The sequence below is a fragment of the Trachypithecus francoisi genome, unplaced genomic scaffold (assembly GCF_009764315.1).
Source record: "Trachypithecus francoisi isolate TF-2019V2 unplaced genomic scaffold, Tfra_2.0 Lachesis_group10, whole genome shotgun sequence".
NCBI lineage: Eukaryota > Metazoa > Chordata > Mammalia > Primates > Cercopithecidae > Trachypithecus > Trachypithecus francoisi.
In genome coordinates, this window is record NW_022681455.1 from 5,014,837 (window position 1) to 6,097,340 (window position 1,082,504).

Genomic DNA, 1,082,504 nt, shown 5'->3' on the forward strand with positions numbered 1-1,082,504 from the left:
ATGCATACTATAGCCCATGGGCCAAATCTGGCACATCGCCTGTTCTTGTAAGGCCTGCCACCTAAGAATAATTTTTACATTTTGATTTTTTATTTTATTTTATTATTATTTTTTGAGACGGAGTTCCACTCTTGTCGCCCAGGCTGGAGTGCAATAGTGCAATCTTGGCTCATTGCAACCTCCGCCCCCCAGGTTCAAGCGATTCTCCTGCCTCAACCTCCAGAGTAGCTGGGATTATAGGCATCTGCCACCATACCTGGCTAATTTTTGTATTTTTGGTAGAGACAGGGTTTCACCATGTTGGCCAGGCTAGTCTTGAACACCTGACCTCAGGTGATCCACCCGCCTTGGCCTCCCAAAGTGCTAGGATTATAGGCATGAGCCACTTCACCCGGCCTTACATTTTTAAATTGCTGAAAAAAATTCCAAAGAAAGTACTATTTGGTGGTACATGAGAATTATATAAAATACATATTTCAGTGTTCACAAATCAGGTTTTACTGGAACACAGCCGTACACACTCGTTTCTGTCTTCTCTGTGCTGCTTCCATGCTGCCGCAGCAGAGTGGAGTAGACACAGCAGAGACCAGATGGCAAAGTGGAAAATATTTGCTGTCTAGCCCTTTCACAGAAGACTTGCCAACCCCTGCTCTAGAGAAGTAGTGTTTTTTAAACACTATATGCTGAGAATTATAGTTAATAAGGCATTTAGACTTTTAATGAGCTTTTGCCACTTGAAATAAACCCCCTTTGGGTAAAGGTAAAACTTTATATGACTCAGTCATCTTGTTTAGAATAAACACGAACGTGTGAAAAGTGCGGTTATTATTGTGTCGGATAGGGGAATCTGCCTGTTGCCCTCTTTCACCTAAAAAAATAACACATCAGTGCAACTGAAATACAGCACCTGTTTGAATTAGCTTCAAACTACAAAACTGCCAGGTATTTCTGTGCTTCAAAATGTGGCATCTTACACAATAGACGTATTTAGTTTGAACTTCGGGTTGGAGATATCCGTTTGACTATGGCAGTGTTTCCAAAGGAAACGGATCATAGGAAAAAATAATTTATTGATAGCAAGCCATCAGGAGTTAACAAATTACAATTTAGACTTTTAAAAATGGTCAATGGTCACATCGATGAAATAATAAATACTTAATTCATATATGCTTATAAAAGCTTTATGACTAAAAATAAATGACAAAATGACACAATTTTTATGTTACTAAATATAAAAGCAATCAAGCCTTCTCATGCATCATTAGGTAATCTTGATCTGGTATGCCATTTCTTAAAAGTACATTAGTGCATAGCCGTACTTTTCCTATGTATTTATAAATACATTAATTTTTAAGATATTGACAGTATACATACGCTATAACATTGTTTGAAAATGCTTGTTTATGTGGCAATAAAGCAACATTTTGGATTGTTTGGGATTACTTTAAATGGGGAGCCCAATATAATGATCCAGAGATCTTCTTGTCTAGTATCCTTTAAAATGGTAACCCATTGAATCTACAATCAAACAGAGAGAAATAGATTTTTAGTGTTATGTCCAGAAGACTTTCTATTCTGTCATAACACCATTACTGATTTTCAGAACTATACTTTAAAATTCAAATGATTCATTTTAAAAGGAATTATTTCATAATATAATGAGCATCCAGTATGGCTGCTAGGAAAGGAAACCTAGTTTTGCTCTCTTCCCAGTCTCAGAGTAGTACTAACGCTTCAAATGCTCATAATTTGGTAAAATATTTTAAACAGCCCAGTATTTCACCAATGCGTGTAGCCTTTCCAAAGCATTAGCATTGGCAAACTTTTGAATGTCAATTTTATTTTATAAAAGTGCCAGCTTCTCATTGTAGACTATTAGTCTACATTAGCAAACATTACGCAGTGAAATGTAATGGTGATAAAAATAGGTTTTCTTTGTTTTTGAAAGGTTATTTCAAAGGAAAGGGCAATATGACCAGAGTCAGGAAGTATTTAAGAGTGCACTTCCTGAAAGGAACACACACACACACATACACCCCACACACACACCACAAACAAAATTCTTGCCGTGCAGTCAGTGCTTTTTTGCAGCAATATTTGCTTCAATTTGAGTAAGTGAAGGTCATTCTCCTTAAAAATGCAGTAACTTTAACATGTTACCTAGCTCTAGTGATAAAAACTAAGTTCTCAGCTGAGTTAATGACCCTGTCCTCCACCAGCGAGGGAGTCTAGTTTCTTCCTTATTGGCAGCGTGTCCATGGATCACTGGGTGAGGGAATGTTGGATGAATTGTGTCCCGATCTAGAGCTTCAGAAGCATGGGCTGAGAATGTGGCAGTTTTTATGAAACAATATTCTACCTGGGAACTTTTCGGTTTATGGAGCAAGGTGGTCAGCCAGTTCCAAGACCTAATAGAGAGGCTAGGATCCTGCTCCAGGAAGTGTGCTGTGGACTCTGGAAGCCCACTGAGCTCTGGGGACACCAGAAGTCTCTGTCCGGGACAGCAAGAGCCGCAGCTCAGGCAGCCTTTCAGGAGCAGCTTCAGGAGCCGTGGCTCGGGCAGCCTTTCCGGAGCAGTTTCAGGAGCCGCAGCTCAGGCAGCCTTTCAGGAGCAACTGGGAATAGGGTAGTTGCTGTTATCCACAAACCTCAGCTCTAGGGGCAGGGGATTTTCTCCTCTCAGGTGTGCAGTGGGCTTTCCATTCTGACCATCCCCTCACGCAGCGTCCTTTTTTCTGCCTTGACCCAGGGTGAGGGCTTCCCTGCAACGCTGTGGCTCTTGAGCCTGTCCACAAGGAGTCCACCCACAGTGAAGCACAGCCTTCCTGCCCAGTTCATTTTAGGAGCGTTAGTGTCGGACTCTTCATACCTCATTTCATAGGTTTCCATATTTCAGCTTTCTAGCACAACGGTTTCTATTGTAGCAGGCTGAGATCTTTCATTCCCTGACTCAGTTGTGTGTTTCTTTGGAGTGTTGTGGCTTGGAGCTTTGTGGGACAGAGTGATTGGTGCCATGTGTTCTTTGTCAGGAGTGTAAGGGACAGCCCTAGGGAGGAAATGTGATTTTTGTGTCTGTGTGTGTGGCATCATGAAACGAAATCAAACTTGCATTTTTGGTTCACACAATAGGACCCAGGTTTGGAGATTAAAAGACTATGCTGTGACTTGTGGAAACTGAACTGGCAACACGGATCGTGAGCTATTTGCAGTCCAGCGTTTGTCCAGCCAGTCCCCAAGATGCGGGACCCGATGGGCTTCTGGAATCGGGGATGCGCTGCCTGAAGTCACTAAGGCAAGGGGCTGGGAACAGCTGACACCCTGGGCTCATTGCAGTGTCCTGGCCTCCCCTCCTACACAGTGGTTCTGGCTGTCTTGTGTGTAAGTGGGCAGGTGCTTGGAAACCCGGAAAACACTGTTTTTTGCTTCCAGACCACAAAATAGACACATTCCACCTTGTGATCTGTTGTGTTCCTCTTTGGACTCCCTTTCGCTGATCAGGGAGGTGCCATCAGAACGCAGCCGTCACTGATCCTTAAATCCTCCAAGGTCTGGTTGTTAGAGGGCTAAATACCGTAACTTAAGGCGCATTCAGATTTCAACTCTTTTGAATCTTTTGGGTAGACATTGCATTTGCTTTTTGTGAAGTCTAGTTCTTTGACTTTGGTAGACTGTGAACAGGAAAATTTTGGAAAGAACAGAGGCACATGTCAGCTAAATGAAGATGTTTGAGATGGCAAAGATCAAGGGCTTCCTTTTAAGATTTGCTGGTGAGATTTTCCCACTGAGTTGGGTACTAGAAGAATCAAATAGGTGAGATCAATGGAGGAGTAAAAGGCTATTTAACTAAGTCATGAGTTCAGAGCAAGTTCAACCAGAATCTCCACATTTATACAAACCACACATAGGCATATGCAAACTTTTCTGGTAAGGTCACATTTTCAAGTGACTTATAAGACATTTAAGGAGATTGGGCTGGTATAATTTCTGTGATTGTAGTTCTTCCTCCCATTCTCTTTGCTGTCATTGGTCAGGTCCTGTTCTTTGAAACTTGTTACCTAAGGTCATTTCCCATAGAGTCAACAGCATCCTAACATAGCTGGAAATAGGAAATTCGGTCTGAAAATCTGGATGGAATTAGGAGTGGGGCAGACAGATTTCATGAACTAAGCTTGAAACATTTCATCCAAGTTGAAAATTTCATGAGCACATCCTGCAGATGATTTTTCTAGAAGTAGCTGCTCTCGGGTCAGGTTGAGGAAGCATCCACTCTGGCAGATGAGAATTTTATGTTCCTGGGAAACCAACAGCCCTTAAAGGGATAGTCTCACTGTGCTCTCTGAGGATGTGCGATTTCAGCTCCTCCCTTGATGGCTTTGGGTAAAGAACCCTTGTCATCAGGAGGCTGTTCTGGTGCAGGTGAGGCAGCATCTTTTTAAACCCTTAGTAGGTGAAATAACTCACTATTTCCCAGAAAGTTTTTCTTCCCATAGATTTTACATTGTATTTTAAAAATGGCCGGCCGTGGTGGCTCACACCTGTTACCCCAACACTTTGGGAGGCTGAGGCGGGCAGATCACAAGGTCAGGAGTTCAAGACCAGCCTGGCCAATATGGTGAAACCCCGTCTCTACTAAAAATATGAAAAAAAATATTAGCTGGGTGTGGTGGTGCACGCCTGTAGTCCCAGCTACCTGGGAGGCTGAGGCAGAACAATCCCTTGAACCTGGGAGGCGGAGGTTGCAGTGAGCTGAGATCGTGCCACTGCACTCTGGCCTGGGCAACAGAGGGAGACTCCATCTCAAAAAAAAAAAAAATGCAGTGAGCGTGTTCAGAACCACCGTAAGTAGGTTGAGGCATTCCGTTTGTGTTCCTTTCAGTCTGGTGAAGCAGCAGTCATGTTTATGTGCACACACTTCAGGCATTTGTTTTTTAATTGCATTTTTCAGCCAGCAAACCCAGAGCCCCTGGGACGCTTGGATCACCATCAGGTGCAGAACCTGAGATTAGTGAGTTTCTGTTTGCTGCATTAGGACTGTAAAAGCATAGATCCAACTGGGTGTGAAGGTCCTCAAGATATTTGTGAATATAGTTGGATATTAAACTGGATACAAGTGTTCACAATGAAACACACAATATGTTCTTTGGAAATAAAATAACTCAGTACACATTTAGAAAGGTCTGTGAGTCCCCCACCTGCAACCCCTCCCAAAAAAACCACCTGAACTAGATGTTGCTTTTGTAACCAGAGTCCTGAGCTATTTTGGATTGTGCTGTTTACCAAAGTAATTAAAGATGAATTTATGTGTTGGTGCAATGAGCCCTGGAGGACTGATTTTTTTTTTTTTCCTTTGGCAGAGGAAACGATGCCTTTGATATGTATTGTAAAATATTAAGTTCTGAGGCCAGGGGCTGTCCCTGCCTAGCATGGCCCGTCACTATGACAGTGGAGGGGATGGAACGACTGCCTTGGGGCTCCAAGCCCAGGCTGTGGGTCGTTCTCTCTGGCCTCTGCTGCCTCTGGCCTGGGCAGAAGTGCCCACATGGCTGCTTCAAAGGTAAAGGCAGAGCTTTCTGAGCCTTCACTTTAGACTCTGCCATGTCCAGTTGACTCAGAAAATCTTACAAAATGAGTCTGGTATATCCAGCTATAATTTGTCACTTTACAAATTTTTTTTTTCTTTTTGAGACGGAGTCTCGCTCCGTTGCCCAGGCTGGAGTGCAGTGGCGCCATCTCGGCTCAGTGCAAGCTCCGCCTCCCGGCTTCACGCCATTCTCCTGCCTCAGCCTCCCGAGAAGCTGGAACTACAGGCGCCCGCCCCCTCGCCCGGCTAATTTTTTGTACTTTTAGTAGAGATGGAGTTTCACCATGTTAGCCAGGATGGTCTTGATCTCCTGACCTCGTGATCCACCCGCCTCGGCCTCCCAAAGCGCCGGGATTACAGGCGTGAGCCGCTGTGCCCGGCCACAAAAAAATTTTTTAAAAAGAGTCTGTACTATCTGGTTAGATTTGTTAGATTCAAGGGTGTCTATAACAATTCGGCCCCATTCTCTGCAGGCACACGCATGAGAGGCAACGGTGGATGCTTGTGGTCCATTAACCGTTTCGTGAGAGCAGAGGTTTGGGATTGTAGGGCAAGGGAGACCCAATTTCATGTGCAATGGCTTCCTTGTGAGTAATAGTCCATCGTCCACCATTGTAATATCACTGAAATGTCCAAGTCATTTCTTCAGGGTCTGCAAATGCAAGGTAGCCTAGCCAGGTGTGTGTCTGGAGTCCCTGAGCTTTCTAGGGATGCTGCTTGTGCAGGATCCTGACTTGCCAGTGGGCCTGATGAGGCCCCCAATCCCCACTGGGGCAGAGACAGCCATCCACTTCCTGTCTGTAAGGTAAACTGTCTGACTTAACTGAAACCAGATGGGGCTGGGTGCTCCTTCATCAGCTACGCAAGTAGTGATAAGCCATGGCAAGAACGAGCCACTATTGTGGACGGTGTATTTTAATGTGATTATGTGGAATTTTATACAGTTCCTTCTAATAAGGTGAAAGAAAAAACCTCATTTACCTCTGTTTTAAGATTTGCTTGAGGCCAGGTGCAGTGGCTCATGCCTGTAACCCCAGCACTTTGGGAGGCTGAGGCAGTAGGTTCATCGAGGCCAGGAGTTCAAGACAAGCCTGGACAACAAAGCAAGACCCCATCTCTATAAAAAAATTTTTAAAAATTAGCCAGGCCTGATGGCACACACCTGTAGTCCAAGCTACTCGGGAGGCTTAAGTGGGAGCATCGCTTGAGCCAAGGAGTTTGAGGCTGCAGTGAACTATGATGGCACCACTGGACTCCAGCCTGGATGATAGAGTGAGATCCTGTTTCTTAACACAACAAAACAACAAATTAGAAAAAACATTTGCTTGAGCAACGTGCCTGGTGGAATATTAGGGATGACTAACAGATTTCTGTGAATGTGGTTTTGACAGTGTTTATTTACACTGAAAATTACTGCAGTCCAAACCCAGCCTTCGGATGTCTCCTGGTTTTTAAACAGGGTAATTCTATGTGTGTGGCTTGAAAATGTCTGTTCAACTCTGAAGATTTTCTTGTACTTTTTGTTTGCTGCGCAACTGTATGGTTATGTTTCTGTATGTATTACACCTAAAAATTGTGGAACCAAAGCCCTGATTTGAATACAGAATGTAAGCAATGTGCTACTTTAAAAGAGATCACTGAAGGGGGAGGGGGATGAAGAGGAGTTGGTTAATAGGTAAAAATATACAGTTAGATAGAAGGAATATGTTTAATATTCGGTAGTACTGGAGGGAAAGTATAGTTCACAATAATTTACTGTATTTAAAAATAGCCAGGAGAGAAGATTTGTAATGTTTTCAACACCAAGATAATTGTTTGAGATGATGGATAGCACAGTTACCCTGATATGATCATCACACATATTATACAGATATCAAAATAGCACATGTACCCCCAAATATGTACAACTATTATATATCAATTAAAGATTTAAAATAAAAGTGATCATTGTGTCTACAAACATTTTTTGGTGCTCACAATCGGGGAGAGGGTGTGAGTCTGGCATCTAGTGGTAGAACCCCTGGGTGCTGCTAAACAGCTCCTCATAATAAAGAATTATTTGACCTAAAACCTGTTAAAGGAAAAACCTTAGACAAATTAAATTTAACAGAGTTTAACCAAGCAAAGAACTATTCATGAGTCAGGCAGCCTGGGGACTAGAATAGATTGAGAGAGGCTTCCAGTGCAACCACGTGGTGGAAGAAGATTAATGATAAGATTAAAAGATTAATGATAAGATTAAAAGAAAAAGGCAAGTGACGTACAGAAGATGGAAATGAAGTACAGAAACAGCCGATTGGTTACAGCTTATTGCCTTATTTGAAGCTGATTTCAACAGTTGGCTGCCTGTGATTGGCTGAAACTCAATGATTGGCACAAATGTAGGTTACAGTCTGTTTACACATCCAGTTAGGTTACAGTGCACTGTGTACAGAAAAACGTCTAGGCCAAACTTAAAATATGTAAGGAGACAGCTTTAGGATAAACTTAATTTAACAAACCTCATTGCTGACGTTAAAAATCCTGAGTATTAGCTGGGTGCGGTGGCTTACGCCTATAATCCCAGCACTTTGGAAGGCCGAGGCAGGTGGGTCATTTGAGGTCAAGAGTTCGAGGCCAGCCTGGCCAATGTGGTGAAACCTCATCTCTACTAAAAATACAAAAATTAGCCAGGCATGGTGGCTCACCCCTGTCGTCCCAGCTACTCGGGAGGCTGAGGCAGGAGAATTGCTTAAGCCCAGGAGGTGGAGGTTGCAGTGAGCCAAGATCGCACGACTGCACTACAGCTTGGGCGACAGAGTGAGTCTCCATCTCAAAAAAACAAAAAACAAAACAAAACAAAAAAAAAACCCTGGGTATTAGGCCAAAGTAGATTTCCTGATTTTGACAATGTACTATGATTACAAAAGACATTTTCATTGTGGAGATCTGTGTGAAGGGTATATGGGGTATATGGGACCTCTGTGTGCTATTTCTGCAATTTCTTGTGAGTTTCAAACCATTTCACAATAAGAGTTACAATAATAAAAATTAAACAAAACCTTTAAAAAAAAAGATAGAAAAAACTACCACAAGGTGGGTGCTGTAGCGCATCCCTGTAATCTCAGCACATTGGGAAACTGAGGTGGGAGTAAACTCCTTGCTTGAGGCCAGGAGTTTGAGACCAGCCAGGACAACACAGTGAGACCTTATATCTACAAAAAATTTAAAAATTAGCTGGGTGTGGTGGCGCACCCCTGTAGTCCCAGCTACTTGGGAGGCTGAGGTAGGAGGATTGCTTGAACCTGGGAGGTAGAGGCTGCAGTGAGTCATGATCATGCCACTGTGCTCCAGTCTGGTGATGGAGCAAGACTGTTTCAAAAAAACAAACACAGAAATCCAACCCTACTACTGAGTGGTGTATAAAGCATTGGTGAAGAAGTACCCTTAGCTATGGGGGAGGTGGCCTGCGTGGGGATGAGGCACTGGCTCCAGGACAGCCAGGCCTGCAGTTGCCACCAGCTCGCCCCTGGATAGCCAAGTGCTTTCAGACAAGACCCTTAAAATAGCGAGAGTGAGTTTTCTTTTTTTTTTTTTTTTTTTTTGGAGGCGGAGTCTCGCTCTGTCACCCGGACTGGAGTGCAGTGGCCAGATCTCAGCTCACTGCAAGCTCCGCCTCCCGGGTTTACGCCATTCTCCTGCCTCAGCCTCCCGAGTAGCTGGGATTACAGGCGCCCGCCACCTCGCCCAGCTAGTTTTTGTATTTTTAGTAGAGACGGGGTTTCACTGTGTTAGCCAGGATGGTCTCGATCTCCTGACCTCGTGATCCGCCCGTCTCGGCCTCCCAAAGTGCTGGGATTACAGGCTTGAGCCACCGCGCCCGGCCGAGAGTGAGTTTTCATGCTTGCGAAATAGGGGCGGTAACTCCTGCCTAATACAGATCGTTGTGAGCACTGAGGGAAGTTAGTTGTGAAGTGCCAAGCAAGCCATTGGTCTCAGCATCTTTCTCTTTTCCCTCTGGCCTCTGCCAGTTTGGTTTTTGCTGATTTTATTCTGAGGATAAACACTGTCTGGCTCCAGCTGAATGTAGGAAGCATAACTGAATCTTGCAGTTGGGAGAACAAATGACAGTGGCCCTGTGTGTGCTAACCAGACAAACTGTTTTTGCTACCTGGGCAGAAAGCATCCATTTGTTTCTTGAACACATGGTGGGATGCTCTTAGTTTGTTTTGTGGTTTGTAACAGAATACCTGGAACTGGACAATTGATAAAGAAAGGGAATTCATGTCTTACAGTTATAGAGGCTGAGGAGTCCACGGTGAAGGAGCTGCATGTGGTGAGGGCCTTCTTGCTGGTGGAGACTCCCTGAAGAGTTCTGAGGTGATGCAGAGCATCTCATGGTGAGGGGGCTAAGCAGGCGTGTTCAGGTTTCTCTTCCTCTTCTTAGAAAGCCACCAGTCGAACATATCTATATATTTGAGACGGGGTCTTGTTCTGTCACCCAGGCTGGAGTATAGTGGCATGATCATGGCTCATGACAGCCTCGATCTCCTGGGTTAAAGTGATCCTCCAGGCTCTGTCTCCTAAGTAGCTGGGACTACAGGCATAAGCCACCACTCCTGGATCATTTTTGTTGATTTTTTTATAGAGACAGCCTCTCACTGTGTTTTCCAGGCTGGTCTCTAACTCCTGAGCTCAAGGAATCCTCCTGCCTCAGCCTCCTAAAGTGCTGGGATTACAGGTGTGATCCACTGTACCCGGCCAATAAATTAATATCTTAATGGATTAATCTATTTATGATGGCAGAGCCTGCATGACCCGATCACCTCTTAAAGGCCCCTTCTCTCAATACTGCCACTTTGGGATTCAGTTTCAACATGAGCAACGAAGGAGACAAATACTCAAACCACCACAGATGTGTATGAAGCATGCACATCAGTATGACATCATATACATGGTGTACACACGCTAATCTCACTTCCATACACTGCCTTTCCTTACGACAGCCTCTTCAGAGATCATCCACCCGGTCCGAAGCAGCTACTCTTGAGGAGCCTCCTGTTTGGTGTCTGTTCTTTTTGTTTTTGTGTGTTTTAAACAACAAAAAAATTATTTTTAGAGATAGGATCTTGCTCTGTTGCCCAGGCTGGCCTTGAACTCCTGGGCCAGGCAGTCCTCCTGCCTTGGCCTCCTGAGTGGCTGGGACTACCGGGGTGCACCACTGCACCCAGCTTGGACCTTCATTTCTATGGACTACTCCACACCTACATCTACAGATACAGTCTCTGCGTTTACACATCCTGCTTCATTCCAAACCCAGCCAGCTCCACACATATAAGGAAATGGCATTTTCTTCATTCAGATGGACCCTCAGCCTCCCCACGGTTGGCATTGTGAGTAGCTGGTAGGGCAGGGCCAGCAGGCCACGTGGCTCTTCTGCTCTGCTCAGGAGCAGTGTAGGGCCAGGCGGCCTTTGGATGCAGGCTGCCCGCAGCAGAGAGCTGCTTCTCAGCCTGAGTTTGGCCCAGAGACCCCTGCTTCACAATGCCATTCTCATAAGCAAACCCGTGTACACACCCTTGGAGCGGGCCTGTCACTATGCAAACCTGTTTGGCAGTATCTCCTGAACCAGAACAACCTCATGATCAGAAATCCACCTAGGTACAGGAGTGTGTACACATGAGCACCAGGAGACACACACAAGGATATTGACAGTGGCTTTATCTGCTATAGTCAAAAGCTGGAAACAGTGCATGCTGCGAATGGCCCATCTGAGGCAGGGTGGCTGGAACAGACTGAGGGAGGGACACGTCCACACGCCTCATCTTACATCACCCGAGGCACGCACCCATCAGTGGCAGGTGGGCAGAACCCCTGGTGTCCTCACTTGTCAACTGTGTCTCTCCCTCGCTGAGGGGAATGGCTGCTTTCGACTTGGTTAGGCACTCATGGGATGTGATGCCACTTTCCTGGATGACTTTACTCAATCCTAACTCTCAGCTGGGGGGTGGGCTGGAGGAACACCTATTCTTCACACCTGGTTGCTGAGAGGACTTTTCCCATATTTGTGGTCTCTCCCCTGCCACTCCCCACCAACTGCTGCTCACACAGTCACCTGCTCAGTGGGTGACAGCCATTGTCCACACTGACTGGTGGCATCAGCTTGTCTATCAGAGGTTCTGAGGGTGGGTCACAGCTTTCTTCTCTCTTCTTGTACCAGTGGGGGCTACAACCTGGGCAGTGCCTGTGCTTTGCAGACTCATGTTTCCCTTGGATTTGAGGGGGCTGGTTGAAGATACACACTTATAGTTTTTTTTTTTTTTCCTAAAGACAGGGTCTCACTCTGTTACCCAGGCTAGAGTGCAGAGGCCTGATCTAGGCTCACCGCAACCTCCACCTCCTGGGCTCAAGCGATCTTCCTAGCTCAGCCTCCTGAGTAGCTGGGACCACTATAGCACATGCCACCACACTCGGCTAATTAAAAAATACACACACACACACACACACACGTTATATACATATATGTTATATATATATATTTTTTTTGGTAGAGATGAGGCCTTACTATATTACCCAAGCTGATCTTGAATTACTATGCTCAAGTGATCCTCCCACCTTGGCCTCCCAAAGTGCTTGGATAGAACCAATTTTGACTCTCATGTTGTTCATTGTAGCCTATGTCAATTATCAAGACGACATTCTATCTCGATGATCTTCATTTTTTTAAATTTCTTTTCTTGTTTTGAGATGGGGTCTTGCTATGTTGCCCAGGCTGGCCTTGAACTCCTGGCCTCAAGCAATCCTCCCACCTTTGCTTCCTGAGTTGCTGGAATTACAGGTGTGAGTCACTGCAGCTGACACATTATTCCTAGTTTATAGTTGAAGAAATTGACTGTCAGAAGGTTGAGTCATGTGCCAGGAAATAAGAGCCTGAGCTTGGATTTGAACCCAGGTCAATCTGACCCAGATCCACTGCTCTTAACCATTTACTCATAAAACAAATACACACACAGAGAAGACAGCATATCTGCACTTGATTCTCTCCTCCTTGGTCTTTCCTCAGGATGCAGCCCTAGACATTTGGACCTGTTAATGTCTGGACCAGAGGCCAGCCTTCCTGTCTTTACCACCTTGGGCCTGTCATGGCTCTTCTGCAGGACTGAGCAGGACAAGGTCCCCTTCTCAGTAAGGAACTTACCTACTAAAAAATGGGAATTTACCTCTTGCAGGTCTCAACATGGCCCCATATTTCAATAAAACCCAGCATGTGCCAAACTGCAAGTTACAGAAACTGATATAAGCCAGCTTGAGCAAGAAGGGGAGTTGGCTCATGGATGCTGGGTTCTTGCGTAGAATCTAACGGCTGTGGGGCTTCTCCAGGGCCTGGAAGCCAAGACATATGGAGTTCTGGAACCAGCAGGAACAGTCCCTGCCTCATCTCTGATCTCAGCAGCTCATTCTTCTCTCCCTCCAGACCGGATTTCTCTTCTCTGTCTACATGATGGATGGAAGATGGCTGCTCTGGACCTCCCAGGCCTATGTCATCTGAGCTCCATCCAGCAAGAATCCCAGACAGAAACAGCAGCTCTCACTCCTAGCTCTTTTTTTTTTGTTTGTTTGTTTTTTTTTTTTTGAGATGGAGTCTCGCTCTGTTGCCCAGGCTGGAGTGCAGTGGCATGATCTTGGCTCACTGCAAGCCCCGCCTCCTGGGTTCACGCCATTCTCCTGCCTCAGCTTCCCAAGTAGCTGGGACTACAGGCATGTGCCACCACGCCCGGCTAATTTTTTCTATTTTAGGAGAGACAGGGTTTCACTGTGTTAGCCAGGATGGTCTTGATCTCCTGACCTCGTGATCCACCCACCTTGGCCTCCTGAAGTGCTGGGATTACAGGTGTGAGCCATCGTGTCTGGCCAACTCCTAGTTCTAAGAGAAAGTACTTGGCCTACTTGGGGACAGGTGTCATCCCAGTTCCATCAGCTGTGGTTAGAGGTGGGGATGGGGTTATGATGCAAAATGGTGGTCAAGAGCCCCCAACTCCTGTTGTGAAGGATCAAAAGGGGTTTCTGTGAGCTTGGCTGATACCCCAATGTCTCTACTGCAACCAGGACACTGCAAAACACAGGCATACAGCGGTGCGTGAGGTGTGTTCCTGTGGACGTGTGTTTCTGTTAAGGGGGATGTGCTGTTGCCTGCCTCTTATTTCAGTGAGGGGCATTCTCCCTGCCAGCCCTTCAGGATCAAAGCGCTGGTGTTATCTTTGCTTCGCCCCCATCCTTTATTCTGTGTCTCCGTTACTTATCCAGTCCATCGTTTGGAAATGCCTTTTAGATTCATTCTTTCTTCTCTATCTGACCCATACAGACACTGCCCTCTGCCAGCCCCTAGTCCCCTCACATCCCCGTGCCTGCCACAGGGCCCTAGCTGGTCCCCCTCCTCACTCAGTGGCCACTCTGTGTATCTCTCCCTAGCTGCTCCACCTCACATTGCTGCCATACATCGCTGTTCCCTTGCATAACAGCTCCCTTTCCCACCACATAACCCCTACATCCCTGGCTCAGGTAGAAGTAGTTCCTCCTTCTGAATATTACTCCCTCCCTCTTCCAGCCCTATTTTATCTGTGCCTCTCCCAGGGAGTTTATAGAACTCGTAAAGCTATTTACATACATGTCTTAAGGAGAATGCAAAATGTTCTGTGATTAAGGGATGATGAATCCATGTTTGGTCGATTTCTTCATCCCCTAAGGTATCTGGCAGTTTCTAGAAGGAACAACACAGGAGCTAACAGTTACTGCTTACTGTACATTAAACCTCGTGAAAGAACTTTGTGTTATGCATTTAAAATCCTTATAGCAACCCTGCAAAGTAGGTATGTGATTAACTCCTTGTTATGAATGAGGAAACAGAAATTTGGTGAAGCTACTTGCCCAGGATCTTACCGCCAGGAAGTGGCAGGGCTGGAAGATGAAGGAATGAATGACTTTCTAGGCTGTCCATACCTGGGGGCCACATATAGTTGACCTGCTCTTATTTTCTCAACAAGAAGCCTCTATGAACCAGGATTCAGGCAACATCACACAGCCAGCTAGTGGCTGGGCTGGGGTTAGAGTCCCTTGTACATGAAGACATTCACTAGCTCAGACTGTCCCATCCAGTGACTAGTTTCTTTTCACCATTCTCAAAACTACCACCACACCATTTTCCCTTTCTCTCTCTCTCTCTCTCTTTTTTCACTCTGTCCCCTAGCCTAGAGTGCAATGGTGCGATTATGGCTCACTTGCCCTCCTGGGCTCAAGTGGTCCTCCTGCCTCAGCCTCCTGATTAGCTGGGACTACAGGCAAAACATGACATCCAACTAATGTTTTGATTGTTTTTTTTTTTTTTTCTTTTGAGAGTTATGTTGCCTAGGCTGGTCTTGAACTCCTGGCCTCAAGTAGTCCTCTTGCTTTGGCCTCCCAAAGTGTTGAGATTAAAGGTGTGAGCCATTGCACCTGGCCTGATTTTGGACAAGCTTCTATTTATATAGAACCACAGAGAAGTGTTGGTTATGTGTTAAGTATCTTAATGTATGCTAAAATTTGGCAAATTAATAATTTTAAACCCATTACATTCTTGAAATATGAATGGAAGAGTGTATTTGGCAACTCTTGACAAGACTTAGCCTCAGCATTGTAGTCCTTGATCATACATCCTATATGTGCTGTGTATTTCACACATGTGCACGTAAATGAAACGCTCCTTTAAGACTAGAACCAATTGTATTGTTATTATTTTTTTTTTTTTGAGACGGAGTCTCGCTCTGTCGCCCAGGCTGGAGTGCAGTGGCCGGATCTCAGCTCACTGCAAGCTCCGCCTCCCGGGTTTACGCCATTCTCCTGCCTCAGCCTCCCGAGTAGCTGGGACTACAGGCGCCCGCCACCTCGCCTGGCTAGTTTTTTGTATTTTTTAGTAGAGACGGGGTTTCACCATGTTAGCCAGGATGGTTTCGATCTCCTGACCTCGTGATCCGCCCGTCTCGGCCTCCCAAAGTGCTGGGATTACAGGCTTGAGCCACCGCGCCCGGCCCAATTGTATTGTTATTAAACGGTCTCTGTATTCAAGACCAATGAAGTCACATGAATTCACTAGGTAACTGATAGAAAGTTCTAGTGAAATGTTTCAACAATATTTAACTGGCACTCCCAAACAAAGTAAATAAAGTACCTTTCTGGCTGATGGAAGAAAAAGGTTTCTATTTAGTACCATGGAACTAAGAAAGCTTATCACTTTACTACGAAGAGAAAGTGGACCTTCTCTAGGCAGGTATTTTCTTGCTGAACCAGCCTCTCACTGGAAGGCTTGCATCCCTGTGGAGGTACAACCAGAATGCCTCATGATGACCACGGGCCACGGTGTGGTCAGCACAGATATGGTCAGCCTGAGACAGGCTACTCAGACAGGCTCCAAGTGCAGGTCCAGCTCTATTGGTGTCAGTTATTCTTGTCATCTAATTTCAAGACTGCACAACACTGACTTTGCTGTTACGGCTGTGGCGTCAACGATTCCCCAGGTAAAGAATACAGTCCATTAATCTCTGAGAGTTTTCCTTCTGGGTTCTCTTCAGGGTCTTTGGAGTTAGAACTCTGCCCTTGAACAAAAGCAACTGCATCCATCCTATTCCCCAAATGGATATCAACACGAGAAGCAATTTTCATCCATGGTTCCCTGTGGCACTAATAAGGGCTGCAGAAAGATGGAAAAGTGAAGATCCTATTGTTCTCAGAGGTGAGCTGAGCCACTGTGCCTATAGATTTTGGGTAAACTCTCGAAGAAAGCCTACTGGATCATAAGTCATAACTTTCTCCATCAAGTTCCAGTTTTTCTCTAGATCATTTTGTAACAACTGGCAAACATTAGAAGCAGCAGGGAGGCATCTGTCAACACACGTATGCACGTGGCACGGCTCCTGTTGGTGGTTCTTTTGTTCGTAATAATGAATATCCACACGGGCTCTGCCAGCTTCATCTTTGTGATCTCAGCAAATGTGTACATTCCAGAGATCCAGGCAAGATGGCTGCTTCATGGGACTTCTGAATCACCCTGGGCTACTGACACACAGCCACTGTCACAGGTTCACAGAGCTAACATTTGATCATATGGGTTCAGACCCTACTTATCAAGGGACTTCTCATCCACAATTATGGGCAGGTCCTCAGGGACAGGGAAGCTTTCTCCTGCTTTTTGAGCCGTTATCTTTTCTTCAGCTTCTGCTATATTTATAGGTTGGTTTCAATATCTGATTTTTTTTTTTTTTTGATGGAGTCTCGCTTTGTCACCCAGTCTAGAGTGCAGTGGTGTGATCTCAGCTCACTGCAACCTCTGCCTCTGGGTTCAAGCAATTCTCTGCCTCAGTCTCCTGAGTAGCTGGGATTACGGGCACCCACTGCCACTCCTGGCTAATTTTTTTTGTATCTTTAGTAGAGATGGGGTTTCACCATATTAGCCAGGCTGCTCTTGAACTCCTGACCTTGTGATCCACCTGCCTTGGCCGGCCTCCCAAAGTGCTGGGATTACAGGTGTAAGCCACTGCGCCTGGATGAAATATTCTTTTTTTTTTTTTTTCTTTTTTTTGAGATGGAGTCTCTCTCTGTTGCCCAGGCTGGAGTGCAGTGGCATGATCTCAGTTCACTGCAAGCTCTACCTCCCGGGTTCATGCCATTCTCCTGCCTCAGCTTCCTGAGTAGCTGGGACTACAGGTGCCCACCCCCACGCCCGGCTAATTTTTTGTATTTTCAATAGAGACGGGGTTTCACTACGTTAGCCAGGATGGTCTCGATCTCCTGACCTCATGATCCACCCACCTCGGCCTTCCAAAGTGCTGGGATTACAGGTGTGAGCCACTGCGCCCGGCCGATATTCTTTAATCTAGAAAGCAAATACTAGTTTGTATGAAGTACTTAGCAAAAACAAACAAAAACAAAACAAAACAAAACAAAAAAAGCTCATTTTCTACAAATGCATTTTATATTTTCTGTATACTTGTTGTCATTTTACTGTGCTTTTATTTTCATTCTTAGAAACAGGCAGCCAATATATAGAGCAACGTCCCTCAAACTTTTAATGTTAATCTCATGACCAAAGTAGAAAATTTCCCCTCTACCAGCGCTCCTCTTCCAATCGAAGTTACACACAAAGAGCTTTGCCTAAAAAGGGAAGTTATTTGCTCTATAGAGAGTTACAGTTAAAATCTTTATAAGGGTCTTTCAAGTTGTTTTATTCCAGTGAATTTTTTTTTTTTTTCTTTTTGATACAGGGTCTCACTCTGTGACCCAGGCTAGAGTGCAGTGGTGTAGTGGTGTGATCATGGCTCAGTGCAACCTCCGCCTCCCAGGCTCAAGTGATCCTCCCACCTCAGGCTCCAGAGCAGCTAGGACAACAGTTGCATGCCACCACACCCAGCTAATTTTTGTATTTTTTGTAGAGACAGGGTTTCTCTATGTTGCCCAGGCTGTTCTCGAACTCCTGAGCTCAAGTGATCTGCCCACTTCAGCCTCTCTCAAAGTGCTGAGACTACCAGTTATGAGCCACCACACCTGACTCCAGTGATTTTTTAAATTATTAAATGAATAAACAATTTCTAACCTCTGGGAAGAAAAGATAAATTCATAGAGTCTGGGCTTTCTGTTTGAGGTCGAGGCTGTTCGAAGTCAGCAGGGGGGAAATTCCAGACGGTGGCTGCTCCTGCCTGGTCTCAGCCAGGGCCCCTTCTTAGTTCCTCAGCCTCTGCTCCTGGGACTCCTCCTAGACTCCCTGCAGCCCTCAGCCCTGGTCTCCCCATCCAATCAATCACCAAGTCCTGTTGACTTGACTTTTTCTTTTCTTTCTGATTGGTCAGCCCTTCTATCTGTAGGACACGTGATGACTGTTTCTCCAGGACTTGTTCTCTAAAGGGAGTGACCTGTATTCTGAAGATATTTGTGGAAATGTTCCCATACAGGAGACCTGCAGTTTTGGCCGTTTGTCTACCTACTCTTTGGTTTGCTATGTGGCCCTGAGAAAGTAATACATTAAAGTATTACACGAGATGCTCTCTATATTAGTTTGCTGTTACCTCATAATAATCTACCTCCAAATTCAGTGACTAATGCAACAGTTAATTATTTAGCACATGTCTGAGGGATGGCTGAATATGACTGACCTAAGCTAGACCCGGCTAGGGGACTCTGTGGACTTCCTCGTGTGTCTGCAGGTGGACTGGGGAGCTCGGGCTGTGCTCAGCTGGGGCAGCTCTGCTCCAGGTTTCCTGTCCTCCTTGGACGGCGGCCCAGCCCAGCCAGTTCTCACGGTGATGCTGACTCTGCTTCTGTTCAGCTGTTGTCTCTTGGTGAAGTTACCATCATCGCTTGTCTGGAATGCCACACCCAATCCCCGCTCCTCCTAAAAGCTGGTCTCCCTGCATCTCTCCCAGTGTATCCCCTCAAAATCAGACAATGTGACCTTTTAAAAAAATACAAACCTCGGCCGGGGGTGGTGGCTCATGCCTGTAATCCCAGCACTTTGGGAGGCCAAGGCAGGCGGATCATCTGGGGTCAGGAGTTCAAGACCAGCCTGGCCAAATTGGCAAAACCCCGTGTCTACTAAAAAATATAAAATAATTAGCTGGGTGTGGTGGTGCACACCTGTAGCCCCAGCTACTGAGGAGGCTGAGGCAGGAGAATTGCTTGAACCTAGGAGGCAGAGGTTGTAGTGAGCTGAGATTGCGCCACTGTACTCCAGGATGGGCAACAGAGTGAGACTCCATCTCAACAAAACAAAACAAAAACCTCATCTTGCTTAAAAACTCCTGAGTTGTGGCCGGGCGCGGTGGCTCAAGCCTGTAATCCCAGTACTTTGGGAGGCCGAGACGGGTGGATCACGAGGTCAGGAGATCGAGACCATCCTGGCTAACACGGTGAAACCCCGTCTCTACTAAAAAATGTAAAAAACTAGCTGGGCGTGGTGGCGGGCGCCTGTAGTCCCAGCTACTCGGGAGGCTGAGGCAGGAGAATGGCGTGAACCCGGGAGGCGGAGCTTGCAGTGAGCTGAGATCCGGCCACTGTACTCCAGCCCGGGCGGCAGAGCGAGACTCCGTCTCAAAAAAAAAAAAAAAAAAAAAAAAAAAACTCCTGAGTTGCTCACCATCCTTAGGCTGAGGCTCCAAGGTGCTCCTCGATGTGCAAAGAGCCCTCTTCCTTGCCTGCCGCCATCCCAGACTCCCTTTAGTTCTCTGCATGTGCCGTTCCTCCTGCCTACAGAGCACCTTCACACAGCCAATCCTAGAGGAGCACTCCTCTCCCCACCTTCACACAGCCAATCCTCATCAGTACTTAATGCAAGCATTAAGTATCCCCTCCCCAGGGAGCCCTTCCCTGGCCCATCCCATCAGCTCTGGCAGCACTCATATTTCCCCCTCTGTAACATTCATAAGACTTGTCATTTTCTTCTCGGATTTCCCCGCTAGACACAGGCTCTGTGAAGGTACATCTGTCTTGTTCACTGGTTGCTCCCTGGCACCTGGCACTCGGTGGCCTCAGTCAATACTGAGTAAACAAATTAATGAGTGAAAGGGGTTTAGAGAAAAGGCCCTGACTCTGTACATGATCTGCAGATGTTCAGGCTCTTCGTTTTAACACCTGAAGATCTGAGGGTTGGACTAGGTGAGCTCTGGTGTTTGTCATCTTTGTAGGCTTCACCCTCTGCCTGTCCCTTGTGCTCCTGGATGACAGTGGGTTGTATGGTAGGGCTTGAGATAATGGGTGAGGCTGTGGATGAGGGGAGTTAGTAGCTAATTACTTAGTAGCAGGACGGGGTATACCTAAAGTAATCTAGCCAATTCTTTCAGTTCCAAAATCCAGATCCCAACAGCCATCAGAACACAGCCCTGTACTTGGCTGTGCAAGACTTCCCAGCTATGAGGTCATGACAGCCAGCCCAGCCCAGAGCCATCTCTGAATGTCTAGGAGATAGCCTTGCTTGGCCAATGAGTTTTGCCTGGGAAGTTAACTAATGACAGTATTTCTCATTTGCCAAATGTTAGCACTGCAAAGTGATCTCCAGACCCCAGCCTGGATCCTATCTTCTGAGCAGGCACAAGTTCTAGAGAGTTCTGTGAGGCTGGCTGGCCATGGATGTTGGAGCTGCGCACAGTCCCCTCAGTTGGTGCACAGTCAAGGAGGCGGAATGCTTCCCTAGAGAAACACCAGGCATCACCCCCATGGGGATGCCGCTTTATTCAAAGCTCTAGCATCGATACTGGGTCATCTGAGTTGGGGAGTACCCAGTGCCAGGCTCTGCCTGCCAGATATACACCTGAAATGTGGAGGACCAAGGCCTGTTTGTGGCATTTCCTGCCATAGAATTCGGATTTATATCTTTCTGCAAATTCCAAATGCACAGTTAATTTTACAAAATTAAGTTTGCATTAGCAAGGCTTTGGGCATGTTCAAACCCATTCATGCAGTTTAATGAACACAAAAGCAACCTGCTGTTACAGCTTGCAGCCCATGTTAAGTTTGGGTGGACTGCCTCATTGCTTAAAACCTGGGGGCGTGGGAGAAGTCTACTATGGAGCTGTTATCTTGCTAGCAATTTGATACCTTTAGCACGGAGGTTCAAATCTGGACTTCGGTTCCAAGTAGCAGTTGCTTAAATTAAGTATAAATTGGCAGTGCTGTCCGTTAGTACCGTGGTTGGAGGCATTCATTGCTGAGTGACCATGAACTCCACTGATGCAGGGTGGGAAACCTGAGCCAGAGCCACACACAGGGCTGGGCTGGGCGGCTCTGCCCCGTGACAGTCAGCGGAAGGGAGTGATTACTCTTGCCATGTCACCTCCGTTCACTGTCCACCAAAGGGCTCTCCCCTAATTAAGGGCTTTGTATGTGCTCTAACACTGCAGCTCCCAGGCAGGAACTGGTTAGAGGGTAAGAAATCTGGGACTTGCTAAGAGTTTCATTAGTTTCACAGATGCTCAAGACTTATCCTGAAATTGGCAGGGCGTGGTGGCTCACGTCTGTAGTCCCAGCACTTTGAGGGGATCATGAGGTCAGGACTTCAAGACCAGCCTGGCCAACATAGTGAAACCCTATCTCTACTAAAAATACAAAAAATTAGCTGGGCGTGGTGGCAGGCCCCTGTAATCCCAACTACTCAGGAGGCTGAGGCAGGAGAATGGCTTGAACCCAGGAAGCAGAGGTTACAGTGAACCAAGATCGCATCACTGCACTCCAGCCTGGGCGACAGAGCAAGACTCCATCTCAATAATAATTAAAAAAAGACTTTATCCTGAAATCAAAAGTCGTACTGCCAAATAGAATGGCTACATGTTACATCTATCTGAATGCAGCACTGCAGCAAATCTGTGCTCTCCGGAAGACAACGGAAGACATGAGTTCTCACGTGAGGGTGAGAAGAGCGTGGGCTCAGACTGCGTGTGCCCACTCCCATGACTGTGAGAGTCAACATGAGGGGGTGACCGTGCTGCAGCTATTCCAGGACTGGTGCTATTTATATGAGCCTGTTCCAAACCTTAACACACAGATACCAAATCCACTCACCACTGCACGCAAAGGGAAACAAGAAGCCACTCTGATGGGTCTGGTCCCTCGTAAACTCCCCAGATGACAAGCAAGTTATTTAATACGTTCTTTCTATGTTTGGAATGAATCTGTTTCCAAGAATAAAAGCATACAAACAATACCTTTATTACCTGTAATATGCTTAAAGAGCAGGGGTCCCCAACTGGTTAAACATGAAAAACACTGGCAGAGCTTTAGAAAGAGAGGAACATGTGCCTCACCCCTCACTTACTGAGTCAGAATCTGCAGAGAGCGAAGTGCTGAGACGTCTTTTTAAAAAGCGCTCCAACTCTCCAGGTGCTTCTGTCCAGCAGCCAGATTTGGGCACCAGTGCTGCGCAGCGTGTTCCAGTCTTCAGGGTATGGGGGTTGTCCTGGGCTTGGATCAGGCTGGGGGGCTCTCATTCACCAGGTGTTGGGAGGGACTTGAGCCTGCATTTCCAGCAAGCTCCTAGGTGGGGCTAAGGTTGCTGATCCGCAGTGCGCCATCTCTGGGTGTGTACCTACACACCCATCACCTTTGTTGTACTGGGTTCAGGTATACGTTACAGCATGCACCGTGTACCCTCGCAGCCCTGCCCTGCTCCACACTGCCCCAGTCTCAAGTGGGGCTTGGACTTGCCTTCACCAAGGCACTTCTTTTCTCAGGGTCGAACCCTCCCTGAGGGCCCCCAACAGCCCTCTCCAGGCCTTCTGTCAGTAGAAAATGAAAATGCATTAATCGGCAGGGGTTTATCTGGTGTGAAAGGCTCACGGAGACAATTCTTTTTATTGTCAAGGACCAAGAAACAACATGTAGAAATGCTATACACAATGGCCACGAGCTACGAGATAGGAGTGGGGTGGAGGGGAGACGCGGTAACACACAGCACTATTCTGAACAAACTCCAGCTCTCCATTCTAACACGTGAGCCAAGGAGAGACAGCCCTCCTTTTTCACTAAGGCTGCAACAGAACGCAAACGTGACTTGGTTTATCAGCTCCCACAGGGCGGGCAGCGCGGAAGGCTATTGTAAGCTGGTTTGGGGAGCCCCCATCTCAAACACAGAGTGGATGCTGAAGGTGGTCCCTGGCCGCTGCTGGTGGCTGGTCCCCGGCTTGCTAGGTCCTGGGCATGTCTCGATTCTCAATGATCAGCTTGTCAGTTGAATACAGTTGGCCAATGTGGACCTGAAGGCAAAGAAAGGACACAGGTCAGGAACCGTGGCCCTCTAGCCCCTGGGAAAGGTCAGAAGGAACATTTCCTAACATTTCGAATACAAATGTTGGCCATCCCAGGGCTGCTCCCTTCTGGCAACTGCACTGTGGGGCAAAGCCAGTCATTAGAGCTGCTTGGCTAGCTTCTTGCACCATCCAACCCCCACTTCCCTCACGGTGAGAAGTTACAGAGATCCACACACCAGTTCCCTCTCTCTGAAACAGCATAGCGGGGCTGTGCTGAGCTGGGTGAGGCCTGCCTGCTGGTGGCATAGCTGTCACATGTGTGCCCAGTACCTCCTCTCCTAAGTCTTTGAACTGCTTCTTGCATAGGGAAAGGGTTTTAGAACAATGCAGAAATGGGTGCCGACTACGCTGGGGTAGAAAAAGCACTGCATTCAGGTTAATGCGAACACTATTCCGTGGCCCATCCTGGGTGGGGTTGAGGGCAGCTGTCTGAGTGCCTGCACCTCCTGCCTGCCATCTTTCCTGCCCCCTTCTTTTTAAAGTGTCCTTTTTATTAAGTGTCTTAATGCCCAACGTTTCCACTGTCCCCGGTGGATGCTGGAGCCATCATCTGGGGCTACAGCAGGTCCTTCCTCGGGAACAAAGGGTCTTGCCACAATTTTTCTGTAAAAGCATTTCCTGAGTGATACATTTTTAAGAATAAGTGGAACTGGTGAAGAAAGGGCTGCCCATTAGCAACTCTATCTGGATTTCAGACCAGCTGGTCACTATCTATGGGAAATTCGAGGCGAGTAACTGCTGTTTAAGCAAACGACAGTAAACTCCTAAAGGCCACAGCTACCACCCAGAGCAGCCAGGGGTCAACATCATATGGTTTTCCTCCTCGACCTTAGTGCTCTGTTTCGAAGTGAAGGCCCCGGACAGAAGGCGACCATGTCATTACTGCAGCACGTGTTAAAGAGCAGTACTCTGTCACCAAGGACAGCCCCGCGGTCCATCTGAGGTGTCCTGCTTTCCATGCCATTTGCTCGGTCTTCAGTCTGCCCTTGTACAGCGGTATCTTGAAGGTCTGTGGCACGGATAATAACTGCTAAGTGTTGTGGTGCAAGAGAAAGCGAAGAAAGAGGCAAGAGCAGCGGGTCATCTAAGAAGAAAGAAAAGTAGACAGTGGAGATTTGGGGGATGGGGGAGATCTCGTAGGTATTTTTAAATGCAAGTGAATGTCCTAATTAAAAATCAGAAGAGACAGGTAGGAGTTATGGGAAGGTGGTGTAGAGAATGAGTTCTCCAGCACAACTCCTAACAAGTCACAGTGATGAGCTTTGCTACTGTGTCCTCATTCCTCCTTTCCCCTCATTAATATAGAGAAGACTTTGGATGCAAGTGGATGGGGGCGCGTCTGGGGTGCTGCATTTCTCACAACCTGCAGGTAATGCGGATGCTGCTGGTCCATGGGCCACACTTTAGGTGGCAAGGTCGGAAGTCATCTTGAGGGCTGTGAGGAGCCACACTGGGTTTCTTGGGGGCTACTGTACAGTCATGATGAATGCAGGGAGTTTCTGAGTTTCCCTTCTGGACAACCTGAAATAGCTACTGGGTGAGCTGAAGCCATCTATACCCTACTACAGAGAAGAGGAGGATCAGCATTGTCCTCCACCCTGAATAGTACACGGTTTTGTTTTCATATATTAACCTCAACAGATAGATGCACCCACTATCAAACGATACTGAGAACAGAAAGGCTAGAATACCAATGATCCTTAAAAAAAAGGGAACCATTACTGTTTGGATAATTAACACTAGGCTAATACAAACAATTCTGTATAACAGCTTGGATGGTTCCATTACCTGGGAGCTTGTTCTGTATTTAATTGATCTCAGGGGATTCACCAGGAACGCGTCCTAGAAGTGTCCACAATTGGACATTCCATGAGTACTTGACAGAGTTTACCATCATCTTCTCAAGGCTTTAGTGGCAGGCAGGGGTTATGGGATGGCATAAGAAGAAACCCGTTCAAAAATGCAATGGGCTGGCTTGGGAAGCTGTGAGTTCTGTGTCCCCGTGAGGAGCAGAAAGTGAGGATGGGAAGGAAGGTATATGCTAGACCAGGGCTGAACCAGATGGATTCCTTCTGACTCTCAGCTTCTGTGATTACAGGCACTGTCCATGGCTCCAGGATCCACCTGGGACGCACGGTCTCCGAATGGCCCAGTGCTGATCCACATGTTCTACTTCTGGCACCCTGGAAGGAAAGGTGGCACCCTGGAAAGGCTCTGGGATGAGGGGGAGGGGGGCAGCGGGAACAGGACAGCTGGGCTGCAGCTTGGATGGCTCTGCCACTTGCCATGTGAGACTCTCCACTTCCTCTGGTCTCAGTTCCTCGCCTGTGGGATGAGGTCTGGAAACTTCTAGGTGATCTTTACGGTCCTTTGCAGCTCCAGCAGTCTTTGGGCCCTCAATAAAGTTGGCCAGTGTCAAGAAAAAGATGTGTGAGGTCCCCAACCAGTACAGCACCTACATGGCAGGAGAGTCCCTAGGGCAGCTGGTGGGAATCTGGCCAAGGGAGAGTCGTGGCAGACATGGAGGGGAGAAACGTGTTGCAGCAGCAGGAGGGGTGACTGGCTTCCTGGCCCCTCCTGAAGGGAGGGCGCACTTCTGTCCACCCGTTCACCGCCTGCAGCCCGGGCGGCATGCTCGCGAAGCCTGCCCTCCTCTTTGCAGCCACCTGGACCATCTGTGTGGTCTGTGTGTGTGGTCCCTATGAGGTCACATGCTCTAGGGTCTGTGTGTGTGGTCCCTATGAGGTCACGTGCTCTAGTTCATGTCTGTCTTCCCTTCTCCAGCCCCCTGAGAGCCCCTCAAGGGCAGGACTGGTGAACACTGCTTTCTGTGTCCCTGGGCCACACACAGTCCTAGTAGACAACACTGCTCAGCAGATCCATGACGAGCGAGCGAGAGAAGCAATCTGAGCCCAATGCACTGAGAGCAAATGGCTCTGCAGCGAAGATGGACAGGCAGGCAGGGCTCTTTCCTACGAGTGGAAGGCATATACAGCACACAATGCACAGGTGTTCAAAGACCCAGGAAACCCGGAGGAGCCCTGGAGGGGCAGCCCCAGCCCTGAGTCATTCTGCAGACAAGCAGTGAGCACCTCCTGTTCCAGGCACCTTGTGCGGGTGAGACTTTCGGATGTGATTAATGCCTGCAGAAATCTCTGAGTCCAGGAAGGGAAAACAGACAAGAATTGAGATAAACGACCTAGCATCTAGAATGTACTAGCACAGGAGGGCACACAGGACTAGAGGGATCTAGAAGATGTGACTCAGCCTGAGGGAGTCAGGGAAGACTTCTCAGAGGAGACAGCCTCAGGGGAGGAGGAGCTCAGAGGCCCAGAGGCTGGAGCTGCCGCAGGGGTGAGAAGCCCATGACATGACTGGATGTGGAGACTGTCAGAGACAGAACTAGACTAAGTGTGGATACGGAAGGGTGAGGGTGAGGATGGGGGTGGAGAAGGAGAGAAGACAGAATAAAAGGAAAGTGGGGTAGGGCCAGAACACAGATGCCATGCTCTACTTGGAGGGAATGGAAAGCTGTTAAAATGTTAAAAATGGAGGACCAGTGCATCCAGATCTGTGGTTAAAAAGATCACCTTGTCTTAGGGTCAAGGCAAGGAAGAGGTGGAGAGTTGTGGCAGGGGACTCGGTTAAGGGACCAGTAAGAGTGCAGGTGAGGCTGGGCGCGGTGGCTTATGCCTGTAATCTCAGCACTTTGGGAGGTCGAGGTGGGTGGATCACGGGGTCACAGGTCGGAGACCAGCCTGACCAACATGGTGAAGCCCCGTCTCTACTAAAAATATATAGGGCGAGGTTGCGGGCACCTATAATCCCGGCTATTCAGGAGGCTGAGGCAGAAGAATGGCGTGAACCCGGGAGGCAGAGGTTGCAGTGAGCCGAGATCGTGTCACTGCACTCTGGCCTGGGTGACAGAGCGAGACTCCGTCTCAAAAACAACAACAACAACAACAACAACAACAAAAACAGAAAAAGAGTGCAGGTAAGAGGTGATTCCAGCTTGGAAGGAGTGGCAGAAGTTATAGAGGGGCAGCCAGAGGAATGGGTGCTGCACTGAAGGGAGACCCACCCTTGCAAGTTCAAGACTGCTGCACGTGGATGCTGTTAGAATCACTGCCCTCAGCTTTTGGTGAAGAATGAAGCCCAGAAGAATCAATCCATATAGAAGCAAAGACATGAACCCCAGATCTTCTGATCTCTGTCCAGTGCTTTCTCCAAAATGCTGCTGCCCTACCAGGTCCCCACCATTTCTTCCTTTCTTTTCTCTTTCTCTCTCTCTCTCTTTTTTAGAGACAGGTTCTCACTATGTTGCCCAGGTTGGTCTTGAACTCCTGGGCTTGAGTGATCCTCCTGCCTCAGCCTCCTGAGTAGCTGGGATTACAGGCATGTGCCGCCATGCCTGGCTGATCAATGATTTCTTCATAACGCAAATTATACATCACTATAATTATGAGCCTATGTTATGAAAATCTGAGATAACCACATGAGAGAACTGTGGCCTGCTCAGCATCCATCTCTCCTTTTTCCTTACAGGGTCAGTGCGCATCTAGAAGTGCACATTCTCCAGACTCCTGTGCAGCTAGACGTGGCCAATGAGGTGTCAGCTGTCATCAAGGCAGGAGCATCTAGGAAAGTTCTTTAAAGTGGGCCGCCTCAGACTAGGGGCACTCCACTGCCTGCCTGCCCCCCAGTTTGTCTCCGTTCTGCCTGGAATATGAACTTGATAGCTGGAACACCAGCAGACATCTAGCACCGTAAGGTAAGTCTGATATGGGAGCTACACGCTAAGGCTGGGGGGCAGAAAGGAGGTGCCTGAGTGCTTGACCATGGAGACACCATGCCAGCTCTGGACACCTTATTGCCAGCTTTCTTTTATGTGTGAGAAAAGTAAATCTCCATCTTTTAAAAGCTCCTGTTACCTGGGTTTCTTGCTACATACAGCTAAACCAATCTTTACTGACTTGAATGCACAATGAGAATTTTAATGTGAGATCATAGGACTAATGAAACGAAGGCTGGTGCAGAGAAGGGGGTGATCTGTGCCCTGTGGCAAGTGGAAACAATGTCCCTGTCATCTGGGGAGGTGCAATTAACAAGTACCTACTGTAGCTGTTTCCAAAGTTTAAAAAAGCTACATCGGAAATTATAAAGATTCTGTTCTTTTCTCTTTAAATCAGGGGTGTCCAATCTTTTTGCTTCCCTGGGCCACACTGGAAGAAGAAGAATTCTCTTGGGCCACACATAAAACACACTAACATTAACGAAAGCTGATGAGCTAAAGAAAAAAAAAAAATCGCAAAAAAAAAATCTCATGTTTTAAGTTTACGAATTTGTGTTGGGCTGCATTCAAGGCCATCCTGGGCTGCACGTGGCCCACAGGCTGTGGGTTGGACAAGCTTGCTCTAAATATTTAGCTGCATTCGGATATGTGGCTATTAGTAGTTTGGTATTTTTGAGTAGTCTGTTATATCACATGTAGATTAAAAATGTGTGTGTATATATACACAATATTTAAATGTGAGATCATAGCATAACTTGCTTTTGAACTTAACTTCATATTATGATCCTTATGTCATTAACTGTCCTTTGAAGGAATATTTTCAGTAACTGTGTAATACTCCATTGTAAAGATATATCATAATCTATTTAATCACTCCCATATGATGAACATTTAGACTGTTTTCACTTAATGCCAGGATTATCATTCATATATAACCTTTTATCAAATCTGACTTTTTTCCTTATAAAAGGTTTCTAGAAGTAGAATTGTTGGATAAACAGATAAGAATTTTTTTTTTTTTTTGAGATGGAGTCTCGCTCTGTCGCCCAAGCCAGAGTGCAGTGGCGCGATCTCGGCTCACTGCAAGCTCCGCCTCCCAGGTTCACACCATTCTCCTGCCTCAGCCTCCCAAGTATCTGGGACTACAGGCGGCCGCCACCATGCCCGGCTAATTTTTTTGTATTTTTAGTAGAGACAGGGTTTCACCGTGGTCTCGATCTCCTGACCTCGTGATCCACCCACCTCGGCCTCCCAAAGTGCTGGGATTACAGGTGTGAGCCACTGTGCCTGGCCAGATATGAATATTTTTATGGTTACTGATGGATCTTGCAAAACTACTTTCCAGAAGGTCTGTCTGTCTGGCCGACACTTCCTCTGGTGGCCCCTTTGAAGGCTTTGGTGGCACACTTATCATGCCTCAGAACAAACATGCTTCTCCCTATGTAGCTCTCTGTGTGCTAAAGGCCGTATTCTCTACGCGCTGGCTAGAACAAGAACGAACACAGGATTCTCCAACAGGAGAATGTGGCCCTCTGCTGTGTTTCTTACAAAAGCTCCCATTACAGTAGTTACCATCATGTTTATTTCACAAAGCCCTCATTACAGTAGTTACCGTCATGTTTATTTCGTCTAGAGGATGAAACTTCGGGGGGGGGGTGCTCTTCTGTAAGGCATGTAGCTGTGAGGTGGGATCGGCCCCATGGGAAAGACCCCAAAGGAAACCCACAGAATGAAGAACTGGGGGGCAATCTGAAGAGCCAAGTTTCAGGAAACTTGAAATCAAAACAAACCAAATTTATAGTCTGCTTTGACAGACATTTTAATTAAATTAAAAAACAAAAAACAACAACAAAAAAACCCATTCCAGTATGACAATTTTATGGCCCTTGGGGGAGGGAAAAAAAACTAATGACATCAGGTCTTACAATGTGAATGGTATTAAGAGGATATAGAGATGCATGTCTGTCTGACATATATACTGCATATATTGGGGCCACCCACATGGTCCCTATACTGTAATGGTAAGTGGGCCTGCCTCAGTTCCCCAGCATGAGCATCGGTGACTGAGGGGAGGGGGGAGAAGGGATCATGTTACTTGACTTAGGTGCCTTCAAAGCGCAGTTTAGGTCAGTGCCAGACCCATACAAAGTGCTCAGAAAGTACCTGACAACTAAAAATATCAGTCCCATACTCCATGGTTCTAAGAGTCGGTGCCCACTGACTCTAAAATCCAGATAGCTGAGTGATTACAGAGTGCTCTGCTGGTGAGCCACAAGTGGAAATACAGAACTGATGAAGACAAGTGAATAAAAACAGTGGTAGGACCATTTAGTGCAACAAGAATGTTCACTGACTGTTAAGTGAAATGAAATGATTTAAATTTGGCCCAGCAGAGGGTTTAAGGCTAGAATCCAGGGCTATATGGGATTTACTCAGAGCCATTACAGAAGAAGCAGGGGAAATACTCAGTTCACACAGGGAAGAAATATTAAAAAGTTATCTCAATGAGGGCTAAGGAGTTGAGGCAATAAATGTTTGTGTAGCAGTTCTGCTGCATTTATTTGGGCTGTAAAATGTGTCAGCACACAACAGGAGGCTAGCCAGGATTGATGCTGCGGTGCTAATGGCAGAGAAGGATGCTCCAAGCTGCAGGTAAGAGGGTCTGGTCAACACAAGTAAGGTAGTGCAATTAACAGCTTCAAGTTCCAGTCCCTCCAGAATCCCAAATTGACTTATACAGCCACATCAAACCATTACTGTGCATAAACTGGTCATTAAAGCTGATCACACTTTTATTCTATTAAGTTTAGGGAGTTGGCATTAGAGTTCATTGGAAAAGTACACAGATTACTCAACTGCCAGTAGCCGGGATGACTAGATGGCCCAGAAACACTTAAGAGCTCTGAGACTCATTAGACAAATAACCTGCAGGGGAGGAAGGAGCAAGATGTAAGAAAATACAATTGGGGCCGGGCGCGGTGGCTCAAGCCTGTAATCCCAGCACTTTGGGAGGCCGAGACGGGCGGATCACGAGGTCAGGAGATCGAAACCATCCTGGCTAACATGGTGAAACCCCGTCTCTACTAAAAATACAAAAAACTAGCCGGGCGATGTGGCGGGCGCCTGTAGTCCCAGCTACTCGGGAGGCTGAGGCAGGAGAATGGCGTAAACCCGGGAGGCGGAGCTTGCAGTGAGCTGAGATCCGGCCACTGCACTCCAGCCTAGGCGGCAGAGCGAGACTCCGTCTCAAAAAAAAAAAAAAAAAAAAAAAAAAAAAAAAGAAAATACAATTGGGTACAATGTTACAGGTCTTCACTGCTTAGTCTTTCTTCTGAAGCAATGCACAGCCATCCCTGCAACACATCTCTATAGAACCTGGGTCCCAGGAACTGGGCTCACTCGCCAGGGGAGTGGGTGGGGAAGGTGGGGAATGGACGCAGCCCTGGGCTGGGATCCTACTCCTGTCTCTGCCACTTCCTGCCTGTTTCGCAGAGTTGTTATGGGAATCAAACGAAACACTAGATGTGAAGAAAATCCACCATTTTCCCCAGTTCCTTCCCAGGGCCCACATAGATGAAATGTCCTAACACTACTGGGAAAATCAAATAAGCACAGTGCTAGGCACCTGGCAAGGGCCTGCTAAACATTACTTCCATGCACAGATTTGTGCAAGGCCTGTCTCTGTCAAGATGCATATCATGGGCGGGGCGCAGTGGCTCACGCCTGTAATCCCAGCACTTTGGGAGGCCTAGCGGGCGGATCACAAGGTCAGGAGTTTGAGACCAGGCTGACCAACATGGTGAAACCCTGTCTCTACTAAAGACACAAAAATTAGCCGGGTGTGGTAGTGGGCGCCTGTAATCCTTGCTACTCAGGAGGCTGAGGCAGGAGAATCACTTGAACCCAGGAGGCAGAGGTTGCAGTGAGCCAAGATCTCGCCACTGTATTCCAGCCTGGGTAATAGAGTGAGACTCTGTCTCAAAAAAAAAAAAAAAAACCAAAATGCATATCATGGGGTCCCAGACCCTGATCTTAGGATCTCAAGGCCCCTCACCCTTCAGCTACAAGAGCACATGATTCTGTAATAATTAACCCCCAACTGCAGAATATGCTGGCAATTTGACAGCTAAGCTCACCACGTGGGTGTGAATGTGAGCTTTCCGGGCTGGACTCAAGGACTGACTGCTGAGTTGTTCTTTCCTCATCTCTTCTCTTATGGGCTTCCTGCCCAGACAGGGCCCATGACACTGCCAGTGGGTCAGAGCAGTCTGGTACGAGGAGGTGGCTGTGCCCTGTACAGTTACAGGAGAGACATGGCTTTGCTGGTGAAGCCAAGGGGTAAACTGCTCTGCTCTCTTCCCCCTCAGAGATCGGGGGCCGCAGGGCACAGTGCCAAATTTTGCGTCTGGTGTGATGATGATGATACTTTTTCATTTAATGATGATAATGCTATGACTAGTACAAAATAATGATGATGATGATGAAAGCAATAGTGACGATTAATGAGCATTTACTATGTACCAGGCACTGCTCTAAGTGCTTAATCAATTATTAATAACTAAATGAAAGTATTTCTTTTAGCCTCACAATGACTTTATGAGGAAAGTACCATTATTATCATCAATTTGTAGGCTTTCACAGGCAAACTCTGTCATGTTTTCTTTTAATTTCTATTTTTGGAGGGTGTGTACTTGCTCTGCTAGGCATGCTCTTCCATTTCACATGTCAGAAGCTGGCACCCCAGTGGATCACACTGAAAACATAATGGGAAAGGGCAGTAACAACAGTCACAGTGACAAAAAACACTCCTAGATGTAAACTTCATAAGACATGTGTGATCTTTAGAAAGAAACTAAAAAGCTAAGTCATATAAAATTTTACTGAGAGATACCATATTCGTGACAAGACTGAGTCATATAAAAATGACAATTTTTGCAAATGAATTCACATTTAATACAATGATAATATAAAATCTGACAAGATTTTAAAAAATACATGACAAAATGACTTTAAGGTTTATGTGAATAAAAAGTCATGAATAAGAAAACCTTTGAAAAGGAAAATCTTAAAGCATTTTTGAGATATTAGTAAAACAGAATGGCACTGGCCCAAGGAGAGAGAAATTCACACAAGAGAGAGTTACAAACCAGATCCTGTTATGCAGAGGTAGTTAACACATAAAATCATACTCCTGGCAGTGTGGTGGCTTACGCCTGTAATCCCACTACTTTGGGAGGCCGAGCCGGGTGGATCACGAGGTCAAGAGATTGAGACCATCCTGGCAAACATGGTGAAACCCTGTCTCTACTAAAAATACAAAAATTAGCTGGGTGTGGTGGTGTGTGCCTATAGTCCCAGCCACTCGGGAAGCTGAGGCAGGAGAATTACTTGAACCCGGGAGGCAGAGGTTGCAGTGAGCCGAGATTGCATCACTGCACTCCAGCCTGGTGATAGAGCGAGACTCCGTCAAAAAAAAAAAAAAAAAAAAAGACAAAAAAAAAAAACAAAAAAAACCCCCCACAAAAAACCAAAATCATTCTCCTGGGGATTTGGGACTTAGCTTAAAGGGGCTGTGGTAGCCAGAATATTTCTTGGAAGTCTCATATTGATCTTCATGTAAATGGTATATTCTGCTGTATAGCATATCTGTGCTTATGTTCGTATAAAAATGTTTTCCCTGCCAGATGTGGTAGGGAAACCCACCTTGGTGCACACCTGTAGTCTCAGCTACTCAGGAGGCTAAGGTGGGAAGATTGCTTGAGCCCAGGAGTTCGAGGCTGTAGTGCTCTATGATCTCGCCTTTGAATAGATACTGCACTCTAGTCTCAGCAACATAGCAAGACCCAGTCTCTTCACAGTTTTTTTTCCCTCCAAGTTGACAAGTAACCCTGACCCTCCAAGAGGACGCACTGTTTTTACCCTGTCACCTTTGAGTGCCTTCTGATACACACAGTTTCAGAAACATATTTTTAAGATACTGCACTTTCCTAAGATAGCTCCACTTTCAGGGGTGCTTTGGAAGGCCAAAAAAGCCCCTTGAGCCACCAAAACAATATCTATACATATATATATTCTGAGACAGAGTCTCACTCTGTCAGCCAGGCTGGAGTTCTGTGGTGTGATCTCAGCTCGCTGCAACCTCCTCCTCCTGTGTTCAAGTGATTCTCATGCCTCAGCTTCTTGAATAGCTGGGACTGCAGGCATGTGCCACCACATCTGGCTAATTTTTGTCTTTTTAGTAGAGATGGGCTTTCACCATGTTGGCCAGGCTGGTCTCAAAATCCCATTTCAGGTGATCCGCCTGACTTGGCGTCCTAAAGTGCTAGAATTACAGGCATGAGCCACCATGCCTGGCCAACACATTTTTGACAGAATTTCAACATATGGTCTCAGATGGCACATGCTAAGCTGCCTGCTCCTCTTCACCTGCACTGAGGAAGGTAAGCATGACATCTGTGCCCCTCCTCTGGCTTATGACAAGGCTGGACATCCTTTCACGCTCCCAGCATGGAGAGGCATTGCCACAGCCTTATCACAGTCAAGTCACCAGTGATAAAAGCTTATTTGTCAAATAGGCCATTTTATATCATGCTTTTTATATTTCCCAATTTTTTTTAAAAAGCACACTGAAATAGGGACGCGTGAATTTATGTCTACATTTTTTCAGTCTTTTCTGTATGGCAACAAGAAGTATTGTGAAACCCAAACTTAGGAATATCGACCACATGGTGTTCCTCTAAAAACAGCCCTCGGTCCACATAACCTTTTCTTCTTTTTAGAATCCAGTAGGCTTGTTCTTCAAAATGTTTACATATAATAGCATAACACTGCTACGTTTAATTCTGCCACCATTTTATGCAACAGAAGGGTGCCTGAAGGGATCATCCAAACTGGATTTACTGAAACCCCAATCTCCAATGATGCGTGGTAGCTGAGAAAGGCCATTTCAGAGAAGCAGGGGTGCATCTTTTTGCTTCCCCTCTCCCAGTACACACTCCATCTCCATCCTTCCTGTAAGCCTTGAATGCCAGATACGGGATATTCTTTTTTTTTTTTTGAGACCGAGTCTCGCTCTGTCGCCCAGGCTGGAGTGCAGTGGCGCGATCTCGGCTCACTGCAATCTCTGCCTCCGGGGTTCACGCCATTCTCCTGCCTCAGCCTCCTGAGTAGCTGGGATTACAGGCGCCTGCCACCTCGCCCGGCTAGTTTTTTGTATTTTTTTTTAGTAGAGACGGGGTTTCACCATGTTAGCCAGGATGGTTTCGATCTCCTGACCTCGTGATCCGCCCATCTCGGCCTCCCAAAGTGCTGGGATTACAGGCTTGAGCCACTGCGACTGGCCGGGATATTCCTAATGTGGGGGGAGGTGGTGGGAAGTCGGCCTCTTATTTCCTCTGTGTTGTTGCTGACAGAGTGATGAGCAAATTCATATCCCTGCCCACTATCCCGTGTCACAGTTAATAATTAATATGTTTCATCTTTGCTTGCTGGGACAAGAGAGAAACAAGGTACAAGAGCATGCACTCTTCGTCAGCATGACCACACGTCCAGTCCACACCCACTGTCCCAGGGTGACTACAGATAGAGCGTTGTCCACTCTCAAGTGTCTGCCTCAATCATCAACACACAGTGGACAGTTGCTCTCACTCTTATCCACTTTTATCAGCATGCTGCACCGGCTTGTGGTCTTTCTGAATGTCTCATGTTCAGTTAAAAAAGGCCGGGTGTGGTGTCTCACACCTGTGATCCCACCACTGAGGCGGGTGGATCACTTGTGACCAGGAGTTCAAGACCAGCCTGATCAACGTGACAAGACCCCATCTCTACTAAAAATACAAAAAAAGTTGGCTGGGCGTGGTGTCATATGCCTGTAATCCCAGCTACCGGGAAGCTGAGGCAGGAGAAACGCTTGAACCCAGGAGGTGGAGGTTGCAGTGAGCTAAGATTGTGCTGTCGCACTATAGCCTCGGTGGCAGAATGAGACTCTCCAAAAAAAAAAAACCAAAAACACAGGCCCACCATGTGACGGTCTCTTTCCGTCACATTCCACATCATCACGGGAAAGGGAATGAAACTATTTTGTTTTGTTTTATTTTATTTTATTTTATTTTTTGAGACGATATCTCGCTCTGTCACCCAAGCTGGAGTGTAGTGGCATGATCTCGGCTCACTGCAACCTCTGCCTCCCGGGTTTACACCATTCTCCTGCCTCAGCCTCCCGAGTAGCTGGAACTATAGGCGTGTGCCACCATGTCTGGCTAATTTTTTTTGTATTTTTAGTACAGACAGGGTTTCACCATATTGGCCAGGTTGGTCTTGATCTCCTGACCTCCTGATCCACCCGCCTCGACCTCCCAAAGTGCTAGGATTATAGGTGTGAGCCACTGCGCCCGGCCGGGAATGAAACTATTTTAATGGATCTCAAAGAGTCCAAAGTTGTGGGCAGCTAGCAGGGGTTCCCATCTCACAAGCCTTCTGCCCCCTCCGCAGGAATGAGTCCTTTTTGAATGGGTACACGGGTTAAGGCAGAGGCTCCTATTGAGGTCTGTGCACTGGAGTCACGGGGTCTGCTTTGTAGGACCTGGGTGGCCCAGCCCCACCTGTGGAATTTCTCCTTAGGGAGGCAACTGGGGGGTGGGGGCACGCATGCCATTGCTTCCTTGCTTCTGACTAGCGTCCCTGAATGAGAAGCAGTGCTCATCTAAGCGGATTCAGGCTGAGCACTTATTTTTTGAGTATTACCTGTCTTTCCTCCCCCTCCACCCCTGCCCTGCAATGGAGTGCATACTTTTCCAAAAAACAAAAAACTAGGGTAGCGATTTTCCTACCAGGTGCACTTTGGGTACCGTTCTTCCAGAAGCCAGGGCCATGGACTACAAAACCAGGGGACAGAAGTGTCTTTGCACCCTATGGTGTTCCTATAGGATGCTATCGCCTGCTACGCTGCTAGCTGAAGGCAGGGAATATCTTCCTGTCTTCTATACACACACTTGTACTTTGTAGGGGAGCTGGGTTTTGCGGGTGATTTCTATCTGCTGCTCTAGACCACGGCTCAGGGTGGAGACACAGTTACAAAACAGGAGACAGGTAGCTGTCTCCCATCACACTTACACACCCACCCTCTCCAACGCCTGATGGTCAGTGCAGAGAAGGCCACACGGGGACAGTGGATATAAACAGTGCCAGCCAGTAGCCAGGAGTCCCCTGGAGCTAGCACTGCAGCACTGCACAACAGAAGCACCCCGAGACAAAAGCACCCGAACAGTCAGCACACCACGTTACATGTCAGCACCGCTGCAACTGTCACCAGGTCCTTCTGGGAACCGGGCAGAACTCAGGGCCCAAACATCACGTCAGAGGAAGCCCTGGCAATTCCCTGGGATGGCGACAACAGAGCCCAGGGCACACTGCCAGAGGCCCTGTCCTATCAGAGGTCACACTCCCGCATTTGGGGAGAGACCAAAGCTCAGCTGCATGTCTTTCCCTGCACTCTGCTTCATGCCACCAAAACCACAGCGGCAAGGCCAGAATCCTGGCCCCCTACGATTAGCTACAAGGTGATGCAAATGCTGAGGCTGATCCTTCCTGGGATGTGTGCTGGGGAATGAGCAGGTTCTTGATGGTGTGTTTACCACCTGCTCTGGGGGATATATACCTTTGACAAACTTTCTGGGGGCTATCAGGCTGCCTCTATTTTACCCCTCCAGGGACACCTTTTTTAAAAGTCAACTTGAACCAGTTCAAATATCAAAACCAGAACTGGCTCAAGGCGATGTTTTTCCCTCTCACCGTTTTGGTGCTCCCTTCAGCCTGATTTCTGGGTTAGGGGGAGACAGAAGGGAGCCCAGGTAGTGGGGTATGTTGGTATACATATGACCCCAATATTGTTAGCCCATGACATCATTCCTGGAAGGCTCCCAAGCCCTGGGCCATTGAGAGGGTGTTGCTGGCCATGTGTTTTCAAGTCCGTGGATATCACGTAGCAGCTCCCTGTTGAAGGTGAGCAGAGGAACATACAAGCACCCAGCACCAGCCACACTGGGCTGTCAATATACTTTGTGTGGTTTTGGTGTTTGTCTCCGACATGACACTGTGAGCTCCCCGAAGTCAGGGGATGAGCCCGTTTCATGTCCCCAGCACTTAGCAGTGCAGAGCTTCCCTCATCTCCTAGTGAAACTATTCCTAAGAGTCTGGGAAGCTGGTCATTTTCATATGAGACCTGTGGGCATCTTCCTGGCCTTGCTGACGTGGCTGGTGCAGTCATGGTAAGGAGAAGGGGTCTGTGCCCCACCTTGCTGCACCTGCACGGCTGCTGAAGTCATCCCTCTAGAGACACATGCTCATCACATCAACCCATGGCCCAGAAACCTCCAGTGGTTTCTAGGACGGCTCCCTCCTATGGAATCCTCTTTCCCTGGCTGGGTGCCAGGCCCTCTCCCAGCTCTCCTCTCTCTTCCAAGCAACTAGGCCTGGCCTATCACTTGCTTTGGCTGCCTCGACATGGAATCTTTGGTCTAGGCAGCCAGGGTGGAGCCCACGACCCAGGCTGCGAGCAAACACTCCCATGTACCTGTCAGCTACTCGAGTACAGTGACCCTGGCCTATTCCCAGCGCCTCAGCCACTCTGCTGAACGAAGGAATGAATTCCAAGAGAAGGAGGCACCTGTGTAATGTTTCAGGGCAAGCCCTGGCAGAAGAGGAACAAGAATCCCAGAGTGGTCACCACATATGGAGTTGCCACGAGCCTGCAGCTGAGCCTGGCAGAGGAAGGCACCCCTCCCAGGAGCATTCTTCATGCTGTTTAGGGACAAGATGTTCTAATGTACTCATATGAATCAGGGAACTGAGATATCTGAGGGACTCAGATATCTGAAACCTGAAAGGCTTTGCAAAGCAAACCTGAAAGGCTTCGATGATAAGCTCAGTGAGAAAAGCTCTGTGTTTTCCTTCTGACCCCCGAATCCCATAAACTCAGCCTGCAGCAAGTGGCTTTCCTTCGGACCCATTTCTGATGTGTGTTTTGGTTCCAACAAGGTGGCTGATCCACTTGTCTCAGCATCGAGACAAAGGGACACTGACGCTGGGTCCAACCCTAAGGACACTGCCCATTCGTGGGACAAGATCTTCCTTCTGGGCAGTTTGCGAAGACATCGCCTTTCACCATTCACACGGTTGATTTCTGAATTACGGTAATATGTTCCTGTCACTTACCTTTGGGACCCTACGGTAGAAAGCTGCAGAGTTTAGCACAAAGTTGAGCCCTTTAGACATGCAGATTATTTCCTTTGTTTTTTGACAGAAGTATCCTAAGGTCTTCTGATGCAAAACCATGGCTCTTCCAGAGCTGTGCAAATGCAAGGCTTCCTCTGCCTTGGGAGACAGTGACGAAAGCCCTTCACATCCTTGGCCCCTTGCTAGTGACCTGGCGAGAGCCAGGCCACGAGCACCAACCGAGTATAATGCTCAGGGGAATGGAAACAAACCCTTTGAGACCCCGGGGAGATCGGCAGTGTAGCTGCTAGAAATGCTCGGGTATTTGAAGAACGCAGACAGCAGGCAGATCACGGGCAAGAGAAATGTATGAAAAAGCAGCTGCATTACAGTGCAAGACTGATTCTGTACAGCAGCCACACCCAAGGGAATGAAAACACGCGCCTCAGAAACGTGTAGATCTGATCACAGCAACACAGTTCGCAACAGCCAAGAAGTGAAAACAGCCCAAAGACATATTAACTGATGAACAAATCAATAAAACGTGGTATATTCATACAATGGAATATTATTTAGCCACAAAAAGGGATGAGGTTCAGATCCATGCTATAAGGATGAACCTTGAAAATATTATGCTAACTGATAAAAGCCAAACACGAAAGGCCACATACTGTATGATTCAATGTATATGAAATATCCACAATAGGCCAATACATAGAGACAGAGGGCAGGTTAGTGGCTGGGGATGGGTGGGCCAGTGGGAGGAAATGTGGAGCAACTGCCAGTGAGTATGGGGTTTCTTTCTGGGGTGCTGAAAATGTTTTAAAATTGATTGTAGTGATGCTGGCACAACTCTGAATATACTAAAAACCAGTGAGTAATATACTTTATTGATTTATTTATTTTTCTGAGACAGAGTCTCACTCTGTTACCCAGGCACGATCTTGGCTCACTGCAACCTCTGCCTCCCGGGCAGAATTCAAGCAATTCTCCTGTCTCAACATCCCAAGTAGCTGGGTCTTGCCAGCAGGCACCTGCCACCACACCCTGCTAATTTTTGTATTTTTAGTACAGATGGGGTTTCACCATGTTGGCCAGGCTGGTCTCAAACTTCTGACTTTAAGTGATCTGCCCATGTTAGCCTCCCAAAGTACTGGGATTACAGGCATGTGCCACCGCACCCGGCCTCTTTTTGTATTTTTTGTGGAGATAGGGTTTTGTCATGTTACCCAGGATGGTCTCGAACTCCTGGGCTCAAGTGATCCACCCACCTCGGCCTCTCAATGTGCTGCAATTACAGCATAAGCCACCGTGCCTGGCTGAATAATATACTTTAAATGGGTGAATTTTAAGGTATGTGAATTCTCAATAAAGATGTTAAAAAATACAGGTTAAAAAGTCATTAAAGATTTTGCAAGTATAGCTCCAATACTGTCTAGACTTGTGCTACTCTACTGGACATGTGGCTATTTAGCACTTGAAATATGGCTGGTCCAAACAGAGATGTTCTATAAGTATAAAATACAGATTGGGTTTCAAAGACTTAGTAAGAAAAAAAGCAAAATATCTTAATTGTTTTTTGTATTGCTTAAATGGCAATATATTAAATATACTGGGTTAAAGAAATTATGTTATTAGAATTCATTTTGTCTGTTCTTTTTTGCTTTTTAAAATGTGGCAACTTGGCTGGGCGCAGTGGCTCACACCTGTAATCCTAGCACTTTGGGAGGCCAAGGCGGGCGGATCACAAGGTCAGGAAATTGAGACCATCCTGGCTAACTCGGTGAAACCCCGTCTCTACTAAAAAAAAATACAAAAAATTAGCTGGGCGTGGTGGCGGGCGCTTGTAGTCCCAGCTACTCGGGAGGCTGAGGCAGGAGAATGGCGTGAACCCGGGAGGCGGAGCTTGCAGTGAGCCGAGATCGCACCACCGCATTCCAGCCTGGGTGACAGAGCGAGACTCCGTCTCAAAAAAAAAAAAAAAAAAATGTGGCAACTAGACAATTACACATATAGCTTGCATTTATAGCTTATGTTATTTTACTAATGGACACTGTGATTGGTATCCTTTTTTCATTTTTATTTATTTTTAGTGGGTTTTTAAAAACCTGTGATAAAAACAACATTGTTACATTACAATTTACCATTTTTAACCCTTGCTTTTAATTTTGAAATAAATATACATTCACAGGAAGTTGCAAAAAATAGTAGCGAGAGGGTCCCTGTACCCTTCACCCTATTTCCTCCAATGGAGACATCCTGCCGAATTATAGCACAGTATGAAACCCGGAAATTGACATTTACACCATCCTTTACAAGTTTTTTGGTGGTAGACAAATCGGCACCTGGATGAGGAAGCGTCTGGGCAGGCAGTGGGAGATGTCTTACAGTTGTTGATTTCTCTATAAAGCAAACTTGGTTCTGCTCAGAATAATAAAAATTAAGTGAACATCCAAATTTAGGTTTCTTACTGTCTGCAGAGAAATATTTTATAGAAGCTGCCAATGGTGAAGAGGATAGCAGTGATGACATTTATATCCTGGAAGCAGGGCACCCATCACCGCTCACACCGTGCTCCCAGCTGTAGGTAGGGGTGACATGGAGTTGCAAAATAAGAATGCCCTGTGGCCTTGTAGATACAAATCGCGTCCCTAGCTCAGCCCTCACTCAGGAGTAAATGGAACTATTGGGCTTCATAGTGGTGGAGTACATCTCTTTGAGGAAAGTCAAAGTGACAAGGCTGCCTGGATGACAGATGGCAGATAAGAAGGAGCCACCTTTTACTTTTTCCTCTTCAGGGAAGAAAATCTTATCTGGAGATTTCAGTGCCCCATGTGAGGAAGTGACAGTCACAAATACGTGCATTTGGAGAAGATGCCTCCCTCTTCTTTTCCCTCCTCATGACCATTTTGTGAACATGTCTCTTGAACCCTCTTACTGTTCTTTTGGTTTCCTCTTTGTCCACAGTTCCCATGTTCTCACACGACTCTGGATATGAACTGCTACATGGGGTATGACCAAGCTCATCAATCTTGCTTTTACTTACATTTTTTGTTTGAGGCCCCATGTCACCTGCACGACTAGGTGACGCTACCAGCAGAGAAGGGCCTGGGGCTTCTCTTGGGCAGCCAGTGCTTGGGCCTATGCCCTTGAAAGGCTTGACTTTGCCTCTCCAGAGCTTCTGATGTGCTCCTTACATATGTGCTTGCTCAAAAAAATGCTCAATCCCCCCAAAGGACTTCTCTCCATGTGTGCACTGTCTCTGAGGGCTTAGAGGCTGCAAGCAGCCACAACCCTGCCTGCACTGCAGCCATGCTTCCAGGCCATCAAGAGCCACTGCACTTGATGGTGTGATCCTAGGACTGGGTCCACCTGCTCCCGCACTCAGCTGGGGATATGGGAAATAGTGGCATTGGGCTCGCGGGCTGTCCTGAAGCAAGCCAGGTTTCTCCAAAGGATTGCCCTGTGTGTCAGCTTCCCAGTGCTGCAGTCAAAAATTACCCCCAAACAGGTGGCTTAGAACAACACAAACTTATTCTCTTACAGTTGTGGAGGCCAGAAGTCAAAAATCAGGTTCACTGGGTGAAAGTCAAGGTGTTGTCAGGGCTGGCTTCTTCCCGGGGCTCTGGGGAGAATCGGTTTCCTTGCCTTTTCCAGCTTGCATGGCCTCCAGCATTGCTTAGCGTGTGGTGCCTGCCTCATCCTCAAAGCAGCCACTCCGATCTCTGCTTCTGTCATTCTCTCCCTCAGCAGCCAAACCTCCCTCTGCCTTCCTCTTAGAAGAAGAGTTGTGATGACAGCAGGCCAATGTGGATAACCCAGGCTGATCTCCATCTTAAGGTTCTCATTTGATCATACCTGTAAAGTCCCTTTTGCCATAGAATGTAACATTCACAGGTCTCGGGGATTAGGATGAGGATGCCTTTGGGGGTCATTATTCAGCCTACCATATCTTACTTTATGGTTTTGTTGAAAACAATTATTTAAAAAAATTTTAATGTATCTTACTGTAGAAAATGTGAAAATATAGCTCTAGGACTATCCTTACTCCACCAGCCACACTGAAGGGGGGGGAGAAGCGAGAGCGCAGAGCAGCGCAACAGGCCAAGTCAGAGAGATTCGTGCCGAGGTGAAGCAGGGGTGTGGAAGGGCGGGAAGGAAGCTGCGCTGCGGAAGTCTTCATTCAAAGTTGGTTAAGCACTTGGAACATGCTTTTCTTACAGATTATGTTCTAAATATGGATTAGGTTTCCAGCTCTGACTACAAAACTAATTAAATCTGAACTCTTTTTATTAAGAGGTACTAGAGAGAGGAATTCTGAACTGTGGAGCCCTGAATAGACTGTGCTTCCTCTGCACACACCTCAGGGCTGGGAGAGACGCTGGTGTGAGTGAGGTCTTGGGCCTGGGAGTGGGCTGCAGGGGGAATTCAGGAGAGCTTTCCTCCTGGTGGACCACGGAGGGCCTGGAGGCCAAAGCTGGGATTCTGGGATTAGTGGGGCTGGAGGAGACATGGGGGCCCTGGGGATCAGGCTGACAATGGCCTCCCAAGTGAGCTTTATCTGCCAAGTAGGGGCTAGAGAGCAAGGCTGTTGCTCCCTGCTCCCCAGGCTGGGATTGCACAGAGGACCTGGGAACAGGGAGACTGGCAGCTGCCGCTGCTGCTGCCCCACTGGTCCTCCGGAGTAGGGAGCCCTTCACCTTTATCACCTATAGAACTGCAGCCACATGGGGCACTCTAACAAGTAGACCTGGGCCCCACTGAGATGACAAAGAAAAATACCAATACGTCTAAGGGAATCCAGGAGTCAGAGAGAAAAAACTCAGAAAGAAATGGCTGCTTCTAAAACTGTGGAGGAGAGGAAGACAAGCGGTACGCAGTAAGAGCACTCAGAGACTTGGGAAAACAACTAGGAAGCAATACACTTATTTATGAAATGTATGTCTAGGGAAACAGGGCTTGGTGGGAACAACTGGTAACCTCTTACACATAATAGTAAAAAATATATGCTTCTAATTATAAGCACTGGGTTACAGAGACAGTCATTAAGGGCACAGAAAAGTAGAACAGAATTTCCAAACTGACAAAAGAAAAGAAAGATAAAAAGGGAACGAATAGTTACCTGATAAAACGATTAAAAATAAGGAAGGGAAAAGAGAGAATCAACTAAAATACATAATAGCATAAGACAGAATACAATCAACTCCATCAGCCATAATATGAAATGTGAATGGACTAACCGGGATAGGTAACAAAACAAGACAAAAACCCCTTAAACAAAAGTGGTAAAGGAAGACTGAAAATCAAGGGATGCGTTCAGATATACCGGGTACATTTGTGGGGGAAAATTCTATATTAACATTTGGCAAGGCAGAATTGAGTCTAAAACCTTCCAACTAAATAATGAGCCACATTTACAGAAAGGATGCAGCCATCATAAAACTGTATGCACTAAATAAGACTGTAGCTAAGCACATAAAACCTAAATTACTAGAAATAAAAGGAGAAACTGACAAAGGCAAAATGATGGTGGGGAACTTTGACATTCCTCTTTCCAAGCTGGATAGAAACAGTACATTTACAAAGGTAATGACAGAGAATCTGAATAATACAATGGACAAACTAAATAAACACACATGTATCTCAGAGAATACATTAAAAAAAATGGCGTCTGGCCGGGTGCAATGGCTCATGCCTGTAATCCCAGCAGTTTGGGAGGTAAAGGCAGGAGGATCACTTGAGGCCAGGAGTTTGAGACCAACTTGGCACCTCATCTCTTAAAAGAGAAAAAAGAAAATTGTGCCTGAAAGAAAGCTCCCTCCAAAAGCAACAAAGAAAACGTTGTCTGCAAGCCATTCACAAAAATTCATCAAGGGCTAGGCCAAAAGAAGGTCTGAAAAGGTTCATACCAGTAGATATTTTAATCTCTTCTATGGTAATTGGTCTATTCAAGCTTTCTATTCCTCAGGTTAATTTACTTTTTTATTAGATTTTCAAATTAGCTGCCACAGAGCTGTCCATAGCTTTTTCCTATGCCATATCCTCACTATGCAATTATTAAGAATGACATTATAGAAGAATATTTAAAGACCTGGAAAATATGTTTTATGAAAAGCAGCAGCAGGATACAACTCATAAATGAGAGGCAATCATTGTACGCCTTGGCTTCTCTATTTTATCCCTGACGTACGCCTTTATCTTTAGGCAGTCGTGGATCCCCAGTTGACAGATCAAGACGTATCAGCAGATCCTAAATTTTAACTTGGTTTAACCCAAAGCAAGTTTTCATGATTGTACTCAATTCCTTGTGGCTTTCAGGCCATGCCCACAGAAAAGAAAAAGGGCATTTTTGCATCTCACCTCTTAACCTCCCTGCCTCTTTGGGATTAAGTTTGAGGATTACTTGCTTAGTACATAGGCAACACATATTTAGGAAAGTGACATTTATTGGGCATGTGCTAAGCTTACATGCTTTAGTTTCTCAGTTTTTGCCCTGTCCTATGCAATACATAATATTCACATTTCCTCAGGAATGAGTATATGGAATCAGAGAAACTGAGTAACCTGTGTACATTTGCACAACTGGTAAATGAATTATGGACCTGAGATATTCCTTTCCAGGTCTCCTGACTTCAAAATCTAGCACTGAAAAAACAAAAACAAAAACTACAACACACCTCCTCTGAAAGAGTGTCTTCTTTCTAGTTAACATTTTAAAGGAAAATCCCATGCTTTCAAAGAGGAGTACCCAGCCTGTGCTACAAAAGGCTGACAGTGAAAGTGGGAGGCTTGATTTCCAAGTTTAACTTGTAGTTCTGCTCCAGGAGCACATCTCAGCTACAGTTGTTTTCAGAAATGTGAGTTCAGGATATTAACGAGTAATGCTGAGCAAAGAAAATCACAAGCCAACCATCTCTTGGATCACATAAGTGGAACTTATCTTTGTGAAGCTCCATGGGGAGCCGCAAACCACTTGCCCAGTTTCTTTGAGTTTATTCAGATTTAGCCAGAAAAGGAAGCTGGCTGAAGCAAAGGAGAACTAGAACTCCCATCTCCATGTAACCTATTTGCAGCTCTGCCAAGGCTGCAGAGCCAGCAGCCGCTGTGGCCTATCAGTGCTCATGAGAAGTGAGTCTTGCAAGGAATGACATTTCCTTCCCAGGGTAGGGAAGCACGCACAGCTGAGACTCTACGGGTGTGACGGCAGCACCAGACACTGCACGAGAAAGATGACTAGAGGCGACGCGCCATTCTCCCCAAGGAGTCAGGAGTGGTTACTTTGCCTCTTGCCTCTTTTTTCTGTTGTTGTTGTTGTGTTGGGCAGGGTGTGTGCGCGTGTGCTGGGCAGCCTGAGGGCCACTTGTCCCGGTGCTGCCATCTCACGGGTGAGGCCATAGGCAGCACTGTTTTACACATCAAGATGGTAGCTAGAAACAGAGGGCCGTTTCCTCTCATAGAAAAACAAAATCAAGATGATCGATCGTTTTCTTCTTAGGTTTTCCGAAATTTTATTTTCTAAAAAAGAACAGAAGGTTTTTTTGTGACTGTAGGCAGCAGATTCCTGACAGTGTCTGCTGTCTGACAGGGATGCAAGGGACATGGCTGTCCTTTAGAATACAGAAGCAAATTTGCACCGGTTTAAATATAGCACGCCACCACCACCTGCGAGGAAGGCTTGAAAGACGTGATCCTGGTCCGTCCAGCCTCTGCCAATGATTCCAGACTTTGCTTGTACACTGGCATCCCTTGGAGGGCTTTAGAATATTCTGATGCTTGGGTCACACTTAAGAGACTACGATACTTGGTCTGGGGTGTTCTTATACATCAGAATTATAAAATACTGTGGTAATGTACACATAACATAAAACCATTTAAACCACTTCAAAGTGTGTAATTCAGTGGTAATAGGTACATTCACAATTGTACAATCATCAACACTATTTAGTTCTGGAAATTTTCATCACTCCAAAAGGAAACCCCATACTCATTGTGCAGCCACTCCCCGTTTTCTTATTTTCCCAGCCTCTGGCAACCACGAATCTATGTTCTGTTTCTATGGGTTTCCGTAGACATTTCATACAGAAATAATATACTGGCCGGGCGCGGTGGCTCAAGCCTGTAATCCCAGCACTTTGGGAGGCCGAGGTGGGCGGATCACGAGGTCAGGAGATCGAGACCCTCCTGGCTAACACGGTGAAACCCCGTCTCTACTAAAAATACAAAAAAAAAAACTAGCCGGGCGCGGTGGCGGGCGCCTGTAGTCCCAGCTACTCGGTGGCTGAGGCGGGAGAATGGCGGGAACCCGGGAGGCGGAGCTTGCAGTGAGCCGAGATCGCGCCACTGCACTCCAGCCTGGGCGACACAGTGAGACTCCGTCTCAAAAAAAAATAAATAAATAAAATATACTACGTGGCCTTTGTGTGTCAGGCTTCTTTCATTTACCGCAGTGTTTTCAAGGTTCATCCAGGTTGTAAACATGCATAAGTACTTCGTGACTTCTAAGGATGAATAACATTCCACTGCGTGGATACACCACATTTTGTTGACCCTTTCCTCAGCTGAAGGACATTTGGGTTGTTTCCATCTTTTGGCTACTGACAATAGTGCTGCTGTGAACATACGAATACAAGACTATGTTTGAACCTGTTTCAATTCTTTTGGAGTGAAATTACTGGGTCATACGGTAATTCTATGTTTAACTTATTGAGGAAGTGACAAGTTGCTTTCCACACATGTCAGGATTTTCCAAGCTTCCCAGGTGAGTGTAATGTCTGGCCAAGGCTAAGAACCAAATTGGTTAAGATAGGGCTTTCAGTTTTTACATAAGATAAGCAAGAAAATAAAGATAAAATCAGCAAAATCCAGATAAAAGAACTGACTTCTTCAACAAAGAAATTATAAGGAAAAAGAAGAGCAAGGAAGAAAAAAACATACACATGAGGCCTATAGATTTCTTTTAAAGACAGATTACAGACAGATCACCCAGTTTGAAAACTGGTGATATTTGTGAGACATTAAAATTTTAACACTTTGTATTTGATGATATTAAGGAATTAGTATTATTTTGTTAGTTACGATAATGGTACCATAGCTGTGTTTTAAGAAGAATCATCTTTTCAGACATGTACCAAAATAGTTTAATATGAAACGAATACACATTTTCTCAAAACAATACGGGACAGCATGGGTAGCTGTAAGGATGAAAAAAATACCAGCTATTGATATTACAAGAGTATCTAACTCTTAAAAATGGGTGATGGATACACAGGACTCATTTGACAATTCTACATACTTTTGTATATGTTCACATTTTTCCATAATAACAGGCTAAAAAGCAAAAGGTCTTAGTCATTGCAAACTGACAAATTGGGGAAAACGTCATCAAATGTCTATTTAAGAGACCTCATCCCTATTCCTTCTCCTTCCCCTCCCTTGGTAACAGCACTCCTAGGACTGTGACGAGTGCAGATCACTCCAGGTGTGATTTTCGTGGGAACGGAATTGGCTCCCTAGGTGGCCTTCATTCCTCTGGATGCCTCAGGCCTGTCTCCTCCAAAGACAAGAACTTTCTTTTAAGTTTTCCTGCTAAATACACTCAAAAAAGCTTTCTAGCTCTAGACTTTCAAACAAACACAATACTGGTGTGTGTGTGTGTGTGTGTGTGTGTGTTTGTTAAATAGACAAAACACAACATTTACTATTTTATCGATTTTAAGTGTACAGTTCTGTGGCGTTAAGTACATTCACACTGTTGTACAACCATCAACAGCATCCTTCTCCGGAATCTTTTCATTTTTCCTCCACTGAAACCCTGTAGCCATTAAACACTCACTCTCCGTTCCCTCCCCGCAGCCCTTGGCAACCCCAATTCTACTTTCTGTCTATAGGGGGACTCTAGGGACCCCATAAGTGGAATCATACAGCATCTGTTTCTTTTATGGCTTACTTCACTTAGGACAATGTCCTCAAGGTTCATCCTTGTTGTGGCACGTGGCAGAATGTCCTTCCTTTTTAGGGCTGAGTAACATTCCACTGTATGGCTACACCACATTTTGTTCATCCATCCATCTGTTGAGGACACTGGGTTGCTGTTGTGAATAACACTGCTCTGAACGTTGGCGGGCAAGTATCATTTTGAGTCCCCGCTTTCAGTTCTCTGAGGCATATACTGAGAAACGGAATTACTAGATCATTTGGTCATTCTGTTCAATACTTTTAAAACCAAATCAATATTCTTCTAAGTGATAACTTGTCCCATTTCCTGCTGCTTCTTTGACTGGGGCTGGGTTGAGGGTGGAGAAGGGAGAAGGCAGGCTAATGTAGTACTTAAGAGCCTGGGGTTTGTTCCAAGACAAACCTGGTTTAAACACCTGCTCTGCCAATCACTGGCTCAGAAACTTTGGGTTTCACCTAACTCTGTAGTCTCAGTTTCCTCACCTACAGGATGGGATAATATCAATTTTACATAAATTAGATGGTATTTATAATGTCTTAGTACAACGCCTGGCACACAGCATTCAATTAATGGCTTCTAGTAATTGATTACTTCCCTTTCAACAATCCCAGGTATTGTCAAAGAAGGTGGCATTTACAAATGAGTCTCACAGGTCCTAGCCACGGTCTGTGGTAATGGCACGCTAAACCACCCCAAGGAGCAATGCCTGCAGGAGAACTGGGTAGACTTCCTTCATTTCCTGTGGCAGAGGGCTCTGCACAGAAGAAACTCTGGTCTCTTCCCGATGTCTCTTAACAGCTTTACGGAGATTTAATTCATACACCATCAAATCTATCCAATTAAAGTGTACAATTCAATGGTTTTTAGTATATTCACAGTTGTGCATCCATTACCACAATCAATTTTAGAGCATTTTCATTACTCCCAAGGAAACACCACTCATTAGTCACCTTTCAAATGTCCCATCCTCTCTAGCCCCTCGCAACCACTAGCCCACTTTCTGTCTCTATGCATTCGCCTATTTTGGCCATTTCATAAAAACGAAATCATACAATACGTGACTTTTTGTGTCTGGCTTCTTTCCCATAGCATAATGTTCTCAAGGGCCATCCATGTTCTAGTGCGTGTCAGTGCTTTGTTCCGTTTTACCACCAGTAATACGTTTATTGTATGGCTACACTACATGTTGCTCATCCATTTATTATCTGATGGCCATCTCAGTTGTTTCCGCTTTTTGGCTATTGCTAATAAAGTTTCAATACATATCTGCATGTAAGTCTTTGTGTGCACATGTTTTCATTCCTCTTGAGTATACATGGAGGGATGGGATTGCTGGATCATACTACCTCTTCTTTTTAAGCCTCAACATAGAATTGTTGCTTCTAGGATCTGTCAAGAGATTACCAGACAAGCAAACACCAAGCTCTTGGAATTGGCCCCACTCCTCCACTTAGAGAGAAGCTTACAAATGTGTTCAGGTTGGTACTTTGTAATCTCACTGTACTGATACTGAGCATCATCTCTGCGCGCAGTTCCTCCTCACAAAGGAACTCTAGTGTTCTTTAAATAATGACTCTGCTACCCAGCTGGTGATATGCCTCTATATGTCTACCTGTATTTAAAATAATTTTCCCTGGATGATGGAGATTTTAATATTCTGCATCTAATGTCCTGTGACTCCATCTGAATAATTAAAACCACCCACTTGATTGTTGCCCTATTCTCAGAGAAGAGAGGATTCCCGCTCTTTCGTAGACGTTGCCACTCAGGTCACACACTAGAGTAAGAGCTGACAAGGCTTTGAGTTTGCTGCCTGTGGCCAACACCCAAGTTATCCTCATCTGAATGTATTATTGAGGGAGGATATGGAGCGTTTGTCCTGCCATTTTTGCAAATCACAGCAGCCAAGTCTTCGACCCCTTTCCACTGTGTTACTCATAGACTTGAGGTGGTGCAGACTTAACTTTGACTTTGGTCAAAATGTACTGGGTATGGTGGTGGCTCCATAAGTCGCCAAGAAAAATACAATGGTGCTGCCTTTTAGCAGGTCAAAAAGGATTCCAAAAAGACTGATGGTAGATAAGGGGCTCTCAGAAGGTTTCATGAAAGTAAATTTCATGATGACAAAAGAAGACATTTCTGCCAAGATTTTATATATAGAAGAAAAGATATTCAAAGGCCAGGTATGGTAGCGCACACCTGTAATCCCAGCACTTTGGGAGGCCAAGGTGGGGAGATTGCTTGAGCCTAGGAGTTTGAGACCAGCCTGGGCAACATGGCAAAACCCTATCTCTACAAACAACACAAAAATTAACCAGGGATGGTGGCACACGCCTGTAGTCCCAGCTACCCGGGAGGCTGAGGTGGGAGGATCACCTGAGACCAGGGAGGTCGAGGCTGCAGTGAACCATAATCATGCCAACTGCACTTCAGCCTGGGCCAACAGAGTGACACCCTGTATCCAAAAATAAAAAAAAAAGTATATATATATATATATATATATATATATTCGATACTTTTTCTTACTTAAAGAATTTTTATCAGTAGCCAGTAAGAATAACTACTTTTTTTAATGACTGATTTCTAGACTAAGTCACAAGAAAACCTTATATACTATGACATCTGTATATTAAGGAATTCTAACATGCTTCCCCCTGAAAACACAAGAGAATATCAAGATGCAATAGAAAACAAACCTGGTGGCAGACATGACTATGGACTTTATGCCTGGGGGGAAAAAAGAAAAAACTAAAAGAAAGTTAAGAGTAAGAGTTAACAGAAAGAAAGAGGTCTTTGGGATTTCAAACAGAAGCAAGTGCTAGAGGTGTTTAAGATAGGTTAAAAGATAGAAATGAGATTAATCCTTTAGACATAGACATTTTGCTCTTCAAAATCAGGTTAATACTTTGAAGTCTTAACGAAAGTCTTTCGAGCAATCAGAGGACTTCAAAGTGATTGTTACACACAAGCCTAAAAGAATTTGATTTCAAAAGAAGAATAATATTAATGTTCATTGAGTACCTACTATGTTCTAGGCCCTTATGCTAGGTACTTTGTCGATGTAATTGAATGTCGTCCTTGTTAACATTCTCGGGAAATAGGCCTTGACATCTCTGTGGTAGGAGAAGACAGGCCTGGAGAGCAGAAGTAGCTTGTTCTGAATGACAATAACTGGTGAGTGGCAGAGCAAAGTAGCCCTGTCAGCCCAATGCCTCTGATATTCCTAGGCACCGCTGCATTCCACCTCACTAACTGGAGAAACACCAGCAACTCTGGAAACATGGTGAGCGTATCATATCCAGAACTCTGACCAATGAAGGCGCAGGCTTCATTCAAAGTTAGGCAACAGGATATCAAGGTTCATTCATGACACAGGTCACTCTGTATTTACAAATACACACCGGAGTAGGGCACGGAGTATCAGATAAAAGTTAATGTTTGGCTCAATTTAAAACAGTAGCACGTGACTGGTTTTCGACACTTTTGCTATGATTGTGTTTAATATTAACAAGATATTGTTAAATCAGGTTTAGCCTAAAGCTGCCTCTTTACATATTTTAAAGGTTTCTGTGTACATAGTGAACGGTAACCTAACTGGATGTGTTACACAGACTATAATCTACTCTTGTGCTGATCATTGAGCTTTGGCTACCGGCAGCCAATTGTTCAAACTGCGCTCAAGGAAGGCAAACAAACAAACTGTAGCCAGTCTGGCTGTTTAGCATCTCACTCCCATTTTCTGTACATCCTTTTCCTTTTTTTTGCCTATAATTTTTCTTCCAGGCTGGGGTGTGGTGGCTCATGCCTGTGACCCCACCACTTTTTTTTTTTTGAGATAGGGTCTCGCTCTGTTGTCCAGGCTGGGGGGCAGTGGTGTGATCACGGCTCACTGCAGCTTTGGCCTCTCAGGCTCAAGTGATCCTCCCACATAAGAGTCCCAAGCAGCTGGGACAAGCACACCACCAATTCCCAGGCTGAGGCAGGTGGATCACTCGTGCCCAGGAGTTTGAGACCAGCCTGGAAAACATGGTAAAACCCTGTCCCTCCCAAAATACAAAAATTAGTGGGGCATGGTGCTGTGCCTGGCCCAGCTACTTGGGAGGCTTAGGTGGGAAGATCCCTTAAGCCTGGGAGTCCAAGGCTGCAGTGAGCCGTGATTGCACCACTGCCTCCCAGCCTGGGCAATAGAGCGAGACCTTGTCTCAAAAGAAAAAAAAAAAAATCTTTCACCACATGACTGTGCTGGAGCCTCTCTGAACCTATTCTGACTCACAGGCTGCCTGATTTGCAAATTGTTATTTGCTCAGTTAAACTTGGTTAAATTTAATTTGTCTAAGGTTTTTCTTTTAACAATACTTAAAACAAAATAAAGCTTAACTAAAATTTGAAAAGATTGAACAAGTCTGTCTGGAGGAAGGAGTATTTAAACCTGTACAATGAGTATTTCCAAAGGACACAGGGGTGTGGCATTGCAGGACATCAACACAAAGGTTTAGACACACTATGATGTGCTTTCTGTACTTTACAAGTCAAAAGTCCTTAAGCGCATTACAGGTATTCACAGTGTGTGGCTGAGGATCCCATTTCTGGGAACATGGAGTTGGGCTCGGGAAAGTCAATTTGGGCTTCAACTTGATTTGCACTTGGGAACACGTGAGGCTTATCATTTCCTAGATTCTTAACCATTCCACAAAAGCATGTTAAAAATGTAACATACATGCTTAAAAATGGTTAAGAAGGTAAATTTTTTGTTACGTGTGTTTTGCCACCACGAAAAATAAAAGAGGTAACACAAATTGAAACCAAAATGTAGATGCTTTCCTTTTTCCTAGACTGTGAGCAGTACTGACTTCCTTCTGCCACTTCCACCTCCTAAATAACCAACCAAATGGATTTAAAAGCCTTCCAACTTGTTTTTCAGGTGTCTAGTTCTACAAGTATTCAAGCATTGTTTCTCTCTGTAGAAATCAGACCAAGAGCCTCTATGTGTGATTATGACCACCACTACCTTTGGCTATAATTATTTCGGACGTTCAGCTTTTGAATCTAATTTTCATGCTTGAAAAACTGTACTTTCGTAACAGTTGAGCATTGATCACATTTGTGGAAATAAAAATAAGATAGCACTGTTGAGGGCCCTTCACAGGAAAAACGCAGATGGGAGAGGTGGGGTGGTATGACTCAGGGTCCTCACACTCACGTATTTTCTATTAAGAGGATGAGGTCACAACAGAAAAGTACACTGCCTTAGGTCATAGGGTTGTAGCCTGATTTATCAGTAACTTGCCCTCTGTCCTTGGCAATCGCTTGGCTTCTCTGCGCATCAGCTTTCTCTTCTGTAGAGTGGAGAGTATGCTGATCTCCCAGGTCCCTGCTGCAAAAGCCACTCAAGCTTCTGTCATTCCACAGAAAGGAAGACTTCTTCAATAGGCCAGGCAGGAACTTGTAAACACAGGATTTCTTCTGCCGACTCACATGTCCACAGTAGCAGAACAGTACTGGTGTGGATGAAGGAACCTCATTATGTCAAAACGAATACTACCATCAAACGTGACCGCTGGAAAAAGTTTAACTGATAATTGAGTAGACCTTTCATTTTACAGAGCAGGAAAGGAAAATCCCAAAAGGCCAAAGGGCATGACCAACGTCTCAGCACTCACAGAGGTCAGAGCTGGAAGGGATTCTAGAGTTTTTGAGGGAGGCTTTTCCAAACTTTTACCGCCCCCCCCCCCCCCCCCCCACCAAACTGAATTGTGACCCTCACTACCACTGAGACATATGCATCAGGGTATAAAAAAGGTTAAGAGAAAAGGTTAAAGTTTCCAATGACTTGGTTTGCAGCTCAGCCTTTTTGTTTCCCAGAAGAAGAAACTGAGATCCAGAGAGGTTAGGACCAGGTCAAACTACAAACCACAAGCAGAGCCGACCCACAAACATACCTATTTACCCAGCACAAACCCACGCCACGATCGCTGAGGGTCTGTGACAGGCTGCCCTGCTTCTGTGCATGTGTGGGGGGGATGCGGGTGCGCGTGATAAGGGAACTGGTGTGGCAGATGGTATTTTCCAATGCTTGTCTTACAATGACTGGACCCTCCTCTACTGAGAGAAGGGGTTTATCTTCTTCTAAGTGAACCCGGACAGGTTCTGTAACCTTGACAGTGGAGGTGATGCTGTACAACTCCTGAGGCTGTGCCATAGAGACAATATGGCTTCTGTCTGGCTCTCTCTGCTGGGACTCTTCTTGCCCTTGGAACCCAGCTGCCACGTTGTGAGGAAGCGCAGGTTACAGTGAGGCCATGTGCGCTACGTTCTGGCTGACACCCTGGCCAGACTCCTGGCTCACAGCCAGCATCAACCTCCAGACAGCTACGTAAAAAATGATTCCTGTCTCCAGCTTTCCAATCTTCCAGCTGAGGTTCCATCACTGCGGAGCAACACAAGTCCCCCTTGCCGTGCCCTGTCTGAATTCTTGACCTGTAGAAGTGGGGTGTGGCAATAAATGAAGATTGTTCTTTGAAGCCACTAAGTTTTAGGGGATGATTTACTGTGCAGCAATAACTGATACATAAGGTCCTGAAGTTACCAGCCATCGTTAGGTTTCTTGATTTTCACTTCTACCATTCAACCATTCCCAACCCCCTTCTACTGTTTACTGTTAAAGGCCATGCACCTTTTCATTTTTTCCCCTTAAAACCTGAAACATGATTTTTTCCCTAATGACTTAGCGTGTGTATTAGGAGACGACGTAAACCGACGATAACTCTTTGGGGCTCACAGCCATGCCCAGATGTGAAGAGCCCAGGATGCTTTACCTACGCTGCCTCGTAACTTCCGTTTCTGGAATGCCTTTTCCTAAGGACAGCACAGCCATCCCTAGCCATGGACCCTTGGCCTGCTGGCCTCATGCAGATGTCTCCCAGAAGGCTGCTTGGCGGGCTGGTTCCCCGTGTTTTCAGTTTTCAACAGCACTCCTATATCCCTGCCCTCCTCTGACTCCCCATGCGGCTGCACTCTGGACATGCTCTGTCAGCCTCTCAAGAAGTTGGGATGCCACATGTATTGGTTCAGGGCCGGTGAGAGATCAGTGATGCCCCTTCATGTGCGCAATGGCTCAGGGGTGATCCCGACAAGTGACATCTGTTAGCACTGTAGGGCCTGTGGCCACATTGAGGAGGCCAAGCCCTGCACCACGAGCGGATCTTCTGTGTGAGGGGAGTCTGATGCCGTGTCAACACACCACTGTCATTCAGGGAATGGTGGCCAATCTTACACAAATTTGCCTTCTGGCTCCAGTGACTTCCGGCAACCTCTGGGGCACAGTTTCGCCACTGGGGCTGGTCTTCAGGCCCATAACTGTGTGACTGCGTGCTTATGCATGGGCAAGTTTTACTGGCAACGTTCATAATTCCTATTTCCTTAGTATAATAGATTGGTGACTGTGATACAGACATCGGGAGGTTGACAGACACAATAACAGGACCTGTTATAAAGATAAACTGAGTATTGTGTCCTTGGCCTTGAGATGTGACTGGCATAGGCCTAAGCTCACACGGCCTGATAGTGCACACAACCGGTTAAAAAAGCCAGGGGGAAGAAATCGGCTTGGTCATCTCTCTCCATCTTGTTTTCTCTGTCCTCCCAGAATTTTAGAGTGCTAAGGGTCTCTTCTGAAAGCCTCAAAAACACAAGGCAATACAGCTCTGATGGAGGCAAATTTTACAGCAGAAGAACCTGAGTGCCCCAAAGGCTGCAGGAACAAAAAATACCAAACAGCAAGAATTAACAGCATGAGAAAGCATGCGGCCAGCAGATGGCAACAGAGGCCTTTGTGAGCTACTGGCTGCCTGGTTCTGAAGTGCTGGAAGGTGGCTCTTCACAGCTATTGTATAAGTGATTTATGTATTTGGATTCTGCTCAACGTTATATATGCATTACTGAATAAAACATTCACAGTGTATTTTCCACCAGCAGCAGAGCTCCAATTCTAAGCTTCTCAGGTCTAATTCCCAGGGCTCAAAGGAGCCTCTGACATCAAACTGCTTTCCTCCCTGAACAGCTATTTCATACTCCAGAAAAAGAAATGCTTAGAGAGGTGAGAGTGATCTGATGTGACCACGTAGTCAGAATGCCCACCAACTCTGTGTGAGGAAGAGCAAATGTCTGTCAGGTGGTTTCCTCAAGGCCAATGTGTGCAGGGCTTCCCCAGGCTCCAGCTGCTGTTCCCTGCCTTCCTCCTGGCGGCTGTGCCTTGCTCAGCTACCTGCACTGAGATACAGGCAAGTCTTGGGTGAGAGCTGGCCTCAGCTTGGACAAGAAAAAGAAGTGGCTTACGTGAAAGAAATATGTCAGGTGAGGCCGGGCACGGTGGCTCACACCTGTAATCCCAGCACTTTGGGAGGCTGAGGCAGGTGGATCATGAGGTCAGGAGATTGAGACCATCCTGGCTAACATGGTGAAACCCTGTCTCTGCTAAAAATACAAAAAAAGACTAGCCAGGCATGGTGGCGGGCACCTGTAGTCCCAGCTACTCGGGAGGCTGAGGCAGGAGAACGGCGGGAACCCGGGAGGCAGAGCTTGCAGTGAGCTGAGATCACGCCATGGCACTCCAGCCTGGGTGACAGCGAGACTCCGTCTCAAAAAAAAAAAAAAAAAGAAATACGTCAGGTGAATTTCCCAAACCAGGTATTTACTACCCGTGGCCCCAGGAGCTGGGAAATCGCTTCATTCCTGCCTGGGAGCAGGAGTTGCGGGTGTCTGGGAGCTGCAGTGCGGCGCTCACTCCCAGGCTGCCCGGCCTTCCCTGCAAACCTCCGTAATCCCTTCCTGCATGAGTTTCTGTGAGGCCACGCTGGGTGACCTCTGAGGTCTCCTTTAGGTCTGTGTGCTGAGACGCCTTGATGTGACATGGGAAGCAGGTGCAGGCCACAGAGTTTCTAGCAATGAGCCCAGCATGCGATTCAGTGTGATGGGGTGGCCCCCAGAGGAGGACACACTTCCCTGGGAACATATTTGAGAAGTAAAAGGGCAGGCCCCATCTCCAGGCCTGGCTCTGGAAGACAGTTCCACAGAAAACAGAGAACAATGGGCACATCCCTGTGGAAAACAGCAACCTGGCATTCCAAACACACAATGCATGTGTTGGCATTCCGTCTTTAGTCACTAACACGTCATATGAGTTGGAATCTGAGGCAAGCTTCTCCTGCTCCTTTCTCCTATTTGCTCCCCACATTTGGTTTCTCTCTTAGAGCAAAGGAGAGAAAATGCAGTTTGGGTGAGTGGAGGAGCCAGCAGCATCTACAGCATTTCCCCCAAATGCGCCTGCGTAAGCGCCTTTCCTCACTGCCACTGTAAGCAGTGCTGTGAAGTCGGCACTATTATCATTCTCATTTTGCAGGAGAGGAACTGAAGTTTATAAAGATTCATAAAACATGTGCTTAATTTCACTTGGTTAATATGTGGTGCGGCGGGAACTAAACCCAGCGCCTGACCCCGAAGTCAACGCACTTCATCACTGCGACGGCGAGGGCAAGGCTGTGGAATTTCTCTGTCACACCTAAGGCCCTCTACCCACCAAGTAACAAAAAAGCTTCACTGAAAGGGAAAGCAACTGGAACCCCGCCTTATAAGGAAAAAAACATCACAAGAGAGAAGGCTGCCAGGGAGGAGGAAAGAAAAATCATTTCCTGCTTTCATTCCTCATGCCTATTAATATGAAATGGTAGAAAACATCAGAAAGGTCACCAATATGTCTTTCATATATGCCCACTTGATAGTGGTCTTATTTATACCCATGGCTTCATCACCAATGCTCTAGTAATACTGACTGCCAGATGCAGGTTCCTAACTCAAGCCTGCAAACCAGCATATTCAGCCTTTACATCCCCTCTAGAGCTCCTGCATTCCATTCCATTCCATTCCCCTTGGCACTCTCTTCCCTCAGCCGTCAAATGATCTCTTGCTTGGATTAGGTTTCTGCCTGGACACTAGGCCTCCACGATCAACCCTGCGATGAACTGTTCCCATGATTGCAATTTCTCTAGCACATGTATACATCTGATGACATTGCATCAGTGCTCCAAATATTCTAACGCCACCTCACGGCCCATGGTGCTTGCGGCACTGGATTCAGACCTGCCTGCCTCAGCACGGGCTGTGTCTCATCCAGCACACACCACAAGCCTGTGAGTTCAGGGGCAGTTTAGTAGCCTGTTTCCCTTGTTCAGTCCTAGCAGATGAATGGCTGAGAACGACATGAATCGTGCGAAGTGCTGACGGGTCCCTGACTGATGGCCTGTCCCTAAGGAGACTCGACTCGGAGTAAAGAAGGGGCCTGTGCTGGGTCTGTTTCCATCTTGCATCGCATGCTATCTTCTGAGGGGTATTGTTATCTTCATGTTTTTTATTGGTGAAAACACAGAAATGCTGAGAAGTTAGAGAGTAAACTTTTATGCAGTCCACAGAGCTGCAAAAGGGAGAGCCAGGATTTATACCCCCAGGCAGGACCTGGAGTGCTTGTGAAACACGGGTCCTGCTCAGTGGCCCATTCCACAGCTGCCCTCCTTCCGTCTCAACACAGCCCCAATTTTCCCCTGAAGTGGGCCTCCTCCCAGCCTAGCCCCAAGCCATCCCTCTTGCTCGACCTAAGGCAGTTGTGGTGCGGTCCAGCTACCTGTCCAGTGAACAGCTTAGGCATAACTGTATACCACAAGTCTGGTCAATGTGGCTAGAGGAGGGGGTGCCTGGGCCTTCTGCAAAAGGGTTCTTTGCTCTCAAAAGAAGACATAAGTCAGGGGCTTTTCTATTTTTACTGTTGGACACTGCTAAACTGGAGCTAGGAGGTCAGTCTGTGGGCAGACTCACTGTTTATACAATAATTCTAATACAGTCTCACATCAGGGGTTTAGAGAGAAGGCGAGAGACCATCAAAGATGGCCATTTTAGGTCAATTTACGGAAAAGCGGAAGAGCCCTGAGAGCTCAGCACTGGGATGGACAGAATGACTTCCCCATCATCTATCGCCCCAGAGGCAAGGGCTTTTCCTACTTGGGAGTTAAACCTCAGCAGCCTGCTGGAAGCCACGGGTACTAGGCCACTGGTATTACTTCAGTAGAACTGGGATTTATGTTTTCATGATGCTCCTAATTGGGTCACAGGTAAGCTTTGTTGTGATGTTTGTGTTTGAGCCCACAAAAAAATTTTTAAAGTAATTTAAACTTACATGTTTGATATGAGCTCATTTTGTTACCTTAACAAAATAAGGATGTGCTGGGATTTTCTTTTCTTTTACCAGGTTAATGACTCTAGGAAGTAAACATGTGTAGTCATGGTCTAGCTCAAGTCACTCATGTCATAATATTTTAACCTGGATTTTAGGTTAAATAATGGATAAAGTACCTAATTAGGCTACTAATAAATCACTTCAGGGTTTCACCTAAAATGTCAGTGACCAAAAGTAGATGAGTGTCCTCTTGCCCTGAAAACTGAGGATCAATGTGAGGTTACAGTTGAAACCATGGGTTATCAATGTCCATAGAATATACTGACCCTAGGCAAGTAGAAAAAGTTCTTGAATTGCCGGGCGCGGTGGCTCACGCCTGTAATCCCAGCACTTTGGGAGGCCGAGGCAGGTGGATCACGAGGTCAGGAGATCCAGACCATCCTGGCTAACACAGTGAAATCCTGTCTCTACTAAAAATACAAAAAACTAGCCGGGCCAGGTGGTGGCGCCTATAGTCCCAGCTACTCGGGAGGCTGAGGCAGGAGAATGATGTGAACCCGGGAGGCGGAGCTTGCAGTGAGCCGAGATCTCGCCACTGCACTCCAGCCTGGGCGACAGAGCAAGACTCCGTCTCAAAAAAAAAAAAAGTCCTTGAATTTGCTTAACCTAATTTTATATATGCTCATGTGACTATCTGTTTTATACATGGATTCCTTTTAATCTCTGAAGGAAGACAGAAAACAGAGATACTAAAATTCACAGTCATAAAATATTTCCCTCTAGAGACGTCCATGTTCCTTCGCTTCTCTCCCTACTGCCTAAAGTTGCTTTGTTAGCAGGCCAAGTCAGATGTGGCCAACTGCGAGGTGAATTAGGCCCTTCTGTCTCACCGCTCCTTCCTTTTTAATTTTCCCAAGGAAGTAACAGTGTGGTACTTATTAAGGCAGATTTTCCTGGAAGTTCCAGGTCTCATTAATAGCCGCACTGATGAGAGATTATTGTCCGACTTATCTTTTGTAAATTAGTGGGCGATGGATTCTCTCCACATGGAGCGGGAAAACAATCTCTGTCTTCTTTTAGTTCCAGAACACACCAAGCTCTTTAGCACTCAGGGTCTCTGACAGTCCGTCCCTCCCCAGGCCACCTGCCCTCCCCTCCTCTCCTTCACCTCCCCTTACTCATCGCCAGGTCCCAGACTAAAGCACTCTTGCTCACAGGGGACATCTGAGACGGGTGTCCCCACCACCCTCCCAGCCCACCCTTTTGAACAGCACGTCTTACAGCTGGTTGTGTTTTACTCACCCGCATGCTCGTCTGTTGAACATTGGCTCCCAGACCGACTGAGGCACTGAGGAGCGGATGATGCAGACTTGGTCCCCACCCTCTGCAGTGGGTACCGAGTCTCCATCATCTACCACCCAGTGCCTCAATATTCACTGAAACATGAAAGCAGGAAGGCGAAGCAAAGACCTTTACGAGCCTCAAGGGTATCCGACACCCAGATCAACAGGGTATGCAGGGCTTCCCTGTGCTGTGTGGGGCAGAGTTAGAACTCTGAATCTTAATCCTGAGCTGGGCTGGGTATATGCCTTGAACAAGTCATGGTGCCTTCTAAATATTCTCAAGTGCAAAACATGGATGAGAAAATGAGAAATGTTATAGAAAATTTTTTTAATGAAAGAAAGAATTCATATTAGGTGACAGGTAAAGACCTTTACACACACACTTCTCTCTCTGTTTATAGTGACCAAGAAATCAGCTTCCCACAACTTTACTAACAATAATTCTTGAAGATGACAGTCTATTGTTTGAAATCATTTTCCATGTATAGTTATATGAAAAATATAATGAAATAACTGCTAATTAAATCTATAAATATACACGTAAAAATTACCTTGTCATTTGCAGTGCACTACCAAGTATAAAATTAAACGTGGTTCTGAATTTTTCCCCTAGAACTCTAGTTTTCATTTCTTAACCGTCTAGAATAGCTCCTTTAATAAAATTTCATTTTTTGACATGATGCTTGTTTGATATTTTAAAACTGTACTTTAAACCTGAAATTTCACATTAATTATTATATTTTTAGAACTGCAAAATGACACCGTATTTCAGATAAATTACTGAATGAGTAATATTTAGCCAATTTCGCTTTCTGTTGCATGTACAGTTCTGAGTGTTCATCAATATTCAATGAAATCTCCATTAGTATGTGTGATATTTTCAGGTTTTCAAAAATAAGTGAACTAGGCACTAATGTGGTGACGACAGTAAAATGAGGACCTGAAAGAAGCCCCCATATGTGGGAAAAGCCTGCTAACAAAGAGGCACTGCAACAGAAAGACCTCACAGGACAGGCCCTTCAACCTAGGATCAGTATTTTATGGCATCAGCTCATTAATTCCTCCAGGTCCCCAGGACACAGATATCAATGATGGTGTCTGGCTCATTATCTCAGACACTGAAACTGAGGCTAGGGAGATTTTCAGTGTTTAACCAAGGTCAGACAGCATGTCGCAAAGCTGGGATTCAAACCTCCTTACATGTCTGCTTTCAAAGCCGTAGCTCAAACCACTGATCCTTGTTGCTTCTCAAGAGACATTCTCCGGAATACTCTAGGATTAAGGGAAACATTAATCTCAAAATCTTGGTATGTCTTCTGGAGGGTGGGGGCGGGGGTGGGGGAGTGGAAAGAGGAACCCTGAAGTCCCTGATTACTGTGGAGATCAGGATATTGGAGGGCTTTTTATATCTTAAAAGTTCTGATTAGATTAATAAAACTAAGGGATAATAGAAAATCTGGACCAAATTATATATAAATTGTTTAGATACATAAACATCAGATACACAATTCCACTTAAAAGCATGCCTGTCCACACATGGACACACATATACACAACAGGCAGGTGCAAGCCATTCCCAGAACATGTCGTCTTACTAGTTCATCATGGTACTAAGTTTGTTACTCCTCTGAATGATTTCCTACAAGCAAAACATCCATCACTTTAAAATAATGTTAAGAAACTCTAGGATAATTGTAAAAAAGGGCAAACGTCAAATGTTAAATCTTTAGGCATAGAAGCAGATGAACACAGCAGCATGCCTCTGGCATTCCCAAGTCCTCGCTGACATTCAGACAGTCACCCTTGTTTCAGGCTACAGTAATGCAGGGTATTAAGAGGCAGTAATGCACCGCAGCCCATCTGTCCCATAAAAGCTCAATATGTAAGCTTTGGAGAAGGCAGGTGATCATTAACTGTGGTGAACCAGGTGTACATTATTTTAAGCAACTACATTCTCGACCTTTATTCTCAAAGTTTCTAATGGCAAACGAACCAACAGAGAAACCAACCATATCTGCCCTCCTTGCAATTTTTTTCTTCTTTTGGAGTCTGATTTTCCGCTATTGCTGCACCTCCTTTCCTTCTCTGTTTAACCAAGGCTGGGGACCTTAGGCCATCAGGCCTGGGTTCAAGTCTCAGCTTTGCCATTTATTAGTTCTGTGACCAAGGATACCCTGGTTTCAGATACTTTCTAAGAAAATGGGATATAATAATGATACCTCATAAGGAAGTGAGGTCTGAGGTACGCAAAATCCTGAGCACAGTGCCCGGTACACAGCAGGCCCTCACTAATTGTTAGCTGTTAACGTAATTATTCTTTCTTTGTGGTCTCTCCTTTGGCCACCTTGAAAAGCATCTGAGATAGCAAATATGCACATGCTCTGTGAGTGGCAGAGTGCCACGCATTTACTAACTCTCAGTCGAGCATCCAGCTCTGCCCTGCAATTGTGTGACCCCTGCACGCTCAGGCTCTGACCACTATCTTGTTTTAGAATTACAGCTGAAGCAATCTCTTGCAGCTTAGAGTCACTAAATTCAGAGTCCTCAATGCGTTTCTAAGGTTGGCTCCTATTCCTGAGTTTGGTATTTCTGATGATACAGCCTTTACGAGAATGGTATAGCATTCTCTTCCATGTCTTCTTTTCTCCCTTCCTGACTTTTAATCTGAAATTCAAGCCCCTATCAGCTTATTTAATTAGTGTCTACACTCGTACTCTCAAGGCATGACTGGCGGTGACCTTTACTTACTTAACTCCAAATCTTCAGGGGCTCCAAAATGCTTTTTTCTTTTTTGGGACGGAGTCTCGCTCTGTTGCTAGGCTGGGTTGCAGTGGCGCGATCTCGGTTCACTGCAACCCCTGCCTCCCGGGTTCAGGGGATCCTCCTGCCTCAGCCTCTTAAGTAGCTGGGACCACAGCTGTGCACCACCATGCCCAGCTAACTTTTTGTATTTTTAGTAGAGACGGGGTTTCACCACGTTGGCCAGGGTGGTCTCTATCTGTTGACTTTGTGATCCGCCTGCCTTGGCCTCCCAAACTGCTGGGATTACAGGCGTGAGCCACCGCGCCCGGCCTCCAAAATGCCTTTTAAATAACTTCTGAGGTCTCTACCTGGCCGATCTCCCTGTTTACTGGGTTTGCTCCTTCACACTTGTTGCCTCCAGGAAATCCTCTCTGCCAAGTCCACGCATTTCTAAGTCCTTGAGCAAATGGCTCCTCTACCAGAAAATGCTTATCCTACCCTCAGTGGCATATGCTATCCCCTCTATCAATTCTCCGAGCATTTTATCAGGAGGCAGCATGTTCTCATGGAGAAGGAATGGGCTTTGAAATCAGAAAGGCTTATTTCGAAATCCTGGCTCAATTTACTAGCTGCACGACTAGGGGCAGATTATTTATTTTCTGAATGTTTGATTCCTTATCTATAAAGTGGGATAATAATATCCACCTCACCAGATTACTGTCATAATTAAATTAAAAATCCATAAATGATCAAAGAGAGTCTTTAGGGCACAGAGGAAAGCTTAACAGATAGAAGATAATTTTTCCATGTCCTTTTCCATCAGTATTTTTCACGTTTTGCTTTTTGGGAGAATCATGTGTGCCTCCATTTTGTCTCCCTGGCTGGATGACAGGCTCCAGGAAAGCAGGATCTTTGTGGAACTCACTGCTGCATTGCTCACAGCATCTAGCAAGCTCCCAGAGCAGGATCTTTGTGGAACTCACTGCTGCATTGCTCACAGCATCTAGCAAGCTCCCAGAGCAGGATCTTTGTGGAACTCACTGCTGCATTGCTCACAGCATCTAGCAAGCTCCCAGAGCAGGATCTTTGTGGAACTCACTGCTGCATTGCTCACAGCATCTAGCAAGCTCCCAGAGCAGGATCTTTGTGGAACTCACTGCTGCATTGCTCACAGCATCTAGCAAGCTCCCAGAGCAGGATCTTTGTGGAACTCACTGCTGCATTGCTCACAGCATCTAGCAAGCTGCCAGACATGGGTGATGCACACATACTTGATGAATGAATAAAGGAAGGATACCACATTCTTGTCAATATATCACTGGAACCACTAAGTATGGGAACTGGAAAGGACCTTAGAGAGAAATCACTGACCCAATGTCGTTCTATAGATGAGGAGTGTGATGCTGAGAAGCTAAGCGGCTTGCCCACGGTTACATGCCAGTGAGCAGTGGCACACTCAGCTCTGTGCTTCTCCTGCCCTGCCGAGCTGCTACCCTGATCAGCTGCAGGCAGGTATGTGATGCCAAAAGCATGTCCTAGGAAAGTGGTACCTCCCTCACCACTATGCCACTTGGGGAAACGCCCACAAACAATAAACAACACACCTGTACTGTCTCCAGTGCCGGCATGATGCACTAGATTAAATAGGGAACGAGAGCTGGCTTTTAATAATCTGCCATCCTTCTAATATTTTTTTTAAAAAGCATACCCCACTGTACCTTCTTTGGTGACAATGTCCAGTCAGAAGGCATGGCTGGCCGAGGCACAAGGAGAAGTGAGACAGCCGCAGCTGCGTGTCTGTCTCCGGCCTGGCTGTCCCCTCTGGTCTACAGCCCCGTTACAAAGGTCTGTTTTACTCACTGCCTGAGCTGATGCCTCGCTGCTCTCATAACCAGCTAAGCGAACGTGCTCATGGGAACTGTTCCCAAGGATGGGACTGCATGTTTCTGGGGAAAGCCTTCCTCCTGGGCCTCCTTGGTTGTTGGCTGGTAGGAATTCTAGGCTAGATCACGGGGCAAATGAAAACACACGGCAACACGTTACCCACTGGCCTGTGCTGACCAACTTGCTGCCAGATGAGAAAGGCATAGAGTGGCTTATATAATGATAGGATTTAGAATTTTATTTATGTGACAACTACTATATCCTTAGTAGCATACTTAAGGCCGCTGGGCTTGCAGTTTCCTTAAATGAAGGCAGTACGTACCTAATTCTTCCTCTGTGTCCCATGACTGTCACAATACACTACGCTGTCAGTTTTGTTTCTGTTGAACCACTGGTAATCTTATTATTTTGTGTGTGTGTGTGAGACAGGGTCTTGTTCTGTCGTGTAGGCTGGAGCGCAGTGGTGTGATCTCATCTCTGCTTCCGCCTCCCAGGTTCAAGCAATTCTCGTGCCCCAGTCTCTTGAGAAGCTGGGACTACAGGTGTGTACCACCATGCCCGGCTAATTTTTGTATTTTAGTAGAGATGGTGTTTTGTCATGGTGGCCAGGTTGCTCTCAAACTTCTGACCTCAAGTGATCCGTGCACCTCAGCCTCCAAAAGTGCTAGGATTACAAGTGTGAGCCACTGCACCCAGCGCCCTTGGTAATCTTAAACACGACTAAGACACCAGGTCATAACACAGCAAGTCTCTTGTGCCTGCCTAGCTGGGCGGAGAGAAGCTGGACATCTGAAAACTAACTTGATGAACTGCTGCTGTTCAGTGTGACCGAGGGTAACTCACAGAACCTTCCAGAGCCTCAGTTTCCTCTTTTGTAAAAGAGGCAATCACCAGTACCATGTTCAATACCTTCTTCTGACGAGTACAGCCATGTGAAATACACACGGACACTCACGGAAAACCTGTGGTTCTCAACAGTGGTGCTCATCAAAATCATCTCTGAAAATCTTCAAAAATACATCCTGATGTGTAGTCGGAACTGGCAACTACCGTTGTGTGGTGCTCGACAAATATAAAGAATTATTGATACATAGAGGGCTGTTCATTAACATGCAAATGAAATGACCATATATGCTGTGAATACAATGAAAGACTCTAATAATCCTAGAACAGCAAACAGAGAGCCTGTCCCTTAGAAGTTGAACATCCCAGATAAAAATGCTACATTGCATCAATAAACCCTGAAACGTCCTAAATAGGGACACATGGAATGCTCTGATTGTAAATTACTGGCTCTTCCTTAAATCTAGTAAAGAAAATTAACTGCTAAATGTTATCATAAATGCTACAGAAACATTTTTTACCTAAGCTATACCAAGAAAAAAAACCATATAAATTAGGTCTTCTAAATCTTTAAGCCACTAATTTTAATCAATATCAGTCTGGAAGTTTTAAATGACTTTCTCCTGAACCTCCCCACCCCATCAAGTAATTATCAGAAACATCGATTTCATTCCACATATTCAATCGTACAAGTTCATAAAATATTAGCCTATTAAGTTAACATAAAAATGTAATGCAGTGGAATGAAACAGCAGAAGGAATTCCACATAACATCTGCAAACTGGGTCTATAGAAGGTTGATTTGTGATATTTCACTGACCACCCCTCTTCCCCCACCTCCAGCTCCCAAGCCCCAGGGTGGGTGAGAAAGGAGGTTGCAAAGGGGATCACGTGCTAGACAGAGAGTGGCATGCAGGATCTACAACCGCACAGGACACGGACAGAAACATCACAAGACAACCCAACACCTCGTACAGATTAAAAAGAAAGGCGGATTCACAAAGGTGCAGTAACTTAACCCAAATTACATAGTGTCAGACGGGGGCGTCGGGGTTCAGGTCTCCTCACCCCAGGCCTGGGACTTTTAACCATTCTAACAGGATGGTGGATGGGATGGATAGATGGAGCAAGAGTGACACAGAAACACTGTTTCTTTTCTGTACAGAATCACCGAGTCCCCTACCCTGCCTACTGTGAGACTGAACTTTTATTATTATCAATTTTTTCCGATGGAGTCTTGCTCTGTTGCCCGGGCTGGAGTGCAGTGGTGTGATCTCAGCTCACTGCAAACTCTGCCTCCTGGGTTCAAGCAATTCTACTGCTTCAGCCTCCTGAGTAGCTGGGATTACAGGCATGTGCCACCACGCATGGATACTTTTTGTATTTTTAGTAGAGACAAGGCTTCACCATGTTGGTCAGGCTGGTCTGAACTCTTGGTCTCAAGTGATCTGCCTGCGTTGGCCTCCCAGTGTGTTGGGATTACGGGTGTGTGCCGCTGAGCCCAGCTGAGATAGATTACTATTAAATACTACTACACAAACATAGGACAGTTTTCAGAGTCTGTCTTTACTAGGCTACTAGTAAAGTTCCTCAGCCACCGAGATCATATACACAGAAGGAAATTACTGATGCTGGTAAATTCCGTCATTTTTCAGTAACTGGGTTTCACTGGCTGTGGGTATTGGGAAGGCGGGGTAGTCATGCCAACATTTATAGATCTTTTCAGGATGATACGTTGCTGTACTGGGATGTCAGGGAACCAGCCTACCAGAAAACCAGGAGTCTCACACTGGTCCTGCCATTATTCTGTTGTAAAGTGTTGGGCCGGTTTTTCTTGGTAGCAGAATATATGGATAGCCTCTCCTAGCTACTTTGAAGGTTCACATGTTAATGTACGGAGGAGCACTTCAGAAAGTTTAAGGCATTCAACAAAGCAAAGGAAAAAACACATGTCTTTGGTATGTTACACCTCTCGGAAGTGTGTATGTTCCAAAGTATTATACACCATCCCTGAGAAGTACACACTAGTTGACTCCTGTGGCTAAAGACAACGGGCAGAGAGAAATGTCTTGAGATACGTTTGGAGGCAGGCTGGACAAACCCAGTGTTCTCATTTCACACACAGTTCTCCAGAGGAAATACACAGATTTATAATCTGTTATTCAACAGTCATTTTCTCAATAGGATGGTATCATCTGTCTTCTGGAGTGTTTGTCAAAATAGAAGGCAAAGAGAGAGAATGAATAACCCTTATTAAATCCAGGATGACGAAATGAAGTTAGCTCTGAAGAGGAAGACTGTGCTCCAAAGATACAGCCTAAGCTCAACATGCCAGGCAGCCGTTCATAAAGCTGAGGCTCACAGTCCTTCTCTGCAGAGTGGCCCAGAGGCAGCTCCTTCCAGCAAGGCACTGTGCTTCAAGTGGAGAGCCCCTGGGTCCTAGGAGAGGATGTGGGACCACAGGCGCCTGCTAATGGTCCAGGTCTTTGGAGTGGCTGGGGCAGGAACCCATGGTATGTATGTGTGCAAGAGTGTGCCTGTGCATTTGCTATACTGAACTCATCACAGCATTCCAGAACACAGTGGCAGCCAATCCACTAGTAGCAGAAAGAATAAGCTGGGGGCAGAAGCCAGGATAGAAGGGCAAAGACATAAAAAGGAAAGCAATGGTGCACGTGTGGAATGGCTGGAGCCGCCCGTGCATCTTGAAGGACTTCTGGTCTGGGTGGGTGACCTGAGGAGGCTCCTTGCTGAGCTGCCTCATGCTGTAGGTGTCATTAGAACAATGCCCTGCCTCAGATTTGTTTTATGCAACCGAAATCCAGATCTCTTATCTTCTGTTTTGTGCTAAAACGAGAAACAGAAACCCCCAGCTCTTCTTCAGGAAGGGGTGGTGGCGGGGAAGATGGATAGGAGAGTATGGGTGGGAATCTGTACTGCAAGGCAGTCCTGACATTCCAGGGGCAGCTCTGCAGCTGCTCATGAACCTGCAAGGGTTTCAAATCACAATAGACACGATGGGAATGTCACAAGTCTCCCCTGAAGCTCTCGCTTTAGCCCAATTCCATCTTCTTAAGAGAAAAATAAACACAAACCTCTCTGGCCTTTTGAGTTTTTCCTGGTAAATAAGAGTGAAGCAATGCTAAGCCCCACTTTCCAGAATTTCCCCCTTTAAGTCAGATAAACAGTACTGAGCTACAAGGTCAGTGAGTTAGTGACCCTAGCAAAAGAAAGAGGAAAGCATTCTTCTGTTCTCTTACAATCATATGAATATTTGCTCCTTTATAAAGAGTTACTGAGTGAAAGCACTCGATGTGAAAAAGTATTTTCCCTAGATCATCAGCAATAGCCTAGTGTGGCAAAAGTTAACATTTAATGCCTACATTTTATGACACATAATTTCAATAAACAAACATGTAAATAAATAAAGACTTAGGTATCTGCGACGGACTATGATGCAGTACTCTGATAATTGGTAGTTTATTGCCAGGTTCGGATTGTAGTTTATTTGTGAAGGAAGATCCATAGCAATTACTTCTCATACAATCAGATAGTCACAACCAGTAAACATTATGAAATGTTCTTTGCATGAGCCCTGCGAACAGGAAGAATCTAAAACTAAAAAAAAAAGAAGACTGAAATCTTATATTTTCAACAGTATGCCTTAACTACAGAAGGAATCATGTAGGTTACTTTAAAATAGAAGCAACAGAGAATTCCCAGAGGTGGCATTTGGGAGTGAGATTTGGTTTTCATTTTACCTGGCTTAATAATGAAAACACGAAAGATGGCTCCCAGTTTCTCCGAGATCAACATATTAGTCCATTTAAAGAAATGCCACAAGAGGCTGTTTGTACTTTTCTTTAGAAGACAGATTTACCCAGCACTTTGGGAGGCCGAGACAGGCGGATCATGAGGCCAGGAGATCGAGACCATCCTGGCTAACACGGTGAAACCCCGTCTCTACTAAAAACTACAAAAAACTAGCCGGGCGTGGTGGCGGGCACCTGTAGTCCCAGCTACCCGGGAGGCTGAGGCAGGAGAATGGCGTGAACCTGGGAGGCGGAGCTTGCAGTGAGTTGAGATCCGGCCACGGCACTCCAGCCTGGGTGACAGAGCTAGACTCCATCTCAAAAAAAAAAAAAAAAAAAAAAAAAAAAAAGACAGATTTAGTTTGTTCTTGTTTACAATTGAATATATCTCTCAATTTTAACAGTGTCTGAGCTACAGTAGGGTAACATGAATTGGATTTTCATAAAGCCTGTAGGCGCGGACTGCAGTGAGAACACCCCGGCCAGCCAGCAGCTGCCTCTGCACTGTCGGCAGGCTCTGCCGCCATCCAGGAGGTCTAATGAAAAGAGGATGCAGGATTTGACCGGGGGGTAGCCCGAAACGCCAAGGCAGCACCACAAACCACACACTCTTTGCTATGAGGACAGGATCAGAGAGAAGGAAAAAAAGAACAAAAGAAAAAAAGGAAGAAAAATAGCCCCCCCAACCCAAATTTATAATGTGTATGTCTGTGTGTGTACATTTATGCATGCATGTGAATGCACGCATGTATGTTCACAGTATGCACGCATATACACGTGTGTCTTCATGTATGTACATATATACCTATACCAATATAAGAGTAAGCAGTGTTTCAAAGTATTTCAAGAAGCATAAATAAACAGGAACAGAAAAACCTTGGGCAAGTATTCTTGGCAATAAAAATTTACACCGAATGCATTGTCACAAACCAGCATTAACGATAATATTCTTTTCTAAAGCCCTTGCCACACAGAGAGTGAGATAAATTGGCTATGGCAGGTTTTTTTCTCTGGTCTGCAGCTTTTTTTTTTTTTTTTAAAGACAGGGTCTTGCTTTGTCACACAGGCTGGAGTGCAGTGGTTCAATAATAGCTTTCTGCAGCCTCAAACTCTTGGGCTCAAGCGATCCTCCCACTTCAGCCTCCTAAGCAGCTGGGACTACAGACATGTACCACTACGCCCGAATAATTTTTCACTTTTTGTAGAGGGTCCCATGATGTTGCCCAGGCTGGTCTCAAACTCCTGGCCTCAAGTAATCCTTCCACCTTGGCCTCCCAAAGTGTTGGGATTAGAGGTGTGAGCCACCATGCCTGGTCAAGTCTGCAGGTCTTGAGGTCATGTCTGTCAAGCAGAAATCTAGAGTGGCAGCCACTGTCTTTGCCAGGCTGGAAGAGGGTCAAATCTGGAAGAAACAAAGATTTCCAGGGGCGACATGCCTAGCAGTTTGAGAGGGAGTATTTTAAAGGTTCATAACGTTACTGAAATGTGGGTGAGATGGCAACCTTGGCCCCTCATCATGCAGGCAGGTTCTGAAGCTGGACCTTGGCTGGGCCGCATGGGGAAGATGGGATCAAGGAAATGCTAATGCCACTCCATGCTAAAGTCATGGATTTCAGGGAAAGGCATGACCACATCTGTGCCGGGAGAAAGCTGGGCTGGAGGGGGCCAGACTGACAGCAGGGATAGTACTCTTCCAGAGAACTGTACAGTAGGCAGGTAGGATGGTACCCATGGGGTCTTGGCAGGGGGGTGGGCCCCAGACAGGTATGTGGGTGTCATCCCCACTCAGGATAAGATGAAGGTGAGTAGAGGACAGGGCCAGACTATGTCATGCTGGGACAAGGGGACAAGCCTAGAAGGGGCCATGGAGGGGACTGAGTCATAGTGAGAGGGAAGCCAGGAGAGAGGGCTGTTTCAAAAACCAGTGCAGCAGGATTTTCCAGAGAAACTGGTCAGCACATTGTCAGAAGTTGAGAGTGATCATGCAGGAGAAGGAATGGAAAGGACTTATTTTCTTATAATTTATTCATTGTATTTACAACAAAGAGGCCACTGGTGACCCTGGTGAGAGTAGCATTTGAACAAAAGTATTTTTAACGGTCCTTTACTACCTACACGGCTACTATCCAAGCTCATCTCAAGCTCTCTCCAGAGAAAACCTGTCCTCTAGCCTCCCACCGGGCGAGCACACCTTAGGTCTTGGGTCTTCCCATCTTGACATTCTGTTCAAGACCTTTCCTCACAATTCATACCTATCTTTTATAATCTACCGTCGAATCACATTCTGGGAAGTTTTATGGGACTCCTCAGTTCACAGTTCTTGATACTTCCTTTAACCTCAGAAAGCATATGAACATTGACTTTGGCTTATGTCAAACACAGTTCTGTCCTCTTGATACATGTGTACTGGCTGGGAATCTGCTTTATTTTCCCATATCCTCATCTCCCCTTGTCTATGCCTTTCTCATTTGAAGCCATAACTTTTTCCTGGGATGTTTTTCTTTTTAGTTTTTTGCTTCCTGAAATCCCTTCTCTTTTTAAAACTTCAGCTTATGGCTGATCTTTTCAATGCAGAAGTAGTTCGAGGACCAACCATCGGAAGTGAGATCTTATTTCTCAGGACTCCATTAGCTTGGTGACTGCTATTTTTGTAACTCATAACACTAACTGGCCCTTTTCTTCAGCTGTGTCTATTTGTGTGTATCACTCCCTTCTTCCCAGTGGATGCTAAGCTCCTGGAGAAGTAGCAAACTGGTGGCAGTTCAGAGTTTAGTAAACCTGGGTTCAATTCCCTTGGATTGGTTACTAGCCCCTCGGACCCTCTACATGCTCAGCTGAGAAGTGGAGTGCAGAAGGCTGATGCATCATGCATCAGGTATGGGTCTCAACCCAAGAGATATGGTTTGGCTGTTTCCCCACCCAAATCTCATCTTGAATTGTAGCTCCCATAATTCCCACATGTCGGGGGAGGGACCTGGTGGGAGGTGATTGAATCATGGGGGTGGGTCTTTTCCGTGTTGTTCTTGTGATACTAAGTCTCACAAAATCTGATATTTTTATAAAGGGCAGTTCCCCTACACATGCTCTCTGGTCTGCTGCCATGTAAGATGTGCCTTTGCTCCTCCTTTGCCTTCTGCCATGATTGTGAGGCCTCCCCAGCCATGTGGAACTGTGAGTGCATTAAACCTCCTTTTCTTATAAATTACTCAGCCTTGTGCATGTCTTTATTATGAAAATGAGCTAACACACCAGGTAAGGTGGAAAGGCACCTGCTTGGTGCATGGTTCTGCGGGCCTTCAATGACCACGAGATGCTCTCCTTCCCTATGCCTCCGAGTCAACTGGCCATTTATAGACATGGAAAAGTTCCAAATATATGATGGAGAGCAAATGATTTAGACCAGAAAAATGGCATTCCATTTTCTGTGCCCTATGTTAACAACATAGAAAGTCAGTCACAGTCTAACTGCTCTGGACTTCAGCTTTCCTTTTCCCACTAGACGAATGAAGAATTATGGTTTTGTTCGAAACTACAGAAAATGCTGAGACCCTACATTGATAATACTACATATGTGGAATATCTAAAACTAGAAGAAGAAATCGCTAAGTTACAGAATTATGAAAATATTCCACATTATATTAATGATACATAAATTTAGATTTTTAAAATTAACAATATTCTGAACTAGTGAATGAAAAACTATGCTAAGAATTAGAACGAGGTTGGAGGTGGTAGACGAAAATTTTATTTACTGTCTGCTCTTTGGTTGGCAGAGAAGATAGGTAAATAAACAGAAAAATATAATAAATGCAAAAACCTATTAGCTAAATGATAAATTAGTAGGATCTATCTTTAAAAGTTTTTATTTAGACTTTTCTATTGCATTGTCTTCAAACTGTTCTATATAACCTGTTTTCGTGAACATATGACAACCTTAAATAGATTATTAGGTGAGTACAGCCTTACTGGTTAGCATTTGGAATAACTTATGAAATCAAAGCAGTATAGTACAAAATATTAAAATATATCTAGTATTTTTTGTTACTGAAGAGTAAATAAGATTTTAACTGCTGAGGAAAGCAGTTGCAAAGGGCTGTATGAAATATGTAAATATTTCAGAGATGTATTTTCATTACAGTATATCTGTATTCACAATAGCATTTAAGAAATAAAAATTAAAACCGCCTACCACTCCATTTCTCATTGGAGGAGGCTGTTGGAGCCCTGTGCTTTCACAGTATTGACATAATTGTGTTACGCTCATGAACTCCTCATCAGTGTAGTAGGGCTGAGGAGAAGGGTAGAAGGGACACAGGAACAATCCAGGCCTTTCTTGTTTGCAAGAGCTCTCTCTGTTGAGATAACGTTGGGTGCCCATTATCTTCAGCGAGGTTCTCAAGGCGTGATTAGGAAGGGAGGGAAATCTATCTCTTTAGGAAATCTGTGAGCATAGTCATGAAAAGACACTCTTACCACTTTCTCTTACTCATTCCCAGGATTTATAATACAGACACTCTTACCACTTTCTGTTACTCACTCCCAGGATTTATAACACCCCCCAGAGAAAAACTGTAAAAAGAACTCCTCCCCAACCCAGCCACAACACAAGTCATGGAGCCTAACAGGGCTGCTCAGGAGGGTGACCAAGGCATTTCAGCTTTAACTATGAGAGGACTGAGCACCACCAAGGTTTTCAACCCTGCCTGCACTGCAAGATCACCTGGCTACACTCTTGGCCTCAGGCATCGCTAGTTTCTAAAGCTCGCTAGATGATTTCAATCAATCAGTATGTATCAGAGCAGAATGTTTTAACTTGGTCTCTGTGTCAATTTTACACCTATTTCATTTATTTATCTTATTTTTAAAAATCCCATTAAGTCTTCCAGCTTTTTAGAATTTCCAGGCAGAGCACACAAGAGGCCTCCTTACTTCATCCTTGCTCCTTACATGTCCCTTCAGTGTTTCCCGAAGGATGACACAACTGACCCTCGACAGTGAGCCTGATGTGGCCCAGGGTCAGGGATGTGATGTCTACAGCTCAGAGACTGGAGAGGGAGGGAGGGAGGGAGGGAGAGAGAGAGAGAGAGAGAGGAGGCAGGTGGCAGGGGAGATCTGTTTGCTTACATTTCATGGTAATGGAAAAACTACTTTTTTCAAAGGGTTTTAAGTATTTGTGAAGCCATCTGGTGTTTCCTGCTGTTGCATCCTTTAGATTCTGTATGTTTATGTGTCTATGGCATCAAAACATCATGAGCCTAAACAGTAATATTTAAAGGATGTTGTATTTTAATGCAATCATACATAATGCCAATGCTTTATAAACATACTATTTAAGAACGTCATTAGTATAGAAGTATTTGAATAGTTGAATTACATATATATTCTCTCATTAGAAGAAAAGGGAAACTGATAACAATAAAAGATGAAATCATTGTATGTTAATTGGCCATCTGGATACCGCCTTTTGTAAAGTGAACATTCAAGCCTTTACCTATTTTTAGAAGTTGGCTTTCAGCCTTAAAAAAATTGATTTGTAGGATTCTTTATATACTGTGGATATAAATTTTTCATGTATTTTCTTTCTTTTCATTCTACTTTTTCATTCCCTCAGTAATAGTGTACCTGACACCAGACTTTTACGGGCCAATGTATTAATTTTCCCCTTTTATGGTTCCCTCTTTTGTCACCTGTTTAAGAAGTCTTTGCCTGCTCCAAGTTGACAAAGGTGTTTTTTTGTTTCCTCCAACACTTCGTTGTTTCATCATTCCCATTTAAATCCGCAATCCATTTCATGTACGGTATGAGGAAGGGGGCAAGACATCTTTCCCTTCAAGTAGCAATCCAATTGGCTAAATCCATTTATTGACAAGGCCGTGCCATTCCCACTGCACTGCAAAACACCTTTGGCATAATCAGGTGACTGTATAAAAGCGGGTTTCTTTCTGCAGGCTGTTCTGTTTCACTGATCAGTTTGCCTAGCCTCGCACCAACACTGCACTTCCTTCATTACCAGAGCTCGGCATCTGGTGGCAGAAGCATTCCAACTTTTTTTCTTTAAGAATTCTTTGGCTGTTCTTGGCCATTTGCATTTTCATGTGAATTTTTGAATGAGTGTCTCAGTTTCTGCAAACGAAAATTTGCTGGGACTGCATTAATTTTTTTTGGAAATAGAGTCTCACTGTCACCCGGGCTAGAGTGCAGTGGCACAATCTTGGCTCACTGCAATCTCTGCCTCCTGGGTTCAAGCTATTGAGTATTCTAATCTGTAAACATGGAATATGCTGTCATCTATAAATACATGAAAAGGCAATTATCTCACTACAGAAATTCAAATTAAAACCACCATATCCACTAGAATGTTTAAAAACAATACAGGAAATACCAAGTATTAGAATGGATGTAGAAAAGCTAGAATACACATTGCTGATGGGAATGCATCTTGGCATAACTACTTTGGACAACTGCTTGGTCATATTTTCTAAAGCTGGACACATATGCAAAATCTATGATCTAGCAATTCCATTCCTAGAATGACAGCTCACTAAACTTAAGTACCTGAAAGTTCATATTAGCACTATTCCCACTAGCCCAAAATTGGAAACCACCCAAATGCCCAGCAATAGTAAAAAGAATGAATACGTTATGCTTTATTGACACCATGAAATAACATACAGCTCTGAGGAGGAACTGCCCACATCTACATGCAGCAATATGGATGAATCTCACAAATACTAATGAGCAAGAGTAATCAGACTCCATGTAGATAACGTATAAAGAGAGCACCACTGTATGAGATTCCTTTTATAGAAGGGAAAAAACAGAAAAACCAGCCGCTTTCAGAAGTCAGGATAGTGGTTATTGGTGGTAGAGTACAGTGACTACAAAAAAATTCTAGGTGTTTCTGGTTCCCTTTGTTTATGTGGATTCTGGGAAGATGACATATATCTTCAGTATATAAAAATCCATCTTGGCCGGGTGTGGCGGCTCATGCCTGTAATCCCAGCACTTTGGGAGGCCCAGGCGGGCTGATCACCTGAGGTCAGGAGTTTGAGACCAGCCTGGCCAACATGGTGAAACCCAATGTCAGTCTCTACTAAAAATAGAAAAATTAGCTGGGCGTGGTGGTGCACACTTGCGATCCCAGCTACTTGGCAGGCTGAGACAGGAGAATCGCTTGAACCCGGGAGGCGGAGGTTGCAGTGAGCCGAGATCGCGCCACTGCACTCTACCCTGGGTGACTGACAGACACTCTGTCTCAAAAAAAAAAAAAAGGCTGGGCACAGTGGCTCACACCCGTAATCCTAGCACTTTGGGAGGCCAAGGTGGGTGGATCACTTGAGGTCAGGAGTTCAAGACCAGCCTGACCAACATGGGGGAACCCCATCTCTACTAAGAATACAAAAATTAGCCAGGCATAGTGACAGGCGCCTGTAATCCCAGCTACTCAGGAGGCTGAGGCAGGAGAATCGCTTGAACCCAGGAGGCAGAGGCTGCAGTGAGCTGAGATCGTGCCATTGCACTCCAGCCTGGGCAACAAGAGCAAAACTCTGTCTAAAAAACAATACTAGTACCAAGGGGAAAAAAAAGGTTTTATGTTCTATAAAAGCTTTCAAAATTGTAAATTAAATATTTTAATGCAGTACTTTTGAATATTATATCTTTCCTCCTAGCATGCTGAATTCTTTGTGAGCATACAATTAGAAACATTTTCTTGGCCGGGCACGGTGGCTCAAGCCTGTAATCCCAGCACTTTGGGAGGCCGAGACGGGCGGATCACGAGGTCAGGAGATCGAGACCATCCTGGCTAACACGGTGAAACCCCGTCTCTACTAAAAAATACAAAAAAAAACTAGCCGGGCGACGTGGCGGGCGCCTGTAGCCCCAGCTACTCGGGAGGCTGAGGCAGGAGAATGGCGGGAACCCGGGAGGCGGAGCTTGCAGTGAGCTGAGATCCGGCCACTGCACTCCAGCCTGGGTGGCAGAGCGAGACTCCGTCTCAAAAAAAAAAAAAAAAAAAGAAACATTTTCTTTGTTATTAGATGAGAAAATGGAGAAATAAAAGATACAACATATTCCCATGTTCAATCGGTTTGCCTTAATTCCCATTAAAACGATCACTTATCATCCCCGTTACAGCACTTTATGAATCGCTCCAGCGTGGACACAAGTGTGTATCTGGGTTTACTTTTCAAAGAACTGTAATACAATATCATAAAAAGGCAGAGCGGCCCTAAGTGTTCTTTCAGGTTTTGCAGATTAGTTATGCTACTGTCCTTGCTATAATATGTTTTTCTCTAGTTTTGTGTTGTTGCTAAACTAATCAGTAGATGCAATTACTGAATTCCAGGAGATTCATTTTTAGATGTGACACAACTCGATTTCCCAAGACACTTGTAACAAATGCAAGTTTATTTTTTTTCTGTTTTTAAATTTTTTTTGAGACAGAATCTCACTCTGTTGCCCAGGCTGGAGTGCAGTGGCACGATCTTGGCTCACTGCAGCCTCCATCTCCCAGGTTCCAGTGATTCTCCTGCTTCAGCCTCCCGAGTAGCTGGGACTACAGGTGCAAGCTATCACACCCAACAGATTTTCATAATAATAGTAGAGACGGGGTTTCACCGTGTTGGCTAGAGTTGGTCTTGAACTCCTGACCTCAGGTGATCCGCCTGCCTCAGCCTCCCAAAGTGCTGGAATCACAGGCGTGAGCCACTGTGCCCGGCCACGAATGCAAGTTTATATCCTTTTAGTTTCTTTTTAGATAATATGGTACTGTAATTGAGCCTCACATATAATTCACTAAAAAACTCACTAAAAAATTATCAATTGAAACTACGAATTATGGAAGAAGTTGAGATTATTTAAGCAAACAAGTATACTGAATGGCTAGATGGATAATTTCAGTGTTTTCTAAAATTATAAATATATAAAATTGTAATATTAACTTATATTTCAATAAAAATAAATTCTGACACACGAGAATAGCGAGTGCTGTGAAAGAGCTAACCTGAAGAATATGTTGTTGTGCCTGTATTTACTTCAGCTTTGGTAATACATTAAACACTTAAAATTTTTAAGGAACACATTACAATAACCATCACTACAAATAGATCTGTGGTAATTTTGAAAGTCATTCACAGAAAAAATTTTAAAAACCACATCAAATATTTAAAGGTTTCATTAAAGAAAGCACAGAGATTACCCGACATGGTCATATCATGACATAAACAGCGGAGAGTTGAGTGTTTGACGGTCATTTTAGAAAGTCCTGTCACGTGATATTCCGGCTCACTTTTTAAGCTGAATATATCATGCAGTTACTCTTCATTTGTTTTCAAGGTACTCTACTGACTGTTGATTTTGGGGGCAGGATAGAAAGAGGGTAGACAACATTACTGTATCGAAGCCTTTTCCTACTTCTCCTATTCGTTCTAGGATATCGGTCCGAGACTAGCAGAGAGAAAAAACTGAGTCATTTTACCCCCAGAATAACCCATGTACATTATCATCACCACAATCAGGTAAGACTTAAGCACAGATGAAACAAAATATTGGTCTGGGTTTCACATGGTTACTTTTGGAGACAGGAGGAAAGTGTCAAGTTGCTTAAAATGAATGAGGAATGAAACATTCTTTTTCAAAAGCTCGCTTGGATGTGAGTGAATGAAAGTTGAATTATTCAGAGTGTTTGATTATTTTCCTTCGATATAGGTTGTTATATTCAAGGGAGGGAAACAAACGCACACCACATATATACACCTGAAACCTGTCAAAACCAAAATGTCACCCAAACCAAACCAGTCTTGAACTCTTGGGTTCCAACCATTCTCCTGCCTCAGCCTCCCAAGATGCTGGTTTTACAGGTGTGAGCCGCTGGCCCAGCCCAATGCCTGCTTTTATCACTGGCTTTCAGCAGTTACTGTTGCCTGAGATCAGCTCTACTCTCATCACCTGACCCAGTCCATGATGAGGCTTGAGGCATTTTGTTCAGTTGGTGTCGATACCTTTTTCCCGTAAGTTCAAACATTTTTAATTAAAAAAAAATCTTAAGTTAGTTTTTTTGTTGTCAGAGTAATAATATGCAAGGTGTAAAATATTTAAAAGCACAGAAGGGAATAAAGTTAAATGTTTAATTTTCCTTCTCTCTTATCCCTCTGGTCACCCTCCCCAAAGATAATCACCATTAACAGTCTTATACCTGAAAATATCTTGTTCTATGTCTACCCAAATATACAGAAACAGACTAATTCCTCCACACTCTTCACTGCCTTACCTCTTCCCCTATTAATTCCTGTAACACTAATAAGTACACCATAATGTATTTATTTTTAATAAAAATTTCTATTTTTCAATTAGTTCCATCTTATTTTGCCTTTTTAACAGCGCCTCCTTTTACATCTATAATACCACTTAATGCAGTGCTAGGCACGCAATATAAATGATAAAACCCCTGTCTGATGAATGTTCTTACCTTCTGAATCACAAGCAGAATTCGCCTTCCTTCTTCTCCTGTCACGAAGGAGGCACTTCACACACAACCAATGCTGAGCTCGATATTTCTTAATGGCTTACCCTTCATGTATAGGAAGTCCCTGTTTATTTGGGTTATTAGTAGCTGGGCTCTGATCCAGAGATCCATTTCTAGAGAAATACATTGCATTTTTTTTTTAAGCTATGAATGAGGTGTACCTTTTTTTGTTTACTGATTTGAAATACTCAGCTCTTCTGATACAACTATGGCTAGATAATAACAATTGCATCTTATCATATTACTGGGAAAAGACAAAGAAAAAAAACTGTAATAAAGTAAGGATGTGCTCAAAGACTAATGGGGCCATGTCAAAGGGATACAGGAACTGGGGTGCAAGGGCTTCCACTGGCAGATGTGGGACAATGTGAACATCAAAAAGAATAAGGATGGTCATGGATTGTAATGTGCTGAATAAAAGAAAATCCATGAGTCTATCATGATACTTAAAACAAAAACAAAAAACAGTGGGAGAAGAGAGAGGAAGGAGGAAAGAAGCTCTTCTTTATAAAATAAAGCCGGCTACGTACAAATTAATCTCCTGCAACCACTCATGTAATAATTAAATCAGGCAAGGGTCATCATCAATGGATGCAAAATGTGGGCAAAATGTTGCTGCAGAACAGGGTATTAACTAAGTTTCAAATATTACTTGCTAATGACAAGGAGAAAGATCTCAAGCAAATGCTGAAACTTGCCACTACCAATAATGGAACTCACAATATGTGCCTCCTGATGTGACAGAATGGGAAGCACACATCATGCCTGCAGTATTCTTGCCAGAAACGTTTAACCTGAACCCAAGCATGAGGACAATGAGACACGTCCAGACTGCGGGACAACTGGCTCGGCTTCTTCAAAACCAAAATGTCACGAAAGACAAAACAAGGAGAAAGTGGGGGTGTCCAGATTACAGGAGATAAAACAAACATGATAGCCAAGGAGAGCCAATGGACTGACCCTTTACCGATCCTGGATAGGGCAGGGGCAGGGAAGGGCTTGGTGGGGAGTTTGGAGACGTTTGTATTGGATGGTATTTTACGGCAATGGATAGGAGTACTGCAATATTGATAAATGTCTTGGGTGTGACTTTAGTACTGTGGTTATGCAGGAGAACACGCTTCTTCTTAGGAGACGTATGTTGAAGAATTTAGGGGTGAAGTCTCATTACATGTGCAATTGACTTTCAAATGGCTCAGGAAAGAATAGACTGTGAGAGTGATGGTGATAAAGGAGAGGCAGGAGGGCCAGGGCATGTGTGAATGAGCAAGACCTGGCAAATGTGGCAAACAGAAACAGCTGGTGAATCGGGGAAGGTATATGGGTTTTCATTATATTATTTTTATTCTTGAAAATTTGCAACATAAAAAATTAGGGGAAAAAAGACGAATATGCATTTGGCTTGTTCTTTTCTTTCGTTTTTAACTTTTTTTTTGAGACAAGTTCTCACTCTGTTGCCCAGGCCAGCCAGGAACTCCTGGGTTCAAGCGACTCTCCAGCCTCAGCCTCTGGAGTAGCTGTGATTACAGGTGTGGGCCACCATGCCCGGCCCGGCACTGGCTTGCTCTTGCCTGAATATCAAATCCTATCACTTATATGACAGCAGTCAGATCTGATCATTTTGAATTCAATGGTGGAGATAAAACTGGCCAGAATAAGAACAAAAGGAAGGAACTGGCACACACAAAATGCATGGACAAAATGCATCTGGCCACACAGGAGTATTTTCAAGCAGGAATCCCTTTTAAGATGAGGAATTACAATGAGACTTTTAATGAAAGCCAAGAGTATAGTTAAATAAGTGGAACGGAGCAGATAACTATACAAGGCAAAAATGCAGTGAGCATGAGTTCTAAGGTTACAAATAAATTCAGTGAGTAGCCGAATTGATAAGCATGAATAATGAGAATGAGAGTAGATGGGATGTGAAATACACACCTGTTTTCATACATATACATCATACACATTTTCCCCTTTAATTCAAACCTTTTTTTCAACCTTGAAAGTGGTTATTGTCTTGGGTTACGATTCACAATGTACAATGACACGCGGACTTATTTGCTTGCCTATTTACCGATGATTTTTCTCACTGTTTTGTAAGATCCACAGATCACCTTGTGTTCTGTGTCTGCTGTGAGCCCTCTACTGGGATTGGAGGAGGAACCTATGACCAGTGTAGGAGGGAAAGCTCCAAGGGTAGGATAACTTGAGAAAGCTTTCAGAGAGACAAGTGTTTCACAAGAAATGGCCAGCAAAGGTGCCGTGGAGGGATATTATGGACAAGGTACAAACATGGCTACAGCCCAGGGTCACGTAGACAACTGGGCGGGCTGAAGGAGCTGAGGTTTCAGGGATTTGGTAATGGTTGTGCAAGCAGAATTTTAGGAGAAAAGGCTAACTTGGCTACAGTGTACAGTGTTGGTTGAAGGGAGAAGAGGTTATGGGATTTCCACCTGGCCCCTTTGGATGCCAAAGGGTTTTGGATCTGAGAAAGGGGGTAAGGTAAATGTCAACATCAAATCTTTGTTTGAAAGCAAGCATTTTCATTTTGTTTTTCCAGAAAACCTAATGGAATTAGCAAACTGACCTACAATAACATGGCACAAGTGAATCCAACCATCAACCTTTTGTTCTTGGTTGGGATTCTACCAATGTGCTGTGGTAACACACAGATGGTCGCACATCACTGCCAGCACTGACCTGGAAGCAGTGTAGTTGTGAGGTGGAGACCAGGGCTCTGGGTTCATAGTTCTGGATTTGAATCCTGCCTCTACTATTTCCTAGCTGTGCAATATTGGGCTGTTTATGTAGCCTCCGAGGCTTAAGTTTCCTCGTGATAAAGTGGGAATGGAACAGGGTCTGCCTTATAGAGAGGTAATTTGTATACTTAAGGTAATTTATAGAAATATATAAATATTAAAATATATAAATATAAATACACAAATCACATTTAAGTAATGTGATTTATATAAAGGCTAGAATAGTGCCTTGTATATAGTAAATAATAAGTGCTACTTATTGACAACTATAAATGTTTTCCATTAATAAAAATGGCAAAACAGCTGGCTTGGTAGACAAAACTCTCTCAGAAGCTGGGATTCATTGGGAAAAGTAGGAAAAAGGGTACTGGTGGTAAAAACCTTAAAAATCACTTGACAAAGGCAAAAATACCATTTAGGAGGTGACTGCAATAGACCTGGGTTAAGAGAAGAGTCGGAACTCAGCAGGAGCTGGAGATGGAGACAATAAGCGAGAGATAAAGAGACACCGGGCAGGAGGAATTAACACGATTTGGGGCCCATTAGTAAGTGGAGATGTGGAGTGTGACGGTCAATTTCATGTGTCAATTTGACTGGGCCACGAGGTGCCGATGTATTTGGTCAAACATTACTCTGGGTGTGTCTGTGAGGGTGTTTTTGCATGACACTCACATTTGAATCAGCAGACTAAGTAAGGCGGATTGCCTTCCCTAATGTGGGCGGGCCTAATCCAATCAGTTGAAGGCCTGAATAGAACAAAAACGCTGATCTCCCCAGAGTAAGAGAATTCTTCCTGCCTGATGGCCTTCAAACTGGAACACGGGCATTTTTTCTGCCTTCACACTTGAAGTGAAAGATAGCCTCTTTCTCGGTCTTGAGTCTGCTGGCCTTTGACCTAGAATTATACTATCCACTGTCCCGATGCTCTGGTCTTTGGACTCAGGCTGGGAATTGTATCAGTTTTCCTGGGTCTCCAGCTTGCCACCTCATCCGGCAGAACTTAGGACTTCACAGCTTCCATAATGGCATGAGTCAATTCCTCATAATCAATAAATCTATCTCCATCTGTGTCTGCATCTATATTTACACACACGCACACACACATCTCCTCTTCTGTTTCATGGGAGAATGCCGACTAATATATTGAACAAAAGGGAGGGCTTGAGGTGAATCTAAAGTTTCAACCATAAGTGACTGGGAAAATTGGGGTGCAATGAACAAGTATTTGGATACAAGGAGGTGGATGGAGCATTGTTTTTTCTTTTTTTTTGAGAGGGCATCCGGCTCTGTTGCCCAGGCTGGAGTGCAGTGGTGCAATCCTGGCTCACTGCAACCTCTGCCTCCCAGGTTCAAACCTCCTACCTGAGACACGTGCCACCACACCCGGCTAATTTTTCTGTATTTTTAGTAGAGACAGGGTTTCACCATGTTGCCTAGGCTGGTCTCAAACTCCTGAGCTCAAGCGATCTGCTTGCCTTGGCCTCCCGAAGTGTTGGGATTACAGGCATGAGCCACTGTGGCTGGTCGGATGGAGCATGTTTTGAGAGAAAAACAATGACTTTGGCTTTGGTCACGCCAAAGGGGACAGTATTTAACTGGATAAATAACCACAATCAGGGAAAATACATGAACAGATGTAATAAGGTGAAGTATGAGGCCACCACATCCTATATATTTGCAATAGTCTCACTACAATGGTTCAGATAAATCTTTGGTGAGTCATTGCCAAATTTAAGCCTAGAGCAGTAGCGGCATTCTACACGTCTGGAAAATCATTTCATTCTCAATTTTTTGATAGTCCAGTATAAAACAGACTATAAAAAAGGAGTTATATTTACTAGATTAACACAGAAACAATGAATTAACTTCATTCTTAACTGGCATGAAGATAATCATTAAGAACAAAAAGCAATCATTAGGAAGTAGCTATAAATCAAAGACTTAACTGAAATCCATGGGTTAGGTCCATGCCTTCGTGAAAAAGTGTGTGTATGTGCATATATACATCTATGTATTTTTCAAGGGGAGTATCCAAAGCTTAGTCAGATTCACAAAGGGCCTGTAACCCAAAATATACTTGGGTATCAAAAGAGCTTTCTCACTTCATTTATTCATTTATTTATTTTATATTTTTGATTTTTTTTTTTTTTTGAGACGGAGTCTCGCTCTGTCGCCCAGGCCGGAGTGCAGTGGCCGGATCTCAGCTCACTGCAAGCTCCGCCTCCCGGGTTTACGCCATTCTCCTGCCTCAGCCTCCTGAGTAGCTGGGACTACAGGCGCCCGCCACCTCGCCCGGCTAGTTTTTTATATTTTTTAGTAGAGACGGGGTTTCACCGTGTTAGCCAGGATGGTCTTGATCTCCTGACCTAGTGATCCACCCATCTCAGCCTCCCAAAGTGCTGGGATTACAGGCTTGAGCCACCGCGCCCGGCCAATTTTATATTTTTGAGATGGAGTCTCCCTCTGTCACCCAGGCTGGAGTGCAGTGGTGTGATCTCAGCTCACTGCAACCTCTGCCTTCTGGGTTCAAACAATTCTTATGCCTCAGCCTCCCGATTTTATTTCTTTTAAATAGGGCTATACGAGTAACAGGGTTTCATCCAGTCTCATATCACAAGAGTAACACAGTAGCAGAATGTTAAAAACAAACACACCCCCTTTTCTCTCCAGTTGGGCATGTATAAAATCTCTTTATACTGGGTATACATTTTGGCCTATCAATTCCACTTCTAATAGTCTATCCTAGTGAACCAAGATACAAGAGTCACAAAGGTGTTCATCACAGCATCACTAAAAGAAGCAAAAGCTGAAGTGACCTAACGGTCCACCATTAGGGGTTGGCTCCATATCTGATGGTTTCTGTGCTGAGTGGCACCCTATGTGTCCATTTTAAACCGATGATGCAGGCATATTTTTTACTGATGAAAGATGCTAATGTGAAATTAGGAAATCATAAAAGTAAGTTATAAATGATTAGTAGGATTCCATTTAAGGAAAACTAGACATTCATATTTATCTATCTGCAGAGTAACATTTTGAAAGGACATACATGAAAATAATATTTCATGATAAAAAGATTATGAATAATTTTTCTTTCTACCCTCAAATATTATTACAATAACCATGGATTATCTGTGTAATAAAAAAGCAATACTTCCCTTAAGCTACCGCTCCTAATGCCAACCAAACCCCTAGTCATCCATCAACGTTACAGTCCTCTCTAGCTCCTACCCTAACTTTCCTTTCCTGCCAGGCACAACACTGAAACACTGTTTCAGGAGAGTCCTCCATCCCTCCAGCTCCCATGTTTACAATTGTAAATCACTGAAGCCATTCAGCACCTAATATTTGGAAGACCTGTTCTGACCTCCAGTTCATATACCTCTTGCCTGAGAAAGACACACCAACGTCAAACAAAAATAAATGATTCCTGGTGTGTGTGTTGGGGGAAGTGGTTGGGGGAGAAATAGTGAAGGCTAAAAGAGAGCCAGGCGATATTTTTATAAGCAGAGATAAATCAGGGAGTTTAAACTTTTCCCAAACTCAACATAAGAATCGATCAGCAGTTGTTACCATTTTGCTGATGCTTGTTAACCAACCGTATAAACATTTTAAGAGTCCAAAGTGATGACAAAGCACCTCTTTCTGTGGTGAAAACTCTCATTAAGAAAATTATGCAAAATGCAGGGTTTTTACACCACTGTCATTGTAGGTGATGAGATTTCCCTTGCTTTATCAAACATGGCAGATTTATACAGCATCTTTAAATTGTTTTTTATCATGATTTTTAGGTTGAAGGGATACGGGAAGAATTATGAATGGGGGAAAACCTACTCAGAGTTTATCGGTTTCTAGGACAGAACACCGTAAATCTCCACTCCACTGGAAGAGAGTCCATAACAGTGACACCCACACGGCAATACAGGGTCATGGACAGGACTGCAGTCTGTATGTGGAGCTCTGGGTCGTGTCCTTTAGGGAAAGCTCTCCTGGGTTACAGAATGCAGAGTCCACACACCACAAGCCTCACAGGCTGCATACAGGAACCCTTCACCATCCCTGAAGGGGCCTCTGGAGACACACTAACCACCTGATGACAGGTCTACCTGGAAACCCTAGGGTGGCAGCTGATCTAAAAGGAAGCAAGTGAAGACGTGTGCTGCACGTTGTGTGTTCCAACATGCTGGGAAAGCACGATGAATCACGGGCTGCACAGCACGGAAGAGCATCACCCGAGCGGCAACAATGCTCAGAAGGCCCACTAAAAGGAGCTAAGGAGGGAGGATTTGTCGGTGCATTTCCAAACACTTTCAAGGGAGAGGAAGCTCTGGACTGTCCAGGAAGGATGACCACGGTTCCATGAGCACCTCCCTTCCTTTTGCTCTGATGCTAGCGTCACTAAGCTGCCCCGACCCTACCTTGCTTTGAAATGTGAGATGCCCTAAGGAAAGCCTCTCCTCCCAGGGACTGAGCACCTTGTATTCTCACATCCTGGACCCGCCGGGCTGAAAGTTCCTCTCTGCGAAGCGAGGACCAGACAAATTACTGCACCTGGTCCAAATGGCTCCCCAGCATCTCACAGACACTGTGCTGTTTATCACGCAGACAGAAACACGCACCAAAAATCATTCTCATGCTCACAAAGTCAAAAGCCTGATGTTTGCATTAATTCTAAAGAGACACGTTAAGGCACTTGAGAGATTAAAATTATCCCTTGATGATTTTCAGAAATACTAATTTTATTCCTATCTCCCCCAAAATACTAATAAAGCAATATGGTATTTTTTCAGTGACCTACAGGGCTAGCAGCCAGTTACGTTCTACTCTTTGACAATAGATGATCAAAACAACCTCCCCAAATGATCTGGAGTCAAGTTGGAGAGCAGCTTCTTCACTGCCAATAAATCCATTTTCTAATTACTCAGAAAGACAGGTTTGTCTTTGGCCCTGACTGCATTAAAAACACCAGAAGTATCATCGCTTTAATGTGCATTATAGAAACATGACTCCCCAAGTGGATCTGATCCATTAATAACACCTCTTTAACTGCTGTCTAATGATTTCTGCAGACATGTAATAGAATATTTTATGGCTGTTTTCAACCATCTGTCCTTCTTTCTTTCGATATGAATTTGCCAGAGATGTAATGAAATTTCCTGTACTCTGTGCCATTACATGTTTGTTAAAACCAACACACCAATCAGACACATCAGCGCTGTTATGCTCACTATACATGGAGCTATGCTCTGGGCACTGCTCAAGGGACTAGAACCTTCTGTCTGCAATATTCGCTTAGGCTACCCTTGAGCTAGCTCAAGGTTCTAACCTCTGTATGAGCACATTCATGTATGTTCTCGAGATGTGCAGGGTTAATGAATCATGAAGTCTGAATCAGCTGTACAATTAAAAGAGTTCTAAGAACAAATACCTGCATTAAAGATGCCACAGTATACAAAGTTAAACATGAAGTGTAAAATTACAATCCTTTTCTTTTCAATGAATGATATCCTATGTTAACACATTTCAAATTCAACTAAATTATGCTTTTGAACAGTTAATGAGTACCCCAGTGATCACTATTTCATATTTTCAGCTTTTTTCATTCACAAATTCTTTGAGTGAGTACTATATGCTAATCACAATCACCTTTTATAAAACAGTCCATTGTTCTGAGTGTATGGCTCATGTTTAAATATGCATGTAGAAGAGAAAGCCATTTGATAAAAAGATATGTCCCGAATTACTGCAGTGGGTTTCAAAATAGAGCTGTCATCTGCGTTAAGGCAGGTTAACATAGAGTTGCTTTCCATAGGAAGCTGTCCTGGAGACAACTGGCAGATTCCTGGCAGCATGGGTTGCTGTGGCGTGAAAAGATCTGTGAAGTGATACTGGAGCTATAGACTGGGGGGCTTTGTTTCAAGGCCTGAGGTAAATGCAGGTCCAAGGAGCAAGCTCCCATCTTGTCCTGAGCCCCAGGATTCCGTGAGAACTGCAACCCAGTGTGCAAAGTGCAGAAAGCTGCCTCCTCCTCACTCTCTCAGTTCTCCCTTGTTGTCAAACCTGATGTTTTCCTTAGCAGATTCTCTGGAAACATTCTTTTTTTTTTTTTTTTTAAGTTAGGGTAAAGAAAAAATAAAGAGTCTTCCACAATCAGCTGCAGGTGTTTAGATCTTACAATGCATTTTGCAGTGAGTGCTCTACAGAATATCAAAACAATCACTAACATTTCACCTGCACAGAAAACACCACTAATTTTACCCCGACAGGGTATCAGCCACGTTACTGAGGACAGTGTCACCTTTAAAATCAATTCCTGTGGTTGAAATGAGGACTGCCTGCATCTGTCCTGCTTCCGGCTCCACCCAGAAGTGGTAATGAGGAGACAGAGGCATGCACAATGACAGTCTTCACAAAAGCTCAAGTTTCACAATGAAAGGGGAGAGCATTCAGCACGCCGCATCCTGTTTGGTGTCACTTGGACATTTCTTCTCAGAGGAAGGAGGCTATTTATAAACCTAGTTAATAATTACTTCAAGGAGGGCAGGCAGAAAAATAAATCTTTAGCTTCAGATTTCTTAAATCTTCTCTTGGTCACTGTTCATTTTGTCTATTTTTCTATAACTTTGATTTAGTCTTTACACTTATAATTGGTAACTGGAAGGTCCCCAATACTAAATTAAGGTGTGTATATATAAACATATATTATCCCCCCTTTCTTTTGAACAGATGTTGTCATGCTTAAGACAAGTTTAAATTCTAACAAACATTGAAAAAGGCTGAGAATATAAAAGATAAGCAAGCCTTAGCGTCAGAATTGAAGCTCTCTTTTTTTATACAGCTAATCATGAAAGTTCTGCTCCTCAGCTAATTCAGCTTAGAGACATCACACACATAATTAATGCACAAAATGCTGCCATTCATGTGTGGATGAAGGAAGGATGAGGTCTATTTATTGGGAGCTTAGATTCTCAGTTACAAGAATTCTTTCCAAATATGATTTAAAGTAAGAAGTATTTACAGAAGGAAGGGCATTCCAGACCCCAATGTGGAAATTTCTGGGGATAAACATAATGTGCGATCTGAAATACTGCCTTGGTTTAGAGTTCTGGGTCTTTCAAAGAGGGGCTCAGAGCCAGGACACAGACACTACCATAAACCCAGATCTCATGGTATGCTTTTAAAACACTGTGAAGCAACATTTCAATATTTAATTTCACATTAACATGGGAAATCTGTAAACGCAAGGACCTCATTCCCACCTCCGTTTGGAACAGCTGTCCTTTAGAACGTACAGAGGCTTTCCAGTCAGTCACAGCGCCCTCCACTGGCACTTGTACACATGCCAGCCTCACCCTTCACTTTCCTGCCCGACCTGTAGATTCAAGAGGGAACAGGACACAGGTGGAGTTCTAGGCCCTCATCCTTGAACTGGATTGAGGAAGGGATGGGAGAGGAGAACTAAAGAAGATAATTAGAACAACAATTTTCCGAGGTTTCTGGGATAAAGGGCCAGTGGAATACTAAGGAGAGGGGGCCTGTGGTGGTTTTAAAACAGGGTCACACGTTTTGTGACACCCCTGCCACTGAGAGTCGGAATACTAAGGAGAGGGGGCCTGTGGTGGTTTTAAAACAGGGTCACACGTTTTGTGACACCCCTGCCACTGAGAGTCAGGGGTCTATGTTCCCATCCCTTACATCTGAGCTTGTGACTCCTCTGACCATGAAAATATGGCAGAAATGAAACTATGTATTTCCAAGGCTATTTCACAAAAGGCCACACAGCTCTGTTTTGTCCTCCAGGACACTCTTCTCTGCAGTTCTGCCCACCAAGTAGGAAGTCGCACTGCTCTGAGGCTACCATGATGTGAGGAAGCCCCAGCCACATACAGTCATTCTGTTCTGCAGCTGCCATGATCCTGGCCTAGGCCCCAGACCTGTCTCCAGGTGATTCCAAACCCCAGCCATTTGAGTACACCCAGTGTTACAGTCTTCTCAGCTAAGGCTGATAGCATGTGCACTGTCACATTCCCAGATAAGCTGTGAGTTACAACAGAAATGGTGGTTGTATTACACTTTTTTTTTTTTTTGAGACAGAGTCTCACTCTTTTGCCCAGGCTGGAGTGCAGTGGCACGACCTCAGCTCACTGCAACTTGCCTTCCGGGTTCAAGCCATTCTTTTGCCTCAGCCTCCCAAGCAGCTGGGACTACAGGCGCGCCACCATGCCCGGCTACTTTTTGTATTTTTAGTAGAGATGGGGTTTCACCATATTGGCCAGGCTGGTCTCGAACTCCTGACCTCATGATCTGCCCGCCTCAGCCTCCCAAAGTGCTAGGATTACAGGCGTGAGCCACCGTACCCGGCTTACACTATTAAATTTTAAGGTGGTAGAAACAGATTGTTGGTATACTAAGGCCTATGGAATACTAAGAAATTATCTGAAATGGCTTCTTTTGTGCTACCAGTGTCACTGTCTGTTAGCCTTTGCTGGGTTGTAAGCTTTACCTGAGATGATCAAACTGAATACTCACCTGTCTGCAGTCTGCGCCTCCCCTCCTCAGGAACCAATGGGAAGGAGGTTTCCTGGGCAGTTTTCATAGACTGCACCCTGATGAGTAGTGTGGTTTAGAGATAAGTCTTGGCTGTTACTGAGGCCTGAAGGACTGAAGGAAGTGTGTTTATGTTATGACAGATTCGCCTTTGAAAATGAAGTTTCGGTCTTCATCTTGAACACAAGGGCAGTGACAGCTGATTATCTGTTTCTTTCACAGTGGTTACAAGTTTTGGTAAATGTGTATCTCGGATTTCTAAAAGTATGAGTATATAATTTTAACTACAAGGTATGGAGGCAGAAGTATTACCTCTGAAAGCTCCTGTACATTTCCCCAAGCTTCCCATCACAGAATTACAAATGACTAGTTGTCTGCAGGAAGATACTTGTTTTCATACTCCAGATAACTCATTTCAGTAGCACACATTTTGATTAGGATTGTTGGCTCTTTGAAAATATCCCAATAGACCCCCCACTGTGTAAAGATCATCCATGTGCACAAAACTTGAGAATGGCAATATGAAGGGAAAATATGGCAAAGCGCAAATACAGCAGGACCATCAACAACTGCCAGAGGACTACCGAGGCCTCCTGTCTCTTTCCTGTGTTTAAAAAACTCTGCTCTTCACAGGTGTGACCACTGCTGAAATCACAGATGAGCTTAGAAGTTTCTCTGCTACTTAATATCTTCTTAAGGCCGTCCTCAAATGACACAGTCCTCTTTTTTTTTTTTTGAGACGGAGTCTCGCTCTGTCGCCCAGGCTGGAGTGCAGTGGCCGGATCTCAGCTCACTGCAAGCTCCGCCTCCCGGGTTCCCGCCATTCTCCTGCCTCAGCCTCCCGAGTAGCTGGGACTACAGGCGCCCGCCATCTCGCCCGGCTAATTTTTTGTATTTTTTTAGTAGAGACGGGGTTTCACCGTGTTAGCCAGGATGGTCTCGATCTCCTGACCTCGTGATCCGCCCGTCTCGGCCTCCCAAAGTGCTGGGATTACAGGCTTGAGCCACCGCGCCCGGCCCACAGTCCTCTTAAGGACTGAACAAATAAGTTTTCCTAGAAAGGCAGTGACAGTTAGGGATAAGCATGTCCTTGGAGGAATACTGCATCCAAACATTTTAATCGCTTGGAACTCAGTCGTCTGACTGGAAAGCCTACCCACCGCTCCAGGATGACCCCTTCCTAGGCACTGCCTGCCTCTGTAAGGGCACCATTCAGTGAGACACAAGCTCTTGGTGCCAACACAATGATCATTCGGATGAAGGATGTTTGTTGAATTGGCCTCTAGACCCAGTCTCCCATGTTGCCTTGTTAGGACATGCTGTTTCTGTCCTGCCGCTCTGGCTTGAGGAATCTTTCATTTACGTAATTTCTTTAATCCCTTTAGCTACATCTGTCAAATAAATCCTTGAGGCACCAGGTTATTTCAGTGACTAATAAAAAAATAAAATCTAACCAGAGTCACAAGATGCTGTGACTTGTTCTCTGAACAGTCTGAGGGGCTAGAGGACAAGTTATCACACATAGTAATGTCTGTTTCATCCTCTTACAAACAGGTCAGATGCATTGACACAGGGATGAGAGGTGATGATCGGGAAATAAAGATTTCTTTCTAAGAACATACCAGGCCTCACGTGCTCCTCAACACTGCCAACTTGGGGGATAATGCATTCTGGGGATGACATCTTTGTTTAAAACATTTCTGAAAGCCACTCCTCACCCTGGGCTCTCATTATACCCACACATGCCACTACTTTTTTTTTTTTTTAAATAAGTATTTAATTACTGGTGAGAATGCCTGTCTTCCCCTAAGAGTGTTAGCAGCTTAAGAGCAGTGACTAAAATTGTCTTTCATCTTATACCCCTGGTGTCTAGCAGAACACTTGGCAACACAGTAGACACTCAATATTTATTGAATGAATCACACATACTTTCTTTTGTATATTGTCTGTGTTGGCAGTTTCATCCTCTGAGGGTAGATTTACCTTTTGGTGACAGTCAAAAGTCATTCGGAGACAAGTATGAAGAAAGAGGCCGTTAGACCACTCAATTTTCTTATGTTTACCATAAACTAAAACTGAAGGCCATTCTGAAACGGAAGTTTATTGGAATAAACAGACAGACTCTCTAAGGCAAATAATTTGAAAGGTAACACCTGGATGTAGGAATTCTCACATGGTTCTTAAAAAAAATTGTTCAGGGACTCACAACTTTTTTTTTTTTTTAATTAAGCTTCTAAAAGTAAACTCTTTTATTTTCTGCATTAGTGGGTGGATAGGGGAATGAAAAATACAGAAATAGGCCAGGTGCCTAAAATGCTGTAATCCCAGCATTTTGGGAGGCCGAGGCGGGTGGATTACCTGAGGTCAGGAGTTTGAGACTAGCCTGACCAACATGGTGAAACCCTGTCTCTACCAAAAATACAAAAATTAGCTGGGCCCGCGCCTGTAATCCCAGCTACTCCAGAGGCTGAGGCAGGAGAATCTCTTGAACCCAGGAGGTTTGCACTCCAGCCTGCGCGACAGAGCGAGACTCCGTCTCAAAAAAAAAAAAAAAAAAAAAAGAGAGGTGTTTCCTCTGATTGTATCTCACTGCTACAAAGGGTTGAAACACAGTGAGTTTCTTTTAAGGAAAGAAGTTTACTGGCAGTTCAAATCTGTTGTTTCAAAAGCTGAATAAAGCATGTATTTTTCCATGCCCTTGTCAGATTAGAAAATGATCTATGGGTCATGCGCTTGCTGCTTTTCTTCTCACTGAGAAGTAAATGTACAATGGCAAGAAAAGAAAGAAAGAAAAGAAAAGAAAGAAAAAAAGAAAGAAAGAAAAGCGGAAACACCCCTCAATAATTCAAAGTCAGGGCTAAGTTTTTATTTTTATTTTTTCCTTATTGTGGCAAAATATATATAATACAAGATTTAGCATGTAAAGCCCTTTTCCAGAAGGACCTATTCATGTATTTCTTTTTAAAAAGGTGTTTAATTATTCATAGCAAAATTTACCATAAACTGACATGAAATACATTTACATTGTTTTTCTACTATCACCACCATTCAGCTCCAAAATTTTTTCATCTTCCAAAACTGAAACACATTACCCATCAAACGCCAACTCTCCATCCTCACCCCTCAGCCTTCCCCAGCCCCTCATCACCCAGCCCCTGGCAACCACCATTCTACTTTCTATCTCTATGAATTTGACTTTAGTAGCTCATATAATTGGAATAGCACAGTATTTGTTCTTTTGTGCCTGGCTTATTTCACCTAGCATAATGTCCTCCAGATTCATCCATGTTATAGCATGTATCAGAATTTCCTTCCTTTTTAAGGCTGCATAATATTCCATTGTATGTATAGACCACATTTTGTTTATCCATTCATCCATCCGTGGACACTTGGGCTGCACCTGTTTCCTATTGTGAAAATGTAGCTACCCATATAGGGTGTACAAAGACCTAATCAAGACCCTGCTTTCACTTCCTTTGAGTAGACAGCCAGAAGTGTTCTTGTTGCATCCTATGGTAATGCTGTGTTTCAGTTTTGGAGAAACAGCATGACTAAGTTGGGTTTTATAATATTTTGCCCCATCATGCTTACAATACACTTTAGACTATGGCTCTGCTTATCAATACTTTCTTACTGTGCCTCATCATAGGAGATGTAAGTATGGCAGATAGAATCTTACTAGGCCAGTCACTCGGAATAATCAATTTCCTTTACTTCTGGTCACATACCAGTTTCTTAGGCAGAAACAAACAAGGCTAAATCTCAACACAGAACCACACATGAGGACTCAGCTAAATAAGCAGATTTGTTTATGGGGCTACTCTGACAATGCCAGCATCTCACAGGAGCTGGTTACTAATGAAATCTGAAGGGCTGCTAATCCTAGAGGTCTCTACAAAACCTGCGGATTCTTCTGCAGTTTACACCTCCTGCTGCTCCACAGACAGTAGCCGTTCCCCGGGGCTATCCTGTACGGTGGCACAGGTGTACACTATGGCAGTACTGACCTTCTTCCCAAGTGTGTAACTGTTGTCTCATGATTTCCTTACCGTGACAATGTCAATACCTAGCTCAGTTTTCCTGTCAATATTCCGCCTGCATTTTTAGGCTCAGCATCTAGGCTAAAGATCATCCAAACAGTCTAGCTCTACACAGACCCTCGCATCCTCAAATGTAGATCCTCACTGCCTCCCTAATGTTACCTAAACTTAGGTAGGTTGCAGCTTGGATCGCACCACCATTTAGAACATATTTGAGCCCTAGACTTTGACTCAGTGTCCCATCTTCCCACTTTTCTCAATCTGTCACCCCTGAGCTTGCTCTTCCTCAATATGACTTCTGGTTCGTTGGTTCCTCCTATTCTAGCCCAGAGTCCCCTCCAGCCTCTCAGCTGCTCTGCCGGCTCGGACCTGGTGACCCACCACTGCAGTGATGCTCTCGTGGATACCCTTGCTTCACCTGACTTCTATTGCTGCATTCTCCTTGCCAATCCCAGCTTGGAGAAGATGGCACCAATCTGTCTCCCATCTGTGCCAGAACTGTTTCGTACTCTTACAAACAGGTCAGATGCATTTATACAGGGATGAGAAGTGATTATCGGGAAATAAAGACTTCTTTCCAAGAACATACTAGGCCTCACGTGCTCCTCAACACGGCCAACTTGGGGGATAATGCATTCTGTAAAACAGGTCTGACTGGTCTTGCTAGTGAAGTGTGTCACTCACCTTTGTTATCACTGCGTACCGCTATCCTTGAACCCATTGTTAATGGAGTGTCCTCACCGTCCCCACATCCACTACACTACTACTGAACCCTTTTCCCTTTTCCCAAGCAACACATCTCAATCCTACAACACAGACTTTATGCAGAGTTTTGCTCTCTTCATTTAATTTTTTGAAAGGATCACGCCCATTTAAGATGAATTTTCATGCCAAATAAAAACATGAAAGACATAATTGAAATATTTGATTACACAATTAAAAGGTTTTTTTTTTTTTTAAAGCACAAACCAGGTTGAAAGAGGAATGATAAGGTGGGAAAAGAAAACGTGAGCTTCTTTAACTTCTTTGCCTTAGAATTGTCCGCACCGCTCTCATTTGTTCCCTCCCTCTTTCCTTCCACGACATATTGAGGACCCATGCGGGAAAGCCGGCTTCCCCTCGCTGCCCTGGGGCCAGGCTCCATGAATGGTTTTCTACCCTGTATTGTGTCGCCAGTGACTTCTTCTGCACTGGCTTTTTCTTCCTAGTCAACACACACAATATGATCTTTACATCCTTATCAAAACCACAACCTCAGATCCAAAGAAAACAAAACAAGACCCCACATGGGCCCATCTGCCCATTTCCTAGATTTTCAAATGGTCTCTGTGTCCTCTCCTCCTCTTCCCCACCACACTGTTCCTCTGGGTCTGGTGCCCCTGCCCCCTGACCGCGCCCTGGATCCATGCCCCCTGCTTTCCTCCTCTTCCCCACCACACTGTTCCTCTGGGTCTGGTGCCCCTGCCCCCTGACCGCGCCCTGGATCCATGCCCCCTGCTTTCCTCCTCTCCCCACCACACTGTTCCTCTGGGTCTGGTGCCCCTGCCTCCTGACCGCGCCCTGGATCCATGCCCCCTGCTTTCCTCCTCTTCCCCACCACACTGTTCCTCTGGGTCTGGTGCCCCTGCCTCCTGACCGCGCCCTGGATCCATGCCCCCTGCTTTCCTCCTCTTCCCCACCACACTGTTCCTCTGGGTCTGGTGCCCCTGCCTCCTGACCAAGCCCTGGATCCATGGCCGCTGTGAGCAGATTCCACTCTTTCCTATGGGCCATGCTCAATTGGCCTCCCTGCCCAGCTCTCTGTAAATAAGAGATGTGGCCAAACACCCCACTTCGCAACTCTCTTCTTCCTACTGCTCTTCTCACCCTCTTCTCTTTCTGGTCACTCCCTCTAGGTAACATAGTCCAGTTTCATCTCTTATCAAATGACTTCCAAACTTGGGTCTCCTGCCCAGATGGCCTCTGAGCTCTAGGTCTGCATTTTCACCTGCCCGCTGAATGTACCCAGAAGACACAATGCTAGCATCTTAGACTCAGTCTGTCTCCAAGAGAACTCTCCTTCCTTCCATGGATCCCCTTTGTTCCTTATTCCTGTTAATAGCATTCCTGTTGAACCAAGCAAAAAATACCTCTCCCCGATCCCCAAACGTACTTTGTAATAAGTAAACTTTATAACAAATGAACAAATGAACTTCGCCCATGAGGCAGTTCAGACTGGTGACCAGTGCCCTGCCTGGGAGTCAGGTGATATCTCCTCCAGGTCCAGTGACTGCAGCTATTTGTCTTTCTCATGTTATGAAGCGGAGACAGGTATTAATTAATGTGACATTTCTGAACCCTATGATGCGATGCAGGAAGACTGAAGATTCGAATTAAACCAATGATGTGAATATTTGGAAACAGGCAGAATTGTAAATGTAGTAACTGGTTTTGTAATGACTATTTTTGTGTTGTTTGAGTTACCCTCTAAGGTGTCTGAAAACTTTAAAAGAAACAGCTATATTAGATTAGCAACTGCTTTTTAAATTGGTTATAGAAATATAATTTAGCTTTTAATCAATGCTTAAATGTTTAACAAAAATCCATTTTAAAGTTTCATTTTTTAAATGTGTAAAATTAATAAATTAATCATTAAACTGAGAATAAACTTACACATACTCATAAGCCCTGCAGATATTGAAAACCCATCAATACTTTAGATATGTATCATACACATCTCTCTTTTCATCCTAAGAGTGGTGTAGAACAATGACTTTAGGAGAGCCCAGGGGCTCAGAACTACGAGCTTGAGTAAGTGTATTTTCAAAAGGTAACCTGTTTGAGAACCACTGTTTAGACATATCCTTTAATCAGCCAGGAAAGAGGACAGTAGTAATCAGTGTAGCCTTTGTAACACCTGAATTACTAGTTAAATCTAATTTTGCTTGACATTCATGGACCTTCTATATTGTTTAGCTGAAATGCATCAGTTTTCAAGGAAGCCATTGCCTGAGAGCGGGGAATATTTTGTTATAGAGAAATTTTTATTGTAAAAAATTTAATCTGTATGCATGCTTTATTTTTATATTCTAGCATTTGCCACACACAGTTGTAGAGACTATAATGAAGGCATAAATCTTAGATTTTAAGTGAAAGTACCTGGCACATTTACATTATTGCATTACTAAAGCTTCTTCTTCCCTTCACCCCACTTTCCCCTCTCCAGGGTTTAGGCTCCTCGTGCTACCAAAACTAACCTACAGCCAATGTGCCTTTATTTAGAAAGACGTTCAGGGATCAGGCCTCTAGCTGGCTAATCCAGAGCTTATGTGGACATGGTTGGAGGAAAGAAAGAGAAAATAAAAGTGCTGTGTTGTAATTCCACCCTTTCCTATAATGCATAAATGAAAGGTTCCCTGTGCTGTATTCCTGCACAGCATCCTCTGTCTGCTGTTGGAGAAATAATCTTAAATACTTAAATGTAGAATTCTGCAGCTTTCAGTGGCATGCATTTTTTTTTAACCTTAGTCAGTGAGAACAGCTTATAGCATGTAGCATATAAGCAATGCATTCAATGGTAACTGCTACTATTACAGCCATAATAATATACAGTAAAGCAAAGGTCTCCTATTCAAAAGGAATCAACTTGCACCAATGCAATAAAGTTGGTAAAAACATTTCTGGAGAATAAGCTGACTACTGAGTAATTCTGCTATGCCTCTACAATCTCCAATTTTGAATTTCACATCAAACCTCAGTTCTCCCTATTCCCACATCCCTCTTCTCCCCCTTTAGATCGACAAAATCAAGTGTATGGCACAGAAGTGGTAATTTCTCATCTTTCGGCTGTGCAATTATGTGACTAGAAATAAACAAAATGGGAGAAGAATAGTCTGACAACTAAATAAGAAGGCAAGCCTGGAACTTATTTAATGCTCCACTTGAGCTGTTAAGAATAATAAGAACCACTGGAGATCTACTGTATAAGGTGGGGGTTATTGTTAATAATAATGTATTGCATACTTGAAAACTGCTAAGAAAGTAGACCTCAAATGCTCTCACTATAAACAAATGGTAACTATGTGAAGTAATGGATGTGGTAACTGGATTAAATCATTTCACAATGTACACATCTATCCAAACATCATGTTGCACACCATAAATATATACAATTTTTACGTGTCCATTTTTTTAAAAAGAGTAAGAACCAAAAGTCATACTTTTTTTCTTGTATATCAAAGCTTTTATACAAGAAACTAAGTGGTAATCTAGTCCATTTTCTTATCTTCAGACTTGCCTGCATTGAAGACAAATGTTTTTCATATGTATTCTTAAAGACAATGATCCCGAGATGTCCACTTTGTAGTTATTCAAATAAATAAACCCCAACAATCTAAAGCAGGATATAAAATGGCGAGTGGCATGGAGTTTCACAAGAAAGGGGTTCAAAATTATAACTGGATAATCTCTCTTCCTTCTTCAAAAGAGCTGTCCCTTTAAGAGAAAAGAAGTTAAAATTTTCTTTTTCCCCATCAGAAGGCAGTAGATATTAAACATCCTAGTGTCCAAAAGGGACCTATATTAATAAGCACATAGCCATAAGGATTGTTTCGCTTTGTGGAGACGCCATTAAGAACACAGGAAAACAAAAAGTCTTGCTTACATTTTATAACGGGCAACCTCATGAACATTTTAATAAATTAATTTAAGTCATCTGGTACTTAGAAGATGGATCTTGCTCCTCAAAGAAAATAAATGAACAGGATGTAAGTAGCTCATGAGTTCATGCTTTTAAGAACAAGCAGACCCTTTTGCTCACATGTCCTGCACTGTAACCCCCACTCATTCACCCAGCAAACTCTTGCTGAGCTCCTACTGTGGATCAGGTACTGTTCTGGGTTCTGGGGCTGAAAAAGGCAGTCCCTGATCTCCAGGCACTCCGAGAGGGTGGTAAATCAGCAGATGGTCCTTGTGGATATCAGTACAGAAAAGAGGGAAGAGTGGAGGAACACAGCCTCATCACACCTCTGATTACACTTAGAAGGGCCCTTCCCCCGCACAAGCCCAAGCACAGGGTCAAGGTCGCACGAGCTTGCTGCCTCTTGCTTTCTCTGAGGCTCACCTCACAAGACCTGCTTCTTGTCACTTGTGCATTGAAGTCCCTTCCTCCTTGCCCTGTGTCTTCCCTGGCCCGGGTACTTACTTTGCTGCATCACAATACTCTCCTACCTAGTTCCTCGAGGGTCGAGTCTGCCCCTTGTTACCATGAATCCCAATACCTGGCTGAAAGTCTGGCACAAGGACAAGGACAAATATGTGTCCAATGAATGAATGAGTGAACGAATGAATGAGGATGCTATGTCCCTCAGAGACTACACAATGACCAAGCACTGCCTTGTGCTCAAGCTAAGGAAAGGCAGAAAGCTGGCTAAGACAGTGGAAAGAGAACAGGCAGTTAAGACAGCTAGAAAGGACATTTTCCCAAGAGAACATGGCTTGTCTTCTGCTAGAGCATAAGCTTCTGTAGACATACCAACAAATACTGGGAAGAAATGGGTTTTGGATTCAAATAGCTCTGAGTTGAGATACAAAGGGAATACAAACACCTACTTCACCTGAGATGAGCTGCATAAAGTGCACAGTGTAACACCTGACACCATGTGGGCATTCAATATGGTAAAATCTAATCTAATATCTCGTCTCTGCCCGAGCAACCCCGCAGTCCAGGAGGAGAGACAGGCCCACAAGGAGGCTGAGAAACACTAAGTGGATTCCTCAGGGTCAGCTGGTTAGTGGCGGAGATCTGAACCCAGGCTTGTCTGGTTTCAACACCTGTGCTCTGAACCACCACACTTAAGTGAGCTGTCAGGACAGGAGACAGACTTCGAGTCATCCTTGCAGGAGACAGGTGTGTTATGGTGGTGGATGTGATCACAGGGAAAGAGAGGGAACAATAATGAAAGCTTGGGGAGTGCCTCAGTTTTAGAGGGACAGAGGGGGAGGGCCAGCAGAGGAGACTGGGCCAGGGCCAGCAGAAGGGGAGGCAGGAGTGAGGAGGGCTGGGAGAGCCTCCTGGAGTGGCCAGCCAGAATGGTCAGACGCCATGGACAGGTCAAACGGGACAAAGGCATGCACATGTTCTTGGCGATCAGAACCCTGGGTATCTGCGCAGGAGCTGGTTCAGCACAGCATGGGAGGTTACTGCTTGGATGCCGGAGGTTGAGGTGTTAAGGGGAGGGAGTGAAGCTTATCAGTGCAAATGACCCTGCAGATAGAGGAGCAGGGGAAAGAGCTGGGCAGAAGTATGACTTGGAAGCCAGGAAGCCAAAGGCTTCTTTCTGGACTGGGGAGATGGAACGTGGAGAGGAAGAAGGGGAGGTTTAGGAGAGCAGACAGCTGAAGGAGCAGGCTTACTGGCATCACAGAGGAAAACGTGGTAACTCGGAGCAAAGCAGACCAGTCACTTCAGCAAAAGGATGGATGTTTCCTTTGGAAGCAAAATGCAGGGAATTGAGGGTGTTGTGGCCTTGCGTTCTGGTATGTTGGACTAAGACAAAAATGTCTCCTTATTCCATAAATGATACTAGAACAGGAGAAAGTTATCATTTTGGAGAATGTTAAGCTGAACTCCCATCTCCTTTCTCATAACAAAATAAATTCAAAATACTTCAAAAATTAAACATTAAAAAAATCTACAAAAGCACGAGAAGAAAATATAAGAGAATTTTTATAATCTTGCAGTGGGAATTCAGCATGACACAAAATTCAAAGGCAATGAAGTGAAATGTAACTACATAAAAATTATAATTGTCTGCCAGGCACAGTGGCTCATGCCTGTAATCCCAGCACTTTGGGAGGCTGAGGCAGGTGGATCACTTGAGGTCAGGAGTTTGAGACCAGCCTGACTAATATAGTGAAACCCCATCTCTACTAAAAATACAAAAAATTAGCCAGGTGTGATGGTGTGCGCCTGTAATCCCAGCTAATCAGGAGGCTGAGGTAGGCAAATTGCTTGAACCGCTGAGGTAGAGGTTGTAGTGAGCTGAGATTGTGCCAATGCACTTCAGCCTGGGCGACAGAGCGAGAGTTCATCTCAAAAAAAAAAACCTATAAAAGAATAGTACACGGGGCCCCAAAATAAATGACAAACGAGGAACTGTATTTGTAACAAATATAAGAAACAATAGAACGGTGAATGAATAATATAGAAAAGAAATGCACATGCTAATGGCACCAAATATTCTCAACATGGCCCCACAGAGGAGATGCCATCCTTCACGAGCTGTGTCGATAAAGGTGAAAATACGTGATCGTCTCAGGGCTGAAGAAACCGGGTGAAGACACGTGTGGCTGGGACGGTAAGTCGTTCAGACCACATTTTAAATGTTCTTACCCAGTGATGCAGCCCTCCTACCTCAAGGCCTTTGTCCATCACAAAGACACACATATCAGCTTGTTCACTACAGCACTGCTCATAATGGCAAAAAGCTGAAATCAATGTAAACGTCCATCATTCAGTGGATAATCAGAGAGATTACAGCATGTCCACACTGTGGAGTATTTGAGCATTAAAAATAAAAGACAGTTCTCTGCAAACTGTCACAAGGAAAGAAAACCAAACACCGCATGTTCTCACTCATAGGTGGGAACTGAACAGTGAGACACTTGGACACAGCACGGGGAACATCACACCCCAAGGCCTGTCAGGGAGTGGGAGGCCGGGGGAGGGATAACATTAGGAGAAATATCTAATGTAAATGATGAGCTGATGGGTGCAGTAAACCAACATGGCACATGTATACCTATGTATCAAACCTGCACGTTGTGCACATGTACCCTAGAACTTAAAGTATAATAAAAAAAATAAAAATAAAGACAGGTTTATATATTCCAAAGTAGAATAATGTACTATATATTGTGTTAGTGGAAAAAAAAAAAGAAGCTGTAAGGGAGTATTTATAGTGTAATCTCATTTGTGTTAAACAAACAAAAAAAAGAGTATACACACACACAATCTCTCTAAATGTACGGGAAATTTCTGGAAGGCTACATAAGAATCTTTATGTGGGAAGTGAGATTTTGCAGTCAGAAGAAAGGGAGAGGAGAAAAACTTTCCTGTTGACTTTGAAGTTTCTTGTTTAAATTTCTAATCTTTAGAATGCATTGGCCACGCATGGTGGCTCACACCTGTAATCCCAGCACTTTGGGAGGCTGAGGTGGGAGGACTTACTGGAGGTCCAGGAGTTTGAGACCAGCCTGGGAAACATGATGAAACCCCATGTCTACCAAAAACAAACAAACAAAAAACAACCAAAAATTAGCCGAGAGTGGTGGCATGTGCCTGTGGCATGAGGTCCCAGCTACTCAGGAGGCTGAGGTGGGAGGATCGCTTGAGCACTGGAGGTGCTGTGAGATCATGCCACTGCACTCCAGCCTGGGTGACACAGCAAGACTTGCTCTCAAAAGCAAAAAAAAAAAAAAAAAAAAAAAAAAAAAGAGACAATGCTTTATTTTGATTAAAAAATGGTAAGTAAATAAATACAAATTTCAGAAAAATTAAGTGACCTAAGTCGTAAATCAAAGGAGGATAAAAGGGGATTATTGGTTGTGTTTTTGTTCCTCTTATTTTTCACAATAATAATAGTGATCATAATAATCACATCAAGTCCTGATTAAGAGCTTTGGATCTTAGTCTGAGTGGTCTGGGTGTGAAACTGGGTTCCTTTACTTACTAGGGGGTGACAGTGGGTAAGTCAACCTCTCTAAGCTTGTTTCCTCATCTTAGAGTACTGTTGGAGGATTAAATGAGACAGTGCATTCAATCATTTTATGTAGAGCTTGGTACATAGTAAGAACTTAATAAACATGACCCACTATTATTATGATATATTTTCTGAGACAGGATCTGGTCCTGTCACCCAGGCAGGATTGCAGTGGCTCAATCATGGCTCACCACAGCCTTGACCTCCTGGGCTCAAGGAATCCTCTCACCTCAGCCTCCCAAGCAGCTGGAACTACAGGTGCATGTCACCACGCTGACTAATTTTTATATTTTTTGTAGAGATGGGGGTTTCACCATGTTGCCCAGGCTGGTTTCAAACTCTTGCGCTCAAGTGATCTGCCTGTCTCAGCCTCCCAAAGTGCTGTGATTACCGGTGTGAGCCACTGCACGTGGCTCCCATGGTGCCTGGCCCGTTTTCCCGTACTGTATTACATACAATTGTTATTAACATTTGCCTCTTGCTAGCATATTGTTTTTAGATTATAAAACACTATTATCATATCTCAATTTCACAACAGCCCCAGTTTTATGTGTTTTGGAGAAATTAAGTGGTTAGCCGAGGATTTGAAAGCAGATCTGTGACTTCAGGAGTTTATGTCACTCCAGCACAGCTGTCGGAAGGCCGGTAAGCCACCAGTCCTGGTGCTCTGACATGCATTTCGGGTGACTGAAATGCTAGCCACAAGGCACCATAAAGCTGTACATTATTTCACATGGTGCCCAGGACAGGAAAATTAAGAGCTACTTATAACTCCATTTTGTTGATGAGCATGACTTTAAAAGCTTCTAAATTTGTCTACAGTGCTAGCCATGAGAGTGAGAAGAGTTCAAAAAGCAAAAAAATAAAACACACAAAGGTGGCTAAATCACCTGTCTAAAAAACTCAGTACATGCTTCACCTAATCTACGAATCTAATCACTGTTCTCCCCAAAACTAAGCATTTTCACTGTAGTACTACTGTGTTCAATAAATCTGTATACAACAAAGGTTGATCTGACCCAAATAATTCTTTTCCTGGTCTAGAAAAGTAGGCTGATATTGTTGTCTTTATTTAATAGACAGAACAAAAAGAATTTACGTAATTTCCCCAGGTCCTTTAGTGATTTAATGACAGAACCAGATTTGAGTTCAGAGACTCCTGCTTTCTAATTTGCCTCAAACACTGCACAAAGGGATTATTTCCTCCTCACTTTAATTTTTCCCTAGGATTTTCTTGGAATCAGTTCTGAGTTGATTTTGGAATAATAAAGTATTACAGTAAGTACACAGAATAGGTAGTACTGGAGCCTCAGTAAATTCCTTAATAGACTCAAAGCAACTGATTTTCTTGAGGCTTTTTTTTTTTTTTTAAACCAGTTTGGCTCAAACTGAGAATGCTCAACATTTTTAAGTAGCAGTGACTTCTGAATGCTCTCGTAATAGACAGATAGGTGCATGGATGTACTTTAGCACAATGTAACTCTGCTTAGGTAAAAGCCCATTTAGAAAAAAAATTCTAGGCATTAAATATTCAATTAAATGATATTTATTTAATTAAAATCACTGCCCCCTAATATACACATGGGGGACACACACATGCATGCACGCAGAGCAGGATAACTTGACCATCTCTCATGTGACTCAAAACACCGAATCCCAAAAACCAGTCATGTGCCACATAATAACAGATCCCATGTATGACAGCAGTCCCATAAAATTACAATGGAGTTGAAAAATTCCTATCATCTAGTAACTCTGCCGTTGTAACACCACTGTGCAATGCATTACTCACGTGTTGTCATAAGGCTGATGCTAAATCTAGTGTCTGAAACTGTGGAATGGTGTGATCAGAGAAAGCCTGAGAGAATTTCCTAGATAATACAATCTTGGGAATTTTCAGATTTCAAGTTGCTGAACCTGAGCCTATGGCTTTAGGAACTTCCAGATATGTTATGCAAAACTTTGTCTCTGTGTGTATACATACCTATTTCTGGGGAAAGGGTGAAGAGTTTTTATCAGATTAAGGCATTGTATTAAAAACTTGCCTCATCTGCCTTAAGAGCATCCACATTATTTGATCTAGTTATTTTAATAAGATTTTTCCTAAGAAAAAATCAGAGACATATATAAAGATATTTATGGCAACACTGTAATAGAAAAAAAAAATTAGGGACCAAGTAAATATTCAACATTTGGAGGAAAAATAAACAAATTTAGATAACCTATAAAATGAAATACTGGAAGCTATTAAAACAACATGAGTTGAGAGAGAATGGGGTCACATGAGAAAAGTTCACCATGCATTTGGTAAAAAGAGGTTACTATCCCAAAGAGACTAGAAAGGGAACCTAGGTCTCCATTTTTGTCCAAGTCAGTGGTCCAGGCAGGTTGGATGACTGTCACAGGCAGCTCAGGAAAGCAATCTGAAGTCCTTTTGATGCCACCTGACCCCATGTCTCTGAGTGGAAAGAAGAGCTACGTGACATTCTGAGAGGTATATAACTCACAGATAAGACCTGAAAATGTGTTGTGAGAGACTATTTTCACTGTCTTGAGCTAAGTGACACTTAGCTAAGTGAATGAATTTGTTAAACTAGGAATGAGAACTGAGAGAGATTAGTGAGAAATTTACCTGATTGTAATTTAGGACTTAATTCTCATTAAAATGGGCCCTAGTGTGTTATTAAGAAGACAACTTGGTGATCAGAGAATTAGAAAAATCACCATATTGCAACCACTAATGTAACAACTGATTCAGGCAAGGCACATTAATGGGTCTGAAAGCCACTGAGTGAAAGGTTGTTGGGGAACAGATTTATTAATTACGAAGAGAAACGGTATGTTTACAGTGTAAACATCTGATCAATTCTACTCTGACAAATGATCAAACTCAGCATGAACCAGTAATGGTACAACTGACATTCTGGGCCTCCTGATGTGGTGCACTGAGAAGAATGCCATACTACTTAACGTAGTTTTCCTGCCGAAAGTGCTTATTCTGAATGTAATCTTAGAGAGACAAATCTGACAAACAAAGATTGGAGAACATTTTGTACTCAATACATCAATGTCATAAAAGTTAAAAAACAATGCAGGGGAGCTAATCCATGCAATGCTTGATGCTTGCATGGATTCTGCATAAAAAGAGAAAATTATAAAAGATAATATAGGACAATTGAGGAAATTTGAAAACAAAGAGTATATTAGAAAAGGCAATGGGTTTATAATCCAACTTTTCAGCAATAAAAGTTTGTGTTTCCTCTGCTGAACATCCTGGGGCTGTTCCCCACAGGACTTTGTGAATGACATTTAAAGTGCTGCTACTTCTGACTGAAGATGGCCTGGCGTAGGGTGGTGGAGGGACCCTGTGTGGGTGGAGAACGGCTGGGGGCAAGGCAGGAGGCCAGTACATAACGTCCTCACCTGGAGAGCAGGAAGAGGACAGTGCACACCGCAGGAGCTGTGTTAATACGCTTCCTGAATGTGCTCTGAGGAAGCACCCCTCCCCTTACTCAGTCCCCCAAAAGAGACACGTACTAAGGCTCTGCCAGGAAAAATTGACGTTTTCAATTTAATGAAAACTGTTCTGAGGTCCTAATCATTACCACAGAGTTGGGAGAGTTCGGCCTTTGAGTCCCACTGTGCTCATTAGCCCAGGACAGAATGCCTGTGAGGGCATCATCCACAGGGGACTGCATCTCTATGGCGCTGTTGCTGCTGTCCTCTTCCATGATGAGATCTAATCTTTCTGAATCTGTGCATGGTTAAAAGGCATCAAATCCACAACAGGCTGTGTATTCCACTTTATCCAAAGTGCATTTAGGGCCTGGCGTGGTGGCTCATATCTGTAATCCCAGCACTTTGGGAGGCCGAGGCGGGCAGATCACCTGAAGTCAGGAGTTTGAGACCAGCTTGGCCAACATGGCGAAACCCCATCTCTACTAAAAATACAAAAATTAGCCAGGCATGGTGGTGCATGCCTGTAATCCCAGCTACTTGGGAGGCTGAGGCAGGAGAATCGCTTGAACCCAGAAGACAGAGATTGCAGTGAGCCAAGATCACTGTACTCCAGCCTGGGTGACAGTGTGAGGCTGTCTCAAAAACAAAAAACAGAAAACAAAGTGTGTTTGGGCCTAAGAGCTTACTGTTGGATTTCAGTTCAGTAGGCAGAGGTGACAGGCACACGATCCTACAAAATGCAAGGTTCCTCAAACAAGAAGAGTGGGCTGACATGACAGCAACAACAAAAATAACAACAAAGGAACAACCCTTGGGCTTACAGGGCTTTCTTCTCCTATGAGTGAAGAAATAGAAATAATTGTAAGCTCTATTTTTAGCACCTCTAGGTACTATATGTGATTTTTTTTAAAAAACACCTTAGCTTTGTAAAGAGCAGTATTTCTGAAGACCATCTCAAGTTGTAGCTTGCTAGCCATCGAGTTGAGAAACATGGAATAGAGGGCAGGGGTCTTTGTGACTCTTCCCAAAGCATCTAATAATCCTCAGAGAGAGCCGTGAAGGATGGCCGGAAATTTCATACTCAGCTGAGGAATTTTGTGTGTTGCGTTTCTGTCTTCCTGTTTTGGTCTTTGAAACTGAGGCAGCAGGGAATCTTAGAGAAGTCAGAGGGAGAGTAAAGCAGACTGTCCTAGTTAATCAGGAGTGCTAAAAGGGCAAACTAAAGCTGTTCTCTAATTAACCAACAATCTAAGTTATCAAGAGACCATGCTGACGGCTGAGACCGATGAACAGCCAGAGATCCTGACAGCCTTCCTAGGCGGAAACTAAGAAGCCATCAGCAAAAGCCCTCGGAAAGTATGGCACAGCCAGGACTGACAGTGACTTAGAAAGATGCATACTATGGATGTGATTTGGTTAGGAATGAAGAGAAACTCTGAAAAGGGACACACAGCACCCAGGTACTTAAAATTTCCCAAATTTTAATAAAATGGATGATCAAATTTAATGTTCATGCTTCATTTCAGCTGCTTTAACAGAAATACACGATTGTGAAAAAAGCATGTTACGTAGGCCAGGTCCGACTTCCAAGGTTTAGATCTTGTATTAGGCAGGGTTCTCCAGAGAAACAGAACCAACAGGGTGTGTGTTTGTGTGTACCCACATACGTGTGTGTGTGCTAGGGGGAGGAGAAGGAGAAAGACAGAGACAGAGGACAAACATGGAGTCTATCCTCCAAATTACAGTTTGCCAGTAATTAACAGTCAGCTTCACACTTTCCATTTGGGCATCAGAAAAGATACGTTACCTCTTCTTATAAACTGAAAGCTCCTGAAGGTTTGGCCAACTGCAGTTTCCTAATAAATCTTGTTGAAGGATACGTATTTGAAGGGTGCTGTCTTTGGGTAAGAGCAGAGGGTGGCACTAGTAAGAACAAATGGCCACAGTCCCTCCCAGCATCCCCTGTGACCCGTGTGAACAGGCATACCCTGGTGTGCGGCTGGTAACAAGCACCAGCTTTACGGTTCCTAAGTCTGTAATTTCTCTTCTCTGGCAAAATGATGGTGCCACCAGAACTGGGCATGCCTTCAAAAAGCCTTAGTTCCCTCTTATTCAAGGTAGGACATAAGACCTTCCTCATGGGCTCCTAGGAGGGTTAAATGCAATAGCATTGTTAAATCCTATAAAAACATCGAGTATTTCATGATTCTTTTTTAAGCTCTCCAGTAGAAGTGACAGCGTCTTTGGAAAAATACTACCTTTGAAAATTATCCATAAAAGGCTAAATCATAACATCAGGAAAATACAGAAACACTGTTAATTTTATTTTATTTTATGGGTAAGGTCTCACTCTGTCGTCTAGGCTGGAGTGCAGTGGCACAATCATAGCTGACTGCAGCCTCAAACTCCTGGGCTCAAGCGATCCTCCCACCTCAGCCTCCTGGGTAGCTGGGACTCCAGGTGTGCACCACTGCACCCAGCTATGGAAACACTGTTTCATTACTCTAATAGCTTCTGGCTTTACAAAGCTCAGGTATTTTAGTAAAACATACAGTGGTAGACTTTAAACTTTTAAAATTGTTTACGTCATTGGCAAGAAACTGTTACACATAAAGGCTTAATACACATACATTTATTTAAAAATTATGCACTTTTTCCTGCGCCACGAAATTGTGCTCATTAAAATACATACAATACTTAAATGAAAATTGTAAGGAGAAGTCCTACCTTTCGTTCTTGCAGCCCTTCATAATCCTGAAGTTTACTCACCTCACTCTGGAGACCTGGAGGGTGCCAGGTAGTTTTTAAAGTAAAGCAATGTACATATTGATGCTGTTATCATTGGTTGCATTTAATTAACCTTCCCTTGCAGAGGGATGTTAAGGACATTGTAAAACCCCACAGTATCAGGCCAGGCGCAGTGGCTCATGCCTATAATCCCAGCACTTTGGGAGGCTGAGGCAGGCGATCACTTGAGGTCAGAAGTTTGAGATCAGCCTGGCCAACATGGTGAAACCCTATCTCTACAAAAAAACAAAAAAACCCCAAACATTAGCTGGCCGTGGTGGCATGTGCCTATAGTCCCAGCTACTCGGGAGGCTGAGGCAGGAGAATCGTTTGAACCTGGGAGGCAGAGTTGCAGTGAGCTGAGAGACTGCCACTGCACTCTAGCCTGGGTGACAAAGTGAGACCTTGTCTCATCAAAACAAAACAAAACAAAGTACCCCCACAGTATGAAGCCCTTCTCACAAGGACTTCAGTGTCTGCTTCGGCATCTCCAATGACAAGGAAAGGGTGGGGTCACGGTCTCAGACATGGCTCCTTCAGGTGCTCAACAGCTATTCTCCTGATGTGCATGGCAATTCCCTTTCTAACATAGACTGTAAGCTGCATGAGGGCAGGGGCAGATACTGTATCTGTCTTATCTATCACTGTATCCCCAGAATTAATGAATAAATATTGAGTGATTTCTTAGGAAAAAACTTCCTCACACCAACTGAAAGTCTGGCTTTATAACAAAGTAACAGCAAATCCTTATATTGCACTTAGTATGCACCATGCATCATCATAAGCACTTGTCATGTATTAGTTTGTGAATCCTCCTAATGACCCCACAAGTGAGGCGCTCCCACATTTCCATCTCAGAGCTGAGGAAACTGGGACAGACAGTGGGTAAGAGTCACTTAAGGACGCTGGGGCAGTGTGGCACCGACCCCGCAGCACTGCCTCTGCCCAGGGCAGTGAACTCCCTCTACCTTTCCAGTCCCCATCATCTGGCACAGATACCGTGTCTAACTCTCCCTCATGTGACTGTCTTGCAGCTACAGGAGCCTTCACAACCATTCCTTTTCCAAGCCCAACACCCTACTGCCTCTACCTGCTTTACCAGGTGATGGACATTCATGCCTTCTAACACCCAGGCTTCATCCTCCTTTGGGTTTAAGCTTATCCCTAAAAGGTCGAGTCCAAACATGGACTCAGACAGCCCTGAGTTTGAGTTCCAGCTCTGCAAAAATCACTGTTTGCCTCTGGGCAAGTAACTGCAGCTCACCAAGCTTCCTCACAGAGTTTCCTCTGCTGAAAAGCAGGTTGGTACAGTGCCTTCCTCCTAAGAGTGCTCACTGTCCCACCGTCTAGACGCCTCTCCTCAGAGGAGCTGGGCACAGCACACCACTCTCAGGGGAAACATATTTGCATTAATCTAGATGATGATGCCGAACTCGATGTGATGACACCGAACTCGATGTGAAAGACTTGTATCAGCTTGGGAAATAGCTTTTTTCTATTTTCATTGGAATGATTTGGTTCTTTAACGTAATTGTACATGGTGACAGTGACTCAATCCTTTGTCTCCTGCTGTACAGTTCCTCCTACCTCCCAGGAAAAAATTCTCATAAAAACAATTTATAATACATCAAAATATTGACAGGAATGTTAAGCTGTAACGTCTGAAGTTATCTGTGGGCATGATTTATTACAGAAGTTCCACTGTGATCACTCGGCAATTAGGAAATATTGATAAATGCAAACACATTATTGATGTCAATTAAAAAAGCAAGAGATTGATGAGCCTCCCCAAGTGCTCTGACACAAGCAGTTAGAGAGTAATGCTCATCAATACACATCTAACCACTGTAACTGTGCAGAGAAATTCGGCTGCCAGGAAACAAAGGGTGCTTCCACATTCAAGTGAGATTACAGAAACAGATGAGCATCTAGTCAACAGGAACACCTAACAGAACCTCAAACCAAGTCCTTTGGAAAAAAACATAGGTGCTTACTGGTGATTCATAAGGTAGGCAAGGAAGGTCTTCAAGAGGGTTCAAGACTATGACACAATGAGTTGGTTAAAGGTGGGGGCCAAGTGGCTGAGTTGGCTGTGCCTGATTATATAAGTCTAGAGCATATGCCAAGCCAGAACCTCAAGAAAAAGGGTAATATCTTAGATTTTAGTATTCGGCCGCGCACGGTGGCTCATGTCTATAATCCCAGCACTTTGGGAGGCTGAGGCATGTGGATCACGAGGTCAGGAGTTCAAGATCAGCCTGGCCAAGATGGTGAAACCCCGTCTCTACTAAAAGTACAAAAAAAATTAGCCAGGCATGGTGGCGGGAGCCTGTAATCCCACTTGGTAGGCTGAGGCAGAGAATTGCTTGAACCTGGGAGGCTGAGGTTACAGTGAGCCGAGATCATGCCACTGCACTCCAGCCTGGGAAACAGAGTGAGACTCTGTCTCAAAAAAAAAAAAAAAAAAGGAAGGATATATTTTAATATCCACAGTGATCTTCTATTTTGGAGGACCTGAACAAAGTCCCAAATTTATTTTAAATAGATAAACTGATCAAGGTACCATCTTCTACGTGTAGGCAAGAGGGAGGATTTGAGCTTTGGTTACTGAGAAATGAAGGAACTGGGAAGATAAATTAGTTTAAGAGAAGGGGAAGGCAATGCCAGGCGCGGTGGCTCACGCCTGTAATCCCAGCACTTTTGGAGGCTGAGGCGGGCAGATCACCTGAGATCTGGAGTTTGAGACCAGCCTGACCAGCATGGTGAAACTCCATCTCTACTAAAATACAAAAATAAATAAATAAATAAATTAAAAAAGCTGGGTGTAGTGGCGGGCACCTGTAATCTCAGCTACTTAGGAGGCTGAGGCGGGAGAATCGCTTGAACCCAGAAGGTGGAGGTTGCAGTGAGCTGAGATTGCGCCACTGCACTCCAGCCTGGGCAAGAGTGAGACTCCGTCTCGAAGAAGAAAAAAGAAAAAAAAAAAAGAGAAAGGGAGGGCAACGAATTCAGTTTTGGACATCACTGGTTTCAAGTACTCATAAAACACCCAAGTGCAAATATCTATTTGTCACAGAGGCCTATATCTTGCATGAAAAAAGAAGGCTAAAGATGAAGTTTCAAAGAGGAGGTACGATAAACAGCATCAGGTCTGTCAAGAAGAATCAGGCTAACAAAAGTATGGCTGGCTTAGCACTAAGAAGGTCTGTGTTTTTGATGTTAAAAAAAAATCAACCTACACCTACTGTGTTAAAGGACTCTATGAGGTACCACGGAAGGCAAGACACATTACTCCTGTCCATCTGGAGGTCATTCTCTTCCACTGCAGCTCAGGGAGGGCCACAGGGAGCAGTGAGAGACAGGATTCTTATCCAGAGCTCCAGATGCTCTGAATTAGTCCCAAGTTATCCAAACCTCATTGCCCAGTGATACCCATTTCTTACAAGCACTGTAACGTCAGCGAAGGGCTAAACTCCAAACTCACAGAGAATGGAGTTTAGATACAGAGGACTGGTCTAAGGGTCACGACCCTTCCCGCCTCCCCGAGTCTTAACCTTCCTTAAAGGGTAACTAGGTCAAAGTTAGCCTTCTAATCTAAATCTGGTTGCTTTTATGTATAAAAGGTGTATTTTACACCACTCATAACCCCTAGGATGGCTATAACCAAAATGACAGAAAAAAACAAGCGTTTACAAGAGTGTGGCAAAATTAGAACCCTTATACCTTGCTGGTGGTAATAATGCACAATGGTGCAGCCACTTTGGAAAAAGACTAGGTAATTCCTCAGAAAGTTAAAACAGCGTCATCATATGACCCAGCCACTCCACTCCTCCTAAGTATATATCCAAGAGGAATGAAAACATATGGCCACACAAAAACTGGCATATGAATGTTCATAGCAACATCATTTACAACCGCAAAAACATGGGAATGACCCAAATGTTCATCTACAGATGAATGGATAAATCAAATGTAGTATATCCATATAATGGAAGATTATTTGGCATTAAAAAGGAAGAAGTACTCCCTTATGCTACAACATGGATGAACCGTGCAAACATTATGCTAAGTGAAAGAGGCCAGTCATGAATATAAATTTCATCCACAGAGATAGAAAGTAGGCTGATGACTGGTTAGGACTAGGGAAGGGCGGGCTGGGGGAAAATGGGGAGTCACAGCTACAAGTATAGGGTTTCTTTCTGGGGAGAGAAAATGTTCTAAAATTGATCATGGTGATGGTTGTGCAACTCTGAATATACTAAAAACCACTGACTTGTATACTTTAAATGGGTGAATTTTGTGGTATGTGAATCACATCTCAATACAGCTGTTATAAATGCTTTTGTGAAATCTACACAGTATTGTAGGGAAGAACAGTCACTACCAGACTGAAACTGTCACAGAGATTTCCATCAACAGGCTGAACCCTGAATGGCCCCGAAGGTGAGAAAAATCAGACTAGGGAATTGCCAGGCAACTGCCTGAAAGAAGTTTGGTGTTCTGGTCTGGCCAACCCATCCCATTTTAAGTTGTGCCATCCAGTTCCTTTGGATGCTAGGACATTTAGCCCAGGGTATTAGCATTTGTCACTGGGCCAGCTCCCAAAAACCACTGCCCCGTTTTGCTTCCATAGGTCTCCTTACTGCTCCCAAGGTGCTAGGAGAGAGTTGATATTGACAACAAGTTGTGCAGCTGAGGACGGCAACATAGTTTCAAAACAGACTGGTCTCCAGCATACCCATAACAACAATCTTGAAGGGCTGAACACATTTGACATGCATCTTTCTTGATATATAGGTATACTAATCTCCTTTTCTTCCCACAAATCCCCCCTGAAAGGACAGAAGGTGTGTGACTTTCTTAATAACTGTACATGTACTTGGCATCCTACTTGGGAAAATGCTTGCTATAAATACATAGGACACTGTGGATATTCTTATTGTCAGCGTTTACACGATAAGCCTGTCTCCAGAAGTGCAGGATGGATGAGCCACAATTTGTATGGGTAGCAAACCCTCAGCTGCACTACAAAAATGCCTGCAAAAGAATGTTAAATTACATCTCCCTCAGATGAGAACTCCATTCTTGAGGACATGTCTCTGGTATTCTTTTGGCACTAAGCCCTGTTATTCTACTTGGTTGTTAAGGGTATTGTCTTGTGATATCAGCCTGAACCCCAAAGAGCCTCATCAGGAGTATGCACTCTACTCCACTGGGTGGAAGCACATGAAATGTTCAGTTGCAGTAAAACTTTCATTGTTTAATTTAAAATAAAACTTATAAACAGAGTCTGAAACTTGGTAAAAGTGCAACAGAATAAAAACAATCAGCAGGACAAAGACTGAATTTACAGAAATCCAGAGATCAGGGAAAGTCATCACAAAAACCAGAGACAGCTTGCCCAGAGCCTGGCCTTCTGGAGAACATGTGCTCCGCCGGGCTCACGGGCGGAGGACCAGGCCAAGGCCCCTCTCTAGTTCGTTGTAAGCCACTGGTTCTCAACTGTAGCTGCACACTGTCATCGCTTCAGGAAACTGATGTCTGAGTCCCACACTCACAGATTCAAACTCAATTGGTCTGGAGTAGCCTGGTCACTGTACAAGCACTGCAGATGGTTCTGATGTACAGTCAGGGCTGATAACCACTGGCATAAGGTAAGTCTGGTCTTTGAAGATACCCTTAGAGCCAGATAGCCTTTCATTCACCTAGTAATACTGTGTAAAAGAGAAAATTGAACTAAATTCCAAGTGTACTGTAATGTATAAGAACAAAATATTTTAAAATTAAGATTAATTTTTCATTTTTTTGGAGAGAGTGAATCATGGTTGTTTTGAGATTGGTTACGGTTTTTCTTTCCAAATATTACAAGTGCTTAGATAGTGGAAAACTCCATCTGTGTAGGGTTTAACGTATCTGAGGAGAGTACTTTAGAGTGCAACATGGGTATTTGGTATGGAATGCATCAGTCTTCATTTAGTTTTCTTTTGCCATCAAGGATGGGGACAAGTGATCAGGCAAACCTCGGCGCTGCTTGCCAGTCCTGGCAGTGCAAGTGCACGGGCAGGCTCCAATGATCTTCCCTGTCTAGCCAAGAATTTCAGACCCCTGAAAGTGACCTGGAAACATACCAACGCATTAAATCGTCATCAACTGGCAAGAGGGAAGGGGGTTGACAAGCTCATGTCACAAACTGTCTTACTTTTCTTTGAGTGAATCAGTTCACCGAGCTGACTAAATCCTCTTTTCAGCCTTCTGCGCTCAGCTCTGGGGCTGGCCTGCTGGGTCACCTCCTTAGCTAATCTGCTTATTGCTCCAGAGGGAACCATCTGTCTTTCCAAACCTGCTGGCAGTGACCCCTCACACTTCTGAGGGCTTGGGGGCAGCCGTGCCTCATTTCTCTCTGTGAGCTGCTGAAGATCCAGGGCACCGAGAAGGGGCAGTCAGGAGTCACGGGGTTGGGGGCGCCTTCCCCAGAGATGCACTCTGACTTTGAGCAAGTCACTGGCTCTCAGTTGGAAGGGGTTAGCCAAGGCTACAAAAGTATATCTATGTAAAATTTTAATAAAATTCATTCTATTAAAATGTAATTAAAGGATCCTATTGGGGGCAGCATGATATGGTGATGGAGACCTCAGCTCAAATCCTGACATCAACCATTACTGGCTGTGGAGTCTCAAGCTCCTTAACCTCTCTGAGCTCATTTCTTAACTTCCCTGAGCCTCAGTTTCCTCATCTGCAAAATAAGGAGGCCCTGCAGGGTCATCCTCTTTCATGAAATGATCCATGCCTGTGGCACCTGGTACATAAAACATAAATGAAAAGTTAACTGCCTCAGCCTCCACAGTCAGTGAATAACCATGACCAACACCCGTTTTTGCAGGTGCTCAATTAACTGAATTGCACTTTGTTGGTAAATCTAAATTTTTATAATGAATTTGTGGAAACTAAGTGCCCTGACAAGAACATTACTGCATATGATCTTTCTGCATTTTCATCATGTCTGAATTCACATACATAGAATTCTCGCACAGATCAAGGTGAGTAAATTACACTGTGTGAAGAGTCTGTGTGTCTACAATACCTGTATGCCATGGGAGTCCAGAGACACAACATGAGAGGCAGAGGGGCCTGGCCCATTGGGCGGTATGCGGTTCCCGAGGCAGAGGGGCCTGGCCCATTGTGCGGTGTGTGGTTCCCGAGGCAGAGGGGCCTGGCCCATTGGGCGGTATGCGGTTCCTGGACTTGCCTTTGATGCTTCAACTCCCACGGGAAGCCTGATTTCCCAACTTCCAACCTCCTTACATACAAACAGAAGGAACATGAACTTTCTATGCCATCCTAAGAGGCTGCGAAAGGATGATACGGGCACTGGATGGACCACGTGGCCTAACTCAGCCAAGGGCCTTTTGTTCAGATTTGGGCAAGAAGTACTTGTTCCAACAGGCCTTTCAAAGTGGTTTTTGGCCACGCCATCCACCTTATTTCTCCCTAGTTCTCCCAAGAAAAGATGAATAGCCTACCCTAAGTTTGTATGTATGCCAGGGCTGCCAACTGCCTCCAAAGACAGAGCTGTTATAATTAGTTATAGCTCTAATTATTGTTCCAGGATATAGCTAAAATTTTGTTAGCTTAGACTTTTTGCTTTTTCATAAGGGTATTCCATAAACATAGTGAATGACACGAGCTACTATGAAGGAATTCAAGTTTGTGGAATCTAGTTCTTTATAATTACAGCATGTAATTCATTTGGCAGCATTTTCTAAGCATTATCAGTGTGTAGGGCACTGTGATAAGTGTGAGACAGAGAGGACAGCCCTCGTCCCCAAGGAGAGAAGGACATACAACACTAATAAACCAAGAAGTCACATAAGCAACTCTGATTACTTGTCCACCTCTACAGGCATGTGTTTGAACATGCACACATGAAATCTGTCCCTCATCTGTCATTAGAAAACAAGTTCCTCAAATACAAACCATCAACTACCCACACCCCCTGGACTTTGGTAACGAGTTCCAGAGGACATTCCATGATGCTCGGAAAGACAGGCTGAGATGGGTAGCACAGAAATCCAAGGACAATTTCACTGAAGCTCTAATTAGGCACATCTTGTTGATCAGGCACCATTCTATGTACATGGGTATGGAGGAAAAGACAGCAGTGAAAATCAGGCCTTTCTGTCTGTACACAGTAGTCTGCTGTCTGGGATAGCTGCTTGCTAGGCCTCCTAACGGCTCCTCGTCCTGCCTCCCCATCTTCTGAATTTGAGAACACCTTTATTCAAATTAAGGGACTCCCATTTTTTACTTCCAAACACCAACTTGCCCTGCATGAGATTTCTGTTTTCCTGGAGCCTTTATTTCACTTCATTGCCTAGCAGTCGGCAATGTGATGGGAACGTTCAAAATATGGAAGATTACGTGGACTGAAATTCTCCCTTGGCCCTCCTGATTCTATTCGGGTAGATATACTTTTATCAGCATGCAATAAATATTTCATACTGAAACTGTCACTTGGAATTTAGTCTTCACAGCTCCACCTAACGCACTGAAAAGCGTCTGGGAAAGTCAGATGTGTATTATAACAAGAACGGCGTGCCGAGAGCCTGCAGCTGGGCAGGGCCCCTCGTGTCGCGTCTAAGCGGCTGGAGAGCAGAAGCACATGAAAGAAGAATGGACAGCTGCTCCCTTTCTGCACACTTATGGGGCTGAAACCAAAGTGGGAACGTCTCCATCGGGATTTGTTTTAGCACTTGAGTTTTTAAAAGTAGTATGGAAAAAGCAGTTTAAAGTATAGATGAGGCTGCAGCTGTCTCTTGCGTATTGAACACTTACCATGGGCCCAGTGCTGTGTGCCTCACAAACATTGTCAGTCTCCTTCACACCCCTAGGAAGGACAGGCAATTATGCCTGTTTTACAGAAGAGAAAGAGTCCCACAGAAAGTCATTTGCCTAAACTCATAAAGCTTGGGAGTGACAGCTAGGACTTGAAACCACTCCTGTTGTACTCCTGGGCCTGTGCCTTCATGGCTTCCCATGGGGCACCAGGGAAAATCAAAGAGTTCCACAGTCTCCTTTCATCGTTCTGGAACTTACCTCATGGATCACCTTTTCTTTTCAACTGACTCTGGGGGTGGGCTGGGGGACAGGAGAATACTCTAGTTTCTTTGGCTTCTTTTCTGGAAAAGGATATGGCCACTTCATCAAGGAAAGGAGGAGTATTAGTTTGAGTGTTTGTTAGTTAAGGATAACAGGACTCACTGGTGTGAAGAAGAGCAGAATCAAAGGACCCCAAACTCATGATGCCAAAGGGAAAGTGAAGCTTGGGAAGTGAGTCACAAAAATTGCCTTCTTTTTGCTCCCAAACAGATAACTGACATTCCCCTCTGTCTTCACATGTGAAATGCAGACTCACTGAGTGCTAGTCAGAGCCTCACAAGGACGGAACCACTTGCCTCACTGCTACCCTCTCTCCTTTTTTTCCCCTTCCTCTCCTGCATACTCTTTCCCCTTTAAACACTGAAGTTCCCAAAACACTCTTTGGAAAAAAAAAGCACAGATGACAAATCCTCCTATGACTTGTGTTTCTTTTTCCCGGGTGCGTCCTCAACCTTGGCCAAATAAACCTCTATCGACTGAGGTCTGCCTCCGTCACTTTCTGGTTTACACTGATCAGCAGCTTTGCTCTTTTCAGAGGCTGCTAGTGCACATCATCTCACTTTGTCTATTCACACAGATACTAGGTGGTGCACAGGGTAGGTGAAGACTGTTGGCCAGAAAGCAAGTCAGAGTCTGGACCAGAACCATCCTTCTGAGTCTCAGTAGAACTCCCTGTGCTTTTCTACCAAGCCAGCTTGACTTGATTAGGCATTAATGGAGTGCTTTCTGCATCGACAAGGCACTGGGGGAATCACAGTGAATACAAACAACCCTGTCCCTCTGGTAGCTCACAGGGTAGGGAGAGGGTGACTTATTAAAAAGCCATTCTAAAACAATGTGATCATGCTATTAAGCGAAGTCACAATCAAGTATGTTGTTGGCCCAGAGGACAACGAGATTTCAGCAGGAAGAAGCGGGCAGGAAGGTCGCCGAAGGCCTTCCCCAGGGGAGGAGGTGAATGCAGACAGAAGTGCACTGGGTGTGCTGTGGGCCTCCTGCTGTGCTAGGTTCCAAGGACATGCAAGGCCCAGCCCGACAGCATCCTGCAATCTGGCTGGAGAGAGACTCATGGTTAGGAATCAACTGGAATACTGCAGAGGCTGGCCATGAAGTAGACTATCATGGGACAGGCCGAACACAGTACAGAAACAGACAGGAGCAAGCTATTTTCCGAGTGGTTCCCTGAACTGCCTGGGAGAGAAAAAAGTATGGTCAATGTCTTGTCGAAATAAGCAGGCTGAGTTTCAAAAATTATTTCCAGTAGGAAAAATACTTTAATATTACAAAAAACATGAACAGCTATACAGACAGCAGTGAGCTTTAAATAATAGCTGAGACTTATTTTGAAAAAAACAAAACACTAAGTTTGGCTCTGTTAAAATAGAACCTGGTTCAAAGCAAGAGGAAAATTTATTTTTGCAATTTTTACCAGCCCCTCCCTTCTCCACCTCACTCCTTCTCACAAGCTCTGATGAGTTCCAGGGAGGGAAACCTCATTCGTAAATGAGGTATCTACAACCTGTCACCTGTAGGAAAGGGCAGGCTCTGTTTTCCAGGTCACAGTACCCCAGAAGTCACGATGATCCATGCAACACTTCTGCCACTGCTGGGTGTCAAAAGCTTTCACAAAGTGCAGCTCCAGGCTTTTCTGAAACAGGCCCTGCTGCTGGGGCCGACCGTGAAGAACCAGCATTACATAACAGCATTACATCATCCAGCTACTCTCCCATGTGCAAGAAAACACACTTGCTGGGAGATCTGGGCAGTCAGGCTTTCCCTTTACAGTCAGTTTAGTCAATAGAGAGGGTCAGTGACGTAGCTCACCTTTGGTCAAAATCCAGCATTCGCCAGGGTGTTTCTGGGACTTAGCAATCATTAGCATTTATTTTCAGAACCAGAAAATGTCAGGCATGAAAGGGACCTTAGAGATCCACTGAACAACCCTCTCTTTACCCACAGGAGGAAGCTGGCCTATGAGGGCTGGCTGCCAGCCAGTGAGGGGTGGGAGGAGAACCTAGGTCTCCGGGCTCACTGGGCCAGCAATCAGTGAGTATTTATTGGGTTCCCACGGCATAGCTATCTCTGTGTGTAATTCCGAAATGCACTCACTTCGCAGTGAAATGGAAGAGCCTATTGAAAGAAATCCCAAGGATCTCAACAAGGCAGTTAAATTTACATTGTAACAACAGAGCCAATTCATGAAAAAATTCTTGTGCTATAAGGGATCTTGGAAACCAATATGCTCAACTCCTTGCTTTTTACAGGTGAGGCCTAGAGGTAAGGACTTCGTGGTAATGCTATCATTAACTTGTGACAGACTTTGAAGGGGAATCCTTATGACTTCAGGGTTGTGCTATTTTTATTCCACTGAGGAGGCGGGAGGAGTGGGGAGAAAAGTGCTTCTTAGGCTGGATGAAGTGGAAATGTTTGGGGAAAAGAAAGATATGTAAAATACTGATTTAATTCCACACTAGCATTATTTAATCAAACTAAGGTCATTCTGGTACCACATGTTAGAGAATTCTTAGAGCCTTTTCAGTATTCATAACTGACCAATCCATGAAATCGCAGCTTTAATTACCAGACTGGGGAAGATACAAAATTTCTGACACATCACTTGGCTCTGGTATTTGACATGACTTTAGAGAGACTCAGTACCAGCTACTGAGTAAGTGTTATTGGGATTTAAATTTAGGTGTATCTTGCTCAAAACCTCTTCTCTTATTCACCACTCTTATTACATCTCAGGGAGGAAAAAGTCACGCCGTTTTTTAGACTGACAGATGCATAATTAGGAGAGATCTTCCCAACAGCACTGATGAAACTAGCCTTCACATATACACAGGCGAAATCCAACCAGTCCGAAAAGAAAATTCAGCTGTAGCTATCAAGAGCTCAGGAAATGAGTGCATGCCCTCATATACACAGTGGGCAAGGGGTCATCACTTCCCTGCCACCTCAGAAGGTGCAATACAGAAATACAAATTAACACAAACAAGGGGGAGCCCCTTGGATTGTCCTTCCTAAAAGATGTGACACTGTTCCTTTGTCATCTTGGGAGAAGGTCTGCATAAGCAGGACTGGAGTCAACTTTGATTACTTGAAAGGACAAGACAAGCAGTGAGGCATCAAAAAGCTTCCACTTAAGGGTACTTCAGTGATAGCTTGCCTGGAAAAGCACAACTGGAGCTGCAGCCTTCAGATCTACAGGGAAATTCTGAGCAAATACTTCTTAAATAAGGTGGTTGAACTTTCACATTTTCAGAGTGTAGTTTTTGTATTTTTTTTCTTTTGAAGGCAGACAGACAGTGTGTTTTCTGATAAACGATAAAGGAGCCTGGCCTCTAGGGATCAAGCTATTCATGAGCCTACAGAGGTAAGTTGTTACCTTCTAATAAGAGCTCTAAATGAACAATTAGAAAAAGGAAGCATGCATCTTGCCACCGTCTTTCATCTTCAATGTCTTGTCTTCCTTCTGTCAAGGTGAGGCCACCCATAATCGGATCCCTCTTCTGACAGCTGGCTAACAAGCGAGAGTGCATATGGGCCCATCATTCTCCTAATTGTGTGTCCTTGGGAGAATTACTCCAGAATGCCAGGTCTGAATTTCCTCACCTAAAAAAATGAGGATAAGAGTTCCTTTCTCTTAGGAGACACTGAGACCACGTATTTAAAGTGTGGAGTACAGTGTGTGGTGCACGGTGTGTGTGCAGGGAAGCAGCACTGACAAGCACACATCACCACTGCTGTCACTACCATCAGAAACGTGACTCTTTACAGATGTGGTAAATTAGGCAAACAGGCAACTTGCCCGAGATCATGAGCTGAGAACTTCCGCTGCTTGCCTCTGAGACCCATGTGCTTTCTCTGCCAGAGTTAATAATATCTGTTTCCACTTTAGGTGCTTCGGCATCAAAACAGCTCCTCAAGGAATTCCACAGTGAATGATATGAGGACTAAATGGGAGAAGGATGATATCATAGTAAAAATCCCCAAATGAAACTCTTGCACAAGTTTTCTATGCAGAGCATTACTGCTGCCTTCTTCGGGAGCTCTCCAGCACATGGAAATACACTAAAGGACAATTGTTGTATATGAAAGACGCACGGGGAGGCAGGCTTCTTTTAGAAAGGAAATGGAATCTTGTTTGATGCACATTATCCTTGGAGGAATCAAGCAAAACTAACAGGCAGTCTCCAACCGAATGAGAGGCATTCCTTCCACAGGAACGCCAACTATGGGAATGCTGTTGCCCAGACTTGAGGATTTACTAGAATTTCTAGAAACAGCAGGGAGGAAATTAGTTTAAATTCCTATTTGAAGACATCTTTATATGGCTGCAGAGGAATTATATATTAAATAGATTGAAAAAATGAATGTCATTCAGGGGCCAAGCTATAAAGCTAAACAAACTGTCTCATTGCCTTGCATTCTTAAACTTCGACAGGGGGCTGGGGAATTTTCCACTCATCTGGAAAAACTTCTTATATCCAAAAGACATAGCGTTCACTTAGGGGGCAGTTCTGGTCTTTGTATGTAAATTCATGTTGCTTTCCTGAGGATTTTTACTGCAGTCCAAGACAGAATATTTAAATCTCCTTTGCCTCTGATAGGTTTATTATTACTTTTTATTATTATTATTTTTGAGATGGAGTCTCATTCTGTTGCCCAGGCTGGAGTGCAGTGGCGCGATCTCGGCTCACTGCAACCTCCATCTCCCAGGTTCAAACAATTCTCCTGCCTCAGTCTCCCAAGTAGCTGGGATTATAGGTGCCTGCCATCACACCCGGCTAATTTTTTTGTATTTTTAGTAGAGATGGGGTTTCACCACGTTTGCCAGGCTGATCTGGAACTCCTGACCTCAAGTGATCCACCCACCTTGGCCTCCCAAAGTGCTGGGATTACAAGTTTGAGTCTATTATTACTTTTTTATTACACCCAGCCTATTATTACTTTTTAAATATGTAGATTGATCCCTTGATTTAATCATAATTGATCTATAAAGGTATAAGGGAAAGTACTGCTGGGGTGTGCTTTTAAACTTTATCCCTGTTCTATTAAATGAGTGAACAGATGGGACATTTAGAAGTGGGAAGAGTGCTATGTCCCCGAAGGGTCAAAATGAGAAAGAACATTTACAAGGTCCGAAGGACCTCATAATTCCATGGTAACTCCCCACTTCATAATTACACGGCATAGAGTGGGTGCTCAGTAGGAAAAGAAACCATGGGCAATGGAATTGTAAACTACACAGTGTGTGTCACTTATCCAGAAGATGATGTGGAACGTAGCTGAGAAGCCAACCAGGGAACGGGGAGAAGTCAAACCAAGACAGTGGTATAAACTTCAGATGGGGCTTGGGAAAAGCATTTAAATCTCTCTTTGCCTATCAGTTATTACATGATTGTTCTTCAAGTGTTATTTCATTTTCTTTCTTTCTTTCTTTCTTTTTTTTTTTTGTTGAGACGGGGTCTCGCTCTGTCGCCCAGGCTGGAGTGCAGTGGCCAGATCTCAGCTCACTGCAAGCTCCGCCTCCCGGGTTTACACCATTCTCCTGCCTCAGCCTCCCGAGTAGCTGGGACTACAGGCGCCCGTCACCTCGCCCAGCTAGTTTTTTTTTTTTTTTTAGTAGAGATGGGGTTTCACCGTGTTAGCCAGGATGGTCTCGATCTCCTGACCTCGCGATCCGCCCGTCTCGGCCTCCCAAAGTGCTGGGATTACAGGCTTGAGCCACCGCGCCCGGCCGAGTTATTTCATTTTCTTTGGAAGAAACTGTCTGATCAGAGATATATTCTAGTACTGGTAACACATCTTCTACCAGGAAGGAAGAAGGCTAACAGCAGAGGTGCTAACAACATGAATGAAATAATTCAATTTTCTGTGCTTCCTTCTAACAGAAAGGCTAGATGAAGAGAAGTCTATGGAATCTATAATGGTATAAATATATAGCTGGCATATAACTTTGTTCATCTGCAGCCTAAACTCTGTAGAGTTAAGTTCTCGGTGAAAAATGGCCAAGGAAAACTGGGCACAGAGTATTTCAGTCTAACATGTATCAGTAGTTTCTCTAAATAGAGAAGAAGGGGACGGATATTTATGTGAATGTTGAACCATGGGATTTTAGAACTGGCAGCAGCCTTAGAAATTACAGTATAATCCTTTGGTTTTACAGATGAGAAAACAGAGGGCTCACAGATATAAATTCACTAGGTTCAAGCTTCAAATAACTTAAGCTTCCTATCCCTAAATACCAGCGTCTGAAGAATTTAATTTCATTCTTCCAAATTAAAAAAAATCAGTGACTGGCTATAGTTCATTTTGAAAAAGAAGGGGTTTGTTTTTATTGTGGAAAAAACACAAACCATAAAATTTCTCATCTTAACCATTTTTAAGCGTTCAGTTTAGCAGTGTTAAGTATATTTACATTGTTGTGAAACATGACCAGAACTTTTTCATCTTCCCAAACTGAAACTCTGTACCAATTAAACAATTTGCCTTTTTCTCCTCCTCCAGCCCGTTATTCATCATTCTACTTTGAATTTCTACAAATTTGACTGCTTTAAACACCTCATATAAATGGAATCATACAGTATTTTTTGTGTATGGCTTATTTCATTTAGTGTTAAGTCCTCAAGGTTCATCCATATTGTAACATGTAACAGGATTCTGTTACTTTTTAAGGCTGAATAATATTCAATTGTATGTATATACTGTATCTTGTTTATCCATTCATTGTTGGGCATTTGGACTGATTCTACCTTTTGGCTATTGCAAATAGTACATAATTACTTTCATGTATTTTAAATGTCCCTTAGATAGGGATTGACTTCTCTTTATTCCACTAAAACAACAGGCACATAAATTTTATAAATTCTCTCAAACTATCAAATATTAACAATACTTAAGTTAAATGCATACAAGTGGAGAGATACAGGGTGCACTATCTGTTTTCCCACAAAGGACCTCAAACATACCTACTTCTTCTCAGGCTGTTACTTTCATTCAAGTTTTAACTACCATCTAGGGCACTGGAGTGGATATTGCAGTGACTGACAATGAGAGAAGGCCTGGTCATGATTCACCAGCTTCTAATTTCACAACAGCACTTTCAAAGACTGAACCATATAATAGCAAATAAAGGTAAAAATAAGTATGGTTTCAGAGACTCAACTACCACTACCCCAAATAGCAATAAATTCAGGAAATTACTTTGCTTAGTGTTCTACAAAAGGAAAAATAAAGTGTAAGCTAAGAAACACTGAAAATGCTTCATCTCACACTGACATTAACAAAAATGGATACTACGTGTAATATTAACCCCTTTTCCAATAATCTTTAATGGTTGTACATAGTGTCTGCTCTTAATCTCTTACAACTGCAGATTCTGAACTTGAGTGTAATACATCCACTATTTTGAGTTGCTTAACTAAAAAAGCACTAGCTTAAGAACAGCTGCTGCGGTAGAAAACAGTGACCCCTGAAAAGCTGATGGGAAGATGGGAACGACTCCAAAACCCTACCATTATCTAGAATTGGAACACATCCAGTTATCTTCTTACTGCACAATTATGTACTATAATAACAATATATTTTTCCATCCAAATACTTAGATTTTGCTGAATATTCCTGAAATCATGATCTTAATTCATGTGTTCAGGGGAATCTCATTAAAATCCAGAAATCCAGTTCTGGAAACTTCTCTGGTGCATTCCCATTCCTGTTTCCCACTCCCATTCTCAACACTCTCTCTCTCTTTTTTTTTTTCTCTTTTCCTTTTTTTTTTTTTTTTGAGATGGAGTCTCGCTCTGTCACCCAGGCTGGAGTGCAGTGGCGCGATCTCGGCTCACTGCAAGCTCCGCCTCCCAGGTTCACGCCATTCTCCTGCCTTAGCCTCCAGAACTGGGACTATAGGCACCTGCCACCACACCTGGCTAATTTTTTGTATTTTTAGTAGAGACGGGGTTTCACCATGTTAGCCAGGATGGTCTCGATCTTCTGACCTCGTGATCCACCCGCTTCGGCCTCCCAAAGTGCTGGGATTACAGGCGTGAGCCACCGTGCCCGGCCACAACGCTCTCTTTTACTTTGTTTTCTCTAGACATGAGGCTATGAAGCTAACTCTACAACAAAGATTACAACTCTATTTCAAAATGCTTAGAAAATATTTTCTCTTTGGTGAACACTAAACCTCTATGAACTCCACAGGGAAGGGGCGCCCCAGTGATGCTGATGCTGCAGGTCTCTAGAAGATGCTTGAAGAGCAGGTGCCAACAGACAGGGAACAGTGACACAAAACAAGGTACACTAGAGTTAAAAACCAAAGGGGAGTGGCCTACTGCAGAACCACCTATAAGCCAGGGCAGTTTACTGACAGTTATTCTAACTAATGCCTTGCAAATAGGGTCCAGAGGAGTATCTTTATTTAGAACAGCAACATGGAGAAAAGTACAAAGACAAAAGCAAAATCTGGCTGCCTTTTGGCTCCTGTTTCTGATGTGAAACACCTAAGAAGCCTTGTCTATTGTCTGGGGTAGAAATCCTTTGGTGCTTCTTTGCCGCTCAGACTGTTGGAGAGCTATTTGCCCAACCCTACAAACCACCCAGGTCTGTCCATTCTTTCTGGCTCCAGCCAGTCTGGACATAAAAGACCTCTCAAATCTTTCTGATCTCACCCCGGGGGCAGACAGGGAAATTAGGTTTAGTGGGGGCTAGCCCAGAACTTGCTTTCAGCGGAGAGGGAGAGCTTTCAGGGTCGGCTGGCTTTACAGAATCATCTTATATGGAAATATGGAAATAACGGCAGTTTATCAAAAGGTAGAAGAACGTCTCTGCTAATTCTGGGATATGACATGATGCATGAAGTTGGAAAGAGATTCGAGACTGACAGACTGGATGGTAATTTTCCAGGGGAGATGTGGTCCAAGAATGTTAAGGAAAGTGTATGTCTGGCTTCTACTGAGTGGGCCATAATCACGGGAAATGAGCAAAAGGAGGCTGACTTGCTTATCACGAAAGAAAAACGAGCTGCCACTTCTTGGAATGAGTAATCCTTAAGCGCTGTGTGAATGCTAACAAAGGCTGATGTATCTAGGATCCCTCAGGGTTGCCACAATGAAGACGAAGATCTTGCACATTAAGGACGCAAAGGAAGAATGAATGACCTCTGAGGAGAGCTGAAGTGGTCCTTAAATATCATTGGAACAAAACGGGAGGATGACTTAAGACCATCCTTCAGTTTCTACTGACTCAGGAGCCCATGTCCTTGAACTTCTGAGTTTGCTCTAAGGAGCTAGAAGACCTGAGCGCATGCCAGGCCATGTGACCTTAGACAAGGCTTCCAGATTTCCTGCACCTCGGTTTCTCTACCCAGAAAACCAGATCATTTTTGTCCACAGACTTATTTTAAAAAGCAAAATTTACCAGGGTTATGGGACGGGGGGTGGGGGGGTATCCCTCTGAAGAATGAGTGGAAAGCAGGGGGAGCAGGTAAGTATTGTGGGTGGAGAATTTCAGTGTGAGCACTGCCTTTACGGGGTGCATGTCTGGCAGCTGGAAAAGTGGCTGTGGGCTTCCTCACTGGTGGAACCGTGAAGCTGGGATCCATGTGCACCTGGGCAGGTGGGGCTTGGAGTCCAAATCATCAAGTGGAAGAGAGACTTGATATGAAGACTATCATAACTCCATGAGGGTTAATATGTCACGATCCCCATCAGATTTCCATACTCCTTTCATGGTTCATTCCTTCAGGAGGGAGACTGCGGGTGGCCAAAAATACACCCTGATTTTGGTGGTGTAGACCCCGTGACTGAGGTGTATGACCTCAGGGAATATACTTCATGCATTTAGTTAGTCAGTGAAAACTTACTAAGAGCCAGCTCTTGGTAAGGATGTTCTTACGTGGGATGTACTCGATCCTGTGGATAATAACATCAAGCATTTGCATAACATTTACTATGTGCTAGCATTATCCCAAGGGCTTCGCATATGTGAGTGTACTTGATCCTCACTACCACCCATAAAGTAGGGCTTACTTTCATCTGCAGTTTGCATCAGGCATTGAGAGGTTAAATATCTTGCTCAGGGTCACTTAGCTAGCAGGCTGAGTCAGGACGTGAACACAGATGGGCTGGCCCCAGAGTCCATGCTCTTCCCCACCCAGTGGAGATGATGACAACGACAGGGGAGATCCCTATCCTCATGGCCCCTGCTGTCTTGCAAAAGAGGGAGAAAACAGACAAGGCCACAAGTGATGTCATAGTAGGTACTGATAAGTGCTGTCAGGAAAACTAAGGCAGGGCAGGGGAGAGAGAGTGAGTCTGTTTTATATAGTGTGGTCCCAGGCGGGCCCCTATGGGAAGATGAAATCTGAGCACAGGCCTGGGTGGAAGGGGTAAAGGGAGCTACAGGAATGTTTGGAGGGACTCCTCCAGGCAGGGGGTGCACAGGCATTGAGACAGGACCAAGTTCATGGAAATAGGAAGAGTGAGGGAGAGGAGAGCAATGGAGGGCCTCTGGGGACCTCAGACGGGCTTCAGGTTTTATGTTAGGGTGCCATGAAGCAAGAGCCTGGAAGGGGTTGAGTGGGGCAGTGGCCCAATCTTTCTTTTGAAAAAGATCACTGTGATGGTGGTGTGTGGAAAACAGACCGTGTGTCGGGTGCAGTGGTAGTGGGCGCACCCGGAGGACAGGTCAGAAGGCTACTACAGCAGCCAGTTACAGAGGACAGTGTGCAAAAATACAGATTCTCCACCTCACCATAGGCTGTTAGTCGAAAGGCAACTCATGCCAGCTTGCAGCCAGATGGCTTGAGGAGCCACTACGCCTTACACCCTAACTACGGTAAAGGCTGCATGTGGATTCAGGAAGAGTCTTGACATGAAAGGGAAGGGAGTAGAAACTTCCTAGCTGCTGCTGTCTAACTGGTTCTCTGAAGGGATGAGAACGCTTTCATCCCTGAGGTGGCGACAGCATGCTGTTCTGAAAGGTCGCTGTGGAAGCCCTGGTCCGGCAGTGTGTATTCTCCATCAGGAAGGTGCAGTGGACAGGCTGCCCTGGGGAGGGCGCCCTTGCCCTGCACATGCCACTGCTCCAGTGAGTCTGTCCTGGGCGGGGGAACTCACTGGGATGTCAGATGAGGGCCAGTTTAGTCTTTTGTTTTTTGTTTTTTTTGAAAGGGTGGTTTGAGCATTTCAAACCAAGAAGAGACACAGACAAATTAAATATAGCAGGAGAAATGATGGCACAGATTATTTACAATCCCCCTTTTCTAAGCAGTTTATACTCTGTATAATACAATTTTACGCTAAAGATAAAACCTGCCTGTTTTGCCAACCTCTACACACAGAAAGTGCCAAAGAACAAAATCTTTCTGCGTTTATGCAAAATAAGAACTCAGCTGCTTGTTCTTCTATGCTCCACTGCTAAAGGATCTCATAAAATTCAACTACTGGTGACTGGAAATGCCATTGTTCTAGAGTTCAAAATGTTTACTCACATAAATGCCACTCAAAATATATATAAATGTACAGATCAGTTTCTTTTCTGAGTACCCTACTATCCTCATGGCTTCAGAGATCATTTCCCAGGACTGTCTGAGTGTGGCAGTTTCTATTACTAAATAGCTGTAGAACTCAAGGACGGTTATGAGAATCCAAAATGCTATTCTAGAAAGAACTGTTATATTATGTAGGCAATATAACAAGACCTTTAATCCTGACATAAACTGCAAAGTATAGTTTCAAATATTGCTTCTTTTTTGAATTCTGTTTAGAGTCAAGCATGAAGAAGGGTCAGGGAAAGATTATTATCTAATTTAATATCAGCCAAGCTGGCATTTCCTGATGATGCTAAAGCCCTCTCAAAACAGTACAGCATAACTTACAGAAATGGTAAAGGGTTTCCCCTCCACACTTGATAAACACATTTCCTGCAAGTAAAAGAGAAACACGAATGGAAGCAGAAATGGAGTTTATTGCGTGATTGCTGCTAAGTCCAAGAAAAACAGCGAAAAGGGTGTTTCTTAGACAGCAAGAACACCCATCGGTGGACGGTGACTTTAATCTCTGACGTTCTAATTACTCTTGGGGATGTTATCAGACCGCCCAGGAGATCAAGCCGCTGCACATGCTCCACCCACTTCACGAGAATGAGAAAAGCCCCACCCGCCTCACGAGAATGAGAGAAGCCCCGCCCGCCTCACGAGAATGAGAGAAGCCCCCCCGCCTCACGAGAATGAGAAGCCCCGCCCGCCTCACGAGAATGAGAAGCCCCGCCCACCTCACGAGAATGAGAAGCCCCGCCCGCCTCACGAGAATGAGAGAAGCCCCGCCCGCCTCACGAGAATGAGAGAAGCCCCGCCCACCTCACGAGAATGAGAGAAGCCCCGCCCGCCTCACGAGAATGAGAGAAGCTCCCCCCACCCCCCGCCTCACGAGAAAGAGAAGCCCCGCCCGCCTCACGAGAATGAGAAGCCCCGCCCGCCTCACGAGAATGAGAAGCCCCGCCCGCCTCACGAGAATGAGAGAAGCTCCCCCCCGCCTCACGAGAATGAGAGAAGCCCCGCCCGCCTCACGAGAATGAGCAAAGGAAGCACAAGGTGATCCTTGGCACTTCCACGAAATGAAAACACGCCCTCCAGGGTCCTTTATGTGGTCAGCACCCAAGCAGCTGACTTTACACCAGATGCACCTCCCATGAGGCTACGTAATTCAGGTTCACCACCCACGATGGTGTCTTCAAGAAAAGGGCCACTTTGTTTATCTTGAATTGTGATTAAAAATACTAGGAAACGGAGAATATATTTATACTCTGAAATATATCCAAGTATGCATGTGCAATACATCTTATAAAAACTTAGCTTTCAAAGTAATGCAGAAGTTTCTCACATTTAAAGTATCAGCTTTCCAGAAGGATACACTTCCTAGAAATTCTGGAAAGCTGATATTTAAGTTCAACTTGAATCTGAAAATATGAGAGTTCACCTTTACATGTCTGTATTAGTACAAGGAACAGAGTTTCATGATCCTGCTCTGTAAATCCCCAACACCAAAAGCACTGCTGTCTAATCAAGGGGGATATGTCAAACTTTAAAGCTCTTAATGAAAAACAGAACGTCACTGAACCATCTTACCTGTCGACGAATTACTTCAAGGTCTCTCTTGGCTTTATTCACTAGGGTTTGAATTTCTACAGGATCCTTTACATTTTTATTTTCTCTGAAGGCATCTCTTATCCTCCTGACAGCATATGTTCTAAATGAATTCAGAGGAAAAAAAAGAAAAGGTGTCAGTGTGTCTGAGAGTATGCTTTCAAATGAATTTAAAAGCTTTTCCTTTAGAATTAAATCTTCCCCTATGGATAATCCACTTTGATCTTTGCTCGTGGCGCAGGCAGATCCATTGCCATTCTGGGATGACTAAGCAAACAGATTTAGGAAAATAAATCTACTCTCAACAAGTCACATACAAATGGCAAACTGCTACTGAAGAGTTCCTTAGATTATTGGTTCTTTAGCATTATTCACATCTGGCTTCACTCCCTTTACATGGATAATTGAACCTTTAGTGTACAGACATAAATCAAGAATTCAGAGGTTAGCTGCAGTGATCCATGATTGTGCTACTGCACTCTAGCCTGGGCGACAATGCAAGACCTTGTCTTTAAAAAAGGAAGAAAAAGATTCAGAAGTTAAATGATGCTCATATTTGCATGTACCCAGATAGTGACCTATGCTTTCCAATCCTTGTCCCATCTTCTGGCTCTCACTTCCCTTTCTGTGGTCCACATTAGGATCCCACCACAGTTGAACCTGTGGAATTGGACCAACATGCTTTCTTTTCCTCCATCTTGAAAGTGCACACGCCTACCACCCACCCCCAACCAGACAGATCACCTGCAGTGCAGGACAGCAGTTCCACAGCAAGGCTTGCGGATCAGACAGGCCTGGGTTTGTCGTCTTGCTCCAGCTCCTACTGTTTGTGTGAACTTGGGCAAGCTTTTTAACAAAGGGCCATGTCTCCTCATCTGTCAAAAAGGCATAATACTGCTAAGTGCTGCTGGGAGGATTTGGCTTTATAACATGGGTCTGGAATTTGGCCCAAAGCCTGTTATATAGAAAGACTCAATAAATGAAAGCTGTTCTTAACACTTGTTACACCTTAATGCAATTAGTATTCCCTCTCCTCATGCCATAACCTTGCCTTAGTCCTGCATCTTTACAGTCACACCACAGTGTATGTACAGAAGGTAGAGTGGTCTGGATAATTAGCCACAACAGACAACTCAGCAGTCCTTAGACACAGTCCCACACTCAGATGGCTATGGCCTATCTCTAGCTCCACCCCATCTACTCCAGATTGAAAGGCACAAGACTAAGGAGAAGCAGACTGACTCAGACATGTGAGACAACATTTTCTCTATTTTTTTTTTCTTTTTTAGAGATGGGGTGTCCCTCTGTTGCCCAGGCAGTGTCATGATCATAGCTCACTGCAATCACAAACTCCTGGGCTCAAGTGATCCTCCCGCCTCAGCCTCCACAGTGGCTAGGATTGTAGGCACCTACCACCATGCCTGGCTAATTAAAAAAAATTTGGGGGGGGATGGGGACTTGCTATGTTGCTCAGGCTGGTCTTAAACTCCTGGGCTCAAGCTACCCTGCTGCCTTAGCATCTCAAGGAGCTAGGATTACAGGCACACGCCATAGTGGCTGGTTCTCCAGTCTTCTTAATGATCACAGACTGCTCTGCTTTTAACCTTGAGCACTGGTTAAAGAATCCGTGTGATGCCAGCATTAATATTTAGCAACAGAAGAATGGAAATATAGGCAAAGAATTGAGAAGAAGGGAATATCAATTTCCTTGGGAGCAGCAGGGAGGGGGTGTTAGGAGCTCATACCACTTACTGGGAAACTTTATCTTAAAAAGGACAAATTTTGTTTTAGATAAAGTTTTTTAAAGTAAAAGGGCATTTTACATTAAAAAATTCAAATGTCAGGTCTATTTGCATTTAAAAGCAAGAGTAAAGCTAAATCTTATAATATTAGGAATCATAAAGAAGGGAAGAGTTTAGGAACTGGTACTTTCAGAACGTAAGACACTGCTGAGACTTTGATCTTAACCCTCTGTGAACCAGCTGGAGTATTTCAGAGGAGCTGCTGGGTGCTCAGTATCAATCCTAAAGGGCTACAGTGATTGGGCATGGAATCCATGTACTAGCAGCTGCTACATAACTGGGGCTCATTCACTTCTAAAGAGATATGGGAGGATTTTACAAATAGAATACATTGGATACAGACTCTCCTCAGGTGCAGCTGCTAATCTAACAAGATTTTAGATAGCAGCTAGGTAAATTAACAGCAATTTCTGGCACACTTTCTTACATTGCCTAATGGCTATTTATATAACAGTATCACTGTTCTTCTTGACACCCACACACTCCTCTAAAGCAGTTTCTTTTTTGGCAATGATGGCAGCAAAGAGGGGACAAAATAATTTAATTCTAATATTTGTTCCATAGGCAAAATTGGTTTACAACATGAATTTACCTCCAGGAATCGTCTATTGTTTCACTTTTTCATTTCGTATGCTGCATGGGTTTCTCAGACAAACAAATGGGCAACAGTAGTCACCGCTAAACTCATTTTTCGAAAAGCTAGTAACTAGCTTAGAATAGCTAGGAAAAAAAGGAGTACTGTTTGGAATGTAAAGACCTAAGGTCTTCCAAAGTTTAAGGAAGTGAGAAAATAGCTTAAAACACTCAACAATTTATATCAACTGAGCTCAAGGTCCAGGGTCCGGATATTCTGCTACGTATTCTTGTTTGCTCTCCAGAGTCCTTACGTAAAGAAAAGAAGCTCTAGATCTTGGACTTAAATGTGTCTAAAGCAACCAAGAGTCATGATTCAAATTTTCGATGCACTTTTGAGATGAATGCTGTAATGGTTCCCTCCTCTCTGTCTTGCTCTTTCTGCCCCACTTACAGCACCAAGTGTTATTCTTTGCCCTGAGGGAAAATATTTCACTGGCTCAGAAACACAAAACTCCTACTGCATGAACAGTTGATTCCTTAGTTGTAAGAATTCTTATTTCAAATGATCACAGCTTTGTGAAAGTCATTACAAATTTGAGTGAATCTTCAAATTTGGTGGCGGGGGCTAATCACCAATTATTTCAATCCTGGCCCTGCCCTGGTTTTTACCATTTTTTTTTTCTTTTTTCTTTCTTTCTTTCTTTTTTTTTTTTTTTTTTCAGATTCTGGCTACCAGCTTCTTGACCATACCACTGAGCAAGAACATTTCAAAGAAAAATTTGCAGATGTTGCAGTGAAAATGGCAGCTAGCTGCTACACAATGCCATGCATTAGGATGATCCTAATGAGTCAGATGCTGTCTGAATACAGCATGAAAAACTAACACAGAAAGGGCAACACAACCAAATACAAAGCAGCAGCCCCACATCCACAGAAACGGCGAGGTGATGATGTTCTCACGCATACTGTCCTTTCCACTGTCCTGAAGCTTGGCAGTTTCTTGATGCTTCTTTGCGCAGGAGAGTCCCATTGGGCTTTCCTTCTCCACCCCAGCCTTTGCTTCATTCTGTCATTAGATCTCAAGTGCCCACAGGTTCTTTTTACCATTGCAAGGATTATACTCTTTTCTGAGATTCCTCCACTCACTCCAATTTCCCAGCTGCACAGCAACACAGCAGGCAGTAACGAAAGCTCGTTAGTGTTTGAGGTTCTGCTTTACTCTATCCCGTCCCAGAAACACCAAATGCAGCCAGAATCACAGCCTCTGAGCACTTAGAGGCTCATATCAGCTTTAGCATCCCACGTGTGATGTGGAAACCAGCTAATGTAATGCCTTTCATTTCTGTTATCTTCATCAGCATCTCAAGTGCTGGTTTCTCTGTGTACCCATCCTATAAACACATCCTGCCTTTTCTTGGTCCTCTGCAACCTTAACTCAAGTATCCTAGGAACAACAAAAGCTCAATCCTTTCTACTGGCCTCTGTGGGGCAAACTCATCTACCTCCGATGACTTGGAAGGACACATCCTCCACCTACTTGCCTTAACTGAAATGTGCAAGGGGAAGCTGCTAAATTCTAGCATGTCCCCATAGTCCACAGGGCCCAGAGGAGGGTGCTGGTGTATTCCGGGAGCCTGCTGCTGCTTCCAGATCACTGATTCACCCCATGCATCTTTGAGGACATGCCATCTGACAATACTGTGTTGCACGCCTCCATGACACTGTTATTTGTTAATTTCTGGAGGTCAAGTCTTCATATTCAAGTCTTAATGTCTAAAGAGCACTCATTGCAGTACACAGGCCATCAGTTTTAGGTTTCTTTTTTTAGAGACAGGGTTTCACTGTCACCCAGGCTGAAGTGCAATGGCGCTATTATAGCTCTCTGTAGCCTCAAACTCCTGGGCTCAAATGATCGTTTCCGCCTCACCCTCCCAAGTAGCTGGGAATAGAGCAGCATGCCACCACGACCCGCTGATTTTTATTTTGTAGAGACAGGGTGTCACTATGCTGCCCAGCCTGGTCTCAAACTCCTGACTTCCAGTGAGCCTCTCACCTTGGCCTCTCAAGGCATGGGGATTACAGGTGTGAGCCACGGTGTCTGGCGTAGCTACTCCTTCCTAAGCTCCTTTGTGGGCTCATCTCATTCTGCTGCCCCTTATATGCTGTATTCTCTAGGGCATATATGTGAACCATTTTTCTTATTTATAAGATCTCTGCCAGTAACTGCATCTGTCAAAGGTTTCACCTGCCATATAGATGCCATTGGCTACCAATATTTCTCTAGTCCAGACCTTCCTTCTGAGGTCAAAATCCATATACCCAATTGCCTTTTGGACTTGTCAGCTAAAATATAGACTCTTCCAGTGAACACATTCAAAACTGAAGTGCCCGGCTGGGCAAGGTGGCTCATGCCTGTAATCCCAGCACTTTGGGAGGTTGAAGTGGGCGGATCACATGCTCAGGAGTTCGAGAACAGCCTGGCCAACATGGTGAAACCCCATCTTTACTGAAAATACAAAAATTAGCCAGGCGTGGTGGCGCATGTTTGTAATCCCAGCTACTCGGGAGGCTGAGACAGGAGAACTGCTTGAACCCAGAGGCAGAAGTTGCAGTGAGCCGAGACCATGCCATTGCACTCCAGCCTGGGCTACGGGTCAAGACAATATCTAAAAACAACAACAAAAACCAAAAACAACTGAAGTGCTCATGATGACCAGTATTTCCTTCCTCATGTAGGAGAATCTTCATGTAGCCAACTGCCCAAGTCAAATACTTAAGAGACTCATCCTAAATTCTTTCCTTTCCCAGAACTCCCTATATGCAGCCAATCATAAATCTTCCGATGTTAACTTTCCACATCCCTTCTAAATCACCTCTATTTCTCCAACTCCTCAGTCCCAATCTTGGCTCAGGCTCTTCTCTCTCAAAGTAATTTAACAGTCTTGGGGTTATGGTGTATTTATGTGTGTGGTGTATAACAAAATGGATCATGATGCCTACGGAGAGGAAGCTCAAGGATCATTTGAAGGTCACACGGACTCTGGGTATATAACAGAGTGAAGAAGAGCAGAAAGCTTCTTTCTGATAATGTGAGCTCCTGGTACAAAGTAAGCCCCATGTAGCAGGAACTCTAATCTTTCTGGCTCACCACTGTATGTGTCTGGCACAGAGAAGATATTCAATACATGTTTAATGAATAAATGAGCTTATCAAAATACCATAGGCAATATCAAAAAGAACTTCAAGAAAAATATCAATAATCAATAATGAAAACAAAACCATGAAAAAAGGGTTTGCAGCAAAAAGATTAAAACAACTTCTAGAAGGCAATGATTACAAAATTCACAATTAGAATTTACTCAAGAAATACATACTAAATGCCTACTCTGTAAGCATTATGCCAGGAGCTGGGAATATGGTGGAGAATAACTGGGGTGCTGGTCTCAGGTTTGGAGGGTGACAAGATCTGTAGATAAAGAGATGATATAAGAAACAGAAGCTATTCCAAGTTAACACAAAGGGCCCAAGGGGACTGATTTGAGGTAATGGAGTGGTCCTTCTCTTGAATGTGGCGGTGTTTTCACATCCCCTTAGGTTTGTCAAATCATTGAACTGTACACTTAAAATGGATGCACTTTATTGTATGTAAATTATTCCTCAGTAAGTTGACTATTAAAGTAAATTAAAAAAAAGTATAGAAGTTATATTACATTTGTCCACTTTTAAGAAGAGCAAAACAAGAAAACACAAAAGAAAGATTACAATGTTGGAGAATATGTACATGGCTGACGGAAGCAATAACACTGAATTAAAGAAAACAGAAGACAAACTAGAAATTCAAATACAAAGCATGGAAAAATTAAATATGTTGGTGAGAAACATGTATTAAAAAATTAACCTTCAGAATAGGGCAAAGGTATATAATCTATGAATAATAAGTGTGAACAAACTGAACTGCATAGGTAATTAAATTTATAATGGAAGGAAATGTCCCAGAAGTGATTATAAAAAATTGAGAAGACTCACCACTGAAATTTAACAACCAGAGGACAATGCCAAGATATTTACTTATAAAACCCTGGACTCCAAGGTTAAGAGAAAGAATACTTTAAGGACAGAAAGAACTTTAAGCAGTTAATATCGAATGGAATACAGATAAGCACATCCTCAGATACCTATTTTCAAATCTTCAAAGAAAAGGGCTGCTTTCCACAGTCATTTAGCATTGCTGTTTTGAGGGTACAATAGGTTAACAAAAGAATATCATCAATTAATGATACACGCACCATGCACCGAGTAGTGTGCTAAGTACCTGATACATATTGATCTCATTTAATCCTCACAAACTACAACTCAGAGAGATTTAAAAAATGTAGGCCAAGATCCCGCATGTCTTGTAAGTGGCAGAGCTGGGTTCTGAACCCAGCTGACTCTAGAGCCTGTGATTCTCAACCCTAGGCTATTCCTCCTCCACAGGTCGATAACCCCTATCCAATCTTTGTTAAGTGCTTGGTATAAAGCCAAGTAGTTGTCCATTTGAAGAGGCATTTAAAAAAATTGTTTCTGGCATCACAAAACTTAGAAAGGTCATCTAACCTTTCAACTCTGCTTCAAGTGTTCCTACAAATCGTTCAGCGCCAAACATCTCTTAAGAAAAGACAAATGGATGAGAGCATTTCAAGGGAAAGAACTATTAATAAAAGCACTAGGTGAAATAATTGAGTTTAATTGTTTTAAAAAGGAGGAGGGCAACCAATGGAGGCTTGTGCAGTGGGAGGTGAAATTACCGTGAGAAAATCCATTTTGGAGATCAAAGCTTCGGGTTTTTGGGCAGTTGTAAATAAAACCTATTACACACTTCCCTGTTAAAATTCCCAAATGGTTTTCCATTATCTTGAGATAACGATCAACTGCATTGGCATGGACGGCCTACAGGACTCTCTGGATTCCTGCTCATCTCTCCTACTCCATCTAGCAGCTTCCAGCAAGGACCACCAACTCTGGCCATCCTGGAAGACTTGCAGTCTCCCTGGCTTTCTCTCCTGGAGGCCTGCTATTTCTCCAAACATGGAGCGTCCTTCTCCAGCTGGATTCTTGGCTAACTCCTATTCCTCTTTAAAGATCTAAGCCAGTTAGAAACAAATATGACAAAATATTAATATCCTTAGAATACAAATAGCACATATAAATTGAGTAGAAAGACAATAAGACCACAGTAAATAAATAAGTTGGATAAAACAATAACTCACAAGAGACTACAGAGTGATGAAACAGACAGATATAGATGTGTGAATGTTCAGCCTCAGTCACCATCAAACAAATGAAAATTTAAATGAGGCATCATTATGTGTCCACCAAATTACCTGAAGTTTTTGAAAAGACAAAGGAACAGGTACACCCTGCTGGTGTGAGCACGAACTGGTACTTCCTGTGAAGAAAACAGTATACTAATGGATGGATACTGATGTTCTTAATATTTTACCCAGTAATCTACTTTTAGGGATCTATCCTACAGAAATAACCTGAAATATGCAGAAATATACAGAATGATGTTCATTTTAGATTTATAAGCATTAAAAACAGAAACTACCTAAGTTTTCAATAATAGAGAATTGGCTACATAAATTATGAAATTATGTAGCTTTAAAAACAGATGTTTCAGGCCGGGCGCGGTGGCTCAAGCCTGTAATCCCAGCACTTTGGGGGCCGAGGTGGGTGGATCACCTGAGGTCAGGAGTTCGAGAGCAGCCTGACCAACATGGTGAAACTCTATCTCTACTAAAAATACAAAACTTAACCAGGGATGGTGGTGCATGCCTGTAATCCCAGCTACTCGGGAGGCTGAGGGAGGAGAACCACTTGAACCTCCCTGAGAGGCAAAGACTGCAGTGAGCCGAGATTGTGCCACTGCACTCCAGCCTGGGCAACAAGAGTGAAAATGTCTCAAAAAATAAGCCAGGTGCTGTGACTCACACCTGTAATCCCAGCACTTTGGGAGGCTGAGGCAGGAGGATCACCTGAGGTTGGGAGTTTGTGACCAGCCTGACCAACATGGGGAAACCCTGTCTCTACTAAAAATACAAAATTAGCTGGGCGTGGTGACGGGCACCTATGGTCCCAGCTACTCGGGAGGCTGAGGCAGGAGAATGGCATGAACCTGGGAGGCAGAGTTTGCAGTGAGCCGAGAATGAGCCACTGCACTCCAGCCTGGCCAACAGAGCAAGACCCCAAATCAAAAAAAAAAAAAGATGTTTTAAAAAAACGTCAAGGGCCAGGCGCGGTGGCTCAAGCCTGTCATCCCAGCACTTTGGGAGGCCGAGACGGGCGGATCACGAGGTCAGGAGATCGAGACCATCCTGGCTAACACGGTGAAACCCCGTCTCTACTAAAAATACAAAAAACTAGCCGGGCGAGGTGGCGGGCGCCTGTAGTCCCAGCTACTCAGGAGGCTGAGGCAGGAGAATGGCGTAAACCCGGGAGGCGGAGCTTGCAGTGAGCTGAGATCCGGCCACTGCACTCCAGCCTGGGTGACAGAGTGAGACTCTGTCTCAAAAAAAAAAAAAAAGTCAAGTCACAGGTAAAAAAGATGTAAGGTGGAAAATCATTCTCCCTCTCATTCCTGTCCCTTAAACAACCAGTTCTCTCTAGAGGCTATCATAGTTGGCAGTTTCTTTCACAGCTTTCTGGAGACATTAGGTTCATATTAAAATCTGTACGTGTACCATTTTTTTTCTTTCACAAATGGTAGCCTTCTAAACATACTGTAGACTTTTAATTTTTAAATGAAAATCTATCTTAGTGATCATTTGATAATAACACAAATAAAGGTGACCAGTTTTAAAGACGGTGATATCCTGTTGTGCAGATGAACTAGAATTCATTCGGGTAGCCCTCTTCATGAACGGCTGTTTCAGTTGTCTCCAATTTTGCTACTACGAACAATGCGGTAATCAGCGTCCTTGCGTACAGTAGCATCCTGTGCATGTTTATGTGTGGGATGGATTCTCTAAAGTGGAACTGATAGTTCAAAGATAGATAAATATTTTACTGGGCAAAATATTATAAAAATTGTACATTATAAGGCTATTTTCCTCATAGGAAGTACAGGTTTATGTCCCCAACATCTCTGCCAACACAGTGCATCATCGAACTTTTTGATCTTTGCTAATCAATCTAATAGGTGAAAAACAGTACTTCATTTTACTTTTAATTGCCCTTTTCTCATTATGTACGATGTCCACCACATTGTCCCAAGTCTATTTGCACTTCTGTTTATATCCTTTGCCTCTTCTTAATTGAGTGATTGGTCTTTCAAATGGATTTGTAAGGAGGTCTTTAAGAAGCTAGCCTTTTGTGTAGAGTTTTAATATTCATTCTGGTTTGTTGCCATTTGGCTATGTTTATGGTGCTTTTTATTTTTGTGATGTAGAAATGTTCACTTTTTGTGTGGTCAGGTGTACCAAATTTTGTGTTACAGCTTCTGTGTTCATATGTATAAAAGCCTACCCTACTGTGAGATTTAAACAAGTATTCATCCATGTGTTCTCCAGAACTTTACTGGCTTAATTTTTCATGTTTAACTCTGGTCTTTCCAGAGTTTGTTTTGGTGGAAGTTGTTGAATATGAATCTAACTTCACCATCTATTGTTAACATTTTTTTTTGAGATGGTGTTACGCTCTTGTTGCCCAGGCTGGAGTGCAATGGCGTAATCTCAGCTCACGGCAACCTCCGCTTCCTGGGCTCAAGTGATTCTCCTTGGCCTCCTGAGTAGCTGGGATTACAGGCATGGGCCACCACGCCCAGCTAATCTATTCTGTATTTTCAGCAGAGACGGGGTTTCTTCATGTTGGTCAGGCTGGCCTCAAACTCCCGACCTCAGGTGATCACCCACCCGCCTCAGCCTCCCAAAGTGCTGGGATTAGAGGCGTGAGCCACTGCGCCTGGGCCATTGTTAAGTTTTTAAAAGTGAAAGATACAATTTGATATTTGGGATGATCTCAATTATGGAAAATATATGTGTAGGAAAAATCAGAAGGAAATATGACAGCATGTTAACAATAATTACTTTTGGTTATTGAAATTTATGCCTTCTAAATTACTACGATAACTGTTACTTCTTAATGATTTTAAAGTACCTATTGATATAATAAAAATCAGTAATATACCACAATAAGGAAACATCAGTAGAGAGGGCTCAAATTGTGTGAGAAGAGAATGGGGAAGGGTATATACAATTAGATCAACACATACAGGCAGGTGAGATATATGATGAGGAATTAAACCCTGGTGAAAAGAAGAGGGGTTGGATTAAGAAGTATTTAGTTGATAAAGACAAAGGCTCTATGAGTATATTTTTAGACCGTTTATTTTGAGGCAACAATGGGACAAGGTGGACATGTCCAATAGGCTTCCAGAAATAAAGTTTTGGAGCTCAGGTGAGAAGGTTCAGACTGGCAATAAACCTGAAAATCAGGGACAAGGAAGTGTGAGGCAACACCATGGGGTAAGAAAGCTTGTTCTGATGAAAGCCATAGAATGGGAAGAGGCATTAGCCTTGGAAGGAGCCCTGGAGAAATCATACCAATATTTAAGAGCAGGCAGAGAAGGATCTATGAAAGGAGAGAAAGCAAGAAGGGTCAATCTAGAAGCTGGAAAGCCAGGATAATCACAGGAGACAAGGCAGCAAATTTTACAGAGAGTAGATAAGATTGTTAGGAGGTCAGTGATTTTTGCAAAAAACCCGACCAGCTTAGGAACACCAGAAATAGGAACGCTTTGATACTGTTGGTAGGAGTATAAATTAATTCAACCATTGTGGAAGACAGTGTGGCAATTCCTCAAGGATCTAGAACCACAAATACCATTTGACCCAGAAATCCCATTACTGGGTATATACCCAAAGGATTATAAATCATTGTACTATAAATACACATGCACACGTTATGTTTACTGCACACTATTTACAACAGCAAAGACTTGGAACCAACCCAAATGCCCATCAAAGACTGGATAAAGAAAATGTGGCACATATACACCACAGAATACTATACAGTCATAAAAAAGAATGAGTTCATGTCCTTTGCAGGGACGTGGATGAAGCTGGAAACCATCATCCTCAGCAAACTATCACAGGAACGGAAAACCAAACACCACATGTTCGCACTCATAAGTGGGAGGTGAACAGTGCGAACTCATGGACACAGGGCGGTGAACATTACACACCAGGACCTGTTGGGGGGTGGGGGGCAAGGGGAGGGAGAGCATTAGGAAAAATACCTATTGCATGTGAAGCTTAAAACCTAGACGATGGGTTGACAGGTGCAGCAAACCACCATGGCACATGTATACCTAGGGAACAACCTGCACATTCTGCACATGTATCCTGGAACTTAAAGTAAAACAAAACAAAACAAAACAAAAACAAAAACAAAACAAAAAAAATCAGCATATACTTATTGATCACAATGTAGTAAATATGGCAGAAAAAAACCCCTAAATTCATGGAAGTACAGTCATAAATAATAATTGGGCCTTGGAGGAAATTCATTACACAATAAGAGTCTTTTTTTTTTTTTTTCTGAGATAGTTTCGCTCTGTCGTCCAGGCTGCAGTGCAGTGATGTGGTCTCAGCTCACTGCAACCTTCACCTCCTTGGTACAAGTGATTCTCATGCCTCAGCCTCTGGAGTAGCTGGGACTACAGGCCTGTGCCACCATGCCTAGCTAATTTTTGTATATCTTAGTAGAGGCAGGGTTTCACCCATGTTGGCCAGGCTGGTCTTGGACTCCTGACCTCAGGTAATCCACCCGCCTTGGTCTCCCAAAGTGCTGGGATTACAGGCATAAGCCACCACGCCGGGCCAAGAAAGTGTCTTTAAAATAATGAAAAAGATAATGCATAAAATCTTTGGAATTTAGTGAAAGCCATACTTAGATGAAACTTAATGGTTTAAATATCTTTGTTAATAATAAAATACTAGCGAAGTTTAATAAATTAAGAATATTTCCTAATAGTCCAGAAAAGCAAAATAGTACAATCCCCATGAGAAAACAGAGAACACAAGGTTTTAAAAATATTTGTTAAACAAGTTCAAAGTGAAAAAAAAATGTCAGTAGACACAGCTAAGACAATTTTGTTTTTTAATGTGGCTCTTGGGTTACACCTCAGAAAAAACAATTATAACAAAAAAAGTGAAGAAGTTTGGTAAGAGCCTCATTTGGGACAGTCATTTTGAAAACTGTGGGCAGACTCCAGAACTTGCCAAACAAATGAAAAAGGCTGTTGAGGCTGGAAATGGCCACTGTGGCGGTACCAATTTGCCAAAGAGGGTGACTGGCTTCCAGCTGTGGTTGATGCCCAGGTGTAGTTACAGAAAAGGCAGACGTCTGATTACATCCACAGGTGCAATTTTGACAGATGGGTGTAACATCAGGGCAAAGAGGGAGGGAAGAACTCTCTCCATGACTCAGAGTGGGTGGTGCTAGTAATTTATTCCTCCACAGTTAAAATTCCCAAAGCCCCAGCTCCTGTGATTTAGGCTATCCTCTGACTCAGCCCTCTAAGTAGGACTCAAGTCCTAATCTAAATGTCCAATAAAAACCAGTCAGAGAAATTATGGTAAATCAATTGAAAGTATCTGTTGAGATAAATATGAAATTTATGTGCAAAAAAAGTGTATTCAAAACAACATGACACAGTTTCATACAACTGCAGGTTTTAAGACAGGTTCTATAGGGTCTGTTGAAAGTAACACTGTCTTAAAAAATTAATAAAATAATAGAAAGAAAGAAACATCACCATTCTACAGCAGATGCTCCTTTCAGTCCTTAGGGGAAAAGTTTAGGAGTATTTCTGCCCAGGCGTCCTTTTTGGTGCTCAATAACATTTAAGATATTTAACCTATAATTTATTAAAATTAAACTCTATCACTTGGATTTATCCTCATAGCCACTGACATTTTGTTGCAAACAAGATTTTTCAAAATGTAAACTAATTTATCAAAGTAAAGGCCACCTATAAAACGAAACATGTTTAGCTTGTCTGCAGTTAGGCATAGAGATCAAGCCGCAGCGAGGTCGATGGCTCCTTTTTTGTTTGGTTTTAGACGTGCCTTTTCAGACAGTGCAGTTTCCTGAAGGCTGAAGGCTGAGAACTGGTGGCTGTAGCTAAGACCCCGCAGTTCCCTCCTCACATGCTCCTAGACTCAAAGATGACCATGTGCTTCATTTGTGGAGTCCTACAAACTACTTTTGTCAGGGGAAAAACACACTTTCCTCACATCTACATATCCTCTTATGAAACTGGTCATATTTCTTCTAAAAGTATCACTGTGACAGTATAGTCCCCATGTATAAACGCTCCATGTATATGGAAAAGATTTTCTGGCTTATTTTCTTCCCCCACCTACCAGACTGAGCTTGATCTCATACCAGAAAAGCCAGCTCAAGCTTCCATCGTGTATTAGGAGTTAAATATCAGGCTACAGAACACAGTTTTCTAAATTTTATTTTAAAATTATAGTGTGAACCAGCCAATAATGTAAGACATGGCCTTTAAATTATTTAAAATTTATGGAGAATAACTACCTATGGTAGATCAGTTAATTCTAGATTTTCCACTTTATGGGGGAAAATAGAGCATGAACAATGAAAATTCCTCTTGGTCATTAGATGTCTTCATTAAAATTTCCTTTGGAAATAGGAGTCAAAGAAAATGACTTTCTTTTTTTTTTTTTGAGACGGAGTCTCGCTCTGTCACCCAGGCTGGAGTGCAGTGGCCAGATCTCAGCTCACTGCAAGCTCCGCCTCCCGGGTTCATGCCATTCTCCTGCCTCAGCCTCCCGAGTAGCTGGGACTACAGGCGCCGTCACCTCGCCCGGCTAGTTTTTTATTTTTAGTAGAGACGGGGTTTCACCGTGTTAGCCAGGATGGTCTCGATCTCCTGACCTCGTGATCCGCCCGTCTCGGCCTCCCAAAGTGCTGGGATTACAGGCTTGAGCCACCGCGCCCGGCCAGAAAATGACTTTCACTTTACCCTTTCCAACAGCTATTCGTCACTGGCAACAACACATGAGCAAGGAAGGAAGGAGAAAAGGGGACACATATCAGTCATCTACCTTCTTCTGGACACGTCATTAAGGATGATGAACTCAGCACAAAAATGCAGAACAATTCTCCCTCCCCCTTCCTAAAATATGTGAAATGGCAGAATGTTTACTGGGCTATTCAGAAGGAAAAAAAAGTCTATATAAACACATTTCAAGGCCAGGTGCAGTGGCTCACGCCTGTAATCCCAGCACTTTGGGAGGCTGAGGTGGATGGATCACTTGAGGTCAGGAGTTTGAGACCAGTCTGGCCAATATGGTGAAACCGTGTACAAAAATTAGCTGGGCGTGGTGGTGGGCAACTATAATCCCAGCTACTGCACTCCAGTCTGGGCAACAGAGCAAGACTCTGTCTCAAAAAAACAAACAAACAAACAAAAAACCCCCGAACATTTCAGGTGTACAGTAACCTCACCCATTTATAAGAAAGCTACAAACCAGGCGGTAAATAAAAAGGCTTCAGGGCTGAATTCAGGGAGGCCACAGAGCATAGTCAAAAGCTTGCTGGGCTTCCCGAGTGTCCTGGTTTTGAAAGGACAGCAAGGGAACAAGCTGGGCCTCTGTTCCCTGAATCCCTGAATACTGGATTGAATTTAGGGCAAGGGAACTCATCAGCTAACTTCACTTCACTTCTTGAAGTTAAAGGGCTCCGAATGCTGTATGTAATTTTTATGCAGATGAGCATGTGAACCACATGCCTGTGTTTACTAAAAAATTCTGGTAACCCTTTCTCCCTTTGGAGAACTTTAATTTTCCCTGTTGCAGAGAAGGGGCATTTCTAAAGTCTTGTCCAGTCTAAAATTCCATAAATTTGAAAATACACTTAGCTTCTTTCATCTGCTGGGATGCCGTAAGCAGCATGAGACCCGGAATACAATACCAATACCACGCACTGTAACGTAACTAGGGATAGTTATTTTGGTCGGAGTGCCATATTGTCTTGCAACAAAGTTTGTTTGCTTGGCTATTTATAATACAAATAACTTGTTACAGCATCTTTCTTCCAAGTAGGTCAAAATATTTCCATGCATTACATAATTTATTTCCATAACATCCCTGTGAATCATCCAGTAGGTGTTTGTGTTAGGATTTATTTTTACTTTAAAGAACTTGAGGACTTTGAGACTGAATAAAATTGAGCAAACATTTGCATTTACAAATTGTTACTGGTTACCATGCCACTTTTTTCTTCTTAATACTAACCAAACAATATCAGAATGGCACTTGGCATTGATCTGTCAAAATGCAAGAAGAACAGACATGGAAGGTCAAGTCAAAAAATGCAGTCTCAAAACAAACTGTTGAATAATATAAACTGGACTCCTCTCCTTCCTGCCACAGGATTGGCAGAAGGAGTCTTCACCTGAGGGAAGATCACATCGCTCCCTTCAGGGCACTCTGACGCTGAAGAAACCTGGTCACTCCCGTAAGCTGCAGTCACTCTGCAGAGCTCCGAGGAAAACTGCCTGCTTGACCGGACAGCCCAGCTGTGGAAATTCTCTAGAAATAAAGATGCTACACAGAGGTGGTGCCAATTTCCGGACACTTAAAGAGAGCATGCCTGGCTTAGAAGACATGGAAAAGACAGGCAACTGAGGGTCATTACATCAAAGGAGCCAGTATATTTTCTAGCAGTGCAAAGAAGTACAAGAAAGAATTTGCTGCATTGGTAACAAAATCATTCACATATCTCACTGGAGTCTTTTCTTTTTGAATTTGGTATCTTCTCATTGCTTCGGTCCAGGGTCTCAGCAACTGCTGCTGTTTGGATGCTGTCCTTAAGTATGTAGATACCAGGTTGCAAATGGTGAAAGAAGGAGTTTACTCTCCACCACTTGTATTTTAGCACTAAAACCTCAGGGATCAGAAATCGGCAACACACTTTCATTCTGAGTTGCATGAAACTTTTATGACTTGGCCTAAGCCCAAGGCTGAGTTTTCTATATACATAAATGCTCAGAGCAAGAAGGTATTTGGCCTCAGTATTGTTTGTAATTCCAAGATCCAATAAGCCCTGTTCAGAATCAACAAACAGCAGCTTCCCTGTGGGTGTTTAGCAACCATGTTAATGTAGGACAGACCCACTTAACTGAGTTCCATCTTAACTACCTACTAAAAATTTAAAATTGTGCACCCTGCATTAAAGGCCACAATAGTGTGATACTCTGTATTTATCAGAATACTTAAGAGAACGCTCATCCACGGATTAGCACACAAAGCCCCATGCCCAGCATTCAGTATGTGGAGGCTCCACTGGAAGATGTCCTCACTGCCTTCTCTCTGAAGACACCCTGCTTCCCATTTCCTGAGAGAGGGTCTCATCCACATATCAATGGCAGGCAAAAAAAAAAAAAAAAAAAAGAGTGACTTGGCAAATATGGGGAGGGCCTTCTGATTGCCTAGTTGTGCTTCCGCAAGCTGAAAGCAGGTGACAATCAGATTTGACATGTGAACCAGCATTTCCCAGCATGTGTTACATGAAAATACTAGTCCTAAGTGAGGAAGAAGAAACATAGTATCTTATTCCCTTTACTCCCAAAACAATCACAAAGAAAACTTGAATATTAAAGCAGTGGAGAAGCCCTGGAACGTGAGAAGCAAAGTTGGGGACCTGGATTCATTCGCAGAACCTTACCCACCCCCAGTAACATCCATTATACTGTGGGAAATGCTGATCTGCACAAAATATCTACCTAGCCAGTGCCTTCAACATTCGGAGGCTGGAGGCTGATTCAACGTATCTTACTTGAATCTCACATAACCCTCTAGCCATATATCCTAAGAAGTGCCTCAGAGCTCTCTCTCTCTCGCTCGCTCTCTTTTTAAAGGAAGGGCCTCTCTATGTTGCTCAGGCTGGACTCCAACTCCTGGGTGCAACTGATCCTCCTGCCCCAGCCTCCCCAGTAGCTGGCACCACAGGTCCATGCCATCATGCTTAGCTTAGCATCTGATAATCTTAGCCGGGTGAGTTCCATTAGTTGCAACAGAGGTCTTCAATATATTCACGGTCCCTTCTCCCAAAAGGTCCCAGACCATACAGATCCCTGTGCTGGGTCATGGTCGTGTACATAACTGGCTTTGAGAAGATGCCTACCCAGGCAAGTGAAACCTGGTCTAATATAAACATTCTTTGTCACAATGCAGTTCTACAGCCTGCCCTTTCACCCCCTCCTCCCCAACAACGATAACTAATCATTTCATGTGGTTTAAAACAGGTGACCAAAATTGGCTCTAATTTCAAATCATATTTCTGAAAACAGTCTATACAACATTTTTCTATCATGATGTAAAACATAAAAGAACAAAATAAAAAACTCTCATTCTTGTTTAGGAAGACTAAATTTAGCACTGCTTTACATTTGAAGCATTAGTTTTAGGGAAATTTTCACTATTATTTAAATTACTTGTTCTGTTTGTGTCTAGCATCCCTGAGATGTGGACAAAACAAGGAACTTCTGTGAGATGAGGCCCTCATGTGCTTATCACCCAGTGGCAAGTGGCCTTCACCGGGCAGCTCCGTTCACGCCTGCGCTCCTCTGCAGAGGTGCCAGGTGCCCTTAGGTGGTAAGGATTCAAAGGAAAACAGGACAAGCTTTACAAAGCTCCTGGTACTGGGGACATATTATAAATTACTCTGTTTTATAACAGGAGTATACATGCGGCGCTCTGAGAACAGAGAAGGAGGGAGTAACTCAGCAGGGGCTTTGAGAAGTCTTTCCAGGGAAGGTGATGTCTTTGAAGGATGAACAGAATTTCACCACAGGGAAAGCAATTCTGCAAAGACAGGCTAATAATAAGTATAGAATTCAAAATCCCACGTTCTACATGAGTAGGAAAACACAGAAAAGGAAAGATAAAAATATGGAAGACGGAATACAAAGTTTTGGCAAAAAGAGAGAGGAGTTTTAAGAAAAAAAGAAAGGTGTCTTTAAAAAGGTGGAACTGAACATGGGATGGAATTCTCTGGTAATATTATTAGATTGAGGGAGAAAGAAATTACCAGTAAAGCTGTAGTTTCAGAATTCCAGCTAGCAAGCAAAATTCGGTTTCTACCAATGAGAATGCCAAACTCCTGTCCCCCTACTCCCAAGCCCCCAGAGCCCAGGTACACTGCCAGCCGTGTACCTGCTGAGCTTTGTACCTGGCACGCTGCTTACCTATTCTACTGCCTTGTACCCGGGGATTCACTGCAGGTCTCTCCTCCCACCAGGTTCTGCATCTCTTTAAGACAGTGCTGGCCAGGCGCAGTGGCTCAAGCCTGTAATCCCAGCACTTTGGGAGGCCGAGACGGGCGGATCACGAGGTCAGGAGATCGAGACCATCCTGGCTAACGCATGAAACCCCGTCTCTACTAAAAAATACAAAAAAAACTAGCTGGGCGTCGTGGCGGGCACCTGTACTCCCTGCTACTCGGGAGGCTGAGGCAGGAGAATGGTGTAAACCCAGGAGGCGGAGCTTGCAGTGAGCTGAGATCCGGCCACTGCACTCCAGCCTGGGTGACAGAGTGAGACTCTGTCTCAAAAAAAAAAAAAAAAAAAGACAGTGCTTGGCCCCTTTCCATCATTACTTCCCCCACAGGACCTACTATGCTTTGCACACAGTGGTGCCAAAACCACTGTTGAATTGTAATTTTTTTTTTTTTTTTTTTGAGATGGACTCTCATTCTGTCGCTCAGGCTGGAGTGCAGTAGTATGATCTCGGCTTGTGGCAACCTCCAGCTCCCGGGTTCACGCGATTCTCCTGCCTCAGCCTCCCGAGTAGTTGGGATTACAGGTGTGAGCCACTGCGCCCGGCACATTGTAATTTTTTATTTAATTAAAAGAAAATACAATCACAAAGACCCATAAGCTGTTTTCTATTTTAAAAGGAATAAAAATTCGGTTACATTTAGTCACAAGAATGATACATATCAATAGACTAAACTAATACAGTACTCATTTTTTTTTTTTAACTTCACAAGAAATTTTGGATAATAGTTTTATGTTTTGGCGACTCATCACATGCTTATCTTCTCTTCATTATTCATTGAATAGCCATTACAACAAATGCTAATATTTGGTAGTTGTGGAAATAATTTACATATACCTCTATTTATCAGTATATTATACTCAACATTTGCTGTATCAGGCATAAGGTATTTAAACACATCATTACAATTCTACTCCGGCACAAGATTAAGTATGTGGATGTAAGTTACTTTCAAATTCTTTGAACAGAAAAATAATTTGGTTGTATTAGTCTTAAGAACATAGCTCAAAGTCTGTTCTTTTACCCCTGTGTTTGAGCTTTATTTGGTTACGAAGTGGTTTCATCAGAAGAAAATGTGTTTACTGACTGCCACTGGAAAAAATGTGAAAATATAAAATGTTCTCACTGGTTTTGAGATTCCTAATACTGTATATGTAATATACTGGCCTAGAATAAGAAAAAAATGTTAACATCATGCTAAATGCCACATTTTTGACACTATCTGAGAGGGAACTCTATGTCAACAAATCCGTGACCACTCTACAAGAACAAAATACAGTCATATATATCTCTTCCTGAGCATAGAGGGAAAGCCATTTTCCCGTAGTGGATATTGAGGTTTCAATTAACAAGTGGAGTGGTGTTGATAGATCATGGCTCTGAGCTCAAAATATTGCATTAAGAAGAATGAGCGTTAGGCTGGGCTTGGTGGCTCATGCCTGTAATTCCCACACTTTTGGAGGCTGAGGCGGGTGGATTACCTGAGATCAGGAGTTTGAGACCTGCCTGGTCAACATGGTGAAACCCCGTCTCTATTAAAAATACAAAAATCAGCTGGGCATGGTAGCGGGCGCCTGTAATCCCAGCTACTTGGGAGGCTGAGGCAGGAGAATTGCTTGAACCCAGGAGGCGGAGATTGCGGTGAACTGAGATAGCACCACTGCACTCCAGCCTGGGCGACAGAGTGCGACTCCAACTAAAAAAAAAGAAAAAAAAAATTAGCGTTAGATAAAATTTTCTGAAACCAAAGTTTCAATTTTTGGTACATGTTAAGTGGCTCCCAGCTCTAACTAACCCTATAGACTTATAGTTTATAAGTTATTCGACAGTCTCATCTGAACATTATTTTGTTTAAAAGAGATGGTCTGTTATAATAATCCCCTTAAAAAAAATCTCTAAGGGACCCAAGTGCAGTAGCTCCCATCTGTAATCCCAGCATTTTGGGAGGCCAAGGCAGGAGGACTGCTTGAGCTCAGGAGTTCAAGACCAGCCTGTGCAACACAGTGAGACCCTGCCTCTAAAAAAAAAAAAAAGGAAGAAAATTCAAAAAATAGCTGGGTGTGGTGCTGCACGCCTGTAGTCCCAGCTATTTGGGAGCCTGAGGTGGGTGGCTCACTTGAGCCCAGGTCGAGGGGTCGAGGTTGCAGTGGGCTGTGACTGCGCCACTGCATTCCAGCCAGAGTGACAGTGGGACCCTGTCTCTTAAAAAAAACAATCTCTAAGGAACAGAATAGAAGGGCTTTGAATTGCAGCAGGTTCAAAGTTCTTAGGGGTCTTTGACTCTGTCCACTGGAAATCCCTCAAGGTAAAGAACTGGCTCTCTACTCAGTCTACAGTTTGTATGGGAGTATAACTTCACATCCACTGGTGTTTAAAACAGGGGTCCCCAAACCCTGGGTCTGTGGCCTGTTAGGATCTGGGCCACACAGCAGCAGGTGAGCGAAGCTTCATCTGTCTTTACAGCCACTCCCCACTGCTCGCATTACCGCCTGAGCTCCATCTCCTGTCTGATCAGTGGTGGCATTAGATTCTCATAGGAGCACAAACCCTATTGTGAGCTGCGCACGCGACGGATCTAGGTTGTGCGCTCCCTATGAGAATCTAATGCCTGAAGATCTGTTGCTGTCTCCCGTCATCCCCAGATGGATCCATCTAGCTGTAGGAAAACAAGCTCAGGGCTCCCACTGATTCTACATTATGGTGAGTTTCATAATTATTTCATTATATAGTACAATGTAATAAATAGAAATTAACTATACAATAAATGTAATGTGCTTGAATCATCCTGAAACCATCCCCTCCCCCTTCAACCCCAGTCCGTGGAACAATTGTCTTCCATGAAACCGGTCCCTGGTGCCAAAAAGGGTGGGGACCACTGGTTTAAAATGTATCAAAAGTTGGGCTGAACTGAGCACTACTTATGAAAGACTGTCTAAAAGGCAAGCCCCATATCTACTCTTCTGGATATGCTAAGCTGCGCCTGTGGATGTGCCAAGGACCTGTAATTTTGGTTACCTGCAAAATGCGTTCCTACTGTGGCCTTGTGCTGTCAGCCAACATGACAGGATACCAGAAGCACAGGCCCTTTGAGACCGTTGTATTTACGCTGAGGATGCTGCCCTTCATCAAAAGAGCATAAGAGAATGTCCTGCGCTTTCGTTCCTGAGTTACAAGTCTAAGAAACTGGCTGCTTGTATATCACAGACACTCTGACTTACATTACTAATCATGGTCCTCTCCCTGCATAGGCTGCTGGGAAGCTCAGAACCAGACTTGAGGCCGTGCTCCTGGCTGCCTACCATCTGTCCTGCCTTCTAACCACTCTTTTGCTTGGAAACCTCATCCCAGGGCTTATTTTGGTTTTCCTATTCTTATTTTCCTGATTTTCTTACTTAAAGCACCCACAAACAATTCTGATCTGTGGTTAAAAACACATTGAAATTCAGAATAAAATTAAGGCCGGGCGCGGTGGCTCAAGCCTGTAATCCCAGCACTTAGGGAGGCCGAGATGGGCGGATCATGAGGTCAGGAGATCGAGACCATCCTGGCTAACACGATGAAACCCCGTCTCTACTAAAAAAAAATACAAAAAATTAGCCGGGCGAGATGGCGGGCGCCTGTAGTCCCAGCTACTCGGGAGGCTGAGGCAGGAGAATGGCGTGAACCCGGGAGGCGGAGCTTGCAGTGAGCTGAGATCCGGCCACTGCACTCCAGCCTGGGCGACAGAGCGAGACTCCGTCTCAAAAAAAAAACAAAAACAAACAAACAAACAAACAAAAAAAACAGAATAAAATTAAATGCAACTTGTTTTCAAATAAACTATGAGAGTATAAACTATATACTGAGAGACATGATAGGGTTCTAAAATTTCTTACTGAGAATTTGGAACAACAATGGTAAAAGATGGTAAAGTTCACAGGGCAGTCCAAGGATATTTCATTTAATCATGACACAGCAAAATGACAGTGTTAAGAGAAGTCACTCCCAGGGTAATTCTATATTCATGTTAAAAAAGAAATTCTTATTAGAGGATTTGTGGTTTTTTTTTTTTTTTGAGATGGAGTCTCCTTTTGTCGCCCAGGCTGGAGTGCAGTGGCCGGATCTCAGCTCACTGCAAGCTCCGTCTCCTACGCCATTCTCCTGCCTCAGCCTCCTGAGTAGCTGGGACTACAGGCGCCCGCCACCTCGCCCGGCTAGTTTTTGTATTTTTTTTTAGTAGAGATGGGGTTTCACCGTGTTCCCCAGGATGGTCTCGATCTCCTGACCTCGTGATCTGCCTGTCTCGGCCTCCCAAAGTGCTAGGATTACAGGCTTGAGCCACCGAGCCCGGCCAGAGGATTTGTGTTTAAAGAGACATCATTGATTATCTGAATTTGTATAGGCACTGGATATGTAAGTTAAGTCAACGAACAAATCATAAGCATTTAAATAGGAATGAGTCCAAGGGCCTTGTAAATAATCCATATTTTATTCAGTCAGTTGACTTGTTCTTTTTTCCTTATATAAACAAATAACAGGGTGATTCAATTCAGTGAGGTGAAGTGAATACAGATCTGTGAAGAACAATCAAATGTTAATTTTATGATCCTGTCTATTTTGCTGAAGTTTCTACATGATAGGAAACAAATGCTAATTTTGACCCAGGGTCAGACCTTACTATTTCCAGCAGCAGAAAAGGAATCTACTAGGATGCCTGAATTTTATAAGCAAATCCAACCTATTTCATATAAACATAATAACGTCTTGGACACAGTTATTCATAGTCCAAGACTATTACCTGGGCTCTCCTTCAGCATTTATGCATTTGAAATCTATCTAGTCAAATTTTCTTGACAAAATTTTAGCCTCTAAAGGAAGAATTCTGCTTCTGATAACCCATTATGCTACTTTTACACCCATGTGTTAAACAAGTAGCACAATCAGATAGACCCAGAGGGGGCTGTAAAAATGCAGACAGAAACTGATGACCCAACAAAAAGCAGTCACTCGTGAGACATAAAGAAAGTCCGCAAGGGAAATAAGTGAGAGAGAACCTGCTGGGCATAAGGACCTACTGACTATGGTAAAGTAAGGGGAGAAAGTGAAGTGACTTCCAGCTTGTGCAAGTCAATACTGCGATGGTGAGAGGGAATGCTGGAGTGTTGCGTTTGCCTGATGGGCCAGGATGGGATAAGGATGATGTGCAGTTTTAGTTTGGATACGAAGTGTTGGTAGCATAACCAGAAAATGCCCAGGAGGCCCCTGGAAAGGCCAAATGGAGGTGAATCACTACAGCACACAAGGCTGGAGCCATGACTTGTGTGGGCATCTAGGGAGGGTGTGAGACGCTCAAGATGGAGTGCAGGGGGCCCCCAATGTCAAGGGGGGCCAAGAAAGGGGGAGAGGCAAGGAGAAGGTGGTGTCCTGCGGGCTAGGGAAGGAAGAAAAACGCTGCAGACGGGCTAAACCGGCCAAAGATACAAGGAAGGAAAGTGACAAGAAGGAAGGTGGCAAGCCAGACTGCAGCAGAGTGAGGAGTGAGAGCAGCTGACAGCAGGGAGAGGGCACAGGCCACCCCACCAGCAGCAGGCTGTAGGGTATCACTGACTTCCTCATCAGCACAGGCCACACTGGTCTTTTCCCAGGAGGGTTACAGGCTCTTCCAGGTCCTGATGTGGACCTGCAGAATCTGGGTTTCTGCTCCGTGAGGGTCCCTGAGCACAGGCCCTTAGCCACATTCTCACCACCCGCATAGGGAACAGTACCTGGCCATGGGATAGAACAAGTGCATGAGAGGACAGAGAGAGGAGGGAAGCTGATGCCCCCGGCAGGGATGCTCATGCCGCCTGCTGCAGCCAATCAGGTAGAACCCAGGGCCTGTGGTCTCGGATCTTTCCTTCCATTAAGGTCAACAGGGCAAACTAAGGCTCAAAACACAACAGGCTTCGACGACATCACCTTTCAGTACTCCCCCCAGCTCCGCCAAACCTAGCCTCAGCTGTACGCTATTGCTGAAAACTTTCCTTACAGTACCTCCAACCTTTCCAGGCCTTCTGTGTGTCTGCTTGTTCCCCGACTCACTCTGGTAAAATCTTGCCTCCTATCTTTCCTTTCTCTTCATTTTTTCTGCCACCCATTATTACTACTTTGCAGAAATATTTTACATTAACACTACTCACCCTCCTCTGTTGACACTTCGGAATATGGCATGCACCCAAGTTAATTTATTTTCAATTTATAAAACTGTACCCTTTGTGATAATATTACCTTAGGATATTCAAACACAATACAAAAATATTTACTTAAGACATCTAAAACAATAGCAGCTGGGAGAAATATCTATTAAAATACCAACTGTGAAATGACGGTTGTTAAGTATCTGTTTTACCCTATGTCTTAAAAGAAGAGCACACAAAGGGTTTTGCCAAGCTGGGGGAGGAGTGGAGTTCCAAAGACAGGATATCCTGGGCAAAGCACTCAGGGGCTTCCATCTCCCCGCAGACAGGTCGACTGAGGATTGTAAACCCGCAATAGCAGTATCCAATGTAGGTCCCAGCTTTGTGAGCATGGCCAGGGAAAGAAAGGACTGCCAAGAAAATGAAAATAATTATTTAGGGAGTAACAACTAAAGAGTCCACATTATGACCTGTACTTTGAAGTCAAGGGGAGGCAAGAACAGAAAAACCTTCACTGCAATACCAGCAGCAGCTCAATGGCCGGGGCTCACTTGGCGGGACACTGGAACGCGCCAGTCTTATTATCACTTACATAAAGAAGCACATCCAAAGATGCAGAAGGAGGTGGAGGCAGAGCATGTACCTGCCTGAACCAACGTGGAATATGGGGAAAAGCGTTGGCTTTGGAGAATCCGGTGTAAAGCTGGCTCCATAGCAACTTAGTTATTTTAGGTTTGCTACTTCTATTCTATGAACCGCAGCTTTCTTGTTTGCAAAATGGGGGAAATTAAAAGTGTCTGCTTAATAGAGTTTTTATGACGGTTAAATAAGATAATGCAAGGAAGGGCCTAGCATGTGTCTGGCCCATGGGAGATGGTTAAAAAGAGCTGTTATGATTGTATTTGTAAAATGAAGAATACCCATTTCATAGTGATTCTATACTAAATAAAACGATGCATATTAAAGTCTGTAACATATACTGCGTGACAGCATGTATTCAATCAATGTTAATTCACTCTGGAGCTACCCTTTCTTCTCAGTCTAGCAAATAATAAGGGATTTGTGTGAGTACGGAAGAGAGATCCCTAAGGCAGTCAACAGTCTCATAGGCAAGTACAGACTTTATTAGCATTACAATGGTTTTCATCAGCATTTGAATGAAACCAATTCTTCCAATGTTTTGATCCCTGGAATCGAACTTAACTTAGCCTCAGTATAGAATTTTGTACAGCAAAGGCATTTATGAGACTACTGCCTCCAGTGTATTCAGTGACCAAAAGTATTGGACGTCTCTCTTGTAGCATCAATCTCAGTAGAACATAAACTCCATGAAGCCTGAAACTTGGTAAGTGCCGTTTCCCTGATGAATCTCCAGTGCCTAGAACAGTGCCTGTTACACGGTGGAAGCTCAGTAAATTTGTTACTTGAATGAATATGGCTCACAGGCATATGTTATATATCAATATAAAAAGTTACTGTCCACAAGGATTAGAGACAGGAAAACAGGAAGTGGAGATAATTGGAAGTAAAATGGTGATACATGCCATTGGTCTGACTCAGAAATACTAGAGATTCTAATAGAGGCCTTCATCTTCTTTAGCAAGGCGGTAAGATCCTCCAACCTAGATAAGAAACTCCCAAACACTCCCAACCATATTACTACTACTACCTTAATTTGTAAGTGCTTTACAGATTACAAAGTCTTCATGCACAAATTCTCTCATTTATAATTTCCTGGCTTACTTACACTTTTTTTTTTTTTTTTTTTGAGATGGAGTCTTGCTCTGCCACCCAGGCTGGAGTGCAGTGGTGTGATCTCGGCTCACTGCAACCTCTGCTTCTCTGGTTCAGGTGATTCTCCTGCCTCAGCCTCCCGAGTAACTGGGACTATAAGCACGTGCCACCACGCCTGGCTAATTTTTTGTACTTTTAGTAAAGATGAGGTTTCACCACGTTTTCCAGGATGATCTCGATCTCCTGACCTCGTGATCTGCCCACCTCGGCCTCCCAAAGTGCTGGGATTACAATTGTGAGCCACCGTGCCCAGTCACTCAAACTTTTTATTAGAGTTCCTACTCTAGGCAAAGCCAGTGGGAGATTTAAAAATACGTGAGGCCGGGCACAGTCGCTCACGCCTGTAATCCCAGCACTTTGGGAGGCCAAGGCAGGTTAATCTCCTGAGGTCAGGAGTTTGAGACCAGCCTGGCCAGCATGGTAAAACCCCCGTTTCTACTAAAAATACAAAATTGGCCAGGTGTGGTAGTGTGCGCCTGTAATCCCAGATACTCGGGAGGCTGAGGCAGGAGAACCACTTGAATCTGGGAGGTGGAGGCTGCAGTGAGCCAAGATCATGCCACTGCACTCCAGCCTGGGCAACAAAAGTGAAACCCCTTCTCAAAACAACAACAACAACAACAACAACATTAATATGATAGGATTTCTGCTCTTAAATATAGTTGGAAATATGGTAGGGCTGAGAGAATTCTTCAAGGGCAAATTTGAAGGGCAAATGCTCAGTTCGTCTGTCTGCTCCACCCACACTTGTCCCATTTGTTTTGCCTGTACCCTGTGCTTTCTTTTATTTGCAGTGCCCCGTCACTGAGTCAGACAGTCAGGACTGCGGTGACGCTCATGCCTAGGGTGCACAGCATGCTGGGTTCTAATCCTGCTGGCCATATAGCTCCCACTCTTGTGCACAGGGCAAGGACTCTGCAAATAGGAAATACATTAACCATATTCTCTTTTCTTACGTACCAATATTCTGAACACATTTTTCTCCAGGCTGGCAAATGAAAATATAAAAGAATTACAAAATGAAACAGGTTGCGCTGAAAGGCAATAACTCTTTCCTCCATTTTTAAAGAAGAAGAAGAAGAAGAAAAAGTGGAGGATACAATAAAAATAAAACACTGGATTCCCTCTTATTCCCTAGGGTTAGAAGAATTCTGGGAAATAATTCTCTGTGATAAAAATTACATGCCTGAAGTATGTGAAGCTGTTTGCGAGACCGTGGGTTAAATTTAATTACTATGAAAATAATATTACCAGAAGACTGGATATGATAATAGAAGTTATGAAACAAGAAGTTCTTTTTATATCTCAGTTATTTTTAATTAATTAAAATAAAGAGTTATTTTTCCATACATTATCTTTCAAATTGGTTCTTTCGGCCTTCGAAAATCGTTGGTCAAACAGATGGTGGCATCTTAATAAAACAACATATCCACAATCATACGGTGGCAGACACTTCCAATGACATGAACCTTTCTTATTCCTACACCAAATTTTGCTCATAATCTGAGATGTCTCAATATCTGGGGTAATTTTCCCTTATGTTCTTATTTTTTAAAAGGGAAAGGAAATGATTTTGAAGAAACTATATTTCTAACATATCTTGTTTCCTGAATTTAGTCTAAAGATGGTCCCAGATGAACGATGGTTTGACTTAGGATTTCTCAACTTTACGGCAGCATGAGAGCAACAGGCACTCTGTACAAACCATACTTCCAGTACCCATACAATCATTGTGTTTTCCACTTTCAGTATAGTGTTCAACAAGTTACATGAAATATTCAATACTTTATTATAAAACAGGATTTGTGTTAGATGATTTTGCCCAACTGTATTCTAAGGGTAGTGTTCTGAGCATATTTAAAATTGGCTAGCTAAACTCTATGTTCTGTAGGCTGGGTGTACTGCATTAAATATATTTTCAACTTATGATGGTTTTACGGGAATGTGACCCTGTCCCAAGTCGAGGAGCATCTGTCCTTCTTAAAAACGCTATTGATATGACATCTCTGTAATACTTCCCTTCCCCCATCCATCCCTGTTCGTTCCTTAGGGGACGGACCAGATCTAAAGATCTCAGGGGATGCGGAGCCAAAAGCAGAGGGGTGAGAGTGTTGGAAAGGAGAAGAGAGACTCCTCTCTGGGCCAGTTTGTGAGTTCAGCCAGAACACAGGAAGAAAGAGCCCCAGACCCCAGTCCCTTACTCTGTGATGAGAAGCAGTTCTGACCTAGCTTGGGATAGAGGGACCCGCTGTCTGCATGGCCACCTAGCATGAGGCACCACGAGGGTTACAACAACAGTGACAACGTGGGCAGATGGGTCAGTAGTGACAGGATGCACACGTGGACGTTCCCATCACGAGGCACAAAGAGCCCATCTGTGTTGACTGCGGGCTGTGGTACAAGAGGTGTCAGGATGAGCGTGGAGCTTTCATGGCACTGATGGGGGTAGCTGAATGTAGTTCTGAGAAGCGGATGGCATCTGAGGTGGGGTGGGACAGTCTGAGGGCTGTTCTCCTGGTTCCTGCTGAGGCTCATCCCCTGCTAATTGTCTTCTCCAGATTATCCTGTTACTGCATGGCTATGCATTAGATCTTTGTTTGCCTACAACACATATGTGACACTGATCCCAATGACAAAGAAATCATGCTGACTTCATTTGCAGGAAGACCTTTTTAAAAAAAAAAAAAAAAAAAAAAAAAAAAATATATATATATATATATAAAAAATAGGTGAATTTCTGGAAACAAAAAAGATTGACATAATTTTGGTTTGGGAAAACGGCACCTGATCTTAAAACTCTATGGGAATCTTTCATGTTCAGATGTGATGAGGAAGGAGGGACAAGGAAGTGAGTGACTGGGCCTGAACATGGCCGCCCCAGTAGTTCACCCAAATCCCTTTACTCCTACTTGTTAATAAACAGCATGCACACAGGCAGCGTTCACTCAGCCAATGGTTCTTATGCTTTGCAGTGTTCTGTCACTGTGGAAAGAGTTAACTAAAACACAGTTCCTACACCCACGGAGGACGGCAGTCTAGTGAAAATGTGGCAAGAGTGATGGGGACAGGTTACAGCCAGGACTTTGCATACAGTGTCTGGAAGACAAGAGAGGGGCTGCCATAAACATGACTCATATGCACAGACTTGTGCGCTCCACAAGCTGCCTGGCATTGATGCTGGGCTGACAGTGCTGAGCAAAAGCAAATCTAGTCCTCATCCTTGACTTCCTGGAGCCTGAGCCAGAGAACCATGATGCAGATCAGAACAAAATACATTTACAATTACAAGTGGTGTAAGTGTCACTATGGAAACGTGTATGGGGCTGTGAGCTTACAGGACTAGGGAGTGCCTTGCTGGGGTCCAGGCGAGTGAGTGCAGATCTTAAGACAGAGGGACAGCATGAGCACCAGGGAGCAGAGCTTTTAAGAAGCTGAGAAGACGCCAGAGTGACAACACCATCCCAAATGGGAAGGTGACAGGACATAAGGTGAGAAAGGGAGGGAAACACAGGCCATGGGAAGGATTCTAGACTTTAGCCCAAGAACAACAAGAAACAACTATAGTTTTTTCCTTTTCCTTCTTCTTCCCTTTAAAAAATGAAAAAAAGGGAGCAGGGTGGTGTTGGGCAGTTTCAGCGTGCTTACCCAGAGCTGACCCGTAAGTTGAATTTTGAAAGATGAATAAAACTTTGCTAATAAGGGAGGAAAGTGTGTTCCAAACATAGGAAGCAATATGGAATCACATGAAGGTCTATTAAGAAAATGCAAGAAGTTGGATTTGCTGACATGAAGAGTAGACAGGAAGCGAGGGGGAAGAACAAGAGTGCCATGTGAAGCTAAGAATGAGTTCCCTTCCAGAAACCACGTGGTGCCACTGGCACATTTGAAGCAAGGGGGTGGAGTGGCTGGGTGAGACTGTGCAGGTTCTGGAGTCAAAGATTGGGTTCATTTCTCTGTTCTCCTTACAAGGTCTTTAATTTGGAGAAACCACTGAACTTCCTCTTCCTAAGAATCCCCCAACTACCACATTTATCCTAGTGCCCAGCACACAGCTAAGTGAGTTGCTGCTGTACTTGAGAAACCTCACAGAGAGGAGGCCAGGGTACAGTGGGGACTGACAGTGGTATACGGACACAGCCATCCAGGTGAGAAGTCAGGATGGGATGGGCGAAGGTAGTGAGGGTGAAGGGGAGGGAATGGGCCTGGGTGGTGTCCAGGCAGAATGAGGGGAAGTTGGGGCAAGGAAGCAGTCCTGGACAAATGCCCAGTTCCAGCTTTGTTGTGGCACGTCTGGGTGGATGTGGAGCAGCTGCCTATGTACCACTGAAGAACCCTCACAGGAGGCAGGTGAGTAATGTGTCTGGTATCTGGAAGAGGGGCTGGGGCTGGAAACAGAGACTTGGGAGTAAACACAGAGGTGGCAATTGAAACCATGGAATGTGATAAAATGACAGGGAAAGTACAAAGAAGGAAATGGGTGAAGGACGAACCACAGAGATCTGAGGTGTATGGACATACTTTTAGTACGTCAGAGCCTCGAGTGAAAACAGTCCTTGAGACACAGGAAAGGAGGCATGTCTAAACCTCCTCTAACCCTCCGTGCTGAGACTGATGGTCATGGTCAGGATTCTGTGGCTCACAGCGGGCAGAGCTTGTGAGCAATGTCCCTTCCAGAAGGCTGCCTGATCAGGGTCTGCTCTGGTTTGGTTATACCCACACTGGGAATTTCCTTCAAGTTTCAAGTTTGAGGAGAAAGCATGCTATGCTCACGATGTCAATGTCACCACAACTCCAGAGGCCCTCACAGTGCTGGAAGCTTTTGATTCTTAGTCTGAGGAGAAGAGAAACTGAACATTAGACTTCAGGACACAGTGAGTGCTCAAACAAGATTTGTTGGATGAATAAAAGACAACTAGACTAAGACAGGAGAATCAGTGATCCTTTCTGGGTCCAATCTTGTGCAAGGAATTGTTTTCTCATTTAATTTAGCTTTTTGTTTAGTCAAGGGCAAAGAAGATTTTAGTTAAGAGACACCTTCTGCCTACAGAAGTGATATCTGGTTAAAACAATATCACTCTTAGGAATCAGATGTGGAGGATGGTTAACTGTATAGGGAAAATATCTGAGTGAATATGCAGAAAAAATGTACAGAATCCTTAAGTCAGTAACTATGCTACAGAGTAATATTCATAATTACAATGAATTGATCACATAAGTTAACTTGGAATAAACTAGGTCAAAGGGAGAGGGTGGTAAACCCTTTCAGAACATTACACCAGGAACAAAAGAATAAATATACACGGCTTAAAAGAAGCATCAGTGATGTCTAATGAGGGCAGCAGCCATCAAGGAAGATGTCTTCCTCATACCTAGAAGGCAGTGTCCTTTATGTTTCATGCTGCATTTGGAATGACTTTTCTTCTTCCAATGATATTCTCAGAACCTTAGTTGGATTTGTTCTCTCTAATCCAACATATTCAACCTAACACCAAGGCCAGCTAATTCTGTTTATCAACATACCTCAAAGCCACTCCCCTTCTCCCTGTGATGTCACATTGCTCTAGACAGGCCTCTGGCATCATCTGAGTAAACTCAACTAGGGCAATGGCCTTCCGACTGGCCTGCATGTCTTCAGCGTCTTTTCTATATGGGGTGAGCTAGCTAAAGGAGTCTCTGCAATCTGCTGAAAACACCTGAATGGCTTTTCAATGCCGAGGACCACATTCTAGCATCTTATCTTAGCACAGCACATGAAGCTCTCTGTGATTAGCAGTCCCACCTGTCTCCACCCTCATCTCCCATTACATGCCATCAGCAAAACAAGAGTGCTAGTAGTTCCTGACAGCCAACACCAACTACACTGCATTTCTCATCTGCTCCTGCCTCCCTTCCCCAGCGAGTCCCTACTAGCCCTTTATAGCTCAGGTCAGCCACCACTGCTTTCTTCAGCTCTGATCCCCTTTTGGGTTAGGCTGCTGTCTCTCCTATCTCCTTCCGCAATATTCTGTTCATTTCACTATTGGTATATTGTCAACATGCTGTTGTAGAAATTTCAGGGAAATCAGTCCATGTCCTGAACTACAGGTGCCTCTTGGGCAAAGGTTATGTTTTGTTTATCTCCACATCCTCAGCAAGGAACAATGAGACTGGCACAAAGCAGGTACCCAATAAATGTTTGCCGAGTGAAACATCAAACAAGCATCGTATCAAAGCTACTTACTACAGTGACAGAGTTCTTTGGACGACTAATAAACACCTGGCTCAGAATATGGTTCAACAAGTTTAACTGAGTTGGCAAAGTGACAGTCAGTTAAGAGAAATTTCAAAGATTTGGCAGCTGGACTACCAGTGTAAGAGACAACTATGTAGTCATTAATTCACCTGTATCTGCTGAAATACGGAAATGATTTTGGAGCACCTACTAGAATACCAAATATTCTGCTAGAAAGTTCTGCAACTGTAGTAGTCTCACTTTACAGATGACACACAGGGAGTATATGATTTATACCAAAGTCACAGAATAAAAAAATTAGTTGGCCTAAAATTTGAGCCAAGGTTTCTTAAAGGCCAGAAATCTTTCTCAGTCAAGACTGCCTCACTCATGATACTCATCCGTTATAGTGAAAACAACATGTAAGTCAAAGTAGTTCGGGAGTCACAATTTTGGGGAAAGATGGGGTGAAAAGAAAATTAGGGGAAACTTCTAGAAGGAAGTCACTGCGATTTTTTTTTTTTTAATCACGAAAGATCATTTCTGCCAGCTGTTTTTTAACATCAAAATGCCTGAGTTAAGAGAACTATTAATACAATCACACAGAATTCCAATGAGAACCTACGAAACCACACAGATGATTAAGATATCACAGTGATACATTATGTCATAACCTTGGCAACTTGCATTCCTATCACAGATCCAGACAACAGCCAGGAGGACCCGCCTTAACTGAGCCGAACTTTGCTAAATCTAGAAACTCTTAGCTTGGTTCATGTAACTTACCTGGTTTTATTACTTCATTTGGTTTCTGAAGGTCAGAACTCTCCTAAATTGGCTAGGTACCAGTTGATTGGGGAAATACTAAGACAAATGAAATGTATGATCTGATGAGGTGGCATCAGTGTGAAGAAAGGGGTACACAGGAACGGTAATATGATATGAAGTGCCTTTCATCCTCAGCAAAGTCTGCATATGACTCTTGACAAGAGCCATTAAGAGGTAATTTTCTATTAGGCTCATTATAGCCATTTTCAAAGAGAATGTTTTGTAATTATACTTTGCATACAAAAGAGTATCATCCTACTGCAACAAAGAATAATTTAGAGATACTTTCAGAAAATTCTGTTTACTTATAATCGTACTTTCTGGCTTAACTTTACTCCTCATTTTCTTATATTCTCTTTTATTTTCTCTTTGCTTTGATTCCCTCATTATTTTTTAATTATAACAATTATTTTATTTTATTATATTTTACTATATGTATTTTTTAAGTTTTAAAAACGCTTTAAAGGCCAAGGCAGAGTATAAATAGAATAAGTGCAATTTAGAAACTCTTGTAAACTACAGTTAATAAATCAGCAATGACACACAGATCTAATAACTTTTTGACACTTCGCTTTAATATCTAGAGTAAAAATGTTATTTTTCACCCCAAAACCTTGGCTGCTGAATATAATTTTCTCAATCTAAACATCTTAAATATTTTCTACTCTAAGTTAACTGTACTATTTTTATTTTTTGAAACCATTATCATTAAACCTGGCAGAACTTAGCAACGTAAGAGAAAAAAAAATTTTTTGGAAACTCCAGCATATTTAACAATAATGAATAATCTTTCAAAAGTCTAAGAAACTGTTTTTAGGCACAAATGAATTACCTCTAGTTGCCTGTGGTGCATTGTTGAAGAGGTCAGGTAACAATAGTTCTTTGTAATATAGGCTCTATATGAAATCCAGTCACATAAATTCAGAACAAATGTAAGAACTGATCTGGAAACAACTGAGAAAATTTGACAAAGCAGTCTTTTTCTCTTTTAATTTTCCCTTCCTTTACTATGTTCTTATATATGGTATAATCAAAGAGTTAAAGCAATTTTTACCGATATGTATGATGTGTTCAACATTTCACAGTGAGCAAAACTCTTATTTGGCTGCTGAAAATAGAATACAATGTTATTTTAAAAATATTTCTGTAATATAATATGTGACAGCCAAAACATTATTATGCAAGGTGTCTCCTCAGCCCCACTACATTCTGCAAATCTCCACTGTTTGGGCACTATTTCAATTTGCATGCTTCCTCTGTGAGTTTCTTGAGCTGTCCTTATATGCACATTTCATATGCCCAACCATACTACAATCTTGTAGCAGCAGGGCCATCTTGTGTTTGTATTCTACCTATTCCTAGGTTCTAGTGTGGTAATACACACACACACACACACACACACACACTGTGAGTTTTCAAGAAATATTAGGAAGACATGGATTTGTTGATTTGTCTCAAAGAGGAAGAATATTTGGCATTAAGGCTTTCACTGTAGCTGCCCTGTTTTACAAAGTGAAAGGTGCTTGGGAATACTATTCAAATTAGAGTTGATATTGAATTAGTCTGTTCTCACTTGACTGGATAATTTATGAAGAAAAGAGGTTTGATTGGCTAACAGTTCTGCTGACTGTACAGGAATTGTGATGCTGGCATCTGCTCAGCTTTTGGGGAGGCCTCAGGAAGCTTACAATCAAGGCAGAAGGTGAAGGGGGAGCAAGCACATCACATGCCAGAGCAGGAGCAAGCACGCGAGGAATAAGATGCCACACACTTTAAAACAACCGGATCTCAGGAGAACTCACTCATTATTGTGAAGACAGTACCAAGGGGAACAGTGCTAAACTATTCATGAGAAATCTGCCCCCATGATCCAACTACTTTCCACCAGGCTCCACCTCCAAAACTGGGGATTACATTTTGGCATGAGATTTCGGTGGAGACAACATCCAAACTGTATCATTACTATTCATGCTAGCGTTCTTGATCAATCAGTGACACATAGGGTGGAAGTGGCAGTCACTGTTAAAAGATCCACAACAAGGAAAACATGTGAAAGAAATCCTTTGATGAGTGAGAGGGCTGCCTGTTTCCCATTCCAGGAGCTCATGGTTCTAATTCCTCAGCTTGCCAATAAATCTGGATTGCAACTGGTAATATATTAAAGAGTTCCAGTGGCTCTAAAAGAAAACAGACTCCTAAACATGAATCATTATTTAGTCCCTTCATTAAGACTGCAATCACAGATATCAATAATGTTTCATTCAGTTGTGTAGTACATAGTAATCGAGATCTGATGTTGATCAGTACTTAGGTTGATCAGGACTTAGGAATCGTACCACTCATGAAACTAGGGAGCCTGTTGAACCATTTCACCTATAAGGAGGAACTGTGAAAATAAATTTCCTCGGGTTGATGTTTCTACAGATTTTGCAGGCTTAGTCACAGGATGCACGGGTGCAGGAAGTTTCTTCTGAAAAGGATGGTGTTGTGGAAGCAGCAGCCCATGGGGAGTGAGGCGGCCTTCTAATCCCATTATGCCTCGACCAATTGTGAGGCCAATCAAGTTGAAGAGCTTCCCCTTTCTATGCCTCACTCTGCTTTGAGACCTATTCTGTTACTTACTGCGGATTTTACCTAGCACTTAACATCATGGCATTTAGCTCAGTCCAATGCTTCAGCCACAGTTACCCACAACTGGTTCTGATACACACCTTGCATTTTACTTTTCACATGCCTTACTGTCTTTGCCTGGAATGCTCTTCCATCGCATGTCCACCTCTGTGGCTGACACAGACTGTTGCCTGACCAGTAGTTCTTCCCACCATTGTCTCTCTGCTGTCTTTTCACTAGAGAAGCTAGAATAGCTGTATCCTAATTTTCCAGCCTGTTGTTTACCTAGTGATATAAATGTAATGAAGTTTTGGTCAGTGAGACAAAAGCAGAGTCCTCCTGGAAAGCTTTACCCTTTCCTGGCTGTGATTGTCCTTCTTCTTCCTGACTAAACAAGGATATATCTGGAGCTTCAAAAGCTGTTTGCAACCATCAGGCGTAAGCATGACAGGAACACTGAGACTCACACACACCTTGATGTTTTCTAGCTGCTAAATAAGCTCTGGCAGCTACATACCTCTAGACTTTTTCTATGTGAGAAGAATAAGCCCCCAACTTACTTAAGCCTGTGTAAGGGCTTCCTATGGCTTCTGGTCAAAAGCATTCCTAATTTTAGGTTCGCACTTAGGAGACCAGCTCCTCTCTACGGCCTTTCCTTTGTACTTCACTGATAAACTTCTTTGGGAGCTTGTAATTTTTTACCCTTAATACGGGGCTCATTTTGATCTGCAGTTCTTTGCACAATGCTTAGTGTATAACACATTAATAAAAACTCAAATATCTGATGAAGAATTAGGGAGTTCTGACACTACATCTGATATACATTTGGGCATCACTTTAGCCTTTTCTCAAGTTTTACAATAACATATTTCTTAATTTGTAAGAGGGATACCTCTGAATACAATTTTCTCTTGCATTTCAACAATGAATATTTATTAGGTTGGTGCAAAAGGAACTGAGGTTTTTGCATTGTTGGAATTTGCTGTTTGATACTGGAATACATTCTTAAATAAATGTGGTTATGTTATACTTCATTTTAATGGGCAATTCTCATTTTTTTTTTTTTGCTAATGACTTGCTGTTTGTTTATTTTAGACTATGGAAATGATGTCAGACAAAAAGCACATTTGAGCAATTTTCTTATTTGAGCTCAAAATGGGTCAAAAAGCAGCAGAGACAACTTGTGACAATGCATTTGGCCTAGGAATTGCTAACGAACGTACAGTGCTGTGGTGGTTCAAGGAGTTCTGCAAAGGAGATGAGAGCCTTGAAAATGAGGAGCCTAGTGGCCGGCCATTGGAAGTTATCACCAATCAATTGAGACCAATCATGGAAACTCATCCCCTTACAGCTACCCAAGAAGTTGCCAAAGAACTCAATGTTGACCATTTGATGGTCATTCAATTTGAAGCAAATTGCAAAGGTGAAAAATCTCGATAAGTGGGTGCCTCATGACTGAGCAAAAAAAGAAAAAAAATTGTCATTATGAAGTGTTATCTTCTCTTATTCCATGCAACAGGGAACCATTTCTTGATCAGATTGTGATGTGTGATGAAAAGTGGATTTTATACGACAACTGGTGATGGCCAGCTTAGTGGCTGGACCGAGAAGCTCCAAAGCACTTCCCAAAGCCAAACTTGCACCAAAAAAAGATCATGCTCACTGTTTGGTGCTGTGCTCCACTACAGCTTTCTGAATCCCGGCAAAACTGTTTCATCTGAGAAATATGCTCAGCAAATCCAGGAGACGCACTGAGAACGGCAATGCCTGCAGCCGGCACTGGTCAACAGAAATGGCCCAATTGTCTCCATAACGACCCTCAACTGCTTGTCGCAAAACCAACGCTTCACAAGTTGAACGAACTGGCCTCATCCACCATATTAATCTGACTTCTCGCTAACCAGCTTCCACTTCTTCAAGCATCTCGACAACTTTTTGCAGGGAAAATGCTTCCTTGACTAGCAGGATGAAGAAAATGCTTTCCAAGGGTTTGTAGAATCCCGAAGCATGGATTTTTATGCCACAGGAATAAACTTATTTCTTGTTGGCAAAAACGTGTTGATTGTAATAGTTCCTATTTTGATTAATAAAGATACAGTTGAGCCTAGTTATAATAATTTAAAATGTATGGTCAAAAACCAGAATTACTTTTGCACCAACTTGCTACATAGGTACTGCGCTAAGCACTAGGAACAGTTACAAGACAGAATTTCTGCTAACTGTGTATGTGTGATATGTGCCCTAATAAAGGTAAGAACAGGTGCTTCCTCAACATCTGCTTACCTCCTGCTTTACCCAGAAACTGGCTGTCAGGCTTGGCACATAAACTCAACTTTCCACCCTCTCATACTCCAACTTACCCTCTTCTCCTTCATTCCACTCATGTAAAACGAAATACCGTCCAGTTGTGCTCTCAGGTGCCACTTTTCACCTCTCATAGGGTCCTGCTCTAGCCGCCATCTACTTTCATGCTTCATTCACCAGAACTCCGGTGGGAGGTGGAGGGGGTATCTATACTCATGGGAGCAATTTACTCACTTCTGATTCGTGTCTCAACCCCCACAATCTGGGTTCTGCCATAACCCCTTGACTAACAATGCTGCTCTGGTAATGGTACCAGAGGTCTCTACATTGCCCCCTTTATGAACTGGATATGCTTAGACAAGCTACACTGCTGGCCACAGCTACCTTCCCCAAACATCTTGACTTCTGCACTACTACTCTTTACTTGGGCTCCTCCCATTTCTTAAACCCTACAGTAGTTAGCCAAGAGACCGGGGGGGGGTCCGAGACCTTTCACGGATCCACCAGGAAAACTGTTTTCATAGTTATCAGGAAGACATTGCATTCTCTTATGAGCATATAGGGGAAGTTACTAGATACTAAGTGACACATGATATAGCAACAAATTGTGGGTAGCAACAAATATAAGCACCCAGTTGTCTTCTATTAAGCCAAACATGAAAGAGACGTGCACAGGTGTCAAACTATCAATCTGCTAATTTAGGGGGAGGAAAAATGGTTATTCTTCATAAAAGCATTATTTAAGATAATGGATTTCGTCATTTTAAAATAGGTGTTTTTAAAAGCTTTTTTTTTTTTTTCTAATATGATAAATGTGTCCCACATATACGAAAGCTTTTTGGGGTCCTCAGTAATATTTAAGAATGTAAAAGATCTAATACCAGTTAAGTTGAAGAACCACATTCTTAAACTTTGTCTTCTTGGCTCTTCTTCAGCCAACTCCTTCAATTTTGACGTTCCCTAGAATAGCATCTGTAGCCACTAATTTTCTCACCTTAAACTAGGATTTCTCAATCTTGGTATGACCAACCCTTTGGGCCAGCTAATTCTTTGTCAATGGGGGCTGTCCCCCGTGCATCCCTGGCCTCAGATGCCGTCCCCCATGCATCCCTGGCCTCAGACGCTGTCCCCTGTGCATCCCTGGCCTCAGACGCCTAGCATCCCCTTTCCAAGTTGTGGCAACCAAAAATGTCTTCAGATATTGTCAAATAAAATCACCCCAGGATGAGAACTACTAACCTAAATAGTATTCCTAGATAATTCATCTAATATCTAGGTTTTAATTTGACTTATGATGATAATTCCACTTATCAAGTACCTATTCTGCACCAGGGACTATCCTAAGCACTTGATGTGCATTAACTCACAACAGTGGTGCTGACTACAGCCCCCATTAACAAAGAATTAGTTGGCCCAAAAGGTTGGTCATGCCAAGATTGAGAAATCCTAGTTTAAGGTGAGAAAATTAGTGGCTACAGATGCTATTCTAGGGATCATCAAAATTGAAGGAGTTGGCTGAAGAAGAGCCAAGAAGACAAAGTTTAAGAATGTGGTTCTTGGCCAGGCGTGGTGGCTCACATCCTAATCCTAGCACTTCGGGAGGCTGACGTGGGCAGATCACCTTAGGTCAGGAGTTCAAGACCAACCTGGCCAACATGGTGAAACCCCGTCTCTACTAAAAATACAAAAATTAGCCAGGCACAGTGGTAGGTGCCTGTATCCCTGCTACTCAGGAGGCTGAGGCAGGAGAATCGCTTGAACTTGGGAAGTGGAGGTTGCAGTGAGCCAAGATCGCGCCATTGCACTCCAGCCTGGGCAACAAGGGCAAGATTTCAACTGGAAAAAAAAAATGTGGTTCTTAAACTTACTGGTCTCAGGACTTTTTTACACTGTGTGAGATGGATCAATTATGACTCTCATTTTATGAAAAAACTACAGAACAGAGAGTGATGTGACTTGCTCGGGGTCACACAGAGTTGCTGTTGCTGACTACTACAGTGCTGACCACTCCTCTGAGCCTGAGAGCCCTGTGACTAACTACCACTGCTGGGCATCCCAGGGGAAATTTACACCCAGGATACCCTAAAAATGAACTAAAAAACCCTTTCTCCACAAGACCAGCTAGTTCTGCATTACCTATGTCAGTTAAACGTGCAAGTTTAAATTCACCCTCTCTGTGCTTTAGCTTCACCAGAAACCTGGATGCCATTCTAAATTCTGCTTGGATTCTCTTCTTCCTTAGTCCTCAATCCAATCATTCGAGTTCTAACAATTTTCCCTTGTAATGATTTCTCAAATACAACATTTTTCTCTATCTTCCACTATTCCCGTCCTTACTAGCGTCCTAATCTCTACTCTGCACTGCTGTAATCAACTCCCATTTGATGTTCTCGGCCCCTCAAAATCATCTTCTACAATGCTGCCAGAGTGATCTATCAAAAAATGCAAATGTGGTCACATCATGTTAGTGGCTGCCTGTGAGCTAAGGGTAAAATCCAGGGTCCTCAGCACAGCCCCCAGACCCTCAAATCAGTGGCCCTCTCCAACCTCAGTGCCTTCCTGTCACCCCCTGTATCATACTTCTCTCTCTGGCAGTGCTGTGCTGTTTGCCTGCCTGAGCACACCACGCTGCTTCATGCCTTTGATTCAACGTCACCCCTTGGGAGGCCTTCTAGATTCTACACCCTGTGCATTCTTCTGTCACAGGACTTAACCCAGTCTGTGGTAACTATCTCTGCACCTGTGTCCCACATAGGCCTGTAACACCATTGATAACAGGTGCCTAGCTTAACTCAAAAATCTCAACTTTCTCTCTCCAGGGCCTGGTATAGCAGGGGTCCCCAACCCCGGGGCCATAGACCTGTCAGTACTGGTCTGTGGCCTATTAAGAACCAGGCCACACAGCAATTGAGTGGTAGGTAAGTGCACATCATGGCCTGAGCTCCATCTCCTGTCATATCAGCTGTGGCATTAGATTCTCGTAGGTGCACCTATTGTGAATTGTGCATGCAAGCGATGTAGGTTGCATGCTCCTTATGAGAATCTAATGTCTAATGATCTGAGGTGGAACGGTTTCATCTTGAAACCCTCCCTTGACCCGGTCCATGGAAAAGTCATCTTCCATGAAACTGGTTCCTGGTGCCAAGAAGGTTGGGGACTGCTATGGTATAGCACTAGGCAAAGTACGCTTCAGAGAAGTTTTGTAGAAGCACTGAGGTAAAAGAACCACACATAGCAATGAGACCTGTTTGGGTGGCGGGAGGGATGGGAGTGGAGGCTGTGGGATGAAGAGTTGGGAAAACTTTCGTTCAGAGAAGGTCACAATTGAGCTGAATCTTGAAGGAAGAGGAGGCACTTTATCTAGACAGGATAAATGTCCTGCTGGATAGAACAGCACTTGCAAAGGCCTGGAGGCCCAAGAGGACGTGGCACATTTAGGAAACTGCAACAGATGATGACAGTGGACAGGATGCACATGTGGGACCTGGGCTGAGACTGGAGGAGCAGACAGGGCTCCTGCTATCAAAAAGTGGCCTATATTATAGGTCTTGCAAGAGAGTTCCAAAGTATTTATCTCACTACTCCAATTACTTTAGGCACCACAATTCGCAGGTCATTAAAACATGTTTACTAGTCTACTTTTGATTACTTATTCAGCACTACCTGTGTTAGTTTTGATAGGTAACTTAACCTCCCTGTGCCTCAGCTGCCTTACAGGGTAATAAAAATAGTACCTACCTCACAAGATTATTGTCAAAACAAATATGTTAATAGACGTGAAGAACATAAGATAGCAGTAGTACGCAGAATTGATAGTGGATGTTGTGTTGCCACTGATTTGCCATTAGTGACAAACAGCTGCTGAGATTAGAAAGGAGGAAGGGACTGTGCTTGAAATTCACAAGACACAGCCTTAATGTAAAAGAAAGGCATAATTTATAACAAGTAAGTTTATCTAAGGAGGTAATAGTAGCAGGAATCTAGGTTTTTAGGTCCATGATCTCAGGCAACAGTATAAAATGATTACCAGACTCCTTTGGATAATATATTTATATTTGGATAATAAATTTAGCTTAAAAGTATATGCTTATAAAGTATAATTTGACCAATTATTTTCTGAACGCATAGGACCTTACCGTTGCCCACACTGAAACCCATTTTCAATTTTCTGCCTTTCAGGTCCAGCCTTGAATGATTTCCTTAACTCTGATTTTCCTGTTGAGTTTCGTGATTTTCCTCTTTAGTTGGCAATTACTCATTTGAAAACACTTGGGCCTCATTTGCTCATAAATCATTTCCAAACAGAATTTCAGAAACGGAAGGGTCCTTAGAGATTGTCTAGTCCAACAGTCTATTTCATAAACAAGAAAACTGAAATAGAGATTGAGTAACTCGTCCAAGTTACAGTCTTCGAGGACTCCACCTTGACTTTCCTACGTGCTCTCACATAAGACTCTCCCTGCCAGTGTCAACTGCCTACTGATTCCAAGTCCTTGTGTATCCTGAGTAGGCTTTATGACAAACTATCTTACTCCAGACTATGGTGAAATCAAATGGTTTCCATTTATTTAACTTGCATATTTCATGTGTTTCCTCAACAGAGGTTAAGTACTTGGTGCTAGATGTTCGGTTAATTCTTACTAAAATTCCACCAGTATGCCTATTATTACATTCTTCATCCTCCAAAGTCAAAGTCATTAAGTAAAATCATTTTCTCCCATGAAATTTAACCAATTAACTGGGTGGATACAACCTCAGTGGCATGACCCAGATGCTGTTTTCAAATTTGCAGGGTGAGTATATTTTCCAGGTGGGTTTCTAAAAATTTGAGAATTATTGCTTAAGAGGCTTAGTGTTCCTGTCCTCTGACAGAGGTTGTACTGGGCAGACCCATCACAGGGCCTGCCAGCTCACACACCTGGTGGAGGGGGGCCTACCTAACCAGATGTGTTCCAAGGGTAGGCTCTGCTCTTTTGACATCCAATCCACAGTCTGGCCAGTCACCTAAGGGAGGCTTGGGGTAAAGAGATGAGTTGATCCAGATTCTTTCTCAGGGAAATACGGCTCAAACTCAGAGAGGGGCAGGTAGTCAGTAAAAACGAAACAAAACAAAAAACAAACTTAAAAAAATGCAGAGAGAGAATCCCTAAGAAAACGATGGGTCACAACCAGCAACACTGTGAAAGCAGAGGCTGTGAATTACAAAAAACATACAAAGAGTAACAATAAAAGACTCAGAGGCAAATAGGGAAGTGGGGAGGCGTGGGGAAAAGTGAATGTGTTACATTAAAGATGTAAGAGTTTAGGCCCTCAGTATTCTGCCGTCAAGGTCCAGTAAGCGGGATCTCTTGTCTGGTGAGCCAGGATAAACAGGTTTCAGCTCCAAAGCTTGAGACGCTTTTTCCTTTACCGCTACGCGTTTCCACCGTACCCCAAATAGAATAGATTTGATTCTTGCAACCAAAAGACCTCATTACGACACCTAGGAAATTTTAGGGAGGTGTTAGAGTGTGCCTTCAGCTTTGTCGCTGTGTGCAATTCACTGGCCACTTCCACTCTCAACTCTTCCAGCTCAAGGGAAGTTTTTACATATGCAACACATTGGCCTTCACTTCACCAATGGCTGATTTCCATCCTTTTTTTCTCTTCTGCAGAAACATAACACTAATCATGCTCCTAGAACGACTACCAAGATAGTCTTTAGGGGTAAAACGTCACAGGACATGAACGTCTTCCCTGATAGAAACAAGGGCTCCTCCCCGAGGTCTCAGAGGCCACACCTGTAGGTAAGAGCACGCTTTTCGATGGCGGAGCCCGTCCTTGCCTCGCGGACGCCGACGCAGGACAGTGGCTCCCAGCTCCCGGGGACATTCCGCGGCAACCCGCATCCCCAGTTCCCGGCCCCTGACCCCCGGTCCCCGGTGCCCGCTGGGTCACCTGTAATTGTAGGAGCTGAAACGCTTGCTCTCTCTCAGCATCGCCCGGTACAGATCTAACACTTGTGCGCGACTGGAGGCTGCCATTTTGAAAAGAAAAAAAATTAACGGGTCCTCTTCGCCGAGGTCCCAAGTACGACCCAACCTCGGAACTCCAGCCTGTGCAGAAACCACGCACGAAATAAAATGCAGCGGCTCGACCTCGCCAGCGGGCCGGTCCTAAGCCTAAGTGGGCCGGTCCTAAGCCTAAGCAGCCCTGAGGACCGCAGACGGTGCCGGGAGTCCCGCGCCGCTTCGGGGGCGGGCGAAGGCAGGGCTCGGGGCAGCTAAGGGGGCGGTGCAGGGAAGGAGATGCCTCCGCCCCGCCCCGCTCCCGCCTCCGCCCCCGCCGGGAGGCTGGGCATCTCCCAGCAGCCACTCCACGCGGCGGGAGGGCGAGGAAATAAGAGGTCCGGCCGCCAGTGCATCCAGCCAAGGTCCTGGGGGACGGATATTGGAGGCCCGGGCATTCGAGGGACGTGCAGTTGCATCACGGAGAGCCTTTGCGAACCTTCCGGGGTCTTGGCGGAGACATTTGTGTTTCGGGGCGCAGCGCCCCCTTTGAACCTTTAGAAGGCCGCGTTGCCCCGGTTACCGAAGGCCGCCGCGTCGACGCCCCGCCCCTGACAGCCGATGCCCCGCCCACGCTGGCTGCGGCCGCCCTCGGCGCTGCCTGAGAGACCTTGCGGGATTTCAAGGGTGACTTAACTTCGCCCGATCATGGTCGGCAGGGTGGGGTTTCTTGACATTCCTTGGGCCGGGGGATGCCACGTCTGGGTGTGGAGGTGATGAGACAGGGGTTCCGTGGCATTCCGGCTCTGCTCAGGGCAACCTACGTAGGGGCCTCCGGGGCAAGGCCCGCTTTCTGTCAAAATGGCAGCGCCCGGCGTGCACGGGTATCTCTGAAGTTGGGGTTTAAGATTCTTGCCCGTGAGAGCCAACGAGCCTGTCGTGCTTCTGATTTTGAAACACCTGGGTCTGGGTTTCCCGGGCGAGCGGTGGGTGAGTGCCGACCTCGTTGCAGCCTGGGGTACGACGTGGGCGGTTCGTGTGGTTAGGGGGTTACATTGGCCATGGATTTTTTCCTCCTTCCGGATGTGTTTTTGCTTTTGAGTGAAGAGTCCCCGTGGTTTTGTAATCTAATAAATGCGTAAAATGCAGCTTGAGCTGTAGACTTTGGAGAATAATTAGAGTCCGTTAGGGCTTTAGGCGTTCTCCAAGAAGCGGAGCAAGTTTTCAACCATGGCTTTCTTCAGAAGACTTCAACTTTTAAAAATCATTTTATTAAAGTGGTGGATAAAGTTGCTTGTTCTGATCTTTGAGCATGGGACTGGACGCTGGAAGCTTCAGCCAGTTCTAGTTACTGTGTTTGCAAAGCACTTTTCTTGTTTTTGGAATCTTGCTTTATGTAATCAACCTTAGGATGAACCACACCTTTCCGCACTCGAGCACAGCGAGGAGTACCTTATGCGTAAAAACAAAACAACTTTGCATTAAAATCCATCTTTCTCCCAACCACTTGGTCACGATTGTGTTCTCATCTGCTTTAGTGTATTTGGTTTTAAAACGATAAACCTGCTGTATATCTAAGCAACTTGATATTTTCAGGAACTTTTTTATTTTTTCCCATTTATTTATTTATTTATTTATTGAGATAGAGTCACTCTCCGTCGCCCAGGCTGGAGTGCAGTGGCAGGATCTCGGACTCACTGAAACCTCCGCGTCCCGGGTTCAAACTATTCTCCTGCCTCAGCCTCCCGAATAGCTGGGATTACAGGCGCGCGCTACCTTGCCGAGCTAATTTTTGTATTTTTAGTAGATACGGGGTTTCACCATGTTGGTCAGGCTGGTCTCGAACTCCTGACCTTGTGATTCGCCTGCCTCAACCTCCCAAAGTGCTGGGATTACAAGCGTGAGCCACCACGCCTAGCCTCTATTTTCAGCAACTTTAAAGGCAGGAAACACTTCTCGGACCTTACCATTCTTTAGTGCACTTGCAACCTGGTGTCTTTGCATCCAGATATTCTTATTAATCCTGATGCAGTGACATTTTTTAAAAGGCACTGAAGAGAAAATACTTTTATTAAGATACCTTTAAGTCTCCTCCCTGACTTCTTGACAATCTCATGTCTGTGATTTTGTTTTTGTTTTTTTGTTTTTTGTTTTCAACAGGATAGCAAAACTTCTATTACTTCCTGGTTGGTCAGGTCATTGAGCAAATCTAGCCTCGGGTTTATTGAAGAGACTCTTTTAAGTTTTCCCTTTGGTATTTCTTTTTTTTTTTTGAGATGGAGTCTCGCTCTGTCGCCCAAGCTGGAGTGCAGTGGCCGGATCTCAGCTCACTGCAAGCTCCGCCTCCCGGGTTCACGCCATTCTCGTGCCTCAGCCTCCCAAATAGCTGGGACTACAGGCGCCGCCACCTCGCCCGGCTAGTTTTTTGTATTTTTTAGTAGAGACGGGGTTTCACCGTGTTAGCCAGGATGGTCTCGATCTCCTGACCTTGTGATCCGCCCGCCTCGGCCTCCCAAAGTGCTGGGATTACAGGCGTGAGCCACCGCGCCCGGCCAGCCCCTTTGGTATTTCTTAAAGGATCCAAGACCACGGCAATTGCACATTGTTACAGAGTAAGATTCAGAGCTGATTTCTCTTGATACACTGTTGTGTGCTGGTGATATGAAATGATATGCGGCATCTCAAAGCTGCAACATTAATGCAAGTTGCTGATAGTGCTATCAGAGTGAAAAGGAAAAACTTGAAGATTATTTTGGCTTGTTTAAAAATAGCAAGGATTACATTATTTATATTTTGCTTTTGAGAGTAAAGTTGGAATAATTACTATATACAATTGTTTCTACCTAATTATCAAGGAATTTAATCATTAATGTATATGGTATATCTAAATGACTCAACTTTGTTGTAATCAAATAAAACTTTTCCAAATAAATATGTATAGTTTAAATAGTTTGGGTAGCTTAGTCCTCCGTTAGTAGGAGCAATGGTTGCAGTTAGGAAAGTGATAGCTTCCCAGTTAATTCTGAGCCAAGTCTTCACAGAAATACCTCATTATTTTATTTAAAATGGTTTACCAATGTGTTGGACATCATTGCCTGGAGAAACTAAAAGAAAATAATCATTCTGAAGCTACATCTCACTTTTGCACATCTTCACTGCGGGGATTACATTAAAAAAACAAACAAAACAAAACAAAACAAAAAAAAAACCTCTATTTGAGATTGTAAGTAGAATTGGGCCAGAAGCTGAAGAATGGACCTTACACATATATCCTTTAATATGCATTCTATTCTGGGTTGAAATTTTTCTTAGCGAATATCTGTAAAGTAGGAGGTACCATTTAGGCATCAAAACATAAAAATTTCTTTAGTATTCGTTTATCGAAAGTCACTGACTACCTGTAGTTCTTTATGTAAGATCATTTATTACCTTCTATTAAAATTAGGGTTATCAATGACCACTTAATGCTTTGTGAAGAGAAATTTCTCTAATCATAATAAACAGTGTAACAACAATTTGCTGTCCTTAAGCTTAAATATAAAAATGATGTATAAAGTAAAATTTGTATAGTAGTAGTAATTTATGATATTATTTAGAAATTATTCAGCTGGGCATGGTGGCTCACACCTGTAATCCCAGCACTTTAGGAGGCTGAGGTAAATGGATTACTTGAGCCCAGGAGTTTGAGACCAGCCTGGGCAACATGGCAAAACCCCATCTATACAAAAAATACATCATAGCGAAACCTCATCTCTACACAAAAAATACAAAAATTAGCTGGGTGCGGTGGCATGTGCCTGTAGTCCCAGCTACTTGGGAGGCTGAGGTGGGAGGATTGCTTGAGCCCTGGAGGTTGAGGCTGCATTGTGCCATGATCACACTACTGCACTGTAGCCTGGGCAATAGAGTGAGACCCTGTCTACCAAAAAAAAAAAAAAAAAAGAAAGAAATTATTCTATTATACACCACACATGAATCCAAGTATTATACATTGATCCTTCATTTTAATAGAACATGAAGGGGAAAGACCTTAGATATCAACTCATTCGTTTGTACAGATGAACAAACTGAAGGCTTTTTCCTCATTCATTCATTCCTTCAGCATTTATGAAACACTTCCTGAGTTCTGTAGATTATGGTTTTTCTTTTCTTTCTTTTTTTTTTTTTTGAGACAGAGTGTCACTCTTGTTGCTCAGGCTAGAGTGCAATAGTGCAATCTTGGCCGGCTAATTTTTCGTATTTTCAGTAGAGATGGAGTTTCACCGTGTTGTTCAGGCTTGTCTTGAACCCCTGACCTCAGGTGATCCACCTGCCGGGGCCTCCCAAAGTGTGGGGATTACAGGCGCAAGCCACCGCGCCCAGCCCATGAGTACCATATGTTATATAAGACGATATAGTTACAGTGATGAGAGCCTCCCCACCCCTAAGAAACTTGTATGTGACTAGATACGCCAAACAATAATTTATTTTATAGAGACAGGGCCTCGCTCTGTTTACTAAGCTGGAGTGCAGTGGTGCGATCGTATCTCGTTGTAACTTCAAACTCCCGTGCTGAAGTGATTTTCCTCTCTCAGCTTCCTGAGTAGCTAGGCCTATAGGCTCATGCCACCATGCCTGACAAATTTTTAAGTTTTTTTTTTTTTGGTAGAGATGAGATTTCACTATGATGTCCAGGGTGGTCTCAAACTCCTCAGTGCCTCTCCTGTCTTGGCCTCCCAAAGAGCTCAGATTATAGTTGTGAGTCATGGCACTTGGCCAATAATTTATTTTTGAGAGTTGCTGTGATATGAGTAATATTAGCAAACACTAAAGGAATACAGAAGAGGAATATTGAGCCAGGACTTTCACCTAAGGGAAGGCTTTCCATCGTAGAAGGTGTTTCCAGAATGAGAATTAAGAGCCAGATGAGGAATGTGGTTGAAGCTTGCAGTGTATATTCCAATCATGGAGGAAGAAGGGTGCTTGATGTATTTAGAGAACTCTAAGTGTTTTAGAATGGTAGGAGGTGGGAAGGGAGGGAGCACTGCAGTGTTTAGCCCTGTACTACCTTTATTTTAGTGATGTTGTCTCTCTTTCTGGAATAAATGATTTTTTCCCTTTGGCATTGGCTGAGTCATATAAGTAGAACTTAACAGCTGAGCTGTTGAAATGGAGATTATTTATTTATTCGGCTACTGATAACCTTTTGTTTCAAATCATGAATTTGAATCCTCTATTCCAGGGGCACTGAAATGTTATTTATTTACCTGTGCATTCAAGAGATAGCTGGCAGCCTAGCAATTCAAGTTACTGTTCTTGTGATAACTTGAGGGTGATATATAAATCAAACACTGATCCTGTTTTCCAGAACTTTATAGTTTAAATGCATTTGTATATGATTAAAATGAGGTATTAGGTTGGTGCAAAAGTAGCTGCGGTTTTGACCGTTACTTTTAATGGTCAAAACTGCAATAACTTTTCCACCATCCTGTACAAAGTGCTGCAAGGAAAGGGCTGGTGAAACGTTGTGGGGTCTCAGTGCAAGGAGAGGTCACTTCCTTCCCTGATGCTTGGGCTGCACTTCAGACCAACAGCATGGCTAAGGCCGCGGCTTCAGAGAATTTTGTTTAATTTTTTAAAAAATTCCCTCCATGATTGGGTATAGCCAGGGCTGAGAAACATTGACCTGAAGGAGTTAGGGGGCTTCATGGAGGAGGTAGTGTTTGTGTTGGGCTTGAGAGGATTTAAGTTTCTCCTGGGCCTTGAAAGGAATGGAAGGATTTAAATGTGTGAGTGTGGTTGTAAGATGGCTACTGTAGCCCTTTACCTTGAAAGGATGAAGGAGAAACCCTGATTGAGATCTAAGAAAAAACAATCATAACCTGCAGAAGGCTTTGGCCAGAGCTGTAGAGTGCACGAGGGTGAGAACAGGGAGATCCCGTGGAAAGTTAATACATCGGCTTTCGTATGTTTTAGGCACGAGTTGAACTGAATCCTGATAGGACTTGAGTGAATCTTTCCATGACCTGATGGAAGAGCTGTGATCTCCATTTAAGATAAGTGAAGCTGCCCAGGTGTGTTGGCTCACATCTGTAATCCCAGCATTGTGGAAGGCCAAGGCAGGAGGATCACTTGAGCTTGGGAGTTTGAGGCCAGCCTGGGAAACATAGCGTGACCCCATCTCAATAAAATAAAATAAAATAAAGAAAAAAAAAATGAAGCTGAGAGTTTATTTAGCCAGGGTCAGACAACTGGAAAGTAGCTAGGGTGGGCCTTGGTCTGAGATGTGATCTGTCTAGCCATGATGCAACACTGCGTCACAGATAAAGCACCGGCTTCAGGAATTTGAAGTTTTTTGATTTTTCTTGGATAACATGGGTAAATTTTAGTCAGATTTGAATTTTAATTTAGTTGGATTCTCACTTATTTGTAAAGCTAACCGGTTTGTATTGGAAATATTATAAATATTCTGGGAATCGCAAGTGTTGATTTTATACTAGCTTTTTAGTTATTTAAGATAAATTTACATTTTATTCTATTAACATTTCTTTGAAAAGACTTAGTGCTTTTTTAGGTTGTCTATTTATGTGTGTATGTGAGACATTTCCTCCTGGGGGACTTTCTGAGACTCGCATTTCTGTAGCAGCTCTTTTCAGATATACTTAAGAAAATCTGTTCTCTGTTTTGAGAAATCTTGAAAGCTATGATATGTTGCGACCAGACACTCTAGCTTCATTGATTGGAGGCTAAGGGTTCCCGTATTTGTGGGCAGTCACAATAAAATTGACAATTTATTTTGTGTAAAGTATATCAAATGTCAGTTATTTCTAGAGGTTTTTTTTTTTTTTTTAAATGCATTACTTCCTTTCATTGTAAAGGAAAGAAACCATCTTTTCATACTACAAACCCAGACCAACATGAGAATTCTTTGACAGTGTGATTTGTTGTAATCTGTTACAGATCACTTTCATTCTTTCTTTTTTGCTGCGTATGAGGGACCAGTATTTTAGGAATAATGCTTTCATATTGTCTGGATATTTTAGAATGGTTTGTTAATCAAACTAGCTACAGCTTATTGTAATGATAGCTATTATTTATTTAGAGTTTGTTTTCTCTCTTCTAGGAGCTTTGCCATGAAAAGAAGAGTCCAGGCCGGGCGCAGTGGCTCACGCCTGTAATCCCAGCACTTTGGGAGGCTGAGGCGGGTGGATCACGAGGTCAGGAGATCGAGACCGTCCTGGCTAACATGGTGAAACCCCGTCTCTACTAAAAAAATACAAAAAAAATTAGCCAGGTGTGGTGGTGGGCGTCTGTAGTCCCAGCTACTTGAGAGGCTGAGGCAGGAGAATGACGTGAACCTGGGAGGTGGAGCTTGCAGTGAGCCCAGTTTGCGCCACTGCACTCCAGTCTGGGAGACAGAGCGAGACTCCGTCTCAAAAAAAAAAAAAAAAAAAAAAAAAAAAAGAATCGCCACACTGTCTTCCACAATGTTGAACTAGTTTACACTCCCACCAACAGTATAAAAGTGTTCCTGTTTCTCCATGTCCTCTCCACCACTGATCGCCATTCTAACTGGTGTGAGATCGTATCTCGTGGTTTTGATTTGCATTTCTCTGATGGCCAGTGATGATGAGCATTTTTTCATGTGTCTATTGGCTGCATAAATGTCTTCTTTTGAGGGTATCTGTTCATATCCTTCACCCACTTTTTGATGGGGTTGATTTTTTCTTGTAAATTTGTTTAAGTTCTTTGTAGATTTTGGATATTAGCCCTTTGTCAGATGGGTAGATTGCAAAAATTTTCTCCCATTCTGTAGGTTGCCTGTTCACTCTGATAGTAGTTTCTTTTGCTGTGCAGAAGCTCTTTAGTTTAGTTAGATCTCATTTGTAAATTTTGGCTTTTGTTGCCACTGCTTTTGGTGTTTTAGACATGAAGTTGCCCATGCCTATGTCCTGAATGGTATTGCCTAGGTTTTCTTCTAGGGTTTTTATGGTTTTAGGTCTAACATTTAAAAGTCTTTAATCCATCTTGAATTAATTTTTGTATAAGGTATAAGGAAGGGATCCAGTTTCAGCTTTCTACATATGGCTAGCCAGTTTTCCCTGCACCATTTATTAAATAGGGAATCCTGTCCCCATTTCTTGTTTTTGTCAGGTTTGTGAAAGATCAGATGGTTGTAGATGTGTGGTATTATTTCTGAGGGCTCTGTTCTGTACCATTGGTCTGTATCTCTCTTTTGGTACCAGTACCATGCTGTTTTGATTACTGTAGCCTTGTAGTATAGTTTGAAGTCAGGTAGTGTGATGCCACCAGCATTGTTCTTTTGGCTTAGGATTGTCTTGGCAATGTGGGCTCTTTTTTGGTTCCATATGAACTTTAAAGTAGTTTTTTCCAATTCTGTGAAGAACGTCGTTGGTAGCTTGATGGGGATGGCATTGAATCTATAAATTACCTTGGACAGTATGGCTATTTTCATGATATTGATTCTTCCTATCCATGAGCATGGAATGTTCTTCCATTTGTTTGTGTCCTCTTTTATTTCGTTAAGCAGTGGTTTGTAGCCGGGCTCGGTGGCTCAAGCCTGTAATCCCAGCACTTTGGGAGGCCGAGACGGGCGGATCACGAGGTCAGGAGATCGAGACCATCCTGGCTAACACTGTGAAACCCCATCTCTACTAAAAAATACAAAAAACTAGCCGGGCGAGGTGGCGGGCGCCTGTAGTCCCAGCTACTCGGGAGGCTGAGGCAGGAGAATGGCGTGAACCCGGGAGGCGGAGTTTGCAGTGAGCTGAGATCCGGCCACTGCATTCCAGCCTGGACGACAGAGCGAGACTCCATCTCAGAAAAAAAAAAAAAAAGCAGTGGTTTGTAGTTCTCCTTGAAGAGGTCCTTCACATCCCTTGTAAGTTGGATTCCTAGGTATTAGAACTAGAAATACCATTTGACCCAGCCATCCCATTACTGGGTATATACCCAAAGGATTATAAATCATGCTGCTATAAAGACAGATGCGCACATATGTTTATTGCGGCACTATTCACAATAGCAAAGACTTGGAATCAGCCCAAATGTCCATCAGTGATAGACTGGATTAAGAAAATGTGGCACATGCCGGGCACGGTGGCTCAAGCCTGTAATCCCAGCACTTTGGGAGGCCAAGACGGGCGGATCACGAGGTCAGGAAATCGAGACCATCCTGGCTAACACATTGAAACCCTGTCTCTACTAAAAAATACGAAACACTAGCCAGGCGAGGTGGCAGGCACCTGTAGTCCCAGCTACTCGGGAGGCTGAGGCAGGAGAATGGCGTAAACCCGGGAGGCGGAGCTTGCACTGAGCTGAGATCCGGCCACTGCACTCCAGCCTGAGCGACAGAACGAGACTCCGTCTCAAAAGAAAAAAAAAAAAAAAAAGAAAATGTGGCACATATACACCATGGAATACTATGCATAAAAAGGGCTGAGTTCATGTCCTTTGTAGGGACATGGATGAAGCTGGAAACCATCATTCTCAGCAAACTATCACAAGGACAGAAAACCAAACACCGCATGTTCTCACTCATAGGTGGGAATTGAACAATGAGATCACTTGGACACAGGATGGGGAACATCACACACTGGGGCCTGTCGTGGGGTGGGGGGAGTGGGGAGGGATAGCATTAGGAGATATACCTAATGTAAATGACGAGTTAATGGGTGCAGCACACCAACATGGCACATGTGTACGTATGTAAAAACCTGCATGTTGTGCACATGTACCCTAGAATTTAAAGTATAATAAAAAAAATCAAAAAGAAAAAAGGAAAGAAGAGTCCTTTTCATGCTGTTTAGCAATATCTTATTTTAGTAATTTTTCTAGTGACATATTTCAAGTTCTGATTGACTTCTTTGAATGAGAGTATTAGCCGCCATCTCTTGTTTGTTCAGGTCAGTACGTTGTTTACAGAAAACATTTAGGATTTGCAATGTTGAGTCGGTTTACATCAAACAGCCAACATTTTGCTAATCACTGGAAAAATACTAGGTCAATGTCTTAAGATATGCAGTATTTTGATCTGTGATGTTAACTGATCTCTCAGAGGATGATATATGCCGTCGATAGTATACTGCAGACTGTTATAAACAATAGAAGTATACATTGAATTCATGATTTCTTTGATGTTACAGTGAATTACATGATTTAATATTTTATAACTTTTCAATGTAAACATTTATTTTCTGAGCACAATTGGAACACTTCAGCTTGGCAGACCTGTAATCTGTATGTGTAATTGTGAGTTTGAGTTAACTAACAATATTTAATAAAAGCCTGTCTTCTGTGAAATGGATTGCAGTAATATTGGCAGAGAGTAAAACAGTTAGCTTCAGTTAATGAAGATGAGATTTTTGGGAGAATTAGCTTTTTTTAGCAATTCCTGGAATTCTACAGTGCAGGGGAAAGTAAAATGAAGCAGTCATTCAATAGAAAAAGCTTAGCAGGCAGCTGTTTCTTGACGTTTTGAGATAAGCACATTGTTATTTATTTCCAGTCTTGGAGCACTTTGAGACAAGCACATGTGCCTGGGCATTTCTGACAGTGAGCCCCGTTAGGAATCCCACTGACACCCTTGGCTTCAGCGCACTGTGAGAGCTGGGCTGGTTGATAATTACAGTCAGCTTTCATTTGTAGAGCCCATGTCTTCAAATAATTTCCAAGTAAACTCTCCTGGATTAACACATGTCAGGACATAACTGTGGTTCACTAGAACTGTCAAGCTGTCTGGATGCCCTTCTGTTAACTTGGTAGAGGAGATTCCACGTGTGTCAAGTTACAGTGTTTCCTGAAATTTTTCTGTTGTCTTGAAAGCTATTTGAAAATTAAATGTTCATTATAGTACTGGTGGTCAGGTATGTTCCTTAGGTATATATGAATTAATGTCACCACACTATAGGCAGTAATTGTTATACCACCTTCTCTGCAAAAACCTGCAGCACTTTTTGGATGAAGTCTAATTCCTTAGCACAGCCTGTGAGACCCTGATGAGTATGGCACTTACCCACTTCGCCAGTCCCATGTCACTTGCTGCTTTTTCTTTTTCACTTGCTGCTTTTCATTCTTTAGTACTCACCTCTTTCCCCGCTACCCTGGGGGCCTTTGCAGATGCTAGTCCAGCTGCCTGGAGTGCCCTTCCTTCCCTTCCTAATTATTCTCCTGATCTCAGTTAAGAGATGCCTACTCAAGAGCTACCTTCTCTAACTTGAGTAAACCTTCGTCTTTTAAGCTCCCTTAGTATTGTGAATTGCTCTTCAGCTTAGAGTGACTGCTGTTGCAAGTAACAGGAAACTGAAGTCAAACTGATTTAAACAAGCATAGTGACTTTATTGTCTCCTGTGTCTTGAGAGTTCAGAAACCAGATGGGCTTTAGGGTTGATTGGTTTGAGTGATGTTGCCAAAGATTCGATTTTGTGCTTTTCTCCACTTTGTCTTCTCTACTGTCAATTTTATCGTCTGGCCAGAGTCCTCAGTTGATTATGGGAAGCCATCAACAGTTTGAGGGTACCTGTTTCCAGAATCTTAGAGGAGTGAGAGAGCTTCTGGACCAAGAGTGCCCAGCAGTCCTCTCCGTTCATGTCACTGGCCCTCCTTGTGTCATGTACTCATCCATTTCTGAACCAATAACTGTGGCCAGGGAGACGATAGGATTCTTTTGGTCTTGAACAACTTGCCTAACTCCTAGAGAGAAAGGAGAATTAATTTTTGTAAAAGGTAACAAAGGTCACTAGAGCAGTCTTGCCAGAGTTATATGTTTCTTTATTTGATTAATTTTTTTTGTGATATTAGGCTGTATGTATAAGAACAGAGACTATGTCTGTTTTTATTTTTATTTTTATTTTTTTTGAGAAGGAGTCTCACTCTGTCACCCAGGCTGGAGTGCAGTGGCATGATCTCAGCTCACTGCAACCTCCGCCTACGGGGTTCGAGCAATTCTTCTACCTCAGCCTCCTGAGTAGCTGGGACTACAGTCGCCTGCCACCATGCCCAGCTAATGTTTGTATTTTTAGTACAGATGGGGTTTCACTATATTGGCCAGACTGGTCTCGAACTCCTGACCTTGTAATCCGCCCACCTTGGCCTCCCAAGTCCGTTTTTGATTATTATTGTTTCTTCAACATTTTACATCTAGCTTTGTACATAGTAAATGATCAATAAATATTAATAGTGTGATGACTCAATCACATAAGCTCCAAATACAGTAAGGCCCCCCTCCCAACCCTTACCCATGGTTTTGCTTTCTTAGTTACCCAGAGTCAACTATCTTCTGATAATATATAATGGAGAATTCCAGAAATAAACAATGCATGTTTTAAATGAGTGCATTCTGAGTTTTGTGTTGAAATCTGCACAGGGCATGAAACCTCCCTTTGTCCAGTGTCTCCATGCTGTATACAAGCTACCTACCTGTTAGTCACTTTGTTGCCTTCTCAGTTACCACAAGATCACTATTTTAGTTATGGACAGATCACAAGAAGAAACAGGGTGAGTGCAGTGGGATGAGATACTTTGAGAGAGAGAAAGAGACCATCTTCTTTCTCTTTTTCATAACTTTTATTATAGTAGGTATATTATAATTGCTATACTTACTAGTTTTTCTTGTTGAATTAATGATGGTTTTTATTTTTTTCTTTACAAAAAATAATAATAACCATGATCTTATGCAGAAATGATACCACGAACAGTTGCATTATCAAATCAAGGAGAAAATGCAATCACAGAACAGGCAGAAAAATTATGATTATAATGGTTTGTATTTTTCTTGTCTCAGATTCTTTTATTTATTTATTTTTATTGATACATAATAGAGGTACATGTTTTTAGGATACGTGTGATAATTTAATACATTCATATGATTTGTAAAGATCAAATTAGTGTAATTGTGATATCTATCACCTTCAATATTTGTCTTTATGCTAGAAACATTCAAATTGTTTTCTTCTAGCTATTTTGAAATATGCAATAGATTATCGTAAACTGTAGTCACCCAGTGATCTATCAGACACTAAGGCTTATCTCTTCTATGAAGCTATGTTTTTACTTATTAGTCAACCTCTCTGCATCCCTCCTGCCCTCTACTCTTCCTGGCCTCTGGTAACCCCCAGTCTCTTCTCTATTTCCATGGGATTTACTTTTTTAGCTCCAACGTATAAGTAAGAACATAACGATATTTGTCTTTCTGTGCCTGGCTTGTTTCACTTTTAATGACCTCCAGTTCCGTCTGTGTTGCTGCAGATGACAGAATTTCAGTCTTTTCTACAGCTGGATAATACTCTATTGTGTATTTATGCCACATTGTCTTTGTCCTTTCATCTGTTGATGTCCCCTTAACGCTGATTCCGTATTTTGGCTTTTGTGAATAGTGCTGCAGTAAACACGGGTGTGCTGTTTATAATGCATAGATCTTTTTGATAATACTGATTTCCTTTCTTTTGGATATATTCCCAGCAGTGGAATTGCTGGACATATGGTAGTTCTATTTCTGGTTTTTTGAGGAACCTCCACACAGTTTTCCATGTGGGCTATACTAACTTACATTTCCACCAACAGTTTACAAGGGTTCCCCTTTCTCCACACCCATGCCAGCATCTTTTATTCCCTTTTTGTAAAAGCCGCTTTAACTGGGGTTAGATGATATCTCACTGTGGTTTTGATTTGCATTTCTCTGATAATTAGTGATGTTGAGCATTTTTCATATATCTACTGGCCATTTGTATGTCTTCATTTGAGAAATGTCTATTCAGATCTTTTGTCCAATTTTTAATCAGATTGTGTTTTTTTTTTTTATTGAGTTGTTTGTGCTCATTATATATTTTGGTTATTAATCGCTTGCCAGGTAGATGGTTTGCAAATACTTTCTCCTATACTGTGGGAGATTCTGGGTTGTGTTTTCACTTTGTTGATTGTTTCCTTTGCTTACAGAAGCGTTTTTGCTTTATGTAATCTAAGTTTTCTGTTTTTGCTTGGATGGCCTGTGCTTTTGCGGTCTTCACAAAAAATCTCTGCCCAGACCAATATCCTGGGTTGTTCCCCAATGTATTCTTGTAGTGGTGTCATAGTTTCAGGTCTTAGATTTAAATCTTTAATCTACTTTTATTTGATTTTTGTATATGGTGAGAGATGGGAACTTAGCATCATTTATTGAAGAGTGTTTTTTTTTTCCCATTGTATGTTCTTAACACCTTTGTGGAAAATAAATTGACTATAAATGTGTGGCTTTATATCTGGTTCTCTATTTTATTAGTTATTGTTGTCAAATTTCTTACTGTACCTAATTTATAAATTAAACTTTATCAGAGATATTCACGTACAGGAAAAAACACAGTAAACAGTACTTAGAGTTTCGTATGCTCCATGGTTTCAGGCATCAACTGCAGGTCTTGGAACCTCCGCAGACAAAGAGGAACTACTGTAACTTATCTGTAAAAATTATTGAATGACTTTGGCAGATAGTATTTTTTGGCTGCCCATCAACCATATGTACTTCTTCCCGGCCATTAGAACCCTGATTTTGTTTGAGTGGCCATGTGCCTAGTTCCTGGAAATGAATTGTAATGTGGTTTTAGGCTTCATGGTGATTCCATGCCTTCTTTACCAGATACTTGTTTGTCATAGCCTGGCATAGCCACAAGACACAGATCTGGTTAATGAGACAACAAGAAGTTGTCTGGAAGGTTTCTAGGAAAGATTTTTTCTATTAAAAGATAAGTATTCGCACAAGAGGGCTTACTTATGTCATCTTCTCCCCTGCTTGGAATGCAAGTAATACTAAAGCTTGAAGCTCAGCAGACATGCGTGAGGGAAAGACCAAGAGAATATGAGATTCCAGCTTAAACATTGGCTTTTCTGAGCCATGGAATGAACCCTGGAACTGGATGCCTCTAGACTTCATTTTTTTTTTTTTTAACAACTAATGTCTTTCTGTTTTCCTGTTTTCAGCTATGATTATTTGGTCTTTCTGTTTTATGCAGTTCACCACGTCCTTTTTTTTTTTTTTTTAAGACAAGGTCTTGCTCTGTCACCCAAGCTGGAGTGCAGTGGCACCATCGTGGCTCGTTGCAGCCTCCAACTCCTGGGCTCAAGCAATCCTCCTGCCTCAGCCTCCCAAGTAGCTGGGACTACAGGTGTATGCCACATCACCCAGCTAATTAAAATGCATTTGTTTTTGGTACAAATGGGGTTTTGCTCTGTTGCCCAGGCTAGTTTTGAACTTCTGGCTTTAAGCATTCCTCCTGCCTGGCCGGGCGCGGTGGCTCAAGCCTGTAATCCCAGCACTTTGGGAGGCCGAGACGGGCGGATCACGAGGTCAGGAGATCGAGACCATCCTGGCTAATACGGTGAAACCCCGTCTCTACTAAAAATACAAAAAACTAGCCGGGCGAGATGGCGGGCGCCTGTAGTCCCAGCTACTGGGGAGGCTGAGGCAGGAGAATGGCGGGAACCCGGGAGGCGGAGCTTGCAGTGAGCTGAGATCCGGCCACTGCACTCCAGCCTGGGCGACAGAGTGAGACTCCGCCTCAAAAAAAAAAAAAAAAAAAAAAAAAAAAAAAAAAAAAAAAAAAAAAAAGCATTCCTCCTGCCTCAGCCTCCCAAGTGTTGGGATTACAGGTGTGAGCCTGACCCAACATATTTCAATATAGTGCCAAAAATAAAATAGAGCTTCCCCGCTTCAGCTTTGCCAAAAGTCTTTATTTGGAATTTATTATATTTGTCAATTTAAGGTTATTTGTTTTTGCTACTTTTGAAGCACTGGGATATTTTCTTTTTTTTTTTTTTTTTCTTAAACAGAATGTGTTTGTTACGTGTATATAAGGCCAAGCTTTTTTACACTGAAGGACATTTGTATATGAGGGTCCTTCTCTTGAGTAATCAATATTTTCTTATACTCTTCACTCCAGTCATGACTACTCAGCTTAAATGTTACTTCTTCAGGGAATGTTCCCAACCTCCGTTTAAATTACACCCTTCTGATTTTATTATTATTTCTTATGACATCTTATTCTTTACTTTAACTTTTTATAATTTAAAATTGTACAAAGTATATCTACATAATAGAAGGTTCTTGGTTTAATGTTGAGTTCTCCCACCAGAATGTGAATTCCATGAGGACTGGGACCATGTCTGTTTTGTTCATCACTGGAGACATAGTGCCTACTAAGTGCTCAGTAAACCTTTGTTAAATGAGGAAATGAAGGAATATAAGCCTGACTTCTTTAGATTTCTGCATCTTTCATCCTCCTGCCCAGTCACCACCAAGAATATTAGGTAACTTGAAGTGTTCAGCCACAGTACAGATTCTGCTGCATTTGTTTGGATCATATTGCTCCCTACTGGTCAGGATTTAGGTTTAGATTTTAGGCATTTAGACTTTAATTTTGTTTACCTCAACAAAAAATATAATGGGAGTAGCATAGCCACTTGGCATAGTAACTGAGTAAACACCCTGTCAGTTCCTTCAGAAGAGTGATTCATATTTTGCATACTTTATCTCTTGCGTTACGATTTATTCTCCCAGAATTTTACATTATCTTAAGCTTTGCTGGCACTATTTTTATAAATTGAAGTTAAGAACCCCTAGTAGTGAATGTTTTTATTTTGTGCTTTTGGATAGCACTAGAAGCATGGAAATGACTATCATTTTAGCTGTGTTACAAGTCACAATCATTTAAAATTGCATTTGGAAACCCTATTTTCTTTCCAAAAAAGGCTCAATGGGGGGGCATTGTATGAATTATTGACACAAGTTATTGACTTAGAATGGAGACACTTTAAAATAAATTTTTTAGTTTCCGCATGCTGTAATTCTAGATTGTTGGTATTAGTTTTACTGTGTTGAGGAAGATTTATTGTGCCTTTCTGAAATGAGTGTAAATGCTGTATGTATGTGATAGTAAGGGAGAAAACTTGACTAAGATTTTGTCGATGATTTGGTCTCATTTTGCAGCTGTGTCGTAGGATTTTTCACATCATTGTAGGTAAATTACTTAGCATTTGGACAATCACATACTTTATTTCCTACATCAGGACACTTGCGATCAGCGAATGTGGGTGCTGTTAAATAATTCTGCTGGCATGACAAGCATAGACATGAACTGTCTTGGGGATACTGAGACATATGGTCACTGTATTTGATAACAATAATCTGTGATGACTATGTTAATCTGCATACCCTTGTGAATTGCAGGAACTAAGAATTGGAGGCTCATCAAAGAGCTTTACTTTCCCTTTATTCTTTACAGAGTGGCTGCATCCTCAACACCTTCTGCCCAGAGGTGTGATTCTTCAATTGTGGGGATCACTCTGGGTCCCCAAACTGATGTGGCTCCCTGGGCAGTAGGAGATTGGGGCTGTGGGGTGTTCTCTGCTTCAGGGATGAATCTCTTTGTGCATGATTAGCTGGCTGTACTAAGGTGCAGGAGGAAGGGAAATGTTCACTTAATACAGAATTTGGGGGTACATGATTATTTAATCGTGATGTTGTTTTGTATTATTTGGGCTTCTACAAGAAAGCTTCTGAATATCACCAGGAACATAAAGAAGTAGTTGGGCATTTCAGTACAGGAACTTTTAGCAAAGGATTTTGCAGTCTTTTCCCCATGCTGCAGCTTTGCCATCTGTGCTTTGGAAGGGCCTCTACCCCTGCCTTTCCTTGGTTAAGATAGTGTTTGTCTGTTAACTCAGTCTGTCTTCCATTAAACAGAAAAATGATAACATGTCAGTGTGAGGTGGTCTTGAGCCTCATGTAGGAGATTTTCCTGAGAGTCACAGACAATATTGAATTCTCTTCTTTCTCAAACAGTTTTTTTTTTTTTTTTTTGAGACGGAGCCTTGCTCTGTCGCCCAGGCTGGAGTGCAGTGGCCGGATCTCAGCTCACTGCAAGCTCTGCCTCCCGGGTTCATGCCATTCTCCTGCCTCAGCCTCCCGAGTAGCTGGGACTACAGGCGCCCGCCACCTCGCCCGGCTAGTTTTTTGTATTTTTAGTAGAGACGGGGTTTCACCGTGTTAGCCAGGATGGTCTCGATCTCCTGAGCTTGTGATCCGCCCGCCTTGGCCTCCCAAAGTGCTGGGATGACAGGCTTGAGCCACCGCGCCCGGCCTCTCAAACAGTTTTTAATTGATTGCCCAGCATTGCAAAAGACATTTGACATACATTCTTACTTGGTCGATTCTTATACTAATTTAACAAAGTAGACATTGTTACTCATATTTTATCAATAACAAAAACAGAAGCACCCCCTTCCTCTTCCACCACCACCAAAGCTTAGAGAATTTAGATAAGTGGCCCCAGTTCACATGACAGATTGGATACTTGAACTGAGGACTGTTTGATTCCAAAATGTGTGCATTTGCCAGAGTATGGCATGCCGTATTGGATTTGGTGGTACAAATTAAAAGCAGCCTTGAAAAACTAAAAAATTATTTATGTTTAATTCTTTACTGTCTGTAATTAGCATCTGTCTGCACTGGGTAAGCATTTTTACCACTAAATGTTTGTTTTCAAGCCCTCATTGTCAAATTGGGTTATTCTCTTTGACTCTATGCTTGAAGAAGTACGATGGGTGTGTAGATTTTTAAATATGATTATGGAAAGTTATCATTAGTAAGCATACACTAAGCATTCAATGAGTATTTGCTACTTGGTCATTCGAAGAAACTTGAACTTTGATTTTGTATTTAGTTTGAATCCCTTGCAAGCATTTTTTCAACTTCAATATCAGCTTTTTTTTTTCCTTACTATATTGCAGGTTTTGCAATTCTAGGCTGGGGAATATGAATTTTAGAAGACTTATGGTTCTGTCAGTTTAATTAGTGGCAACTTTGGTCTCTAACCTGTGTGCTAGACAACTGTGGGAGCCGCAGAAACAAAGGCTTATGAATCCCTGAGTGTTCCCAACATCATCTGTTGATTTAACAGAGTTTTAAAATTTTAAACATATGTATGTCCTCCCCATTTTCAAACATGCAGGCAGTGTAGTGATTGTAAAAATATACAGTGATTAAAAGCTACTGTGATTCATTAATGATTTCAAGTAATTTTGAATTACACAATAGATGTTGAAAGTATGTATCCGATTTGCTGGGGGTTGGATACTTTTTCAAAGTTAAAACTTACCCTCAGGCTAGAATAGCCTGGGAATCCCTGGTGTGGCCATAATCGGGTCGGGATTTGTTTCTCCCATTTTGACCATATGGCTTCTGTCTCTTCCATGGCTACATGGCATATTCTACCCTCATGTGGCAGAAGCATGTCCTGTTATCATTCTATCGGCAGCTCCTGGGTCATGTCATTCTTGGCTCCCACCCCTTTTTGACTGAGCAATCAATAAAACTCTCTACTTTGCTTCTAATCCAGCTCTGATTTTGTTTATGTGCTGAATGATATATTATTAGCAGATAGATGCTGAGATAAATTCTGAGATTGCACCTTGCATAGGATTCAATAACTATTTGCATAGAATTCGACAAGTATTTGCTAATTGAATCATTAATTATTCACTGGAATACCCTTATCTTGCTGTAGATTCATTGTTTACAAATGTCTCTTGATTTTCTTACTTCTTTCCCCTGAAAATTGGGTTTCTTTTATGATGCAGGATTCTTGTATTTGAAGCTAGGTAATATGAATTTTAAAATGTGCGTGGTTCTATTCTCGTAGCTCAGTTGTCTTTGTTCCTTGTCCCTCTGGTGTTCCTGGTTCATGCTCTCCTCAGCTCCCATCTGCATTAGTGGGACTACTCTTTGAGTGCTTATTATGTGTTGGGTGTTAGGTAGCTGCTTCAGGTGTTACCTTATTTAATAGTCATAGCAATCCTGTAGAAGGACGAAACATGCACAGTGAGTGGCTTGGCTGGGATTTGGAGTCAGACATGGTTTATTGACTGAACTTCCTCCATAACCTCAATTTTAAGCATTTCTCTTACTCTGATATTCTTAGATTTCATTTGACTCCTTTTGCTCCCACTACTCTGCAGTTCTTTGAAACTGCTAGGATTTACAATCCATTGGCCTTCCCACCTTTTCATTGTGCCATATCCCTCTCATATCTTTACTTCCCTCCTTACTTAGCCTAGATTTTGTGTTCACTGCTTTGTAATATCCTAATTGGTCTGCTGTATAGTTTCCAGTTCTAATTATTTCCCTATTCTGCTTTGTTGATGAGCTTTTACTTATAGACTAATTTATAGTGTAAAGAAGAAACCTTGTAGGTATATGTGCACCTTGCTAGCTATCTACATTTCTGCTTATTATTTGGTGATACTGCATATGTAACCAGTATGTGGACCTGGCACAAGCCATGAAATGTAAATCAAACACATTTTTTCTTTTTTTTCTCCAGCATGCCTTTGAAAGTGTGTTCAGGGACACTTATTTTATTTTATGAAATGAAATGAAATGAAGTGTTGTGTGGTTCTAGAATCCTAATAAAGCCAATTGAGATCTTTCAACTAAAAAAGAAATGTGGTCATTCAGGGTATTCTTCTCCTGCCTCTGGATGAAAACTTCTTTCCTTATCCACTCCCCCTGTAAAGGATTTGGTGATGGGAAAGGGTTGGGGTGTATGTCTGGCTTTTTTTCTCTTTCTCTGCTTTCTCCTTTTCCCCTGAGCTGGCTGTTTACCACTTAGGCCACTGCCAGGGTGGAAGAATTGGGAGAGGAGAGGAAAGGACCACAACAGTCATGTTAGCTGGTGGCTTGGTACTCAAGGCTTTTTCTTGGGTTCTTCAGAAGACCCCTACTGGATCCTTCCAACTCCATCTTCCTTGAATTAGGCGATTCTTCCTTGGCTTGCTATATCGCCCTTTGCCCCGGCTCTTCAGAGGTTCCTTCCAAGAAGAAATGTTATTGTTGATGTTCTCCAACCTGCCCAGGTGCTTTCTTGGGCAAGACTTACAGTGGCTTAGCACTGGTTCTCTCCTCTACTGCCTTGTCTGGCCCATGAGACAACTCACTGCTGGCTGGTGCAGTGACCTCAGCGGTGCAGTCCTCTGTGCTCACTCTTGGCCCTTCCTCAGGTTTCTAGTGCCCGTTGGGTGCATGTTCATAGTCTGCCCCATTGCATGGAACACACATCAGCCTCTTTCCCCAGGGGGTTGGTTGAGACTTCTTGAGCTTAGGAGGCAAACACTTTTCTCCCCTTCCCTTGGCTTGAGGCCAGGGGCTCCACCAAGCTTCCTCTGAAGGAATCCTTTTAAAATCCATCTCCTTTCAACACTCTGACTGCTTTTTGTATCTTCTTTGGACTGACTATAGTCCTAGAGTAGCACAAGTAATTTTCACCCATTCCCTTTGTAAATTAAACATTTTGTTATGTGACATTTATTTATTTTTACCTCATTGAAAGCTTCATTTAACATCCTGACATACAGGTTTTGTGAAAAATGATACCTACTCATTATTTAAAAATCCAAACACGTTGGGAAAGAAGTGGGAGACAATTAAGCCACCCCAAGACTTGTAGTCTAGAAATAATGGTGGTTAATATTTGGTAAACATCATTCTAATCACCTGTGTTAGTTTGTTCTCACACTGCTATAAGGACATACCTGAGACTGAGTAATTTATAAAGGAAAGATTCAATTGACTCATAGTTCCTGGGGAGGCTTCAGCAAACTTACGATCGTGGCAGAAGGGGAAGCAAACACATCCTTCTTCACAAGGCAGCAGGATAGAGAAGAATGAGAGCCAAGCAAAGGGGGAAGCCTCTTTAAAACCATCAGCTCTCATGAGAACTTACTCTTATGACAATAGCATGAGGAAAACCGTCCTCACGATTCAGTTACCTCCCACTGGGTCCCTCTCATGACACTTGGGGATTATGGGAACTACAATTCAAGATGAGATTTGGGTGGGGACACGGCCAAACCATATCATCACCCCTCTGAGTTTTTTTTCTTTTTTGAAACAAGGTCTTGCTCTGTTGCCGAGGCTGTAGTTCAATGGCATGATCTTGACTCACTGCAGACCTTTGCCTTCCAGGCTCAAGGGATTCATCCACCTCAGTCTCCTGAGTAGTTGGGACTATAGGTGTGAGCCACCATAGCCAGCTAATTTTTGTATTATTTATTTATTTATTTATTTTATTTTATTTTTTACAGATAGGGTTTTACTGTGTTGCCCAGGCGGGTCTCAAATTCCTGGGCTCATGTGATCCGCTTGCCTTGGCCTCCCAAAGTGCTGGGATTAAGGCATGAGCCACCGTGCCCAGCCTCCTCTCTGAATTTTTATGTCTATGAATGGAAACATGGGTGGCTAGACAGTCTTTTACAAAGATAGGATCATACCACACATGGTGTTTTTAATTTTAATAAACATATTTAATTTTACTTGAATGTAACAGAAGAGAGAGAAATTATGAAACTGAAGGTATTGCTGAACTTCAATCATGAAACACTGATGTTTGGGTCATGATTTTTTTTGACAGAAAGTTTTGATTTTAGCTGGTCTATGTGGTTGCTTTGAAAGATGAATAAAAGGAGTGCATTTGCACTTCCTCCCACCTTTCCTCCCTGCTCCACCCTTTGATTTGTTTTATTTTTATGTTGTTTGCTTTTTAACTTGAACTTTCCGCTGTTACCCAGTAAGTCCAGTGGTTGTTTAGCTATACTCTTTTAAGTGACACCAGTGCCCGCCAACCAGTTCTTTTCAAAGAGTTTTCCATTTCTTGGATGTGTATTTTGACCAACTCTTTTTCTTTTTTTTAAGGAAAGGTTTATCAGTATTATGTCTTTGAGTTATTGGATGTTTGAGAATATGTGTTACCTTTGTACTCCAAGAGACACCGGCCAGCCTTAAAACTGATGCCAGCCTGACTTTTCTGTTTTCTGGGTGACTAGCTTTTTCTGCCTAATCATACGGAATCTGGTTCCAGTTTCCATATTTTGAATGACTCTACTGTCTTTCAGAGCCCACGTGATGAATTCTTTTTCTCTGAAGTTCGGTACCTTTACCAGGCTATTAGTATTGATCATTACATATTAATTTTTCTTGGAGCATGGTCTGCTATTTTAATTTAGGAGAGGTCTCTTTTCTATAATGTCTTTGAATATTTTCTATTTTTTTTTTTTTTTTTTGTTGTTGTTCCTTAGGCGCATGTAATGTGAAGCTAGATCTCTTGTCTTACATACCCAGCATCTTCCTTCTGGTTATGCTTGTATTTGTATTCTTTGTCATCTTTTTTGGTGAGGCTTCTCAGGCTCGTCTTCCCTTCTTTTGACTGGATTTTTATTTATGCTTACTTAACATCTTGTTACTTCTAATATCACAATCATTTTGAATTAGTTTCATTTTTCTCCTCTATTTTTTGAGCTGTACCAATATATTTTTTGTCTTCTGTTGTCTTAAGATGTTTCTCTTTTTTTTTAAATCTCTAGTATATCTTGTTTGACTTGCCCCTCCCAAGACTACTCTGTCGGTCTGTCTGTCTATCCATCCATCCATCCATCCATCCATCCATCCATCCATCTATTTATTGAGACAGGGTCTCACTCTGTTGCCTAGGCTGCAGAACGGTGGCATGCTCATGACTCACTGCAGCCTCAATATCCCGGGCTGAAGATTTCCCCCCACCTCAGCCTCCTGAGTAGCTACAACTATAGACATGCACCAACACGCCCAGCTGATTTTTGTATTTTTTGCTGAGACAGGGTTTCGCCATGTTGCCCAGGCTGATGTGGAACTTCAGGGCTCAAGTGATCTTTCTACCTTTGCCTCCCAAAGTGCTAGGATCACAGGCATGAGCCACTATGCCTGGCCTGTTTATTTTTTACCTTTATCTTTAGATTATGGATAGCAATTTGTCTAAACACATAGCCTCTTAGGGTAATTTCTGTTCTGAGGAGTGTACTCTTCCTCTTTTCTGCTTCTATTTTAAGTTTTGTTTTCATCTATCAGTGTCTGTGGATAGTCTTTGATTTGGTTCTTTTCTGGTAATTCCTCATCTCTGGATCGGCAGTTTCTTTTTGTCAAGAAATAGTCACCGTGCAGCTTCCATTTTGGTTTGGTTATTTATCACAGTCTGAGGGCTCCTGAGTTTTTGAGGTTCAGGTCAATGTGGCTTATGTTAAAAGCTTTGTATATTGTGATGTAATGACTGCTGCTTTTTTGTTTTGTTCCTCAATCCTACCTCACTGTGGCAGTCACTCACTGACAGGTTGTAGACTTTAAAGGTGGTGTATCTTTGCCGTTCCTTTTCCTTCAGCCCCACATCCCCTGTGAGTTTCAGGGTGATATTTGTAACACACAAGTCATTATTATTGCTCTTCTGATGATATTGACCTTACTTTTTCTTTAGGGCAAAAACAGGTATTATTAGCTCCTCAATATGTAGCCCCAAACTTCCTTTGTTTTCCTATTCTTTACCACCCCATGTGTTCTCTACACTTCATTCATCCTGAACGACTTGCTCTTTGATAGTCTTTACACTCTTGCCTCTAGTCCTTTGCACATGTGGTCTTTGCTGAGTAGAACTTTGCCATTAAGATCATTGGTGTGCTGGTAGATGTTCAGTAATGGTTTGTATAGAGGGAGGCTGATTTGCAGTGTTTGGCCACGGGGGATGTATTTACACTCCATTTCAGGATGCCGACATGAAGGCACCAAAGAATTGGGAAGAGGTGTGCACAGTGTCTAATGGTGTGAGCGGTCAACCACTGAAGATTCCCTGTTGTGAAATCTTTGTTCTTCGTTGCTTCTTCTCTTTCCCCACGTTGGGTAGTCACTTCCTGTGTTTTAGTTGCAAACCTATATATCTCTCACTCCTGGTTCTCTGGTAGTCTGAGAGCTGCTTGAAAGGTGTGACCAGTTGTTAGTTAGGGTGCCAAATACTCAATTCACTCTTAAAAAATGGCTAAACCTGTGTAACAGTGATATTAGTTGTGATAGTTCAGAAGAGCACATGCGAATGGATTTTTGTAGACTACTGGAAGAAGTAAGTCATTTTGATGTTTATATAATCATATATCTCTACTTCTCATCTGTCTCATTCTAACCATAATAATAATTATATAACATCATCTGTAGGTTGCTAGATTTCACAGGTTTATAATTCAAGTAGAAAACCGGGCCGGGCGCGGTGGCTCAAGCCTGTAATCCCAGCACTTGGGGAGGCCGAGACGGGCGGATCACGAGGTCAGGAGATCGAGACCATCCTGGCTAACACGGTGAAACCCCGTCTCTACTAAAAATACAAAAACTAGCCGGGCGAGGTGGCGGGCGCCTGTAGTCCCAGCTACTCGGGAGGCTGAGGCAGGAGAATGGCGTAAACCCAGGAGGCGGAGCTTGCAGTGAGCTGAGATCCGGCCACTGCACTCCAGTCCGGGCGACAGAGCGAGACTCCGCCTCAAAAAAAAAAAAAAAAAAAAGAAAGAAAACCGGTTGAGTTTCTTTTCTGTCAACCAATGGCAATTGTTCATCAATTGATCACATATCTCAGCTTTTGTGTCACTTAGTTGCAGTATTTGATACTATTTGATACTAGATTTCCTATATGAATCTCATAATTTAATGTGATTTGTTTGCTGCTTGGTAATTAATCTGTACCTCCATAGAGTGCCCCTTTGAGACCTGGTCAGATGATGACAACTTCAAGATTTGGAAGGATATTACAGTCCATTGTACATGAAAGAGCAAGAAATAAATTTATGACATTATCATTCTTACTCTTTTTAATCAATGTTTTTTTTTTTTGCAAAAGTGTTGAAGTTCAGACATTGGAAATGTTACATAGGACTTGAAGTCAGTGTTCAGTGGAATTAACTCATCTCTATCTCAATTTGTGTCTTACCCTCTTCTTACCTTTCTAATTACTCATTTCCAAAAGGTAAACCACTCTCCCAAAGATACCTTTCTCTTGACTTTTAATAGGATTGATTGTGAATTTTTGCTCACTATGTTTGACAGTTGTTTGATTCATGAAGAAGAAATATTTCAGAGGCATTATTAATCAGAAACTTCTTGACCAGGGATCAAAATGTAGCTGGGACGAGGGAAATAAAGCCAGATTGGCCAAACATCACCTGTGCTGAGCACTTTTTCTACATTTCACTTTCACTTTTTATGAGAACTCTGAGAAAGATGGCAGAATCCCTGTCTGGTAGATGAATACGTTGAAGCTGCAAGGATGTATGATGTACTGAAGTGTTGAAGCTGGAGTTTGAACCCAAGACAGTGGGACTCTAAAGCCACAGGGATATGTTTGTTCTGGAATTTGCATTCCTTCTCTGCCTGTCAGTTAAGTATTCCATTCTTCTCTAGATGTGGGGCTGAGGCTCTTGAACATTTTTCCTTTGCTCTGACATTCAAGTTAATCACTTCTCTCCTTTTCAGAGTTTGGCATTACTGCCAATTTTGTTTAACAAGCAAGCTATGCTCTCTCCACGTGTTAGCCCTGAGAGATTTTTGGAGAAAAATTTGGAGATTGTGAAAGTTGTGAAAGTTTGAGAAATGATTTATTGAATGCTTCTTATGTGTGAAGGGCTGAACTACGGGATGCTTCTCTTTGTTGCTGTAGCTCATGTGGATTGCTCAGATGTTGACACAGCTCTTACTTTTGAATACCTGTTGCACTACTTTTACATCTTGTTCATTTTAATCTTGGCAAAACCCGGATGAGATATAATTGAGTCCCATTTTACGTCTGGGAAAACCACGCCTGAAAGAACTCTCACAAATTTACCAAGATTACACAGCTAGTTATTGGTGAAGCTGGGATTTGAACTCTTGTCTGGATGACTGTGAGCTCAAGCTCTTTTCTCACTTGCCTTCTATTTATATTTCTGTCTAGATTAGAGACCAAGGTTTGAATCATCTCACCAAGTCCAGAGATCAGACCCATGTTCATCTAGTTCTGTGCCCCTTGAGTTATTCCTGCCACATGACTTGGCAGATAGGTAACTTTTTAGTTTCATTGGCACTGGGTAGCTATCCTGGCCTCTCTTTAGACTGCCGAGAACCTTTGAAAAAATACTGATACCAGGGTTCTCCCTGTACCGAAGATACAGAAACTCTAGGGATGGAGCACAGCATAAGGTCTGTAAAAAGCTCCAGAGGCTTCTGACGTGCCACCAGGATGGAGGACCACGGTCATCAGGCCTGAGTCAGACAGCTCAGTGGAATGGCAGAGGGTACCCATCTGTGCCTATTGCCCCCATGAAGTGTGTCCTCGCCATTTCTTTTCAGCACAGCTGTGATGTGTCCCTGAATTCAGCAGGATGATATAAATGCCACCAGGAAAAATAATTGCCACTTTGGTCTCCACATCACAGATCTCCAGAAACAACTCATGACTGTGGCTGAGCTGTGTGCAGAGCTTCCCTTGGTAAGCCCCTGTTGAGAGAGAAGTTACTCTTAGGGTAGAAAAAGTCCTGTACTTGAACTTTTCCTTCCTTAAGCAGCTTTAGAATTGATTCTGTCCGTAATTTTGAAATACGTGACAGTTAACATCACACCAAGACTTCTTGCTACCTCATTTAACCAGTCTTCTTATAACATATGTGTGTCGTTCTTTCAAACTCTAACAGCAAAACTGTAAAGCAAAATCTGGTGTTGCATAAAGGCCTGAATTTATATCTTAGCCTGCTGTTGAACTGGTCTTAGCAAAACTTTCTATAGAAGATGTGAAGATAATTTTAGGATCTTTCTGAAAATGGCTAGTATTTCTTGCTTTTTACTTCTTTGCAAAATATTTTTATTTCTGTTAAATATTCTGACACATTCTAGTAATTAATTCAAAATGAAATTATCATATGAAGTGATTTTACTGATAAAAGTGATGTCGGGAAATGTAGATGAATTTAAAAGTGATTATCTAAATGTGCTTATAGCCTTCTAAGTTATGTTTATATACCAGTTGAAGTTCAAGTTACAGAAAGTCTTTTGAACATAAAGCAAAAAAAAAAAAAAAGGAAGAAATTGATGGGTAGTGTGCTAGGTATTTCATGAAATCCAAGACCGACTTGAACACCGCTTGACAGTTTGAGAACCAGCATGAGGAATCCTGGACCGTAGCGATGGTGCGAATTTGTGAACTGCTGGTTCAGGCTGTGGTTCTTGGTCCTGGCTGCACCTTGGAATCCCTGGGAGCTTGTAAAACTGCTGTCAGGGCATCCAGTTTCCTCCATCCTCCAATAAATCAAATACAAATTTCTGGAGATGGCACCTTGACAGAGATATTTTTAAATAGCTTCCCAGGAAATTCTAATGTTCAGTCAGGACTGAGAAACGCTGGCCTTAGTGTTACCCCCAGAATATGTGACTTATGAAATGATAGTAATTGCCCATACCTCATTTCGGAGTCTTGCAAGGCCTGCCTTGTTAAATCTTTGAAAGCAAATTTCTTACTCTTCTTTGTTTCCATAATAGGTGACAGCTCCGAACCTCTCTTAAGTCTACAGTAAATATTTTCAAATCAGTTTCATTTGTTTTAAAATATGACAGAATTCAAGCTGCTTCCTAGCTGAAACGGATTTTATCTCCCTAGATAAGCACAGACTCATGTGCATAATTATTGAAACAACCTCACAAAAACCAAACCAGCCTGTTTTTAGGAAACGGTGAGCAGATGTGTGGCGTGGTGTGATGGGAGTGGTTGTCCAGGTAGCTGGGCATCCAGGAGGAGGGCATGTCGGGCTGTCCAGACACTCCCGGGGACTTGGCTGACCCTCAAGGATTTCTCTCTGCCTGTCCCTTCCCATCTCTATAAATCAGGCAGCACAGGAGGAATAAACACATGTTATTGTTATACCTTGAAGTGAAATCCAACTATTCCAGTGCAGGCTCAGGATCTCCTGAGCCAGCCTCAGTACATTGTGGTGTAAGGAGAAATAATTTTTCTTCCCTGTGGTGTTTAAGCATGATTCAAATAGAAGCTGCTCTGTAATTAACTTCACCTTTCTGTCATTCATTGATCAAATGGTGACTGAAGAAGCAGCTGGATGAAGGCACAGATGGTGACACAGATAGTGAGTGCAGTGTCATGTCAGTCAAAGCTTTTTCATTTGTCAGCAGGATTGTTCACAGTATTTTATTTTATTTTTTCAGATCAATTGTTACTTGTCACATGTAGATGTCTGACTTTTTGAAAGACTTAAAAGAAACCAAAACATTAAATAAAGTAGCAGCTTAGAATGGCAAAATAAAGTAAAGTAGCAGCTTAGAATGGCAAAATGGCTGGTTTTTTAAATAAACTAAATTGACCCAGGAGGTTTTAGAATGACTGTATTTTTCAGTTACATTTTTGAGGAAAAGAAAATGGATAACAATTACAAATGGGTGGTGGCAGATACATTTTTTTAATAGTTCCAATAACACACATTTTTTTATTTACCAGAAAAGTATAAGTTCAGCTGCAAAGAAAGTGCAGTAAAGCTTGGTAAAGTTAAGGAATGCCACCTTCTGAATACTTTATACATTTGTTTGTAAAGAGATGATATATTATATAATCTCTGTAGAGCATAAAGGGTGCTGGCAATTTCAAAACTAAAACCTATTTCTATGTTACAGCATATTATCAGCAATACCAGATTTAGAGTGAATATATTTAAGATTTGAAATATATTTTGGGGACTTTTGGTTTTTTATTTAATCTTTATATATCATAATTTATAATATGCAAGAACATTGGCTTTTTTTCCTTGCTCAGCATTATTCAAAATTTTTTTGCAATAAAATCCTAACACCATGTTGTCCATTTTCACTGCCTCCCGACCCTTCATTTTAAGCACTGTACCCAGTCCATTTTGGATATTCTGACTTCATAAATGAGGGAAGTGTTAGCGGAATGGATACTTAGGAGTTTGATGTCTTATATTCTTCTCCGTTTGGACTAAAACCTTAATCTTTTCAATATTTTCTCCTTAAAGTATACTTCATCTGTAATTAATCTAAATTATAGTCTCAAAGCAGTTGACTGTTGACGTTTTCAGTTATTACAGTGTGATCCTGAAATGGGGAAGGACTGAACAGAGCCCTGAAAGATGAGACTTTGGCCCTGACTGTACCCCAGCTTGTATGGTCTGTGAGTAAATGACCTTTTGCTCCTTGGCTCTCTTCAATCTAAAGCAGAACTGAAGTAACCTGTTCTCTTTTTACCCCTAGGGACATTGTAAAGATTAAGAACATATTCTCATTAGTGTGCTTTGGTTTTCTGAAATAAGGAGGGTGTGTAGGCAGAGCTTGGTATTGTTGCCATGAGTGCTGGGGTCTGATAGGAACACTGGTTTTTGGTTGGTTGTTTTTTAACTTGCATGGTGTTTTAATAGCACAAGATTATGGTTTCTTCAAAATATGATACAATGAAGGGATTTTTTACACAAAGTTTTTTTTTTTTTTTTTTTACTAAAAATAACAATGTTAATGGCATACTTTATTTGAAAGAAGCCTTATTTTTATTACTGAAATACTTGATGTATGTTATAATATGTGTGGATTTAAAATGCATTCCTTAACATTCTCCTCCATAACTATTCAACCTCACTGGGTTTTCCTGTTTGGTTAGCAATGGTCTTTTCTTTATTAGACTAAAAAAAACCCATCAAAACCTGTCATGAGTAGCATGATTTCCATATTTGACTCTGAATTAATTTGGTTTGAGACGCAGGCTTCTCCTTCCCCACCCAGTATGATACACTTCAGCTCTTCCCAGCAAAAGAGGTTCTGTTTTCTCTCTCTGAAAGAAATGCAGCGGGAAAGGAAATGCCTAGATGGTTTGGCTCCCACTAAGTAGAGAGGAGGGTAGAGTCTTCCAGGCATCCTCAGGAGGCCTTGAGTGCACAAGAAGACAGGTGGCTTCAGCGCGTGCTTGTGGCCCTCCTGTCCACACGGTTCGGAGGTCTTGGTGATGTGTCTTGTGTGTCCTGCAGATGCTTTGCATAGGTCTTTGAAAAGAACTTGAACTGAGGATGGTGTGCTGTGATGAACACAGCCAGGGCTGTGAGATTAGAAAATCTTGAGGCCGGGCGTGGTGGCTCACGCCTGTAATCCCAGCACTTTGGGAGGCCGAGGTGGGCGCATCACGAGGTCAGGAGATCGAGACCATCCTGGCTAAGATGGTGAAACCCCATCTCTACTAAAAATACAAAAAATTAGCCGGGTGTGGTGGCACGTGCCTATAGTCCCAGCTACTCGGGAGGCTGAGGCAGGAGAATCACTTGAACCTGGGAGGCGGAGGTTGCAGTGAGCCGAGATTGCACCACTGCACTCCAGCCTGAGTGACAGAGCAAGACTCCATCTCAAAAAAAAAAAAAAAAAAAGAAAGCAATATTGAGTTGAAAATGCAATGAGAAGATTGAAAGATAATAGAATGACAAGCGTATGTAAATGGAGTTCAGTGAGTTGCTGAGTGTATTCGTTTGGTTATATTTCTCTCTATAAATAAATATAGAGAAATAAGTAAAAAATATAAATGTGTGTGTGTATATATATACACAGTATATATATGTGTGTGTGTGTATGTATGTGCATCTATATCTATCTGTCTATCTATCTATCTATAAAATAAGGAAGACGAGATCTGTAGTTGGCAACCTGGAGACCCAGGAGAGCACGTGGCATAAGTTTCAGCTCAGGACTGAAGGCCTGAGAACCAGGAGAGCGGATGGTGTAAGTTCTAGTCCAGGTCCAAGTTCAAAGGCAGGAGAAGGCCAGTGTCCCAGGTTGAAAGACAGGCAGAGAGAGAATTCTTTCTTACTCAGCCTTTTTTCTACTCAGGACCTCAGTGAATGGTGGATGGGGACCACCACATTGGAGAGGGCAATCCGTTATACTTAAGTCTGCTGATTCAAGTGTTAATCTCATCCGGAAACATGCTCATAGACACACCAGGTAATGTTTAACCAAATATCTGGGCACCCTAAGGCCCAGTTACATGGACGTAAGACTAACTCTTACACTGGGCAAAGGCATTGAGAACACCTAGTTTCCCCATAGTCCTGTCTTTTGAAGGCTAGGGGTGTTTTTGGTTTGCTGTCTATGAGCTGTCTGCGGAGCAGTGACAGTGCTGTGGCTGCATGTCTGCCAGCTACATTTCCTGGATGCTGCTGCTTGAAGGCTATGTGCATTTTTTGCCCTTGGCATAAATAATGATACTGTGCCATTAAATGGAAACTTTTGAACCTATGATGAAAATATCTTAATTACTCATATGAATAGTGGCATGGAAGAACACAGCTAGTTAAAATTCACAGTAATTCAGAAACTCACTTACACCTATTCTCTTCTAAGAAGTAGCAAAATTAATTGCTCTTTCTGTACCTGCCCACTCCGAAATTGGTGCTTCAAGAGACTAAATGACAGGCAGGTGATTTAGAGGGAGAAGGAGAACTGCCTTGGATAATATATGAACTGTTGTCTAACTTCCCCATTGGAATAGATTTGGGTGTCAGTTAAATGCTTTGCTTGGTGTTTCAAGTTGAATGAGACAGCTCTGTAGAATAAGCTAAACTCGTTTTCTAGAACACACTAAGCCTTTCCCATCTGAGCACCTTGATATTTCAGTGTCTTTATCTGGAAACTGTCTTTTTGAATGGCTTATCGTTTTAATCTTGATTTAAAGTTTACTTCCTCAGACAGGCCTTCCCAAGCCATCCTTTTTTTTTTTTTTTTTTAATAAAAAAGGTCTCCATTCCTATTTTTAGGTTTCTTTTCTTTTTTTTTTTTGAGGCGGAGTCTCGCTCTGTCGCCCGGACTGGAGTGCAGTGGCCGGATCTCAGCTCACTGCAAGCTCCGCCTCCCAGGTTTACGCCATTCTCCTGCCTGCCTCAGCCTCCCCAGTAGCTGGGACTACAGGCGCCCGCCACCTCGCCCGGCTAGTTTTTGTATTTTTAGTAGAGACGGGGTTTCACCGTGTTAGCCAGGATGGTCTCGATCTCCTGACCTCATGATCCGCCCGTCTCGGCCTCCCAAAGTGCTGGGGTTACAGGCTTGAGCCACCACGCCAGGCCTATTTTTAGGTTTCTAATGATTCCTACTTGAATTGTTAGGCCTTCACAGCTTCAGAAAGTACCTAGGTTTACAGTAAATTATACACGTGTAATTCATTTTTCAATATATTGTAGGTATATTTTAAGGTTTAGTTAAGAAGTATGTAGCGGTAGAAGATCTTATGTTTTTAGTGACATTTTATGATTTACAATTGTCATTGCATTTTCCTTCCATTTTTCATTTTTGATTTATATTATTTTAATTGTATTTTGTCAGATTGGCTGGAGCTATTCTGGACTTTAGTTTGAGGGATGACACTTTGGGGAGTAAAGATTGGGTTTACTTTGTACTCGAGCCTTCCACAATTTCCTTTATAGGGCTAACCGTTGTCAGCAAGTATTTATGCAACTGTTGCCTTATGACTCCATAGCATGGATTGGTCCTGCAGTCTAAAAGCTTCTTAAACAAAGCATGGGATTTAGAAAAGAAGAATTAGCAGATTAAACTTTAATAATATATTAATACTTTATAAGTGAAGGTAACACTTAAAAAGATTTAATGGAATAAACTGTAATAATTAATGTATTAGGGGCATCAGGTTTAAAATAAACTGCTGCTCTTTCACTTATTTTGTCTTATTCCAGTCTTTAAATTAGAAATGAAAAGAACCTGTAGTTGTTTTGTTTTTACTGTGTCAAAAAAATGCTTAAAAGTCATGTTTCATGATGGATTTTTAAAATTGTGGTAAAATATATATAACATGAAATTTACCATTTTAGCCATTTTTAATATACAGTTCAGTGGCATTAAGTATATTCACGTGGTTGAGTAAAACACCACCACCATCCATTTTTCAGAACTTCATCATCCCACGCTGAAACTCTGTACTCCTTAAACAACAACTCCCCATTCTCCCACTCCCCTGCCCCTGGTAACCACTATTCTGTGAATTTGATGATATTTTAAAATTGTTGTCCTTGGCCGGGCGCGGTGGCTCACGCCTGTAATCCCAGCACTTTGGGAGGCCAAGGTGGGTGGATCACGAGGTCAGGAGATCGAGACCATCCTGGCTAACACGGTGAAACCCCGTCTCTACTAAAAAAACAAAAAAATACAAAAAGAAATCAGCCGGGCGTGGTGGCGGGTGCCTGTAGTCCCAGCTACTCGGGAGGCTGTGGCAGGAGAATGGTGTGAACCTGGGAGGCAGAGCTTGCAGTGAGCTGAGATGCGCCACTGCACTCCAGCCTGGGTGACGGAGCGAGACTCTGTCTCAAAAAATAAATAAAATTGTTGTCCACAGTGATTGTCCAAACCAATATATAATGATGATATCTCTCTGTGTGTCTTCAGGGATCACCTCCTTTAACATGACTGTAACCTAACTAAGTGCATAATTGCCTTGGATTGGGAAATGGTAGACACTTCTTAAGGACCTGAAACCATTCAATTTGGTCAGTGCTCCTAGCCATCACTAACCTTACGTGTTCACCCTGAGTCAGATCATTTCTCTCATTTAAGAAAACAATAATGCTAGAAAATGACTTTTAACTGACAGGTGGTAAAATGGACTGTCTTGGGTATGTGCTTGATATTCCAAACTTTTTACCGGTCTCCACTGAGAAGGCAAAAAAAAAAAATCAGTAACTGTTATGTAATATTTTTAATACTTACTAGCTTGTCAGGATAATGTCATTGTGAATGCTGTGCAACCATGCAAAATAAGTACATTTAAACGTAGGGATTCAGATGACTTTTTAGTCATTTAATGAGCAATAGGAATTTTTGGAATTTCAAGGAAAGTGTTACCTTACCAGAGGACTTGCTCTGTATTGCTAGGGTAATATCACTGAGGAACAGAGCAGGGTGTGCAACCTCTGCAGGGAGAGGCCTACCATTGCCATGGCTGCTTAGAAGGAAGCAGCAGCAAGCAGGCATGAGAGGCAGCCTATTGCAGGGGCTGCAAAAGAAAAACAGTCCTCGGCGCTTAGGGGAGGGAGCATTCGTATCCCAGGTGGACACCGGGGGGGTAGGGGAAGCACCTGAGGTTGCTGGTGGTTTCAGTAGGTGCTGAAGGCCATTTTAGCTGGTGCACATGGGGAAGGGAGACAAACATGACATGGGCATTCCTGATAAAGGAGGCCACCGGAGTTCAGGGTTAGTGGTAGGGAAAAAAAGAGCAGCTGTTCAAGTTTTGATCAACTGGAGTGTGCGATGTAGTCCCTGGAAGAGAAAGGGGCTTAGACCCGTATGGAGCACTTTGATAGGCCAAGTGAAACCCTGATTTTGTGAAAGTTAATAAACTGGTGCTTTAGAAAGGTCGGTCCAGGAATGGTGCCTGACGTCAGTCAGAGAAGGTAAGTTATTTAAAAGGGAAAGTGGTTAAAGCCTGTTGTAATTCTCCAGGAGGAAGATGCTGAGGGTCTCTACGTTATGTCCATTGTGTTGAGGGTGGAAAGGAGGGCCAAATGGCCGAGATATTGTCAAGACCGAGGCCGGCTGAACAGCAGGGATAAAGGAGAGAGTGGCCATAAAGCCACTAGCTTGCAATGCATATAGTATAACATTCAAGGGCCAGGCATGGTGGCTCACACCTGTAATCCCAGCAGTTTGGGAGGCCAAGGTGGGTGGACCATTTGAGGTCAGGAGTTCAAGACCAACCTAGCTGACACGGTGAAACCCTGTCTCGACTAAAAGTTAAAAAAAAATGCTGGGTGTGGTGGCTCACGCTTGTATTCCCAGCATTTTGGGAGGCCGAGGCAGGCAGATCACCTGAGGTCAGGAGTTTGAAACCAACCTGACCAGTATGAAGAAACCCTATCTCTACTAAAAATACAAAAATTAGCTGGGCATGTTGGCATTCCCCTATAATCCCAGCTACTCAGGAGGCTGAGATAGGAGAATCGCTTGAACCTGGGAGGTGGATGTTGCAGTGAGTTGAGATCATGCTATTGCACTCCAGGCTGGGCAACAAGAGTGAAACTCCGCCTCAAACAAAAAAGTTAGCCAGGAGTCGTGGTGGGCACCTGTAATCCTGGTTACTTGGGAAGCTGAGTCAGGAAAATCGCTTGAACCTGGGAGGTGGAGGCTGCAGTAAGCTGAGATCACGCCACTACACTCCAGCCTGGGTGACAGAGCAAGACTCTGTTTAAAAAAAAAAAAAAAATTCAAAAGGCATAAATGTATACAGGATGAAAAATCAACTTCTCTCCTGTCTCTGTCCTTCAGCTCTTAGCTGGTCTTAGACATTTTCTTATATATGTATGTATATGCATAAACTGCATTTATATTGCATTTCTAAAAGGTATCAGGTACCATTCACACTAATGGGTATCTTGCTTTTATCCTTTAACAGTATATCCCACAGATAACCTATGTCAATACATGTAGAGGTGCCTTATTCTTGATTTACTTAGCCAGTCCCCAATCAATAAAAATTTGTTTCCTGTCTTTGGCTTTTACGAATTGTTTAGTGAATATAATACTCTCATTCAGGCACCATTTTGCACACATACAAACAGGTGTATATGTAGGTTTAAATTACTACTTGCTGAAGTAAAGGATATATGCATTTAAAATGATAGATATTGTCAAATTATCTTCCTCAAAGGTTTTTACCAGCAATGCCTTTTTCTTAGACCCTTAATGATCGTGTTATCAAACAATTTGATCTTTCCCAACTGCACATTAAAAATGCTATCTAATTGTCGTTTCAATTTGCATTTCTCTCATGAATGCTATTGAGCACCTTGTTACAGCTTTCAGAGGCATTTGTAATTCATTTCGGGGGACTTTCTGTCATTAGCTCATTCTCATTTTGCTATTCAGAGGTTGGACTTTATGGAATGCTGGTGGTGGTTTCTAGTAAATCACTATTCTGGAGTTTTAGTGGATATATTAAGGCTTCTATTTTATTAAAAGTTTATTTGTCTTAAGTGGGAATTTTAACTTTGGTCAAATGTCTGGGGAGTTGATGGCATGTTGTTTCTCTTGATCATAGGACAAATTAGAGAAATAGATTTCCTCTTTTGAATCATGGCGTGCGTGCCTGCTGTCCACCACCTGCTCTGGCTGTGGTCCAGCGTTCTCTCCATGGCCCCTGGGTTCTGGTTATTAATATGTTATTTGGGATTTCTGCATTTAGATCATAAATAGTGCTTATGTTTTATATCTTATTTATCACTGGAACTACTTTTCAAAGATCACCAATCTTTGAATCGCCTCCTGGTGATTCCATTAACACTCCCTCACCTTGTTTACTGTCTTCCAACCCCTTCCACTCATCTGTGGCATTTCGCACCCTGACTAGTGTTCTCATTTCACCTTCTTGAAATGTTCTCCCTCCTCTTCTGTGACGTGAAGAGCTGAGCTCTGTGGTCCTTGGTGGGTCTTCCTCCTCGCAGCACTTCTGTCTTCTGCCCAGAGCTTCCCTCCGTGGCCTTTGGACTCCCACGATCACTGGCGTGGGCCTGTCTCAGGCATTGCTTAACGTGGCCATCTGCATGGCCTGCCATAGCCTGGAACTCGACGTGTCTGAAACAAACTCAGTTGTCACCCCCACCCCGAGTCAGCTTCTCACTCAACCTCTAATGTTCTGTTAAGGATCCTGGCTCCAGCATGTGTGGAGTGCCTGCCACGTGCCTGGCTCTGAGAACCCAGGTAGCAAGGAGAAAAAGTAACAGCAAAGGGGGCAGGCAACAAATACAGATTTCAAGAGACTTGAAGCGAGAAAGAAAAGGCCACAGGTTGGAGAGGGAGAGGCTGACAGGAGCCTTATCTGTCTGAGGTGCAGAAGCAGTCAGGATGAGAAGCATCAGATGCAGGGACCAAAGAGGCCAAGGGAGCAGTGTCCAGGAGGCGACTGAGGGGAGTAGTAAGCTGGAGGAGGAGTCCAGAGGGAGAAGGGGAGGAAGGTGGGATCCAGAGAGACTGATGGGGGAACACCAGCTGCTGGAGGATGAGGCCTGTGCTGAGAAGAAGAGTGAGGTTTGGTTCTTGAGGAGAGTTGACATTTTAAGTCCTCTGAACATTTTTCTTAACGTGTATTATACCTTTGTGAGCAAAATGCTGTTCTCAGCTACTTTTGAGAGACTCCCAAAGTGTGTAGGAGGATGCGGAGGACCATGGAGGGTTCATCTTTGCACACGGTGGGTACTGACAGTTCGTTGAATGTAAGGCTGCATGAGCAGGTGCATTCTGTCTTCAGGGAAGACTGCTTTTCCAGTCTCTCCATTAGCAGTTCCATATCAGCAGCTTTAGGGCAGGTAGAGAAGGAGTTCATATCTCTTGAAATGTCAATCAAACCATTTAGGTCAAGTTTCAGTGTCTCTCTCAGTGATGTTATCTCTGTGGGTGGTAAGGGGCCATGAAGCCCAGCTAGCAGTCACCCTCAGCACTCCTGAGGGGCCTCGTGGCATTCCCTGGAATTCCTCAGTCTTGGGTGGTGCTGCTTTGCACGGGGCTGCTTCTCTCCAGTTGTTTGCCCCAGTTGTTAAGAAAGTTCATACCTGTGGAGAATATGGTTCTTCCACTTTGCTCTCTCCTTCCCACCCACAGTCTCATACATCTGCCTAGAACACATTTCTTCCTCCGTTTGCATCATAACATTTCAAATATGATAGCCGTGCCCTTCTTATGTCTCTTTCTCCAGGATAAAGGTAACCTTTTCTGCTCATCCTCTAAATACTGATTTCCAGACACTTTAATTCATAGGCCTGCATTTAGTACACTTTAAGTTGAACACTGGATTGATTGTTGCCAGTGGGGTCAACACTGACCCCTTTTTCCTAGATAGAATTATAATCTGACTGTCCATGTTTCCTTATAGTGTCTTATGGTGCTTATCCTAAGGGCACTATGTTTATACTTTTTTTGGAGACAGAGTCTCACTTTGTCACCCAGGCTGGAGTGCAGGGGTGTGATCTTGGCTCACTGCAGCCTTGACCTTCTGGGCTCAAGTGATCCTCCTGCCTCAGCCTCCCAAGTAGCTGGGACTACAGTTGCATGTCATTAGCAGCTTTAGGGCAGGTAGAGAAGGAGTTCATATCTCTTGAAATGTCAATCAAACCATTTAGGTCAAGTTTCAGTGTCTCTCTCAGTGATGTTATCTCTGTGGGTGGTAAGGGGCCATGAAGCCCAGCTAGCAGCTGGCTAATTTTTGCGTTATTTGTAGAGAGGGGTTTTCTCCATGTTGCCTGACTGGTAACTCCTGGGATGAAGTGATTTGCCTGCCTCAGTCTCCCAAACTGCTAGGATTATAGGTGTGAGCCACTGTGCCTGGCCAGTTTGTACTTCTATTCAGAATATAAAGTGCTTTTTCCTACCCATGCTCTATCACTCTGTATGTAGAACTAAATTACATATATGTGTATGTGTATTATATACATAATTATATATAATGCAATTTATAAAATACATGTATGATATGGGTACCAAATACATTAATATCATATAATTATGTATATAATGTGGAACATGCATACTATATAGTTTTTATGTATGTAACACATATGTTGGCCTGTGTGTATGTATGTGAGAGAAAATAGTTTCTATAGGTTGAATAATTTCCACGTTAATTTTGGTGCCACTGCCGAATCTTTCTGAGAGTGATAAACTCCTCCTGGGGCCTGTTCCCCTTCAAGCCCAGACTGCAGAAAGCCTGACCTCGTCAGACCTAACACGGGAAGACTGGCTGCACTTGTGGCCCCGGGCCTGGCCGCCTGTGGAGCACAGAGCATGGCTATTGCCCCGTGGCTTGACTCTGTTGAGGGCTGCCTGTTAGCTCCAGCTTTACTGTTAGCCTGGTTAGCTTTTTAGGTGAAGAGCCAGAACCAGAGAAGCTCAGTTTGGTTTTGGTGTTGATTCTTTCCAAAGCAAAGCAAATTTTCCAGGTGTGATACGGTGTTCAGATTTGATTTTGCATGTTGAGCCCGAGGCATTCCTTTGCTTGACTTGGCTTCTCAGCTCTGTTTGTGGGGAACTGGGCTGTAGACATTTGCTGTGGACCTTGTGTCAGAGATGGCAGTGGTGCTAGTGGGGAAGGGAGAAGAGAAACGGTGGAGTGGTCCTTGTTATCATCCTGTTCTAGTGCTCAGAACTTCTCACGGAGGTGTTCTCAGCCCATCCCACGGCCTGTTCCTTCCTGGCTACACTGTTTTCCTTTTTCTATCCTGATTCTCTTTTTGGCATTGAGAGTGGGCATTTTTCCGTTGCCTATTTCCTCTTGCTCTCCCGTGTCCCTGAAGTTAGCCTGCCCCTGGCCTGGTGCAAGCCCAATGAGGGGACGTTTGGGCTGCTGTTCCTTCGTGCTTTCTCCCACCTCATAGCCCTTCGCTGTCCCACAGAAAGTCTTAGAGAGTTGGCCTACTTTCTGTCGATGCTACTCCCTTGGAGGACCTTGTAGAATGCCACAAATTCTGTGTCAGAAATAGCTCCGTTTATTTGAATGGTTGGATGTCAGCCTCTTCCAGAAAAACACTGTTAGTACATACGAGGAATTCCTTAAGATGCGGAGCTCTTCGAGTTGCTCCAGCCCCAAGTGGCTCCAGTTGTTTTTTTCAAGAGATGATTCATCTTTGTGGCCACACTTGGGAAGTTTAAAGCTGTTCACTCTACTGAAGACAGAGGCTGGGGATGAGGAAAACAGTCACAGAAGCCTCTGATGATTAAAGGTAGTGCAGGTATCTGTCATGTTCTCCTGTAATATTTTCTCTTTTCCTCTCCCTTTGGTCGTCTTCCTTCCTCCCACCTGCCTTTTTCCCCGAGCCCTCCTCATATTTATCCAGGGAGTGTCGCTGCATCCAACATGTTTGTTCCCATGTTGCTCATTGGCAGCGTCACAGCCGGGACTGGGTGACAAAGATCTCCTCTGGGTCTTGCTTTCCTACTGTGCCAAGTCCAGTGATCATCTCATGTTTTGTCCAACCATCTGCCCTGAGATCTTGCTGTCTGCTTCTTTTGATGTTTCTGGTCAACAGCTTGAAGTGACTTCTTCTTTTTTTTAACCTCAATGAATTATAACAAAGCAAATACCCTGACCATCCTAGTCAAAAAAGAACATCACATACGCCATTGAGCATCTCCCAAACACCAATCCCTCCTGCCTTCCAAGAGGGAATCACTATCAGAACTCTTGGGGTCATCGCTTCTTTCTGGAGCACCTTTGTTTGATAACTTATTGTGAAGTCATGGTTGTTTTGTTACTGGAGGAAGGTGTCCAGGTTTTTGTCCAAAGAATTGGACAAAAAGCACAAACAAAGCAATGAAAGAAAACCACAGATTTTGAAAGTACACTCCCCAGAATGGGAAGGGGCACGAGCAGGTGGCTCAAGAGCCCAGTTACAGAATTTTCTGAGATTTAAATACCCTCTAGAGGGTTCACATTGGTTACTTGATGTACGCTCTGGGTAAATGAAGTAGTGGTCCACGACCAGTCTGATTGGTTGCGGAAAGGGACCAATGAGAGGCTGAAGTGAAGTTACAAAGTTACACTCCTATGCAAATGAAGACTTGGCCTGTGACCAGTCTGATTGGTTGCAGGAGGGGACTAATCAGAGGCTGAAGTGAAGTTACAAAGTTATACTCCAGTGCAAATGAAGACTTGACCTGTGACTAGTCTGATTGGTTGCAGGAGGGGACCAATCAGAGGTACTTTCAATTTTTCATCTGCCACATGGAGAAGAGTGGGGAGAAGTAGGCTTTGGTTCTTTTGTTACTCGGGCATGGAAAGTTGGGGTTTTCCTTTTGATTTAGTTGTAGGAAGTCAGTGTGAATTGGCGTTTGGTTCTCTGCCTCCAAACCCTATTCTCCTGCCTCAGTTTGAATTCTTGTACCAGAGAAAATCCAAAACAGAAGGGATTCCACTCTTTTGTGTTCATGGTTCTTTTTGAAAGCTAGTTAGAGAGTGTAAAATTTTCAAGATTGGTATTAAATAATGGTGCTTTAAAGTATGAAATAGTTTTGGACAGAAACAAGAAATAGCTTACTGTGTATTACATTTCCTGAAACTACCGGAAAGTTGACTTTTGGTATATTTTGATATCCAGAACCTTCAACAGAAGTCTTAAGTCAATGACATTTTACCCCCATTTGTCTGTTTTGTACCGACTCTGTGTGTGAGGGAAACAGTAACGGTTGACAACTCAAGCTTCCTGATACAGAGGTTTCTCTAGGTAGGTAGTTCACTTTCTGTACAAAGCTGGCAGGCTCTGTGGATGAAAACCATGATATCTCACAGATTGCATGTAAGTTACCTCTGAGATTGCAAACTCCATGGGAGAAAAGATCAAAGCAATTTGGGTATCTGTTTTAAATTGACAACTTAAAATGCACAATATGTTTATTTCTAAATTTTCAAAGTTAGAAAACAAGACAGCCTATATTAAATAATATAGGAGTTTTAAAAGCAGAATATGCTTAATATGGTAAGTAGCTCAGTTTTTCTGCTTGAAGGATAAAAATTCTAGGTTGACATACTCCCATTTTGATGACCTGTGATTGGTTGATGAGCTCAACTTTAGTTGGTAGTATTTCCCTTGTATCCCCCTGGGGGTGGTTTTAGATAATTCTAGAATGGCAGCACTGTGTTAATCTTTGGTTTGTTTGTTTTCTCACTCTGTCCTCTAGGCTGGAGTACAGTGACACAATCATGTGGTTCACTGTAGCCTCCACCTCCTGCCAGCCTCCCACCTCCCACCTCAGCTTCTCGAGTAACTGGGATCACAGGCACATACCACCATGCCCAGTTACTTTTAAACTTTTTTGAAGAGACAGGGTTTCACTGTGTTGCCCTGTCTGATCTAGAACTCCTGGGCTCAAGTGATCCTCCCACCTCAGCCTCCCAGAGTGCTGGGATTACAGGTGTGAGCCACCATGCCTAGCCTGTGCTAATCTTACAAGGAAAATTTCTTTCCAAATGTCTTCTTGAAGCATGTAGTGCATATAAGAGTCTACCTGTATTTTTATTACTTTCATACACTTCAGAAATAGTTGTAGAAACTTTATGGTGCAATGTGCATTTACCATGAAGAACAGGCTTTGTTAACATTTACCTAATAAGTACCTAGTCATTCTGATTAATTCAGTCTTGTTAACATGATGTAATACAAGATCTAACCACAAGAAGCTGGTGCTTAGCCTCGATCCTTTCATTTATCATTGGGATTTTAGTAGGATGCTGATTTTGAATAAGTTGAACACCTTCTAATCTTTTTTCCAAAATCCAGTGCTGTTTAAAACGTTTCTCTGAAGGTGAGGTCCTGGAGGGTTCAGCGGGAGGTGGGTGAAGAGGCTTTAGAGGCCAATGGTGATCTCAACTTCCTAAACTATCCAATTTGGGGAAAAGAATCCTCTTTGATTTTTATAATTTTTAAGAAAATGAAGTCTGAGATCTTTCTTATGAAAAATAATTATTTAGTCTTTCTGGTACTGATAATTAGTGAGAGATTTATCAATCCTTTTTACCCTTAGAATTAAATCTTGAATAACTGAGTGGTAGCATATGACTGTGGTCTCGGCTACTAGGGAGGCTAAGACGGGAACCCAGGAGTTTGAGGTTAAAGTGAGCTGTGACTGAGCCACTGCATGCCAGTATGGACGACAGCAAGACCCCATCTCTTTAAAAGAAAAAAAAAAAAAGAATTAAATATTGAATATTTTTGATGAAGAATCAGATTTCTTTATGAGTATTCATTTGTTAATTTTACAAAGATGTGCTAATTGTTGCATATACAGAGTCTAGTGAGATATACTATTTTCTTCCTCCAAAGAGTGCATAGTCTGTAGGGGAGACTAATAAGTGATCAATTACAATAAAAATCTATAATATGGGTGATCATATTATAGATAAGTAGACAGTTATGTGCTGTGAGGTCAGAAAGGAGGACCCAGACAGATTGAGTCAGAGAAGGTTTTCTCAGGAGGGTTGTCAGAATGAACAGAAGGTAAGCAGGTGAAGGGGCTGGGAGACCTTTCCTTGGCTAAGGGAACTATGTTTGTATGACACATGTGTCTGTATGCTTGATGTTTCCAGGGAGGTAGTTGATGACAAGACATGAGATTGGTCAGGTATTCAGGAAATAAATTATGAAGGCAAAAGACTTTAGATTTTTCTGAAGAGTCTTAAGCAGAAAAGTGACCTCTTAAGACTTGTGTTTTAGATCATTTTGGCAGCAGCCTGGAGAGCAGGCCAGAGGCACGTGTGTGAATTGGTGGCAGAGAACTACGTTTGTGTTATACTTCTGGTAATCTCGGTGAGAGATGATGAAGTCTTGAACTGCCAGCAATAGACAAAATGGAGAGATGGACAATTGCCAGAGTGATTTGGGATTTGGAAGTAATCAGGCCTGGTCCCTGATTGGATATGAGGAACTGAAGAGAAGGAACACTAAAGGATGCCTCCCAGTTTTCTGGATTGGGTACTCAGGTGGTGGTTGGTAGTGTTCACCCAGGTAGTAAATGCACAAGGTGGTATTAGATTTGGTTGTGTTGAGTTTGAGGTACCTGAGGGGAACCCATGTGGAGAACTCCTGCATAGACAGGTGCACGTGTAGCCTGGAGCTTTTAAGGGAGACTGGTGTTGGAAATACAAATATTTAAGAGACCTTGGTGAATAATTGGTAATTCAAGCCTATTATATTTGTAGGTAGATGAGACCAAAAAAGGGTATGTAGTAGAGGGAGAAGAGGACCAAAGATGGAACTCTGTATTGAGTGATAGGGATGATGGACGATCCTTAAAGAAGATGAGCGGGAGTGTTCAGGGAGGTGAGAAGGCCAGAAGAGAGGCCACAAAAACTGACGGAAGGCGCAGTTCTGAAGAGGGTACAACCAATGTGCAACCAATGGCGGCCAGTGCTGCCCAGAATTCAAGTAAGAAAAGTACTGACAAGTGGCTGCTGGATTGAGTAAATAGGAGGGCATTGGTGACACTGTTGGAAATAGCTCCAGTGCAGTGGTAGAGAGAACCCAGAATTCACTGGGTTGAGAGGTGAATTGCAAACAAGAAGTGTTTATGTCTCAGTGCCTTCTTGGGAAAGAAAGACACAAAGCCGTGAAAGAGGGGGTTGAGCTATCAAGAGAGGATTGTCAAGAGAGGGGGTGCTTTTTGTTTCAGTAGGAGAAATTATGTGCTGAAGTGAAAGAGCCATGAGGCTTTGGCCTAGGCCAGAAAGCTTCTGCTTGCATCCACATAGGATGCGAGCAGGAAAGATGGATGCTAATGCAATTAAGGTTGCATGTATGCTGGGAGGGGAGGAGGTAGGGACGGAAGGATTATTACTTGACCATTCTGTATACCTACATTATAAAAGATAGCATTTAAAGCCACAACTAGGCCGTGTGATTTTTGTGGTGAAGAGACTGGATTCACTACAGGAAACTTGGATGATTTATAAATCTCTAAACCCCAATGGGAGAAAAGTTATTACTTAATAATATCATAGATATTCACTTTTATTTAAAGAATCTTGTTAGAAAACAAATTAGAAACTCCATGTACCATTTTTTTGGTTGTTGTTGTTCATCGATCAGAAGGTTTGTTCAGATTATATCCCTGTCACTGGCATTTTGGAACTTGAGGACAACAGAACTGTTACAACAGGAATTTTTAGAGTCAATTTTGACCACAGTGAAGTGGCTGTGAAGGCTGAAGGTCAAGAACATGATTGATTGGGTGATTAGAATTCCTTTTAAAGCAAATTAGAGGTGGTAGGTCTGCCACAGGTGAGAAGTACTGCAAAGAAATGAATCTCATTATCAGATAAAACTTCTTAGATCATCAAAAAATAAGTTTAATGTTTAAAACACACACACACACACACACGCACACACACACACACACACACCAACGAATGACCTGCATATGAGTTCCTGTTTGTGATTATTATGCAACCTAGCATCTAGCCCGATGTTCTATATAGTTATAAATAATAAGGAGGTATGTTTTATAATTTTAATTCAGGAACAAGTGCCCTAATTGTGAAATACATTTATCAGTTCAATTTAGCCACTTATTTGGGGTCTTCTTGATGATTGAATTGGTGACTAGGCATTTGAGTTTTGGATTCTTGGTGTAAAAGGAGGTGGAGGGGCAGGAAGGAAGCCAGGACCAGTGTTTAGAAAGGGAAAGGAGTAGTAGAGGACAAAGAATGGAGAATGACGTGTTTGTGGTGGTGTGTAGGGGAAACTCTCTAACTGTTTTTCCTGTACTCTCACACTACAACAGTCGTCAACACAGAAGAAGGCTTCTGTGACCAAATGTGTGGGGTTTTTTCCCCATACACCAAGCAGCAGGCACCAGTTGGGTGTCCTCTAATTCAGTTCTGACACTCTCTACTCAGAGATAGTGTCAGATCCCACAGGTTGAGGGCTCAGTCCCCATGACTGTCCCCCTCGCTCCCCGACAGTCACAAGTCCTGGCCTCCTGAACTTTTGACTGATGAGTTCCTCTTTGGGTGTGATTAATTTGCTGGAGAGGCTCACAGGACTCAGGGAGAAACTTATGATTGCTGGTTTATCATAAAGGAAATTACAAAGGGTACAGATGAAGAGACGTGCAGGGCAAGGTATGGGGGACGTAGCGTATAGCTCCCACGCCCTCCCTGGGTGTGCCACCCTCCAGGAACCTTCACATGTTCAGCTATCAGGAAGCTCCCTGATCCCTTTCCCCTTCGGTTTTTATGGGAGCTTCATGACATCAGCATTCCTTCCCCCAAAATATGGGGTGGGACTCTCTCATGGAAGGATCTTAAGACCCACTATCAGAAAGCTGGGGGAACATACAGCGAAAGGAGGGCAGGAGGTCAGAGGCCTGCCCCTGAGGCCTGAAGCATCCGACATGGCCTAACACACCCACAACAAGGGCTGTAGGAGTTGTGAGCCAGGAACTGGGCAAAAGCCAACATACCACTTAACACCGCAGATGGGGGGTGTGTCTCAGTCTTGGAGCGTGGCGTGAGGCAGCAGTCTATAGAGAACTAGTATTTCTCAGGAACTAGTACATGCTACTCACCAAGCTATGTGCCTTCATATACATTACATCCTCACAATAACCTAGCAAGGTGGGCATTGACATTATTTAAAGTTTCAAAGGAAGAAATGAAAGGAGGTGAAAAGATATTTTTAAAAGATCTTTTAAAAGTAAATAAAAATAGTGATGATGATGATTGTTGTTAAGAGTTAGAAATTCTTTCAATTGTAACTGATGGTGTTATTCTTTTTTTTTGAGTCTTAGGTGTTTGAGTCAACAGGGTTACGATTGGCTTTGAAGCTGGTGACCTGATGCTAGCTCAACTCTCCTTTTGTGTGTGCTTGGAAATTTAATAATAAAACATTTTAAAAAGGATCAAGCAAAGAAATAAAATAGTTTTGGTAACAAATGCTAAAAGTGAGAGAATGTTTATGAATAGCAAGGGGACTTTTTTCTCTCTTCTATCAGATCTATACGATAACCATAGTCTTTGAACCTATTTTCGAGCCAAAATTATTAACAAACCATTTAGGAAGTAAAGACAGTAGACTCGGTTGTTTTCAGTGGGTCATCTTAGCTTTATATAAGGTGAAGACTCAGTTCAGAAATAGGTGGCTTCTTCATCTTCATCCTGTTGCAGTGGGAGTTTTCTCTAAACGAAGGAGTGTTTATGCTGGAAAGAAGCCCAGGGCTAGAAATGTTTTGTCACAGAAGGTATATAGCTCCAAGGGGGAGAATCAGAGTCGAGGCAGTGAGCATCTTTTCACGTAAAACACTGTGGCAGGGACTGTGGGGAGCTACAAAGACGGGAAGGTAAGATAGCAGTGATATCCACGGAGGGCTTACCGTGTGCCAGGTGCATGCTAAACACTTCCCGTATGTTTAATCCTCACTGCAACTCTAGGAGGTAGATACTATTCTTTCTCATTTTGTTATTTTTGCTTTTAATTGTGGTGAAATGTACAAACATAAAAACTATCATTGTAGGCCGGGCGCGGTGGCTCAAGCCTGTAATCCCAGCACTTTGGGAGGCCAAGATGGGTGGATCACAAGGTCAGGAGATGGAGACCATCCTGGCTAACACGGTGAAACCTCGTCTCTACTAAAAATACAAAAAACTAGCTGGGCGAGGTGGCGGGCGCCTGTAGTCCCAGATGCTCAGGAGGCTGAGGCAGGAGAATGGCTTGAACCCGGGAGGCGGAGCTTGCAGTGAGCTGAGATCCGGCCACTGCACTCCAGCCTGGGCGACAGAGTGAGACTCTGTCTTAAAAAAAAAAAAAAAAAGATTATAATTGTGGCCATTTTTAGGCATACAGTTTGCTAGCATTGAGTACATTCATGGGCTCATACACCATCACCAACACCCATCTCTAGAACGCTCTCATCTTCCCAAATTGAAACTCTGTACCCATTAAACACGAACTCCCCATCCCCTCTCCCCCAAGCCTCTGACAACCACCATTCTACTTTCTGTCTCTGAATTTAACCACTCTAGGAACTTCATATGAGTGGAATCATACAGTATGTGTCCTTTTCATCTGGTTTATTTCAGTGAGCATAACATTTTCATGGTTCACCCATGTTGTAGCGTGTACCAGAATTTCCTTCCTTTTTTAGGCTGAGGAGTATTCCGTTGTCTGGACAGAGCACACTCTGTTTCTCCATTCATTCACCAGTGGACACTCGGGTTGCTTTACCTTTTGGCTATTGTGAATAATATTGCTGTGATCTGGGGCATATAAGTATCTTTTCAAGATCCTGCTTTTAATTATTCTGGGTACAGACCCACAAGTGGAATTGCTTGATCATATGACAATTCTATGTTTAAATTGTCAGGAACCTCCATACTGTTTTCCACAGTGGCGGTACCATTTTACATTCCATTTACATTTTACAGCAGAGCACAGGGGCTCCAATTTCTTCACATAGGAGGTAGGTAATTCTTTCAGTGTTACAGTGGAGGAAGCGTAGCACAGAGAGGTTAAGTGAGCTCACATGGCTAACATGTGCAGACCTGAATCTGAATTTGACTCCAGAAGCTTAACTTCTGTGACATATAGGTAAGGTGAGGCACAGAGAGTCCAAGGGGCGTGACTGAGGGCCCCTGCTTAATAGCATCAGTGATTCAGAGCCTGCCTTCAGAGTTCATGTCGTGAAGGACTCGTAGAGTTCGCTGTTTTTAAATAAAAATTCTCTTAAAAAAGCGAATTTTGGCCTGTAATCCCAGCACTCTGGGGGGCCGAGGCGGGCGGATCACTTAAGGTCAGGAGTTTGAGACCAGCCTGGCCAACATGGTAAAACCTCATCTCTACTAAAAATACAAAACATAGCTGGGTGTGGTGGTGGGCACTTGTCATCCCAGCTACTCGGGATGCTGAGGCAGGAGAATTGATTGAACTCAGGAGGCAGAGGTTGCAGTGAGCCAAGATCGTGCCATTGCACTCCAGCCTGGGCAGCAGGAGCAAAACTCCGTCTCAGAAACAAAAAATAAATAAAAAACCAAAAGAACAACAACAACAACAACAAAAACTAATTTTCGCATATTTTTATATGACTTTTTCCTGGAATGTATGCTTTAAAATGTATGCTTTCCAAATGTATGCTTTAAAATGTTCTTGTTATTTAAAACATCATCTTTAAAAAGTCTGTAGTATTTTTGATTTCCCTTTTATTTAAGATTTTTGGGTAAAATTTTGCCTTTAAATAATTTGAAGCAAATATGCGTTGGTTCCTGTGGAGTTTTTAAAAACATCCCCACTCTACTCATTCCCATCAGAAGTTTACTTTTAAATAAAACCAAGCAACAGTATCTAAAGCTGGATATAGGTTAGGGGAAGCCCGAAGGGCATCAATGGTAAACATTGAGGACTTCTAACATTTAGATAAAGTGAATTTTGCAGCTTTATCAACAGAGGGGCAACAGCTAAGAAACCTACACATTTGTCTGTATTATTTTTGTTAAGAGGATATACATTTTCCCTCAGTCACAGTGGGGCTGCGTGGCCTTCTGAAAATAGCGCCGCCCCTGGATGCCGCCGCTCTGCTGGGCCTGTGCGTCACTTCTTGTCACTGTCTGTCTCCACTGCTTCTTGTATTGTTGTCAGGGAGATGCCTCTTGAAAATACAGACTGAGTGGCGTCCTGGACCCTGCCTCATCAGGGTTGCATTTTAAGGCTAGGAAGCCGGGGTGTACATGGTCCTCAGCCCCACTCCCGGGGCCCCTTCTGGGACCCTGGGATTTGTTTAAACGACAGAGCGGTATCCGTGTAATCTTTCCTTCTATAACAGCAATGGCTGTCTTGGACTGTGGCTTGTGCAGTGCACCATCTTAGCTGGTGGTTTCAGATAAACACTTGCTTTAGACAAATGGTTCTTGTCCCAGCACATCAAGGGCCCATGATCTTGCAAAGAGGAACTCTCTGACTTGGAAGATATCTTTAAAATAATCTCTAATTTGGTGGTTCCCAGCTATGGCTGTATACTGCAGACCACCTGGGGAGCTTAGAAAAACAATGATGCTAGAGTCTCACGTCCAGAGATTCCAGTGTAACAGATTTGATGTGAGCCTTGGTCAGGGGGATTTTTAAAAAGCTTCTGAGATGATTCCAACGTGCCATCAAGATGTGGGACCACTGCTGTGATTTCTTTTTAATACCTTGTTCTTTGGGTTTTAAGTAAGATGTTTACCGTCAGAAGATACAAAAATACCAGGAGACAGAGGTTGCAGTGAGCTTGGATCGTGCCACTGCACTGCAGCCTGGGCGACACAGCAAAACGCCATCTCAAAAAAAAAAAAAAAAAAAAGACAAAAATGTCTTTTCTTGTTTTAGGGTGTCCTTATTAGATGAGATTGCTGAAATTTATTCCTTACGTATGAAGGGAATTTCTTCTATTTTGTTAATTTGTGGTGGAAGATCATTTTTATGTCTTTATGGAGTATGTTTTTACATTGAAATGATACAGTGCGAGTTGCTAAAAGATAGGTCTAGTTTACTCTGCAGAGCCTTGCATTTTCGAAGATAAAGAGCAACTGTTTGCTGCCTAGATTTCAATGCAAGCTTTAGCTCACTTTGGGTTTTGATGGCAGTTCCATTTTATAAACTGAAGTCTATGTACTATGTAGACATCTGTGCTGATATTTCTGATAGTTCCTGAAGGTTTCTCATTTAGACTGCCATCTCCTCTGGCGAACATAGTTATAATGCTTCCTACACTCCTGTGTATTTAAACACTGAGCCTCATTATTAAAGTAGAAAATCTAGGTGTATCTTTGAACCATACAGTCAATCTGAGAGTCTTTTGGCTTCAAGGAGTGCTTTGTCCAAGCCCCTTCCGGGACCCTGGGATTTGTTTAAAACGGCAGAGCTGTATCTGTGTTATCTTTTCTTCTGTAACAGCAGTGGCTGTCTTGGACTGTGGCTTTAAGCTTATTTGGTTGAAAGTTCATCAAAGTTTGGGGATGACACTTGGGGTTCAGGGGAAACAAGTATTCTCTTTGCCTTGCTTTTGTTTAAAAGATGATCAAAGTTTGGGGATGACACTTGGGGTTCAGGGGAAACAGGTATTCTCTTTGCCTTGCTTTTGTTTAAAAGATGAGTTTAAACAAATCATTTAAACTGTTGGTTTGCTGCACCCATCAATTTGTCATTTACATTGTGTATTTCTCCTAATGCTCTCCCTCCCCCAGCCCCCTACCCCCCAACAGGCCCCGGTGTGTGATGTTCCCGCCCTGTGTCCAAGTGATGTCATTGTCAATTCCCCTCTATGAGTGAGAACATGCGGTGTTTGGTTTTCTGTCCTTGTGATAGTCTGCTGAGAATGATGGTTTTTAGCTGCATCCATGTCCCTGCAAAGGACATGAACTCATCCTTTTTCCTAGTTCTCCAGTTTACAAATTACAGGACTTCACAGTCTCAATAGCCACATAAGCCAATTTCCATAATAAATTCCTTTATCTATTAAAAAAAGATGAGTTTAGATATAAAATTTTAAAAATTTGCCATTTTAAAATTTATATATGAGAGCTCTGTCAGTAGTTGGAGCAGAAAGTTTAGATGTCAAATTTAAAAATGTTTTCATTTTTTGTTTTTTATTTATCTATGAGGACTCTGTGAGTAGTTAGAGAAAGGATGTATGATCCGTGCTAGATTTCCTGCTGTGTATCTTTTAGAGCCCTCACTGAGGGCGAAAGTGATTGGATTACTCTGGTGGTTGAGGACAAGGACTTCTTACCTGCTCCGAAACCTTTTTTGATACAGGTAGAACAGAGATATGTGTGTCTGTGTGTGTACATGTAAGTATATATAACATAAGCATATCCAAATATATCTGTTTATAGTCATACATAGCTGCTGATTCAGAGTGACACAGTGGAAATTCTTCCTGACCTTTGACTTGGAAGGGACATCTGACGCTGATCCTTACTGTTTTTTTTTTTTTTTTTTACCAAAGAGAAGCACGTTTGGGTTTGATATGGCATTCATATTTAGATAATTTCATAACGGTTGTGGGGACTGGGAATGTAGCTGTCTTCTCACTTTTATGCAGATTTTTCCCTTGTTAATTACTGAGGTGACAGGTGTCTGTGTGGAGGTGGTGGGTGGGGCAGGGAGCACTGTTGGATGAGAGAGACAGATTGCTTAGATAACAGTCATGGGCATCTGGTCATTTCCTCTTTCTTTCTTTCTTTCTTTCTTTCTTTCTTTCTTTCTTTCTTTCTTTCTTTCTTTCTCTTTCTTTTCTCTTTCCTTGCTTTCTTTTTCTTTCTTTTCTTTCCTTCCTTTCCTTTCCTTCTTTTCTTTTCTTTTCTTTCGAGACAGGGTCTTGCTCTGTTGCCTAGGCTGGAGTGCAGTGATGCCATCATAGCTTACTGTGACCTTCATCTCCCAGGCTCAAGCGACCCTCCTGCCTCAGCCTCCCAAGTAGCTGGGACTATAATCATGTGCTACTATACCTAGCTACTTTTTAAAAAATTTTAAACTTTTTTTTTTTTGTAGAGATGGGGTCTTGCCACATTGTCCAGGCTGGTCTCAATCTGCCTGCCTTGGCTCCCCAAAGTGTTGGGATTACAGGCGTGAGTCACCACACCCAGCCACCTCTGGTTTTTTCTGAAGTCCTAGAAAATGAAGGCTGTGCTTACTGGGGGTGGGAGGGAGTGTTTAAGGGCCTCTTGGATCAATTGGTATGCTTTTTCTAGTCTGTAGTCTTTTATTTTTCTTCTCTATAATTATTATTCTCTGGTTGTTGACCTCCAAGATCTGGTTAGTTACATGTGTCACTAAGAAAAGATCAAGGGTTGTAGAAACGAGGCACTTAACTTTTCTGATGCCTTAGCTTAGTTTGCAACATCCTGGAAGTCGGAAATGAAATGGTAGCAAAGTTTGGGCATAGTGGCATGCCCCTGTACTCCCAGCTACTTGGGAGGCTGAGGCAGGAGGATCCTTTGAGCCCAGGAGTTTGAGGCTGCAGTGAGCTGTGATCATGCCACTGTACTATAGCCTGGGTAATAGAACAAGACCCTGTCTCTAAAAAAACAAAGAAAGATGATGGCAGCAAAGTAACTGCAAGTTCTCTTTCAAAGCCCAGCCCAGTGTTTTGCAGAAGATATTCTGCCAGCCCCATCTCTTGTCTCCAGCCCACCCACTCCATCTTCTGGATCAAAGCCAGCATCATTTCTAAGGGAAGCAATTGTGAATCATTCCCTTCTATCAAGAGTAGTTTGCATCGTCTCCATGCAGAAAGTGTGTAGTTTAATATATTAGGGTGGGTTGGGGAGGGGCAACTAATAGAAAACAATTTTTTTTTTTAAAACTAACATTCCAGTTTTGTTGAAAAGTAGTCCAGCCTGCTGGGTGACAGAGTAAGATGCTATCTCTCTCTCTCTCTCTCTCTCACACACACACACACACACAAAGAAAGAAAATGGGAATAAATTGGTGGACCCCACACAAGTAAGGATTATGTCAGATGATTTTGGTGAACCATCTCCTTCATGTTGGGAATTCTCTCAATAAAACAGATTCAGAAGACTTGGTCCCTACCCTCTTAAGAACTTACCAAGGAGCTCTTATGCTGTTGGTCGTTTATCTTCTTAGCCACGCACTTTTCCAGTTATCAGCCATGCCTACCTACCCTCCTTGTCACTTACAGACTCCAGGTGACAGTCTTCCCGCATGCTGGAACACTTCTACTTAAGAACTTTCCTCTAGAGCTCTGCTCCCCTAAGTTTGGTCCTAGGAACAGCAGAATCTCAGGCCCCATCCAAACCTGTGTTGTTGCGTTGTTTAACAAGACCCCTAGGTGACTTCTGTCTGCAAAACGTGTTAAGATTCAGATTTTGTTTCAGTAGGGCTTGTTGGGGCCTGAGATTCTAACGGGCACCCAGGCAGTGCCCATGTTGGTCTGTGCACCACGTGGTGGATAGCAGGGCTTGGTGGGGCCTGAGATTCTAACGGGCACCCAGGCAGTGCCCATGTTGGTCTGTGCACCACGTGGTGGATAGCAGGGCTTTGCTGTCGAGAGATATGATCTCTCCCTTGTGTCAGAGAGTAGCAAAGCTGCTTGGGTTATCTGATGATATGGGATGACATAGGCTAACCAAGTACCTCTGGCCTTGGGGAGTTGCAGTTAAAAGAGAAATGTGCCTGGTTACTATGTGCTAGCACAGTTCTCAGAGCTTTACTTGCACACTGAATCCTCTCCTGGGTCTTAGGACGTAGACACTATTACTCTCTTTTACAGGTGGGGAGATGAGGCACAGAGAAGTTGAGTAGCTTGAGCAAAGTCACATGAACTAATGAGTGAAAGAGCAGCGCTCTGAACCAGGCAGTGTGGCTTCGGTACCAAGCTTTGAAATTATTGTGCACTTCCTGAGTGTGGGGGGAGCTACAACAGTCGGCAGGGAGAGTTGGCTCACGGTGCAGAAGTGAGAGTGTCTCAGTTTGGGCAGTGGAGTGGTTCCAGAAGGCACGCTGAGTTCAGGACTGAGGTCAGCATAAGGAGGGCTGAGCAACAGAGAGTGGGACTGTGTGGTTCGTGTTCAATGGACAGGGTTAGTGGAGGAAGAAGCTACACAGGTGCCAGCTGCTGAGGAACGAGAGTACATATAGCAAACTTCTATTAAGCATTCATAAGTGTCGGATACCGGGGTTTACTTTTGTTATTTCATTTGACCGTGATGACGATCCTGTGGTGCAGGTACAAATCTTTAGAGAAGGAAACTGAAGTTCAAGAGAGTAACTTTCCCAAGGTCATCTAGGGAGAAGAGTAGCTTAACTTGAATTTTAAGTCAGTGCCGTCTGATTTCTTTTTTTTTTTTTTTTTGAGAGGGAGTCTCGCTCTGTCGCCCAGGCTGGAGTGCAGTGGCCGGATCTCAGCTCACTGCAAGCTCCGCCTCCCGGGTTTACGCCATTCTCCTGCCTCAGCCTCCGCAGTAGCTGGGACTACAGGCGCCCGCCGCCTCGCCCGGCTAGATTTTTGTATTTTTTTTTTTAGTAGAGATGGGGTTTCACCGTGTTAGCCAGGATGGTCTCGATCTCCTGACCTCGTGATCCGCCCGTCTCAGCCTCCCAAAGTGCTGGGATTACAGGCTTGAGCCACCGCGCCCGGCCAGTGCCGTCTGATTTCACAACCTCTGTCTGAGGCTTCTTTGTCCTGCTGCTTCCCTGGCAGGGACTCAGTGGGGAAGTGAAGGTATAGAGGAGAGAAAAGAACTTGAGCATCGACACTAGGGTATAAAGAGGTGCCTGGACACAGGGATGAGGGGCAAGAACGCAAGAGCAGCCCCTGGGACTGAATGGTTAAAACTGGACTGGAGATCTCTGAGATTTTCCTGAGTAGGGCTGGTGCCTGGATTGGCACAGGGCTGAAACTGCATGTGGGGTAAATGGCCCTGAGGTGAAGCCGGTTGCCATGTGATGGTTCAGGCTTGTTAGGGCTGCACACACATCTTTACCTCCTGTGTCTTCATCCTTGTGTCATCTCCGGAGAGCCACACCTGCTCTCCCCTTGACCCTGCCCTCCCCACGACTCTGTTTCTTAGACAAACGTGTTTGCGGCCACGTTGGCTGCTCCCCAAGCCCCCTGCTTCTCCGAAAGTGAAAAGTTGCTTCTGTTTGCCTTCCTCCATCCTTGTGATTACTGCATTTCTTGCCACAGACATTTCTCATTGCTCCCAATGTGAAAATCTGGGCTTGTTACTTTAACCAAATGATTATACAGCCCCATGTGACCGCAAATAAATTTTTTAAATGGATAACTAAGCTGATGGCACGTGAAGTGCGTCCGGGGAATTCTCTGCCTCAGGATGCTCGTCATGAAGGGAATTGACTGGGGTTAGCAGATGGACATTGCTCATTTTTTGGCAATCATTGACAAGTATGCAGCACCTCCAGGTGGCTCTCCACGGACTGCTCTGTGTGGCTCAGCCATGATGCCTGTGCATCTGTGGAATGCTAATGGTCCCTCTTCCTCCCTGGATAACCTAGCAGGCTGCATGGTCTGCTGTGGCTCTTTCTTTATCCTTCAGATCAAAGGCATGCATATCATTTTTAAATAAAAGATTATCTTTTAATTATAGAGGCATCATAGCAGTATTACAAAAAGCTTAGAAATAGAGAAGGGGAAACATCCACATTTACCGCCCTAAAACATGGTAATCAGTTTTTAGGTAATCAGTTTTTAAACAGTTGTTCAGTAGCTTTTCATAGTTGTATCAGTTGTTTTGTATGTGCATTTCCCCTTATTGCTGTGTAATCTCCATAGTTACCATTTGAATGGCTGTATCGTATTCTGTTGTGATGCCACATCATTAATTAACTCTGTTGTTGACATGTACATTACTTCCGACTTTTTACAATTACTAATAACAGTTCAAGGTATACATTTGTGCATGTAGCTATTTTCATATTTTGAATTACTTTCTTATGATAGAGTCTCAGACATGGCATTACTGGGTCAAACAAAGAGTATGAACATTTTTATGGCTTCTAAAGTGTATTGCCAGATTGCTTTCCAGAAGAGTGGAGGCAATTTACAAGGCCACTACAAAGGCCTTCATTTCCCAGATGGCCAACTTGGTTAGGGATGCAGCCTCTCACAGTAGATGAGAAGCTGTGTTTGTGTTTGTGTTTGTGTGTGTATAAAACTTGTTGGTGCCTTTGTGTATTGATTTAAGCCCGGTGACACCATGCATTGCCTTTGTTAATAGGAATGTACTAGATGTCTAATGACAACATCATAGTCATCCATTAGTGTTTAAAATAGATGTGTGCTTGCTATGGATTAAAGCAAGGTGTAGGTGTTTCCTCTTTTCCTAGAATTCGGACTTCTATTTTTTATTTATTTTTTATTTATTTATTTTTTTTTATTTTTATTTATTTATTTATTTATTTTTTTTGAGGCGAAGTCTCACTCTGTCGCCCGGGCTGGAGTGCAGTGGCCGGATCTCAGCTCACTGCAAGCTCCGCCTCCCGGGTTTACGCCATTCTCCTGCCTCAGCCTCCCGAGTAGCTGGGACTACAGGCGCCCGCCACCTCGCCCGGCTAGTTTTTGTATTTTTAGTAGAGATGGGGTTTCACCGTGTTAGCCAGGATGGTCTCGATCTCCTGACCTCGTGATCCGCCCGTCTCGGCCTCCCAAAGTGCTGGGATTACAGGCTTGAGCCACCGCGCCCGGCCGAATTCGGACTTCTAAAAAAAATTGACAAAGGTGAGTTGACAAGAGCATTCAGCCAGTGTGACTAGGTTCTTAGTGGCTCCCTTTTCTTTAGGAATACCTAGTGATTTGGAGGTGAAGGTGGAAGTCAAAGGAGCTTGCTAGGAGCAGTAGTGGGAGGGCACTGGAAGTAGCTGGGCATGTGCTCAGAAGAGGGCCTATTGTGGACTGCCCAAGGCACCTCACCTCACCTGGTGAGGACAGTCTTTTGGGTGCTGAATGGAGTGCTTGTGTTGAGAAGGATTTTGAGGTCACACCTAGGCTCAGTGGGAAAGATACTGTGATTAGCAATTTGTTTGAGATTTTTGTCATTGCAATTTTCTTCAATTTGTTATCTATCCAATTGGATTATAAACATTACATGCCTTCATGTAGGAATTGCACCTTTTAAAATTATAATTTTCTACCCATTTCCTAAAGTGTCTAGCACATTGTATTGTATATGATGTACGTGTATGGTAGTTTTGTGTCTCCTGATTGAATGAATGAGGGAAGTACTACTTTATCCTCATAGTCCCAGGCATTTTATCAAAGCCCTGTGTTTAAGTAGTGGGATCCCACAGTTTGCCTGCTCACTTGTGAAACCTCCAGCAGACCTCACAGGGGTAAAGGAAAGGAAATTTCAACTGAGAAACTTAGGGAAGGTAATGCCAGCAGAGACCTTTGACTCATTTATATAACCACCCAAATCATTTAATGAGACCTCATTGTTTTATACGGGAGTAAAGTCAGTCAAATAAGAGCAAATGGCTTCCCCACCACCACACAGATGGTGGGTGACTGGGAACTCCAAGTTGGGTCCTGATTCCTGGTCCAATGTCCTTTCCTCCACACCTTGTTGGGAGAACTTGGCATGCTTGTTTTGCTTGCCCCTCTCCCACCATAGCCCCTACAGGTGTATATTGGGAGTTTTCTTTGCTGTTTCACCGTGCTTGTCCTCCTATGTAACTGAATTAGGAATGAGTTTAGAGATTGTGGCCTTGAGGCAGTAGTCAGATGGGGGTATGAAGATTTATACTGATTGCCAAGAGACAGTGCCAGATCACAATTCAATTCTATTCAAAGTTACAGCTTTGCCTTACCTCCAGTTTGGAATACAACCTTTTTTTCATTTTAAAGGGAGAACGTATAATGGTAGATGTGATACATGATTTGAGTGTGTATTTGATACAATTGTGATCCTAATAAAACTGCCATTCTGATCCATATGCCTAGTGTAGAGATTTAAGGTTGTTAAGGGAGCATTAACTTTGAGCTTCTTGATTTATCTTGTGTGACTGAAATCTTAACCTCAATATTGTATCAACTCCGTGGTTGTTTTTCCTCCTTTGTTTCCAGAACCCCTTAGCCCCAGTCTGATGAGCACATTTGGTTCTGTAGTTGAGATTCAGAAGCTAAATGCATTAATAGTGAGGGAAGTATTCACGGTGAATGTCGAATGAAATGACTGAGGAGACAAAGCAGGAAAGAGAATTAACAGTCTACTGGTTCTTTTAACAGCCATGTGATGGCTGCCCTGGGAGTTGAATGATTTGTAGATGACCAGATCCTGCTCATTCCATGGTGGCTTGAGGCCTCTTGAAATTGATGTGAACCTCGTAGGCTGTCAGCAGTTACAGCTACTGGGTAATCAGGTTTGGAATTTATGGGTATTTACATTTCAGAGGGCCTTTACTATGTTTCTGTAATTTTGCATTAGAAATGCTTGTCCTTGATATAACTCTTTTTTATGCATGGTGCTACAGTGTTTAAGCCCCTTCACATTCCCAGTGTGTCCCAGTGTGTAAGCCACTTTCTTTCTGGGACAGCAAAAAGATGATCTACTTAATCCTCCTTTAGGATTAGTAGACAGGATGATTTTTCTCTGCTTCTCTGCTAAACTAGCTCCATACTGTCTTCTGTACAGTAATAAGTCACGTGGTAAAAAGAAGTTATAAGAGTCTTACTGACCAGCTGTTGATAAATATTTTCCTACAGTATGCTGAGGTGGGCATATTTTGACTTTGCTTGGTTTTGAAGGGATTAACATTTTTTAACTGATAAATATGAACTTGTTTTGAAAAACTTAAAAAAAAATTGAGAGAAAACTTATCTAAGACCCCTCCAATGGAATGCAAACCACTTAGGACATTTCAAATTTTATTTCATTCTTTTTTAATGCATAATTTTTATGTAGTTGTAATCTGTTTATGAAGATTTGATATTTGAAAAATTATTACCTATGTTTTTCTTTGTTATTATATGTTTCTCCTAGAGAAGCTTCATTTTCCATTGAGGGGCATTTGTTAAAATCTTTACTTGTTCTTTCCACATGTTGTCCGATGGCTCAGTCCTTTACTTATCAGTGGGATGTGAGTGGCTAATGGCACTGTCCATCAGTAATTGCGACTGACGAGTTGGCTGTCTCTTCACTCAGTAGTGGCCAGGCCTCCTCTTTCGCTGGAGAGTCATTGATCTGAACGGCTCATATATTTTTCCAATTAAAATTATCCTCTAGTGGGCTTTTTGTGCATTCGTTCTTTGGGATATTTTTTCAGAGTAGAATTGCTGTCCATAAAAGGGACATTTTGATAAGTTCTATGAGACATTTTGATATTTTACACACACGCGTGCACACACGCATGCACAATTTACATCGTATCATGTTGTATATATTGTTTTCTGCAGGTTGCCACTAGTAATCTCAAACGTATAAACCTAACCATATACCACACATAACACTGGGTATTATTGGTGTTTTAAGTTCGTTAACTTGATAGGCAAAAAATAGCATCAAGTTTTAAATTTCTTGGCTTAGTAGTGAGCCTGAACACTTCAGCACACATTGATTAGCTACTTTATTAGCTACTTGATCTCCTGTTTTATGAACTAATTCATCATGGCCTTGAAGTTGCAGTGGTTAGAAAGGAGTGGCACCTGTCAGAATCTCAGTGGGGCCCACGAGGTTAGGAAGCAAGCTGCTGTGCAGCCTCAGGGGTCAGCCTCAAGGCTCCTGACCTGAGTTGGCAGGAAAGCACTTACGCTGCCCACATTGCTTTAGGAAGACAGGATCTCTCAACACTAAGGTTAACGCTTGTTTGCTTTTGACCTTCCTCCTGCTTCAGTTGGAGTTGGCAACTATTTGCAATGTATATGGAGATTTTTTAAGGACAGTAGGGAAGGTGTGAGGTTTTTATGTTTATCAAATAAAATGGGTCATGGATGTGAGAATTTTTTCGCTTTTTAAAAACAGCTTTGCTACAAAATTCTTCTTCCTTTCTTTTTCTTCTTATTTCCTCAATTGATTGAGTATCTCCTCTCAGCCAGCATTCTGGGCTCAGAGAACGCCACATGTAAAGGCCTCAAGGCAAAAAAGGGAGTGATATGTCCCGGGAAGAATGATGAAACCAGGGTACCTGGATGTTTACAAGGAAGACCTGGATGAAGTCACAGAAGGCAGGAGGGAACCCAGTGATGCAGACATTAGTAGATCGGGGAAAATGCTATGGCAGATCACCAAAGGGTTTGAGTTGCAGGCATGTGATTCACAGAAGCATCACCCTGGAAAGACCAGAGAGGAAGCAGCAGCTCCCGATGCGTGCCTCCTGGGGAAGTCAAGGCAAGAGGCGATGGTACCCTGCGTGCTTGTGCTTCCTCAACCATCTCTGGTGAAGGGCCATAAGTTTTTATTTCTAATCTGTTGTACACTGATACTGTTATAGAATACAAGAAACATGGATTACCAGAAGAATGACCATGAGCTTGAATGTGACAGTAATGTCAAATTGCTACAAAAGTTTCTGTGTACTTACTCTCGCCTTGTGTCCTCACCTTATCATGGGCTGGTATCAGGTGGACCACACTTTGATAGCCTTGGCTGACAATGCAGCTGCAACGTCTAACAATGTGTTGCATCTTTTCTGTGGATCAAGCCGTGGTATATGGCTAACAACTGTGTTAGTTCATTGGGGCTGCTGTAACAAAATATCATAAACGGGGTGATTTGTAAACAATGGAAATTTATTTCTTATAGACCTGAAGGCTGGGAAGTCCAAGATCAAGGGACGTATTTGATGTCCGGCAGGGCTTTCTGGTTCATAGATGGCACTATCTCCCTGTATCATTATGGAAGAGGCAAGGGATCTCTCTCAGGCCTTTGTAATAAGGGCACTAATTGCATGCATAAGGGCTTCGCCCCTGTGATCTAACCACCTCCCACTGGTGCCATCTCTAAGTACCATCACCTTGGAGGTGAGAATTTCAATATATGAATTTTGGGGGCACACAAACATTGAGTTTATAGCAACTATTTACACCATACAATGTGGTGTGTAGAAGATAAACAGTGGGATATGAAATAAAGGTTGTCTCTGCCTTTCAGATTTTATAGTCAGGTTGAATTGGGGGAGAAGTAGATTAATATGAGGCATATATTGTAGATAGACTCTCTCAGACTTACTAATGGATTGGTTGTGGAAGATTTGAGGAGAAGGAGGACTCAAGGTTGAGAGGCAGGGATGGGGCACGGTTTACAGAGGGGAGAGAGACACTTTCTTTAGACTTGGCAGGGTGGTGTGAGATTCTTGTTAGTCTTGAACTTTTATGTTTCAGAGAGATGATACACTAATTTCATAAAAGCAAAAAGATGGCCGGGCGCGGTGGCTCAAGCCTGTAATCCCAGCACTTTGGGAGGCCGAGACGGGCGGATCATGAGGTCAGGAGATCGAGACCATCCTGGCTAACATGGTGAAACCCCATCTCTACTAAAAAAAAATACAAAAAAACTAGCCGGGCGAAGTGGCGGGCGCCTGTAGTCCCAGCTACTCAGGAGGGTGAGGCAGGAGAATGGCGTGAACCCGGGAGGCGGAGCTTGCAGTGAGCTCAGATCCGGCCACTGCACTCCAGCCCGGGCGACAGAGCGAGACTCTGTCTCCAAAAAAAAAAAAAAAAAAAAGAAAAGCAAAAAGATTAGCATACTGATAGAGATTTGAATGAATTTCCCTGATGAGATTCTGCCTCTAGGAAGAAATCTGGGTGGCTGAGGATAAGGGTGGGGGAGTTTCGAATTTTGTACTGTGCCTGTGTACCTGCTCAGTAAAATGTATTTTAAAATAGGTTTCTTGTGACAGCCAAAATAATAAAATACCTGTGGATAAATTTGAAATAAGAAATGTGGAAGATATATATGATGAAAACTTTAATACACAAAGAGATTTGCTAGAAGAGTTAAATGGAAAAAGAAACAGGTTAGAAAGGAAGACAATATTGAAAGATATCAATTCTTTGTAAATTAATCCAATAATCAATGAAATCCTAATTTAAAGAGCAACAGAGTTTTTGTTGCTCTTGTTGTGCGGATGAATTTGGCACACTGATACAAAATCCATCTGGAAAAATCAAATTGTGAGATAACTTGGAAAATTCTCCAAAGATAAGTAATGAGGGGCAACTTGACTTACTGGATGTTAGATACATTATGAAGCTATAATAATTTAAACATTAGAACTGAATAATTTAAGATCTTGCTGCAGAAAAAGAAAAAGGCACACAGATCAATGGAACAAAATAATTATTCAAAAATAAACCTGAAATGGACCTGAAATTAAATTATGATAATGATGGTTTTCACATCACTAGGGAAAATAAATTTTCCAGTAATTTTAAATGTTTAAGGAAACAAGAGTAAACAAAATGTAATATCTTTATTTCATTCTTTATACCCAAGTAAATTCCAGATAGATAAAAGATTTAAACATAAAAGCATAAATTATAATTTCTATAAGAAAACATGAATAGATTTATTAATAATTTTGGAGTGGTGAAGGCCTTTCTTTAAGCAAGGCAAAAACCTTAAAGGTCATAAACTAGTAATTGTTAGATTTGCTTATATAAAATTTAAGAAAAAAAAAAATACCTACAAAGGCAGTCAAAAGATCAGCCTCAAACTGGCAATTATTTGTGATACATGTGACCAAGAAAGAGTTGCCAGTAACAATCTTAATAAAAAAAAAGTTATAGAAATAAGTAATGAAAAAGCTATCAGTCTAATACATTTTGTGTGTATGTGTGTGTGTGTGTGAGAGAGAATTGGTAGTTTAAGAAAAAAATACAAATGTTAAAAACAAATGAAAATGTGCAGCTTCATTGATAATTAATGGAAGGTATGTTAGTGAGACATCATTTTTGACCCGTTTGGCAAACAGTCAAACAAAAAGAATCGAAGCACTCATGAGGATTTGGGTAAACAGAAACTCCCTACCAAAACGTAAGGTCTATAGGCAGAGGCCCTTTGTAACAAAAAATCTGTTTCACTGCCATATCCTGAAAATAGAGAAATATAAAGAGTCAGTGAACATGTGGTGAATGAATGAATGCATGAAAATATTGTTCTTGGTAGAGTAAGTTGAGCAATCTCACTTGAGTGGAGTGTAGTTTAGCAATATCAAAATAAAATTCAATGTGCCCCTGTCTCCAGCAATGCCACCATTAAAAAGTTAGTCTTCTTCTGTGCTTACAAAAGTTTGCTAAAATATGTAAAATATGTGGGCAAGGATGCTTATTTCAGCACTGGTTGTCATAGCAGAAACCTGGGAACAGTCAGAACACATCAGTGAGGCACTGGTTAAATAAATCATGGTGCATCCAGATGATGGTATGGTTTGTAGTTGTTGAGAGTGAAGAGGATCTGAATGTGCTGTCAGAGAAGGAATTCCAGTGCATTTTGTTATTAAGTAAAAAGGAAGATGTGGTACATGACCCTGTTTGTGTTAAGAATCAAAAGGAGTATGTTTTACTGATAAATTAAATAGACGCTGCGCAAGATGTGGTACATGACCCTGTTTGTGTTAAGAATCAAAAGGAGTATGTTTTACTGATAGATTAAATAGACGCTGCGCAAGATGTGGTACATGATCCCGTTTGTGTTAAGAATCAAAGGAGTATGTTTTACTGATAGATTAAATAGATGCCTCAGGGGTTCCCTCAACCCCTTCAAAAGGGATCACAGGAAACTTAGGAAAAGTCACAAAAGCCACTGGGTTGGAGATACAGAAGGGGTCCTATTTCAGTCACGTGTGTGTGTGTGTGTACATTTGGTGTGTTTTATTATTCTCATTGTTTTTAACGCTACAGTTATCTGAGTATGAGGTTACAGAACTTTTCCTTCTTTTTACTTCTGTGTATTAAAACATACACACACGGCCGGGCGCGGTGGCTCAAGCCTGTAATCCCAGCACTTTGGGAGGCCGAGACGGGCAGATCACGAGGTCAGGAGATCGAGACCATCCTGGCTAATACGGTGAAACCCCGTCTCTACTAAAAATACAAAAACTAGCCGGGCGATGAGGCAGGCGCCTATAGTCCCAGCTACTCGGGAGGCTGAGGCAGGAGAATCGCGGGAACCCGGGAGGCGGAGCTTGCAGTGAGCTGAGATCCGGCTACTGCACTCCAGCCTGGGCGACAGAGCGAGACTCCGCCTCAAAAAACAAACAAACAAACAAACAAAAAAACATACATACACTTACACAACCCTAGTAAGTGTTCCTTAGAGACAAATTTCCACAAAATGTTCTTTATTTGTTGACTGTGGTATTGGCCTCAGATCAAATTATTTATCCTATCTTCTTTAGATATAAGAAGCCGTCTTAAGATTGAGATGGTCTCAGTTTTTGACCTGGTGTCTTATTTAGCTAAGACTAGGACCATGTGCCTCTTTTTGGCATGGAGGGTACGTGAGAACGTCATGGTTTGTACTTGTTGGGAAGAAGCAGCTCATATTTAGATCTAACTGTCAAAAGTGAGAGATAAGAAGCCACTCACAGAGTCCTTTGTTCCACAGCTGTAATGTAGTTCTGATTCACACTGAGATAATATATTAATTGTGGCCTCAGGCGAATTTTCCCGTTGTCTGGGGGAGCGTAAGTTAAGCTTAAATAACTTTCCTTGCATCATAGACTCTTCGGTGTGTTTAGGGGTTTTATGTAAAACAAACATATTCATCCACAAACCATATTTAGGTACATAAAGCTCCTTGATTTCTAATGAACTTTTTACATGTGTCGAATGTCTGAAACTTATAAATAATCTAGGAACAAGCAAATAACTTGGGACCATCTTCTGAAAGTGATTGAGATTATGAATTAAGCTGCAGTCCTTTTGAATGTGCCTTTAACTCAAAAGGGTGGCAGTTTAATTCATAGCATTCATTTATCCTCAGAAATTGAAGTCTAAAAATTTTAATAAGAATTTATTTTGGGCTTTGCTTACTATTAATCTGTAATAAGTCTCATAGCTTATGTCTGTGTAGTATTTTTTGTGTTTCAGAAGGCCTTTTTTTTTTTTTGGAGACGGAGTCTTGCTCTGTCGCCCAGGCTGGAGTGCAGTGGCCGGATCTGAGCTCACTGCAAGCTCCGCCTCCCGGGTTTACGCCATTCTCCTGCCTCAGCCTCCCGAGTAGCTGGGACTACAGGCACCCGCCACCTCACCCGGCTAGTTTTTTGTATTTTTGTATTTTTTAGTAGAGACGGGGTTTCACCCTATTAGCCAGGATGGTCTTGATCTCCTGACCTTGTGATCTGCCCGTCTCAGCCTCCCAAAGTGCTGGGATTACAGGCTTGAGCCACCGCGCCCGGCCTCAGAAGGCCTTTCTTATACACCATCACTCAAACTTCATAACAACCCTGAGAAGTAGACCTGGGGCTTTACTGTCCAAGGACTTACTGTTTGATATTTGAGGACTATATTGCCAACTTAAAGAAGACGTTAACAATGGTGCAGAAGATTGGACTAAGACAGCAGAAAAATGGAAATATCAAAACTTCAAAGATTTCACTCATCTCTAGCCGCTGGGAATGTGCTTATGGAGGAGGGTTTTGAGAAGTAGGGTTATTCCCAATGCGTGTTAGAAAGTGTAGGGCTCTCTCTTCTTGCCTTCTGTTCTGGGCTCTTGTTCCCTGAAGAAGTGCCTCTCAGATTTTGAAGACCATAGTGCTAAGTATCAATTATAAGGAGTCCAACCTGGACTCAAATAAGAATTTGAGTGCCCAGTATGTGCAAGCACTGTAGTAAGTGCTGGAGGCACAGTGTTGAACAGCAAAGACACCGTCCTTTTTTTTTAGGAGCTTACATTTGGGGCTTCCTGTTGGTGACTTGTGGTCACTGTGGCGGACACATTCCTGCCCCCAAAGAACCTGGGGGATACTGTCAGGTCAATGAGCAGTACCAACACCTTGTGTTCAGTGATATAATAGGGGATGTATGAATTGCTGGAGAGCACATAGCTATGGCATCGAATCCAAATTTGAGGACTCTGGGATGGGAAAGGGAGAGTGAGAGGGAGAGGGAGAGGAAAAAAAAAAAAGAGAAAGAGAGAAAAAGTGTGTGGTGGTACTGCAGAACAACCTAATCAGCAAAGTACAACCAACCAACACCTCCTAACACAAACTTCAGTGTTGTTTACACATACAGTGGTTCATTGAAAGATCATCAGATAATGGCTTATTAAAGGATCATCTGAATTTGATGTTAGAAAATCACCTGCCCCTTGTTATCAGGCTGGGATGTGCTACCAAATTCTCTATGCAAATCGCAGGTTGTCTGCTGAGGGCTGTTTATACTCAGACAGACTACCATCAGCTCCTTCTAGTTTCCCAGTTATTCTAATTTACTACTGGCTTTATATTTTACTCTTTAGCTCATCTGTAGTACTTACTGCATAAAGGCTAATTGATGCAGAGCCATACCTTATCGTTTTAGCTGATTCCTGGCTGTATTCCCTAATTACATATCACAGCTTTCACACACAGATCTGCATTTATTGCCATCTCATATATCTTGTCCTGGTTGGTAACTTCATATGGATTTCTCCAGTAGGCAGTTTTTGTTAGGACATTTTTTAGAACTGTACTGTAAATTGAGTTTAGCTATTTTGGGAAGGAGATTTGCATAGGACTTAATAGAGGAGAAGTGTTCAGAGGGAGGGAACAGCCTAGGTGGAGCCTTAGATGTAAGAAAGCATAAGAAAGTATTGAAAACAGGGAAATGATTTTTATAGCTGGTGGAGAAGTGGTAACAGGTGAGCCTAGAGAGGTAAGTCATTGGTTCAGTGGTTCCTAAACTTTGCTGCACAATGGAGTCACCTGGGAATTTAGAGGAAAATTAAATTAGAAAAAATAAATGAAATAAAATAACCTCCCAATCCCTAGCTCCTCCCCACCTCCTGTGCCCCAGACATTGTGACCTAATTGGTATGTAGTGTGCTGGGGCATTGCGAATTATAAAACCTTCTCAGATGACAATGCATAGCAAAATGTGGGCCCCTCTGAGCCGGTTTATTAAGCATGTTACGAATTAATGCTAAAGCATTTGGATTTTATTCAGAGCGGGATTTATGGCATCGAGGAACCACTGAAAGTCTTTAACCAGCAGATGTGTAAATTAGAAAGATCCTTCAGATTGCTTTGGTGAAACTGGATTGAGGAGTCTAGGCGGGAGGCAGTGAACCTGGTTGAAGGTCCCTGAAGGTTAAGGTGGCCTGATGGAGGAGGGAGTGGCAGTAGAGGTGGAAAGAGGCAGATGGTTAGCTGGGATATTGAAGAGGTGGATTCAGCAGAACTGTTTATGGATGGCATGAGTATGATGGATGGGACAGGTGTGTGGGGGTGGAGGAGAGGGATGAGTTGAGCAGAAGTGGGTGGGAGCAGGGAGAAAGGGATGATCCCGGGGGATTGTTTCCATGTTTCAGCAGGGGTCACTCTACCAGACCTGCTGAACCAGGGTGACCAAGTTTTACTAGTTTCTCCTCTCAAGAGGTAGCTGAGAAAATCCATTAGCTGTTTGCTGAGCACTTACCTTATATGATAAACTGCCTGTAGTCTGTTTTCTTCCAGGCAGAGGTGATGCCTTGTTCCTCCTCAGCTTGAGTGGGTGTTTTTTTCTCTAATGATTAATCATCTTATAGCTCATTTGCATGAGACATCTGTGGCCTTGATTAAGGGATATTCTCCTCACACTTGTGACCCACGCAGGTCCTGGTCGATATGGGGTTACCACTGGCTCAGTGGCCTCCAGAGAACTTCAGATCTCTTGTGCAAAGAATGAGAGACAGCTGGGGAAATACAGATTTCATTACTCTTTCATGTAATTGAATTGGAAATGTATCTCACTTTTATCTGAAAAGTTTTTGGAGAAATGTGAGGCAAATTTTATGTAGCAATCTAGTGTTCTTTGAGAAAGACAACCTCTGTAACAAAAGTTCAGTTGTGTTCTTTCTTTAGGAAAATCCAACATACAAAAATCTGAATTTACAAAGCAGGCACACTCTGTGTAGAGGTAGTTGGTGGTTGATGATTTTGGTAGCGAATTCTTGGCTTTGTGAAAAGATGTCCTTTGAGAATCTTTTGTAAAGTAAGTTTTCTATGTTCTTTAAGTGACTTGGATTTTAGGAATAAATTTTTGGAAAAAGTAACAGCCTATCTGGGTATTATAATGTATATAATCTACTATGTATTGTTATGCAAATCTTGGCCAAGGATTAGCAAGGATTAAGACCCCTTTGCCCCCAGGTAATGCTAAAATGTCAGAAAAAGGAAGTCTTCTTCCGCTATGTGTACACTGTCTAGCCTTTCCCCATCACCGTGTCTTTGGTGTGCATGCAGCGCCTAAAGAACTCCATAGTGACATCGAATCCCTATGTGTGACATTTTGGTCTGTTGACATCAATGTAATTCTAAAGTCATAAACTGTAATGAAATTCACTATAGATTTATCTAGGTAAGCAAGTAAGTCTTGAAGCCAAAAATCACAGGAGTAAATGGGAAAATCATTTGATGGTGAGAAAAAGGAGCAAGGAGAAATGATGAAATCACAATCTAAAAACCAAACAAAACCCATCTACAATCTGAAAAACAGCAAGTTTTCCCCAGACACCAACATCTACTCTTGCCAACATATTATTTTGAAAATAATGTTTGTTTCATTTCTAAAGGGTATATTGATTTCTTTCTTTCTTTTTTGGAGAAGAAAGGAAGGAATAGAGGACGCAGAATACCTCACACATTTGTGATGGGCTGATTATAAATGCACGTTCAGAGGCACATGACCATGATAAACTACCGTCTAGGAAACTGCTTTATTTAAATGAAGTCATTTCCCTCCTGCTCCCTTACAGGGCATCGACAAATGAGTCGTGCGTGAGGAAGGGAGAAGCACGTAGTGCTGGTGCTCACCGTGTCATCTTGCAGGGCTTCATTATGGAGAGGGATGCCGATGGTGATCCAGACAGCCTAACTGGCAGCCCGAACTGACTAACGGAGCCATCTGCCTGTTGGCTGACATCTGGTTTCAGAATTTATTTATAAAGAAAGGATCGTTGTAATCAAAACAGCCAGAGAGATTTTAAATGTCAGATGTACTGGGAAAGATTCACTTAGGGTGACTGACACTGTGGGAGGGATTAGCAGTTTCTCTAAATGCTTGTAGGTGCAGAGTGTGTTTCTCCTGTGTGTAAACAGTACTTTAAGACAGCATGTTATAACAAGGTATTTGAAACAAACATATGTTTTGGAAGTTATGAACATTGTAAATGTAGAGGACTATAAAACTACCCGAACGACCCATTAATAAGCCAAAATATTAATGAGACAAAATGTAAAGAGCTTGAACGTCCGTACTCCTGTCCTTGCAATAAGAGAAAAGACTGAGCAAACTGAAAATCGATGACTCTTCCTAGACCTGTGGGAGAACTGAGGTGACTGGGTAAACCGCTTCCCTGAGAAATGGAGAGAGGATACCTGGAATGACAGGTTACCAGAAACAGAAGTCCAGGAGCAGAACCTCACTCCAACCCCCTATACTAGTGGGAACAGATAAGCTGTCATTGATGAATTGCTGGGGGCCCAGCATGCACTGACTTTGAGAGTTAAAGACCTTAGGGCCCAGTGTTAGGGGAGCTGCCACACTTTCGTGAATTTTAGTTCCAGGAGTCTCACCAAAATCCTACTTGTTTCTGGCAGAGGGAGGGGGAAAGTAACCATTTTGAAATATGTCCAGAACAGGCTTTTCTCTTTAACAAAAGCCTGCTCTCAAACTATGTACCAAAGCCCAGCAGACTTAGCTTTTATCGGAGTCTAACTGACCCAAGGGATGGGAAATGCCCAGCTCTTGTCTGTCCCCTTCTAGCCTTCCTGTCTCCATTAAGGGGGAAAAATAAAGCTGAGACCCACTTGTGAAGGGCACAGCCCAGTACCTAATCACACTCACCTCCTGTCACACTCACCTCCACATCAGTTAGGCTCTTGCGTGGTAACGAGGGATTACAGTGAAAAGTAATGCAAGGGTTAAAGGAGACCACACAAGAATACTGTAGGAAATTTTAGCCTCCGGCATCTACAGTTACAGCAAACAGGAAAAACAGCTAACTCCTACTCAGATAAACATAAAACCTCACACCAAAAGCCTGTTTACTTCAGTTCTTTTACATAATAGGTTCTGTCTAATATTTGACAAAAAATTACAAGGCGTGCTGAAAGGCAGAAAGCATAGTCTGAAGAGGCAGAGCAACCCACAGGCCCAGACTCAGGCAGAGGTTTTTGAATTATCAGAGCAGTAATGTAAAGTAACTAATATTAATATGCTCGGGATGCTCATGGGAAAAGGGGAAGCATGCAAGTGTTACTACAGTTCAGACTCTTGAGTTCTTGGCTTTCCCATAAACATAAATTAATACCAGGCCAGGCTGCGTATGGTGGTTCATGCCTGTAATCCCAGCACTTTGGTAGGCTGGGGCAAAAGGACTGTCTGAGCCCAGGAGTTTGAGACCAGCCTGGGCAACATGGCAAAACCCCATCTCTGCAAAAATACAAAAATTAGCTGAGTGAGCATGGTTACGTGGGCCTGTAGCTGCAGCTACTCGGAAGGCGGAGGCGGAAGGATCTCTTGAGCCAGGAGGTCCAGGCTGCAGTGAGCCATGATTATGCCACTATACTCCAGCTTGGGCAACAAAGCAAAGACCCTATCTCAGAAAAAAAGGAAAAATTAATACCAGCCAAACAAATTTTTCTCAGACAAGTTTTAGTAGGCTTACGGCTTGAGGAGCAGTCACAAGGGAGCAGCGTCCAGGAAAGGGGTCTCTGTGCTGTCTCTCTGGAGGGCTTCTTTCTTATAATTTTCAGGAAGTTGAGGCGGGGAAAGGAGCAACATATAGACATGTAGAGGTGGGGAACTTTTCACACCTGTGCAGTACATGGGTTATGTGTCTCATTAGCCTGTTAAATCTGCACCCTTGGGTCTGATTTTTAGTATTTTAACAAGATAGGCCAGGTGCGGTGGCTCACTCCTGTAATCCCAGCACTTTGGGAGGCCAAGGCGGGAGGATCACGAGGTCAGGAGTTAGAGACCAGCCTGGCCAATATGATGAAACCCTGTCTCTACTAAAAATACAAAAATTAGCTGGGCATGGTGGGCGCCTGTAGTCCCAGCTACTCAGGAGGCTGAGGCAGGAGAATCGCTTGAACCAAGGAGGTGGAGCTTGCAGTGAGCCAAGATTGCACCACTGCACTCCAGCCTGGGCGACAGAGTGAGACTCCATCTCAAGAAAAAACAAACAAAAAAAGCCCAAAAACTCCCAACAAGATAATGAGGAAAAACTTGGTGGAAGGTCAGTGCTGGAGTCCGTCTTGTCTTTAGCTGACTGGATCTGGTCAGGTTTTTTTTATCAGGAGTGCCAGAGTCTCACTATGTTACCAGTTGAGGGTAGTTGTTCAGATTCTTGGCATCTTAAAGAGTTGGACAAAAAGCACAAACAAAGCAAGACAGCAAAAGCAGAGATTTATTTTAAATGAAAGTACACTACACAGAGTGGGAGCGGGCTCCAGCAACTGGCTCAGCCTCAGTTAACAGAATTTTCTTGGGTTTAAATACCTTCTAGAGCTTTCCCATTGGCTCACTCTTTTCAAATGAAGTAGTGGCCCACGACCAGTCTGATTGGTTGTGGGAGGGGAAGAGTAGGCCCGCAACCAGTCTGATTGGTTGTGGGAGGGGAAGAGTAGGCCCGCAACCAGTCTGATTGGTTGCAGGAAGGGACCAATCAGAGATACTCTCATTTCCGACTGCCAGTCAGCAACTGCCATGCAGAAAAGGGCGTGGTTGAAAAGGGAGTAGCCTCTGATATCCACTCAGCATGCATCGGCCTTAGGTTCCCTGCCTCCAGACCCTATTGTCCTGTCTCAGCTTCAGCAACCTGCTAAGAAGTAACTCAAGGAGATAAATGGTTAGGTTCTTCCTTATGGTTGGGAATTCTGCTTGGTCAGCTATATTAGAAGGGGTTGTTAAAGTAGATAGCTATCCAGACATAAGCAGGTGGAGAGGCCCCCTGCACCCTCCCAGGAATGTCAGGTGACCATCAGGTGATAGTCAGGAAGTTGTTAAACTGTCTGTCTAAAATAATAATTGGTCACTACTGGTGCCAGGGAAAGGCAGTCTCCCAATAGGTAGAGGACCCCTGAGCTTTTGACGAGCAGCTTCCTGGTAAGATCTCAGGAGTTGGGCAAGTGGGCTCCAGCATGCACACTAAGAGGTAAAATGATGGATTTTAACTGGTATATAGCCTTTCTTTAGGAACACTCGACTGGTAAGGGAAAAATGCCTCAAATGAGCATATGCACAACTTCAGTAAGCATACTATGCATGTGGCCCCTCCCAAGCGCTGGTAGGCCGCTGCTTTTGCAGACAGCCCACCCCAAGGAAAAATTAAGGGAGGAGAAATGCCAACTTCGGACCATGCCAGTGTATAAAACCCCAAGTCAAGGGTGAGACAGTGCTCATGGATCTCTCAAGTTGCCTACTTGACCCTCCTCCACGTGTCCTTTACTTCCTTCTGTTCCAGCTCTAAAACTTAATAAACTCTCATCCTGTTCTAAAAGTTGCTGTGGTCTGTCACTCTGCCTTATGCCCCTTGGCAGAATTTTTTCTTCCGAGGAGGAAAGAATCGAGTTGCTGCAGATCTGTGTGGATTAGTTGCTGGTAACGGGAAGCTTTCTGTTACCTGACCTGGATCAGCTTAAAGGGAGGCAAGAAGGTAGGGGTGGGAAATTCCTAAGCAGGAAAGCATTCAAGATGTGGCCAGACTGCTTCTAACAACCTATACTTAGATGTGGGAACAAAGAAATGACTGAAAGTTGGGATTTATAATGAGAAGGGAAACAGAGTGTAAAAGTTTGGAAAATTTGCACTCTACCCCCGTGGGAAAGAAAGAAAAAGCAAGTGCTTTCCTGAAGATGTTCTTCAGAACACACAATGCTTGGGATAATGCCACCCGATAAATAGATCCCAAGGTCAAGTTGCTGCAGAAAATGCAAATGTCCATCGTGACTCTAAAAAGGAGAAGAGTCCATGAGTTTCCAGAAGGTTTGGGCAACTTTTCACTTGAGCGTCTGGAGAAACTGGGCGCACCTTGGGAAAGACCTTTCCAGTGTTCCAGTGGCATGGATGCTCCCTGGCTGGTCTAACAGATGGATCCGCCTGAAGATCTGCTGCTCTCCAGAGAGATCAACACACGCTAGAACCAACTGGAGGGAGCACCTGCAGAAGTGTTAATGATGGGAGGCCACAGACAGAGTCAGAGGAGCTGTCCAGAGGGCTGAGGTTCACCTCTGCTGACTGCCCATCCATTAGTTCTGTGCTGGGGACCAAGCCCTTCAGCTCCCCAAGTGCCAGCTTTCTGCTGTGGCTGAAAAGCACCTGCTTCTTTCTTTCCTCCTTGGCATTATTTGGACCTCTTAAGGTGGTACTGTGACTTGTATGAGTTTTAACATCAACATTTATTTTCTTTTTTTTTTTGAGACGGAGTCTTGCTCTGTCGCCGGGGCTGGAGTGCAGTGGCCGGATCTCAGCTCACTGCAAGCTCCGCCTCCCGGGTTCACGCCATTCTCCTGCCTCAGCCTCCCGAGTAGCTGGGACTACAGACGCCCGCCACCTCGCCCGGCTAGTTTTTTGTATTTTTTAGTAGAGACGGGGTTTCACAGTGTTCGCCAGGATGGTCTCGATCTCCTGACCTCGTGATCCGCCCGTCTCGGCCTCCCAGAGTGCTGGGATTACAGGCTTGAGCCACCGCGCCCGGCCAACATTTATTTTCATAGCTGTAATATTGGTGGGAGAAAGTAGGAATTCTTGATAGGGAGAGGAGAAGTTAGAAAATAATTGATGTATTTTGGTACCTCAAGCCTTGAGAAAATGATGCTTTCTAAGACTTTCGTTTTCAGTGTCAGAGGCAGTTTGTTAGTTCATTTAAGCTGCTATAACGGCAGCAGCATAACATGAGTGACTTTTGAACAACAGAAATTTATTTCTCACAGTTCCAGAGGCTGAGAAGGTCCAACACCAAGGCACCAGGAGATTAGGTGTCTGGTGAGGGCTCATTTCTCGTAGATGGCACCTTCTACCTGTGCCCTCATGTGGTGGTGGTGGGGGCCAAGCTAACTCCCTGGGTCCTCTGTTACAAGAGCATTAATCTCATTCATGAAGGCTCTGCCATTTAGACCACAGCAGGAAGCTGGCTGAATTTTGTTAGAGAAAGTTACATAAGATTCATCTCTCAGCTATGTTGAAAATGTCAAGGTTACCAATGACGGCGGGTCATTTAGAAAGGATCTGACCTTCTCTTGGACATCAAAGCAATAAAAAAAAGTTACGGATTTCTCCTGATTCCATAAAGCCTTTGTTCTTGGGTCACTTGTACAAAGTGATCATTGCCCCAGTTACTCTCCTGATGTCACTATGTACCTTCCAGGTGTTGATTTCAGTAAGTATTTCATTTGTGTTTTTCATGATGCTCAGACTTCTAAAATCCTATGGGTAAAAAAGGTCTTTACACATGATGGCAGATGGTGCATTGGACTTGATGTGTTCTTGCACTGTTTGTAGAAGTAGCCTTTAAGGTGGATCTGGAAGGATGGGTGGAGCTTCTGCGTGAAGAGGGGAGGAAACAGTGTGAGCAGAGGGTGGAGTGTGGCCTGTGTGATGTGTTGGGGGAAGCATTCCTGTGTTTATTTATCTTTCTCTCTTGTCATAATTTGAGTGTGGCCTCTGTGCCTTGTAGGAGACAACGTTAGGACTGTGCAGCGGTGAAGAGGTGAGGCTGTTCAGTCAGGGACATTTGCACTAAACTTTGCTGTGACTACTTCATCCCCATTTGGTAGGTGTCTTCTGTGTTTAACTCATACCCTAGTGTCATTTTTCATCCGTACAGAAATGTATCATATAAAGTGCTTGGAAGATTGTCTCTACAATCAGATCTGGTTACATGTATCATATAAAGTGCTTGGAAGATTGTCTCTACAATCAGATCTGGTTACATGTATCATGTAAAGTGCTTGGAAGATTGTCTCTACAATCAGATCTGGTTACATGTATCATATAAAGTGCTTGGAAGATTGTCTCTACAATCAGATCTGGTTACATGTATCATATAAAGTGCTTGAAAGATTGTCTCTACAATCAGATCTGGTTACATGTATCATATAAAGTGCTTGGAAGATTGTCTCTACAATCAGATCTGGTTACATGTATCATATAAAGTGCTTGGAAGATTGTCTCTACAATCAGATCTGGTTACATGTATCATATAAAGTGCTTGGAAGATTGTCTCTACAATCAGATCTGGTTACATGTATCATATAAAGTGCTTGGAAGATTGTCTCTACAATCAGATCTGGTTACATGTATCATATAAAGTGCTTGAAAGATTGTCTCTACAATCAGATCTGGTTACATGTATCATATAAAGTGCTTGAAAGATTGTCTCTACAATCAGATCTGGTACATGTATCATATAAAGTGCTTGGAAGATTGTCTCTACAATCAGATCTGGTTACATGTATCATATAAGTGCTTGAAAGATTGTCTCTACAATCAGATCTGGTTACATGTATCATATAAAGTGCTTGGAAGATTGTCTCTACAATCAGATCTGGTTACATGTATCATATAAAGTGCTTGGAAGATGTCTCTACAATCAGATCTGGTTACATGTATCATATAAAGTGCTTGGAAGATTGTCTCTACAATCAGATCTGGTTACATGTATCATATAAAGTGCTTGAAAGATTGTCTCTACAATCAGATCTGGTTACATGTATCATATAAAGTGCTTGAAAGATTGTCTCTACAATCAGATCTGGTTACATGCGGGAACCTCCAGATGCTACCCTTTCCTCCCTCATCCACTAAATCTGCCTCATATTTTGATTGCTTTTAGGAAGTCAAGTAGCCATTTCCCGGGATCTTTAGTAAAGATTAACTAGATAACTTGATCACCCGCTTTCACATGTGTGTTATGACACACAGAGAGTAGAGCTATTCAAAATTTATGGTGTGGTGGGACATAAATTATGTCTTACATTATTTCCAATCAGCTCTTGGTGCTAAAACCTTTTGCAGAATAGGCTGGTTTGAGGCAAGAATTGAAGGGCAGGTTCATTTATTGACCACATGCTATTTGTACCTGTTATATTTTAGGTTTTGCTAGAGAATGCACAATAATGGTGACCGAAAACAAACACGTGTTTACAATCTGATGAGGCAGGCAAGCTTTCATCAAATAGTTATATAAATATAAATTTAACATGAGAAGCAACTTGAATGTCCAGTAGGGAAATGATAAAACAAACTGTCATTTTGTTTTGGCTTAATGTTGGGTAGCCACTGAAATTATTTCCAAGAATTGTAAAATGATTTTAGTAACACTGGGTAGTTTAAAAGTTTGATAATAAAAGTACAGAGTATAATCTGTGTTTTATAAAAACAAATTCATGTTTGCAAATGTATAGAAAAGTTGGTTATGAACCACAGTGAACAGTGTGTTTATCCCTGGTGATATAATGAGGAAGCATAGAGCATGTTCTCATTAAGGAGTAAGTTTTTTTTTTTTTTAACTAGAATGAAGGTAGATTGTTTCCATTGCCTGAATTTACAATTAAATGCATTGGCTGCTTTAAGTGAGGAACTGAAGCTTTAGCGTGTATTCTTTTTCTTTCTTTGGTTTGTTTCCTTTTGGTTGTAATAGGATGGGAGGTAAGATTAGGGTCCTGGAGGGCTCATCTTGTTGTGTGGGACCCTTGTTCTGGTGAAAGCCCTCACACAGAGGGACAGTGGGGCTTGCAGAGATGTGACCTTCGGGCACTGATTCCCTTTTATTGCCTGCCTAAGCAGGATTCACCTTCCTCTGTATGTGTTTATTTTGGTTTTGATTTTGTCTGCTGTTTTGAAAGACAAAAGCTTCTGTTCAGAGAGAAAGCTTTAGAAGTGTTTCCAGTGATGATTAGAGTTTGATAAGTGAGTATTCCTGGACATCTGATTACCCTCTTTGTTATTGATCAACACGTGGATTGTTCTGATTAGTTTCATCATTTCACAGCGATAGCTCCCATCTTCAGTCCTTACCAAAAACGGTTGTTTTATTTGAAAGCTTTCTTTTGCAAGCAACTAGTGCAGTATTACTTTTATCAATTTAATAACAATTAAATCTGTGTTTCCAGGTTTTAATTTTTTTATTAAACATCTATACATTTTGAGAGGAAAATTAAAAATAATTATTTTGGAAGTACTCATATACTCATAGATATAGATATTGGATATTATAGGGCATATAATTTATTTTTTATAAGATGCAAAGATTCTAGATTTTTCTCTGATCTGTAAAATGCCGCCCCTCAAAAAAGTTTTTCTTTGTTTATGCTCCATAATTTATTTATTTTAAAGACCCACTGGGTCATTTAAAGTGAGAGAGCTTTGTTGGACTGAGGATAATAGTGCATAAACCTGTCTTTTATGACATCTTGGACTTAACCTTCTTTGCACAATAGAGACCCCAAGGTTTGGCCTTAGGAAGCCTGGGTTGTTTTTATGTTATGATTTGAGAGATGCTGAAAAAACCTCCTGCTGCTTTCCTTGTACCTCAGATTATACAGTTAGAGATGTAGGCTTTGAAGTCTTGACTTTTCATTATGAGTTTCTGTTAAAATATGACAATTAGGATGTAAAGGAACTGCCATCCAGAATCTTACCAAGGTTTCTACCACCAACTGAGAGGACAGAATAGAATGACCCAGTGACGGAAGGACTCATCCCTGCTGGGCCTGAGGGAAGAGCTGGAGGGAAGCTGGCTTCCTCAAGTACTTTCCAGAGCTGATCCTGGTTCTGTAGTTGATAGAGCAGGAGTATCACCATCTTGGACAAGCACCGTCATTTTAAAATTCACCTTGATCAAAAACCACCTGAATTCAAAGGGCATCAGCCTAATGGCTAAGGTCAGCACAACCGTAAACCACAAATAACATCTTCAACCGGAAACATTCCAAACTCCTCCCCGACCAGAGACATTATAGCCCCAATATAATCCCCCTCCAGCCGGGAAGATGCCAGCTCCCAAGATAACTTCCCCTCCTCCCGGAGACATTCCAACCTGTCATAAAACTTCTCCCTCACATGGAAACATGCCAAGCTTGTGATAGGCCCCCTCACCCTAAAACCAATATATACTCTTAGTCTGTAAGAGAAAGCACTCCTGAACGAAATCAGCCAGAAGCCCCTCTCAGGTTTTATCTAAAGTAAAGCAATCTTTAACTGTCAAGCTGCAGTTCGTGTTTCTTTCCTCTTGTTTTAGCTCTTAACGGTAGTGACAAACCCTATTGTATGGGGCTGTAAAATTATTTAGAAGAGAGAGGATCATGCATATGCATTTCACCTGCTTGAAGCTGCTTGGGAATTTACTTCTGGGATTTTTTTTTGTTGTTGTTTTGCTTTATCAGTTAATTTATAATCTATTTCACCTTTCTCTTTCCTTACCTGCCAATCACTGATCTTTTTAGGTACTGTGGTATTATTGTGGGGAAGAGACTATGATGTTTTATTTTATTTTATTTTTTTACCAAGATGTTGGTTACAATTTCATCCTATTATTCTGCAAAAATGTGGATTCCCCCACCTTTCAACCATCATCCCTTTCTTTGGTCACTTATTGCTCTGCTGTCTGGCAAGTTTTTGGAACATGTCAGTGAAGAAACAGTTGAGCCCTTTTGTGAGAAAATTTCTGTTTACCAATGTGTGAACAGTACACATACTCCAAGCATAAATATACAGTAAACTGTGTACAGACAGTGTTTGAAGAAACCCAGCTGTTTACTACCACAACTTGATGAAATGAACAATGAACTCGAGCCTTTCCAGACTTGGCTGGTAGGCCCTGAGTCTTAGTCCCCTTCTAGGAAGAAGTGCACCAAGGTCACTGTGTACTTCAACCTGTGCAGGGAGGGAGAGTCACAGGACTCTCCACCAAGAACAGATCCTATCCCTCCTCAGTCTCATCCCTGCCTCCTGAGAGCATCATGTTGAGAGACGTGTCATCCCTGCCACAGGAAGGATTTTGTTAGCAAGCTCTGGCAAACATATCTGGTTTCTTGTACATCTGTGTACTTCATGGTGGCAGATTTTGAGAAATTTCACCTTTTATCAAAAAAGGCTTTCAGTGTTTGAAAAGTTCCTTTTTCTTTTGTTCAGTCTTTTTTTAGTTAGGAAAGAATGGCTGAATATTGCTTGGCTACTCCACAGATGCACGACATAGCAGCTGCTTCTGGATCCCTCACCCCCTTGTAAGTTGGGAGCTCTGGTGGGTGCTTCTCATATCTACTTTTCTTTTCCTGAGTCAAAGGGGAGAGGAACTGCTGACATTGTGGGAGCCAGAGCACCTGAAGCAAATCTATTTTCAGCTTGAATAGTGCAGGTAAGGAAATTGACAGAGCCACGCATCACTGGTTTTGCTTCCTGGTGCTAAATGCACCTAGTGGGCATGCTACTGCCCCCTCCTGCCATCCAGTGGCAGCAGGGACTGGCATGGTTCCCAGTGCTTTGCTGCCTGGGCTGCTTGTCTGTGCAGGGGCCAGTTTCAGCTGTGTGCAGCCTCCAAGCTTCAAGCACAAAGGATCACTCAGTCGCTGAAGAGCAGAAGCCACAAGCACCTCTGGTAGTTTATTGTAGGGCCCAGTAATCTTCCTACAGCTCAAGCAGCAGGCTCCTAAACAAGTATCCAGTAGAACTACTTGTACTCATTATTAAGCTAGCCATGAAAAAATGGTCTACTTGTTTATGAATATGCCTCAATTTATCCTTTTTGATGAAAATCTTAAATGATTTTTTTCTATTATTAAGTTTCATAAGGAAGCATGAAGGAGAAATTACCAAATATTTGCAGTACATATGATGGATAAATTGATCAGAAAACAACCAACACAGTAGTAGTAAAATGCCAAGGATAGGCTGTTAACAAAAAGTAAGTACCAAAGTTGAATAACAAATTTTAAGCATCACTAATACTATAAATAAATATGAAAGCATACATTTTTAAGCATCAGATTGGCAGAGATGGGAAAAAACTCACAGTATACCATGTCAGGAGGGAAATGGGAAAAGTGCCTTCTCATATATTGTTGATGGGGGCATTTACAGGGACAATGTTTATGACAATGTTTGGCAATGTGTGATAACAGTTTGGAATATGCACACTCAATTTCTGACCTGGGAATTTCTTCTTAACTCATCCTAAGATAAACGGACAAATCCTAAAGGAGACTGGCCCAGGATGGCTGAGTGCAGTGTTATTTATTTCCCGCGCCGTCAGTGGAGCCTGCTCTGCCTCCTGCTCTCTCTGATGTGTAACTCACTGCATTCAGAGCTTATGCGCAGCCCCAAGGCAAACCCAGGGTACCTGCCTAGTGACTGAAGGGACATTTCTTCTGTTCTGAGTGGAACAGTCACAGATTCTAGTGCAGGGGCCCTGACACTTGGTGAGCAGCATCCACTTTGTCTTTCCCTGAAGCAAATCATTAATGTCCAGCACACGGCAGTTGTGTCAGCTCTGCAGATGGAGCCTGGCCCATGTGGCTGCTGTCCCCAGGGCTCAGCGTCCCTGCTCTGAGATCCACCAGCAGGTATTTAGCCAGGGCAGGTCTGGTCTCCCACACTGACTGGCACCAGCCAGGATTAGAGTCTGGCCTGGGCTCCCTCCTGTGTCACCTTTGTTAAAGCTTCAAGTTCCAGGAGCAGCAGGCTTCTCTTTCCACCCTCTTCAGGAACACCACTGGAGCCTGGTGGCCATTTGGGTGACCCGATGCACTCACAGCAGCAGGATTTGCTCTGTCGTCATGAATGGCATCTCCATGTGCCAGTGTCATCAGATGGTCAGAGTGGGGTGTGGGGAGCATGGGGCAGTTGTGCTGTGGATTTTTTTTTCTAGAGGCAATATTTGGAATTAGAAACCTATTTACATAGTCTTAGCATTAATTTACATATAATCCTCTAATAACTTCAGATAATCTTCTATTCAACTAATTAGTGCAGCTAACCAGTGTTGTAGCCCAACTCAGCGGCATTAAACTTGTGAATTACTGAATAGATTTGTAAAACCATAATCATGGTAGTGGTAAATCAGCTTAGGCCGCTCACAAATGCAGCTGGCAATAGCTGTTCCTTAGCCAGGATTCCTTACACTGGAGTGATATCTCAATTAACAAATTCCAGGGAAATTGTGCCTTCATAACTTTTGGCTGAATTAGCCTACACCCTAACAAAAAAGGAAGGACAAGAAATTAACATTTATTATCTTTCATTTTATAGGCCTGTGCTAATGCTAACCGTTATGATTCTACTTTAATTCTGTTATTTAATACAAAGTCTATATCATTTGTCAAATTGGTTTATGAAGAGTTGAAACATCTAGGAAAGGCTATACTATAGATTTTATAGATTATGTGAAGCTTGCCTGATAACGGTTTGGCTGTGTCCCCACCCAAATCTCATTTCGAATTGTAGCTCCCATAATCCCCACATGTCATGGGAGGGACCTGGTGGGAGGTAATTGAATAATGAGGGCAGGTTTTTCCTTGCTGTTCGTGTGATGGTAAATATGTCTCATGAAATCTGATGGTTTTATAAAAGGAAAGTTCCCCTGCACACACTTTCTTGCCTGCCACCATGTAAGATACACCTTTGCTCCTCCTTTGCCTTCCGCCATGATTGTGAGGCCTCCCCAGCCGTGTGAGGCCATTAAACCTCTTATTCTTTATAAATTACCAAGTCTTGGGTATGTCTTCATTAGCACTGTGAGAATAGACTAATATATTGCCCTTAGGGTTTAGAGTGTACCACTGGAGCTGAGTTTATCTTTCCCTCCTTTTCTCCTTGCTTACCCTTTATCCTGGAGTGAGTTGTCTACCACCTGCCTCACTTGAGAATAGATAGTACAGGAAAGGGGACAAATCAGCTCGCTCTGCCACTGACCCTGTGTTGACTTCCACTTGATGGATTCCACTGGATGTTGATATTGTGCTGCACATTATTGGAATGACATGCTGACTACTGGTGTGTACAGATGACTTTCAATACCCTTTGGGGAAATTTTACCCCTTCATAGGTTGTGCAGAGAGTAGGGAGACCGGTTGTCAAACAGTAAAAGAGTACCTGCAATTCATGTCATTCTTTGCATTCACCTTAAAATACTGATATTAATAGATTTTTGATATCTAAATGTATACCTTTTGTTTTTGTTGCTGTTAAGTCACTTACTCATTTAGAGTCTACGTGTTAGCTTTGGTGTATTCTTAAGGAATTAGGAAAATAATTTTAGCCAGAGAATGCTCAGTCTCCCTCCTTGTTTACCCTTCCTCAAAAAGCACTATTGACCCTGTTGGTTGAGAATGTTGGTCTAGGAAATAATTTTGTATTCTTTATAATTTTACGGTTATGTTCTCCCATGAGTTTTAAGCATGAATGATATAATGATGGGGGTTTTGTTTGTTTTTTGTTTTTCACACTGAGACCGTGAAATAGGCTCTCTATTGGCGGTGTCATGTCATCAAAGATGAACAGCTCGAGATTCAGGAGACCTAGGTTCTGGCTGAGCTCTGTGCCCTTGAGCTCCCATATGATGGGGGGCAATCTCTGCCTCCATTTCCTAAACTGATCCCTCTGGTCCATCATGTCTCTGACATCCACGAAGGCTACATCTTTTCATTGGTGTTACTGTATGGTTTGAAGGATAACTGACGGCAGTGTATTTATGGTATCTTGGTGACTCCTACCTTATCCCTGTTGACTTTTAAGATTTTATGGCAAATTGAGTTAGGAATCTTTTCCTAGGAAGAATGCTTTATAAGTAAGAGGTCCTTAAAAATAAAAGAAAAAAACCTAACATGTAGACTTTTTCTCTGCAGCCCCATGTTCCGGAACCTTCTGTTTTTAACCTGACTGTTAATATTGGACTAATTTCTTATTGCAGTTTGCCCAGTTTTGTGCCAAAGAGCTCCTTTTTCGTACTTCCTCAGGCATGACCTTATACATCTTCGCTGGAGATAAACTGGGATTAGCGGGCCTGAGCAGCTCGAGGGAGGAAAAGTGTCTTATCTCTATAACTTTCCAAAGTCATCCTCTTCTGTGTGGTGGGTAAGTTCTGTGGTATCAGAGTGCTGTGTTTCAGTGATAGTGTAGCCTGGTCGATTTCTAAAGTCTCTGTTTAATGTTGTTTCTATTAAAACAAAAAATGTGGCTACCAACCAACTTATAAACAAGTTGATTGGAGGCAATCCTTTTTTACTGTGAGGTAAACCATGTGATAAAATATTTTAAAGTTAATGTAGCTTATCAGTTTGTAAAACAAGTCATATGCTTTACCTTATTCCGTTTCTCCCAATGTCAGAGTGATGGTTCCAAATTATGAATTGTGATTGAGATCTGGAATGAATTCACCAGTGTTTTTCAATTGTCTTTTTGTTGCCCTGGCATGGTTGATATGCTTTCAACCTGTTTTTTGTTTGTTTGTTTGTTTTTAATAAAACTTGTGACAACAAATGTATGAGTTAAAAATATTTTTTTTTTTATGTCAACCAATCATCCAAGTCTCTGGGCACCAACTGAGTGTTCTACAATTCAATTCAGACACTGTCTGGGGTTAGCCCAGACCCCACAGATTAAAAACTGTCTCACAAGATTACCCGCAGTTGAGGCTCCAGTTCCAAATCCCATGTTATCACCTGCAGTTTTGACCAACCGGCTATAAATTGGCGGTCTCCTTGATCATTTGCTAGAAAGTTTCCCAGAACTCAGGAAAGCACTGCAGTTACTATTAACGGTTTATTATAAAGGATACAACCCAGGAGGAGGTACACAGGGTGAAGAGGTCTGGGTGTGACGCCTCCATGCCATCTCCTGGCACACCGTTCTCTCAGCACTTGGATGTGTTCACCAGCCGGGATATTTTCTCAACTCTGTGGTTCAGGAGTTTTGATCGAGCTTTAATTACATAGACGTGATAGATGACATCATTGGCTATTGGTCATTGCCTTAATCTCCAGCCCTTTCCCCTTTCTGTTCGTGAGGCCCTCAGTTGTTGCTTTGATATTTCTGGAGACCTGTGTCCATCCGGAAGCTGTTTCATGGGCCACCAAGAGTGGCATTATGAGAACAAAACATACTCCTAGCTTCCTAGAAATTCCGCGGGATTTAGGAGTTCTCAATCAGGAATGGGACAAACACCAAATTTTAGAACACAAGCTGCTCCTATTATTCCTATCAATCAAGATACTACAAAGATTTTAGGAGCCCCTTGATGGGAACCTGGGACAGTGAGCAAATATATATATTTATTATTATATCAGAGTGTAGTGTAGTGTTGTCTTCTAAATCTTACCCATCCTCACTTTTTTCTTTTGTGATTTCCCTTTCTTTGAACATCTCTGAGACCTACTTCGCCATGTAGATGTTTGCTTTTTCAGTTTTACATCCCAAAGTAGGTTTTAAGTCCCACGAGAGAGGAGATGTAGCTTATGCTGCTTCTGTGCTGGTGGCTCCATTCAGCTCAGTGTTATGTATCCTCAGAGGAAGCTATGTTTCTTATGCTGGCTCCACGGGTACCCCAGGAACATTGAGGGCACTGTGTGGGGTGTTGCCTCCTATATGGTATAGGCTATGAGAATAACTGTAGCGCATCTTCATGGAGTTTTAATCTCACTCAAAGCTTTGGAGGAAATTAAAATGAATACAGGAATATTATGGAGTAGCAAATGATTCACAAACAGGTGGCATCAATGAAGTTTTATGTTCATTGACAGATACCTTTGGATTATGCATGTTTCCCCAGAGATGTATTGGTTCACTCTTCTCTAATGGGGTAGTTAAATTTGAGAAGTCAGAATATGTCTGTATTTGAGTGTGTAGTTTGTAAATTCTACAGGAGTGAATGTTACTGTAGTAGACATTAATTCAGTAATTTTTGACTTGGTGGAGTGGGTCACGCCTGTAATCCTAGCACTTTGGGAGGCCTAGGCAGGAGGACTGCTTGAACTCAGGAGTTCTAGAGCAGCCTGGGCAACATGGTAAAACCCCGTCTCCAAAAAAGTCCCAAAAATTAGCCGGGTGTGGTGGTGTGGTCTGTAGTCCCAGCTACTTGGGGGGCTGAAGCCGGAGAATTGTTTGGGCCCAGGAGGTCGAGGGTGCAGTGAGTCGAGATCACATCTAGGTGACAGAGTGAAACTCTTTCAAAAAAAAAATTGGTTGATGGTCTTACTCTACATATATATTTTTTGAGTCTCATTTCTACGATGTTTTCAGTATTTTACTTCGATGGGCTTTAACAGAATGAATTTTCTCTTTTATTTTGCTTGGCTGTCTTAATCATGGCCTTCTTCATGTTAATGTTACCTCATTCAAAGAGTGTTTGCCTGACTAATGAGTTGTAGTTTTAAAGTGCTATGTAGTTAGATATTCATAATGAGAGATTAACCAGAGCCATGGATCACATCTCTGGGAGCATTCACATGTCCCATGTCCAGCCTGCCAAATTATACCCCTTAGGATTCCCTGGCCACAGGGAAGAGCTTGAATAACAGTGTTCTGGTGGCTGGGATTTTCTCCTGTCTGATCACATAAGTTAACTTACCTGATGTCTTGTTCACATTTGTCTCTAGTTCCCCTGGTGCTATTATTGCCAATAGTGAAATACCAAAGGTTTGATATGAAGATGGACATGTGTAAGGGAGAGCTGGGGATTAGCCAGCCCAGTTTTACCTCAGCTGGTATCGTTACTGGGTCAGAGTGGGGTTGAGTCTGAAAGGCAGAGCGAGGTCAACATTGACAGAATTGAACTAAAAACAATGTGTGGGAAATAATTTAGCATTATCAAAGTGAATTTCAGAGAGCATCAGCTACTTCTTGGGGCCTGGGTTCACACCTCTATAGTGACTGGTCTTAGAGAGAGGGCTTTACCCCTGAACCTACTGCCCTACTCTGAACCTATTACCCAACATTGCTGAGGTCATTTATGATCTCCAAAAGAACTTGAATGAGGATATGTGCATGGTTTAGTGAATTGGCTCCAATTTCCTGAGCCCTAATATGCCATGACACAGCTGCTGTAGTAGTCACTGTAAATACATTATTTCACTGAGTTTTCACAGAAAGTCAATGAAATAGATATTCCTGATCCCCTTTAGTTTCAGACAGGAAACAAAATCCCTGAGAAGTCACATGATTTGCCCAGGCCTCAGGTTAAATTTGGGAAGTACCAGCGCTGAGATTCAGACTGAGGACTGTGTAACTTTAGAGACATGCTGTCGTCTTGCTCCAGTGATAGACACTGAGCACCCAGTGTGCAGCAAGCAGTGGGTCGTGTGCTGGAAATATAAAGAAGAATGAAGCCACCCACTTTGCAGAGGCATAGCACATCATCTTCAGCAGAATGCTAAGGAGGTTCCAAAATGACTTAATTGAAAGCACTGCATAAATGCATGACGTTAGGCTGGCAATAGTTTCCTGCCAATATATGAAGTGCTAAGAATCAATAGAAAGAAGTATATGGTTATAAAAAAGAAATGAGCAGAGCCATAGAAAGGCTAATGGAAAGCATGGAATGTTAAGAAACTAGCAGATTTATTTATGTGAAGTTGGGAAGATGCTACTCTAGCAGTTTTTGGCTGATTTTGATCATTGATATTATACCTAAAGTAGCTGAGTTACTCCGATTAACATCACTTGTTTTATTTAAAACCATGCTAACTCAGAGACCCTTACTTTTAATACACCTGAAGGTACTTACCTATTTGTGTTGGATGGAAGATGTTACAGAGTCAGAGGAAACAAATAAAACAAGGACAATGTTAGGTGGTTTCCACACCAGTCGTCTGCGTATTGCATATGATATTGTGCCCAAGGGGTTAGTGATGATGTGTGCAGGGCACGCGGGGCAAACGCTTTCGTGGGAGGGTGATGAGAATCAAGACAAAGATGAACCGCATTGAAAAGGTAATGGCTCAGTATTAAGTCGTAGAGAAGAGTGGATACTGAACATTGGTTTTTATTGAGCAAAATGAGTTATTCTTAGTTGACCCAGCTCTTAGGTTTATAGACCAAATCAAGAATGTTATACTAATATTGATTTTCTTATAGGATCTTTTGAATTTAATCCATAATACTTTTTCTTGGCATTGGTAACCTCTAAAGTGTACCATTCTGCTTTCTGAATCGCCTTGACGTTTTTCATCACCAAATACTTTTTTACTGTTTTAATGGAATTACGGCAATGAAATTAGAAAACTAAAAGATTTGGGGAACAGTCAATAATTAAGCAATACTGTTTATTTTGGTCTTAACTTGAAATAGATGGACAGGGAGGAGAAGGAGACTTGTGTCTCTTATGGCCCTCTGGCTTCATACCTATCCCATTTCATCTGCGTAGCCTTGATGACCATTTTGCAGATAAGGACATTGTGATTTTTTAAGAGGTTGAATGAATTTGCTAGTTACGATGCAGTCAGAATTTGAGCCCAGGACCGTTTCTTTCAAAACCCCTTTCTCTTGCTGGAGTGTGCTGCTTCTTGCAGTTTGAAATGCCTAAACTGTAATGACCAGCTAGATTATGAAACACGAAGCAGGAAAGTTGTGGTTATTTTCTGACTTACTTATTTGGAGCAATGCTATCATATTAAGTAGATATTTTATACAGTCTAGACATGTCTGAGGAACCTCCTACCTTGCTGGGCAATGAGGATGTATTCACCTTCAGCAGAGGCAAGTGTCTTTCTGAACTGGTGGTGGCTGAGTATAGTTGAGTTTCCTGCACTTTAAAAACTGGACTCTGGCCACTGTTTTGATTCTCTTGTTTGACTGGCCTGTTTGTATTTTGAGCAGTCCCTAACCAGGTGTTAGACCTATAGCTTACCATATAATTCTCTATTGACTCGAGCTCTGCCATTGTGCACTTTATACTTACATCATCTACCATCTACTGCATCATCCCTGCTTGCTTTGGGCTCTCCCAGTATGATTCATCATTAAATATCCAGTTGGAACCTCAACCTCTTCCAGGAATGTCTCCTCTGGCATCCTCTACATTTGCTGTTCTTTCTCCTAAGCCTCCAAGGGACTTGATGCCTGTCCTCTTGTTAATCATATGCTCTTTTAGAAATGTATTTATATTTCCCTATGAATATGGTGGCCCTCTGGCTTCATACATTTTAAAATGTTTGTGGCCAGGGATGATGATTTAAACAATAGTATTTTGGAAAGTAGGACATTTTTTTAAAGTCCTCTCACATTATCACTTAGTGTACAGTAACTATTGTAGTAGAACTACTTGGCAGTATAGCGGTAAAATAGTTTAATCACAGTGGTACAAAGGGTGCAGGGAGTATGGCACTTGTACATTGTTGATGGGAGTCCTAACTGGCGCACTCCCTCTTAGGAGATCCATTTGGCCCTGTTAAAATATAAAACACACAAACCATTTGACTAGCAATTCAGCGTTCAGAAATTTATTCTAAAAGTGCTTGCATGGGCCGGGTGCGGTGGCTCAAGCCTGTAATCCCAGCACTTTGGGAGGCCGAGACGGGTGGATCACAAGGTCAGGAGATCGAGACCATCCTGGCTAACATGGTGAAACCCCGTCTCTACTAAAAAATACAAAAAACTAGCCGGGCGAGGTGGTGGGCGCCTGTAGTCCCAGCTACTCGGGAGGCTGAGGCAGGAGAATGGCATAAACCCGGGAGGCGGAGCTTGCAGTGAGCTGAGATCCGGCCACTGCACTCCAGCCCGGGCAACAGAGCGAGACTCCGTCCCCCCCAAAAAAAAAAAAAAAAATGCTTGCATGTGTATGAAAAGATACAAGTATTTCCATTATAGACTTACTGATTTTAGCAAAATATTGGAAGCAAATGTTTATCAGTAAGGAAACAGCTAAGTAAACATGGGCTTTTATATGACGGAATACTTGGCACCATTGAAAAGAATGAGGTAGATCGCTATGCACTGCTGTACTGCTGTGGGAAGTCACCAGTATTCATTCTTATCAGACAAGAAGAGGTGCAGAGCAGTTTGCTCATGTTTGTTTGAAAATCAAGTCTGGCGGAAGATGTGTGTGTATACTTATACATACAAGATGATGATGTAAAGTGTGAAATATTTAATAGTTTTGGGGCTTTAGTTACAAAATTATGATTTTATTCTCCTCTGTAATATTTCCCCATTTGTCTTTAACATAAAATAATGATACATCGCTTAATATCAAGAAAACAATCCAAAAATATTATCTCTCTAGGAATAAAAATATTATTCTGTGAAAATGTGTAGTCTTGGCCTATGAGCCATGTTTATCTTAGGGCAGTGTGGGACAGCTGCTTCCCAGCTCCATATGTAGGCAAGCCCTGTTTTGAGAAGCAAAGCTTTCTATTTATAAATTAAGGTTGGGATCTGATAGTGCTTTTTGATGGTTTCTATGATAGTTTGATGATTTAAGTTGATGAAACTGAATATGGCTTCTAAGGCATGTCACCATCTCTTGACATTTGACCTGTGACAGCATTAGTTCCTTGACACGCATATGACTGTACTCTAGAAAGGTGTTGTCTGAATTCCTACTTCCAAATCAGTCTCCTCACTTCAGGATTTTCATTGCTTTAAGTGACTCTTGTATTTGCAAAGCCCATGTCCATTTCAGCTCTGCTCCCATCTGATCCTTTGTGATCTGTTTAACAGCCCTGGCCTGAAAGAGGAACACACAGAGAGGGGAAATGAGAATAAGAAATGAATAAGTGCCAGAGTTAACTGTACAGGTGCTTTATGTTGATGTTTCTTCTTCAGTGTTGAAAGCTTACTATATTTTGATGAACGTTTTTTCATCTTTGTAGTTTGCACTTACATATTGATTTTTTTTTTACCAAAATTGAAATGTAGAATTGATTTGATTAATTAGACTTATCATTCAGATAGAAACTGTTCCAAGCTCTTTTTTTAGGAACAGATCTTCTTAGGTGAATATTAACATGTTTTTGAGCAATTAGCAACTAGTTGTAATGTAAATTAGTTTTCTGTAATACTTTATCACTGCTGTTTGGTGAAATCAAGTTTTATTGGATGATTCAGTGTGTAAGAGTGTCATAAATGAGTTTTTCACTATTACTGGAGATTTAAGTTTTTGGAGAAAGTGTGTGACCAGTAATCAAAAGGTATAAAACATTTAGCCATTCCATTCAAGTGGAAAGTGAAAAATTGTTAACATTTGATATGTAAACATAGGCCTCATTTAAATTTAGTCATACTGTCAAGTAGCAGGACAGTATGTGTAGTAGATTGTGACACCTGTGCTTTTAATTCCATTCTTTTTATACTTCTGAGTTATTTTGCTTTGTTTAGAGGAAAAGAGAGAGGAATAGATTTTATTGTTAAGCCTGTGCTGAATCTGAGATGCCTCCCCATTTGCCCACTGTCTTTCTAGTGCACACTCAGAGGAGCAGTGGACCTGTTTCTTCAGCACAGAGCTCTCTTAAGACTTAATAGGAAAATTTGCAGAGGTATAAATGTAGTGGAACCATTAATTCTCAGCTTTTTCTTCCTATTGTGTTTTAATTTTGTTTTTCAGATGCTAAAAGTATCTGACAAATAGACTGAAAGGTAAGCTTGGTTTTTGGTAAAAACACTCAGAAAGGAGAAAATAAAAAACACCTTAGTTCTAAATATAACACTTCAGGGTTATAAAATAAGACAGCCTTTTTTTCTGGAAGAACAGAGACGTGGCAGTCTGATGGATTTTAAAAGTCTCGGTGACTTTATTTTATACCCATATAGCTAGAAGCTATGAGTCTTTTCTTTTCTTTTTTTTTTTTTTTTTGAGACGGAGTCTCGCTCTGTCACCCAGGCTGGAGTGCAGTGGCCGGATCTCAGCTCACTGCAAGCTCCGCCTCCCGGGTTCACGCCATTCTCCTGCCTCAGCCTCCCGAGTAGCTGGGACTACAGGCGCCCGCCACCTCGCCCGGTAGTTTTTTTGTATTTTTTAGTAGAGACGGGGTTTCACCATGTTAGCCAGGATGGTCTCGATCTCCTGACCTCATGATCCGCCCGTCTCGGCCTCCCAAAGTGCTGGGATTACAGGCTTGAGCCACCGCGCCTGGCCTGCTATGAGTCTTTTCAAAGTGTTTCTAAAACCAAAGACTTTTCTTTACATATGTGGATCTCATAAATCTATGGTCAGATAACCTATTTTCAGAAGTCCAGATTTTTAAAAATTTCTTTTTAATTTTTTTTTATTTTAAAAATTGTGGGTACATAGTAGGTGTGCATATTTATGGGGTACATGAGATATTTTGACACAGGCACACAGTGTGAAATAATCACATCATGGAGAACGGGGCATCTGTCCCTCAAACATTTATCCTTGAGTTACAAACAATCCAATTACACCCTTTATTTTATTTTATTTTATTTTATTTTATTTTTTTTGAGACGGAGTCTCGCTCTGTCGCCTGGACTGGAGTGCAGTGGCCAGATCTCAGCTCACTGCAAGCTCTGCCTCCTGGGTTTACGCCATTCTCCTGCCTCAGCCTCCCGAGTAGCTGGGACTACAGGCGCCAGCCACCTCGCCCGGCTAGTTTTTGTATTTTTTAGTAGAGACGGGGTTTCAGCGTATTAGCCAGGATGGTCTCGATCTCCTGACCTCGTGATCCGCCTGTCTCGGCCTCCCAAAGTGCTGGGATTACAGGCTTGAGCCACCGCGCCCGGCCGACCCTTTATTTTAAAACGTACAGTTGTTACTGACTGTATTCACCCGATTGTGCTATCAAATAGTAGGTCTTCTTCATTCTTCCTATTTTTTCAGATTAGTTTTGAAAGAAAATATATGCATATGTTTCCTCATTCACTGCAGATATTTTCCACAATTGCTTTTTCACCCTTGCAAGTGTTTGATGTTTGTAAACATCAGAAGTTTTCAATTTTCATGTGGTCAAATGTATGTATCTTTTATTTGATTTTGTATACTTCTTTTAAATTTCTTTTGTAAAATAGTCATTCCTCACACAAAATCAGTTAAAGAATTACCAGTATTTTTTGTTTTTCTTTTTAAACAGGTAATAAAACCCTGTACATTCTATTTTGGCATGTGACAGGAAGTAAATATCACTTCTTCTTTTTTTTTACCCAAATAGTTTTTCAACACTATTTTGTATGTAATTTATTCCTTCTACATTGGTTTATGAGATTATATATGTGTGTGTGTGTGTGTATGTGTATAAATAGATATATATAGAGAGACTGAGAGAGAACTAATATATCAGAGTTTGTTTGCTGTGTCAAGTCTTGTGTTAGTTTTCATTATTGTTGCTCTATTTTTTTAAAATAATAGATAATAATAAAATTTAAGGAATTAAAAAAAAAATTCCTGGGTCCTGTCAATTGTTTAATCTTTCCAACGAACTTGGGAATCGTTTTCACAAGTTGCTCCCTTTGTTTTCCTCTTTCTTCTGCAGACCTTTTCACTGTGAATTCCAGGACAATAATTTGGATAGAGCGTCATTGTATGCTATTCAATCTTCATATACAAGGAATATCTCCCTTTTAAATTCCAAATTTCTTTCATGGTTTCTTATAAAGTTTTGTGACTTGTTTCACATAGGTCCCTTTATATATTTGTTATTGTAAAGGATGTTTTTCATTATGTCTTTATTTACTGTTGGTAATTGCTGGGATTTAAGCTGTTGATTTTTCAAAATTGTATGTTAATTCCCTTCACCACGCTTTTATTTGTTCTAATAGTTCATGAGTTGATTCACTTGAGCATTCTGGATATACCATTGTGTTGTGGCCAAAAACGTATCTCAGTTTCTTCCTTCCAGTAGTCACATTCCATTAGTGCCCATCTAAGTAATGTTCTTACAGTGGCTAAAGTCCTATACATTTTAGAAATGATGGACTGTAAGATGCCTATTCGCTGTTTGGAGTGATTTTGTAACTAATTCATCCAGAGACCACAGATTACGGTGAAGAAAGGCTTCTGGGAAAGTATCAAGTTTACGTGGTAATGACCAATGACATCTTTTCATATTTGTGGTAGAACAATTAGAATTTTAGGGAAAATCTATTAAAATAGTAGCTTTGAAAACTTAAGGCAGATTTTAAAATAGATAATTATATATTTTTGTCCTTTTTCTGTTTCTGGATAGAAACTTGGTGATACTGAGACAGAGACACTTAGAATAAAAAAATAATGAGTTCACTGATTCAAAAGTAAAACCCAACTTTTATGGATGATTGTTTTAATAGACCTATAGATTATATGGAATAAAATAGTTCGGATTTTTTCACGCGATTCAGGTAGAGTTATCTTTTTAAAAAATTATTCGTGTGACTTTCCTACTAACTTGCTCTCACGATGTGCTGGTTTTAATTTCCTGAGTTGTGTACTGCGCTTTTGTTTTTACTAAAGCTGAGAACATCTATCTGTTTGCTTTCTGGGTGTGTTTTCGTCTCCCTTTCTGTACTTTTTCTTGGATGCAGACTTTTTGTCTTTCTTTTCTCCTCAGCAATCTTTTGCATAGTCTTTCAAACGCCCCACAGTCCTGAGCAGAATTCATGTGAAACATGGCCTTGTCCAGGTCATCCTGACCGCAGTGGCTTTCCTCATGCTCTTTCTTCTGCTCTAAAATGCTCTCCCTTTTCCCCACCCACCCAGCCCACCTGCACAGACGTTTACCTCTTTGATAGAGCTCTCTGATTATCTCAGGTTTGAGTTCTCGGATTTGCAGGGCACTTCATGGCGTTCTCTATGGCATTTAGTACTCTGTAGCTTGCATTCAGTGTATTTGAGACATGTTTGGAGTTTGGCACAGTGTTTTCATGGCTGTATCACCTTCTCTGTGAATCTTCAGTGCTTAGCATCACCCTTGTTTGTTGAATAAGTGAGTGAAGGGCTGCTGTACTTTGGTGCTCAGTGCCTTGGAACATGCAGTTTTCTTGCGATTTTTCTATACAGTCCCCAGATTTATTAGCCTTCCCTCAATATACTGTTACTTTCAGTAATGTATTAATGACTGTCAAGATACGTACAGGCATATGCTTTTTGTTTTTATTGGGTATCATATGTGGCTATTGGTAAAAATGAGTTGAAACTAAAGTTTATATTTTTATATGGCTTTTTCATTTCAAACATTTAAAAAAATTAAAAACACACCAAAAGGATCAGAAAAAATGCAAGGTGACAAAAATACAACTGTGACCAAAGCCAGGAGTTTGTGTCCAGTGGCATGGCTAGCCTACTCTGTCAGTATGTTATATCCTCTAATGAAAAATATTGTACTAGTGCCAATGTGTAATGTTTTAGACACTGTCATGTAACTGGGAAAGTTCAATCTCAGTAACCAACAATTTTACCTAGCAAATATTCCTTATTGGCTCAAAGATAACTATATTTTAAAATCATGTTTAATAATATCAGTGATAATGTCAACAATGAAATCAGGGCAAGTTAGCAAATTTTTTGTTTGTTGTGCATACCAAAAATTAATTCACACACCAGGAGACTTCTTCTTTTTTTTTTTGAGACAGGGTCTCACCTTTTCAGCCAGGTTGGAGTGCAGTGGTAGAAACACAACTCACTGCAGCCTTGACCTCCTGGGCTCAAGTGATCCTCTGGCCTCAGCTGGCGGTAGCTGGGACACAGGTACATGCCACCTCACCTGGCTAATTTTTATATTTATATATTTTTTGTAGAGATGATGTCTCGCTGTGTTGCCCAAGCTGGTCTCAAACTCCCGAGCTCAAGCAGTCCACCCAACTTAACCTTCCACAGTGGTAGGATTACAGGCATGAGCCATGGCACCTGGCCAGACCAGGAGTCTTCAAACAGATAGTGGTAAGAAGCTTGGCTCACAGCAACTTATAAAGCATAAATGAAGAAGTACATTAATCTCTGTTGCTGTTATTATAATCTTACGTTCCTTTCAGGGCCAGCAGAGCTGTAAAAGCTTATTTGCTTGTAGATGGTTGGTTCACTTTTATCATGCTGACAAGGACAGAGAGCTTACGTTTCGTTTATGGCCAGAGCCAGCATTTCAGAGAAGTCAGGATAGCTTACATTTCTCTTACGTGGCTGTGGGTGGTTGGCCTAAGGATATGCCCACACTGTGGCCTCCGTTTGATTTTTCTTTAACAATAACAATATTAATAACAACCAAATACTGACTGAGTTCTTATTAGGTGCCTTTCACATCTACTTATCACCGTGACCCAGAACTGATGTTGAGTCTGCTTTGCTATGCATTTGCTCTGCAATGATGACGCCATGCTTTGTGATAAGGTAGCAACTAGTCACCTGTAAGATGTGTTTCCACATGGCCTTGCTTCTGTCAAATACCCCACATGTCCAGGAAGCAGGCTTTGTTACATGACTTGGAGCATCAGTATGTGTTCAGAAGGATGCGTGCGTGAACCCTAGAAATAGCTCAAGTTTATTGATTATTTATTAGGTCAAGTAGAAAATTCTATCTAAAGTCTACTCTTGGTGAATGATTAATCCTACTGTGTTTTCCTTCCTAAGGTCTCAGAATACTTTTATAAGAATAATCACCTTTTTTCTCTGATCTTAGTGTAAGTACATGAGCCCATAAAGTTTTTCCTTAAAAATCAATCAGAATTTTCTGTTTTTTTTAATAATCATTTTTAGCCTACATTTTCTTAATATTAGGAATGGTTAGAGCACCAACAGTGCCATAGGTGATAAAAAATACATGCAAAGATGTAAGTAGGTCTCAGGAAATGTCTACATTAAGATCTCCACTTCTTTCAGTAGGAACTCTGGGAGCTCCCTGTTGTTTCTAGTCAAGGCTAAGCCATCTTCTGCCCTCCTGCCTGGGTGCTGCTGTGGTTGTAAATGAATTGGCTGTTGTGGGGAGGAGGAGCCATCTGCCTGGGGGCTTGGCTGGGAACAGAAGACACAAAATGGATGAGGAAATATTTTTATTGACTCAGTTTCATATGCACACATTGTTTCACTTTCATTTGCCTGCTCTGTGGCCATGGAGAGAGATTTTTTTTTTTTTTTCCCCCTGTGAGAGCAGTTGTTTTGAGAAAACTGTGAGAAGCTTTTCCTGGGAGACAGTGGGTGGGGTTTGACAGCTCCCCCTTCCGTCATCAGTGTCCCAGCTGCTCTTGACCTGCCTACACTGCAAAACATCAATAGGTCCCTGATCATCTACATATTTGTGATACTTTTGTATGGTTCTGATTTTCCACTCTTATTTCTGTTTCCCTACTTGGGACTCTGTTTTTATTTTTTATCATAACTTTATTTATTTATTATTTTGTTATATTTTATTTATTTTTTTTTTGAGACAGAGTCTCGCTCTGCCGCCCAGGCTGGAGTGCAGTGGCATGATCTCGGCTCGCTACAACCTCCATCTCCCAGGTTCAAGCGATTCTCCTCCCTCAGCCTCCCGAGTAGCTGGGATTAAAGGTGCCCACCATCATACCCGACTACTTTTTGTATTTTTAGTAGAGATGGGGTTCCACCATGTTGTCCAGGCGGGTCTTGAACTCTTGACCTCAGGCAATCCACCTGCCTTGGCCTCCCAGAGTGCTAGGATTAAAGGTGTGAGTCACCGCATCTGGCTAATTTTTTATCGTAACTATATATTCTGCTGTAAGCTGATTTTAATTATTCAAGTTAAGAGGAAGGTTAAAAAAAAAAAAAAATTCCAGTTCTTACCTGAGCTGAAAAAAATGAGATAGGTAAAATAAGCCGGCTCAAATTACATTGAAAGTAAGAAAACTCAGTTTCTTTGTAAGGATCTGAATAGCCCAAGTAGAATCACATGATCATATTTTAAAGCATCTTAAAGATCATAAAGATTAATTTGGCCATCTTGTAGAAGAGGGAACTGAGACCTAGAAAGCAACTTAAAGCTTATAATGCTAGCTATTTATGTATTCTACACAACTTGACAATGTGACTTTCATGCAATCAGCACTTTCAAATATTAAAAGATAGATATCCTCAAACTGCCTTTTCTAGGCCTAATTGGGACTTCCATGCATCAGCTGATGAGCAGTTCTACTACTTTGTTACAGTCAAGCACAATAGTCAACAGTTGCACTTTGCTAAGCAATGTTTATTTGCACAACTATTTGAATACTGTGGTGCATTTATTTATATTAGTTCCTAAAAATGAACAGAAATGGTAAAAATATAAGTGCTGATACTAACAGCCAGACAACTGAGACAATGATGGACACAATTAAGTGACTCATGGTCAACTAGACCAGTTATAGAATATAAGGTGAACTAGGCCAGTTGTAGAATATAAGTTAATCCCAGCACTTTGGGAGGCTGAGGTGGGCGGATCACCTGAGGTTGGGAGTTCGAGACCAGCCTGACCAAAATGGAGAAACCCTGTCTGTACTACAAATACAAAATTACCCAGGCTTGATGGTGCATGCCTGTAATCTCAGCTATTTGGGAGGCTGAGGCAGGAGAATTGCTTGAACCCGGGAGGCAGAGGTTGCGGTGAGCCAAGATCGCACCATTGCCTTCCAGCCTGGGCAACAAGAGTGAAACTCCATCTGAAAAAAAAAAAAAGAATATAAGCTGATCCACTCAGTGCACAAAGGGGTGAAAATTAAACATATCCCAAATTCCAAGACTACAATGTCCAAGTGATAGGAGGAAGTGAGAGAAAATTGAGAAAAGATCACTAAAATATGAAATGAAAATTATTATCAGAATATTCTGGGAACTCAAATACTGGGAAAGAGTTCATGGGTCCATTCACTAGGCATCCAGCTTACTACAGACTCGTCATCAACAGAAGGTAGCTGGTGCCTTACAAGAAAACAGACAAGACCTCATTAAAATCTACATCACTCATTTCTGCCCTAATCTGTATGAAATGACCATTGATATCTCCTTACAGTTAATAATGGTAGTAATAATTTATTTTACCGATTAGAGATGGTACTACTGCTGACAAAACTGTTTATTACTGTAGACAAAACTGTACAATTCATTTATTTATCTATTTATTTATTTAGAGATGGAATTTCGCTCTTGTTGCCCAGGCTGGAGTGCAAAGGCGCGATCTCGGCTCACTGCAACTTTCGCCTCTTGGGTTCAAGCGATTCTTCTGTCTCAGCCTCCCTACTAGCTGGGATTACAGGTGCACGCCACCACGCCCAGCTAACTTTTGTATTTTTAGTAGAGATAGTGTTTCATCATATTGGTCAGGCTGGTCTCGAACTCCTGACCTCAAGTGTTCCACCTGCTTCGGCCTCCAAAAGTGCTGGGATCACTGGCGTTAGCTACTGCACCCAGCCTACATTTCAGTTATTCTTGATGTGTTTTAAAAGTGTGCATTCCTTAACAGTTGGATATAAAAATATACATTTTTTTTTGTTTTTTGTTTTTTTCTGAGACGGAGTCTTGCTCTGCCGCCCAGGCTGGAGTGCAGTGGCCAGATCTCAGCTCACTGCAAGCTCCGCCTCCCGGGTTTTACGCCATTCTCTTGCCTCAGCCTCCCAAGTAGCTGGGACTACAGGCGCCCGCCTCGACGCCTGGCTAGTTTTTGTATTTTTTAATAGAGACGGGGTTTCACCGTATTAGCCAGGATGGTCTCGATCTCCTGACCTTGTGATCCGCCCGTCTCGGCCTCCCAAAGTGCTGGGATTACAGGCTTGAGCCACCGCGCCCGGCCAAAAATATACATTTTATAACTAGAAATTTTACACATTTTTAGTTCTCTGGAACATGTAAACCCAGTGTTGAACTTCTGTACATTAAGTTTTTATCACCTTTTCCAGGAATGTATCGTGAATGAAAGTGGAGGATGAGCTGGTATGACATGGGTCCTGTCTGGGGATTCTCCTGTGGGAGGGAGAGGACCTTTGCCTTGGTAGCTGACTACTGTACTAATATTCATGCCTCTCTGCCCGGGTCTGTGGCGTCAGTTTTACCACTTGAGAATTTCAAAAATGAAGTTTACCTCCCCAGTACCTTTAAAGGATAAAAATAAATTAGCTCAAATTCTAGCCACAGCCGTAAGTGGTCCTTGTGTGTGGCAATGGCTAAGAATGGACACTGCCTGCTTCTCAGGTGTCCTCTGTCTTTGCTCTGAGCTGCGTGACACCTGTGCCTTCTGTGCTTCTCTTCGGAGGCTTGTTTCTGGGTATGTGTTCACCTCAATGGATGCTTAGATTTTGGTTCACCAAACGACACAGAAGTCACTGCATTTGATGTGGTGACCTAAGAGCAAGTGGCCTCCAGGTCCAGTTTATCTAAGTCAGAAGCTGAGATTCAGGAAAGCCACTGCAGCTGTTTCCTGTAGAGAGGCTGGCGAGGCAAGGACCTCATTCCCTGTGGGTGTATCTGCTGGCTAATACCACTGCTGCATGGGAATGGGTTCCTGGAGATGGAGGCACACAGGCCCAGAGAGGAAGTGACAGGGATTTGTAACAGATCACACTGACCCGAAGGAAGGCCCTGACGTAGATATGTCCCCTTTTCCCATTCAGAGTAGTTGCTGCTGCTTGTCTTTATGTCTTGGATAATCCATGTTGTCATTCTGAGTATACTGTACCCCCCTAATCTGCTGGGCTGAAAGGTCAAGTGCAGGCAACGGAACGTTTACTGACCTTGAGTGGTTTAGGGAGGAGGCAGTATGTTATGGAAGCATCTCCTTGAAGTCTTTGTATGAAAGGACACATTGCACCAACTGATAAAATCTGCTCCACTAACTGGAGGCAGTGAAGTGAGAGTGAGCTCGCTTCGCTGGGATAACTGACATTTATCTGTCAACCAAAATCAGTGGAAAAAAGTATGGGCATTGGAGTTAGATCTGGATTTCCGATGCTTGCCAGTCCCGCTTCTTCTCTATGTAACCACAGTGCCTCATTTTCTCTTTCTCTTTTTTTTTTTTGAGATAGAGTCTTGCTCTGTCACCCAGACTGGAGTGCAGTGGCATGATCTCAAGCTCACTGCAACCTCCACCTCCTGGGTTCAAGCAGTTCTCCTGCCTCAACCACCCAATTAACTGGGAATACAGGTGCGTGACACCACACCTGACTAATTTTTTTTTGTTTTTAGTAGAGACAGGGTTTTACCATATTGGCCAGGCTGGTCTCGAACTCCTGACCTCAAGTGATCCACCCACCTTGGCCTCCCAAAGTGCTGGGATTACCAGCGTGAGCCGCCGCGCCTGGCCAATGTGTTCCCTTTCTATAATGTAATATTGATCTTTAGTTATTTTGATGACTAGATGAGACAATGTATGTGAAGTGCCTGGTTGGTGAATAAAGAAAATAATAAAAAAATAAAACGCCATTATAATTATTTTTATTATGCGTCTGTTCTTCCACCAGATGTTTTGCTGGAGGTGTTAGTAAGAAGGTAACCAGCTTTTAGAGATATTCCTCACTGATCTGCTACAGAGGTGAAAAACCTTAAAGACAAGCTGCTGTTTTTGATTTTGAAAAATCTCAGAAAGACCCAGGACTGCACAGATTGTAAACCTGGTCGTTAGGCAGAATATGTTTGGCAGGAGTGTCACTTCACCCCCAGGTACATTAAATTAAGAGCAGCATCTTGATTACAGCAGAAGTTCAGTTCTAGGTCTCCTTTACGTAGCAGTTCACCCACAGCTTCTCAGGCATGCATGTGTAAAATGAGGTCCACGTGCTCTCTGTGCAGAATACAACAGAGATGAGTGGTAAGAGATGTAGAAAGCAGAGTAATTTCAGGTTAGTGTTTGAATTTTGTATTTGAGAATCGCTCACAATTAAATGCTGGGAAGTGGCACAGGAAAATGACTTGAACTTGAAGAATGTTCCCTTTTCTCCGTTCTTCCATTTTACCCTGAGATTTTCCATCTGTATTAATTATCTCCACAGCTCCTATTAGGTTATACAGTAGAATCTGAATTTCAAATAAATGTCAAAATCAGAAAATAGGCCTATAATCTTTCACAGGCAGTGAAGAGAATGGACTTTGTTTCTGAAGCATTTTGTCCTGTGAAGCACAGACCTTATTTTTCAAATGCCTTGTCACCAGAAACCATGAGCAAGTCTCATTAAAAGACTCTTGAGGAGTCCTGGGGATGGTGGCAGGATATGGCGGTGTGGAAGAGCAGGCCTGGATCAGCAGTGCTCATGGACCGGGGCGTCCTGCCACCTCACCCTGACTTCCAGGGACATGCAGTCACCCAGAAGTCTCTTCCCTCGCGGGACCAAACTTTCTCATCCATAAGGTCAAGATATTAAACCAGCTGATCCTTAACGTTCTTTCCTGAGTTCCATGTGTTTGGGCATACATATGAAAAACCAGTCTGCATATCAACCATTCTTGAAGAATACATGAGTACATTTTTATTCACTGATGCCCATAGTACTTGGGTGGATAAAATTCATCGTCACCTCCAGCAGTGATTTTCTGTGTATTTGGGTTTCGTTGCATCATTGGAGTCATTAAAATTATTTTATATGAAGGGCCAGTTTATAAAATAAATAAAGTAGAATTGCTGTGGTTTCATCAGGGACTGAACCCTATGTTCCTGTTTCACTTTCACTCCCTGAGCATCCCTTGAGATATCCATAGAGCCCCAGGATTTGAAAATTAGACATTCAGGGTTAGATCCGTGCTCCTGAGTGTACCGTTGTGTTCTTGATCCAATCCTGTGCCTACTTTTCCCACCAACATTTTATTATGAAAATGTTCAAGCATACAAGAAAAGTTGAAAAAATTTTACAGTTAAACCTCACATAGCCACCACCTCGATTCTACAATTTACATATTACTGAACTTGCATCATAGTCACACATTCATCTGTGTATCCCTGTATCCTCCACCAACTGTTTTTTTTCTTTTTTTGATAGGTTTCAAATATGTTGCGAATTCCTCTTAAATGTAGATAATGATAACTAATTAGCTGGAGTTCAACATTTATATATAATTCTTTTTTAGAGTAAAATTTCCATATAGTGAACTTCACAGACCTTGGTTTTAGCATTAAGTAGGTTTCCTTTTTTTTTTTTTTTTTTTTTTTTGAGATGGAGCCTCGTTTTGTCGCCCAGGCTGGAGTACAGTGATATGATCTTGGCACACTGAAACCTCCATCTTCCAGGTTCAAGTGATTCTCCTGGCTCAGCCTACCGAGTAACTGGGATTACAGGCGCCCACCACCACACCTGGCTAATTTTTGTGTTTTTAGTAGAGATGAGGTTTTGCCGTGTTGGCCCGGCTGGTCTTGAACTCCTGACCTCAGGTGATCCTCCCACCTCGGCACCCCAAAGTATGGGGGTTACAGGTGTGAGCCAGTGCACCCGGCTCCTTCATTCAGTTCTGGCAAAAGTGTGTATCTTTGCAATTTAAACTTTCTGTCAAGATACTAATCATCCCCTTTACCCCAAGAAGTCCCCTCATGCCCCTTTCTGGTCAGTCTTCATTCACACCATCTAGAAGTAGGTATTGTTCCGATTTTTTTCCAACCAAGAAAGTTGTTTTATCTGTTATATAGTTTCCATATATATATGAGATATATATATATAAAATATATTCTTAGTGTCTGGTTTCCTTCGCTTATCAAATGTTTTTGAGATTCATCCACATTGTGTATACAGTAGTTTGTGTGTGTGTGAGTGTGTAATCCATTTTATGAATGTACCACTGTTTACCCTTCTGTTGATGGATATCTGGACTGCATCCATTTTGAGGCTGTTATGAATACAGCTGCAGTGGATGTACAACTCTTCTTCTTCTGAGTATTTTTTCTTCGTTAAATACCTAGGATTAGAATTGCTGAATCATATGGTAGGTGTGTGTGTAGCTTTGTAAAACATTGCCAACCCTTTTTCTGAAGAGCCTGTACCATTTTACAACGTCACCAACAGATTGAGAGTTCTGCTTGTTCCACATCTTCACCGACATTTGGTGTTTTCAGTCTTTTTAAATTTAGTTTTTCTCCTGGAACAACAACAACAATAATAATAATGATGGTGATAACTAATAGTGGTATTCCACTGCCTTTTATTTGCATTTCCCTGGTGACTAGTGATGTCAAGCACTTTTTCATGTGTTTATCAGCTTTTTTGTATCTTCTCTGGTAAAGTGTTTGTTCAGATCTTTTGTTGATTTGTTTTTAACTGAGCTATTTGTCTTTTGATTATTGAGTTGTAGGAATTCTTCATATATCCAGCTGTCACTTTGTATCATATTCTTTGCCAGTCTTTGGCTTCCCTGTTCATTTTCCTAAAGATGTCTTTTGAGGAATATAAGATTTTAATTTTCAAAAAAATCCATTCTCTAAATATTTTCTTTCGTCATTATTGCTTTCTGTATGCTAAAGAACCTTTGTCCACTCCAAGGTATGAAAGTATTCTCATATATTTTATTGTACAAGCTGCACATTTGGTCACTAGTCTTTACATTTAGGTCTTTGCTGTGTCTTGAATGGATGTATGTGTGTGCTGTGAGATAGGAGCTCTGCCTTCTTCTGGCCACTCCTTCAACATAATCTCTGCTACTGTTACCCTGGCTGACTGGCCATTTTCCAAATATATATACACTCATGTCTGTGTACTTGTCTGTTGTGTTATTGGCTCACTTACCTACTTGTTTGTTTTATTTTATTTTATTTTATTTTATTTATTTATTTTTTGAGATGGAGTTTCGCACTGTGGCCCAGGCTGGAGTGCGATGGTGTAATCTTGGCTCACTGCAACGTCCATCACGTGATTCTCCTGCCTCAGCCTCCCAAATAGCTGGGAATATAGGTGCACACCACCAGAGCCGGTGGATTTTTTGTATTTTTAGTAGAGACACGGTTTCACCATGTTGGCCAGACTGGTCTCCAACTCCTGACCTTGTGATCTGCCTGCCTTGACCTCCCAAAGTGCTGGGATTACAGGCGTGAGCCACTACACCTGGCCCACCTCTTTATTTATTGATTGCTTATTATGTGCTAGTGGCTGGGATAGGTATTAAGTATGTAGTACTAAATAAAACATAAATAATCTGTGCCACTGTGGTTCTTGTTGTGTAGTAAGGATAGACATTAAACAAATAAACATGAATGCTCTTCTATGAATATCTGAAGTTCTTTTTATCCTTTAAAACTCAATCTTTAGAGTATTTGAAGACAAATAAATGTAATCTACCATTATCGGCAGGCTAAAGAAGAAAAAATCATATCAATTGATATAGAAAAAGCATGTGGAAAAATTCAATACTCATAAAAATAAAAACTCTCGGCTGGGTGCGGTGGCTCATGCCTGTAATCCCAGCACTTTGGGAGGCCGAGGCGGGTGGATCACAATGTCAGGAGATCAAGACCATCCTGGCTAACATGGTGAAACCCCGTCTCTACTAAAAATGCAAAGCAAAATTAGCCCGGCATGGTGGCGGGTGCCTATAGTCCCAGCTACTGGGGAGGCTAAGACAGGAGAATGGCGTGAACCCGGGAGGTGGAGCTTTCAGTGAGCCGAGATTGCGCCACTGCACTCCAGCCTGGGTGACAGAGCGAGACTCTGTCTCAACAACAACAACAAAACAAAACAAAACAAACAAAAAAAAACCTCTCAACACACTATGGATAGAGGCAAACGTTTTCAATTTGATAAAGAACATTTATAAAAATCTTAAGTTAACCTCATATTTAATAGTGAAAGACTGAATGCTTTCCCTCTAAGACTGGGAAAACAACAAAGATGGCTGCTTTTACCACTCTTCTTGACATCATACTAGAAGTTCTAGCCACTGCAATAAGGCAAGAAAAATAAAAGACATTCAGATTAGAAAGGAAGAAAGAAAACTATGTCTGTTTTCAGATGATATAATTGTCTACATAGAAAATCCAAAGTAGTCTATCAAAAATAAAACATAACACCCTTCTTAAACTAATAAGTGAGTTCTACAAGGTTTCAGGATATAAGATCAACACATGAAAATCCGTGAGATTTCTTTACATTGGTAATGAATATGTGGAAATCAAAATTCCAAACAGAATATCATTTACGATCACTTTCAAGGAAATGAAATACTTAGGTATATATTTAACAAAACATATTGGGTCTGTATGCTGAAGATTACAAAAACCTGATTTTTGAGAAAGGACCCAAATAAATGGAGAGACATATTGTGCTCACAGACTGGAAAACTCAACATACTGAAGATGTCACTTGTCCCTAATTGACTTGTAGGTTTAATTCAATTCATATGAAAATATCAGCAAAGTTTCTTTTCTTGAAAACATCCTCATGAAACAGTTAAAATGATTAAACTTTCAAAATTTCAACCCTTGAGTACTTTTTAGAAATGTATATAAATATTTCAGTAAACTTTGTATTTTAGAGCAGGTTTTGGTTTACAGAAACATTGGGAAGATAATACAGAGAATTTCCATATATCCTACACCCTTTCTCTTTTACTAATGTCTTAAATTAGCATGGTACACTTGGTGCAGTTAAGGAACCACTATTGTTACATTATTAACTAAATCCACACTTCATTCAGATTTTCTTATTTTTTACCTAATACCCTTTTTCCGTTCCAGGATGCTACATTACATTTAGTCAGTAATCTTTCCCTGACTGTGACTGTTTCTTATACTTTCCTTGTTTCTGGTGACTTTGACAATTTAAAGGAGTACCTGTCAGGTGTTTAGTAGAATGTCTGTCAGTTGGATCTTTCTGATGTTTTTCTCATTTTTAGACTGGAGCTATATATATATATATTTTTTTTTTGAAGGATCACAGTTGTAAAGGGCCATTATTTTCATCACAGCGTACATGGGTTCATTACCATCAACAAAGCTTATTACTGTAGATGTTGACCGTGATCATCTGGCAGTGTAGTGTTTGTCAGATTTCTCCACTGTACAGTTACTCTTCCCCCACCCCTACCTTTTCTTTACTATTCTCTTTGGAATCAGCAAGGTTCATTCGTTCGTTCTTTCTTCCTTGCCTGAGACTACATGGTGTGCACCACCATGCCTGGTGAATTTTTTTTTTTTTTTTTGTAGAATTGGGATCTCGCTATGTTGCCCAGGCTGATCTCAAACTCCTAGTCTCAAGCATTTCTCCTGCCTCAGCCTCCCAAAGTGCTGGGGTTATAGGCATGAGCTACTGTGCCCAGCCCCAGCAAGATGTTTTTATATACAAGCTGTTTTTAAGTTTTGTTTGGAAAGACATGTTTCTAGAATAACTAAAATTTTAAAAAAGAATAGTCGGTAGGATCACTTTACCTGATACTCATATCTGCTGTAGCTATAGTAACTAAGGCATTGTGGCATTTGTGAAAGGTTAGGCACAGAGAACAGTGGAACAGAATAGAGAATCCAGAAGTAGATCCCCACAAATAATGCGCAATTTATTTTTGACAAAAGTCTAAAAGCATTTCAGTGGAGAAAGGCTACCCTCTTCAGAAAATGGTCCTGGAACATTTGGACATCCCTAGGAAAAACAGTGTACTTTGACCTAAACCTCACAATTTGTGTAAAAATTAGCCGAAAATGGATCATGTATGTATATCAATACCATTGCTATTGTGTCAATATCCTGGTTGTGATATTGTACTTTAGTGTTGCCAGATGGTATCATGGGGAGAAATTGGGTAAAGAGTCCATGGAATTGCTCTGTATTATTTAATTACAACTGCATGTTAATCTATAGTTATGTTCAAATGAAAAGTTTAATTTAAAAAATCCCCTTCAAAGCTAATTCCCCTGGAGAGCTGGGGTGTCTTCCAGCTTGTTGTGTGTTTGCTCATTTAGTCATTTACATACTCATCATTTAGTAAGTTGTTACTTTCTGCCAAATTCACTGATAGGTTCTGAAAATTCAAAAAATGAGTACATGTCTAGATATAAATATTTGAGATTCAGAGCCATATGGGTGGTAGGATATTACCCCAGGAAGAATGTATAATTTCAGAGAGCATCAAGGCAATACTTGTTTCTCTGTATTGCATTTATTCCACAGAGCTGCCTCTACCAGCCTGTTAACTGGAGCATAGGGCCATTATTTGTTCATCTTCAGATACCAGCTACCTGCCTTTGTAGCTGGTGTATATAAGCCATTGTATGCAAATATGGTGAATGATTGATTTAATACATGAATATATGCTTTTACTTTTTATGAGAGCAGTGAGCCATTTGACCAAAAGGACTGGACAGGGAGATATAAAATTAAATTTTCTTCTTTCTATAGATTGCAGGAGCGTATCTTTTCACAGTATGGTGACAACTGGAGCCAAAGTTGAGCAAACCCAGAAAATCCAGTCTTCAAAACACATATTTGTGATATATTTCTTGTAATAGCTTATGAAAGATTTTCAGATGTTCTTTGATAGACTGTTGACAGAGATTAACTGATCCCTCCCACAGCAAACTACATGTCTTATTTTCCTCGATTACAGAAGCTCAGTGCATAAAAGCAGGGTGGGGGAAATCAGATGAATTGCCATAATCTCATAAGCCACTGTTAATTTATTTGTGAGCTCTTCTGGTATTTTTTTTATAGCGTAAAACACACCTACATACGTAGAAAATAAAGATGGTGTCATGAGATATGTGTAATTTTTAGCTGCTTTATCTATATTGTGACCATTGCCCAATGTCAAAAAATCATCTTAATTCACACATTACACATACTTTATTGCACAAGCCCCTTAGTGTTGGACAGTCAAAGTTGTTTCTCATTAGGAATCATAACTGTTTCTTGTTCTGCCATATTGTGTTAGGGGCAGTGCACTTTTGCTATCTCTATAAAAAGATGCCACCATGTCTACTAGAGTAAACCTCTGGAAATAGAAATTTGAAAACAGCTTATCCCCGCCCTTCATTTATATCAGGCTTGTTCAGCCCATGGCCTGTGGGCCGCATAGAGCCCAGGATGACTTTGAATACGGCTCAACACAAATTCATAAGCTTCCTTAAAACATTGAGGTTTTTTTTGTGGTTGTTTTTTTAAAAAAAATTTTAGTTAATCTGCTATCATTAGTGTTAGTATATTTTCTGTGTGGCCAAAGATAATTCTTCTGATGTGGCCCAAGGAAGCCAAAAGATTGGACACCCCTGATTTATATGATAGGTGATCCACTGTCATGATGTTCTTTGAAGGTCACTTTGATTTCTGGGAGGGAGCCTTAAAAAAAAAAAAAAAAAAGCTTCCTAACCAGAAGACGAGCATTGATTTTTTTCTGAAATCTTAAACTCTAACTTGAAGTACGTCATGCCCACTCTGCTCAGGTGTTTGGCTTGCCACTATGTCAGTGCCTCATGCTGGTGCTTTCTTTGTGTGAAGGAAGATGCAGTGGGTCGGTCATTAGCACTAGGTGAGCAGGAAGGGAGAAAGGAAGGGCTGAGGCTTTAGTTACCTCCAGTCAGCACTGCTTCTGCAGAGAAGACCAGCTCTGGGCCTTGGTTTCCTCATCTAGGAAATGCCCTCTGGTTGATCTAACTCATCTCTCAGTTTCCTCTAACTGTAAATTTTACGTTTCTTTTGAGATGTGAATACTTGCTTGACTAGCCTTGGGAGTTTCCTTCCTTCTGTCCTCCCTCCTTCCCTTCCTCCCTTCTTCCTGGATTAGTTTTTATTTTTATTTTAACTGACACATAATTGTACATATGTATGTGGTACAATGAGATGTCTTGATACATATACATTGTGTAATGATTAAATCAGGGTATTTAACACTTCTGTCATCTCATACATTCATTCGTTCTTTGTAGTGAAAACATTTAAAATCCCTTCTAGATATTTTGAAATCATACCATGGAATATTGTTAACTATAATCACCCTTCTGCACAGAACTTCTGCACACCAGAACTTATTTTTCCTGTCTGTGACCCTGTACATGGGTCACATTTCCCTTCTACAGCCTCTGCTATCCACTATTCTATTCTTGACTTCTGTGAAATCACCTTCTTTAGCTCCTGCATGAGTGAGATCATGTGATTTTTGTCTTTCTGTGTCTGACTCATTTCATTTAACATAATGTGCTATAGATTCATCTATGTTGCTGTAAATGACAATTTAATTATTTTTTATGGCTGAACAGTATTCCATCGTGTATATATACCACATTTTCCTTATTCACTTATCTGTTGATAGATATTTGGGTCGATTCCATTTCTTGGCTATTGTGAGTAGTGCTGCAACAAACATGGGAGTGCAGATATGTCTTTGACACACTGATTTCATTTCTTCTGGGTGCATACTCCATAGTGGGACTGCTGGATCATATAGAAGTCCTATTTTTAGTTTTTTGAGGAAGCTCCATACTGTTTTCCATAGTGGCTGTACTAATTTGCATTCCCACCAACAGTGTATAAGCATTCCTCTTCCTCTGCATCCTTGCCAGGATTTATTTTTTGTAGCCATTCTAACTGGGGCAAGGTGATGTCTCATGATATCTCATTGTGGTTTTGATTTGCATGTCCCTGATGATTTATGATGTTGAACAGTTTTTCATACGTCTGTTGGCCATTTGTATGTCTTCAGATTTTTTACCTGTTTTTAAATTGTAATATTTGTGGTTTTGTTTTGTTTTTTTTTTAAGTGATTTCTTGTAACAGTGGTCGCAGACATATATTGTGGTCTGAGTGATAAAATCTTTTTTTAATTTTTTTTTTTTTTAATCTTACTATGTTAACATCTCCATCTCATCTAGAGATTAGTTTTCTCTCCATGTCATCCTCTGGAGCATAGCCCAGGACTGAGAATTCACAGCCTCTAAGGATAAAACATGGCCATTTCAATCCTCTTACACTAAAACCAGACACCATATTCTCTAGGTCTTTACCCAATTTTGTTGAAACTGCTTAACATTCAGTTCTCATGAGCTTAATTATTTTGCTTCCCAGATAGCTTACAACAGCATGAAAGCCTTAGACTCAGAGAGGATGGAAGAGCTGAGTACTATTATTATAATAGCAGTAGAGGATCTGCTGACCAACCGAAATCAAAGAGGTAAAAATGAAAACACTAAAAACTATTCTAGTGCACAGAATGCAGATTTTCCTAAAGGATTACTATGGTCATTGCAAAAAGCTTAGAATATGTTTATACCCTCTGTTTAATAGTACAGTAACATTTCAGTGGATTTCTATGCTAGTGGTTTTCAAGCCGTAGCTGGCATGAGAATCACCCTAAAGGGTTATTAGGGTACAGACTGATGTGTCCTGCCCCAAATTTCCTATTTTTTGGGTCTAGAGTAGAGCTTGAGAATCTAAGATCTTCTCTAGTGATGTCGATGTCGCTGGTCTTAGGACTATACTTTGAGAACTACTGTTGTATTCAAAATTATTTTAAGTGTTGTTTAAAATAAGAAGTTTAAATTTCCTGGAAAAAAAACTTGTGTGTAAAGCTTAGTCCTTACCACGTAATTATTTTTAAAATATTTTCATTTTGTATCCTACTTCCTGTGGTTCCTACCTCCTTTGGTATGAATTGAGGGTCATGGGATTCTTTGCTTTTAAATAATTCTCTGTGTGATTCCCCCACCATGGGAATCTGCTCTCGGTTTCCTCAATTTAGAGAGACTGTAAATATATGTGATTTTTCCATTTTTGAATTTACTTCTCTTTTCATATTTTTTATTTTATTTTGCTTCCCTTTACTGTTTGACTCCAAAGGATAATTTTACTTTTTTTAGGTTTTTTTTTTTTTTTGAGTCAGAGTCTCACTGTGTCACCCAGGCATGATCTCAACTCACTGCACCCTCCACCTGCTGGGTTCAAGCAGTTCTCCTGCCTCAGCCTCCTGAGTAGCTGGGACGATAGGTGTGTGCCACCATGCCCGGCTAATTTTTTTGTATTTTTAGTAGAGATGGAGTTTCACCATGCTGGCCAGGCTGGTCTTGAACTCCTGAACTTGTGATCTGCCCGCCTTTGCCTCCCAAAGTGCTGGGATTACAGGCGTGAGCCACCGTGCCCAGCCTTTTTAGATTTTTAATGCTGTTTTCTGAGCAGTGGTCATAATATTCATACACACACACACACACACACACACACACACGGACACACATGCACACACACAGTATAACATGCAAAAAGTTAGAAGGTCATATGGTAAAACATACATTTCTTCCCCTGCTCTCTCCCAGCCACATCATTACCTTCCTTGGAGACACCTACTATTATCAATTTCTTGATATACATTCAATCCAGTATTATTCATGAATTCCGTACTTGTGAATTTGCCTGCTCTCTAAAATCTGTTTGTAACCTCAAAATCAGCCCTTGAGGCGCTTTCATGGGCATTTGCAGAGATGTGCACAACAGGGGGAGTAAATCTGACTTGCCTGCTGCACACGTTCCCAGCTGAGGTCGAACACGGTGATGTTCTGCCTTGTTCAGCTCTCAAACTGTAAACAAGTGTCCTTTTCATGGTCTATGTAGTGTCACATTTCACACTTTTTTGTGCTGTTTGTTGTGATTTTGCTGTTTAAAAGTGATGAGACTGGGCCAGGCGCTGTGGCTTACGCCTATAATCGCAGCAGTTTGGGAGGCCGAGGTGGGAGGATCACTTGAGGCCAGGAGTTCGAGACCAGCCTGGCCAATGTGTGAAACCTCATCTCTACTAAGAATACAAAAAGTTAGCAGGGTGTGGTGGTGCACGCCTGTAATCCCAGCTACTCAGGAGGATGAGGCACAAGAATCGCTTGAACCTGGGAGGTAGAGGGTTGCAGTGAGCCAAGATTGTGCCATTGTACTCCAGCCTGGGTGACAGAGCGAGACTCTGTCAAATGATAGATAGATAGATGATAGATAGATTAGATAGATTAGACAGATAGACCTGACCGAAGTGCTGTATAGTGTCTCTAAGTGCAGGAAGGCTGTGATATGCCTTACAGAGAAAACATGTATGTTAAGAGCTTCATTTAGGTATGAGTTATAGTGCTATTGGCTGTGAGTGCAATGTGAATGAGTCAATAATATGTATTAAATGTTTTAAACAGAAACACACATAAGACAAGATTATGTATTGATTAGTTGACAAAAATGTGACCAGAGGCTCGCAGGAAACCAACTGTATATTTCTGCTCAGAGCAGCGCTTCACTGTTTGCTAATTCAGTGGTCATAGCAACTTTATAGACTGTACTGCAGATAAGAAGAATGGATGGCGTATGTATTATTTCTTATATGCTTTGCAGTTTCAACTAAATGATTTCATGTATTGCTAATCCTTACAACAGACCTACAAAGGTTATAGAGAAGTGGAGGGCTGTATATATATATATATTTTTTTGTTTTGTTTTGTTTTGTTTTTGTTTTTAAACGGCAATTTTAGCAGAGAGCACAGTATGATGGGGCTGTTTGGGGTTAATGGGACTCTGATATGCAGGCCTGAATTCTACCCTTCTAGCAGTCTTGCCACTGTGTTCAGGATATGACTTACCATGCATAGAACAGCCTACTCTGAATTATAAAATAAAAAGTTGTTTGATGTCCATCTTTTCGAAGGACTTGCTAAATAAACTTCAGTGCTGTGCTTTAGTTTTTCAACTACTTTGTCACTAGATCCACTATGGAGAGAAAATGGAGCTTTGGCAATGTGACTGTGAGTTAAGTAAATGGTATCTTTTCTTAGCTAAACAGTGATTTGGAAATTTATAACATAAATGTTCATAATGGGTTTACTCCATTTGATTTGGAAAAACATTCCTTTTAAAGACAGACATATTGTCCAAACCATTGTCTGGAACAACTTGAGGACATACTGTCCCTGTCCTCAAGCTGCTTAAGACCTGACAGAGGGACTAGCATCCTAACTGGGAAGTTTAGTGAGTGTTTTATGTGCCACAAATGAAGTGTGTACAGAAGACAATTGGGAAGAGAGAAGAGATGGCTCAGTTCTTCCTGAGGAGAGCATATAGGATAAGTTATGGTTTGCATAGAGGTAAAACATTTCTGGAATTATAGATCATGTTAGTGGGAAGATGTGTTTTGACTTAAAAATAAATTTTATCAAGAACTTACAGGACTACATCTATTGAAAAATGCAAGGTAGGCTAATATTCATTAGGAGAGGACAGGCAATGGAAATAGCAGGGGTGGACTGGAACCAGGTAGGAGTCAGGTGAACTTGGTTTGAATCCTGGTGCCGCCACTTAAGTACTTTTGGTCAGTTGGCATGATTTTCACTGATGAATGTTTGTCTTTCATAGTCGTGTTATGAGGATTAAAAGAAAGAAGTAATAAAAGGCTTCAGAGAGAAGATGCTGCTGCTTTACCATTTGTAGGTAGAGAAGTATTTCAGGCTGTTAGACTCTACTTACTCATTGTGAGTGTGAAGACTGACAAAACCTTTGTGTAATTGCTGCACTACAGTCAAGAGCAAGGAGTTTATATTCAGTGACTTCATTTAGAGAATCTTATAAATAATCAGTTTATTTAGAATATTTAGGAGAGAATTTTTAACCTGGAGGCTATTTCTTCTGTAGCACAGTAATGTTTTCAATTGCTTAAAATAGTTTTTAATATGCAGTTTAGAGACTTGATTTAAAAAAACTTTAATTTTACTTGCCATAACTGTTCTGCTTGCTAACTTATTTGTGGGGAAAAACTTGATTCTTTTTCATTAGCTGAATATTTTTAATTTTAAAACTGTTATATATATGTACATAGTAAGATTATTATAAAATTCTTTTAAATGATGAATATCATGGATAATGAATTATGCCAACATTCCTGAAATATGGAATATGTAGAACTATAGTTTGGTTAATACCATTTTTTTTTTTTTTTTTTTTGAGACGGAGTTTCGCTGTGTCGCCCAGGCTGGAGTGCAGTGGCGGGATCTCGGCTCACTGCAAGCTCCGTCTCCCGGGTTCCCGCCATTCTCCCGCCTCAGCCTCCGAGTAGCTGGGGCTACAGGCGCCCGCCACCTCGCCCGGCTAGTTTTTTGTATTTTTAGTAGAGACAGGGTTTCACCGTGTTAGCCAGGAGGGTCTCGATCTCCTGACCTCGTGATCCACCCGCCTCAGCCTCCCAAGTGCTGGGATTACAGGCTTGAGCCACCGCGCCCGGCCAATACCATTTTTTAAAAAGAAAAATAAATGATTTTGTTGAGATGCTAAAAAAACATGAAGGGTGATTTAGATATTTTTGTGTGAGAGAGAGAAAGCGAGAGTATGTATTGTGCTTTTTCTATTTATTGAGAGGAATTTTTTTTCCTGCTATGTTTCAGAAAGCATTTGTACAAGTGGATATTGGTAACATGAACTTAATTTTAACTGAATGTGTTTTTAAAAGTTAAAAACAATAGCAAAAGAAGGATTGGGAATCACTTCAATTCCAAATACAGTGACATCTTTAGATGCTTATCTTCAGATTAATTTTGTAGTGTCTTTGGTCTGTAGTCATTCTCTTATGTATTCATTTAATTACAGATTTTAACCTTTTGACTTAGGATAGCAAAACAGATTTCTTTAGGAACTAAGTACTATGATTTGTGTCTAAAAAAAAAAACTTTTAAAAGTTGTGTTTTTCCATTTGTTTTTGTCACAAGATATGTTTTTCATGGGTATAGAAGTTTCCAGTGTGACAGAACACCTTCAAATCTCTCATTCTTGAACATATGGCATTTATTAGCAAAGAATAGTATTGACAGTCATTTCTCGACTGAATTACAGTGATGAAAATATATCTTTCTTTTTTTTTTTGTTTTTTTTTGAGATGGAGGCTTGCTCTGTCACCCAGGTTCATTGTGGTTTGAGAGCCATTCATTCATTTTTTTTCATTCATTCATTCATGGAAGAAGCATTTTCTTTGGGCGCATACTTCCTGTGCCTGACCATCTTATAGAAACAATCAAATGGATGGCTCCTGCCCTCAAAGTCTGATTTTCTAGTGGGAGAGGTACTAGAACCTCTGCCTCCCAGGTTCAAGCTGTTCTTCTGCCTCAGCCTCCCCAGTAGCTGGAATTACAGGTGCGTGCGACTGTGCCCGGCTATATTTTTAGTACAAGCGGGGTTTTGCCTTGTTGGCCAGGCTGTTCTCAAACTCCTAACCTCAAGGTGATCCACCCACCTAGGCCTCTCCCAAAGTGCTGGCATTACAGGCTTGAGGCATTGCGCCCGGCCAAGATATCTCTTCTTAATGGGGAAGATGGCATTGTATATTGAGATAATAATTGTTTTAGAATTGCTTCCCTCACTACTTTTTTTCCCCGTTAGACTTAATTTTTTAAAAAGACATTGCCTGCACAAAAGGTAGCTATTACAAAAAAGACTGGAGTGTCAAAGGATTTCTTGGGCTCTCTGATCCGTATGCCCTGGCACTGTCTCTCACAAGGCTTGCCCTCTTTGTGCAGTTGCCAAGTGCTTGCATAATTGTCTTGACAAATGGCATACTCATTAATATTGTCTTGGGCCTTTGCCAACCCATGGAAGCCATGTGCCCCGGGCAGTGAAATCCAGTGCCAAGCTCTTGCTGATGGTTATAAACCATGCCTTAAATACATTGTTGAGACCAATGATAGATAAGTAAATAGTCATTTGACCTAAAAATACTTATATTTATCCATGGAAGCCAAGCGCATTTGTGAATGGTAAGGGGCTGCTGGGGTTCTGAGCTGTAGACCCTCTCGTGTGCGGGAGCTGCATCTTCCTCCCTTGAGGGCTCTTCTTTTGTCACGCACTAGCTCCAGAATCAGTCAGAAAAACATGCCCTGATGAGCCATCACAGAGAAGAGGTTATTCACTTCTTCAAGGCTGTTAACGTGCCCAGTCTAGAAGCGGTGTCATTGTATTAGGGTCTGCGATCATTTCTAGAATTAGGTACACCAAATTCTCTGAAAATTAATATTTCAGTCTAAATGGATGAAACTCAAGAAAAGGGTGTGAGATGATCTCATGACAACTGTATATTAACATTTTCTCCTAGGCATTTCACTAGGCATGTGACTTCAAATTAATGATTTCAAAATACACTGTTCATTTGGCCTTATATTGGTTGAATGGTGCTATGCAACTCGCTTTTCTTTTCTTTTTTTTTTTTTTTTTTTTTGAGGCGGAGTCTCGCTCTGTTGCCCGGACTGGAGTGCAGTGGCCGGATCTCAGCTCACTGCAAGCTCCGCCTCCCGGGTTCACGCCATTCTCCTGCCTCAGCCTGCCGAGTAGCTGGGACTACAGGCGCGCGCCACCTCACCCGGCTAGTTTTTGTATTTTTAGTAGAGACGGGGTTTCACCGTGTTAGCCAGGATGGTCTCGATCTCCTGACCTCATGATCCGCCCGTCTCGGCCTCCCAAAGTGCTGGGATTACAGGCTTGAGCCACCGCGCCCGGCCGCAACTCGCTTTTCTAAGAAATTAAGCTCACTAGAAGCAATTGTAGCAGTGTGGTTTGAGAGCCCTTCATTCATTTTTTTTCATTCATTCATTCATGGAAGAAGCATTTTCTTTGGGCGCTTACTTCCTGTGCCTGACCGTCTTACAGAAACAATCAAATGGATGGCTCCTGCCCTCAAAGTCTGATTTTCTAGTGGGAGAGGTACACATGTCTGCAGGTAAGTACTGCCTGGGTCATTTGGCATGAAAAATGTGTTTCCGTTGTAAACATCCAGCTTATTTGTAACGATTTCAACAAAGCTAGTGGGGGATAGGTTTCCCCAGTGCCCAGTTAGTTCCACAATTTGTAGACCCAGCATATTCTGTTCTTCTACACATCCAAGCTGGCTTCCTAGTGATTTTATTATTTGCGTATTACACAAAGTCCCTCTAAGACTAACCCCCAAGTATTCTCCAAGGTAGATATCTAGACATTGTGTGACCTTGTCCCTGATAATTGATTTCATTTACATGTGAACTTTAACAAATTTTTATCCTCCCTCTCAGAAAGAAGGTCTGGATAGGGTAACTGGGATCAGGAGCTGAGCTTGTACAGTTTAAAATTTATCATGTTATGTTAGTAGAAGGAGAATGTTCTGAATTTAGAAAAATCGATGCCAATATTCAAGACATTTTTAGCAAAACAGACAAGATCAGGCTAGAGAATGCTTATATTGCCTGAACCAACTAAGAGCACAGTTGAAACTTGGTCAGATAGGACAATGGTTTTAAAGTTTAATTTAAAATATAATGAATGTCTATTTAGAATATTTGGAAATATTAATACATAAAATAGAAAATAAGTATCAGGGATAATTGCTATGAAATCTTTTGGCTAGTTCTTCTCTTGGTTTCTAAATATCATATGCATGTGTTTATAGGTAGATACATATTTATAGAGTTAAGATCATATCATACATATAATTTTATATCCTATTTATCACTTTATATAGTTATATCATCAAAACTCTTTGCAACCATTATATTTAATGACTGCATAATATTTTATTGTGTGGTTCTCCGATAATTTGCTTAATCATTCCCTTGTTGTGGGACATTTATGTGGTATATATATTTTTTTCTATTATAAATAATACTGTAATGAAACTTCTTTGTGTTTAACTTCTGTCTTCATTTACATTATTTCCTCATGATAAATTCCTAGAAGGGTAATTACCCTGTCAAAGGGTATGAACAGTTTTAAGTCTCTTGATAGTGCTGAATTGCTTCCTAGAAATGTTGCGCCAATAACACCCTCATGAGGAATATAGGAAACTGCCTGCTTATAGCCCTTCTCTTTTTGTTCATACTAGTCAGCAGGAACCAAAGCATTCTCTTGACTTGCCTTTGTATCAGTAAAAGTGAATGGAAGTTGGCCATTTTCCCACCGTTATTTAGTAGAATAAAATGTGTAACTGTGTTGACTAAGCCAAGCTTCATTTTTTCTTGATAGAAATTGTGTGCACTTTGGGAGGCCGAGACGGGCGGATCACGAGGTCAGGAGATCGAAACCATCCTGGCTAACACGGTGAAACCCCGTCTCTACTAAAAATACAAAAAACTAGCCGGGCGAGGCGGCGGGCGCCTGTAGTCCCAACTACTCGGGAGGCTGAGGCAGGAGAATGGCGGGAACCCGGGAGGCGGAGCTTGCAGTGAGCCGAGATCCGGCCACCGCACTCCAGCCTGGGCGAAAGAGCGAGACTCCGTCTCAAAAAAAAGAAAAAGAAATTGTGTGAGTATTGCCTCTGGTGGTTATGGACTGTGCTTGAGCACTTTTGTATAGTGATGACCATATATGGGTTATGCTTGCTCACCATTGGCTATTTCCCTTAAGCTAATAATGCTTTAGGGAAATGATCAGTCCAGTACAGTTTGCGTGCTGCTTCATGTTTTCTTTACACAGAGAAGAACGAGGGAGGTTGAAAGGACTCTTGAAACCATTATAAAACTCATTCATTCTAACAACAAACATTTATTCAGTATTTTACTAGTTGTCGTCACTGTGCTGCTTTATAGTGATAAAGAAAGCTTACAGCATTCTGCATGTGTCCAAAATGAAAAACAAGCGAAAGAATTCAAATGGAATCCATGACCATGTAACAGATGCTTCAGATACCTTTTGAAATGTTACTTCTTAGAGCAGTCTTGTAGAGAAGTGGACTTGACCACCATGCTCACTGTTTGGACATTCCAGGCAGCTGTATCCCAATAGTAATGATAGAAATAATAATAATAATACTGATAATAGCTGCCATTTATTGAGGACCTGTTATATTCCTTCAAGATACTGTGTTATGTTTTTTACCTTCATTGTTATTTAATCCTCTTACTGCCATTGCAAGGTATATGTTATTTTCACGTTGAGAAATATAGGGAAAGTAAGATTCAGAGAGAGAGAGAGTGAGAGTTCTCCTAGTTCATCCTTGTTGTCACAAATCATAGGATTTACTTCTATCTAAAGGCTGAATGATATTCTATTATATACATACATCACATTTTCTTTATGCACTCATCTGTTGATGGACAGTTAGGTTGATCCCGTATCTTGGCCATTGTGAATAATGCTGCAGTGAACAAGGGGGTGCAGTGAACAAAGTGACATACAGATTTCATTTCCTATGTTATATACGCAGAAGTGGTATTGCTGGATCATATAGTAACAGTTCTATTTTTTAATTTTTTTGAACCTCCATACTATTTCTCGTATGTGGTTATACTCCTCTAAATTCCCACCAACAGTGTACAATGGTTCCTTTTTCTCCACATCCCCACCTACACTTACCATTTCTCTTTTTGGTAATAGTCATTCTAAACAGGTGTGAAGTGGTATCTCATTGTGCTTTTGATTTTCATTTCTCTGATGACTAGTGATTTTGAGGATTTTTTTTCACATACCTGTTGGCCATTTATATGTCTTCTTTTGAGAAATGTTTATTCAGATCCTTTGCCCCTTCTTTTCTTTTTTCTTTTTTTGTTGAGACGGAGTCTCGCTCTGTCGCCCAGGCTGGAGTGCAGTGGTACGATCTCGGCTCACTGCAAGCTCCGCCTCCCGGGTTCCCACCATTCTCCTGCCTCAGCCTCCGGAGTAGCTGGGACTACAGGCGCCCGCCACCACGCCTGGCTAATTTTTCGTATTTTTTAGTAGAGACGGGGTTTCACCGTGTTAGCCAGGATGGTCTCGATCTCCTGACCTCGTGATCCGCCCACCTTGGCCTTCCAAAGTGCTGAGATTACAGGCGGTAGCCACTTCGCCCGGCCCGTTTGCCCATTTTTAAGTTATTTGCTTTCTTGCTGTTGAGTTGCTTGAGTTCCTTATATATTTTGGACATTAACTTTTTTCCTGGATATATGGCTTATAAATACTTTTTCCCATTCTGTGAGTTGTCTCTTCACTCTATTGAGTTTTTAAATAGTTATTTACTGCCCCTACCAAAGAGGCAGGCTTCTTTGTTTTGTTCGACCTTGCTGACCAATTTCCTTCCATTCTTTTCTTTTTCTTCCTATTTCTGTTCTTCTGGCATCTTCCACCCAGCATCAAATGTAGTGCTAGATTCCGGGCATACAGTGATAAATATGAGAGAGAGAGTGGGGAGAAAGAGTGTGTTTATATATGTGTGATTGTGTGTTCTTCTCTCAAGAACCACACAGTCTAGTAGGAATACAGACAACAGCAGGTAGTAATAATACAGCATGCTAAACTTGCACATTGAGTGGTATTTGGGTTCAGAAAAGGCCCCTGTTTCCTTCTAGATGTCTTTTCCCCCGATTTCTGTGCCGTGGCACCCTTTATGTCCCCTCTGTCTTACTCCTTACATCCCCTTCCCTTAAATGTGATAAGTTCCAAGTATTCTTCTATCTTTTGCCAACTTCTATCTTGCTGTTAGCCTCCCATGGATTCTTATATATGCTTGTGATATTAACTCTTCTGTCTATGCAAATTATCTCCAAGGTCTACATTTCCAGGACTAATGTCTTACCTCCTTTCCAAACTATAATATAACTCGAATTGCCTTACAGAAATTGTAATGTGGCTGTCTCATTCATACTGAACTTCCGTTTGTCCAAATCTGTTTCCCTCTACAAAAGATGATCTGAACAAACAACGAAAACCCATTCTGAGTTCTCCGTATCAGTGAATGACTTTATTAGTTCATCCGTTACCCGATCTCTTGAAATCTCTGGATCACTTTGAACTCTGAATTCAGCTCATCGTATCTGTTAAACACTGAGCAATGAGTTAATTAGCTGATGAACACGATCTAGTGTAATCTTTTCATTATGAGATAGGTATTATTTTTCTCTGTTTTACAGACGAGGAACTTGAGGGCCAGAAAGGTTAAATAATGTTTCTAAGGATGACACACGGCAGCTAAGAGGTCAGCTTAGGATCAAACCAACATTGGTATCTCTGCGAAGTCTGGCCTGTTGCCCATTATACTGTATCTTCTCTTCTTATAGTTGGGTCTGATTGTTTCTTTTGGACCAGTGCTAACATACTTCATGTCCACATTTGTATTCTTGCTCCTTTTTTGTGACTTTATAATCGACATATATTTGTGACTAGGAAGATTTTATTAATAATGTGGAAAAAATTTTCAGTAGGTAAAGCTAAAACAGGGCTCAGCAAACTCTTTCTATAACAGACCAGCTAGTGAGTATTTAGGCTTTGTGGGCCACACAGTCTCTCTAGCAGCTATTCAATCTTACCTTGATAGCAAGAAAGCCACTGCAGATGTTAAATCAACCAATGGCTGTTGCTGTGTTCCAACAAGCTTTATTTGCAAAAACAGACTATTGGCAAGGCACAATGACTTATGCTTGTAATCCCAGCACTTTGGGAGACTGAGGTGGGCAGCTCACTTGAGCCGGGAGTTTGAGACCAGCCTGGGCAACATGGCGAAACCTCATCTCTACAAAAAATACAAAAGTTAGCCGGGTGTAGTGGCTTGGACCTGTAATCTTAGCTATCTCTGGGGCAGGGAGCCACTGGAGCCTGAGACAGGAGGATCACGTGAGTCTGGGAGGTCGATGCTCCAGTAATCCATGATCATCCCACCGCACTCCAGTCTGGGTGACAGAGTGAGACCCTGTCTCAAAAACAAAAAAAAGCCAAAGACAAAAAACAAAACAAAACAAAAAACCCAAACAGACGACTGTGGGCAGATTTGACCCTTAGGTCTGTAGTTAAGTACTTATTTCATTTTTATCATCTAAACTAATGTGTTTTATTGGATTTACTTATTCATGCATTTATGTATTTAAAAACACATTGATATATAATCTGAATTATATAAAATAGAAGTTAAGGGAGGTCATTGCAGAGATAACATTTGAACTTAACAATCTTGGACTTTTGATTGAGAAATAATACTTTTTTTTTGGTCAGGCAGGGTCTCATTCTGTCACCCAAGTTGGAGTGCAGTGGTGCAATCCTGGTTCACTGAAGCCTGAACTCCTGGTTTCATGCAATCCTCCTGCCTTAGCTCCCCAGTGGCTGGGACTGCAGGTGTGTGCCACCATACCCGGCTACTTTATTAAAGAATTTTTTTTTTTTTTTCTAGAGACAGAGTCTTTCCATGTTGCCCAGGCTGCTTTCAAACTCCTGGGCCTAAGTGATTCTTTTGCCTTGGCTTTCCAGAGTGTTAGGATCATAGGCGTGAGCCACCATACCCTACTGAGAAATGCACTTGACCCCTGGACAACATGGGGGCTTTGGGGGCACTGATTACCCTCCCTCAGTCAGTTGAAAATTCCTGTATACCTTTTGACTTCCCCCAAACTTAACTACTAATAGTTAACTGGAGGCTTTATTGATAGCATAAACAGTTGATTAACACATATTTTATATGTTACAGGTATTATATACTGTATTTTTACAATAAATTAGAGAAAAGAAAATGTTATTAAGAAAATCATGAGGAGAGAAAATATATTTACTATTTATTAAGTGGAAGTAGATCATCCTAAAGATCTTCATTCTTATCTTCACGTTGAGTAGACTGAGGAGGGAGAGGAAGGATTGGTCTTGCCTTCTCAGGGGTGGCAGACGTAGAAGAGGAGGTAGAGGAGGTGGCAGGGGAGGCAGGAGGGGCAGTCACACTCAGTGTCACTGTTATTGAAAAGAATCTGCGTGTAAGTGGATCCTCACAGTTCAATCCATGTTGTTTGAGGGTCAGCTATATTTGAATTGCCAAGAATTCTGAACTGTGTCTCATGGCTACCTAGGCATATGAATTTATGCTAGTTACGTGATCTTTTTGAGCTTTATATTCTTTGTTGGTAAAGTGGTACGTACAATACCTACATCACGGAACTGTTGAAGGATCAAATGGAAGAACAATGTGTTAATAGAAGTATGAACATCGTTGGTCTTATCCTCCTGGGTCTCTTATGTATTTCCAGATGATACATTTCTTATAGAGAAATTTGATAGAGGTGGGAGGAAAGGAAGTCACTTCTCAGATAGAAGTGGGAAGGCTCTCCTGGTCATCCCTCTCTCTCTGTTAGAGATGGTAATAGAAAGGACAAATACTTTTCTGGGTGGGGTGAATGACAGTGAAGAATGTAAGCAGGGCTGAGCAGATAGATAGAAGGCCTGAAAACGAGGGCCAAAACCTCAAACTTTCATCGGGAAGCTGGGGACCGCGTGAGGAGAGCAAGGAAGGGACATGAGGCTGGGGCGCATCCCTGGGAATGGAACCTAAGTGTGGGTTTGGATGTGTGAAGAGCAGGAAACTGGGAAGGAAAGGCATCGACAGCAGCCCATGAAGAACTGCATCAGAAGCGCCTTTCCCAGAACAATTCCGAACTTTGTCTAACAGCACATGCCTTTGGAAGGAAGAAAGGTTTTCTTATGTTTTGGCAAGCGTGCTGAGTTAGGTAGCTAATAACCTAACAGTTTGATTTTGTGCTAAGATGTGTAAGGCTGCATATGCATATTTAAAATTCATATCCACTGCAGTGACAAGTCACTGAACACTAGATGGGAAGACATTTCAGTTGAAGCTCAGCCAAAAGCCCTTTTGCAACAACTCTGACAAAATAATGCCATAAGTGAATAAAACCAGAGAGTTCCTGGGTGTCTTTGAAAATGTCTCAAGTGATGACAGTCTCAGACAAAGGTGCTGTGCACGGCTTCTAAGAAGCAATCACACACAAGCACAGCCCTTCAACTTGAAGCTAGATATCCTCAGTTCTGATCTGGAGTCAGGTGGATTGTGTTGTGCAGGGACAGACTGTGCCTTTGATAGTGACTTGGAACAATATAATTCTGTCCTAATGCAGCTTCATATCATGAAGTTACATATTTTCTTGGTATGATTGCACGGCCCTTGCAGTAAAACAGCCACATAGTTGTATGCTTTAATGTAGCCCAGTAGGGAAGAATTCCACATTTTAGAAGATGGATTTTTGTAATTGAAGTTTGTGAACGTAAATTTTTGTGAACATTGGGAAGTGACATCTCAAGACTCTCCTTAGTGGGATCCCCGAGTGAGTTCATAGCTGGCTTCTGTGGGAGTGGGAAGAAGACACCGTGTGAGTGGTCCACAGCCCTTTGCGGTTGTCTTATTGAACTCTTCCACTAGCTTAGAGTTCTGCTGTTACACTTAGGTCTTTCTTACCTCATCCGTGACTTGAACCTCCTATACTAGATGACGGCTGAGGTGACTTTCAGCTGTAAAGTTTGGTGATTTTATTAAATTCTAGGCATTTTATTTACTTAAAAATCTAGGTCAGTGCTCTGTCTTCTGGCTGCTCTGTCACTCTCCCTCAGCAAGTGTAGTCCTGTTTCTGGTTAATTGTGGGTATGTAGTAGAAATTTGCTGTTTTGCCAAAGGTGTAATTGAGAAGGCGCCACAAAGGTATGAAGTTTAAGTGACCAGATGGGAGAAGACTTGTGTTTACAGCTGTCCATTGATATAGGCTATCATTTTGTATAACATTTCCTTAGATTTTCTATTTTATTTTAAAAATATTAAAGTTAACCAACATCTAAAGTGGTATATTTTATTTTAAACTTTTAAAAAAAATTAGTAATATCCCTTTGTGATCTAGTGAAGTAATCCAGAAGTTATGCTATGTCAGAGATAAAGAGAACTTCTAATGATTGGTAGAAATGTGAAGGATGGCTCTTCTAATCTCTTCTCTTCCACTCTCCTTCAGAGGCCTCTATCTAATCATTTACTTCCTTTATTAGTAGGACCCATAGTAGGGTCCAATTAAGTGCTGTATTTTAGGGGATCCCTGTAAAGGTTTTGGTTCTATAATGTACAGGTTGTCACATTTAAAGTTTTTTTCCACATCACAGGTTCAGGACATGATAACATAATAAACGAGGTTTTCTACAAAGCCAAGGACCTGAATGACAAAGGAAGGACAACTAGAGATTAGGGATCTAACAGTGACTTCCAAGAATCTTCTGATTTAGTGCATTAAGTATCACGCATCTGTCAGATTTCTTTAATTGGCTCTTTCAGCTGTGTGGAGGTCATAGTGGGGGAGACATGCCAGTATGACAAGAGGGAGCTGGTGGGAGACACAGAGAACAGACTTGCTTTCTGCAGAGTGACACCTGACTTGTGCTTTGCCTGTGTGCTCTTTCCAGAACCTGTGAGAAGTTTCTACAATGGTGGGCTCAGCTCTCAGGAGAGGTGCTCATGCATATGTCTACCTGGTGAGTAAGGCCAGTCACATCTCCAGGGGCCATCAGCACCAGGCCTGGGGATCGAGACCTGCTGCAGCAGAGTGTGCTGCCCAGAGAGCTCCAGGCAGTGTGGTGGAGCTGCTGGGCAAATCCTACCCTCAGGACGACTACAGCAACCTCACCCGGAAGGTCCTCACGAAAGTTGGCAGGAACCTGCACAACCAGCAGCATCACCCTCTGTGGCTGATCAAGGAGAGGGTGAAGGAGCACTTCTACAAGCAGTATGTGGGCCGCTTCGGGACCCCGTTGTTCTCGGTCCACGACAACCTTTCTCCAGTGGTCACGACCTGGCAGAACTTTGACAGCCTGCTCATCCCAGCTGACCACCCCAGCAGGAAGAAGGGGGACAACTATTACCTGAATCGGACTCACATGCTGAGAGCGCACACGTCTGCACACCAGTGGGACTTGCTGCACGCGGGGCTAGATGCCTTCCTGGTGGTGGGTGATGTCTACAGGCGTGACCAGATCGACTCCCAGCACTACCCTATTTTCCATCAACTGGAGGCCGTGCGGCTCTTCTCCAAACATGAGGTGAGTCTCGAGATGTTTCTCATTGCTAAAGGATGTCATAGACATTTTATGTTGAGGTCACTAACATTTAGCTCAATGAGACCAGTATAGTCATCCTTGCTTGCCTTATTTTGCCTTAGTGAATCATCCATACTTAATGACATCTTGTGTATAGGTGTGCCTCCATACTTTCCATGACTGATTTCTTGTGTGCGTAACTACAGAAATTGAAAAGCCTTGGTTTTCAGTTGTCTGTCCTTATCCTTTCTCTCAATACTGACCCGCCTTTCTCTGGGTTACTTCTTATGAATGGAGAATAGTCTGTGGCTCAAATTCACCTTTAATCCAGGATGGCTGAAGGTGCAACTCAGAAACCTGTGGTCAGGTCATTCTCAGTTCTGTTAGGAGAAGTAAATTATATTTTCATGCTGTTAGAGAGAAATGAATTTCTTGGGTACCTTAGGGGCCTGACGATTTCTTGGCTTGGACTGTAAACTGTGTCTTGTCCCCAGGCACTTTCCTCACCCTCCCTGGCTTTGCGTGTTGCTGTGAGATGTCTTAATTGCTGTGGGATGCCTTAATTGCTGCTATTCTTGAAGTATATGTTAGGATGCATGGAGCCTTTTCCTGACCCCTTGCATCTGTTACATGTTATCCTAATATGTTGTGTGCATCTTTTTGTTTTTGTTTTTTTTCAAATTATGAAATCCCTACAAGCTTGATTCCATTTCCTAAAAACTTACCATACCACTTGTCCTTCACTCATGTTTTAAAAACCATCTCTGGTTTTGTATAAGAAACAGATGCATTAAACTAACACAGGGTGTATTTCCTTTTACTTCCTTAGCAATGTCCCTTCCAGACATATTCATTGGAACAGGAGGAATTATTATTGTCACAAAACTCTCTCCTGCCATGTAAGCTAAATGAGTTATTAATATGAAGACAAATAGTATAGCATCCTTAGGCTAATAGGTAACCATTGTTTTGTTGTATTCTATAAGTCATGTAGCAGGAGATAACTGAACAGGACTGCCCTCCCCTTCTCTTCTTTTTCTTTCTGTTTGCCTCTGGATGTGCTATTATTTTGTGACTGTGATAATACAGTAATAGGTTAGCCTTACACAGAAAGGCCATCCATGCTGGATCTCAGGGGATCCTAAATGAGCATTCTCTCTACTTGGAATAGCTGACTATTTTCCAAGTTAGGAAAAATAATGATTAGTAAGGATATAGATTTATTAGGGAACTAAAATGAGATGAACAAAGACAGGTCAAAATCTGGGAAATATGTCCAAGTGAAAGGATGTCATTTAAAATTAATGTGCAAGAGGAGCTGTGGTGCCAGTAATATGACATCCAGGTCACAGTAGCAGACAGGTGCTCAGCCCAGCTTACCTCATTAAAGAGATAAGAAAGGACCGTGCGCCCTGATTTGTAAGCCTGCATGCCATGAAAGAGGCAATGAAGGCCGCCAGGCACTTCTAGCATTTTAATGGAGGGAAAATCAAGGCTGCCACAGAAGGTGGGAAGTAGGAAGTGGATAGGAAATTAGCCTTTACCTTGTTTCATATTTGTTTTGGGTCCAGTCCAATTTTAGCACAAATTACTAATCTAAACTGATAATGCTACTGTATATTCTGCATATAGTTAAAAAATGATGCTCATGTGTATGTATGTATCTAATCTTCTTATATAAGGTGCATCTGTGTTCATTGCTTCATTTACTCCTCTTAATAAAAACCTCGCAAGGTAGATCCTTTTGACTTCAGCCATGAGGAATGAGGTCCCAAAAGGTTTAGTGACTTACCCAAAGTTGCTGCAGCAGTTAGTAACATGGCTAAAGCTGGAACTCAGCTCTTCTGAATTCATTGCCTATTTTTCTGTATTCTGCTTTTTTTCATGACACTCCTTTGTATGTGGGACCTGCTTATGACCCAAAGGGGAGTTTTGGTTCCAAGAATGGTATGGAGAGTGGAGTCAGAAGGTTGTGGTATTTTCTGAATTCCTAACCTCAACTAAAGTGTTGGTACTAATTCTGACCTAATCTTAACTCTAAACAAATTGTTTTTTCCTCTTTCAGTTTATTCCCCTATGAATAGGAGTTTTAGACTTAATAATAATTTTACAGAGACAATTTTAAACATTTTATTGTTATCTTTTAAGGTATTTTTTATCAGGAGAACCCGCTGGTTACGTGGGTTCTTTTCTGTTTCCTAAATGTCTCGGCTGGTTTGAGAAATAAAGGGAAAGAGCACAAGAGAGAGAAATTTAAAGCTGGGTGTTGGGTGGGGGGGAGACATCACATGTCGGCAGGATCCCTGATGTTCCTGGAGCCTTAAACCAGCAAGTTTTTATTAGTGATTTTCAAAAGGGGAGGGAGTGCACGAATAGGGTGTGGGTCACAGAGATCACATGCTTCACAAGGTAATAAAATATCACAAAGCAAGTGGAGGCAGGGCAAGATCACAGGACCACAGGATGGGGCGAAATTAAAATTGCTAATGAAGTTTCGCGCACGCATTGTCCTTGATAGCATCTTATTAGGAAATAGGGTTTGAGAGCAGACAACCTGTCTGACCACAATTTATTAGGTGGGAATTTTCCTCCTCCTAATAAGCCTGGGAGCCCTACAGAAGACCAGGGGCTTATTTCATCCCTTCAGCTTAGACCATAAAAGACAGCATGCCTTAAAGGGGCCGTCTATAAACCTACCCTCAGGGCGCATTCTCTTTCTCAGGGATGTTCCTTGCTAAGAAAAAGAATTCAGTTGTATTTCTCCTATTTGCTTTAGAAAGAGGAGAAATATGGCTCTGTTCCATCTAGCTCACTGGCGGCCAGAAGTCTTATCTCTGGTGTTCCCTGAACATTGCTGTTATCCTGTTCTTTTTTCAAGATGCCCAGATTTCATATTGTTCAAACACACATGCTCTACAAACAATTTGTGCAGTTGATGCAATCATCACAGGGTCCTGAGGCGACTTACATCCTCCTCAGCTTACGAAGAAGATGACGGGATTAGGAGATGAAAGTAAAGACAGGCATAGGAAATCACAAGGGTATGGACTGGGGAAGTGATAAGTGTCCATCAAATCTTCACAGTTTATGTTCAGAGATTGCAGTAAAGACAGGCGTAAGAAATTATAAAAGTATTAATTTGGGGAACTAATAAATGTCCATGAAACCTTCACAATTTATGTTCTTCTGCCGCGGCTTCAGCCGGTCCCTCCATTCAGGGTCCCTGACTTCCCACAACAATTTTTGTTGTTTGATCTTTGTAATTACTACTTTCATCACTATAATGTGTATTTCAGCAAAAAGAAAAGTAAATACAGTGGGGCAGGGTAAAAAAAACCAAAAACCAATGATAAGTATAGAAATGGATGAATCACAATAATCTATACACTTAGCTATTAATTGTGGGAAAAAACCTTTTGTATTTTGAAAAATGCTAAGATGAAAACTAGTGAACAGTAATAAATTGGAGGGAGTAATCAATAGATATTGAAAGTCTGCTAAGGCTCTTGTCATATTTGGGGATAGGTTAAAATTACTGAGTAACTTCAGACTTTGTTGGAAAAAATTAGATTACAGTACAATGTATGCATTGCAAACGGAGTAGAAAAGGAGGAATGTAGAGCATAATCTCAATTAAACAGACATTAGGAAAAAGGAATGAAAAAAAGTATGGTAAATAGAAACCCCAAATTAAGGATGTAGATATAAGTCCAAATACATCAGTATTCATGAATTTAAATGGGTTAAACTTACTAATTTAAGACACACATTATCAGATTGGATATTTTTCAGTTAGAGAAACCTGAAACAAAACCACACCAGAGGCTGAAAATAAGGGGCAGGAAAAAGAAGCAAATAGTTACCAAAAGAAAGTTGGTATAGCAATATTAATATTATGTAAAATAGAATTTTTGAAAAAGTGATAAACAGTAACAGAGAGGGATAATTCCTCAATCAGGAAACTTTATGAATTAAGAATTTTTATGTATTCAACATCATAGGCTTAGTACATAAAGCAAAACTGAAGAATTAAAAGTTAAGTTTTTTCTTTTTTTTTTTTTTGAGGCGGAGTCTCGCTCTGCCACCCAGGCTGCAGTGCAGTGACCGGATCTCAGCTCACTGCAAGCTCCGCCTCCCGGGTTCCCGCCATTCTCCTGCCTCAGCCTCCCGAGTAGCTGGGACTACAGGCGCCCGCCTCGTCGCCCGGCTAGTTTTTTGTATTTTTAAGTAGAGATGGGGTTTCACCGTGTTAGCCAGGATGGTCTCGATCTCTTGACCTCGTGATCCGCCCGTCTCGGCCTCCCAAAGTGCTGGGATTACAGGCTTGAGCCACCGCGCCCGGCCAAAAGTTAAGTTTGATGAATTTATAACCATGTTAGAAGATTTTAAGTGACCTCAGTCAGAAACCAATGGGTTATGAAAACAAAACGTGTAAAGATACAGACAATCGGAAAAGATGGTTGACAAGCTTGATTTATATTTATTTTTAAAATTTGGTTGCCATAAACATATACACACACACACACAATTATATATGTATATGTGTGTAAAATTCACATGCAGACCCATGCACACACATGGAGTTTTATATGCAAATGTCAGAACTGTATAGTCATATGGATTTCTAAAAATTACTTATGCATTACTAATTGACAGTCAAAGTCTAAATAAATGTCAAAGAATCAACAACAGAAATAGAACTTTGCCTTCCTGTCTTCAATGTAGTTTATGTAGAAAGCAATAAGAAAGTATAGTAAAAATGTTCCATATTCTCAGAAATTTAAAAATATACAAGTATAGATTCATGGGTTAAAGAGAAATATTAGCAATAAATTGCAAATTACTTATCATGGATGAGCAATGAAAATACTTTGAACTGCTCCAATGTGGGGAACCATAGTCACTTCCTTATGGAGAACCTTGACATTCCCCACCTAAGCCACAGGATCACAGTTAACATTAGAAAAACAAAACTGATGGTGTTAACTAAAAGGGTATTTGTCGTGCCTTTAACTTTAGATAAGTTTATTTTAAAAATTGAAAATGGAAATCATCAAATTAAGTGTTCAATTTATGATGCTGAAAATGACTGTTACAAAAAATGTGGAAGGGAGGTGGGTGTATAGTTTTTGAATATCCCCAAATCTGACCAAATTGATAGAGCAACTAGAATAGCAAAACCAAAAACCACAGACAGCATCTACGACACAAGTAGGTGACAAGTTCTCCCTAAATCCTCACAAATGCATTGGAAGTCACAACAAACCGCTGGAAGGTCTGCACTGTATCAGAGACAGGTAGTACAGGGACACAGCGGTACCTGAGAGAAAAGGAGAGCTTCCTTAGGGGTCTCTCGGAGAACAGACTTCCCACAATTAGATTTACTGGAGAGATGCCAGTATCACTGTTCATCAGTGACTACTAACGTCACCAACAGAGGGGCAACCACACTTAACGAGTCTCCTGAAGGAAGGAAACAATACCAACTATACAGTCTCCCCCAAAATGTTGGACTTGAGTCTGATGGATTCTCTAGACCCAACTACCATATTTGTAGGACATCTTCAGGCTGTGCGACATTGTGTAGCAGGTCTGCTGGAGATGTGATCTGCAGGATGAAATACATAGAGAACCCAGAAGTAAGTGCTAGGAAATGTTTCACCAATGCTAAGGGTTTAGAAATGTTTACGCCATTGTGTTCAAGCACGTTATTAGTGGACTTCTTTTGTTGAACGGTGTGTGGATGGGTTCAAGTGTCCTTAAAGACTCTTGATGAGTTGAGTGTGCCTCGTCTGTGTACTAGCAGTAGGCCCATGTATCCGTTTGTGATCCATGGGAAATCTCAAACTATTCTTTACTGTGGCTTGAGAAGCACTGCTCTATGGGATAAATGACTCAATTTCTTCAAATAGTTGCAAGAAAAATAAAAGGGATGGAAATGATACCCGTAGATTAAAAGAAAGATCAATCAGTCACAATGTGTAGATCCTATCTATTTTTAAAGAAAAAAAAAACCCATGACATTTGAGACTGCTGGAAATTTGAGCACCAACTGAATATTTGAAATTGAGTTCTTTTTTTCTTTTTCTTTTTTAGGCGTGATAAATGGTATTGTATTTTTATGAAGTCATTTTCTTTTAGAGATACATATTGAAAGACCTAAGGGCAAAATGATCTGATGTCTGTGATGTTCTTCAAAATAATGTGGGAAGGTGGATTCGGCATTTGGAGATAGATGTAAGAGGATTAATAGTTGTTAATTATTGAAACTGGGCGTTGGATGCAGAGAAATCATCATGCCTTCTATTTGTGCATACGTTTGAAAATCTCCAAATAAAAGGCTAAGGGAAAAGACTGAAGGAAAACACTGGGATCCGTCAGTCAGTCAAAAACACTGGCTGAGTATATACTGTGATTCAAGACTGTAAGAAGATATCAGACAGTCATGAGATTGTCTCTGCTTTCATAGGGAAGACAACTATTAATATAAAAAAAGAATGCAGGATAAATTAAAGATAAAAGCACACAGGATAAATTAAAGATAAAAGCATACATTACATGTAATAGAAAACTGAAAGCAATCAACTCTAAAATTAATAGCCTTTCCTCGATCAGCCTCAGATGATTTTACACAAGTTTTTACCAAATCATGAATTACTTGTACAATCTGTTTCAGAGCATAGAAAAAGAGAGTCCTATCAAGCTCATTTTATGAGGTTAGACATGTTAATATCCCAACTAGATAAGAAAGAAAACTTTTGAAGTTTCATTGTTATGAACATAGATTATTCTTTTTTAATGAACAGATATAGAATTATTAAATGAAATATTTGAAAATTCAATTCATTGATTTATTGTATCCTACCACATTATTATTGTACATACATTACATTGTACTGTATTAACTGATACAAGGAGAAAAAACATGTGACCAAACTTCCTTGACTTTATAAATGAAATCCATGAAGCACTTAGAGCAAACATAATTAATGGTGAATCATTCTAAACATTTCTATCCAAATTAGCACAATTCAGGATTCCTTGCTATTACTGTTCATCATTATGTGGTAAATTCTAGCTTATGCAGTAAGCCAGAAAGAGAAATAGAAGGCATAAGCGTTGGAAAACATAGATAAAACTGCTTTATTTGTAGATGATTTAATGGTTTACCTAGAAAAAAATAGAATATACAGATCGACTATTAGAACTAATAAGACAATTCAACAAAGTTGTTGGATTCAAGGACAATATAGAAAAATTAATGTTTTTATCCATAAGTAAGAACCAATTAGAAAATGTAACAACACATTTTATTTGTAGTGTCAACTAAAATATTTCAGTACCTAGGTATAAATCTTGCATCAGATGTTTGAGATATTTATAGATAAGTTTATTAAATATTGTTAAAAGACACAGAAGAACACAAGGAGAGATTTACCATATTTGTCGATTCATAGATAGGAAAACAATATCATGAAGATGACAATTCATGCAAAATTAATATACAAATCCAGCACAAATCCAAACAAAAGTTATACTGGATATTTTGGAAAAATTGAGGGACTAATCTTAAAATTTATAGAAAGAGCCCCAGGTATTAAGACTTATACTTGTGTAGTTGCAAAGATAGTTTAGTAATGGCACAAGGTTAATTGGGTAGAGAACATTGAAACAGTTCTACTTCATATTTGAGAACTTATAAAATGTAAGTGATATTACATAAGTGGGAGGTGATGGATTCTACATTAATTGTTCTGAGACAGTCATCTCTATAGGAAAACAATGGATCTCTACCTCACATTAAATCCATCAAATGGATGGATTAATAATTCATTTGTGAAAAAGAAATCTTTAAAACTTTCAGAAGAAAATATAGGAGATTATCATTTTGACTTTGATAGAATATAATATCGTAAACATCAGAATTCTTAAACAAGAAAAATCCTTAAGAGAAAGAAGTGCTCAAGTTGGCTACATTGTGTTAAAACAGCTGCCTAATAAAAGTCTCCATAATCAAAGTTATGAGACATTTCTACGTGCCCGGTGGAGATGTTTGCTATGTTGTCAGACATTTTCCTACTGGATTCTTTTTTTCATCCTGAGACTTTCTTTTACATGATCACTACCAATCTTCTGTCAATCTTTTGACACTGTTCTCTCTTCTGAAAATGCATGTAGGTGATGAGCACACATGTGTGTGCTTTACTGTTCTTTAAACATGTCCTACTCGTATACTTTTATGTGTATGATTTATTGTGTAAGAAGAAGGCACATGACTGGCTGATAAACAAGACCAGCTTTATCAATAAACAAGAAAATGCAAATTAAAACAACCAAATATGATTTCAAACTCAGCAGATTAGCAAAACTTAATACGCCTTACAATACCAAAGGCCTAGAGGAACTGTCCATCTTACACCCTTCTCTTAGGAGTGTATATAGTTACTGCCACTTTGGAGGGTAATTTGGTAGCTTCCAATGAAAACAAAAATTGTATGCTATGTGATTTGGCATTTTTTCTTTAAGTGTTAGAAAGTCTCAGATACCCATCAAGAGGAGCAAGGATAAATAAAATGGGCTCTGTTTTTACATTGAATACTTTATAGCAATCAACGTAAACAGGTCTAGGGGTACTTGTGTCAACATGGATGGGTTTTAATGCAATCTTGATGGAAACAAGTACACCACGAGTGGTCCTAAACTATCGTATCTTGTAAAATGGATATTCAAAACGCACCCGACAACAAAAACATGCCTGACAATGTGTGTTCTTATGGACTTGCTTATATTCTTTCTCTGTCTGTCTTTGTCTATTTCTCTTTTTCACACACACAAACACAATTTTTCTTTAATCCAGCTAGATAAACATAACAGTAGATGTGAAAAAAATATATGGGAATAGTAAACACCAAAATCAAGGTAGTGATTTTTTTTTTTTTTTTTTTGAGACGGAGTCTCGCTCTGTCACCCAGGCTGGAGTGCGGTGGCCGGATCTCAGCTCACTGCAAGCTCCACCTCTGGGGTTTACGCCATTCTCCTGCCTCAGCCTCCTGAGTAGCTGGGACTACAGGCGCCCGCCACCTCGCCCGGCTAGTTTTTTTGTATTTTTTTTAGTAGAGACGGGGTTTCACCGTGTTAGCCAGGATGGTCTCGATCTCCTGACCTTGTGATCTGCCCGTCTCGGCCTCCCAAAGTGCTGGGATTACAGGCTTGAGCCACCGCGCTCGGCCGGTAGTGATTATTTTTGATGTGGAAGGAGGGTGAATGAGATCAGGCATCATATCATTCTTTGCAAACAATGTAATATTTTATAATTTTTAGGAGCGTAGAAGGATTTTGAGACTTACATGTTTGAGAACCACTGTACTATAGCTTCAAAACGAAATTTTTGCAGAACACTTGAGACATTTATTTTGCAGAGAATGGTGAATTTCAAGTATTTGACAGGCCCACCAGCGGAAGCTCACACAAATCCTGTGTCTATTTAATCTGATTAAAAATATCAGTTGAAACATGCATGTGTGGACCAGTGCTCAGAGAAGTTCCGTTTTCCCACTCTCCCTGGTGGCGCCTTGTCCTGTTTCACCAGGTACACACTCGTGTGTGGGCCCTGAGGATGGACAGAGGAGTTGTGTGAGAGACAGGCATTCTGCCGGTTGTTCTCCAGTCTTGGCTGTGGAGTCTTTGCCTGAAGGGGTGGCCTGCCCTTCCACACCTGTGAGTGTTTCTCGTTAGGTGGAACGAGAGACTTTAGAAAAGAAATAAGACACAGAGACAAAGTATAGAGAAAGAAAAGCGGGGCCCAGGGGACCGGCGCTCAGCTTACAGAGGACCCACGCCGGCACCGGTCTCTGAGTTCCCTTAGTATTTATTGATAATTATTTTTACCATCTTAAACATAAGGGAGTGGCTGGACAATAGGATCATTGTAGGGAGGAAATCAGCAGTAAGACATATGAAGAAAAACCCCTGTGACATGAATAAGTTTAAAGGAAAATGCTGTACCTTGACATACATATGCAAACTCTCCATAAACCTTTTAGCAGGATTGCTCCAGCAAGTCCCACCTTATTCCTAAAGGCAGTTTTCTCCTTGTTCAGTAAACAAAGCACACAATGGGTTTTACACCGAGATGTTCCATTGCCCAGGGACGGGCAGGATTTTTAACCAGCAAGCTGCCTTCAGGTACTTGTTTAACAAAGACACATCCTGCACAACCCAATATCCATTAAGCCTTGAGTCACCAGCACATGTCTCTTGCAAGGACAAGGTTGGGGGTAGGGTCACAGATCAACAGCATCTCAAATACAGAACCAAATGGAGTCTCTTCTGTCTACTTCCTTCTATATAGACACAGTAACAGGCTGATCTCTCTTTCTTTTCCCCACATTTGCCTCCTTATTTTGTCTTCATTCCCCTTTGATAACATCCTCTGGGTCCGTTTCTTCCAGGATTTTTCTGTCGTGTACACGCATATGCAGGCAATACTTCCTCCTGAATTTAAGATGATTCATAATGAGCCCTCTTTCCTTCTAGATTCTGTCTTCATTATTATTATTATTTTTTAAATTCTAAATGCCTCATTTTCTTTAATTTTATATAAGAATGTTTGTACCTGTTTCTTGTCCTTGCTAGTAGTTCTCAAACTTGAGTGTATTCACCAGTCTTGGTCCATGACCAAGTTTTTTTCATTTTACAGGAAAATCAAAAATATAAGAGCAATGTACCAATTTTTATAAAGGTATATTTATTTATTTTAAAGAGCTCCTCTCTGTTCTAGGATGATTTCCTTGCCACTTTCTTGAGTGTTAAAATAGAATTTCTCTTACGAAGTGATGGTGATAGTATTTTAAGCATATGCCCGTACTTGGCAAAATAAAGCATTGCCTACCTTTAGTCCCTATAATTTTTTGAAATTTTTACCAATCTATGAAATATATAACCTTACACCTTAACAAATGAAGGCATAATTGTGGAGAAGTTATAAATATTATATAATTTACAGATATTCACACAGAAAGAAAGGGAAATCTTTTTTTTTTTTTTTTTTGAGGCGGAGTCTCGCTCTGTCGCCCAGGCTGGAGTCCAGTGGCGCGATCTTGGCTCACTGCAAGCTCTGCATCCCGGGTTCACACCATTCTCCTGCCTCAGCCTCCCGAGTAGCTGGGACTACAGGCGCCGCCACCTCGCCCAGCTAATTTTTTGTATATTTTAGTAGAGACAGGGTTTCACCGTGTTAGCCAGGATGGTCTCGATCTCCTGACCTTGTGATCCGCCCGCCTCGGCCTCCCAGAGTGCTGGGATTACAGGCGTCCACCACCACGCCCGGCTGGAAAATCTTTTTATAAAAAAGATGAGTGAAGGTGTACAGAGAAGTAAGCTTTTTATATAATTTTGAACACAAACCGTTACTGGAATGGCCCTTCATCAAGAGGTGTGTGTTCAGTTCATATACCACCCACCCCTGTAAACAGAATCATGCTCATTCGCCATTTCCTCATGGAGGGGTGTCGGGGAGGGGTGCCTTCCACGCGTGGTGCTCTTGCCTCACGACTCCTTCCCGTGGGAGTGGGCACTTCATTTTGAACACCCCTTTGGCAATCTTTGTGGTTCATCCTTGTCAGAAAAAAACGCTGTCATTTATCGTTAGAAAATCTCACTTTTGCTGCCTTTGATATTCTCTCCCACTTTCCAGATGGTTCATTGGAACCCTCCTGTTTTTGGGCTTCTCTTTCCAAGCTTCCCCACTGTTACTTCTGTAGTGAGTCCATGGTAGTTTCTTTATTCCTGCTTTCTGCTCTGAATCACTTCTCTGTCTTTCAGTGAGTGACAGGGTTTTATTCTCCGCCGTGTGGTTATTGGATTTCCTTAATAGCCTCATGTGGAGGGGTTTTGTGGAAGGCATTTTTATTTGGCTTTGACGGATTATAGTCCCCATGTTTCCCTAATCTCTTCTTTAAAATATTTTAGGAAGCGTTGTCCCTGTCAAAGACACACTTCAATTGAAACAGCTTTTCCTTTTTAAAATTATTTTTCTCTGCCCACATGTTTACATAGTTCTCTGTCTTGACAGTGTAGTGAGAGGCAACTGGTCACAGCGAGGAGTCCATGGATTTGGGAAATACCCCATGATTTGGAGGACCGTTTGGAGAGAGACCCCTTCTTCTGTGGCACAGGGCTTTTGCAGACAATTAGTCCTTAGCTATGACAAGCTAGAAACTGTTATGCTCTTAGCCTGAGACCCATCACTGCCTTGTAGCAGTCTTGCCCATGACCCTTACTGGGCTTTCAGCAACTCGCTGCCTTGAAATGTTAGTTTGTGTGAGCCTGGGGTCTGCAGCTGGTTAGTCAGCTCCGTAAAGGGGCCACTCTATCTTTCTTTGTGCCTCATATTTCTAACCCAGGATTCTGCACAGAACGGCAATGTCTCCCTCTTTCTGAACTGCCAACTTCCACTGCAAAAGATGACAGCTAGCACTGTTAACTGCATGGCAGCTCACCTATTTGTTTTTCTGGTTGGGTATTCTCAGTTATAAGAACACATGTGTCAGTTAGGGTCCAACTCTGATATAGAAACCACACAGTAACTTGATCAAGGAAAGCATAATGTAAAGAATTACAAACTTCAACACAGAACTTGGGGAATCAGGGGTTGGCTAGTAAGGGGTAATGAGAGAGTCCAGAAGTATTATCTATAAGGAGCAGCTGCTACTCCTAGGGCTAAGATGGGTGACCCAAAGAAGAGCCCCTTCCTTCTTCCCGCGGCTGTGGCTCACTGAGTGGCTCAGAAGTGGTAGTGGCGCCATGCTGGTGAAATTGCTTGATATCCACGCTCTGGAATTTATCGGAATCTGCTTTCTTGGGTGTGGGGAAAGTTAATTTGGGAGACTTGTCTTGCAGGAAGCACTCTGCTATGAAAATGATCAAATGGGGTACTGAGAGGAACAGCTGGCCATTGGAGGAGCTATGTTGCCCCCTGCACTGCAGATCTGGGCAAAAGGAGCGCAGGGTGCCCAGCAAGAATACCTTCCTTTGCAGTGTCCCTCCAGTGACCTCTACTGACAAAGTTTAGCATTTCCTGTGCCAGCTGGCAAAGGAAAAATATTTCAAGGACTCAACTCAGTTTTCACAGAGCAGGCAATGAAGGATTGATTGTTTTGTGTAGGTGATAAGTGACAGAGTCAGCTTGCTCCCTTTCCTGAATGTCTAGAATTCTTTAGGGAGATAGGCTATCATTTATGCAATTACATGAGCTGCTAGGGAAAGTCATATGTATGTAGGCAAAATATTTGTTCCGAATTCAAATTTAATATTTCTGAAAATAGGTAATGGGAAAGCTCTCTAGTTATTGGATCTTAGTAGATGGAATACATAGAGAATAGAGGATGTTCTCAAGGGTAAAAGCTTGTGCTTCTGAACCAATGATAGCATCCAAAAAAGAACAGATTAATATTCTTTGCATGTCATTTCTCTAAGATCTTTGGAAAATTATTGCCATTTACATTCTACATTTGTTGTTGAAGGCTAGGAGGACCTCATTAGATTTACCAAATCCATATAATTACAGTAACAGAGTTTTTTTTCTACTAGTTGAAGTGATGTGTGAAAATAGCAAAAATATTTTCACAGAGAAATGATGCTCTTAACAGTAAACTTCACGCCTTGCGAGGAACTGCGTTTCTCTGCCTGTTGTGTGTTAGCGAATGCTACTTGTGGGGATGGAGTGGTCTAATTTCACATTTCGAGCTTGGTAGGTGCAGGTGGGCTGTAGGTGAGAGGGAATTTTCTTTACCAGCCAGCCTCAAAAATGGCTAGCAGCCTGTGCCACTCACATTGTGTTGAATTATATGTCCAGATACCCAAGTCTACTCACAAATGTAAAAGACTACACTCTTGCTGTTTGACCAAGAACGCTCGCTGTACTAGGTACTTTCATTGTCCTCACTCTGAGGCTTTATCCTAAAATCTGCTCTCTGCGTCATCTCCTTGACTTATCCTGGGATAGGTCTCTGCAAAATTGTAAACTTTTGTTAGTTTCAATGACTTTGAAAGGTAAGATAGTTTTCTTAAACTAGATACATCATTTAAATATAATGTTAGTTTTTAGCTGTATTTTTTAGTTTTTATAGAAACTTTATATAATTTTATATCAGATCAATAGTATTTCATTATTGCAATGATTTCTTTTTTTTTTTTTTAATTATACTTTAAGTTCTAGGTTACATGTGCACAATGTGCATGTTTGTTACGTATGTATCCATGTGCCATGTTGGTGTGCTGCACCCATTAACTCGTCATTTACATTAGGTATATCTCCTAATGCTATCCCTCCCCTCTACCCCCTTCCCACAATAGGACCCGGTGTGTGATGCTCCCCTACCTGTGTCCAAGTGATCTCATTGTTCAATTCCCACCTATGAGTGAGAACATGTATCGCAATGATTTCTAATTTTTTTTTCTTTTCCTGTTTGAGAGTCTGATGAGAAATTTGCATACTGCCCAGAAACACACACACACACACACACACACACACGCACGCGTGCGCACACATACATGCACGCAGAATTTTTTATATAATTTAAAGGGTTTTATAGGTTCCTGGATTAGATTATGAAATTTGAAGTCAGGGTCAAGGAGATAGTTTTCGCTGTTAATAGGTAATTCCCAATCTAAGTCTGTAGTAAATTGGAAAAGCTGTTCTGGATTCTTTCAGCAATCCTCTCTCTTTCCACATCGGCCGCTTTTCTGTAACACTTCTTTTGGGTCGCGTTGCCATGCTGGGATTATGTTTGATGGTAGATCATGTAAGTACAACAGAAGTTAGGGTTAAGTTACCGGTAGGAAGGCAGAGAGTGCTGCCTAACTTGGGTATGACCGGATGTCAGTCATTAGAATGATTTGAGATTGAGAACTAAGTCAGGAATTCAGAGTCAGAGGCAGTATAGGAACAGGAGGCTGGGCTGAATGTGTTGGGCAAAGCCAAGGGAAAAGTTGAAAGTCCCTCTCTGAGGGCTGGGAACATTCCTAAGTTGTGGTCATTTCTGAACCAGGAAGTACAAAGAGCTGGTTTCTGTTTAGAAAGCTGATAAGGTGGAGGGCTAGCCAGAGAGCAGACTCAGGGACAGTGGGCAGCACGGGTCCTGCGGGGAGCAGATCTTACCATGCATCTGGTAAACACTGGCCCTTGGAATCTTGTTTGTGTTGGAATTCAGATAACGTGTGTGTATTCTTCAAGGTTTATGAGCTATGCTTAAATCAAGCAGAGAAAGATTTAGATTTGACAAATGACAAGAAATGCTTTCTCACCAAAAAGATTCTGAGTGAGAGAATGAGTTTCAAGGGAACTTGGGTTAACCTTCTCCAGAGTGATGCTTCTTAATATTTTTATGCTATGGATTCCCAGATAAGGTAAAAGACCGTTCAGTTCAGTTACTTCAAGTCTTTCATCTTTTTAATGTGAAAGGAATTCAGTGATAGCAGTGAGGTGTCATTTGGGAATTTGGTGGTAGGACTATGTAGAATATGTATCCATCTCCTTTGGTAATAGTGGTATACAAATGATTTTTATTTATTGCCTCAAATATAATCTTAAAATCTAGTTGTTAGATATCGATTCTATCATGTCAATTTATACACAGTAAAGTCGTCCATAATGATGTAGCTAGAGGAACAGTGATTTCTTATTAAAAGGCCCTAATAGTACGTGAGGTCTACAACCAACTCAGGCTACCACTGAAGATCTACTGATAGTTTACTTCTTGGGAATTGTGGAGATTCCACCTTTTGAAGAGTGCTGCAGGGATTTGACGGTTCTTTGTTATTGTCTATTTGTGTTAGTCAGGGTTCTCCAGAGCAACAGAACCCACAAGATATAACACAGATCTGTAATAAAAATAACGGCTCAGGAGAATGAGTGTACAGTTCATCTCAATCTGAAGGCTGGAGAAGCAGAAGAGGGGATGGAGTCCAAGACTGAACACAGGAGAAGACTGATGTCCCAGCGCAGGTATAGTCAAGCAGAGAGAATTCTTTCTTCCTCAGCATTTTATTCTATTCAGGTGCTTGATGGATTGGCTGAGGCCATACTGGGGAGGGCCACATGCCTTACCCGCTTTACCTATTCAAGTATTAATCTGGTCCAGAAACATCCTCACAGACGCATCCAGAAATAATGTTTAACGAACTATCTGGGCGCCCTGTGACCCCATCAAGTTGGCACATAAAATTAACTCTCATACCATTCTTGGGGATCTAGACTTCATGGTGAAACACTGAGAGTCCTCAGTCAGTGCCAATTTCTATGTTCTATCGATGCCACATTTTTATTAGTAACTCCTAGTATACCACTTAGCCAATTACTAATAAATAGCCTTTATTTATACATACAATTATAGGAATAAGGAATTAGGCCTTTTTTGCCCTTTAGGACTGAATAAAGGACTGGAACTTTTGGTTGCTGGCTTTTGGAGCCCCTCCATGGGCCTGGGCATTATAGCTTGAAAATGTTTGTTTTTATAGCAGTACTTATTATTCTCCAGAATAACACCAGCTTTTGAGCTAGTGAAAGGAGAGGCAAATCCTGGCTCTGCAGCTCAGCCTCTGCTGACCTGAAATAAGTCATTTAACGTTACACTCTGAGCTCCAGTGTCCATAACTAAAATGAGGACAACCCTTGAGGGGTGGTGAACAAGCCTGCCATGCTCCCTGCCATTAGGAGGTGTTCAGCTAATGGTGGCTGCCCTGCCCATCCCCTTCTGTGTATCTTACTAATAGTTGTCTCCTCCTTTTGTGTTAAGTGTAGATCTATCTGAGCGTTGTCAGTGTCAATTATGTATCTTGTGGGTTGTCCTTTTTAGTGCTGATCTACTTTTTTTTTAAGCCATTGCTGTCTTTTCTGTTCCTTCCCATGGGTAACTGATTAGTAATGTGTCTTCTGTCATCTTCCTGTAGAATAGGGGATGGAATTTCGATGGGGCCTTTGTCCTGTTATATTTTACCCACTGGCATCATGAATGAGCTGTTTAGCCACCTGGAGAAGAAAATGCAATCTCTTTTTCTCTCTTTTATCTGTCATCATGGACTGGGAAGAAGATGTTGAGAGATCATAATTTGAAAGTTGACAGCAGAATGGGTGAAGTTTTCTCCTACTTTAAATGGTGGTTGTCATGAGAACCAGTTCACACCAGAATGGGGTGTTTTTTGTTGTTGTCGTTGTGCTTTTTGCCTTGACAGATGCAGATATTTAATCTCCATGTAATTTGTGTGCAGCTTCCTTGCTTTGACGGATTGAAATTTCTGATTCTCCGTAGAGGCCAGAGCTTGGCAGGAATATTAATCTACTTCCTTTTCCCATTGTTCCCCCTAGGAGAGCCCTTAAGAGAAGAAAAGTGCTGGAAAGTATACTCATCGTGATATGTCAGGCTTAATACAAGCAGGCAAAGCAAATGGCCAGATTTCCAAAATACCCAGCAGCATTCGGCAGTATTTTTGGGGAGACCAAGTTCAGGTAGCTGCCCGATGCCACACCACTGACAGCACTGTGGAGGGCAACCTCGCCTTGTGCTGGCTGCATGGCTGCGTGGAATCCCATGGGATGGAACCTGCTGCCCTTAGGTGTTCTGTTGTCCCTGGCCTCTGCAGAGCACATGTTTTGGTCACTAAGCAAGGAACTGAGTAGCCTCTGTGATATGTTCAACTTGATTTTTCTGTCATGGAGGCTTAAGTAAGGGGAGATGTGGACAGGCCATGTTGGCCAGCGAGGACTTGTTTGAGTTGGAAACTAAAGGTCTGACATAGGGGTTTCCCTGAGAAAGCTTAGAGTGAAATAGGAGGAACCTGTCTGTTTGAAGCTTGAGCTTCTAATCTAGTATAGCACTCTGACAGCCAGTATTTTGTTCAGCTGCCTGGCAGAAGTTGTTTCTCAGCCACCAATGTATTTTTGTGGTATCTTTCACCACAGAATACTGACTGTTTCACATGTCTTCCCATTAATCCACTGGCACAAAGTCTCATCGCAAGGAGAGGAAATGAGACAAGCAGCAGGGAGAAAATAAAGTCTGCTTTTTGCAATGCAGAGCTTTGATGCATTCCTTCCCCTGTGCTAATCTCTGTAACTTGATTAATTGGCATGTGGTGCGTTATAGAAAATCCAGGGAATGGCAAAGCTGGTTCAATAGCTATTAGTTAAAACAGGAGAACTTAGGACAGAGTTGTATTTAACTGGGCCCTTTCAAACACAAGTCTTCCCAAATGATGAGCAGTAGAAGATCCTACTTAGGGCCCAGTTGTTTAAGGAAATTGAAAACTGTAGAAATTAGCAGCTGAAATCCACTTGGATGAGTTTGCTATCCCTTTAATATATCTGTCTATTCATCTTACTAAGGCATCCCAATCCTTTCTCCAAAGTGATTTGAATACTTAATATTTGCTGAAATGCTTTAGTTGGATTTGAATAATGTAATTGAATTTTCTTGCTGCATTTAGGGGAAATGAAGGCTTGGGAGTTTCTATTTTTTCTTTTTTTTTTTTTTTGAGATGGAGTCTCACTCTGTCTCCAGGCTGGAGTGCAGTGGCACGATCTTGGCTCACTGCAACCTCCACCTCCCAGGCTCAAGAGATTCTCGTGCCTCAGCATCCCAAGTAGCTGGGACTACAGGCATGCACCACCATGCCCAGCTAAATTTTTTTGTATTTTTAGTAGAGACGGGGTTTCACCGTGTTGGCCAGGATGGTCTTAATCTCTTGACCTCGTGATCTGCCCGCCTCGGCCTCCCAGTGTGTTGGGATTACAGGTGTAAGCCACCATGCCCAGCCGGGAGTTTCTGTGGTAAGAAATGTGAGTGTGCTCATGTTTAGAAGTGATTCCTATTTCTCTGTGAACCAAGAATTAGTAAGCAGTAGGCCTGCCAAATATGTGAGGCTGTATTCATCACAGTTACAGCCTGTGTCTGTCACTCTCCAGATGACTAGCTTATCCCTGGGACTCAGAGGTCGCCTGCTTAGCGACAGGTTTTGGTTGAGCCGAATTGGATATAGATTGCCTTTGTGTTTGGATGCCACACATTCTTGGGAGGCTCATCCTAAACCAGATTGGTGTAAAATAAGGTCTTGACTAAGTGCTGTTCCTATATATATAGAGAGAGATAAAGTATAAACTCTACTCCCCACAGTCAGCATAGTGAAAGATACAGCCAAGGCACAGAAGAGGGAGAGCTCTATTCCTGGGGGTAATAATAGAAGGTGTCCCAAAGAATCTCAGGCGAAACATTATAGTTGTACAGGCAGAGAAGAAGGGGCACTGTGTTTCACTGTGTTTCAGGTGGTGGAGTAGCAGATTGAAGGAATGAAGATGTATGAGCGTGACGAGTCCCCGGAATGTGTATTGTGGAGTGTGGCACATTGGGAAGTGACAGGTGATGGAGTTAGAGAGGGAAGCACGAACTGCTTCATAAAGGGCCTGCCATGGAACTTTTATAATTTGAACTTCAGTTTAAAAAGAATGAGGAGTCTTTAATAATTTTTAAGTGGCCAGAGTGAGGCAGTCGTTCAGGTTGTCATTTTAGAAAAATAATTCTGCAACGTGGCCAGTGGAATGGAGCAGGGTCAGGCAAGACTGGTGATGGGAAGAGTAGTTAGGAGATTATTATAATCGTCCAAGAGAACCCGTGCAGGCTAAGCCAAGGAAATGGCAGGGATGATGGATAAGAAAGGATGTGAAAGAGGTGGAATGTGTTGGATTTTATCCCTGTACATGGGGAAGTGAGGGAAAGGGAAAAGCAATTAAAACTAACTCCCGGGTTGCTTTTTTGGTGCCATTCACAGGATTAGGGGTCTCAGGAAGAGAAATGTGTTTTGGGGTAGGGGCAGGAGAGAGACTTGAGTCTGAGATATGTTTAGGTTCAAGATTTGCAAGTAGGAATGCCCCCTTGGCAGGTGCACCTGTGTATCTGGCCCTGGCACAGTCGCCTGGGGTGAAGGTGGAGATATATGATCTATGGGCATATGATGATAGTTGCAGTTATCAGTTTAGCTGCATTCATCTAGGGGAAGGTATGCAGGGTAAAGACTGTAGAGGACTGAAAATGAGTTGGAATGCAAATATTTAGTGACAGTGGAAGGAAGGGAAGCTGTGAAGAAGACCATAAAAGAGCTATCAACCTAACTGTGTTTGTGAGAGGGAATAGTTGCAGCATGGTCTGGGACCGGAGGGAGTTTTGTTGGTTTGGTGGACTGTTTGTTTAAAGGAAAGAATGGTATATGTTCATTGAGGAGAAAGAACCTTTGGAGAGATTACTGGTGCAACAGAGATGGCATGATTTCTAAGTGACATCTTTGAGGAGACGGAGTGATGGGATAGGGTGTATCCAAGATGTGAGGAGATGGATTAGTAACATCTGCAGCCTGACCAGGGGAAGGCACACTTTTCCTTTTGTTACTAAGATAGGAGTGAAGGATTGAAGCATGGCTGCAGAAAAGGCACAGATGTTTATGAATGGGAATACAGGGCTTAGACATTACGGAGCTTCTTCTCTGTTGGCTTCTCTGTTCTCAGTAAAGAGGATAAAGCCAGTTTTTTTCCCCAATTGAAAGTAGTGTGGGTGAGATAGACATTTTACCAAGTGAGGTACATGATTAGCATAGTCTCTGAAGTTAACTGGAGAGAACGGCTAATACTTTCTTCTCCAAAATTTGGTTCTTGACTCGGCATGTGCTTATAGAGGCAGTCTACATTGATCAAGTAAGTAGGAAGAGTAGCGGGAAGCATCTGCTATGTTCAGGGCACTGTGGTGGGGGTCTCTTCTCCGGAGGTCATGACGTTACCCTTCTAGAGCCTACAAACCATGGTTGCCTGTCTTCTCTCATGATAAGAGACTGAAGTGTTGTTCCTGGGGCTATAATCTGTCTATAGCAGGCTGAACTCATTCAGAGGAGTATATTGTTTCTATATTAAATTTTGCAATAAGTGTTGAATTTCAGAATATTCTAGGGTTGCAGAGAAGTTGCAAAGGCAGTACAGAAAGTTCCTATATAATCCATATTCAGTTTCTCCTATTATCATCTTACATTAGCGTGGTACATTTGTCACAATTGGTGAACCAATTTTTTTTTACGTTATTACTTACATTCATTTTTGTTCTTTTGTTTCTAAACTCTCTTGCTTCAGTTATCTTTGGCAGCGGAAGAAGAACTTATCTACTAATACTTCAGAAACCTGAGATGAACCAATAATTTGAAGTATCCTCTTCCTTGTGTCTTTAGGATTCTCTTGTCCTAAACCCTACGTCTTCTTATTTCAAAAATCATACACTTTAGGCGGGGAGGGAGGAATGGTTGCCCAGAAAAAGTAAATATCAACTGGGATTTTATCAAGTTCATGTGACCCTACTGTCCGTTATACATGTGTTTAATTTAAAAAGTATGATTATTTATTAAATGCAATTTGACACAAATCTTTTTAAAAATGGGGTTCATGGGGGATTAATAATGAAGAATGTTTTTTGGTGACAAGATCGTGTACCATCGCCAGTAATAAAATAGTTCTCTATGTCTTTGCCTCTAGATGGCACTGATTTTATATTTGCCCATGATTTTTAAGCTCTTCAGTTGGGAATAATAAAGCCTGTTCTTTTCTGGCTGCCACTGTGTCTGTGTTCACTTGTTTTTACTTCACTCTCAGCAAAACACAGAATTAGGAACCTGCTTTAGTTCCTGTGACAGTCCAGCCATTACCAAATCATTAGTGAGTGATCTAGAATTTGCTGATGAATTTGTAAGGACGAGAGCATTTGTATCATGCAACCTATAATGAAGTCATTCTGAAAAATATTTAATGGATCTGTATTTTCTTCAGGTTCCTTTTTCTGTTGTTGGTGGGCAGTTGTCCTGAGCCATTCCTCCAGGTGGAACTTTGCTCTCTGGTACCTGCTTCTCAGAGCCAGGATATTCCAAAATCCTTTTAAAAAATCCCTTTTGTCATACTTGTCATGTGGAGTTATTCAGCAGGTATCTTGTATTCCATGGGCCGCTTTGGGTTTTCACTTCTCCATCATATCTGTTTATTGTTGCCCTCCCCTGGCATCCACGAATGTCAAAGACTCGCTTTACTTTTTACTCAGAGAGTAACATTTTTTCCTTCCTAATTAAGCTGCTAAACTTTTCTGTCAGATCCTTTCGAATAGAATCATACAGCTAAATTAAACAGTTAAAAAATATCAGCTTGCAGAAATATTTTATGACTTTGGACATAGTTTCATTCTTGGACGATGCAAAAATTCCTTGTAGTTTGAAAATGTTACATCAGCTGACCACAGTGTTATTTGAGGACTGCTGTTGAGTTCTCCAAGCTGCTACCGTTCTTCCTCTCCTCCCTCCCTGTCTTCTCTCTCGTGTCCTCTCTCTCTCGTCTTCATTAAAATGCTGGTTGGCACAGCCTGGACTCTTAGTTATGACCTCCCTTCTTTCATGTCCTCAATCTGCTACTTAAACGATTTTGTTTGGCTGCATTACCCAGCAAGATTTTTCTATTAGCATTCTCTTGGATCATCTCTTCACTGCTCATGTCGCCTGTACTTGCGTTTGGTATTGTGAGAGCAAGAATGCCCTGTGGTGTATCCCATCAGACTTTACCTTTTTGGTCTATTACCTCAGGCAAAGATTGACTTATGAAGCTAGTATTAGTGAAATTGGTGATATGATAGTGGCTAACTGACTTACCACCTGCTTGAAAATTTCAAATGCAGTTGAAGTGACTTTATTATATTTGTCTTAATGTTACAATGCAAAAATGCCTTATAGTTTGAAAATGTTACATCTGTTTCTGATTTTCTTCTCTGAAACGGAGCTTTCTGAATTCTGCTCCTACTACAGTTTTTTGTTTTGTTTTGTTGTTGTTGTGTTTGTTTTTGTTTGTTTGTTTCTTTCTTGAGACAGGGTGTCTCTCTGTCACCCAAGCTGGAATGCAGTAGCACGATCTTGGCTCACTGCAAACTCTGCCTCCTGGGTTCAAGCAGTTCTCTTGCCTCAGCCCCCCGAGTAGCTGGGATTACAGGCACGGGCCACCACGCCAGGCTAATTTTGTATTTTTAGTAGAGATGGGGTCGCACCATGTTGGCCAGGCTGGTCTTGAACTCCTGGCCTCAAGAGATCCACCCATGTTGGCCTCCCAAAGTGCTGGGATTACAGGTGTGAGCCACCGCACCCAGCTCTACTACAGTTGTTTGTTCCATTACTTACCTTGCTTGTTCAGGTTATTCAGAAAGTGAATTGCTTTCTTTCCCTGTGATATTAGGCCAGTTTTCAAGCCCATGCTTGGCCCAGACACCTCCGGGAGGAACAGTAGGTAGAATTATTTCATCAGCATTAGGATTAAGTTAGAAAGCAATGAGTATGTATTCTTTTGCATCCCACATGCTAAAAATATCCTTACTCAGTACCCTTGAGGGATCCTGCCTCTGATGAGTCCCCAGCTAACCACAGGGAGTACTCAAGTCCTGCTGTTACTTCAAGGATTATTTTGATTATTTTCTATGACACATCATCTTTCAGAATTTTATAAACCGAACAACGGTATCACAACCCAGTGTCTTTTCTGTGTGAAGGCTTTCTTGTGAACAACTCCTGGGTTTGAGCAAAATTTCTTTCCCTGACCATGTATATGAGGAACATTTATTTGGTCAATTCTCAAACATATTACACCTACATTTCTTTTGCTGTTTCTCTTTGGCTCTCTTCCATTCCCTTAGTTTAAGAGGAAAGGGGCTGAGATAACCAGTGCCAAGCGCTGGTGTCATAATAGCTGCCCCAGGCATGGCTCCTTTCCCATACTCTGTGTTGCCTTTGGGAGTTCACATGGCCTATAACCACACAATGCCTTCTTGTGAGTAATGAGGAACATGATCATAGCTTACATTTTTTTCAAAGCAGTCCTCCTAGAATAACCCAAGAAACTTTGTTCGCATTGATGCAATTGCATATATGCTAAGTGCATTTTAAAGGCAGACCTGAGTTTATCACTTTTTGAGAAACATATTGGTCCTTGTTCAGTAAGAATGATTTAACTAGGGTAAACCATCATTATTTTATTCAGGGTGCCTAAAGCAGTACAAGCATGTGGAACCACTGCAGCTCAGCTCTGTTCGTGGGTGTTTTATGTCCAGTTCTAAATCCTATTCTTCTGACCCTATTGGCCCTTTTAATACTGAAGCTGAAGAGAGTGATAATGTATATTCCATCATGGAAATAACCACGGAGCCTGGAAGTTGGGGTCATGACTCGGAGATTTTGGGTTGAATTCAGGCTCCATCGTTTACTATGTCATGGTACATGTTATTTAACCTCACTAAGCCTCAGGGTTCTTAGTTGAGAAATGGGGAAATAATGAGGATTGTGAAGATGAAAGGAAACCATATAGTATCTAAGATAAGCACGCAGCAAGGTAGCAAATGTACTAAATGGTGTGGAACTACTAACCTTTAGTACTGCAAGTGGCAGTGAAGTGTGTAACAGGGTCATGTTATCAGTCACAGGAACTCAGAGTCGGGATAGATAAGTGTTTAGCATTAATTTGTAAGGCAGATTGTATAGATAAAATTGGTGGTCAATGGTTATTTTTGTAATGACTGGTATAAAAATGACTACTTTGGGAGCCACAGACCAGTCTTCAATATTTCCTTGAAAATCTGTTATCATCCAAGCCCATTTTCACTTTGCCACTTCTAGGATTTTGCGTAGATGCAAATTCTTCTTCTGACCATTTTCTTTTTTATATGCTCTTTAAATATGTGTTTAAAATCTAGACCTTTTGGAAGAATCTTGCTGGCTTTCCAAATTTTAAATTTAATTGGCTTTTACAATCTACTTTTATTCTTAAATCTGATTAGAAGAAATTCCTTGCTCATTAATTCCTCAATAGTTCTGGACTACTTTCTGTGGCTTTTGTAAGCAACTGTAGTTGGGGATGAATTTGTGTTCTGGGTCATTTGGATTTGCACAAGGACAGTTAGGAAAATAGAGAAACAGAAGCAGTCCTTGTGGAAAAATAAATTATACAGACTGTTGTGTGCAATTAATGCAAATTAATTTAATTTCAATACTGTGGTATCTCCCACACATAAAGCTAAGTGATAGGCAGACACTTAATGGTCCCTGGCGTCCAGGGTGAGATTGGTCCTCGCTTGATATCTAATTGGCTGAGTGATCTTACCCTCTCTGGATCTTTACCTTTCTGAGTTTCCTCTCCTTGTATGGCATTGGTTAATGCACTACAGTCTCTTCTAGCTCCAGTGTTATATTTCCATTAGAAATAATCTCTGCCTTTGATTAGATAGTCTTGCTCTTCTGTGTTGTGTTGTGCACATGGCCTTATGAACTGCTGCTTTTCCTTATTTCAGAGTTTTGTAAACTTTAGTGTGTGTTACAGTTATGTTTTGGTCATACCCATATAGTGCATGTATGATTAGATTTTAATACTTTTCTAAAAATAGCCTTAAAGTGACTGACCTCTTTTGCTTAGCGCTATTCTAAGCTATAGGACCTGTGAAATCATGGGTTTGATAGGAGAGTTATATATTTTTCTAGTACACATTGAAAGTATTATGTAGTTATTAAAATGAAGTACTTAGCCCACCTGCTGTCTCAGCCACTTAGGAGGCTTAAGTGGGAGGATCGCTTGAGCCTAGGATGACCAGAATGACCACACTGGACTGAAGGCTAAGCTTTAAGACCAGCCTGAGCAACATAGCAAAACCCTATCTCTAAGATATATATATAAAATATATTGATTTTAAATATCTTAAAATATTTTTAAAATTTATTAAAATGTATGTAAAATAAATTTTCAGAATGGAATGTGTGCTGCATTTTGGGAATTATCAGTGGGTTTTAGATTTATTGCTTCAACCATTCCCATCTGCCCCTAATATTTTTCGTATGTACCTACACGGACACACGAGTATTTCTGATTGATCTATTGAAACTAGCTTGGCTGCAATAAATAATTGAATCCTGTAGTGCTCAGGTAGACTCCCAGGATTATTATATGCTAACCATGGAACCCTGGAAAAGATACTCCCAAATATTTGGATTCCATGTGTGTAAAGGAGTGGTGGTTGTGGTGTCAGTGGCAGCAGTGGAGGGTCTTGGAGTGACGATTCATGTAGAAGATGACAAGTGCTTTGGCCGGGCGCGGTGGCTCATGCCTGTAATCCCAGCTCTTTGGGAGGCGGAGGTGGGCGGGTCACAGGGTCAAGAGATTGAGACCATCCTGGCCGACATGGTGAAACCCCATCTCTACTGAAAATACAAAAAATTAGCTGGGCGAGGTGGCGGCGCCTGTAGTCCCAGCTACTTGGGAGGCTGAGGCAGGAGAATGGCGTGAACCGGGAGGCGGAGCTTGCAGTGAGCCGACATCTCTCATTGCACTCCAGCCTGGCGACAGAGCGAGACTCTGCCTTAAAAAAAGAAAAGAAAAAAAAAAAAAGCAAGAAGATGACAAGTGCTTTTAAAATAATAATACAGTTTACCAGTGTGAGGTATAATTAGTACTGTCACGCAATCATGTGTTGTTTGGAGAAAGGCACTCTTTTCCTCTTTGACTGTGGATATTAGAGCTGTCCTCCTTGCGGGAGGACGGAGAACTGCTGAGATGCTCATTGGTCATCTCCTCTGTGATGTTTGTTTACTGTGTGGATGGAAGGGGCAGAATGAATGAGACGTCTGGAGCATCCTGTTACGCATTGAGACTGAAAATGTGTTGGCTTTAGTTTTTATTGCCAGCAATGGTCATGGCCACATTGGACTGAAGCTTAAGGCTCTGACTTCCTAAATCATCAAGTATTTCTCCTTGGCTTGAGTAGAAATTTGAGAGGAGAGTTTATTTTTCTCTGGTAACTACCTAATGACATTAGTGTCATAAAGAGGGCTATTTAAGCTTCAGAATGAGGAGGAGCATAAAGCTGAAATACATGTATGTGTGTATGTATACATATACGCACACAGTCCTGCACCACAAAACCTTTCAATTTTAGTATATATGCTGCCGAGGCGAGCACGACCGCAAGACATTTCAGTTAATGGCAGACCCCATAGGTGACAGTGGTCCCACAGGACTATAACGGAGCTGAAAAAATTCCTGTCACCTAGTGATTTCTGTTACAGTTACCTGCAGTATTCAGTATGGTAGCGTGCTGTTACAGATTTGTAGACTAGGCACAATAGGCTGTACTTCATCGCCTAGGTGTGCGTAGTGGGCTATACCACCTGGGTTTGTGTGACTACACTCCCTGGTGTTCGTACAATGACAAAATTGCCTAATGAAGCATTTTTCAGATTGTATCCTCCTCCTTAAGTGACACATGCTTGTGTGTGTACATATATGTATAAATATTACAGTAAAACTATGAAGGTTTTATTACTTAGGTTTTATAATCTAAGTACCTAATTAGAAAATGTCAAACTGTGTTTTTTTTTAAAAAAAAATTTGGTGTCCTTAAATAACTGCAATATAAAAAGATTTTTTTCTTGATGCTCATTAACTGTTGACATCACACTCATATTGCCATTTGAAGTGGTATAAAAACTATATTCCATTGTCTAAAAAAGGATGATCTGCATCTTTTGAAAGAGAGTAGGGCTGTCACCTTGTGGGCCTCTTTTTTTTTGTTTGTTTGCCTTTTCTTAGTTTAGCCAGGCTTATTCTTCAAGTCCCTGCTCTAGTTCCCTTTTCTAGTTGAATGACCATCAACACTGCTGATTGGTTTTGAGACAGAGTCTTGCTCTGTCACCCAGGCTGGAGTGCAGTGGTGTGATCTTGGCTCGCTTCAACCTCTGCCTCATAGGTTCAAGCAATTCTCCTGTCTCATCCTTCTGAGTAGCTGGGATTACAGGTGTGCACCACCACACTGGGCTAATTTTTGCATTTTTAGTAGAGACAGGGTCTTACCATGTTGGCCAGGCTGGTCTTGAACTCCTGACCTCAAGGGATCCACCTGCCTCGGCCTCTGAAAGTGCTGGGATTACAGGTGTGAGCCACTGTGCCTGGCCACTGATTGGTTTTTAATGTATAATTGCAAGTAAATGCTTCCTTTTATTACCAGACTAGATCAGGTAACAAAATTTTCACTTTGCCTGGATTATAAAAGTTATTCTTTGGAACCTGGGATCTTTCTGGCCCTGATCATTTATTTATATTTTTGTTTAGTAGGGATGACGCTCGATACCTGGAGCCACATTTTGACCAAGAACACCTCATTTTTCTCTGTACCATTACCAGTGAAATGTTTCCCCCATTTCATCTTATTAGTTCTCCTCTCCTTATTCCCCACTAATTATCATGTTCTGGGAGTAGTTTCCATCTCAGGAACAAACAGCTTTATCTTCATTTGTAGGAATATCAAAACACTATGTGCTTATAATAATTTTGGGGTTGGCCACTGTATTTCTAGCATTAGGAGACACTGACGTTTGAATCCTTTCCTATTCCCCTTTTTTATCCTTCTAGTAACATTTATTGTTTTCTCCACAACTTCAAATGTAATCTTGCTTATTGAGGAAATGAATAAAATATATAAAAGCATTGAGAAGAAAAAAAATTGTGGGCAATCTGACCACCTAGTGGTGATAAATGTTTTTAATGTTATGGTTTTATTTTAAATCTTAAATGTTAATGTTAATGTCATAGCCCACTGACATTCTAATATTCTATTAGAATAATTTTATTTCATCTATAACTGTTCTTTAAAGAAAATTGTAATTGCTTGCTAATTTAATCTGTTGTATTTGCTAAATTCATTGTTCTTAAAGAAGAATAATGTTCATGAAACCTGGAATTCATATAAACCGTTTCCCAAGAGCTCCATGTTACATGTATATTATGTTTAAAAGGTACTGAGAGATTTTTAAAAACAGATTCTAGTAATTAAAGGCTATTTTTATCTTTCAGTAATTTCCTCAGGGGAAATAAATTCCAGTGATGCTAAAGTTGCTCAAATATTGTTAGAGTTGTGTTTAATTTCACCATTACATATTGTCCTTGATACTCAGGCTTCATCACTTCAGAGATTTGTTTTTTGCATACAGTAAAAATCATTTGGATACAAGGCTGGAATTTTGGGTTGTCAAGCAGAGTAGGAATATTTTTTTGATTAAGAACAAGGTATAAAAGTATAAGGATTTTGTAACCCCTGGGGGATTTATATTCTGATTCTGAAAGCAGTTTATGAAATCAAGTTCTGGAAACTTCCACTTCTATCACAGACTAGATATGCTGGCTAAAAATACCCCAACTATACTCCACATAAAATAATTTTGTTACAATTTTTAGGCTCACCGAAAGTGCGAGAACTTCCCAAGGGAGAGGGGAAATAATGGAAGGAAGTAAGTGCCAGGAGCAGTGCTCACATGAAATGTGTGGAGGTGCTGCAGCTGCTGTCAGCAGCAGGACAGCTGGGAGATCAGGCCTTGCGGTAGTGGCAAGATGGGGAAGTCAAACCTGCACCCCTCCCTTTCGCCTCTTCAAGAGAGCTACATTGGTTCCAGGGCTGTTGGTGCCCTGGCTACACACAGTCTTTAAAGGCAAGTGTCCCCAACCTAGGCCCTCACGTTTCCCCCTGATTGATATCATCCAGCCCAAGATCAGCAAACACAAACTATCCTGTGTGAAAATCAGCAGAAGTCACACCCAGTTGCTTCAGCTATTTGAATTCCTTGGCGCAAATTATAAAATAACTGTGTGAAATCTTTAAAGAAGTAGAAAATACAATCTCAAATATGTATAAGTAATAAAAATGGTTTTTAACAAAAGATCATACATGAGTTATTAATCAATGAGAAGACATGGGGGAAATGTATGTGCATAATATTCTAATGAAGGAAGACAAGCCAAAAAGGCTGCATACTCTATGTTTCCCACTATATGATGTTCTGGAAAACACAAAGCTAGGGAGACAGTGAAAAAATCAGTGGTTATCAGGGGCCAGTGGGGAGAGAGTGATGAACTGGCTGAGTGCAGAAGATTTTTAGGGCACTGAAAACACTGTATGATACTATAATGGTGGATATATGTTCTGCATTTGTTTAAACCCATAGAATGGACAACTCCAACAGTGAGCCCTAAGGTAAACTAAGGACTGTGGGTGATTAGAATGTGTCAGTGTAAGTCCATCTAGGATAACAAGTGTACCACTCTGGTGGAGGATGTTGATAGTGGAGAAAGCTGTGCATGTGTGGAGGGGGAATTATATGGGATGTCTCTGTACCTTCCTCTCAGTTTTGCTGTGAACCCAAAACTGCTCTTAAAAAACATCTTTATTTAAAAAAAGAGACTATACTGATTTGAGAAAAACTAAATAGAACATGTAAAATTGAAAAATGTGTTTGCTTAAATTAAAAAACATGTCCTTTTTCTGGACGAGAATTCAATCTAGGATTACATGTTATATTTTTCATCTGTCCATCTGCTTTATTAAATTGGGTTAGTTACTCAGTCTTTCTTTGTTTAACATGACTTTGATGTTTGAAGGGTACTGGCCATATATTTTGTGGAATGTTTCTCAACTTGACATAATTTGGTATTTTCTCATGGTGAAATTCATATTCTACATTTTTGACAAAAACGTCATGGAAATTTTGTTGTGCCCTTAGTGCATTATATCATGAAGAACGTAGTATTGATATGTTGACTTTGATCACTTGATAAATGTGGCATCTTTTTTTTTTTTTTTTGAGACGGAGTCTTGCTCTGTCGCCCGGGCTGGAGTGCAGTGGCTGGATCTCGGCTCACTGCAAGCTCCGCCTCCAGGTTCACGCCATTCTCCTGCCTCAGCCTCCCCAGTAGCTGGGACTACAGGCGCCCGCCACCTCACCCGGCTAGTTTTTTGTAGTTTTTTTAGTAGAGACGGGGTTTCAGCGTATTATCCAGGATGGTCTCGATCTCCTGACCTCGTGATCCGCCCATCTCGGCCTCCCAAAGTGCTGGGATTACAGGCTTGAGCCACTGCGCCCAGCCAAATGTGGCATCTATTAGGATTCTCTGCCATTATTATTTTCCCCTTTGTAGTTAGTAAGTGTTTGCAGGAAGATACTTTGAGACTGTGTAAATAGTTCTTATAATATTTTGCCCTGCTAACTTTGGATTCCATTGATAATTTTTGCCTGAAATTATTGTGGTGTTTGTCAAATGGTTATTTTCTTTGTAATTTATTCTAAAGGTATTAATTAGAATTTTACTCTAAGGAAGACCTTTACCTTCTCTCCCATACATTCATTTAATTATTTATATCAGTATGACTTCATGTATATTTGGTTACTGTATGGGTTATATCTATTACCAAAATGATTTATTTTATTGCTGAAATTTACCCAGATTTGGTCTTTGGGAGTCCCCTCAAGTAGTCTTCTTTGTCCTCTGACATGTTGTCATCATTTTTTGTCCCCATGAGATATCCCAGATTCATTTTTTGCTTTCTCCACCCCAGCCCTGGAATCAGTCACTTCTTTGAGAAACTTTGCTCCTTTTTTATTAAAGAATGGTATATAGAAGCCTAGACCTGAGTGTACTTATTGCCCTAGGGATATCGTTACTTGTAGGCCCCCTCCAGTGACAGAGCTAGGAAATAGATATACCTATTTCTATTTCTGTATTGATGTGTCTGCATATGTGTTACAAAACATGAATTCGTATGGGTACCTCCAATCTAAGCCAGCACCACATGGCTCATTCTAGCACTCCCCATTGCCTTTGACAGTGACAGTGAGAAACCTGGTTCTTCTTACTCATGATATATTTACTTTCTTGTTCAGTCCTGGAATGAACATAAGGTAGTTTCATAATTGTTAACACATACGTCTGTGGAAACAATTTGCTAACTAGTTTACAATATTTGCTATGGTTACTTTATTTTTCACCTTAGAATATTTGAACTATTGTTTTTGAAAGTTATTTTGGTTAATTCTTTTCTTCTCTACTCTGTTCAAGTGGCTGTCATTTATTTAGAATAAACTTCCGTCCATCATTACTGTTTGTATTTCATTTGGGTTCTTCCCACCTCTGGGTAGATTTTATATTTATTATTGTTTTTATTATTATTATTGAGATGGAGTCTCCTTTTGTTGCCCAGGTTGGAGTACAGCGGTGTGATCTAGGTGCACTGCATCTCCTGCCTCCCATGTTCAAGTGCTTCTCTTGTCTCAGCCTCCCAAGTAGCTGGGACCACAGGTGTGCGCCACCACGCCTGGCTAATTTTTGTATTTTTTTGGTAGAGATGGGGTTTTGCCATGTTGGCCAGGCTGGTCTTGAACTCCTGACCTCAAGCGATACTCCTGCCTTGGCCTCCCAAAGTGCTGGGATTACAGGTGTTAGCCAGGATTTTATTTTTAATGTTTTGTGTAGATAAAATATTAACGTCCTTCTAAAACTCGGAACTATAAAACAAGGTTGACTTAAAGGTCATGACCCCCACTCTGCCATTCATTATACTCCATTCCCATTCAACCCATCTTTTCCATCCTGTTTCCACCCACCTCTCTGTAGGTGATTTATTTCTGTTATTTCTAGCTTATCCTTCCTTTTTGTCACAAATGAGATGATTCATGCGTGTTTTATTATTTCTTACGTGAAAGGTAGCAAGTAATGTATGCTGTCTTGCACTTTGCCTTTTTTACTTACCAGTGTATCTTGAAAATCATTCCATATCAGTTCAGAGAGATCTTCCTCGTTCTGTATTACACCTGTAAAATTATTCTATTGTATCTATAGACCACAGTTTATTTAACATCTTTCCAATGTAAGACCTTAAAAAAAAATGGTGCAGTTACAAACACTACTACAATGAAAATTTTGTGCATATATATTAATGTTGGAAGTGTGTTTTCAGGGTAAGTAGCTAGAAATGGAAGGACTGGGTCAAGAGACCAACAAATATGTAGTTTTGTTGGGTATTGTCAAATTCATCTCCAAAAGGATTCTACCAGTTTCCATTTTCACGAGCAAAGTATGACTGTACTTATTTTCCAAAGCCTCAACGTATTCAAAAGAATGTGTTGTCTAGCTTTTAAATTTTTGCCATTTTGATAGATAGAAGTATTATGTCAGTGTTATTTTAATTTGCTTAATTTGCTCTTCTCTAAGTTTGAATTCCTTTTCATATGTTCAGGGGTCATTTTCATTTCTTTTTTTTTGGTGAATTGTCTGTTCTTTTCCCATTTTTCTATTGAGTTTTTGGCCCTTTGTCAACTTTTAAAAGTTTCTTTACAACAGTGGTATTACCTCTTTGTGGTATATGTTTCCTGACTTTTGTTCCCCTTCTTTTTTTTTTCTTTTTGTCAGTTTTCAGGTGGAAAGACCTTTATGTGTGTGTGTGTGTGTGTGTGTGGTGTGTGTGTGTGTGTGTGTGTATGTTGTTAATGATTTTTAGTTTTATTGTATTTTAATCAGAGAGTATAGTTTATTATTTCTTCTTTATGGAATATACTTATTTCTTTGTGACTTACTATGTGATCAGTTTTTGTGGTTATTTTTAATTATGAAGGGAGTAAGTTTAATATGTGTGTATGTGTGTGTGTATGTGTGTGTGTGTAAAATACATGTATGCATATTTATGTATACACACATGATTTCATTTCCTGATTATGTTTTTAGGTCTTTTATGTTGTTAATTTTGCACATTTGATCTTATACTAAGAATGGTGTATTAAAGTTTCCTATTATTAATATTAATGTGTTTCTATGTGTGTCTTTTGCATCCCCTATGGTTCTTTCTACACAAAGGTAATTATTGTCTTATTGATGTATAGCTATTCATAAGTATTATACCTTCATTGTGATTTGAAACTTTTAGCATTAATACAAGATCTTCTTTGTCTTGCTCAGTGCTTTTTTGCTTGAATTCTACTTTTTCTGATTTTAAGAATGCTACGCTTGCTTTTTTATTGTATCCATTTGCCTATTTTATTCTGTCCATCCATTTTTTTTAAACAGTATTTTAGGTGTATCTTTTGTATAGTTGAGTAATGCTTTGTGGCCAGATTTATTTTTTTTTAAGAGGTGAATTAAACCTGTTCACATTTATTGATAAGACTTTAACATTTATTGAGTTATTGATATATTTGATCTCAACTCTATCATATATTGTGGTGGTATATATGTCATAACATGTTATATTTTATTTCTCTACAAAATATGTTTTATTATGCTTTTGAATTGAAATTTTTGTTGCTCTTTAGAAAGGTTATATTTTTGTTTTAATGGTTGCTTTTATTCTTAAAACTTTTAAATTCCCTTATTCCTCATATTTAACTTTGTTCTGTATAGTTTGTCGTAAAAGTATTCTTTAACTATTGCCTATGCAATAATTAATATATTCTACTTTCCTCTTTGCATCTTTCTTTCATTATTTAGCTACGTTATTTCTACTTTGTCAGAACATATAACAATTGGATAATAGTCTTTCAATGTAATCCCCAGATTTTAGTCTGAAATCTACAATTTTTATGTATTAACATGTTCTCCATTTGTTTTTTGCTTAAATTTTCCTAGTTATTTATTACTCAAACAAGGCTAATGCTTTGGTAAATCCTTCAGAAAGAGCTCATTAATGTGACATTCCTTATGCTCTTGTGTCTTTCAAATTTTTTCTGTAGACTTGGTGCTTTAAGGACAGTATTGATGGATATAAACTTTTTGGTCCACATTTTAAAAAACTGAGTTGTTTGAAAATGTAACTTTGATTTTGATTTTGATTTTGATCAAAGTTACATTTTCAAACAACTCAGTTTTTTAAAATGTGGACCAAAAAGTTTATATCCATCAATACTGTCCTTAAATCAAAACCACAATGAGATACCATCTCACACCAGTTAGAATGGCAATCATTAAGAAGTCAGGAAACAATAGATGTTGGAGAGGATGTGGAGAAATAGGAACACTTTTACACTGTTGGTGGGATTGTAAACTAGTTCAACCATTATGGAAAACAGTATGGCGATTCCTCAAGGATCTAGAACTAGATGTACCATATGACCCAGCCATCCCACTACTGGGTATATACCCAAAGGATTATAAATTACTCTACTACAAAGACACATGCACACGTATGTTTATTGCGGCACTATTCACAATAGCAAAGACTTGGAATCAACCCAATGTCCATCTGTGACAGACTGGATTAAGAAAATGTGGCATATATACACCATGGAATACTATGCAGCCATCAAAAAGGATGAGTTTGCGTCCTTTGTAGGGACATGGATGCAGCTGGAAACCATCATTCTTAGCAAACTATCACAAGAAGAGAAAACCAAACACCGCATGTTCTCACTCATAGGTGGGAACTGAACAATGAGATCACTTGGACTCGGGAAGGGGAACATCACACACTGGGGCCTATCATGGGGAGGGGGGAGGAGGGAGGGATTGCATTGGGGAGTTATACATGATATAAACGTTATGCACATGTACCCTAGAACTTAAAGTATAATAAAAAATAAAAAATAAATAAATAAATAAATAAAAAAAGAAAAAAAAAAAAAGAAAGAAAATGTAACTTCATTGTTGTCTTGTTTCTGTGTTGTTTTTGAAGAATCTGATGCCATTCTGATTGCATTACCCCTCTACATTAGTTGATCTTTTTGCCTAGAGGTCTTGACGATTTTCCCCATTATTTGTGAAGTCTGTTTTATAAGAATATGTCCTGTATTTGATCCTTCCAGGTTCTTTTTCACAGGTACCTATTTTATCTGGTATTTGTTCTGCTGCATTGGTTTTTTTTTCCCCTCTTTAACGGACTCCAGTTATATCAATGTAATTCCTTCTTTGCCTGTGTTCCATTTCTACCACTTTCTCTGTGATTCTTCTTTTCATGTTTTGCCATCCTCCTTCTGATTGTTTTTCTCCTTGTCTTCAATGCCCCCTTATTAAGTCTTGATTGAGTCCGTTGTCCCTTGAATGCTTTGGAATTTAGACTTTGTTTCTGAGATGATTTTATTTCTTTTTTTTTTTTTCTGAGTTAATTATCTTTTCATTTTTTTCTCTGTTTTTGTTCTTAATTTTTGAGTGTCTGACTAAAGGAATTTATACCCTTATATGCTTGATTGAACATATGTAACTTAGTTTTTAAGTATTAGTTTATGTTTCTTTTTAGTGCTCCTTTTTTTGGGGGTGGTGGTGGGAGAAAAGTTAGATTTTCATTAGTTGAGCTCTTTTGAATTGACTTTCTGATTTTTGAGTAATGATTTTCTATATTTTTACTGAATTTATTTGTTGTTCCTTTTTGTTTGTGTAAAAGATTTCTAGGCAGTACCATTCAAGCCATAGGTATGGGCAAGGACTTCTTGACTAAAACACCAAAAGCAATGGCAACAAAAGCCAAAATTTACAAATGGGATGTAATTAAACTAAAGAACTTCTACACAGCAAAAGAAACTACCATCAGAGTGAACAGGCAACCTACAGAATGGGAGAAAATGTTTGCAATCTACTCATCTGACAAAGGGCTAATATCCAGAATCTACAAAGAATTTAAACAAATCTACAAGAAAAAATCAAACAACCCCATCAAAAAGTGGGCAAAGGATATGAACAGACACTTCTCAAAAGAAGACATTTATGTAGCCAAAAGACACATGAAAAAATGCTCATCATCACTGGCCATCAGAAAAATGCAAATCAAAACCACAATGAGATACCATTTCATACCAGTTAGAATGGTGATCATTAAAAAGTCAGGAAACAACAGGTGATGGAGAGGATGTGGAAGAATAGGAACACTTTTACACCGTTGGTGAGAGTGTAAACTAGTTCAACCATTGTGGAAGACAGTGTGGTGATTCCTCAAGGATCTAGAACTAGAAATACCATTTGACCTAGCCATCCCATTACTGGGCATAAACCCAAAGGATTATAAATCATGCTGCTCTAAAGACACATGCACACATATGTTTATTGCAAGACTATTCACAGTAGCAAAGACTTGGAACCAACCCAAATGTCCATCAATGACAGAGTGGATTAAGAAAATGTGGCATATATACACCATGGAATACTATGCAGCCATAAAAAAGGATGAGTGCATGTCCTTTGTAGGAACATGGATGAAGCTGGAAACCATCATTCTCAGCAGACTGTCCCAAGGGCAGAAAACCAAACACCGCATGTTCTCACTCATAGGTGGGAATTGAAAAATGAGAACACTTACACACAGAGTGGGAAACATCACACACCGGGGCCTGTTGTGGGGTGGGAGGAGGGGGGAGGGATAGCATTAGGAGAAATACCTAATGTAAATGACGAGTTAATGGGTGCAGCACACCAACATGGCACATGTATACGTATGTAACAAACCTGCACAGTCTGCTCATGTACCCTAGAACTTAAAGTATTTAAAAAAAAAAAAAAAAAAAAAAAAGAAAGACTTCCTTAGTCTCTGGTGCCCTCTTCTGTTAGTGTAGCAATGCACACTTTAGTGATTCCTTTATTTATTTTTGGTGTGGGTTAGAGAATGGTTTTGTAAATCCTCTAATTTTTTAGTTGTGCTTTATCTTTGGCAACCTTGAATTTTCCTTTTTGCATCTCTTTTATGTTCCTACTGGACTGAACAGGTTGTCTTTCACTTTGTGTTAACTCCTTTCTCTTCCATTGTAACTATGCTTTTGGAGGCCTGTCACTTCATATTGGGCATGCTTTTATACCACTTTTCTGTAGTCCCTGCTCAGGCCTACTAGGACACTTTTTAAAGGATTTTCACACTTAGTGTAACTTACACTTTCTGGGTTTTTAAGGTCAACCTTAGCACCTCACTCATTCTTCTCTCTTTCTCTTATTTTTTCCAGCTTGCTCTTGCTTACTTTAAAGCCTTATCAATGGGTAGGAGTGTAACAGTTCTGTCCCTAGGTTTTGGCCGGCCTTCCTTCCTTCCTTCTTCCTTCCTTCCTTCCCTCCTCCCTCCCTCCCTCCCTCCCTCCCTCCCTCCTTCCTTCCTTCCTTCCTTCCTTCCCCCCTCCCTCCCTCCTCCCTCCCTCCCTCCTTCCTTCCTTCCCCCCTCCCTTCCTCCCTCCCTCCTTCCTTCCTTCCTTCCTTCCTGTCTCCCAACGGCATTGTGTTCAATAGTTTTATTTGTTCTTCTTGTTGCTCTAAATTATTTTTAGAGGAAGCATTGACAGCTGTCATTGTCTTTTGTCCTCACAAGAATAATTTGAGGCCTAGGAGATTAGAATATTTTTCTGAAAATGGTTTTGTCTTATTTTGCTGGTGCGTTAGAGGAAGTATGTCTGGGATTGCCTTAGTTCATCTTCCTAGCCCAAGGCTCTCTCTACTGTGCAGAAAATGTGACATCTGACTTCAAGTCTGCGCAAGGACTGGTTTACTTTTGTGCTCATCCTCATCAGGGGGATGAGTCTTTTAAGGGACTCCAGCCCCCCAGCTTGGTTCCACAGCAAAGCTTTCCCTTTTGTCTCACTTCCGTGGTAAGTTGTTATATAACCCATGTTCAGGTTTTCAGTTGATAGGTTAGATAGGCAGATATTCTCAATGCTTCTCTCTGGCTTTGTGTTTACTTTATTTATTTATTTTAAAATGTTTTAGCCCTGGCATCATGCTTCCTATAGAGTTCAGTCACCCCTCTGTATCTCGGTTTTACTTCTTCAATGCTTTTAAGAATTTCTGTATTTTTTCAGTAGCATTTATCGGGAAGTTTGGTTCTAATTATCCAAACCAATATTACTAGAAATGGCAGCTGATTCATTCTTTTACAAAAACATTTTTTATGTTTGATTATGCAACTCTGAGTGGGAAGATTGATACATTCATTTGCTCAGTTATCTGTTTTGAGCCAATCTTCTACCAAGTAAAGACCTGCTATGTCACTGACCAGAAAGTTAGTTTATTTGAGTGGTAAAGCGGTGTATGACTGATGATAGCTGTGGTTAATAATCATGACGACAATAATGAGGAAAACTTATTTAGCCATTGGAATGTGCCAGGTACTCTGTATTTTTTATATATTATTTTGTTTGTAATAAAATCTACTAATTTACTATTATTATTCCCACTTTATCGATGATTCCCTGAGGCTTGGCTACCATATCACTTGCCTACGTTTACATGGATAGTAAGTGGTGGACACATGTTTCAGCCTCTGCCTTGAGCTTTGGAGATACAGGGCTAGCAAATTCCAGCTTGCTTTCTACCTTCATGGACCTTGCGGGATTTATTTCCTTGACACTGTGGGATGGTCAGGGATGTAATTTTAGAGTATGAAAGCGATTCACTAGTATTTCCACTAGAATTGAGGATAATGTCTCTTGCTAGGAAATGACTGTAAGTTCATGCAAATGAAAAACAGATGAGCAAAGATCAGAAGAATGTCTTAATTCTTTAAAGACCCTCCATACCATGTAGTGTAGTGCTTTCTTCAGAGCTGTACTAAGTGAATGTTAATTTCATTAAATGTATTGACAAGACATAATGAGTCTTTTACCCATATTATAACTTTTTAAAGTCAAAAGATTCTTAGCAGAATTTTAAAGTTACCTCATATAGATGGGCCAGGATATTTTCTTTATTTATCCTTTCCTGTTGGTTTACAGTTATTTGCTGGTATAAAGGATGGAGAAAGCCTGCAGCTCTTTGAACAAAGTTCTCGCTCTGCGCATAAACAAGAGACACACACCATGGAGGCCATGAAGCTTGTAGAGTTTGATCTTAAGCAAACGCTTACCAGGCTTGTGGCACATCTTTTTGGAGATGGTAAGTACTCAAACACAGGTTGGGTATCTTTTATCTGAAATCCTTGGGACAGAAGTGTTTTGGATTTATTTGTTTTTGTTTTGTTTTGTTTTTCAGATTTTGAAATTCTTTTTTTTTTTTTCCCCGAGACAGAGTCTTGCTCTGTCACCCAGGCTGGAGTGCAGTGGCGCAATCTCAGCTCACTGCAACTTCCACCTCCCGGGCTCAAGGAATTCTCCTGTCTCAGCCTCTGAGTAGCTGGGATTACGCCCATCACCACCCTTGGCTAATTTTTGTATTTTTAGTAGAGACAGGGTTTTACCATGTTGGCCAAGCTGGTCTCAAACTCCTGGCCTCATAATCCACCCACCTCAGCGTCCCACAGTGTTGGCATTACAGGCATGAGCCACTGCGCCTGGCCTGAAATTCTTGCGTATACATAATGAGATGTCTTGGGGATGGGAGCCAAGTCTGAACACGAAATTCATTTGTATTTCATATACACTTTATGCACATAGCCTGAAGGTAATTTGATACAATATTTTAAATAATTTCATGCATGAAACAAAGTTTTGACTGTGATTTGACTGAAAACTGTAATGAGATCAGGTATGAAACGTTTCACTTGTGGCTTCAGATTGACTCTCAGAAACTTTTAGTTAGAGAAAGAAAAATGCTTATAACCTTTGCTAAGAATGATAATGGATTGGGATCAATGTCATCAATGGAGTGAAAATATACAGGCTGATTAGGAGAATATTATTATGTTATTACATGAGGATGTGATCAGTGGAGCAAGGTGTTTTTTGTTTTTTGAGACGGAGTCTCACTCTGTCGCCCAGGCTGGAGCGCAGTGGTGTGATCTCGGCTCACTGCAAGCTCTGCTTCCTGCATTCACGCCAGTCTCCTGCCTCAGTCTCCCGAGTAGCTGGGACTACAGGCGCCCGCCACCACGCCTGGCTAATTTTTTGTATTTTTAATAGAGATGGGGTTTCACCGTGTTAGCCAGGATAGTCTTGATCTCCTGACCTCATGGTCTGCCCATCTTGGCCTCCCAAAGTGCTGGGATTACAGGTGTGAGCCACCATGCCCAGCCCAGTGGAGCTAGGTTCTTAACCATGTGAATGAACCAGTAGAAAACTTTACATATTGCCATACTGATTACCACTGTCAACAGCAAAAATACTAACAGTATATTATTTCCTGCAGGAGGAACGATATTGTTACAATCTAGACCTCACTTAGTCACTTGCCTTTATTTTTAAAAAAATATTTGTTTTCAGTAATGCCACCTTCCCCCTCCAACTATTTTTAACTTAATTGAGATATATTTTGTTTTTTTAAAGCACGATATAAAGAGAAGGTTAGTGGATTTTCTTAATTGTGACTATCTTTAAGAAATACTTACATTTCTTATCTGAGAAGACAGTTACCTACTATGGTAAGATTCTCCTTTACTGTCTTATTCTCGTGAGCTTTTTTAAAAATCCGTTTTGTTGAGGTATAATTAACATAAAGTGAGCTATACATATCTAAAGTATACATTTTGATAAGTTGACCTACAATGAACTGAACATGAATGTACTTGCACAATCTTACAAGTTTTGACGTCTTGCAAGTTCATGCCGTGAAGCTACCAGCAGAATCAATAGATGAATACCTTCATTGTCCCCAGCAGTTTCCTCCTGCTCATTGGCAGTTCTTCCCTTCTGCGCTTACCACATCTCACCCCAGGCAACATGTGATCTGCTGTCTGGTGCCATTAATTAGTTTGCATTTTTTAGGTTTATATAAATGGAATCCTAGAATATGTGCTCTTTTTTGTCTGGCTTGTTTTACTTAAAATAGTTATGTTGAAATTCATCCGTGTCATAGTGTATATCAGTAGTTGATTCCTTTTTATTGTTAATCAGTATTTCATGCCACGATTTGTTTATCCATACATTCATTGGTAGGCATCTGGGTAGTTTCTAGTTTTTTTGCTGTTATCAGCAAAGCGTCTATGATCATTCATGGATGAGTCTGTCTGAGTCCTAAGTTTTCAGTCCTCATAAACGTAGGTATATGTTTAACTTGAAAAAAAAAAAAAACTGCTAAGCTATTTTCTGAAGTGGGTGCACTATTTCGATTCCCACCAGTAGTCTATGAAAATTCCAGTTGCTGTACATCTTCAGCAACACTTGATAGGGTTAGTCATTTTAATTGTAGCCATTCTAACAGGAGTCTGGTGGTATGTCAAATACATATTTGGCATTTATAAAGTATTCAATTCCATGATTTGTTTATGCATCCACTCATTGATAGATATCTGGGTAGTTTCCAGTTTTTTGCTCTTACCAGTAAAGCATCGCTGAACATTCATGGATGATTCTTTCTGGGTCCTAAGTTTTTACTTCTCTTGAGTAAATACCCAAGAGGGAATGACTAGATCAAATAGTAGGTGTATGTTTAACTTTAAAAAAAAAAAGCAAAGCTGCTAAACTATTTTCTGAAGTGGTTGCACCGTCTCAATTCCTACCAGTGGTCTATGAAAATTCCAGTTGCTGTACATCTTCAGCAACACTTGATAAGGGTGGTCATTTTAATTGTAGCCATTCTAACAGGAGTCCCGTGGTATGTCAAATACACATTTGGCATTTATAAAGGACTCCTTCATATAAACAAACAGAAATTGCAACTTAAGAGAAAAATGGGTGAACATGAAGGTGGCAAATGATATATATAGAATGACCAATAAATATATGAAAAGATGCTTATCTTTATTAGTATTCAGGGCAAAACAAAAGAAAACCACCAGGAGCGTTTTCAAATGGGAAATAATTTTTTAATCTAGCGTTTTAAATTGTTGACAAAGATGTAGAGAAATAGAGTGTAGCACAAAGTTCTGGCCTTAGTTAGGATTCATGGTCACCATTCTTCCAACTGGGACTTTAGTACTCACTATTCTTGATTCACCTCTATTTTTTCATACTCCAGATTTCCCCTACTTATGCCTGAACTCAAATATGTATTTAAAAAGAATCTTATTGTAATTTATTAAGCCTCTCCTGCCCTGTTTAGCAAGGTTTGTTAGAATATCTTGACTGCCATATTACCAAATGCATAGTTTATGTAATATATAAGAAACCACTAGCTAATCCTGTATATTTTTAATATAGATACATTTTCAAAAAGTATACATCAACTTCAGGATAATGTTTTTCTAGGAAATGGGAAATGGCATTAGGGAGGGGTAGAAACCATGTTTCAAATATATTTATAATGTTTTACTTTTTAAAAACTAAAGTTAAATATGACAAAATGTTATAGTTTGATAAAACTGGATAATGAGTATATGGGTGGTTGCTATTTTCTCTTCCTGTCTCTAGGTTTGATATATTTCATTAAAATGGCATAATAGTGAAACAGGTTTCAAATAGAAATTGCTAATGTGAAAAACCTGTGATAGCCAGCATCTCTTTGCTTTCATGATAAAAGAAAGGAATTGTAATATTTTAAACAGTTATATAATCTATAACACAAATACAGGAAGATGGATTGTGCTGTTCAGGCCATTTTAGAGGCAGGGTGAGGTAGAAGGGATTCTGGTATTTTAAGGAGATAGTGTTCTGTCTTTACAGAAAGATTCAGGCTCATCTGAATTTTTCCATTGTCAAACTATGGAGATAATTTTTTTAGCACCCTCCTTATTTATGTCATCCTACACATTTCTATAATCAAATGATTTGCTGTTGATGCTGCAGGCAAGGTGCCTCCTCCTGAACCCAGCCTGTGCTCCTGGAAGGCTCCTGGTGAGGCACATGCATACTGACACCTAGAGAAGAAGTGGGAATTAGCCTTGGGAAGGGATAAGCAAGGGGAGGGCCAGACGAACGGGGTGAAAAATGACAAAATTGGTGACACAAGTACTTGTGGAGAGCAAGCATGATGCAGCACAGTCTATGGAAAGAAGGAAAGAAGAGGCAAGGGGAAGAAAAATGATTGACAGCAGATTCTTATGACCATGGAGAAACGGTAGTGTAGAATCAGAAAATCTAAAATGAAGCTCTTGTTCATCCCCTTACTCTGAAATCCTGAACGGGTCACGTAGCATTTCAGATCTCAGTTTTCTAACTTTTAAAATTTGCGATAATACTTACTTCACTTGAGACTAAAACAAGATAACGTGAAAGATGCCTTGTAAGTAGAAAATATCAAATAAATGTGTAAATATGAACAAAGGGAAGGAAGAGGGAAGGGAAGGAAAGTTAAGACAAGACAGTAAAAGCAGGGAGCACATGAGGAAAGAGTAATACAATCAAAGAACAATGGTTGTGGTTGATTTGCCTTTATCACGTCTAAGGAAGCGAGAAGGAGCAGTGAACCACCAGACTGTGGCACCACAGGCTTATTGGTGCTGATGGTGGCTTTCATATCTGCACCAGCAGATATTTTTTTTAAAAAGCCATGTACTAGCCTCTGTATAGATTATGTAAGCTTTCCAAGGTGTTTCAGGATATATATCTCTCTGAAAATGTGATCCTAGACTTTCCTTTGTATTATTTTTTATATTCATATTTGCGTAGCTTTCAAAACCAGATGACAGGTTTCCTTATGAAAAACCATTTCTGCAATATATAACTTTTCTGACTGTGATGACTGTCCTGACATGGTGGGCACGATCCTGGCCAAGAATTAAGAATCTTAAATTTGGGCCGGGCATGGTGTCTCACGCCTGTAATCCCAGCACTTTGGGAGGCCGAGGCTAGTGGATCACTAGCTCAGGAGATCGAGACCATCCTGGCTAACATGGTGAAACTTCATCTCTACTAAAAATACAAAAAATTAGCCAGGCATGGTGGCAGGCACCTGTAGTCCCAGCTACTTGGGAGCCTGAGGCAGGAGAATCGCTGGAACCTGGGAGACAGAGGTTGCAGTGAGCCGAGATTGCACCACTGCACTCCAGCCTGGGTGACAGAGCGAGACTTCGTCTCCAAAAATGAAAAAATAAAGAATCTTAAATTTTAGAATAGCAGTGAAGTTGTAGCTTCTTTCATTTAGGCATATGTTTGCTTTATTGTTTTAAAAATATTGTCAGCCTAGACTTTTAGTAGTCAGCTTTTATTACAGATCGATGTTGCTATTTTATAAATGTTCACATTTTTGGTCTGTAAGACTGAGTTGGCAGAATTATGGAATGGAATTAAAGTTTAAACATTCACCTGCTTGGAGAATACACGTTGGTTCCCATGCATTAGAATCTAGCTGGGAAGAAAGCCTTTTCTTCTTCTTTCCTTTGAGCCATGGTCATTGTTAACCCCATCCACACAGCGGCTGGGCATCCTGAAACTGCAGAAAGGCACCTCGTTCACATACCCTTGCCATGCCCTGGTGTGTTTCTTCCAGGTGTGTTGCCATGAGCTGTTCTTGTAGAGGTGTGTGAGCTTTTTTTTTGCCGTGTTTGTGATGTCCACTGTATTGCCTCTCGGGGGAGATGGGAAGTGGGAAGGTGACCGGAGCCCGGGCCCATCTGATGAACTAGAAGGGTGAGTGGGTCTATATCACAGAACACAGACAGTGCTGTGTGCTTCCTTCGTGCTCACACTGAATGTTAACAACTGTTTCAGGATTCTCAGCTGTTTCTTCTGAAATCTGAAGAAAAGTGCTTTGTTCGTTTTTGTGTTTTTTTTTTTTTTCTTTTTTCTTTTTTTGAGACAGAGTCTCTGTCATCCAAGCTGAAGTGCAGTGGCACGATCTTAGTTCACTGCAACCTCCGCCTCCTGGGTTCAAGCAATTCTCAAGCTTCAGCCTCCCGTGTACCTGGGATTATAGGCATGCACCACCACACCTAGCTACTTTTTAATATGTTGTATTTTTAGTAGAGATGGGTTTTCACCATGTTAGCCAGGCTAGTCTCGAACTACTGACTTCAGGTGATTCACCCACTTTGAACACCCAAAGTGCTGGGATTACAGGCGTGAGCCACCGTGCCTGGCCGCCTTGTTCTATTTCAGGCATTTCGGAAGCACTATTTAGTTATGGGTTTTGGGTTCTTGCTGTTGGTTGGTTTATTAAGTCATTTTGCTAGCTTCTGAAAAATATCTTGGTAAACCTATCTAGTTGCCATCAACCTGGATTAAATGTAGATTAATAATAGCAATAATAATGGTGATATTGGTAACAATAGAGATAATAGTAGCAGTGTGAAACCCTGTGCTAAGCACGTTGACAAGGGGTTTTTTTCTTTTGACCTGCATCTATGATACGGATGTTACAATCTCTGTTTTTCACATGATGGAACCTAGACCCAGAGAAATAAAGTGCCATGTAAAAATCACAGGGCTGGTAAGTATTTGAGGCAGTTGGAGCCCCCAGTCTGACTTCTACGGCCATACCAGAAGTTAGCTTTTTGATAAGATACAAAGAAATCTTATTAGTAATATTTCAGAGACTGTGAGGCCTGCAAAAGCCACAATGTCATCCCCCCCAAAAAACGAAACAAAACAAAACAAAACAAAAAACCCCCCAGGGGCAGGCGCAATGGCTCACGCCTGTAGTCCCAGCTACTTAGGAGGCTGAGGCAGGAGGATTGCTTAAGCCCAGGAGTCCAAGGCTGCAGGGAGACATGATCGTGCTACTGTACTCCAACCTGGGCAGTAGACTGAGATCCTGTCTCTTTTAAAAAGAAAAAAAAAACGACCTCTCTCTAGGTGCTGCCTCTGACTCTTTCCTTTACCTTTTCTCCCCATTCTGTGCCTCCTGGTAGCTAGCTTGTGGTAAAGCCTCCATTTACTACATCATACCCAATTACATTCTGAGTAGCAAAGACCATTTAAAAACTTAAGGTTCACTCTTTCTACAGCTAGTGACGAATGGAAACTGCCTCTACAGGCCTCTGAAATATTCAGCAACTCTTTTTATATTTGTGTTTATGGTCTAGGCTTTTCACCTTTTATTATTATTATTATTGGATTCCTTTGTTCTTGAAAAGCAAAATTAAAAATTAGAACACACTATTTCCTTGTGGCAGTGTGTTATTACAGCTGCTTTAGTTTCAGGTTTTTTTCCTGTCCAAATGTGGTTTATTATTTTCTGCTAACATTTCAATTGTACCAGCATCCTAAGGCTATTATAAGAGAGGTTATCATTTTAGAATTAGAAAGAAAGAAATAAAATAACCCTTTAGACTATTTTTATGCTTGTGGATTTTGTTGTCATTTTTAATATTTCCCAAGTGTTTTCTGTATATTTTGTACTGTGCTTGGTAGATCATTTCTTTCAGAGTAACTAAGGTGGGGATTTAGGATTTCTAACTTTTAAATTTCTCTTTCTGTCCTTGAGTTTACAGCCTTTCTTTGGCACAGTTTCTTTGCTAAACGTTGGCATTTCCCTTTCTAAAGGATTGGCCTCGTAGCACGGTTTAGATTAATGAGTGTGAAGGAGAGATGGATTGGGACCCTCTGTTTTTGACAAGGTATGTCGCCATGGGGGAGTCATGTCTTGTCTTTGCTTGTTGAAAGACCTGTGGTGGTCATTGAAATGCACCTCCCAGCATCCCCTCCAAGGGTCCAGGCTGATGGGATTGCAGATCGCCTCCAGCTGTCAGATTCTTGGGGAATTGCCTTAGCTGCAGGGAGCCTCCTTGCCCAAAGACATGCCCTTCCCAGGGCAGCCCACATCGGAAGACTGAATGTGGCAAGAATACAAAGGCCCTCCATGGGCTATTCTAATGGGCTGTCTGCTCCAGACCTCTGGCAAGGTTAAGGCTTCACTGGCCTGATTGTAGTTCGTTGGCTTCTCCCTCTGCCCAGTTTGCTGCCACTGTCTTCCATCCACAGGTGTTGATTCCCTTCAGATAACTTGCTTGCCAGCCCAACCTGCATAGGGACCTCTATGTGGTCCCATCCAGCAGAAATGTTCTAGGGCCCTGTGTTGTGAGTGATGTCCTGGTCAGGAGTGAAATCGCTTGATCATGGTAATAAGGAATCATGTCTTCCATATCTTTTCATATTTTTTAATCCATGACGCTCTGTTAGTATAAATGAAGTGAAAGGGATTGACAGTAAGAATTAGGTTTATAATTAATTGTTAGTGCTACATTCTTCCTAAATGGAATCACATCAAAAATTTTAAGTGTGTATCACTTTAATAATTTTTAAATCAGCTCTTTTGGGCTGGCTGGTGTTGCCTGGCTTGGGGAGTGTTATCCTTGGCAGAGTACCCCTTGGCAGTGAAGTAGCCAAGGCAGTTGTTGCATTCAAGCCATTTTGACTTGTCTGTACTCGCCTCACTGTAGCTTAGATGGAGTCTAGAGCAGGTTACTGTTTCCGATAAAAACGGGCCAACACCTTTAACCTCTGAGACTTGGGATCATTAACTATGAAAAGTGAAGTGCCTTGCTTGAAGCCAGTGGAGGGACTCAGTGGAAATAAGACATCACCCTAGGAATCAGGTGGAGAGAGGCCTAAGACCCACTTTTCCTTAGATGTCTAGTGAATGGGGAAAATGTATACTAGGGTTGATCTTTCGGGGCTAAGGAATTGGTACAAGGGAACCTCTTTAGAGAAAGGTTGAGATAGCAATGATTGAGCTGAACTATGATACTTTTAAGGAGCCCAGAAATCTTCCTGATTCTATGGCAGTTGGGCAGAGGATAACAGAGAGGTTCACTAATCTAGGGAAATAATACATTGAAATCGTTTGGGGTTTTATGTTAATTAAAATAAAATTATTGGATCTTAAGATACAGAGAAAAAGGCACTGAAAATTTTAGGGCTACTGTAATGAAAACCATCAGTGTGCCTGGAACTACACCCATTGCAAACTATTTTTACTGCTACTAATAACTCTCAGGTGGTTGGTATACAGGTGACCTAGAAATCATTAAGATTTAGGGGGAGCCCTCCAGCCTGGGCAGCAGAGAGAGACTCCGTCTCAAAAAAAAAAAAAAAAGATTTAGGGGGAGAGGGAAGATTCTCTTTCTACTCTTTAGGTTCATAGAAAGCTCAATTTCCTGATTGATTTCAGCCTCTTCTCTTCTGGCCTCTCCTAGCTCTACTGAGGAATTGATCATCAGTATAAAGTTAGTTATCGGACCTCTGTTATCAACCACTTTAACTCATTCACTCCTTTGACTTGCACTAGATACTCCATGAAAGCCTAGCCTTGAATCGGTGCCCAAATCTCTTTGTGCCTCCCGTTCCTGTAGCGGCTCAGATTTGCCACCTTAGCCAAGTCAAGGTTGGTGGCTCTCTCCTTTCTTACTTTTGGTCAGCTCACTGTACAAATTCCTTTTTTTCTGTTATTCTACACCATTTTTTCATTCTGTGTTTTTCTAGTCTTTGTCAGAGTAAAAGCTATATTTTACTGAGAAAATCTAGGTGACTAGGTGTGGATTTTGTTCTTAGTTGGACTGCTGATTACCAGCCCATCAGTTTCTCTAGAATTTTGTTTCATCAGCTTTAAATATATTCTAAACTATGTCATCTCACGATAAAATAAACAGCTACCATTATTTGACTATCCATCTTTCTCTGGAAACTTACTGTCCGTTCAGCTACAGTTTATGAAATATACCTTCCAATTACTGCCCAACACAGGCAGTGGTGGTTAGTTCATTCTAACGGTTTCTGTTGAGGTCACAATTGATTTCCAAATTATAAAATTCAGTAGATTGGGGAAAACACTTATTATGCTGAATCTTTCTGCTTACTCTTTTATTTATTGAATTATAGTGGGTTTCCAGTAAGCTAAAGTGTACCATTTGATAACTTTTGACATAATTATACACACACTAAACCATCACCACAATCAAGATCTACTCATCACCCCAAAACGTTTCCTTCTGCTCCTTCACTGTCCCTCTACCACCTCTTCTGCCCACTCTCCCTACCCACCAGGCCTAGGTAACTAGCGATCTGCTTTCTGTGACTGTAGGTTGGTTCGCATTTTCTAGATTTACGTTCAGTGAAATCCTGTTGTATGGATTCTCTCTGGCTTCTTTCATGTAGCAGAATTATTTTGAGATTCATGCATTTTGTAGCATGTTATCAATACTTCATTCCTTTTTGTTACTAAGTAGGGGGTTACATATTCTACAACATGTTTATTCATCCACTTCTTGTTGGCTATTTGGGTTGTTTCCAGGTTTTGGCTATTACAAATGAAGCTTCTAGAAATATTTGTGGACGAGTCTTTATATGGACATAGCTTTTATTTTTATTGAGTAAATAGCTACAAATGGAATGTCTGCATGGTAGGTCTATGACTGTTGTTTTGCTTTTTTGAGACAGTCTTGCTGTGTTGCCCAGACTGGAGTGCAGCGGCACGATCTCAGCTCACTGCAACCTCCGCCTCCTGGGTTTAAGCAATTCTCTGCCTCAGCCCCACAAGGAGCTGAGAATACAGGTGCCCGCCAGCACGCCTGGGTAATTTTTTTTGTATTTTTAGTAGAGATGGGGTTTCACCAACTTGGTCAGGCTGGTCTGGATCTCCTGACCTCATGATCCACCTGCCTCGGCCTCCCAAAGTGCTGGGATTACAGGCATGAGCCACCGCACCCGGCCATGACTAACTTCTAAAGAAACGATCAAACTGTTCAACTGGTTGTACCATGTTACATTTCCGCTGGCAGTGCCTAGGAGTGGAAGTTGCTCCTCATCTTTGCTGGCACTTATTACAGTCATTGTAATTTTAGCCATTCTAATAGGAGAGTAGTAGTATCTGATTATGATTTTAATTTGTCTTTTCTTTTCTTTTCTTTTGAGACAGAGTCTTGCTCTCTCGCCAAGGCTGGAGTGCAGTGGTGCAATCTCAGTTCACTGCAACCTCCACCTCCTGGGTTCAAGCAGTTCTCTCCCACCTCAGCCTCCCAAGTAGCTGGGATTACAGGTGCACGCCACCATGCCTGGGTGATTTTTGCATTTTTATTAAAGACAGGGTTTCACCATGTTAGCCAGGCTGGCCTAGAACTCCTGACCTCAGGTGATTCACCCACCTCGGCCTCTCAAAGTGTTGGGATTACAGGCATGAGCCACCGCTCCCTGCCTAATTTGTATTTTCTTAGTTGATAATGATGCTGAATATTATGTACTTATTTGCATTCATATAACTATTTGGCAAAGTATTCAAATATTTTGCCCATTTGTTTTCTTTCTTTCTTCTTCTTGTTTTTTTTTTTTGGTCTTGCTCTTTTGCCCGGGCTGAAGTGAAGTGGCATGATCTTAGCTCACTGCATCCTTGACCTCCCAGGTCAAGTGATCCTCTCACTTAAGCCCCCCAAGTAGCTGGGATTACAGGCACTCATCACAATGCCAGCTAAGTTTGTTCATATTTTGTAAAGATAGGGTCTCACTATATTGTCCAGGCTGGCCTTGAACTCTTGGGCTCAAGCAGTCTGCCCACATTGGCCTCCCAAAGTGCTAGGATTAGAGGTGTGAGCTACTGCACCTGACCCTATTATCTTTTTACTGATTTTTGAAACTTCGTGAATTTTGGATATGATTCTTTTGTGGGATGTGGGATTTGCAATATTTTCCCTCAGCCTTTTTATTAGTGTTGTCCCTCAAAGAGCAGAAGTTCTTTAACTTTGATGAAACCCAATTAACCAATTTTTTTCTGTTATGGATTATGCTTTTGCTATTGTTTCTCAGACATCTTTCCTAACCCAAGGTCACAAAGATTTTTCTACTGTGTTTTCTTGTAGAAGTTTTATAGTTTCAGTTTTATATTTAGATTTATGATTCCTTTGAAGAATTTTATGGATGATCTGAGGCACAGATTGAAATTTTGTTTTGCATATTGATATCCAGTTGTTCCAGCATAATTTGTTGAAATGACCTTTCCTTCTGCACTGCAAAGTCTTTGTACCAGTGTCTGGAATCAATTAACCATATATGTCTGGGGCTATTTCTGGACTCTCTATTCTGTTCCATGCATCTATTATTTGTCTATCTTACACAATACTTCACTGTCTTTATCACAGTGGCTTTATAATAAGTCTTGAAATCGGTTGAATTCTTGTAGCTTTGTTCTTTTTTCAAAGTGATTTTAATTAGATTGTTTGCATTTGATGTTATTGTTGATATAGTTGGATTTAAATGATCCTTTTGCTATTTGTTTTCTATGAGTAACATTTTGTTTCTTTGTTCTCTTACTTTGTTTGGATTAATTGTATTTTTTATTACTCCATTTTATTTCCTTTGTCTTATGAGCCGTAACTTTTTGTTTTGTTATTGTAGCAGTTGCTTTAGGGTTTACAGTTGTCGCAGTCTCCCTTTGAGTGTTGTTACCCCACTCCTGTATAGGGTAAGAACAGCAGACTTCCCTTTTTCCCATCTTGGCCTTTGTGCCATCACATATTTTAATTCTTATGTATGCTGTCAACTCCTAAATATGTTATGATTATTTTTGCTTTGAGTAGTTGATCAGCCTTTAAAGAGATTTACATAATAAGAAAAGCCTTTATCTCTGCTAAGTCCTTACCATCTTCAGTGTTCTTCGTCTGGGTTCCCAACCGATTTTTCCTTCTGCACAACCGAGGGCCTGCTTCTGCTAGTGATGAATTCTTTTGCATTTGTATGTCCGATAAAGCCTTCATCTTGCCTTTATTTTTGAGATATTTTCACGGGAAAGGAATTCTAGATTAATAGTTTTTTTAGTTTTATTTATTTATTTTTGAGATTGAGTCTTGCTCTGTCACTCAGGCTGGAGTACAATGGCGTGATCATGGCCCACTGCAGCCCCCAAGTCCTGGGCTCAAAGGATCCTCTTACTTCAGCCTCCTGAAGAGCTGGGACTACAGGTGTGCACCACCACACCCTGATAACTTTTAAAGTTACAAAAAAAAAATTATAGAGAGATGGGGTCTCACCATGTTGTCCAGGATGGTTTTGAATTCCTGGCCTCAAGTGATTCTCCTTCCTCTGCCTTCCAGAGTGCTTGGATTACAGGTGTGAGCCACTGTGCCCCGGCCCTTTTCATTTTTTAGAGATGTTATTCCTATCTCTTCTCATTTGCACTGTTTCCTGTGAGAAATCTGCTCTCAACTTTGCTTTTGTCTTTGTTTTTCTGTATATAATGTGTCTCTTCTCTCTGACTGGTTTTACAATGTTTTCTTTGTCACTGATTTTAGGCAGTTTGGTTATGATGTACATGGTTAAAGTTTTCTTCAGATTTCTTATGTTTGGAATTGGTTGAGCTTCTTGGATTTATGTTTTTCATGAGGTCTTGCAAATTTTGGTCAATTCTTTCTTTAGATATTTTCTGTCACTCTCTTCCTTTAGGTACTCCACTTGCATCTGTATGTGGGCACTTAAAACTTTTCCGCCACTGGTGCTCTGTTCATTTTTCTTTCAGTGATTTTTTTTTCTTCTGTATTGCATTTTGGATAATTAATATTGCTTTATCTTCAAATTTACCAATATTTCTTCTACACTGTCTTAATTTTCTGCTAACTCCAACCTGTGTATTTTTCATTTCATTCATTTGCTTCAGTTTGGATATTTTTAATATCATCCCTGTTTCAACTTAAAATGTTTAGTCTTTCCTCTAGCTTTTTGAACATAGCAAATATTATTATAATTTTAACTCATTTTTTTCCTACTAATTCTGACATCTGTCATTCCTTGGTGAATTGCTTTTGATTTTTCTGTTCTTTATGTGTTTTGTTTCTATTTTGCATGCTTGGTAATTTACTGTAGGATATTGCCAAACATCGTTAATTTTACCTTCTGATGCATTGGATATTTTTTACCTTCCTAATATCCACGAGCTTTGTTCTGGGATTACTTAGAAACACTTTGATCCTTTTAGGTCTTCTTTTTAAGCCTTATTAGGCAGGACCAGTATAGAGTTTAGTCTGGGGATCGTTTTGCCCAATACCTATGCCAGACCTGTCTTAGCTCTGTAACTGATAACCCGTGAATTACGAGGCTTTTCCACTTGGCTGTTGAGAACTGGCACTATTCCTGGTCCTGTGTGAGCTCCATCTTTATTCCCTCTAATCCTTTTGTGTGGTTTGTTCCCTGACCGCAGGTAGATTTTTCAACACACATGATCAGTGTTCAGTTGAATACTGAAGGGGTGGGTTCCTCTGCAGATCTCCAGAGTTCTCTGCACAGCTCTCTTCTCTCCTTTACTCTGCCCTGAGAATTCTAGCTATCCTGACTCGTCCAGACTCCTGGCTCTGTCTCCTCAAATCAAAGAGACTGCTGGGCTCTCCCGTGCTCTCCTTCCTTCCTGGAGCAATGTCAGGTCTCGCCCCTCCGGGGGGCCGGTGTCCTTGGTCACCTGGTGTCCCATGTTTTGAGTGGTGTTATTTTATATATTTGTCTGTTTTTTATTTTATTTTATTTTGTAGTTTTTCATATGGAGGGGTAAAACTGGTTTATTATTCTGTCCTTTCCGGATGTGGAAGTTTCTCTTTCATTTGAATCGTTTGGCTACTCCTTTTGGACCTTCCTTCCTGCAATTTTTATTACATCTCATTCCCCTATTCGCCTCCATTATATTCTTACATCTCTGTCATCACTTACTCTGTGTGCCTTTTTTGGTCTTCTTTTCTGATGCAGCTTAATGTTTGGGACAGGAACTCTTTGAAAGGGTGGCTAGTGTTTTCCTTCTCAGAGAAGGATTTGACTGGGAGATGGATACAGTCCTGAAGATGCATTTTTAGATCTGGTTTACAAAACCAGAATTTTTTGAATTTTATTTTCTAGAACACATCAGTGAGTTATGCTTTCATGTATCTCTTAGGATGTCTAAAACACACTTATTTTAAGGTTTCAGATTGTTTCATAAAAATAATCTCATCTGAGGTAAGTTAATGTTTTTTTTTTTTTTTTTTTTTGAGATGGAGTCTCGCTCTGTCGCCCAGGCCGGAGTGCAGTGGCCAGATCTCAGCTCACTGCAAGCTCCGCCTCCCGGGTTCACGCCATTCTCCTGCCTCAGCCTCCCGAGTAGCTGGGACTACAGGCGCCGCCACCTCGCCCGGCTAGTTTTTTGTATTTTTTAGTAGAGACGGGGTTTCACCGTGTTCGCCAGGATGGTCTCGATCTCCTGACCTCGTGATCCACCCGTCTCGGCCTCCCAAAGTGCTGGGATTACAGGCTTGAGCCACTGCGCCCGGCCATGGTTTTTTTTTTTTTTTTTTTTTTTTTGAGACGGAGTCTCGCTCTGTCGCCCAGGCTGGAGTACAGTGGCCCGATCTCAGCTCACTGCAAGTTCCGCCTCCCGGGTTCACGCCATTCTCCTGCCTCAGCCTCCCGAGTAGCTGGGACTACAGGCGCCCGCCACCGCGCCCCGCTAATTTTTTGTATTTTTAGTAGAGACGAGGTTTCACTGTGGTCTCGATCTCCTGACCTTGTGATCCGCCCGCCTCGGCCTCCCAGAGTGCTGGGATTACAGGTGTGAGCCACCGCGCCCAGCCGTTAATGTTTGATTATTTGTTTTGCTGGCTGTATTACTTAGCATTAGATTTATCCATGTGTTTTAGAATTTTGGGTTGCAGGGTCATATTCAGAGGAAGGTTTTTTTGTTCTTTACCCTTTCTCTGTTTTCTTTCTTCAGGTCCTTCTCCCCCTATCCCCCGTCTCTTGCTTTTCACCTTATAAGTGGTTTTGCAGATGATTCCACCCAATTCTCTAGGCTTGAAATCCAGAATGAGATTTCCTAGGGATCCATCAGATGTCTAGCACCCATACAACGAGGGGATGGAGCTGATTCTATGCCCAAGACTTGGATCCCTAATCTTACAGCTCCTTAGAGCTACAGCCCCATGCTGCATTTGGGTGACAATATTTGACTTCCTTCTGGCACCATCATGGAGCTTATCCCAACCCAGCCTCTGACTTGAAGCTTTTTGCCTCCCTCCTGCCACAAGCCCGCAGTGTGCCATCCTGCAGGAGGCAGGCTCCTGGTTCTTCTTGGTTGTGAACCCCAAGCCCAGCAGGCGCACTTTATCCTCTCTTCCTGTTTTGTTTCTGGCCTGTGGAGGTTTACATTTTGTATTAGTCTGTTTTCATACTGCTGATAAAGACATACCCGAGACTGGAAAGAAAAACAGGTTTAATGGAGTTACGGTTCCACCTGGCTGGTGAGGCCTCACAATCGTGTTGGAAGGTGAAAGACATATCTCATATGGCAGCAGACGAGAGAGGAGAGCTTGTGCAAGGAAACTCCCATTTTTAAAACCATCATATCTCGTGAGACTTACTCACTATAACAAGAACAGCACGGGAAAGACCCACCCCCATGATTCAATTACCTCCCACTGGGCCCCTCCCACAACACGTGGGAATTCAAGATGAGATTTGGGTGGGGACACAGCCAAGCGGTATCATTCCATCCCTATCCCCTCCCAAATCTCATGTCCTCACATTTCAAAACCAGCCATGCCTTCTCAACAGTCCCCCAAAGTCTTAACTCATTTCAGCATTAACTCAAAAGTTCACAGTCTCAAATCTCATCTGAGACGGGGCAAGTCGTTTTTGTCTATGACCCTGTAAAATCAAAAGCAAGTTAGTTACTTCTTAGACACAATGGGAGTACTGATATTGGGTAAATACAGCCTTTCCAAATGGGAGAAATTGGCCAAAACAAAGGGACTACAGGCCCCATGCCAGTGTGAAATCCAGTGAGGCAGTCAAATCTTTTTTTTTTTTTTTTGAGGCGGAGTCTCGCTCTGTCGCCCAGGCTGGAGTGCAGTGGCCGGATCTCAGCTCACTGCAAGCTCCGCCTCCCGGATTTACGCCATTCTCCTGACGCAGCCTCCCGAGTAGCTGGGACTACAGGCGCCCGCCACGTTGCCCAGCTAGTTTTTGTATTTTTAGTAGAGACGAGGTTTCACCATGTTACCCAGGATGGTCTCGATCTCCTGACCTCGTGATCCACCTGTCTCGACCTCCCAAAGTGCTGGGATTACAGGCTTGAGCTACCGCGCCCGGCCAGCAGTCAAATCTTAAAGCTCCAAAATGATCTCCTTTGACTCCATGTCTCACATACAGGTCAGGCTGATGCAAGAGGTGTGTTCCCATGGTTTGGGGCAGCTCTGCTCCTGTGGCTTTGCAGGGTATAGCCTCCTTCCTAGCTGCTTCCATGGGCTGGCGCTGAGTGTCTGCGGCTTTTCCAGGTGCCTGGTGCAAGCTGTTGTGGATCCACCATTCTGGGGTCTGGAGGACGGCGTCCCTCTTCTCACAGCTCCACTAAGTGGTGCCCCAGTAGGGACTCTGTGTGGGGGCGCCTACCCTACGTTTCCCTTCTGCACTGCCCTAGCAGAGGTTCTCCATGAGGACCCTGCCCCTACAGCAAACTTCTGCCTGGGCATCCAGGCATTTCCATGCATCTTCTGAAATCTAGGTGGAGGTTCCCAAACCTCAATTCTTGACTTCTGTGTACTCGCAGGCTCAACACCACATGGAAGCTGCTAAGGTTTGAGGCCTGCACCCCCTGAAGTCAAGGCCCAAGCTCTGCGTTGACCCCAGTAATGACTGGGATGCAGGGGACCAAGTCCCTAGGCACACAGCATGGGGATCCTGGGCCTGGCCCATGAAACCACTTTTTGCCACTAGGCCTCCAGGCCTGTGATGAGAAGAGCTGCCACAAATACCTCTGACATGTCCCAGAGATGTTTTCCTCATTGTCTTGGGGATTAACATTCTGCAGCCAGCTTGAATTTCTTCTCAGAAAATGGGATTTTCTTTTCTCTTGCATTGTCGTACTGCAGATTTTCCAAATTTTTATTCTCTGCTTTCCTTATAAAGCCAAATGCTTTAACAGCACCCAAGTCACCTCTTGAATGCTTTGCTGCTTAGATATTTCTTCTGCCAGATAGCCTAAATCATGTCTCCCAAGTTCAAAGTTACACAGATCTCTAGAACAGAGACAAAATGCCGCCAGTCCCTTTGCTGAAACATAACAAGAGTTACCTTTGCTCCAGTTCCCAACAAGTTCCTTATCTCCATCTGAGACCACCTCAGCCTGGACTTCTCTGTCCATATTACTATCAGCTTTTGGTCAAAGCCATTCAACAAGTCTCTAGGGAATTTCAAACTTTCCCACATTTTTCTGTTTTCTTCTGAGCCCTCCAAACTATTCCGGCCTCTTCCTTTTACAGTTTCAAAGTCACTTCCACATTTTTGGATGTGTTTTCAGCAGTGCCCCACTCTGCTGGCACCAATTTACTGTATTAGTTTGTTTTCACACTGTGGGTAAAAACATACCTGAGACTGGGAGGAAAACTAGGCTTAATGGACTCACAGTTTCACATGGCTGGGGAGGCCTCACAATCATGTCGGAAGGTGAAAGGCATATCGCACATGGTGGCAGATAAGAGAAGAGAGCTTGTGCAGGGAAATTCCTGTTTTTAAACCCATCAGATCTCATGAGACTTACTCACTTTCAGGAGAACAACATGGGAAAACCTGCCCCTGTGACTCAGTTTACCTCCCACTGGGTCCCTCCCACAACACGTGGGAATTCAAGATGAGATTTGGGTGGGGATACAGCCAAACCACATCGCCTTTTATCTTTCAACTTAGACTCTGCCGGTTAGGTTCTCTTTCTCTTTCTCTCTCTCTCTCTCTCTTTAAATCATGAATGTCACTGTTGTGTGTTAGGAGAACAAGGACACAGACCGTGCCTTCTTGGTCTCATGAGTGTGCTTTGTGTTGGAAGCTGAGTTAATGTGGTGTTGCACTGTCTGCTCCAGTGGAGGGCAGCATGGGGCTGTGCTGTCCCACACACCTGGTTCTGATCCTGGCATTTACTGTCTTCTGTAAACCGAGATCAGATATGTAAGCTGTCGCAGTCACATTTCCCTCATCTGCAAAGTGGGAATGAGAGTAATGATTGTGCAGTGTATATGCCAACCTCACATCAGCGTAAGTATGAAGTGAGAGGAGGCATGGGAAATGTTTAGCACAGTGCCCAGCACATAGTAAATGAACAGTAAATGTCAGTTACTCAGGAACACAATTTAGAAATGTTTATTTTTTCATATTTTATTAAAAAGTGAGATATTTCAGATTATGAGCTGAATTTCATGACATTCAGTGAAAAAAAATTACCCACTGAGTGTTTATGAGGTGCCAGGTACTGTGTTAGGTTTTTTACACACTGTTCCGTGCTGAATTGTCACAGAAACTCTGTGAGATATTCTTATTTTTGACAAAACTGAAGCAGCGCGAGGTTAAGTAACGGGCCTGAAGTCACTCAGCTGCAAGTGATAAAGCTGGGATTTGCTTCTAGATCTGTGTTGGCTCTTAGATCCAGGCTGCCCCGCGACCGACCAGCTTTATGGAGGCTGGTGTGTGAGCCTTCTGTCTACAATGCCTCTCTGTGTAGCCTGCAGGGATCTGAAGATGGTTTCCTTCGAGAATGGGTTGATGAGAGGATCGAAGACCAAAGGGCTGTGCTGTGGCTTTCCCTGAGGCTGGGATGCTATTGGACTGTCCCCTCTGCTGCTTGATAGAGAGCAGGAGCAGGGAGTGATCACTTAACCTAGTGCCTCTGAACCCATACCCAGATTTCAGAATGAGGGGCCCATTAACTGGTGCCATACTCCATTTCTCATTTCCTTGTGAGGTAGAGAAACGATCATATCATCTTACGATCCAAGCCCTAGTCAGAAGGATCCCTGTGTAGAGGAGTCCCAGGGAAACAGTGTGGAACTACACTTTCACACACTGGTCTTTCTGCCAAGCAGAAGAATAATAGCTGTGGGACCAGTTACGCCATTGCCAATGGTGGAGGAAATCGCCTGCCTTTTATTTTTCCCCTGTTGCTTTGTGTATGTCTTAGCAGGAGTCGTTGTGGCTGAAACAGTGTTAATATCTTCTGCTGTGTGCTTGGGAGGTCCCACACTGGAGGATTTTATTACCCTCTCTGAGAGGAAAGAGGTGTATTTACCATTAACTTTGTAGTAGGAATGGTTTTATTCCACTTGGCACTCCGCAGCGCTGGACTCCAGGGTACATGGTTGTGTGGACACATAGGATATATATGGCACTCTTAAAGAGTCACAGTGGTGGCATTGCCAGGTTTGTAAGGCCCTAGGTAGAGATGAAGTGTAAGTCATGAATGACTTCATGCTGCGTGTGAGGTGGGCTTTGGAAACAGAATCAGAGTTTGTATTCCCACATGGATGCTTCAGGCTTTAAAAGTGCCTCCTCTTCCTATGATTGCCAGCCACGTTTACTGAGTCCAGAAGACACTCTTTTCTCCTCTTAGGGGAGAGACGAGATGCAAACAGCAAGGGTGAGGAAGGCAGCCCTGGGAATCTTGTCTGTGGATTTTCAACTGTTGCTTTATCTAAGTGGGAGCTGTGTAAGAGGGTCGAGCTGGTATTCTTTTATCAGCAAAGCCCTGGATCTTTGTCTGGGACCTACAGTCTCATTGTATTCTTTTACCAGTTAGTTCTATGGCCTTGGACCCTGAGCTAATGTTAGTGCAAAATATTATACAACACCTATTGAGGGCGTTTTGGCAGTATTTATTAAAATCATAAAAGAGCCTTTACTCTTCATCTCAACAGGGTATTTAGTGACAGCATTGCTTTCAGTAGCAAAATACTGAATATACTCCAAGTGTGTATCAGTAAGACTTCTTATATGAATGTGGGCCACACGCAGGAATCTTTGGCAGGAGTAAGAAAAGGATTGAGGTCGTGCTCTATGCATTCATATAGAGAGGCCTCCAGACACATCATTCAGTGAAAAAAGTGTGGTGCCACGTAACGTGCACACTATGCTGCTCGTTATATAAGAAAGGAGGGAAAATAGAAACAGATACTTGTATTGGCTTCCATCTGGCAGTAAAAAGGAAACCCTGAGAGTTTACTGTAAGGGTCCAGGAGATTGGGGTAAGATGGGAAAGGGAGGTAAGTGAGACCTTCTTCGTCATACCCTATTACATAATGAGATGGATTCGGTTATAGTATTTTGATTTTGAACCTTGTGAACGTATTACCTATTCAAAACAAAACAATGTATAAAAGAATGCTGTTAGAACACTATTGAAACATCTGGAAAACATGGGCTCTATCGAAAGGTTATGGGTCTTCAACAGAAGCAGAAGAGATGGAATCATCAGGTGTCTTTGACGGTGGCGGCGGTGCGATTTCCCTTGGTTAGATTGTGGTTATCGAAGATGATCCCAGCTTTTTAAGAATTTATTTCCAGCCAGAGAGTCCCCTCCTTCCTTTTTCTTTCCACGTTCCTTTCCTTCCTTGGATACACGCTGTATAGCTGTTCAGAAAGTGTGAGTAGCAACACTTATATTAGACCACTATATTCTACTGTTTTTTTGTTTGTCAACTGAGGGAAAATCTATTTTAAAAATAATGCCAAACACCAGTGATTAATTGCATATTTGTTTAGTTAATGTAAAAAAAACATTTGCTTTCATGAAGGGTACCCCTGGTATGGTATAGAAAAATCACTGGTATATGCTCTAGTTTGGGCCAGGGATCTTTCAAAATTTAAATTCTACCACCCGTGGAAGGCAGTTCTGATAGCAAAGTCCCACCTTTAAATATAAACGATATGGGAACCAGCAGAAGAATCTCTTTAATGAATCAATCAATCAGGGAAATGGAATGTGATGTTTCTTCAGAATGAGATCCATAACAAAGGTGGGATGGGATGGAATGACATCTGCTTAAATGTTTACAGTATGTCAGACAGAGTGCTCAGCGCCTTCAGGGATTGGTGGGAAGAGACCAAACACACACACACACCACACACACACACACACACACACACCCTGCACGTGTCCCTGGTTGGTCTTGCCAAAGGTGCCCCATCCCTGTGGCAGGTAGTGTCCTGCCAGAGTTGAGAAAGGCTTAGAATTCTTGCTCTACCTCTTCCATTTGGGCTCATGTCACTGTCCTGAAGGAATTTCTACTTAATTCTGAAGTTCCACTTGAGGGATTGCTTCTTGACTTTGGGCTCTCCTCATTCTTGAACAAACTCAGCATCCTCATTCAGAGGAGAAATTCGAGTCAGTGTCCAGACCTTCAAAGAGGATCGCTGCCTCTTGAGAAAACCTGGGCTCCCACAGGGTCTTTTCTTGAAACCACTGGGTGGTCTCCCTGGGTGGGACAGCAATCATTCTCCCAGTGTAGAGAAGAGGCGGGCGGGACTGCAGGAGGGTAAGTAAGCTTCCCAAGGCTTCACAGGAAAAAAGGTAGAAGGCTGAGGCTTGAACCCAGGTGTGGTTTTCCCGAAAGTGTGCTTTCTTTTATGTGGCTCTAGGCTGAAAATTGAGGTGTATAATTTTTGACAATTGCTGTCATCTCAGAGTTCTGAAGCCATTAAAAGAGCTCTGAGCTTCATCTGTGTGGTTTAGGAAATTATTAAGTTCCCCTTCCCCCTCATAAAAAGAAAGAAGGGAATAGAAAAAAAACCACTTGGCATTATTTTCCACTAGATATGTAGTTCATATATGCACTTAATTATAGTCCCAATAAGAGGTTAGTCTTATGCAGAATGAATCCATATGATTTGGACATGCTTACTAAAAATTCTCCTCTATTAATATATAGCACGAAATACATAATTTTTAGTAAATATTCTGACTTCTAATACTTGACATGTAGAGCAAGTCATGCTCAACATAGTTTTGAGCTAGTTATTTGGCTTTTAATTGTATCTTTTAATACAACAAGCATGTCAAGATGCTTTTTCAGCTAGATATAATAATACCTACAGTAATTTTGGGATCACAGGGTGAAAAACAAGAAGAAAGTGTATTTTGGGGGTTATATCAAAGTATTCAAGAAATAATTTCACTACCAATGATTTTTTTTAAAAAATCACTGTTAATGTATCAATGTAACAATTAATTAATTTATTTATTTGAGACTGAGCCTTACTCTGTCGCTCAGGCTGGAGTGCAGTGGCTCAATCTTGGCTCACCGCAACCTCCACCTCCCAGGTTCAAGCAATTTTCATGCCTCAGCCTCCCGAGTAGTTGGTACTACAGGCATGTGCCACCACACCTGGGTAATTTTTGCATTTTTAGTAGAGATGGGGTTTCACCATGTTGGCAAGGCTGGTCTCGAACGCCTGATCTTAAGTAATCTGTCGGCCTCAGCCTCCCAAAGTACTGGGATTACAGGCATGAGCCACTGTGCCCAGCCCTCAATGTAACAAATTTAAATTGTTAAAATGTATAAGAGAATATGGTATATTGGGAAAAAGTTCACATTAATATAATTTACTTTCAAATAATTACTATTTATGTTTGAAGTAGAGACATAGTCTACTCAAAAATAGTGCTTTGCAAATTTTGGCCTTTTTTATGTTTAGTTGACACACAATTGTACATATTTATGGGGTATAGAATGACATTTTAATACATGTATACAATGTGTGATGATCAAATTAGGGAAATTAGCATATCCATAATGATAATCTCTTCAATAAATGATGCTGGGCAAGTCCTATCTTCCTCACCGTATACAAACCCAACTCAAAATTGTTTAAAGACTTAAATGTAAGACCTGAAACCATAAAACTACTAGAAGAAAACATGGATGAATTGCTTCAGGACATTGGTCTAGGCAAAGGTTTTATGGATAAGACTTCAAAGGAACAGATTTTGACTTTTGTCTATTTATGGGAAAGAGGCAAATCTTAAGAACTGAAGAAGTTCTTAAAGTAGCAGAACAAAGGAAATGAATGGTGTATAGATTTGGCATTCTTTGTGGGATTGTATAGATTTTAAAAGGAAACGGAGCAGAGGATCTGAGGGGGTAGAAAGGATTAAAAACTTCCTGATCTCATTAGACACAACTTTTACCAGTCTGTGTTTTCCGTTTTAGTTTCTATGGTGTTATCAATAGGTTCTGCTCCATTAAACTGTTAGTGTTTATCATCTCGGTGGATTCTGAAAAACATTGGCTAACTTCCCTGCTTTTCTTGCTTTGCTATGTGTAGTTTTCACTGTGGAGCAGTTACTTTCATTGTTGTCAAAAAAGACGCCTGCAGGATGCTTGAGGAGGAAGAAACTGAGGACTTTGGTGGCTGAGATCTTAAACCAAAAAAAGAGCAAGGGTTGATAAAACATATTTTATCTTAATAATTTGTTCAACATTACAGACATTTTCCACCCAAAGCTATAATAGTTTTTTCTTATGATAGAAATGGTGAAGCAAAAGCCCTTCAGTGAAGGAAGGTTCCTGGAGAAGGGAAGAGCCATCGCATCACTTCTCAGTTCTGTCCTTGAGTTGTGCTGACGCCATCAGCACCAGCGGCTCTAGTGGGCGTCTAAACAGGGACCTGTCTCTGTGGAGACCCAGCTTGCCATGAGACCATATGCAGTAGACTCTAACTGAGTTTAATAAACGTTGATTATGGAATAACTTTAATCAACAGTTGTAATTGTTTTGAGTGCTTACTAATGTCTTGAAGTGACTTTTTCTTGGACTAGGGGAACCTAAGGTATTACAGTTGTGAGAGATGAAGTTGTATAACTGAACTCTTCCGTATTTATTTAGCCTATCCAAAATGATTTTTTTTTAACAGAACCTAAGGACATACTGAGAAAGTAAACTTGTGTAGAACTTACTTTACCGCTATGTTCCAAGCATTTAGGTAATGTTTAATTACATACAATTAATTACATTTAATTATATGAAATCATGATGTTAACCCTGAGTCCTGTTCCTGCTTTTGGTAAAATTCAGGCCAAATATCAAAAGCCAGGTACACAAAATATATCGTTCCAAACTGTTCTCATAAAATGTTTTTTGCTTATCTGCCAAGAGTTATTAAAAAAAAGATAAAAATTATTTTGTCTATCAGTCCTTCTGCTCTCAGCTTACATGTCCCAAGGCGTCACACATTTCCGTTTGTTAGCAGGATTGTCTCTGGTGCTTTTTACAAAAATATTGATAGGGAATTGTTGGTCCTAAAGATGGGCAAGGATACAGGTGTATAAATTCCTTCTTCTCAGAATACAATCCCAAATAAGCAGTGGCTCTGCATGTCCGAGCTTCCACACAGAAAAGTCGACTACTCTGGGGGAGCTGGGGACATTTCTCCAATGGCCTGCAACAAGGCCACCTTTTTTTTCCCCAGTTAGGAAAAGTGTTGATGCGATCACAGCAATAAAAAGGAATGAACTGTTGATAGTTGCAACAACACAGGTGAATCTTAAAATAACCATGGTGAAAGAAGCCAGAAAAAAAGGAGTACATTCTGTATGATTTCATTTTTATAAAATTCTAGGAAATGCAAACTCATGTATAGTGACAGAAGAAATCAGTGGTTGCCTGCGGATGTCGGGGGTCAGGAGAAGAGTGGGGCAGTGGGCGGGAGGTAGGATTACAAAGGGGCATGAGAAAACTGGGAGGTGATGGTTATGTTCATTATCTTGATTGTGGTGGCAGTATCATGGGTGCATACGTATGTCAATATTTGTCACATTGTACATTTATATCTGTGCACTTTAATGTTTGTCTATTATACCACAGAGAAAATAAGAAGGAGAAATATTGTATGACTGTTGTAAACAGAGATCAGTTGACACTTGTCATAGACAGCAGGTAAGAAGGAAAATAAATGCAATTAAAACAAAACAAAGAAAAATCTGCCTTCTACTGTGGAATCTGGGGCATAGGAAAGCCCCCTGTGTTTGATAATTACACTCTTATCTAATGTTTGACTCTCAAAATATCTTTGTTGATGGGCAGGAAATTATGTTTTAACTGCCACGAGCTGGGTTTTGGGGCCGAGTGCCGTGGCTCGTACATGTAATTCCAGCACTTCGGGAATCTGAGTCAGGAGGATTGCTTGAGGCCAGAAATTCAAGACCAGCCTGGTCAACACAGCGAGACTTCATCTATAAAGTAAAAAAATTAGAGAAATTAGCTGGGCATGATGATGCGTGCTTGTAGTCCCAGCTACTCAGAGGCTGAGCCAAGAGGATTGCTTGAGCCCTGGAGTTTGCAGTTACAATGAACTATGATTGTGGTGCCACTGCACTCCAGCCTGGGTGACAGCGTGAGATCCTATCAAGCAAAACAAAACAAAACAACAAAACAGCAAGAGCAGGGGTTTTGGAGTTGGGCAGAGCAGACCTGGATTTGGCACAGTGGCCCAGTCATCTGCTAGCTGTGGGACTTGGGGCAAAACAGTTGCCTTTTTTTTTTTTTCCCCTGAATCTATGAAATGGGTTGGTAGAAGCATAGTAAGTCTTCAATAGATGGAAGCCATTCTTGTCATTATTTTTATTTGCTTCACATTGTGATTTACACAAGATTTTTAAAATGTAGGTAGTTTGGGGTGAGAATATACAGTATTCTAAATTCACGAGGGGCATGTCCATATTACCATGGAGAATCGAGTACTTTAGCAAAGCGTTGCCTAAAAAAAGAAGAGGTCAGCACGGGAAGGGGAAGGAGCACAGGGACAGGAACATAGGATTTGTCAAAATGCCCACTTTTTTCTGTGTTCTTCTCAGTGGGCATCGAGTTCCTAGGTGACCCTCTGATATGGTTTCACTGCTTTTGGTGACTTTTGCTTTTTGGTGACTTTTGCTCTTTGCAGGCTTTAATTGTTTTAAATTCATTAGTCTTTTCCCTTGTTAAATAGTAAGGCCATTGCTTAAATTTCAGCACTTTTTCTCAAAAGTGCTATATTTATGTTTGCTTATTTAGAAATTCATTCTGGCGTTTAGCATATGTACCTTTTATCATTCATCTATAGGAAAAATGTTGGACTTTTAAAATGTTTTGCTTAAAATTGACTGATAGATTTGGTTTAATCTGACTTTATTAGCTTTATAAACTTAAAAATAATATATATATCTATGTATACTTATGGAAGTAAAAGTTGATCAGTTTATCTTAAATTGGTCATATTGTTGATATATAAGTTTGGAGGAATATATGGTAAAAATATACTTTTTTAAAACTCTGAAATAATGTCATTTTCATATATAGAAACTAACAGAATTACTTGCTTTCCCATGATCTTGGCCTAGTTTTTTCTTCTGCCAGCTGGTGGCAGGGATTTGACAAGTGATTGATTTGGTTTCAGAGGGTCCTAGAATTACACAAAGTGTTTTTTATATTGGAGAAGACATGCCCAGTTTTTCACAAGTTTTAAGATTTATTGCCTCTTCCTAACATGTTGCAAATTAGTTTGTTTGCTATTTATTTTACTCAGAATGTAGTAATTGGTGTCATTAGTGGAAGGGAAAATTTGATCACAAGAAAGGGCAGACAGCTATTTAACACTACTTATTTGTTTCTTTGGTAACTTTGCAGGGCTGGAGATAAGATGGGTAGACTGCTACTTTCCTTTTACACATCCTTCCTTTGAGATGGAGATCAACTTTCATGGAGAATGGCTGGAAGTTCTTGGCTGCGGGGTGATGGAACAACAACTGGTCAATTCAGGTACAAAAGAATCCCACATTTTATTTACACATGCTCTAAAGGAACCCTCCCTTCTCAGGCAGCTCCACTGCACACTTGCAGGTATTTACATACTTCTATGGGGACAGCAGCATCATTGGTCTCTCTTCAGATTCCCCTCTAGATTTGTCTTTGATGCTAAGCCCTGGAAAAACTTCTTTCTCACATATCTATTTGCGAAGGCTCTTTGTCTTTGGAGATCCTCCTTGTCAGCACTTGGCTGCTGGATTTGTACTTTGTGATTTTGCATTCGTGGATATGTTGCTTTGTAATTGCCCCAAAGGCTTTTGCTGCATGTCACAGGAGTGTAGTTTGTCTTTCAGACTATTGAAGAACAAAGACAATGCATAATCCATTTCTGTTCTTACTGCACTTAGTATAGTGTCCCAAATTCAGCAAGTATTTTATAAATGCACTAAAACGCAGCGTAAAAACACATAGGCCCATGATGCTTAATCCATCACCTCCCTCTGCATAGGCAGTGCCACCTGACTGAGAGAAAATGGAAACACAAGGTTGCTGATTGAATTCTACCCATATCTATAGGCATTTCAGAAAGATCTGTCTGGCTCTTTTCTGTCAGACCATTGCTGTGAGTTCTTTTTTTAAGTCACTGAGTTTAGTATTTTTTTAAGTAACTATCTGAATTTAGCATTTTTTAAAGTCACTATCTGAATTTGACTTTTTAAGTCACTGTCTGAATTTAGTACTTTTTTGAAGTCACTATCTGAATTTAATTTAAAAATATTACAGGCTCGTGCCTATAGTCCCAGCACTTTAGGAGGCTGAGGTGGGTGGATCACCTGGGGTCAGAAGTTCGAGACCAGCCTGGCCAACATGGTGAAACCCTGTCTCTACTAAAAATACAAAAATGAGCCGGGTGTGGTGGTGTGCCTGTAATCACAGCTACTTGGAAGGTTGAAGCATGAGAATCACTTGAACCTGGGAGGCCGAGGTTGCAGTGAGCCGATATTGCTATACTCCAGCCATCCTGGGCAGAAGAGCAACACTCGGTCTTAAAAAAAAAAAAAAAAGAAAGAAAAAAATATATATATCCTCCAAGAAAAAAAGGGAAAGTTGGTTTGGACTGGGCATGTGAGCTCACTGCATGAGCAGTGAGGAAATGATGTAGGTTGTTCAGGAACCCTATCTTGTTCTGCTCCCTTAGAAGGACACTTGCTGCTTGACCTTGGAGGGCAGTTCTGACTCAGGGTTCACCGCCCAGCCTCTTGTAACAGAATGAAGAGGAGTCCTTCTTGGTAGCTAAGAAATGTGAATAGACCATGGGTAAGGACATATCTGTAGGGATGGGCTTGGAAAATGAGGATGAGCAGGCAGGGTGCATAAAGTGCAAGAGCTTGTGTTACCTCGGCTGGGAGACTGGAGGCCTGGCCTTCCCTTCTTACTCTTAGGTACTCTCTATCTGCAGAGGCCTGGACTCCACAGGCTCCCAGATTCCTCTTCATCCTGCTGAGAAAGCCTCAGGAGAAAGCCTGGCACAGGGCTGGAGGCTTCGTGGACAGTTTTAAAATAGGTGAAGAGCTGTCCCAGAGGAGAGGGAGCACAGGGGTGACATCAGGACTTGGGAGGAGAAGTTGTGAGGCCTGGACTTAGGTGTCTGGAAACCCAGGGTTTTTGTCACAACTCTGTTCATTAACAGCTATATATCTTTAGGCAGGGTTCATCACCCCATGAGCCTTGGCCTTCTCATGGTTAAGATGGGTGCAGGGATACACCCTCAGAGTTCTATTATGGGGATAGATTGAGAGGATTCCTCTAAAGTGCTTAGCAAAGGGTCTGGCACAGAGTGAACATTCAATAAAAATTAACTGCTGATGTTGTTATACTGAAAATTTTTCTAATGGTTAGAGCCATTTATCAACAGAGGGTCCCCTTAGTAGGAGATATTTAAACAGAAGTTGTTCCTGCGTGTCATGGAAACAATTTCTAACCAAATGTAATTTGTTACCTCTTTGACCTGTAGTCATGTCTGTGTCCGTGATTTTATACGGAGTGAGTGATTTTACAGGGAAAAAGAAAAGTAAGAGTAATAAACAGGAAGAAAAGGAAAATCGGCTTAATAGACGTATATGCATCTCAACAGAAAACGTAAAATACCGGGCGTGAATATGAAATATTTAATCTCTCCTTGAGTAGGAGCTGACTTCAAATACCTCTGTGATGTTTTGATAGTTTTGTTTTTTTAGAAAAAGACTTGAATGGCTGCTCGGCTTCCTCCCAGCAATGCCTGGTGTCAGGAGGCTGGAGCTCAGAAAGCAAATCAGGGACGATCAGCTTACACATCAGTTGTCGCTTGGAATTGCACTTCCTTGCACGGTTTCCAATATCCTTGATGGGTTTTTATGAGGTTGATTCACACAGTAATTGGCTGAATATTGTTATCTGAAACAGGTTTCAAAGTCATTATTGCACATTAATGAGGCTGCTGTTCTGCAATTAGATCAGCCGTGTTAGATATTCTTGAATGGAATGATAAAGTGAAAAAGACACCTAAGTTGTAAATATGTTTCAGAGAGTCACAGTGATGGTAGGATGTGCTTTGAGTTTTGGGGAAACTGTACACATAAAAATTAATTAATTAATTAATTTTTGAGACAGAGTCTCACTCTGTTGCCCAGGCTGGAGTGAAGTGGCACGATCTCAGCCCACTGCAACCTCTGCCCCCCGGCTGGGTTCAAGCCATTCTTGGGCCTCAGCCTCCCGAGTAGCTGGGATGACAGGCACCCTCCAACACACCTGGCTAATTTTTGTATTTTTAGTAGACATGGGATTTCACCATGTTGGCCAGGCTGGTCTCGAACTCCTGACCTCAGGTGATCCACCCACCTTGGCCTCCCAAAGTGCTAGGATTACAGGCATGAGCCACTGCGCCCAGCCATAACATTTAAGTTAAATATTTCGCAAGAGAGGGAAACGAAAGAAATGGAAGAAGAGACAACTTTATAGAAGAGATTCTGTGTAGACTTTGCTATTTGAATTTGAAGTTACTATGACAGAGTTCTGCTCTGTGTTCTCAAATTCGAAGGTGTTTGGATGGCTGTAGTTAAAAATTTGTAAACTGCCTGGCAGTCACTAACCACAGACATTTGCAAGTGCAGCTAATTTTCTGTTTTTTGAGTTCATATGGCATGGAGAAAGACCGAAGATGTGTACTTTATCCTGCTCGTTCAGTTTTGCTGTTCTTTCTATCTCTTCTGTATTTGCTTCCCTGCTCTCCCTTCCTTTTTCCTCCCCACCCCTGCTCTTTCCCTCTCTTTACTTTTCCTCATTCCCTTCTGATTTTAAAGAGAACTTCCAAGAAACAATATAATTGATGACTCCCCTTTAAGGTTCTTATAGAGAATCAGGTGAGTGCTAAAATAACCAGAAAACAAAGAAGCTGATGGGGCAATGATAGTGGCAAACATCAGTTGAGTCCTTCCTGGATGCCAGCATCCCATAAAGCATGCTTTATATGCTTTCTTTCATTTAACCTTGCTCACAAGGTTCCAAGGTAGATGCTATCATAACCTGTGTTTTACAGAACCGGAGAAAGGTAATTCAGATCAAATAGCTGGACCGTGCTAGTGAAACTTGCCAAGTCTTTCTGACAACAGTTAACTAATAAGCTATGCTCCCCAAATAGTCAACTGCATGATTCTGAAGTTGCTAAAAATGCATTTCAAATAAATCATTCTGCCTAACATAGAATGAAAGAACTGAAGTAAAATGAAACAAATACGTAGCAAACAAAACTGTATTTGTTCTGTAGTTACCTCTATGGAAGGGCTGTGCTCCCATGTGTGTTCTCTCCCTGTGGTAAAGTGTGTTTAATTAAAGCATGAAATTAGATTGCTAATTTGAACAGTCAGTAAAAACATTGTATTACACATTTAAGCGACTGTGGCATATATGTGTTTTATGTGTGGAACATGGCCTTCTAAATGGCTTCTAGCATTTTACTTTATTCTTCTTCCCTAAGTCATAGTGTCTTCACCATTGCTTTCAGGATCCTTAGACTGAGTGATTGTGATGTGAGTGGTGACCGTTTTCAGGCTGAGTTGGTTGTTTTTCTTTTAGGGAGGTATTTTGAGGACAGTACTGAGTCACGTCCCCAAATACTACACACTTGCCTCCCACTGGGTTGACTCAGGCTGCTGTGTCTTTTCACATAGTAAATGGAGCGCCGCGTCCAAAACCATCACTGGGACAGCTATGGGCCGTGATCGTGCCGGGAAGGAATTTACCATTCCTTGCCCTGTGAAGTTTAGAAGCTTTTACGTGGGCCAAGAGGGAGAAGAAGCTTGATAGTTAAAAGTATCTTTTTAAAAATGAAATTTCCTTCCTTACCGTTTTGTCAAAATTTAAAAATTGGCTCTTTTGGGAAAACCTTGTAAACAGGTACATGAACAGTTTCTGGTTTTGAAGGATCATTATAGACTTGCTTATCAAATATTTCTTGAAGTCCTTCTAAGGCTATATCAAAGTGAGTAAGCGTTGCTCCTGCTTTTGAAAATATCACAGCACACACAGACGTATAAACAAATGATTACAGTACCATGTGGTAAGTATTCATAACGGGGTACTGTGGGCAGAATGTGTGGGGAAGAGACGGGTTAGAGAAGGTGGTGCCAGGCCTTTCCCTGGTTACATTCAGGATGGAATATTAATGCGATAGGTATTTGAAATGTGCATCCCAGAGTTAGTTAGGTTCTTGTTTGCAAGGAGAGATGTAGTTTCTCTTTGCTTTTCCTATATTAGCATGAATCTATTTCCAGTCTGCCCCTCTCTCTGGTAGTTGATCTCTCTAGCCTCTACACACACTTAACATGGTTCAGTGTTGTTGATCTAAGTTGGTGAATCTGTAATAGCATGACCCAAGGCAGTACTAGTAATAAATATGCCATTTGTATAATTAGTGTCTTTTGTGTGCAAGGCACTGTGCTGGACAGAGGAAGTTAGGAAAATGGATGAAACATACCTTCTCCCTGTGAAAACTTGTAGCTCTGTGTACTAGGGCAGAGAAGATTATATCATTAGAACATAGTCGTGCATATAAATGCATTTTGTGAGAATGAGCTTTGTGAGAGGAGAAAAGCGAACTGTGTCTATCAGTTGGATCAGGAGACGCTTCGTAAAGGAGGCGGTCTTTGAATTGGGCCTTACGTGGTCATTCTCAGACGTGTGACTAGTAATTACTTGGAGAGGTTATTTAAAATGTCTGTTCATAGAGCATCAGAATCTGGAGGTCTGGGGTGGAGACCAAGATATGAATATTAAACAAATACCCTAGATCATTCTTGTGAATGGCCCAATTCAGAGCATACTTTGAAAACTCTGTCTATAGCATAGGTTGAATATTTTCCCCAATTTTGGGAGGATATAATTGAAGTGTAATGAACTGCACATATTTAAAGTATACAATTTGATCAATTATTGACATATGTTTACACCAGTGAAACCATCACCACAATCAAGATGATAAATGTTTTCATTCCCAGCTGTTTCTCATGCCCTTTTTGTAATCTGTTCTTCCCCTTGTTCCTGTCTTCAGGCAATGACTGATCTACCTGCTGTCATTATAGATGAGTTTGGATTTTCTACTCTTTTCTATGAATGGAATTGTACAGTGTGTATTCATTATACCTGGCTTCTTTCACTCAGCATATAATGATTTTGAGACGTATCCATGTTGTGTATAGTATGTATCAATGTATTCCTTTTTATCTGGAGTAGTGTTTCATTGTAAAATTCTTTGTGTGGACATATATTTCCATTTTCTAGAGGCAAAAAGCCTATGAGTGGAGTGTTCTATAAATGTCAGTTACATCAAGGTAATTGAATAGTGTTGTTTAGCTCTTCTTTCTATGTTTACTGATTTTTCGGTCTTAGTACTCTATCAATTGCTCAGGAAAGAGTAAAATTTTCTACTATGATTATGGACTTGTCTATTTTACCCTTTTATCTGTCAATTTTTCTTTATTTTTTTTTGAAGCCATATTATTAGGTACATATATTTTCATAGTAGTTATGTTTTCATGAGGAATTGTTCCTTTTATCATTGTGAAATGTCTTTCTTTATCTCTGGTAATTTTCCTTGGACTCTGTTTCATTTATATTACAATACCCATTCCCACCTTGTCTTCCTTCTTCCCCAGTTGCCTTTATATTGTTATAGTTACGTATATTACAGCTACGTACATTGAAAACCTCACAATTCATTGTTATAGTTTTTCCTTTAAACAGTCATATGCATTTTTAAAAACCTTAAGAGGAAAGTAGTTTTCTTTTGTATTTACTTAGCTGTTTACCATTTCTGTTGCTGTTCCTTTATTCCTGAAAATACCTCCTGTTTCCTTCTGGTAATTATTTTTCCCTTCAATGAGAAAAACTTTCCTTAGCATTTTTTATAGACCATGTCAAGTAGTGATAATTTCTTAGTGTTATTTTTTGTGAGAATGTTTTTATTTCTCCTTTATTTTGAAGAATGTTTTTATTGAATATAGAATTCCAGATTGATGGATTTTTATTTTTTTTCTCAGCAACTTAAAGACGTTGATCCATTGTCTTCTGCCTCTATAGTTTCTAAAGAGAGAGCCATAATCTTTTCAGTCATTCTTCACTTGTAAATACTGTTATCGCTCTTTTTTTTAAAAAAATTATTAATTATAATTTTTTACTGTGGTATCTGGTTACTTTCAAGACTTCTCCCCCCTCCCCCCATCTTTGTTTTTCAGCAGTGTGATTTTGATATGTGTAGGTACGGTTTTCTTTTAAGTTTATCTCACACTTATGATAGATATTTTGATTTTGTCCCAGGGGACCCTGAGACTCTGCTTACTTTTTTTTTTTTTAATCTTTTTCTTTCTGCTTTTCAGATTGGATAATTTCCACAGATCCATCTTCATGTTCATTGACTCTGTTCTCTGTCGTCTCAATTCTGCTGCCTTGATCACCAAATACATTTTTATTTCGGTGCTTTTTTTGTTTTAAAATTTACATTTGATTTTGCTTTATAGTTCCTATTTTTCTTCTGAGAATTCCTGTATTTTCATTTCTATCAAGTTTGTTTTTGTTTACCTCATAGAGCAAAGTGACAGTGGTCGCTTTAAGTACGTTTAATATCCGTTATCCAAAATGCTTGGAAAGAGAAGTGTTTCAGATTTTTGGATTTTGGAATATTTGCATTATACTTACTGTTTCAGCATCCCTAACTCAAAAATCGAAAATTCAGAATGCTCCAATGTGTGTATCTTAATGGGCATCATGTCCATTCTCAAAAAGTTTCATATTTTGGAGCATTTTGGATTTTGGATTTTTGGATTAGGGATACTGAACCTGTATCTCTTTGATAGTTCCAATGTCTGGATCGTCTTGTGATTGACTTCTGTTAAGAATTGGTGACATTTTCCCGGTTGTTTATAAACACATTTGGGATTGTATATTGCACATTCTGAATGGCGTCCTGTCATCTGCGGTGATGTTGATGTTTTAGTAGGGTGATCAGCCTGGTGAGCTCTAGGCTTTCAGTGGGATCTGCTTCCTAGGGGCAGCGATTCAGTTCTCAGTGTCAGTTGTTGCTGGGCTTATTTTTGTCCATCCTGTGCTTAAGGGGTTAGTCTGCAACTTACGTGAGTGGTTCAGATCTCAGTTCGGTTTGCGCAGCTTTTTCTATGCTGGTTTGAGTCTGTGCTGTGTGTGTGTCACTCCAGTGTCAGGCTGATATCTGTGCAGGTTTCCACAGAGAATGTGGGCATCCTTTCCTGGGCTTTCTCTACCCCAAGATCATACCCTCAGACTCCTCGACTTGCAGAATTCCTTTATCTGCAGACAGACAGACAGGTTTCTCTTTGAGTTGAGTTGCCTGTGTTGTTGTGCAGCTGTGCAACTGGGGCTCACCTTTGGGGCAAAATCATATGAGAAGAAAACAAAGCAGGAACTTCACCCTGTGTGGGTTGCCTTTCCAAGTATTAACTCTCCTTTATAATTTTTCTGTTTGTTTTCTTTTCAGAGTCCTTTGTTAGTTGTTTAGATATTTTGGTTGTAATCAGAGAGGGATGGACTGGTGGGCTCATGCCCCCATAGTGGACCTGAACTGTAGTTTGGGTTGTGTATGCACTCCAGGTGAAAGGATAATTGCGTGACACACATGTGGTGCTGGAAATGTGTGGTATTGGCTCCACTTGTCTATTTACTCTATCAACTTTATTAATCAGAATTAAGCCTGGTACATTTTTGAGGCCAGTTAGTTGAGACTGTCTAAGATTTGTGAAACTCTGGCTCGTTTCCCTCCTCCCGCCCTTCCTTCCTTCTCCATTCCTTTCTTTCACCTTCCTAACTTTCCTTTCTTCCTTTAAGTCAGTCTTGCCCTTTTTAGTGCCCATTCAGAAAAGCAAACAAATACACTTCAGCCCCATGTGTAGGTTTTGCCTCGAGTTTCTCCTGGTGACATATTTTCAAGCTGCCAGAATAGAGATGCCTGTTCAAATATTTACTTAGCCTTTTTCCCTTTTCAAAACAGCTAAAATGGTAAGACTTTTTTTCTGATGTAAAAGCAATCTGTAATCACTGAAAAAATCAGAAAATAAAATATAAAAATGAAAATGAAAGTAATTCCATGATCCTACATAAAATAGATTCTTTATAAAATTTAGTTGCTATATAAAACTTTAAATCTTTATGAATACTTATAATTGTCACATATACCTACATGTAGAAGTTATTATATGTTTTGTAAAAAGTAGAATCATACTTTGAATATTTTTTGTAATAATTTTTTCCACAAGAAATGTGACACAAGTGTCCTTTGATGTTGCCAAATATTTATCTACATCATCATCATCAGTGGCTGCATAATCACTGTGGATGGATCTTTCTGGCCACTCCCATGTTGATTTTTTTTTTTTTTAATACTTTGTGTTCTAGGGTACATGTGTACAACGTGCATGTTTGTTACATGTGTATACATGTGCTGTGTTGGTGTGCTGCACCCATTAACTCATCATTTACATTAGGTATTTCTCCTAATACTATCCCTCTCCCCTCCCCCCACACCACAATAGGCCCCAGTGTGTGATGTTCCCTTTCCTGTGTCCAAGTGATCTCATTGTTCAGTTCCCACCTGTGAGTGAGAACATGCGGTGTTTGGTTTTCTGTTCTTGCGAAAGTTTGCTGAGAATGGTGGTTTCCAGCTGCACCCATGTCCCTACAAAGGACATGGACTCATCCTTTTTTATGGCTGCATAGTATTCCATGGTGTGTATGTGCCACATTTTCTTAATCCAGTCTGTCATTGATGGATATTTGGGTTGATTCCAAGTCTTTGCTATTGTGAATAGTGCCGCAATAAACATACGTGTGCATGTGTCTTTATAGCAGCATGATTTATAATCCTTTGGGTATATACCCAGTAATGGGATGACTGGGTCAAATGGTATTTCTAGTTCTAGATCCTTGAGGAATTGCCACACTGTTTTCCATAATGGTTGAACTAGTTTATAGTCCCACCAACAGTGTAAAAATGTTCCTGTTTCTCCACATCCTCTCCAGCACCTGTTGTTTCCTGACTTTTTAATGATTGCCGTTCTAACTGGTGTGAGATGGTATCTCATTGTGGTTTTGATTTGCATTTCTCTGATGGTGAGTGATGATGAGCATTTTTTCATGTGTCTGTTGGCTGTATGCATGTCTTCTTTTGAGAAATGTCTGTTCATATCCTTTGCCCACTTTTTGATGGATTGTTTGTTTTTTTTCTTGTAAATTTGTTTGAGTTCTTTGTAGGTTCTGGATATTAGCCCTGTGTCAGATGAGTAGATTGCAAAAATTTTCTCCCATTCTGTAGGTTGCCTGTTCACTCTGATAGTAGTTTCTTTTGCTGTGCAGAAGCTCTTTATTTTAATTAGATCGATGGGTTGTTGACAATAAAATTTTTATCCATGTGTCCTGTGCACTTGTCTTAATATTTTCCTGGGATAAGTTTATAAAAGTGGAATTACTGTGTTTTCTCCCAAGGTTTATCATGCATATTCATAGGCACACTAGAAAAAAGTACCTGCAGTATTTGCAAGTGTTGATTTTTCCACACCCTTACCAATATTGAACATTATCAGTCTCTTTACTCTTTACATTTAACAGGAAAAAATGTACACTGGTGTTTTGTTGTTATTGTTTTTTAGAAGTGGGGGGTCTCACTGTGTTGCCCAGGCTGGACTTGAGCTCCTGGCCTCAAATGATCCTCCCACCTCAACCTCCTAAGTAGCAGGGACTACAGGCATGTGCCACAGTATCAAGCTTATACTGGTGGTGGTATAATTCCCTTTCTTTTTTTCTGGTCACTAGTGTCACTGAGCATGTTCCCAGAAGCTATTGACTCAGTCCATTTTCTTTCTTAGTTTTGTTTCTGTTTTGAGACGGAGTCTTGCTCTGTTGCCTAGGCTGGAGTGCAATGGCACAGTCTTTGCTCCTTGCAACCTCCGTCTCCCGGGTTCGAGTGATTCTCCTGCCTCAGCCTTCCGAGTAGCTGGGACTATAGGTGTGCACCACCACAACCGGCTAATTTTTGTATTTTTAGTAGAGACAGGGTTTCACCATTTTGGCCAGGCTGCTCTCGAACTCTTGACCTCAAGTGATCTGCCTGCCTTGGCCTCCCAAAGTGTTGGGATTACAGGCCTGAGCCACTGAGCCCAGTCACTCAATCCATTTTCTGATGAGACTAGGAAGGATGCTAGAATATATTCTGTAAGTTTTATTTGTATTCTTTCACTCCAAATGATGTTATTCTCATCTTTGTTGAAGTCCTCTGTGTATCCCTCCCTGTCAGTGTCTTCACTCCTTCCCTCTCTCCCTCCCTTCTATGAGCAATCACATTCTGAATTTTGTGTTATTACCTTTCTTTTCATTATAGTTTTACTGTTTATATAGTAAAACAAGTTAACTTTCATGTGCTTTTATATTTTAACAAATGAACTCACAGTATAGATCCTTTCATGACTTTCGGTTTTCACGCATTTGTGTGAAGTTCATCTGTGTTGTCATAGGTAGAGTTTTAGTCCGTTTGTTTTTTGCAGCTATTGGATGAATGTTCCATAGTTCATTCATCCATTCTTTAATGAATATTTGCTTGGTTACAATTTTCTTTTTGCTATTACAAATGCTACTGCTGAATATTCTTGTACATCTGAATGTATAGGTATAAGAGTTTCACTGAGCTATATTTTACATAGCAGTAAAATTGCTAGAAGTCAATACTTATGAGCATCTTTGGGTATCATCAAATTGATTCCCAAAGTGGTTGGCCCAATTTACATTGTCTTAAGCCTTTCTAAAGTTCCCTGGTGCTTTACATCCTCTTTAACACTTAACCTTGTTCAACTTATTTTGGCAGTCTGATAAGCTGAAAATAGTATCTCTAGCTGAACTTGGTGGTGCCCCTGTAGTCCTAGCTACTCAAGAGGCTGAAGCTTGAGGATCACTTGAGCCCAGGAGATCAAGGCTGCACTGAGCCGTGATCCCCCCACTTCACTCCAGCCTGTGTGGTAGAGTAAGACCCTCTCTCAAAAATTAAGTAAATAAATAATAAATTAAATCAAATGGTATATTGTGGTTTTTATTTGCATTTACCTGGTTACTGTTAAGTTTGAACACATTTTTGTTTATTTATTTGACATTTATAGTTTTTCTTTTGTTCATTTTTTGGGTGAGGCTCATTTCTGTCTTCTAAAATTGATTGGCAGGAATTCTACATTTATATCGCTTACTAATCATTTGTCATCTCTATGCATTTCAATTATATTCTTTAGGTTTGTGGCTTTTCTTTTCTGTTCTTTTCTTAAGTTGCTCTTTCATAAATGGAATATATATATATATACACACACACACATTTCTTTTTTTGAGTAGCTTTAGGTTTCTTTATATAACATCATTCTCCAAAAAAGTAACTTCGCCCGAGATTGTGCGTGGGTGTAAGTTGGCAAGTTTTATGAAGATAACCCTTTCGCTTGTCATGCTTGATTCTGGTAGTTTAAGTCTCTCATGTTATTGCCTTATCATTCATATTTTCAGCATTGGGATTCTAAATATTTAATGACTTCCAGGCATTTACCCTCTCTTTCCTAGTGTTCTGTCAGATTTAGTCCCACCCTCGGTGACAGTTTCCCTTGGCTGGGAAGTCGTACTCTAGGATGTGCTTGTTTGACTAGGAAATGTAGCTCAGAGCTTGCCTGGGAGTCCAGTGATGTCATTGTCACTGAATTGGATTTATTTCCTCCTATGTTTTTTACTTTTCCCTAATCCTGCTTCTCATCCACACCACCCCTCCGTTATTTCCTTTACTGTAATAAAAATAAAGGCTTTGGCACCTTGTCTTAAGCTATAGTATATGTCTACATTTCTGATGTTTTTGCAACTGTCGTGATATGTCTGTGGCATGCTTTCTAGATATAAGAAACATCTGGAAAGCTGAGAGTCTGTCCTGTATGTTCATTTCAACGTCTAAGGTCTTGTATGCTTGCCAGGTATATGAAGCAATTTCCATTTAACTTTCCAGATTTTCCCTCATCAATGTGGACTTAATTTTCCATTTTCAACTGTTATCCTTTTTCCCGTTGTCTTCTCCCATTCCTGAAACAGCAACACCAATAACACAGTCTAACCATTAGCTTTTTACACGTAGAAGCTGTTGGGACAGTTTGTGAGTGAGCAAATAAAAGGTGTGGATTGAAAAGAAATGGAATTTGGCAAGGTGGTATTGATACAAGTGGTCCCTTCTTTTATCAGACTGTAGTATTGTTCCAAGTTCTTCACCCCTCCCTGTATCTGTGCACTTGGTCCCGTGACTTTGAAGCACTGTCCGCTGTGGGAAGAATATACTTCTCTGCCCTGCTGATTTGGAGCTTGACCCTGTAACTTTTTTGGCTAAAGGGAAATTAGCAGATGTGACAGGAAAAGAGGCTTGAAATGTACTTAGCGGTTGCTTTTGCCCTTTTTAGCTTTTGCCGTTATGAGGTGAATATGCCCTATGTAGCTTGCTGGTTCCAGAACAGTAAGAAGCATGTGGAGTGGACCTGAACCACCCTCAGGGCCTGAATCTCAGCCAGTCTGGACCAGCTGAGCCCCAGCGCCACAGATGGGTGGTGGTTGTTGCATGGCACTGCAATTTTGTAGTGGTTTGTTGATCAGCTGTAGCTGGCTGATACAACATACATTGTGGTTGTCATATTGTTTTTCATCTTACCAAGGGCTCATAGAATGCTTAAGATTCTCTCTTCCAATATCATTCACAGAAAATTCAGCTCATTTATTTCTCTCAAGTATTTCCTCTTCACCCCCCTTTCTAACTTAGCAGGAAAGATATTTGGAAAGAACTTGACTTTTTTACTTCCCTCCCTCTGCAGAGAAGCCACTGAAATAGTTTCTCAGTATTTTAGTGGGTTGTGGTGGTGATTCTGAAAACCAGACAGGGATTGGGGGTGGGATTTATCTGGAATGGCCTCTATATGGAAGGTTTTTGAAAAGCTACTGATATATGGAAGATCCTTGTGTGTGTGTGTGTGTGTGTGTGTGTGTGTGCACGCATGCACGTGCATGTGTTTGCAATATAACCTTTTAAAAATTTTAGTGCAGGCTGGGCGTGGTGGCTCACACCTGTAATCCCAGCACTTCGAGAGGCCGAGGTGGGCAGATCATGAGGTCAGGAGTTCGAGACCAGCCTGACCAACATGGTGAAACCCCATCTCTACTAAAAATACAAAAATTAGCTGGGTGTGGAGGCAGGTGCCTGTAATCCCAGCTACTTGGGAGGCTGAGGCAGGAGAATCGCTTGAACCTGGGAGGTGGAGGTTGCAGTGAGCCGAGACTGCACCATTGCACTCCAGCCTGGGCGACAAAGTGTGACTTTGTCTCAAAAAAAAAAGAAAAGAAAAGAAAAAGAAAAAAATCTTAGTGCCATGTGTCTAAATTTAATCAGTCTCAGGTCGAAGACTCTGGAATCAGTGGATTGTAAGCTTCATAAGGGCAGGGAATTTTTTGGTTTTGATCACTGTGGTATTTCCAGTTCCTAGAACAATGCCTAGCACATAGAAGACACTCAATAGTCATATATAAATTAGATGGATGGGTGTGTGGGTGGGTGGACCCCCCACTCCTCATCCCAATGTTTGTTATTCTTTCTTCAGGTTCATGGAAACAGTAAAATGTGGGGGGAAACTGACCTAATTTTTGAAGCTTCCTCATGACTCTTTCTGCCCTCAGCTGTTCAGTACAATTCCCAGTTTCGAAGGATGGTGCAGTGGGAAGCACATGGGCCTCAGGGTGAAGACCCGGCTCCAGTCAGGCCTGGCCACCAGCTGGGCTGGAGATCTTGGGCAAGGCCTGTGGGTCTCAGTTTCTTCATCTGTAAGATGAGGGGCCTAAATTATATAATTTTCAGATTTCCTTTTAGCTCTCAAATCTTAAACAGCCTAGAGGTTCTTAATATCAATAAAACCCATAGAGGATTGTGTTTTGTTGTATAGCACCACATAGAAAATTGCATAGCAGCAGGACTTGGGTATATATGGTTGGTTAATCAGGGTTTTTCCTCCTCTTAAAGAAATTCTTAGAGACCGTTAAAAAAAAAAAAAAGAGAGAGAGAGAGAGAGAAAAGAGGATGCTCATATAATTGGATTTTATTTAAGCTATTTATGAAACTCTTGCTTCATGGGATCACTGCAGCTTTGCAGGCAGGTAGTCATGTGCTCTCAATGGCTCAATTTTATTTTCTTCCTTGCAAAAAGGCAATTTAGAAGTTTAGGAATTATTTATGGTACTGTGGGGATAAACACAATCTGCTAAGTTGTTTTTCTTGTATCATTTTTTTTTTTCAAGGTTCATTCCTGTATTTTAGGGTGGAAGCAATGTCTTCATGAAATGGCCATGTTGTTACGTCCATGGACAAAAATGAGTTAATGTCAGTAGGCAAAATTTATCCCAGGTAATGTCACTAGGCAAAATTTATGCCAGGTTTTAAAATTGTTATTCTTAATTGGTATAATTCAAGAGTTGGATATTACTGGGTGATTCTCAGAAATAAAGACTTGGTAATCACCTAAGTATGGCAAATGATGGTCCAAAAAGTTTGAGTTTTCTTTACTGGAGGGTGTCTCCAAGCTAGGAAGAACTAGCTCTGTTTGAGGGAGGGAGTGTGCAGTATTTCCCAGACTTCTTTGACCACAAAATCCCTTCATGAAAAGATTTCTTCTATGGATCCTGTCCCAAGAAGTACACATGGGGACATGCTCATCCATTGGCTGCTGGGATTGACAGTAAACTAGGAGGCTGATAGAAATGTTTTCTGGGGAAGCAGTGACAAACTACAGTAAGATACTCTTTAAAAATTTTACCTTGAGGCATGCCTTCAATACAAAGGGAAGTAGCTGATACTAACATAAGTCATTCAGAACATTCATTTATCATTTCAGATTATTTGTCTGTGGAGCCCTGGAAATTGAGGGCTTGTGGGCCTCAAAGGCATTAGAAAGAAAAAAGCTCTCAAAATCCATTATGTGTATTCGATACTTCATGTAGTAGAATCAGCCTTCCCTCTTTTCTTCCATCCCTGAAGCAAACCTTTAAGTATCTGTGTGGTAGGAACCATACCCAGGTGCTATGGATGTCGAGGTGGTTTCTGCCTTTGGGGGACTTCCAGTCCGGTGGTAGAGGCTGATGGGTAAGCTGCTCTGTCCAAGGTGCTATGGTAACAGTTGAAGGAGGAAACGGTTCCCTGAGAGCTTGTGCAAAGCTTCATACTTGGATGTGATGCTTGAGCTGACAGATGAAGTCTGAGTAGTTTAGATGACAGGGGCTGAGGGAAGAGGAGGTTTTTAAAGTACATTTTATTGTGTATATTTAAGGTATACAACATGATGTTATAAGATACATATATATAGTAATATGGTTACTCTAGGGGAACAAATTAACATAGCCATCATCTCACTTAGTCACCCATTTCCCCCGCTGTGTCATGAGCAGCTGTTGGCTACTCATTTGCTTGCGCAGAGATACAGGGAGTGAGAGGCAGCAGTGTGTGTCTGGGAAGACTGACTCATGGATCGCTGGATTATACCAGGAAACATGTTAGTTAGGTGGAGGAGGTTGGAACCTAGATAGGGTCAGTTCCGGAAGGGCTATGAATGCAAAATCAAAGACCTTACATCTCATCCTTCTGGTAGTAGTGAGGCATTGAAATATTGAAAGTAGGAAAATAATGTGACCAGATTGATATTTGGGAATCGGGCATTACTGTGGAGTGTGAGTGGAAGAAATGCAAGTTCAAAGACAAGGAGGACAGGAGATTGTCTAGGCTCTGAATAATGAGGGCAGGAGCTGAAGCAGCAGAAGCAGTGGGCAGAGAGGGGGCCAGATTGTGTGCCTTTTAAGAGTTATCACCAGGCTTTATGTGCAAGGGGACCACCTTCTTGGCATGAGGAAAAGGTCATGGATTGAAGGAGCAGATTAGTTCTGATTGCAGCTTTCCTAAGCATAATTGACACACAGAACCTTTGAGCAATACTCTGCCACTGGCACACCCTCCAAAGAATTGTAGGTGAATTCCACAGCACGCTTTTTACCCCCATTCTCTACCTTAAGCTACCTAAATCATAATCACTAGCATAACCTCTTCCTCATCATGGAGGCATTTTTAAAGAACATTATCCAGAGAAGTACAATCTGTTAGGTGAAGGCTCTTGTTACCTAAGAAGGCAAAATGTACAAATGCTACTCATCCTCCCTTCCTTATCCTCTATAAACATTTACTGAGGATAAACATTTATTGAGGATAAAGTAGGGAGGATGAGTAGCATTTGTAAGAAAGGTAGATGCTCAGCAAGTGAAGATGAACAAGGCAGAACTACCTTCAAGGGGTGAATGGTCTGATGAGGGACGCAGTCTCACAAATAGCGCCATAAGCAGATACGTGATCATGCTTGGAGGCAAGTGGCCTGCGGAATCAGGGAGGTTATCCCAGAAGAATTACCTGGAAGAGCGGTTCTTTTACCTTCATCTTGAAGAATGCATAGGCCTTTGCCAGGACAATAGGAAGGCAGGGCCTTCTAGGCAGAGGGGATAGCACATTCAAAGATACAGAGTTTCGAAAGATCCAGAATGTTTATTTGAGGACAGAGCATCGCAGTGTGGCTGGGGTAGCCTAGGTGACAATGAAAGTGCTGGTGGGAGGTAGATCCAGAGAAGCCTGGAGTGTGAGGCTTTGTACACAAAGCTGAAGGAGTATGGACCGTGCTGTTGTTACTGCAGCCAGTAGAGACTTATTTGGGAAGGGAAGGCAGTGAGAAAGTGGAAGAAGGGAGTCCGCCTCTTCCTGTGTTGTATACAGTGATTTTATAAGTCGTGCATTTCTTCGGGTGCGAGTGTTCCTCTGAGTGTGTGCGCTCTTCCTCCCACTGCTTTCATGGCTGTGTTTCTGCCCTTCACGTGTTTTAAATGCAAATACAAATATATATTATTTTTCTTTCTCCTTAAAAACAAAAGCAGCCTACCATATTTTTTACTTTTTTTTTCACCTCCAGTGTATTTTAGAGATGTTTGAACGTTAGAAAGCGTTCCCATTTCTATTCACAGCTGCATGGTATTTCATTGTGTGTATGAACCATCATGTATATAATCAGTGCTCCCTTGATAGGCATTTTGTGTGTTTCCATCTTTTGCTATTAAAAACAATGTTTCAGTGAATAACTGTGTACATGTGTCACATTTTGCATGCAGTACATCTATAGGATTTATTTCTTGAAGTGGAATTGCTAAATCACACAGTATATGCATTTAGAATTCTTAGAGACATCATGCCTATTAAGTAGACCTGGGGTGAAGCAGTCATATCTGATATGCGGATTGAACGGGGGTAAGCTGTGAGCAAAGTGGAGGATGGTGCTGTGTTAGCCTTGGGGACTCATGATGTCCTTTCACAAGATGGAGACAGAGAAGCTATGTAGGTTGCACCCTCGCTTTCGACCTCTTAAGCCTGAAGTGTCTGTAAGACATCTAGGTAGAAATATCTAGGAGATAGTTGCAAGTGAAAGATCGGAGGGTGTAAGAGAGCTCTGTAGGAGATTTTGAATTCATCAGTGAAGTTAAAAGTCACTGGCCAGGCGCCATGGCTCATGCCTGTAATCCCAGCGTTTTGGGAGGCAGAGTCGGGTGGATCACTTGAGGTCGGGAGTTCCAGACCAACCTGGCCAACATGGTGAAACCCCGTCTTTACTAAAAATGCAAAAATTAGCCGGGTGTGTTGGTGGGCACCTGTAATCCCAGCTACTCAGGAGGCTGAGGCAGGAGAATCGCTTGAACCTGGGAGGTGGAGGTTGCAACGAGCCAAGACCGTGCCACTGCACTCCAGCCCAGCTGACAGAGTGAGTAAGACTCCATCTCAAAAAAAAAAAAAAAGAAAAAGGAAAAGCCATAAACTTAAGATTTTATCTATATATGAAAATTATCATAAAGAAAAGAAGAGAAAGGCCAAAAAGTATAAGGTTTCAGAAAAATAAACATTCTCCTGGGTTCCTTTATCTATTAAATTTACTGGAATTTATTTGCATAAGGCAAGAGTTTTCATGTGGTTCAGGTCTTTATTTGACTTATTCATTCATTGTTCATGCATTCATTCATTTCAATATTTGCTGCATACCTGGTAGTACAGATTGCATGCCTCTTATATTAAATGCTTGGGACAAGAAATGTTTTGGGTTTTGGATTTTGTGTGTGTGTGTGTGTGTGTATTTTGGAATATTTGCGTTATACTTACTGATTTAGCATTCTTAATCTGAAAACTCGAAATCAGAAATGTTCCAATGAACATTTCCTTTGAGCATCGTGTGGGCCCCCAAAAAGTTTTGGATTTTGAAGCATTTAAGATTTCAAGTTTTTCAGATATGAGATACTCAGCCTGTACCAATTAATGATGAAAATGCGATCATCCCTTGGTATACATGTGGGACTGATTCCAGGACCCCTGAGTATATCAAAATCTGCACATACTCAAGTCCTGCAGTTCCCTGAGGAACCGCATATATGAAAAGTTGGCTCTCTGTATACATGGGTTTTGCATCTGCAAATTCTGTATTTTTGACCCACATTTGGTTGAAAACAATCCATGTAGAAGTGAACCTGTGCAGTTCCAGTCTTTGTGGTTCAAGGGTCAACTGTATGAGGTTGCAGATGGCCCCTGCCCTCCTGCAGCTCACAGTCAGGTGGGAAGCATGGTCAGGTAAATGTGTAGCCAATATGTACTGACACATGCTGTGAGGAAGGCAGCACATTGCACTGTGGGAATAGTAGGAGGTGGCATCTAGTGTGATCTGGGGAAGTTTTCAGAAAGGCCTTCTACTCTGAGATGTGAGAGATGAGTAAGGGTTAGTGGTAACAGGGAGTGGGGAAGGGGAAGTGTGATGTGGTCTGCAGGGGCGAACTAGTTTGGTAAGGGGCCAAGTGGTAGGCATTTGGGTTTGGGCTGGCCTTGGTCTCCTGCTCCAGCTCCCCAGTGCTGTTGTAGTGTGAGGGTCGCGGTGGCCATCAGTGAAGTATGGCTGGTTTCCAGTAACTCCTTATTTATGGATAGTGACAATTTCCTCTGATTTCCATGCGTCATGAATAGTGTTCTTCTTTTGATGTTTTCCAGCCATTTAGAAAAGAAAAACTCATTCTTAGCTTGTAGGCCATAAAAAACCAGAGGGTTAGGGAGCCAGACTTGGCATGCAGGATGTAGTGTGCTGCCTCTTAGTCCAGGCACAAGAAACAGCCTGTTCAAAGGTTGAGGCGAGAGAAGCACACAGGGGCTTCTCTGAGAGCCTCTTCTTAGGGGTCTCCTTGCCTCCAGGGTCTCCCTCCTCCAATCTGCCCTGTGTGGAACCCCTGGATACATCGCCTTGGGCTACCTCTTTCATTATTGCTGTGCCTCTCTGGATAATCTTCTGTGATTCTTCATGAAGGTATTCAGGGTCCTCCCCTCATTTTCTGCTTTGTTTACCTCAGCTTCCTTTCATGAAGATTTGGGGAAAATCCTGCTCCACTGACAGGAATCTGGTATTTTAGATACGATTGGAGGTGTGTAAACACTTCCGGGCTTTCTAGGCCACTGCTCATTCCTATGTATGCACACATAGTTTGCTTTCATTGTGAACTTTTTGTGTATTTCCTAGAAAAGTTACTTTGGGATTAATTTACATATAAAAGTCCTATATTTTCATCTTATTTTTATCCTGCCACTTCAGGTATAGGGAAACAAATGAAAAAGTCTTCAAATGTTGACTTCTAAGGCTTTATTACCTCAGACAGCTTCATTATGTTTGTGGAAATCTAGTGTGCTTTGAAGGAATTAATCTAGCCTTACTTGCAATCTGTATGTGTTTACATAGAATGAACAAACATTGCATTACGTTTCATGAAAATTCAATTATTCCTGTCTCCAGGAAACATGCTCTGCTTAGTATTTAATTCTCAAGTATGTCAAGGTGATGGTTTTTGAACTGCTGTAAGAATTGGGGAGTTGGGGCTCACTGCTCATTTCCATAATCAATGGAGAAATGGCCAGTGGAGACTTTTTATCACTAAGGTCCTCCTGTAACCCATGTCTGAGGTTACAGGGGACATTGGGGACATCAGTCTCGGTGGCATAGGGCTAATATAAAATCCTCTCTAGATTTTTGTTAGAATTAAGAGAAGTAACATTTAAGGATGATACTCTACAAAATTAATCTTTTCTTTTGGAATTTGTTATGCTTATGTATGGTTTATTCAGCAGGCATTTTCTGCGATGCTGTTGTTAATGGGGTGCAGCAAGAGAAAGACGGGGTGACAATCAGCTGGTATTAGTGTCTGTTGTGATGGGTTGGACCCTACTTAACTGGCAAGGATCAGTGTAAATGCTCTTTTATTCTTGAAACATTTCTTGAGAAGTCCAACAACTCACCTGCCACTGTGTTGTTATTGCAGTGAAGTGATTATTTTAGGGAAACACCTATCACATGTCATCACCATGTATTTTATAGTTACATGATAGTTACTAAATGTATCCTTTTCTTCCACAAGAGTCTAACCTCCTTGAAGGTAGGACCATGCTTAATTTCTACTGGTTTGTTGTGGCTACAGTATTATACTGAAGAAACGGTAAGTGGGGTTTCAGCAGGCCGAGATGTGGAGGAGACGGTTTGGGGTCCAGAGTGGCCTAAGGGAATGATTGAGTCAGGCCAGGAGTATGAGTTTACTTGGAGTCTTTGCGGAGTGAGGTGTAGGTGGGTATAGCACAGTACTACGAATTGAGAATGGATCAGAGGTGTAGCTTGGGAGCTACACCAGGACGCACAGAGGCCAGGCCTAAGGGTTTGGAATGGGGCAGCATTGAGAGTTTCTAAACAGAAATCACATGGTAAGGTCCACGTGGCCTTTCAGGGCCTTCCTGCCCTGGCCTTTGCCTGCTTCCTTGCTTTCTCTTCCACTCTTGCCTAAGGGCACTGCGTGCTCCAAGGAGCTCTTGAAGGTGCCGTGCACCTGCTCTGCTCAGCATTTCCCAAAGGGACCCTCGCGCTCGTTTTTCAAACCATGCCATGGTTTGTTTATTGCCTTTGCACCATTCACTGGCTGTTTAAGGGAAGAGGCCGGGTCTCTTTATTTCTTTGTCACCAGGGCTTCACGCACACCTAATCTTTAGTGGGTGCTTAGTAGATATTTATTGAATGTTTGGATGAGTGAATGCATTTTGGCACAAAACCTTCACTTCTGGGCTGGAAGATAGATTGGATGGAGTGGAGATGGGAGGCAGTGAGACCGAGCAGCGGCGTCATACCTGGGGGAGAAACATCGAGTCTGTGAATTACAGCTGTAGCAGTAGAAATTCAAGGGGGGAAACAGATTCTAGAGACCTGGGCAAGTAGAACTGACAGGACCCAGTGATCAGTGGTTAAAATGAATGATATGAAGAGCTAAGGGAAGTGGAAAAGTTAAAGACAGGCACCTGAAGCCTGCCTAATCATGTCATTAGATGTTTTGCAGGGTGTGTGGTGGGCGAAAGTGGGGGTATGGGATGGGAGTGGAGACTGTTCTATGTAGGTCTGTTTGAGAATCAGCTTATTGAGGATTAATTGCCTTGGTTTGAAAAACTCCACTACCAAAGGCTGCACAGCATAGTAAATTGTGAAGCACTAAAGCATCCTTTGCTTAACTATTCAATTTATTTACAAATTTAGCTGCAACATAGTTCTATAAAGGATATGAGATAGTGGCATCTGTAGATATAGATGTATCTGGAGAAAACAAAAACCAAGGGGCAAAAGGTAAAAGGAAAATGAGACTGTGAAAATAGCAAAGCTGGGGTAAGGTTGCATGAAGAAATACACATTTCTATCAGTTACCACAAAAAAGCATAGGTTTGGATTTCAGCTGCCTAATGGTAAAAGGAAGGAGGGAAACATAATTAATTAATACTATCTACAGTGTCTGCAAGATAAAATCGTGCTCATTCTTTTTCAGAGAAAGCACAATATTCTTGACAGAGAAAGCTGAGAAAAAATTTCCCCTCATGCATGAGGCGGAATGTGTTCCAAACAATTGAATTTCAAAATGAGCTTTCTGACATTCCTTAGTCTCTTCTTACTAGTATAATAGGATTTGATTTGCTCTGTTTAACATATGATGAAGTTAATTGTGAAAGATCTCTAGAATCCAAATCTGCAAATTATTTCCAAAACTCTATTTTTTCTCTTTTACACCAATTGTTCTATTGGTGAGTCAATACTTGCAGCTCCTGTGTGTGTAGCAGGTTGCCAGGTGCCCCAGATGGTACCAAGGTATGTAGGAATTTTTGAAGGAGCTCACAGTGCCAATGGGTAGTCTAGGCATAAACACATGGAAAGTGTGTTAAATGCAAGAGTTGAATAATGAGAAACCGTACAGGAGAGCCCACAAAGCTGTGCCTGATTTACTGTTATGTACCTGCTTAGACATCAGGTGGAGTCTGTGAATTCAAAAGACGCCAAAACCGGTGTGGGCTGGAGGAGCCAAGGGAGGTTTAACAAGGAGGGATGCTTTTAATAATAGCATCAATATTATTATTATTGTTTAGCTTATACACTAAATTAAATAGTTGATTATTTTGACTTTTTTTTTGACTGTTGTTTGTTTTTTTTTTTTTCAAAGTATTATGCCTAGTACTTTTATCAATGCCATTTGGGGTTACTAAGTTCTCCCTCCATTTTTTTTTTTAGACCCATGGACATGACATGCCTTTCTGCTGTCACTCGTGAATGCTATCAAATAATCCCTACATCCTAATTTACATTTGCTTATGTCAAACTGCTTGTACTGTTCTGAAAATATCACACTTGTTTCTTTAAATTAATTAATTAATTAATTAATTAATTTGGAGAGGGAGTCTCGCTCTGTTGCCCAGGCTGGAGTGCAGTGGCATGATCTCTGCTCACCACAACCTCGCCTGCCGAATTCAAGCAGTTCTTCTGCCTCAGCTTCCCCCTGAGTAGCTGAGATTATAGGTGCATGCTACCACGCCTGGCTCATTTTTTGTGTTTTTAGTAGATATGGGGTTTCACCATGTTAGCCAGCCAGGATGGTCTCCATCTCCTGACCTCGTGACCCACCCACCTCAGCCTCTCAAAGTGCTGGGATTACAGGCGCGAGCCACCAAGCCCGGTCTTGCTTTTTAAGGAATAATCTTTTAGCAGTCAACTCTCGGTCCCGATAATCTCTGTATAATCTTTGGATTCTCATTGCTGTGAGGGTAAAGGTCCAAATCTGTAGTGACTGTGTCCTCCGAGGAAAAGCCTGCTCTGCTCTCCTCTGACCAGCCCTCTGGCCATGCAGAGCTGCCGTCACCGTCATTCCAGCTGAGCAAGCCTTTTGGTTCTCCCTTCCTGTGCTGGGACTGCCTGGGCACATCTGATGACCCTGTGACCCACTCCAGTAGCATCTTTATATCTACTTCATGGCAAGCATCACCACTATAGTAAGCCAATTGTGACGCTGTCTTTGTTTAATGTCACTGATTCTAACTTCCCCTTCCCAAGACTGCAAGTGCCATGAGGACAAAGACCTTGTTGGTCGTAGACTGCTGACCCTCCAGCATCTAGCACGATAGCTGGCACAGAGCTGTTGGTCACGTGTACTTGTTTTTGATGTCGTTGTGAGGAGATTTCCTTTTCCGGTTTTCATTCAAAACCATCTTGGTTATTGCTTATTTGTTTCTTACCCTGCAGATGGTTACCAAGCAGCTTTTTGATTTTTAAATCTTTGCAGAAGATTCCAAAAAGCCCCTCCAAAGATGACACAAGCCTCTATTTTATTGCCTTTCAAAATATATACACTTTTATTGCCAAGGGAAAATTTTTGAAGCTTGGGTATGCGTTAGTCTCCAGGGAACCAGCAGGGAAGGCCAGATTGTGAGAGTGTTAGTGGAGTAATGTCTGATGTAGTTTACTGAGCAATTTCAAAGCAGAGTAATGGAGGTAATCTCAGAAATTCTACACAGCAGCATTGAAAATGCACAGAGAGTGTTGCTTTCATTTCATTGACCTGAAATCAGCTTGTTTCGCCCATCCTCCTTCTAATTTGTTTTTATTGCCTTAATATTCTGTGTCATGGAGGTTCTAAACATCTTTAGAATAAAATTCTTTGGAGATCTATAAACTGCTGCTTTCTAATTTCATTGCTCTTAATTATAGGTCATTGAAAATGCAAAAAGCAGAAGTAATGCAGGATAGTAGAAACAGCATCAGGAGGCCTGGACAATAGCTTTTAACTAACTTATTACTGCCTGCTGACTGTTTGCCCTAGAGGAATCCTTTGACATCTCTGAGCCTCAGTTTCTCATCTATAAAAGGAAGCTATTAGAAATGGTATTTAAGATTATTTATTATCTCAGTTTACACTCCCTCCATGCATCAAGCTTCATTTGTTCACTTAACAAGGCCGGGTGCGGTGGCTTATGCCTGTAATCCCAGCACTTTGGGAGGCCAAGGCAAGCAAATTGCTTGAGCCCAGGAGTACAAGACCAGCCAGGGAATGTGGTGAAACCCCGTCTCTCCAAAATTACAAAAATTAGCCAGGCACAGTAGCATGCATCTGTAGTCCAGCTACTTGGAGGGCTGAGGCAAGAGGATTGCTTGAGCACGGAGGTTGAGGCTGCAGTGAACTGTGATTGTGCCATTGCATTCCAGTCTGGGTGACAGAGCAAGACCCTGTTTCAAAAAAAAAAAAAAAAACCCAAAAAGCAAAAAAAGAAACAAATACTTATTACGTGCCTACTATGTGCCGGGTATTCTCCCAGGTGCTTGAGATACAGCAAAGTGCAAACAAAGCAGTGTTCTTGTCCTCCTACAGCTTGCGTTCACTCAGCATTTGAAGGGCCTACTATTTAGTCCCAATTTATGAAAGGTTCTATGTGATTAAAGGCTGTGGCTGGAGAATATATTGAGTAAAGAGATGGGCAGGGTTGGTCAGGCACAGTGGCTCATGCCTGTAAGCCAACACTTTGGGAGGCCGAGGCGGGTGGATCATGAGTTCAGGAGTTTGAGACCAGCCTGGCCAACATGGTGAAACCCTATTTCTACTAAAAACACAAAAAATTAACCAGGCGTGGTGGTGCACGCCTGTAAGCCCAGCCTCAGGAGGCTGAGGCAGGAGAATTGCTTGAACCTGGGAGGCAGAGGTTGCAGTGAGCCGAGAAAGCATTACTGTACTCCAGCCTGGGCGACAGAGTGAGGCCTCTGTCTCAAAATAAATAAATAAATAAATAAATAAATAAATAAATAAATAAATAAAAGAGATGGGCAGGGTCATTAGCAGGCAGGATTGAAAAGTGAGGCTCCATCTTACCTTGGCTGGTGAAAATGGCTCCTCCAGGGCATGGCCCCCCGAACGGTCCACAGGAGGAAAGGATACTCCTGTCCCTAGCCCTGACCAGCTACCAAAACAATAGCAGGGAAGGGGAGGCCGAGGGTAGCCCACTTACCTTGCCTTGGTAAGGGTCTCCCTGCTGTTGGATTTAGCTTCCAGTTGTGTCATTTCAAATGCCCGTGATCCTCTACTGTGTGCAAGACAAAAGCATGAACACTTGGTTTTCCAGCGAGGCCCCAAGCCACCCTCCTCCCTTTCCCTTACACATGTCCAAGTCAGTGGCCAAGCTGGCAGCCCGGTGTCTCTAGCACATGGGGTGCCTCCTGTCTCATCTGCAGGCCGTTGTGTGTTATGTTTGCAGTTCAGAAGCTGACTCACTGTCTCTGCCTGCCAACATCCTCCACCTCCCCCACCTCCCACCCCTATGGTCAGGGGGCATAAGTATTGAATGGCAGTGCCATCAGAGCTTAACGGCGCCTTCTCACCCAATTCTCGGCCACTAGGATCAGAGAGTATTTCTTCCTCCCTGAGTCTCTCAGTCCCTGCTGTACCATCCACAACTGTGGGGGAAGGGCTGACAGACTTTTTAAACTTGTTTTCCTTGCCTATCACAATGCCTGGCACATACCAGATCCCCTGAAATTGTTTGTTGAGCAGACTGTTATCATAATCTCCTGTGATATTTAGCACATTTTACCTTTTGGCGTGGTTATTTGAGAATTTTTTAAACTTTCTAGGTCTGAGCTCTTTGATAGCAGGGCCTGTGTTTTATTTATTTTTTAATCTCCTGAAGCACCTGGTTCTTGGACTCCATGAATATTTAATAGCCTGAAATAAACAGAATTTAATTCCTGGATAGTTGAATTTGAGAGGTGGAAATGATCATATGGTTTTTATTTCTGTTTCTCTCAGGGGAAACTGAGTCAAAGAAAAATAAATAACTCACAAGCTGATGTGTCAACCAAGGCTAAAAATCCAGAGAGAAAATCAGCAATAAAAGAGCATTGTAATATTAGAAACCTTCCAGATCTCTCCCTTCAGGAGTGTTTCCTACCTGTCACACAAAGATCTGTCATACAAATTATGCTTTGTTTGCTGGAAAGCCTCCTGAAGCTGAATGGGTTTACTTTGGCATCAGTGGAGGCCATGATTGAGGGCGGAGATGAGACATTGGATCGCTCTTGTGTGGCTTCCGCATGGCCGTCATGGTTCCTCTGCCCAGCCCTCTCCTGCGAGGCACTTGATCAGCTCCAGGGCGCAGCTTGTGCGTCTGCTCCCATGGCCAAGTCCCTTTGGCTCCCTTCCCCTTGGCTCTGGTTTGGCCTGACTCTGCCTTCTGCTCCTCAGGTCTGTCTAGGTTTAGTCCTATGTAATCATTTGCAGCAAAGCCTGCCCATGACTGGAAATGTAATCCTGGCTTGGCAGGAAAGGGGTTTGTGCAAGAGCTGGCTGTACCTGTGTCTGAAACACCTGAGGCCCTCCTAGGCCTAGGGATGCAAGAAGCCTGGGTTGGCAAAGCTGGCCTTCCTGCTAGGGCTGAGGAGCACTGGAGCCCTAGAAGGAGACTGCTGTCCAGCCCCTTGGCCAGCCAGAGCAAGGGCCTCTGTAGTCAAACATGAATTCACAAATGGGAAGAGCAGGAGGTGACTCAGATCCACCTCCCCCATAACTGCTAATAATAGTGAATTATTAAGAACATAAAATCAGGATCTTGTTTCCCACACAGAGATCAGACCCATCAGCCCTGAGCGGTTATATAATCTACCTCGTACACGTGGATAGTATTGAGACTGGCACTTCAAGCAGAAGCCTGCTAAATAAGGACATGTTTATTGTTTCTTCTACCTCATCAAAATGCCTGTTTCTTATTCCTAAGAATGGCAGGGAGTAAAGGCTTATTTATTTCCCTTGATATTTTTCATTTCAAGAATCAACATGGGCAGATTTACAGTGTTCACAAACATGCTGGTAGCAATTTGATTGCAGGAAGAATGAAATTTTGCTCAGGCAAGTGCAAGTTTGTCTGTTGTGGTGAGAATGGCCATCCATGCCTGTATAAATGGTGCCATTCTACCCTGAAGATACATTTTAACAAGGATGGGGTAATAGTTTTTATTCTTTTGTTCTCTCAGATGCATTCCATTAAAATTAAAGCCTGAAATATATTAACTTGATGAAATGGATTTGTTTCCACTTGATGTGTTGCTTTGTGAAACTTTAGCATTGTCTCATCACCCACAATGTTCAACAGAACTGCTGACACTGGTCCACGTGGCCGGCATGGAGGGAACCATGGTTCCTCTGAGAGCAGTCTAATAATCCGTTTCTTGGACCTGCTTAATTCCAAGAAAAACAAATTAGTTTAATATATTTCTAGAAATGGAAACTCGGATACATCAGAAACAAATTTGAATTTAAGGCAATCTAATTAACCTTTAGCTCAAAATGTCGGTATTTTCACAACTCTTTTAGACAGAGATCATTGTTAGTGGTTGCTTCAAACTTTTTTTTTTTTCAGATCTTTGATCTCTAAAAAGCAATTTATGATTTTTTTTGACCCTAGTATACTGGGATGTCTTTTTGACATGATTTTCTTGTATTGCTCTGGCTCCACTTTTATGGGAACTTCTTTCCTTTTCTCTTTTGTGCTCTTGGCTCACAGTGAACCAGCCACCTTTGTGCATGGTGGTGGAATGTGCCCTGGTTGCCTGCTGCCCATGTTGGTGTGCCCAGAGCGAGAGGGACATTATTTTGACCACAGCACTTTGGCCTTAGAATGATGCAGAGAATGCATGTCACTGCCTGTTCTTCTTTCTTTACTCTTTTTAAAAAATACTTCAATTCCTTCTGTTAAAGTTTACTCACTTTCTGGCTTCAGGAGTCAAATCGTTCTGCAAGGTTTAGTACCAAGCCCCAGCAGTCTCCTGTACGCATTTCCCTCTTCCCCAACTCTCTCCACCTTCCTATTTCTTCCTCCCTAGAGGCTGCCAGTTTCAACTCTTTGACATCTGAGTCTTTGGGTTCATTCTCTGTATCTCTAAGTAACATGTTCATACTGCTGCTTCTTGATTTCTTTACGTTTTAAATATTCTCCTTTGACCATGCAATGTGAAATATGAGGACTTAGCCATGTCTCCCCTACCCTAACACCAAACCAACCAAAAGGCAGCCTTTTCATTCTTCTAACTTCTCTGCAGTTAGAGCATATTTTTGGATAGATCGGTGCTCTGCATTAGGTTATTCTGACTGATGCTATCCACAGGTGAAATATTTAGTAAACTGTAATTACCTTTTCTCTTTCACATAACTTTTTCTTCAGTCTTTTTTTTTTTTTTTTTGTCTGCTTAGTTTTCTGTATGCTTTTCAGTAATGCAAACGCACACTGTCTGCAAATTGCCTGACTGACTCTCAATACATTCACATACATCACTCTTTTTGTTTGATCTTTTGGAGATGTCTGTCCCAGAGCCTCTGACCTGCCCCTACCTAGGCAGGCTGTTCTTTTATCATACAGGTATACTGCTTCCTGAGTCTTCCTGTGTATTATATTTTTCAGGGATTCAGTGGAGGGCCAGAAACCACACTAGCTATTTTAAACAGAAAGAGACTTAAAACAGAGATTAGGTGCTTTCTAAATTATTGGAAGGGCTGGAGGAGTGGGCTTGAGACTCCTCAAGGAGGTTTCCAGCAATGCCCCAAAGCCACACAGTTGCCCTGGCCTGCCAGGGGTGTTGCTTTATCTACCACATTAGGATGGGAGGGAGTCAGGAGGCCACCTCTGTGGCTATTCACTTCAAGAACATTCTGCTGTAGCTGCAGTCCAAGGATCAGAACCTTACATTGCAGCTACTGCCTCTTGATACCCATGAAGCTGGTGACTGACTGCTGGAGTACTTACAGAACAATCCAGTAGCCCTCTACATGCTGATCAGGAGAAAGAGCCAAGCTTCAGAACGATGGCCTCCACCTTCACTTCTCAAGTCTTACTTGAGTACATCTAATTGGAAAAACCTAATTTACTTAAGGAACTCAGTTGTCAGAAAGGCCAGAAAATGTGGTGTTTAGCTTTCTAGGTTCTATAGTACAGAAAGGCAGATGGGAGTGGAAGTGAATGCTGAGTGCCGTTCCACCATGCACACCACACCAGGGCGCTCTCTCTCTCTCTCTCTGTGTGTGTGTGTGTGTGTGTGTGTGATTATTGGCTTGTTTTGATGGACTGCAGACATTTTAATGTCTTTTTTTTTTTGAGTCACGGTCTCACTCTGTCACTTAAGTTGGAATGCAGTGGCACGATCTCAGCTCGCTGGAACCTTTGCTTCTCAGGCTCAAGCGATCCTCCCATCTCAGCCTCCCGAGTAGCTGGGACTACCAGCAAGCACCACCCCGCCTGGCTACTTTTTTTGTATTTTTAGAAGAGATGGAGTCTCACTACATTGCCCAGGCTGGTCTTGAACACCTGAGCTCAGGTGATCCACCCACCTTGGCCTCCCAAAGTGCAGAGATTACAGGCATGAGCCACCATGCCCGGCCCAGACATTTTAATTTCTGATCATTTATTTGTGGCCAGTTTTTCTCCCTGGGACTTAAAATTTTTTGAATAGCTTATTGAGGAAAAATGTAGGTAATTATTCAAGGATTATTTAGTAAATTTATAGAGTTTTCCAGCCACCATCACAATCAACCCCAAAAAGTTTCCTCATGCCCATGTGCAGCCAGTCGTTACTCTCTCCCAGCCCCAGGCACCCACCTGGTCTACTTCCTTTTTGTGAGAGAGGGTCTCACTGCTGTTTGCCCAGACAGGAGTGCAGTGGCGCGATCCACTGTCCTACCTTCTGTCTCTATAGATTTGTCTTTTCTTGACATTTTAGGTAAATGGAATCATTTGCCTAAATCATTTACCTGCAATATGTAGTCTTTGGCATGTGGAGTTTTTCACTTAGCACAGTGTTTGACAGTTCATCCTATTAGCATGTCTCAGCATTTGTTCTTTACTATCGTTGAATAGTATTGTACACATTTTATTTATCCATTTACCTAGTCAGTGGGCATTTGGATCCTTTGCAGTTTTTGTCTGTAATGAATAAAGATGCTATAAACAGTCACATACAGGTCTTTATGTGGCCATCTGATTTCATTTCTTTGGGGTAGGCACCCAGGAGTAGAATTGCTGGATTGTATAGTAAGCTTATGATTGACTTTTAAAGAAACTGCTGAATTTTTTCTAAAGTGTCTGTACATGAGCACTAGATGAGGGTTCTAGTTTCTTTACGTCTTCACCAACACTTCGTATTATCTGACTTCTTGAAAACAGGCGTCCCAGCGAGTGTGTATCTCATTAGTTTTACTTTACATTTTCCTCTTGAATAATCATGTTCAGCATCTTTTCATATGCTTAGTAGCCATTTGTGTATATTTTCTAGTGAAATGCCTATTCAAATATTGTGCCCAGTTTTAATTGGATTATTTGTCTCATTATTCAGTTGTAAGGGTTCTTTATATATTCTAGATGTGAGATCTTTATTATATGTATGATTTTTTATATTATCTTGTAGCCTGTGGTTTGTCTTTTTATTTTCTTAGTGGTATCTTTTGAAATTTTAAATTTTAATGAAATCTAATTCATCTATTTTTTTATGGATTATGATTTTCGTGTTGTACCTAAGAGATATTTGACTAACCCAAGTCATATAGATTCTCCCATGTATTTTATTCTAGAAGTTTATTATTTTATCTCCTGCATTGTGGTATATTTTCCATTTTGATTTAAATTTTGTGTGTGACATAAGGAAAGGTTCTAAAATTCATCTTTTTGAATGTGTATATCCATTTGTTTAGAACCATTTGTTGAGAAAACTAGTCCTTCCCCATTGAATTGCCTTGGTATCTTGGTTGAAAATCTGTATATAGTACCGTGCAGTTTTGACTATTGAAGCTTTAGAATCTATTTAAAATCGGTTAGTGTGAAGTTCTCAAACTGTTCTTTTTTCAAAATTATTTTGGCTATTCTACTGCCTTTGTATTAGAATACCAATTTTGTCAATCTCACAAAAAAAAGTCTGTTGGAATTTTAATAGGAATTTCATTGAATCTGTAGATCATTTAGAGAAAATTGCCATCTCAATAGTGTTGAGTAAGGATGGAATTTATATTTATATTAGAGCTTGGCAAACTTTTTTCTGAAAGGGCTAGTAGTAAAGAATTATTTTCATAAGCCCTGCAGTCTCTGCCACAGCTACTCAACTCCGCTATTGTGGTGAGAAAGTAGTGTGGACAATGAGCTGTGTTCCAGTGACTATTTACGAAAGCTGGAGGCCGGACCCTGGGCCTCTGACTTGATCATCTTTAGTTCCTTTCAGCAGTGTTTTATAGTTTTTAGAGTACAAGTTTTGCACTTATTTAGCGAAATTTATTTCTAAGCATTTTATTCTTCTTAACGGTATTGTGAATGGGATTGCTTTTTAAATTTCATTTTCAGATTGTTTATTCCTAGTACATACAAATATGATTGATTTTCATATGATGATCTTGTATCCTGTGACCTTGCTAAAATTGTTTATTAGTTCTAGGAGGTTTTGCGGATTCTCAGGACTTTTCAGGAACCCTTTATTTGTCCTTGTGGGTTCTAAAACCTCACATTGTGTACCTTGGTGTGGATCTACTTTTATCCATTGCGTGGGCTGACTTTCTTGTCATCTGTAAAAACACTAACAGCAAAATTCCTTTCTTGAGCTTACGGCATTTGTTTTGTGGCCTCGTCTTTGTAAGAAAGAGAAAGAGCATGGTTGTTATTATGCCTGTACTGAAACTATCATAGGAAAAATTTTCAACAATAATAGGTGTGTTAAAACTTTAATAATACAAATTATCTGTAGATTTCATTTCTTAGGCCTGTGGCATCAATATATCAACAGCATTATGAGCAGATTTGTTTTCTTAAAAAAAAAAATGGGATTAAAGCCCACAGCACATGCCATTTTTCTGTTGCCTTGTGCATGAAAACTGCTTTGTGGATTCTGCATAGTGAGTCCCTTAGCAGCATGTTTCAACCCTGCATTTATAGTGAGTCCCTTAGCAGCATGTTTCAACCCTGCATTTATAGTGAGTCCTTAGCAGCATGTTCAACCCTGCATTTATAGTGAGTCCCTTAGCAGCATGTTTCAACCCTGCATTTATAGTGAGTCCTTAGCAGCATGTTTCAACCCTGCATTTATAGTGAGTCCCTTAGCAGCATGTTTCAACCCTGCATTTATAGTGAGTCCCTTAGCAGCATGTTTCAACCCTGCATTTATAGTGAGTCCCTTAGCAGCATGTTTCAACCCTGCATTTATAGTGAGTCCCTTAGCAGCATGTTCAACCCTGCATTTATAGTGAGTCCCTTAGCAGCATGTTCAACCCTGCATTTATAGTGAGTCCCTTAGCAGCGTGTTTCAACCCTGCATTTATAGTGAGTCCCTTAGCAGCATGTTTCAACCCTGCATTTATAGTGAGTCCCTTAGCAGCGTGTTTCAACCCTGCATTTATAGTGAGTCCCTTAGCAGCATGTTCAACCCTGCATTTCTTTCCTGTTCATTTTGGTGTACATTACTGATTTCCTCTCTCCCTTCCCCCAGTAGTAGCCAGTTGGGAAAGGCCTTGTTAAAGTGAAGGAATGGAAGAGTCTTTACTAAGGCAATGTAGTCATGCTAATAACTTCAGGCACAGGAGATTTCATAAGGGGTTGTTCTAGTGACAGGATTCACGGCAGGTGCTGTGGAGTGGACCACGATTCAACCTCTGGCCTTAAGTATGTCCATTTGGTTGCACTTCTTCATCTTATTTTTTTGTGAGCCAGTGTTTTCATTTCTAAGTAGCACGTATTGAACATCTGCTGTGTGCTGTTTCCTAGAAATGCAAAGGAAAGTTAGCCCCTGTTAAGGGGCCAGCATTACATTTTGGATAGACAGAAATAGTTTCTTAGGTTGCCACCCAGCCGAGCTTGAGGAACAGGCTGTGACTCAGCAGAGCAACTGGCTTGGTCAGCAGCTGGTTCCACCATATGTGCAGGCTTCATACTCCCACAATGGACCGTCCTGACCTTGACTGGCCCTCAGGCCAGTGTCCTCCAAGTCCATCAGAGCAGTCTGGGTGGAGTCATTGGGAATCTTGGACTGTCTTCTAGCTTATTCCAGGTCTTCCTTACTATTGGGATATGTCGGGGGAGAAAGAACTGCTGCCTGAGTCAGGCCTTGCTGATCCTACAAGATTGCTTTGTCACTTTTTCCCTTCTGTTTTGAAAACTCTCCTTACCTTTACTCAATTGCCAGGGATGAGAACATTCCTTAGTAGTGTTTAGGTTTTCCTCAACCTCTTAGATACCTATTTTCCTCTTTCATTTATAAGCTCTTATAGTACTGGGACCGGATATAGTCTTTTCCTATAACTGTGAAATCAGTAGCAGGCCAGCATTCCTTACCTTTTTATAATACATGAAAATTTTCAAACCACAAACCAGAGAAAAGTATCTCTTATAGAGGAAAGAAAGAAAGAAAGAGAGAGAGAGAGAGAAGGAAAGAAAAGAAAGAAGAGAAAAACATCGGCCTCCTTGGAGAGGTCAACAACTTAATCATGAAATCACATCTTAACATGAAAATAACAAAATGAACATCTTTTCACAAAGAGGATTAATTCTCTTTTCAGGTGTCCTTGATGAGAACAACTAGAGGAGTCACGCAGGCTTCCGCGTGGGTGCTTTAGATAAGATATAAGGAAGACCCTCTAGCTGGTGGAGAGTGCAGAAGCTTGAACTGAATTATGAAGAGTATGTTAGACTTTTGAAGTTTACTGAGTAGATTTGCATTTCTTGGAGGCATTTTAAATACAGTCCTCTTGAAAGGAATAGATATGTGGAACATCCTTGGAGAAGTCCATTTTAATCGCAAGTACTAGTCAAATCTATTTAAAAGCAAAAAAAGGAGAAAAAAACTGCTTTTAATAGTTAATTTTTGTGTAGTTGTACTAGGATGCAAACTGAGCTTGTGATCTTCATCTTCAACAACTGTTAAACCTACATCATTTGAAAAAGTAAAAACAATGAGAATTCTGAGAGCACGGTTAGCAAGGTGGTTGGTTGGTGATGTGTATACTTGTTATTTGTTTCTTCATTTTATGTTAATACTCGTTTAAAGTTAACTTAATCTGGGCACTCTACTAGTCTTATCTGCATATTATAGTTTATTTGCTATTTTGCTCATTGGCTTCTAGCTAAAACTAGACCAGCTCAGCGCCTCGCTTCAGACTACATCTCCAATCAATTTTCTATTCTGACTTTTAAAGACCCCCTGGTCTTCCCATTTATCTGTTTCATTCCCACTAACTCTGATGGACACACCTCTAATTCTTAACCCAGTATTACCTTCTGTAGCCATATCACTCTAAGTACTCTTGTGAAAACCAGTCCTGTAGCCTTTGGTATTTGTCAGAAATTATTTGATAAGCACTAGGAGATATCTTTTTTCTTCTAATAAATGGAGGCATTGAAAGTCCATTCATTGGAAGTTTTTTTTTTTAATGTAAGCATCATTAGCTTTTTTATTTGTTCAATTTTAACTTATATAACATAAAGACCTCTTAATAGCCATACTTTTTTTGAAAAAAAGAATTTTTTTCGAAAATTTTTTATCAACCTCTGTCTGGATTCTTCCCATGTCTGTAATTCTTCCACTGTAGGAGAATCAATTTTATCCTTATTTTTAACATACCCCAATAACTCTGTGGTGAGTGGCCCTTAGCAGGACGGACCTGCCTCTTTTTTCTGATCCTTGCAGACTTCTGAAGCTCATTTCTCACACACAACACCTGTGTAGTTCTTTCTTTTCTTTTTTTTTTTTTGAGACGGAGTCTCGCTCAGTCGCCCAGGCTGGAGTGCAGTGGCCGGATCTCAGCTCACTGCAAGCTCCACCTCCCGGGTTTATGCCATTCTCCTGCCTCAGCCTCCCGAGTAGCTGGGACTACAGGCGCCCGCCACCTCGCCCGGCTAGTTTTTTGTATTTTTTAGTAGAGACGGGGTTTCACCGTGTTAGCCAGGATGGTCTCGATCTCCTGACCTCGTGATCCGCCCGTCTCGGCCTCCCAAAGTGCTGGGATTACAGGCTTGAGCCACCGCGCCCGGCCAGTTCTTTCTTTTCAACAGCGATGGGTAATGCGCAGCTCTCCGAATGCTCCTTCTCTCTTTGCCTTGGTAACTTTACACATGCCACTCCTGGCTGTAGTCCCTTCCCCATTCCCTTACTTTCTACTCATCCTTGAAGATTTAATTTGTTTCTCATCTGCAGAGTCTTCACAGATCCTGCCTCTGCCCCTCCTTTTACATTCCCATCCCCACTCCAGGCCAACATGAAAACTTTGTATTTCTGAAATGCTCTGTGTATCTGTCTCCAGTGCCACTGTCATGCCTGTGTGATTTCTGAGTCTCTTTCCTGCTTCCCCCACTAGATGTTGAGCTCCCAAGAGCCATGTCTTAGTCAACTCATATTCCCAGGCTTAGCTCTGGAAACATAGTTAATAAATGTTTAGTGGAAGAAGATAAGGAAATACGTTCTGTACCTCATTGGAGGTTTTGTTTGTTTGTTATTCGCTAGGCTTGTTTCAGTTTCACATCAACCCAGAGGTTGTGAGACTTAATATTGGTCCTGATGGCACTCACCGTCAACTGAGAGCTCATTCTCAGGCATGTTGGCAAAGTGACTCAGTGATTTTCAAACCTGGGGAGCTTGATAAAAATGCCTATTTCCTTCCAGGGAGTCAAATGCAAGGCTGTGTGTGGTGCCTGGGATCTATAGACTGAAGCAGCACCCCTGGTGATTCTGGTACAGGAAGTTGTTACCCACCTCTGAGAAGCACTGAGTTGGGAATGGAGCCCATTGGGAGTCAGCAGCCCATGCTGACTCTTCTATGGATTCCTTGAACCCATAAGCACATGGGCACCTCGGCCTTGTGCTGCAGTGATTTCTCTCTTTACTAGCACAGCCTGTGCAGGAATGATAAGAGGCACATATTTTTCAGTTCATGCAACAGGATGTGCTCCTGAGACGTTGAATACAAATTAAAGTTTTATAAATGGACCATGGGATACCGGCAGTGAATTATTTTGTAAGTTGAATGCTCACTCCCTGATTTATTGGTTGTTAAGCCCTCCATTTTGAAGAATTAGTTTGTTAAATTAAACTAAATGTTTCTATCTGTGGTTTATGTTTTTTGACTGTATGAATTTAATAATTTATTTTTAATTTTTATTTATTTATTTACTTATTTATTTTTTGCCACAGGTGATCACCCATTCTTAACCAATCCTTAAATGGGCATTTTAAGGTTTAAGTAACAACATTTTACTGCAGTTGGAGAAAGACTTTCAAAGCTTCAGAAGCCCTAATCTCGGGGCCATTTCATTTCTGAGAAGGTTCATGATCATTGCCCTAGTAATTTCTCATTGTAATATCTAGAGTCCTACAGGCTTATGAGGTAACAACATTTGCCCATGAAGTTTTAGATGCTGAAATAAGATACAATAAGTCTGAAATGTTAATAAAGTATTCTTCAGTGATCTCCTTTCTTAGTCAACTTTGCTATATCCTCTTCGTGTGTCAGCTCCTCAAAATGTGGGCTTTCCATACTGACAGTACTCCCACCATGCTAAATGTTATAGGTGAACAGTCTAATTTTTTCCAGTAGCTTCCACTCTTTTCTGTGGATAAATGTTAGTTTGATGATGATAATAATAGTCATAAGTTTTATTATCATTATTACTGTTCCTATTATTCTTCTCTGGACCTCTGTATTTCCTATCAATAAAATAAATGTGGTCAGACCAAAAGATGATTTCTAAGATGACTTATGCCTTACCATTTTATGGTTCTATGATTCTAGATACAGACTTTGATGATTCTAGATGCTCATTACCTTAAGAAAGTTATCAGAAGGGAATGATGAACTATGTTTCTAAACATTTATATTCTTAATAATATGTCTAACTTCAGAATGTCATTAAATAGAGTATATATTGGTGCAATGTTTATTATCCATTTTCCTGACTGAGAGACTGAGGCCAGTAGTAAAAACTTATAGCCACCAAATACCAGAGTTGGAAGGGACCTGAGAGAGCATCTTGTCTGTCCCTGCTTTCAGAAAGTGGTGATATTCTCAACCCAAAAGTTATGGTGACATGTTATTTACATCAAGATAAACTCTTTTAATAGCTTCATGTCATGGAAACCCTTTGTGTCAGCAACATCAAAGCCCATGATTTTCTCAGTGGCATTTCTCATTCTACGATACACTGCAAAATCATATTCCCAAACCATGAAAGACTACACATGTGTAGTACCAGGGTTAACTCTAGATTTCAGAGCATACCAATTAGATATTTTTTTCCTTGGCTGGTGAAAGTAAAAAAAAAAAAAACAACAAAAAAGCCATATAATGAAAGAAAAGGAGAATTTGTGTGATGGTAATGTTGTATCTTACTAAAATAATCGAATTCCCTTTAATATTTTCATCAAGTGCTTCATATTTAGGGAGAGAATTATTTAAGGATGATCCATAATATTATAGAAAGAATATAAATTTAAAATATAATTCGGCCAGAAATCTTTGAGTCTGTTTCAAAGAGGACCATTTCATTCATAAAAGGTAATGACACTATTCTAATACCAGTGTTTGATTGTTCCTTTTTTTTCCTGTGTCTGCAGAATGGATTACAGGTTCCGTGCATAATCAGCAATCCATTTTGTTTTCTAACAATTAGCCAGTTATTCATACTTTCACAAGAATGCAATGCCTAGCATGCAGTAGTCCGTTTCAGATCTTACACAGGAAAATGACAGTGAGATAAGAGTAAAAAACTGATTTCATCTGTAATGATGTAAAGATGATTTCACTGGTAATGTATGGGAGATGTTCCTGTATAGTCATATCCTTTTGGAATGATGAAATTTAAGGGTTTCCGTATCTGGAATTTGTATCCATATAACACAGATGTGTATATGACTTGGCATACCATAACTCCCTTTTCCAGCTGTTACGTGGCAGGTAAATTTTGAAAATGTATCGTCCTGCCAATCTCAGTTTACTGGATTCTGGTCATTTCAAGCCTGATGAGATTTGGGTTCTTGAAAAGGACTCGAGTCTGACATAAATCCCTTACACAGATGTCTTCACGGAAACCAGTGTTTAGCCATTGCCACTTCCAGTGACTGTTTCTTGGGACCACTTGGTGGCAGGCCCGCAGTCAGCTGCCCAGCTCGCACTTTCTGTTGTTTTCCCACGTGCAGCTATCACCACTTGCTTGGTCCACCGAGGTTCCTCTCATGTGCATGGCTGCACCCCGGATCCCACTCCGTTGTCACTGCCTAACAGCAGAACCGGCCTGTCTCCCATTGTGCGGAGCCCCGCCCCACACTTCATATCCTTGCTGTGTGTCCCTCAGGAGGTATCAGTAGCTAATCCCGCCGCTGGATACCTTCTTGATTTTCTCTCTAAACAACTGCAGAGAGCTGAGGAAACCCCTTCTCCCACTCCAGCATGTCGGAATACAGGGCCTAGCTGCTAGTTGCCACTCCAGCAAGTCTCAGACCCTCTGCCAGGCTCTGGAATTTAATCCTGTAGAATGTTCTGTACACTGGCCTCGGCATCTCTTAAAGGAACTGGGTTTCTGTGAGTGAGGATGACTCAGTTCAAGTGTCAATTGATAATGTCTCATGAAAAAATGAAAGACAATGGAAAAATATGTAGTCATTGCTTCTAAAAGGATACGTTTTGGATTTGTAGTAGGAAATACATAAGATGAACAGAGCTTTTACAGTTTTTCTTTTAAGGGAACTAGATTTCTAATCACTGTTTTTCAATATAACTTAATGGCTAACTTTGTGGGTTTAGGATTTCGAGGTCCTGCATCTGAATTCTAGTTTCGTTGTCATTCATGTGCCCTTACACAAGATACTTACCTCTCCGAGTCTCATTCTTCTCATCTCAAAAATAGGAATAATACTGGTGCTGACTTTAGAGAGTTGTAAAAATTAAAAAGTGATGGATGTAGAGCACTTAGAAAAGTTTCTGACACAATAAAACTTCAATGAGTAGTAGACTTCATTATTATCTATTTTATTGTTACTATTATTGTTCACAACACCATTCCAAAAGGAATTAATTTTTGATAAAGAAGTAGAATTTCTTTAATACAGTTGACCCTTCCTACCTGCAGGTTCTGCATCCACAGACTCAGCCAACTGTGAATCAAAAATATTCAGAAAAAAAATGCAAGTAAAAAACAATACAGTGTAGCAACGATTTACATAGTATTTACATGGTATTATGTTTTATAAGTAGGCCTAGAGATGATTTAAAGTGTACAAGAGAATGTGCATAAATTATATGCAAATACTATGCCATTTTATATCAGGGACTGGAGCATCTTCAGGTTTTGGCATTTGCAGGGTGTCCTGGAAGAGTCCCCTGAAGATACTGACGGATGACTGTACACTGCCCAATTTCAGCTCTACGCCGAATTTGTATTTACAGATGTATAAACGTTAAGTATCATCATTACATAATGGAAAAAAGAATAAGAGTAATATTCAGATCGCTTTATTTTCTCCTCTGTAATTTTTTATTAGAATAACTAGTGACTACATATAAGGCTCAAAAGTGGATTTGTTCTGTATCGTTTGTGTAGTTCTGTATAGCACATGGGACTGGGTTTGTTGCGACTAAACTCAAAAACAAAGTTGGAAACTAAGTCCTATGTTTATTAAAAATTCCAAGAAAAACAAGACTTTCTTTTTCATCTAACTTTTCTAGAAAACAGACAAATCAATGAGATCCTATAAGTATCATTGTCCTGGAAGAAGGTGAGTGGAAAGTAAGACTCAATTTTTTTATCTTTTAATATGTGTGCATGATGCAAAATGGAGCACTGAATTTTTCCAGACCGTTCCCCCCTTCGCTGTATTAACCTCAAGTACTTTTGAATTGTCTTGGTACAGGTATATTCTATTTATAAAAACTAGTCTATTACCTGGCTCTCTTCCTCTTATGGTGTTCTTTTCTTCCTACTCTTACTGATCAGAAAAGGCTTTCTAAGCTAGAGTGAGAGTTACATGTTAGCACTAAGTGAAGCCCATTGAGAGCTTTCAGCCACTGAGAGACTGACCCAGAAGCAGCAGTAGAGGGCGCTCGGCCCCTCATTTCATAATAATGGAGCCTGCACCAAACATCTTTCATCTGAGGAGCTAAAAATGAATTGCACGTATTAATTAAGTCTTGCCGAGGCCTTGTTCAGTGATCCAGTGCTAAGTGCCTAAAATAAGTAGATCTTATTTTAATCTTGGGGAAACTGGGTATAAGAGGGAATTTCCTGAGACTCCATAGCAAGAGTCAGAATTTCAGCAAAAACCCAGGAATCCTTCTCTTACCTTTTCTTGCTCTGGCTGATATCCCAAATAGCCCTTCATTTAGGAATAACCAAAGGGAAACTCCAGGAGTTTTAATTTCCTCTTGAATAATTCCTTTAATGAAGGACATGTGAGATTTTTGCTTTAAATAAATATTACCCACAACACTGTACCACCTATTTTAAAATTAATCCCTTTTGTTAGATAGCTATTCTAGTGGCTCTTTGCTTTTAACCAACAAAGGCCCTTAAGAAGAGGAAAATGAAAAATAAATAGCAGTCCTGGAATCCTATTGCCTAGTGCAGGCAGATCATATTCTGTGTGATCTTGTTGGCTCATATTATGTGGTGATTAGAGCAGGGCTTCAATCAGCCGGATGATTCCCCAAGGCAGGGTCTTGTCCCACCAGTGCACATGGTGCGCCCCGTCTGACACGAGGGCAACTTGAGAATTGAGCCCAGGGAAGCTGCAGTGTGGTGCAGCAGATGCGTACTGGTGGTTGCCATGGAGATCGCTAATACTGCTGAAACCCAAAGAAAGGGCATTTGCCACAGCTCAGGAGCCTGCCTGAAAATGAATGAGAAACAAGTGGAATTCAGAATAGTCCCCCAGCTCCTTATCCCACATGGAGTTTTAATTTCCTTTTTTCCTCCTCTTCCTCTTCCTTTTTCAAAGAATAGATTGAAAACAAGGCTGTGTTGTAAAGCATGCTCAGCCCCCTCCGACCTCATGGGAGCCTGACATATCCCTGGAATAGATGTGTGTTAATGACCACGCATGACTAATAGGATTGGGGCTGGGGCTGGTGTAGTGGTGCTTCTGGAGCCCGCGGGCCGCATGTCACTGGGGTTTAGCAGGCACGCTGGGATTTGTCTGCAGCATATGCGCTGCTGTTAATGATTGAAAAATTACCACAACAATTAGTCATGGATCGCTGAAGGCAGGGCCCCCAAATGTGATGGACAATGTGATTAAATCCATGTATGTGACAATTAACTCTCCTGCAGGTTTATCCACCAAGGAGGGTGCCCTAGGGGTGAGAGCAAAGGGGAATGAGAAGGAGGAAAAATGGGAAAACAAAAAGGAGCAGGAGAGAATAATGCTGCAGAATGGATCAGATACAGCTGGCACTATTGGTTTTAATCTGATCCTGAATTAATCACGGTTTGATTAATCCTGGTTTTATTGCACCTTTCTGTTGCCCATTTATTTATATCTTCCTTAATTTTACAGAAGCATGACTGATTAAATTCTGCCCATTCCGTGTTTTTTAAATTTTAAAATGAGGTCTCTCCATTTAATGTGATGTCCTAGGTGGTCCAAGGTGCAATTACCTCGTAAAAGCTTAGCAGGCACCAGACATAACATGTCACGAATCCCCTTATGTATCACAGCTGAGTAACCCAGAATAAATATTTGTTTGCTCAATATTCTGCCTAAGCAAAAAAGAAGCCTTGTGATGTCAATCTGCTTGTTTATTTGGGTGGAAGAAATAAGAATACACACACCCGCAACTTTGTTAAATACAGAGAGCACACATTCAGTATATGTCGCACACAAAATTTTGTACGTAAGGAAAAAGTGTGTTAACATTTGGATGAAGTATCTGCAAATATATATTCATGGCCCAAAAGGGTAACGTTTGCAGTACATAGATATGTTCATACATGAAATTATTTTTAACCAGTATGTATTGTTCTTATTTTGTTCTCATTTAGATGTTACTTTTGGTGTTACCTATATTTTGTATACAAAACACTACGTTTAAATAATGCCAGGGAGGTTGTGACACGAATCAGCGCAAGCAAAGCCTCATGCTTTGTAACTCACGCATGTTGGATACACTGTGTGCATTAAGAGTACCCTGCTCCTGGCCGGGCGCGGTGGCTCACGCCTGTAATCCCAGCACTTTGGGAGGCCAAAGTGGGCGGATCACAAGGTCAGGAGATCGAGACCATCCTGGCTAACACAGTGAATCCCTGTCTCTGCTAAAAGTACAAAAACTTAGCTGGGCATGGTGGTGGGCACCTGTAGTCCCAGCTACTTAGGAGGCTGAGGCAGGAGAATAGCGTCAACCCGGGAGGCAGAGCTTGCAGCGTGCCAAGATCTACAGTGTGCCACTGCACTCCAGCCTGGGCGACAGAGCGAGACTCCATCTCAAAAAAAAAAAAAAAAAAAAAAAAAAAAAAGAGTACCTGCTCCTGATTCAGGAGAGGCATCTAAAGCTTTAGAAAATGTTGAATTATGTGTACATACATTATTTTTCTTCTTATAGCATTCCTCAGAGTTATTCCATTGTTCTTGTTTAGAGTAAATTTGGTAGAAGACTCAGTTTTTTATTTGCAGGCTAAATTGGATTATCTTTGTTACTTGCATTTTAGCCTGATCTACCCAGGCATATAAGGGTAGGTTTGTTTGTGATGTGGGCAGCGATGTCTTTCAGTATAGTAGAAAAAGAAAATAATCAGCATAAGCAAAGATCTTACTGCACAGGCCACACAGAATGGATGCTATCCTATTAGATCCCTTTAGAAACTTGCACCCCTAACTGCTGATATCACTGTGTTTTTAGAACACCACTCTAGAAACCCAGTCTATCCACGAATGATTTAGGAACCTCAGGATCCCTCCTGTTACCAAATTTGTGCTCTCCATGTAGCCTCCCAATAACCAGCCCTTCAGTTCTGTGAAGGCAGGAAAACACATCATTCGTGAATGTCCTTCATACCCATTAGACTAAAGGACTGCATACTTCTCGAGCCATCATCACATTTCTGTTATCTCTAATGCCACATGCCGCTGTCTACATGTATTAATTTCTACTGGGGCTTCAGTAACCAGGGCCAGCCAGCACGGTTTGTTCATTTGTTTGTTCATTCATGCATTATTTCATTTATTTATTATTGACATATATTTGTTCATTAATGCAATATTTCATTTATTTATTATTGACTTATGTCGGGCAGTGTACTCGGTACTTGAGGGGGAGATGAAGGTGGGACATAGGGTGACTCACAGGCACAAATTTTATACTGAAGGTGTGTTGTAGAGATAAGATATACAGTCATGCGTCACTTAACAGGGATGCATTCTGAGAAACATGTTGTTAGGCAATTTTGTCGTCGTGTGAACATCATAGAGTGTATTTACACAAACCTAGATTGTGTAGCCTACCACACACCTAGGCTGTATGGTATGGTCTATTGTTCCTAGGCTACAAACATGTACAGCAGTTTACTGAATACTGTAGGCAATTGTAATGCAATGGTAAATTTTTATGTATCTGAGGCATATCTAAACACAGAAAAGGTACAGTAAAAATACAGTACTGTCTTTTTTTTTTTTTTTTGAGACGGAGTCTTGCTCTGTCACCCAGGCTGGAGTGCAGTGGTGTGATTGCGGCTCACTGCAACCTCTGCCTCCTGGGTTCAAGCAATTCTCTACCTCAGCCTCCTGAGTAGCTGGGATTACAGGTGCCTGTTGCCGCACCCAGCTAATTTTTGTATTTTTAGTAGAGACAGCGTTTCAGCATGCTGGCCAGGATGGTTTTGAATTCCTGATCTAGTGATCCACCCGCCTTGACCTCCCAAAGTGCTGGGATTACAGGCGTGAGCCACCATGCCGGGCCAGGTACTGTCATCTTAAAGGACCACTGTCATATATAAGTAGTCTGCCATTTACCGAAACATTATTACTTGGTGAACTACAGTATACAGAGAGAACCATATACAAGGTGGAAATTGACAAGTACCACAAGAGGAAAACTAAATGAAAGGATATGATTGTTTGCAGATAGGAGAAATGACTTCTCCATGGGTACTGGGGAAGGTTTTGTGGCATCTGACTTAGTCTTTGAAGACGTTCCCGATTCACTCATAGCCAATGGTTGAAAGACTAGATTTCTTGGACAGTTCTCGAAAAGAGTTGGATATGCAGGCTTGAAGAGAAGTATATTTTAGGCACGTGCAAGAATGTGGGCGTAGTACAACTTTGGACATAACAAAGAAACAGAACTTGATTTGAATGCATGATGTAGAAAAAGCCTTTTGGAGCCAGATTACCGAGGACCTTAAATGCTCAGCCAAGGAGTTTAGACTCTTCCTTTTATAGTCAGTGAGTTGAGGGATAATAAAAGAGGAGAGATGAGACGATGTTGCACGAAGCATGTGCGTTTCAGACTAGGATTCTCCCTGACCACAGTCCTCCAAAGACTTCCCATGCAGTGAGCCGAGAATCTCGGCTCTAGCTCATGGCCTTCAAGGCTCTGCACCGTGGGCACCTGCCTCCTATTTGGACATCATAGACCACCCTCTACTTCCCTCACTCCTGTAGTCACACTGTTTAATGTTTCCTGAACAGGCTGACCTTGTTTTGAGCTGAGTCTCTGCTCTTACTGGTCTCTGTAGCTGGAATACTCCTACCCCAGGGCTTTGCATGGATGCCTCTTTCTCATTACTCAGGTGCAGTTCAGAGAGTCCCTCTTCCACTCTTTGCCTATCTCCCAGCCTCCAGTTCTCCTCTCTGTGCCCCAGTCCCAAGTGGCTTGCTGTCATGGGCGCTGGTCATTGTTCCCCTGATGTTGTTTTCTCTCATGATTTGGCTCTAGTAGCCATTCTGTAACTCAGGGGAGGTGTGCCTATCCATTGGCCAGGGGCTAATGTGATCATAGTAATTCTCTTATTATTAGTGATTGGTTCATTCACGGCATGTGACCCAGTGAGGGACCAATGAGACATGATGGGGGAAAAGTGTCTTCCCTTCTGAGAAAATGTCACTAAAGAGATGTCGCCTCTTCCTTCCCTCCAAGTTGAAGATCAGGAGGTGAGGTCTGGGTCTGCTGAGTAAGGACAGTTGACACTCAGAGGAAGGCAGCCCCTGGCGAACGGCAGAGAGCCAGAGTCTGGATGGAACATACCCACACCTAGACTTCTTGCTTTGTGAGATGTTATCTCCTTCTCAAGTCCCTTTGAGTCGGGTTTTCTATTACCTGAGTGGGAAGCATACTGATTGATGTTTTCTTTTATATCACTCTGCTTTATTTTCTTCATGGCATTTGTCAGTTGGTGAATTATCCTGTTTGTTTATTCTCATGTTTATTGCCTATCTTCCCTACTATCAGTTAAGCTTCATTTGGACAGGAACTTATCTGTCTTGTCTGCTGAATTCACAACTGCTAGAACAGTATGAGGAGTATCAGTAGGTGACCAATAAATGTTTATTGGATGAATGAATGAATGAATGAAGTGAGGGAGGGATGAGCAAATGAAAGAATGAAGTGAGGGAGGGAAATTAATGTCGCCCTTGTGTATTTTATAAAATATTATGGGGAGGGGTTGGAGAGGGCTTATCGAAGGCTGTTGCTGTGCAGAGGAGTTCACAGCTAGGCGTTGAGAGCCTGCTCCTTGGTTGTTGCAGTGCAGTGGGGAAGGGCCAGACAAAAGGGATGTGACAAACCTAACAGGACTTGGAACTGCAGCCAGAGGGGAAACGGGGGAGAGGTGGCCTTAACTCCTGAGGCTGCACCAGGGGGTTATTGGGAGGAATAGGATGTAGGAGGAATAGCAATTGCAATACTGGAAAACAAGGAAGTGTGTTTTGGAAGTGTAGAGTATTAAGTGCCAGTTAGGCATCAGTGTGGAGCTCTAGCTGGTAGTTGAAAATGTGGAAATGAAGACAGACTACTTTTATAATCAGAAGAACATATCCCTCTCTTTCTTTCTAAAGATAATCAGGCCTGGCAATTGATACTTCTCTTTCCTAGTTATTATGCATGACTCAAAAGCAGACTCGATGTCCAATTCAATTTATGTGGCCAGAGCCCCTGTTTTATGTGCTGATCATAATAATTTGTGTATAATTCCTTTATTAGAACAAAACCAAAACCAAGTCAAGACCTTGACTGTCCTTGGGTCTAACAGGGCTAAACAGAGCTAGTTCTAAGAATATTCAGATGGCCCGAGACTAGCCAGGAACTAGTTTCTGAGCAATGTCTCAGCTCACAACAGACCTCCTTCAGGTATTCCCTCTCTCATTACCCTAGCTTCTTGTCTTCCTGCTGACACTTCCTGCTTTACTGAAATACCACTTTTATTTGTTTGACCCATGAGAACAGGGTTGATTAATGCCAGTTGCGATTATTATAAGGCCTAGTTGACTTGAGGTAGAGAATGCTACAATGTTTTCACTTGTCTTATCTCACTGGGGCGTCTCCAGGACGTACAAAATAGTGATTAGGAACACTGGCTCTGAAGTCAGACTGCCTGTGTTTGTATCCAGTCTTACTAGCTGGGTGACCTTGGGCAAATTACTTAATGTCTCTGAGCCTCAGTTTACAAATTATCGTAAATTAATTTTGTGTGAGTAATGAACTGATATCTTTTGAGGAGTAAGCAAATAAATCCATATAAAATACTTAGGTAAGGCTGGGTGCAGTGGCTCATGCCTGTAACCCCAGCAGTTTGGGAGGCCAAGATGGGAGGATGGCTTGAGACCAGGAGGTGAAGACCAGCCTGGGCAACATAATGAGACCTCATCTCTACAAAAAATAAAAAAATGAGCTGGGTGTGGGGTGGTGTGTACCTGTAGTCCCAGCTACTTGAGAGGCTGAGGTGGGAGGATCACTTGAGCCTAGGAGGTCGAGGCTGCAGTGAGCCATGATTGCACCATTGAACTCCAGCCTGGGTGACAGAGCGAGACCCTGTCTCAACAAACAAACAAACAAATAAACAAAAAAAACACCCAGTAACAATGACCCCCCACCAACACACACACAATAAAACATTTAGGTAGGGCTCGGCACATATTAAACGTGCTGCAGTATTAACCTGGCACATGAAGACACTCAGTCAATATGTGTGGAATCCAGCTGAAAGAGCACAGATTGCTGTGGCTGTAACAGAGGCTCCAGATAATTTCATTAGCCTAAACTGTGACCAGTTACTGTTGAACCTGGCTGTCTCTTGGTAGCTTTTTCCAATTCTAGATAAAATTCCAGTGTGTTATAGACAGATAGGTGGTGATAATATATCTTTCACTTGTATGATGCTTTTACAGATTATTCTGTTACTATCTGATCTCATCCTGACAGCTAATCTTGGGAATAGACAGGAATATCATTTCTGTTTTATGAAACAGGAAGCTTAGTCACAGAGAGGTTAAGTGTCCTTAATAACTCATGGCAGAAGCATGAGTAGAGTATGAGCCTCCTGTTTCCCAGACCTTGGCTGGAGCTCCCCATCTGTTCATCCCAATCTGTGCTACCAGTGGACGTAGAATAAATGTCCAGAGGCCCACGCAAGGTAAGTGTTCAAACCCCCATGATTCTCTCACATCCACTCAGTGCTCCCATCTTGCAAGTGCAAAACAACCAACACCACCATTAAAATAATGGTTCATCCAGGGTGCTTGCCTGGCTTGCCCCCAAATTAGTGCTCTTTGGGCTGCTGTATACCTGGTCTGAGCAGCCGTGAGTGGCCACATGGCTGTGGTTTGTTCATTCCCTCATGGTGGCCACAAAGCAGGGCTTCCCAGGATTGCCCGTATTCTCCCTCTGAGCCAAGGAGAGAGTGCTCAAGCCCGCAGGGAAGTGAGGCTGAGCCCCAAATACTTGCTGAAAGTGCCAATATTTTTAGAAGCTCCCTATCTTTTCTTGACTATAAAATATACAAATTATAGATACCATCATATAGTCACATTTATTTTAACATATAAAAGCAATTAGTTTATTTGTTATGTAGTAGAATTATGGCTTTTGGGAATTCCATCGGGGTGAACCCGGGAGTCTGTATCCTGGATATACTTGCATTGCATGTCAGCCTGTAGTCACTTTTGCTTAGGGTAAGGGTCTGGTCATCCAAGCACAGTTGGTTCTCTGTATACGGTCTTTTCACTTGTAATCCCTTTCTTAGGGAAATCCTTCTTGGGGTTACAGCATTTAGCATGTTGCTTACAAATGTGTTGGGTGTGTGTACTCTTTCTTGTTGGCATTGTTAGAGTCTACTCATTGTATTCAAAATGTTATATTCTATTCCAGGACATACCACAGTGGGAGAGGCAAAATGACATAGAATGCATTTAAGGAGTCTGAAGCAGGAATTGAGTTCTACTTTACTTTAGTGTTCATGTGTTTGACCAGGGGATAGTCTTTTCTTGAAAACCCAGGACATCAAAATCTCCAGATAGTCATCTAGTTTTAACCCCCAGCAGGATAAAAGCATTTCTAATACATAGTTGTTTATCTTTTAAATTTTATCATCTTTCTGATCCATAACTTCTACTTTTACATAATATATCCATATAACTTTTTATAACAAATACTGTTACAGCTCAAATCTCTGCATAATAAAGCAATTGCTAAAGCCCTGTGCAGTGACCCAGTTCAGGCAGTATCCTATATATAAAATTCCACAGTGATTTAAAAAAAATCATTCTGGTTTGGATTATTGTATTAACTCCATATTACAACGTAATTGTATGGTTAGGTAACAACTTTAAAGCAGTTAAGCCAAAACCTGCACAGGCACACCTGAATATACCAGTCTCAGGGAGACATCAGCTAGCTATATTGGTGCACCCTGTTCTAGCACAGCCCTCTGCTCCTCAGGAGAAGGAAAAGGGCAGGACAATTGGAGGAGTTAGGGACCTACAGTTCCCTTCTGTCATGTCTGTGTCTGCAGGTCCTCTGCTTACCCACGGTAATAAGCACACATACTGATACACGACACACACACACACACACACACACACTCTCTCTCTCTCTCTCTCTCTCTCTCTCTCTCTCCTCTCTCTCTCTCTCTGTCTCTCTCGAGTTTTCTTGTCCTTGCAGGATAAGCCTCAGCTCCCAAACTAAAAAAGGGGTTAGGCTGAATAAGGGCAAGTAATGATTTGTGCAGAATTGAGGCGGGCCTATAGCTAGGCCCTCCCAAGGAAGCTCCCTCCTTTGACAGATAAAATGATTGAAATGCCTAGAAGACAACTGGCATGATCAAGGACATAGAGCTTTACCTGGCAGCTCTGGGGCTTGGGTCTTCTGAGCCGCTATTCAGTGCCTCTTCCTTCCAGGAGAGGGGCACAAGCATATGGGAGGAAAGATACTACCCAGGGGCTTGTAGTTTCTGCTTTCACTGCTCGAGGCCAGTTTTTAAAACGTCATATTCAGATTTTGAATTTGATTTACTTTGCCTCTGAAGATGAAATATCTTGGGTTTCTAGCCCACCAATATGCAGACCTCTGGTAAAGGGAGTATATAAGCCAGTGTAGGTGGCTGAAGTCCTGAGGAAGAAGGAGGAGGGATGGTTATGAACAATATCCTTAGGACTAGGGGATGCCAGGGTAGCTGTGACTGGTCGTCATGGCCATTGTGCTGCCAAGATGTGACTGAAAGCTCCTCCCTGCCCTCCCCCTCCCTTCTCCTTCCCATCCCATCCAACTGGGCTCAGGACCTTCATTTGTCTAACTAACAATGGATGGAGACCACATAGTATATTGCATATCTGTATATCCACGAGGCATCTGAGGAAATCTCCTCAGAGGCCCTTCTGAGTAACTGGAAAGATGTGGGCTGAGTAGAGGAATAATGAATTTAGTTATATTTGTATTTATTTGAACAGATCTTTCCAAAGTGTAGATTATTGGCTTAATGTTAACCTGGAGGAATATTTCTAGTGGAGTGATGCAGAGCCCTGTCCTCAGAACTGTCTGGTTCACGATTTTTATCAATGATTTTGATGAAGACATGTTTATCAAACTGGCAGTTGACACAAGGCTGGAGGATAGCTAATGTGATTAGTAACTTGATCTTGAGTCAAGAAAATCTTGATTGTCTAAAAGGATGGGCCAGAAATAACAAGGTGAAAAATAGTAAAGTTAAATATAAAGCCTTCAAATTAGTTTTAAAAAATTAATTGCACAACTCCAGAGTGGAGAGAAATGGAGGATATAATTTCTCACAGATTCAATATGAGTTAACTTAGAATAAGGCTGTTGAAAAATGCAGGCAATGTTATAGAAGTACATATGCAGCTCAGGAAAAGTAAGAACATGGAGCAGAATGCATCTGATTTATTGTGTTTGGTGTTTCTTTTCTCTTCCTGACCTGAGATATACTAAAATTCAGAGATTATCAAATGGCATACCTGTTTTAGTAAGTTCAGTGCAAATATTCTTTTTTTATTATTATTATACTTTATGTTCTAAGGTACATGTGCACAATGTGCAGGTTTGTTACATATGTATACATGTGCCATGTTGGTGTGCTGCACCCATTAACTCTTCATTTAAATTAGGTATATCTCCTAAGGTGCAAATATTCTAACTGCAAGTTGAGGTAGGTTGAGACATGTGACTTTTGGATAAACTCTTTGAAGTAAGAATGACGGTTTCAAGCACATTTTGGGAAATTGTCAAAGATCTGGAGTAAGCCCTGCCCTTTGCTATCTCCTTGTTGCCTCTCTGCCACTCTGTCCCCTTCCCTCAAATCAAAACTTCTGCTACCACTGCCATTTAAAGCAAAGCTACCAAATAGGTGGCTTCTTTTCTGACCGAGTTGCCTGCAATCTTTCATCCTTCCTCCTTCCTCCTAGGTTTAACTGCATGGTGAATTTATAGTGTCATAATGGATGTCTCTGTAAAGCAGGATTCTACGGGGTCTATAGAAGACTTTAAAAATGTAAACCACTTTGAGTGTGTGCGTGTGTATGTGCACACGCTTCTGTGCGTTTGTGCATGTGCTAGTCTGTTGGTCGAGGCCATTTTGCAAAATTAAAAATGAAAGCACTCTTTAAAACAATCTTTGCAGTTAGCCTGCAGCACAGTGTTCACTGGCAGCAGGAAAAGGCAGTCAGTCCTTTATGCAGGTCTTACACCTCCCTTTCAATTCTCCACCTCTCCCCGCTGGAAAGAGAAATCTTCTGGCACAAGCATCTTCTCGTCTCGGTTCAGAACGGGTACCACCTGCCTCCAGAGCCCAGGGGAGCCCTCCGTGTGTTCTTGCCCAGGCACACCACATGGAAATGCGGACACAGTGCCAGGCGGACGTGTTAATAGGCAGGGAAGGGGGAGGGGGATGTGCAAAGCCCTGCAAAGCTTTTAGCCACAGCCACCTACTTATTAGCTAGTTAAGGCTGCCCGCGGTGTTGTGAAGGGAGAATGAAGACGTGGGGCACATTGCAAGCTGTCAGTTGGACACAGGGCAAGTTGTAATTACTACCACAGTTTCTTTTCCTTTGTCATTTTTTTGGATCTCCCTCACTTCATTGTTCTTAGACTTGGGAAGGGGAGAAGCGGGCTCCAGCCGTTTGTTATCAGTAGTCCAGAATCCGTGACTTGGGAAGGGGAGAAGCGGGCTCCAACCGTTTGTTATCAGTAGTCCAGAATCCGTGGCCATTAAGTTGACTCTTTGAAAGAAAACAACAATTTGATACCATTTTCTATCCCGAGGCCCTGGTCTTTTAGAGTCACAGTCTTATTTATTTATTGCTTGCATTTGTCATGCACAGCTTCAAGAGAATTTCCTTTTAAATTTGTCACTGGTCGGTTGCGCTTATCCGGCCATTTTTCTCTGGGAATTTGGGATATCTGTTAGTATACATTCTGGCAGGTACTTAGGCGGATTGGAATGGCAGGCTGTTAAAAAGACCCCCCCTTGCTTCCAAATCCACTCTTGTGGTCTGCTCTGTGATGCTGTATTTTCACACATGGAGATGCCGCCCTTAGGCTGGCTTCTTGCTCCTCCCTAAGTATCTGTGGATATGCTTGAAGACTGTCCTTGTAAGTTCCTTCTCAGCATGAATCGGTTCGTCAGAGGCTTTCTTGAAGGAAGGTCTTACCAGAGTGGGGACTGAGTCTCATGAAACGGAGAGGAGAGAAGCCAAGGAAACATGCATTCTCTTTCTTAGAAACCTCAGGTTTTTACTGGTAAAGTGAATAGTAAGTATCTGTCTCATAGGATTGCCACCTTCAATCTTTTTTTTTCTTTTGGAATCAGATGGAAAATAAATAAATGCCACATTTCAAAAAGTCTGGGAAGCATAATCCCTCCTCACATTTTTATATTTTGATATCAGTCTTTGATATCAGTACAATCCATATCATCTTTCGATTATTTTGGCAGAATTATTTTTTTCTAGTGGTAAATAAAATAATGCAACATCTTATAATTTCTGATTTGATGAAATATGGTTAAACTGGCCAGGGCTGTTGCTGGATTAAATAAAGTAAGATGAGGCATGTGGAACTCTACAAATGTCCACTTAATTTTTTTGAGACTGGGCCCTTTTTGCTGAGGTTCGTTAATGGAGAGCATAAACATGGAGAGAGACTTGGCATCCTGACTTCTTAGTGGATTTCTAGGGATGCTCTTGTCCTTCTTTGCTTCCTCCAAGTATTGAACACTCGAGTGCCAGGTGGTGTGCTAGGTGCAGGGTTCCTGGAAGTGAAGGACACCCTTATCCCCAGGCAGTTGAGGGTCTAGTGGAGAGAGACAGAGCAGCACCCATTTATAAATTACTGTGATGAGCACTGCAAGGTGCTGGGAAAACACAGAGAAAAAAAACCCATCTTAGCTGACGTGGGGCTGGGTAGGAAAATCTTCAAGGAAGGGGTCACTGGGCTGAGTCCTAAAGGGCAATGATGGATTAGCTAGGAAAGTTCAGAGTCAGCACTTTCCAGAAATTACAGTTGGGAAAATCGTGCTTGTTCTCATTTGTAAAGAAGCCTGTCTTGGGTGTACCTAATGTTTCCTCCTCACGACCCAGCTCTGGTTTCTGCCACAGCAGCAGTGGAAGGAATCGCGGGAGCTCTGACTGACCATTGCTGTCAGGGCCCACAAGGAGCCATACGCACATCTGTCCACCTCTGTCTGGGACTTCTCCAGCTCTGTGGGCACTCCCTGGGTCCATATACAAGAACATTATGGAATGGCAGCCCTCAAATAAGGAGGGATGGGAACTGGTGGTTAGATGCTCCAAACTCCTGGGTTCTCCTTCAAGCTGACAATTTCTGAAAGTATGCTGTGCAGTGGATACTATTGCTCACAGTAGCAATCTGAAAACACACCTTTATCATAGCTTTTCTCCTTTTGTCACTCCCCCTGCTTCTTCACTCTATAGGATCAGCTCCCCAAAGAGCCACCTGCAACAAAGTCCTTGTCTTTGGCTCTGCTTTTGGAGCAACCCAAAGTAATTCAGTACTGATTTTTTTTCATAGTACTAACTTAGAGCTTATATTAGGCCAGGCATGGTGGCTTACACCTATAATCCCAGGCCGAGGCGGGCAGATCACCTGAGTTCACGAGTTCGAGATCAGCCTGACCAACTTGGCAAAAACCCTGTCTTACTAAAAATGCAAAAATTAGCCAGGTGTAGCTGTGCACACCTGTAGTCCCGGCTACTCAGGAAGCTGAGGCAGGAGAACTGCTTGAACCCAGGAGGCGGAGATAGCAGTGAGCCGAAATTGAGTCATTGTACTCCAGCCTGGGTGACAGAGTGAGACTCCATCTCAAAAAATAAATAAATAAGTAAAACATAAAGAAATAAAGCTTGTGTTAAGGAGATTTAGAATATGCTATAAAACTGGCTCAAGAAAGGTAGCCCAAGAGATGGAGATGAAGAAGAGGATGAGCAGGTGAGGGAGGGCATTAGGACAAAGACAGCCAGAGCTTATGGATAGAAGGTATAGCTGCACATGCGTTTCTGAGGCTGAAGTGGTTCATAGAGTAATTTGAACAGATTCAACGCATGCCACCAACAGCAGAATACTCCAGGGGATAAAGGAGACCTGGAAGTTTGAAATGCCCAGTAAAATGTTCAGGCAGCTACTGAGGAGGCTGAGACTAGAGGATTGCTTGAGCCCAGGAGTTTGAGGCTGTAGTGAGCTAGAATCATGCCACTGCACTCCAGCCTGGGCAATAGAACGAGCGAGACCCTGTCTCTAAAAATAAACAAAAACAAAAGTAAAAATCGTTCAGGCAAACACATCGATAGGTGATTCCGTTATTTCTGGATGGACCAAGGGAGACACGGAGAAGACAGTGTTCAAAAAGTAATCATCATGGTGAGTTGAATTCATTGTGCGGTGAAGGAATTATCTGGTAATGGTTATGTGGCATGGGTGCATCACCAATCAGAAGTTAGAAGGAACTCACGATCTTCCTCATCATGGATTTGCACCTAATCGGAATTGTGTGATTATTGGGTTTTAGGTGGCAACACGGTCCGGTAGAGCTTGCGGTGATGATGGGAATGTGCTATATCTGTGCTGTCCAGTATGGTAGCCACTAACCACATGTGACTAGTGGACTTGAGTTCCAAGTGAGTGTAACTGAGGAACTGAGTTCTAATATTACTTCGTTTTAATTAGTATAAACTGAAATAGCTACTAGCTGCTTTTTTGGACAGTGACGTTTCGAGAGAGCATAAGGAAAGGATACAAAATACTGAGGTCTCACATGTAACCTCTGGGAAACTTGGGGACAGTCAGTGGTCCCGGGGTGAAAAGGAAAAGGGTAGTTTGCTTTACTCTGTAAGCCCCAGAAAGTCCTCACATCCCAGGAATCACAGGAGTGGCCTGGAGGGTGTGTCAGAGAGAAACCTGCTAGCTGGGTTGAAGGGCACAGTGAGTTTCCAAAGGGACTGTGTTGTTGCTGAGAGAATGGTATCCTTAGTGCATGCAGCTGAAGGCCAGGTAGACGGGGGCACAGCTGTTCACCTTTCAGAGGGGCCTGGACTCCTGGGGCTGTGTTTGTGCTAGTTTTCAGGAACCCCTGTAAAAAAGCAACATTAGACACTGTGCGTGTTCTGGAAACCAGAAGTGGCCCCAGAGGAGTTCTCCCTCGGCACTCAATTGGTGGAGAGGAGAGAGGCTCTTCCTCCCAAAGAGGCCGAAAGCTCATGGCCTTAGCTATTCTGCTTGAATTAGTTGAACTTATTGGCTACTCCTGTGACCCTGGTACATGCACCATTTTTTTCAGCTTCTACAGAAATTTTGTTTCATGGCCAAGTCAGTGGACTTGGAGCTGCCTCTCCTTCGATGTAGCATTGAGCATGGTGTCTCATTTTTCTCCTTTGTAAAATGGGCATACTTTGCTCATGAGATTGTTTTAAATAAAACATGGGATAATGAATGCAAATGCAGTTTGTAAATGTTAAGTGTTGTTTTGGAGGCTGACTGTACAAAACTTAATGAGGGCGTACCTTGGTCAGCATTTTTTGCCTTCTCTCAGGCTTGGATCCCTTAAATACTCTAATGGGAAATAGTCAGTAAATGTTAGCTATTAATATAGAAACAGATACCTTTCTGTTACTACTCATTTTAGTAAAGCTTAACTTTTTATATATTATATATTTTTCGATTCGGAAAAAGGGATTATCATCCTTACTGCAGGACACCTGGGAAGTCAGAGATGGGGTTTCGGTTTTAGTCTAGTAGTTGACCAGAGCAAGGGAAGCGTTTCCCTAAGCCCCGAACTCTGTTTCCACACAGAACAGGTCTGTTCTTGGTGTCTGTCACTTCTATGACTTGTTTTTATTTTAACCTTCTATTCAGGTGAGTTCTCACTCTGTGGTAATTTCATGAAAAAATTGTGGTAAATCTTTGTTCAGCTTAGTGGTGGGGTTAGGGATGAAAGTTACCTCACGGGGGAAAGGGCTTCGTGATCAGAACTGCTGAGTAAATGATTGCTTTCCCTTTGCTTGTGAGGAGGGACAGCCAGTGCTGAATTGATTAGCTTCTCTTTCAATGCTAGTATATTTTGTTGCTGAGCAACAGGACTTTTAAAATATAATGTAATGAGCCAAATGTGATGTCAGGAGGTCAGCATGTTGGGGTGTGGGCTTAAGCTTTGTATTGCTTTCTTTCATCCCCTGTGGTCAGCTGTCAGTCATGTTTCCATCATGGGAAGGCATGAACAGGCCACCAGGAGTTAATCCTTCTGTCTTTCCAAGCAAAACGATCTACCTCTGTCTTCTGTGAAGAGAGATCATGTTCAATGCTAATATGATCAGCTGATAATGGCAGTATTATTAGCAATCTCAGATGAATCTTTGATCAATTGAATTGTATGGTTTACCTACTCATTTACCAGTTTTTTTGTGCCGTGTACATCACACAGAATCCTAGAAGGGCCCCGTCACTAACAGAAATGAAGGTGGTTGGATTTTGGCTGCTCATGTCCAGGGGTATTGATGGTTCTTTCAAATAAATCACAAAGTAAGGTGTGCATAAAAAGATAATACTCAGCTGATATCACATTGCTTATACAGAGAAGGTTTTTCATTTGTTTGTCTTTCAATTTCCACATCCAGGTGTTTTGCTGTTTCCCTGGACCTCTGGGTTCATCACACAGCCCCTGGTGCACCTACGTGGGTGCCAACATTGTAGCAACAAGCTGTCTGCACTGATAGGCTTGTGGAGGTGAACTAAACTCAATAACCCCATGACTGTATATCCTGGAGCAGAGTTAGTGAGAACCAGTCTCCAATGACCACTGACAAAAACAGAATCAAAGTGATAATAGAACCAACCAACACTACAATTCCTCACATACAGTGTGCACTCAACAACCAAGTGGTAGACACCAAGGTCAAAAACATACCTCAGTGATTTCCTTTAATATCTACAACAGTCCTGTGTGTTTGGCACTATTGTTGCTATTCCCATGTCACCCATTATAGACTGGAAGCATAGAGAACAAGTCACATGTTTCATTCGGTGGCAGAGCCAGATTCAACCCTAGCTGGTCTGAGGGCAGATCCTGTGGTCTCCCCAACATGTGTGGGTTCTCTTTTTGTCTCTGCCACTCACCGACAGCTGATGGAGGTACGTGGCTTTAATACTCAGGGCCTCCTCTGGAAAATGAATGGTTTGACCAGACTGCTCCAAAGACTTTTGGTCATTGACATGTCGTGGTTTTTTTTAGATCCTGCAGTCATCAGACCCCTCAGTGGCTTTACTTGCTTACATCACCCGGTCTCCTTGAGGACACATGCTCCATGTGTGTGGCATGTGGAAAGACTCAGTAAACATTGATGAGCAGACTGACTTCCATATTATCCCATGTTGTAGAGGCATGGGAGCTGGACTCTGGGGCCTATTCTGGAGAAGAATCTCTCCTTGAAGAGGTGTTATTTGCTTGAAGATTATTGTTTTTGGATTTTACTCTTCATCAGAAAGTAGGTGTTATGATCACCTGTGTCCTTGGACAAATGTGTTTTCTCCTATGCCCTGGCATCTTTTGCGTTTGTATTAAGCCTAGGCCCTTTCTTTACCTCTGTCTCTGAATCTTCCCTAACTTGATCCCAGCTTTCCCTAAATAGCAGTGATTGGAATACTCAAACTTCAAGGAAAAAAGTACAGACATACATTAGTAATAATATTCAAAAGGCTATCTTTAGTCAGATTGTAATTCTGCTCCTTGTGAAGAACTTTTTCACTGGTTCTATATATATGAAGTACTCAGGCTTCCACCAGTTCTGTCAGAGCTGAAGGATTTAGTAGGGTCAATATCTACTATTGCACTGCCTAAATATTTCTAATCTAATGTACTTATATTTGATTCCATGGACAGAATTATTTGCTCTTACTAATATTTGACCATACATGAAATCATCATTACAATATGTTCATATTCACCTGTTCATGCGCAAATGAATAATTTTACAGTACAGTGCTGAATAAAATATTGTAGATTTTTGTTTATTTGCTGTAGGTCTCTTACATGAAAGAGAGCTGATTTAATGGAGCATAAGAGTTTAGTTGTGGACGTGTTGAATTTTAGGTGCCTCTTGGAAATCTCATGTCTTTGCAGAACTTCAGCCATTATCTTTGGGAAAATCACTAACCTAACTTCTCTTGCAGTCTCTGGCTTTTATTTGGCTTTTAAATACTTCATACTCCGCATATCTACATCTGAATCCATCATTTCTTCCTGCTTTCCTCAAACACACACATGTACATGCCTGTTTCTTTTTCTGGTGTTCTGATATCTTTTAATGTTTTCAGTCAATTCATGTAGTAAATATGTATTGCACTTTTACTGTGTCCCGGGTACATTTCTAGACACTGGATCTGTAGCAGTGAATAAAACAGGCCAAAATTCTACCTTTCTGGAGCTTACAGTATGGTGGGGGCAGGCAATCAACAAGGAAAATGAGTAAATTATATTATGTAGTGTCATCAGGTCATAAATGATAGAGTGAAAAATGAATCAGGGAAGGGGCTAGGAAATTCTGAGTGTGGGAGTGGGGTGGGGTATTTTCAGTTTAAAATAAGACAGGCTGGGTGCAGTGGCTCACACCTATAATCTGAGCACTTTGGGAGGCTGAGGTGGATGGATAACTTGAGATCAGGAGTTTGAGACTAACGTGGTCAACATAGTGAAACTCCGTCTCTGCTAAAAATACAAAAAATAGCCAGGCGTGGTGGTGCATGCCTGTAGGCTCAGCTGCTCAGGAGGCTGAGGACGGGGAATCACTTGAACCCAGGAGGCAGAAGTTGCGGTGAGCTGACATGGCACCACTGCCCTCCAGCCTGGACGACAGAATGAAACTCCATGTCAAAAAATAAAAGAAAATAAGACAATCATCAGATGCCCCACTTGGGAAGGTGACATTTGAATTTCTCCTTTGATTCTCTTTCATCTCCAGTGAGTTGACAAATTCAGTCAGTTCAACCCGTGTAATAGGCTTCCATCTATTTCCTTCTCTCTGCTCACAATGCCGTTACTTCCAGTTCTGGTCTTTATCACTCTTTCCTGTACAGGCATATTAGCCTTCAGATAGGCCTACCAGTCACTAGGCTCTTTTAAATTTGATTCTTGATTATTCATTGCTGGTTATTATTATAGGATGGTTTTGCATTTTATGCATAGTGAACTTACATTAGAATAAATAGGTTATGAAAATTTTATAAAATTTGAATAGATTGCCATAGTTTTCTTTGAAGTTGAAAAACATATGATAATGCCATGCACATAATGATAATATTTTTTATTATAGTATTATTTACATAAAATAAAAGTCATTCATTTCATGTGCAATTTGATGAACTTCAGTAAGTATATAGAGTCGCGTAGGCACAATATCAAGATACAGAACGTTCTCTCACCCTAAAAGCTTCCTTGTGGCCCTTTCAGTTGACCTCTCTCTTCATCCCCAAACCCAAGCAATCGCTGATTTTCTTCTGTCATTATGGTTTGCATTTTCTAGAATGTCATAAAAATGGACTTGGATAATACTTAGATGTTTGTGTTTGCTGTCTTTAACTTTACAAAGTATTTTTGAGGTTCATCCATGTTGTATGTATTAATATTTTGTTCTTTGTAATTGCTAAGTAGCATTCCATAGTGTAGATATATCACAATTTGTTTATCCATTAATCAGCTGGTGGACATTTGGATTGCTTCCAGTTTGGGGCTATTGTGTATTAATGCTGCTGTGAGCATTCATGGACACATCTTTGTGTGGATAATGTGTTCATTTCTTTTGTTTCAGTACTTAGAACTGGGAGTGAAGGGTCATATATGGCTGTGTATTTACTTTTCTAAAATATTGTTGTAGTGTTTTTTAAAGGGACTGTACCATTTTGTATTCCCACCAGCCTGCAAGATGGCCCCCCGTGATCCCTGCTTCCTTGGGCTTGTGCCGGTAATACAGTCTCTTCCCGCATTTTGTCAGCATGGGTTTGTGTGATCAGTAGAGTACAGCAAAAGAGGTGGTACATCACTTCTGAGCTTAGGTTGTAAAATACACTTTAGCTTTCATCTTGGTTGGTTATTTATGCTCTCTTGAATCATTTGCTTTGTTGGGGAAGCCAGGGGCTGTGTTGTGAGCAGCCCTATGCAGAGATCCACATAGTGAGGAACTGAGGCCTCTGGCCAACAGCCAGTGAGAAACTGCTACCGTCTACCCACAGCTATGTGAGTGAGCTTGGAAGCAGATATCCAACCAGTTATACCTCCAGATGCCTGCAGCCTTGGGGGACCTCTTAATTGCAACCTCAAGAGAGACCCAGAAAACTACTCCACTAAACTGCGCTTGAATTCCTGACTATCAGAGACTGTGTGAAATAATTAATGTTTGTTGTTTTAAGCTGCAAAGTTTTGGGGATAATTTGTTTACACATCAATAGATAAGGAATACAAGTTCCATCTTCTCCCTACCCTCAGCAACATTTTATACTGTTAGTTCTCTTTAGCGATTCTAGTAGTTATGTGGTGGCATTTCGCTGTGTTTTTGTTTGGCATTTCTCTGTTGACTCATGATGTTGAGCCTATATTCATGTTTTTGATGGCTATTTGTGTATCTTGTCTTGTGAAGAGTTTGTTGAAATAGTTTGCCCATTTAAAAAATTGAGTCATTTCTATGTTTTCATTTGGTATTTTCTTCCCTGAAAATTTGTTGCCCCATCTCTATAAGAGATGAGAATCCTTACCAGATGCAGTCACCATAATTGTTGCTGTGCAGAGTTAAGTAAGCCTTGCAGTAACTTTCTAGCAGCATTTTTAGCTTTTAAGTTCTCCATCTCCTGCATTTTCCTGCAGTGACATCGAATTAGTAATCATGCACCATTGATGGCAATCCTTCAGCCTGCACTCAAAACGTTTTCCATATCATTAATCGCTTCCCTGTCTCTTGCCAGTTACGAGAGTTCCATAGACACAGTACTTTCCCATGTGGCAAGAGTCCTTCTCTGAAAAATATGAGCATTTTTTCTCCTGCATCTGCTTTATGGCACATTCGTCATTTTCTTACCTGTTCATATTTTATAGTCATCCCTAATTTTTGTTTCCATTGTAATCTTGCCCTCTTTCTCATTAGTCCCTTTAACACCCATTGCTTTTGTACTCACCAGATATCATAGGCTACTGCCACTTTTGTAACACCTCACGTGTAAATATAAAGCACAATGAATTCTATGAAAATTATATCCAATCAAATTAGCAGAATTTTCATAACACCTACCTCACGGTGCTATTGTAAAGATATTTTTTCCTGGTATGTAAATTCTTTTTGAGGTTAGAGATCTCCTTTTACAGGATTTAGTATATAACAGATTCAGTAACCAAACTTCTTGACCTCCCAATATTAAATCACTAAATGTGCAAAAGAACTACCATTATCTAGGTCAATAAAAACTACTCATTTTCTGTGAAACAGTATATGCATAGATTTTCAAAGCTGTGAAAATGCAATAAAGAGCACAACACATTTTGGTCACTTTATTAAGTGACATTTAATAAAGTGGTAGTAGTTGACGTTTCAAGTAACAAACAGCACTTTGAATGGTGAAAACACAGATAGTATATTGTCATATTTGAACGCTTTTCTTTAAAAACATAATTCTAATTTTTATATATATTACAAAACAGCCTTAAAGAAAGAAGTGAGATCTTTCTACAGTACTTAAGATAACTCAGTACAGGACTGACTTATTAAGATAGTGCATATTCAACTTTTCTAGCTCAAGAGATGAGTTAAAGGATAAACTCTGAAAAAGTAAAATGTATTTGTAAACATTGATAAAATATTACTGTTTATTGCTGGTTTTGTTTAAATGGGCATTTCTTCACAGCTTTATTTTAAGTACAGATTTAAAATTCTACCAGCGATATAATCATGTCAGCAAATATATATTGAGTATCTGCTGTGTATTAAGCATTGTACTAGGTCTGTAAATGCCAATGTTGGCGGTTGGCATATTTTCTGTGAACTTTATTTTCTATTCAACAAGTATCTATTGAGCCCCCACCATGTTCTGGGCCTAGAATTGGGAGTGAATATATGAAAATGAATAAGCTGAGAATCTCATAGTCCAGGGAGTCCCAGTTGGAGAGGCTGACATGGAGATGCCCCACTGTGCCTGGCTTTCCCTGCAACCTTTTGTTTATGGAATTTGCATAGTGGCTATAGTTGGGTTGCGCTGCCTTACACTCTGCAGACCTTTGCTCCTGCCCTGCCACCCACCACTTTAGGGTTTCCAGCCTTATAAGCATGCCCTTGTGGGCTGGAGCTGATGTTTGCCTCTGGTTTTCTTGTAATATGGTCTCAATGGCTCTCAAAGGCACCTACACATTTTTTTCCTTTGGACTTTTTCTCCTATGGCCCTGTATTCTGTCTACTTCTTATTTAGAAATGAGCTGCATATTGGCTGGTGCCTGTAATCCCAGCTACTTAGGAGGCTGAGGCAGGAGAATTGCTTGAACCCAGAAGGCGGAGGTTGCAGTGAGCTGAGATTGTACCATTGCACTCCAGCCTGGGCGACAAGAGGGAGACTCTGTCTCAAAAAAAAAAAAAGGAAGAATGAACCACGTGTTGTACTATGTTGCTCTTTCATTACTTAACTATTGGACAGTTGCTTTCATTCTCATTTATTCCTCTTTTCTCCAGGTAGAATTTAATATTCTAGAAGGTAGGGATCACATGTCTCTTAGTACAGTGCTCAGTGCAGAGCAACATTTAAGAAATACTGCTTTAAATGAAAGCAGGATCTGACAAAACATTGATAGAAAAATGTCTTTCGATGTGATGTGTGGCTAGATGAAGACTGCAGTGTATTGACCTCCAAGAGGAATGGAAAGTCAAAGTCCCAGTCTCTGCGGGGGACCTTATGTCTCTCCCGGACCACCAAGCTAGGACTTGAGATCTAACTTCTAGCTGTATTGCTAACTAGCTCTGCAACCTTGGACAGGTCACTTGATGGCTCTTAGACTCAGTTTCCTCATTTATAAAATGGGATCAGTAGTATTAGTTATTCATGGAGTTGTTTTGAGGATTAAAAGAAATGAGGCACAGAAAGCACACAATGAATGAATCACTCTTACATAGTAGGTGCTCACACACATTTAACAAATTATTTACAACATTTTTGTCGTAAAGCCTAGAGCTGTAATGACAATTCAATTTTTTATAAAGTACAACGTACTGCACAAATATTTTACTGTCATTTGCTTTTATTTTGTCTCTTGCATTAATGGCATACCCCTCTATATTATGAAAATACCGTTTTAGTTTAAAGACACAGTGGACAGTGGCATGTGATAGAACGACAGTGAGTGCCAGGGCTGTTTCAGCAGTGAGGATTGTTGGAATTCCTGTCAAAAGTTCATCTTGGGCTACTGTTGGAGCGTTTCAATACTCCTTACATTGTTCTTCTCTAGCTCTTGTTTTCTGTCCCCCCCGCCTTTTTTTTGTGGTGTCAAGTAGCCTTTGTGGGGGTGGTTTAAAATGTAGGCTATATACTCAGTTTAAATAGTCAGTGACTACTTGTTTGAGTCAGGTTTGGTTTTAAAAAGTAAAATTCTATGTTTTAGAACCATAATATCTTCAAAGAAAGCAGCAGCCTTGGTGATCGTACAGTCCTCCCATCCTTTAGTTCACAAACAAGGCAGAGAAGGCTCAGGAAGCCTGCCAAGCTTGTGCAGCCGCAGGACTGGAATCCGGGCCTGTACTGGCTGTGGCTTCAACACACTGCCTTACTTCTCAGCGGGCTTTGAAGCTCTGCATATTTAGGTGTCCTTGATAGGTTCTTGTTCTTTTTGTATCTTTCTATTGCTAATAAGAGCAAATTTTCGTTTTGCACTGTAAAAACATACTTCCTACATTTTGGGAAGGTGGTCCTCCTGTGGAAGGGCAAACTCCATTATTAGGTTCATGCCCACTAATTCTCTTTTCTCTCTTCCTACTACCCATCCTTTCCACTTGGAGTATTCTCTTCTGCTGTATCCTTCACATCTTACCCTTCTTTATCATTCCCGTGTCTCCCTTGCTGTACTGCCTGCACAAGTTCACGTGTTTGAGGAACGAAACTTCAAACGTAGTCTGTACCAAGAGGCTTTATTATTTTCTTTTTCCTCTCTCCCCCTTTTACCCTAGAGCTAGTTCAAGGTGTCCTGATGGTCTAAAATGTCAAAAGAAAACTAGATGAGGAAAAAGCGATCGAAAATAACTCTATTATAAGCTTCCTTATAGTTCAGATTCATCCCTTTCTTTTTGACCCCTTTAAACAAATGAACATGTTAGCCTGTTTCAGGGGGTAATTGCTCTTCTCTTCAGAATACACCTCCTAAAATCACTGCTGTGTGAGGTTGAACATTCTGGGTGACAAAGGTCTGCCAGAGCAGATAACTTTGTTGTTTTCCCTCCCTCCCTCTCATTGCCTTCATTTTCTTCCCTCTCAGATAATAAAATCCTTTTCCAATTATAGAAACTGTAGAGGTCAAAATGTGACTCAGGTTAAACCCTGTGAAAATTGTAGCCACCTGAAATTATAATGCACATTTCTGCTTTTGAGCCAAGATAGTGTGCCAGCTGGAAGATGTAAATTTGCCATCATTTTCTGCCTTTGTTTCATCTTTTCTTTCCTTTTCTACACTGTCGTAATTCTCAAACTTTATTGTTTTTTTTTTTCTGTTATTCTCTCCCCTTGGTAAACCCCTGTGCTCCCAGTGGAGCCAGAAGAAATTGTACATGGGGCTTTGATATTTTGCCAACTGTTTTCTATAATTAAAAGTGAATTGGAAATGGGAACACTTCCTCTGTTCCGCCGATGCTTCTGGGGTCTAGTCTAATAGAAACATGGAAAGGTGCAAAAAGAATCTGGAGCTAGGAAGGGAAAATGGAAGCCTGCAATTCAGGCTAAAAGGTTCCTAGTGGAACTTCAGCCCTTAAGCCTTCGGGTTTTCTGCTCTCAATTTGCTCTTTTCTTTGGGTCAGATCATTAGAAAGTTTTATCCAAAATTAAACCCTTAATACTGAGGTGGCAGCTCGCAGAGCTTGTGATTGGCTTGATCCACGCTAATTATCTTCTCAGTTGAAGTAATCAAGGGCAGAGACCATAATAGAACAATGTGGACTCAGAGAGATTTGTGTTTAAATTCTCATGATTTAAGCAGGAATAGTAAGCAGATTGCAATATGTGTATCAGGCCTAATCGGTCCCTAGTGCAGGGCTGATGGACTGCGATCCTGTAAAATATTCAATATCGCGATGCCCTGCCTGAGCAGCTAACCGGCCCTTCCCTGTCTGAATATGGAAGAAAACTTGTCTCCTTAAAATCATCTCAAATTACTATGACCTGCTTTTCCACTAGGATCCCTGGCCGATTCTCCCCGACTCCCCACCCCCAGCTAATTCTTCTACTTTCTTCCCAATTACTTTGGCCATATCAAACAATACATCCCCTTTTCTTCTTACCTGTTATTTGGTGGGGGACAGGGGGAGGTTAGCGCTCTCCTGGGGCCTCTTTTTGAATGTGTTGCGTGTCTCTCTAGTTGCTCTACAGCAGAGCACGTTGCTTTAGTGCGCCATTTGTCACTTCTGTGTTTTTAGTTGATGACTCTGGTGTTGGTACTATAGGAACCAATATAAGATTATTTAAAATGAAGCCTTACGAGGTGTTCAGCATTCAGAATATTTTGTCATCGAGAGGGAGGAGCTTTGGGAAATCAGTGAATTTGCTCTACCTAAAAGCTGGACATCTGTGTAGAGCATCCAAGAGATGGGGGTGTGTGTGCATTAACTTGCTACAGGTACCATGACAAATACCACAGAGTGGAGTGTTTAAGTGGCAGAAATGTATTTTCTCATCGTTCTGGAGGCTACAGATCTGACATCAAAGTGTTAGTAGGGCTGGTGTCTCCAGAGGCCTCTTTTCTTGGCTTGTAGACGGTCACTTTCTCCCCGTGGCCTCACGCGGTCTTTCCCTCTGTGTATATCTGTGTCCTAATCTCTTCTTCTTGTAAGGACATCCAAGTCAAATTGGATTAGGGCCCCTCTTAAGACCTCCTTTTAACTAATTACCCCTTCATTACCTCTTTAGAGGCTGTATCACCTTCTGAGGTCCTGGGGATTAGAACTTTAATATATGAAGATTTTGAGGTCCTGGGGATTAGAACTTTAATACATGAAGATTTTGTTGTTGTTGTTTCTTTCTATTTAATTTTATTTATTTATTTTTTCAGAGATAGGGGTCTTACTATATTGCCTAGGTTGGATTCAAACTCTTGACCTCAAGCAATCCTCCCACCTCAGCCTCCTGAGGAGCTGGGCCTACCTGCATGCACCTCTGCACCCAGCGCTGAATATATGTTCTAAGGGGATATGATTCAGCCCCAAATGGGGTGAATAAGCTCTAATCCTGTGACTGTGAACAGCATTCAATATAAAAGTAAGACTAATTCCCTTATAGGATGGTACTGAGACTTAAATACAATCTTGTGTTTGATGATTTTGAAAACGCCAAATCCCTACTTGTAAGCATGGTAGCATCATTATCATTATTATATAAAATACAACGGTACATATAATGATCATTATAGTATAAAACTGATCCTGTTTGAAATGACTGAGTCCACATGAGGAAAGAGTGAGTTTGAATTTGATACTGTTCCCAGAGAAACTAGTCCATGTAGAGAAGGAAGCCAAGATGTTAGGAGCAGGCCAGGGGCCAGCACTGTTGCAACTCTGTTGAGTTTGGAGCAGTTGTAAAATACTGAATCTTTTTCCAGGCCTGATGAGAATGAAAATCTTAATGTGGGATAAAGGACAAACTGAATGAACAGCACCTAAAATGATTGGCTGTCATGGATTAAATGTCAGAAAAATAAGTAAAAGGAACATTGGGTGTTGATTTCATTAATAATAGAAATAAAAATGTTTCAACAAACATCATTTCACACCTTCAGTTAAAAGCCTGTATTAACTGTTATCATGGTAAATAAGATATTAACATGGAAAATGAATGCTAATGGTATCATTCAAACTTTTTACAGTTCTCTAAATGTATTTAAAATATTTTCCTCAATATTGTTCTGATTGAGAGCAATAGATGTGGGTAATTTTATTTATTCTTAGTTTCACTTTAAATAGAATTTTAGGAAATGTTTATTTTTAAAATGTAATCCTTGCATTTATTCTCCTCTACCCTAAATAAGTAATTCATTAACCTTTCATTGTAATAAGAGCGTGAGCATCTGAAGGCAATTAACTGTTTTACATTATCATTCATTGTGAATAAACAAATGGTTTCACCCTCTTTCCCCGGAGAGCTCTAATTTAGGGATTGTGTAGCTAATTATACAACTCTAGAGCCAGTGTTGAGGGGATAGATAGCTTCTCTGATCACATCTGCTTTCACTGACTGTGCTGGGGGCCCTGGGGAGTGGAAGGGACTCTCCAGGGGTGTTTAGGACTTCCATATTTGTTGAGTTAGGCGATTTGATGCTACTTGTAGTTTCACTGAATGGAATCTAGGACAGATCTTAAAGGATAAGAAACGATTAAATTTTTTTTTCATCTTTTGGTGTTCTAAATTGGAAACACATCCTCTGATGATAAAATAGTCAGTTCTAGATTATCTCAGAAGATAAGATTACTTGAGTGGCAGCGTTTTCGGGCTCCTTATTTTTTCCTTTTATTCCTGTCACTAGACTTTTGGTTGTTTCATTTTTAAGAGTTATCGTTCAAGAGCATCAGCGGGGAAAGGAAATGCCAAGGTGAATCAGATCAGCCAAGTTAACCATTTGACTGTCCGGTGGAGCTTATTTTACTTATCATAAGCGCACGTGTTTCTCCTCCAGATTTTCAGTTGCTGGAGGGAGGAATCTGTTCATCGCCATGTCTCTAACACCAGCAGAGGGACTGCACACACCGGGTACTCAGTGGATGTTCAATTGTTGAATTAGATTTATGATCCATGTATTTTTGTTTGTTTTTAGTTTACACAAAAAGTAGAGTTGGCTTTATGTCACCTATGACTAACTCCTGTGCAGAGCAGCTGTCACTTACCACCAGCATTTAGTCACTTTTCAGATGGAATTCCTGTTTCTTTACAGCAGGATAGGAGCATGAAGAGAAGGTTAAGATATCTGAGTTAAATGAGGGAGCTCCTCGATTGGATTGGGAGAACCTACAACATAAGTTAAGCAGGATGCTAGAAATTGAAACAAGGCAGGTGCATTTCCATTGAAGCCAGTAGTGCCTTTTTTTTTTTTTTTGAGACGGAGTCTCGCTCTGCCGCCCAGGCTGGAGTGCAGTGGCGCCATCTCAGCTCACTGCAAGCTCCGCCTCCTGGATTCAAGCGATTCTCCTGCCTCAGACTCCTGAGTAGCTGGGATTACAGGCGCGCACCACCACATCCAGCTAATTTTTGTATTTTTAGCAGTGACAGGGTTTCACCGTGTTGGCCAGGCTGGTCACGAAGGGGTGCCCTTTTCTTGTTAAAAGAATTCTGGGCCGGGCGCGGTGGCTCAAGCCTGTAATCCCAGCACTTTGGGAGGCCGAGACGGGCGGATCACGAGATCAGGAGATCGAGACCATCCTGGCTAACATGGTGAAACCCCGTCTCTACTAAAAAAATACAAAAAATTAGCCGGGCGATGTGGCGGGCGCCTGTAGTCCCAGCTACTCGGGAGGCTGAGGCGAGAGAATGGCGTGAACCCGGGAGGCGGAGCTTGTAGTGAGCTGAGATCCGGCCACTGCACTCCAGCCTGGGCGACAGAGCGAGACTCCGTCTCAAAAAAAAAAAAAAAAAAAAAGAATTCTGGACGAGGCGTGTATCAATGAAGGCTGCATCTGGCCTTTCACTGGCAGGTCACTCACTTGGTTCTGGCCAAAGTGTACCTAACTTTGAGGAACCTGGAAGATTGCAGCAAAGACTTTTTTTTTTTTTTTTTTTTTTTTTTGGATGAAGTCTCTTGGGAGTAGAAAGAAGGGAAGCAAGTCAGACAGTGTGGTGCTTCCCTAGTGGTTTTATTAGGGAGGTCCAGACACATGTTTCCTTCATGAGATGAGACCGCACTTCAGTGCCCTTCAGTGCAGGACAGGAATGAATTGGGGCAGTGTGGTGAACAGGAAAGAATGGTTAGAATAAGGTCAGAAGGTTTGATTTCTGTTTTCAGATTTAACACTGCTTGGGTCTGTGAGCTTGGAGCAAGTCATTTAATCTCTCTGGGTGCTAACATGCTCATCCATGAGTGTGTTAGATGCATTGACCGCTAATGATTGCTGCTCCTAAATTCCATGCATTTAGAAAATTCCAACTTCCCTCAAGTTCCCCATAGAGTTCTTACTGTTTGCTGTAGTTTGAACCTCAGGATCATTGTCTCCCAATTTACTTCCTTTGGCTTGGTGATATCATTGCCTGCAGAAATAGAAAACTGGTACCAAGCCATTTATCTAGTTTTGTGTGCCAGAATATCTTTGATGAGATCATAAGTTGTTCTTTTACTTTTTAAAACGAAGTGACTCAAATTGTAGTCACTAACTACTTAAACTTTGGGTATAGCAATGGCCTACATTTCCTGTTTCATTTGCGTTGGTTTTCAACTGTCCCCATGTGATTGCTGCCTTTTCAATGCCTTCTTTCTTCTCCCTGCATACATTAATATAAGGGACATCTGAAATTTTGCCAGTTGTCCCAAGCTGAGGTAGCAATTCTAGGGCCAGTGTCCTTTGCAAATGTGTTGTTTTATGAAGATATAATTTTCACATGATTCTTTGTGTCAGCAGTTTTACCACTTGCCATCGTTTAAGAAGTCTATTGGGTATCTGATCCTGTTCTCTATTATTTCATTGTGCTGCCTCCCTCCCTAGAAAACCTTATTTTCTCTAGCTTGGGAAAATGTGTGTGGTACAGTGAGAAATTCTGGTAACTTGGGTACTGCGTTTTCTTCAGCTTTTGAGAAAAGGCTGCTGTGGAGGCTGGGAAAGTACTCATAGAAATGCAACTTTTCTCCAGGCTGCAAAGAGCTGCCTGTGTGGTTCTGTCAAAGCAGAATGGAGACCAAATAAGACTTGAGGAGGGAGACACCACATTAGTAAGCATCTCTCCTGGATGACTGAAGGGAAATCAAGGCCAGTCAAACCAGCGGAGGGTGGGGCAAGGCCAGGCGCCTCAGATGCAGCTTGCAGAGGAGAGAACACTGTGCAGTTTCCTTCCAGTGTTTTCCATCATAGCAGATAAAGTGCAGGCCTGTCTGGTACCAGGGGCTGGCTAAGGAACATACCAGGGTACCACGGTTAAGGCACAGACTCTGGAGTTGGACAGACCTAGGTTTAATTGCTAAGGGAGTCAGAGTGCTTTGGTTGTAAGCTCTGGAAACCAATTTTTGCTACCTTACATTTTTTTTTTTTTTTTGCTACCTTACTTTTTTTTTTTTCTTTTTTCTTTTTTTTTTTTTTGAGACGGAGTCTCGCTCTGTCACCCAGGCTGGAGTGCAGTGGCCGGATCTCAGCTCACTGCAAGCTCCGCCTCCCGGGTTTATGCCATTCTCCTGCCTCAGCCTCCTGAGTAGCTGGGACTACAGGCGCCCGCCACCGTGCCCAGCTAGTTTTTTGTATTTCTTAGGAGAGACGGGGTTTCACCATGTTAGCCAGGATGGTTTCGATCTCCCGACCTCGTGATCCGCCCGTCTCGGCCTCCCAAAGTGCCAGGATTACAGGCTTGAGCCACCGCGCCCGGCCTACCTTACATTTTTTTTAATGGAGGATGTATTAAAAGGACTTTGGGTAATTCACAGAACTGGTAGAAGAGTTGAAAGGATAAAGGATAAGAACAGGGTAGTTCTGGTGTCTAGGACAGCCTCTTGAAGGTGGTGCCACTGGAATGACTTGGAAGAAAACATTTTCTGTCCTTGTGACATTCCAGTCAAGCTTCAAATCCGAGAGAGAGAGAGAGAGAGAGAGAGAGAGAGAGAGAGAGAGATATGCCAGGACTGGTCTTGTTCTTATTTTGAGAAATGGGGTTAGACGAGGGAACACAGTTATTAACAAACACAAGTTTCATTCACCCAGAGAAAACTGGACTGTGCTTATCAAAAGAAGGCGTTAGAATTGCTAGACAGACCAAGCCAGCAGATATGATATGAATGAATATTGCCACTCCCCATCTGGTATCTAATCCTCAAAGACTTTAGGTAGTATCTGTATACCTCAGCCTTGTACTTAAGATAAACAAAGGACATAAGTCTAATGAAGAAATAACACCTATTTCAGAGACATATGCACTGTGGGCATATTGAAAAAGATATTGCCTGTAAAGCTCTTAGCATATGCCTCGTGGTAAGTTCTCAACTCTTAGCTATGTTAATTACATTTTCTTAGCAGAGCCATTCACTGATAGGTGACTACACAGCTCAGTTTGCCCAGGACAGTCCCAGTTAGTGCCTTTAACCTTCCTAATTAGCATTGTCTTGGGTTTCTCATTTTTTATTTTATTTTATTTATTTTTGAGATGAATTTTCGCTCTTTTGCCCAGGCTGGAGTGCAGTGGCGTGATCTCGGCTCACTACAACCTCCACCTCCCGGTCTAGTGATCCTCATGGCTCAGCCTCCTGAGTAGCTGGGACTACAGGCATGAGCCACCACGCCTGGCTAATTTTTAGTAAAGATGGGATTTCACCACATTGGCCAGGATGATCTTGAACTCCTGACCTCAAGTGGTCCGCCCGCCTCAGCCTCCCAAAGTGCTGGGATTACAGGTGTGAGCCACCGTGCCCAGATGGTTTCTTATTTTTTAAAAGAAAGTATCATCATTATGCGTTGCATTAAAATATGCCAGAATAGGCTTGATGGACTTTGTACTTTGAGCTTGCCAGGGTGCCCCTCCAGTCACATGTGAGATGCGTGTGCAGTGAACAGAGTTCTCAGTGGAATCTAAATCTATCTAGCAGTGACCTTCTCTTCTCTCAGACCTTTCACAGTGCAGCTGAGCCAATACCTCCTTGAATGAAGCATGCAGGTGCTCTTGATAAACAGTGTGCTGAGACACCAGTGGCTGGGGCAGTTAGCTCCTTCCAGTCCAGCATGGTATGGGAGGAGTATTTGAGACTACTACCCCAGCCAGCCTTGTGGTCTGTCAGCCAGCTGTGCTGTGGACTTCTCCATAGCTTGCAAAGTACAGGAGCCACTGGCCTTTAATCAGATGAAACCGTGAGAATTATAGCAAATTATTCATTAAAATATGTGTTGGAGAGAGGCTGAGCCACTATGTGTTAGAACCTATAGATACAGAGAATAGTTTGGCATGCCCTTGCTGCAAGGGTTTGTCACATTTTATAGGGTATACATCTGAAGTTCTTCATTTATTTTACTTTTTGGTAATTTTTAAAATTATTTTTCAATAAACCCTTTTGGTGGTAATTACTCTCTCCCCAGAAGCACCTTTTAAGGAAAAATGTATTACTGGATTTGTCAAGAACGTTGATATTGAGTGTGTAACCTATCAATATTTACCATTCACATAAAAGTCATAACAATATCACAGACCAGATTTCTAAAAGAAAGAAATCTATTGAAGAAGACTTTATAATTTTTTAAATTTTAAAAATTTCAAAGAGGAGCTTGTAACAAACATAATGCAGCATTTTTGCAGATTGTTTTTAAAGAATGACATTTCATTTAGGCCAAGTAACTCTCATTATAAGATCATTTCATTCTTTCTGGGGTTCAAGTTTTCTTGCACACATGTAAAAAGGTAGATGTAGCTTTTAATATCTTGGGTCAGTTAGCAAAAGAACTTTGCAAACAGTTAAGTGATCCTGCTAATTTTATATCACAGCCCTCTCATCAGATACTTCAAATAGAAAGTTAATTCCAATTTTTTTTTTTTTTTCCATCTGATGCATGGGATAAAAGGAATGCTTTTGGAAGTTCATTTTGTCAAAGGTAACACACCTGATTGTGCTTGTGATTGTAAATCCATTAAAAAAACTCAATGTTTATGATCAAATTATTTATTTTTGTAGTGATGATGTATGAAAACTTTTATGGAGAACAATGTTTTAATAAAAACATCCTCAGCAAATTAAGAAAAGTGTAGCAGAAATATACCTGGATTGATGGTGAGATATATGTAGATATAATTCATAATTTAAAAATTAATAAAATATATAAAAATATTTTAAGAAAATAGTAAATAAAAGATTTTATTAAAAATGGGAAGATGTAGGTCAAAAGACACGAAGTTGCAGTTATGAAGTACAAGTCTAGAAATGTACAGCACAAGGACTGTGGTCAATAATGTTATATCATATACTAGAAATTGGTAAGAGTCGATTTTAGGTATTCTTAACACACATGCACACACACACAGAGAGAGAGAGAGAGAGAGAGAAAGAAAGAGAAAGAGAACTGTGTGAGATGATGGCTATGTTAATTTGCCTGGCTATAGTAATCACTTCACTAAGTGTATGTATATCAAAACATCTTACTGTATACCATAAGTACATACAATTTTAAAAGAAAACAAATTAATTAAAATATTTAAATAAGATATGCAAGTATATAATATGAAATGTATTTTGTAAAATCATTAAATGTAGAATGTACATATAATTGATAATTGTATCCAAACAAGTTGTGATATTGTACTCTTAGAATTAGAAGCTGCCATTGTAAAAATTTACAGATATCTTTACACAGAATGATCAAACTACAGAATTTTTTTCAATTTTTTTCAAGGCTGAAGTTAAATACAAAAATATACCTCACTGTGACAAGAACACACTTGCTCTCTTTGCCCCCATCATTGATCAGATTTTAGAAATATGTCAGCCTTTGAAAAACTTCTTTGTATCTCACTGTAACTATCCTACACTGTTAATGAGTGTATGAATCCTTTACATCTTGTCTGCATTTTTCCCCAAATCAAGTGGAAATCTTAAAGTATTCAATTAATGGAGCATCAGGAACTTCAGCATAGGCAGCTTTTAGAGATTTGCCATGATTAAAACCACAGCCTGCAAACTAGAAGATATTGCCATATTTCCTCACAAAAGCAGAGTAGGGAGTGACATATTATAGGATGAGGGCCCAATGGTAGGTACACAAATTTAATTTCAAAATTGTATAATTTTTCCTTAGAACAACCGTGTTATGGAAATAATTTTTTCATGAGACTTCTGTATTTTACTGGATACATTTTTATTCTATATCACAATGGAATGAAGTTGAAAAGGCTTATAATATTGCATCATCCACATTTGCTCAGATATTCAAAAGAATCATAAAGAGAGACAATTAATATGAAGAGCTTGATCTTGCTAAAGTTTTCGTTAAACACCTATATACTGAGTGGCAGCAGAAAGATAGTTCCTTTGAAAATATTGGGAATGAAATATTTATGCTTTCCAGTAAAAAAAAAAAAAAAAAAAAAAAAAAGAGGAAGAATTGAGAACATTTTCCTTTGGTAGGATTTGCTCTGAGCTTATCACGTACCCTTAGGTGTTTTCAAAAATTAAAATAATGTGAACTTCACAAAAAGGTCCGTTGAAGATGTCAACAACTTCAAGTTGCACAAAATGCAACATTAAGGAAGATTGACAAAAATTACTGGATACCAAGGTCAGATCAAAAACAAATACTTTTAGAGAAATACCAGGACAGAATTCAAAACATACAATTATGAAACTGATCAAGGTATGTAAATATATGGTAAGACCAATTACTATTTATATTACTTTTAAATGTTTATAATTAACATGAATATAAAGAATATAAAGTTTTTATATTTTGCCTTAATGTATATGGACTTTTATTTTTTCTTTTTTGACATAGGGTCTTTCTGTTACCCCAGCTAGAGGGTAGTGGCACAATCTTGGCTCACTGCAGCCTTTGCCACCTCAGTCTCCCAAGTAGCTGGGACTACAGGTGCAAGTCACCACACCTGGCTTGGACGTTTTTTAAAGAAAGATTTTAGTTTTGAAAATACTTTCTGAATAAGAGTGATTCTATAGATTCATCATTATGAGAAAACCAGTTTGTTAGTCAATAAATAGACATTTCAAAATAATATAATTTTAATTATTTGTAGTACCCATTTTCGTGCCCAGAAGTGTCTTGGTGTGAATGATGAATGTTGCTATTTTATTAATAGCTTTTGTGAATCTTTAGGTGTAAAACATGGTGGAATTCAGAACGTTGAGATTACATGGAAAAGGCTTGGAGGCCCAGCAGCTCAGTCCCTGGGAGCTTCCTTCGCTCTTCCAGCTTGATACTTTAGTTCCTGTTGTGCCTTAGTGGTTTTGTTCCACCATGACCCGCTTTCTTAATTGAATAGCTCCACTCCAACTTGAACAGTTGTCTGTCTAGGAATGGTCCCCTCACTGTGGAGGCAATCACAATTTTAGCCAGAGAACTCTGGATTTAGGAGAAGAAAGAGTACTGTCTCTCATCAGTGGCTGAAGCTATAGGATGCAATGCCTGAAAGCACTGAACAATCATGTTTCTCAGCTTTGCACTTGAGGAGCAGAGGTAGCCAGTCTTCAAACAGAAAAGGAAGACAGCAGATGCAGAAGGAAAACAGCGTGTTTGATATCCAGGGTGTGGTTTTTCCTGAGACTCCCCTTTGGTTCCACCAGCCATTATATTATAAACATTTTTATAATAAATTAACCTTTTGCTATTATAAATTTGAGTTTACTTGCTGTTGGCAACCAGAAGAGTCTTGTCTTTTCCACCTGAGTTTTAAGCAAATTAAGACATTGAAACAGGTGAAGGAAAGAGAATGTCAGCTTTATTTCTCCTCAGCTGATTGAATCACATGGCTTTGCATCTACATGAAGAGGGCCTGCTCTCCCTCCCTCCCCTCCAGCCCAACCTGGGGAATGGTGGGGTCTGCGTAACAAGCATAGTCTCTCAGCTGTCCCAGTGGAGAGCAGTGCAAGAAAGCCTATTCCCAACTTTAAGGTCCTTTAGTAGATCAGCTCTGCCTCATCCAGAAATATGGACCAGCAAGTAACTTGCTCCTCCTAGGGAGTACTGAGTTCCTAGCAGGACTCAGTAAAGGGCAGGGTACGGGGTCAGGAGGGTCACTCTAATGGAAGTTTTTTAGCAGATAGAAAACACAAGGCCAGCAGAATGGAGGCACCCCACTGTGAGTTGAAACTAAATCTGAACCTCGACTCTCAAGATTCGTGAATGTCCCACTGTTGGTCCAATATTCAAATGGGCAGCTAGAGAGAGTGGAGCTGGACACAGCCTCTTAACCACCGAATTGTCTTCTGTTTACAATTCTGCGGGCTTCTTCCCCATGTTTTGGTTGGGATCAGTGCAGAAGCTTCCCTGGTTTGTCTCTAGCACCTCCCACCACTGCCTAAGATTCCAGATGGGTATCACTCTGTGGACACCTAGCATATACAAACCTTCATAACGTTACAGTAAGATGCTTGGAGCCTGGGAAGGATCTGCTCTGAGGGGAAAGAGCAGATTTAGCTAATAGACATGGCAACTGGTGAGAAAAGTCATCTGCTTCAGTGGTTGATCATTGAGGCATTCATGAAAACAGCTAGGTGGAGAATCACTCTGAAAGTTCGTGAACAATAAGATAGCAGGGGAAATCTGACTATAACAATAAATCTTCAGTGTTGCTCTTGGCAATCCAGAGTTTTTCATAGAGAGAGGCTAAAAGGCTAACTGTATATTTAAAGACTGCCCCCCTTTCCTGGATACATGTCTACTGTAAATGGCTTTGATTTTTCAACATAGGATGACTTTTTCCAGTTTTGCACATTTGAGTGCATGCACACTGCTATTTGGAGTTTTAGATCTTTCTAAAAACTGATTCACATAGACACCTAACCTCTTTAACCCCTTTCTGCCACCTACCTTCTCTGTGAATACAGTGCTTGCAGCCTTTCAAAGACAGAGGTTTCAGAATTTGGCAGCAAAAAAAGTGATGGCTTCTAACACATTAACAGTGTGGTTAACGATAGCAGTTGCTTAACTCTGCCATGCCTGACTAGCTTTCCACTGTTAAATGTGGTCAAACTGGTAACATTTACTTAGGAACTGGGCACACAAGTTAAAATGTTATGTTCACAACACATTTGGGGTTTGAGGTATTCTCTCCTACATATGTATTACCTGTTCATTAAAAGGAAGCTCTTTAAAAAAAAAAGTCTGATATTTAGCTCCTGTTGATTTGTAATGGCTGAGAAGGAATTTGAGACATGTTTCTTTTCATCTCCTTTCAGCTGTTATTTTTGAGTACTTTAATTTATGTCTGTAAAAAGCAGTTTAAAGTGAAAGTCCCCAGACAAGAGTGTGTAATTGGCAGGCTGGGGTGGAAGGCAGGGGCTCCACTTGCCTTGTAGGAGAATGTGAAGGGGAAGCAGAGCTGTTCATTGTCAATGGTAATAGCTTTTAGGAGAGGCGGAAATTATAATTCGAGCTTAATTTCTAAATGAGGCTCATTTTCCGGTGTCCCAGCCCACCTCTCAGTGGCCTCCTGGCTAGTGGGTCAGACTGCTGACATGCTCTGATGGCACACGGAGAGAAGACTGGAGGGAGCAGAGGGACAAAGGAGAAGCAGAGGGCAGGGGAGAAAAACTTAGAGGTGTATAAGAATTTATTTATAAGTGTGTAGCCTGTTAAAACCTGACCATCCAAACGGGATGTGTGGCCAGAGCATACGCCCTGCGAGAGGAGGAGGTTTCTTTTTCTTCCCAATTTCAGAATGTCTGGTAAGCAATTGATTGAAAGTTCTGGGTTTTCATATGCAGATAGAGAAAGGGAACAAGGTATGAAGTTTTATTAAAGCAAGGTGTACTTTCATGTTTCACAATAAGTTATTAAGTTCCTCTACTTATTATCTAGCACTACAATATATATGCATGTTCTAATGGGAAGTTATTAACTCTTTGAAGAGATAAAAGGCAAAGATGTGAAATGTCTTGGAAAGCAAGTGATATCTAAGTCAGTGATAGAAACTGGTAAGTGCAGTGTGCACCAAGATAGGAATTTCCGCCTGGAGTGTAGGTCATCCCCATGTTGAGACCTAGTGTAGTTCTGGAGGCCGCATCTCCGAGGGGAACATCCCCCACGCGGATTCCTCTCGTCAGAATCTTTCTTGTAGTCTTTGTCCTGATTTATTTTTTGTTACCATTGGAATCTATAAGATGAGCAGATAATTCAGCAAGAACCAAGCTCAGGTAAGTGAACACATGGCAGCAGGGACTGAACCAGAGAGCCGAATGCGGAGAGGCCGGGAGGGAATCTATGGATCAGCAGAAGATCTTCTTGGGGAAAGGGGAGCAGACCTGGCAGGTGGGGCGGAGGAGGCCCTGAAGCCTGCCCAGCAGTGGAGGAAAGCGCGGGTGTGCCCACAGGGAGGGCATGGGCCCAAAGAGTACAGGGCAGAAGGGAGACCGAAGTCTGAATTGAAGTCCCTGAAAGGTAAAATTAGGAGATTGGCTCTAATGGCACCTAAGAGCATGTATGTTGTTCTTGGGCATGGGTTTGAGAGGATTCAGCAAGTGACAGGATGACAGCCAGGCAGCCGTACGCAGGGCGGACTGGATTGGGAAGCTATCCCGCATGGAGAGGTAGAGAGAATTTGAATCATAGTACTATCATTGGAAATGAGGGGGCACTGAGAAGTCGAGAAGACTTTCGGAGGAAGAAACGACAGTATTTAGTGACAAATATAAAGGAAGGAGTCAGCAAACATTTTCTGTAAAGGGCCAGATAGTAAACATTTTGAGTTTTGCGGGCTGGTCTCCAGTTGATTTTTGTGACTATCTGGCTCTGCCATGGTAGTGTGAAAGCAACCAGGGACAGGACATCCGTGCATGCTCATGGCTGTGTTATCCCCAAAGGCCATAGTTTGCCAACCCCTGATAGGAGGCATGAAAAACATTTTCAACCTTAGAGAAGAGAAGTAGACATTAGCTAAAAGCTGTTAACCTTGTAGCCAAGATTTCATTTCACCCAATCAGAATTGCTGAGAACACTTTCTTCCTGAGATACTAAACTTCCAGCTTTGCCCAGGTTCTCCTCTCCAGCATTCCTTGGTGTGGAGCGCCAGGGTGACACTGGGTTTGTATATGCAGATAGAGAAAGGGAACAAGTTACAAGGTGTGATTAAAGCAGCGGCCCCTCTGTCTGGTGAGTGGCTCCTGGCTTACACCACGTAGCTGATGAAAATATCACACAGAAATCTCAGTGAGCACACTGGGGAAATGAGCTGTTCCTGGTAGGACACAGTTGGTCCCGGTTTTTACAATTCCAGTGCAGTTCAGCAGACAAGGGGCAGACTCGATGGGCACAGTACAGGGAATATGGGTTCTTAAGCGTAAGGCGAGAGGTCCCAGCCACTTGTGAGTGACTTGCTTTTCCAAGGAGTCGACAATGAGGGAGAAAAGATGTCCAGAGGGTCGTCCGTCTAGCTTGGTGCCAGAGCGGGAGAGCTGTGGAAGCTCAGCAGGAAAGGCTGAGCGTGGGGACTGTGGTCTCCGCAGAAAGTGGGTGGTTTCTTTATGTGGATACCTGCTGGAGTGTGCTGGTTTTTTAAAAAACAGGTTACTGGGAAGAGCGTTCTCCACAACACAACATCTATATATACCAACACATAGCATATGCACACTCCTCTACATGTTTATATATACACATCGTTTCTGGTTTATTTTCCTCTCACTCAAAATACATTATGTCGCCCAATTTTGTTTTCTCATTTAATGTGGAGCTCTTTATGGTAGTGCTGACTGTAATTTTAGCTCTACATTTTGTGAGGCCCACCAGTGTTGGGCTGGGGATTAGGGAGAGTGTCATCTGGATAGATGGCAAGAAGGCCGTACTGCTAGATTTTTATAGGACAACCAAACGCTGGGGTTTGAAGGGGTTTTTTGTTTGGTTGATTGGTTGGTTGGTTTTTACTCCCTTTTCTATTTAAACAAAGATTTTGCCTAATTTCATTTTTTTTTTTTTTTTGTTCAGTGATTCTGTGGATATCTGTAGAGTGAAACGTTATATTATTTTTCCTCAGGGGTGGCAGATGAGTTAGTCTGCTCCTTTGGGGAGACTCTGCCTGGTCCCTTTGCCCTCTCCCTGCAGGGCGCCATCCTGGCCTGCCTCCTTCCAGGCAATTATTTTTCCTCAGGGGTGGCAGATGAGTTAGTCTGCCCCTTTGGGGAGACTCTGCCTGGTCCCTTTGCCCTCTCCCTGCAGGGCACCATCTTGGCCTGCCTCCTTCCAGGCAGCCCCGTCAGAGCTGTGGAGCTGCAACGGCCTGTCCCCTTCAGACCTCAGAGAGCATTTCTCCGACCCTTTGTTCTGCCGCAGCCTGGCCTGTCTTCCACGCTAGTCTTTAAGCTCCCAAATGCCCACCGCACACCCAGGGCCTTGCACATGGTGGGCACACGGTGCCTGTTAAGCACATGAGAGGGTTGTGAGCTGTTTGTGTGCAGAGTCTGTGTCTGACTCATCTTTGCAGTCCCTGTGCCTGCTAGAGAGCAAGCACACTCACCAGCGTTGGCTGAGTGAGAAGCGTGTAGGTGAGTGATGAAACAGTGAGGAGCTTGACCCCATAAGTAGTAGAATGGGTTCCCAGCCTTGTTTCTGAGCCCTATGCACCCCGTCTTGTCCTCTTGTCCTTTTGGGGATTCACTGTCAGAGGAGATGAACTCAGGAAGGTAATGAGCCAATGAGAGATGAGCTGGTGCTTATTAATGGCGGCCAGATGCCTAGGAGTGCTTGTTTGTGCCGGGCTTTACTGGTATGCAGAGGTGGAGCGCCCCAGTGGGCTTGATGTGAGATCTCCTTTCCCTCCCTCAGCAGGGCTTGGGCAGGGGGCGGCCTGAGGATCGGAGCCGGAGTTGTCTCCTCTGCCACGTCCTAAGCTCAGAGGGGACTGAACTTCCCTTCTCTCTCAAGACACAGGAAGGAGAAGGAGAGGCCAGATGGCACGAGTGTCCCACTCTCTCACCCCAAATTGGTCCAGCTTTTAGTCAAACCAGCAAATGAACCGTAGAGGGACAGAAGCAAGAACAAGAAAGAGTGATAGATGCCAAGATGAAGATTTTGTATACGAGAAGGTATTTAAGGGATCTTGTAGTTTTCCTGCAGGAGAAAAAGAGAAAATGAGGAGAAGGAAAGCATTTGTGCTGTAAGAACTAACCTATAAATTATACTTAAATAACTTCCTCAATAAGCATAAATCATGCAGTTACATAAAATCATTTTGATTTCATTGTATTCATATTAATACATTTTAATTTTTAGGTGCACATGCCTGAAGGCACAAGGCTCTTAACCACGCAATAATCAAAAAGCTAATTAATCACAAATGGGCAAGTTTCCCAAATAATTTTAGGAATAGTTACAATTAAGAAATAATACCCTGTGCATGAAGTAGAATAAAAATGCACAAGCAGACAAGAAACTTCGTCACAAGCCATAAAAACCAAAGAGAAAACCAGGAGAGTCTCATTTCCTAAGCCAGATAATGCCTCTAAATGTATTAGGAGGGATATCAGAGGAAAAGGGTCGTTTCAGAGACCTATGGCCCTAACCATGCCTTTTCTCTGTTTTCCTTGTTAAACTGGTGAATCTTGACTCATGCCTCTGTTATGTTAATGATGTAGTCTAGCTTTGAGGGATGTAGAAGTCTCATAAACACCCCTTTTATTTCTCCGAGTGGCTGCTGAGAACCCTAAATAGATTAGGGACAGGTTCAGGGGTCTGTAAGATGATACAAGAAACCTCTTTTCATGTGTACACATTCATTAATCAGAACTTTTCACATATAAAGGTTCAACAAGTTTCACATCCATCTAAATAAACAGTTGAGTCCTCTTTTCTCTTTTGTGAGTATATTCCAGAGACTTCAGCCAAATGCTTTGCTATAATCAGAATATGCTTTATCTATGGCATTTTTTGGCTTGCCTTCCCAGTAAATGCAACCACAAGAGATGATAAGAATGGGATGTTAGTCAGCACTCTTTTAGTTCCAAGGATCAGAAACCCAACTAAAGCAAATAAGTAATTTCAATTGTTCACATAATAGGAGGCCCGGGGGGTGGGCTTGCTTCTGATACAGCTGAATTCAGGCCACACAGCTAATTAGAGGGAGAGTCAGTTCTAGAATTGACTTCAGATCCTCTGACTCCCAGGGCAATGCTCTTTCCATTACCTGGTGCTACCTCTATGCTACCTCAATCAATAGCAGCTGAATTAAAAACAAAATGAAACAAGAAGGGTATGTCTACTCCTTGGGGCCACTAATAATTTATTCTGATTTTACCTGTCAAGACTCGCATTGTTCATGTTCCTGAAGGAAATTAGCAAAGGCTTTTGGACATCTTCGTGAAGGAGAAATCATTGCTTTCTCCCTACTTGTATTCTACTTTCTGTCCTAAGCTAAGGTAGATGGTTTGCCTATCAATTATTCGTTCATCCATTTATTCTGAAAACATTATTCAGCATTTCCTAGGTTACAGATGCTGTGCCCGGCACCCGAGATACAAATGTGATAAAGACATTGATAATTTGGAGATAAAGGGCAATTCAAGCAGAAGGCCTAGTAAGTGTAAAAATACACTTTCATGCATTCATTCTTTTCAGCAAAAACATATGTATTAAGCACAAAGTAGGTGACAGGAACTATGTATGCTAGGTGTCGTTAGTAGGCGTTAAAAAAGTAGAACATAGGTGGGGAACTGCAAATAGTTAACTATGGCAGAAGCACAGGGCACACATGGGAGGATATGGGAGCGAGGGAAAAACGTAGGCTGATGTCCAGTCATCAGACACATTGGAGACCCCGGATAGGTTTGACACAAGAAAGTGTCCTGGTCCGATTTTCATTCTAGGCACTCCAATTGCAGGTGCGTGGATTGGGTTGGAGAGGGCTGGATGGCAGGCTGGAAAACCTGATGGAGGCTGTGGGAATATTTCCTGGGGAGAGGGTGGACGCTACAAGGTGGCAGTGGTTGGGACGGAGAGAAACTAGATTCACGAGAGAATCCAGAGGTCAAAATCAGCAAGTCCTAGTGACTCATCTAATGTGACAGGTGAGGGAGGGAATGGAGTTCAGACAGTCAGGAACGTTGGTGAACAGCAAGGTCATTACCTGAGACTGGAACTCTGGGGAAAGGAGCAGAACTGTGTTTGTGTTGTATCCACATTACCTTGAGCAGTGCCTGACATGTAGGAGGGACTCAATCAATATTTTTGAGTGAATACCTGAATATTACAAAAAAGACCATACCAGGAAGTACTAACAAGGGAAGTCATCCTAATTCAGAAGGCCACAGGAGGCCACCTGAAGAAGTGATATTTAGCTGGAGGTCGAGAATAATTTGGAGGCAATCAGGGAAAATAGAGAAGTTTGCATTGTTCGTGTTCGACTCTCAAATGCCATCCAGGGTGCCTCTGTCTTTTCGTTCTGGGTGCTGCCTCTACCTTTTTCTTTGTTCTTTTTTTTTTTTTTGAGACGGAGTCTCGCTCTGTCGCCCAGGCTGGAGTGCAGTGGCTGGATCTCAGCTCACTGAAAGCTCCGCCTCCCAGGTTTACGCCATTCTCTCGCCTCAGCCTCCGAGTAGCTGGGACTACAGGTGCCCGCCATCTCGCCCGGCTAATTTTTGTATTTTTTAGTAGAGACGGGGTTTCACCGTGATAGCCAGGATGGTCTCGATCTCCTGACCTCGTGATCCGCCCGTCTCGGCCTCCAAAGTGCTGGGATTACAGGCTTGAGCCACCGCGCCCGGCCTCTTTGTTCTTTTTTTTCCTTTTTTATTATACTTTAAGTTCTAGGGTACATGTGCACAACATGCAGGTTTGTTACATATGTATACATGTGCCATGTTGGTGTGCTGCACCCATTAACTCATCATTTACATTAGGTATATCTCCTAATACTATCCCTCCCTGCTCCCCCCACCCCACAACAGGCCCCGGTGTGTGATGTTCCCCTTCCTGTGTCCAAGTGATCTCATTGTTCAGTTCCCACCTATGAGTGAGAACATGCGGTGTTTGGTTTTCTGCTCTTGCAATAGTTTGCTGAGAATGATGGTTTCCAGCTATATCCATGTCCCTACAAAGGACATTAACTCATGCTTTTTTATGGCTGCATAGTATTCCATGGTGTATATGTGCCACATTTTCTTAATCCAGTCTGTCACTGATGGACATTTGGGTTGATTCCAAGTCTTTGCTATTGTGAATAGTGCCACAATAAACATACGGGTACATATGTCTTTATAGCAGCATGATTTATAATCCTTTGGGTATATACCCAGTAATGGGATGGCTGGGTCAAATGGTATTTCTAGTTCTAGATCCTTGAGGAAATGCCACACTGTCTTCCATAATGGTTGAACTAGTTTACAATCCCACCAACAGTGTAAAAGTGTTCTTATTTCTCCACATCCTCTCCAGCACCTGTTGTTTCCTGACTTTTTAGTGATTGTCATTCTAACTGGTGTGAGATGGCATCACATTACCTGACTTCAAACAAGGCTACAGTAACCAAAACAGCATGGTACTGGTACCAAAACAGAGATAGAGACCAATGGAACAGAACAGAGCCCTCAGAAATAATACCACACATCTACAGCCATCTGATCTTTGACAAACCTGACAAAAACAAGAAATGGGGAAAGGAGTCCCTATTTAATAAATGGTGCTGGGAAAACTGGCTAGCCATAAGTAGAAAGCTGAAACTGGATCCCTTCCTTACACCTTATACAAAAATTAATTTAAGATGGATTAAAGACTTAAATGTTAGACCTAAAACCATAAAAACCCTAGAAGAAAACCTAGGCAATACCATTCAGGACATAGGCATGGGCAAGGACTTCATGTCTAAAACACAAAACAAATGGCAACAAAAGCCAAAATAGACAAATGGGATCTAATTAAACTAAAGAGCTTCTGCACAGCAAAAGAAACTACCATCAGAGTGAACAGGCAACCCACAGCATGGGAGAAAATTTTTGCAATCTACTCATCTGACACAGGGCTAATATCCAGAACCTACAAAGAACTCCAACAAATGTACTAGAAAAAAAACAAACAACCCGATCAAAAAGTGGGCAAAGGATATGAAGAGACACTTCTCAAAAGAAGACATTTATGCAGCCAACAGACACATTGAAAAAACGCTCATCATCACTGGTCTTCAGAGAAATACAAATCAAAACCACAATGAGATGCCTTTACCTTTTTCTACTCCTGGCATTGGCTCGTGGCCTTCTGTTCCTGAACCTCTTCTGTGTGTTCAGGGAGGCAGCAGGTTGGCCAGGGTGGTAAGGATGGTAACGTCATAGTAACTACTGTTTGTTAAGTGTTTAGTTTCCCGATCTCTTTCAGCAGCCCTCAGTCACAGAAAATGAGTGCTGAGTTCTTAGTTTATTGTTGTCTAAGTGGGCATGTAGGCCCTAGTCAGGGTCCTGCCAGGTTCCCAGGGTGGGGGAGGCTTTCTCTACCATTGCAGATCACAAGAGTTCAAGAAAAAAATGACTTTATGAGGTATTTTTAGGTTATTTAAAGAAACAAACAAACAAAAAAACAATTGATCCAGCCAAATGCACTGTTGTATCTCTTCATTGGGGATTTGTGTTCTCCATGGTATGCAGAAGGTTTGAGGATACCTAAGGAAAATATACAATGCAATAAAGTGTATTTTTATTTTTATTTATTTATTTATTTTTTTGAGACGGAGTCTCCCTCTGTCGCCCAGGCTGGAGTGCAGTGGCCGGATCTCAGCTCACTGCAAGCTCCGCAGCTCGGCCTCCCGGGTTTACGCCATTCTCCTGTCTCAGCCTCCCGAGTAGCTGGGACTACAGGTGCCCGCCACCTCGCCTGGCTCATTTTTTTTGTATTTTTAGTAGAGACGGGGTTTCATCATGTTAGCCAGGATGGTCTCGATCACCTGATCTCGTGATCCGCCCGTCTCGGCCTCCCAAAGTGCTAGGATTACAGGCTTGAGCCACCGCGCCCGGCCAGCGTTTTTTATTTTTATTTTTATTTTTTGAGACAGTCTCCCTTTGTCACCAGGGTGGAGTCCAGCGTTTTTTATTTTTATTTTTATTTTTTGAGACAGTCTCCCTTTGTCACCCAGGCTGGAGTACAGTGATGTGATCTTAGCTCAGTACAACCTCCATCTCCTGGGTTCAAACATTTCTTGTGCCTCAGCTTCCTAAGTAGTTGGGATTATAGATGTGTACCACCATGCCCAACTAATTTTTGTATTTTTAGTAGAGAGGGGGTTTTGCCATGTTGGCCAGGCTGGTCTTGAACTCCTGGCTTCAAGTGATCCGCCTGCCTTAGCCTCCCAAAGTGCTGGGATTATAGGCATGAATCACTGCGCCCAGCCCAGCATTTGATTTTGACTGTGTGTTTTAGACATTGATAATTTTATAGGACTTTAATCAGGTTTTATACCTGATACATCTTAAATTTAATGTATGATTTAGCATATCATTTTAAAATAAAAATAGCAGAAAAATATTTTAAGTGGGTTTATGTTTAGTAATTTATGTCATATTAATTACATTTATTACAGTGCTCAACCTCAAGACGCACAGTCCTATGTCTGTAATTTAGTTTGCTGTCTGTGTTAGGGTAATTAAGCATGTGCTGCTGCAACAGAAAAAACATCTCAAAACCTCAGTCACTTAGCATAACAAGGTTATGTCTTGTTCTTGCAAATGCTCTGAGCCTGCAGTGGTTGACCCCTCCATGTGGTAACTCAGCGTAGCCAGCCAGGCCCCTTCCAGACTGTGGCAGTGCCAGCCCAATACTAGTTCTGGGGTCAGGGAACAGAAGCATGGAATCACACCAGCTCTTGAATGTCTCTGTCCAGAAGGGACACACTTTCACACATACTGTATTGGCTAGAATGAGTCACTTAGCCCCATTAGACTACAGAGGGACTAGAAAGTGTAGCACAAGAAATATTTGTTTAACAGTATGTTCTCTGCCATGCCATCTTGGAAGTAATTGACAGCAACAGTAACAGCAACAACAACCAGAAGGGTTTTCAGTAGTATAGGTTCTCTCTAATTTGTAAATGGATTTTAATTATAAATTTTATTTGATTAATGTGCATAGTTGACACAGCCACAGCAGCAGAGTGGTGTAATGAAAGCTCTGGGGACCTAGGGACCTGGGCATCTTTCTGATTATGGTGCTATTCTGTGTTAGCTAATTTTCCAAATTTGTGTTTGTCACTTAAACTCTTTCACCTATTTTCTACTCATTTGCAAAATAACTAGATCATGCCCAAGATCCCATATAACTCCAAAGTTTTTAAATTTCTTTATTCCACTCAAGCTCTGACCATAGGTATAATGTTATAAGGAGGCTCTGTATTGAAAGAGAACCTATAAAAGAACTGTGTAACTTTGCAATATAACTTTGCATTTTTTAATTAACCAAGGATATCATTTGTTTACTCAGGAACCCCTCAGTTTAAATTTTTCAATTCCAGCTTCAGTGGTGCACATGCTACTCTAAATCTTGTGAATTCAGTGAAGACGTATCTGTCTACTGCTATGTATAAGCGTTTTGCAAGATGCTTGGGGTATAAAAATGAGTAGATCTAGTAGGATGTTATTCTGGAGAAACTAATCTTCTAGCCTTAGAGACAAAAGTTGAGGCAGATGCATTCATTATGCTTTGGGAAGCACTGTGGTGGTATGGATATGAGCATGGATGGAATAAGAGTGTCTGTGCTTGGCACAGTTTTGGAGATGGGAAGGGCTCTCTGAGCTGAATTTCAGAGAATGATATGAGTGAGTTTGGAAAAAAGAACAAAGGTATAAAAAAAGCACAGTCTATGAGGAAGAACATCAAGCATTTTGTTAGTGCTGGAGCTACACTGTCTATAGCCACTGGCCACATGTGGCTAGTGAACACTTGAAATATGGCTTGTTCCAATGGATATTTGCTTTAAGTATAAATGTATACTGAGGTTCAGGCATGGTGGCTTACTGCCTGTAATTCCAGCACTTTGGGAGGCCGAGGCAGGCAGATCCACTTGATTTCAGGAGTTTGAAACCAGCCTGGCCAATATGGAGAAGCCCTGTCTCTACTAAAAATACAAAAATTAGCTTTGTGTGGTGGCACACGCTTGTAATCCCAGCTACTGGGAGGCTGAGGCAGGAGAATCGCTTGAAGCTGGGAGGTAGAGGTTGCAGTGAGCCAAGATCGCACTACTGCACTCCAGCCTGGGAGACAAGAGTGAGACTCTGTCACAAAAAAAAAAAAAAAAATGTATATACATATATACACACACACACACACACACACATACACACATACTGGGTTTCAAAGACTTAGTTCAAAAAGGGAATGTAAAATATCTCATAATTTTCCAAATTAAATACATGGTGAAATGAGTGTTTTAGATATATAGTATTAGGTAAAATATATTAATAAAATCAACTTTGCCTGTTTCTTTTCACTTTTTAAATGTAGCTAGAACATTTAAAAAATTTCCTATTCAAGTTACACTCTAGGATACCCAGCCCAATAGAAATATAATGTAAGTCCCTGCCTTGGCCTGGGCTATGCTAGAGCATAACTCGTACAGGAAGGTGTGGTAGGAGTTGATGGTGCAGAGAGTGGCAGAAATAGGATGTGTTAAGTCTTGGGTGCTGTTCTCTAAGCAGACTCAGAATAAGGTGTTTAAACTGGTGAATTTTAAATATGAGAGTCGTGAGGTCATGTTTGCATTTTACTTAGCTCTAGGCTGTGTGGGTGATGGTACAACAGGCTCTACGGCAGAGGCTGGGGTACTGATCGAAAGGTTGTTGTTGCTGTATCCAGGGAGCAAATATGAGGGGTTGCTTAAGGGCAGTGGCTATAACTATGGTGATCAGGATTTGGAGTTTGGAGCAAGTAGTCAAACGTGACTCTTGGATTCCTGTTTTGGGTGACAGGTGGGCAGTTGTGTCACAAAACTGAGATTCTGAATTTCAGAGAAGTAAACTGTGTATCAGGAAGAATAAACAGTGAGTTCCGTTTTGGAAATGTTGATATAACTTGGATGTGGCATATTCAAAAGAAGTTACGGTAGATGAATGAAGTTTTGGAAGGATGTCAGAGCTAGAGAAATATATCTGGAAGTGATCAGGTGGTGGCTAAAACAGTGACATTCTATGAGAATATAGAGTGAGAAGTATAGGAAGCAGAAATAGTTGCTGGAAGAACATCGACTTTTAAGAAAGGACCAGAGGAAAATATATGAATGTATATGACTGTGATTGATTACATATATTTAAATACCCATCATTGATTCCATCAAGGGTCACTAATATTTATTATAATTAATGTTGAAAGTATAGTGTTTCTATTATTAGTAATGTGAGTGTTGGCCTCAAGCAAGAAATATATTTTTTTCATAATTACTTCATAGTTTTAAATAATTATATTACATTTCTAACTAATAATTCCTAATAAAATTGATGTCTCTTTTTGTTAATATTAGCAGCAAAACTAATTCCTTATGAAATCTAAGAATTTCTAAGGCAAACAGAAGCTTTGTAGTGGTTACAGTAGCAGCACTTGCAATTTTGTTGGATGTATAGAAGATTTTCAAATTAGTGTGAACTGATATAATTCTTGAGGTTTTAAGGAGCCATTTTGCACAAAATAGGTGATATTTTTGTGGTAAAATTTTACCTCTAAAATATTGATATACTACTTGATATTGTGTATAACATACAGAATTCTAGATAGAATGCAAAATTGTGGTTGGAAAATTTTCCCAAAAGCTCTGAAAGGATGGTGACCAGGCTCTAGCCCCGAGTATATGAGCTGTGGTTTGTCCGTGCAAACCCAAAGGAAGGGTGTTGTTTCCCGTGTCAGAACAGAAACTTGCTGTAAGATAGATTGACTTTAGAAGGCAGCTTTGGAATCAGAGGCTAGGGGCTCTTGTCAATGTCAGTGAAAGTAATTTAATAGAATGGTGTGGTAGGAGCCAGACTGCAGCTACATTTAATTGCGTTGAGGAGTAAATGAGAGTTGAGGGAGTGGAAACCATGACTGTAGATTATTCTTTGAAGAAGCTTGTCCGGAAACCAAGAAGTAAAGTATGCTGGAAGGGGTACCAGTCACGGAGGGTTTTGTTGTGATAGGAGAGTTTTAAACATGTTGATTGGTTGAAGAAAGAGGTCATGATTTTAGACAGACTGCTGAGTGAGGACTGAGAGCAAAACTAAGGCTATTAATTTCTGTACTCCCAACAAGGGCAAGGAAGAAGATGTATCTAGTAAAAGAGCAGTTCTGTATTCCAAGTATCCATTTTCTTTAACTACACTCTTAAAGGCAGTATGACTCTGAGTCTAGTCCCCTATGCGATTAAAATAATAACAGTAAAATAAAACAAGCCTCCCCTTATGTCATTGAATTTATGGCGTTGGTTCCATTGTGCCTCACTCGATGGCTTACGATGTGATCTTAATAACAAACTATATTGAGAAAGTGGTTGATGTATCTATTCGTAATATTATTGTGTTGCTTTGAATAGCCAAATTAGAAGAGAGAATTCAAGCTCAGAAGTTTTAGCAGTGACCTTTGATGACTTCCTTAAAATTCGACTTTGCTTCATGTCAAATAGATTGGGCTCTTCCTGCTGAACAGTTCTGCCCAGTTCCCTACAATGTACTTTTTCAGGGGCGGTAACCAATAGTACCCTCTCTTGGCCTGAAACTAAGGAGGAGCCTGCTACACCCTAGGGTGAGCAAGACCTGAGGATCATAAGTTTAGTTCAAAGACTGGGTTTGAATTGAATTTGGGCTCATGTTGGGTTGAATTTTTTTTTGATTTCATAATGTTATTATTTCTAGGTTCCTGAGGCCTCCTTGTGGGCATTTAAGAAGAGGCTGTAATTACACCTAGTGATCAGATATTCACAACTTCCCACTGGAGTCTCGCTCTTGCTGGGAATAGCCACATGTAGCTCAGAGCTGCCCAGTTAGGAAAGTGCTTGTGTCTTGCTTTCTTAGACTTGCATAGTTATTTCTTTATATTTGGCAGTGTGTGAACAAAGTGACCTGTCCTGTTACAGGACATACTCTAAAAATTATTATTAAGAAAAACTTCAATCATTCCACAAAATATAGAGAATAATATAAGGAACACCCTGTTCACATCACCAGCTTAAGAAAGAAGACGTTATAGATACAAATTAAGCCTGTTGTCTACCCTCCTTCCCCTGGCGTCAGCGTATGGAAGTCTTGACTACCTTTTTGCCAACATTTTTCATTGTCAAACTGACACATTTGCCAATCTTATGAGTGAAAAATGATGAAGCCATATTTTTCGAATTATCCTTGGAGTTCCTGAGAAAAATAACACATGAAGGACACATTCTCAAAGAAATATAGTCCCAAAAGGAAGTAAAATATTGATTAAAAATTCATGGTAAATTTATTAAAATTGAAAATCAGAGAATATTGACATGTGTGTGTGTTAGTGAATCAGAATATTTTTAATGTCCTGTTGGATTGTGATTGGTTGCTGAAATGATGGATTTGGATGCTACCCCCAAAAGAATCAGGGTAGGCTTCTTTTGACAGGTGTTATTTAACAACAAGAGTGATAGTCTTGTTCCTGCCTCTTTCCTGATAAAATTGCACTACAGATGAGCTCTGGTTCTTAGAAGCTTTTTTACATACTTGTAGGAGTTCTTAGAAATCCTTCGTTTCCCTTTTAAATTATTTTTGTATTTATATTTTGTTTGGTTCTGTTTTTTTAACTTTCAAAGAGCACATTTCTGAAAGAATTGAATCCTAGAGGCTTGAAGAAGATCATGATGATTTCTTTTGAGGTTTTATGTAAGATTTAGGTTTTGGTGCTGCCAGGCAGTGGGAAATTGTGTACTGACATTTGATAACATTCAGTATTTAGAATACCAGTTGGCAGTTGACACTCAAGAAGCTGTGTTCAATATATGATCCTTGTCTTTTTCTACTAAGAAAAAAAAAAAAAAAAAAAGATGAGGATAGCCCCTAAAGCTGCTGGACTGTGAATGTATGAAGGGAAAGGCAGGGCCTCTTTATTTCCTGTTGTGTCCCCATACTGGTGCAGTGTTGATGCGTACATGGATAGCACTCACTAAATAGCTGTCAGATGAATACACACCAGAGTTACCTCTATTTGTTTCCTGTAATAGAAAGCCACTGCTTGAACAAAGAATTATAAAGCTGGAAATGCTCTTCTGACTAAGACCCAAGACTCTAGCTATGCAAGAAACTAACTAAAATTTGGGTACAGACAAGACTATATACGACTGTCAGTCTTAATTATAGGGACTTGCAGAACTCATGGTTATACAACCTCCCTGGGTAACCTGTTTCAGTGTGTAGGTCCTTAGACATTCAAGGATTTTCTTTTCTTATATGCTAACCAAAGTCTTGCTTATTGAACCTTTGCGCTGTTGAAGAACATTATCTTTTTTATAACTGTTTATAAGTGGTTGAGTCTCCACAAATCTCCTCCTCTAGAACTTAAGTGAAAAGTATATAATTAGTGAGCAAAAATATTTTTATAGGACAAGGATAAAATGTCATTGACCATAAGAGTTTGGTACCATTCAGAGGTTATGTAACTTCGGTGACTCCAGATTCCTCTTGTGTACCAGACTGTTAGGGCTGATTAATAGTCAGGATAGTCTAGGCTTGCTACTGTGCTAACAGATAAACCCCCTGAAATTTAAGTGACTTAATTCATTGATGCTTTATTTCTCTGTCAGTGAGAGACCAGTGTCGAGTCCACCATGCGCAGTCAAGCTCCGGAGCATATGGCCACCAAGGTCCTCACAGCAAGGGAAGAGAGAGTTGCAGGGTCTCCCAAGCCCAGACCTGGAAGGGGCTCTCAATCTGTCTATCTGTCTGTCTGTTTAGATGCCACTAGCAAGAGGAAGGTCATGTGGCCCCAGTCTGTCTGCAAGGGGGTTAGGACGTACAGCTTCCTCTGTGACCAGGGAGAGGAGAATGTGGTTTTCATATAGCATCTTCTCTCATGTAGGTCATTCTTACTGGCTCAGGTGTGACTGGACAAAGTTTGTTGACGAAAGGGATAGCCTGCATCGTTGTTCCACAGATAAACTATACCGATTTGGTTTGCCTCATTAGCACATTTTGTTATAGAAGTTTCATGTGCTCGGACCAGCGGAAGTATGTTTTTGGCTTTGCCAACCAATATCTTATTTTTATCCATCGCTATTCAATGTCCTTTTAAGTTCCTCCTCCATCTGTTTTCTTTGTTATATTCCATAGCCATGGCTAAAAGATGCATTGGATTTGCTTGGGAAGAGTGAGCCATTTTCTTGACTAACTGGATGAATTTTTTGGCAAGATTTAACATTAGAAGGAAAAGAATAAAAATAGAGAAACTGGACCTATTTAACCCAAATTATCTCTTTCATTTTTTCTTTCTTCATTATTTCTACTTAGTTTAACATGATGTGCTACTCTAATTTGGGCCAGGAATAAAGTACTTAAATATTTCAAGTATTTGTTTGTTAGCTAGAGGCATAAGGAGACAAGGTCAGATACAGGATTGAACGAAAGAGAAAGGAAAAGAGAACTGAGTGCAGCCATTTGGGATGAGAGGAGGAGAGAAGGAAGGTTGAAGTAAAACATAGTGATAACCATTGCATTCAATGTGCTGGACTCAGTGGAAGTAAACTCCTAGAATAGTTTTATTTTTTACGTCACTGCCTTCACGGAGTTCTGCCAGAGTCTTCCTCAATCAGGGTGAAATTTCAAGAGATCTTGTAACTTTCCTGGTCATTTTCATGACCAGTCCAGTCTAATGGCAAAGCTTTCATCTTCCATCTAATTTAAAGCTTCTTTCCCTCCTTCGGCTCAGGACACCTGCACAGGCATAGAAGCTTGTGGTACAGTGGTGGTGAGCTGGGAGGAAGGGGAAGAAAGGGTCGAGAGGGAGGAGAGAAGTGGGGCAAGGACAACAGAGCGCTTTTTTGACTGGTAGAGTTGGAATCCACCAGCATGGGTGTGACCAGTAAGTATACAGATGTTATCTTTTTTTTTTTTTTCTAATGGGAGTGCTTTGGTGGATTTCTTGGAGATTCCCCATTAGTGACTTTGGATTAGAGGCCCGGGCCTGGGTGATGTCATATCTGGCTGGTGGTTGGGTCCCTGCTCAGGGTCTCTGTATTCAGTGGTATACCTGTGGGCTGTTTCTGCTGTGGTCGCCTCAGCTGCTGCATCAGACCTCGTGCATAGGGCGCTTTTCATGGAGGCTCACAGACAGCTGCTGCATGCTCAGGTGCCAGTCCAGGCTGCAGCAAACTCACAATTCTTCTATTGTTATCTAGCACACTTTCTGTGCATGTGTTTTCTCAGCTGCACGACGATAGCCTTGCCCATTTTGTCTTTACCCTTTAGGGTTTGTCAGGTATGGATGATGGTTAGTCTCTAGGTCCCTCAAATCCAAGGAGACACATGCCAAGTTCTCCATGTAGTTTCCCAAATCCCCCTACTTCTTTGATGGGAGAGCCACTGTCGCTTTTCCCTAGGAGTGAGGGAAAGGCAATTATCTAATGATGATTTTTCAAAGGGTTCGTGTTTCCAAGAGCATGATGAGTTCTTAGTTTTTACCAATACAGCATAAAGGGGAGTGAGGTTTGCCCAGCGCCTATTCTTTTTAGCCTTTGGAACCTCTACTGACAATAGATAATGTACCGCTTAACATTCTACTCACATTCACATCTTTTGAGATAACAGTGATACTTATGGGAAGGAAATATTAAGGTGAGCAATCCGTAAGACACTAAAAGCAGTGAGACCCACAGGAGAGAGGGAACTTGGAAGGGGATGTATGCTGGATTTCAAGGATAAAGGGCATATGCGGGAAAGAGGAATTGTGAGGGCACTGAGTGCCTGACTACAGAGTGAGCTGGTCATGTAGAGGCCCTTGGTTTCCTGGGCAGAGGAAGCTACAGGGGATCCTAGAACCCCTAAGCAGAATAAAAGCTACTGTGTGAACATGAGAAGATTTAGAGAACACGTATTAGTGTAGGATATGAGCCATTTGTTCACAGTGAAGATTCAGTGACAAATCCCAAGTTAAAAGCAGAGCATGTTCATTGCTACTTTATGTGTTTGTATCTACACAGAACTGTATAATGATAACACTTACCAGTACCTTTGTAATCCTTCCTTTGCACCAGGCCCTTTTCTGAGCCCTTTCCCTGTAATTGATTTAGGCCTTATAGCACCTCTAGGAGGTAAGTACTGCCAATTATTCTTACTTTACAAATGGCGAGTTTGAATCAAAGAGATTCAATAACTTGTCCAGCATCACCAGCCAGTAAATGGTACAGTCAGGATTAGTCTAGCTCCAGGGTCTGTGCTCTTAACCTGTCTACTCTTTTGTTAGGTAAATAGCGTGTGATTAAGCTAACAGTATAGCTATGCTTGTAGGACAGGAAGAGGCTGCAGCTTACCTGGAGCCCCGTTTTCCTCTGAGAAGGAAAGCAAACCCTGGTGACTCTACGGTAGCTTTTTGCCACTGGCCTGAGACTGCTGTGTTCTACTTTCTACTAAAGAGCAGGCATTGCTTCTTGAGGAAACTCTGAGCAGGGAATGGCCAATAAATAGGCCTTTGTAGAACACAAAAGGGCGGTGTTCCTTCTTTCCTTGGGCACTCGCTTTCCTCTGAAATTCCTGGGAAGGGAATGGCTGCCAACATACAGCCTCTGCTTCCCACGAGATTCATCTCTTCTTGGCTTCTGCATTCTTCCCAGCAAGCAGAGCTCCCCCATAAGAAAACTCTCATTTTCTATGTTGATAGAAAAAAATCCATTTGGTATATTTTTAATATTATTAGTGACTTATTGTTATGGTTAGATGATTATTCCATCCCTGGCTTTCCTGCTGTGGGGAATCAGTAGCTGGTATTTGGTAACGTCGCCGGCTGTTACATATTTCATAACACAGTGAATGAACAGTGCCCCTTCAGGACTGTGTTGGGACATGCTTCATGCATTTCCAGGTTTTAATGTAAGTAGTTGCACACAACTGAGAGGCTCAGGCCCTGGAGAATTCCAGAGTGGCATTGACCACATGCCTCTAATCAACCTCTGATTACTGTAGCTTCATAAGGGATGTGCCCTCCAGTAGCAAACACTTTGTTAGAGTTAAGTCTTATAAAGAAAACTGCGTGAGTGTCAATGAGGGGAACAGAATCTAGTAGATTAAGATTTAAAAATAAGGAGTGAAAAGCAGTTCAAAGAGCTTACCTAGGTTTTAGTTACTTGCCCTTCAGATACTTGGGAATAGATTGGATCAAGATGTTTAACTTTCTCTCAGAAATTTTGTGTATTAATAATTAACTGGGCTTCAGCCAAGGAGTTATAGAGGCCACTGAATTTTGTGTTTGGGCAAATATGAAAATATGCCTTTTCTCTTAATGTAGATAGTTGTTAAAATAGATGTAACAAGAAGACCACAAATGTGCAACTCAATAAATTTTACACTACTGGAGCAAACTGAGGGAGAAAACAAAAGTCTTTACAAGGTAACCCTATTGATTTGTTTTCTTTTTGGAAAGGTTGAAGAATATTTCTGCAGCAGTGAAACTACTCAATTAGTATCTGTCCAATAAGATTCAATGATTGAATCCAGTAAGATTGAATCCAATGAAATTCAAGTATCTATTCAATAAGTATCTATTCAACAAGTATCTATTGAATAAGATTCAAGATTCAGTGATACAGTGTTTCCTGTGTTGATAAGTGAGAGTGGTGCTCAAGGGCGACAGCTAAAGCGTGAAAGGTAGAAGTTAGAGACAGGGGTTTCTCTCAGATTCCTCTCAGTGCTCAAGTGGAAGGAAAGAGTTGTCTCTCAGTTGCTTTTCCTTTGGGAATGGGATGCAGTTTGATTTTCTACTTTGTTTTTAAATGTCATCTTTTAATTATATTTTGGATAATGATGAAGAGAGATGAAATTTGGTTATGAGAATAAATCTTAAAAGGCTCAGTGACTCCTTTATCTACTGCTTAAAACAACTCCCTCTAGTAAAGAGTATTTCATTAATTGTCATTACGTGGGAATTATGGAATTAGAGCAGCTGACATCCCTTTTATCATTCATATATTTAAGTGACAGTGCCATCACTTACTCTAAATTAAGTTCCTTTCCTGGTTAAAAAATTATAAGTGTGACAAGAAATAGAGCACTATTAACTTTTATTTTGGAAAGCAATTTTTCTATTGGAGAGATGAAAGTCACTATTATGCCTGGTTTCTTTTTTCTTTTCTTTTCTTTTCTTTTTTTTTCTTTGAGACGGAGTTTTGCTCTTGTTGCCCACGGTGGAGTGCAACGGCATGATCTCAGATCACTGCAACCTCTGCCTCCTGGGTTCAAGCGATTATCTCGCCTCAGCTTCCCAAGTAGCTGGGATTACAGGCACCCACCACCACACCCAGTTAATTTTTGTATATTTAATAGAGACAGGGTTTCACCATGTTGGCCAGGCTGGTCTCAAACTCCTGACCTCAGATGATCCACCCGTCTCGGCCTCCCAAAGTGCTGGGATTACAGGCGTGAGCCACCGCGCCCAGCCTGTGCCTGGTTTTTTAACAGAAAGTAACAGATAAGTACACCTATTTCAAGAATTTGAATACTTCAAGAATTATGAAGTACGTAATTCTTCAAGAATTTCAACAATGGGTGAAAGTGTTTAAAAGGTTTATCAGTGGATTTTCATATTCTCCACACTCAGGAAGGAATCAGACACTCTTCTTAACATATACGATATTATATAGATATACGTAAAAGTTATTCAAGTGCTGTAGCCACTGTTTTTTACCTTCTTTCATCTCTTGTGTTGTTTTCTCATCAGCCAGCAGTGTGCTAGGCCAGTGCTTCTCCCAGGCTGGAACTGACCCTATAAGTCTATTTTGTGAGTGGAATCAGAGCAATAAAGGCTCATGGCATTTGTCAGAAGGACTGCGTTGACCCTGCTGTCTGACGGCATGTACCCTAGAGTCATAGTGTCTCCATAATTTTGGCTCAGAGGATTTACTCAGTTTCCTTTCCCTTCTGCTCTATTCTTTCTGAAAGACTTATTTTTACTGTAGTGAACTCATAAACTCTAGTTAGCTTTCTACTTGTGGCCTAGTTTTGATAACTCTTGTTAATAAGGAATTTAATAATACAGTTGAGGTAAATGAGAACATTTCCCGACACTCACAACTCTGTACAGTGTTTCAACAGTGTTTCCTCAAACTCTTCTTATGGATATGGCTCGCATTGTCAAAATTATTATATGAAGAATCCGCATTAAGTTGAAAGTGATTATTTGATTAATGATCATTTTAATGCACTTAAAACATCATTCAGATTTTTAAAGTCTCCCCTATAAATTTAGGGGAATATGTTGTTTCCTGAAGCTCTGTATGCAATTCAATTCAGGCAACTAAAACCACAATAAACAATCAAGCAAAAACAACTTCTGTCTGAAAAATGGAAATTGTTCAAGGCTGGTAAACTGTTAGGAAATCTATCTTTTGCTGAATGAAAACTGTTTGTTGCAATGATCTGCTTAACAGTACTTAATTCTGAGTTCTAGGAACTTAGATTGAAATTTGAGGGAAAGGGATGAAAGACATAATGCTGTATTGGGGGCGAGTCAAAGGGAAACGTAGGAGATGGTGTATGAGTCCTTGGGAGATCATATGCAAGTCAGTATATTTAGTGTTTAACTATTAATGAATGCTAAGCAAGGCATAACTATTCCCTTTACATTTTCAAAAGGTCCTACAATCCCGTATCCCAATTTGGTCACTTCATCTTCATTTCACGTTTCTGTCTTCGTATGTTTGTGTTTACTTTTCCTTCTTGTTGGAAGATCTTTACCTTTTTTAAAATTTGTATTTTTTTTAAAATAAGAGATGGAGGTTTCACTCTGTTGCCAAGGTTGGATTTGAACTCCTGGGCTCAAGTGATCTTCCCACCTTAGCCTCCTGAGTAGCTGGGACTATAGGTACATACATGTCATTGTGCCTAGCTCACCTTTAAAACCCCTACATGTCGTTTAAGACCATACTTGCCTGACTTTTCTAAAACATCCTTGTTCGGGATGTTTAAAGTGACCTCTTCTTCTTCTGGCACCCCATAGAACCTAATTTCTATCAGTCATGGCACTGACTTGCATATGCATTTATAGGTCTTTCTCTCTGTGCTTTCAAAGTAAACATCCCTTGAGGGCTTGAACTACGGAGTTAACACATGCCTGGGTTCACATCCCAGGTGGGACATTTGCTTGCTGTTGGTTGACTGACTCAGTGGCAGTCCTAGCACCATTTGACCTTGCATACATCCCACTCGAGAGTTTGGAAAAGCCAGGCAGTTATGCCCTTCTCATCCTTTAAATATAAGAGTGGCCAAGCAAACCAGTTTGGAGCAATGAAATGTAAGACAGTTGGGGACCCTTGGGAAGGCTTATGTTTCCCTATCAAAGCAATGGGTGTGTGAGTCATGCACACTGGAACTGTTCCGGCTTTCCTCCTGACTGATAGATGATGACTGGAGATCGACCAGCCATTTTGTAGTTATGAAATCACCACAATAATGATGGAAATGGACCTGCTAAGATGTTGGAGCAGAAAGATAAAAGGAGCAAGGGTCTTCAGTGGCATCCTCTAGCTCCTGAACCAACTCTGGAAATGCCTATCTTCAGAGTCCTTTTTACGGAAATTAGATGTCTCTTATTTAAATCACTTTTAATAGAGTTTTCTATTGCTTGCAGCCAAAAATATTTCTAGATAGCTGTATAATCTGCGACAAATTAAACTGTCTGAACTTTGGTTTGCTTGTCTAAAATGGAGCTAGTGATAGTCCCCTCACAGAGTTGATGTGACAATTAGTGAGGTCATGTTTTCTGACGCGTGCGAGCAAGTGAATGTTTCTTTCTTTCTCCTTCCTTTGTATGGTGTTGTTTGCCAGAGAGCATCTATCACATTTTTGTACAAAAATAAGTCACAGTATTTTTTTTTTCTTTTTTGAGACAGAGTCTCACTCTGTCGCCTGGCTGGAATGCAGTGGCGTGATCTCGGCTCACTGCAACCTCCGCCTCCTGGGTTCAATCAGTTCTCCTACCTCAGCCTCCTGAGTAGCTGGGACTACTAGCACCTGCCACCACACCCAGGTAATTTTTGTATTTTTAGTAGAGACGGGGTTTCACCATGTTGGCCAGGATGATCTCGATCTCTTGACCTTGTGATCCACCTGCCTCGACCTCCCAAAGTGCTGGGATTACAGGTGTGAGCCACTGCATCCGGCCTAAGTCACAGTAATTATCAGTTGAATGAGTAAATGAATATTAGAATAAAGCAGTTGAACAGACTTTTCAAGATAAGCCACTCTAATGGCTTCTTACTGCCTTTTTAATGACTGAGTAGATAGTCCTTCTCTGCCTCTTGAATCTGACTTGGCTCTGTTACTTGCTTTGGCCCATCAGGGGAGTGGCAAACATGATGAAAAGAGATGCAGGAAAGGTAATTGCACCCTGGGCCTTGCTCTCTTGATGCAGTTAGAACCCTGCAACCACCACATAAATAAGCCCAAGCTACCGGGTTGGATGATGTAAGAGAACCAAAGTGCCCCAGCCAGCAGGCAGCCAACACCAGACATGTGAGTTCCAGCAGGCCCCATATGCATGAGTAAACCCACCTGAGAGCTGAAGAACTTTCCACCTAAGTCCAAAGTGCCAGCCAACATTGAGCTAAGTGAATAGTTGTTGTTTTAAACCACTAAGTTTTGGGTGGTTTGTTTTGCAGCAAAACATAAATGATCTAGAGGAGCTCTGAAGTGGATAAGTAAGCATCAGGGGTCTCCAGATATGTCACCTGGAGAAGGACACCATAGCACTTTTGCAGTGTTCCCGCTGGGGTCCTGAACCTGAATTCAATCGTGAAGAAGTATCAGGTAACCTCAAATTGAGGAACATTTCTATGAAACAGCCGGCTAGGAGTCTCCAAAATGTCAATGTCTTATAAGACAAAGGAAAGCTAGGAAATGGTCCTAGATTAATAAAGACTAAAGAGACATGATATGTAAGTACGATGTGTGATCCTCGACTGGATCCTGAATGGGAGGGAAAAAAATGCTACAAGGACATGATTGGCAAAATTTGAATATGAATTGCAGATAAGGTGGGGTTATTGCATCCATGTGAAATATCCTGAATTTGGTAACTATGCTGGGGATATGTAAGAGAATATCTGTGTTCTTGGGAAGTATACACAGAAGTATTCAGTGGTAAAGGAGCATGATGTATGTAACCTACTCTCAGATGGCTTGATAAATTATTGTAATATTTAAAAATATATTGATATATTTATATTTATAAATATAAAATACATGTAACAATAACTATATATATTTGTATTAATATCAAATATATAACTGTAATATATTTTATATATAAATATTTTATATATTATGTAATATGTAACTATTGACAAATATGTCAATATATAAATGGAGATATGTTTATAAATATATCAATAGATGTATATTTATGCTTATATATCAATAGACATATTTATAATCTACATATAACTGTATAATGTATACATATATAATTAAATATGTAATTTATACATACATTATAAATATTAATAAATGTCAATATAAATACAGGGCTGCTGACCTCCAGCTTTTTGCTCCTAGTCACATGTTGGCTATTGCAGCTCCAGGCATTATATTCTTGAGTGATAGCATCTAATGTGGAAAGAAAGAAGGGAGTAGTTCAGAGGGCCTTTTTTTCTAGGGAAAAAAAAAAAACTCTTGCCTATGAGCATCCTAGCAGATTTTCACTTGTATCTTATATTTTATGTTGCTCATATCTTATTGGCTGTGTCTCCCCTCAACCAGTCACTGGAAATTGGTGGGGGGTGGGAGTCAAGCCCCTGCAGCGGGTGGTGCATCACTGTCCAATCTGCAGACAAAGAGGGACCAACGCTTTCTACACATTCCATGTAAGGAGGATTCTCGCTGCGCGGGACCACTGGGAATTGCTTCGTGCACTGCTCATTAGCATGTGGTTCAGACACTGCAGTTTTCTTTCTTAAACTCCAGAGAACCAAAATCTAGGACTCAGGAAGGAAAGGGGGTGGTCCAAAGTGACTTTTTTTGAGATGGGTATGAAAGTTTTTTGCAGTAAGCTGATTAGAATGTCATCCAGCTCAGACTGTATTAAAGAACCCTGCTTGTAAGACCCAGAGACTGTCATCCACAGTCTGCTCCGTACCATGCAAAGCTTTCTTTTAAAAGAGAGGTCTGCCTTTGGATGAGGTGAAGTACTTATTGGCAGAGTGTTTGGGGCCAAGGATATATACAGCTGGAGAAATGTTTCAGGCAGGAGAGTGATCTTTGGGCATAGCTTGGAAAGTCAGTCATCCGATGGCAAGTCTCCGAGGAAGTTGTTCAAGTATTGTGACTGGAAAGCAGGGGATGAAGGACTACATCCATGGTTGGAAGCGAAGAAATCAGAATTTACCTAGCTGTGCTGACCTTTCTAGGCCTGCCTCTGGATTGCAATGTCTTAGCAGGATACTGCAGTGCTTTTATTCCTGCGCGTCCATCGTTGTAACTAACAATCAAGGGACGTGGATGCCTTCATTCAATACCACTGCTAACTACTAGACCCGTCAGTTCGCTCAGTAGGTCTGTGTGTATATTGCAGTCAAATCCAGTGTGAAAGGTGTTTTGGAGTGATAAAACCCAGCATTCAGAAGAGAAATCTGCTGTTATGTGGGCACCTACCTACACAAATCATTTTACTGGCTTCCATGGAATAATTATAGTCAACCAGGAAATCAGCTGTGACAACATAGAAAGCACACAGATGTCAGTAGCACTTTCTGATATTTTGACATACCTTGAACGTAGCCCTTCTCAGTTAATGTTTCAGCGTGAATCTAGGGGAGCATTTACTGGGTGTAGACTTAAAGTCAAAACATAAATTCAAGTCCCAGTGTCTATGTGATCCTGCTTAAACGGTGTTTATCTTTTCAACATAGATGATACCAGTTTGACATTTCCCATAGAAGCACTGTGAGGATAGAACTCAAGATAATATAGGTGAAGTTCTTTGTCATTGGTGAAGTTCTGTAATATATGAATGTTGGCCGGGCTCAGTGGCTTAGGCCTATAATCCCAGCACTTTGGGAGGCCTAGGTGGGTGGATCACAACATCAGGCGTTCCAGACCAGCCTGGCCAACATAGTGAAACACCATTTCCACCAAAAATACAAAAAATTAGCAGGGTGTGGTGGTTGGCGCCTGTAATCCCAGCTACTCGGGAGGCTGAGGCAGGAGAATTGCTTGAATCTGGGAGGCGGAGGTTGCAGTGAGCCAAGATCGTGCCACTGCACTCCATCCTGGGCAACAGTGCAGACTCTGTCTCAAAATAATAATGATAATAATAATATGAATGTTAATTGCTGGGTTGTTTTAGTGTTTCTTGTAGCAGTTATTTTGGAAACATGTGAGTTCATTAAGTTGAAGAATTCCCAGAAGGTCAACCTTTTTGACAAGGAAGGAAAAATATGCTTAAAATCATACAATTTTTTTTCAATATGTAATAGTTTAAGCATTTCACTTATCTCTTGGCTTTGTAACAAAACAGTCTATAAGGAGAAACCTGAGGATGCAGGGGCTGTTTGCATTTCCAGAGCCCAGTCATTGGGGAAGAAAATAAAATAGAAAGACAGAATGTTGAAGCAGAAGTGGCAATAAGATCCTGGGCCTCAGGGGACTAGCGACCCTGTGCCTGCTGGTGCCCTGTAGACAACAGAGCTCAGTGAATGGTGATGACGTTAGGGGTCAATGAATAGAATATTCACTTTTTTCTGTTACTTTGTGTGTTCCATTTCTCTCCTTTTTGAGATGTCTTTTCAGAAATGGCATCCCCAATATCACTACTGTTAAATGTCACTTTATAATATGATAGATAAAATCTCTCACAGATACAAAATTTAAGGAAGTCATCACTTGTATTGAAAACTTGAAGTATGAAATTCTTCGTAATACTATCCATTTAAATGAAGTGAGTAAACCAAAAAGGTGGACAATCTTGAAACCTTTCCTACCATACCATTCTGTTGTTTCTTTGCAAGTGTTTACTGGGTACTTGCTGTGTGCCAGTGTGCCGGCCACTCGAGACGGGTCCGTGGCGAAAACCAGCTCAGATGCTGCCCTCATGCGCTGCAGGCTAGCAGGGGAGTCTGAAAATCAGCAATACATAAACGAAAAGGCTGTAGCATATTAGAAGATGATATTTTCTGGGGAAAAGAGGGCAGAGTTGAGAGAGTTTGGGAGGGTAGGTTGATGGAGAGGTTTACAGTTTTAAAGTGGATGTCCGGGAGACCTCACTGAGAAGGGACATTCAAACAGGTACCTGAAACAGCTGGAGGGGAGACCCTTCCCCCTGGACATTACTGCCCCAAAAGGGGTGTGACAGTGAATGTGCCTGTATGTCCCAAGGCTTTAAGGGGACCGGGGGTGAGAGGAGAGAGAGCAGTTGGCAGGTATCTTTTGTTATGCTGCTAAGTGTTAAGCAAAATTATTCTGCAGTAGTTTTTATTTCATTAAGGGAGACTTAGAATAGAACCTTAGTTAACTGTTTCTAAAGTGAGCCAAATCATAGACTATTCAGAGCTGGGAGGAACTTGAGACACCCTATCATTGCTGTTCTTCATTTTATGAGAGAAAAAACTGAAGTCCGGTGAAATAATTGGTGGTATAATGGCTCCATTAGTAGATCTCAGTGTTTTCAGAGACAGATGTGGTGATGAGAAAAAATCTATGTTTATTGTTTTCCTTTCAGAAAGTGAAGAACACATGAAAACTTTCTTCAAATTTTTAAATATCTACATCCTCTGAAATTTTACTTTTATGTGATAAAATGTTACATAATATAAAATTAGCCAGTTAAGGCATTTTAAGTGTACAATTCAGGGGCATTAATAACATTTACAGTGTTGTGCAACCATCACCACTATCTATCTCCAAAATGTTTTCATCACTTCAAAGATCAATTCTGTATGCTTTAAGCAGTAACTGCCCATTCCGTTCTCCCTCTGGTGCCTAGTAACCTCTAATCTGCTTACTGTTCTAGATATTCCATGTAAGGGAAATCATAGATTTTTTTCGCCTGGCTTTTTTCACTTAGCCTATTGTTTTCGAGGTTCATCCATGCTGTCGCATGTATCAGAACTTAATTCTTTTTTAGGACTGAATAATATTTCATTGTGTGTAACTAACATGTTTTGTTTATCCATTCATCTGTTGATGGATACTTGAGTTGTTTCCACCTTGGGACTTGTGAATAAAGCTGTTATGAACATTGGTGTGCAAGTGTCTGAGCTTCTTTACTCAATTCTTTTAGAGATACACACACACAGGCATATATACAGACACATGTATACACACGTGCACGCACACACACACACACAGAGATTGAGAGAGAGGATTGGCGGGTCATATGGTCAAATCCGTGTTTAACTTGCTGAGAAACTGTCCAGCTGCTTTCCACAGCAGCCGCGCTAGTTTATATTCTCAACAGCAACGCACAGGGCTTCAGTTTCTCCACAACCTTCTCCACACTTTTTATGATAGTTTTCATTATTATAGCCACCCTAGTAGATGTGAAGTGGTATCTCATTGCGGTTCGTATTTGTATTTCCCTGATGACTGATAATGTTGAGTATCTTTTCATAAGCTTATTGGCCATTTGTCTATCTTCCTACAATTCTCTCAGTAACATTTTATAGTTTTCAGTGTACAAATATTTTACCTGTTGTTACATTTATTTCTAAGTACTTTATTTTTGATGCTTTTGTAAATGAAATTGTTTTCTTAATTTCCTTTTCAGATTGTTCATTGTTAGTGTATAGAAATGTAAATAGGTGCAACATTTTTATGTGTTGATTTTGTGTCATGCAACTTTACTGAATTTGTCTATTAGTTTAGATAGTTTTTTGTGTGTGGATTCTTCAGGGCTTTCTACATATAAAACTATGTCTGTCATCTGCAAATAGAGATAATTTTATTTCTTCTTTTTCAGTTAGGATGTCTTTTATTTCTTTTTCTTGCCTTATTTCTCTGGTACAACTTTTAGTACTATACTGACTAGTAGCGGTGACTGTGAACATTTTTGTCTTGTTCCTGATCTAAGTAAAATTTATCTAAGTGGAATGAATGAAATGTTTTCAACTTTCACCATTTAGTATGATGTTGGCTGTGGGTTTTTCACACATAGTCTTTATTTTGTTGAGGGCATTCTTTTGTATTCCTGGTTTGTTGAATATTTTTATCATGAAAGGGTGTTGGATTTTGTCAGATACATTCACTATATCAATTGATAAGGTTATGTGGGTTTTAATCCCTTTATTGTTATGGTATATTACATTGATCGATTTTTATATTTTGAATCATTGTTGCTTGCACTCCTGGGGTAAATCCATTTGATCATGGTATATGATCCTTTTAATATGCTGCTGAATTTGGTTTGCTAGTAGTTTGTTGAGGAGTTTACATCTGTGTTCGTAAGAGATACTGGTATGTGGCTTTCTTGTAGTGAGCCCCTGTGACACTACACTTTAAACCTCTAGTTTTAATTTATCTCTTTTTTTTTTTTTGAGACAGAGTCTTGCTCTGTCGCCCAGGCTGGAGTGCAGTGGCACAATCTCGGCTCACTGCAAGCTCCGCCTCCCGAGTTCACGCCATTCTCCTGCCTCAGCCTCCCGAGAGCTGTGTTCCTGTTGGTGACGTCCCGGGCCTCCTCTCGAGCTGGAGATATCCCGGGCTGCTTCTAAAACTGGAGATACAGACAAGAGGCCGCGTGCAGAACCTCTGTGCTTTGGGCTCTCCTTTGCAGATGCTTCCATCTCTGCAGCTGTAGAGGCAGAGCCTGGAGAGCCAGATGCTGCTTAGAAGGATCACCCTGTGGGATCAGAATCTTTTAAGTTCTAAGATAAATTTTGTTTCTCTCCTTTCACACCGATAGCTTCTCACTGTCCCCTTTTCTATTGCCATTCTCCTCCTCCTCCACTTTCTCCTCTCCTTTTTTTTTTTAAAACTTTCCCGTCTCTGGATTCTTCTCTTACTTTCTTTTGCTTCTGTGCATAGACTTGCCCTCTTAGGAAGATTTTCAAGAATTATAAATACAAAAAAATGTTCCTGCATGGGTTGCTCAGTGCTGTACAGACTTACATTAGTCAGAATGCCTAACTGCTTCCAATCCTGCATATTCTAATTGGGAACGTTCCTCTACAGTGAGTTCTGTACTCTGGTGACTCTAGTTTACTGGAGCTCGCTAGTTTTGTAATGAGGCCAAAAAAAAAAAAAAAAAAAAAAAACTACTGCCTTAAAACCCTGTCAGACCTGGGTACTTGGCAACAAATTACAGCTGAGGAGTGCCAAAGACCTGAAAATTATACCTACCCTGGCTGACAATACCTTTAAGCGTCTATGTATTTATGACTCACTTTCTTCCATAAAGAATTTGAAGTGCCTTATAAAAGTACATATCCGAAGATAAAATAAATAGTTGAGATAATCAGGGCAAAGAGGAAATACGGGTAAGAAAATAAAAGTGGAGCAAGAGTCACAAAGAGAAATGTACCCTGAACATTTGTGCGGTTGTAGAGGTGACCTGCAAGTTTGCCTCTAAGCTCCCATGGGGCCAAAGTAAAAAGTGAATTTTGATCAATTATGTAGCACATGGCATCCTTAAAATTAAAAACAATCCAGTTGTCAAGAAAAGGATGGCTTTTCTCTTCCCAGGATCCAAAGTCATTTTCTTAAATCTAAGATCAATTTATTTCCTGAAGCCTCCTACAGAAAACTGTATGATAGAGTGGTCCGGTCCTTCACAGGAGTCCCCAGTGTCGTCTTACTAATGGAATAGGCCAATGACACAATGCAGGGGTGCGATTCAGAAGAAACAAATCGAAAGGGAACCAAAACAAAATGTTTTAAAGGTAAAATTTGATGCAACTCAGCAAATGGACACCGCATCCTTTCTTGCAACCCTTCATGAAAATTGATTGTCACAGGCAAACTTTTTATCAGGATGATAATGAGAATGAAAGGTTGTAGGCAGTGGTAGGCAGCTGGAGACCAGTTGCTCTCCGTTCCCAATGATGGTCTGGTCCATAAGGTTTGACATACGTGGTGGGATTTTACGTGCCCGCGGGAATGACCCCCTCACTCACCTTAGCACTGGGTCCTCTCAGGTGGAGCCAGTCTCTTGTCTTTAGAAGAGGATGTCCATTTGTCCCTACTGACAGCCACGTGGGACTGAGGCTCTGGAGTCATGCATATCCCTAGCACAACCATCAGCCTTCCTTTCCCCTGTCAGCCTTTTAATGTGGTCCTGCCAATCATCCACTTAGGCCAGTGAACATTTCTTTTTTTTCTTTTTTTTTTTTTGTGAGACAGAGTCTTGCTCTGTCACCCAGGCTGGAGTGCAGTGGCTTGATCTTGGCTCGCTGCAAGCTCTACCTCCCAGGTTAACGCCGTTCTCCTGCCTCAGCCTCCCAAGTAGCTTGGGACTACAGGCACCCATCACCATGCCCAGCTAATTTTTTTGTTTGTTTGTTTTGTTTTTTTTTGTAGAGGTGGGGTTTCACCATGTTAGCCAGGACAGTCTTGATCTCCTGACCTCGGGATCCACCTATCTCCACCTCCCAAAATGCTGGGATTACAGGCTTGAGCCACCGCGCTCAGCCAAACATTTCTACATTTCTAAAAAACCAGCTCTAGAACATCTGACTTTTAGCAGTGTAGCTTTGCAGTGAGCCTTCTGAGAAAAGCAACTGGAAGTTGTATCTGTGAAGGAAACTTGTTTTATCTTTTCAGTGGAATTCTTGGATATTAGCTAATCTGATTAATGACTTTAATTTTAAGACTCATTGATGTTGAGCCATTCTGTATGGCAATCATGGAATGGCAGGAGCAACTATCTATTGTGGCCATTTCGAATGCGAAAAACTGAATTCTCGTCATCAGCGAGACTCCCAGTGTGCAGCTTACCTCCTCACACCGGGCAGCCCGGCCTCCCCCGCTGTGTTCTGCAGATGTGATTTCCAGCTGCCGGTGCTCCCTCTGCTCCCTCTTACCCTGCTCCATTCAGAGACCAGGCCACATCAGGCTGGTAAAGCAAGTCCTCCTTGACTCTGAGACCTATTACAGTGGAGCCTAGACTGCCCTCACAGTGGCAACCATGGGGATCCCTCTTACATGAAGTTTGTTCACCCTTTTCCTGAGCCATGTTTCTCACCTGTACCGCGTGGCAGTGCACACGTGGGTCTCGCCTCCTGAGGACCGCTGTGCTTGGCAGCTCCGTGGCTCAGCTAGGAGGAAGATAACAAATGGGAAATTTCTGGTTTTCCAGAACTTTATGGTAATTTGATTTTGGACTCATTCTTTTCTTTCCTATTGTTTCTGATATTTCTATTTTGATAAACATCATAGAATGTAGATTTACCTTTTAGATGGTATTTATTCCCTTCAATGCTGTTACTTCTGAGCATTTTGTGATCATTTACATTTCCCATCTGTGAAACTGGTATTCTGTGTCTAGCAAGCAATGAATGAAGCATTTAGTGCTCTTTTTCTTCTTCTGTGCGCCTTTAGCCTCACAACCCTTAATTGTGAACATTGTGTAAACTTTGGTTTTCAGAACACCAGCCCTTTTTGTTTTTCTCTGAGACATTCATTCGCACTGTCGTATCTTCAGCTTTGTGCTGTGAGAATGACTCAAAGAATCTACTACATGGGAAGCACATGTTCTTCTCATTAGCACAGATACATGTCTAAAAATCATTTATGGAGTAATCAATACCGTGTATGACATTGTCTAGGGACTGTTTTCTCAGAACTCTCAGGTTTAGATGGGGAGAGAGACTTATAAATATAATAGTTGCTAATAGAAATATGTACAGCGTGTTTGTGATGGGGAAATGAAGGTAAACTTAATGATTCCGGGTCAGAGGAAGAATCTCACAGTCAGAATACTTCAGTGAAGCTTTAGAGGACCATGAGAGGTTACTTTAGGAGAGAGGCAAGTGTTAGGAAGATCCGCTGTGTTATGACAAGGACATGTGATGTTTAGAGAACTGTGGATGATCCGATGTGGTGGGCCCAGCACCCGGTGTGAGGGGCCTTTGGTGCTGTTGTTAGGGGTTATATTTTGTTTCCCAGTCATGATTCTCAGCTTGCAGTATGCAGATTCCTGGGCGTCTATGAATCAGTGCTTAGAATATATAAGAGTTTGCTATGGAACGTTTTAACTTTGTGGGTTTATATATATATATATATATAAGCATATTCTATATCATTTAAATCAGTGTACCTCAAAGTGTGGTGCTCAGAATGGTGCTGATCCACAAACTATCAGTTTCCAATTCACAAGGAGATAACCGCAGATGCTGAGAGTAAGCCTTTAGAAACTTACAGGAATTTGACTTCATACTGCCATGTCATTCAAGGGTAGTATGTTTGAAATGCCAGTTTACTGAGGTAGTATTACACACAACAGAATTCATACTTTTAAAACATAGCTAGATGAGTTTTGAGGGATATATACAGTCATGTAAACACCCCGCACTCAAGATAGAGAAAATTTCCATCTCCCGAAAAAGTTCTCTTGTGTCCTACCACTCTGTTATCCGTCTCTGTAGTTTCACCTTGTCTAGAATGTCATGTGAATTGAATTCATATTGTAGATAATCTTTAGTGACTAATCTCTTTTTGTTAAACATAATTCTTTTGAGATTAATTTATTTTGTTCTGTATAGGAATAATTTATTTTTATTACTAGGTCATATTCTGCTCTCAGAAAGGGGTTCTGATCCAGACCCCAAGAGAGTGTTCTTGGATCTCGTGTGAAAAAGAATTCGGGGCAAGTCCACAGTGTAAAGTGAAAGTGAAAGCAAATTTATTAAAAAGTAAAGAAACAAAAGAATGGCTACTCCATAGACAGAGCAGTGGCACGGGCTGTTCCACTGCATAATATTTATGGTTATCTCTTGATTATATGCTAAACAAGAGGTGGATTATTCTTGAGTTTTCCAGGGAAGGGGCAGGCAATTCCCAGAAGTAAGGGTTCCTCCCCCTTTTAGAGTATATAGGGTAATTTCCAGACATTGCTATGGCATTTGTAAACTGTCATTGCGCTGGTGGGAATATCTTTTAGCATGCTAATGCATTAAAATTAACAGATAACCAGGAATGAGGACGACCAGAGGCCACTTTTGTCGCCGTCTTGGATTTGGTGGGTTTGGGCCTGCTTCTTTACCATATCCTGTTTTCTCAGCAGGGTTGTTATGACCTGTATCTTGTGATACCACCCCTGCTGACCTCCTGTCTCATCCTGTGACTCAGGATGCCTGACCTCTTGGGAATGCAGCCCAGCAGGTCTCATCCTCGTTTTACCCAGCCCCTACTCAGGATGGAGTCACTCTGGTTCAGATGCCTTTGACAATTCTACTATATGAATATACCACAATTTCTCCATTCACTGGTTGATGGACATTTCGGGTGTTTTGGGGTTGGGCTATTCTGACGTAAGCTGTGATGAACATTGATTCATTGGACTTTCAGTGCACATGTTTCCATATCTTAGGTAAGTACTTAGGAACGGAATTGCTGTGTCATATGCTAAGTGTCTGTTTATCAGGGTTTCTCTGGTTCATGTTTTGGGTTGGATAATTCTTTGTTGTGGGAAACCATTCCTTCCATTGTGGGATCTTTAGCAACATCTTTGGCCTCTACTCACTAGATGTCAGGATGCTCCCCACTCTCAGTTTTGATCACCAAAAATGTCTTCAGACCTTACTAAATGTCCCCTGGTGGCTAAAATTGCCCCCAGTTGAGAAACATTGGTTTATTGTAAAAAACTACCAAACTGTTTTGAAACTACCCAAGTGGCTTTATCATTCCCACCCAATAATTTACGAGTTCCAATTGTAATGTGTCATATCTTAATTTTTTTCATTTAAATATATTTTCTGATTTCCCTTGTGATGACTTCTTTGGCTCATGTGTTACTTAGAGAAGTATGTTGTTTAATTTCCCAATATTTGGGAGATTTTTCAGATATTTTTCTGTTGATTTCTGATTCATTTGCATTTTGGACATAGAACATTTTTGTACAATTTCAATCCTTTTAAATATTTGAAATTTATTTTGTGTTCCAGAATATGGTCTGTGGTGGTGAATGACCCATGTGCACTTGAAAAGAATGTCCATTATGTTGCTGTTGAGTGGAATGTCGTGTGCATAATTTTATACGCGACCAAATTATCAGCCTGTGATGTGCTGGAAATTTTTGAAAAGTTCTTTGCTAATGACCAGTGCCTCTTGATCTCCCTGTAACTTATAGCCTGTGTTCCCATTTGTCTTGACGATTGCCTTGATGCCCAGTAATAACCACAGGTGCTGCTGTTTCACTTGTAATGCAGCATTTTCCCTCCTGGACTTTGCATATCTAATCCTGAGGCTCCGTGAACGTTCAGGTTCAGCTAGAGCGAATGGGGATTTGTGAAACAATTGTAAGGGCTTTTTGTTGTTGTTGTTGTTGTCGTTTTTGAGACGGAGTCTCGCTCTGTGGCCCAAGCTGGAGTGCTGTGGTGCAGTTCCAGCTCACTGCAACCTTCACCTCCCAGGTTCAAGCAGTTTTCTTGCCTCAGCCTCCCGAGTAGCTGGGATTACAGGCACACGCCACCATGCCTGGCTAAATTTTGTATCTTTGATAGAGATGGGGTTTCACTGTTGGCTAGACTGGTCTTGAACTCCTGACCTCATGATCTGCCAGCTGTGGCCTCCCAAAGTACTGGGATTACAGGCTTGAGCTACCGCTGCTGGCCAAGTTTTTTATGTTTTAGGAAAACATTAAATGCAAAGTAGAAATGAGAACAAAATGTTTCTTGTGGCTCGTTGAGATGAGTCCTGCCCGTATCTCCAGAATCCACTCCTCAGCCTTCCCATGCTGCATCCCTGCCCTTTGCTATTGAAGAAACTCCTTCAGTCTGGAATTTCCTATCACCTTTCTCTACATTTGGAATCTGGATTAGTTATTTTCGTTTGTTTGCTTTTTTTGTTTGTTTGTTTTTTTCTGGGTAACAAATGACACTTAGTGGCCTAACATAGCACAAATTGACTATATCACAATGTCCTTGCATGAGGAGTCTGGCTATGGATTGATAGCATCCCCTGATCAGGATCGTAGCAGGTTGAAGTCAAGGCAGAGGCAGGGCTGTGTTCTCCTCTGAAGCTGGGGTCCTATCATCGGCTCACTCTGACTGTTGGGAGAATTTGTTCCGTCCCACTGTAGAAGTGAAGTTCCCATTTTCTCCCTGGCTGCTGGTGCCTCTCTGAGCTCCTTTAGGACTTCTCAAGGGCCGAGCCATGCGGCCTCTTCAACCAGGAGGGGGATCTCTGTCCAATCGGCCAGGATGGAGTCTTCGATAAAAAGTAAACCAGTCACAGGCTTAAATTCCCATACTGTTCCTAGGTCCCACCTATACTCAGCTCAACGGGAGGAGTTTACACAAGGCATGTGCGTGCGGGGTGGGAGTCTCAGAAGCCATCTCAGCCTACCACAGGATCCTACTCATCTGTTAGTGTCCAGTTGGAATTATATTCCTTTCATGAGCTCATTTCATAAGCTTTCCAGCTGTGTGAATCGCTCCCTTGCCTGCTTTCATTCTGCAGTTTCTGTCTTCTCTTCTATAGTGCCTGAGTCTGCAAAGCAAACCCTCTACTTCATGGCATTGACAGAATCTGAGCAGGACACTGTACCTTTGGAGTAGGTGGTGCTAGATACACCCTTCCTCTGGGCTTGCTTGTATTCTCTGCAGTGCTGAAGTAGCTCTTCCTGAGCATAAGCATTATGGTGTTTTCATAAAGCGGAGGTTCTTAAAGGCATGACACATATACTTTCTGAATGTGAGTTCATTCTAAACATGTTATGGCCAGTATGGCATGTTTTGAATATGTCTCATTATCTACTATACTTAGGGACGGAGACCATCTTTTCTTTCCACTCTGTAACCTATAGACAGTGGGCTAAATATTTGCGTCAGAGCAAGCAAAGACTACAGAAAAATCTTAACGCAGTTCAGGAACCAGTGTTTGAGAAAGCCTAGGATTTAATCAGAAACACAAGACAGTACTCCAGGCAGTATGACTTCAGAATGCTTCCATGAGGGAAGTCGGGAATATGGAGAGGAAAAAGCGTGTAAGATTGGGCAGCCTCATGGATGTCTTTGTAGCGGCTTACCCAGTGCCTTGGCCACTGGTAGGCATCTCATTAGTGTCACTGATAACTATCAGGGAGTGGTATGAGCCTATCCAATCTCAATGCTTTTTAAAAACAACTGTTTTGTTTTGTTTCCTAATCATAGCTGGTGCTCAAGACCGAATCGGCTGGGCTTTTGGCCTAGGATTAGAAAGGCTAGCCATGATCCTTTACGACATCCCTGATATCCGTCTCTTCTGGAGTGAGGACGAGCGCTTCCTGAAGCAGTTCCGCGTATCCAACATTAATCAGAAGGTGAAGTTTCAGGTAAGAGGACTTGCAAGAACTGAATAGATAATAATAAAAATGGCTGTCAAGGATTGACAGGATCATGTATTTGAAAGCCACTGTCAAATTCAATTATGTATTTTATTTTATTTTTATTTTTTATTTTACTTAAGTTCTGGGATACATGTGCAGAACGTGCAGGTCTGTTACATAGATATATGTGTGCCATGGTGGTTTGCTGCACCCGTCAACCCGTCATCCAGGTTTTAAGTCCCGCATGCATTAGATATTTGTCCTAATGCTCTTCCTCCCTTCACCCCCACCCCCCAACAGGCCCCAGTGTGTGATGTTCCCCTCCCTGTGTCCATGTGTTCTCATTGTTCAACTCCAACTTATGCGTGAGAACATGTGGTGTTTGGTTTTCTGTTTCTGTGTTAGTTTGCTGAGATTGGTGGTTTCCAGCTTCATCCATGTTCCTGCAAAGGACATGAACTCATTCTTTTTTATGGCTGTATGAATTTTAAATAATGTGAATTTGTAAAGAAGTTCTTGGCCAGGCACGGTGGCTCATGCCTGTAATCTCAGCACTTTGGGAGGCCAAGACGGGTGGATCACCTGAGGTCAGGAGTTCGAGACCAGCCTGGTCAACATGGTGAAACCCCATCTCTACTGAAAATACAAAAATTAGCTGGATGTGGTGGTGTGCACCTGTAGTCCCAGCTACTTGGGAGGCTGAGGCAGAATCACTTGAACCCAGGAGGCAGAGGTTGCAGTGATCTGAGATCATGCCATTGTACTCCAGCCTGGGCAAAAAGAGCAAAACTCTGTCTCAATAAAAAAGAAGTTCCTAAATAGAGGTCCATAAACACACAGGGAGTTCATAAACCTTCAGAAAATCTATGCAAGAGAAAAGATATTTGTCGATATTATTAGTCTAGGCAGAGAGCCAATTTTGTACCCTTTTTTTTTTAGACAGAGTCTTACTCTGTTGCCTGGGCTGGAGTACAGTGGTGCAATCTCAGCTCACTGCAACCTCTGCCTCCCACTTTCAAGCGATTCTCCTGCCTCAGCCTCCTGAATAGCAGGGATTACAGGCACCTGCCACTATGCCCAGCTAATTGTTTATATTTTTAGTAGAGACAGGGTTTCACCATGTTGTCCAGGCTAGTCTCAAACTCCTGACCTTGTGATTCACCCACCTGGCCTCCCAAAGTGCTATGATTACAGGCATGAACCACCACACCCGGCCAATTTTGTACTTTTTTAATGAACATTTTATCATTACGAAATACCCAACTTTATCACTGATATTTGTCTCTTAAAGTTTACTTTTCATAATATTAATATAGAGACACTGGATTTCTTATGAATAGTGTTTGCATTGTAGATCATTTACTTTCATTCTATGTATTTATGTTAGTTGTACATCTCATAAGCAGCATAAAGTTGGGTCTGTTTTTTAAAAACCAGATTTAGTCTTTGTCTTCTCAATTGGAGTGTTGAATACACTTACATTTAATATATTAAATAATAACTGACATTCTTGGGCCTAATTATATCATTTTTTAACTTATTTTCCTCGTCAATTTTTTATTTATTTTGCTTGAAAATTGAACTTTGTTGTTTTTATTTTGTGTGTGTGTGTTACATTTTATTTTTTGTTTGTATTTAGTTTCATTTTATGATTTCAATGATTACATATTAATATGCATAATTCATTCATCATGTTTTATCATGAATAAATATTATACAACTTTGTGAAACATTTAGTCACTTTATAATAGTGTAACTTTATTATCCCTCCTGTCTAGGTGGTCAGGTTTTTTTTTTTCTTTTTGGTCCTAGGACTTTAAAGAGGTCAGGTTATTGCCTTTATTTCTGGTTTTCAGCAATTTGACCTACATATGATTTCCTATCTATTTTTCTGCTTCAGGATTTACTGTGTTAGGTTAATATCTTTCAAGCATTTTGGAAAATTCTTATCTAGTATTTTTTTTGTTTGTTTGTTTGAGACAGAGTTTCGCTCTGCCTCTAGGCAGGAGTGCAGTGGCCGGATCTCGGCTCACTGTAACCTCCGCCTCCCGGGTTCACGCTCTTCTCCTGCCTCAGCCTCCGGAGTAGCTGGGACTACAGGCGCGCGCCACCACACCTGGCTCATTTTTTTGTATTATTTTAGTAGAGACGGGGTTTCTCCGTCTTAGCCAGGATGGTCTTGATCTCCTGACTGCGTGATCTGCCCACCTCGGCCTCCCTAAATGCTGGGATTACAGGTGTGAGCCACCGCGCCTGGCCTGGTGATGGTTATTTTAAAGTACTTGTCTGTTAATTCCAACCACTTAGTTATCTAGTGTTCTTTTGTTGTTGTTGTTTTCCTTTCCTAATCATGGCTTACATTTTTCCTGCTTCTTCACTTGTCTCTGTGTGTGTGTGTGTGTGTGTGTGTGTGTGTGTGAATGGACAAAGACTGAGGTAGATAAAATTTATCCCCAGAAAGCCTTATGCTTTCTACCATCTGGCTACCGAGGTGACTAGGCCAGATCTTTTTGTTCTAATCAGGAGTTGAGTTGGATTTCACATCTGATTTCCTCTTGATGGTGAGATCTAGCCCTGCAGCAGAGTTTGGGATCTAACCATGTGAGATAACAGGATAGCTTTCTGCTTTCCATCCACTTACCAGCTTCTACCACCACCAGCATTTGTAAGCAGAAATATTATGAAGGAGAATTGGCTGGCAGTGAGGGTTAGCTCTGTTTCTCCATTTTCCAGTCTGCCATGGCAGCCCATGCTTGGCTGATACAAGTGTGGCTCATTTTCTCCTTATTTCAACAAAATGTCTTTGCCAGTAGCAGGCTAACTCTTCTGCCTACTCACGCCCCAATGGTGAAAGCAGCCATCAGTGTCTGTCTACCCTAGAAGGGCTCATCTCTCTCTGGAGTTACACTTACTTATCTTTGTGTACAGATCTCTTCAACTGTATTAGTCCATTTGCATGCTGCTGATAAAGATATACCCGAGACTGGGAAGAAAAAGAGGTTTAATTGGACTTACAGTTCCACATGGCTGGGAAAGGCCTCTGAATCATGGCAGGGGGCGAAAGACTCTTCTTACATGGCAGCAGCAAGAGAAAATGGGGAAGGAGCAAAAGCAGAAACCCCTGATAAACCCATCAGATCTTGTGAGACTTAATCACCATCCCAAGAATAGCACAGGAAAGACCTGACCCCCTGATTCAATTACCTCCACCTGAGTTGCTCCCACAACATGTGGGAAGTCTGGGAGATACAATTGAAGTTGAGATTTGGGTGGGGACACAGCCAAATCATATCATCAACTTTAAGGACAGGTATGATTTTTATAAATGTATTTTTTTATTGTTACAGTGAAACACACTGATTTTGTGTGTGTGCCCATCTGCATCTTAAACCTTCCTATGTACATATGTATATATGCATATATTTTTGGTTTTACCTTATGAGGACTTTTAAAAACTTCTACTTGAATAATTATCGTTTTATTTTAGCATCAATTCCTTCTAGACTAATTTGAAATAAAGTTGTATCTAATTCACAATAAAACCTGGCTAAGGTTGTAACTTTTTCTCATTCATTTTTAAAATATATTGTCAGTTATTTAATCAGCAAACATTTATAGAACACCAACATTGTGCAGAATGGTGTGACAAATAAAGATGAAAAACACAGTTGCCACCATAATAAAGTGGCTTAAATTCAATTTTAAGTGTACTTACAACAATCTTTTTTATGAGACACAGACATAGTCAGAAATAGACTCTTGATCTCTTGTACTAAATATCATTCTTTTTCTCTTTTCTGCCTTCAAATTTGAAAGCCAATATATGCATACCTGCACTAATATATAATTTTTATAGTTACCTTTGTGTAACAAACTTAAGAACTTCTAATGGGGCAGTTAGGATTTGTATATTCTTATTTAGTATACATTTATAAAATACTTTGTAAAGTATAGATTGTAGATCATACTATTACCTACGTATTCACTTGTAATTAGTATCTATTCTTGTTAGTTTCCTGTTGCTTAGGTAACCAGTTACCACAAATTTAGTAGCTTAAAACAACATGTATTTATTATTTTACAGATCTAGAGTTCAGAAAACCAAAATCCACCCAATTGGGCTAAAGTTATGTTGTCAGCAGGGCTGATTCCTTCGGTAGGCTCCGGGGAGAATCCACCTTCTTGAATTTTCTGGCTTTTTTTATTATTATTGTTATACTTTAAGTTCTAGGGTACATGTGCACGACGTGCAGATTTGTTACATATGTATACATGTGCCATGTTGGTGTGCTGGACCCATTAACTCATCATTTACATTAGGTATATCTCCTAATACTATCCCTCCCCTGTCTCCCCACCCAACAACAGGTCCCGGTGTGTGGTGTTCCTCACCCTGTGTCCAAGTGATCTCATTGTTCAGTTTCCACTTATGAGTGACAACATGCGGTGTTTGGTTTTCTGTGCTTGCGAACTATCACCTTTTCTGGCTTTTAAAGGCCATCCTCAGTCCTTGGATCAGAGCCATGCATCACGTTGCCTTTTCTCTCTCCTTCCGTCTTGTGTCACATTGCCTCCTCTTCGACCTTTGCTTCTTTCTTATAAGGACCCTTATGATTATATCAGGCCTTACTGGGTAATTCAGGATAATCTTCCCATCTCAAAATACTTCTTTTAAAGTAATCCTTTAATACTTTTAATACAAACTAATTCTCTAATACAAAAGGAAATGTAAATTTCCTTTTGAATATAAAGTAATGTATTTCTAGGTTATAGGGATTAGGACATGGATGTCTTTGGGTAGGGTTGGGGGCATTTTTCAGTCTACCACAGTCTTCCCTTTGAGCCCCAAAGAGTCACATCTGTCTTGTGTAAAATACATTCAGCCTATCCCAAGGTCCCACAAACTCTGAACCCATTGCAAAATCAACTCAAAATCCAAAATGTCATCTAAAAATCATCAGCCCCTAAGTCCCATTTCGTTATTTAATTATCTAAAGCTGGTTTATGTGACACTCTGGGTATGATTCATCCTGGGGCAAATTCCTCTCCACCTTTGTACCTGAAACAAGGTACTTACTCCCAAAATACAATGAGTAGGATAGGCATTGGAGAATAGTCATAGACATTTCCATTCAAAAAGGGAGAAAATGAAAGGAGAAAAAAAAGAATCACTGCTTCTAAGCAATTTCAAAATTCAGCCATTAGGTTTCAAGGCCTGGGGATAATTCTCTGTGGCCCTTGGCTTTGCCTTTTTGATCTGTATTTCTACCCTCTCAAATATCCTTCTTTTTAAAAATTTATTTATTTATTTATTTATGAGACCAGGTCTTGCTCTGTCATCAGGCTGGAGCCCAGTGGTGCCATCACAGCTCACTGCAACCTCCACCTCCCAAGCTCACATCTCAGTCTCCCAAGTAGCTGGTACTACAGGCACATGCTACCACACCCAGCCAATTTTTTATATTTTTAGTACAGAGGATGTCTTGCCGTATTGCCCAGGCTGGTCTTCAACTCCTGGGCTCAAGCAGTCTGCCTGCCTTGGCCTCCCACAGTGTCAGGGCTACAGGCATGATGAGCCACTCTGCCTAACCTCCTTTTTTATTAAGGGTGGCATGTATCTGCAGGTGAGTTGTTTTATTACCCTGGCTTTTGCCTGAAGAATTTGGGGAGTCAGATAGCCTTCTTTCTTTCCTTTTCTTTTTGTTCTTTTCCTTTGTCCCTCTCAGTTCCAGCTGACAGTGTTCCTGATGGTAAATCATTCTCAAAAACCTTGTGGCTCTCCCATGTATGTCATAGGGATTCATTCCATTACACAAGAGGCTCTTCTGCAGATCTGTCTTGAATAATTCATTGCTATTTTTGGCTTCTGCTGAGATGCCTGAGGGGATCCTTGAATCATATGCTTACTTTCTTCAAAGAGCCCTCTGTGTCACTAAATACCTTGATCCTTCGAAACTTCTGAGGCATTAGCAAAGGGGTGTATTGCTGCACTCTTGGCTTACTCTCCAGAGCACTTTTCTGTCAGTGAAACTCCTAACTTTTTGTCTTTCGCAATCTAGATAGGCTAAGAATTTCCCAAATTACCTAATCTTTCTCCTCTTTGCATAGCAGTTCTCTTAATTTGTCTGTTTTCTCCTGCAAGAATAAAGCAGGCTGCATTTTCACTGTTTGCTTGGAAATTTCCTCAGCTAAATATCCACATTGATTGTTTGCAAGTTTTGCTTTCCACATCCAATTCATCCAATTCTGCCACTGTGAATGAACAAGAATCCCCTCTCCTCCACCTTCCACTAACATGTTCCTCATTTTGTTGCCAGCCCTCACCAGCAGGGCTTTGGACATCTGTATTTCTACCACCAGTATGTTTATGAATATTTGGATATTCTCAGACAGTATAGGTTTTCTCTACCATGCTCCTTACTTTTTCCTTGCCTGTCAGAGTCTGTAACATCCGTATTTCTGCAAGAGTCTCTTCAAGGCAAAATAGCCATTTAATATCATGGTGCTCCACGTTCTCTACTCCCCATTGACCAATTCCAAGGCTAATTCCACATTTTTATGTATTTGTTACAAGCAGTACCTTACTTCCAGATACAAAAATATGTATTAGTTTCTTGTTGCTGCTCTAATAAATTACCACAAACTTAGAAGCTTAAAACAATGTGATCTTATTATCTTATATTTTTGGAGGGCAGAAATCCAGAATCAGCCTGATTGGCCTAAAGTAAAGGTGTCAGCAGGGCTGGTTCCTTCTGGAGGCTCTGAGGGAGAATGTGCTCCCTTGCCTTTGCCAGTCTAGAGACAGTCCTCAGTTCTTGGCTTATGACAGCATCACATTGCCTTCCCCCATGCCCTGCCTCTTTCCTCTGTAAGCACCTCACCCTCTCTCTGAATTTTTGCCTCCCTCTTCGAAGAACTCTTCTGATTACATGGAACCCACCTCATCTCAACATCCTTCCTTATTTATATCTATAAACATCTTTCCTAATGTAGGATAACATATTCACAGGTTCCAGGGAGTAAGACATGGACATCTTTGGAAGGGGGCTATTATTTAGCCTATCACTTGTGCCATTTTATATCCTATTTCATCGTGACAGATTGCTTGCCTTCAGGTATAATGGAGTGGTTTGTTTTTAGGGATAAAAAATACGGATAATATTAACGTATTAGCCATTTTCAAATATTTATGTAGAGTAGTCATATTTACATATATAAGAGGGGATTGTATCGACAGAAAACTTGTTTTATCACTACAGTTAACCTGCCTTGAGAAAAATACTTAAAATGATTGTAATCCTATGCAATCCCAGAGGCTGGGCGAGAAAACAGGGAAAAGGCCTGTTGGCAGCTATGAACTTGTGGTTCCCCTGGCCAGGAAACTCTGGAAGCCATTTGGGAATCCTACTGTGCAAGAAGCAGAAATTTCTCTTCCTTGGTCTCCTTTTAGGCCCTCCTAAGTTATGCTCTAGGCTGTGTTGGCTTCTGTGGTGTCTTTCTCTGTGTGGCCTCCACATCCTGTCATGTACATCTTTCTGTCCAGCTGTGGGTCTGTCTCCTGGGAGCTAGCAACAGTCTCTGATTGATGGGACCCTGAGTCCTTACCTGTGCGACTCTTTTCCTGAATACCTTGTAACCCATTGTTTAAATCTAGTCAGTGAGAAACTCAAGTTAAAATGTGATTTTAATTTTTGATTTTCATTTTACATATTTTGAATTAAGTGCTTTGGCTACCATGACTTTCTTTAACCAACCTGGATCTGCGCTTGAGATAAGTGGGTAAACAATATGGTTCTTCTGTTAAGCAAGTGATATCTTGTTCTGTCCACCACTACACCTTCCCATGCTATGTTCATTCTGAGTGTTTGGGTCTTTGTTGTATATACTCCTGTCAACTCCCCTGAGGCAAAATTTGCTGTTTCAGTGCATTGAACTGAATATTCAATAATAAAACTTTAATTTATGCTTTGTTTTTTAAACAGTCCAAAATTATGAATTAAATATTTAGTCCTACACAGAGCGATACTTGTTATTGAAAATTACTCAACATTGTACACTTTACTTACAGATTTTATTTAGAACTTACTAATTCTGTGTCTGTCCGTTGTGGCTTACAAGGTCAGTCCTCATTTGATGAAATAATTCAGCAATGTTGACTGTTATCTTTCTTCCCAGTTGAAGGGTTTTACTGGCTCTCTTCTGAGGCCACAGACTATAATATTTCTAATCCTGAATGGAGTCTCAAATACTTATCACTGCAACAGGAGTAGATGATAATGGATGGATAGTGGCTGCAAACCTATCACACTACACTCTATCCAGGATGATAATACTTGTAGTTAGTAGTTAATACTTACTTCAGCCTTACTCTGTGTCAAGCACTATTATAGAGACTTTCTGTGTCTTAATTTAATTTTCTCAGTAACCCTCTGAGTTCGGACACTGTTATTCTCCCAGTGTTACACATGAGAACGTTGTAGCGGAGCCAGCATCTCAATAGCATCGTTAAGTTACCACAGTCTGTGGCTCAGTCAGGGTTTCCAGAAGCCATTCCCTAAAGTTTAACCCATGTATAAAACTCATCGGTGGATTATTCAGAACCAAAGGATTTAAAATTTTTTTTAACAAACCTAAAAATCAGTATACAGTTTACAGAAAAATACAGCATGAAGTTGAAATGATCTAATTTCTGAATGTACTGGTTTGTAGGCTACAAGTATTAATGCTTTCTCAGACCTCACTCTGCAGGTGAATCCCTGGTGGATCTTGTTAAAATGCAGATTCTAATTCAGTGGGTCTGGGGTGGGGCCTGGGGTTCCGCATTTCTAACAGTCTCCCAGGTGAAGCTCGTGCTGCTGGTCCATGAGCCACACTTTGAATCAAAGTAACGATGGGCAAGATTATTTAACTTGTCAGGGTCTCAGCTACATCGTTGTTCAATTAGATGGTAAAAGGAGAAGGTCTGACGAGGTGGTGAAACTCACTTCCTTCTCTGTCGCACTCTCATTTTGGGTATAACTATTATGATAAGCAGGTCTGTAATTTGATACCTTTTGCACTTAATCTTGAAACTCTTTTCTTTCTTTTTGCCCTAAATTTTATTTCCGTGGATTTCCAACTATTGTAAAACTATTACACTTGTTTTTTGCTGAAACTCCTTCCTTCCTTTCTTCCTTCCTCCCTTGTATTTTTCAAGGTGAGGGAACTATGTGAATAACTCATTTAGTTTAAATGCACATTTTTAAAAATTATGCTTAAGTCAGAGATTTGCTTGTGCACTTTAATTTGTGACTGGAAAGTGTTAGTATTTACTTCAGAAAAAAGGAAGCTAAAGACGAGGAAAGAAGAGAAAGGGCAAAGAATTTGGAAGCATCAGCAGGAGGGACAGTTACTATGAAACAGTCTTGTATCAGCTGGGTCATCTCTGAGGTCAGTCATGCTTAGAGTCCCAGGGAAAACTCTGGACCACAGTTCATCCTTGCTATTACTATGGTAGCAAGCATCAGCCGTGAGCGCTGCATGATATGAGGCCTGGGGGGTTCTTAAGGCCAGGGTTGGCTCTTTTGTGCCTTATGGCAATCACAGTTCAATACACTGTTTGCCTGTACATTAATTTGTTGAGGACCTTATAATACTTGCCATTTGTTGAATGCTGTGTATAAGCCATTGAGCTAAATACTTTGCCTATGTTACAACTTTTATGCACCACAGTGGATGAGGTGAGTACTGTAAACCCATTTTATAGATGATGAAACTGAGGCTTAGCACCAGCAAGTAATTCAACCATAATAACTGTAGTAGTAAGTAACAGAGCCAGGATTTTAACCAAAGCTGACTCCAGAGAGCTCCTAATATTGAACGTGTAAGCTGTTACTGTTGCCTATACCAGGCTGCTGTGCTGGATGCTAGAGTAAGGTGAACTTGACAGTCCCTGACTTCAAGTTATTTCTAATGTAGAGGATGAGGCAGATTTATCAAGAGACACTTATAAAATAATATGTGATATGGTTTGGCTCTTTGTCCCCACCCAAATCTCATCTTGAATTGCACTCCCGTAATTCCCCCATGTTGTGGGAGGGACCTGGTGGTAGATACTTGGAATCATGGGAGCAGTTTCCCCCATACTGTTCTCGTGATAGTGAATAAGTCTCATGACATCTGATGGGCTTATCAGGGGTTTCTGCTTTTGCTTCTTCCTCATTTTCCCTTGTCACTACCATGTAAGAAGTGCCTTTCACCTCCCACTATGATTCTGAGGCCTCCCCAGCCACATGGAACTGTAAGTCCAACTAAACCTCTTTTTCTTCCCAGTATCAGGTATGTCTTCAGCAGCAGCATGAAAACAGACTAATACAGTATGTAGCAGTCATGGAACTATACACAGTTGAATGTGGAATTTCACTGATACTGACCAATGAATGTGGCGGTCAAAATTTTCTTCTTCCTTTCTTTAATCCTTTTTTGCTAGTTAATTCTCCAAATCCTTCCATGTCTCTCCAGAATTGTATTAGGCCTTGAGCCTGTGATTACTTGCTAATCTCCTTGGCTTGGAATAGCTTCTAGATCTGGTTTTGCTATCATTATCATAAATGTTGTCTAATAGAGACTTAATGTGGGATTTTGCAGTGTTTCCTCATTCTATTCCCAAATAAATCCAGCTATGAGAATCACATCAGCTTCATTGTATTGCAATGAAATTCATGGATCTCAAACTTTTTCATTATTTCCATGTGTGTTTTTCTCATTTTGCATCCCCCAAAAGTATATTAAGTATTTTATTTTGCTGGAGAAGAGATGTTTATCTCAGAAGAAAACTAATTTTCTATTAGGGATACAGGAAGAAATGTGAAAGATGACCAATCATAGAACCTTTTATATGTATTCAGTAAGGACTGTTGACTTAAAAATAAGGAGAGGGGCAGTGGCCAAGACTTAGACAAGTTTGTATTGGAATCATTATAGTGCTTATATCCAAAGCATGTATAACAGAGCCTGTCACATTGTAAGCATTTAATCCATGTTAAATGTTATTTACATTTTCACCACTACTACTATTCTGTTGTCACCACCACCCCTGCAACTTCAGATAGTCACTTATGAAATGGATGATAGGGGCTAACTGGAAAAACTATTGCAACCTACAATCTATCTTCTGCTGACTAATGCTTGAAATCTCCCCTTAGAGCTTGCTTCCTTTTGCTTAATACTTTAATCCTAGTTAAACATAACCTGTTCCTTTTGCCTAGAACTGGCTGTGCCTACCTTTCATAGTACAACTGGATGGGATTAGTGGGGAGTGTGTAGCTATGGAACACTTTTTTCTGTTTTAAATTGAGTATAGAAATCAGGGTCATTGCGATGTATTCAACTAACTTAACTATATTGCTCAAAAGGAAACAGACACTGTTCTGAGAGCAGCAGCCACAGTCCTCACGATTCTCAGTCCCTTGTACCCTCAGTTTCCATCTTCAGCTTGCTCTGCCAACACTGATGTTGTATAACCTTAGACTGATGACGTTAGGACATTTAATTGCCCTGTAGGCTGTGGAGTCCAGTGGATTGTGGCCCTCTGCTTGTGTTGAAACCTGCTCCATCAGAGGTCTATGGGCCCATTTTTTTGTGTGAAAAAGGAGATCTTTTGGTATGTTTTACATATTTAGATTATTGTAACTCCATATTTCTTTCTTGAGAAAGAAAGAAAGAAAGAAAGGCAGAAAGAATGAACAGACGAACTGTGTCCTCAGCATTTTCTTACAGTTTTCTTGTCGTGTAGATTGGAAGAATATTAAACATATTCAATATCCTTGTTGCATTTTCTTGGCTATTAACCTTATGGAAGTAAATATATAAGAACTTTCTATTTATAGATAGCATATTAGACCTTAAATCTTGCCAACAGTCTATAAAATTTGACAAATTAGGTGTACTGTATTTTAGGAATCATCTCTCCGACTAAAGAAGTTTTGGTACTTCTGTCCCTGGAATCAGAGAAATACTTTTATACTGCACAGAATCACCTAAACTGTATATTTAACAGTTGGTGGATTATAGAGTTAAAAAGTTAGAGTTGTAGAAAGAGATCATCAGAATAGGGACCAGAAACAAATACCAGTTTGAAAGAACTGACATAGAAAGAAAGGTCATGTCAATGAACTGATGATGGACAAGTTAATGTTTTTTTTTTTCCCTGGATGTGAAATGGGAAGTAATTGTTACAGGGTGGTAGTAGGGATGACTTTGGCTTCAACCAAGAGAAGACCCAGCTAAGAATGGCTTAAGTAAGAACAACAGCACACACCCGCAATGATGTCAGGGCTCTAAAACACTGAACATTTTAATCTCAGATTTGTCCCCTCAAGATTGAAGGATGGTGACAGGACCACCAAGCATTACCTCTTACGACAAAGTCTAGAGGCAGAAAATGGAGCACATTTGCTTCCTTTTCATAAGAGTGAGGGAGAGTTTTTCAGGGAGACCTCAGCAGATTTCCCTCACATCTCATTTTCAAGGTAGTTGGAGTGGTCTGTGAAGTTAGCCTGTTATTTTTTTTTTTTTTTTTTTTTTTTTGAGACGTAGTCTCGCTCTGTCGCCCAGGCTGGAGTGCAGTGGCCGAATCTCAGCTCACTGCAAGCTCCGCCTCCCTGGTTCATGCCATTCTCCTGCCTCAGCCTCCCGAGTAGCTGGGACTACAGGCTCCTGCCACCACGCCTGGCTAGTTTTTTGTATTTTTTAGTAGAAACCAGGTTTCACCCGGGTTAACCAGGATGGTCTCGATCTCCTGACCTTGTGATCCGCCCGTCTCGGCCTCCCAAAGTGCTGGGATTACAGGCTTGAGCCACCGCACCTGGCCTGTTATTTTCTGATATTCGTACTAAGCTCTTGTCAGTAAAGCTTATGCTTTTGCATTATTTCACAACGAGCAATGCCACATGTATACAATTATGGCCTATCAAGAAAGATATCTCTTGTTACTGTAGATATTTTTATGAACAGATAGTCACTTATTAAATGGATGATAGGGGCTACTGGAAAAACTATTGCAACCTGCAATCTATCTTCTGCTGACTAATGCTTGAAATCTCCCCTTAGAGCTCACTTCCTTTAGTTTAATACTTTAATCCTAGTTAAAAGTAACATGTTCCTTTTGCCTAGAACTGGCTGTGCCTACCTTTCATAGAACAACTGGATGGATTAGTGGGAAGTGTGTAGTTATGGAACACTTTTTTCTGTTTGAAATTGAGTATAGAAATCAGGGTCATTGTGGTGCATTCAACTCACTTAACTCTATTGGTCAAAAGGAAAAAGGGCTGAAAACTGACTTTACGCAACTTAGGAGTTAGATCTTCAGAGTTACAAAGGAACTCTCAAATGTTGATCAGAACTATTTCAAATGGAAAAGTCAAGGTTTGTATTAACGTTCTAGGGACCAAATTAAGTCAAAGTAATTTACAGAGTAAGAGTAATTAGTTAAGAAAGGTAAATGTAGTTTTTCTGTGTCGTTAACTTCCCTCATCCTGTACAAAAGAACAAACACATTTCTTCACTATTTCAGTCAGAGGCTCATTCTACTCCTTTTACTCAGAGGGTAAGAGGAGCACATGGGCACACCTGAGATGTGAGGAATTGAAGGCTGCCTGTATTTATACAGAGAAATGAGTTACTTTGTAGGTAGAGTGTCACATGGCTTTTCAAACTTCGTGCATTTATACTGGCATTTTCTATGTGTAATCTTGCAACCTTGAAGATGAAGAATGTGGTTAAAGGAAGCAGTACTTTATGTAGTGGATAGTTTAATTATTCTATCACATGACCAAATAATGAATTAAATGTTTTCTTTCAATGTGAGAGAATTTATTTTATTTTATTTTATTTTATTTTTTATTTTTTTGAGACGGGTCTTGCTCTGTCACCCAGGCTAGAGTGTAGTGGCATGATCTCGGCTCACTGCAAACTCTACCTCCCGGGTTCACACCATTCTCCTGCCTCAGTCTCTGAGTAGCTGGGATTACAGGCGCCCGCCACCATGCCCGGCTTATTATTATTTTTTTTTTTTGTATTTTTAGTAGAGACAGGATTTCACCGTGTTAGCCAGGATGGTCTCAATCTCCTGACCCCGTGATCTGCCCGCCTCAGCCTCAGAATTAATTTTTCACTCTCCCTGTAAGATGTATAAATTACAAGTTATAATTCACTGTCCTTTATAGTGAATTATAAATGGAGGACCCTTGTAAGAGTTCATATGGCAGAGTTTGAACTCTTGGGTAACTGTGATTTGAGAAGCGATTGTGCATCTATTTTGATTCATTTTAAAAATGATGATAAGTTCTAAACGTATATTTCTGGATTTAACTTGCTAACAAAAATGTATAACTGTGTGCCTACCAGCCAGCTGTCTACCTCTGTCAAATCCTAAGATTTTACTACAGATTTTTTTAAAGAATATAAGTGGTTAGACTCGGGGGCCTCTTGCCTGTAATCCCAGCACTTTGGGAGGCTGAGACAGGAAGATCACTTGAGCCCACGCATTTGAGACCAGCCTGGGCAACATAGAGAGACCCCGCCTTTACAGAAAAAATGAAAATAAATTAGCTGGACATGGTGGTGCACCTGTGGTACCCGCTACTTGGTTGGCTAGGCAGGAAGATTGCTTGAGCCAGGGAGGTTGAGGCTGCAGTGAGCTCTGATCATGCCTCTGCACTCCAGCCTGGGCAACAGAGTGAGACCCTGTCTCAAAGCAAACAAACAAACAAACAAACAAACAAAAAAAGTAAAAGCATTAGAAATGCAGTTGAAACACCTGTGTCTCCCTGATTTCATTCTGCTTCCCAGTCTCCCCAGAGGTCATCACTAGCTGCAGTTTGATATTTACCATTCTCATGTTCTTACTCCATTTGTATGTGTCCAAAAAACATTTTGTAGGATTGCTTCAAAATTTATATTATATGGTCAAATTCGCTAAAATATAGAAATCCAGAGAGGTTTTCTGGAAATGTGTTGAGCAAATTCTAAAATGTATATGGAAATGTAGAGGGCCAAGAATAGCCAAATAACAAATGTTGAAGGATTTGCTTAATCTTATGTCGTCTTTTTGAAAAGCGATAGTAATTGTGAGAATGTGGAACTGATGCAGGGATCAACACAAAGGCCCGTGGAATGCAGTAAGGGGCTTGGAAGCACACCTGCACGCTATGCCGGATTTGTGGCAGTACTAGCACTATGGAACAGAGGCAAGAGGACAAGGCTTCTGTGTGAATGGAGTAGGGATAATTGGGTATCCACATGGAAAAAAATGAAACGACCCCATATTTGTAATTGTTCAAACATGAATTCCAGGGGATTCATAGATCTAAATGTGAAAAGCAATTTATTAGCTTACTGCCTTTGAAAAAGCCATTTTACCATGAGCGATTCTTTCATTCTTTTTGGAGTAAATTGAATTGAGGAGATTCAACTAAATGAACTATGGTAATGTAAAATTAAAACCTAATTAAATGTCTGCTCTTCAAAGTTTTGAAATGAGTATTTACTTAAAGTGCTTCCTGTTAAGTTTTTTGTAAAGCATTTTATCAAATTAGGGGTGTTTCCTTCTACTTTGAGTTTGCTAAAAGTTTTTGTTACAAATGAATGCTAAAATTTCTTAAACCCTTCTATGTATTTTGAGATGATCTCATGATTTCTGGCTTTATTCTGTTAATCTTGTGACATTTAGTGATTGTTTTTTGAATGTGAAACCAATATTTTATTCCTGAAATATATATAACTTGGTTGCAAAATATTACCGTTTTCTATACTTGTGGATTTTATTTGTTAATATTTCTTTAGGATTTCTAACTCTGTGTTCAGGGATGAACCTAGGCCTTTAATTTCCTGTGTTTGTTACGATCTTCTCAGGTTTTGATGTTAAGATTATGATATCCTCATAAAACTAGTTTAGAAGTTATTTCTATTTTCTAGCCTCTGGAAGAGTATTTTGAAGTTTTATGTTATTTATTATTTGAAGATTTATGTTAAGTGTTTGATCAAATTTACTAGTGAAGTCACCTGGGGCTGTGGAAAGTTTTTAAATTACAATTACATTTTTAATTAGTTATTAGGCTATTCAGATTTTCTGTTTTATTTTGTATCAGTTTTGATAAATTGTGTTTTTTTTTCTAGGGATTTGTCTATTTTTAAATTTTCATATGTATTGGCACAGCTGGGCGTTGTGGCTCACGCCTGTAATCTCAACACTTTGGGGGACAGAGACCCGCAGATCACTTGAGGCCAAGAGTTTGAGACCAGCCTGGCCAACATGGTGAAACCCTGTCTCTACTAAAAATACAAAAAAAATAAAAATAAAAAAAAAAAATAAATAGCTGGGTGCAGTGGCTTATGCCTGTAATCCCAGCTACTTGGGAGGCTGAGGCACAAAAATTGCTTGAACCCGAGTGGTAGAGGTTGCAGTGAGCTGAGATCATGCAACTGCACTCCAGCCTGGGTGACAGAACAAGACTCCATCTCAAAAACAAATACAAACGAAAAAATGTACTGGCCTAAAGCTGTTGGTAATATTCTCTTAATATATTGATTTTTAAAAACCACTATTTTAAATTAGTCAACAGTTGAGCATCATTGTTAATATTTTATCAAATTTTGCACACACCTTTTTTTTTTGTTTGGCATACCAAACCTTAGAGTTTGCTTTTCTTCTTTGTTTTTGTGAGACGGAGTCTCGCTCTGTCGCCCAGGCTGGAGTGCAGTGGCACGATCTCGGCTCACTGCATGCTCCGCCTCCCGGGTTCACGCCATTCTCCTGCCTCAGCCTCCCGAGCAGCTGGGACTACAGGCACCCACCACCTCGCCCGGCTAATTTTTTTGTATTTTTAGTAGAGACGGGGTTTCACCATTCACAGGGTGGTCTCGATCTCCAGGAGACCTTGTGATCCACCCACCTCGGCCTCCCAAAGTGCTGGGATTACAGGCGTGAGCCACCGCACCTAGTACTTTCCCAGTCCTTTTCTTCTTAATGAAGTATATTGTTTGAGTATTTGTTTCTGTGAGGGGTTATGAGTGGTATATTCTTTTGGTCTTTGTATATCTGAAAATGTCTTCATGTTACTCCCATTCTTGAATGGCAGTTTAACAGGGCATAACATTCTGGAAAGGAAGTCATTCTCCCTTAGGACTTTGAAGATGCTACTTCTGCCTTCTGGAAAAGTCTAATATTAATCAAATTGTTGTTTCTTTGTAGATAATAATGCCTTTTATTTGGGGTGATGTTTAAGAATTTCTGTTTAAATTTGCCATTCCCCAATTTTAATATGACACATTTTGGTTTGGATTTGTTTTTCTTTATCCCACTGAGAATTTGGAGAGTATTTTTGTTCTGAGATTCATATAGTTATTCAACTCTAGAAAAGTCTTAGTTATTACTCTCCTTGAATAGTGGCTCTCCTAGATTCTTTCTGTTATCTTCTCTGGGTTTCCTTTTGTATATTGGAGCTTCTTAGTTATCAGTTATCTTAACTATTTTTTGGCATTTCTTATTTCTTTGTCTTGTATTGGTGAATTTGTCAGTACTTTCTACCAATTTAATAATTTCCTCTGTAATTGCTTTTAAAAATGGTTACTTTGTTGAGTAATTTGAATATCTTCAGTATGCTTATTTCAAAGCCTTTAGCTATTCTGTATTTTTTTTAATCTAAAATGAGTTCATATTCTTGTTGTTGATTTAATTGGTTGTGTTTCTTCATATAATTTTTCTGTGTTTCAACATCTGACTTGGCAAGTTTATTTTGAATACACGCTCATTTTCCCCCATTTTTGATTATCACCACTTGTCCATCTTGTCTACCAACTTTTTATGGCATCCTCTTATCCCTAGGGTGCCCAGTTAAAAACTGGTCTTTTAATGGCATTATAGAGTGCTTGCCTTCTGATTATATTGTCATCAGGTAGTGGGGATTTTGGCTCAATACCTGATCAAGAGTAGTGAGTATCTCTTTTTCCTGTGGCTTCCTGTAAAGCAGTAGGTGATTCAAAGCATGAACTCATAGCAGCATCATGACAGGATGTTGGAATGAGGCCCCAAGGAAATAATTTCCTTAATATTTAGGTTTTTGGATCCGTGTTCATCAGAAAGCAAGTTATATGGCATGTGTCTGTGTTTGTTATGTCAGCCTTTTCCCTGCCCTGACATTTATTGGCACAGCCCGTTCCCACAGATGTATATTTTATGTAAGTCAGTCAAATGGATATTCTTAAAATGACAACGTTGACGCTACTGTAATTTATATATATATACACACACACACACACACAATGTTTTTCACTGCATTAAATCTTTGTAATATAAAATTAACTATTTAACCGTTTTTTTCTTTTCTTTTAAGATGGAGTTTCGCTTGCCGCCCAACCTAGAGTGCAATGGCGCATCTAGGCTCACTGCAACCTCCGTCTCCCAGGTTCAAGCGATTCTCCTGCCTAGGTCTCCTGAGTAGCTGGGATTACTGGCACCTGCCACCATGCCCAGCTAATTTTTGTTTTTTGTTTTTCTTTTTTGTTTTTGTGGATTTAAGGAGCAGAAAGTTTAATAGGCAAGAAGGAAGGGAGAAGAAAGAAGGCAGAAGCTGCCCTGTACAGAGACAGAGGGCGGGGGGCTCCAAAGTCAAAAGAAGAGGTCCCCACCTGCCAAGTATATATGCAGAGGCTGGAGGAGGCAGTATTTGATTTGCATAGGGCTCAGGGGATTGGTTTGACTAGGCATGTCACTCATGTAGCCCATGAAAATGCTGGCCCTCCCACCCTAGCCTTTCAATATGCAAATGCACGGCACCATGATGTTATACACACGTGGGAATTTGTGGGGGCGGCCGTGTTGCCAGGAACATGTGGGGAAAGAACAAGGAGACTGAGGGAATCTCCGTGTTTGGGTAGACCCAGTTTCTAATGGACAGTATTTGCATATCAAAAGTTACTGGCCTGGCTCTGAGAGCCAGGGCTTTACAAGAAACTTTTCCAGAGATGCTTTAAAAAATGAAAACTTCCCAAGGACCCCTTTTCCTACATCATTCCCCCCATGGAGATGCCGCACTAACTGCTGTTGGGGGCTTTGGGTGAGGACTCTTTCTGGCTACTTCTTGCTGAAAAGGGGTTTCAAACGGGGAAGAGTAGCTGGGGCTCTGCCTAGGCTCGATCTAAGGGTCCTGGGAAGAATGGCGTGTCCATGTGTGGTTCAGCTGATAGCACCATTTGGACTTCGATTGCTTCTTGGCGAGAAGAAACAATTTGAGTTATAGTATTAAGTATACAGGGTCCAAATATCAATGCAAGATATATAAGCAGGAAAGTGCTTAATAAAGAGTTAACCAATTCCGTAAAGAAGCCTGGAGTTTATTAAAGAGGGATCGCAGCCCCTCAGGGCTGAAGCCGGCATTTTCCCTGAGCCTGTCAATAATTTTGATTTGATGTGTAAGTACCTGTAGATTTTCTTCTACTTTACTAGAGGTGTTAATCCAAAAGCAGCATGTTTCATTTAAAACTGCATTACTAAACCCAGTAAAAAGTCCTAGCAGACTCAGTGATAGTAAAACTTTAATGCTTCCTTTTTGTCAACTATTATCCCTGTTATAAGGATAATAATTAAGCAAAATACTATAGCAATGGAAACTCTGTCCAGTATTTCACTTAGAAGGTGCCACCATGTATAATCCTATCGCAAATAGTAGAGTGAGGACAGCAATTCCCACAAATGTGGTGTGGGTAGGTAATTTCCATCTAAAATTTTACTTGCTAAGATATAGAATTCCCCGTTGGGGGTCTATGAAGTTCCTTGGTTTTATTTTCCCAAAGAAAGAAACCTCTGGGTTATGGGCACCTTACTCATTTTCATTACCTGGCAGAATTTGCAAGATAATTGCCCAGAACCAGCATATTGATTCACATTTTTATGTTACGCATCCTTTTTTTTTTCCAAGTTGCAGATCACCACTTGATTCACAGGAATAAGCGGGGTTAGTCTAAAATGTAGACAAAAAGCTTAAAAACAATTAATGAGACTAGGATTTAATGACAAATGTATGATAAGCTTTGGAGCAAAATTTTTCTCTCCAGTCCTTATTTTTGGTAAAAACTAATTATGAATAAACTTTAGTCTTATACTTGGCCTGATGATTTGCATAAAGTGCAGCAAGAATGGTTATTTTTACGTAAACCTTTTGGAGTGACTTTGATGAAACTGTTCCACAAGGAATTTCAGGTAAGACTTTTAAAGCCAAGCCCAGCCATGGGTTTGTATCCTCTAATACCTGTGTGTTGGGGGATCCTCTCCTCTTGAGGTCCCAAGATAAACTTGAAGTTTCCAGACCTATTAGAAAGTGACATTCTTTACTGACCACAGGTTAGGAACCCTTTGCGGAGACTGTGCAGACAAGATATGAGGCCAGTTCTTCCCAAGGGATCTTTTTTTTATTGGTTGCATGTCAAGCTTGATTCCTTAAAGGGAAACACACCCTTTCAGTCAAAGCCTTAGTAAAATAACCAGTTTTTCCAGTTGTGTCCTTTGACGAAGAAAAATGGGTTCTTACTACACTGATGCAAACAACTATATTGCCATAAGTTAAGAGTACTCACAGATAGTTTCCAAATTCTAGAGGAACCAGGCAGAGAAAAATAAACATGCTCCAAATTTTGTTCTCAGGAGTATACCTTACTCAATTATTAAAGGCCATAAATAGTTTAAAATAACTTTCCTCGACTCTGAAAATCAAAACAAGGATCAGCAATATTCCAAGCAAAAGTTAAAAAGGTTACTTTAACTTTCTGAGTGTAGTCCACTTAGTGAACTTTTGTTTTGCTTGATATTTGTCAACATGTCTGTTCTTTATGAGTCCTGTCGTTCTTTATTTCAATGTTACAATCTTTAAAGCTTTTAAAAACCTGCATTTGAGAACACCTGTTAAAGTCCTTAATATAGCTTGATTATAAAAACTGTCTTTTGAGAAGGAACAAAGCAAGACAACAATTGTTTGCAAACGACAGATTTCCAGGATAGTTATAGTTAAAAACATGACTGACAAGTTTATTTATCTTCGTGGTTTACAATAACTTTACCATTAATTATGATTGATAGCATATGCTTACACATTAGCATTTAGAAATCCCATACAATTTTGGAACATATATTGTATTATTCACCAAAATATAACTTAAAGAAGATTGGACATCATTTTAGCAATCTCGTGTGACTAAACATCTAAGATGATCCCGTTTACCTCTTTTCTGAATGTTTCGGGGCCTTCTGAACTATCCAAAGAGCCAGACATCACAAAGGACAATTTCCAGATTGCCACAAATTATTTTGCCAAAATGATGACTCAAAAGGCAAAAACCTTTCATTAGCCTTTACTATGACATGAAAAGTTTGTGCAAAGCCAAATTTTACCCTTGCATTAGTTTATTAATGTTAACCCCAATTCGTTTACATGAAGTCGTATGGATTATTCCATCTAATCCTAACCAATTTGACCATGAGGTGAAATCTTTACAAACCTTTTATAACACTTTTACTAAAGGGCAGATTAGTGTCTTAGGACCTCCTTGCTATGCTTTTATTTTAATGCTTAATTTATGAGAAGACCATCTAGATGCTATGGGAGAAGACAGTGTAGTGCTTGTACCGTGCATTTCATTGCAAGGCAACCCAAAGCCAATTGGTTTATTTTGTAATCAGCCCATCCCTGATGGGAGTCTCATCTCCCAGTGTGGGGTGGGGATGTTTCTGTATCTTCCAGGTGGTCAAGAGCATGCTTTTCTGATTTATAACTACTATCAGCCGTCCCTTACAGTGTATTTTCTACCTAGTTATTACACACCAAAGCTCTCTCATAATGCAAAGTCAGTTTCTTTTTTTTTTTTTTTTTTTTTTTTTGAGGCGGAGTCTCGCTCTGTCGCCCAGACTGGAGTGCAGTGGCGCAATCTCGGCTCACTGCAAGCTCCGCCTCCCGGGTTCACGCCATTCTCCTGCCTCAGCCTCCCGAGTAGCTGGGACTACAGGCGCCCGCCACCTCGCCCGGCTAGTTTTTTGTGTTTTTAGTAGAGACGGGGTTTCACCATGCTAGCCAGGATGGTCTTGATCTCCTGACCTCGTGATCCGCCCGTCTCGGCCTCCCAAAGTGCTGGGATTACAGGCTTGAGCCACCGCGCCCGGCCGCAAAGTCAATTTCTGATACCCCCAAAACTCAAAACAGTTCAGATAACACAAGCAAAACAGAACAGAGCCTTTGATTTTGAGAGGGATTTAGCTCCTTTTAATTCCCAGGGTTTCATGAGGAAAACAGAGATTTTTCCCCAAAACAGGCTTTGTGACACCTCGTCTGTTTTTCCCCAGAAGTCCCATACTAGCAGAAGTTATTTTAGGGCCTTCTATGCATGTGTTAAGAGTGGCAAGACAAAAAATGGAAAAAAATAATTCAGTCAACTGAGAAGAAAAGAGCCTTTTTCCAGAAAAACAAGATTCAAGAAGAGAAAAACATAAAGGCCTTTTAAATACACCTATAACTTGAATATCTACTTTTAATTAAGCTGAGCACTCTTTAAGAAAATCCTTTTACATCCCTTGTTACTTGACTCTAGCCACACCAAGCAGTTAAGATTTTCGACTTTTGAACATTACAAAGGGTACCCTCACAGGTGAAACCAATGAGCCTTAATGAGGTTATGACTTAACCACGAGTGTACAAGTTTTTCAAGTTTTTTTTTTTGTTTTTTTTTGAGATAGAGTCTCCCTCTGTCACCCAGGCTGAAGTGCAGTGGCGAGATCTCAGCTTACTACAAGCTCTGCCTCCCAGAGTGGGAGCGAGATCTCAGCCTCACTACAAGCTCACGCCATTCTCCCGCCTCAGCCTCCTGAGTAGCTAGGACTACAGGCGCCTGCCACCACGCCCGGCTAATTTTTTGTATTTTTAATAGAGACGGGGTTTCACCCTGTTAGCCAGGATGGTCTCGATCTCCTGACCTCGTGATCTGCCCACCTCAGCCTCCCAGAGTGCTGGGATTACAGGCGTGAGCCCCCGCGCTCGGCCTGTACAAGGTATTTTTAAAGGAGTAATAAGCAGCTTTGAAACTGTCATTGCAAAACTGTCACTGAGACAGCAAAAGAGATTTGACCCAAACAACTTCATTTTGTTTCCAGCCCCAGAGCTGTCCTTGCCCATGTCTGGGCATAGGCTGAACGAACTTTGGGAGGAGCTGGGTTTACAATCTGTAGTCTACAACAGTCTATAGGTTTACAGTCTATAGTCTATAGTGGCTACACCATGTTATATTCCTGCCAACAGTGCACAAGTGTTCAGTTTCTCCACATCCTCGCCAACTTGTTATTTTTGTTTGTTTTAATAATGGCCATCCTAATGGTGTGCGGTGGTATCTCATTGGGATTTTGATTTGCATTTCTCTAATGACTAGTGATATTGAGCATCTTTTCATGTAATTGTTGGCCATTTGAATATCATCTTTGGAGAAATGTCCTTTCAAGTACTTTGCCCATTTTTAAATTGAGTTCTTGGTTTCTTGTTATTTTTGTATATTTTAAAAAGCAAATCATTTGTAAATGTGGCCATTGTATTACTATAAACAAATTGCTGTCAATAGAGATTACATCATTAAGCATCATGGTTGAAAATATATAACACATTTAGACCATTACTGGCCACAAGGAATTAGTATTATTTGATGTGATTTTTGAGGTTCATTCTTTGTCTTGTAGTTACTCTTCTAGATACATATCTATTTGTTGAGTATAGCCTGGTGTCATCACCCTAGGTCTTACACGTTAAGGTTCCTAAAGTTCAGACAATAGATGGAGGATAAAGAGTTGATTCTAAGAGTCTTTTAAAATTCTGCCCATGTTTATGCATATATATGACATATAGTCAGATCCATCCCCAACATCATCTTTGAGTGTATGATGAGAAAGAAGAGATCTGAAATTTAGAGGCCTTGGAATTATTTAACTGGTTGCTAGCTATTTTTCCCTGGGTCACTCGCCTAACCGTTCTGTCACTACATTTTCTCACTGGTAAAATAAGTTCAGATACTCTCGAAGGCCACTCCTTATTCTAGGATGCTATGAAAGTGAGTAGGATTTCCCTATCTCCTCTTCTGTGTACCTCAAATTATGTTGTTACTCCTGACATTCATCTTGACTTAGTCTTGCCAGCTTAAAAAAATTGTTGTGAAAAGAGATGATGACTGTTTCTCTGTTGACTTGTGATTATGCGAACAGTGCAGAATGCAAGCCTCTCTTTCTGCACCTGTCTGGTCTGCCTCTGTCCTTCCCCCTTTCTGTGTCTCTTGATGTCTTTTTCTATGTGGCATTTTCTTTCACTCTGTCTCTTGTCACTCTTTTAATATGCGGCTCTGATTCACGTTCAACTGTCAATATAGCAAGGGGGCAATGGTCCCAGGCTGCATAAAATCCGCAGTGGGAGTGATTTATCTGTTCTTTATTGAGACTATTGTTGATGTATGTGACATTCGACAGGGTTTATCCCAAACACAAGAGTGTTATTAATTATTTATAAAACATTTCTGAGCATCTGCTCTTGTGCCAGGCACCGTGCATGACCCTGGGTCACAGGGAGTATAGTTTCCTGCCCTCAGATAGCTCCCGCACTAGTGAGGGAGGGGCATTAATATGTATAGGTGCTTGACAAAGGTAGCTAGACCTGAGGAGTATGCACTGTGTGGCAGGCAATCAGTCCAGTAATGGGAAGGAAACAGAAGTATGAGCAAAGGCCTGGAGGCATGAGACAGCCATAGTCTGTGGTTCAGTGTAGGGTGTTTATAGCACAGTGTGCTGAGTTAGGTTGGGGAATGTGGGCAACGGCAAACTTAGCTTGAAAAGCTTAGACTTTGAATGGTCTCTGTAAGGCAATTAGCAAGACTTCCAGTTTCATGATCAGATTTCTATTTTAGACAGATCCTAGTGCTGATAAGATGAGCATAGATTGGGGCTATGAGGCTAGGAGCCCACTCGAGGGCCAGCACAGAAGAAGTGATGTGGTATTGTGTAGGGCAGTAGCAGAGAGACTAGAAGGTAGGATTGGGCTCAGGAAAGTTTAGGAGACAACGTTGAAAGATCTTGGATCCTGATGTGAGGCAGAGGCACAGTGACTGCATGGCTGAACACCTAAATTGGGGTCTGTCTGCCTTTGAGACTTGCAGGGGCACTGTTAATAACTGTGCCGCATGTCCAGGTACTAACTGGGATTGGCCTGGGTAAAGCGGGTGTTTAATCACAGTAGGTAAACATGAGCCAGAAAGAAAATGGTTTCTAGGTTTCTGCCTTAGGAGCTGGGTGGATGAGAAATAGGAGGAAAAACAGGTCTGGAGAAGAAGATGATGAGTTCAATTTTGACCAAGTGAGTACAGGAGTATAATTTTTTTTTTTTTTTGAGACAGGGTCTTACTTTGTTGCCCAGGCTGAAGTGCAGTGGTACAATCATGGCTGTCTGCACCCTTGACCAACTGGACTCAGTCGATCCTCCCACCTCAGCCTCCTGAGTAGCTGGTACTACAGGCATATGCCCCCATGCCTGGCTACTTTTTTTATAGTTTGTTTTGGAGATGAGGTTTCGCCATGTTCCCATGCTGAGCTCAAGTGATCCACCCACCTCAGCTTCCCAAAGTGCTGGGATTACAGGCGTGAGCCACTGTATTTGGACAGGATTATAAAAATGTGAATTTAAACAACTTCATTGTGGTGGCGGTAGTGGTCATTGTCTTTGTTTTGTTTGTTTTAATTGGCATAGTCAAGTCTTCAGCTGAGCATACGGTCTTAGGTGTGACTGGCCTAAGTGACAACTCAGGCCAAAGCAGAAGTAAGAAGTGGGAACAGGGGTGTTTATTGTGGAGGATGAGTCAGAGCTGAGCCCTGTAAGAGAGGATGGTCCAGGGGAGGTGAAGTCAGGGCATATTGTTACTGGGGAGAGGTAGTTGCTGGGCAAGCACTGGCATGGGTTGGTGCTTGGGAATGGCTGTCAAGAGGACAGAGTGCAAAGGTCAACAGGTAAGGTAAAGGAAAGCTTCCTCCAGAAAAGAGGACTGCGGTAACAGGGGTTGGGAGAGAGGTAGAAGACGGATGTCGGGGTCGGGCGTACAGTTTTTCTTCCCTGACTGCCCAACATGCTGGACTCTGTAAAAGTCCTTCACTTCTTGAACCTTGCTTCAGGACAGGTTATGTAAATGCTAGTCATCAGCAAAAGCCAAACTCATACTCTTTTTTTTTTTTAATCACAGCTGCATTAAGCTTTTAGAGGTCTGTTCTCCCAAATGTTTCTCTATGTTAAGCAGAAAATATTTCTCCCTTGACCAAGGACTGAAAAGTGAAAGAAGAAAGATAGAATAAGATGTTCTCTCTAGAAAGTGCTATCTAGATTTGAATAGTTGGAACATCTTCCTAATGTGTTTATTTTGGTGGAAATGTGAGGAAATGAGAAGAGAGGATGATATTGAAAGTTGACTTGCATTATTTGTTTAAAGTTTTGACAATTTTGAATATTATGGTGTGCCCTTTGCATTCTGGTGCAGTGATAAAAACCACAACATCTTCTCTTTATTTCACTCTTCTGGGCTTAAATTTGCATCTTTAATATTATATTACCATAATTTTTGCATCTTGTAAGGTAATTCAGTTGCCCTCTTCCTGCATGATTCAAATTTTCAGTTTTGTATGAGTTTCTTATTATTCTCACCCAGTTTCCCAATTAGCACCTTGTTAACTACACACCTGCTGCACAGAAAATTGTATTATGCCATTTAGCCTTTTTAAAGAAAAAAGAGAATGGAAAACACTCTGTTAATAGGTTATTTCAACCTCAAAAAGTGATACTTCTGGGCGCAGAACCACAACATGATTGCTGATGGGGAGAACCTGATTGTTTAATAGATTCTAGAACTGGAACAAGAAAAGCTTCTGGCAGACCCCCGGTAACAGGGAGTACATCTGCATTGTCACCGCAGCTGTGCACGCATTTCCAGCTTCAAACCACAGAAGCCAAGCCTGATCATCAGGTTCTGCATATTTATTTGTGGAAGAATCACTGAGCCACTTCCATTACTATGTCACTCTGAAATAATTTCCATTTATCATCGCATCCTGGGATTAGCTTTATTTCCTAGTATAGAAGAAATAAATAGATTCACTGGCTGTTTCGTTTTCAAATTTTTCATGAAGATGTGGTAACTTTTCACTCAAATGGTTATTCATTTATTATACTTACTTCCACATAGTACATCTATTAAAGGCAAATATGCAGCCATTAGTATGTAAATTGAACTTGTATGCTGAACAAATGAGGTAGAGCCTCAAACGTTATTTGTTGACTTAATTAGTATTATTGTAATCAGAGGAGAGCCTATAGAAATGCGTAAAACTATGCATGATGGGCCTGCATGAATATAAGCAGATGTCAATTTCATTTTGGTCTAATTTAATTCATGCCTCTTCTGTGACATATGGGTGGAACACCTTCATTTTAAGTTGATTTAGATGCTTACTTAGCCATTAAATAATAATAGTTAATTTAGTGGAAAAGATTGTTAAATCATATAAAAAAGAAAGTCTCACCAACGCACACGGAGAATCCTACTTACTGAAGCACTGAAGGTGGAAAAGAAGACACAACTGGGGCCTTCATTAGGGTTCTTCAAGTTGGCCTTTTCAGAGATGGCTTTCTGAATCACGAGCCCTCTGCTTCGCACTGTCGTCTGTCGCCTCCTGATCGTCCTTCTGTGTCATCTAGTGGCTCTAGCACCTGGCCGCGGTTCTCCCCACCAGCCTAGAGGCAATGCAGGTGCCCCAGTAACTCAGTCTTCTGTGAACTGGGAAAAAAACCATTTCCTTCTGACTTCACAGACCTTCACGGCCACACCTGGATCCCTAGCCACCATTCTTTTATCAGAAATTGCCTCTCATCCCACAGTCTTCTACTCTTCTCTCCATCCCCCCATTTCCACCAATCCTGGGCTCTTCTTTACCCCTGTCTCTTGCTTGCCAGTCTGCTGTTAGGCAAACCTCAAGCCTCACTTCTTGTGCCGTCACGCTCAGACCGAGCCCACAGTCACCCGTATGCACTGTCCTGTCACCTGCACCCTCAGCTCCCTCATCCTTTAATTTCTGCCAGCCTGCTTAGTCAGGCCCCTATCCTATATCAGCCCCAAACTTAATATTTTTCCTGTTTGGACATGTTGTTTTCATGTTGAACATGCCTGTAGTAGGTCATTCTTGCATTGCTCTAAAGAAATACCCGAGACTGGGTAATTTTATAAAGAAAAGAGGTTTAATTGGCCCACAGTTCTGCTGGCTATTCAGGAAGCAAGGTGCTGGCATCTGCTGTGCTTCTCAGGAGGCCTCAGGAAGCTTACAACCATGGCGGAAGGTGAAGGGGCAGCAGACACATCCTGTGGTGAAAGCAGGAGCAAGTGAGAGAGACAGTTGGGGGTGGGGAGGTGCTACACACTTTTAAATGACCAGATCTCACAAGAACTCACTCACTTTTACAAGACAGCACCAAGCCATGAAGGATCCACCCCCGTGAACCACACACCTCACACCAGGACCCACCGCCAGCACTGGGGATGCAATTCAGCATCTGATTTGGGTGGGGACAAATACCTAAACTATATCAATGCCTAAAAAAAAAGCAGTGAGAAGGAGGTAGATGATTACCTCCCATACAAATGTACAGTCTCCTCCTGGGAGTTCTAGGTTTGTGCCACAGCTTCCTTGCCCACCTCCCCACCCCAAGCCCTTAACAAGTAGCCTCATTTTGTCCCAGGAAAAGAGCTTAGACCATCTGACATGAAACCCCCCATCTTTTCTCTTCTCCACTTCTGATTTTTTTCAGGTGCCTCTATCCGTCCTAGATCTACCTAATCAAAATCTTTGGGGATGGAATCCAGAAATCTCCTTTTTAAAATGCTTCCGGTGATTCTTCTGTGCCTTAAAGTTTGAGCACCTCTAACCAACACTGTAGTAGTAACCAATGGACTGGTTCCACTAACTTGGTTCTTCCTGTTTCTGACCATCATCCACATATCATGGTACCGTCTCATTTTAATAGTTTAATACTGTCTTGTTTCAGTAGTTCCTCATTACTTAAGGAATAGATCTTGAGTTCCTTAGCACAATATCAAAACTGTTTGTTCACTAAATGTTTCTTCCTATCCAGTCTGTCTTGCCCCCTGCTCCCTTATACCCACTTTTTTGGCAGTCACATAGGACTTCTATTTTCTGAAGTCAGTAGAAATTTATTTGTTGATTCACTGATTCAGTAACCCTTTGTTGAGTCTGTTACGATACAGACTCTGTGCTCAGCCACTGAGTTCATGACAGGACATAGTCCCTTCCCTCAGTAAGATTACAGCCATGCCTCTTTTCAGTTACTCCTCTTAGAAAACACCCTCCTCACTCCATTTCTCTCATTGAAAACAATAGGCAACTTTTATTGAGTGCTTACCATGGGCCAAGAAATGGGCCTAAGCCAGGCAGCCCTCTCTTTCCCTTGCTCCTTTTATTTACACACACACACACACACACACACACACATCTAGACACATACGTGTGTGTATAATTTTATTTAATCCCAGCTGAATGGTGTAGGTATTATTTTTACCCCCATATTATAGTGAAAGCAGTGGAAATTCAGAGTCTTAGAGCTGGTGTGGGTGAACTGGATGTGCAGACCTGGTCTTCTGACTCCTGTGCTCCACTGCTTCTCCTTAAGGCCACATTCAGGCATTCTGTCCATCTTTCATCCCCTCTTCCCTACACCCCTTTACCTTATTGTTTCCATTGCCCTTTGTTTATTCAACAAACCTCCGACAGCATTTAAGTGCCTTCTTTATGTTGGGCTTAATTACGACACTTTTCAGGCATGGGCGTTCTCTCTCTGCTTCCTGGCATGGGAGATCCTTAAGTATAGTGGATCACATGGCATTCCTTGTATATTCAGGGCCCAGCACTGGTTTTCTCTCTCACACAAGCACAGTGTCTGGGTCCTATCAGTATTCAGTAATATTTAGTGAGCAATCTAAGGGAAGTAGAACATTTTCAGTTAAAGTGTATTTTCTACAGTCTATGACTTAAAGTATTTGATCACCAAAATAATGGTGAAAATTGGAGAAATGTTTAGCCTGCTATACAGTACAGGCTGGCAAATGTTTTCCAAGGAACACTTCAACAGCAGCATTTGTATTTAAGTAGTGAATATGCTAATTGCATGTGCTTCTCAACTACTTCTTTATTAAAATCACTAGGAGAGTCTTTTTTTTTTTTTTTTTTTTTTAAGACAGAGTCTCACTCTGTCATCCAGGCTGGACTACAGTGCTGCGATCTGGGCTCACTGCAACTCCCGGGTTCAACTGATTCTCCTACCTCAGCCTCCCGAGTAGCTGGGACTACAGGTGTGTGCCACCACACCTGGCTAAGTTTTTGTATTTTTAGTAGAGACAGGGTTTCACCATGTTAGCCAGGGTGGTCTCAATTTCCTGACCTCCTGATCTGCCCACCTCGGCCTCCCAAAGTGCTGGGATTACAGGCGTTAGGAGAGTCTTTTGAGAAAAATAAGTCTAATGTATGGAGCAGTCATATTTATAATAGTAGAATGTTGACACCCTATGCCTCCCTCAGGAAGAGAGTGGTTAACTACATTATGCAGAATGTGTAAAATAAATACTTTGTGGCGATGAAAAATATACTCTTTACTCAGATTTTGTGTGTGTGTGTTGTGTGTGTGTGTGTGTGTGTGTACAGTAGATTTTTGTTATTTGCAGTAAATGTGTTCTATAAACTTGCCCTGAACACTGAATACTGAGGTTTAGTTCCTAGAGGAAATGCAGGATTAGGTTCCTGGGAGCTTCTGATCACCTTTTCATCAAATCATTTAATGAATAACTTTGTTTTATGTGTGTTTCTATTAGTGATACCTTATTTAAATTACAGTTGTTCCTCAGTATACTCAGAGAACTGGTTCCAAGACCCCCTGCAGATACTGAAACCTGTGCATACTCAAGTCCCATAGTTGGCCCTGTGGAACCTGCATATACGAAATGTCAGCTTCTGTATTCTAGGATCCAGAGAATACTATATTTTCCGTTTACATTTGATTGGAAAAAAAAATCCACATATAAGTGGACCAGTGAAGTTCAAACCCATGTTATTTGAAGGGTCAGCTGTGTGTCATTGGGTTGTTAACACTGAGCTCTTGACCAGTAGCACTGTAAATCAAACACAAGTATTTTCTCCATAAGACGCATCACAGCCTTCTTGGGCTAAGGGACACCAGAGAGTACATCAGAACCATGCTTGGAGGTGATTTTAAACAGTGAAACCACCAACATAAAGCACCAAATTCCAAACAATGTGACACTTAATCGAAATAAAAGAATGCAGACCGTAGACCATCACCTTGTTCAGTGTCAGCTGGGAACATGTGTGTTCTGTTTCTCTAAATTTTCACTCCTCCATGGAGCATGGCAAAGAATGATTTGGAGGTTACAAATAAATGTTCACAAGTAGATGAATGAGTGCACACAGGATCTGGGCATCATGAGGATCAGCTGTGTATCTGTACCTCCATCTTCCACCCAATATTTGAGAGCAGACAGGAGACACATAACCTCTTCTCCTAAAAGCATCATGTGTTTTCTAAGATCAAGAACTTTTTCTTATATAATCACAGTAAAGTTAATATATGTCAGGAAATTTCATGTTGATTGAATATCTAATCCAAAGCCCATATTCAAATTTTATCAGTTCTCATAAATAGTGTCCTTTATTGCCATTTTCTTCTTGATCCAGGATTCAATACAATTTTATACATTGTATTTTGTTGTCATAGCTCTTTGGTCTCCTTGAATCTGAAATAGTTTCTCAGCCTTTCTTTGTGTTAGTTTATCGTGACATTTTTGAAGATTACAGGCCAATGTAGTAGAATGGGCTTCCATTTGAATGGGCAGAACCTTCCTCATGACATAAAATTCTATTTCGTTCTGTTTTATACTATTTATTGGCTTCAGATTGTGCATTTTTAGTGAAATACCACAGAAGTGCAGTTTTGTGCTTTTCGATGCGTTGTGTCAGGAGGGGCACGGTGTCAGTTTGCCTCCATATTGGTGGCTAGCTTTGACCATTAGGTTAAGGTGATGCGTACCATGTTTCTCTATCACAAACTTGCCCTTTCCCCCTTTACACATTATAAGTAAGTTATTTATGGAGGGGTACTTTAAGGTTGAGTCTCATCACATTCTATTCACTGATTTTAGCATCCATGATTGTTATCTGTGAGGTATTTGTAATTGCGATGGTTAATACTGAGTGTCAACTTGATTGGATTGAAGGATACAAAGTATAGATCCTGGGTGTGTCTGTGAGGGGGTTGCCAAAGGGGATCCGCCTGCCTCAGCCTCCCAAAGTGCTGGGATTATAGGCATGAGCCACCGTATTTGAAAATAACTTTTAAAAAAATTGAAAATAAAAAGATAACTAAGCAAAAAGAAAACAGTGGGCCGGGCACCGTGGCTCACGCCTGTTATCCCAGCACTTTGGGAGGCCGAGGCGGGTGGATCACGAGGTCAGGAGATCAAGACCATCCTGGCTAACACGGTGAAACCCCGTCTCTACTAAAAGTACAAAAAATTAGCCGGGCGTGGTGGTGGGCGCCTCTAGTCCCAGCTACTCAGGAGGCTGAGGCAGGAGAATGGCGTGAACCCGGGAGGCGGAGCTTGCAGTGAGCCAAGATCCGGCCACTGCACTCCGGTCTGGGAGACACAGTGGCACTCCGTCTCAAAAAAAAAAAAAAAAAACAGTGACAAGACATGAGCTCTAGAGCCAGATTGCCTGAATTCACCTCCCAGCTCTAGTACCTTATGACATTTCTCGGGCCTGTTTACTCATTTGTAAAATGGGAATAATATTAATGCTTACGTGGAGGATAAGGTTTTGTGAGGATTAGTGAGTTTCAATACACATAAAATTCTTAGCACAGTACCTGACATAGAGAAAACATTGCCTTAACTATTATAGCTGTAAATGTCTATGTCAGTGTATTCAATAAATGCTTTACAGGTATTTAAATGAGTATATTAATTAAGGCTTGCGTATAAACTTCTTCTTGCCCTGCTAGCAGTTGCTGTATGTACTTAAAGGTGTAAATAAATGTTTCAAAACACGTTTTTCACTGCTCTTACATTTTGCCAGTGACTTTGCCCATCTTATTATGAAGTTTTTGTTTGTTTTAAATGGAGTCTTGCTCTGTCGCCCAGGCTGGAGTGCAGCAGCACGATCTCGGCTCACTACAACCTCCGCTTCCTGGGTTCAAGAGATTCTCCTGCCTCAGCCTCCCGAGTAGCTGGGATGACAGGCGCCTGCCACCACACCTGGCTAATTTTCGTATTTTTAGTAGAGATGGGATTTCACCATGTTGGCCAGGCTGGTCTCAAACTCTTGACCTCAGGTAATCCGCCTGCCTCAGCCTCCCAAAGTGCTGGGATTATAGGCGTGAGCCACCATGCCCAGACTATTATGAGGTTTTAATGCCTATTCTCTGGGTTTAGCAGAAGGAACAAGTTATTTTTCCCCCAAACCGATGTTTTTCTTTGTCCATTAGAACATGCTTTATACTGCATGTGGAGGGATGTGTGTGCCTGCCAGTCCCTGACCAGCACCTTGTATCTTGTTGAGTTATTAATGAATTCTCTATGGTTATTTCTTTTCTGAAAATAAACAATCACCATGGCAATGCTGTCACTTGTTAATGATGCAAATAAGACTTTACACATCTCTGCAAATCTACTTAAAAATAAAATAGCTTTAAAAAAATATTGCTCTCACATTTGAATCAGTTACTCATTCTATCTTGCTTTGTGTTTGTTGTTTTTGTTGTTTTCTGCCTTTAGTTTTGTCTGCTTTTGCTTTGTCAGAACATAGGGCCCATAGAAAGAAAGGGTAGGCCGGGCACAGTAGCTCATGCCTGTAATCCCAACAGTTTGGGAGGCCGAAGCAGGCGGCACTCACCTGTAATCCCAGCTACTCAGGAGGCTGAGGCAGGAGAATGGCGTGAACCCGGGAGGTAGAGGTTACAGTGAGCCGAGAGCATGCCACTGCACTCCAGAGCAACAGAGGGAGACTCCGTCCAAAAAAGAAGGAAGGAAGGAAGGAAGGAAGGAAGGAAGGAAGGAAGGAAGGAAGGAGGGAGGGAGGGGGGAGGGAGGGAGGGAGGGAAGGGGGGGAAGGGAGGGAGGGAAGGAGGGAAGGAAGGAAGGAAGGAAGGAAAGAAGGAAGGAAGGAAGGAGGGAAGGAAGGAAGGAAAGAAGGAAGGAAGGAAGGAAGGAGGAAGGGTAGAGTTTAAGATGGTTTGATTCTCTAAACTGTGTTACTCTCATTTTTCATTTGAAGAAATGGAGGCTTCCTGAGGCATATCTATCATACTGTAGTCTGGTCAACCAGAGACTAGAGAAACAACCACACAGAAACAAGGTGCCCCTGTCCTAACAGCTGCACCCACCTAAAGCCCAGATACCCACATGGCCAGCAGCAGCAGCCTCCATGTGTCTCTGCAGCCACGTTTGCCTCAGTTTCTCTCTGTAAAGTGAATATAATGCCTCCCTTACTCATATCACAAGGGTAAGTGAGACCTTCCCTGAGAGATGGCTTTGTGTGCAGGGATAGTGCTAGACAGTGCTAGGAAGACGTGATTGATCGTCATGCTTTGGACACCACCATTCATGAGATGAAAGTTGGGAAACCATTCTCAGAGAGAGGCCTCACCCTTCCCAGTCCAGGCAGCCCTATTCCACATTGGATACTGGTTTTGTTACCATCTGTGGAAATAAACATCTATCTGTCAATATTCACAATTAGTGGAAGACGTAGGTTGCCAAAAACCACATTTGTTTAGTGTGAAAGATAAACAGAACCTTTGGGAAAGTTGTCTATTCATTGGTTCTGGAAAGTTTTCCCTCTGTGTGCATAAAATTAAGAATTTGGAATTCACAGCAGCATGACAGAGTTTACAGGAAGCTGAAAAGGACCATGGTTGTTGTTTTGAAGGCTTGCAGCCTTAAAGGTATGCAAAATTACAGAGGACAAGAAGCCATTTTCACAACTGAATTTGCAGCATCAATTATTCACCATCTGTTTACTGAGAGCCTGGTATGTGCCCAGCACCAGGGATGGCTCCTGCCTTAGCACCGAGTGCAGCTGAAGAGAGAAAAACAGTGCCCAAGAAACAGTTTCAGAACATTTTCTGCTCTCTTGACTAGGAATACAAAAAGAAGTTAAAAACAAAACCCATGCACACACATAGAGAAATGAGGGTCGGCCATAGTGGGCAGAAAGGGGATTTCAGAAAGCCTTTAGATGAGTGATATTTTGCTTCTTCTTAAAAAAAGCAAAATCTGTCATATGTCTAACCGGCTAGTGCTGCTGCTGAAGAAGCTGAACATCGTCCCAGAGGGCAGCAGAACTCTTGGCATCTGATACAAGCAGTTCCCAGCCAGGTGTGTGCCAGTTGCTGGGTATGCTTGTTTGCTCTGAGCCCTGTCACCCCCCTCCAGCTGACAGCTGCTTTGTTGAAACTGCTGTTAATGCTGAAGAGGGAGCGAAAAGAAGGGCATCGTGAGGGGTCCTGCCTCTGCGGGTTGGGTCATGGAGTGGTTCTCTCTGAGGAGCCAGGCCCTTAATTCCTGATGCACTTTTAAAAATGGTCACAGTAACATCCTTTCAGTTTAGCATCAGAACCAGGTGCTAATATTATGACTACAGATAATGACTTACCTATGTTAAGTATTAATGGATCCACGGTGACTATGCTAAATGCTTTTCATGTATTTCCTAGAATCTTTACAATAATTCCATAAAGAAAGTACTAAGAGTGTCCCATTTTGCAGATGAGAAACTGACATTTAGAGAATTTAGAAATCTGTCCTGCGTTTCACAACTATCAGGTAGCCCATATGAAATTGCTTTTTTAGGTGTCAAAAACCAGTTACCTATTAAAAATTTCACGTAGTTCATGCTGACAATTTCTGGCAGAGCCATTGCTACCAGGTAACTCTGAGTTTGTGTATATGGTGATGTAAAACTCTCCATGGCTGGGCTAACTTTAAGTCAAATTTCACCAAATTAAAAAGATGACCTTCTCCAAAGTTTAAAAAAAAAATTGTTTGCACTTTCAGCAAAATAACTCTTTATGTTAAACTCTGAGACATAGAATACTAAAGTTTATGATATCATTGTGGTCACAACAGTGTTGAACTTGCAGATTCCATGATGGTTGATTTTTGACTGCTTGAGTGTGTTGCCCTGCCTGCAGCATGAGCTGTGAAGCTCACATAGAGATATTTGAGTTGTATTAAAATGGGTGCTTAGCCAAGGCCTAATGGGCTGTAAGAAATCAATGTGCTGTGGCAGTGTGTCTGGTGATTTCCAGCCCTCATTCTTTCATTGTTAGACCAGTGATACTCTCTAAACAAACATCTTACCAGTCCATGGATAAGTGATCCCTGTGTCCAGTACATAATTCTCATGCTTAAAATTGAAAAGTAATTATAAAAACAAAATGGTCAGTGTGCCTAATATATCACTGTTCTTCCTTAGCAATTAGAACGTCTAGAATGAGTGAAGTTAGAATAAAGAAGAACATTTCTATCTTGGTTGCATGAGCAGATAGGTCTTGGACCTCTGGAAATTCAGCTCAGTCTACCAGTGTTGATTGTGCCCCTGCAGCCAGGTGAGAGGCATTCTGCAGAATTTGTGGAAGAATCATACATGCTTAAGTGTTCCTTACTGTGCCTCAGTCTCCCTATTTATAAAATGAATAAAGACAGCTCTACTTCCAAGAGATTTCGTTTGTATGGCAGCTTAAAATCTTCCAGAGAAACAAGGCTGCCATTTACATTATTAATAAATAAAATTGTTCCCTAACAGAAACCAGCTCACTCAACCTGTCTGTATTTACAATTAGAGTGGTTTGTTTGTTTAACAGATCCTTAAGCCTTACTTCCAGGTACTGTTCTAAGCATTTTACATATTTTTTAAAAACCTATTACATAGATATTGTTACTACTCCCATTTTACGGATGAGGAAACTGAGACCTAGAAAGGTTAAATAACAGGCCTAAGGCCACAGGACTCTGAAAGTAAGTGAGGAAGCCGGGTTAAACCCAGGCAGCCTGGTTCATACCCTTCCTGAATGTGATAACCCTGTAGCCTGTTCCATCCCGGGCACAGGCAAGTGGCTGTTCTCACTGGGGAAGTCTGTTTTGAAAGGGTCCTTCTTCGTGTCCCTAAATGTGATGTATTTTGCACTTATTTCCTGAGGAAACTATTGCTGTTTCTTAAAGGTTCAATGGCTTTTTTACCCAGTTTGTGATGGAATTAAAAAACAGAAGGAAGGATTTTTCCAGGAGGTATCTCTGTTTCTGTAATGCAATAGCCATTAGTTCCAGTTTCTCCCCTTAGCTAGCTCTCCCCTGACATTCTCTCTCTCTCTCTGTCTCTCTCTCTCTCTCTCTCTCTCACACACACACACACACACACACACACACTCCTTGAGTGTTTGGATGAGGACCCTGTGGGTCCTGAGTTCCTGCCTGACAACATAAGAAGTTGGCATAGAGTCAGCCCCTTCCCACTGCCTGTCAAAATTCTACTCTCTTCCTTTTAGTCTTATAAACCCATTCATTAAAGCTGTAAGACAGAAAAAAAGCAGAGTTACTAGACTCCCTTAAAGAATTGGGTAATTTTTGCAACATTATCATCTTTTCCCCACTCCAGCACCTCACCATTAGAACAAACAAGCAGACCGCTTGGTTTGACTTTTCAACACTCAGCCATATTTGCAAGTAATGATTACTCTGGTTAGGAATTTCATATATTTTAAATGTAGTTTCAAAGGTCTTTTTAAAATTAATTCCTCCTTCCAGCCTTCCTCTCTCTTTTTCTCTCCCCTCTTCCCTCTCTCCTTCCCATGTGTGCCTGTGCATGCGTGTGTGTTTATATATTTTAAATGTATTCTTTGAAGACAGACTATGTTAGATTTTGTCAGTGGCACATTTCCTTGATGGCTATTTTATCAGCATGTATTTCTCAACCTTCCGTAGATACGCATTTGCCCCCAAATAGCGTTTAATGAAGAGGTCTTCGAAATAAATCTCTGAAAACAAAAGCTACTTTATTCATCATCTGCATGGAGAGCAGCCATGGAAACTCATCTGTGAAATGCATAATTAGAAACCAGAGGACTGTGTTTGTGCATTTGGCAAGGAGTGGGGAGATATCGATGATGTTAATAAAATCCTGATTTTCAGTTCCTTCTTCTCTGATCAGAATAAGAATTAGGTTACACAGAAACTAAATGACAAGAGGCAGCGTAGAGAAGAAAAATGCATTATTTTTCTTATTGTAATATCCTTCCCATATTCTTTTTCATACCGAAACATGGTGCTAAAGGTCTTTAAGATTCATATATATAAGTTATATATGAAAAGAAAGCAGAATTATATGGGGAAAATAAATATTTACTTTTCTGTAGACTAAAAATCTTCATATTTCTATTTTACTGTTTTTTATTTTAAAACATTTAATTGACAAAAATGTATATATTCAAGGTATACAATGTGATGATGTGATGTCTGCATACATTGTGTAATGATTACTACAATCAAATTAATCAACATATCCATCACCACTCAGTTATTTGTGTGTGTGTGTGTGTGTGTGTGTGTGTGAGTGTGTGTATAGTAAGGACAATTGAAGTCTGCTCTCATCAAATTTCAAGTAAACAATATAGTATTATTAACTATAGTGATCATACTGTATATTAGATGCCCAGAACTTATTAATCTTATAACTAGAAGTTTGTGCCCCTTGACCAACACCTCCTCATTCTCCCACCCCCAGCCCCTGGAAACCACCTTTCTACGCTTTGCTTCAGTTAGTTCAACTTTTTAAAGATTTTTCATCTGAGATCATGTACTATTCGTCTTTATATGTCTGGCTTATTTCACTTAGCATAATGTCTTCCAGGTTCATCTATGTTGTCATAAGTGACAGGATTTCCTTCCTTTTGTGGCTGAATAATATTCCAATATATTATATATATAATATTCCATTATATATAATATTCAAATATAGTAATATTCCATTATATATGGAATACACATATGTATACACTTATATTTACATACAAACACTTATGTACACACATATATGTTCATTTCTTTATTCATTTATCAATGACAGCTAGGCTGTTTCCACATATTAGCTAGTCTAACTAATCCTGCAATGAACATGGGGTACAGATCTCTCTTCTAAATACTGATTTCATTTTCTTTGAATGTATGCCTAGAAGTGAGGTTGCTAGATCATATGGTAGTTCTGTTTTCATTTTATGGATTTATGTAGGAACCACCATACTATTTTTCATAATGATTTTTTTTCAGGAAGTTTATTGTTAGTGTATAGAAACACAACTGACGTTTGTTGATGTTTGTATCCTGCAACTATACTGAATTTGTCTATTAGTTCTAACGATTTTTGGCGGCATCTTTAGAGTTTTCAATATGTAAGATCATATTATCTTCAAACAGACAATTTATCTTCCTGCCATATTTGGATGCTTTTTTACTTCTTTTTCCTGCTTAATTGCTCTGGCTAGCACCTCTAGTACTATGTTGACTAGAAGTGGCAAGAGTAGGCATCTTTATCTTTTCCTTAATCATAGAGGAAAAGCTTTCAGCTTTTCAACTTTGAGTGTGATATTTACTGTGGGCTTGTCATATATGGCTTTTATTGTGTCTCATTTATTGAGTGTTTTTGTCATGAAAGTGTTGCATGTTGTCAATTCCTTTTTCCACATCTTTTGAGATGATTGCATGATTTTTATTCTTCATTCTGTTCATGTGGTGAATCATATTTATTGATTTGTGTATGTTCAACCATCCTTGCATCCCAGGGAGAAATTCCACTTGATCATGGTGTATGATCTTTTTAATGTGCAACTGAATTCAGTTTACTGGTATTTTGTTGAGGATTTTGGCATCCATGTTCATTAGAAATATTGGTCTGTAATTTTCTTTCTTCTTTTTGTAGTACCCTTGTCTAACTTAGGAATGAGATAATGCTTGTGTCATAAAATGAGTTTGGAAGTGTTCCTTCCTCTTTAAATTTTAGGGATAGTTTGAGAAGGGTTGTTGTTAATTCTTCCTTAAATTCTTGATAGCTACGTTTCTGTTTTAAAAACTATTGACACTTAGGGTTGGCTTTTTGGCATATTGAAGAGCTTGTAATCCTGATATGCTAAGCCACATTACTTAGAAGATTTATTATAATATATTCTCTTTAAACTACCAAGGTTGAGGAATGGGATTATCAAAATGTGTGGCTAATGGAAGCTATGTGACTTAATAATATGAATAATCTCCTGATAAGTAAGAGAACTAAATGCTTTTCTTATAAAAACTGTGTTAGTATTTAGTCAGTACATTAATGTCTGGCAACACTTAAAGATGTACTGTCACTTACTTGGTTACTCTTTGACCTTTGTCAATTCGTTTAACCTTTTTGGGCCTAATTTTCTTCATCTATAAAATGGAAACAAAATCATTTCTACTTCATAAAGGTGGTATTAAGGAATATGTAAAACAATACATGTCAAAATATCCTATACATATGTGAGATTTTTTTTATTATCTTGCTATGGTTGAAGTGTTAGAGTCACAGTTCATAGAATTTCAGATTAATAGAATCATAACAACAGGATTTATTTTCATTGAGATTTTAAGTTAGTGAGGAAAAGGTGGGATCATAAGCTAATAGATGTCTATACATGAAGTACTATTTTCAAAAATGTAAGGTTTGCAAATAATTGATTTGGCTTAGAAAACCCACATTGCTCAACCCATAATTAGAAGTTTTCATTCATCTTGCTTTCGAAGCCATCTTTCCACCACAGCATATTTCATGCTGTGTTTCTGGCAAAGATTTCATGACTCAATTTGGAGACATTTGAAGATTCACAAAGCCCAATAGTATTTTAAAGATTCTGAGAATCTTAAGGAAGGAACCTGAAACGAATATTTCCCTAACTTACTTGACGTGAAAAATCCTTTTAAAGAGACCATCTATTAACATTCTTTGGGTCTAATATCCCATACCACCTCAAGTTCATGAGCTCTGGAGGTGGACTGCCCTTGTTCAGATCTCCATTGTGTGACCTTGGGCTAATTACTTAACTCTCTAAACCTCGACACTCTCATCTGTAAAAGGAGGACAATGATATTTATCTCGTAAGCTTGTTAAATAAGGTAATATATTTTTAATACATGTTGTTTAATGGGACAGTGTATGTAAATTATGAAATAACATATTTTCAGATAGGTCCAACCCTGACTGTAGTGGGAATGGGAGGTGGGAGCAGGCTGGAAGCACTTGTGGGCGAGTGGTCTTCTCTGGCCTTGAACTCCCCAGTGAAGGTGACAACAGGGCCTCTTCATAATCGAGTTTCCCCTTAGTGTAAAGCATGGGCCCTTGTTCTTCCCCAAGGCAGGATTCCCTCCTGTTCTTAGTCTCTGAACTTAGGGTCGCCTATTCAAATGTGTGCATGGGCCAGGCAGGGGACGCAAACATGTTAAGGGGCCCAGGGTGAAGGGCAGGCGGAAGTGGTATGGGTCGTGGGCAGCAGGGCATTGCCAACCTTTTCTCTACAGGACCACGCTGTGGCTTCCTGGAAGTCCAGGGCCAATCTGCCTTGACTTTTATTTTTTAAAAGGTAAGTTAGAAATCTGGAAGATGTTAACTTTCCTGATTTTCCTGTAGACAAATTGTTCAGAGTAAAACACAAAGCAGCACACTGCTTGGCCCATGAGCTGTCAGTTTTGCTGTGTCTGTGTATAAAAGCAAAGTCCTAAGGACCTCTGCTAATGAGCTCCTGGCAGCTGCCCTCTCCTTCCCCTGCCAGCTTGCTCACCTTTTAGCTTTGCTCTGACCTCTGCCCTTTTGCCTTGCTAAAAAGAAAGAAAATCCATGTCTTCTGTTCAACCAATGGGTTCCACTGGTTCTGCCTACTGGGCCTCTCTTTCCATCACAGCACTCTTTCTCCAAGTGCTTCCTAACCAGTAATCACCGTTTATTTCATTGTCCACCAGGCTCCAGACTTGCTAGGTTCTTTCGCGTGCAGTTCTTTGTGGGGATCCAGCTGCCTCATCTGTGATCCCCAGGCAGCCTGACATTACAGCCTTCAGTTAGCCTGACATTACAGCCTTCAGTTCTGTTTTCATCCTAAGGCCATGCCTGCCTGTTTCTCTACGCCTTTCTCCATATTCACGTCATCGCCATAGGCGATCAGCTCTTTGGAACCGTTTTCCAGGAATTAGTACTCTATGAGAGGGAACCTTTCCTGATAGTCTTTCTTGACAGTTTTAGGTTAGTCCTTACTATGTTGCTCCTTTAGACTTAGACAACTGGCCCTCCATGTCCCAGCTCCACGGTGTGTTTCTCCGCTTCTCAAGGAACTGCATCTCAGATACCTTTATAATCCCAAGGCCTGTCACACAGCCTCGTCTGTAGGGAGGGAGTGGTAAAAAGCCAGGGAGCTAGAGCCAGCTCCCCTTCTCCCAGGTCCACCAGCCCCAGTTCAGCTGCTTCCTAACTTAACCCTGGGCAAGTTTCTTAGCCTCGCTGTGCCTCGGTCGCCTCAGCTCTGATGAGAGGTTGGTGTGAGGATTAACAGAAAGCCCCAAGACAGCACTTGGCAGGTAGCTAGAGCTGCATAAATATTGACCCTTAGTGGTAAAATTAGTATTCATGTGGCAGTTTTGCAGTACATGCTTATCAGAGGACAGAGCTCAGAAAACTAGTTTGTCTTTGGCAGTAATCTTCTCTTGAACAATGTAAGGATCATATTTTATTTTGAAGACAGCAAGAACCCCGTAGCTTCGCTTTGGCAGTGCCGTGTGTTTCAGAGCCTGCTGGATTTGCACACTGAGTGCGACCACCTCTGCAGATGCGCTGTAATGCAGCAGCCTCACTGCAGTGCTTCCTTAAGTGTTGGATGAAGCACATTGCAACCTGCTGTATCTGGGAACGCCAGTGGTATCCTGCTAAGAGTCTGGATGCTGAGATTGGACACAGATAAGGAGCAAAATAGCTTATGAAAATAAATGCTGAATCTATAACCTTTTGGTAAATCATTTCCAAGTAGATATTTTATTTTTCTCTATTTTATGGGTAAGTATGTGTCAACTAGCTTTTTGTGCATAGATGCAGAGCACATTAAAAAATTGAATATTCCATACATATAAATGAGCCAGTATATTCTAGTGATTAGAAGCATAAACTTGGGTGCCAGGCAGAGAGCGTTTCCATCCGCAGCTCCACCCTGCATCGCGATGTGACTGCACAGTCACTTAACTGCAAGTTACAGTTTCTCCATCTATAAATTGGGAAACCAATATAGGACTTAACTCCTAAGGTGGTTTTTGAAGATTATATATCAAAATGTATGTAAGGTCCTCAGTTCAGTACCTGACATACTCTGAGTGCTCAGTAATGTTAGGTAATATATTTGAAGGTGATGGTGCTACCGGACTGGATCTCAGTGCAGGCACATGTGATAGTGAAGAATGTTCATAGATGACCAGTGGCCTTTTATTGAGTGAGAGAAACACATTGCATGAGGCTGGAGCAGTGCTTCCCCATGCTCCGTATGTGTCCAGGTTCTCTGTGGAGCTTTTAGAGGTGACCGATGCCCAGCACTATTCCTGGAGATGTAGATTCACTTGCCTAGAGTCTCAGGCACCCAGCCAGCCCGGTTGAGAGCCCTTTGGCTCCGGCACAGTGCTCCACAGTTACTGAGGTCATGGCCACCAGCTGTACCTTGGTGTCGTCTAGCACAGAGGTGTTCGTTGTTTGAGGAGAGACAGGCTGGGAATCTGAGCATTCATTCAGATCCGTCCCCATCTCTGAGAAAAGGATTCCCAGCATAGCATCTGTTGATATGGATTTGAGTAGGAAATGGGCCTCATGCACTATTCACATTCCTCTTTTACCCCTCAATCCCATATGTGCAGTCCTCATCCCAGTAGACTTTATGTTAGTCAGTAGAAGTACAGCTTTGTACATTGTACTGAAGCTGGCCAGCACTTTAAGTTTTTGAGGGAAGACATATTTTGCTCCACTTTTGCATTTGGTCTATCATGTCTTATGTTATAAACATTTCTAGGCCTTTTCCTTTCTCTAAATTTCAAACTCCTCTTGAAGAATGCCTGTGTCTTACTTATTTTAAATTTCCTAATAGCTCATTGCTTTGCACATTGTAAGCTTAGAGTGAAATTCCTGGGAAATGGATTAACCATGAGAAATTACTAAGCAGTCATGGAGATGAGCTGTGAGAATGTATTCTGGTGATATGGTGTAAATTATCCATATCAATCACATATAAAAAACACGTCGATCTAAGAAAATAAGTATGAGTGCAACATTATACTTTCACAATAAACCCAGACTTCTGTTTATTGGACCTTCGGGAATGGACAAGGGAATCTTTTGGTATTAATGCCATTGAATCTTGGGTAAGAAAACCCTACCATTTCATCATTTTTGACAAAGTTATAAATTAATTTCCTGGAACTTAGAGAAAAGAATACCATACTTAAATGAAGTTCAGATATCTGAGAGTCACACTAAGGCCAAGTAACAAACAGCAGGAACAAAGGAAAACACTAGAACCAAGTGCTCCTAGACGAGGTGGTCAGCTTTCTGTATTTGAGAGTTGATTGATTGAATATGAGAAGAAATCTTATGTCCCCTCCACAACTTACATCAGCTTCTCTGAGCACACCTGTGACCACCCTGTTGGATTCTGTGGGGAAGATCACAGAAACACAAGACGTGACTTCTGCTCTCACGAGGTTTGCCTCTGGCCTGAACGCCTCCTCGAGCTATGGGCAATCCAGGTGCCTGCTGACATGTCCACTCAGATGTTGTGTTTTGCATTCGACATACTAAACCTCGTTCATCTATACCATGGCATGTGGAGCTTGAAGGAGCCTCAGCTTTACCTCCCAGCGTTTGCTGATGGAATATTGTTGCCAGACCCGTTTCTTCTTGCCCCGAGGATCCTATCCCTTTCCACTCCTGCCATTATCCAATCATCAATTCACATAGCCCCTCACTCTACGATCCTCCCAACAGATCATGATTGTGCCTTGGATTCCCATAGTACTGTGTTTGTACTTCATTCCTTAAATTGGTGTAACCGATGTTTAAATTAAATATTTAAATGAATTTAACCCATACTTACTTCCCCATCACCTGGTAAATTTCTTGTGGAAAAAGAGTATCTTACTAATCTTGTGTGCCTTTCGTGTTTCTTCGCACATAGTGTTCTATACATATCTGTTGAATGAATGAGTGAAGAGAAAAGGAAGACTGTCTAAGATGGGTCAATTGATGCCGAAGTGTTTGCAGACAATACATTTGGTAGATGCTCATATTTTTATATTGCTACTGCTCTAGCCTTTTAAAATATGCCATATTTGGCCAGGCGTGGTGGCTCATGCCTGTAAGCCCAGCACTTTGGGAGGCCAAGGTGGGAAGACTACTTGAGCTCAGGAATTTGAGACCAGCCTGGGCAACATGGGAAAACTCCATCTCCACAAAAAAATTCAAAAATTAGCCACACATAGTGGTGTATGCTTGTGGTCCCAGCTACTTAGGAGACTGAGATCAGGGAATCACTTGAGCCCAGGAGGTTGAGGCTGCAGTGAGCCGTGATTACACCACTGTACCCCAGCCTGTGTGACACAGTGAGACCTCATCTCCAAAAAACCAGGAAACAAACAAACAAACAAACAAACAAAAAACCACAAGAAAAAAAAATCTGCCATATTTACTTTGATTGGTTTAAATCTTTAAGAGATACAGCCTCTACTATCACTTGTAATATTTTAAATCCCTTGAAAACAGTGGTGTGATCTTACAGTGGAAAATTCACCAACCTGCCAACCCTGGAATAGACGGAGCCTCAGCCCCAGGCCCTTTCTTTGTTTATTGGATTTATCTAGTGCCTTTGCTTTAGCGCTGAGAGGACATATGCTATTCACCTGGAGAGATCCCGTATTTCAAAACAACCCGTAGCCAGTAAGAATGGGGAAGACAGCAGACACTGCCTCTGATGTTGACATGTCCTGCTTTGTCTCCCCTCGCTTTCCCTTAGGAAAGAAATGTTTCATATTCACAGCACAGTCAGTCCTCCTTGCCTGCCACCAGGCCCGGAGCAAGAGAAGCCCGGAAAGGAGGACCTCGCAGGTACCTAGGCCTCTCGAAGTCACAGCTGGTGGCGTGAGGGACCGACCATCCATCACACCGGGCCACACAGCACCGGGTCGCAGCCTGCTCGTGGCCCCGCCTCTTAAGGCGATGAGTTCTTCTTCTCTCTCTGCCTCATCTCACAAATCTCCCCGCTGGCCCTCACCGTCCTCCCATCTCTGCTTTCTGCCTTATCTCCTTGTCACAGTACTAGAAAGGATGAGCCGACCAAAGCCATCCTGAGCACTACCATGGTTCTGGTTCATTAGCAGCACACAGAACAAGTAAGGAGGGGTGGACAGAACAGACAGGATCCTGCCGACCGTGAGTGAGTAACAAGCATATCCATGCAAGGTTTTCCAGCTCACGCGAAGCCGTGTCTCTTGGAAGCCTACCCCTATAGCTCCTGCATGAAGGAATGCACCTCCCGCCCCTCAGCCTCTGCTGGCACCTTTCCCAGCACAGAGGTGCTCCGCCGTACCCAGCAAACAGTTGTCTTCACAATGCAAGGACAAAGTGATACCTGTAAGAGAAGGTGCAGCAGAGAAAGCTAGAGAAAATGTTGCAGAGAAACCCCTCTAACTGAAATGACGAGCCAGTAGTCGTCTTTTTATGCCCATCCTCTTCCACCTCCCTCTCCACAAAAATAGATAAATTAAAGAAATTCAGCACCTGTGGAAAACTCTGCCAAGAGGAAATGACCTCCTGTGTGGTTTGTCAGATTCAGGTTCTTCACACTTTCCTTGGGAACAAAGGCTGTCTACATATTACCTGTCAAGTGAGGACAGTGGTGAGGCTCTGCAAACCATTTTGAATCCTTGGGTTATTTGGGGAGGAAGTTATTGAAAAAAAACAGCCTGTGGGAAAATGTTTGATTCTATTTTATTCAGGCTCAGGCTGAATTTTTTATGGCATTTCAGAGCAGTGGAGAAGCCTTGGGGACAGGAGGACAGTGGGAGGGTCCTGTGCCAGAGTACAGGGCTGTGTTTTCTGGCTCATTTCTATTGCTCAAACACAATTAATGATGGCGCCACAGGGTAGCAGGTGGCTGGACACACAGCAGCTAAATCCCTGGCTAAGGATCTGTGAAAGGAGGTATTTCCATGTGGCAGGCATGGGAACAGGCCCCTCCAGTCCTCCGTACTCCTTCACCCTTCCTGACATTCATTCCCGGGTCCCTCACCTGGCTGGAGTTCTCTTCGGACGTGCTGAGTAATGTTTGAGAGTGGAAGGGAAAGAAACTTGAAGGCATGAAGGCCTAGGATCTTTTCTTTGCAGGGATGAAGATCCTTCAGTGTAGGGCACAGTACTTGGACAGTGTTTTCCTGCTGAGTATTACGAGAGGAGAGTTGGTACCATTGAAGTTTCCCTCAGTGAGCAGAGGATTCGTGCCTGAAGCACCTGTGTTATTCCCTGAGCAACTTATCAACAGCCTTGTTCCTGCAGTTCTTTGTTTACATTTATGTTGTGAATTGGTTTTTCTGTGTTTTCTTTCTGTACTTTATTAGAATCTGGTGTGATAACAGGGATAGAGACCACAGTCTTCTTGATAAATTTGTTTCTCCCTTCCTTCTTTGCCTGATATCAGTGAGGTCCAGGCAGGGGACAGAAACCATGCCGTTTGTTTGGTTTTTGGTACAGAGAATTTAACCTAAAGACGTGTTAGCCTTTGAGGGAGGCAATTAAAAAGTCAACAGGAGAATGTGGAGGTGTCATGGAGGTAGATGGCAGAAAGCATCTCCCCACTCTGGGGCTGAGGGAACAATGGAAGAGGTTGGAATTAATGAAACTTAAAACCTCAGTGGAGGGTCCTTCAGAGCTAAGGCTCAGACCCCTAAAGAGGAGGACAAGCCAAGCAGGTGTCCCTGAGCTCAGAGGAGGGACCCATGGGGCTGGGACCCACCTCCAAGGAGAGGGGCTGTCCTGGCAGCTCTGCTGAGGGAGGGGTTCGATGAGGCTGATGATGTGATGTTGGGAAAACTGTGATGTGAATGAAGCCTCTGCTCCTGGTTGCCAGTGTGGAGGAGCCATGTTGCTGAGCCTCTGACAGGAACAGGAAGCCATCAGAACGGAGCCAGCCCCTTCTCCTCTGTCCGGCCAGCGGCCTTCCTCCAGGGCCAACTGGAGGAGCTTCCCAGGGAGCCTGGGAAGGCTGGCCAAGCTGAAGTGCAGTTTGCAGAGCCCAACCCAGTCTCCCACAGCAGAGTGCAGGAATCGGGTTTGGAGCTGAGAGGCCACAGCTTAATTACTGCTTTGTTAGCCCAAGAGCAAAGCCAAAGGCCCCTTCTGTCTTGTAACTTTGAGCCCTGCACTTTCTCTTGTTGTTTCTTCCTCTCTAGCTCTGAGTTTGACCCTTTAGCTCTTCAGAACGAGGGAGAAAATGTGATCCCTGCCCTTAACACTTGCCATCAGGTGACACAAACAGAAATGTAAACTCTTCCCCAGGTTACAGACTGGGATGGTCATTGCCACAGCTTGAGGATGTGGAAGAAGCAGATCGATGTGAACTAAACTGTAGTTGGCCATGAATGGAAGAGCAATAAAATAATAAACACATCTGTATTTACTATATGCTTTACCAATACCGACACCTTTAATCCTCACTGGCAACACCATGACAGATGACTGCAATGATCCCCCTTTTGTAGATGGGACATTGGGTGATTAAGGAAACACCAAAGATCACAACAGCTAGCAAGTAGCAGAGCTGAGTTGTAGCAGCTGAGTGCCCTCCCCCTTAGACTTCGTTTGAAGGTGAGATAAAGTAACAGGGCCTGGCAAGAGAAAGGGGATAGTTAATTATACCTTACCTTGTATGGAGTTTTGTAATTTATAAGGGTTTTAAATATGTTACCCCATTTAATTTTCATAATAATTCGATGAGGTAAGGATGTTAGTCTTATTTTGTAGGAGTCTACTGAAGCTAAAATAGGAATAGAGATGGTCTCTAAGAGACAGGAGAGGCGCCACCACCATTATACGTTCAGTATATTCAGGAAGGCCGTCAGGAAGAGGTGATGCTTTGTTGGGTGTGCTGTGATTTATGGCTGAACAGGAGATTTGGGAGTCACACACACAATAGTTTTTGGAGAAAAGAAGACACCCCTAAATTTGATTTCCTGGCTAGTGCTGTGTACGGAACCATTATCATTCATTTTGCATAAGGGAAATTAATCATTAAAGGGCTTAGAATGTTAGCTCTTAATTGATGATTTTGCTTGTTCATAACCTCTGCGACATTGCGTAGAATTTATTTGATGGAACACTGAAAAGCTACTTTTCCAGATATCAAATAGTTAATATTTTTAAACCAGCAAGAAGCCCATGGTCATTTTGAGAAACAGGAATAGTGATTTGAGTGGAGGTGAGATATGAGGTAGCCTGCAAGTCGGATGTGAATGCCCCTGCCAGGTTCTCTTCTCGCCTCTGGTAACCAGTGGAATCCAAAATTTGGGTTGCACTTGGTCCTTTCTGTTTACAATGTAGGAAGGACAAGCTCACTTACAATCTTTGTCAGGTTTCCCCTGCCTAACGTGGTTAAATCCAGCATGTCTCAGAGGTACTTGACCATGGCCCAGGGTTTTCACGGTCCCCCTCATGACACGCTGTGGGACAGTTTTGGTCAGATGACACGCTGTGGGACAGTTTTGGTCAGTGTGAGGTGCTGAGCACCCACTTTTGCAGATGAGGAAACCTGGATGCAGAAAGCTGACAGTTTGTGTCTGGTGCAGGGAGAAGCAGGCCCGGCCCTGGCACTGCTGCCCTAGACTGTAAGCAGCTGCTCCAGAAAGCACTCAGTACCTTCTTCTTCTCCATGCTAAGTCTGGCATTTGACCCAACAGATGGCCAACAACTTGTAAATATTCACCCATGTTTTGTTATTTGAATGAACTGATCATACGGAGACTTGTACTTGCTGGATGGAAGTTGTGGCTGTCTCTGGGAAGGGGAGAGTGACCTGACCCCTTGAGGGCTTGGAGCCATGTTTGCCGAGATGGCTGGGTCTGCTTCTGCTCCTGGTGCACAGCGCCACATTTTCCACTTGCCACGTCTAAAATTCCCTTTTCCCCTCTGGCCTATGAGCTCTTGGGAAGCAGGGAGGAAGTCTGAGTGGCTGAAGCAGCCATCGCAGGCAAGACAGATCGCAGCGCCTGACGTTCTTTCTCTGGTCTGATGTTTGAGTTCTGCAGGCCACCGCCAGAGCCCAGAGCCGGCCATTTCTCCAGCAGCACTCCGTGTTCACATCACTCTGCTAACCAAGGCATCACAGCGGCCCCCTGTGAACTTTGGTGTAGACTTTGTTGAACTCATTTGAATTTGGTACGAAAGAAAATAACATTTCACATTTCCCCCTAATGTGGAGAAATTGAACTCATTGTCTTTTTTGTTGAAGTACACTCTAATATTAACAGGTGGAATTTTATTTTAAATATAGAAAAGCCAATTTTTAAAAACATGCAAATGCATAAACTATAGCCAATATTTCCTTCCATTACATAATTTCTCTAGGTAATGACTACCATTGATATCCTTTTTCCTTTAATTTTCTTTTTCTAGTACTTGATATTTAGAAAATATATGCTGTGTTTAAATTGTACAGCATAATAATACAGTAGCTACCCATGAAGCAACCACCCGACCTGTGATAAATCTCACCAGTCCCTGGGGTCACCATGAGTTTTCTTCTCCATCCTGTCTCCCTGCCACCCCTTTCCTTGCCCAGAGCAACTATGATATTTTCTCTTAAAAATTTAGGTGAAAGGTGGGGCAAGAAGGCTCACGCCTGTAATCCTAGCACTTCAGGAAGCCAAGGTGGGAGGATTGCTTGAGGCCAAAAGTTCAAGATGAGGCAAGGCAGCATAGTGAGACCCCCGTCTCTGCCAAAATAATTAGTCAGGCATGGTGGTACCTGCCTGTAGTTCCTGCTACTCTGGAGGCTGAGGCTGTAGGATCACTTGAGCCCAGCAAGTCAAGGCTGCAGTGAGCTATGACTGTACCACTGCACGCCAGCCTGGACGACAGAGGGAGACCTTGTCTCCAAAATAAATAAATAAATAAATGAGTAAGTAAATAAATAAATAAGTGGTCATGTTTAGCTTTTTTGTCTTCTCTCCATTTCTACCCTGTAATTGAGAGTTGATGTGAGACTATTTTCTGGAAGTATCAATCAATAAATGTTTTCAGAAGTCATCAACTCAACATAGCCACTTTCCCTGGGTATTTCTGTCACCAAAAGGGATAGAGAACAATGCTTCCAACACAGGCATAGGATGAACGTCTACTGGGGGACTGGGGTCACTGCAGAGAAACAACAGAAACAATGTTCATTCTTTGGCACTGTGAAGGTCAGGAAGAAATCTAAAACATGTAGTATCAAAGCATCTGGCCCCAAAGGACCACTAGACCAGGACATAGGGTTAGGGGCAGGGTGAGGAAGAAAGGAGGAAGGTCAGATTCAAGGGGGTCCAGTCTATAAAAGGCCTTCCTTCTGTGAAATTTGGAAGTTTGACATTTACTCCGATTTTGAACAAGTTATTGGAAATCAACGTCTTAAGTTCTTTGGGTTCATTTTGATTTGTTTCTTTTCCTCTGTACACTGCGACAGTCAGAAGGCCAGCTCTGTGTGGATTCAGGCAAATTCAAGTGACTTTGCTAGCTGGGCTTCAGTTTTACCTTGCAGCATATATAGTCCCTGTCAGAATGAGGGCCTTGCAGAGACTGAGATGTTGTAAAATTAACAAGAAACTGTGAGCCAGCTCTGAGAGTTCATCCTCTAAGTATATTTGAGGTTAAATTCAAGGTTGGGGTTCACAAACCTAGCTCCCATTATGTATGTTTTCACCTAGCATCTCCACTCATTTTAAATGAGGCAAATGGAAGGCTTATATCTGTCTCACAGTAAGCATGATTAACTGGGAGAAAGTATAATCAAAACCGTACGTGAGTTCACTTAAAGTATGTGATGGTGCAAGACCATGACGATACAGAAAAGAAATGGAATGGAAGATCTACACAGATGGGCAAACCTCCTGCAAATATTTTACCTCTGAGAGGAAAAATAGAGTGTGACAGTAATGTCGCCTCCAGAAAGACTAGTTATTTAACCAAAAGAAAAAATGAATGTAAAAGTTGAAGTGTTTGATAAGTTCTGAAGATGAGCTAGAGAGGCAGAATAGAAAAGAGAAGTTCCCTGTATTTCTTCTATCAATATATTTATTCATTTTTTGTTTTCATAAACATGTTTGCAAGATTAATTTACATGCTATACAATTCACCCATTTAAGGTCTGTCATTCAGTGGTGTTTTTCAGGATATTCACAGATATGTGATCTCCACAGTCGATTTTAGAACATTTTCATCACCCCCATTTTTATTCTGTATAAAATACCTGGCCAGATGTTCAAAGGCAGTGAAATGTTATGAACTCTGGGCTGAGGCCTCCACCTCCTCTGCAAGTCCTTCCCTAACCAGAGGCACATGCGATATTTTATTTACCAAAGATTTCTGAGGCTTGCTGCTGTGTGTGTGTGTGTGTGTGGTGTGTGTGTGTGTGTGTGTGTGTGTGAAAAACCACTAAGTTCAGGCAGGGGCCTTGAAACCTTGCTCCAGACCCTAAGTCCCCATGAACCATGAAGATTTTGGAGCCACATGCAGTACAAATAGGCTCTTACTCTCCTGTCTAACTAGAGTAGCACACTGTAGCTCCATTTTCCAAATGCATGATCTGTTTAAGTAAAGCATTCTAGAGCTTTAAGGCAAATATGAAAGGATTCAAAAAGACTTAAAACTCTGTTTCTGTCCTCAAGGAATTGACTAGATAGTTGGGAGACCATAATATTGAAACATCAAAAGTTAATTGAATACAAGGTTACCATAATGATTGTTCCATATGATTTCATTATGGAAATACAGAAATTCTGTCAAAAGTTAAGTACAAATATGGGAAACAGTACAATGTAGAGGGATGTTTAGAACTTGGTGAGTCTCGTGTGGTTTCTTAATGAAGTAACAGAACAAAAGTTGCCTGAGTGGGAACTGTGCCTAACTCTGGCCAACACAGTATTCTCCTGATACTCAGTGAAATTGAGTAAGAATAAAAACAAAATATTGGAACAAAGTGAGAAAATCTGTAAATATCAAAGCAGCATGAAATCATAAGTTAAAACAACCTGAATTCATAAAATACCAAACTCGCCAGCCAAATTTGATAAGCAGTTTTTATTAAAAAATGAATAGATGGAATTAAAAGTAAGGGCCATCAAACATTTAGATATAAAACGAAGTAACTGATAGTGCATGCTATTTTTTATAGGTAAAGCTGATTTTTAAGTTAATTTAGATAAGAACACAATCTCATGGGCTATAAACAGACTGGAAGTGCTTATGACTCAAGATAATTAATCTAAAAGCTAAATTAATCATTTGGAAAGGAAATGTCGTGGAAGGCACCATAGGGATAAATGTTGGATTTGGTCTTATTTACATAATTGTTAATTAGGCTGAATAGACTACTTCTGGAAACAGTAGTAGAAATTAAATGTTTGTGTCCCCCCCAAATTCATACTTTGAGATCCAACCACCAGGGTATTAGGAAGTGGAGCTTTAGAGAGGTAATTAGGTCATGAGAGTGAGTCTCTCAGGAATGGGATTAGTGCCATTAGAGGAAGAGACAGCAAGGCTTGCAGCTCTCTCTCCCCTCGCCATGTGAAGATACAGCAAGAAACCGGCTATCTCTAAACCAGGAAGAGGGCCTTCAAGCACCCAACCATGCTGGTACCCTGTGGCCTCCAGAACAGTGAGAAGTAAATGTTTGTTGTTGTTCAAGCCACCAAGTCTGTGGTATTTTTGTTACAGCAGCCCGAGCTACAGCAGAGCCCTTAGTTTTAAATGGGAGGCCTTGGGGCCGGGCTCGGTGGTTCATGCCTGTAATCCCAGCATTTTGGGAGGCTGAGGCAGGTGGATCACCTGAGGTCAGGAGTTCGAGACCAGCCTGACCAACATGGAGAAACCCTGTCTCTACTAAAAATACAAAAAAATTAGCCAGGCATGGTGGCGGGCACCTGTAATCCCAGCTACTCGGGAGGCTGAGGCAGAAGAATCACTTTAACTTGGGAGGTGGAGGTTTTAGTGAGCCCAGATTGCGCCATTGCACTCCAGTCTGGGCAACAAGAGTGAAACTCTATCACAAAAAAAACAAAGGAAGGGTGGTGAGGAGGCCTCAAAGTACAGGGGTTAACAGCACAGCCTGGCCTTAGTAGACCTACATTTGACCTTGGCTCTGCCACTTACTGGCTGTTGGACCTTAGACAGCTTAGTTAAGGTCTCTTAAGTCTCAGTGTCCTTGTGGACACGTGGAGTGGTAATGGTGGCTATCTCGTGGGGTTGTGCTGTGTGTTAATGAGATAATGCACATGAAGTGGCTGGCACAGTCTCTGGCACACAGCACCCCACAAACAGCACTGGTAATCATATAATCACAATCAGAATCAGGGGATGTGTGTCCTGATCTAGAAAGAGAACAAGTGCCAAAGAAGCTGCAAAGTGGTCCTTTAACTAAACGTGGCCATGGTTCGAAGCTGACTGAAAGTCACCTTGGCAATGTCATAACTGTGGAGAAAACAGAGACCCTCCCCTGTTTGACACTCTTTCCAAATAATTTCTGAGCTGAGAAAGAAAACCAAAAAACATAGTAACTTAGCCTAAAGGGCAGGAAACCAGAGAATGACTTAATAATGATTGACTAGCATGGACAAATTTGCAAATGGAGAATGATAATATTACCCTGGTTCAGTAACATTAAAAAGGAGAAGAGAGTTTTAAGGTAAGGCGAAGATTTTGGTGCAGAAAGAAACTTTACTGAAATAAGGATGCCGTGGTACTGGGTTGTATTAACTGACAATGTGTTATTAGCTTTCTTGAGAATGTTTATGAACAGATTCATGGGAGCTGAAGAATTTTTATTCAATCACGGAATGATAAAAGGGAACCTCCAGCCAGGCGCAGTGGCTCACACCTGTAATCCCAGCACTTTGGGAGGCCAAGGTGGGTGGATCATGAGGCCAAGAGATCGAGACCATCCTGACCAACGTGGCAAAACCCCATCTCTACTAAAAATACAAAAATTAGCTGAGCGTGGTGGTGGCCACCTATAGTCCCAGCTACTTGGGAGGCTGAGGCAGGAAAATTGCTTGAACCCAGGAGGCGGAGGTTACAGTGAGCCGAGATCAAGCCACTGCACTCCAGCCTGGCAACAGAACGAGACTCCGTCTCAAAAAAAAAAAAAGGAACCTCCCAGGATTTTAACCTTGGAAGGTGCATGGAGACATTTGTATTTCAGATATGGGGGCTAGGCCCAGAGCAGAGGACAGTTAGGATGGAGTAGCATTGTTAAACCAGAATCCCACTTTTTCCCCTTCCCCTCCCTAGTCCCTTTTGGCAAGCTTATAATTTATAACGGGGTCATGGACAACTGTGAAACTTGTGTATCTGTTGAACTCTCCAAATCAGTGTTTTGTCCAGAACATTATGACGTCTGTGCTTTGTGAATGTTCTTTCGTATCATCTTCACCACGGTATGCTGCCACAGGTGCTGTCTCCATTTTATAGATGAAAAACCGAGGCATATTGGCCTCAGTCATGTGTCAAGCCCACGGCACACCAGTCAGGGCCAAGGCCTGACCGATTTCGGCTGGTAAAGATACAAGGGGCCACTCTATTTTTTATCGTTTTATTTTTTGACACAGGGTCTCGCTCTGTCGCCCAGGCTGTAGTGCAGTGGCACAATCTTGGCTCACTGCGACCTCTGCTTCCTGGGCTCAAACAATCCTCTAACCTCAGCCTCCCAAGAAGCTGGGACTACAGGCACGGACCAACACGCCCAGTTAATTTTTGTATTTTTTTGTTAAAATGGTTTTCACCATGTTGGCCAGGCTAGGAGCCTCTGTAGGTTTAGACAGCTTATTACTTACATAGACGCAGAAGGAAGAGTAGCCAAAGGTACCAGCTCCCACACATCACAAAAGGAGGATCCTGAAACAAAGGGAGGGTATGTTAGTTTAGCAGGGCGGTCATAAACAGGTACCACAGCCAGGGTGGCTTAAACAACAGAAACTTACTGTCTCTCGGTTCTGGAGGCTGGAAGTCTAAGATCAAGGTGTCGGCAGGGTTGATTCCTTCTGAGGATCTGTTTTGTGCCTCCTTCACCTCCAGTGGTTTGCTGGCAAGGTATGGCATTGCTGGGCTTGCAGGAGCATTTTCCCAGCTTCTGGCTTCATCTGCATTGGTGTGCTCCCTGTCTGTGTGCCTGTGTCCAGATCTCCCCCGTTTGATAAGGATACCAGTCATATTGCATTAGGGTCTGCTCCAATGATTTCATTTTAAATGTGTAAAGATCCTGTCTCCAAGTAAGCTCGTATTCTGAGGTACTGGGGTTTAAGACTCCCACATACCTATTTTTTGGGGGGAACACAAGTCAATCCGTAATAGAGCAGGTGATTACAATGCCAGCTGTGACATAGCCCATTGCAGAGAAGCCAGTTAAAGGCTGCAGCTAAGACGTTTTCTATCCTATGGTACTATTCCAAGGAGGGGAGCCAGAAGGCCTCATACCCCTTCAGAACCTGGAAGGTGAGGAGAGACTGCCTCCTGACCGCCTCCCAGGGAAGTGGGGAGATGGGCAGGAGATGGCTCCTGGTAGCTCCTTGAAGGCCTGGAACACCAGAGGATCACAAGGCATTTATCCTTTCAAGACACAGATGAGCTGTGGTTCAAGTCGTTGTTTGGTGGCTTGTGCAGCTATGTGCAAGGTTGCCAGGGGCCCCGACAGAGCCGTTCCTCTGTCATCGGTCGTAGGACAGGGGCAGATTCTAAGCCAGGTCTGCCACACTCCCATCTACACTCCTTGAGGTTTGCTGTTTCCCTGGACACCAATTCTTACGTCGACTGGTTGCTGACGTTTTGTTGGTGTCTTGGAGTCATAGGTCAGTTTCCCCCAGAAAGCAAACTCTGAGGCACAGATGAACATGCCAGAAGCTCATTAGCCGGTGCTCGCAGGATCGACACCTGTGGAAAGGCAGGGGTGGCAGCAGGAATGGGTAGGGGAGGAGGTGGGCTGCCGTGCACTCACTACCAGGCCCTCAACTGACCCCAGGCAGCTCTGAAACTACGGAATTGTCTGAGTTGCAGGGAAGGGTTTCTCTTCTAGCCCATAAAAGGCAGACTTTTTTTATTGACATAAATATGCTGCATTCCAAGTAGTTACCACAAGACAAACAATGATTGCCTTCATGTATGATTTTATCATTAAGTATATATTCTTAACAGTATCAAGGTATACACAGTGTATGTACATACATGTATATATCATGTTAGTAAAGTATGATTTTGGTATTTTTTAACTCACTTAAGACAGTCATCACAGCTGTCTATATTTGAACTGCATGACACAATTTTGAGTCTGGGTCACAGACCAGATCCTTATTCTGGTCATTGAATGACCTTATTGGGTGTGTGAATCCTGAAAGTTCTATATGAAAATCTGTATTTAAGAAGATATATACATTTCTGGAACAAGAATTTGAATCTGTTTTCATATTCTCAGGGAGACCTGTGTCCTGCTCCCTGACAAAGTTAAGAACCATTGTGTAAAGAAACAGAGTCATGTTGTGGTTGCTTTGTTGGCTGCACTTTGCCTGCTCCAAACACACAGCAGTGATAGGTCACAATCTAAAAAGGGAAAATGAAAAAGTCATAATCATGCCCCCTACTCCCCTAAAAAAGATATATCACTATAGACAAGAGACACACACAAAGCAGAGTGTGAAACCAGACACTGTGGGCTGCAGGATCACAAGCCAGGAGGTGGAAACAGAGGCTGAGCTCTGGTGGCAGTAAGACTAAATGTGCCAGGCCAGAGCATGTGCTCTGCTTGAAAGCGGGCAGGGTAGTGGTCCTGTCCTCTGACCTAGAAGGGAGGTCCAAATCACTGCCCGCCATAACCTCTAGCCTATAGAAAGCTTTGATCCTGGGAAGAGCACAGGACAGGGACAAGGCCTCCTTCTCAGGAACTGAGCCAGGTACCCCATGTCATCATCAGCCATATCACCATTGGGTAGAAACCCAGACCACCATATCAGCTCCATTCTGTGTGAGGGGTTCAAGCAGAGGAACCATAAAAACCTCTGAGCAGGTAGGGTGATCAGCAAGAGAACGTTCACAATTATCCCCCATACAGGCCAAGCCTGCACACCCAAATTCCACGCCACGTGAGGAACTCTGACCTTGGGGTGTCAGCCATCCAAATCAACAATCAGAATGTGAATTCACTGAGAGTAAAGGAAAATAAAAAAAGCTATCTTGAAAAAAAAAATGCGTGATGCCCTCAAAGAGACCATTGGATAAATAATAACCATTAAAAAAAAAAAAAGGAAAATTCTGAATAAGAGGCAAAAACTGGCAGAAATGAAGGGTAAGTAGATAAGGGAAAAAATGAGAATCTCAGAAATGAGTGACAGATTCATTAAAATAAAGAAGGAAAAGCAGATGAGACTAGTAGACTCAGTTGACAGGAGAATTAGTTAAGAAGCTGTTACTGAAGAATTCACCCAGAATGCGGCACAGACACACACAGAATAAAACCTAAACTAGGTCAGTTAAGAGGAAAGGAAGATAGATTCAGAAGCTCCACAGTATTGATTATTGCAGATCCAGGAGAGAATGAAAGGAATGGCAGAGAAGTAGTGCTGGAATTTTTCAGAATTGAAACTAGACGGGAACCGTCTGACTGAGAGCACTTTCAGAGTACGGAGCAGCATAAAGAAGGATAAATGCAGACCCAGCCTCATCAGAGTCAAATTGCAGAGCCTCGGGGATAGAGATACACCGCTTCCAAACTGCCTGGAAGGAAAGACAGATTACCTGTGAAGAAGTAGCACTGACTGACAGCAGACTCGTCACCGTTACTAATAGGCAGCAGGGAAATTGTCAGAGTGCTTAGGGAAGACAAACATGCAGCTAGAATTTTGTGTCCTACCAAATTATTATTATTATTATTTTTAATTATTTTAATTTTTTTTATTATACTTTAAGTTCTAGGGTACATGTGCATGACGTTTAAATCATGTATAACTCCCCAAAGCAATCCCTCCCTCCTCCCCCCTCCCCATGATAGGCCCCAGTGTGTGATGTTCCCCTTCCCGAGTCCAAGTGATCTCATTGTTCAGTTCCCACCTATGAGTGAGAACATGCGGTGTTTGGTTTTCTCTTCTTGTGATAGTTTGCTAAGAATGATGGTTTCCAGCTGCATCCATGTCCCTACAAAGGACGCAAACTCATCCTTTTTTATGGCTGCATAGTATTCCATGGTGTATATGTGCCACATTTTCCTAATCCAGTCTGTCACCGATGGACATTTGGGTTGATTCCAAGTCTTTGCTATTGTGAATAGTGCCGCAATAAACATACGTGTGCATGTGTCTTTGTAGTAGAGTAATTATAATCCTTTGGGTATATACCCAGTAGTGGGATGGCTGGGTCATATGGTACATCTAGTTCTAGATCCTTGAGGAATCGCCATACTGTTTTCCATAATGGTTGAACTAGTTTACAATCCCACCAACAGTGTAAAAGTGTTCCTATTTCTCCACATCCTCTCCAACACCTGTTGTTTCCTGACTTTTTAATGATTGCCATTCTAACTGGTGTGAGATGGTATCTCATTGTGGTTTTGATTTGCATTTCTCTGATGGCCGGTGATGATGAGCATTTTTTCATGTGTCTGTTGGCTGTATGGATGTCTTCTTTTGAGAAATGTCTGTTCATATCCTTTCCCCACTTTTTGATGGGGTTGTTTGTTTTTTTCTTGTATATTTGTTTGAGTTCTTTGTAGATTCTGGATATTAGCCCTTTGTCAGATGAGTAGGTTGCAAAATTTTCTCCCATTCTGTAGGTTGTCTGTTCACTCTGATGGTAGTTTCTTTAGATGTGCAAAAGCTCTTTAGTTTAATTAGATCCCATGTGTCAATTTTTGCTTTTGCTGCCGTTGCTTTTGGTGTTTTAGACATGAAGTCATTGCCCATGCCTATGTCCTGAATGGTACTACCTAGATTTTCTTCTAGGGTTTTTATGGTATTAGGTCTAACATTTAAGTCTCTAATCCATCTTGAATTAATTTTCGTATAAGGGGTAAGGAAAGGATCCAGTTTCAGCTTTCTACTTATGGCTAGCCAATTTTCCCAGCACCATTTATTAAATAGGGAATCCTTTCCCCAGAGCCCGCATTGCCAAGACAATCCTAAGTCAAAAGGACAAAGCTGGAGGCGTCACGCTACCTGACTTCAAACTATACTACAAGGCTACAGTAACCAAAACAGCATGGTACTGGTACCACAACAGAGATATAGACCAATGGAACAGAACAGAGTCCTCAGAAATAATACCACACATCTACAGCCATCTGATCTTTGACAAACCTACCAAATTATTAAAGTGTGAGGAGTTTCAGACATGTAAATACTGAGAGAGTTTGCCTCCTGTGGACTTGCACTGCCAAAAAAACTGTTGAAGGATACTTATCTGAGAGAGCAGAAGTGAAAAAGAAGGAAGGGTGTTAGGACTAGGAAAGGCCTAAGATTTTACCTCAGGTTGGATTTTTTTTTTTTTTTTTTTTACCTCAGTGCAGGTTAACAAGGTACCACTGCACTTTCATAGATGCAGGCAGAAAGACAAGAGACTCCTGCCTCAAAAACCAAGGACTTTGTTACTCAGCGCAGAGGCAGCGTGAGTCCTCTTAGCATTGGCTCTTCTAGTTTCCCAGTTCAATAGTGGGGAGGTGGAACAGCTCCGGATGCTGTGCACACACGGGGCTGGAGCACAGCTGAAAAGCCTCAAGCTTGGGCTCCTTCCAGTACTTCATTTGTCCGTTTACATGTGTTCGTTTTTATCCCAGTCTTTTAAAGGCACTGCTAGTAAACCTGCCCGATCTTTGTCCCTGAGGAAGACATTATGTTTATCGTTCCGGTGAGGGAACAAACCTGCTTTCTGCTCCAGAGGGAGCGACTCACCATCTTCCAGTGCTATTTGGTGTACAAGCCACCACAAGTTTTATGAAAACTGCGTAGAGCACGGTCCTCCAGCAAAGAGGTGGAATACAAGAAAAAAATATGGAATTTAAAAATATTTTTAACTTAAAATTAGCTGTTGAGTTTATTGTTTTACCTGGGATTTTGTTTAGAAGATGAAACTCTAGGTAAGAATAACCAGGAAGAGGGACTGCTAGGGAAAACGAAGCTTCCTGTCTTTTTTAGGAGTTGAATAGAGACACTAAATAGCTTTGTGCTTGGAACAATCTATTAAAGGATTTTATATGTATATATATATATAAATATATATAATATAAATATAAATATTATATATACATATATTTCTTAAAGAAGAGAAATCCAATTTACTGTTTACACCAGAGGGAAAAATGTTAGATATTTTGAAAATCAAGCATCTAATAGGAGGCAGAAAAGGAGAAAATTTATGAAAAAAGGAAGACTGGTTAGCAGAAAACACAAATGAAGATGGTAGAAATAAAATATATTGGTTATCACCCAGTGAATATAGATTAAAGTGACCTGTTAAAAATCTGAAGCCACTCAGTCATCATGACCTTGTTCCAACATCTCAAGCAGGAGGGAAGGGTTGAAAAGCTGTCCCCACTGAGGTCTGATGTTTTAGTCTCTGCAGAATTGCCACAACATGTCATTGGTGAAACTGAGCTCATGCCCACTCCTCGCCTGGCCAATGGTGTAAATAACCATCACTCGTTTATACTAGTCTTGATTAACAAGTCATGACTTTCATTTCCTGGGACTGAGGAGGGACCTTTCTGAGAGATCAAGTGGGAGATTTTATTATCTACTTGATAGATCAAGAAAATCAAGCAGATAAAAGAAAGGATATAGAAGATTTTAATAATACAATAAAGAAGTGTGACCACACCAGAATGAGAGGTAATATACTTTTCAGGCACCCCGAGAACATTGATTATATTGCTACTTTTTACTTGGGCATGGAATTTTTTTTTTTTTTTTTTTTAGTTTGCAAATATATGAATTTTGTGACTTTTAATGAATATCTTTTTATTGTGAGCTTCAAATTTAATTGCATTGATATCAGAAAACTTAGTATTACTCATTATTGGAACTTTGTTGTAACTTGCTTTTTAACTTTAAATATATGGATATTGTTTCAAGACCGTTGGAAGTAGCTGCAGTGCAATAAATGTAAGGGTAAGAAGAGAGTGTTACGGGAGTGCTTAGCATCAGTTTGCACATGTCCAAATCATATGCCTGGTAGGAAAACTTTAAATTTGGGATCACACGTGTTTGCCTATGCCATTTCTATTCATTAGGTACATAGCTATTTCTTGTTTACTGCCTTGGTTAGACCTGTGAGGAGACAGAGCACTGCTAATGGTGGGTATCTAGTTATCAGTTTAAGTTTTCTGTTTTGAGTGAAATATCCATTTGATCAAAGTTTCCAAGTTCGTTGTTATTAAATGGTTCAAAATATTCACCTATGACTTTTAAAGTCTCTACTGTATCTGTAGTTTTTTATTGAGAATTAAATCATTTATTGATTACACACGATAATGAATGATACACAAACTTCATTCTCATCTATAATTTTATCTGGTAGCAGATTCAATTTAGATATATTGCATAGGATGGGCCAACAATCATTTTTATAACCAGTAATTCCTTGATTTTGCTTGGGTAATCCCTTTTAATGGTGAACTTCAGGTCACAACAGTAACCATCGGTTCAACTACACCGAGGTTTCTGAAGATAATGGCTTCTCCACCCAAGCAGGTTATGTATAAACTCCAAATAGAACCTGGCATCACCCTGAAGGAATTCTAACTTCACACTCATGGGAGAAATTTACCAAGGTGGCTTCAGAGTAGACTAACTTTACACAGTACATTAAAAAAAAAAAAAAAAAAAGACATTTATTCAGCATCACAATCAGACTATTACATTTAGCAATCAACAGCATGGGTGCCAAAAACAAAATAAAATCTACATTAAAACCCTTTGTTGGAATGCTTTATGCTTTCCACAGAACAGAAACTAAAATAACCTGTTATAGAGTTAGTCACAAATACAGTCCTCAATTTTTTTGCCCATGCACATGAGTATTTGTCTAAAACACATCTTCTTTGTAGCAGCTAGGCCCTGCCACTGTGCTTGCCTGAGTTCACAAATCTGTTGTAACCTGTAGCTTCCCTGATACTTCTCTGGCTCTCCTCTCCTGCTAAGCTTTGTTTTCTAGTTAAAATCTTCTGCCACTGCCTTAGTTACTACTGCTGCTGGAACTGCCTTAACCACCTTGCTTTCGTGGTTTTGCGAAGCATTGGCCTCTACCACCACAGGGACCAGAGCTTCTGCCTCCAAAGTTTCCTCCCTTCATGGGTCCAAAATTTGAAGACCGATTGTTGTAATTGCCAAAATCATTGTGGCTTCCACCACCTCCAAAATTGCTTCCATCATTACCAAATCCATTATAGCCATCCGCACTGCCACCATATCCACCACCACCACAGCTGCCACCACAGCCACTGAAGTTTTCTCCACCACCAAAGTTGTTATTCCCACCGAAACCACCTCCACGACCACCACCAAAGTTTCCAGAACCACTTCACCTCTTTGGCTCTAAGAAGTACTCGCCATCTCTTGCTTTGACGGGGCTTTCCTAACTTCACAGTTGTGGCCATTCACAGGATGGCATTTCTGAACGACAGTCTTATCCACGGAGTCATGGTCGTCAAAGGTTACAAAGGCAAAGCCCCTTTCCTTGCCACTGCCTCGGTCAGTCATGATTTCAATCACTTCAATTTTTCCAAACTGTTCAAAATAATCTCTTAGGTGATGTTCTTCAGTGTCTCCTTTAATGCCACCAACAAATATCTTTTTCACAGTGAAGTGGGCAACTGTCTTTGAGAATCTTCTCTTGAGACAGCTCTCTTTGGTTCCACACCTGTTCCATCCACCTTGCGTGGCCTTGCATTCATGGCTGCGTCCGCCTCCTCCACAGTGGCCTATGTGACAAACCCAAAGCCCCTGGAGCGCTTGGTGTTGGAATCGCTCATGACCACATAGCCCGGGAGCATTCCCCGTTGCTCAGAATGGCTCCTCAGGCTCTCATCCGTTGTTTCTAAGCTCAACCCTCCAATGAAGAGCTTCCTCAGCTGTTCAGGCTCTTTAGGAGACTCTGACTTAGACAGGACAGCAGGCAGAAGAGAGACTTTAACGATGCATCTTTGGTGTGTCCACGAGCAGAAAGTAGCAAGCTGACGAACGTGTCTCATATCTGTAGTTTTGATGGCCTTTTCAATTCTTAAAAAAAAAAAAAAAAGAATTCTAAAGAGGACCAACAAAAGAACATGTCAGTGCAGCCAGCTCTCTGTATATGGGGATTTCACGTCTGTGGATTCAGCCAATCGTAGGTCCAAAATATTTGGGGGAAAAACAATTTAAAAATACAACAATAAAAAATAATAAAAATGTAAAAATATAACAGCTACTTATGTAACATTTGCATTGTATTAGGTATTATGAGTAATCTAGAGATGATTTAAAGTATACAAGAGGATGTGCATAGGTTATATGCAAATACTACACCATTTTATATAAGGGACCTGTGGATTTTGGTAGCTATGGGGGCCCTGGAACCAATCCCCCTCAGACACCGAGGGATGACTGTATGCAGTTATCCCTTAAAACTAGTAAAATAGTCATCCTTCTGTTAAGAAAAGAAATAGGAAAACACAAATAATATTGTATGTAATTGAAGATCCCTTTGGATTCTAAAATTCCACGATTCTGTGGTTGTGGGTTATCAAGTTCCTACCAGGTGGCTTTGCCTGTCCGCCTTCAGCCTCTTTGCCGTTCTACATGGTTGCTAAACCCTAGGACAATCCAGGGATGGAGGCAAGGCGCTATGTCTTACCCACGCGGTGTGTCCATTAGCTCATGCAGTTAGATGAGAAAACACCGCTGAATGCATTGACTGTAATGTAGTCATTGCTCACAGCAGGCGGCTCTGTAATGTGCTCCTCTAGCCTCTAGAATACCTACAATGTAACAGGGACTGTGCACAATAGATTCCCGAGATGGAAACAGAGATACACACCCCACCCTCAAAAATGGCAACCTCTTAGGAAGACAGCCATGAAGGAAGTAAGTACACAAACAGTGAGGATGAAAAGTACTGAGCAAGAGAAGGATAGGGTGCAGTAACGGGATTGACGGTGTCTGTGAGGGTACCAAGTGAACAGGGTGGCTGAGGGCAGAAGTGAGGTAGGGAGGGTGGGAAATTGTATGTGGAGAAAGCCACTTAGTGTGTTTAAGAAACCCAGTAGGCTGGGCTGGCCTGAACCTAGAGAACATGGGAAAGAGGTAGAAGCTTTTAGGACTGGAGGCTTTCTTCTGGGGCAGTGGCGAGTCACCGGATGGTTTGTACCACCACCGCTGCTTAAGCACTTGAAAGAAAGTCCACATCTCAGTAACCATGATCTGTAGTTAGCCTCTCATTTCCCAAACAAAATTCGATTTCTCCCATTCAGAAAAGCAAAGGCCACTGTGGATATCCTGTGTCTGACACCTATCTATTAGTGAATTAAATGCTTTCTTTTCGTTAAACCATTCAACTTTTCATATTTTTTAACTTGAAATAGGCTTGCAATGCAATAAGCTGTCTGGGTTTTTCTTTTGAACTGCATGGATTTTAAACTGTATTTGCCACAATATATATTTTAATAATGTCTTGGGGGATGTGTTCTGACTGCCTGCATTATTATCATACTGTGTGTTGTCCATGAATTGCTGGCATATGTTCACTGGGACACCTTCTCCCATTTCTCTGTCACCATGCCTCGCATCAGAACTCAGTAAGTATGGTACCTCAGCTTGGATTAACTGAAGAGGAGATTCCATGCTAATTCTTGGCAATCTCAGTCTCTTGTCTCCCTAAATTTCCATTTTCCGTGAGGAACAAGAGGGTATTGTCAAAAGGAAAAACAACCTGTGTAACCACCAAACTCCTGTCATCTATTGTTACATTAGCCCATGGGTCATTTATCACAGCACTGTGACTGTAGGAGAGAAAACAGAGTGCTGCTCAGGAGCCAGCGTATTTTGTCAACAGCACCAGGATGCTAATTTTATCGTGTTTGTATGAAATGTGTGTTCTAAACTGATGCATTTGTTTGACAACTTTATTGATATTTCAAGTTGAATAATCATCTATGTCTGAGCATTTAGTTCTTCAGATATTTTGCCATTTAAAAGTTTTATACTTTCTCTGATCAATGATTCACCAGAGGATTTATGGCAACGTCAGGCTTGGTATACATCAGTTTATAAATTTGCCCGGATTTAGCAGATACTCCCTTAGGATTTCATAGGTATGTAACGAAACTTTTTTTATTGCAGCAGTAACTTGTAGACCAAAACATACACACATACACACATATATCTATGTATAATTTTGATGTATATATGTGAGAGCTGTATGTTTACTTGTTTATATATATATATATATTTGTGTGTGGGGGAAAGCAATAAATATAGTAACTTCTAAACATATCTAATTTTAAATATCTGTCCTATATAATGGTGAACTACGGAGCTAATAAGCTGGAAAAAATGGAATAAAGTGGGGGAAATGGCTACATTTATGTTTATCACATCCTTAAAGGTGTAATTTGAAAAATAATTCCCCAAGTGACTATTTATCAACCTAATCCTTTATTTTAATAATTAGAAATACTAACAAATAATGACATTACTAATTGAAATATCAATTTTGATAAGCTCTTATTTCTCTACTAAAATGGCTTTCTGAAAGTATCACAAGAAGTTAATGAATTGCATATTAATTAAATTTGAACTTTTCTCCTCTAGTATCCAAATGGAAAAACCTGAAATATAATATATTCAAATTGCTTTGTAGTAAGTTGAACATTAATGGCAATATAAATATAATATATGGTAATGTTACACATGAATGTGATAAGAATCTGTAATATTCATAATGGAATTTGCTACTTTTGAACATTGATTTATCTTTTAAGTTCATTGTGTTCTGCAAATTTAAATGCTGAAATGATGTTTTACCAGCATTTCCTAATAGCCAAGTGCAACTTTTTATGAAAAATTTAAATATTCTCGTTCAACTAACAAGTTCATGTATCTTTTCTCCTCTTGTTTTGTTAGCCTCTGAGCAAATATCCTCCTATGATAAATGATATTTCATTCTGGTTGCCCTCTGAGAATTACGCAGAGAATGATTTCTATGACTTAGTCCGAACGATTGGAGGAGACCTGGTGGAAAAGGTTGATCTCATAGACAAGTATGAACATCCAAAGTAAGTGAAAAGCTTTCTGATTTTACCCTTGACTATCTCCATGTGATAAATGTCATATGGAAGCATATCATAAAATTTGCTGAAACCCAGTGTATCTGAAACAGAATGTCTTCTGAATTTGTAGTGAATGTATAGCTTATCAGGAAACTCTTTGATATCAGTCCTCTCTGAAAATCTTTCCAAGATGCATTTTCCATCCTTCCTGCCTTAGTAAAGAAAATATATGAAACAGAATCTTTTAAAAGTCCTGTGGCTTTTCAGTATTGTTTTTGAAAGTGACTTCTAACCTTAGCATGTTCCAGGTGCAGAGGAAATGAGGCAGAAAGAGTGTTTGGTGGAGTAGAAGTTGTTTTGATAGACTCTCAGCAAATATTTATTAAGCATTTACCACATGCCAAGATCTATATTACGTCCTAGGAATTAAACGTGTTCCAAACAGACTTATCTCTGCCTTCTTGGAACTTACAGTCTTGTGAGAGAGGCAGACATTAAATACATAATTATGAAAGTGTGCTACTATGAGAGAAAAATGCACTGGGTGTCATCAAAAAACTAATTTCATTTGGGGAGTCAGGGTAAGCCACTTTGAGACATGGAAGCTGAGAACAGAAGGATGATGGGCAGTGAAGAAAGAAGCAGGAGCATCCCAGATAGCACATGGGAGTCCTGGGGGGCAAAGGGCACATGAGGTGCAGAAGGCAGCCAAGAACACGGCAGCTCAAGGAACGAGGGGGAAGCCGTGTGAAGTGATGATTGTTAGGTAGTGATGTATTTCCAGGGCCAGGTGGGGCCAGAACCTGCAAGGTCTGAGACTTGGAATTTTACCCTAATTGTAGTGGGAAGCTACAGAGGGATAGGAGCAGAGAGATAAGTGATGTGATTTGATTTGCATTTCTGACGGGTCACCTTTAAATGGTCCCCTTTGGCTCCTAATTGTTAAAGAAGAAACAGTCACCAAATCCTGTCTAGCTCACACCTCCATTTCTGCCTTCCCCTCCTGATTGTTCCAGGTGTGTCATATCTGTGTTGTCAGGGCTCCTGGATCCCATGTTCTGTCCTGTGATTCAAACTCCCATCTGTTTTCTTCTTTGTCTTTTCAAGCATTCATTCTCTAGAGAAAGATGTTCGGTGTTCACTGCCAATTCTTTTGTCTTACTTTCCCCAATCGTCTAAATGACTGAAGTACATCATCTAGAATTTTGCTCAACAACTTGTGGAAACAATAGCCCCTGGGCTCTCACATGTTTGTTTGTACTTGAGGAACAGTTTGCTTGGAAGTAAAATCTTGGCTTGGTCTTTCTTTTAGGGAGGATCTTGTAAGTGCTGCTCGATTGTTCTTTCAAGTGTAATTTCATATAAAGAAATCTGATGCCATACTTGATCTTTTTGCTTTTTGTTTGAAAGGATTCCTTCTTTATCTTTCAAGTTTAATACCTTTATCAGGCTCCACCTCAGTATTGATCTATACTCCCTAGTATATATGATCTATATACTCCCTGGTATATATCATTGTGTTTCACAGATTGGACTCTTATTTATTTTAGGGAAATTTTCTTGAATTATATCTTTTTTTTTTTTTTTTTTGAGACGGAGTCTCGCTCTGTCGCCCAAGCTGGAGTGCAGTGGCCGGATCTCAGCTCACTGCAAGCTCCGCCTCCCGGGTTCACGCCATTCTCCTGCCTCAGCCTCCCGAGTAGCTGGGACTACAGGCGCCCGCCACTTCGCCCGGCTAGCTTTTGTATTTTTTAGTAGAGACGGGGTTTCACCGGGTTAGCCAGGATGGTCTCGATCTCCTGACCTCGTGATCCACCCGTCTCGGCCTCCCAAAGTGCTCGGATTACAGGCTTGAGCCACCGCGCCGGCCTGAATTATATCTTTAGGGATTTGTTCTGATCCATTGTTCTGTTCTGTTTCATTCTCCAGTTATGCATAAGTAGGCTCTCCTTTGTCTGACTTCTGTACCTATTATTTTCTTTCTAATGTTTTAAAATTCTTATTTCCGCTTCATTTGGCATGCTTTCCTCATTGTTATCTTCTCTGCCCCTTACTGTGTTTTCTTCTGTCTTTTCTCCCTTGTGTACCTTCCATCTGCAGTTACTTTGCTTTTCTCCCCGTTCTGAGTTCTGCAAACTCACATTTCAGCTCCTCCTGATTTCTTGCCATCTTTTCTCCGAGTTATTTCTGCTTTCTGGTCTTCCTTCGTAGAGAAATTGCTTCACTACATTTTAAAAATTCATTGTAAAATATTTAGCCAGAAATTTCATATGCCCCAATGGCAACATTTTTTTTGTGACTTCTCCATTTCTCTGCCATTGTCTTTTTTTTTCCCTCAATTCTTTTTTAATTGATCTGTCAATGGTGTGTATATGATCACTTTTTTGCCACTCACATTTGAATACATTGGGTTTCCTGGACCAGCTATTTGCACAAGACTGTGGGGAGGTTAAGGGTTGGCATAGCAGGAAGGGGCTGGGGTAGACATTCAACCTAGCTTGTTTTCACGCTTTCTTTTTCTCCAGTGCCAAGAAACCAACTCTTTCTTTAAAGATGACTCATCTCTTCAATTTTTTTGTATAGGTCTTCCTCCCACCCCAAATCTACACTTGTTAGAAACAGAAGAATTACCTTTACCTACCCCATTATCAACACTTGGAGATAGAGACTTTACACTTCAGATTGTAACCCTTAGCTCTACAAAAAAAAAAAAAAAAACACCCATGTTTTTGCTGGAGTTTTCTGAGATGTGCCACTCTGTGTATTTCATCTCTTCACTTCCTCTCATTTGGCTTCTACTTGATTTCAGCTGCTGTTGGCAGCCCTTAAATGTATTTTGGAGCTTGCAGATGATATCTGTCTCCTAACTTTACAGAAAATAGAATGTATGGGGTAGTCTGGATCCTTGATGCTGTGGAGTGCCAATTCAGCCCTGGACTTTTATGTGAGAAAGACATTTCCAGGAGTTTCCATGTTGATACTGGAAGTCTAGTTATTTACATTTGAAGAGAAGGAAAAATATTGGAACACGACTGATTGTTAAGTACTAATTGATATGCCAAAAGCATGTGACTTGTAATTTTTTCCCATTCCTTTTTAGTACAAGTTGAGTATCCCTTATCCAAAAAATACTTGGGGCCAGAAGTGTTTCAGAGTTTGGATCTTCTCAGATGTTGGAATATTTGCATATATGTAATGAGATATCTTGGGGATGGGACCCAGGTCTAAACACGAAGTTTCTTTCATGTATACCTTATACACGTATCCTGAAGGTAATTTTATACAATATTTTTAATAATTTTGTGCATGAAATAAAGTTTATGTATACTGAATAATCAGAAAGCTTCAGATTTTGGAGCAGTTTGGATTTTGGATCTTCAGATTAGAGATGCTCAACCTACAGAAAACTCTGGAATCAGGGATTTGGAATTCATTCTTCATTTTTGAGCTTACAGTCTCTTGCTTTCTGATATGGCTGTAGCTTCACCCTTGCCAGCGTCAAAAGTGAGATGAGTGACCTTTTCACTTGGAGATTTTCAGAACCTACAAGGTTATAGAGAGATGCTAAAAACCTAAGAAGCTGAGAGAAATTTCTGTTGTGCCGGATATGGGCGTAGATGATGCTTGAGGACGGGGTAAACGTTGAATTTTTTTGATAATTTGGTAGTGTTCAAGGGGAATGCTGAATGGACATGCTAACTGGAGAGATTGCAGTGGGAGTGGGGTAGTGTCGGGGTCCTGTGGACCCAGGGACAGATCAGGCAGGCAGACACCCCATTAAAAAAAACGTCACTGAGAAAACATGAATTTTTTCTTAAAAAAATAGAGTGTTAGAAATACTTTTTTAATGCAGGTATACACACACAACCCCATACTGACTGCTAAAAGGTGAACTTTTTCAGTTCCTTCTGAAGGAGACAGTACTTTTGATTAGAAATTTGAAAACATTCCTCATTGGCACTGATCTTTTTTTTTTTTTTTTTTTTTTTGAGGCGGAGTCTCGCTCTGTCACCCAGGCTGGAGTGCAGTGGCCGGATCTCAGCTCACTGCAAGCTCCGCCTCCCGGGTTCCCGCCATTCTCCTGCCTCAGCCTCCCGAGTAGCTGGGACTACAGGCGCCCGCCACCTCGCCCGGTTAGTTTTTGTATTTTTTTTTTTATTTTTATTTTTTTTTATTTTTTTTAATTATTATTATTTTTTATTATACTTTAAGTTCTAGGGTACATGTGCATAACGTTTATATCATGTATAACTCCCCAATGCAATCCCTCCCTCCTCCCCCCTCCCCATGATAGGCCCCAGTGTGTGATGTTCCCCTTCCCGAGTCCAAGTGATCTCATTGTTCAGTTCCCACCTATGAGTGAGAACATGCGGTGTTTGGTTTTCTCTTCTTGTGATAGTTTGCTAAGAATGATGGTTTCCAGCTGCATCCATGTCCCTACAAAGGACGCAAACTCATCCTTTTTTATGGCTGCATAGTATTCCATGGTGTATATGTGCCACATTTTCTTAATCCAGTCTGTCACAGATGGACATTTGGGTTGATTCCAGGTCTTTGCTATTGTGAATAGTGCCGCAATAAACATACGTGTGCATGTGTCTTTGTAGTAGAGTAATTTATAATCCTTTGGGTATATACCCAGTAGTGGGATGGCTGGGTCATATGGTACATCTAGTTCTAGATCCTTGAGGAATCGCCATACTGTTTTCCATAATGGTTGAACTAGTTTACAATCCCACCAACAGTGTAAAAGTGTTCCTATTTCTCCACATCCTCTCCAACATGTGTTGTTTCCTGACTTCTTAATGATTGCCATTCTAACTGGTGTGAGATGGTATCTCATTGTGGTTTTGATTTGCATTTCTCTGATGGTGAGTGATGATGAGCATTTTTTCATGTGTCTGTTGGCTGTATGGATGTCTTCTTTTGAGAAATGTCTGTTCATATCCTTTGCCCACTTTTTGATGGGGTTGTTTGTTTTTTTCTTGTATATTTGTTTGAGTTCTTTGTAGATTCTGGATATTAGCCCTTTGTCAGATGAGTAGGTTGCAAAAATTTTCTCCCATTCTGTAGGTTGCCTGTTCACTCTGATGGTAGTTTCTTTTGCTGTGCAGAAGCTCTTTTTTTTTTTTTTTTTGAGGCGGAGTCTCGCTCTGCCACCCAGGCTGGAGTGCAGTGGCCAGATCTCAGCTCACTGCAAGCTCCGCCTCCCGGGTTCACGCCATTCTCCTGCCTCAGCCTCCCAGTAGCTGGGACTACAGGCGCCCGCCATCTCGCCCGGCTAGTTTTTTGTATTTTTAGTAGAGACGGGGTTTCACCATGTTAGCCAGGATGGTCTCGATCTGCTGACCTCGTGATCCACCCGTCTCGGCCTCCCAAAGTGCTGGGATTACAGGCTTGAGCCACCGCGCCCGGCCCAGAAGCTCTTTAGTTTAATGAGATCCCATTTGTCAATTTTTGCTTTTGCTGCCGTTGCTTTTGGTGTTTTAGACATGAAATCCTTGCCCATGCCTATGTCCTGAATGGTACTACCTAGATTTTCTTCTAGGGTTTTTATGGTATTAGGTCTAACATTTAAGTCTCTAATCCATCTTGATTAATTTTCGTATAAGGGGTAAGGAAAGGATCCAGTTTCAGCTTTCTACTTATGGCTAGCCAATTTTCCCAGCACCATTTATTAAATAGGGAATCCTTTCCCCATTTCTTGTTTCTCTCAGTTTGTCAAAGATCAGATGGCTGTAGATGTGTGGTATTATTTCTGAGGACTCTGTTCTGTTCCATTGGTCTATTCTCTGTTGTGGTACCAGTACCATGCTGTTTTGGTTACTGTAGCCTTGTAGTATAGTTTGAAGTCAGGTAGCGTGACGCCTCCAGCTTTGTCCTTTTGACCTAGGATTGTCTTGGCAATGCGGGCTCTTTTTTGGTTCCATATGAACTTTAAAGCAGTTTTTTTCCAATTCTGTGAAGAAAGTCATTGGTAGCTTGATGGGGATGGCATTGAATCTATAAATAACCTTGGGCAGTATGGCCATTTTCACGATATTGATTCTTCCTATCCATGAGCATGGTATGTTCTTCCATTTGTTTGTGTCCTCTTTGATTTCACTGAGCAGTGGTTTGTAGTTCTCCTTGAAGAGGTCCTTGACATCCCTTGTAAGCTGGATTCCTAGGTATTTTATTCTCTTTGAAGCAATTGTGAATGGAAGTTGATTCCTGATTTGGCTCTCTGCTTGTCTGTTACTGGTGTATAAGAATGCTTGTGATTTTTGCACATAAATTTTGTATCCTGAGACTTTGCTGAAGTTGCTTATCAGCTTAAGGAGATTTTGGGCTGAGACGATGGGGTTTTCTAAATATACAATCATGTCATCTGCAAACAGGGACAATTTGACTTCTTCTTTTCCTAACTGGATACCCTTGATTTCTTTCTCTTGCCTGATTGCCCTAGCCAGAACTTCCAACACTATGTTGAAGAGGAGTGGTGAGAGAGGGCATCCCTGTCTTGTGCCAGTTTTCAAAGGGAATTTTTCCAGTTTTTGCCCATTCAGTATGATATTAGCTGTGGGTTTGTCGTAAATAGCTCTTCTTATTTTGAGGTACGTTCCATCAATACCGAATTTATTGAGCGTTTTTAGCATAAAGGGCTGTTGAATTTTGTCAAAAGCCTTTTCTGCATCTATTGAGATAATCATGTGGTTCTTGTCTTTGGTTCTGTTTATATGCTGGATTACGTTTATTGATTTGCGAATGTTGAACCAGCCTTGCATCCCAGGGATGAAGCCCACTTGATCATGGTGGATAAGCTTTTTGATGTGCTGCTGAATCCGGTTTGCCAGTATTTTATTGAGATTTTTGCATCGATGTTCATCAGGGATATTGGTCTAAAATTCTCTTTTTTTGTTGTGTCTCTGCCAGGCTTTGGTATCAGGATGATGTTGGCCTCGTAAAATGAGTTAGGGAGGATTCCCTCTTTTTCTATTGATTGGAATATTTTCAGAAGGAATGGTACCAGCTCCTCCTTGTACCTCTGGTAGAATTCAGCTGTGAATCCATCTGGTCCTGGACTTTTTTTCATGGGTAGGCTATTAATTGTTGCCTCAATTTCAGAGCCTGCTATTGGTCTATTCAGGGATTCAACTTCTTCCTGGTTCAGTCTTGGGAGAGTGTAAGTGTCCAGGAAATTATCCATTTCTTCTAGATTTTCTAGTTGATTTGCGTAGAGGCATTTATAGTATTCTCTGATGGTTGTTTGTATTTCTGTGGGGTCGGTGGTGATATCCCCTTTATCATTTTTTATTGCGTCTATTTGATTCCTCTCTCTTTTCTTCTTTAGTAGTCTTGCTAGCGGTCTGTCAATTTTGTTGATCTTTTCAAAAAACCAACTCCTGGATTCATTGATTTTTTGGAGGGTTTTTTGTGTCTCTATCTCCTTCAGTTCTGCTCTGATCTGAGTTATTTCTTGCCTTCTGCTAGCTTTTGAATGTGTTTGCTCTTGCCTCTCTAGTTCTTTTAATTGTGATGTTAGAGTGTCAATTTTAGATCTTTCCTGCTTTCTCTTGTGGGCATTTAGTGCTATAAATTTCCCTCTACACACTGCTTTAAATGTGTCCCAGAGATTCTGGTATGTTGTATCTTTGTTCTCATTGGTTTCAAAGAACATCTTTATTTCTGCTTTCATTTCGTTATGTACCCAGTAGTCATTCAGGAGCAGGTTGTTCAGTTTCCATGTAGTTGAGCGGTTTTGATTGAGTTTCTTAGTCCTGAGTTCTAGTTTGATTGCACTGTGGTCTGAGAGACAGTTTGTTATAATTTCTGTTCTTGTACATTTGCTGAGGAGTGCTTTACTTCCAATTGTGTGGTCAATTTTGGAATAAGTGCGATGTGGTGCTGAGAAGAATGTATATTCTGTTGATTTGGGGTGGAGAGTTCTATAGATGTCTATTAGGTCCGCTTGGTGCAGAGATGAGTTCAATTCCTGGATATCCTTGTTAACTTTCTGTCTCGTTGATCTGTCTAATGTTGACAGTGGAGTGTTGAAGTCTCCCATTATTATTGTATGGGAGTCTAAGTCTCTTTGTAGGTCTCTAAGGACTTGCTTTATGAATCTGGGTGCTCCTGTATTGGGTGCATATATTTAGGAGAGTTAGCTGTTCCTGTTGAATTGATCCCTTTACCATGATGTAATGTCCTTCTTTGTCTCTTTTGATCTTTGATGGTTTAAAGTCTGTTTTATCAGAGACTAGGATTGCAACCCCTGCTTTTTTTTGTTCTCCATTTGCTTGGTAGATCTTCCTCCATCCCTTTATTTTGAGCCTATGTATGTCTCTGCATGTGAGATGGGTCTCCTGAATACAGCAGACTGATGGGTCTTGACTCTTTATCCAGTTTGCCAGTCTGTGTCTTTTAATTGGAGCATTTAGTCCATTTACATTTAAGGTTAATATTGTTATGTGTGAACTTGATCCTGTCATTATGATATTAACTGGTTATTTTGCTCATTAGTTGATGCAGTTTCTTCCTAGCCTCGATGGTCTTTACATTTTGGCATGTTTTTGCAATGGCTGGTACCGGTTGTCCCTTTCCATGTTTAGGGCTTCCTTCAGGGTCTCTTGTAAGGCAGGCCTGGTGGTGACAAAATCTCTAAGCATTTGCTTATCTGTAAAGGATTTTATTTCTCCTTCACTGATGAAACTTAGTTTGGCTGGATATGAAATTCTGGGTTTAAAATTCTTTTCTTTAAGAACGTTGAATATTGGCCCCCACTCTCTTCTGGCTTGCAGAGTTTCTGCCGAGAGATCTGCTGTTAGTCTGATGGGCTTCCCTTTGTGGGTAACCCGACCTTTCTCTCTGGCTGCCCTTAAGATTTTTTCCTTCATTTCAACTTTGGTGAATCTGGCAATTATGTGTCTTGGAGTTGCTCTTCTGGAGGATATCTTTGTGCGTTCTCTGTATTTCCTGAATTTGAATGTTGGCCTGCCCTCCTAGGTTGGCGAAGTTCTCCTGGATGATATCCTGAAGAGTGTTTTCCAACTTGGTTCCATTTTCCCCCTCACTTTCAGGCACCCCAATCAGACGTAGATTTGGTCTTTTTACATAATCCCATACTTCTTGCAGGCTTTGTTCATTTCTTTTTCTTCTTTTTTCTTTTGTTTCTCTTCTCGCTTCATTTCATTCATTTGATCCTCAATCGCTGATACTCTTTCTTCCAGTTGATCGAGTCGGTTACTGAAGCTTGTGCATTTGTCACGTATTTCTCGTGTCATGGTTTTCATCTCTGTCATTTCGTTTATGATCTTCTCTGCATTAATTAGTCTAGCTGTCAATTCTTCCACTCTTTTTTCAAGATTTTTAGTTTCTTGCGCTGGGTACGTAATTCCTCCTTTAGCTCTGAGAAGTTTGATGGACTGAAGCCTTCTTCTCTCATCTCGTCAAAGTCATTCTCTGACCAGCTTTGATCCGTTGCTGGCAATGGGCTGCGCTCCTTTGCAGGGGGAGATGCACTCTTATTTTTTGAATTTCCAGCTTTTCTGCCCTGCTTCTTCCCCATCTTTGTGGTTTTATCTGTCTCTGGTCTTTGATGACGGTGACGTACTGATGGGGTTTTGGTACAGGTGTCCTTCCTGTTTGATAGTTTTCCGTCTGACAGTTAGAAGGACTGTCTGTTGGTCTGTTGGAGATTGCTTGAGGTCCACTCCAGACCCTATTTGCCTGGGTATCAGCAGCAGAGGTTGCAGAAGATAGAATATTGCTGAACAGCGAGTGTACCTGTCTGATTCTTCCTTTGGAAGTTTCCTCTCAGGGATGACTCCACCCTGTGAGGTGTGGGGTGTCAGACTGCCCCTAGTGGGGGTTGTCTCCCAGCTAGGCTACTCAGGGGTCAGGGACCCACCTGAGCAGGCAGTCTGTCCGTTCTCAGATCTCAACCTCCGCGTTAGGAGATCCACGGCTCTCCCCAAAGCTGTCAGACAGAGTCGTTCGCGTCTGCACCGCCCCCGCTGCTTCCCCTATTGGACCTCAGCTGTGGCTGTCCCCAGAGGTGGAGTCTACAGAGACAGGCAGGCTTCCTTGAGCTGCTGTGAGCTCCACCCAGTTCGAGCTTCCCAGCGGCTTTGTTTACCTACTTAAGCCTCAGCAATGGCGGGCGCCCCTCCCCCAGCCTCGCTGCTGCCTTGCGGATCGATCGCCGCAGACTGCTGTGTTAGCAGTGAGAGAGGCTCCGTGGGCGTGGGACCCTCCCGGCCAGGTGTGGGATATATTCTCCTGGTGTGCCTGTTTCCTTAAAGCGCAGTATTGGGGTGGGAGTTACCCGATTTTCCAGGTGTTGTGTGTCTCAGTTCCCCTGGCTAGGAAAACGGATTTCCTTCCCCCTTGCGTTTCCAGGTGAGGCGATGCCTCGCCCTGCTTCAGCTCACGCTGGTCAGGCTGCAGCAGCTGACCCGCACCGATTGTCCGGCACTCCCTAGCGAGATGACCCCAGTACCTCAGTTGAAAATGCAGAAATCACCGGTCTTCTGTGTCACTCGCGCTGGGAGTTGGAGACTGGAGCTGTTCCTATTCGGCCATCTTGCTCCGCCCCTCCCAGTTTTTGTATTTTTAGTAGAGACGGGGTTTCACTGTGTTAGCCAGGATGGTCTCGATCTCCTGACCTCGTGATCCGCCCGCCTCGGCCTCCCAAAGTGCTGGGATTACAGGCTTGAGCCACTGCGCCCGGCAGCACTGATCTTACAATATCTTAAATACATATTGTACAGATATTTAAAGGCTGTGTTTTTGGAGCTGTGCCAAAGGGCATGGCTGCCAAGGGCATGTGACCCTCTTAATAAAGAGCTTGGTGATTGGAGTAAGGTTCCTATGGCAGAGATTGCTAATTATCTCTCAATATCCAATTCCCCCCATCCTTCCGCCTGGTGCCATTTTTGTAATCACCAAAACCTGATTTTTCAGCTCAGCAATTTCGCACCCAACTAGAAGTCTATACTTCTAAATTTGACCAATGATTTGTAAGTAGACATGTCTAGTGGTATTTCCAGAAGTTTCTTTAAAAGTTGAACTTTTTTCTTCCTGCTACTTCATTGTGAGTGTGATAGCTAGTATTCTGGCAGCCATTTTGGGCCATGGTGCGGCCTTGGCAATGGAGACTGTGTGGAGTGGAGCAACAACATAGAAGAAATAGCCTGGGGCTTGAATCCATGTTACTTCAGCCCCAGACGTTTAGCTGAGAGAGAAGTACCTTGTTTGGGCCACTTATTTTTTAGATCTCATTATTGACAGCCAAAGCGAAACCTAGCTATTATAGTACTGGGAAATACACCTGAGAAAAAGTCCACATTATTTAGTAATGATGGCTTACTGTGCAGTGATCCTCAGTACGTATCTAGGGCAAGGACTGACCAGATTGTGAATATTTTTGACTTTGTGGGTCATAAGATTTCTCTCATAACTACTCAAGTCTGCAACTGCAAAAGCAGTCACAGATAAAATATGAACAAACGAGCCTAGTTGTGTTCCAATGAAGCTTTGACTATAATATCAGTGGAGTGTGAATTTGGCCCATGGGTTATAGGTTGCTAACCCTTGATTTGGGGGAGGGGGATACTTGAAGTTTTTTTTATAGACTCTGACTCCCAAATTCCAAAACCCTCTACTAGGAGATCATCCTTCCTTGAGCACCCTGTGCCCACCCTCCCCATCTCCCCACCAAATCCCTGACTACTTAGGTGATACGAAGTGAATGGTCTCCTGACCTTGAACCTTGACCTCAAGATTTATTTTATTCTCTAAACACATAAATGAAATATAGCCAGATAGTGCAAAAGAGCTTCGACCCTTTCTTTGCCTAACATCAAAGCATGCTTACGTGTGAGATGTGATAGGACTGAGTGAAAGACAAAGTCATTGAACACGTTGCATGTTATTTTCTGAACAAAAACAGGTCCCGAGATGTCTCAGGGAGACATAAACTGCCGAAGAAGTGCCTAATTTCATAATATTAGACAAATGGAGAAATTTTTTCTTGATTACGAATAACAGCTTGTGCCCTGAAGGAGGATAGATGTTCAGGTTAGAAAAAAATGGCATTTTGTTCCAGCCAGTCATTAGAACCTTCTCCCAGAGGATCTTTTCCACTTAATCTATGGGCCACTTAATGTGCAGAAGAGTTCTTGTAGTTCTAAAACTTAATGTAACAAAAAATAGAATGGTGATTACCTGTAGGGAAGGGATCCAGGTTGCCATGTCCTTTAACATCTTTGGAATATTGTACTATACAATGCACTCACTAAATGGGTAAGTTGAGAAGGCTGTCATGTATGTCAGCATATGAACTTGATATCCCCTCCAACACATTTGTAATGTGAATACATTGATCATCTTCAGTCTCCAAGTTCATGCACCTTAAGGAATTATGGTGTTGTTTTTTGTTTAATTCTGTAACACCAGTTGCTCAGAATATTTCTTTTTTTTTTTTTTTTTTGAGACGGAGTCTCGCTCTGTCACCCGGGCTGGAGTGCAGTGGCCGGATCTCAGCTCACTGCAAGCTCCGCCTCCCGGGTTCAAGCGATTCTCCTGCCTCAGCCTCCCGAGTAGCTGAGACTACAGGCGCCGCCACCTCGCCCGGCTAGTTTTTTGTATTTTTTAGTAGAGACGGGGTTTCACCATGTTAGCCAGGATGGTCTCCATCTCCTGACCTCGTGATCCGCCCGTCTCGGCCTCCCAAAGTGCTGGGATTACAGGCTTGAGCCACCGCGCCCGGCCGACCTTCCCAGTTTCTTGTACATAATTAACACCCAGGAAAGTTTGATTGACTTGAAGTGGAAGGTGCCCATCATCCAGGCTGTAGACTCAGAGGAAAGAGGCCTTCGGTCTGGGAGGGTTTACCGAGGACACAGAACAGCAAGCTGTGCATGTCTGTCTCCCTTCTAATCCCTTACGAATGAGATGCACACAGTCACAACTCTAGTTAACGTGTGTAAACTACCTGTCATAGAAACTCAGCTTCCATCAACTGTTGCCAGGATAGACCCACTCATGGTGGGTACCTTAGGACAAAGGGGATTTATTTGAGGAGACACCTGAATCAAAACTGGAAAGCTCTTCAGAACTGAGGGAAGGTCTACGGGCTGGAGACCCTCAGCCTCTGGGTGCTTCTGGCTCTGTTTCTGTCCTTCCTTGTGCTGGCCAGTCTGTATCTTCTACTTCCCCACCATGCACACATTAACATTTTCTCTTTCTACGTTACCTGCAGTCTTTTCTAGCCAGTCTGCTTCATTATCCAGCGCAAATTCTGGAGTGAAATAGCCTGACTGACTGAGCTAAACACAATCACGCCTTTCAGACAGATCCCCTTGCATCAGGCTGCCTCCTGGGGTGCTAGGCCACCTGCACATGGACCACCATTGGGTTAAGAATCCATTGTCAATCTCATTAGGGGCCACTTATAAAGCATCCCAACCCTACCCACCAGAGCAGGAAGCCATTGGCAGTGCAGTTTCAACCTGGAGGGCTCATCAGATTTTTTACACCACCTTCCTCTTTCCCCCATCCACCACCAGTCAGCTCCATGTGCAGAACTCTGCGTAACTGCACCTCATTGTTGGCTCATTCTTAGCTTTTATTCTCTATTTGCATTTAAACTTTTCTAGGCTATTCCACATGATGGAAACTCCTTAGAGGCCTGTGGCATAGTAGCTGCTATGGTTTGAATGTTTGTGTTCCTCCAAAATTCATGTCGAAAAGTAATCTCTATTGTGGTAGTATTAAGAGGCAAAGCCTTTGGGAAATGATGAAGTCATGAGGGCTCTGCCGTCATGAATGGGATTCGTACCCTTATAGAACAGGCTTCAGAGAGCTGCCTGCTCCTTCCATCTCTTCCACCATGGGGAGGACACAGTGTTCGTCTCTTTTGTCCTTTGTCCCTCCGCCATGTGAGGACAAATAAGAGGAACCATCTATGAAGTGGAGAGAGACAGCCTTCACCAGACACCAAATCTGTTGGCACCTTGATCTTGGACTTCCCAGCCTCCAGAACGGTGAGAAATGCATTTCTATTGTGTTTTAATTACTCAGTCTAAGCTATTTTGTATAGTGGCAGGAACAGATTAAGACAATAGCTCATTTTCATCTTCCTGCAATGTTTATATCAGTGGAGGGAGACTTACTACATAATGCTTAGTGGATGGTTAACTAGTCCTTCTTCCTTCCTTAGAGGAACTGTTATTAAATGACTGGAAATAGTTTATGACATGAGAAGTAGAGTCATTGTAGTTTAGTGGAAGGGCTCAGAATTTAGAATTGGAAGGCATGGGTGAGTCCTGACTTTTTATATCTTAGATGTGTGATGTTGGGACTTTCTGAGCCTTAGTTTCCTCATCTACCACCGGGAGTAGTATCACCCATAAATGGTAGTTATGAAAACTAGATGACACTATATATGTGAAATGCTTTGAAAATTACAGAGAGTTCCAAAACACGAGTAGCTGGTAGAGTAAAAAACCAGTAAGTGTCATAGTCAATCTAATTTGTACTTTAAAATGAAGAGTAACCTCCTCAGTACAACTGGGAGCCTTGGACTTGGCAGCCAAATGCATATAACTGGGAAGTTGTGATAATGAAGGGAAACAGAATGAGACTTTGCATAAAGCTGTCATTCAGAAATGATGCATGTTATTCTTGCAATTTAAGGAGGAAGTTTTTAATTAAAAAAATACTTTGTAGGCTGGGCACGGTGTCTCGTGCATGTAATCCCAGCACTTTTGGAGGCTGAGGCAGGTGAATCACAAGGTCATGAGTTCGAGACCAGCCTGACCAATGCAGTGAAACCCCGTCTCTACTAAAAATACAAAAATTAGCTGGACATGGTGGCACATACCTGTAATCCCAACTACTCAGGAGGCTGAGGCAGGACAATTGCTTGAAGCCAGGAGGTGAAGGTTGCAGTGAGTCGAGATCACACCACTGCACTCCAGCCTGGGTGACAGAGCGAGACCATGTCTCAAAAACAAAAAAAAAGACTGGCCGGGCGCGGTGGCTCAAGCCTGTAATCCCAGCACTTTGGGAGGCCGAGACGGGCGGATCACGAGGTCAGGAGATCAAGACCATCCTGGCTAACACGTTGAAACCCCATCTCTACTAAAAAATACAAAAAACTAGCCGGGTGAGGTGGCGGGCACCTGTAGTCCCAGCTACTCAGGAGGCTGAGGCAGGAGAATGGCGTAAACCCGGGAGGCGGAGCTTGCAGTGAGCTGAGATCCGGCCACCGCACTCCAGCCCGGGTGACAGAGCGAGACTCCATCTCAAAAAAAAAAAAAGACTTTGTAAAGTGACATCGATGCTGGTCAGCAGAGTTATATAGCCAGTCTTGGTGTTCTCTGGGGCCTGTGTTGGGAAAATGCTGTGGACAGTGGCAGATGAGATGACATTTCTGGTTTGCAAATCACATCCTGGTCTTATTCCTCTGGACAGAGCCAAATAAGTGCAGTTATCTGAACTTAAAGAGAGCCCAGCACTGAAAAGCCAATGACAGCTAATCTTGAGAGAGCCGTGGGTACAGGGAGCTTGTCAGGAGTTGTGTCTCCTTGAAACTGATAGCATGCAGTACCAAGGAGATGGCCAGATGCTGCCAGGCCTGTTTAAAACTCTCCTGGCTGCTCCCTTTTCTTTTCCATTTTGATTGTAATGCTGGTGATGTGGGTATAAGAACTTTTGTTGTGGTGGCTCAGACAGCCTCAAGAACTATTTTTAGCCTGGATATCTGCTTTCCCCTTCCTCCTTTCTCTTTCCTCCTTCCCCAAGCTTTCTTTTAACAGCTTGGGATGGGTGCATCTCCTTCCCATCACATAGCAGCCCTGTTTGACGCCAGCATTAGACGAATTAAATCACAGTTAGTTCAGTCCCCAAACACCTTGCTCCTCCTTGTCGCCCTGCACATCACCATTTGCCTAAAGATTCTTTGGGATTCCCTTCAGTGCTGTCCTGGCAGGGACCCAGGAGTAGTGTCTCTGCAGAGAGAAGGGCAGAGGCAGAGAGACCGCTCAGCAGTAGCTAGGCAAGGAGAGAAGCCAGGCGCTGAAGGGGCTGTGTCTTCAGTGACCTGCTGCAGTAATGCACACCTTTATGAAATCCTTTTTAACTTTCACTTAGCGGTTTTCAGTGAGTCTTTGGCTATTGTCTTCCCTTGGCATCCCGGGCACCTTTTTGTAGTGTGGCGATGGAACGCTCTCTTTCCAAGATGAGGAATGAGAGTAACTCACATCCTTTGATGTTCCCTGTCCCACCCCCTTATGATTAGATTCAAGCAAGTTAAACGCACACCAAGAGCCGCCTGCGACATGATATAAGTTACAGGATTGCTGCCAGAAACGGCATAGGGTGGGGTGCCCCCCCCCATTTTAGGCACTTATGAGTGAGACTCTGAATTGTTCGAGGTCTTTAAACTTGTTGCCTCCGTTCACAAGATCACTTCCTTCTGGCTACCACCCAAATTCGATGTCTGGAGCCAGCATGGGAGTCTGCCCCTCATCCCCGCCCAACTCACTGTCCATCCACCCGTGTCAGCCTCGGAGTTCTTCTCATCCCACACATGGCTCAGCCTTGAATGTACCGTAGCTCCCACAGTTAATGATATTGTCTTGAAAATGAAGAGATTTATGAATTTGGATGCATCCTGGCCCCTTCAGAGGGACCATTATCTTAATTGTAGATCCTGAGGCTACGTCTCTAAAGACAAGCCTATGATTTGTGAGAAAGTCTCGAGGATATGCAGGTGATACCTGTTGGAGTCACGCTTCACCAGTTCACATTTCTGAGCAGCGCAGATGGATCTGGCAGACTTGGGCCTCACATTGCTGGTCTTCTCCAGAGCAAGAAACAAGCTAGGCTCCAGGATAACACAAGCAGGGCCACCACTGACACAGGGGTGCAGGCTGAGGCAGCTCCCATGTCTCTTGTGCTAATTCTTTTCTTTAATTTGCTCATAACTGAGGCTCAAGTAGCAGCCAGGAGGGTGAACCAAAGAAGGCAAGGGGCCAGCACAGACAGGGATGCATGGTCAGCTCCTAGGGGAGGGACTGATGACATGCACAGATGTCTGCCAGTGGTCCTGATGGCACCCAAGATCCTGGGTGTCTGTCTTAGGAGGGATGTTTGGTAGAGAGACAAGTGGCCAGTGGACACTGCACATGTGTGGCGGGGCAGACAAGTAGTCACAGAGAAATAAGACTTGGGGCACAGCAATCCAGTCACTGGCAGAGTAGAGTCCTAGGTAAGGCACAATTATAGAGGAATGTGGAGACCACTCCCTGGGACGTGGGACCCTGCTGTTACAGCAGGATCATCAGCAAGGCTGCCTGCCTGCCTTGATGGTGAGCCACTGGCCAGGCTCCAGATGGTCTCTCCTGAGAGGTGGGATTGGGCTTGGAATCACAACAAGGCTGAATCTCAGATGCGCAGGTGGTGGGGATGGTTAAGTTAGAAACATCCAGGCATCGAGCAGGTCTTTACAGGGCTTCAACTGGTTTTTTGTTTTGTTTCTGTTTTGTTTAACAGTGTACGGCTTCATAGTGATCTACATATTCATGTATAGTTTAGAGCCAGGGAAGGTGTTATTATGATTGGAATTTAATTGGGTGTCTAGTAAGGAAAAAGCAAGGCAGAATGTTCCATGACATTCACAGGAAGAAGATAACACCCGAAGGAAGCCTAGTACAAATAAGGGAATCCCCGCTTTCTAGTGGGAACTACCTCAAGGAAAAGGCACTAATCAGACACTTAGGAAATGAGTTCTCAAACTCAGACATCCCCAGCCTGCGAGTTCAGATGAGGGTGCGTAATAATGTTCATACTCAGATATCCCAAGTGCATCGCCACCTACCTGATGTCATGGACCCCAGTATCCTGCAGAGCCCCCCAAAAGTGTTTCTGTAGGTCTCAGGGAGTGTCCACAGCAAGCTAACTTCCACTGGAGATGACAGTGACTCCCACTGGGCCCCCAGGGGACACCACCGTTGAGGCTTTGGGGCCATGATGGTGTCCAGTTGTATTTCAGAGCTGTGCCTTTCCCCACTATCAGCTTGTCACCTGGGACTTAAGCAACTCAGCTTTGAGCCCCACCTATCTACCAGCTTTGCAAAGCCCCTCTCCCAAATCCTCCTTAGGCTTTCCCCTCCAGGTAAACCCATGCAAATAAAGGTTTGGAGATTTCACCTCAGACCTGATTAGATCTCAGTTTTGACTAAATTCTTTTCCGTGGGAGCACAGTTCAGAAATGAGGACAAAATCAACAAAATTCCAGTTGCCTAGTAATCTTTTGTGAACATCACTAGAGTCATGCATCACTTAACGACGGGGATGCATCCTGAGAAATCTATCATTAGCTTTTGTTATGCAAGTACTATAGAGTGTACTTAAGCAAACCTAGAAGGTGCAGCCTACCGCACACATAGGCTGTATGGGGTACGGTGTAGCCTGTTGCTCCAAGGCTACAAACCTGCACAGCATGTTACTGTATTGAACATGTAACAGGCAGTTGCAACACAATGTTAAGTCTATGTGTATCTGAACATATCTAAAGATACTTTATACAAGTGGCGGCATAGTAGGTTTGTTTATACTACATCACCACAAATGCACGAGTAATGTGTTGCTCTGTGACTTTACATGGACTATAATGTCACTAGGTGATAGGTAGCTTTCAACTCCACTATAATCTTATGGGACCATCATTATATATGCAGTCTTTCTTTGACTGAAATGCCGTTGTGCAGTGCATGACTATATTTTATAAGATGAGCCTAATTTGTGTTATACTTCTCAGGAATGAAGGCATACCCTACAGTAGGTTTTGTATTCTGTGTTTGACAGATGTGGCTGCTTTTCTTTGCTTTCACTTCCCCCTAAAGGAAGTAACAGTAGTAAGATGAAGAAAGAAGAAACTAGTAGTGAAAATTAAGCAGGTGAAATATTTATATAAGGCATGACAGCTGTGGTCTAGACATTTACACAGAATGTTACTAGAGTAATTGCTTATCTCTGAATTTATTAAATATGCTAATTTCTCCTGGCAGATTGCCTGTCCAGCAATGCACATGGCATACAATTTTTGAAATTCTGCAGTGATGATGGAATAAACATTTCAAACCCATTTCTCTGTTATAGCAATTGCCACATTGCATGGTGTTTATATGTCTTTTCATCATTGCACTAAGTTACTATGAAGTACTGGGTCTTTAGCTTTCCACTATATTTGGGACATACAGCAGAGTAAGTACTCAATACATATTTTTGATGAATTAATGATAAAGAGAAAGAAATCCCACCAACAGCATATGTTGTATTATTTTTTCTCCAGATGTAACTGACCTAACTTGCTCCACAGGCCACAACTTAACCTCAGTTGGCAATGTTTTCCAGCTAGGTGACCAGAACTCTTTACTGTCCATTATGATGATTTCTTTAAAAGGGAAAAACTGACTGGGGTGGAGAATACGCCTTAGAAACAGAAGTTGGGTGTACAGTAAGTTGGGTTCTTAGTAAATTGCTGATTTAAAAATAATTTGGTTCAGGCCAAATATTCAGACAGGGAAAAGGAAAAAAAAGAAAAGTGCTTTTAACAAGGTTGGTCAAATCCTATACAAAATATAGTTTAAAACTCTTTAGCTTCCAGGAGCAGAGAACTGTAGGAAGTACGTAAATTATTCATGGTTCCCTGGGAAACCCTTTCTGATAGGAAGCGGGGAGATCACAGGGTTGGATAGAAATTCAAGGAGTCAAATTGTCATGTGTTTGTGTGTAAGTCTGCTTGTTTGCTTGCCACCGATGAGGAGCAGGGAAAATTTCCGAAGGAAGGTAACATGAAAGGAAGTCAAATGCTTGTCTGTACAGGGAAAGCAGAGAAACTTCAGGTCTCTTGAAAGTGTAATTTCCAAACCACTGTGAACCTCTGGCCTGGGCTGTCAGAATCCCTTTGTAGAAGCGGCTGCTTCCCCCACATGCATGGTCAGAAAGGGAGCCTCCGTGTGGGCAGAGCGAGATCCATGCTTTGGCCCCATGGACAGATCTGAAGATGGGCACCCAGCAAAGCTGGGCAGGCGAGGCCTTTTCTCTGTCATGTTTGGACAGAAAACCAAAGGGCGCTTGGGTTACTCCTCCAGCGGCTGAAGCTGTGAGTACCTAGGAACCACCTCTGGCCACGTTTCCCATCAAGGGGAGAATGTGGTGAACAGAGATGAGAGATGGAGGGAAAGTGCTGGTGTGCCTGAGTCCCTGGTTCGCTGGTGTCCTGGTGTCCAGCCACATGCTGCCCTTCCCACAGCTTGGTTATCCAGTCCTTCCTCAGATTCCCTAAGCCAGTGGTAATTCTCCTGTTGTTTAAGCTGGTTTGATATGCATTGCCATCACTTGAGATCAAATGAGTTGTAAAACACGTGCAATTGCAGACGTCAGGCACTAGAAGAGGACAAGAAAGAAGAGGTAAGAGGTTGAAGTGATCAACTTCCTTGTGAGAGAACTCTGGAGGCCGGGCGCGGTGGCTCAAGCCTGTAATCCCAGCACTTTGGGAGGCCGAGACAGGTGGATCACGAGGTCAGGAGATCGAGACCATCCTGGCTAACACGGTGAAACCCCGTCTCTACTAAAAAAATACAAAAAATTAGCCGGGCGATGTGGCGGGCGCCTGTAGTCCCAGCTACTCGGGAGGCTGAGGCGAGAGAATGGCATAAACCCGGAGGCGGAGCTTGCAGTGAGCTGAGATCCGGCCACTGCACTCCAGCCTGGGCGACAGAGCGAGACTCCGTCTCAAAAAAAAAAAAAAAAAAAAAAAAAAAAGAACTCTGGAGCACCACAGTGTTGAGGTTGAGATGACCATTTCAGTATGAACCAAAAAGGGTTATTTTCCTTATAGCTAGAACAGCTGAAGATCAATGTCAGGTTGTAACACATCCGTTCCCGGGAACATGGGACGACCCATGAATGCATTAAACACTCACCATGGGTGAGACACTCTGCCATCTGTGATATTTATGGTCTGAGACATAAAAGTAACTTTTAAAAACTGAGTGCTTGTCCTCAAGGAGCTCACAGTCTGATAGGAGGTATCACATAGATATATGTGATCATTGTGAAAAATATGTCTTAAATTAGAAACATGTCACTATGATTTCAAACAGGGGTAGCACCTTACTTTGCTTTATATACTCAAGAAATGTTTGCAGATTGTGGTTCAGCGGAATCTTGAAAAACAAATAGGAATTTGATGTGGAAGGGGCCTAGAAATTTCAGGTAGAATTTATACGTCTGTCTTTGTACATGTTGCCCATGTATAAAGACAGAAATGTGAGAATGATTTAGTGTGAGCAGTGTAATAGGGAGGATGGAAGCGTTGGGAAAACGAGGCTGGAGAGATGAAGGGCTAGATCCTAAAACCTGTATTCCCTTATACAAATTTGGGCTTTCCTGGTAGAAAATGTAGAGAGTCATTAAATAATTCTATGTGCAGTTTTTAAATGATTACCTATCTTAACTATGTTGGCCAAGGGTAAGGTTGGTGGTTGGAAAACAGGTCAAGCAAACTTTTAATAAATAGTCTGAGTGAAAGGAAATGAGAGTCTGGGTTGAGTCAGTGCCAGGGGCCTTGTGGAGAGAAGCTGACAATAAAAAAAAAAAAGACAGGAGCTCAAATCTATGGGAAAGGGGGCCAGTTCAAAGCAGAGAGCATGGGGATGAAGAAACCACATAACTCCCGGAGTCCTGACCTGTGTGGCCGAGAGGTTGGTGGTTGGAATGGAGGTGAGGATTAAGTAGGGGCAGCAGTGCTTTGGTGGAGAAGATGATTTAGTGACTTTGGGACTTCCTGAGTTTGAGGCAGGACACGGGGGAATGTTACTCTAAGAGCTCAGCAGAGAGAGGCGGCCAGTATTGGAATGTGTACTGTTCTTGACCACTGGAGCTCCAGACGTGACCTACATGCCCGGTGAATGTCTAGAACAGGTGAAGAGCAAGGTGAGGAAAGGACTCGAGGGAATACCAAGGTTTAAAGGATGGTGGAGACAGTGAGTGAGGAGCTAAGAAGAGGACCCAGGAGGAAGAAGTCAAAGAGCAGAGGCTGGCTAGGAATGAAAGCCGTTGGAAGGTAGAGTCTCTTGCAGGAGCGAGACTGTAGTGTCATCAGAAAACGCGCAGACCACATGGATTTGACGATGAGTAGTCTTGTAGTAGTCAGTTCAATAGTAGAAAAATACTTTGGATGATCATGTTTCTTTAAATATCCCCCCTGTTGTGCCTTTACTTATATTTATTCCACAAATGTTCGTAACTAGAGAATACTTGATTTAATGGATTTATGCAAAGGGTTGGTGTCTCATGGAGCAAGCAAAACGTCCTGCCTCTGGAAACCAGACCCGCCTCTTCATAGTTAATGTGGCTGGTAATAGACATTTGGAATAATACTGCAGGGAAGTTTCACGTTGCTGTCATTTACCCATTCTGATTTTCCATCCTCGTATAGCTCACTTGAAGGATGGGATAAGATGGCTGAAAGCTCTCCTGTCAGCCCTGTCTGAGAAGGGAGAATTACACAGGCGTGATGATTGGCTATCAGAGTTCCCGAACATTGGGGTGGCCCACTTAAGACAAGCCTCATTAAATTCACTTCATCAAGTAAAGCCAATGTGTCTAACTTAAGAAAGGATATAGCATGCACATTAAGACCTGAAAATATGAATGGATTCTGAGCGATGCTTTGATCAGCATTTCTTAATATGGCACATGGGGGAGAACACTTCTTAAAGTTGCATTTACTTCCCTTCAGTTTTGTTTGGCAGGGAAATCTATTCACCTGCTGCACAGAATTGCCTCCTCCAAAGGAGAAACCCACTCCTCGGGAAGCAAAGTGCAATACAATACGAAGTGTGCACAATTTGAAATTAGACCTGACCTCCACTCACCTCGCAAACTAAAAACAGCCTCCCCAAAATAAGAGAAAGAAAGCTGGGAAAGGAAGGTGTGAGGAACATATTGCTGGGAAAACAGATAAGAGTTGATTATATTTAGAATTTTTTTTCAAACCAGATTGAATCAATGAATACCTATGCATTGAACGTCTTAGTTTTGGGATTCCTACTGCAGGAGAATCTATTTAAATATGAATCCCAAATAAATTTATATCATGTCTGATACAGGAATAAATCTGGCAATATTAAACAGATCAAATTATCAAGATGACTAGTCTGAATGGAAGCTATTCTTAGCATAGTTTAAGTAAAGGAGATCAATATAGATATTCAAGATGAAAAAATCCTAATAGTTAATAGAAAACCAAAAGTCAAGGTCCCTGTAACCTTCAGAGCAGAGCTGTTTCAAGTGCTTCTCAAGAAACAAATGTCTATTAGAGAGTGTAGCCAGGGCCATCCAAGGCAGGGTGTGCTCCTGCATCCCGTCTGTGTGCAGTCCTTCTTCCGTGGCTGGAATTGTCTAAGATCTTGGATACCACTGTGCCCTACAGCCAGCTTCACTCAGCCAGTGGCTGGACCAAGTGGAGGTCCGAAATTGAACCCTATAACATGTGGCCTGATTTATGCATTTTACATATTGTAATTACACTGTTTAACTATTTTAAATAATATTTGTACTTAAGTTTCGTGCTTCTTGCAATAAAAGGAGAATTTTTTTCCTTCTAGCTCAAGCTATAATGTAAAAATGTCAAGGCAGTTATTATACTCATAATTGCAAATTTGTTTAATTAAAATTACATTCAACTGTTCTGACACATTTTTAAGCAACTGTGAAAAATAGCTATTATGATCTGTTGGTATGCTTCCTTGAGTGGCTAATAATTTTTTTAGATGATGATTTAGTTCTTTTTCATCAGTAAATATGAAAATTAAAGTTAGATAAAACTAGCCATAATTTCAAACTTTGTATTTGTTTATCAGTTGGGCTTTTGAATTATATTTTAAAAATCACTTTTTCGCCCTATGCCCCAATAAAAACACAGAAACTGTATCTGTTAAAATATCCCATAGGTGTATTCTGTGGAAAAACAGATCCAAAAAATTTGTACCAGATGACAGGAGGAGAATCTTCACAGGCAGGACTTGCTCTGCCTGTGTTTCACCTCTGAATCCAAGGTCTCAGATTCAAGGATGTGCTACAAATCTATTTTCAGTTGTTCTCCATGCAGCTGCTGACACTCTAGAAGGGCCATTCCAAACTTTTTCTGGTGATGTGGGAAGGGTGTTCTTTTTTCTTTTTTTTAAATGAGGTAAAATTCACATGACATAAAGTTAGCCATTTTCAAGAGGGCAATTCAGTGGTACTTAATGTAATGACCACCACTATCTAGTTACAAAATATTTCCATTACCCAGAAGAAGCTGCATACCTATTTAGCCCACCCCCCGCCCTTCCTTCCTTCCCTTCCTCCCTTCCCTTCCCCCTTCCCCCTTCCCCCTTCCTCCTCCCTCCTCCTCCTCCCTCCCTCCCTCCCTCCTTCCTTCCTTCCTTCCTTCCTTCCTTCCCTTCCTCCCTTCCCTTCCCCCTTCCCCTTCCCCCTTCCTCCTCCTCCTCCCTCCTCCTCCTTCCTTCCTTCCTTCTTCCCCTTTCTTACTTTCTCTTTCTTACCATCCTAATGGTTGTGAAGCGGTGTCTCATCGTGGTTTCAATTTGCATTTCCCTGATGACTAAATGATGTTGAACATCTTTTAATGTGCTTTTTGGCCATTTATGTACTGCTTTGGAGAAACATCTATTTAAGTCCTTTGCCCACTTTTCAGTTGAGTTCTCTTTTTTTTTGTTCAGCTGTAAGAGTTCTTTATGTATTCTGAACACTAGACCTTTATGACTCTAAACTTTTCATTGCCTCCTAATCTCTCGAAGGCGAAGAATTCTTTCCTTCCGTCCGTCCTTCCTTCCCCCCTTCATTTTTTCCTTCCTTCCGTTTTTTCCTCTTTTTTCTTTCCTTTCTTTGCTTCTTACATATGGAAAGTATTGGATTTTGTTATTAGAAGTAATGGGTTTTTATTTTAGAAAAGAAAGCTGTAAGGAGTAAAATTTAAATTCCCCATCATTCTACCACCCAGAGAGTTGGTTTCGTTTTAGAGACAAGATCTTGCTATGTTGCCCAGGCTGGACTTGAACTCCTGAGCTCAAGGGATTCTCCTGTTTCAATCTCCTGAGTCACGAGGACTACAGGTCCATGCCACCATGCCTGGCTTTGTGTGTGTGTGTGTGTGTGTGTGTGTGTGACAGAGTCTCACTCTGTCACCCAGGCTGGAGTGCAGTGGCTCTATCTCAGCTCACTGCAACCTCCGCCTCCTGGGTTCAAGTGATTCTCATGCCTCAGCCTCCCAAGTAGCCTGGATTACAGACATGCGCCACCACACCCAGCTAATTTTTGTATTTTTAGTAGAGTTGGGATTTCACCATGTTGGCCAGGCTGGTCTTGAACCCAGGTGATGCGCCTGCCTCAGCCTCCCAAAGTGCTGGGATTACAGGCATGAGCCACCGTGCCTGGCACCAGGCTTACCAGAGATAATTTTTATATTCTTTTTCTAGTGTTTTTAAAAATGTGTAGGATAAACTTGCATGCATATATAAGAAAATTCTGCCATTGTCATATACTATTTTAATATTTTAACCCTTTTTTACATGGCAAAATTATAGTTATTTGCATCGATTTATTAGAGCGTTTGTTATGACTAGTGAAACAAAATATTTTCCTGTATTTGTTAATTATTTGTATTCCTCTCTTAATTGTTCAACTATTTTTTGGTCCACTTTTTCTATTGGCGTTTTATAAATAGTAAAAATCTCATATCAATGATTAGCTAATTGTATACCCAAAATACTAGTCCATTTTATCTCATATTTGTTACAAATTTTTCAAGTTGTTATCTGCCTTTTACTATCCTTCATCATATGTGGGGCATAAAGTTATTTTATATTTTTTGTTTTGTAATAGCCAACTTTTTTTCATTAATTTTTGTTCATTGCTTTTACATGTAAAAAGTTCTTATCCGTCAAAAGATTATATAAATATTTACTTACATTTTCTCTTAAGTTGTTTGTTATTAAACTTTTTTTCTAGTTCCATCTGGAATTGTTATTATGGTGTTGTGAGATGAGAAGATCAAACTTTTATTTTTCTAAATGGTTAACCAGCTTTCCTGATACCATTTATAGGATAGATAATTTACAATAAGTGAATCTTTTACAAAAGATACAAAACCAGTTATTTTGCTCAATTTTTTTATTTTTATTTTTGAGACAAGGTCTTGCTCTGTCACCCAGGCTGGAAGGCGTGGTATGATCACAGTTCATTGCAGCCTCAACCTTCTGGGCTCAAGCAAGCCTCCTCTCTCAACCTCCTGAATAGCTGGGACCACAGGTGTATACCACCATGCCTAGCTAATTTTTCTTTTTTGATTTTTTTGTAGAAATGAGGTCTTGCTGTGTTGCCCAGGCTTGAGAGCCCAGGCTGGCCTCGATCTCCTGGGCTCAAGCTATTCTCCCACCTTCACCTCCCAAAGGCATGAGCCACAATGCCAGACCTTGCTCAATTTTTAAAATAGTACTTTAGGTACCAGTTGTATATGAAGCAATTCATTTGTGGTTTGTTTTACTTGTGCTCCTATTCTTACCAAAAGATAGCCTTACTCTCATTTCAGACCAGAGTAGCCCGTGTGGCAATCCCCCAGTAGTCCCTTTTTTGGAGGCCACAGTGTAGCCATAAGTAACTGGAATGCAAAGCCTCTGTGTGGCCTTCGACCCAGCTAAATCATTCCACGGTCAGATTGATCAATTTCCTGAGCTTTTTGATTTCTGGAGTTCAGTTTCCTGCAGTCGCTATACAATGTAGTTTTTGTCATATTCTCTCTTATTTCTTAATGTGTCCTGGAAGGAATGGAATATGAAGCCTTTGTAGAGTAGTGCCTACAGCATTGGCTTTAGGCCACTCTGAGTGCAAGTCCTGGCTTTGTCACTTGTTGACCGTGGAACCGTTCGAGCAAGTTACTCACCTCTCTAAGCCTCCATTTCATATCTTTGGGTTTAACAGTGAACCTACCTTGGAAGGTTATTTTGCAGTGCCTGGTGCATAACAAGTGTCCAGTAAATGTTAACTACTATTGTTGATGGTGCTGGTTACATCCTAATGGTGAGTTTCCTCTGGGAAAAACTAATTGTAATTAAGTACAAGCATTAAATACAAACCAAGAACAGCCAAGCTTCTAATGAGCAAACTTTGTGTTTTATGTTTACTGTAGTTAAGCCCATACTCAAAATAGGCACCCAGTTGCTGATGATAATTTACTCCAAACAATAAAATTACTTTCTTCAGGTCTAATTGTTTTCAATGGAAAGAAGAGGAAAAAAAGAATAAAGCAGGTTGAGGATGTCACAAGCTGGGAATAAAAGTTTGGTGGGTTTTTAAGATGTGAAAAAGAAATTTTTTTAACACCTTAAGGAAAAAAGTTGCAATATACTTTTGTTTCTTTTTTTATGCACAGTAAGTGTTATAGGATGTAGGTAACACATGTGCTGGTGGGGAAGTAAGGTAGAGGAAATGGGAAGGACGCGTCATGCGGAAAATGGCAGAATGGGAACATGCACCCAGCCCCTCCGTGTGCAGGGCGGCGTTGGATGAGACATGCAGCCTGGCCAGGCCTCATGTCTTTGTTCCCCCAGGTGTTGATTCAGGCCCGAAGCCCACCCCACGGAGTCTACACGGCAAAGGGAGCCTGCAGAAGGCATGTGGCTCTTCGTATTTGCATTTGGAATGCAGTGAGCTGCTGATTTGATGCTGGAAGAGAATACCCAGCAGTCACTGTCAGTGTTCATGAAATCAGATATATCAGCCATATTTCTAGGATATGACACTGTTTTGTATTATCTATTGATATTTTTAAAAAATGTTATGGTAAAAAAAATTTCCAAAACACATAAGCTACTAGACATCTGTTTTAAAATAGCACTGCTATACTCATTCACAAGAAGCAGTTGTGTTTCTGGTGGGGGTAGCGCTTTAAAGAAGTGTAATAGGGTTTGTTGTCTGTTTTATCAGTGTTTTTCTTTGGAGATATCTGACGAGCATCCCCAAATGTAAAGTCCTAAATGAAATTATAATACTGGTTATCGCTAACAAAATGGGCAGCACTTATAAGGAAGACTAAAAGAAAAATCGCTGTGAAGTGCCCTCCATGTGATAGCAGGGTTGAGAAAATTTGGTTACAGGACCTGAGCTTCTGCAGCAGAGGCCTGACAGTGTACAGTCACTGTCTGGGGTGTCCACCCAGCTCCCAGTGATTCCCCCTTTGCTAGCAACTGCTCCTTCCTCCCAATCCAGAACCATGGGCCCTGGCAGCCATTTTGTGCAGTGAGGCATCCTTTTACCCTCGAGTCTCAGCTGATTGGACCCGGACAGATGCTTGACCCATGAAGGAATTTACAATTGGCGATGATAGAGGTAGTCTTTCATTCCACAGTCCCTTTCCACATTGTCTGTTTGCCTTGAGCAGCAGCAAGGCAAAGAATGGCAGTCTGCAGAGAGCAGAAGCTAGCTTCCCTTCAGAGGGAAGCAGAGAAGGGAGACAAGAGAGTCCAGAGGGCATTCGAGTCCCCATTTCTGTGCCTCGCCTTCGTCTGCTAGCTTCTGAAACAAGTTCCCCGCCTGATCAAGCCACCAGGAGTAGCTTTCCACTACTTGCCCCCAGGAGTCCAGCAGAGGCACCCTGGGAGCACAGAGGTGTCCTGTTTCTGTCCCCTGAGAGCCTCTTCATTAGCCTAAGTGTCCCCATCGATCAATGAGTTACTCTCCCCGACCCACTACTTTAACAGAAGCAGCTGGTGCAGCAAAGAGACCTCAGGTAGTGAGCACAGTGTGCTCCAGGGCCTCACAAGGAGAAAAGCCACTGCAGGCTCCAGATGGCGAGAAGTCCATAGAACATTGCCGGAAGAAGCAAAGCTCTTTGTTTTCCGTAAACACTCTCAGTTAAAGGGGGATTTAGGCAAGTGCATAGGAAGAGACCAAGATCCGGAGCTGAATAGATGCACACGGTCCTCCCAGCCTCAGTGGCGTGAGACGCTCCTGCCAGCATGGCAGACTTGCAGAGAAGAGAACCCAGAGCTGACGGGGGGCATTCCAGTTGCCAAGTCAGACGAGGCTCTCCAACCGTTCCTGGTGAGGAGGCCTTAGGTACCAAGAGCTTCATCCTCCACATATCACATCTAGGTAGTTGTATCTGATGGCATCTGGATTAACTAGGTAAAAATAAAAGCAAATCTTTCTTGAGGACAAGGATCACAGGCTCTAGCACCATGCCATCTAGCACCATGCCAAGGCTTTTGCACGCCTGGCGTCACTACGCCTTCACCACACCCGTGACGTGTGCAGTGTTCCTGGCTGCCTTTCATTTATGAGGCCACGGGTAAGCAGCTCGCCCAGGGAGCCACAGCCTATAAGTGACAGAGAGAGCATCGCCTCAGCAGTCAAAGTTCAGGACCATATTCCTACCAAATTTCTACATTGCTTCCAGCACATTGATTTAATCACTTGTGAGCCTCTTTTTTCTTTTCATAAAAATCCAACTTGAAGTCTTCTGTATGAATTTGCTAGGGCTGCATAATAAACACCACAGACTGACTTAAACAGTAGAAATTTATTTCCTTACAGTCCTGGAGGCTGGAAGTCCAAGATCAAGGTATGGGCAGGTTAATTTCTCCTGAGGCCTCTCTCGTTGGCTGGTAGATGGTGTCTTCTCCCTGTATACTCACGTGATCCCTGCTCTGTATGTGTCTGTGTGCTCCACCTCTCATCAGGACACCAGTCAGATTGGATTAGGCCACCCTAATGACCTCTTATCTCTTGAGAGACCCTATCTGTCTCCCAATACAGCCACATTCAAGGTACTGGCAGTTAGGACTGCAACATAATGAATTTTGGGAGGACCCATAACAGATGCCTCCAGGGATTTTTATGGATAACCATAAATTTCAGTCCATCAGATGTCCAAGATGGCTGATGAAAGCCAGGAGAGCCCTTTCGGAAGAGTGACTTCTGCCTGGGGATGCTGTGCCTTATACTGCAAGATGGTGCTGTCTAGTCCCTCTCTGATCCTATATTCTAATATAGTACTTTAAAACAATGATATACTTGGCTCTGCTAAGTTACAATGAAAAGAGCTACTACAGGTACTGGAGGCTTGCATAGAGAATATACAGGCTATTAGGGGAGACTTAAAACCATCCCGGGCTGGGTGCAGTGGCTCACGCCTGTAATCCCAGCACTTTGGGAGGCCGAGGCGGGCAGATCACCTGAAGTCAGGAGTTTGAGACCATCCTGGCCACCATGGTGAAACTCCATCTCTACTAAAAATACAAAAATTAGCCCGGTGTGGTGGCACATGCCTGTAGTCCCAGCTACTTGGGAGGCTGAGGCAGGAGAATCACTTGAACCCAGGAGGCAGGGGCTGCAGTGAGCCAAGATCGTGTCACTGCATTCCAGCCTGGGTGACAGAGCGAGACTGTCTCAAAAAACAAAAACAAACAACAACAAAAAACCATCCCATTCTTCTCAGAGCAGGCCTCACTGAAAACTGAGGACTCTCAGGAGAGGGTGCCTTGCTAGCATTCCAGGAAGCCTGTTCCCATGCCCCCTGCTCTGGCTCAACCAGTATGGGGTCTGGGCACTTGGTGGGGCCTCCCTCAGTTGAGCCTGCTGCTCCTGACGACTGTTTGTGCCATGTGCAGTTTCCTCGCAAGAGAGAATCTAATGGGTCCATACAGTCACCGCCAGGATGGGGCCTCCAGTGGGCAGAGCGCAAGCCACTCACAGCTCAATGCCTGGCACCCAGCCCTGGTGATGAGGTCCAAGCACAGACTTATACAGGGGCCTTGGAAGTGGCAGGCACTCTAAGGCTGCTCATAACATCACTCATAACTGACTGGCAACTTGTGTAACCTGTCAACTGCAAGATAAAATCTCTGTCTTAAAGACGTTTTAAGTACAGTGACATCGATTGATGTAGTAGAAAGAGACCTGTGTTCTAACCCCAGCTCCTCTCTCATCTGGACAAGTTACTTAGCCTCTCTGAGCCACTGATGTAATAACCCGACCTTAAAAGCAGTATTATAAGTCTAAAATGAGTTGCAGTGCTTAAACGCACATCCACATATTTCAAAGCAAGGTAATAGATTTTTCATTTTGACATGTGTTTCTTCAGCCTTTCGGTGGCCAGCATATTCCCAGTGCCAGTGCCCAGTCACTCTGCCTTTGCATTTCAAGTCCCATCATGGGAGTTACCATTTAACCAGAAGCCATATTGTTCTCAGTGATTATTTGAAATTTGCATATGAAATGTTACCGGGTTTACACCCTGTACTTAAAAGAACTCCTAAAGGTAGGTACTTATCTGGGAATCGTGACAGATATCTTCAGAATACCTTTGAGGATTTTCAACAATGAGAAGTACATTTCTCTTGCTTCAGTAGAGGGGTGTGTTTCTCAGGGGTCCTTTGCATCAATACCTTGTGGGAAGCTCTGGTGCTTGGGAAAGGCCATATTCTGTTGTAAACTGGGGAATCAGACCTACCTTCCTCCCTTCTTCTATCCACATTTGTTCTTTATTTGCAAATGAGTCAGCTAAGAACAGTGCCCAAGCCCTTGAGAAGGTGTTGTATTATACTTACACCACTTCACTGAGGACCAGTGGCTGCTTACCACTGAAGATGGGGTCAGTGCCTCTGGGCTGGGGTTCCTGTTGCTGCCCATCACGTCCTGGGCATCAGCTGGAACCCAGAGGTCTTTGAAGAGTGACCTGCTTTATTCCACTCACTTCAGAGCATTAGTGCCCCAAGTGGGTCCCCTGCTTTCCCTCAGTGGTCTCTTTAGTAAATTCTCAGCTCATCTGGTGGGTTTTGGAATAACGTTTTTTTAACATCAGGATCCATTTTGGGCATATCTGTTCCATTATTGCGCTGAGCTTGTAAAAGTTGTATTCCCAAGATAATGTTTAACTTTTGGGGGAGTGTGTGTCTTTCAAGTCCCCTTTTCCTTTCATCATTTGAGGGAACTTTTGTCAGGTGTGTATGTGTATGTGTGTACCTGAGAAAACATGGATACGCACGCCTGCATGCACACGTGTAGACACATGCTCGCACGTGCCATTGAGTGCCCGTTCTGTGTGAGGTACCGGGTTATGTACTGGTACTGTGGGAGGACCAAGGCTCAGAGCATCTGACTTACAGGTCTAAGGTCTCACGGCCATTAAGCAGTCATGGCAGCATTAAAGGGGATGCAGCAGATCTGAACTGGCTTCATATCATGGCAAACAACCAAGCGAAATCTGCGAGTTGGCTGCTCACACCCCTGGCTTCCCCCGGGTTGGAGCATCTGAATGTTACTCCTTCTAGGTCAATATAATAGACTGGAGGCCTGGGTTGCTCACATAGTTACTGAGGAAGAAAAAGAAACATTTTGTCTGAGAAATGTGAGCCGCCTCTAAATTATCAGGCCCAGAGAGGCATGGGAATGAGGCAGCGGCCACCTCCCACTGCCCCCATGAGTTAATTAGTCATCTCTTGAAGCTGCCTGCTATGTGGCCTCTAGGGCGACTTGTCACAAGTAGCCGTAAATTAACCTAACAATACTGCACACCAGACACCTGACCCGTACCACATAGTCCAACTGCGTATAGCCAACCACTAATCAATGATATTTCTGTAAACCAATGAGAATTCGTGACAAATACCTTTCTGACACCCCACTCCTTGTCCCTTTTCTTGGCTTTTAAATCCTGCTTGTAACAAAGGTCAAATGGAACTCATATCCAAGGTCACTTGGGTCTGACTCTTTTAAGAAGCTCTTCTTATCTTGGCCCTAATAAACTCCCCTCTTATTGATTTTGCCTCAGTTTCTCCCTTTAGGTTGACATGGCTATGCTAATGGCAAAGGTTTCCTAAAAAAGCTCCCCCATGCCCTGCTCCCAGTGCAAGCTGGAGAGGAGGCCAGCTTGTCATCCTGTGGACAAGAGGAGCACTGTGAGAACAGCAAACAGTTGTTCTGCAATATTGTCTTTATTTTCAAAATACCTTTCACTTCCCTGGGTGTGCTTCTTGCTCACTGTGGTATGCCGTTACCGGGCCACTGAGAGGCGAGGGCACCAACTCATCCATTTCACCAGGCATTTCCCGTGAACCTCTCCACTCTCTGCACTGCGCTGTCCGTTTCACATGTCCACAGTTCTTTTGTTGTTGTTGTTGTTTTGTTTTTTTTGAGACATAGTCTTACTCTGTCACCCAGGCTGGAGTGCAGTGGCATGATCTTGGCTCACTGCAACCTCTACCTCCTGGGTTCAAGCGATTCTCCTGCCTCAGCCTCCCACGTAGCTGGGATTACAGGTGCCCACCACCACGCCCAGCTAATTTTTGTATTTTTAGTAGAGACAGGGTTTTGCCATGTTGGCCAGGCTGGTCTCAAACCCCTGACCCTCAGGTGATCTGCCTGCCTTGCCTTCACAAAGTGCTGGATTATAGGCATGAGCCATTGTGCCCAGCCTCACATGTCCACAGTTCTAAGGAAAGCACCTAGGCTGCATTCACTGGATGCCAAAGGCAGGTAAAACTCAGGATTGACGTCAGCCCTTTGAGCTAATATAGAAGATGTTTGCATACCCCAAATGGTTATCAATAAGTTACCATACATACCAAGAGCAGGATATCAAAGATAACCATGTATCAAAGATCTCATACACAGAGGCTTCTGGGCAAACACCTCTAAGATGCTTCTCAAGGCCACTTCTTTAGAAAAGCTTTCATGATGCCCCTGTCGTCCAAGGTCGTTATCCTTGGTGGTCACCGTACCTACATGTAGGTCCATCGGAAAGCTGCTGTTTGACATTTACTGACTTTGTGTCCCTCTCACTAGACTGTTCACTCCTTGAGGGTAGGAAATCTGTTGATGTTATCCTTGGTATTTACTGTAATGATTGCACAATTAGAATGTTCACTGAATGAATAAGATCTCCTTAGCCAAGGACTCACACTGATACTACATGGGTGCATACATACATATATGTATGTGCGTATTTGTGTGTGTCTGCATGTGTGTGTCTATGTGTGTATTGTAACACATGCATATGTGTATGTGTATATGTATATGCATACATAATACATATTTTAAACTCGTGTAGTTTATCATTTTGGGAGGAATAGGTTTATTCCTCTAGAGCACTATAAATGTAGAATGATAGACTTAAGCTTGAGCTACATTGATCCAGGACAATCCATGGGAAGTGCTCTTCTGAGCACTGTAAGTCCCCGATAGGACTTTTTTGTTAAGTTTCTTATCTGTTGTTTAAGTTATCTGATTGCTTGGATTAAGGAGTAATGATACCTATGCCAAGGTAAAAATGTTACTAAAAAAATAAATTGTAATTTTAAAACCTTTTGGAATGTCTTGAGTTATTCTTTCTCCATCTAAAGCAGTCATTGAGACTTGACATCAGAGCATGCCCTGTCTTCCCCCTTGCATATGGAATCTAACCCAGCATCTCAGGAAGAAGAATGGAAGATGATTTTTTTTAAATGTCAAAAAAAAAAAAAACTGAACTTCCTCCTGTGCTTCTCACCTCAGCTTCTGTTGCAGACCTTAGATGCCTGGTTTCCAGTATTCGAAAAGAGAATGATGTATACAGCCGTAAACAACTTAAAAGAAGGACATACTTGAAATGTCTTGTGTGGTGTAGTTGCTCGTTATTTTGAGTTCAGTCCATTCTTAGGGCAGGCACAGAAAGACGGGACCTGTAAGGAAACTCGCTGGATTCATCAAACCTCCACAAACCATTTGATGTCTTCCAGGAGCCCACTGGATCCCGATAGCCCAGCCCCCTGCAGCCTCGATGAAGCGTGTTCATGCTGGCTGTGGTTGGGTCTGGCCTTGCAATGCAGGACATCTGGACATGAACACAGCCTCTTCCCAGAGAGATGAGCTTGAAGAGAACAGCATTATGGGTTCAGAGCATGAGCTTCGGGAAAAAGCTTGATTAGTAATTTATTTTAAAGAAATATTTACTTAAGATTACTTAAAGAAAGAAATAGCTTCATTCTAAAAAAAAAAGTCTCCTGTCTCCCTTAGGATCTATCTTCACACACACAAGTTTTCTTTGAGGAGGAGGGAGCAAATGTACCTGGGGGAGACAAAGAACTGAAATAATAATCCACCTTTGATCAAAACTCCTTATTATAGTGTTCCCTGTGAAAATGATTTCTAATCAATGAGCGCTGCCACAGCACGCTGAGGAGTCACTACCTTGCACATGTTTCACTCTGAGCTGTGATTAGAAACAAGATGTGAGCTCAGAAGGGCAGACGACGGATATAAGGAGGAAAAGCCTCAAATAGGAGCCACAATGTGCAGGCTTTGAGATACTGAATAAGCACGGAGGCCTGCTCCAGGGAGTGATGCCGACATTCATTCATTCACTCGGTAAACATTTCCTCACTGTGTTGGGCGTTGGTGACGGTATTAGCAGTCGTGTTAAGGTGACTTATCACATGTTACCCTTATATACAAAGATAGGGCAGCTGGCTGGCTCTCACCGAAGCATGAGGTACTCTGTACTGGAGTACTCTGTACCGGAGGTGGATTTGGGTTGCTAAGACTACACCTTCTGACCAGACTTCCCAGTGGTTTGGAGCCAATTTCCAAGCATAAACTGGTTGGTCCACAGTCTACCAGCCTGAGCATTCATTGTACCTGGGCTTCATGAGACACCAGGGCCTGGAAAAGGGAAAGAAAGACTTGGAATAATTCTACCTAGAAGAAAAACTCAAGGAGGGGCTGGGGTCACGTGTGTGGCAGGCTTATTGAGAAGGCGAAGGCCACTTGGTCTCTGTAGAGAAACTGGAAGAGGCCTTTGGCCTGACAGTGCTTGCTGGGACATTTACTGTACCCATGAGAAAGAGTTTCCAAACTCTGATGAATGTTGGATGCAGGCGTAATGAACACACTTGCCCACCGAGAAACAGACATGCTCATTGTGAAGGCCCTGGGCCTGTGGGGGTGTCTTCATTTGCTGTTAAGACAGCAGATACTGCCACAGCCCCATCACCACCTAGCCATAGCAGAGCCACCCTGGGCAGGTTCCTTCCCTTCTTGGAGAGGTGCCAATCATGTTTGTTGTTTCTTTTTTCTTTTGTTTTGTTTTTCTTCTTTTTTTAAGACAGGGTCTCACTCTGTTACCCAGGCTGGGTGGTGTAGTCACAGCTCACTGCAGCTCAAGCTCCCTGGGCTCAAGTCATCCTCCCATGTCAGCCTCCCAAGTAGCCGAGACTATAGGTGTGCGCCACCACGCCTGGCTAATTTTTTTTTCTTTGGCGTTTTGTAGTGATGGGGTTTCACCATGTTGCTCAGACTGGTCTTGAACTCCTGAGCTCAAGCAGTCTGCCCACCTTGGCCTCCCAAAGTGCTGGGATTACAAGAGTGAGCCACCGTGCCTGGCCTGTTGTTTCCTTTTAACCCTTGTCTTCAGACAGCTGCAAGAATGCCAGCAGATCTACTCACATGACCTTAAAAACATACTCAGCATCTTTAGTCCACCTTGGCCTCCCAAAGTGCAGGATTACAGGTGTGAGCCACCTCGAAAACATTCTTGTTAGGTGATGTGCCCCAGAGGAAAGCTTGGACATTCTGATGTTTGACAGGTTCTGAACTATCATTGAATGCCTACTTATCTTGCCACGTTCCTAAGTCTCGGCCTGCATTCCTACCCCTAGTAGGAAATGATCCAGTTTTTAAAACTCTTACCCTCTACAAAAGGATTGAGAGAAACTAGAATGAGCGGCAGGCTTATTAGAGCCGTGGTTCTCTGGATATGTTTACAAATGGGAATAGCTGCACACTCAGGATCATTGAAGACTCACCTAAACATAACCTAGAAAAGAGACTGAACAAACTCTCAGAGTCGACTCAGCCCTTATGATTCTGAAGAAGTGATATTCAGGCACAGAATGGTACCTTATTAAAACATCTTTGTGTGAAAGGCCAGCTAGCCAACTTGGATGAGAATATTCTCCCCACCTTCAAGGATGCTTAAGTTTTTCTTGGGTTACTTCTCCTGCAAAGCTTCTACCCATCGGGAAATATTAGCCACCTTGGAAGCAGTAGACAGAATGACAGTCATTCTCCCTCTGGTGTAAAATTAGGCACTGGACAAGAGTGCATTTACCTGCTTGCAGGCAGAATTAAAACAGCCAGAATGTGCTTTAAATGTCTAAGGAAAAACTTGGTCAAGGCTCTGGGCCAGTGCGTCTGTTGTTATTTTAGATTTATTCAATTAGAGTCACAAGCCAAGTAAATTGAGCTGTGTGGTTGATTTGAATATTACCTTGGAAGAGAGTGTAAAGAGATTAACAAACCCTAAGGGATGAGGGACGAGTGCCAAGCTCCTCCTCTGTCCCCACACACAGTCGGGCCAGGTTTCAGGGATTCATTTAGGAATGACGGAAATGCATGCAGAAGAGCAGATGTGCCTTTTGTTCAGGGCCACGTAGCCATTTTCCCGCTTCTCCATCCTCTGAAACTTCCTCTGTGTGCATGAACTGCTGCAGAAATGAAGCTGGTGCATATGGAGGCTGCCAGGTTTAAGAAGGTGGCCTGCCCTGAGAACTGGGGGGGCTTGGGTCCAGTCGAATCCTCCCTTTGTCTTGGCAAATGTATTGTCTGGCACAGCCGGCTGCATTCAGTTGACCTGGTGCTTTGATCGATTGGCATGGTGAACTATTAAAATTAATTGCACAGGCCTCATGTGTTTCCAGAGGCTATAGGATAAATAAGCCATGCATTTCAACAAAGAACCTTTTCAGCGTTACCATTTTTAGTGCCATGTGGCAATTGGTTGTCTCACACTCCCTTCAAAGAGTGAAGCATTTTTACATGGTTTTTACTTAGTTTAACGGAGGTAGGGACTCGAATGATGCCAGGAAGCCATCCTGTTTTTAGGACTGAAGGGGCATTTTTCAGTGTAAGTGGCTGATAAGGATGAGTTTTCTTAGAATAAGAAGCTAGAACTGACATGACAGAGAGAGAGAGCAGCAGGGAGATACAGGGGGAAAATGGTGAGGTTTGCTTGGGGTCACCGTGTGTCCTTAATGAAGACTTTAATATTCTTACTCCCATGGCCTCTCACTGTTTTCTGAGTATATCTAATGTTGCCCTAATATCCAGGCTATAATATTGCAGTGAGAATTAGATTAGAGAAGAATATATGCAGGCTGTAGTGGTTCTGACAAACCAGCTGTGGTATGACCTTCCACAGGTCACTCAGCCTCTGTGAACCTGCTTCCCACCTGTGCAGTGAGGGCCATGGGCCCACACAGTCTCATGGTCTACTCCAGCATTGCCAGTCTGTGGTCTCTGCTGATTTCACGGCCTCAGATTTCACAGCTCCTCTACTCTTTTCAAGAGTAGAGGTTTTTAAAAGAATGCCTAGTAGGGTGTGGATTATAAATCTGTTCAGTATAACTACAGTTGTACTTTGCTGTCCATGGGGGATTGGTTTCAGGACCCCCAGCAGATACCAAAATCCAGGGATGCTCAAGTCCCTGATATAAAATGGCATAGTATTTGCATATAACCTACACATATCCTCCTGTATACTTTAAATCATCTCTGGACTATTTATAAAACCTAATACAATGTAAATTCTATGTAAATGGTTATTATACTGTATTGTTTAGGGAATAATGTCAAGAAAAAAGTCTGTACATGTTTAGTATGGACCAAACCATCCTTTTCTTTTTTCAAATATTTTTGATCCACAGTTGGTTGAATCCATGGATATGGAACCCATGGATATGGAGGACCAAGTATATTTTGTTTTTCCTAGCTCCTTGTAAAGATTTTCATCAAAGAATATCTAGAAAGATGAGATGAACCCCTCCATGTCCCCTTTGCTTATTATCATCTGTGACGACCTCCTAGCTTAAGGCTTAGGAGCAGGAGAATGAAAACAATGGCCCAGATGTACTTCTGGTTTTGTTTGTTTGTTGTGTTCCTCACCAACGGGAAAGGTAGAATTGTGTGCTGTTGCTTACTACTCTTTTGTCAGGGAGGGTCTTCACCTTCATCCCGTCTCAAGTAGTGAGTCTGACTCTAGGCCTACCTGCCTTTTCCTGCCTCCTCCCACCTTCCCACCTCTCTTCCTGGGGGAACCAGTGTCTCCTTCATCTCTGTCCCCCTAGCGTAGTTTGGCACGTACCAGATAATCAAAATATATTTGTTGACTGCATTGGTCCAAAGTTTAGGGCTAAGAAGATGAAAAGGAAGACATGGAACTAAAACTAGAATTTAACATAATCAACCGTGTCCTCAAAGTAAAATGGAAACTAACGTGATCTAGGAAAGGTAGAGCATGTTCACGTTTACCAGGCTGGGCCTGGAAGGCACATTTCCTGCCCAAGTATTGACTAGAGTTATCTAAAAAGTTTTGGCAACTGATTGATCACTTATGATTTCTGTATCAAAATGGAAGATAGATGACTTATTCTGTCAAACTCACCCAAATCACTGCCTTCTTCATTCGGAAGGTAAGAGAAACTTGTCTCTTATGTGTCAAGCACCACATCTTGAAGTCAACAGAGCAAAACAGGTTCAGAATAAAACGTGGTGATGGGGAAAGGACTAACAAAGGCAGGTTAAATGCAAACATGTGCTTTAACTTCCACAGAATCCTCAGTGCATAATACAACACACCCAGTGACCCAAACCACTTTCTAAATCCTTCTCCTTTTTTCATCTCCTGTAATTAGCACGTAACCTAATGGTTAAGAGTAGGGAATCTGGAACCACATTGCCGTGGCTTGAATCACAGCTCTGTATTCACTTATTTTAATTTCTCTGTCCTTCATTGTCCTGATCTGTAGAATGGAGATAATAATATTTTCTACTGCATTCAGGTTATTGTGAGAATAAATAAGTTAGTACACATGAAGCGCCAGGCACACTGCCTTCTGCACTCAATGACAGTTAAGTTTCTCACTGTAAATAAATGTACTTCTGTTTGATTTGTACATAGTCCACAAGACCTAAGATGGTTCCAGAGAATTTCCCTTCGGTGAAGTCACGTACTCCAAACGGGAGTAAATTCCTCAAGTTAAACACAATAGCCTCATGTCCTTTAGCAGCCAGCCAGCCTCCTTTGCCAATTTACCAACATCAGCACCTCTTCAAACTTCAGAAACAGGGCTGGCTTCTTACATGGAGCCCTCAGTCTCTGCTGTCACTTACTGGCAAGAATACGGGTCCCCCCAGATCTCCATGTCGTCTGTGACCGCATCAACTCCCCTTGGTCGGCTTGTTTCTCTCCCTACCTGGGGTGCTACATGTCAGGGTTCTCTGTGTCCTGAGTGGGACCCAAAGGTGGCCTCCCTCTCCCTGCACTCGGGATCCATTCCCTGTAGGGTGAAGGGAGGACACCAGGGTGTTTGGACCCAGGGTCTCTAGGTGAGTGTCCTTCCTGGGTTCCTATTTTATGAGCCTCAGAGCTCCTTCACTTCCTTTCTGATGTTTTCTTTTTTTTTCCCTTTTAATCTCCTTTTTTCTCTCTCTCTTTCCATCTACCCTTCATAGGATTCAAATTCAAAGGCTAGATTTTTGGATTACCCTACTGTCTTTATTTGAAGTATTTAATTCAATTTCACTACTATTTTTATAATAATTTTTAGTTATATAAAAATATTATGTATTAGCATATTTGGTGCCCATCTCCCCTCACTGGCAAACACCTTTTGTGGAAACAAGGATTTTGTCTCCATTGCACATGCTGCATCCCCAGGGCCCAGACAAGGCCTGGCACTTAGTAGGCACTCAGTAAATAGTAGTTGAATGGATAAATACAGTATAAAACAACCTTGTCCTGAATATTTATAATGTCCTTGGGTCAATAGTTAAGGTTGGGATTTAGGAGCTCCTCATTATTCTGTTTTGACAGACTTACTACAAAATGTCTTTTCAAAGTCACCGAAGCACACCATGTGGCAATTTGTTACAGGGTTAATTTTTAAAATTGTAATGGTGCTTGGTAAATCTCCTTGAATTAATGAGTGTTGCAGAATTATGGCTGATGTGAAAAGGTATATAGTTAGCATCTGTTTGTTCTGTGCATATATCTCTCTTCCATGCTGTACATATATTTTAAGGAACATTTCTTTGGGTGCTGTGTTTTTTTCTATTTATGTCTTCACCATAAAAATATAAATAGATCATTTATCTCCGGTATCCTTAAAGTAGCTTGCATCACTTCACTCTTTTAAACTTTTACATAACCAAAGTTTCTGTCCCCAGTACACATTGTTTAGAAGATTTGAGTGGCTGGGGGCAACCCTGGAACCTTGAGGCCAGCTTCTGATGACCCTCGAGGTTTACATGCAGGGCCGGAAGCTGAGGGTGCAGGCTGCTGGGGACTTCATTCCCAGGAACACTGTGAAGGATACCTGTGATGTCTGCCTCACCTGGCACCACACCAGATATCATGCTTAATGCTTAATATACGGTATCTCATTTAAACTGATGGCAACTCAATGAAGTGAATACTGCAGCTATTACCATTTTATAGATGAGGAAACCAAGGCTTAGAGAACTGAGTAACTTGTCCTCAGTCCACACAAGTAGATAAGTGGCAAAGCTGGGATGGAACCCCCCATCCATGTGATTGCAGAGCCTGTACTCTTATGTACTAGGCTGTGTGGGATAGACTGATGGAGACCCGCAGGCCAAGTTCGGCAGATGTGGTCTAGGGTTGCCCATGAGCTGAAAGCTGTAATTGTTGGTGAGTGAGGCCTAAAAGTATCTCTCTCATTGCCTTTTTGATAAAAAAAGACCCCAGACTTTTTCCGAGAAGGGGCTTCTTAGATTTCCTGCAGGTGCTTTGATCATTGGGAAAGGTTCCAGTTGACAGTCGTATTATAGGGCAAGCAAGGGAAAGGGCCCCACTGCTGGACCCATTTTCTTTCCTGTTAGGAACCTTTTCAAACTGAGGTCAGAGGACTGAGCCTGGGTTTTAAAAGAATTCACGGAGCCAAAGTGCAGGGGCATTCAGGAGGGGCACGTGGAATGCGGCGTGGTACCAGCAGTAGGCCGAGAGATGTCACCTGAATCTTCAGGGTCTAATGGTGGTTATCCTGGTACCAATGTCAAAGTGGGACACATTTCTTTTTTTCTTTTTTTGAGACAGAGTCTCGCTCTGTCGCCCAGGCTGGAGGGCAGTGGCGCGATCTCGGCTCACTGCAAGCTCTGCCTCCTGGGTTCACGCCATTCTCATGCCTCAGCCTCCCGAGTAACTGGGACTACAGGCAGCCACCACCACACCTGGCTAATTTTTGTAGTAGAGACAGGGTTCTACTACACCATGTAAGCCAGGAAGGTCTGGATCTCCTGACCTCGTGATCTGCCCGCCTCGGCCTCCCAAAGTGCTGGGATTACAGGCATGAGCCACCGTGCCCGGCCAAAGTGGGACATATTTCCAATAAACAGTTCCTACTGGAAGAGGCCCCATGTTTCCCTGGAGAGGGAATATGCTCCAATGGAAAGGGTTGGACTTTAGGATCAGGCTGACCTGATCCTGAGTTCACTTTCTGATTGTATTTCTTACTAGTTTTGCGAGCTTCCACCAATTATTTACCCTCTCCTGGTACCCCAGCTACTCTCCCAGTAAGATGTAGGGTTAATAGACTTTTGATTAAAGATGGCAGATAGCACATACACTTTAACCTCAGTTGCCTCTCAATACAGTAATAGTAAAGGGTTTGGTTTTTTCCCCCTCAGGTATAAAGTAATTAGAGACTAAGTGAAGGGGAGAGGAGACATTAGCACCTTAATTTTGGAAGCTGAAAAGCAGATGGAGAAGTGGAGTAGTTAGGTTTCAGTAGACCCGAGAAAGCTGAAATCCCAGGTTGGCCGGGGCACAGTCAAGAAGCAATCCAGCTTGAACTTCAAAATCCCCCAGAGATTCAGGAGTCAGTAGTACCAGCTTCCTCTTGAAGTAGGGCTAATACGGGCTGTCGATTGAAAATGTGTTTGAGGAGCAGAACCCTCAGTTTTCTCCCCCTGACGTGTAGCAAAAGGACCACCCTGCCAATTACCAACAAGCCTTCATCTTGGTAGAAGTCTGGAGATTTATTCTCTGGAGAGGATAAAAGCAAGGTGTTTCCACCAAAACGAGAAGTAAGCTAAGACAAGATCCACGAAATAAGAGTTGCAACAAAAAAAGCAAGGCAAGAACCGTCCCAAAGCCTCAGCTGCATGGTCATCATCAGAGGGGGATCTGTTCAGATTGGAGCAGATCTGAAGGCTTCAGCGATGCTGCAAGAGGATCAAGAAACTGCAAACCTAATAACAACCATTGCCTCTTATATTTATTGAGTGTTCATTGTGTGCCAGACACAGTTCTAAGCGTATATGTATTAATGATTAAATCCTGATAGTAGCCCTGTTAGATAGTAATCATTATCCTCCTTTTATCAGTGAGGGAATTGAGGCACTCAGTGCTTAATCATTAGTCCAAAATTGCATAGCTGGTAAGTGGCAACACAGATTTGAACCCAGGCAGTCCACACTAATAACCAGCATACCACGCCTCACCCCCTTGACAACAGGAGAAACCAAGCTGGTGACAAGTTAACACGGCTGGGAAAGCTAGGAGCAACAGAACGTTGCACAGAAAAGAAGTCATCTTAGTGTACTGTGCAGCTCAGTAGTGACCTAAACAGGTAACAGTGTGAAAGGTGATCTGACGGGAGTCTCAGCATGCCCACATCAGGAACATCCGGGAGGGGCACAGGCACGGGCAGGAGGTGTGAGGTGTGAAACAGCTAAGTGCTTCTCTTCGGTGATACAGAGGCAATGCCTAAAACAAATAACAAACCAGAAGTAGCAAGAAAAATAGCTTGTTTAAAGCTCCAGAGAGACCCACCAAAGGAACCAACTAAAAGAGTTGAAAACAGGTTACCTGTAGGCTGTCTGGGCAGACTGGGGCAGGATAGGGGATGGGGGCTGCTGTCTTTCAGGAAAAGTCCTGAGAATTATTTGACCCTTCACATCTGTGCAAGTCAAACTTTGATAAAAATAAAAGCTAAACTTTAGAAGGGCATAAATACCTGGCAGTACTGTTATAAAATAAATCTGTTTTATCTTCCTAGGAACTCGGTAAATGTTAGCGTTCCTCTTTCCTTTTTCTTTCAAAGGACAAGTTCCCGTCCCAGGCAGAAATGAAAGCCCGGCACGGTATGGCCGCTGATGGCTCACCTCTCTCAGAATGGCCCGGCTGCCCTTCAGGCCTTCATTTCTCGCTTGCTAACTTCCAGGGAAGGACAGAAAAGCAGGGGATTCTGTTGACAGAGACCTTTGATGAGCGCTTGTTCCCATCCGTGGCCTTGTTGGGTGCCTGGATTGAGGCCCAGCAAATGGCCAGATGTGGGGCGTAGCTAATGTGGGTAGAGCACCTCCTGCGGCTGTGGGAAGGGACAGTGACAATGTCTGACTGCTCCCGGGGCGCTAGCAAAGGTGCCCTCTTGGCTGCAGGTAATGGGGGAGCTGCCCCAGACAGTCTGTAAGGCAATGATCGCGTCCAGGATCCTAAGAGTTTCCTTTTAGCCACCTCCAACTAGGGCAAGAGGCCAGTATCTTGAAAGGCAGAGTTTGGGGCTTGTGTGTATGCAGGAGAGAGAGACAAAGTGTGTGTATTTATAAAGCATGCCATATGCCATTTGTTCAATGCAATATGCCACTTTATTTTTATCTCTTCTTACTTCAAAGACAGGGAAAGCCTATTAATTAGTAAATCTAATCATACATATATGCATATATATCTACATTAATATCAAGTGTTTATATATTGATAAATTGATTTAAGAATGCTTTTCATTTCTGGCAGAAACTTAGACATTAATGAACCTGAATTCTCTTACTGAAGTATCATCTTATTATTTTATAGCAGTTCTTCCTCCTACAGGGTAATTATGAGCCTGATTTTAACAAAAAAATACACTGATTTACTGTAATCTTCTGCTCAGTAATACAAGTGAGCTTTTCTATGCAAACCCTATCGCTCCAAAAAGAATTGAAGAAAAGGCCGGGCGCGGTGGCTCAAGCCTGTAATCCTAGCACTTTGGGAGGCCGAGACGGGTGGATCATGAGGTCAGGAGATCGAGACCATCCTAGCTAACATGGTGAAACCCCGTCTCAACTAAAAAATACAAAAAACTAGCCGGGAGAGGTGGCGGGCGCCTGTAGTCCCAGCTACCCGGGAGGCTGAGGCAGGAGAATGGCGTAAACCCGGGAGGCGGAGCTTGCAGTGAGCCGAGATCCGGCCACTGCACTCCAGCCTGGGCGACAGAGTGAGACTCCGTCTCAAAAGAAAAAAAAAGGAATTGAAGAAAAAATGTTTTACCAATTCAGACCCACGAGTGTTTATTGTGCACCTACTACATGGAAGGCACTGGGCTGGCTGCAGTGGGTATAATGGTGAGTAAAGTAGGCTCAGCCCTTAGCATTTTGCATTTTATTTTGAAAAGGAAAATCCTAAGAACTAATTGACCACAACCCAAGTCTGACGAGAGTGGTGTATGAGAGGAACAAGCAGGCCCTCCTGGGGGATCGGAGGGGAAGACAGCTCATTTCAGGGATCAGGAAGAGATAGACATGAGTTGAGGGATTTGCACTATTGGAATTATAAAATAACACATCCCCAACCTTCATTCACTGATTCATTTACCCATTCAACAACTGTGAGGGCCTGTGACATGTCGGATGCCCCTCTGGACCCTGGGGATGCAACAAAGCAAAGCTCCCCTTCGCGGAGTGCACGGAAGAGGATAGTGGAAAAGGGTAGGCTGCATCTCCCTGCTCTGACTCTACCTTGGTTTCTGTGAACATTCAGAAGTTTCCTGCGTAATGCTGGGCAGTCCTTGGCAGTCTTGGAGTTTGGCTGGCATAGGTGCTGTGTGTAAGTACAGTATCGGTGGCACCCTGGGTTCTCTGACAGCATCAGGACATCACTAGTGGAGTGAGCAGTGTGTCTCAGAAGCTTCTGCCCTGACCCTCTGACATGGAGTCCCAGTCCCATTAGGGCCCTAAGCCCACAGGGGAGCCGCAGGAGCAGAGACCTCCTGTGGAAACCAGGGCTGCCCCGTCCCAGCCGGGGCATAGGTCGGTGTGGGTCTGCTTCAGTGGGACACAGCATCCTTTCTGGACCAGCCTACCTGCCACATCCACGGGTTTCCTCTTGGCAGACCATGGGGTCGGATGACTCTTCTCCAGTCTCTCTGTTACAGTATTCACTGATAACCATCTCAGAGAGATTAAATCAGAACTTAAAAATGTTTTCCTGGAGTTGATGTTTAAAATATTTATTCCAAAAAAACAGGTGTTGTCAGCCTGATGCATCCTCTGTGCATAATAGCTTGGACTGCATTAATTGCCTCCGGTGTTAGGCTACTGCCCCTCCCCTTAAGCTTAACTGAATGTTCAACAAGGATGAGCGTAACACCGAAAAGCTTTCAGACTCAAAGAGCTGCTACTCTTCAAGGGTGGATTCCAGGCCTTGCAAAGACTGTGTTAGGGGTATTTACAGATTCCCTGTGTATGTTGGGAGCCTCCTACACCACTGCACGTGAGACCCATCGGTGGGGGGTTTCAGTGTCTGTCCTGTCAGGAAGTGGTTCTCTTTTCATTACAGTTGACCCTCGAACAAGTTTGAACTTCATGGGCCCACTTATACATGGATTTTCTTCCGCCTCTGCCACCCCTAAGACAGCAAGACTAACCCCTCCTCTTCCTCCTCCTCCTCCTCCTCAGCCTACGCAATGTGACGATGACAAGGATGAAGACCTTTATGATAACCCGTTTCCACTTAGTTAAGAGTAAATGTATATTTTCTTATTTTCTGAGTAACATTTTCTTTTCTCTAGCTTACTTGATTGTGACAGTATAGTATATAATACCTATGACATACAAAATATGTGTTAACCATTTGTGCTGTTGGCAAAGCTCCTGGTCAGAAGTGGACTCTGAGTAGTGAAGTTTCAGGGGAGTCAGAGGTTACATGGGAGTTTTTGACTGGGTGAGGGGTTGGTGTCTGCAACTCCCAAAAAAGCTGTTCAAGGGTCCACTGTATATGCTTTTGTCTCCCTGAGAAAAAATTTCTAGCCAAATTTTGTCTTCCTTAAACTCTATAGAGCTTGAGCTTCCAGCTTGTGGTCTGAGAAACCTCTCATTCTTTGGTGTTTGAGCAATAATCCTTTTTAGCTTGATTGATTTTTTTTTTCTTTCATTTTTGTGTCCAGGATCCCACCTTTCACTGCAGTGAGTAGCTGTACAAGTTTCCTATCACTGCTCTAACAAATTACCACCAACATAGTGACTTAAAACAACACGCATTGATCATTTTACAGGTGCACATCGGATGCCTGAAATCAGTTTCACTGGGCTGAAAGGGACTTGTTGGCAGGGCTGGCACCTTCTGGAGGCTCTAGGGGAAAATCCATGGACTTGCCGTTTCCTGCATCTAGCAGCCCCTGCATCCTTTGGTTTGTGGCCCCTTCCTCACATCTCCTCCTCTGACTCTGGCCCTCCTGCCTCCCTCTTATAAAGATTCCTGTGATTATGTTGTGTCCACCCAGACAGTCTCCCCGTCTTATGACTCTTAACTTAGGCATGGTTGCAAAGTCCTTTTCGCCATGCAAGGCAATATTTTCTCAGGTTCCAGGGAATTGGAGGTAGGTGTCTTCGGAGGATCATTCTTTTACCTACCACAGGTGCTAATTAAACGTTTTTCAAACTCAGCTGGTTGTTTCCTTTCTCCATCTCTGTCTCTGAGTATTTATGGACCAGGTTTTCAAAGCACATAACTCACTTCCTTGTTATACAGTAATAAATGTTAGAAAATTTCTCTCAGTTATTTAAAGCAGTTAGGAGATTATTAAAATGTCTTTACGGTGATCGTGGGTTATCACTCTGAAAATTGGACTTGAACTCCAGGTGTGCTGGGTATCATCCTGGGGAACCACTAACACCTGAGAAAAACCAGTATCACCATTTTTCTTGGAAACTCTCCTTTCATCTCCAAGCACAATGGAAGACAAGGAAGAGGATGGTCGTGCTGTTATTGCGTTTGCCGTCATCTTTGTTGTTGTGGATTCCTGCCTTCTTTATCCCCAACTCCAGAGCTCCCGTCTGTGCCAACCTGTCACTAGCTTTGCTGTGGAAACCTTGACCTTCTCTCACACACATCAGCTGTAGCTGGCTCCGATCTCTCATCTGCCACACGGGCACAACCAGGTCACCTAGAACTGTAAGTGTTTGTAGAGGAGAGGAAATAAGCTGAGTGCGTGATGTGCTTGAGCTCCAGGGCTCACTTCAGTTTTACTTACCATCGGATTCTTGCCACCCCTCAGAGCACCAGAGCAGTGACATTAAACAAACTCTCACCTCTCGGCCGTGTTTCTCCTTAACCTTGTTCTTTGTTTTTGGTATGTATGTATGTATGTATGTATGCATGTATGTATGTATTTATTTATTTATTTTTAGAGACAGAGTCTTGTGTCACCCAGGCTGGAGTGCAATGGCGCAGTCTCGGCTCACTGCAACCTTCACCTCCGGGGTTCAAGAGATTCTCCTGCCTCAGCCTCCTGAGTAGCTGGGACTACAGGTGCATGCTACCGCGCCCGGCTAATTTTTGTGTTTTTAGTAGAGACAGGGTTTCACCGTGTTGACCAGGCTGGTCTTGAACTCCTGACCTCAAGTGATTCACCCGCCTCAGCCTCCCAAAGTGCTGGGATTACAGGCGTGCGCCACCACACCCGGCCAACCTTGTTCTTTGACACAGCTGTTTTAAGCATCTATGTGGTGTGTCCCAATGAGAATGAAAATCTTGTGAACGGCTAACCATACTGTATATATCTTGGTGGTCCAGTGAGTGTCACATGGGTGGCTTTTGATCTGTATTTGACAGATACTTTAATAATGTTATACAGATATTTTACAGATACTAAAATATATTTTACATATCCTTATGTAATGCTTATATGTATATACATTTTGTATATATACATATGTATCACAATATGTGAAAATATATATAAAGGCCTTGTGAATTCTTTTCAACTATTATCTCTTTATCCACTTTCTGTGGGATGTGTATTTTAAAAAAATAATATTAAGTACCCTGTATTATTGTTCAGCTTCTACTCCCCTCACAGTTCAGAAGACTGATCCTTGTATCTTTCAAGATGGAAGCCTTTATTTAAATGAGGACCCCTAAGGTTAAATTTCTCTGGACAAACCCAGATGAAAGATTGCTTGTTGAAATGAAGGCATCTCTTACACTTTGCTGCACTGATTAGATTGACCAATCAAGCTTAGAATAGGAAATGGCGTGGAAGATCAGATGCGGGAAATCATTTAAATATTTGCCCTCCTGTGACAGGATCACTGAAGTCCACTGATTATGGGACCCAGAGGTTTCCATTCTTAAGATGCAGGAAGGCAGTGACTATGAAACTGGTCCTGGAAGTCTGTTGTTCTGGCATCCTCTGCCCTGGCTAAATGAGGTTCTGGCTTCAGAGGGGTCTTGATTTATAAGTGCTCCAGGGGGATTTATATGCATTTAGCTACAAAACCTGGACTGCATTAACGGTTCTTAAAAGCAGATAATATGAAAGGGAGGACAGAGTCACTTTCAAAAATTGATGTTCAATTTTATAACTCTCAGTTTCCAATAAAAATTTCTGTTATGGTCAGTAGTTTATAAAGGAGCAGTTTTGAGTCATCGTTAAGAGTGGAGGCTCGCAGGCAGATTGCCTAGATTCAAATTTTAGTTCTACCCCTCACCAGCCGTGTTGGTTAGAAGATTACTCAACTTCAATTTCCTCTTCTATGACATGGCGAATAGTCATAAACAATGCCTTCCTCATAATTGTTGTGAAGATTGGAGACAAGATAACATATTAAAAGCACTTAGATTGGGAGGCCGAGGCGGGCTGATCACCTGAAGTGGGAAGTTCAAGACCAGCCTGACCAACATGGAGAAATCCTGTCTCTACTAAAAGTCCAAAATTAGCTGGATGTGGTGGCGCATGTCTGTAATCCCAGCTACTCGGGAGGCTGAGGCAGGAGAATCGCTTGAACTTGGGAGGCGGAGCTTGCGGTGAGCCGAGATTGTGCCACTGCACTCCAGCCTGGGCAACAAGAGTGAAACTCTGTCTCAAAGAAAAAAAAAGAAAAAAAAAAAGAACTTAGAACAGTGCCTGGCACAAAATAATTGCCCAGTATACATTGGTGGTTTGTTACTATTATTAAGTTATTATTTGTTATTACTTAGCAGAGTTTGGAAGCATTAACACATAATATTTCAAAGGCTTTTTATCTCCAGTAACTAAACTCCAGAAACATATGGGTACTTCAAGGGAGTGACCATTGAGCTATTCAAATGTACCCTTCTAGTCCCAAGAGTATACCAGTGTGCACTCTAGTATACACTTGTGTACCCTAACTACATAAACTGCATTACATGTCTACTCATACATTGCCTCTTTAAGAAATGGATGTGGCACAGCATTTCATTGTCATAGCCGTGATGGCATTTATGTTTTATAAACTGGAGGGAAGTTACAAGAATTTTTCATCGAAGAACTAATCTTTTCTAGAATTAGATAGATGATTAGCAAAATGTATGGCTGGATTTCTGTCCTAGAAATTTTCAAGGAGATGAATTCTAGGAGAAATGAAGCATCTTTCCCACCACCCCAATAACACAAGTTACTGGATAATTTTAAATTTGTGTCAAATGGCTTAATATCCTTTCCACAGACCCTGAAAATACAAACATTTGATATATGCTCGTATCCAATTTCAAATTCTGCTTATGTTTTATTTGAATTACTATCTCCTTAGCTGCCAGGCGCCCCAACACGAATGTTCACCCCTGTGTTTTACAGTTGCTCCTGATAGTGCTTTGTTATGTGTTGGGAGACTTTGATGCCCAGTGCCCATATTGGACTACAGTCGTTCCTTTACCATTCGTAGCAGTACCTCATATGATTTGCGATGTGGAAGGTTTTTCAAAGTCATATGTGTCCCACTGGGATTAGTGCAACTGCTTAAGTCCTGGCTGTCCCCATCCTTTCTCTGCTTGTTCACATGGTTAGTTGTGGATTCATCAAATGTCAGAGCTGGGAAAAAGATATTGGAGGTCATCTAGTGCTATTGTCTCATTTTCAGTCCAGAGAGGCGACGTTTTTCCAGCCAAGTCTAGCCCTGGTCGTCAGTGCAGGGGCTTAGACTAGACTTTGATTCCTTTGGTAACTACATTAAGGGGGATGAGAAGAGCGCTCAGGTTCACTCTGCACAAGGACAAATGAAAAAGGCCCTGCCATCCCTTGAGGAACTCACAGTACAGTGAGGTGACAGTCAGGTGAGCAGAAAATTACCTTCTGATTCTCAGCCCATTGCTTGTTTCCCTGCACTGGAATGCCTTTGGCATATACTGTTTCAGCTTCTTATCCATCCACATTGGTTGTAAAGTGGGGAGCTTTTGTTTTTGATGCCTGTCTCTCCATTTATCCGTTCATTTATTTTTCTGTCTATAAGTCATTCATCAAAAAACACTTAGGAATGCCTGAGCTATGCTGGACCCCAGAGTCACTTAAATGCTACATACTAGTGGAGAAAAATCATGGTTCTTGCCTCCAAGTAATGTACAGTCTAGTTGAAGGAGACAAGCATATAAAGAACAAGGTGCATGGAAGACACAATTTCTTCCTGCCTAAATCCTCCTGAGGTTTTCACAGGTATTTCATGTGTTAGTTATTCGAAGGAACTTTATAATGCACCTCCTTCTTTGGGGCATTTACTTTTTAAAGTAGGTTGTGAAACCCGCTTTACTAACCATCCTCTCCCTTCCCTTGTTTACTTTTCTTTCTTACGTTCGAGACTGTCCCACCTGTGTTAGAGGAGGTGGGCCTAGCCTTGTGCTCCATGATGAAGTGCAAAGAGAATGGCATCCACCAATCCTGCCCTCTCTGGCTCACAATCTGCTTGTTCCCTTCATTGATTCGTTCTTTCTTTCGTTCATGCATTTGTTTATTCAGTTGAATGCCCACCGTTTGCTAAGCCAGTGGTCACTATGGAAAGCAAAGGCAGACTTGGCTGATAGTCTCAAAGAGCAATAGTCTAGACTAGAGGGGAAATTAACTTTCGTGAAATAATCACACATGTAGATGTGAGTGACAGCTGAAATAAGCAACTGCAACTTGATGCTTTAAGAGCAGTGAGCAGGCTGGGCACCATGGCCCACGCCTGTAATTCCAATACTTTGGGAGACTGAGGTTGGAGGATAGCTTGGGTCCAGGAATTTGAGACCAGCCTGGGCAATATAGTGAGGTCCCCATTTCTACAAAAAATTAAAAAGTTAGCTGGGCATGATTGGCGCATGCCTGTAATCCCACCTACTTGGGAGGCTGAGGTGGGAGGATCACCTGAGCCCAGGAGGTCAAGGGCTGCAGTGAGGTATGATCACACCACTGCATTCTGGCCTGGACAACAGAGGAGACCCTGTCTCAGAAAAAAAAAAAAAAGTAACAGTGAGCAGTGGGGTCACGGTTGAGTGTGGGGCCGGGGAAAGAAGAGCATTCAAAGCCAGGGAGTGGCCTAAGCAAAGCTCCGGGCGGGAGGAGAAATCTATGGATCAGAGCCCTGGAAAGGCCAGTGTGGCCAGAAAAGTGGGAGACACGGTGTTGAGGCTGAAACAGGGTTAAGGCCAGACCACAATGGACCTTTTTGACCATATAGGGATCTCTCACTTTACCAAGAGCAATAGGGAGCCCCAGGAATGTTTTAAGCAAGGAATGTCACATGATCAGATTTGGTTTCCGAAAACATGACTCTGGCTGCTCTGTGGAGGGGGACTGACGGGGAAGACCGTGGCCACAGAACCAGCGGGAGGCTATAGCACAGCTACACAAGCAACAGGTTGTTCCAACTGAGGCTGTGGTGAGGGGATAGAGATAAGTCACCAACCAGATCCCAAAATGAGTAAAACCCAAAACTTCCACAGCTTGCTACTTGGATGAACATGAGGAAAGAGGGATGATGCTGATTATGGAACCAGATAGATGATGCTGCCATTGTTGTTAAGGACACAATTGGTTGAGATTTGGATTTAAACACATTGGCCTTGAGGTTTACTGGAGGCACTAAAGGTACCACATTGCACAGATAGTTTGAAACAGTCTGGAGCTTATAGGAAACACAGAGACTGGCATATAAATGTCAGTGATCTTCACTGAGAATGTATTTGAAACTGAAGTATGGAGAAGGTGGACTAGGAAGCGTGGAGTGAGAAGAGCAAGGGGCTTTGCATGAATCTTATGGAACTAGGGCCCTTAGTGACCAGATAGAAGAGAGCAAATCTGCCTGGAACATGGGGGAGCCAGGAGTGAGGAAGAGCCAGGATGTGCAAGCGCTGGAAGCCAGGGGTAGTAGGTTCCAAGATGGCGGGAGTAGGCAGCATCACTGAAGAGCCAATGACATAATCAACAAAAAGCCATTGCATTTAGCAACAGAGGTCACTGGTGTCTGTGGGGAGAAATGATCACTCAGCAGGCCAGAAGCAAGATTAGAGTGGGTTGAAAATGAAGTGGGAGGAGAAGATGGAGATAGTAAGTAGACACCTCAAGGAAAGAAGAGAGACAAGGCCGTGCTTGGAAAGGTTGTGTGCAATAAGAGAAGTTCCGTAAAAGTGTAATAACGTCGGAGTATGTAGAAGTCAGTAGAAGGATCCAGCAGAGTAGGAGAGGTAACTATGGAAGAGAGAGACAGAGGAAAGGTGCAGTGTTCCTCTGAAGGTAAGACGTCCTGGGACCTCGCACTGGAGGAGGGTGAGCAGGGTTGGCCTTAGACTGGACACAAGGGTATTTTACATTGAATGAAAAAGAAAAGGAAAAATATTTCCTCTTGTTTTGCTTAGATTTCATCTTGGGCTTATCTTTGACATGGGTCTAGGCCACTGCAATTTTTATGGACTTTTTACCATGGGTTTTCCACCTAACGTATTTTTAAATTCAGAAAGTTGGGGTTTTTTCATTCTTTTTTGCTTTGTCAGCTCTTTTATTACATACTGTTCTATTCATTTGTTATATTTTCCCATCCTTGCAGTGCATTGCAGACAATATTATTATTACAGTTCTACATGGATGTTATTACGTTAGTTTTGCAGGGACTTCCCCATGAATAGCAGAATGTCATTTATGAAATCTGACAATCATTCTCAATACACCTCTGTGCGACATGTTAAACTCACTCAAACAGCAGCGTGGAAATAGTCACCCACACTGCTGGCTTCCAGAGTGTCGTCACGTTGCCGCTCGCATTTGGAAGGAGCCTTCCCTGACCCTTCTCTGGATGAAGCCCTGGAGGGAGGCATTACCTACCAAGGCGACTCCCCTTGTTGGCTTTACTGTTTGAACCAAGGGACAGGTGTCTCTAGATTCATCCAAATGTGTGTGAAAAGACGAACTTCTAATTTCAGTTATTTATCAAAACTGTAATTATCTTAGAAAGTTATGCAAAGTAGTCAATTTTTAGGCCCTTCATTGAGAAGCTAGCAATGTAGAATTGGTGTGTGCAGTGGTCAAGAGGAAAGATTCTCAGATCAGATCCCTGGGTTTGAATGCTGGTCCTGCTACTTGCTGGCCATGTGTGACCTCGGCAGGTTATAATTTCTTTGTGCCCCGGTTTACTTCGCTATAAAGCAGACCTAATACTCCCAAGCTCGTATGATTATTGTAAGGATTAAATTAGTTTGTGTAAAGCTCTTGGAACAATGCGTGATGCATAGTAAGTACTTAATAAATTCTATGACAGCATCTTGGATGCAGTGATGGTGCTTTGGGAGCCTGTTACCTTCTACTGCCTCCACGTGTTACAGTTTCATTTGGGAAACACTTTGTTTTAGTCACATACAACTCTCAAAGTAGGTGATTCTATGTCCAGTTTTTCACAATGTCTAAAATAATATGGTTCACAGTCATAAGATTTTGTAGCAGATGAATGTTTACATCTCATTTCCCATATATATAATAATCAATAGCCATTCCCTTTGCATTAAAAACAAGCCCCCCTGGGTACCGAATGGCTCTTCGATGTAGGGAATATCTTAGTCAGCTTGGCACAAATAAAACCTCTTTCCTTTTCAGCTGTTTTAAACATTTAGCAGTGGGATCAGATGATTGAACTTTCAAAAAAATTCTTCCTAAAATCTGTTTGGATGGAATCATTTGCCGTAAAGATCTGGCATTATTCAAAGCTGTTCTGTGCTCCCTTAATTGAAAAGCCCTGACATTGGCATTGGACAGGGCTTGCCTTTGGGGCCACCAGCAGACAGCTTCCTTCAGTGCTTCGTATTGTTAATGACTCAGAGAATGTGTTTCGATGAGATCAGAAGCAATCCACTAAAGAAAAAGTGGAGAGGACTTGAGAGCTTAAAAGAGCGGAGAGGAGAGATGTGAGAAAACCTAAAAAAAGACAAAAGTTGGTGTGGAAGAAGGGGTGGCGCGGGCTCCATGGCAGATTTGTCATTCGTCCCAGTCCAGCTATTTAGAATCATTTTTCCAGTGGGAAGAGAGATGAAGAGAAATCCTGTCCAAAAGAACAAGGAAGATGTCTTTGAAATGATATGAGGGGAGCCAGAGACAGACATGGAGGTGAGCAGGACCAGGTCCTGCTCTGTAGATCTCCAGGCAAGATGTACTCAGCACTACTGTGCGCTCCTGGGCTGCATTGGTGTCTTTACTGCAGGCGGAAAGGATGGATGCACGCTGGCCAGGGCCATGGCCTGCAGGTGCTTAAATGTCCCCACAGGAGATGGCTGTGTTCACAGCTCAGATCTGTGGCCCCCCGGCCCTCTCAGCCCCCCTGAACAGTGTCCCACTGTTAGCAGCTCTGCAGTGAAAGTATAATCTGAACACAAATTAAGTGGCAGCTTTGAGGTTTTAAAGAAAAAGGAAAACTTTTTCGTTTTAGAAACAGAAAACTTAATGTCTTGTGTGTCAATTCATTCTGTGCTCCCCGAAATGGTTTCATCTCTATGCTAATTTTATGCTGAAAATAGGAACTCCCCTGTGCTGGAGAGGAGAGAAAGGACTGGGAAGTCAAAGACTATCCAAGTGGCTGAGAATCAAGTGGACCCCCTTGACTCATTTTCACTTAGAAAATGCTCTCAAGGCAGCCAGTGTTATATCAAGGGTCTGCCAGGGGAGCCGAGGCCTTTGCCTGCCACCCCGGGAACTGGCTTCCAGGCCTTGGGCATGGATCCCTCACCCAGATTCTGCTTGGTCTTACACCAGTGATTTTGCAGGTTATATCCAGACCTCATACTTGATAATAAGATAGTAAACTGACTTCCCTTGGTTTCCTCCACTTCTGTGTTAAATGAATAATTAATCCATTAAAAGCATCATCTCAGAAGCACAAAGTATCCTATAATCAATGACTGTAAGTTCCTTGAATAAGAAGTGGACATTGTGTTATGCTTACTTCCAGACTGGTCTGTCTCTCTTCTTAGGACATAAGATGTTGAGGATGGATCTCATCCTAGTCCTCTCTGTGCTTTAAGAGCACCAGCATGGACCCTTCCTCAGCATAGGCATGTAACTGTGATCTCTGAGGAGTCCTGTGGGTCTATCATTCAGTAGCTCAAGAGCAGCTGGACAGAGAAGCGATTAGAAGTCTTGTTCCTGCTCCTTCACTTGTTCACAAAGATACTTTATTTTTATTACTCTGGTCCTGCCAGTTCTCTTCATCTGGTTTCCTCTATCCTTCCATATACAGTGATGCTGAGGGGTTTTTTTGTTTGTTTTATTTGTTGTTTTAAAGAGAAAAGGGAGTATACTTGTTCCTTCAGGACAAAACAAAGACCAGTGGGAAGAAAGTTATCAAAGGTCAATTTCAGCTCCTCACAAAAAGCTTTCTAAGGACAGGCTGTTTGTGAAGGGACTAAATGTGTTTAAGTACAGCTGGGCAGTCACCTGCGACCATTGTCCTGAGGATGCTCACCCAAAAACTCCGATGGCCAGGATGTTGACTGATGGCTTACCCTGGAGAGTTGACATCTGGAGCCTCCGCTGACAAGCAGCATGGTCCACAGATGGGTGAATAGGGGCCATGGTTCTGCGGGCTCTCTCCAGAGGTGCCTGAGGCTGGCATCTCGCAGTGTTGTTAAACACGTGGGTCATAGCTGCAAGTATGTTGGGGTATGCTGACTGGGCAGGCGTGCGGAGGTCATGATGCAGCTCCATCTTCAAAACAGGAAGCATTTCTCAGAGATGTAGTCTCACAGACTCTAGAAAGATTTGAGAGGAGACTGTCAGAGAGACACAGAGGCCTGGGTGTGTGTGGATGAGGTGATTTCTAACTGCTTGATAATAAGGTAGTAAGCTTTATGTTTCTATCGTATTTATTTTCCCCTCAGATCAGGTTGTCTGAGCCAGAACCACGTATTCCAGAGCAGACATGTTAGTGACCTGGGATAGAGCGAAGTACATTCTAAACAATTTCTGGAAACATAAGAGGCTGAGATGCATTTAGCCATTTGAAAAGATAATGGAAATTTCAACTAATTCCTTTGAGGTTTAACTGTATAGTATTGCCTTTTAAATCCTTTCACAAAACAGACCCTGGAAGGACTCAAATTGGTAAGTGAGAAGCCAGTTACTACCAACTACTGGGCAGCTTCTTGGCAGGAGGTAAGAGCTTTCTGCTTCCTTTTTAGGACAGTTCCACCCTTCCTTGAGTGGAAGGAGTTGGTGATGTGGCTGAATGTCATGAGGGTTTGGAGAGGAGGTGGTTGTCATTGCACAGGCCCTGGCATTGAAGAGACCCGGGGAAGGGAGGTACCTCTGGGTCCATGGTAGGATTTGGAAGGAGGAAGGGAAGATTCATAGCATAACAGGTCTAGGGTGCTGCACTTGAAACGACTATGGTAGTTATCGGTTCATTGAACTCAACTAAACCCAAAATACTGGGTACCTCATGTGTGCAGTGCTTAGTGCCAGGAATGGTGGGCTATGTAAAGAAGAATCCAGGAACTCCCTCAACTGACTTAGAATATTTAATTTCCTAACTAAAAGAAACATAACTAAGAGTCAGTAATACTGTTTGTTTGTTTGTTTTGCTTTTTCTGTAGTGTAAGGCACAGAAATATGCTCAGTAAACCCTTGCTGGTTAATGGCCACTGCAGGTCCCTGAATTTGCTTGGAGTTGAAAGAAATGCCACCAACATGCCTCCCCAGGAGTTCAAGTCAGGAGAGCAGCCAGCCTGACTATGGAAGAACTATACGGTGCCTGAAGTTCCAGGAAACTTTCCAGTTGCAAGGACAGAGAGCAGTGCTATTTTAGTAAATAGTACATGATAGCTTTGCTGTATACCAGGCCTGTACCGTGCAAGACACTGGAGGCAAAGACAGACAAACAGACAAAATAATTAAAATGTGGTTAAGATCATATCCAAATGTAAATTAGGTCCACCACTGTGGAAAACAGTATGGCAATTCCTCAGAGACCTAAAAACAGAACTAACATTTGACCCAGCAATTCCATCACTGGGGATATACCCAAAGGAATATAAATTGTTCTCTTATAAAGACACATGCACACGTGTATTCACTGCAGCACTATTCAAAATAGCAAAGACATGGAATCAACCTAAATGCCCATCAATGGTAGACTAGATAAAGAAAATGTGGTACATATGCACCATGGAATACTATGCAACCATACAAAAGAATGCGATCATATCCTTTGCAGAAATATGGATAGAGCTGGAGGACATTATCCTTAGCAAACTAACACAGGAAGAGAAAATCAAATATTGAATGTTCTCACTTACAAGTGGGAGCTAAATGTTGCAAACACATGGACACATAGTGGGGTACAGTACATACCGGGACATATCGGAGGGTGGAGGGAGGGAAGAGGGAGAGCATCAGGAATAATAACTAATGGATAGCAGGCTGAATACCTGGATGACAAAATAATCTGAATACCAAACCCCCATGACACAAGTTTCTCTATATGACAAACTTGCATATGTACCGCTGAACTTAAAATAAAAGTTAAAAATAAAGATTATATTTGGCTGGGTGCAGTGGCTCACGCCTGTAATCCCAGCACTTTGGGAGGCTGAGGTGGTCGGATCACAATGTCAGGAGATCAAGGTCAGCCTGGCCAATATGGTGAAACCCCGTCGCTACTAAAAATACAAAAATTAGCCGGGCATGGTGGCGCATGCGTATAGTCCCAGCTACTCAGGAGGCTGAGGCAGGAGAATTGCTTGAACCCAGGATGCAGAGGCTGCAGTGAGCCGAGATCATACCACTGCACTCCAGCCTGGGCAACACAGCGAGACTCCATGTCAAAAAAATAAAAAAGATTATATTCTCTGTTAAATATAACTAAGTGAATATAAACAAAATAAAAATTTGGGGAAAAAGTAAGATATCTTTTGGCATTAAAGATAACCCCTTAAGAAAATGACTGTCAGTACCAAACATGGAGCCATCCAGCTAAACCCACAGAATTCTAGAACACAGAGCTGGATAAGCCCTTAGAACAATCTGTCCAAATCTGTTATTTTACAGAGGGGGAAGTGGAGACCCAGCCATGCAAAGGTATTAGCAACAGTTAGTTTACATTTCTTTCTGGCTGCATTTACAGTGGGTAAATACATCTTAACTTCAGTGGGTTGAAAAAGACAGGTGCTATTTTCCTCAAAAAATATTTTGGCTGCTGGTGATCGACTCTTAGAGCAAGAGAAACACTTTCTAACATTGATGTGGGATTTTGTGTGTGGTGTGTGGGTTTCCTGAGCTGCCGAGCTTTTCCACAATCTCCCGCTCTATTATTTCGTAGCCCACTTTCCTTTAATGCCCACCATCAGAGAGGTTCTCTTTACCGTTCCTCTGCTCAGCTCCTTCAGAAGTCTGTGTATACCGACAATAAATAGGAGGTCTGAAAACAGATGAGAGGTTTTTAAATTTGAAAACAGATGAGAGGCTTTCTTCCCTCAAGGGATGATGTGGGGTTTAGTAGCTTCAGCTATGCTGAATTTTACTTATAAATGGTGATGACTTCTTATAATGTGAGGTTTATTTTCTGTTTTATATGTATTTTATAAGTAGCCACATAAGCAAATATTTAATTTGTTGTTACTCTTGTGCTGTTGGACAGCAGCAGCTCATATGAATGATACTGTACCAATTCAAGCTTGGGAATGACTGTTGAACACCCAGCACACTGTTAGGGTTATCTGTGTGTGTCCATGTGATACTGAAATGGCTGGTCCCCTGGTCAAATAGCCAGAGAAACCAGAGGGAAAGTGAATTCTTGAACTTCATTCAATTAAATGAATTGAAGTTTAGATGTTTTTTACTGTTTAATTCAGGCAAAACATTTGTTATTCTTTATGTAGAAATAGCTGAGGCAAAAAATGGATGGCTTTGAAGGAATATCCAAGTTTGAATCCAGGTTTTACCTCTTCATTGCTATGTTACCTTGAGCAAGTTTCTTTTGAGTGTGTGTGTGTGGTTTTTATTTTTATTTTTATTTTTTTGGCTCTTGTTGCCCAGGCTGGAGTGCAGTGGCATGATCTCAACTCACTGCAACCTTTGCCTTCCGTGTTCAAGTGATTCTCCTGCCTCAGTTTCCCGAGCAGCTGGGATTACAGGCACCTGCTACCACGCCCAACTAATTTTTTTGTATTTTAGTAGAGACAGAGTTTCACCATGTTGGCCAGGCTGGTCTTGAACTCCTAACCTCAGGCGATCCACCTGCCTCAGCCTCCCAAAGTGCTGGGATTACAGGTGTGAGCCACCGCACCCGGCCCACCTTGAGCAAGTTTCTTAACTTCTCTAGGCCTCAAGGGCTTTAATCACTTGTAATGATGATAATAGTGCATAGTGCTTTCAAGGTTATATTTTAATAAGCAATATAAGGTACCTAGTGCAGTCCCTGAAAACAACAAACAGATGTTAATTCCCTTTCTCCTAAGAAAGTAGTCCTGGAATGGGAAAATAGGAGCCATTCCTTGACACAGAGCAGACATGTTATCCTGGCCTCCTTCGCCATTGCCTTCTATGGTCAGTACTTGAACATTGTGCCTTCGACTTCCATCAGCAGATCCTGAGAAACAAACAGAGAAAATTACTCCTGTAGGTCCCATAGTAAGCTTGTTGAGGGTTGTCCATTCCTATCACTCAGCCCATCCCCCATCCCCCCGGTCCCCTGGTCAAATAGCCAAAGAAACCCCCTGTCCCGCCTATAAAACCTTTTGTGAGAAATGTTTTAAAAAGCAAGCACCAAGACTTCGTGTGCCTCAAGACAAGGGTAAATTTAACCCTAAGGGTTTCGTAAGTGACCATTTTTCCTTCACTGTGGCTGGAGAGAGCCTCCGAATGCGTCAGCCCCCAGGGCTTACTGCTGTGTGCTCTTTTCCCTGATCTCAGTAGTCCTGTACTTGCTAATATTTCCCCTCATTATATTGCAGTGTATTAGGAGAGGGCTTTGATGCTGTTCTGTGATATTATAGGCCCAAGTCAAGAACTTCCAAATCCTGCCCTGCTAGTCATTTGGCCTCCTGATGTCAAACAGAGGTCCTGAGATTCAGAGAGTGAAGCAGAGTAACTGCCGGCACCGCCTTCTCACCTGCAAGAGCACCCAGCACCTTGTCCGGAGTTGGGCTTAGTGGAGGAGCTGGTGAAGGAGAAAAAGAGGCCAAGTTGGCTTAAGCACGCCTTGTGCCTCCCTCTAACCCCACACCTTCAGATCCCTTTAGCTGCTTGCACAGCTCATGACCTATGAATGGGAGTGGGGAAGAAGCAGGCAAAATGGAGTCTGACATGAGAAAAGTGTCAGTAACATCCCATTTCTTATGTTGATTCTTGATTTCTATCCTATTCAAACATTATTTTATTGGATACCTTCTTTTGTAGGCCTCCTTAAAATTTTCATAGAATGAGGCAAGATATAAACCCTTATATAAAAGTTGACAGCGGTGTATTAATGATATATGCAGCCAAGCATGGGTGCGTATGCCCAGAATGCACAATGTATACAGAGGACATTCAGTGGCCAAAGCTGGCTACAGTTGCTTTGGTCCTTGATCAAATCATACTTAGATTTCTCCACCCAAATAACTTATATCAATACTGACTAGATCATGTGTATTCAACGGGCAGTACACCCCCGATCACTGTGGATATCACAATTCAGGAAATATTTACTTACAGGGCTAAGTAAACGTTTAGCTTCCAGACAGTAGAAACCATGTCTTATTGTTCTTTATGCTTACGGTACTTGGCCTACGGCTGATACACAGTGGATCATGAGGGGTGACTAGATAAATGAGAAATTTTAATGGCAAGGTTATTCAGAGTAAATGAAATGGAGAATATCGTAATATTTTATAAGGAATGGCATTTTGGGCAAGTTATTACTTGTATGTATTTTTAGAAACACAAACTCTTCCCCTAACCAAATGCTTCTGAGTAGGATCCTGCTTTAATGGATAGAAAAACACGAATTCTCATTAGTATGCACAGCACTGAAGCCCAGTTACATTTTTTTTTTTAAATAAGCACACTTTTTAAGTGTTGCTCTGCAGTGTCATCGCTCCAAAAGCTTATCACATTGTTCATTTTCTTAGCAGGCCCAGTTCTACTGATGGTGTAAAGTTTCTCATAATTATTGCTAATTCTTAAGACTGAAATCAGGTGGCTTTTTATTTTTAGTGTCCTTATTGTGCTCACTCAAGACTATATATTCAGCAGTGTGCAGTCTATGCCTGACTGTATAAAAGACTGGAATGTTCACGCACTATAATGAATAATGAGTGTCAGTGAACTCATTACAGTAAATCCTTAGGTAATTACTTTCTGCCTTAGTTGGGGGACGTATGGTAGCATAAGCTAAAATTATTTCATCTCCAGACAAACCCTGAGGTGGCTGTTAGAGTTAAATATAATTCATTTGCAGCATGTTTATTATAGTTAAATTTAACTAATTTAGGGCCTGTTGCTGGCCAGAAGCTGAGGAGGAGGAAGTTGCAGTGTCCATGAGTACCTCAGAAAAATGAGGCTTCATGGCCGCGCTTTCAGAGCATGACGTAAGAGTTCCTCCCACTCTGTCTCTGCTCTTCCTGTCCCCAGAGCTAGGTGGGTTTGTTCATGAAAGTGATTGGCTAATGAGCTCTTCGGTCTTAGGATTAATGTGGTGTAGCACAAGGAAGTCTCAGCGTTGAGCTGGGGCTCTGCTCAGTTCTCTCCTCTGTTTCTGCTGGAGCCTCCTGGTGTTACAGAAAGAACTATGGTGTTCAAGGTCACTGTGGTATGAATGGATTTATCAGCAGATGCTGAGGCTCCCCCTTCTTGTGCCCCACTTCCACTCAACGCTGTAGGGCCAATTTGGGCGTTATTTCTTCCTAAGCCTTCCAGCCTGGAGGACTTAGCTCTGGAAAAAATAGGAAAGGACTTACTCCAGGAACCAAGCACATGTTTACACAGGATGGTTTAACCTTTAAAGATGTTGCCACGGAAGAGTTTTTAGATTAGATTTTGCCTCATGAAAGCGCTTCTGAGCTGGATGGCTTGCTCTCCCAAAGATGTTACAGGGACACCCGCGGGAGAAATCGCAACAGCGCTGGGAGGTGAGGCTTCTGAGCCATCGCTTGTGTCTAAGAACATAAGCCAAAAATCACTGTAGGGGGACTGTTCCCCAGAACACAGGGACCATGCCAGGAGAGGAAACACAATTCCGATCATCGTGAGGAACGTGCATTTGAGGAAGACGTTGTCCTACTTTTCCACAAAAATACCATGTCTCCACTCTGGAAATCTGTGCACTGTGCTAATTGCTCAAGAGAAGGTAGCAGTTGGAAAAAGTCCAGAGAAGGATGAGTAAATGAACACAGGAATCAGTCGGTAGCCGTGGGCACAGCAAAGCCCCTTCAGTGGGAAGGCAAGAGTGAAAAGAAGACAGCACTGAAGTCTGTGGAACCTAAAGCGGCTTTAGTGGGGTTTCTTCACCAATCCAAAGTGCAGAGCTAGCAGGGTAGGCACACCCACCCATGCCCGTGGTGGCCCGCCCTGAGACTCCATCCAGGACAGCCACCTCAGCCTCACTATCCCCTGGCCACATCCTGGCCCTTCAGTCCCACAGTGACGCAACTTACAAGCTGCAGAACCATCTGCTTCTTAAGCCAGTGTTCCTCCCACTGTACCATAATTGCTTGCCTTGTGTCCAGACCCTTCTGAAAACTTTTCGATTTTACTCAAAACAAATTTTGGCCATGGAAATGGTTTGTGACTTTAATGGGCAAACTGTGATATAAAAAGTAAACTATGGGTTACATAACTTCAGGGGCAGGTTAACTTTTCCAGAATTCTGGTCTCAAAGTAAAGATTTAGTTGAGGCTATGAAAATTCAGGAAAAAATAATAAAGCATTTCTACACCTCCCTCCTTCCCCTTGCGAGCCCCCCTTAAAAATAGCATCTGAAGTTTCATTGTAGCTGAGTCACTGCTTGGTGTGATCTAGGGCTAGGCTGCAACTGGACCTGTCAGAATGAGGCCACAGTGATTCATGATGAAGCTAAGTTTGGTTGCCACTGACAACATGTGTTCCTCTGTTCTTTCCCTGGAGTTTGGAGACACTGTATTTTGCCTTTGGATTAGAAACACCTTTGAATAGTGAGAGTAATGTGATGAGACAGGCCACTGCAATTAATGCACCCTCTGGGCCCTCTTGCTGTGACACCCTAGCCGTTTGTTAGGGGAAGGTAGGAGTAATTAACATAACCAAAGACCTTTGGGGCTGTGAAGGGAATGTATCTCCTCTGCCTTTGCAGTTTAGCATCAAGTCAGTCTACCAAGCAGGAGCCCCCCGGCACCTTCTCTGGGCCCCAAACTGTGCTTCCCATTGAGGAAAGGCAAATGATGGAATATGCGGTCCCTACCCTGAAGGAATTTGGGGAAGCACAAGCCAATTAGAGAAGCACTCTCTGCTTCCCATGTTGATTATACTCATGTATGTGTCAGTTTCCACACCAGTGTGCGCCCGGAGGGCAGAAGCCACATCGGGTTTTGCTGTGCATGGCACCTGTGTTCCTGAAGCTGAAGTGAACGGGTCCAGCCTCCAGCACCTGCTTCCCCACTTCTGCCATCAGAAAGACTAGTTCGGGAAACCATTCCTTCATTTCCTTCCTAGGGTGCCACGGTTAATAAGGCCACAAATTTGGGCCTGTCCATTCTGGTGCAAGTATCTGCAGAAGTAAGAAGAGATCCAGGTTAGCAAGGATACAGTTACAATGGTTTTATTTTTTTAATGGGACTGGGGCAGTGAGAAAATTCTATGCTCCCCGTCATTGATGCAGACTTCAGCTAAACTTATGCTAGTTGAACTCATGCCAGCTCTGTGGAAGTGAGGGACAGATATAAGAAACATGGGGACTTTCCAAGAAATGAAGCTTCTTTGCTGCCATGTCAGTGATGCTTGTTTCTGATAAACTCAAACTTATGGAAGTGTAGAGTAGAGCTTCCCAAACAGGGTGCCTTAGTTCACAGATTTGCACACAGGGGTGCCAGCATAATGATCTCTGCAGTTCTTGGGATGCCTTGGTGTGTCTGGAGTATGAGATGGACTTGAGATATGAATATACATATAAATACGTAATATATATAATGTATCTGTCCAACTTAGGGGACTAGATAGACGAGATGTTAAATGCGTTCCTCTCTGGATGGTAGGTTTATGGAATCCTTTAATCATTTTACTTATTTGCGTATTTAAACTTCTGAGTCTATAAGAATTTATTGTGTGTGTGGAAGAATTCTTTCAGCCCAACCAAATACTAGCCAAAACATTGAAGTGAATCGTATCAGCATTCGGTGATCCAGCCAAAGGTTTATGTCTATGTTGTATTCAAACACTGACTTAGAAACCATTTGCCCTGAGGATGTGTCCTGTTTTTTGTCAGTTTAAAAATGATTGTTTTCAGTTACTGCATTCTTATTAGAAAGAAAAAGAAACAGGAAAGCAGATGTCACATATCAGAGAAATTGCCACATCTTGATAGATTCACACCATTTATTTTCTTTGCCTACTGTAAGCCTAATATTGGCAACAGCCCAGACTGCCGACTTTCTTCATTTGTCGACATTCTTATAAAATTAACTTCCTGTTGAGGATGTTTTTGACGGAGATGTTAAGAGAAAGACTTGTTGGTCAGATGTTGGTTCTAGTTGGCCACACTGTAAAGGCCAATGGGGATTGGACCCTTGGCCGACCCATGCAGAGGTAATAGTTTGCAAGTTGGGAATTCTTATTTCCCGGCAACTGTAGACAAGGAGCAATGATTTGCTATTGGTATTTTATATCATGTTTCATTTGCAAAATGTTTGTGGTCATTCAAATTTGTTTTTTTTCACAGTACTTCTGTGAATGCCTGATTTCTCTTTGCCTAGACTCTCAGATTCTTGAGTGGGTGGATGGAGGTGTGATATTTGCCTTCTTCTCACATAGGAATGCCTATAACCTAAATGAGATCAATATCATTTCGTTCTTCTGGGAGAAGTACTATTTTTGCCAGTTACCAACATTATAAAATACTTCCATATTTGGAACTGTGGCATTTTGTGCTTGGAGGGATTTTTTAAAGAAATTGTCTGGTCTAGTTCCTTCATTATACAAATGAAACCATTGAGACCAACCCAGGCAAAGGGAAGTTCTCAGAGTCACAAGAAGTGGTCAGTGGCCAGGCTGAGGCCAGACCCCAATTTCCTTTTTACTACCGGTCATACTCTGTACTTTCTACCAATATTTCCCAATTACTATGGGGAATTAATAAAAAAAAGTTTTTTAATCTGCATTTTTTGGGGGAAAGAAAAAAATACAGAGTTATGTCACAACTTAGGTGGTCAATAAATATTTGGTGGAGAAGGTGTTTGATAAAGTAGCATATATTTACCTCTTGAGTCAATAAAAATACATTATATTTGCAGATACACACACACACACACACACACACACACACACACGGTGATAAGTAGCTGGTAGCCACATGTGGGCTGTCAGTCAGTACAGGGACTTGATTGTCGTGTGTCCCAGTCTATGTGGCTCTGTTCAAAGGAAGAAGCTCTGGAGAGGAGTGACCGAGAATTTTAGGAGACAGAGAAAATAGACTTCTTTTCAATGGAAACTTATCGGAATTGTTGAAGTGAGAAAGCCAGACACATCTCTACGTGTATTTTGGTATCAGTGTAGTATTGTCTGCGGTAACTCTTTGTCTAGTCATGAAATATGTTACTTGCCATTCCACATGTACCAAATACAGTGTTAAAAAGAGTCCTGTTCAGCTGGGATAAATCACAGAACAAGTATAGTAAGAACATTACCAAGTGATTATATAGTATGTCTTTGAGATTTGTGTCTCCAAGTTTCTGAATATTTCATTTTGAAAGAGTAACTTAGAAACCATAAAGAGAAGTTGCATATAAGTGCCTAGGAGAGCTGATCTTTACCAAATTCAGTAAAAAATTCAGAGATGAATAAAATAAACCTGGACTAATTCATAATAACCTACAGAAGATACATTGTTTTCATTATTTTCCATTGGCTAACGTATCCAGTAGGAAGTTAAATGTCACTGTCCTTTGCATAGCACAGAATTTGTTTTCCTAATCACCTTTCCTACGTATTGAACAACATCTTGGCCATAATCATGGCACGTGCTGCATTGAACCTAAGGTGAAAATCATTCTTTTTTTCTCACCTGAGGGAAATTTCACTTTTTTACTGAATGAAGGAAGCACTTAAAGTATAAATTAAAATAAAGATAACTACTATTAAATTTGGTTAGGCTCATATAAAAAAATAATAAAATGGCAGTCAAAACAACCGGACTCAAGTTTGTGACAGAAAGGCTTAGTTTAGTACAGCCCATTTATGTATGCAAGAAGCTTTTCTTTTTTTTTTTTTTGAGACGGAGTCTCGCTCTGTCGCCCAAGCTGGAGTGCAGTGGCCGGATCTCAGCTCACTGCAAGCTCCGCCTCCCGGGTTCAAGTGATTCTCCTGCCTCAGCCTCCCGAGTAGCTGGAACTACAGGCGCCAGCCACCACGCCCGGCTAATTTTTTTGTGTTTTTAGAGACGGGGTTTCACCGTGTTAGCCAGGATGGTCTCGATCTCCTGACCTCGTGATCCGCCCGCCTCGGCCTCCCAAAGTGCTGGGATTACAGGCTTGAGCCACCGCGCCCAGCAGCAAGAAGCTTTTCTTAAGGGCACTTAAAGATGTCAGCTGCAGTCATAAAGGAAACACACTTGAACCGAGCGTGAGATGAACGAAGGGATTCCGCTCTTGTCTCTTGTTGATGAGTTCATGTATTTGATTCTTCTCTTTCCTCCTACATTCTCAGATGAGGCATGGCCTTCAACTGGATTTTGTATTTGTTAAATACAAACAATACACATATTAGACTGGATACATATTTGCAAATTCAGATTTATATCATCTCCTATTTTAACATTATGAGACTAACAATATATTTTATTGCACATGCCTGTGATGTCCGAGTTTGGGATCTGCTTTAATTCTCAATAACATTCTAATAAAACCATTGCAAAGAGCAGAGCTAGCCATCAGGACATTTACAATGTCACATGAAGGTGGGCTGTATGCCACATGCCTTATAATAATATATGAAATGATCGCAAATCGGATTTTTATGGAAAGTGTTAACAGCAGTTAAAAGAATTATATTTGAAGTCATATTTCTGAATGTGAGACTTTCATTTTGTTTAATTATCTATTAAATGCTCCCAAACTTACTAGGACTTAGTGTGTGCTTTTATTCTATGTTAATAAGAGAATATCTTGGTAGTCAATCTCAAGGGTATGCCCCATCTTATGACTGCGAGATTCCCTCTCTCATTCTGGTATTGTCCCATGATATTTGCTGCTTTCTGCAGTCAATATAGACAGACTTGAGCCAACTTAAATGTTGTCTCAATATTTACCTAGTACAAAGAAAATTCCATTTGAGAAAACCACAGGGTATAGTCATTCCTGGAACAACCAGGAGATGGTTATTATCATTGGAAACAATTATTTTTAAAAATCGATCTCAATTCAGAGGCATATGTATATTTAAAGCACCCACACATCTAAAACTGTTCTCATTAATTTCATGAAATGTTATTTTTTAATTTAAAACAAACCAAAGATGATTAATTTTTATGTAACCAAGATGATTAACTTTCATATAATTTGTGAATCAGAACAAATTCTTGAGCCAACCATGTGTCTCGCTTTTTTTTTTTTTTTTTTAATATGGGCATGGTAAAAATACTGAGCATCAAAACAACCATATTTTAAAAGGCCTGGTCTGAAGAGGAACCATAAAGTAAGTAAGGTTTGTGTTCTGCCTTCTTCTATCTCCTCCTAGCTCCCATTCAAGTTATTTCTTCCAGCTTTCCTCTCTGGCAAGGTACAAATGCCCCTGCCTCTGCCTCGCCCCCTCACACTGTAATATTGGTTCCAGAACTTGGCAATGAGCCAGCATAATCAAATTCCTCTGGCTAGACTTCTCTGGCAGTAGAGCATTTAAGTGCTCTGCTCCAAATACTTTCCAGCAATCAGAACCAAGATACCTGTGTGGGAGCCAGTGCCATAAGTAAGTCCCCATTAGTGACAGTGGCCTTGCAATGATGCTTTGGGAAACGATCCTGGCTTCAGTGAGTAGGACAGAGAGGAGTGGGTACCCAGCCCATGCAGAGCCAAGCAAGGGGCTGTCGTCAAAGAGTCAAAGGCAAGAGTCATTGTTCTTCCCTGTGAGCTTGTGTAGCAGAGTGTGTGTTCAGTTCTCACACATATAGTTTGATCTCGCAGCTACTTGAAGTGTTCACATGTCTGTTTGCTGACTCGATTGTGAAATTCCTGAGGGTAGGAATTATGTCTCATGCCCAGCACCAAGGAGGAATGCAGTAAATGGGTGAGGAATGAATGAGTGAATGAATCAGTCTGTCAGGCAGTCCGTTAATGCAGATGGCAGCAAGGAAAGTATGGATTCAAATGGTATCTTTGAAAATTGCAAGAGATGGATGGATGTGGAAAACAGAGAGATAAAACTAAGAGAAAAGCAGGAGAGATCAAGGCATCAAAGCCTCCAAGGCTTGGAGCTGAGCAAAAGGAAACGCCTGGGAGGCAGTCGTAGAAATGGGAACTCAGTGAGAAACCTCATGAGGGAAGCCAACAGATAAACAGTTTGTCAAATCTCTTTCTCAAAGAAGCATCCTCTAAAAGGTACCTGCGTTTCTAGCCTCTCACATCCCTTCCCCTTACCACACTCACCCAAGTTCCTGGAGGTCTGATAAACAGACAAAACTATTTTGTAGACTTAGCCGATGTCCATGTTTTAAGGGACATTTCCATCAACGCTTGAAGGTTGCCATCCTTTGTAGATTTAGGAGGAAAGGTGGATGGGAGGGAGATAGGAAATCTGAGCTGGTGCCTTGAGGAGATGCTTTGGCCTCCTGGAAGAGGGTACCTGTTAGCCAGGATTAGCCCCTCAGGCCATGGCTTCTTTCAGAGGCACTAAGTTTACATCAGAGAGGACATGCTTTTGTAGTCTGTGTTGTCAGTGCTGTGCCCTCAACCACTACTGCAGATAGCCTCTTAACTCTCTAAGTAAATAGTCTCTCAGGGAAGAGATTCACCTCATTTCACACATAGCCATCCTTTGTAATACGAGGGCTGTTTGCGCTCTCATTGGCCTCTGGAGCTTCAAACATGTCTCATTCCCAAATCCTTCAGAAGTGCCGAAGAGGGACCTACCTGGCTGAGTGGTATGGAAGCTAGGAGGGAAAGACCCTGGTTTGTGCTCTTAAAAGTCTGTGAGTTACAGAGGGAATGTGATAAATAATTCATTTTTCTATCTTCAGCCCCTCTTTCTCCAAAGTTTTGGAATGAGCTCTCTAAATTTCCCAAGAACTTCTCTGAAAGTTCTACCAGCTGACCGAATGCGGAAACACCTGCTGTGTGCTTCCTGGAGATTTTCCCCACTGTCTGTTTTATAACCTGGTGAATGAGGCTGCAGTCTTGTCTTGATCCGGAAGTGGCGCCCCTTGGATCAGAAGGAATGTCTGAAACACATTGATTTGTGGCCGGAATCGTAAGCTAAGCTCTAGGAACATCCTGCCAGAGGCTTGTCCTTAGGAAATAGTCTCACAAATTTTTTTGCTGGAGAAGAGATGACCTGCTGCAATTGACCTTCTGTTGAAGGCCGGAGAACGGAGGTGATAAAGCAAACCTCTCAGTTTCTAATGCTTCCTTCAGGCTATGCTTTTTAGGGGTGATCCCCTCTATATCCTGAGAGACCTTAGCCGTGCAAGACATTAAAACTTGGTCCTCAAAATGAGTGATACCAGCCTGTGGAACATAATTGCGACCAAAATGTGCCCTGGGGTCACCAGCCTCCTTCTACCCTTCCCTCTAAAATCCAAATAAAAACATTAAGCCCTCCTGCACTGACCTGCCCTGTTGAGTGCTTTTGCAGATTGCCTGGGAGGTATTTATGTCCTCCTGTCTCCTCCAGCTCTAAATTCTGGCTTCAAGACCCTCCTCCATCACCCCTCCTGTCAACACTCCCTGCGGTGTTAACATGCCCACAATGCTGATGGCCTTACTTCCCTCTTTTCCCAGGGTCTCCTAAACAGTACAATGGCTTTCAAAAGAAATAATGGAGAGGAAACTATTAAAATTGAATTTCCACATTGCAATTTTGACAGTTTATCAGTGATTCATCACCATAAAGAATCTCTTACTCTCCATCCTTGCCCTGTGAATAGATTCACACCAGGAAGCAGCCGTCTCTTTAGAAAATCTTCTATCCTTTCCTGGTTTTTCCTAAGTGCCTGGTCCTCCCAAAACTCCTATCTTTTTTGTCCTGACTAAGAGGAACCCTCACTTCCCCCATCCACACCCCCCAACACACACATTTCCTTTGTAACAACACCCTAGAATGAGATCCTTTTACTTTCCATTTTTACTTCCCAGTTCCTGAGAGCCTTACTTTTCATAATAAAAAAAAACTCTTCAAAGTGTTTTCCTAAAGAGTTGTTCTCCCTCTAAAGTTGAATTTCTTCCTCCAACCCAATATGGAAACAGCTGTAGCCCTGTATGTGCCCATAGCAATCTTTCCTTCCTGCTACGTAATCACAATTATTTTAATGATTATTTGATTTCAACAGAATGTAGCGTAGCGCGGATGCTGTTAGGGTCTTGATGAAGGCATGAGAAACAATGCTTGGGCCGGGCGCAGTGGCTCAAGCCTGTAATCCCTGCACTTTGGGAGGCCGAGACGGGCGGATCACGAGGTCAGGAGATCGAGACCATCCTGGCTAACACTGTGAAACCCCGTCTCTACCAAAAAATATAAAAAACTAGCCAGGCGAGGTGATGGGCGCCTGTAGTCCCAGCTACTCGGGAGGCTGAGGCAGGAGAATGGCGTGAACCCGGGAGGCGGAGCTTGCAGTGAGCTGAGATCCGGCCACTGCACTCCAGCCTGGGCGACAGAGCAAGACTCCGTCTCAAAAAAAAAAAAAAAAGAGAAAAGAGAAACAATGCTTGTCCTCAGAGTACTTGTGTGTGCTTGGACACTGTGCGAATGTGAACAAACTTGTACTTCGGTAAAGGTGCCCAACCAACACTGAGACACATAACCAGGAAAACAAGACTGCAGCTGATGGTCAGAGTAGCCACGGGTTAGGCATGAGTGGCCATGGGTTATACATAAGCATCCACAGCACCAGCTTGGGCAGCTGTCACCTGCCATTGTTTATCCACAGGGTCAACTAGAACAGGGTTTCTGGTGGGCATCTCTATCAACAACACAAGTGAACATAGGGAAAATGTTAAATGAGAATTATGATCAACTAGAATTAAAAGGAAAATCAGTCCACCCTGTATTTCCCATACAGCTGTCCCATCCGTCCTGCCATCGGCACCACATGAGATGTATATGGAAGATGGTTTATTGTTACCTTTTTATTAGGCTGCTTCTAGAAAATTCAGCAAGTACCCACAGTCCTACCACCTAATCAATAGCACCTGCTCAATATTTTGGTGTATTTCCTTCTAATTTTGTTTTCATGCACATCTCTTTTGTTCTGCAGAAAGTACAGCCGTTGTCTTTTTTTTTTTTTACTTCTACAAAGTACTGTTACAGTAGCTCCAACAACCAGTGAAAAAAAGTTTGTTCTAATAGAAAAATGAGCAGCAGCTCAATAAAAACAGTTCACTAAACAGTTTATCTACACTTATAGCCAGAAAACAAAATTTAAAAGTTTTACCTTACCAGTAATCAAAGAAATGTAATTTAAAATAATGATTCCATTTTTCATCTACAGTTAAAAATACGTAAACAATAATACCTGCTTGCGATGAGGAAGTGTTGGCATAGTCGCTCTCGTAGATGGCTGCCTTGAGTGTAAATCTCCAAGTTTGTGTTTTGTCAACACGAATCAGCCTGGAAGTGCCCATGCCCTTGATCCGGTAATTCTGCTTTTTAACCATCTGTGCTAAGAGATTTATCTGAGAAAGGTTCAAAGATGTCTGCATTATTCTTTATTAGATTGAAAATCTGGAAGCAACCTGAATGTGACCTATTGAGAAACAAATACATTATAGTTTATTCATCTGGACAAGGAACTATTTTACAGATATTTAAAACATTTTAAAGAAGTTGCGCACCTTTGAAAAAAAAAGTTCGCAATATAACAATGGGCTTAAAGGGTAAAGAGAAGAATATGTGATCTAGTTCACATTTTATAAATATCCATGTTATGTCCATGAGGGAGAGCAGGACAGCAGATCCAGTTTTCACAATGGTTATCTGTGGCTCACAGGACTACAGGTGATTTTTACTTTCTTTATGCCTTCCCAGAGTTCCCAAATTATTTTCAATGAGTATTTCATTTGTGTACGGGGGAAAACGTTACTTTAAAAAATGGAAAAAGAAGAAAATCACTCCTTCGCAGCAGCTTATGAAGCATTTTAGCAAGGAAAGATAGGGAAATCCCCAAGATAGACAAGCCCTTTCTTCCCCTTCTGACTTTGGCTGATCCAGCTAACAAACTGCGGACTGTATTCTCAAGAGATGGAAGAAATGAAACAGGCTGTAGCAGGGGCCTTTACTGAAGTCTTCTCAGCTTCCTTCCAGCTGTTGCTTCTCCCCCTCCCCTTCCTTCTCTGGCTCCCTCCCTCTTTTGGTGCTTTTCCTGAGGCTGGTGGCTACATTTGTTCAGTGCTTGAAGTCATTCTTTCATCAATAATTTGTAAAGTGATTTAGAGCTTTCTAACAGCAGCCTACAGTTTGCTCTGATAAACTAAGGCGGTAAAGAGTCGGAATTCAGGCTGCTGGGTGACAGACCAGCATGCCATTTTACTCTGCCCTGGTCAGCATGTGGTTTGGGTTCTGCTAAAAGGACACTTCCGACTCTACCTCCATTTGTTTAGCATTTCTCCTCTCAGTGAACTTTTAGTAGCTGGCTGCCCAAAGGAGGAGACTACAAAAAGCAAATTATAGCACATCACCTTGATGGAATATTACCTAGCTGTTAAAAATGACAGTAACTAGGTTGCAATGTCAAACAGTGTTACCAAAGAAAAACAGGGAACAAATTCATATCTATATATAGTTACAACAATGTAAACATATACATTTGTATTGGAAGGAAATACAGGAAGCAGGGAAAAATGAAAATTTAATGACAGATGAGAAATGTTTTAAATTCAGCAACAAATATTGAATTTTCACCATGTGCCAGACACTATGCAAGTCTCGTGTATTTTTTTAAGGTAGTTTAATAATATGTTAAGTTGTAAAGAAGTATAAAGTAGGGGTGATGGAATTCATTTGCAAAGATGTTATTATGGACAGCCTGGCTGTATCCGAAGGGAACACTGAACGTGTCATTCTTTTCCATGCTGAATTTATGTAAAACGTACTGTGATGGACTCCAGTATGTCTGTTCAGTCCTCAGTCAGCAGATGGGGCTTTTCCTTCTTGCCTTGCATGTCACTCTTTTATCCATGCACTCAGTAGATACTGAGCCCTGCTGTCAGCCAGGTCCTGTTCAGCTGCAGCGGATACACAAGGACCAGGATGACAAGGCTCTGCCCTCACAGAGCTTGCAGGCATCGGGAAAGACAGACGCTAAACTAAATAAGTGAACAAGTTCGTTTGCAATGTGATTTCAAATGGTGACACCTGCTGTGACGAAAAGTAAAGGAGTGTGTGGGGCAGAGAGTGAAGGGAAAAGCAGTGACTCATTTTAAGGAGAGTTAGGGAAGACTCCTCTGAGGAAGCAGGGAAGTGAAGGAGCAAACCACAGAAAGGCTGGGGAGGCAGTGGGAACAGCACGTGCAAAGGCACTGAGGCAGAGCTGAGTTTGACATGGCTGTGAGAGGAAACGCCTTCAAAGAGGGAAGCTGGGGCTGGGACGTATAGGGCTGTGTGGGCCACAGCCTGGGGTCTAAGTGAGATGGAGAGTTTTAAGGGGTGGGACAGATGTACTCGTTTAGCATGTGATCTGACTTATTGAGCGAATGGCCTATCAGAGAAGGGGGTAGCAGAGGGCTGTTAGAGGCTTTCAGCCGTCCAGCTGGCCTGGACTGGGAGGGCAGGCATGGGAATGACGGGAGTCAGGGTCTGCTCTGAAGGCAGAAGGCATAGGGCATGCTGTGTGGGGTGTGAGGAAAGGCCAGGAGACGAGGACACATCCTGGGTTTGGGACTAAGTAAGCAGGTGAATAGTGATGTCATTTGCTGGGAGGGAGAAGGAAGAGGTTTTACTACTCCCGGGTGAACATTTGCCTAGCTTTGATTCCAGTGTGCTAAGTTAGTCTGGGAGCTGCTCCTCACTCCCAGAATTCCACGGCTATCTCTTCAGGGCAGGAAAAGGATTTCTAGGGATACAGGAGAGACCGCCAGCCTAGGAGCTGGGAAACATGAGTCTGGTCCACCTCTGCTACAAAAGAGCAGTGCTTTTTTGTTTTTGTCTTTTTCTTTTTTTTTCTTTTACTTTAAATTCTGGGATTCATGTGCAGAACTGCAGGTTATTTCCATAGGTATACATGTGCCATGGTGGTTTGCTGCACCTGTCAACCCATCATCTAGGTTTGAAGCCCCGCAGGCATTAGATATTTGTCCTAATGCTCTCCCTCCCCTTGCTCCTCACCCCTTGACAGGCCCCGGTGTGTGATGTTCCCCTCCCTGTGTCCATGTGTTCTCATTGTTCAACTCCCACTTATGAGTGAGAACATGTAGTGTTTGGTTTTCTGTTCTTGTGATAGTTGGCTGAGAATGATGATTTCCAGCTTTATCCATGTCCCTGCAAAGGACATGAACTCATTCTTTTTTATGGCTGCATAGTATTCCATGGTGTATGTGTGCCACATTTTCTTTTTTTTTTTTTTTTTTTTTGAGACAGAGTCTTGCTCTGTCTCCCAGGCTGGAGTGCAGTGGCCAGATCTCAGCTCACTGCAAGCTCCGCCTTCCAGGTTTACGCCATTCTCCTGCCTCAGCCTCCCAAGTGCCACATTTTCTTTATCCAGTCTATCATTGATGGACATTGGGGTTGGTTCCAAGTCTTTGCTCAAAATAGCAGTTTTATAGAGAGAGTATAACTTTGCGTCTCAGAACATGGTTTCTTGTATACCTGCCTAGCTTGCCTTTCAGAGCTTTGTCAACTGCTTAAAGCCTAATTCAGGTGCATAACGGTGTCATCATTGTTATCTGCATTCCTGTGCATGAGCAGTCACAACCCAGGTCCTCAGAGAACCATCCCTGATGTGCCTGTTGTGTTAATAATAAACCCCACTGACAAGTCCCCGGCCCCTCGCCTAGTTCTGCTGCACGCCCATTGCCTGCCTAGCCCTGTGCACTAGTATGCAAAACTACAGCTGAGAAAGAGTCCCTTCAAGAGTGAGACCAAGGAATGTCCTTATGAATCCCTGAGTATCCAGAAAATTAAACTGGCACATCATTCTCTGAGGATTCCTGCCAACTAAGGTGATTCGTTTGTTTTCATTGTCACTGCCTTCCTATGTTAGCAAATGCTGTGCTTTGTTTCCAAGGGCTATTTCCATCACCCTTACCCTAGAGTAAGCTAGCCGTATAAATGAAAAGCTGCAACAAGGATCTAGCTTCACCCTCCAAGCACTGCTTAGTGCTTCCAGTCAGGAAGCTTCTTTCTCTCTCTTCAATACCGTCTCAAAAATCCCAGTGTCTGTCACCTAAAGGAGACATCTTTCACATTGAATGGAGAGGTGGAATGGATTTTGAAAGGACAATTTAGGGAGCTAATCTCAGCCATCAGATGTTTTTCTTGCTAACAGGAGCCAATTCTATTATGTTTGTGAAAGGACTCTATTAAGACAGGTTTCTGTGACTCCCAGCACTCTATTTAAGCTTCTAAAGTCATTCAAATTGCCGATTCACCAGCCAGGGAAGAATTTGTGTGCCTTCCCCCTTAGCAATCAAGGGAAAAAAATTAAGTGGAGCCAGAGAGCAATTTTCTTTATAATTTCTTTTCTTGAAGTAAAGAAACTCAGAATCCTTGACCCTAAACACCATGGAACCCATAGAGGCTCGTGATATCAGTGTGTGGGGTTGTCACTTGGAGGCAGGAGGCTCTTCACAGCCAGTTCAAGAAGAAGCAGAGCCAGCCGCAAGCAGAATGGAAGCAAACAGGAAGGGCTCCTGTCTTTTGGGGACAGAACCAATCAATAGTTTCTTCACATCTGCCATTTCAAGGAAGAATTTTCTTCCCTTGGACGTATAGTTGCTTTTTCATAAAGGATTCATTATTTTTGAGCCAGGTACAGGAACCAAGATTCCCCCTTGGTTTCCTCTGGGTCTCTTCACGCTGAAGTATTGAAAAGATTTAGGTCTGGAGATCCAATGGCTGGCTTCAGAGCTGCCCTGTCCAATCCTTCCAACCCATCCAAAATCGTGGCAACGGAGGTGAGCAGTTAGGCCTCTTTCCAACACCCTGCAAATCACTATTGCACCGGGATGGCTTTAGTCCTGAGGTGACTGGCCTACTGTGTGACCACGCTGAATGAGGGGTGTCCTCCAGACCTGGCCAACTCTGCTGCACTGAGTAGACAGAACTCAGATTGGGGAGCAGTTTAAGCCAGAGTGACTCTGGGCTGGAGAAGGCGTTTTAAATTCTACCTGGAGTAGATAAAGTGTATGAGGTTTTGGCTTTAGGCCTAGGGGGCTGGACGCTGGGGCAAGGGGAACGTGCTACACCCTCTCTTGGACCAGCTACCACAGGCCTCATCCAGGACCAGAGCTGAGGTTTCACTCAAGCGCTTCCTAGAAGAGGCCCATATCAGGCCCCTTCCTATTCAAGTTCTAGTTGCTTGACAATATTTCCTCCAATTTCAAGGTAAGAAAACTCTCCTTGTATTAGCAAGAAGAATGAAGACTGTAATTTTTAAATGATGTTATTTAGATTCAATAACTTTAGAATACTCTTCCCACAAGACCACTCGGGGGATATTCAGATCACTTCTACTGCCTCAGGATTCCCACGTGAAGGGTGAAAATGATGCTGGAGCTGAATTTACAGCTCCTGGAAGCATGCCCAAGAAAGACCGGTGGACGATGAGATTTCACCTCTGTTTCCCCTGCATTTCTTAGCACAGTGCCTGGGCCATAATGAGCACTCAGTAGATGTCTGCAGAAGTCATGCAGGTTTGATATTGTGGATGACGACAGTCTTTCTTTCTATGAACTTCTTAGGCTGTTTAAAATTTATCTCAACCTCAGCTGCCAAAGTAATAACTAGCCCTTGCTGTATCTTTGGGCAAACCATGTATTCACTGCCTTGGCCTCAGGTTTCCTTTCCCGTCGATCAAAACATATTGGCTAAGTACTCACTCTGCACCACACACTGGGCTTGACACTGTAAAGTCATGCTCAGAACTGACTTTGATAATAGGAGTTTTGAAAACTTTAGATTGAAGGAAAATAGATAGGCAAAAGCTAATGGGCTTAAAAATACTACTTAATAGTTAAAAATCTTAATCTGTTTATGTTGACCAGTGTTAGCAGAGGAATATGAAATTATTTCTGTAATGTATACAAATCAATAATAGATGCTGGTGTGAAAATATATGTAATAATGAATGTATTGAATTTATGGCCTGTGAACATGTGGGATATGACGTGTGTGTCGCTAGTTTTATATCCTTGTATGTTGGTCCAGATGTTTAAAAGGTGTCACAAAGGCCAAATCAGGGGTGCTGTCACCAAGCCCACCAAGTTGCTGCCAACCCTCCCAAGCTTCAGAGGTAATACTCTGGCTCTTCGTCCCACCCTCCTTTTTTCTTCCCCCCCAGAAATGAGGATCCTTATAGAATCAGGTTAGTCAATACCATATTTCCCTTCCCCATCCCATTGTTTTGTGTTAGACTTTGTATTAGGGAATTTGTATTTCATCTGTTTTGCAAAACAAATATTAATAATAAGTTATTATTGTACTCCTCTGGCATAGTAACATCCTGTTAGTTTACTTTACACATAGCAAATCCAGCCTGACGTTCATCTTTAATGATCTCAGGATAAATGGTTTTAAGGTTAAACAGCCACAGAGACAACTGTCACACATTGTCAGCTGGAACAGATGAAAGAGAAAAATGTGGCATCTGAAAAGCAACTTGCAAAATGATCTAAATATTTTACTTTATTTTCCGAAAACCCTCAGCAGATCTGCCCCCTCACCACTAATCCTGGAGCAGCCTGATGACTTCTGGGAAATCCATTGCTTAGCTTTGATGGAGGGAGGGAGAGATGAACGACCGCTTCCCAAACCGTGGCTGTTGAGCAGGATATTAATGGGCAAGGTGGCTAATGCGTTTGCATTGTTCTGCGGAAGTTTTGCAGTGCTTTGGGGAATCATTTATCCTTAGCAGTTGCAAGGTGGCCTGTTTTCAAGTAAACCTAGAGTAAAAATCTAGTTATCTATTGCCATGTAACAAACTGCCTCAAAACTTTGTGACATAAAGCACTGATTTTATGATGCTCGTGTGTCCTTGTCTCCATTCTGTGATGCTGGGGCCTTGTCTGGGAATACTCAGAGACTAGAAGTGACTGCTTGACTGGGCTGGGATGAGGCATCTTTACTTACACATCTGGCAGTGGACACTGGCTGTCTGCTGGGACTTTCTGGGGTGATGGCTGGAGAACATTCGCCCTCTCCAAGCGGCCTGGCCTTCCTCACTGCAGTGGCCTCTGAATTGTTAGCTTCCTTATACGGTAGCAAGTGTGCAAGTCAACAGGTGGAAGCTCTGCTGTCTTTGTCACCTAGCCTCATAAGTCGCATAGCATCACTTCCACTGTCCTCTACTAGTGGGAACAGTCATAAAAGCCCACCCATTTTCAAGGCAAGAGGACATAGCCTGTGCCTCTCAAAGGGAGGATTGTCAAAGCCAAACCGGAAGATCATGTAAGTTGGAAGATGGCTTTGCTGCTGTGTTTGAGAGATTGTGCTGTGCTCTATGTAGAGGTTTCTGTAGGAAATAAACAAGTTGAGTTCTCTGGTGAAAACACGTTTGAAAACGTGGTAATAGGAATATAGCTAATCCTTAGCATTTCTTGTAGTGGCTAAGGTCAGTGTATGCTAGGCCTGGTACCTGAGCAGTAGTCTTGATGCTAAGTTGACAACAGGTAGCCTACAGGAGTGTTTTCTAGCTATTTGGAAATTGAAATTCAACCAAAAAAGCTACTGCCGCTCTGAATCAGTTACGTCATGATACCTTAGACCTAGGCTACCTTTTTTCCTGAATAGTAGAAGGGTTACATTGATTAAAAATTATGGGGAAAGTAGATTCCTTCATATAAAAATTGGTTAAAGTTTGACTCTATTCTCTGTTAAAGTAAGAAGCTTTTTAAATAATTGAGTTCTTCAAAGGAATTTTTATATTTTATATTTTTTTTAACCTATCGAGCCATGATAAATAGAATCAGATAAGAGACCGAGTGTGAATATTCAGCACAGCCTTCAACCAGGTATACGTATGTATTTCTCTCTATGTTCTAAAGGACTCAGCAACGTGTAGTGCTTATGAGTTCTCATTTGACAGAGGAGGACTCCTATGTGGAATGCCATGTAACGGCCAGGCGCGGTGGTTCATGCTTATAATCCCAGCCCTTTGGAGGCCTAAGCAGGAGGATCGCTTCAAGCCGGGAGTTTGAGACCAGCCTGGCAACATAGTGAGACCCCCACACATACTTCTACAAAAAAAAAAAAAATTTAGCCAGACTTGGTGGCACACACCTGTATTCCTGGCCACTGGGGAGGCTGAGGTGCGAGGATCGTTGAGCCCTGGAAGAGTTTGAGGCCACAGTGTGCTATGATCACACCATTGCCCTACAGCCTGGGTGATAGAGCAAGACCCCATCTCTAAAAGAAAAAAACAGATAAATATATATATATATATATATATATATATATATATATATGCCATGTAAGCTTTTACACTTATTTTTTGTCTCAATTCTGGTTTTTTCTTGAGCAATTTCTTCTTTTCATTCTCATGAAAGTTAAGGTGATGACGCTGTGCTTACCCACAAACTGTGTGTCCATGTAGCCTTCACTGCCATTTGTCCTGAGGCTTTTCAAGAAGTTCAAATCCTAGAAGGATCAAAACATCTCTCAGATCCCAAAGTGACTTAAGAACCATGCTAGGAATTAATCCTGCTCCGTAGGAAGTTACACAGCAGCAGCATTTGTGGCAGTGCCACAGCAAGCCAGGGACTGGCCCACGGGCCGTATGCTGTCATTCCCAGTGCTCTCTCTCCCTTCCAGAGAAACAGGAATTTGCCACACGTCTATGACTCATTTGCTGGAGCTGTTAAGTGATGGTGGTGTTTACAGTCTCGGGGAAGTAAAGTCACCACTTACTGAACACTTCCTGTGTGCCGTACACTCAGTCGTAACCACATTATTTTATTTGGGATTGACGATGATCCTTTAAAGGAGCTTTTACTGTCCCAGTTTTACAGATGAGGACATTGAAGTTCTGGGAGGATGAGTAACTGGTAGAAGGTCACACCGTATGTAAGTGATGGACCCAGCCTCTCTGCCTACTTTCAGCTGATTATAGAGATTAAATTAGAAGCAGTTCTTCCTTTCTTAGAAAAGTAAACCTAGTGGGAAAGTCAGAAACCATAAAGGAAAAGAGTGATTAATTTAGCCACATAAACATTTAAGGCTTCTGCTGAACAAACTGCACCAAAAAATTGGGTCAGGGATGTATAACAAACTAGTGGGGTGGGGAAGGAGACTGCCAGGCTGTGATAAAAGGCCAATTTTTAAAACATAACAAAGAACTCTTTAACAATCAGTGAGCACGAGATATACAGACTGCTGTGAACATAGGACAGGATGCTCACCCTCACTCATGATTAGAGAAATACAAATTATTTGCTGCAAATTACATTTTCAGCTGTAGGTTTGACAAAGATTTTAGAAGTGGATAATATTCAGTGCTGTCAAGCGTGCAGGACAACAGGTATCCTCCATCTGCATTATCTGTGGATATGCAAATCGGTACAACTCTATATTGAAACTGAAAATACACATACTCTTTGACTCAGCATTTATTTATTCCACAAATATTTTAATACAGATATTCACAGATATGGGTACTGCAGTATTCATTGCAATGCCAGAAACTTCATCAATAGAAGACTGATTAAATAAACTATAGAATGTTTATACTACCAAACACTAGTAGCCATTATTATTGTTATTTTTTACTTGAATCTTGTTTTTTATTTTAGCACTTTATACAGCTTGTCTCATTAAGTATCACCCAGCTAAGATTTTTTTATAGGGCATGGCACATCTATTTTGTTTTGTTTCCTTTTATTTTTGCTCTGGATCTCATGTGTAGCAAGTAGAGATGTGAAATTAAATATTCCACAATAGGTATGCCCCCTCAAGTAGCCATTATAAAGTGTTCCATACACCATTAAGTAAAGAAGACAAAGATATATTGAAAGAACTAAGGTATACAATATATTATAAATTATTCCATTTTTTGTTTGTATAAACATGTAGACTTTTGTGCACAGGAAATATCTATAAAGATACAAAGGAAATCATTAACAATTTTTATCTACTGAGGACTGGAATGGAAGGTATTGTCTACTTTGCAGTTCATATGCATACGATTTACATTTTTTACTATGAACATACCTTTTTTTATAGTAAAACGCTAATTTCTAAAAATACAGTGTGGAGGACATTCATTTATTAGGGCCCTGTTTGCAGGAAGCAGCATAAGTAAATCATCCCATGTTGACAGATAGAACTTATCCAACCGTAGAGAACAGATATCAGTGACTTAATAAGCAGTAGAGATAATAAAAATTTTAGCAAAACCAACTAGAACCTCTTGGGAGTGAGTTTCTCTAGCTAGATGAGTTCTTCAGCCTAGCAGAAATAAGGGAAAATAGTTTTTTTGGAAAGATACTTTCTGAAATCTTATCCAATTCCATGTATATGTTAATACCTTTTTTTCTATTTACAAAGTGACACATTCATTGTCAAAATTTGGAAAATACCAGTAAGCTCACATGGGCTTTATTTTTAACAGGCTACAAATTTAAATACAGATAACAATTGCAAGATTATGTCTAAGCAAAGAGAGCAGATTGATGGCCAAACTGATGATTGATTAGAATGATTTTTGTCTTTTTAAAATTGAGTTGTATAAGAGGTAAAGGAAATAGATTGATGGCTGGAGAATTTGACAATGTATAAGAAATCTGAGAATTCCTTTGAAAAATACTCAGATTTCCAGCCAAGTTAGAGTCACATCCACCACTGACGGGAATCTTAAACCATCATTGCATAAAACTTTGGAGATGAAAGACTTCTAACTGCTTCATTTTACAAAGAAAAAATTGAGGTCTAATTTTTTCATTAATTCAATTTAAAAATAACAAGTATCCAATACAATACTCTTTCCACTTCCTGATCCTATCTGATGCAAGAAGAATATTTTTCTAGGACATTGCTCGTTATTCACTTGAGAAATAAGTATGGCTTTCAACAAACAAAGGCAAAATCATGAGATATAACTAAAATTGCTGATTCACCTTTGAAGTAGTTTCGGGTCACTATTTTAATACCTTGTTCACACAGAACCTGTTTTGCATTCATTTGCAGACTTCAAATATCTCATTTCAGGGTGAAGTTTAGCTGAGTGACATTAGAGCCCTGGGAACTCTCTTTGGTTTGGCATGAAGTGAGAGGTCTGAAAAGAATATCAAGCTAAATCCTTAACTTAAAAGCAACACTTGTTTTTTTAATTTAAAAAAATCCAGTATTATTTCAATTTTCTTCACAGTTTGTGTCATGCTCTTTAGTTAGAACTCAATGTAGAAAATGCAGCATGGATTGAAGTAGACAGCAGAAGTGAAAGCCGAAAATGATGTCCGATTCTCACTCGCTGTGATATGGGAGGACGAGGGAAGAAACGGTAAAGCACCACGGTCAACAGCACTGACTTAGGAAATATCTTACTCACAAGGTTTATTAGGCTGTTCTTGCATTGCTATAAAGAAATACCCGAGGCTAAATTTATAAAGAAAGAGGTTTAATTGGCTCTTAGTTCTGCAGGCTGTACAGGAAGTTTGATGCTGGCATCTGCTCAGCTTCTAGGGAGGCCTCAGGAAGCTTATAATCATGGTGGAAGGCCGAGGGGCTGCAGGCATGTCACATGGCGAAAGCAGGAGCAAGTGAGAGAGAGTAGGGGGAGGGAGGTGCCACACACACCAGAACTCGTGAGAACTCACTATCCCGAAGACAGCACCACGCCATGACAGATCCACCCCCATGATCCAAACACCTCCTACCAGGCCCCACCTCCAGCATTGGGGATTATAATTCAGCGTGAGATTTGGGCAGGGACAACTATCCAAACTATGTCACAAGGAAAGCTTCAGGAGCTGAGGCCACCCTTCTAACACGTGGGGTCTTGCCAAGTTTTGCTAGTGGTCCTGGAGGTTAGGTGAGTTACTAGGATCGAGGTCCTCAGGCCATATCCCCCTTATAAAATGGAATCTGGGCAGTTCTCCAGCAGGCCCGCCAGGCCTCAGATCACCTTTGCCAGGTTCTTGGAACCGGCCCACAGGGTGTGGGTCCAGCTGATTAGTGTAACAGTCAGAGTCAGCCGGGCTAGTGTTGCAGTAAGAAATAACCTGAGAATATCTGTGAATTCACCCAACAGAAATGTGTTTCTCACTCTGGCCATGTGTGGATGGGGTGCCCTCTACATAATTCTCACACGCAGAGCTGGTCTGTGGGGGATCTACTCTCTCGGCTGTTCCTGGAGCTGCCGGGCTGCAGGGAATGAAGCCACACCACCTGCGTGCCCTGCCAACTGCTAAGGCGCGGGCACAGGCAATTCCTCCATGTGCCTGGAAGCAGAGGGAAGGCACTGTGCTGTGTGGGTAACTCAGACTGCTGGGAAGGACTGTATATCTAAGTAGACTACAGTTCACAGGGTCTTTGGGATCCTGGTAGGGTCTTTTACCGGCTCACCCCGTAGCAACAGCCCCCTGTAGAGTGGCGTGGGATGTGCTAGGGTTACCTCTCCACAGGGAGCCTGCTACCAGGAACCATTCAGACTTCTCCCAGCCCATCTCTTGTTCTCTCTCATCAACTTCTTTACTGGTCTCCTACCTCATTCCTTCCCCTTTAAGTCTACTTCTGCTAAGGGATACTTGATTCCTCTTTGCACAGTTCAGCTTTGGTTACATCACTCCCTCACACAGAAATATTTGGAGGTTTCCCATTCTCTATAGTTTTGCAACTCAAACTTGTCCATAGACCAGCAATATCAACATCAGCTGGGGTCTTGCTAAAATGCAGCCTCTCAGGCCCCACCCCAGACCTGCAGAATCAGAGTCTGCATCTTAACAGGATAACAGGAGATTTCTTTTCTTTTTTTCTTTTTTTTGTTTTGTTTTGTTTTTTGAGATGGAGTTCACTCTGTTGCCCAGGCTGGAGTGCAGTGGCGCAATCTTAGCTCACTGCAACCTCCGTCTGCCGGGTTCAAACAATTCTCCTGCCTCAGCCTCCTGCGTAGCTGGGACTACAGGCACCCACGACCACGCCCGGCAAATTTTTTTGTATTTTTAGTAGAGATGAGGGTTCACCACGCTGGCCAGGCTGGTCGAGATCTCAAACATTAAAGTTTGAAAAGCACTTATGCCTAGTATTGGGTCTCAAATTTGGCAGCACAGTTGAATTATCTGGAAAGCTTTAAAAACTGCCAATTCCCAGTTTCCAGGTCTGGACTGGGGCCTTGCACCAAGATCCTTTAAAGCTCTCAGGTGACTATCATGGGTGAGAATTTGAGAACTCTGGAGTTTAAAAACTCAGGGGACACTCCCAACCACCCATAGTATGGCTCCCAAACCTTCCCTGTGCCGTCTTTCACTCTAACTATATCAGACTGACCTCCAGTCCCCAAACGCTCTATGCTTTTATATAATGTGCTTTAGCCTATTAGCAGAAGTCACCAGGCATTGTACATGCCTTCTTCTCATGACTGGAGAGGGCCTAGGATGACTGCATCTAAATTTTTCCTTGAAAATGCCATGACTACAAGTCACAGAGACATAAATACATGCATTTACTCAATTGTACATTTAGCTTTCCTGATTAATAAAATGTAAGGCTTGATTCATCCAGATGACAGCTTACTGTGGCACTATGTATCTTTTTTTGTTGTAGTCTTATTGAACATCAAAAATATCATGGGTAATTGGAAGAATATGCTTGTTTCATAGCATTAACTTTGGGAGTTATAAACTGAGGAGATATATATATATATATATCTCGCAGTAGCAGTGGCAACTGCTTTTCTTTTTTTTTCTTTTTTTCTTTTTTTTTGAGATGAAGTCTTGCCCTGTCACCCAGGCTGGAGTGCAATGGCGTGATCTCAGCCCACTAGCTCACTGCGACCTCCACCTCCTGGGTTCTTCTGCCTCAGCCTCCCGAGTAGCTGGGATTACAGGTGTGTGCCACCATGTCCAACTAATTTTTGTATTTTTAGTAGAGACGGGGTTTCATCATGTTGGCCAGGCTAGTCTCGAACTCCTTACCTCATGATCCGCCCACCTCGGCCTCCCAAAGTGCTGGGATTATAGGCGTAGCCGCAACTGCTTTTCATTACTCTCACTGCTTCACCTCCACTTGTGATCAGTGACACATGTTTGAGAGACACCTGACTTTGGAGACAGAAATCAGGATCCTTGACCTCTTTATTACCTTTCCCAATGGAATGAGGCTGCACACATGGGCTGCGCTGTGCTGCACACCGGCAGTTCAGAGAGCCCTGTCGTTTTGGAGAGCACTCCTCTGTCACTACAGCACCTATTGTTGTAAAACCTTACCCACGGGACTATTTTTTCCAAACGACCTCAGATAAATACTTTACTTGATGTTTTTATTCGCGCAAGGTGTTAATTTCTAACAAGACTTTTATGAGCGCAGCAAGGAGCAGTTGCTCTTTCGTGTGAACATTAAATAAGACTCAAGGTATGAAAAGCCTGCTGCAAAGGGTCCAGAAGGATCTGTGGGATTTGGTGGGCTGCAGCAGACAAATGGCCTGCCAGTCTGTGACAAGTGCGCAGTCACCGTGGGCGCCAGCCTTGGGAGGCACAGGATCCACTAAGTCATTGGGATTACCGGGCTCAGCCCCTAGCAGCCCCTGGAGAGTAAGGGCCCTGTGTGCACATCTCTGCAAAGGCTGTTGGTCAAACACATGAAAAGCCGGTATTAGTGGTGTCTGCCTGAGCCACCATAAATCACCTCTCCCTCTGGGCTGCCACTGCGCATTGCCTATGCACAGCCTGGAGGTACGGGGCGTGTGTCGTTGGGGGAAGCGTGCAGTGCAGGAGTCCTGTTATGTCCATATGAATGTGAGTATGAAAACATGCACTGGTGCCTCTGTGCTGAGCTATTCTTGGGACCAAGGACTCACACACAACAGTGACGTCATCCAGGGGCAGAATAGAAGATTGTACTGAAACGTCAGAAGCCAGATACCAGGTTCTCTCTCACAAACAGTTGTTTTAAGTGCCGATATCAAGGCTTGACAACGTTAGTGCTGGCAGGACTTTTGGTTTTCCTTATCCCCATCTTCGTCCCTAAACGAACAGTAGAGATGCAGAGAAGTAGTCATTAGAATGAACTAAATTAAAAGCAGGGAGCGGTTAACTTTATGTTGACTCTAAGATAATGTTAGTAAATAAAAAGGCTAATTGGAATTCTCTGTATTCTAATAAGAATTTTTTATTAGTAAGTTATTTGTGCTTTAATGGGCCGCTCATGGCATGTGGTTGAGTCATGATGCTTTCCATCACTCATTTTTATTAACATATACGGTAAATATTAAAATAGATCTTGGGAGCGATAACATAGGTAGAAAATGATGGGTGGCTCGTCAGATACAAAATACAGCACCATACTTACAGATGTGTTCTCATGCCATTTTCCAATTTGTGTTGGCTATTTCGTAACTTTGTCAAGCCTTTCTCTGACTTCTGTTTTATTGTACTGCTGTTCTTGACCTTCCCCCCTCTCCCAACCAGCTAGAAGTTTTGATGTAGCTTATAGAAAGTACTTTGACAACCAATGATATGTATCTTTTTATTTATTTATTTATTTATTTATTTTGAAACAGAGTCTCGCTCTGTCGCCCGGGCTGGAGTGCAGTGGCGCGATCTCGGCTCACTACAAGCTCCGCCTCCTGGGTTCATGCCATTCTCCTGCCTCAGCCTCCCGAGTAGCTGGGACTACAGGCGCCCGCCACCACACCCGGCTGATTTTTTGTATTTTTAGTAGAGACAGAGTTTCACGGTGTTAGCCAGGATGGTCTCCATCTCCTGACCTCATGATCCACCCACCTCGGCCGATATGTATCTTTTTTAAATGTTTCATTCAGGGTAAGCATGTGAGCAACAGCAAGGGAAAAACACATTTTAGTATTTTGCTCCCTGTTAGAGATTGTTTTGTGCTTTTTAACTAGGATACCAGAAAGCGAAGTATTTCAAAGTGTTCCTTTAGCAAACTCTATATGCTCAACCAGATTTCCAGTATCATTTTTCTTCAATGCTTAAAAAAAGTGAACTTTTAACTTTTACTTTCTATTCTTCTTATCCTTCTATAAGTGTTATGTGTACTTTTTGCCATGTTTAGAATAGATAAAATATAGCTTTAATTTTTCCTTGATAATTAAAATGTTTTTCTAATAAGCTGTAATCCCTAATGTTTCTAGAATTTGGTGGAAAGTCAATTCGCTAATTTAATGGATTAGTGTAGGTCAGTTCTTACTGTAAACTTTAAAAGGTATAAGAGCTCCAGGCTAGACTGGAACTTGTCCCAAAGTCATATTTAGGGAGTTTTTGTTTTATTTTGTAAAAACACTCATCTCACATTTCCTAAAAATGAAATAAGGCAGCAAAATAAAACTCATGCAAGGATTCTGGTTCCTTGGGTTTTATAGCTCACTAAGATTTTATTTTCGTTTTCCTTTCCCTTTCAGGTTCCGACATGTCCCCAAACGTTTAGGACTGAGAATGAGGGGAGAGGCCCAGGCTCGGAGGGCTCCTGGACAGAGTCTTGGGGGGACTTGTCTTTCCTGTACCCCCTGGGATGTCACTGTGTTCACACTTAGGGACACCAGGAAATTTCATATGAAGGGACTTGGGTGGAACTCCCACAGGCACTGCTTTTATTTTATGGATATTGACCTTTCAGTGTTATGGGATCCTTCTGCTTCAAAGTGAAGCTAGGTCTGAAATTTTCAAGCTCAAAAACTTCCATAGGCAATACTTTTCATGGAAACGAATTGTTTTTTTAATCCTCTTTAAGTAAAATTCAGACATTTGTCAAAAGCAAACATAGCTGTCAAGCCTTATGGATTATGCGTTTTGGTTCCAAAGAATGATGAACCTCTGGTAGCCTCAGGGATGGGAGATTTTCACACTGTTGTGATGCTGAAGTCACCAACTTAACAACTGGAACCAAACACAATTGGCGCTGTTGGGTGCCTTCTCACTGCTCACTATCTGCTGGGTGCTAGAAAGCCCCGGCGTTTAAGATCCAGTTCTTTAAGATCCAGTACATTATTTTAGAAAATAAGGTTTGTGGGTCCCTAGTGGTCTCTGTGGGCTAACTAGTGGGTCCGCTGGCGGCTTGGTAATTTTAGAGGAAATATGAAGTGTAAGATCAGTTGTGATTTTTGCAGCTATCCCATTGTATTCTTAGTAACAGTTTATAGCAGATATACATTTTATCCCACAACTCTGGGTGTGAGAAATGTCACCACCTTCTATTTGTCTAAATTTGATTTCATCTACTTCACACTACCTCTTCCTCCCTCCCTCCACCCACACACAGTCCAGATTTGGGGAAGGCCTTGGGAACATTTGGGAAAACGCCCTCTCAACCTACCATCTTGGTCTGAGAGTCTTAAAGGCAGACAGCTCCTCTGCTTCCGTGCAAAGGTGGACACAGGGGGCTTTCACTAGGGCTCCAGAAGCTCCAGCTCTTGATGTTCATTCCACGCTGTATCCCAGAGCTCTCCCACAGAGGCCCTGCCACCCTTGGAAAATGCTGTACAGGCCTGGGTTCCTGGCTTCTCCTTCTCTTAGGATCCTCCAACCTCTGTTGCCTCTCCAGTTTGTGCCTCCTCAACTGCCCCTGATCCAGCCGTTTTTCTCCCTCTCTGAGCTCCTTCCTCCCTCTTCCTCCTTCCTGTGTCGCCTCCTCCCTTTAGTGAGCTTTAAAAACATAATGGTGGGTTCTCCTTCCTACGGCGGTGGAGATGGGGTGAGATGCCAATGCTGGTCAGCTTAGTTTTCATGGTGGTCGTCTTAGTCCATGCTGGCTGCTGTAACAAATCACCATAGGCTGGGACCACAGAAACGTGTTCCTCACAGTTCTGGAGGCTGGGAAGGCCAAGGCCAAGGCATCAGCAGATTTCGTGTCTGTGAGGGCCACCTCTTGGCTCATAGATGGTTTTCTTCTTGCTGCATCTTCACATGTCACGGGGCAAGGGAGCTCTCCAGGGCCTCTTTATAGGGCACTAATCCCTTCATAAGGACTGTGCCCTCCTGACCTAATCACTTCCCAAAGGCCCCACCTCCTCATACCACCACCTTGGGGGTTAGGATTTTAACATGAATTTGAGGGGAAGATAAACGTTCAGTTCAGAGTAATGATAAAATATATTGCTCATATGCTGCAAGGACTGTCTTGGTCACTTTTCAGCTAACATTGAAGTAAAAGATATATTTCTCTGCAACTGCATTTTGTCTCATTCACATTTTGATCTATACATACGCTAGATTTCCCTTTGCAATAATGGTTGGATCAGTTCAAAGTGGTTCACTGACGTCCAAAAAAAGTGAAAATAGTGCATAAATCCTAGAACTCAAGACATATGCAAGTGGTAATAATTAAGTTTCTACTGTGCCTGTGGATTGTGAATCTATAAGTGTCATGATTTTATAAAAACAGCCCAAAAAGAAAAATACAAATCGGAAGTATAATAAGGAACATCTGAAAATTTGAACTTACTTGCACGGCGGAGGCACTGAACTCTGACCTTTGGTAGTTGTCTGTTGTGGAATTCCATTAAATACTGTCCTCATCTGTAAATGGAGATGATAATAGAACTTACTTCAGAGTGGTTGTGAGGCGTAAATGAGGTAACACATGTGGCATGCTGTGTACATGTCTATGTGCTATCTGGGCAGTCATTATTATAGTTATCGAAATTATTATTATTAACATAAAACACAGCCGTCTCTCGAAACCTATCGGGTTTTTCCAGAATGAATGAAAGTAACAGTGCTTTGTTAGGGAAAGGCTACACTTTTGTCATTAAAGATGGAGAAATGACCAGAATTGTGGCAGTACCATGAATACTTGTAAAAGTTGGTCCAAGTTGCAATCTGACCAAATAAGCCATAAACTAAATGGAAAATATAGTTCGAATCATGAAATTGCCATTTTGTTAATAGTTATAAGTAGTGAAATATTAGAAAATTCCCATGTTTCTTCTTGACTTCATGCTCAGAGGAAAAGCAGAGTGAGCTGCTGGCAAAATTCCTCTGCTAAGTGACAGCGTGGAGGCCATGTGATGTGAGTTGCATGCGCCATGAAGAGCAGTTCCGGTGTGCGAGTTGGCAGATGGTCTGCTCTGCGTTCTGCTGAAGCCACAGAGTATGGCTGTTCACACAGGTGGGTTGAGGGTCTGAAGACGTGCTCAGTAACTACCAGTAACTGGTTTCCTGTGCCTGTCTCCCTGCCTCAATTCACCCTGAATTTGCTGTGCAGCCAGCCCCTTCAATGACAGCCTTGACACCTGACCGCTAGAGAGGGCACAGTGCTTCCCCATTCTGCCCACTGAAACCCCGGGGTCTCGCCTGTGGCTCACTGCCCTTTTGGTCCCATCGTATTTCTAAAATTTCTAATGTTATTTCCTTTTGTTTGCCTAGTTGCATAGTCTCTGCTCTAGCCATTTGGAATGTTCCCATTTCTTGAACACCTCCATGCACCCATCCCTCAGCTCGCCCCTCTGTGTCTCCCCATCTCTGCTTTTTGAGCTTATGCCCATCTTCCCTTGCCCATCTCCAATGCAATCGCACACACAAAGCCACCCCTTCTTTCCCAGTTGCCTGCGCTTGCTGCCTCCTCTGAACCTCAACCTCACTTTGCCATTTTCTCCTTGTTGGTGATTGTTATCTTAGTCCTCTGTGATCAGCAGTGACATATTTGTTTTACTCCATCTGTTAGAGCAGCAGTCCCCAACCTTTATGGCACCAGGGACCAGTTTTGTGGGAGACCATTTTTCCATGGATGGGGTGGGTGGGGATGGTTTCAGGATGAAACTGCTCCACCTCAGATCATCAGGCATCAGATTCTAATAAGGAGCACGCAGCCTAGATCCCTCGCCTGCACAGTTCACAGTAAGGTTCTCACTCCTCTGAGAATCTAATGCTGCCACTGATCTAGTAGGAGGCAGAGCTCAGGTGGTTATGCTCACTCAGCCAACACTCACTTCCTGCTTTGCAGCCTGGTTCCTAACAGGACACGGACTGGTACTGGTCCACAGCCTGGGGGTTGGGGACTCCTGCGTTAGACGACAGCTCTCTGAGGGCAGGGGCTGTGTCTTGATCACCATCATGACTCTCCCACATAGTATGCTGGTGGTCAGTAGTTCCAATGTTCAAGTCGGCCAGTGCTGTCCCCATTACTCTAGGGCCTTTTCCCATTCCATGGCAGCATTGCTGGCGTCTTATGGACTGGAGGCTCGCTGGGCCTGGTTGGCAGGTGCTACTTACCCTGCCTGAGAGTCCTGATAGTAGCCCAGGGAGGTTCCTTTAAACTCGTGGCTACATCCACTGTTGGGTTTCCTACAAGGAAGACCATATTTAGCTTTTGAAGGGGGCCTTCAGCGGCTACCCTGGGCAAGCCAGCTGCAAATCACTGGCCATGTTTTAACTTTCTGTGTTGCTCCTCGTGTATGGACTGAGAAATTCATTCAGCAACTCCTCCTTCTATTAATCCTATTGCTACATCTCCAGCCTTGAGATTCACCAAATGTTGCTGAATGAAGCACTCAGAACAGCATTCAGACAAGGCTTTGTGAGACTTTAATGTGGTCTGAGAAATTACGATCTTTCCGTCCGTTGATGGGGCTCCTGTTGTTTGCATGTCACAGTCAGCAGAGCTGTGATAGTCTGAGCAGCAGCAGCTCGGCTTTCTCCAGTGCATCTTGATGAACCAAAATACTTTGTTTTTGTTTTAGCAGAGGCATGGTCAGCACAGAACCTGTAAGCACTTGCTTGTTCTCACTCACTTCTATTCTTCTGTATGTGCTTTTCCTGCATTCCTTTATTAGAGACCTGTTGGATATCATCATCTTGTTGCCATATTTGTTGAAAGAAATGAATGTGTCCGTGCAGTTTCCCGTTGATCCCTGTCTAGAGTTAGCAGCATGGACCTACCCCAAGCTGAGCTGGCAATGCAGGTTTCACTCATAAAAACAACTTCTCATTACCAGTTAAGGACCAACCATTATTCCAGTATTACATAGATTTGAAAAACAGATTCAGCACCTGAGAATGAAGTGGTACCAGGATCTTTCACAAGCCACTAAGCATCTGAAAATCTTGATGCTACTTCAGGCTTCACTGCTTAAGAACACATGACCGAAGGGGAGGCGTAGACGATTGCAACTGGATCAGAGATAATGTAGCTAATTCCTTAACGCCCAGGCCCACAGACTTGCTCGCAGTCACCCGGAATACTCTGCAGGAAAGCCAGAACTAGAGCTCAGGTCTCTGTGGGTCTAGTTTAGGACTCCAGGCAGCATCAGGCTCACTCTCATTTCACATTTTCCAACACTCGTGTCCTTGTGAGTGGAGCATGAATAATACTTTTTCTGCCTCCCCAGGAGGGGAAGGGCAAATCAGAACGCACATGGCAGTTTACTTTGAAAATCCTGAAGCCTACACTGCCAGTGTGGAGCAACCATGTCCTTCCGTCCATGTGTCCATCCCCCGGCGCACATTTCGCAGAGCCCCATCTTGTCCCTGAGTAGCCTTGGGGCCCCAGACAGAATGAATCTCAGGCCCTGCCATCAGGGGCCTCACAGTCCAAAACAGAAGACAGGAGTTGAATGAGCAGTAGGTGCAGCCACAGGAGCCCAGGGAAGAAAGGCTTGGCTACTAATTCCTTATGGCCGTGGCAAGTATCATGGAATCTTAGGGACTGCCTCAGAGGGAAGGTGCCATTGGAATTGAACCTTGGAGAATAAGCAAGAATTCCCCCAGGGTGGAGCAGGTCAGGGGGGCTGTTGTGGGGAGAATGAAAACGTGTGGGCCTCGAAGTCATGGTGTGATTGTAGAACAGTGAACTGTCTGGGTGGTAGAAGGGCCGTGTAGCAGAGCTTTGTACCAACATTGCCCTGGAGGTAACGATCAGTTATTGTAGAAAATAGCAGTTTAATTTTGTGAGAAATTTTCCTTCTTTAGATTTGCCCAGGAGATGGGATTTCCTTATGGGTTGAGCCTACATCTTGCGTTGGATGGATTTTCTTTTCTTTTTTCTTTGTTTTGACATCATTTCACTCTCTTATCAGGATGTGAGATCCAAGGGGACCTGTCACTGGCCAGCTCATACTTTTACCCAGGAAGTCCTACATGGTCAGTGAGCTCCAGTTTGTCCTGTGGTCCCCTAGGCTGTGGGAGTCCACAGCTGTGGCCCCAGGCAGGTGTCCTGAAGGGAATCAGGTGAAAAAGGGGCTCGGTCATGGAAACTACTTCAGTTTCATCCAGCAGAGATCTGTGAGTGTCAACGGAGTGTAAAGCCTCTGGTCAAACCACTCAAAGCAGGCTTCATACTGAAGCTGAGCTCATGACAATCCCCCCCAAATCCTCCTACACCCCCACACACCCTTCCCCCACTTTATGGTTTTTAGAGACAGGGTTTTGCTCTGTTGCCCAGGCTGGAGTGCAGTGGCACTATCACAGCTCACTGTAGCTGTGACTCCTGGGCTCAAGCCATCCTCCCACCTCAGCCTCCTGAGTAGCTGGGACTACAGGCATGCACCTCCGCACTCAGCTAATTTTGGAATTATCTTTTGTAGAGACAGGGCCTCACTATGTTGCCCAGCTGGTCTTGAAATTCTAGCCTTAAGTGATCATTCTGCCTCAGCTTCCCAAATCACTGACTCCCATTCCCTTCTTAAAGATGAATATATTAATTAACTCTAAAACCAGGGTTGCTGACCTTCATCTGTCTTAATGGGATACTTCCTCCCTTGTTGTGAACAACAGTAAACAGGTCTTGAAGAAGCTCCATGTCTGAAACAAGGAGTTCCATGGTCATTTATGGTTACTTCACTAATTAGAAGTCTTTTTTAATGAGGATGAACATTTTCATTTCTCTAAGGGCTTTCTTGCTTTGGGTGAACCAGAAGGTATGGTTGGTGGGAGGTATGGAATGAGACTGAAGGTGAGGATGAGGCCGTAGATGCTGAGAGGACCTTACCCTCAGGACAGTGGAGGCCTGGCAGGTGGGCCCAAGCAGAGGAGGGCAGTGCCTCTCCTTGGCACCTTTTCCATCCCAGCTGCACCTGCCCTCACAGCTGGTTGAAGGAGGACAGAGAATGCAGTCTCATTAACTCACTTGGTGATGGCTTTGTGGTACTTATTGCAAACTACAGATAAATCTGCCAATTGGAGGAACTCTGATGTACACAGTGAGCTGCTTGAAGAAAATTCTTTGCACTCACCTTTGGAAAGCATTCTTTCGTTTAGTATAAAGTTCCTGGATTTCAAAAAAAAATGTTTCCAAACGGACACATGGACAGAAGAACATGGCAGCTGTGGAAAGAACTCCAGAAAGGACAGGCAGAAAAATCTCTGAGCTCATTTGCAGCAGGGAATAGTGTGTGCTCCCAGCAGCCACGGGAGGATGAACTTTGGGTACGATACTCAGAAGGGTATTACTTCAGAGTGATTGTGGGGGGGTGTGTGTGTGTGTGTGTGTGTGTGTGAGATTCTGATGTAGTGGAGCTGAAGGAAAGATACTGAGCAGAGGCCCAGGAGGCATTTGCAGCCCTGTTCTCCACCTTCCACCCTTGTTAGCCAAGTGGGTTTTCAAGCTCTTGGTGAGGGCTCATGTTCCAAATCTACCTCACTGTTTTAGAAGGAAAGTTTCTAAGATCTGAAGACAATGAAATGGAAACCAAGAAGAAAATTGAAAATTATGGTCCCCTGTTGATGTTCCAAGAGGGTGTGTGTGTGTGTGTGTGTGTGTGTGTGGTGGTGCGGGGGTGGTTGTGGGATGTGTGTGTGTGTGTGTGTGGTGCATGGAGGTGGTGGGGTGTGTGTGTGTGTGGGTGGTGCGGGGGCGGTTGTGGGATGTGTGTGTGTGTGTGTGGTGCATGGGGGGTGGTGGTGTGGGGGGTGTGTGTGTGTGTGTGTGGTGCATGGGGGGGTGGTTGGGTGTGTGTGTGTGTGGTGCAGCGGTGGTGGTTGTGGGATTGTGTGTGTGTGTGTGTGTGGTGCATGGGGGGTGGTTGTGTGGGGTGTGTGTGTGTGGTGCAGCGGTGGTGGTTGTGGGATTGTGTGTGTGTGTGTGGTGCATAGGGGGTGGTGGTGTGGGGGGTGTGTGTGTGTGGGTGGTGCGGGGGCGGCGGTTGTGGGATGTGGGATGTGTGTGTGTGTGGTGTGGCGGCAGCAGTTGTGGGATTGTGTGTGTGTGTGTGTGGTGCATGGGGGGTGGTGGTGTGGGGGGTGGTGTGGTGTGTGTGTGTGGTGCATGGGGGGTGGTTGGTGTGTGTGTGTGGTGGTGTGTGTGTGGTGCGGCGGCAGTGGTTGTGGGATTGTGTGTGTGGTGCATGGGGGGTGGTTGGTGTGTGTGTGTGTGTGGTGGTGTGTGTGTGGTGCGGGGGCGGCGGTTGTGGGATGTGTGGTGTGTGGTGCATGGGGGATGGTGGTGTGGGGGGTGGTGTGTGTGTGTGTGTGTGGTGCATGGGGGTGGTTGTGTGTGGGGTGTGTGGGTGGTGTGGGGGCGGCGGTTGTGGGATATGTATGTGTGTGTGGTGCAGCGGCAGCGGTTGTGGGATTGTATGTGTGTGTGTGTGGTACATGGGGGGTGGTGGTGTGGGGTGTGTGTGTGTGTGTGGTGCGGCGGCGGTGGTTGTGGGATGTGTGTGTGTGTGTGTGTGTGTGGTGCATGGGGGGTGGTGGTGGGTGTGTGTGTGTGTGGTGCGGTGGCGGTGGTTGTGGGATTGTGTGTGTGTGTGTGTGTGTGTGTGCATGGGGGGTGGTGGTGTGGGGGGTGTGTGTGTGTGTGGTGCGGGGGCAGTTGTGGGATGTGTGTGTGTGTGTGTGTGGTGCATGGGGGGTGGTGGTTGGGGGGTGTGTGTGTGAGATTCTGATGTAGTGGAACTGAAGGAAAGATACTGAGCAGAGGCCCAGGGGGCATTCGCAGCCCTGTTCTCCACCTTCCACCCTTGTTAGCCAAGTGGGTTTTCAAGCTCTTGGTGAGGGCTCGTATTAATCAGCACTTCTTAGCTTGCCCAGGATGAACTCCTGTGAAACCAGTCGCTCTCCTGGGCTCTTGAGGCTTCTTGTGCCACCACGCATATCACTTCTATAGGCAATTTTCATTTAAAACCCGTGGTGGCTGCTGGCCAGCGCAGACCCTTGTCTCCTGAGAGAGTGGCTGGGCCTGCCCAGCAGCCCTCCCTGCAGCTACCTTCTGATGGGTCCTGTAGAGCAAGTAGGAAAGCCCTGGGCTTTCAGACCCTCTCAGTCTAATCCATTCCTAATTTTGTACCACGAGCAATCTCATATGTGATGGAGACAGACGAGTGCAGCTGTACAACACCGCATGGTCCAAGCCACGTCCCTCCCTTGGTCAGGAGATTCACTGTGGGTCACTGACTATGACGAGACTATTTAGCATCCCAGGAAAGTCAGTCTCATTGCTAAATGGGACCTTTTGGTAAATGTTGGCGTCAATTAGAAGTTCTACTCAGGCCAAGATAGAGTCACAAGGACTGGATTTACCTTCCCATCTTAAACAACTAAAAACCAGGCAAAATAAATGCAACAAGGGTTTTCAGACGTTGGACATAGAGTAGTCCAGGACAGTGGTCGATGAGAGGGAGAGCAATGGAGGTGAGCCCTGCCGCTTCCCCCTGCTCACTGTCTGGGGGGCTTTCTAGGCCACAGCACAGGGAGGGGACCCCACACAAAGCCCAGGAGTCTCTAAATGCACAAGACAGTGATAGGAATCTGGGATGCTGAAGCATCTGGAATTCTCAAGGCAGAGTGCCAGACAGGCAAGAGCTGCCCAGAGAGAGAGCTCTGGAGTTCCGGAGAGGATCCCCCAGTCCTCGGCTGGGCGCTGATGGACACCTGTGTGTGAGCATAGGGGCTCCCATGGCAGCTGCAGAAAGAACTCCAGAAAGGACGGGCAGAAAAATCTCTGAGCTCCTTTGCAGCAGGGAATAGTTTGTGCTCCCAGCAGCCACAGGAGAATGAACTTTGGGTACGATACTCAGAAGGGTATTATTTCAGTGGTGGTGAACAGCCCTGGACTGAAAGCTGCTAACAGCTTAAACAGCAAGTCTACAAGTCTTCTTGGAGAAGTGATTGATTCTAGGACTGGGTCAGGAAATATATGAGCCAATAATTAATGCAATAATAATATAATACAAATATCTCATAATGCCAGAAAATAAGAAGGTGCTCCAAAAAGGCCACAATATTGGGGGATGGCGGAATATCAAAGGGGAACAGGAGCCAACTGAAAGAGTTCCAACAGCCAGAGCTGAAACACGTAAGAAACGGAATAAACAATGGAGTGCTGGGTTATAACACGAAGTATAAAATAAAAATCCATCCAAGTATACCAATATAAATGAATGCCAGATGGATGGATGGATGGATGGATGGATGGATGGATGGATGGATAGAGAAATCTCCCGTGCAGAGGAATTCCAAGTAATTCATACTCTTCCCCCAACAAGGTGGAACATAACTCCCGACCCTTTAGCGTGGGCTGTACATAGAGGCTTCTGTCCAGAGAGGACGGGAAAGAGAGTTAGTGGAGGAAGCTGATGACCACTACTTCCACCACGTGACCAAGGCCAACATCAAGAGTGAAGCCATTTTGAGAGTATGTCCCCTTGCTATGTTGTGATGAGAATGGTACTCAACCTCTTTGATCTTCCACAAAAAAGAATCCCATAACCCCAGTCTAATCATGAGGGGAAAAAGTCAGACACTTGTCAATGGAGGGCCATTACACAACATTCCTGACCAATGCTCCTCAAAAGAGTCAGTGCCACCCAAAACAAGGGAAGCCTGAGAAAGTGTCACAGCCAAGAGAGCCTGAGGAGGCATGACACCTAAATGCAGTGTGGGATCCTGGACAGGAAGAGGACAGCGGGGGAAAAGTAAGGAAATCTGAGTAGAGTGTGGATGCTGGTGAAAATAATGTAGTGATGTTGGTTCACTCCTTGTGACTAACATGCTCATGTACCAGGCTAATGTGTGATGTTAATATGAGGGGACCCTGAGTGGGGGGAATATGAGGACTCTGTAGTGTCTTTCCAAATTTTCTGTAAATCTAAAGCTTCTAAAATAAAAAGTTTATTAAAAAGTAATTATATAAACTTAATTACATAATATTTAAAACAAAGGCAATAAATATTTTGAAAGCGTTCACTTTACCAGATTATTTTAAATATTAAAAAGGGACCAAAACAAAATATGCAGCACAGCTGAAGTACCTACTTCTCGCTTCTTCTTTCCTTCCTTCTCCTTCCCATCCTCACTATGACAGCCATGCCTGCTATCACAAGTGATATTAGTGGCTCCATAGAATAATCTAATGAATTTAGTTTTAAAAACCTGAGTTACTTCATTACAAAAATAAATCAGGCCACTCAGTGCCTTCAGCTTGAGCTATCCCTTGAGATAAGCAGTCAGCCCATCCAGGACCCTTCTGGTTTCCAGGCCTCCCAGTCTCTTGCGAGTGGCAAGTGTCCATGAGGGAGTGGGTAGGGCTGGGTACCTGGCATGGACCTCCACAGCTTCTGCACCCACTTTTTACAACCACCATTACCCCTACTGTGCACCTGCTGTTCACTTTCCATCTCCTCAGCAACTCTGAAATATAGACGGTTCCTGTTTCTCATGTGAGACACATAGGGCGAGGAGAAGTGAATTCACTCCCCTACATACAAACCTGGAAAGTGGCAGAGCCAAGCTTCCAACTAAGGCACGTCTGCCTGTAAAGCCTGCAGTCTTTCTGCTGCAGCACCTGCCTGTCTTCCAACTCCCTGCCCACCTGTCCTAGTCCTTGCCGTCCTTGCTTTGTCATCCTGACCGGCTTGGTCTGGGGAGCACTCCTGCACTCACACTGCCAAATCGCTGCTGTGGTCACACAGACACACAGTCAGGCATGCACAGAGGAAGCTGTTACTAATGCTTAGTCCTGAAGCTCACGCAGTAGACGCGCCTACTTGTATCTAAAATGGAGCATATGAAAAGCGTACCTGTAGATCTTTCACTGTCCCCATTGTGATCCTTCCATCTGATAAGTTTTCTGCAAGTAAGAGAAAGAGCCATGTTACAATGTACAGTGTGTGCCCTAGCTTACCCTGGTCTGTGCCTCCCGTGTGCAATCACAAACCTTTAATGGTCCTGGCAATTTGGCATTATGGTGGAGTTGCTGATTTGTGATTTTGTCTTTAAACTTTTACTCTCTTTAACTTGACCTGGAAATGGATACATTTGTCAGGGAAGAAGGCAAGTTATACACAGTGTATGTGAGGTTACAGTATGTAGCTAGAGGTGATAGCATTTTGGTTGTAAAACATTAGTGTCAATGTTGTATCTGGGCAAAGTAATACAGTACACAGTTCTATTTCAATTTCCAAACCAGAGGAATACAAAGAGCTTGTATTTGTATACAAGTCAGTTGTAAAATCACTACTTATTTTGGCAAATGCTTAAAAATGTGTGAATTCTGGATATTATCACAGTAAAATGAAGTTTATTTCTCGGACAGACTTGCTCACCTCACAAAAGGAATAGAGGTCTGGAGACGGTGACACTTAGGAAAATAAATTTAATTAACACCACCTTTATTTTTCACTGTAAATGACAATCTCTTACCCTTGTAGCATAGCAAATGCAGACACCCACAGAAATTCAGTACTACGGATTGCTTTGCTAATCCTGGTATGTCCATGGGCAGGTCTTGAGCATTGCTCAAGGTGCAGAGAACACCGCTACGCAGCACCGCAGGGCTCTCCAAGGGGCCTCTGCGCATTTGCACAGGCTGTTGCAGACCTGAGGGGGGCGCTTTGAGCGGAGCCTCAGGATGATTTGGCCCGGGTGTCACGTGGCCCCTCCCCAGCCACGTGGCAGCTCCAGAGAGCAGAGTGGAAGATCATGTTGCTGTCTTGCTCTGCCGTGTTCTCCAAGACATGAAATTTAGTCCATATGTTTAAATATCTCTTTGGCTGATTGCCTTGTGCAGTTGATACATACAGTACAACAAAATAAAAGTTAAAAAATAAATCTGTTTGGGAGCAAACTTGAAGGGGAGAAAATGCTGTGTCCCTGGGCAGACAGCTCATGTGAGGATCTAAACACGCCATTGTGTGTGTGCGTGTGTGTGGAGCTGTGCTTTCAGAGTGGCATTTATAAAATATTTATCATCGTCTCGCTGATGAGGTTCAGAAAGAGCCTTTGTTATTGACAAGGAGCCAAAGCACTTTGCTAACTGAGGAGGCCGTCGCTGGGTTGCAAGAGTGAGGACCCAGGCAGACGGCCATGGTGGGATCCAGGGGAGAGTGGGCAGGTCTGGTCATGTCAGGAGCAGCACACAGTTGCCTCCAGGTTGAGCCAGTCTTCTAATGGCATCACCAATGGGAAGGGTCTGGAAGGACAAGCCATGGGATTTATTATCCTTTGCTGTCCCCGCATGTGTGGCCCTGGGGTGGGGGAGTCAGGCCCTCTGGCACAGAGTCCATGAATGTGACTCAGTTGGTCTCCTTCTTCCATCTCTTCCTGCTGCTCCTACATTTTCATCTGTAGCCTAAAATCAAAGAGAAAACAAACTTACTAAGTCACAAAAAACAGAACCTTTTTATAATGCCTTGGTAAGGGGCATCATAGAAACTAAGAAGGTCAGAGCCACCAAAGGAAGACTTTTGTGAGCCCCTGCTAGGTATCCCTAATGACTGCGGTTTCTGAGGGAGATGCTGAAAAAATGGGCACTCCTGAAGGAGCTGACCCAAAGACAAGCAGATGAGAGTAACAAAACTTCACATCCTACCGGGCACGGTGGCTCACGCCTGTAATCCCAGCACTTCAGGAGGCTGAGGTGGGTGGATCACCTGAGGTCACAAGTTCGAGACCAGTCTGGCCAATAGGGTGGAACCCCGTGTCTACTAAAAATACAAAAATTAGCTGAGTATGGTGGCCAGCACCTGTCATCCCAGCTGCTGAGGAGGCTGAGATGGGAGAATTGCTTGAACCCAGGAGGTAGAGGTTGCAGTGAGCCAAGAGCACACCACTGCACTCTAGCCTGGGTGACAGAGCAAGATTTCATCTCAAAAATAAAAAATAAAAACAACATGATGTCCCATGGACATTTTACATGTACAGGACACTGTTCTATGTACCTTAAATATATCAACTTCATTTAACTTGTGCACGCCTATATTACTATCCTCATGTTACATTTGAGGGAACTAGGTTTCAGACTGGTTAAATATCTTGCCCAGGGTCACACAGCTCATAATTTTGAGAGTGAGGATTTGATCCAGGGGGTCTGATGATAGAGCCTTCACATTTAAAAACTTTCAACACATGGCATGTTATATTTCACCTGTACCCCTGCCCACACCCTCCCCAGCATGCTTTTTTCAAAGCGTATAACTCACTAGCTTTTAGTAGTCACAGAGTTGTGCATTCATCACCATGGTTATTTTTTTAAACATTTTCATTACCCCGTAAAAAACCCAAGACCCCTTAGCAATCACCGCCCTTTCCCTGGCACTGCCCCCAGTCTCCTTGTTCCTGACAACACAGCCCTAGGAAACCCCTGATCTACTTTCTGTTTCTACAGTTTACCTATTCTGGACATTCACATATAAGGAATCATATAATATGTGGTATCTTGTGACTGGTTTCTTTTACTCAGCATAATGATGTCAAGGTTCATTTATATTATAGCATGTATCAATATGTCATTTCTTTTTATTGCAGCATAGTAGTTTACTGTATGAATATGCCATACTTATCCATTCATTATTTGATGGACATTTGGACTGCTTTCACATTTTGGCTATTTATAATGCTGCTATGAACATTTATATATGTTTTTCTGTAGACTCATTTTCATTTCTCTTGGGTGTATGCCTAGGAGTGCAATTGCTGAGTTGCACATGATAACTATGTTTAACCATTTAAGGAATTACCAAACTGTTTTCCAAAGTGGCCACACCATTGTATATTTGTACTAGAGTGTATGAGGGCTCAGATTTCTCCACATCCTCACTAACATTTGTTATTATCTCTTTTTTATTATAGCCATCCTAGTGGGTACAAAGTGTTACCTCATTCTAATTTTGATTTGCATTTCCCTGATGGCCAGTAATATTGAGCATTTTTCATGTGCTTATTTTTCCAGCTATTCTTTTGAAGCTAATTCGGGATGTCATTTCATCTGTAAATACTCACATAGTATACCTATAACAATATAAAGACACTTTTAAAGAACATAGCTGCAATATTGCTATCACTACCTAAAAAAAGTATTTAATTATTACATACAGAGTGCTCAGATTTTCTTGTTTTCCATGTTTGTCTCATACTTAAAAAAAAAATTAGTTTAATCTAGATCCAAACAAGGCCCACACTTACATTTGGTTAATATTTCTCTTGGGGGTCTTATTTTCCAGCTCAGGGGAATGGGGCCCCCCTCCCCACAGGTTGAGGGCTCCATCTCACCAGACTGCTTCCATTTAAGATGCCTTCACAAGCCTCAGCTGGCTATAATTCAGGGAACCTGCAACTCCCTTCTTGGGTTTGTTTAATTTACTAGAGCAGCTCACAGAACTCAGAAACATGTACCAACGTCTACTGGTTTATTTTGAAGGATATAACAAAGGATACAGATGAAGAAGTGCAGAGGGCAAAATATGGGAGAGGGGGAATGGAGCTTCCATGCCCTCCCTGGGTGCACTACCCTCCAGGAACCTCCACATGCTCAGCTATCTGGAGGCTCTCTATACGCTGTTCTCCTAAAGCTGGTATGGAGACTTCATTGGATAGGCATGTTGAAGCATGGACAACCGTGTAGATATGTGATTGGACAGAAAGGATATGATCTAATACTAATAGACTGAGTGGGGAACCCAGCAAGTCCTGTGTCTTCAGATACTTCTTGGTCTCTCTGTGCAGCATTCCTTCCTCCTGGGATGAGGCAGGGCCCCTTCAGAAATGGGGAACTTATGACCTACAGTCAGACAAGGTAGATCAGAGAAAGGTGGGGAAAGATTAGAGTCCTGCCTTGGAGAGAAAAAGGAGCAGGGGAAAAGAAGGTAGAAGGTCAGAGAGAGATTGTTTTCTGAGGCCTGCTTCTGAGACCTGAAGTGCCCCAACGTTGTAACAAAAGAGTGTAACAAAGGCCATGGGAGTTATGATCCAGGAACCATGGATAGAAACATACATATGTATATACGTGTATGTGTGTGTGTGTCTATGTGTATCTCTCTCACAACCCCCTCTCTGGTCATTCTGTTGTTTTTGAAGGAACTGGGTGTTGGCCCTGTGCAGTTTCCCATGTTTGGAATTTTGCCAGTTGTATCCCCATGGTGTCATTTAACATGTTCTTCTATCCTCTGTATTTCCTGAAAACTAGTAGCTGAATCTAGAGGCTTGATCAGATTTAAGTTCATTTGGTTTGGGTTTTGGCAAGACTACTTGATGAGTGGTGCCTCTACTTACTTCCAAATGTCTCTCCTTTCATTCTATTGAGATTGATCAATAGATTCAGGTGTTGTTAACTCAATATATGTAGTTATAAAATTCCTCCATCGGCTTTTTTACCTAATATATTCCACAGCCATTGATGCACTGCCTAAGTCCATTATCCATCAGGGAGCTGGCTTTCCTCATAACGGTAGTAAACACCTTCTAAGAATGCAACACTGCTTTTTCTACTATGCCCTAGTTCCCATATATTGCCAAGGCAGGAAAATGAGAAGGTATCAGCTTTTTTTTTTTTTTTTTTTTTTGAGACAGAGTCTCACTCTGTTGCCCAGGCTGGAGCGCGGTGGCATGATCTCTGCTCACTGCAACCTCCATCTCCCAGGTTCCAGTGATTCTCGCACCTCAGCCTCCCGAGTAATGGAATTACAGGCGTGTGCCACCACACCCGACTAATTTTTGTATTTTTAGTAGAGACAAGGTTTCACCATGTTGGCCAGGCTGGTCTTGAACTCCTGACCTCAAGAGATCCACCTGCCTCAGCCTCCCAAGGTGCTGGGATTACAGGTGTGAGCCACCGCACCTGGCCAGTATCAGCTATTAAAGGGCCGTTTTATTTTTGTATTAATTATATAATAATTTACTTAACCCTTCGTTGGTAGACTGAAAAATTCCCAAGGGCAGGCGCTAGGTCTCTCTTGCTAGTTATCAGTGCCTGCCCACCCCCAACTAGACCCATGGTAGGATCTGGCTGAGTGGTTGTTGAGTAAGTGAATGACTATCAGGTGCTTGTTACAGTAAACCCTCCTTGAAGATTTCCTGTAATACAAGTGTTGACGGCATTTTTGCTGATGGCTTTTCAACAACTTCCCTATTTTCCGACGATGCCACTGTTCAACAGTAAACCAGGTGAAACAGACTGTAGCCTGCATATACACACAAGAGACATTTGAAATATCAAATTTAAGCCTAGTAATTCAGAACGCAAGCTCATTTTTTTTTTAAACCGAAACCTCTTTTACTTAATTGCACCAGAAGATATGTGGCGCTTTTCCCTCCCAATTTGCAGCTCCAGTTCTCCTTGACACACCGAGTAGCTAATGGAAGATGGGGCTTGTTCCTGCTCAGCTTGTGAAATCTGACTCTCAGCCTAAGGCTGTGTGGCTTCATGTTTTGGATCTGAAAATGAAATGCTTTTATTTAATCCTGGTTTATGAAATTCAGGTTAGATGTGTTGCAAAACGGGGAAGTGTTATCTAGAATCTTCCTGTTAATACTGAATCTTTGGTTCTTCTGAGCCACTGTGTCTCACCAGTCTTCCTATGGAAGATGGCAGGAAGATTTCTAATCCCACTTTGAGGCTGAGTGTTGCATCGTATGCAGAACAAATCACAATTCATATTATAGTCAGGATCTGAGATTCGTCTCTCACCTCACTCCCTCTCCTACTGATTTAGTTAAGCTCATCTGAAGTAAACGCTGCCTGACTGGGTGCAGTGGCCCATGCCTATAATCCCAGCACTTTGGGAGGCTGAGGCAAGAGGATGGCTTGAGCCCAGGAGTTCAAGACCAGCCTGGGCAACAAGGTGAGATTCCCCTCTCTACAAAAAAATTAAACATTAGCTGGGCCTGGAGGCACACACCTATGGTCCCAGCTACTTGGGAGGCTGAGGTGGGAGGATCTCTTGAGCTGAATGGTGAAGGCTGCAGTGAGCTGTGATCATGCCACTGCACTGCAGCAGTGACAGAGTGAGGCAAGACCCTGTCTCAAAAAAAAAAAAGGAAAGAGAGAGAGAAAGAAAAAATGAAAGAGAGAGAGAGAGAGAAAGAAAGAAAAAGAAAGGAAGGAAGGAAGGAAAAGAAAAGGAAAGAAAGAAGAGAAGAGAAATGAAAAGAAAAAGAGAAAAGAAAAGAAAAAGAAGAAAGGAAAGAAAAGAGCTGCCTGCTGTAGCTGAAAGATAGCACTTAGATGCTAATGCGGGATTTTGAAAGCGGGAGACCTTTTTTCAGAAATCTCAGGCAAGGCAGTTGCAAGGGCACAACTCAATGCCCTTCTGAGGCCTCAACTCTCTGAGGCCTCACACAAAGATGAGCTTTATGTGGACTTTACCAGAAGTTCTGGGGATGTGGCCAGCCAAGAGCTGTGGCTGTCACCAGTTTGTCACTGATGTGACAGTAACAGAGAGAATGTACATCTTACCAAGACAAGGTAGTTCCAAGTTCAGGTTCTGTAGCATCGTTCAGCTCATCTGAAAGCTTGTAGTTGATTTTATATATTGCAGCCCATTCAGAAATAATCTTGTAAAGCATAGTGTTTGCTTAAACGTGAGCCAGCTTGCAATGTGGCTTCCATTTAGTGTGACACAAACCCGTTGTGGACTCTCTGTTATACCACAGAATTATTATAACCACAATGTCTATTGTCTTCCAGAAGGACACTTGAGAGTCACTTTTAAAAGTTGGCAAGTGCTTTCCTATTAAAAACTGCTGTTTCAATGGTAGTTAGGCTCCTGTTTAGTATGCAGTGTAGCTAGATCACCCTGCATTCACAATGCTCAACAGTAAAAAAAAAAAGAACACTGCTGCAATACCAATAGTTAAAATAAAAGCAATTACATTAAACACATTGCGAAGTAGTTTTAAATTTTTATCTTGATGTAGGCACTTAAAGAAAAGGAAAGGATAAAAAATAGTTGGAGACATTTGTAGTGATTCTGAGGGTAACTTCTGAGTTCTGGGGCTTACACACTCTTGCCGTTGGGTCTTCATCTAAGTAGTGCTACTCGAACATGTACGAGCCGTAGTTAAAGCATTATGGCTCACAAGAAAATAAAACAAACAAACAGATCAGTTTTCCAGATGTTAATTGGAGATGTTTTGAAAGAGAGAACCTTCAGAAGGCAGACAAATTCTAAAGAGAATGTGTCTTTACAATATTCATCAGCATTTACTGAGTACCTAGCATGTACTAGGCACTAGAGCAGCATTCTCAGACCACTAGTTTTCTAGATCACCTTTACATTCCTAATAGTCTCAAGATTATTAAATTTAAAAAGCCTCAAGATCCCCTTTACATTCTTAAAAATTATGGAGGACCCCAGAGAGTTTTTGTTTATGTGGGGTTATATCTACTGATATTGACCATATTAAAAATTAAAACTGTATATAAATGTTTAAATGTCTTGGCTGGGCATAGTGGCTCATGCCTATAGTCCCAGCACTTTGGGAGGTGGAGGCAGAAGGATTCCTTGAGGATAGGAGTTCAAGACCAGCCTGGGCAACATAGCAAGACCCCCCATCTCTACAAAAAAAATTTTTTTTAATTAGCTGCGCATGGTAGCACATGCCTGTAGTCCCAGCCACTTAGGAGGCTGAGGTAAAAGGATTGCTTGAGGCTAGGAGGTCCAGGCTGCAGTGAGCTGTGATCATACCACTACACTCTAACTTGGGTGACATAGTGAAACCTGTCTCTTTGAAAAAAATGAAGTTGTAAATGTTTTAAGTAAAACATTGTAAAAGATTTTATTAATTTGTTTAAACATATCAATAATAAAACCATTGCATGTTAGCCTAATATAATTCTATGAAAAATAACTATAAAAATGTTTATGAAAAGAATGACATTGATTTATATTTTTGCAAATCTTTTTCGGGTCTGGTCTAAGAAGACAACTAGCTTCTTATATCAGCTTCTGTATTCAGTCTGATGCTCTAAGTTGTTTTGGTTATCCAAGATATTTTGTTAGAAAAGGGAAAAGTGTGTTAATAGCCTTTTGAGAAAATCGTGGCTATTCATTCTTTGACACTCTACCAAAACTGGACAAGTAGTAGTTTTTTAAAAGTTAGTTGCATTGTGAAATCTGAAATTATATCAATGACTGGTATAATTTTTCACGTGTTACGTTGAAATCCTTTAGTGTAGCCTGCAGTTTTGAGTGGATCATTTACTCTTGCATGATTGTGTGAAATCACACATCATTCAATTAGAAATATTGGTTCACTGAGTGATGTAACTCTCTTAAGCATCGACACTTTTCATTATCTGAGATCAAAAAGTTACATTCATTAGTATCATCACCAATCCTATCAGGAATGCCTTGAGTATTGGGAAATACGGAGACACGTTTTCCAACGTTGAGAATTTTCCAAATGTGCTTGAATTTTATCATTGGCCAAAAATGCCATCAGTTCTTGAAGTGGCAGGCTCACTGCATTTATTATCTCTGCCATCATTGGTCTGTCAGTACTTCTTTCATGTAAAAATAATGTTCCCTGAAAAAGACTTGCTCGTTCAGCTCACAGTTGAATCTCAGGCGCACATTTCCTTGAGACAACCTTGTGTTTCAGCGTGTACTGCGGGTTCTCTGTGTGTTCCCCACTGAGTCACACAGAATATAAAAAAGACATACTCAAGGGTTGAAACTTAATAAAGGTAATAATTTGTAGTGCTTTTTAAGGACTTTTTAATGTTCTCCTTTTTTCCAGCTTTAATGGATGAAACAAATTTTTGTTTTTTGCCCTGCAAGTGTGAGATGGCAAAAAATGTAGTGACTACCAGTATAAGCTGGTGCCACTACCTTGATCCCGGCTGAGGCACCCACAGTGTTATCCACTGTGGCTTTTGCACCAAAGGTGTAAGCAGCAATACAGCGAAACGGGCAAATAAAGTCTTAATAGTATGAAAATGCTTTGACCTTACAAACCCCTGAAGGGGTTTTGGAGACCCCCACAGGTCTGCAGAACAGTCTTTGAAAACTCCCCACTAGATATACAGTTCGACATAGACAAGACTTTTTTTCTTGTAAAGGGGGAAGACAGATAATAAACAGAATACACCAGGAGTGCTGTAACCAAAACAAAGCAGTGCGCTGTGACAGAGGGGCTATCTCCGGTTGGATGGCCATGAAAGGCTGAGGAGGCAGTGACATTTAAAATGAAACTTAAGAGCAGGACGACTGGGATAGCCAGCCCAGGTTTGACAGCAAGAGCTCACAGGGAATGTTCCAGGGGCAGCAGAAGAACCCCTGTGCCGAGCATGGTGAGGAGGGGGAAGCGCGGGGAGAGAAAAGGTCAGCGAGGCTGTCAAGGGCTACCCTGATCGGGCCTGAGGAACCAAGGTGAGAGCAGGATTTTATTCCAAGTGCCAACGAGCATGTCCTTGGAGGGGTGTGAAGCAAGGTGAAAGGTGAGTCCACCTTGTAGCCTCAGGAAGTCTCCCCTCATGCTACTTCCACCTCCACTCTTCTCTAGCGGGCCACGACTGGGTTTGAAACTCTAAACCCTAGTTATAAAGTTGTAAATATAAGTGAAAAAGAAAATCCTAAAAGATTACATACAGCATGGTATTCGTTTTGTAAAATAAACAACTTATTAAAACCTCAGAGCTGTGATAAAGCTATCTACAAAGGAAGTCAAGGGAGCAATAAACAAGGATTCAGAAGAGTGATTCCCTGAGAGAGGGCAGGCAGGAGGACGAGTTGGGGAAGACTCCACAGATGGACAAAAGTCCTCCTCCAAGTTCTGGTTCTGGGGGTGAGTGGTGTTTTGTGGGTGTTTGTGATCTTACTAAGTAAGGATGAGTGAGTGAAGGTGACAGACCATGAATGGGCCACTCACGAGTGTGTCAGGAGTTGCGGGTCATGACAGACCCACGTATGTGCCCCTAGGTTTGATATAAAAAGAGAATAAGGGTAGAAAAGAAACAAAGCTCATGTGTATATATTTCATTCATTTACACGCCAGAAGTTTGTTTTCTAGCTTGTTCAACCCTAGTTATGCAAATACCAAGTGTACCATCATGGGTCATGGGAAAAGGCCGCTGGATTCAAAACTCGGCTCTCTGTACACCCCTGGACACATTGCAGACCCCTCCAGGCCTCAGTGTCTTCATGTTCTTCATCTACGATGTGGAATAGTTGCGGGATCCGCTCACAGGCTTGTTGAGAACATCGAATAGGACAATGCGTGTGAACCGCTGTTACAAGTCTCTCAGTCACGTTTCCTGCACAGGTGGACATTCTCTCTCCTGTGTACGCTGCCTCCCTCTGTGCATTTTTCCTTTCTTTATGTAACTGGGAAAAACCAAGAATGAAGCAGGTTTGTTTTCGTTTTGCTTGTGAGGAAAAGGTTGTTGAATCTGTTCTCAAGAATGTTTGAATTAAATTCTCTTTGCCTGGGGATGGTATTTTTATCTTTTATGATTGTTCTTTGAACAAGCAGTAAGAAAACAAAATGAAATTGGGAGGCTCCGTGCTTTCTTCCTGAAAAGAGGCTTCAGGGCTTTGGGCCAAACTGTGCCTTGAAATGAATTTTAGAAGCAGCCACAGCAGGCGGTGTCTGTTGTGAGGGGCCCTGCTAGTGACAGGCACACTCCCCCAAGACAGCGAAACGTGCTGCAGGGCACTGCGGAGCGGTGGCCACCCTGGGCTGCCCACTGCGCAGGGGCTGTCAGAGAAAGAGTGGGCTCCGCGGGAAAGGAAGGGCCGCCCCAGTGGGTTACACAGGAGGCCGCTCCAGGCAAGGGTTTTAAATTTCAGTTCACTTTTCCCCACACTGCATGGTTTCACTTCTCTGATGGGGCTTAGAATCTGCCCCATTAGGCAGCTTCCACAGCTTAGACGCTTTTCCTGAGGAAGGGCTGGCAAAGGGCTGTCAGCCATCAGAGACCGGAGAGGGCAGCCACCGGTGCCCTCCCTGCTGGATTCAAGAGGAGCTGGGTGATTGTGGGTTCCAGGATGAAGAGGAGCTAGCAGGGACAAGGAGTGAGCAGAATGTTTGCAGGAAATGACAGAGGACTCCATCCCTGGAGCCATCCCTTCCCTTTGTGGTCATCAGGAAATATCCATGACCAGAGTGATGCCATTGTGGCCTGAGTCTCAGGATTGCCTGTGCCCATGAGGTGGCCAGAGCCAGCTCTTGAGTCCCAGGATGGCCCACAGCCAAGGAATGGAGCCCCCAGGGCACAAAAAGAAGCCACCACTAGTGAGAAGGGAGGAGAAGAACTTCTCTCATGACTACCTGGCAGGAGACAATGCATCCTACAGTCAGAGCCTGGTTCTCCACTGGGGCCAGCCAGGGCTCAGACTGTCCCTCATGGAAGGATCTGGAGGCTTCTATGTCCTCCCCGACACAGGCTCCACTCACCTCCCCTCAACCTCGGGGTATAGCAGCCCCACTGTACTTCAGGACAACTCTTTGTAATTAGGGAATTCTTCTTTACATTGAGCCATAATCTGCCCCATAATTTCGAGAGATCAATCCTAATTCAGGTCTCCACAGTATCATGAAATACATCCGTCCCTTTTCGAAATTTATTTATTTATTTATTTATTTTATTTTATTTATTTATTTTTTTTTTTTGAGACGGAGTCTTGCTCTGTTGCCCGGGCTGGAGTGCAGTGGCCGGATCTCAGCTCACTGCAAGCTCCGCCTTCCCGGGTTCAGGCCATTCTCCTGCCTCAGCCTCCGGAGTAGCTGGGACTACGGGCGCCCGCCACCTCGCCCGGCTAGTTTTTTTGTATTTTTAGTAGAGACGGGGTTTCACCGTGTTAGCCAGGATGGTCTCGATCTCCTGACCTCGTGATCCGCCCGTCTCGGCCTCCCAAAGTGCTGAGATTACAGGCTTGAGCCACCGCGCCCGGCCTCCTTTTCGAAATTTATATTAGATCTACTCTGTGCCCTGTACCATGCCAGGCAGCAGACAAGACAGACATAGATCTTTCCTTCCAGGAGACTAAAATGTAGTGGGGCAGATGCTATCAAACAAATAATCACACAAAATTCTAAAGATAAAATGAAGTTTCCCGTTATTACTGTGTTTCCACACGTGGAAAATAGTCAGCTATGTTTTCTGGCTAAGGGAAGGTATTTTGCAATGGCCTGACTTAAAAGCCATGGGATTTCCATGAAATCTTCTCTGGGTGATGCAGAGCCCGCACCACAGTGCTGAGCAGCTTTCTTTAGTTGAAAGTGAGGGTTAGTGATCACCAAATTCACAGCCTGTTTTGGGGATGGTGTGATGACTTTAAACATGGGCACTAGGGTGTATGGAGGAAGTTGAAGGGTGTCCATGGGGAGAAAATTGGAAAGGAGCTTTTGGAGGCAGGTTGTGCAAGGCGTTAAGTGCCAGGCTAACAAGTTGGAACTGTATTTGATGATCATCAGGTGAGAAGAGCTTTGAGCAGGGAAGGAAATTAGAACTGAGTTTCGAGGCAGTTATTATAAAATGGTTCCAAGCATGGCCTCTGCAGCCTGGCTGCCCAGGCTCCAATCCTGGCCAGTAGCAGTGGGAAGAGTGACCTGGCCTCTCTGTGCCTCAGTTTCCACATCTGTAAAACGGAAATAATAGTGATATGTACTTATAAGAGCAAATGAGTTGATGCATGTGACATTTTTGGAGCCATGCCTAGCTGTGGAAAAGTGCTTTAAAAAGGTTAGCTGGGGTCAGGCGCAGTGGCTCTCACCTGTAATCCCAGCACTTTGAGAGGCCAAGGCTGGTGAATCAGTTGAGCTCAGGAGTTTGAGACCAGCCTGGCCAACATGGCGAAACCCCGTCTGTACTAAATATACAAAAATTAGCTGGGCGTGGTGCGCACACCTGTAATCGCAGTTACTCAGGAGGCTGAGGCAGGAGAATCGCTTGAACCGGAGAAGCAGAGGTTGCAGTGAGTTGAGATGGGGCCACTGCACTCCAGCCTGGGCGACAGAGCAAGACTCTGCCTCTAAATAAATAAATAAGGGTAAGCTGGTATTATAATTACCACCATTGTCGTCATGATTGTTGGAACATGCATTGGAAGGAGGTGGGTGAATCTGGGTCAGTGGGTGTCATTCGCAGGCGGGCACACCAGAGGCCTGACTTTAAAAGTCTAGGTATGCTGCCACCTTCCTCAAAACGGCACCTGCGCTATGTTCACTCACCTAAGTGGAAACCTGGCCCTTTTTTTTTTTCTTTCTAGAATCTTTTTTTTAAATCTTCACTTGGGATTAATCACCTCCGGAAGCCCCTCATCAGGGGGTACAGTGCACTTGTGCATGTTTGAGGCCATGCTACCCACATGTAGACTTGGGGAAGGAATTTCCAGAGCCTCACTCTCTCACCAGCAGGCCCAGTGCCAGGGGGCTCCTAGGTGATGGCTGGAACCCACCAGTATGAGGCTAAGAATGAAGACTCTGCAGCCACATGGGCAAATATTTATGCAGTAATGATAAATGAAATAAAGCCTGAAACCACACACGCATGGTGGTCCTCACGATGTGAAAACATGGATGAGCCAGGGCCGTAAAGAAACGCAGATTAACAGTGGCGCTTGTGTTAAGACGGCAGCGCAGGAGTGCATCGATTGTTTTCCTTTAATGTTTCTGCAATTGTCTTAACAATATTTTTAAAGTGGAAAAAATAAAGGAGGGAGCATGTGCCCAGGATCCCTCTATGCCTCAGAGACCACGACTGCAGAGCAGCCATTGTTTTGGCAGAGATGGAGGGCTCCAGAGGAGGGGGGTGTCCATTCTTAAAGAACTGCCCTTGGTCTGCAGAGCCCCTCGGCCCTCTCTAAGCCCCAGGAGGCACCGCCATCTCTAGCAATGGAAATTCCCAGCCAATGGCTCCTGCACCAGAGAGAGTGGGCCCTTCCCTTCCTCACAGACAGCGCTTCCTCAGGATCAGGACCCTTCCAGGGTGAGCTTCCTGGGTAACTGGACAGGGGCTGAAAGTAGCGTCCTTAGGCTATCACACTGATGGTCTTGGTTAAAACAAACACAGTTCAAATACCCTCCTTAGCACTGTCAGCTGCAAATGGTATGGTCTTGGGTAAGATACTTGGCCTCATTGAGCTTCACTTTCGCCGTCCGGAAAGGAGCAATGCCTCTGCAGTACCTACCTTCCTCACCAGGCTGTTACTAGTAGGAAAAGCGTGACTGCCGTGCATGGCACCCGGGAAGCTGCTAAGTCAATAGTCACGGTGGCTGCTGCTGTAGGGGTGGGCATGGGAGGGGGCTGTTCCTCTCATCACTGGTTTTATTCAGTGGTTCGGATGGTTCAAATACAGCCTCCTCTATGAGGTTGGACCCGGTTCTTCTGCACAGAACTTTCCCTCCTCCCCTGGTCTCCTGGAACACTGTGTTTGTGCCTGTCTCACAGCACCTGCTACTTTCTCTGTGGCAGTGTTGTCATTTATACTTGTTACACTTTTCAAAGGCAGGGTGCTGACTGGCCAGAATGTAGGAAAGGCCAGGTCAGAGACTTTCTGTTTAAGTAAAGACCAAAAATGCCACGCTAGTGGATTTCGGGTGACGGAAGAAAGTGCATTCAGCAGTCTCCATGTGTTCAGAACTTGGCTCTGTGAGTCTGCAGCCCTGCTCAGCCCTCCCTGCAGTGTTACTATATCTCTATCCTCCTACTGAGGCCATGCTTGGGCTATTGTGGCACCCATACATATTTAATACGTGCCCCAATTAATGAGTTAAGTCCAGATAAAGTGGGTCGGAGGAGTTCACAGACTGGAGTGCCACAAGGATCACACTTTCAGGTGCATTTTCTTCCAATGCACTGTGACAGCTCAAAACACTTCCTTGAGCTTCTATACATTCTGCTCATTGCCACGTGTCCCCAGCACTTGGATATGTAATGCGAGGGATACCAACAGACTCTTTCTAAATGAGCTTCCTGCCTCAAGGCAAAGGTTGAGTTGCCCGTGCAGCTGGGGGGGCCACCAGGTGAATGACGCTGTTAAAGGGGAAGCGTTGGGGTGAAAGGTCCCTGGGAGCTTAGCTTACCACCGTGGGCACTTAATGGATGCTAAATAATTCAAAGAATCAAGGGAGAGATGGGTGGATGCCACCTTGATGGCCCCTCGATGAACTAACGGGGTCCGAGAACATTTGCAAATTGGTCATTAATGTTTCATCAACAGCGTCTGCATCCTTTGTTCATCTCAAATGGTAGCCGGGGTTTCCGATCACAGGGAGAGTTTCACGAGAAACTTCAATGGAGGAATCAGGCCAGGCCTGCAATTCCACCCAATAATTTGGGTTTGTTTCTGAATAGTCTAATAGCTGGGAATGGGCTGGTTTGGCTTGCTAATGGGCTTTTTTTTTTTTTTTTTTTTTGAGGCGGAGTCTCGCTCTGTCGCCCAGGCTGGAGTGCAGTGGCGCAATCTCGGCTCACTGCAAGCTCCGCCTCCCAGGTTCACGCCATTCTCCTGCCTCAGCCTCCCAAGTAGCTGGGACTACAGGCGCCCGCCACCTCGCCCGGCTAGTTTTTTGTATTTTTTTTAGTAGAGACGGGGTTTCACCATGTTAGCCAGGATGGTCTCGATCTCCTGACCTCGTGATCCGCCCGTCTCGGCCTCCCAAAGTGCTGGGATTACAGGCTTGAGCCACCGCGCCCGGCCGCTAATGGGCTTTGAAGGGGCTCGAGTGCTTTCACTCAGTGACATTTGGAGGAGGATTATGGATTTTGGAGCATTAAAGCTTTATTGTTTTGGTTTTTTTGTTTTGCTTTGCCTGTTTTTGAAGTGAGGTTTGCTAACGCTAAAATGACTGTTTATTCATGACAGGGAGGGGGTGAGGAGGTATAGGGAATAATTCTACTCATGGAAGAAGGATTCCTTCTTCGAAATGATTTTTGCTGTTGGCAAAGCTGAGAACACACTCACATGATTCTCTGCCTGCAGTAAGTGACAGGAAAAACACATTGTGCGCCGTGGATAGCTATAACTAGCAGCAAATTGGTTTAAATCATAAAGAAAGGCTCAGTATACACAGCTCCCTCTCCTTCAGAAAAGCCTAGCTGGAGGAAAGAAATGGAGGCTGGGTTTAGAGTACTAGAAGAGGCAGGCCCAGCCTTGAGCCTCCCGTGGTTGGGTTTCTTCAGAAAATAACCAGGCACTCTCCTGACGTGAGCTGCGGATTTGGGTGCAACTTTCCACTGTCAGCCACTGCGCTGGCCTCCCCTGGCAACCCGACACTGCAGGGATTGCCTGCCCTGAAACCCTGCCTGAGCTCACCACTGTCCTTTCACTGACTTTTGAAGGTGGTAGAAGGCGAGAGATATTCCTTGTCCCCAGCACTGGCTGGTGCACTCTTGACACTGGCCTGTTCTGAAGCCTGCTAGGACGCCTGCTACCTGGGAAGCTGGCAGGAGATTCCGATGGCTTTCAGCATCTGCAGTGCTCACTCATACTGCAGATGGCTGTTATTTCCATTTTTCACAACTTAACTGAAAAGGGCACTTAAGCAAAGCAGGCATTTAGTCCCAGGCGAAATCAATCTTCCTGCTGCAGGAAAGAGCCAGGCCCTGGGCAGCTGGTGTTTGGAGTTGGTCTTGAGTATGTGTTGACTCACCTTCCTCTCGAAGTAAGGGAAATGAATAGCTTGTGCTAATGAATGAGGTGTCCCTAGAGCATCCTCAGTCTCTGGAGGTGTCCAATGAGGCCCTGTGACTGTCCCAGACCTCCCACGGGCAGAGCAGAGGTGAGGCTCAGAGCCTGCCCCAGGGATGGGGGCATGGACATCCCAGAGAGCAGGGTCTGAGGACACTGGAGTGGGATCACTGTAGGAAATGGACAAAGGCTGTCGAGTAGACACTCATCTTAGAGGCTAGGGAGCTTGTCCAGAAAAAGCAGTCAGCACCTGGCCGTAAGTATCTTCCAAAGATGAGGTTTATGGTCACTGTATTTTTCTCTTAGAAAATGTTTAGGCTCTTTTGCAAAGCTTTGTCCTCCTCGGTACTCAGAAGACTGCGTCTGCCTTTCCCCCTTCTTTCCCGTTCAAGGGTAGATGTGTAGGTGACCCACAAGTACCTGTGCCCTCATTTTTTTAGGCACAGGCTTCTTTCTCTGCTTTGCTTTTGTTTTTTGTTTATGTTTTCAAGGCACATATTTTCAAGTATAAAATGACTCCTATGCTCCTTCACTTACCCTAAAAACACCTACCTAATTCCTAAGAGCCGCCTTTCAAAACTCTGGACATTTTGAACTAGATTATTCTGTATCATGGGAGCCGACCTGGGCACTGTAGGACATTTAACAGCATCCCTGGCCTCCGCTGACTGGATGCCAGGAGCAACCCCCTGACCCCAGTTGTGACAACCACAAATATCTTCAGTCATTGTGCAGTGCCCTCTAGGGAGCAAAATTCCCTTCAGATAAGAACCACTGGTCTATAGGAATCACACCAAGGCAGCCCACCCGTTTTAAAGATAGGCCAGTCTGTTTGTTTATTAAATGTTTAGTAATTGTTCATTTATTCATTTGTCTGCCTACCCATTGATCTGTCCATCTGTCCATGTAGCTGAGCTGCCCAGTATCTATCCCGGGACAGTAGTGCCTTGGGAGCTAAACAGACTCCAACTGTGAGGCTTTCTAGAGAGAGAGGCAGTGAGAGAGCGTGATTGATTGATTGAGGATGGAGGAGATAATTACTGAGCAAGCTGGATAAGATCCAAGGTACTACATAGTTGGAGGAAGATACTTGGGAGGAAGATAGCTGCTGCCTTTTTGAGACCAGAGGGAAGAAAGAATGGAAAAGAGAAAGGAAAATGTTTTGGTCGTAAGGAAGATCACTTAACCCAGTCCTAGATCTATTTATGTAGAAAAAGGATTTTCGAGATTACAAAGAGTCTTTTTTAGATTTTTCTAAGATTTTCTAAGTTTTTCTTAGATTTATTTTCCAAAGATATGTCACAAGGCAGTAATTCACCATCATCAGTTAATATGTCCAAGCACAAGGCCAGCAGAGAGGAATTAAACCTCCTTCTAAGAGGAGCAAAATATTCCTCACGAAGGACAGATTATGCAGGGGTTGGCAATGTTCCAGAGGTCACGAGCGAAGTCTTCACTTACTCACCCTTGTTAAATGGTTCTTTTGGCAGTAGTAATCTTCCCTCCCCTAATCACTGCAATGATGATTGCCAGTTCTACTGTGTACTTCTGTTTCAAGCACTGTTCAGAGCTTTATATGGATTAACTCAGTTAATCCTTTCAGCCCTGGATGGTCTTTTAGAGATGAGGCAACTGGAACACAGCAAGGTTGAGTAACTTGCCCAATGTCACACAGCTACTGAGTGGTAGAGCTGGGACACAGACCCGCACTGCTGGCTCTGGAAGCATCAGCCCTAATGACTACATGCTCATTTGTCTGGAGAAAACACTGAGACCTGGAGCACGTGTGTGCATGCCACCATACAGCCCGCCCCCAACGATTCTCAGGAGAGTCCGCTGATCTGAGAAAGTGACAAGCATTGGTCATTTCAGAGAACCTGGGAGTTGGGCTTTTTAAAAGAGGCATAAAGAAACTGGGAAAATGAGCCGGGCGCGGTGGCTCAAGCCTGTAATACCAGCACTTTGGGAGGCCGAGGCGGGCGGATCACAAGGTCAGGAGATCGAGACCATCCTGGCTAATATGGTAAAACCCCGTCTCTACTAAAAATACAAAAAAAAAAAAAAAAAAAAAGAAACTGGGAAAATGAGACTGAGTGTATTGGACAGACCCCAGGGACTACTACTCAGAGGAAGACAAGCCCCACTCCTGTTTTTCCTTCCTTCCTCTCTCCTCCTTCTCTTCCATGTACCTTCTTCTTTCCCTTCTTCCTCCTCTTTGTTTTCAGCTCTCCTCTCTCTCCATATAGCCTCCCAGACTCTCCTCCTCTATGGGGCTGTCTCCTTGGTCCCCTCAGAGACCATGGCCCCAGATCCTCAATCCTCTTGCTCCCCAGATTTGTTCTATGTCTCCTGCTTCTGCACTCACGCCCTGGGCTCCTGCCCCTTGGATTAGAAGCCATGGGTGCCATTCTTTGAGCACTTTTCACACACAGGAGTATGATTTTTAGTGAACAGTTTTATTCTGTTGTACCCTTTTATCTCCTGCATACTCCTCTATGAGTAGCACCATGTCATAGCAGGGCAGAAGCCAGGGCGTATCGTGTACTTGGAGCTCAAAGTCCCTTTGCAGTGAAATTCCACCCAAACCTATGGATCTTTCCCTCTGGGGCACACTGTTTGATCTCTGTCTGTCTTCTCCAGCATCCTTTCTCATTAAACTGAAGATGAGAAAAATGGGGCCCGTTGGTCCCTCTGAGGTCCTCAGCATTTGCTAGCCATGGCTGGGACCCTTTCCCCCTCTCGGTGTCCTAATGTGATGTATTCTTTCATGTTTCATCTGGGCTGTATGGGCCTGGCTGTGTGAGACCCTCATACTCTCTGCCTCCCTATCTCCTGTGCTCCTCCTCAGGGTCCTGCTGACCCCATCACTGAGACAGCTGTCCCCGATGCTCCTCGTGCACAGTTTTGTGTTCTTCTTATGTGAGTGTCCTTTCTTGTTGGATTGAAAGTCGCTTAAATAACACAGCAAACATTGCTCAGCACCTGCTGTGTACCAGCCACTATGCTAGATGCTGGGGACACAAAAGTGAAGAACAGTCCCTGAAAGCGACAGTGTCAACAAATGGCTCTAGAGCAGGGTGTGTGTCTCAGCTCTACCACATGACTGAGGGAGGTACATGTCGGTGACAGAGTGGTGAACACTCCAGCCCTCCGTGGAGGGCAGCGACCCATATGTGTCCTGCCTCCTAGGGAGGTAGTGAGGATTAGACGGGTTAAGGCTTGGGGAATCGTTGCCGTTGGGCCTGGCACATAGCAAGCACACAACACCTGTTAGCTCTCATTGTTCTCATCTCTGTAGCTCCTCTCCCTTGCAACCCATTCCCCCAGCTTTCCATATCAGACCACACAGATTGTGTTCCACAAATGAATAAATGACCATGAATGAAATGAATATTGGGCCCATGGAGAGAGAATTAGAGAACTTGGAAAGAAGAGTAGACGTTCTCAGTGAGGAGGGAGGAAAGCAGCACAGTGCTGAGGGGCCGAGCCTGGGAGCAAGAACCCTGGTCTCCAGACACATCAAGCTTTCCTGCCAGGGGTCAGCCGGACTCCAGCCCCAGTCACGAGCTCCTGGACAGCTCCTAGTGAGTCTCCTCTTCACTTCCCTCTTTCTTTTCTCCTCCAGAGATAGGACCTTTTCATACACTTCGAAAAACAAAAAATCAGGAATGATTCAAATCCTGTTCTTCTATTCACTCTGCCTTCACTTCGCATCACTTCCACAGTTGTTGAATTCTTCCTTCGTGCCACATACTGTGCTAGGCTCTGAAAATGCAACCATCATGAGACAGTCCTGCCCCCACGCCCCCTGGCTGGGTGATGCCCAGCCCAACCTCACCTTCCACACCACCACCAATGGCCAGACAGGTGAAGGGAGGGCTTGGGCTTGGATTCCCTTTTCCCAGGAAGAGGTTTTGTGTGATTTTAACTTATTTGCAGATAATTAACCTCAGGGTCAAAAAATCCTACCCTTCTGCCTCTGTGGAGATTGAAATTAGATTTTTGAAGAGAAGCAATTGCTGTGTAGAATTAAAAACTTCTTGATGAATACTGCTATCGTGAAATGGGGAGGAAATCACAGTAGCACTTTCTGCTGTGTAATTAAAAAACCAAAAAAGCAAAGATGAATGGAATACCCACAAGTGAAAATGGGATTTGGTTTTCAACAGAGGAAATTGGAGTTCTGTCAGTTAAGCGTGGAGTGTGTCCTGAATCATTTCAAGTTACAGTAGGAGGTCACGTGGCCCATTTTCTTTAATCTATGCAATACCACGAACCAGGAAAGGTAATTTTGGCTCTAAAAAGATGTGATTTTTTTTCCATCCTAACCCTTGACTCTCCTTCCAAAATACCAAAAACATTTCATAGCCACAGGTGGGTTTATGTTTTGTTTTTGTTCTCCCTCCTCTCCACTGCCTTGCCCTAATTTTAATCACACTGACTCTCCAGTCTTTAATGGCCTTTGCTCAAGAACAAAGATTGGTAGCCTAGAGTTGAGTCTTGGCAACTCTGTGGAGTCCATGCTGTACCCCCTGTCTGCTTTTTCCTCAATGTCATGAAATCAGATCAGAGATCCCATAGCTGCCAAACACTGACAGGTCCCACTGACCATGAGGGACACTGGCTCCAAAGTGAGGGAGACCTGGGTTTTGGTCCCAGCCTAGTTCTTTCCCGTGTAACCCTGTGAAATCAGTAGCCTCTCTGGACTTCGTTTTCTTACATGTATGGAGTAGGGATTGGAATAGCCTTGCCACTGGAGTTGTTGTAAGAATTAAGTGAATGGGTATATGAATGTCTAGTGCATGGTAAGTCCACAAGAAATACCTGCTATTATAATCACCTTTGCTGTTGTAAAAAGTAATCAGGGGATTCAGGAGTGCTAAATTGGTATAATAGCTAAGGGACTTGGGATTGCCAAAACCTACTGTGGACAATGGCCATCACTTCTTGGCAAGTTCCAGTGGCAGATGGAAATACAGCCCTGTATCATTCTGAGAATTCTAGAAAGCTAGGCTGGAGCAGGACCCCTGTCCTAAAGGCCAAAGAGACCTCTTCCTGCCCCCCACCAGACCAGCACGTGGGGTCTGACCACCAGAGCGCAAGAGCCTGCAATCCTGAATCCCCAGTATCCTGAGAAAGGAAGCCACGGCCAGCTCTTGTCCTATAGGAAAGAGCTGGTCCTCTTTAGGACTTCAAGCACATGGGAGAAGGAAGCAAGCCTTGGGCCTTCAGTCTTCTTTCCACTGTGACATAAAGCAAGGAGAGGGTGTCAGGAGGGGCCGTGCATCTGTGGGCACCGTCGCAACACACGGCAAGCTTGTGCTCTCTAGTTTAGAGCCAGCTGGCCCCAGAATCTGACCCTTCAGATCAGAATCCCTCTCTGTAGAGAGGGAGCAGAGAGATGATGGTGATGATGACAGGGGACACTTACATAGCACTTAGCATAGCCAGATAGTAGTTTAAATGCCTTATAGAAATTATCTTACTGAATCTTCTTAATAACCCTTTGATAGAGGCATTATATTATATTCATCTTATACCTAGGGAAATTGACACAAAATAAGGACAGTTCATTAGAGTCTGGAGAGTTCTTCGGTAAATAAAAGGGAAAGATAGATGGTTGATTGATTGATTGATTGATAGAATTTGTATCTATAGTGCAGATAGAAACTGTGTCTGTCTGTCGCACAGATAGAAACCGTTAGTATAGTATACTGTATCTAGCTATAGGTAGTTAATTCTTCTCCTCACAACTGCTGCATCCAAAACACCAACCCAATAAACTAAGCAGCTTTCTAGAAGATTCACTCCACATTTATTGCAAGATGTGTCACCTGGTCATTTTGTGGATTATATTAAAATGCAAAAAAGTATTATTAGTTATTAATTTTAAAACAAAGGCTAGAAACTTTAATTTTCAGTTTAGCTGCAAGGGCTTTTTTACTCTATGTACCCCTGGCTACATTTATTATGCATTCATCATACATTTATTATAGAATTTTAATCTATGCAATATGTCTATGTATGAATGAGTGAGAGGTTAAGTAACTTACTCAAGGCCACAGAGCTAATAAGTAGCAGAACTGTAATTTGATTCCTGATTCTCTGATTCTGTCAACTGCTATTTCCACATCATTTTCCTGTGATCCTTCCCTTGGTGTGTGTAGCTCACCAGGTCACACTAGTGGACTGGACCAAGGAAAATGCTAGACACTCGGTGACTAAGGGCGTGGAGCTTTGGAGGAAGACAGCTCCAGGCCCACTCCCAACTCCATCCGCTCCATCGCTCCCTGGGTACTTGACCTCCCGGGGCCTCCGTTTCTCTCGAGACTGTTGTGAGGATCAGATGAAAAAAAGCTGTGAAGTGTCAGCACAGAAGTGGTCACTGTGATTATAATTAATAGTACACCGTACAGTCCTGGCTGTTTTCTCCCAGGAATTTTTTATCTTTTACCTGCTAATAAAACAGTATGAAGTCTGAAAGGCCTTTGTGAAGCTCTGAATATTTACTATTAATAACCGTAGTCAATAGTGGTAATGTTCTAGCCCTTCAAATTCACTGTTTCGGAGCTGCCTTCTTTCCCAGCCTATCGAACACACCCTGTGGGGCTGGACCTGTCTGTGGCACCATGCTTTGTGCTGTCCCATGCCGACTTGCCAAAAATCATAAGGAAGTTAAGAGTGTCCTGACAGCCACTGATGTTCTTCTTTTAGAAAACTCTTCTCAAGAAGATTGGAGAGCTGGCTTGAACCATTTAGGAAGTGCGAAGGATATTAGATGAGTTATTTGTTGCTGCAGAATGAATTACCTCCCAAAATAGAGGGGCTTGGTGGGTTGATTCTGGCTGTGGATTTCTCACGGGGTTGCAGCCAAGATGTCAGCTGATGCCGCAGGGGTCCGAAGGCTCAACTGGGGCTGGAGGACCCCCTTCCCAGCTCAGTCGGCTGTGCCAGGAAAGGCTCGGTTCCTCCCTGGCTGTAGATCAGAGACCTCAGCTCCTTACCACCTGGGCTCCTCCACAGGGCAAGCATGGCAGCCGTATTCCCCAGGGAGTGGCCCGAGAGCAGGGAGAGGCCACGTGTGTTGTATAGCCTGGCTTTGGAAGTGACACACCATCACTTCTGCCATATTCTCCTGAACACACAGACCGACCCTGGTCCAGTGTGGGAGGGACCACACCAGACAGGAACACCAGGAGGGGGGATCTCGAGGGGGCATCTCTGGAGTTTGCCACCACAGGTGGCACATTCTCGTCTCTGGAGAGCTGAGAGAATTCTCCTCCTCCTCCTCACAACGGTTGCCTCTAAAAAGACCAGCCCAAATAGGGCAGGCAGCCCTTCAGAATAAGGTTATGTCCACGTTTATTCTAAGACATGTCACCTGGTTATTTTTTTGGATTATATCAAGTGCAAAAAGCTCAACCGATATTAGTTTAAAAACAAGCTAGAAACTATTTTTCCAGTTTAACCTCAAGGGATTTTTTTTTAAAAATTACATGTACCCCTGGCTATTTATCATAGAAATGGCTGCACATCTTTAAATATAGACCAGCATGAATTCAACTCTTACATAAATTTAAACCACATAGGTGCTAGAATACCCCTTTTTTTAATCCAGAAGGGAGAGTTATCTAAGAGTGATGGGTAAGTACATGGCAAACCAATTTACTGCCTCAGCTGCTGTAATGTGGAATAATTTGCATCCCATCTCACTCATCTCTCTTCTGTCCCCACCATTGCCATTAGCACGTGAGTTTGCTCCCTTCCTCTCGCCCTCCACACTAAGCCAGATTATTCTGAATGAAAACATTCATTTAAATTTACTCTACTTGCCCTTTGCCCTATGAATTAATGTAAGGAAATGAACTCGACTTCATAGGTACCATATATTAGCAACACAGATGAGCTTGCATGAAGGGAGATCACACCGTTGCTTCCATCGGAAGTAAAATTGAGCCTCAAAAACCTCATAGAGATACACTCACAGCCACTCAAAGGGATCCGGAAAGGCAATGGGGGAAACAAGAAATAGAAATAAGATCCTGGCCGGGCGCAATGGCTCACGCCTATAATCCCAGCACTTTGGGAGGCTGAGGCAGGTGGATCACGAGGTCAGGAGTTCAAGACCAGCCTGGCCAACACAGTGAAACCCCGTCTCTACTAAAAATGCAAAAACTAATGGTACGTGGTGGCATGTGCCTGTAATCCTAGCTACTTGAGAGGCTAAGGCAGGAGAATTGCTTGAACCCAGGAGGCGGAAGTTGCAGTGAGCCAGGATTGTGCCACTGCACTCCAGCCTGGGCGACAGAGCGAGACTCTGTCTCAAAAAGAAATAAGATCCTGTGGGAAGGGAAGTGAGCCCCCTCCCTGCTTTCTGGAATAGTGTGAGTGGCAGATGGTATTGGTCAGCTGACCTAGCCCGCATGCGTAACTTCCCCGTCCCAGCCTAGAGGTGGTCATGTGACCGAGTTTTGGCCAGTGAGAATAAGCAGAGGTTTCTGGGCGAGGTCTCCTGAGGACTGTCTGTCATGCCCCTTTGGCCTTTTAGCACGTATCCCTTCTTCCATCTATCTGTGCATTGCTGAAAGGAGGACCGGAGAGGGAGCAGCTATCTTGCAAACCATGAAGACAGTGGCTTGCTTCCTAAGGATGGTGGAACAGAAAGAAGAGCCCAGATTCCCCATGGCACCGTTAGTAGTTGCTTTGGTCTGCGTACCTTCAGAATTTGTTGTTGTTATTGTTATTGTTGTTGTTTAGAGACCACATCTTGCTCTGTCACCCAGGCTGGAGTGCAGTGGTGCAATCTTGGCTCACTTTTGTAATTTTGAACTCTTAGGCTCACGCAATCCTTCCACTTCAGCTTTTTTGAGTACTTGGGACTACAGATGCACACCACCACACCCAGCTAATTTTTTAATTTTTTTGTAGAGACGGGATCTCACTGTGTTGCCCAGGCTGGTCTCAAACTCCAGGCTCAAGCAATCCTCCTGCCTTGGCCTCCCAAAGTGTTGGGATTACAGGCATGAGCACCACACCCAGCTACTTCTAGAATTTTTTAAATGTATCCTTTTTCTTTTGTTGAATGCAGCTGCCCTCATCAGAAGTGACACACTATGCCAGAGCTCTGAAGAGATTGAATATGTTGCTCTACTGCAAACAGTCAGAGGAAATAGAACCCTAAAAGATATATGAATAGAACAGGTTCTTTGAGTGTACATTACTACAATCCAAAGTGAGGTCAATGAATAAGAGATTCAGAATATGTCCAGAGATGAATGACAGAGAGCATCGTCATTTCTTAGAAGTAAAACAGCAAGGAGAACAAGAGTTTTTCCTGTTTACTGGGTACAAAGCTATCTACATAATTATAAGGGATGTTTTTATTGCCAGAAACATCTAACTTTTATAAAAGCTTAAAGTAGTTTTTTTATCATTATTTCTGTAAAATGTTTTTATTAAAGGCAACACCATATGGTAACAGCAAGAAGAGCTGGTTACGAGTCACGAAGCTAGTCAGATTTCTTTCCAACAGTTAGAATCAAAAAACTTAACACAGACCTTACATTTAGAAAAAAAAAAAGCAGTTTCAAGACTCCTGAAAGCATAAAACTTTACTCAAAGAGTTGTGTGTGTATTGTTGCTGGTTTTTTTCATTTTCTAGGATGCAAGACAAAATCTTGAAACACTTAGGGGTTATATTCATAATATTTAACAGCCAGCACAGCCTAGGCAATGACTCATCAGAGCAGGCATCAGTCATGCAATATTCTATCATGAAAAGGATCTCCCTCGTGCTAGTCCTTGTCACACCTGCCCTCCTTACCCCCACTATCACTACCCTCTGGCAACCACTAATCTGTTTTCCATCTCTATACTTTTGTCCCTTTAAGAATATTATGTACATGGAGTCATACTGTATGTGACCTTTTGAGATAGGCCTTTTGCACTCAACATAATGCCCTTGGGATTCATCCAAGTTGTTGCGTGTATCAAAAAAATGAAGAATCCTGGCCAGGTACAGTGGTTCATGCCTGTAATCTCAGTGCTCTGGGAGGCCAGGGTAGGAGGATTGCTTGAGATCAGGAGTTCAAGACCAGCCTGGGCAACATAGTGAGACCTCATCTCTAAAAATATATATATATATATTATAATTTTAAAAAATCAAGAATCCTAACTTCTAGCGCAGCCATTTCCAATTTTGGCAAAGTTGGACCACTGACCTGTTGTTTGACCAGTTATTCCCTGGGAAGCAATAATAAAAACCAAAATAAAGCAGCGGGTTGTTTTTTATGTTTAAAATTAATTAAAAATGGCTTAGGAGGAGGAATCTGTGGCCTGAGCCCTCAGGCGCCCAATGGCCTGTGTGTAGGAGGCAGGACCAGCTTCATGGGAAATGTCTACAAGATATTTCTCAGGCCAGCAGCGACCACTTTGCTTCTTACGGCAAAACTCTGGAGTGTTAGAAAAAAATCTTCCTTCTAAATCTTCTTCTGTAGTCCTTGCTTTGGATCCAGGAGGACAGCGGGTGAGGGGTTCCCCTACCCAGAACGGTAGGTCAGGCAGGACAGCGCCTAGTGCTGCCACAAGGTCACACAGCCTTTGTGAGCAAAGGCAGGGGAGTTGACCTGGGTCTACATCCAGACCTCCCTCTTCTTGGAGCCTGTCATGTCCCTGCCACCCCACTAAACACACTGCTTGCATCATTTGATTTAATCCCATCAACAACTCTATGAGATGGATACTGTTGCTAACCCAATTATACAGGCAAAGCAATTATGGCTTAGAAAAATTAACACATCAAGGTCATGTAGCAAAGCCAGGACTTAAACCAAGGTTCAAAGGCCCCCAGAGTCCATGCTTCTAACCACTGCATGGTTTTAGTCCAAAGTGAAGAACAGGTCAAAGCTCCTATATACAGTGGCATCTGACCCCTGTGTGTTGGCAGGGAACTTGTGCTGGGGACACTGGAAGTCTAGAGCATCTCCTCCAGACTTACCATGGGTCCTCTCCTGTAGTGGGTTAGGGCCCTTCAAAGCCTCTTCATCTAAGGCGTGATAAATACAGGAAAGTTTCAGCTGTCACTTAAAAGTAAGGAAACTGTCCAAAATAAGTTTTCTGGGAGCCTCGTTGTAGAGCGGCCTGCCTTGATGGTTTTTTGAAATACACTTGACCTTTGAGGCCATTTTAATTTTTACCAATGAGGAAAGTAAATAGTAAAGATTTCTTAAGCCTGTTGATGCACCACCTGTGCAAGGGTTGTTCCTAATCAAAATGAAGTACCAAGTGAGGTTTTCATTTTTTCTTTTTTCGAAAAAGCAAAATCCATCAGCTTGGCTTCAGCAACCCCACTGCAGCTATTTACAAACCTCCCTCCCAGGCTTCTCGTGGAGCCACAGACGCGCCCCCGTTTCCAGATGCTGTGTTTTCCGATTGCTCACCGCTTACCTGCAGTAAGAAAGTGCAGCTCCACCCTGCTTCACCTGGGCAAAGAGAAACCCTCCTGGAGCCCTGCCTTTTATCCCCAGTAAGCAAGCACACATTGTCCAGGAAATTGAAGGCAGGGATAACAGCTCGTTAGTCTGTAACCTGGGAGGAATAGCACCACTGCTGGAGACTTCAGCGCTCCAGGATCCGTGTTGCACTTCATTCCCAGGCTCCGTCTTTTGTAGGCCAGTGCCTTTGAGAAGATAACTGCTGGCACCCTCTGCCCTTCGTAGCCTGTTCTCCTTACCAGGAGCCTTGTCGAGGCAGAATATTCACGACAGCCTACTGGATCTACTAAAGGGACTTCTGACGGCCACACTGTTCAAACAAGTCAGTGCTATCACGGACCACGGCAGGGTCCCCCAGGGCCTCTCGGGAAATGCCTGTCCTTCCTCCCACACCAGCCTCTGCATCCCGAGAGAGTTGGTGCACATCCAGATCTTACAGCATCCCGAGAGCTGGTGAACTAATTCCTGTTAAAACCAACAGTCATTTTAAGTTTGAGGAAGAAAGGTTTAACCAGGTTCCAGTAAGATTCACATTTTTAGCTTTTGTTCTTCCAGCTGACTCTGTGCACTGGGTCCACAGTTGTCCAGAGAGTTACCGTATGCTGGCTGCACGGGAGATGCACAGGGCGTGTGGATGCTATGGGAATGGAGAGCGCTGGCCGTGCAGCAGCTTCGCCTATGACGCCGTGTCTTTCCCTGCCCTTCTGTCTGCTCTGCGTGTGTTTCCAGGTCTCCTGTTGATTCGTCCACACTATGCACAGGATTAGAATGCTCAGCAGCTGGGAGAGCCTCTCCAGGGTATGGTTCAGCTGATGTTACCAGTGACCCTTGCTCACTACTGTACCTTTGCTTCCACAGGGCCACCCCCGTGGGGTCTACAACCGCTGTGGGTATGCACCAGCAGCCAGGCCTGCACAACAGCCTCCTGGCCTGGCTGCACTGAGGGACTCCTTTGGTTTTTTTTGTTTGTTTTTTCAGACAGAGTCTGGCTCTGTCGCCCAGGCTGGAGTACAGTGGCATGATCTCAGCTCACTGCAACCTCCGCCTCCTGGGTTCAAGCCATTTTCCTGCCTCAGCCTCCTGTGTAGCTGGGATTACAGGCACGTGCCACCATGCCCAGTTAATTTTTGTATTTTTTAGTAGAGACGGGGTTTCACGATGTTGACCAGGCTGGTCTTGAACTCCTGACCTCAAGTGATCCGCCCACCTCCCACCTCAGCCTCCCAAAGTGCTGGGATCACAGGCATGAGCCACCACGCCCGGCTGGGACTTCTCTTTAATTTTCAGGGCCTCTGTGTCAACAGGCTCCTGGGATGTATCCTCAGTCTCTGCCTCTGATGTCTCAGCCATCTGTTCTGCCCAAGACAGAAAGTTTCTCTGTAGATCTGGCCTTGGGAACGACAGATCCGAGTCTCAATTCTAAGATGAATGGATACGTTGGCGTCAGCTTTTGCCCCAGGGTTGCCTGCTCCCACATTCTTTCCTATTATTTGGTTACCAAGATGCTCACATGCAGCCAGCATTTCATGTCCCATAGATCCAGTTTGGGGTGCAGCTTTCACCCTTCCACAATTTGCTTTTAATAGTCTCACTTTCCTCCCGTCTCTTACTCTGAAACCTTCTCTCTGCATTGTTTCTCTTCCCGTATTTCTTATCCCTTTCATTCTAAACAGTTTCTTCAAAAGAACAAAGTCAGTTAGTCTACAGGAGGAGGGCGGGGAGAGGGATGACAATTCTGAAGAATTCCAGTAGGTTGTTTTTTTACTAAGCACGCAGTATTTTTTCCCCATTATATGTAGTACCTTCTAAGCACTGACTTCAGTGAGAATTTCACTGGTAGAAAGCTTTTAGAATTGGAGACTTTTGTTGTTTTTTCTGTACAAAGTTTCCTCTTATTTTTTATCTGGCAGAGTTTGTCATTTTGTTTTCTTGGTTTGATTGGTTGATTGCATTTTCCTATCCTCGCACAACCCCGCCACTTCCACTCTTCTACTTGCCTCTTGCTTTTTGAGTGTCTGAAAAAAAGAAGATATGTTTGAGGGTATTGCAAACAAGGAAAAATCATCAGGTGACATTGTTCTGAACTGGTAAACTTTCTATCCCATAAGAGTTTCTTTAAATAGAAAAAAAAAAAAAAAAAAAAGACATAATATTGAAGGAATTCTTGCATCTAGGAGGAAAGGAGCAAGTATCCACAGCCCTGCCAGGAAATGGGCTCCCGATACTCCTGAGAGAATGTGCGTGTTTCCTGAAGGCCAGCAGGGTACCTCCAGGGGTGCATGTGTTTGTGTGAGGGTGGAGTGGGGTGTATATAAGGCTCACAGGGCAGGGGCAGGATATATGGGCCCCAAAAATCAAGGGCATTATCAATTTTGCCTTGTAGGCTCTGTCCAGGCATTTGAATTTTGAAAATCTCTCCTGGCTGTCATCTCGAGCTCTCTTGGGAGCCTTTAGGGATGCCAATATCTTATTAAATGGCAACCGAAGCTCCCTTTTGAACCTTTCACTTTTCTCATCTCTAAAATTCTCTTGATGGACCAGCCTTAAGTTGGTGACTCACATCCTTCAAATGACCACATTGCAAATGGCGGAGACCTCCTTTCACCCACCCTAGCCCTAACACTGGAATCTACAGCCCACCCTGTCTTGGGGGCGCTGGCCACAAGCTCTGGATGCCAACAGACGAGGCCAGGACCTCACATCACCTTCCTGGCAGCGGCTGAAAGGCCACAGTGTTTGTATCGATTTACAGGAGCGCTTCCCAGTTTTGTGGTCCCTTTGCAACTGTACAGAACAGCTTGAATATTAGAAGGTGAAAGCCATGCTCTGTAATAACCTTATGAAAGTTTCATGCTAGCATTTGATCAGTAACAAGCCTGGCTTAGAACAAAACCATGTTCCTTCAAATGCTGTGGTTGAAGGCTCACACTGGCACCGAAGCTGTGTTCACGTTAGGGCGGCCTCATAAGGGAGCACACTGTTGGTAGACACCACTGTCTGGAGGAATTGGGAGAGAGAGAGGATGAATGGAAGCTTGGAAAGCATTGTCATTGAAAACATGCTGAGTTTAAATTAAGTCAGCTGTTTCACTCTCCTTGGAGGAAGTTAAGAACAAAGGTATTCTATCAACAGGTATTTAGTAACAGTCTCGTTATTTACGCTATTACACAGTAATAGTTTCCACTCATTGAGTGCTAATCACATATGGGTGGGTCACACTCACTGTGCGTTTCTCCTCAACGTCCTTCCTGTCTTACCTCTTATATGGGAGCTCGGCCATTTGGGGCACTGACCCCAGTTTTCTCACCAGGTCTCAGTCGGTGCACGTGGGACAGGATTGGTTTAGGAACAGGGGATAGCCCAAATGGGAACAGTGGTTTGTGAGGGGAAGGTGTGTGAGATCTGAGGACCTCTGGGAGTGATGCCTTACTCTGGAGAGAGAAGCTTAGGGAGGGTGAGCAGCTGGGCCTGTTATAGGCCTAGGGACGAAGCTGCCACAAAGAGGACAGCAGAGGTGAACAGGGGTGGAGAGACCAAGCCAGAACCACTGCGGTCGGACAACCCTGCCCTCCTCCACATGAATCGAATTCAGTCCAACACAGCTCTGCATCCTTTGAAGCTGTTTGGATTGGAAATTCTGTTACCTACAAGCCAACAGTATGTTCGTAATGGTAACAATCAGTGTGTTAGTAAATCACCCATGACAGCAGTCCTCTGAGATAAGTACCATTAAGTCTCCGTTTATAGATGAGGAAGCAGAGGCTTTGTGGGGTTAGTTAACTTTTCCAGATCACAGGACTAAGTAGCAGAGGTGGGATGCAAACCCAGTTCTATCTGATTCCCAAGCCTGCCTCTTCTGCCCAGCAGTTTCTGTCTGTTCCCACATCCTCACCAGCTTATCGTCGGGAAGGTGCTCACTTTCTGGGAAGCAGGAGGAAACCCACTCGGTTCTGCCCTTGAGCCCAAATGGATAAAGGCCAGAGCACAGGGCAAGTGTTCAGTGGCTTCTGCAACACACCTCAAAGCTCAGGGCAGTTCCGTGATTGGCACATAGCCAAGGAAACCTAACAGGTGGCAGCACATTAAATCTTTCAGTCCTTTTTATGGCTAGATATAACACACATGCATAAAAATGCACAAAAAATAAATATACGATATAATGAACAATTATAAAAATAATGGCCAAATCAAGAACTGTTTGAATTTGGCAATTAAATGTTGGTGGCAAAGGAAATCAGGATGATCATCGTGGCCTAGTCACAACATTACCTATACCTGCAGCATTTGACACTCTTTTTTTTTTTTTTTTGAGACAGAGTCTCGCTCTGTTGCCCAGGCTGGAGTGCAGTGGCCAGATCTCAGCTCACTGCAAACTCCACCTCCCGGGTTCACGCCATTCTCCTGCCTCACCCTCCCAAGTAGCTGGGACCACAGGCACCCACCACCACACCCGGCTAATGTTTTGTATTTTTAGTAGAGACAGGGTTTCACCATGTTAGCCAGGATGGTCTTGATCTCCTGACCTTGTGATCCACCTGCCTCGGCCTCCCAAAGTGCTGGGATTACAGGCATGAGCCACCGCGCCCGGCCCACATTTGACACTCTTTAGGAAAAGTAATGGTGTTTATACCCTAGTCTATATACCATTCATGCCACAATGAACATCCACAAATATACCCACAAAATGCTATCCTAGAAAAGAGCCATTAATGAAATAAAACTGACTGAGTCAGGGCGATAGCAGCAATGAAGCTATTATTAGCTCTGTTCTACTTTCTATCTCTCGTGATGCCAAATTCTCAGGGAAAATGGCCCCGAAAGTGATTTCTTGGAAATCCAAAGTTAGAGAGTGGTTTCCAAGGCCATTAGAAGGGACATCTGTCATGCCACCCGTGGCCTTGTGCCAGCCAGGGCACACTAACGTTTGAGGCGGGCCATCTGAAATAGATACGCTTCAGTGTGTGCGTCTGTGCTTTAATGATCTTTTCATTTTTCAGGAGATATCCTACATAGATAAATACCCGTTTCTCATGGTGTACATCTCTTGTAATTGATTCTGTATTAGCTCTTTTCAAAGACAGTGTAATCAAACAGTCTGTTTGCAGAATGTCCATTGGCTACAAATAAGAGAATAAATAAATCAATGGGTCTTTCTTATTTTGAGACAGGGTCTCGCTCTGTCACCCAGCCTGGAGCAGTGGCGCAATCTTGATTCACTTCTGCCTCCACCTCCTGTGATCAAGCAATCCTCCCACCTCAGCCTTCTGAGTAGCTGGGACTACAAGGCACGCACCACCACGCCTGGTTAATGTTTTGTATTTTGTGTAGATATGAGGTCTTACTATGTTGCCCAGTCTGGTCTGAAACTCCTGGGGTCAAGTCATCCTCCCACCTCGGCCTCACAAAGTGCTGGGATTACAGGTATGAACCACTGCACCCCGCCAATCAGTAGGTCTTTACAGCCACCTTTATATCACAGTGAGCCCTCTGTGACCCTGCATGGTGTAGTCGGAGGAGAACCCTGGGGAGACCTCTCCATTGGAAGGAACCCCAAAAGCCTGTGAGGAGGCAACAAGCCTCCAACTGCATCCTGTAATTATGAGATGGATTAATAAGGATGCTCCTTTCCAATTCATATTTTAGCTCTTCTTTAGAGTCTTCAATTAAAATGATTAAAAAAAAATTCTAGTCCTGATGATTCTTTTCATTATTTTAATTACTAAGGCAATCTATTTGATACCTTACATTCCCAGGCAGCCGGCAGATAATTATCCTTTTACACTGCTGAGACCAACCCAAAGCCAGGCAGGCTTTCCACTAGGAGCAGTCAGAGCCTGCCCTCATGAACAAAGACAGTGACATGATGGCCACGTGATCCTTAGATGGTGCATGGAAGAGGGGATTTTAAAGAGCGTGTGTCTGTGTGTGTGCACTGTTCTTCACACAGAAGGTATCTACTTTATGTGTTTGACAACGGCAGGTTTTTGTCTACTTGCCATACATTCATTTGCACTTTGAGTGCAATCCAGACAGCAGCATTCTGTCCCCCTTGTCGCTGAGGTCCTGCCACTCAGAGTCCCCCAGCCAAGCAGGATGACAGGGTGCTCTTCGTGTTTTCAAACCAAAGTTCTTTGCAAGCAGCATCTCCTTGGGCAGAGGGATTCAGTGAATATTGTCCTGGCCTCCAGGTGGCAGCAGGATTTGGCTGGTGAGATTGCAGGCTCTGTCAGGAGGAAGCAGAGTGGAGAATAGGCAGAGGTGGGGGTGGGGGCTGAGCTTCCTTAGGGCAATGGTCAGGTCTTATTCTTCCTTGTTGCCTCAGTCAGTGCGTGGGACTGTGCCCATCACTAACAGTGATCAGTATCAATATCTGCTAATACTAATTAAACCCTTGCTATTTGCCAGGCTCAAAGACAACAGAAGAGAACAAAACTAAGAAGAAAGCTCTGCGCGTGTACAGCTGACAAGTGGGGAAAGGCAAACCATAAAATAAATGGGGAACATATGAGGACCTTTAGATTGTGATGGGAGAGCATGTGCAGTTTTAAATGGGACAGTCAGGGAAGGCTTTGCAGAGATGGTGACAGCTGAGCAAAGACATGCAGGAGTGGGCCAGCTGGAGACTGGGAAGAGCATTCTAGACAGAAGGAGCAGCGGTTGCAAAGGGTATGGCAGCAGCATGCCCCAAGTTTGAGGAACAGGCGGTGGTACCATGGACACCAGCCAAGAGAGGCCACAGCAGTTAGAGCAGGGTCTGTGATGGGCGTTGCAGGAGATAAGGTCAGGAAGAACAGGTGGGAGCCAGATCACATGGGCTTGTAGGCATTGAAAGGACAGCCTCTACTCTGGAAGAAGTGGGAAGGCACTAGAAGATTTTCAGGAGGATGTGATGTGCCTTGTTGTAGCAGCATTGCTTTGGCTACTGTAAGAAGGCAAGGGTGGAAGCAGGGAGCCCAGTTAGACCATTGCAAACATGTAAACAAGAGATGATGGTGGTTGGATAGCAGATAGCAGTGATGAGGTGGTAAGAGGTGCTCAGGTGCAGGATATGTTCTGGAGATGGAGACTGTGGGATTTGCTTCTGGGTTAGATGCAGGGTGTGAAGTAAGTGACACCCTGTCCTGTCTGCCATATGCTGTTGGCCTCACAGGCCAACCCCAGTACGATGTGGGAGGGGCTCACACCAGCGATGAGTGCCAGATGGCAGGAGTTGTTGGGCACTGTCTTAGAGGCTGGATGCCACAATGGATGGAGGTGAGGGGCTCACACCAGCGATGAGTGCCAGATGGCAGGAGTTGTTGGGCACTGTCTTAGAGGCTGGATGCCACAATGGATGGAGGTGAGGGGCTCACACCAGCGATGAGTGCCAGATGGCAGGAGTTGTTGGGCACTGTCTTAGAGGCTGGATGCCACAATGGATGGAGGTGAATGGATGCATGAGAGGCATGCAGCAGCCCCTGCAGTCAGGATCAGAGGGTTCAGTCACTTGCTGAAACTGTGCATGTAATCTTGAGAGCTGGAAGGACAGGTGGCAGTCACCTGACAGCCTTCACTTCATTGCTAAATAATCTTTTCCTATTGATTGCTGAAATATATTGAGTTGTCAATCCATTTTTTATATCCCCAAGATGCTTCTCTTTTTAAAATTATTCAATTCAGAGATCAATTGATTTTAAAAATCTATATCCGAAGCCTCCATTTTCTCTGATTCTAAGCTCATTCCTTTCTGAAATATTCTGTGTTTCATCCTGGATCATTTCTTGAGATCAAGAGTTCATCTGAAATAGCTTTAACAAATAATGTTGCTCAGAATCTGCCTCCAAACCCAGTTCAACCCTCATCCCAAGAAAATTCCATTGCTACCCCTCTCTCCTTCCCTCACCCCTCCTACCCACTCTCACCCCTCCCCTCAGCTTCCCATCACTATCCCTGCTGTGGGAGCAGGAATCTCTGCTTCCTGAGGCTTGGGCCTTCTCCCCTTCACCCTTCCCCACTGGTACCGGGAGCCCCTTTCTTTGTGGTTGGCCAAGGGAGAAAATGACACCTCTCATTTTGAGCAAAAGCTAGAAATAACTGTGTCTCAGGGACTCATGTACAGTGGAAAAGATGGCATGTTTGGTACAAAGGGCACAGCCAACTTCAATGCAGAAAATGTGAAGAGAAAATAACCTCAAAAGCTTTGGGACTCTCAAGCCTCAAAGCTAATGTGCTTGGCCAGTTTTTTCTCCCCAAGAATGGTGAGGGCGAGGCATGAGTCCAGCCAGCCATCATGGCCACGGGCAAGAATCAGTGATAAGAGTAAAAACTGATAAAAATAAAGAGCTAACATAGATTATCAGTGTATACTTGACAGTTGCTAAGTGTATTACATCCAGTATATTATTTTGTCCTAATGGTATGGCTGGGGCCAAGAGAGGTTGAGTAACTTGTTCAAAGACACACTTCTAGTCAGTGACAGAGCCTGGAGCAGTCACCAAAAATGAGTTCGTTCAACTATTCCCAGCCAGTTCTGAATACTTTTCATTCACTCATTCAACCAGTACAAATTAAGTGCTGCCTGTGGGCGAATGCTGTGGATACTTGCTGCTTTGCTTTCTAATTTGTATATGTGAGCCTGCAACTGTAAAAGATTGGGTCTGTTGATGTTTTGAGGGGGACCTGTAAGTGGCATCCCTCTTCCTTTGCTGAATTCAGATGTCATTAAGAGTACAGACAGGAATCAGGCGAAGATCAAATATTCATTACTGATATGATGAAATGAGAGGCTACGGCTTGATTTATAGCCACAGTCAGGCTCCCTAACCTGCCTTCCCTGAGGTCATCTCTATTGCAACTCTGAAGAGATAGCCTGTCAAGCCAGAAGATGAGCTGGTCCAAAGGGGGACTCAGCCATGGGCCCAGTCCTCTCCTCTCCTCCCCTCATACTGGCCCTCCCCGAGGGAAGGGTCTGGGTCTGGGAGTGGGAGCAGCACTCAGCCATGGGCCCAGTCCTCTCCTCTCCTCCCCTCATACTAGCCCTCCCCGAGGGAAGGGTCCGGGTCTGGGAGTGGGAGCAGCCTGTGAGAATGCCTCCAGGAACACGCTAAAGGGCTGTGGGACTCCAGCTGCAGGAGTGAGGCAGGACAACAGAGTGAGGAAGTGGCTGGGGCCAGACAGGCTGGCTAAGCATTTTAAGCAGGGTGTAACATGATCAGATTGATGTTTTTCAAAGATCTCACCAGCTGTGGTGGGGATTGGAGGAAGGCTGCAGTCAGGGTGGGGAGGACCAGAAACAGAGACCCTGCTGGTGGCCTGGATGGAAGGTGCCAGTGGCAATGGAGGCCAGCCAGGGGCTTCTTTGTCACCTCTTGCTGCTGACTGCTCCTTGGGACTGGCACTGACCCAGGTGGGGCAGATACAGCTGCTGGTCCTCAAGAACACCATCTGTGCTGTGCTCAGGCCTCAGACCCTGGCCCGTGCCTTCTGTGCTGAAGGCCCCAGTGAAAAGTGTTTGCTCTTCAAGGTTCAGTTTTAGCCAGAAAACTTCTTCCTCCTGGCGTGTTTACAGTGGATGAAGTAAAAAGACCGTAAAGAGATTTATCCTCCCCATCCCAAAGCTATAACCTAGGTGTAGTCGTTGGCAGGCTACCAGCCCGACCTCCCCTGGGGAGGAAAGCTTGTCACTAGGGAAGGCGTGCATGTTGCTAATGAGAGAACACGAAGCACTCCAGGTCCACCTCTGTGTGCTGCCTCCACTCACTGCCGCTGTGAAGGTGCTCCAGCTGGCCCAGCGGAGTGGCCCTTGGGAGGCTGAGGATATTGGGCCTGTGGGGAGATACAGGCATTCCACCTAGGAAGGAAGTTTGTTCATTTGCCATTCACCAGGTATCTGTGGAGCCCTCCTGGGGGCCAAGCATCATGCCAGGTGCTGGGGATGCAAGTGAAAGTGAAGAAAGGCAGAGTCCCTGCCCTCTCAGAGTTAGTGGGTCTGGGCTGGGGGAAAAGCCAAGTGTCAGATCATCATGATATGACAGCACGGCAATGCCAGGGGAATTCCTAGAAGAGTGGGGCAGGGAAATCTTTTCCAGGGAGGACCTTCCAAGCAGAAACCTGAGGAATGAGCGGGAATTGATGAAATGGAAGGTCGGGGTGGGGCGGGATATAGAGGAAGGGGAAGAACATGCCCTCATGGGAGTGATGACCGGGCACCCTTCTCTCCTGGGACGCAGACCCAGCCCTGCGCCTGATGCACAAACTGGCCTTCAATTCCTACTTGTACCCTTGATCAGACAAGATGGCGGTGGGCTGGACAATGGAGATATTTTCAGGAAGCTTGGTTGAGAAGCAGAGGCAAGAGATAAACAAGATGACCGGAGAGGAGGCCCAGTCAGGAGTGAGTTTCTTTCACATGGGCTAGAGTTCAGCTTCTCTAAGTGCTGGTGGGAGGGAAGAGAAGGGTTCCAGGCGAAAGAGGGGTTGCAGGTAAAGGAGGAAGAAGGGATCATTGATAGGCAAGGCCCCTGAGAAGTCGAAGGCAGTGGAATGCAGCTCGCCATGGTGGGGTTAGACTCAGGAGGGGACAAAAGAGAAAGAACAGGATTGGTGTGAACGCAGGAGGTGGGAGAGTTGTGATTTTGGTGGCTGGACTTTGAAAGCATTTCTCGGTGGCTTCTTATTTCTACCTGGAAAGAAAGGCTAGAATATTTTAAAAGATGACTATTAATAGGCTGTCTTTCAACTTCCCCCCTCATCTCTGATCATCTCTCATGGTCAACCCATTCTTTTAGGATTTCTAAGTCTTGCGTCATCATCATTTTGGATATTGTTTTGCTAGACACCCAACTGACTCAAACTAGAACTTGATGCTTCATTTTCCCATGCTAAGGTGAACTTCGTCAATATAATAAGTTAGGTGGGTTTTGGGGGGCTGGGCCACAATCCTAACACCATATACTGTTCAATGTTTTTTCTGAGTTGTACGATGCATTCTAGGCCCAAACTCAGTCTTGTAGATGATACTTTGGAACGTAACTCTCTGTAAGGACTCTCCCTCGAGTGATTTTAATTATATTAGGAAATCATGTAAGTTGCACCTCCGCAGTTTGTCAGTCTTGGAAGGAAAGCCAAGAGTAGCCAATGAATGGACTCAGGCTAAGTCTGGGCTTTCCATCTCCTTTTAGTTTATCAGGCAAATGGCATCTTCTAGCCTTGGGTTTAGGTGTTGTTATCCTGGGCACCTGATGGTTATTGAAATAATACAAATGCATCAATTCTCAGCAAGCAGTAGACACCATTTCCTATTGGGCAAAAAGCAAGCTTAAGAATGAGCCATTATGTGAACTACCTTTAACTGTGTCCTCACCCGCATTCATTCTAGTGAGGAATCCTTTAAAAAAGAGTCTGTAAATCTAATTGCAATCATGGATCCTTTCCAAGCTTCTAGAGTAGAATATCTCCTCCCTCTCCATGCCCAACTCCAAAGGAGGCAGATGAGTAAATGCTTTTCTGCCCACTAGTGCCAGGGGTGGGCCTAGTGGAAGCCTGTGCTGGCCTGGACCATGCCCTGCCCTGGGCTGTGCACGGGAAGACAGGTCCTCCCCACGCCCTTGTTCCTTGGCTCTGATTCCACACACTGACCCTGGACGTGCCCAGCACTGCCATTCCTCCTTCGTGATAAGCCAGTGAGATCACAAAAAAAGGACTCTCAGTTTCTTCCATTTAAAAATGATTTTTCCACCTCAGTTTGTGCCTGGGTGCCCTGGTAAACATTTCTTTTTAATGGCATAATGACACGTTTCTCCCACTTCTCACCTTGTCAGTGCTGGAAGATTAAAAAATCAAAGTCCTCCATCAGCTCTGCCCTGGCCCTTTTTCATGGGGGGTCCTGGGCTGCATTATGTGCCCAGTGGTGGTTTAGTGAGGGGCCAGGCTCACTTCATACCTCTGTTGTGCGAAGATCCCAAGAAGGGAGAGGTAAGTGATTTATACGAAACACTCAAGCTTCCTGCCTACCCTCCTCTTCCAGGAAGATGTCATAACCAATACATCAGGGCGCGCAGCGCTCTGTTTCTCCCCCACCCCCATCAGAAATCTGTGCTGAATTAGAGCTAAATCATGGGACATATTTAATTAAAAGACTAATGGCAAATAAGGTTCTGGTGGATGTTGTCTAATTGCGGTCTGTTAGATTTTAATTACTCATGGTGAATTGTGAAAACTAATCCACAGTGTGTCTTTGCACACTCCTGTTCTTTTTAATCACAAAGAAAATGTTCTTAGCTGCCGACAGGATGGGCCTCATCATCAGCACAGAGCAACTTGATCTTACACGACAGTGACTCAGCAACTTGCCAAATCCAATTAGCAGCTTTGTAGCTACTTACTCAGAATGGCTATAGCAAAGTCTCGCTTCAAACGCCACAAACAGCGAGGTCTCCCAGCCCCTGATTCACTTGTATGCCAACAGCAAGGATCACTGCCAGAGTGGAACAGAACAGACGGGTTCTGCGATGAGTTAGAAACATGCTTTCCCCTGGATCCCAGATTTTTGTCTGTCCTCACCAGAGATTGACACAGAAGCACTAGGAAGCTCTTAGAGACTTTTAGAGCTGAGGAGCCAGAGAGAGAGCTTCGTGGTCACCTGGTCCTGATCAAGGAGCTGGGGCCCAGGGATGGAAGGCAGTTGCTCAGGATTACACAGGTGGGTAAGAAGGCCCACATCACAGGAACCCAAACCTCCTGACACCCCACACCTTGCTCTCCCCAAAATCACCCCAGGTCTCTTTCCCAGATATGTCTTAGGAAGGGACAGCGTGGTGTCCGGAGAGGACCCTGCTGACTCTGCCCTATTCAGCAGGGTGAAGCAGCAAGTCATGACCCTCCCAGCTCTCAGTTTCCTGGTTGTTCCTGTAAGCGTAATGCTCTGTAAGAGAGTTTGAGAAGTACATGAGATAGCCGTATGAAATTGCCCAAAACAAGTAGAAACTCTTGTTTTAGGCACCTAAAAGTCCCTTCATTCTTGATTTGAGGACAATGAAGCGGAGCGAGGGTGAAAGAGGAGAGAGAGTGAGAATATGTGTTGTGTGAAAACATTATGAATCAAAGTTACTACTGCAAACTTTGAAGAAAGATGGTGGCCAGAGGGGACTCTACTTTGGACATCAATTTATTTGGTAGATAATAAAGAAAAAGGGTGCCCTCTTGGACATTTTTCTCTAGGACTCAGAATTTATGTTTAAACCTCTGTTCCAGCTATAGAGCTCTGCTCCGCGCCTGCCAACAAGATATTAGATCCCTCTGCAGCTTTCTCCTTGGACACTTGCCTGCATCTGTGAGTTGCTGCTTTTGTCATTGCAATAGACCAGTTTCTGTACCTGGAGGCTAAGGTGAATGAGTGTCTTTTAATGAATCGCAGAAATGATCAGCCGTGGCACGGAGCTGTCAGTTACCCAGCCTCTCTTGCCACCCATCATCTCCCCATGTAACATGCATAGACATTTCATGCCTTTGTCCGCTCTGTTTTGATTTTTCCTGTGACGAGAGGTTGCTGCAGAGAGTGATGTTTAAAAGACAAAACCAACCAGGATATATCTTCCAGATCAAATATGGTCAGCATAGCCTTTCAGAGAGAGACTCACCGGCCATTGAAACTTCTCATAGTTTTAATGAAAAGTGGCAGCCCAGCACCATGGTGGTACTGACAGAGGACCTGCCTACATGTCATAGGCAGCTGGTGGGGCTCACAGGCCAGGAATAATATGAGACTGCCTGTATAGTGTCTAACACATGGCACCAAAATTTTAGTTAACATCAATGCTCTTACTTTTTTCTTTTTAAGTAATGCCAGGGACACATAACTTTTTATTAATCTAAATCAATATGTGTGTTTCTCATTAAACAAATTAACAAAGCTTGTAATACTGATAATTATTATAGTAACTGCTGTCTTTCATTGAGTATTTATTTTGTTCGAGGCACTGTGTTAGGATCTCATACACATATATCTATCTGACTTAAAGGCGTTGAAACTGAGGATTAGAGGGATTCAGTAACTTGCCACAGTGGAATCACGTAGTATGCACTGAGAGTGGGTCCATGTGCCTTCAGAGCCTGCGCTCTCAGCCCTTCTGCTGTTTTGCTTCACAGTGTGTTCCAGGGAGTAGTCGGTTCTCTGGGAAGTCTGAGACTGATTGTAATGGCCAGGACAGGAAATCAGCTCTCCTGAGCTATTTACTCCAGCTTAGGGCAATTCTGCAAAAACCATCTGAGAGTATCTCTGGAACACTGGGACATCTGAAACCACAGCATTAAAATAGTCTTACCGGAGAGTAAACTTAGTTTCCATAGGTTGTGATCTGAACCATCATGTTATTGTTGCTAGCTTCTCACATCCACTTCCTTTTTGAGTTCATTATCCTTTTTCCTGAAATATACCCTTCTTAGGTCTTCTTCAAAGGTATGTGAGTTGCAGACCTTTTCACTGTGTCTCACTTCGTCTGAAAATGTTTGTAGTTTGCCATTATTCTAAAATAACAGCTTAGCTGGGTATAATTGATATAGGTTGACACTTTCTTGGTATTATTCCATTAGCTTCTAAACCCTTTGTAGCTACTGAGAAAGCTATTTCTTTGTTGTTGCTTTGTAAGTCCTGTTTTTCTTCTCTAGTTATTTCCAAGTTCATCTCTTCATCTTGGGTATTCTGCAGTTTCATTACAATGTGACTAATACAGATTTTTAAAATTTAACCCCATTCAAGACTTATTGTGTTTTCTGAGTCTGAAGAGTTCATTAATTCTGGAAACCTCTCAGTCATTGTCTCTTAGATATTGCCTCTTTGTTCTCTCTACATTTTTCTAATACTCATATTCTATCCTACATGTTTCTTAACCTGTTTTATGTTTTCCATTTCTGTCCTTCTCTCTACTGTATTCCAAACAGTTCCTCAGAGTTGTCTTCCAGTTTACTCATTCTCCATTCAGCTGTGTCTAATCTGTCATTTAACTCTGTGATGCATTTTTAAATTATATTTTCATTTCCATACATTTTTATGTAAGTCTTTTTTTATTATACTTTAAGTTCTGGGGTACATGTGCAGAATGTGCAGTTTTGTTACATAGGTATACTTGTGCTATGGTGGTTTGCTGCACCCATCAACCCGTCATCTACATTAGGTATTTCTCCTAATGCTATCCTTCCCCTAGACCCCCAACCCCCAACAGGCCCTGGTGTGTGATGTTCCCCTCCCTGTGTCCATGTGTTCTCATTGTTCATTTCCCATTTATGAGTGAGAATATGCAGTGTTTAGTATTCTGTTCTTGTGTTAGTTTGCTGAGAATGATACTTTCCAGCTTCATCCGTGTCCCTGCTATTCTTTTTTCATTATGCTCTTTCATGTGGTTCTTTCATGTCTTTAAGCATTTTAAACATTCTTAAATGTTTAAATTCATTTTCAATCATTTAAATACTTTTTAGATTGTTCTTGTATCCGAAATCGTTGGGACACTGATCCTTCTGTCTTTTATGTTTAGCATATAATGGGTTATTTCTTCATGTGTTCTGTAATTTGGGGCCTTGAGGTTATGTTCATTGGAGCATATGCTAAGACAGTCCCCTGTGGCCAGCCTTTTCCTCAGTGCTGTTTCTGCATTTTCTTCTGCCAACTCTTCAAGGGTTAGCACCTTCCCAAGACCAGTGTTTTGTTAATTTCTCAGCTTGAGGATCTGAGATGTTGTTCACTTTGAACTCTAAATCCACATAAGACACAGACCTAGAATTTTAACTTTCAGGGTAGGCTTCTTCTCCGCATTCTTCACATCCAGATAGAGACAAGATTCCTTTTTGCCAATCTGTGCCAAGGATATGTTTTGTTATGTTTTGTTTTCCCTAGTCTGCTCTTACATCAAGGGTGGCAACCCTTTAGGATACCCACACCGGGCAGGAATCTCAGTTCCAACTCCTTGGTTCATGTGGGCCAAAGCCTTCATTCTCAGGTGAAGGTTAAAATCTAAGCTCTAGGTTACAGTAATGGATACTGTCTTTACTCCAGGTAGCTGCAGCATTGGGCACTTACCGCTGTGGTTTGTGTTATTTACTTTTTGCATCTGGAGATATTTTTCCCTTGCTTTCTTATTATCTCCTCAGCTACCTACTTTTTTAGAAAGTCACTGCTCTTACATATTGTAGTAGTTCATTCTCACACTGCTATAAAGAACTACCCGAGACTGGGTAATTTATGAAGAAAAGAGGTTTACTTGACTCACAGTTCTGCAGGGTGTACAGGAAGCATGGCCAGGGGGCCTCAGGAAACTTACAATCATGGTGGAAGGGGAAGCAAACATGCCTTACCATGGCAGAGCATGAGAGAGAGAGAGAGAGCAAGGAGGGAAGCACTACACACTTTCGAACAACCAAATCTCATGAGAACCGACTATCACAAGATCAGCAAGGGAGAAATTTGTTCCCATGATCCAGTCACCTCCCATCAGATCCCTCCCCCAACACTGGGGCTTTACAATTCAACATGAGATTTAAGTGGGGACACAGAGTCAAAAAAATCATATTAATGTTATTCAGCACATCTAGGTATATTTAGTCGTAGAATCTTTATTTTATCTTATTCTGCATCACTCTAGAACCTTCTAAGTCATACTATCTTATTATAAACTAACTGTCATACATAGGAAAAATTGTGGTAGAGAAAGAGACAGACATACTCTTTGATCACATGTTTTAGCAACCTGTCCAAAACGCACACTCTGCCCAACCTGTGCTCATTTATTTGCCCAGTAAAAAATTCAGCATGAAGCAACAGGACCTAAAAATATTTGTCCACATCAATAGCTTCTTCAAGGCATGACAGTGTTTCACAATCTCCCCAAGCCCATAATTGAAGTGTCTTGACATTTTGCCTTTGAAATTAACCCATGGGCAGTCTTATTATATTCTCTCTAAGCATTCGTAATAGACACACTTCAAGTTGAAAAAGTTGATTATGTTTCTCTCCAGTGCACTAGAAATGTAAGCCTGACATCTTTTTTTTTTGAAGTAAGACAATTCCAAGAATAGAACACTTCTTTTCGCAAAGTTTGGAAATGGACAACTGCAGCTCAATATGATTTTGAAAGAGTTTATTGACTCTGACTTTTACTTTATTAGTACTTACTTGTTCCAAGTTGCTGACAATGCTTCACTCTCATGGCTTCAATTTTTCCTAACTGAGGGAGTAGTTAGGAGCAAATAGCATCATTTCTGTTTTATTGAGACCTGGAGAGTCCATAGATTTATCCAAGTAGCAAAGATAGCCAGACCTCCAAAAAAACTGTGCACTTGAACCCAACCCAACCCGCTTGCCCCAAGCAAAATTACTTTTTCGTGGAAGTATATTTTAAGGCTATTCCCTCAAGTTTCATCAAGGAATCAGCCTTATGAAACCTGCTAGTGCTTCGAGGTGGGATGTAGCTGAGACGTTGGCCACAAACATCAGACGATGTTTTCTAGCCAGGATTAAGAGCGTAGCTTTGGAGGCAGCTGCATGCCTAAATTGGAATCCCACCTCTGTCACCTATTATTTGGGTGCACCTCTGCAATAGGAGGGGACAGTGTCCGCCTCTCAGGATGGCTGTTCCAGTCACAGCCAGTGAGGTCACGTGGGTACAAGGGCTCTGGAAGCTGCGTAACTGTATAATTGTTCATTGTCCCTCTTGTTGCTATGGTTACTATTAACAAAATGTCTTCGATTTTACAAATACTGTGTGATGGCAAGACCCAGAGCTTGCTTTAGTTTTATGCATATTTGGAATTTAAAATTTGTTTTCATATAGAAGTACATGGTTCTAGGATGAGTTTCCATCAGTTTGTCATGTTAGCTCTTCAGGTGAAGAGGTGGTATGGGATAGTCACGTTTCTCCCCAGAAGGTAAAAATGAATCCACAAGACATGTAGCATAACTGCGATACAGCTATGAAAGAGTAAGCACAAACATTCTAGCAACTTCTGAATTCAGACAAACACTGCACCCTCCATGTGGTCTATGGTGAAGGCCTGTAATGCAGCCGGTTCTTCTTCTTTTTTTTTTTTTTTTTTAAGAATTTTTATAGGCCCAATAATAAGCCACATCAGGAACCATATCTTGTTACTTTATGGTTATGCCTTCTTTTAACATATATGGAATATTAATCAATTAGATTACTTTCTCTCACCAGTTTTGGCTCTAAACGTTGCTGGGCCATTTGCAAAAATGAAGTCTCCCTTTTATGGTGATAAATTTAGTCATTTATAATTACAAAGTGCCTTAAAAACCTATCCACTCTCGATAACACCGTGAGGCAGTTGGAATCCCCACTGTAAAACAGGATGCCTAGGCTTAGAGCCATGAAGGGACTCACACCAACTCTCTTCTCTTACAAAGAGGAGCTCTAAGCTGAGAATCCAGTGTCTGACATCCTCCACTTGTTTTCTGCTTGTCTTGCTGCCTGTATGCTCTGCAGAGCAAGGATTTCTCTCTCCTTGAAAGAATGTGTTCCCCTAAATGAGTCCCCATCATATCTTCAACAAATTTCACTTGGATTTGTAAATTCTGAGATGAGTTTGGGCAAATCACTGTCTCTGGAAGCTTCGCTTCTGCCTATTTTTGAAAAATGGAGTCGATTTAAAGTTGCCCCCTGAGCCTTAGGGGTTCTGAGGAGCTGATGGGGAGGGGCTGTGCTGAGTGGGGCAGAAGGCTAGTATGTGGGGTCCTCTTGCCCCTTCAGCCAGAGCAGCTTTGCTTTGAGCTGTGCCTCATACAGTGTAATTTAGGGGATACAAATAGGAAGGGCAGAGAGATTGGGGTGCTGTTTCATCCAAAAACAGAAAAGGATCCAAGCCAGGAGGCCCTGAGATGGTGGTGCTCCGAAATGAGCTTCACCAAGCTTCCCTGCCTGATGAGACGTGCAGAACTGTTTTCTCCTTATTAGAGATGAGAAAACCCATATGTAGAGAAGGTAAACGATCTATCTAGATCCTATAGCTCAGAAGAGGAGAATGGGAATTTAAACTCAGATCACAGGGCCTTTATATGTGCCATCCCCTCTGTCTGGGACTGCCCGCCACCTGCTCTCACACTCTTTCACCCCATCAGTTCCTACGCTCTGTGGGGCCTTAGCTTGTTGGTACTTCCACAGGGAACCTTCCTTGACCTTTAATAGCCCTTTTGTGTGGCCTTATGGTACCATGTACCTTCCCTCCATAACCTTTAGCCGTTGTTATTTACATTTCTTTGTAATTCTTTAATGCCTATCTCCTATGCTAGACTGTGGAATCTACAAGTCATGTCTTGTTTGTTTTGTTTTGTTTTATTCCACCATTAGGTCCTCAATACCCAGCAGAATACATGGTGTATGGTGGGTGGTCGGCATTCATTTGCTGAATGAATAAATGAATTGGGTGGATGCATGAATTGGGGCAGTGATGTTAAACATATGTGCTGCCTCCAGGGCCCCTTTCCACTCTGACCACCAATGGTCCTGATGTTTCCTAGCCAGGCTGTCATGCTGTTTTGCTGCCAAAAATGAGTAGAGGAGTTTGAAGGGCTGTCATGGGGGAGAAGGACTGGAGTGAATCCAGGGCCAATGAGGAGAGACACAGGACACACTGGTCAGCTCAGTATACAGGGAGCCTGCACTGTCAGAGCATAGAATGGGCTGCCCCACGAGGGATCCAACATAAGGCCTGCCAGAAAGAGCTCAAGCATGGACCAGAAGACCCCTCTGGTGCCTTACCTTTGAGTCTGTGATTTCATGAACATTACTTGTATGATGAATCTTTAATCAGGATATCACTGCTATACCCCAGCCTAGAATATTATAGATGGAGGAGGTGCATCCTGCCAGCCAAATCCCTGTTTTGCCCCTCTTCCCTTCAATCTCTCACTGTTTGTCAAGAGATGATGCAATTAATTAGACCCAGAGTTCCCCTCAAAGGTGTTTGCAGAATAACAGTGTCATTGGAAATGTATACAAATTTCTCTTTACTGATGTGTAATTCCTTCATAATTAACTGACACTGAGTCTTAAAGTAATTAACCTATTTCTTCCATTAGTCACTGAAGAAATAAAACTTTTACAACATAACACAGTCATAGGTAATTCTACTCATGAATAATGGGGGCTGAGGGTGATGCTGCAGTGAACTCCTTGGATAGGTGGCTCTTAATACCATATGGGTGACATGGCCATCTCATGTCCTCTGCCTGTCTTTTCTGACCTCCAACTTGTTTATGGTCCGTGCCATTCCTTTAACATCTCAGTGTTTCTCTCTTATGTGCCAGGAATGAGACCTGAGGTGAACAGGAGGCTAGCCTCTGTATGCAGTGAAGCCACTCAGAGCAAGGTCATCCCAGCCTCTCAGAGGAGTCTTTTCAGGACCTGATCCTGGGCTCAGTTGTTCCTGTTGCTTGCTTAAGCAACAGGATGGATTTTTGGCTGGGCCTTCTCAAACAGAAATATAAGGCCCTCTTCTGTCACCCCACCCCTCCCTGCAGCATCCCACCCGATTTCTGCACTCCACCCTCTGAAAACGCAGACCAGCCGCTCTCAACTATTTGCTGCTCCTTGGACTGGTCTGTGCAGGCTCACAATTCTCTCTGTGCCCTCTGCAGAAAGGGCTTTTCCTCTGTACCAGTTAACCACGTGCCAAAGTCATGTCCCATCCTTTCATCACCAGGTCACTTGGCGCCAGTCTGTGAAACTGCTCTGATCACTCCTGGGCAGGGCGAACCACTTTGTGGACTTGCCATGGCCAAAGCCAGCTTCCTACAGTGACTGTACACAGCCTGTCCTCTTTCAGTAGGTCATGCGCCCTCTGAAGAGGTCCCCCTTGGGCCATTTGTACCTGGAACAGATACTCAGCAAATCTTTGTTGAAATGGAAGGCAGAGTAATACAATGAATGCCCCTTGCCACCAGTACCTCCGGTGACGTTTTGCCAACTGGACTGCACTCTCTCTCCACCTGTTAAAATTCTACTTGTGCCTTAACATCTAAACCTAATCTCATCTCCTTTGCCAGTCTTTGCTGACCTCCAAGTTGTCTATGGTCCATGCCATTTATTTAACATTTAGTATTGATAGCTTCATCCTGTTGACTGTCTTTTCAGGTATGAATGTCTTATGGGCCCCAAGTGGATTGTAATATAGCCTAATCCTTCTTTCTGTAACTTTGAGATACATGTTCCCCTCACACTACCACTGTGTCATGCACAGAACAGCCACTCCATGTATATTTATCTATTGATCAAGCAGGTCGTTTACCTGTTTGTGTCTCCTGCAGTGTCCACCTCAGCACAGAACAAATAAGTGCTGATCAGTTGCTTGATCTGGAAACGTAGCATTTCACCTGACACAGGTCTTATCTTCCGTAACCTGACTCAGCCACCAAAGTGTCGACACGATTGGGAGGCTGCCTTGTAACAGTACACGGTTAAAGTTAGCTCTGTTGACTTTGGCTCTGCAGACTAAGCCAGAGAGAAAAATAAAATCTCTTCCAAATTTTCCACACAAACGAAAAGCACAGGGCTTTGGAAAACTGTGTAAAATGAGACATTGCTTCTTGTTAGAAATGTAAAAAGATGGTTTCGAAGATAATGGAATAGTTGAAAAGAATGTGTTAAATATGGCCCAACTCTGCCATAGCATTATGAGTGGAGGATCTAAAAAAAAAAATAAATAAAAAGTCATTTGTATACAAGGCAAGATATCTTCGTTGCTAAGCTAATGAAATCATGAAGATGCTCCGTCGGCTAGGGCAGAAACCAGTCACATGAGACTCATGGCAGCCCCCCTGCTGTGTGCACACCAATGAGCTGTTGCCTGTTTTGTTTTGCTTTTCAATATAATGTGGGTTCCCAACTTGCTTTTCTGGTGATAATCACTGGGCATCACGTGTTCATGGTTCATCTGTGTCGTAGCCTGCGTCATATCAGTGATCCATCTGTACAGACGAGGAGGTTGAAGCTCAGATGATTTGTCTAAGGTCATTCAGGTCTTTCTGTGTGGGCCAAAGCAGAGGGCGCTATAGCCTTCAGCTACCTGAATGATAGTACCAGTTGTTAACTGTTAACCTGAACAACACTTCACACTTTACCTATACATTTTTTTCATTCAATCCCTTCAAAAGCTCTTGTCAGTTCATGATCTATATTTTAGAAGGAGAACCTGGACTAGAAATTAAGAACCAGCCCAGGACTCTGTCACTGAGAAGCGGTGGAGCTAGGCGAGTCTGCATCCCAAGCCTCTCCGGAGAGATTCCGTTAGATTTCCCCAGAGCAGTTATTTTCATATACACATGCATGCAAGGACCAAGGAGCTCGGCCACGTCCCCCAGGAGGTGCTTGGCAGGAAACACTCACTGGGAAGTACCAGGAGAAGTCACAGGGAGTGATGGGAATAAAAACCTGGGGGTGTTTTGAAACATCCCTGAGGACTTGGCGAGTATTTGATGTTAAAAAGCATTTCTTGCCTGCAAAACGCGTGTCTCTAAGGAACTCTTACGTTGCCGACGTGTGCTGGCTAGGAGCTGGGCCCGGCGGGGGAGGCCCACTCTCTCTCTCTCTCTCTCTCTCTCTTTCTCTCTCTGCCTCTGGCCCTGCCTCCATCAAGGCGTGGATTGGAGTTGTCTTTCCCAAGGCAGTAACTGTCAGAGGAACCATCTGGACTGGTTTCTTGTGACTGACTCCGAGGAACAGAAATCCCTCTGGGAGGAAATCACAGGCACAGCAGCAGCAGCAGCAGCAGGGAGCGGCAACACTGGTGTTTGCTGGCTGGGAGCTGGGGGAGGCACCACTCAGAACGGCCCCACAGGAGCGTCAGGCCCAGGACAGACCCTTCTGAGAATAAGGAGGAAAACCTCCTCTGGGGAGTGCGTGTATGGTATTTGCGAAATAACAAAGGGGATAGATGGAGGGGCTGAAGAAGTGTCCAGAGCGTTGTTACTGCTGGAGCCCCGTGGTCTGCACGACGGCTTTCTCAGTGGGCCCTGCCAGGCTGCACTCTGCCCTCATTAGGCCAGCCTGCTTCCCGCTGGCTCTCATCACTCGTATCACAGGCCCATCCTAGCCTTGCCCTTTCTTCCTGTGCAGGCTCTGGGAATGCTGGAGTTTTGCTTGAGCCTAGGAGTTTGAGATTGGCCTGGGCAACATAGCGAGACCCTGTCTCTACAAAAAATCAAAAAATTAACCAGGCGTGGTGGTGCACGCCTGTGGTCCCAGCTATTCAGGAGGCTGAGGTGGAAGGATTGCTTGAGCCCAGAAGGTCAAGGCTGCAGTGAGCCATGATTGTGTCACTGTGCCACCGCACTCCAGCCTGGGTGACAGAGCAAGACCATCTCTCAAATAGATAAATACATTAAAATAAAAGGATCTCTTCTGTCTTCTGAGGTGACTCCTGGAATTCTAGAGCCAGAAGGAGCCTCAGAGCCCGTTTATTCCACCCCTGTCATTGGGGGCCAGTAGAGGTTGAATGACTCACCCAGACTCACACAGTCATCACGGGAGCCTGGGCTGGCACCCGGGCCTCCTGCCTCCCAGGCCTGTGTCCTCTTCTTGCATTAAGCCCGGAGCAGTTCATTAGGAAAGCCATATAGAGTCATCAGACCCTAAAGTCTCATGATCAGAATTTCATCCTCTCTTCCCTTTTGTTTTTGTTTGTTTGTTGTTTGTTTTTTAAAAAACGTAGGGAAGGTAAAGGGGGAAAATGACTTACTTAGCTTCCAGACCACTTATTTAAATCCTGCCCAATCTGACTTCTACTCCTCACTTCACTGATGCAGCCAAAGCTAACTAATGCATTCGTGCTCCATGGGAAGGAATCTCTTCCCATCCTCCGTCCAAAGTCAGAGTCCAAACCCAGACGAGGGTAAAAGAAACACAGAAGAAATACAAGTCCCTCACCCCCGCAGTTTCATTCCACTCTCCAGTAAACCACAGGAGTAAAGGAGGAAGATGGGGCGGATGCGTAGGTATTCAGCGCCTACTCTGGGTGGCTGGCTCTGTATTAATACTCTACATGCCCCCTCATTCAGCCTTCACAAACCCTGGAAAGCAAGTTTTGTGCGCCTCACCCTGCAGATGGAGTTATTGAGGCACAAAGGGTGATGTAAACTGCCCAGAGTCGCACAGATAGCAAAGGGCAGAGCGGGAATTAGAACCCAGTTTCTCTAGCTGCAAACTCTGGTTCTCCACTCCACCATGCCCATTCAGTTCTATATTTTCAGGAGAGGCCATGGAATTTGTCCCTACTTCCTCCTCCTCCTCCTCCTGCCATACTGTGCCTCTTGCCCGAGTCCAGCCCCACCCACTAAAGCGTTGCATGTATTGACCCTCACAGCCATACACGGTGCCTCTGACGTGGGCAGCTCCAGACTGAGCTTCTGCATCAGAAAAGCAGGAGACAGATGAGGAGTGAGCTGGGGAAACCCAGTGTTTGTTACTCTGAAAATGGAAGCTGCCCGGTGACAGCATCCTCTCTCCTGTTGAGTAATCCCTGCATGAATAGATGGCAGCTGCAGTGACTGCTGGTCGTATGTGATCTATTCTGGGAGGTGGCGAGCACATCATCCAAGAACATGAAGTCGCTGCTCTGTCGCAGATGGAGAAGCAGACTACTGTGGATGTTGCAGGAGCTGGATTTGGCTGCATCCCCTGGAAAGGTTTTATTTTGAGTTCAGAGCCTGTTTGGTTGCCAGGGTAAACCAAGGGGTTGTATGATAGAGGAATTCCAACCCTCGCTAACACTCTGACCCCTTGTGCCAACTTTCCAGTAAGGCTTGAGAGCCCTGAGCTCTTTGGAAAATCTCCTCTTGGCACACGTTGAACTGGAGAGCAGTGACGCTCTTGGCAGTACTTTTGGTACTTGGTGGCTGTATCATTTAAGTTGATCAGGAAAAAAAAAAAAGCACTGGGGAGGGACCTCTTTTAAACATTTGTAGTTTTGAGAATCCTTCACTGATCCAGCCTTGACTATACTGAGCACCTGTACATCCTTGTCTTTGGTCCAAGGGCTCCGGTAGGAGGCGGCATCAAAATACGCCGTCCCCTCCCTGGTGTTGCATTCTGCCGTCCAGCCCAGCTCTCCCATCGGCCCACACGGGGCTGCCCCGCTGGCCCTGGCTCTCGGCTTCCACACAAGCAGCTACTCTTGTACAGGATGGTAAAGTTAGGGGGCAGTCACACTGGAGCAGGGACCAGGATCCAAGTGAAAGTAAGGTTCAGGATAAGTTTGAGTCATGTCTCCAGCTTCCAGAGCCAGGCTGAATCTCTCAGAAGGGGAGCTGATGGGCGGCAGTGGGAGAGTGGAAGAGGTGGGCCCTGGGCGCAGCATGTACCATGGCATCGTGCATCACCTGCCAATGGCAGGGAGCGTGGGCTGTCTTATATTCTGTTTGCCCCTCTCAAGAGGTAAGCTCCTAGCAGGCAGTATAATCTGAAGCCCTCTGGTGCGCCCCGTAGTGCCGCACTGTACTAGACAAACAGTGCATGTCAGTGTTCTTGGGGAGGTGGGAAAAATCATGTACTGAAGAGCAAATCTCAGGAGAACATGAGGTTCCACGTGGGGTGAGATGTGGCTGACTTCACTGCCAAGCAAGTACCAGCCCCTCCTGCTGTCATGGGCGTACTTGGGGACGGTCCTCTGCTCAGCCGGCTCCTGGGTTGCTGCAGGACTCAGCAGGCTGCTAACTCCCGGATGTGAGCTGGTTGAGGGCAGATACTGCATCCCCTTCATGTGCTTATCTGTGTCCAGCTCGGTGACTGGAACATGGTGTTTGTTGAATAACTAAAGGAATCTATGAATAAACTGGTGACAGTCAAAGCCCCGGAGGTTCAAACATTCTAAGATTCCTATACCAAAATCTTTCAAAAATTCAAATGCTATCCAGTGACTAACTCATTTTAGCCAATACCCCAATGCAATGAAATTGTAGCACCAAAAAAAAATTTTTTAGAGTCTCTCTTCAAACTCCTTATAATGGAATTTGACCTCTCAGACTCAGTCATGGGCAATCTCGTTTACTTTGCCTATGAGTAGAAGCTGTGAAGTACATAAAAGGGAACTTTTATTTGCCTCTAAAACTCCAGGTAGTCAGCGCAGCCTGTTCTCTCCTCCGGGGCAGGTTTCTTGTCTGATGAGTGTGCCTGCATGAGTTGGGGGACGGCAGTGGCAACCTCGTGATGCCACCCTGGCCCCATGCTCTTACCCTTCCTTTCTTACGCTTGCAGCCCTCTCATTTTCCCAGCCAGCTGTCTGGCTTCCCAGACCACCTCTTAATGCCCCTTTAAGCAGGAAAGACATCAAAGCATCTGTGCCCCAGGCACAGCCCACCCCACTCACAGTCCTTCTTCCTCTCCAGCTGTGCCCTCTGTTGTTGGTGGAAGGGCAGAACCAGAGAGGAGCATGGGCTCATTCCATTTTTTTTTAACAGCACAATTAAAAGAAATTACTCTTCTCCAAAACTTGCAGACCTTGTCACTTCTTAGAGGACGCTGGGATTAAAGGAAGAGGGTGACAGTTAATAGCTGGGCTCTGAAAGCAGATTTCCTAGTTTTTATTACTTTAATTGAGGAAAAAATTACATGACATTAACCATTTTTTAAAGCGTACAATTCAGTGGTATTTAGTATAAGAACAGTGTTGTGCAACCCAACCATCACCTCTATCTAGTTTCAAAATGTGTCATCACCCCAAAGGAAATCCATATCCCTATGAGGCAGTCTCTCCCTACGACCCCTGGTTACCATCAGTCTGCCTTCTGTCTCTATAGATTCCCCTTTTCTGGATATCTTCTATAAATGGAATTGTATAATATATGCTCTATTGCATCTGACTTTCTTCACGTCCGTTCTTGAGGTTCATCCACATTCCATCTAGTATCCATCCATGTATCAGTACTTCATAAAAATCAGTACCTTTTTATGGCTAAGTAATATTCCATTGTGTGGATATACCACATTTTGTTAATCCATCCAAAAAAAATTGTTTTTTCAGACTGAGTCTCACTCTGTTGCCCAGGCTGGAGTGCAGTGGAGCGATCTCCGCTCACTGCAACCTCCACCTCCAGGATTCAAGCGATTCTCGTGCCTCAGCCTCCCAAGTAGCTGGAATTACAGGCGCCCTCCATCACACCTGGCTAATTTTTGTATTTTTAGTAGAGTTGGGGTTTCACCATGTTGGCCAGGCTGGTCTCGAACTCCTGACCTCAAGTGATCCACCTGCCTCGGCCTCCCAAAGTGCTGAGATTACAGGCGTGAGCCACCGTGCCAGGCCCATCTATACAGATATTCATGGACATTTTCATCTTTTGGCAGTTGTCAATAATACTGCTATGAACGTTCTTGGACAGGTTTTTGTTTCAACACATGCTGTCAATTCTCTAGGGTATATTCCTAGGAGTAGAATTGCTGGATTATATGGTAATTCTGTGTTTAACTTTTTGAGGAACCACCACACTGTGGCTTGTACATTCCCACCAGATTGCTTAGCTTTGAATCCAGCCCTGCCACTTACTTATTAGCTGTGTGAGCATCAGTAAGTTACTTATGCTCTTTGTGCCTCAGTTTCCTCATCTGTCTAATGGGTCAGTAATGCTGTTTACTCAATGAGGTTGTGATACTTAAAAGAGGTGATGTATGTGAATGCCTCAGAACAGTACCTGGTATACAAAACTGCTGCATAAATGTTTGCTGTTGCTGCTGCTGCTGTTACTGAGAGACAGTGTAGGTCATGGCAGATGGAAGACTGAAAAGCTTTTGGTCTAAAAGAGACTGCATTGGGTGATATAAAAGAACCAGCAGAAGGAGAGTTGAGACCCTTGGGGTTGGTTGCTGAGGGCATCTTTCACTTGAGGAATCAGTTTTCTTACCTGTTCACTGATGAGCTCCAAGAATCTTCAGCTCCATGTGCCTGTGGCTTTCCTGGGGAGACGCTTCAAGAATGAGGGACCAGGGTCCTCCACCCCTGACCACTTGCCAGCTCCATTCTCTCAGCCCTCCAACATGACAAAGGAAGACAGGAGTATGTCCTGTCATCTGAACGCTACACACAGAAGTTTCTAGAAAATAAAAGGAAGCCTACTCTGTCATCATTCATGTTAGGAAAAGGCAAATCTGGTTGATTTTCACTTGATTCTATTGAATTCAACAGAATCACCAAACATTCTGCTAAATAGTATTTCTCTCATATCTATATATTATGAGAATTTATCTCATAATCCACGTATTTGTGAATCATTTACACCTAACTCATCAAAATGCTCTGTATAAGCTATTTGAATCCCAAGAATCCTTATAGAGATCTTTTTCTGAGCGCATAGAAATAGGAAAACAGATTTTTCCCCATCCATCTTCAGTTGGCAATAACTTTTAGAGGTGCCATATTACCAGCTCTTCTGCTAGGAGGAACCAGAGTGAACCAGTGAAAAACTACAATGTGATAACAGTTGCCACAATGATACTTTCACCTCACACCCAATTAGCACTTTATAATTTGCAGAGCCCTGTCAATTTCTAAACAGGCCCTGATTTCCCCATATCTTCTCCAATACTTGTTGTTTTCCTTTTGTTTTTAAAATGGGCATCCTAATGGGCCTGAAGCAGTATCTCATGGTGGTTTTGATTTGCATTTCCCTAATGGCTGAAGTTGAACATTTTTTCATGTGCTTGTTGGCCATTTGTTTATCTTTGCAGAAATGTCTATTCAGATCTTTTGTACTTTTTTTACGGTGTTGTTGGCTATTTTATTGTTGAGTTGTAAGAGTTCTTTGTATGTTCTGGATACAAATCCCTTATCAGGTATATGACTCGCAAATATCTTCTCCCATTCTGTGGGTTCCTTTTTCACCTTCTTGATGCCTTGAATTAAGAAAATGTCTAATTTTTATGAACTCCAAGTTTATCCTTTTTTTTTATTTTTTCACCTGTGCTTTTGGTGTCATCCAAGGAGGTTTTGCCTATGCGGTCATGAAGATTTACTCATCTGTTTTCTTCTAAGAATGATATAGATTCAGCTCTTATATTGAGATATATAATATATTTTGAGTTAGTCTGTGTGTGTTGTGTGAGGTAGGGATTCAACTTCATTCTTTTGCATGTGGATATCCCGTTGTCTCAGTACCAATTGTTGAAAAGACATTCCCTCCTTGAATGGTCTTGGTGCCCTTGTCAAAAAACAAGTAACTATAAATGGAACAATTGTAGTTTAAATGGAATGGGTCAGCACTTGGTGGCAGCCAGGGTCTTGGCTATGTGGTTTCATAAGCTCCCACTCCTGGAGAGCCTCTTGTTTTCCTCTCAGAGCCAGGTTTTTCTGTCTGGCTGCATTTTGGTGCCTGAAAGGCTTGGGTGGGCATGGTACCTGGAGTACTCTTGTTAGGAGCAGAGAGTGAGGAGAAAAGACGACTCGACTTTGTGGGAGGTCCTTGGGGCACTTTGAGCAGCAGTGCCTCCCCCAAGAGTCAGGGTCCCCCCCCAGAGGAATGTCCACAGAGCAGAGCCATTGGCCTGAACTGGACTGAAAAAGAAAGAACCAGGTGGGCAGAGGATTTGATTTCTCCCTTGGTCTAAAGCAGGCAGCTGACACTGGGTGAGGGAATGGGGCAGGCCTCCATGTGCTATTGGGAATCCCCAGGAAGTCCCTAAAGAAAACTTCCTCCCCCAGCCCAGCTTGCCTCCTGTGGCTTGATCCAAACGGGGGCTGCATACTTGGCTGAAATTCACATAACCCTGTGAGGCACAGCAGAGCAGCTTATCCTTCCTGAAAGTGGAAGGACAAAAGCAGGACAAAGATGACCAAGCCAGAGTGGGGGAGAGGGGAGGAGACACTGGAAGGGGAGGTGAAGGGGCAGACTAGGGAGGCCAGGACCAGGCAGACTCTCACGCACCAGGCATAATCTGCCCAGCCGAGGGCTCTGGCATTCAGATGAGGGAGAGGGAGAGGAAAGAGGAGAGAACCCAGTGAGAGCAATCCGTGAAGCATCGGGAGGCCCCTGGAAGCAAAGGCTCTGGACTCAGGTGGCATCAATGGGACTACCAGTTTCCAGTGATTATGTGGGAGTGGCCCAGGTGCCAGGTCCACCAGAAGCCCATTTGTTCAAGACCCTGGTATTACTGAAGGCCCAGCCCTGTCTCACCTGCCAGAAAGCACATGGAGTCTCCCTGACTAGGCTAAGGGCTGGCTGACGGCATCATAAAAGGAACCTGCCTGGGATCCCTCGGTTTGTTTCCGTTTCTTCCCCCAAGGCCAAGAAGGGATTAGGTTGCCTCTGTTGTTGTTGTTGTTGTTGTGTTGTTGTTGTGTTGTTGTTGTTGTTGTGTTGTTGTTGTGTTGTTGTTGTTGTTTAGGTTGCCTCTGTTGTTGTTGTTGTTGTTGTTGCTGCGGCTGCGGCGGATGGGAAAAGAGGAATTTGTGTGGCTCTGAAGTTGACCAGGTCCCCTTATTGTATAGAAGAGAAATGTGAGCATTCAGAGATGGTGAGATGTCAGACACCCAGCCACACAGCCAGTGAGAGGCAGGCTGGGGACAGGGCCAGGCCTGCTAGTTCATGGCCCAGGGGTCTTTCTCATGAGATCAACTGACCAGTGTGTCTTAGCACCTGCCATGCAGATAGAAGGCCCTACTGCTGTCATCACCACATATTCCAGAATTACTCAGCTGTTCCATGCAAGCCAAGCCAACATCTATGTCGTAAAGGAGAGACTAAAGTAATTGTCTACACAGCACATACATGGCATATATGGCCTGTATGCTTCCTGGACTGCCAGCAGGGGTGCTGAGAGAGTGAGTCCCTCAGCCTTGCCTCAAGCCTTACTGATACTGCAGTGTGCCTCACAAACACAGTTACCTTCCATGACATGAAGGAGGCACACTTGGGTTGGCCCCTGACCCTGTCTGCTTGTTAGAATCATGTGGGGAACCTGGGACAGGCTTAGAAGTCCAGGTCCCACCTCCCACCTGTTGAATCCAAATCTCCAGAGTGTGGCCTAGGAAATGAAATTTGTCAGCGTCCTTCCCAGGGGACTTGGATACATCCAGTGCAGTGGAAACCAGCAGCCTCCTTCAGTCAAGCTAATGTTTCCCTGACTATCACCTTCTCCCCCTGTAAAAGATGCAGATTATTAGCGGTAAATGGTACCTGGATCCCAACCTCAGTTCTCCACTGCAGTTGGGGAGATCTGGCCAGGGCAAGCCACACTGCTCCTTCAGGCACAGCCTCGTTCATCCCGCACTCACCTGTGTTCTCTTGCTCTCTGTAGGACGCACAAGACCAGCCACTGCTACCGCATCACCTACCGCCACATGGAACGGACTTTGTCCCAGAGAGAGGTCAGGCACATCCACCAGGCCTTGCAGGAGGCTGCAGTCCAGCGGTTGGGCGTGGAGGGCAGGTTCTGATGCCACCACTTCACCCAGGCTGCAGCCCTCTTGGGGCTCCAGGATTTGCTGAAAGAGAAAAAGATATGGTTTGTGAACTGGGGCATCAATCGTCTTTTGATAAATGGATCAGTCTTAGGACTTTCACAAAATAAAAGATCACTCTTGAAAAGCTGTTGACATAGCATTTGTCTTTTATCTGGGGAAAGGGGGAAGGTCTTTTCCTCTTCCTTTTAGAAGTGCTCTGCCCACTGGCACTGGTGCTCAGTATGGTTAATTGGTCCCTGGGTTCCATTAAGCACCGGGCATGGTTTCTTGCCTGACAGGCTCTTCCACCCATGTAATGAGTGAAGCCACACAGAGGGACATCAGAAATTCCAGATACAATACAGGAAGCTTTTTGAATCAGCTTCCATTCCTTCCTCCCTTCTCTTCTTTTTCAGTTTTGCAAAGGGCAGACTTCAAAGAGGGCACTAATGAAATGCCAGCGCTCCCCTTGAATGTGAAGGGAGTTGCATCTTTGAGCCAGGGCAAGTTATCTATTTGCTTTTCATAAACCCATGGCTTGGAGTCAGGCCTCTGGCCCCAGGACTTGGGCTTAGCTGCCTTCCACCCCACTGGAGAGGAAGGAAAGGGGCGAGAGCTGCCCGAGTCTTGGAGGCACAGGTCCTCAAACTCCCTTCAAGTTTTCCCAGCAGGCAGCCTCCAATTCCAGAAGGCAACCTTTAAGGAAGAATATGGGGCTTTGATGTTCCCCCCTTTCCATCCCAGGCACTTTGTAGTCTGCCTGCCTCATTCATGACCAGTTTTAATAATCAGCTTCCATCCCTGGCATGATGCTAGAGGCTGATGGAGGGCTGCAAGCGCCGGGATAAATATTTGATGAGGAGTGGCCATTATCAGCTAGCGGCATGGGGGTAGGCAGCTGCTTTCCTAAGGGAAGGAACAGCTTTAATGTCACCTTACCATGTGATTAATTTGGACTCTTCCCTTGGATTTTTAAGGGAATTGAGGAAGCCATACCCCAAGTCCCACAGCCAATCCTGGAACCAAACCACTGTCTGGGGTTTTAGGGCCTACAGGTACAATTCCCCAAGTGGCTGGGTCTCAGTGGGAAGCCACAATGTGACAGTGATTTCCTCTTCCGTGGCATTTGCCAGCAGTCCATTTCTGATTCGGCCTTAGCCTGCACTTCAAGATATCCGTTCATCCCCATGACTGATTAGGCATTTATTAATGTTCTTAAAGAAAGCAAACTAGGTGTATAAAATGCAAAACCATGATGCTGCCCTGTGGCCCAGAATCTGAGCAATATTTGTCAAATACAGTCACACGTCACCTATGGACAGTGAAACATTCTGAGAAATGCGTCATAGGTGATTTTGTCATTGTGTAAACACCATGGAATGTGCTCATACAAACCTAAACAGTGTAGCGTACTACACCCCTAGGCTACACAGCATAGCCTATTGCTAGAGGCTGCAGGTGAGAGGCTCCAGACCTGCACAGTATGTGGTATGGTTTGGATCTGTGTCCCTACCCAAATCTCATGATTACATGTGAGCCCCAGTGTTGGAGGAGGGGCCTGGTGGGAGGTGGTTAGATCATGGAGATCAGCTTCTCGTGAGTGGTTTAGCACCATACGCTTGGTGCTGTTCTCATGATGGTGAGTTCTCATGAGATCAGGTTGCTTAAAAATGTATAGTCTCTCCCTCCCTGCAACCCTCTTGGTCCTGCTCCTGCCATGTGAGATGCCTGCTCCCGCTTTGCCTTCTGCCATGAGCAAAGGCTCCCTGAGGCCTCCCCGGAAGCAGAAGCCTCTGTGCTTCCTGTACAGCCTGCGGAACTGTGAGCCAGTTAAGCCTCTTTTCTCCATAAATGGCCCAGTCTCATGTATTTCTTTATAGCAATGCAAGAACAGAGTAACACAGCATGTTACTGTGCTGAATACTGTAGGCACTTGCAACAAATGTTATTTGTGTTTCTAAACTGAAAAGTTATAGCAACAAGTACTGTATTATCACTGTCCCCTGCCCATCTGTTGTTGACTGAAACATTGTTACGTGACGCTATATTTGTGCCAAACCCTATACTAAGGTCCTGGGGTAGGGCTGACATTCCAAAGCGTTCACAGAGGCCTTTCTTGAACACTCCCCTTAACACTCCATGAGGTGTAATTGACTGTTATTTAAATCTTACAAGTGAGGGAACAAAGGACTGAAGAAGTCACAGGAGTTGACCATGACGTAAACTGTGACTTCTTCAGGCCTCTGTTGTCGCGTCTGTGACTTAAGGTACATACACAGGAGATGGCAGGCCTCACCCTCAAGTCCACAGCCTCCACATTAAGAATGTCTGTCTACAGCCTGGGCAACACAGTGAGACCCCGTCTTTACAAAAAATTTTAAAAACCAGCTGGACATCGTGGCATGCCCCTGTAGTCCCAGCTACTTGGGAGGTCAATGTGGGAGGATTGATTGAGCCCAGGAGGTGGAGGCTGCAGTGAGCCATAATCATGCCACTGCACTCCAGCCTGAGCAACAAAGCAAGACCCTGTCTCAAAAAAAAAAAAAATCTGTGTAAACAGTAGTGTGTTGACTGTAGGGTCTGTGCCTCTCTCTTGCTCCCTAGACCTTCATTCTGTTTCTACGAGGGCTTGTGCAGAACCCCCTCAGGGTCCACTCTGACCAGCACTTGTGCCAAAAGTGAGCCTTCCCTACCACCAAAGAGCCAAAGGGACATAAAGCTCTTGACTTTTTCATGTGACTCCCACAGGAGAATAAATAATGAACGAGGAAAAAGAAAGGGAAATTAATCCATTAGATGAAATCACTTTGCAGTTCAAGAAACACATGATTCCCACAGGAAGGACAGCATGGTGACCAATACCAGCGCTATGGCTGTGACCCTCCGGGACGCTCAGTTTCCTCCTTTGTCAAATGAGGATGATAATAGCGCCTGCTGCAGAGGCTGTGGCGAGGGTTGTGTGAGACGTCGCACACGGCTCCTGCCACAGAACCTGGCACCTGATAAGCCATCAAGAAGGGACACTGCTCTGATCATTATTCAGGGAGAAAACGATGGATGCGTGAACCGTCCAAACTGGAACAGATCCCACAGGGCATCCACGTGTTCCCCCCATCTCTACGCGAGGACACTGAAGTACAAAGGGACAAAGTGACTTACCCAAGGGCACAGTGACAGTGAGGTATTGTAGAGCTGGGCCTCAAACTGGGGTTTCCAGAGTGTTTTTCCAAACACCACATTGAAGCAGAGATCCTGAGGGTGTCTTTAGGTGGAAGGCCACCACGGGGGTCAGGACAGGTCGGGCTGGGGCTGCAGTGCCTTGGGGTATGCTGGAGAGTCCTTCCTAAAGGGCCCTCAGGCTTGACTCTTGCAACTGCATGGTCTTTTGGAGAAGTTTCCCTGCAGCCCTGTTGTGTGGTGCTTCAAGATACAGTGACGTAAGAGGACACCCTTACGCAGAGTTTCTCTCCTTGTGAGGATGGTCTAGGAGCCCACATCCTGGAGCTGGGGACTGAGGATCCTTCTAGCACATGTGTTACCTGTCCCTGTGATAGGCCTCTAAAGACGCCAGCAAGACTGGGGCCAGCAGGCACTAGCAATAGGGTTTGTCGTGGGAATGAATTCTGTGACCAACTGGAGCCTTGGGTGGAGAGAGGGCCTTGCAGGCTCAGCAGCCATTTGTGTCTTCTTCCCCTCCCCAGGTTGCTCTGCTCCTGATTGTGCCCAGGTCCTGAACAAGTCAGCAAAGCTCATCCGGGGCTAGATACTCCCAGCGGTGTCTGGTGGTCAGGCAGCCAAGAAACGGAAAAGGAAGCCCCTCAACACTGGAAGTTCTATTTTTTTTCACATATAGGAAACAACAGCTCAGGGGCTGTGCTCAGGAGGAGAGCAGAGCAGGAATGCGCCTCGGAGCCCCGGACCAAGCCCAAGGCCACACCCGGGGTCTAAACCCAGCTCTGCCACAGATGAGTCATTAACATCCCTGAGCCTGCATTTCCTCAGCCCTAAAATGGAGGTTATAATCTCTGGCCCTAGTGTGATTGGCTCAGCAAGGAGTAGGGAAATTGTGTGTGTAAAACTTGATGCATCTCGTTTAAACCTCACAAAAACTCCACAAAAGGTAGCCACCATATGTCTACTTGGGAGTTGAGAACATGAGGCCCGAGGACCAGGCCTGAGTCCTCAGTGGGTTTTGGAGATAGAATTTAAGGTCCTTTCTCCTTGAGACTAAAGCCCACAGCCTTCCCTCCATGCCGTGTGTCTGCCAGGCATGGAAGACAGATGGGAACGTTATGAATATGAGCAGTGCATTGCCCTCCACAGCCTTCCCTCCCCGAAGGGAAGCGTGTCTGTCTATTCTGGATGTAAGCCTTAGGAAGGACGTAGCACGCTCTCACATGCAAAACAACGGAGAGAATGTTGAGTTCAACAAGAAAAATCAAGGTGGGCTCTTGAGACTGGTTAAACACAGGTTCCATCTGAAAAGGAAATCACTGCATTACACTGTCTAGAGCTACACTTCCCGGCCTGTGCTTCCTGCTGCACCCTTAGCTGTTAGAAGCTCACGTGCAGGACACAGGTGCACCCATGGCTGTGTGGAGAGTACAACTCGCCCCTGCTCTCCCAATCAAGAAAGGACCTCACAATGCACAGGTATGAGCTTGACATTAGTATAAAGGAAACTTTAACATCTATTTTTAAACAGCTGCTAATATAGCAAGAGTGAATCATTCGATGCCATCTATACTTTATTATTAATGAGAAATAACTAGGATGCCAAAGCAGTCCTATAGAGAAAGGAAGGCCTTTTCAACAAATGATGCTGGAGCAATGGGTTATTCATATAAGGAAAGAAAGAAAAATCTCCACACCCTACTTCACACAAAATTAATTCGAGTCGGCACACAGACCTAAGTATAAAAGCCAAAAACTTACTACATAGCTTAAAGAAAAAGACATGTGGGACCATCTTTTTGACCTTGGATAGGCAAAGATATTTTAGAAAGGACACAGAAAACATTAATAAAGAAAAAGATGATAAACTGAACTTTTTCCATATTTAAAACGTCTGCTTTTTGAAATATGTTATTGAGAAAATGAATAGGCAAACCACAGATTGGGAAAAAATATTTGTAACACATATATTTGACTTATATTCAGAATATACAAATAATTCCTACAACTTGATAATAATGTTTTTAAAAGCCATTTTGAAAAAATGGGCAGACTTGAAAAAATACTTCACAAAAAGATTATAGATGACCAGTAAGATGAAAAGATGGTCAACATTATTTGTCAGTGGGGAAATGCATTTATGAAGTTACAGAAGAGATAAAAGTAATCTCCAGTGACAAAAAACAGATCAGAGGTCACTTGGGGCTGGAAAGGGATTTACTGTAAAGGGGAACGAGGGAAATTTTCAGGTGATGGGAAATGTTCTCTCTCTCTCTTTTTTTTTTTTTGGCTAGGCTGCCCAGATTCCCAAATAGCAATTCTCGCTCTCTCTCTCTTTTAGAAATAGGAACTTACTGTGTTGCCCAGGCTGGTCTCAAACTGCTGGCTTCCGTCAGTTCTCCCTCAACCTCCCAAAGTGTTAGGATTACAGGCATGAGCTACCACATCTGACCAGAAATGTTCTTGTCTTCATAGGATTGTGGTTACACAGATGAATGCATTTGTCCAAACTCATCAAACTCTAGACTTTAAGATCTATGCCTGTCGCTGTATGCAAATTATGCCACAATAGAAGAAGAAAATGACTCGCTACATCTCACAACCAAATGAGCAGCGCAGCTCCTAAGTGGAGATGGCAGCTCAGAGCTGAGGGAGCAGATTTTCCAGAAGAGATGGACAGAGAAGTGGGTCTGAAAGGGCTCTGGGGATAAGGTCAGCCTTGAGTTGATGGAACACCTGGGGCATGGAGCTCTCTCCAGGAGAGTGACAGCTCATGGATGAAGCTGCAGGGTGGAGCTGGAGGTGTCTAGGGTGCAAGCCAGGCCTGCAAAGGACAAAGGGAGAGAAACAATGAGGCCATGTGGCCCCAGCTGTTGGTGGTTTCCTCGGAGCATCAGGGGCTGCTGACATTGCCCAGCTGGGCAGCATCCTGGGAACAGATAGGGTGGACTCAACAGCACAGAGAGGCAAGGGAAAGGGTGAGACCCCAGTGCTGAGGGTGGAGCCTCTGGTTTATCCACGCTACTTCTTCTCAAAGTCCCTTGAGCTAGAGCAGCGGGCTGGGCATGAGTACTTCCTCAGTCCATCTCCCACCCAGTGACCACACAGCAAAGCCAGGCCAACTGCCCATGGCTTCCTGGTAGAAAACCCCTCCCCCACCCATGGGACTCAGACTCCGTGAGCCTCTACCCACTGCTCTCAGGCCACCAGCCCCGCCGTCTGCCTTGTTCCACTCAGATGGTGTGAGACCAGCACCCGCCCTTGAACCAGGGCCTGACTCCACCCCACACACCCCTCACCCCCTGGGTAACACATCTAACCTGCCAGCTGGGAGGAACCAAAAGCCCTGCTGAGGGTTCAATGCCTCGGGCATCAGGCATGAACTGTGGCTCTGCCACTGACCAGCTGGGAGAACTTGAGCAGTTCCCAGAGCTCTGGGACTTGGTTTCCCCACTTGGAAAATGAAGGTACTAATCATACTCATGGGATTGTAGTGAGGTTAAAATGAGCTAAGGCAGGGGAGCTCTTAGTTTCTAACAGTACAATGTTACAAGTGAATTAGCATTTTTCTTTTTTATTGTGCTTTATGTTCTAGGGTACATGTGCACAACGTGCAGGTTTGTTACATATATATACATGTACCGTGTTGGTGTGCTGCACCCATTAACTCGTCATTTACATTAGATATTTCTCCTAGTGCAATCCCTCCCCCATCCCCCCACCCCATGACAGGCCCCGGTGTGTGATGTTCCCCTTCCTGTGTCCAAGTGATCTCATTGTTCAGTTCCCACCTATGAGTGAGAACATGCAGTGTTTGTTTTTCTGTTCTTGAGATAGTTTGCTCAGAATGATGGTTTCCAGCTTCAACCATGTCCCTACAAAGGACACGAACTCATCCTTTTTTATGGCTGCATAGTATTCCATGGTGTATATGTGCCAAATTTTCTTAATCCAATCTATCATTGATGGACATTTCACTTGGTTCCAAGTCTTTGCTATTGTGAATAGTGCCGAAATAACGTTATGTGTGCATGTGTCTTTATGGCAGCATGATTTATAATCCTTTGGGTATACACCCAGTAATGGGATGGCTGGGTCAAATGGTATTTCTATTTCTAGATCCTTGAGGAATTGCCATACTGTCTACCACAATTGTTGAACTAGTTTACAATCCCACCAACAGTGTAAAAGCATTTCTATTTCTCCACATCCTCTCCAGCACCTGTTGTTTCCTGACTTTTTAATGATCGCCATTCTAACTGGTGTGAGATGGTATCTCATTGTGGTTTTGATTTGCATCTCTCTGATGGCCAGTGATGATGAGCATTTTTTCATGTGTCTGTTGGCTGCATAAATGTCTCCTTTTGAGAAGTGTCTGTTCATATCCTTTGCCCACTTTTTGATGGGATTGTTTGATTTTTTTCTTGTAAATTTGTTTAAGTTCTTTGTAGGTTCTGTATATTAGCCCTTTGTCAGATGAGTAGATTGCAAAAATGTTCTCCCATTCTGTAGGTTGCCTGTTCACTCTGATGGTAGTTTCTTTTGCTGTGCAGAAGCTCCTTAGTTTAATTAGATCCCATTTGTCTATTTTGGCTTTTGTTGCCATTGCTTTTGGTGTTTTAGTCATGCAGTCTTTGCCCATGCCTATGTCCTGAATGGTATTGCCTAGGTTTTCTTCTAGGGTTTTTATGGTTTTAGGTAGAACATTTAAGTCTTTAATCCATAAGAATCCCAGAATTAGACCATGGCGATGGTTGCCCAATTCTGTGAATCTACTAAATGCCACTGAATCACACATTTTAGAAAAGGGAGAATTTTATGGTAGGTGAATTATACCTAATAAAAAATTATTTTAAAAAGTTAAGCATACATTTACCATATGACCCAGAAAAATCCCATTTCTAAAGTATTTCCCAAGAGAAATAAAAGTGTGGGAGTTGATTGAATTGGGACAAAGGTGGAAGCAGGCAGAAGTGGTGGGCCCTCCCTGAGGTCCCCCTGGCAACTCAGCCTGTCTCTTTGCTAGGGATTTGGCTATAGATCATTCAGATGGCAGCTCCCAGCCTGGGGCCTTGGAGCAGATTTGACTATGCACTTGTAATAGGGATACCGTTTTCTGTTGCCTGTTAAACTGGAGCATTCTGCTTGCTTCCTTCCTTCTAGCACTTGAACCTTGTGGTCCTCCACCTCCCCTCTGGGGCCGGAGGGGCCTGACTCCTTGGGAAGGTTTCATGTACTCGTTCCTTGCTATTTAAGTGTGGTTCGCTGACCAGCAGCCTGAGCATCACTTGGGCGCTTATTAGAAATGCAGAGTCTTGGGCCCCTCCCCAGACCAGCTGAGTCTGAATCTGCCTTTAACAAGGCCCCAGGCAACCCATGTGCTCAGGGGAGCTGGAGCCCTGTGTTCTCTTCAGAGCATGCAAGGCTGAGCTGCTCACCATTGAGGCTTAACCAGTAGACTACACAAGGAAGGAGGAAGGAAATTTCCCCCTCAGTTCCTTGAGAGCCCCGGATATGGGTTGAATTGTGTGTCTTCCAAAAGACAAAGGTTGAAGTCCTGACCCTTAGCACCTCAGAGTGTGACTCTGTTTGGAGGTAGGGTCTTTGCAGATGTCCTTAGCGAAGGTGAGGTCATACTGGAGTAGGCTGGGCCCTGATCCAATGCGACTGGTGTCCTCATTAGAAGACGATCACATGAAGACAGAGACACGTGGAGGATGCCATGTGACAATGGAGGCAGAGATCGGAGTGGAGCATCTATAAGCCAAGGAACATAAATATTGCCAGCAAACTCTCAGAAGCTGGAAGAAACAAGGAAGGCTCCTCTCCTACAGGTTTCAGAGGGAAACGTGGTCCTGCTGACAGCTTGATTTCAGACTTTGGGCCTCCAGAACTGTGAGCCCAGACGTTGCTATGGTTTTAAGCCGTGTAGCTCGAGGTGCTTTGTTATGGCGGCTGTAGGAATCTAATACAGTGCCCAAGACAGGCGGACGTGCCCCTCTCCAGATGACTCCCCCCGTGCCTGCCTGTGACAGTGACCACAGCTAGTAAACTGGGGGCTCACGGTGTCTTTAGGCTGAAGGGAGCCTTCACGTTTAGTGTCCCCAGGAGATGCTCAGCCTTCATGTGACCCGGATGCCCCCGCGTGTTCTGGCAGCCGCTGGAGCGGCAGACCGTCGGGCAGCTGAGCTGAGAGCCTATGAGCTGGCCCATAATCCATGGCCGAGACTCAGAGGGGTGGCCCAGCCTGCCGGCTCCCAGTTCAGGCCAAGTCAGCTGAGGAGGGCCTGTCCATGCGCAGAGGGTCCATACGACCTGCTCTGCCAGCCCATGACCTCGGCACTGGAGGGCACAAGAGACAGAAGGGCAGTGACAGCTGGGATGAGAGGAAGAGCAGATCTCAAACGCTCCCAGGCACTGGACCCTCGCAGGTAAAAATGTCCTCTGGATTCCCTAAGAATTTGCTACTCAGTGGGGAGGAGGAGGAGCAAGGAAGTGGCCACCATTGGCTGCTGTGCCCAGCAGGTCCACATTCCCTGCTCTGATGAGGCAGCTACGTGTGAGGGGATTTCACGGTGCCCCTTTAGCCAGTCACAGGTCATGGGGACCCAGGCAAAGGAAATCCTGATGATCCCAAGGGAAACCTGGATACAAGTAACATCTTCAATGCCTTCCCCTCTCATTTCCCCACCCTGCAAAGCACTGGCATTGGGCAGTGCAAGGGAACTTTCTCCTTCCCTCTCTCCCTTCCTTCCTCCTATCCTTCATCTCACTCCTTTCCTCCCCGGCTCCCTCCCCTATGCACCTGTCTCCTGCCCAGCCCACCTGGAGAGGGCTGCTCTGGGATTAATTCAGACCTAGAAGATGGGAGTGAAGCCGCACCCCTGTCGGAGGGAAGCACTTTGGGCCCAGCCACCTGTTTCCCCCGTTTGATGAGGGAAATAATGCCTGGCAAAACACTGCTCCCTGGCCAGGGCAGCAGGCCAACCTGCTGTCACTGTGCCTTAAGCACCCCCACGCCCAGGTAGCACCGTCTGCAGGGCCTTTTAATAGCACAGGGACAACAAGCTCACAGAACTTCTCTGTTCCCTACAAACAGGCACCACAGAACCCCGGGAGAGAGAAAGTTAAATAAGCCCAGCCTCCCTGCCTCACACCTCGGGGCTGACTGGCTCTGACGTGGTTTGGCTGTGCTGTTCCAGCCTGGGACAGAGCACCCTGCTGCCTGGCCTTTTCCGTGCCTGCATCCCCAGCAGGCTCTAACTGGGATTTGCTGGGGACTCACTCCAGGCCAGAAGAGGGCCTGTGAGCTCTGGTAGTTCGTGCTGTATGTGGGCAACAGACCTGAGAAACACTGTTTAATAGGGTTGCCTCAAGCACATTTCAAGATGAAAACAGGAAGACTAGCAAAGTAGTGAAGAGTTTGGACTTTGGAGTCGGTCAGTTCAAGTTCAAATACAGTGTCCTTGAGCACCCACTAAGCTCCCTGAGCCATACCTGCAGGCTGGGACACTGGGCTGATGTAAGAATTAAATGGCACAGTGTGTGCAAAAGCTGCTAGCATCAGGCCCGAGAAGTCGACAGTGAAAGGAAGACGGAAGGGGTTGTGAGGTCTGGGAAGTGTCTGGAAAACCGTCACATCTCAGAAGGCCTGTGGTGTTAGGATATGCGTATTGGTTTTGGTCCAGGTTCCTGGCTTCCAATGCCCACATTCCTTGTTAGAATGCCGGGGTACTTTAGGACTCAGGAAACAGAATCTTTCTCTCTGAACTTCTCCTGTTTTTCTCTCACTTGCCCATGGCGGGATGCTAATCTGTTTTTGGATCAAAAAACTCTCATTCCACAGAAGGTCCTGCCCCATACCCTGGAGTAGGGAATGCCTCTTAGAGAGGCCAAGAAAAGTCTGAGCAGGTCGGCCTTTCTGGGTTTAAGTCGCACACTTTTTGTCCAGTCACATTTCCGTGTGGTTGTCAGGCATGCGCGTGCATCGGAGCCTCCATAAAAATCCACGAGGACAGGGTCCGGGAGCTTCCGGATACCTGAACCCATGGAGGCTCCCAGAGGGTGGCACGCCCAGGGAGGGCACCGAAGCTCCAGGCACCTTCCCCCATACCTCATCCTGTGCATCTCTTTATCTGTATCCTTTGTGACATTCTTTAAAATAAACTGGTAAACGTGTTTCCCTGACTTCTATGAGTCGCTCCAGCAAGTTAATCAAACACAAAGCGGGAGTTGTAGGAACCCCAGCTTGAAGCCAATGGGTCAGAAGCGCTGGAGGCCTGGCCCCGTGACTGGTGTCTGAGGGCTGAGGGGCACTCTTCGAGACTGAGCCCTCCCGCTGTGGGATCTGACGCTATCTCTGGGTAGATATTAAATATACCTATTAAGCAGTAAATCTCAGGTCTGATGCCCATGCAGGGCGTGAACTGCAAGAGTTCACAGACCATTGTCTTTGACTGATGAATGCCTGTTTGTGGGTTCATCAGTCAAGACATTGGTATTCACGACATGCAAGACTGCCCTCCAGAGCTGGTACTTCACGGAGCTGTTTACTCACTGCTGGGTACGGTTCCTTTGAACGTTCTTAGGCTCTTTACAAACGTTTATTTATGTCCATAGCTCATGGTTAAGTAGGCGGTAAATGTTCTTTCAGGTGATGAGTGTATTCAGCACCCAGAGAGGTGGAGGGGCGGGTTCAAAATCACACAGAGGCCCACTGGGGCTGACTGTATTTGTCATCAGGACCAGTATGTATTGCCAGGAGTTAAAATGTCACTTTGTCACTCTTTCAAGCTAAATGTCAAGAAAGCAATTAGGGATGACCCAAAGGCTTGGGGGCCGGGAGCAGCCTGGCCATCCGGGAGGCCGCATGTGGCTCCCTGAGGCTGGTGCAGGCTTTAGGAAGGATGGTGAGAGGTGTGCTGGGAGGGCAGGTGTCATGGCTGCTTCATGACTTACCTTGCTTGCTTACCTTATACCAAGTAAGTTGTGATGTGACCACACCACTGTTAGCAAAGACAAAACAGAGATATCAGGGTTCTGTGATGCTGGACAGGGAAGCAGGTGGTAAATGCTCAGAGGCCCAGCCTGAGGTTCAGAGCCCGGCTGGGGACCCTGTGGGAGACAGCCTGGGGACAGAGAGGTGTTGATCCAGAGGACAGACCTTCAGAGACAGAAAGGGCCTGGCAATGGCCTGGTGGGACGTGGGTGAGGGAAGAGGTGAGGGGTGAAGGAAAGTGGCCATCTGCAAGCCAGAGGATACAGCAGGAGAAGGGGTCTGGAGAGAGAGACTAGGGTGTGTGCAGGACCTCCCATCTCTGGTCACTGCTGTGTCCTGCAGGCAGCTCAGCTTCTGGCTTCCCTGGGAATCCGCCCCACAGCCACCTAGAAAAAACGAATTATCTCCCCTCTTCATCGCTGCCTCCCTTCATAGGTGGGTTAGAATCACAGGACACCACAGCTGGAAGGAAGCTTAGCAGCAGTAAGTGAGCCTCTCTGTGGCAGAGAAGGGGACACCCACGGTCACTTGCACAAGGTCTGAGCTGTCATTGGCAGAATCAAGACTCTCAGACCCAGAGCCCCAGGAGACAGCCAAGGACGTGTTCTCAATGCTTTGATGACTTTCTTGTCACCAAGACACTCATGTCTGATTTCTCTCCCCGTGGACCCCATGCTTTAAAAGATTTTCATTCACCAAACAACTTCATTTATTAAGTAATAATTTATTCATTTTCTCATTTTTAAAATTAATCAAATATATACATAACTGCCAGCTAGAGAGCCAGAGTCTCTGATCAGCAGGCAGTAACTCTTATTACCACCATGAGTTGATTTAATTTCTGCCAAAAGCAAAGAAACTTGACATTTTAGGTAGCTGAACAGCTTCATCGTGCGAAAGTGGAGGTTTTCCATTATACTTAGTGAAATATTCAAAATAGCTCCCAGACCCTGGTCAATAATTCATGGCACCCTTGGCCTCCAGGGACCCCCGTTGGGAACCACCGCACCACATTATTTCTGCAGGAGGTAAGATGCAAAGGGAATCTCACTGTCCTAGAGTCTCAGCAGCAAACTGTTAAGGGATTGGAAGCCTGGATCCAGTCAGGAGCCTTGGACAAACCACTCAGTCTTTCCCTGAGCCTCAGGTTTCCCATCAGTAAGGTGGGAATCAGGTATCAGTCAGGGTTCCTACTTGCAAACAACAGAAAGAAACTCTGATTGTATTAAGGAGAAAATAATGTATTAAAAGGATACTGGGGAAAATAGCTTGGCAGTTCCTCCGCAAGTGAAACATAGAATCGCTACATGACCCAGCAATTCCATTCCTAGGTCTATACCCGAAAGAATGGAAAATAGATCTCCAAACAAAAACTAGTACATGAATATTCATAGCAGCTCTGTTCACAATCACCAAAAGCTGGACACAACCCACTGTCCATCAAAAAATGAATGGGTAAACAAAACGTAATATATCCATGCAATGGGATATTGTTTGACTGCAGACAGGGCTAAGCTCTGACACATGCTGCAACATGCATGGGGCTTGAAAACACTCAAGGAAAGAAGTCAGACCACATAATTCCATTCATATCAAACATCCAGAAAAAGCAAATCCATGGAGACAGAATGCACTAGTGGTTGCAAGGGACCGAGTGGGGAAGGGAGGAATGCAAGTGGCTGCTTCGTGGATACGGGGTTTCCATTTGGGTGATGAAGCCCTGAACTAGATAGTGGTCATGATTGCACAACACTGAGAAAGTATTTAATGTCACTGGATTGTACACATGATGTCTGGCAAGTCGCAGAGTAGCTAGGTGTGTGGGAACCATGCCCGTGACCGCTCCTCAGGGACACTGCTTCCGCAGCCACTGAGGGTCCTAGTTGCTGGGTGCTGCACCTGCACTGCTGACCCAGGGTCTCCATGGCCTGCAGCTGTGCTAGCTGCCCGAGAGAGGGCCTTGGGGATTCCTGGGACTCTGGACAAACGCATCTGATTGGCTGCCTCACATCCCACCTTACACTGCAAGGAAGGCTGAGGAAGCAAGTCCCTGGCATTTTGTCTTCTGCTGTGGGAGTCAGTCCCTGCCTCCCACTGAGACACAGGAGGAGGGATTCTCCCAAACACAGGAAGGTGGCAGAGAGGCGCTTCAGGACCACCAGCGTGTGCAGAGCTAATGCCTGCTTCAAAGACAGAAGAGAACCTGTCTGAGGAGTGTGGTGCATGGAGGATGTGCAGGAAATGCTAAGACAGGGGCAGATCGTGAAGTCAACATTGTTCTCTAAAGGGTTCTTCATGGGTGGCAACTTTCTCTCCCCTCTTCAGCCTCCGCTGAATGCCCCCCGCCACTGCCACCACAGAAAAACTCATTATTCAGAGACAGTTACTCTCTCACCTTTCCTATCTCGATGTTTCTAAACGTTGAACAAGATGATAATCGCAGCTGGTCGTTTGTCTGGCGGACACTAATCCTTGCCTCTGGGCTCTGTGATGTGTTCTGCAGTTTAGCACAAGGACCTTGCTGCTGTCCACTTAGAAACCAAATAATGGTGAGATGGTGCTCAGGAGCGGGCTGGCACTGTGAGGACCTGGTCTGCCCTCTGCGCTAGGTGGCAAAGCCCCTGTCTGCCGTTTGGCCACCATCCCCACGGTGCCACTCACGGCCCCTCCCAGCTGAGTGTGAGGGTGGGGCACTTTGGAAGGTCTTACCTCTAATCTCCCATACAGACAATTCCAGAAGTAAATAGAAGCAAAATAGGATGCCAGTTAGGTATTCTTTTGTTTTTTATTGTTTTTTTTTTAAGGATACATTTTGATATAATTTTAAAATTTCACAGAAGTTGCAAATATAGTACAAAGAGCTCCCATATACTGTTTACCCAGGTTCAACAATTGTTTAACATTTTATGCCATTTGCTTTTTCACTCCTCTCTCTTCTTCCTCCTCCCTTCTCTCTCCCTCTCCCTCCCCCCAACAGACTGTGCCATTTTACCTCTAAATGCTCCAGTGTGTATTTCCCAAAAACAAAGACCATCTTGGACATGACCACAGTGTAATTATCAAAATCCGGAGACTTAACACTGATACAATATTATTACCTGAATCCTCAGCCCATCATCAAAGCTCATCAATTGCCCAGTAATTCCCACTGTAGCTTTTTGGAGATTTTCACGATGTCGATTTCTAGTTTAATTTCACTGTAGTCAGAGAACATGCTCCCCAAAATGTCAACCTTTTGAGATTTACTACATCGTATTTTCTGGTTCCTCCCTTGTCTCCTCAGCACTCCAGCAGGCTCCTTCTGAAAGTTTCCCTGGACTCTCTCCCACTCAGGCACAGCTGAGAGGTCAGTTGAAGATCCGGGGGAATTTATACACAGGTTTTAGAGCTCCCCCCTTGCTCTTTCTTTTTTTAAGCCTTTTCATTTTTATTACTCAAAAAAGTTGCATTTTTTATTTAGCTTTCTGACTCTGTGCTTGTGCCTTCAACACTTTCACAAGAATGTTCTGCTACTCGATAAGGAAAGCACACTTGGTCCTGTCACGAACACACCTAGCACCCATGGAGCCACCATAGGCCCTGCTGACATGTTTCTTCATTTTGGACCACCTCATAAGAACTTTAGGTCTTAAGCGCGAACCCCTTGAAGTCCGCCTGGGCACATGCCACATGCAGATTTTGGTGCTTTCCCAACCTTCTTGGTATGAAGGTAAACAATTCCATTACCAGGGGTTCAGGGCAGCCTAGTTTTGTTAAAGGCTGTATTTTAGGAAAGTCTGTGACAGTATGTCAAACGCCGGACCATTCTGAGTGCCTGCAGACAACATCCCCGGAAGCGCTCACTTGCTCCTTTTGACCTGCTCCTTTCCCTCCTCATTTTCCAGCCTTTTAGGAATCCCTTCTCTTCCGCTGAGCCCTCAAGGCAGTGAGAGAGGCTCTACTTTCTACATCAGCCCCAGTGGAAAGCCAGGCAAATCCTCATCCCTTACAGATGGACACTCTTCCCGTTTCTGCCTGTTCTTATCCACTTTCCAATAGTTCTTTAAGAAACTTTAAATAGTTTCTTAACTATTTGAAGAACTATTTAAAGAAGAACTATTTATTAAATAGTTTCTTAACTATTTGAAGAACTATTTAACTGAAGAACTATTTGCCTTCAAACAGTTATTTAAGAAAACATTTTTTTGGTCCAGAGTTTATATATCAACACACACACGCGCGCGCGCACACACACACACGTGCACAGACACATATAATTAGGAATGCATCTTGTGTCTCATTCCATAATATGTTGCTATCACTCAAAATAGTACAAACGCAACCCTAATATGGCGACTTTTACTTTTGGTTGGATTCACCAGATTCAGTTGGTTATTTATCTGATTTCATTATTTCATGATCTCTCCTTAACATTTCATGAAAAGGTCTTTTGGGGACTTAACGTAAGTGACAACAGAATTCAGTGTGATGAAACCAAACATATATGAAATGCACCGGATGCCATATGCTGAAACCTATGACTATGTCAACCAGCAATTCACGGGCGCATGAATGTGCAAATGAGGAAACGTTGTTCAAACACTTCAGCTTGTATTTTACAAAACAGTGTTTAAATATTTGACATAGTTTAGTAATATTTTAGAAAAATGGCCTACCTAGTCTGGATGATGTATGCGTTTGCTGGCGTTCCTATAAGAAAGCTACACACACTGGGGCATAAACAGCAGAAGGTTATTGCTGCGTAGACCCGGAGCCTGGAAGTCCAGGATCCAAGTGTCAGGTTTGGATTCTCCTGCAGCCTCTCTCCTTGGCTTGTGGACTTCCCTCTCTACATGTCTATATCCTAATTGCCTCTTTTTTAAATGTTTATTTTAAGTTCCTGGGTACAAATGCAGGTTTGCCACATAGGTAAGCTGGTATCATGGGGGTTTGTCCTACAGATTATTTCATCACCCAGGTATATTAAGCCTAGTGCCCATTCATTATGTTTCCTGATCCTCTCCCTCCTCCTACCCTCCACTCTCTGATAGGCCCCAGTGTGCATTATTCCCCTCTATGTATCCATGTGTTCTCATCATTTAGCTCCCACTTACAAGTGAGAACATGTGATATCTGGTTTTCTGTTCCGTGTTGGTTCGCTTAGGATAATGGCCTCCAGCTCCATCCATGTTCCTGCAAAGGACATGATCTTGTTCTTCTTATGGCTGCATAGTATTCCATGGTGTATTTGCACCACATTTTCTTTATCCAGTCTACCATTAATGAGCATTTAGGTTGATTCCATGTCTTTGCTATTGTAAATAGTGCTGCAATGAATATACACGTGCACACAAATGATTTTAGATTAGGACAGATCCTCATGGCCTCATTTTAACTTAACAACCCCTATAAAGACTTCAGAAGATCGGGACTTCAGCAGTGAATTTTGGGGGACACAACCCAACCCATCACAGATGGACAGTCTCTCCCCCTGCCTGTCTTTGGTATATTAACTCATATTTTACCTAAGAGTGGAGTGGACTCTATCTTAGGAAGAGTGGAAGCTGTGCCCTGGAGAGCCAAACTCTGACCAGAAAACCCATTTGGAAGTGCTGGCAATTCTAGGGGTGCTCCTCACACCCTGTGTCCCGGTGACTCCTTTGCCCCAGGAGTCAAAGGTGCAGGATGAACTCTTGCGTGCTTCCATGGACTATCTCTTGGGACCGGCTCATTCTTAATCTGACCAGCATCTGCTTTACATTTTTTTCCTACTTAAAAATATTCCTACTTAAAAAATATTATCACTGTCAGGTTCAGTGGCTCACGCCTGTAATCCCAGCACTTTGGGAGGCTGAGGTAGGCAGATCACTTGAGGTCAGGTATTTGAGACCAGCCTGGCCAACACGGAGAAACCCCATCTCTACTAGAACTACAAAAATTAGCTGGACATGGTGGCAGGTGCCTGCAATCCCGGCTACTCAAGTTGCAGTAAACCAAGATCATGCCGTTGCACTCCAGCCTGGGCGACAGAGGAAGACTCTGTGTCAAAAAAAAAAAAAATTAGTAATCATGGACATAGTAACCAATCAAATGTCGCAAAAAAAAAAAAGACCCTATATTCTATCATTAAAAAATTACATAGTGGGGTATATTTAATGTGGCATTCATTTGAATGAACTCTCTTTTTTCCCAGCTTTATTGAAGTGTAATTGACAAAAAATGTTTACATTTATGACAAGCAACATGATGTTTTGATATACATATACATTGTGAAATAATTACCACAATCAAGCCAATTAACACATCTACCATCTCACATACCTGTCATGTTTTGTAGGAGGAACATTTAAGATCTACTGTCAGCAATTTTTTTTTTTTTTTTTTTTTTGAGACGTCGTCTCGCTCTGTCGCCTAGGCTGGAGTGCAGTGGCGCGATCTCGGCTCACTGCAAGCTCCGCCTCCCGGGTTCACGCCATTCTCCTGCCTCAGCCTCCGGAGTAGCTGGGACTACAGGCACCCGCCACCTCGCCCGGCTAGTTTTTTTGTGTTTTTAGTAGAGAAGGGGTTTCACCGTGTTCGCCAGGATGGTCTCAATCTCCTGGCCTCGTGATCCACCTGCCTCGGCCTCCCAAAGTGCTGGGATTACAGGTGTGAGCCACTGCACCCGGCCTCTCTTAGCAATTTTTTTTTTTTTTTTTTTTTTGAGACGGAGTCTCGCTCTGTCGCCCAGGCTGGAGTGCTGTGGCCGGATCTCAGCTCACTGCAAGCTCCGCCTCCCGGGTTCACGCCATTCTCCTGCTTCAGCCTCCGGAGTAGCTGGGACTACAGGCGCCTGCCACCTCCCCCAGCTAGTTTTTTGTAATTTTTAGTTGAGACGGGGTTTCACCATGTTAGCCAGGATGGTCTCGATCTCCTGACCTCATGATCCACCCATCTCGGCCTCCCAAAGTGCTGGGATTACAGGCTTGAGCCACCGCGCCCGGCCTCTCTTAGCAATTTTTAAGAACACAATATATTGTTATTAACTATACCCACCATGATGTACAATAGGTCTCCAGAGCTCACTCCTCCCATCTAACTGAAACTTCACACCCTTTGACCAGCATTTCCCCATTCTTCTCACCCCAGGGCACTGGTAACCACTATCCTACTCTCTGCCTCTATAAAGTTCAACTTTTTTACACTCCACATATAAGTGAGATCATGCAGTATTTGTCTTTCTGAGTCTAGTTTATTTCACTTAGCATAATGTCCTCCAGGTTCATTCATGTTGTTGGAAATTTTTTTTAAGGCTGAGTAGTATTCTGTTGTGTTAGTGAGGTATGGAGTATATATATCACATGTGTGCATATACCACATTTTCCTTATTCATTCATCCATCAGTGGACACTTAGAGGTTGATGGCATGTCTTGGCTACTGTGAATAATAATGCAACAAATGGGGACGTGCAGATATGTCTTCTAGATACTGATTTCATTCCTGTGGATATATCCCCAGTAGTGGGATTGCTGGATCACGTGGTAGTTCTATTTTTAATTTTTTGAGGAACCTCTAAATTGTTTTCCATAATGGCTGGTCTAACTGACATTCCCACCAACAGTACAAGAGTCCCTCTTTCTCCACATCCTCACCGACACCTGCCTTTGGTCTTTTGGATAATAGCCTTTCTCAAGGTGTTAGGTGATACCTCATTTTAATTTGTAGTTCCCCGATGATTAGTGATGTTGAACATTTTTTCACAAACCTGTTGGTCATTTGTATGTTTCATTTGAGAAATGTCCACTTAGGTTACTTGTGCATTTTTGATCAAGTTATTTGCTTTCTTGCTGTTGAGTTGTTTGAGTTTCCTATATATTTTGGACATTAACCTCGTATAGGATATATGGTTTGCACATATCTCATTCCATCGACAGGCTGTCTCTCCACTCTTTGTTTCTTTTGCTGTGCAGAAGCTTTTTAGTTTGGTGCAATCCCACCTATGTTTGCTTTTGTTGCCTGTGCCTTTGGGATCACGTCTAAAAATCATTGTCAAGGCTAATACCAGTAAGCTTTTCCCCTATGTTTTCTCAAAATGGATTAAAGACTTAAACATAAAACCTGAAACTGTAAAGCCACATTCCATCATTTTAACCAGTCCCTGGCAAATACTTACAACTCAGGTGCCCTGCTTGTCGCTCTCACGCTTGCCTGGAAAAATCCCTCCCCTGGTGTCTGCATCTCTGCACCCACCTACACGTGTGAACCCAAACAGCCTGGAGGAAAAGCCCAACCAATACCAATGGGTGGCACTCTGCATTGCTGACTGAACCTCAGTGGCCCCTAATTATTTCCAGCCAATGCCACTGCAGTTTTTTCATCAGCAGGCGCCCCCTTTTCCTGGATATCAGTTCATACTCCCCTGTCCTGGAGCCTCCAATATTCCTTCCTCCTGCTCTCACTCGAGAGGAGCTGGTTCCCATTCCCAACTTGCCTGGGAAATGGAAGCCATCAGAAGAGAGTGCCTTTATGCTCCCGTACCTCATCTTCTGTTTCCTGCACAAGTCACTGGGTGTCTACCAGAGCTTGTGTCCCCCTTCGTCTATTCCAGGATTTCACTCAGCCCTCGTTCCCTTTGATATGTCCACGCTTTGAAATTGCTCGGCCTAAAGAGGGTGAGGCTGTGCTTTGATGCAATGAGAATTTCTTGAGCAGCCTCCTCCTGCCTCCTGTGGGTCTGCAAGGGAAGCCTGAGCAGGAAACCCCAGGCACTAGAGGGACATACAGCAGCCACTTTCAGTAAAATGCCATTACCTGATGGCTTAATTACAAGCTGAAATGAAAAAAATAAATAAATAAACAAATAAAACCCTAACTCCTTTTTTATGCTTAATTTCATTCCTAGTGACCTTCTTTGATGGAAACAAATAAATTCTGTTGTTGTATTGAAGACGTCTTAAATTTCCCAAATGTGCACTTCAGCTTCTCAGAAGTCATGGTTGCCATTGGGCTCTGGTGCAAGCTTATCTGCCCATGGCCCACACAATGTCCAATGTCATGTCATGGGACCCCTGACACTTTGTGACATAAAATGTAAGAACACTTAATGCTACTGGCTGGGTGTGATGGCTCACGCCTGTAATCCCAGCACTTTGGGAGGCCGAGGTGGGCGGATCACAAAGTCAGGAGATAGAGATCATCCTGGCTAACACAATGAAACCCTGTCTCTACTAAAAATACAAAAAAATTAGCCAAATGTGGTGGCATGCGCCTGTCATCCCAGCTACTCGGGAGGCTGAGGCAGGAGAATTGCTTGAACCCGGGAGGCAGACATTGCAGTGAGCCGAGATCGTGCCATTGGACTCCAGCCTGGGTGACAGAGCGGCACTCTGTCAAAAAAACAAACAGCAAACAAACAGAAAACAAAACAAAAAACACTTAATGCTACTTTGAGGCCAACATAAACAATATGTGTTTCCCTGCCTCAAGCCAGCCTTGGTTGTGCCAAGGTAGAGGGCAGGAGCTTGTCTGGAGTCGGCAATACTGTGGGCCCCATCAGGAAAGCCACCCCCTGGTCCGCAGGGGGCTATTCTGTGACTGAAGAGCTTACAGGAAAGGTCAATGTCGACTCAAGGTTAACTCAGGTCATTCAGTGTGTTTTGACTGAGAGTTTACCACATGTTGGGTGCAGTGCTAGGCAAGTGAAGGTGGCGTCACTGTCAACAACGATGTCACAGCCCTGCCCTCATGTTGCTTACATGCCAGTGGGAGGGAAACATGAAGACAGATAGGCAGGCAAATAACTATGTGCAATTGTAGTGGGGGCTGTGAAGAAAATGAGCATAGGCCTGAACCAGAGTGGCAGGGGTTGCATTTTAGGGGTATTGGTCAGGAGAGTGTCTCAGAAGGTTGACACTGAAGCTGAGACCCAGAGGATGAGAAGGAGCCACTTGAGGGGAAGACATCATCCTGGCCAAGGGCAGACCTGGAACAAAGACCCGAGATGAGGCAGAGATGGGTGATTATGAAACAGAAGACCTATCAGTGTGGCCCCTGGAGCAGAGGGACCAGGGAGAGGCAATGCAATAAGGCTGGGGAGAAGGACCTTGCAGCCAGGTGAGGAGTCTGGATTTCAATCTCAGAGAAATGGGAAGCCCTTGGAAGGTTTGAGAAAGAGCGAGCCATTGTTTGATTTGTCACCTAAGCAGTTCAGTCTTTCTGCTTTGTGTGAATAGATTCAAGGGGGGAAAAGTGGATGTGGGAGACCAGCTGGAGGAGGCTGTAGTCATGGGGGCTGGAGGTCAGGGTGACTGGGACTAGGGAGGGAGAAGTGGACAGAGTTGAGATGGGTTGATTGGATGCAAAGAAGAAGGGAGGGGTGGCATCAAGTATGACACCTGTGTTTTAGGGCCCATGCATCTGAGTGTCTGGCAGAAAAAGGTGGAGGTGCATGAGTTTTGGGGGTGGGTGTGGAGGTGATGTGAAAGAAAAATTACACCAGACAGAGTTTAACAGGTAAGGAAGACTCTTTTTCAGACTGTTGGCAATAGGGAAGGAGACTGAACTCAAGTCCTAATGCAACTGGGGCAGCCATGGATTTATGGCCAACAGGGTGAGGGGTCACTGGACAGAAAATTACCAAAAGGAACTTGGTTAGGTATCAAGAGTGGGGAGATTCTCACCAACCTGGGCTTGGCTTGCTGAGGATGAGGCCTAATCTAGAAGAGAGCTGAGCAGGGCCTGACTCAGGTTTGGCCAAGGAGGGTGTATTAGTTTGTTTTCATGCTGCTGATAAAGACATATCCAAGACTGGGAAGAAAAAGAGGTTTAATTGGACTTACAGTTCCACATGGCTAGGGAGGCCTCAGAATCATGGCAGTAGGTGAAAGGTACTTCTTACATGGCAGCAGCAAGAGAAAATCAGGAAGAAGCAAAAGCAGAAACCCCTGATAAACCCATCAGATTTGTGAGACTTATTCAATAGCATGGGAAAGACCAGCCCCCATGGTTTAATTACCTCCCCCGGACCCCTCAATTCTGGAAGATACAATTCAAGTTGAGGATTTGGGTGGAGACACAGCCAAACCATATCATTCTACCCCTGGCCTCTCCAAATCTCATGTCCTCACATTTCAAAACCAATCATGCATTCCCATTAGTCACCCAAAGTCTTAATTTATTTCAGCATTAACCCAAAAATCCACAGTCCAAAGTCTCATCTGAGACAAGTCAAGTCTCTTCCACCTATGAGCCTTTAAAGTCAAAGCAAGCTAGTTACTTCCTAGATACAATATGGGCACAGTTAATTGGTAAACACAACCATTCCAAATGGGAGAAATTGGCCAAAACAAAGTGGTTACAGGCCCTATGCAAGTTCAAAATCCAGCTGGGCAGTCAAATTTTAAAGCTCCAAAATGATCTCCTTTGACTTCAGGTCTCACATCCAGGTCATGCTGATGCAATAGGTGGGTTCCCATGGTCTTGGACAGCTCTGCCCCTGTGGCTTTGTAAGGTATAGCCTCTCTCCTGGCTGCTTTCATAGGCTGGCATTGAGTGTCTGCAGCTTTTCCAGGCAAATGGTGCAAGCTGTTGGTGGATCTACGATTCTGGGGTCTGGAAGATGGTGTCCCTCTTCTCTCAGCTCCACTAGGCATGCCCCAGTAGGGACTCTGTGCGGGGGTTCCAACCCCACATTTCCCTTCCACACTGCCCTAGCAAAGGTTCTCTATGAGGGCTCCGCCCCTGCAGCAAACTTTTGCCTGGGCATCCGGGCTTTTCCATACATCTTCTGAAATCTAGACAGGGGTTCCCAAACCTCAATTCTTGACTTCTGTGCATCCACAGGCTCAACACCACATGGAAGCTGCCAAGGTTTTGGGCTTCCACCCTCTGAAGCCACAAATTGAGCTCTATGTTGGCCCCTTTCATCCACAGCTGGAGAGGCTGGGACACAGAGCACCAAGTCCCTAGGTTGCACACAGCACAGGGACCCTGGGGCCAGCCCATGAAACTGCTTTTTTCTCCTGGGCCTCCAGGCCTGTGATGGGAGAGGCTGCCCTGAAGGTCTCTGACATGCCCTGGGGACATTTTCTCCATGATCTTGGGGATTAACATTAGGCTTCTTGCTACTGATGCAAATTTCTGCAGCTGGCTTGAATTTCTCCTCAGGAAACAGATTTTTCTTTCCTATTGCATCATCAGGCTGCAGGTTTTCTGAACTTTTATGCTGTTTCCCTTTTAAAACAGAATGCCTTTAACAGCACCCAAGTCACCTTTTGAATGCTTTGCTGCTTAGAAGTTTCTTCTGCCAGATACCCTAAATCATCTCTCTCAAGTTCAAAGTTCCACAAATCTCTAGGGCAGGGGCAAAATGCTGCCAGTCTCTTTGCTAAAAGATAACAAGGGTCACCTTTGCTCCAGTTCTCAACAAGTTCCTCATCTCTGTCTGAAACCACCTCAGCATGGACCTTATTGTTCATATCACTATCAGTTTTTTTGCCAAAGCCATTCAACAAGTCTCTGGGAGTTCCAAACTTTCCCACAATTTCCTATCTTCTTCTGAGCTCTCCAAACTGTTCCAACCATCTGCCTATTACCCAGATCCAAAGTCGCTTCCACATTTTAGGATTATCTTAGTCCATATTCATGCTGATGAAGACATACCCAAGACTGGGAAGAAAAAGAGGTTTAATTTGACTTACAGTTTTACATGGTTGGGGAGGCCTCAGAACCATGGTGGAAGGCGAAAGGTACTGCTTACATGGCAGTGGCAAGAGAAAATGAGGAAGAAGTGAAAGCGGAAACCTCTGATAAACCCATCAGATCTCATGAGACTCATTCACTATCACGAGAATATCGTGGGAAAGACCAACCCCTATGATTCAGTTACCTCCCCCTGAGTCCCTCCCACAACACATGGGAATTCTGAGAGATACAATTCAAGTTGGGATTTGGGTGGGGACATAGCCAAACCATATCAGAGAGTGTCCTTGTAAATGGGAAGGGGAGGACTTAGGCACTTGTTGGGTGTGTTAAGCTTGAGATGTCCAAGAATAGATGTTGAGTACATGCCTCAAAATGTAAATCTGGAGCTCAGGGGACAGTTCTGGGTGGGATATATGAATCTGATCATGACTATAAAGATGGTTTGGGGAAGCTACAACCACCGCTGAGCTCTCAGACCTGTGATGTAGAGTCTGACAGGCCAATGCCAGCCAGAGCTTCTAAATCCTGTATGGAATAATTAAGTGTATAGCTATGGTTTGAATGTGCTCCCCGAAATTCATGTGTTGGAAACTTAATCCCCAGTGCAATGACGTTGAAAGGTGGGACCTTTAAGATTAGGTCATGAGGGCTCTGCCTTCGTGGATGGACTAATGGCATTTGCAGGGGGGTGGGTTAATTATCCCAAAAAGTGGGTTCCTGATAAGAGGATAAATCTGGCTCTTTTCCCTTCTCTCCCTCTCTCTCCCTTTCTCTCACCATGTGATGCCTTCAACCATGGGATGACACAGCAAGAAGACCCTCCTACCTTCAACCATGGGATGACACAGCAAGAAGGCCCTCCCACCTTCAACCATAGGATGACACAGCAAGAAGGATCTCCCTAGATGCCAGCATCTTGATATTGGACTTCCCAGCCTACAGAACTGTGAGAAATAAATTCCTTTTCTTTATAAATTACCCAGTCTCTAGTATTCTGTTATGGCAGCATGAAACAGACTAAGACACATTCTGAACAGGTTTTAGTCCCCTACCCCAGAGGGAGCAGGGCCCAGTCATTCTCTTGCCTTAGACTCAGAGTCCTTATCACATGAAGGCAGGTAGAGACTTACTAAGGACTGGCCTTTTACAAAGAATGAAAATTCTCATGCCCCTCCTGAGTGCTAACTGAATAAAAATATTTCTATTGTAGTGATGCTTAAATATATGTAATTATACAATTAAGTATAAATGCTGTCTTAGTCAGTTTAAGCTACTGAAACTAACTACTATACACCAGGTGGCTGATGAGCAACAGAAATTGATTTCTTGCTATTCTAGAGGTTGGAAGTCTGCGATCAGGGTGACAGCATGATTGGGTTCTAGTGAGGGCCTGCTTTCAGGTTGCAGCCAGCCAACTTCTCACTATGTCCTCACATGTCCAAGGGAGATTATCTCTCACGTGTCTCTTCTTGCAAATGCATTGTCTTAGTCCATTTGTGCTGCTACAACAAAATACCCGAGACTAATAATTTAATTGTGCATTTAAAAATAACTAAGAGTATAATTGGAATGTCTGTAACACAGAGGATAAATGCTTGAGGGAATGGAGACCCCATTCTTCATGATGTGATTATTACACATTGCATACCTGTATCAAAACATCTCATGTACCCCAGAAATATATCTACCTACTATGTACCTACAAAAAGTTAAAGTTTAAAAATTAAAAAAAATAAATGAAATACCTGAGACTGGGTAATTTATAAAGAACAGAAATTAATTTTCCCACAGTTCTGGAGGCTGGGAAGTTCAAGATCAAGGTGCCAGTGGATTCAGTTGTCTGATGACCATCCAGTCACTGCTTCCAAGATGGTGCCTTATTGCTGTATACTCCAGAGGTGAGGATGCTGTGTCCTCACATAGCAGAAGGCTGAAGGGCAAAAGGGACGAACTTCCTCTACCAAGCCTAATTCCATGCAGGAAGAAGGAACCCTCATAGTCTAATCACTTCTTAAAGGCCCCACTTCTTTTTTTTTTTTTTCTTTTTCTGGAGCATGGCACTGCTATAAGCAGAGGGCTCAGAGTAAGGAATTCCATTTTCCTCATACCCTGGTTCTGTAAACAAACAAGATTTGGTCATGAGAAATTTATTATATTCACAGAAGATTTTCTTTCTTTCTTTCTTTCTTTTTTTATTATACTTCAAGTTCTAGGGTACATGTGCACAATGTGCAAGTTTGTTACGTATGTATACATGTGCCATATTGGTGTGCTGCACCCATTAACTCGTCATTTATGTTAGGTATATCTCCCAATGCCATCTCTCCCCCCTACCCCCCCCATAATAGGCCCTGGCGTGTGATGTTCCCCTTCCCGTGTCCAAGTGATCTCATTGTTCAATTCCTACCTATGAGTGAGAACATGTGGTGTTTGGTTTACTGTTCTTGCGATAGTTTGCTGAGAATGATGGCTTCCAGCTCCACCCATGTTCCTACAAAGGACATGAACTCATCCTTTTTTATGGCTGCATAGTATTCCATGGTGTAAATGTGCCACATTTTCTTAATCCAGTCTGTCACTGATAGACATTTGGGTTGATTCCAAGTCTTTGCTATTGTGAATAGTGCCACAATAAACATACATGTACCTGTGTCTTTATAGCAGCATGATTTATAATCCTTTGGGTATATTCCCAGTAATGGGGTGGCTGGGTCAAATGGTATTTCTAGTTCTAGATCCTTGAGGAATCGCCACACTGTTTTCCACAATGGTCCCACCAACAGTGTAGAAGTGTTCCTATTTCTCCACATCCTCTCCAGCACCTGTTGTTTCCCGACTTTTTAATGATTGCCATTCTAACTGGTGTGAGATGGTATCTCATTGTGGTTTTGATTTGCATTTCTCTGATGGTGAGTGATGATGAGCATTTTTTCATGTATCTGTTGGCTGCATAAATGTCTTCTTTTGAGAAGTGTCTGTTCATATCCTTTGCCCACTTTTTGATGGGGTTGTTTGTTTTTTTCTTGTAAATTTGTTTGAGTTATTTGTAGGTTCTGGATATTAGCCCTTTGTCAGATGAGCAGATTGCAAAAATTTTCTCCCATTCTGTAGGTTGCCTGTTCACTCTGATGGTAGTTTCTTTTGCGGTGCAGAAACTCCTTAGTTTAAGTAGATCCCATTTGTCAATTTTGGCTTCTGTTGCCGTTGCTTTTGGTGTTTCAGATATGAAGTTCTTGCCCATGCCTATGTCCTGAATGGTATTGCCTAGGTTTTCTTCTAGGGTTTTTATGGTTTTAGGTCTAACATTTAAGTCTCTAATCCATCGTGAATTAATTTTCATATAAGCAGTAAGGAAAGGATCCAGTTTCAGCTTTTTTACTTATGGCTAGCCAATTTTCCCAGCACCATTTATTAAATATGGAATCCTTTCCCCATTTCTTGTTTTTGTCAGGTTTGTCAAAGATCAGATGGCTGTAGATGTGTGGTATTATTTCTGAGGGCTCTGTTCTGTTTCATTGGTCTATATCTCTGTTTTGGTACCAGTACCATGCTGTTTTGGTTACTGTAGCCTTGTAGTATAGTTTGAAGTCAGGTAGTGTGATGCCTCCAGCTTTGTTCTTTTGTTCTTAGGATTGTCTTGGCAATGCGGGGTCTTTTTTGGTTCCATATGAACTTTAAAGTAGTTTTTTCCAATTCTGTGAAGAAAGTCATTGGTAGCTTAATGGGTATGGCATTGAATCTATACATTACCTTGGCAGTATGGCCATTTTCACGATATTGATTCTTCCTATCCATGAGCATGGTATGTTCTTCCATTTGTTTGTGTTCTCTTTTATTTCACTGAGCAGTGGTTTGTAGTTCTCCTTGAAGAGGTCCTTTACATCCCTTGTAAGTTGGATTCTTAGGCATTTTATTCTCTTTGAAGCTATTGTGCATGGGAGTTCATTCATGATTTGATTCTCTGTTTGTCTGTTACTGGTGTATAAGAATGCTTGTGATTTTTGCACATTGATTTTGTATCCTGAGACTTTGCTGAAGTTGCTTATCAGCTTTAGGAGATTTTGGGCTGAGATGATGGGGTTTTCTAAATATACAATCATGTCATCTGCAAACAGGGACAATTTGACTTCTTCTTTTCCTAACTGAATACCCTTTATTTCTTTCTCTTGCCTGATTGCCCTAGCCAGAACTTCCAACACCATGTTGAATAGGAGTGGTGAGAGAGGGCATCTGTGTCTTGTACCAGTTTTCAAAGGGAATGCTTCCAGTTTTTGCCCATTCAGTATGATATTGGCTGTGGGTTTGTCATAAATAGCTCTTATTATTTTGAGATACGTTCCATCAATACCGAATTTATTGAGAGTTTTTAGCATGAAGGGCTGTTGAATTTTGTCAAAGGCCTTTTCTGCATCTTTTGAGATAATCATGTGGTTTTTGTCTTTGGTTCTGTTTATATGCTGGATTATGTTTATTGATTTGTGTATGTTGAACCAGCCTTGCATCCCAGGATGAAGCCCACAGGCCCAACTTCTTAATATTATCACATTGGCAACACCTGAATTTTGGAAGGGACACATTCAAACCAAAGCATTCCACCACTCCAACCCTGGCACCCCAAATTCATGTCCTTCTCACATGCAAAATATGTTCATTCCATCCGAATAGCTCCAAATCTCTGAACTCATTCCAGTATCAACTTAAAAGTCTAAAGCCCACAGACTCATCTGAATCTGGTATGGGTGAGACCCCAGGCAGGAGTCATTCTAAGACAAATTTCCCTCCCTCCCACTGGGAGCATGTGAAATCAAACAAGTTAAATGTTTCCAAAATACTTTGGTGGTACAGGGACAGGGCAGACATTTCCACTCCAAAAGGGAGAAATAGGAAAGAGGAAAAGAATAACAGATCCCAGGTAAGTCCTAAACCTAATAGGGCAAATGTCATTAAATCTTAAGCATTCAATCGTCTTTGATGCTACTTTTTGGTATCTGAATTTACTGGGTGAGGGTTGATCCCCCACAGCCCTGGGCAGCCCCATCTCCATGGCTTTGCTGGGCTCAGCCCATGCAGCCGCTCTCAGAGGTTGGAGTTGGGTGCCTGTGGCTGTCCTCAGTTGGCATTGCTTGCTGGTATGAGTTCCAGATTCCAAAGTCTGGAGAACCTGGTATTCCGACGTCCAAGGGCAGGAGAAGAAGGGTGTCTCAGCCCTGGTAAAGTGAGGGAGAGAACTTTGCTGTTCTTCTGTCTTTTTGTTCCATTCAGGCCTCCAGTCAGTTGGCTGCTACCTGCCCACATCGAAGGCAGATTTCCCCACACTTAGTCCATTGACCCACAGGCCAGTTTCCTCGGGAAACACTCTAGTCCAAAGTCAAACCAGTTGGGTGTCCCTTTCCGCAGAAGAGGAATAGCTCAGTGCCTGCTGCAGCATGCGGAGTAAATGATACTTTATCAGCTTTCTGAGAATTCCTCAATTCAGCCAAGTTGACACCCAAAGTCAACCATCACGATCATTAATTCCATTATGAGGGCTCTGCCATCATGACCTAATCACCTCCCAAAGGCCCCACCTCCTAATACCATCTCCTTGGGGCTTAAGATTTTAACACACAAATTTTGGAGGTACACAAACATTCAGTCCATTGCAAATGCCTTGTGCTTATATATAGCCTTATGCTATTATAAAATTATCAATCCAAAGTAAATTGAAGGACTATGTAACAACAAAGCCACATACCTTCCTACTTCCAACTGACCCTAATTTGAGAAATCTTGAACAGAAGAATTCTAGCATCCTTTACAGTTCTTTTTCTTTTTAGTTTTTGGAGATGGAGTCTCACTCTGTCACCCAGGCTGGAGTGCCGTGGTATGATCTTGGTTCACTGCAACCTCTACCTTCTGGGTTGAAGTGATTCTCCTGCCTCAGCCTCCTGAGTAGCTGGGATTACTGGTGTCCACCACCACGCCTGGCTAATTTTTGTATTTTCAGTAGAGATGGGGTTTCTCCATGTTTACCAGGCTAGTCTCGAACATCTAACCTCAGATGATCCATCTGCCTCAGCCTCCCAAAGTGCTGGGATTACAGGTGTGAGCCACCATGCCTGGCCCCATCCTTTACAGTTCTAACATGTGATATTTTCTTTTCATTTTAATTGATTAGTTAACGCTTAAGAGACAGGGTCTTGCTATGTTGTCCAGGCTGTAGTTCAGTGGTTATTCAGAGACACAATCATCAGGCACTACAGCCTGGAAATCCTGGGTTCAAGTGATCCCCACATCTCACTCTCCCCAGTAGCTGAGACTGCAGGTTCGGGCCATCATGCCCAACTAACATGTGATGATTTTCTGAGCCTGCAGTGGTGAGAGAGAAGGACCAGCTTGATGCAGCGAGGATAAGAGGGTTAATTGGAAAATAGTTACCTAAAGATCTAAAGTTTGCATGGAAAGCAGCATTAAAAAAAATAGATAATAAAAATTAGCATTTAACTTACAGAAACTAAAACAAAATAAGGATAGAAAAAAGAAAGCAATTTTACTGCTTTGGTGAAAAGAAATCCTTCTTCAAATTTGAAAACGCTCAACTTTCAATCTTTTCTGACTCACTCGGCCCCATACCTAACAGGCTTAGTTAAAAAGAAATCATAAGAATAGTCAGCCTTTGGACTTGGGAACTCACACCGGCAAGCAATTACGACATTTAGTTTATATTTGAAGATGCTCAGAGTGCTATTTATTTTATTAATCATACATCAGAAGGGAATTCATGTTTACAGCTACTCACCTAGTATTACTAGTGTTATTTTGTGCCTTCCTTTCTGGCACTTTGTGTGTATATATATACACATATATATTATATATATATACACACACACACAGTCATAGATATATATCTATATATATATAGATATATATATAAAAAACTATATATGTATCTTTTTTCTTTTAAATTGAGACAGAGTTTTGCACTTTGTTGCCCAGGCTGGAGTGCAACCTCCGCCTCCTGGGTTCAAGCGATTCTCCTGTTTCAGCCCCCTGAGTAGCTGGGATTACAAGCACCCGCCACCACGCCCAGCTAATTTTTGTATTTTTAGTAGAGACGGGGTTTCACCATGTTGGCCAGGCTGGTCTCAAACTCCTGACCTCAGGTGATCTGCCCACCTCAGCCTCCCAAAGTGCTGGGATTACAGGCATGAGCCACCATGTCCGGCCTCTATCTTTTACTTGCTATAATCGTGTATTCTTTTAAAACTTAAGATTGTAAGACGTGTTGTTTCCTGTTGCCACAAAGTGTTAGTTATACTTTTGTTGAGTGTAATAATATATTGCCTGGATATACCACAATCATATAATCATCTTCCTGTCATTTAACCTGTCTCTGTGTATCATGGGTATAAAACAGTTCTGCAATGAACATCTTCATGCATACAGCTTTTATTATCTTGTGAATTAATTTGTTTGGGCTAGATTCCCAGGTAGGAATTTCTGAGTTAAAGGGTGCTATATTTTATTTCAAAAAAAGTTTCCAATGATCTAAGTACAGATCTGAAGATCAAGTAGAAAGAAAGGCAGATTTGCAACAGATAGGAGCAAATTTTAAAATCCTGACGGAGAAGCAGGAGCTGTGTCACCCAGGCATAGATGGTCCTCTGAACACAGGGGTGTTTGGTGCTCATCTTTCTAAACCTTTCTTGATGCCCCCAGGCAAAGCTGCTGGGAGCTGAGCAACAAGAGTGATTCAGAAGCACTCTGCTCAGATCCACACCAGAGGCAGCAACTCCAGCCGGTGTACAGACATAGTTACCAAGGAGACCTCTGCTTTTCCCCCATTTTCCAGGTTAACAGTCCTGAATCTGAGCTAGATGATTGGATAGAATTAGTTAAACATAGGGAGAAGAAAGAAAATGGCTTTAAAAGACAATTTCACTATTAACCTCAGGAATCAGCACCAAGCGCAACACAGAGAACATTCTGGTCCATTCCTTTTTCTGTGTGACTTCATGGTTTGATCTTTTCTCTGAGATGAATTTATTTCCATGTTTCTTTAATAAAATAGAACCACCAGCATCTTCCATATGCATCCAAAAAATAATCATGGTTGTGTCAAATGTCGCTGCCACACAAGCCCACCCGGGCCCCTGTGGGAAACGCACTGAGGTCTAACAGGACGATGATTATGGCTTTGTAGAAAGTAGAAACAGGGGGTCTTAAGCTCACATGCTCCATCCCCGGCATGACTCCACTGCTGCCAGATTTATTACTGTGGAAGTTTCAGGATCTGGGAACATGTTGCTCCTGGCTGCTCACAGAGTGCTCAGAAGCTCCATGGCTTTCTTCTCACTGGATTTCTACATTCCTACCGGCTTTTCTCAGCTTTAAAAGCCAGCCACACAGAGGCTGAGAACTGGGTCCTGAGGTGGGTGGGTCGCTGCTGTTGCTTGGGTATGTCCTTGCAAGAGCAGAATTCAGGATGTTGCTGCTTTCTATCAAGTGTGTTGTCTGTAGTTTGCGGTAACAGCCTTCTTTACAGCTTTGGGCTAACAAGACAGAACAGTAGAATTTACCACTTAATTATGCATGATGCGTAGCACACAAACCGGGTGTGCACAAATAAATACCTTTTCACATTTTCTAACTCTGAACTTCTATTCGGTCAGATAAAAAACATAATGATGGTTGTTCTCGGGAGATTTCCCCTTTCCTTAGCATTGGACCACAATCATGGGGTTTAACAAAGTCCTGCTGCCCATCGGGGGCATCCGTTTGGTCTTTGGACATCCGTACAGGCAGGATGCAGCTGGGATGCCTGGTGACTATCGCTCCCATATCACACCAGAGGAAAGTCATTCCTGTGCGTGGGCGTGTGGCCTCATCCTTCTGGACCCCTCATGTGGCCATATCACACCAGAGGAAAGTCATTCCTGTGCGTGGGCGTGTGGCCTCATCCTTCTGGACCCCTCATGTGGCCATATCACACCAGAGGAAAGTCATTCCTGTGCGTGGGCGTGCGGCCCCATCCTTCTGGACCCCTCATGTGGCCATTTCCTTTCTGGAGTTTATTGACCTCTTTGAGGGGCAGCCTGGGCTTGGTCAGAGGCAGCGGCAGAAGTGGCAGGAGCATTTCTTTTAAGCCTGCATGCTTCTTTCTTCCATTAGGTTTCCTCAAGGTGCTCTGTGAATTCCCTTTCCCTAAGTGTTTAGGGTTTCCTACAAAATAAGGAATCAAGAAGTGAGTTTCTTTTGTCACAGACCCTATTTAGAGCATTAAGCACTAGCTTCTCTCTCTCTCTCTCATATTAATATCTTAAAATAGCACTCTGCCAAATTACTCTTCTTGCAAATCCTTATGTTCACTTAAAGAAAGTGTACTTCTCATCCAGGTTTCCCATCATTTCCCAATAAGGTTGGACCTCTGTCTCTCCTAAATGGAACTCTCTCTCTCTCTCTCTCTCTCTCTCTGTCTCTCTCTCTCTCTTTTATGATTTAGTCCTGTTTATTTTAGAAGCACGAACAGTAGAACTAGAAAAGTGTGTTGAAAATAAGGCACCGGTCCCCTCGACAGGGCCAGATCTGGCACAGGCTCTGTCTGTGCAATCAAGGCTGACTCAGCAGCCTCAATCTGCCTTTTCCTGGGAGGATAGGGTGTGAGGACAACCTGCATGCAGGTGAGTCTTCCATAAGGGTGAGGTTGAGGTAAGTTGGCTCTGGGTATCTTTGGATCCGTTGCAAAAGGTCAGAGGATCCCCAATACCCTTGGCCAAGAGCATCCCAAGCTGGTTCTGTCTGCGCCCAGGCAAAACCACATTCTGGAGAGGAAGCCGTCGTGCCTGGTGGGCACCAGAAAGGGCTCAGATGTTCAAGAACAACTTGCAATGAGGCTTCATGGCCAGCAAGTAGCTGCTTCCCCAGCCCAGTCATCTCTGCAGAGCCTTCAAAGAGGGAGCATCCCAGGCAGCCAGACTTTACATGCACATGCACAGCAGCACCCGGCTGTGTAGGAGACATGTTCTCCAGCCACCCTCAGGGTGGAGATGTGAACATGGACACTGGGTAAATATGGGCTTTACAGCAGAGACTGAGACACAGACCTAGGAGGAGAGGCAGGCACAGCCACAAGACAGTGACCCAGCTGGGGAGGGGAGGGCTGTTCCAGATGTGAGCAGGGCTCTGTGGCTAGGGGTGAAGGGTATCTTTGAGGGGGACGGGAGCACAGAGAAGTTTGGGTTGGGTGCCAGGAACAGGCATGACAGGCTGGTGATACCACCCAACCTTGAATTATACATGGCCCTTCAAGGAAGTTCCTGACTCTTGGAAAGGCCATCCATGACTGCAAGTCCCTGTGTAAAGTTTCAAATCAAATACAGTAACTTATAAAAACAAAAGTACATCATGACAGCATTGAGCTTTTCCCAGGAATGCAAAGGAAAGAGGCCAATTAAGCCTCTTTTCTTATAAATTACCCAGGCTCAGGTATTTGTTTATAGCAACATTCTTTGAATTACAAAACAAAATCCCAACAGCAAACTGGAGATGTCTTAAATGTTCATCTGTAGAATAATAGATACATGAAGCATGTTACAGACATATAAGAGAGTAGTATGCAGCAGTGAAAATGCATGCGCTAGTGTTATATATATTAACATGCATGATTTCAAAAATGTGTTGAGTCTCTCGGCTCCTTGTGGCCCAAAGGCCTAAGCGGGGTCCGGCGGTCTGGCCTAAGGATATTCCCTGTTGCCCCTTTGGGGCGGGATGGCTGTGGAAGAAGAGGACGAGGTGGAGTGGGTGGTGGAGAGCATCGCGGGGTTCCTGCGAGGCCCAGACTGGTCCATCCCCATCTTGGACTTTGTGGAACAGAAATGTGAAGTTTTTGATGATGAAAAAGAAAACAAATTGACCTATACAGAGATTCATCAGGAATACAAAGAACTAGTTGAAAAGCTGTTAGAAGGTTACCTCAAAGAAATTGGAATTAATGAAGATCAATTTCAAGAAGCATGCACTTCTCCTCTTGCAAAGACCCATACGTCACAGGCCATTTTGCAACCTGTGTTGGCAGCAGAAGATTTTACTATCTTTAAAGCAATGATGGTCTAGAAAAACATTGAAATGCAGCTGCAAGCCATTCGAATAATTCAAGAGAGAAATGGTGTATTACCTGACTGCTTAACCGATGGCTCTGATGTGGTCAGTGACCTTGAACAGGAAGAGATGAAAATCCTGAGGGAAGGTCTTAGAAAATCAAAAGAAGAATATGACCAGGAAGAAGAAAGGAAGAGGAAAAAACAGTTATCAGAGGCTAAAACAGAAGAGCCCACAGTGCATTCCAGTGAAGCTGCAATAATGAATAATTCCCTAGGGGATGGTGAACATTTTACACACTCACCCTCAGAAGTTAAAGTGCATTTTGCTAATCAGTCAATAGAACCTTTGGGAAGAAAAGTGGAAAGGTCTGAAACTTCCTCCCTGCCACAAAAAGGCCTGAAGATTCCTGGCTTAGAGCATGCAAGCACTGAAGGACCAATAGCAAATTTATCAGTACTTGGAACAGAAGAACTTCGGCAATGAGAACACTATCTCAAGCAGAAGAGAGATAAGTTGATGTCCATGAGAAAGGATACGAGGACTAAGCAGATACAAAATACGGAGCAGAAAGGAAAACCCACTGGGGAGGTAGAGGAAATGACAGAGAAACCAGAAATGACAGCAGAGGAGAAGCAAACATTACTAAAGAGGAGATTGCTTGCAGAGAAACTCAAAGAAGAAGTTATTAATAAGTAATAATTAAGAACAATTTAACAAAATGGAAGTTCAAATTGTCTTTAAAATAAATTATTTAGTTCTTCCAAAAAAAAAAAATGTGTTGAGTAAGAAAAGTTACAAAAGAATACGTATCATCAAGATTTAGTTCTAATAACACATAAAAAACAATATTATATCATATAGTTTAAATGTACTCACTTAAATGTCTTGTTGAAATGTGATATAGTCAGGCTTTGTGTCCCCACCCAAATCTCATCTTGAATTTCAATCTCCATAATCCCCAGTGTCAAGGGAGAAACCAGGTGGAGGCAATTGAATCATGGAGACAGTTTCCCCCATGCTGTTCTTGTGATAGTGAGGGAGTTCTCACAAGATCTGATGGTTTTATAAGGGGCTCTTCCCCCTTTGCTCTGCAATTCTCCTTCCTGCTGCTTTGTGAAGAAGGTGCCCTGCATCCTCTTTGCCTTCTGCCATGATTGTAAGTTTCCTGAGGCCTCCTCAGCCATGCTGAACTGTGAGTCAATTAAACCTCTTTCCTTTATAATTTTCCCAGTCTCTGGCAGTTCTTTATAGCAGCATGAAAACAGACTAATACCAAATGTAATCCCCAATCCTGGAGGTGAGGTCTGCTGGGAGATGTTTGGGTCAGTAGGGTAGATCCCTCATGACTTGATGCTGTTCTTATGCTAGTTAGTGAATTCTCATGAGATGTGGCTTTTTAAAAGTGTGGCATCTCCCCCAGTACTCTTGCTCCCGCTTTGCCTTTTGCTATGATCGTAAGCTTCCTGAGGTCTCCCCAGAAGCAGATGTTGGCACTAGGCTTCCTGTATAGCCTGAAGAACCATAAGCCAATTAAGCCTCTTTTCTTATAAATTACCCAGTCTCGGGTATTTATTTATAGCAATGCAAGAATGGTTTAATACAGAAAATTGGTACCAAGGAGTGGGGCATTACTATTAAGATACCTAATGATGTGGAAGTAGCTTTGGAACTGGGTAATGTTCAGAGGTTGGAAGAGTTTGGAGGACTCAGAAGAAGACAGGAAGATGAGGGAAAATTTGCAACTTCTTAGAGACTGGATAAATGGTTGTGACCAAAATGCTGATAGTGATATAGTCAGTGAAGTCCAGGCTGCTGAGGTCTGAGACGGAAGTGAGAAACTTATTGGGAACTGGAGCAAAGGTCATGAGTGTTATGCCTTAACAAAGAACTTGGCTGCATTATGTCCATGCCCCAAGGATCTGTGGAAGTTTCAACTTAAGAGTAATAATCTTGGGTATGTGGCAGAAGAAATTTCTAAGCAGCAAAGCATTCAAGATGTGACTAGGTTGTTTCTAATGAACTATGCTCAGATGCGGGAGCAAAGAAATGCCCTAAAGTTGGAACTTAGGGAAACAAAGAATAAAAATTTGGAAAATTTGCCACCTGGACATATGGTACAAAAGAAAAGCCTATTTTCAGAGGAGGAACTCAAGCAGGCTGGGGAGAAACCACTTGCTAGAGACATTTGCATAACTAAAAGGGAGCCAAGTGCTAATATCCAAGACGATAGGAAAAAGGCCTCTAGGGCTTTTCGGAAGTCTCAGAGGCAGCTCCTCTCATCACAGGCCCAGAGGCCCAGGAGGACAGAATGGCTTTTTGGGCCAGGTCCAGGGCCTGTGCAGCCTCAGTACACTGCTTCTTACATTCAGGCCACCCCAGCTTCAGCCTCAGCTCAGAGGACCCCAGTTACAGCTTGGGCTGCCACTTTGGAGAATGCAAGCCATAAGCCTTGGCAGCTTCCATGTGGTGTTAAGCCTGCAGACACACAGAGTGCAAGAGTAAAGGAGGCTTGGCAACCTCTGCCTAGATTTCAGAGGGTGTATGGGAAAGCCTGAATGCTCAGGCAGAAGCCCGCTGCAGGGACAGAGCCCTCATGGAGATACTCTACTAGGGCAGTGCAGATGGGAATTATGGGATTGGAGCCCCCACAGAGAGTCCCCACTGGGGCACTGCCTAGTGGAGCTGTGACAAGGGGAGGGGTCACCGTCCTTCAGATCCCAGAAGGGTAGATCCACCGGCAGCTTGCATCCTGCACATGGAAAAGTGGCAGGCACTCAATAAGCTGTGAGGGCAGCTTCAGGGGCTGAACCCAGCAAAGCCACAGGGTCAAAGCTCCTCAAGGCCTTGGGAGACCACTCAACATACGACATGCCCAGAATGTGGGACATGTAGTCAAAAGAGATTATTTTGAAGCTTAAGACTTAGTGACTGCCCTGGTAGGTTCTGAACTTGCATGGGGCCTGTAGCTCCTTTCTTTTGTCTGATTTCTCCTATTTGGGATGGGAATATTTACCCAATGTCTGTACCCTGATTGTATCTTGGAAGTAAATAATTCGTTTTGATTTTATAGGCTCATAGGTGAAAGGAACTCATTCCAGATGAGACTTTGGACTTGGGACTTTTGAGTTAATACTGGAAAGAGTTAAGATTTTGGGGGACAATTGAGAAGTCCTGATTGTATCTTGCAATGTAAGAAGGACATGAGATTTGTTCGGGGGAGGGGGCAGAGGCTGAATGATATTGTTTGGATATTTGTCTCCACTGAAATCTCTTGTTGAAATGCAATCCCCAGTGCTGGAGGTGGTGCCTGGTGGGAGGTGTTTTGGTCATGGGGATAGATCCCTCATGGTTTGATGCTGTTCTTAGGCTAGTAAGCAAGTTCTCATGAGATCTGGTTGTTTAAAAACTGTGGCATCTCCCCTGCCACTCTTGCTCCCCTTTTGTCTTCTGCCATGATTGTAAGCTTCCTGAGGCCTCCCCAGAAGCAGATGTTGGCACTGTGCTTCCTGTGCAACCTGTAGAACCATGAGCCAATTAACCTGTTTTTCTTATAAATTATCCAGTCTTGGGTAGTTCTTTATATCAATACAAGAACAGTTTAATACGCTACATACTACATAGAAATACAAGCATATGTACTAAAGGTATAAAGAAAAGTATGATTATTATAAACCCTAATTTCATGGCGGTGTTTATCTGTTTGTGGGAAGGTCAATATGCAGCCTGGGACTGGGTACCCTGAGGGCTTCCAATGTACTGATAATGTTTTATTTCTTCCATTGGGTGGTGGATGCACAGTAGTTCATTGAATTATTCTATATGCATTGTGTACATTTTAAATATTTCACAATATTTCCAAATAAATATTGAATTAGTTATAAAATGAAAAGCAAAAAGAGGAAGCAATAAAGGGAACTCCGATTTGGATTTATTGTTGATCTATGAAGATGAATTGTGTAAGAATCTTGGCAGAAAGGAAAATTTCTGTTCAGAAAGGAACAGATTCTCGGTGCTGAGCATATATACATATACCCTAGACTTTGAGGAAAGAAATTTTTAAAAAGAAAATACATAAGAGTTACATTGACAGAGACTCAAATTTAAATTATAAGTATTCGAGTCCAAGGGATGTAAAATCCAACCAAGTGGCTGACACACAGCCATTCTCCAATGCCCCTAACAACCCCTGGGGATTTGTGCAGATCTTAGATTTTACAGGCCTTCTACATAAGATGGAAACAGGGCATCACTAAAAAGAAGCAAAACAGAGGCAGGAGTGATAGAGCAAGAAGACTAAGCCCAGAATAAGCTGATGCTTGCCAGAATACTGGAGCCCACAGAACATCCCTACAGACCAGAGAGCCTCCTTAAAGGCCCTGGCACCTGCCCAGGGTATGCAAAGGTCTGATGATCTCCAGTAGCTGACAGAGGCTGAGAGCAATCACCTGGCTCCTGGTGGCCCCTGAGGAGCTCTTCCAGCAGGAGAGAGAGCAGAGGCTTCAAAAGCTCGTCACCAGCCAGCTGGCCTGAGGGACAGCAGTTCCTGAGTGGCCCTCTGTTTTCAGGAACTCAGATCAGAGGCCACAGAAGGACCTCACAGGAGGATCACGCTGCTGTCATTTGGATACCAGGGGCCAGGACATGGGCCAGGAAGCTGGTGTCTGGCAAGTGTCATTTTGTTTCAAAAAAGACAAATAAAAAGAATGTCAACAATTTGATTTTAATTTTTTTGCAGAAGCCTTCCTGCCTTCCTCCTGTCCTTTCTTTTTTCCTCTTCCTTCTTTCCCTCCCTCCTTTTCCCCCTTCTCCTTCCCTTCCATCAGCGCTTTCTGTGCCCAGAAAATGCCATGCACCACTGTGCTAGTCCTCTTGCTCCTTGCATTGTCAGTTGCACTTCTGTATCATATATCTAGACTCCAGATTATAGGCCCAGTGCTGTTTTTCTTTATTATCTCCAGTGTCTGGCACAGTGCTAGTCATGAAATACACTTTCCAAGTAGGTTTGTTGAAGGAAGGAAGGAAAGAAGGAGCAACCCTCTCGGGGATAATGCTGCCTGTGCTCCCTGAAGTTCATGAGGCTATGAATAAAGAATGAGGACCCCCGTTCCCCACCCTCCCAGCCTTGTCATGGTGGCTGGGTGTGCAGGGATGGAAGCTGTGTCTTTTGCAAAGTGTTCTCCACCCAAGGGCATAAACTACATCACAAGTCAAAACCAGCAGGGGAGTCTCCCGAGCCGTCGGTGCACATAGCTCCATGCAGTGCTCTGTGAATGCGCTTCTGGATGTGTGCAGGTGCATGAGATGGAATCCATTCATACTATGAAGGGTGGTAATATTTGAAAAGGGATGAAGGGGAAGGAGAAGGAACACTTGTGGGATACATGTGGTGAGTTCAGTTCAGATGGCTGTGAGTGTTTGGTGGGACTGGGGTTAGTCGAGGGAGAAGGCAAAGAGAGGGGAAGGAAGGTGCAGTAAGAGGCCAGAGGTGTTCAGAACTGTAGGTGGCTCCTGGGGCGGCAGATAAAACGGGCCTGAAGGGGCGGGTCAGGGCTCTGTTAGGCAGGCCTCTGTGACAGGCTCATGAGTGGAAATTTTATCCTGAGAGGAGACCTCAGACAGATTTTAGGCAAGAGCCTGACATCAGAGAGACAGAAAGGTGTCATGTGGGGAACAGTGCAGGGAGGAAATGCTGCTGGTCTGAGGCCACACAGGCAGTGGCTGGGACTCAGGATGTCATGAGACCCAAAGCAAGCCAGGCCTGGTGGGGCTGGGAGGTGGGCATGGGTCTGAGAAGTGTTGTAGAAGGCAGAGTGTTCAGGGTTTTGTGCTGAGAGGGGGAAGGTACTGAGGTCAATATCTGACATTTTAAGCTCCAGGAGACTGGGAAACATTAAGATAGTGCGATGGACAATTTAACGTGTCATCTTGGTTGGGCCACTGGGTGCCTGGGTATTGGGTCAAACATTATTCTGGGCATGCCTGTGAGGTTTTGGATGAAGTTAACATTGGAATCAGTAGACTGAAGAAAGCAGAGGGCCTTCCCCAATGTGTGTGGGCCCGGTCCAATTAACTGAAGGCCTGAGTAGAATGAAAAGGCTGAGTGAGAGGGAGCTCTTCCTCATCCCTGACCTCTGAGCTGGGACATAGGTCTTCTGCCCTCGGACGGGAGCTACACTAATGGCTCTCCTGGGTCTCCTGCTGGCTGACTGCAGATCTGGAACTTCTCAGCCTCCACAGTCATGTGAACCAGTTTCTTGTCATAAAGGTATTTACACACACACACACACACACACACACACACACCACTGGTTCTGTTTCTCTAGAGAATCCTGATGTATTTGATGTATAGAGATAGAGTCTACAGGAAAGTTTGTTTTCTGGACTACAGCAGAGAAGTCTGGCTCAGACAGATCAACACTTCAGTGATACATAAACCACTGAAACAGTAATTGTGAGAGAAGTTAGAGCAGTCCTGGGAAGCTCACGTTCAGGGAGTGAGAATCAGGGAAGATGGGCCTGATTTCAAGCTGAGACCTGAAGCGGGATTAAGAGTTTCCCAGGCCAGGCTCTGTGGTGGGTAAGCTGAGGGCCCAGCTGGGCACGGGCACAGCAGGTGCAAAGGCCCTGTGGCCAGGAGGAGCCTGGCATGCTGAAGGGATTGCAGCAAAAGGGTCTGGCAAAGATGTGGTTGCAGAGGCAGGAAAGGGTGGGGCCAGCCATGCAGGAGCTCTCATAGCCCTGGCACTAAATGCCCATCTCTACCTGGTAACAGCACTAATGAAGGGAGGTGGTGGTGACAGATGTTGATAGAAACATATTCTTTCTGGTTTATCATCCCAAAAATGTATGATCCTGGATATGACTTATGTTTTAAATATGTGAACATTATTGTCCTTTCTTGGACATCCACCGCCCAGGGCAGACCTCTGCCCTGATGGGTCCTCAGGCACTGGGTGTATTACCTATGTCTTTACTTTTCCGTATTCATTCATGACACTTTGACATCTGACGCCTTGGTGACCCTGGGGGGACTGCCCCTCCCAGGGCTAGCTAATTCCTAGAGATAGCAAACTCCTCTGCGAGTTCATCTTCATATGAAAACCCACCAATCCGGAGGCCACACCCAACCACCTTCCCTATCAGGCTCTCACAGGAGGGCTACTGTCTATCCACCTGCCTTAGTTACCCCAGGGCCATTGCCAGACATTAGGGACAGTCATCTGCCCTGGAGCCCTGAAATTAGTTAAACTAGGTGATCCTAAGCCTATGTGCCCCGCTTATCCACTCCTCCCGTGGAAACCATAAAAAGGCTCCAGCCCACAGTTCCTCCCTCTTCCTCTGTTCCTGACTGGCCCAGTGTCTCCTGTGAGGCCCTGTGTGCTGTGCTGGGCCTCCTGTTTCTAGGGATGTATGAGCAGAATAAGCTTCTTCCTTCATGACAGTCATTTTTGTGTCTGTGTACCTTATCATCCTTAATTAAAACAGATCCTGGGGACCCTTAAAACACAGGTAAGCACTTGCTCATCCATTCTTCAGGAGGCTAAGTCTGGATCATTTGCCTCTGTGTCTTCTCAAACCCTTTCAGGGCGTAGCATGGGGCTGGGGTTGCAATAAGGGCTCAACGAACATGGCTGGCTGAGCTCTCCTGTGCTGTCCACCAGGCCTCCCCATCGGGTCTATGCCTCCTATCAGGTTGTCTGTGTGTCTGTCTGATGTGGTGTGTCAGAGGCACAGACATGCCAGTGTGTTGTATTTCTCTCAGAGGCAGCCTCGGGGCTCAGCCTGCCAAGGGTGAGGACAAGGAGGTGCCGGGTGGTGACGTCTTAGGCTTCATCTGAGCCTTCAGCGAGTCATAATCTTTTTGCTGGTGGAGGGTCTTGCTTCACTATGGATGGCTGCTAACTGACCAGGGTGGTAGTTGCCAAAGGTGGAGGTGGCTGTGGCAATTTCTTAAAATAAGACAACAGTGAAGTTTGCCTCGGCAATTGACTCTTCCTTTCACGAAAGATGTCTCTGTAGCATGTGATGCTGTTTGATAGCATTTCATCCCCAGCAGGACTTCTTCCCAAATTAGAGTCCGTCCTCTCAAACCCCACCACTGCTCTATCAACTGAGTCGATGTGACATTCTAAATCCTTTGTTGTCATTTCAACAAGGTTCACAGCATCTTCACCAGGAGTAGATTCTGTCTCAAGAAACCACTTTCTTTGCCCATCCATATAAAGCAGCTCCTCACCTATTTAAACTTTATCATGAGATTGCAGCAATTTGGTCACATCTTCGGGCTCCACTTTTAATTATAGTTCTCTTGTTATTTCCACCACACCTGCGGTGACTTCCTCTGGTAAATTGATCAAAGTCTCAATTGAGCCTCTTGAAGTCATCCGGGGTTGGAATCAACTTCTTCCAAACTCCTGCTAATGTTGGTATTTGACCTCCTCCCGTAAATCATGAATGTTCTTAATGGCACCTAGAATAGTGAATTATCTCAGAAGGTTTTAATTTCTTTTGTCCTGATTCATCAGAGGAATCACCATCTGTGGAAGCTACAGCCTTGCAAAATGTATTTTTAAATAATAAGATTGAAAGTCAAAACTACTCCTCGATTCCTGGGCTGCAAAATGGATGTTAACAGACATGGCAACATTCCTCTGCTTGTACATCTCCATTAGAGCTCTTGGGTGACCTGATGCTCAATAAGCAGTTGTATTTTGACAATTTTTTTTTTTTTTTCTGAGCAGTGGGTTTAAAATATTCGGTAAATCATGATATAAACAGATGTATTGACACCCAGCATTTGTTGTTCCATTTGTAAAGCACAGGCAGAGTAGATTTAGCATAAGTTTAAGTGCTCTATGATTTTTGAACGGTACATGAGAACTGGCTTCAACTTCAAGTCACCAGCTACACTAGCCCCTGACAAGAGAGTCAACTTGTCCTTTGAAGCTCTGAAGCCAGGCATTGACTTCTCCTTTCTAGCAATGAAAATCTTAGATGGCTTTTTCTTCCAATAGAAGGCTCTTCGTCTCCATGAACAATCTGTTGCTTAGTGAGTGGCCTTCATATCAATGATCTTAGCAAGATCTGGAGCGCGTGCTGCCTCATCTTGCACTTCGATTTTACGGAGATAGCTTCTTTCCTTAAACCTCATGAACCCATCTCTACCAGGTTCCAACTTCTCTTCTGCAGCTTCCTCACCTCTCTCAGTCTTAATAGAACCAAAGAGTTAGGACCTTGCTGTGGATTAGGCTTTGGTTTAAGGGAATGTTGTGGTTGGTTTTCTATCCATACCACACAAACTTTCTCCATATCAGCAATAAGTCTGTTTAACTTTCTTATCATTCGTGTGTTCACTGCAGTAGTACTTTTAACTTTTTTCAAGAACTTTTTATTTGCATTCACAGCCTGCCTGTTTGGCACAAGAGGGCTAGGTTTCAGCCTCTCTTGGCTTTCAACATACCTTCCTCACTAAGCTTCATCATTTCTGCCTTTTGATTAAAGTTGGGAGACATACCACTTTTTCGTTCACTTGAATACTTAGAGGCCATTGTAGGGTTATTAATTGGTCTAATTTCAATATTGTTGTGTCTTAGGGAATAGCGAGACTTAAGGAGAGAGAGAGAGAGAGAGAGAGAGAGAGAGAGAGATGGGAACAGCCTCAGTGGAGCGGTCAGAACACACACAACATTAATTGATTAATTCATTGTCTTATATGGGTGTGGTTTCTCCTGCCCAAAAATAATTACAGTAGTAACATCAAAGATCACTGATTACAGATGAGCATAACAGATATAATAACAAGGAAAGAGGTTGAAATATTGCAAACACTACCAAAATGTGACACAGAGACAGGAAGTGAGCACCTATAGACTTGCTCAATGCCATGTTGCCGTAAACCTTCAGTTTATAAAAAATGCAATCTCTGCAAAGCACAATAAAGCGAAGTGCAATAAAATCAGCTATGCCTGTATAAAAAGTGCCTGGCATATGGGAGATGGCCCATGCGTGGTACTTATTATTATTGGTAGTTATCATGTGCTGACCCCAGGAATACATAGAGAGATTAACCCAGAGAAACTCTAGGGAAACTTACGTTAAGTCTTATGTCTCTTTCCTCCAGGTATCATGGGAACAGACATGTCTTGGAGAGATGCACACTGGGATCTGTCCAGGATCAGAAACTCCTGGAGCCAGCCCAGCCAGAGGTACTGCTCAAGGACTTGCTCTCCAAAGCTTCCAGTCATGAAAGTGCTCAGCCCAAGGTGAGTGCCAGGGTGACTGTGCCCCAGGGAATGCTGGGCTTCTTTCTCTACCTGGTTCAGCCCAAGCCATTTAAGGCAACTGTGGGTTCACAGCACTACCTCTAACTCTTCCCACCCCATGGAGACCTGGGCATGCATGAAAGGCTAGGAGGACAGCATAGAATTTGGCCACTGGCCCCTACGGCCATGGGTGGTGATTGGTGACTGAAGAAAGAGATGAAGGCTTGTCAGGGAGGTGCTTAAACCCTATTTGGAAGCCCACAGACCCGAGATCGGAGGCAGTGGAGGCACTGCTGCCTCCTGGGCTCTAAATGAGCAAATGTTTGGGAACGAGGGTGCCAGAACAAAGCTGCCTGCGCTCCTGTCCCGGTCCCTTCTCAGCTCAAGTCACACATGTGCTAAGAGGCTTTTGGCTCCAAGTGGCTGGTAGACATTGGCTGACAGATTTGGGATCTGATAAGAGGCTGTTGATTTCATTCGTTTGTGCAATGTCGGAGATAAATTTTAACAGTTAAAATGGGGAAGAAAAAAAAGCCCTAGAACTTTGCCAGCATCACAACTCTGCCTGTTTCTTCTAACGGATTTCTTGAAACTGTCAACTGCCTGAGCTGGAGGAGCCTATTTATAAGGAGTGTTGTCATGTGTCTTCGGGGGAACCAGGACCATCCAAGGGGTTGGCTGGCCCTTCACAATGTGACGCTACTCCCATGGGCTCCCTCTTTCCTCCTGCACAGCCCTGGGGTGCAGGGCTCCCTCTGGAAGGCAACAGCTTCCAGCGACTCAAAGGCCTGCAGGGTCATGTGATCCCAGCATCACGGGTCTACCCACAGAACCAGCAATTTAATCAGTAGTATTAATTATCCTCTGCAAAAAGAGACGCTGACAAGAACGTTCCCTTTCTCAAAGAACTCTGATGAGAAATTTAAAAATACATTTGACCTTGGAGGACTCGTTGTGTTGGAAGCCACGGAGACCTGCATCATGCAACCCAAAAGAAGGATTGCAGCTGTGATGTGTGGGACGGGCACAAGTGGCCTCTACAACCAATTTACCCTGTGTCTTGACTTCTCTGAGAGTTGCATTGGGTTCAACAGTGATCCCATTTCCTCCCAAAGGGCCACTGGGAGATCAGGCAGTATCAAGTTTATATCCAAAAAGCTCTATACAGTTTCAAGGTGTTTCCAAAGCACCTCCGCTGATCCTCATACCCTCCAGGGTGATAGTCACTACAGGGTATTTGCATTTGCTCTGAGATGAAGATATGACCATAGAGTTGTACCCAGAAGGCCTCATGACTCTGGACATCCAGCTCTTTCCACCACACTCCAACATTCTCAAAGGGAGAAGTGGTCCAGGTTTCCTTCTGAGAGTGAATATCACTTCCAGCACAAGCTGCAGCCTGCATCCCAGCCAACCCTGCTGATGCCTCCAAGGATGTGAGAGTTGCCCACATCATGGGAACCCTTTGCTGGTCTGCAAAATATCCCAGAGCTTGTTCCTTTGAACCATGTGTGTGGAGAGCTTTGACTTAAATGTACCATGCATAGAATGAACCCCTGCAGGGGTGTGTCACCCCTTGGCTTTTTTGACACTGTCCCTGGAATGACCAACTGTGGCCTTTGTACAAACTGTTCAGGCTTGAGAAGTGCACATCCTCATTTGCAAGGGCCATGTGGCAAGTCTTGAAATTGGATCCACAAAGTGTGGTTTCTACAAGAACTAAAGCTCCCAAAGCAGTTTGGAGAAGAGAGGGACATAGGCTAGCATGGATTTTGGCATGGATTCTTTTCCTTTGCTCTTAGGATGTGTGTGATCTCAAAGAGTTTGCCAGCAGGCTATGGGAACTCCATCCTAACACACTCAGCCTCTGCCTCAGGTGGCAGGGGCCCTGGCTAGGGTTTGACTGTAATATTCAGGACTGACCAAGCATCCTGCACACTGGTGAAGGGAGGACGGGACCTCTGGAGACCATGCCTCTCCTACAGCAAGCCCCAGGTGGGAGGGATGTGCCCTCACATGCCTGGGAGGGATGTGCCTTCTCACCCCCACATGCCTGGGTGCTGCCCTTCGTCTTGCTGTTTCCCATCACACCTGCTCTCAGGAACAGGTGCAACACAGTCCCACTAGGTGCGTAAGGTGCGTAGCTACTCACACTGTGCCACGGACGCTCCCAGGAACACCAGCCCCATAAAGCCTGGGAGGAGAGGGCTGGAATTTTAGGCAACCTTGAGCTAGGGAGGGCTCCTTTGAACTGGGGGATTCTTAATGTCTTTGGAGTCTTATTCTTCTCAAAAGTCCCTCTGGAGCAGCCTGGTCTTGGGGATTGGCCAGAGGGAAAAGTTTATGGCAGCACTTCCATCAAAAGACACCACAGCATCACATCAACCAACGGCCACCTGTAATGATTTCACTTTTTTTTTTTTTTTTTTTTTTTTTTTTTTTGAGGCGGAGTCTCGCTCTGTCGCCCGGACTGGAGTGCAGTGGCCAGATCTCAGCTCACTGCAAGCTCCGCCTCCCGGGTTCCCGCCATTCTCCTGCCTCAGCCTCCCGAGTAGCTGGGACTACAGGCGCCCGCCACCTCGCCCGGCTAGTTTTTGTATTTTTAGTAGAGACGGGGTTTCACCGTGTTAGCCAGGATGGTCTCGATCTCCTGACCTCGTGATCCGCCCGTCTCGGCCTCCCAAAGTGCTGGGATTACAGGCTTGAGCCACCGCGCCCGGCCATGATTTCACTTTTATCAGTATACACATGATTAAAAACTTTAGAAACTGGACCACTCTTCTGTTCTACTAACCAAACGCTCAATACCATGAGTCATGTGAGAGGACTCTTGCCCATGTTAAGTTATGTGGTCTTTTTCTTTTGGCTGGGGATGGTATACTTCATTGATAGTGCCTGAGAAGCTGGAGCTCCCGAAGCCTCTCCCCTTCCTCCAGGAGTCTGGAATGGAAACTGACTTTGGGAAGCCTGAGTGGGGTAATGACTCCCCAGTATCTGCGGGTTCACTCTTCCTCTTGTGCTATTGGTGGAGCTAGTGGTCCTGGGGTCTTACTCCTTGGAGGCCATGTGGACCATAAGGTCCACCACCCTGTTGCTGCTGCCAAATTCATTCCAGGAAAGGAGCCTGACAAAGTGGCCATTGAAGGTAATGCCAGTCCTGGCATTGAAGGTAGAAGAGCGCGGGTGCCATTCTTAAAGTCAGAGGAGACAACTTGGTCCTTAGTGTAGCTGAGGATGCCCTTGAGGGGGCCCTCCGATACCTGCTTCACCATCTTCTCATGTCATCACATTTTGCAGCTTTCTGCAGATGGCAGTTGAAAGCCATGACCAACATGGCTCTTATGGGTGAGAACACAGAAGGCCATACCTGTGAGTCTCTCATCTGACTCAGTGATGACCTTGCCCATAGCCTCAGCCACACCAGTAGACGCAGGGATGATGCTCTGTAGCAGTCATGCCAAAGTTTCTCCAACAGTCTTCTGGGTGGCAGTAGTGGCATGGACTGTAGTCATAGATGACCTTGGTGAAGGGTGCCAAACTTTGATGATGCAGGAGGCATTGCTGACAATCTCCAGAAGAGAAATCATACTTCTCATGGTTCACACCCATCACAAACATGGAATCTGCACAAGAACACGAGGGGCATGGATGATGACAGTTTTGGCTACTTCAAGTGAGCCCCAGTCTTTTCCATGGTGCTAAAGACACCAGTGGGCTCTGCACCATATTCAGCACCAGAGTTGCCTCATTTGATGTTGGCGAGATCTTGCTCCTGGAGGATGGAGATGAGCTTCCCATTGATTACAAGCTTCCTGTTCTCTTTCCTTGACTGTGCCATTGGATTTGCCATGAAATATACTGGAACATGTAGACCATGGAGTTGAGGCCAATGAAGAGATCGTTGATGATGACAATGTCCTTTTTGCCAGAGTTAAAAGCTGCCCTGGTGACCAGGTATCAAATATGGCCAAATCCATTGACTCAGACTTTCACCATTGTATCCTGGATGAGGCTGACACTGCATGAGTAGATGGGGCTGTTTGTCGAACAGAGAGGAGAAGAGAGTCATAGCTTTTCTCTTTTAAAAACAGACTTCATTTTCTGAGCAGTTCTAGGTTCACAGAAAAATTGAGCAGAGTACAGACATATCCCAGGTACCTTTGTCCCTATATGCGCACAACTTCCCTCATCATCAACATCCCCCACCAACTTCCCTCATCATCAACATCCCCACCAACTTCCCTCATCATCAACATCCCCCACCAACTTCCCTCATCATCAACATCCCCCACCAGAGTGGTGTGTTTGTTTCAATTAATGAACCAACATTGACACATCTCTATCCTCCAGAGTCTGTGGTGTACCTTAGGGTTCACTCTCTGCATTGGGCATTTTATGGGTTTTGACAAATGCATTTTGACATGTATCCATCATTATAATATTGGAGTAGTCTCACTGCCCTACAAATCCTCTGTAACCTACTAATTCATCCCTTCCTCCCGCTTCCCCCTTGGCAACCACTGATCTTCTTACCCTCTTCATAGTTTCACCTTTTCCAGAATGTCATACAGTTGGAATCGTACAGTATGCAGTTTTTTCAGATTGGTTTCTTTCACTCAGTAATATGCATTTAAGGTTCCCCCATGCCTTTTCATGGCTTTGCAGCTCAATTCTCTTTGGTGCTAAGTAATATGCCATTGTCTGCATGTACCTCAGTTTATCCCCTCACCTTCTGAAGGATATCTTGATTGTTTCCAAGTTTTAGCAAATATTAATAAAGTGGCTCTAAACATCCATGTGCAGGTTTTTATGTGGAAAAGGTTTTCAACTCCTTTCATAGATAAGGGGTGTGGCTGCTGGAAGTTAACGCAACTTTTACTTTGCCTTGATGGCTCTCAACCCAGGCTGCCTATTGCAAACATCTGGTGAGCATTTAACAAATCCCTGTGCCCACCCGCACCCAGGCCACTTAAACCAGACGCGGTGAGGGTGGGGCTTGAACAAAGTGTTAACCAACCCATTGGGAGGTCCTCAAGTGCAGCTGGTGTTGAGCATCACCAATTCAGAGGCTGACACCAGATTCCTGAGTTTCTGCAGATTTCTACTCAGCTTCTCTACCAAGAGACATTCAGACTTTGAGAGCAGTAAGAAAATGGTTAAATGACCAAGTATTTGTTATGTTTTATAAAACATTTCTTTTTAAAAATTTATATATATGTGTGCCTGGGTAATTTTTGTATTTTTAGTACAGATGAGGTTTCACCGTGTTGTCCAGGCTGACCTCGAACTCCTGACCTCAGGTAATCCATCCACCTCGGCCTCCCAAAGTGCTGGGATTACAGGGGTTTGCCACCATGCCCGGCCATCCCTGTCACCATTACACAGCATTATCCACAGCTCAGTGTCTGCAGGGCCAGGATATGGCCTCTCTCCATGTTCCTGTGAACAGCCTTCACTGGGATCGTCCCGGGCCATGGAGCTTGAACGTGCTGTCTGGCTAGCCCCTCCACTAGGGCAGCAAGGAGAAAGAAGCTTATTTATTTATTTAAAGTTAAAGCAACAGCAACTCAACTAAATAGCAAGGGAACAAATCCAGACATTCCCCCACTTATGATGTTTCTATTTATAATTTTTCAACTTTATGATGATATGAAAGTGACATGCATTCAGTAGAAACCATACTTCCATACCCATACAACCATTCTGTTTTTCACTTTCAGTACAGTATTCAATAAATTACATGAGATATTCAACACATTATTATAAAATAGGCTTTGTGTTAGATGATTTTGCCCGATCATAGGCTAATGAAAGTTCAGAGCACACTTAAGGTAGGCCAGGCTAAGCTATGATGCCGGGTAAATTAGGTGCATTAAATACACTTTTTAATTTTAATATTTATTTATTTAGAGACAGGGTCTCTCTCTGTCACCCCGGCTGGAGTGCAGTGGCTCCATCTTGGCTCACTGCAACCTCTACCTCCCGGGCTCAAGTGATCCTCCTACCTCAGCCTCCTGAGTAGCTGGGACCACAGGCATGCTCCACTATGCCCAGCTAATTTTTGTATTTTTAGTAGAGTTGGGATTTCGCTATGTTGCCTAGGTTGGTCTTGAACTCCTGAGCTCAAGTGATCTGCCTGCCTCAGCCTCCCAAGGTGCTGGGATTACAGGCATGAGCCACACTGCCTGGCCTAAAAATACTTTTGACTTATGGTCTTATCAACCAACAGTGAGTTTATTGGGACATAACCCCACCGTAAGTCAAGGGACATCTGTAAATCAGTTAAAAACTGGACACAGCATCGGAATAGACGTTTCTCAAGAGAAGACATACAAATGGCCAATAGGTGTATGAGAAAATGCTCATCATTAATCATCATGGAAATGAAAATTAAAACCACAATAAGATAGCACCTCACGCTTGCCAGGATGGCTAAGGATGTGGAGAAAAGCGAACCCTTGCATATTTTTTGGAGATGTAAGTTAGTGCAGCCATTGTGTAAAACAATATAGAGGTTCTGCAAAAAATTAAAAATAGAACTCCCGTATGATCCAGCAATCCCACTACTGGGGATATATCCAAAGGAAATGAAATCAGTACGTGGAAGAGATATCCGCACTCCCATGTCATTGAACATTTTTCACAGTAGCCAAGATGGGAGTATCCATCAATGGATGAATGGATAAAGAAAATATGATGTATATACACAATGTAATACTGTTCAGCCTCTAAAAAGAAGGAAATCCTGTCCTTTGCAACATGGATGAACCTAGAGGACATTAGGTAAGTGAAATAAGCCAGGCACTGAAAACCAAACACAGCATGATCCCAGTTACATGGGGAATCTAAACAAAAGTCAAACTCATAGAAACAAAGAATAGGATGGTGGTTGCCAGGGGTCAGGGGGTTGGGGGACTTGGGGAGATGTTGATTAAAAGATTAAAATTTTCATTTAGACAGGAGGAAGAAGTTCAAGACATCTATTGTACAACATGGTGACTATAGTTAATATATGGTATACTTGAAAATTGCTAAGAGTGTATTTTAAGTATTCTCATCACAAAAATGTATGTGAGGTAATGCACAGGTTAATTAGCTTGGATCAGCCATTCTACGTGTCAAAATGTCAAAACTTGCTGTACACACAAATATATACAATTTTGTCAATTAAAAAAGTTATTGATTTTATTTTATCTAGACAAAAACAAGAGATATAAGAGAACAAACTAACACCAGCAGCCACTGTGACTATTTGAGCCCACCCATGGGGGGATGGTTACTTTACATGTATTGTATCTTATCTGGCTCTCTCTCTCCAACCCTGCAGGGCAGGTGGCATCTCCTCTCAACCATGAGAGAACAGAGGCTCAGCCAGCACGTTGAGGCACCAGAATTCAAAAGCCCAGTATCCTCCCAGGACTCCATCAAAGCAGATGTGCAGAGGGCAGGAAGGGCCTGAACAGAACCAGCGCCCCGGGGGAGGCCCACGGAACCTTCAGGAAAATAAGACAGGCACAGGAAAGAGATGTTCAGCGTCTGAAGACAAAGCTACAATGAAAGCCACCATTGTGGGTTTGGGAATGTAAAGAACTTCAAACCAGATAAATGAAGACTGCAGAAGAAAGAGGAAGAAATGGAAGTTGCTCTCTGACAGGACAACATGAATCTGGCAAGGGGTGGATTAGGCCGAGTGCTATCCGCGGTGATGAAACGCAGCAGCCGGTGGTCATGAAATATTTATGAATGGGGAGAGGATGCTGCATTCTGCAGTGCAGCACAGGGGAAAGCGAAGTTTCCAGAATACTGTAATAGCAAAACCCTTCATTCATTATCGGAAGCAAGCTGTAATGCCAGTTCCTATGGCAACGGGGTCCCCAATGGATTTTGTGCTTTTTTTTTTTTTTTTTTTTTAAGCTGCTCCCATTTACTATGGTACATTGCATTTGTTTTCTACCGGAGGTTTTGTGCTTGTCCTCTGCAAATGAATTCATCCTGTCCTCACAGTGGCTGGTGTGGAGACCGACAGGCTGGGGCCTGGGGAAAGTTAAAGATTATGCAACTTTGAGCTAAATGTTCTGTAAGGACATTGATGACCGCTACGAGCACTTTCACTTCTGAGGGGAAAAGAAGGGGAGGGCAGGAAAGAGGTGGGGAAGGGAATAACTAGGGTGCATGGCTAATTAGAGGGCATCTATCCCAGCCCCTACAGGCACGATCTTTGCAATCCAGGTTTGCACCAGGGAAGAGTCCTTGAACCCAGCCGGGCTCTCCAACAACGTGCCTGCTGCAGCTGCAGTGGAAGCTGATACTTGCACAGAAAGCTCAGACACAGAGTCCTTTGGGGTAGGGGTGTTGGAGAGAACTGTGGCTTGGTTCCCAGGGGAGCAGGCTGCCCCTCCCAGAGAAGCGCTGCAGGCTTCCTCCACCTGTATGCCCAATCTCTCTGCACCACACCCCCATTACTTATCACTTCCCCCTCAGTGTGAAGTGGGAGTTTAATTTGGTGGTCCTTTGAATGCGGGTCTTCCAGGGGAGATGTTTCTGTGATCGCCTGGCCATGGACTGCTGTTCACAGAGACATTCTGTCCCAGGCCACAGGAGCGCCTCAGAGCCCCTCTGGGGCGTGGGCAAAGCGGTCAACAGCGGCTTCCTCCATCTTGCCCCGGACAGCTTGATGACAGAGCAGTCCGCCACTCACTCAGGAAGAGGCTGCCTCCAGGGACAAAATTGTTCGTGTCCCTCTCAGGGCTGCAGCTGTGACTTGGGAGGTGTCCTGTCTCTTTGGTGGCCTCATGAGGGCTGTGTGAGTCCTGATAAATGGCATAGGATGAGGAGTCCCCTTAATGGGGGCCAGTACAGGTCTCCTGTCCATGGGGCTATTCCAGGCTGAAAATAGATTCTACCGCTGCAGAATGACTATGCTGGCTCTACTGTGCTTTCTAAGTCACCAAAGGGCCTCACAAGCATGTGTGAGCAGAACTGGGAGGATGCCAGAAGAGGGATGAAATAAAAATTGTGTATGCATATCTTTCTTTTTGTGGAATTCAACCTGGAGCCATAGGAACGCGACTTACCACTCATGGGAAAGGCTTGCCCAGAGCCAAGGAGGAGCTGCAGGGACGTTTCTCCCAAGTCATCCGTTCTCCCCGTTTCCACTTCATCCTTAGGACGGACCTTCAGGCCCCCAGGCTGCCTACTGACCTCCCTGGCATGGGTGGGAACCGGGAGCTCATTGGTAAGCAGGAGGATTCAGGACTATCGACTGAACCCCACCTCCTCTGTGGCACGCACCGTGCTATGACTTTGGGGTCATCATCTCTCATCACCTCTGCACAGGAAGATTATCTCCCCCACTTTGTAATGAGGAAACAGAGGTTCCAGGAGGTAAGTCACTGCCCAGGCCACACTACTCCTCAGAGGCAGAGCTGAGATCAGAACCCACTTCTGTCTGACCCCAAAACCTGTGCCAAACGCCTTGCTTGATGGCCTCTTGCAGGGAAGGGCAGTGTCCCATTGCAGCCAGGCCCTAGCCCAATACCAGGCTCTGCAGGCTCCAAATCACTTTCCCAAGGCCCAAAGAGGGTACACCACAAAATGCTGGGGGTGTAGGAAGAAGATATCAGAAATTCTAGTTACGGTTTCCTCTTATCCTAGTAAAATACCAACTTTTATGTCTGCACTGTGATGCATTTATTAGCTCAGTAGCATATTTATAGAATTTATAAATCAATAAACCTTCACATTGTGGAATACATGCTCCAGTTTATTTTACTGATATTGGAAGTGAGCAAAAAGACTAGAGTCTCATGTTTAAGAGAGTGACCAGGGTCCACCCCAGGGCTCCTCGGGGGCCAGAAAGGACGGCTTGCCGAGGGCGGCCTCCATCTTCACTTGCAGCATTGTTGGTTCCCCGGGATCCTTCCAGGCCTGCTCGACTCTGATCTCAGTCCCCTGTGTGTTTCTGTAGAAAGCTCGCTTTTTACTAGACCTGAGAGTGCAGGAAAGTCCTGTACCCTCGGGAGGCTGGCTGTGTTCTCTGCTGCTGTTTACTCTCTATGGGGGCTCTCCAGTGGTCCAGTGGGCATTACAGGAGCACAGAGAGAATGGGGGGAATGGAGAAGAGGGAGTGAAGGGCACACACACTTAGACCCCACCGGACACCTACAGAAGGCCTGAGGGGACAGCCTTTTCTGAAGTGATGCCTTCCTCTGTTGGGAAGCCAGGAGCCTCCCCTGGTGGGATACATGAAGCCCTGGGGGTGGGGCAGGGTATGGAGACGGGCACAGAGCCCCTTCTGTTTCCTTCTCAGGCCAGAATCATAACTGTCCATGCATTCCTTAAAAGCAGAGAGGGACCCTCTCCTTCCCCGTCCATCAACAGCCTTCAGTGTCTAATTACATGCATGGAGCTTCAGTTCCCTTCTCTGTAAAATGGGGCTAATACTAATAAGACCTCTTTAGGGCAGTGTGGGAAGTCAGTGAAACTTCAACATCTCCAAAACCACCCAGCAGATCATAGGATCTTGAAGTAAGCACAGTGTTTGGCATACAGTAGGCGCTCGTCAATGCTGGTTCCTTTCACTCTCTGCCACTTGCTGGCTATGTGTGACTTAACGTCCCAATGCCTCAGTTTCTTCATTTTGAAATGAAAGATGATGGCTATCCTCAACTTCAGACGAGATCAGGCACGTTCAGGGTGGTATGGCCATAGACCCCAACTTCAAAACAACAGGCACATCCACTCAATTCAGGTAGCACCCACCAACTGGGCCATGGGCTTAAGAGGCAGGAAGAGCATGGTGTGAGCCCACGGCTTCGACTCCTGTTGCTCACTCTCTGCATATCCTTGTGTAGTTATCTGGGGTCACGTGCTGGCCTTTTTGAGTCTCAATTTTCTTATTTGTAAGCTGGGGATAGTCATATCTCATTAGATTTTTAGGAGGACTAAATGGGACAATAAATACAAAATGCTCAGCACCAAACTTAGTCTATGATCAGTGCTCAACAAATATTAGTCACTGGTAATAGCAGAACTACCTGCATTATGACACTGTCATTTCCAGGCCCTCATGAGGATTCTCATTTACTAGTCATACCAGCCCTGCAAAACAGACACTATTGCTTCCATTATACAGATGAGGAAACTGAGGCTCAGAGAAGCTAAGTAACTTCTTCAAAGTTACCCAGGCTGGGCACAGTCACTCATGCCTGTAATCCCAGCACTTTGGGAGGCCAAGGGGGGCAGATTACTTGAGGGGAGGAGTTTGAGAACAGTCTAGCCAACATAACAAAACCCCATCTCTACCAAAAATATAAAATTTAGCTGGGCATGGTGGCACCTGCCTGTAGTCCCAGCTACTCAGGAGGCTGAGGCAGGAGAATTGCTTGAACCAGGGAGGCAGGGGTTGAACATGCCACAGTACTCCAGCCTGGGCAATAGAGCAATACTCTGTCTCAAAAATAAATAAATAAATAAATAATAAAAATGTTGCCCAGTTGCCCAGTGACAGAGCCAAGTCTTGCTTTCCAAGCCTGGGCTCGCTCTCCTACACTAACTACCTGGCTCCATGCTGCCCAGTCCTGGGCTGGCTGCAGGAGGCTGCTGCATTACCCACCTCAAACCACACAAGCACTGGCAGTAACAAGAGGCCGTAGAGAATCTAGAGTTCTCCAGTGGGTGTGGTTCTCTGGCTGCCATGGGCTGCCAGGGATCCCTTAGATTGCAGACTCCACAGTTCTTTCTTGCCACCTCCAGAAGTGAGGCTGCAGTGCCATGAGCCAGGCAGCAGGAAGGGAGGAAGTCTCGCTTCTTGCCAGACATATTGTTTAACTGCAACAGTCAGTTCTCCAAAAACTCTGCTGGAAGCCCACCCCAGAAACTCAAGGGAGGAAACTGACTGCCTTCTTGGGGTTTTCTTAACTGTGCTTTGTTTTTCCGCTCTGCAGGAAAGATGCAACCTGGGCCAGAGGTCCCTGGAGGCTGTGCCTGAACCCAGACAGCTCAGACAAACCTGAGCAGCCATTAGCAGCTGTGTGGACTCCTTTGCACTGTGGGGCTGCTCCTGGGGTGAGAGATGTCCTCGTGTGTGTATGGGGCTCGGGGGCTGAGCTGGCTGACTTGCAAAGGACACACCGTGGCCCAGCCCTGGGCAGCATCCAGCCTGCTTAGGTGGCCTTCTGTGGGCTTGGCCACAGACACTGAGGCCTTTCTCTGTTTCACTTCCTTGCGCCAGCTTGGCTGTGTGTGAACCAAGGAATCACAAACACACACCTCTCTGAGTTCACACTTGTATAACGTTGGACTGAAGATCTTGGTGAATCAAAGTTCAAGAAGGGTGACTTGGCCAGACATGGTGGCTCACTCCTGTAATCCCACCACTTTGGGAGGCTGAGGGGGAGGAGATCACTTGAACCCAGGAGTTCAAGACCAGCTTGGGCAACACAGAAAGACTCTGTCTCAAAAAAAAAATTTAAAAATTAGCTAGGTGTGGTTAGGTGTGCCTGTATTCCCAGCTACTCTGGAGGCTGAGGTGGGAGGATTGCTTGAGCCTGGGAGGTTGAGACTGTAGTGAGCTGTGATCACGCCATTGCACTCCAGCTTGGGTGACAGAGCAGGACCCCATCTCTTAAATTTAAAAACAGGAAGAGAAAGGATAAGGAGGAGGAGAAGAAGAAGAAGAGGAAGAGGAAGAGGAGGAGGAGAAGAAGAAGAAGAAGAAGAAGAAGAAGAAGAAGAAGAGGAGAGGAGGAGGAGGAGGAGGAGGAGGAGGAATGAAGAGGAGGAGGAGGAAGGAGGACGAGGAGGAATGAGGAGGAGGAGGAGGAATGAGGAGGAGGAGGAATGAGGAGGAGGAGGAGGAAGGAGGAGAATGGAGGAGATGGAGAAGGGAGGAGATGGAGAGGGAGGAGATGGAGAGGGAGGAGATGGAGAAGGGAGGAGATGGAGAAGGGAGGAGATGGAGAAGGAAGGAGATGGAGAAGGGAGGAGATGGAGAATGGAGGAGATGGAGAATGGAGGAGATGGAGAATGGAGGAGATGGAGAAGGGAGGAGATGGAGAAGGGAGGAGATGGAGAATGGAGGAGATGGAGAAGGGAGGAGATGGAGAATGGAGGAGATGGAGAATGGAGGAGATGGAGAAGGAGGAGATGGAGAAGGGAGGAGATGGAGAAGGGAGGAGATGGAGAATGGAGGAGATGGAGAAGCAAGGAGATGGAGAAGGAGGAGATGGAGAAGGGAGGAGATGGAGAGGGAGGAGATGGAGAAGGGAGGAGATGGAGAAGGAGGAGATGGAGAAGGAAGGAGATGGAGAGGGAGGAGATGGAGAGGGAGGAGATGGAGAGGGAGGAGATGGAGAGGGAGGGCACCTCAGAAGCCCTCAATAAAAACAGGGAGGAAGGTAACGAAAACATCAAAGCTGCTGAGTCTGGGGCCAGGAGCAGGGGCCTTAAAAGTTGCGTGACTTTGTCATTTGAGTTAACCTCTCCGATCCTCAACTTCTTCTTTGTGAAGTGGGAATAAGATTTTTTTGTGAGTTTGTTCTGAGACTCATAAGTAACGTACGTAAAGTTGTTGGCTCCTGATCTCTTTTATCATCTGGGGTTAAGCTTAGAAGTGGGCACAGGTGCTGGCAGCTGTGGAATGATGGGGAGGTTCCAGGGTGGGTCCCCTGGTCACAGAGAGTTCCTCACTGCCAGGACTCAGGCACCACCTCACTGGAAAGGCCTCACTGCCAGGCACAGGCGGCCCTCACTGGAAAGGCCTCACTGCCAGGCACAGGCGCCCCTCACTGGAAAGGCCTCACTGCCAGGCACAGGCGGCCCTCACTGGAAAGGCCTCACTGCCAGGCACAGGCGGCCCTCACTGGAAAGGCCTCACTGCCAGGCACAGGCGGCCCTCACTGGAAAGGCCTCACTGCCAGGCACAGGCGGCCCTCACTGGAAAGGCCTCACTGCCAGGCACAGGCGGCCCTCACTGGAAAGGCCTCACTGCCAGGCACAGGCGGCCCTCACTGGAAAGGCCTCACTGCCAGGCACAGGCGGCCCTCACTGGAAAGGCCTCACTGCCAGGGTCCAGAGCTCCCTTCCTGGAGAGAGACTTCCTGAGTGTTGCAAGCTACATGGACAGACCGTGTGAGATCAAGCGTCCAGACCCCTGGGCCGAGTAAATCTTGGGCCAAGATTGTGTGGCTTTAGGGGACATTATGGAGCCTCTCTGGGCCTCAGCTCCTCCTCTGTAGACTGGGGACTGTGGTGGTGATAATGGTACCTATGCATACAGAGATTGACAAGTACTGATGGAACAGAGCTAGGGATGTCTGTCTCATGTCAAAGGGCTTTCAAACAGCTCTTATTTTTAATAAAAATCATTATATCAGTATACATTAATATGTAATTATGTTAATATACAATTATATATTAATTATATTAATTATTAAAATATAATAATAATTATTAGCTAGCCCTGGGAGAAGGTTATCATGAATTTTTTTTGGAGGGAGGTCAGATGACAGCTCGTCAAGGTAACAGAGTGCAAGAAAAAAGCCTGCCTCGGTTGGGGTGGTCAGGGCCTGGGCACCCCAGGGAGACACAGGGGCGCCTGGGGGAGGACTGAGACCCCTTCTCTTGCTCAATCAAGTTTTTCAAGTCAACAATGACATGTGTGCCAGGCTCTAGCCCTTGATCACAGCTTCCCCTGAGAGGGGCATCTGTGGGATGTCTTGCAAGGCCAGGGAGATCTGGAAATACATCCCTTCCATAGGCTGCATCCCATCATCAAAAGGAGACCTCGGGGGCCCACCTGCCCCACCTGCCTGCCCCTGTCTCCAGCCCAGAGAACTGAGCTGAGCCACCTGTCTGTGCTACCAAAAAGACACCCTGTCTATCCCAGCTTGATTTCCACACAGTAAGTTACCTGAGGGACATGTGCTGGCCAGAGGCCAAGTGGGCTCATCTATCTGCCCAGGGCAGCATTTTAGAAGAGGGACTGGAAATAGTGTCCAGGTTGTAATGAATTTTTGGAAGAGGGGAGGGGGTGGAGAACAGAGGAGGAGGGGGCCAGGGAGCGGGAGAGAGGAGTCACCCGAGGCTTCTCCTCTCTGGCGTTTAATGGGAAAATAAGATATTTCCCAGGCAATTGCTTTTAAGTGACTATTGAAATTAATGCCTCGTTCCAGCAGCACATCTTTGTTAGAACATTAGCCTCTCAGAGGGAGCAAGAAAATGAGAAGGGAAGAAAAAAAAAAACAAAACCTACCTGAAATGAGCCCAGCAGAGAAGGCTGAGGGCAGAGGACGTGGGGCCATGGAGTGCTTGGGGGTGAAGTGACTCTGGGATCGTGCAAGGGGCCTAAGTGCTGAGGAGCCTTGGTGGCCTGGGGAGACTGTTCCACCTGAGGGCCGCCCTCCTCTGCCACCTGGGGCTGGGGTATGGTTGCTGAGTGACAGGACGACTTGGGGTCCACTGGCTGGGCCCTGGTGAAGTGCCTGCCCGGCCTGTGGGCTCCCTGGCCTTCTGAGGTGGCGGGGAGGCTCTGGGCCCGCATGTGGTCTCTCACAGGCTTTGGGGCCGCATTCTCAGTTTCTCAGTTTCCCGACATTGGAGGTTCACTGAGATGTTAGGGACCCCTGTAGTGATAATAACCACTGAGACTTATGAGCGCTCCCTACCTGGGAGGCATAGTCCCGGGAGGAGCAGCCTGGGTTCCTACTGGGGAGAACCCCTTGAGCCAGCGTGAAGGCTGTGACCTTCCCAGGTCTTACGGGTGGGGATTTCTCAGAGCCGAGACACATGCCTTGCCTCACTGGAGGCCTGAAAAGGCTCCTGTTTGTTCTTTGATTTGGGTGGGGGCGGGGGTTGCTTCCCCCCCTTTTTTTTGCTTTGTTTCTGTGCATGTATAGAATTGAGCCAAATGGAATAGACGCTTTACACTCTGAATGCATTTTGCCATTGCTTTTAAAAAAGCTTGTTCTCATTTAAATTCACAGCATCAGTGAATGAGAGTGTTTATCTTATGATATCCTCACCAGCTTTATATATTATGCTTTTCAAATTTGTGCCAATTTTAGAGTGGGAAAATGGTTGTGAATGTGAACTTATAAAAGAAATAATTGTTGGCTGTTGTGAAAAATAAATATTTGTGTTTGTTTCCTAAAAAGTAGAGTTGGATCCCTAAGAATACCCAATATTGTCAAACAACAGCAGGCAGCCAAGTGCAGTGGCTCACACCTGTAATCCTAGCCTTTGGGAGGCTGAGGCAGTGGATCACTTGAGGTCAGGAGTTCGAGATCAGCCTGGCCAACATGGTGAAACCCTGTCTCTACTAAAATACAAAAATTAGCCAGGGTTAGTTGTGGGCACCTGTGATCCCAGCTACTCAGGAGACTGAAGCAGGAGAATCACTTGAACCCAGGAGGCAGAGGTTGCAGTGAGCTGCGATCATGCCATTGTACTCCAGCCTGGACGACAGAACAAGGCTCTGTCTCAAAACAAAACAAAACAAAACAACAAAAAACGACAGCAGCCACCTGCTCCTTGAGCAGCCTTGAATGTCTATTCTCCTGTGAGCTCTGGTAAGGAAAATCCTCTTGGGATTTGCTGCCGTCCTCCCCTCCAAGGCTGGCACACAGGATGAGTACTCCAGGCTGGATTTAATAGAGATGCAATCGGATACCTGCGACATGGACTCCAGCCGGAGGCTAGCACGCTCTGTCCTGCCTTGGAAACTCTAGAGCTAGAGTTTGGGCATGAAATCAGCACAGCTGATACAGTTGTCAGGGGGAGGGGAGTTGGTTGGCTGTGATTCTGAGCCACTGGGGCCACTTGGGAAGGTTGGCTTTGCTATGCTGCAGTAGGAACTTCTTGGACACGTAGTACCCAAAGTCTGGATATTCCCTTGCTAGGTTGCATGCATCCAGGATGAGCTAAACCCTGGTCCCACTTGCTCTGACCATAGCCCTCTCCGGAGCCTCTTCCAAGCCTCAGTGCTACTGGGTGAAATTGAGAGAGAGAGACCCTTTTAGGCTTGAGGAAAAGGACAGTCACTGGATAACCAGAGCTGTGGAAAATAGGGACAAGGCTTGACCAGGTAAAGCCATCGACTCGGGAGAAGGCAGGAGAAGCTTGGGTCAGGTGGGGCTCCAGAGGGGCTTCTTGCCCCCAGAGGGGCCTTGGACTACGAGGTCCCGAAGCTCCCCTGATTCCAGGATTCTGCAAAAGAGTGAACCAAGAACAACCTAGAGCACTGGTCTCTGAATCAAAAAACAGACAGCACCTCAGGCACAGAGTCGGGCATGGAGGGAACAGGCTGTTATGTACCTGTGTGACCCCAGGCATGTCACTGGGCCTAACTTCTTCACCTAGAAAATGATGGCTAGGGCAAACTCTGAGGAATGATTTTATTTTGGGCTTTGTGCATGCAGCCAGGTCTATGTGAGCCATAAAGATAACTCCTCCCTCTCTGCATCTTCCAAACCTACCAAAGAAGAACCGAGGCTGACAGAATAGAAACGGGGACGCTGAGGAGGTGGGACTGGAGGCGTCCTTGTTCCTTTCTTGGTATGGCCTGAGCTCCCTCTGCCTCCAGACAGGCCACTCCTTGGGCTTCCAGTTGCACATCTTATCCCTTTGATGGTAGAACATGCCCTACCTGCTCGCAGGTTTGACGAGAAGCAAACATTTGGTTCCATTTATTGGGTTAGCTCAGGGCCACTGCTTCCTAGGTATGATTTCACTTAGTCCTTCACACAAACTGTGAGGTTGACATCATGTTCACCCCCATAACACAGATGAGAAAACCAAGGGTTAGAGGACAGGCAGTGAAGGGCAGGCAAAGCCAGGGCTCAGATCTATTCTGGCTTCAGAGCCTCGACTCTCTCACAAATAGAGTATTTTCTTCTAAAAGTCATAGCACTGTCTTTGGGGGTGGGGTGGGGCATGGATTTTCTTGTTGAAAAAGATCTAGAGCTCTCATATGGAAATAGGTCCACAGAGGCAAGGAGCCTGGCCAGGAGTTGCAACACTGATGGATGGACACTTTTGGAAGGTGCTGGGAATGGGCATGCTGTCAGAGTCACCGGCCACTGCTCTCACCTGTACGTGGTATTGAGTACTGGTCCATGTACCCAGCCAGTTACCTCGCAAGTCCACAAGAGTGGGCACATGCCTGGAGAAATGAGGATGAGGCGGGGAGGGCGAGGAGGGAAAATGGGGGCATAATGCAGGGTCCTACCTGGGGGATTGGATATTGATTGGGAGCTCCCTGGGCAAGTGAGGCAGGTAAGACTAGGTGAGGGCAGGTGAGGACAGGTGAGAGCAGTTGAGACTAGGTGAGGGCAGGTGAGGACAATTGAGGACAGATGAGACTGGGTGAGGGCAGGTGAGGTCAGGTGAGACTGAATGAGGGCAGGTGAGGCAGGTAAGACTAGGTGAGGCAGGTGAGGGCAGGTGAGGCAGGTAAGACTAGGTGAGGCAGGTGAGGGCAGGTGAGGGCAGTTGAGACTAGGTGACGCAGGTGAGGGCAGTCGAGACTAGGTGAGGCAGGTGAGGGCAATTGAGGACAGATGAGCCTGGGTGAGGGCAGGTGAGGCAGGTGAGGTCAGGTGAGACTGAATGAGGGCAGGTGAGGCAGGTGAGGTCAGGTGAGACTGAATGAGGGCAGGTGAGGCAGGTAAGGGCAGATGAAGTCAGATGAGGGCAGGTGAAGCCAGGTAAGGGCCTGGGCTTTACTGGGAGATGCAGAAAGGCAAGGACAACACTGAAGAGCAAATGGAGACTTGCTGAGCCTGAGGACATCCAATCACATGTGTTCCCCGGAGTCCCTTTGTTTTCTGCTCCAGCCTCATACGACGCCCTTCCCTGCACCCGACCTGCTTCCGCAGACGCAAAGTGCCATGTGCTTTAGGACTAGCCGGACACTGTGGCTGAAGAGAAACCTGTGCTCTGTCCTGAAGAGAATCTTCCCAGTGAAGGGACTAGAAAATAGAGTGAAGTTGAGGGGAGCAGGTACCTGGGCCCTGCTTGGGGCTGATAGGAAGACAGGAGGAAACTACATGGGATGCCAGCTCCAGAAGAACATGAGCCAGCGTGTGACCCTGCTGTGACCACTCTGTGGATACTGCAAGCATCCACAGAGGCTGCACGGTGGCTCCTTACAGATGTGACACCTACTGTCACCTTCTCAGTTGCTCCACGTGCCAAGCTTCCAGGAGAGATGACAGATTTTCTCAGGTTCCAGTGATACATTGAGCAAAGCAGGAAGGTGAGCTGAACGCCACTGCTGCTGTCAGAGATGCTGGGAGAAGCCAGCAATTTCTATCCCTCCCCTGGAAGGACCTTGGGCGTCCTGATACCCCATGGTAGTCAGCCACCGACCAGCGCAGCTCTTCAAGACACTACTAGAAAAGTGTCCCCTCGCCTCCCTGCTACTGCTGCCCAAGTAAGGTGAGTTTCTGCTCTACTTTTCTGCAAGTGACCTTCTGCCAGCACCGAGGGTGTTCTGTCCTTTAGAATTCATCATCCTTGAAGGGTCCTTTCACAGATCTCTCCAGCCTTCCCTGTGGAAAGAGATCAGCAGACACTCTTGTAGTCCTCCATCCATGGCTTAGAGGGATTCCTTGGCTTCACAGGAACCTGAAATGTCATGTGTGTGTGGGGTCGTTGAATTAGGAAGCCTGAATTCCCTTCATACTTCTACTTACACAGCTGTGTGACCTTGGACAAGTCACTTAACTTCTCTGGACTTGTTTCCTCATTGATAAATGTACACCAACCAACCAGATGACCTGGAAGGTTCTAGCCAAATTGAAACTGCGACTCTTGCTGAGATCGTGCAGCAGTTTCTCTTCCCCAGGCCCAGGGAAGCAGAGAGTACAGAAATTTGTCACTGGAGGTTGGCTAAACATTGGGGCCTGGGGACTGGGGACCCTGGGCACAGCGACTCATGTTCTTCCCACCCTCACCTATGACATGCGAGTTTAGACACCACCTGTGAGGCCGTCCTTCTGATTTCCATGACAACAGCAGAGCACTGGGTATAGGACAAGCTTGCTACCCCTGGGTGTGGGGCTGAGCAGGCCTGGAAGAAACAAGGCTGCTGAACTGAGCTTGAGGCCAGCCGCTCGTTTTACCAAGCTGAGCTGTAATCACATCCCCGGGTAGCACTGTGCCTTCCCCAGAGTATGACTGAGCAGCATTATGTCTGCAGTGCTAAGCGAGTGTGATCAATAGATGGAGAGCTGTGACCAGCTGGGCTGTGATGTGGAGCCTGCAATCAGGCTGCCTGGGGGAAATTCAGGAGGCCAGCCATGGTCTTTAACCAGGGCAGCCCCGCAAGTGTCTGCAGGGGCTGCATGCCCTGAGCAGATCCTCACAGATGCTGATCAGGGCAGCTTCTGGGCTCCACCTGGCACAGAAAAGCCAGCAAGCTCCAGGGGCTTCCCTTCTTTCCTGGCAGAGAAAGAGCAGGCGGATTCAGAGTCCGGTGAGGCTGTCTTGAGCTCCGCCAGGATCTAGGGAGAGCCAGTACCACCAGCAAGTGAGTCCTGATAGATTGTCTCAGGCTCTAAGATGGAGGAGGGGGCATCAGAGCTACCCATTGGTGGCTGGCCAAGGACAGCCGCAGCCCAGGTGGTTACTTACAGAAGAAAGGCAGCCACTTATGAACACTAAAATCGCAAGGGAGGGCTTCTCCAGGAAATGCTGGGCAGTATGTGTGCCAGTGGAGGCTGGCTGGCTCCTGGTGCCGACTCATCACTTCCCAGGGATATGGCCCTTTGGGGAATGCCTCCCCATTTTCTCCTCGGTAAAATGGGCATAGGTTACAGAGTGTGTGCGGGTGAAATGAGATGCTTCCCGTGAGCTCCCAGGATGGAGTAAATGCTCTCTTTATAAGGGACAGGGAACCTGCCTTAGAACTTTCTCCATGACTGAGTTAGAGGAGTAAGCAATCCTTCTCTCCAGCCCAGCGCTGTGTTCCTTTGAAGAATCCTTTGATCAGTTAGGCATTGAGAAAGGGGTGTCTTGGAGATGTAGGAAAATGTAAAATGTTCCCTGTCCTCTGGTTCTCGATTTGAGTGTGTGGTCATGGAGCAATTAGAAATAACACTCCAAAATGCAGGATCCAATGCCATGCGTATACAAATTGTTGCCTAACGCTGAACTCAAGTCCCTGTCCTTCCAGAATTAACAAACTAGTGAAAATAGTGGGAGGGACAATACCCAATCCATCTGAACACAGATACTACATTTCACTCTGGACAGCAAATATGTTTCTAGAAAGTTCCACATGGCATGAGCATTTTGTAAATTGAATTACATGTTTTTCGAAAAATGCTTTTTGTTGGCCTATAATGCACGTGCCCAAAAGTGCACCAGCTGAACATACCTGTGTAACCAGTTTAGATCAAGAGATAGAACATAATCTAAACTTCTACATTTCCTCCAGTCATTTATCCCCTCAGGATAATCACCATCATGGCTTCTAAGAACATAGATTAATTTTGCCAGGTTTTACTTTGTTTAAAAGGATTCATACAGTTTATACTCTTTTGTGTCTATCTTCTTTGGCTTAACTTTGTGTTTGTAAATTTCATTCATGTTGTTGTATGTAGTTGTAAATTTGTGTTCATTGCTGTAAAATATTCCATTGTGTGAATATATCACCATTTCTTGATATCCATCCTACTATTAATTAGCATTCATGTAACTACCAGTTTTATCCTATAACAAATAGTGCTGCTATGTATATCCTAGTACATGTGTTTCAGTGAATGTATATGTGCATTTCTGTTAGGCATATACCTAAGAGTGGAGTCTTTGAGTCAAGGTTATGTGCATACTCAGTTGTACAGAAATTGTCAAATCGGTTTCTACAGCAGTTGTAGCAATTCGGCAACTCGACAGCAGTGTGTAGGAGTTCCAATTGCTCCACATTCTTGACGACACTTACTATTTTCGGTTTTAACTATTATGATGGGGTCTATTGGTATTAGATTATGGCTTTAACTTGCATTTTCCTGATGAATAATGAAATGTAGCATATTCTATGTTTATTGGCTATTTAAAGGTTAGATCCTCTAACCTTGTAAAGAAAATGCTTATCTAAATATTTTGTGCATTTTCCTGTTTGGATATCAATCTTATTCTTGTTGATTTGTAAGAGTTCTAGGAGGACAATTCCTTTGAAATTGGGGAACTTTTTGTGGTATGAATAACATTTGGGCCTACATTTAGAAATCTAAATACTGGGTTTTCTTAGAAGCAGGTCACTGTATACACACTTACAAATTTCAACAGCGAGGTAAATCTAAGCATGGGGAAAATCAGCCTCAAATGTTCCTGAATACAAAGCTTCCTCTCCAAAGATGAGAAGACTACTGCTTTTTCCTCTAGTTTATTTCATGCTGGTGTGGCAAATGGGGGTGGGAAAGGTCATTCCGTATGGTGTGTTGGAACAAGGAGGACAGTGAATTAAGTGACTGGTGGACAATGAGGAAAGAGATAAATGGGTCAACCAAAAAAGGACTTACAGTTCCGCAATCGGGCTTGTTTCATATCAATGTGCTCACATCAATGTCCTCAACAAGCACTAGTGGGGTGAAATTTCATCTGACAGGGAATTTCTGATAGATAACAAATGAGTGGCGGGGCATTTACACGTTAGATGAGCAAGTATCTAGAGATTCATTGTTAGCTCATCTAAGAAAAATGCCTTTGTTTAATTTAGGGACAGTTGTAAAAGCCAAAACATGTAACAAAAGTATCTCTGGAAGCCACCCAAAAGAGTGTAGATGCACCACCAGGCATACTTTAAGACTCTTCTGTTATCCTAGGGGTGAGGCAAAAGGACTAACCTCAAATCCTAAGTCCACATTTCAGACAGTGGCCCAGCCACCAGCTATGTTCAGTCACCTACCCTGCCATATGCAGCTCTTTGGTGCTATTATCAAAGGAATTTCCCCTTTTAATTTCCATTTTATACAATGTAATATAGCAACATAAACATAATTATCCTTAGTGAAATTAAAATGAAACCAAGGAAAAGTTTCCTTGGCTTTCATTCATTCAATAAACTCAAGCACCTAATATATGCTAGGTGTCATGCTAGAAGATAAATAAATAGCACAAGGTCTTCCCTGCAGGGAGCTCACAGTATTGTGGGGGAAATGAAAAAGTAAATAGTTAATTTCAAGATAATGGCTGTGAGATGGAAGTTTTCAGGGCGTTAACAGGGCTGGGGGACCTAACCAGTGACTGAGGAAGATAGGCAGGGGTGAGAAGTATTGGGAAAGGCTTCCAGAAAGAGTTAATGCCTTCAAATCTATTTCTTCTTATCATCCATGAAGGGGATATGTGGGAGAAAAGTCAGGAATTCACAAACCCCACCATGCATCTGAGGAGAAGGAAAAAAATTCCAATTTTCTGTTATTCCTAGGGTCCTCATGACTTATATTAATGAACATTTTTTTGCCTCCCATTTTGAACATGAATTCAATGAAAGTGAATTAAAATGATGTAAAATGTGACCTTGTGTGAATTAATTAATGTTAGTAAAAATGAGCCTTTTTCCCCTTTTTCTTTTCAATTACTCACATATGGAAACCCAAGAAAATATTTGCCATTCCTTGACTAAGCACTGTCAGGACTCATGGTTTTCAACATCTTTCTCCTGCTTACAACCGTAAGAATAGGCAGATGGCCAATGAGGGGAGGAGGGTAAATGCAAGAATTTGTTATGCTGGAATTCAGCAGACTCTCTCTAACATGTGGGGTTTAAGATTAGTGGAATCATGAATAAGAGAAGTGGGAAAGAGGTAATTACATATCAGAGTGGTGGGTATAAGGTAAGAATCTACGTAGAAAGCTGACTGAGTCACTAAGAAAGGGGTTGTGGTAATCAGAAACCCTTTCTCTGCTCTTCTCAAAGAACATAGAACAAACTACCAGTTGAGTCATTTGGAAAGCATTGGGCTGCAAGTAATAGAAACCCTAATTCATCACAATTGGAACAATTAGATGGTTTGTTATCTCACATAAGAAGAAGTCTGGGGGAATGGCCATTGCAGGGTTGATTCATTCACCAGCTTGCCAGTGTCTTAAAGATCCAGGTTATTTCTACTTTTCTACTCTGCCATCCCCAGTGTTTTGGCTTATCCTCGTAGGCTTCTTTCTTAATGGACCCAAGATGCTTTGGTTTCAGGAACAACACACAGAGCCCAAGTCCAAAGGCAGAAAAGCAAACATTCTTATCTTGTGGCTTTTGTTTCTTTTGTTTTGATTTTTTGTTGTTATTGTTGTTTTTTTTTTTGCAAGAAAAACCTTCCCAGAAGCCCCATCAGCAGATTTCACTTTCAGCTCCACTGGCCCAAATTGCATCTCATGCCTGAACCAATTGGTTGGTAGGGGAAATCACTCTGTCCTATCTGGCTTCAACCATGAACTCTCAGTGCTGGGTAAGAGGGCAGCATAGCCTTCCCTAAAGGACTTGGTAACTTGCAATAAGATGAGCAAAATCAGAGTTCTACTAACAAGGAAATGGGGGGATGGCAGAGGGGATGGCAACTAACACATCCATATTAAACAAGAGCTCTCTGCTTTCTCTTCTTGAACTTGAGGGGCACAGCCTTGGGGATTTGGGGGATACTCCTTTGTTCATCTCATTTCTTCTCCTTGGTAGCAAGTAGTTGATAGAATCACACCAGAAAAATGAGCAAAATGTGACAAAGAAACAACTTTAATACAGTGAGGATACTGGAGAACAGACCAGATGTGAGCAGGCAGGGAAGTCTTTAACAAAATTGTGGAGTGCCCAAAGCTTGGTTTCTGACATGTGGAGCCTTTCTCTTTTGTGTTCTTCCTCCTCACTCCATATCCTACCCAAGAAACCCGATATTTTAATATTCTCCTCTTTGCTCCATTAAAGCATCAAATATATTCACACAAGGTTTACATGACCAAGGAGCGCAGGATAGGGATTAAAAAATAGACTTTAAATACCAGCTCTGCCATCTGCTAGCTTTCTGACCATTTTGAGCCTCAAGTTCCTCACCAACAAAGTGAGAATAATGATACTACCCAGCAGGTTGTTACCACTGTGTTTATTAGTGCTCATCCTGTTAGAGCAGACTAACTGCTAACAGCTTTAAAATCATGATGGCTTAACACGAGTTTGTTTCTTACTAACACAGAGTCTAGTGTCAATGGTCCTGACTGGGTGGCTTTCTGGTGACCTGAGGACTCAAAGATACTGCCTTTGCATTTTTAAGTTGTCACTGTCTTCAACAAAAAAAATCTTTAAGTTTTTGTTGGAAAGTTGTGGCTGCTTAACTTGGCTTGGAAGAATTTCATTGTTGAGAACTAGGACCCGAGATGCAGGTGGGAGCTGGAATAAAAAACTTTGCTATGTGCCCAGGTAGAGATGTGATGAGCATCAAGCTAGTCTCTGCCACATTATTATTTTGGCTGTTGCTGTTATTGTAACTAATATCGTGTACTGAGACAGCTGTCATTTTTCAGATGTAACTATGGACCCTAACAGTTCATGGACGTTCATGGCCATAATTCCAGGAAGCCATTTCTGGGAGCTTATGTACCTTAAATCTCAGTTTGAGGTGTCTAGGGAAGAGAAAATAGACCGTTAAGGATGACAGGAGGGAAGTCTAGTAACTTCTCTCTTCTCCATGATACTTAGCATGGTGTTGGACACAGCAGGTGCTGACTCAGTGACTGTGGGACTTACTCATGGTGGATGCACTACTCTATTTCCTTGGGTCCCTTTCCCATTTTCATGCCCTTGGCTCTGAGTTTGCTTTTACTCCCGATATCCAGAACCCATGCTTCTTTGTGAGAGGGCTGCCCTCATGCTTCTGTAGTCTGCTTTTCCTGTGTACAGAGAGAGTGGGGGGTACCTAGAAACATGCATCCCTCTGAGATGGCCCTTGACCAATGGAGGGAGGGGCTCTCGGTCTCCAATCCTCCTCTGTGGGAGAAGCCAGGCACCCTGCAAGCATGGGACCTTGCTTGACATTGCACCTTTGCTTGGTTTCCTTTTCACTGTCTTGCGTCCTCACTTCCCTGCAGGGGACGCTGCCCAATACATCATTTTCTCACAAATCCTCATCTCTAGGATGCTTCTGGGGAAGCAGCCTGAGATAGGAGGTAAGCTGAAGAAGCAGAATTTTGAAGATTCTGGACCCTGTTTGAACGGAATAGCCAAGACGGGTCTTTGAGAACATCAGTATTTGCTTCCCACCTCAGTTTTCACATTCACAAATTAAAAGATCACACAGGCAGACTTTGGTATGATACGCAGTCCCTGAGCAGTGTGGGGACTCAAAGACATTTATGGCAGCTCATCAGCGTGCATCCAGTGCTTCAGAGGGTTCTGAGAGACTGGTTCAGCCCACTGCCAGCCAGGTCATCTCAAAACTGAAATGAAAGCAGTAGAGAGGATTATATTTATCAACTGAGTGAGACTTGCTTTTCTCAACAGGATATTTATGTTGTGAACTGGTAGAATCTGAACTGCATAACATAAATTTCCAGACATTCTTCTTAGATGATGCAGTCTGCCACAGGTGAGGTGTTTTCAGCTTTATGCTGACCATGTATTAATATAAAGGCATTCCTTACTCTTCTACCTTAATATACGATCTCTTTGGTTTTAATTAAGTCTGTCCTTGCTTCTGAACTTCTGATTTCCCCCAAAGGTTGGAGATAATGTTCAGGAATGACTTCAGAGCAGGTACATACAAGGTACAGCGTGGCATGTACAAGGCTGTATGTCAAGCCACTTGAGAGACTACCTTGGCATTGGGCACTATGGTGAACACCGTAAAGTGCCACCTAGATCCCCCTCAATAAGGACTTGTAGTCCCCACGGTACAGAGTGCTGCTAGCACACAGAGGTTGCCTGGGCTGCAGAGAGCAGCCTTACTGATGTCACACCTATGCCCATGGGGCCCAAATCTAATAACGGATCAATGTGGACTCATAAAGATCTGGCCATCTCAGACCACCTTAAAACAACTCTGAAGGGCCATTTGATCTCCCAAGCCCTGCCCCCGTGGGACTGACCAAGGCTGTCTTTGACCTTGGCTCAATTTCTGTTTCAGCATACTGCTTCCTCCTCCTTACACAGATGTTGACCCCTTAATCGGCATTCTGCACAAAAAACTCCATCTTAGGGTCTGCTTTCCAGGGAACCCAACTTGTAATAGTCACACTTCCCTCCCTCACCAACCAGACTCTCCCTGAAGACATCAGGGAAGAATAAATAGAGTGGTCCTTCAGTGCTGGATGCAGCTTGGCTCTTGCTTTCAAGCCCTCTGGGTGTCTGATAAGGATAGGAAGAGGAGAAAGACTCAAGGGTGCAGTTTGAGGATTGTATGATGGCAGGGCTACCTCATTTTGATGCAGGGAGAGGGGTAAAGAAGCCTTTGCAGTCTCTGCAGGGGGCCATGCGTTATAATTCCTGAGCATCTCTAACCCGGGCAGCTCTGAGTTCATTCCAGACATCATCCCAGAGGGCCCCCTCTCCTTCGTCCTCACACTCAGATGCTGTAGAGGTCAGCAAGTGCTGCCGACTCTTCATTCAAACTGTATTTTGAATCCATCTACTCTTCTCCCTTTCCTCTGCCTCCACCCTGGCCAAAGCCACATCATCTCTTACCCAGCTAAAATGTGTCTTACCTCCTTGCAATTCGTTCTCCTCACTATAGCCAGAAAGATTTTTGAATACTGATATTTTTCACTCCCGGGAATTTCCCCGTTTCTTTTCATAATTGTTAGCTCTTGATTTGTAATAATCTTCTCTCATTTGATATATAGATACCCGCCCACATCTCTCCAAGATACTAAGTATACAGATTTTAAGTTTCTGTTCTGATTAGACTATTAGCTCGGTTTCCTCAGTTATAAGTTTTTTCTTTTGTTGAGTTTGGTGATGCTCTTGTATGGAGTTTAGCATCTTCAAATAGTTGATGTATTTAGATTGTATGTAAAGCTCTGTGCTTTCTGCTTGTTGTTGAAATGCAGCCTGGTTTCCTTCTGGTCTCTTGGGGTGTGGGTGGGAGCTGATGCCTTGGCTTGCATTGTGGGGAAGGCCAGCACAGACCACCAGGCAGGAGCTCACTGTCCCACCTGCGTGTAGAGGCTGCCTGTTCCTCCTTAGCTCCCACCCACACCCCAAGAGACCAGAAGGAAACCAGGCTGCATTTCAACAACAAGCAGAAGGCACAGAGCTTTACATACAATCTAAATACATCAACCATGTGAAGATGCTAAACTCCATACAAGAGCGTCACCAAACTCAACAAAATAAAAAACTTATAACTTATTCTTCCTCAGTGTCATCAGTCATCCAAAGCTTTGACCTGGTCCCGGCCCCAGATTTCACACTGATAGGTATTGCTGGATGCAGCAGCATCCCTTCCTGACCTGGAAGTCGTTCATCATAATGCAACCTAAAGGCCATCCCACATTTTTTTCCTTCATGACACTAATCACAATGAAGAGTTAGTAAATATTTACTCATCTGTGGTTGGATTTGCCTACTAAACCGAGGTCTATGAAGGCAGAGATCAAGTCTATTTGGGCCACCACCGTGTACCCAGTTCTCAACACTGCACTTGACACACACTTATTTCAAGAAATCATTATTGAATAATGTGTTGTTTAGGCTTCCATAACATCTTTCATTTAAAGAAAGGGTTCTTAGCTCAACACAGTCTGAAAACAACCACAAGAGAGGACACCTTATCAAATCAGGAGCAAAGGGCCTTGTGCTTCTGTGTAGGTTCTGTGGGGAAAGGTATCTGGTGGGGTGTGCTGCACAGGCCCCTTGTCCAGAGGGAGTTACAGTCCCGTGGCTGTTCTAGGCTGAGGGAGCCCGACTTCACCTTCCTGAGAGCAGGGAGCTCATTTTCCTCTGAACTCACAGCCTGCTGCCAGCAGAGAGAGGCGGAGCCTGCAGAAACTGCTGCAGGGCCATTATGTGGCATTGGAGGAGACGATTACATTAGCTGCTGGGTCTTGGGGGGCTCAACAGGCAGGAGGTGGAAGGAAGGAAGGAGGGAGGGAGGGCTTCAGCCTGCACCACTTTTGAGCTATTCTGGGGTGCCAGCACCCCCACCCTCCCATCAGTACCACTGCCATCTGCACCCACCTGCTCATTGCTCTTCACAGTGGTAGCCACTGCAGTTGGTAAGGGACCTTCCAGAAAAGAGAATGCTCATGCCACTTGAAGAGGAGGGGGCTGTAGAGATCACAGCGTCTCTCTGCAGCTCATTTGATAGCTAAGGGAGCTGGCCCAACGTCACACAGGCAGTAATAAGTGAGGCTAGGGCCAGGATGCAAAATTACTGATCCCCAGGGCACTGGAACTGCAACAAACTGCCCTCTCCTTCTCTCTCTTTTCCTCCTGTCTCATCCCCTGTCACCTTGTCTGCTCCATCTTGTTCCCAGCCTCTTAACACTTCAGCCCTGTGCCACCACTGCAAAGACACTGCCGCACCACTGACATCCCAGGCTCCTGGGTCACCACCATGCATTTTGCCTACCCCTGCTTGGGGCTGAGGGGCTTGCTGGCCTCTGACCAAAGCTCTCTCTATGGTTTCAAGCAGAATCTGGGAGCTGCAGTATTAATACCAGGGAGGGCCTGCAGGAGCGCAGGATTCCTAAGCCTCTCCAGAAGCACTGGGGATTCATTGTACTCCCAGGCTCGCTCTTGTCCCAGGAGAACAACAGCCTGATTCCCAGATTCCAGACCCTATTCCCTGAGATGAGAACATTCCTGAAGCCCCTGGACTGTGCGTGGCTTTCATTTGACAATCTCGAACACAGACCTTTGACTTTATGCTCTCTGATCCCCTTCTGCCACAGCTCCTGCTGCTTGCCCACCTCCCCCAGACAAGACCATTCCCTTCTTTTGAGTCACTCTTACATCTGACATTACCTCGACTCTCCTACCCAGCACACTGTATTGCAATGACCTGCTTATTTCTCTGTTTCTTAGTCCTTCCAGGGAGCACCTTCAGGGCAGAATCTGTCTCCAGCACCAAAGGAGCTGGCGCTGAGAAGGAGCCGGCACTGAGAAGGTCCTCCATCATTGTCGGTTACAGGGGATCTGGCCACCTGGGATCCAGCTCTGTGGTGCAAACGGGAAGAAGGGAGGTAGAGCCAGGTTTCCCATCCCCAAACCTCCCAACCCCACCTCCCACCTCCCACCCTCAGTTGGAGCCTAAGGTGACAAGGGGCTGCTGCTCATACCTTGCTATGTTCTAACTAACCAGAGCCTGTCTCCCCAGGTGCATGTGTGGGAGGGAGAACAGCCCGAGTAAGGAGGCCCTCGGAGCGTTCCTGACCAGCCGGGGATCCTGGCGGGACGGACCCTCCACAGGAGCGTTTTTCTGGGGTGTGTTCTGTGGAACGCTGGACCTGTGATGTGCTCTGGGAATGAAAGGTTCAGAGCTTGGCTTTTGGGAAATGCCGCTTCCTACAAACCTCTCTGTCCCTGTTGCAGCTTCACAGTACACTCTGGTGTGTGAGGACTCTGAGCGACCCTGCGGCACGAAATGTGAATTGTAAAACAGTAAAAACAAAACATTAACAGCGGGGGACATTCCTCTGCTGACCCCAAAGTTCAGCAGGCGCGGGAGAGGGAGGGGCGGGCTCTCCTGTCTGCACAGGGCTTGGGGAGTCATCTCCGCCTCGGGGCTCGCAGACGGGGCTTCTCGTGCCAACGCTGCACCTCGGGGCGTCTTCTCCCACCCGTCTGCGCTCAGGTATCCCTTCCCTCTCCTCTGGATTTTGTTTAGGCCTATTTGCAATTTCTTAAAAAAAAAAAAAAATCTAATAAATAGTTGGAACCTGAAAGAGAGCTGGCCAATGAAACGCCGCGTTGGGGCATTACCGCATCGCTGAGGCCGCCCATTGGCTGGCGTGCCCTGAGGCGATGACTGCGTTTCCCCGGCACCGCCCCGCGCAGGTGCCCACGCCTCCCAGGCTTTGGGGGAGTACCCGGGAAGCGCGGGGGGTGGGGGGGTCGCGTGCCCTTGGCCGGAGGCCTGGTCGCCCGCCGGCCCTGCCATCCTCGGCTTGGCCGTTGCTGCCCACGCGCCTGTAGCTGAGCGAGCCTGCCTCCAGGGCAGCCTCACTGCCTGGATCCTGGGCAGGAGACCTCCCAGGTAATAACCGTGATCACGGTGTTGATGCTCACGCTGGGGCAAGAGTGCTCATGTGTTCTTGTACTTGGGCGGAGTAGCCCTTCTTTCCAAGTCAGCCCCGGTCCCCTTGCACTCTGCAGCCTTCTCTGTCGGACCCTGCCCGCATTAATCTCCTGCATTTTAACTTCTAAAATGTTCATTGTCAGCGCCCTTCATGTGGTATTTGTAGCAGATACCGTCTCCTGGTGCAGCGCCATGTCCATTCTACCATGATATAAAACCTCTTGATTTTTAGCTGGGTGCATGGCTTCTGGAATCAAGACTATGTTCCCAATTCCCTTGCAACTAGATGTGACTAAGTTCAGGCCAATGGGATGGTCATGCTGTACTTCCAGGAACTGTCCCTAAAATAAGGGAATGTGTCTTTTTAGGTCCCTTCCTCTCTCCAGCTGTCTGGAATGGAGCCACCATGTATAGGACTCAAGCAGCCAGCTCTGACCCAGAGGTAACACATTATGAATTGTGGAGCCGCAGGATGGAGTAGCCTGGGTCTGATGGTTCTGTTAGTCAAGGCTAGCCAAAGAAGCAGGACCAACAGGAAATACATATGTTTACGTATGTATGTGTTATGTATATGCTATGTATACACACACACACACAGAGGGTGTGTGTGTGTTAAGAAAGTGGCTCATGTGATTGTGGGACTGGCGAGTTCAAAATCTGCAGACCCAGAAAAGAGCTGATGTTGCAGCTCAAGTCTGAAGGCAATTTGGGGGCAGAATTCCCACTTCTTCAGGGAACCTCAGTCTTTTCTCGTAAAGCCTTTTACTGATTGAATGAGAACCACCCACAGTATGAAGGGTCATCTGCTTTACTCAGAGTTTACTGATATAAAATGTTAATCACATACAAAAAAGTCTTCACAGCAACATGTAGATTAGTGATTGAGCAAAATCTGGTTGCCATGGCTGTTATGGACTAAGTTTTGTCTTCCCCAAATTCACAAGTTGAAGTCTGAACCCCTAATAACTGAGAATATGACTGCATTTGGAGATAGGGTTGTAAAAGAGGAATTAAGTGGGCCGGGTGTGGTGGCTCACGCCTGTAATCCCAGCACTTTGGAAGGCTGAAGTGGGCAGATCACGAGGTCAAGAGATCGAGACCATCCTGGCCAACATGGTGAAACTCTGTCTCTACTAAAAGATACAAAAAATTAGCCAGGCGTGGTGGTGCGCGCCTGAAATCCCAGCTACTTGGAGGCTGAGGCAGGAGAATCGCTTGAACTGCGGAGGTAAAGGTTGCAGTGAGCTGAGATCGCTCCACTGTACTCCAGCCTGGCAACAGAGTGAGACTCCGTTTCAAAACAAAACAAAGCAAAAAAACAAAAAACAAAAAACAAAAGAATTAAGTTAAAACGAGGCTTTTGAGGTGGGCCCAAATCCAAGCTGACTTGTGTCCCTATAAGAAAAGAAGATTAGTACACACAGAGGGGCACTGGGATGCATGTGCACAAAAGGACGACCATGTGATGGAAGGGGAAGCAAGAAGGTAGCAAGCCCAGAAGAGAGGCCTTTGGAAACACCAACCCTGCCAGCACCTTGATCTTGGATTTCCAGCCTCCAGGACTGTGAGAAAATAAATTTCTGTTGTTTAAGCCACCAACAGTCTGTGATATTTTCTGTGGTAGCCATAGCAAATGAACACACATGACCTGACCTTGCCAAGTTGACATGTAAAATGAACCATCACAATGGTGCTTATTTAACAAGACTGCATGTACTTCGGAGGCAGGCACAATGCATTCATCTCTGAAAATTATGTGTTTTTCATAAAATGCTAAAGATTTTCAGCTTTAAAACCATCAATGCTAGTGGGTAATTGAAGGTGGTAAGCAGGGAGTGCCAAGGTCAAATTTAGATTTTAGAAAAATCTCTGAAACCAGTGATGGGTAGAGGAGAGTGAGATTGCTATCAGAGAGGCCGGTTAAGGGTTGATGAATAAAGACAGGTAGAAGATAGGCACAAAGGGACGGTGACGGTGGGAAGACGAGAACTGAACAGCACATTGGCAGGAGGAATAAGGAAGAGGGAAAACCTAGGGAGAATCCCAAGTGTCTAGTCTGAGAGGCTTGGGGGATGTTGATGTCACCAACCAAAGTAGAGAATGCAGGCGATTTCCCCTTTTGTGGTGGTGAGCCTGGTGCAGCATCAAACAATTCATTTGCTTTTAGGCATGTTGAGTTTTATCTGCCTTTGGGACATCTGCATAGTGATTCCAGCAGGCAGTTTGATATGCTAGCATGGAGCTCAAGTCTGGTTGGAATCCAGATTTCTAAGCCTGTTTCCATTCAGCAATTACATTTCCGAGAGCAGTGAACCTTCCCACCACACTTGCGGGTCTCAGTCCCAGATCTTCCAAACATGCATGACTATTTGCTTTTGTTTTCCCTTTTGGTCATTGCTATCCAATAAGATCAATTTCAGAAAGGATGGAAGCACCATTGAGGACCCCGTGCTGCACGATAAAGACCCAATTGTAATTCATAACAAACGTGAATCATATTCTACTGTTCTGGCGGTCTAATTTTTTTTTTTTTTAATTTAGAATCTTAGAATCTCTCCTCCAAAGACCTGAAACTAGCTTGAATGTTAGAAGGAGCTGTCTCTGGGCTGTATGGAGAAGTGTGGCTGCTATTTGAGAGCAGATTCTTGTGGAAAAAACATTTTTCCCCCAAGGAATTTTCTTGCATGTGTCTAAACCCATCCTGGCTCAGGGCCCTCCCAGTCTCCTGCACTGAGCAAGCAGATAGGGAGAGAGCAAAGAGGGGTGGTCTGGAGTTTTAGGATCTGCATTTGAATCTCTCCTCTCGATTTGCGACCCTGGGCAAGTCTCCGCCAATCTCTCGTTCCTGAGCACCTGGTCTATGCCAGGTCCCAGAGCTTTCTGGGTTCTATCTGGGCCTCAGCATCCACATTGGACAAAAAGCATAAATATTTCTGCCATGCACGGTTATTATGACAAATGCAATGAAATAGTCAAGGTGGAAGGGCCTCTCACAGTGCCTACCTCAGAGTGGAAAGTCAATAAATACTAGGTCATTCTGTGCCTGAAAATCTCACCTCTAATTATTCTCTTTCCCTTCCCAATTATACAAAACAGCAGCAGCAGTAACAGCAATCGCAAAATGCACTCCAAGGTACTTTGAACCATTTCTTGCTGGGGTAATGTTTGCATCCTTGGTTAGTTAAAAACTTTGTGTTCCTCCCATGTCAGAAGCCCCTGGATCTTGTGTGAAGCTGTATATTCCTTGATTAGTTTGTTTCTGTCCTTCTGTGGCTTGTTCCAAAGGGCTTTGCTGCTGCCTTCATCTGGGGAAATTCGCACACTAATGCAGTGGTATCTCATCCCAATCTATTAGGTGTGACAGCTACTGGCGAGAAATAGATTTGTGTTTAACTCTTTGTTGCCCAACAAGGACCTCTGTCACCCAAGGGAAAACAGCCATCTGTCTATGAAGCTGTGATCTCCCCTACAAGCAAGAGAGTTCAATTGCCGGGAGGTCTTTGCTTTTTCTGGCTTCCAGAGAATGCAGAAATCTCAGGGAGCCACTATTGAGCTCCTTTCCCATAGGATGTTGGGCCAGGCAACAAAACAAACCTCCTGAGACACTTCTACCTGGGAATGCCCTCCTGAGGCTGGTGGCAGCCCTCTGATGAAGACACTATAGTATTTATTTTTTGCAAATGTTGGTGATCATCTAGTATACATCTCTGCTGAGCGAACCTTTGTGAACTGAAGGCCAAACGTTTTCACCCTGTGTTGGTAGAACCATGTAGGCTGGTTCCAGGCTGTTTTCTGTGCAACCCTCAACATGACAATAATAATGATGATGATGCTAATGATGATTGTAAAATCTGCAGTGGTTTCCATTTATTGCCCTATTTGGCTTGTAAGACTTGGCAGATCACAATGACACACACACACACACACACTCTCTCTCTCTCTCTTTCTCTCGCTCTCTCTCTTTACTGTGTGCCAGGGACTGGACAAAGCACTTTGCATGCATTATAACACTTTTCTTAACAATCCTGTAGCAGGTAGTAGTAGCATCCCCACTTTATTTTTATTTATTTATTTATTTTTTATTTTTTTTTTTGAGACGGAGTCTTGCTTTGCCGCCCAGGCTGGAGTGCAGTGGCCGGCTCTCAGCTCACTGCAAGCTCCGCCTCCTGGGTTCACGCCATTCTCCTGTCTCAGCCTCCGGAGTAGCTGAGACTACAGGTGCCCGCCTCCTCGCCCGGCTAGTTTTTTGTATTTTTTAGTAGAGACGGGGTTTCACCGTATTAGCCAGGATGGTCTCGATCTCCTGACCTCGTGATCCGCCCGTCTCAGCCTCCCAAAGTGCTGGGATTACAGGCTTGAGCCACCGCGCCCGGCCAGCATCCCCGCTTTATAACTAAGGAAGCTAGAGTTCAAAAAGGTGAAGAACTTGACTTGAAGTTCAAGGTCATATATAGCCCAAAGTGGCAGAATCAGACCTGTACCCAAGTCCATCTGCACAAAGCTGGCCCTTCTACCCTGTACAACTTGGTGTCTTTCCAGTGCGCTGTGACTCTCGGTGGTGGAACCAGCCTTGTCAATTGCTGCCTGCCATATCCAGTCTGACCTGGCTGCCTGGGCATTCTCCCACCCCATGGGCAGCAGTGGCTCTGGCTGCCAGGGCTCCAGGGTGTGGGCAGCGGATGGGAGGGAGGGGAGGCCAGCTGTGCAGTTCTGCCGAGCTGGGACAGAGCTGGCAGGCAGGGTGCCTATTGATTGACTGAAATTGGATTTGTTGACACAAACTGCCAGCATTTCACAGTGATGAAAGGATAGCCCACCAGCCTCATAACAAGCAGAGATTTCCCTGAGGGCCACCAAAGCTGCTGGTGTGGCTCTTTTGTGAGGAGAAGAAAGCAATTAGGAGGACGGGTGAGGTTATTAGGTCTTATTGCTTCCCTCAGCTCCTGCACACAGCGAGTGCTGCGCGGCGTGGGATTTCAGGCTCCCTGTCCTACGTGCTGCGGATTCTGTTTGCGCCTCTTCCACTGCGTAAAGCCAGTTAGGGGACAAACAGCTCGTGTACGCGGACTCCAAGCATATGGAGAATGCACACATAGATTTAGGGCACCAGAAGAAACCAGCAGGTGGAACCAGCTTTAGCAGACTTTAAAAATAACAAGATCATTGGAGTATAAATACAAATCCATGAATGCACGAGGCACACCCATCTCTCTCTCCCTTGCTTTCTCCATCCCTTTTTATGTTTTGTCACATTAAAAATATTTAGACTGGTTTGGTTTAAAAGATTTATTCAGGTAAGTTGGTCAACTACACATGTCTACAGATGGGCAGGGGAGGAAGAGGAGAGGAGGGTATGTCTGTCAGGACAGCACTGGTTTAGCAAGTGTTTATCGAAATCTGGAATATGCACAGCAGTAGGGGTGGGTGTATGAGGGAGAGAGGTAAGAAAATATCAGGAATAATGTCACCTTATATTGTATAAGTGGGTTTTTGTGGCAAAATATACATAACCTAAAATTGACCATTTAACCATTTTAAGTGCACAGTTCAAGAACATTAAGTACTTTCACATTATGTATGGCACAGCCATCACCACCATCCACACCATCCATCTTTAGAACATTTTCATCTTCCCCACTGAAACTCTGCCCTCATTACACAATAACTCTCCATTCCCCCCTGTTCCCAGCTCCCGGCAACCAACATTCTACTTTCTGTCTCTATGAATTTCACTAGTTTAGGTGCCTCCTGTAAGTGAAATCACGGAGTAGTTGTCCTTTTGTTACTGGCTTATTTCACTGGGCATGATGTTCTCAAGGGCCATCCTTGTGGTAGTATGTGTTGGAATTTCCTTCCCTTTAAAGGCATAATAATATTACGACCTACAGCTAGGCCACATTTTGTTTATTCATCATCCATTGATGAACATTTGGGTTGCTTCCATCTTTTGGCTATTGTGGCTACTGCTACTATGAATACGAGTGTACAAGGATCTGCCTGAGATCCTGCTTTCAGTTTCGGAAGGTGTATTTCCAGAAGTGAGATTGCTGGACCATACAGTAATTCTATGTTTAGTTTTTCTGAGGAATTGCTGTAACTTTTTTTCTACAGTGGCTTCATCATTTTACTGTTTTACATACCCACCAGCAATGTGAAAGTGTTCCAATTTCTCCATGTCCTTGTCCACACTTGTTATTTTCTGGGCTTTCTTTCTGGTTCTCTCTCTCTCTTTTTTTCCATTACAGTCATTCTAATGAGTGTGAAGAGGTATCTCACTGTAGTTTTCATCTGCATTTCCCTAATGATTATGATGTTGAGCATCTTTTCATGTGCTTATTGGCCATTTGTATATCATCTTTGGAGAGATGTCTATTCAAGTTCTTTGCCCATTTTTAATTGAGTTGTTTGTTTTTTATTGTTATGTTGCTTTATTTTTATTTTTATAATGGTTAGGATTACAGTTGTGGATTTACCCCATTTTGGGGAGAAAATGAAGGTCATAGAAGTTCAGGAACTTGCCCAATGTCTCCCAGTTGGGTGGAACTGAAGTGCAGCCTTTTGGTTTCTTATCCTGCCTTTCTCCTTTGCTCATGCCGTCTACTCCAAGATGGCGAGATGTGATTCACACCTTCCCAGACTTCACATTTCACTTAGGAACAATACAGGAGAACGTAAAAGATGTGTCAAATGAAGGTCACAGAGGATGAATTTTTATGGACATTCAGAAAAAGGAGCCTGATGTCTGGGTCATTTGGGAAGATTCTGTGACAAAGGGGAACCAGACGTGAACATTTAAAAAATAGTGTGAGAGCAGCTAACATCAAACTCAGTGGGAAAAAACCCAAAGCTTTCCCCCTAAGATCTGACACAAGGCAAGGATGTCTATGCTCACCACTTCTATTCAACAAGAGTGCTAGAAGTCATAGCCAGAACAATGAGACAAGAAAAAGAAAGACATTCAAGTTGGAAAGGAAGAAGTAAAATTATCCCTATTTGAGAATGATATGGTTACATACATAGAAACCCCTAAAGACTCAACCAAAAACTGTTAGAGCTTAATAAATACAGTCAGTAAAGTTGCAGGATACAAAATCAATATATGCAAATCAGGTGCATTTCTATACACAAACATTTAGCTATCTGACAAGGAAATCAAGAAAATAATCCCACTAGCAATAGCAACAAAAAGAAGAGAATACTTAAAAATAAATTTAACCAAAGAGATGAAACACTTGTACACTGAAAATTATAACAATGATGAAGGAAGTTAAAGAAGATACAGATAAGTGGAAAGATATCCACGTTGACTGAAATAATAAATATTGTTAAAATGTCTAAACTACCCAAACTGATTTACAGATGCAAAGCAATCCTACCAAAGTCCCAATGTTGTCCTTTACAGAAATAGAAAAATCTACCCTAAAATTCATATGCGGCCAGGTACAGTGGCTCTCACCTCTAATTCCTGCACTTTGGGAGGGCAAGGTGGGTGGATCACTTGAGGTCAGGAGTTCAAGACCAGCCTGGCAAACATGCTAAAACCCCACCTCTACTAAAAATAGAAAAGTTAGCCAGGCATGGTGGCAGGTGCCTGTAATTCCAACTACTCGGGAGGCTGAGGCAGGAGAATCGCTTGACCCTGGGAGGCAGAGGTTGCTGTGAGCTGAGATTGCACCACTGCACTCCAGCCGGGGGGACAGAGCAAGACTCTGTCTCAAAAAAAAAAAAAAGAAAGAAAGAAAAGAAAAGAAAAAAAAGTATGGAACTACAAAAGACCCAGAGTAGCCAAAGCAATCTTGAGCAAGAAGAACAAAGCTGGAGGCTTTACCCGCTCTGATTTCAAAATATATTACAAAGTTATACTAACCAAAATAACATGTACTGGCATAAAGACAGACACATAGAACAATGGAAAAAACCAGAAAGCCCAGAAATAACTCACATGTGTGGTCAATAAATCTACAAATCTTCAACAAAAGTGCCAAAAATACACAATGGGGAAAAGACAGTCTCTTCAATAAGTGCTGTTGAGAAAACTGGCTACCCTCATGTAAGAAAATGAAACTATATGTTTATCTTACACCATACACAAAGATCAACTCAGAGAGACTGAAACATAGCCCTGAAGCTCTAAAACTCCCAGAAGATAACATAGGGGGAAAGAGCTTCATGACATTGGTCTTGGCAATGATGGTTTGAACATGAAACCAAAAGCACAAAGGAACAAGTGAGGCTACATCAAACTAAAAAGTTTCTGCACAGCAAACGAAACAATCAACAACAACGAAAAGCAACCTACAGAATGGGAGAAAATATTTGCAAGCCATACATCCGATAAGGGGTTAATATCCACAATATACGAGCAACTCGCACAACTCAACAGAAAAAGCAAAACTTGATTAAAAAGTAGACAGAGGAATTGACTAGACATTTTTTCCCGAGAAGACATACAAATGACTAACAGGTATATGAAAAGATGTTCAACATCACTAATCATCAGGGAAGTGATAATCAAAGTCACTGTGAGACGTCACTTCACACCTGTTAGGATGGTTATTATCAGAATGACAAGAGATAACAAATGTTGGTGAGGATGTCAAGCAAAGAAAAACCTTGTCCAAGATCGATGGGAATGTAAATTGGTACAGGCATCATGGAAAACAATACGGAAGTTTCTCAAAAAAGGAAAAATAGAACTACCATGTGATCAGCAATCCCATTGTCAGGTCTATATCCAAAGGAAATGAAATCATTATCTTAAACAGGTATCTGTTCATTGCAGCAACATTCACAATAGCCAAGATACAGAAATAACCTAAATGTCATTTGACAGATGAATAGATAAAATGTTGTATATACATATGCAATGAAATATTATTCAGCCTTTAAAAAGAAGGAAATTCTGTTATTTGTGACAACATAAACCTGAAATCCAAAAATGTCAAACTCAAAAACAGAGAGTAGAATAGTGGTTACTGGAGGCTGAGGGGGAGGGATATGGGAAGATGTTGGTCAAAGGGTATGGGCAAGGTCATTATGTAAGATAAATAAGGTCTGGAGAACTACATGCAGCAATGTGACTACCAGTTAACAGTATTGTATACTTGAAATTTGCTAAGAAGGTAGCTCTTAGGTGTTCTCACCGCATCAAAAAATGATAACAATGTGAGGTGATGAATGTATCAATTTGCTTGATTGTGGTGAACAGTTTCCAATGTATACATATATTGAATCATTGAGTTAACCTCAAATATACACAATTTTTAATTGTCAACTATACCCCAATAATGTTAGGGAAAAACAGAATAGTGTGACATGCAGAATAATGGCCCCCAAATGTCCACATCTGATTCCTAGACCTCTGAAAATCTTACATTACTTGGCAAGGAGGAATTAGGTTGCAGATGGGTTTAACGTTGCTGATCAGCTGACTTTGAGATAGGGAGATAATCCTGGATTTTCTGGGGGCCCAATGACATCACAAGGGTCCTCACAAGGGGAAGAAGAGGCAGGCAGGAGGGTCAGAGAAGACAAGGCAACAAACTCACAGAGGCAGGCTGACATGATGGGAGAAGGATTCTGCAGGCCATTGCTGACTTGGAGGATGGACGAAGGGGATGACCAAAGATAAACAAAGCTGGACACTGATTAAAGTGATCGGGACAGAGTTAAATCAGTAAAAACAATTGCTGACTTAACAGGGAGAGGAGTCTGTGGTGAACTGCACTCAACTTTGTACAGAAGTGAACTAGCGTGTTGAAGGGAGAATGCGGGAGTGGGAGGGGAGAAGTTGCAAAAAGCCAAAAAACAGATTCTTTCCCAGAGCCCCTATAAAGGAACATGGCCCTGCTGGCACTCGGAGTTTAGCTCAGCAAGACTCTGACTGGACTTCTGACCTCCAGAATCCTAAGAGAAAAAAATATGTTGTTTTAAGCCACGGAGTTTGTGACAATTTGTTGCAGTGGCAATAGGAAACTAATACAAATAGCCAGAACTTACATAAGCAGAAAATCCAGACCTTGGGTGTGAAGAGAGGACCATGGGGAGGAGATAAATCTCACTACAACAAAGTGTGATTTGGGAAGAAAGAATCCCTGACACACATGGAGCTTTCCCTGCTCTGGCTGGGTTTAAGCACTCAGGCATGCATTTTCAAGAATGCTCTGAGGTTGGTACTATTATTATCCCCATTTGCCAGGGGAGCAGACTGAGGCACAGAGAGGTTAAATGAGTTGTCTAAAATCACCGTGGTGGTGGTACCTGGTGAGGTAGTAAGAGACAATAGAGAGGGTGTGACTGCAGTGCTAAGGTGGTGGACCCCTGAGAGCTGCTATGGCCCCTTCCCCAGCCTAAAATGGTATGAGAAGGGTGGTGGGCCCTGCTTCTCAGGCAATGGCTCATTCAGCCTGGCAGGCTGCCTCTCGGAGCCTGGGGTCTGTCTCTGTGAGAAGCAGAGGGCAGCCCTGGGGAACACATCCCCCATGTCCTTGCCATGTTGATAGTAAACCAAAGTGAGTAGCTACCGTTCTTCCCAAACCCTGAACCTGGGCTGGCCTTCTGTCTGGCTGAGCTCACTACCAGCTGGGAGGTGAAGCCCTGGCTTTCAGACCCCAATCTTGACCACGACCTTTCACTGCCTCTCTGCAGCCAGGTGGGGGGAGTAGAGGAGGCCACTGTGATGAAGGGCCTCCAGTGCCAGGACCAATGGCAGATGTTAGGAACAGTGGACTGACCTGCTTTCCAATGCTTGCTGAAGACTCATCTGGCAGCAAGAGATAGGAAGAATCAATGGAGGGGTTTACATGAATGGTCACAGCAACGTTATTCATAATAGCCACAAGGCAGGAGAAACTCGAATGTCCATCAATGGGTGATGGGTGTATCCACACAATGGGGTATTATCAGCCCTCAAAAGGAGTGAGGCACTGACACATTCTACATCCCAGATGAACCTTGATAACATTATGCTATGTAACAGAAGCCAGTCACTAAAGACTACATGTTGTATGATTTCATTCATATGAAATATCCAGAACAGGCAAATCCATAGAAACGAAGAGTGCATTCATGGTTGCCAGGGCCTGGGGGAGAGGATAGGGAAGTGACTAAAAGGTTTCTTTTTGAGGTGATATGAAAATTGACTGTGAAGATGGTTGCACATACCTGTAAATATAGTAAAGTCCATTGAATTATATACTTTAACGGAGTGAATTGTATGGTATGTAAATTATATCTCAAAGAAGCTTTCAAAAAGGTTAGTTGGTGAGAAGCTCCAAGCCAGCAGAGTGCTCTGTGCCACCCCAAGATGTGACATCCAGGGATGCAAAGACTGGAACTGTCAGCCAAGGCTAAGAGCTAGGCTACAAGCTGGCACCAGGTTGTCCCAGAAACAGTGGACAGATGTGCAAGGTGGGGTCCCTCAAAGAGCCTCAGAGTCAAGGTGGGCACAGATTCAAACCAGGCAGGTCTCTGACCCTAGGTTTTCTCATTCAAAAAGTGAGCGGTCAGAGGTCAGCATTCTTCAACCTCAGTACAAGCTCTCAGGGACTCTGCTCTAGACCTCAGGATGAAGGTGAGGAGTGGAGATCAGTGGGAGGGTAGGACAGGGGTGAGGAAAGAGGACTGAAGTCACACACTTTCGTGCTATGGGAAGAGATGGGAAGAGGTAGGTGTCCATTGGCTGGGGCCACCAGACAAGCCTTATTCTGAGGCCTCTCACCAGTGCAAAGAGGCTCAAGACAGAAACTGGTGGTGTGGGAAGAGCATCTCAAGCTGGAAAGGAGCAGTTCTTTGCCACACCTGTAGATGCTTGACAGGTAGGAGGCTTCTGCCACTGTGGGATCAGGAGGAAGGGGTGGGGGACAATCAAAACAAGGGGTGCATTTTATTCATTGCATTCCTGCACACATGCAGTAAGAAAATATTTTTTAAGGGTTAGGCAAAGTTCAGGGCACCTTGAAGAGACAGGTGAACAAAGAGAACAAAGTGCACACCCTCGGCCAGGCTCGATGGCTCAAGCCTGTAATCCCAGCACTTTGGGAGGCTGAGACGGGTGGATCACGAGGTCAGGAGATCGAGACCATCCTGGCTAACCCAGTGAAACCCCGTCTCTACTAAAAAATACAAAAAACTAGCCGGGCGAGGTGGCAGGCGCCTGTAATCCCAGCTACTCGGGAGGCTGAGGCAGGAGAATGGCGTAAACCTGGGAGGCGGAGCTTGCAGTGAGCTGAGATCAGGCCACTGCACTCCAGCCCGGGCAACAGAGCAAGACTCCGTCTCAAAAAAAAAAAAAAAAAAGTGCACACCCTCAAAGAGCTTCTGTTTTAGAGCTGTGCTGTCCAAGATGGCAGCCACTAGCACGTGTAGCTACCAAGCCCTTGAAATGTGGCCAGTCTGAATGAGAGGTAAACAAAGTGCAAAACACACGTCTGATTTCAAAATTTAGACTAAAAAATGTAAAGTATCTCATTAATGATTTTCCATATCGATTACATGTTAAAATAATAGTATTCTGGATATCATGGTGATATGGTTTGGCTCTCTGTCCTCACCTAAATCTCATCTAGAATTGTAATCCCCACATGTTGAGGGAGGGAACTGATGGGAGGTGATTGGATCATGGGGGCAGTTTCCCCCATGCTGTTCTCGTGTTAATGAGGGAGTTCTCATGAAATCTGATGGTTTAAAAGCAGCATTTTCCCCTGCACTCTATTGCCTGCCACCACGTAAGAGGTGCCTTGCTTCCCCTTCCCCTTCCGCCATGATTGTAAGTTTCCTGAGGCCTCCCCAGCCATGCAGAACTGTGAATCAATTAAATCTTTTTTCTTCATAAGTTACCCAGTCCCGGTAGTATCTTTATAGCGGTGTGAAAATGGACCGATACACATGATTAAGAGAAATACATTCTTAAAATTAATTTCACCTGTTTCTTTTGGCCCTTTTAAATGTGGCTACCATAAAATGTAAAATTACAGATGTGGCTTAAATTATATTTCTGTTGAATAGCATTGTTCTAGTAGGAGAAGCAGACAATAAATAAATAATCAAATAAACAGACATAACAATATCAGTAATGTTTGATAGAATGGTCATTCTAGGGAGATGGTGTCTGTGGAGAGGCTTGGGAGGAGCAGCAGGCAGTGTGGCTGGGGATGGTGAACATGATAGGCAGCTGGAGGGGGTGTAGGTAGAACTGGTCTTTGAGCAGCCTTGAAGACTGTTGTGCTTATGAATTTACAGGCCTTGGCAATGGTGACTGACCAGACACAGGAAAAAAGTGACAGGGCAGGGACAGAGGTCAACATGAGGTTCTGAGCCAGTGTGACTGGTGAGCTGCCGGTTTGCCTAGATTGGGATGGAGATAGGACCTGTGATGAATTCTGAATTCTTGTCTCATCCTAATAAGTCTGAGTTGGCTCCAGGAAATTCAAATGGAGATGTACAGTTTCCACTGGAGATAGAGCTAAGCAGCAAGGCTGGGGATGAAAACACACATTTTAAAGTCATCTTAGAGGAGACCCTTGAGCCCACATACACAGATGCATTACTGAGGTAATAAGGGAAGGAAATGACAGTTGGTCAGATGTGGTTTGAGTCCTGGCTCTGCCACTTCCCACCTTCCTGTACTTCCTCATCTGTGTAATGAATTAAAAACAGTCATGAATCATTTTGATATTATTTTTAATCCCTCTTCTTAAACGTGGGCTGGCCCTATGACTACCCCAACCACCAGAGCACGGAGGAAGTGATGCTGCCCTGGTTCCATGCCTAGACCTAAAAGGAGTGGTAGCATCTGCCTCACTCTTCTGGAGCCCTGAGCTACTAAGAATTTCTACCCTGAGTCTGCCATGTTGTGAGGAAGCCCATAGGTGAAGAGGCTGGGTGGAGAAAGAGAGTTACTTAAACAGCCAAGACATTCCAGAAGAGGCTCCAGACACCATGGGAGAGAGAGAAGCTATTCTTCCTCTATCCTGTCCATATTCCTGGCCCACAAAACGATGAGGTATAAGAATAATCAATTGTTGCCTTAAGGTGCTAAGTTTTGTAGTAGTTTGTTATTCAGCAATAGATAAATGGAATAGTATGTAAAATGGGATAATAATTTATATCTTATTTGATTGCTAGAAGAAGGATGTAAAATGCTAAGTACAGTTTCTGGCACTGGATAGGTACTAAATCAATATTCTTTTTCTTTCTCTTTGAAAGGCTTATGCTATAAAGTCAAAATTTGTGAGGTTCAACCTTGTGAAATGACATCAAATAAGCTGAAGTCCGATTTCACGTCTATTTTTTTAAACATATGGAAATAACAACTGACCATAGGCTATCTTCTCTATGCTAGATTGCCTATTCTCCCCTCGCTTACATTGGTCTCAAGGCAGTTTCTCCTGGTCACTCTTTCCAGAATCTGATCTAATTTAAAATTCCCCATTTGAGTGAGTTGCCCTAGAAGGGCCGCCATAGGTGTGGTCAGTGCAGCGCTGGTCAGGAGAAGTGTGTCTGCTCCCTTTGTTGGGACATACCACCCCACAGACCATGCTGGCAGATCAGACCAATACTGTAGGCATCTAGGATTCTGCTTCTATTATTCAATGTGTTTACTATCACTTCCAGTTTCATGATATCACAGACTCGATCAATTATACTGTTACTCTTCTTATCCAAATCATTTATCAAAATGTCGGACAAGTCTGCAGTGAGGGTAGAGCCAATAGAGATCTCACTATCTGTTGACATTTGTTCATTAATAGGCCCCGTTGGGTATGTTTGTTCAACCAGCTATGTGTGAATCACCCAGCACTTCTGTCATCCAGCCCACATTTTTTCCCATCTGTTTATGGGAATATTCAGTTTCACTCTTTAGCGTATACGATCTGCTTTTGTTCCATTGCAATGGCTGGTGTTGTTTGTCTAACTGTGATAGGTGCCACTGCAGGCAGGAGTCACATCCTGTTTTTCTCAGATGACCTCTATGTTGAACATGGAGGAAGTGCTCAGTGGGCTCTTGAATGAGCTCTTTGAGCCGTATCATTCCATCCAGATGCCTGCTTTCTTACTTGTGCCTGTTCTGACCCTGCATCTTAGCATACATTGAAGGAAACTCACATCTAAAGAAGGAAATTCTACAATATGTGACAACACGAATGACTATTGAGGACATAGCGCATTTCTGTTTATAATTATTTTATACGTAGGATATGTGAAAAAATACTCCATTTGATTTAAATTCCTGTTTTAAGAGAATCAACTACATTTAACCTAGGATGAATCCTTAACAGTTGGATTATGGAAAGTTACACAAATCAGGAAGAGCAGCTGAGAAAGGTTTGCCTTAGGCTCCTCTAGGATAGAGCTGCACTATAAAGATATAAGCTAAGATGAGGCTCCAAAAAGTGAGGCTGCTTACTAACGATGATCTGGAGCTCACTGAAGACAAGTAGACGCTGCATGGGGGAATGCAAGGAACAGTCATTTGCGAGGGTGTGGAGGAACTGGAACCCTTCTGCACTGTCAGTGGGCATGTAAAATGGTGTAGCTGCTGTGGAAAATGGTATCCTCAAACAAAAAATACATAGAATTAACTTATGATTTCAGCAATCCCGCTTCTGGGTATATACCTCCCAAAATTGAGATCAGGATCTCAGAAAGATATCTGCATCCGATGTTCATTGAAATACCAGTCACAATAGCCAAGGCATGGAAACCACCTACGTGTTCATTGATAGATGAATGGATAAAGAAAATGTGGTTTATATGTACAATGGAATATTATCCAGTTTTTAAAAAGAAGGACATTCTAAAATATGTCACAACATGAATGGGTTTTGAGGACATGATGTTAGTGAAATAAGCCAGTCACAGAAGGACAAATACTGCCTGATTCCACTGACATGAGGTACCTAAAACAGTCACACTAACAGAAGCTGAGAATACAGTTCCTAGGAGCTGGGAGGAGAAGGAAATAGGGAATTAGAAATAAAGTTTTAATTATATAAGATGAATTAGTTATAGAGATATGTTGTTGCATAAGTATAATAAAGTTTTAGTTACGTGAGATGAGTTAAGTATAGAGCTATGTTGTTCCATAGTCAATAATAATGCATTATTTGCACTTAAAAATTTCTTTTTTTTTTTTTTTTTTTATTATACTTTAAGTTCTAGGGTACATGTGCATGACGTTTATATCATGTATAACTCCCCAATGCAATCCCTCCCTCCTCCCCCCTCCCCATGATAGGCCCCAGTGTGTGATGTTCCCCTTCCCGAGTCCAAGTGATCTCATTGTTCAGTTCCCACCTATGAGTGAGAACATGCGGTGTTTGGTTTTCTCTTCTTGTGATAGTTTGCTAAGAATGATGGTTTCCAGCTGCATCCATGTCCCTACAAAGGATGCAAACTCATCCTTTTTTATGGCTGCATAGTATTCCATGGTGTATATGTGCCACATTTTCTTAATCCAGTCTGTCACAGATGGACATTTGGGTTGATTCCAAGTCTTTGCTATTGTGAATAGTGCCGCAATAAACATACGTGTGCATGTGTCTTTGTAGTAGAGTAATTTATAATCCTTTGGGTATATACCCAGTAGTGGAATGGCTGGGTCATATGGTACATCTAGTTCTAGATCCTTGATGAATCGCCATACTGTTTTCCATAATGGTTGAACTAGTTTACAATCCCACCAACAGTGTAAAAGTGTTCCTATTTCTCCACATCCTCTCCAACACCTGTTGTTTCCTGACTTCTTAATGATTGCCATTCTAACTGGTGTGAGATGGTATCTCATTGTAGTTTTGATTTGCATTTCTCTGATGGTGAGTGATGATGAGCATTTTTTCATGTGTCTGTTGGCTGTATGGATGTCTTCTTTTGAGAAATGTCTGTTCATATCCTTTCCCCACTTTTTGATGGGGTTGTTTGTTTTTTTCTTGTATATTTGTTTGAGTTCTTTGTAAATTCTGGATATTAGCCCTTTGTCAGATGAGTAGGTTGCAAAAATTTTTTCCCATTCTGTAGGTTGCCTGTTCACTCTGATGGTAGTTTCTTTAGCTGTGCAAAAGCTCTTTAGTTTAATTAGATCCCATGTGTCAATTTTTGCTTTTGCTGCCGTTGCTTTTGGTGTTTTAGACATGAAGTCCTTGCCCATGCCTATGTCCTGAATGGTACTACCTAGATTTTCTTCTAGGGTTTTTATGGTATTAGGTCTAACATTTAAGTCTCTAATCCATCTTGAATTAATTTTCGTATAAGGGGTAAGGAAGGATCCAGTTTCAGCTTTCTACTTATGGCTAGCCAATTTTCCCAGCACCATTTATTAAATAGGGAATCCTTTCCCCATTTCTTGTTTCTCTCAGGTTTGTCAAAGATCAGATGGCTGTAGATGTGTGGTATTATTTCTGAGGACTCTGTTCTGTTCCATTGGTCTATATCTCTGTTGTGGTACCAGTACCATGCTGTTTTGGTTACTGTAGCCTTGTAGTATAGTTTGAAGTCAGGTAGCGTGACGCCTCCAGCTTTGTCCTTTTGACTTAGGATTGTCTTGGCAATGCGGGCTCTTTTTTGGTTCCATATGAACTTTAAAGCAGTTTTTTCCAATTCTGTGAAGAAAGTCATTGGTAGCTTGATGGGGATGGCATTGAATCTGTAAATCACCTTGGGCAGTATGGCCATTTTCACAATATTGATTCTTCCTATCCATGAGCATGGTATGTTCTTCCATTTGTTTGTGTCCTCTTTGATTTCACTGAGCAGTGGTTTGTAGTTCTCCTTGAAGAGGTCCTTTACATCCCTTGTAAGCTGGATTCCTAGGTATTTTATTCTCTTTGAAGCAACTGTGAATGGAAGTTCATTCCTGATTTGGCTCTCTGCTTGTCTGTTACTGGTGTATAAGAATGCTTGTGATTTTTGCACATTAATTTTGTATCCTGAGACTTTGCTGAAGTTGCTTATCAGCTTAAGGAGATTTTGGGCTGAGACGATGGGGTTTTCTAAATATACAATCATGTCATCTGCAAACAGGGACAATTTGACTTCTTCTTTTCCTAACTGGATACCCTTGATTTCTTTCTCTTGCCTGATTGCCCTAGCCAGAACTTCCAAGACTATGTTGAATAGGAGTGGTGAGAGAGGGCATCCCTGTCTTGTGCCAGTTTTCAAAGGGAATTTTTCCAGTTTTTGCCCATTCAGTATGATATTAGCTGTGGGTTTGTCATAAATAGCTCTTATTATTTTGAGGTACGTTCCATCAATACCAATTTATTGAGCGTTTTTAGCATAAAGGGCTGTTGAATTTTGTCAAAAGCCTTTTCTGCATCTATTGAGATAATTATGTGGTTCTTGTCTTTGGTTCTGTTTATATGCTGGATTACGTTTATTGATTTGCGAATGTTGAACCAGCCTTGCATCCCAGGGATGAAGCCCACTTGATCATGGTGGATAAGCTTTTTGATGTGCTGCTGAATCCGGTTTGCCAGTATTTTATTGAGGATTTTTGCATCGATGTTCATCAGGGATATTGGTCTAAAATTCTCTTTTTTTGTTGTGTCTCTGCCAGGCTTTGGTATCAGGATGATGTTGGCCTCATAAAAAGAGTTAGGGAGGATTCCCTCTTTTTCTATTGATTGAAATAGTTTCAGAAGGAATGGTACCAGCTCCTCCTTGTACCTCTGGTAGAATTCAGCTGTGAATCCATCTGGTCCTGGACTTTTTTTGGTGGGTAGGCTATTAATTGTTGCCTCAATTTCAGAGCCTGCTATTGGTCTATTCAGGGATTCAACTTCTTCCTGGTTTAGTCTTGGGAGAGTGTAAGTGTCCAGGAAATTATCCATTTCTTCTAGATTTTCTAGTCGATTTGCGTAGAGGCATTTATAGTATTCTCTGATGGTTGTTTGTATTTCTGTGGGGTCGGTGGTGATATCCCCTTTATCATTTTTTATTGCGTCTATTTGATTCTTCTCTCTTTTCTTCTTTATTAGTCTAGCTAGCGGTCTGTCAATTTTGTTTATCTTTTCAAAAAACGAACTCCTGGATTCATTGATTTTTTGGAGGGTTTTTTGTGTCTCTATCTCCTTCAGTTCTGCTCTGATCTTAGTTATTTCTTGCCTTCTGCTAGCTTTTGAATGTGTTTGCTCTTGCCTCTCTAGTTCTTTTAATTGTGATGTTAGAGTGTCAATTTTAGATCTCTCCTGCTTTCTCTTGTGGGCATTTAGTGCTATAAATTTCCCTCTACACACTGCTTTAAATGTGTCCCAGAGATTCTGGTATGTTGTATCTTTGTTCTCATTGGTTTCAAAGAACATCTTTATTCTGCTTTCATTTCGTTATGTACCCAGTAGTCATTCAGGAGCAGGTTGTTCAGTTTCCATGTAGTTGAGCGGTTTTGATTGAGTTTCTTAGTCTTAGTTTTTTTTTTTTTTTGAGACGGAGTCTCGCTCTGTCACCCAGGCTGGAGTGCAGTGGCCGGATCTCAGCTCACTGCAAGCTCCGCCTCCCGGGTTTACGCCATTCTCCTGCCTCAGCCTCACGAGTAGCTGGGACTGCAGGCGCCCGCCACCGTGCCCAGCTAGTTTTTTGTATTTTTTAGTAGAGACGGGGTTTCACCATGTTAGCCAGGATGGTCTCGATCTCCTGACCTCGTGATCCGCCCGTCTCAGCCTCCCAAAGTGCTGGGATTACAGGCTTGAGCCACCGCGCCCGGCCTAAAAATTTCTTAAGTGGGTAGATCTCATGTTAAACGTTCTTACCACACAAAAACACAAAGGGACACAAGGAAGCTTTTGGAGGTGATGGATATGTCTATTACCTTGACTATATGGTGATGATTTATAGGGAATATACATGTGTTCAAACTCATCAAATTGTTTACATCAAACGTGTATAGTTTATTATATAATAATTATATCTCAATAAAACTTCTATTATTTATTTTGAGGCAGAATCTCATTCTGTCACCCAGGCTGGAGTGCAGTGTTGTGATCTTGGCTCACTGCAACCTCCACTTCCCAGGTTCAAGCAATCTTCCCACCTAAGTCTCCTGAGTAGCTAGGATTATAGGCACACACCACCTGGAATATATAAACTTAAGAAGGGAAAAATTCAAATTAATTTTTTTGAATTTTTAGCAGAGATGGAGTATCACCATGTTGGCCAGGCTGGTCTCGAACTCCTGACCTCAAGTGATCCTCCTGCCTTGGTCTCTCAAAGTGCTGGGATTACAGGCATGAGCCACCACTGCACCTTTGCCAAAAAACTGTTTTTTAAAAAAGAAAGAAACAATCAGCCCAGATAAACTTGGTGAGTTCATAGGAACTTAGTGTGTAGAAAACTTTTGTTAACATGCTGTTTAGCCACTGAGAGCAGAGATCGTCAAAACAGATTTACCAAGGCCAAATTAAGAAGAGATCATTTTAGTGGTCTTTGTTTTTAAATTTTCTTCTGTTTTTATTTTGATTGTTTATGCCCAATAAGAGAATTTTAAGACTTTTGTCCAATCAAATCATATTTACAGAGATGGTTATTAAATCATGGTCAAGACCCTGGAACAGATTATCTACATTCAAATCAGCCACTTCAGTCATTAGCTGGGGTGATTATTTAAGATCTTGCTGCCTCAGTTTCATCATCCGGAAACTCTTCAAAGAGTTTATTGGAATGATTAAATCAGATAAGAGATGTAAAGGACTTAGAACAGTGCCTGGCATATAGGCATTGCTATTTAAGTGACAAGTGTTATTATTTATTTGGATACTCAGATAATATTTTCTCAGGACTCTATTCAAATCCTAGCATTGTTAATTCTTAAATTGAAATTGCTGCTATGCAACTTTAAGAAATGCACTTAGAGACCATAAACTGGTAAAGAGATGATTAGGAAGAAAAGACATTTGGAATTCTTTTAGGACATGCCCCAAACCTTCAAAGAGCAAAGTCAGTCACTGTCACTGAAAGGCACAAAAAGAGTAACACTTTCTGATTTGTGGGTATGCATTATTTATGCCAGTAATTCTCAAAGTTTAAAACATCACCTGGGGTGCAGCTTAAAAACACAGACAGTTTCTGTTGAACTTCCTCTTCCTGTCAACTTCAGAAATTAAGATTCAGTAGTTTTAGAAGTTCAGAAGCCAGAATTCTTAATGAGCACTGCAGATAATTTTTCGTCTTCCTTCTTCCTTGCTCTCTCATGCCTCCCTTTGTCTCTACTTTTCATTCATTCATTCACCCATCCATCTGCAGTGCCTATCACTTGAATTCCCTTCCTAAGTTTATATAATCCAGAAATTGAAAAAGATTAGATATTTGTTCATACTGAAACCTGGCAGCAAAAACATAGATGTGCGACTTCAACATAGAAGTGTGACTGAAACCTAGATGTGTGACTTAAGCCCGTCAGAGACCTGAATCTAGAGTAAGGGTGAGAGGACACAGAGGCAGCTCAGGGTTCACAGCTATGGTGGCAACTGACTAATTCCTGGGATGTGGCCTTCACAAGTTTCCATCAGTCTGGTTTTCGACCCCGGCTCTCCAGACTTAGCTTACCCCCAGATGCGTGAGTTACTTCACAGCCATCTGAGAAACTTTTTTTTTTCCCTTAGGTTAACCAGTGTGGTTCCTGTTGTTTGCAACCAAGAATCCTGAGTAGTTCATCTGTAGCCCACACATAAGCTGAAGTATTGCCTTATGACAGATTCTGAATATTCCAATTATTTTGCAAATAATTCCTCAATTTGACCATTAACTAAAACTGGTGATATCACTGTAGTAATACTATCTAGATTCCATCTGAGGTCTTTCTAGACATTACAATATTATTAAATATGAGACATAGCTTGCTTCCTATATAATATCCTCAAACTAATTCTTAATCTTTGTATTTAAAACTTAAAGTCTATGCCACCCCAGTTGTATTTTTGGTCACTCTAGAATAAATATTCTTCAGCAATGTACCGTTAGTGGAATGAATAGATAAATACCACGCTGGGTTTAAAAGCATTTCCTGAAAGAGACTCTACAGAGTTGGAAAATATGTCACAGATGAAAGTATAAATAAGAAACCAAACACTTATGTACCCACCTCCCAACCTAATAAATAGTGCACCATCAATACCTTTGAAGATACCTGAAGCTCTTTCCCAACGAAGTTCCTCTATATCCCCACAAAAATTCACCACTATCCTAAATTTTGTTTTAATCAATTTGTGCTTTTTATTGTAGTTTTATCACATACATATGTATGTCCAAATAACAAATTGTCTAGTTTTGCTTTTTTTGCACACCATATATCATCTTTATTTCTTTGCTTCTTTCATTCCATGTTTTATATCTGAGATTAATACATTCTAGAGCATGTAGCTGTGGTTCATTCATTTTCTTAATTGTGTAGTATTTCATTGAATGAATTTGCTCTCTCTATATTTCCAAACCACTTTATTAAGATATTGTTGAAATGTTAAAAAGTTGTACATATTTAATGTATATAACTGGATTTTGAGGGTAAGTATGCACCCGTGAAACCGTCACTACCATCAAGGTCGTAGACACATCCATCACCTCCCAGTTTTCTCTCACCCCCTTTATCATCATCATTATTAGTATTATTTATGCTGTAATATATTTATCCTTTTTATTTTTGGTGGACATTTGATACTGACGGACATTGTTTTCAAGTTTTGCTATTACAATGCTGATATAAGGATTTCTGTATGTATATTTTTGTGTACATGAAAAAGTACTTTTCTGTGATATATTCCTGAGAATAGAATTCCTAAATGATAGGAAATGCATATGTTTAACCTTATTAGATAATGCTATTTTTGTAACGTGATTAAAACTACTTATTCTTCCACCAGGAGTCACTGAGAGAATTTAAATATTTGCCTAAAAGTCCTTTAATATTTTGTTATATTTATTGCTAGGTATTTTATGGTTTGGTTGCTTTTATAAGTAGTAATTTTTAATTTTTTAACAATTAATAACTGGTATGTAGATATGCAGTTGACTTTTGTATATCAAATTTATATCTAGAAACCTTACGAATCTCAGATGTATTTGGATTTTTTCCGGGAAAGACAATCATATTATCTGGAAATAATGTCAGTTTTGTTTTTAAATTTGTAGTTCTTTTACTTTTTTTTCTTTTTCTTGTCTTATTGCACAATGTAGGAACCTTCAGTAGAATGTTCACTATAAATGGCACTGGCAAACATTTTTGCTTTATTTGACTTTAAAGGAGTTGCTTTTAATATTTGACTAATATGACATATGCTATACTTAAATCTTTAAAAACAGTCTAAGAAAAAATTTCTATTTCTAATTTGCTAAGAATATTTTTTAAAAACACAAACAATTGTTGCTAATTAATTTCTAACTTACACCTGCTTTAAAGAGTTCAAAAGGTTTTCTGTATTCTTGCCCTTCTCTTTTTTCCTTGAAGCCTGGAATATTGTTTTCATAATTAGCTGTTAAAACATTCACACTCATACACACAGGCATTTATTCACTCACCCATCAAGACTTTATTGAGTGCCTACCAACTGAGGTATGCAGAAGATACAAAAGTCTACTGAGTAAAATAATTAGTACATCAACAATTAATAGGGATTTCCTATCTGCACTTTGTGGTTCCTTCAGGGTTTGGTAGTACTCTTCAGAGGCAAGCAGCCAGAGTCGAAAGAACAAGCTTAAGGAGTGATACTATAGCATGGCCCTGAGATCATGGTAGGTGCTCTGTAGAGACGTCTCTATCAAACACCCAGGAATAGTGAAACCAGGGAGCCGAGCAGGACTTATTCTCAGAATCATCAGCATTTAGGGTTAGAAGACACCTCAGGGTCACTTGGCTGAAACTCTCATATGGTGCTCTTTTTGACAGGTGTCTAGTCATTGCTTGTGTACTTCCAGTCAAGGATGGAAAGCTCCACAAGACACTCTGACCATTGTTTGTCACTGTAATTGTTAGAACACCTTTTCTTAAATTGAAGTGAACTTTCCTTCCTGGTGGTCTTTTCCCAATGATCTCACTATGCCCCATGCATCCACCAAAAACCTCCCCCTGCCTCTCTATATGTTGGTTCTCCACATAAGAGAAGACAGGTATCATGGCTCCTGAGACTTCTCCAATCCAGAGTAAACACTTCCCAGTTCCTTCAACAGCTTCTCATAAGAATTCTTTCCCAACTACTCACTATTCCTCTTCTGGGCACACTGCATTCATCAACATCTCTCTGCAAACTTAGCATCAAAGTCACATGAAATCACCATGATTTGTGACCATGAAGCTGACACCTTCTTGTCCTCACTACTACCCATTCCGCTTAGCTTTTCCATATTCATCTCTGAGTGAATCCTTATTTTCTCCTTTCAAAACCGGGGCACCTTGGAGAGACATGTAGGTGTCATTACAAGTAAAGGTGATCCAGAAGGAAATACATCCATTTTTCCAGAAAGATAATGAGCTATGTGTATGGGTAACTGCTCCAGTGCTCAGAAGAGCAGTTCTTTGTGGTACTAAGACATTAAGAACTTTCTCTCCACAGTCCAGGAAAGAAGGCATTGTATGGTACAGTGAATAATATATAAAAGAACCCTTTACGTTAAAGAAAATAATGCACCTATATTTGTTGTGATATTCACCATTGCTTTTGAAATGCAAATGTCAAATATGCATAATGACAGAATGTGGAGCTGGAGCAGCTGTGGGGCCTTGGTTGAATCACCCAGTTTCTCCAAACTTCAGTTTCTTTTTCAATTCACCCAGTGTCTTCTTCAGCTGTGAAATAGCATGACAGTAATAATCACTTGCAAGTCTACCTCCCAGGAAGAATGTGTTGGACCTTCATAAACTGTGACCGGCCACACAAATGCAAGACATCATTGTCACAGTGAGTGTGGTTTTGTCAGAGAGTGAGATAATATTGTCAAAATAGCAAAATCCAACTCAAATGTGCACTGCTTTTGCATTCTTAATTTGCTCCAGAGTATTTACCCATAATTTCTAGATACAGAATGGTCTAGAGGACATTAAAATTCTCAGAACAACCTGTTGAATGTTGCTTACTTCTCATTGTTTATCAAGCATGTCACCTTATGGACGGCCTGGAGCGTATATCTAATTTTCTACTTAGAAACAAACTTTGTTTTCACCAATTACTCCACAGAGGGGTCATTCCCCAACTCAGGACCTTTCTTCTTGTGGATGAGATCATTGAGAAGTGGCTGTCCAGGCAAGAAAACTGACACTCCAGACAACTGAAGCCCCAGAGATGCCCAGACTCTTCCTGAGGTCCCAGTTCCTACTTTTATCTCTGGTCCCTGATGCCTGTGGAGCTTTCTGCCCAACCCATTTTAGCTTTTGAGTGCACAAGAAGAATAAGAGGTACAAATATAGCTAGAGAAGACAATTAATTACTAACATGAGCCAATCCAAAGGGGCTTTAAAAGGAGCATTCTAACCTTTTGAGAGTCATAAATAATGTAGATAATTTCCCCATGTTTTATGCAAGTATAACTTTTTGGTGGTAAACAGTAAGATGAGATATAGATATATGTATATTTCCCATCTAAAACTGTATGCAATTAGCATTTGGAAGACTGTAATTATAGCCTGGTTGGGCTTTTTTGTAGGTGCTAAAATTGATTTCTTGGCTGAATTATTTTGCAATAGACTTAAACTACTAATTGTACACCTAAATGAAATTGAGTGTGAACAAATCAAATAACTTTTATTTTACCTTGGATAACAATTTATCGATGCAAATAAAACTCCTTAATTAAATCTGGCATAGCCAGGACTGTGGAGGCCCCACATAAAGGCATTCTGTCACCCAGCTTTAGTGATTATTTTAATTTTAGAATAATGCTCTGCTATTCTTAGAGAGAATTGTGTATCTATTAAGGCCAGCAGAGGTAGTGGGTGTCAGTCAGTTCAGTATCTCTTTGAATTGCAGATGGATGTAGGACAGAACTTTTTTGAAGGTAGTGCTGCTCATTTACAAATTATAATTAAATATATCCAAAATTGATACATACATTACTATTCCTAAAAATAGCCTCTTAATTCAGAAACTGTCAAAGTCCCTCAAAAAGGGAGAAAATGGGTGAAAGAGACACACTTTTATCCTGATCAACACATCTTAGGTACTTGATCAAAGAGAAATACTTTATATAAATGTATTAGTTTCTTAGGGTTGCCATAATGAAAGTACTTCAAATTGGGTGGCTTAAAACAACAGAAATTTAATTTCTCACGGTTCTGGAGGCTGGAAGTCCAAAATCAAGGTGTTGGCATGGCCATGCTCCCTCTGAAACCTGTAGGGGATTCCATGCCTCTGCCAGCTTCTGGTGGTTTGTGGGCAATCTTTGGCATTTCTTGGCTTGCAGCTGCATAACCTCAGTCTCTTGACTCTGTTGTCACATGGCATTTTCCCTGTGTGTGTCTCTGTTTTCATGGGGCTGTCTTTCATTCTTTTCTTTTCTTTTCTTTTTTTGTTTGTTTGTTTGCTTTTTGTTTTTTGTTCTTTGTTTTTTTGAGACAGAGTCTTGCTCTGTCACCCTGGCTAGAGTGCAGTGGTGTGGTCTCAGCTCACCGCAACCTCTGCCTCCGAGGTTCAGGTGATTCTCCTGCCTCAGCCTCCCGAGTAGCTGGGGTTACAGGTGCCTGCCACTGTGCCTAACTAATTTTTTTGTGTGTGTTTTTAGTAGAGACCGGGTTTCATCATCTTGGCCAGGCTGGTCTCAAACTCCTGACCTCGTGATTCACCGGCCTCGGCCTCCCAGAGTGTTGGGATTACAGGCATGAGCCACCGTGCCTGGTCTGTGGCTGTCTTTCTGTAAGGACATCAGTCATGTTAGATCAGGGCCCACCCTACTCCAGTATGACCGCATCTTAATTTAAGTATACATTTGCAGCAATCCTGTTTCCTAATGAAGTCAGTTCTGAGGTACCGAGAGTTTAGGTCTCAACATTTCTTTTTTGCAGGGGGAGGGGAGACTGATTTAGCCCCTGCCAATAAGAGAAAAAATATTGTAGCACAGTCTGTATGTCTATTTGATATACACAGTCTGTATATCAAATTGAGTGAAAAACTGCAAATAAGAAATGCTTTATGTATTCTCAGCTTCTTTTAATTCTCATTAATCATTGATAACCTTAGGGTATATAAAAGTATAACATAAAATGATGGTGGCTTCTTACTGTTCCCAGTGAGATTAGGACAAGAGGAATGAGGATTGAGCTGCAATGAGAAAGCATTAAGGCAATATTCGTCTGTGTCAAAGTGGTGCAGCATTGCAATGTCTTCACAGGGAATTCTGCTCTGGTCTCCTCTGGGATATCCTAGCAAAGTGGAGGGGTCCCGTCTGTTAGAGATGACTGAGAGGAGATTCTCTAGAAGAAAGGCAAGAGTTTAGCTCAGGTTTTCAAACTGTGTTTCATGGAACATTGATGTTTCACAAGGCGTATAAGTGGTTCCTGAAAGTGTGGGCAAGAGTAGACATGATTAATATATGCAACTTCTCTCCCTCTATAGATGAAAAAGGACTTATTTCTGCAGTTACCACATATGTTTGGGTTTATCAGACTATTTATTCACTCCAGGGGCTTTTTCCTCTTGAGTCTTTGGCTTGTAACTAGGCTATCTTCCCCTAGTGAGGCCTTGAGAAAGTTTCTGTGGTTCACATAACCAGGTTCTTCCATATGGATGTCGTGATTTCTTTTTATAGTCTAGTGTACGTGTGCGTGCAAATACACACACACACACACACACACACACACACACACACAGCTGATGCAAGCACCTGCTCTCAAAGCAAAGGAAAAAGATAGATATCTCCCTATGCCTTTCTAAGCTTTTGTGTATTATACCTCACATTGCCAACTCTAAAACCCTATATTACTGGCTTATTGAATGAACTACACGTGGTAGGTTGAAGTTATCGAATGCTCCCTCATACGTATAATATACCCACACCCACCTTACTCTTCTGAATTCTTCTCCTCTGACTTTGGGTGGTCTCTTGCTTTTCTGGCTTATATCACATATTAACAAGTAGCCTCTTCTTTTGCAGGTGCAGCTATAGCCTTTGTTTGGGAACTCCTGAAAGTAGAACATGGGGCGGGACTTGGGAGCAGTTACTTTGTGTGGGAGGAAAATCCTGGAGGTAGGAGTGAGAGAGCAGGGAGGGCGAGACAGGGAAGGAGAGACACTAAGAGAACGGTGCATTATTGAGATGGCTGCTGTGTGCAGTGGGGGATTGATCCTGCTGTGGCCTCTGAGAAAGGTACAGGAAGCCTCTTGGTATTTCTTATCTGAGTAATGGGAGGTGGGACCACTTATCCACAGGCTCATATCTCCCACTGCTGGAGGAGTGCCCCTGGCGTGGTAATGCCCCTACACTTCTGGGCTGTGTTGAGCCTGGGCCAAATGGGCTGAGAAGTCTTCTGAGAAGGCCCTGCAGCAGAAAGCAAAACTGGCTTGAGCGTGAGTTTGCATGGAGCTACCCACTGCAGCTACGGCTGAAATCAGAGAGGGGCAAAGGGCATGACATGGTGTGGGGCATCCCGAGCATCTCCTGCAGTCTTCCTTGCCCTGCTCAGATCTACCCATGCCCGACATGAAGTCAGCCTAGTTAGCACATCCTCAAGGTGATAGCAGATCCCACACTTTTAAAAGTGTACGTCCTGCTGAATATGGTGGCATGTGCCTGTAGTCCCAGCTACTCCAGAGGCTGAGGTGGGAGGATCGCTTGAGCCCAGGAGTTCAAGGCCAGCCTAGGCAACATAAAGTACATGTCCCATGCTAAAGTACCAGCAGAAGCAGCCAGTTCTGATTAAGCGAGCTGTAGTTAACTCCTCATGTCCCTTCCCCATTCCCCATTTTAGATTCCCCTACTCTCAGTGGTGCCTACGTAATTTAGGTTGTTACCAGGTAAAGCAACCCAGTAACTTGGTGAGCAGTTCAAGCCCTTTTGTGTGCTGCCATTGCTAGCCCCTGGCTGTGCAGCCACACCACTATTACTGGGCTTGGAAAACCAAAGAGAGGCACCAAGAAACACCCACTATGCATATACCCACTCCTGCCTCCATTACTCCCTTCTTTGCCTGCTGGTCTATGAACGTGAGCCCAAAGTGACCTGATGGCCTTCACAGCTTTAGGTTTAGTGGAACCACTGCCATATTCCCTAGTGGAAACACTTCTTTTCTAGGAGGATACGATTTCTAATCTCAGAGTCAGTAATTGGAGGGAAGAGAAGTTCAAATTCCCAAAGTGGGTCGCTCAGAGTGATGGTGAGAGGAGTTAATCCTACTTCTGCCCCTTGGTTCACAGACTCATGTATTCTAGCCATTGGGGATGTAGTTTCATGCAATGGTCAGTTCAATACACACCTTGCATCTTAGAGGAAGTACCTCCACCCTATAGGGTGTTGTCCCTCAGGTAGCTTAGCTAAGCCTCTAAGAGGCATCAGTCAGGGAGCCTCTTTCAGGGTTGTGGTATGTGGTAGGATGGTAGATCCTGTGGTCCTGCACTCACTCTTATGCCTCCCTCACAGTGAAACAGGTTCCACTGACAGTGGTGATGTCTCAGGATTTCATGTCAGTACGTCAGGTGCCCTGCACATCTGTGGGTAGTGGTGCTCTCAGAGGCACTGCAGCAGAAAAGAGAAGGCAAACTCATATTCAGAATAGAGGTAAATTCTGGTAAAGATGAACTCTGCCCCCTCTAGGTGGAAGTGGTCTGATCTAATACATTTATTTATTTAGTAATAAATAAATAAGTAAATAAATAATAAATATACCAGCTGTCTTGGTGAAAAGGAGTCCATGCTGGATGATGGATGAGGCCTTGAATAATGGCCTTCCCTGCCACTATGGCCACTCTCCATTCAAGGATCTGTTGTGCAAGCATTGGGATGGCTGTGACAGAGGATGACTGACATCTACCAGCCGATTCCTCCCATCTACCTGGTTAGTGAGTGTCCCATCTGTGCCGGATCTTCTCTAGTGGCATTGATGTGAGACACAAAGATCTGCACATTTTGTGGCCACTTCCATCTACATGCTTCTTCCCAGACCACTTTGTCTCTGATCATCTAAACTTGCCCCTTCTAAACCCCAGATCAACACCAGCCAAGTTATTTGCCACTACACAGAAGTCCATGTATATCCTTATCTCATACCACTTCTCCTGGAATACAAAGTGGACAAACAAGCATACTGCTCACAGCTCTACCCTCTGGGAGGGTTTCCCTTCATCACTGTCCTTTAGGGTCACCACTGAGTTGAGCGGTAGTGTTGACAGCTGTCCACTCTCAGGCAGCATTGATTATCTGAACCAATCTCTCCATGAACCAGGAATGAGCTGTGTTGTTCCTCCTTCATCAGTGAATCCTAGAGTTCCCTCACTCCTGCCCCCGTATTTATACATGTGAGCTGAGAGATGTGTCAGGACAGCAGGGGTAGGTAACATAGAGCCCTGAGCCATCCTCTGGACTTGCTCAGACCTGGTCCTGAATATACCATTTTCATCATACCTTACCAACTTGTTGGATCTGACAATGTCCAGCTCGCAACAGGAAACTCCTATCATATAATCACTTCATGTCCCACTTTCAGGTGCTTGATCTCTCTTGACCCCTTATCATATCAGAAGCTGTTTTTTTTGAGCAGTGAGTAATTAAACAAGAAATAGTCTCTTAAATGGAGTAGACATGCCTTTCTCCAGAACCCTACCCATTCTGTACCACAAATCTATTAGGGTTTGTCCAAGATTTCCTATAGCATCCTTTTCTACCATGAATGCCCCAAGCACTGTTGGATCTGTTGAGTTATATGGCCTCAACAGCAGAGTACATTGTCTTGAAGCCTAGAATTTCTACAGTTTTCTTATGCTTTGGGTCCCACTCAAAACTGGTAGACCTTTAATGACCCAAGAAATGAGTCAAAGAAATAATCTCAAGTGCAATATTGGCTGTCTCCAAAAATCCAAAGTGGCCCACCAAACAATATACCTTTTCATAGGGTAATTCTTTACCTTAGGATGCTGCAAACCATGGGACTCCTAAAATCTTCAACGATATGGCAGGACTTTGATACTGTAAATGATTTATGTTTCACCTTTATGTGTTTTACTATGACATCCAGAGTACCAGCCACTTCCTGTTCACCAACTAGCATAATGTCAACAATATAGTATACCAGCATGATATGTCAAGGTGACAGAGAGAAAGAGAATACATATAGCCTTGGGGAAAGACAGTGAATGTGTACTCATATCCTTTCTTAGTAAAGCAGAACTGACCTTGACCATCCTTCCTGAGGAGGTTTGAAGATGGCTTGTTTGCCAGATGGATAGCCACAACCCAGGTACCAAAGGCTGTGCTGATCTGTTCCAGTAAAGATACCATATCCAATTCGGCAGCTACATACAATTGGGCCTATGACTTAGATAACATTTCGGTAGTCTGCTGTTATTTATGAAAATCCATCTATTTTTTGCAGAGACCATGTAAATGGATTGAATGGGGATATGATGGGGATGACCACCCCTGCATTTGCTAAGTTTTTGAGAGTGGCATCAATCTCAGTCGTTCCACTGGAATAGGGTATTTCTTTGATTTGCTATCTTAATGTGGGAACGAGCACTTTCTGGGTTTCCATTTGTTTCTTCCTTCCTGGTTTTTATTTCACAGGTCAGGAAAACAAAACATGAGGGCTCTACCAGCTGCTAAGTCTATCCTTTCCAATTAAGCATACCGGAACTGAGGAAGCAACCACAGGGTGAATCCTAAGACCCTCATCATCACTGTTGAGCCTGCCTTGACAAGAATTCCATTTATCACCTGCCTCCATATTTTCCCATCCTAATTAGCTGTCATCATGGAATTTCAGGCTCTGCTAATGTCATTGTAAGGTTAGACCCTGTATATCCTGAAAAATCTGTATATTTCCATTTTCTTAGTGTAAAGTTACACAGGTCCCTTTGGGAGAAGGTTTGTGGCATTGCAGAGCTTTTTTTTTTCTAAGGGGGCTCAACCTCCCCTGCAATCACTAGGCCAGGGACCTGAGAATTGACTCAAATCTGGGAGCTAGGTGAGGGATTATCATTTTTCTTTTTGGCAGCAGACATCAGATTTCAGCTTACCTTCTCTTAATATTTTTTTTCTGCTTACACAAGTCAAGAAATATTCACAGTGGGTACTCATCTATCTTTCCTCTAGAAATACCCTGTGTGTACAGGACCCTGCCTGGCACCTTGGCCTTGCTGCTGTATGGTAGTCATATTCACTTTGTGGTAGTCATATTCACTTTGATGGCTGAATGCTGCTACTTGGCCTCTGCTACTCAAAAATATCTTCATCCAAAATATCTTCATCTTCAGTAATGCTAGAGAGATCAGTTCTGTGGCAGCATTTCCGACTTTGAACCATAGACCATGGAAGACAATCACTAGTGAGAGTCCCAACATTGCTGGTGGCCCCTTACCAGTGAGTTTCTTATTTTTGTATAAAGGGCATGTCCTCTTGGCCTCACATGGAACAAGATCAGGGCCTCTGGTCTTGCATAATAAATCCTCCCTGGACTGTCTGACTCCTTCCTCAATACCACACCATGGCAAATATGGCATCTTTCCCTCACTGACTGTAGGCTGTCCTCTTGTCCAAGTTTCAAGAAACCTCTGACCAGCATTATTAGGATAGGCACAATTGTCCTTTCGAGGACAGTGAGTTGTAGGAGAGTGTCAGGAGACTTTCCCTAGTCACTCTTATGTGTAATACCCACATCTCCTGACCCAACACTCTCAAGATCCAACCCCATATGTGTTTCTCTGACGTCTGCTGCTAAGTATTAGGCCCTTCAACTCTTGGTGAGTAAACCAGTCACCAAATACCTGGTGAACAGCTTTCATCAACTGCCTTTGCAATGGGACTTCTTTTCCTTCTCTGGGGTTTTGCAGAGAATGGACCTTAACTAGTGGGCTGGAGGCAATGAGGGGATGTGAGGACGCATCTTGTGAAGGACGAAAGTCATCTTGGCCGGGCGCGGTGGCTCAAGCCTGTAATCCCAGCACTTTGGGAGGCCGAGACGGGCGGATCACGAGGTCAGGAGATCGAGACCATCCTGGCTAACACGGTGAAACCCCGTCTCTACTAAAAATACAAAAACTAGCCGGGCGAGGTGGCCGGCGCCTGTAGTCCCAGCTACTCGGGAGGCTGAGGCAGGAGAATGGCGTAAACCCGGGAGGCGGAGCTTGCAGTGAGCTGAGATCTGGCCACTGCACTCCAGTCCGGGCGACAGAGCGAGACTCCGCCTCAGAAAAAAAAAAAAAAAAAAAAAAAAAAAAAAAAGAAAGTCATCTTGTAAGTAGTCCCCTCAGGTGAGGACTTCCTGTGGTACCCCGGTAATGGGAGGCTGCTTTCTTCTAGCAAGGGAGAGTGGGCTGCTTCTGTTGCCCCAGAGATCAGGGAAATCCTAGGGTTCAGTGTTCTCAGACTCACCTCAGTGGGAGTGGCAATGACACTTAACTGTAACGGAAGCAGTTAATGTCTATGGTATCTACAGATCATGTAAGTTTCCTCCACAGTGTCCTCTGCCATGCTGGACAGAAGTGTATGGTAAGACGGTATCATTTGGTGGGAAGAGTCGATTTCCTTTGGCAGCAGCAGAAGCTCAGCATAACCATTCATTTAAAGCCAAGAGGGATGCGGGGATTTGATGGTTAAGGTTAGGGGATAATGGGCTGGGCACGGTGGCTCACACCTGTAATCCCAGCACTTTGGGAGGCTGAGGAGGGCAGATCATGAGGTCAGGAGATTAAGACCATCCTGGCTAACACGGTGAAACCCTGTCTCTACGAAAAATACAAAAAATTAGCCAGGTGTGGTGGCACGCAGCTGTAGTCCCAGCTACTCAGGAGGCTGAGACAGGAGAATCGCTTGAACCTGGAAGGTGGAGGTTGCAGTGAGCTGAGATTGTGCCACTGCACTCCAGCCTGGGTGACACAGCGAGACTCTGTATCAAAACAAACAAACAAACAAACAAACAAACAAAAAAAGGTTAAGGGATAATGGTTTAGGTGGGTACAGGTCAGGGGGAGAAAGGTAGTCAGTGTAGCCAGAGCCGTGAAGAACAGTGAAGAAAAGGTGAATGCGAGGTTGCATGACTATGGAAAAGGCTATGTGAACATGAGCCTCCTCTGCTGTATACTGAAATGCTCAGATGTGCAGGGGCAAATATGACCATGTTATTGAAGATTAAAGAGAAATAGAAGATATCTGCCTCTGATTATTACGGTCTAACTCATATCAGAGAAACACATAAGCCCTCCTACTGAAAATAACTAGAATAGCTGAATACAATACAGAAAAACCCTTGAAGAAGGCATAGATAGATACCAAGGCAGTCAGACTTGTGGGACCAACATCTCAGAGAGAAGGGGAAATGTTGATGTGAGCCAGACTTTCTTCAGTACTTTTCCTCTTGTGGCGTTCGATGATTCCTAAGATGGAGCCAGGTGAGGCTCTCCACAAAGCAGAGAGCCTCAACTAAGGCACAGAGAAACCGAGCAAAGCTCCCCAGAATTTCACAGGACTGTGGAGAAGAAAATTGGGTTTTAAGGCTACCAAGGCAAATAAAATGTAAGGAGTCAAGATTCTGGAACAGAAGAAAACACAGTTTTTATTCACTAGTGTATCCTGCTATATATAGAACTGTGCTTGACACATAATAGATGCTCAATAAATATTTGTTTAATACACTTTGATGATGCAGAATCCATCTGAGGATTGGGGTAACTAAAAAAGAGAAGCTGAACCAGATTACTTTTTTTTTCTCCAGGCCACTAGTGTTTACAAGTTGTATTTAAACATACATATAGATATCAATAAATCTATGCATTCTCAATAGATCTCTTTCCAAATGCCACATTAAGCAATCTCAATCAACCTAGCATTATTATAAGAGCTTTGGCATGAAATAGAACTCGGTTTGCCTTCTCTCTCTGCTATTAACCATGCACATGACCCTGAGCAAGCTACTGGACCCCTTTAAGTCTCAGTTTTCTTGTCTGTAAAATTGGGATAATAATGTCTACCCATAGGATTAAATGAGATAAAATGTGTTAACCCTTATTCATTCAGCAATTATTTAGTGAGTACCATGTTCTAGGTGCTTTCGTAGGTACTGGGGGACCATTCATTCATTCTTCACTAACTACTGAGTTATAGGCAGTGTACTAGTAACTGGGGAAAATGTCAAGAGTCCCTGCTCTCATGGCGTTTGCATTTTAAGAGAGGGAGACAGGCATATTTGAAGTAAGATAATGGAAGTAAATATTAAATAAATTAGATGGTGCGATGGTTAATGTTATGGGTCCACTTGACTGGGTTAAGGGGTGCCCAGATAGTTGGTAAGACATTATATTTGGGTGTTTGTGGAAGAGATGAGCATTTGAATTGGTAGAAGATTTGCTTTCACCAGTGTGGGCAGCTATCACTCAATCCATTGAGAGACTGAATAGAACAAAAAGGTGGAGGAATGGCAAATTCTTTCTCTCTCCTCTGGTTCTGAGACCTTCAGACTCAGGCTGAATTAGATCACTGGCTTTCCTGGGTCTCTAGCTTACAGACGCCATATCATGGGACTGCTTGTCCTCCATAATCATGTGAGCCAATTCCCATAATAAATCTTGTTTTGTCTCACTCTCTCTATATATACCCTATTGGTTCTGTTTCTCTGGAGAATCCTGACTAATACAGATTGTGACAGGTATTTTTGAAAAAAACATTCCAAGGGGGGAAGTGGCTGGAGAGGCTGTGTGTGGTATAGGGAAGGGGGAAGTCACAACCTTCTCGCCAGGTACAACTCAGCATTGGTGGCCAGGTCTTGTGTCCACGATCATGCAGTAAAGCCCACTTCTCTGGTGTGCAGCAGGCACACCTTGGCACTCCATGGGTTATCTCCTTTTGCTGCTACTGCTGCCACTAAAGGAGAAACATATGAACTTGATGACTCTGTGAGCCTGTGTCATGCCTGCTGGGTTACTGGTCACAGACTCAATTTACCCTGCTAACTCCCAAACATATGCATCCATGTAGACTTGCAGGGGTGCCAGGTATTCAGTCTCACACGGCAGATATTTCTCTTCTACAGTGAAAATGATAACAAAGGCTGGATGTTTACATAATGGCAGAGAATTATCTTTGTGCCTATTTCTACATCTGCACAATTTGAGAACTTGGGCAGACCCAGGTCTAGAGTGTATACAATGCTCATTTTATGACTGTAGTAGAAGTGCAGACTGTTTAGAAGAGGAAAGAAATCCATTATCTCCCCTAATGGATGTTATAGGGAGTTTCTACTAAATATTGAATAAATTAAACTTAAAACAATTCTCTGTACTGAGCTTATGATGCAGTCTATGGCTCCCACAAGAGAATAAATGATAATGGAGAGAGAAATATTTACCAAACCCAAAAGCAGGAGCCATTTATTTAGTCATTAACAATGAAATTGGCAATGTTAAAATTACTATACTAAAGAAATTCATTTCTTAAACACATAAATATCATGCTCATAATTTAAACGTTTCATTTTTAACTGTTCATTTAAGAGAAGAAAAGGATTGGTAGACTTTCATTTTAGGTAGACAGGAAAATTTCCATGGACAAAGAGAACTGGGTAAATAGCCTCTATGGACCTCATATAAAAAGAAAGGCTGGATGTTCCTGAGAGGATTTCTTCAAAGAAGCTTCATTATTTACTGAATAGCTGCAGAAAGCCCCAACCCCTTTATGTAATTTGGAATGCCCTCTTCTCTTCTTTGTAGCTGTCCTCATCCTTCCCTTCTTTCCTTTAGGGTTCGGTCAGCTCTCACAATCTCTGAGCAGCTGTACCCAAATATCCCAGCACAAGCTCTCATATTTTCTCCACCCACCTGTCACATGGATTGTCTGAGCTGCATGATATACTTCCTCATGTTTTCACACACATGTGTCTTGCCTCTCCTAACAAAGCAAGAGACTTGTTCTCAATAGAAAGAGGGAGTGATGCTTCCAGTCAGCGTCCACAGTCATTCTTGACACTGGGATGGGTACTTCACTTATGTGTAACAATCTGTAACGAATCGAAAACTTAAATATGACTCTAAAACTTTCCCATGTGTCTGTTTACCTCAAGTGCATGACTGACAGATTCCCTTCTACCTGGGTTTGCTTTTGGGAAATCAAATGAAAATTTCTGAATGTTAACTTCCTTCATTCTTTGGCGCTTTAAGGTACCAAGTAGCCATAATTACCATTAGGAAAACAGAGAAAATCATAAAGCAGTCTAGAAGAGAGTCTCGTTTTGACAGACCTAGGGTTAGGAAGGTGGGGAGGGTGATCACATTTAAATGAATTATTATTTTTATTAGTTAAAAAGCAATGTATATTTATGTTGGGAAAAGTAGATATTAAATGTAGGCAAAAGAAGAAAATAAAAACCACTGACAATCCTACTCCAGAAGAAAGCACTATTTGCATTTCAGTTGATATCCTTCAGGTCTTTCTTAGTTGTACGTATTTTCCTACATATGTATTTTTCTTTCCAAAAATAGAATCACTTTGAAAACATTTTTTATGACATGCTTTTCCACTTAGAAATGTATTCTGAATATTTTCTCATGTCACTGAATTTTCTCATGTCACTGAATTTTCTCTTGTGCATCCTTCAGAATGGCTAACTCTTCTTGCCATCTGTTCTTTCATCACATCCTATATTCAAAATGGCAGCAAATCCTGTTGGTTCTGCCTCTGCAATCCAGCTGGAAGTTGGCTACTTGTTCAACCCTAGTCCAAGGTACCATTATCTTATGCTTGGGATATTGCAAGAGCTTCCTGGCAGGTCTCTTCCTTTCTGACCTTGTTACATGATGTCTGTCTTCAGCACGGTAGTCATGGATCTTTTGAAACCTTGGTTAGATCTTGTTACTCCTCAGCCTTCTCTGTGCCTCCTCAGCCTTCTCTGTCCCTCGGCTGGTGCCCCTGGCTCAGAGGGAACTCTGAAGTCCTCCGTGTGGTCCACTAGGCCCCGTGGCATCTGGCTGCCCCTTATCTGCTGCTCTTTCCCCCTTGCTCACTCCACGTCCACTGTGGTGACTTCCTTGCTATTCCTTGAATATGCTCTAGTCTTAGGGCCATGCATTTGCTATTTTCTACAACACTCTTAAACACCCTCTGCCCACAGCTTGCTCCCTTGCCTTCTTCAGGTTTCTATTTAATGTCACCTTTTCAATGAGGCCTTACCTGACCACCCTGTTTAACAGTTTCCCACTCCTCCACAACCCCTCCCCATGTATGTCTTCCATTCTTCTGCTCTGTTTTATGCTTCTCCACAGCCCAACAGTACCTCCTATGCGCCACATATTACACTTCTATGAAAAGTGTGTTGTGCTTGTGGTCTTTATTTCCCACCAGCATGCAGGCTCCACAAGGGAAGGATTCCTGACTATTGTGTCTACTACATCTCTCACGTTTCCAGAACGTGGTACAGAGTAAGCACCTGATAAATATTTTCTGAATGAAGGAATTGCCTGCCACATTTTGATAAATCGTAGTATATTTAACCAGCCCTGATGTTGGGCATCTGATTGTATTCAATTTTTCTTTACTATTGTAGATAATGCTGTAGTGAACTTCTATTCATCCACTCAACCTTTTCTGCATATACAACTTATTTCATTAGAACAAATCCTCAGGATAGGGGATACATTGTTAAAGTTAATTTACTTTCAAAAATGCCTGCATACAGATACTGTCATGCCAGCAGGATGAGGTAATGACTATTTCCCACACCCAGGTCAACTTTGAGCAGTGCTGGGAATTTCCATATGTCCAAACAACTGTTTATCAGGGAATGCAACGAGGTACTTTTGACACTGAGGGTGAAAGGAACTCATTGAACCAAATCTTCCAAAAAGACTGGAACGTAAGAGAGTGGATGAAGAGCGTAATAGAAGAGAAGTGCCAGGGAGGAGGATTGTCTTAGGCCAAGCACACTGAGGATGGAGAGTTATTAGCCCTCCTGAGCTGTCATTGGCATTGAACCAATGAGAGCCAGCCATGTGCCTGTCTGTGCCTTGTGTTTTTCTTCTTCAACATATACTTTAGAACATCCATTCTGTGCAAAGCTCTGTGCCCAGAGCTGTTGAGATACCAGATGCATGTTTTTCCCTGCCTTGAAGACCCCAGCAGTCAGGGAGAGAAGACATGCTTGAACAACCCAAGAGTTGTCACTGGGGAGAGATGAGTGGTGCCTGATGAGGGACTGAATAAGAGAAGACACCACCATGGGCTACAGTGGTCAGGAGAGGCTTTGGAACAGAATAGCAAATCTTTATGGAGGGTTTACTGGGTACCAGGCAATGTTTTAAGCACTTCCTGAATCACTTAATATTCACAGTAACCCAGATGAGGTAGGCACTAATAGTACCTACAATTTACCAGTGAGAAAATTGAGGCACAAGAGTTGAAATACCTTGCACCAGGTTGCAGAGGTGGTAAATGGGGGAGTCAGGCAGGTGGGTTCTGGAATCCCCTATTAATCATGACTCTATGCACCTTCATGTTTAAGTTACTATCAATGTATAACAGATCACTAGGACCATAGTTGCATAAAGCAACTGTTTTATTATGCTCCTAAATTCTGTGGGTAAGGAATTTGGATAGAACACATCAGGAACATCTTGGCTCTGCTCCACATGTCTGGGACCTCGACTGGGTGCATGAACACCTGGGGTTGACTCAATATGACTGGAATCACCTGGAGGCATCCATGTGTCCAGTAGATGATGTTGGCTATCAGCTGGAACCTCAGCTGAGGCTGCAGCTGGAACACCCATATGTGGCCTCTCCAGGTGGCCTGGGCTTCTACATAGTATGGTGGCCTCAGAGCAGTCAGACTTCATACACTGTGGTTTAAGACTCTAAAGGCAACGGTCCCAGCAAACAAAGAGGAAGCAGAATTGCCTTTCCTGAGCCAGCCCTGGAAGTCCCATAGTCTCAAGCCCACCCAGATTTAACAGGAGGGGATACAGACCCCTCCCTCCACCCAAACTCTTGATGGGAGGAATGTCAAAGAATTTGCAGCCATTTTTTTGGTAATAGACTTTATTTTTAAGAGCAGTTTTAGGTTTATGGCAAAATTGGTTAGAAGGCACAGAACTTTCCCACATATCAGATTGCCTGCCTTCCGTGGCACTCTTTTTTTTTTTTTTTTTTTTAGATGGAGTCTCGCTCTGTTGCCAGGCTGGAGTGCAGTGGCGTGATCTTGGCTCACTGCAACCTCCGCCTACTGGGTTCAAGTGATTCTCCTGCCTCAGCCTCCCGAGTAGCTGGGACTACAGGCGTGCGCCACCATGCCTGGCTAATTGTTTTGTATTTTTAGTAGAGACGAGGTTTTACCATGTTGGCCAGGATGGTCGTGATCTCTTGACCTCGTGATCTGCCTGCCTCGGCTTCTCTGAGTGCTGGGATTACAGGCGGGAGCCACGGTATGCTGGCGTGGCTGGCACTCTTTTGTAGGAAGGGCTCTCTTCCTTGTATTTCCACATGGCAAAGTCACTTTGCTTGTTGTCTGATGGAGTATTTATAAAATAAAGCCAAACTCTTCTATTTGTGCTTACTCTAGCCTTTCAGATTAAACAAATCCTTAATACTGGCAAAGGCCTGACAAGCCTTTAGTATTAATTAATTCTTGGTAGTCTCTGGGGAGAAGGTAAGTATTCTTGGGAACTGACAAAATAAATCGTTTCATTAAGCAGGTATACCATTCCTCTAAGCCCTGTGCCAACTTCTGACCTGTGAGTTCTCTTTGTATCAGGCTGGCCAGGGGCCCTCAGGCCATGCCAAGCTTGTAGGCAGAGCTGGACGAGGGCACGATGGGTCACGTGCGTGTGTCTCTTTCTTTACTGTTCACTGCCAGGCTCTCTCCAGGCTTTTCAAATTCCCTACTTTGTAAGTGAATTTGACCAGCATTTTCCTCCCAAAGTCACAGTTGAGTGTTCAAAATGAGGATCCACTGGTGTCTGTTGCTGATGTGGCATAAAAGTTGCTTGAGTGGAAGGAACATCTGTCCTTGATAGGCTTCCACTATTTTCCAGTAAATTATATTACAAATTTACATCATTACTTTACCCATGGGAAGGCTGTGTTTGCTTTCTTCTCTCAGCTCTTTCTCACCCCATCCCTAATAGGCCCAATATCCCTCAATCTAGAAATAGTCTAGAGGTGTGGGTGCCCAATCACAAGTCATCCAGATTTTTCACTGCCCATCAAATGTGCAAAGAATTGGGATTCTTGCCTGATATCCTTGTCATGTGTTGTGTGCTTATCCTTACAGTCATGCTCAGGATTGGTTATGGAGTTTATGGCTAAGGGGAGTATAGACCCTCACCCTCTTAACCCACTTGCCTTGCAGCAGCTCTTTCTGCAGGTGTGTCTGTCTTGGTCACTGGGCTGGATGTCTGCCTATCAAGCAGGGGCCTCCTCTTAACTACTTTCTTCTCCTGATCAGGGCTTTGCTCATGACTGATGCCCAACATTGGATCAGGGCTTTGCTCATGACGGATGCTCAACATCATAGACATGACTTAATTTGCCAATTTCTCATTTCGGATTACAGTTCTGCATGACATTGAATTCAGGCCGGGTGGGGTGATGAGTTCTAGACGATAACATTAGCATAGAAGTGATGTGTGTGCCTTCTGGGCTAAGGCATTTATTTGCCAGAACGGGCCTTATTGGGCCTCCCCTTTCCTGCTGTAGGGAGCCCTGCAGCCTCACATAGAGATGGCTCTGTCATAAGATGTTGTGGTTACTTCGTGGAGAAAACCTCCCTCCCCACCAACCCATGATTGGCATGTCGCATGAGGGAGAAAGCACTTCTCATTGTGTTCAGCCTCTGAGATTTTGGTGGTGTTTGTTGCTATAGCCTATCCTAGTTTATGGGCTGGCAAACTGTGGCCCATGGATCAAATCTGGTTATTCACTTGTTTTTGTAAATAAAGTTTTGATGGGACACAGCCACACCCATTCACTTATATATTGTCTATACCTGCTTTCACACAACAATGATAGCAATGAACAGTTGTGACAGATGCTGCATGGTCTAGAAAGTAGAAAATTGTACTATTTGGCCCTGCAGAGAGAAGGTTTGCTGATGCCCACCTACCTTGACTGATATACTCAAAAAAAGTCTCTTAAATTATTAAATTGACAATAAAAAGGTGGAAGCCCAAAGCTGATGCTAAAACAATGTGAGATAACTTTGCATGATAATCAACCCAGCTTAATTGGCAAGCACTGATTAAGTGCCAGTTATGTGTCAGACTTGGGGGAAATGATTTTCCCTTGGGGTCCTATGGGTTTGGGGATGGAAGGAGGTGTTGCTCTCCTTCTCAAGTTCGGGAAGTAAAGACTTGAGGTGCAAAGGAGGATGTGACAAGAGGATTCAAACCCCAAGGATTCTGCATGAGCTGCGGGATTTATCACGACTGTCTCCATCAAAGTTCATTCATTCACCAAACATGCTGTGAGCCGTTGCCATTTACTATGTTTGGTGTTAGCTGAATAGACAGCACAGAGGATTATTAGGCAATTACAATATGGTGTGATGGGTGTTAGGATTGGAGTGTGCAAGACGCTGGGGAAGGATATACCCTTGATGGGACCAAAATGGCAACTGGTGTAATTCCCTGAGCCTGAAGCCAGGTGAGGCTGAGAATTGCTGGTTGGCCAACTGTAGTACTTGGGGATTTTCTTCCCTAGGGAGAAAGCCCTGGAACAATCTCTTCACACCCTAGATTTGCACAGCAGTTCTCAGATCCTTGCTTTAGGCAGAGCCCCACTGCTAAGTCTTGTAACACAAAAGAGCTTTGCCCATGCACAGCTTTCTCTGGCTCTTTTTATCCTATCCTCCCCTGACAGGCAGCCTGGAAAGAAGCATCCTATTGATCATGACAGCACAACTGGAACTTGTGGACTTTTTTTTTTTTGACTCTAGGGTTGGGAGGAAGGGGCTGGTGGCACAGGGTGGGAGGTCATGAGTGGTGCATACCCACGAGCCGACAAGATCATCAGCGTGGATGCTGCAGTCTGCAGTTTTATGTGAAGTTCTCCTTTCCCACATTGGTACCTCCAACAAATTGATTTGGTACCCAGTTTGAGCCATCATCTTATTTCAAGTTTGGTTACCTAGGAAACTGAGGGCACACTGCTGGGACAGTCTGCCTGTGTTCTGAGCCGACCGAAGCTATTAAAGCCCATCAACTTGGCCTCTGAGAAGCACTGAACACGGACAGTTTCAACTTCCAGCCAGGTTCTTATTTATTTATTTTACTGCCTCAGCAGCAAAATGAGTTATTGAACTGTTCAGCCTATCGATTGGGGCAGCTTTCCCCCTGCATTTCTTGGCCACCTGAAGCCCCTCTGGAACTAGTGACAGCCCAGAGGCCTTTTGTTGATGGTGAGTTCTCACCAGGGAAGCCAGGCAGCGTCAATCCTCCAGCCAGCAGGGCCTAGGGCCTGGGCTGTGGTCAGGCATGGCACCCCACAATGGTGGTTCTTGCAAAGTCTTTGAATTTGTGAAGAAAGTGATACTCAGGCCCTCTTTCAGGGAAATACACACACACACACACACACACACACACACACACAGAGAGAGAGAGAGAGAGAGAGAGAGAGAGAGAACTTTGCATGCAATGTATTAGGGGAGCCAGACTCCCAGGCTAAAAACCTTTGATCAAAGTTGATTCTGTTTGGAACCAGTTTCTTAGTTTTGAAGAAAAGTAAATAAACCTCATATGTGCCCAGGATTTGACAATCTACAGTCCTAGGAACTTCCTGACCCAAAGAAAAATTACATTTCACTTCTGCTTCTTGAGAGACCTCACAGCCCCCTTGGACATTTCAGGCCTTCTCTAAGAATGGTGAACTCAGCAGAGACTATACCATGATGTCTTCAGCCTGTTGGATATTGCAGCCTGTGAACTAAGAATGGTTTTTAGATTTTTAAATATAAAAAAGATGATTAGCCTTTTGGGGGAGGAGGGCGGTTGCTTGAAGAGTTGAAGATGTTGCTTCTTGGCTTGAAAAGCCTAAAATATTTGTTATCTGGCCCCGTACAGAAGTTTGCCAGCCCCTAGGTACTTGTGTGCTGGCAGAGAGGCAGTATGTTCAGAGGCTTCTAGTTGTCTTTTTCCACTATGGTAGCTCTTACCCCACAGGGCAAGAACCCAGTGTGGGTGCTGGGCACCTGTCAAGTCTATCTATCCCAAGTATACGTTCAAGGACCAGGGAAATGACTTCCACGAGGGGTCTATGGGCCCAGTGGATCCACTCTGAGCAGGACCTGGGCCAAGACTCCATTTATTACATAATCCCTGTATGTTCTGATTCTAGGGTGGGGGGCAGCACTGATTTGTGTCTCCATGATGTCAGCTTAGACTCTGTGTCCAGCAGTCTTCAAAATGTTTGGGTACTTGCCTTTCCTCGGTGTACAGTTATCCAAGTAAATGTCCCTTTGAGGAAGACTGGATGAATCATTACCATGTTTACTTGCCGTGGTGTTGCAGGCACTGCCCTCCCTGCTCCTGCCTTCCCTGCTCCTGCCCTCCCTCCCTTCCTTCTGGGAACCCAGACTCTCCTTTAGTCAGTGGGTTCTAGATCTGAAATGTGGATCAGAAAGGATGGTTTTGGGGGCACAGCTCTTGGCCTCCAGTCCAGCCCCATTGATTTCTTTCTTTTTTTTTTTTTTTTTTTGAGAATGTTTTTTAATATACTTTAAGTTCTAGGGTACATGTGCACAACCTGCCAGTTTGTTACATAGGTATACATGTGCCATGTTGGTTTGCTGCACCCATTAGCTTGTCATTTACATTATGTTTATCTCCTAATGCTATCCCTTCCTGCTCCCCCCACCCCACAATAGACCCCAGTGTGTGATGTTCCCCTTCCTGTGTCCAAGTGTTCTCATTGTTCAATTCCTACCTGTGAGTGAGAACATGGGTATTTGGTATTTTGTCCTTGTGATAGTTTGCTCAGAATGATGATTTCCAGCTTCATCCATGTCCCTACAAAGGACCCCCCTTGATTTCTTTGATTGCACAGATGCAATGCTGTCCTTATTGGCTGCCCATTTATTTTGCTCCTCAGGGCACTGAGTTTTATAAATTCTTTCCATCACTCTCTGAGGGTCAGGCCCCAGCTTCTTGCCACTTGCTGTGATGATTGCTCCCCACAGTGGGCGTCATGCCGTGAAGAGTCCTTGGTTGCTTCAGGGTCCCTCTACATATCAGTGGTAGGTAGTGCGTCCCTCTACCCATCAGTGAGCCCAGCTCTGGGGCAGTATCTCCTGCAAAGCCACCACCAGCCTCCTGAGTGAAGCTGGCGCCCTCTCCCCAGCACATCCTTTAGTGCTTGGTGAACACTGTGTCCCCTGGGCTTTTCCGTGGAATGCATCCCTCTGATGTGTTTCCCAGCCTCATGGAGCACATACACTTGAGAGTGCATATTCCTCTGAGCCTTTCTTCCCTTCCTCCACCCTATGCTGCTGAAATTCTGTCATATCCATCTCACCCAGTGCAGCTGTCACTATCCCATGTTATTTGGGGCCATCCTCGTAGTATATTTACAGCATCTCCTGGGGTTCTTACCCGGGTGTTCCATCCTGAATCCAGAAATAGTACACCCAAATCAATAACATTTCCTTGGCATTTTCCATTATTGATTATTTCAAATCAATAACATTTCCTGGTAGCTGTTACCCCATAGGCCAAGGACCATGTTCCAAACCTCAGGCTCTGCCTCCCATCCGGCACTCTCAGGACCCAGCCCACCCATATCCTTTCCTGTTTTGCTGCACCACCTGCCTGGGTCCTGAAACTCCTTCAAGACACAGTCCCTTTACCCCTTTTCAGGCCCAGCATGGCCCTGGCTGGGTTATGCTGTGACTCGCCCCTAGTTCTAGGACTTGTGGCCAGTGGGCAACAGGGGTTGGATCCGGAGGCAGGGGCACATGCTTTGTGGGGAGAGGCCTCTGTATCATATTCAAGCAAGGATTTGGTACGGAGAGTCCACTTCTATACGTTCAGAGGGGTCGGCCTAATCTGGGCCTCCAGGGTCTTCAGAAACATCCACCCAGATGCTGTCATCGTGTGTGTCAGGGGCCCATTCTCTCCCATGCACGGCCCTGCCCCCGGCACAGCAACTTCACCTTGTTAAAAGTGTAACCCTATCTGAAACTCTGCTGCTCTCCAGATGAAGTTCTTTGTCTGGTCTGCAGCCTTCTCTGCCCTCGCACTTCCGGAGATTTGAGCCTCTTTCTAGGCTTCCAAGAAGGCCCTCTAGCTTTCAAAACTATCTCTTAGTTGCTAGTTAATCACACTCAGCTTTTTGTTTTCTTCCCTAGGGATGGCTCACAGAAGGGCAGACAGCCCATAGGCTTAGCAGCACCCTATGGTGAATACTGGTACCTAGAGGCTCAGCCCTAACAGTGGTGGTTACTACTCACCGGACTGTTACTCTTAGAAATATTAAATGGAAACATGAAACCTGTTATTTACCAATGAGAGTTAAAGTTTCAATGAAAGTACCAGTAGCATGATGTTGGGTCACAGCAAGTCAAAGTCATAAGGAACCAAAAATGATGAAGAGCATAAATAAGTGAAAACTATCATCAAGAAAAGCAGAAGCTGGGAGGTGGAGAGAAGAGATTCCAGGTGGTAGATAAGGAAGTCAGTTTTATTGAGGAAGTTGGGATTGGAACAGAGAGGGAAAGAGTCGCTGGTACTTATTCATGTCAGAACAGTATGGTGATGAGCCTTGATTTCATGTCCCTAAAGCCCCTGGGACTGCCTTGGACCAGCTCCTGTTCTCCCGGGGCTTGGCGAAGCCGAGCTCCTGTTCTTTGTTGGCTCTTCACCACCACGGCAGTGAACAAACTGTCTCTGGAGAGTTGTCCACCTGTTGGTCGCAGTATTTATATATAAGGTATTCCTGTTGTCCTGAGAGTCTAACAGTGCTGTACTTTATAAATCATGTTCCTTTTTCAAAGATCAAAAAATTATAAATTCTCCAACCATACTTGCTTTTTATATTTTGTCTTTTAATAATCCTCTCCAATATTGTTATTTGATTTCAAACTGAACACAGAATCAATTCGATTAAGTGCAGTAAGTGTCTGATTCAAGATTAGGATCCACTACTTTGGAGCCACTCAATAAGTTTCATCTTTGCCATACATACGTTAAGTTTAGGAGGCCAATAACGAAATTTTCCACTTTCCACCAGCTTTAAGACAGAATGGGGTTCAAGTACAATGAAATGGCTCCATGTGAAACCTAAGGATAGCAACACTGCGGAAACTGAACTGGCAGAAGCAAGCACAGAACGTCTCAGAGTGTTTGCTCACTAACTGATGCTCAGCAATTCAAAACTCTGAGCCCAAGGATCCGTTTAGAGTGTTGGTGTGTGTGTGCGTGTATTGGATGAAGTCAGAACACACTAGTTAGGGACAGATAGCAACCTGATAAACTGATAACTGTGTCCAGGGTGAATTTGGACTAAGTTTTTGTAGTTTTAAAAAAACTAAGAGAGTCAGAAAATTATATAATATTTACTTATCTTTACTTTTCCCAAACCATACAGTTTTTTTTATATAAAGAAAGTTCCTCTAGTAATACTCCATGTTTAAAGAAACACAAGCCCTAAGTGCAAATTAAATGCACTTGTCACCCTGCTTAACTCTTCTAAAGGTCACTTGATAAATCATTTGCTATTCAGAACACTCACTCATGGACAGCATCCACCCTGGGACGTTTTTACACTCTTGCCCCTTCTGTTAATTTCTCAGAGAAAAGCTACTAATGATCTCCACACTAACCCTCTGAGAATTACCTGCCTCACTGCCTCCATACAGAGCCCTGCCTTGACCTGCCAAGCTAACGTCCAGTCCCAGTACACCCTTTCCCTGTTAAGTGGCTCTCATGGTTTCTGGAAAACAAAGGCACAAATGTCTCTGTTACTGCAACTAGCACCTGCCTCAGTTACTTCCTTGTGTGGGTCCTTGCAAAGGCCATGCATTAGTTTTTATAAAGCATAGACTTTTCCTTCACATACTTTTGACAGTCACTAAGGAAAACAATTTCCCTTTTAAATAGGGTAATTTGGATCCCTTCAGGCTTCTTTCCACCTCAGGTGGTGTGGGCAGAGGGTCGCTCAAACTGCTCAAGAATTGTTCAACAATAGCCAAAGTGGGTCTGGTCAAAGGGGTCTGTTACAAGCCTCCAAGCAGGGCTTCATGTCCCAAGCTGTTGTCTTGCACAGGTTTCTTTATGTTGCTACAGTATTTGCACTTCACTGTAAGCCCCTCAGAGGAAAGGATTCTGCTTAGCAGAGAATCCTGAGACATTCTTTGTCAAAGCTCTATGTGATACAGAAAGAATTCTCTTCTCTCTCCGTGTCATCGAGGGAAAGAGACAAACTGCTGGTGAATGCCAATCATAAAAAAAGAAGGGCTTCGTTTGTAATGGTGAATGAAGGCGGACAAGATTCTGGCAAGAGGGAGTTCTCTGGAATATGTTGGTTATCAGATCCCTTGCTTCTTAAAAACACTATCCACGTCAGCCTCCCCGGCAGAAAATGGTGTGGCACGTTCTGTGGATTAGACCATTCAGCAGCCAGCCCCTCCTCCTCACGGGCTGCTCTGCACTGCAGCACTGGAAGGCTAAAATCTATGCCTCACATTCCCTGCTGCTAGGATTGGAAGGTGAATTAAGTCTTCCCAGTTAGATGCTGTATTATTTATCTATTGCTGAGTAACAAATTGCTCCAGAAGTCAGCAGCTCACTGTAGTAAACACTTCTCTCCCCCAGTTCTACGGGTCTGGGAGCAGCTTAGCTGGGTGGTTCTGGCCCAGGGCCTCTCACGAGGCTGTAGTCAGCTGTCAGCTGGAGAAGCTGCCTCCACGTTCACTCACACGGTTGTTGGCAGGAGGCCTCAGTTCCTCACCACGTGGGCTTCTCCCCAGGGCCGCCTGAGTGTCCTCAAGACAAGGCAACCGGTTTCCCCCAGAACAAAAGACCTGGGAGAGAAAGAGACTATGAGTGCCTTACTAAGATAGAAGTCACAGCGCCTTCTGAAACCCAGTCTTCTAAGTGACACACCGTCACTTCTGCTGTATTCTGTTGCTCACACAGACCATCCCTGGTACCATGTAGGAGGAGGCTACACAAGGGTGTGGACGCCTGGAGGCAGGGATCACTGAGGCCATCACAGAGGGGCCTATGCAGCATGTCCAGACTTGTCTTCATGGATCTGAAAGGCATTCTTGTGACTGTGGTGACCAACTCAGCTTTTTCTGGTCCTCAGCTTCCTAGTGGTGGCATAACTCGCTTCCCGATCTTTGCATCTCAGCTGTAGCTTCTTGCTCTTGAACTCAGCAGTTCCAAGGCTGTCTCCTGGAGTCCTTCCTCCAGCCCTTCCAATGTATTACATTTTCTTTCCTTAAAAAGAGCTGAAGTGGTTTCCTATACCTGGAACTGGACCATGGCTGATACAGGCGCGTATCACCCTACCAAGGAATAACAGCAAACATTATCATGCAATATGTAAGTATGTTACATTCATTCATCAGATTTTACAGATAAGGAAACTGAGATGCTGGGAAATTAAGTGAATGGCCCAGGCTCACACAGGTAATGAAAACTACAGCTGGATTTCAGAGCCCATACTCTTAACACTGCCACATTGGGGCCACTCAGAAGGTCGCATCTTATGTGACCTTCCCTTATAAAGATGGCAGTGGCTAAAAGGACTTTGGTGGCCGTTCAAAAGGCTGATGAGATCTTGGATTTCTTCATAAAATCATTTTTTTATTTTTATGAGACATCTAGTAGGTAATGAGTCCTGGGTCTCATGCCAATACTACTGAATCAAAATATTTGGGAGAGTGGCCCAGTGATCTGCATTTAAACAAGCATGTCCATTGAGTCCCATGCCGCACAGTGAAACCCTGGGACAGCGAAACTTTTGGCCGGCACCTGGTTAAAATGCCTAATCATACTTTAATCAGCTGAGGTCATTTGGAAGCACAGCCCTAGGTTCAAATCCTGCCCATGCCACTTACAACATTACATAAGTCATGTACCCTCTTTTAGCTGCTATTTTCTTATCTATAGAATGGAATTAACAATACTATCTCCCTCAGGATAAAGTTAGTATAGATTAAATGAGTGATTACATCTAAGGCATTTAGCACAATTCCCAACTAACAAATGTTGTTGCTGCTGCTGTTTTGTTATTAGAGCACTTCCATGATTCCTGATACAGCTAGTCCATATTCTTAGTCCTTAATACTTTGTCATAATACATGCTATAGTAGAACATCTTGAAGTTGCGTGTGTGTGTGTGTGTGTGTGTGTGTTCAGTGTGTTTTTATGACACAACAGTAAAACATCTAGGGATTCTAAAGAACCAAAAGCTGGGCCTTCATTCATTAAACCAAAAATTGTTCACCAATATATGTCACTCTATGCTGTATTGTGAGCATAGCAAGATGAATATGACACACAGTCTTGGAGTTTAGAAGAGGAGACACACCTACACATCCTGCTTTAATAGTACTTGACAGGAAAGAACAATTTAGGCCTGTTTCTAGTGAAAATTTTTATATTTATTAACATAAAAACATGTCATAAAGGTTTAACACTTGGAAGCTGTGGCATGGAGCACTTACTACGTACAATTCTTGTTATACCTTTATGTTGGTTCCCATCCTGACTGTCACAACATAAGGGACATAAGGGGACAGAAGTGACTTTCAGAGAGTTGAGAAGAGTCAAAGGCCATCACTGACCTGGCACACGGGTCCCGCAGGGATGGAGCTGTTTTCCTTGAAATTATGCCTTTATCCAGGTCATTTTCACTGCCTAGAATGTCTCTCTTTTTCTTCTCTCATCCACATATTAAAAATTTTTCAGGCCCTGCTTCCTCCATGGATCCTCCCTGACTACCTTCAACCATCATGGGCCTCCCTCTCCTTAGAACTCCTGTTCTGTTATGTATCCACCAAATATTCATGAAATGCATTATTCATGAAATGCCTCCTTGGAACTTCCAATCTGTCATGTATCCATCAAATATTCATGAACTGCCTTATTGGGAGAGCATAAGGTGGAATGCCTGGGGATGAGGTCAGAGAGGATGCCAGGAGCTGATGGTGTGTGGCCTTGCAACCCCAGTAAGGACTTTGGATTCTCCTTGGAGTGATAAGAAAAGCCATTGGAGTTTTCAGCAGGAACCTGTGATGTTGCGACTTATATTTAAAGAAGATTCCTCTGGTTTCTCTGTGGACTATAGACTTTAGGCGTCAAGAGTAGATGCAGGGGGATCAATTAGGAGGTCTGGCAGTACTCCCAGTGAAAGAAAATAGTAGCTTGGACTATGGCCTTAGTGTCTGAGGCCTTGAGAAGTCATTGGATTTGCGATATATTCCAAAGGAGGAGTGAATGTGACTGATTTGATGATATTAGATACAGGATATCAAATAAATAAAGATGATGTGACTCGGAGCTTCTGTTCCTGAATAGAAACTTGTATGAGATTACTATTGTTGCTGTAACAAATTGTCACAAACATAATGGCTTAAAACAATGCATATTTATTATCTTATAGTTCTGAAGGCCAGAAGACCAAAATTAGTGTCACTGGGCAAAAGTCAAGGTATATACACTGTGCTAGTTTCTTTGGAAGGTTCCAGGAGATAATCCATTTTCTTCTTTTTCCAGGTCCTAGAAGCCACCTGCGGTCCTTGGCACATGGCTTCTGCCTCTGTCTTCAAAGTGCATCTCTCCACCTCCTGCTCTGGCCCTGCTTCCAGCTCCACATCACTTTTTAGGTCCCTCTGCTTCCTTTGTCATGTCCCTTTCTGTGAGTGTGGCCCTGCTGCCTCCCTCTTACAAAGAGCTTGGTGATTACATTGGGCTCACCTAAATAATCTAGGATAATTACATCATCTCAAGATCGTTAACTTAATCCGCCAAGTCTTTTTGCCCTGTATGACAATGTATTCTCAGGTTACAGGAATTAGGAAGTGGGCATCTTTGAGGAGCCATCATTCAACCTACCAGAGAACCTAAAATCTAATAGGAACATAAATAAATAACTTAATTTCCAATAGTGACATTTTGAAAAACATTGAGCGGGGAAATAGAATGGAAGGGGAATGGTGGTAGTGTTGACGGTGGGGAGAAACAAGGGGGTGGCTAATTTTGATACGAAGGTTGAGAAACTCAGAATGATATTCAAGCAGAGATCCTATCAATAAGAAGACATGTCATATATCTGGAGGAAGAATGTTTCAGGGAAGAACTAGCCAGGGTGAAAGGATCCTGAAGTGGAAACAAACTTCAGGTGTTTGAGACACCCAACAGGTTGGTGTGAGGTAGAGGACGGGAAGTAGACAAGGGTAGCAGTGAAGCTGGGGAGGCTTGCACGGGTTGGATGAGAGAAGGTAAGGGGATTGGAATTTAAGGATAATGCTGGAGGAAAAGCAATACTTGGGTTATAATAGGTAATCAATACAAAGTAGTTTATATTTGTAGGTTTTTAGTTCTTTTAAAGAATAATAGAGGCCATTAGAAGAGAGTGATATGATTGATATGATGTGGTTTACAAATCCCTCTGAGCTGATGGGATAGATTAGAGAAAAAAAATAGGCTGCTGTATCAGTACGAGTTCAGTAAGGAGACAGAAATAGCACCAATTATTTGGACAGAGAGAGTTTAAAGAAACCTAACAACACACAAAGAAGTCTTTTTCTGTTAGCCACATTTTCCATTTTTTGGCACTCTTCTTTGTGTAGATCCAGGTTTCCTCTGGGATCACTTTTCTTCACTCTGGAAGCTTCCTTTTCTCGGTATGAAATATCCTTTCACTTTTTTTTTTTTTATATACTTTAAGTTCTGGGATACATGTGCAGAACGTGCAGGTTAGTTACATAAGTATACACGTACCACGGTGGTTTGCTGCACCCATCAGCATTAGACTTCAGGGGTAAAGAGTAGATGCAGAGGGATCAATTAGGAGATCTTGCAGTAATCCCAGTGAAAGAAAATAGTAGCTTGAACTATGGTCTTAGTGTCCGGGGCTACATTAGGTAGCCTCATCATCTGCATTAGGTATTTTTCCTGATGCTATCCTTCCCCTAGCCCCCCACTCCTTGACAGGCCCCAGTGTGTGATGTTCCCCTCCCTGTGTCCATGTGTTCTCATTGTTCAACTTCCACTTATGAGTGAGAGCATGCAATGTTTGGTTTTCTGTTCTTGTGTTAGTTTGCTGAGAATGATGCTTTCCAGCTTCATCCATGTCCCTGCAAAGGACATGAACTCAGTCGTTTTTATGGCTGCATAGTATTCCATGATGTATATGTGCCACATTTTCTTTATCCAGTCTATCATTGATGGGCATTTGGGTTGGTTCCAAATCTTTGCTGTTGTGAATAGTGCTGCAACAAACATACATGTGCACGTATCTTTATAGTAGCATGATTTATAATCCTTTGGGTATATACCCAGGAATGGGATTGCTGGGTCAAATGGTATTTCTGGTTCTAGATCTTTGAGGAATCACCACACTGTCTTCCACAATGGTTGAACTAATTTACACTCCCACCAACAGTGTAAAAGCGTTCCTTTTTCTCCACACCCTCTCCGGCATCTGTTGTTGCCTGACTTTTTAATGATCACCATTCTAACTGGCATAAGATGGTATCTCACTATGGTTTTGATTTGCATTTCTCTAATGACCAGTGATGATGAGCTTTTTTCCATAATTTGTTGGCCACATAAATGTCTTTTTTTCTGAGAAGTGTCTGTTCATATCCTTCACCCACTTTTTGATGGAGTTGTAGATTTTTTTCTCATAAATTTGTTTAAGTTCTTTGTAGATTCTGGATATTAGCCCTTTATTGGATAGATTGCAAATGTTTTCTCCCATTCTATAGGTTGCCTGTTCATTCTGATGCTAGTTTCTTTTGCTGTGCAGAAGCCCTTTAGTTTAGTTAATCCCATTTGTCAATTTTTGCTTTTGTTGCCATTGCTTTTGGTGTTTTAGTCATGGAGTCTTTGTCCATCCTGTGTCCTGAATGGTATTACCTCAGTTTTCTTCTAGGGTTTTTATGGTTTTAGGTCTTAAATTTAAGTCTTTAATCCATCTTGAGTTAATTTTTGTATAAAGTATAAGGAAGAGGTCATTTCAGTTTTCTGCATATGGCTAGCCAGTTTTCCAACACCATTTATTAAATAGGGAATCCTTTCCCTATTGCTAGTTTTTTTCAGATTTGTCAAAGATCAGATGGTTGTAGATGTGTGGTGTTATTTATGAGGTCTCTCTTCTGTCCCATTTCTAGGTATATCTGTTTTGGTACCAATATCATGCTGTTTTTGTTACTGTAGCCTTGTAAGATAGTTTGAAGTCAGGTAGCATGATGCCTCCAGCTATGATATTTTTGCTTAGGATTGTCTTGACTATGCAGACTCTTTTTTGGAAATTTAAAGTTTTTTTTTTTTTTCTAATTCTGTGAAGAAAGTCAATGGTAGCTTGATGGGTGATAGCATTGAATCTATAAATTACTTTGGGCAGTATGGCCATTTTCACGATATTGATTCTTCCTATCCATGAGCATGGAATGTTCTTCCATTTGTTTGTGTCCTCTCTTATTTTCTTGAGAAGTGGTTTATAGTTCTCCTTGAAGAGGTCCTTTACATCTCTTGTAAGTTGGATTCCTAGGTATTTTATTCTCTTTGTAGCAATCGTGAATGGGAGTTCACTCATGATTTGGCTCTCTGTTTGCCTATTATTGGTGTATAGGAATGCTTGTGATTTCCACACATTGATTTTGTATCCTGAGACTTTGCTGAAGTTGCTTATCAGCTTAAGGAGATTTTAAACTGAGACAATGGGGTTTTCTAAATATACAATCATGTCATCTGCAAATAGAGACAATTTGACTTCCTCTCTTCCTATTTGAATACCCTTTATTTCTTTCTCTTGCCTGATTGCCCGGGTCCAGAACTTCCAATATAATGTCGAATAGGAGTGGTGAGAGAGGGCATCCTTGTCCTGTGCTGGTTTTCAAAGGGAATGCTTCCAGATTTTGCTCATTCAGTATGATATTGGCTGTGGGTCTGTCATATGTAGCTCTTATTATCTTGAGATACGTCCCATCAATACCTAGTTTACTGAAAGTTTTTAGCATGAATGGGTGTTGAATTTTATCAAAGGCCTTTTCTGCATCTATTGAGATAATCATTGGGTTTTTGTCATTGGCTCTGTTTCTGTGATGGATTAGGTTGATTGATTTGTGTATGCTGAACCAGCCTTGCATCCCAGGGATGAAGCTGACTTGGTCATGGTGGATAAGCTTTTTGATGTGCTGCTGGATTTGGTTTGCCAGTATTTTATTGAGGATTTTTGCATTGATATTCATTGGGGATGTGGGCCTGACATTTTCTATTTTTTGTTATTGTGTCTCTGCCAGGTTTTGGTATCAGAATGATGCTGGCCTCATAAAATGAGTTATGGAGAAGTCCCTCTTTTTCTATTGTTTGCAATAGTTTCAGAAGGAATGGTACCATCTCCTCTTTGTACCTCTGGTAGAATTTGGCTGTGAATCTATCTGGTCCTGGGCTTTTTTTTGGTTGGTAGGCTATTAATTACTGCCTCCATTTCAGAACTAGTTATAGCTCTATTCAGGGATTCAGCTTCTTCCTGGTTTGGTCTTGGGAGGGTGTATGTGTCCAGGAATTTATCCATTTCTTCTAGATTTTCTACTTTATTTACATAGAGATGCTTATAGTATTCTATGATGGTAGTTTGTTTATCTGTGGGATCAGTGTTGATATTCCCTTTATCATTTTTATCATGTTATTTGGTTCTGCTCTCTTTTCTTCCTTATTAGTCTGGCTAGTGGTCTACGTATTTTGTTGATCTTTTAAAAAAACCGACTCCTGGATTCATTGATTTTCTGAAGGGTTTTTCATGTCTCTATCACTTTCAATTCTCCTCTGATCTTAGCTATTTCTTGTCTTCTGCTAGCTTTTGAATTTGTTTGCTCTTGCTTCTCTAGTTCTTTCAATTGTGATGTTAGGGTGTTGATTTTAGATCTTTCTTGCTTTCTCCTGTGGGCATTTAATGCTATAAATTTCCCTCTAAATCCTGCTTTACCTGTGTCCCAGAGATTCTGGTACATTGTGTCTTTGTTCTTATTGGTTTCAAAGAACTTATTTATTTCTGCCTTAAGTTTGTTATGTACCCCGTAGTCATTCAGGAGCAGGTTGTTCAGTTTCCATGTAGTTGTGTGGTTTTGAGTGAGTTTCTTAATTTTGAGTCTAATTTGATTGCACTGTGGTCTGAGAGACTGTTTGTTATGATTTCTGTTCTTTTATATTTGCTGAGGAGTGTTTAACTTCCAATTATGTGGTCAATTTTAGAATAAGTGTGATGTGGCACCGAGAACAATGTATATTCTGTTGATTTGGGATGGAGAGTTCTGTAGCTGTCTATTAGGTTGGCTTGGTCCAGAGCTGAGTTCAAGTCCTGAATATCCTTGTTAATTTTCTGTCTCGTTGATCTGTCTAACATTGACAGTGGGGTGTTAAAGTCTCCCACTATTATTGTGTGGGAGTCTAAGACTCTTTGTAGGTCTCTAAGAACTTGCTTTATGAATCTGTGTGCTTCTGTATTGGGTGCATGTATATTTATGATGGTTATCTCTTCTTGTTGCATTGATCCCTTTACCATTATGTAATGCCCTTCTTTGTCTTTTTTGATCTTTGTTGGTTTAAAGTCTGTTTTATCAGAGACTAGGATTTCAACCCCTGCTTTTTTTTGCTTTTCATTTGCTTGGTAAATCTTCCTCCATCCCTTTATTTTGAGCCTATGTGTGTCTTTGCAAGTGAGATGGGTCTCCTGAATACAGCACACTGATGGGTCTTGACTCTTTATCCAATTTGCCAGTCTGTGTCTTTTAATTGTAGCATTTTGACCATTTAAATTTAAGGTTAATATTGTTATGTGTCAATTTGTTTCTGTCGTTATGATGTTAACTGGTTATTTTGCCCATTAGTTTATGCAGTTTATTCATAGCATCAGTGGTCTTTACAATTTGGCATGTTTTTGCAGTGGCTAGTACTTGTTTTCCCTTTCCATGTTTAGTGCTTCATTCAGGAGCTCTTGTAAGGCAAGTGTGGTGGTGACAAAATCTCTCAGCATTTGCTTGTCTGTAAAGGATTTTATTTCTCCTTCACTTATGAAGCTTAGTTTGACTGGATATGAAATTCTGGGTTGAAAATTCTTTTCTTTAAAAGCGTTGAATATTGGCCCCCACTCTCTTCTGACTTGTAGGGTTTCTGCAGAAAGATCCACTGTTAGTCTGATGGGCTTCACTTTGTGGGTAACCTGACTTTTCTCTCTGGCTGCCCTTAATATTTTTCCCTTCATTTCAACCTTGGTGAATCTGACAATTAGGTGTCTTGGGGTTGCTCTTCTTGAGGAGTATCTTTGCGGTGTTCTCTGTATTTCCTGAAATTGAATGTTGGCCTGTCTTGCTAGGTTGAGGACGTTCTCCTGAATATCCTGAAGAGTGTTTTCCAACTTGGTTCCATTCTCCCCATCACTTTGAAGTACACCAGTCCAACATAAATTTGGTCTTTTCACATAGTCCCATATTTTTTGGAGGATTTGTTCATTCCTTTTCATTCTTTTTTCTGTAATCTTGTTTTCATGCTTTATTTCATTAAGTTGATCTTCAATCTCTGATATCCTTTCTTCCACTTTATCGATTCAGTTATTGATACTAGTGTATGCTTCATGAAGTTCTTGTGCTGTGTTTATCAGCTCCATCAGGTCATTTATATTCTTCTTCAAACTGGTTATTCTAGTTAGTGATTCCTCTAACCTTTTTTTAAGGTTCTTAGCTTCTTTGTATTGGGTTAGAGCATGTTCCTTTAGCTCAGAGGAGTTTTTTATTACCCACCTTCTGAAGCCTACTTCTGTCAATTCATCAAACTGATTGTCTGTCCGGTTTTGTTCCCTTGCTGGTGAGCAGTTGTGATCCTTTGAAGGAGAAGAGACATTCCAGTTTTTGGAATTTTCAGCCTTTCTGCAGTGGTTTTTCCTCATCTTCATGGATTTATCTACCTTTGGTCTTTGATGTTGGTGACCTTCAAATGGGGTTTTTGTGTGGACGTCCTTTGTGTTGATGTTGATGCTATTCCTTTCTGTTTGTTAGTTTTCCTTCTAATAGTCAGGCCTCTCTGCTGCAGGTCTGCTGGAGTTTGCTGGAGGTCCACTCCAGACCCTGTTTGCCTGGGTATCACCAGTGGAGGCTGCAGAACAGCAAAGATTGCTGCCTGTTGCTTCCTCTGGAAGCTTTGTCCCAGAGGGGCACCTGCCAGATGCCAGTCAGAGCTCTCCTGTATGAGGTGTCTATTGACTCCTACTGGGAGGTGTCTTCTAGTCAGGATACATGGGGGTCAGGGACCCACTTGAGGAGGCAGTCTATCCCTTAGCAGAACTGGAGCGCTGAGCTGGGAGATCCACTGCTCTCTTCACAGCCAGCAGGCAAGAACGTTTAAGTCTGCTGAAGCTGCACCCACAGCCTCCCCTTACCCCAGGTGCTCTGTCCAGGGAGATGGGAGTTTTTTCTATAAGCCCCTGACTGGGGCTGCTGCCTTTCTTTCAGAGATGCCCTGCCCAGAGAGGAGGGATCTAGAGAGACAGTCTGCCTACAGCAGCTTTGCTGAGCTGCAGTTGGCTCCGCCCAGTTCGAAATTCCTGGTGGCTTTGTTTGCACTGTGAGGGGAAAAATGTCTACTCAAGCCTCAGTAATGGCAGACACCCCTCCACCCATCAAGCTTGAGCGTCCCAGGTCAACTTTAGACTGCTGTGCTGGCAGCAAGAATTTCAAGCCAGTGGATCTTAGCTAGCTGGGCTCCGTGGGCTTGGGACCCACTGAGCTAGACCACTTGGCTGTCTGGCTTCAGCCCATTTCCAGGGGAGTGAATTGTTCTGTCTCATTGGTGTTCCAGGCACCACTGGGGTATGAAAAAAAAAACAAACCAAACCAAACAAACAAACAAAAAAACTGCAGCTAGCTCGGTGTCTGCCCAAATGGCCTCCCTGGTTTGTGCTTGAAATCCAGGGCCCTGGTGGTGTAGGCACCCAAGAGAATCTCCTGGTCTGCAGGTTCTGAAGACTGGGGGAAAACCGTAGTATCTGGGCCAGAATGCACCATTCCTCATGGCACAGTCCTTCATGGCTTCCCTTGGCTAGGTGAGGGAGTTCCCTGAGACCTTGTGCTTCTTGGGTGAGGCAACACCCCACCCTGCTTTGACTTGTCTTCTGTGGGCTGCACCCACTGTCTAACCAGTCCCAGTGAGATGAGCCAGGTACCTCAGGTGGAAATGCAGAAATCACCCACCTTCTGCGTTGATCTCGCTGGGAGCTGCAGACTGGAGCTGTTCCTATTCGGCCATCTTGGCAACCCCATCTCCTTTAGCATTTTTTTGTAGTGTAGGTTCTGCTGGTGATAGCCTCTCAGTTTTTTTGTTTGTGTTAAAAAAAAGTCTTTATTCTGTTTGTGTTTGTGAAAAACATTTTCACTAGATTTAAAATTCTAGTTCGACAGATTTTTCTTTCGGATATTTGAAGATGCCATTCCTTTGTCTTCTGGTTTGTATGATCCCTGACAAAAACCCTGCTTTAATTAATTATCTATTTATTTATTTTAAAGAAGAGGGTCTTGCTATGTAGCCCAGGCTGAAATGCAGTTGGCTATTCACAGGTGCAATGCTACTGCTGATCAGCATTGGATTTTGACCTGCTCGTTTCCAACCCGGGCTAGTTCATTCCTCCTTAGGCGACCTGGTGGTCTCCCATTGTCAGAAGGTCACCATACTGATGCTCAACTTAGTGCAGACACCTGATGGGCATAGTGCACAAAAGCCCAGAACTCCTGGACTCAAGCAATCTCCTGCTTCGTATTTGGGACTACATGCCTGCACTACCATGCCTGCCTCTGTTTCAATTTTTATCTTTATTCCCTTGTATGTAATGTATCTTTTTTCTCTGGCTGCTTTTAAACTTGTCTCTTTTTCATTGTTTTTCAGCAGTTTGATTGATGTGTTTGCTATAGTTTTTTAAAATTACTTCTTGATTGGGGTTTGTGCTTCTTGGTTTTGTGGATTGATAGTCTTCCTCAAATTTGGGTAAATTTCAACCATTCATTTTTCAGATGTTTGTTCTGACTCCCTCTCTCTTTGGGGCTCCAATTATACATGCATTAGACAGCGTGATATTTTATGGGTCACTGAGGCTTTGTTCTCTCTCTCTCAGCAGCAATCTCACCCTTATCTGGCTTTTCCCCCATTTTCTTGCACACAGGTGTTTCTTCTAATAAAATCTTTGCACACTTAATCTCATTTTGGTGTCAGTTTCTTAAGGATCTGGAGTAACATGATTTCTGTTGACTAATTTTTTCTCCTGATATACTGTCTTTCTTTAGAGAGTGTTGAAGGTTGTTTTGGCAAGCAGTTAAGTTACTTGCAGATGAGCTTGATCCTTTCAAGGCTTGTTTTCAAACTTTATTAGGGTATAACTTGAGAAGCCTTTACTCTAGGGATAATTTAGCCCTACTATTAAAGTTTGACATTTCTGGGTGGCTCCTGAATGCCACAGATATTCAAATAGTTTTCTCCACTTAGACTGATTAGAATTTGAACAATTCCCAGTCCAGAAAATTATTCATTTTTCATAATGACAGCTCCCTGTCACTTGTTCTTTGCCTGGCCTCGTGGAGTTTCACCCTATGCATGCCCAGAATAATATGAAACCAAAGACTAAAGGAGACTCTTATGCATATTCTTGGACTTCTTTCTCCATGTGGCTCTTTCCTGTCTGTACTCTGCTCTGCAAATTCCAGTTGCTTCAGGATCTCTAAGCATCTTCTCTGTCTCCCCAACTCAGTGAGAGCACTGAACTCTGCTTGGGTTCTCTCTGTGTGCCATGAAGTGAAAATTACTTACAGGCAGAAACCTGGGACAATTACAGAGTATTCCTTGTCTGCTAGTTGTCCAAAAGGCAATTCTCAAACAAATTGCTCCTTCATTTAGTGTAAGTCCCAAAAGAGAGAATTTAATACATAAAATTCCAAACTAGTTGTTATAAGTAACCGGTAAAATGTATAAAATGTAAAAATTAACTTCAAGTGGATTATAGACCTAAATGTAAGAGTTAAAACCGGAAAACGCTTGCAAGAAAACACAGGAGTGAGTCTTCATGATTTGGGGCTTAGGCAATGATTTCTTAGATATTACACCAAAAGCATGAACAATGCAAGAAAAAACTAGATACATTGGACTTTATCAAAATTAGAAATTTTCCCATCAGCTGATGAATGAATAAACCAAACTTGGTATATACATATGATACAGTATTGTTCAGTCTTAGAAAGGAATAAAGTTGTGAGAAAACATATCACCACATGAGTGAACCTTGAGGACATTATGCCACATGAAGTAATTGCATTACAAAAGGACAAATACTGTATGATTCTACTCATATGAGGTGCTTAGAGTAGTTAAATTCATAGAGACAGAAGTAGAATGGTAGTTGCCAGGGACCGGCAAGAGTGGAAATTAAGAAGTTATTTAATGGGTATATAAGTTCAAATTTTGGAGGATGATAAAATTTCTAGAGATGGATGATTGCATGGCAATGTGAGTGTACTTAATGATTTGCTTTAATGCGACCCCCAGAGCAAATGCCAGAGAAAAGGCAAATAGGCAAGGCAAAAAAAACTTTATTTACAAGCCAATGTGAAGGATGGAGCAAGGTTCACCGGTCTCCCGCGGTGGAGGCCGATGAAGTCGCTCCAGCGTTCTCGGGGGAGGTTCCTAGGTCCGGCACAGGAGCAGGGGCCAAGGAAGTTCGCTCCGGTGTTCTCGGGCGAGCTTCCTGGGTCCCACGCAGGAGGAGGGGCCGAGGAAGTTCGCTCAGGCGTTCTCTGACGAGGTTCCCGGGTCCCGCCTAGGAGGAGGGGGCCAAGGAAGTTCGCACTGCGCGCCCAGCGGGAGCGGCATTTATGTCCTGGGCCCGGGAGTGGGAGGGCAGTGGGCGGGACATAGGCGGGTTGGGGACAGGGGCGGTAGGCGTGGCTAGGCGGGTTCCGGTTTCTCTCCGTCAGAGGTCGGGTTGCGCCTGCGCAGTCGACCCGTGTCTTTCCAGGGCGTGGGAAAGTTGACGGTGAAGAACCCGGAAGTACGCCATCTTGCCTCCGTTTGTCCAAACACTTAATGCTCTTGAACTATATGCTTTAAAATGGTTAAAATGGTAAATTTCATATTGTGTACATTTTGTCACAAATTATAAGTAAATACATAAATTAAAAATTTTTTAAACTTTTGTGTTTCAAACAACACCATAAAGAAAGTGAAAAGATACTCCCTGGAACTGGAGAAGATATTAGCAAATCATATATCTGCCAAAAGACTTTTATGAAGAATACAAAAAGAACACGCAGAACTCAGTAAGAAGATAACCCAGTTGAAAGAGGGATAAAAGATTTGAATAGCTATTTCTCCAAAGAAGATATATAAATGATCAATAAGCACATGAAAAAGGTGCACAACATCATTAGTTCTTAGAGAAATGCAAATCAAAACCACAAGGGAATACCACTTCAGACCACTAGGATGGCTACCATCAAAAAGATACACATTGCTAAGTGCTGGCAAGGATGTGGAAAAATGGAAACCGTCAAGCACTGTTGGTGGGATTGTAAAATGGTGCAGCCACATTTGAAAACAGTTTGAAAGTTCCTTAAAATGTTAAACAGTTACTATGTGACCTACCAATTCTACTCCTGGGATTTCTACTCCAAAGAGAGAAAAACACATGTCTACAGAAAAGCTCATACACAAATGTATACTTAATGTATAGCCACATTATATATAGTAGACCACAATGGGAAATAAACAAGGTCTAGCAACTGATGGAAATATCAACAAAGTGTGGTATATTTATACAATAGAATATAATTTGGCCTTAAAAATGAATAAATTATTGGTACATGATTGAAAGCATTAAGCAATGAGAAAGAAGCCAGACAAAAAAAGACTCCTGTTATATGGTTCTATTATACAGAGTTTTCACAATAACAAATCTATAGAAAGAGAAAGTAGATTAGTGGTTGTTTAGGGCTGGGGGAGGAGAAATGAGAAATAACTGCTAATGAATATGAAGCTTCTTTTTGGGGTGATGAGAATGTTTTAAACTTAGATTATGGTGATGCTTGCACAACTCTAAATATACTAAAAATCACTGAATCCTGCAGTTAGGTAAATTTTATGATATATAAATTATGTCTTAACAAAACTGTGGGGTTTTATTTTTATTTTTATTTTAGAAAAAAGGGAGTTCCATCAAGGCAGAGATTTTAGTCTATCTGATGTATCCTCAGTGCTCAGAACAGTGCCTGGCAGAGTCATGCTGGGAGGAATGACTGCTGTTTAGAACAGGTTTGTGTAAAAATTTTTAAAATTTTTTGTTTCCTGGAACACCTAATATAGGTTTATAAAATATAATATTAATATTTGTTTACTAAAATAAAGGGGAAAATGGATTTAGAGAAGCCCAAGCTCATTCAGCCTGAAATCAGGGAAACTGGTGCCCAAGTTAGAATACCCAGTTTTCTTATTTCCAGGATTTTGTTGTTTAATTAGTGCCATATAATGTGATGGGCAGGTCCTTGATTTCTGCCATCTCACTGATTGACTTCAAATCCGGACTCAACCTCCCCTTAGCTGGTGATCTTGGCCAATTCACTTAGCTTCTGTGCCTTAGGTTCCTCATCAGCAAAATGAATTAATAAAAAGGTGTTTTCCTCATAAAGTTGTGAGGATTTGATAGGATAGTGAGATAGAACTTATCCTTGGTACATCATAAATGCTTAATAAATAATAGTCATTATCCTAATACAAAAAAATACCCCAAAGAAACAACAATTTGCATTCTGTCTGCCTACTACACAAGACAGTGGAATAGGAACTTTTCTTCCATACACCCTCTGAGGCAGTTATTTTAACTACTATTTTTTCCAGGTAACTGAGTCTCAGACATGCTATTTGAAAGTCAGCCAAGGTCACATGAGTAGTAACTACTCTTCGGTGTGATAATAAATCAGCTAGGAGAGCCCTACCATCTTACCAGCATTTAAACTTTCAGCCACTAGAATCCCCTTATCTCTCAGTAGCCGTTTTGTACTCAATCCGACTTACTGGTTTCAACTTTGAAGTTACACATTAAAAAAATAGCACAATGCTTCCTGGGTAACAATTGGTTTAGTCTACATGACTGCAACCCAATACTCTTTGGATTTAACAAAATAAATGAATGTTTCAACCAAGACTTCCTTCAAGATCTGATTTGTTTTTTAAGAAATCCCATTTTGGGACTGACTCCTCTGTCTGATTTTAGAATATCATTATAGTGTGAGGCGGAATGAGCTCTTGCTTATAACTAAGGTTGTATGGCTCCACGTGAGCAGAATATCTTCCTTTTTATTGTATCTCTCCTCTAACACAGTGCAGGTTTGCACCTCCAGTGGCTGTTTAAATTGGCACCAGAGATTCTTAAATCAGGTTGCTCCTCAACACTTTTAAAGCTTTTATTAACTTTTTTTTTTTTGCATTTTAATAATAAAACAATTGCATTGGGAAAATTGTAATGATAAATCTTTAACGTATGATGTAGCTTGTGTTTCCTGCTGTCCTCTTAACACTGTAAATCACATTATATCCTATTTTTTCTTGGAATTCTATAATTATTTCTTTACATTTCATATATCTTTCTTGTATCACATATCACAAACTTAATGTTTTTCTTGAAAATCAGAAGAAAACTAAAATGCTTTTCATCGAAGAAAAATCATTTATTTATTTATTTAACTTTTGATTTTAATTTCAGTTACTTAAAATTGTGATTTTTGTGAGCTAAAACAAAAAAGTACATAGATATAAAATGATCTAAGTATATAATGATTGAAATTAAGGTAATCAGACTACTTCTCAAGCCCCCTTCTGCCTAAAAGAATTGTGTTTTACCCAATTGTCTTTTTCTCTAGTGTCTTGAAGTTCTTCTGAGAGAAATGAGATGGCAGCTATACAGCGAATCTGAAAAGAACATCCACATTCCTAATCCCTAGGAATATGATTATTAGAAAATAGATATAATTATACAAATGAAACAGAACCTCCTTGTTCTCAACAGTGTCTGGCACAAAATAAGCATGCTACAAATGTTAGCTGTGATCATTACCAACACCACCATCACCACCATCACCATTATCACCACCACCACTACCATTATCATCATCACCACCACCATTGTCATCGCCATCATCATGATGTTTCCAAAATCTTGGTGCCCTAAATGAGTGTTGCAGCTTTTGGTTAAAAGAGTAAGCCCCCATGCTAAAGGTGTTTTATTAATGTGTTCAGTCTATTGACTGAGAATAAAAAATATCTATCACTAAGAAATAAACCATGCTCACAGTGAAATAGTGTGATCTAAGAACTTAAATTTTTCTCTTTTTAAAATGAAGTGCTTAGATTGATCAAAATAGAACATCTATGTAAATGAATATCTGAGTTGGACAAATCCTTTGCAAATTTTGCTGACGTTATCTTTATGGACAGGAAGGAAAATGCATGTTAGCTGATACTGTAGTTGGTGAATTTGACTCCAGCGTATGCTTTGAGGTTTTACCCTGTACGAACTTTTACTAAATCTTTGAATGAAGAAAGCTTTAATAAAAATAGTTACGGTCGGGCGCGGTGGCTCAAGCCTGTAATCCCAGCACTTTGGGAGGCCGAGACGGGCGGATCACGAGGTCAGGAGATCGAGACCATCCTGGCTAACACAGCGAAACCCTGTCTCTACTAAAAAATACAAAAAACTAGCCGGGTGTGGTGGTGGGCGCCTGTAGTCCCAGCTGCTCGGGAGGCTGAGGCAGGAGAATGGCGTGAACCCGGGAGGCGGAGCTTGCAGTGAACTGAGATCCGGCCACTGCACTCCAGCCTGGGCGACAGAGCGAGACTCCGTCTCAAAAAAAATAAAAAAATAAAATAAAAATAAAAAAATAAAAAATAAAAAATAAAAATAGTTACAAAATGTACAGATAAAATGAAGTCAAGAAGGATAGTCAACATGTTAAATGAGAGAAATCAAATATTAAGGATCAGAAGACTTCGACTGTTGGGATGAAATTAACAAACTAGCATTTAAGGGAGATAAATATTATATTTTGCATTTGAGTCCAAACTTTAAAATGTACAAGTATAAGCACACAAAAACAAACACTTTGTGGTTTCAGACTGAGGCACATCAGACTTGATTACAGATTTTGATATAAAGTAGGTGGAAATTATTCCAGAAAACAGTTTGGAAGTGTCTTTCAAAATTAAGCATGCAACTACCATATAACCCAGTAATTGCACATCTGAGCATTTGTCCTAGCAAAATGAAGACTTCTGTTCACACAGACACCCGTACACAAATATTTATGGCAGTTCCATTACTCAAAGCCAAAAACTGGAAACAAGGTGTCATTCAATAGGTGAATGTTTAAACAAACTGTGCTATATCCATTAGGTGGATTACTACTCAGCAATAAAAAGAAATAAACCATTGATACACATAACTTGAATGAATCTCTAGAGAATTATGCTGAGTGAAAAAAGTCAATCACAAAGGTTACCATGATGTGATTCCATTTATACAACATTCTTGAAATTATAAAATTATGGAAATGGAGAACAGATTTGTGGTTACCAGAGATTAAATGGGGGAGGGTATGAGTGGGAAGGAAATGGGTATAGCTACAAAAGAGCAACATGAGTGTCTTAGTCCATTTTCTGCTGTTGTAACAGAATACCACAGACTGAGTAATATACAAATGAAAAAAAAATTTTGATTCATAGCTCTACAGGCTGGGAAGTCCAAGAGCATGGTGCCAGCATCTGGCAAGGGTCATCTCATAACAGAAAGTGTAAGATGAAACTAAGCATGAGAGGAAGAGAAGATATTGGGCCAAATTCATCTTTTTTGTCACAAATCCACTCCCATGATAATTAATGCACTCCAGCAAAAACAACATTAATTCATTCACGAGGGCAGAGCCCTAGTGGCCTAATCACCTCTTAAAGGTCTGACTTCTTAATATTGTTACATTAGCAATTAAATGTCAAACCATAGCAGTAAGGGATCCTTGTGAAGAAAATATCTTGTTTCTTGACTCTATCAATGCCAATATCCTAACTGTGATGTTATACTATAGTTTTGCAAGATAAGCCACTGGGGAAAAGTAGATAATGACTGCACAAGAGGTCTCTGTATTATTTCCTACAATTGCATGCAAATCTATAATTATCTCACAATATAAAGTTGAATTAACACACATGCACATATACATGCACACACACACATACATGCACACACACAAATAGATTGAGTTCTTAGTCATACAGACTTGAGCTACTTTAACTGGACAAGTCAAGAGAAGATATGGTCATTCTCTATTCTCTACTGGTCAGACTATATCTAAATATCATGTTTAGTTCTGGATCACATTTTCAGACAGACATTGAGAAGTGGAATAACTCTAGAAAAGGCTTGCCACCAAATTAAAAGGCCTGAAAATTATATAAAATGAAGAAGGGTTGAAGGAGTTGTGAATATTTAGCCTGGAGAAGAAATAACATAGGAAGCACACAAGAATTGGTTACAAAAATCTGAGGAATTGTCACCCTGATTGCTTCCGTCCAGTGAGTAGAAGAAATAATGTATGGAAGTTGTCCCAAAAAAGGAAAAAAAAAGGCTTCATACAAGACTGATGGAATAGGACATAGGTTCCCATAACTGGAAAGAAGGACCATCCCTTCAGAATGAATAATCATTTTGGTTTCTATATTGGTCCTTCATAAGTTTGGTTAATGTTAGGCTTCTTGATCCCATTCAACTCAAATACAGTCACCTGATTAAAATTATGAATCTGTTGAGTTGGGAGTCAGTTCTTGAACCGTGGAGAGCTTACAGTGTCATTGACGCCTTATGAACCCTGCCTTGGTGATGTGGAAATGACTCTGACAACTCTATATCATTTGTCAAATATTATCCAGGCCCTACTAGTTGGTTCTCCCAGGACCAGAAAGTTTGGTTAAATTGGCCTACATTTTAAATCCAGGAACATTATATTATCAGTAGTTTTCTTTCTATAGTGTCTCAGTCTGTTCAGGCTGCTTTAACAAAATGCCATAAACTAGGTAGCTTTTTCATAACAGAAATTTATTTCTCATAATTCTGGAGGCTAGGAAGTTCAAGATCAAAGCAGGTTCAGTGTTTGGTGAGGGCTCACTTCCTGGCCACATACAGCCTTCTAGCTGTGTCCTCCATGTAGTAGAAGAGGTAAAGAGTCTCTCTCAGGCTTCTTATAAGGGCACTAATCCCATTCACAAGGGCTCCAGCCTCATGACTAGTCACCTCCCAAGGGCCACATCTCCTAAAACCATCACTTTGGTGATTAGGCTTTAATATACAAATTTTGGGGGAATTCAAACATTCAAATCATAGGATACTATCTTTAGATTCTAACAATTTAAATTAATGTTAGAATTTTTCTTTGATACTTAATATATAAGCAGATTTTGAAACTGTCATCTTTAATCTTCTTAATGTTTTGGGAAAATTACAGATGCTGAATATGACTATTGGTAGTGAAGTTCATAAATAAGATACTGTTCATTAGTAATCAGTGGATTTAGAAAATCAAAGAATCTCTGTCTTATGGGGGTCACTCAAAAGTTTTCTTGAAAAATGTAGATTAAAACACAAGGAAGGGGATTGTTGGGGAGGGATTTTTTGGGGGGTGAGTTAGGGAAGGGAATTTCTTTCATTCAAGCCATGCCAAACTCTGAGGGACTTTCCTTGCCTCCTAATAAAGAAAACCATTTTTGTAGTCCTGATATTCCATACTGAAAGATTCCGTCCTCTCCTCTCTGGGCCTTGATGGATAAACACCACCGTATACAGATTCATTCGATTCTTTCTCTTTTAGACTCTATGTAAACAGTCCTTCTTTGGCTAAGACATTCTGTCTTCGGATATATTAATTAGATTGATTAGGTTACAGCGTTTCTTTTCATCAGTTTCATTATTGGCAGAAGACATCCCTGGTCCTTGAGTCAGATTTCAGTGTGTCCTAGACCTCCTCAAGTCACTCATTTTACAGTCATATTTTGGTTGCGTTTCTCCTACAGTTGGGTGACTCTCATCCATTCCATGTCAGTTTTTACTAGTTTCACTGCAAAACCCATCAGTCTAATTCCCTACGTAGTGACTTCAGCAACCACAGTGTCAAACTTCTATAAAATCATATTTTCTCATTTCTAGGATGCAGCAATAAATTTTTTACGCTAAAAAGAGCTTTCTTTTTCCTTCCTTCCTGCCTTCTTTCTTTCTTTCTTTCTTTCTTTCTTTCTTTCTTTCTCTCTCTCTCTCTCTCTCTCTCTCTCTCTCTCTCTTTCTTTCTTTCTTTCTTCCTTTTCTCTCTCTCTCTCTTTCTTTCTTTCTTCATGACAGAGTCTTGCTCTGTTGCCCAGGTTAGAGTGCAGTGATGCAATCATGGTGTTCATTGCAGACTTGACCTCTCTGGGCTCAGGTCATCCTCCTACCTCACCCTCCCTAGTAGCTGGGACTACAGGCACACACCACCATGCCCAGCTACCTTTTGTCTTTTTTGTAGAGACTGGGTTTCGCCGTGTTGCCTAGGCTGGTCTTGAACTCCTGGGGTCCAGCAATCTGCTGGCTTTGACCTCCCGAAGTGCTGGGATTATAGGCGAGAGTCACTGTGCCTGGTCTAAAAGTGAGCATTCTAAAAAGAGATATTGCCAATTAAAAAATTATATTGGCATTCAACAAACTTAATTATATTATCTGCTCCTCCCTCCTTTATACACAAAGGGTCTAAAGTCCCTCTCGGTAGTGTTATTTTTAGACAAGGGATAGCAACATTGGGAGCAAGAAGAAATTCAAGCAAGAAGAAAGCAGCACCACCTCCCTCTTTGTGCCCCAGAGATGGAAGCAGCTGAGAATGCTGGAAAGTCCGGTTTTTGCTCTGCAGTGCATCAGCGTTAACAGGGCTGCATCCATATGGGTAGGAAGACCCTAAGGCCTGGTTTGCCCAGGGTGGCTCCAGTGTATGCCCGTTGTCTTGGAGTAATTATTATTCATGATCCCTTTCACTCTCAAAATTATTCCCAGGTTGGATGAAAAATGATATGGTTGCTCTAATTATGTAGCTTCTTAACTCTAAGAGTGGGTCAGGTCTCCAGACGAAGCAACAAAGACACCTAATTGAGAGGAGAAATATGCTAGGAAGGAAATGGAGAGAAGGCATATTAATCCTTCACTTCAGAGGACTTGGGCTTGATCTCCCAAAACTCATCCAAGAAATCTGAGTGGTTAGAAACCGTATTTAGAATAAACTACCATCAGCAAAGGGAAGGAAGGTAACTTGCGTTCCTAAGCAGGGCTTCTGAACAACTGTATAATCTACATCTGTCTGTCTGTCCAGCCTCTTCCCATGTATTTGTATTTGAGTTGAACTAGCCAAAAGCTATCCTTTTCCACATAAGACACAAGTGATTTTCAGTTTGCAGGCTCTTGAGAAACAAGAGTTGGTGGAACTTGGCTCCAAGCAAAACTGCAAAGGAGAAGGCTCAGGTTTCCCTTCTGTTCCCTGTTCTCCTCACTGCCCCATGATGGCAAAGACAGGGAGTCAGCTCAGACTGTTCTGTTAGGAAGCCTTTCCCTGAGCCTGAGTTAGGTGCCCTCCTCTGCCCCCATTGCACCTGTGTGCTCTCCCTCTGAGCAGTGATCACACTGTACAGCCATGGCCTCTCTCCTCATCTGCCTCCCATTGTGGGCTCTGAACCATGTGATGGCAAAGACTGTTTCCTTTTCTGTAAAATGAGGATGAGTAGGCAGATGTTGTACCTACCCTGAAGCATGAACTGACAATTAGATACATAAAGAATTAAGCACATAGTTCCCTTCTTCCCCTGAAACAATTTTCTCCATTTTGGTCTGTCAATCAGCCATGCAGGTTCAATGGCTGGAGTTGGCCCCTACATTGAAATGCCAGGACCAATCACTTTCATTGGGAATTTGGAGTTCCTGTAGGTTCTGTCTTGCATCTTCAGATCAATTTTTATATTTCCCTCTACTCTGTTTCTATAAAAAAAAAAAGCTTGTAAATGTAACCTACATACTAAGAATTTTTTATAAAAGTAAATTTTTATAGTCTAGGGAAGATTTTTTGTGAGTTCTCTTGCCATCTTCACTTGACAAAAGGAACACTTTCCTGCTGACTTTTACAGGCAGTCAAACTTGGCTATTATTTTCCCTGACAGTCTGGTCACTTAGGAGTAGTTAGACGTTCAGCTGAAGATTCAGATTGGAGAGACCAACATCTCCCATGTAGCATAAAACACAGCTCTCAGTCTCAACAAATTTCATTTAACAGGCATTTATGGAGTCCCACCACGTGCAAAGGGCTGTGCTAATTCCCACCCAACTGTGACTTTTTCATCAATAGTGACAGATTTATTTACTGTTGTCTCCTACCCATGAGGCAGCCCTGAAACTGCCTCTGCAGGTTTTGAGGAAGCACCCCAGGACGTTAAGTAGAATATAACAAAGGTAACAGGGTTTTGCAGATATAATTTATGTCCCAAATCCATTGGTTTGGAGTTATTCAAAAGGGTGAGAATGAGTTAATCAGGAGAACATCCCTGAAAGGGGGACTGGCCCTGCCTGAGGTGAGAGACTGTGCTTGATTAAATCAGTGGCTGTGTCAGAGAAGTCCAAGTGGCAAGGAACCTTGGGTGACATCTAGGAACTATGGGTGTCCTCCAGACCTGAAGGTGTCCTCCAGGCAACAGCCAGCAAAAAGTCCATCATCAGTCATGTGGTTGCAAGGAAATGGTTCTTCCACCAACCCAAATGACCTTGGAAGTGAATTCTTCCCCAGTCAAGCTCCAGATGAAATGCAGCCCTATGGGCACCTTGATTGCAGACCTATAGGACCCTGAGCAGAGGACCCAGCTAAGACATGCCTCATGAACACTTTAAGATAGTAAATGTGTTACTTTAAGCTGCTAAGAGCATGGTAATTTGTTTCTCAGTTACAGATGACTAACACAAGGACTGTGGCTCTTATTCATCCAGCTTCTGTGGTTAGGTGGCTGGGTCCCTTTCTGGGAACTGTCCTCAACCACAGACAGCTACCTCTCATAGGGCCACTTCTCCTCATTTTCCGTGACAGCCAGATCACATGACTGGTCAATGATTGGCCAGTAGGAGCAGAGGTAAAGGGACGTGAAGGCACAGCCTGCTTGCCTGGGGCAGGGACAGCTCTGAAGGACTATGCCGGAGCTCTCTGTGGAATTAACTGTGGCCTTTTTGTGACTGCAGGATAAGGGGTTCAACTCCTCCCTCTCTAACTGCTTTCTTTATTCCCCTCTGGTATGGATCCTGAGACCACATCATGACATACTTCCTGTGTGAAAATCTCTCTACTTCAGAGCTGTTCCTAGAGAAACTGACCTAAAATAATCATAACTGTTTTCTTTAATACATAGCTTATTAGTGGTATTCCCTAAAGTCTGCAAGTCTAAATGAAAGGCAATGAAAGAGGAACAGGTGCTGGTGACTTTGTTTTAGATTGCTTTTGTTTTGTAAATGCAGATTCTCCTATTATTTTTCAGTAATCTTTCAGAATATCCTTTACATAAATTAGCAGGAAGGCACTGGGATAGTCCCTAGAGATTATTGAAGTCCATTCATTTTACTGTACAGAATGGGAAATGAAGGCTCAGGATTGTGTGTGTGTCTCTATGTATGTGTGACTTGTTCAGATAATTCACTCATTCAACCAGCAGATTTTTTATCAGGATTGGATCTGGCCTCTGTAGACTCTGCTGAATGTGTTTACAAATGCATGGGACATCTCACCATAGTCTTGCAGCTTCCTGAGGTGACACCACTGGTGCCCAAGCTGGGCTGCTTAGTCAAGCTCTCTGGACTGGTGGCCACTCAGTGCCTCTGCCCTTGGTGCTGCCCCACGTCTATGAGGATCTCCACATAGCTCCTTTTCCTTCTCTTGGGCTGGGAAGTCGCAGAAACTCAACTTGGACCCATCAAATTGTTCTTTAAGCTCTGGTGTGTTATTGCACAGATGGAAAGAACCATGTTCTATTTTTGTATCAGAGTTCTATGTAAGATGGTTTACTTTGATTTAACCATGATGAACTGTGACACTCATGCTAGTTACTATGTGCCTGGCGCCATTCCACTTACTTTACAAATACCAATACAGTTAATTCTTACTATGACTCTATTTGGCAGCTGATATTAAAGTTATTAATAGACAAATGTCTATAAGTGTGTGTGACTTGCATCCAGCTTTTATGTCAGAAAAAGGCTTGGACTTGTGAGCTAATGCTTGGGGAAGACAAGTGATTCTTTTCCAAATTATGTATGAAATGCTGAATTTGCTAATAATTATTTCTCTCTTTGGAAAATAATCCCTTTTAAGTATAGATATTATATAAAATACATGCCTATTCTTGACCATTCTGGGACCAATTACCAAAGTTTTAAAATAGCCCAGGCTCATTGCCTCTTTCTCTTCTCCCTCTCCTGCCCACCTTCTGGTGTTCCTCTGTTCATAGACACGTCCCTTGCAAACAGAAGAGGAGATGAGCAGAAACTCAAATCTGTCAGAAAAGGTTGGCTGTTACCAGCACTGCTAAAGACCAGGGGACGAAGAACTGGAAGCTAATGGAATGCCTTGTCAGGGGCTCTTTCTATACCAGCCTTGTCCCTCCTGCCATCAGGGTCTGGGACCCCTAGACCACTGAACAGCAGGAGAGCCTTGTTTATATGACAATTTTATTCCATGTTGTGAGCTTTTCCTTCAATTTGCCACCAAAAGTTGCTGGCAAGACACCACTTTAGTGCAGTTTGAGTAAGCGAACATGTTTGCTGTTTTCCACTGTGTATTTTTAACCTATCCTTGTTTACTGGCCACCTTCTACTGTATGGTATCACTTCATGTTGGGTACTAAAAAGGCATAAGTCCCAATCTCTACCAGGGAGGAATGATTTGACAAAACAAAATAAAACAAAACCACAAGTGGATACAATAAGGAATAAATGCTTGTATTATAATTTTTTTTAATAAAAAATACACCGACATCCCTTATTCTCTATTTCACTTAGTCTCTGCAGTGTATTAGTTTTCCATGACTGCTGTAACAAATTAACCCAGACTTAGTGGCTTAAAACGACACAGATTTATCATTTTACAGTTCTGGAGATCAGATGTCCAAAATGGGCCTCAGTGGGCTGCAATCAAGGTGTCAGCAGGGCTGCATCCCTTCTGGAAGCTCTGTAAGAGAATCTAGTGTCTTGTGTTTTTGACTCATAGAGGTTGCCTACATTCCTTGGTTCATGGCTCCTCTTCCACCTTCAAAGTCAGGAGCAGCTGGTGGAGTCTTTCTCACATCACATCGTTCTGACATTGACTCACCTGCCTGCCTCTCCCACATTTAAGGACCCTGTGATGACACCAAGTCCAATGGAATAATCCAAGATAATCTTATTTAAGGCCAGCTGATTAGCAAGCTTAATTCAATCTGCAACCTCAGTTTCCACCTGCCATGTCACAGAACATATTCACAGATCTGGTTATTAGGTCTGAGGTCTCAGATTAGGACACTGATTAGGTTTGAGGATTTGGACGTGAACATCTCTGGGGCCATTATTCTTCTTGTCATACTTAGCTTGTATACTTTCCACAGAACGCCATGTAGACCAAATGTCATTAGATCAGTGAATATTGCTATTAAAATAAAAACAAGAGGAAGAAAATGAGAAGCTTTCTATATCTCAATGCTCATTAATGCAAAAACAATGATCCATTTTTCGTGTTTGTGGGGAGGCTGTTGTGCATACTGTCATTTGTAATTATAATCCCACTTCCTTGTGTGAGTTCAGGCAGGCTGGTGGGAAAAATTTTAAAGACAGTTATAAGAGATAGACACAAACCTTCTTGGAAGACAAGGAGGGGTTTTCATAACTTCAGTAATAGATCTGGTTAAAGGCAGCCTAATCCTCTTGTCTTAAGTAAATAGCTTTAAATAGGTACAAAGGAATGTAAGGGAGTTTATCTAAATAACTTGTGTACTCATGTGGTCCTAAAACTAATCTTTGATCATTCCCGGGCAGGATTGCTCTCTCAGGGAGAGGGTGACCAGGCTAATTAACCTCCAGTGGTGTTGACTCAAAGGCTTTGTCATTTAATGTGTGCTGAATAAGTGCCAGCAGGGCCAGCGAGTCAAGGCTGTGGCTGCTAGGGCCGTGGCTGCTACAACTTTTTCTGTCTGCAGCCTGGCCCCCTAGCTTACTCTTTCACTGAATATCAGTGTCTGTGTACGTTATTCACCTGTCGTGCAGCTGGAGTCTGCAGGACAGACCCCAGCACTTCCTCCTGCCTCCAATAAGTCAGATGAGTTAGAAATGTTGTCATGATTACATGGCCACAATTACTGCTTTCTGTGTACCATCAAAATCAGCATTAAATGTAATTAGTTGCTGAATTATATGGTATAGACAATATGTGTTTTGAGAATAAAATAAATGGATTTATCTTCCTTTCCACGCTTTCTGATGATTCACATTTTCTTGAGATGAGCTAAGGGACCAAAATGCATCTATTCAAAGTAATCAATTCATGCACTAAATATTTTGTGTCTGACAAATGCCATACTCTGTGCTAGATGCTGGCAAATGATGGAGAACAAACCAAACACGGCCTTTGTGCTCCTGGAAATTTTAACCTATTAGAGTTCTTGTGGGAAATTCTCTAAGCCTTAAGAGGGAATTTATGAGCCATGTCTTGAAGCATTAGGAGGATTTAGAGAGGCTGGGAAGAATGAGGAAGGCATTTCAGGGATGGGAGAGCTGCTGAATAAAGCCACTGAGGCAGAGATGCATTGGAAACGCTCACCTCTTCTGATTCCTAATTCCTTGTTGGTTCCCATGATGTCACCTTCAACCCCACAAACCAAAATCAAGATAGAAACAGTGACGGAAAGACGTTTTCTGGACTCAAGGGAAGAGAATCAGAAATCTGACTTTGGGGAAAAGAGGACCATTGTGTTACATGAATAGAGGCACAGTCTTTTGGTGCCAAGTTTGGGAAATGCTGAATGTTGAAGGGCAGCTCATGACATTTTAGCAGAAAAGGACACATGGGGACATATTCCAAAGAGTTGATACAGAATGTTAGATAACTCAAGAGTTGAAAACAGGAAGACTCAGGAGAAAACAAGGAGCATTTGCTGTTGTTGTCCTAAAATGTTAGACAGCCTTCTGAAACAAATCTCTATAATTTTACCTGGAAGTGACAGCCAGTACATCAGTCCCTGGACATCCAGTTTTCTCTTTTGAATGATTAATTACCAAGTTGTTATTAGCATGAGCTTTTTAATTGATTGTCCATTAATAAGTATTTTGACAAATGCCTTGCCCTTGATACAGTCATTAAAAACAAAAAGCCCAACAATAATAAAACCAACCCTGATTTTTATAAAGCTGTTGGATTCAGGAGATGAGAAAGAAGAAGGCTTACTGCAAAAATCATAACTTTAGCTGTGCAACTATATTAGCAGAAGTAATACTGACAGCAGGAACAGACTAACCTCAAAAATCTCAGTGATCTGGTGCAACAAAAATTTATTGTTTGCTTTTGTCACAGTTCAGTGTGGTCAGTGGGCTCTGTTCCATGTAGTCATTCAGGGATCCAAGCTCCTTTCATGACGAGGCACAGCAATCTTCAGTGTGCATCCTTGTAGAGACCCTGACATCAGCTAGCCAGCAAACAAGGGTCAACACAGAGAGAGACTAAAAAGGCACATCCACTCTTAGCTGGCTTAGTCTGGCAGGAACATATATCTGCTCACTTTCCGTTGGTAAGAATATAAGAATATATCCTATGGTTCCATCTAACTCTAAGAGGGCTCAGGACTCTAAGAAACCTTCTCAAGTTTCTGAGTTGTCTTGCAAAAAGTAAACAATCATGATCTTTTGGCTACAATTCCATCTACAGGGTGAGAGGCTTCTCCTCTTCATTAACTCTTCTTGGTGTTTACCTCTAGATTTGCTGGAAGGAGAAAGATGGGGAAAGGAGGGTAGAAGCACCCTCTGGAATGCCCCAGGTAGATATCAGACACATTTCAAGTGATTCTCACCTCTGTTTTATTCTATATCCTCACTCCCGCCTGGAAAGTTTCATCAAAGGAGTCTGTATTTAACACAGAAAAAAAGAAAAATCTTCAAATACACCAGTTTGTAGTTTTGGCCCCCTTAATGATATGATGTCAAGTTGCCACAATCTAAAACAGTGTTTTGGGGATTGGCAGCACCCTTGCCTACTGTGTTTCTGCAGGACTAAGCTCTCATGTCACAGATGCTCTCTTTGAGGGCCAAGAGGAGGCTCCCAATAATGATTATCTGCATGTAAAAGTAACATGGCAAAACTCCACCCCCATCCTTCCTTCTGCCCTGCTCGCATGATGAAAGCCCAGAAGCAGCCTCATGGATCACAACCACTTTCTCTACTCACACCTTGCCACCCTGTCTGATGGGCCAGAGAGATAGGAATTGGCACCCTTAGGCTGATTTAAAGAACATTTGTTATTCTCTGATTTCCAGGCTATTTAGCACACAGAAGAATCGCTGCCAAATAACGGAGAGAGATGGTTACAGCTTGTCGGGCCCTCAAACAGCCCCTCCTCCTTCCCCAGACTCTACCCCAGTGGCACCTTAATGAGAATTATGAGGACTGTGGTTATTCTGAAGGGAATCTGGGCCACTCTAGGCGGCCGTTTCCTACTGAGCCGAGAGGAGATAACAAGTGAGGCAGAGAAATAAATAGGCTTGTCCCCGCTAACTCCCCCAGATGCTGTTCCCATTAAAACACACCCATTGGAGGAGACTTCTCACTTGTAATTGCCACTGATAAATCTATCACACCACACATAGTTTTACTGAAGCCTAACCCGCCAATATAATTAACGAGGAAAAGGGAGCAAATTTATTCATGGGGGTCATTCATCAGGCTTATGTTTAGACTTCTGTTGTCAACTATCACCATTTCTGTTTTACACTGGAAGCTGCTTCTTCTATAGCCATTTTGCTTCACAGACAATATGCTTGCATTTCAAAAGCACACATGGGTCTCCTACAAGGGACTGCCCTTGAAAAATGTTTTTCAAGTACGTGGATATAAGTTGGAGTCCTGACTGTGCATACACGGTGTGCTACCTGTGTGACTTTGTTCAAATTATTCAACCGCTCTGAGCCTGTTGCCTTCTATAAAGTGAGCATAGTGACACTCACTTGCACTGTTTTGCATAGAATAGATAAGCATAAGAAAGAGTACAGAGGAGGTGCCCAATAAACACTGGCCTTTCTATTTTTTCTTTATCTTCCTGACCTTTCTATCTCTCTCCTTTCTCTCTTCTCAGGAGCATTCGGTAGTTTTATAACCAGGACCCTAATTAATGAGCTTGCTGAGAGCTGGGTGAAAGTTGCCCAGATGGAGAGGTGATGAGTAGGTGTACATTCCGTGTCAAAGCAAATGAAATCGAGATCATTAGAAGCAAAACACCTTACAAAGGAACCAAATGCTAAAGGCACTGTAGAAATATAAAAGAAGTCACACTCTGGAGGCAGTTCTCTGAGGTGTCCAAGTTCTAAGGAGCCACCAGAGCCAGTGCTCACCCTTTTGCCTCCATGGTGAGCTCTCCTGGTTTTACTTCTTCCTCCTTCTGCTTCTTTCAGCTCCTTTGACAGCTCATCTTCCACCCAACTACAAATGCTACAGTTCTTCAGATGCAGCCTTGGACCCTTTTAATGCCTCATTCCACATTCTTTTCCTAAGCAATCACATCCACGCCCAACGCGTTGGTTACCAGGCATACTCTGGTGACTTTCAAATGGACTTCTTCTGCCCAGATATATGCTCTGAGCTCTAGACCTGTCTATCCTTCTGCCTCCATGACATCTATTGGATGTCTCCTGGGTACACCAGATGAAATTGGACAAAATAAACCAATGCTATTTGCACCCGCAAACCTGGTCCTGCTGCAGTGTTTGCTGACTTGGGGAATGGTGCCTGCAGTCAAGAAGTTGTCCTTGTCTCCCCTTTCTTTGTTCACCTTCCATCCAGTCAATCACAAATGCAGTCACAAATTCCAATTATAAAGCTGCTAGGCTCTCTCACGAGGCTGTGATGGCCTGTGCTGACTTTTCCACCATCCAGTTTGGCCCCACTCACTCCATTCTCCAGACTCCAAATGGAGAGATCTTTTAAATGTCTCATTGTTGCACTCATCACTCACCCTCTCATATCCAACTTCCTGTGGAAAACCTTTCAAAGGATGCTTATTGCTTTCAGAATGAAATTCCACATCCCTAACACCATTTATAAGGATCTACCTATCAGCTAACTTCATCCCTCATTGCCTCATCTCTATTTCTGAGGACCAGTCACCCAGCATTTTAAATCTCCTGGACACACTACCATTTCTCCCACCTCAGGGTCACCACGATTGCTCTCCCTCGCTTCAGAATACTTGGCTAGTTTTTGCTCATCCATTAGATCTTATCTTATATCTGACTATGTCTTATTGATTTTAAAGCATGTTTTCCACATTTTAACATCTCTGAAGTTAAGGTGTGTATGTTGGCATGGACTGTTGGCTGGCAGCTGCTGGGACATGGTTGTTCACCTGTGCACACAGCGACAGCATCAGCATCAAAACTTTCAGGATGGGGTAAGCGGCTTGGCAGCAAGTCCTGGAGATAACATGGAGCACTCTTTTAACTCCTAGGAAGCAAATAGTTGTGGTGTGTGAGTGGGGGAGGGAATGGATCCGATCTGTGTAGCAACGTTCCCCAAGCAGACGTCAAAAATAGGTTAGCTCTACATAATTGCAAATTTGGCTTAAGAGCAAAGTACCAATAGCTTTTAGTTCTTTTATAGATTCTTTTAAGAAATACCATATCATCAGTGCTCTTAATGGCACAGGGAGTGATGTTGTGGGGAAAAGCCTAGACATTAACCATGCTGCATTGAAAGTGATCAGGAAGAAATAGATTCTGAATGTAAAGATATTCTAGGAATTCCTTAAGAACCTATTTTGCTTATATTTTCTCTTTTAATTATGCACAAAATGATATCTAATAAAAACGTCAAATTAAAGGTAAAATGAATATCCTAAGTCCTAAGACAGCTTCGTGTCATTTTTAATTGGAAACATTTTTTTTTTTCTTAGTGGTACATACAATAATGGTGTGTCTTACATTTGGTGACATCTGAGACTTAATGAAAAACAGTCATTCCTAAAAGCAGGCTTTACTGACGCCTCAAATAGGACAGGCCATCTTTTTATAAGCTCTCTCATATTCTGGTAGCTTCTTATATCACTAATAATAGCTGTAATAAATGGTAAATTAGTCATTTAGTATCTGCAAGATTGCAAGTTCAATATGAAAAGAGACTGTATCATTCATGTTAACTTCTTTACCCAGAAGCGAGAATGCAGAGGTTACATAAGAGATCTTCGTTTGAATAAATAAATGAGTCTGATCAGGACTATTCTCTCTTTTTTGGGGGGTGGCCCGGAAAGTGACAGCTGCATCAAAATGCTTTAGGTCGTGGCCCAGGTCACAGAGCTGGGAAAAAGACTGTGTAGGGGAAGAGCGAAGCTGTGCAATGAGAGGCCCTTAGCTACCCGAGAGGCAATTCTAACTCCAGCAGGCACAGTGAGCTGGCAGCACCGATCCACTGCGCACCTCATGGCAGGATGCCTCGTTGTTCCCTCCTGGCCTCACAGCTCTGGTCTGCTTGTACCTCTGGGCACATTCACAGTTTATTTGGAAAGGACATTATTCCTACCACTGGGGATTAAGGCCTAAGAGTGGCAAGAGTCAGTGTGTGAAAATCAGGGTGTGACAACAAAACACACATACACGCCCCATAAGGAACCTCTTCCCTTTGAACAGCTAAAAAATGCTTAACAAAGCCTGCCAGTGTTTGTGTGGGTGAGGCTGGAGTTTTGTTAAGGGAGGAAGGAGATGGACCACAGTTCCCTGCACGGTGGCCCTGGGACACCCTTCTCTTGGTGTGCTCCTCAGAGCTCCTTGAGGGCCACCCCAGCAGGGAACCCCGGGGGACTCTCCCAGCCTCTTGTCAGTTCTGAAGACACCTGAGAAGGAAGGTTAGCGACGAATTCACAGCCTGAGCCGCTAGGAGTCTCCCCTTCACCATGCCCCAGGCAAACGAGGCAGCGCCTGTCTGCTTTCCACTTCTGTGTCCAAGGGGATGAGCAGTCACTTGCCACGGTGCCCTGGCTGTTCTCTTTTGTTCTGTTTCCATCAGAAATGTCAGTCCGTGGAAGGAGTAGGATCATCTGCTCGCCGGAGACATCCCAGGCTTCAGTGGAGGAGCCCGCCCTTCGATATTCACATGAACAGGCTCCAATCCCACCCCACCTGCAGAGGGAGCCCTGAGTTCTTCCCAGACTCCACAGGGGTGGGGATTGGTGGGGTCGGGTGGGCTCTTGCCTTTCTCACCCCATGGCCTGCTCTCCATCCTCTTGGGGAGCTCTGCTTGTGGCTCGCCTCCTGACGTGGGAGGGCAGTGCCATGTGGTATTACAAGGACCAGGTAGCCACAACACCCCCCTGGATTCCCCACAAACTTCCTATCACATAAAGCCTCTCCCACAGTGTAGGCAGCTGGGTGGAATGTACACCCCCCAGACACAGACAACTGCGAATTGAATGTTGGGCATTTCCTTTGTTGAAATCCTCAGCCAGTTCTGCAAACTCAGTTGCTCCCAGATTTTGTTTTGTTTTGTTTTGCTTTTAACTTAGAAAAGCTCAGCTGTCTCCAAACCCCACACGCAAGCTGGGCTCTGAGACTCCCTTTACACAAGCAGTGCTCCAGGACCCCCCTCCCACGACCCCTCTCTGCTAGGAGTTTACCCTTTGATACAGTTCTGTCCATACCCTTTCCTCACCTTAGAAGGCAAATTCAGGCCAAATTCATTTTAATAATACTTAAGAATTTAAAAAATTATCACTAATAATGTTTTAGTAGTATTAAATATTTTAAAAGAATTTTAAAATGGTATTTTAAATGAAATATTACATTTAAATAGTATTTTTCTCCTGGTTTTATACTTGTGTAAATCATAATTGTTAGCGCTGGGAAGGACCTTAGGGTATTTCTACACAAGTTCCCCACTTTGCAGATGAAAAACTGAGATGCAGGAGTGTTGAGGCGCTTTGCCTATGTCCACATGATAGTAAATGGCTAAGCCAGTATTAGCCACAGGTCAGCTGACTTTCAACTTTTCTGTGCCATAAAGCACAGGTCTCAACCCAAACACTTACCTGGAGCAGGTCAGTGATGCTGGTGACTGAGAGGGAGCAGGTGCAAGCACATTCACATGCACTGTATGTGTAGTGAGACTGTGAAGATCAGTTTGCAAGGGTGCAGGATTTGCTGAGCTGCAGCAGGTTTTTGCCATGTGGGAATGCCTGCCTAGTGTTGTAAACATCTTCCTGTTTTTGTTTGTTTGTTTGTTTGTTTTCTTTTTTTGAGATTAGGTCTTACTTTGTCACCCAGACTGGAATGCACTGGCATGATCACAGCTCACTGCAGTCTCAACCTCTTGGGCTCAAGGGATCCTTCCACCTCAGCCTCCCTAGTAGCTGGGAATACAGGTGCATGCCACCATGCCTGGCTAATTATTTATTTATTTATTTATTTATTATTATTTTTTGTAGAGATGGGGTTTCGCCATGTTGCCCAGGCTGGTCTTGAACTCCTGGGCATAGTGATCCACTTGCCTCAACCTCCCAAAGTGCTAGAATTACAGGCCTGTTTTTTTTGTTTGTTTCAAGGAAAACTAATAATATAGATTTTCAAAAAATTGTACAATCTCCTCATTTGCTCAAAATTAAAACAAACACTGTATAGGCCAACTATGACCCATCTGTAAACCAAGTTCAATCCAGGGATGGCCAGTGCACAATTTCTGCCATAAGAAAATCTTACTGGTTGAGTGAAGTGGCTCATGCCTGTAATCCCAGCAATTTGGGAGGCCAAGGCGGGCGGATCACGAGATCAGGAATTTGAGATCAGCCTGGCCAACATGGTGAAACCCTGTCTCTACTAAAAGATACAAAAAATTAGCCAGGTGTGGTGGCATGCACCTGTAATCCCAGCTACTCAGGAGGCTGAGGCAGGAGAATCGCTTGAATCTGGGAGGTGGAAGTTGCAGTGAGCTGAGATCATGCCATTGTACTACAGCCTGGGCAACAGGGAAAGAGTCTGTCTCAAATAAATAAATAAATAAAAATAAATAAATAAAATCTTACTGCAGAGCGCTTCCCCAAAGAGTCCCTCTCCTGACTGGTTCTGTGCTTTTCCCCTTGAAGTTTCCTACTACTTACTGCCCACTCCCAGTGCCCCTCACCATGTTCGAGCCAACTCCTAGTGTTCCTCTCTGTAGCCCCCTAGACCCTGCCTTTTTAATCCCACAGGAAGGGGCCTTCCCTGTAAGCTGCTGAACTCCAACCTAAAGGTCCCAGTGGTCCTGCCTGGCTTAATTTTCCCTCCAACTCACCTTCACACTGCTCGCAAGATTGAAAAATGAGTCATTAAATTACATTCCTAAATTCACTGGGGACCAGACTAGAGCCAACCATGGTCAGTGAAATGCCTTGGAACATTGGTGCAGTCTCAAAGGAATCATAGGGAAATGATTTTTGCCTTATGTAGAATTTACTCAAATGGTGATCAGAAGTAAACAAAATGAAACACATAGTTAAAGAACAGCTTTCTTTGAATGCAGAAAGCCATGAAACTATCTGGCATGCTTTGCTAAAAATACTGGGAGAGCAGTTCTGAGAAGTAGTCTGTTCCTTGCAGAATTCCTTGTGAACTTCTGAAGCTATAGGTGGATTTCACATGTGTAGCCCACTTCTGAAGTGATGACTGCACCCTCAGCCAGTCCTTTCCTGAACCAGGGGTTGCACACTTTGAAGCTTGCAGGGATTAGAGTTACAAGAGTGCAATAGGCCAGGAAGGGTTCTGATGGCCTGAAGAAGGGGCAGGCATTACTTCGATCTGGTTGATAATGGCCTGCAGGCCCAGTGCTGCCATACCTTCTGGTTTTTCATGAGAAGTTAGAAATCTGAATATTTGTGTGAATTCTGGCTTATTAAAGTTTGGCAACTAATTGAAGTTAAAACAAAACACCTTTCCAACCATAGAAGAACTCTTTCTCTGAGGGCATGATTCAGCCATGGGCTGCCAGATAGCAACCTCTACATGAAGGAAAGGGCCAAGAAATACTCAAAAGAAGCCAGATAACTTAGGTTGTTGCTTCCAAATGCTTCCAAGGAGTTACTCATCCAGGATTTGAGATTTACACACAGTTACATAAGGACGCACTGTTTGAGGCCTCATTCTCCTAAACCTCCTTCTAAACAGGGATGCCACATGCCACCTGCATCCTTTTTAAATATGTACCAACATTGATTGGACATATCCATGAAGAAGGAAACTGACAGTTGTGATTAATGTCCCTGGACCTCATTGTACTTGGTCTCAAACACCTGGAGAAGGCCAGCAGCACTCATATCATTCTTCCTTCTCCTCTACCTCACCACACTTCATTTGCTCACAACCAGATTCTCTTCAAGGTTCATTCCTTTGCAGTAGTCATACCTGTCCTGCTACAGAACTATCCTCTGCCTACACAGGACCCCTGGGTATATTCAGTAAAGGTTGAGTTACTGTGTTTTGCATTTTGTAATTTGTGATGTGTTTTGTGGTTGTCATACTGAGGCTCACGAGGAAAAGCTTATATTTTCTCCTGGATGGGGAGTAGTAGCTATTCCTACTGCCAGTCACATGAAGACAAGTCCGGTCCTTATTCAGAAAGCCAGAATGGAGAAAACAAGACTCTGGGGGCAGGAAAAAACTGCTTTTCTCTAAACAAAATTTGGTTAACTCAACAGTATTTACTGAGTGTGTCAGTAAGAACTCAATATGTGTCAGGCACTTCCTGTGTGACACACTGATCATCTGATCATCAGAGTCAAGACTTTGGACTTATCTTTCAGGTTGCTCCTCAGAGAGGGAAGTAAGGATGGCCTTTGTAAGAAAGGGAAGGAGGGAAAACTGATTAGGCCCCAAATGGAAGATGAGAAAGTAATAGTTTGTAGGACATATATCAGTTTCTTGTGACTACGTTTATTTTCCTAGTCAAAGTCTTTAGTAAAATTCCAGCTCTGTCTCAGCCATGCTATTGGGTATTGATGTGAAGGTTGTGTTTTCTCATTTAGGTCAGGGATTTACTTACAAGGGTGAGCAGTATGCTTCCCAAAGGCCATCATGATGGTGGTTGCCATAATGTGAAGAGGTCCAAAGGGAAAGAAATTTTAGGAGACCATAACCAAGTGTTTGGAAATCAGCTTTCTCTTTGTGGATAGATTTTTTGCTCTAGTTAATGGCCTTAGAGAATGTAAGGTTTATTTTTTTATTAAGTACGTTGGAAATTTCCTGTGCAGAGATGAATCACTCTTATAGGAAATATCAAAGAATCATTCTGCTTTCCAGCATCTACATTTTCATGTCCCAAAGTGAATTTCTCATTTTTGCTTCAAGCCTGCTACTCCTCTCATGTTCCTATCTTAATTTTGACATCACCATCCAGTTAGTGACTCAGGATGAAAACCTCAGAGTTGTGGTCAACTCCTTCCTCTCTCTCCTTCATCCCCCTCTCTAACTCCTTAGTACTATATTCAAATATTTGAAGTTTTGTTGAGCAGTATTTCAAACTAATGCTCCATGAAACACAGAAGATGTTACTGGAGGCATTACGAGAACAGTAGTCTTTGGCCAGTAAGTTTGGGAAACACTACAAGTTGTATCTCTCTTTTAGAGATTTTCAGAGTACCTAATCATATTAAATGCTTTGAGAAGTTCTGCAATTTAGAAACCTGTTTACCTTCATCAGCCACAGAATTTTCCACATGTTAAAAAAATATAAAAATTATCAGCATTTCTGTTAGTGGTCTGCATAAATGTGGTTCAGTACTAACTGCAATTTGGAAAATTCTGTTAGAAATGTACCCCGGCAAAATCTCTCCCAGAGGCATTTATTGCTCATTTTTTTTTAGATTCCCTTCTTACCTAGACACTTGCACCAGTATCTTAATTATTCTCCCTGCTTTCAGTCTCTACCTATTTAAGTTCATTTTTTCTTCATTTACAGTTATGTCCTCTCAAAATACAGTTGTGATTAAACTTCTCTTCTACTCAAAAATCTTCCATGGCTTTCACACTGCCGGCAAAATAAAGTTCTAGCTACTTACCATTTTGAGGGCTCAGGTCAATGCAGACTGAAAACTGACTCCATTTGCCAAGTTCTGAAAGAGGGTTAGAAACCAAATTTCTTAGAACATCTGGAGTCAGAGATAGTTCAATATAATAAACAAGGAGAGAAACAAAGGCCAAGAATTTTCCAATATTGATGAGAGACAACAAACGTAGATCCATGAAGTCCAGAAAACACCAACACACTTAAGTATATCAAATTGAACTTACTGAAAATGAAATACAAAGGGAAAATCTTGAAGGGGGAGAAAAGAGACTTTATTTATGGAGGAGCGCAGATAAGTATTACAGCACACTTCTCAACAGAAATCATGAAAGCCAAAGGCAATGGAACAACATCAAAATTCTATACCCAGTGAAAATATCTTCCAAAAATGCAGGAAAAATAAAGACTCTCTCATACAAACCAAAACTGAGAGAATTCATTTCCAGAAGGCCTACCATGCTAGAAATGTTAAAGGAAGCTCTTAAGGCAGACAGAAGATGATAACAGAAAGAAGCTTTGATCCACACAAAGATATACAGAATGCTTTTAAATGGAATAAATAAGGAAAAAGAAATCCATTTTTCTATTATTTTTAATTACTTTAAAATATAAAGTAAAAGTGTTTGGGGAGAAGAAGGGAAAGAGTATGTAGCTCTCATTTTTGGATAAGGAAGGCAGATCAAGACTAGATTAGGCAAATAAGGATTAGGTTGGTGCAAAAGTAATTGTAGTTTTGGGGCATGAATTTTAAGTCATTATAACTAAGCCAAACACATCTTTATTAGTCAAAATAGGAACCATTACATTCAACACATTTTTCCCAATGAGAGAAATAAGTTTGTTTATTTCTGTAGCATAAAAATCCATCCTTCAGGATTTGGTGAACTCTTGGAAAGCATTTCTACCTTCTGCTGGTTTTGAAAATGTTTTCCCTGCAAAAAGTTGTTGAGGTGCTTGAGGAAGTGGGAGTTGCTTGAGGAGAGGTCAGGTGAATATGGCAGATGAGGCAAAACTTCATAGCACAATTTGTTCGACTTTTGAAGTGTTGGTTGTGTGATGTGTGGTCAGGTGTTGTTGTGGAAGAGAAAAGAATTGGCCCTTTCTGTTGACCAATGTTGGCTGCAGGTATTGCAGCTTTCAGTGCATCTCATTGATTTGCTGAGCAGACTTCTCAGATGTAATGGTTTTTCCAGGATTCAGAAAGCTGTAGTGGATCAGATTGGCAGCAGACCACCAAATAGTGACCATTGCTTTTTTTTGATGCAAGTTTGGCTTTGAGAAGTGCTTTGGAGCTTCTTCTCGGTCCAACCACTGAGCTGGTCATTGCCGGTTGTCATATAAAATCCACTCTTCATTGCATGTCACAATCAATTGAAATGGTTTGTTGTTGTTGTGTAGAATAAGAGAAGATGTCACTTCAAAACAATAACTTTTTTTGATTTTCACTCCGCTCGTGAGGCACCCACTTATGGAGCTTTTTCACCTTTCCTATTTGCTTCAAATGCCAAATGACCATAGAATGATCGAGGTTGAGTTCTTTGGCAATTTCTCGTATAGTTGTAAGAAGATTAGCTTTGATGATTGCTCTTAACTGGTTGTTGTCAACTTCCGATTGCTGACCACTATGATCTTCATCTTCAAGGCTCTTGTCTCCTTTGCAAAACTTCTTGAGCCATCACCACACTGTATGTTCACTAATAGTTCCTGGGTCAAATGCATTGTTGATGTTGTGAGTTCTCTTTGCTGCTTTATGATCCATTTTGAACTTGAATAAGAAAATCACTCCAATTTGCTTTTTGCCTAACATTATTTCCATAGTCTAAAATAAATATAAAATAAACTGCAAGTAATAAGTCATTAGCAAAAAAAGATAAAGTGAGAAATGCACATTAAAATGATGTATAACATGACCACATTTATTTAAGACTGTATTCCAGTATCAAATGGCAAATTTCAACAATGCAGAAACTGCAAGTACTTTTGCACCAACCTCAAAACTTGGGACAGTTGTCAGGTCAAGATTTTGTCTCAAACAATGGCAGAAGCTGAGGGATCATAAGCATTTGTGTGAGGACTGATAGGCTGGTTTATAGCCAGAGGACCCTCTCTCAACAAGATTCTCCACTTGTGAACTCCGGCCCTTCTTCCTATCTATGCTTCTTGCCACTTCTCTTCCTTTACCAGCCCATGATTTCAGACATAAGGATACCCTGTTGGAGCCCACATAGCTTGCCCTTTTTTGGGTGCTACATATTACTCACCTGTTTCCCTCCACCTCCATCTCTACCTATTATATTCCCTTCGTTTTTCAGCATCCAGGTAAAATGATGTTTCCTCTAAGAAGCACTTTGTAGTCTGCCCAATTAAGGTAGATTTCTCCCACACTTGCGACCCATGACAATTTTATTGTACTAGCCATAATAATCTGACTTATGTTGAACTTAGTTATTTATGAGGTTATCTCAAGTTCACTGTAAGCTCCACAAAGCTAGCCACCATGATTTAGTCATGTTTGAATCCTCCCTTCCTAAACACTCCCTATATACCACCTAGCCCAAGTACTAATTATTGATGGTTTGTGACACAGACAGGCTCAGCAAAAGTTTCTTGAATGCAATTAAGACTAAGGACCTTTGGCTTCTTTGATGCCTATGTTCTTTGAGGTAAGGTAAAAAGTGAAACTGATTTGGATGCAGTCACAGGGGCTTTTTTTCTCTGGTGTTTGATCTAAGCAGGGTCTGTCCTCCAAGAGTTTTTTAGAACCAGTCAGTGTCATGGCCATTCCAGCAAGGGAACAGAAGTGCTAGTCAGGAACCAAGGGAGACTTGTGTAAAGAGTCCTGAACCCCTTCCACATGGTAAGAGACAGGGATAGCCTGTGGCCAGACCGTTCCTTCCAACTGTCCAGCTCCTGGATTTATAACCACAGTGGACATAGGGTCCTCATGTTTTCCTTCCCTGGACTGTGTGCTCAGTCATTTGGCAAGGCTAAGGCTAACTGAGATGGCTCACATTCAGCAAATTTCACTCCACAACAGAAAAACAAGGCAAACAAACAAAATAAAACAAAAACAAAAAAGAATGAGATCAGGAGATCGAGACCATCCTGGCCAACATGGCGAAACCCCATCTCTAGTAAAAATACAAAAAAAAAAAAATTAGCTGGGTGTAGTGGTGTGTGCCTGTAATCCCAGCTACTCAGGAGGCTGAGGCATGAGAATTGCTTGAACCCAGGAGGTGGAGGTTGCAGTGAGCCGAGATCACACCACTGCACTCCAGCTTGGTGACAGAGTGAGACTCCGTCTCAAAAAAAAAAAAAAAAAAAAGTGTCAAGGTGAAGCAACGGTTAACAGAGAAGGGGAACAAGAGTTGGGAGCAGGAGATTTGAGGACAGACAATTGAGCTCAGTCCTGAAGAGCGAATCAGTCTCAGCATGGCAGAAAGTATACATATTCCAGGAGCATGACTAAAGTTCATAGGCCAATGAATTCAATGTTCGGACTGGTAGGAAAACCAGGGTGATAGGAGGAGCTGTTCTGTCATGCAGGAATCAGAGAAAAATAGTAGGCCCTTGGTGTGGAAGTGGTAGTGCTGGTGCTAATTGGATAGGAGTTGCTATGGAGTGCTGAGGACCTCGGTCCTTGAAAAACCTTCACCCTTCAGCTTGAGCACTGACTGACAACTGGAAAGAGCTGTGAGTATCCACACCCTTATTAATATAAGGTCAGCAATGTCACTATCTTCCCAGGATATAGGCACAGGCCATCATGGCTGTAGAAATCTGCAGTGACTTGATGCTGAAGCAGAAAGTAATACATATCTTATTGCTTTGAGAAAATAATCAAATCATTTTCTACCCTGGATTGTTCTAGATAGAATTTTAATGTGAACAGAATCTAAATGTGTCCACCAATCTTACTCCCCTTTTCTCACAAGAATATGGTTCCAATGATCCCTGTTTTAAAGAGGATTTCTAGTGTAATTATGGGAGTATTTGCCCAACTAATCCTTTTCTTTGCTTCTTTGGCAAGGTGCTCAGTTATCATTGTTTGAGTTTAGTTCAGCTGTGGAATTGTCTTCTAACTGTACTTGGGCCCTGGAGAGGCAGAGCCTTAATGGGGGCTGCCTTCTCCACATCCTGCAAGGATTGCAGAGATCCAATAAGTCAACTTTTACAGAATGCTTGGGGATCTGAAGGGTCTATTTGGGCTATAAATGTGCCAGGAAAAAAATCCTTGGATGTTCATTACTAGTGTGGTGGCTCAATGTACATCCCATTTTCTACCTTGATACCTTATTAAAAAGTTGGAAAATCTCTATTGGGGTAAGAAAGACAACTTTTACTTGTTTGGTGGGTGGTTTTTAAAAGCCTTGGAGATTCATTCCTAACACAGGTCTATTCCAACATGTCAGAGGCATTTACCATTCACCCACACATGCAGGGAAGGCAGGAGACAGAATATAGAAGAAATTAGAGCCTCCAGGGTGAAAGGAGAAATTTTTCTTTTTTGGCTGTAAGGAGGTCCTTTAAACACAGCAGCTGTGGGTGATGTCAAGGGACAGCTATTGCAGCCCATCTCTCTACACCCACTCAGTGGGGAGGCAGATACAGCCCAGGATTTTTCAAACGTTCAAGTTTTCACTAAAAATCTTTATTAATTCAAAGCATTCAGCATGACTTATATAGGGCAATCACAGTTACTGATTGTTTAGATCTTGTAGAGAATTCAGGATTTGCCACTCAAAACCAAAAACTATAAAGCAGTTGAATAACTATTCAATTGCACAGGAGGAATTCTGTCCCCAAACCCAAGCACCTACTTTGAATTTTGACCCTTAGGACTGGTAAGATGTTCAGGTTACGTTAGCAGCATTGATGTCCAGTCATTTGCATTTCCAGCTAACATGGTGGGGTCATGGAAACGCATCTATGAAATCATTGCCTTAGTTTTTTTACCTTCTTCACATTGCTGGGGACCCTTGTGGGAGATATCATCAAACTCTCCATCTACTGACAAGCTGAGGTGATGGCCCAAGGCAGACCTTCCTTCCCAATCAACACTTCACCAGTTTCATTCCAATTTCATTCCAATAAAACCCAACTCTTTTCTCCAGACTCTTGATCTCCACTTGTTGCTTTCCTGGAGCTGGTGTTTGAACTCAGCTTTTCTTCCCTCACATTTTCACTTAGCTAACCTTTTTGCCCTGAGCATCACTTGTTACCTGTAAAGGTAGAGGATTCCCTGCTTTAAATCTGGCCCTATAGAAAAAGACCTTTGATCTTAGCAGCTGTCTTATTCCGTTCGTGTGGCTATGAGACAATACCTGAGACTGGGTAATTTCTAAAGAAAGTAAGTTTTTTTGGCTTATGGTTCTGCAGGCTGTACAGGAAAAAATGGCACCAGTATCTGCTTCTGCTGGCAGGCTGTTTCCACTCCCAGTGGAAGGCGAAGGGAACCGGCATGTGCAGGGAACACATGGAGAGAGAGGAAGCAAGAGAAGAGAGGAGGTGCCAGGCTCTTTTCAACAACCAGCTCTCCTGGGCACTAATAAAGTAAGAATCCATCTCCACTCAGGCAGGGCATTCATTGATTCACGACCCCTCCCATTAGGTCATACCTCCAACATTGGAGATCAAACTTCAACATGACATTTAGAGAGGTAAAAAAGCAAAAACAAAACAAAACAAAAAATTATAGCAGCCGCCCAGCCTCCAGCCCAATAAAGAAGGAAGAAGGACAGTGGCTATGTATGTACCCGAGTAACAGAGGCAGACCCTCTCTCTTTTCCCTCCACTGTCTCAGAACGTCTTCTTTTGTAGCGACTAACTATAAAATCGAACAACGAGACTGTAAATACTGAGACCACCCAAACAGGTTGCCTCATCCTAACTTCATCAGTGAATACCCCCAAGATTCTAGTGTAAGGCATCATTCAATGCCTTTATGCTGGTATTGTCACCCACCAAAAGGAAAAGATAATCTAGATTTTGTCAAGCTTTCCATACAAATTTACCTTTATGCTGAGGAGACATTTTGTTCCCAAAGGGTAATTTATTCAAAAAACTGCAATTGTCTAGGAAGAGGGACTTATAATGATGATGCCTTTGTAACCATCACTACACTGTGTCCTGACATTTATAATGAAGCCTAGAGCCAGAAATAGATTCTTCAGGAGCATGGGATGTGTCTAAATGATAGATTAAGTCTATTCTTGAATGTACCTCTGCCTAGGAGGAGTCTGGGGGCTTCCATGTCAGGGGGATTCAGTGGGCTTCTGGAATTGCCTTTGGTTTACTCATGAGCTCTCTTGATGATGCAGCAGTGGCCAAGCTGAGACCACAGACACATGTGCTTCCTTTCACAGGCAACTCAGAAAAAAAATAATTACCTCAATTTCTAAGCAAGGCAGAATGCTAACCTTTCACTATCTGTTTTATTCTCCCTTGAAATTATATTGATCTGGTCTTTCACTTTGTGATTAAGAGAGAATTTTGTTAGCAGCTGAGATGTGCTGCTCTCATATTTTTCATTGTTATTGAATCCACCTTGAAATCCTTGGGTAGAGAGTTGGAATGTTTTGGAAAATTAATTAAAAGAAGACTTAAAAGTTTTTACAGCTTGAAGAAACTGAGAAGGGTCACCGGGGGGATCGTAGGCCCTTCCATATTCAGTAGAAAACTATTAGACATTTTCAGAGACAGAGAATTGTAAAAAAAAAAAAAAAAAAAGCCATAAAACTTGTGAAGTAGGTGTGAAAAAAAATCATTGTATAATTTTGCTTAAAAATTGTGCTTTTCCAAATGTCTTCTAAAGAAAACATACCACTTCAAGAAATCATTTAGTATAAACTGGAGATGCTAGGGTAGAGAATAATCTTTAGAAACTTGAGTGTATATGCAAAATAACTTGAAATAAACTGAGATTTAGAAGCCACAAAGAAAAGTGGATGGGAAGGTGGCTGGATGGTGGCCAGAGAGACATTTTTCTGGTTGAAAAGCAGCTACCGCAGGGTTTTATGCTGACACAGAGAGCGGTCTTCTCACCTATGAGGACATATGGAATGAGCTGCCACAGAGATGGAGGGGAGAGACACATCAATTTCACTTCTCTTGGCAGAGGAGAAGCTGTGCACAGACAACAATTACACGGGGTAGAGTGAGGCCATCATTCATGCAAAGAGAGTGCAAAGATGGAAGGCAGGATGGGGACTAAGTGTCTCCAGCCAAGCCAGCAGTATAAGCGAAGGCCCAGGCCCAGGGGTTGTACTGGAGAATTCATGTCCAACCTGCATGGGGCAGCATAGCCAGATCCCCGCCAGTCATCATAACCTACAAATATAGGGTTGGAGTAGCCAGATCTGACATTCCAAGAAAAGCCAGAAAACTGGATTTTGATTTGAAATTTCACCTACTTTAAGAGGTCAGCAATACAACTAAAACTTTTTAAAAATGTTGTTCTGAGGGCATAGAGATTTTCATGAATGCAATAGACGAAGGGAACGGGTTTCTTACCATTGAAGACAGAGGGAAATTGCAAATACAAGGCACTGGCAGAGGCTTTTATGGGAAAACTCCTCTAAAGCCTCAGTGTTGAGACCAAATACTGACAGTATGTGTGCATCCCTGAAGTTTCTAACCTTAAATATGGAAGTTAAAACCAGAGTTACATTAACTAGTGATTAATAACAGTTGAAGCTGAATACAGGATGATCACTTCTACACAGCAAGAGGTTAAATATGTATGCTGTTGTTTGAATCAAAAGTTATACTCTGGTGGAAAATTCATGAATGACTGAATTATGTGTTTTGTGTCTGGTCTCTGTGATTTGCATGCTTAACCATGTGATCCACATGATCATAAATCAGGTAGCACTGCTCACCTGGTGGCAGCTGTAGAAATTTTGGACATAATGTCTGGAAGGAAATGAGTCCTTGTAGGGCAAGCCTTGCAACCTCTAACTTAACGCAATGAAGGAAATTTTCAGTGGAGTTGGAATTTCTTTCCACACTCTATTGAGTTCGAATGTTGCTTCATCTCACAGCAATTGTGCTTGCTGTAGGAAGTTTATTCTTTCTGTCTAGCTGCACAACCTATGATAATGTACCTTGTAGAGTTGTGTAGCGGGAGAAAACAATTCCATTGTATCCTTCTATTACAGCCTCCATTCTCTCTCCTCCGATCCATGTTGCATCTTGCTTCTCCCCCGGTGGCCCCCCCAGCTTTAAAACATTTCCACAACTTCCTGTTTCCTTTAAAATAATGTCTAGCTACCCTACCAAGGCTTACATGGTCTTTGTGATCTGGTCCCTGATTCCATTGCTAACATCTCTCACCACCTCTCCCCTAACCTACTCCAACCTTTACATGCTGCTCTATCAGCTGCAGCCCTGTCTCTCTGGGCCTTCACACTGTTTCCCAGGTGGGGCACCACCCTTCTCTCTTTCTGTCATTGCAATTCTCACACTCACAATGGGTTTATGAAGTGGTCTGAACTCAGAAGAAAACAAGAAATGGAGGTCTATTGCCTCCCCAATTAAACTATGCTAAATATCCTTTCCTTCCCCATATTGACAAAGTGGGCAGATCCTATCACTATTTAATAAAATTCTGTTATCAGAAACCCATTCAGGTTAAAACTCCAATCTCAAACCTAATTCCAATTTCCTTCCCCTAAGACCCAGCAAGGCTTCAACATAAAGATTTCAGAGTGTGGGAAACCTGTTGATCTGACCTTAGAATGGAGTGGGTGGAGTGCATTGTCTGACTGTCTGCAAAGGCCCTCTCTTTTGGGACTCTGGGTTTTCCAGAGTATTGGGCTGGGGCTGATGAAGACAAGGAAAGGGATGGGTATGTCTTACTTAAATGGCATTACAGTCAATGCCCTCATGTAGCAGACATCCAAATGCTGATATTTTTGTGGCACATAGTGTGGATCTATGGGAGGCTCCTTTAGGGGAAACATCTACCACACGTTTCCCTGACAGGGTCCATATCTGGTTATTTCCTTCTAACTCCCTTGGTCTCTGCCCCATTTCCCTCCCCACCCCCACCACTGAAGTACCCATTGCTTCTGGGGTCTTCTCACCAGTAAGCTGCTCTCCTGGATGGGGGCACCCATAATTTTAGCCAAATATTTAAACAACTCTACTGAAGTCATTTTTTAAAAGGCAGCTAGACAGTATTGTTACAAATTGTTTTTGAAGAGTAGATTCTGCTTTTAAAAAGTTTGCTGGTAAACTGGAATAGCAACAATCAAATCATTGATAAGTTAATGGCTCTAGTTGTATTTTTAAATCAATTCTAGAATAATTTGGTCATTCATATCTATCCCTGCCCACATTTAAAAAGTTTTCCTGATGTAAATGAATGAGAATGAGTATTATGCATGGTTTTTTTTGTTATCAAACATTCTTTAAAATACCTAAAGTAGTGAGTCCTAATTCCAGCAGTCTCTGTAATCTCTAAAACCCTGTGAAAGTAGGACAGGGTGTTCAAGCCACCCTACAATGGCAGCCACCTAAGTAATAAGATCCCTGGCTGGGGAAATAATGCCTGGCTCTTTGCCTCTCAGATGCCGGCAGATGAAACAAAATACAGCAACTTTTGAGTGTTTTGTTCTGTGCACAAGTGGAATTACACCAGTACAAATTGCCAGACCACAAGGCCAACTGCTTCACCTGCAGATTGAAGACGACGTTTCACTAAACCTGTAAGGAAGAGTGTATTCAAATCCATCTATCTGCCAATCCACTCTCTTTTCATCTGGCCAGGGGTCACCCACCTCCCAGCTACCCACATACTGAGATAGGCCCCTGTCTAACTCATGCTTCCCAGACGTGGGACATTTTGTCTTTATCTTTTGGTTCTCTCAGAGTGGTAGACTATGGAGTCAAACCCCAGCTCTGTCGCTCCCTACTTGAGCAGTCTTGTTGAGCCTGAGTTTCCTCATCTGTAAAGGAGGTGTAATACTAGTGCTTACCTCAGTATTACTGTGAAGACTAAATGAATCAACACAGGGTTTGCCAATTTTTCTCCCATTCTGTAGCCTGCCTCTTCATTTTGTTGATGGTTTTCTTTGCTGCCAACCCTTTTAGTTTGATGTAGTCCTGCTTGTTTATTTTTGCTTTGCTTCCTGTGCTTTTGGTGTCACTTCCAAAAAAATCATTGCCGTAACCAATGTCAAAAACCTTTTTTTCTGTTTTCTTCTAAAAGTTTTACCATTTCAGATCTTAATTTAAGTCTTTAATTCATTTTGAGTTAATTTTTATATGGTGTAAGACAAACATCTAATTTTACTTTTTTGTGTATAGATGTCCAGTATTCCCAACATCATTTATTGAAGAGTCTTGCCATTTCCTATGGTGTATTCTTGGCATACTTGTCAAAGATTAGTTGACCATATACATGTGAGTTTATTTCTGGGCCCTCTATTCTGTTCCATAGGTCTATACATCTGTTTTTATGCCAGTACTACATTGTTTTGATTACTATAGCTTTGTGACATAGTTTGAAATCAGGGAGTGTGATGCTTTCAGCTTTCTTTCTTTCTGAAAATTACTTTTGCTTTGAGGGTTATCTGTGGTTCCATACAAATTTTAGGGTTATTTGTTCTCTTTCAGTGAAAAATGCCATTGGAATTTTGATAGAGAGTGCATTGAATCTGTAAATTGCTTTGGGTTGTATGGACATTTAAAATTTTTAATTATTCCAATTCATGAATACAGGATTTATTTTCACTTATTTGTGTCTTCTACAATATTTTATAGTTTTCAAGGTACAGATCTTTCACCTCCTTTGTTCAATTTATTCCTAAATATTTTATTCTTTTTGCTGCTATTGTAAATATAATCATTTTCTTAATTTTTTGGATTTTCTTGTTAATGTATAGAACTATAATTGATACTTGTATGTTGATTTTGTGTCCTGCAACTTTACCGAATTCATTTATTAGGTTTAGCAGTTTGTTTGTTTTTTTTTCTTTTTGCTGGATATGGTGACTTCGCACCTGTAATCCTAGCCACTTGGGAGGTTGAAGTGGGAGGATCACTTGACCACAGAAGTTTGAGGCTGCAGTAAGTTATAATCATACCACTGCACTCCAACCTGGGCTACAGAGCAAGACGCTGTCTCTAAAATAATAAAAATAAATTAAAAAAAAATTTTTATAGAGTCTTTAAAGTTTTCTATATTTAGTATCATGTCATTTGCAAACAGAAACAATTTCTAATTTGGAGTCCTTTTGTTTCTTTTTCTTGTCTAAATGCTCTGGCTAGGACTTTCAGTACTATGGCGAATAGAAGTGGTGAGAGTGGGCACCCTTGCCTTATTCCTGATTTTAGAGGAAAAGCTTTCAGCTCTTCACCATTGAGTGTAGTGATATTAGCTGTGGATTTGTCATATATGCCCTTTATTATATTGAGACACATTCCTTCTACACCTGATATGTTGAGAGTTTTCTTTTTATCATGAAAATATGTCAAATTTTCATTAAATGCTTTTTCTGCATCTATTGAGATGATTGTATGATTTTTATTGCCAGTACTAGAAAGTAATCTCATGTATGTACCTGAAAATATGAGAAATGAGCTATGTTTAAAGCAATTCATTATTAGAGCATTGCTTGTAACAGCAAGAGATTGGAAACAGCTTAAATGTTCATCCAGAGGGAAGAATGTAATAAATTATGGTACATACAAGGGAATTGAATGGCAGGCATTAAGGAGAATGAGGCATCTCATTTTGTAGTGATATGGATTATTTTTAAGATGTCTCATTAAGAAAAATAAATAAGTAATAAATATACATATTTGCTTACATTTGCATAATATATATCTGTCAGAAGACCAAGCAATTGTAACAGTTGTCTTTAGGGAGGTGAACTGGGCTATAGGATAAGAAAAGATTTTACAATATGCTTTTCATTTTCCAATGTTTGAACATGTGAAATGTATTTCTTATTCAACTAAATATATAAATACATTGTTAATGAAACCATGCAAAAGCCTGAGCACATCTCAAGTGAACACGTGTGATTGGACAAGATCAGAGAACTTGCTCATGACTCCAGCATTCAGTTTATGGCTTGGCTAAAATGTCTAGTTGCCCTGAGATTTTTTTGACCATTGTGCCATATCACTTGTTTGTAATCTTACTCAAACATTGTTCAGTTATTCACACAGTGGCCATGGGCCAGAAGGCATAAGAAACTAATGAAGAAATACAGCAAATTAATGAAGAACAGATATAATTATATACATTCTGCAAATGTGCCTCAAGAGAATCTATACCCGGTCTAAAGTTGTAGTCATCTTATCAAAATTCTTCACAATACATCGAGAGATACTAAAATGAAACAGAAAGCATCTAAGTGATGATCTTATCTGGTTTGGCTTTTCACTTATTGGGGTCTGACTGGGCTTTCTCATGCTGCACAGCAGAGTATTATCCATCATGAAATACATAAGTCCCTGCTGCTGATTACCCAGGAGCTACACTGAATTCCCCAGGTGAGAAGTAGCTCCACCACAAATTAACTTTAGCAACTGGGTGCATTTGTTCTATTGATTTTTAATTTGGTGCTTATATCTAAAAATCATTGCTTTTCTATTTTCCAGTCCAGTACATCCTAGTGCTTACAACGTGTTACTTCTGCCTGATGTCACAGGATCCTCTAACTTGACTTGTCTCCACTGCTTGGGAGAATATCTGATTCTGTTAGTGGTTCTTAGGTGCCCACATAGAAAATTGTTTTGCCATATAAACTATATTTCAGGTTATATTATCTCAAACATACCCTCTATATTTGGTGAAAATCCATCTAGTTATTTGCTTTTTGTTTTTTTTTTTGCATATGATGCAAGAGCAGACACCCCAATAAACACAATCTTTATTTGTATAGATGTCTACCATCCACCCTACAATGCATTATTTGTGGCAAAGAACTTATAAACAGAAATCCATAATCCTTTCTCTTTTCATTTAGAAACAAAACAATAAAATTATATAAATAAACCCATTTTGTTTACTTTAATGCTGCACGCATACATTGTAATATATGTTGATATGAATTCTGTCTAAAAACAAACATATTGCAGATAATTTCATCGTTTTTAACACATATTGCATAATTCATGTAAAGAAGGAAGTACAGAAAGTTTGTTATTAAATGAGGAAAGACAGTATTTTTAAAATTGTAGTAAAAATCACTTTTCAGTTATTTACAAAAATATTTTGTATTAATAGCTTAAAATCATTTTTGTGTTATTCTATGGAAAAAATGACAAAATGACGTTAAATTCCTAAAGATCATTTTCCTGGGATTACGTTTTTCTTTTGAAAGAATTTGTGAATCAGATACAAAAATGCACAGTGAAAGGTGCCTCCCTTAGGAAACCAAGAAACATGCCCAGATTCTGAACTTCTGACGACATCCACGGGAGATGAATGGCCTCCTTTCTGCCTCTTCTCTCCATTGTCTGCCTTTTTCACACCTGCTCAAAGCCAACAAAACACTCAGTGTTCTCCAAAGTAATTCTTCGAAGTTTGTTGCTCTTCTAGGGTTTTACTTGTCTCAGACACTTATCAAAGAGCAAGTATAGTTAAGCACCGGCTGTGTGTGAAAACACGCAATACGTGGGCAATAATATGAATAATCATATGAATGACAACAGTCCCTGCTATCACCCTTAAAAACCTCCCCCTTGGCTGGGCGCGGTGGCTCAAGCCTGTAATCCCAGCACTTTGGGAGGCCGAGACGGGCGGATCACGAGGTCAGGAGATCGAGACCATCCTGGCTAACACGGTGAAACCCCGTCTCTACTAAAAATACAAAAAACTAGCTGGGCGAGGTGGCGGGCGCCTGTAGTCCCAGCTGCTCGGGAGGCTGAGGCAGGAGAATGGCGTGAACCCGGGAGGCGGAGCTTGCAGTGAGCTGAGATCCGGCCACTGCACTCCAGTCCGGGCGACAGAGCGAGACACCGCCTCAAAAAAAAAAAAAAAAAAAAAAACCTCCCCCTTGTTAGGCCGGGCGCAGTGGCTCACGCCTGTAATCCCAGCACTTTGGGAGGCTGAGGCGGGTGGATCACGAGGTCAGGAGATTGAGACCATCCTGGCCAATACGATGAAATCCCTCTCTACTAAAAATACAAAAAATTAGCCGGACGTGGCAGCATGTGCCCGTAGTCCCAGCTACTAGAGAGGCTGAGGCAGGAGAATTGCTTGATCCTGGGAGGCGGAGGTTGCAGCGAGCCAAGATCATGTCACTGCACTCTAGCCTGGGAGACAGAGCGAGACTCCATCTCAAAAAAAAAAAAAAAAAAAAAATTCTCCCCCTTGTTAAATAGATAAATAAGCTGCTATGCTAGTTCAGTCACAAGAGGAAAGCAGAATTTGTGGCAAAAATGAGTCAGCTGAATGCTATCTTATGGGAATTAGCAGGGTCCATTAGAGAGGAGTGACAGGTGTGTGAGCCTCTCCATCCTAACCTGCTTCAAGACCCCTCGGCACAACAGCTGGGGGTCCTTGGGCACACTCAGCTCTAAACATGACTGTGGCCACCCTATCCTAGAACTTCTTCATGGAAAGATGTCACACAAATGCCAAGCAACACTTTGTAGATCTGTAGACTTGAACTCTTAATGAGGAATCTGTCCTAGCTTCAGCCTCACAACTTCCATGTGACTTTTTAGGGGGCGGTGTTGCACATTTGTTAGAGGGCAGAACCTTCCATCACACCCTTAGGCAAAATGAACTCCGCTGTCATCCTCTCTGGGACTCACAGAACTCCAAAGAGCTGGAATTCTGGCCCTCTGGGGGAAATCTCTGTGGGTCCAGTCAGTAGACTGAGTTGCTGCTGTTTCTGGGTGAAGGGGAGGCAGGAGTAAAAAATTGGTTTTGCAACTGAAAAAAAAAACAAAAACAAAAAAACCAAAATCAAAAAACAAACTTAAAGCCTTCTTTAAGAAATGATTGTTTGCTGAGTTAATTATTTAAAATTGTGCGTACAGACACAAAACAAAGGGGAAATGTAACTCATCCTTTGGAATTATTAGTCCAAATTCTGAACACTTAGAAATGGCCTCATTTACTTCGTGTAATTTTCTCTAAGTGTACGTAAGCCTCAAAACAAAATTCTACTAAATGCAATGTGGGATCCTGGATAAGATCCCGGAACAGAAAAAAAAAATACCTATTTAGGGGAAAAACTAGGGAAATCCAAATAAAGTCTGGAGTTTAGTTAATAGTAAAGCACCGACATACCATGGTAATGTAAGATGTTCCATTAGGGGAAACTGGGTGAGAGATATATGGAAACTCTCTGTACTATCTTTGCAACTTTTCTGAAAATATGAAATTGTTCCAAAATTAAAAGCTTATTTAGAAAATAACAGGGTAATTCTGGAAGTTGCTTTCCCCTTGTATGTGTGCAGTGAGATGCCTCACTCGCTCTGCACAGGGATGGGGGAGGCGTTCTGAGGCATCCACGGGCAAAGCAAAGCAAAGTGACTTCGGCTGCAGAGCGGAGAAGTTCGTTGATGTGAAGAGCCAGCCAGAACTGCTTAGTGTTGGCATTTTGGAAGATTTGGCTTTCTAGATCCTCTTTCCTTGCAATGATAGGACTTGAGTCTGCATGATTCTGAATGAGGCAGCAAACCTAGGTCAGTTGGGTATGTCTGTGGGCACAGTGCCGGCACACAGAGGGCTATCAATACATGTGTGCTGAAGCTATGAACAGTAAACTACGTCAATGGATTTTTTTTTTTTTTTTAGTGACTCCTGAAACACGCCATTGTTCTCTGTACATACCTCTCTCAACTTTCTCTACCTTCATATTCGCCATCCTTTCCTCCCTGTGTGCTTTTTCTCTTTGAGAGCTTGGCCAAGCGCATTCATGGGTTCCCAGTGACCCCACCATAAACTGCAAAGAGGCTTCTTTGAGGATCTTGCATAAAAGAAATGACTTCGTAGCGAGGCTGGTCAGGCTACACGGCCCTGTCGTGTCTCTGAGATACGAGACGTTCCCCTTAGTTACCAAAGTAAAATGGTGACAGCTGAGAGACCGAAGCAGAGAGGCAAAAGCACACAGGGACAAGATGGCCAAGAGCTATAAATTCAGTTGAAGGAAAAGAAAGTATGGGTTGCCGAAGGCAGATGACAACCTGTCTGTCTCTGCCTGGCTGGGAAGAATTCAGCTTTTTCTACCAAACTGCTCACACATTGCAGGTGGGGAGCTTGGGATCCAGAAAAGGACTCTGTGCGTTTGTTTTACTTCCCAGGAGGGGTGGTCTGCTCACAAGGTGTTCCTAACACTGGGCTAGCACAGAATGTGATACCCAGGTACGCAATATATAGGAGACTAAGCTAAGCTCTGTGGAGAAAGCTGGGAAAGGTTCCGCAAAGTCACAATTCTCAGGCTCTAGTCTCCAGAAAATGCTTTAGAAAGGGTCCTGTAAGTGGCGGAGGTTGCAGTGAGCCGAGATTGCACCATTGGCCTCCAGCTTGGGTGACAGCGAGACTGTGCCTCAAAAACAAAAACAAAAACAAAAACGAAAAAACAAAAACAAAAGAAAGGGTCCTCTAAGCATGGGGTAGCAAATTTTGCAAATCACCTCCCGTGACCTCCCTAAGCTCCTATAGAATGATGCACTCCTTCTCTAACGAAGGTGGTGCCAGTCACCACTTCCAAGGAGAGCTGCTTCCCCTGGAGTAAGGAATTCGTAGTTAATTAGATGAGCTCTGAATCATGACACATCAATGGAGTGGAAGGCGGGAGGAGGGATAGGGAAGGACCTGGATCTTCCTAATGGAACTGGGGTTGGGGGGCAGTGTCAAGAAAGGATTATCTAAGAACTGACATGTGAGAAGGTTCTAGAAGAAATTCCCCAGGTGGAGAAAAAAACAAGCCAGTGTGAATAGGAGAAGGGATGCCTCAACATTCCTTAGGGGTTAAGGGTTAGCGGTTTTGAGTTCTGAATCCAAGTTGTGCCTCTGTCATTGGAAACTTTAAGACTTCATGACCTCACTTGACTTCTTGAACATCTCTGTTTTCTCAGGTATAAAACCAGACTCCCTAAGGCAGCTTATCTTCTATTTCTAACATGTTATGAATGAATGTGTTGGATTGGACTGGAAATTAGATAACTTGGGTTTATGTCTGAGCTCTCCTACTAACTTGAGTAAGGCACTTTACTCTTCTGACTTCACTTTTTCCTTCCATTAAAATGAGCAGTTGAGTTTTTAGTCTAAGAAAGCGTTTCTGGGTTGATTTACCTTTGACCTTCGTCCAAGGCCACAAAAATGTTAATTTTAAAGGAAGGAGTACTTCCATTATTTTTTCCTGTTCTTTCTCCCTGATGCCATCTGAAACTGGGGCAACTGACTGGTTTTACAGGTGGATCCTGGGGATACTATTCCATACATAGGACTATTTCACAAAGTTCCCTAAATGCATTATTCTAAGTATCTAAAGTTCTTTGCTATTTTGGCCCTGCCGACCTTTTACATCTCATTCCTTCTTCACACCCTACATCCTAGCCACACTGAAGAATCTCCCGGGGTCTGTGTCCTACCAGGCTTCTCGTGTCCCTGGCTTTCTTGTGCTCTTCTCTCCGGCTAAAGCATCCCTTCTTCTATTTATACCTGGCTTGTTTTTTTCTCCCCCTGGGGAATTCCTTCTAGAACCTTCTCACATGTCAGTTCCTGGATAATCCTTCCTTGATGCCCTCCACCCCTAGTTCCATTAGGAAGATCTAGGTCCTTCCTTATCCTTTCTCCCCCTTTCCACTCCATAGCTGTATCATAATATGTACCATAGAACATTGCAGCTCACCGCCCCCTGGGGGCCCTTCTGACCGACTGTCAGTTCCTTCAGGGCAGACTGTGTGCCCTGGCGTTTATCACAATATCTAGCCCCTCTACCTGTAATGAAAAGATGAGTGAATACAACTTACAGTGAGTTTGAGAAAGTGAAGCTAAGGGACAGGGAAGCCAGGAGCCAACCTGCCCGAGGTGGAGCAGGGCTCCCACGGTGAGATTCCCCAAACGGTGCTGTAAGAAATCTGCCCACGAACCACATGAGCTCAAGTCCTTCCAGTGCTGCTTTTTTTTCTTGAAGCAGTGCATTTTGGAACAGAGTAGTGGAGCAGATGCCTCTCTTCCAAACCCCAACAGGGCAGGGGCAAGTGCTGGACACATCCCAGAAACAAGAGGCATGTCATGCACGTGCTGTTCCATGTGGTGGCTCCAGAGATGGTGTTGTTGTGTGGCTCATGGTGACATGGCCCTGTCTGTCACTCTGTGGCCCCAAACAGCATGTACCCAATGACAGACGTGTATGTCAAACCACGAAAGACAGCAGCCTGGGGGAGCCTGGGGCAGCTTCAGCAGATCTGGAATAAGATGTCAAATTCAGCCCCTGGAAGCTGGGTATGTTTTTCGCCTCACCATCCTGCTTCTCCATGAGTCAGTTCTCAGCCAGCTCTGTGCCGCCACACTGGCAGGCCACTCTGCTAGGCCTGGCAGGTGTGAGAAGGGCCTCAGAGCCTTGTGAGGGGTCAGGACATAGGGCACCTCCAGTACCCCGCTGTCTTATCTGGATCCTCTGGGGGCTCACATTAAGGGTAAGATGGTGGAAGAAGAACTGTCCGCTTTGCAGTTACTCTGCCCAAAGCTCCCTACACCTAGGAACCCCCTACACGTACACCTACACTCTATGGCACCTTCCCTTCATAAGAGTAATTGCCAGTATATTGCAGTGGCTGAAATTAACTGAGAACATATGTGTCAGGATCTGTGCTATGCTATTTATAGGATTATCTGATTTAATTATCACTATAATCTTATAGAGTAGGTGCGCTATTTTTTTTTTTTTTTTTTTTTTTAGGATGGAGTTTTTACTCTTGTTGCCCAGACTGGAGTGCAGTGGCATGATCTCACTCTGGGATTACAGGAGTGAGCCACTGCGCCCTGCTGAGTAGGTGCTATTATTGCTTCTATTTTGAAGATGAGATGATCCAGTCTGAATTAGTTCAGTCACTTGCCCATGTTTCCTCAACTAATGAGTGTTGAGGCAGAGACTCAGACACAAGCTGTCCCATGCTTTTAGCCACACTATACTGCATCATGCAAGACCTGGAGAGACAATGGGAGCAAGGACAAGTGGGATCAAATGGAGCCAAGTGATGCAAGGGTACCTGTGGGAGCCGCATCACAGGGGCCTCCTGTTCCTCCCTTGACCCGGACAATAAGAAACCAGAAGAAACTAGCTGGGTCATTTCTCACTCCACTCCCTTAGACTGAGTGGAGGATCAGGCTCACATAAACAGAGTTCTCTTGGCTACTGAGGGGCACTATCTGAACTCAAGGAAGGAGTGTGTAACCATAACAACAATGATATAACCCAATCTCTACCCCCATAGAAAGAAGAGAGCTTTATGTTAAAGAACTACTTATCTCAAATAACTATTGAACAGGATAGCTTACCACTAACATTCCACTTGGGCAGCAAAAAGCAAGTGGAAAAATTTGGTGGCTGAAATATTTTCCTTGACCACCCACAGTCTGGGTGTAGTATGCAAAGGGGACACCATGGGTCAGACAGTTCAGGCCCCCACCGAGGAGCCATCAGTGCTGGGGTCCGTAGGTTTGCCATCTGTCAGCATCATTCCGTTCTCTAATACCCTTGGGAGGGTTGGCTTGTCACATCTATCGAAAGCTACAATCTCCTTCCTCTTGCACTGCCTCACAATGTTAGTAAGCAAGCAATTTAAGAAGTGAATTACACTAATTTTGCTTATCCTTGAAGTGTGAAATTTTAGAAGATGGTGCCAAATGAATGATCATGTATATTTCTCAGTTTGTTCATGACTTTTTTAAAAAATTTGTTCATTCTTAAAGATACTTCCACGCTGTGTAAATTTAACTAGAGATGAAAAATGGAAGATGAAAACAATTGTGAAATTATCTAAAAGTACAGGTTTCAGATGCTGATAACAAGAAAAAGAATTCTTTTTTTTTTTTTTTTTTTTTTTTGAGACGGAGTCTCGCGCTGTCACCCAGGCTGGAGTGCTGTGGTCGGATCTCAGCTCACTGCAAGCTCCGCCTCCCGGGTTCACGCCATTCTCCTGCCTCAGCCTCCCGAGTAGCTGGGACTACAGGCGCCGCCACCTCGCCCGGCTAGTTTTTTGTAGTTTTTAGTAGAGACGGGGTTTCACCGTGTTAGTCAGGATGGTCTCGATCTCCTGACCTCGTGATCCGCCCGTCTCGGCCTCCCAAAGTGCTAGGATTACAGGCTTGAGCCACCGCGCCCGGCCAAGAAAAAGAATTTCTATGGCCTTGAAACTATAGATCTTTTTGTCCGAGGAAATTCTAGGCCTGTCATTCATTACCTAAATAAAAGCTAGGATATCAACTGCAAGACATTGTCACAAATTTTACTTATGAAACAAGACTAAACAAAGTTGTCATTGAAGGCAGGGTGGGATCTCATTTCATTTGTGAATTTGAGACTAAAGCTAGTGCATGGATTGTAAAAACTGAACGTGGTCAAAGTGATCCCTGAAAATTATTTAATTACACCATAAAGAACAGTGTCTATGATTTGACATATGCAACCTATATCAGGTAGCTATTGCTATAATTTTGCTGCATTATGAATAACCTCCAAATCTCTGTGAAAAACAATAAGCATTTATCACCCATGTGCCTGTGGGCCTCTGGGTCAGTTGCAGCATCTCTGTTCCTTGTGCTTCATTCTAGGGCCTGGGCTGGAGAGACATTGGCTATCCAGGGCATATTCTTCCCATGATCATGGCAGATGCTCAAGGGGACAAGCCTAGCCCTGTGAGTGTGTTTTTAACCTCTTCTTGCAGCAACATCTGCTAACAGCCCATTGGCCAAAGCAAGTCACATGACCAAAACCCAAATCAAGGGGCAGGGAAGTACATTTCTCATACCACAAGGCCGTGGCTAAATGTGGTTGTCTAGCACTGCTAGCAAAGACTAAAGAAATGGGACGAATCTGTCCCAAGTTAAATCTGTCCATGATGCTGTTTCCCCATGAAGACACTCCATTTACTTTATTTTTGAGGGGTCTGTTTCCTTGTTATATGTGCCATCTAATGGTCAGAGATATCTTTAAGCACTGACCCAGTAGTCCCAACAGTCAACACCCCCATGCAGAGACTCCCTTAAAGGATCCTTCTCTCTACTAGGAATTGTTTGATGACTTACTAGGATCTGCTTTTCCATGCTGTCCTGATCCTTGCAGACAACCCAAACTTGGTTGCATTCCTGCCTCCTCCTCCTTCCCTTTGACCCCCTGTTTTTGGGCTGCCCAGGGTGTGACTTCCATTTACCCTTGGGCGTTGGACAGCTCTGTCACGACCCCGTATTCCAATACTGCCAGAACCCTGGGACTCAGGCTCATCTGGAGTGAGGTTGGTGAGGATAGTCTAACAGTCAGGGTTCATTCAGGCAAGAAAAGAAAAGGAGAAACCAAGCATTTTTAGCAGAAAGAGATTAAATCCAAGGAAGTACATGATCATTGAGTAAGCCTGGGATTGTCAAGGTCGGGAAATCTGCTCTCACTAAATCTAGAACAGTAGGAATTAGAGGAAGCTGCCACCCAGACTCCAGCTGCCCTGGAGTACTGAAGCAAGAGATTCCCAGGAGGGCACCTCAGAGCCAAGGGCAGCTGCTACCAATAATTTCAGCTGCTTGCCTGCAGTATGTGGTTCTTGGGGGGTATTCCCCCCAAAAGCAACAGCGCATTATCTCATCTGCATGACAGAATTATTTTCTTCCACTTTTCACTGGGAAGCCCTAACTCTGAAGCACACTGGGAAAAGAAGTTGCAGACTTTGCTCCAGCAATGCAGAATACAGTGCGGCAGGGGTCAGGGAGGATGCTGGGTTTACACAGACCAAGCAGAAAATCCATCACACCCCTTTCCCACATTTAAACTTCCAAACAACCACCACTACTACCCCACACTCTGCCTAATGTGATCCCTGTTACATTAAAATGCACCAATTCTGTCTACCCAATGAGAGAGGAACACAGTCTCATAAGTCATACTAACAGACCAAGACAGAGGGTGACTTTTAAGATATTATCCAGATAATTATATGAATTTTAAGATTTGCTTGGCACCAGTTGATTCATTTTATATTCGTTTATCTAAATGAAGGCTCATATTCATAGTTGAGGGATTATTTTATTTGAATACTATATCTTTTAAAATATTTGCTGGGGTTATTATGTCAACAGAACTCAATAGAAGGAAAACTGAAGTTTTTACAAGTCTCTTCTTTATGGTAGAACCTGAAAAGACTCTTCAGTTCTACCTAAATGAAGAAGAAAAATTCTTCTGGCATTTATTTCCCTCCCATATGGTTTCCTGCCTTTGTTCATGTACCATTTTCTTCCAAAGAAAGCCATATTCTCTAATCATAAGTCATACTGGAAACATCAATAAATATAAACAATTATTCTCATCCCACTCTCTTCAGTATAAGAAGAAACTATAAAATGTATACAATATGTTTGTAACATAAATAAGAGAAATATATGTATGTGTATGTGTGTGTGTATATATATATATATATATAGCCTTTAAGTAAATTCAGTGATTCTTATATAGTGGTTCTTATAAAGCTAAGAAATTTGAATTCAAAGGCCTTTGGGGTCCTGGAATTCAACCATTCATCATTTACTCATTTATTCAACAATCACAGATTAGTGCCTGCTGTGTGCCAGGCAAATTTGCTTATGGGTCCTATCCACAGGGTGCTCCCAGTGTAGCAGAGGAATTCACAGTTCTGTTACCAAAGGCTTGAAATTCCCATACTCAAAAAACAACTAGCCCACAAAAATTCTCCTCCCCTAATTGAGTTGAAAAAACTACCCATGTCACCAAATAATTCTTAGCTTTCCTAAAAGAATCACCAAAGAGCTCTTTCAAACTGGTAATGAGATTGGAATTCCTAAAAATAAAAATACACTCCACTGCATACGGAGAGCAACACTGCCAGCAGGTGGCTCCGGCAAGGCCGTCTGATGGATGGGTGAGTCAGGTGCTGGCAGTCCAGGGCTGAATGTGCTTGGGTCTCCTCAAAGTTGCCTGGCTTTTGTTTGTTTGTTTGTTTGTTTGTTTTTTGAGACGGAGTCTCGCTCTGTCACCCAGGCTGGAGTGCAGTGGCGCGATCTCGGCTCACTGCAAGCTCTGCCTCCCGGGTTCACGCCATTCTCCTGCCTCAGCCTCCCGAGTAGCTGGCACTACAAGCACCCACCACCACGCCCAGCTAATTTTTTTTGTATTTTTAGTAGAGATGGGGTTTTACCATGTTAGCCAGGATGGTCTCTATCTCCTGACCTCGTGATCCGCCCACCTCGGCCTCCCAAAGTGCTGGGATTACAGGCGTGAGCCACCGCGCCCAGCCTTTCCTGGCTTTTTAGGGTGATCAGTGGAGTCTCCAGTGGTCAGAAATGCCTGAGTTCTGCTGATTTTGTTTTGTCAGTAACCTCTTATTGAATTGACTGTTACTTATTTTTATTAACAACAGGTTGATGCTAATGATTACCATAGACTGGGAAACACAGGTTCTGTGTAATATAGATGGGTTCCTATTTTAAAAGAGTCTTCTGTTGTATCCAACAACAAAGCTGTAAAATCATGGAACCAGACGACTCTTCAGAGAGTTGCTAGTGCACTGCTAGCAGCTCGCCAGAGACAGTCACAGAAGGCTGGCGCTGCAAGACATCTTATATTTCAGAGCAGAAAACAGAGGCCGGGAGCGAACACTTATCCCATGCCCCACACCGGGTTGAAGGCTGAATGAACCCTCAGTTGGTCACGGGCTGCCCAGGTGACCAGTATCCCTGCTGCACTACACAATAAGCAAAGACATAGCCATGGACATAGTGGTGACATAGCCATAGCAATGATTAGAGAATCATTTCCTCTCAAGATCCCAAGAAGAAATGATTCTGTAATCATTGCTCCTTTGCTCATTAGCTGTCACTGACTGAAAATCTAATTGAAACATACCAGTGATGTCATTTTACAAAAGATAGAGTTAAATGGAAATATTACAATGCTATCTATAGGAAAAACCTGTCAAATATACAAATACAAAGCTCAGAGAGGTTGTTGTTAACAGATAAAATGTGTGAAGTGGTGGACATTAATATACACAGTAGACTACAATTTGTTACTGAGAGTCTTAACTACACAGATAATGGTTAAGAGCCTGGTGTTTTTGAGTTAGGCAGGCCTACTTTCAAGTACAGTTTCTTTTTCTATTTTTTCTTTTTCTTTTTTAACTTTTACATTTGGGGGTACATGTGAGGGTTTGCTACATGTCATGGGGTTTGCTGTACAGTACAGTTTCTATTACATATATATGTGTTTGAAACAGAGTCTTGCTACTACACCCAGGTTGGAGTGCAATGGCTTGATCTCAGCTCACTGCAACCTCTGCTTCCTGGGTTCAAGTGATTCTCCTACCTCAGCCTCCCAAGTAGCTGGGACTACAGGCGCATGCCACCATGCCTGGCTAATTTTTGTATTTTTAGTAGAGATGGGGTCTCACCATATTGGCTAGGTTGGTCTTGAACTCCCGACCTCAAGTGATCTGCCCGCCTCGGCCTCCCACACTGCTGGGATTATAGGCATTAGCCACGGCGTCTGGTCCCTATTACATATGAATTTGGAAAGTTTGGCAAGTTATTTAGCCTCTGGGAGCGTCAGTTTCCTTTTCTGTATAATAGGGATGTCATAATGAGAGATAATCTATGTAAGGTACTATCACAGCATTTCCATATAGTGTGCACTCACTCACTGCTAATCATGGCCAAAAAGTATGTAACATGGATTAAGGAAATGGTACCGCCGGAAACTGATGGAGCCTTCTTAAGATATTCGTTCTCCCTATTGTGGGGGTAATTCCAGGCTGCTTTCAAACTGTTGGCACAGAAATTCTTAAAGTGCAACCCTTCTCTCCTTCCTCCTATGCCTTCTGGATTTCTCTAGGCATACTGGGAACCTGAACTCAAAGTCTTAACATAGGAACTTGTAAACTACTCACACCTATAGCCTGTAACTCTGACCCATTCACAAAGATTACGTTCTGTGGGAATACTATTTTTAAGAATTTTATCTGAAAAAAAAAAGGTGAATGTATAGAGTTTCAATACTTTAGCACATGAGAAACTTAAGGGACCAGGGGGTCTTTTTAGTTATGAGGAAATAGGAGTTGAAATAATGTAAAATTAGAACTCTTTCAAAAGGTTGGTCAATCCAGTCCGTGGAACCACAAGTTGGACCCTCTCCTTCTTGTGGGCACCAAGACTCCAAGGACAGGCTGACCAGGAAGCCCCAGGATAGAAAGTTGGAAAGTGCCTGTGGGTGCGGCAGGTTCTGAGGCTCAATTCAAAAGGAAGTGGCCTTAGCCAGAGGAGAAGCACAGAAGCACCACATGTAGAAGGGGAAATGGGCCGTTTACTGGTTAGAAATCTGCCTCTGTGTCCACCTTCACTTCCTGCTGGCTGTGTAACCTTGGGCAAATCACTTAACCTCTCTAAGCTTTAGTCTTATTGGTAAAGTGAGACGTTCTGAGTGGGTGGCTGGCCCACAGCAAAAGCATAATTAACGTGAGTCATTATCATGAGTACGAAACAAGTCAGTGGAGGCACTGAGGCCTCCAAACAAAAGTCCAACAAATCACAAGGCAACAGGGAGAATGGGCTCAGCACAGAGAAGCCAAGAGTCCTGGGCAAGCACCACTGGGAGGAGGAGAAGCGCCCTCTTTCTTGTCCTCCATGCCCTGGCCTTCTGCTGTGGTACCTGCCTTTCTTCAGGTTCTCACCTTCTTGCTGGGACCTCAGTGGTCTCTTGGCCTCCTGTGACCATCCTCACTCAGATTCATTTTGCTCAGTGCTGCCAGGAAATATTTCCTACAGTGCAAACTTGAACAACTTGCCATTCTGCTGAAAACTCTTGAACAAGGGTTTTAGCAAGAGCTAGCCCAGACCCTTTGGCATGGCTCATAAGCCTTCCATAACTTGGCAGGTGCTTCCATCTTTTGACTCACCTGTAGGCATGGCACACGGGAGAGTCCTGTAAGCCAGAGAAAAGTCAACTTCATGTTGGTGAGAGGCTGGGGGAGGTATAGCATTAAGAGAAATACCTAATGTAAATGACGAGTTGATGGATGCAGCAAACCAACAGGGCACATGTATACCTATGTAACAAACCTGTACATTGTGCACAAGTACCCTAGAACTTAAAGTATATATAAAAAAGTTGTCATGCAAGAAAAAAAAAAGGCCAACTTTACTTTGTGGCTCACCAGCTGATGAGACACCTGCTTGGGGGAAGAGAAACTGCACTTACCTAAGCACTTACTTTTTAGCCATTCTCACCCTTCATTGCACATTAGAATCACCTGGGGGTGTTTATAACATACTCCAATGCCCAGGCCACACCCCAGACCAATTATGTCAGAGTCTCTGGAGTGGGATGTGGGCGTCAGTATTTTTAAGCTTCTCTGGTCATCCCGAGGTGCTGTTAAGCTATGGATCACGGCTCTACATTCATTTTTATCTTTCAAAGGAAAGAGTCTTATCACTTGTTTGAAGTCCAAAGACATCAGCCTCATATCTGAATATCAACCACCTGCTAGTTATTGCTGACTTTGGGAGAAACATTGATCAATTTCAGAAAGAGGATGTCAGGGAAGTAAAAGTGCATGACCAATTCAGGAAGTGGGAGATCAGCCCAGTCTCCTGCAAAGCCCGTGGTTTTACAGAAACCCTCCTGAATGTCAGCGAGCATAAGCCTTCGTGGCATGGGCAGCTCTCGGTGAGCAGCCTGGCCTTGGTCCAGCTCGGCACAGAAGGACCAGCACAGGGAGGGAGGAAGTGACTCAGGGCTGCCCTCTCCCCGACAACAGGACAGGACTGTAACCTTTTGTGAAAGGACAAGTAAAAATAGCTGCAGCACTTTAGGAAGAACTCAGAATTTTTAGATTCTGAACCATCTGATTATATAACTGAGGGTAAGTGATCTGGGAAAGGGCAGGAAACTATTATTTATTGTCTTTTAGTGTCCTGGGCTCGGTGCTGTATGTAGGTCCCACTTAATCTTCACAATGACCCTGTGAGGTCATTGTTTTCCTCTCCTTTTTCTGTAAATGAGGAACCTGCAGGCACTGAGGGGGAGAGGATGAACTTGAAATCACCCAGCTTGCAAATGACGGAGATGGGACCAACCCTGGTGCTGTCGTGTCCCACACCCCATTCTCTGGCTTGACTGTGGCTCAACCCCAACCATGACACATATGGGGTGGCCATGAACTTCTCCAGGAGCTAGGGCTGCCTGGCTGTCCTGTATCCTAGTGTTCTTGCAAAGCTGCAGTGAGAGACAAAAGCAGGGCCAGTGCAGGAATGTCTTAGCTGATCCGAATGGCTTGTATTCTGTTGGCCTCATAAGTTCGCTGAAAGCCGCAGGATGATCTATCCCACCAGGGGTCCAGGAATTTTCATCTGGCAATGCTACTTATTATGGTAGATCTGTGAGGGGGTGAGCAGAACCTAGAAAACAACTTTGAAGACTTTACAGGCACTCAGATAGTGAACTTTATATACCTTTCACGAAAAGGAACCAGGGCTCCTTAGAAAAGTAGCCATTTCCAGGTCTGGGGCAGGAAATGCATAAATTGAGACAGAAAGAAAAGAAGCAGTCAAAGATGAGATTCCTGGGGTCATGTTGAAAGGACACACGCATCAACTTGAAATGATACTCACTGGCTAGAGATGGATGATTTGGATAAAAAAGAATAATGGCTGAAATGGATTGAAAATGTCAAACATGGCCGGGCGCGGTGGCTCAAGCCTGTAATCCCAGCACTTTGGGAGGCCGAGGCGGGCGGATCACGAGGTCAGGAGATTGAGACCATCCTGGCTAATACGGTGAAACCCCGTCTCTACTAAAAATACAAAAAACTAGCCAGGCGAGGTGGCGGGCGCCTGTAGTCCCAGCTACTCGGGAGGCTGAGGCAGGAGAATGGCGTAAACCCGGGAGGCAGAGCTTGCAGTGAGCCGAGATCACGCCACTGCACTCTAGCCTGGGTGACAGAGCAAGACTCCATCTCAAAAAAAAAAAAAAAAAAAAAAAGTCAAACATATAAAAATTAAAGAGTTTATAATAATACACCATACCACCCTCTCACAAAAACCACAGCATGCAACTCACTGGTTAACTACCTTTGGGAGTTGCTTGGGCGCCAACTCGTTGTTCTGAAGACTGATAAATAGAGGAAAGGAATAAAACATCTATCCTGTTTTTCCTGTATTCATTTTTTTTTTTTCAGAGAAACCAAGTAGCTGATGTAAGAAAAGTTTTCATTTATAGAAAAATCACAATTGGCCAGGCGCGGTGGCTCATGCCTGTAATCCCAGCACTTTGGGAGGCTGAGGTGGGTGGATCACCTCTAAGGTCAGGAGTTTGAGACCAGCCTGACCAATATGGAGAAACACCATCTCTACTAAAAATACAAAATTAGCCAGGTGTGGTGGCGCATGCCTATAATCCCAACTACTTGGGAGGTGGAGGCAGGAGAATTACTTGAACCTGGGAGGCAGAGGTTGTGGTGAGTCCAGATAGTGCCATTGCACTCCAGCCTGGGCAACAAGAGCTAAAACTCCATCTAAAAAAAAAAAAAAATCACGATCAATAATAGAGGAGGAATGTTAGAATTAGAAAATTACCAGTTTGCAACTCTGTTGAAATAATGGTATCAGGAATGATCACCAGTGGCTATTAAAACCATGAAGTGAAGGTTGAGTGAGGCCTTGCTAATAGATGGGTATCCATGAACCTACTGATCAACCTTAGCCTACTGGAAGTGGAACAGGCAGGCTTGATGTATCCCAGATGTCACAGAATACACAACACTAGCACCATCTAGATGGACTCTGAAGCTAATCAAGCCACCAGATCTGAGTATAACCCACAGGAAATGCAGAGAGTAGAGATATGTGTTAAATGGCAGTGAGTCCTCTCCCCTCATGGTATAGAGGAATGAGGTAGCTAGGCTGAAGGCACATGCCTCAGCCCCATTCTGTGACAATCCTACACAGGCTCTGGGACCTTTACAAGACAAGCCAGTAAAGAACCAGCTAAACTTTAGTCATCATTCACTATAATTCAATGTGAGAAAGACGATCAAGTTAGCGTGTAAGACAGGCAGGACCTATCGGAGGATGAGACATCTAAGTTAGTTCTCTTGTTTGAGGGCCCTAAATAATATTTTTAAAATAATAAAGAAGCACATACTGTTATCTATTTCAAATGTTTAGGTTTGAAACCTTTCACACACACTCACACAATGACCATCTCATGATCCCATTTGGAAGTCATGTCCTTCATGAATTGCATCACCCCACGACCTTGGCCTACGCTCCATTATGGACTGCTGGGCACACTGCAGATTTCCCAGCTGAAGAAATAATAAAGCCAACTCCTGCCTCTTATTCTGTTTATTTTCTATCCCATCCCAGAGTATAGCTATAGAGATAATGAGGGCACAGAGAAGTAATGATTATCTTGCAGCAGTAATTGCCCCCAGATTTGCTCACCGATCTGCACCCACTTTCTCTGCCTTCCCACCCAGGACCTCAGATTTCTTATCGATGTTCTTATCAAAGCCATCCTACCACTTCATACTAAATGACACCTCCTCTAACAAACCCAGAAACATTCTTCCAGAAGTCCTTTTGCTACATCATTAATTTTTCTTCTTGTTGGGATCATTGACATTAGCATAAAGCATGTTATTATCTCTCTCATTAAAAATATCTTTCCAAATACCTGTAGAGTATACTATGTTCACTATTTAGGTGATGGATTCACTAGAATTCCAAACCCCAGCATTATGCAATATATCCATGTAACAGACTTGCACATGGAACCCCTGAATCTTTAATAAAATAAAATACAATAAAAAATAAAGTCAAAATAATAAAATAGATTCCAACTGCATAAGGATTTAGAGAAGAAGAACAAGATGATTTTCAAACACAAACATTTGTGGAGATTGAAATTTTTAAAAATAATTTTGTACAGTGTTACCATGTGCAGAATAAAACTTTCATAATTAGTAGCTAACAATAAAGAAAGCGAATTTAATATATTTTTAAAAATACATTTTCCTTAAAAAAGAATAAAACTTTCAAAGTTAGTAGCTAACAATAAAGAAGGCTAATTTATGTTTTAAAAAATATATTTTCCTTAAGAAAAACTCGAACAGAGATCAATGAACTAGAAAATAGAAAAATAATACAAAAAATCAACAAAATCAAAAGTTGGTTATTTGAAAATATCAACATAATTGACAAACCTTTGGCTAGATGAATTAGGAAAAAAAGACCACTTAAATTTCTATAATTAGAAATGAAAGTGGACACAGCAGCTGCGCATTTCGGGGCTCCTGACCTGTCTGTTTTTGCAGCGTAGCCCAAGTCGGTCAGCACTGCAGGACCTCAGAAGCCATGTTGAAGCCCTGTAATGAAGCCAGGGCTTCACTATGACCCAGCAGCTGCACGCAGCCATGGCTGACACATTCCTGGAGCACGTGTACTATGGGCCCAGCTTCCCCACTATTACAGATGCTGAAGAAAACAATTAAGTCTGGAATGAATGTGGTTCATCTGAACTCTCATGGAACTCATGAGTACCATACAGAGACCATCAAGAATGTGGAAAGCTTTGCTTCTGACTCCATCCTCTACCAGCCCATTGCTGTGGCTCTGGACATAAAGGATCTGAGATCCCATCTGGGCCCATCAAGGGCAGCGGCACTGCAGAGGTGGAACTGAAGAAGGGAGCCACTCTCAAGCTCACGCTGGATAATACCCACATGGAAAAGTGTAAGAGAACATCCTGTGGCTGGACTACAAGAACATCTGCAAGGTGGTGGAAGTGGGCAGCAAGATCTACGTGGATGATGGGCTAATTTCTCTCTAGGTGAAGCAGAAGGATGCTGACTTTCTGGTGACAGAGGTGGAAAATGGTGGCTCCTTGGGCAGCAAGAAGGGTGTGAACCTTCCTGGGGCTGCCATGGACCTGCCTGCCATGTTGGAGAAGGACATCTGGGACCTGAAGTTTGGGGGTAAGATGTCGATATGATACTTGCGTCATTCATCTGCAAGACATCTGATATCTATGGAGTTAGGCAGATCTTCATCAAGATAATCAGCAAAATCGAGAATTATGTTGGGGGTTGGAGGTTTGATGAAATCCTGGAGGCCAGCGATGGGATTATGGTAGCTCGTGATGACCTACCACAAGCCGTTGAGATGAGATTCCTGCAGAGAAGGTCTTCCTTGCTCAGAAGATGATGATTGGGCGGTGCAACCAAGCTGGGAAGCCTGTCATCTTGCCACTCAGATGCTAGAGGACATGATCAAGAAGCTCCACCCCACTCGGGCTGAGGGCAGTGGTGTGGCCAATGCAATTCTGGAGGGAGCTGACTTCATCACGCTGTCTGGAGAAACAGCCAAAGGGGACTATCCTCTGGAGGCTGTGCACGTGCAGCACCTGATTGCCTGTGAGGCAGCGGCCACCATCTACCACTTGCAATTATTTGAGGAGTTCTGCCACTGGCACCCATTACCAGCGACCCTACAGAAGCCACTGCCATGGGCGCTTTGGAGGCCTCCTTCAAGTGCTGCAGTGGGGCCATAATCCTCCTCCCCAAGTCTGCAGGTATGCCCACCAGGTAGCCAGATACTGCCCACGTGCCCCTATGATTGCTGTGACATGGAATCCCCAGACAGCTCGCTAGACCCACCTGTACCATGGCTTCTTCCCTGTGCTGAGTAAGGACCCCGTCCAGGAGCCTTGGGCTGAGGATGTGGACCTCTGAGTGAACTTGGCCATCAGTGTTGGTAAGGCCTGAGGCTTCTTCAAGAAGGAAGATGTGGTCATTGTGCTGACCTGGTGACACCCTGGCTCTGGCTTCACCAACACCACGCATGTTGTTCCTGTGCTGTGACGGACCCCAGAGCCCTTCCTCCAGCACCTGTCCCACCCCCTTCCCCCAACCCATCCATTTAGGCCAGCAGTGCTTATAGAGCTCACTTGGCTGTAGTGTGGCATTGGTGCGCTGGGACACCAGGGAAGAAGATTTATGCCTCGCTGAAACATAGCTGTTTTTAGAGACTGCTGTGGTGGGACAGACCAGAGTTTGGCTGTCAATCATGTGGCCCCACCCAAGCAAGGGAAGAAGGAGGAATGCAGAACAGAGGCCCCCAGAGTGTATGGCAAGTGTACAGCTTCCTTTCCTGTGTGTACTCTGTTCAGTTCCTTTAGAAAATGAATGCCCAGAGGACTCCCAACCCTGGCCTGGGGTCAGGAAACAGCGAGAGTTAGGGACCTTAGGGCATGGGGCAGTAGTTCCAGTTTAAGCAGACTCTGGCCCTGGCCCTTACTTGCTTCCCCAACCCCCTGGGCTTTCCTCACTGGCACCTGTCCCCACCCTCCACTCAGCTGCAGCAAACACTCCACCCTCCACCTTCCATTTTCTCCCACTACTGCCGCGGCCTCTGGGCCTGTGGCTATAGAGCCTACCTTTATGTCAATAAACAACAGCTGAAGATAAAGAAAGAAAGTGAGGACATTAAGTACTGACTTACTGAAGTAAAAAAGATTGTAAGAGAGTACTAGGAGCAATTGTACACCAACAAATTGGATACACTACATGAAATGGACAAATTCTCAGAAACACAAAACCTACCAAGACTAAACCATGAAGACATGGAAAATCTGAATAGACCTATGACTAGTAAGGAGATTGAATCAATAATTGGAAATCTCCAGACAGCCAGGGGTGGTGGTGAATATCTGTAGTCCCAGCTAGTTGGGAGGCTGAAGCCAGAGGATCACTTGAGCCTAGGAGTCTGAGGTCAGCCTTGGCAACAGAGTGAGACTGTATCTCTAAAAAAAAAAAAAAAAACTGCAGCCAAAAAAAGTCCCAGATTTGATGGTGTCACAAGTGAATTCATCCAGTGTTCAGACCAGAGACCTAGGAGGGAGTCTGGACCCTCCCCACCCCCATGCTCACTCTATCGTACAGTCACAGGCCACCATTTCCCACCAGATCCACTCTAGCTTCCCCTACCCCTCTCTTGCCTATTTTCTGCAGCCACAAAGATTTTTTAAAAATTCAAAAATCTGACTCTCTCTTTTCTATATTTAAAACTCTTCAATGTTTCCCTTTTCTTTCTGGATAATGATGGAAATCTTTTGTGGAGTCCTAATTAGGGAAAAGGAGTCAGGATGGCAAGACTGAGGGAAAGAAAAAAGAAAAAGCAGATTGGGCTGGTCACGGTGACTCATGCCTATAATGCCAGTACTTTGGGAGGCCAAGGTGGGTGGATCACCTGAGGTCAGGAGTTCGAGACCAGCCTGGCCAACATGCTGAAACCCTGTATCTACTAAAAATACAAAAAAAAAAAAAATATATATATATATATATATATATATATATATTAGCTGGGCGTGGTGGCGTGCACCTGTAATCCCAGGTACTTGGGAGGCTGAAGCAGAAAAATCGCTTGAACTCAGGAGGCGGAAGTAGCAGTGAGCTGAGATTGCACCACTGTACATCAAAAAAGAAAGAAAGAAAGAAAAAGAAAAAGAAAGGAAGGAAGGAAGGAAGGAAAGAAAGAAAGAAAAGAAAGAAAGAAAGAAAGAAAAAAAGAAAAAGAAAAGAAAGAAAGGAAAGAAAGAAAGAAAGAAAAAGCAGATAAGTTGTGTGTGACTTTCTTCATGGTCCAGGACACATAGCCCTCCTGTGCAAATAACTCACTATCTTCCTACACCCAGTTATCGTCAGACCCATGGCTGATAGAAAAATGCAAGCGAGCTCACTGCCACCTTGGTGTTATCAGTACTGCACAAAGCCCTCTTCAGCACACAGCATAAGCACTATTCTCTAAAATCCCCAGCAAGCCCTTTGTCTCTTTACAGTCAGCTCCTCTCTTACTAACTGGTCATTGTTCCCTTACAGTGTATTTTCATACTTTCTCTAATAAATCTGCCTTTCTTTACCTACAACTGTCTTGGTAAAATCTTCTCACCTCCACACCACTGGTCTCAGATAGTGTCATCTTTGACATGGTCCTCTGTTTTCAGGACCTTTGCATGAGCTGCTGACTCCTAGCTGGCTCCCTGTCATCCTTCACAGTGTAGCTTAGGGCTATTTCCCTTAGGGAGCTTTTCTGAACTTCCAGAGCAGTTCCAGGCCCCCTGCTACATACTCTTCTGAAGCACTTTTATTTCAGTGTATTTATGTACATTGGTGCTATTGTTTAAAGTCTGACTGACCTCTTAGATTCTAAGCCCCATTAGTATAGGAACCATGCATGCTTTTCTAATCACGGAATTTCTAGCACTAACATAGCACATGACATAGTGGAGACTCAATAAATATCTAATGAATAAAAGAGGGAAAAAGGAAATACGGAAGGCAAGTGGGAAGAAAAAAGCTAATAGTCTCAGCCAAGCTCAGTGACTATGGTAAATCCTGTGGGACATGGAAATATTCTGTTATACCAAACCTTCTTTATGTACTTAACTACTGTCCTGAATCTGCATTGACCAGTGTCTGCTGTATGTGATCTGCACACACAGCATGGGTATAATTTTCAGTCACAGCTTTTTTTTGTTTAAAAAAAAAAATGGAAACGTTAAATTTAGAAGTTAGGTCTATCCACACAATGTCTAACAAACTTACTAATCAAAATATTTACAAATGCAGCTTCCAACTGCTGAAATTAGATAATTTAATATTTCCTAGTTTAGGGAGAACACTCAAGAACACAGGAAAAGACTGAAAATCTAAGAAAAATGGAGTGAAGTTTTTTGGAATTTATGTTGTTCATTTCATCCAACAAAAGTCGTGAAACAGTTACACATTGAGTAGTACTGGGGGAATGTCATGACACCCAAGCTTCAGATCCAATGGGACTCTATTTTCAGAAGAGCTTCCATTTTAAAATTCAGTCTTCCCACAAAAGAGGAGTGGAATATAGCCTCTGTGTGGGCAGAAGGCATGCTGCAGACACGTCTGGAGGAGGAACATTCAGACACAAGATTGCTGCAAGGGTCCCTGAACAGAGAGGTGCCCTTGTCTGTGATCACCACCCTCACCCTCCACTTCTGCCTTTGAATCTTGACTCAAACAAAGCTGCAACAGCATCAGCTGACTCACAATTACATTTCTCATTTTAAAAGATGTTTTTACTTTAAAACATCTCTACTTAGGGGCTGGGCGCGGTGGCTCACGCCTGTAATCCCAGCACTTTGGGAGGCCGAGGTGGGCGGATCACGAGGTCAGGAGATTGAGACCATCCTGGCTAACACAGTGAAACTCTGTCTCTACTAAAAATAGAAAAAATTAGCCGGGCGTGGTGGCGGGCGCCTGTAGTCCCAGCTAGTCGGGAGGCTGAGGCAGGAGAATGGTGTGAACCTGGGAGGCGGAGCTTGCAGTGAGCCGAGATGGCGCCACTGCACTCCAGCCTGGGCAGCAGAGCGAGACTCCGTCTCAGAACACCACCACCACCACCAACAACAACAACAAAAATTATATTCTGCTCATATGTAGAAATCCAAGTTTCAAATATTTCATTTAATCTGGGCCTATTTGGTAGAGAACACTGGATCAAAGTTGTATTCCTTTTCTATTGCTGCCATAACAAATTACTATCAACTTAGTGGCTTCAGCGACACCAATGTATCCTCTTACAGTTCTCTAAATGAGAAGACCAATATGGGTTTCTTTGACTGAAACCAACAAGTCAATAGGCTATGTTTCTTTCTGGAGGGTCTAGGGGGAAATCCATTTCCTGCTGATTTGGGTTGTTGACAGAACTCAGTTCCTTGATGGTTGTCAGTGAAGGGCCATTCCCAGCTTCTGAAGGCCCCTGCATTCCTTGGCTTGTGGCCTCTGCCTCCATCTTCAAAGCCTGCCATGGTGGGTTGAGTCCCTCTCATACTGTGAATCTCTCTTCTTTTTTTTCCCCTCTCATCTTTTTACTTGCAGCTGGGAAAGGTTCTCCACTTTTAAGGACTTGTGTGATTATATTAAGTCCACCTGGATAATTCAGAGACACTCTGTATCTCAAAATATTTAACCTTAATCACATCTGGGAAGTCCCTTTACCATGGAAGTTATCACATTCTGGGAGATAGAAAGTAAACCAACAGGGTTTCAGCCTGACCAACAGGGTGAAATGCTGTCTCTGCTAAAAATACAAAAGCACTTTGGGAGGCCGAGACGGGCGGATCACGAGGTCAGGAGATCGAGACCATCCTGGCTAATATGGTGAAACCCCGTCTCTACTTAAAAATACAAAAAAACTAGCCGGGCGACGAGTCGGGCGCCTGTAGTCCCAGCTACTCGGGAGGCTGAGGCAGGAGAATGGCATAAACCCGGGAGGCGGAGCTTGCAGTGAGCTGAGATCCGGCCACTGCACTCCATCCTGGGTGGCAGAGCAAGACTCCGTCTCAAAAAAAAAAAAAAAAAATTAGCCGGGTGTGATGGGGTGTGCCTGTAATCCCAGCTACTCAGGAGGCTGAGGCAGGAGAATCGCTTGAACCCGGAGGGTGGAGGTTGCAGTGAGCCAAGATCGCGCCACTGCGCTCCAGCCTGCGAGCCAGTGACAGAGAGAGACTCCGTGTCAAGAAGAAAAAAAAGAGACATATTTGTAAGTCCATTATTCTGCCTACCTCAAAAATATACATTAATTGAGGTTGGGGGTGGTGGTGGTAGAGATTTCCTTTAGAACTTTGAGTGAGCTTCTCTGTGAATCAAAAAGATATTCTTGTAAAGTCTCTAGCCTTATGCTTCTGATATTTAAGAGCTTCAATGATTGCCATTTCTTGGAGAATTCCTTTATACTTTAGCAAACCCTCAAAGAACATTATTACCCTTCCCCACTGAGTCTTACGCAGTCTCAATGTCATTATTTTATTCCTTGCTCTCCCTTTTTTTCTTAGAGTCATCAACTATAACGTAAGTTGCTTTTCCTTGTTGTATATCCCTTCTTCCGGACGGTTTGGAGACGGTTCAGATTATAAATTTTTCCTATTTTTTCAGAGTGGGGAAAAAATCTCCAGGAGAGGAGAAAGAGTTTTCTCACTTGCCTTCTATTTCATTTCCCTAGGCTTTCAAATTTATACACACAGTCCTTGTATTCTGATTTTTCCACACAGACATTTTCTAACAGAGATGTTTGTGCAATTTCTTTGCATCTTCACTTCATGTTATGAATATAGCCAAATTCAAAAAATATACCCAACCAGAAAAAAATGTTTGATCTTGTATCACTGGATTCTTGCATATAAGTGGCCATTAAGAAACTAAAACAACTGGACTTTAGAACAACTGAATTAACAAATATATTGATAGTCTGATCAATTTTTTGGTTGGATAAGATCCAAACATTTTAAGATCTGACATTAAAGAAAGAAAAAGAATATATCACGCATTTTTCAATTTAGTTAATTAACAGCTCCTAAATTTAGTGTCCTATTTCTGGTTATGTGTTAAATTTACCCATGGTGTTGTCCTTTACATTTGAGAAAAATTTAATGAAATCTTTCTACAGAGAAGTGTTAAAAGTGTAATGCCAAGTAAAAAAGAGATTATAAAATAACACATACAATGCAATTTATTAATATATATTTTACAATATAAATTTTCTATAGTACACAAAATAAAAATATAAAACAGATATACATATATATATACACATAAATGATATTAAATCCAGTTGACAGTGCAATCTTTCACCTTACCTCCAATCCTGAGTCTGTTAAAATAAAAAGCTGTATTTTAGAAAGAATAAATTTGCAGCATTCTAGGAAAACATGAAATGAAACCACCATTAAAAGAGCAGAAAATTTGAGACATTCCTGGAAAGAAGATAGAAAATGAATGGGAGGACATTGATAACAGGTGTGAACAGAAAACTACATTCCAATACACCCGTAAGTGAAAGGTCAATTGAGGAAATTCCAAACTTAGAGAGAATAAATGGAACAAGAAGAGAAGGGGCCATGGAGCAATGCTTCTAGTGAGTAATAAAGAGCTACATCAGGTCAGAGAGGACAGTCCAGAAACATCTCTCTCCTGTCTCCTGGTTTATACACACAACACAGTGTTTGATTCCAGGTTAACAGTGGAGAACTACACTCTGAAGCAAGCAAACTTCCTTCCCTGCAAAGGCGTCCTGGTGTAGGGGCCTAGAATAGAAAAGCAGAGCTTGAGATAACTCCAGACTGTTACAACAATCAGGGAGAGAAAAATGAAAACACAGCTCTGTCCAAGAAGGAAATACATGAAAGGCCTAAGGTGGGAGGATCTTTTGAGGCAGGAAGTTCAAGAACAGCCTAGATGAAATAGCAAAACCCTACCTCAGAAATGAAACAAAACAAAACAGCAACAGGGCTTCACCACCAACCCACTGAACTATTGCCATGGTTTGCCACATAGTTGACTAATGTCCATGTTGCCATGAGAAGTGTGATGCCAATTTTTTGTCTCTTTTCATGGTAGTTAATTGGCTTTCTTCCTTTCTTCTCTCTGCAGATGTCACTCAGCAGGCTCTTTCAATCTGACAATTGGTGCTTTACTTCAGCTTAGGAAATTTTATTTTATTTCTACAATTACTTCCCCTATTTTCTCTGTTCTCTCCTTCTGGAGTTTCCACGAATGAAAGTCTTTCCATTTTCAATGTCTTTCAACTTTCCTGTCGTATTTTTCTTTTAATTGATTTTTTTCCCTCTTCCTTCTTGGATCCTTGCAAGGGTGAGCTCTTAATTTGATCACTGTTATGGACTGGATGTTTGTGATCCCCCAAATGTATATGTTGAAATTCTGACCCCTCAGGTGATGGTCTTAGGAGGTGGGTTCTTTGCAAGGTGATTAGGTCATGAGGGTGGAGCTCTCATGAAAATGATTAGTGCCCTTATGAAAGGGACCCCAGATATCTCTCTCACTTCTTCCCCTTCTGCCATGTGAGGATACAACAAGAACATTGTATTAGAATTAGGAAAGTGAGCCTTCACCAGAACCTGACTACATTGGCCACCCAGGCTGTGGTATATTTGTCATAGCAGCCCATACAGACTAAGACTGACACCTTTGTGAGCAAATGCATCTCAATGCCAGGACCTTCTTAGAAAATGTGTAGAATGTGTCTCAGAATTGTCCACCCAAGGAAGAGAATAGGGGAATATTTACTCACCAGCTTTCCATCACTTTCAAATATAGGTAAGCATTTTAGATGTAACTCAGGGTGAAAAATCCATTTATGTGCTTTGCAAGTTGAAATTCCATAGTCAGTTGATACATAAATATTTATTATTATAAAATACTGTATTATTAATTATTCTTATGGAAACTCTTAATTTTGCATACTAAAACAATTATTAAAGAGCTTTCCAATTAACCAAGCTGATGTATCTGGAAAGTGTATTTTTTAACGGATACTTGCTGCAAATATCCCCCCATCGGCTGTTTGAGATTAAAGGAGACTAAAGAGGCATGACAGCTATATGCAATGCCTGATACTATGTTGGATCCTGGCTCAGGGAAAAAAGTTCTATGAGAGACATTATTGGGACACTTTGCAAAATTGGTTTCTCTCTTGTGTTGAGTCTCTTAACCTGAGATTGTTGGCTGTTTCTTTGCAGAGACCTCCAAGGTAACTGTGATCCCTAATTAGAGACTCGCTAATCGTGCAAAGGTTTATCACAGAGGAAAAACTCAGGCTAAATTACTGCCCACAGGAGAGGAGTTTGGAACTACAGGATGATAGTAATGCTTGACACTAATAAATCACTCTGGAAAAGAAGTTTATAAAAACTAGCAGCTCTTAAAAATCAACATGCTATTTACAGAAAAGAATAGGAAAGACAGAACTGTGGAACAAAGACTTTTTTGCCTCCTTTGAGCCATTTGAATCATCACACTCGCCGTATTACTAACTTACACTACTTGCAGCATTCATCCTTTGGTGGCAGAGGGCCAAAAACATTCTTAGAAAGTAGTTAGGAAGAGAGAGGAGTCATCACTTCCTCGGCTTAGGTTCAGAGTTCTGCTGAAAACCACTGTCTCTAGCACTCAATCTGTACTCTTCACCTGACTCCCAGGGAGAAGGTTCTACAGAGGAGGATCTGGAGCACAGAACAAGGCCCTTCAACTCACCATGCATTTTGAAATATCCTCTATAGTAGCATGCATGCTTACTAATTTTTTCACAGTGGACATAGGAATATTAGTATTGTTTGCCCATTCATTTATATATTAATTCATTCATTTATTCATTCACATGCCTTGATTCATGGTTTCAGAGATCAGTTGTTGAGTTTCCTGCATATACAAAAATCTGGGCTAGCTGCTATAGATATAGACACATACACGAGAGATGGCTTCTGCCTATAAGAAGAAACAGGCAGTAGCCAACTGTCTGAATTCATTCATTCAGCAAATATTTATTGAGTGTCTACTCTAGATCAGGCAATATTCTAGGAGCTTATATCATAGTTGGGGCAGAAAGTTATTAATTAAACAAATTTAAAAGGTTGTTCCACTTTATGATTAGTGCTGTGAAGGAAATGAACAAAGTGATGTATGTACCTGCTATGTGTGAGCCACGTAATTGCTGTTATTTGACCAAGTGAAGCTTAAAAGATATTATCTAGTAGAGACATGTAGCAAGATATTAAAGTCAATCTTGGCTGGGCTCAGTGGCTCATGCCTGTAATCCTAGCACTTTGGGAGGCCCAGGCAGCAGGACTGCTTGAGCACAGGAGTTTGAGAGCAGCCTGGGCAACATAGCAAGAACTCATCTCTATAAAAAATTCAAAAACCAGCCAAGCGTGGTGGTACATACCTGTAGTCCCAGCTACTCAGGAGGCTGAGGTGGGAGGATCACTTAAGCCTGGGAGTTCGAGGCTGCAATGAGCCATGTTGTGTCACTGCATCCTAGCCGGGGTGACAGAGGGGGACCCTGTCAAAATAAATTAATGAATAAATAAAGGAAATCTTCAAAACCTATTTAAGCCACTATGGTTGAGTTACTAAGCAAAAGTACCAAATACATCATTGGTCTATGACATAGTTTCTCAGCCTTGGCACTACTGACATTTTGGGACAGACAATTATTTGTGGCGGGGGCTGTCCTGTGCATTGTAGGATGTGCAACGGCACGCCTGGCCTCTACTCAGGGATGCCAGTGGCACCCCCTCCTCAGATGTAACAAGTAAAACTCTCTCTAGGCATTACCAAATATCTCTTGGGTAACACAGTTACCTCTGGTTAAGAAACACTCGTGTATGGGGAAAAATGTTCTGAACGCCAACTAGGGACCCTAGAAATATATATTCTGTCCCTCAATGTCCTCGCCCAAGAGTCTCAGAGGGCTTCTTTTCCTCCTTGTCCTTATGTTTACTGTCTAACCTTAGCCCTACATCAGATACTTCATTTTTCTCCTCCCCTCAGCTTCCTCGGGGAGAAAGGGCAGGAAAAGCAGCTTCAGGGAAGCTTCTTTCCAACTGGAGCAAGTCAACCCCAAAGACAGGAGAAGCGGGGGACCTTTGTGGTGTTGCCATCACAGGCAAAGTTTGCCTCTTGATTCATTTTGCTAAGGATCCACACACCCCCATTCACACTCCACACAGAGCCCTGCGGCGACATTTACTGGTGCAGTCATGGGTTCATGTGCCCCATCGCAGGCCATGAAGAATGCGGTTTGTATCAGCTTACTTTCTGCTCTTCTGGATGGTTGAGGGCAGCCACATAGGATCCTCTGGAGGTGCCCAGCGCTTGCTTCTTGTTCCTATATTGAGGCCTGCTTACTGTTAAGAGCAAAAGAGACCAAGATGTTGGCCAAGCATTGTTGCTCACACCTGTAATTCCAGCACTTTGGGAGGCTGAGGGGGGCGGATCACCTGAGGCTGGGAGTTTGAGACCAACCTGACCAACATGGAGAAACCCTTTCTCTACTAAAAATACAAAGTTAGCTGGGAATAGTGGCGCATGCCTGTAATCCCAGCTACTTGGGAGGCTGAGGCAGGAGAATTGCTGGAACCTGGGAGGTGGAGGTTGCGGCGAGCTGAGATCGTGCCATTGCACTCCAGCTTGGGCCACAGAGCAAGACTCCGTCTTCGAAGAAAAGAGACCAAGATGTGAGCTGAGTGGTGGAGATAAAATCTGGATATGGAACTATAGTGATGCCAATGCAGAGGGGAACAAGGGAGAGGCTGGAGGTGACCGCTCAGGATTTTTAGGGACAGAAAAAGACTGTCTGCCCAAGGCCTAGGGCCCAGCTTTGCCCAGGGCATCAAAACTTATAGTATGAAGCAATGTTATAAAGCGATTTTTTTTTTTAATTGTGCAAGTGTCAAATGCTGTAAATGAAACAAAATCAGGCAATGTGATAGTGCCTGTTTGCTGGGAGGGTTTCCGGGAGAAGGTGGCTATCACTTTACAATGAAAGGTCAGAGACGGTATCTCTGAAGAGGTGGTATTGATGCTGAAATAAAATGACAGGAAGGAGCCTTCCATGCAAAGATTCTGGGGAGAGGCAGAGGAAATAATGAGTTCAAAGGCAGGAAGACTGAATGAGTGTGGGGCATGCAAGGCAGAGAAACAGCAGATAAACAGTGGGGTAAGAGAAAAATGCAGGCCTTGGATCAAGTAGGAAGAGACACATTACAGAAAGAGCAAATGATGATCCTTACCCTGATGGGCTCTCTCAGCTCTTTACAGTCCCTCTCAGTAGCAGACCCCCACCTGTGCTTGAGAGTTGTCACCGTTTCGTAACGTTGCACCTACTCAGAAACCACTGTCTGTATCTGTGGTCACTTGGAGTCCACCAGCTTGGTGCTGACCTTCTTCTCTTCATGTGGACAGCTGTGTTATAAAAAGACCCAAAGGGAGAGGGACAAAACCGAAAAAGGCTACTTTGGGGTATATATGAGCTTTGGAATTACCCATCCCCCTGCCAGGAGGTGAGGAGGGAAGAGTTCACAGTTGGTGTGTCCCTTGAGCAAGAGAAGATGACTCGCTCCTTCTGGGTGTGCAAGGTTTCAGCAGTGATGGTTGTTTTGTAGTAGCTCTGAACTTGCCAAGAGAAATGGATTATTTGACACAAGCCATTCATTTTGAGAAAGGCTATTGTGTAATAATTTATTTTTCTTTATCCCTTCATCCACAACCACTCAGAGGGCATGGTCATCAAAATAATAGATCTTTTTTAAATTTTTACTTAGAAGGTTCCAGTTTTTCTCCTGTGGCCATGAACAAGGGAAAATGTAGCAAAGGGAATGCTGATTGGTTTATTATGCAAGTCTGTAGGTGGGATGACTATGAAATAATGAACATTATTTTCATAAACTACGTGAAAACCAATGTCTTATATTAAGCTTACATAATTACAGCTATGTCATTCTTTATGTTTCCATGTCAATGTTCTCTGTTTCAGAAGCCCATTCAAGAGGACAGGAATTGGACCCACATTGGGTAGCCTTGTACAATGCAACCCAGCACCCAGCAACATCCTAAAGAGCCTGTTGACTGCTCTGGACCAAATGGAGCAGAGCCCTTCCTCCCTTCACTGGAAGGTGGTGGGCAAGAAGCATCAGTGCTTCTGGTATTTGGCTCAGTGAGACCCAGGTATTGCAGATCTGCCGTCAAAAATATTTGAAAAGCCATATGTGCCACTATTATCCTTCTGCTCCTTTTAAAACCTAACAGGCAGGCCTAACTTGGAGACTTCCAAGAATGAAACACCACCTTCAGAAAACGTGCTAATTGATAGAAGAGTCTGGTTCTACTACATGATGCATTCCACACCTCCTGGGCTCCTCTCTCTAGCTCTCTAGCCTAGTCTCTCTCAAGCTATGATAAGAAAGGCACTGATTATTTCAAAATGGTGCAAATCATCTGCTGTTTAAAAAGCAAGTTAAATTCCCCAAACATGAAAAAAATAAAGTTGTCAAAGACACTGGAATGAAATTTCTGAAGAACCAGCCTTTTCCCACTGTGTCTCTCCATTAAAAGGAAAAGCTAGGCAAGCTTGTTGAAATGATCAGCTTCCTGTGTTCAGCCTGGGTATAGGGTAGCAGGAAACTGCACCCTAATTCTGCATGGACTTTTGTTACTGCCCAAGCACATGACTCTTGCGTGAATAAGTCCTTCTTGAGTACTGATTACTAACCCTCCTCTACACTTGGTTTGCAGAGGGTATTTCCAGAGTTAGAAGATCTTCCAGAATTTCAGAAAAACAGCACCAGATACTCAAAAAAACATGGTTTTTCTAAAATAATTAATGGGTTGTCTGTCAGTCAACATTTGGACAAGCTGAGTCTAAGGTTGGCCCTGTAGCTCAGGGCTTGGGTTTCTACAGTGTCTGTTCTCTAGTTCCTTTTTGTATTGTTCATCTTTTTAAATAAACTTTGGGCATAGGTTCAACTAGTGAGAGGCAGGATAATGGAATGGTTAAACACATGGCCTCTGAAGCCAGGCTATCATGTTGGGACCTGACTCTCACTCCATCTCTGTGACTTAACTTCTCCAGGACTGAGCTGGCTCACCTGTAAAATGGATCACAACAGGGCCAACATCATGGAGATGTTGATGAGCTAAATTAGTTAAGTGAAAAGCAGTTAGAACAGCGCCTGACCCATCATGTGTCCAATGTGTTAGCTCTTCTTAATAGGGGTGCTCTACTACAATTACTGAAAAGGGCTTTATTGTGGCAGCTCATTTGAAGAATTTGGAGGCCTCTACCTACGGTGGGTTCCCAGTCTTTTGGCAGACTCCTGGGATACGTCTTGGAAGATGAATGTGGGAGCATCTGAATTCCTCTTTCTCTAATCACTCAGGTTGGCTACTTCATTTTTGAGTAGCCCCTTCAAACACATACATTTTTTCCTCCATTATGTCTGTTATTGTTCCTGGTGATGAGGAGTGTGTTTTAGGCTCAGCTCCATGGTTGCCCTATCTATTAATATATCTTTTCTCCATTGCCAGGGCAAGAAGCCTGAAAACTACACTTCCCAGACTCCTTTGCCTACTGATTCCTGTTAGCTTCTGCCAATGGGAGGCTCTGGCAGGAGATTGGAAGGTGGGAGGAAAGTTGAAGCAAGGTTTCTCCCTTCAGCTTCTGGGGGTGTCTCCAGCTATGCAAAGGGCAGCATTGTGTCATAATGGCCCTGTTGTGGTTTTCGTTTTCCCATTTACTTGTGTTTGAGTAACATTACTTCTCTTTATGACTCTTCTCCTGTTTATATACTTACTGCTATTTTTCCTAAACCATTTCCTGATTGACAGGAATCATTGTTTAAAGACTTTAGATGCTCAAATAATTTTGCTATTTGCTATACAAAATGACTTAAATCTCTAAACTCCTTGTTTTAAAAAATCTTAAAGGCTGGGTGCAGTGTGGCTTACTCCTGTAATCCCAGCCCTTTGGGAGGCTGAGGCAGGAGGATCACTTGAGACCAGGAGTTCAAGACCTGCCTGGGCAACATAGGCAGACCCCTGTCTCTACAAAAAAATTTAAAAATGAGCTAAGTGTGGTGGTGCACATCTGTAGTTCCAGCTACTTGGGAAGCTGAGGTGGGAGAATCGCCTAAACCCAGGAGATAGAGGTTGCAGTGAGCTGAGATCATGCCACTGCAATGCAGCCTGGGTGACAGAGCAAGACTCTATCTCGAAAAACAAAAACAACAACAATAAAAAACTTACGAACAAAACCTATCAAAACTAACACGAACACACATGGACAAGCGAACAAACATTACAGATTAAAATGAAAGAATATGTGAGACACATTTTATTAGTTATCTGTTGCTGCATAACAAATTATCCTTAGACAGTGGCTTAAACAGCAATCATTTATTATTTCTCATGGTTTCCTGGGTAAATAATTTCAGAACAGCTTGGTTGGATGGTCTTGGCTCAGGGTCTTCATGAAATTACAGTTAGATATCAGCTGGGGCTGCAACTGTTTAAAGTTTTGACTGGGTTTGGAGGATCTAGTTTTCAAAATGGCTCACTCATGAGGCTGGCAAGTCAGTGCTGGCTGTCGGCAGGAGGTCTCAGTTCCTTTCTACGTGGGCTTCTCCACAAGGCTGCTTAAGTGCCTCATGGCATGGCAGCTGGCTTCCCCCAAAGAAAGTAATCCAAGGGACTAAGGAGGAATACCTATTATGACTTATCCTTGGAAGTCAAATGTCATTACTTTATTCATATTCTATTGGTTACACAAAGCCAGCCCTGATTCATTGTGCAAACTGACTATACACAGGCACATATACCAGAAGTCAAGTTCACTGGAGGCCCTTTTGGAGGCTGGATCCCATGTACATAGTCACTGTGTATGCATTAGGTGATAAGCGCATAGTCTGAGTGAAGATGAGACATGGAAAACTCTCCTCTTCAAACAAGGGGAAAATTACAGATGTCAATAGTTCCTCGAATGAGAAAGAAGGAATGAAAGAAGGAACATAAGTCCTTCAGGTTTCCCTGTAGCCTATGAGAAAATAAAACAAGCTGATGAAATGTTGAGCTAGTTGTTCTGAAAGGCATGAATAGGACTTAGCCAGTTGCTTCTTTTCTCTTTCCCTTTTGTTTTAGCCATCATTTTTTCATTCTGTCTTATCTACATTGCTATGGATGTGTCTGTTCCTTTGTTTCTAACCATTGGTAGGTACTCCATGACATGCAGCCAACAATTTTATTCCTCTACTCACCAGTAATACACACCCATGCTGCTGAGGGGGAGTTTCTGAGGGAGAAAAGGCATTAGCAAGAAGTGGCCCAGAGAAGTGTTGGCATTAGCAACACCTTTATTTATTTAAAATTAGAACATGCAACTACATATGTGTGAGGCGGTAAGGACTGGAAATGTTCTTTACTCAGTAATCATCTGTGCCAGGCACAGTGCCACATACTGTGGGAGGTTCAAAGATGGGTGAGACATAGTCCCTGACCTCAAGGAACATATGGTTTAAAGACAACATGGATCAGCAGTCATCTAATTATGATACAAAATTAAGAACAACAAGAGGTTATTGAGGGGCATCCCAATAATTCTGACCAGGGAATCAGAGAAGGGCTCATGCAAGGTTGAGCCTGAGAAGGGTCTTGAAGGAATACAACATGCAAAGGTGGATGGGAGGCATTGGGGTGGAAGTGCAATATATTTTAGCCTGGAAGAACTAAATGATCAAAGGCATGGAATAGAGGAGGGGATACGTCCGTTGAAGGAGCAAGAAGGAAGTCAGTATGACTGCAGCGCTTGAGTGGGAAACACAGAGGGCTGTGGAGGGGAGGAGGCTGGCAAGATGAGATGGGACCAGATCCTGGTGAGTCTTTGGTGCCACGCAGGGAGTCAGAGTCACTCAGCAATGATTCAGCAATGGGAAGGAAATGAAGGTTCTTAAAGAAGGGAAATGACATTTTCACACCCATGTGGGAATGGGAGAATTAATACCAGAGACACTGAGACCAAAATGTGTGTCTCTGGCTGAAGAAATTATGACTATTTAAAATTTTTCCCCTTTGAGTCACCTGCAGTTTCTAATTTTCCCAGTGCATGTGGACATGTGGTGAAAATTTTAAAATAGAATACATAGAATACAGTTTTTAAAGGGTAAGATACACATGGAGGAAAAGGAGAAGGCCAATGAGAGTGGAGTGTCTGCCATTGGTAAGGAAGAACCTGGCTCTGGAGGCCACAGGCTGGAGACTAGCCAGGAGGAAGCTGGCAAAGAGGAGAAGGAGAGGATCTCATTCATGTAGTCTCCCAATATCTGCTGAGTGTTTGCCTTGGGCTAGGCACTATTCTAGGAACTTGCAGTTGCAGTCATCTAATTGTGAAATGGCTGAGAAATGGAGAAATGGCTGAGTGGAGTAAAAGGATGGACAGGGAAGGGTTTTTTTTGTTTGTTTGTTTTTTAGGCTATAAGAGATTTGAGTGTGTTTATAAGCTCAGCAGAAGGAGCATGTGGGGAATGAAACACAAAATGGCAAAAACAATGGAAAAGATAAAAAGATGAGATCTAAGAGCCAATTAGAAGGAATAAGGTCAGGGTTGCAAATGCAGTGTGTGTGTGTGTGTGTGTGTGTGTCTTAGAAAATATGTAATTTGGAGAATATATTAATATCTGTATAAATGGGTACACACGAACACATTTTGGATCTGAATTTATAGTGACTCCTGAAGATAAAGATTTGGGCAGAGTTGGAAGCATTTTTCCCTGATATCTGTAAAAGTGTCCAAGGGCTCTTCAGAAATAGGAAACAATACACAACAACCCCAGTAAATAAAGCAGTGAGGAAATGCAGTTTTCCCCATGTTATGTTCCAAAGAGCAGAAAATATTACAAGAGGATGGGAGAAGAATGGATACACAGGAAAACACGCTGCACAAACGGTGCGGTGTGAAAGGTAGAGGGTGTACATGATACCAACATGACTGCCAGGCCGGCTGAGAGTACAGAAGCCTCCAGGAGGCCTGGCCGCGCATGACTGGACTGTCCGGTCTCTGGACAGGGATTGATGGATGTGCCTCCCGTGCGCTTTGATGCTCCTTATCCCCTTCAAAGTTGCCTATTTTGAAGAATTTGTGTTTGGCCAGAGTTAAGTGACCCCACTTTGCTTGGGATTTCTCTCCCTGCCTCAGGGAGAACACAATCCAACTTGTTTCAGGTGACAACCTGAGGAGGCAAGCAGAGGACTTTGAGGACTATGAGAGCCATTTTTTATAGTCACTTGCTGAATCTCAGCTGACCCTCCCAGGAAATGGAAAGATTGAGGCAGGCCCAGGCACTGCAGTCTGTGGCAACCAGGTCAGGAAGGTGCTTTGAAGTTAATTATCCAGCCTGGCATTCCCACAGGCTTGCTTATTTGGTGTTGCTTCTTTCTTAATCAAGAAGAGACTCCCATGGTGGTGTCTTAATGTAAACAAAGCAATTTGTGACTTGATTAACAAATCAAGGATGGACAAACATGTGCTTTTCTCCCTTCTCCTCTTTACTAGGGACTTGGACTATTCTAAGGAGTGTCTCTCGATGTGAAAGGTAGTGGCTGCCTGAGGTTTTTCTGGTTTGGTGTTTTCCTTTGTTTCTCCCTTCTTGCCACATCCACAGCAAGGGATTCATTCCAGGCATTCCATAGAGACTGAACCCATTCCTTCTGTGTCCTGGGAAATGTAAAGGGTGGAAATGCCATTCCCATTAAAAGCAATTCAACATGTGATTTGTCCAGTTGATGAGGTATGTAGCTAATATTAGTCGCTGCGATTTATCAAGAGAATAACTACCTGGTGATAGATTTTTCATGAATGTATCTCAAGTCATCCATCACCGTGACGATGGACTTTTCACATCTGGGCAGGCCTATGATGATTACAGAAACTAAGAACTCCTTTAATAGAACTGCATGTCCATTAAATTACTGGAGGGAAAGAAAGCAAATAGGAAGCTCTTGCAGCTAAAGAGAGCACAACAAGCAGGAAAAATAAAAAAGATTCTATGACAAGACATTGTGAAAAATCAACACACTTTTTTTTTTTGTCCTTAGAAATTCATTCTCCATGTCTTCTTTTTCTCACAAACACCATCGCCCCAGATTGAAACGAAGCTGCTACCTCCTCTGAATACACACATGGACAAAGAAGGGCCCTGAGAAATCCCTAGTACACATACATCCTGAACGCCCAGGCCTCGCTAGTGTGATGTATTCCCTTAACTAAATTGGTACAGTGCAAATAATGACTTGTACTAGTTTTCTGTTTGCAGTTTTAACAAATCGCCACGAATTTGGTGGCCTAAATAATATGATTTTATTATCTTGCCATTAGTTCTGATGGTCAGAAGTCTGACATGGGTTTCACTGGGCTGAAATCACTGGGGTGCATTTCTTTCTGAAGACACTAGGGAAGAATCAGTTTTCTCGCTTTTTCCAGTTTCTAGGGGCTGCCCAAATTCCTTGGTTTCTGGCCTCTTCCTCTGTCTTCAAAGCCAGCAAGGGTGGGTTGAATCTTCCCGTCGTATAACTCTGACCTCTTCTTTTTTCCTCTTCCACTTGTAAAGACTTTTGTTATTACATTGGCCACTAGGGACAATCCAGGATAAACTCCCTATTTTAAAGGCAGCCGATTTAGCAGTCTAATTCCACCTGCAACCTTAATTCTCTTTTACCACATTAACTGACACATTTACAGGTTCCAGGGATTGAGTCACGGACATTTTCGCAGGGACATTTTTCTGCTCACCACAAGACTTACAGTTCTTTCTTGTTGTGTTTTTTCTTTGTGTTTCTTTGCCTCAAAATATTAATAGAACAAGCAAAGCGAAGGGATCTCTTAAAGCAGGTTCCCAAAACAGATTAGCGTTCAAAAGTCACCTCTCGCTCTTGCTACTTGCTGGTCTTGGGCAAGTTACTAACCTCTCTCCAAACCTCAGCTCATCATCTGTAAAATGGGAATAATACAACCCTCTTACAGAAATTGCGAAGGAGATGGGATGATGTTTGCAAAGCTTTCCATAACACCTCACAGGTAGTAAGTGCTCAATGAAAGTTAAAGTTTTTAAAAAGTTAGAGTAAATGTGGTGAGTTGGAAGTGAGGAGAGAGAAGAGACAGTATAATCTGGATCTCTGTACCCTGAACCCCCCCAGATGGTTCAGCCTTCCTTATTGCTCTCCTTGGGTTGGATCCTGCTCATAGAAGCCTCTCAGGCTCTCTGGGTGGGAGAGGAAAAGAAAAGTTCAGCTGTCATCTTTGCCGCCCTTGTTTTGTGGTTGCTGTTTTCTTTTCCTTTGCTGCCTCCTTCCATCGCTGGCCCTCCACTGCAGACAGGCCAGGGGATCGCAGCCTCAGTGCAGAGCTGGCTCAGGCTGAGTGTCCTGAATGGAAGCTGCAGGAGCAGTGGGGAGACACGCAGCTGAGCCCCACCTCTGCAAGTTCACAATCACTCGCTGAGCCAGCCCAGCAAGGTCCAAGCCCTAAACTCCTCAAGGCATTTTTATTAGATTAGCCGATGAGAGCCAGGGTCTTCCAGTACTAATTATGCCTGACTACACAAAAGTCATTCGCTGTGCAGCCCTTGCCACTGCTCCTGGGGAGGGAGACCCAAAGTCCAGCTGGCCCTTCCCCACCAGTGCAGGACACTCTGGTGGTGATCAGGGCCTGAGAGGGACCCAAGGAACCTAATGCAGATGGCAGGACAGCTTGACCTTCCAGAGCAGCAAGGCTACTTACTGGATTGACAAAAAAAGCAAAAAAGTGTTAGCATACAGTATTGATAAGGATGCAGGGAAACTCCACATCCTTTGGAAAAATAAACAAACATCTTTTCAAATTAAAAGCACACATACATACCTTTCTGCCCAGCAATCCAACTTTGACCAAACCTATTGTATTGAAGAAATTAAAATGCTGGTACATAATGTTGTTTGAATAGGAATATTTATGAACACAATACTTATACAGTACCAAAAAAAAAACCTTGAAAAACTTAAATATCCACCAATAGAAGGAATTATGTAACCATTTAAAAGGAGATATTTAACTATTGCTCTTGAGGAATTTGGTTGCAGAGAAATACATATTACAATTTTGCAAAAATGAAGCAAAGCAAAATCCAAAGCCAACCTCCGTATATGTATGTGTGTATATGTGTATAGCAGCATGGGGAAAGGCATGGAAGAACACTTATCAACCTGCTACCATTTATTAGTGGAGGGAAGATGTTTTCTTCCCTCTCTATACTCTGGAATTGCTTCATTATTACAATAACTTCCTTACATTTTTCAATGTTGGGAGAGGAATTTAAGATAAATGGCGGGAGTGAGGGCGGGGGCGGGGAAGAGAAGTTGTGAAGGAAGATAGAGAAGAAATCCTGTGCTGGAAGAACCTGGCCACTCCAGTTGGGAGTCTGCAGAAAGAAAAGCCAGGAGTCTGGCCTGGACACTGAGCGGGGTGGGGTGGAGTAGAGTCAGGAGGCAGTCATTGCTGAGGGACCTAGCTATTTGAACTCAAGGAGCTTATCTAGAGCATCCTTTGAGAAGGCCAGAGAGGACCATGGAGCACTGGGTAGACACTGAGCGGGGTGGGGTGGAGTAGAGTCAGGAGGCAGTCATTGCTGAGGGACCTAGCTATTTGAACTCAAGGAACTTATCTAGAGCATCCTTTGAGAAGGCCAGAGAGGACCATGGAGCACTGGGTAGTAGCCTGTAGTAAGAGGAATTTAGAATGCTTTACCATAAAGAATAACTGCTCCCAAAATATTAAAAGAAAGAGGTTCTCAAGGTTATTTTGAAGAATTCGGTGAGCTAGCAGGAGGTAACTGGCATGTTGTCGAAAGAACTTGACCTATACTGTCTTATTTGATACAAGGTACAATCCTATGAGGTAAGTGTGATTCTCCTTATTTTACAGAGGAGGAAACTGAGGTAGAGCGGGGTTCAGTAACCCGTCCATGGTCATGCAGGTGGGAACAGAAGTCTTCCGGCTCCGAAGTCCTGGCTCTTGGAAGTCACACTAAAGGCTGCGTCCTTCCAGGGCTCAAATCTGGACAGAAAGATTACACTCTCCTCTCCTCACCCGGTGCGGGTGGAGTGGGGAGAAAGCGCCTTCTCTGTGCGTGTGCCAGGATCCCCGGAGTTCGGTGGGGCCAAGCTGAGCTTCCTCTCCTGGGGCTGGGCAGGGTTTGGGTTCGCTTTTCTCATGCCGGCATTCGGGTTTGGGGGTGGAGGCTGCCCAGGCGTTAACCTCCAAAAGGGCCCCTGCAGGGGGTGCTTTCTCTACATTGTTCTTCTCTTGGGTAGTGGAGGGGTTGGTGGGGGAATCACAAGCTACAGGATTACAAAGTTCCTAGACTCCCTAGCCTAGGGAGGTGTGGAGATGGGAGTGGGGTGTCTTCCGGAGCCCGAAACTGGCAACCTCAGCCGCTCCTTCCCATTCCCCTCCCCCACCAACTCCCCCCTCACCACTTCGTTTTCACCTCTGGGAGGGGGGCGGGGGGCGGTGATAGGGAGGAGACCAACGCTTTGATTTCCCTTGGTAGGTGTTCTGAGTGGTCAGGGATCCAGGGATTCTTCCCTCGAGTGCCCCCGGGTCGGGGCTGTAGACCGCTCCAGAGGATGGACAGCCATCGAGCAAAGCTAGAGCTCGTGTATTGTAGAGAAAAGTGGGGGTGGCGAGGGGAGAATGGTTGAATACCTTCCTGATATTTGAGGGAGAATTCGGCAAGGGGGAAATCTCTGGTTCCATCTTTGCCTGACTCATCGGATTTCCTGGGGTGGGTTTCGGGAAAGGGCTGGGGGCTGGCGCTCCTGCCTCGGTCCGTCCAGCACCAAGACTCCAGGCCCCTGCGGCCCTGGCCCTCTGGGGTTCTGATTACAGTGGAAAGATCTCTGGATCCGCTGAAGGAGAACCTGTGTCGAGATTCTTGTGCTCATTTGCTTCTCTGGGGGTCCTGAATGAAAATAAGTACCGAGGTCATCTTTGTTCCTTAGCTCTGGCCCAGAGCTCCATCTCTGTCTCCAGGTTTCCCCATCATCTCCTTCTGTGTTTCAGGTGATCGCCCACCTCTCTTCCCTTCTAACTCTACTTCCAGATCTTTTTCCCCCTCCTTTCTCCCTGTGTCCCCCATTTTCCAGGCTCGAGTCCTTTTTCTCTTGCCAGTTTCCTCCCTCCCTCCGATTTCCTTTCCCACAGGCCCTGTAGTTCCTTGGGCCCAGGCCGGTCTCTGGAGCTGGCCTGCATGTTCACAATAAGGATCGTAAGACACTGCACTCAAGTGAACTGCGTTGTCTTGAACCTACTCGGACAGGGGATGTGATGAAGGAGGTCCTTCTCTAATCCCAATAGCTCCTCAAAGGCCCGAAGCCAGCCTGAGGGGGCCACTTGAAGAGCCACGGGCGGTGGGAAGACACTGAGAGGCTGCTCCGACGTGGGGAGGAGATAGGTATGACGATGTCCTGTGTGCATCAAGCCCACTCCGTCCCACTCCCAATACTCCCACCACCTCATCGATGGGGCATGCTTGCCCTGGTTAATATCATCTCCCTGAACTGCCAACAAGACTAGCCGCTTTGCTGCTTAAAACAGATAACATCAACGAACATATGGAGATGTCATCATGATTAAACAGCAAATTATAGTCGAAGACGGCGCGATAATAATCTAAACAATCACCACAAGAGGAAGTAACGTTCTCTAACGCTCCAGTTGCAGAAGCCTGCTTTTCCAAGACTAGCGGCCCTGCATTCCTAGGGATGTCTCCATGCTCACGTGAGCGTGGTCCTCGGTTTGGGACAGGCAAGGGAGCCCCAGACAGGACAACAAGGTTTGGAGATTCCCGGGGCGATCTGGGACTCCGTGGCGTGGGGGCTTGGAAGCGCGTGGAGGGGCTGAGAGAGGGGAGAGGGCGCCCTTCCTCTAGGGCGGCCCCGCCTGGGAAGCAGTCGGAACCGCAGTAGGAGCCAGGGGTTCCTAGAGAAGAACCCTGTTAGGAGAGCAAAAGAGCCCGCGCTCCCAGTTCCCGCCCCCTCGCCCCTTCTGCCCCGCCCTCAGCCTGCCTCTTCCTAGATCTTCCAGGAGATTGCTTTCTGAGTGGGAAGCCCGCGCTGCTAGGGGAGGGGCGTCCTCTGCGGGTCGTGGGGGTCTCCCTTCTCCCCACAGTCGGAGCAGAAGGGCGCCTGCCTTTTATTTTGACAAGCAATGGGCTTGATTGTGAGCACTTGTTTGCCCCCAATATGCAGAGGAAAAGATAGCGATAGGAAGCGGCGTGCTATGATGGCAAACATGGAGAAGACCCTCCCTCTTTATCCTGGTTCTCCTCCCCCTCATTACATAGATTCGTATTTAAGATAAGCACAGACATTCTAATTTGAACTCCAGGGGTTGAACTCAAGTTAGAATCATCCTATTTATACGAAGACCGAAAATAACCATTGAAAGGAAACCAACAAAATGCAATTATTTTCCAAAACCCGGAGCGTTTGCTGGTGGGTGACCACCCCGCGCAGGTAGCGCGGTTCTGCTTTGGTTTTGACTGAGAACCCGGGATCGACCGAGGAGGGGACTGGGTGGGAGAGAGCGGGCGAAACGATTCCCCAGAGAGGCCCCGAGCGGCGCGTGCGTGAGCGCGCGGCCGTAATATATGCTGCCATTAAGAATCGTTGCAGCTTCCAGCGCTCCGGGCGCAGGGACGCATGTGTTGCTGGAATTCAATCGGTGGGGGGAATGCAGATTGGGCTGCGACCCACTGGGTTTGATTTATGAACTGTTACACTAGCAATTGTTTACACATTGCATTTCAGAGCCCGGGCGCACCCTCCCCGCAGCGGACGGCGGGCTTCTGCGTGCGGGAACCTGCTGCAGCCCCCTCGGTCTCCGTCTATTCTCCTCCCTTCCTCCCACCCCCGGGGCCCCCGCAGCTTCCTCCCACAGCCACCTTCTCCAAGAAATCAGATTTCGATTTCGATTTCTCTGAACCCAGAGACCTACATGCAGTTCTTTCTCCCCCCGCCTACTCCAGGCCTACAGCCCCCGGACCCGGGTCGCCTCTGCCCCTTTTTACTCCGGAATGTTTACTTCCCCGTAAGGCCATGCGGGGCCTATAAATAGGAGAGGTGGAAGCAGCCCTACTGCCAGATCAATAGGGCCCGTCTCCTCGCCGTTTCAGCTGAGCTATCTTATTAATTATGAAAGGATTCACCTGATCCCTGCCAGGGAACACAGCCTCTCGGCCCCTCTGCTGGAGCCCTTAATGGCGGTTCCTTCGCAAGCTGCCTCTGGCCACCGCAGAGGAAGAGGCGAATCGTGGTTAGGGCCAGGCCTGCAAGGATGGTGGTTAGGGCTCCGACCCGCCTGAGGCGGGGGCAGCCGGCCGGCCACTGGCATTGTCTGCCTGTGCGAGCAAGCCCAATTCCTGTAAACTTCAAGCCCAATTCCTGTAAACTTCAAATAGAACGAATATCTGCTTTGTAATTAATTAATTTAAAAACAACTTTCATTTTCTCTTTTTTAAGGAAGCAGGGTTTTGGGGAAGTGGCCAAGTGGCTTAAGTGAGGAGGGTCTGCTTGAAGGTGGCAGGTTTCCAGCCGCTTCCTGAAGAGGTGAGCTTGTCACTGGCATCCTGTGTCCCTTCAGGTACCCTGAGAACTGGGCCAAGAAAGCAGGTTGGGGTACGAAATAAACGACACCCCCATTTCAAACAATAACTTTTATTTTATACTTCTCTATACTTTGTAGCAAATCTTTTTTTGCTGAATTTAATTTATAATAAACTTTTTAAATTACATCTCTCTCTTTTTTTTTTAAAATCAAGGCTCTTTTATGTCAAAATCTTTTTTTAGCTATATTTTAGATTAACATTTAACATCCCCCCCCTTGTGATCTATACCGTTGGATATTCAGGTATTACTGTGTGTGTAACAGCTAAAACAAGAGGGAGGAGGGAAAATTAAAGGCAGTGAACTTGGACGGATGCATCAACAACAGCAGATAAAGCTAACCCCTCAGTGACCATAGCAGCATGTCTTCTGGAAGCCTTTACTCTTACCCCCAGAGATTTCCTCAGCCCCTTCCCTCTCTCCCTCCTATCCTCCAAACACAAAGCCAACAGTCCGTCCTTTCGCTTTTCTTGAGGAGAAATGTGCAGTGGAAATGATCAAAACAAGATACTGTGGAAGAACGACGTGAGCGTGAATTATTCACCGTATGCTTCGTCCGTGGACATCTCTCTTGAATTCATTCCCCTGGCCTTCTCCTCTCCTCGCCTTCCTATTAGGAGGAGCCCATCATTTTTCATGTTACTAGCATGATTAATATAGTAGGTGGCCCAGGGCCGTTCCTGAGATTCTTTTGCCAAACAAAAAAAAATTTAATAATAATAAAATTTAAAAATGGGGTGGGTTTGCCGTTTTCTTATTTGTGTGTGAAGACGGACTAAAGCTGAGGTCCGATTTTGGCTGTGCTTGCTTGCTCACTGATTGGTAACATTTGGCAAATAAAACACAAGAAATCAAACGAAATAAAAAAGAGAATCAGGATTTCCCACAATCCTATATGAGTGTTTTCAGCATCACAGAGAATCACAACGTCCCCAAAGAACGAATGGATCTTCCTGTCGATTTCCGGGAGCATGGAGTGAGTGTGGGTGGGCGCGTGGGGGGAGCTGGCCCCACGCTCAGAAGGAAAGCCAGGTCGCTAAAGCTGCCGAGAGAGACACCAGGAGCACGGGGAACGCCGGGAGCAGAGATCCCGCCGCCCCGTTGCCGCTGCCGCAGAGTTCGAATAAGCTGCCTTGGATGTTGAGGTTTTTGGATTCTTTTCTCAGTTTATCCCACATATCTTTCGCCCCTTCCTGGCAATCCGTAAGGGCTGTGACCGTGCAGCTGTGGAAATCCTCCCAGTATCTGGTGAGGAACAGAATAAAACAGAAGAAGCAGGTTCACTTGGGGCGCCGGGAGGACCCCGGGCCTGCACCCCTGCGCCTCCCCGCTCGCAGCCCCGCAAACTTCCCAGGGTGTCCCCTCCCTACCTTCTCTTCACCGCCCTGGCGCCTGGGCTGCGCAAGGTCGGGACTCGTGGGACCTCCGCCTACGCCAGAAGCGGCTGTCTAAAGCGGGGGTGGGGGGACGCCCCCTCCTGCTTGGTTTTCCCTTCCAGATGCCAGGAGAGGACTCGGCAGCCGGGAGCCGGGTCGTGCACCCGCTGCGGCGCGCTGGCACCTCGGCCTCCGCAAACAGATTGCTCGCCCTCCTCGGGGAAAGCTAGGAAAACAGTGCTAAGCCTCGCAAGCTGCCGCCCATTAATACCTCTTAGCTTGCAAGACGGGTTACTAGCTCTGAGCACGGCCCTCCCCTCGGGGCTTCTTACATTCTCCTCCCCCTAGCCCCTTCTGTCTCCCTCCTCCACGCCGCGGTACTCTCGCCTTCGCCCTCATTCTTTCCCTCCACCCACTACCTCTTCCTTTTGTTTTCCATTCTCCTTATTTTCCCTTTCTTTCTTTTTCCATTCCGTCTGCTTTCCTCTCTTCTGTTCCCCACTTCCTCTTCCTCCTCCCCTCAGCCTGCCTCCATCCTCCTTGCTCTCCACAGTCCCCGGCTCAGATTCGGCCTGGAGACTCCTGCCTTCCTCTCTTCTCCCCCGGGTCGGTGAGTGTTAGTGGCCAAGCACCTGGGGCCGGCTTCGTAGCCTTCATCCGCTCTTGCAAATCCCAGTGCCCCAGGCCTGCGCTTTGGGTCACTCCTCTTTCTCCCTCCCCAGTATTTTCCGTGGGCTTGGGCCTCATGGGGCTTCCTCTCCACAGTTTTCAGGGTGTAGCGCCAGCTCCCAAGGCCAGAACTGCGGGGAGGGCGTGGTGCCCACCGCTGCCAACCCTCGAGGACACCCCCCCCCCACATTCTGTCCTCCTCTGGCGGTCAGTTCCCGGAGACTGGCGCCTAACTCAACCACTTCCTCCTCCCAGGCTCAGCTCCTAGACCCGCCCCCACAACCTTCATCCAACCTGTCCCTTTTGATTGTCCCCCTTTCTTCTGAAAACCCAAAATAGATCCCGAGACTAAATATAATCCCAACCCGTGATCGATTCCTGGGGCGCTGTCTCCTTTCAGAGCTGGGTCGATCTGTGCCTCTCTGTAACTTCAGGCTGGTCCCCACCACCCCGAGCCTTGAGCACCAGGTTACCCGTGCCTGCCCTACACACAGTTTGGTTGTATTTTCTCCTCTCTTTCCCTTCTGCTGGCTGGCCTGGACTGTAAGCACATTGAAGGCAGGCACTGTGTTAATTTATGAGTACTGGAGGGACATGGGGCTTCCAGGTTCCTCAACTTGTAATAAACAGCAATATTTGGACATGAGGAGGCCCAGGGAGGACAGCTTTCCTGCAGAGAGTCTGTGGAATCATCCCTGCTAAAGGATACCTAAATTGCTCTTTTCTTTATGCATGCCCAGATGGGGGCAGAGTCCTGAGGGACCTGGTAGAGAAGGTCCCTGAGACTGGGCAGAGGTGGGCTTCAGCTCCGTGTTGAGCAACCAGCTCCCCCAACTGAGTAGGGCCGGGACCTAGCCGTGGCCTGTGACCTCAGGGAGGAGTTCTCACTTTCCTGTGTTCTAAGACAAAAGTTCTGCTTAAAATTAAAATAGCTTGGAATAAATAAGTTCCAACAAATGACAGAGGATTCAGGAGCTGCTCTATATGCAACCTTTTCTTATCCTTATAGATACATTCTTATCCATCACGAGACTTTTCGAATTAAATGCCTTTGTTCCTTTCATGATAGGAAAGCACAAGCCACTTAGCCGCTGTGGCTCCTAGTAGGCACTGGGGCATTTAGGAAATAGAGTAGCAAAATTGACACCCATTTAAGTTATCAAAACCTAAACAAACATCCCTGCTTCCACCAGTCCCCTTTGCCCCAGTTGGGGAGACAGGAGAGCCTTCACAGTATACAAATGATGCCATAGAAAATGGTCACTCTAACCTCAGGGAATAAGGGGCACAACCTGCCTTGGCTGTATTGGAAGCGTTATTGTGGCGGTGGGGGAACACAGCTGTTTTTTGCAAAATAAAACAGTGTGTGTTGCAGAGAATGGGGGTGTTTTCTAAGGTCTGCAGCAGCTAAATTGCTGCAGGTCCACTGCAGTAGTGCTCTGCTGGTTACCTTATTGCTAGTGGGAGCAGTGCTTTCCAGCCAAGCTCTGAGAAAACACCACTGGGCCTGGCTATGAACTCCTACCCATCTCTCTTTACCTTTGAAGCTGTCCAGGTCTGGGGACACCGTGCAGATGTGCAAGGGGGCAAGGGAAACAAGGAGAGTGGCTATTCCAAACCTCGGAATCTGCTGTAAACTCAACAGCGACTATCACTGGACTACCACCGGGACTTACTCTTTTTCGGTAAAGTCACTGGCACACGATAAGACAGTGTTTCAGCCTGTCTGCTAGAAACAGGGAGACCCGTGTCTCCTTGCCTGTGCTGGCATTTCCTTGATGTGTATTACAGGGGCTTTATGTCAGGAGAAATGGACAGATGAGATGAGTGACTCTCCCTTCAGGCAAATGTAGTATTACCCCCAAACAATCCTCAAATCCAAACTAACTGTTCTTCAGAGAATACCTGGCTCGCTCGTTTACGCAAGAGAAAAGAATGATAAAGATTGCTACGAGGCAGAGAGATTTTGCAGCATCAAGAACTGGTAGCAACTCTTCATGCCCCTTGCCCTGGGTCCCAGCACGTTGAGCATGCGCACCTCTGTGCAAGCCTGTGAGGCCGCGTAGAGCTGGGACTGGGTCTATATTGAAGGATCCTCCTCTATATCCCACCCCGAGCTGTGGGATCCCCTTGGGAAGTGCAGGTTCTAACCCGGGGGCCTGGTCCTAGGCCTGGGGGTTGGAGCCAGAAGGCAAGAGTGAGCAGATTCGGATTCGCGCTGGCGCTGAACGCTGAGCGCAGGCGGGGAGGTTCGGCACTCTCCGACCTCAATAGCTCCCTCAAAACCCAAGTCCAGGCGGCCAGAAAGGACACTTACGTGCACACGGTCTTGATGTTCGTCTTGTCGTCCAGGCCCTGCGGGTAGTTGGCCATGCTGTCGCCCAGCTTGAGCAAACAGTCCGAAAAGCCCTTGAAGACCGCATCGCACTTGCCCGCTGCTCTCACGGCCTGCACCAGATACGCTGCAGGGAGGAGGGAACACCGGTCAGCAGCGCCACGACCCCGCCCTGCCGCCCCACTGCCCTTCCCTGTGCGACCCAGGCTCCGCGCGGCCTCGCTGCATCGGGCGGCCTCTCCCAGTACCCAGCCTTGGGGCGCGCCAGTGTTAAAGGTGAATGAAATACTTGACCCAGGAATGCCCGACCTGCGGCTAACGCTGCGACTAGTGCAGATCGTCAGTGTGTGAGCAGGTGTGGGTGGGTGGGAGGTAGGTGAGTCCATTCCTTTCATCCAGCTCCCTCCCGCATCTCGCTCCATATCTTTTTCTGTTTCCATCGCCCCCTCTTCTCACCTCCCTCATCTCTTTTATTTCTCTTTCTCCTCACTGCCTCCTTCGTCTCCCAACACTTCCCCAGCAAGCCCTGTCACAGCTCTCACAATGCGATCTTCCATTTTGAGGTGACAGAAGGGGTCTCGGCTGCAGCGTGCGGGGGCGAGAAGGGGGTGGGGAGACGGCAGGGCGTGGGGTCACGCAGCTGAACCCAACGCCACATCACGCGAATAAGCCTCAGGCTTGGAGCTCTGTCCTGGGTGGGCGCTCAGCAAACGCTGCTGAATGAATGAACGAATATAGTCCCTGGAAGCCACCAGCAGTCACCGAAATGGATTGTTTCATTGTAAAACCGATTGCCTACCGTGGACTCTGTATTCCGAGTAAGACCCTCGGATGCACCCTTTCCCGCCCCACTGGAAAGAGGGCAACCTAGGCGTCCTGAGACCTGGCGCGGGTGATGAGTGGTCTGGAGCGGACAAGGCCAGAGGCCGGGCGGGGTCACGGATGAGTCTGCCCGGGTCACCTCCGCAAAGGCCAGATCCACGAACCTCGGGCCTCCTTCTCTCCTCCTCCTCTGTCAGTCACTCAGCTCCCCAGACACCCTTAACAATCCACCCGCCCGCCAAAAAGCCAGCCTCCACTCGGGACAGCAGCGGGGAGAGGCTGTTCTTCTCCGGGTCCCAGCCAGGCTGCTGAAAGTGAGCTCGCCGCGGCCCGGAGCTCCTGGACGCTGCTCAGGACTCCCTGCAGAGAGCGGGCAGGGATAAAAGCTGAGCGGCGGGAGGAGGAGGAGGAGGAGGAGGAAACACGGGCCGTACGAAGGTCCAAGCCCCAAGCCCCTGGCCTCTGGACGGCCAAACCCCAAGGCGCGGGACTGGAGAGACAGGCACTAGGCTGCGGTCGCGCGGCTGCGGCCATCTCTTTCCACCGAGGCCGACGAACCCGGCTGGAGGCTGAGTGCCTAGCGGCCCAAAGCAGCCCGGGCGCGGGGAGGGCGCCGGGGAAACACAGCTTTAGGGCGGGGAAGAAAGGGTGAATCTCAGAACCGAAATCCGCACTGGCGCCCACGACCCCGGGCTCCGGCCTGGTCCTCAGCAGCGTTCTGGCGGCTGCGTTTGTGTGTGAATGTGTCCCGGGAGGACCAGATACCTCACTCTCCCGGTCCCCCACGCGGACCCCTGTCCCCGAGCGCCGGGCCAAACGCCGAAGAAGAAGGTGACCGAACCCGCAGCAGCTTCCGAGAGCGCACCATTTGCAAATAGCTGCAGGAAGAGCGAGGCGGGCCTTGCGCTTTTTAATCCGGAACGGGAAGCGCCGGGGAAGGGACCAAGGTTAACTTCGACCTCCCCTGGGGCAGATACGTAAACCTTCTTAAACCTCCGGGTTCACCTACAGCGAAAATTAAGTACCCTTGCGACTACAATACGAACAAATCGAACACTGACATAAAATCTTAAGAATAAACGAATCTTTGTTCTAATAGAACTCGTTCAAAGTGGAAATACACCCCACACATCTTCCGCTATAACGCATGTCACAAATACAGCTTTGAAGCGAAGAAACGAAATAAAGTCCAGTCTCGCCGTCCACGTCTCTCCTCACCCCTTGCCTACACCCCCAAAACTCAATGGCGAAAGAAGCCCCTAAAATGCACTGACATTTTTTAAGAGGAATTGGGGCTCGCCGGGGGCGGGAGCTCTCTTGTCACGTTATCTTCCCAGGAGCTGCTGGAGAAGACCCTGCACACCGCGCATGTGTGAGTGTGTGCATGTGTAAAATAAGAAGTCGTGAACATTTCTGTCTTTTAAAACTGTGACTCCTTGGACTCTAGCCTTCTCTGGGAGGCCGGGAGGCTGCGCGCGGGACGGGTTTTGCAGGCGCACATGTCCCAGCAGGTCGCAGCCCGTGTGTCCCTCGCTGTCCTCGCTGTCCTTCCTGAACCCCGCTTAGGTGAGGCTCTGGCGGGTGACCCTGGCTCCTTCCCTGTCCTCTCTGCCGTCCCTTTCTTGTGCGGTTTCCATCCGTTCATTCATTCGTTCGACATCTCATTCATTCCGAATTTCCTCCTGCTGAGTCTTCTTTCGTGTTCACCACACTCTTCTACCTCCCCGCCCCCCCAATCCCCACTTTTCTTGCCAAATGTCAATGATTTGGGACAGCTCCCAGCCATGAATTAATAAAGACCGAGGTTCTGGTGCAGGAAAGGGCAGACATTCGGGAACAAATACGCTCAATTTCAATTCCACAGCCAACAAATAGTCATTTTTAGACTGAGGTTAATGTGTTCAAAACGCGTCCCTCAGGCACGACCACCGTCTTTTTTTTTTTTCCCTCCAAACGTCTCAAAGTAAGGTTATTTCCTACCGGGAAAACAGAGTCCCAAATCTAGTCCGATTAAAATTTCTGTCTCAAAAACAACCCTGTCTCCTGCTCTCTAAAGATTCAAAGGTTTATTGCAAAATGCCACATTCACTTATTTCCAACATTTAAGAAATTTGCTGCCATTAGAAATATTATTTATAGCAGCAATTTTCACTAATGTCAAAGATTCAAAACAACCAGATTTAAAGCATTGTCGTTTTTTAGAATTAAAGGAAAGCACCAATATCCTGCATTCACACACTCTAAAATCCTTATAATGTTTCTGCAAAAGAAGATCAGATACTCAAAATCATGTCAGTTGCATAAAAGCCCACTGTAAAGAATCCATTTCAATGTCTAGAGAACTCCAAACCTTGTTTTCCTTCACATTTCTTATGGAAAAAACATGTTATGCATTCTCCTTTCTTGTCCCAAACCAATTACCTAAAGCACCCCTCCCCCCAATACTGCAAGGATTTGTCTGCAAAGAATGCCACAGCCTGAACTGATAGGAGGCAACAATTCCGTTTCAGGAGTTTCTTTTTTTCCCCCTGTTGTCCATTCTATTAATAACCTGCTTCACTTTCACTTTTAGGCCACGTTAATTAATGTTCTAACCTCGTGTCAGAGAAGGGGGTTTTCTAGTGCCCTCTTGTATATCTTTTCTTCATTCTGGATGGTAAAAATGTGAACTTTAAAAGACCCTTGACAGGGTAACAACGACTCATCATTCCTTAACATAAAATGGGGAGTAAATAAATCCTTCCACAACCAACCCCAAACAAACAAAAATAACAAACACCCGACATGACATATTCCAAATACTTCTTAACCCTTTCCTATATATATAATACAGACACCAATGTGTAAAGTAGCAGACAAATGCGCCTAGAAAAGTATATCTACATAAATTTGGCTGAATTCATCCTCTTCAATGGTAAGCATATTAAAACATATGGTCTGGAGTTCCCTATCACTCTCGGTTTGCCCACCAGCAGGGTCTGCGGTGCCGGTGCAAACACTGCAGCTAGGATATAGAGGGGAGGAGGGGCGGGAGAATGACAAAGTTCTAAATGCAGCAGTCTGAGCCCTGGAATATCTTTGCTTTCTGCACATAAACTTTCCAGTCCTGGCTGCCTAGCCATTTTGTTCCTGCATTCACCTTTAGACTCTTCAAAATAATATCTTGCAGTATCGCAGGAGCCAGTACATTGCCCCAGAGCGCACCAAACCTGGTCTAAACCCAGAAAGGGAAACAAAAATGGATGTGTGCTTTGGAAAAAGGGGGAAAAAAACCTTGTCCAGAAAATGTCCGGCCGTACATATTTCCTGGCGAACATTTGGAATCTATAGCTTTAGGAAAAACCGATCTGGGACGCGCTAGTCCCCAGGAACTGATGCCCCCACCCTCGGGGGTTTGCCGGCTTCTTCGCACCCTGGGGCAGCCGCGGGCCCGCCAGTCCCCCTCCGCGCTTCGGGCCGGGGCAGGCTGCCTCCCGCCTCCAACCTCCAGCCGGGCTGAGCGGCCACTTACCTATTTGCACCGCGAGGATCAGTGAAATATATCTGCCGTTCAACTTAAGTCCCATCCTACGTTTAGTCAAACCATTTGCGACCGCAGACCTTTAAATAGTTAGTTTAGAGAACGCGGGGGAAAGCCGAAAAATAGGCATTGCCAACAAGTTCCGGGAGCGACAGAGACTTTATGCACGGGGAAGGCAGAGGGAGGAGAGAAAGAGAGGGAGCGAGGAAGAGACAGAGAGAGAGAGAGAGAGAGGGAGAGAGAGAGAGAGAGAGAGAGAGAGAGAGAGAGAGAGAGAGAGGGAGGCTTGGGGGGGGGAGAGCTGGGAATGGTTCACTCCATTAGGAGGGGGCGGAGGAAGTACAGCCTCACGCCCACGAGCAGGCCTGACGTGGGGGATGACACGGAATGATTTTTTTTTTAATATAGACACCTTGGTAGAGAATCGCCATTTATAGTCATCAGAAGCTGGAATTAATGAGATATCTCCAATTAATGTGCGATCTGAATGAAATTTTGCCTCCCGGGGGTGACCACTTTCCTGTTCTAATGGTCACCCCTGCCTCTTCCTCGTTCCGGGGGCCCCCCAACCCCGCCCCCTCCCTGTGCAGAACAGGGGCTCCCCCTCCCTTCCCCGCCAGGAGCTGGGGAGTCCTGGCGCGCCCACTCGATTGTTTCAACCTGCTCCCCCTCCTCCATCAGCACCACAGAGAATTCAGCCCTCTCTCTACGACGCAGGGGGGTTTAAAGGAGCGGGAGAGGGAAAAACAGCTAAGCTAGCTCGATTAATTCGAAAGCCCTCCTCGGCCGCCCGCCCCCTGCGCTTGCCTACCCTCTTTTTCTCCAACCCAGCAGCTGAGCTCTGGGCGCAGCCTGCAGCGCGTGAGCACGCAGCCCGGCCCCCCGCACGAGCACACACACACACTCACACACGCGCGCGCGCACACCCGCCAGCCGCGCCGAGCGCCCCCATGCCCGCCCGCACACAAGGCATGCGAGCGCGCGCACACGCCCAGGCCCCGGGGGTTTGGTTTGCACACGTGGGGCCCCAGAAATATACACCGAAAGTCCTCTGTGAATTTTACCACCTCTGACGCCCCAGCGGGCCACAGGCCTCTTCAAGGGACACAGCGACACCTGTTTTAGGGGGCGAGTAGGGCACCGGGGAAGGAGTCTCTGATACGACAATTTTCGGATACTAGTGATTTACCAATCAACTCTCAGCGCTTTAGGAAATTTCCAAGGCAAGCACTAGTGTGCGGACTTCTTTCTAATCTTGATGCGCCTCTTGGGGTTATTTGTTGGGCTACACACACACGTACCCACACGCACACACGTATATCACGTACGCACACGCACACCCGGACCCACACACACCTGCACTGTCTTTTGATGCTCGGCACAGACCCTGTGTGGGTGTTGCCTACCCTGCAACAAAATACTTCTGCAGCTGGGTTTGTGCTCGGTGCAAGGTGCTATTGACGACAGCTTGAGTCAAAATCGAAAAATTAACAGGGCTATTTCCTTTCTAAACGACTTTAAGCTCTGGTTTTCTTCCCTTCTTCTGCACCAAACAGAACAACAAAAGTCTAAATCGTAGGGTCTTTAATAAAATGCTAAAGAAGGCATTGGCCAACTTTAATCTTTAAGCCTGTGGAGAGAAAAAAATGAAAACGACCCCCAAAATTTTGCCAAACTACACTAGAGGACGTCAAGCTGTCAAACTGTAGAAATGCAAACGGATTAAGGAGAAGCATTGAATTTGCTTCTCCAGGCAGCGTGCCCTCCAGGGACAAATTTGTCGTCCCCATACTCAGACATTTGGAGATGCATAGACAGAGAAAGGGGGAGAAAGGTGCAAAATAACGGGGGTAGGACAGGCTGTGGAGGGTAAGGAGCTGAGAGTGAGCCGCGGGGGTCCTATTGCAGCACTTGGCGACGTGAGGTGTCTGCAATGTGCGGCCTCTTACCCACGTCCCGCGGGAGCCGCAGACTCCCAGGTAGCCGCCCTGGCCCTGGAGGCGGAGCCACGTCGCCCCGCCCTGGTTATGTCACCCGCCTGGGGGGGGGGGCGGTTGGGGGCTCGCCTTCCGGCATTCAGGGGCACAGTGGCGGCCCCGGGTGTTTCCTTTCCCCGAGCTCGGAGGCTCCGGGAAGAACCGAAAACGTGGGCGGACAAGGGGCGGGGCGGGGGCTGGTGGCGAGAGGGGGGCGTTTCTTGGACCCGCCCCCGACGTCTTCCAATGGCAGGGCAGGAGGCTTTCCGAGGGGCGGAGCCTCAGGGGGTTGCCACGCGGCCCTGCCCACGGCTCCGCCCCGCCCCCTCGGGGTTCCGCGTGGGGCCGGCCCAGCTTTCGGGGACCTGGCCACCAGCTGAGGGTCCCCCACCTCGCTCAGACTCGTGCAGAGCCCAGGCTTGGGGGTGGCTTAAGGTTTTTTGCCCTCAATGTCCTTGCCTTCCTCCTGCTTATCCACCTGGGATCTTCTCAACATCATTTTCTGGGATCCTCTCCAACCTCTGCCCTATAACTCTGAGCGTGGGGCGCTGGGGATGTGGAGTAGGCAGGGCTGAGGGCCTCAAAGAAGCAGGTCAACCCTCGCGCGTGCGCACTGCCGCCGGCGCCGCGCCCCGGGCCGGTCCAGGCCTTGCCCTTGGGACTTGGCTGCGCCGCACCGCCCTACCCCGGGAGGGAACCCCCGCTGACTTTTTCCTCTCTTCGGTTTCCTCCCCAGGCGTCCCAACCTCCCCTCAAGGGCGTGAGTCTTTTTTAAAGTGAAGAAGAGAGAGGCGAACAGAGTTAGTACTCTGTTAGTACACAAATGATTTTCTGGGTAGATAGATGCACATGATATTTTCTTTTTAAAAAATTTCTTATCTTTTAAATTACAGGTCGTTCTGCAGTAAGGCTCCATGCAGGGCTGATTCTTCGTAGTTCTTTAATTAAAGGATATTGCAGTTCATGGCTGTCAACGCATGCTGTCTGGGAACGGTAGCATCCATGGTTGGAGGTGGCTTTGGAGAACGTTCCCTCCTTTATCAATGTGAAAAGCTCATCTCCCATCATATTTGAGGTTGAAGGTGCAGTGGGAAGAGCAGTGAACAGGGGCAGGGAAACCCAGCTCACAGGCTGAACCCCACACTTTGAAAAATGAAGAAGAGTGGACTATGAAGTATTTTCCAAGGCTGTTTTCACCTCGAAATTTTGTGAACTAAGGATTTTCTAGAATTCTGTGAATGGGATTAGGAGTGGAAATTCACAATCCAAAGAATAAAATCCGTGCTAGAGTGCTTGTTATAAGCCACCTTCTTGCAAAGAACGTATTTCCTTTTGATAAGCAGTTTTGTTTCAAGAAACCAATACAGTTCAGGAGAGGGAAAAAGTCACAGGTGCTGTTTGGGTCTGCATGTTGAATTGAGCCAAAGTAACCCCCCAAAGTAAGTCTGCATAATTAAGACAATAAATCTGCAAAACTCCTCATCCCTAGAACGGCCAGAAAGAGACTCTGTCTAATTTTAAGGCTGGTGGGCACCAACTTCCTTTCTCAGTTCATGCCACTACAGCCCCAGTCTGGATGAGCAGTATGCTAGTTGATTCCCCAACTCCTTGTATGAATCCATCACAGGTTGGCTTTCCAGAAGCTGCCATCTCCACAAACAGCCCTTTGAAATTATTTGCGAGAGCAGTTGTCGAGGCCACTGGGAAACTCCATCTTTGTATTCTGGGTCAGAAAAAAATCTGCTGCTCTATTAGAACAGATTGGTCTAGCAATACATCTCTCTCATAAATTTAGTCAGCCATTTAAATATCTTCAGCTAAAACTTTAATCAAAATGTGAATTTATATGTACATAACTCTTTTCATTAAAATGATAAAAACTATACCTTATTTAAACAATCAGATAGATTATGAGAGGAAGGAGATTTTTGTCGAGGTATATACATTGGTAGAGGTCCCAATAAAAATCTACTTCAGGAGGCCTGGGTCTACCCTTGCATCTGTGACTTGGTAAGGTGATTTTTTTCACTCTCTGGTCTTGAGACTCCTTACAAAATTAAGATGAAAATTACTCACACTTCTACATTTCAAATATAGCATTTGCTCCTGGAATTCAAATTTCTGCATTAAAATCAAGTTCCATTTTTTAATTTTTTTTTTTTTTTTTTTTTTTTTGAGACAAAGTCTTGCTCTGTTACTCAGGCTGGAGTGCAATGGCGTGACCTCAGCTCACTGCAACCTCTGCCTCCGGGGTTCAGTTAGTTGAAACTTCAAGGCTTTGCTGGCTGGGTGCGGTGGCTCATGCCTGTAATCCCAGCACTTTGGGAGCCCGAGGCAGGTGGATGACCTGAAGTAAGGAGTTCAAGACCAGTCTGCCAAAATGGCGAAACCCCATTTCTACAAAAAATACAAAAATTAGCCAGGCGTGGTTGTGGGCACCTATAATCCCAGCTACTTGGGAGGCTGAGAGAGGAGAATCACTTGAACCCCGGAGGCAGAGGTTGCAGTGAGCTGAGGTCATGCCATTGCACTCCAGCCTGAGTAACATAGCAAGACTTTGTCTCAAAAAAAAAAAAAAAAAAATTAAAAACTGGAACTTGATTTTAATGCAGAAATTTGAATTCCAGAAGCAAATGCTATATTTGAAATGTACAAGTGTGATTAACTTTCATCTTAAAAATAAACACTTTATTTAAAACAAATCGAAGTTTTTATTATGAAATATACACACAGAACAATGCACAAAACAAGCATGCACAATTCATTGATTTATGACAAAGGGAATGCCTATGTGGTCCCCACTCACACTGAAACAACTGGAAGAGGCATAACAACTAAATGCAACCTATATTCCTGGATACGATTCTGGACAAGAAAAGACAGAGATATTGTTGGAACAGCCAGCAAAATTTAAATGAAGTCTGTGAAGTAGGCATTAGTTTTGCACCAATGTTGATTTCCTGATTAGAGAATTGTGTGCTGATTATAGAAGACAGTGTCCTTGTTTGGGGCAACATATACTAAAGTTTTTAGAGTGACAAGACATCATACCTGTAGCTTGCTCTTAAAAGGTTCAGAAAAAGGAATACTGCTAATGGGGATAAATACAAAGCAATGGAATACATGTAGCAAAATGCTACTAACTGGTGACTATCTAGGTAAAAGGGTATGCAAGTTCTTTGTATTATTCCAGCATTTTTTCTTTAGGTTGAAAGTCATTTCAAAATAAATTATTTGAAAAAAAATCAACTCCAGGTGGGTTAAAGACCTAAATATTCAAAAGCTTTGAAATACAAAGTGAAGCACTCAGGTGAATAGTTTTAAATCTTTTAAAAAGCATGTATTGAAAAAGATTGATAAATTTGATCAGAACTAATGAAAAACTTTTGTCTGTAAAGTAATATGTTAAAGTAAATGAAAGAGCGAATGACAAACTCATAAAAATTGATCTCAAGAGCTAAAGAACTTCCCAATTTTGTTCTAAAGAACACACACACACACACACACACACACACACACACACATACACATCCTAAAATAAGTTTCACAGAAGAAAAATCATATATGATTTATTCCAGAAATATGGTCCAAACTGGTTTAATATTCCAAAAGTACAGTGTGTCCCAGTCTTTCATGTCCTGGATGCTTTCAGGGATTGCAGGGCTTACATTCTACGATAACCTTACTGTGGTTCATTTGATTTTTCCTCATGACCATCCTCAGACCCTGAAAATCAGGATGGGATTACCTCAGAGACGAAGCTGTGTTCTTTCCAACGCATCTCATTGGGGTGAATTATGTCACGTTGACCCGTCTCGCCACGGGTGATGTTAACTTGGTTTGGTGTCTGCCAGGTTTCTCCTCCTTAAATTCACAGTTTCCCCCTTTTGTAACCGTATGTGGAAATAAGTTGTATTTGGAAGTGTTCTGGGATTATGCAGATACTCTAGCCCTCATCAACATCCCCACCCTACAGCCCTGGATTATGCAGATACTCTAGCCCTCATCAACATCCCCACCCTACAGCCCTGGATTATGCAGATACTCTGGCCCTCATCAACATCCCCACCCTACAGCCCTGGCACCTATTCACCACTCCAGTGTGAATCAACCACATCTATAGTGGTTTCCAAATGGTGATTCCTCACTTCTTTTAAATGTATTATTTGGCATTTGACTGTAAGGACTAGCTTTCCTTGTTCATTTATTTATTTATTTGTTTGTATCAGTAGAAACTCATAGATTTCTATTTTATTTAATGTGCTGTGGTCCATTCTTATTATTTCGATGCTCATATTTTTCCCTATTTAGCCAGTAGGAGCCCTGCCAGCTGATTTCTGTGTTCTTCAGTGTATCCTGATTGTTCATTGAGAATTCTTACTTTTTGATGCAAAAAGATATTCTAGGTTCATTTTATCCTGACCTAGCCCTGGGTCATTTCTCCAAAAGTTTCAAAAACAAAGTTTAGACCCTGGTAGTGCTCATCGCTATCAGTGTGTCATCGCTCTAGGCCCTCTCAGAAGATAGAAGTAGGAATACAAACATGTATATGTTCCTACCCCCTCCACCCCCTCTCAGAAGATAGAGATGCACGTGTTCCTACCCACTCCTCACACTTCTTTATTTCAGTACCTGGAAAAGATATTACAAAACTGAGTTTATGTGGGTACTTTGTCTATTGGTCAAAGCCACTACCCAATGACCACACGTTATAACACCCCCTGTCACCTCAAGGATTCTAAAAGTAACATTAGTTTCTTCAGGGTTGACCTTGGGGTTGGGAGCAGCAGCTCACCTGTCCAGGACTGTAATATTCTGGTTATCATTTTGATATTAATTTATAGCTAAATTGAAGTATAGTTAGAAACTATATGTTGCATGGTTTCAACTATTTTTTGGGAAAAGTTTTTGGTGTATTTTAAAAGAATATGTTTTCTATAATTTTTGGTTTTAGCATTTTTTGAATATTATTAGGTCAAGTTTATTGATTATGTTTTCAAATATTCCATATCTGTACTGACTTTCTATGTATTCACTTTTTCAGTTACTGAGAGCTTTGTTGAAAATATAATGATTTTGGATTTGCCTGTTTTTTCTTTCAGTTTGGTTAACTTTTGTTTTATATTAGATGCCTGCAAATTTAGAATTTTATAAATTCCTCTTGAATCTAACCTTCTATTATCATTAAGTTTCTATCGTTATGAATGCTTTTTACCCTAAAGTCTACTTTTGTTTCTAATATCAATATAACTATCCAAGTTTTTTAGGGGGCAGAGTGTTTGTGTGATATATCTTTCTCCATCTTTTTACTTATAAACCGTCTGTATTCTTTTATTTTAGATAATTCTTGCAAATAGCACATCCTTCAAAAAAATTCAGTCAGGGTCAGACGCAGTGGCCCATGACTGTAATCCCAGCATTTTAGGAGGTCGGGCAGGTGGATCACTTGAGATCAAGCGTTCGAGACCAGCCTGGGCCAACATAGCAAAACACCATCTCTATTAAAAATACAAAAATTAACTGGATGCGGTGGCACATGCCTGTAATCTTGGCTACTCAAGAGGCTGAGACATGAGAATCTCTTGAAGCTGGGAGGTGGAGGTTACAGTGAGCCAAGATTACACTACTGCACTCTAGCCTAGGTGACAAAGTGAGACTCTGTCTTAAAAACAAACAAACCAAAACAGTCAGACAATCTTTGCCTTTTAATTGTAGCACTTAGTGCATTTATGTCTAACTACCAATATATTTGGGTTTAAATCTACCACCTCGTCATATACTTTTTATTTGTCTCATCTGTTCTATGTTTCTTTTTATCTTTTCCATTGCTTGTTTTCGGACTGATTATCTTTTATTATTCCATCTCCTCCCTCTATAATCCTGGCAGTTACGTACACTTTTACTAGGTTTGAGGAACCCTATAAATTACAGCGTATGTTTTAAATTTATCAGAGTCTAGTATGTATTATCCTGTTATTGGAAAATGTAATAATTTTTTAAACTATAACTTCATTTGCTATCTATTCAGGTTAATATACTATCATTTTTGTGCATTTTACTTCTTTGTACATTTAAGACCTAATGGGGCATTGTTATTATTGTTTTATACATTTAGTATTTATTCATATTTATCTACATATTTATTGACATATTTACCATTTTTTTTGTTCATTCCTTCTTGCATCTCACAGCTTCCATGTGGGTCCCTTTTTATCTGGTGAAGGCTTTCAAGTAACAGGTTGTTTGTATAAACGTGGCTTGTTTTACTGTTATCCTTGAATTATATTTTCCTCAAATATCCTTCATGGTACTTGATTCTAGGTCGTCAGTATCTTTCAGCACTTAAAAAATATCTCATTATCTGTTGGTTTCTGTTTTTTTTTTTTTTCTGTCAAGTCAGTTATCATTTCTAATTGTTATTCTTTTGGAGACAATTAATCTTTATTCTTTTGCTACATTTACGTTTTTTCATTTTTGATTTTCAGCTATTTTATCATTATGTACTTGATGTGGAACATTTTTTAATAAGTTTTTTTTTCTTTTCTTTTTTTTTTTTTTTTTTTTTAGGAATGAGGTCTTACTCTGTCACCCAGGCTGTAGCGCAGTAGATCATAGCTCACTGCATCCTTGAACTCCTCAGCTCAAGCAATCCTCCTACCTCAGTTTACCAGGTAGCTGGGATTACGGGTGGAGCCACTGCATCTGGCTGGAGTGAATTTTTAAAATAATTTGTCTGTTTGGGGTCTTAAGACATTTTGAATCACTGGTTTAATACCATTATCTCTTCAATTATTTCTTCTTTTCCAATTACACACAACTAGACATTCTCATTGTATTTTTTCAGTTCTAATTTTATTTTATTTTCCCCAGCTTTATTGAGGAATGATTGATGAAAACTGTATATCTTTATTGTGTATGATGCAGTGTTTTGATACAGGTACACATTATAAAATCATTTACCCCAATCAAGCTAATTAACATATTAATCGCTTCACATGGTTACCTTTTTTTGTGGTGAGAACATTTAAGATCTACTCTCTTAGCAAATGTCAAGAAGACAGTACAATATTATTAACTATAGTCACCATGCTGTCACAATAGGCCTCCAGAACTTACTCCTCTTGCATAACTGAAATTATGTACATTTTGACCAACATGGTCACCCCATTCCCTTCCACAGAAGCCCCTGCCAAACACCATTCTACTGTCCACTTCTTTGAGTTTGACCTCATAGAGGTCACATGTAAAGGAGAACATGAAGTATTTGACTCATTTCACTTAGCGCAATGTCCTACCTGTGTCAACCATGTTGTCACAGGTGGCAGGATTTTCTTCCTTTTTAAGGCGGTATAATATTCCATTATATATGCACATACACACACAAACACATACAGGCATACCACAGTTTTTTTACCAATTCATCTCTTGATAGACACTTAGGTTCCATATCTTGGCTCTTGTGATTGATGCTGCAATGAACTTGGGAGTATTTTGAGAGGCTTATTTTATTTCCTTTGGATATATACCCAGAAGTGAAATTGTTGGATCATATGATACTTCTGTTTTTATTTTTTGAGCAACCTCCATACTGCTTTCCGTATCGACTGTACAAATTTACATGTCCACTAACAGTGTTCAAGGGTTCCCTTTTCTTCAAATATTTGCCAACACTTGTAACATTTTATCTTTTCGATAGTAGCCATTCTAACAGTAAGGTGTAAGGCAATATCTCATTGTGGTTTTGATGTGCATTTCTCTAATGATTAGTGATGTTAAGCATTTTTTCATATACCTGTTGGCCATTTTGTATGTCATCTTTTGAGAAATGTCTATTCAGGTCCTTTGTCTATGTTTAAATTGAGTTGTTTGTTTTCTTGATCTTGAGTTGTTTGAGTTTGTTACATATTTTGGATATTAACCCCTTATCAGATGTATGGTTTGCAAATATTGTCTCCCATTCTGTAGGTTGTTCATATACTTCATGTTTCCATTGCTGTGCAGAAGCTTTTTAGTTTGATGCAATCCTACTTGTCTATTTTTGCTTTTGTTGCCTGGGCTTTTGGAGTCATATCAAAAAAAAAAATCATTGCCCAGAACACTGTCAAGGAGAATTTTTCCTATGTTTTCTTCTAGTAGATTTACTGTTTCAGGTCTTATGTTTAAGTCTTTAATCCATTTTGAGTTGATTCTTGTAGATAGTGTGAGACAGGGGTCCAGTTTCATTCTTCTGAATGTGGATATACAATTTCCTTACTACGATTTATTTAAGTGATTATCCTTATCCCATTGTGAGTTCTTGGCACCTTTGTTGAAGATCAACTGACAGTAAATGAGTGGATTTATTTCTGGACTATCTACTCTGTTCCACCAATTTATGTTTATATTTTTATGCCAGTTCAATACTGTTTTGATTACTATGGTTTTGTAGTATATTTTGAAATCAGGTAGTGTGGTGCCTCCAGCTTTGTTTTTCTTGCCCAGGATTGCTTTGTCTATTCTGGGTCTTTTGTGGTTCCTTTTCACTGTGTCTTGTGTCTTCTATATGTCTTACCCTCTGTTTCATATTTCCCATCCTTTTGTTTTACCATGTCTCCTTCTGGATATGTTCTTTTGTCATTTTTCTAACTTTCATAAATTCTGTCTTTATTTATGTCTATACTATGGTTAAACCATTTCATTTATGTTCTGGAAGACAATTGTAGAAGAATTTCTAAATTTCTCTGTGTATTTTTTAAAAAATAAACTGTTTATTTTTGAACAGTTTTATTTTTAGATTTACAGAAAAATCATGAAAATAAGACATAGAATTCCCATGCATCCCACACTTAGTTTCCCCTATTGTTAACATATTATATTAATATGGTATATTCTTATAATTAGTAAATCTCATACTTATTCAGATTTCCTGTGTTTTTCCTTGTGATATTTTCCTGTTCCAGAATCCCATCCAAGATACCACATTATATTTACTTGTCTCTTGAGGATCCTTTTGGCCATGGCTCTTTCTCAGACTTTGTGTTTGATGACCTTGGAGTTTTGAGGAGTACTAGTCAGGTGTTTTATACTAAGTTCTTTAATGGACATTTGTCTTACATTTTTATCATAACTAGATGGTGATTATGCGTTTTTGGAAAGAAGATTATGGAGGTTAAGTGCCATTCTCATCACATATCAAGGGAATGCTATCATTATGACTGTTATGAACTGAATGTTTATGTCCCTTCCAAAATTCATGTATTGAAGCCCAACCCCTACTGTGATGGTATTTGGAGATAATTCCTTTGGAAGATAACTAGAAGGTGAAGCCTTTGTGATTGTATTAGTACCCTTATAAGGTCCCAGATAAGAAGAGACACCAGACAGCTTGCTGTCTCTCCCTGTGCACACAGAAAGAAGAGGTCACGTGAGCCTACTACGAGACAGCAGCTGCACCTCAAAACCAAACCTATCTTGCTGCTACTTTAATATTGGACTTCGCATCTGGAGGATTGTGAGAAATAAATTTCTGTTTTTTAAGCTACCCATTCTTTGATATTTTGTTATTGCAGCCTGAGTTGACTAAGAAATGGCTTATCACTGTTCATGTTAAACTTGATCACCTGCCCCAGGTAGTGTTTGCTAGGATTTTCCACTGTAAAGTTACTCTTTATGGCCCCCTTCCATCTTGTATTCTTTGGAAGGAAGTCACTGTGCACAGCCCTCACTTATGGAGTAGGGGAGTTAAGCTCCATATTCTTGAGAATAACTACGTAATTTTTTTGGGAAATTCTTCTGCATAGGATATTTGCCTCTTATCCTTCATTTATTTATTCATTCAATCATTTATTTATATCACTATGGACTCACTGATATTTACTTTATGATTTGAGTTATAATCCAATACTACTTTATTCATTTTATTGCTTAAATGGTTCCAGCTTTGACTATTGGGAGCTCTTTCAGTTGACTCTCATATCCCTTTGACATACCCCATAATTTTGAACCTTTTTCTTTTATCGTAGCATTTCTTTGCCTTCTGGCATGACAGAATTCTCTATATTCATCATATATATTTCTACCATAGCCTAAAACAGGCTATTTCTCTAAGGAGCTCTCTTTCATTTTGTTGGAAAATGGTATTAGAAACCAGAATCTGGGCAGTAAATGTGCTTGTTGCTGCTCAGATATTGTTGCTTCTAAGCACTCTCAGCTGACTAAACAAGGAAATAGGCCGGGCGTGGTGGCTCAAGCCTGTAATCCCAGCACTTTGGGAGGCCGAGATGGGCGGATCACGAGGTCAGGAGATCGAGACCATCCTGGCTAACACGGTGAAACCCTGTCTTTACTAAAAAATACAAAAATCTAGCCGGGCATGGTGGCGGGTGCCTGTAGTCCCAGCTACTTGGGAGGCTGAGGCGGGAGAATGGTGTGAACCTGGGAGGTGGAGCTTGCAGTGAGCTGAGATCCGGCCACTGCACTCCAGCCTGGGCGACAGAGCAAGACTCCGTCTCAAAAAAAAAAAAAAAAAAAGGAAATATGTTAAATATATATGGGTATATGCACATTTCCATCAGTATCTCGTTATATAACCATCTACATCTGTATTAGGTTAAACAAGAGTTCATACCGATGTCTCCAACTCTAACCCATCACACACGGATCATTCTAGTCCCCTCCCTTTGCCTCATTGCTATGTAACCTCCCACTCCAATAGCGGGAAACCTGGCTCCCGCTATCTGCCGGCCATTCACTTAATTGTTCAGTTCCAGTGCACATGTATAGTGATTGCAGAATCATTAACCTGTTCCACTGTTGGAAACAACTTTTTGGCTGAGTAAAGTGCTTCCGTGCAATTCCTCTTACCTTTAGTCTTACAGACTCCACTCAGTTCAAAGTCACTTTGGTCAGCACCTTTTCCCCTCACCCCCTTCAGTGAGGCTGTTTCATACACTTGTAAGGTAATTAGACTCTTTTGTCATATTCTGTATTCTGTCTTGGGATTCTTTGACCTCCTAAATGATTTTTAAAAATTTGCATACATTAAGGTTCATTCTTGGTGCTATAAAGTTCTATGTGTTTTGACAGATGCAAATTGGAATTGACTGACTTTGTACAGCTTCAGAATCCTTGAGAAAGGAAAACAACCTCAGCCTAGCCGACTCTGCTCTCTAGGCACACTTGGAAAGTCTGGAAGCCCCATGAAGCATTTAAAGCAGTTCTGTCCCCATGGAAATAGAATAAGAACCATATATGTAATTTTACATTTTCTAGTAGGCATAAAGTGAAAAGTAAAAAAGATACAGGTGAGATTCATTCCAATAATGTGTTTGATTTAACCCAATATATCAAAACTATTATTTCAATATATAACACATACAAAGACTTATTAGTAAGTGCTATTATATTTTTGGTACAAGTTTTCAAGACCAGCATGTATTTTACAATTCTGGCATATGGCAGTCTAGAATAGCCACATTTCAAGACTTCATTAGATGCATGGTGGCTAGTGGCTACCGTACTGGATAGTTTAAGAATTAAAGAGACCCTTATATTCAGCAGTTTTCTTTCAGATTGTGCTAAAAATGAGGCCCAGGCTTTAATTTTAAGGAACCACAGCTAGCAGAATGAATGTATAGACTTGATCAATCTCTTATGTCCAAGTTAAGACTTTGTTAGGGAAAGAGTAGTATCCTAACATCTGAGATAAAGACATCTGGGTGGATAAGCCCGATGATATTTACCATGAGATTACCCTCAACTCCCTAGGCCAGCAGAAGGATGCCCATGCCAAATGAACACTGTGTTCCTTAAGAAACCTTGAAACCCTGCAAAACTCTCACCCAATGCAAGAGTACTACACGATGATGCTTATTCTCAATCTTTAGATGATTGTGGCTCCCTCAGTTCAGCAATTCCCATCATCTCACTGCAGGTCGCTGAGCCCCTACCTTGCAGGCAGCCCTCTCATTTGTAGAGACGAGAGCCTTTCCTAGTTATTTTACCTGCTGAATGACCTAATTATCAGTTTTCAGGAAATTTATTAAATTTGGAAAGTCTTCTTTCTTTGCTTCAATGGAAGATGGTTTGATTTTATCATTTTATTTTACACCTAGAACATTTAAAAGTGGCATTTACAAAGTGGCTATTTGTCATTAGGGACTGAAAGCTTCACCTGCCCATCAAGACCCTGTGACTACAAAAAGGAAAGAGCAACCACTTCTCATGACAGAGCATGTTTGATGTCATCTTTCCTGCTCTTAAGGTTTTCTGTGAAGTTTTAAAAAATAGGTTCAACTGATTCATCCTTTTGAATTATATCCTTTTATATGTGTGTGTGTGTGTGTATATGTGTGTGTGTGTGTATATATATATATATATTTCCCAACTATAATTCTGAAAACTGTCATTATATCTTTTAGACCCTATGTTGCCAAGACACTGAGATAACCCTTATTCTGAGGTTAGCCTGGCTACGAACGCAAACAATTATTTTGTGAAGCTGGAAAGAAAGCTTGGCTTGCATTGAGGCAGTCACCACAAGGGCATTCTGGCTCCAGCCCTGTCCCTGGTGTGAGGCTGGGCTCGAGTACAATCTTTACACAAACTTTGTGGATAAATTTCCTTTCTTTCCAGAGGCTCCTGGTAATAAACTTTTGGAAGTTACTCTGTCTAGCCCTGAAAATAACAGGAAATTCAACCACACTGATCACAATCAATGAATTCCTGATCATTATGAATCATTCATTAACACAAAATGGAAATGGTCACACTGTGGGTCACAGCTTGGAGTCAGACAGCCCAGTGTGGGATTGAGTTTTGGCTTCCTCCCTAAATGTATTGGCTCTGAAACATGGGCCAATTATATACCATCTCTAGGCATTAGGTTCCTTACCTCTAAAGAGGGCATAAAGATATTACCGAATGGGGGTTGTTGAGAAAGTGTGATGTTGTATTGAAAGAGCTCATGGTAGATGGCATGTGTTGTACGTGGAACTGAGAAGACAGTAAACCTTCTCTGTATCCTTAGGCATCTCTCTCTGTCTTTCACTAGAGACAGGTGGTTACGGTATGCTAATCCCAAGATGTATTTGGAGTGGGAAGAGGGAGACCCACTTAGACCTCAGGCTTAAGCCACCCCTCTCCCTAATCCAGGTTTTATTAGCAATTTACTACGAGGTGCTGAGTATTTGTCTGGATTGATGAAGCTCTTCTTTGTCTCCTATTCAGTGTATTGTGCATGTGTGTCCTCTGCTGCTCAAAACCTTGAACAAAGGGAGAGGTGACCAGGACCCCACATCCCTGATACACTCAGTCACTATTCAATGTCACACCATCACACACTGTTCAAAGCATTTCATGTGTATGTGTGTGTGTGAAACATGTAATCCTGGGTGAACCCGGACTTCAAAGTTTCTTGAGGGAGTACTGAATAAGAAACTTGAATGAGATTGAAGCAGTCAAATCAGGACTGGGCGGTTGATGAGGCACTATTTCAAAATGAATAACTCAGGCTTTGAGAACTAGATTGCTATGAGACTACAGTGTGATTATCTTGCTGGCGTTAGAGGGCATTATGGATTAAATTGTGTCTCCTCAAAAAGATATGCTGAAGTCCTAACCCCCAGTACCTCAGAACGTGACCTTATTAGAAAATTGAGTCTATACAGGTGACGTCAAGTTAAAATGAGGTTATTAGATGGGTCCTGATCCAATATGACTGGTGCTTCTAAGAAGGGGAAGTTTGGACACAGAGACAGACATGCACAGCGGGAAGATGGATTGAAGACAGCCATGTGAACAATGGAGTTTGGATTGGAGTGATGTATTTTACACCAAGAAATGCCAAAGACTTCTGACGAGCCTCCAGAATCTAGCACAGGGGCTGGGAATAGATTCTTCCTCCCAACCCTCAGAAGGAACCAACCCTGCCAACACCTTGACCTTGAACTTCTAGCCTCCAGCATTGTGAGATAATACATTTCTGTTTTTAAAGTGTGGCACTTTATTATAGCAGCTGGAGCACACACACGGAGACGACACCACAGAGGGCTGGGGTGGGGCTTCCTTAAAAGGAGTGAAATTTTTAGGAGGCGTTTGTCTTGGAGCAGAAAGTGAGGTGGGCCTTAGGCTGAGCTAAAGGAAGGGCTTTCTGCCTTCTCTATGGCCAGAGGTCCACTGGGCTGAGACTTTGAAGCCGGGGGAAGCCTGAAGTACCCCCACTGCTGATAGAGTCCAGTAAGCTTCTCTGACCATGGGAAGGCAGGCTGTGGCCAGGTAGGGCTTTGAACAGCTGTGGACGGGGCCAGCAGTTGTATGTTGTTTGCTGTGTTGTGTTTCCTTTCTATTTTTCATGAACCTTCGGGAAAGTCTTACTACCAGTTTATAGCCCAGCATCAGTTATATTGAGAAGAATGAGGTTCCGCATTTGGGGTAAGTAGACGAGAGGTCAACAGAAGGAAACAGAAGAGGCATAAGGACAGGGCTGTGCTGGGGCCACCCCAGGCATAGCCAGCCCCAGGTGACTTTTGAACAGAGGAGTCCGAGGGGCACATTCCTGGCCCATTGGAGGTGGACCTTCGGAAAATGCTAAGGAATATCTGGGGAACTTGAGAGTAGTGAAGTGGGTAATTTACAGCAATTTCCTTCTTCTCTTTTCTTTTCTTCTTTCTTTGTTTCTTTTCTTTCTCTCTCTTTTTTCCTTTCTTTTCTCCTTCCTTCCTTCCTACCTCCCTCCCTTCTTCCTTCCTTCCTTCCTCTCTTTCTCTTTCTTTCTTTCTTTCTTTCTTCTTCTTTCTTTATCTTCTCTCTCTCTTTCTTTCTTTCTCTCTCTCTTTCCTTTCTTTCTTTCTTTTTCTTTCTCTCTCTCCTTTCTTTCTTTTCTTTTTTTCTCCTTCCTTCCTTCCTTTCTTTCTTTCTCTCTCTCTCTCTCTTCTTTCTTTCTTTCTTTCTTTCTTTCTTCTTTCTTTCTTTCTTTCTTCTTCCTTCCTTCCTTCCTTCCTTCTTCCTTCCTTCCTTCCTTCCTTCCTTCTTTCTTTCTTTCTCTCTCTCTCTCTCTTCTTCTTTCTTCTTCTTTCTTTCTTTCTTTCTTTCTTTCTTTCTTCTTCCTTCCTTCTTCCTTCCTTCTTCCTTCCTTCTTCCTTCCTTCTTTCCTCCCTTCCTCCTTCCTTCTTGACAGGGTCTCACTGTGTCACTCAGGCTGGAATGCAGTGGCACAATCACAGCTCGCAAGTGACTCTCCTGCCTCAGCCTCCAGTGTAGCTGGGATTATGGGTGGGTGCCAGCATGCTTGGCTACTTAATTTTTTTAAATTTAAATTAAATTAAATTAAATTAAATTTTATTTTATTTTAGAGATGGTGTCTTATTATGTTGTCCAGGCTGGTCTTGAATTTCTGGGCTCAAGTGATTCCCTCATTGTGGTTTCTCAAAGTTCTGGGATTACAAGCATGAGCCACAAAGCCCAGCCCAATCTTGTTACTTTTTAAAAACACTTTATTTTTTTGAGACAGGGTCTTACTCTCTCACCCAGGATTGAGTATAGTGGTATGATCTTGACTCATTGCAACCTCTGCCTCTGGGGCTCAAGTGATCCTCCTGCCTCAGCTTCCTGAGTAGCTGGGACCACAGGCATGTACCACCACACCCTGCTAATTTTTGTATTTTTTGTAGAGACGGGGTTTCGCCATGTTGTCCAGACTGGTCTCGAACTACTGGCCTCAAGTGATCCTCCTGCCTCATCTTCCCAAGGTGCTGGGGTTACAGACATGAGCAACTGTGCCTGGCCACAGTCTTACTACTTTTAAAGTGTATATGACTTGAGAGTTTTCCTACTCCATGAAACGAGGGGATGAGGTTTCTCAGATGATGTCACAGGACTCTTCGAGGCATAAAATTCTATTATTCTAATAAAGCAGAAATGCCATTGAGCAGCGAATAGTTGTCATAGAGTCATGTGCTTTCTTCTGCAGGTGAGGGGAAGCCACCTCCGGACCCTCAGACTTAGCAGCTGGAGCCAACACAGGGCTGCTGTTCAGCAGCAAGAGTGACTGACAGCTGTAAGAAGTGACAGCTGGTGGCATATGGAGAAGACATAATTTTCTCATCTGAAAAACCAGTGGGGGCTGGTGGTGGTGGGTAGCTAACTGATTTCCGGGGTCCCTCTAGTCCTACAGTTCCATGATTCTGGGAGTGAGAAGGACTAGCAAGTATCAAGCCAGCAATCTGGGACTATTTCGCTTTGCCCACACATCTCAAAAACCAAAAGGTGTGTGAAGTATTAAAGCACAATTCATGGAATGAAAACAGCTGTTACTGAAGCCCTGCAGGACTGGCACTGTCCAGGCATACAGAGGTGAACAAAATGAGCATGGTTTTTGACCTTGTGCCTCTTATGGTCTGGTAGGAGAGAAGTATTTGACACAGATAAACAAACCAATGAGTAATACAAACTGTGACAGGTGCTCATGCCTTCTCAAAGTATGGGAAAGAAGCACTAACAGGAGGAACCCACTTTAGATTGGGTGGTTTTATCAGTTTCATAAGACTTGCCATGACAAAGTACCACTAACTGAATGGCGTAAACAACAGAGATTTATTCTCTCACTGTTCTGGAGGCTGGAAGTCTAAAGTCAGGGTGTCAGAAGGGTCCTTTCCTTCTGAGGGTTGTGAGGAGCAATCTGTCCCAGATCTCTTTCTGGCTTCTGGTGACTCTTGGCAGTCTTTGATGTTCCTTGGCCTGCAGTGGTATCACCTTCACCTTTGCCTTCATGTTCACATGGCGTTCCTCCTGTGTGTGTGCCTGTGTGTCCAAATTTCCACTTTTTATGTCACGTTGGAATAGGTCCCACCTTAATGACCTCATCTTAACTTAATCATCTGTAAAGACCCTATTTCCAAATAAAATCACATTCACAGGTCCCGGGGTTAGGACTTCGACATATCCTTTTGAGGGACACAATTTACTCCAAATCTCAAATACTCAAACACCCATCCACTGCCACACAAGCTCACAAAAGGAATATGCAGAGGCGTCACCAAGGAAAACCACTCTGTTTATCATAATTAGGCAGATGAGCAAACCCAACCCCCCAGAGGTAGATACAGAGGTGACCTATGGGGATCATAGATGTTTTCTCCAAGGAGAGATAGTATTTACACTGAAACCTGAAGGAAAAAAGGAATAAATGAGCAAAGAGCCAAGAGGAGGACATTCCAGGAAAAGATAAAACCTGTAGCAGGGCATTGTGTTGGGAGGGAGCTTGCACATGTGAGAGTCTGAAAGAGCCCAGCCAGTGAAGAGGATAGCAAAGGGGAGACAGGGACAAGACCAGGTGGCACAGAAGCAGGGCCTTGCACCTCACCTTAGGGGTTTCAAATTTATTCTAGGAGTGCTGGGAAGCCATGGAAGGGTTTTAAAGGAGGCCAGTGTCACGTGAGGGTAGAGACAGGTCTGCAGCAATGAATAGCTCTGGGGATCATGGACTGAGTGGGTCACAGGGCATCCACTCAGGAAGCTGTAGAAGTGGTAGGGTGCATATTCCTTTTGTGAACTTGTGGGGGTAGTGGATGGCTCTTTGAGCATTTGAGATTTGGAATAAATGTCATTCTGTCATCTAAGGATGGTGGTAGCTGTGGAAATGGAAAGAAGTAGATGGATTCCTGAGATATTAGGAGGCTGGACCCATAGGACTGATTGGGATTGATAAAGATATTTCTAATATAAATTTTGGTCCAGGTGCACCAAATGGAAGTTTTGGGACTTGCACGTGGTGTCACTCAATTGATCAGTTTCACTCACAAGAATTCAGTGATGTTTACATAAGAGCCTGAGTCCAATGCCTTTCACTAGATGTTGACAAAAGACGGCCCCCAGTTCACCTTTGAGCTGAGACAGCTTTTGTTTATTCCGCATAGTATTTAAATAGCAAGAACTTGTCACATAAAGATCTATACTCCTAGCTGCTCTCGTAAAGTCAGAGAAACTGGCAGCAAGGGGACCTGCAACCTTGTTTGGCCCCAGTGAGCTGGCGGTGAGCAGCAGCTTCCCCCTTTAGACAGACAATGTGGTCTCCAGTACCTCACAGGTTCAACTCTCCCTCTTTCTCTACACACATGCATTTTCCTTATTTATCTTATTGTATCTACCTGATTCCTCTGGGGGGTTGGGTTTGCTTTTCTGCCTAATTATAATAAGCAGAGTGGTTTTCCTTCGTGACTCCTCTGCACATTCTTTTTGTGAGCTTGTGTGGCAGAGGATGGATGTTTCAGTATTTGAGATTTTGTCCCGACCTGCAGGACAGTCGAACAGACCCTGGAAGGGGGAGTGGGAATGCAGGAGACAAGAAAACACGAGAAATGGAGACAAGACAAATAGCCTGATCGAGTCTCGTTTATTGAGGGCATTGGTACAGCTTACATAGGATGGTAAGAAAGAGGAAGTGCGGCAGAGCAGGCGGGGAGGAGAATAATGAGAGACATCACCAGGCGCATGCTCGGTAGACTTAGTCTTTCCCAGGCTCGGGAAGTTATCTAGGCGCGCGCGGGAAAAGTTGATGATGAAGAACCAGGAAGTGTGCCATCTTGTCTTCGCAATGTGGAGCTTAAGCAACAGAGGCCGCGGCAATTTCCGGGCCTCACGGCTCCGGACAGGTCCTCCTTTTTTATATTATTAGTGACTAGAAGATAGTCCTTCAGGAACTGCGCCTGTCTTAGGTTGGAGTGACACATCTCTTCACTGGTACCCATCATGGGATTAGGCAGTAGCTATGATGGCCCTCCTGTCTTAGGTTAGTGAGAGATGACACTCTCTTACCCGTCATTGGCTGTCCAGTTCAGCGCACAGGGAAGGTGGTTTACGGCAAGTGTAAGTATGGACCACCGTGATCTTCTTGTTCAAGGCGATGATAATGGACCTGTATGGGTTTGGCTTGGATGGCCTCGATTTGTTGCTTAATGAATGTCATGAGCTTATTGAAGATTATAGGTCCCAAAGAGAGTAAGAGCAATAGGCAAAGCAGGGGGCCCAATAACGGTATAATATAGGGGAGGAGTCCATGGAACCCAGTCCAAAACGAGTTATCAGTCATTTCTTTTCGTCGTTTTTCTAGGTCTTCTTGTAGACGCTTGATTTTATCTCTGACGATCCCGGACTTGTTGGCATAGAAACAGCACTTTTCCTGTAGAGGTAAGCAGATACCTCCCTGTTCGGCAGTTAATAAATCTAGGCCTCTCCTATTTTGGAGCACTACTTCTGCCAGGGAATCTACTTGATCTTGTAGATCCTGTATAGTACTTGAGATGGCCTGCATATCTGAGATCAATTGATGAGACAATTTGGTGTATTGAGTAACAGAAACCCCTAGGCCTGTAGCCCCAGTTGCTACGGCGGTAGTTATGCCTAATCCTGCAAGTAAGGGGATAAATTGTATGGCCTTTTGTTTCTTCCTAAAAAGTGATCTATAGCTGGGATAGGTACAGGTTCATCTCCAGGGATAATGTCTATGTCTGGCAAAAGTGTGGCTAAGACACAGCATCCTGTCCAGTTAGTAGGTAAATAGGTATAAGCCCTATTATTGCCACATATAAAAACTGAGCTGTTTGGGGCACACAACGGTTGGGAAATATTTGCTATAGTGGAACAATTATTGAACTCATTGAATCCTACATCAAGGTCGTAAGTGTTGAGGGGAGTAGATGCAAGAGGAACTAGGAAATTCTAAAGGTTGTACTTTAAGGGGAGGAATTATGGTGCAAAGGGTATTGGATGTATAATTTAAGTCATTGCTGGTTATAGCAAGAGGAACGGGATCTCCTAATGGTAAACATAGCCAGCAGTCATTGGCTAGACTAAAGTTGGAATTATTGAGCAGATTATGAGTGGCAGTGAGGAGGTCAAAAGTCTGGGCATCAATTTTTTCTTTCCCTCGGATTTTGGGCAGAGCCAAAGGGTGGTAGCGAATTTCTGGATATAGAGATTTTTGCAACTCTTCAAGTTTTTTGTATACCCTAATTTCTCGGACCTTGTCTTGTGGTCCTCCTCCCTCAGAGATATGAAGAGGGGGGTGAATATTCCAGCAGACAGGCTGTCCTACATTTCCAGTACAGCCAGCTGATACAAGGTTATTGGTATTTCCTAAAACTGTAGGGACATTACTGGCCCCTATAGTGGGGTTTCTAGTTCTTGTTAAGATAGCAGTATAGTATGTCTTATTGTCAGAGGCGCATTCTTGATAAGTGGTGTAGCAGGAGCAGTGCATAGGAGCCTTAAATGTGTCGCAAGGGCAAGTTGTAACGCCCCCTCCGTCAGATATCCTAGGGGTTGACACACACCTCCATTTGAGGGAGTCATTAGGCAGGTATGCTGTGTGAGCGGAGCAGGACACAGTTGAGATGTACTTATTTGGAGGGGAGGTCATATATCCCCCATAACAATCACAGGGCTTACCGTATCATTGTTGTATATATGTACGGGCCTCATGGGGATTACCGAAGCCGGCATGAACCTGGAATGCTTGGCAGATCCGCACCATGGTCCAGAGGGGCTTGTAGTTGGAGTTCATCTCTGCAATAGAGGAAAAGAGTACTCTCAGGGAGAAAATTACTCCCTGGATTGGCTATTGTTAGGTATCTGTCTCACCAGTCGCTCTGGTAGCCATCTGGCTGCATCATGAGTTTGAGAAAAAACACAAACTGAGCCTCTTCCCCAGATTAACACTGGGTCTGGACCATGCCATGTGTTGTCTAAGGGGTCTTTCCATTTAACCATGGCAAATTGTTTTTTGGACTCAGAATGCCAAAATCGATCGGCTGCTGATCTGTTCAGGTTGTCCAAATTTTAAAAATTTAAAATAAAAAGTGTGTGATTAAGGATATTTCTAGGGGTGCCCTTAGTAGGGTACCATTCTCCCTTTTTTATTTTGTCAATGGTGGTTTTTAAGGATAGATGAGCTCTTTCAACTATTCCTTGTCCTTGAGGGTTATAGGGAATTCCAGTAGTGTGTTTTATTTGTAATTTAAGACAGAAGTCTTGGAAGGCTTTGGATGTATAGCCAGGACCATTGTCTGTTTTTAGTTGTTTAGGCTTTCCAATTATAGAGAAACAGTGTAGTAGATGAGCTATGACATGCTTGGTAGAAATTTGAAGTAAATGTCTTTCTCTCCAGAGACTTTATAAACTCAAATGAGAAGGGGTATGATAAATCCCAAAGGTGGACTGTGTGATTTCCATGAAAGGGTTCAAGTTTTGAATGCAGCGGGTCTCTTACTTCCTTTTAGTCCTCCCCGGAACTACCTGTAGCAAGTGTTGGCAGCCTCTCCGATAACCGAGGAGAGTAGTATATACACATTATATTCTGTTTAAGGAAGGAGAAAAATGTATAATATATTTTTTGGGGATCCTCACAAACATGATGTGATTCTAAAAAATAAAGCTTGTATTCAACTCTAGTGTGTAAGGAATTTTAATCTTTGTAGGAAACTACGCATTTCCTAGTATTATTGGAAAAAAATGGGAAATACTAGGAAAGCAGCTAATACCCTGTATTGTTGGAAATATGAGGCATTTCAGTAATTATAAGTGCATAAATAAATTGATTTGGATATATTCCCCATAAACTGATCTCTAAATTATGAAACCACGAGGAACTATAAATTGCAGAAAATTTTAGCTATGGGAACAAATGTCTTAGCAAAAGCTATTCAGACTCTAATGTTTATTTCTTTAGATATGTAACTTAGCTAAAGTGAAATCTTACATAGTCTTTTAGAAGCATACTAGCTGGCGTGTGTAAGTGAGGCTTTATTCACAGGCAAGCAGCTAAAAGGAAATTCTTGTTTCTGCTCGTGGAGAAGTAACTGCCATTACTAGGATGATCACAGGAAGGAAACGGCTATTTCCACTTACATGCTCTCTAAACAACAATTAAATATTAATTAGCAGCAAAGTAAAAGGACAGATCACTGTTTGGACTCCCGGATCTTTATTGAGCTTTAACTCCCTGCACCCCATTTGTCCTAATTGTTTGACGTTAAACCACAAAACAGGATAAAATGTACCAAAAGCCTGTGACTGATATAATCTACCCTGAACTGAGCCTAACCTTGAGGTGCCATTTGTAATCCTCTTCAGTGGTGGTAACAATGGGGTTTTGATGGAAAAGTAGTAGTTTTATTAATGTCTATATTTCATTTTCCTTTAAAGTGGAACTCCTCAATAATATTGGTGTTGGAAAGTAGGATCTGTCTTATTGAGTGCCTTAGGAAACTCAAGGAATAAAATGGAGAGAAGGTGAGGGTGATATGATTTGACCAGTAGTTTACTCAAGTTTCTGCTATTCTACGAAATACAATGAATTTTTGCCAATGCCCTTTCAGCCTGACCACACGCAAACATCATTCCTTTCTTCCCTTCTTCCTTTAATATAATGCCAAAGTTATATCATATTAAATAAATATATGCAGAGGTAAATAAACAAATATCAGCTGTCAGGAAAACTGGTTGCTTCCCAGAAATACGTCTTAAGCAATAGGTCATAAATAATGTTATAACAAAGCCGATCAATCAGCAGAGGTTCTATCTCAGATTCTGCAGAACCAGAGAACATTCTTGTCCTCATTGGGAAGAAGCCAGGATTGACCTGATACCTAAATCAAAAGACTCATTTTGGGTCACCATAAGTTAATTCCCTTCCCTGCCTGCAGCATTCCTGTCTGAAGTCTAGGCATTTACTATAGCACACTTCACTGGTCTTTCCCAACTTTCAACACTCCATCTATACTCCGGAGGGTCCAAAGATGTGATTTTGCAGCAAAGTTCTCCCCACCCCAGCCAGAAATTTGCTGCCTCAGATGAGCTGCTAAGGGTGGATTTCCTGTTTTCTACACTTCCACATCACAGTGAATGTAACCGAACAAAGGGTATTGTGGATTTTCTCTTGGGCCCTCCCCGCTGATTACAGAACTGTGTTGGAAATTCTTTACTCAAGCCAGCTAAGTTTGGAGCAGCACATTGGGGGTGGAGCAAGGAAAGTGATGGTGAGCCTAATGAGCATTTTTCTTTTTCACAGCTGAAGATAAATAGTGTTTACCTCCGCTTGGCAGCGTAGGTGTATAAATGTGTTGGACAGTTAAGTGACGATTTGGGATGTTGGCAAAGCCTGGTAAATGAGACTCTAGTTCACTCTCCCCTCCATTAATCAAAAATAGAAATGCTTTCTTGCTTGCCTGAAAGTATTGACATTATACTATTGCCCCACTACTAAGCATTTGCTCAAAGGCCATTACAAAATAATTGGAAAATGGATGCGTATTTTGGTTGGTTTAGGGGAACAAAATTGCTCAAGCAACATGTATTTATTGTGCTTTTTTTTGAAAATCTCCCACACTACCCAACATTGTGAGAGCTATAAAAGAATGATATTCTTTCCTTTCGATGCTTTAAAAGATTGATGTTTTCCTTTCTTTTACTTTTTGTTGACACTCCAGAAGACAATAACAGGTAACATGAGATAGGTTATACTGTAGTTTTTAACAGGTGACATAGGTTGTTTAATTTAGAAAAGAGAAAGCATACTGTAGGCCCATAGAAGTGGAAAGATTTTTCTTCTCCAGAATTTTTCTCCTCTCTCTTGCCACCCACTGAGTGACACGCTCATTCCCTGAGCTTCAGAGATATCCTGGGCACATCCATTCCTTTACTTGCCACATTTTATTATAATTACAAGTCGGGTGACTGGACATCCTGGTTTGCCCAGCACAGTCCCAGTTTATGCCTGTTATCCCAGAATAATCATTAATAGTTCTCCCTTTTACTCTCAACAGTAACTCAGTTTAGATGTTAAATATAATTATAACATAAACATAAACTGAAGATCATATAGCCCAGGCTTCTTATGTAGTTGCATTCAAAAGAGCACAGTCTAGTAACCATAAGTAATTAGAAATGTTTCTTGAGGCTGAAGAACATGAAAAGGGATCTAATGTCTAACCTACAACAACACTCTTCAGAAGTTTATTTCTGTCTTCCCCAAGTACCCCTGATAGCTGTGGCTGCTCTAAAGTTTTTCAAACATAACACCCCTAACTTTACTGATACCCAAACCACATCTTTTATTTTGTCCCTTTTGCCTCTCTTAACTCTTTTTTTTTTAATCTTGTGTCTTCTGTTATCTTTTACCTTTCCTCTATACATTCTTTTAATTCTGCATTATGAAGTTCCTGAAGCCAGCCTGGCAAAGACTCTCTTTGGAAGGTGGGGAAGGAGAAGTATCCAAACTGGCAGACAAAGTTGTTCTGAGTGGACTGGAAGTGGGAGGAGGGAGGCTGGGTACTCTCATCAATGAGTAAATCTTTGCCACAAGTTATCTGAGAAGGGAGCTACAAGTCCTACATCTCAGTGTACAGCACAGTGCTTGGCATAAAGAGGAACTTGAAAATGTGAGTAAATGGAGGCAAATTAGGGAGGCCCTCGACCTGGCTTAGAAGAGGAAGATTTGAGTAGCTGTAGAGGCAGTTGGAGGGCATTCCAGGGACAGAAGGATCAGGATGTCTGGGTTTATTTTTCTGTGGTGTGATGTACATGAGGATGGGGGACAGTGAAGAGACTTGGCATAGAGCATTGGAACCCCTCAATGGGGAAAAATGGAGAATCTATTTTTCACTTAATAGTGGTTTAATAGTGGGAGCCATCTATTGGTTTCCAAAAATGGAGACACTCAAGAAGGGCTTGAAAAACTTGAAAAAAGACTGTATGGCCGAGAGCTAGGGTAGATTCATGAAGCAGGTGGTGACTTGATGGCAGTTCTTTATTAGATAGATTAATTCACCAGTTTTGTCTGATGTAGTTTGTATGCTTGGTACATTGGATTGCATTGTGATGGATAAAGAGCATATAGCACATAGAAGAAACTCAATAAATGGTGACTAACATCACCACCACCAATACCACAACCACCACCACCACCACCACTATCATCACCACCATCACCAACATCATCATTACCATCACCACCATCACTACCATCCTGATCATGGCTACCACCATCACCATTATCACCATCATCATCACTGCCATCATCACCATCACCATCATCACCACCATCATCATCACCAACATCACCACCATCATCATCTTCATCACCATCATCATCACCATCATCTTCTCCAACATCACCATCATCATCATCATTATCATCACCATCACCATCATCATCACCTCCATCATCATCTTCTTTGCTGCCATCATTGTTTTCATTATTGAGAAGATTCTGAGACAGTGAGATAAGGTGGAGGATTGTTTAAGGGAGATATTGTGGAAGGCAATAGAGAAGCTTCTCTGGGAAGAAAGGAGATTCCAAATATTAGAAGGGCTGTGTGGTAGAATAGGGAGGAGAGACCTTCTATAGCACTTCCTTTGGAAAGTTAGGATGAGAGGGGGAATCAGAGAAGCTGATTTCAGTTCGATATTCATGAGCTGTCTCATATTCAAAATGTCTGACTATGAGATAGCTTATCTCCTGAGGAAATGAAATCCCTGATGCTGGAGAGTCAAGCAGAATCGAGGTGATTGCCTGCCAGGGATGTTACAGATGCTTTAATAAACCTGTAGAAGAGAAGATTTATTTCCTCTGAGATCCCTTCTAACTGAAAGATGCAAGGGACTTGTAGACCTTCAGGGCCTGGACTAAGTTGGTAGTGGTTGGAATGGCAAAAAAGGATCATGGTCTCTACCAGTGGTTCTCAACGAAGGATAATTTTGCCCTTCAGTGAATACTTGGAAATGTCTGGAAACATTTTTGGTTGTCAAAACTGGGGGGAGGGTGCTACTGGCATCTAATGGGTAGAAGCCAATGACCTGCTAAGCCTCCTACAATGCACAGGACAGCTCCTCAACAATAAAGAACGATCCGGGCCAAAATGTCGACAGTGGCAAGGCTGAGAAACCTTGGTCTACATTTTAATAAGTCCATTGTCTTCTTCTGTAGAGTGAAGAGAGTTTCTGGGTGGATAAATGCTGACTCAGTCACCAGGTCATATTTTCCTAAGCAATAAGCCAGAAATACTGCCATATATGCCCTTTGCATTATAGTTTTCACACACATCTTAAAGTTTCCTCTTTTTTCTTCAAAGCTTCTTTGAAGTCAGTTCAACTGGTTAAGAAATGCAGTAGGTGATAAAGACAAACTCATTCTTCAGTCTTGTCTGCAACCTAATTCTGGCTGCTATCCAATAGGTTCTGTGGAGTGCAGTTTTGTATTTATCCTCCTTCCTGGAGGGTAACTGACTTTTCTGAAGGCTGGAGATGGAAAAAGAGGATTCAGGTTTCATAGATTTTTCTTGGTAGCCTGGCCAATTTCCTCATTTGGTACACAGCTTACAAATATTTAGGGTAACCACATGTCCAGGTTTACCTAAAACAGTCATGGTTTACTCATATTGTGTTAGGGTGATTATTAATAGTGCCTTCTTTTACCATCAAAAGTGTCCTGGCCTAGAAAATAAGTTATATGATCATCTACTTTATTATTTGGTCAATGAATATTTTGATAATACATTCATACCATTTTAAAGAATATCTGTAACATAGGAGGTATTAGTTTAAAACAACTTAACAACACTAGCTAATCTGATTCATCATCACCATCATCATAAAAGCTAATCTGAATAACTTTTCCAAAATAGTGATGACTTCCGTCCTTCAAACCACACTTTTACCCATTTCCCCTCATAAGCCACAAGCCACACTTGTGACTTATATATACCAGGGGGATTAAATCTGTGGTCAGAGATAGAAGTGAGTTATTTGCATAGGGTCCTTACTCTGTATATCTTTATCGACTTTGCATGTCAATCTTACTTTGACCCATTGCCCAACTCAGAAATATACTTCTATAAGACAAACAGCACTCCAATAACCTTTCAGGCAAATTCTTTCAAAACCATGACCAGTTCTATATTAATATGGACATCCTATTTTGTCTTTGCTATCCACTCTTCAATTCTCTCCTAAACCACTGACATTTTTTCAACTTTGATTCCCAAAGAGACGATCTTGAAACATAGTTTCATTGGTTTCCCCAGTGCATATAAATAATAAATCTGATTAGGTGAATCCGTATTTCACAAATACAATGTATAGAGTCTCATGATTGAATACATTAAACACAAACTGGTATCTGTTCTAGGAAAGTTTCTGGCCATAAAGACCACAGACTGCCTTCTTTTTGTCTCGATTATGTTTTTCCTTCATTGTACTGTTCTATGTTAAACTCTTCTCAGCTCTTTGGGGCAGGGAGTCAGGGAGTTGTTTGTTCAGCAGGTGCTATGTATAGTAAATTGCTGCATGCATTTATGTTGCTATATAAATAATGAACAATTCTGCACTTACAGACACTTTGATAGTCACAGTGATAATATATATCCCTTATTTTAGAAAAAAATGTACATAAGAGTTTTACCTTGCTTCAGCAGATAAGATGTATCAGACTGGCACATGACCTTATTTTTCTTCTTTTTTAAGATCATAGTGTAACAGTTCATGAGATTGCTCATAAAACAAGCCAATTGCATAGAATGCAGAAAACATGATATTTTTAGTAATCAATCCCATAAATCATCCCATTTTCTCTTCCCAATTAAATCCCCAAATTTGGGGTTTATAGACTAAATAATTAGGAGGTTCTTTTCCTATTTCTTCTCTCTGCCCTCCCAGTTTAATATGTCAGAGCAGATGTGTAGTCAGAAGCGTGGACGTGGAAGTCAGTCATGAGTTGGAAAATTGAACCTATTACTTACCAGCTGTGTGACCTTGGACTTGCTACCTCAGTTGTCTCATATGCTCTAGAGGATAACAGCGCTCATCCAAAAGGGGCATTGTGGCAATTAAATGAGATAGCCTGTATGTATACATCTCTAGCATCTGGAACAGAGTAACCCCAAATAAGGCAACAATTCTTTGTAGGTGTTCCCATGTCTCTGCCATTATACAGCTCCTAACTCAGCCATTATCATCTGTCCAAATGCCTGTCCTCCTCACTACATAGTAAGCAACTTAAGGCCAGGCACAACACTTCTTTATCCATGTAGCTCCAGAGTCTAGCCTAGCAAATACTAGGCATTCAATACATTTTTTTCTGAATCAATAAACCAATGGGTAAATTTGGTAGCTTTGGAGCATGGCAATTTATTGTTACTTTCCTTGTCTACATACATATAAAAAAAATGCCCTCTGAAAATTCCGAATTGGAAAGGGTTCAGGGTCTCCCATTGTCCTGAGCAAAATGTTTGATTTGGCTTTGGGGATAACTCTCTCTCTCTTCCCCTAGCACCAGAGATTGTTTTAGGCTACAGCTGTGGAGTAGATGCTGTTGGCACTCTGCCCACATCACCTTCGCCAGGCAGGTGCCACATCACCTTCGCTGGGCAGCAATCCACAGCTGCTGTGAATGTTGTCTACTGGAAGCACACAGCTGTAGCTTTTTGGAGAGTTCCCCTCTATTAACAGGAGCCTCTTGCTCACAGGCGTTGGGAGGTTAGACCCACTCTCCCAGTCAGGTAGTCTGCTGTAGCCAATGACTGACTGATACAGGCATACAAAAGCCTGACCCATTTGGGACCATACTTAAACTACAGCCAGCTCGGCTCGATAGGATTGTGAAGCTGGTCAGTCATGAGGCTGTCAACGTCGGGGCTGCACGTCTCAGCCTCTGATCAATGCACACATATGGGGCAACATGAAGGCCTTTCTGCAGTTTTCTTACTAGTGCCCCCTGCCGACTTGAGTCTTCAGGTCCATTGTAACCTCTGGCAGTTTTCCTCCTTTTTTTGTACTTTGTTCACATTTGGAAAAGATAGGTCATATTTTAGTATTTCCAATGTGAAGATTATGAACTTACTAAGATCAGTTTCTAGCAAAGGATCAACATAAGTTTCTAATGAATGTTTAATAATTTTTGACATTTGCTAAGGAAATTAATATTAACAAAATGTTGTCTTAAAAATGTAAGTCCAGAGTGCCAGAATGTTCTCTTTGTATCACGGACAGAAGTACAGGTTAACTTATTTGTGGTAAACTGTTTTCCAGAATGGTTAGAATATAATGTTCTGATAACACACACAGAGAGAGGACAGAACTGATTTTCCAAAGACTATATTCAGGTCTGTCAAAAATGAAACCAAATTTATTTTTCCTTCTGACAGTATCAATATCAAGATTTTGCAATGCTTCAAGTTGGAAAGTATGAACATCTGTTAACTTAGCATTAGAGATATGTAGCAGAAAATTCTAATAATAGAGATTGTTCACTTGTTATGGTGTTGTAATAGAGCTGGGATTCAAGATGCAAAGAGCTGGTTTGATCAGTTTGCACAATGCCCAGGAGGTTTCCAGAAATGGAACCGCATCACATACATCATCACCACCCAGATCTGGTCTATAACGTTGGTGATGGAATGATGTAAAAGACCATTTATTCTAATTTCCCTGTTTTATTTCTCAGATGGAGAAACTGAGGACTGGGAAATGCAGAGGCCACACATTTTTAAAACCATATAACAGCTCCTTCCCCGTGCCCTTGAGATAGAAAGGCCAAGGGGCTGTTGCTGAGCCATCTACACTGATCAGGATCTGAATGAGCCAGGTGGACAGCACAGGTGGGAGGTATGTGAAGGTTGTGTTTTATCCTATCCTCCGAAGTGTAAGGAGACAAGCCGTTCTGTATTGCCACGGCCCCAGAGACGAGAGGGGAAGTACACAGTGATGACCAATATCCTTAACCACACCCCCATACTCTGGGCTGGTTCTAGGTATTCTAGGCTCACTTATGGCAACCCTGGGCCTATACGAGTCCATACAGCCGACACAAACTGGAAGTAGCCTGGGGTACAGGGAACGGTGTGTGTTTTGGGCCCTGTTATGAACACCTCTGGGGGCTGAGGGTGTAGGTTTTACATTTCAGTCCTGGGTGAGCCTAATGTATTTTAGAGGTAAGGAAATGTAGAAGAGGTTCAGAATTGGGATTTTTATCCATCTACCCATGAGGAGGCTGGATATCTTGCCAACAAAGACCACTTGAGGGATGCATGGGGTCAAGCTGGTTGGGGTGCATAAAACCTTAGGGGTGGATCCATTGCAGAGTGGGGGGCTGAGACACATGGCATGGTGTCCCCTCGACTACGTCTATGCTACCATGACTCCCAGGAGCCACCTGCTAACTCCCAGCCCATGTCAATGACCAAAATACTTGAGAACATTCAGAGATGATCATCAAAGAGTGGAGCCAGGCAAGGGAGTGAAGAACAAGGAAGAGAAAAACGGAATCTAGAATGGTTCTAGTGCAGATCAAATCCTAAATCTGGAGGACACTCATTTGCGTTTGTGTTCAGAGTACTGCTGATTGGGGTCCACGCACCCCACAGAGTGGGCACAACCTCAGAGCGCTGACTTCAGTACATGCAAACCTTGTGTGTCAAAGAAGAGCTAAGAGAAAGAATAAAATAGCAACCAATAAATAAGTAAATCCCCAACAAATGAACAGATCCCCCGCCCCCGACCATTACCATTTGAAATGGCCTCGTTTCTTTTTTTTTTTAAACAACAAACATGGAAATAAAAACCACAACATATCTTCTCCCATGCCATTCTCTCTCAGGAGCCATAAGTAGCTGGAAGAGATGGAAAAGAGATTGTGTTGGTAGCAAAGCAATTGCCCGTGACATTTTCAGATGGAATGGAATTCTAGCTGAGAAGTGATACAGCTGTGAGAAAACACAGTGCTTAATGTGTTAAGTTTATTTCATGAACTTCTTTTTAATACTGGCAGGCAGAGACTTTTGAAAATGACACTGTGCCCTTCCTAAACTCTGGAGTCGCATTACTTAGTATTTGTGGTAATTTCCAATCAAGACACTCATTGTCATCACTGTAGATATTCAGACAGGTGACAAGTGATAGTGATAGCAGATTGGAACAGGAAACAGCCATGGAGCATTTTCCAGTGTATCTATAGGGAGCTGCTCTATCAGCAGATTCCTGATAAAGGTTGGGTCGAGGGCACAACTTCCCTATGTCCGTAGTCATCTCATATGTCTTTGATTTGAGGAGCTTTGAAGTAAGAGCTTTGGTCTAGCAATGTTGCCATTACAACTGTATTCTGATGGAGGACAGGGAGCTGGAGAACCCAACAGTGGAGCTGGGAATAAGGCTGTGTGCGATGCGAAATGTATGGCTCTGATCTCCATTTGTGGGACCAGCAGCAGTTCTGAGCCTTTTCCTCTCTCCTGCTTCTGTACACATGAGGGCTGGTGTTCTCATGCACCACACATTGCCATGCATATTTCTGAATCTTTATGAATCCCCACAAAATGTTGCAGAGAAGTAGAGCAAATAACATTACAATTTTTATGGTATTCATAAAATATATTTTATAAGCATGTGAGTAATGAATCAGCCCTTTTGGAAGTCTCAAAACTTGTCCTTCTACAAAGAAAATATGGTTTATCTAATTTCAAAAAAAATGATTGAACTTATAGAAAGGGACTTGATGCTTCCAGACTGTCACTCCATAAGTAATGTTAACCAGCTAGAAAGTATATGCTGTTAAATAATGAACACAAATGAAATTTATTTCATACAAAAATTACAACATGCAGATTTATTGATTTTCAACATACACTTATTACTATGAATAATATTATTGCTGATTTCATTTGATAATCATTCTGTCTACCTTTGATTTTGAAATGAGAGTTGGGATGTGCTAAGCAGCATGCTGGTAGCATCCTTCTTACTTATGTGCACTGAAGCCCTGGATGTGCCTATCAATCATGCTTCTTTACCTACTGGTGCATCCTTACTTAGGTCAACCAAGAAATAAAGCAGAATTAACTATAAAATCACAACTTAGAAGCACTATAAAAATGCATCATTCCCAAAGAAATTTTTAAATGGAATCAAATATTTTTGTGTTTTTATTATAAATTCATACATGTGTATTGTATAATCTAAAGGCAAAGTATAAGATAGAGAAAGTTGATTTCTCCCCTACATGATCACAGTCTACAAATAAAACACTATTCCATATATATATTATATATCCATATATATAACATATATTGAATGAGAGCCTCCAGTATTCCATTATATATATGTGTATATATATAGCCCTCATTTCATGTATATATATTTATATATACATAAAATTTAAAAGATATCTGTATACTTAAAATGGGATCACCTTGTAATCCGCTTTTACAACATACTAATACAGCATGGATATCGTTCCATGTCAGTGCACACAGATCTACCACATCCCTCTAATCACTGCCAAGCGGAGGAGTTTCACAGGAAACCACTAAGGCAGAGAGGGACCAACTAGTGCAGGTCCTGGTTACTGTGGACTTGATCCTAAGAGCAATAGGAAGCACTGGGAAGACTTTAATCAGAGAAGTGATATGACCACATTTGCATTCAAAAAGACCATGGTGGCTGCAGTGTGATGAATGGATGGAAAGGGGCCAAGAACAAGTCTGAAGAACAACACAAAGCGATTGCCATTTCCATCGTAGAGAATGATGGTAGCTTAGACCAGGGAGGTGGTGGTGGAGGTGGAGAGAAGTGGATGGATTCAAGATATATTTAAAAGATGGAATAGAAACCACCTGACTGTTGGCTGGTCATGAGTGTAGGGAAGAGAAAGATGTAGAGAATGACTTGGAGGGTTCTGGCAGGCATGGTGGACTAAAGAGGGATTTGTTTGCTGAGCAAGGGAATGATGGGGAATCTTGTTGGGGGAGGCGGTGACACCACGAATTCACTTTGACTCGAATTGGCAGCACCTGTGGAATAGCCGCGTGAGTACATTCCACTCTGGAGTACAGCTCAGTGGTGTATTAGATGCAAATTGGTGGGGCAGGCTAAGGTAGTGATCCCCTCCCATGGAGAGACTAAATGAGAAGGGGCTGGGCCTGGGGGGAACTCCAGGACTTAAAGGCTGGGTGGAGACAAATGAGGGAGGCTGGGAAAGAGAAGCCAGAGAGAGGGAAAACCTGTGGATTTGCAAGCTCCCTGTGGTTAGGGACCAGGTTTGTTTTTACTCACTATTTTACCTCTAAGGCTTAGCACAATTCCAGGAACATACATTTTTAACAAATAAATGAGTGGAACTCTGGGGTCATATAAGCCAAAGCAAGGAAGGTGTGGCAAGAAGGACACATGCTGAAAAGTGGTCCAGAATTAGTGATGTGGGAGTCATTACTAACTTAGCAGAAGCAGCTTAGCAGAGATGGTGGGGTCATAGGTTGTCAGAGCAGATAATTCCAATTTATATCACCACCACCACCTATGTGAAGTACCATTTTGCTTGCATTCTCACCAATGTTAGGTATTACTGATATTGCTGATTTGAAAGGCAAAAGTATGTATTATTTGACTTTGAATTTCTCTAAGGCTTTAAGCATATTGGAGGTTGCTTTTTATGGGATGGGGAGTAAATTATTCATTTGTATGTATTTCTTGCTTTTCTATTCTGATGTTTTATTTTTTCCTTTCTTTAGTTTAAACAGCTTTATGTATAGTAAGGAGTTTAACTCTGTCATCCAGGTGACAAACATTTCCCTGTTCTCTCATTTGTCGATTCAATTTAATTTGCTTATAATATCTGTTATAGGGAAAATGCTTTAATTAATTAATTAATTTATTTATTTTGAGACAGAGTCTTGCTCTGTCGCCCAGGCTAGGGTGCAGTGGCGTTATCTTGGCTCACTGCAAGCTCCGCCTCCTGGGCTCACCCCATTCTCCTGCCTCAGCCTCCCAAGTAGCTGGGACTACAGGCGCCCGCCACCATGCCCGGCTAATTTTTTGTATTTTCAGTAGAGATGGAGTTTCACCGTGTTACCCAAGATGGTCTTGATCTCCTGACCTCGTGATCCACCCACCTTGGCTTCCCAAAGTACTGAGATTACAGGCGTGAGCCACCATGCCTGGCCAAATGTTTTAATTTTTAAAGTCAAATTTACTTCTCTAACTTTTAAAATGAGCAGTACATTCACTTAATTAAAATATTGAAAAAGAACACAAGAGTTTTGGAATGGAAAATCTCATTCCTACCTCTGTGGCCATCCATCCAGTGCCCCCTCAATCAATGGTGACAGGTACCACTACTGTTAGTGGCTTAGGTGCTTTCCAGAGTTTACTTTTGTGTACAGACACAAACATAAAAATAGGTGTCTATTTTTCCCCCTTTTATATACACAAAAGGTAGAAGATTATACGCACATTCTGTACCTTGGTGTTTTTCATTTAATAGTATATTTTGGAGTTCTTTCCATTTCAGAACACTGTGATCTTTATCCCTCTCTACAGCTGTAGAATATCTTGATAAGAATACTTTCTACTTTTTAAATGATAAAAAATAATTCCTCATATTTCTTATATTTTGATGGTTTCAATTTTTACATTTATGTATTTGATCAGTCTGGCAACTGTTTTCACAAAGTTTGAATCAAACATTCATTCTTTTTAAACTAGAGATCCGGTTGTCCCAGCAGTGCTTCTTGGATAATCCATGTTTTCCCCATTGATTTGAAATGCCATTTTACCCTATAATAAATTCTTATAAACACCCATGGCTGTTTCCAAAATCTCTATTATGTTATATCGATTGATTTGTCTGGGCCAGAACAGTTATTGTACTGTTTTAATCTCGCCAGTATTTTAGTGTATTTTGTTAAGTGGTAAGGCAAATACCCTTTCTTCTTAATTCTTTTCAAACATTTCTTCATTATTTTCTTATCTTTTACTTTATGGGTGAACTTTATAACTAATTAATCAAGTTCAAAAAAAGTTAAAATGTTGATTGACATTGCACTAAATATATATATAAACTTGTGGATCAATATCTTCAAATATTAACTTTCCATTTGGAGCATCAAATGCTGTCTCTTTATTGATTAAGCTCTTCTATGTTTTTCTGTCAAGTTTTGTGATTTCCTTATTTTTTTATTTTTATTTTTTATGTCTCTAAAGTTAATTTCTAGGTATTTTATGTATTTTTTGTTGCCGCTTTTTCTCCTCAGTATACCTAATTGATTCTTTCTGGAATAAAGTTTGCTACTGATTTTTATAAATTTATCTATTTTTGTTGTGTTTTAGCTCTCATTATAGAAAATTCCAAACATACACGGAACTAAGGGAAGATATGATAAATCTCCATGCTCCAAACACCCAGCCCAGCACCCATCACCCTGAAGCCAATCCCACACCATCTATACCCTGTGTGTGTCTCCCACCAACTCCAGGTTATTTTGAAGCAATGACTAAATATCATATTTCAGTATAAATTTCCAAAAGATGTAGACTCTTTCTTAAAAAGCATAACTACAATACCATTCTAACACTTAAGTAATACTAACAACAATCCCTTCATTTCATTAAATATCCAGGGTTCATATTTCCCAAATATCTTTACATTATTTTTTAGCAGTTCCTTTGAATAAGAATATAAATAAATTCCATTGTAATTATTTGATGTCTCACACATATTTTTTAACCTATAGGCTTGTCCTCCCTTTTTCTGCTTGTTGTAATTGTTGAAGAATTCAGGTCTTCTTTTCTCCAGAGTTCCCCATATTCTGTTTTTTCTATTTGAAGCCTGTGGTGTCATTTAACATGTTCTTCTGTTACCTGTATTCCTTCCAATTTATTATCAAGGTCTCTCTAGTCATTTTGGTTGGTTGTAGCTTGTTCTTCTGTGGATTTCCGAGAAGGGCTCATGGAAACATATTCTCTGATTTCTTGCATGTCCATGCTATTTCTCTGCAGATATCCTGTTTGAAGGTCATTTTGCCTTAATGTAAAGTTCTTGGTGATTGTGAGGTTCTCCTGTTCTCAAGGCTGACAGATACTATATTGTCTCCCTCTGCTTGCTTCTGCAGGGCTGCTAATCCCACATGGATCTTGTGGCTGTCTGTATTTGTCCCCACCTGTTCCTGTTTGAGGTTCTTGGGAATGACATCTCCTCGCATTTTGTTGTAGATGTTATCTGTGGATTTTTGGTTTTGTGATCCTATTTTTTGTTTTTATGGAGGATTCAGGAAGATTAAAGAACTCTAAAATTATCTCTTAACTCAACAACTTACCAAAATGTACGGTTTTTAAAAGTTTTCCAGCTAATTCTTATGAATTTTTCTAGCTGGAAAAATCCTACCATCTGTTTTTTATTTTATTTTTTATTCCTGAGAGTTCTTTCTTATTCTCATATTGTTCCTTTGCTGATCCGATTTTGTCTTCCCAAACTTGTCAAATCTCACTGAGGATTCAAAGTGGAATACGTCAGAAGTTCTGTCCTTTTTGGCTTTAATTTCATTTCGGTGAGAACCAATTGTTTAGCTTACTCAAATATTTTATTTTGTGTTTGCATTCTTACAGTTAAAATCCACATTGGTTAGTTTGGGAAGATTGTGTAGTTTTGGCCAGCAATTATGCGGATCACTGTCCGACTTCCTGGTGGATGTCTCACCCTTCATCTGCTCAGCTGGGGTAGGTGGCTTTCATGGCGCGTGGTCTAACTTTTCCTCAGAGTGGGTGGGCTATAAGAACAACTCCACAGCTGGCTTGCCTTTGGAGTATACCAGCTGGGAACACTGTGGGAGATCCCCTCATGAATGAAATGGGTAGTTACAGGAGCCCATTTAAACACAATTGATGACATTTACAATGGTTGTTTCTCATTGATTATGCACGGTATTGACTCAGTTGTCATTTCTCCACGATCACCTTCCTCCCCTTCTCTCTCTCTCAAGACAATTCAGAAGGAATGTGGAAGATATTAGGAGTAATCTTGAATTTGCTTTAACACACATGTGGCCAAAATAAAAGACAAATTATTTAAAAACTCAAGTACTTTATTAGTCAAATGTGATAAAGTATATGTGATGCACCTCAGAATTGATATTGATAAGCCAAGTGCCTCAAAATCTCAGCATCTTGGGTGAAAATTATGAATTTTGTATAAGATAATCCTTTGTTCATGACACATGATATACAGTGTTGTAATAACAGAAATGCTGTCAATTAAAGAAACTTTGAGATTTTTCTGTTGAACCTAGGTCCGGCAAACCTGCAGTAAAAGTTATAAGTTGCAAGATTTGTGTTGACTTATTTAACAATATTAGCTGATTTACTTTGATCAAATACAATAATCATCACATCCTCCTCTTTAGTCGTGCTATGTACACAGAGCTCTACTATGAGAAAACATTTTCATACACTGCATTTAATGACTTTTGTGGTGAGGATACTTTTAAGGACAGAGCTCATTTAAGTGAATATGCCACAATTGATGATGAAGTTTGTTCAGGGTTGAATTAACAAGTTCCTAGATGGGGCTAGTGGTTGTAAAAATTCTCTCAGTTTTGACTTACTAAAATATCCTCAAATTATGATCCACATTATTTGGAGTATTTAGATACCAAGGGAGAAATGGGATCTGAAAATATCTCAGTGGAGGTTCTCAAAGCAAAGGAGAAAATCATTTCATAGGTAAAGGTGGAGGAGAGGAGTATGTCCCAGGTCCTCCCAGGTAACAAACCAGTACACAAGTGGTGCATGAGAAGGACAGATTTTGACCATGATCCTTTTCTCTCCAGTTTTTCAAATTTTCCTTCTCTGGAAGGACTGATGGAATGAGGACATTTCATTTGTCTTTAAACCAGACAGCAAGCCAAGTGTCGTTAAAGATGGCTCTGCTCCTGAATCATTAAAGGCCAGTGGAGAAGCTGCAATGAAATATACCACTTTTTGACATTCCATAACATTGTTCTTCACTGTAGCTGCCAAAATTGAGCAGCTGCTTCTTACATTCCCCTGCCACTTCCTAGCTTTGCTGGAAGAGGTCAGCTCTGTTTTCTCATTACTGGTCTTTTCACCGGCTGGGCATCTGGATTCATAGTCCTGGTATCTTAATTCAATATTTTCTTTACCTCATAAATGACATGGTGGACAGATTGAGCAACCTATAGCAATGACTTTTCCTAGCATGGTCCCAGTGACCCAGGCCCAGAGGTTGAACCTCAGAAATTCATCCCAGGTGATGCAAGAACCATTGTATTTTTCTGTTGAGCTAGTAGGTAGCAGTGCTCTTGAGGACACAGAGAGAGGAGGGAGGTGAGGAAACCAAGGTCTGCCATCCATTCCTGTCTCTCCTCACTTGTCGACATTTGACACAAGTAACACACCTGACAATGAGGAATACATAGAGGGCTCTCCTGCCTTCTGCTGTAGCAGAATCTGATGTTCTAAAGCGGTTAGAAGATTTCACTTAGGGGATTTTCTAGCTCCATTGCCTCTGTAAATATGAATAAATAAATTTGAGATTAGAACTTCCCATTTAGATAATTTGAATTAAATAACAGGAATGCAATACCCAACAGGATATCAGATGCCTGCATAAAACCAATTCTGAGGTGTTGGTCAGGGGCCTGTGTAGACTGTGGTGGCCCTAAGTCAGGGTCTAGGACCACTCTGGAGACAGAAGCTCTGTCTGGGGTGGGGCTGAGAAAACCAAGGCCATAGTGGGGTCTGCGTGTAGACTCAAGTACACTGGGGTGGATCCAGACCACTGCTGGAAAGACCTTAATGCTTCTGTGTTATTTTCCTGCCCCTGGCTGGTATTTGGAATTCTGCCTCTAGACAGCCATCCTTTTAGCTTTGGCTGACACCTCATTAAGCTGTGATTGTGCATATGAAGATGAATTGGTCAGAGTTTTCTCCTGAAAGAATTTTTTTAGGGGCAAGGGAATTGAGGAACAGGATTGAGAAGTACTTGATGTGGGTGAAGGTGGAAAGTCAGCTTGAGGGGAGGGATGGGAAAGGGAAGGGAGAATGGGCACCATGGAATGGGAAAGGCATACAGAATGTGAGCAACAGTAACACCAGAGATCAAGCCCTGTGTTACCTGAGGATCCAAAGTCAGGTTTGCCCAAACAATTGTGTAAGAAATTGTGGTGATTCGTAAACTGCATCTGGTTCTAAGAGACACTGCATGCAGGGAAATAACCACTCATCTCAGATATTCTGGACTGATTTAACATCTTCATCTTTCTGGATTGATGTCTCTGTTACCACTGAAAAATCTCAGAAACACTGATGAGTTTGTTTCTGAATATATTCGAGACCCTTGGGACTCAAAATGTGGTCTGTGGATCTGCAGCATTGGCATCATCCAGAAGCTTCTTAGAAATATCGAATCTCACGGCCGGGTGTGGTGGCTCATGCCTGTAATCCCAGCATTTTGAGACGCTGAGGCTGATGGATTGCCTGAGGTCGGGAGTTCAAGAAATATTGAATCTCAGGTCCCCCCACAGGACTAGTGAACACAAGCTAATACAGTCTCCAGTTTGTGAATCATGGTTCTAGAGCACTTCTTATTATTAGCTGCATGAAAATGATTTGTCGGGGCAAGACAAAGCGACCTTTGTAGAGAAATCCAGAGGAGGTCGTATTTTGTCATTACCAGAGCTGAACTCCTCATTGACGTGGCCCTGAGTGGGACCCAGCTAATGTTCATTTAGTACACATCTGCCTCACTAGGAAAAAAGGATTAAGAGCTTTGAAAGGGAAATCACATCACAATATGTCTGCCACTGAGACTCGTTAGTCCTTGGATAAAGATATTTCATTCTAAACCCTGGAGTGATACTAAACACTTGTTTAATTTGTGATTTTTTTTTCTTGTTGTTCATGAGCAGAAAAATGACTGAGCCCATGTGGCAGCTGGAAGGTCATATGCACCCTTCCAGTCCAAGAAGGATGCAGGCAGCTTCTGCAGCCCCACCAGCCAAGGGAAGCAGATCCGAAAACTGACCCATCCCTCTTACTGGCTCCTTAAATTAATTTAGGAGTCAGACTGTCATGATGATATTGATAGCATTGGGTGAATACTATTAGATTCCCAAGATAATGCAGTCTATTGAAGAACGCTGTTTTAATATAAACTGCAGCCAATTTTCAAAAACATATAAGGCATTCTTCATATTTAAGAAGTCACATACCTTGCATCTTTAAAATCATGTAGGGACTTAAGCTCTCTTGTTCACTATTGAAGAATTTTAAAAATAAGGATTAAGGAAGTCACACAGTGGTTGGTATCATCAATCATATATTGAAACATTCCAACCGTCTATTCAGGAAGCTATTATCTCTTAAATCAAGAAAATGCCTAGGAGAGCCTTTCCTTGTGAAGAAAAAAAAACTCGAAGACAGCGCTTCAGGGATTTTCCCTGAAGTACTTTTCCTGATGGTATTTAGCTGCTAAAGTGGATGAAATCCTTAACATGAAGACTTTCTCACCAAGAGGAGGAAGATATGAATCAAGGAACCTGATTACCCAAGGCTTAACACCCTATGGATAGAGTGGTCATCTGGTTTGCCCCAAGACAGCCAAGGTTTATGCCTCCTATGCTGGTATGGTTATTACTAATCCTGCCTCCTCCTTCATTTGCATGGACCTTAAATTATTAGATTTATGAAAGTGCCAACTGCATAGGCTATGAAAAGCCGTATGGTTTATCATCTAAATCCCCACTCATTACTGGAGTCCAGGTGGCCCTTCGGGAGCTGACCGCGCCTACCATTCCAGTGTAATTTACAGCATTTTCCAATGTACTCTGTGTTCCAACTCTGCTGAACTACTGGGTTCCCAGAATGTGACATGTTTGATTTCTCTGTGGTTTGTATGTGGCGGTTCTCTCTGCTGTTGGAAATTCATTTTCCCCACAATTTGCTCAATCAACTCTTCTCCCAGACTCTTCTAATACCAGCTCTTAGTGAAATCTCACCTGGAAGCCTCCACTCTTTGGTGCTTTATAGAACTTTGACTCACTGCTGACTGTTTGTGGATTCTACCATCACGTCCACTATGTGTTATGCCCAGTGCAAGTTTGTGCAAGGGAGAAAGAGAGAGAGGGAAGAGAAAGAAAGGAAGGAAAGAAGAAAGAAAAGAAACATGGAGAGAAGGAATGAAATAGGCATTATTACTGTAGAGTCGATAGCTGCTAAAAGGGAAACTGGAATTTGGGAGTAACTTTTGCATAAGACTGTGAGACTTCTCTTTAATTCTCTGTTCATGTTTATTTTCCTCTTGTCCCTTCCTCATTGTTTATAGTGAAGCTTCAAGGAAACCCTCAAATGTCTTGCGCGCTTCTTGAGACAGGGTAGGTGAGGGAAAGCAATGAGACTGCATATTCTGCAGTGCTGCAGGGAGAAGAGTCTGGTCGGAAAGAATCAGTGAAGGTCCTTTTAAGACAGGAGCAGAAAATCCAGTCCTAGAGCAATGGAGAAAATAAAAAGCATGGCAGGGACTAGTCTGGGATCACAAAGTGTCCCGGGAGTGTCTACACTGGCAGAAGGTCCTGTATACTGTCATCTGGTTGAATTTCAAAGTAATAGCTACATTTATTATAATCCTATTTAGGCAACGACAGAAATCAGTACAAAGGAGTTTTTATTCCATGAGGATCTCAGTAGAAGATGGATGCTCATAAAGAGAAGGTCTTAAGATGTCAATGTATTTGGCCAAATATGCTTCTTCACTTCTTCAGGCAGTTTCTAAAGTGTGGTCCATGGATCACCTGCACCAGATGATGCTAGTGGCTTATTAAAATGCAGATTCTTGGGCTCTTCCCAAGACCCACTGAACCAGAATCTCAGGAGCAGGTGTGGACTCCAGACTTTCCACAGCTCCTAGGGGGTCCCCATATTTACTACATGGTGAAAACTACTGCCTAGGGAGGGGTTAGTGGCCTTTCCTCACTATATTCTACCTTGGACAGGAGTGAGCTCCATGGGAGAGTCAACATTTTCACACAATGGTTGAGTTGTAGAGCTAAAATGCCCCATACTACTACCTGAGCCTCCCCTGGGAAACCCGGGCAGAGCAGGTGGGCCTCACTGCCAGCCATGTTTCTTCTGCCAGGAATGATCCACAAATTTCCATATTAATTATAGGGATGGCTGAGAGGCTCTAGAAAATTCCTTTTCTATGCTTCTTTGCAGCAGAGGTTGGGATGAGATTGTGATCAACCTGACATCTTCTCTTTGAATTTCCTGCATCAAAGAGACAGGCATCTGATTTCCCAGCTGGCTTACTTTGGCTGCATCGAAATTTCTATAATAGGCTCTGTCCAGTTTCTGAAAATCTGTGGAAGGTTAACATAGTGGGTCTTTGTATTTGGTGGCCAGGAGATGAAATGCAGATCAACACAAAGGAAAGGCAAAGTCTCCTTAAGTAAAATTAAACACTGACATTTTTAGTGCTATGCAGAGAGGACCCTTACGGTGCAATGGTAGCCATTTTCCAGGTGTCCAACTGTCCCTCAGTGCCACACACACATTACATTGAAGTGTGTGGAATTTTGGAAACTATTAATATTTTTAAATTGCCTTTTCCTATTATTTAAAAATCATCATTTTCTATACCACAGAATCCCTATTCCAAAATTTTGGGAATCCATATAAGAGCTTCGATTACCAGCTTATTTGGGAGCATATGTGTATGTCCTATGGAGTTTTTGTATTACTTAAGAACAAATTATTCAGGATGATAATTTCTGTATTATTTAAGTGATTGCTATAATGCTGCTTTTAAAATAATACTTCTTAATTTGCCTGATGTCTTGAATTGCTCAACTTTTTGAGCATGGGTACTGTGCTTGAACTCCTGTCTGTCTGTTTTTTAAAATTACATCTGATTTGCCCAGATGGGACACAATACAGAAAGTTTGTTTTCAGTTTGGGAACTGCAGAGTCTGGATTGCTTAGATGGCTCCAACAAATTAATCAGTCAATTGTCCCTTTACTGATAGGATATTTGTGGAGTCAATTTGAATAATCCTGTTAAACATGAATGACTAGAAAACAATGTAAGAGCGTTTTGCTTGCTACTAGTGCAAACCAGAGAAGAATGACCTGATGTGAAGAATCATCTAGCGTTAAGGCTTGTATTCTGGTGTTGATAGCCACTTTGAAGGGCTGTTCAATTAACTATTTCAAAGGCAAGGTTCATCAAGTTCACTTTGATCCAGTAGAGGGCACTGTATCTCTGTCCTTATGCATACATTTATCTGTATATTGCGTAGTATTATATGTGCCCTATATTACAATATATTACTATAATGCAACATAGCCCATTTGCTATTTAAAACTCCTTTGGAAATTTACCTTTTATCTTCCCCAAAGGATGAGAGATTGTAATAATCCCAAAGGATGAGAGATCATGTGTGATAGCGCATTTTGACGTGAAGCAAGTACCTGTTATCATATATTTATCCGTCTGTATCAGCACACGTGTGGAGTAAGCAAAGCAGGGTTTTTTTTTTTTTTTTGAAAAACAACATTGCTTTTGAAGACTCTGGCTTTTAAGGGGGGTATTACTGCATTTTTCCTTCTCTAGGAAGAATATGAATTTCTTGAAAACGACTTTGAAAACTCAAATCCCGGAATCCAGAATTCCGATTTTAAGTTGTTTCCCCTGGTGCCTGCCCCAGGCGCCCAGCTGGCGTCGCCCGGGAAGGTCAGCTCGCTGCGTGGGGCGGGAGTTTCAGCGTCCTGGTCTGCGGGCGCCTACCAGGCCCGTGTGTGCACAGTGGCAGGAAACCTGCTCCTGTACGCGGAGGTCCTGTTTCAGTTCCCCACAAGGTCCGTCGATTTCAAATCGCTCTCTAGAAAGCCTCCTAGTGCAATGCTGCTGTGGGAAGACGCCTTCCCGCCCTGGCTCGGGCTCCTGGCCTCAGTGATCACTTGCTGTTCATCCTTCCTAATCCTTCATGTTCAAATACGCCCGCAGACGAGCAAGTCAGAGCAACTCGAGTATTAAACACAGCAAAGCAGTTAGTTAGAGTTGAGAAATCCGGCTTTAAACCTAACACAGAGCAATGAGGCTTTGCAATGCAGGGATAATTTCACTACGGTGACTACAGAAGGGAAACATCCTTTCTGTCGGATTAACCTGGAACAGGCATTACTCTCCTCATGATAAGCATGATGACTTCTGGAGAATGGGATCTAATTATTGAAGTTTTTGGAAATTCAGCCCAATTGGAAAGTGAATGCGTCCTTCTCTGCCTCTATTAAAAGGGAGCCTGCTTTTTTAATTCTTCTGGAAGAGTTTATTAATTCCTGTTAGAGAATCTGCTGCTGCACTAAGGGCTTTAAACCATGACACTTTCTGAAAGGGTAACAGGATAAAAGGAACGTGTTGGATGTCATCGGTCTCGACATAGTTCTAAAGTTTTGGTGATCAGAATGCCGTGCTGAAGGCCTGGAAGTAACGGAGAAGATGCAAGCTGGCCGCCACAAGATTGCAGATAGTCCAGAAAGTCTGCAGAAGAATCATTTTCATGCTTCCTTTCATGTTAACTTAAAAAAAAAAAAAAAGCAATTCCCCTTCATTTCTTCTTACTTTATCAGGAAGAAAGGCTCAATTAGCTACAAATAAGTCTTTAACTGCTAATCTCACTGAATTCTTTTAATTATAGAGGCTCTGGGCAAACAAATATGTATTAAATGAATGAATTGGTCACATAGAACTAAAGAAATCGCACATTTCCCCACCTCTGTGCCTTGCTGAGGCTGTTCTACTGTCTTGGACATCCTTTCCCCTTGACTGGGACAAGTTGAATCCTGTTTATCTTTCTGCACTGCACCTATAAGAGGTTTTATAAAAAGAAATGACAACCCCACGTTGACAAAGGTGTGGTGAAAAGGCCACCTTGTCTGTCACTGGATGGAATGTACCTGGTTTTACCTTTCTGAAAAACAATCAATGTACCTCATGAATTACTCCTCAGTAAACTTATCATAATAAGGTGAGCAAAGATTTAGGGACCAGTGTGTTTATTGAAATGTTATTTTTTTGTGTTGGGTCTTGCCTAGGCTACACAACGAGATGAATGGAACTTAACTCTATCAATGAATGCAATGCACCTGGTTTTACCTTTCTGAAAAACAGTCAATGTACCTCATGAATTAATCCTCAGTAAACTTATCATAATAAGGTGAGCAAAGATTTAGGGACCAATGTGTTTGTTGAAATGTGATTTTTTGTGTTGGGTCTTGGCTAGGCTAGACAAGGAGATGAATGGAACTTAACCTAGGTAAGAAAGCCTTGTCCGGGCATCTATTTACATATCTGATTAAATGGCAACTGAGATGCTTCTTGGAAGAGAAGTGGGGTTGGAATTAAAGAAAATTATTAAGAAAAATTTCAGATACACAAAATAGAGTGATAGAATAAACTTTCATATTCTGGTCACCCAGATTTAACAAGTATCACAAGTATCACAATTTTGCAACATTTGCTTCTATCCCTTCATTTTCTTTGCTGAAATATTTTAAAGCACATCCCATTGCTCATGCCATTTCATCTTTACATACTTCAGTATGCATCTTTTAAAAATATTAACTTATGTCTGCAATGCCATTATTTACACCTAACAAAATTAACATTTTCTTAGTATCATTTATGATTTGGTTTTAAATAAAAGTTTAATTTTTATGGGGGCAGTAGTCAGAATCCAAACAAGGTCCATTACATTTGACTGTTGGGGATGAAAGGGTTTTTTGTTTGTTTGTTTTTTTGGTTTAAATTTTTTTTATTTACATAAGTTTTTGGGAAGCAGGTGTTGTTTGGTTACATGAATAAGCTCTTTAGTGGTGATTTCTGAGATTTTGGAGCACCCATCACCCAAGCAGTGTACCCTGTACCCAATGTGTAGTCTTTTATCCTTCACTACCCCCCACTTTTTCCCCGATTCCCTGAAGTCCAATACAGCATTCTTATGCCTTTGCGTCCTCATAGCTTAGCTACCACATGTGAGTGAGAACATATGATGCTTTTCCTTTCCTGAGTTACATGACTTAGAAGCACAGTCTTCAGTTCCATCCAGGTTGTTGCAAATGCCATAATTTCATTCATATTTATGACTAGGTAGTATTCTATGATACCTATATACCACATTTTCTTTATCCACTTGTTGATTGATGAGATTTTTATGCTGTTTCCATATTTTTTGCAATTACAAGTTGTGCTGCTATAAACATGTGTGTGCAAGTATCTTTTTCATATAATGACTTCTTTTCCTCTTGGTAAATACCTAATAATGCTGGATCAAACGGTAGATCTACTTTTAATTAATTTTTTTTTTTTTTGAGATGGAATCTCACTCTGTTGCCCAGGCTGGAGTGCAGTGGTGCAATCTCAGTTCACGGCAACCTCCGCCTCCCAGGTTCAAGTGATTTTCCTGCCTCAGCCTCCTGAGTAGCTGGGACTACAGGTGTGTGCCACCACGCCCAGCTAATTTTTGTATTTTTAGTAGAGACGAGGATGGGGGGGTGTTCACCATGCTGGCCAGGATGGTCTCAATCTCTTGACCTTTTGATCTGCCCACCTCGGATTCCCAAAGTGCTGGGATTACAGGTGTGAGCCACTGCACCTGGCCTACTATTAATTCTTTAAGGAATCTGTACACTGTTTTCCATAGTGGTTGTACTAGTTTATATTCCCACCAACAGTGTAAAAGTGTTCCCCTTTCACTACATCCATGCCAACATCTATTCTTTTTTGATTTCTTGATTATGGCCATTCTTGCAGGAGTGAGGTGGTATTGTATTGTGGTTTTGATTTGCATTTCCCTGATAATTGGTGATGTTGAACATTTTTCCATATGCTTGTTGGACATTATTTTATCTTCTTTTGAGAAATGTCTATTGATGTCCTTAGTGTACTTTTTGATGGGATTGTTTTTTCTTGCTGATTTGTTTGAGTTCTTTGTAGATTCTGGATGTACTAATATCCAGAGTAAGAGTTCTGTCACTCTTACTCTTGTCAGTTTCAGTGGGTATATAATTCTAAGTTTGCACATGGAATTTTGGGTTGACTCAAAAATGTTATTCCACTGTGTCCTATCATCCATTAGTCCAACTATTTTTCTTTATAAGTAAACTGTCCTTTTTTCTCCAGCTGCTTCTAAGATCTTCTCTTTGTCTTTGATGTGCTGTAGTTTCTTTTTTCTTTTTTCTTTTTTTTTTTGAGGGGAGTCTCACTCTGTCACTCAGGCTGGAGTGCAGTGGCATGATCTCTGCTCACCACAAGCTCCACCTCCTGAGTTCATGCCATTCTCCTACCTCAGCCTCCCAAGTAGGTGGGACTACAGGCACCCACCACAATACCCAGCTAATTTTTTGTATTTTTAGTAGAGACAGCGTTTCATCATGTTAGCCAGGATGGTCTCAATCTCCTAACCTCATGATCTGCCCACCTCGGCCTCCCAAAGTGCTGGGATTATAGGCGTGAGCCACCGCACCCGGCCCCATGTGCTGTAGTTTCACAACAATGTGTGTGCCTAGATGTTCACTTCTTTTTATTTATCCAGCTTAAGATTCTTTAATCATTTTAAATATGAAACTTAGCATCTTTCAACAATTCTGGAAAATTCTCAATCATAATCTCTGTGAATATTTGTCTAAGTATTATCAATCTTTTATCTCTTCTGGAATTTCAGTTGGATGTAAGATAGATCTTATCATTTTATCATTTGTCTGTCTTAATTTCTATTTTTTTTATCTCTCAGTTTTCATGAAGTGCATTCTGGAAGTGGCTCCTTGGATCACTTCCAGTTCAATAGCTCTATTTTCAGCTGTGTCTATACTTTTGTTTCAGTCATCCTTGAGTTATATATTTTTAGTTGTTCTACTGCATTATTTTTCAAATCTTTGGTTGTTATTAAGATTTTATATTTCTTGCTTATGTTTTAAGACTCAATTTATTTCTTGTTACATACTAAACATACAAATTTTATGCTCAGAAGTATTTGCGATCTGAGTTTGACGTCTAGTTTTTTTCTGCTGGCTCTCACTCATGGTGCTTATTCTCCATGTATGATTCTGATGATGTTGAACACAAATTAATTTCCTTGAAGTTTTATTTTGGGAAACGCTTTGAGAGCTGCTTTGAAATTACAGTCTTTCATAGAGGATTTTCATGTCTTTCTGCTAATTCTCTGGGGCGCTCGTTATTGTAGACTATAAATTAAATAATCCACTTGACAGTTTTTTGGATTGCACAGGTAATGTGAACCTGGGACCCAAATCTATATGAGGAAGAACTTCTTACAAATTATCAGGGTAATTTGTTTTGCCTTCTATCAAGTATAAGAGTCAAGAGAAGAAAGTTTCCAGCTGAAGATTTATCTCTCGTTCACCCTTATTGTGGACCTCTAGGCCTTTGAGGGTTCCAGTTTTATGTGGGGGATTTTGTATTTGATTCCTACTTTGATTGGGCCTTGGATTTTACCTGTGGTCCATGTAGTTCTAAATAAAGAGTTATAAGGTCACTAGAGTTTGAAGGTCACTAGAGTTTTTTCACAGCAAAACTCAGTTTGGGAGATCTTTTAATCTATAACTCTCACTTTCACATTTTGTCTTTGGAGTTCCTTACTTTTTTTGTCTAGCTTATCAATGAACTTAATATGATGTTTGTTATGTTTTACGGCACTTTTATATTATTTACCTTTATATGACCTTATTATAAAACATTTGGTAGTAACGATGAAAACAAAAATCTATATGTTCTTTGAATCAGCAATTCTACTTCTAGAAATTTCTTTGGCAGAAATACACATATATAAAAATATATGCATTTTTTTGTTCACTGCTACATTATTTATAATAGTGAAAAACTATGAGTGTTCATTAATGACCACTCCATGCTATGAAGTAATGGTGAGTAGTTATTTAAAAGAATGAGTAGACATATGTACCAGCATAGGATGATCTCCAAATTTATTGTTAGGTAGAAAAAAAAAGCAAAGAAGAATGCTGCTTAGCTCTTCAGCACACCTTATTATTATTTTTATATTTTGTTTTTGGTGTCTCAAAAAATTCTTAGCAGAAGTGGTCATTACAACATTATATGCAAAAATAATGAAATATAATAAAAATGTGCTCTGCTAAATGTCTTTCATCTCTTGATTTCAAAGAGCATATGTTATCATAACATCAAACCATTAATAGACTAAGCATTTGTTACATGCATAAAAGATAAGATTATTTAAAAATTTCAAGATAGGATATTAACTTTATAAAAAAAGCTTTTGAAGTAAAAGCAATCTATTTTTTAAGGATTTTTTGGAGAGGTAGATAATTTCATCCATTATTATATTTTCCCTTCTAACACCCAGAGACAATGTATCTTTTATAAAAGACTATAATTCTGTCTAGCATAATGAATGATTTTTTCCCTTAATTTTTAATTTAAGTTCTGGGGTACATGTGTAATATGTGCAGGTTTGCTACATAGGTAAACATGTACCATGGTGGTGTGCTGCACAGATCAACCCATCACTTAAGTATTAAGCCCAGCATCCATTAGCAACTTTTCCAGATCCTCTCCTTCCCCTGACCCAACCCACCAACAGGCCCCAGTGTGTGTTGTTCCCTGTCATGTGTCCATGTGTTCTCATCAATCAGTTCTCACTGATAAATGAGACCATGCGGTGTTTGCTTTTCTGTTTCTGGGTTAGTTTGCTGAGGATGACGGCTTCCAGCTCCATCCATGTCCCTGCAAAGGACATGATCTCGTTCCTTTTATGGTTGCACAATATTCCATGGTGTATATGTACCACATTTTCTTTATCCAGTCTATCATTTATGGGCATTTCTGAATGCTTTTAAGTCAGTAAAATGTAATTATTTCTTATAATAGACATTTTAAGATCGTTGATGCTGTGAAACACTGGTGCCACATTTTACCTACTAGGTGCGAATGATATTTGAGTTCGGCAAATGACACTGTGAGAGGAGACAAGCAATCTTGTTCTTCAGGCAATTGTCATATAACTAAAGTAAACAATTACATAGTGCATAGAAAATTTTATGAAACAATTTGATTTTTTTAAAAAAAGGAAAGAAATAGAAAAATAATGATCTTGATTAATCATTCTTAAATACATTAAACTGAATATTTTAATGATATACCCCGCGCTTTTGAAAACAAGAAAGAAAAAATAGTCACTAAATTTCTACTGTGATGGGAGAGAAGGCATAGAAGGTTTTGGGAATGAATATAAATTTGGGAATGAATATAAATTTCCAACAAAAGCCATATGTTAAATATCTTCCTCAGTATGCTGTGTGACACACCTATTATAGTCTGCAAAGCGTAGACTATCTTAGAAAGCCAAGTTTATATGTGAGTAATACTCAGTCCTCAAGAGTGAGGAGAAGGCTGTTAGAAAGAGTTAAAAAAAACCTCTCAGCCTAATAGATAGAATGGGATTTTGAGAGAATAAGCTCAAAAGTCTACGACATCTTCATGAGTAAATTGTATAGCATAACAGTGACAGCACATACGTAAGAAGGATAATAATGACACAGTCCACATTCAAAGTTTATCTATTTATAGCTTCTTGAGTCTTTTGCTTTTGAAACCTTTGTCTTATCTCCTCCTTCTTTTTCTTTTTTTTTTATTATTATACTTAAAGTTCTAAGGTACATGTGCACAGTGTGCAGGTTTGTTACATAGCTATACATATGCCATGTTGGTTTGCCGCACCCATCAACTCATCAGTTACATTAAATATTTCTCCTAACGCTATCCCTCCCCTAGTCCCCCAACCCTCAACAGGCCCCGGTGTGTGATGTTTCCCTCCCTGTGTCCATTTGTTCATTGTTCAACTCCCATATACGAGTGAGAACATGCGGTGTTCGGTTTTCTGTCCTTGTGATAGTTTGCTGAGAATGATGGTTTCCAGCTTCATCCATGTCCCTGCAAAGGACATGAACTCACCTTTTTTTATGATTGCTTAGTATTCCATGGTGTATATGTGCCACATTTTCTTAATCCAGTCTATTATTGATGAACATTTGGGTTGGTTCCAAGTCTTTGCTATTGTGAATAGTGCCACAATAAACATACATGTGCATGTGTCTTTATAGTAGCATGATTTATAATCCTTTGGGTATATACCCAGTAATGGGATCGCTGGTTCTAATGGTATTTCTAGTTCTAGATCCTGAGGAATAACCACACTGTCTTCCACAATAGTTGAACCAATTTACACTCCCATCTATAGTGGAAAAGTGTTCCTATTTCTCCACATCCTCTCCAGCATCTGTTGTTTCCTGACTTTTTAATGATCACCATTCTAACTGGCATGAGATGGTATCTCATTGTGGTTTTGATTTGCATTTCTCTGATGACCAGTCATGATGAGCATTTTTTCATGTATCTGTTGGCTGCATGAATGTCTTCTTTTGAGAAGTTTCTGTTCATTTCCTTCGCCCACGTTTTGATGTGGTTGTTTGATTTTTTTCTTGTAAATTTGTTTAAGTTCTTTGTGGATTCTGGATATTAGCCCTTTGTCAGATAGGTAGATTGTAAAAATGTTCTCCCATTCTGTAGTTTGCCTGTTCACTCTGAGGGTAGTTTCTTTTGCTGTGCAGAAGCTCCTTAGTTTAATTAGATTCCATTTGTCTATTTTGGCTTTTGTTACCATTGCTTTTGGTGTTTTAATCAGGAAGTCTTTGCCCATGCCTATGTCCTGAATGGTATTACCTAGGTTTTCTTCTAGGGTCTTTATGGTTTTAGGCCTTACATTTAAGCCTTTAATCCATCTTGAGTTAATTTTTGTATAAGGTGTAAGGAGGGGATCCAGTTTCAACTTTCTATATATGGCTAGCCAGTTTTCCCAGCACCATTTATTAAATAGGGAATCCTTTCCCCATTTCTTGTTTTTGTCAGGTTTGTCAAAGATCAGATGGTTGTAGATATGTGGTGTTATTTCTGAGGCCTCTGTTCTGTTCCATTGGTTTGCATCTCTGTTTTGATGCCAGTATCATGCTATTTTGGTTACTGTAGCCTTGTAGTATAGTTTGAAGTCGGGTAGCGTGATGCCTCCAGCTTTGTTCTTTTGGCCTAGGATTGTCGTGGCTATGAGGGCTCTTTTTTGGTTTCATATGAAATTTAAAGTCATTTTTTCCAATTCTGAGAAGACTCAGTGGTAGCTTTTTGGGGATAGTGTTGGATCTATAAATTACCTTGGGCAACATGGCCATTTTCACAATATTGATTCTTCCTATCCATGAGCATGGAATGTTCTTCCATTTGTTTGTGTCCTCTTTCATTTCATTGAACAGTGGTTTCTGGTTATCCTTCAAGAGGTCCTTCACATCCCTTGTTAGTTGGATTCCTAGTTATTTTATTCTCTTTGTAGTAATTGTGAATGAGAGTTCACTCATGATTTGGCTCTCTGTTTGTTCTTGGTGTATAGGAATGCTTATGATTTTCACACATTGATTTTGTATCCTGAGACTTTGCTGAAGTTGCTTATCAGCTTAAGGAGATTTTTGGCTGAGATGATGGGGCTTTCTAAATACACAATCATGTCATCCACAAACAGAGACAATTTGACTTCCTCTTTTCCTAATTGAGTACCCTTTATTTTTTCTTTCTCTTGCCTGATTGTCCTGGCCTGAACTTCCAATAGTATGTTGAATATGAGCAGCGAGAGAGGGCATCCTTGTCTTGTGCCAGTTTTCAAAGGGAATGCTTCCAGTTTTTACACATTCTGTAAGATATTGACTGTGAGTTTGTCATAAAGAGCTCTTATTATTTTGAGATACGTTCCATCAATACCTAGTTTATTGAGAGTTTTTAGCATGAAAGGCTGTTGAATTTTGTTGAAGGACTTTTCTGCAGCTACTGAGGTAATCATGTGGTTTTTGTTGTTGGTTCTGTTTATGTGATGGATTATGTTTATTGATTTGCATATGTTGAAACTGTCTTGCATCTCAGAGATGAAGCCAACTTGATTGTGTTGGATAAACTTTTTCATGTGCAGCTGGATTTGGTTTGCCCATATTTTATTGAGAGTTTTCACATCGATGTTGGCCTAAAATTCTTTTGTGTGTGTGTGTCTCTGTGAGGCTTTGGTGTCAGGATGATACTGGCCTCATAAAATGAGTTAGGGAATGCTGAGACCATCTCGGTCATGGAGACCCTAACCCAACAGCACTAGAGGAATTAAAGACACACACAGAAATATAGCATGTGGAGTGGGAAATTAGGGGGACTCACAGCCTCAAAGCTGAGAGTCACGAACTGAGTTTGACCCACATATTTACTGATAGCAAGCCAGTGATAAGCATTGTTCTTATAGATTATAGATTAACTAAAACAGGAAATGAAGAGATGAGCCGAAATAAAGGGATGTGCTCTGGCTAGTTATCTGCAACAGGAACATGTTCTTAAGGCACAAATCACTCATGCTATTGTTTGTGGCTTAGGAACACCTTAAGCAGGTTTCTGCTCTGGGTGGGCCAGGTGTTCCTTGCCATCATTCTAGTAAACTCACAACCTTCAGTGTGGGCATCATGGCCATCACGAACATGTCACAGTGCTGCAGAGATTCTGTTTATGGCCAGTTTTGGGACCAGTTTATGGCTAGATTTGAGGGTCTGTTCCCAACGTGTCCCCCTTTTTTGTTTTGCAATGTGATAAAAGCAAAGGTGGCTTTATCATGGTGAGCTAATTCTCACAGGAGTCAGGATCCACATCTGCAGACTACACAAAGACAAACAACATAGATTAATGACACAATCGTCATTGAAATCACAGAGCCTCCAAGTGTTTTTATTTATTTTAATGGATTACTAGATGCTAATCCATCTGCAGCTCCTTCAAGCACTCCAGCTCCTGGCATTAAGGTCAGGTGTGCCTGGGATGCTTTAAATATTTGTTCTTTTAATTTTGCAATATCCAATGACAAGTTTGTGGAGTGTCCTCCTAGATGTTTTTTCATTCTTTCCCAAATTTTGATCTTATTAAGAGCCGTTAATACTTTCCACAAATCCTTATGTTTAGCTCCTACAGTGGGTCATATCATTTGAGGTTGAGGTACCACTATACCGCCATGTTTCCAGATAATAGGAACCCTTACTATATTTCTTGCCATTTCTACCATCTGACCATTTTGTTCAGACCAACTGAACATAGTGTGGCCATGGCACACAGACTGAGAGGTGCAATTCAAACTAAACATCCCCTTAGAGGACCAATCAATAATGATTCCATAGGAATTGTTGCACAGCACCTCTACCTGCTCTGCAATACAATCTTTCCAAACAAGTACATTCATTTTTTTCTAACCAGGTCCATTCCTATTTACAAATAGGTTTTTGAAGGCGGTATGCCTCAATTATAGGAGCAGATTTATTATGGTAAATACTGAGATCAGAAAGCCTGTGTAACTTGTCATAGAGTGATTACATCCAGGCATTATTGACAGCCAAATTGATAAATATGCCCAATAAGTATAATTGTTCTCTGTGTCAGCCCTTGTTTAAGGAATACTTATGGCAATGGTGATCATCACTATCATAGCTGTCATTAAATTACTCATTGTGACTGGTTGTCCCACTTTCCTCATGTTTTCTTCCATCATCTGTGACAGCTTCTTGATCTGTCCTCAGGTAGGTGGCTGTATTCAGCCGGTGTTGCTTGTGACAGTTGGGGTCCTCCTCAGTGTCAGTCTTGACATGACTGCCACCGGTGGGTCTTTGGGATCCTCCAAAAACCTCTTCCTGGATATCTGGCTCATAGTAAGGCTTTAGATGTCTCAATGGCACCCAAACTGGCTGTTGACTTAGTCCTGGAGAAACACAAGCATAAGCTCTACCCCAAGTTATTATTTTACCTATTTCCCAACTTTTTTGTTATCAGATCTCTCCACCAAACCAGTTGTTCTGCTTCTGTCTTTGCAGCTGGTTTCTGTAGATGATGTTCAGCTGCTGATAACATCTGGCCTTTAGGCAGGCTTAAAAAATTTAAAGTTGATAATACTAGATTCAATTGCATATGCGATGTCCCATAATCCCTGTTTCCCCCTTTTTGTTTTTGCAACTGCTGTTTCAGGGAGAGATTCATTCTTTCCACTATGGCTTGTCTTTGAGAATTATATGGGACACTAGTAATGTGTTTAATATTTCATATAGAGAAAAATGTAGCTAGAGCTTGGCTAGCATAGCCTGGGGAACTATCTGTTTCAATAGAAGCTGGAATGCCCATCACCACAAAACACTGCAAAACGTGATATTTAACAAAGGCAGAAGACCCTCCTGATTGGCATGTAGCCCAGACAAAGTGAGAAAAGGTGTCCACACATGGATGTACATAAGTTAGTCTCCCAAACGAGGGAATATGTGTGATGTCCATTTGCCAAAAAGAATTGGGTTCCAGGCTGGGCGCGGTGGCTCAAGCCTGTAATCCCAGCACTTTGGGAGGCCGAGACGGGCGGATCACAAGGTCAGGAGATCGAGACCATCCTGGCTAATACGGTGAAACCCCATCTCTACTAAAAAATACAAAAAACTAGCCGGGCGAGGTGGCGGGCACCTGTAGTCCCAGCTACTTGGGAGGCTGAGGCAGGAGAATGGCGTAAACCCGGGAGGCGGAGCTTGCAGTGAGCCAAGATCGGGTCACTGCACTCCAGCCTGGGCGACAGAGCGAGACTCCGTCTCAAAAAAAAAAAAAAAAAAAAAAAAAAAAAAAAAAAAAAAAGAATTGGGTTCCAATCCTTGAGGAGTAACTCCTCCTATAAAAGATGAGGAATGCACCATTTGGCAAGTTGAGCATTGCTGGCTAATAGCTTTAGCTTCTTTCCAGGTAATGCTGTATCTGCATTTGAGACCAGAGGCATTAATGTGGGTTAAATTGTGGAAATGTCTGGCATTAGATATTGCAGTAGAAACTAGGCGATCAGCTATTTGATTCCCTGAAGTCAAGGTCCTGGAAGAGGTGTATGAGCCCTAATATGAGTAATGTAAAAAGGGTTCATTCTACTCCTAATTGCTGCTTGCAGTTGGGTAAATAAAGTCATCAGTTATTCATCTGTATGAAATTGTAACTGAGCATTTTCAACTAACTGTATAGAATGAACCACATATGAAGAATCAGAAATCACATTAATAGGCATATTAAAAGCAGTCAATACCTCAATTACAGCTACAAGCTCTGCTTTTTGAGCTGAAGTGTAGGGCATCTGAAAAACCTTACCTATTGAGCCAGAATAAGAAGCTTTACCATTACTAGACCCATTGGTAAAAACATTCTCAGCACCTTCAATTGGTTTAAATTTAGTTATTTTAGGGAGAATCCAATCAGTTAATTTCAAAAATTGAAACAGTTTTGTTTTAGGAAAATGATTGTCGAGAACACCCACAAAGTCAGTTAAATGGATTTGCCAAGTAAGACTATTTATAAAAGCTCATTGTATTTGTGCCTTCATGAGAGAGACAATAATTTTTCCAGGATCATATCCATGCAATTTAACAATCTGAGTTCTCCCATTTCCTATCATAGTAGCGATTTGATCCAAATAAGGAGTTAGAGTCCGTGGATTAGTATGTGGAAGAAAAAGCCACTCTACAAGATCTTCCTCTTGAACAATAACACCAGTAGGTGAATGCTGAGTTGAAAAAATTAGCAAATCTAGAGTCTTCTCTGGATCTATTCTACTTATTTTAGCTTTATGGGCTTGCTTTTCGATTAGCTGCAGCTCTGCCTCAGCTTCTTTTTTAATTGCTGAGGACTAGGGAGACTGGGATCTCCTTTAAGGATAGAAAATAGATTACTCATGGCATAGGTAGGAATTCCTTGAGCAGGTCATATCCAATTAATGTACCCTAGTAATGTTTGAAAGTCATTTAATGTTTTCAATTGACCCCTACATATGGCTACTTTCTGTGGCACAATGGTAGTGTCATTTACTAAGGTCCCCAAGTAGGAGTAGTTTGAATTTTGTCAGGAGCTATAATTAAACCAGTGTGAGAAATCAAATTTTATAAGTAAGCATAACATTGGAGTAATATTTCTTAAGTGGGGGCAGCACAAATTACATCGTCCATATAATTAATAATGTAACACTGTGAAAATTTTTTATGAGTAGGTTCAATTTCTTGCTCTACATAAATCTGGCAAATTGTTCAACTGTTTAACCTGCCTTGTGGCAACATATTCCAGTGAAAATGCCTGGCAGACTCCAGGTTGTTTGCTGCAGGAATTGTAAATGTTCACAGCCTTGCTCAGCTGAGGGGAGAGTAAAGAAACATTATTTTAAATCTATGACTATTAAAGGCAAATTTTTTGGAATCATAACAGAAGAAGGCAGTCCTGGCTGCAATGTCCCCATAGTTTGTATAAGTGAATTAATGGCTTCAAGATCTGTCAACATTCTCCATTTACCTGATTTTTTCTTAATAACAAAGACTGGAGAATTCCAGGGGGAAAATGTTGGAGTTATGTGCCCTTTTTCTAATTGTTCAGTAACTAAGTGCTCTAAAGCCTCCAGTTTCTCTTTACTCAGTGGCCATTGTTCTATCCAAATTGGCTTATCTTTTAACCATTGTAAAGGTATAGATTCTGGAAGCTTAACAATGGCCACAATAAAAAATGATATCCTAAACCTTGCTGGGAACTTTGTCTTTTGACTTGAAGTGGTTCCTTCAAATCTTGCAATTATTTTCCTAGTCCCATACCAGGGACAGATCCCATTTCATGTATCATATGTTGACTTTGAGGGCTATATAATTGCTCTGGAATTAGAACTTGTGCTCCCCATTGTTGTAATAAATCTCTTCCCCATAAATTTATAGGTACAGAAGTTATAATTGGCTGAATAGTCCCAGGTTGTTGCAATGCAAAATACAACTACTTTGATATACTTGAGGGGCTTTACCAACTCCAACTATGTTAAACTGAGCACATTGAATTGGCCAAATGGACAGCCAGTGCTGTAGAGAAATGACTGAAATGTCCACTCCTGTATCTACCAAACCTTTAAATTTATTTCCCTGAATAGTTATTTCACAGGTAGGATGTTTATCAGTAATTTGATTCACCCAGTAAGTGGCTTTGCCTTGTTTATTTGTGCTTCCAAATTCACCTGTTTGTTTAATTTCACTTTGCCCCCTTTCCATGTATGACACAATCAGGAGCTGTGCTATACACTCTCCTGGCTCTGCTTTCCAGGGAACAGAAGTAGAGACAACAATTTGAATGTCCCCATTGTAATCTGAATCAATGACTCCTGTTTGTACTTGTACTCTTTTTAAATTTAAACTAGGCCTACCTAGAAGTCATCCTATCATCCCCGCTGGCAACATCTGATGGAGACAGCAACATTCTTTAACAGTCCCATTAAAAAAGGAGAATCTGGTCCATACTGATTAATAGCTTGCTTAAATTATTGAGTAATTTAAAAGGAAGAGGCTGAAATGTAGCTATAACATTTCTCTGTTGATCTGGGGGATGTATCCTAACAGGGAACTGCCAAGCATCTATATCACCCTTTCATCTAGCTTGCTGGATTCTTGCCTGAATAGAACTGTGAGTGATTGCTTGAGGTGCTGCTTGAACAGTCACTGGGGCAACTACTTTTCACCCAGTGTTCTCTGGAAAAGAAATCTCTGGAAAGTCAGGCCACTCTTTTTCTTCAAAATAATGAGGGGGTGCAGAAGGGTAGGGATGAACCTCTTTCTCCTTTATTGCTTTAGCTTTAGCTGACCAACAAACTTGGTCTGTCACCTCTTCTGTTACTGCATTATACTTTCCTTCCTACTTATCATCAGTGTGAAGTGGTTCCAAGGTGGAATGAACCAGAGCCCACACCTGTCCCATTGTTACCCTGATTCTTCCAAGGTCCCCTTCTTACTCACCATAGGGATTGCTTAAGAGTACTCAGGTGTCCTCCAGCTTAGTTCCATGTTTCTAACCGTCACTCCAGCAACACTTCAACCTGGGTTTGAGCCCCACGTTCGGCGCCAGTTGCCCAGACCAGCTCAGTCATGGAGACCCTAATGTCTCCATGTGCTAGAGGAATTAAAGACACACACACAGAAATATAGCATGTGGAGCAGGAAATCAGGGGACTCACAGTCTTCAGAGCTGAAAGCCACGAACCGAGTTTTACCTACATATTTATTGACAGCAAGCCAGTGACAAGCATTGTTTTTATAGACCACAGATTAACTAAAATGGGAAACAAAAGGATGGGCCAAAACAAAGGGATGTGCTCTGGCTAGTTATCTGCAGCAGGAACATGTCCTTAAGGCACAGATCGCTCATGCTATTGTTTGTGACTTAGGAACACTTTAAGCGGTTTTCCACCCTAGGTGGGCCAGGTGTTCCTTGCCCTCAGTCTGGTAAACCCCCAACCTTCAGTGTGGGCATCACGGCCATCATGAACATGTCACAGTGCTGCAGAGATTTTGTTTATGGCCAGTTTTGGGGCCAGTTTATGGCCAGATTTGTGGCCTTATCCCCAACAAGGGAGGATTCCTTCTTTTTCTATTGATTGGAATAGTTTCAGAAGGAATGGTACCAGCTCCTCTTTATACCTCTGGTAGAATTTGCCTGTGAATCCATCTGGTCCTGGACTTTTTTTTGGTTGGTAGGCTATTAATTATTGCCTCAATTTCAGAGCCTGTTATTGGTCTATTCAAAGATTCAACTTCTTCCTGATTTGGCCTTGGGAGGGTGTATGTGTCCAGGAATTTGTCCATTTCTTCTAGATTTTCTAGTTTATTTGCATAGGGGTGTTTACAGTATTCTCTGATGGTAGTTTGTATTTCTGTGGGGTTGGTGGTGATATCCCTTTATCATTTTTTACTGCGTCTTTGATTCTTCTCTCTTTTCTTCTTTATTAGTCTTGCTAGCTGTCTATTTTGTTGATCATTTCAAAAAATTGCTTCCTGGATTCTTTAATTTTTTGAAGAGTTTTTCATGTCTCTATCTCCTTCAGTTCTGCTCTAATCTTAGTTATTTCTTGTCTTCTGCTAGCTTTTGAATTTGTTTGCTCTTGCTTCTCTAGTGTTTTTTTTTTTTTTTTTTTTTTTTCCTGAGATGGAGTCTCATTCTGTCACTCAGGCTGGAGTGCAGTGGTGCTATCTCAGCTCACTGCAAACTCCACCTCCCAGGTTCACCCCATTCTCCTGCCTCAGCCTCCCGAATAGCTGGGACTACAGGTGCCCACACCATACCCAGCTAATTGTTTTTAGTAGAGATGGGGTTTCACCGTGTTAGCCAGGAAGGTCTCAATCTCCCGACCTTGTGATCCACCCACCTAGGCCTCCCAAAGTGCTGGGATACTGGTGTGAGCCACCATGCCCGGGCCTCTAGTTCTTTTAATGGTGTTGTTAGGGTGTTGATTTTAGATCTTTCCTGCTTTCTCTTGTGGGCATTTAGTGCTATAAATTTCCCTCTACATATTGCTTTAGATAACATCCCAGAGATTCTGGTACATTACGTCTTTGTCCTCATTGTTTCAAAGAACATCTTTATTTCTGACTTCATTTCGTTATTTACCCAGTAGTCATTCAGGAGCAGTTGTTCATTTCCCTGTAGTTTTGTGGTTTTGAGTGAGTTTCTTAATCCTCAGTTCTAATTTGATTGCACTGCGGTCTGAGAGACAGTTTGTTTTGATTTCTGTTCTTTTACATTTGCTGAGGAGTGTTTTACTTCCAATTATGTGGTCAATTTTAGAATAAGCATGGTGTGATTCTGAGAAGAATGTATATTTTGTTGATTTGGCTGGAGAGTTCTGTAGATGTCTACTAGGTCCTCTTGGTCCAGAGCTGAGTTCAAGTCCCGAATATCCTTGTTAATTTTCTGTCTCATTGATCTGTCTAATGTTGACAGTGGGGTGTTAAAATTTCCCATTATTATTGTGTCGGAGTCTAAGTCTCTTTGTAGGTTTCTAAGAACTTGCTGTATAAATCTGGGTGCTCCTGTATTGGGTACATATATATTTAGGATAGTTAGCTCTTCTTGTTGAATTGATCCCTTTACCATTATGTAATGGCCTTGTCTCTTTTGATCTTTGTTGGTTTAAAGTCTGTTTTATCAGAGACCAGGATTGCAACCTCTGCCTTTTTTTTTTGCTTTCCATTTGCTTGGTAGATCTTCCTCCATCCCTTTATTTTGAGCCTATGTGTGTCTCTGCACGTGAAATGGGTCTCCTGAATACAGCACACTGATGGGTCTTGACTCTTTATCCAATTTGCCAGTCTGTGTCTTTTAATTGGAGCCTTTAGCCCATTTACATTTAAGGTTAATATTGTTATGTGTGAATTTGATCCTGTCATTTATGATGCTAGCTAGTTATTTTGCCCATTAATTGATGCAGTTTCTTCATAGCGTCAATGGTCTTTACAATTTGGTGTGTTTTTGCAGTGACTGGTGCTGGTTGTTCCTCTCCACAGTTAGTGCTTTGTTCAGGAGCTCCTGTAAGGCAGGCCAGGTGGTGACAAAATCTCTCAGGATTTGCTTGTCTCTAAAGGATTTTATCTCTCCTTCACTTATGAAACTTAGTTTGGCTGGATATGAAATTCTGGGTTGAAAATTCCTTCCTTTAAGAATGTTGAATATTAGCCCCCACTCTCTTCTGGCTTGTAGGGTTTCTGCAGAGCGATCTGCTGCTAGTCTGATGGACTTCTCTTTGTGGGTAACCCAACTTTTCTCTCTGGCTGCCCTTAACATATTTTCCTTCATTTCAACCTTGGTGAACCTGACAACTATGTGTCTTGGGGTTGTTCTTCTTGAGGAGTATCTTTGTGGTGTTCTTTGTATTTCCTGAAGTTGAATATTGGCCTCTCTTGTTAGGTTGGGGAACTTCTCCTGGATAATATCCTGAGGAGTTTTTTTCTAATTTGGTTCCATTCTCCCCATCACTTTCAGGTACACCAATCAAAATGTAGATTTGGGCCGGGCGCGGTGGCTCAAGCCTGTAATCCCAGCACTTTGGGAGGCCGAGACGGGTGGATCACGAGGTCAGGAGATCGAGACCATCCTGGTCTACACGGTGAAACCCCGTCTCTACTAAAAAATACAAAAAACTAGCCGGGTGAGGTGGCGGGCTCCTGTAGTCCCAGCTACTCGGGAGGCTGAGGCAGGAGAATGGCGTAAACCCAGGAGGCGGAGCTTGCAGTGAGCCGAGATCGCGCCACTGCACTCCAGTCTGGGCGACAGAGCTAGACTCCGTCTCAAAAAAAAAAAAAAAAAATGTAGATTTGGCCTTTTCATATAGTCCCTCATTTCCTGGAGGCTTTGTTAATTTCATTCTTTTTTCTCTAATCTTGTCTTCTCACTTTATTTTATTAATTTGATCTTCAATCACTGATATCCTTCCTTCTGCTTGATCGAATCAGCTATTGAAGCTTGTGTATGCTTCATGAAGTTCTTGAAATGTGGTTTTCAGCTCCATCAGGTCATTTAAGCTCATATCTACACTAGTTATTCTAGTTATCCATTCATCTAACCTTTTTTTCAAGGTTCTTAGCTTCCTTGTGATGGGTTAGAACATGCTCCTTTAGCTTGGAGAAGTTTGTTATTTTCGACCTTCTGAAGCCTACTTCTATCAATTTGTCAAACTCATTCTCCTTCCAGTTTTGTTCAATTGCTGGCAAGGGGTTGTATTCCTGTGAAGGAGAGGAGACATTATTGTTTTTGGAATTTTCAACCTTTCTGTTCTGGTTTCTTCCCAACTTTGTAGTTTTGTCTACCTTTGGTCTTGATGTTGGTGACCTACAGATGAGGTTTTGGTGTGGATATCCTTTTTGTTGATGTTGATGCTATTACTTCTGTTTGTTAGTTTTCCTTCTAACAGACAGGCCCCTGAGCTGCAGGTCTGTTGGAGTTTGCTGGAGGTCCACTCCAGACACTGTTTGTCTGGGTATCACCAGTGGAGGCTGCAGAACAGCAAATATTGCTGCCTGATCCTTCCTCTGTAAGCTTCGTCCCAGAGGGGCACCCACCTTTATGTGGTGTCTTTTGGCCCCTATTGGGAGGTGTCTTCCAATCAGGTTACATGGGGGTCAGGGACCCACTTGAGGAGGCAGACTGTCTGTTATCAGAGCTCGAGCACCGTGCTGGGAGAACCACTGCTCTCTTCAGAGCTGTCAGGCAGGGATATTTAAGTCTGCAGAAGCTGCCTGCTGCCTTTTGTTCAGATATGCCCTGCCCCCAGAGTTGGAATCTAGAGAGGCAGTAGACCTTGCCGAGCTGTGGTGGGCTCCACCCAGTTTGAGCTTCACCACTTTGTTTACACTGTGAGCTTAGAATCACCTACTCATGCCTTAGCAATGGTGGAGACCCCTCTCCCCACCAAGCTTCAGCTTCCCAGGTAGATCTCAGACTGCTGCACTAGCAGCGAGCAAGGCTCTGTGGGTGTGGGACCTGCTGAGTCAGGCACAGGAGGGAATCTCCTGGTATGCTGGTTGTGAAGACTGTGGGAAAAGCACAGTATTTGGGCATAAGTATACCATTCCTCCAGGTACAGTCACTCATAGCTTCCCTTGTCTAGGGAAGGGAAATATCCCGACTCCTTGTGCTTCCCAGATGAGGTGATGCCCCACCCTGCTTCAGCTCACCCTCTGCGGGCTGCACCCATTGTCCAACCAGTCCCAATGAGATGAATGAGTTACCTCAGTTGAGTTACCTCAGATGGAAATGCAGAAATCTCCCGTTTTCTGTGTTGATCTCTCTGGGAGCTATAGACCGGAGATGTTCCTATTCAGCCATCTTGGAAGTGACCTCCTCCTTCCTTTTCTGAGTTTCAAAACTGTTTATATAGGTTGGGAATTTTATTTGCTGAAAGTCTGAGGAACTTATTTGTAAAACATTCCAAACCTGTAGCCTTTGGAGTAGATATTTCTTTTTCTCTTATTTTTCCAAAGTTACTAATCCATGCCAGTTGCAACTCCTTCTCCTTCTCCTTTCTTCTTCTTCTTCTTCTTCTTCTTCCTCTTCCTCTTCCTCTTCCTCCTCTTCTTCTTCTCCTTCTTCTTCCTTCTTCCTTCTTTCCTTCTTCCTTCTTCCTTCTTCCTTCTTCCTTCTTCCTTCTTCCTTCTTCCTTCTTTCTTCTTTCTTCTTTCTTCTTCTTCTTCTTCTCTTCTTCTTCTTCTTCTTCCTCTTCCTCTTCTTCTTCTTTCTTCTTCTTTTTTTGAGATGTATTCTCACTCTGTCACCCAGGCTGGAGTCTTGGCTCACTTCAACCTCTGCCTCCCAGGTTCAAACAATTCTGCTCCAGCCTCCAGTGTAGCTGGGACTACAGGCGTGTGCCACCACTCCTGGATAATTTTTGATATTTTTACTAGAGACAGGGTTTCACCATGTTAGACAGGGTCTCAATCTCCTGTCCTTGTGATCTGCCTGCCTCAGTCTTCCAAAGTGCTGGGATAACAAGCATGAGCCACCGCATCTGGCTGCAACTTCTTCACAAGCAATTTTAGCAGCTTCTACATTTGCAAAAAATGTTCTATTTTATTGTGATCTTAAAATTTTAAACAGAATTGTACATTGTGTCTTATTATAATTCTTATTCTCTTTCACACCTGTGCCGTCCACTTACTTGTTCATAATTTGAGTTTTTTAATGGTATGACAGCATTTTTATTTAAATATAAATAAGGGATAGGATATAAATATGGAAAGACAGAAACACAAACATTAACAGCAGGTATATCTGGGTTGTTGGATTATAACTGATTTCTTTTTTGTTAATATTTTCAATGAATTGCGAATGCATTGATTTTTAATTAGGGAAAATATAATCTTTAACTTAAGTAATATATCCTGGCTGCCAAACTTTGCTTTCCAATGGTATGTGAGTTGCTTGTTGTTCTTTCTCCCAATTAAAGGGCACAATCATGGAGAAATGGTACCGTCAGTCACCGCTGTGGAAGTTTAAATTAACAAAAATTTCTGGAGCCCAACTTGGCAATAAATAAAAAAAATGCAATATTTGTATATTCCTTGTCCAGAAATTGCACTTTCGGGAATTTTTTAAGTGAAGTAGTAAAGTTGAGGAGTAATAATAAAATGTCTACATATGAGTGTTTAGAGCTGCTCTTTTTTTTTCTTTTTTATTATACTTTAAGTTCTAGGGTACATGTGCACAACGTGCAGGTTTGTTACATATCTATACTTGTGCCATGTTGGTGTGCTGCACCCATCAACTCGTCAGCACCCATCAACTCGTCATTTACATCAGGTATAACTCCCGATGCCATCCCTCCCTCCTCCCCCCTCCCCATAATAGGCCCCGGTGTGTGATGTTCCCCTTCCAAAGTCCAAGTGATCTCATTGTTCAATTCCCACCTATGAGTGAGAACATGTGGTGTTTGGTTTTCTGTTCTTGCGATAGTTTGCTGAGAATGATGGTTTGCAGCTGCATCCATGTCCCTACAAAGGACACGAACTCATCCTTTTTTATGGTTGCATAGTATTCCATGGTGTATATATGCCACATTTTCTTAATCCAGTCTGTCACTGATGGACATTTGGGTTGATTCCAAGTCTTTGCTATATGATACCTCAGATTTGTTTTAATCGGGTATGAAAAACATGCAGACATGAACATACTTGCTATGAAGGAAGAAGTTTTTATTATGGTCAGAGTGCTCTAGAAACAGGAGGCATGATAAGTTATGCATATCACATGGGGAAGCACTGAGGTGGTGTGAGCTGGTGGGGGTGAGTGAGGAATGCTGGTGGGACTCTTTATTGTGGTTTTCATGGGAAGAGTTGGGGAAGACAAGGTAAGCAGGCTCAGCAGGATTATGGTGGAAGAGCTTAAATAATTTCCCTGGGCTCTAGGCTGCAGGGGCTGTTTCTAGTTGTCAGGTACCTGGTTCTAGAGTGATTACAGCATAGGGATCAGTACCCACGCATGAGAGCCATGAAAGAAGGAAGTGGGGGTATGAGCCCTGAACTGGTTTGTTTGCATCTAATAGATGTGTTCACAGGCAAGTCCTTTACTTTCTCTAGGAATTAGCTAGTCTCCTGGGTCATCAAGATCTCAGATGTCAAAATATCAAGAATGCAGAAAGTCTTATAAACTATAATCACTCTACTATGCTATCGAACTCCAGGACTTATTGGTTCTATCTGACTGTAGTTTTCTGCCCATTAGTGATCCTCTCTTCATCCTCCTCTTCCCCCTACCCTTTCCAGCCTCTGGAAACCATCATTCTTCTATCCCCAAATATGTACAATTGTTATGTATTGAAAAAGAATACAGAAAATAAGAAAACATGATTAGTATCTCGACACTATCTAATCTGGCAGTCATTAGTCAAATAACATTGTTGAGTACAGTCAATCATCAACTACAATGGTTTGACTTAGTGGATTTTTGACTTTATGGTGGTATAAAAGTGATGCACCTTCAGTAGAAACTACTTTGAGTACTCATACAACAATTCTGTTTTTTACTTTCAGTACAGTATTCAATAAATTACATTAAGAAAATAAGCAAAAAGAAAAAACCCACAGTTAAGTAAAAAATATAAAATAAGATAATAGGAAATAAGTTAAAACTGGGCAGTAATTACAAAAATATAGAACTAAAAGATAAAAGATTTATTAAAGCCAGACAGTCTTAGATTAGGTTAAGAAAAAAAAGCCTACCAAATCCAGTTACACGCTGTTTACAAGACACATGTACATAAAATTTAATAAAAAAATTTGATAAATAAAGGATAAAAACTATTTCAGATAAATGTTAATCAAAGAAAGCTAGTTCAGAAACATTACCAGACAAAATGGATTTTAGGGCAAAAAGAATTATTTGAGATAAAGATGGCCATTATTCAAAAAAAAGGAATAATTCACTCACAAATAATGGAAAAACATGTGAAAGATTTGAATTACATATACAGAGTAATGTATCCAGTATTTAGTGAATTAACATTATTTTTAGGCACACATGAAATATTTCAAATAAAATTGGGTATTTAGTAAGCCGTAAAGAAAGTTTGAAAAAATGCCAAGAAATTGATATCATACAGATGTCTGTTGATAACAATCTGTCATATCAGCAATAAAATCAGAAATCAGTAAAAGAAAGATACCACCTTTTATATTTAGCCAATTAAAACCACTCTTCTAATAGATTTGAGTCAATAGAAGTCACAATGAAAACTAGAAAATCTTTAGAAATGGATGGCAACATAATCGCTACATATCAAAATTTTGAGATTATAGATAAAGTAGTATTTAGAAAAGAAATCATGTCCTTAAATGCACATAGTTTAAAAGAGAAAGGATAAGGAAATGCACAAGTACACACTCAAAAAATTGAGAAATGAGAACAGTTAATCTAAAGAATAAAATGATAAGGGTAAGAACAGAAATTAAAGAAATAGAAAATAGACCCTAGAGAAGATAAACTCTACTGAAAACTATTTCTGTGAAAGAAAAAAAAAAAAAACCCTTAACAAAAGAGAGAAAACTTTCAAGTTAGTGAAGGCACCAAAAATGACATTAGAAATAAAAAAGGAGCTTTAACTGTTTAGTAACTATATACACTGATTTAAAAAAAAGAAAAAGAAAAAGAAAAACACCGAATTTTTGCCAAGAAATCTGAAAGCTTTGTAGAAACAAACAGCAATTTCCTGGAAACATATAACTCCTCAAAACAGATTTAAGGAGACACAGAAAATCTAAATAGTTCAATTATTTTTAAAAATGGAATAGATAGTAAAAAAAATTCTCCCAAAACAGTGGTTCGAACTATTTCATTAATTATTTCCATCCAATATTAAGGAAATACAATTCTTATATAATGTGTTCTACAGAATAAAATAGAAGGTAAGCTCTTCATTCCTTTTATGAGCCTTTTATTATCTTGTTACAAAAATTGGTCAAGGGCACTACTAATAAGGAAAATTGTACACAGTTATCTCTTTCTTTCTCAAGTTAGAAGGAAAAATCCTAAATAAAATAATGGCACTCCAAATCAAGGAATGGATGAAAGATCTAACATAATACAATGATTTGACATAATATATCATAGTAATACATTTTGTAATAATACATCTATTAATGTAATTTACCAGATAAGCAGATTAAATAATTATATGATTACCTCAAGAGGTTTAGAAAAAAACACATATTAAAATTTAACAGCCATGCAAGATAAAACATTTAATAAAGTAGAAAATAAAGGAATTTCCTTAGGATGATACATTAGAGTCAGCTGGTGACAAGATAGGGATGCCTGCAATTACTGCTTCTACTGAATATGTACTTAGGGCCCTTGTCAAAGCAATAGGACCAGACATTGGAATGCAAGAAACATGGGCTGCAAAGCAAGTAGCAAATTGCTATTTTCTTTCTTTCTTTTCTTTTCTTTTTTTGTTTGCAGATGACATAAATGTCTATATGGGAAATAAACAAGAGATAATCTGTTGAGATGAATAAAAGAACATTTAGCAGTTGTTAGATTTAGCATTCTTAAATAGTAGTACCATAATTATTGATGATGTAATGTTAAAAAAATGACATTTACAGTATTATCCCAAACTGTAAGGTTATCTGGACTATAACTACAAAGAAAATGACATCATCATGAAGAAACTTTAAAATCTTCTTTTTAAGACCTAAAGAGGCCGGGTGTGGTGGCTCACGCCTGTAATCCCAGCACTTTGGGAGGCCGAGGCGGGCGGATCACAAGATCAGGAGATCGAGACCATCCTGGCTAACACGGTGAAACTCTGTCTCTACTAAAAATACAAAAAAAGAAAAATTAGCCGGGTGCAGTGGCGGGCGCCTGTAGTCCCAGCTACTTAGGAGGCTGAGGCAGGAGACTGGTGTGAACCTGGGAGGCGGAGCTTGCAGTGAGCCGAGATCATGTCACTGCACTCCAGCCTGGGCGACAGAGCGAGACTCCATCTCAAAAAAAAAAAAAAAAAAATAGACCTAAAGAAAGATGTAAGTAAATGTTGAAACAGATCACATCCCTGGATGAGAAGGCAATAATGCAATGGTTTTAATTTTCTCACAATTTGTAGCATCAATGTGATTGCAATAAAAATCCCACTCAACAAAAAAGTCTCATAAAATTTTTCTTAGAACTCAATTGCTTATCTTAAAATTCACATAAAACAGCTTACATCAAAAAGATGAAAAACTTCAAATAAACAACCCAATGAAGCATCTTAAAGAACTAGAAAAGCAAGAGCAAATCAAATGCAAAACCAGTAGAAGAAAAGAAATAATAAATAAAACTGAAATAAAGAAAACAATAAAAAAATGAAAAAAGTTGTTTTTTTGAAAAGTTAAAATCAACAAACTTATTGCCAGACTAAGAAGAAAAGACAGAAGATCCAAATAAATAAAATCGGAGATGGAAAAGGGGGATATTAAGTAAATTCCTCCATCAACTGATGACACAGAAATTTAAAGGATTATTAGTAGTTACCATGAGCAACTATATGCCCATTAATTGGAAAGTCTAAAAGAAATGGATAAACTCCTAGACGCACAAAACCTACCAAGATTGAACCATAAGGAAATCCAAAACCTGAACAGATCAATAACAAGTAATGAGATTGAACTCTGATAACAAAACCAAAGACACTTAAAAAAAAAGTGTAGGCCAGTATCACTTATGAATATTGATGCAAAAATCCTCAACAAAGTACTAGCAAACATAATTCAACAATATACTAAAAAGATCATTCATCATGACCAAGTGGGATTTATCCCTGGGATGCAAGGATGGTTCTACACAGGCAAATCAATCAGTGTGATACATTATATTAACAGACTGAAGGAAAAAACCATACAAAAATTTTAATTGATGATGAGAAAGCATTTGATAGAATTTAATATTCCTTCATGACAAAAACTTCCTCCAAAAATTCGCTATAAAAGGAGCATACCTCAAGGAATAAAAGCTGTAGATGAAAAGACCCATAGATAGTCTCATACTGAATGGGGAATAACTGAAAGGCTTTACATTAACATCTGGAACATGTCAAGGATGCCTACTTTCTCCACTGTTCTTCAGTATGGTCCTAGCTAGGAAGTCCTAGCTAGAGCAATCAGACAAGAGAAATAAACAAAGGGCATTCAAGTTGGAAAGGACAATATCAAGTTATCCCTGCTTGCAGATGATATGATCTTATATTAAAAACCTAAAGACTCCACCAAAAAACTATTAGAACTGATCAACAAATTCAGTAGAGTTGCAGGATACAAAATCAATATACAAAAATCCATAGCATTTCTATTAATATATGTCAACAGTGAGCAATCTGAAAAAAAAAATAAAAAAGTAATTCCATTTATAATAGCCAGACATAACATTAATTACCTAGGAATTAAGTAAATAAGTGAAAGATTTTGCCAATGAAAAGTGTAAAACACTGATGAAAGCAATTGAAAAGGACACCAAAAATTGGAAGGATATTCCATGTTTGTGGGTTAGAAGAGTCAATATTGTTACAATGTTTGTATGGCCATAGCAATCTACATATTCAATGCAATTCCTATCAGAATACCAATGACATTTTTCACAGAAACAGAAAAACGTATCCCAAAATTTATATGGAACTACATGAGACTGAGAATAGCCAAAGCTATCCTAAGCAAAAAGAAAAAAACTGAAGGAATCACATTATCGGATTTCAAATTATACTGGAGAGCTACAGTAACAAAAAATGCATGGTACTAGCATAAAAACAGACACATAGACCAATGGAACAGAAGAGAGAACTCAGAAACAAATTCACATACCTACAGTGAACTCATTTTCAACAAAGATGCCATGAACATACACTGGGGAAAAGACAGTATCTCTTCAATAAATGATGCTGGGAAAACTGGATATCCAGAAGCAAAAGAAAGAAAGTAGACCCCTATCTCTTGCCATATACAAAAGTAAAATAAAAATGTAGAAAAGACTTAAACTTTTCAAAGAGCTCAAACTAGGAAACTGCTATAAGAAAACGTTGGAGAAATCTCCAAGCCATTAGTCTAGGCAAAGATTTCTTGAGTAATACCCCAGAGGCACGGGCAGTCAAAGCAAAAACAGACAAATCACATCACATCAAGTTGAAAAGCTTCTGCACAGCAAAGGATACAATCAACAGTCAGGAGACAACCCACGGAATGGTAGAAAATATTTTCAAACTACTCATTTGTCAAGGGATTAATAATCAAAATAAATAAGGAGCTCAAACAACTCTACGGGAAAAGTTCAATAATCCAATTAAAAAATGGGCAAAGGGTTTGAATAGATATTTCTCAAAAAAAAGAGACATACAAATGGCTAAAAGACCTACGAAAAGATGCTCAACATCACTGATAATCAGCTAAATGGAAATCCAAACTACAATGAGATGTTATCTCACCCCAGTTAACATGGCTTATATGCAAAAGACAGGCAATAACAGATGCTGGTGAGGATGTAGAGAAAAGGAAATCCTTGTACACTGTTAGTGGAAATGTAAATTAGAACAATCACTATGGAGAACAGTTTAGAGTTTCCTCAAGAAACTAAAAATAGAGTTATCATACAGTTGAGCAATTCCACTCCTAGGTGTATACTCAAAAGAAAGAAAATCAATATACTGAACAGATATACTGCACCCCCATGTTTGTTGTAGCACTGTTCACAAAATCCAAGACTTGGAAGTAACCTGTGTCCACCAACAGATTAATGGATAGAGAAAATGTGGTACTTATACACAATAGAGTACTATTCAGCCATAAAAGAATGAGATTCAGTCACTTCAAATAGCATAGATGGAACTGGAGATCATTATGTTAAATGAAAGAAGCCAGGCACAAAAAGACAAACATGGCATGTTCTCTCTTATTTGTGGAATCTAAAAATCAAAACAATAGAACCCATGGATATAGAGAGTAGAAGAATGGTTTCCAGAAGCTAGGAAGGGTAGTTGGGGGTTAGGGGGTGGTGGGGATGGTAAATGGGTACAAAAAATAGAATGAATGAATAAGCCCTAGTGTTTGATAGCATAACAGGGTGACTATCGTCAATAATAATTTAATTGTACATTTAAAAATAACTAGAAGTGGAAAAGAGCAGTCAAGGGGAGGTTCCAAGATGGCCGAATAGGAACTGCTCCAGTCTACAGCACCCAGCATGAGCAATGTAGAAGATGGGTGATTTCTGCATTTCCAACTGAGGTACCAGGTTCATTTCACTGGGGCTTGTCAGACAGTGGGTGCAGCCCACAGAGCAGGGCAGGGCATCACCTCACCCAGGAAGTGCAAGGGTTCAGGGAATTCCCTTTCCTAGCCAAGTGAAGCCGTGACAGACAGTACTTGGAAAATTGGGACATTCCCACCATAATACTGCACTTTTCCAATGGTCTTAGCAAATGGCACACCAGAAATTATATCCAGTGCCTGACTTGGAGGGTCCCACGCCCACAGAGCCTCACTCACTGCTAGTACAGCAGTCTGAGAATGAACTGCAAGGTGGTGGTGAGGCTGGGGGAGGGACGTCTGCCATTGCTGAGGGTTGAGTAGGTAAACAAAGTACCAGGACACTCAGACTGGGTGGAGCCCACCACAACTCAAGGAGGCCTGAGTGGCTCTGTAGACTCCACCTCTGGGGGCAGGTCTTAGCTGAACAAAAGGCAGTAGAAACTTCTGCAGACTCAAAAGTCCCTGTCTGACAGTTTGAAAAGAGTAATGGTTCTCCCAGCACGGAGTTTCAGATCTGAGAACGGACAGACTGCCTCATCAAGTGGGTCCCTGACCCCCGAGTAGCCTCACTTGGAGATATCTCCCAGTAGGGGCCGACTGACACCTCATACAGCCAGGTGCCCCTCTGAGACAAAGCTTCCAGAAGAAGGATCAGGCAGCAACATTTTCTATTCTGCAATATTTGCTGTTCTGCAGCCTCCGCTGGTGATGCCCAGGCAAACAGGGTCTGGAGTGGACCTCCAGCAAACTCCAACAGACTTGAAGCTGAGAGTCCTGACTGTTAGAAGAAAAGCTAACAAGCAGAAAGGACACCCACACCAAAACCCCATCTGTATATCACATCATCAAAGAACAAAGGTAGATAAAACCACAAAGATGGGGGGAAACCAGAGCAGAAAAGCTGAAAATTCTAAAAATCAGAGTGCCTCTTCTCCTCCAAAGGAACACAGCTCTTTGCCATCAACAGAACAAAGCTGGATGGAGAATGACTTTAACAAGTTGAGAGAAGAAGGCTTCAGAGGGTTGGTAATAACAAACTTCTCCAAGCTAAAGGAGGATGTTTAAACCCATTTTAAAGAAGCAAAAAACCTTGAAAAAAGATTAGATGAATGGCCTAGAAAACAGCATAGGGCAGACCTTAGATGACCTGATGGAGCTGAAAACCATGGCACTTCTCAAAAGAAGACATTTATGCAGCCAACAGACACATGAAAAAATGCTCATCATCACTGGTCATCAGAGAAATGCAAATCAAAACCACAATGAGACACCATCGCACACCAGTTAGAATGGCGATCATTAAAAAGTGAGGAAACAACAGGTACTGGAGAGGATGTGGAGAAATAGGAACACTTTTACACGGTTGGTGGGACTGTAAACTAGTTCCACCATTGTGGAAGAGTGTGGTGATTCCTCAAGGATCTAGAACTAGAAATACCATTTGACCCAGCCATCCCATTACTGGGTATATACCCAAGGGATTATAAATCATACTGCTATAAAGACATGCACACATATGTTTATTGCGGCACTATTCACAATAGCAAATTCACAATTCCTATCCATGGTTGGTTGGGAACCAACCCAAATGTCCATCAATGACAGACTGGATTGAGAAAATGCAGCATATATACACCATGGAATATTATGAAGCCATAAAAATGGATGAGTTCATGTCCCTTGTAGGGACATGGATGAAGCTGGGAACCATCATTCTGAGCAAACTATCGTAAGGACGGAAAACCAAATGCTGCATGTTCTCACTCATAGGTGGAAACTGAACAATGAGAACACTTGGACACAGGGTGGGAACATCACACACCAGGGCCTGTCGTGGGATGGGGGCAGACGGGAGGGATAGCATTGGGAGATATACCTAATGTAAACAACGAGTTACTGGGTGCAGCACACCAACACGGCACATATATACATATGTAACAAACCTGCACGTTGTGCACATGTACCCTAGAACTTAAAGTGTAAAAAAAAAAAAAAAAAAAAACTAAAAGAATGTAATTCAATTGTTTGTAACAGAAAGAATAAATGCTTTAGTGGATGAATATCCCATTTTCTATGATGTGATTATTATGCATTGCATACCTGTATCAAAACATCTCATGTACTCCATAAGTATATACACTTAGTATGTACTCACAAAAATTAAAAATGAAAAAAATTAAAAATAAAAATAAAATTAATATAAAACATAAAGGGCCAAAACCAGTAGAAAATACATTTGAAAAGTAGTAGCTACAGTGATCAAAGCGAAAGCAGAAATAGTGTCAACTGAAGAAGAAGGGAGGTATAAGAGATTACACAGCTGTAATAATTAACATGTACAGTTATGGGAGGACATGGCAGAGGAACAGACAAATAATGAGACAGAATAAAACATCTAGAAACTGGCTCACAAATATCTTGGAACTTTGTAAATGGTAAAGATGGTATTTCAAATCATTAGGGGAATGACAGATTATTTAATACAGCCATAATTGTTTACTTACATGGAAAAAGATGCAATTAGATTTCTACCTCTTCCTACACACAAAAACAAAATCTTGGTGGGTTAAAGACTTATCCTGAAAAACAAACTAAGTCTTTTAGAAATAAACCCAAGATGTCTGTTATTTTTAGTTCTTTTCTATATGTTTAAAATATTTTATAGTTAAACTGTTATTTAAGAAAAAAGTAAATGAACCAGAAATTTGAGGGACCTATACTATTTATAGGGCAGTTCAGAAAACCTAAGGGGCAAAATATTTATGATGATCATAAAATAAGTATTTTCCAATTTCCCATGGTTAAAATGGCACTGGAGGCCAAAACCTAAAGATACTAGACTCTAAAGAGTATTACTGAACTTCACCAACTCACTATAAAAATGAAGAAAATAAAACCTACTTTGTATGGTTGTGTCTTTTATGTCTTTTATAATCTTTATTTATTTATTTTTTATGGTGGGGTCTTTTATGGCAAGGGGAAAGGAACCCAACTGAGATTTGCTTAAGCAAAGATAGGACATTTGTCTCACATAACTGGGAAGTTCAGGGACATTGACAATAAGCACGTGTATAGGGCCAGGCTGTAGTCTAAGCACTTTACATCCATCCACCCATTTAATCCTCACAATGACCCTAACAAGGTGGGTTCTGTTATTATTCTCATCTTGCTGATGAGCAAACCGACACAGAAAGGCAAACAGAGAGCCAGGAGGTAAGCAACGCGCCTGAGGTCACCTGGTTAGTAAGTGGCTGAAGAAGGTTTAAACTCTTCCCAGCTGGCTCATGAAGGTAGGCTCGTAGAAGCTATGTGTTGTGGCCTTAGTGGAGCTGTCTTGCTTTGCACACTGAGCAGGAGGGCAGAGAATCACTGAGGGGATACAGGCCTGGTAGACTGAGTATTGGGTGGGTGGAGAAAAGGTCAGATAGGGAAATACACACAGACAGACACACAGACAGACACACACACACACACACACACACACAACACACACACACACACACACCTGATGGCTCCACGGTGAAGAAGACTTAGGAATTAGAGTCATTGGGTATAAATTTCCCCTTTGCATAGGGGTGTGCAGTGTGAACCACTATTCCCTATCTCCTGAGAAATCTTCAAGGTCTGAGTTGGTCACTAACACTTTGCAATGTTTGGTTTGTTTGGGGAAACCCAAAAAGGAGCTAAGCTCATGTAGTTTGATGTGGGATAAAAATAAAGACAGCAAGCATAGAAGGAAGCACCCAAGGATAAAGGGCCGGTTGGCCTCTGGGTGATGCCAAACTGGAATTTACTCTGTGGGTTTAGGGAGCCCTACATAAGATTTTGAGCAGGAACTAATACAACGAAAAATAGTGTTATGAATATACCAAGTGGCATACACTTAAAATGAACGATGAAAAACTCAAAGGGAGGGAGACCAGTTAGAATGCTGCTGGCTACATTAGTCTAATGTTAAAGTTAGATTAAATTAGAAGAATAGGGTTGTGGCCAGGCAAACAAAAAAAGGAGACATGAATGAGGAAGGCATTATCACTGCAAAGCCGGCAGCATCTGCTGCTTGAACGGATGTTTGGGGGAAAAAGAGTGGGGAAAGTTAAAGATAACTCTGAAGTTACAGTCTTGGTGACTGGGAAGATGATGTCATTGGAAAGAAAAGGAAAGTTACAATAAATAACAGGTTTTGGGGAAAAACAGAATTCAATTTTAGGCAAGTTGAATTTGAGATGATGGATAAGAAATGGTATCAGTTAGGATTCTTAGTTGGAAGCAACCAACACCAACTCTGATTTAAGAGGCAAAGGAACATTTTAAAAGAAGATTGAGTCATTTTCAGAGTTTTCAGGAAATGTACAAACCAGGCTTAGAGCTTCCCACCTTGAAACAATGCTCCAAATTAGGAGTTATCCCCTAGGAGCTGCCTCTGAGCCTCTGAGGCCTGGACACTGTGGCCACTGTGGCCTGTGACACCCTTGGCCACTGCTGCAGTCACCTTTACTGCCAGGCTTCTGGGTCCCTCCTTCCTTGGGTTACAAGCTCCTGGTAAAAGAGACAGGTGCACCAGAGGGGCACAGACCATATGGGCATGCCTAGCTGCAGGGGTGGCTGGGAAAGTGAGTATTTGGCTTTTCCAGCTTATTTATAGCAGGGCACAGCCTCTGTATCCCACCAAACTTCTTCAATCTTTTAGGTCTCCCGAAATAGTAAAGGGGTCATATGCCAGGTAGCCAAAAGATCATTCAAGTACAAGTACCTATCAGGGGCTTAGAACATTTGGACTGGAGCTCAGGTGAGAGGCTGGCATTGGTGATACGGCTCTAGAAAAGGATGTTCTCTAAGTAGAGGGTCTATGGCATGACGGGGAGAGAAGACAGCAGAGAACGAAAATTTATGGGAAATGGTACTTAGACGGCTGAGGGAGCAAAGAAGGGCATCAGACAAGTTAGTCAAGAAAGAAGAGAACTTCCATGGAGCGGAGTAGGGTGAATGAGTATGAGAGAGAGGGCCATAAACCTCGGGAAAATGTCAAATTTTGGAATTAAGAAGTTAGTATTGGCCATTCCAGGCATTCAAAACAGTTACAGGGAAGTAGTGAGTGAGTGGCAAAGAAGAAGATGCAGGAGATACAGTCAACCTATTTATGAGCATCATGGAGAATATACACTATACAGTTGGAGGCAATTTTATTTGTGCTGTAAAATTATTCACATGTTCCATTTACTGGCCCCTTAAGGAGAGTTCAACGCCGGAGTGCTGTTTAGCAATTAGCTTTATGCATTTTCCTGAATACTTAATGTTGTTTTGGCCAGGGCTTGGGCAGTGAGGGGCAAGCTTTATCAATATTTGAAATCTCTGGTTAAGTATAGAAGGGCTGCATTAGTTTCTGTGGCTGTCTGCTAGATCACAGAATCATGGCACATTAGAGATGAATTCACAGGCAATACACCTGAAGTGAAGATGTATTTCCTTAGTGCCCACAGAACCAGGTTCTTCTAAATTCTGGTCAAGTCAGAAATGTTATTTGAACTCAATCAATATGAGGCCATTAGCTGTGCTCTCTGGGATGGTACAGGAAAGAGGTGAGATCTTGGGAACAGATGAAATCCCCAGGTGTCTTAGTCTCCTTGTACTGTTATAACAAAATAACAGACTGGATAATTTACAAAGAACAGAAATTTCTTGCTCATAGTTTTGGAGGCTGGGAAATCCAAGATTGAGGCACCAACAGGTTTCTTGTCTGGTGAGAGTCCAGTCTCTGCTTTCAAGATGGCGCCATGAAGCCTGCAACTACAGAGGTGAGAACCGCTGTGTCCTCACATGGCAGAAAGTGGAAAGGCAGAAGGGACAAACTTCTTCTGTCAGGGCCTTTTATAAGGGTACCAAATCCCATTCGTGAGGTCTCTACTCTCATGACCTAATCACCTCCTGAAGACTGCACCTCTTAATTCTTTTAGATTAGCCACTAAGTTTCAACATAAATTTTGGAAGGAAAAGAAACATTTAAACCTTAGAATCATAGTTTTTCTGTTCCACAGGAGTTTAGACCTGGCTGGGTCTGAGGTGTGGTCAGGATGTGAAAGTCTGAATGTTATAGAGTGCCCATGGGCCTTGTGTGGCTAGCTCCCAGCTGGGAAGCATGATGTGGTTTCCTTACTTACATATTCCTTCATTTCTTGCACTAAAAACTCAGCCCGTAGCAGCATTACGACATAGTTCAAAGAGGCTATGGCTCACCTCTCAGTACAGATTCTCTGAAGTGATGGTTTGGCAGCTGGTGTCTGTTGTAAGAGGGTCTCAAACAGGATCTTGGTAAATTCTAAATTTTGAGAAGCATTACAGGAGACGTGAAGTGGTGGGATCAGTAATCTCAGAGAGATTGTGAGAGGCAGGGAGTGAGCAGGGAGTTCATGGAAGACCAGTGACCTGTTTGAGTGGCTGTCATCCTGAAGCCTTAGTTACTGAGGTTTCATGAAGAGAGTCTTTTCTGATGAATTTGAACAAATTCTGAATTGCTATGAATATCTATTAATGGTGACCCAATGCCCCCAGATGAAAGTGATCTTTCTCTCTTTTAAAAATTCTAAACTCTAAACATCTTTTTGTTTCATATGGATCTTATCCATTTCCATTAAAGCCATTATGTATCTTATCACATCAGGGAGCACTTTATTAACAGGGAAGCCTATATAAGCATTAGTTATTTATGTGTGTAGTATATAACGATGTCAAAATCGAACAGGCTCAAGTTTTGACATCCCATAGGCCTAGATGTCAACCAACCACACGTTTAAAAGTGAGGTATGAGAACGTCTGTTATAGACTGAATGCCTGTGTCCCCCAAATTCACATGTAGAAACTCTACCTCCTAATGTGATGGTATTAGGAGGTGGGGTTTTTGGGAAGTGGTTAGGATTAGATGAGGCCCTGAGGGTGGAGTTTTCATGACTGGGATAAGTGTCTTTATACACACTCTCTTAGGATGAGTCCTAAGAGAGCTTGCTTCCTCTCTCCTCAGTTTGAGGACACAGCAAGAAGAGAGCAGTGTATGAACCAGAAAGTGGGCTGTTATCAGACACTGAATCTGCTGCTGCCACGCAATCTTGGACTTTACAGCCTCTAGAACTGTGAGCAATAAATATTTGTTGTTTAAGCCTCCCAGTCTGCGGTATTTTGTTATGGCAGCCTGAGCTAACTAATGTAACACTTGTGTGGGTTTGGCCAAGGTAATTTCTGAAAACAAGTTTTTGTCAGTGTTCACCCATCACCCACTTTGTGGGCCATATAACTGAAAGCTAAGAAGTCAGGGAAGGAGGTTAAAAATCAATAATAAGTTTCCTTCAAAGAGAGATGAGGGTTGTGGCAGGAATCAAGGGGAATTGGCTTTAGTCTTCTGGGGTACATAGGACCCAGAAGTTGATGTCTTTTTCTATCTCTGGAAGGTTAAAGACTGTGCTGGATGCCACTTGCCAGGCTTTGGGATGAACAGAGGTGACTTGTGTGGATGTGAACATCATTCCAAAGAAAGTGGGCCTCAAAATGGTGCCAGTTTAGGGATAGTTCTGTGATTCCATACAAGAAAATGGCCTGCAGGAGTGAGATAGCCTCAACAGGGGGGTATCCTAGCAGGTACTAGGGACTAGGTGAAAAACCACAAGTTGCCAGGCATAGTCCATATGAAGGGGTTGAAGACTGAGGATTCAGTGGGGGTACCCATCGCATCTATCCTGCTTCATTAGCTCTTTCTTACTTTTCCCTTCCCATCCCTACCCACTTCTCTACCCTGGAGGAACCAGAGACAGCTTGGTGATCGGAGAAAGAGGGACAGAAGAACTTGACTGGCAAAGAAGGTGACTATTTTCATCCTTCCTTTCTGACTTCCCCTTTGAAGGAAGACAGAGCTGGCGGGAAGGAGAGATAACAAGTATCGTCTTGGGTGATTTTGACACTCAACTAGATAAACTAAAATAGACCCAAACCTTCCTATTATCTTTGTGGGGTCTGGAGAAATAATCAGTTCTGCAGAAGCTCTCATTCAGGGAACGGGAACACCGTAGTCCACAGTTGGGTTTGAACTGTCTTTGAAGGGACAGTAGGAGGGAAGAATAGAGTTTTCTGATTGAACCTTATAAGTGCCACTAGTACAAAGAAATGGTTACAAATTAATTCACAATTGCAAAGATATGGAGCCAATCTAAGTGCCCATTGGCTAATGAATGGATAAAGAAAATGTGGTATATATACACCTTGAAATACTACTCAGCCATAAAACAGAACAAAATAAAGTATTTCACAGCAACTGGGATGAAGCTGGAGGTCATTATTCTAAGTGAAGTAACTCAGGGATGGAAAACCAAATACCATATGTTCTTGCTTAAAAATGGGAGCTAAGCTATGAGTACACAAAGGCATACAGAGTGGTAAAATGGACACTGAAGACTTAGAAGGGAGAGAGAGGGGAATGAGGGATAAAAAATTACATATTGGATATGACATACACTACTTGGGGGACAGATGCATTAAAATCTCAGACTTCACCAATTCATTTATGTAACCAAAAAAACACACACCAAAAGCTATTGAAAAAAATATGTTAAAAAATAGAAATGGTTGCAAAAGACTCCTTGAGGTCACTGCTAAAAATGTGTTGTTCTTGAGTGGTAGATTTCCTGTTGAAACCTGGGCTTTGCCTAAAGCAGAGGTTCTTGAACTTTAAGCCTGCATCAGAGTTACCAGCAGTGCTTAGTAAAATACAGATTGTTGAGCCTCACCCCTAATGTTTTGGTGAGGGGTACTTTTCCCTGTGAAAAAGTTTGCTGGGGAAGCAGATGCTGCTGGTTGGGGGACCACACTTTGATAGTACTGGCCTAAAAGAAATAAAGGAGGGCAGGGCTATCATCAAGTAATCTATTCATCCATTTGTTCATTAACTAATTTGACAATTATTTACAAAGGACTTATTATGTGTTCTGTGCTGGGTGGGCCTGGGTGGGTGGGGTTGATCTAATTTGCCCAGTGAAGCTGCAACATTTTCAACAGGAAGGAGGAATGAACAAACTCCGAACCAACTTCTTTCTCTCCTGCTCTTCAACCTCACACAGTGGTTTCAGTTTCCTTGTTTGGCCTTGTCCTGGTTGGAATTGAAGCTCTGCTTCATATTTAATAGAGGCTTTTGTTCTCTCTTCACATAATATATTGATTCTTATAATTAGGCCTTTTTGCTTTGTCCCAAACTACATTACCAACATTAACAGTTAGCTTAAAATGCCATTATGAAACTGTATGAGTCTTAGTGGAAGAGAAAAAAGGAAATGAGCCTTTCTGAGCTCCGTCTCTTCCCGTAAGACAATCCCCAGCTGGGGCAGGCTGGCAGTGTCTGCCTTTCCTCCCCTCGTCAACTGCAATCCTCCAGGGCTTTCTGGCCAGTAGGCCAACTGCTTATTCAGCTCTTCCCTGCAGATCAGAAGTGTCAGGATGTCGTTGGCTGGGGGTCCCCTATTTTCTTATTTTTTCACTGAGACCTCTGTCTTTTGAGCCTTTGCATATATATTTGTGTACTGTCCTGGGCCTTGGCCTACTCCATGGGAAAGTCAAGAGGGGATACCTAACCCTGCAGAAGTTCCTAGGTTAACAAACTAGACTTAGTTTTAGTGACTTTCTCTTTTGTATCCTTAAGTTTGCTTAGCCAAGGGCATATTTGGATATTCTGAGGTGCCCAAGTCGTGATTTGAGATTTTCATTATGATCAAGGAGATTTTGAATGCAAATAGTTACTTTCATTTGAGATTTTAAAATACTTATTTTGTACTACTTATAGGCAAATGCAGTCTCAAGAGAGGAGAAAGCCTCGAAGACAAGAAAAGTCCTGCAGAAGGACAGCACCTTGCAAATCTAGTGTGGGTGACAGAATGCTGGCTTTCCTTCACAGTCAGGGCCTCTGCATATGTTTTGATTGGACTCAGTTCAGCCCATATTTACTGAGGACCTGCCATGAGTAAGCTATCATGGCACACTGTGAGTGGGGCAATGAGTTGGGGGTACAGTGAAGAAAAAGTAATAGTCTTTGCCCTCTGGTGCTCAGAGGTTGTGATGGTTAATTTATGTGTCAACTTGGCTGGCTATGGTACCCAGATATTTGTTTAAACATGATGAATGTTTCTGTGAAAATGTGTTTTTGGATGAGATTAACATTTAAATTAGTAGACTCAGTAAAGCACATTGCCTTCTATATTGTGGGTGGGCCTCATCCTATCAGTTGAAGTCCTGAATAGAACAAAAGATTGCCCTCCTAGGAAGAAGAGGGGATTCTGTCAGTAGATAGCCTTCAAACTTGAATGGCAACCTTGACTCTTCCCTGGGTCTTCAGCCCACCTGGCCACTCTGCAGCTTCCATAATCATGGGAACCAATTCCTTAAAATAAATCTCTTTCTCTATATATGCACACATACACATCCTATTGGTTCCGTTTCTCTGGAGAATACTGACTAACACAGAGGTCAAGACACAGACTTAAATGCACTAATCAAATCAGATTGCATCCTCAGATGGATTAGTGTAGGAAGGTCCTATGAGACTTGTTAAGAAGAGCCAGGAAATGTGGGTAAAATGCCTACTCATGATGTGAAGGAAGTGAACTCAACTTGGGCAAAGTGCAGAATCTCTTCTCTTCAGGGAATAGCAGAGTCTAGTTGGGGGTAGGAAGTGGGAGAGGAAAGTGCAAATGGAATTGGGTCACATCAATATGCAAATAGACCAATGAATACTTTGAAAAATGGAGAGATGTTGACTCATCAAGTGAAAGCACCTAAAATATATATCAGATTTTCTTCTTTTGCCATGAAACAATGCATTTTTCCAAAGAAACAAACCTAACATTGTGGAGGATGTTAAAGACCTTAGATTTTATTCTGTGTGTAGTAAGTGTGGAAAGAAGAAAGAGAGGGAGAAGGGTTTTCTATTTATGAGGAGTGGGATTTGTACTAAATTTCAGAATGGGACAGTTGAAGTGGAACTGAGACTGTGGGTAACAGACATAATCTAGTGGCCTAAGAAAGCAGGCGAGTAGAAGTTAGGCAGACCAGGTCACGGAGGACCATATTCATAAGAAAGAGGAGAGACTCAGGAATATGCAAAGTGGAGAGAAAAGCGTGACAGAAAGGGAGGCAAATAGGTGACAGGAAAGGTTTGTAAGAGGTTGCAAGGGAGTTCGGTGTTTCAGGGTTCAGGGATCATTGCATCATTTGGACTTGTCAGCAAAGTCACTGTTAAGATGTCACAGTTTCTCTTGGAAAATGAGTTCATCCTGGGTTGTTTTTCTGCAATAGAATGGATTTACTCAGATCTAACTGCAGCAATGTCTATCCAGTGTTATCAAAAATATGCATTTGTGTGTGTGTGTGTGTGTGTGTGTGTGTGTGTATGTGTCCCCAGAAGAGTCATCAGGCAGCATGGAATAAAAATTTTGACCCTAAAATTCTTCCATAGCAGCTTCTCTCACAAAACCATGGACAGAAAGAGCCAGAACATTCTGGTATATTTCCTGGTACAAAACAGGTATTTACTAAATATCTGGTGAATAAGAAGATGTGACTGAATGGATCTCAGAGCGAGTCAGAAGACTCAGAAGTTACATTGAGCATTATGTTTTCGAATGCTGAAAGCTAAATGCACACACCTTTGTACACACACACACACACACACACACACACAGCACTTACCATTTTAAATGCCTAACATGGGACAACCACTAAGCCTTTGACACCAGGGAAATGGCTCTGATTTGAGAGAGAGAGAAAGAGAGAGAGAGAGCGAAAGAGAGAGAGAGAGAGAGACTGGGGAAGTGTCTCAACTGCTTAGAAAGAGTGAGGTTTACTCTTGCCCTACACTGAAGGTTCCCAATCTTGGCTACACATTGGAATCATCTGAGGAGCTTTAAAAAAATTACTGACGCCAAGTTCTGACTTCTTTGGAATGTGTATGGGTTGAGAATCAGGATTTTAAAAAGCACCTCCCGAGAGGATTCCAATGTGCAGCCCAAGTTGAGAACCCTTGCTTTAAACCTCTGCTATCCATTTTGGTAGCTACTGGCCACATGTAACTATGGGGTCCTTGAAATGTGACTGTCCTTGAAATTGGGATGTGCTGTAAGTGCAAAATACACACATAATTTGAAGAATTTGAAGTGAGAAGAACCCAAAACAATAAATAATATTTTATTAATCATTTTTATATTGACTGTAATAGGCAGAATAAGACCCCTCTCCCTGTGATGTGCATGTCCTGATCCCCGAACCTGTGACTATGTTTTGTTACATGGCAAAAGAGAATGCAGGTTGCAGATGGAATTAAGGTTGCTAATCAGTTGACCTCAAGTAAGATCATCTTGGATTATCTGGGTGGGCCCAGTGTCAACGAAAGTTTCTTAAATGTGGAAGAGAGAGGCAGAGGAGTCAGCATCAAAGTGATTTGATCTAAGAAAGACTCCACCAGCCATTGCTGGCTTTGAATACAAGCAAAGGAATGTGGGCAGCCTCTGTAGGCTGGAAAAGGCAAGAAAACAGGTTCTCCTCTAGAGTCTCCAGAAAAGAACATGGCCCCATCAATGCCTTGATTTTAGCCCAGTGAGACCCATTTTGGATTCCAGATAATACATTTGTCTTGTTTTAATTCACTAAGTGTGTGGTCATTTAAGTTATATTAAGAGCATGATTTTTATCAGTTTTTTTTTTTACCTATTTTTAATGTAGCTACTAGAATATTCCAAATCACATGTGGCTTGCATCATGTTTCTATTAGACAAGATTGTTTCATACCCTGCCATCCTCTGGACGATTACTTTAGGGACCTCCAGTGTCTGCTTCTCAAACTAGTCAAAGTGGGAAGAATAGCAACCGCTATAGGAATGTCTGGCCTAACTGAAAATAATTTACATTCTCATCTCCTGCTAGCTTGCTGGTAATAGGGACAGAAATTGTGTCTCATGCCTGATTGTCAAGTGAATAAATACCCAGGGATTTTTTTGAATGAAAGCTTTACAAATTTGTAGAAACTATAAAACTGGACCAACCAAATAAATTGTTGGAGTTTTTGAAAGAAGTGGACATGAATTAGTGTGTCCATTCAACATTGAAACATAAGTCTTGGAGTTCTGTCAACAACAGTGCAACCACAACAGTAAGGTAGTGTGGACCAAGACCACCATGTGCCTTTGGTGATAAGTTTCCTTTTTCTAACTAGTGTCTTTTTGGTTACAAGTAGGACAGTTCATGTTTGGATAGATAAGGTAGTTGCTTTTGCTTTTAGCAAATATATAAGAGGAAAAATCAACCTAGAGTTGACTGTCTGGATGGAAGAGAATAGGAGTGAAATCAGAGTAAAATTGGGACCTAATTCCTTAGCACCCTTTCTTAGCAAGAGACAGGTAAGGGGATGTTGTTTTTCCTCTAATTTGGTCTTGAGCTCTCTCTGTAGAGTGACTATAAACTGTAGCCCCACCCTGATGGGCCTCTAGGGGATTTGATCATGGGTGTTTACAGTGTGCTTTTCATGGAGTACTTCTTTATCCTGGTCCAAGTGTCTGACCTGTGATCAGGTGTCCCTCTCACAGGAAACTTGGTTAGATTGGCAGATGTCCTTGTGCTCTTGTCTAAGCTGTGTCCAGTTTTTTCCTACCAACATAGCCACTCTCCAGGAGAGCCCTAACTGGGAGAGAAGTTAGGTTTGGGTGTATTAGTCAGGTGAGACACAGAGGAGGCAGCTCAATAAAACACATGAAATACCAGGAGCAGTGTATTACTCACAGGTCCCAGAGAGAACACGGCAGCATGCCTCACAGGGCCAAGGGAAACGGGGAAGCCTTCCTGGACACTCAGGTGGGGATCAAGAGATGGTAAGGGGCTTGTGGGGCTAAAGTCTTTAATGGGCTCCAGGTTGCTACCCAGGTAGATTCCCTATGGGGAGTTCTAATTGGTGGGTTTACAACCAGCAGGCATGAGTTCTGTGGAGTGACACTGTGACTGAGAAGTGGTCACCACAGCATTTCTGCACAGTCTACGTGTGGTGTACGGGTCAGTGGGGGTGAGTCAAGTGAGCTGTATAGTGAGCTAGCCCATAGGCAGATGGTCACCAGGAGGTGGTTGTTTAGGACAGATATTTGGATTGACCACCCTGAGGAACTGGAGGAGGTGGAGAACTGGAAACTGTTTTAACAGTAACTAAGGTCTTCTGGTACAAGAAAGTTAAACCTATACTCAAAATAGATACCAAGGCAAGAAAAAAATTATAGGAACTCACCCCCACTAAAGGGGGGTGAGTAGTCACATTTTGAGGGGCCATGGCTGGATAGAAACTGCCAGTCCTTGCTGCATTAGGATATTTAGGTCATTTCTTACCCTCAAACGGACCAATGAATACTTTGAAAACTGGGGAGAAGTTGACTCATCAGGTGAAAGCACCTAAAATATGTATCAGTTTTTCTTCTTTTACCCATGAAACAATACTTTTTTACCAAAGAAACAAACCTAGAGTTCTGCAGAAATTGTAATCAATGCCTTTCAAAATCAATAGTAATGATTTTTGGATTTGAAGTGCTGGAATATCTGGAGAGTCTGATAGCAACATTTGGAGCCACTTTGTGAGCCAAAGGGCTTTTGTTCTACACCTGAAAAATGCCCCAAACAATTACCAACAATGTGTAATGTTCACAGCGCAAAATGACTGTCCCAGTGTGAGTGAGGAGCTCAGATGGTGGACAGCAACTTTGCCCAATTCAGCTCTTGGGAACCACTGAAAATGATCACTACTCCCTGTAGTTGAGAGGAATCCAGGAAAAGAGAAACCTCACTACTTTCAGTTTGAGTGTTTCCTCCCTCAACCCTGATTAGGCTGAGTGAAACAATGAATGTAGAGGAGAGTGTTTTCTGCATCTTCTTTTCAGCCTCATGCCAGTATCTAACACACTTAATGCTACTTTATATTTCTGGCTAACTCCTGTAATCCACTTACGATAGATTTTTGAACTGCTATTGGTGCCCATGCCCTACCTCATGCACCAGCAGTGATGGACATGTCCTCCATAGCTAATAAAAGGGATACAGTTATCGGAACTATTTTCTAGTTGCAGGAAATTCTCCTGTATGAGTAAAGCTCGCTGTGAAAAATGAACTGCTTATGCAGTTCAGTAAGTTCACAGTGGTGTAACTATGATGGTACCCTCTGTGCTTTAATTCCCCAAAATTCAAGATCCAACTATGAGGGGTCCCTCATAGGATAATGTTAAGGTTGAAAATCTTTCCAGCATTTTTATATGTTTTCTTCCTTGTAACTCTTGATCAAGGCTTCTTACAAAGCCCAGTCTTTCTAGGTGAGCTTCCTAACAAGATCAAGTCATAGGATTTTTCTTTTACCCTTGTACATTCCTCTAGGATTATCTCTCCCACTTTGTAACTCACCTTTCCTAACTCCCTTTGGTCCTTCTCAGGAAATTTTTCTTTCCTTTTTAATTCACAGATCGATAGAAGGCCAGCAGGAGTACCACCAAGTCACAGATTCACTCCTTCACCCCAAACATCAGTCACGTCGAAGACAAAAATGCCACCAGTTTAGGTGAGTGTGCAGAGCTTGGCTAAAAAGAGAGAGAAAGAAAGGTGAAGGAGAATACTTCTTAATATTTTCTCTCTTTACCACTCAAAAATTTTATGACTTGTTGCCAAAAAATGAGATAGATTTGTTGTGAGTTGCTTTGCTCTTTTTTTTCTGCTAACACTATCTTAGCTTAGATGTATAAACTTAAGGACCAGAGGCTGGGGCAAATAAATATCTAGTCAAACTTCACTGCATTTCATGTGAACTTCACTGGCCTTCCTATGTCTGCCCTTGTCCTCCTTTGGTCATTGTCAACAAAGCAGCTGGAGTGATTCTGTTAAAATCAAAGTCAGGTCTTAACATGACTCCTATACTCAAAAGCCTCTGGTAGTTTCCCACTTCAGAGTCAAAGCAAGGCACCTGGAATGGCTCTAAAGCCCTATGTGATAAAGTCTGCACTTACCTTTTTGACCTCAGCTTCCAGAATTTCCCACTTATTCACCTCTGCTCCAGTCACCTGGTTTCCTTGTTGTTCTTTGAATGTGACAGATACTCTTCTGCCTCCAAACGTTGCTCTTGTTATTTCTCAGTTTGGAAAACGGAGATGTACATGGCTCACATCCTCTTCTTCTTCAGGTATTTTCTCAGTCATCACCTCTTTTCTGAGGCCTTCCTTGCCTAGTTCATCTAAAATTACAATACCTACCACACTGTTATTTAACTAAATTGTTTATTACCTGTCTCCCTCAACCAGAATCTATGTACCATGAGGGCAGATATTTTGTCTACTTTGATCACTGCCCTGTGGCTTGTGCTCTGGCACAGGGGAGGTAATGATGCAATGTGTTGAATGAGCAGATGCATCATATCAACCCACTGGGGGCCAGTCAAGCCGTGAGATGGGAATAAATTAATTGCTCCCTCAACTGTGCTCTGTCTTAACAGATGTTTTGTGGCTGTGACTACAGTGTTTGTGAAAGTTGACCTCGATAGTTTGTGAATAAAATTGATTTGTCACTAATAGAAATATTGCAAGTCACTAATGGGCAGTAAAATGATCCAGAGTGAGAAAGAGAATCAAAGCATCCTGGTAACTATCATTAACCAGGAGTAATGTCAAAGTAGTTCATCGAATCACAGAAAATGGAAGTATAGGAATGTCAGCATCAGCCTTCCTGTGCTAAAATCCGCTGTCACTGAGAGGTTGCTTTTCTGGGTATATTTTAAATATTCCCATCTGGTGCATGATCAGGGCCTGTTAAGAGATGAAGCTTGATTTTGATCCTGGATTCTTTCAGCCCATCACATTTGGATAAGGGGGAAATACTGGATTAGAACCAGACTTTGTCTCTCCTTACGGAACATCTTGTTCATTATTTTCATTCTCACCTTCTACCTTGTATAGAATATATGCAATACAAATTTGGGGGCTTAATTGTTTGTTTTTGGCATGTTAGTTCACAAAACGGTCAAACCAGCCATGTCACCTTGTCCTATTATTGATTATTCATCAGAGAATCGATTTGTGCTTGCCTGTGAGTAAACTACCTCCTACTGGAGAAACTTCTCTCTGTGTAACTCACACATCCATGAAGATATGGAATGTTACCCCAAGGACTATTGAAATAAATTTTTTTAAATGGAATATTTCTTTATCCGAGAAAATCCTTATTCCTCTTCAAAGTCAGTCCTTGCCTTTACCCATAATCACAGGAGGCAACAATTTTTTGATTTCTACCAACACAGATTAGTTTTGCCTATTCTTGAATTTCATTTAAATGGAATCATATTATGTGTCTATTTTTTGCTCAGCAAAATGATTTTGTGATTCATTCATGTTGTTGCATACACACATATTAATAGTTTGTTCCTTTTTATTGCTGAGGGTTATTCCTTGTATGAATGTAACCACAATTTTCTTATTTATTCTTAACTTGAGAACATTTCCCCCAACCCACAGGAGGCAGTTTTATTGCTGCTATGAAGAAAGCTGCTATTGACATTCATGTACAACGCTTTTTATGTACATATATTTTTCATTTCTCTTGGATAAATACCTAGAAGTAGAATTACTGGTTCATAGGTTATATATATGCTGAACGCTAAGAGAAATGTCCAAATATTCTCCTATTTTTTTTTCTAAAAGCTTTATAGTTTTAAGTTTTACATTTAGGTCTATGATTCATCCCAAATTAATTTTTGTAAATGTTACGAGCTATGAGTTAAGTTTCATTTTGTTTCATGCAAGGATATCTAGTGGTTCCAGCATCATTTATTAAAAATAGCTTTTTTCGGCAGGGCGTGGTGGCTCAAGCCTGTAATCCCAGCACTTTGGGAGGCCGAGAGGGGCGGATCACGAAGTCAGGAGATCGAGACCATCCTGGCTAACATGGTGAAACCCCGTCTCTACTAAAAATACAAAAAACTAGCCGGGCGACGTGGCGGGCGCCTGTAGTCCCAGCTACTCGGGAGGCTGAGGCAGGAGAATGGCGTGAACCCGGGAGGCGGAGCTTGCAGTGAGCTGAGATCAGGCCACTGCACTCCAGCCTGGGGGGCAGAGCGAGACTCTGTCTCAAAAAAAAAAAAAAAAAAGCTTCTTTCTCCATTGAATTGCTTTGGTATCTTGGTCAAAATTTAATTTACCATATACATGTGGGTCTCTTTCTGGACTCCGTTGATTTACAGGCCTATTTTTACACCAACATTTTGATTACTGCAGCTATATAGTAAGCCTTAAAATTAGATTATATGAATATATATTCTAACTTTGTTCTTTCTTTCAAGATTGTTTTGTGGATTTTAGGTCCTTTACATTGCCATATAAACTTTAGAATCAGCTTGTGAATTTCTACAGTGATCCCATAAGGAATTTTTATTGAAATTGAATTCAATATATAAATCAACTTGAGGAGAATTGAGTTAATAACATTAAGACTTCCAAACCATGAACATTGTATATCTTTCCATCATTTAGGTCTTCTTTAATTTTTCCTCAATTTTGTTTTATAGTTTTTAGTGTAGAGATCTTTCTATATTTTGTGAAATTTATCTTTAATTATCTTATGCCTTAAAAGTGACTGTAAATAGATTTTAGAAACATTTCATTTTAGAAATTTTCTTGCTAGTGTATAGAAATACATTTCATTTTTGTATAATTACCTTGTATCTTATGACTTTATTAAATTCACTTATCAGATTTAATAGGTTTTTTATTTGCAAATTCTTTGGGATTTTGTAAGCAGAAGTCACGTCATCTATGAATATAGGCATTTTTACTTTTTCCGTTTAAATTTATATACCTTTTATTATTATTTTTTTATTGCTCAAGTTAGGACCCCCATTTACAATGTTAAATAGATGCAGCAAGAGAGGATATACTTGCTTTGTTTCCAATTATAATGGGGAGAGTTTAGTCTTTCACTGTAAGTTTTTCTGTTCCATGTGAGGTTTGTTTTTTGTTTTCTGTTTTTTGTTTGTTTGTTTGTTTGTGTTTTTTTTTTTGAGACGGAGTCTGGCTCTGTCACCCAGGCTGGAGTGCAGTGGCGCAATCTCGGCTCACTGCAAGCTCCGCCTCCCACGTTCACGCCATTCTCCTGCCTCAGCCTCGCGAGTAGCTGGGATAACAGGGGCCCGTCACCACGCCCGGCTAATTTTTTGTATTTTTAGTAGAGACAGGGTTTCACCATGTTAGTTAGGATGGTCTTGATCTCCTGACCTCGTGATCTGCCCGCCTCGGCCTCCCAAAGTGCTGGGATTACAGGTGTGAGCCACTGCGTCTGGCCCCATGTGAGCTTGTATAAGGTTGAAGAAGTTTGTCCCATTCCTACTTTGCAATTTAAAATGTATCTATATATTACTGGGGGTTTAGTTTGGTCAAGTGCCTTTTCTGTCTCTAGCGAGATAATCTTACTTTTTTTTTTTTTTTTTTTTGAGACATGATTTTGCTCTTGTTGCCCAGGCTGGAGTGCAATGGCACGATCACGGCACTCTGCAATCTCTGCCTCCTGGGTTCAGGTGATCCTCCTGCCTCAGCCTCCCAAGTAGCTGGGATTACAGACACCCGCCACCATGCCCGGCTAATTTTGTATTAGTAGAGACAGCCTATCTCCATTTTGGTCAGGCTGGTCTTGAACTCCCGACCTCAGGTGATCTGCTCACCTCGGCCTCCCAACGTGCTGGGATTAGAGGCGTGAGCCACTGCAACCGGCCGTCATGTTTTTCCTCCTTAATTCTGTTAATGTGTAGATTTGCACATTGATTGATTCCTAAATGTTAAAGCAAATTTGCATTTCTTAAAAAAACTCTACTTGGTTATGATATATTATCTCCTTTGTATATTTCTGGATTTGATTTACTAATATTTTGTTAAGAATTTTTGTGTTTATATTTATGAGGGATATTGGTCTACAATTTTATTTTAAAAAACTTGTCTGGTTTTCATATCAGGCTATTGCTGGCCTCATGAAATATGCTGAGAAGTGTTCTGTTTTACTATGTTTTCTAAAAACGTTTGTGTAGAATTTGTGAATGTTTGATAAAATTTATTGGTAAAGTCAATGGTCTGGATTTATTTGTGTGTGTTTGAAAAGGCTTACTTACAAATTAAATTTTTTGAGAAAACATAGGGTTGTTTAGATTTTGTTTCTTCTCAAGTCAGGTTGGTAATTTGTGTTTTTCAGTGTGTTTGTTCATTTCATATAAGTTGTTAAATTTTTTTGTCATAAAGTTGTTTTCCCTGCTTCTTTATTTTCCTTTCAGTATCTATAAGATCTATAGTTCTGTCTCCATTTTCTTTTCTGTTATTAATAATTTGTGACTTCTCTCCCTTTTCTTTGACCAATCTAGTAAGGATTTATCAGTTTTATTAGTATTCTCTGAGAACCATCATATGATATCATTGATTTTAAAACATTGTCTATTTGCTATTTAATTATTCTTTTTTCTTTTCTTTAGCTTTTATTTTAGATTCAGAGGTACATATGATAACATTGATTTTAACACGTTGTCTATTTGCTATTTAATTATTTTTTTTCTTTTCTTTAACTTTTATTTTAGATTCAGGGTAAGACATGCAGGTTTGTTACACAAGTAAACTCTTGTCATGGGGGTTTGTTGTACAGATTATTTCATCACCCATCTACTAAGTCTAGTACTCAATAGTTGTTTCTGTTCTTCTCCCTCCTCTCACCTTCCACCCTCAAGTAGGCCCCAGTGACTATTGCCCCTGTCTTTGTGTTCATGTGTTCTCATCATTTAGCTCCCACTTAAAAGTGAGGACATGTGGTATTCGGGTTCTTTTTTTTTTTTTTTTTTTCATGCGTTAGTTTGCTAAGGATGATAGCCTCCAGCTCCATCCATACTCCTGCAAAGGACATAAATTTATTCTTTTTTTATGACTGTGTAGTATTCCACAGTTTATATGTACCATATTTTCTTTATCTAGTCTACCATTGATTGGCATCTAGATTGATTCCATGTCTTTGCTATTGTGAATAGTGATGCAATGAACATATGCATGCGTCTTTATGGAAGAATGATTAATATTTCTTTGGGTGCATACCCAGTTATAGGATTGCTGGGTTGAATGGTAGTTCTGTTTTTAGCTCTTTGAGGAACTGCCACGCTGCTTTCCACAATGGTTGAACTAATTTACACTCCTACCAACAGTGTATAAGCATTCCTTTTTTTCCCACAGCCTTTCCACCACCTGCTTTTTTAAAATTTATTTTTATTTTTTAATAACAGTCATTCTGACTGGTGTGAGATGACATTTCATTGTGGTTTTGATTTACATTTCTCTAATTATCAGTGATTGAGCTTTTTTTTCATATGCTTGTTGGCCATATATATGTTTTCTTTTGAAAAGTGCCCATTCGTGTCCTTTGCCCACTTTTTAGTGAGGCTGCTTTTTTCTTGTAAATTCATTTAATTTCCTTATAGATGCCGGATATTAGACTTTTGTCAGATGCATAGTCTGCAAATATTTTCTCCCATTCCGTAGGTTGTCTGTTTACTCTGTATATAGCTTCTTTTGCTGTGTAGAAGCTCTTAATTTGTATTAGATCCCATTTATCAATTATTGTTTTTGTTGCGATTGCTTTTGGTGTTTTTGTCATGAAATCTTTCCTATTCCTGTGTCCAGAATGGTTCTGCCTGGGTGGTCTTCCAGGGATTTCACAGTTTTTACTATTGTCTTTAATCTATCTTTAGTTGATGTTTGGATATGGTATAAGGAAGGGATCTAGTTTCCATTTTCTGCATGTGGCTAGCCAGTTTTCCCAGCACCACTTATGAAATAGGAAGTCCTTTACCCATTGCTTGTTTTTGTCAGCTTTGTGGAAGACCAGATTGTCGTAGGAGTGCAGCCTTATTTCTGGGCTCTTTATTCTGTTCCATTGGTCTATGTTTCTGTTTTTGTATCAGTACCACACTGATTTGGTTACTGTACCCTGTAATATAGTTTGAAGTCAGGTAATGTGATGCCTCCAGGTTTATTCCTTTTGTTTAGGATTGCCTTAGTTATTAGAGATCCTTTTTGGTTTCATATGAATTTGAAAATAGCTTTTCCTAGATCTGTGAAGAACGTCACTGGGGCCGGGTGCAGTGGCTCCTGCTTCTAATCACAGCACTTTGGGAGGCCAAGTGGGCAGATCACCCAAGGTCAGGCGTTTGGACCAAACTGGCCAACATGGTGAAAACCCATCTCTACTAAAAATACAAAAATTAGCCAGACATGGTGGCAGGTACCTGTAATCCCAGTTACTCGGGAGGCTGAGGCAGGAGAATCGCTTGAATCGGGGAGGCAGAGGTAGCCATGAACTGAGATCGAGCCATTGCCCTCCAGCCTGTGACAGAACAAGACTCCACCTCAAAAAAACCAAAAAACAAAAAACAAAAAACAAAAAACAAAAAACAAAGGATGTCATCAGTAGTTTGATAGGAATAGCAATGAATCTGTAAATTGCTTTGGGAAGTATGGCCATTTAAACAATTTTAACAATATTGATTCTTTCTGTCCATGAGGGTGGAATGCTTTTCCATTTGTTTGTGTCATCTCTGATTTCTCTGAGCAGAGTTTTATAATTCTCATTGTAGAGCTCTTTCACCTCCCTGATTAACTGTATTCCTAGGCACTTTATTCTTTTCGTGGCAATTGTGAATGGGACTGCATTCTTGGTTTGGCTCTTGGGCTTGCCTGTTTTTGGTGTGTAGAAATGCTAGTGACTTGGGTACGTTGATTTTCTATCCTGAAACTTTGCTGAGATTGTTCATTAGCTCAAGGAACTTTTCAGTGGAGACTGTGGGTTTTCTAGATATAAAATCATGTCATCTGCAAACAGAAATAGTTTGACATCCTCTCTTCCTATTTGGGTGCCTTTATTTCTTTCTCTTCCCTGATTGCTCTGGCCAGGACTTCTAATACTATGTTGAATAGGAGAGGTGAGAGAGGGCATCCTTGTCTTGTGCCAGTTTTCAATGGAAATTATTCTGTCTTTTGCTTATTTAGTATAATGTTGGCTCTGTAATAGATGACTCTTATTATTTTAAGGCATGTTCCTTCAATATCTAGTTTATTGAGAGTTTTTAACAGGAAAAGATGTTGAATTTTATCAAAAGCATTTCTGCATCTATTGAGATAATTATATGATTTTTGTCTGTAGTTCTGTTTATGTGATGAATTACATTTATTGATTTGCTCATGTTGAACCAACCTTGCATCTAAGGGACAAGGCCTACTTGATCATGGTGGATTAGCTTGTTGAGGTGCTGCTGGATTTGGTTTGCAAATATTTTGGTGAAGATTTATGCATAAATGTTCACCAACGATATTGGACCAAAGTTTTCTTTTTTTGTTGTGTTTCTGCCAGGTTTTGATAGCAGAATGATGCTGGCCTCATAGAATAAGTTGAGGAGGAGTCCTTCCACCTCAACTTTTGGGAATAGTTTCAGCAGGAATGGCACCAACTCTTCTTTGTATGTCTGGAAGAATTCAACTGTGAATCTATCTGGTCCTGGACTTTTTTTTTTTTTTTTGATTGGGAGGCTACTTATTACTGATTCAATTTCAGGGTTCATTACTGGTATGTTCAGGGAATCAATTTCTGCCTGATTCAGTCTTGGAAGGGTGTATGTGTCCAGGAATTTATCCATCTCTTCTAGGTTTTCTAGTTTGTGTGCATAGAGCTGTTCATAGAAGTCTCTCATGGTTATTTGTATTTCTGTGGGGTCAGTGAGAATATCCCCTTAGTCATTTCTGCTTGCAGTTATTTGGATCTTCTCTCTTTTCTTCTTTATTAATGTAGCTAGTGGCCTATCTATCTTATTAATGTTTTCAAAAAACAAACTTCTAAATTTGTTGATCTTTTCAGTGGTTTTTTCATGTCTCAATCTCCCTCACTTCTGATTTTGATTATTTCTTGTCTTCTGCATGCTTTGGGTTGGATTGCTCTTGCTTCTTTAATTTTTCTAGTTGTGATGTTAAGGTTGTTAATTTGAGATCTTTTTTTTTTTTTTTTTTTTTTTGAGATGGAGTCTCCGTCTGTCGCCTAGGCTGGAGTGCAGTGGCCGGATCTCAGCTCACTGCAAGCTCCGCCTCCTGGGTTTACGCCATTCTCCTGCCTCAGGCTCCCGAGTAGCTGGGACTACAGGCGCCCGCCACCACGCCTGGCTAGTTTTTTGTATTTTTTAGTAGAGACGGGATTTCACCGTGTTAGCCAGGATGGTCTCGATCTCCTTACCTCGAGATCCACCCATCTCGGCCTCCCAAAGTGCTGGGATTACAGGCTTGAGCCACCGTGACTGGCAATTTGAGATCTTTCTAACTTTTTGATGTGGGCATTTAGTGCTACAAATTTCCCTCCTTAACACTGCCTTAGCTGTAACCCAGAGATGCTGGTATGCTGTATCTTTGTTCTTATTAGTTGCAAAAAACTTCTTGGTTTCTGCCTTAATTTCATTCTTTAACCAAAAGTCGTTCAGAAGGAGGTTCTTTAATTTTCATGTAATTGCATGGTTTTGAGCAACTTTTTTAGTCTTAATTTCTATTTTTATTGTGCTGTGGTGTAAGAGTGTGTTTTATATGATTTCAGTTATTTTGCATTTGCTAAGGATTGTTTTACATCTGATTATGTGGTTGATTTCAGAGTACATGCCATGTGGCAATGAGAAGACTGTGTATATTCTTTTGTATTTGAGTGGAGAGCTCTGTGGAAGCCTATCAGATCCATTTGTTTCAATGTTAAGTTCAGGTGCTGAATATCTTTGTTAATTTTCCACCTCAATTGTCTAATACTGTCAATGGAGTGTTGAAGTCTCCCACTATTACTGTGTGGGAGTCTAAGTCTTTTTGTAAGTATCTAAGAACTTGTTTCATGAATCTGGATGCTTCTGTGTTGGGTGCATATATATTTAGGATAGTTAGCTCTTCTTGTTGCACTGAACCCTTTATCATTATGTAATGCCCTTCTTTGTCTTTCTTGATCTTTGCTGTTTTAAAGTTTGTTTTGTCCAAAATTAGGCGGCAACCTCTGCTTTTGTTTCTGATTTCCATTTGCTTGGTACCTCCATTCCTTTATTCTGAACCTATCAGTGTCATTGTACGTGAGATTTGTCTCTTAAAGACAGCATACCATTGGGTCTTGCTTGTTTATTCAGCTTGCCACTCTGTACCTTTCATTTATTTATTTTTTGAGATGAAGTCTTGGTCTGTCACCCAGGCTGGAGTGCAGTGGTGCGATCTCAGCTCACTGCAACCTCCGCTTCCCAGGATTTAGTGATACTCCTGACTCAGCCTCCCGAGTAGCTAGGATTACAGGCGTATATCACCACATCCAGCTAATTTTTGTATTTTTAGTAGAGATGGGGTTTCATCATGTTGGCCAGGCTGGTCTCAAACTCCTGACCTCAAGTGACTCACCCACCTCAGCCTCCCAAAGTGCTGAGATTACAGGTGTGAGCCACCATGCCTGGTCTACTCTGTGCCTTTTAAATGGAGTATTTAGCCCACTTACATTCAAAGTTAGTATTGATATGTGTGGATTTGTTCCTGTCATTTTGTTGTTAGCTGGTTATTATTCTGGCTTGTTTGTGTGGTTGCTTTACACTGATCTGTGTACTTAAGTGTGTTTTTGCATCGGCTTGTAAGTCTTTCTACATTTAGTGCCCCTTTTGAGATCTCTTGTATGGCAGGTGTGGTTGTAATGAACTCTCTCAGCATTTGCTTATCTGAAAAAGATCTCATTTCTACTTCTTTGAAGAAGTTTAGTGTGGCTAGATATGAAGTTATTGGTTGAAGATTTTTTCTTTAAGATTGTTGAATATAGGCCCCCAGTTTCTTCTGGCTTGTAGGGTTTCTGCTGAGAGGTCCCACATTAGCCTGATGGGGCTTCCTTTGTTACAAACCTGACCTTTCTCTATAGCTGGCTTTAAAATTCTTTATTTCATTTCAGCTTTGGAAAAATCTGAGTATTATGTGTCTTGAGGGTGGCCTTCTTGTGTAGAGTCTTGCTGGGGTTTCCTGAATTTGACTGTTGGCCTCTCTGGTGATGTTGGAGAAGTTTTCATGGATAATATCCTGAAATATGTTTTCCAAGTTGTTTACTTTCTTCCTGTCCCTTTCAGGGATGGCAATGATTCATAGATTTGGCCTCTTCATATAATTTCATATTTCTTGGAAGTTTTGTTCATTCCTTTTAAGTCTTCTTCTCTGTTTTTCCGACTGTCTTATTTTAGAAAGCCAGTCTTCAAGTTCTGAGAAGTTTTCCTAAGTTTGGTCTACTCTCCTGTTAATACTTGCAGTTGCATTGTAAAATTCTTGTAGTTTGTTTTTCATCTCTATTAGATCAATTAGGTTCTTTTGTATACTGGCCATTTTGTCTGTTAGCTCCCATATAAATTTATTGTGATTCTTAGTTTCCTTAGACTGAGTTTTCCCATTCTCCTAAATCTTGATAATCTTTGTCCCTATCCATATTTTAAATTGTATTTCTATCATTTCAGCCAACTCAGCCTGGTTAAGAAATCTTGTTGTAGAACTAGTGCACTCATTTAGATACATAAGACACTGTGGCCATTTGAGTTGCTGGAGTTCTTATGTTGATTCTTTCTCATCTCTGTGTGTACATGTTCCTTTAACTGTTGGACTGCCTCTGATTGAAGTGGTCAGTAGGGGGCAGGGTGGTTGTGCTGGAGTCTCAGGTTGGAGAAGTGAGGACTGGGACTGTTGCTCTGAGGTGGGCATCTCCCCTGGCTCTCTGTCACTTCCGGTTGGGCAATTGTTCTGCCTTGCTTTACACCTTTCTCCATGGGTCATGTTGTTTTCTTGATGAAGCCCAAATGCAATGCATGTACCTGAGTGTTTAATTTAAAGGTGTTGTATTTACTTGCCCCTTCTATTTCTCGCTGTGAAAGTGGCACACACTAGCTGCTTCTAGTCAGCCATCTTGGCCACCACCTCCTAATTTACTTTCTTATCTTTATTGTTTCCTTCTTCTACTTACTTTAGATGTAGTCTTTTTTACAACTTACTAAGGTTGAAGTTTAGATAATTTAAGACTACTAAAAAATTTTTGTTTTAATTTTTGTGGGTACATAGTAGGTGTATATAATTTTGTGGTACATGAGATGTTTTGTACAGGCAAGCAATGCATAATAATCACATCATGTAAAATGAGGTATCCATTTCCTCAAGCATTTTTCCTTTTTTTGTTACAAAAATTCCATTCATACTTTTAGTTATTTTACAATGTAAGATTAAATTATTAAAGATTAAATTATTTTACAATGTAAGATTAAATTATTATAGACTATAGTCACCCTGTTGTGCTGTTAAATACTAGGTCTTTTTCATTCTTTCTATTTTTTTGGTATCCATTAGCCATCCTCACTTTCTCCCCACTCTCCTACTATCCTTTCCACCTTCTGGTAACCACTCTTCTACTCTCTGTGTTCCCGAGTTCAATTGTTTTGATTTTTAGGACCCACAAATAAGAGAAAACGTGCAATGTTTGTCTTCGTGTGCCTGGCTTATTTCACTTAACATAATGACCTCCAATTCCTTCCATGTTGTTGCAAATGACAGAATCTTATCCTTTTTTATGACTGATTAGGACTCCATTGCATATAAGTACCACATTTTCTTTAACCATTTGCGTGCTGTGTACACTTAGATTGTTTCCAAATCTTAGGTATTGTAAATAGTGCTGCAACAAGCAGAAGTGCAGATATCTCTTTGATATACTGATTTCCTTTCTTTTAGATATATACCCAGCAGTGGGATTCCTGGATCAGTAGCTCAGATTTTAGTTTTCTGAGGAACCTCCAAAACGTGCTCAACAAGGGTTGTACTAATTTATATTCCCACCAGTGTACAAGAGTTCTCTTTTCTCCACATCCTCACCAGCATTTGTTGTTTCCTATCTTTTGGATTTAAGCTGTTTTAACTCAGATAAGATGATATCTCACTGTAGCTTGGTTTAAATTTCCCTGATGGTCAATGATATGAGCACCTTTCCATATGTCTGTCATTTGTCTTCTTTTGAGAAATGTCTATTCACATTTTTTGCTCATCTTTTGATTGGATTATTCAACTTTTCCTGTGGAGTTGTTTGAGCTCCTTATATATTCTGGTTATTATTCCATTGTCATATGGGTAGTTTGCAAATATTTTCTCCCATTCTGTGAGTTGTCTCTTCACTTTGTTAATTCTATCTTTTGCTGTGCTGAAGGTTTTTAACTTGATGTAATCCCACTTGGCCATTTTTGCTTTGGTTGCTTTTTGCCTAGACCAACATCCTGGAGAGCTTCCCCAAGGTTTTCCTGTAGTAGTTTAATGGTTTGAGGTCTCAGATTTAAGTCTTTAATCCATTTTGATTTGATTTTTATATATGGCAAGATATAGGGGTCTAGTTTCATTTTTCTGCATATGGATATTCAGTTTTCTCAACATCACTTATTGAAGAGTATTTTCCCCAGTGTATATTTATGGCACCTTTGTAAAAAAAGGTTTTGGATTTTTTGTAGTTCAATCTTGATAGGTTGCATATGTCCAGGAATTTGTCCATTTCTTCTAAATCTTTCAACTTATTTGCATACAGTTGCTCCTAGTAGCAACTAATGATCTACTGAATTTCTGCAGTGTCAGTTGTAATGTGTCTTTTTCTTCTTTGATATTCTCTCTTTTTCTCTTAGTCTGGCTAAAGGTTTTTCGATTTTATTTAACTTTTCAAAAAACCAACTTTTTGTTTCATTGATGTTTTATGTTTCTTTCTTCATTTCAATTTCATTTATTTTTGCTCTGATCTATATCATTTCTTCTACTAATTTTGGGGTTGGTTTGCTTTTACTTTTCTAGTTCTTAAAGATGCATTGTTTGGTTTTTTATTTGAAATTTTTATTCTCTTCTGATGTAGACACTTATAGCTATAAACTTTCTTACTAGTACTGCTTTGCTGTATCCCATATGTTTTGCTATTTCGTGTCATCATTATCATTTGTTTTCAGAAAAATTTTAATTTTCTTAATTTCTTTGTTAATTCACTGGTCATTCAGGAGCATATTGTTTAATTTCCGTATATTTGTATAGTTTCCAAAATTAGTCTTATTATTGATTTCTAGTTTTACTACATTATCATCAGGGCAGATGCTTGATTTAATTTCAATTATTTTTTAATGTTTTAAGACTTGTTTTGTGACCTGACATATGGTCTATCCTTGAGAATAATACATGTGCTGAGAAAACAAATGTGTATTGTGCAGTCTTTGGATGAAATGTTCTGTAAATATCTATTAGTTCCCTTTGGTCTATAGTGCAGATTAAGTCCAATATTATTTGGTTTTCTGTCTGGAAGATCTATCCAATTCTGAAAGTGTGGTGTTGAAGTCTTCAGCTATTATTGTACTGGGGTTTATCTCTCACTTTAGCTCTAATAATATTTGCTTTATATATCTGGATGCCCCAGTGTTGGGTGAATGTATATGTAAAATTGTTAAATATACAGTTTTATATATGTATAAATATAATATATATTTTATTTAAATATATATTTATATATTTTATTATATGTCATATATAGAATATATATATAAATATATAAATTTTTATATACCCCTGCTGAATTGGCCCCTTTATTTTTATATAATGATGCTCTTTATGTCTTCTTACAGTTTTTGTCTTGAAATATATTTTGTCTGATGTAAGTATAGCTACTCATGTTCTTTTTTGGTTTCCATTGGCATGGAATATATTTTTCTATCTTTTTATTTTCAGTCTCTGTGTGTATTTAAAAGTGAAGTGTGTTTCTTGTAGGCAACAGATCATTGGGTCTTGTTTTTCTATCCTTCCACTGCTCTCTGTCTTTTGACTGGAGTTTAGTTCATTTACATTCAACGTTATTACTGATAAGCAAGAAATTATTCCTGCCATTTTGTTATTTGTTTTCTGGTTGTTTTGTGGTCTTCTATTCCTTCTTTCTTTCCTTCCTGTCTTCCTTTTAGTGTAGGTAATTTTCTCTGGTGATACGATTTAGTTTCTTGCTTTTTAATTTTTTGTGTATCTGTTGTACGTTTTTGGTTTGAGGTTATGATGAAGCTTGCAAATACTATCTTATAACCCATTATTTTAAGCTGATAAAAACTTAACAGTGTTTGCATAAACAAAGAAACAAACAAGCAAAAAAACAAAAAGAAAATTAATATTCTACACCTGAACTTCATCTGCTTTCTTTTAAACTTTTTGTTGTTCCTATTTATATCTTATTATACTGTCTGTGTCTTGGAGAGTTGTTGTAGTTATTATTTTTGATTGATTAATAATTTAGTCTTTCTTCTTAAAAGCAGTTTATACACCACAGTTATGACGTTACAATATTCTGTGTGTTTTGTACTTACTGTTACCAGTGAGTTTTGTGCCTTCAGGTAATTTCTTATTGCTCATTAACATCCTTTCTTTTCTGATTGATGTACTTCCTTTAGCATTTCTTGTAGGACAGGTCTAGTGTTAATGAAATCCCTCAGCCTTTTTTGTTTGCTTTTTGATGTTTGAAGAATATTTTCATCAGGTATACTATTCTAGGGTAAACAGTCTTTTTCCTTCAGCACTTTAAATACGTCATGCCACTCTCTCCTGGTCTCTAAGGTTTTCACTGAAAAGTCTGCTTCCTAATGTGTTGGAACTCCATGTATGTTACTTTTTTCTTTTCTCTTGCTCCGTTTAGGATCCTTTCTTTATGCTTGCTGTTTGGGAGTTTGATTATTGAATGCCTTGAGGTGGTTTTCTTGGGACTAATTCTGCTTGGTGTTCTATAGCCTTCTTGTACTTGGATATTGATATTTTTCTCTGGGATTGGGAGGTTCTTTGTTATAACCCCTTTGAATAAACTTTCTATTCAATCTCTTTTTCTACATCCTTTTTAAAGGTGCATAATGCTTAGATTTTCCCTTTAGAAACTATTTTCTAGATCTCTAGGAGTGCTTCATTATTTTTTATTCTTTTTTCTTTTGTCTCCTATGACTGTTATTTTCAAATAGCCTGTCTTGAAGCTCACTAATTCTTTCTTCTGCTTGATCAGTACTAATATCAAAAGACTCTGATGCATTCTTCAGTCTGCTAATTGCATTTTTCAGCTCTAGCTAGAATTTCTGCTTGATTCTTTGCAGTTATTTCAGTCTCTTTTTAAAAATTGTCTGGCAGAATTCTGAATTGCTTTTCTGTGTTGTCTTGAATTTCTTTGAGTTTCCTCAAAGCAGCTCTTTTAAATTCTTCATCTGAAAGGTCATACATCTTCATATCTCCAGGATTGGTTTCTGGTGATTTATTTAGTTCACTTGGTGAGGTCATGTTTTCCTGGATGTTTTTGATGCTTGTAGATGTTCTTCTGTGTCTGGACATTGAAAAGTTAGGTGTTCATTGTAGCCTTTTTCACTCTGGGCTTGTCTGTGCTCCTCATTCTTGAGAAGGCTTTCCAGATATTCAAAAGGACTTGAATGTTGTGATCTAAGCTGTATCTGCTTTGGGGGCACCACAAGCCCAGTAATGTTGTGGTTCCTGCAGATTTGTAGAGATACTGCCTTGATGGCCTTGGACAAGATCCAGAAGAATTCTCTGGATTACAAGACAGAGACTCTTGTTCTCTTTCTTTACTTTCTCCCAAAGAAACAAAGTCTCTCTCTCTGTGTTCTGAGCCACCTGGAGCTGAAAGTAGAGTGACACAAGCATGCCTGTGGCTACAACTACTAGCATCGTGCTGGACCAGAACTGAAGCCAACATACCACTGTGTCTAACCCAAAGCCTGCTTTAACCACTCCCTGGTTACTGCCTATGTTCACTCAAGGCTCTGGAGGGTCTACAAGAAGCAGGTGGCAAAGCCAGCCAGGCATGTGTGCTTCCTTTTAGGTGGTGAGTTACCCAGGCTCTAGGCAGGTCCAATAGTGCTGTCTAGGAGTCAGGGACTACAGTAAAAAACCTTAGCAGTTTATCTGGTGTTCCAAAGGCAGAGAAGCTTCACCCCAAGGTTACCACCACCACCACAGACTCACAGGGAATACTGCCAGACTACCGTCAATGTTCCCTTAAGGTCCAAAGGCTCTTTAGTCAGCTTGTGGTGAATGCTGACTGGTCTGGGACTCACCCTTTAGAGCAATGGCTCCCACTCTGGCCCAAAAAAGGCACAGAAATGCCATCCAAGAGCCAAGTCCTGGAATCAGGGACCCCAATATCTCACTTGGTACTCTATCCCACTGTGGCTGAGCTGGTATTAAAGGTGCAAGACAGAGTCCCCTTTACTTTTCCCTCTTCTTTTCTCAAGCAGAAAGAGTCTTACTCTACAGCCATCAAGCCATCACAACTGGGAATGTGCTGTGTCTCACTTGAACCAGCAAGTCTCAGAGCCTCACCCAAGGCCTTCCATGTAGCACTTAGGTATTACTGCTGGTTATTCAGGGTCCAAGGGCTCTCCAGTTAGCAAGTGATGAATCCTGCCAGGACTGGGTTCTTCCTTTCATAGCAGCAGGTTCCCTTCTGGTCCAGGGTGTGTCTAGATATGCCTGGGAGCTAGGGCCTAGAAAAGAGGTCTTGCAACTCTAACAAGTGCCCTACCATGCTGTGGCTGAGCTGGTATCCAAGATGCAAGAGAAAGTCCTCCACACTCTTTCTTCTCCTCTCCTCAAGCAAGGAAACAGATCTCTTCTGGAGACACAAGCTGTGCAATCTGGGGTTGGAGGAGGGGAGATGCCAGCATTTCCTGAGCTACTTTAGCTGATGTCTCAGTAGGTCATGCGGCCCCCCAGTCCACAGCCTCTGGGTCTACTTCAGCACTATGACTTGCCTAGGAGTAGCAGTCCTTGTGGTCAAGACTGCCTTTCAAGTTTGTCTATGGCTCCAGAGCACTTTAGCCCGTGGTGGTGAGGTGTGCAGGAACTGAAGTTCAGACTGCTGGGATCCTCAATTTCCCTCTGGCTAGAGCTGGCTTAAATGCTCTCTCCATGGGCAACTGTCAGCTGAGTTTGGTCTGGTTTTGTTTTCTGCTATAATAGGGCACCACTGAGCTGAGTTCAATGTCTCACAATTGCTGCAGTCTGTCTCTCTGCCTGATGCACAGGAGCTCTCTCTACACCACACCACTGCTGCCAGGGGATGGGGAAGGAGTGGTGTTGGCAATTCAAGACTGTTTTTTTTTTACTTCTTCCATGCCTCTTTCAGCAATATGAAATTAAAACCAGTACTGAGTGCTCATCTGATTTTTGACTTTCATAAAGGGGTGTGTGTGTAGATATTAAATTGATGTCCTTGCAGGGTGGGGGGAACCATTGGTGAAGCCTTCTATTCTGCTCTCTTGTTCTACCCCCCAACTTTTTCTTTTATAATAAAGTGTTTATAACTGTAAATACCAAGTTGGTGCCATTAAAAGTAATGGCCAAACCCCCAATTGCTTTTGCACTAACCTAATATTTCTCTAAACACTTTTTTAGCCGCGCATCCCAGATGCTGCGATGTGTGACCTTTTTATTAACATGCAGCTTAAAATGTTTTCTTTTTTGTTTATTTCCTCTTTTACCTTGGGGTTATTTAGAAAAGCACTGTTTGATGTCTAAGTATTTGAGGCAACCCATGATAAGTTATATTGATTTCTAGCTTAATTCCCTTGTGGGCAGAAAATACACTGTATCACGTCTATTATTTTAAACTTTTTGAGACTTATTTTATGGATTAGAATATAGTATATCTTAATTAATCATCCATGAATACTTGAAAATAATGTATATTCTACTTTTGTTGGTTGTAATAGTCTCTAAATGTCAATGAAGTCAAGTTGATTAATAATATTGTTCAAGTTTTCTTTATCTTCACTGATTATTTATCTACTTATTCTATCAATTAATAAAAGAAGTGTGTTGAAATGTCCAAATATAATTGTGAATTTGTCTACTTCTTCCTTCAGTTCTATCCATTTCTGCATCATGTGTTTTGAGTGAATGCATTAAATGCATACATATTTAATTAAGTATATTGTTTCCTTGATAAACTTACTCTTTCATCATTATGAATTATCCATCTCTTAATATCTGATAACAGATAACATTTCGTTTCTTTCTATTTCTATTTATCTTATATTAACATAGCCTCTACAGTCTTCTTTTTAAGATGGAATTTCACTCTTGTTGCCCAGGCTGGAGTGCAGTGGCGCGATCTCGTCTCACTGCAACCTCTACTTCCTGGCTTCAAGTGATTCTCCTACCTCAGCCTCCTGAGTAGCTGGGATTACAGGCATGCACCACCAGGCCCGGCTAATTTTTATATTTTTAGTAGAGATGGGTTTTTGCCACGCTGGCCAGGCTGGTCTGGAACTCTTAATCTCAGGTGATCTGCCTGCCTTGGCCTCCCAAAGCGCTGGGATTATAAGCGTGAGCCACCACACCTGGCCTACAGCCTTCTTATGATAAGCATTAGTTATTTAAAATATTTACCTGATGTAAATGATGAGTTGATGGGTGCTGACGAGTTGATGGGTGCAGTGCACCAACATGGCACAAGTATACATATGTAACAAACCTGCACATTGTGCACATGTACCCTAGAACTTAAAGTATAATAAAAAAGAATTTTTTTTTACTGTTTCCTTGTCTTTATATAAATATGCAAGTTCTGTGAATAGCACATAATTGAGCCTTTCTTTTTATACATTCTGAAAATCTTTGTCTTTTGATTGGAGAGTTTAGTCTATTTACATTTTTGTATCACTGGATATAAGACTACTACCTTGCTCTTCATTCTTTTTTCCCCCATCTCAAATTAGGGCTTTAACAAATTTGGGCTATTAATTTTAAGATTCAGGCATATCAGTCTACTTTAAAATCATATTATACCACTTCATATATGATATGAGATTATTACAACATTGTACTTTTGTGCTCCTTCTTTTCAACCTTTACACTAGTGTTGCTATACAATTTAATTTTACATATGTTATAAATTCTATAATTCTGCACAGTTGTTATTTTTGCTTTAACCAATTATGCTTAAATAAATTAGGAAATGAGAAAATAGTCTCTATAATTGCTCACTCTTGATACTCTTAATTCTTTCATGTACATTCAAGATTTTATCGGTATCAGTTCTCTTCAGCTTAAAAAAACTTTCTATTTTTATTTATTTATTTATTTCTCACAGTTTTTTAAAAAAATACTTTAAGTTCTGGGATACATGTGCAGAACGTGCAGGTTTGTTACATAGGTATACATGGGCCACGGTGGTTTGCTGCACCCATCAACCCGTCTCCTACATTAGGTATTTCTCCTAATGCTATCCCTCCCCTAGCCCCCCACTCCCTGATAAGCCCCAGTGTTTGAGGTTCCCTTCCCTGTGTCCATGTGTTCTCCTTGTTCAACTCCCACTTACAAGTGAGAACATGCGGTGTTTGGTTTTCTGTTTCTGTGTTAGTTTGCTGAGAATTATGGTTTCCAGTTTCATCCATGTTCCTGCAAAGGACATGAACTTATCCTTTTTTATGGCTGCATAGTATTCCATGGTGTATATGTGCCAAATTTTCTTTATTTAGTCTATCATTGATGGGCATTTGGGTTGGTTTCAAGTCTTTGCTATTGTGAACAGTGCTGCAATAAACACACGTTCGTTATAGTAGAATAATTTATAATCCCTTGGGCATGGACCCACTGATGGGATTGCTGGGTCAAACGATATTTCTGGCTCTAGATCCTTGAGGAATTGCAACAGTGTCTTATATAATGGTTGAACTAATTAACACTCCCACCAACAGTGTAAAAACGTTCCTATTTCTTCACATCCTCTCCAGTATCTGTTGTTTCCTGACTTTTTAATGATTGCCATTTTAACTGGCATGAGATGGTATTTCACTGTGGTTTTGAATAGCCTTTTTCTAATGACTAGTGATGATGAGCTTTTCTTCATAAATTTGTTGGCCACATAAATGTCTTCTTATGAGAAGTGTCTGTTCATAATCTTTGCCCACTTTTTGATGGGGTTGTTTGTTTTATTCTTATGATTTTTTTTTTAAGTTCCATGTAGATTCTTGATATTAGTGCTTTGTCAGATGGATAGATTGCAAACATTATCTCCTATTTTGTAGGTCGCCTGTTCATTCTGATGCTGATGCTAGTTTCTTTTGCTGTGTAGAAGCTCTTTAGTTTAATTAGATCCCATTGGTCAATTTGGGCTTTCATTGCCATTGCTTTTGGTTTTTCAGTCATGAAGTCTTTGCCCATGCCTATGCCCTGAATGGTATTGCCTAGGTTTTCTTCTAGAATTTCTATGGTTTTAGGTTGAATATTTAAGTCTGTAATGCATTTTGAGTTAATTTTTGTATAAGGTGTAAGGAAGGGGTCCAGTTTCAGTTTTCTGCATATGGCTAGTCAGTTTTCCCAACACCATTTATTAAATATGGAATCCTTTCTGTATTGCTTGTTTTTGTCAGGGTTGTCAAAGATCAGATGGTTGTAGATGTGCAGTATTATTTATGAGGCCTCTGTTCTGTTCTATTGGTCTATATATCTCTTTTGGTACCAGTACCATGCTGTCTTGGTTACTGTAACCGTGCAGTATAGTTTAAAGTCAGGTAGTGTGATGCCTCCAGCTTTGTTCTTTTTGCTTAGGATTGTCTTGGCTAAAAGGGCTCTTTTTTTGGTTCCATATGAAATTTAAAGTATTTTTTTCTAATTCTGTGAAGAAAATCAATAGCATCTTGATGGGGATAACATTGAATCTATAAATTATCTTGGGTAGTATGGCCATTTTCACGACATTGATTCTTCCTATTGCTGAGCATGGAATGTTTTTTCCATTTGTTTGTGTCCTCTCTTATTTTCTTGAACAGTGGTTTGTAGTTCCCCTTTAAGAGGTCCTTCACTTCCTTTGTAAGCTGTATTCCTTGGTATTTTATTCTGTTTGTAGCAATTGTGAATGGGACTTCACTCATGATTTGGCTCTGTGTTTGTCTATTATTGGTGTATAGGAATGGTTGTGATTTTTGCACATTGATTTTGTATTCTGAAACTTTGCTGAAGTTGCTTATCAGCTTAAGGAGACTTGGGGCTGAGATAATTTTTAAATATACAATCACATTATCTGCAAACAGAGACAATTTGACTTCCTCTCTTCTTATATGAATACCTTTATTTCCTTCTGTTGCCTGACTGCCCTGGCCAGAACTTCCAATACTCTGTTGAATAGGCCAGAACTTCCAATACTCTGTTGATGAGAGAGGGCATCCTTGTCTTGTGCCAGTTTCCAAAGGGAATGATTCTAGTTTTTGCCCATTCAGTATGATATTGGCTGTGGGTTTGTCATAAATAGTTCTTATTATTTTGAGATACATTCCATCAGTACCTAGTTTATTGAGAGTTTCTAGCATGAAGGGGTGTTGAATTTTATCAAAGGTCTTTTCTGTGTCAATTGAGGCAATCATGTGTTTTTTGTCACTGGTTCTATTTATATAATGAATTATGTTTAGTGATTTGTGTATATTGAACCAACCTTGCATCCCAGAGATAAAGCTGACTTGATTGTGATGAATAAGCTTTTTGATGTGCTGCTGGATTCAGTTTGCCAGTATTTTATTGAGGATTTTTGCATCAATGTTCAGTAGGGATATTGGCCTGAAGTTTTCTTTTTTTGTTGTGTCTCTGCAAGGTTTTGGTATCAGGATGATGCTGGCCTCATAAAATGAGTTAGGGAGGAGTCCCTCTTTTTCTGTTGTTTGGAATAGTTTCAGAAGGAATGGTACCAGCTCCTCTTTGTACCTCTGGTAGAATTCAGCCGTGAATCCATCTGGTCCCGGGCTTTTTTTGGTTGGTAGGCTATTAATTACTGCCTCAATTTCAGAACTTGGTATTGGTCTATTGAGAGATTCAACTTCTTCCTGCTTAATCTTGGGAGAGTGTATGTGTCTAGTAATTTTTCCATTTCGTCTAGATTTTCTAGTTTATTTGCGTAGAGATATTTATAGTATTTTCTGATGGTAGTTTGTATTTCTGTGGGATCAGTGGTGAGACTCCTTTATCATTTTTTATTGTGTCTATTTGATTCTTCTCTTTTCCCCTCTTTATTAGTCTGGCTAGCAGCCTATTTTGCTAATTTTTTCACAAAACTAGCTCCTGGATTCATTAATTTTTTAAAGTTTTTTTTTTGTGTCTATCTCCTTTAGTTCTGCTCTGATCTTAGTTATTTCTTATCTGCTGCTAGCTTTTGAATTTGTTTGCTCTTGCTTCTCTAGTTCTTTTAATTGTGATGTTAGGGTGTTGATTTTAGATCTTTCCTGCTTTCTCTTGTGGGCATTTAGTGCTATAAATTTCCCTCTTAATGCTGCTTTAACTGTGTCCCAGAAATTCTGGTATGTTGTGTCTTTGTTCTCATTGGTTTCAAAGAACATCTTGTTTTCTGCCTCAATTTTCTTACTTAACCAGGAGTCACTCAAAAACAGGTTGTTCAATTTCCACGTAGTTGTGTGGTTTTGAGTGAGTTTCTTAATCTTGAGTTCTAATTTGATTGCACTGTGGTCTGAGAGACTGTTATGATTTTAGTTCTTTTGCATTTGCTGAGGAATGTTTTACTTCCAGTTATGTGTCCGATTTTAGAAGAGGTGCCATGTGGCACTGAGAAAAATATATATGCTGTTGAATTGGGATGAAAAGTTCTGTAGATGTCTATTATGTCTGCTTGATCCAGAATTGAGTTCAAGTTGTAAATATCTTTGTTAATTTTCTGTCTTGATCTGTCTAATATTGACAATGGGGTGTTAAAGTCTCCCACTATTATTGTATGGAAGTCTGAGTCTCTGTATAGGTCCCTAAGAACTTGTTTTAGGTATCTGCGTGCTCCTGTATTGAGTGCATATATATATAGAATAGTTAGCTCTTCTTGTTGCATTGATCCTTTTACCTTCATTTAGTGCCCTTCTTCGTTGTTTTTTGATTTTTGTTGGTTTAAAGTCTGTTTTATCAGGTACTAGTATTGCAACTCCTTCTATTTTTTTGTCTTCCATTTGCTTGGTAAATATTTCTCCATCCATTTATTTTGAGTCTATGTGTGTCTTTGCATGTGAGATGCGTCTCCTGAATACAGCACACAGATAGGTCTTGACTCTATCCAATTTGCCAGTCTGTGTCTTTTAATTGAGGCATTTAGCCCATTTACATTGAAGGTTAATATTGTTATGTGTGAATTTGACCCTGTCATCATGATGCTAGCTGGTTATTTTGCACACCAGTTGATGCTGTTTCTTTATAGTGCCACTGGTCTTTATATTTTGATGTGTTTTTGTAGTGGCTGGTACTGGTTTTCCCTTTCCATATTTCGTGCTTCCTTTAGGAGATCTTGCTAAGCAGGCCTGGTGGTGATAAAATCCCTTAGCATTTGTTTGTCTGGAAGGATTTTATATCTCCTTCGCTTCTGAAGCTTAATTTGGTTGAATATGAAATTCTGGGTTGCAAATTCTTTTCTTTAAGAATGTTGAATATTGGCTCCCACTGTCTTCTGGCTTACAGGATTTCTGCTGAGAGGTCTGCTGTTAGTGTGGTGGGCTTCCCTTTGTAGGTGATCTGACCTTTCTCTCTGGCTGTCCTTAACATTTTTACCTTCATTTGACCTTGGAGAATCTGAGGAGACCTTGGAGAATTATGTGTCTTGGGGTTTTGCAGTAGGCTAGTCAAGGTTTCATAATAGTTTGAAAATTTAACTTTTATCATTAAAATATGTATCTGAGAAAGAACTTTTAATAATTCATTGACTATGATAATTGATTCTCTGTAAACATTTTTGGGGTCATAATTTTAAAAACCAAACTGTCTTTTACTAAAGAAAGTTGAGGCCAGGCGCGGTGGCTCAAGCCTGTAATCCCAGCACTTTGGGAGGCCGAGATGGGCGGATCACGAGGTCAGGAGATTGAGACCATCCTGGCTAACATGGTGAAACCCCGTCTCTACTAAAAAATACAAAAAACTAGCCGGGCGAGGTGGCGGGCGCCTGTAGTCCCAGCTACTCGGGAGGCTGAGGCAGGAGAATGGCGTAAACCCGGGAGGCGGAGCTTGCAGTGAGCTGAGATCCGGCCACTGCACTCCAGCCTGGGCGACAGAGCGAGACTCTGTCTCAAAAAAAAAAAAAAAAAGAAAGTTGAATAAAATTATTTTTTATTATATATGTCATAAGGAAAGATCACTGTACAAATAGAAATCAAATTGATCAAATGAAGCTAGTCCTGACTTTTGTGCATGTTCTGTTCACTGTAAAATTGTGTAAATTATTAATGATTACTTTAGTATTTTTTCCTGATTTTTACTTATCTTAATTTTTAAGATTGTGACTTCCTGGCTGGGAGTGTACCAGTTCTCATAATCTTCTTTATTTTGTTCTGTTGTCATTTCCATTATCCATCCTTTTACTATACTGTTTTGTTTGTTTTGTTTTGTTTTGTTTTGTTTTGAGATGGAGTCTCTTTCTGTGGTCAGGCTGAAGTGCAGTGGTGCCATCTCGACTAACTGCAACCTCCGCCTCCTGGGTTTAAGTGATTCTCCTGCCTCAGCCTCCTGATTAGCTGGGACTACAGGCATACGCCACCATGCCCAGCTAATTTTTTGTATTTTTGGTAGAGACAGTGTTTCACCATGTTGGCCAGGATGGGCCTTGTGATCTGCCCACCTCAACCTTCCAAAGTGCTGGGTTTACAGCCATGAGCCACTGCACCTGGCCTTTTGAAAAAAAAAAAAATTCTGATATTGACTATTACAAGTTGTACTTTCCCTTGCAATAACATTAACAAGTTTTGACATTTGCCTTTTTATTTTGACATCATTTCAAACTTAAAGAAAAGTTGGAAGTACCCATACAAAAACCTTTCATGCGTAACCATTTCAGTGTAAGTTTCTGACAAGATATCCCATCACTTCCTGAATACTTTAGAGTTTATTTTCGTTGAACAGTGGCATTCATCTACATACCTACAACAGAATCATCAACATCAGAAAACTAATTATCCATATTAATTTATTTATTAACGTTATTAACATCCAATCCTAAGGCCTCATTCACATTTCAACAATGGTCCCAACAATGTTCTTTATGGCAAAATAATCATGTCTTCAGAGTCCTTCAACCTCAAACAGTTCTTCAGTCTGTCCTTGGCTTTCATGATCTTGACACTTTTGAAGGTTACAAAATAGCTATTTTGTAAAGTGTTTCTCCCCTGCCCCACTGCCTTTTTTTGATTTGTACAAATTTATAGGATACATGTGAAATTTTGTTACATGTATATAATGTGTAGTGATTAAGTCAGGGTATTTAGGGTGTTTATTATCTGAGTATAATACATTTTTGTTAACTGTTGTCACCTTACTCTGCTGTCAAACATTGAATGTATTCTTGCTGTTAAACTATATGTTTGTACCCTTTAACCCACTTCTTTTTAGTCTCCTTGCAGCTCCCCTCACCTTTACCAGTCTCTGTTATCTATCTTTTCACTCTCTATCTCCATGTGATCAAAATTTTTAGCTCCCACGTATAAGTGAGAACATGTAATATTTGTCTTTTTATGCCTAGCTTATTTTATATAAGGTAAATACCATCAGTTCCATCCATATTGCTGCAAATGACATAATTTTGTTTTTATTGTCAAATAGTATTTCATTCTGTATATATGCCACATTTTCTTTATCCAGTCATCCATTGATGGACACTTGGGCTGACTGCATATTTTGCTATTGTAAGTAGTGCTGCAATATACACATAAGTGCAGGTATCCCTTTTATATATTAATTTTCTTTTCTTCGAGTACATATCCAGTAGTGGGATTGCTGGATCTAACGGTAATTCTTTTTTTTCTTTTTAGAAATCTCCATACTCTTTTCCATAATGGCTTGCATTACCACCAACTGTTATAAAGTTCCCCTTTTTCCTAATACTTGCCTGCATGTGTTATTTTTTGTTTTTTTTAAATAATAGGATAGGGGTAAGATGATATTTCATTGTTGTTTTGATTTACATTTCTCTGATAATTAGGAATATTGAGCATTTTTTCATATACCTGTTGGCCATTTGTGTGTCTTTTGGGAAAATTTATTCATGTCCTTTGTCTACTTTTTAATAAGGTTATTTGTGGTTTTTTTCTGTTGAGTTGTTTGAGTTCCTGGTATATTCTGGATATTAGTCCCTTGTCAAATGAATAGTTTGCAAATATATTTTCTCATATAGCAGGTTGTCTCTTCTCCATGTTATTTATTTTGCTATGCAGAAGCTTTTCAATTTAACTAAGTTTCATAACTCTATTTTTGTTTTCATTGTGTGTTGTTTTCTGATCTTAACCATAAACTTTTTTTGTCTAGACCAATGTCCAGGAGAGTTTTTCCTGGGTTTTCTTCTATTATTTTTATAGCTTTTGGTTTTATGTTTGTCTTTAATCTGTTTTGAGTTGATTTTAGAATGTGGTGAGAGATAGGGTCCACTTATATTATTCTGCATGTGGCTGTTCAATTTTTCTGGCACCATTTATTGGAGAGGGTGTTCTTTCTCCAATGTAAGTTCTTGTTGGCTTTGGTGAAGATCAGTTGACTATAAATATGTGGGCTTTTTCCTAAGTTCTCTTTTTGTTTCTTTGGTCTATGTGTCTATTTTTATATCAATACCATACTGTTTTGGTTATTATAGCTTTGTAATATATTTGTAAGTTAGTTAATGTGATGTCTCCACCTTTGTTCTGTTGCTCAGGACTGCTTTGGTTATTTGGGTTTCAGATGAATTTTAGGATTGTTTTGTTTAATTCTGTGAATAATGAAGGTATTTTGATAGAGATTGCATTAAATCCATAGATTTCTTTGGGCAATATGGTGATTTTAATGATATTATCTCTTCTGATACTTGAATATGGGATGTTTATTTCATTTGTTTGTGTCATCTTCAGTTTCTTTTATCAGTGTTCTATGGTTTTCCTTTTAGAGATCTTTGACCTCCTTGGTTAAATTTATTCCTAGGTATTTAATTTTTTGTATTATAGTTACTGTAAATGGGATTGCAATTTTTATTTCTTTCCTGGCTAGATCATTATTGATGTATAGAAATGCTACTGATTTTTGTATGTTGGTTTTACATTTGGCAACTTTCCTAAATTCATTTATCAAATCTAAGAGCTTTTTGGTGGAGTCTTCAGGTTATTCTAGATATAAGATTATATCATCAGCAAAGATGAAAAATTTGACCATCTGTTTTCCAATTTGGATGCCTTTTAGTTTTTTCTCTTGCTTAATTGCTCTGGCTAGGACTTCTAGTACCGTGGTGAATAGGAGTGGTCATCCTTGTTCTGTTCCAGTCCTTAGAGGAAAGACTTTCAACTTTTCCTCATTCAGTATGATGTTAGCAATGGCTTTGTCTTATATGGCTTTTTTTGTTTTGAGTCATGTTCCTTCTATGCCTTGTTTGTTGACAGTTTTTATTATGAAGGAATGCTGAATTTCATCAAATGCTTTTCCTATCAACAGAATGAAGGATGAAAACCATATGGCTATCTCTGAGATGATCATTCTGTTAATGTGATGTATCACATTTATTGATTTGCATATTGAACTGTACTTGCATCCCTGGTATAGATCCTACTTGATCATGGTGTATTATCTTTTTGATGTACTATTGGATTCAGTTCTAGTATTTTGTTGAGCATTTTTGCGTCTCTGTTAATCAAAAATATTGGCCTGTAGTTTTTTGTTGTTGTTGTGTATGTGTCTGGTTTTGATATGACAGTGATGTTAGTCTCATAGAATGAGTTAGGGAGAATTTCTTCCTCTTCGATTTTTTTGAATAGTTTCAGGAGGATTGGTGTTAGTTCTTCTTTTTACATTTGACAAAATTCAGCTGTGAATTCATCTGATCCTAGGCTTTTATTTGTTGGAAGAATTCCTATTACTGATTCACTCTCACTACTCATTATTGATTACTTCAGGTTTTCTGTTTCTTCTTGTTTCAATCATAGTTGGTTGTATGTTTCCAGAAATTTATCCATTTTCTGTAGATTTTCCAGTTTGTCAACATAGTTTTCATAATAGTTTCTGATGATCTTTTGAAATTTCTGTGGTGTCAGTTGTAATGTCTCCTTATTCATTTCTATTTTGTTTATTTGAGTCTTCTTTATTGGTACAGCTAGTGGTTTATCAATTTCATTTGTCTTTTAAAATAACCAACTTTTCATTTTATTGATCCTTTATATTAAAGTCTCTATTTCAATTAGTTATGCTCTGATCTTTATTTCTTTTCTTCTACTAATTTCAGGTTTGGTATATTCTTGCTTTTCCCATTTTTGAGGTACATTATTAGATTGTTAATTTGCAATTTTTATACTTTTTAGTATAGACATTTGATATGGTTTGGCTGTGTCCCCACCCAAATCTCCACTTGAATTGTACCTCTCAGAATTCCCACATGTTGTGGGAGGGACCCAGGGGGAGGTAACTGAGTCATGGGGGCTGGTTTTTCCCGTGTTATTCTCATGATAGTGAATAAGTCTCACAAGATTTGATGGGTTTATCAGGGGTTTCTGCTTTTGCTTCTTCCTCATTTTCTCTTGCTACTGCTATGTAAGAAGTGCCTTTCACCTCCCAACATGATTCTAAGGCCTCTCCAGCCATGTGGAAGTGTAAATCCAATTAAACCTCTTTTACTTTCCAGTCTCGGGTATGCCTTTATCAGCAGCATGAAAACAGACTAATACAAAATTTATTCCTATAAACTTCTCTCTTAACACTGCTTTTGCTGTCTTGTGTTGTGGTATATTGTGTTTCTGTTTTTATTTGTTTTAAGAAATTTTTTTATATCCATCCTAATTTCTTTCTTATCCCAGTGGTCACTCAGGAGCATGTTGTTTAGTTTTTATGTATTTCTATAGTTTCCAAAGTTCCTCTTGGTATTGATTTCTAGTTTTATTTCACTGTGGTCTGAGAAGGTCACTTGATATGATTCAGTTTTTAAAAATTTGTTAAGACTGTTTTGTGGCTTAACCTATGGTCTATCCTGGAGAATGTTCCATGTTCTGATGAAAAGAATGTATAGTACGCAGTTGTTGGATAGAATGTTCTGTCAGTGCCTATTTGGTCCATTTGCTCTAATATCTAGTTTAAATCCAATGTTTCTTCATGGACTTTTTTGTCTAGATAATCTGTCTAGTGATGAGGGTGAGGTGTTGAAGTCCTCTACTGTTATTGTATTGCTATGTTTCTCTTAAGATATAGTAATATTTGCTTTATGAATCTGGCACTCTAGTGTTGGGTGTATATTATCTAGAATTGTTATGCCATCTTGCTGATTTGATCCCTTTATCATTAGATAATGATTTTCTTTGTCTTTTTTTTGACTGTTTTTGACTTAAAAGTCTTTCTCTTCACCCTTGGGGATACAAGTAATTAGAATATTTGGTCACTTTATCTTGTCCCAAATATCACAAAGATTTTGCTCATTTTGTAAATTGTTTTTATTTATCTCTGGCTGGATTATTTCAAAAGACTGCCTTCAAGTTCTAAGATTCTTCTGTTTGATCTAGTCTGTTGTTAAACCTTTTGAATGCATTTTGTATTTCATTCAATGAATTATTCAGTCACAGAATTTCTGTTTTGTGTCTTTTAAAAATATCTATCTCTTCAGTAAGTTTCTCTTTCGTTTCCTAAATTGTTTTTCTAATTTCTCTGCATTGTTTTTCAGAATTCCTTTGTGTCTCACTGAGTTTCTTTAAAATCAGTATTTTGAATTCTTGATCTGGGGTTTCATGAATTTTTTTTCTACTGCTTGATAATTATTGTGTTCCTTTGGTGATGTCATATTTCTTTATTCTGTTTCCTGTGTTTATATGTTGATATCTACAAATCTGCTGTAGTAGTAGTTTCTTTGAATTTTTTGAAACTGCTTTTGTAGGGGAGGACTTTTTCCTGAAGACATATGTATGTTGTTGTTTGGATAAGATGCTTTTAATTTTGAGTGCATGCTTTAGTGTGTTCTCTGTATGATTTCTTCATCTATAAATAGTGTCAGTGATTTCTGTGTTTTCCACAGTGATTTACAGTGTGGTTACTAGTGGAGGATGTGGTGAAGTTTTTCTGGGGAGTAGGATGCCAGGTAGGTCAGTCTTTAGGCTCCAATTTTGGCAGTAGTGGGATAAACATGCTTGTGCTTGGGCTCTAGGGCTGCTTATGCTGGCCCCAGTGTTAGTGGGTCAAGAGGGTTGAATTTGGGGCCTCTAGGTAGCTTGCTTGGATACTGGAAGTGGCAGTAGTGAGATGGACATGAGTGTGGCTTCTCAGGTCCCTGGGCAGCTGGTGTGATGTTAGTGGTGGCAGTAGCAGTGGTACAGCAGTCCACTGGAAACCAAGTAGTCCCTGCTGATATGCAGTGGTTGTGACAGGTTTGGTGAGGCAGTCCCCTGGCCTGCTGGTGGCATGTGTAGGTGGGTGCCAGCTGGGGTGGTGTTGGTAGGTTGGATCAGCTCAACCTCAGCCCCTGGGAGAAGTGTTCAAGTGTCAATGGTGGTGGACTGGGCTGGGTGATTCCCAGGCTCCCGGATGGTGACATCACATATTGGAGGAAGGGGACTGAGGCAGAAGGCTTGTCCTCAGTTTCCCTTGTAGTACATTCAAGTGCCAGCTGTGATAGTCAATGTCAGCTGTCACCCATGCTGGTGGAATGCTCAACTGTGGGAAGAGATGAATGTGCTGTGTGGGCCTGCCACTAGAGAGTGCAGAGTCCTTCTCAACTGGAGCAGCATAAGCAGGTAGCTGTGGGGAGTGCAGTTTACTCACTCCTGACTTTCCCATGCACCCAATCCCCACAAGCAGCCCATAAAAGTGGCAATGGGATTTGTCATCAAACAATGTGAAAGCACCTGACTTCCCCATCTCTCTTTAGACCAGCAGCAGCAGGGACAATATTATCACTGGCTCCAGGGCAGGATGCAGACATTTGGAAGGTAGGCCTTCAGAATCATGACAGATGCAGACTTGCCACCAGGGAGAATGGAGTCCCTTTCAGCCGGAGCAGTGTAGGGAGATAGCTGTGGCAAGTGCAGTTTGCTCATACCTTGGTCCCTGATATTGTTTTGATATTTGTTTCCCCCAAATTTTATGTTGAAATGTGATCCTTAAATTTGGAAGTGGGGCCTAGTGGAAGGTATTTGGATCATGGAATCAGATCCTTCATTAATGGTTTGGTGCTGTCCCAGTAGTAATGAATGAGTTCTTTCTCTATTAGTACTGTGAGATCTGGTTGTTAAAGAGTATGGTGACCCCCTCCTCTCTCACTGTCTCTCACCATGTGATTCATCTGCTCCCACTTCACTTTCTGCCATGAGTGAAAGTTCCCTCAGGCCTCATCAAAAGCTGAGCAGATGCTGGTGGCATGTTTGTACAGCCTGCAGAATTGTGAGCCAGATAAATTTTTTAAAATAAATTAACCAGTCTGAAATATTTCTTTATAGCAATGCAAAATGAACTAATAGAGAAAATGGGTACTAAGAAGGAGGGGGGCATTGCTATAAAGATATCCACATCTGTAGGAGTAATGGCAGTGGCTGCTGTGAGGTTGTCATCTGCAGTAGGGGAGGTGCAGCTGGGGCTGTGTGCTCCAAGGGGCTGGTGGGAGCCCCACCTCCTACCAAGTTGGCAGAGCAGGAGCCCCATGCTGTAGCTCCATACCCGGGCTTCCCTGTGCTCTTGGGGCCCAGGAATACCCCCTGCCCTTGCAGGTTTGGTAGTGCTTGCTCCTGCTTCCTGGCTTCTCCCTACTCCTAGCACCAGCTCTGGTGCAGAGCAAAGTTGCAGCCAAGTCCAGGCACTGTTTTGACCTGGCCAGATGTGTGTGCACTTAGGATGGTGCTGACACACCCTTGTTGCCTCAGCTCCCTCTAGACTTTGGGCACCAAGGAGCACAGGAAGGAGGCTGGGGTGGCACTGAGGTGACTTGGCACAGGACTGCAGGTGCCTCTCAGCACAAACAGCCTGGGTGTAGGGGATGACATATTGATGGCAGCAGAAAGCAAATAGTTTCCTGGGCAGAAAGGGCGAGTCCCCAGTGAAGCCCCACCTTTAAGCCATGGATGGCCTATAGCCTGGGGACCAGACTGCCAGTTCTGGGTGGAGTCTGCAGCCTGGAGTGAGGACTTATGGTGCTTTATTCTGGCCCTCCCATGGCCACTCATGGACCAATTGTCATGCACTTTCTCCCTTCTGAGCCCATAAAAACCCCAGATTCAGCCAGACTCACACAAACATGAGGACTACCACCTGTGGGAAGGAGCTACCCACTTTGGATATCCTCCACTTGTGGGGATGACCTGCCTGAGCAAAGGAGCTACTCACTATGAGTCTCCTCTTTGCTGACAGGCAGACACTCAGCCTGTGGAAAGGAGCTAACCACTATGGGTCTCCTCTTCACTAAGGGCTGTACTCATCAGGATGACTTGCCTGCAGAAAGTAACTAGCCACTTTGGGTCTCCTGAGAGCTATTCTGTTGCTCAATGAAGCTCCTCTTTGCCTTGCTCACCCTCCAGTTGTCTGCATACCTCATTATTCCTGGACACAGGACAAGAACTCGGGACCCACCCAATGGCAGGTCTGAAAGAGCTGTAACACAAACAGGGCTGAAACATGGTCCCCCACCCCTGTGCTTGCCATGTTGATGGTAACAAGGAGAGGAGAGCTGTGGCCCTTCAGGGACCCCAGACCTAGTGGTTCCCCTAGCCATTGCTATGATACTCTCTTTGGGGCTTTGCAGCTCCTGAGGTCTCCAAGCTTTCGGGCACCACCACATTCCCCTTGTCCAGAAACTGGTGCCTGCAGCAGAAGCCACTTATGGTATGTCTGGCACAGCCACAGCCTCGCATGAAGCCCACACTTGTGCTGGCACTTGGAGCTGCCTGCCCCACTACAGCGGCCAGCATACCTGGCTGTGTGCAGTGGCTAGACACCATGCTTCCTTCCTCCCCCTCACCACTCTGTACCTGACTTTCCCTTGGCAGGTGTGGGATCTGGGCTGGTAGTGCAGTTCGAGTGCAGGCTGAGTTGACAGAACGAGCCCAGTGAGTGTGAACAATTCTTAGGCAGAAGGCTCCACCATCCACAGAAGTTTCTGGCTGGCATTGTGACACCCCAAGGATCATGTGACAGAAGCAGCTTTGGAACTGGGTAACAGGCAGAGATTGGAAGAATTTGGAGGGCTCAGAAGAAGTCAGAAAGATGAGGAAAATTTTGGAACTTCTTAGAGACTGGTTAAATGTTTGTGACTAAAAGACTGATAGAAACATAGACTGTGAAGGCCAGGCTTATGAGGTCTCAGATGGAAATAAGGTTCCTCATTTCATTACTGGGAAACAGAGCGAAGGTCAATTGGGTTATGCCTTAGCAAAAAGCTAGGATACATTATGTCCATTCCATAGGGATCTGTGGAAGGTTGAACCTAGAATAACTTAGGATATTTGACAGAAGAAATTTCTAAACAGCAAAGTATTCAAGAAGTGGCATGGCTGCTTCTAACCTACAGTTAGATGTGGGAACAAAGGAATGATTTAAAGTTGGAACTTAGGTAAAAGAAAGCAAAGTAAAAATTTGGAAGATCCTCAGTCTGGCCATGTGGTAGAGAACAAAAGAGCATTTTCAGGAAAAGAATCCAAGAGGACTGCAGAGCAACAACTTACTAGTGAGATTAGCATGACTAAAGAGGAGCCAAGTGCTAATAGCCAAGACAATGGAAAAAAAAAAAAACTCAAAAGAATTTCATAAATCTCTGTGGCAGTCCCTTCCCATCACAGGTCCAGAGGCCTAGAAGGAAAGAATGGTTTCAGGGGCCATGTCTGTGTTCTCACTGTCCTGTGCAGCCTTGGGACACTAGCCATAAGCTTTGGTGACTTCCACATGGTGTTAAGTCTGCATGTATGCAGAATGCGAGAGTGAAGAAGGCTTAGTGGCTTCCACCCAGACTTCGGACAGTGTATGGGAAAGCTTGGGTTTCCAGGCAGAAGACTGCTGCAAGGGTGGAGCCCCCACAGACAGCCTCTACTTGGACAGTGCTGAGGGGTAATTATAGTGTTGGAGCCCCAACGTAGAGTTTCCACTAGGGCACTGCCTAGTGGAGCTGTGGGAATGGGGTCACTGCGCTTCGGACACCAGAATGGTATAGGCACTGGCAGCTTGCAGTTTGAGACTGGAAAAGCCAAAGACATTGTACTGCAACCTGGGAGAGCAGTCATGGGGTCTGCACCCAATAAAGCTACAGAGGCAGATCTTCCCAAGGTTTTGGGAGCCCACCCAACATACCAGTGTGCCCACGATGCACAACATGGAGTCAAGGGTGATTATTTTGGAGCTCTACAGTTTAATGTCTGTTCTGCTGGGTTTCAGACTTGCATGGAGCCTGTAACCCCTTTCTTTTGACCAATTTCTCCCCTTTGTAATGAGAATGTTTACCCAATGCGTGTACCACTATTGTATCTTGGAAGAAAATAACTTCTATTTGATTTCATGGCTCACAGCTGTAAGAAACTTGCCTTGAGTCTCAGATATCACTTTGGACTTTTAATTTTTGAGTTGATGATGGGACAAATTAAGACTTTTGGGGACTATTGGGAAGGGATAATTTTATATTGTTATGTGAGGAGGACATGAGATTTGGTGGGGAAACAGGGGCAGAATAATATGGATTGGATATTTGTCTCCTCCAAATCTCATGTTGAAATGTGATCCCCAATGTTGGAGGTGGGGCCCAGTGAGAGATGTTTTGTTCATGGAGTGAATCCCTCATGAATGACCTGGTGCTGTCCCAGCACTAATGAGTGAGTTTTCACTCTATTAGTTACCATGAGATCTGGTTGTGAAAAATAGTCTGAAACCTCATCCTCTATCTCTTGCATGCTGTCTCACCATGTGACACACCTGCTCATCCTTCACCTTCTGTCATCAGTAAAAGCTCCTTGAGGCCTCACCAGAAACCAAGCAGTAATGAGTGAGTTTTCACTCCATCAGTTACCACAAGATCTGGTTATGAAAAATAGTCTGAAACCTCCTCCTCTCTCTGTCTCTTGCATCCTCTCTCACCATGTAACACACCTGCTTCCCTTTCACCTTCTGTCATGAGTAAAAGCTCATTGAGGCCTCGCCAGAAGCCAACCAGATGTTGGCGCCATGCTCATATAGCCTGCAGAACTGTGAGCCAAATAAACCCCTTTTCTTTATAAATTATCCAGTGTCAAGTGTTTCTTTATAGAGATTCAAAATGGGTAAAGACAGTCCCACAGTGGTCCACAACAACAGCGGTGGGATTTGTCATAGGGGTGAATGGTAGTGCCTGGCTTCCTCCCTCCCTTCTTGGCCTGGTGGAAGCAGCAGCAATGATGGCATTGGTCCCAGGGCAGGACATATTCCTTTGGGAGCTTGGCTCCTAGAATGGCACCAAGCTGTAGCTACTCAGGTTTTGGATGCCTGTGGGACTCTGTGTGAGTATCCTCTCTGGAGCAATGCCTCTGTGCAATCTTTATAAAACTCCCTATGTTAGCCTTGAGCCCACATGGATTGAGGGATTCTCCTGTAACTAAGATTTTAAAAGACCATGGCAGCAAAGGGGAGCCCTGGAAGTCTCCCTCTTATCCTGTACCATGTCTGGGAGCTTCTCTTGGCTCCCTGCCAACCCTGGCCAAGCAGGAGGTCTTGCTTCCCTCTCCTTACTAGCTGTCGGTGCTTCCCTTCACTTCTGTGTTGAATCCCAGTGTCTCTCCTAGACAATCTATTTTAAGTGTGAATATCTACTTGCTATTTTGGTTCCTCTCTGTGGAGGAGGAGTGTACTAGCTGCATCTAGTCAGCCATCTTGAACCTTCCCCCGCTTTTGTAAAGTGTTTCTTAATTTAGGTTTCCCTGATGTTTCTTTATGATTCTGTTCAGGTTATGCTTCTGTGGCAGGAATATCACAGGAGCATTGTTGTTGTCTTCTCATTGCATTGTATTAGGGGACACATGATTTGGATTTGTCCCATTATCGGTGATGTTAACTTTGATCATTTGATCAAGGTGATGTCTGCCAGGTTTCTGCACTGTTAAGCTACTGTTTTCTCTTTTGCAATTAATATATGTTTTGTGGGGAATTTTTTCAAGACTGTTTAAAATATCTCCTTTGTCATAAAACTTTCACACTCTAGCTTTAGCATCCATTGGTGTTTCCTGACTAAATTAATTATTACTGTGATGATTGCTAAATTGTTATTTTCTAATTCAATTTTTCTTCTATATTACTTGGTGTAAGGCAAACACTTCTATCTGTTTGTGTATGTATGTATGCATGTATGTATGTATGTATGTAGATATACATTTATAGTACCAAGGACTCCTAGCTTACTCAATGAGTTACAATCTATTACTATCATTACTATTAGATGCCAAAACTGTATCAGGTCTTTCGTCATATTCCTATTATTCTTTGAGCACTTCATCACTTTCTGCCATAAAATAATCCAGGCTCATCTTGTATTTTCCCTGCCCTGCCTTGAAATTAGTCTTTTCTCCAAGGAGTCTTGCTATTTTCCTCTGGGAAATGCATTTAGAATCCACAGTGTGCTTAAGGTGTGCTCTTAGCTATTGGGCGTCAGTACCAGTGGACTTAGTGGGTGAATTAGGTACACAGGTACATACATAAATACACATATTTATATTTATTTTCATATTTGTCTATCTATATATGGAAAGTTGTGAGTTTACATCAATATTTCCAATTTCAGTTCAATACTACAGAAATCATTCTTGTTTTTTCCCTTTTCCTATTTGTAACTATCTTCAATATGTTTACTTATCAGTCATCAGTACTGGCCCCCACTTCCGCCCACTGCAAAGACACTTTCCTCTCCTAGCTTGGGCTCTAATACGCTGTTCTGGGCCACCACCAGCATGCGATGGGGATGCCTTTCTTTCCTGTCTTGGTACTTTCACATCCACATCATGTCCCCGTCCCCACCTAGCAGGGCTCCATCGGCCTGTGCTCAGGCTGCAGATTTCACCACCCTCCCATTATGACACCCTCTTCACCTTGCTCTGTCTCCAACAATCTGTGTTGGGCTGATACTAGTCCCCTGTAAAGACCCCTCTTCATCCAGCTTGTGTGCTGATACTACTTTCCAGGGCTGCTTCCATCATACCATCCCATGGGAACCTCTTCCTCTTCCTGTTGAGGTTCTGACAGCCCATGTTGTATTGTGACCATCCCCCACCTGGGGTACCTGGTTCATCTTGCCTGGGCTTCATTGCCCATGCTAGGTTTTTGTTCACCACAATCCCCCACCCCACTTAGCCACACTTAATAATATTTTCCCCAAAACATTCCAGAAGAAAATACAATTTGAAGTAGAAGGTAAACAGCAAGGCAGGAAGAAATGCTTGAAGAACACTTTCACATTTTGAAACGTCTGCATCTCCTTTCTTTTAGTTTACATTTTGGTTCCTACTGGGATTCCTACTTTCAGTTACATTTGAATTGTAGTAAAGTGTAGAATTTTGAACACATCTCAAAATTTATCTGACATTAAGGCATGAGAAAGAGCAATTCAAATGCATTTTAAAATTACTACGTTATACTTAGTTGTATAATTGCATAATAAAATTACTATTACATCACACACTTGACTTATTGATGAATATGTGTAGGAGTTGGTCACTGGAACATTTGTTTTTTTTAGCTTGTTTCACTGCATCAGTAGGAAGTTTCATAATATTTCACCTGGAACTACCAGACTTTATTTGGATTAGGTGCATCAAGCTGCTAAGATATGATCTGATATGTTGGGATGCATATGCAAGCTCACTTGCTAATGTAATTGCTTGTGTGTTTAAATGCAAGATTTTTCATAATTGTGTTTTATGTTATTCCCATAAAACAGTCACATGATGTGTTTAAAACTATATATGCCGTATTATTTTGTAGAGTTCTTTCATTTTGACTTGGCATTGACAAGAACTGAATCCTTAGTTTACAAGCTTACACAGACCAGCTTCAAGCTCTCTACGTTTTATACCTTGTTTCTTCCACATACATCCAGTGCTGGGCACCATAGGTCACATTCACCTGTACCATAGTAGATCTTTGGCCCTGCACTTTTGTAAATAAAAGATGGCAGTATTATTCCTAGAAGTCATCCTTCAGCTGAGGCAGCTAGAAGTAACTTCACTATACACCAGCGAGGTGATGAATCACAGAATATAAAGTGAATAAATATAAAGTGAATCTATCCCCAATATATCCCTCCCTTATCTGGGTCCCCAAAACACCTGTGTATAGTCTAATGCCATCTAATGCAAAGAGAAACAGGCTGGGGAAAAACGGATAATTTAACTAATTATGGTGAAACCGTCTTCCTTTTACAGTATTTAAAAATAGTTATCATGTCAAAACAATGCCAGTGCTCCTTCAGATCTTTAGAAGGGCACAGTGCAAGTGAGTGGCCCTGGAGCGTGAGCTTGTCAGCGTCATGGCTCATCTTCCTGAGCAATGGCTGAAGTGGGATCTCTGTTACTGCACACATCTTTGGCGCCTTGGAGTGCATTTGACCCTCATCTTATATGTCCTGGGCCCTGTGATTTTGTGATACCCTGAGACTCTGACCTTAAAAAGTTTTCATTCTCAGTAAGTCCATAGATTTTGGGAGAAATGCAAAGAAATAGTAAAAACTAAAATGGCATGCTTTTAGTTTGGTGTAAAGGAGAGTTTAAGCAGTCTTTTCAATGTGGATTATGAATCTCTCCAATAAGTGAAAATGAAATTAAATTCAACTTACATTTACTTGAGAACTTACTACAAGTAAAGCATTATAGAGGTGATATGGAAAAACACAGAACTTAGACAAATCATATGGATTAACTAATCTTATCTAAATGGCCTTATAAAATGGTTCATTAAACCTGGCTTAGGTGATTAAATAAGAAAAATTATTTTGCAAATCAGGAAGTATAACTTTGAATTTGTAACCCTTGGCATCCCTAATGGCAATCTATCTTCCTGAGATGAATATTAACCAAAGAGCAGATAATAAATTGGCATTTTAAGACTAGAGTGATTCTGTGTTTCAACAACTAACATGCAGTGGAATAATCAGTGTGGGTTTATAAACTGCCTACACCATCGAAAGATCATGAATCATCAAAAAGCAGAGTTTTGTTATTCAACTTTATATAGCTTTTCACTCATCTTTTCTATGTCTTTCCTTTCTCTCTAAATATAAGAAACACATGTAAATGTGATAGTATTAAAGGGAAATTATCATAAAAGTCAATGAAAATAGGTCCAGCTAAAAATGACTGCATGTTGAGAGAAAGAGAGAGAGAGAGAGAGGCTATTGTCTTTATCTTAAGGTCTCTTTCAAAATTTTTTTATTTTTAATTTTTGTGGGTATGTAGTAGGTGTTTATATTTGTGGGTTACATGAGATACTTTGATACAGGCATGCAATGCATAATTATCGTATCGGGATAAAGTATCCATCACCTCAAGCATTTATTCTTTGTGTTTCCAACAATCCAACTATATTCTTTTAGTTATTTAAAAATGTACGATTAAATTATTTTTTTACTATAGTTGCCCTATTATACTATCAGATACTAGGTCTTATTTATTCTTTCTATTTTTTTTTTGTACTCATTAACCATCCTTTCTCCTGCCCCTTCTCACTGACTACCCTTCCCAACCTCTGGTAACCATCCTTCTATTCTCTTCTCCATCAGTTCAGTTGTTTTAACTTTTAGCACCCACAGATAAGGAAGAACACGTGATGTTTGTCTTTCTGTGCCTGGTTTATTTCACTTAACATAATGACCTCCAGTTCTATATATGGTGTTACAAGTGACTGAATCCCATTCTTTTTTTCTCCATTGCGTATATGTACTATATTTTCTTTATCTGTTTGTCAGTTGATGGACACTTAGGTAGCTTCTGAATCTTGCTTATTATAAGCAGTGCTGCAATGAACATGAGAGTGCAGATATCTCTTTGATATACTGATTTCATTTGGGGTATATACCTAGGAGTGGAATTGCTGTATCATATGGTAACTCTAATTTTAGTTTTTCTGAAGAACCTCTAAACTGTACTCCGCAGTGGTTGTACTAATTTACATTCCCACCAGTGTACAAGGGTTCCCTTTCCTCCACATCCTTGTCAGCTTTTGTTATTGCCTGTTTTATGGAAATAAGCCATTTTAACTGGGGTGAGATGATATCTTATTGCAGTTTTGGTTTGCATTTCTTTGATGATCACTGATGTTGAACATCTTTTACATATCTGCCATATGTATATCGTCTTTTGAGAAATGTCTATTCAGATCTTTTTGCCCATTTTAAAATCAGATTATTGTATTTTTTTCTTGCAGAGTCAATTGAGCTCCTTATATATTCTGGTTTTTAGTCCCTTGTCTGATGGGTGGTTTGCAAATATTTTCTCCCATTCTGTCTCTTCACTTTGTTGGTTGTTTCGTTTGCTGTGCAGAAGCTTTTTAACTTGATGTGATCCCATTTGTCCAATTTTGCTTTGGTTGACTGTGCCTGTGGAACTATTGCTTAGAAGTCTTTGCCCATTCCAATGTCCTGGAGAGTATCTTAAGCCTCTTAACATCCAAGTCTAGAATCCTTTTGGTGAGCTCTATATTTGATATTGCTTTGTTCTCAGCACTGCCCAGAATTTTTTTTTTTTTTTTTTTGAGGTGGGATCTCTTTATGTTGCCCAGGCTGGTCTTGAACTCCTGGCTCAAGTGATTCTCCTGCTTCAGCCTGCCAGGTATCTGGGATTACACATGCATGCCACCACACTTGGCTACCCAGATTTTAATTTGGGTCCATGTAAGGATCAGCCAAAGCCAGACTGCCTCTGCTTTTATTGTCTTTTCCTGGAATTATAAAATCTAACATTTTTCACATGCACATGCAAATGAACCAAAGTAAAGAGGAGATGTGCAGGGGAGGCAAAGATGCTGAGAACCCTCCCTGAGGGACTGTAGAAGGTGGGGAGAGAAGTCTGTGGAAAGAGACAGCACTGAGTAATGGTGTGCCAGGCCAGCTTCTCTGCAGAGAGCCACCTTACCAGTTCCCAGTCCTTTCAGCCCCTCGCATTCTTTCCTAGGACTTAGTGACAGTGCATTTAATATACGGAGATATGGGTGTTGATACTAGTCTTCTGAAAAATAAGAAATTTCTTTTTTTAGTTGCATCATTTCTTTTAATTCAGATTTTGCAGAGAATGGAGTTCTTATGCATGTAAAGTACTAAGTATTTGGAAATAATAAACATCCATCTTTCATTCTAATTAAGACATGTAGTATATCTGGTTTTATTATAGGCTTTCTGTTTCCCAGAAAACTACTTCAGGGGAGGCAGAGACAGATACAAGAAGAAATCTGAACATCCACTCTTTCTGAGCAGTGCTTATATTTCCTGGGCTCTGTGAAGATGGAGGGCACAGAAAGTGGTAATTAGATCAGCAGCCTTTAATGCCTCATTCTTTATGCCTAATGCATAATGTCAGAACAGACAATCCTAATTTTCCATGACCTTAAGTAGGCTTATAGACTTTTAGTGCAAGAACCCAGCTCAGCTCTGCACTAGAGAAGACTCTTTACCGCCTCCTGGTGGATAAAATAAGAGAAACATGTTCCCCTAGGGCCAAGGCCAGAGAATTCCCCCAAGGGCCAAGGCCAGAGAATCGGTTCATTGGTTAAGTGCTTTTTTTTTTTTTTCTTTCCCAGAGGGGAGAAAAAAGGTGTAGCAATATTAATTGGATGTGCAGCTGTAAAGTAGGGAACATTTTGGTACCTCCTCCTTTAATCAAATGCACTGCCGCTCTATTACATAGTGTCATCTCCTGTTGGGCCTACATACTTCATTGTGGTATTCATTCTGGCCCACCCTTCCTACTTAGGGGATCCTAACACTGCCCATGTTTCAAGAGGAGCTCCTATCTCAGCTAACTTTGATGGAGGGGGAGCCTCCAACTCACTGCACATCCTTTAGCTGTTTTGCTCCTGACAGCATTTCCTCCCAGCCTTGTCTTCTCATTTCTAGCAATCTCAAAGCTTTTAAAATTCTAGATAGTGGTAGCTAGGAATGGGTACAACCGACTGCGCCATGTTTTTCCATAAATTTATGCTTCCAATACATACGCAGTGTTTCTTGAAAATTCAGCCTCCTCCAACCAACTGATATAATTAACTAATATAATTAATATAATAATCTGGAGCCTGGATTATTATTAATTGCTTGGTCCTCAACATCACTTTGCTTCCAGGCCTTTATTTTTCTTGCTTTTACTGACTTCCCATAGTTGTTAATTGAAAGGCAATTATCATTTAAAATTAGGCATCAGGTGTTGTGAGAAAAAGTCTGGGAATCCAGCTAATAAACTGAGAAGTCTTTCTTTTTGTTACTTCTGCCATATTTCATTATTGGTACTCCAAGAGTGTATTGTCTTTATCTGATAAAAACAGTTGGCTACAAGGGCATACCGATGAGGCTCAAGTTGTGGGTGAAATTCTCACCTGCGTAAGGTAACAAAATGCTTGTTTTTGGACACACACTGTGAACACGACCTACAATAGCCATGTCGATCACAGGAAAGACTGAATGACACAGTGCATGTTTCAGCTCAGACTGTTGATGGGAAAATGTCAGGTTATATCAAATAAAGACCCTTATAATAATAGCTTCTTAGACTTGGAAGTGACTTTAGTAACCATCTTTTCCATTCTTGTTGTCCAGTTTAGCAATCCTCATGAAACCATTCCCATCAGAGAAGGTGGGTCTTAGCTTCTGCTTGGGCATTGCCAGAGTTGGGGATTACCTCCTTGAGTGGCTGGAAACTGCATTTGTGGGAAGGTCAGCACATGATGCTTGGTTTTGAGATAGAAAATGAAAGTTCAACTTCTCTCTTTTTCTGTATATTTATCTGTACATTTTTAAAACCTAGCCTCATCTTGAACTCCAATCCCAATAACAAAAGAAACTCTGAGTGACTGAATGTTTCCTGCAGAGTTGTTTAAAGCTACTTTGGTGGTGGTATGGGTAAGAGAAAAGGACTGTTTCGATTTTCTGATTATTGTCTTCTGCATGTGAAAATGGCAGGTAGGTTGTTGGGAAACCTGGTTAGGATAATTCAGGTTAGGATGATTTATTTCCGGGGGGGAGCATTTAAACAATGGGATATGTTCAAATGAGCTATGCTCAATAATGAAGTTCTGATTCTCATTTTATTTTGACATCTGTTATCTTTGATATTATTTGAGCTTGGATGCTGAGGCCCCAGTATGGTGAAAAAAAAAAAAAACCAAAATACCTGAAGAAAAGGGGCTTTGGCATTTTGGGGGCATAAAACATTCTTGATTGGGAGTAACCAATAAAAGGAAGAGCCTGAACTACGGAGTACCAGGGAGAGTAACAGATTTTCCCTGCTCTATTAGGTGGCCATTAGGACAATTCATTCATTCAATACATGCTTATTCTGTACCAGGTAGCAATGTACACACCAGAACCGCAGAGCTCCTCTAAAAAGTGGATGCTTGCCTAAATAAGCTCTGTTTTAGTCACTTGGGACTGTTAGTCATTATTGGCAAAGGAAATCATCATGATGGGTGAGCCAGATACTACAACTTCTTTCAACATTGGGTAGAAATTGTCAGGGAAGCCATGCAAAGCCACAACAGAGGTGAAAGAGAGAATCAACTTTAGGCATAGAGGGTATTATTTTCCACGTGTTAACCTGTGGTCTGTCATCCAATCTCTGCTTTATTTACTTATTTTTATGTACACTGAAGCAAATTCCAATTGAGATGGGCAAATATTAATAATGAAGAGTGTTGGTTTTCCAAGTCCTTTTCCAAACTGTATCTATAATGTGCTACTGAAGCGAGAACAGCAGTGCCTCCCTCTCTGGCATCCAGACATTGCTTTTTGAGCTAGGGAACTTAAGCCTTCAACTAGGAGGTCAAAGCAGCTCAGGTGAGTCTTGTCAGATGGTGCTCTGTCAAGAAGTAAATCCAGAAACTTGATGTTAAAGAGGGAAAAGCCCCCAAGAAAATGAAATAGGACTCAATACATATTCATGGACAGCTTCTTAAGCCAAGGAAGAAGAACAATAGGAAACAAATTTTTAAAAAAACTTGTACAGCCAGACCCTGTGACTTTATCTTGGCAATTCTAAGAATAATTTTCTTCTGTCACTGTTACTGAAGCATAACTAAGATGATCCCCAGTGATCCTTGCCTCCTAATATCCATGCCCTTGTGTATTTCCCAACCTTTGACTGTGGGCTGGACTCAGTGACTCACTTTTAGTATACAACAAAAATGATGAGCTGTCACTTCTGAGATTAGGCCACAAAAAGATTTTGGCTTATCTCTTGCCTGCCCTGTCTTGCTCTCTTGATTTCTCACCATGATGGAAGCCAAATATCAAGTTGTGAGCTGCCCTGGAGAGAGATTCACATGACAAAAAACTGAGAGTGACCTCCCACCAGCAGCTAGCAAAGAACCAAGGCCCTCAGTCTACCAGTCTGTGTGGAACCTGTGAACAAACTTGAAAGCAGATCATGTCCCAGTCAATCCTTCAGATAAGACTATAGCTCTGGCTAGCTGATGGCAGCCTAGTGAGCAAACATGAGCCAGAGGACCCAGTAAGTCACGCCTGGATTCCTGACTTGCAAAACCATGAGATATAAATATTGTTTCAAGCAGCTAAGTTTTGGGGTAATATGTCACAAGAGCAATAAATAATGAATATAATAATGAATGTGCATTTCTTTTCTTTTCTTTTCTTTTTTTTTTTGAGATGGAGTCTCACTCTGTTGCCCAGGCTGGAGGGCAGTGTAATGATCTTGGCTCATTGCAACCGCCGCCTCCTGGGTTCAGGCTATTCTCGTGCAGCTGGGATTACAGGCATGTGCTACCACGCCTGGCTAATTTTTGTATTTTTAGTAGAGATGAGATTTCACCATGTTGGCCAGGCTGGTCTAGAACTCCTGACCTCAAGTAATCCCTCTGCCTTGGCCTCCCAACTTGCTGGGATTATGGGCGTGAGCCACTGTGCCCGGCCTAGATGTGTATTTTAATGAAATTTTACAATTCCCAGATCAAGAAACAGAATACTTCCAGTTTCCCAGAAGCTCTCTTGTGTCCCTTGAGTCCCTCTTCCAAGGATAACCACCATCCTGACTTCTAACCTATTGATGAGTTTTGCCTATTTTTGAACTCTAAATAAATAGAATAATGTTATGACATATACTTTTTAGTGTCTGGTTTTGTTTATTTCAATGTTAGGCTGCAGTTCTTTCATCTTATAATGTTTTATATAGTATTGTATTTTGTGGAGATATTTATCTTATTATATATTTTTAATATTCTCATTGCTGTGTGTTATTTAATTGCAAATATGTCACAGTGTATTTGTCCATTCTATTGTAACATATTTCTGTTGGAAATATACCTGGGAGTAGGATTACTGGGTCATAGCCTTTGTTCAGATCTAGCAGATAATGCTAAATAGATTGCCAAAGAGGTTGCACCAATTTGCACTTTATAAGCAGTGTCCAAGACTAATTTTTATTTCACTATGTCAGCAAGATTCTTTGCTGCCTCTCAGTTTAGCACAGGACAAACTATCCCATGGTATTTTAATAGCATACTTCATTGGTACTGCTACTACTACTAATAAGAAGAATAACAGTGATCATAATCTTTTGGATATCTAATTACCTGATATGTTAATTTTCAAAAAGCAAGATACAGTCAGTACTTCATTATATTTTATATTTTATGTGTATTTAGAATGCATGGATACCGTTGTTATCCTTAAATTAGACTTTTAGGAGATACCCAGGATTAAAGAAAAGAAATGGTTGAAGTAGAGTGCTTTTATATTTAGATGATTTAAATGAGCTTGGGCTTTTCTCTTTTTTTAAGCTTAACTTTCCCAGTTAATAGCCTTCATTGTCTGGTTAATATTGCTAGTGAAGATATCACTGAAGACTATTGTTTTTCGTCACAGAGAGAGGTTTTATTGTATTATATCTATTTTTCATTTTTGCATCAGTAATAATATTTTGTTGATCTATATGAGTTTTTAGCATTGTGTACTCAATAAAGCTAATTGGAATATTATTGAAGATACCCAGCATTTCTTTTTAATGATAAGCATAAAAGGCAGATTCCTTTATTGGAGCCATAATTTTTGAATTCATGATTATAGCCAAGACGACAGAATCATATGAGCTTAACCTTGTATCTATAATAAAAGTAACGTACATAAAAGCAAACTTGAAAGTATCAGGCCAATACATGGGTGCTGTAGCCTTGATAGGCTTGGTTTGGATAGGGAGATGCTTAGTGGTTGTGTGTACTTGTTACCTGAAAGTCCCTGAAAGATATAGATGTTCAAATTTGAGGTGTAGGTAACA

The 1,082,504-nt window shown here is 42.6% G+C and overlaps 4 protein-coding genes, 5 long non-coding RNA genes and 2 pseudogenes across 15 annotated transcripts; 5 read left to right on the forward strand and 6 right to left on the reverse strand.

Moving 5' to 3' along the window:
- Positions 1 to 22,255: 22,255 nt before the first annotated feature.
- LYRM4 (LYR motif containing 4) lies at positions 22,256 to 179,222 on the reverse strand. Of its 2 annotated transcripts, XM_033216113.1 has the most exons (4): positions 178,910 to 179,222; positions 134,323 to 134,443; positions 52,031 to 52,061; positions 49,346 to 50,165 (listed from the first exon to the last, which is right to left on the reverse strand). In XM_033216113.1, exons 1-3 carry the CDS (start codon positions 178,993 to 178,995, stop codon positions 52,056 to 52,058), a joined length of 213 nt encoding a protein of 70 aa, XP_033072004.1. In that variant the 5' UTR covers positions 178,996 to 179,222; the 3' UTR covers positions 49,346 to 50,165; positions 52,031 to 52,055. The 2 variants fall into 2 exon arrangements, with proteins under 2 accessions (XP_033072003.1, XP_033072004.1); XM_033216112.1 differs by lacking the exons at positions 49,346 to 50,165; positions 52,031 to 52,061 and adding an exon at positions 22,256 to 23,322.
- A 72-nt stretch (positions 179,223 to 179,294) lies between these two features.
- FARS2 (phenylalanyl-tRNA synthetase 2, mitochondrial) lies at positions 179,295 to 717,067 on the forward strand. 6 transcript variants are annotated; one of them, XM_033216106.1, is made up of 7 exons: positions 179,295 to 179,646; positions 304,811 to 305,443; positions 345,014 to 345,173; positions 372,403 to 372,534; positions 488,029 to 488,189; positions 555,795 to 555,946; positions 716,775 to 717,067. In XM_033216106.1, the coding sequence occupies exons 2-7, from the start codon at positions 304,832 to 304,834 to the stop codon at positions 716,911 to 716,913; spliced, it is 1,356 nt and encodes a 451-aa protein (XP_033071997.1). In that variant the 5' UTR covers positions 179,295 to 179,646; positions 304,811 to 304,831; the 3' UTR covers positions 716,914 to 717,067. The 6 variants fall into 6 exon arrangements, with proteins under 6 accessions (XP_033071997.1, XP_033071996.1, XP_033072000.1 ...); XM_033216105.1 differs by having other exon boundaries at positions 179,639 to 179,949; XM_033216109.1 differs by lacking the exon at positions 716,775 to 717,067 and adding an exon at positions 590,779 to 590,935 and having other exon boundaries at positions 179,639 to 179,949.
- On the reverse strand, positions 299,337 to 309,793 carry LOC117086664. Its single transcript, XR_004438518.1, has 2 exons — positions 309,718 to 309,793; positions 299,337 to 299,396 (listed from the first exon to the last, which is right to left on the reverse strand). It is a non-coding gene; the product is annotated as an uncharacterized LOC117086664 (long non-coding RNA).
- Positions 394,242 to 398,788, reverse strand: LOC117086663. Its single transcript, XR_004438517.1, has 3 exons — positions 398,707 to 398,788; positions 398,558 to 398,632; positions 394,242 to 394,381 (listed from the first exon to the last, which is right to left on the reverse strand). It is a non-coding gene; the product is annotated as an uncharacterized LOC117086663 (long non-coding RNA).
- Positions 612,837 to 637,777, reverse strand: LOC117086665. The gene is made up of 4 exons (XR_004438519.1): positions 637,650 to 637,777; positions 637,360 to 637,485; positions 615,900 to 615,976; positions 612,837 to 613,310 (listed from the first exon to the last, which is right to left on the reverse strand). It is a non-coding gene; the product is annotated as an uncharacterized LOC117086665 (long non-coding RNA).
- Positions 717,068 to 732,543: 15,476 nt separating the features above from the next.
- LOC117088641 lies at positions 732,544 to 732,896 on the reverse strand (annotated as a pseudogene).
- A 19,524-nt stretch (positions 732,897 to 752,420) lies between these two features.
- Positions 752,421 to 753,593, forward strand: LOC117086667 (cilia- and flagella-associated protein 36-like). Its single transcript, XM_033216114.1, is given in 1 exon segment — positions 752,421 to 753,593. A coding segment is annotated over 1 exon segment (1,029 nt). The 5' UTR covers positions 752,421 to 752,498; the 3' UTR covers positions 753,528 to 753,593.
- A 12,228-nt stretch (positions 753,594 to 765,821) lies between these two features.
- LOC117086668 lies at positions 765,822 to 775,482 on the forward strand. The gene is made up of 3 exons (XR_004438520.1): positions 765,822 to 767,047; positions 770,421 to 772,477; positions 775,039 to 775,482. It is a non-coding gene; the product is annotated as an uncharacterized LOC117086668 (long non-coding RNA).
- Positions 775,483 to 794,182: 18,700 nt separating this feature from the next.
- Positions 794,183 to 859,930, forward strand: LOC117086669. Its single transcript, XR_004438521.1, has 3 exons — positions 794,183 to 794,271; positions 857,801 to 857,912; positions 859,517 to 859,930. It is a non-coding gene; the product is annotated as an uncharacterized LOC117086669 (long non-coding RNA).
- A 24,820-nt stretch (positions 859,931 to 884,750) lies between these two features.
- On the forward strand, positions 884,751 to 913,039 carry LOC117088294 (annotated as a pseudogene).
- Positions 913,040 to 937,284: 24,245 nt separating this feature from the next.
- NRN1 (neuritin 1) lies at positions 937,285 to 946,209 on the reverse strand. Its single transcript, XM_033216115.1, has 3 exons — positions 945,963 to 946,209; positions 941,612 to 941,756; positions 937,285 to 938,494 (listed from the first exon to the last, which is right to left on the reverse strand). Exons 1-3 carry the CDS (start codon positions 946,015 to 946,017, stop codon positions 938,266 to 938,268), a joined length of 429 nt encoding a protein of 142 aa, XP_033072006.1. The 5' UTR covers positions 946,018 to 946,209; the 3' UTR covers positions 937,285 to 938,265.
- Between the last annotated feature and the right edge of the window lie 136,295 nt (positions 946,210 to 1,082,504).

What these genes read in the sequence shown, in the direction of transcription:
- LYRM4 (XM_033216112.1), bottom strand. Translation starts at nt 178,995, where the DNA reads ATGGCAGCCTCCAGTCGCGCACAAGTGTTAGATCTGTACCGGGCGATG. An exon ending in TTCAGCTCCTACAATTACAG is followed by an intron (nt 134,444 to 178,909) that starts GTGACCCAGCGG and finishes GAATTCATTTAG; the next exon opens with AACATATGCTGTCAGGAGGA. An exon ending in TTGAAGTAATTCGTCGACAG is followed by an intron (nt 23,323 to 134,322) that starts GTAAGATGGTTC and finishes CTTTGCCTTCAG; the next exon opens with GTCCACATTGGCCAACTGTA.
- FARS2 (XM_033216106.1), top strand. Translation starts at nt 304,832, where the DNA reads ATGGTGGGCTCAGCTCTCAGGAGAGGTGCTCATGCATATGTCTACCTG. An exon ending in GGCACATCTTTTTGGAGATG is followed by an intron (nt 345,174 to 372,402) that starts GTAAGTACTCAA and finishes GTAACTTTGCAG; the next exon opens with GGCTGGAGATAAGATGGGTA. An exon ending in GACAAGTATGAACATCCAAA is followed by an intron (nt 555,947 to 716,774) that starts GTAAGTGAAAAG and finishes TGCTCTCTGTAG; the next exon opens with GACGCACAAGACCAGCCACT.
- NRN1 (XM_033216115.1), bottom strand. Translation starts at nt 946,017, where the DNA reads ATGGGACTTAAGTTGAACGGCAGATATATTTCACTGATCCTCGCGGTG. An exon ending in GATCCTCGCGGTGCAAATAG is followed by an intron (nt 941,757 to 945,962) that starts GTAAGTGGCCGC and finishes TCCTCCCTGCAG; the next exon opens with CGTATCTGGTGCAGGCCGTG. An exon ending in AACATCAAGACCGTGTGCAC is followed by an intron (nt 938,495 to 941,611) that starts GTAAGTGTCCTT and finishes GTTCCTCACCAG; the next exon opens with ATACTGGGAGGATTTCCACA.